At 44.0% G+C, this 1,153,433-nt stretch overlaps 1 protein-coding gene across 1 annotated transcript; it reads right to left on the reverse strand.

The window, feature by feature from the left end:
* Positions 1–82,427: 82,427 nt before the first annotated feature.
* Positions 82,428–741,205, reverse strand: ADGRL4 (adhesion G protein-coupled receptor L4). Its single transcript, XM_086954235.1, has 16 exons — positions 740,861–741,205; positions 736,376–736,510; positions 470,097–470,246; positions 455,844–455,999; positions 455,497–455,567; positions 431,824–432,003; positions 431,544–431,727; positions 425,362–425,478; positions 424,529–424,734; positions 358,271–358,447; positions 291,054–291,257; positions 264,308–264,528; positions 260,568–260,634; positions 126,767–126,858; positions 85,823–85,991; positions 82,428–84,154 (listed from the first exon to the last, which is right to left on the reverse strand). Exons 1-16 carry the CDS (start codon positions 740,880–740,882, stop codon positions 84,092–84,094), a joined length of 2,214 nt encoding a protein of 737 aa, XP_086810361.1. The 5' UTR covers positions 740,883–741,205; the 3' UTR covers positions 82,428–84,091.
* Positions 741,206–1,153,433: the final 412,228 nt, after the last annotated feature.

Consider the following 1,153,433-nt stretch of genomic DNA (forward strand, 5'->3'; position numbering starts at 1 on the left):
TGGTAGTTGTATGTGTGCAATTTGTGTCTGCTGTCCGTCGTATTGGGCCTCTTGCTAGCAGCTATGCTGTGATGCAAAGGATTGTGGTAGTGGGTGGGAGTCATTTTATACTCTGTGTCGTGGTTTTGTCCCAATGGTTGTTGCCAGTCAGGTGCTAGGTGGGTGTGTTGACTTGTGTGGATTTGTAGGTGCTTGGGGGGGGGGGTGTCATTGTGGTTTGTGATTGGTGTAGGTGTTTCAGGTGGGTGGTTGTCCTGTGTTGTGTGTTTTGTATTTACTTCCGTCAGACATTTTGTAATTGGTGTGACGGTAGGGATGTTGTTCGTGTTGGCCTTCCGCTGGGATGCACCGTTTCTCGTTGCATTGTTTCCGCAGCGGCCGGGGATTGAGGTGAGTTCCGGAGGACTGGCGGCGTTATTCTAATCGTGGGCACGGAGCCTCCGCAGGTATTGCGGTGGCTGTGGCTGTTCCCGCAGTCATGTTCGTCCGCGGCGGTCGGTGTTTCTTAGGTTCCGTCCGCTTGCTGCGGTCTCAGGTGTACTTCGTTCGCCGCGGACGGAGTTTGATGTGGTCCGTCCGCCGCGGTCGGTGTTTCGTTCCATTTTTATCCTAATCGCTACAGAGGTTTGTCCGCGGAGCGGTCCGGAGTATCTTGGCCGCTTCCTTGGCGGACGGAACCCATTTACGTCCGCAATCCTAATCGGCTCCTATATTCTGTCCATTCGATATTTTGTCCATTCTATATTTTGAAGTCGATATTTATGTAATTCGATATTTTTTACTCGATATTTTGTCTGTATACTGAGAAAGGTGACACAATCCTCTCAGGTCACCTGTGCTGAGAGGTGAAGCAGTGTGCTCCCATCCCCCTTCTGTTTCCAAATGCTCCCTTAAGCCACTGAGCTGACAAGCTTGTGGAGATGCACCTGTGCGCCTGTGAGAGGTACTGAGACCTGTAAGAATTGTGGCAGCTTTCTCAGCCATCCCAGATGAAAATCGTGTTTTTGTTTATGTCTACTGATGAAGGATAAAATCCAGAAACACATGTGTCTAGAGATGTACAGCACTAACCTGCACCAACTATGGTGGAACACTCCAGCAAAATTACCAAGTAAGCATGCACTACAAACTGCATTTACCATAATGCTAAGGGGCGAACTGTGCTGGGAGGTCAGCAGTGTGCTCTCACTCCTTCCTGTTTGAAAAGGCTCCCTTGAGCCACTGAGCCGATGAGCATGTGGAGATGCACCTGTGTGCCTGTGAGAGGTACTGAGACTTGTAAGAACTGTGGCAGCCTGCTCAGCCACCCCAGATGAATATCTTTTTTTGTTTATCTCTACTGATGAAGGATAAAATCGAAAACACATGTTTCTAGAGATGTACAGCACTAACCTGCACCAACTATGGTGGAACACTCCAGCAAAATTACCAAGTAAGCATGCACTACAAACTGAATTTACCAAAATGCTAAGGGGCTAACTGTGCTGGGAGGTCAGCAGTGTGCTCCCACCCCGTCCTGTTTGAACTTGACTGGCATACATGTATAAGCTGCAATGAATTGATTAGAATATTGGTTTGCATCTTCAAATTGAGATCAAAAAGACATTACAGAAAAAGTTCTGCCACAAAATGCAATCTTTTTCTGTAGACGCTTTATAGATGCTCACCTGATGGCTGAGTGAAACCACAGCACCAACAGTCGCTATGTCCGAGTGCAAGAGTACCATAAGCATGGGTGCTCAGAATGTGTCGGTATGAAGATGGCTGCATTCAGGAAAAGATGTCCAGACTTCTCAAAAAAGAAATAAAACCCAGGAACTAAAAAGTTATTGTAAACTAGCTTACCCGTCGCGCGTTACTGCGATCTCAGAAGAAAGGAAATTTTGAGGAAACTTGTTATGATAACATTCAATTTACATTGTGTCATTTTTATTGAAACTTATTCATTTTAATATGGAAAACATTTTAAAGTGTTGTTTTAATTCTGTTTATTTACTCCGAGTGCTTGTGGATACACAGTATTTTTAGTTTTTCCGTCTGGTGCGTTCACTAATAAATCAGAAGGTTATCTGACGCGTGAGCTGGCCACATACAGTTGTCTATGTGAGAAGCATGGATTCTCCAAATGTAGTCCACACACTTGCAGCGATTGTCCTTGTGCTTTGTTGATGGTCATTGCAAAAGCGAGTCGTAACTGTAAACGTTCAGTATTCGAAAGATTATGAGGTCCCAGGGGGGCCAGGGGCCAATATTTAACAAATTATTATTATTTTTTTTGCCAGAAACCTTCGCGGGAGTGTACTCAACCACTTTTCACAATTTAAAAAAACAAATTCTAATTTATTTTTTATTTAATTTTTTGCCAGAAACGTTTGCGGGAGTGTACTCAACAACTTCCCACAGTTTCATGGCGATTGGATGAATGGTATAGTATTGCATAAAGGACAAACAGGCATACTTTCATTTTTATATATATAGATAGTGATTATGCTAAATTTTACTCCTTGCCTTCCCTACTAGATTCAAGGCAGAGGGTCTTTTATAGCCTGCTAAAAGTGTTGAGGGGAGTAAAACAATTCAAGATTATACTTTCAATTTAGTAATGCTTTTAAACGACTACAGAATCCTAATTCCAGGTTTGTGGATTTATTATAAGGCCAAAAATATTTGAATATAAACACACCTCACTATCAGAGTATATCTATACTACTATTAAAAAGGAAGAACTTTGAGGCTTTGAGGCGGGTAAACTCGGGAACCACAGGGCCAATCCACACACCCGATACATCGTTGGAATCCTCAGGGTGTGCAGATGGACATAGGCTATATAAAGTTAAAAAATACGTTATACTTCAAAACTTTACATTATAAAAAAGTAGTCCCCTCGAAGTAGTGCCGGCTGCGACCTGCCGTCAGGAGCACAGGGAGGAGCGGCGTCCAGGAGCTGCGGACATGGCACAGGGGAGGAGTGGTGACGAGTGGCGAGGAGCGGTGGACTGAGGAACGGCGGCTGAGGTAAGGCAGCGGGGGTCGGGGCAGGCGGGGGACGGGGTGATGTAAGGCTCCAAACTACCACGATCACGCTCATTAGTTTTACCTCAAACACAACTCAGGAAGTTGAACTGCAGAGTGCCAGCGTTTCAGCGTTTCAGCTTTAAGGGTCATTAGGTTGACACGCAGGCATTATGTTACCATGCTGGAATCTCGGCACGCCCAGCTCCGTCAAGGGTAAACCCCGCTCAATGAGACCTTACAGGCGAAAGTGATCCGTCAACCTCGAAGCCGTGTTTAAATGTGCCCTCTTTTCATGGTACTTTTCATGTGGACAGGGAAAGCAAACAGCCCGAAGCGCACTGCTGTGACTATCATATGTCACCTTTTTAAGGCTCCGGGGGACAGCTTTAGCTGGAAAACTTTTAATGTGCTTAAAATAAAGATTTTTGAAGAACAACGTACTGTTTTGGATCCATACTTTGAGGCTCCGTTACTTCTTATGAACTCTTGGTTGAAACTGGTGAAAAAATCGTGAAATAACCAATGTGTTATGAAAACTTTCTTGACATTTGACTTCTTAGAGGGTGCTTGTTGTAACTTGGTTTCTTTTTGAGTATTGATACTAGCATTAAGTTGCTTTGTTTCACACCCTTGGTGGTGGGTGTTCTACCAGGTTCCCAGTGCACCTCTTTCTTTGATACTTCACACACAACTTGTTCAGTGAAAATAGTCGCCAACAGAAGGTGCGGACGTTTTCTCTCAGTGAGAAACGCTACCACCAACATTGCTGTATAGGTTTTACATTAGAGTGCACTGCTGTGACTATCATATGTCGCCTTTTTAAGGCTGGCGGGGGCCCGAAATGCTGGACAATGTCGGGGCAGCCGGGGTGTCAGGGAAGCCTGATTGCTCCCGGACATGGTAGGGACGGGCTGCTAGTAGGTACATAAAAATCAGTACAGAGCTGAGTCTATGAATATTATTTATTCACCACAAAAGGCATACTATGATGAACTCCAAAATCAAAATGCAGCAAAGAATAGAAGCTGAGTCCAATTCTCTTTTCATTAGAGAAGAAAGCAAATGTATCTTTCCCTACTCTGCTCTCCATGAAAATCCTACCTATTTCCTTGATATCCTATCCCAAAGGTGTCAGCGCGTGTTGACTTCCTAAGAAGTACTCACATCAAATGGGTCTAATTGCTTAAAGCTATGGAGCTCGGTCTAAGATGCTCCTTCGCCTCCAAAAAAAGCAGAAGTCTCTCGAATCTGTCCCTGCGCATCATACAAAAAGGCAATGTTCAACCCACAATACGTCACAAGGTAAACTTTTCCATTTACAACATCTTTGAGTAAGTTTCCACCGAAGTTTTAATTCTCTTCCAGTGGCCTTGGATCCCAGATAGGCCAGTTACGAAAGGCGTCCTCCATTTTCGCCGTCCAGTCTTCTTCAAAGACATTCTGGGTATCTCCTTAAATCTAAGAATAACAAGGTTGAATTTCCGCACCTGCAGTAGGATGAGTACACACTGTCTTCAAGCACAAAAAGGATACATTTAATTATAATTCTTAGGCAACCAAGGAGAATTGAAAATCAAAACAACCTGCAGTTTGGGCCTACCATTCAGGAAACTTAAACTAAACACGAAATACATTGCACAAGTAATAGTTCATACTGCACATTGTATATACAGGAATTATAGGTGTCTTTAATACATACAAAAGTCCTACTTAAATGTGTACACTACATTTCAATGCTAATATAACTTTGAATAAATGCATCTTAATAATCATGAAACACTGCAAACAACAAAAATACATGTGAATACGTTTAAACCATGAGTATAGTGCACCCATACAATTTAGAGTACTGTAAGTGCTCTATCAGTTCCCCCCTCTTATGACTAGTGTCATAACACCAATATTCTACCCTCCCGCAGTTTTCTCCTTGTAGAAAAGACCGTCTTAACAGAAGTTGTAGCTTGCTGTCCCTGTCTGAATCTTTCCAACCTTTTAAGGTGCTGATAATGACTATCCTCACATTTTTTCAAAGAATTTTCATTATGTCGTGCCCTTTGCCATTTGTAAGCCTTGATGACTCCCAAAAGTACTATTATACAAATGACAGCTTTTATGATAGGTTTAAAGATGTATCCCATTATTCCTTGTCCCAGGCTTCCAAACCAGCTTCCAACCTTTCCAAATCCCTTACCAATTTGTTCCCAAAATCCCTCGGCAGTCAGATCACGTAAATCTTGATGTATCTCTGAAATGTTACTAATATATTTCCTTATATCTTGACTATTATCAGGAATATAAGTACAGCACTGTTGAACTTTCAATAATTTGTAGACTCCTCTGGCTTTAGCTAATAACACGTATAATGCAAGACGATTTTGAAGAACCATAGTTCTTATCGAAACCATCTCTCCATCAACAAGTAGTAAGATTTGGCCGGTATTGACAGAGAGCTTATCAACCAGTGTTGGCAACTTTCTACTTTTCACATCATTGAAAATCACACCTAAGCTAGGTATAATGGCACCAAATACATCCCCAACAATTTCTCCCGCACATACACCACATTTTCCTCTGTGAGATGTTTTTTCTTACAAAGGCCATAAATCATCCACATGGAAGACTTTAGGAAATACATCAGCCAAATAACATGTACCATACCTTTTTTCAGCAATTTTACATAATTACTTTTTCGACACACAAAATACACATTTGGCACTATGATTAATTTATCCACTAGCGCCTTCCTTATTGATTCCTCAATTAAGAAAATATGTTCACAATCACTTTCACCCACAAATATCTTGTCATAATATATTGAAGCATGTCTAATGCACAGTTTCCCTTTTTGCTGGAAATCTGAAGCTATTGGATCAGAACTCCCCTTTGCCTTATTAACTAATTCTTCTTGGGTCCATGGAATAACGTTATGCTTTGGATCTGGTCTAAATAAAGTCTGCCTATGCCGATCTTCTATCTGATCTACAAACTTCTTCACAATGTCAGCTAACATACCGGTCAGATTGTGTCTATGGGCATAAGATGTATCTAAAGTAATAGTAGGTACAAAATATCGATACTATTTTGAGGCCATATGTATATAATCTTCCCTCACACATTCAGGATACCAAACATGTGTTGAATATCATGTTGAATGTGAATTGGGAACCAGGGATGTTTTTGGTGACCCTGGATGTAGTCTCTTTATACTCTAATATACAACACCATCTGGGGATTGCAGCTTTAGAGACCTTTCTCAACAGGAGACCGGTAGAATTATTGGAACACACTAGGATGATTTAGGATATGACTGAACAGGTACTGATGAACAATGTATTTATCTTTTATTATAAATGGTATAGACAGTGTCTTGGTACCGCGATGGGTTCCAGATTCTCTCCATCCTTTGCTAACCTCTTCATGGGGTGGTTTGAGGCGTAGTGGATCTGGGGCCGTCGTGGACAAAGGTGGGTGGACTACATCCACTATTGGGGTCATTTTATTGACGATTGTTTGATGATCTGGACTGGGACCCTGAACAATTTACAAGAGTTCTTTAGCTATTTAAATGACAATTATGTTAATCTACGATTCACCACTCAATATAGTCAAGAGAGGATTTCCTTTCTAGATATTGAATTGTATATCCATGATATGAAATTATGCTCTAAGATGTACAGGAAAGAAACAAGTTGTAATTCTATATTGCATGCAAAAAGCTGTCACCCAAGTAGTCAGATAAATTTGATACCCGATGGCGAGATGGTTAGGGCGAGAAGGAATTTGTTCAGATGATCAGAATATTACTCGATTGTGCAGGATATGGCAACACGATTTGAGGATAGGGGCTATAACCGTAAGGTGATTGATAAGGCTAGCAAGAGGGCGCGTGGACTCAAAATAACCCACACTTTAGCACCTAGGAAGGAGGTAGTAGGTGACAAGGCTGAACAGAAGGTTCGCCTAGTCACGAACTACAATACTGAGAGTGACAAATTATACTCTATACTGAACAGGCACTGGCACTTGTTGAAGGCTGATAGGGACTTACAGCCCTTTATTAGCGATAGGCCAAGTGTAACCTTTAAGAAAGGTAAGACACTTTCCAATGACCTTAGTCCCAGCTATCCCATGAGGATGTCCATGATTTGGCTTACAAGTCCTGCCAAGGGCTTTCATAAGTATGGACGTTGCAGCTCCAGCAGGTGGGCCAAGAAGAAGGTGACTAGTTTCAGTTACAATGGTTCTGAAACATTTGAGATTAATACCTTTATCAATTGTGACACCACCTTTGTGGTATATATTATAGCTTGCTCATATGGAAAAATGTATGTCGGGAGTACAATCAGGGGACTCCGTGACAGAATGGTTGAGCATTTTAGAGCATGGAAGAATGGGGATACTAGGTACCCCATTGGGGCACATGCTATTCAGAATTTTGAAAAGATGGATGAACACATATTCAGTTTCCATGGAATTGACCATGTGGTACAGGACCCACGAGGGGGCAATAGGTTATTGAAACTTAGACGTAGAGAGGTAATATGGCTGATGAAACTTAGAGCAGTTGATGATGGTATGAATATTGACAATGAATATCAATTTTTTCTGGGACAAGATTGATATGCGAATGTTTGCATGATTCTGTGTATAATGTAAATGGATTTACTAAAATGTGTTAGGACAAACAAATGTATGTTTTTTAGCTATTGGAAGTTTTTTACATGCTTCAATATATTGCATGTCTTTCGGTTATGGAAGGTCCTTAAAAAATTTACTATTGTATAGGTTGCTGATGGTACCCAATACTAGGAGATTGTACTTATGACGAGTGTGCAGAATTAACAGCCCTGAGGAAGTCAATGTGTTAAGATCAATCACGACGAAACACGTGTTGGCTGCATCATTTGGAGTAAACGATTTATTTACTGTAACGAATTTGAATGTGAAGAAATAAACGCTGTTGGAACATCTTTTCCGGAATATCGGAATTTGAATTTGGACTTTGTTGATTGTGTCAACCTGGATTTGAATTGATTTGTTATCATAATACCTTTAATCTATTTTCATAGAGTGCTCGGGAGGGAATTTTTTTGTATTGTGGTTTTATATAGGTAGAACCTTGTGGATGCAGGTAACCGCATCTTCCTCCCTGGAAGCACCAATTTATATTGTGACCTATTACTTGACCGCAGATTTTGCTGAGCGGACTGTTGACTGAGGGTTACCAATTTCTTTTTGCATTTAAACCATGACTATAGTTCACCCATACAATTTAGAGTGCTGTGAGTGCTCTATCAATAGTAAAGCACCAGCAATCATATATGTTAAAGAATATTAGGAACATTTGTATTAGGAAAAGAGGTTATGACTGACCTATAGAAATAGAAAAGGGACATTTTAAGGATTTGCTGAAGAAAGTTGGCGCAGTTTAACATGATATATGTTTCAGTTATTAAAAGATAAAAGGTTGAATCTGTCCCAAATAAATTAAGGGAAATCATAGCAAACTATAAAATGCAATGTGCTGTCAACTATTGATATATTGGTGCCCATCATAATGTTTTCACAGTAACTGACTGCTTAGTTTTGGATTATTTTCACTTTGAACCAAAATAATGCTAAATTACTTGTTGTGTTATTCACCCAGTAGCACAGAGCATAGGCAGATATGATCACCATCAAAGAAGGCCCTCAGGTTTGCAAAGATTTCATGAGAGGTCCCTGTGCACTTTGAAATTTACATGGTGGAGCAGTCTAGCTTCTATGGCTTCTGATTTACCAAGGTGGGTTTTCCTTGTGAAGAGGTTGCAGGTTGTATGGCTCAGAAGTCTCTGGAGTCCCCTCAGCCCTGAGACTAGTGAGACCATTTTTCATCCATCTTTGCTGATTCAGTGGTGGGGCTTAGTGTGAAAGTGAATCACACCCAAATAGTACGTTGGTGGGAATGTAAGCTCTGACCCATAGGGCAATCATGTAAGAGCTTAAACTGCAAGCAAATGGTGACTGTCAAAGCAGGGGTGTGTTGGTACCCTGCGGCGACCCTGCCGGGAGGTAGACAGGTGATTCCCTGGAGCAGCCCGCCAAGTGAATTTGGCCACCAACACAGTACATACGGTTACAGCACTACCGAGGTCGATGGTTCAGAGGGGCTTATTTATGACCAGGTTTACGTTGCTCTTGCACCACGCAGCATGGTGCCCGAGCAACATAAACATTTAGTGGGATTTTTGAAGCAATACAAAACCACTTTGCGTGGCGCAAGTGGCTTCAGAGATCTGGAGTAACGCAACGTAGTGCAAATCGCTGCGTTACTCCATCCTGGAAAGGCATTCCATGGACATTGCATGGGTGTTCCAATGCAGACTTACATGATCTTTAATACCTGGGTATGCATTAAAATGTTATACCTTCCCAGGGGAGACAAGGAAACAAAGAAAACGATCTCGATTTTTCTTTGTTTCGTCCTCTTTCTATGTGTGCCGCATTATGCAGCACACATAGAAAGAGGAATATGCCTCCCAGGATTGTTTTTGTGCAGAAAGTTGTCCCTTGCTGCACAAAAGCAATCCAGCATGCAACACAGGCACCCTTGCGCCATGGTGCCGCACAGCCCACTGGGCGCCGGTGCATGGGAAAGGAAAGCATCATATTCCATTAAATAGAACACATTCCTGCCTTTACTATGTCACACTGTAGTAAAGGAAGATCAGGAGTCCACTTGATAGGTTAAGATCCTTTATTCAGGTTCCTTCCAGGTTAGACAGGTAAATTACTTTATAATGTAGATAGATAGGAAACCCCACCAGGAGCTCGCTGTTGGTAGCTCAGCCTCAGGTGACCAACTGCCACAACCAGGCAATAGAGAGGTACAACCAGCTAGAGAGATACTCTGGCATTCTATGATGTCATAGGTATTGTAGTATTGTCTAGCCAGAGAGGAACAGTGAAGATAGTGTTTACTACATATCCTCTCTCTTTATAGAGAAATAACAGAACAAAGGAAAACTCAGTAACAATACCTCATAAGTCTCAAACAGCAAGGAAGTACACATTTTAGAACAACCAAAAGTAGTAGTGTACAATAAAAGATGACTTTAACATGAGGTATTATTATTTGAGAAAAACACAAAGATTCAATATTATGACATCAGACTATGACATAATATACCACATCCCCTCTCCTTAACAAAAGGGTGAGGTTTTGAAACAAACCAAGACTACCCTCAACACAACCCTTGATGAAGAAATGTCAACACTTAATGTATGACAAGAATGTAACTCTAATCTTACCTAAATGAAGCCCTGGCCAGTAGCTACAAGAAGGTAGACTCAGATAAAACATAGTGTAAACACAATCTTTATCAATAACAGGAGACTTTGAACCTGAGAAGGGTACTCTGCAGGACAGCATGGTTACACTGCAGGACAGCATGGGCATTGACTACCCAAAAAAAACAAAGTTTCCCGTGGATAGGGTACACCGCAGAGCAGACTAAATATCTCTGGGAACAAAGACATGGAGTAGCCATTAAAACTTAAAAACATACTATGGGCGTTGACTACCCAAAAAAAAAAACACATAACCATCTCTGGGAGAAGGGGCATGGACTAGCCATAAATACTTATGGAACATACTATGGGTGTTGACTACCCATCAACATCCCCGAACAACCAACCATGACATAGACTACCATAGACACCAACGTCCCTATGAGAAGGTACAGCATAGAGTAAAGACTATAACCCTGGGACAAGAGGTGGAGTAAGTACTACCTTTAAACACCAAGTACATGGTATGGACTACTCACACCAAAAACACCACCTTTATGTAGGGTCTGACCTCATAGATGAACATGCACCATAACATGGGCATGGACTACCCACACAAAAACCTCAGGGTACTAATTCAGATAATATGAATGGGCATGGACTACCCAAAAACACCAAATTACATCCCTAACTTAGAATACAGACAACTCATAGCATTTACTACCTAAAGACACCTTACTATATCTCTAACGAAGAATATAGAGTTTTCATATGAGCACAACAGATTTGCTATATTAAAAACACACCACATTCCTAAAAAAAAAACAGTGTTAACTCTAATGCATTCATGAAATATCTGTAACACAAATATATTAATAAATAATGATATTATCTCCGGTGAGCGATCTCTCACCCGGGGTCTGTGTACACTGCTCCCTGCAGACGCCGCTGAGATCCTCCCAATAGTCGTTGAATATCGCGATGAAAACAGGAAAATATCCAAACCATGTGGAAAGTCCCTTCAACTCCGTAGCTGCGCACCTTCACGAAGAAAAAAAAACTACAGAAAATAGTCCAAAGTGCCGGAGTAGAGCTGATTCAAAACGTGTGCCAAAACAGATTGACTCGGCAGCACAGAAGCGTACACAAAAGGTTGTAGTTACACCAAAAGAAACCCCATAAAAATGCTTCAAACATGAGGAAATGCAAACGCGCCGAGTCTCAGGCGTTGACTGCAAGCGCAACGAGTGGCAGCTGTTGTTATGGCAACAAAGAACAAACAAATTAAAAATGGCCGCTTCACCGGGCGTAATGACGTGGTAGCGTGAAAGGCAGAACGACTTGTGGGAGATGCAGAAGAAACGTCCCAAGGGCTACGCAAGACGTCACAGAAATGTCACAGGATGAGCAACACGTCACAAGAATGTCGTTGAATGAGCGTAGGTTCGCTGACTCCCAAGTACGTTCCATGCACGTCATCAGTCGGACGGAGGCAGGAGAGGAGAACAGATCGCTGCCGGTCAACTGTCAATTTGACTGAGACAGTGGAGAGACGAACCAGATGAGGTAAAGTGACCTATATAGTCTCTCGCTAAATTTCTGCGTGCTGAAGATACAAAAGCGAAGCAAGTAAACTGACCTGCCAGTACTTATGAGAGTTCAGGAAGCAGGACACTGGGAATGCAGCAAAACAGAAAGAAGAGCTGAACACTGTCGCCCTCACAAGACTTGGTGCCTTCCTTCGAGGTGCAGGGAAAGACACAGGCAAAGTAGGCAGAGTAAGCAGATGCCGTGGGCAAGTCACTTAGAGCATAAAAGGCGCAGGTTGCAGGCTGCACAGACGCACAGAGACAAGAAAATAAAGACACATACCCAGGGAGAAGGCTGTCCAGGTGTGATAGGACACTGGTGGGGTCAGCTGGGCGTTATCTTGTGCCTTATGAATAATTTTCACAAAGTCTTTAGTTCCTTCCTTTAGTTCCTTTGCTTGAAGTAAGTTCCTTAGAGCACAGGTAGGTTCATCCTCTTGAAAACGTCGCCAAACTGTATAGAATGCCAGAGTATCTCTCTAGCTGGTTGTACCTCTCTATTGCCTGGTTGTGGCAGTTGGTCACCTGAGGCTGAGCTACCAACAGCGAGCTCCTGGTGGGGTTTCCTATCTATCTACATTATAAAGTAATCTATCTGTCTAACCTGGAAGGAACCTGAATAAAGGATCTTAACCTATCAAGTGGACTCGTGATCTTCCTTTACTACACACACCATGCATAGCAGTTATGTGACTGTCTGCTCTGCACTGCATCACGAGGCTCATAACTGATTCACTGATTGTCAATAACTGGTGAGTTATAGCATTAACTCCTGGACTTACAAATATGATTCTCTTAGTTTAGCCTGACTGTGTGGGAAGAAACCAAGGTTTTTCACAAAAAGCCACCCACGACCAGGAGGAATTCATTTGAGGGCATTCACACTGGTGCCAATCTTGAGTATTCAATAATTGTACCTAGTCTTAAATATGTTATAATATAGAATGATAATACATTTGTAAATTGCTTAATGCTGTGAATCTGATATTTATTAGGTCTGTAAATAACACCTGGTGCATTACCATCTAATGGTACTCAGTTCATCAATTACCAAAGTCTCATTTGACCTTGGGGGAAGCAAAACTGATTATCACACTGGTGATCAGCAGCTCATACAAACTGTCAGCTGTGAGGATTTAACGAATTGAGCTACGTTGGTAAATCTCAATTTAGTTCCCAAATTAGAATGAGACAAATAGAGTCCTATAGTATTGCGTGTATGCACATCATACAATACAAGAGGATTTTCATCCTTTCCCATCTGTACTGGGATGAAGGACAGTTAACTTGTGTTACCTCAAGCATGTTCATAAAGAAGAACCTTGCTAGGATGAGAGTTCCGAACTGTGTCATCCGATTGCTGCCATTGGTTGCTCCACAGTGCTTTATTTTGTGATGTCTTGTGCCTAGTGTGACAAAAGTTCAGGAGGACTGTAGCCGCTTCCGAATCACTGCCACATGAAAGCACCATTTCTAGCTTTTGCACAAAATAAGTATTAACCTTGAAAATGCTTTAACAGATGATTATTCAAAAAGAAAGCAAAACGCATTTAGCTAATAACAGATGTAATTGACCTAATTACTTATATTCACATAGATGTTCATTGGCTTGAGTTTTTTGCAACCAAATATAATTTTCTATAGTTAAGCCAACTGAAACTAATGGATTTTTCATCCTCAATCCTGATTTTTTTTATTCATTTACAATGTAAAACTTCATGCCATTTATTTTTGTTAACTACATTATTCCTAATCCCCCGTCAGCGTTTTTGAATTTCACTTTTCTTTTCCTTTTTTTATAATTTACTACAGCTGAGTTTTGGAATTGCAATTCTTTATTTTTTACTGTACTGGTGTACTGGTTAACAATAATAACATGCCACACAGTGAGAGTCAGACTGAAACAAGTTGGGTTTTCCAACTAAAGAAAATAGGACAGTGACGATAAAGTGGAAATTGTCACATCTTGCTGTAAGGCTAGAGATAGTCAAAAACTGAACGCTAGCTTATGCCTTATGTTTAATTTATTTATTTATTGTGTTTTATAAAGCGTGAACATGGCCATCATGTATCAGAGCAAAGTACAAAGAGAGAGTTGATGAGGGTTGAGGTGGTTAAAACATCTGTTACTTAAATTCCGCTGTACATAGAATTCAAAGACATAGGTATAAAAACAATAGGATACAATATACAATGGGGTGAATGACAGTTTATAATAGTTCTATTATGAAGCACGTTTTTCAAGTAAGATGGCTTTAACTTCCTTCTTGAAAACCTCAGTGAGGTAATTGCTCTCATTGAGCGTGGTAGGGAGTTCCATATTTTTTTTCGAAAGTGCAGCTGCAAGTTTTCTTTTTTTTTTAATCTGGCTGGTTCTAGTATGAGGGATTTAGCACTTCTGGAATCTCTTCCGCCTCCTCATAGCTGGATCTTATTCGCCATGTATAGGGGACCAGAATTGTGTAGAACTTTTGGAGTTATGCATGCAACCTTCAGTTGGATCCCAGCTTCAACTGGTAGCCAGTTGAGGGTCCTCAGTGATGGGGAAATTTGATCATACCGTGTGCCCTTTAGGAGTCTTGCTGCTGCATTTCATGTCGCTTTCATTGTGGCTAGGCTAGCCTTAGGCAGACCTATCAGAGTTGCATTTCACACAGTCCAGTCTTAGATTGCACTAGAGCTTGAACCTCCGTTTTGCCGTCATTTGGCGGTATGAATTGTTTAATTTTCTTAGGGTGGAGCTTCTGGCTGCTGCTTGTATGTGAGTTTGCATGTTTTGATTTTAGTCTGGTGTGATGCCTAGAGATTTTACGCAGTTGCACATGGTTGGGCTGCAGTTTAGCAATTCGAGGTGACCATGGTTGTGGTTCAGTTTTAGCAGATAGTACTGTGTTTTCCTCAGGGTTTCATCCAGCCTCCAGATTTTCTCTTGAGTAGACATTTTGATGTAGAGCTGAGTATCATTAGCACACGTGTGGTATGAGATTTTTGATTATTTAAGGATTTCAGTGAGTGTTTCCATGTATAGCCTGAAGAGCATTAGTGAAATTGTAGATCCTTGTGGATTAATCTAGAAGCATTAGTAGACAGGATTTGTTTTGGTCTAGTGATGATTGTCTATCATCTAGGATGTTTAGAACGGCGACCTAGGTATTGTGATTATTTAGAAACAAACTTGAGCAAGAAACAGATAATGTAAATGTGCCGGCAGTACCCGAGGGTAAATTAAATTTTAATAACTGGGCCCCCATCAGCGGTTAAAATAATCCAGGCTATGTGTTACACTCACTAAGTTGTTTCTCTAAGTGTGAGAGGGGATTCCCTTCTCATATATGCGCTTAGATTTTGCAGCCAATGCTTCCAGGAGTGAAGCGGTAAGGGGTTGACCAGCTTTTCTGGTCAGAGCCTGCCTTGTACCTGTTGCACTGCCCTCGTACTGCAGTAGTACGAGGACGGTGAGTGAGTGAGTGTAACACATAGCCTGGATTACACTCCTTTTTATCCTGCACAACACTCTATTTTAAAAAGGTCCTGAGGAAAGCCAGATTTAGTTTAAGGCACTGGCTGAAACATGTCGACCAACTGATGGATGTAGGAGGTAGTAACTCGGCTCCCTTAAACATCCCCAAGCCTTATTTTAACCACTGACGGGGGCCCAGTTATTAAAATTTAATTTAGCCTCGGGTACTGGGACCCTCGCCAAGCCGTTTTAACTCACCCTTCACTTTACACCTAACACTGCACTCTCAGTAAAATACCTGCTCCGCTGTAATCAGGCGTCACAGCACACCCGGGACACATTAGGTGTCACTGGGTGGGCCCGATGATGAAGCATGCCACCAACCAGGTTGGTGGGTGAGGGCTTCATGAACTCACCAACGAGGTGCCCATGACAAATCTAATCAGAGTCCTAAAAATATTGGTCATATTTAAGCTAGTCTCTTTTGATAGCACATATAAACTACGGGGACTCGGACTAGCTTTCTAGTCCTCTCTCTCTCTCTTGATACGCGCAAAGATTTAGCAACTCCATTGATTGCTAATATGAATCAAAGACAGAAATTTTCCTAAAGCATAATGCTGCCATAGAAACTGATAATTTCACATCCCTGGACCTAGGCAGGCAAAGATGAGTTTTGGGAACAGTGTTCTTCTCCTTTATATTCATCCATAGCATAAAATGCCATACATCATTTCACTTTTGATCAGTATGCAAGAAACATCTCTGTCTACCTTGGTGTCTTCATATGTTTATTTTCATCTTCCAGAACATTTTGGGCATATATTCCAAATACTGCATAGAATGTTTCTTTGTCATACATTCCATAACTTGCTGTGAGCAATTACATTTGTCTTGGAAAATCCCCAGATTTGTTTTGTTGTAAATAAAGCTCAGCAAATTAGATTGCTTGCTAGAACACTTGAGGTACTTCCATAATGTTATAATTTGTACCAGGGCAGTTGAATGGGAGGAGTTGATGAAAGAGGACACTATGGGGAGTTCATCTTGTAAACTCCATAAATATATCTTATGTTCTGTTTTTTTTTTTACTGTGTTTTATATAGCTCAAACTTGGCCCGGTATCGTGTATCAAAGTGCTTTACATAGCACCAGTTGCGTTACATGAGGCCACATTCATGTTTGTTAGGCACGTGGAGATTAAGTAATTTGCCCAGAATTACAGGATGTTCAGCATTATTGCCGAGAACCGAATCCCCAGATTCAAAGTCGACCGCCCTAGCCGTTAGGCCAACTCCTCTGTTTCCTGTCATTACGTTATGGAGAATAAATAAGCTATCAGAGCTGAGAGAACAACCCAGTTAGTGTATTTTAACAGGTCTATTGAAAATATAGCCATTTTGATAAAAAACTATTAGGCTTTGCTGGACAGGGGGAAGACTAGTGTGACAGAACTCTCAGGGATTATGACCCTTTTATCAGGAATTTGTGCATAGGCACTTTCGGATGTTCTTTTCAATGAAGGGGCCTCTATAAACTTTCTTAACGCATGGTGTAACAAAATCGTTTTTTTTATTTGAAAACTACATTAATGGGAGAAATAACTTCTACCAATGGTGCATTAGAATATTTACTGAAACATTAATTTTCAACACATTTTGGGGATTGTATGGCCCAGATGCCCTATGGAGTTAAGCAATGGATGCTACCCAAACTTTACCTTTGATTTTTCAACTGCTAATCACTTGCTCCAAAATTGTAACAGTCAACCTCTTGATTTGATTTTAAGGGACATGGAGTGCTGAATCTGCTGCCCTGTGCGGTGCTGCTTCACCCGTTGCAGTGTTAATTAATGTGGACTGCTGTGAGACATACTTACCTTAGGTCCAGAGTACTGAGAATGGGATAATATCTTGGAACAGAGGATAACCACAGACATGTGCACGTAGTGTAGGAATGCCATTGATACTTTCTACAGACGTTCTGTGCCACTCAGGACCTGCCCTGGATGTTTGCTGCAAATTATGGTGAAAGTATTCTTGCCTTAACCATATTTCAATTTTCATTCAAATTTACAAATCGGGAACGGGCTTGATTTTAAGACCAATGTGGCAACCTATTGTTGTGATTACTGACAATTATGTGATCCATTTAGGGATCTTTAAATCCAGGCCCGGATTTACTAATGTTTTTTGTCACGACTGTCACTTTTTGGTGCAGCCATTATAAAAAAAAAATTATTTTGGATTTACAAAGCCACACAAAATCTTGATTTGTGTGGCTTTGGTCACATTTTCCAACAAAAGAAACAAAAGCCTGTGCATCGCTCTGCCTTGCATTACCTTTTATCAGGGAGGCGATACATAGGTGAAGCATGGGCATTCTGATGCATCCACCCCTGCATGTTGATGTAAACCCACACTTTCTAAGGTCAGTAAACATGGGTTTGCGCCAAAATGTTGCACCTACCCGAGGCTGGTGTAATAACAAGAAATATCTTTAAATTCGTTGTTACTTCCTCTTTGCAGGTGTGCTCCTCTGCAGCACCTATAAAAACAGGAATAAGTATCTAAGGATTGTGTTTGTGCATAAGGTATCCCCACCTACACATAAACAATCCTGACCAAAACGCAGGAACCCTTGCACCATGATGCAAGGTTGCCTGCTTTGGTGCTAGGCTGCCACAAGAGCGGCGGTGCATGAATTGAAAAGAAGTGAGTCTTATCTTAGGCATATTTATGATTTTTCCCTTTCATACAAAGCAGCACAGCAAGTTCTCTTGCTGCACTGAGTGAAGAGCTCCCACAAAATATGTTCAAAGTGCATTGAAGCCACCAGCAGATTGTACTCTGAGGTCGGTATAATTCTTTTAATTGTCGTTTTGAAGAATTTTAATGTGGATGTTTGTTTTGACCAAGTCCTCATGCTTGTAGCCATATTTTGATTTTCAATTGATGGTTTGTGTCCCCTTTTTACCATTAACTTCTATTATTTAAATTTTTGAGTACTATTTGTTTTCTATTAGTTTGTAATGTGTCACGATTGATTTATATTGATGCCATTTTTCTTTTTTTCCGTAACTTCGAACCACTTTGCTCTTTTTGCTTATTTCTTCTTTTTTTCTGACTACATGTTTATGCTCATACATAAAGTTTGGGCATGAACTCGGAAGTTCTTTAGTTCTTACTGTTTTGGTTGTATTTAATGGCCTCTTAAGCACAACACCTACGGACACTTCTCCCATGAATTGGGGTTTTCTGTTGCGACTGGACCCCAGCGCATTTCTGGCTAGGCTGGTTTTTCATAGTAACAAAGACAAAATGGGGCAAATATACAAGGATCTAGCACCGGCGCAGCATCATGATTATTGATGCAGCGATGGCCCAATCAGTGCTCAACAGTACTTCGTATTTACAAAGCGACGCATTGGGCGCAATGCATCAGTTTGCAGAGGCGTGCGTCACATTATACCTGCATCAGGTAAAATGTAGGCAGGGTAGGATTTCTCAAGGCAAAAGTCACATAGAACTGACACAGTTACATTTGCAAATTTTCACGGCATCACTCTACGACTTGACTGTGTCAAAACAACTGAGAGAGTGCCATGTTATCTTAAATTTTGTAGGGGCGCATTATAATCGTGAGTAGTCAGCACCCGCATATTTAGAGGACATACTAATGTGCGCTTTTAGAAATGTAACAGTAGGCCGGGGATCAGTGCAATATGTAAAAGTGTATTCATAGCGTTTGTAGATTAATGTAGAGCCTTAACAGGAGTGTGATGCTTTATATAACGTAGAAATGTTATTAAACATGAGTATTGATAAATTAGTAAACGTGCCATATTAAGAGTTGCACATGTAGGAAACAGAATGTGACACTTTAACATGGAAAAGAGCTTTCATTTAGAGTTGAAATGTAATGTTGTTTTTGTAATCGGATAGAGTGCATTGCTTGTATTGTAGAATTATTTAGAAATGCATTTAAACGTGTAAAGGTCTGGGACATAGAGAAGCCAGTAGAGGCCTAACTGTGATTTCTTTACTTAGCTTTAGTTATCCTTGTGAAATAATTTCTTGCTGGGAAGGGTGCTGTTCTCAGAGAATATTGAATTGTAACTTTGAATGCGCACAAGATTGCTTCTCACGTATTTCAGTTGCAGGTGCAAGGCCACGGACCTCATTAGGTAGAAAAATCCATTGTTTAGAAGTTAGGCCGGTCGGAGTGCGGACGAGTAACTGCCAGAGGAATGTCCATCTGCAACATTTGGCGGAGAAGGTGCCTGGGATCCAAGGACACCTCAACCAACGCTGGATGGAAGAAAGCCATGCTGGAAAAATCCGAAAACCGATACCTGCCCAGAGGGTTGTGCCGTGGGGCGAACCTACGATTTTGGGAGTTTTGTATTAGGGACAGTACCCGAGGGTGGAGAGCAGATTTTGTTAGGAGGTTGCCAGAGCAGGATGTAGGCAATCCTAGATAGCACTTGAGGGAACTTAGGGCAGAGTGGGGTGTAGGAAGGAGCAGCTTAGAAGGAGCTCAGTAGTTTAGGCTACTTACCTAAGAAACGGGAATGCACTTCTTAGGAAGTCTTCACTGCTGACACCTCTACTCTTCCCTGAAGGGAATTGTTAAGTAGGGATGTCACCTTAGAGTTAGTGGAGGGACAATTAACCTTTTCCTTTTCTTTTTGTAAATGCAGTCCAGACTTCAAGTAGGGACTGTCATTGGATGCCTGATGTTTCTTGAATTAACATTGCTTTTTATTCTGAGTCGTCTGAGACTCCTTTGTAGGATTATGTTTGTATTAGTGCCAGTTTATCTTTTGAACCTCTTGCTGAGGTGTCTGTATGTCCAATTATTTTTGGCTTTGTGATAAATTCTTAAACTTCAGTTCGTAGTCAGTGGTTCTTTAAATTTGATTTGATTGCTGATTTACAAAGCTGTTTAATTATGAATTTGGAAACCTTCCCTCTACACTTCCTAGCAGACAAAAAGGTCCAGTCGACCTGTCCGGGGATTCTGGAGAATTGATAAGGTAAAAATCTAGATAAGAATCCCAGCTCCTTCACCCCCACGCCTTCTCAAACTTGTCATAAGGATTAAAGCAGGGCTATTAGCATGGGACTTGCCTCTGTGTTCTGATGCATTGCTGGAGTTGCAGCAGTCTAAGGACCAATTCCAGCAATAGATCACTTTTCTGGCAAAATATGCATCAGAATTTCTGATGAATCCATGAATCCTTGCGCCACAGAGCACTGTATTGTAAATACAGCACATTCATGGCGTTGTTAGGGCATTTGCAGCAGGTGCAAGAAAACTGACGCATCGATACCAATGCGTCAGTTCTTGTAAATATGCCCCTATGTGTGCCCTTGGTGGACTGCTCTGTTTGCACTTCCAATAATTAATTAACTGATGAGACAACGTTTTACATCTAGAGATGGCAGAAAACATAATTTGAAAGTTTTGAGTGACCTCTTTGTGTTTAAATATAATTGCGTCGTGTGAGTCGATGAACATGTGACGTCAATGGAAAAGGCACGTTTGAAATGACAGCAACAACAAGTATTGTACAGAGTTCCCCAGGGGGAGCTAAAAAATTGTTTAGCTCAGCCTCTCTTCTCTCTCACTCAAAAAAAGTGGGGGTTAAGTGCATGGTGTAGACCCTTTCCAGAATGTAAGGATACCTCACACAGGCTACCGGCAGGACCACAACTGTTGTCCCAGCCGATGACCGTCCAGCGTCATCATCGGTATCCTGCTCCTGCGACAGGCTGGCGGTGCAATGCCCGTCGGGCAGCAAGGGAAGCTGCGCTTTGGCGGAGATCTTCTATTCCGAGCCAACGGGTGTGTGGGTGTGAGGGGCCTATTGAAGGTGCAATAGTGAGCGTGGTGGTGTATCTAAAAAAAGTCAGTAGAGTCCTGAAGGGAGAAGAGTTTATTGGTCAGGCTCACTGCTTTGTTAAAAAAGGTGAAGGGGTATTAAGGAGTGGTGAACAATGAGACCAAACCTTTATTCAACCCTTGTTGTGAAAACGGTCAACATGTTTCTCGCCCTAAAGGCGATTCATCAGGACCTTTGTGCTCATATGATTGCTAGCATCCTCCGGATTGAGAGGACACTGATATACGACCTGTATAGTGTCGTTCGTAAATGATTCCTTATGAGGGACCTCCCGTTGGGATTCCTCGTTAAAGCCTCACGAGCTGTCCAGGTGGGGCCAGCAGCGAGTGAGGAATTCCTCAAAGGTCGCCGGTGGCAGGCTTCTCTACACCTACCCCTCCCACTGGAACTCAGGAATCTGGACAGCCGGCAGATTCCTGAGTTCAAATTTAGGTCATTTAGTTTGAAATGACCTAATAAATGTATTATATAGGTTATTTGGGTACGAAGATTGTTGCCTCTCAGCCCATAAGCCAGCTATGTCTTTTAGTAGGTATTGATATCTTTAGTTTGACTATGTGTTCGTGAAACCTGCTTTAAGTAGCGAGCCATATAAACGGTATCACTATTTGCAACGAACAAAATCCAGAATAAGCTAGACTGTCGTTGTTCTTATTCGCCGAGGCGGCGAAGATGCATCATAGCTACAAAAAGGTTTACTAATCGAACCTGGATCCCTGTCTTATTCATGTGTGTCTCCCGGTTTCCAGTTCGGCTTCCAAGGACTTCGCCCAGGTGCTTCACAAACGTTACTTGATGGAACCTCCATCGACTGAGGCTGCCTGCCGTGCTACCAATGGAAATCAATCCGCAGCCATCGCGACAGTATTTGCAAAGGTGCTGAATACGACAGCTCGGCACTGGTTCGGCGCAGTAGGTCGTCAGAATTCAACCTATATTTTGCACGATTTGACATGACAAGCGCGCAGGGGTTGGCCCTGATTGGAAGTAAGTTACTACTACTTTTTTTTTAACTGGGTCAATGATTTACTAGCATTCAGTTTGAACAGCTATCCATATGAGGTGAGCGACTAAAGCAACCCGTGCCTTACTTGCTCTGCTCTCAACACCATTTTCATTTGCTATTAACATAAACCAAGGCATTTGTGCGCTCCATCTACCTTCTGCAGAACAAACATGCGTGTTACTCTGGCCTACCTCAGGACAAAAAGTAAAATACAAAAAAATACCTTGGTCTTATTTTAGTCGCATAAACGTAATCAATACCGCCGTCTTGCGAACAGTGAAAACTGAACACCAGGGGGCAGTAAGGCACTATGAAATACTTCTCGAAAGTGGTCTGTCCGCAAAATCAATCTTTGGTAAATAGACGATGAAGCTGGAAAAAGAATATATTTTAAATGTTAAGGCACACATTTCATACCTCAGTTAAACATGGCTCCGGTATATACTATACTTAAACCCTTTAACATTGTTTCCTTTCGAATCGATTATACGTGCGTTTTTAGTGTTGATAATATAATACGGGTCCTTTGACAGCGGCACGAAGCGTAATGTTTTATTTTTATTTTAAAACACATTAGGCGCTTTTATTAGGCGTAAGTTTTACCCTGCACTTTTGCATTCAAAGATCTTCGAAGCAACCATGGAGGCGGTTGACAGCCATTTGGAATCACGCAAGGAAGAGCAATCCAAGGGCATCTTTGCACGTTTTATAGCATGACATTGATGAAATCCCATAAATGAGCATTATGGTTGATGAGAGGGAAGCAAATTGGAACTAGATAAAATCTCAATGTACGTTGATTTAAGGCAGACGAAGGCACAATAAGCCATGGCCGCGACTGCCTCATGAGAAAGAAAACAAATCTAAGGGGCAGATGTACAAGCCCCTTGCGCCACTTTTGCATCCCTTTTAACATGGGAAAAGTGACGCAAAGGTGGTGCAAGGGGCTTGTAAATCTGCCCCTAAGTTTGTAGCGGATGTCAACACGGAATAATAGGAACTGGCAGCCTGCTGAAGCAGCGCCTAGACGAACACGCTGGCCAAGCTTCCATCCACAGTGGGAACCCCTGACATTTCCTCCTCGAAGCCCGTTCGATTAGACAGAGAACACATTTCAGCATGTTTCATGTATGTAATGTGCTGTGTATTTGCTGCGAACCACAAAGCTTGTAATTTTCACTTTAAAGTCCTCCCACCTAAATTAATTAGTATTTGACTACTAGGAACCTAGAATCCCACACGTTTTCAGGAGTTATTGAAGGGAAAGATCAAGAACTTTAAACCGGTGCCAGTACCGCTCGCTTTTTTACGTGTGATATTTAGGACTTCTCATCGTGCAATAACTACGCTCCATGCTGTACTTAAAGCGTAAAATTGCATTTTCGTAGGACAAGGTTGCAACAGATAAAACTTAATTAAACAGTACATAGATACAACTGTAACTTTTTATTATAAACATACAGTCTCATTCTCCCTTTGCCATTCTCAAAACCATCTCATCTGTTTCACTCCTCCCCTTTCACTCAGTGGCTTCCTTCCATATGCCCATTCTCACCTTCACTTGCCCTCCAAACATCCTCTCTTGAATTTCACTCATTGCATCCCGCACCCGTCATCAGTAACCTGTGTACCCTCTCCCCCAGAGGAGTGGATCCGCCCGTATGTGACTCAGCACCCCTCCATAGTACTGTACCGTCTATTCCCTACAACCTGTCCTAAACTGGCATGCTATAAACAATCCACACCCGTGCCCTTTTCCTACAACCTGTAGGGTGCGTGGGTGCACTAACTTTTTCCCGTCCATCCCGGCGGTGCTTGGTATCAGGTCAGGAAGAGGCTGGACCCAACTCTACTGACACCTTTATAGCCTCCCTTCTCCCACCCCTTCCCCTACTCCTTTGAACCCCCTCCCCACCTTGTCCTTCCGGCCACTGCTCGACGTATCCCGGGGGGAGACCGGTGTGCGACCTTGACTTCCCCCTGGGGCCTGCAATTCCACAGCGGACTATCGTTCTTCAAATACACACATCTTGCAATATTAAAATAGGCCGCTAACTGCAACTTGTGCTCCAACCAGCTCTCTGATGTTGTGTTGTAGCCATGGGACCAGCAGGTGCACAACCTCCCAAGTTACCTAATTGTGGTTGGAACCTGTAACCTGTTAGTAACACGGTTATCAGTCGGCTTGTGCTAAATACATTACTACTTCATTTTAAAATCTTTGCATAGAATATACAGGGACAGTCCTTTATTTTCTTTTTTGAAGGCTTGTTTACACTTCTTAAACCTGGCAAATATTTGCAGGTGTACAAATAGAACAGGCAACATTTGTTGGGCATGTGAAGTGTAGTATTGAATGCCAGTTAGCAGTATTTACTATTGCTATTGTAAATGGTATTTATTTTATCAACCTCAACATGATGGCATTTTTTGAGTGAAAAGAACAATGTGTTTGAAAAAAATATCTTGAGTAGACATGTTTACTCCATGAATTATCTTACCAGAATGAGGTGTTTGCATTAATTAACTACATACCTCAATGCACTGTGGCAAAATGCATTTCTAAGAATACACTTAGGGCATATTTACAAAATGACGGTGCAGCGCTGCATGTCATCTTGCTGCGCTGCGCCGCACCTCACTGCGTCAAAGGGAAAGTGCAAGAAGAGCTGTATTTATACAATAAAGCACATTTCTGTCCTTTCCCCTTGCACTGGTGCCATTTTTGCAGCCTTGCGCCATGCAGGCACACTTGCACCATGGTGCAAGGGTGTCTGTGTTGTGGTCAGGATTGTTTTTGTACAGGAAAGTGCAATGTCCTGCACAAAAAAAATCCTGGAGGAAATAAAGATATATCTCCTTGTTCCGCCTCCCCTGGGAACGAGTACGATTTTGGAGCATCCCCAGGTTTACAAGCTCTTGTCAATCTAGGTATGCATCAACATTCATGGGAGTTGCATGGGAACGTGCACCGCAACAGCCATGGAATGCCTAGCCAGGCAGAGTAGCGCAACACAGTGATTTGCACTGCGTTGCGCTGCTCCAGATTTATGAGGCCACTCAATTCCATGAAAAGTGGCCTTGGGTGGTTTCATCAATCTGAGTTTGAGCCTTTGTGTGGTGCAAACATGATGCAGGGCTCTCGTAAATAAGCCCCTTAGTATTAAATACTAAGGGGAGTATCTATGACTAGCTTGCGTCGCAGATTTTGATGCATTTCTAATATTTACCAGAAATGGTAAACCTGGGATTGCGGCAAAAAGATATGCCTTCCCAGGAGATGTGGAACGAGGAGGCATATCATTATTTCTCCTTGTTATTTACTTTTTCTATATGTGCTGCATCATTGCAGCACAGACATAAGAAGGAATGTGCCTTTGAGGATTGTTTTTGTGCAGGAAGGGGCCCATTCCTGCACAAAATAAAATCCTGCATGTAATGGTGGCACCTTTGCACCATGATGCAAGTGTGCCTGCATTGGAGCTAGACTGCCAAAAGGGCGCCAGTGCAGGAGCAAAGGCAGGAAGGTACCATATTGACTTAGATACAGTGTAATCCCACCTACATTGAATGACCAGTTCGTAAGTCTACCCCCAAGATTTCAGTAGATGCTGCAAGACACAACAGAGGTAATGTGTGAAGACTGTGCACAGCGCATATGATGCAAGTCAGGATAGAGAACCATTGTGGGAGCCTTGTAGATGTCTGAGTACTGCTATTCCAGGCTAAAGATACCGTGTGATTATGCTGAGAATTTCTCAATATTGTTTTAAACAAGCATACTACAGGCCAGGGTGGAGATGCTCTGTAGGACACAAGATTCCTCTGTGCTTTGAGACAATGCGTGAGGATAATCGGGGCAACTGTTGAGGGTCAGGATATTGAGTACTCCAAGTAGGTCTGCATGAGTTCCCCATCCAGCCTAGCATTAGACAACATAGCAGGGCAGGGGAGCCTCTGGGCTGTGCAAGGGGTTTTGGTAACAGAGGAATGGAAATGCTGTCTGAAAACTCATAAGTTGAGGCGCTTCCCAAATACACTTGCACTCCATCAAGAGGATTCCACTTGCATTCTGCTACTTGAAGTTTTATAAGACTCTCGATACCATAATGAAAAGAAAGTTGAGGTATCTGTGAGTACTAATTAATGTCACTGGATTATTTAGAAGGGCATGAGACATTCTGACCTTGAATAAGTCAGCTGGAAGAGAATAGGAAATGATCTGCAGGAAAGCCACTAAGCTGAGGATGAAAATGGGCTAGCAAGCAGAGACACAAGGGAAACTGTGCAGAGGTAACTAAAAAATGAGCACATGTACAGCAAAAAATGAAAAAAACCACACACTGTCATCTGAAAAGACGATGCACTTGTAGAGCAATTGGGGTTTCCACTAAATGCCATGCTTCCTAACTCCACTCTTCTTTAGACCTCTCAAAGCCACATGGCATCAGTCGAAGCACCATCCTTAAAACTGCGTATCCACTCAGGTTGGCGAGTCCCTGCAGTTCTTTTTTCCAATTTAATCTTCAGGACAGATCTCGCTCAGTTTTTAAACAGTGACTCAGTTTACACCACTAGTTGAATTTTCTATCTGGTTCAGTGCTCATATGTTTTCATTACTCTGAGTGTATAAAGACAGCTAAAGCGAAGCATAATTGCCTCTGGAGCAGCCTGGGTCTCACAGACAGAAGATGCACACTATGAGGCATAAGCCCATGTGCCCTCAATGTTGGAATGTTGTACTATTACATGCTCCATTATGCTACCAATGGTAGAAATGTGTATGCACTATGTGTTTGGTGAGCTCAATCCATTTTTGTTGGCCATAGGACTCTGCACCCTTTACTCCTACTAACCAGTTGTAAAGTGCTTGTACTCGTCCTTTTAAACATGATAAATTTGGCATATACCTAATTTGCACATTTAGTTCACTTGTACGTCCTTATTATATGGTACAACATGTACCCAGGGCCTATAAATTAAATTCTGCTAGCCTATTTCAGCACTCATTGTGCTATCAGTTAAAGTAGCATTGTGAAGCATCTCTATATGTCTGCCATTTCCACATGGTTGGGCAGTTTTAAACTGCTATTTTGGCATTGCAAAATAAATCTTTTGCCAGGTCTAAACTTACTTTTTAATATTTATGTCACACCTAGGTTGGGTCTGAATGCCTTATGGCAGGGTGTAAGATATTTCAAAAGTAGGATATGTATAGTTATCATTTTACATGTCCTGCCAGTGGAAATCCTCCAAAGTCATTTTTCACTGTAGCAAGGCAGCCTCTCCCACAGGGAAACACAAGGGTGTTTTTGTAACAATGTATAATGCTTAGTTTCGGTTTGGGAGCAGCCAGAAAAATTATTCAGTGACTCATTTTAATAGTAATTTATTATCCAACTTAATGATACAATTGGATTGTATAACACTCTTTTTAACGTTACACTTTCGTAAAGTTGGCATTTTTCTGCATAAACCAAATATGCCTTTTCCCTATTGTCCATTGTCACCTAACTGGTGAATGGCTCACGTGTAGTAAAATGTGGATTGCCCCAGACAGTGGACAAAAGTGTGCACTGTTGAAAGGTGTTTATCTTCCTTGAGCAGGATTGCCTGGGGGATGTGTCCAGCCACTTCCAGAGCTTCAAAGGGTGCCTACCCTGTCAGCTGCAGATGCAGTTCACACCTAGACCTGCCTCCCTTTTTTTCTTCCTAGTCAGCTTGGCTCTGATAGCGCATACAGTCCAAAATGTACTCTTCAGTAGCAGTTCCCCCTTTTATTTACAAAAATTGACTCTTCTTCTGTAAGGTGACATATCTTTGCCAAAAAGTTTCAATGAGAGCTAGATCAAATCAAGCCAATCATAAAAAAAATTTCAGTTTAAGTTTGTCAATGATAAATGAATGAATGAAAAGATTTTGTAAAGTGTGCAATTACCCCAGGGTGTCTTAGGGCTATAGGCAGAACAACAGAGCAAGTCAAACACTAGAACGTTATAGATTATAAAAACAAGTTGATCAACAGCTTCAGTAAACAGCCAGGTCTGCAGCTGCTTCCTAAATTGCATCAGAGAAGGTTGACAATGCAGCATGAGAGGTAGTGAGTTCCAACAGTTTTGTGACTCAATGGAAAGCGCCCTATCTCCTCATCTTGCTTTATTTGATCTGGAAATGATGACAGATCGTGAGGAGATAGATCTGTGATTCCAGCTCGTCCTATCCCAAAAGAGCCATTCCTGAAAGTACTTAGGGCCAGTCTACTGCAGGGCCTTAAAGACTATACACATAGCTTTGAAAATGATCCTTTTTTCACAGGAAGCCAGTGGAGTTAAACGTAGGAATTCTGAGCAACAGTCTCACCACTGCATTTTGTAAAACCTGCAGTTTCTTTATCACATATTTATGAGCACCCAGTTACAGAGCAATACAATAATCCAGCTTCGAGACAATAAGGGCTGTTTTCACATCTTTTTGCAGGTCAAGGGGAATAAACGGAAAAACTGTTTTCAGGACCTTTAAAAAAAAAAGGCTGAAGAAGTGATTGAATTTATTTGCTAAGAAAAGGATAATTTTGTATAAAAATTACTCTTAGATTTCCTACTTTCTGGGCCAGAACTGGTTACATGCCTAGGCTAGATGACCACCATGAGTCATTCCAGAAGGTGGTCTCTTTACCAAAAAGAAGCACCTTGGTTTTATCCAGTTTAATTTCAGACAATTAGTTTGCATCAAAAGTGCAACCTAGTACATACAATTACAGAAGTTACTTGCCACTTTGTTTATGTCCGATGAAATAGATACCACTATTTGAGTATCATCGTCCTAAGAAAATACAGCTAAGCCATAGTTGCAAATCAGATTGGTAAGGGGGTAACATAGATATTAAACAGCGGGGGCTGAGGGCAGACCCCTGGCGAACACCACAGGGTAGGGAGAATGGATTAGAAGTTGCACTTCCCATCTCTACCCGCCGTTGTCTGTTTCTCAAAGATTAGCTCAGCAGGGTCACAGCCAAATTTTTCAAACCTAGTAGATGGAGCCTCTTTATGAGGAGTGAATGGTGAACCGTATCAAAAACCTGCGGTTAGATTCAATAGAATCAATGCCGCTTTTCTGCCCTTGTCAACTGCCATTCTTAGTTTTTCAGAAGCTGCTATGAAGTCTGATTCAGTACAATGCTCTGAGGCCATACTGTGAGGAATCCAGTTAGCATACATCACGCTAGCATCTTCTTGTTCATTGCTTTCTCAAGCAGTTTAGCGGGGAAAGGTAGGCAAGAAATGGGTCTATAGTATTCCGCCTTCGTTGGATCCAAGGTATGTTTTTTCACCTGTGGAAGGATAGATGCCTATTTCCTTATATTCGGAAATTGCCCTGTTCTCAATATTTCATTTAATAGTTACAAAAGGGGATCGGCCATCACACTGGCTACCTGCTTAATAACCTGTGGTGGGTAGGGATCCGAAGGACCCCCAGACATAATAAGGTTAATACACCGGATTATTTTATCTTGGTTAAAGGAGAAAAACTTCCAAATTGTGGATTAACTAAGGAGCTGGAGGTTTGCTGTGTGTCCAGTTCCTTAACAAAGGTTAAAATGCCATCTGTACTTAGTATACTGAGTTGACTTTTGCTGAAAAAAGGTTGCCAGCTTATTACAAAATGATTTGTCTGGATTGAAAGAACCTTGCTAATTTGATTTTGACAATAAATTAACTGTTTTAAAGAGTTCTCTGTTTAAATTGTTTGCTGAACTTATGCTTTGAGAAAATAATTTTGTTCTGGCTGTTTTTATTAGGCCCTCATAGTGTACAAGTAATTCTGTGCGTTTTGACTTTTCATTCGGACAGTATTCCTTTCTCCATTACTGCTCTTGATGCCTCCATTTTTCTTGGAAAGCTTTTATTTCTTGTGAGAACCATGGGGCTGAATGATTTTTCCTATAGTTTTTTAATATTTGTTCCGGCACCAGTGATGCTGAGTTTAACCAATGAGTGTAGTTAATCACAGTATTATTCAAGTTACTATCTAGAGCTGGGAGAGTGTTGTAGAGAATGTCCCTCAGTTCCTGAATGTTAAGATTTTTCCAGGGCTGGTAGTTAATGCTTCTAAATGTATTATTATCCGTATCATTATATGAGGGAAACCTGACTGAGAAAAAGATGGCCTTTTATGGCCCGACCATACTACTGGCAAGACCTTCTCTACTTTTAGCTCTTGGTAATTTGTTAATACCATCAAGAGTATGGTTGTCAAAATGAGTGGGTTCTTTTATTAACTGGTTTAGGTTAAAGCTTCTAAGGGTATCAGTCAAATTATTGGTGTCCAAATTATTGAGCAACTCTAGATAAAAATTAAAATCCCCCACTAACGTAAAACTGGGATAACTTATACAAGATTCCAATAAGCCCTGAAATGTTCATTTATTATTCAATTTCAGTGCGAAGCCAAGGGCTTCACAGTCCAAATAAAAAAATGCCTGGAAATTAGCCTTCATTGAGCTGTGAAAAATAATCACAACACCCCCACCTTTCTTGTTTGGTCTAGCCATTCATTTAACACTATAGCCCGTAGGGATGCCAATCTTAAAATCGGAGTCTGCGGAATTATCTGCCCATGTCTCTGTTAGAAAGGAAATGTCCGGGTTATATTGTATAAAAAAGTCAGCAATATCGTATTTATTTTTGAAAAGAGATCTTGTGTTGAGAAGCATACATCGGACGACCCTCCCTAAGACTTGACCTTTAGCTATCCTGACAGGGGCTTCTGGAAACCAACTGGGCTCCTGCTGATCTATGTATGTTTCCTTAAGGTCAAAATTGCAAGCTTGACAATTATAGTGCTTCAGTATTGGGAATAGGTTATGAGGTCTACAGAGGGTTAGCTTGCATTCTTCATTGAATGAAATTCTTCACCCGAATATTTTATAAATTGACCAGGGGTCCTGGCGCGGTCCAGGCGTGGACGGGCGCATACGGGCTTGTCTATGGCTCACCGGCTGCACGCACCCGCCACGTGCCTTGGTTTTAATTCCAATTTATCCCTGATCCCACCGGAAAACCAGCTGGAAGCACAAAGAAGCTGGACCGCTAATTACTGAATATGGCAGCCAGCTCAAGAACAGAGATAAAACACCACCTTGCACTCTCTCCACTCAAACAGGATGGAAACCCACCATGGACCAGAGAGTTAAGGGGTGTATAAAATGGTAAGATCAAGTATAAAAAAGAAAATCGAAAGCCTTAATTTTAAAAAAGGTATAGCCCTGTTAAAACTACAATTGAATGGGAGCGGTGTAGTACCGCTCGCTTACAGAGTGTTGCCTCGATAGCCAGATGTGCAAACAAATGAGTGACATATTATCAGCATCTTACTAAGTCTAATGATGAGAGATTCAAGTAGATTTTCAAAGGTTTATAAGCTTTAAAATATTTAGAACATTCTTTTTGTTCCTTCTTTTATTCAATTAGTAAAGCAAGAAAATCTCTTTACAGAAAGGATAAAGTGAAAATATTGCTAGAGTAACGATTAATGAAAATTAGCAAGTGAGCTCTGGAAAAGAGCAAGATCAAAGAAGCATCATAAACGAATTCAGAATGATGTGGTCAAACTCCTCATAAAGAGTAGTTCATGAAACGCAGTCGAGTCTCATCTCTCCAAAAACATTAGCATAGAGTTGCAGTAGCAAACTATACAGAAATACATCTTAATCAGGAAAAAAGGGAAACATATGCAGCAGTGCCTACACCATTAGGGTAAAAGGATGAAGAATTGTAACCAACAAAGTAGCTTACAGCAAAAAGCAATGGGTTGAGAGAGAGCGAGAGAATGAGCGCCAACTAACTGGAAACACTCAATAATATAAAAGACATGACAACATTTTAACAACAAAGTTGCGGAGCTAGTCACCCCAGTCCAATGAGAAGGCATCATATGATGGTGACCTGCTTCATTCTTCCTTTCCCACAGCAAACACAATGAGTTTGCAGTTCAGTGTCAAATTTGTAACAGGCATTACTAAACATTTTTATAACTAGGAACGTCTAACCTTGGTTCCCTCGGAAGTAAATTCCAGTGTGTATTCTATCATTTAGTCAATGTTTCACTGAGCAACAATGAACTACATTAAAGATAGCAACACTTGCTTCCAGATTTTCCAGTTAAGTAATGGCTTTCGTATTTAATATAGGCATATGTTTAATTGTTAAATATGCAATTATCTATTCAGTATTATATGGACATGATATAGTAGGAAGTTTAAGCTAGGTTAAAAAATGATATGTAGCCTAAGAAAGGAATGCTTTTTATAATCTTGGCACATTCAGCAGTTATAACTAAATCTAAGCAAGTCACATTAAGGTCAAGTTATCAAATACATTTGTGCATGCTCAGCATTTCCTAAAAACATCTATTTCTCTAGTTGAGGCCTACCAGTAAAAATGAAGGCCTGGTACATTTTACACATTGTGACTATCCCCCACATGCATCAATCTAGGATTTTGCATTTCTTAAATAGCGAAAATTAAGGAATCGCTATTTAGGAAATGCAAAATGCTATGCATCAAGAAATCCTAAAAGTTTTTAGGATTTCTTAATTTTCGGAAATTGCGATTCCTTAATTGCGAAGTGCAATTAAGGAATGGCATTACATTGATTCCTATGGGCCTAGAGGCCCATAGGAATCAATGTAGTCAATTGGAAGGCAGTAGCAAATTGCGAGTGGCACTTAGAAAATTTCATGGGTGCAGGGGGGGGTCCAAAGGACCCCCCCCTGCACCCCTGAAATGCAATTGAAAGTGCATGTTTCACACACACATGTCCTAAGGACATGTGTGTCTGTAACTGGACAGTTTAAAAAATGCATTTTCAAGCATTTTTAAACAATTTCGCAAATTACCACGAGGTTGAACCTCGTGGTAATTTGCACTTCCAATTTGAATAATCGCAATTTTTTTTTTAATGATGCATTGCTTTTAAGGAATTGCAAATTTGCAATTCCTTAAAAGCAATCGCATTTTTGGAATTCGGTAAAAATACCGAATTACTCAAAAATGCTTGATGCATCCCAAACACATATTTAGGAAGTGCAAACGGCCGAATTTACCGATTCGCACCGTTTGCACTTCCTAAATAGGTTGATGCATGTGCCCCTATGTGTCATTTTAAATTATATTTTTCCTGTTAATACCTAAGGTAAGTTAGCATTGTTGTTAATTAATTTTTTATGCAAATGTTCTACTTTTACTGCTCCAAAGCTACTGGGAGAGGGTAGCCGCCTAGAACTAATTTGGAATTACCGCAAAGAAGGGTTTGCACATTATAACAGTCACGCCTCTGGGTAGGCAGAGGGAGCTCTGAGCAGGGTAAGAAGGGTTCTGCCATTTTGGATTTCAGTGGAGAACAGCACTGTTGGTTACCATACCATACAACACACAGGAAGTGCTGTAAAAGTGAATATGGTTGCTCCTGATAACTTTGACCTCATGGGTTAGGGAGTGGCCAGGAGTTTCTCCCACTCACAAGTTGGCATATCGCATATAAGTGGCATTCTGTCCTCCTCTCATAACATTTCTGGACCTGTGAAGAATAAAAACAACTGTCCTCCTGTTGGAAGAACCTGAAGAAACCTGGACCCACTTGCCTTGCACCGAGGACCCCAGAAGTATCTCCAAGGGTCAGTTGGCTGGCCTCCTGTATGAGCTGCAGGACCTCAGCAAGCTACATAGGCTTTCCTGAAACTGCCCAGCAGACCACTTCCAATTGGGGCTTCCCTGGACCCTGCTGAGGGCCTCTTCTGGAGTGAGTCTTGACTCCCCAGTGCTGTCCCCAGAAACCTGGAACCTTGGATAGTGTCAAAGCGTACTCCTCGCAAGGTTTCCTGAAACACGGGAGTATGAAACATTTTGCCAACTTTTTGCTTTGAGAAATGACTGAGAACCAGGCCCAACCTATCAAATCGATCCGACAAAGGTGCATCACCGCTGGGCCAAAGATTAAGGCTGCTCTTGCTATGTTCTTTACTGCAGCTGCAAATCTGATCCAGTGGGACTTTGTGGCGAAGGTGTCCGGCCTGGTGGAACCCTCTTAGGCTATAGCCTGAAGCCTTGTCCTGCTGTAAGAATTTAAGCTACAAAAACATGACTTAAGTCCGAAGGTAGACATCTTCACCGGGCAAAAGTGCAAAAAGAATCAGGCCGAAGAGGAGACAGAATCAGACAGGAGAGGGGCCTTCTCTGACATGAAAGTCAAATTTCTCTTGCTTGAAGCTGTCCCGCCAAAAAAAATGAATGGCTTTACCTAGACCTCATCCAACGGCAATCTAACTAATTGGAGTCCCCTTCGGCCGCAGACTGCTATTTTGACCCACCAAGTATTTTAATTTTCATCCCAGAGACTAAGTCTGAAGATAAAACTTTCCACAGGGACAAACCTGGTCTGGGTATCTGACCAGTGCTCCAACGTGGTGTGCTTTATCTCTTGATCTTGTAGCTGTCTTTGCAACTAGATGACACGGTTTGCACTAAAAGCTTTTTGGCTGTATTTTGAACCTTCAACTTTAAAAATTCATAACTCTGGTTCTACTTATTGAAGTTTTGTCATTCTGCTGTAATTGTATTTATTTAAATGTACTCTATTGGTTAAAATTTGTTTGACATGTTTCTTATTTGTGTTTTAACTTTATTACTGATTGAGTACTGCATAACTACCATTACACAGTGCCTCTAAGTTAAGCCTGATTGCTTTTGATCCAAGCTGCTGCAGGGTTGAGTACAGGTTTATTTAGAAGTGCTTGTGGCTCACCCTGGTAGTGACTGAGATTAATATTTGAGGCCGGTTCTCACCACCCTCAACTAGTACTCTGTTGGGATCTGCCTTGGCTCGTGCTTATACTTGTGCTGATTGTGGGAGTTCTACCTTAGATTCCAGGATGGAACATGGATTCTTGGGCGGTAGTTGCTGCCTGGATCTGGAGTACGTAGTGCTGAATAAAAACAACTCCTACCTTGAAATGTTTTTGTCTTCTTTTCATTGGCGACAAGGTGGTCCGACGCCTCCAGTTTCTCTCCTGTGGTGCTTCTGCTGCACGTCCAGCTGTTTCCTGCCTCCTGATGTCCAGTGTTGCTTGTTGAGCTTCATTTTGTGATCTTCTTTGGTCTGGTTTTGGCACCTGCTTCCTTGCGCACTGTACCTGTGTCGTCCTAGCTGTCTAGTGGTAGTGGTGTTCCCGCCTGTGACTAAGGAAATCAAGAGTCAAAGCGGAGCCAACGTCATCTAACCGTGAGTCAGTTGTCCCTCTTACGCGCTCCCTTCATTCTCACTTGTTGTGTTCCCTGCTGTTGTCCACACTACGTGATCACGCTGCGATGTCAAAGCAGCGGCCATTTTGGATCCTAACTATTGGCATATAGTTCCTATAGCAACGCGCATTTCCTCCTCGGTGATGCTCACACCCTGGATTTGACTTCACTCTCGTCAGTGCTTGTCAAACGGTGACACGCACACCCTTAATGATTATTACAATTTCATTTCAACATGTCAAACGGTGACACACACTCCCTTTTCCTATTGCAAGGCGTTTTTGGATTACCATATTTGCATCTAGTTCCCTTAGCAAAGCACATTTTCTACTTGGTGATGCGAACACCCTTAATTTTATTACAGCTTTGTCTGTGCTTGTCAAACGGTGACAGGCACTCCTTTAATGATTTTTGCAATTTCATTTCTGTGTGTCAAACGGTGACCAAGTCATACACATGTCCTTGATCTATTTGCAGTTTCGTCTGTGCTTGTCAAACGGTGACATGCACACCTTACATCAGTCCTTTTATTCTTCATTGTGTTCTTTTCAGGGCATTGTCTTAAAGTATACTTTGACATAACACGTATCAGTGTGGGGCAGCAACTCACCCACATTGAAACATGGATCATGCTTCACCACCTCCGCCCTTTTTACAGTCAGCTGGCACGCCACCTGTCCAAGGGGAGCAGTTGAAAACCACTTTTGATGCATATTTAGAAGCCATTGATGGAGAGACATTTACTTCTAAAAAAAAATAAAGCCCTCTTAATTTATAATCTTCGTTCTGAAGGTAGGAACATTTTGAAAACTTTACCGCTTGAGGTTGTAAGTAGTTTAGTGAGTGGTGGCGATAGCTGTGGTTCACTATTGGTAGATGAGTACGCTTTTCTTATTAATACCTTAGATAAGAGATTTAGTCCCAAAGGAAACGTTGTACTGGATGTCATAAATTTCTTCAACGTGCTCAAACTCCGGTAGTCTATTGATGATTTTGTTGCTGCTCTTAGGATTCTGGCTATCACCTGTAACTACAGGGAGTTTAGGGATGAAATCATACGTGATCAACTAATCAAGAGAACTTGCAATAAAAAAATTCATGAAAAATTACTGTCCTCTGATCCCGATTTACAGACTGCACTCACTTTGGCGAGAAGCAATGAGCATTCTCAGTTTTGTGCCAAAGAAATGAGTGGTACTTCTTCTTCTGGTGGAGTAAAACTGTTGAACTCTAAACCTGTTTCCAGTGTTTCCCGTCCTCCTTTGTCTTTCCCCACCAAATCTAGACCTGAATAAAATTATCATGTGTTTTCGCTGTGGAAGCAAATCACATCTGGGCAATGCTAAATTCTGTTTCGCTCTCAATCAAACTTGCTACAAGTGTGGGAAGAAGGGTCACCATTCTAGGATGTGCAAAGCTGTTTTTGGAAAGAGAAATCCCACTCAGACAGTGAAGGCAATTGCTGAGGATTCTGATGAGGAGAGTTATGATTTATTAATGCTGTCTCCATCATCCCACACTGTAGTTGAATTATCTTCTTTGGAAAGACTTCACAAGAGAAAGTCTCCTTCATGTTGCACATCTGTCAATAGTGTCAATCTTACATTTCTTGCTGATTCAGGTTCACCTTTTACCCTAGAAAATTGTCAGCACGCATTTAGAACAGCCTAACTTCAAAATGTTTGCTTATGGGGTAAAAGAGTGGAATTGCTGGGTAAATTCACTGCAAATTTGGTTTTTAATGCTGATCATGCCTGCGGAACTGAATTTTATGGACAAGGAAAGTGCGAATGTGTTAGGATGGGATGAACAGGGAGCTCTAAACATTATCCTGGACCCTAACCACCCTGACATGGTGGTGTCTCGCATTGTTATAAGCCAATATTACAAATCCACTCTTCCTGACACATCTTCCAATCATACTGTTACTCAGATTTCCAGTGTCAAGTGGACGTAAATGTTTCCTGAAGTGTTTAATGGTGATCATGGAAAGCTCAAATGTTTCCAGCATTGTATTATACTCAAGGACAATGCAAAATCAGTGGCTCATAAAATACGCAAAGTGCCTTCTAATCTGCACCCTGAACTTAAAAAAGAATTACAACGTTTATGCGCCGCAGGGGTTATCAAACCCATTGCGGTTTCCGAATCGCTTGCCCCCATCATTTTAGCGCGGAAATCCTACAAATGTCTCAGGATGTGTGTTGATTTGAGAGATCTCAGCGCTAACATCTGAATTGATCGCCAACCACTTCTGAACATCAAAGAGATGCTGGCCACTCTAGAGGGTATCAAGTTCTTTACTTCTCTTGATATCTCATCAGCTTATCATCAGATTGAATTGCGCAAGGAGTCCAGGCATTTAACATCTTTTGTCACTCCGGAGGGCGCCTATTGTTATATTCCCATGCCTTTTTGCCTTGCCTCGGCTTCTGCTGTATTTTAAAGATTATTGAACAATCTATTCATGGACATTCCTGGGGTCGTGTTTTTCCAGGACGATATTCTTATCCATCGCAAGACCGAATCTTAACATGACGAGAGGGTCAAGCATATCTTGAGCATCATCAGAGCCAGTGGTTTAACGTAAAAGGACGATAAATGCAAAGTTCTTCAGGAAGGAGTTGATTACCTAGGTCATCACATCTCCCACAATGGAGTTGAGCCCAAACTTAAAATCATTGAAGCTATCCAGAATGCACCCACATCCTTGTTCAAGGACCAACTCCATTCTTATCTAAGTTGGTGGAGTATTACTCCAAGTTCATCAGTAATTTTTCCACCAAAATAGCTGCTATACGAAATTTACTCAAAAAGAATGTCAAATTTATATGGGATGGTGACTATAGTAGCAATTTTGAAATCATAAAAAAGAAATTGTACATGCTCGCTCCCTCAAACTCTTTAATATCAAGGCTTTGTGTATTATATCCACTGATGCCAGTAATGTGGGCTTGGGGGCTGTCCTTCTTCAGAGGAGGAGCGATGGTCGGGAAGAAACTATAGATTTCACCTCAAATGCCTTGTGGGGTGCTGAGGGCACTTACTCAACCATAGAGAAAGAAGCCCTGGGCATGTGGTGGGGTGTCTAACATTTTAAAAAATGTATGTGGGGAAACAAGTTCATTTTAAGGTATGACCACAAACCTTTGGTCGATTTGTTCTCTACCAAAGGTGGCAGTAGAGCTACCCCACATATTTCTAAATGGCAATTTAAGTTACAAGAATTTTGCTATCTGCTTGAGTATGTAGCTGGTGCGAAAAACCTGGTAGCCGACTGCTTGTCCAGATTGCCTCTCCCTGATGTGGATGATGCTTCTGAGTGTGACGATTTGGAAGTGGTCTATGATGTTTGCTCTTTGTGAGATACTGTGGGTTGTGCCCTTTCCGAACGTGAATGGTTGGAGGGTGTTTCTCAGGATGCTGATGTCATAAGAGTCATTGAGCTCTTGGCTGGTGTGTGGCCTGGCGACAAAGATTGCCCCTCTGAGTTTGTGCCTTATAAACGAGTCAAGGAGGAGTTATCCGTGGTGGATGGAGTGCTGAGGAGGGGCAGGTTATTAGTGGAGGTTATTATGGTGGTTCCCCTTCGTATTCATTAAAGGATTTTGAATTTGGCTCATGAAGGCCATCCTGGTATCCGAGCTATGAAACGCAGGGTGAGACAGGATTTTTATGGCCTGCCATAGATAAGGATGTTGAACATTTTGTTTGAGACTGTTGTGTATGTGTCATCAGCGATAAATCTCAAGTGACTCATCCTTCTCCTGTTGAACCTGTAGAAGTAAAGAATACTCCTTGGACCTAATTAGTGTTTGACATTGCTGGTCTGTTTGGCCATATCGGTAGTTCCGAAAGTATGCTCTTGTTTTAATTGACTATATGTCTAAATGGCCAGAAGTCAGGTTTGTTGACAATGCCAACTCCGCTTCTGTCATCAATTTTTTGCAAGATATTTTTCTTAGAGAAGGTTTCATGGAAGAGTTGGTGTCCGACAATGGTACCCAGCTTGTTTCTTCCAAGATGCAGAAACTTCTCAAGGATGCTGGTATAAAACATATCCTTACATCCCTTTATCCCCCCCCCCCGCAGCAACTGTTTGGGCGAGCGCTTTAAACATGTTATTGAGGAGCATCTACAACTGGCATTGATAAATGGGTTGCATTGGTGGCGTGCTGTCAGTGACATATTGAGGGCGGTAAGGACCACTCCCCATTTTTCCACTGGTGTTACTCCGTTTACTTTTTTGCAGGGAAGGGTGGCCGGTTCTAAACTGAACAAGGAATGGATGTCCAGGAGAGTTGTGGATGCCAAAAATTTGTCTGCTGTGACTGATGTTAGGGCTACTTTTCAAGCCAAGTACGACACTAGCCCCCCCCCCTTTCGTTGTTCACTCAAGGTCCAGGTGGCAGATTGGGTGAGAATCAAAAAACCTGGATTTCTTCACAAGGGGGTGTCTCGGTTCTCATCTCCCAAGAGAGTGTCTGCTGTAAAAGATCATGTTATAGTGTTGGAAGACGGAAGGGTTTGGAATAAGAGCATCATTTCCATTGTGCCCAAGCCTATGCTTGATTGTGTTAACAAGAAATTAGGTATTCATTCCCCTCCAATTGTTGTACCCATCAATACTCACTGGAAGGGGATTGTTCATACTGACCGTGTTCCTCTGAGGGAAGCTCCATCCAGATTGAAGTTTGTTCCAGTCAAATTTCAAGATTATAAAATAGGGTAATTTGTTTTCTATTTCTAGACTGTTCAATTAATTGCTAGTTTATAAAATGTGATAATCTGTTTTCATTATTCGGTTGTTTTTTTTGTTGCTACTTGTTTTTTTTTAAATTTTATCTTTCTCTTTCTCTTTCCTCTGTTTCTTGTTATTATATATGAAGGAAAGGGGGTGTGTTGGGATCTGCCTTGGCTCGTGCTTATGCTTGTGCTGATTGTGGGAGTTCTACTGTAGATTCAAGGATGGAACGTTGATTCTTGGGCGGCAGTTGATGCCGGGATCTGGAGTGCGTAGGACAGAATAAACATAACTCCTACCTTGAAATTGTTGTGTCTTCTTTTCATACTCCTATTTCTTACAACCTGATACCTAGAAAATATTGAACTGCTTTGTCTGAACATAACCACTCATTGGCCCAAATTAGAAGTTAAAGGGTGCTGTGCCAATTTTACTAAACTGTAAAATTGCACGCAATTTTACAATTTCCATGTGGGAAAATCTCACTAGTATTGTGAAATTAATTAAATGGGAATTACCATGTGGGTCTGTTTTTTTTGCAGATGTGAAAACACATTGGATGGCTTATTTCATCCATTTTTTACAGCATTCATATATCATATTATTGTGCATGTGGTGGGACATGGGCTGAGCCACTGGAATTATGAGGCAGATGAGGATCAGCATATGTGGCAGGGTTGACTAAATCATGCAGTAAGAAAAGGTAAATTAAGTGGCATAAAGCAGCACCTTTTGTAATAGTATTAATTCCTTACTTAGCCATTTTTACACATGCTAACACTGTGTGAACATAGGCATCGCCGAATTAGTACAATCAACACTCAAATACAGAAATAAGTAAAAAGGGGACAAGTCATCCTTTGAGAAGGGCCTTCTACTTAGCAGCAATATATGTCACAGCATTTCTGTTGGTCTTGGCCCTTTTTGCAGGGTCTTCCCTAAACTTTTTGCCTTTCTATTAGCCTTTTTTCTGACATGGTGTTGGTGATTTTAGGCCCCTGGGCACTTTAGCACTGCTGTCCAGTGTAAAGTGCATGTGCTCTCAGTGTTAAATATGGTAGGATTGGTCGTCACCTATTTTGGCCTATTTAATTTACCTGTCAGTCCCTTGTAAAGTGGTATCTCATCTACCCAGGGCTGATAAATTAAATGCTGTTGGTGGGCTTGCAGCGGTGATTGGTCCACCCATCAAAGTAGCCTTCCAAACCTATCCCAGGCCTCTGCCATTGCAGGGCCTGTGTGTGCAGTGTCACTGCCGCTGTGACGTGGCACCTAAAGTGTGTGCCATGTCTGTGACCCCCCTTTTACTACATGTCAGTCACCCCTTAGGTAGACCCTAGCTAGCCCTATGGGCAGGGTGCATTGTAGGTGAAAAATAGAAGTGTGTGACATGTCCTGGTAGTGACAAACAGACATTTTGGTTTCTCACTACTGTGGGGCTGCCCTCCCATGGAATGCATTGGGGATTCCCTGATAAGTGGTTCAGTGGTAATTCTTGATATGAGAGGAGCAGCGTGGTCAAGTTTAGTATGTTTTTAATAGTAATAATAAATGCTATGCAATGGTGTGCGCAGATTTATGTAACTATTTTAGAATTGCCATTTTTAGAAGGTGGCCTTTCTGTGTGCTATGTGTCTTCCTGCCCGATATGAATTGCATGTCTGGCTTTTGAGTGACAGGGGCTGGTGAGGTGTGTGTTGTGTGGCTCCAAGAGGGGCAGGTAAGTCAGTGCTAGGCTGAATAGGACATCTGCATTTGGACTGATAGGAGGAGAAACCTCTGGTCCCTGAATAGGATGGTGCCTGCCCTAGTAAATTCTGGCTCCGCCCCCCTGTGGTGTATCTTATGACGAGCCCCCACCTCACAATGGGGAAGAGGAGCCTGGTAAACAGAGTGCTCCAGGACCAGTTCTAGCTGCTTTCCCCAAGCCCTGTGCCATGGCAGACAAAGGAAAACTAAGTATAAATGTAGGGGCTGTGACCCCATGAAAGGTTGTTCCTTTGCTTGTTCTGACACTGGGGGCTCTTGCTGCTGGGCTCCAGGAGGAACCACCACGAGGGACTCGCTGCTGCTGGGCCCTGTGTGCTGGTCTGCCTGAGCCCAGCATGTGCCCCCCTGACCTTCACCCTGAACCTTGCTTTGGACTTAGCCCATTGTGAGCGCTTGTTATTTTACTGCTGGATTCCTTGTCCAGCCTTTGCCCTGAAGCTTGGGGGATTCAAGAGCCTAATGAGTGCTGCACCATTTGTGCTGCTGCTCCAGGGAAGAGGAGCGTGTGAGCCTTACAGTGCGGACTGCGTCCTCTACCAAGGGAATCCTGGTGTGGGGATTCCACGCATCATGGAAGGACAGAGGGAGCCTACCCCACTTTATGCATCTGGAGAGCAGGTGTCCACCTTGTGGTATGCTTTGATCAGAGCAGGAACCCACCCATGTTTTTTTGCCTCTGTGGAGTGGGTGCTCACCCCGATAATACTTTATTTGTAAGAGCGGGTGGCCGCCCTGCTTAGTTGTACTGGTGCAGCGGGTGCCCACTCCGCATTGAGGAGCCACAGAGAAGAGCTGCCGCTGGGCCGCTGCCAGCACCACCGGGAAGCAAGCAGTTTTGCCTGGTAGTGGGCGGAGCAAAGGCTTCCTTGAGCCTCGCAGGCTCCACATCAAAGTCCCGGTCCCGAACGGGGGTACCGGGTGAAGGATTCCAAGTGTAGTCGTTGGCGGGAGCCTACTCCATCTCCAGGAGCTGCAACGTAAGGCTGCTTGATGCCAGGCGGCGCTCCCGTGGTCAGATGAAACTCAGAGGGTTATCACCAGAAGCGAGACCGTCCCGTCAGAAGGAGAAGTCCCAGTGCGCCAGCACAGCAGAGAGACCGGAAAAGTTTACCACAAGCCCTGGCCTCGCAGCTGCACCGTTGGTTAGAAAGTTCCAGTGGGGACCCAGGGCACAGGACTGCCAGAGCCATTATTTCTTTGGTGGCATTTTTGGGAGATAGGGTGAGTTGCCCCCTGCCCCAACGCAAATCGCGCACTTTACGGTTGCAACCAAGGTCCCCCCTCAGGGCCATGACTATTTGGACAAAGGGCATTTGAGCCCCAGTGCAAGGCCAGATTGGCCTCGGGACAGTTGGGTGATGTATGCACCTGGTAGCAGTGTACTTTGGTGCACTGCTGATTTAGACCTAATGTGATATTGCATTATATGTTTATGCCAAATGTGATTGCATAATTTGATTTATGCTTGGGAGGCCCATGCCATAATGTGTAATGCTAATGAGGTTTGGGCCTAATGCGAATATGCCTAATGTCATGCTATGATGTTTTAACAGGTTTGGCCCTGATGTGATTTATAAGCCCTGATTTATGCCTAATGTGATTTCTGCCTATGAGGTAATTGCATAATGAGTTTATGGTTATGAGGCCTATTGTATAATGTGTTTAGGCTTAGGAGGTTTGGGCCTAATGTGTTTTATGCATGATGTAACAATGCTGAGGTTATTATTTTACCAGTAGTCACTGGTTGTGTTTTACAATGGCTACTTGTGAGGGCCCGATAGCCCCTCTCATGTATATAATCCCCTGTGAATATTGCCCGTGCCAGTTGGCACAGTATAAGTGTGTGATTATGTTTCTAATGTGTTTATGATAATACAAAAGCTATTTTTACATATGGTTTTTTTGTGGTGTACCTAGTTTGTTGCTGCAGTGTGTGTGTGTTTTGTGCAAATGCTTTACACTTTGCTTCTGGGATAAGCCTGACTGCTTGTGCCAAGCTACCAAGGGGGTGAGCAGGGGTTATCTTCAGCGTGTAACTCCCTTGTCCTGACTAGAGTGGTGGTTTCTGCCTGGCTTTGGCGCTAGCCTTAGCCAACTAGAAATCCCATTTCCAACATTCGTTGTCAGCGGTGAGCATTGGACTTGAATTTGCGCAGTACCACAGCGACAATTGGTTGCCCTACAAACTCAGAATTTTAGATATTCACATGTTTGGGGATTATTTTTCCTGAGTTATTTTTTCTCCTGAAAAGTGTCATTTCTGAATTGTGTACTCTTGCTTTGGCTCAAACTCCTAGGTCTATTGTCTTGCACCTGTGTATTAAGTGCCTTTCCAAAATGGAATCTACCTTTGACATGAAAAACATGTTGAACTACAGTCTAGAGGAGCTAAGAGGGTACTGGGATGAGAGAGGCTTAGAAGTAAGTGTTGAGGGCTCTCGGGGAAACCTTGGGTGTGCTCTGATACGCTGACAAAAGGAGAGGTGGAAACAGAGGGACATTAACCAGGCCGCACTCCAATAGGGGGGCGGGTCTGAGGATGGCCCTGAGGAGTCAGAAGGAGAGTAAGACAATGAAAAGGCAGGAATGCCAGAAGGTAATGAGGACATCATAGATAGGGAGTCCCTTGCTTTGTCCAGTATTCGGGACAGTGCCCCATCCCTTTCCCTGTCCCCAGTATAGGGTGGATAAGAAGGAAGAAAGGGAGCATCAGCTGGCTTTGGCTCCAGTCAGAGTATGCCACAGTGATAACGCGGCTGGATTGGGAGGAGAAAAAGGCCTTTTATGCTCAGGAGCTGAGGCTCAAGAAGTTGGCCCATGAGTTAAGTCTTAACCTCTTCCCTGCGGGGCATATTCCCCCACTGTGCTAGGGGAGGGGGTGCCTTGCAGCGCCCCAGTGCTCATGACGAGCTCAGCTCGTCATGAGGCACAGTGCTCGTGTGCTTATGACGAGCTGAGCTCGTCATGACCACACCCGTTTTCATAGAACGCTCACACAGTAGGGGAATTTGCCCAGCGTGCAAGCTTTCTAATGGCCATGACGAGCTCAGCTCGTCTTGAGCACACGAGCGCCGTGACTCATGACGAGCTCAGCTCGTCATGACCATTCAAGGGGTTAAGGCAATGAGCCTTGAGGAGCAAAAGCTAGAGACTGAGCGGGTCTTAGCTCAGGAGAGGATGGCAGAGGCAGAGAGGCCATTCGTCAGAGAAAAACTAGCTCTGGAGGTTAGGTCCTCCCATGTTAGTAGTTGTAGTTGTCTGGATTCACCGGTGATGGTGGAGTCAAGTGGTGGCAGCAATATGGAGTCCAGAGCAGGAAGTTCCACTCCCAGATCCCAGAACATGGTACCTAGTTCCCAAGAAGAGGGTGTCACACCTGAGGGGTATAGGTTGAGGTTCAGGGGCAGTAAGAACTGTCTCACTAGTCTTGGGGGGAGTTTTTGAATGATTGTTGTAATGCACTGGAAGGTTGGGTGATGAGTAGTACGCCAAATGTTTTTTAAGGGCTGTTCAATCTGGTTGTTAGATAGCACATGTTCACTAATTGTTTTCCGGGTTACGCCAACACCTGTTGGAGTGTGAGTTCTCTGAACCCAGGGAACTTGCACAGGAGGCAGGTATCTGGCTGTGTGCCAATTAGTCTGATGAGGCATTGGGGATTGATTCAAAAAGTAGTGGCTTGGGTATTTTCCAGTCCTGTGTGGTGGAAGAGGTTCAGTGTAGCCCAGCTAGGTCCCAGTGTAGTGGGAGGGGTATAGGGGTTCAAGTCCGGTCTCAGTGGAGAAGGAGTGAGTGTTGGACTGTGTGTCCCAAGGTGCCCAAACCCCAGTCTCAGGGCCTGGAGGGTTCCCTAAGGGAGCATCATGTTGGGGGCCTAGGCTGTAGTTATAGGCCATTTGAGGATGATCTCCTAGTGTTTGGAGCACCTGGAGCATCTGTAACTGGAGCTCCAGTGGTTCTCGTGTCTGGCAGTGCCGCTCCAGTTGAGAGGGTACAGAAGTCCAGAGTGAGGGGTGAGAGAGGGATATGTTCCCCAGTGGAAGAACCAGTGGGTCAGGGACCAGCCAGAAGGGCTGAGTCTCCTGGAAGTGACCATGGTAATACCACTTCTGTCCTGGGGGATCTTCACTTACTGTCAGATGGACAGGGGTCGGGAGACCAGCTCCAGGCAGACTGTCACACGACACATGAGTCATGTGTCACCCTCAGAGGGATACTGTGTGAGTCCCCAGAAGTCCTGGTATGCCAGACAAGTATATAATAAACAACAAAAGAGTGTAATTCATTGGGTGTAGGTAAGCACGCAAAAGAAAAAAGGTGAAAATGAGCAACAATCATTGGGTTTGCTCTAGAAGCCCTCACTCACCACCCTGGGTGGTGACATGCTTCATCATCAGGCCCACCGGAAGAAGCCAAATGCCTCCCCGGTGTGCTACTACGCCAGAATACTGTGGAGCTGTTTTTTTGTGAGAGTTATGTGAAAAAGAAGTGCTTAAAAATGTCGCTGTTGTAACCCACAGCAAAACTTTATTCTGTGGTCAGCCGGACATGTATAAAAACAATGTGATGGGAAATTACCAAAATAATTGTCTCTTTATTTCCACTTAAAGTGGGGTCAACATGTTTCTGCCCTCTATGTGTTAGTTACTGGGCATTCTTCAGGATCATGGGGAGTGTACCTCGGCAGTATGGGCACCCTAAGGCCCACCCTAACCAGAGGACGTGAAAGTTAAAAGCAGTGTAAAAACTATAAGTGCAGGACACACCACAAGAGAACAAACCAACAGGTAAAGGGGGTTTCCCTCAGTTTCAGAGGAACCTGTATAGTTTGTTTCTAAAATGATCCACGCCCCATAGGTCTCGAGAGGGGGTGGAGGCGAAAATGGCACACCGCCCGCAACGCCAGGTACCCGCTTGGTACCTATGACTCTCCTCGTACACGTGCCAGACAAGTGTTCAAACGCAGGGGTTGGTCCCTGGGTTGGGAGGCCAGGTTCAGGTTTTGCCTGACCTGGAGGGAAGGGCATCGGTAGGTAGTGTCCTGACCAGGGGGATAATGTGTGAGTCCCCAGAAGTCCTGGCGTGCCAGGGAAGTGCTCAGCCGAATGGTTCAGCTCCAAGGATGGGAGGACAGGTTCAGGATCTGCCTGACCTAGAGGGAGGGACATCTGTAACCAGTGTCCTGACCGGTTTGGCTTCCAGGGGTACCGCTTCAGTTGGGAGTGTGCAGAACTCTGGCAGGGGTGCAGAGGGAGGGAGTCCTCGCCTCTGACCCTGGTGCAACCTGAGGGTTTAGACCCTAGGTTTGGAGACCAGTTGCTGGAGAGAGGTCCTGAACTGGTTGGAAAGTTGTGTTCTGAGGGTGCCTCTCAAAGGAGGAGAGTGTGGAACCCTAGAAGGAGAGGTAGGGGGAGGTGACTTCTGGTCAGCCTGAGGGTGCGGACCTTAGGCTGGAGGATCAGTGGCAGTCTGGAACTGCCCTGATGAGGGGTAGAGTGGAGAATTGTCACTATGTGCCAGGGGTTACTGCCTCCCACTCTGGGAGATGGCAAGGACCAGATACATCTGAATGGCCTAGGGCCCGGGTCCTGGCCGCGAACAACTAGGGAGTACCAGTGGGGTAGCTTAGCTGGTCCTGCGAGAGGGAACCACATGGATTCAGAGCGAAGTAGAACTGGATGGTGTCCCTGACTTTGGGGCCCACGTCCATGTTCTATTTCCCAAGGCAGGGAAGCCCTCCAAGGTGGTGATTGGTCTACCCTGCGTTTTGGCTGGAAGGAGGTTGTCTTGGACTTGGCCCTTTTTGCAGGGTCCCCCCTAAAAAAAATGTTGCCTTTCTCCTAGCCTTTTATCTGACATGGTGTTGGTGGTTTTAGGCCTCTGGGCACTTTAGCACTGCTGTCCAATGTAAAGTGTTTGTGCTCTCTGTGTTAAATAGGGTAGTATTGGTCTACACCTGTTTTGGCCTACTTAATTTACTTGTCAGTCCCCTGTAAAGTGGTATCTCATCTACCCAGGGCTGGTGAACTAAATGCTACTGGTGGGCTTGCAGCACTGATTGCATCACCTACCAAAGTAGCCTTCCAAACCTATCTCAGGCCTCTGCCATTGCAGTGCCTGTGCGCGCAGTGTCACTGCCTCTGTGATGTGGCACCTAAAGTGTGTGCTATGTCCATGACACCCCTTTTACTACATGTCAGTCACCCCTATGGTAGGCCCCCTGCTAGCCCCATGGGCAGGGTGCATTGTAGGTGAAAGATAGGACATGTACCTTAAGTGTGTGACAGGTCCTGGTAGTGACAAACAGCCATTTTGGTTTCTCACTACTGTGGGGCTGCCCTCCCTTAGGAATGCATTAGGGATTCCCTGATAAGTGGTTCAGTGGTAATTCCTGATATGAGAGGAGCAGCGTGGTCAAGTTTGGTATGTTTAAAGTAGTAATAATAAATGCTACACAATGGTGTGCGCCGATTTATTATAACTATTTTAGAAATGCCACTTTTAGAAGTTGGCATTTCTGTGTGCTATGTGCCTGCCTGAATATTATTATTCAAGCTTATAGAGCGCACAGCTACCTCCAATGGAAGTGTCCATCCCGGCGCTAGCAGCACTTCCTACCTGAGGGGAAAGGAGACCGGCATAGACCGTTGACTCTAGGGCAGGAAGAATAGCCAAGTATTTAATGCTTTCCTGAACACGGTTTCCGAGTTGATGTTTCTCAAATGGTTAGTCATGGAGTTCCACAAGGTAGCAGCTTTTACCAAAAAAGCACGGCCACCTATCCTGGGCTTCGCTAAACGGGGAGTAACCAAAAGATTCTGATCATTAGATCTGAGTGCTCTGGATTGGCTGTATTTCCGAAGTTACCACCGCAGGTATTGAGGACCAGTCCCTCTAATTGCTCTATGTGCCAGGACCAGAGCTTTGAACTCCACTCTTCTCATCACCGGGAGCCAATGTAGACTGTGCAGGTGAGGGGTAATATGATGTCGTAGTGGCACATTCCTATTCATCCTGGCTGCCGCGTTTTGGATAAACTGTAGTCACTTAATCAAGCACTCTGGAAGACCAAGATAGAGGTATTCTATGTGAATTGCATGTCTGGCTTCTGAGGGACAGGGGCTCGTGAGGTATATGTGGCTCCATGAGGGGCAGGGTGAGTCAGCGCCAGGCTGAACGGGACATCTGCATTTCGAGCGGTGGGAGGAGATACCCCTCATAACTGAATAGGATGGTGCCTGCCCTAGTGAATGCTGGCTCTGCCCCCCTGTGGTATGTCATCAGCTCACAATAGGAAAGAGGAGCCTGGTAAATAGATTGCTCCAGAATGAGTTCTAACTGGTTCCCCCAAGTCCTGTGCCAGGGCAGACAAAGGAAAACTAAGTATAAATGTAGGGGCTGTGACCCCATGAAAGGTTGTTCCTGTGCTTGTTCTGACACTGGGGGCTGCTGCTGCTGGGCTCCAGGAGGAACCCCAATGAGGGACTGCCTCCCTGCTTGAGGGCCGTGTGTGCTGGCCTGTTTGAGCCCAGCCTTGTGCCCCCCTGACCTTTACCCTGAACCTTGCTTTGGACTTAGCGCCTTGTGAGTGCTGGATTATTTTATTGCTGGATTCCTTGTCCAGCCTTTGCCCTGAAGCTTGGGGATTAATGCGCCTCAGGAGCGTTGTACCCTTTGTGCTGCTGCTCCAGTGAAGAGGAGCGTGTGGGCCTTGCTGTGCTGAGCTGCGTCCTCTACCGATGGAATTCCGACATGGGGATTCTCCCGCATCACGGAAGGACAGCAGGAGCCTACCCTGCTTTATGCATCTGTAGAGCGGGTGCCCACCCCTCGTTATGCTTTGATCAAAGTGGGAGCCCACTCGAGCTTTCTTGCATCAGTGGAGCTGGTGCCCACCCCGCGTAGTTGTACTGGCGCAGCAGGTGCCCACCCCGTATTGAGGAGCCACAGAGAAGAGCTGCCGCTGGGCCGCTACCAGTGCGACCCGGATACCCGGCAGTCTTGCCTGGTTGTGGGCTGGGCTAAGGCTTCCTGAGCGTCCGGAGCCTTGCGGGCTCCACATCGAAGTCCCGGTCCCGAACGGGGGAGACTGGGTGAAGGACGCAACGTGTAGTCATTGTCGGGAGCCTACCCCGTCTCCAGGAGCAGCAACGTAAGGCTGCCAGATCCCAGACGGGGCTCTTGTGGTCAGAGAAGGCCCCATTGGATATCGCCAGAAGCGAGACCGTCCAGCCAGAAGGAGAAGTCCCAGCACACCGGCACGGCAGAGAGGCTAGAGAAGATCACCACGAGCCCCGTTGATTGGGGCTCGAAATACACTGCGGTTCCCAGGGTGATGCTACAGCTACCCTGCCAGACAGAGGGCAGCTGCAACATTGGGAAGCATCTTTGTTCTGGGGCCCGAAAGCGGGGCCCCTCTGGCAAGGATAGTGGTGGTGTTTTCTCTACATGGGGTGACAAGTGGATGTTTGAGAAGCCCAATAGTAGGGCTCTCCCGAGGCACAGTGTCGGTGCCGGGAGCCCCATGGATGCTCCCCTTGGGCCTGGAGGTGCCCTTTGCCCATTTGGCTCATTTTATTTGGCCTCCCAGCTGCACCGTTGGGGGCCATGGGTTAGAAAGTCCCAGTGAGGACCCAGGCCACAGGACTGCCAGAGCCATTATTTCTTTAGGGGCATTTTTGGGAGATAGGGCTGCGTTGCCTCTCCCTGCCCCTGCCCCAGCGCAAATCGCCAACTTTATGGTTGCTACCAAGGTAGTAGGGCATCCTTTGAGAGGTCCTCCCCAGGGCCCTGACTATTTGGACAAAGGGCATTTGAGCCCCAGTGGAAGGCCAGATTGCCGGGGGACAGTTGGGTGATGCATGTACCTGGTAGCAGTGTACTGTGGTGCACTGCTGATTTAGGCCTAATGTGACATTGCATAATATGTTTATGCCTAATGTGATTGCATAATCTGATTTATGCTTGGTAGGCCTATACTGTAATGTGTTATGCTAATGAGGTTTGGGCCTAATACGGATATGCCTAATGTCATGCTATGATGTTTTAGGAGGTTTGGCACCAATGTGATTTATACGCCTTGATTTATGCCTACTGTCATTTCAGCTTATGAGGCGATTGCTTTTTTTTTTTTCCTTTTTTTTATGAGGTGATTGCATAATGGGTTTATGGTTATGAGGCCTATTGCGTAATGTCTTTATGATTAGGAGATGTGTTTTATGCCTGCCATATTAATGCTGAGGTCATTATTTTACCAGTAGTCACTAGGGATGTATGACATTACAACGCATGCTTGTACCACGCATGCCTTTACAACGCGGTTTTTACAACGCATGGCTTTACAACGCATAGTGCTTTGGGGCGCTGGATAGTGAATAGTTTAATTTACTATTCCAACTCCAGTCCCCGTGGATAGCAGGGAAGGTGTTGGATAGTAAATTAAACCTATTCCCTATCAGAGAGCCCCCCAGCGCAATGCGTTGTAATGGTTTGCATTGTAAAAGTTGCGTCGTAAAGGCACTGCGTGGTAAAAGTTGCGTTGTAAAGGTTGTTTACCGTCACTAGTTGTGTTTTACAATTGCTATTTGTGATTTCTGTGGGGGCAGATGGGGAATTAGCCCCCAATCTGCCCTGCCGGCGGGGGGGGGGGGCAAAAAAGCCCACTAGTCGCCAATGATCACTCTGGCTTTTTTTGTGCGTGGGGGTGGTGGCTGCCCAGAATGGGCATAACAATGCCCTGATCCCCCCCAAAAAATAGCAACAGTGTTTCTGCCACCCTTAACCCATCTGGGCAGCAGAAAGCCGACTAGGCACGGAGTTGTTTATAGCAATATTCCTGCCTGTGGATTTTGGGCCCTAGCGGCACATAGGGAAACCCAGCAAAACGGTACATTTTTTTAAACTAGACACCCAGAGGAATCCAGGATGGGGTCACTTGACTGGCTCTCACCAGGTTCTATTACTCAGAATCCCTTGAAAAATTTAACAAATCTGTCAAAAAACACATTTCCCTCACATTTCTGTGGTGGAAAGTTCTGGAATCTGTGTGGGTCCACAAAATTCCACCCACCGTGCGTTTCCCAAGGTCTTCAGAGAAAAATGGTACCTCACTTGCGTGGGTAGGCCTAGTTCCCTCGACAGGCAAGGGCCCAAAACCTATTGAGGCAACATCAAAATTACCTATCACAAACAAACCAGGTTTTGCAAGGGGTGTTCCTTGAGTTTTTGGTCCGGTACTCGGCGACCATCTAGAGAAACCTACCTAACTCACACATTTCCGAAAACTAGACACCCAGGTGAGTCTATTGAGGTATGGCTTGCATGGGTCACCCATCATTTTCCTACCCAGAATTCCCTGCAAACCTTAAATTTTGCCCAAAAATTTACTTTTTCTCACATTTCTGTGTGGGAAAGTTCTGGAATCTGCGTGGATCCACAAATTTCCTCCCACCCAGTGTTTCCCCAGGTCTACAGATAAAAATGGTACCTCACTTGTGTGGGTAGGCATAGTGGCTGCAACAGGAAATAGCCAAAATCGTACTGTGGAGACTTCAAAATTACCCATAGCAAAACTACCTGGTTTGGGGGGGAACTTCAGATTTTGGCCCGGGCTCGGCTGCCATCTTGGGAAAGTACGAAACCCAAATATTTTTGAAAACTAGAAACCCGGGGGAGTCCAATGAGGTATGGGTTGCGTGGATCCCCCAACGTTCCCTTACCCAGAATCCCCTGCAGACCTCAATTTTAGCTGAAAAAATAAACTTTTTTCACACATTTTTGGTTGGGAAAGTGTGGCATCACCGGGCTCACACAAATTTACTATCACCCAGCGTTCCCCCAGGTCTCCCAATAAAAATGGTGTCTCACTTGTGTGGGAGGCCCAAGTACCGCGTCATGCAAGGGCCCAAAGCGTAGTGAGGCGACATCAAAATTGCCTATCTCAAAACCACTTGGTTTTGCAAGGGGGTCACCTGGGTTTTTGGTCCAGTGTCCGGTGACCATCTATGGAAACCTAAAAACCCATACAGTTCTGCAAAGTAGACACCCGGGGGATTCTAGGGAGATATGACTTACATGGATCCCCCAACGCTTCCTTACCCAGCATTCCCTGCAAACCTCAATTTTAGTTAAAATAATTCATTTTTTTCAAATATTTTTGGTTGGGAAAGTGTGGCATCACTGGGCTCACACAAATTTCCTACCACCCAGAGTTCCCCTAGGTCACCCGATAAAAATGGTGCCTCACTTGTGTGGGAAGCCCAAGTACCCGCCACATGCAAGGACACAATACGTTTGGAGGCAACATCAACATTGCCTATCAAAAAAGGTTTGAGTAGTACTAAAAAAAAAGACAACTGTGGTGTGTGTCACACATCCCCTCCTTTAAAGCCTAGTGATCACAATAAATTTGATGTTAACACACTATTGTGACATCTGTTGCCAAGATGTGTTTTGGCAAGATCCTGGATAAATCCTTTGACCCTGGCCCAAACTATATGAAAGTTGATAGTGTAGCAGTCGGTGCAAAAGTGAGCAAATCAATTTGTAAAACTGACACCCTATTTGATGTGAACAACAATTTTCAATTCTTATACATTCCTTCAACAAAAAGTCCAGATTTCTTGTAACGTGGTATGTGTTTTTTTAACTTCTTCTTGATACAGTCACACAGTCAATAAAGATGCTCCAGTAATGACATACAACTGATGATGTGCCCAGTAATGACAGATAATTGATTATTCAACCGACACATGTTGAGGGAGAGTATTGAGATCCAAGAAGTCTATTGATAGGAAGTAAACAACCAGGATTTTTCCAGACAGTAGGCCAAGTTGCAATTGGAGCAGATACACCTGTACTCACCATGATCTTTCAGAACTGTGAAAGGTAGAACAGCAAAACATAATAAAATCCTCATTATGTACGGTCCGCACAGGCTGAATTTCCAAACTCGTTTATCTTTCCTAAATGCAAACTATCCCAAGAATCTGTCCCACAATACTAAGGGAAATCACATCCAAAGTTGCAAGTGTCCAATTAGTCCACAACAACAGTCAAATACCTCTGGACCTTGATAAGTTCCCATGTACACCGTAAACAACGTGGAATACTGCAGTAGGTGATGTCTACCCGTAGAAGAAAAAAACAAACACATACAAGGAAAAACATATTTCCTGACTAATTGTGATGAATTTACAATTGGACCTATAGCCACAATCTGAAAGGGCACCTGCATAGTGCTCAATGTCATTGCAATATAGCAGGGTCACATGAGGTACATGCTCTCAAAAATGTGCAGATCTTTTGATGGAATAGTGAGAAAGTGCATACACAGGTAAACATTCCTTTGTTAAGAACTCACATATGCAAGTGGAAACATTGAGGATGATATTATAAAAGTATATTGCTATAGGTCTCACAAGGTTTATTTGGATAGCAGAATGTTGCTGTCCTTCCTGGCCCATAACCTCTACACCAAATAAGGAAACTGACATGGATTTTTCCATGCTTTCGAGTCACAAATACGCACTGGTAGCATTTGTTGGTGGAATGTACACTATAGGCTCAAGTCATGCTTCTGTCCTAGAGAAAAGAATATTGGAAAACTGTGTGGCCCATTTGGGGTTATGGCTGGGTCACAAAAAAAGCAGAACAGAAAAATCAAACTGGGCAAAGAGGACCTGGACTAGATACATTCTATCATAGGGGGCACCACGGTGATGGAGATCTCCCCCTACTTGTGCAAAATACTATTAGTAAATGATGAATAGCAAAAAGGTGTAGTTGTTAAACCCAGGTGTGGTAGTAAATATACTCATGAGTACATATGAATGTGTATATTTACCTTTTTGAATAGCCACTAGTTAGGGCATGTACCGATTATAATGCACTGTCATGAAATGAAGTATATAGTGTATGAAAATATAAAGATTTATTAGCGTAGAATCTTGTTTTCCGAATAACGTTTAATTCAAATATTTAAGCATTTGAGCAAATGTAAGCATAAGCACATTAAGACATAAAAGACGCAAGTCAATCAAAAAAGTCTGGTGATATAGAAACAGATTTAATTAAGTCTCTGAGTGTCCACATCTTTAGTTAGAAAATGATGTAGTTTTGTTAAATGTATTACTCAAAAGTCTTTCTCTTCTGCCCCTTCTCATGAGAAGGTTTAAGCAATGTACACCTAGGTGAGATTGGAAATATGATCATTTAAATTACATAAACACAGTTCCATGGCAGGAAGTAAATATTTTACGAGCTGATTCTTTCAAAGGCTCTGAATCAGGTGTCCTGTTCAGATTTGGATACAGCCAGTGCATTTTGAGTAAATGTAATAAGAGAGTGGGTGGTTCATTCATAACTCAGTCTTTTCACAAGATTACTCACCAGACACTGTACTGTTTCTTGAAGCAGATGCCTCTCAAAATTCGGTAACGATTAGCTGCCTCGATACATGCCAGAGTGCTGTAGCTATCAGCTGTGGATGGACTGTAGCAAAGCATTCATATCCTGTCTTTGTGCCCGACATGTTGTTACACACTTCTGGTGTTGCTGGTTAATTGAGATATGTCCCTACAAAGCCCAGAGCCGTCTCCTCTGACACGCATTGCTCTGTGCTGCTGTTTATTTCAGAGAAACCAAGGAATGCTGGCTCAATGATTAGAGCGGCAGACCCTGATGCAGAGGTCTAGCCCGGGACCAGGGTTCAATTCCCCGCCTTGGCGGGTCTTGGGCTCAAATACAAATTCCACGGACCTGATAATTCTCCCCTCGGTGCCTATTCCGATCATGGAGTCCCACTTTGCAACTCTGGGCAATAGCTTGCTTAATCTCCACTGACGGCCCCCACAATGCTAAGGATGCCTGGCCTCCACCTTGGGGGTGCCCAGGAGTGGACGCCTCATAGGGAAAGCCAGGATGGGTTCCACAACGGTATTCGTACAAGCACTTTGAGACCTTTGTGGGTGAGTAGTGCGCTATACAAGTATCAATTTTATCAATTTACATTGTAAGACTAAATCACTTCATTAGGAGCATTTCTTATGCTGCCCAGGGTGATTTCGCCAATGTCCCATTTAAACCAAGACATTATTGAGATGATCACTGAAATATGTTGTACATTTCAAATTATGATGTTTTTAGGCGCTATTAGGAAGAAAATAAACCATAGTTAAGCGTTGATGTTATCACTCCATAGCATGTAATGGCACAGCCTCTGATTACAGTGTCTTGGTTGTAGAAACAAGGGAGTGGCTGGGTGTTATTGGCGGAAAATGCATAAAACATAAAAAGGCGTGAAATGCATGAGTAAAGGTGCTACCTCACCTATAGCTCCTTAACAATAACCTCTACCCATTGTACATAAACCTTAACCATAGCCCCCCACAGTACATAAACCTTAATCACAAATCCCATTCACAGTGCATAAACCTTAACCATAACTCCCACCCAACAGTACATAAACCTTATCCATAGCTACCATCCCCACTGTACATACTAAAAAGTCTCTGTTTAACAACAGCTGTATAATATGGTCACACTTAAAGGCTACATGCAAATCAAATCCGGTTTCCTTCATCAATTTTAATACCTCTTCACTTTCCTTGATCACGTCTCACCTTGCACCTGGGGGTCTCTAATGGCTGCAGTGGGAGGATGGCGTAATGACCACTGTCAGGTCAAGCAGAGATGAGAAAGATAGGTGACAGAGGATAATTGCAATTGCTGTTCAAATATTGAAAGGGATAACTAGCCTTTCAGCACTTCCGGGCTACTTGTCAATGAAAATGAAGTCATTGACTGAGAGGTGGTGTTTACAACAGTAAGAGTCACATGCATCAACATTTGGTTTTGCGATTCCAAAATTAGCGATTTTTAAGGAATCACTATTTGGGAATAGCAATTCCTTATGCATTTGGAATTGCCCAAAAATGTGCAATTCCTACACATTCCTTGTTTGCGACTCGCAATTGCAAATTGCAAATAAGGAATGGCTTCCTATTCAGTCCTATGGGCCTAAAGGCCCATAGGAATCAATGGGAATTGCATGTGCAATTTGTGAGTACCAAATTGGTACTCACATATTGTGCATGCAATTTCAAGGGTGCAAGGGTGCCAAAAAGACACCCTGATGCATCCCTAAAAGTGCAATTAAAAACATGTTGCACACACACATGCCTCAAGGGTGTGTGTGTGTGCAACATAGAACTGTGTGCCTTTTTTCAAAGTTTTCGCAAATTACCATTGTTAGAAATGGCGATTTCCGGTTGGCTGAGGCTTGCGCCAAAGCCAGGCAGAAACCACCACTCTAGCCAGGGTAAGGGAGTCACACGCCAACATAACCCCTGCACACCCCCTTGGTAGCTTGGCTCGAGCAGACAGGCTTATCCCGGAGGCGATGTGTAAAGCGATTGCGCGCGCACCCAGCAACAACACCCAAGGCCCACCACAAAGGAAACTCCACACAAGGTTATATATAAAAATAGCCTTTGTATTATACCAAACACATTAGATAATAAACACACACTTTACAATGTACCATAGGCATGGGCAGAATTTATAGGGGATTATGTACATGGGACCGGTCCACATGGATCACTGTCAGGAATTAGCACTTGGTAGAACTAGCACTTAGCACATAGAACATATCATAACTGTAGCACCAAATAGCAAATGTTGCACACCAGCAGTAACCACTGGCAAAAGGTAAGTACCACCTACGCAATCCTAAACACCCTAGGCAAATATCATGCAGGGGACCATGAACTCACTAGAATCACCTATACTAGGAAAACACCCTCCTAAGCATAAAAATACATTTAGGGTTATAGGCATAAAAGCATTACACATGATGCAGAAATCACATTAAGTATCACATTTGCGCAAAAATCACATGAGGCAAAACATGTACCCCACGGAAGGGTACAAAACATGAACTGTCCCCCAGGCCAACCTGGCCTCTGCGGGGCTGAAATGCCCTGTATCCAGCAAAGTCAGGGCAGGCTGCGCAGGCAACCACAGAAGATTCACTAGGGCCTAAATGTAGCAGCAGCCCACTAAGTGCTGGGCAGCTGTAGGACCTGAACCTGGCACCAGCGTGCCTCCTGGCTCTACTTTGGGCCTTCTAAATCACAATGGTGCCCAACACAACGTGGAAGCCTTGTGGGCTCGAGAGAAAATGCTGCCCACTTTGCGGGGGAGCGGCCCGCTGCTACCCGGGGCTGCTCTACCTCCCCAAATGCCCCCAAACAGGTGGAGCCTATCGGCTCAAAAAATAATGTGCCCTCTGGAGCCTCCTCAGGCTCTCAATTAAAAAAACGCCCCCAAGATGTTGGAGTCCCGCTCGGGGGACTCGACAAACAATTATGGCCCAAAACGAAGGTGCACTTAGCAGGAGGGGGCAGGCACCGGCAATGTGCACCAACGTCCCCTCTAACAATAATGGCCCCCGGAGCCCCTCGTGGGCTCTAAATGCACTGGTGCCCAGGAGCCTCGGGCCTCGCAACAACAATGCCCAGAATCGTTGGAGTCCCGCTCGAGGGACTCTAGAGACAATGGCCCCCAGAGCCCTCAGGGTCTACATACAACTGTGCCTCCTCCCGGCACTCCGAACCTGCCCGCTGCTCCCCCAGCCCGACGACACTCACCGGGCTGTTTTTGCAGGGACTTTTCCTCTCCCTGCGGCGGCAGGATGGCTGGGCTTCTCCGGTCAGTGCCAGGGGGACTCCCTCACCGTAGGAGTCCTGCTCGCCGGCTGGCTGCTTCTATGTAAATGTCAAGGTATTTGTAGAGCGCACTGTCACCAAGCGGTTTCCTGGTGCTATTACTCATACAGCTGTGGAACCCTTCCTGGCTTTCCCTGTGAAGTGTCCACTCCTGGGCGTCCCCAGGGTGAAGCCAGGCATCCTAGCGCTGTTGGGGCCGGTGTGGAGGTTAAGCAAGCTATTGCCCAGAGTTGCAGCGTGGGGCCCATGTTTAGAATAGGCACAGAGACGAGAATTGTCAGGTCTGAGGAAATTGAGCCCAAGACCCGCCGAGGCGGGAATTGAACCCTGGTCCCGGGCCAGGACTCTGCATCAGGGTCTGCCGTTCTAACCATTGAGCTACCACTCCTCGGGGCTCTCTATGGACATGGCGCCTCTCCTATCACTTCCCAGTGCGGAGTGGGCACTCGCCTGGGTTCTTTGAAGATGGCGCTGCCTGGGACCGGCTCCCTTCTCATCCAGGCACTGGAGCGCGGGCTGGGTTCCCGGCGGCTTCTGGTTTCCGGCTTTCTCTTGGCCCCGCCCACGTCGTCACACAGGTTGCCTGTCTTCCTGTGGAAGCCGGGCTGTGGCGGTGATTTTCTGTTCCTCAAAACGGGGTGGGCTCCCGTAAAATAAATAAATAAAACGGGGTGGGCACCCGTTAAGGCACAAACAATACCCAAAGTCGCACGGTGGGGACCTGCGCTGAATCAAAGCAAAAAAGGGAGGATCCCCACGCCAGGGAATCCCTTGAGGTAGGGTAGCACAGCTCCATCGGCATCAATGCGCTGTTTCTGAGGGGGAGGCCAGGGCCCTCCAGGTGCTGGTGGGCCTCCCCAGTCCCAAGGGTCCAGGGACAAAGTCTGAAATAAAAATGGAGCCAGGGGGGGCAAAGGCTGGGACCAGGGGCCAGCTCACAGGGCCCTCCAGGCAGGGAGGCAGTCCCCAGTAGTGGCCCTCCTGGCGCCCAGCAGCACCAGGCCCCCTCCAAATTAGGGTCAGCAAGAGAACAGTTTTTAAGGGGTCACAGCCCCTTTTTATACATACAAATCCTTTGTCTGTGTCTGTGGGGTGGGGGCAAAACCAGTCGCAGCTGGTTGTGGAGCACTCTGATGTGGTCAGCCCTTCTCACTATTCACTGGCCGGGCTAGGGTCATCAGTCGCACCACAGGGGGCGGAGCCAGCATTGTGTGGGGAAAGCCCAGCCCTATTCAGGCCTCAGGTGCACTCCTCCCTCACATCACTCATGCAGATCTCTCCACTCACACCGGGGCAGACCCATCCTGACTCCTGGAGCCGGGCTCACCAGCCAGATCCAGCCAATCACAAGCCAGACAGCCAATTCACATAAATTACACAGACATGCCAACTTCTAGAAGTGGCACTTGTACACTAGACACAATAACGCTGCACACATCATCGCTCAGCATTTAACCACACGAGTCCGCACATACCAAACTTGACCCTGCACTCCCCACGCATCAGGAACTACCAGGGACACATACATTCCCCATGCATTCCTATGGGAGGGCAGGCCAACCTCACTACACGCACGCACTTTACCCTGGGACACAGTGGTAAAGTGCGCAGAAGCCAAAAATCACTAACACCAAGTCACAAGCAAAAAGTTTAGGGGTGAACCTGCCAGAAGGGCCAAGTCCAACAACCATCAACTTTAAGTTGATGGTAATTTGCGTTTCTTGAAAGTGAAATCACTTTTTTTTTTAAGGAATCGCAGTTTTTGATTCCCTAAATGCAATCGAGATTTAAGTAATCGCAAATTTTGTGATTAATTAAATAGTGAGTTTTGCATTTGCGATGATGCATCCTAAATGCAAAAACTGCGGTCGCAAAGGGGCAGATTCTGTGAATCTGCTCCTTTGTGGCTGCAAAAAATAATGATGCATATGTCCCTCGGTGTATTATTTAAACTTTTCAGGTTTATTACAAAAAAGCTGAAATCTCTGCACTCCTTACTTACAGCACTTTCTAAAATGCTACCACTTTTGAGAGTGACTGAATAAAAAGGAAACCATTCACTAATTTAATTAGTTCCAGCATACCCATTAATGGCACAGTCTTAATGTTTTAAATTCCACTGCTTTATAATTTAAAATGTATTTTTTTATTTAAGGTGGTTCCCCACCCTTTTATGATTTTTTAATTGAAATCAAATAAAAGTATTTCTGACTGACTTGAAGGTGGCTTGTACAGCACGACTTATATGTGGCTTACAATGCATAGTTTATATACTTGCAACAAATGCATAGCTCCATATTGATGATTTCATTTTTGACCAGCAGATTCATTATTTATTCGAGATCTAGGCAATCGTTCTATTCCTTTCAAATCAAATAAAAAGGAACCAAGAGTCAGATTTATCAAAGGTTTGCACCAGGAGCACAAACCCCATAGGACTAAAAGTACTTTACCCTCCCCCCCCCCACACACACCGTCGTGTTTCTCAGTCTGGGCTGCTGCACCTTGCGATGCAGTGGAATCAGCAGGACAGTTTTTGGAGTCTTATCTCAGCCATACCTGAGTTTTTCATGGTTATTGAGGCTTTTATTTTTATTTTCATTAGTTCCAGTACCATCTGGGTCCCCATGCTGCCGATTCCTTACATTTTTGTTTTATCTTATGGCCACAGTGGGAGAATGCACTTAGTGAAAAGGCATCTCAGAAGCAGGGACGCCACCTTTCCAGAAGAAAATATACTATTTGATGTGTAAAGAGTCTGCAAGGGCCTGGCATCGGCACTAAGTAGGGATGTAAATAAAATGATATGCATTGATTTGTAACCTGACATTTATGTCTTTTTTTCCTTTCATTTTTAGTCATGGATCATTAATGCAACCATGGGAACCCTAATCAGGAGTTTAAATGTTTGTTGCAGGATCAGACCATTATTTATTTCCTTCACCCATCATCCCTGATTGATGCAATAATAGTAATAGTTAAGCTTATATCTGAAGCCCTACACCAGCCGTCAATACAATGCTGAGTTACTCCAGGTGTCTGGGAATGCATCCTACATTCAGACAACTCACTCCTCATTCTCACTGCTCACCCTTCACTTTCACGGTCACCCTGTACTCACAGTAACTGCACTGCACTCACACTGCTCACTATGCACTCATGCCACAAACCCTTCTCTTATCCTGCACTCACATGGGCACACTGCCCACCCTGCACGCAAATGATGTTCCACTCACTTGTCACTTTCACCACTCACCCTATACTCACAGCGATAACACTGCATTCACGCTGTTACTCAATACTCTCACCATGCACTCACCAGTCATTCTCATAGATCACCTTCCACTCTCTCCACTCACCCTGCACCAGACACATGCATACCACTCACTGTGCATTTACACCACTTACACCACCCTACACTCACTCCTCTTACTCTGCATGCAATCCTCTGATCCGACACTCACATGGGCTCTCCTCTCAGATTGCGTTTATGCAGCTCATCCGACACTCACATTGGAGCATTTTTCATCCTACATTTGCCCCATTTGCACTGCACTCACTTACACTATTCACCATCACCCAGCACTTACATGAGCACACCTCTTACTCTGCACATATACAAATTACACAACTCTCATAAATAGACACATATTTCTATAAAGGCACCCACAAAATACCCACTTTTTCCATACAACTAGTTGCCTACTTAATTCCATATGCAACAACAGGGCTGGTACAAGAGGGTAGAGTGGATTGAGAATGTGGGATGGCACAAGGAGGGAGCCTAGGGCTGAGGCTACGGGGTATGGTGCTTGATTGAGGATTATAAAAACCCTTCAGCCATTCCTGGGTCGCCATTCACCAAAATTCTTCATTCTGAGACATGCTGTTAGTTTTAACAATATTAGATGGGTCTTAAAAATCCCAAAATGCAAAGTGTTATTGAATAAAAACCATGGCTGCTGAAGAAGTCAAACATTTCATGAGATTAGTTGAATGCTGTGATATTACATGTTAGTACTTGGATGTGTTTATTTCCAATACTGTAACTGCTTGATCCACATGTGAAACCAAATCTAAGCCCCATCCATCTATTTTGAAGGAAGTGCACTTTTCCTTCACATTATACGTGTAACAATCATTGACAAGGCAATATATAATTTTGGAATTACATATAGAGATTATTGGGCACTTTTACAAGCCCCTTGTATCGCCGGTGCTTGACGTTGCATGACGCACTGGCAGCACAACCTACTGCCTGATATTTACAAGCACAAGTAAAGCACACTGCGTGACTTTACCTGTGTTTGTAAATGTATCCCCTTTTCACACAACACTTTGCGTGTTAGGGGCGTGGCATGGGTGTTGCTGTGGGAGTTCCCACGCAACACCGATGTCCACTGATGCATTTCTAGATTTACAAGGCATCATAAATCTGGAAATGCTTCAGAATGCTACGGCACCCTAGAGGTGGCGTAGCGAGTTGCAACAAGGAGAAATGTCTTCGTTGCTCCTCTTTTTTTTCCTCTTTCAATGTGTGCTGCATTCTACAGCATGCATTGGAAGAGGAAATCATCTCAAATGATTGCACAAAAAACAATCTCCCCATGATACAGGCATCTATGCACCATGGTGCAAGGGTGCCTGCACTGGCACATGGCAGCAGTTTGTGCTCCAACGTGGGGGGAAACACAGAGATGAGACATGTAAATATGTCACATCCCTATGCTTGAAAACGAATGCAGCACGGCGCAGCAAAATTTCTTGCGGCACCGTGCTGCGTTAGTTTCTTGTAAATCTGCACCTCTGTTTTTATTAAGCTTCACTGAATCGCAAGGCAGGAATAGCAGAAGCAGCAGGGCAAGCTTTTCTAACATAGAATTATGAAAATGAGTGTGTGAGTGTATATGTGTTATGCGTGCAAGTGTGCTGCTGGTCTGGCATACTGGAGGTTAATCTTGCCTTATGCACAAGGGCACTAATAGCGCATGGATGGGGATATTATCTATGGTAACCTGAAGGCCCTGACATGCTTCTATTAGGACACCATAATTTGGCTGTGTAGACTCATACTGTCTAAATGTGAAAGCTGCTAGCCCAGACATACCCAGGGCAAGGACTAAACACATGCACCACCACACCTGGCTGAAGGCCTTGACATGATGCACTTAATTCTTAGCATATGGGGGGATTCATACCAAAATGTTGGAACTGATATTTGAGGAAACTCTTGTCATAAGAATTTCTGTACTGGTTTTATAGGGGGTGCCAACGGCAAAATGCTGGCCCTTGTATATAGGAGGGAATTTTTAGATGTACCGAGCACTGTGGCTGTATCCATTGTAAATTTCTGGCACTGTCCTATTGAATGTACTCCTTGGCATAAGGGGCCATCCATGAAATAATAATTACATTGGTATAATGGAATACATTTCTCACTTAAGGCATTTGAAAAACTGAGATCTACTCCTAGGAAAGCCCATGCTTCTCTGGTGCACCCTGAAAGTACTGGAGTATTTCATGAATGTCCTGTAAGGGTCTGTGGTATTTTGGCAAATTTGATCCCAAACGTTTCAAAAAATTAAATCTACCTTAAATCATCTTCTAAAAATATGTTAACTTGTTTTGCTTGCTGAAATTTGAAGGAAGTAAGACACCCCACCCCTTACATAAATATTTGTCGTCAGATAATGACTATGAGGTTAACTTTGATCCGTTTCTGGATTAGCTTGACCTGCCCCAGTGCTGGGAGCAAGACTGGCGTTAGGGCAGTGCAGCTACTCCTGGCATTGCCTTTTGTGTGCGTGTGGGGGGGAATGTGTTTAAAAATAAATTATGGTTTAAAAGCACATGAACTTCCTTGTGCATGAGGCAGTTTTCAGGCAACAATAAAAATGTCACAATAACTCTGGTGATTGACGTTCCTATTGGTGAAAGTTCCGAATTTTGTCTAGTGGCAGTTTTGGCTCATCGTTCAGTAGCGCAGAGAGTTAATGTGCCTGCTGCAAAGAACGTGTACCATGCCGATCACAGAACAGAATGTGAGTGAACTATGAGTGGCACTATAAAAAATTAAATGAACGTCAGAGAGGCTATGGACAGGTGAGATGCACTGTTGGAGAGTGGTAGTGAGGGAATTCATGTTGGAGAAGGAGGTTATGGGGAGGAGAATGCAAAAAAAACCCTATCTTAACAGCCTCCACCAGGCCTCGAGCCTGCCCTGGCGGGGAATCTAGCCCCCCCCCCACCTCCCCCGAAGTTCAGATCCAGTTGCGCACCTGCTTTGCACCAGTTCAGTGTCAACTAAAATGACAAAACCTGTGCATAGTGTTGATTTTGGATCTACTTTCGGTGTAAAATGTGTTTTAAAGGCCTCAAGTAATGCAAAGTTGTGCTTTGTGCTGCTTTGAATTGATTTGCATCAAGGGGGCAACACATGGGGATTACATGGGTATTTTTTTGCAACCACCCATGGATTGTGCTCGAAAGCCTTATTTCCTGTTAAATGCAGACAGGGTTTTGCAGCAAAATTGTTTGCCTCCGCGAGGGAGGCGTAAAGTTGTAGAAAAGTTTTATTTCATCAAAATATTTAAAACTTTTCATGCTGATGTACGGTACAGTCGAGATTTTTATAATCACAATGAACCAGTTTACAGATTAAGCAAAAAAAATATTCATTGCTATTTGGTACTATGTAGAATAATGTTAAGGTTTTTTAAAGTCAACTGTGCTCTCCGTGGCTGAATAAAGCGCGGTACTGGCAGCCTTGTACTCTATATGGCACAGAGCTCCCCGGTGACATATAAAAAAAAGCATATGCTGTATAGTTGGGCATCATTGTGTGTAAAGTTTCCGTATCAAATGAGATCTGCCCGTAACAGAAACATCTGTCATATCAAGTGTATTTTGTATAATTGTTCAAGGTTAATTTCCCCACGGTGATTTCTGTGTTTGTTTGCTCAGAATGGAGATTTTTATTTGTCATGATGTGAAAAGGTTGTCTGTTCTTCAAGGTATTTTGCCTTTGTCGGCATAGATGCATATTAAACCTATCCTAAACATTGCATTGTCAGAGACTAAGGGGCAGATTTATGTTAACTGGCGCATCCCCAGGGATGCGCCAGTTAACATGCGCCACAGCTCCGCCAGCCATGGTGCGCCGCATTTATAATGCGGCGCACCATGGTGCAAAAACGGCACAGATGCGTGACGCATCTGTGCCGGAAATGTGGCGCATTGCTGGAGTTGCGTCGCAAGCACGACGCAGCTCCAGCAAGGCTCGGGGGTGCCCCATTTTAACAATGCTGCGTCAAGACCTACGCCTGCTTCAAGCAAGCGCAGACTTTTGACGCAGCATTGGCTTAAAAGTGACTGAGTGAAATCTCATAGATTTCACTCAGCCACTTTTGCGAGGCGCACCTGCCCCGGAACGCCCACCCTGTGCCGGAACGCCCACAAGCGGCGCAGGGCTTTACAACGTGACGCATCTGCCTAGATGCGTCACGTTGTAAATCGTTCGTAGGGATGCGCCACGTTTACGCCGCCTTGCGTGACGCAACAGTGGCGTAAACGTGGCGCAAGGGCCTCATAAATCTGCCCCTAAGTATTTAGGTCACAGTGAAGCTTCTATTCTGATAGTGTGACATTCTATAACAGAGATTAAAATAATCGTTTTTCTTGAAAAAAATGCCACAAAATAGATCGTATATATTTTTGACTTGGACGAGCATATTTGCAATTAGATTTCCCACAATGTTTTGCGCATTTTATGTGCTTCATTTTTTTTTCAGTCATTGACATTTTTCATCTTTCAAGCCCTGCACTCACAATTTTTCCCATTCGCAAAGCGCTTTAGCTCCTCATTTGAGTTTGAGCAGCTATGTAAATAAAACTGAAATATAATGCAATAAAATACCATTATATTACTGAAACATATAATACAATGACTACTTGTATTTTTGTCTGTTTCTTTATATGAGCGCATGCCAACGCTTTTATTTTGATAACATTTTGATTACATAAGGCCAATATTGTATCTCCTTCCATAGTGTTTCAAATTGGATGTAAAATGATTTGGTGGGAATGGAGAGGAGCCTTCACATAGTCCTGCATACTATTGGGTCAATTAGGATGGCGGACGGAAAAAATCCATCCGCCATCCTGTCGGAGGACGGGACCATCCGCCACAGGGGCGGAGGTCCCGTGCCTCGAGTTAGGATGCACCCGCCACAGTGGCGGGTGCATCCCGCATTTTTTACATTGCGGCGGGCGGTGCTAAAAGCACTGCTGCCGCAATGCTAAAAATGCATGTTGTGTGTTTCAAAGCACAACATGACAGGCACCGCGCGGTGCCTGCCATGTTGTATTTTGAAACGCAGGGGGATACCCCCCATGTGCACCCCCCACCCCCCTTCACCCTGGGGTCCCGCAACGGGCCCCCAAAGCAAAGACCGTATGCCTTTTTGTGGCAGCATTGCAGCCACGGGAAGGCATTGCCAACAGCACATCCTAATATGGCTGGCGGTGTCTGATAGACACCGCCACCATATTAGACCTTTTCCGCCATGTTCGCAAGGCGACCGCGGCGGAAAAGCGGCGGACGGTCTTCCCGCCCGCCACGGTCCCCCCGCCATTGTAATATGGCGGGGGGAAAGTAGATGGTGGACAGGCACCGATGTTGGACGGATCGCCACCGCCTGCATGGCGGTGGCGATCCGTCCGCCATCCTAATCAGCCCCTATGTTCGGAGACAGTCTTGAATGAAAACTGAACAATAGATCCAAGAATGAAGACAATATATTATCAATTTACAGAGATAACATGAAAGTGGGAATGATGTTATGCAAACCGTGTCAAATAAACTACAACATCCCTGCAAAGCATACTTAAACCATGACAATAAACCACAAAAAAAAAATCTTTATCTTCCAAGATGCGAGAACATGATGATTCATAAAGATCATCTTGCCACAAGTAAGCAAGATGACCAAACTAAAGGAAAACTTTCCCTTCGGGTTTTGCATTTTAACGAACAAGGACCTCAACAAATCAGTATTGAAGTTTTACTTTTTTATCAATTTTTAAGCAGTTCTCCACAAAGAACACAATGGTCCTGGTTACGATGGCGGTAGCCTCACCACCGACAGCCTGTCATTGGCGGGCCCTCCGCCATCGCAATTTGAATTTCCCCCGCCATATTATGATGGTGAGGGAAGCGTTGGGGAAGTGGGGAGGTTGGAAAGACAGGTGGTCCTTTTCCGACCACCTGTCAGAACAGCAACATTGCCCAGCATTGCGGCAGTGCCTGGCAGCCACTGCCATTGGGATTATGATATCTCTTCCCGCCGGTTGTTTTGTGGCGGTCAACTCACAGTGAAAAGGCAGTCTTAAATGGATGTAGGGGCCTGGGGCAAGGGCACTGGGGGACACCTATGGTGCCCCCCTACATGTCCCTGCACCATGTGGCAGACGCTTCATGGTTCCTTCCACGTAGTGCAGGGACATGCAAGTGCCTTTTTTTTGCATCACGGCGGGGGCTGCTGACCGCATCCCCGCCACAATGCAAAATATAGGGGATGCGACCACAGTGGTGGCGGTAACATCGTAATTCGGATTGTGGGGAGGCCGCCTCCTAGGCGGCCGGTCCCAAATCCGAAAAGATGCCGTCCACTATCGTAATGAGCCCCATAATGAGGCTTGGGTAGAAAGTGTAGAACTTATTTCACCTTAGCTCTCCTTTCCACTTTCTAACCTGTTATACTTTGGCTCTCACGTGTTATTGAGCCATGATCCTTGGGATCTGCTGATGTCACACTAATGTTATCCAAAGAACCAAAATAAAAGGTTATGTGCCCTAGAGGGCCTGGTCTTGTCAATATCTAGATTTTCATGTACGTCATATGATTAAAATCCTGTATCCTATCTGATGAGTAGTAAAATAATTTACAAAGCATGAGGGTGACACCTGTACCTGCTGCTCGCACTGTGCTTTTTTCTGTGGTAGTTTCCTTCTGCTTGAGTACTAAAGTTGGGGAGATAATGTACGGTTACAGCAATTGACCTTAGAGCTAGGGAACCAGGTTCAAGTCTCGGCACCGACACTCAATGTCCTGTGATTCTGGGTAGATAACTTAATTTCCCCATGCCTAACAATAACACATTTTTTTAATGAATATGTCCATCTGTAACGAAACTGGTGCTCATGTAAAGCGCTCTGATACCTGATATCTTCGGGTCTAGTTCGCGCTATATAAAACTCTATTAAACAATGTTTAAAACAAAAGTTAGGAAAAAGAGTTGTGGTAGGTGTATAAACCAGCCCAGCTTTCTAGAAATGTGTTAAGTAATGCGATCTGAACAGATTACACCACAGCACAAAATTTGTGCCACAGGATAAAGAGTGTGCAAAAATGCTTCTTTCCTGAATTTGCGTATGCACAAAATGGAATCTTTTCCTGATGTCCACTGGAATAGTTTAGGAAGAGCTTCTGTGATTCAGTAACATTATGGGGCCTATTCACAAAGGGAAACTCACACAAGTAAATCTACATAGGCAAGTTTACACTTACTTCTTTGAGTAACTTTACTACGTTTGCTTATTTACCATTTACAAGTGCAAAGATTCTCCATATTTCAGACGTACATGTGGCCACCCATAAAACAGGGGGTGGAGTCGGCAAAAACATCATATACAAACATAATGGTATGACCGTATTTCACAGTGTGTGCACTTTGAGGACACCCCTGCCTACCTCTTCAATCAGGGTGGAGATCTACCTATGGTAAGGAATAGAGGTGCATATTAGCAAGAAGCTCGTTAAAATTATCGCTTTTTAAGCGGCAGGAAACTGCTGCTAAAACGGCGATAATGATCTTGCTAATATGCGTTATAGAATACCAATGGAAGCCCAGGTTAGATGTCCTGCACATCTGTAGTATGTGTTTTATTACTTTATTCTTGTTTCTGTTAGGGTAGAACCTTATATTGTATTATATGTGAGTTTCCCTTTAACCACATTTGTTGTACTCTTTTGAATGTTAAGTTCTATGTTCTAATTTGTTGGAGTGTACTCTACGACGTGCTCTTCATACGGAATAAACTTCTTCAAGACTCAACTGAATTTACTATTTCAAGTCAAATAACTTTATTTCGATTCCATAAAGGAGTCATAAAAGTATACACTAATATAAAATACATAGATTGTCATAAAAACCACAATACATATTTGCATATTAAGGATTTACAATACATTAAAAATAACCTTAATCATGTATATGGAAAGAACATAAAGTGCAAAGTTAATTTCATCAACAGGCCAACAGAAGAAACATTTGTGGATAGTTTACTTTGGGTAGAAGTCGTGTAAGTCCCAGACGGATATGGGGCCGTCTCCTTTTTGGGGTGGGTAGGATCGTAGAAGGGGGACAATGTTCCTATGTCTAAATTTTACTAGGACCAGATCCCCACTAATATCTTTGGTTAGAGACCCTAGCCAGCCCACCCTTCTAACACTCAGGATACCTCCGTCATGATTGGGTGCAAGTGGTCTGTTTTTGGAAAGCCAGAATATGACCTTGTTTAGAAGTTCCGGACGGCTTTCAAATTTCCCATGGAAGGGTGCCGGTATTCCTGTTAAAACAAGAACAAATGGGGCAGCTTCAGGGGGCAAGTGTATTGGTGCTGCTCTACATGGATTCGCTCTGGCAGCAGTATGTCTATTAAACCCAAGTTTAGGAGCGGCTTTGGTTATAACAGGTTTTTTAGGAAGCTGTGGAGAAGTTTGGGCGTGTTTGCTTAGGTTAATAGGCAGGGAACCTTTTGTGGTAGTGAATATGTCAGAACCATTCGGTATTGCCTTCTTGGGGATGGACGGAGAAAAAGTTGTAGTATTTATCTCTTTTGTTATAGAGATAGCCGGAGGGGCTCTTTCCCCGGTAGATGGATCATTAGTAAGTGGTGGGAGGTTGGCTAAAATGATCCTCTCAATGCCCGTTATTCTATCACCCAGGGCATGAATTTTTCCTATCAGTGGTGATACGATAGAATTAAACAATAACTCTATCTTAGACAGTAGAAGTACTTGGTCTACATAGGTCCCACTCTCCGCCGTGATTAAGGGGGGGTTGGTGACTGGCGATATAGGACCAGCGCACAATTTTAGTATGTTTAAATGATTTCCACTTTCAATCTTATTTGGGGAAAAAATGCTGTTGCTTTTAACAGGGGATGGGGATGCCACTGGGGCATACTTAGTGCCGCATAAAGAATTTATTTCCTCCCAAAAAGATAAATTCTGGGAACTAGCAGGGTTCAATGGGGGAGATTGCCTGATGTCTATCAGTTGTCGCGACTCGTTCACGTCTTCACAAAGAGTAGATAGTGATCGATTGGCCACAGTGAAGTTCAGGGTCCCCTGGCCTGGGTCAAGTATTAGAGAAGATTTCTTATTGGACCCCTTACGTGCCATAGTGCAACCTCGTAAAAACCGCTTTCAGGAAAAAGATACACTGACCAGGGAGTAGTGAGGGTGTAGTTCAAGCAATGTACTACCTCTGGTTGAGATACCAAGGGGGGTGGCCCGTCCCGTCCTACTCGGGCCTTAGAGGGCCCGCCCTTTGACCGGGCTTACCCCCGCGCTTACACCCGCGGGCGTCCCGTGGGACTGGAACGATATGTGGATTATTAGGACAAAGAGGCGGGGCCGGCCGGGGAAGAGTACCAGCTGTTGATGATAAGAGGGAATGCTGGTACTCGCAGTCCCTGGCCGCCGCACCCGCCGATTCCCCACAGCAAAACAATGTCAGTAAGGATGTCCCCCACAGAGGAGCAATGTCAGGAATAGCAATCCAGTTGGGCAGGTATTTTTCCTCTGGACCTTCCCCTGGTCCCTGTCACGGCAAGCCTCGAACCGGGAGTCCGGCGCCGAGAAGTTATTGCAAAAGGCAGCAAGCTGGAGGCCACTAGAGGAGGGCAGTCCGCAAAAATAATACGTAAAGCCCACTCACCAACAAACTTCCTTTTCTTCCCGCACTTTGCCACAGGGGGGCAGGGATAAAGCAAAGCAGCAAGGGGAGATGGGAGACGTAGTCCACTCTGCACCGCAGTCACCACACAACAGCTTTTATCATTACGAGCAAAAAGCTAGAAATCTCGAAAATCGGCGTCTGCAGAGAATAAGCAAATGTCTGATCCAAAACGCGCTGCAGTGTCAGTAGAGAAAACCAAGTCCCTTAGGGCGTGAAAAGCATGCTGCCATCATTGTGAGGAGGAACACCGTCTTCAGAATTGACAACTCAAGTCCGCACCCGTTGAGTCCGTCACTCGTTGGAGCCGCCAAATCTATCACCTCCTGCAAGAGCCCCCGCATCACAGGATCTCCCGTGATTGTCCCGTGAATGCCTCAAGGAGAAGTTCCACAACGGCCCGGCAACACAGAAGGCCGCCAGTGCAGCTGCAGCCACCCGCAGGTCTGTCCCTCGTTAGAGCCGCCGAATCTATCAGCATCGCAAGAACCCCCGCATCGCAGGGTGTCCTGAGAATGTCCAGTGAATGCCTCGAAGAAAAGCTCAACAACGGCCCAGAAACACAGATAGCCGCCAGTGCGGCTGCAGCCGCCCACAGGTAGACGCCATCGCACTCGTGGTGGGAGGAGGAGCGAGAGAGAATTTACTATTTATTTCCAATTCCTATTTACTACAAAAACTGGCGACGATCGTACTTGGGTACTGTAAAGACTAAAGTTTTGTCTGGTTGGAGTGATTTTTCTAAAAAGGAGTTAAATGATGTTTTGAGAGGTTTTTGGGAAGTCAGAGATGAACTTTCTGTTTGCGATCATTTCCTTTGCAGAGGTGATAAAATAATTCCTCCGGAATCTTTAAGAGACAGTATTGTTCAGTTGTCCCATGAAGGTCATCCAGGCATTTCTCATACTAAATCTAGAGTGAGAGACCAGTATTGGTGGCCTGGGATGGATGGTAAAATTGAGAAATTCGTTAGGGAGTGTGTCAGTTGTGAAACTTCTGACAAATCTAAGAAAACTTTTAATCCACCATTGGGGGAAGTAACTTCTCCTAATCTTCCTTGGGAGGATTTGGCAATGGACGTTATGGGTCCTATTTCCTGGTTTGATCAAACAGTAAAATGTATTGTGGTTGTGGTAGACCTGTTTTCTAGGTGGTTTGAAATAGAAGTCGTTGATAAAGTCAATGCTATTTGTGTCATTGGGTTTTTAGAAAAGATTTTTGTTCAAGAAGGTTATTCTGCATCCATCCTTACAGACAATGGTTCACAGTTTAAATCTAAAAATATGCAGTCGTTCTTTGTTTCTAAAGGTATTAAACATAAATTATCTCCATTGTATCATCCTTCTTGCAATGGTGTCGTGGAGAGACTTAACCGGATTATTAAAAGTACTTTACAGCTGTGTGTTAAATCTAAACTTGAATGGAAGAGTGAGTTTTTGAAAATGCTTTGGGCTTATCGTGTGACACCTCATCCCTCTTTAGGTATGAGTCCATTTTCTCTTATGAGATGTAGAAAACCACTTTCTAAAACTAATCCTGGCTGGATGAAAAAGAATGAAATGTGTTTCTATGATGTTAATGAAGTAAAATATAATTTGGTTGCATCTCAAACCAAAAATAGAATTTATTATAATACCAAACATGGTTCTAAACCTGTTCAGTTGCAAGTTGGGCAATGGGTTTCTGTTAAAAATCCGAGAAAGGTTTGTAAAGGTCAGAGCAAATTTAGCTCTCCAAAGAAAATTGTTAAAGTTCATCCGAATTCTGTTACTTTGGAAAATGGTGAAAAATGGCATCTTAGTCGTTTAGCTCCAACACAACCTTTGTCAGTCAATCATCCTACTGAGTGTAAGAACTTTTCTCATGGACATTTTTGGTGCTATGATAAGCAAGTAAATGATGAAAGCGATCTGAACATTTTTGAAAATCTTTTTGCTCAAGATGTACCATCTTGTTTGTCAGAGAAGAGTGTTATTGTAGAAGATGGTTATATCAATGACAATGATACATGTGAGAATCAGAAATCTTCATTTGGTAGAACTGTTAAAAAACCTTTGAAATATAAAGAATTTATAGTGTATAAGTAGTTTTTTTTTATTTGTTTTTTGAAAAAGGGAAGATATGTAGTATGTGTTTTATTACTTTATTCTTGTTTCTGTTAGGGTAGAACCTTATATTGTATTATATGTGAGTTTCCCTTTAACCACATTTGTTGTACTCTTTTGAATGTTAAGTTCTATGTTCTAGTATGTTGGAGTGTACTCTAGAGTTAGTTCTGCCAGTCAGCTGATGTACTAGGACGTGCTCTTCATACGGAATAAACTTCTTCAAGATTCAACTGAATTTACTATTTATTTCCAATTCCTATTTACTACAACATCTAACCTGGACTTCTATTGGAATTCTATAGTGCATATTATCAAGCCCATTAACCTGCTTTAGGAGCAGCTTCCAGGGTTTAGGAAGGGGGGTGGCACCTCTTGGGGATCATGACTCACTCCCTACAGAGGCCAGCAGCAGACCTAAGGCAGGTCCAGAGGCAGGCGCAGCCAGGTTCTGTTGCTGCAGGTCAGCAGGACAGTTGCAGAGAGGCCTATTGAGTTTGTATGACCCTGTAGCTTACACCAGAGGTCAGTCAACTGACACTCTGGGTTAGCCAGGGCTGAAGGTAAGCAGTCTTCCTACTCAGAGCAAGGCTATCCTTAAGCAGCAGGGCAGTCTTCTAGCAGAAGGACAGTCCTTCTTCTGTAACTTCTAAAGGTTTAGGAGTGTTCTAGTGAGTGCTTTAAAGCGTCCAATATTTATACCTGCTGCCAGCCTTTATGTGTGGGGGGATCCTGCCCTTCACCACATCTGGGTCTCAAAAGTTCTTCCCTTCCCCTGTCAAGGCTCCATACTGTTCGGGATGACAAATGCTGGTGTCAAATTCCTTTGCGTGTGCTGGAGGCAAGCCCTTTGAAGTGTAAGTGGAGCAGGTCACAACTCCGCCCACAGCCATCCTGGCCACATATAATCTCCTTCTTGTCACTGTCTGGGAGGAATACCAACCCCCAACAGCAGAGCCATTCACAGTCATGTGACCATGGCAACTGGCAGGAGTCACAATGGTTAGGCATTTGCAGATTCTTTATATAAAATCAGACCATACCATTAAAGAGGATTTTAAATTACAATCCATTTGAGTCAAAACATTGTATCCGTATCGGCTCCAATCTACAGTTGGCATTTATTAAATGTAATAATATATCCCTGTGTTAGTCAATGTGACAGATAAGCTTTACCATAGTGAAACAAAAACATTAGTTTTTGCCTGCCATGACAAATAAAACTTAAGGACACATGTACAACTTTTTATATTCCATGCACTCTGCCCTAAGAGCTAATATGGCTGACCATAGTCATGGCTTAAAATTATTAAAAATGAAGGCTTAGGTTGACACAAAGGTTTACTTTGCCAAGTAAAATTGGTAGTTGAAAACTGCACTACAGGCTGCAGTGGCAGGCCTCAGACATGTTTTAAAATACTACTTTAGTGGGATGCACAATGAGTGCTTCAGGCCCACTAGTAGCATTTAATTTACAGGTCATTGGTACATGTAGTACCTATTTACTAGGGACTTCCAAGTAAATGAAACATGCCAATCAGGTGTAAGCCAATCACACCATGTTTTAGAGAGTGATTACAAGTACCTTGGCACTGGTAAACAATGGTAAAGTGCACAGAGTTCTAAAGCCAACAAAAACAAATTCAGCAAAGAAGAAGGTGTGAAGGCAAAAATATCTGGCCGAGACCCTGCAAAAAGTGCTAACTCCATCATGGCACCAATAAATGTACTACAAAATGCAGTCTGTGAATAGACCCCCAATGTGTCTTTCATCATATCCTCCTCCTTTGCACCAATGTATGATTGACTTCCCTTGAAATAGAATAGTGAAATCCTTCACACACAAAATTTGTTTTTAATCTCAATCATCAATTTCTTATCAGTGAATAACTTAAAACAGTGTGCTACAGTGAATCATTTTAACACATGAAAGAAACGCCTGAAACTAATATACTTATTGAACATATACTAATCTGGGATGGTGATATTAGTGTAGGTTTGTTCCAAGTGCTTACATCAAAATTATTTATAGTTGAATGCTAATCAGCCACTCATTTTAAAAAATTATAAAAGCCAGTGCTGTGAAAAAATTATGAAAGGAGATCACGCAAAACACGGGTGAGTTTCATCTGTTTATTATGTATGACAATATTGCTAAAAGGCGTGTAAGGCCACTATCTAAATGCATCTAACTATTAATATGAAAGGTGCCTTCAGAGAACGACGGATACACAGAATCTAAAAAAAGCATTTTCAATATACAAAACGGCAATATAATAAAGTTTCACAATAGTTTTATGAGGGCAACTGCAAGCAATGATGGCCAAGCAGCAGAATGGTAATGTCCTTGTTGCACCACTGGAAAGACTGCGATTGTCAAAGAAATACTCAAGTTATGATACCAGCTATCCAGGATAAAGTGCAATTGTATGATGTCAAAGACCACTGAACAGTCAGGCTGATTTTCTAAATTCCACTCATTCACAACTGGACAGAATTCACAACTAAAAATCTCCCATTTAGATAACAAACATAAATTCCAGTCATGCAAAAAGAACATCTTAGTGGGAATTTCAATATTTGACCCAAGAAAGAAAGAACCAAAATATGCTAATTGTAGCTTGTGTCTACTGGGTGGTGGGGATGTTAAGAACGTGAACTAATATAGCAATAAATACTTAAATGTTTCCCATTTGAAAAAATCTATATATCATTGTAACGTTTTAAGGAGGTGCAGAAAGAAGAAAAATAGTTCAAGAGGTTGTGGCTTTTCTTAATGATTTAAATACTTGATATCGTCTTATTATTTTTTAAAGGATTGATTGCAAATTCTACCATGTTTGATTCTTATGTTTGTCAGCTGTGATTCTTTTACTTTTCAATTTGTGGTTTAGCAATCAATCTTGCATTTTAACCCCTTCGATGCTGATGACGAGCTCAGCTGGTCATCCGCCACGGGTGGCGTGTGCTGATGACGAGCTGAGCTTGTCATGTAACGCGGTTTTGCGAAAAAAGCCGCACAGCGCAAAAATCACCGCAGCAGTGATGCGGTTAATGCGTGTGATGCATTGATAACTATGCACTGAAGGATCCATTCTCACCTGACACCTACTACCTTTTTTGCCCATTGAAGTACGATTCTAAACCATGGAGTATTTGGATCAATAAATTATTCATCATATTGCATATATATGTCGAGGAGAAAGTACCCTTTATATTAGCACTAGATGTATGGTATTGGCTTAATATTTTGCATGAGTCATAAAAAGAACAGGAATATCTTGCAACACTTTCATTGAAGCCTATGCCATTTTGTTGTGCTCATCGGTATGATTGAAATAATGTATTTCACATCACTTGTTAACTTTATAAATACATGTTTTTACTAGTTAGTGACAGATCAGGAGCCAAATGAGGAGGACACTCCATATGTAATGATGTTTATAGAGAATGATTGTTTAAATTAATACTCAAGTAAAAGAACTGAACGTCCTATCCTTTTTACATGGAAACTATGGCGTAGTTTTTCTATATTAAATTAATTAGAAAAAAGATGCAAAACTAAGTGTGCCTGTTCATGATTCGTAGATGGTGTCATGCAATAGAAACCCTGTTCAACAAATAGCATTATCAAAATCTCCTTTTTCGTTTCCAGTGAGTAAAAAACATGCTGTGGGGTTCACTCATTTGGTTAAATTATAGAAAAACTCCCTCTCCGCTTTTCTCAAACTGATAACACAAATTGCATAAAAAGGTACAGAAGTACTTATTAAAACTTGCTTATGAAAGCAAAGCAGACACTGGCCAGAGACATCAAAGGTTTTTTTAAAGTACATTTGTAAATCAAAAGGAGATCTTGATCGAAGAAATGGTCAGCTTACTGACCGAGTTATTGCTATGTTGTTCCCTCATAAAAGATGCATCGCTCTTAGCTCTATGATTCAATTTTGTTGCTATTGTAATGGCAGAGGTCTGTCTAGAAATGCAGCTATGTTATTTGTTATTTATAAAGAGCACTTACACAGGAGGTTGTTAGTACTCTAAAGGATAACACAAATTATACTAACTGATTGCAACCTAGGTGTATGTATTTGCTAAAGTTGACAACAAAGAAAAGTCTTAAAAATATTGCGAAAGTGAATGGGAAGGAGAGTGAGGAAATGTCCAGCAGAAATGTATTCCACTCTCTTGAAACAGTGAGGGGGAGGTCCTGTGTCCAAAAGTGACAGTGACATATTCATACCAGTCTCTCATGATATTCAAATGTGCATCTCATGAGTCTACACATGAATCATTTGCCTGGCCATTGTTTTTTTCCAAATTATCTTCCATGGTTCTCCACATGTGTTTCAACATTGCCCATCACTTGAAAGAGATCACCTTTTGGCAATCTTCAACATGGAAGTTCGGGAGCTGCAGTCAAACACTTTTCTTAATGGATGTAATGTACAAGGTTACTCACTAGAAATCCTGCAGATATAAGCTCTGCCACACTAGACTAGACCTGAAATGAATCTTTATTTTATTTAGGTATGTATTGAATAAACCATAGATTATGTTTTCAATAACTTCTTCTATCAGTGATCATAACTCTTTCTGTCTCTGTGGTTTTAGTGGGCTTGATGACAAGTTAGAATTCTGCTTGTGGTTCTCTAAGCATGCAGGCATTTGATTTTCACTAATACTGGACAAGCTCCTTCACACTGGACAAAGAAGGGTGGTCACCTCAGACCATGTCATCACGGACACTGCTTCTAGCGCTGAATTATTCCTCTACAAATTACTGTCATCGGGTTTATCACTTTATTCAATTAGAAGAAAGCCAATTAAGGCCATAAAAGCCAGAATGCATTAGGTTGGCACTCAAAAGTTCAGGACTGGTAACTGTGTCCGTAATGACATGGAGTGCGGTGGGCACCCAAGGACACAGCTATGCTTCTCTGACAAGCACTAATGAGAGAATAACGTATCAGGAGCTGCTTTTAATTGGTACGGGTTGGCTTGAATGGCACTACACCAATCCAAATCTACCGCATATGCCTGAAATAGTAAAACTTCCTTTGTCAACAGTTTACTTTATTGAGAGGAAATATTTTAAAGTTGTCTTCAAAAAGTCTATTTGTAGGGCAGGCCAAAATACTCACTGCCTTGCTAAGATTTAGATCTAGCCACTTGTCATTTGTACAGGCCATGATGACAGGGTAATGGTCACTGGCCATGCATGTGTCTAATTTCTAAGCTTTCGAAGATCCTTCAAAAGAGATCAACATAATTTTGGATAATCACAAGTTTAGCCAGTAGCATTTCATGAAGAATCTGGAGATGCCATAATTAAACTATGAGGACAAGGGAGGTCTCTGTGGACCTCTAAATGTCACTATCATTGGAGGAATGTCCAAGGAACTGCTACTGACACTAATGATCAGGTATTGTAGAATAGAAGAAGTGATGCAACTAACAAACCACTTTATCATAAATCCTACTAATAATCTGCCAGTTTTTCTAGTCGAGCCGGGTAGAATAATCAATAGTATCAAGTATCCTCGAAAAGTCGACTGTCACCTCTGGTGATGCACTTTTCCTGTCTCTCAAATATACAATTTGCTCTTTACCGCCCAGAAGTGTCAATTCTATCTTTCTCCTAGGGGGTGGAGGGACTCCTGACCAGAGACCACTAAAAAAACCGAGCATCTAGCTGAGGTGATACCACGTTATCAATGACAGAACTTTGGAATAACCAATAACTATGTGTGTCAACAGGGTGTAGTTAGGAGGTATGTTTAGCTTGAACATCTGGCATTCTTTTTTGAATTAATGAAGTGTTAATGCTTTGGAAAGCTGAGCGCAAACAAATCTGTATTCTCAGTTAAAACTTTGGGGAGTAAAAGACCGCACTTACACCGTGCCAACCTACACACTCTTTCAGATTTTGAGCAGGTTTATAGAGAGGTTACATTTTATACATCCAAGAAATTCCATTCCATTTCTTGGTGGCAGTCAATCAACTTTATAAAATGACTTTCTCTAACAATCTGAGAGGAGCATACTTTCTAGTGTGAGAAACGGATTGTCTCTCAACAATACTTTGTCTAGTTTACCCGAAATTCTTTAACACATTGTTGAATCTTGGAACAAGTGTCATTCAATGCTGTAATTCAGTTTCAATCATGAACAGGGCTGCCCACCTCTCCTAAAACTAGAACTATTTATTTGGTAGTAAAACTGGGTTCCTGAATTTGTTTTGCAGAACAGGTTTTGTGGTCTTCGTGACTCAGTCCTGCATAGACCTGCGGTTTACCTTACCGCCGGTTATCGAGCTTTATACACCTAGATCTTGCCATATTTTGTAATTATTGTAATCACCCAGCTAAATACTAAATACATTTTATTGCAATGAGAAATTCTTATTGTTTTCTTCTGTTTGGCTTTTGTTGCCCTGGAACGATATGTTTTTACATAAATTAGCAAACTAATTTAGATGCTAATGGTGGCATACTTTTGAAAAAAAAGAAACTTAAAATTGCCTAACTATCCACCCACCTATAGTCTGAAAAGAATGGCCAATAGTTGTAGTAGATGAATTCAGTTCGTCTGGATTTCTCTTTTTTCCTATGCCTCGTCAACAGGCAAATAGTTATCACCCATTTGCCACTAAATAAACAAGTGTCTAGGTCAAAAGTATTGCTATGGTGGACTTCTAATACATGCAATTGTACAAAAACAAGACCAATATATTTTCTATGACCTCACATATTTCAAAATTATATCCTAGGATATATATAATTGGATTTTTCTGCAAAGAAAAACATCTTGGTATTTAGTTCAGTCACGTTTCCTTTGACATAATGCCGCTTTTTCTGTAAACTGCTTAATGCAGTCAGGACAAAATATACTTAGGGCCTAGATTACCTTATTAAAAGCATTCCCAAGATGTGTTGATGGGATGCCATGAAGCAATATTAAATCTCCTTGTCAGATTGTATCTCAGTCAAAACTTAAATGTTGAGTTAAATCACAGTTGAATTCTCCGCAGTGTACACATTCAGAGATTAAATCAGGCTTGGCATTTGGTATTGTAAGCTGCTTAATTGGAATAAATGACCTCAGAGCGGTCATTTGTTTTCAATTCATGTAAAGTTATTGAATGTATGCAATAATATTTGTTTCATGTACCAATCTCGAATGGCTGAGAAACGAGCATGGCCTTTTCATTTCTAATGCTGCTTAGTAAAACAATAGGCATCTAAGAAGATGCAATTAATAGTATTGAGTGAATTAATATTTTTTAGGCACTCTTGTATTTCACATATGTTGTGAAGGGCGAATTGCATTTACTGCTGCTTTTTCCACTCTTTGCCCCTCTTTGTTTTAGAAGGAGACCTTCAAATCATTCGCTCAAATATATCTTCCACCCTCTTGTTATGCATCCCTCGCCTCCTCCCGCCACTCCCGAAACTGGCTGCCAACATTCTGCACTTTCAGCAGCAAAACAAATCATCAAAAGGAACGTATTCAACCTCAATTAACAATGCGTTTTCCTTATATGGGTGCTATCAACATTATGTATGCACCTTCACCAACTCTTAAATAACGTATGAATGCATACGAGGGAGTTGTTATCTGCAAAATGACTTGTAAATAAACAATTTGCCCCAAGCAAATGCTGCACTCAGTAGAGTACCAGTGGATGTGGCAGGGAGAGATTCCAGTGCATCCTTCGTGCACAGTCGGATGTTATGTAATATGCAACAGGAGCCAGAGACAGATGAAGACAAAGTAGGGCCCATTTCAAATTCCGCATTCCAGTGGCAGTCCTGTCCTCCAACATAGCATTAATGCAAATAAAATTAGAACCGAAAAACTCGATTCTCCAGTGTTGACAGAATGAGAGGCACAGATTTTAAGCAGGGTCCCAAACCTTTTCACTGTCAGAAAATTAACTTTAAAGAGGATACCTCCATTTGGTCGATGCCCCTAGATCCGTCTGAAAAGGATCCTGATCTGAATAGCTCTAGCTCTGCATTCCTGCTAAAGTCCTGATGACGACTCTCTACTTTTTATTGCGTCGAAACCCCCTCTGCATTCACGGCAGTGTGAACAGAAAAACAGATTAGGTGCTTGGGTGGCCGGAATGTTCAAGACACTCAAACAGGACATATTCTACAAAGTCTAGGATTGTTCTACTGCTTTCTTATATTATACACACCATTGCACTGTTTCACTACAATTCACCACGTATCACCTGAGAATGGAGCGCATTCTATGTTTTACATACTGATGTACTTTAGGCAAAGTTGAATATACGGTTATATGCAAGTCAACCAGGTTTAGTAGACGCCCACTCGTTGTGCTACCTGATCTGTTACTGTGTATACATTATATTTGCAAATTTCTTGATCCACTGGAAACCTTTGTTATTTGACATGGCTCTTTAACACTGGCATATTCTTGTGTTGGACACTCTGCATCAATTTAAATGTGCACTGGTATTTTTTTGACTCGGGTGCTTAATGTTTTATTTTTTAATGCTTTTTATTTTCAATTTCTTAATCTGAATATACATTATGTTTCCTTTTAATTTCTATTTTTTTTTACTTGTGTTATTGATGATTGCAAGATTCTCTGCCTTACCTCTCCTTGAGTAAAACCGAAAGCTGCACTGCTTGATCTGGCCTGAAAAGGCACGAAATCAGATGAATTAGCACAAGTCAGCAACGTTCATGCTTTTGTGAGTTAATCAACTTTTTCTAGAAGGCGAGAATAAAGTAAGGAGCTACTGTATAAGGAAGGCGCCTTAATTTGAGCTCGCTCGAAAACTTGTCTGTAGGCTAACTGGTGGAGGAGAGGCGAGACCAGGTCTAAATGTTTTGTCAAAGCCCTGCTGCTCACAAGTCCCAGCACTGTGCTAGCATAATTGTGTTTACTCGAAGAAAAAAGACGAATCATCGGCGGAAGACAGCGAAATGTGCATCTCTTAACTGTCAAGTTGTCTAATGGAAAAGCTGTGCAGAATAAATATGAACTAGGAGTTTGAAAGGAGGCATTCGCTTTTAAAACAGCAAATTGCTGCTATCTTCTCACAGAAGTCTGGGACAAATGGGGGCGTGTTTTGTGTCGAAATGACCTCAATACACATGCAAGATACTTAGTGCAATGCCTGAAAGAAAATAGATTTAGTAAGTAATGAGGTCAAATAGCGCATCGTTGCAATTGTTGACAGAGCATTTGGAATAAATACTAACTCGTGTTATTTGTTTCTTCAATAAAGCTCCTTGAACAGCAATGATTACAAGTTATTAACAAAAAAAGTAATACACCATCAAATAAATTAGACTTAAAACAATACACAGTGTTTTGTATTCATATGAACAGTTACATTGGCATCTACTCTCTACCGTTAAAAGCCCATGAAAGTAAATGTGTCTTCCCCTCATAATTGCAAGTTATGGGACACACATTTATTCAAAGTTTTTTTCAAGACAGTGCGCTAAAAAGCAAATGATAGAAAGGCTAAGGCTCTTAAATAGTCTGGTTTGTAAACATACATATAACCATTTTTCTGAAATATTGGCATTTGGGGGTGCAGCCGTATCTTGAGGAAAGTGCCAGTGCCTTCTTAATTACCCAGTCTAATTCAGTTTATCACTCAGTACAAGCACATTTTGTAAAGTCACATTTTGTAGGACACATATTTGTAAATTTGCTTGCTAAATTTGGGCAAAGTACGAATGGCCAGTCACATACACGGACACTGTCACTTAAAAACATTTGCACTGCAAGGCTTCTCTGTTGTAACACTAACCAGGGAATTATGCGTACACATGGGATGCAAAGACGAGTGGATAGAACATTCAGTGATGATTTTGGAACAGAATTTATTACTTTGATAAATAAAATATGGAAAGCAAACTGTGCAATAAACCCAAGAACAAACTGAGTTGATGACTCTCTGGTATCACCTTAGTGCCTACTTCCTTTCTTCTACAGAGACTGGAAGAGTAGATATAAGCAGAAAGGCTATGCAGGGGAATTTTCTTACACCTTTCTGCGAGGCACTTAACAGAACAAGAGATAAATTACTTTCTTTGCTTATTGATTGTTTTCTGATACAAAAAGTAGTGATGATCATGGACTTTCAACTTGGTTGTCTGGTTATGCTGTTATGAGTTTCTGCCATTTATCTCAGGAAACCGAAGCAGCAAGGTACATTTTTGAAGAGTCTATAATATTCTTCCTGAATCTGAAAGAAACATAACATGTAGTTTTATTTTTGAGTGTTCTTTCCGAAAAACTATCATTGATGGCTCATGCAGGTGATCAGATTATTAATGCAACAACAGACACATCATTTGAACTTGAATACATGTAATGATTTAATCCAAGGAACTGTTATCGACATGTTATCATAGTATAGCTTAAAGAAGTTTATGAAGCAACTAGTTCTGCCAATAGAGCATGTTTTGAGTATAGCAGTAAACAAAGACATTTCATAGCTCCAGTGGCAGCTGGCACGGATTGGGGGTTTGAGGAGTAAAACAAAGAAAATTACACTAACTTACTCACTGCATCTCTCTCCTCGACATCCCTCTGCTCCAGCCGGAACAAGAAACATCAAGCTCCCCCAAGTCAATCACAACACTGTAATGCAGCATTGCGAATGGTCTTGAGCGCCGTGGGTGGGCGCCCAGATGGGGACTGGGAGACTGGGCATGCCCAAGAAGGCCAGCCAAACATTCATGCACACTTACAGAGTGCGCACCACTCCTCCCCTTGTTCCTCTGTCAGTGAAGCAACCCTGCCCAGCCCACAAAGCTGCTACAGCAGGAACAAATACAATTATAATAGCATTGAGTTATTATCATTTTATTGTTTATTTACCCTGCAGAACAGCAGTGGGGCGACACTCCTCCGCTGTAGCGGAGGAGCCGCGGCTGTTTAGCTCAAAAAGTGTGGAGGCTCAAAAATTTCTCTGTGACCTTAAAAGATACGTGGAGGCTATTTAGTAAATGTAACAGTAGAAATGAAAAAAAAAAACTAAAACGACAGCTCCTCTGAAAAGGTAGTGCACAGTAATTTAAAAATGAAGGTTTCAATGTAGAGTTTGTTGCTTGAATAGTTCCATTCCTGGTAACTCAACAAATCTTGGCAATTTTGGATACGAATTTTTTATACAAAAAATAATATTCCACGTGTGACTTGGTAGAAGAAAGGGAGAACGTGTAGTCTGAGATTTTTAAAGGGTTACATTACTGCGGTGGCAGATCATTGATGCTGGTTAAGTGATGTGTTTAATATATGTATCCCTCATTTATGTTACCTTCCCATTAAGTTGCAATTGCAATGTTATGTGTGTGTAGGCCCTGATTACAAGTCAGGCAGTGTGAAACGAACACACAAAACTCTGCGTCATCCGATTGTAAGTTATTTGGTTTTATCCACACCCGTTCCTTGGTGTGAGAAACCTGCACCTAATTACCCCAGCTGTTAAATCAATCAGGAAACTGAATGAGACTTTCAAACCTCATTTCCTGGGCCTTTCATGAGGGGGCACACAGTGCTCGACTCTACGTCAGAACTTACCTTTCACTTCCCCCACCTGCTCTCTTCACCCTCTTCCTCACTCCCAACCCCGCTCAGAGGTCGAAGCATATATCTACCACATACTTAGAGCAGAAGCTCAATGTGTGCATTCAACGTGAGTGGAATCGGGAATCCGTGTGGTATTATGAACACAAAAATTGATTTACTGCACAGTAATGGTGCACTTGCATGCACATTTACCATTTGTCCAGTAACATTCAGACCAAAAGTCATGTAAACTAAAATGATGGTTAATAACACCACATCCACAACACAAGGTTATCCTGAAACAGTATATAAAAATAAGACATGATAACACTATACTTACTTTCTTAGACAAAACGCAAAGAAATATGAAGATGAACATTCCTTGGAAGGCATTTGCGATTGTGAATAGGTATGCCGTGACCACCGATCCACTGACAACATGCAGGACCCCAAACATCCAGGTAGCGCCAAGAAGGAACAGCAGGGCTAGGGCGCCTCGAGCGCAGGACCTGGGAGAGGTGCAGGAAAAAATCAGAAGTAGAACATTTGCAAAGAAGTGACTTACATACACCCCCGCTTGCTTTATTACTATTTTTTTTTTTACTGTGTTTCATTTTTCATTTTTGTATTTCTGGACACAAATACTGATTATTTCTGCCTGAGTCCAGAACCTGAGAGTCAGTTGCTCGTCCTGTACTTCACTATATGATGCTTCATCGTCTCTCGCACTCATTCACTGTCTCAGAAGCAGCGAAATATTCATCTATGTGGAGTTTCAAGCAATACGTTTTCCCTGGTGGAGCGCATTGCCATATGATTTGATTTTGAAACGAATGCATGCGCTTTTCTCGGGGGTGCGGTGCACGTCTCCCGCAGCATGAAGTATTCCCTGCCAGGAGACCTTGAAATGCGTGCCATACGCTCTGAGGTCAGCGCGCGCACTTGACATAAAAGGCGGCTGGGATTTTTCATGACTTTCCATCCCGGAGATGTGAAAATCCATTGGCACTCTCTTACAGAAAGCATTTCGCTCTCGGCACCATCACTCTTTCCTTATGGTTACACTCAAGACACGCTGCCTCATTACGCTGTATGTCTGCTGGCAGCCACTCCTGCTCAAAGACCTCGCAATGCGGATATATACAGTACACCACGGTAGCCTGCAATGTAAAATATATTTAAAAAAACGGTTTTTGAAGCCGAAATCATGCATTCATTATATTTCCACCCTTTCATAGCCAGGGAATTGTGAACTGTACCTTTCCGCGCTGACATCATACCGGGTCTTTGTAGGCCCAAATCCCCGTAAAATTCAGTACATCAGTTTAAAGCACGGAAGCTTGCGGAGTGAAATACGTAGCAAAACTATTAATCACGCACCTATAAAAGCCAGATCGACGGAAAGCAGTGCGATGAAATTGAAGCATGTAACTAGGCAACGCATTTGTCCCTGTTGGACTCTTTCGTTCTTGCTGCACAAATGTTTTGCACGTTATTTGTGACTCCATTTAAAGGCGAGAAAGAGCATAGGTTGATGATAAAACTATAACTGCAAGCAAAGTGAGAAAAGAATACTATTCACCACCTAAATGTGCAATCATTCCTCTTAATGGCACTGTTAGTTACTGCACCAGCGTTGTGCAGTCTTAAAATGTATAACTAAAAATGCATACATAGTTCTATAGACAGAGGTGCTTTCGGTGCGCTCTTTTCTTCCATTGGTCTTTTCAACTGTCATTGAGATTTTGCTTCAGCCCACTACCGCATACAACATGGGCTGACCCTGGCGCTCGTGCACTGGCCCACATGCATCATTGTGTCATTTTGCATTTCTCAATTTGCGAAAAATAAGGAATCGCAAATTAAGAAGTGCAAAATGCTATGCATCATTTTTTTCGGTATTTCTTTGTGATTCGGTAAAAATCGCAATTTTTACCGAATCCCAAAGAAATACCGAATTCTTAAGTTAATTTTCGCAATTCCCATTGATTCCTATGGGCCAAAAGGCCCATAGGAGTCAATGCAAATTGCGAGTGGCACTTAGAAAATTTCATGGGTGCAGGGGGGGGTCCAAAGGACCCCCCCATGCACCCCTGAAATGTATTTTTCGCATCATGTTGCACACACACATGTCCTAAGGACATGTGTGTCCGTAACATGAATGTTGAAAAAAAAGCATTTTCAACATTTTAAACACTTTTTCCAAATTTACCGAGTGGTTCAACCACTCGGTAAATTTGGCACCCTATTTGCGAATTTTCACTTTTTAGAATAATGATGTATTGCTTTTAAGAAATCGCACATCTGCGACTTCTTAAAAGCACCCGCAATTTTAGAATTCGCAAACATGTTACGAATTCTAAAATTGCTTCATGCATCCCAAAAAGCACTTTCGCAATCGAAAACGGCCGATTTTATGGAATCGCACCGTTTTCGAATGAAAAAGTGCTTGATGCATGTGGGCCACTGTGAGTGACAGAATGGGTTCTGATAATGTGTGCACATCTGCCCAACATGAAATGTGCTTCAGTGGTACGACTGGTTGGCCAATACTTTGCCAATTATTTTCATTCTCAATTCTATTTTCAAATTTTTAGACATCTTAGGCCCACATGCATCATTGTGTCATTTTGCATTTCTTAATTTGCGAAAAATAAGGAATCGCAAATTAAGAAGTGCAAAATGCTATGCATCATTTTTTTCGGTATTTCTTTGTGATTCGGTAAAAATCGCAATTTTTACCGAATCCCAAAGAAATACCGAATTCTTAAGTTAATTTGCGCAATTCCCATTGATTCCTATGGGCCAAAAGGCCCATAGGAGTCAATGCAAATTGCGAGTGGCACTTAGAAAATTTCATGGGTGCAGGGGGGGGTCCAAAGGACCCCCCCATGCACCCCTGAAATGTATTTTTTTCGCATCATGTTGCACACACACATGTCCTAAGGACATGTGTGTCCGTAACATGAATGTTGAAAAAAAAGCATTTTCAACATTTTAAACACTTTTTCCAAATTTACCGAGTGGTTCAACCACTCGGTAAATTTGGCACCCTATTTGCGAATTTTCACTTTTTAAAATAATGATGCATTGCTTTTAAGAAATCGCACATCTGCGACTTCTTAAAAGCACCCGCAATTTTAGAATTCGCAAACATGTTACGAATTCTAAAATTGCTTCATGCATCCCATAAAGCACTTTTGCATTCGCAAACGGCCGATTTTAATGAATCGCACCGTTTGCGAATGAAAAAGTGCTTGATGCATGTGGGCCCTTGTGTTTAAATTACGTCCTTTTGTTACAGTACTTCAAAGTCAATAATGCCTTTTATTTCTGCCAATAAGAATTACATCTTATTATGATCTCCATGAAAAATAAAAAAGGGTTCTACACTTGGCTCAAAGCCACTTACCTGTTAGGAAGCATCTGTACTGTTTTAAAAAATGTATATGCAATATTTTTTTTTATTTTGTTTATTGCAAGCTTATGGTCAGCACAGTTAGGCAGCGACATGTTTTCTTTTATAATGTCTTTTTTTTTTGGCATATACTCGCAATTAAAACATAAAAAAATAACAATTGAGCCAGCTGGCCAAAGCCAGAAGTATTACTTTTGATAAAACTTGTTAGGTTTGATGTGCAATTATGCTTACGCCTTTCATTGTATAACACACATATGCTAAGGGCTTTCCATCCAGTCTTTGGCTTCCTTGGCTCAGAAACCTTGGACCACTGCCTTCAAACATTGCCAGTCACATCTTTGATCAGACCACAGGATTTCAGTCTCCCATCTTGGATCAGACCACAGGATTTTAGTCTCGCCTTCTTTATAGTGGCTGCTGGTCACATGCTTTGACCTCCACTGGAAAGCATGTGGGGCTGTTTTACATTTGAAAACGAAACTCGATCACCCCACAGTTATAGTTGTATTACATCAGTGCATTAGACATGAAAGTCATCCTTTTAAAACAGTTTTGCACTGCAGCACGTGTTTTCTTCTTTTTGTTTTTTGTTTTTGTCAGATCTCTAATAAGAGCGTCTCACCTATTCGCATTGCCAATAACGTAACACATTTTCACTTGACATGCCCATAAATCACCCCTGTACAGTGGGGAAATAACAGAGTCTACTTTAAGCAAACAGAAGTAAGTACGAGAGAAAGGAGCCGTGCTAGCAACTACCTGAATGATTTTTCAAAGTTAGAAGCCTTTAAATGTTTACATGCTACTTTTCTAAAAAGGCATGTTTGAAAGTACATAATGGGATGTCAAAGTTCAGAGACTCTCCCAAATTTTGACATGATACTTTGCTTAGAGCCAGTGAAGAAATCTAAAAACAATGTTGACAATTCCACACATTTGTGATTATACTCAAAGTAAAAGCAACCTAGTAGATAATGTATCTATTATTTGGCTAGGAGTTTTATGTCTTCATTCCGGTGATATGATCTGCCTTTTGTGCAACAGATCAAGCCCAAATTATATGTTTGTCAAAGGGTGAAATCTAGAATCACAGTCCTCTATGTTTGGATTCAGATTCTTGATATACCAATGTACACAATGTCTTCAAAGGGACCCTAACTTTGAGGCAGACTAAAGCCTGGGGCCACGGACAGGCTCACGTGCACCTGTGGAGAACAAATGATTCCTGGCCTTCCTTCTGAGAGTGGAGTAGAACTCTTTGGAAAGGCATACTTGTGCAAAGTATCCTGGACCTTTCCCAAGTAGGAGTATAAGCATGTGGTTATGCATGAGCACCTATTCAGGAAAACCAAGCCAGCCTTAGACAACCATTTAAATCCCTGATGACTGACACTTCAAACACATTTGATTGTTCCATATGAAATGAAGATTAAGAAACCTTATTGTGAAAAGAACTACCAAATGTATTAACTTTTACCAAAGGTTATTGTAAGAAATTATTGGTTGACTGGGATGTGAGCCCAGGTCAAGCAGCAACCACAATTCTTGTCCGGGTGAGGCACAAGTCAATCCTAAATTAACCTGTGCTCAACCCCCAGGTAGCTTGGCACAGAGCAGTGAGCCTTAACTTAGAGGCAATGTGTAAAGTATTTTTGCAACACTTCAACACACCACAAAAGGAACGGATCCCACAACAGATTTGATAAATAGAGACATTTTTTAATAAATAAACAAAACTACATCCAGTTAGTAGAACCAGAGATTTTAAATATTTCAGTAAAAATACCGGCAACTGTGGATATTTGGTCGTATCAGACTGGGTTAAAGTCACAAGTTCATACCGACCGTGATGGAGCATGGGCCAGCTACAGGGACCAAGGCAGGCCCACTGAACATAGTACCTTAAATCATGGTTTGCAGAGCGTTGTGAGGATCCGTGTCCTGAAGCAGTGCATTGGTTCTGATGTGCGGTAAGACTGCAATGTGAGGTCCTGCATCATCATCAAGGATCCCATCAAGGAGGGCTTGTCATTTGAAGTCTAGCATCAAGGACATGGTCCGCAGTTGGGGCAATGCATCAGTTCTGAGTAGCTGCAAGGCTGCAATGTGGACTCCAGCGTCATCACCCTGGCTGCTGTCAACAAGGGATGCAAAGGCCTGCACTGAGAAGATGTCATGCAGCAATGGTTCCAAAGTGACTGCAAAGGTGATGCTGGTCCACAGAGGCTGACCAAGCATCTTAGGACCACTTACAAGGATCCAGGACTGAGGTGGCACTATTTGTCAAGGTAGACTCACAGATGGTAGAGTCCGGGTGAAGGGTTTTTGGGAGCCTGTTATGTCCCTGAGGGTTCAGCTCAGGAGGCCAACGAACTAGCCCTTGGAGTCATTGTGAGATTCTGGGTTCAAGAGATGCAAATTCCGTCCTTCTCACCCACTCTGAGGGCAGCAGGCAGCAAGTCAGAAGTCCAGAAGGGGGCAGTAATTTCAGCAGCAAAGCAGTCCTCCTTCCTGGCAGAGTATCCACAGGTCCAGAAGTGTACTGAAGAGGTGATATCTGAGGTCCAATATTCATACCCCATACCCTTCATCTGGAAGGCGAGAGTTGCCTTTGAAGCCTAAAGGGCTTCCCTTCCCTGGCTCCATACTTACTGCATGGAGTATGCAGCCCTTTGTGTGGAGGCTGAGCACAGCCTATTCAAGTGTAAGTGGGGCTCTACCCCAGCTCCTCCATCCCATCCAGCCAGTGATGGCCCATCCAGGCACACTTAATTACCCTATTTTGTTTGGATCTCTTTGAGGAATGCACAAAGCCCAACTGTCAGCTACACACAGTCATATGACCTAGAGTCAGGCACTAAATGGGCAATGCAGAAAAATGCAAACTTTCTAAAAGTGGCATTACCAAAATTGTAATTTAAAATCTGACTCCACCATAAATTAGTATTTTTTATTACAATCCCAAAGAAACCAAACATGCACTGGTTACCGGATCACATTTCGAAATTACAGCTCATTAAATGTAATACAGTAACTCCAGTGTTGTCCTTGGGGAGAGGTAGGTCTTGCAGTGGTGAAAAAGAAAAAGTTCATCAGTACCAGGAAATGGAAAACTTAAATGTATGTGTCCTATTTTCTAAATACATTGCACATTGCTATCTGGGCTATCTAGGGCCAACCCAAGGGGTGACGTTCATGTTTTAAAAAAGAAGGTTTGGGCCTGGAAAAGGGTTATTTTGCCACGTCGAAATGGCGGTTTAAAACTGCATACGCAGGCAGCAGTAGCAGGTATGAGAAATGTTTAAAGTGCAACTTAAGTGGATGGCACAATCATGGTTACAGGCCCACTAGCAGCATTTCATTTACATGCCCTGGGCACAGGTAGTGCCGCTGTACTAGTGACTTACAAGTAAACTGAAAATGCCAATTGTGTACAAGTCAATGTCACCATGTTTTAGAGAGTGAGCACATGCACTTCAGCACTGGTTAGCAGTGGTAGAGTGCCTAGAGTCTTAAGGCCAGCAACAACGTGGTCTTCAAAAATAGTAGGGGTGAAGGTAAAACATTTGAGGGAATATCACCCTAAGGCTGACATGTCTAACATGTGTCCCCCCCAGCTGACATTGGGGAGACCTACCCAACCTCCTGGAGTTCTCATAGCTACAGCAGAATAACATGGGGAGACCATCAGCATTGGAGTGGCTTGATCCAAGGAGGTGTTCCACTCTAAAGTCCAATCACTTTAGGGAGAGGGACCACCTCAACCATCTGAGGGGCCTGTAATCTGTCTAAACCTGGTAGTGAGTCCCAAACAGGTATGATCTCAGCTTCTTCAGTGTCCAGACCACAGCAAAGGCTTCTCTCTCGGTAGCACTCCACCTCTGTTCCTGGGGAAATAACCTCCTACTGATGAAAGCTAGGGGCTGGTCTAGGCCCACCTCATTTACCTACAACAATACTGCCTCTGTGCCATGCTTTGAGGCATCAGTTTGCATAATAAATTCCTTGAAAAAGTCAGAGGCATGTTTGGAGGAGTCAAAGCCTGCTTGATAGGTCTCTGTCCAGATCGCCTTCCTCGGCTTTTGTTTTTAAGTCAGCTCATTCAAGGGAGCGGAGGTGTGGTGCAGCGGCCAGGACAGCTGACTTTGGAGCACAGGGTTCATGGTTCGATCCCCAGTGGCAGGTCAGCTCAGCACCATGTGACTCTGGACAATAGCTCACTTAATTTCCACAAAGGCCCTCAGCGCTTTGAGACCCATAAGGGTGAGTAGTTTCGCTTTACAAATACGGATTTACATATTTAACAATGGTGCCACCTCTCTTGTCAAACCTCCTGTAGTAGCCAAAGAGGCTCAGGAAGGCCCTCACTTCTGTCAACATGCTTGGGGCACCCAGGCCATAATAGTTTTTATGTTGGCCTCAGGGGCTGCTCCTTACCCTTGCCCACCAACTGTCCTAAGTATACCTCTGACCCCTGCCCTGTCACTTACTGGCATTGATAGTCAGTCCTGTCTGTTGGTGAGCTCGGAGGCCTTCCTGGAGGTGAACCAGGTTGTCCTCCCAGCTACTAATGAAACAACCATGTCATCCAAGTAAGCAGCACTGAAGGTTTCCATCCCAGCCAAAACCAGGTCCACAAACTCTGAAAAGTGTCAGGGTCATTTTTCAGACCAAAAGGCATTACATTGAATTGGAAGTGGTGCTCTGGTATGGAAAAGGCTTCCCTCTGCTTGGCCCCCTCGGGGCAATCTGCCAGTACCTTGAAGTTAAGTCAAATGTAATCAGGAGATTGGCAGCTCCCAACTGATCAGTGAGCTCATAACCTCAGGGGATGAGGTAAGCATCAGTCTTTGTGACTGAATTGAGACCCCTGTAGCCCACACTGCTCTGGCATGATGCCCGGTGGAGCAGCCTTTGGAACCAACACCTCTTGGCTGAACCTGGGACTACTGGATTGCTTAATGTTATGTTATGTCATGTTGCGTCATATCATATCATTTCACGTCATGTCATGTCATGTTATGTTATACTATTTTATGTTATGTTATGTTATGTTAAGGCTATTTCTAAAGGGCATAGTGATGTTTTTTTATCTAGGACCCCTTTCAATATTGTATCCTCATGCCCCTATACAGCTATAATCAATACATATCCCTTTAATGGCATAAGAATCAGAGCCATATTTCAGTAAATCGCCTCTGCAGCCCATGACACAGCAGAAGCCACTTCCTTAGATTCCTAGATAGCACACCGAGTTCTTTCGACATACCAAACCCCCAGCAACCTGGGAAAGCCCCGCTTGCTTTGTTTTGATTAGTAATAGAACTTCTGCGAGCACTGTAAGAACGACCAGTTCTTAGTGACATCTTTATTGACGTCTTATGTCCAAAAACCTACGTCAAACTCGGCACCTTTCAGGTATAAATATGCCAACGTTGCCTTAAGCAAACACACGGTGGTGGTGAATACTGGAGACGAACAGCTGTCCCCTTGCAGAGAGCCCAGCAAATGCGAGAAGCCCACGGACGCTGCCCTTCCTCCTTGACGCACTGAGAAAGACGCTGTCTTTTCTCCTGCCGAGAAAATCCAGCTCCGACGTTTCCAGCCTACCCTTGCGGGTAACTGGGATATCGGGTCCTAAGAAGGAGATACCAGACCTCCTACATTCTATTCCAGAGGTACAGTGCTGACTAAACCCTTAGAGAGAATTCTTGAATCAAACTCTTGGCAAAACCAACTTAACTTAAACTGCTACTTGCTTACTCCCTCCCATGTATTAGGCTTAGGTCAGGTACACCGGGGTAGGCGTAGTTAGAAGCACCAGTTGAGGTCATTAGCCAATTTATATATGAATGTACATATTTTATTCATTTTAACTAGCTTATGGCTAAGAAACCATATCAATGCTTTTACAGTATTATTTCGTAATACTCCTTTTACTGTACGCACTTTTCATAATAACAAGTCTTGCAATTGTGGCAATTCATTTCTCTTGCATGAGAAAAAAGACTGCTCAATAAATAATATCTTTTATTGAAAACGCCCGTCTCTCTATTCTCTGCACCCTGGTGAAATTAAATCTGCACAACTGACTGAGTGAAATAGCTGTCTATTGTTTCACACAACTCTAGAGATTGACTCTTATTCTGGGGAGCAAAGTTGTCATGTTTATGCGGTTGTCGGAAGCTGAATCCCTTCTTGTCTGAGCCAGGGAAGCTGATCACTTCCTATTCAGTCAAGAAAGTTTCCAGTGACCTCTGAGCTAGCTGGCGCAAACCTAAATTAAGTCTAACATAGTCAGTAGAGACCTAGAAGACCGCAGTCCTACGTCTACACTGCTGTTTATGTTATTCCAATGTGCAGGGCCTAGAGAGAAAATAGGAACTACACTACATAGCGCCCAATGTTTGGTAAGGCGATAAAACTAACGCAAGACGTTAGAGTAACTCAGTTGTGCTTTTTCACACAGACCCTTTCTCCCGTAAATACTCCAATAGACGTCTGGAGTGGGTGAAAGGTTAAAATCCGCCGGAACTTAGTAGGAAGAGATTTCTATGTAGAGTTTCTGGTTTAATCAACGTTTAAGGATACAGTGTTCCAAAATATTGTGCACCTAATCTTTGTTTCCTTGGAAACCTGCTCTGCAAACTTTCATTAATACAATGTCAAATAATGGCAATAACAACGGAACCAATGAAGTCGCAGTAGACGCGAATCAACTGGGTCCCGATGTTACAAGGATTAATGAACCAGATGCAATTATCATCCCAGCAAATATAAGAAAATCTATAACTTCAAAACTTATAGAAAGCGGACTGACATCACGAGGTGGTACAGTAATTTTCGTGATAGAGGCACATGAATATCGGCTGACAGAGGTATTCTATTCTTGGATAAACTTTCCAGTGGCAATCGCTACAACACACGAGTTCGACTATTAAAAAATAGAGGAACCACCGGAATAGTATGCTCCTTTCGAGGAGATTGAAATCCCATTAAAATGCCAAGAGCACCTGCTCTGGTTTAAAGGCACCCTAAAACATAATGACCACATTACCAGGCTCGGTCCACTAGGTAGACCAGGAGCAACGTGGCCGGTTCTAGCCAGCTACACACCACATCCAGACATTGAAAAAATGTCAAAAGAAGAACTTTTAGCACAGCTAAAATTATTTATTAAAATTCACAGACAGTTAGTCCAATATGTAATGCGGACTGCAACAGTCCAAATAGCTGTTAATATTCCACAGCTAACCCCCCATCAGGGGAACACAAATAAAATTACACCACAGAACATACAATCATGTCTTGGAAAAACTCCCACAAAACGGGAACAAATTCCTTTCTGGTTAGCACAGAAAATTACTCAAATAGAGGCAGTATTCCTGAATACTACCCCTATTGAGAAACACAGAATTCTGACTATCTGCCTTCCAATGGGGGTCGCACCACATGTGGAGGACTGTGACACTTCGGGTACAGTCTTTGCTTCCATTTACACAAAAACACATGGTGTTCAGTCCATGGCGGTAATACCGGATGTGCTAAAACAAATTCAGAATGAATACTGTCCAGAACCTGCTTTAACTCTTGGTATGAAATTACTGAAAGACTTCAAGCAGGTCTTGGCTATATTACTAGCCAACATAAAGGGAGAAGCAGCATCTGTGGCGATCCGCCAGAAATTAAAAGAAACAGATATATCGGATCAACCAATTGAGCTTGCCAGAATAATAGAAAAATGCTATGAAGATTTAGGTAGAGATAGTTTGGGTGGGAAACCTGTAAAACCCCAACTACTCGAAAATCCTGAAAAAGTATTTATTAAAAATAATCTAAACACTCCTAAAAAGTTTTCCAGTCCAGAGGAAGGTCTCCTCGGCGGAGGGAAAGAACTCCGAAACGAGAACACCAGTCTCCCCAGAGGGAGCACTCTGAGAAAAGATATAACCTTAGAAATAGGGATAACTTGAAAAAGCCTGATAGATATCAAAGTATTGATACACGTCCCTCTCGATCTTTTTCGCAGAAATCGGAAAGAAGAGGACGGTCAGATCCAAGGGAAGAGCACACCAAGTCCAAAGACAAGGAACCTGCTCAAAGTAAAAAATTACAATTTCCAAGAATGAAGGTAGCCAGTATTAGAGTAATCGAACATGCCAAGAATACTGAGGACACAGCTGAAAAACGGAGAGTGGGCACAGACAATGCTAGACAGTGCAGCAGAAATCAGCATAGCTCGCAAGATCCTGATGAGTCATCTGGAGACAGTGGACACGAATGAATACATTCAAGTAGAAACTGCAGATACCAGAGTTAGCGAACCTCATAAGATATATGAAATAACACTGCGTATAGAGGGAGACAAGACTAGGAAAAAAAGGGGTCTATTTTGGGATAACCTCTCAAAAGGCTATGACATCCTGTTAGCTGAGGAAGATTAGCCCCCAGAGTTTGTCAGGGAGTGCCTTCATGGCGAAAAAATGATTTTGCCTGCCTTCTCCAATCACATTCCAATTCACACTAAATATATATATGCAAGGAAATGGCAGTAGCCCAGGCACCACCATTATATAAGAATCATGTAGGATGGGATGAGGACTCTCCTCCTCACAAAATCCAGTTAAAATGTCAACCAACTGCACAAAGGCAGTACCCAATTAAGCAAGAAGCTAAAAAACAGGTCAGGGAGATTTTAGATCAACTTGAATACCAAGGGGTAATTGAAACATGCACATCTCAAATGAACAATCCTTTGTTTCCTGTCTCCAAACCGGACGATTCGTATCATCTAGTCTTGGACTACAGACACCTTAACTCATGTTGCAAAACATTTGCCGTACAGAATTCGCACAGTGCGGCACTAATGAATAACATAGTTCGCAAAAAATACAAAACAATATTAGACATATCTAATGGGTTCTTTTTTCAAAATATTGCACCAGAAAGCAGGTACTTGACCGCTTTCTCAATAATGGGGTCACAGAAAAATTTCTGTAGGCTCCCATAGGGATTCAAGAACAGCCCAGGACTATTCTCAGCCAGAGTAACAGAGTTACTACAAATGTATGATGATGAGGCATTATCTTATGTCGATGACATCTATCTCACTGACAACGACTTGGATACTCATTTGAAAAGAGTGAACACCATAATACTTGGGTTCGCAGCAGAGGGTTACAAATTCAAATTTAAAAAATCAAGAATTGCCCATCTAACAGTCCTATTTTTAGGATACGAATTATCAAGTGAAGGAAAGTGCCTAGCGGACAACTTCTTAGAGAAATGCGCTGTACTCCAAGCACCGAAAACGCTGAAGAACTTACAATCGATTCTAGGCTTCCTGAATTTCGGAAGAACTTATATTCTAAACTATGCAGAAAGGATTAAACCTCTCTACTAATTAATTAAACCTGATTTTAAACCAATCAACAGGACTCAAAAACACACAGAAATTTTGAGATCACTGCAAACAGACATGTTAGCTAAAACTAAATTAGAAACATGTGACAATACATGCAACCTTGTAATCCTGGTCATCCCAGGAAGATGCGGATTCACGTACCTGACCTCTAATGAGGGAGAAACGGTACCAATAGCTTACAAATCACATTTGTACACACAAGCAGAAAAAACATTCAGACTCACAGAAAATACTGTAAAGGCAGTTCAAACTGCTGTAGCAACAGAACGAGCTCTAGCCCAAAGCAAAAGAATAACTGTTTTCACAGTAGAATCAGCCTTCGAGGCGCTATGCAGCCCAGTAAATCTAAAAACAGTGGCACTAGATCCGAAATGGATACAGTGGGAAAACTCTCTTGCTGCAGAAGACGTGAAATACTATTTTGTCCAGAACATGAAAAAACTGAATGATTTAAAATATGAAAAAGAATATCCTCTGCCAATCGAAATTCTCCCTCTTGAACAATTCTCTTGTATAATATATACAGACAGATTTGTACAGCATTACAATGTAGAGGATAAATCATACGATGCAGCCTGCGTGATTGTTAAAGGTCGCTGGCTCTGCGGTAAATTCAGACCAAAAATAACAAAAACTGAATCACTGAGTAAATGTTTGGCTCAACGAGCTGAAATCAGATCTTTAAAGATGGCGCTTGAAAATGCCGAACGTGAATTCCCGACACTAATCGTGTGCGATTCGCATTTTTGCGTCAATTCTTTCAATAATGATTTGCAGAACTCGGTTCAAAATGACTACTAAGACGACACAGGTGCCACAATCAAGCATAAAATGCTTTGGAAACAAGTAGTTCTTTTACAGAAAGAACTACGAAAGACTCACGTGATACACACTAGAGTCATCAACGTGATTGCGTTTACGTTGCAGGGAATTCATTGGCTAATACAGCCACAGCGGAAGCAACTAAACCGGCGTCCGTAGCCACAAAAAAGCATTCAGAAAAATACATGGACGGGGAAACAATGCTGGCGGAAAAACGTCTTCAAAAGGCAACTGTGCAGCACTACCTGTGAACTATCCACTCAATTATACATACGTAATTGATGCAAACTCCGTTCCTTTTGCTCGAATCCATGGAGTGGGGGATAGGGTGATTCCAAACACGAACCGGAGAGTCTTATTAATAGCAGACGCACACATGGGTGAAGGTCCAAGGCACAAACAGATGAAGGAATCTCTGACTGAATTACAATCAGAAAACTGGTGGCCGGGGATGAGCCTGCACCATTATAAATTTGTAAAGAGCTGTCCAGACTGCGACAGAGTCCGCAGTAACGAGTCAAGCGGAGTAATGCCATGGACATTTCTGAAGGTAGCATAGGGCTATCTACACATGAAATCCAGCGTCCTATTAATTTTTCAAGACTACATTCACTTAAAAATGTGGCCCCAGCGCTCGGCTGACGCCAGAACTGTTATAAAAGATTTGCGAGTCTTTATCGGCACATACGCAATTGCCATGCTTCATTCGGACCAGGGTCCTGCTTTTAGCTCTCAAGCTTATAAGGAGGCCATGACCAGTATGGGCATTGGATTGCGATTCTCTTGTCCCTTCCATCCTGAGGGAAACGGGGTAGTGGAAAGAAAAAACCGAGACATAAAGCAATCTATAACGGCAAAGGTATTAGGTTCGGGTGATGGGTGGGTCCAGCATTTAACAAGTGTCCAACGTAGTCTTAACAACTTGCCAAGAAATTCTCTAAAAGGTTTCAGCCCGTACGAACTATTGTTCGGAACTAGAATGTATGTTCAGGACTTAGATAGTCTTGCTTCAGTGGTAGAAAATAAGAATAAAGACTTTGACATCAAAGATCGTTTGGCTGTTTTACAGGACTTAAATGAAACAAGAAAAGCCCCGAGCAACATAAAGTTAAAGCAACAGCCAACCACCACTGAAGACACACCACCTGTCCCAGCAAGACCTGTCTGGATTCCAAAGATTGGGGATCTGGTCAGAGAAAAAATAGCGATGAAGAAGGAATTTGGGCCTTCTTACAGAAAAGCAGTACCTGTCTTAGCAATCAACGGAACAAGATCAGTAGCACTACCGCCCCTTGCTGGTAAAAAGGAGAACAGAGTTATATCAATCGACCTGGTAAAACCACAATCATGTGGCCTATAATAAACAGCAGGCCCAGTGGACTCCCAAGAAGTAACAGAATACCCAAATTTGCTAGTATCCAAGAGGTTCAAACTGAAAGACTAATCACCTTTGATAAACCTGCAGTTAATAACAAAAGGACTATGCAGAAATGCCATGGAACTTGTGCCTCTTGAAACCCAAATTTAAACAGTTCGTCATGAAACACCAGTCTACAATGATGTGGCATCAGAAGGTGCTAATGAAAGCCAAATGGGAAAAACAATTCCAACAATCGACAGAACTGCATCTGGCTACTTCATCAATTTTGATAACTTCTCTGAAGATCAAAGCAACCCTGAAGTGACGCCAGAAACAAATACTTTTAAAGAAAAAGCAACAGAACTGTTTCATCAACTCAAAGAAACCTATCTTATTTCTCCATAGTTAGAATTTTGGATTGGGCTAGGTGTATTTTTCCTCCTGCTTTGGCTCATCATGGTACTTTGTTTGGGAAAATTCATTGAGGGAAAATACAGTTCAATGGACACAGCAAGTCAGAACATCAACTTAGTTCTGAAGCCTCACAAATCATCTCACATCGAAAAAAGAGAACTATCATCAGTAAATGTCACAGCCATTCCAATACCCGGCGGGGTAGTTTGGGACAAGACAGACTATGAAATATATGGCCCAGTCGAGCTCTTGAAATATCCTCACCAATTTAAGGTTTCATTAAGTGACTTTGTAAAACCAAGTACATTCTCTGATGATTGGGACTTTAAAAGTATAAATGATATGATGTCGGATTTAGCAATATTTACAGAACATGATTATTTGCAAGGTTCATCTAATTATGAACAGATGTACTGTTTTACTCATTATGCAGACCACTATTTACATAAATCTGCTCAACCTAGAAATGTTTTTGAATATAACCAATGGGAACATTGTGCTACTCCACCTAAAAGCAGTTCAAAAACATTATATGAGAAATTCCAATACTTCTCAGGGTTTAACACAAGTAATGCAGAAACATTTTATTATAAACTGTTAGATAAAACAGGGACAAAAACCATGCTGACAAATACTAAATTGATATATTCAGAAGCATTTTATGAAAAAATGATTACATTTGGTTTTGATTTCTGGAAAAATAACATTGAAACAAAAACCATCTGGGGTACAAAAGATTGGCAGGTACAAGGCCTAGAAGCATTATTTCGAGCCTGCATGATCCCAGAACAAATAATGTTCTTGAATGACACAATTCAACAAACAACCTGTCTTGGCCTAGCCAAGATTAAAGACCTTAACAAACCGTCTATTCCAAAGCCAATACCTGATAATGCAACCACAGATATTGAAGTAGACGTATCCAAAATTTTAAATGAAAATAGAACACATCCTGATTGGAAAAAGTGGTTAATCTGGCCTACAGACACGAATAACTGTCAAGATAGATTCCTGAACAAATTACAGGGGTTAAAAATGACCAGACCAGAACCTAGATACTCCCAGAGACAACATCCGGGGATAGTAACAACTTACAGTGTAGGGAAACTATGCCTTGAATGGCTACAAACATCCACACTGGCACAAATTAAGCAACACTTGTCTTTACTTAAAGATGGTGCTGACTTGCGCGATTTCATAATGGGACCACGCAAACAGCGTCAAAAACGTTTCATAGCGGCCAGCATATATGCTGCTTACAACGAGGCATGGAAAGAAACTCAAATTGAAACGGCAGAGAAAATACGAGAAATTGATCGTATTAATTTGGAAAAATCACTTTCTGTTGTGGACAATGGGTTATTGACTCTATCCTCCAGAATATATTCACTGGACAGTATTGTATCATCTGCTATTGATATAATAGACCAGGACTTGCTAATGTTACAACATGGCCAGTCCCAATTACGTTCTATTGTACAGCTAGGCTGGACGTTGCAAAACCTCCGTTCAGGCTATGTTCCATGGCGTTTAATCAACACAACATCATTGTTTTCTATCTTTAACCTTACTGGTAAACAAATCAGTTTGGCACAGAAAGGAGCAGACTATACAATCCTGAGCATCGAAAAACTTGAGAGATTACCATTGACAATTTCAGAAAGACCTGTCATTGAATGGATAATACACGGGATTATCACAATTCCGATAACAACTTTCCAGTTTAAAAATTGCCTTGAGTATATACCGGCAGGCCAGTATGAAAGGTTGGGTGAAGGATACATTAAGTCATCATGGAAATTACCTTATACACATACATGTTATAGTGACAACAACAAAAATGTATTTCTTAGTGGTAATGAGTGTAAACAATCACTAAGCGGTATACTTTTGTGCCAAGGTATTAACTTGCATGGGGCCTGTGATGGTACTTCGAATAACCTTTCATGCCACCAGCACGGAACACCTGCAGCACAAATAGAGCCATTCTTTAGACAACTTTCTAACTGGAGTTACGTTCTAATAACGGATCACAGCTGTTGTGGCTTGGTGCCAGGGAAAGCATATCTCTTAAACGTCAGCTCCATGGTCACTTGCTGTATGAAAGTATTGTATCCAAATGGCCCTGGAGACTCAGTGGCTCCGATTTGGCCTCCTTTGAATATCTCTTCTATATGAATTGATACTTTAAGCAGAATGAAGTCTGTGCTTTTGCAGACAACAGTGCCCATCACGTCATCAAAAGAGACGTATGATCTCCAAGTTGCAAGGACAACTGCAGAGATTGATACACTTTTATCAACAAATTGCCCGGTGCATTTCACAGAAATGCTCAGCCAAATCCTAAATATGTCGAATGCCAGTGGTATCTCGAATGTATTTAAGACAATTTTTTCAGGACTGTTAACACCATTCGAAGCAGTCCTAGGCATCTTTCCCAATTTTGTCCATTCGATCTTTGGCGGCCTACCACTACTTTTGGGACTCGTAGCAGGTATTTTATTTTTGACCCTCCTGCTCCGATATGGCAAACCAAAACGCAGACATGACTCCGGCAAGGATGGAAGAAACAATCCTAGCAATACGCTACCGGGACCGCATAACTAAAGTCCTTGGACTAGCCCAGCTAAGAGATCTGAATATGACCTGGTTTCTTTCATTTAGACCTATATGGCAGACCTGCATCTTACCTGTGCTTCGATGTATGCTATGCGGAGAGGAATGCGTGTTAGACACCTGTCTTGGACTACAATCAGCAGTACCATTGGATGTCGATACTTTGCTAAGTCCAGTAACGGCTCACGCATCGTGTTGTCCCCAGCGGTTACCAATCCTGATGACGGCATTCGTTGAGACTCCTGCGCTACGACTAGGTGGTGGCAGTGAAGCAAGAAGTGAAAGCAACATCACCCAGGTACGACCTTCTATGAGCATTGCTGATCCTGAAATCGATGATAGCAATCATTCTCACAACTGCCAAGTTACAGCATTATCGAACTTGGTCGAACTGTCACCTGAATATGTAGACCAATTCTTTGCGAGCCTGTCTGAATTGATGTTCTCCCCTGAACAGAAACAATAACTTTTTGGAAAACAATCCGGCACACAGCGTTGCCATGAACTTTGAATTCGGCCTTCAGCTTTGATAAACAATTTTTGCCCCGCTCACCATGAAATTATTTTTTTCCAAAATATTTACCTTTTTTCTGGCACAAGTACTTTGCTTAAAGTAGAACTATTCATAAAGAACAGAACTTCTATTTTTAGTAGATCTAGAGACAAAATATTAATCCAGCTTCTAGCACATTTTACAGCAATTGTATTTATATGTGATGACATAGTCTTGCCCTTCTTTTCTGTATTTAGAGACATTTCATGTGTAATTTTTTGCAAAATCGTTCAACTGAATATATATGCAAAATTGTTTTGAATGATTACTCTGCTTGATAACGTACGGTACCTATTATCATTTTTCATGTATTTCATTTACACCATTTCAAATGCAAAATGTATTTTGGGGTGGGTAGGAATACACGTGCATCTTATTGCTTAAGTTTTTAGTAATTTGATGGACATAAATTCGTGGAGTGGGTGATGTGTTTTATCTAGGACCCCGATCAATATTGTGACCTCATGCCCCTATATGGCAATAATCAATATATATCCCTATAATGGCATAAGAATCAGAGCCATATTTCAGTAACTCGCTTTCTGCAGCCCATGACACAGCAGAAGCCACTTCCTTAGATTCCTAGATAGCACACCAAGTTCTTTCGACATACCAAACCCCCAGCAACCTGGGAAAGCCCCGCTTGCTTTGTTTTGATTAGCAATAGAACTCTTGCGAGCACTGTAAGTACGACCAGTTCTTAGTGACATCTTTATTGACGTCTTATGTCCAAAAACTTACGTCAAACTCAGCACCTTTCAGGTATAAATATACCAACGTTGCCCTTAGCAAACACACGGTGGTGGTGAAGACTGGAGACAAACAGCTGTCCCCTTGCAGAGAGCCCCACATATGCGAGAAGCCCACAGACGCTGCCCCTCCTCCTTGACGCGCTGTGAAAGACGCTGTCTTTTCTCCTGCCGAGAAAATCCAGCTTCGGCGTTTCCAGCCTACCCTTGCGGGTGACTGGGATATCGGGTCCTAAGAAGGAGATAGCAGACCTCCTACATTCTATTCCAGAGGTACGGTGCTGACTAAACCCTTAGAGAGAATTCTTGAATCAAACTCTTGGCAAAACCAACTTAACTTAAACTGCTACTTGCTTACTCCCTCCCATGTATTAGGCTTAGGTCAGGTACACCGGGTTAGGCGTAGTTAGAAGCAGCAGTTGAGGTTGTTAGACAATGTATATATGAATGTACATATTTTATTCATTTTAACTATCTTATGGCTAAGAAACCATATCAATGCTTTTACAGTATTATTTCGTAATGCTCATTTTACTGTACGCACTTTTCATAATAACAAGTCTTGCAAGTATGGCAATTCATTTCTCTTGCATGAGAAAGAAGACTGCTCAATAAATAATATCTTTTATTGAAAACGCCCGTCTCTCTATTCTCTGCACCCTGGTGAAATTAAATCTGCACAACTGACTGAGTGAAATAGCTGTCTATTGTTTCGCACGACTCTAGAGATTGACTCTTATTCTGGGTAGCAAAGTTGTCATGTTTATGCGGTTGTCGGAAGTTGAATCCCTTCTTGTCTGAGCCAGGGAAGCTGATCACTTCCTATTTAGTCAAGAAAGTTTCCAGTTACCTCCGAGCTAGCTGGCGCAAACCTAAATTAAGTCTAACATAGTCAGTAGAGACCTAGAAGACCGCAGTCCTACGTCTACACTGCTGTTTATGTTATTCCAATGCGCAGGGCCTTTAGGGAAAATAGGAACTACACTACAATAGCTGTCCCTTAACAGGGCTTCCCAGCACTAGCCACAGTTACGACAATACAGCATAAGTCATACTGAGAAGCACAATTAGAAAAGCACAAGGAACCTAGGCAGAAAACAGCCAAGGCTTTAGCTGCTTTCTGAAACTCAAATTGTTCTAAGTTTTCCTTAGTTTTGGAGGTAGAGTAGTCCATAGGACCAGTCCAATGTTCAGAAGGTATGTTTTCCTAATCTCACCCTTTTAGCATGTGGTATTAGGGCCCAATACGAACCAGCCGAGCACAGAGCTCTAGTAGGCAAATACGGTTTGGAAGGGCACTCATGGGTATGCACTGAAGTGGATCCCCCTCGGAGTACTTACATACTTATGTAAGGGCACCGAGGGGTATGCACAGAACACTGTAGTGCCCACTCTGCCCGTCATGAAATTGAGTGGAGTTTTAATGTAATTCAGTGGAATTCCATAGAATGAAACTCCACCAGTTCTTCCCACCCCTAATTAGGGAACCATAGTCACCAGGTAGTAACTCTCACAGTTGTCTGCTACCACAACCTGGTGAAATATATCAGTAACACTAGCTTTTAAGACACCAGATGACATATTGCGGAAGTAATACTGGCTTCTGTGCCCTTCAGGGACTCCACCCTCTGCCCATTGATGTTGACCCACTACCCATATGTGGAGGTATTGGTGGGCATGTGGGCCTTGGGTACCATTCCTCCATCACCGAGGGACACTAAGGCTACCTCAGCTGCCCTGTTCATTGACTGGGACCATCTACCCAAGCAGTACACAGGCCAACCCGTGGGACTGCCCGCCACTAGGGTGCAGTGCCCTTTTAGAGCACTTAGCATCTCCCTTAACATTCCCATATTGATAGCACTCTTAGCGCTTAGGGACAAACTTATCAGTATTTTTGTCTACAAAACCTTTCTCTTCGTGGCCAGATTTGGATTGGGACCGCTTTCCCTGAGAACTCCTTTTTGTTTTTGAGCCCCTCTCCTTTTTGGTGGGAACCCTGACCAACCTTCTGGGAATCACCCCCCGCACCCCCTCCCAGATGGCTTCTTGAACACCCGGGTACTGAACCTGAGGTCAGTCAACTTGCTATCCACCAGGTAATGGTGCAGCTCTAGAAAAAAATTCTTGTGAATGTGATCCCTCAGAATTAGGTTGTGCAACCTATCATAAACAGTAACTTTGCTACGCATCACCCAATCATTCAGTGCCTTACAAGATTAATCAAGGAACTCTACCTAAGACTGATATGGAGGTTTCTGACTGTCCCTGAACCTCTGGCAGTATTTCCCAGGGGTCAGCCCAAATTTTGTGACAAGGATGGTTTCATGGGGTCATACTTGGCCTGGTCATCTACCACTAGTGTAAGTAGTGTATCCCTCCCAAGGTGCTCCTCTGGCACATTGTGCACCCTCTGGTCAAACTCATGTGCAGCAAGCCATTTGTCAATATTATCTCCCACCACATAGATGGGCACCAGGTCTTTGGGTATACAGCCTTTCTTGTCACCTTCAGACACTACACGTAAGCTGCAACCAGTGGTAGATTCTGAGCCTTGGCTTGCTTTGATCTCTAGTCATCTTTCAGGCTCCTCTCATGCCCCAGTAGATTTTTCTTTTCTGACAAGGCTCTCTCATCCTTCTTATCCTCTGTTTTCTGTTTGGGAATTCAAAGCCTGAACTCCCTCTCTGCTTTCCTGTCCAGCAGTTCCTCTGGGGACAAGTTCCTGGAAGACACACTGCTGCTGCCCTCATACTGGGTTACCTCTGAATGGGTTAAGGGGCTACCTCCTCTAAGAGCTCTTGCTCAGGACCCAGAGCCATGTTATCTGCCATTTCCAAATCAAACTCCCCTTCATCAAGATCCTCAGTATCAGTATCCTAATCCTCAGATTACTCAGGCTGGCATTAAATCCTATTGATTTCCTCACAGGCCCAGAGAGCTATCTGAAGGTCCAGCTTTGTGACCTTCTTTCCTGCCCCTCCATCCTTGTGGAGTTAATACTGCAGCTCAGCCCTGCTGAGGCTATCAACATTGGGACTTGCCATTAACATGATAAAAGACAAAGAGAAAGCAAACTTACATTTAGAAAAAAGGAACAACAGCCAAAAAGAAAACTAGAGAGAGTTTAGAAAGGCTCAAATTGATATTGAACTACTTGTGGAATGTAGTGCAACACAATCTTTCTGTATGACACTGTACAAACACAAGTCCAAATCCTCACCGCTGAAAATCAGTGTAAGAAATTGGGTTGTTGATTGGCTAGGGTGCACATGTCAACCCTAAATTAACCTGTGCTCAATCCCCTGTTGCTTGGCAAAGGGCAGTCAGCTTAAATTAAAGGCAATGTGTAAAATATTTGTGCAACACTTCAAACAGTAACACTGTGAAAACACACCACAAAAAGATCCCATACCAGGGTAGCAAAATAGATTAGTATTTAGTAAATAGAACAAGACCAAAACAATAGAAATACCATTGGTAGAACCAGAGAAAAGCAATTGTTAAGATTCCAGTAAAAATAACACCAAAAAGCACAAAGTGCACCCGTGCATAACTGGTCGTGCTAAACCGAGACAAAGTCACAAATTCAGGCGGACTGTGGGCTGGCTACAGGGACCCAATCAGGCCAGCTGAACAAAATACCTTAAATCCTGGTTTGCAGAATGGTTTGAGGATCTTCGTCGAAGATGCATTGTGCACCCAAAGCAGTATGTTGGTTCTGAGGTGCAGTGAGGCTGCTGTGTGAGGTCCTGCATCATTGTCGAGGATCCCATCGATGAGGGCTTGTGATGTGAAGTCCATCATCAAGGATGCGATTTGCAGTCAGGGCGATGCGTCAGTTCCAGGGAGCTGCAAGGCTGTGATGTGAAGTCTGCTATTGCTGTTGAGGCTGCTGTAGGCAAGGGATGCAGGGACCATTGTTGAGGCTACCTTGTGAAGTTGCAGTTATAAAGGGGTTGCAGAGGTGATGTGGGTCTTTGAGATGGATCTGATCCATGCAGCAGTGACAATGCATCAGATCTGCTTGGGGCCGCACCGTGCAGCTGAGAAGATGTGTCAGTTCTGCTGTGTCCCCAGAGGGTGGGAAAGCACCTTAAGCCCATTTGAAAGGTCCTCGGACCTGGGTGGCACCACATGGTAGGGTAGACTCATGAATGACAGAGTTTAGGTGCAGGGTTATTGGAAGGCTGGTATGTCCCTGAAGCTTTAGATCAGGAGGACAGCCAGCTATCCATTGGAGTCACTCTGGGGTTCTGGGTTCAAGAGATGCAGTTCCAGTCCTTCTCACCCAGACAAGAGGGCAGCAAGAAACAGGTCAGAACAGTAGGGCAGCAGTCCTTCGGAGCAGCAGTACAGCAGAGGTGTAATCCTTTCAGCAACACAACAGTCCTTCATCCTGGCAGAGTATTCACAGGTCCAGACGTTTACTGAAGAGGTGGTTGTCTGAGGTCCACTATTTATACATCGGACCCTACCTCTGGAAGGTAGAAGAAGCATCTAGAAATTCCCGTTGAAGTCGTCAGGTATCCTGCCTTCCCTGTCCTTGTTCAGACTAACTACTGGGGGTATGCAGGACACAGCCTATTCACGTGTAAGTGGGCTGTACCCTGGTCCTAGCTACCATCCTGCCAGTGATGTCCAACCAAAAACACCTAAGCTCCCTATTTTGTGTGGCTGTCTAGGAGAAATACAAGATGCCCAACTGTCAGCAACACATGCCTGAGAGGAATATGCAAAAGCCAACTTCCAACTACACCTAGTCTTGTGACCCAAGAATGGGCTGCAGCCACCAAATGGTTAGGGCAAGAAAATGCCAGCGTTCTACATTTCCACATTGTCGACAATGCTTTACAATTTCTCGATCATAATGAATCCTGTCTTTTAATCCTTTTTGACCTATCAGCAGTGTTGGACATAGTCAAACATGAAACTCTCCTGAACCTCTTAGAACTTAAGATGGGTCTCTCTGGCACTGTCTTAAACCGGTTCTGTTCATTCCTACAAAACAGATCTCAACGAGTCCTAATCAATAATGACTTATCCGATCAGACTCCGGTCACTATCAGAGTTCCCCAAGGTTCTTCACTTTCACCCACCCTGTTTGATATTTCATGGAACCCCTGACTGAAATCTACAAACACTCCAACATCTCCTGCCATATGTTCGCTGATGATACACAATTGCACACAACGAATACGTCTCCATATGACATCAGCACTCTCAATAACATCTTGAACAAAACTCAACACTGGTTTACTCTTAATCAAATTCCTGTTAATCCCGCCTGCCAACCCTACCTCTAACATCAAGGACTGGCTCCCACTACTCTCCACCTTGAACTGTATCCCAAATATCGTTGATTCAGCAAAATCCCTAGGAATAACACCAGACAACAACCTCTCCATTCTGAACCACATCAGTTCCACAACCTGACGAGCCAATTTCTATCTCCAAGTCTTAAGAAAACTAAAGTCTTTCCTGCCCAATGCAGATCTCAAGATAGTTGTGCAGGCTCTCGTGATATCTAAACTTGACTATGGGAATGCTACCTCCATTTGCCTACCGAAAATAAAACTAGCACCACTGAGGGTTACCCTCAATGCTGCTGCACGGCTCATCGCAGGCATAAAGAATAATGATCACATTACCCCAGCCATCTACTCTCTGAACTGGCAACCTTATGAATCTAGGATCCACCGAAAAATGGCATGCATCACATACAAAGCCATCCAGCACAACACTCCTTGCTGCCTGGCTCAGAAGGAATAGAGCTTCTCATAGTACATGCTCCATACTGTTGAAATCCCCAAAAATTCACAGAAACCCTGTAGGAGAACTTTCTCTGGAATTGCCCCAAGAATTTGGAACTCTCTTCCCCCCAGATCAGTATCAGTCCGTCATTTGCTTTTTACAAAAACAAAGTAAAAATGAGGTGACTATCCATGCCAATTTGATTTCATTGTAGGTGCTTTCACTATGTCCCTTTGTATTATCTTTTCATGCTGTATATTCTATATTTTGCTCCTTGTATATTTGATGCCATTTGTTAGGTTGTACAGCGCTCTGACATTAAAACTTGGCGGTTTGCTTTTTATAAAATAAATAAATAAAAAACAAAACTTAATTAGTTGAGCGCCTCAGGAAGAAAAATGAGAATGCCTGGAGTTTTGGACTCTTTGTGACCATGATTGGGCCGGTTCCCAACAAGATCTGGCCACCCACACCAACTGCTGATGTGAAACTCTGGTGAACCTGAATGTTCTTGCTGTCATGACGGCCAGTGACAACTAAAAGACACACAATTGATGGACGGAATGCAGAACAAATCAAAACATTCACCCCAGTCAAGAGATCTGGGTTAAATCCATAATTGTTTTGCTCACCATGCCACCCCAGTTTAGACCTGGCCATAAACAAATCAGTCTTGACCCTGTGCCTCGTGGGAACAGTCCAGCCAGAACTGCCAAGCCAGGTCCTCTCTGGACCGGAAACAAGCATCCTAGGACCGTTTTTGGGGTTTCACCCCTCTTCTGCCAGGATAGCTTGATTCCAGTGGCACAGTGAGCCCAGGACCCATGTCTGGGCACACCTTCACAAGTGCTCCTTTTCACACTAGTGACAAGCGTAGGAACTGAGGAAAGAAAAACCAGCACCTCAACATGTAAGGAGATGTGGTGAACAACAACTAATGTGTAGTAGAAAGGAGCTTTCTGAGGTTTTTGGTAGCAAGGCTTTGGACCACCAACTAGCACCTTAATGTCGTTTTTTCACATTTTCCAAGATATTACCCTCTTGAATGCAAGTAAGATCACAATTATCTTTCTCAAAAGTTATGTGATAACCTCCTGTTCTACATTTTCAGTGCAAAGACTATGTCACCTGGGAAGGTAAGCTCTCCATTTCTTTGATCTCATGCTGCCATTAACGTCTTGGGCACTATTGACATGATGTCCATGTCAACAGCCTTCTCAGTCCGGTGCTCTTCAAATGGAGGTCACACAAAAGCACCCAGGGCAGGGAAACCTCTGGTGCTGGCACCAGATGATCTCCCCTTTTTCAATTTCAGGTTGTGCTGCTGAAAAAGAGCTACCCTAGAAGCATGGGGCTGTTTACGGTGCACATGGCATGCTGATGTAATTCTTGTGAAAGTGAAACATAACATGAGCAGATTGGTTAATTTCGATTTCACTTGCACCAATGTTCAGGGGCAAATGTTAGCCCCTTCTAAGCACCAATTGTGATGGAAGAGGTATCACTGGAAAGGGGGAAAACTCCCCTTTCCAATTATATCTCATTCTATTGGATCCCTGCTTGGAGATCACTACAGGATGTCACAGCACTTCTATTTTGGGGTGCTTCCACTCCTTGAGGGTAACAGCCCCCCTCTGAGTGAGTAAATAAATGTCATTAAATGGCACAGGTGATCACATCCATGTGGGTCACCCACCCTTTGGGCCCACATTGCCCCCTAAGCTTGGCCAACACGTCCCATCCTCCCTCTTGTCCTGATAATACTACATGATCACGCTTAGGGTTGAAAAGTTGTTGACTTGTATAACTAACTCACTACAATAGTTGAAATTATTGTGTTTGTTGTTTGTTGTTTTCCTACATCACAGTCACCTTCCCCCCGGTACTATTGGTTGTGGATTTTGGCTGGTTATTGGAATGAGACTTGAATGATACCAAAGAAAATCACTACATATGAAGAAATGTCAATTGCCTAGGTTTCCATGGGTTTAAGGACAGCTCTTGTGTGATTGTTAGTCTTTTTGGTGGCAAGGGTTGTGATGCTGTGTTTACAAACGTCTGATATCAGTGTTTAAGTGGTTTTTACAGTACCATCATACAAACAACAATCTTTCACTACCTTCAGAGACTTACAGTGCTCACATGTAGAGTGATGAATAAGTATATTGTTGTATGGGGTAACGAGCATTGACATCAACTTTTTTTCAGAGTATGAATGGTTAAGAACATATGAAATAGAAGCCTTTTTTAACTCCTCCCACGCTTATGACGGAACCGCTCCGTCATGGCCCTCGAGTGGGCTGTGCTGGTGACGGAGCGGTTCCATTATGGCCCGCCCGACTAGCCTGCGCGGCGCTGATTTCGCACCTGCGCTGACGTTCTAAAGAATGGGCTGGGCCATGACGGAACCGCTCCGTCACAAGCACAGCCCACCCGAGGACCATGACGAAGCGGTTCCGTCATAAGCGTCGGAGTGCCGCGCGGCCGCCCCACCCCCTTAGAGCTGCGTCGGAATTGCCGCCGCAGAGAAAGGGTTAAATGAGTTGAATATTTTGGGAATATATATTATTATTATTATTAGTTCCTACAGGGTTCTTAATGGAATAAGAACGAATGGGTATGAGAGCCTATGCATCATTTTTTCTGCATGGAATACATATATGAATTCTGTACTGACGTGTTTTGCCTTGAATAAGACCACTGACCAGCTTTGGCATTTTGTGAGGCTGAAACATGTTGGCATTTTGAAGTGGTCAGGTGAAACATTAATTTCTACTTTCATGCCACATGCTTTGATTTTAACCCGTACCAAGGATACCCACTAATAAAAAAAAAATCTTTGATCTGGACCTTTGAAATTGTCCTGTGAAAAAATATCTAAGAACTTCCAATTTTGATTGAGCCCACTAAAGTGGTACCATCCTACTGTGGAGTCGGAGGTCACCTATGATGAAGCATACCATCATAAGTTATGAGTGAGGCGGCCTCTCAAATATCTCTATGTAAGCCTAGGGTCGAGGACTGGTTCCACTTCACAGAATAGGATTTTGTCTACATGTATCTCTTCTAGTACTCATGTACCTTGTGTGTTAGTATTAAATGGATAACGGTCAATGAGTTTATGCATAGTGGGGTGTGCTAATCGATTCCACTAAGTACTGTTTATCTTCTCATTGAATCTTTCATTTACATCGAAGAATGATCCCTGTGCTTTTGCCAGCCAATGCAGTTCTGTTAGTTTTTCAACACATGAAAGATTCTCGAGCAATACAGTTTGTAGTGATGAAGCATTTTATGGATGTCGATTTTTTTTTTTTAATTATGAACAAATGCCAGAAGGTCCCCTTGGAACATCTTGGCAATTTGGCCACTTTATTGCTTTTTGAATCCATCTAATTGTAGTTCCTTGAAAGCCCCTTGTTGTTGCGGCCATTTCTTGATTATAAGGGTTCATAGTCATCCTCGACCTTCATAGCTCCATCAAAGGGACATGAAATGTAAAAGAATGCACAAAAGCCTCAACACAAGAGCTACCTTGTGATTCATTCATGCCTTGCAATATTAAGATTTCCATGGGATTTCCTCACATTTCTGTGCCTCGATGTATTGTGCGAATTCCTACATTCTCTTCGTGGCAATTAGTTCTTTTAAGACTTTGTCATTTTCCGTTCTGTTTGTCTTCCCTCTCTTGCTGCCATTTTTCATAAGAGTTATGTTAAATCTGGAAAATCTGATTACATGAGTTACTCTAATACATCTTACCCAAACAGCCTCTTGCTCACACGTGCATGAACAAACTGCTTGTCTAATACCACACTACTAACATTCCAAAACCATTTTACATGTTTTCGAGCTTCCAATTTTGCATCCACTTAACTCTGATATGGTCAAATTTTGCCACCGCTGTTACCAACCCAATGCAAAATGTGAGAGCTTGTGATGAGGACCCCCTTTTAATGCCAAAGCAGTTTTAGGTGCTGGTCTGCTTGTCTAAGTTGTTACCAATTAGAGAAATTCAAACAGGGCCAGAGGCATCAATCAATTTTCTCCTCGTTTGAGATCGTGATGAATTCATGATGCATCAAACCCAATTTTGCGATTCAGGAACCTGTTACCTAATCGCAAAATGGGTTTGCGATTCGCTATTTGGAAGGGGCATGTTTAGGACGTCCCTTCCAAATTGCGAATGCTAACAGTATTCATGAATGTTTTGTGACCGTGAATGTGGTTGCAAAACATTCACATATTAGCACCTACTTCAAGTAGGTGGTAAGACATTTGCAAATGGGAAGGGGTCCCATAGGACCCCCTCCCCTTTGTGAATATTTGTAAAAGCATTTTTAAGAGCAGAAAGTGGTCCAAGGGACCACAGCCTGGTTTTAAAGAATGAAAGAAAACGTTTCATTTTTCTTTTTGTAAAGCATCTCATTTTCCTTTAAGGAAAACAGGCCACTTTACAAAAAAAGGTTGCTTTATTTAAAAGCAATCCCAGACACTGATCTCAGCAGGCCCCCATCCTTTTGATTTTTGCGATTCCTAGAGGTTCGCAAATTTTGACCTACCTCATTAATATTAATGAGGTAGGTCATTTACGACCACTTAGGAATCGCAGAAAGTGAACTGCACACTTTCATACATGCCGTTTTGCGATTCCCGAATTGCAAATTGTTTAAGATTCACAATTAGGGAATCGCAAACATTTATTTTATGCATCTGGCCCTTAGTGATGTTTGGTGAACCACATACCAGGTGCTCTTCCAGCCACGTAATGGAGAAATACACATCATAAAAGATTTATTCTCAAACAAGACTGACAACCGCAGTCAATGCATTGTAATCTGTGACTCACCTAGCCTCATAATCTCAATCTCTCTTTAAAACTCCCAAAAATGAATCATCTTTGACACCCTAGACTCGGATGACAGTTCAATGTCCTCTGATCTGTTCTATAGCCACACTGTATGCATACAAAATTTTCAAAGCATCCTTAGTACAAGAGATCAGATGTGGCACTCGGCCATTTGCTCAAAATATTCACAGACTCGATAATCTAAGGTATCTGTATGCATTTCCTGAAGACTAGGAACTCCTGCTCCTCCTGAAGAATCCCAACTTTGATGGCGAGGAGATAGTTAACCATCACCAATTCCCGCACCTTTTGTTTCTTGGAAAAATCATTGGAAAGGCTGATGGCAGCCATCCACACACAAATATCAAGTGGCAGGCTGCTGAAGGACTACCAATCTGAATCCAGCCTGCAGTGCAGCACCGACAGCCACCATCTGCGTGGGGGATGATGCACTATACACGACCGGCAATGGCAACCCCTGCTTCTTCATTTCCTTGGATCCAGCAGCAGCCTTCAACACTTTCAAACCTAAGCCCTACTCAGCACTCACTCCTTCAATATAGACTCCTAGGATGCCTAATGCATTGCTTCAGATTTTCCCAGTAAGAAGACCACAACTTGACCAAATAAGTTAACATGGTATGACATCCTAGCTGGCCAACAGTGCCAGGTCACTCGACTTGCACATTGAAACACATCGCTCAGGAAGTGAAAACCAAAGAGAGCCACTATTCCTGCCTCAGGTTTCAGAAAGTAAATGCTTCTTTCTTGAATAAGACTTTAGAACTGCAGTTCATGATCTGTCCACTTTGACCTTAATAGGGCCAACACCCTTCTGAAAACAGGGCCAGAATGCTGTAATAGGTCTTTGAAAACATACCCCACATATGATCAGACCTGATCTTAGGCTCTTCCTCTTAGCCCGCACTGCTTTTACGATCTATTGCATCATTTATATAGCTCTTCTCATTGCATCCCCTTCGTACCTCACCTTCAAGATCAGAATAATTGTGGGCACAAGCAGCTCCTAGGGAAGCAATATTAAAGGATTGCAAACAAAAATAAATTCAAGGAGAAAAATCATTTCCATATGGCCTTTTCTTGCTATGGCCTGCTAAGACCTGATAATAGGGAACACGATCACGGATAAGATCTGACAAGCACCTCTCCTCCCGCCACTTCTGCAAGCAAAGTAAAATGCTGCTCTTACGCGTATTTGCAACACCCTTTGTTATTTAAAATGTTCTACTGTAAATATGTATGTAAGATTATTGTGTGCATTGTAATTTCAAATAAGTACACCAATGTTTCTGTATTGCTCTCTTTAATGTGTATCAGCCACTGCAACTGCAACACATTGCCCTCCCAGTCCCTGTGCTCTGTAATCTCTGACTGCCACTGTGTTGGCAGGAGACCATCTGCAAATTGATTTTAATTCATTCCAAAAGGGCGGCCAGCGTGCACACCTGTGTGCACAAACACAATAGTCATCTCAGAATGTTTCTTCTTAAAAACAAATATAAAACTTTTCTTAAATGGTTGCAGTGCATGAGCATGCATATGCTTGGGACTAATGAGATGTTTTTCTTTTGTTTTCAGAAAAATAATTCAGAGATGGCAGTGGTGCGTGCGTGTGTGCGCATATGTGTTGAATATTTGGTGCAAAATAGCAGTGGCAAAGCCAATAGGTGTCCCAGGCAAGACCTCGTGAGAAATGCTTGTTAATAGGCCTCTGTAATTTCGACCAATTGTGTATGGGTTTTTGGTTGACTTTGATTTTTAGTTGTTTGTTAAATATGTAAGGCTGGAGAAGGATGGGTGTACTGAAGGGTTTTGTAATTTTTTGTTGAGCTGGGTGGTAATTTGTTTTGTGCTCTGCATTTGCTGATACTTTTCTAGACAGAAGCTTCTAACCAGTCATGTAGCTAAACTGTGTTGTTCGTTTAAGGTTGTGGTCGGTTGAAGTCAACTTTATCGGAATTATTTTATGAGGAAGGCTTTCTTGGTGAGGGAAAAGTGTTGTTGAATTGAACGCAAATTGGCAACTCCCTGGCCTCTGTGCCATGTCGCTCACCCCTCTGTTCTTCATAGCCCTTGGGCATGCTGCTGGTTAAAAGATCAAAAATGATACCTACATTTTTCCTGCCCAGTTTCCATGATTTTTTTTTACTAGTGCACCCCCCTCGTAATAAAACTTTATTTTGAGGGCGTTTGTTCTGCAAATGACGTGGGTAGTGAAGACTCTCATCCAGCATTATAGGCTTTCTAATGGAGCATGAGGAGAGCATGTTAACAACACTCAAACACAGACACACCAGGAGTGTGACACACCACTGTAGTCTGTGCAAGAGTCTTTTTCGGTTATAATGTAAGCTCCAAGTAGTTTGTTAAAGATTAGCATCGCCAAATCTTTGTTGAAGGTGCACAATGAAAACCTTGTGATCCTGGTGAAGATTTGGTATGCCTTGCATTAACCACTGTTTATGTTCTGCCGCCATCACCACAAACCAGTATTGCATGATCTTGTAGTAGACAAACAGATCAGCTTCACAGAGACAGTACACCATGCTTTGTGGGCTAACGTTGGCATACACTGATCTTTCCACTAGGTCTGGGTGGTGAACTCCACTCGTGGAGTTTGCTGAGTTTTTTGCCTTCCGCATTACGCAGAGCTTGCAGAGTTTTTTTCCTCACTCGCGCTTGTCAACATCAAGTTGGGGAGCTTCTTATATTGTGAGCACTATTTTCTTCCCGTGCCTCCCCCTCCAGCAGTCCGTTTGCAATGCATTAGGTCTCGTGTAAATGTGAGTCCTATTGGATTGCAAAGGCTTGTTTTATTTTCAATGGCGGCTCAGCATAATGCTTACAAAATGCGTGGCTAGCCCAACTAACTGCTTCCAGTACTCAGCGGGGGATCGCTTCACAGCTTGATGCTTTTCCTACCCCTGTTTGCTGTGTTTGCTGTCCCCGGGACTCCAGCATTTCTGACCTCTCTTAGCACGTGTGGTGTGGCCAGAAGAAAGCGGCGGGAGTTGCCATGAGTTTCTCAAGGCTGCTTTGCACAAACCATTTGCAGGTTGAAGAAAAGAGCGCGAGAGCTGTGAAATCAGAAACTGTCAGTCTGCGAGGCCACTGACAAGTAAGGCTGCTCTTTATTAGTTGGCCACTCGGGGTTCCTCTCTACGCTTAAGCCCCCACCCCCTCACGCCACCTACCCTCGCACCGCCACCGCCCCTGTGTACGGCAAGCAGCTCAAGACCAATTGTAGTTCCAAAGCTTTATTAGTTGCCCACTCAGGGTGCCTCTCGTTCCTTAAGCCCCCCACACCCTTGTGCTGCCACCCTCGCAGCAGCCCACCTCCCTCTAGCACTCGTGTACAGCAAGCAGCATAAGACCAATTGTAGTTCCAAAGCTTTTTTTCTTCATTCTGGTAGGTAGAAATGTTATTGTCTCGTTGACTGCATTTTATTAATGACTGCTGCTGGCTAGCTTGTCGTTCAGATGGCGACACGGTGACATCGCACCTTTTACACTCTGCCATGCATGTTAAAAACACACTCTAATATGTGGCTTCCAAATTTTTATTTTATTTTATTTTATTTTAGGACTTTTATATAGCACTGACCTGACCCGGGGGTATCGGAGCGCTTTACAACAGTGTTTCATAAGAGTTACATAGTGGAGCAGTCTTAAACATGAAGTTCGGAAGTCCAAGAATGCTGAGGATTCTTGAAGTAGTAGTTGAGTCCTGAAGTAGCCTCATTGATGCTTTATTAAGGTAGTCCGAGAGAATCTGAGGCAACCTCATTGCATGCACACTTGTCTAGAAGCGGGCTAAGGAGGATCTGTGTGATGCAAAGTCAAAGAGCAACAGAGTCAGGGTTAGAGAGACGGCATCGGCTATCCATTCAGGAGAGAGCGGCTGAGAAGGAGGGCTTTTAGGTGTTTTTTAAATTTTGTGAAGGACGGGATAGTTCTGTTATCTGTTGGGATGTAGATCCAGATTTTAGGCGCGTTTCCAGCAAATTACCCAGCAGCGTTTTTTTGTTTGCGTGTTTTCATGGGAATGAGAAAGAAGGAGTTGGAGCTCCTGAGGTTTCTTGTCTGACCGGCTCTCTTGAGTTATGCGGCCAGATAGTCCTGTTTTCCTGTGTGTAGGGCTTTGTGCATGAGGCAAGCCGTTCTAAAAATAAGCCAGCTGTTCAACTGGGAGCCATTTTAGTTCTATTAGTGCTGGTGAACTGTGATCGTATTTCCTGATTCCGGTGACCATTCTGGCTGCTGTGTTGAGGGTTGTTTTGAGGGGAGCTAGGTGGGTTTTTGTCGTGCCTGTTAAGATAACGTTACCACAGTCGACTCTGGATAGCACCAGTGACTGGGTGGCATGTTTGAGATCTTTGTTAGGGATGAATGGTTTAATTTTGTAGAGAAACTTCAGGTTGAGGAAGGCAGTCTTTGAAAAGTTTTTGATGTGGTTGGTCATGTCCAGTTTTGGGTCCAGGGTGATTCCTAGTGATTTTACGGAGTTAGCGAGGGTGAGATTACCGTTTAGAGTATCCATCGCTTTAAGCCATTCTGCAATTTGTGGGTTATCTTCTTTGTTGGAGATGAGGAGGATCTCTGTTTTGTCCTGATTGTATTTAAGGTGATTTTGGGACAATCAGTGTTGAATTTCTTTTAGAGTGTAGTTTAGTCTGAGCATGTTGTCTCGGGAGGAGGTTTCTAGCTAGATCTGGGTGCCATCAGCGTAAAGGTGGAAAGGTATATTAAAATTTTTAAGTATGGTGGTGAAGGGTTCCATGTATATGTTGAACATTTGTGTTGATCGCACTGAATCTTGGAGCACTCCCCAGCTGACGGGGTAAAGGTCAGAGGTAAAGTTTTTGATTTTTATCCTTTGCGACCGGTTAAGGAGGAAGGAGGTGAACCAACTGAGGATTATCTCATCGGCACCTACCCTTTCTGGTAGGGCCTTGATGAGAAGTTGGTGATCTACCGTGTCAAAGGCTGCCAAAAGGTCGAGGAGAATGAGTAGGCAGCAGTGATCGGTATTAAGTGACTTATGGATATCATCTGTGATGTTGAGGATCGCTGTCTCAATGCTTTATTCCTTTCTGAAACCCGATTTCTGGGGATCAAGAAGGTTGATATTGTCCATGTGCTGAGTCAGTTGTACGAGGATGCATATTTTGAGGATTTTGGATACGAAGGGGAGATTGGAGACGGGTCTGAAGTTGTTCAGGTCCTTGCAGTCAAGGCCTGTTTTTTTTTAGTAGTGGCTTTACGTGGCCGACTTTAAGGTATTCAGGTATGATGCTGGTTCTTAGAGAGCTGTTGATGATCCTGCACCAGAATGGGGCTATGGAGAGTTTGAGATTTTTGGTCAATTGGGTGGGTATAGGGTCAATGACATGAGAAGCTGGTTTAGAGGTGGAGATTAGCTTGATAATCTTGGCTTCTGTGATGGGATTGAAGGACTTTCATGTATTTGTGTGGTGCAGGCATGTGCTTTCTATTGCAGCTGGGGACAGGCTTTCGCAGGCGGGGTTGGTGCTGGTGTCTAGTGAGACCTAAAGTTTGGAGATTTTTTCTTCAAAGAAGGTAGCGAAGTTTTCGCACAGTTACTTGGAGGCCTGGGTGGAGGGTACAGGGGGCTTGGTGGTTTGTTACTTGATGATTTTAAATAGTTCATTGGGCCTGTTTTCTGCATTGTCCAGGGCAGAGCGGAAAAAGTAGGACTTTTCACTACAGATGTGTTTTTTGTAATTTTTTCGTGCTGCTTTGTGTTGTTCAAGTAGGCTTGTGGAGGGGTTGTTTCTCAAAAGTATTTCTGTGGGTCTAAGTTGTCTCCTTTTGTAGTTGGTGTCCGTATTGAACCAAGATCTGGCTTGGATGTTCCTGTTTTTTTTTAGTTTTACAGGGACTATCTGGTCTAGAATGGATGTCAGGGATGTGTTGTAATGGTCAGTAAGTTCTGTTGTGGATAGATCATCTGTGGAGGTAGTGAGGAGGAAGTCAACTTTTCCCCCCAGGCCAGTCATGCTGATCTGAGTAAGGTTTCTGGTCCATTTGGGCAGTTCTTGGGTGGGGGGTTGTAGAGTGACTGGCTGAGTGAGGTGGAAGAGGATTAAGTGGTGGTCAGACCAATCTAAGGGCAGGGTGTGATTTATCGTCACTGCATCACTTTTGGTGATAATGGCATCTAGGATTGCTCCTTTGTTTTGAGTTTCTTCTGTGCAGTGTTGCGTAAGGTTGTTGTTGTGCAGCACCTCACTCAGGTTTTGGATTAGTGGGTTGTTATCTTCATTCCATTGTAGGTTGAGGACGCCCAGAATTAGGATATTCACATCTCGTAGTGAGCAGTGGGCAATCAGCTCGGACAGATGTTCAGTGAAAGTGGTGAAGTTGCCTGGGGGGTAGTAGATAAGGTGGCAGGTTAGTGTTTTGTTGTTGCTAGTGCTGATGTTGAGGGTTAGGCACTCAAAGGTGTTGTAGTTGAAGGAGTCTGTTTCTGTCACGGAAATATTGTCTCTGTGGATGATTGCTATGCCTCCTCCTCTTTGGTCTTTTCTGTCTTTGTTGGTGATTATAAAGCCTGGGGGAACGAGAGTGTTCAGGAGTGGCAGGGAGGAAACATTAAGCCAGGTTTTGGTGATGAATGCTATGTTTATGTCGTGAATGAGGATGGATTCTGCTAATTCTGTGGCATGTTTGGTGACTGATCTGCAGTTTATGAGCATGCAGTTTGTGGGAGTTGTCTCTGTTTTGGATTTCTTCGTTAGGGGGACCGTGGGGATGCTAGTGCGGGTCGTCAGTGGTCTATGTGATTTCGGAGAGTCTTGGTCTCTTCCTAGTCCGGTTATCACCTGGATTTTGGATTGGAGGGTGACAGCAATAGGATTGTCAAATGAGGAGGCGAGATGTGCCGCATCACTCTCAGACACGGCGCCTCTAGTTCTTTTGGGTCTCTGTGTCAGATAGGGGAGGGGGTTAGCTACCCATCTCTGGGGGTGGACTATGGACGGTCTTTGTTGTGTATGGGTGGTGGAGGAGTGGGTGCGATGAGGCTGCTTGGGCACTGCGAGGTTGGCTAGGTTTTCACTAAAGCCCCGGATTATAGTTGCTATCTGGATTCCAGCAGGGAGAGTTGTGCTCAGTCTCTAATTCTTTGAGGTATCGGGACTGGTCCTGTGCGGGCGTGTTGGGCCTTGGGGGGGAGAGTCTAGGGTGTTGGGTAGCTTAGTAGCGGTTGTGGTGTCCATGTCGGGTCTGGGGGGAAGAATCTCAGGGAGTTGGGTAGCCTAGTTTTGGTTGTGTTGTCTGTGTGGGGTCTGGGCAGTAGAGGGGTCCTGTTCTCTATGGGAGTGGTGAGGTGGGTGTCATGTGGAGAGGAGTCTTGCTAGGGTGATGATGCTTTTTTGCCTGTGGGTTTAGGAAGGTGGGTGTTCAGGTTGTTCGGAGTGGATTGAGGTGGGTGGAGGGAGGTGGCGGGTGGGGATGAGAGCCAGCAGGTGGCGGACGGGAGTGAGAGCCAAAGGTGGGAATTAGGGGGGTCCTGTTCTCTATGGGGGTGATGACGGGGATGTCGTGTGGTGGGGCGTGTGAGGTTGCTAGGGATTATCCGAGCGGTAGGTGGCGGGTGGCAGTGAGAGCCGATGAGGGACGTAGAGGTTCTGTTCTCCCCGTGGGAGGAGGGGGGTGTCATGTGGAGGTGGGCGTGCAAGGTTACTAGGGAGTACTAGGAAGGTAGGTGTCAGGTGGGGGTGAGAGTTGGACTGGGGCAGTGTAGGGGACATGTTCTCCCTAGGGGTTGTGGGGGGATGCCACATAGTGTGGGGGGGTTGTGGGTGCTAAGAGTACCCGAGTGGTGGGTAAGTTCTGATGGCGGGTCCGGTTATTCTTGGGGGGGATAAACCAGATGAGCGTGGAGCTTCTTGTTCTTAAACACAGCCTCACTTACTCACAACAAAGCTTGAAATCTGCAGTCTCAAACCTTCTGCAGAATTATCATTCTATTATTTTACTGAGTGCTGTTGCATTCGGATCAATGTGGTGTTTATTGGGAGCAGGCTTTGATAAGAAGCATGGTGGAGGTGTAAAACTTTGCCTTTGTGAACTCCTGCGCCCCTCCTGCATGATACTTTCCTGGAAACTGTTGTGGGGGCAGCCTGCTTGCTGCTTGCTGCAGTGAACTGTTTGTTCCACCTCTCTCCATGCAGAGGCTTTAATGTGGACATTGCATACAGAACTGCATTTCTGGAATCTCCAATCTGTTCAAGCTTTTAATTTTCTGCTACATTTCAACCTCCCCCTGCCTTTTAGGAAAGACAGATAGACAAGTGGAGTAGGAATAATTAACTAACCGCTTGCTTTACAACACAGTTGATTTAAGATGAAGGATGTCTGGGAGAAAAACTATTGAAAGATTATCTGATATTTAAAAAAGAGGGAGAAAACACCTGGTCATCTTTTTGTCACATCAGTACATGCAATTTTATAAACCTCTCTTCATTTATTGGTGGAAGCTGCTGTACTGGTTTTGCTTTGTTTACATTGATCTATTGCTATTTAGACTAACACAACAGATAGTAATAATTTGCAAATAAAAAGACCAGGAATGGAAACATGGAGGCAGGGCGGGCACTTCAGAAAGCTAAGTATGACAGCATTCTCTGAACATTGCCACTGTGTTACACCAAAACAAAAAAAGGTTTGTAAGAGTTTTATCTGACATTGGATTAATTTTACATTGTTTTATGGGTTTTTTGGGAATATTTTAAACTTGTGATATTGACTCTTGCTATTGTTTAAAGACTATGGTCTTAATAAACATAATGTTTGACTTGACTTGACTACACCAAAAACAATAAAAGTCCAACACCCTTATTTTTTTCGGCAGAGGGAGCACGCTAAAATAAAATCCTATTTAGCTTGCAACACTAAAAATCCTAGCACGCTTCCATACTCTGCCCTCGAATCAGTAACAGATGAGGAATACCTAGTGTACTCCTTCTACAGTGTTTGTCCTTTTTCAACTCGTAATGTGAAAGTTTTTTAACAGGGCCATATGGCCCAAGACTACTTGCCCTGCTGCAAAAGGCTTAACCTTGTACAATGAATTGTGCACCTTTCATCTCAATTGTTTCTCTTTTCAAACTCTATACTCGTAATTGGCATGATTAGCTTTTGTTGGCTTTTAGTGGTGCACGCTGGTCCCTGTATCCCTTCCGGGCCCTTTAGTCATGTCCTTAACTTTTTAAGCAAAACCACGAATTAATTTCTAAATAATAAGTGTAAACCTGTTCAGGTAACTATGCTGCTTTGCTTATATTTTACATGCTTTACTTTTCACATGCTTTAAAAAAAAGTAACAGAAAAAAGCAAACACTTATAGGGAATGCAGAACATTGTTTGCTTTTTTCTGTTACTTTTTTTTCAGACTGCATATTACTCTTGTCTCCCCTCCCTCATAACTTTTTTCCAATGTTCTGGTTCTCCAGCGCTGTGAGGGCATACAAATGACAATGGCGCTATGCAAATCTAATAACTTCACTGCAAATACAAATACAAAAGTACAAAAAAAATGTCAATTTCAATGCCTGAAGCTCTAAGTTTTACAAAGGCAACACTGATTGCTTGTTATAAAATGGCCGAAGTTCCTAGTGTTCTGTTAAACTTCTCCTACATATTCCTCCTCCCAATCAATATCCCGCTGTAATGGCAACCCACCCTTGTTTCTACAGTGCATCAAGGGAATGTCGTCAACATAATCGCGATGTACAACATTTGTTAAAAAGCGTGCATTGTGAACCAAGCTTCGATGATATACCTAAAGTATCATTTTCAAGGACTTTCACAGGAAGCTTGGCTTGAGACTAAGAGCAATTGTTTAATTGCTTCCGTGCGGCGCCGATTCCCCCCGGTGCTGAGCCCTAATTAAAACGGGCGTGGTCATGACGGAACGGTTCCGTCATAAGCACAGCTCGACCGATGCTCATGACGGAACCGTTCCGTCATGAGCATCGAAGGGGTTAAGAAAAGTTTATTTTGTATTTTACATCTCTGGAGTGCAGTTAGCGAGGAAGCAACTGGAAGATTTTTTTTTACCTTAAGGAACGGGTTGTGATAAATAATTGCACAATTTTCATTAACAACGGATAACAGGCACTGGTGAAATGTGAGGTGTGAAATATTTCCCAAAGTAATTTAATAGCAAAGTTAAAAATAATTCGAGGACGATGAAGGAAGCAGGAAGATAATGAATACGAAGTAACAAAAATCCAACCAAGAAATGTTCACATTAGGAGTAAAGGTTTTAGCAGTTGTAAAGTTGAGAAAAAGCTAGGCTACTATATACTATTTTGCTAGATGCAACATGTGCAGAGTACCAGTGGAATACGAAAAGAGCACCAAAGATTAGATAAGATGCTGTGAATAAACCTATGTTTGATTGAATTTCATTAGACTAAAAACATTGACAATGATTTGAGTGGACAGGAAGATAACTTTTTGAGTAAAAGATTGTAATGATTATGATGGTAAGAATGAAAGCCATATATAAGCTTATAAAGGTTGCAGAGATGTTAATTGGGTTATTTTAACCATAGGTGAAATACAAGAAAGAGATTAAGGGGCAGATTGATCAAGTAGTTGCCATGCAATGGGCGCAAAGGCGACGCAACTACTAAGTAAGATTTATCAAGCAATGCAAGGAAACCTTGTGTGGCCTTGAATGGCTGGATACATCTAGAGTAATGCAACTCAGTGCAAACCTCTGCATTCAGTTACTCTGGCCCATGGAGGTGTTCCATGGTTGCAGCATGGCTGTTCTCATGCATCCACTGATGGATTTTGGCACATTCCCTGTTACAATTATTGGTAGACCTGGGAATGCGTCAAAATGCTACGTATCCTCCGGTGAAATGTAACAATATTGTTATTTTTCCTCATTACCGTGGATTGTTTTTGTGCAGCAAGATGTCCCCTCCTCCACAAAAACAATCCTGCTTACAATGCAGACACCCTTGTATCATAGTTCAAAGATTTCTGTGTTGGAGATAGGCAGCACATTGTGGACAGGCTGAGGGAAAAGACAGGAATGTGTCATATAATGTTAATTATGACACATTCCTTCCCTTTCCCTTTCATGAAGTGCAGCAATTCATTGTATGATCTTTGGATAAATGTGTCCCTAAGTCTTGTGAACCATCAGAGTAGAAGGGATTTGTCTGTAGTAAGATTCTTTTTTCATTCACACCTTAAAATAACTTGTTACCGATATATGCTTTTAAGAAAAATATTTTGTGAAACTTTAGAACTTACCTTATGTTTTCATAGCAACTAACTTCAGGTTTTAACATTGCTGTGTGTCGAAATACTTTGTAAATAATTACTCCAAAAGCCATCAGATTGACCTACATAAATTGATATAAAACGACAAAGGGCAATTAAAATGCTATTTCTGCTTTAAAGATTGAAAATGAAATATGACTTAATACTATATTCAGTTTAAACAGCCTCTATCAAGATCATTGGCCATATTATCAAGCAAGGGCGATACATTATCGCCGCTTTTATCGGCAGGAAACTGCCGCTAAAGCGGCGATAATGGGCTTGATAATATGCCCTTGTGAATTCCCATAGAAGCCCAGCTTCAGGGGTTAACCTGGGCTTCTATGGGAATTCACAAGGGCATATTATCAAGACTATTAACGCCGCTTTAGCGGCAGTTTCCTGCCGATAAAAGCGGCGATAATGTATCGCTCTTTCTTGATAATATGGCCTCATATTTTTATCTCACTTCAAAACATTGGCATGCATAGGTAGCAATACGATGTCCTAAACAAAAATTCAATGTTAAAAGTGTTTGAAAGAAACATACCACATTTGCAGCTGAACAAAATGTCTATTTCAGTCACTGATGAGCATACAATGATCATCACTATTCCCCACCTCTTGTTGACATAAAAAACCTATAGAAGGAAAAAGAATCTAACAGTTGTTAACACTAGGCAGCATGTGAGGAGTAAGGCTATTAACACCATCTTAAAGATCTCACCTCACTAAGACAGATGCCATGCACACTTACTGTACCTGTCAATTTTAGGTCTCTCCTTCAAACTGCAAACATGAAATGCAGACAATCTCAGTATTTAATATAGAGTGCTAATCAATTTGTTGACTCCATTATCAGCGAGGATTTGTGTTGTCTTAAGATGAGCGTCTTGATCTATTGTTTTGAGAAATTAATTTTGTCCAATTTTGGACTTCCACGGTCTGTCATGTTCACATTATTTTTGGATGTTGATGCTGACCTTTTGAATCATGGTTAAAGTCAAAACATCGATGAGACTATTAGTGAAACTAAGGGGTTTTACAGGTATATTGACTGTCAAGTGCATATTTCAAACTTGGGGAACTGTCTTTGATGTGATGTTTGATCTGCTGACATGATAACAGCCACTATGTGTTCATTCACAACCTTTTTTCCATGACTAAGTGTAAGGGGACACGAGTATGCACACACATACAGAATTTCACTCAAAGCCACATGAAATTAAGAAGCATTACATAAATAGGTTTAGAATTCCACATCCAAATGAAACCAAGCACAAACAATGGCCACGCTGAATAAGTGATATTTCCATGTGCAATATGCAATTTCTACAAATTTGCACACTTATCCATGGGATGTTGTCTACATGTAAAAAAGTGTCCTTGGTGGTATTCTTTCAATTCCAGGCACATGAAAGACTGCTTGTTCCCCAGTGCACTGCAGTACAAAGCCTGACCCATTACATCATTGGTGCGTGAGTCTTACAAAATACACCATTCTCAGCAAATGTAAGCCATGATCTTTCTCTGCTCAAATTTCTTCAGAAATCTTCATGCAACATTTCAACATAGAATTTTAAATAATGTACAAACCCCACTTGCTGTTCATTTGACAACCTTAGAATGACCCTGAAAGTATAACCAGTCTAAACTTTCAGTACAGACCAGTTCAGTCCATTTGACACTCATAGAAAAAACATTGACAAAGTAAATTGATTTAGTTTTAATGTGCCTACAAATATAATCCCAGGCGTTCTCAAATGCTGTTTACATGTGTTGCATGCACAAATGCATGGTTGTCTATTAACTCCTGCCCTGTTTGGAAGGCACCTGATTCGTGCTGGTCTGTTGCACTTAAGGAGGATTCTTTTCTCGCGGCACAGCACACGCTATTTGAAAAGGCCGGGCAGGACTCTAAGGCCCAAAAAGCCCTGCAGTGTGCCGCGTGAGTAGGCGGGGCACCTGAATTGCACCGGTTGGGCACATTCAATAAGGCTTTTCTGCCCAGGCGTGTGCCAGGACGAAGACCGGGCCACGAGCAGGCCTGTCTGCACCCATCAGCTCCTGAACGAGACTGGGCTGGGCCACATCTCTTGGCCTAACTGTTTGTAATGCTACAACTGATTCCAATTGGGAAAATGGGTAAAAGAAGCCTCAGCTATGCCTCCTATGGATCAGTCATCCACAGCCACAGTAACACGTTTTTTGACTACTGCAGGGCATACAATCCACTCGGGACACAGATGTAGACCCAGAAGCTATTCTTGACTGCAAAGGCAATAAGCAAACACATGGTGGGCAGAGGGGGGAGTCTTATAATCCCTGTATTATTTCTGGTGACTTTATCTTAACCTGTAATATATTTCATACAGGAAAGGATTCTGTGGGATCCCCTCAGCATAAAAAGAAGAAAGGCAATATTCGATAGGTAAAAACAGGTCCCATGAAATACCTTCTGTCCTTAATTTTTATTTGCGAATAAAGCCAGTGAATAATACAAATAGTCACCTAATTACAGAACATGCCCTAAATTTATCATGTGCAAAAAGTAACTTTATCGATGAATATGCTAAACACATTGAAGTAATGCTTGACCCCGTGTTTTTCCTACGTAAGGGTGTAGGAAGGTGGAATCTGACTACATGGTTGCCCCCACTTCTTTTCTGGTGTTTCTATCGTTTTTGACTTAGTTTGGCTGGGATCCTGCTATTCAGGGCCCAGCCTATCTGCTTTCCTTTCTAAATTGATTGCATGTACATTAGGTACACTCCAGATTGGTTACTGGGATACCCTTGTGAGTCCCTAGTATATGGTACCTTAGGTACTAAGGGCATAGGTACCCCGAGGCCTACCAGGGGCTGAAGCATGTATTATGCCACCCCTGGGAAGCCTTCCAAAATGGCACCACAGGTCTGCTACTGCAGGCTGGGTAAGGTGGTGGATGCACCCCTTACTGAGGTATAGGTTACCTATATCGACCTTATATCACTGACACATATAAACCTATCAGTCACTTCTACGGCAGGCCTTATCGATCCTGAAGGCAGAGTACTTGGTTTTGTGTGAGAGGGTGCCCATGCATGAGCAGGACCCCTCTGCAGCTTTCGGAATCAATTCTCTGTAACTGTTCTGTGATGCAGCCAGACCATATACTCTTAAGTGCATTATAACCTCGCAGTTAATGCTAAGTTTGGAATGGCTGCATGGAAACATGTAGTGTTTGATGTCAAACACTTTAAAAACCTACCCCCCACCAGTCCTGGTGGCGGAAGTAGAATTTCACCCTTCTAGAGGGGGAGACATGTACACACTGACTTAAGCGGTAATAGTTTAAAAGAGCCCCAGCATCACAAAATGGATGCTGCAGCCACAGACACGAGTCTGGCCTCCTGCTGCTGGACAAAACTCTGGCAGGGGAGGCCTGGACAATAGGTTTCTGTCATGTTCTTGCTGTGCGCAGGGGTGTACAACACACACGGGACGCAGGTTAGTTTAACGTTTCTTTATTCACTCATCATGTAGCTGCTCGTCCCCACGTCCGTCCACGTCCCTGTACTGGTCATCGTCTGTCCCCTTCCTGTCCCGTCACCGGATCTGGTGTCCGGTGACCTGGTCACTCTGCCTGAGGACCCACAGGGTCCTACTGCCCTACTGTCAGTCGCCCACACTGTCGGATCCCAACCTCTCCGTCACGACATCTCCCCCCTTGTTGCAAAGAAATGTTCGTGACACATTTATCATAGTCCTCATTCACAGTTATATTGATGAAGGTGAAAGAATGAGAGAGAGAGAGAGAGAGAGAGAGAGAGAGAACTTGTCACTCTATATCTCTTCAATGAGTCTCTGTTATTTACTGAATGTCCTTCGTGATCTAGTGTCTCCATCGCTTCCTTGTTCTCTATCTTCCTCCTTCTATGTGGCTGCAGTTGCCGCTGCCATTTCTTCTTCATCCGCCTTTAGCTCCTTGACACGCTATCTTTTCCTTGTTTTTTGCTGTCGGTTGGAGACAGCCATTATCATCGATCCTTGCACTTTCGTCACTGCTAGTGAATCTTTGGAGAACCTGTTGTCTGACTATCGATATTTTTTCTTTCTGTCTCACCACCTTTTGTCCTGGCTGTGCAGTGTCTCTTGCCTTTATCTTCCTTGGTGGCGCCTATCCGCTCTGCTCATTGTATGTCTTTGTCCTTTCCTTTTGTTGCTTTTTCTCCTGCGCCAAAGTCCTGTCACGTTGCTCCTTTTTACCCATTTTATTTTCTTTGTCTTTGTGTCTTTCCTTTTTGTTTTCTTTTCTTCTATGTTCTCCTTTTCTCTTTTCTGTTTCTTTGGTGATCTTTGTCCCTCTTTTCTTTGTTATTTCTCTTTTCTGTCTTTTCCTCTATTTGGCCTTAACTCTGGCTTTTCCTTTATTTTTACTTCTTTCTTATTTGTCCTTTTTTTTTCTTTTCTTATTCGGCCTCTTCTGGGCTTTCCTAGTCTTCTTCCTTTTTTTTATTTTTTATTTCCTTGTTTTCTTATATTTGCATCCTTCCTGTGACTTATTCTTATATTTATGTCTTTCCTTTTGTTTTCTTTTCTTTGTCTTTGTTCTTCCTTCTTTTCTTCTTCTTTTCTGCTTTCCTTTTGTCCTTTCTCTTTATCCTCTTTTCTCTCTTCCTTTCTCTTTCTCTTTTCTCTATATTTTCTTCTTATCTCTTTATCTTCTTTCTTCTTTTCTTCTTCTTTTCTCTTTATTTTCTTCTTATCTCTTTATCTTCTTTCTTCCTCTTTATTTTCTTCTTTTCTCTTTATCTTTTCTTTTTTTTCTTTTCCCTATATTTTCTTCTTATCTCTTTATCTTCTTTGTTCTTTTCTTCTTCTTTTCTCTTTATTTTCTTCTTATCTCTTTATCTTCTTTCTTCCTCTTTGTTTCCTTTTTTTCTCTTTATCTTGTCTTTCCTCTTTTCTACTTTTTTTTCTTTATGTCCTTTCTTTTCTGTGTTATTTCTCTTTTCTGTCTTTTATTTAGCCTTCTCTGGCTTCTTCCACTCTCTTCCGCTCCTTTCTCTTGTCTTTCTTTTTCTTCTTTCTCTTTGTCCATTTGTCTTTTTCTTTATGTCCTTTCTCTTCCTTTCACTTATTGTTTCCTTTTTCTTATTGCACTGTCTTCTTTCGTTCTCTTGTTGCCCTTTTTCACTTGTGCGCCCTTTGCCTGTTTTTGAAGTGGCTGTTCTGCTGTTTCCTATGATCTTTCTTGAGTCTCTGTTTCTTTTGGTATGCTGTGTTGGGCTCCTTTTTCTTTATTCTTTATCTTTTTCTCTGGCGCCTAAATTGTGTTTGTACTTCGTTTCTTTTCTTTTCTCTTCTTTTGCCCCTTTGTTTTTCTTCTTTGTTGTTTTGTTGTGGGGATCTTTTGTCCCTTTCTACCTCTGTTTACTTTTATTTCTCTTCCTTTTCTTTTAATTATCTCTTTTTCAATGTTCTTTTCAGTTATTTCTTCTTCGCCTGGCCTTGAAATGGCAGCCCCGTTCTTTCTTATGGCCTATTTCTCCAATGTCCCATTTAAAATGGCCGCCGTTATCTCGCGAGATTTCGCGATCGAAATCTCGCTTTTCCTGACCTCATCATGGCCTCCTCACTCATTCTCCTCTTTAATTGGCTCAGCTGCCTGACTTAGTGATGGCCGCCGAGACTCCTAAGCTCTCGCGCCTTCTTTCAAAGGCTCGCGCTTGTTCTTAGCGCTTACCGCGATCTGCAGCTTTCTTCAGTCGCCGTCTGGTGGGCTCCCGCTTCGCTCTTCCCGCCGTCTTTCATGTTACTTGTGGCGCATCCAGGGTGGGCACCTGGTCTTTTCCACAATGGTGTACGTGCTGGACACACGTCGATCCACGCGTCGATCCGTTTCTCCACCCTCGTCGCCAGTTGTCATGTTCTTGCTGTGCGCAGGGGTGTACAACACACACGGGACGCAGGTTAGTTTAACGTTTCTTTATTCACTCATCATGTAGCTGCTCGTCCCCACGTCGTCCACGTCCCTGTACTGGTCATCGTCTGTCCCCTTCCTGTCCCGTCACCGGATCTGGTGTCCGGTGACCTGTTCACTCTGCCTGAGGACCCACAGGGTCCTACTGCCCTACTGTCAGTCGCCCACACTGTCGGATCCCAACCTCTCCGTCACGACAGTTTCCTGTCACAGGGAGGTGTAACCACCTCCCAGACAGGCTTTAGTGTAGTGGGGCTGGGTGGGTGCATTCATAGAAGGCTTTTCAGACAGTGCTGCGGGCACACTTGGTGTTCCTGTGCATATCCCAGTTCAAACCAGTTGCAGGGGCAATCAGCCCCTGCTCTGGCGGGAAACTGGACAAAGGGAATGGGTGCTAACAACCCTCTTCCCAGACCCTCCCATAGGTGGGTCCCCATAGTATGTCCAAACCCCTTTCTTAGTATAAGTATGGGACCTCAGTCCTTATGACTTAAGATTACACCTGGATGAAACTCTGCAACATATATCATGGAACTTCAACATTCTACACGACTAGAAGACTGAAGAATGTCCCTTGGAGTCAAGCAGTGACTCCCCTCTTCAACTTCCACATATACCAAAGAAACATCTTGCGGGTCTGCATTGCCAAGGCTCCCAATCGAATCCCGACAGATTTGCGACTCAGGACATGGACTTCCAGACTTCTCAGAGGCCGACACGAGATACCCGCAAAGCTGAGAAGCACAGCCCCCACAAATGACATGTGGGACCAAAACTCATGGACACATGCACATTTGCTAGTGCATCTACTTCCTGAGATTTCCCATAGTTGTGCATTGGCCTACCTGTAGTCCAATCCCCGAGCACCATCTGCACGGGATATTGTGGGCCTACACTCCACAAGTGTTCCGTGAGCCCGCTTCGAGCATTTTTGCTCAAGGCCCCATCGAGATCCGTGGTCCATCGACTGGTGGGTCCCCACAAAGGTAAATCTTCTATTTCATGGGCTTCCCTGGTTGCTTCAAATGCGCCCTGACTCCCCTCCAAAGGGTGAGTCCCTCAGACCTTGCTGGTCTGCTCTCCAGCCATTCTCTGCTTTCTGTATTGGTTGCTGTTGCCAAAGCTTGTTGGGTCCAATCCGGAAACCAACACCGTAGCACTCGACATACTTTGTGGGACAGCTTGAATCCAGCACCTGGTCATCGTCGATGCCTCCTGATCGTCGTGGCTGAAGAGTCAAGCTTTACCTTCTTCACCTGAAATCACCCGATATTGGTGCGCATCTGCTCATCGCCTTCTTGGTCACTGGCTAGTGACTCATAATCTGCATCTTTCCTTTCAGGTTCTTTCACATCTCTGATCCACCCTTGGATCCACCTGAACACTTTCCACTTGGTCGCCAGCAGCCCTTTTCAGCAGCTCACCATTGAAATCGATGACAAAACCCGACACGAAAAGACACCTATGCACCCGGCTTCCAAGGCTGAGGTAACTCGAGTACTCCATGCTCCCATGGGTGTTGACTCTAGAACCTCCTAGTTCTAAAGGGCTTCGCTCCAAGTCCTCTTCTAATTGTCCTTAATCTTTAGATTTCCAACCACGACTTTCCCCATAGAAGTTAAAGGTGATTCGCAGCTGTGTTTAGGCATTGCATGCGTCCCCCGTGGGTACCCTGTGTCACTATTTTGGGTGGTTCCTGGTGGCCCCAGTGATTCTAAAGGCTCTAGGCCTTACATCTATGTCAGTAGTGGTTCTAACACCACTTTCTTAATATATGGTTTGGTACGCCCCTAGGGCTCAACGTATATTCTGCTAATGTACTGTGTGCTAATTCAGTTTACTGAATGTACTTTTGGCTCTAGCCTCATAAAGAGACTAGAGGGGTGTGTTTAGAATGAATACATATATTTGATATATATATATACCTGGTGTGGTTCTCCTTTCATTTGGTCATTCATGAGATTATAGACTGGTAAAACAAGCTTCTTTACATTCCTCCAAGACTTAGCCTGAAGGCTGCTCTCCACAGCTACCACTAGGATAGCTTTCTATATAGGTTGTCTTTAAACCTACCATCTATAAGGGTCATTTGGACTGGTGCAAGGTGCCCACTAGAATAGTGGACAGCATGTACCAGGCTAACTTCTCACAAAGGGTATAAAGGCGGCTGTGAAGGAGCTATTAGCACAGGTGTTTCACAAATCCAGGGGTCATGCAGGGACAAATTTCACATAGGCAAATTAAGCTATCAATAGAAAGTCCGCTACCAGAGCTGTGGAGAGGCCGGAAGGAACACAAATCACAACAGAAGCCCCTTGGCATAAACAGGTAATTATTAAAAGTTATGATGGGCAAATGCCGAATTGAGGGGCTTGCAGTACAGTCCAGCTCCAGAACCCAAATCATCTAGGAATGCCAATCCTACCTTTGCCAGTGACAGATTGAACCCCATGGTTTTGCAGCTACCACCTGAAGCCACAACCCTTGTGGTTGAGTTAAATATGTTTTGGAATTATACCCATATCAACCTGAGGATAATTTTCAATTAAAGAACAAAGTTACTCATTGGCTGAGTTCAATGGTCAGGAACCCTCAGCTGTGACATTTTATACAAAGACATATTTGTTGTTCGTAGAGTATACTGGGTAAGCAATAGTCCCAAAAGAGAAGAAGGGTGTTGTGTCATCATCAGTTTTAGGGACCCACAGTTGGTTGGTTTCTTATTGACCAGGCTGATTTGTTATGGGGCAGACAAGAGCATCATCAAGGCAGTCCCTCTTGGCTATTTTTATAGGTCCAATCCTGCTATGCCTCACAAACCTGCTTTGTCGATATTATCTTTGTTCAGACCACATACTATTGCGACACATATCGCATTTTCATCTCTAGCGCAGGTTGACAAACTTGGATGTAATAAGGCACTAACTGAACCATGTAAAATGACATTGCAGAGACAAGAAGAAAGGCTAAGGAAGGAAAGAAGGGGTTTAGTGGGCACAGTTTCTAATTCCTCAACATTCTGTTCAAACCAAAATGTGGTACAACCACGAGACATTAATCAGCCCTCACAAGTGCCACACAATAATATTGATACTGCTGACTGTGTAAAAACTTAATTTCAACTGACTTAGAACTCTCTGCTGAATCAGGAAATGTTGGTGCAGGTCCAACCTCTAAATCATGCTCTTTGTTATTCGTGTCGGATCCTAATCTGCTCTTTTGGAATATGGCCGGCATTACTAGCAAATTGAATGATTACTAGCAAATTGAATGATGCTAACTGGATTAACATGATTTCAGAACTTAAAAAACAGTGTACATGTCAGGCGTGCAACACCCATGGGGCTCATGGGGCTTCAGCCCCCCCCCCTCCACTCCCTCCCACTAGCCCCTCCCACCCCTTCGTGTGTGTCAGCCCGGGCTGATACGTCTTCGCGGGCTGGCGAGCATCTAATTGCAGCCGCACACAAGTACTTAACAGATCTTTAAAAGACCATTAATTGTAAATGAGGCGTTTGTTGTGTTCACCCATTCTTACAGCGACTCTGTCTGTGGTTGGAACAATTACCCTCCCCCCAAAAATATTTTTCAGCCCCCCCCCCCCCCCCCCGGAAATTGGCTCTAGTTGCCCGCCTGGTACACGTCAATGGGTTTTACTCTTTAATGACAACGACCACCCTCACAAGATAAGGACACCATGCCGGTGGCCTGTTAACTTTACTTTCTATCTCTTTTGAGTGGAAAATTATTAAAACTCTTCATAATGCACTTTATTTTCAGGTAATTTATGTGTCGCTTTCCGTAACTCAGTTTATTATTTTGATTATTTCTATCATAACAATTTTAATTGTAATAACACTCTACTAGTGAATTCACATGATGTAGTACTAAACACGGTTTTCAACTCTCTTGAGTGGGATTATGCTGTTACGACTGGCTAAGAAACGCCACTAATACCTTAGTTCCAATAAAAAAAGTTTCCACGAACAGAACGACCCCTTCTGCACCATGGTATACTGACGAGCTTAGGAGACAAAAACAGCTCAACAGAACCAGGGAAAGGAAATGGCGAAGAATTTATGATCCCGATGAGAAAGTGAAATATAAAGAGTCACTATCAGTGTATAAAGACATGATTATGGAAGCAAAGAAAACTTTCTTTTCAGAAGAAATCGACAAAGCTAAAAATTCATCTAGACAATTATGCGATATTACCAGAACACTATCGGGTAACGCACCAGATCTTACCCCGCCTGCCTCTCAATCCTTCTGTGATGAATTGGCTAAATTCTTTTATTTCAAAGTCAATGACATCTATCAGGCTTTCTCTTCTAACCCCCTAAACTCGTCCCCCCCTAAGCCAGTACTGGACTATGAATTCACGAGTTTTAAACCTCTGACCATGGAACAAACCACAAAAATAGTCTCTTCCATTAAGACCGGATCCATACTGGATCCGTGTCCATTCTCGGTTCTCCCACCAGTGATGAATACTCTCATCCCGATTATCACTTCAGTCTGTAACACCATACTAGGCTCCGGAATCTTTCCCGAATCCCTAAAAAATACAATTGTGAAGCCTCTGTTAAAGAAAGCTAGCTTGGACAAGACAGACCCAAAGAACTATAGACCAATCGCAAGCCTACCCTTCTTAGCCAAAGTGGTCGAAAAGGCCATGAATCAACAGCTGGTTGAGTACATCGAGACACACCATCTACTGGATGACTCACAATTTGGCTTTCGAAGACACCATGGCACTGAAACCGCCTTAATCAAGGCTGCGGACGACATTAGGACCATCCGAGATCTCGGTAGAACAGCAGTCCTAGTCATGTTGGACCTGTCGGCGGCGTTCGACACGGTCGACCACAACACTCTAATCGACCGTGTCGAAAAGATGGGCATTCACCAATCGGCGAGCAAACTGATTGCCTCATTCCTAGCTGACAGATCACAAGCTGTCACCATTGGCCCTCACCAGTCCATTAATCTGTCATTACCATGTGGGGTTCCTCAAGGCTCATCCCTAAGTCCGACACTTTTTAACATCTATGTGTCGGACCTTGCCAACGTCATCAAGGCATATGGAATGAGCGTAACCTCCTATGCAGACGATACCCAGCTGGTTTTGGGTATTAAAGATAATGGACCAGAGGTGGCTGACCGATTTCGGCGCGGAATGCTCGCAATCAGTGAGTGGATGGCTCGCAACTGTCTCAAGCTAAATTCCGATAAGACGGAAGTGCTAATTTTCGGACCCCTCAGACCTGACTGGTCATCAACTTGGTGGCCACCGGGAATGGGTGAGCCTCCGAAGCCAACACTCAAGGTTAGGAACTTAGGAGTAACTTTTGATGTGGACCTAAATTTCATGGCACATGCAAACAAGGTAGCGGCAACTGCCCACCATAAATTGAGGTTGATTAGGAAGATCCTCCCTTTTCTCCCAGCTACTGCTGCAAAAACACTAATTAGTTCGTTAGTGCTAACTTCCCTTGACTACTGCAACAGGCTATTTTTAAATGCCCAAACCAGGATAATAAACAAGCTTCAGTCATTACAGAATGCTGCAGCACGGCTCCTTTCAGGAACACCTAAATTTTCCTCAGTATCTGACACCCTCAAAAACTATCACTGGCTAACGATCCACGACCGCATAAAATTTAAATCTTTATGCATAGTTTATAAAGCATTACATGACCAAGCTCCCCAATTCTTTAAGGCAAATCTGACACCCTATAAACCAACCAGAATGCTTCGATCCACCACTCTGAATCATCTAGTGGTTCCTCGATCCAAGACAGTATCTTGGGGAGACCGTCGCTTTCTAGTTGCGGCTTCAAAGCTTTGGAACTCCTTGCCTCTCTGCATCAAGTCCTCTCCTTCACTTATGCAATTTCGAAAGTTATTGAAAACCTGGCTATTCGATCAGTAGTCCAACACAGCCTGCTATGAGCGATGAGGGAATTTAATGGAATCAATTAGCGCCGAGACGCCCACGGGTATTCGCCGCGCTCAATAAATTACAAAAATAAATAAATAAATAAATAAATATAGGGAGGAGATTTTAACTATGGACTGTGTACTATTTAACCAATGCTGTGTGCAGCACATTGGGGAATGGCACTGTGGATTATCTGCATTTCGAACATAGTCCATGTGGCGATGTTCTGAATAGAATTATGCTCAGACGGGAACTAGTACTTACATTGGACATAATCTAGGCTGCAACTACATATCAAGCCACCTTCACTTGGAGAGGCACTGGTAGCCTGATTGACTTTATTTCTATATCAAAACAGTGAAGCAAAACAGTTACAATTTTTACAATGCACCAGAGTTGCCTTAGTGATAACAATCCGCTGGGCTTAACCCTAGTTATTGGTTTACCCCAATAAAAAAACAAGTTCTCCCCCAAAAGTAGCTATCAAGAATAGAGGTATCGGGCATAAATGGTCTGATATTGACTCTGGTGGTGTACTGTCAGCTCTGGCAGGCAGAATTTGGGGACCCTTGATGGCCTGTCTTGGGCATGATGAAAATCTGCTAAGTAATTTGGGGGCTTACAAAGAGCTCTGTAAGTCTTTAGCAGAATTCCTATGCCTAATACAATCTTGTGGGGAGCCTAAGAAAAATAAATGGTTTGAAAGGTCTTACTCCCAGCTCACAGTTGTCTAAACAGGGTCCTAAAAGATTCCTAGACGGACGTGTAGGAAGGAAGGTTGTGCTGATTGCATGATACGGAAGAAATCAAGGAGAGGAACGAAACTATAAGACAAGAGGCATAGTGAGCACTTGCACATAGTAAGTGATATTAATGACGTTTCTCTTTTGTTAATCCGCCTTTTTATTTAAAACACCCATATCACCAGTCTAGTTATGACTATGCCATCACAACTATGCGGGACACATAAAGGTTAATGGGTGACCACGAAGATTTATGAACCTTATGCATTGACAGATATGGTTAGTAATACAGTGATGAGTAATTCAAGACCAGGAAAGGGAGGCTAGCCCCACTTTTATTTAATGTATTGAATGGTACAATTTATGTCCAGCCACCAAAGTCCTGGCCGAAGGCAATTATCATCCCGATTTTTTTGAAGGGGTGCCGTACCGACACATTCTGCCATGTCCCATCTCTCTTATTGACTCCTCAGCAAAAGCGATGGGTAGAATTCTGTTGGATCGGTTAGAGTCCTAGGCTGAATGAGAAAGGATTCTTTTCAGAAATGCAGTATAGTTTTCGGCAGGGCCTACGTAATGTAGAGCACTGCCTGAACTTTCACCTCCTAATTAGCAAATACACTAAAGTGAAGGGAGGGTGCCTAAATCTGGCCTTCATGGACCTCAGCTCTACCTTTGATAATGTTGACAGAGGGAGGCTATCTGGAAGATGTTGGAGATGGGAGTGGACCCCCATATTGTGCACCTTCCTATTGAACTTCATGAGGATGTAAAGGGATGTATAAGACTCAGCCCAATTGGTGAATGCACTCCTCTAATTAAGATCTGACAGGTATTATCTCGTAAGGTTCCATTTTAATATTGCCCACCTATTGGTTTCCTATCCAGGAGACACTTTTTGTGAAAAGGACCCTGTGTCTTGTCCATGTGATTCCGAATCTGTGCAGTAAGGTTGCACAATATGGTGGGCAAGTAACCCAATCTTGGCATAAAAAGTGTTTACATCGCACACAGCGCCCAGTATTATTTGACTGCAGGATTGTGTATAAACTGTCACTATTTGAAATGTTATGTACATCTATACAGACTAGTGGATTGGTTTTATGGATGATCTGATAATCTTTTAAAGACCCATAAAATCAGGGCAACTGTACCGCCTGCCATGCACAAATCACTTACAGCCTGATTCATCATAGACCCGTTTTGCGAGTCTGTAATAGCGATTCATAAGGAATCGCTATTACAGGCTCGCAAAACGGGATTCATGTAGGAATCGCAAATATGAAATGCGATTCCTACATATTCCTTATTTGCGATTGGCAAATTGCTAATCGCAAGTAAGGAATAACTCCCCATTCATTCCTATGGGCCAAAAGGCCCATAGGATTGAATGGGGAGTATTCCTTATTTGCGATTAGCTATTAGCTAATCGCAAATAAGATAGCGATTTGAAGGGTGCCAGGGGTGTCCAAAGGACACCCTGTAGCACCCCTTAAATGAAAATTCAAACAGGTGTTGTGCACACACATGTGCAACATGCAACTTAGAAAAATGCAATTTAAAAGCATTTTTCTAAGTTTTCGCTATTTACCACGAGGTTTGAACTCGCGGTAAATAGCGGGCCGAAATTGCGAATTCGCAATTTTTTCATGGATGATGAATTGCATTTAAGGAATCTCAAATAGAGATTCCTTAAATGTAATTCCTCGCAAAATTGCGACATCGCTATTACCGATTTTTGCATTTGGGATGATGAATCCCAAATGCAAAAATAGAGCTCGCAAAGGGCCAGATTCTCAGAATCTGGCCCTTTGCGAGCCGATTTCGGCTTGATGAATCAGACTGTTAATGATTTACTTGCACGGTTGCATAATGTTAAATATTATGGGAGAGCAGGTTTGTGTAGAATTTGTTAATACTTGCAATACTATGTGTATTTCATATAGATTAATACATTGGGCCTGATGTACCACCTGATAAGTTTTAGTGATCTGTATTACCAGGGTGACGGTACTGAACGCCATGCATAAATCACCTCATGAGCTACAACGTTGCATTATGCGTATTTGTACATAGGCTGCTGAAAGGATCTTTTACCTGTCTGTGGTTTTAATTCCACATTGAGTTTTATTTATTGCAATATTTCGTATGAATAAATGGTATTCTTTTATTTTTTTTATTCGAATAAAAATATATTGAGGAACTCCTGCCCTATTGGCTTTGCCAATGCTGGGGACAAAAGTACCAAGAAAGGATTGCTTTCTATATAGAATACACATAGGAGAAAAAGAACTGGAGGTGACTGAGCGTTGTTGATTTAATGCACTTCTCAAGCAAAAGAGTCCCTCACGCATTCAAATGGAAGCAATTCACGGAAGGAGGAATGGCACACCAATACCTATTACAATGCGGTGAAGGAAAAAAAATACTCCACCGGGTGGAGCTAAAATCCACTTAATGTATGTTATAAGGAATTGGTACCAATACGTATGTGCTCTTGCGTTGTGCCTGAAAAAAATTATTTACTGCCTTGCTCGGATTCAGCTTTAGCATTCCTGATGTAGTCCCCATTTTGAACGCATTATTCGGCCACTTCTGCACGCTATCTCAGCTATTTGATGAATGTATCTACACACTGCTAATGGAGCTCAGACAGGACAAACACCCATGCAAATGGGTGTTCGCTGATCTCTACAGACCGTGCATGAATATGTTTAAATGTACTCTTAATGATCACTGAAAAACCTCCCAGCCACAATCACTGGCTTCCATCTCTTCAAGCCCTGCCACAATGCATTCATGCAAATTAATTGGGGTGGTACTGGGGGGGAATTCTTTTTGTTTAAATAATGTGAATAGGCTTACTTTGACAAGGGGACAGAGATGAGCTGTTTATACTAAACACTGCATCAAAAAACTTTGATTTCATTTAAAAACTAAAAATAGCTAAATCTGTTCTAGCAATGCCTGGATACCCCCAAACCGAATAAGACCCCTGTCGCCATTAGACTTTGTTTACTCTTATAGTGCGTTTCAATATGTTAAGTTCTCCATCTTAAGTAGTCGGCTGTCGGAAAGCTGCCCATTCCATTCCAATTAGTGAGCGTCTTGAAGACGGCAGACACGCTTTTTGTCCTTTCAGTTGTTGCTGGTTCGGGGAGATGCGTGTGTTCGCACACATTTAATAGCACGCCGTTAAAGTAAGTGACTGTTCATTCGATCTGGCGTCATGCTGGAGTTGATAAAAAGCCATCCTATTTCCTAAACGCAATTTGATTCTTTGAAGATATTTCTCTTTATTGAGCTATGTTTGACGGGGATGGTAACAGGAACATAAGTAGCTAGAATAGCATGTGAAATACCCTGTGAAATTTGGGCGATTCTCAAATTTTACGGGCGCGAAATTCATGAATTATTTTATTATGCACTAGCTGGTATTTTTTAGAATGAAGAGATTTTTGCTCACAGAATGTGACTTGCTAGTAAATATGTTCTACTCAACCAACCTCCAGATGCATCAAGCATCAGTTTTGCGATTCCTTATTAGCGAAAAATAAGGATTCGCTAATAAGGAATAGCAAAATGTTATGCATGAAAAAATCACAAAAAAATAGCGATTTCTTAAAAATCCTTAATTGCGACTTGCAAATTGCGGGTCGCAATTAAGGAATACCTCCCTATTCATTCCTATGAGCTTAGAGGCCCATAGGAATGAATGGGAAGACAATATCAATTTGCGATTCTCAATTAGAGAATCGCAAATTGATATTGCAATTTCTAGGGTGCCAGGGTGTCAAAAGGACACCCTGTTGCACCCCTGAAATCTGCATATGAGTACATCTTGCTTACACACATGCCCTAAGGACATGTTTGTGTTTAAAATGGAACTTTGAAAAATGCACTTTAGTGCATTTTTCAAAGTTTTTGCAAATTACCATGAAGTTCAACTTCATGGTAATTTGCGACCCCTATTAGTGAAATCGAATATTTTAAACTTTAATGAATTGCATTTAAGGAATCTCAATTTGAGATTCCTTAAATGCAAGTAATCGCGATTTTGCGATTTCTTAAATTGCGATTTTTGCATTTGGGATGATGCATCCCAAATTCAAAAATTCCGGTCGCAAAGGGGCAGATTCTGAGAATCTGCCCCTTTGCTAGCGGATTTTAGCTTGATGGATCTGGGCCCAAGTCTCATGCCAGTCTCTAGGAGGCAATATTTACATGCAGTGTGCAATAAGTTGCACAAGCTTAAAATATTTTTGGTGCAGTTCTTAAAAATACCGTAAGCAATTGCACAAAAACTTACAGACACCTATGCAATTTCAGGGACCCCTATACACAAACTAAATCCGTCAGTATATCTCCATTAAGATATATTAGGGAGTTATTTCTTCCTTTATCTTCTTCTCCCTGTTTAAACATCCCTCTCGAAGGCTCATAGGGTTCGATAGTGCCAGGCTATCCTATTGTATAGAGGTTGCCAGTTCATGGCACAATACTCTAAGGGGGATATTCACAAGGACTTATCTCCACCTTAATACATCGAAAGTGGAGATAGATTTAACACCCCAATAACAAGCTAGTGCAAAGGGCAGACATTGCCAGTATTACCGCGAAAACTGACCCAAAATGTATCTCCACAGTGGACACCACCAACTAACCCTAATGAGAAGCAGAGTAGGCGTTCCCGTGCAAAAGCGCATGAAAAAACCACAACACTACTTTCATAACGAACTGCCAGATCTGCAAAGAGAACCAAAACAGGCGATAAGCCGCTGTAGCACTAGAGAACTGCCTTTTGCTGGTGTTAAGCAGGATTACAACCTGCAGCATGAAAGGGAGGCGAGCCAAGAGCCACACAGGAAGACCCACAGATGCCATGGAGACAATGAACATGCAACACAATACCCATGAGGGCCACAACACCCACTGCAACCACCCCAGGCCCGCCACCACCCCCAGGACCTGTCCCGCCCCCACCAGGAACACCACAGAGGCAGTGTACACAAAGACCGCGGACCCACCTGAAACGCACCTGCCACCTAGACCCAACGCCAGAGGAGGATATTGCCCCCTACAGGCCCAAAAGGACAACATCCCAGCATCCTGACCCACATCCCCCACCTGCTGATGGTCCCAACCCGGCAGACAACCAACATCACTCAGCAGACAAAGCTGTGGGCTGCACAGCACATGCCGGCCTCTGTTTCCATGCAACCCACAACTGCCAGAGTCTGAGGAGTCACACAGCCAGCCCCATCCAAGGCCATCAAACCTATCCTGGATGGCAACATCTGCCTGGTAGCCCAGCACCCCCACGTCACTCACACTACGCAGGTGCAGCTGGAGACCAAGCAGAGCCCCTACGTCTTAGCTGGATCCCCTCACGTGTCAGGGACAATTAATTGCATACATGTACCCCTCGTGCCCCCTGCTCACACTGCACACAACTACCACAACAGAACGCACACACATACCATGATTGTGCAGGCAATAGTGGACCTGCTGGGACTCCTCCAAAATGTTGTGGCAACTCCCCAGGCAAAGTGCATTAAATTCACATCTCCCGACAATCCATCATCACCCAGCTCTCCCAGGATGGCACACATGGAAATGGAGTGTCCGTTGGTAAGTCCAAAATGAGCACACCACCCACCTCCAGCATGCAGTCATGCAACTCACGACACTGCCAATGAGCACGCAGCACAACTACATTCAACATGGCACACAATATGCCAACCGATCAGACACAACAACACAACTCCATTGAGAATCCGGCCTTGCCATGCCCACAAACCAGCCACGGCATGGCACCACAGACACAAAATAGCAGGATGTGAGGAGCAGCATGGAGCAGGCATGTACGAGAGTGGCAAGTGAATAAGGAATCTGAACCTACCCAATGCCAGGTGTGGTGTGGAGGTGCCCGACAGCCAACAGAGTGCAAACCATGGACACTACCATATCCCCACAGGCCGACGGGCAGAACGCAGAAATGTTGCACCTTACATCTGCCCCTGCATGCGCGTGCATAGTGGGTTGGACCTGTGTACACCAGCCCTGCGTAAGGGTGTGAACAAAAAGCCTCGCGCACTGGTCGTGGTTCTTATTCGGAATGGACAAAGAGTCTGCCAGGGCGGTGCCTCTCAGCCCGCCAAAAGTCCTGTGCCGAGCGCGGTGGGGCCTGCATTCCTGTGCGCCTGCTGCACCCAGGGCCGCTGGTCCCCAGACCCATCATGCCTGCTCCAGTGCACCAACGAGGGTCCACTCACCTGCCTACACCGGCGTGTATCAAAGAGGACCCACCACGTGCCTGTGCAAGCTCCAAGCACCAGTCCCGTGACCTCTGCAGCCTCCGCAGACCATCGCTGGCCCCTTGACGCTGGCCCACATTACTCCTTTCTCATTGACATATTCCACCTGCATCCCCTCCGGCCCAGTAGGTCCCACATGTGGAACTGTGTCCTGAGTCCTGAATGGCAGTGTCCCCAAGTCCGTGGCAGTGGTCCGAGCACCTGACTGCACCTGGCAGCCCTTGCTGGCTGGTGTGAATACACCCCACACACATCCAACACAGGTGTCTCTCGGTATGTATGCATGCTAAAAAATGTGGCCATGGGCACCTGCCCATAGCCATTTACACCATCTGAGCAAGTGTATCCGTATGGTCATTGTTTGGTCATTGTGTCAGCATGATGGTCACGGGCCCGGCAACATCACAGTGTGCTGTCTTCAGCGGACGTTACCATGTGACCTGAACGTTGGCAGTGACCCTGGACATGTAGCTTCGCGTGCACCCCCCTTCATTCACAAGTGGCGTGTGCTGGTCTGGTGTACGTCAGGTCGGCACAGGGGTGTGTTGATTCGGCTGGGTGAGCAGGGTGTGGCTCTGACCTGGCCTTGGGCAGGAAGTGTGCTAAGTGTGTCTCTGTGTTGGGGTGTAGTCGCCACCAGGGCCACAGTAGTCGATGTTGCAATGTAGCATGCACCAGGAGTGCGGGACCGCACTTATGGGGACATATAGGAGCACAAGATCGCTCAGGGTCTCGGCACATGCATGCTAAGTGTTATGTGTATCAGTTCTGAAGATGAATGAGTCAGTTGCCTGGCCTCATTTGCAGCGCGATCACAGCCAGCCATGGTCAGTACACCTGTGTCCGCCCTGTCCTGACCATTGGCCTACACTCACATGGCCGCACACCTTCAAAGGCCAGTGTCACGGTGTTCCCATTGTCGCAGACTTCCCTCCATGCCCAGGCCAGGCCTCTGTACTTCTCTATGCATGCAGATGGTGAAGTTACTGTAGGGATGAAAGATCCTTTGTCTGAACTATTAGGCGGTAGCACATCTGCAGCTCCGAACAGGAACTGGCATGTGGCCAGCACCCCCTAACAGATACAATGGCATTTGCTTGCGACTCCCACACTAAACACAGCCCAAAGGGAGACCAATGTGTACACATCCCACTCGCAGAGGTCCTCCATCATAGTTAGCGTGCGTGAAATGGCCTTCACACGTACTCCCACCCCACCCCAGGCCTGCACCCATTGCACACAGACACTGCTCATTGCACCGAGCTGTGCCATTTCATCCACAGGACTGATGCAGGGCAAACCAGTGCCACTTCAAGCAGAGCCACTGACGCAAAGGCAGACCATCCCGGACACATGCTCGACTCAAGTCTTGCGGACGTGTACCATGCACGTCTGCTGCATGTACTGAGGGCACTGTCGCTGGCAGTGCTGCGGATCAGTTACCGGCTGGGTTTCCCCCTTGCAGACGTCACCTGTGTTCAGCCGGTGTTGCATTGTCGGTCTTGCATTATTGAGTGGCCCATGGATGTCTGCCTCTCCAACATAATGGTAGCTGACCTGGATTCCAACATGTGTGTGCGCCCCCTGTTGGATCACGACCAGGAGTGTCACTGTGATGCCTGTTTATGGCATGCATGGATGTTTGGCATGCAGGCTGGAAACTGGACCGGGGAGGTTGCACAAGTGTGCAGTGAGCACATTGAGCCACTACCCGATTGGGCTTTGGTGCACTTTGGGTCCAGTGGTAGAGTCAGCACATCTGTCCGGATCAGCTGATGGATTACGTCGATGTCATGTCAGATGTGGTGGACAACGATCGCTCATTGGAGATGTTGGCCTACGCTGCTGCACTCGCGTTCATGGACGAGTGAAAAGGTACCTGCAACCACAACTTGATGTGACCCATTGCACATGTCCCAACATCTGGTTGCATGTTGGGAATCTTGTCACATGTCCCAAAAGGACAGTGGACATGGCTGCATTGGCCTGGACACATGATCCAGGCGCGGACAACCAATGCAGGTTGTTACTGACTTGTGTTGGTGACGGACTCCCCCGAGGTGGACCTGGGCACTTTCCTACGCTCCTCATTCAGGCATGCTGCTGCATTGGTCTGCATTCCATGGCACTTCTCTTGGCCGTACTGGCATACACTTGTTGATAACGTTTCAAACTGTGTGGTGTCTTGATTTGTATGCCAATGTTTGTGTCATAGACTCTCTGACTGCCTGCCATATGTGCCATACGTGCATTCCTACCCCATCAGACCTGTGCGTTTGTACTTGTACATTATCATGTCCCTGTTTTGTGCTTTTCCAGATGCATATGACCGTTTACCGGCCACTGGTGGGTGCACTGGTGTCCTGTGTTCTGTTGTGCACATGTTGGTGTTTGTATCACATTGTGTTTGATGTTGTGGTGCTCTGGGTCCTATGTTTGTGTGTTGCATTGTGTGTGAGATGTCCTTTGAGCTCTGATTTGCCTTACCCTTCTCCCTTTCAGGCAGTGTGGTTTTCACTTCTGTGCTTGAGCAGTGGTGTAATATTGCCGGGTTGTGTGACTTGTGCTCTTGGTTGGTGTTGTTACTTTTGAGCATCAATCAATCAATCACCAAATTTGCAAAGCGCGCTACTCACCCGTAAGGGTCTCAAGGCGCTGAGGGGGAGGGGGGGGGGGGGCGGTGCTACTGCTCGAACAGTCAGGTCTTGAGTTGTTTCCTGAAGGAGAGATGGTCCTGGGTGAGCCGTAGGTGTGTGGGGAGGGAGTTCCATGTCTTGGCTGCCAGGTAGGAGAAGGATCTTCCTCCGATGGTGGATTTCTGAAATCGTGGGATGGAGGCGAGTGCGAGGCTGGCGGATCGGAGCTGGCGGGTGGGTGTGTAGAATGTGAGGTGGCTGTTGAGGTACTTCGGGCCCATGTCGTGGAGAGCCTTGTGTGCGTAGAAGAGGAGTCCGAACGTGATACTCTTGTTGACGGGGAGCCAGTGAAGGTCTTTCAGGTGGGCAGAGATGTGGCTGCGGCAAGGGATGTCCAGGATGAGTCATGCTGAGGCCTTCTGAATGTGCTGGAGTCTTTTCTGGAGTTTGGCTGTGGTTCCAGCGTAGAGGGTGTTCCCATAGTCCAGACGGCTGGTTACGAGGGCCTGGTTGACCGTCTTCCTGGTTTCGGTGGGGATTCATCGGAAGATCTTTCGGAGCTTGCGCAGGGTGTTGAAACAGGATGATGAGATGGCGTTCACTTGCTTGGTCATCGTGAGGGAGGAGTCCAGGATAAAGCCCAGGTTGCGTGCGTGATCCGTTGGCTTGGGTGTGCTGCCCTGGGCAGGGGGCCACCAGGAGTCATCCCAGGCGGAGGGAGATGGTCCGAGGATGAGGACTTCTGTCTTGTCTGAGTTCAGTTTCAGACGACTGATCTTCATCCATTCTGCGACGTCTCTCATTCCTTCCTGGAGGTTGGCTTTGGCGGTGGCAGGGTCGTTGGTGAGGGAGAGGATCAGCTGGGTGTCGTCGGCATAGGAGATGATGTTGAGGTTGTGTTGGTGGGCGATGGCTGGGAGAGGGCTCATGTAGATGTTGAAGAGGGTGGGGCTGAGTGAGGATCCTTGCGTGACGCCGCAGATGACTTCGGTGGCCGCGGATCGGAACGGGGGGAGGCGGACTCTCTGGATTCTTCCGGCGAGGAACGAGATGATCCACTGCAGTGCCGCTCCTTGGATTCCGGTGTTGCTGAGGCGTTGTATCAGGGTGTGGTGGCATATGGTGTCAAAGGTTGCTGAGAGGTCCAGGAGGATGGGGGCAGCCGTTTCCCCATTGTCGAGCAGGGACCTGATGCCGTCGGTGGCTGCGATGAGGGCGGTCTCGGTGCTGTGGATTGCTCGGAAACCGGACTGTGAGGGGTCGAGGGATCCGTTGGTCTCAAAGAAGGTGGAGAGTTGTCTGTTAAAGGTCTTCTCGATGTCTTTGGCTGGAAAGGGGAGGAGCAAGATGGGGCGGAAGTTCTTGAGGTCCCTGGGGTCCGCGGTGGGTTTCTTCAGGAGGGCGGTCAGCTCGGCATATTTCCAGCTCTCCGGGAAGGTGGCGGATGCGAAGGAGCTGTTGATGATGTTCCGTAGTTGGGGTGCGATGATAGAGTCGGCTTTGTTGAAGATGTCTTGTGGGCAGGGGTCGGTAGGGGAGCCGGAATGGATGGTGTTCATCATGCGGGTGGTGTCTTCGGTGCTGACAGGGTCCAGGTGCAGAGGGTGGTGGTGGGGGGCGCTGGTTTGGTGGTTGGGTGCGTGGTCAGCGCGCCGAAGCTGTTGTGTATGTCGGCGATCTTGCGGTTGAAGAACGAGGCGAGAGAGTCGCTGAGGTCTTGCGAGGGGGTGATGTCGTTGTTGCAGGCGCTGGGGTTGGAGAGCTCTTTGACGATGCTGAAAAGCTCCTTGCTGTTGTGGGTGTTGTTGTGCAGTCGTTCTTTGAATGCTGTCTTCTTGGTGGTGCGGATCAGCTGGTGGTGTTTGCGGGTGGCGTTCTTGAGGGCAGTAATGCGTTCTGCTGTCTGGTCGTGGCGCCAAGCTTTCTCGAGGATGCAGCAGGTTTTCTTGGAGTTTTTGAGGTCGTTGGTAAACCACAAGGTTTTCCTGCTGCTGGGTCTGCTGGGAGGGTTCTTCAGTAGTGCGAGTTCATCAGCGTAGTCGGTGAACTACTGTGTGAGGTTGCGGGCTGCTTTGTCGGGGTCCGTCATGATGGTGGGGGGTTCTGGCTGAGGGAGGTGGTGAGCTGGTCGGTGGTGATCTTGCTCCAGCTTCTGCGGGGAACCTGTTGCAGGTGGTGGTGGGTCGTGTTTCTCCTGAAGTTGAAGTGGACGCAGCTGTGGTCTGTCCAGTGTAGTCCGGTGGAGTGGCTGAAGGAGATGTGCTTGCTGGAGGAGAAGACGGGGTCAAGCGTGTGGCAGGTGTAGTGGGTGGGGGTGTTCACCAGTTGCTTGAGTCCGAGGTTGGTGAGGTTGTCCAGCAGGGCGGTGGTGTTGCAGTCCTTGTTGTTCTCCAGGTGGAAGTTGAGTTCCCCTAGGAGGATGTAGTCTTTGGAGGTGAGGGAGTGTGGACTGACGAAGTCTGCAATGGCTTTGCTGAATTGTGTGCGTGATCCCGGGGGTCTGTAGATGAGGGTGCCTTGGAGGGTGGTCTTGGGGTCTGAGTGGATCTGGAAGTGAAGGTGTACGCCGCGGTGAGGGTGTCGTCAGAGTTGATCGTGATGCGGATGGTGTTTCTGTGGACGAATGCGAGGCCTCCTCCAGATTGGTTGATGCGGTCCCTCTTGTTGATCTTGTAGCCTTCTGGGATGGCTATGGCGATGTCGGGGGCTGAGGAGGTGTTCATCCAGGTTTCCGTGAGGAAGGCGACGTCTGGTGATGTTTTGTCGAGGAGGTTCCAGAGTTCGACGGCATGTCTGTGGACGGAGCGGGTGTTGAGCAGGATGCACTTGAGGTGATTGTTGCTGGTGCTTGGCTTGGCGGGTGCTGGGCAGGTCCTGAGGCAGGTGAATTGGCAGGCTTTGCAGGGGAAGGGTCCGTGTGTGCGCCTCGGGGTGGCTTGGTAGCAGGGGGTGTTAAGACCGGCGTTGAGTAAGTGGAGGGTTGTGGCGTCGTAAGTTCATCGGGTGCGCTTGCATCGACGAGGACCAGGGGTCCTGGTGCTGGGCGCGGTCCAGGCGCGGACGGGCATAGACGAGCTTGCCTTTGGCGCGCCTTCGGCGCACAATCAGCACGCCTGCTACGTGCACCCGCTGCGTGCGCCCGCTGCGTGCGCCCGCTGCGTGCGTCCGCTGCGCGTTTGTTGTGCAGCCTCCATATGTGGGGTTGAGGGAGGGAGGAGCAGCTGGGAGAAGGGAGCGGGGTGGCGAATGGGAACGGCGGGGGGGCGGGGCTGCAGGGAGCAGCGGCGGGAAGCAGAGGGCGAGGCGGGAAGTGGGAGGGCACAGAAGGCAAAGGGGGAACGAGGGGTGAAATCAACAAAATGCAAGGCTGAACGAGGGGTAACAGAAGGCAAAGGGGGGCAGGAGGGGTGCAGAGTCAACGAAATACAGAAGGCAAAATGAGGGTTAACACGACAAAAAAATCACAGGCACAAGGTCACAAGGCAAAAGGGAGAACGAGGAATCCAACAGCTGTCACAGCGCAGCACCCAGCACGGGGAGGACCACGCGGTGGCTAGGGGTGCGACCTGCCTGGTGACAGGGTCAAGGGTCGCTCCCTTTACCACCGTGCAGCCTCCATATGAGGGGCTGAGGGAAGGAGGAGCAGCTGGGAGGCGGGAGTGGGGTGGCGAATGGGAACGGCCGGGGGGGCGCAGGGAGCAACGGCGGGAAGCAGAGAGCGAGGCGGGAAGCGGGAGGGCACAGAAGGCAAAGGGGGGAACAAGGGGTGAACTCAACAAAATGCAAGGCAGAACGAGGGGTAACAGAAGGCAAAGGGGGGAGCGAGGGGTGCAGAGTCAACGAAATACAGAAGGGAAAATGAGGGTTAACACGACAATAAAATCACAGGCACAAGGTCACAAGCAAAAGGGAGAACGAGGAATCCAACAGCGGCCACAGCACAGCACCCAGCACGGGGAGGACCATGCTGTGGCTAGGGGGGCGACCTGCCTGGTGACAGGGTCAAGGGTCGCATGATTTGTCTGCAGTTTTGCTGTGCTTAATTGTGCATTTGTGCATTGTGCCCATTTCCTCCCCATCCCCCCAGTCCCTGCTGGTTCCTCTCCCTATTGCTGTTGTGTCTGTTGTTTTCAGCAGTTTCTGGTCCCTGCGTCCTGCCACCATTTCCAGACTGATGTGATGGACACCATTTCCTCCATGTTATCCAGCTCCTGGTATGGCGCCGGACTCCCACCGCCAGTGTACATTGCTGCCTTCTTATTGTTGGCGTGTTTCTGCTTGTTTGTGTGTTTTGCATCATTCCGGATGTTTTGTTTTTCTTCCATTATCCTCCTCTGCTCCCAGGCTGCATTCACCTTGTCCGAGATGGCCTGCCATGTACAATGTTTTGGTGCAACTGGGGCTTGTGGGGTTGTATACAGGCTCGGGTTACCTCCATTGTGCTTGGCTGTTGTTTTCTGTTTGGTTTGTCTTTCTTCTTCAGGCTTTTGTTGTGCTTATTCCTGTCTGCCATGTGTGTCGTGGGACTTGCGATGCTTATCCCTGCTTTCCTCATCGCAAATGGGCTCATTGCACATTTTTTTGTGTTGTGGTTTGTGTTTTTATCTCCATTGAGGTGGTTGTATCGCAGACATTGGCTGCGAATTTGGCAGACTATCGCATGGTACCGCCTTGTTGTGAATTCCACATTGACACAGGGTTATTTACCAGCAATAGGTTGTGATGTGTACAGTGGCGTTAGCATTTTTTGGTGATGTTTAGCACACAATCTTGTGAATATACCCCTCATTGCGAAGGAACATAAAATGAGCATTGTGCGTGTTAATTTGAGACAAATCTCTGCCACTGTTTTGAGCTGACAGGTGTCTTAAATACTGGTGTCCTAAATACTTGAAGAGATCAAGGAGTGGTGATTTTCCAATTTGTTGGTAATAAATTTGGGGGTGGAAGTAACTGCAAAAAAGTTGTGTTAAAAATAATAGCTACAGAAACTATGGAATGAAAGAAAGTTGTGGCTATGAAAACAGCAGTACCGGCCAGTGGTGGGAGTGCTGCTGGGCTCTGGCGTGGGACGGGCAGGGTGGGGGTAGTAAACTGCGGATACGGCTGAACAGAGGTAAGTACACAAACAAATAAATAAAACTAATTTTGTGGAGCGTACTGCATCGCATTTGGCGATGCAGCATGCACAACGAAATTAGCTTTATTTATTTGTTTGTGTACTTCCGTCTGTGTGACTGTATTCCGCAGTTTACTAACCCCCACCCTGCCCCTCCCCATCCCACGTCAGTGTCCGACAGCATTCCCACCACGGGCAGCTACTGGAAAACAGTTATAGATGTGACTTTTAGGGAAAGGTAAATGTACTGGTAGCAGGGGTAGTCTCCTACTGAAGTAAAGAGGTTTATTTACAGTGAGAGGGGAAAGAGTGACTAGTAAGGAGTTTTTGGGATTCAAAAAAGGATGGCGTTAAGGGATAGTAAAGAGTTTGGGTTCGGGAAAGTGTAGCAATATGTTGAAGTAAGAGGATTTGAGGTTAAGGGAAATGTAGCATTAATGGATATTCAGAGACTTTTAGGGTTCAGGGAAGGGCAGCATTAAGGGATGTTCAGAGTTGTTAGACTTTAGGAATGGGTAATATGTGAGGCTTGGTCAAAGGTCTTAGGGTTCATGGAAGGATAGTGTTAAAGTGTAGCAAGGGTTCAGAAAACTGTGGGCCCGATGTAGGTAAATGCCATTTACCGATTTTAAAATACCGAATCCTACCGATTCGGTATTTCAAAATCGGTAAATGGTATGTAGGTCCCAACATCTGGATTCGTTACCGAATCCTTAACAATTCTTTAATTACCGATTCGGTAAATACCGAATCGGTAATGCCCATTCATACCTATGGGCTTTGAAGCCCATAGGAATGATTAGGCATTACCGATTCGGTATTTACCGAATCGGTAATTAAAGAATTCACAAGGGTGCAGGGGGTGTCACTTTGACACCCTCTGGCACCCCCAAAACAGGCACAGGTGCCATGTGGCAGGCATACCTGCCCTAAGGGCAGGTCTGCCTGTCACATGACATAGGTGTGCATGCACACATGTGCATGCACACCGGAATCGGTATTTTACCATGGATTTGTATTCCATGGTAAAATACCGATTCTGTAAGCCATGTGCAGAAGGTACATTGCCTACCTACATAGCATTTTCGGTAATTTTATCGAATCGGTAAATATTACCGAATCGGTAATTATTTTACCGATTCGGTACATATTACCGAATCGGTACATTTACCGATTCGGTAATGATACCGATTCGGTAAAATTACCGAAAATGTGCCCCTACATCTCGGTAGCCCTTTACCGATCGGAAACGGCCAAAAATCGGTATTTTCGGCCGTTTCCGACCGGTAAAGGGCTACCTACATCTGGCCCTGTAACTTTAAGGAGTAGTTAGGGTTTTAGGGATCCAGGAATTAGTAGAGCTAAGGAGCACTAAGGGGTTTTTATGGTAAAGTTAGATATATAAAGAAAGCACGTCATGAATAAATTCTTTAAAATTCAACTCTTTGGATTTGTCATAGGTAATAATAAAGGAATTACATAATTACCTCAAAAATGTCAGCTTTACTGAAGTTGATATTTTAAAGGGCAACTGTATTACACTAAACCGATTTACCACCTTAGACAGGGGCACATTGTTCTTTGTTATTGGAACTTTCAGGGAATGTACAGCTTTTAGCTGAGATGTTGATTCATTTGTTGACATCGCTAAAGTAATTACACAGCTCAACATAAGACAACCAACACAAAGCAAACTAACAACACAACAATGTTATCTGTCACAGAGGCATGCTCCAAGGAAATGATAGTTGCCACTTACAGTGCCGACTGTGTGGTGATTTCAAGCATGACAGTGTCACCACTGGGCAGAGTAGTATCCCAGTTTAATAGGCATATTAAAATATTCACCTGCTGTCCCAGTCATAAGAACTATCAAACCTAGGGCCAGATGTACAACCATTCTGTTTTGCGGGCCGTAAATTGTGTTTTTTACAACCCGCTATTTGCAACTTGCAAAACAGAATGTACACTAAGCAATACCCAATAGGGTTGCAAATTCCCTGCCTCATCAATACTCCTGAGGCAGGATGCAATTGGGAATGGGCAAGAAAACAGAGATGGTGGCCTGCTGAAGACAGCAGACAACCATGTCTGTGTTTGCTTTTTAAATAAAGCAACTTTAGTTTCCGGATGCAGCGGTTTTCATTAAAGGAAGGTTTTTAAAAGATAAACATATATATATGTTGTTTTTTTTAGGGCAGGCAGTGGTCAATGAGACCTCTATCTGCTCTTAAAAAAATATTTTTGCATACATTCACAAAGGAGAAGGGGTGCCCTTGGGACCACATCTGGTTCGTGACTGGCCTACTACCTACTTGAAGTAGGTGGTAAAGGCAATTGTTTTACGACCAATTGTACATACCAAGGCGACTCGCTATTAGGAAGGATACCTGTGGCCCGCCCTTTCCTAATACTGACTCACAAACCTATTTTGCCAGTTGGTAATAGGTTACCGACTCGCAAAATAAAATTTGTATATAGCACAACCCTTTAAAGCAGTTGCAAATGGGGCGATTGTTGGTTTGCGACAACTTAATAGGGTTGTACATCTGGCCCCTAGTCTTCTGAGGAAAGCTATGTCCTCAGCATTGAGAATAATGTAATGGTTGTATGATAGAAGCACGCATTGTTAAACCATGCTTGCCTCTACCACGCATCCCTAACTACGAATGCGTCTTAACCACACATTTCTTTACGACACATGCCTTTACCATGCAATTTCGTGAAGTAGACCTGAATGGTAAAGGGGTGTGTGTGGCTAAAACTGCCACTACCCCGACCAACCTCCCCCTGACTGCCCCCACCCACGACCATCCCTCCACCCTTGAGCTGTTCCTAAAACCCTCTCCCTCTCCTTTTACTAGGGTTACCCTGATCCCCTGCCTCCGCTCTGACTCAAACCATTCCCCTCCTCCTGTCCAGTGGCCTAAAACCTCGCCCTTTTACTTACACTACCCCTACCCAAGCTGTCTCGTAAACTACCCCAACTCTTCCACTGCTCCGAAACCTACCCGGACCCCAGCCCTAAAAGCTACCCTGACTACCATTCCCCTCCAACTGCCCTAAGGTCTAAAATCGTGCCCCTTTACTTTCACTTTTACTGTGTAGGAAAGTAAAACAGGGCTGACCATGGATTCCGGTGACATTATATAGATATGTACTTCCATATTTAACTTTTTTGGCCCACAAAAATGATAAAACCATAATATGCAGCAGTCAGCAACAACCTCTAATTTATACCTTAAATTCACATAATACATATCTGCAATGAGGGTTGTCCATCACCAGCACTGTGCTGCCAAACATCACCAAATGAACAGGCATGGAATAACTGCAGGCCTGTCACACATTACTGAAGTTTTGGATGACTTTAATATAGTTTACTCACTACAGGGTCTAAATATCTATGCAAACTATCCATTTCTTTACATCTCACAAAGACACTCAAATATGGGACAGTAATACCAATGCTGAGCACACCAGATCTCTCCACTTCTCTCTACAAACAACTATACACAAAATCTTAGACTTGACAACCAACTAAGCAGACTATATCATATGAAATACCATATATTGGCCTGCAGAACTGTTGAATGATAACAGCGAAAACCGTAAAACCATTCATCTATTTCTTACACTTCACCATCCAACACACTGCTATGCATTGCATCTCAAAACACGATAACCGCACCTCGGTGGTCTTCACAAATGACATTAAATCATTTCCCACATAGGATAAAAAAACAACCTCCTTTCAGCCACACACTCGACATGGTGAATCATGCTACTCATCTAGGCAAGCCCTTCAGACCCCCTCGTAGGGGTAGTAAGTGCTGTGTAATGTTTCAATGCAATACTGTAGTGGGTTACACATTGGGTGCTGCAGTCTACTATTGGCATTTAATTTACATGCCGTGGGTACCCATTGTACCATTCACTAGGGACTTATAAGTAAGTTTCATATGCCCATTATGAGTATATATCCAAAATTGACAAATTTTAGGAAGTCGGAAAAAAAGCACTGGGGCCTCGTTAGCACAGCCCCAGTGCACAGGCTCAATAAACAAAGTAACATCAGCCCCAAAAAATGGGCATGATCATGCAATAAGCGGTGGACTCCATTACTAGAAAAGGGGACCCCCTCTGAGGGAAACTAAGTTCAGGGAGAAGAGGGAAAAACAACTGAAAAATTATATAGGACAGACTCCCTCGGGACCTCTATTTCTTTAACTATTTAGAAAGTATCTAGTATGGGCTAAGCATTGTTGTATACTGTTAGAACTAGGGGTCTCTAGTTGACAGAGGTAGATACCACTGTCCAAATAGGGACCCTTGCTTCTAGTCAGGGTAAGGAGGAAACACTCTTTAGATAGCCTCTGCTCACCCCCTTGGTAGCTTGGCGCAAGCAGTCAGGCTTATCCAAAAGCAATGTGTAAAGTATTTGTACCAACACTTACAGTAACACAGTGAAAACACCACAAACTGACTCCACAACAGTTTAGAAAAATGAAGGTATTTAATCTAAACTACACAAGACCAAAACGACAAACATCCAACATACACAGCTCAAGAATATGGTTGCAAAATAGTTCTTAAGGTTCTAAAGATTAGCGATAAAAGTATCCACAGTTAAGTCACGTTTTAGCCACAGTACCTTTGTTAGCGATAAAAAGTTCAAAGCACAGAAGCTGTAGCAGTGAGAAACAAGTGTTGCGTTGCTCCTAAGACCCTGGGGAGGCGTTAGCGACAGCCCCACTGCAGCAGCGGGCATGTTGCGATGAATCCGGTCTGAATGGGGAGGTATGGATTCCGGTGCGTAGGTTCTGTAGGAAGTTTTCTCCCGCAAAGGCACAATGTGATGATTCTCGGGTGTTGCGACGATCTCCGGGGCGACGATGCGGGGTCCAGCAGCAATCTTTCTCTCACAGGTCCTCGATGCGATGGCTCTGCGATGATTCTCACAGCGATGTGATGCGATGATCTCACCCAGCGATGACAGGCTCAGTGACGATGTTCGCAGTGGTGGAAATCTTCCCGCTAACGAAGGTTGCAAGGTCTTCAGGCAGCGGCGACAGGCGCTGCGACGATTTTGGTCTTCGTAGCGGCAGGAATGTTGTCGCTCTGCCGGGATTGCAATACATTTTCTTCAGCAAAGTCTTTTAAAGCTTGGTTTCCAGCTCCCCAACACAATTACAACTTCCAGAGGCACCACACATAGGCCACGCACTCCAGGAAGGACAGAACTCTCTCAGTAGAGTTCAGGGAAACTGGGGGTGAAGTCCTTTTGTACCTGGGACTTCATAACATGGAGCCAGCTCTCTCTCAGGCCCTTGGAGTTTCCTTCAAGCAAGGGGATACAGCAAACAGCAAAGTCCTTCCCCTCTCCTTGGCAGCAAAGCAACAGCAGGTCAGTCCAGCAGAGCAACAGCAGGACAGTCTTCCTTCTTCAGTTTCAGCTTTCTCCTTGGCAGAGGTTCCTTCTTGATTAAGGGATGATCTAATTTTCTGTAGTCAGGGGTCCTGTACTTATACCCCTAAAATTCTTTGTTCCCTTTATGCAAGAGGGCTCTCAGCCCAGTCTGAACCACTTCTGGGTGTTCCTTGAGCACTTTGTTTTCCTGGCTTCTCCTTTCCTTTCAGAGTGAGGGGCAGGGTCGTCAGCCGCCCAGCAGGAGGTGAAGCCAGCATCATGGAAGGCAGGCACAGCCCTGATCAGGCCGAGGTGGTATCTCCTCCCACCACTCAAGTTGCAAATGCAGTCATTCAGCCTAGGGCTGACTCAGCCAGCCTCCTGGGGAATCCCCAGCCTCTGTCACTCTCAAACCAGGCAGCCAATTCACAAACAGGGCAAGGCACACAGAAAGGTCAGACAAGAGAACAGCAACTTTCTAAAAGTGCTATTCTCAAACACAGGAGTTAAAACTACCCTTCCTAAAAGATGAGTTATTAAATTCTGAGTTCAAGGATACCAGCCTTTTATGTCCTATTTTGCTCCTATGGGAAGATATGCTGGTAGCCACTGTAGCCAGCATCCCCCATGATAGCCTATGGAGCAAGATAGCCTTGCAGCAGTGAAAAACAAAAATGGATGTAATTCACTACAGAGCATGTCACCTGCACAAGTACATGCTCTACCTTTCACATACACTGCACCCTGCCCTAGGGGGTACCTTGGGCCTTCCATAGGGGTGGCCAATGTGCACAGAAAGGGAAGGGATAGGCCTGGTCAGTGGGGACACTGACCAGGATGACATGACAGTCCACAGACTGCACACAGGCACTGCGGGGGCAGGCCTGAGACACCATTTTAGGGCTACTCATGTGGGTCGCACAATCAGTGCTGCAGGCCCACTAGTAGCATTTGTCATCACCAGCCCTGGCACACCCAGTGCACTTTACTAGGGACTTCTTGGTGATACAAAAATGCCAATCATGTATATCCAATCACAATAACAATTTACACAGGGAGCACTTACACTCTGACACTGATCAGCAGTGGCAGAGTGTCCAACGCATCTTTACCAGCAAAAACGAAATCCAGCACAGCATAAAAAATACAGGAGGTAGAGGCAAAAAGATAGGGAGAAACCACGCCAAAGAGGCCAGCTCTAACATATACACAATTCAACACTTCAACAGTATAATTTGTTTGTCATAGTTTTATTATTCAAAAGTTATATCAAAATACACATTGTTTATTTTCATTTTTCTGATAAGACAATAAAGACATACATTTTCATTTATATTTAGTTTTTTTCCCTATACATAGTTGCACACTAACAACACGTGGTTGGCTTAATATACCATATTACTCTGGACCCCTAAATTAGAAAAATGGTACAAGACAGTTTTCTTTATATCAATTCATAAACTCACTCAATCACAACCACATGCATGCATACATCACCCAAAACACATATATGCATATCTGGATCATGAGGAGACTTAGAACTAATTAGGCTCCACAGCCCTGTCAGATAGCTGGTACAACAGGGTTTGACCGTAAGGTCGACACGCGTTTTGGTGGGTTAGAAACAGATGGGAAACCACCTTCTTCAGGACAATGCCAAATAGATTGGTTTATTGCAACCAACCAAGGGGTAAAAAGGGTGTAATTATATGCCTAAAATCTTGAAAATGCCGGCACTGTCGGGTTTGGACACTACACATTGATGCTAATTTTTTCCAATTTCTCTCATTTCTGTGTGCCTATAATAGGTGCTCCAGAAACCCGAATACAATGAACACAGGCGGATTCCTGAGCAATGCATTCCGTGTCCACTCCTTAGATAGATTTCTTTGCGGTATGTCTATTTCATCGCTACGTGGATGTACCGTGGAGTGAACAATTCTTAGTTCTTTCGGTTCCACACAGGGAATCCCATGATGAATTTCAACACACCTTTGGGGCTCCCATATGAATGTCCCGGCACACAATCAGTAGATTCCTACTGCAATTTATTACCAACCTGTGGTGCAAAAGTTAGGTGATGGCCTGGCTTCCCACCAGGCAATGCACTTAACCCACACCGGGAAGTCCACCCCTTTTTTGCATAGCTGAAGGAGATTGGCTGCAAAGACTAACCTCCACCTGGCCCAGTTATCAGTATTTTGAGGATGCCAATGCTGCATTGATAGTCTGCATGGTTTGACCTCCGGTGAGTCCCTGCACCCATCTCTTTGCAGGCAACAGCCACAACAAAAAAAAACCTTCAGCTGTGCACAGTAAGGGTTGACTGCACAGGCTGACCTTCCGTCGGGATAAGCACCTAGCCCATTCTGGGTAGTCAACCCACAGTGCACGTAGGTTTAATTTATTTTGCTTTGTATAATTCTTTTTTGTGGTGGCACTTGCTAATATTTTTGCTTTTTTTTAGGCTTTTATGCTGTGGATTTTTTTACTTTTGTTGTGTCTTTTTTAAACGTGTTTGTAAGTTGGATGCTTTCAACTGTTTTGGGTTTTTATTAAATGTTTTGCATTTAATCTACTCGGAATGGCTAGCAAAGACTCTCTTGTGATATTTATTGAGAAAATTGTCCAAAGGTGAAAGGAAACGTCTCTGTTTTTTTTTTCTCATGGTATATGATTTTCTGCTCTTTGTGCAGAAGGATGCAAACACCTTGATCTTGGATCAATTTATTTTTTTCTGTGCTTGCAGCACTTTAGGCACTGTTCATTCCACTCTTCTTCCTCTAATCTCCTGAATAGTTATAGATGCTTTATAATCCCTGCTCTGCCAAATTAAGAAATACTATTGTGTTTCAGTGGTGCTGGAACACATTTCATACTGAGGGTGCTGGTAGGCCACTAAATTAATGTAATTGCGATTTTCCCCAAAAATGCTTTTGCTGTCTAAAATATCATAATATCAAATATTAAAAATGCTACCATAGGAAAGTCAGTGTTTAATTGTTTTATGATAGTCTTTTCTAAAGACTCAGCTCCTAGGGATCTGATAAAAGGTCAAATGATTTTTTTAATCTGTCACAATTTACAATTCCTCAATAACATTATTCTTCTGCGGATATAAAACATGTGCAATCGTATCATTGTTTGAGGAATAATGTGTCATGGTTAAAATGTGTTGAATATATTGCTGCGAAAATTCTGTTACCAGAAATGTTGTGTGCTCAATACAAATCATGCTTTATATTAGTGCTGTACAATGGAATTAAGGTCTTAATACACACACACACAGCAGTAAATCTGCTTTTTTACATGGTCATCCCAGATTTTTCTCTTGTTTTCAGGACCTTATTTCTGCAATTTAGGACTAATAGATAAATGCAAGCACATTTCATCTAAAACATGTGATGCACACTTGGAACAATCTATGTTGCCTATTACACTAATCTATAGGTTAATATTGAATGGTGCTAAAAGTGCACCTCTGAAATGGCAAGGTAAATGTCATATGTGACCTTCAGTGCATATTAACAACACAACTATATGTGACAACAATCTCCAATAGAGCATTTCATAAGCTGTAATAAAAAACGTAGGGGCATATTAGCAAGGGCACATTCGCCAATTTAGCTGAACTTTTTCCCCCTAAAGTGGCAATAAATGTATCGCCCTAATAGCAAGCTGTCACTGACAGCAGTTAGCGAGAGCTTTTAGGCGATATCGACTGGTTTGAGGCCCACTTTGCATGTCAGCGATATTTATCGCTAATGACATGCAAAGTGGGCGTACCCAACCTGTTAGCGACTGAAAGCAGTGACTAACACAGCTATCGCCTATTGGCAAGGCAAGCTGAACGATTAAAAAAGTTGCGCTAAGCACGATTATCGCCAGAACCTAACGCCTGCTCAGACCATGACTTAATCTGTATATCCAATGGGAGGTGGATATTCAGGTTAAGTCCCCATTAGCGTTAATGCCTGAATATTGCTGGATTTCCAGCGATATTCATGCATTGAGCAGCTATCGCCGGATATTTTATCGCAGTAGAGATAAACGCTGCTAATAGCATGTTATCTCTTTGATAATATACGGCGATAGACAGCGATAAAAAAAAATGCGCTAAGCGCATTTAGCGATAAATATCGCTATTTGTTGCTAACATGCCCCTTAGTTTTGCAACTCTGCCTATTCCTGAAAGCTGTGAAAAGTGTGATATTCGTACCACAATCCTTTTTGACACTACTGTTATAAAATACAACCATATACTTTAAATGTTTCCCCTAAAAAATAAAAATAAAATTGCTGTTTCTTGTCTACATTCTTGGTTCTCTATAAGGGAATTCACACATTTTGGGGGCAGGTGGAAAGGGGGCAAGGAATGAGGGTGGGAGGTTCAGCAGCCAATTGGTTAAGCTGTACTTTGGTACTAACTTGTAATTTGATATTTGCACTGAGTAATGCATGGGTGAAAGTATTTTGTTAGTACACGTGTAACCTGTGCTATTTTTGAACATCATGCCATAAACACATACATAGAAACTTACAACCTGCCCACATATTCAGCCTGCTGCCTATAATCTTCTTGTAGAGAATGTTATGTTTCATCTAAAATTATGCAGAAGCCACCTAACAAGACATCAACCACATGACAAGTGGGTAATTCATAAAATTTTTCATGTACTATAACAAATGGATGTATCATAGTATGTGTCTGACTAAACAAACGGTCCATACTTGCTGCTACAGTACACGCTCAGCTTAAAAAAAGAAACAAATATGTACAATCAAATTTCCGTACGTTAAATGAAAAATAACAATGATAGGAGCTTGGATTGATGAAAATACGTCCCTAAATGCAAAGTCAAATTCAGCTGTTGGATTCTTGATTCATGCACCCATCCTTTGCACAGAGTATGACTATTTCAAAGTAAACCGATTTGAGCAAAGGTGGCTAGAACTATCATGGATATGCCATTTAACTACTTTAATAGGGAAACAACCTTTACAACGCAACTTTTACAGCTCACTACCATTACAACAAAACTTTTACAACGCAACATCATTACAACGCATGCATTTACAACGCAACCATTACAACGCATGACACTACAACGCACACCACTACAACGCATGCCATTACAACGCAGTCATTACAACGCATACCATTACAACGCATAGCATTACAACACATAGTACCCTTACACTATTGAACACTTACCCTACTGTTGCACCCCCTGGAGTTAGAATAGTAATTTTAACCCCTACACTATCCAACACTTACCCTACTGTTGCACCCCCTGGAGTTAGAATAGTAATTTTTACCCCTACACTATCCAATACTTACCTTACATGCAATGTAATGTTATGCGTTGTAATGGTATGCGTTGTAAATGTAGTATGCGTTGTAGTGGAATGCGTTGTAAAGGTAGTTTCAAAGAATTTGTTGTAATGGCATGCATTGTAATGGTATGCGTTGTAATGGATGTTGCGGTGTAAAAATTGTGTTGTAAAGGTAGGCGTTGTAAAATTATGCGTTGTAACATCATACATCCACTTTAATAGCTAAATAGTGGCATACTACAAGCATAATATTGTAAAGTGCATGTTCTATATAATTCTGCAGCAGTATCCTCCTCTAACATCCCTAAACATAGTCTTATTTCTCCATGCTTAGGGCAATTCACTCGTTGCCAGTAAAGTTAAAATACAATATCATCATCATGGCCACTGGGCCTTATCTTTTTAGTCACTAACAAGTTTAGGTACTTAATTACATTTTCCTGCACACACTTTGTAACTCATCCTTGCACTGATGCATTCCTTCACCCATACACCAGCAACGGCCCGTGGAGGGAGTTCCGGTGAGGCAGAAAGGCGGGGCGGGGAGGGGCAGGGTGCGGGTGCTAAAAACCGGAATATGAATAATTGGAGGTATTCTGGTGCCTGCAGGCAAATATTGGTTTGCAGATTATAGAAGAAACTGAGATATTCCACCATTCCCTTCCATGGTGTATAATAAACCTGGGGTACTCCATAGCAAACAGACTGATAGGTGCTAACTGGCTCATTGAAGTTCACAGACTCGTGGATGGTGTCTGGCAGCTGGACAACCCCTGGGTTCTTGTTAGGAGGAGCATTAATGCCACTAAACTACCGTAGCTTGATAAACTTGTAATCAGCAAAGAAGTTACCTTGGTGGGGCTTCATAATGCAGATGGGGAGATGAGGCATCAGATGGGATGAGCTGAGGGTTTTGCAGTCCTTCAAAACAATGTCTAATGTTCACAGTAACATGCAGGAAAGAGGTCCATGTGGAGAAAGGATACTCCTGGCATTAGCTGCAAACTCACCACTTGGTTGGTATATCCTTCCTCAGCAAATGGCTGCGGAACTTGGCATCAGGTTCATCAGAGAGTCATACTTCATGATAATACAGCAGTGCCAGTGGGGCTATACATAGAGCTCCTACCTCTTTGCAATTTGACAAACCATTGGATTGTTAAGCCATCAGCCCCTCTCTAACAGTGACTAATGCATTTGAAGGCACAAAGTTTCCGATATACCTTTCAAAATTACACATATCAATAATCAAGTCAAGTCAAGTCAAAGATCTTTATTCGGATTTAAAAAACATCCATAAAAGTACATGTAAAACACAACATCATCCATGAAACACAGTAAAATATCATTAAAGAATGGATAACAAATGACATGATTAGCCTTCATTGTATGTTACATATAAATACGCAATACTTAATACAAATATCAGACAAAAAATGATGATTATAGAAAGTATACAAAGCTTAAAATTGAGTACGCAACAATGCCAGGTCAATGACTGTAATAACTACAGGAGAACAGCCACTAGTGCAAATGAGCAATGTGCAAACTAGGCAGGGAATAGTGCAAAATATATCAGGCCAAATTCAATGATGCACGTGATCGGACAGCAGCTTTAAGAAAGCAACTGACCCTGAGGATTACTTCGTCAGAGCTTAGCATCAGTAAGTCACCAAAAGCTAAATTAAAATTCATCCGGCCGGTCTTTTGAAAGTATGGGATTAAGTAATGTTTGGTGTATTTTGCATAAAATACACAAAAAAGAGTAAAATGTAGAAGACTTTGTTTCCTACCTAGGTTGCAAGGGCAATTTAGATTTTCCAAATTTTTGTTGAAACTCAACGGGAAGAATAAAAGGTTTTTAATTCTCCCGTCTCTGAACCGAAACAGCAGGTTCCTATTCCATTTGCCCATCTTTTTACACAGGTAGTCTTGGGGCATGTGATGTGACCTGTCACATGGTGACAAAAGGGGTATGTACCTTATGATGGCCGGCTTTGCAAACTCACTCTTTTTCCTCTCGTATAAGGCCCTTTTTTACTAAGTTCTTGTGTGAGCGATCAATGGTATGGGGAGATGTAAATAAATGCCCCTGCTCTGCGCTAACTAGCCTTTTCTCCACTGTCTTGAGCCATGGTATATAATTGGCCCAATCACTTTTTAAACAATCCAAAATAATATCACGAGTCAGAGAAGCCGCTGGCTTCAGCCATATTTTCAGCCAGGACAGTGCAGGCCTAGATCTTATAAAATCCTCTGTATAGGGGAGATTCAATTCCCTGTGGCACACATAAGTTGGTGCAGAAATTACCCCCCCAAAACCTTCCGACAAAATCTGTTTTCCTCGACCTGTATGTTAATACAGTTCGAGTATCCCCACACCTCAGCGCCATAGGTTCCTGTAGGTAAACATTGGGTCTTATAAATTTGTATTAATGGTATAATAATCTCTGCCTGTTTAGGTTGGCGTAGGGAGGTTATAGAATTAATAGCTTTGCCCAGTTTATTCCTCCCCTGGGCAACGTGAGGTTGCCATGATCCAGAGTCAGAGAACAACAGGACTAGGTATGGGAAAGTGCAAGTGCTTTTTAAGACGTTATTCCCTGACCAAATTTGATTGATTTTATGTTTTTTAGGGCCGCAGGACATTATAAATGATTTATTAAAATTTGTGCAAAGGCCAAGGTCTGCCATGTACGTGACAAATCCTGATATTAAAGTGCGCAGTGCATTGGGTGTACGGGCCATGAGGACCGCGTCATCCGCATAAAGAAGAGCGGGAAGTGGTTTACCATTCATCACTTGTTAGCTTACACACAAAACTACTTAGTTCATTTATATACAGGATAAAAAGCAAGGGGGCCAAGACGCAGCCCTGTCTGACCCCCTTCCAATTAAAATTTCACTGGAGACTTCACCATCATTATTCAATCGAACTCGGGCTCTCAAGTCGCTGTGTAAGTGAGCCAAAAAATAAACCAGGGGTTCGTCTAAACCATAATTTAACAGAACTGACCATAAGCGAGAACGGTTAACAAAATCAAAAGCAGAACTTAAATCCATAAAACCTAAATACAAAGGAGATTTTTTGGCGATGGTATATTTAGCCATTAATAAATTTAAATTTAGACATTGCTCCACTGTTCCCACACTGCTTCTAAAACCTAATTGACATGGATGTAAAATAGCATTATCCTCTGCCCAAGTTCTAATCCTGCTGAAGATGACTCTACCTAAAATCTTCAAGGTGTTATCTATTAAAGATATCGGGCGATAACAGCTGGGGTCCAATCTATTGCCTTTTTTAAAAATAGGCACGATAATGCTATTTGACCATGTTACTGGGACTGGGGTGTGTAATATATTATTAAAGGTGTTGCACAATAAAGGTGCCCAGAAGTCAGGTTCTGATTTGATTTGGTCGATGGATAAACTATCAGGCCCTGGAGCTTTATTCCCCGCACTTTCTGAAATGGCGTCTTCCACCTCCATTATATTGATATTCAATGGAGTTAAGGGATGGGAAGTACCCATGGAATTAAGAGGTGCCTCATAAATTTTAGAAAAATGGTCCACCCACACATCCCCAGATATATTACAATTTATGGGGGTAATGTTCGATCCCATTGATCTTACGTTCTTAACCTCGCTCCAGAACCCGGAAGGCACAATGTTTCCGATATACCTTTCAAAATTAAACATATCAATAATATAATATTATCTATGATAACTACTAGGAAATGTGGCCTCTAATACTGTCATTCACATCATCAAATGATTGACTGAGTTTAGGCAAATGACTAAAGTACTGATTTAGAGCTTAGCAGACAGGGCATCACACCACAAACCTGGCAGAGTGCACTTGTTACCAAACTGATAGTTTGCCCGTTATATTTAGAATCATGTTTTTGACAGCGGTGCCCCTTCTGATTCTGCCAATGGAAACCTGATTACTCGACTGGGTTGGGGTTGTCAGTGCAAGTACATCAGACTACCTCTTTCTTTAGAGCGGACATGCTGCTATATTTTTGTTTTTGTTCAGGAGTGCCAAGAAAGCCTTCTGGTCCTAAACAGAAACAAGCATTTTTAATGCACTAGGTCTTGCATTTGCGAAATTTAGAGCTATTGGTGTTGTAAATGTAAATGATTTTTACTTATGTGTTTTGGAGTGGAGTGGATGCATGTCATGTGTAGTGGAATTACATGCACTTTAAATGACAACCAGTGAAAGTACACTTTTTTCGTTTTTTTACTGTAGATCCTTTTTAAAGTAAATTAAAGTTATTATGCGGGTGAGATTAACATCTGAATGGACAGTGCAGTCGCACGTACAATCAGCTGGAGTTTTAGGCGACTGTTTGTACCAGCTTATTGGAAGCCAACTCAGCTTTATTGACAGGCTTTATTCCTGCGGGGGGAGGAGCCTGTTGAACACACGCAGGGCCAGGAGAGACTATGCCAAGAACATGCATACCACAAATAATCACTAGGAATTACAATTCTATGCTGCTAACACGGGCAATTTCTATTAGTAATAGTAAGTATAGGGGGGCGTGGCTTGGACGCCGGAGAAATGGCGGCGTAGTTTTGTCCTCCTCCAAGCAGCTACGATCTTTTACACACAGAGGGCTGCAATCCGACCACATTTCCGGATCCAAGAGAGAATTTGGATGTCGGAACATCATACCCAAATACCCTGAAAGTTTGAGCCGAATCTGAACCAGGGAAGCTGAGGAAACGACTCTCTTGTCCTGACCGCCGGTGACTGCAGAGCGGGACGGAGCCCGGACCCGGCTGCGCAGACGAGGCCTCCCGGAGCACCTGGCTCACCTCGCCGAAGTTGGAAGTGGAACCTATACAGCGCTGGGGATGGCTTGAGGAAATCAGACCTCTGCAACTAGAAGTACATCAAGGTCGTGAGTAGTAAAAGCGCTCTCTCACTAGAGTTTATCAGCAAAATTAAGTGGTGGAAACGGCGCGAAGAAATGCCCGTTTAAAATGGCGGATTGACTGCGCACCCAATCCCTTGCACAAGACGTCCTGTGTCCCCGCTCCTGTGGCCCGTGCTGCTGATAGTGGACCAGCAGGGCATTATGCACACAAGTAATATTCCCTAATGAGCGTATTCACTGCGTACCTGGCGAGATGCCAGCCTTCTATGTTAATCGGTAAAACTGTGAAAAACGAATGAATGCCCGGCCGGTGCACGTTAGCAGCCATCGGTTCACTAACGAGCGCAAGAGCATGTCTGACCACAAGGGTTTTTTTTTTAAGACAGAGAGCAATAGCCTATTCAGTATGTGACTGCAAGCAGCCGGCAATCGTTGAAGGTCAATCACGCTCTGCAGCAAGTGAAATAAAGACAGTGACGGGAGCCTAAAGACTCCAGAAAAGGACGCAAAAACACCGGCAGGCAACAGCGCGGCACCTGAAAACACAAAACGCTCCAACAAAATGGCGGCAGACAAAGTACTAAGACTGGTCTTAGTGTTCAGCGACATAGCATAATGCCCTCATGGTGTCATAGTGTCTACTGGCATAAATAAAAAAAAATAAAAATAAAAAAACGCAGTACACAGCACACGTGTGCATTTTATTGACTTTTACACGGTCTACCCCCACACTAAGGCACATTGACAGATTGTGTGCAGAACGGGGCATAAAATTACAGAATTTCGAATTCTATGAAGGCAGCCAGAGATGGTGACAACACAGCTAGGCCACCCTGTCGCAAAACGCCTAAAATCCCCGCATGCAGGCAGTTGAGTGAACTGAAGCCAAGTGAAGTGAAGTGAACCCAAGTGCAGCACTGGATAGAGGGCAAGACCATATGACACTCTAGAGAGCAAGAGTTTGCTGTTTCGAATTGCAGACCCCACAGCGACTTAGGTGCATACTGCTTACCTGCTTACCTGCTTGTCTTCTGCTTGTCTTCTGCTGTAATTACCCTCACGAACTGATATTTACAAGGTGTAACTGGGGATATTTACAAGGTGTAATTGTAAAGATCATCTTCAAAAAGTAAAGAAAGGGAGAGGTGTATATTCTGCTGGCCTGCACGGTCCAAATATACACGGCCCAAATACAGATTGGTCTCAACGCTACATGCCTGAAACGCCAAGGCACCTACACAACCCATCGCCTCACGCATCTAAAGTATGGGAGACAAGGAAAATGGTACAGCTTCTAAACGCCTGAAATCTAACCCACCGACACCGATAAAAGGGAACAAAGGGAACAAAAAAATGGAGGAAGCCGTGGAAACAATCTTGAGCAGGCTAGAAGAAGTCAGAGACTTGGCCAAGTCCACCAAGGAGGAGGTTGTTGCTATCCGCCAAGACATTAAAGACATCAACTCGAGGTTAGCGGAAACTGAGACCAGGATAAGCAAATTGGAAGACTTTGAAAATAAGACATGTGGAGCTATCAAGAACCTTTCATTATGCTCTGACCATCTCGTGAGGAAGGTTGCGGAGTTGGAGGACAGAAACAGAAGAGGGAATCTAAGAATTTTTGGTATGCCGGAGAAATCGGAGGAAAAACATGACTCATGCATACCCTTCCTCGAAGAGTGGTTCACGCAGGCCACAAATCTAACTTTCACTCAGCCACTGGAGTTTGATAGAGCGCATAGGGTGCCAGGACGAATCTCAAAGGACCAAAAGGGACCAAGAGCGATTGTGTGCAAACCACTAAGGTACCAACACACAGAACAGATACTCACCTTCGCCCGCAAACACAATCACGTGCTGTGGAAAGGCCAGAAAATCTTCATCTCACAGGACTTCAGTAAGGAAACAATGGAGACCAGGAAAGCCTTCCTTGCAATGAGGCCCCAACTAAAGTCACTTGGTCACCTGTATGGCTTTATTGGTCCAACTAAGTTTAGAGTAACGATACAAGGTGTGTCTCATGTGTTCTCAGACCCGCGAAAACTACGACAACTCCTGTTCGACCGTGGAGATGGCAGTATGGAAGTCTCCCCCCCAGCTCAACAGTAATAGTAAGTATAAGGCAAATTAAATTTACCATCTATTGGGTAAATTGTTATATCCTGTGTGTATCACCAGATTGTATTTATTATAAAACCCAGCCCTTCAGTCCAACGCCCCTCCACTAAAAAATTGAAAAACCATAGTAAAAATAAGGAGGCACTAGGTAGTCGACTTGGCTTGGTAACCACTTCAATGTAAATAATCCATTACTGAGATATCGTAAAACCTTTAAAAGAAGCACAAGCAAGGATAAGGCTACAGGACCCGATTCACAGAACTAACTTAAGACAAAATCTGAAACTTACTACTTTTGGTATTCACAGAAGGCATTCAGTAGTAGTAAAGTTAGGATTTTGTCTTAAGTCTGTATTAAGTCTGTCCTAAGTTTGTCTTAAGTCTGTCCTAAGTTTGTCTTAAGTTTGTCTTTAGACTGTCTTAAAACTGTCTAAAGTCTCTCTTAAGTCAAACTTACGAGAAAATCCTAACTTTACTACTACTAAATGCCTTCTAAGACCGACTTAAGACCGACTTAGAACCGACTTAAGACAGACTTAAGACAAACTTAAGACAGACTTTGACAGACTTAAGACAAACTTAAGACAGACTTAACACAGACTTAACACAGACTTAAGACAAACTTAAGACAAACTTAAGACAAACTTAGGACAGACTTAAGACAGACTTAAGACAGACTTAAGACAGACTTAAGGAAGACTTAAGACAGACTTAAGACAAAATCCTAACTTTACTACTACTAAATGCCTTCTGTGAATACCAAAAGTAGTAAGTTTAGGATTTTGTCTTAAGTTAGTTCTGTGAATCAGGCCCAATGTGTTTTTGAAGAATCACAGTGAGGGGGACAGAGAAACAACTGGAGAGATATGGTCATGCAGAAAGGAAGTGCATGTTCTATCTTTGCTCACTAAACTACCTGATGTTGCTTCGTGTGGAGATGCAGTGGAATGACACAGTGGGCAACAAAACATATGAGAGGGACCCAAACAGGAGTTTAGAACTCATCTTGTGACAGGTTTTGGAAATGTGTTAAAGCCATTTTGCAGTTTGATGGATAAGGAAGGATAGGAACCAAAGAAAAAAACAATAACACTGTAAAGCAGAGGTCTTCAATTTTTTTTACGCCGGGACCTTTCTGTCAAAACCTTTTAGGCGTAAGGACCCCCTCCTGACAAAAAAATCGGGAACTTGGTACTCCTCTTCATTGACAACTATTGACGACCATAAACATCCCCAATTCCTATAGCACATTTACATTTTATTCAGGCAAACAGGCCCGCTGGCACGAAGGATTGTTTTACCTGTCCTTCCCGAGCACAAGAGACTCAATTAACTTTAGCTGAAGCACTGAAGTGTCCATGATCCATTGTTTTTTTTCCTTTTTACATGTTTTAGATTCCAGACAGAAGTGAGGCCTGAAAATGCGTGTCCCTCTTCCAAGGCTCCACGGCCCCCCTGTGGGTCACGCCTCACAGATTGAAGACCTCTGCTGTAAACTCTGCCTGTTGCAAGAGATTTTCATTCAGTTCTTATTTAGGCTGCTTGGGGTGACTAGAGGAGGCAAAGAAGAGCTGACAAAGAACAAAGTGTGAACGAAGATGAGAGGGAACCGAAATGATGGACTAGGATGACAAAAGAAAGAAAATAATGTCTTTACAGCAAGAGGAGAAAGATTTTGGTCTAGAGTGCTAAAGGGGTGGAAGCCCACAGAGAGGTATTTAATTGGAGGGTTTCAGGGCCGGACTGGGAACTCAAAGCAGCCCTGGCGATTTCATCAGAACAGCCTCAGGGGGGTTGAGCAAGTATGCACTGCTAATTTTGTTACTGGGGGCCGATATTGCAGCACTGCTGCAAAACCGGACCCCAGAAAAAAAAAAAAAAGGTTTCCACTGACTGAAAAACCGGCCCCCACCCCTCCAGCCTCCCAGGGAAATGCCTTCTATGGCCAGTTCGGCCCTGGAGGGTTTATTGCAGTTCAACACATAAGACCTAATTGTAAGTGCCTTCATTAATTCTGCTATGTGTGGCACTCCTACTACCTCCCAAATCAGAAATATGATTTTTACGGTACCCCACAATGTTACCAAGAAATTTCTGCAAATCTAACCTGCTCGTTTTTACCAGAGGAAAAATACCAGAATACAAATATTTTAGTGCAATAAAAAATAAATAATAACTGCATGTTATGCCTCAAATGTAGGCCAAATCTTACAATAAGTACTTTATTGCACTCAATAAATTCCTTGTCTTGTCAAATTTTATCGTGTCTAATTTTAACGTGTGTAATAAATATAGTCCCCCAGAGCTGAAAAAGCTGAATGAAAAAAGTATGGAGCCCCTGAAAGGGGCAGGCCTATATAATTAAGGGAGTGGTGTAAACATACAAACTAATATGCCCATACAGTACCACCCTACACACATTTGCACAGAATCACAATTGCAACTGGCATATGTGACCATTGCTCTGACGTACTCTCAACACCTTTTTGCCCAACTGCCAGGCACTGAGAGAAACTGGCACTGCCTTCAGCCCCATCTCAATTGTGTCCAAAAATTATGAATGAACCACATGTCTTCATACCAGAGTGTTCTTGGGAGCCCCGACCACGCTGTCATGACCTGCAACATATGCGTATCCCTGCTTGGATAGCATCATCATCAGGTCTTTATCACGCGAGTGTCCGTTTTACAAGTGCTACAACATCTTCCACCTGGCAGGGAGACTGTATGTGTCAACACAATTGTGCCTCATTATAAACACCTGGATAGGACTCAATTGAAATTATGCACTAGGAAGAGTAATATGCTGCCACAAAAAAAAAGCATAAAAAACATCCTGGACAAAGCAAACAGTCATAGGGAACACAAGATTAAGTCAAGCATGTGAAATATAAGCAATAACGACATGGGTCACCATAACGTTTTTTACATAGGTTCAGAAATCAACCAGTGTTTTTGCCTGAAAAGTTAAGGACACAAATACGTCCCGATAGCAACCTGTTTCAATGTCTGTTTTTAATTACTATAGAGTACGAACCTGGAGAGACCCGGCCCATTTAAAGCCCTCCACCCCCCCTCCTCAGGACCATTTGCAATTGAAGTCATAGCCTTTATGGCCCTTACTTAACAGTACCCAAAGATGGAATTAGTTTGATGTGAGTTGAAAGGTAGTTAGGAGTATTTTCTAAAAATAAGCAGTGGGTAGCCTATTTTATGAACAGAGGATGTTCTAGAAATGGCTGAGTCTTGCTTATAATGACCATACTACCCCCAGACTATCAGTTGTTATAGGTAACAGTCAATGGGAAAAAATTATCAAAAGGGTAAAGTGTCAGTGAGGGTTAAATGCTGGACAGAAGAGAGATACACAAGGCTTGGGGCTGAGACCAATTTTGAGGGAATAGAGAAAGTGAAGGAGTCCTCATAACAGACAAGTGATTATGACCATATGAAGACAGAGGGACACTGTGGTGTTCAACGGGCAGTGGTCATGGCAGTGGCAGAGCTCACAAAGACTGATCACACAGCTGGAAACGTCCTAGAGAAAAGTGTTATAAGTGAAGAGGCTCTCACAGTAAGCAGGAGTCAGGAAGCAAGATTACGCTGGTATGCCGGTTGCATATTTATTGTAGAAGGTACATTGCAGGTTAGTAAGTAGAATGTGACACTAAGAGCAGCATCCTCTGTGCTCACCTCACCAGCTCTTCCGGGCAGCCCAGCCACCCAAACACTAGCACACATTCTATGACCTCATACGAAAGGTTGAGAACAGCACAGGAAACAATACAAAAAGAACTGCTTATGACACAAGACGTTCACTCTCACCCCAGAAAGAAGTTTGAAGATGTGCCAGCTAAGGGCGCCAAGTAAGAGACCATAGTGCTGCTGTCCTGTGAAAGGGAAACCAGGCACAGCAAAGTGTAACAGGCTCGGTGAAAGTAAATATAATGTTACGTTACGTTACGTTACGTTAAAATTATTTATACCGCGCACTTTCACCAACGGTTTCATGGCGCTCTTTGACAGTTACAGTGATCAAGGGTGAGGGGGTTATTCGTAGGCAGATTGGAAAAGCAGGGTTTTTAATAGTCTGCGAAAGCAGTCATAGTTGGTACAGGTGCCAAGAGGTATCTAAAGCTACCCCTTAAAATGTTACTTTTAGGTCTCGGAGAAGAGGGGAAAACCAAACCACATCAAAAGTACCAAGCACTCCCCAACAAAAGTTTGGAGTATTAAATGGATTAAATGGCCAGCCCTAGAGCGCTCTAGTGAGACTCTATAAAGCAATGTATATCGTTGGGGGCTTGGTACTTTTAACAGGTGCCATAAGGGTCAGTGGGAGAGGGCTATAGGTGGGTGAAAAGAGAATGAAGGTCTGTGAGTGCATAATCGCAATGGATTGCTTTGTAGGCAAAGAGGAAGAAACAGCAATGAAGTGTGTAAAGTAGTTGTGCACTCAGAATACCACAGAACAGGAAGCACAAGGCTGGTCTCAAGTGGAAGAAATGGGAGTACCAGGCTTTGAGAGAGTGATGGAAGGTTTTGCACAATGACCAGAGTGTGAGATAGATGTGGAAATGAGATTGAGAAGAAAAGAGAGAGAGAAAGAGATTCAGGACAGTAACTGAGAGGAAACATAGGAAGCTCATAGGATGGTGGTTGGATGCCATTGACAGTCGTTTGATTGAAGAGGCAAGTGAAATTTAATAAAAATGTATTTGTTTGCTTTTGGACACCATTGTGCATGGGCTCTAACACAATCAAGGAAAATGCCCGTTTTCCCACAGGGTAGTACAGAAAGACATTCATAATCGCATTCAGTGGCCCATCATCCCCCCCCCCCCATTCCCAGATACCACTGCATCTGCAGGACACACAATGGCAATGCAACAGACATAATGCTCCCCATCTTCTGGCAGGCACATCAGTAACTAAAAATTCTAATTTTTAAATTGGATATGCCCATACCAGCCTGCCTGCCAGCCAGCAGGAGTCTCAATATCCAGCAGTCACAAAGACCAAAAACATCCAGTTCTGCCTCAAAATTTTACATCAGATCTTTGTCTAATAAGGACAAGAAGGGGCGGGCTGCAATGGCATGGTGATAACCCCTATGCTGGAGAACTGGGGAAGTGTAAACCATCCTTCATTGACATACCATTGGTACAGGAAGTACTTGCTGTACCTGACCTACCACGAAACCAGTCAAGTCAGAGAATCTTATATTGCGCACATATCACCAGTCGGTCTCATGGTTCTAGCTGAGATTCCAGAGACTAAGGGTCATATCTAGTTCCGTTATTTCTTGATCTGAAATAGCTATGTTTTCAATTCTTTGCGGAAACGCTGGTTATCTGTAATAGACTAAAGATGAAACAGCAGCTTGTTCCAGAGATGAGGGGCAAAAAAAGAAAAAGATCGACCCCCATTTCGTACAGTGCAGACTCGTAGTTGGATAAGAAGATACTTTGAACTGGACCTTAATGTTTTTACAGGCTAATATCTTTTGAGTTTTTTACGCGTAAGTAGCCAGGCCCTGTGCCATAGATACTTCTATGTGCTAGGCACAGGATTTTAAAATGACCTCTTTTCCTAACTGGAAGCCAGTGGAGGAACCTTAGACTGGGGACTGAGGGGGACCTTGGAGGTGAATTTAGGATCAATCTGACCGCAGTGTTTTGCAAGATTTGCAATTTGGAAAAGAGGTCTTCATTTAAGGAGGCCAATAAAGCATTTCCGTAATCCATGCAGCTTACAATCAAGCCCTGAACCAATGGCTTCATGGTTTCAATAGGTAGCCATTTAAAGATCTTACGTAGCTTCCGAAAGATACCATAACAGGTACCCAGTACACGATTAACATGGTTTTTCATGGAAAGCTTATTGTCGATCGTTATTCCAAGGTTGCAGACTGCTTGTTTTGGGGACGGGCATGGACCCAATGCCTGAGGCTACCAGCTGCTAGATCAATACTCTTCGGCCCTGCCGAACAGGATGATCTCTGTAGTTTGTTATTGCCCATCCAGCTGTTAATGTGGGTCAGACAGTTTTTAAACCAGACCATTGTATCTGTAGGGTTCAGACCAAATGTGATCAACAGCTGGGTGTCGTCAGCATATGATACTGCCTCAAACCCATAAGACCTGATTATCCTGGCCAGCAGTGTTACAAAAAGATTAAAAAGCATAGTACTCAGGATTGACCCCTGAGGAACTCCAATGCTTACTGGTCTGCTGCATCAATCAATCAGTCAATCATATTTTTTGTAAAGTGCACTGCATACCTGCAAGGGTTTCAAGGCTCTGAGGGGTGGGGAGGAAGGGGGTGCTGTTGCTACTGGTCGAACAACCAGGTCTTGAGAAATCTCCTAAAGGTTAGAAGGTCTTCGGTTTTTTGTAGGATGAGGTGGAGGGTGTTCCAGGTCTTGGCGGCGCAGTGGGAGAAGAATTTGCCTCCGGCTGTGGTTCTGCGGATGCCTGGGATGGCAGCCAGAGAGAGGTCTGCGGAGCGGAGATTCCTTTTTGCTACGTAGAAGGAGAGTTGATTGTGGAGATAGGCTGAGCCGGTCTTGTGGAGTGCCTTGTGTGCATGGATCAGGAGCTTGAAAGAGATTCTTCTGTCGACAGGGAGCCAGTGCAGGTTTCTCAGGTGGGGGGTGATGTGGTTGCGGCGCGGGACATCTAGGATCAGGCATGCAGAGGCATTCTGGATTCTTTGCAGTCTGTTGATGAGCTTGGTCGGGGCTCCTGCCTAGAGGGCGTTTCTGTAGTCGAGTCTGCTGCTGACTAGGGCCTGGGTGACTGTTTTCCTTGTGTCTGTCGGGATCCATCTGTAGATTTTGCGGAGCATCCGGAGGGTGTTGAAGCAGGAGGAGGAGAAAGTGTTGACTTGTTTGGTCATTGTGAGTTTCGAGTCGAGGATGACTCCCAGGTTGCGTGCGTGGTTGGTGGGAATGGGGGGTCTCCAGTGATGTAGGCCACCAGAAATCATCCCACGCTGAGGGGTTGGGCCCGAGGATGAGGATCTCTGTCTTGTCTGTGTTCAGTTTAAGGTGGCTATCCTCCATCCAGTCGGCGACGACCTTCATTCCCTGGTGTAGGTTGGATTTGACAGTGAGGGGTTCCTTGGTGAGGGAGTCCTTGGTGAGGGAGAGGATCAGTTGCGTGTCATCGGCGTAGGAGATTATGTTGAGGTTGTGATGTCGGGCAATGCGTGTGAGAGGCGCCATGTAGACGTTGAACAGCGTCGGGCTGAGGGAGGATCCCTGTGGGACGCCGCAGATGATCTCGGAGGCTACGGATTGGAACGGGGGAAGCGGACTCTCTGGGTTCTGCTGGAGAGGAAGGAGGAGGTCCAGTCCAGGGCCTTGTCTCGGATCCCTCCGTCGTAGTATCGAAGGCGGCGGAGAGGTCCGGGAGGATGAGGGCCGCCGTCTCGCCGTTGTCCAGTAGTATCCTGAGGTCGTCTGTGGCGGCGATGAGGGCAGTCTCAGTGCTGTGGTTGCTGCAGAAACCTGACTGGGAGGGGTCCAGGATGCTGTTGTCTTCGAGGTAGTGGGTGAGTTGGATGTTGACTATCTTCTCGATGACCTTAGCTGGGAACGGAAGCAGGGAGATGGGCCAGAAGTTTTTCAGTTTGCTCGGGTCCGCCTTGGGTTTCTTCAGTTGAGCGTTAATTTCTGCATGTTTCCATTTTTCAGGGAAGATCGCGGTCTTGAAGGAGAGGTTGATGATGTTGCGTAGGTGGGGTGTGATGGAGCTGCCGGCTTTGTTGAAGATGTGGTGTGGGAAAGGGTTAGACGGCGAGCCGGAGTGGATTGTGCCCATGGTCTTGATTGTGTCTTCGATGCTCACGTTGGCCAGGTTGTAAGGGGATCGTTGTCGGTGGGCTGAGGTTGTTCTGGACTGTTGGGGCCTGTTAGGGACATCCGTGGGTTGAAGCTATCGTGGATGTTGGCGATCTTGCGGTACAAGGAGGAGGCGAGGGAGTCGCTCAGGGCTTGCGACGGTGGGATGTCATTGGCGTTGGAGCTGGGTTTAGAGAGTTCCTTCATGACGTTGAAGAGCTCCTTGCTGTTGTGTGCGTTGTTGTCGAGGCGGTCTTTGAAGGAGGTTCTCTTGGTGGTCCTGATGAGGTGGTGGTGGTTGCGGATGGCCTCTTTGTGGCCTGTGCGGCTGTGCGCAACTTCTCGCTGAGCCATATGTTCTCCAACTTCCGATAGGTGCGCTTTGACGCTAGGAGTTCTGGGGTGAACCAATTGGCTCTCTTGTTGGTATCTTTGAGGGTTGGTTTTTTCAGCAGGGCTAAGGTGTTGGCGCAGTCGTCCATCCATCGTCTGAGGTTGCGTGCACCCTCGTCGGGGTTGGAGGGGTTGGTCGGTGGGTTGAGTGCGAGGTTTGTCTGTAGTTGTACTTCGATGATTTTGCCCCAGTAGTGATGGGGGATCTGTAGGGTGCAGTGAGGTGCGACGGTTTTCCGGAAGGTGAAGTAGATGCAGTGGTGGTCGGTCCAGGTGGGTTCGGAGATGTAGCTGAAGGAGACGTGTGGGCTAGAGAAGAAGATGGCCTAGAGCATGTGTCCGGCAATGTGGGTTGGCGATGTGACGAGCTGTTCCAGTCCGAGGTTGGCGAGGTTGTCTATCAGGGTGGCGGGGTTGCTATCATTGTTATTCTCCAGGTGGAAGTTCAGGTCTCCGAGGAGGATGTAGTTGGTGGAGGTCAGTGCGTGCATGCTGATGAAGTCGGCAATGGCATTCCTGAATTGCGGTCGCGGACCGGGTGGTCTGTAGATGAGGGTGCCTCTTAGGATGGTCTTGGGGTCCGTGTAGACCTGGAAGTGCATGTGTTCGGTGGTGCTGAGACTGTTGTCGGTGTTTGTTGAGACCCTGATTGTTTTCCTGTGGACAATGGCGATTCTTCCTCCAACTCAGTTGGTGCGGTTTCTGCGGGCGATCTTATATCCGTCGGGGATGGCTATGGCGATGTCTGGGGGGAGGCTTCATTCATCCAGGTCTCGGTCAGGAAGGTGATGTCTGGAGATGCGGTGTCGAGTAGGTCCCAGAGCTCGACGGCATGTTTGCGTGCGGAGCGGGTGTTGATCAGGATGCATCGGAGATGGTAGTGTTTTTTCGTGGCGGGTGCCTCTGCGTCTTCGATGCAGTAGAAGCAGCAGTTCGGGCAGGCGAAGGGGCCATGGATGCGCCTCGGGGTGGCCCTGCAGCAGGTGGGGGTCCGTCCTGGGTTGAGAGAGATGAGGGTGCTGGTGCCGTATCGGAGGCGGTCTTCATGGCTGGTGCAGGGGCCAGGGGTTCTGGTGCTGGGCGCGGTCCAGGCGCGGACGGGCACAGACAAGCTTGCCTTAGGCACGCCTTCGGTGTGCCAGCGGCACGCCCACGCAGCTGCCGCCCTTTTAAGGGGAGCTTGGAGGGAGGAGCAGCTGGAAGACAGGAGGCAGGGGTCAGTGAGTGGGTGCGGGGGGGCTGGGCCACAGGGGCAGCAGCAGTGGCGGGAAAGCGATCAGTGGGCAAGGGGGGGAAGCCAAGGGCACAGGGCACAGGGCACAAAGTGCTGGTGGATAGTTAAACCAGTCCAAAGCTTTCCCTCGGACCCCCATCTCCCAGAGCCGTTGTACTAAAAGATCATGGGAGATGGTGTCAAAGGCAGCTGACAGGCCCAAGAGAACCAGCACAGCTGATTCTCTTGTGTCCAAAGCCAGCCTGATGATATCAACCATCTCTACCACTGCTGTTTCGGTAATATATACGCCGATCGCAACCTGATTGTGATGGATCAAGAAGTCCATTGCTTTCCAAGTGGCTAGTGATTTGTTTGTTTACCAAGGATTCAAGCGCCTTCCCGAAATATGGCAGCAGCGAGATGGGTTGGTAATTGCCTGGTTCACTGGCATCTATGGTGGGCTTCTTCAGAATAGGTCTGACTTTAGCTGCTTCCCATCTTACCGGCACCATCGCTTGATCCAGAGACATATTAAAGATCTCTGTTCATTTAATTATCAACTGAGGCGCTAGTTGCATGAAAAAACGAGGGGAAGAGAGTCAGCTGGGGAGCCAGATTTTATCTTGGCAATAGCTTCTGATACCTGTTTGCCGGTCACAGTTTTAAATTCGACCAGCAAAGGCACCAATGATTTGTTCTTCGCATCTGGGTGCATATCAGTATTGTTGGCATTATCCTGGGGGAAAGATCTATAAATAGTTTTAACCTTTTCATCGAAAAAGGAAGATATTCTATCGACCCAATCTTGTGTGGGAAGAACAGTGTGCTGATAAACCTGAGGAGTGTTAAAATCTTTCAAAATATTATATAACTCTTTACTGGAGTTAGCAGCATTATTAATTGTCGCTGTAAAATATGTCTTTTGGGCCTATTTGATAATATTTAAATAGGTACGATGGATTTCTTTATATTTAGTTTGATCTACAGTAGTTTTGGTTTTCCTCCAAAGCCGTTCGGCCGTTCTACTGGACAATTTCTCGGTTTTTAATGCTAATGTAAACCATGGAGATGTTTTACTTTTGGTCTTGACCCTTGACATGGGCGCCACTGTGTTCAAGGCCGATGTTATAGTCTCTTCAAAAGCTGTAATAGCTTGATCTACATTGTCTGTATGTGGTAAGGCTACGGCATTAAAGTGGTTAGAAAAGGATGTAGGGGTTACTTTACGCCAGAGCCTATTTAAGGCACAGTTCTTGTCTTGGCTAACTATTGGAGCATCCATCAGAAAACTGAATTTTAGCAGATAATGATCCGACCAAAGTAGAGGTAGGGGTTGCTCAACTATAAATTTGGTTGAGTTAGTGAAAAATAAGTCCAAGGTATGAACGGCCTGAAGGGTAGGACCTACTACCAACTGCTCCAGTCCTAATGTCTGTAATGATGTTATCAGTTGATCAGTATCTGAGTCCTGTGATAAGTCCACATGATAGTTAAAATCCCCTATGAAAATGAAATTGTTTTTGCCTAGAACACAAGGCGCAATACATTCCAGTAGAAGATTTACAAAATTGGCATTTTGACCTGGGGGGTCTATAAACTAAGGCCCCTGTCCATATTACAGATGGCTGGGTCATGATTTTCCCTTGGTGGTCACTGCTATCCCCCTCCCCACTGCTCTATCTAATCTGGTTAGCTGATATTACGATGGAAAGGCAATCGCTATGTCTAGAGATGCCTGGTCATGGAGCCATGTTTCAGTTATGAAACAAACATCTGGTTTATCCTGATCTAAAAGGCTCCATAACTCCAAAGGAGGTTTAGGGATTGACCAGGCATTGAGATAGAGGTCCTGCAGTTGATACAAAAAATCAGGTAAGTCCCTTTTTCCCTTATGGCAAGAGATGGTTGCCATAGGTGGTTCCTTCCTGGAAATATGAACATCAACCGTTGAAGGAACAGCAGACTCCTCTGTACATAGTAGATTTATTGGTTTTAGGATGATGGAGGACTTGTTTAAGGATTTTAGCTCTGCGCTAGTATAACGCAGCATAGCCATAGTAAGTGGCTTACCTTTCCTGTACCCTTATAGTAAAAAAAGCAGGGGTCCTGGCGACTCGCGGCGGTCTGGCGGATGTGCGCAGGGGCGCAAAGGTGTGCCAAAGGCAAGCCCCTCTGCACCGCTGCGCACGTCCGCGTCCCTTGCTGCTTTTAAATAGGCAGAGGGGAGGACGTAGCAACTAGACCGCCAACCCGATCACAACCACAGATCCCAGACCAGAAGTGCAGAGAAAAGCCCTAAGTCCCTCCGCACAAACGACACAAGCCATGGCGGACCTGGGACCAGGCACTAGTTGGATCCGGCAAAATGGGTAAGTTCAAACAAGTCACTAGACGACTATACTGGGACACAGGAGCAGGCGAGCCTAATTTTTTGTGTGCCCCCAACCCTAAAAATGTTCAGTCTTCAACTGTAAATTAACGAGTAACAGTGATAGCAATCCCCCTTGCACTGTTTCATGTAATGCCTGGGTAAAGAGCTCTGTAGGGATGGCTGATGGGGCACGCATTTCCCTGATTTCTTCCAGCTCGGAAATAGAAACATTTTTTAAAGTGGATGCCGTGCTCAAACATGAAGCATGGCGCCCGTGCAGAAAAAAGGTACACGCATGGTGGCCTGTGAAGTGGCCTCCTTGGTATTTAAAGAAACCCAATGAAAGCGGGTGCTGTGCTCAAACATAAAGTGCTGTGCCCGTGTTGTACCTATATGTAAGCTGTGAAAATATGGCACCTTAGAAGGCATGGTGTGCAGCTCTGGATTTGCAGGGTGGCACATGAAAAAATAATAAAAAATTGAGGGTATGGGGAATGGGAAGGGGGGAAGAAGAAATAGTACCCCATAAAAATAGACAGCCACTAATCAATGGAAATCAATCTTTAGTTGTGCGGTTCTCCTGAGCAATTGGGTTGGGAACCAATTAGGAAGTTGCAAAGAAGAGTGACACAGGAATCAACCTATGGACAGCAGCAGGCTGGATTACAGTCTGTATAGTGAATACAACGTCTTGCTGATGCTCAACCTAAGAAATTACTCCCACACCCTGGGAGAAAACTCCTAGAATGTGAGGGTCATTTTGTATTTTCCAAAAAACATACTCCATCTATGGGAGTTTACTTTCGTAAAACGGAAAAGGTTTGCTGAGAGGCCGTATGAAGCATGGCAACTGCTCGGCACACTTTTAGGTGCCTTCAAAGGATCTGCTATGTAAGTAGCTCCTTTGAAGGCATTGAGATCCCCACAGGGCTAGCTGAGATCTCTAAATATCATGGGCAGTAATCCAGCTGTATTGCAGGGATGACAACCTCTGCCACCCTGACGGGTGACTGTTGTGTCGGGTGATGGGGACAGGATAGCCCTAGGGAGATCTTTCTGGGACCTACACTCAGGGGCATCTAATCCTGACTAGGCCTAACACGTGGCCCTAGAATAAACTCAGCCGGACACTGGGAATAAGTTTGCTTGCTCGGTCGGCGCGTCTCTCTCTGAACGCCCTCACACGTGCTCGACCTCTTTTTATTATAGGGCGGTCACATGACCAACACGTCCAGCCCTCGGGACATCGGGGGCGGACCTTCAGGAACACAACATTCCTCCTAAAATAAGGAAAAAACAAAAACGACTGCAAACATCAAAACATAATTCAACCATAACTTTTCTCACTCAGGAACATTAGGACCGAAGCCTTCAGCGTCCTTCAGATGCCAGTGCATTCAGTTCAAACATCACGTGCATATATGTAAATGGGAACAGTCTTACGTAAAGTAATCTCTCAGCCAGCCGGAGGGGGTGGGATTGTCACGTAGCTGGCGTTGGGACCCCCGATGAGTCATCAGTTCCGTTCCAACCTCCGCTTCGTGTCTTGGCGCCTCTCTGTCGGCCCCCTCCGGATCTGGGGCCTCATCCAGAGCCTCCGCGTCACCTCCCACTTCTTCGCTAGAAACCTGATGCTCGTTACTTGGCCTGACCTCGTGCCGAGATGTTGATTCACCAGTCGGCAATATAGTTGCAGTTTCGGTTTGTTCGCCGCCTTGCTGGCGCCTTGGCTCGCTGCTTGAAGGATGATACAGTTTGAAATGAGACACATTGCGAGTCACCCTGTCTCGTCCTCGAGTGGCTGTGATGCGGGTGCCTCTTACCCCAATGACTCGCCATGGTCGTTTTTCGTAATTGAGTTTGAACTTGCCACCAGTTGCACGATTCCTGATAAGCACCAGGTCGCCTCTTTTGAAGTGGGGGGCCACAGCCCGGCGTTTCTTACTGATCTTGTCACATGCAGAATTTCTTTTCTTCTCCACTGCGTGTTCATCTATCCTTGCAGGTGCCCACTGGGGGTGATGGGGAATGGAGTCCGTTATTACCCTTCCTAGGAGGAGATGTGCGGGAACTACCCCAGTTGTGGAGTGCGGGGTCTGGCGGTAACTTCGGAGGAACGTGAAAATGGCCATTTCCACTGACTGCCCCTTGTCATGCGCAATGCGGATGACCTTGTTCAAAGTCCTCATGAATCTCTCGGCCTCCCCGTTGGCTTGAGGCCACCTCGGTGTGATGCGCCTGTGACGCGTTCCCAGAGACGAGAGATACTCAGCAAAGTCTTGACCCTGGAATGGCGGTCCATTGTCTGTTCTGAGTTCCCTCATGGCTCCATGAGTGGCAATGATTTTTTCTATTTTGGGGATAACACAGTCTGCACTGGTGTTGGTGACAATTTCGACCTCAGGATATTTTGAGTGGTCGTCTATCATTACCAGCGTGTGTCTTCCATCCGGAAGGCTACCAAAATCCATGCTGACTCTCTCCCAGGGACCTCGTGGCCTGGGTTCCACAATGATGGGGGCCTCACGGGGGCTGTCGCCCGTGACTTGACAGGCCGTGCACGTTCGCACCACACTCTCCACCATGTCATCCATGAGCGGGAACCATACCTTTGTCCGCAGCCGGGCCTTCGTCTTGACCATCCCCTGGTGCCCTACGTGTGCCAGTTGAACCACTCGTCCTGTCAAAGCCGTCGGGATTACCAGGCGATGCCCTCGCAGAAGGCACCCCGCCGCGTCTTCATTTAGTTCAGCCCTCACGTGGTACAGACTGTCCATGATTTTCTGGGCCTCTGGTGTGAGTACTTTCCAGCTCTCCTTGGCTTTCTGCCAGTTGGCCGTTCGGAGCAGATCCTTGGCCCGCTGTATGCAGGCATCCTGAGCCGTGATGCTCGCGACCTCTTCCAAGGATATGGGGCGCGGGCATGATCTGGCCACGACCCACTGTACATAGGCCTCCGTCTCTTCTGCCTCATCCATCTCCTCCGGGGTTGCCGCCCTAGGGTGTCGTGATAGGTAGTCCGCAGGATTCCTTGCCCCTGGCAGGTACTCGATGGCGCAGTTATATTCTTGCAGTTGCAAGATCCACTTTTCAATTCTAGGGGGAGGCTTGGAGGAGGTGCCTGAAAACAGAGCCAGCAGCGGCTTGTGGTCCGTCACTACTGTGAAAGGCTTGCCATATACGTACAAGTGGAAGTGCCGACATCCCCAATGTATTGCGATGGCCTCCTTCTCGATTTGGGAATATCTTTGTTCTGAGTCCGTAAGGGACCGGCTGGCAAAAGCAACAGGGGCCCAGTCTACCTCATCTCGGGCTCTCTGCATCAGAACGGCCCCCAGTCCCGCCGGTCCGGCATCTACTGCAATGAGAGTGGAGTGTCTTGGGTCAAAGAATGCCAATGTGGTGTTGCTGGAAAGTGCGCTCTTAATGTCTTGAAATGCCCTTTCCTGCTCAGGTCCCCAGTTCCATGGGGTGGAGTCTTTGGTTAATTCGCGCAGAGGGAGGGTCAGGTTGGCTAGGTCCCTTATGAAGCGGCCACAGTAATTTACCATCCCGAGAAAGCTTCGGACCTCCGTGACAGTGGTAGGCGGAGGTGCGTCCTTGACATCTTTGACCTTGTCGGGATCAGGGTTGACGCCATCGGCTGAGAACACATATCCGAAGAACCCTAGTTTGGTCTGAAGAAGTTCGCATTTGTCTCGGTGCAGAGTGAGTCCAGCACTGCGGAGCCTGCGGAACACCTGCGCCAAGCGTTGGTTGTGTTCAGGGATTGTTCTTGCGTGCACCATGATGTCATCACTGACATTGATCACCCCCGGTATGCCAGCAATTAGTTCCTGGATAACATTCTGGAAAACCTTGGCAGCGCTGGATATCCCAAAACTCAACCTGGTGTACCTGCGCAGTCCGATGTGGGTGGAGAACGTCGTGATGTTCCGGGACTCTTTGTCCAGTACAAGTTGATGGTACCCCGCCCGGAGATCCAACTTGGAGAACCACCTGGCCCCGGCCATCTCTCCGATTAGATCGTCGATCGTGGGGGTGATATGTCGTTCCCTTTTGATGGCCGCATTGGGTAGGCGCATGTCCACGCAAATCCGGACCGCTCCAGGCTGCTTTGGCTTCCTCGTGACCACGATGGGTGATACCCAGGGGGTGGGGCCGGACACCTTCTCAATTATTCCCGCTGCTTCCAGCTTCTGTAGTTCTTCCTCGACCAGTGGTCTCAAATGGAACGCAACACGACGGTGTCGCAGGGCTACCGGTTGAACAGTGGGGTCCACATGCAGGTGTATTTCCCGACCCTTGAAACAGCCAATCCCTTCAAATAGGTCAGAAAAGTCTGCAATCAGTTGCTGCACCGATTCCTCATGCACCCCAAACGCAAATGAGACCACCCCCAAGTCCTCTGCCATCCGGCAACTCAGGAGCATGCCTTGACCTTCTTCCGACACGAAGATGTTGGCTCGCGTGATTTTGTCTCCGTGTCGGACCGCTGCTTTAAACTTTCCCCGGATGCGGAGGGGAACATCCTGACCGTAGGCAAAGACGGTGATCGGAGTGGAGCGGAGGCTGGGAGGAGTAGCCATGTCTCCGTAGAGGGATGCACTCATGAGATTTATCGAGGCGCCCGTGTCCACGGTCGCCATGATGTCCTGATCAGCCACTTGTATGGCGCACTGTGGTAGTGTCCTGGTGCGTCTGGTGGCAGTGCCGATCATGTGCACCTTGTGTACGGATCGCTCCTCCTCGTCGTCGTCCATATCACTGTTGCTGGGTCCTCCTTCCGCGCCTTCGGGCTCAGTCACCGTATGTATTGTCTGGCGGGGCTTGCTGAACTTTTTGGACCGGCACACTTTTTCAAAGTGATTCAATTTTCCGCAACCGGAGCATGTCTTGCCCCGTGCTGGGCATTCTGGCGCCGGATGTCTTGGGCCTCCACAGTAACCACATGACTGCGCTGAAGCTCCGCCCTGCGGAGTTGTTGTTCGCTTTGCCCATTTGGGCTGTGGGCGGACTTGTAGTCTATTAACCGGCTCCATTTTCATGTTGGCTTGTAGAGCTGCTTCCATGTGGGCTGCCCTGGCCTTGGACAGCTCCTTTGTGCGGCCCAGCGTGAGAATGTCTGGGAGAGGTTTCCCCGACTCCTCCAGTATTCTCTCGCGTAGTTTAGCAGAGGCGCATCCCTGTATTATCTGGCCTCTGATCTCTTCCGTGACGTCCTGAAATCCACACGTTAGTGCTAGTTTCTTTAGCCGGGAGTGGTAGGCGTCCAGCGATTCATCTGGCAGTTGCCGCGCTTGTCGAAAAATGAATCGTTCATAGTCTTGGTTGGCCATTGGTTCGAAGTGCGCATTGAGTGCATTGATTAGTGTGTGATGGGTTTTGGGAGTTGCCTCCGTGAGGGTGCGGGCAATGGAGTGGATGCCCTTGCCACCAAGATGGAGAATCATGGCACGTTTCTGTTCCTTATGGACCTTGGTGGCCTCGAAGAATATGAAGAGCCTGTCCACCCATTCCTTCCACTTCGGTGCGAGAGTGGAAGGCGCACCCTCCACCACAAACGGTTCAATGGGCGGAATGTTAGCCATCGCCTTGGACGCTCAGGAGGATGTCCGTGGGCAGCCCGGAGATGATCCGAGGAGGCACCCCGATCAGTGCAGCAGGATCGGGCGCCGACCGGAGCGCCTCGCCAGGCGCACCTCGGTGCGGTTCACGCACGTGCAGCCCAGCACGGTGCGGCACCGGGCGTGGAGGGTCCGCAGAGGGAGCACCTCGCGCGACCAATCAGACTCCTGTGCGCCGCAGGAAGGTGCAAGCCAGCGTCGCTCACCTGTCGAGAGCCAGGGGTCAGAGTCGTTCCTCCAGGTGAGCAGAGCGGGGGGGTGTGTGGTGGCGAGGCACGAGCACCGCAGGCACGTGGGAGTGCCCGCAGCCGCCTCACCCCAAGAGGGACACACACCCGCACCCCGAGCGAGGGATCGACAACCACCCTCGTCGCCAATTGTTGTGTCGGGTGATGGGGACAGGATAGCCCTAGGGAGATCTTTCTGGGACCTACACTCAGGGGCATCTAATCCTGACTCGGCCTAACACGTGGCCCTAGAATAAACTCAGCCGGACACTGGGAATAAGTTTGCTTGCTCGGTCGGCGCGTCTCTCTCTGAACGCCCTCGCACGTGCTCGACCTCTTTTTATTAATGGGTGGTCACATGACCAACACGTCCAGCCCTCGGGACATCGGGGGCGGACCTTCAGGAACACAACATTCCTCCTAAAATAAGGAAAAAACAAAAACGACTAATAGGTAAATAAGAGGATTAACACCCATTCCATCAGTTATACATGATTGGCTCGGTATCTTTGGATGTGTCAATGCTCTTAATACTCAATAACAAGGAACAATGATCAGAAAATATATGATTTGCCTCGTATTTCAGATACAGACATCTGTACATGTGCTGCTCCATTAAAAAAAATGTTGGAACAATAAAAAAAAAGCATAAAAGCAAAAAGACAGAAAAGAATTTCGTTCAGGTAATCTGATCTCAATTTAGAAAATGATAAAAACGTTCAACACATTTTCTAGAAATAGTTTGCATTTGCTATGTCTAAATATCGCACTTTTGCACATTCAAAATCACACATACTGTATGAAAGACAGATTTACAGATTTCATAATTATCTTTTAGTGGAGCATCTGAAGAGCTGCCCTGTGTGTTCCAAAAACACAGTTACCATCTTTTGCAATATGCGATGGAACACGTTCATTGAAATGCCATATGCTGTGTCAAGTGCTCTTAAATGAACCCGACGCAGATAAAAACACAGCGTTTATTGATGGCAATTAGTTTCAGTAGTGGTTGTATTGTAGTGCTCATAATATTGATTACTAAATGCACTCCTAGATGCCGTTGCCATTCCCTTTTGTCATAAGTTGATTGTTCTTTTCCAGGCTTGGCCTTCAGTTAACAATGGGTTGCACGAACACTCGAGTGGCATTGCACATTTTTGCACTGCGCATGTGCATCTATTTAATAGTAAGTAAATAGATGCTTTTGTGATGCTTTGCGACACTCAAGCGCCTGACAAAAATGTTATTAGGTAATCAACACGTTTTTTGTGCCCCCCCACCACACCCCAGCATAGACAGGTACAGTTTAGAAACGCACAATATGCAGAAATGCACACAAACTCTTGATATTATTTTTCCATTAATTTATAATCTTTCCAACATATACGCATTGAAAAAAGATATTATATTGCATTCGCAAACAATATATTTCACAATGTATTTCTCTCTGTTTAGTTTAACTGTGTTCATGCTTGTCTTTTCGGTTAAATATGTTATATAATGCTGAAAGGGGGAAAGTCAAACGGGCAATGCCTTCTTCGATCTGTCTATCCGGCATCTCTGCCTGCAGATATGCTAGCAAACAGAGCCACAAACAACACAGTGGATCGTTTCTATATATTACCAGTTGACATGAGATAAAACATTGATAACAGATTTGAGATGTGCTTTTTCCACATCACATTTGGTTTTGGACACAAGTTAGTGCAAACAATGCTAAAGTTATTTTTAATTTCTATTTTTCCTACAGTATCATTTAAAGTATTCTGGGGCACTTACTAATTGTATGAAACAACTCAAAGACTCACTTAACTGCTTTGCTGCGGCCCGAATTCCCCCCCTGTGCAGGAGAATTCCACGCGTGCGCGGTACGCACCGAACAGAATATCAATCAGAAGCATCAAGATTTAATAACAAGTGCAAATGAATAACCATGCAATAGAGTGGCACAGTATTCTTATTTCAAATTGACAATAGCCTCAAAACCATACATGCAATCTGTAGTAGTACCTATTAGGAAATGTATTAATTCAAGGCATTGCATAATTTTCTCTCTCCCTCTCTCCCTCTCTTAGGGCCATATGTATCAACATCCTGATTTGCGATTCTCAAATAGTGATTTTTAAGAAATCGCTATTTGAAAATTGCAAATAAGAATGTATGTAAAAATTCACATTTTTTTTGCGATTTCTTAATATTCCTTAATTGCAATTGGCAAATTGCGAATCGCAATTAAGGAATACTTTCCCATTCATTTATATGGGCCAGGAGTCCCATAGGAATGAATGGCAAGTTATTATCAATTTGCGATTCGCAATTTGAGAATCGCAAATTGAAAATAATTTCAAGGGTGCAGGGGTGTCAAAAGGACACCCTGATGCACCCCTGAAATAAGCATGAGTGCACATGTGGCGCACATACATACCCTAAGGGCATGTATGTGCTTCACATTGCACTTCTAAAAATGCAAAAAAGTGACTTTTTCAAAGAAATCGCAAACTACCACCCACTTGAAGTTGGTGGTAATTTGCGATTCCTTAAGGCCAAATTGCACTTTTTTGGTGCTTCTTACATTGCATTTAATGAATCGCAAAATTTGCGATTCCATAAATGCAATTGCAAAATAAGAAATCGCAAATTTTGCGATTCCTTATTTTGCCTTAATACATACCATTTGGGAAAATTGCAATCTCAAACCCCGGAATTCTGCAAATTTCTGGGCTTGCGAATGCAATTTTGCTTGATACATAGGGCCCTAAGTCACTCTCTCCTTTATATCTCCTTCCCTGTCTCTCCTCCGCTCTCCACACATACAAACACTCATACATATATGTGAAGTAGTGTGGCTCACTGGTTAGAGGCGGCAGACCCGAGAGCAGAGGACGGCCTGGGACCAGGGTTCGATTCCCGGCGCGGCAGGTTTCTGGACCAGGGTCAGCGGACTCGATAATTCTCTCGCCTCGGTGCCCACTCTGATCAGCGATCACACTCGGCAACTCTGGGCATTAGCTTGCCTCATCTTCACTAACGGCCCCACCAGACCGCCGGGGATGCCTGGTCTCACCCTGGAGATACCCATTAAGGGACCATCTCTCAGGGAAACCAGGAAGGGTTTCGCAGCGGTCGAAGCGCCTTGGGACCCTACGGGTAAGTAGTGCGCTATATAAATGCCTATACATACATTTACATTTATATGTGAGTGCAAACACACACACTCTCAAACATGCACAGACAGAAACACAGACACACACACACACTCACGTTTTGCTCCAACACTGTCTTTGTCTCACTGTCTGTCTCCTACCCTTTTTAGGTCTTGACTATTGTCACCTTTAGCTGTTTGCAGGGAGACTTGTTTTCTCCAATGAATTCCATATACTTAAAGTGGGGTTTTGTTTCAGACACTTGCTCATGGTTGGTTTGTTGCCTATCTTAGATGTATCCTTTTGATTTTATTGCTTTCTTCTCTACTCTTGAGCAATTCCACCTAGAAGCATTTTGGTCTCAGTACTTTGTTTAGTTTGGTTGATGTATACTTTCACAATAGGAGACAAAAAATGCTTTCCAGTGCATACAAGGGAGTCTTTATTATACCTCTCCTCTCTTTCTCCCTCCTCCTCCTCTCCACCATCTGGCTCTCTTTAATACTCTTTTATTTATCTAGTTTTCGTACGCTTGCTTAATACCCACCCTTCACCCACCAGATCCAGTTTACGACAAGTAGGCAAAGTATGCACCGGACTATGGGTCCAACTCTTTTTAGAGGACCCACAATATTGTTTCCAAAAGATAGAAATAAATGAATGTTATGTTATGTTATGTTATTATTTTCTTATAAAGCGCTAACAATCATCCTGAGTAGGATATCACAGCGCTGTAGCAGCTATAATGGGTGGTGGTTTATCATGGGTAATATCATTTTAGTCTGGTTTAGGGAACAGGTAGGTTTTCAGATGTTTCCTAAACGCCAGGTGGCAGTCCATAAGTCTGAGAGCCATGGGCAATTCGTTCCATTTGGTTGCAGCTATGTGGGAGAAAGCTCGCTCTCCCATCCTGGCTCTCTTCACTCGAGTAGTTCCTGCTCTAGCCGTGAATTGAGAGAGGAGATTTCTAGTTGGTGCATAGAACTGAATCCTATTTCTAAGGATAAGTGGGCCTGTGTTGTGCAGTGCTCTGTGTGTTATACACATCATTTTGAAAGCTGCTCTCTGCCTCATTGGCAGCCAGTGGAGCTCTCGTAGGCAGCTCTTGGCTGAGTCAAACTTTCCTTTCTTGCATATGGCCTTGGCCGCCTCGTTCTGCACTAATTGTAATTTGGTGAAGAGATATTCTGCCATGCCTACAAACAAGGAGTTTCCCTAGTCCAGCCTGCTCATCAGTAATGACTGAACCAGGATCCTTCTACACTCTATGGGAATCCAAGGGAAGACTCTTCTGAGCATCTTTAACATGGCAAAACCTTTGCCGCATAATGTAGCTACGTGAGATTTCATAGACAGTGTGGTGTCGATTATTACACCCAAATTCCTTGCTGTTAGTGTCGGAATTGGGGGGGTACCCAGGGATACTGGCCACCAGCTGTTGTTCCACAGTTGAGTGTGTCCACCGAACAGCAATATCTCTGATTTGTCTGCGTTCAGTTTTAGGCAATGGCTATACATCCAGTCAGACAGTTCGGTGAGACAATTTATAAGCCTATCCTTGGGGTCGTTCTTCTCATCCAGGATTACAGTTAGTTGGGTGTCGTCTGCGTAGGAACAGATTTCGACACCCCACTTTCTTCCTATCGCTGCCAGGGAAGACACAAAAACGTTAAACAACGTTGGGCTCAATGAGGCCCCCTGTGGGACTCCAGATTTGATGTTCCGGTGCAGGGATGAAAAGTTACCCATGCGCACTGATTGCGTTCTGTCCGACAGGAATGATTGCAACCACCCCAGTGCTCTGTCCCGGATACCTTTTGCTGCTAAAGTTCTTAATAGCAGATTGTGTGGAACGGTATCAAACGCCGCTGAGATATCCAATAATATCAAGGCAACTGTTTTCCCCTGATCTACCTGCATTCTGATATTATCCAGCACGGACAAGAGTGTGGTCTCCGTGCTGTTGTTAGCCCTGAAACCCGTTTGTGAGATATCTAATAAGTTATTGGTTTCAAGAAAACTGGATAATTGCCTGTTAACCAGTTTTTCTAGAACTTTAGATAGATAGGGTAGCTAAGATATGGGTCTGTAATTGGCAGGATTATTGATGTCTAAGCCTGCTTTTTTTAGAAGAGGGGTGACAATGGCGTTTTTAAGCTAGTTGGGAATTCCGCAGCTTCTAGCGAGTGGTTCAGCACTTGAGCTACTGCTGGGCAGATTATAGGGGCGAGTTGTGAAAAAGTATGGTGGGGACATGGGTCCAATGGGGAGCCTGATTTGATTTCTAGCATAGCTTTACCCACTCCTTCTTCCGAGAATGGGCCAAAGCTGGAACAACTGATCTGAGGGATGGGTAACTCATGGGCCTCTAAACCATCTGGTTTAAAGTTGGAAAATGACGAATAAATTGTGTCTATTTTCTCACAGAAAAAATCATTCATTTTATCGCAGCCTACTTGTGAAGGAGTCAAATTTGATGAGAGGCAGGTGGGACTGCATAGTTCTTTAACTATTTTGAAAAGTTCTTTAGACGAGTTTTTTTTTTCTGTTATACAGCGAGAAAAGTATTCCTTCTTTGCTTTCCTAATGGCTTTGGTGAATAGTATGAGTTCTTTCTTGTAAACCAGTCTGGTGTCTTGAGTTATTATTAGTCTCCATTTGTGTTCAAGCGATGTGCATAAACTCAAAGAAACTCAAAGAAACTGAAACTTTACTTTAAAGACTCTACATAAAATACTGTATTAATGTAATGTACTTATAGCAACTTAAAGTAAACCAGAGACATCAGATTCAAATAACAGTTTGTCTGTTAAATGCTCATCTTATAGTAGCTGGCAGTTTGTAAAAAGATCAATTGCATTGGGTATTAGGAGATAATTTACGGGGGGCCCTCAAAATTTCGACTGCCAAGGGGCCTCCATATGTTTAATTAATCACTGTCGGCCACACACCTGAAAGGCCTCCTGTCCCGCCAGGTACTGGTACATGCTCTCCCCTCTCATTCTACATTTCTGTTTCATTCATCCCAGATTTCCTTTGGGTCTGAGTACAAGCCATGGCAGTGACCAGAATTCATAACTGGATGTCAGCCACATTGATATGTGTATGAGGAGGTTACCGCAGGGCCCTCAGCCATACTCATTATGAGTCTGTTATCAGCCCCATCAGATGTGCCCATTCTCCTTTCCAGTGACCTTTCTCTGAATCAAAGAGCACTCTTTGTAATTTAATGGCTCTTCTTCCTCCATTTATGTCCCACCAAGCTCACAGGAATGCAGCAATCCACATTTCTGTCTGGGGTGAATTCTCTACCCCCTCATGGTCCTCCAGTCAGACATGGGTCACACAAACAGGAACCCATAGTCTTGCATGGATTCTACCATTCTCAGGCACACATACATCCAGCACATGGACACAACAAACATGCACTGCACAGCTCTACATGCATACTTGATGTACGCCAAGGGTGAGTTAAGCGCACAGCTACAGAATGTTACATGAGTCAGCCTGTAAGCCTCAATCCAGTGGCACAGGTAAAAGGCCTTTTCACTTGTACTGATCAGTCCACATTATGCTGTCACCATCGTACTCATGTTACTTAACTCCTGACAAAGGCAGTAGCCTTGCACAGCTATAATGGTAGCGCTTTGGATGGTTCTCATAATCCAATAAGTCTGCTATCCATGAGACAATCAATCAATCAATCAATCAGTAGATTTGTAGAGCGCTTCTTGTCACCAGTGAGGTTATTTAGGCGCTGTCAGGGTCCTGTTGATTTGTCAAATAGCCAGGTCTTCAGGGACTTTAGGAACGCTGGAAGAGATGGGGAGGTCCATAGATGACAGAGTACCTTAGTCCATGTCTTCATGGTTGGGTAGGAGATGGAGCAACCTCCTCATCTGCTATGTTGTATGAGGGGGTGAGGGTTAGAGAAAAGACCCCAAGTGGAGGTATCTGGTGGGCTGATAGAGGTTCCAGCGGTGGTTTAAGTAGGCAGGTCCATAGTTATGTATTTCCTGATTGAACTGACATCCTTTGTATACATGGAACCAATGGACATCCCTGATGATAGTGGTGATGTGAGTTCATCTAGGAAGATCGAGGAGAAGTCTGACTGTGGCATTCTGTATTGTCTGTAGTTGTCAGAGATGAGCTGTGATCCCTGCATAGAGAGTGTTGACGTAGTTCAGTTGGCTAGAGGTGAGGGCCTGGGTGATGACGTTTCTTGAGCCCTTGGGGTATCCATTTGAATATCGTATAAAGCATGCAGAGGATGCAGAAGCAGGAGGAGGAGTAAGAGTTGACTTGAGTCCTAATGGTTAGCTTGATTTTCAGAATGATGCCTAGGTTCCTAGTGTGGTCAGTGGGGCTAGAAGTAGGTCTGAATCCTAAGGGCCACCAGGATGCTTCCCATGAGTAGATTTTGTTTCTGAAAATTAGTACCTCTGTCTAGTCCATGTTGAGCTTCATGCAGTTATCCTTCATCCACTTTGCGACATATGTCATGCAGCTATGGAAGTTGGTTTGGTGGTGTCTTCGGAGGGGGAGAGGATGAGTAGTACTTCATCGGTGTAGGGCACGATCTCGAGTCCGTGGGTTTTGGCGGTGCTGTCCAGAGGTGTCATAAATGTTGAAGAGGGTGGTGTTGAACAGGGATCCTTATGGTACTCCACAGATGAATTCCTTGGGTTCTGAGGTGAAGGTAAACTTTTTGCATTCTTCTGGTAAGGAAAGAGGCGATCCATCTGAGAGCGGCTCCTTGGATGCCAATGTTGTGTAGCCTTGTGATGAGTGTGTGGTGGAAGACCATATTAAAGGCTGCAGAGAGGTCTAGGAGGATGCATGTTCACCAGACCTATGTCATGGTGCACCTACATGATCAGTGTTCACCCATGACAATTAGTGATTCGGATATCATTGCACCTGGCACTCAGGTAAACAGCACATGCATTTCACAATGAGAAGGACATTTCTATCTCAACAACATGTTAGTAAACATCCTTAGCCGACCTCTCAAAATCCAAGAGAAATGTATTTATTTTTGCCTTGTTTTTGAGGACAGGGTTGGAGAAGGCAAAACCTAGTGCATTTGTAAATGCTCCTGTTTTCCAAAGCATTGTCCTTTAAAAAGGGGAATGACAGCTTATATTGATCTTTCTCATTTGTTGCAATGTGACTCAGGAAAATCTCATTCATTGAATCACACATGTTTAGTAAAGAATGGAGAGTATGAAGTTAAGGGTAGTGGGGATTAGCGAAGAATTGGCTCTCACAGACAATTGACCACAAAGAACAGTTTCAATTGACATCATCACTTCCAAGTTGCTCTGAAAACCTAAGATATTTTTTTGAAGAGTCCGTAATTAAGGTCCCTTCAGGATGAAGCACATGCCTGGCAATGTGCTGTGCAGTTTCTGTGATTTCTAGTGTCACTTTAGTTTGTATTTGTTTATCCATTCTTGCTTCTTTATTTTCTTCTTTTCTAGTTTCCCATGGTTATGGATTTCTTGAGTTTCATTCTTGGTTTATTTGGGCATGAACTCTGTTCCTTGTGCTTTTCCGCACACTGTTTTGGTTCACAGCTTGTGATCTGGATGACTTACAGCAGCATCGGGTTCCTGTCTGGCCAGTGTAGGTTATTTAGATGAGGGGAAATCCATACTCTGGGGCCCAGCATAATAATGGATCTCGCTGTCACATTCTGAACCACTTGAAGTTTATTTAATAAACACTCCATAAGGCCCATATAGAGGACATTAGCGTAGTCCAGCCTTGAGGTAATAAGAGCTTGGATCACTGTCCTTCTTTGAGACAGTGACAGGAGTGGCAAATATCTCTTGGGCATTTTTTTAAGCTGCCATAGCAGATTCCTGCAACAGATTGTGCTTGTTTCTTCATATCCAGCGAGTTATCCATTTTTACCCCTAGATTTCTCACTACACCAGCGGAAGTATGCGAGGGTGACATATCTGAAAGCCACCATTGCCTCGAAGTATCTGGGGCAAAAGATTCAAAGAGAATCACCTCAGACTTCTTCGGATTGCACTGTATCTGATTGCATTTAAACCAAGCAAAACCCTACTTAGGCAGTTGTGTATCTTCTCCACATCGAAACCCTCGCCCTTTTTACAGGTAAACAGCAGCTGAGTATCATCAGCATAGGATATCATTATAGCATCTAAATGTAAATGTAAATTGATACTTGTATAGCACACTACTCACCCGCAAGGGTCTCAAGACGCTTGTACGAATACCGCTGTGGAACCCATCCTGGCTTTCCCTGTGAGGCGTCCACTCCTGGGCACCCCCAAGGTGGAGGCCAGGCATCCTTAGCATTGTGGGGGCCGTTGTGGGGATTAAGCAAGCTATTGCCCAGAGTTGCAGAGTGGGACTCCATGATTGGAATAGGCACCAAGGCGAGAATTATCAGGTCCATGGAATTTTTGAGCCCAAGACCCGCCGAGGCGGGGAATTGAACCCTGGTCCCGGGCTAGACCTCTGCATCAGGGTCTGCCACTCTAATCATTGAGCCACACTTCTTCACCTCCATCTTGCACCAAAGGGGCGAGGGCAGCCATATACAGATTGAACAACAATGGACTCAAGATAGACCCTTGGGGAACACCAACCCTCATGTGAGGCATACAGGACGAAAAAGGGGGAGTCCAAACCTCCTGGCTTCTATTGTCCAGAAAGGAGGAGATCCATTTCAACACCGTGCCCCTACTCCGCACTCTCTCAGTCTCAGTAGGAGTCTGTCATGGGGTACAGTGTCAAAAGTGGCTGACATATCTTACAATTTCAAAGCTGCTCTCCCACCCAAATCAAGAATCTCTTTGATGGATTCCTGAGATCTCGAGTAGAGCCGTCTCTGTACTAAAATTAGGGTGGAAGCGAGCTTGACTTGTATGAAGGAGGTTGTGGGATTCAATGAATTCAGAAGTTACAGAGTTCACATGTTTTTCAATTGTTTTAGCGAAGAAAGGCAGGGGCAAAATGGGTCTATAGTTGGATACTAATAAAGGCTCTGCCGTAGGCTTCTTTAGAAGAGGCAGTATGTATCATGGCCCTTTTCCAAATAGATGGAACCTGGACGCTGCTTAATGACAAATTCAAAACTGTACTGACCTCTGGGTTGATGAAATCAGCCACAGTCGCAAGTATTTTAGCAGAGCAGGGATCTTAAGGTGATCCAGATTTTAAATTCCTTATTATCTTAAGGGATTGTTCTAAAGTAATAATGGGAAACTGGAGAAAGAGAGCTTTACATGGGGGTTTGATGCTGTGAGACTGCGACTTAGCCAATGTATCTGAGGTAGAAACTAGGGAGGATTGAATGTCTGCTATTTTTTTATGAAATAAAGAAGCTAACTGACATGACCAATTTTCAGATGCTTCACACTTGATGATCGCTGCTGTGGACGATGTAAAATGCTTCACAATTTTGAACATTTCCTTGCTTTCATTAGCCGATTCCTCAATCTTGGCTGCAAAGAAAATGTTCTTTTCCTACAAAATTTTACGATGATACAATTTTAACTTCCTTTTGTATAGGATTTTGCTATCTATACAAAATTCTTTCTCCATACTCTTTCCAGCTGTTTACAGGCGCTTTTACATTTACACAATGTTTCGTTGAACCAAGGTGCTGGTCTGCTCGCTGTTGGTTGAGGTTGTAGGGACTGCGGAGCCAAAGACTCGACACCTGGTTTTATCCAGTTTTCCAAGCTAAGAGCATCACTCTCTATCTTATTGCTCAAAGAGACAGGATTCCTAATGAGCTCAATATTCAGGGCCTCGGGGAGATTTTATGAAAGGGCCTTAATTTAAAAGCAGGCTGCTTCTCCATAGTATGAGCCAATTTCATTCGTTTAGCTATCTTTAATCCTTTCAGAAAATGATCTGTCCTGACTAAAGGAATAGGCTCTTCTGTTTGTACTGGAATGTTGGAGAAGACTTGGTCAAGTGTATGGCCTTTCTCGTGAGTAGGTCTTGTTATGAGGGGAATCAAATTCAAGGACTCCAGAGCTTCCCCTAATAATGTGCATTGGGGCTCTCTAGATTGTCCATATGACCATAAAATGTTTAAATCTGAGGACAAGTGGTGCTATTCCATTGGCAACACTCCTCAGGAACGGCGTTGCATGCCAGGAGGTCCATAAATTAGAACTCCCACCGATGATTGACGGGTGGAGAAAGAGCAGTGAAAACCAAGACACTCAGCCCCCTCAATTTCATCCAAAGGGATAAATTTGGCCGGCATATTAATCCCTTTGCCTGTTTTCCCCAGTTCCTATGATACCTCCGTGCAGAAATTAAGAACATCAGAGTTTTGCAGTGGGACAGGCTACTCAGAACTTGAGAGGTGAACTATGACTCTGTTTTCATGCGTCTGCCATTGGAGGTGAGAGGGAGAGGGGCAGTGCACTTGTTTGGATATATTTGTGCTTATGTAGTGGAATTTAACTTACTACACGGCCTCCATGATTCCCCTTGAATGTTCCCTCCCCCACATTTTCTTTTCAACAGAAACATAAGCAAGACTGTGAGAAGCCCATTTATTATTTGCTTGGTGGGTGAATTGTGGTAGCAGAGGACAGCCATCGGTCTGCTGCTGGTGGCATTAAGGACAAAAGCCCCAGTACCTCTGCCTTGCTCCTTTAAGCCACTATTTTGCCATCCACTGAAAAGTGAGATTGATATCACAAACTGATTATGACTTCTTTTCACTCGTTATTTCCATGATTAAAAGTAACATTTGAATAACGACTCTAATGTCCTACTTACAAATAAGTAGCAACCCTCATAGAAAATATTTGTCAAATGATGAGTAGCTGATGCTTTTCAGACAGTGCATGGGCATGGTTTTACTTGGCCCTTTCAGTAGGGTACCCCCAGAATGTTTGCCTTCACCCTCCAGTTTTCTGAACCCATTTATGTTGGCTTTTACAACTCTGCACACTTGTCCACTTTTAACCAGTGCTAAGTGTTTGTGCACTCCCCTTAAACATAGAAGAATTAGCTTATACCCAATGGGTATATTTAATTTACTTGTAAGCCTGCAGTAAAGCAGCACTATCTGTGCCTAGGGCCTGTAAATTAAATCTGAATGGTGGGTCTGCTGCACTGATTGGGCCACACATTGAAGCAGCCCTTTAAACAGGTCTCTGGCCTAACATTGCAGCCTGTGTGTGCGGTTTTAAACTACCATTTCGATCTGGCAAAAAAAAACATTCTTCCTGGCCCAAACCTTCATTTAGAATTTTTTTACAAAGACTTACTAATTTAAATTGAAGTCCCTTGAGTACAATAGAGGGATTGTGGCTCAGATAGAGCATAACACAGTTTCATCTAAACTTTGACTCTTTGAGCATCTCGGGGCTTAATTGTGAAGCAAGTATGGAAGGCAACCCTCAAAATAGATTTTTGACTTAATCTGAAAACCATGGACATGCTTTGCTTTCCTTATGCACACCTTCTAGGCCTCAACCGCCAACCCTTGTCTCCCACCATACTGGCATCAATGTGTCCTCCATCACAATGCAGATCATACTTTTGGCCCCAAGCAAAATGTTTATGAGAACCTGTTAGGCCTGTCAATCATACAGTGGTCTTTTCCAAGCATTTTGCCTTCCTCCTCCTTTTTCCCAGATCTAGTTTTTGCAGGCATTAGGACTCTGTACACTTTGCCATTGCTAACCGATGCTAAAGTGCATGTGCTCACTCCTTTAAACAGGGCAATAATGGCTTTTCCCCAATTGGAATATTTAAATTACTTATGATTCCCTATTAAACTGGCACATGTGCCCAGGGCCTGAACATTAAATGCTACTAATATGTCTGCAGTACTGATTGTCCTACCCACTTAAGTAGCCTTTTAAGCATATCTCAGGTCTACCATTGCAGAGCTGTGTGTGCAGTTTTAAAGTGCAATTTAGACCTGGCAAAGCAAACCTTTTTCCAGTTTCTTTTTAACACATATAAGTCACCCCTACAGTAGTTGCTGGACAGCTCAGAGGGAAGGGTGCAGTGTATTTTAAAAGTTGGACATGCACTTTTAAGTTTTACATGACTTGATAGGGAAAAAAGGTAATTACCTATTACTACAGAGGCTTTACTCACATACCATTACTTCGCATGCGTTGTAACGCATGCGAAGGAGCAACGCATAGCCTTTACTATGCAAGGTATTACATTGCATGCGTTGTAACTACGCATGCGTTGTAATGGGTAAACAATGGCGCTAAGGCGGATGAGGCAGAACTCCTTCCAGGAAGCGAAGCTGACCGGGTGAGTGCACACAGGAAGGTGCACAATGACAACTGCATGGTGATGTTGGCAGGGTGAGAACGAAACGGAGCTGGAGATGATTTGTAGCACAAGCAGGAAAGGTGAAAATGTCCACAGCTTGCTGTTGTGTACTTCTATGCCTGCCTCGGCTTTGCAGCGGAGGGCTCGGAGGCAATTAAGTAGTGTAAGAATGGAGGCAGACAACTTACTCCTCCCGGGAGGAAGAGGCAGGGGGGGGTGACATGGAGCAGCTGAAAAGGGATAGGGAGAACAGCACCAGTCGTAATGATGTTAGTGTGCCATGGGCACCACAGAGTCACGCATAGGTTTCCTCACCTTGTGAAATCTGACAAATTCGATGTACATAGACAGCATTCATTCCCCTTCTTCTCCCACTCCTCTCCTTGTGAGCACCATGGATACTGTAGATTATTGACTATATCACCCTGCCAGTAAGAACCCGTACCCCTATGCATATGTACAGCCATTCTAGGCACCATGACCTTTTTACCCATTGGAATCCCCAGCTTCCCTCCTGCGCGTATCTTGCACCCCCTCTCTCATGTATAGGCCATGAAACCCTCTCCCTCTACGCGATCCTGATGTGAAAGGTAACCCTCCTGCTTGACCCAGACCTTCCCCATTTCCCTCTCGAAGAAGCATCCTTCGCCTCAGCTGACATAGCCCCCCCCCCCCCAGTTGTATCTGGCTGCCCCTGTTCTCCCATGTACAGGTCATAAGATCTCTCTCTCTCTCTCACTGCGCGACCCTGGCCCTGCACGCACCCTGATCCCCCCTCCTTCTCCTCACATGAACAAGTCATAAACCCTCTTCTTCCGCAAAGCCCTGTCCTTGAGAGTCACGGCCGCGCCTGACCAGCACCTCCTCCCCTTCCATGAATGTCCCTCTGTTGACGAGCCTTCCCTCCGCGCTCGATTATCCACGCAGATATGAATACCACTCCTTTGATGACCCCTACCCCCGAGTCCGGCTGACCACACATGTCCGAGGCCATCGCCTAAGCCAGGGGATACCATTTACTGCCCTTATTGTATGCCCAGCCACCCCACCCCCCTGAGCCATGATCAGGCGTACATCCTACCAAAACACTCAGCTGCGTGATTGCCCTCCCCTCTTATCAGCAGGTCAAAGGTCCCCATTGTGAACATATGTGGAGTAGGATCACCACGAGGATTATAGGGATGACTTTCTTGTGCGTCATATTGCCCTGATTGTACCATCAAATGTTTTGTAAAAGTATAAAAGCAAGAGTCTCAAGCTCACTTGTTAGAGCACCTCCCGAAAGACACTGTGTTTCGTGTCCGAAATGACTTGCTCTCCTCATGAGTAATAAACTCTGTTCTTGATTCCTGCTCCCAGCGCCCGTCTCTTTATTTTGGTAATTATTCGGAATGGGAACTAAGAGGCGGTTTGCGCCAGCAGCCTGGGCATCGATAGAATTATGGGCTCACTTTCCACAATTGGCGTCCCAACGCGGGGTCCATCAGTGACATAGGGTTCGGTAAGAGAGATCCAGACGAAAAAGTGAACGTCTAAAATGATCGGGGTATGCCTGCCTTGAGAGGGCCCTAGCCCGGCTGCCGATCGACAGAACTTCACCAATTCTGAACGGACCTCTCTTGAGTGACCTATTGTCCTGACTGGAAACCCACAGGAATGCTACATGGAGTAAGAGAACGATCGGGCGCTGGAGGAAGGAGTCGAAGAACTGTCCGTATGGTCCGGTCCGGGTAAGATTAAGTAGGGTGTTTTTACACCTGATTGGTAGGGTGGCCCTGTCCACCTGATTGATTGATTGTTTGTATTGAAATCGGTATTTGTATACTGATATTGTATTGGTTGGTATTGGTTCATTTAGCTTTGAGGGCTACTTGACATATTGGTTCTCTTTTGAGAACGAGACATTCTCTGTTTGCAAACAGCGGCGAATAGGAACGTCGTCCCTCTTTGCAGATAGAGAAGGGTAGGTAATGCAGACTTTTGTCCCCGTTGTAATCCGTCATGCCTACTTTTCTCCCCACTGAATTGTTTGAAGTCGATTAATAATCGATTGTTGCTCTTTGAGATCTTCCCTGTCCACAAACAGAGATGAATAGGAATATTCTGTTCCCTTTATGGATAGCGAAGGGCAGGTAATGCAGACATTTGTCCCCGTTGTAATCCGTTATGCCTGTTTTTCTCCCCACTGATTGGTTGGTTGCCTGGACATTGTTGTTCCAGGAATTGTTTCGTTTGAGGTATTTTCTATTTGCAAACAACGTGAAATAGAAACACTCTGTCTAGTCTTTGCAAGTAGAAAAGGGTAGGTTATGCCCCTTTGTGAATTCGTCAGTCCTACCCACTCCCCACTGGTTGGTTATTGTGGGGTAGCTCGCATGGTCCGCCCAGGAGACTACTCTTATGGAGGACATATGCTCTCTACTCATGGGCCATTTAGTAGAAATAGACCGACTGGTCCGTCCAGGAGGCTACCCTAGTAAGTGGAAGTACATCGCTCGGTCCGTCCAGGATGATACCCTAATGAAGGAATATATGTTCCCCTTTTGATCGATAATCTCGTTCCACCCCGGACCATTTATTGGAGGGGACTCGTCTGGTCCGTCCAGATGTACCCCCCTAGTGAAAAGGACACATAAAAATATGAAGTGATCACCGTTCCCTACTAACAAAAAGCTTTAGCTCGAAACACGCTAAGGAAGAGAAAGAAAAATAAAAAGAAATCAGGCTAAGTCAGTAACCCCCTGATGAGCTTTTGACTTCACCAAAAATAAGAAACATTAGAAGTAGTTCGTAATAAGAAATGTAAAAAGGCAAAAAGATTTGATAGCAGAACATAGCCGCGAGGTAGCTAGGCTTCGTTGCCTGCTCCCAACATGTCTGCCTCATTGCCCGCCCCGCCCAAATAACGGTCACATGAAATAGAAACAACTCAATAGGTACCTACCCCCATTCCGGAAGCTCCCGAAGTGCAACAGGTCCGCGGTTACGCCCATCCGGAAGGCGAGGCCTGGAGGCACGAGGGACTCGCCTGCCCATGGTCAGAAGGAGACGATGTTGGGCAGGCGGTCCAAAAAGGATGACAAGGACCTCTCCGTCTTCTCCCTTCTGCCGCCCTGCTGGCCGCGGGGGGAGAGGGGGCTGTCTTGCCTCGGCCACCGACCACCCCTCTCTCTCACCCGATCCGGCTTTTGTCAAAGGCCAACGCCAAGGCGACCACGGCGGCGAATCAAGTAGTCCCGCCACATTTCAAATTCGCCGCATGCCATCGCCTGCTGGTCCCGAGCCGAAGCCAAGGCAAGAACGGCGGCAAATCAAGTAGTCCCGCCAGATGCCAAATTCACCGCCCGCCGCCGCTTGCATAGGGACAGGCAGTCCCGCCACATTTCAGGCTCCCTGGAGAATCAGGTAGTCCCGCCACATGTCAAGAAGGGAGGGGGGGGGGCTGTCTTGCCTCAGCCGCCGACCACCCCCCCCCCATCATCAATGGCTGGCACGGCCGATGTCGAAAACGATGGAGCCGGGGAACGGCGCGGGGTCGCTGGAAGGGGGAGGTGCCGCGAACGGCCCTCCCCCACCTCCCTCCAGGTGGAGGCTTCCAGCGACACCCCAACGCTCTTCGCTTAAGGGTCAACATCAAAAAGAGGTCCTCTGCCCAGGACGGGCACACGCTCCATATCGCCTCTCCTCGACCTTGAAGATTCTATAAGAGCCGGGGGGCCCCCGACCCTCTGCATGGGTGCCCCCGTCCCCTTCGCCGGGAACAACGACAGCGGTGCTGCTCCTGCCGGCACCAGACTTGGATCGGAAATGGCTAAGATGCCGCCACGGCACAGGCTTGTTCAGTTCCGGAGGAACACCAGAAAGACCCGGTAGGAAAATTGTTGCCGCCCTTCCCACTCTTTGACTCATGGTCCATATTGTTAGACTGTTAACCACACTGCACGAGACTTTCTGAACTGCCAATGGAAAGTTCTGGGCCAACCTTGCGAGACTAGAGACACTCTGACTGTGCTAGAACTCGCCTGACCCCACCCAAAATGGCGCCGACGCAAAATGTGACGTTTTTAATGAACTTTGTTGCACCCTGATCGCGCAAGCTTTTTGCACCGAGATATATATAACGTTTGGATAATGAAAGTAAATATGAAGGATATTGAGTATGTGCTTGAACAATGAATTGACTTAAGGGTGGGTACTGTTTATGAGTTGGGAAATGAATTGGTATAAATGAATGATCATTGGACAATGTATTTATGAACGTATTTAAGATGAATTACTGACATGCATCATACTTGCTCTGTAGGAGAGTTTAATATGATTTTATTGCACTGCCGCACTTTATACAATGAACTACCACCAGCTTCGTTCTTCCCATGCACAGTCCCAATCTGCTCCGTGGCTAGCCCACCGGGTTGTAGGCCTGTATTTATGTGTCAACCCTCTTTATTAAAGGTATTTTGGAAACGAAAGCATCATTGTAGCGGATTGCATTAATGAGTTTTGAATGAATTACTACTATGAGCAACTAGAAAGTATGATGAAGGCCAAAGGTTAAAAAGGACCCGATATTTAGCAACCACACTATGTGTGACAGGCAGCCGGAAAGGTGCTTTAGAAGCCCTAAAAACGACACCGCAGAAAACGCCACCTGACCGTCACCCTTGTACCCGACAAAGAGGGTTACGACCGAGTAACTCATGTAGATAGGCAGTTCGTAAATTATTATCTATCTGACATTACTGGTCAAATCTGGGCTTAAACGCCGAGATGGTAAAGAAAGGCGGTACGTGAAGATGGGTCGAGTATGTGGTAAGTAAAAACATTTTCGGGCTACTACATGCTGATGTACTTTGAATGCTGCCACCCCCACCCCTTCTTTTCCCTCCCTTCTGCAGGTCACGTCGGAACGTCGGCTGAAGTGTGGAAGAGCGACGGTCAGACCACCGACGAAAAAGGAAAAGAGGGAATATGTGTGAAGTCGTTATAACGATAGGTTCTTAAAAGAAAAGACGTAGACTTAACATGACTGTTCCTCCTTAGAGCATAGCAATGGGAGGATGGACTGACATAGAGACTGGACAGGTACTGAGTGACAAAAATAAAATCGACTAGAAAAGACGCGTTAGATGAAATGACTGGACGTTTTGACTAGGTAGGGAAAGGACAAAAAGAAAAATTGTACGGGTAAGGGTTGCCACGGCACCATCCGCCTAGGAAGTTAGAAATGTTGCTGATGTTCAAAATGCACAACCCCCTTTCTCACACTCTTGTAGATATAGCCAAGCTGTCCGACTGATCTCCCGATCAATACTTGCCGTTGCCTCAGCCTGGAGAACTTCCCACCACAGGAGGGAACAGAAAAATGGTTTAAGATCCAACCATGGGTAACTAGCATGACCAGGTTAATTTCCGATCAGCCAACGGAGGTGTGAGTATTGGTAATTGGGAACGCTCACAGGCGTGACAAACGAGAAGAAAAAGGGGGGAAAGGCAGAAAGAGCTAAGCACGTAGATAAATAGGATAGTAAAGATATGTAGGATATATATATAGAAAGCAGATTTTGTAGACTAACAATTGTTTCCCGTCTTGTTGTGAATGTCTTGTCTATGTGTAATACATGTGCCGTCTTCCCTGTCTGAGTTTGTGTGTGTAACGTACGAATATATGTCTCTCCTCTGTCTATATCTGCATGTTACCTGACCTTTGCTGTTCCATGTTGTGAACGCACTAAATGACCTATTTTCGTACACGTCTCTCTCTCTCTCCACCCTTCTTTCTCTCTCTCTCCTTACATGTCATACGTGTACCGAATGGCTCGTTTAGACTGCGGACGACTCTCACTCTCTTTGAGAGCCTCCCTATTTTCTGTCCATCTTTTGGTAAAATTGTGCCCCACCGGCACCACTCCGATTTGATACGTATTTGAACACGAAGGTGTTCAACGAAATTGACCAAAACTAAAATGACTGTGTCTTGCCATGTTACTGCCTCTCCTTTCTGCAAAATGAATGAACTTGAATTGGCTAAGAAGGAAAGGACAGGTAAGACGACTAAAAGTCCCCCAAATCAGGCCATTTCTAGGGGAACTGTATGTCAATGGCATCCTATGTCTGTTCTTCAGAGACGAACGCCAACGTCTAGATTGACACCCAATACCCAGATTGCCCCACCCCTTTGCACCCAAGCGCAAGCGCCTGAAGCATCCCCGCCCCACTTTTTGATAGAACCGCTTCCGTTGTCCCAGGTATAAACATAATGACCATGGGTAGCTGCTGACCCTTGAGGAAATCCTGTTTTGCCCGACCCCCGATGATGGCATCCCCGCCCTGTCTGAAAATGTTAGCCAAGTCCTGAAGGGAAATGCCCTGTAATATTGAATGCAATGTAACGCACAGTTGATGGAAATGTCATTTATCCTCACATGAGTTATAAATAGGACAATGAATAGACATGCCATGAACTCGGTAGGAATACTGACATATGCACTGCTTGGTAATAGACCTCTGACTGTGACCAATGAGCGTATCTCCCAACTGCGTAGAATTGAGGGAGGAACTCACATGCGTAGATATCTTCTTCTGCCATTTCTCTAAAACATTGTCTTGTACTCATTCAAAGATGCACAATCACCGAAGGAGATGGGTCGGATGTGACGTACAGCCTGGCTACAGATCCTGGGACACGTGTGACCTCGACCAAAGGTGGAGCTGCAGAGCAACAAGATACGGACGAGACAGCACTTTCGACGTGGAAAATGAAAAATGACGGGCTGCCCTGAAGCCCTCCGTCTGCTAACCCGCGTGTGCCTGGAGTCTCCGTCCCCCTTCTTTGGGCCCGATTGATGGGCCTGCCTGCTTGTTATCCTTTGCTCCCTTGGTCCCTTTTGTGTGTCCCAGGAACTCTGACCCAACTCCGCTCACTCTTTCTCCCATTGACTGTTTGAACGACATTCACCCACCTTCCCACGTCACCTTTTGCCAAAGGAAAGAACTGCATTCATATGGGAATAGGGTGTTGCCATAGAACTATAGGTGCCGAGCATAAGGCGCCGCCAAACGGACTGTTTAGGGAACAGGACTGTGGTCTAACAGCAGAGGACTGACCGCACCCTGCAACGCGTGAGGATGGAACCGAGCTGGACCCGTAGCTCCATCGCCGGTGCTCAACAGCGCCACCGAAAGTACCCGGATTAGAGCCTACCAGTGATGGCTCGCTGATAAAAAGACACTGTGACGAAGAAATACTGTGCATTGAACTGAATTCCGCTCTCAACTGCCTGGTCAAAACTGTTCATTGGTCACATTTTTTTAGTTAGAAAGATCTGTGCCATGTAATGCGTTTAACTGTCAGGAACACACCGAAAATGTAATTTCGTATGTACTGCATTCTTCCCTTCACCTTAACTGTCTATGATTGTACGCCACATGTTAGTATCGACAAAGTGCTAATTCGTCATCGATGCTTGCCTGCCTGTAATGTCATCAGCTGTAAAAATGATTGCTGCTATGTAAAAAGGGGCGACTGTGAAATCTGACAAATTCGATGTACATAGACAGCATTCATTCCCCTTCTTCTCCCACTCCTCTCCTTGTGAGCACCATGGATACTGTAGATTATTGACTATATCACCCTGCCAGTAAGAACCCGTACCCCTATGCATATGTACAGCCATTCTAGGCACCATGACCTTTTTACCCATTGGAATCCCCAGCTTCCCTCCTGCGCGTATCTTGCACCCCCTCTCTCATGTATAGGCCATGAAACCCTCTCCCTCTACGCGATCCTGATGTGAAAGGTAACCCTCCTGCTTGACCCAGACCTTCCCCATTTCCCTCTCGAAGAAGCATCCTTCGCCTCAGCTGACATAGCCCCCCCCCCCCCAGTTGTATCTGGCTGCCCCTGTTCTCCCATGTACAGGTCATAAGATCTCTCTCTCTCTCTCACTGCGCGACCCTGGCCCTGCACGCACCCTGATCCCCCCTCCTTCTCCTCACATGAACAAGTCATAAACCCTCTTCTTCCGCAAAGCCCTGTCCTTGAGAGTCACGGCCGCGCCTGACCAGCACCTCCTCCCCTTCCATGAATGTCCCTCTGTTGACGAGCCTTCCCTCCGCGCTCGATTATCCACGCAGATATGAATACCACTCCTTTGATGACCCCTACCCCCGAGTCCGGCTGACCACACATGTCCGAGGCCATCGCCTAAGCCAGGGGATACCATTTACTGCCCTTATTGTATGCCCAGCCACCCCACCCCCCTGAGCCATGATCAGGCGTACATCCTACCAAAACACTCAGCTGCGTGATTGCCCTCCCCTCTTATCAGCAGGTCAAAGGTCCCCATTGTGAACATATGTGGAGTAGGATCACCACGAGGATTATAGGGATGACTTTCTTGTGCGTCATATTGCCCTGATTGTACCATCAAATGTTTTGTAAAAGTATAAAAGCAAGAGTCTCAAGCTCACTTGTTAGAGCACCTCCCGAAAGACACTGTGTTTCGTGTCCGAAATGACTTGCTCTCCTCATGAGTAATAAACTCTGTTCTTGATTCCTGCTCCCAGCGCCCGTCTCTTTATTTTGGTAATTATTCGGAATGGGAACTAAGAGGCGGTTTGCGCCAGCAGCCTGGGCATCGATAGAATTATGGGCTCACTTTCCACAACCTACGAAGAGGACGTCAGAGAGGTAAGCCGGGGGTGTTGTCCTAGGGGGAGGGCCAAGCACGTTTTTTTTTTTGGTTTTAGGGTATTGTAGTTGTGTTTGTGTAGTGTAGAGTAGTGTATTTGGGTTTATGGCAGTGTCGGGTCGTGAAGGGTAGTGTTGGGACAGGACTGGGGGTAGGGGCAGGGTCGTGCTGAGTGTAGTGTTTTAGGGTTTAGGGTTGTGATGTGATGTTTGTGTAGTGTAGAGTAGTGTATTTGGGTTGAGGGTAGTGTTGGGGAACATGAAGGGTAGTGTTTGGGAGTAGGGATAGGGCTGGGGGTAAGAGCAGGATCGTGCTGGGGGTAGTGGTTAAGGTTTTAGGGTTGTAATGTGGTTATTGTGTAGTGTAGGGTAGTGTTTAAGGGTTCGGGGTAGTGTTGGGGTGTCATGCAGGGTATTGTATTGCATTGTAATTGCATTTATATAGCGCTTATTACCCCTGACGAGGCGTAAAAGCGCTTTTTTGCCAAGTCGCACGCTACTCCGGGACCCATAGAGGATTAGTAGTGTTTGGGTGGGGAGAACGGACTGGGGGTAGGGGTAGGGTTGTGCCTGGGGTAGTATTTTGGGGTTTAGGGTAGTGTTGTAGTGTTAGTGTAGTGTTTTCTATTTAGGGTAGTCTTAGGGTGTCGTGCAGGGTACTGTTTGGGTGTAGGTACAGGACTGGGTGTCAGGGGAGGGTTTGTGCAGGGGGTGGTGTTTTAGGGTAGTGTTGTGGTGTTGAGTAGTCTTTGAGTCTTGGCGGAGTCTTTCGCTTCCAGCAAGATTCAGGACTCTTCTTTTAGCAGGGCCTATTTTTAACATGTTCAGTCATTTCTGGAGTTGGTAGTTTTTGAGGTACCGTTGTTATCCTTTTAAATAGGCAGTGATTGGAAAATTCTGCCACCCAGTCAATATGATTTTCTCATAGTCCTCCACCTCTTTTTGCAGCACTTTCATTTATCCTCACTATATAATTATAATGGAGACACTATGTATTTCAATATAGCAGGGCTCTTCTGCCATTACCCAGGCCTGTCTTGAGCTCCTTAGCCTTCCCCTATTTAGATGAGGTCTCCTCCCATTAAATGTATGTTACAGCAGTGCCTTCAAACTACCGTCCTGTCAGACCACAGTGGTGCTGCAGTCAGTCATATATTATCGTCATATATATGGGTGATGTATGACACAGCAGCCCATACGAATTTAACTTTAGTGCCACTTGTGCTTTTTCTGAACTTTCTACTATGGCCTTGTAGGAAAGCTGCAAAGATAAATTAGGTAAAGCCAATTTTACCAACACCAGTTTAGGGCCAGAGCAAATGGACTGTAACAGTGAATAGCAGAGGCCCGGCACATGGTGTCCTAATACCGGAAAACATAGAGTCCCCTTCTGTAAGGGGCAATAAAAGGCAGGCAGTGGAGAATACATTTATGTACACACATGCCATTAACCACTAGCAGGGATGATATCCTTACCTGCTTTAGTGCTACAAGAACAAAGGAATTCGGATACCACTTAGTGTAGCTGAGTATGTTTTTGCAGCTTATGAATGTGTAAGTCATTTTGTGTTTATGGCTTTGTCCTTTCTGAGCAGTGAGACATTCGTTCATCAGGATATACAAATATTTTTCCCTTTGAAGTCTATTATGTGAGGGGCAGTTACAGTAAGGAGAAATGTTTAGTCAAGCTTCTCAGTTGCAGTATTCCATCAAGCCTACACCCTAAACACAGTTAAACCTGCATACCCAATTGGTGACCTACCACTACTCCCTTCAAAAGTACGAACCACTAGAGGAAATAATTGCAGGTTTTGAGTGCATGTCCTTGCCACCTCAGCTTGGACCCAGCCATATGCAAATCAGTCTTGACCCTATTCATAGGAAAAGTCTAGCCCATAGTGCTAGGCCAAGTCCTCCTTGAACTAGAACACAAGAAAACCAGGAGAATATTCACCATTATTAGGGCTCATCATCCAGGTATAACTTGGTTCCAGTGGCACAATGAGCATGAGTTCCATGTCTGGACATACCTGTCTCAAATAGTGTAACAAAAACAAGGTTATGGCTGAAACATTTGAGTTAGTCTCAGGCACTGGCACTCGCTTGGACCACATTCCTATCCATTGCCTTTCACCCACCATGTCACCTCAGTTTTGACCCAGCAGTAAGCAAATCTGTCTTGACTCTACTCCAGTGGGATCAGTCCAGCCTTAATTTACAGACTAGGTCCTCTATTAATGGGAACACAAGCAGCTCAGGACCAGTTTCTCCCTTATAAGGTCTCATCAGCCAAGTATATGTTAGTTCCAGTGGCACAGTGAGCTCAAGGCCCAAGACTGGGCAGGTCTGATACACTAAGGGTAAGAAAAACAATGTGATAGACCGAATGCTTGAAGCAATCTTTCGGGCCACATCCCTGTCTCTCATTTTTTGCCCACCATGCCACCTCAGTTTGGACCCAGCCATAAGAAAATCAGTCTTGACCCTGCTCCAATATGAACAGTTCAGCCCAAACTACCAGGCCAGGTCCTTCCTGAACCATAACACAAGCAACCCAGGTCCAGTTCCGCCATTTTGAGTGCTCAACTCACAGGTATATCGCTTGTTTCCAGTTCACACAATCACTCTCATTCCCACCTTTTCTCTATTATACTTACCTATTAGTCCCACTTCCTATTTTTCTCACATTCAATTCATCTGATGTTTTCTCACTGCCCTTCAATTCCATTAATTACCCTCCCCTCAGCACCCCCTTTTACCTAATTTCTTTCTCTTCCCTTCCTTGGCTTGCTCTCTATTCCTCTCATGTTGTCACTCTCTCTGCCCTAATCTCTCACTAGCATTACTTTATCACCTTTGCCTTCTTTCATGTGTGTATATTTATTCTCTCTCCTCTCTTTCTTGCCTCTTTCTTGCATGTCTATCCATCAACACTCATCCGTTCTCATCGCCATCACCTTGCTCCCTTCTCTCTCCTGCCTCCTTTTCTTTTCTCTCTCCTGTCTCTCTCTTCCCTTTCTCCTCTATCATCCCTCTTGCTACTCTCTATTTTTACCTATCTCTCTCATCGTACAATTGCCTAGTTCTTGTTTGATCGCCTTTCTCGCGCCACATTCTTTATCTCTTCTCTCTGGCATCGCCATGCATCTCTCGTTTCTGTCTCCATCCTCTCCCTCCTATCAGCCTCGTGTGCCTCCACCTCCCCAAAGAATCCGATGGATGTGAGACCTTCACATCGCATTGCAGCGTGGGTGTAGATCAGAAGCCTTTACAATGTTTGGAACAATATGCAGGTTCACGTATTTGTTCGGAGATTTTCAGAAAAAATAGGATCATGCACCACTTTAGCGTCATGTATGATGGTGTTCGAGCAAAGCTGCTCAATCCTTTGACCAAGTTCTGGAGGGTGATATACTCCAAGGAAAAAAGAGAAATATTAATGGCTTCATTCAGTTTTCAAATAGCTTTCAATGTCAGAGTAGAAATGGAATGCTGAGGGTTGCCCTTTGTGTAAAATGTCTACATGGGGGGATCACATGAGTCGCAGAAGAGAACTTCTTTCATTGCTTGGGTTGTTTCTGCGCAAGAAAAATACATTTTTTTGTGATGATTAATCAACATCCCAAGGCCATACCACCAGCAACCAGGCGCCTTCATGAAGCAACTTTGATTTTTGTTTTGACAAAATATTTGATTTCAATGATTTCATGTTTCCAACAGCAATGATCACCAGCAACGTTATTCACCTGGGATACAAACGTGGGGCATATTTACTAAGAATTCATTCAACGAAGTGCAGCAGGGCATGTGAGCTGGAGAGAAATTAAATGCTCCATATTTCCAAAGATATGGCACTCTTCAGCTCTCTCCACGCACTGGTGCAGTTATGTCTCCTTAGCACCAACAGAGGCAACCTTGCGCTATGCTGCACGGGTGACTGCATTATAGGCAGAATTGTTTTTATGTAGGAAGTGAAACAATTCGAAGAGGCATTTTCCTATCTCTATGTGTGACGCAGAATGCATCACACATAGAACGAGGAAGTAACAAGGAAAAGTAAAGATATTTCTCCTTGTTATACTGCTCTTTGTTAGCACACCGGTTTTCATGCAACACAAGCTTTACCATAGTTAATCTGAAATTGTATGAAATACATGGGTGGATGCACGTGAAACGTTCATGCTCCACCCAAGGAACTCCTGCCGTTCAGAAATGCAAGCCACTGCTTTGCGTAACATTTCTTTACAAAGCCATGAAATGCCACATAATTAAGTCTTGTGTTGGGTTGTAAATCCTAAATGAGCCTATGCTTTGACCTCGATCACCATGTGTGATGCAAGGGTGTTGCAGTGTATCTGGCTATAGGTGCATATACATAACTGAAGCATTTCAGAATCAAGTACCTCGAGGGTCAATTCACAACCTATTTCTTACAGCTATTGTCAGACTTGTAAACAAAAAACTTCCACATTCTGGATTAAAAAAGGTAGGTGATTGACAAACCAGTTTTACAAGCGAGACTATCAAGCCTGACAAAAGAACGCCATGCCTATTTTATCACAGTTGTGTGAATCTACTAGTGTCCTGGAGGCATTTGCAGGATAGAGAGGTGAATTTCCACAGAATTTAATTTGGCGGTGGAGCGACGTAATTTTGATTCCACCCGAGATACTGTAGGAGGGTATTATAATCATGTGTAGTCAACACTCAAATATATTATTCTCTGTGACTAATGTTACAGAGAGGAAATTGGACATTGCACATTTAAAGTATGTATGTGCGAGCTAATGTTTAGAGATTTACACATGTATATATGTTTTACGCAATCATTTACAATGTATTCATTAGCTAAGAAACTGCATTTGCTAAGTGTGCACATATTTGTAAACCTGTGCACTATTAAGTTGACAAGAGTTTGAGGCCTCAAGTATAGTTTTAGCACAAGTTCACTTTTCTAGTCTAACATTTCATTCATATTCAACCTTAGATGTAGAATGTGTTTGCATGCATTTTGTTTCTACTGCAGGTGCAGACAAAACTTCATTATTTAATAAAGGAGGGTTTATGCTTTAGTGAGATAGTGAGGTATGTGAAGAGAGATTTTGGCAAGCAGAAACACAGTAATGAGCAAGGAGGAGAGTTCCCAAGTATCTCGATGTGCGATAGATGGTGCCAGTAGCCAATTTGTGCCTGAATAGTAGAAAGTTACTGAAGCTGATCACGTCATTTACCTTGAATGCAGACTAGTATCTTATGCTGTAACATAGTGAGGGACAAAGAGACCCCTTAGGACTTCATGACATACAGACCTTTTCCACTATTTTGTGTGGCTTCATGCCAATGAGGCCTTGTTTGGAGTTTCTTCTACTGAAGGCTCTGACAGCTGGCACTTTTCTATTTTTCATTCTTATTCAATACTTCATAGTTTAGGGTTGTCCCTTTTATCGTAGTGTAGAGAGAGAATGTGTTCTCATGCTTAACTTTGAAAATCAACTTATGCAATTTAACATTCAATTCTTTTTCCTGATTATTTGCATTGCTATAACTGAATTAGTTGTATGCTTTTTGCTATAATCATCTCTTTAGGAGATTTGTACTCATTCTATTTGTTTGATATTCCTATACTGTGATGCTAAGTGATTTATATCAATTTGGGCCAGATGTAGGTAGCCCTTTACCGATCGGAATCGGCCGAAAATACCGATTTTCGGCCGTTTCCGATCGGTAAAGGGCTAGGGAGATGTAGGTGCACATATTCGGTAATTTTACCGAATCGTTATTATTACCGAATCGGTAAATTTACCGATTCGGTAATAGTTACAGAATCGGTAAAATTATTACCGATTCGGTAATATTTACCGATTCGGTAAAATTACCGAATATGCAATGTGGGAAGCCAATTTTCCTTTGGCACATGGCTTACAGAATCGGTATTTTACCATGGAAAACAAATCCATGGTAAAATACCGATTCCTGTGTACATGCACATCTGTGCATGTACACATGTGCCATGTGACAGACAGATGTGCCCTTAGGGCATGTCTGTGTGCCACATTGCACACATGCCCATTTTGGGGGTGCTAGAGGGTGTCAAAGTGACACCCCCTGCACCCTTGCCAAATTCGGTATTTACCTATTCGGTAATTACCGAATCGGTATTTGAATTGAATCCTATGGGCTTCAAGGCCCATAGGATTCAATAGCAGATACCGATTCGGTATTTACCGAATCGTAAAGTTCCGAATTTGTAAGGAATCTGTAACGATTCCAGATGTTGGGACCTACATCCCATTTACCGATTTTGAAATACCGAATCGGTAGAATTCGGTATTTCAAAATCGGTAAATGGGATTTACTTACATCGGGCCCTATGTTCCTGAGTTTATAAATAAACCTTATTAATCTCAATTTTAGTTGTCGAGTAGTTATAGTGTAGCCGAATTGGTTACACTGTAATGAGATTAAATTGCGATTGATTCCTCCCTCTGTCCTCCCAAGCAGTTAAACAGACTATCTGGTTGAGTAAGGATATTTAAATGGGCCAGAGCTTTCTCAGAGGTATTGATACACATTCCCAATGGCTTCCTGAGAATCTGCATTACTGTTCTTGCACCTGAATGAATCGGGTGTAATTATCAGTGATAGTGAGGCAATGTGACTTGAAAATCCCTCTTTTCCTAAGCCGGGGAGTGGTCAGGATATGAAGATGTCACATCAACAACAAAAAAATCATGCAGAGATAAAGAATATCAAGGTTGCTCTGTGAAATGTAATCGATGTTCTGATTAATTCTCAAAATCAACATTTGTGTGTTATGGAGACTACATACCTAGTGTGAGGGGGAAAAGGATGAAAAAGTTAAGACATAAAAAATGTAAATTTTAAACGTGCATGCCTGGAAGACTAGTATATTCAATGTAAAGGTTTTATTTAAAACTCAACAAGTCTAGTTATTGGCTTAATTGTCCAGCCACATGAATGTTGTACATATTTACTAATTCAACAGGTCTAATCTGCTCTACTTTATCTAATTTATCGGTGACTGTTTTAATGGAGCAAGTAAGAATAAATCATTTTTATTAAGAACAAATTAAAAAAATCTTTAGAGGTATTGCCAACTTGCTATGACAAAAGTGGTAATCAGACAAAATATCGAAAAAAAATATCGTAAAGACAAAATATCGAAGAAAAAATATCGAAGGCCAAAAATATAGGCAAGCAAAAATATCGGATACAAAAATATCGTAATAGGTAAGTAAGTAAAAATATCGAAAACAATAATATCGTTTGACAAAATATCGACAATACAAAATATTGTGTAGTAATGGAATTAATCAATAGTATAGGAAAAAGTAAAATAATTGTACATAAAATGTTGTTAAAAAGGTGTCTCCTTAAAAAAAAAAATTTTTTTTTAAAATATTATTTTAAAAACATATCTAGGTTTAGGATCGGGTTATTGGGTTTATAGGGGATAAGGGTGGGGAGTGTATTAAAATGTATGTAAAATAACCTAAAATAATAAAAATATGTAAAAAAATGTTTAACAATAATTTATTTTTCAAATTAATATAAAAAAATAATAAATAATAGATATCTAGTTCTAGGAGCGGGTTATTGGGTTTATAGGGGATAAGGGTGGGAAGTAATTTAATAATAATTAATTATTATATGTTAGTCAATATTTCTAATTTATACCTAATTGGTAATTAATTAAAATTAATTAGTTAATTAATGAAGATAATATAGTACATATAATTAATTACTAATTATTTGGTAATTAATTAATATTATTTAGTTAATTATATTAATTAGGTTATTTTTTTAATAAATATATATTTTATTTTAGTGTTAATTAAATTGTGAAAAATAATTATAAATATTTACATTCTTTAATTACAGCTAATGAGTTCATATATTAACGTTATTGTTAATTAATCATTAATTGGTAATTAAATAATAATAATTAATTTTGGGAAAATGATTATTTTTTAGGGTTCTAGGTCAGTTTTCTGTTTTTAGGTAAAGGGGTATTTTTTGGGTTCAGGGTCAGTTTTCTGTTTTTGGGTAAAGGGGTATTTTTTGGGTTCAGGGTCAGTTTTCAGTTTTTGGGTAAAGGGGTATTTTTAGGGTTCAGGGTCAGTTTTCAGTTTTTGGGTCAAGGGGTATTTGTTGGGTTCAGGGTCAGTTTTCAGTTTTTGGGTAAAGGGGTTTTTTTAGGGTTCAGGGTCAGTTTTCAGTTTTTTGGGTAAAGGGGTATTTGTTGGCTTCAGGGTCAGTTTTCAGTTTTTGGGTAAAGGGGTATTTGTAGGGTTCAGGGTCAGTTTTCAGTTTTTGGGTAAAGGGGGTATTTTTTGGGTTGAGGGTCAGTTTTCAGTTTTTGGGTAAAGGGGTATTTTTTGGGTTCAGGGTCAGTTTTCAGTTTTTGGGTAAAGGGGTATTTTTTGGGTTCAGGGTCAGTTTTCAGTTTTTGGGTAAAGGGGTATTTTTAGGGTTCAGGGTCAGTTTTGGGTTTTTGGTGTACAGTTGTACAGGGTAAAAATATAATTAATTTACATTCAATCAATTAAGGGAAATTACAAATATATAACATTACACCAACTCTAATTTACTGTAGACTGCAGTTGGAATATTATTTAATAATTAATTAGTGTCCAGCACCTATTAAAATTTAATGTAGACTGGAGTAGGAATATTAATTATTATATAATAAGTGTGCAGCACCTACTCTAATTTAATGTACACTGGATTTGGTATATGAATAATTACATTATTAGAGTCCAACATATACTCACATTTAATATACAGTGAAAAATTATTAATAAGATTTTTACTTTCTAGTAAGATAATGATACAAATAGTTCAACATGATTGTAGAAACATTTTTTTTATTTATGTTTCAAAAATAATATTTTTTTTCATACAAAATATTTTTCTATTTACATTAGCTTTTAAAACAATTTTTTATAAACACATTCATAAACAACTATACAGAAGCATTATTATTTTGTGATCTCTTTTTACAACAATTAACATTCTTTATTATCTCTTTTACATATTGTTATTTCAGAAAAAAATGTAGAAAGATCACAAGTATTTTTCAATTAAGCTTTTTTCAGCTTCATTTGTGACGATCAAATATTTATAATATAAGTCACACATTTTTAACACTTTTTTACATTATTTTATTTTGTGACAATGTAGTTATATTTCAATACATTGTTAACATAAACATTATTGTTTTCATAATATTTAATTATTACATTCATGTACATATTTGTTAATTAAATCATAGTAGGATTAAAGAAAATATTTTTTAACAATAATATAAACATACATTTTTTTTCCCCTATTTTGTTAAGTATAGATATTATTTTTTAAACTTGGGACTATTTTATTGCATTTGGGTGCTTTATTTTGTAACCGGGTTAGGTCGTTTTGGGTTATTTGGAAGAAGGGCTGATCGCGGTTGGGAGACACTTCACGTCGCTTCAGGTAAGGTTGATTTTATATGTTTTATGTGTATTTTTATGATGTTTTTAGACTAGTGACCTTATATTTAGTGTTGTTGAATGTGAGGGAGTCATGTTTTAGATTTTGAAAACAGATATTTACTTATGGTATATACACGTAGTGTTAGTTAGTTAACTATTTATATATAGAGTGAATTTAAGTCTTTTAGGGTATATCTAAAAGTTAAATCATCAATGTTAATATGTTGGTATCTAATTACTAGCTAATTAATGTGGGTGGGAATGTCTGTTTTCTATGTTTTTGTCATAGGTGTACGCTACATCGGAAGTTCTGGTTTTTTTTCAAGGAAGTGTTTGTTTGTTTAATTCAACACTGATTTACAAACACTTCTTTACATTTTTCGGGTTTCCAGGAGCGATTCTTTCTATTTTTCTAATTTTTCGGTTTTTTTATGGTTATTCGATGGCTCAGGACCATGTGGATTTCTTAATTTTGGAACAGTTGTATTTTACATATTTTTTTGGGTTAATTTTGCACTACATGGATTACTTTGGTGGAGAAGGACGTTATTGGATTGACAACATAATTGGTAAGTCATTGCTTTCTATTTTAGTGTGGGTGGGTAATGTCATATTTATTATGGAATTGTTTTTTACTTTTTATTTCGTTTTAATGTGTGCATATATTATAATAATATCTTTATATATTGCATACATTAAATACTTTAGAAGATCACGTTACAGATTTTTGCATACTTAGGGGATACTTTTAGTGTTTTATAACAGTTTGAGAATTATTTACAGTAGTGTTTTGGCTATGATGTTTAGGTATTCTATGACTTTTGTATTAGGGTAAAGTTTTACTTGCTCTTCCAGGTACTTGTGCATTTGTTTATTTTGCTTGGATGTTTTTGGGACAAGTTCTGTTACAGATTGGTCCATTCTAAATTCTTGATAGCTCTGTTCTTTCTGTAGGCATTTAATGAAATTTTCTAGAGTAGGTTTGGTTCTGCCAGTTGATTGTACAAATGCATTATGCCAACCTTCCACTGCATTATTCCAATTCCAATTCCAAAAATTCTTTATTTCGGCCATATAGACCATAAAAGATGCAATGCAACATTACAGACAGTAAAATACATTATTTATAAAATACATTTAAGTACATTTAAATAAAGTCCGCTCTCCCAGCGAGGGGCAGTTTAAAGTTACATAAACAAAGTTCAGGGGGCTTCAGTGGATCTTTTCTTTCTGATCAACCATATGGCCATGAGAAATTTTGAGACAGCAAACACAATGTGACCCAAGGTGCTGGTTTTCAAAATCCTGTATGCCTGAGCATACTCTCTGAACCCCAGGTTCTTACATAGGGGCGCTATCCAGTATTTTCTGGGCCTTTGGTATGCAGGGCACACAAACAGAATGTGGAGGTCATCTTCCACATGGTTGTTACAGCAGGGACATAATTTATCGCCCCCATTTGTCCACTTGCACGTGTATGGTTTAATGGGGAGCGTGCCAAGCCTCCATTGAACGTACAGTTTCCTCGCCAGGATGGGAAAGATAAAATCCATAAAAGGTTCAAAAACATAAGAACTTTTGGTTTCTAAAAATCGCAAGGTTAAGGTGCCGCTATTATGCATTATTAGTTTTTGATTCTCCGTTAAGGGTACTATTGTACACGTTCCACCAGGGTATGAGGAATTTTGGATTTCGTCTGTGGCCAGATCTGTGGAGTCTGCCTACCCAGGTGTCTTCAAAGTAATCGAGAAAAGGACTTAATCTAGCTTCATTTTGTTTGTAGAATGGACTGTCTATAATAATGTTGTAATGTTCAGCTACATCTGTTACAGGGACATAGGCAAGTGCAATGAGTTTTTTGATTTGGAAAGCAAATGATGAATTTGTAGCATATTCGACACTTAGGGTAGTTTTTTGAAGGTGTCTCCATAAACACTGGTTGAAATGATAATTGCAGCCTTGAATGCAGGTATGGGGTGGATTTTTAGAATAGTTGAGAGCATTGCATGCTCAAAATCAAGAATGATTTTTTCTGGAGAAAAATCATTCGTTTTTTGTTTTATTATATTTAATAATTCCATATATGTAGAATTATTTTTGTTTGGCAATAGTGCATATAGCAAAGGGATGTTGCAGTTGTGGTAGAGGCCATGTATTGTGTATAATTGGAAAAATGGTTTGGGACAGATGTTAAATGTTCCATCCATCATCCAATATTGGCTTTGCTGCAGTTTAACTAAATTCATATTGGTACCAAAAATTATAAGCCTTTTGTCATTGTTTTCGTTGTCATAAACTATAAATGGTTGTTTATTTAAAGTTATTATTTGGTTTGCAGTTAAATTTATATCCTGATATGTTCTGGGAGATGGTGTTGTAGCAGTTGTAGCTTTTTTCGTTCGTGCTATAGTTCTTTTTAAGGACAGGATATTTGGCATTTGGGTTGTGGCTGTTTTTGGGATTTTAGGAATGGCTTCTTTTAAAATGACATTTATTTGCTTTTGGGAACCTGTACTAGCTTCTTTTATATTTTCCAAAGCTGTTCTAACTTCTATTTCTGTAACATTAGGTGGATGATTGTGTTCCCTAGTATACAGTACTGTAGCTTCTCTAGTTGTTGCTCTTCCATAGCACTTGTTCGAATAATATTTACAACATTTCCAATTAACTTTCATGCCATATTGCTTTTCTTGTGTATACGTGTAACCCATGTAGCATAGTAATAGTTTTCCTTTTTGGCTGGTCACAAATTTGGCTCCTTCGGTCATTTTGTACTTTGTATATCTATAAAATATATATATAATAGTTAAAGTCAAATTAAATGTGATAAATAATCTATGTTAGTGATAAGTAGGAATGTTTATACTTACGTGTTTTAGAATTTACAGCAAAACTTAGGAGTTCCTTGCTTCTTTAGTTGGGGATAAATGGTTGTGATGTTGTTGTAGCTGATATGAGAAACAGGAAAGTAGTATATTATTAAATAATGTTTAGGTACATTTGCAATGTTAGAGCTCATTTCTACTACAAAAGTGTATCTTCATGATTCACATTGTGAAGATACTTACATATTTTTTTAGGTTGGTCTTTGGCAGTATAATTGTTTCTTCAGCTTCTGGAGAGTACTTTGTAGTGTTATCTTAAAAAAATAAGGAACATATGTGTTAGAATAATCACCATGTTGGTACGTTTTTTAATACATTATCTGGTAATTATGTTCTTTAATATACTTACTTTGTGATTAGTATCAGTATTATTTAGAATGTGGAGTTCTGTATTATGTCTGTATATCTATTCGCCGTGTTTGCTCTGTAAATAAACAATATATAATAGAAAATAATTAGAACAGTTATAAATGTGTGTATTGTTTTTCCACATTTATTTCAGTTGCATAATACTTACTTAGTAAAATGTATTCTAGAAATAGTACTGATGTCCTTAGTTCATTAGGAGTGCAGTTTTCAGTAGTAGAATCTACAGAAAAAAAGAAATATGTGGGGCACAACTGATTATTTCTGTGTGTTTAGATTTATGTGCACATAATGAAACAATGTGAAATTTCTTACATAGTTATTCGAATCTGTATTCCTATGCTTTGTTCACAGTTAGTTTGAGTAGAATATTCAGTAGTCGTAGTATCTAAAAAAATAGTTTTATATAATTATTTAGCATGTTAAGTAGTATGAATAGCAAAGGGGCACTGGGTATTTAGCAGATAAATAAGTAGTAGTAGCAAATAATGCAGTTTCTATTTTATGTACTTACTTAGTAAAAAGTATTGTAGAAATAGGACTGATGTCCTTAGTTCAGTAGTAGTGCAGTTTTCAGTAGTAGAATCTACAGAAAAAAATAAATATGTGGGGCACAACTGATTATTTCTGTGTGTTTAGATTTATGTGCACATAATGAAACAATGTGAAATTACTTACATAGTTTTTAAAATCTGTATTCCTATGCTTTGTTCACAGTTATTTTGAGTAGAATATTCAGTAGTCGTAGTATCTTAAAAAAAAAGTTGTATATAATTATTTAGCATGTTAAGTACTATGAATAGCAAAGGGATACTGGGTATTTAGCAGGTAATTAAGTAGTAGTAGCAAATAATGCAGTTTCTATTTTATTTACTTACTTAGTAAAAAGTATTGTAGAAATAGTACTGATGTCCTTAGTTCAGTAGTAGTGCAGTTTTCAGTAGTAGAATCTACAGAAAAATAGAAATATGGTGTGCAAAAGTCATTATTTCTGTGTGTTTAGAATTATGTGCACATAATGAAACAATGTGAAATTACTTACATAGTTTTTAGAATCTGTATTCCTATGCTTTGTTCACAGTTATTTTGAGTAGAATATTCAGTAGTGGTAGTATCTAAAAAAAATATTTTTAAATCATTATTTAGCAGGTTAAGTAGTATGAATAGCAAAGGGGCACTGGGTATTTAGCAGGTAAGTAAGTAGTATTAGCAAATAATGCAGTTTCTATTTTATTTACTTACTTAGAAGATGTAATAGTAGGTTGATAGTCTGGTTCTTCTAGTTGTTGTGCAGCAATTCGAATAGAGATGAATCTCCTTCAGTGACTTTTGGCAAGTAGTTTGTGCTTACATTTTCATTGCTTATATAGGGGAGTGTCAGTAGTAATTAGTTTGCTATTGGTTCATTTAAAAAATTAGGGTTGTGATTGGTTAGTTAGTATATTTGAATTTCAGTTGTGATTACTTTGTATTAGAAGTGAAAAACCAAAAATAATTCTACAAGTATACAAACTAGCATAGAATATTTTTATATGTGTAGGTGATATAATTATACCAATAGGAAATTTTTGATGAATTAATAGTGTATCTATAGTATTAATGAAAGTATTGTATGTTTATTTTGATGTGAAAACATATAAAACGTTAATTAATTATGTTAACAGATGCTTATAAAAAGTCGATATAGTTTATAATCCGATATTTATGTGCACGATATTTTTGAAGTCGATATTATAGTTAATGTCATTATTTTTTGTAAAAAGTGATATTTTTGTATTCCGATATTAATGTAGTCGATATCACAGTAAACAATGTTTTTGTATATCGAAATTAAAAATCGATATTTGTGTATATATGTAGTTAAGTATAGGAAGCCGATATTTTTGATTTCGATATATTTGTTCCGATATTTTTGTACATCGATATTGTGGATTTCGATATTTTGTCAGACATTCGACAAAAGTATGTGTGAAGTCTATCAAAGGTGTTTTACTGGAAGGATACACTTTCAGTACAAAAACAATTTGCTAGGACATACTAGCAGTACACATACAAAGTTTGAAAAAATAAACTCTTTTCAACAAGTTAACATCTGCCTCAAGGAGGCATTATTTTTGGAACAAAGTCCTGTCTACATACGTTAGTAGATACGATTTTGATGTCTGAACCATGAAAGGTACTGCAGGATGCCCAAATGCCACCCATCTGACGCCCCTTGATGCAAAGAAGTGGAAAGTTGAGCTATCACTACTTTGCATACTTTTAGACAACTTTCCAGGCAAAAACGTTTTGTGCTGCAAAGTAAATATCACATCAACACTCTGCCCTGCTTACCATCACTTTCGTTGACTTTTCACTATACAAAGTGTTGATAAATCTGCCCCTTCTTGTTTTATGCATCTGCTATAGTGATTAAACAGGGATGTCTTCTGTTTTTGGAGAGGTGTTGGCGAGAACCGTAGTGGCTGGTGATGGACTCTGTCCCATAATCCTGTGCTGCCACAGATGCTATCCCGCGCTGCGCACTTAAAGGTGTGCTACAACTCCTGTGGCACGGGACATGTCTGGACAAAAAGCCTGGGCCAAGGGCGGGCCCATCCGTGCTCGTCAGAGACTGGAGGAGGCTGGGCTGGGCCAATCCCTTTGGTCCTGGCCTCTTGCCTTGGCAATATTCTACAGGCTGACAGAAGTGGATTCTGTGACCACAAAGAATGGAAAATTGGATTTTTTTAATCCCCCATGCAGGCAGGAAGGGACTCTACATCCTCATTTCTCCATCCTAGGCTATTCTGGACTTTACTTCAGCGTCTGCTATAGCAATTTCCCTGTCACTCATTCTAATCAATGCATTTCCTTCACCTGTCCCTCTGCTTATGACATGATACCATGGTACCATCTTGCAGTCTTTACGCAAGCCTCTAAGCCACTGATTAGCCTTATAGGGATAGTAAAAGGTACTAGTAGTATATTGTTTGAGACGTTTTGGCCCGGTTGCCTGATTCATGGGGAAGGGAAAGCTAGCTGGAGGAACTTCCAAAATGCCCACGAACACAGTGTCAACAATGGATGCTTTTTTACAAAGAGCAGTCATTATCGTGGACAACGAGAATGAGCTAATTGCCAGACGTCTCTACCATTCCCCCGTGATTCATGCACTCAACGGCTCCCCGAGTACCTTTAGCCTCACAACTTCAGATCATCCTGATCTCACCACAGTCCACGATTCACTGTCCATCGACTTGATTGAGGGCAGTGGAATTGGTTTACATCCGGATCAAAGTACTTTTCAGTTATTAGACTGGAGGGATGTCTTAGCAATACCCGCACAGGACCCTGAGATGGGGAAGAGAGCGAGGTCTAAAAGGAAGTGCCCTCCCATCAGGAGTTATGCTAAATGACGCAAGAGCAATTGAGTGCATTCCAGTTCTCCTGATACTCCGGTTATATCCAAGCCTGACCTAATTGCCATGATAAAGCCTTTTGTGGCTTCTTTCACAGCTGTTTGGGACCTTTAATTAAAACCTATTGTCCAACATCTATCAGCAGTAGAAAGGTGCCTTGCCACCTTGAACTTTTCCCTTAGAGCTGATTCTGCGGCTGCAGGTTCAAGCATTTTGTCTTCCATCGCTCCACCCATTTCAATGTGTTGAAATGCACAAGTACGCTATATCAGGATCCACTGCCTCAGCTCCAATCTCCAGTGCAGTTAGCATCAGATAGCCCCTCTAACCGCATACCCGCATACTCTCATCTCTACTGCCTGCCCACATATCAATTTTGTCTACAACCTCGAAAGAGGGGGTCCCTTCTCATCTCAAGTACAATTCTGGTGATGCCACAAGCAGCGCAATTTTGGCATCCAGAGGAGAGGTAAACAACCTTTGTCACAAGGCTTCCAATGACCCCACTCGGTGCTTGATATCCCTACACCTGCCACCAGAATATACTAACTTCATCGTAGTTCTTGCATATTTCCCAGTTCTCCCGGAAGGAGCAAAGAAAGAATTCGGTCAACTTAAGAACTAAGTGGTGCATTGGCTGAATTTGCAACACTGCCCCAGGTTTGAGGGTGGAAAGTCAAATCAGTAGGTTGTGGAGAATATGCTGGGTGGGAAGGGGCAGGAAGGTTTGGAATAGCAACTGTATCATCTTTAATTTTAACAATCCCTATGTTGTCGACAGAATATTTACATTGACTTTGCAGCCCACCAGTATTGGCCACACCTCAGTTAATATGGCCCTCCTCTTGGGTTACTTTTATAGGCCTCCGACCTACCCATTGACACATACAACAAGTAAGCAACATTAGGATCACTAGAATGTTGCGACTGATTGACTGCTGGAGCTTTGTTAGAACCTAAGTCCTTTTAACACAGCAGCCAAACGGGCTCTTGGGGCCGGTCACCTGGCTTCTTCTGAATGCAAATATTTGATGTTTGGTGCAACATATTATGCCTGCAGGAAATGTGGGCCACAGCCAACAGCTTTTTCCTGGATGGCTTTAAGAGATTTTTTGTACAAGCTACTCCATCTAGTGTGGGTAGAGCTAAGGGGGGGTCTGGGAATTTTAATCTCTTTGGCCCTTTGTAGTAGTTTTACAGTCACCCCTATGGATCTTTCTAATTTGCAGACTCTGTTTGAAATGACTTGAAGTACAGTGGTTCAAAGAAGAAAAAGTAATTTATTCAGTACAACAACCCCAGAGGCATCCAAGGACCAACTCCCTCAGTAGCTGTGCATCTCTGGACTGCTCCCTGGATTCCACACTCTAGAATCCAGTGAGCACAGTGACACATAGAACATTACAGCATACTAAGATGCAACATACCTCCCTTTCTATAAAAATAACTAAACAAAACAACATTGCAAAGAACTATAAAAAACTAAAATAAAATACATACAATGTGAAACAAACCTACATACCACACAGTAAGCACATATGAGGCACCCAAATCATGAACAGATATAATCCTTCATCCATACAGGTTTGCACTTAGGCCTAGTAGATGAAGACATAGGCCTAGTAGATGAAGACACAGAAATAGGTACCTCATCTCTTTTTACAACAGAAGTTTGTGAAGAATTGTTAACTTGATCAACAATCTGTTGGCATTCAAGGTCATTACATCTCGTTATGCTTCTTATATTCCATTGTTTGCCATCATCCAATTTCACAATATTACCAGTCACCTGAATAACTTGTTTTGGATTAGACCACTTGGAGGAACCTGGTTTCCGATTTCCCATTAGTTGTGAGCGTACCCAATCACCAACCTTAAATGCTCTAACACTACAACTAACCTTGGCATTGTGATCCTGTACATATTTATTCTGATATTGTTGAACTCTAATCGATAGGTTCTTACCCTCAACTTGCTTTGTGCTATATCTAGACATCCACATGGGTTTAACTTTAGAACCAGCCACACGCCCTTTTAACAAAGAAAAAGGAGACACTCCTGTAGCAGTATGGGGAGTATTTCTATAACACCATAACATTTCTTTAACAGCATCTTTGCAATCATCATCGTTGTTGCTGGCCAGTTGAATGCATTCTTTCAACACACGGTTAAACCTTTCTATCAAACCATTTTCTCTTGGATTATATACAGAGGTGGTAATGTGTTTCACGCCTACCTTATTAACGTAGACAGAAAATTCTTCTGCTACAAACTGCGGACCATTGTTTGATAGGATCACACTAGGATAACCTTCTCTACGAAAAATTCCATCACAAAATTCAATTACATTGGAGGCTTTAATGTCCCTCACAAAAGCTACCTCAGGCCACTTAGAGTGAAAATCCATCAAGACAATAGCAAATTTATTCTCAATACCCTTAACATGAAATGGACCACAAATGTCGATAGCAATTTTGTTCCAAGGTTTGTCAGGAAAAGGAGTTGCAGAAATAGTGGTTTCTTGAGATTCGTGAGATTTGTCACTACACATACATGCTAAACAATTCCGAACACATCTATCTATGTCTTTATCCATTCCAATCCACCAAAAATCATTCCTAGCTCTCCTTTTCATGCTAGTCATTCCACTGTGTCCTTCATGTAACAAACTTAACAATTTGTCATGCAATGCTGAAGGTACAACCAATCTGTCACCTCTCCTAAGTATGCCATCATAAAAAGATAATTCCGGCCAAACCATCTTATAATCAGCTAAAATAGACTTGTCCAAAGATGATAAATCTACACCAACTTGCAGATTATTGACAATTTGTTGTAACACCGTGTCTTCAGCCACAGCTTGAACCCATTCTTGTTCACTAAACGCATTGTTACACGACTCTTCAATACTGGCTATCAACCACTCATCATTATCCTCAACTACACAATCCTTGTCATAGGGTAAAGGAAGACGTGATAAACAGTCTGCATTTATATTTTTGTGACCAGGAACATAGTTTATCAGAAAATTATATCCCTGTAGTCTGTACAACCATTTTGCTATTCTAGGTGTGGCTCTTGAAGCACCCTTGGTAGTAAAAATGTCAATAAGAGGTCTGTGATCTGTTCTTAATGCAAGTGCTGTTCCCCAAATGAAAGTTTTAAAATGGTCTACGCCCCACCAACATGCTAAAGCTTCCTTTTCAATTACGGAATACGAAGGTTCAGCACCTCTAAGTGTACGAGACGCAAAAGCTATAATTCGTTCAACTCCACTGTGCTTTTGCATAAGAACAGCACATAAACCATATGCACTAGAGTCCACAACAATTATAGAAGCATGATTAGGATCATACGGCTTAAGAGCAACTGCTTTTGTGATATCCCTTTTGATGTTTTCAAATGCTTGTTGGCACAAGATTGACCATATGAAAGAAGTGCCCTTTTTCATCAACAATCTCAAATTATACACCTTATCAGCAAAGTTTGGGACAAATTTAGAGTAGTATTCTGCAAGTCCAAAAAATGATCGTAACTGATCTTTATTAATAGGATGTGGAGCTTTTTCAATAGCATCCAATAATTTCATCTTAGGTTTAACTCCTTCATTAGAAATGGTATGTCCAAGATAGTCAATTTCTTTCACCCCAAATTTGCATTTTTCACCACATACAGTTAAACCGGCATTTTGAAGTTTCTGCAAAACACTGTGTACAGCTTTGTCATGAGAAGATAACTCCTTGCCCCAAATAAGAACATCATCCTGAAATATTCTCACATTCAATTCATCCTTCAAAATACTACACATGACTCTCTGAAAGACAGAGGATGCAGATGCCAATCCAAATGGCATTCTGAGATATTGAAAAGCACATTCAGGCGTAATGAAAGATGTTAAATGCCTAGAATCTGCATGCAATCTGATTTGGTGGTATGCATTGGACAAATCAATAGAAGAAAAATACATTGCATCTTTAATACTTGATATCATCTCATTGATGTGTGGCAGAGGATATCGATCAACCCAAATATTTTTATTCAAATCTCTCAGGTCCACACACATCCTAATTTTTCTGTTGGGTTTGCGAGCCAAAACGATGGGACTAAGCCAATCTGAGGCTTCAATGGGTTCTATTACTTTGGCATCACACAATCTATTTAATTCTTCTTTCAAAGGATTACGTAGGGCAAATGGTACATTCCTTACCTTATGAACAGATGGTATGTTGTCAGTTTTTTAAATGATCTTATGTTCAAATTTGACTAAACATCCTAGATCCTTGCTAAATAATTTGGGAAAAACAGATTCCCATCTTGAAGAGGAATCTTCATTAGTTAATAATACTTGGTCAAGATAATCATTAGCCAACACTACCTGATCAGGATGATTGGGGTTTAATACTAACCCCATCTTTTTAAGATCTTTCCAACTTAATAAGGCACGTCCCTGTTCAACAACATATACTTTAGTTGAACAAGATCTACCTTAGAAAGTTACTTGGGCATTAAAATAACCTAAGACTGGTAATTTTATGCCACAATATCCTTTAGGTCGTGCATCAGAGGTTATTAAGGTGTCTTTGTTTCCATTTTCCCACATATTTTTATCAATGATAGTGTACGGCGAACACAAATCCGCCCAAAGCATCATGTACACTTGGTTTATTAGCACTTCACATTTAGGCGGACAATAATCTTCAGAAATATCATTAACAAAATCATCCTGCAGCATGATTACTTCAATATAATTATCATTGCTGTCATTTTCATCATTATCACTGTCTACTTGAGATTCTACAAGGTTGACTGAACGTTTCCAATTGCTATTATCACCAGTTCTGCACCATTTAGCAAAGTGACCAATTTTTTTGCATTTAATGCATGTAACCTTACTAGCAGGGCATTTGTTGAAATGTGCAGTGTGTTTTTGACTACCACACCTAAAACATACTCGTTTGTTAAAACCAGACTTATTTTTAGAAAAATTAGATTTTATGTCCTTGTTGTCACTCTTAGAGTCTGATTTTTTTATAACCACTAGTTAAAGCATTAACATTACCAGATTAATCTTTAGAACTTAACTCTTTAACATAATGGGAAGTATTTTCCATTTTTCTAGCAGTATCAAGTGTTTTCTGTAAAGATGGATTCTTGAGCTCAAGTAAACGTTCCTGAATTTTGATGTTTTTAACCCTATTTATAAATTGATCTCTAATAATTTCTTCATGTAAATCTTTGAATTTACATGTGATGGCTAAAGTTCTTAAACATGCTACATATTGTTGCACATTTTCACCAGCCAATTGTGCTCTAGAGAAAAATTTGTGTCTTTCAACTACAATGCTAGTTTTCTTCCCATAATTTTCTTCTAAAGCTTTTAATGCATCAGAATATGCATCTACGGATGTATCATTAGCACTTGTTTCACTAGTTTCACTGCTTTCATCATTGTCAACGACTGTTGAAACAACACGATTCAATACAGGTAGAGTTTTTAGAACTTTTCTGCCCTCAACTCCCAAATTGTGTTTTAATAATGCTAATTTTCTAGATGGTAAAAATACATCACCGCCAATTGCTTCTAAATAGGTCTCAAAAGATTATGACCAATCCTCCCAAATCATTGACGGAGGACCTGGAGATTGCAAAAATTTGGGAGGAGCAATTACAGAAGATGAAACATCCATAATAATTACAAATGTAATGTAATATCAAACACACTTAGTAAATAAGAGGAATAAAGAAATTAACTAAAATAAACAATGTAGTCACCGTTGTCAGATTGAAATACAAAGTAATGAACTAAAATAAATAATGTAGTCACCGTTGTCAATGAAGAATAGTTGAAGATTTCCTGTAAACTTGTTGCTTGAGGTTCATTTTATAATGTATACACTTGTTGCTTTAAGTTCATCTCATAATAAAAATGTGTTCAATAAGATGATTAATTGCGCGTTAAATTTTGCCTTGTGATAGTTTTAGTAACCGAGAATTGTAAATATTGCTGCGTTTACGAAAAAATCACAGCCGACGAGTGAAATAGCATTTAGTTGCTATGGAGATCCAAGATGGCCACTACTGTGCGTGTTCAACGTAGGAGCGTATACAGCGTGATGATACAGGCGTGATGATGCAGACGTGACTAACGCAGTTGAAAGGCAACGCGGTTGGGAGGCAACAAAGTAACCAGGGAAGGAACTGAAGTGCACGCGAAGACGCTGAAAAATCAACACGACATCTTTCAAAGTAGATAACGATGTGACTTTTTTGTAATCCTTAACGTGACACAAGGCAAATACGATTAAGCGCAAACTATGGCATTAAAATCACGATGTTGCGCACAATGTTGGCAATGCCGAAAATAGTTTCCAAAATTTGACAAAGACAAATTTCTTAAGAGAGTACAAATTTAAGCGCAAAAACAAGGTTTCTTTTTTAAAAAAAAAAAAATGGAAAAGGAGTAAAAATATTTTAAATATTCATCAGATACCTTGAAACTCCATAAAACGTTCAGCCTTGATCTGGGGTTGTGTAGAAAATCTTCAATAGTAGAAAATCTTCACTTCATCAAGTCAAATTTCTTCAATAAATTCTTCAAATCGATCCCATCCTCGTCGCCACTGAAATGACTTGAAGTACAGTGGTTCAAAGAAGAAAAAGTAATTTATTCAGTACAACAACCCCAGAGGCATCCAAGGACCAACTCCCTCAGTAGCTGTGCATCTCTGGACTGCTCCCTGGATTCCACACTCTAGAATCCAGTGAGCACAGTGACACATAGAACATTACAGCATACTAAGATGCAACACTGTTGTTTTCCAGGGAGACTAAAACGTTGCTGTTTTTGAATATATATAATGTTGTACCCTTCCTTGCTGAAGGCTGTACATCTCCTAGATGGTCTGTTACCTGAGAAGCTTGTGGTTAAAAAAAACAGAGCTACACTAATTGTGGGATTGCAGGAGATTTTAATATTCATATGTCTGGGGACTTTAGGCATGAAGGGATTAAACATACAGGTTGTGCGTGATTGTTTGGCTTGCATATGGACCATATGTTACAGGGTAACTTACTCAATGCCATTGTAAACGGCTTTGACATAACCTTAGCCATGAACAAATTGTCCACAGAGACTAAGGATATCAACCCCACTTTCACTGGTAGAGGGTGTGAGTCATTCATTGATTTTTTTTTTCCACTCTCTTCTTTGCATTTATCTTGGACTTCTCAATCCGGGAGAGTGAGCATAGTGATCATAACCCACTGTGTACGTCTATTCATCGGCCTTTCGGCCACCCAACTTAATAGGGCTGAACCCAAGGGGTAGCTGAGAATGACAGATGGTGGGAGGAGTTTCAAGTGGGTACAGATTTCCCCAGATAAGTTCCACCAGTCTTTGTTCTCTCAGTGTCAAAAAGAATTTGCAATCTGCACAGACCAGTTGGCCAAGCAATTATATATCGTAGAGGATTTTCATGCCATCTCAGGTGCCATTGCAAGTTTACTAAAGGTTCTGGTGGCGCAGCAACCCTTTTGGGTCCCAAGATAGTTTGATACTGAATGTTCACAAGCCTCCAGGAACCTGGAGGCAGCTCTCTGCACGAACCCAAGAGATCCACACTACTGTTAAGGCTTGTCACGGACGATACAAATCAGCTTTGGCTAACTGAAAGTCTGCCTTGAAGGGCGAGGCCTGGGTAAATCTCATAGAAGCCAGTACAGACAGTTCGAAGTTCTGGAGCATTAATAATAACCCTTTTTTGGCCGGTGATAGTGCCAACCTACTGGACTTACACATATCCAAAGATGAATGTGTAAGGCACTTAGAGGACATGTTTCAGTCCCTTTCCGCCATGAAGTCAAACCTGTGCTTAGGCGTGGTCACATCCCTTGTGGTATTCACATTGGAGGAAGTAAGAGAGGGATAGCAGGGTTGACAAAAAACAAGGCTCCAGGACCTGATGGGATACCACTGGATCTTTACATTCTCGAACATGGACACCTGGGTACTGGCCCTCACCGCAGTAAATAATGCTGTAGCTGTGTCAGGTTGCCCAGCTTCTTGAGTACTATCTACAATTGTACCAGTCTTAACAAGGGAGCTCAGGACCAAACCCATTGTTATAGGCCCTGCTCTTTACTTGATTCACTTGTAAAGGTGATGGGCTGCATTGTACTCAACAGGCTCTCCAGTTGGGCAGATGACAACAACATTTTGTCGTACACCCAATATGGGTTTTGCCCGGGTCCATCCACAGTGGATCAGAGTTTAAACCTCTACATGGTACATAACAAGTACACTGTTGCACGCCCAAGCACTTCTTACCTAGCATTCATGGATCTTTCTTCAGTGTCAATCTTGTCAGCAGATCAAAGCTTTTACAGATGTTGTCTCTAGGAGTCAGTCCAGATCTTGTACTTTTTATGAGGGGTCTACACAGAGACACTAAGGTATTCTAGAGATCTAAGAGTCACCTGTCAGTTCTCAATTGAGAGAGGGGTTTGGAAGGGGTGTTTTCTGGCCCCCTTTCTTTTCAATCTGTACATCAATAACTTGGAGCAGACACTCTTGACGTTGAAAACCGACTGTCCACAGGTGGGCAGATGGAGTGTGCCAGGACTACTGTATCCATACCCCACCATCCTCTTGGCCAGGAAAGCTAGGGGATTGCAACTCTTATTGAACTCTTTTGTCCACTTCATGGATGACTTGGACTTGCTGGTGAACAAAAACAAATCCTTGGTAATGCAAGTAGGTGCACGCTCTAGTAAAGCTTTCACTTTTGTGGTGGCGTTGACGCCTACACCTAAGACTGATGTCTTTTCACATTTCACGCTAGATGTGGGGATTTATAGAGCACGAGGAACTCCAAATTGTTGAAAATATCTTTTTAAAACGTCTTTTATGTTTACTACAGTGTATCCCCTCTATTATAGTCCATGAAGAACTTGGGATGGTTATTCGTTCTGACCTGCTGTCTTACTGCCACCTATCGCTGTGGGTGAACTTGTGGCTCAGGGACAGAATCTACTTAAGTAAGGACATTTTAACTGACTGCCTCTCCCTGAATTATTATTATCATATTGCCTGGCTCAAGTAGGTCAGTGATTGTCTTATGGATTTGGGAAGGGTTGATCTATTCACCAATCCATAGAATATGGGTAGAAGAGATCAGTGTTTAGTGAAGGAGAATTTCTTTAAAAGCTGCAGCTGGATAGGGAAGAATGGGTGCAGAAGAAGCCAAGTGTGCTAATGTGTTTTTTTAATGAAATCTGTGCCATCAACTGAGTCCTATCTTTTATGGCTTAAAAGTACCCACAATCAATTTTTATTGACAAGGTTCCACTTGGACCTTTCCCATTATCTGCTGGCCTACCATGGTGGGAGACATATGAGTCTCCCTCCTTGTGGCTGTGATGGGAAGTCTCCACAGGAGATGATGCATTTTTTAATGTTTTGTAGTTTTTGTGAGGTTCCAAGAAAGTCTCACCTTATTCCTAATTTAAAAAGGCACTTTTTAGACAGGTTAGACCTGGGGTTAGGCTTAGATCTAGCTGTGACTAACCTACATAGATGTTGAAACCAAGGAGCCTTGCAATTGTTTTACATGTTTGCCTTAGCTTGTGTCATAGCCAGTTTCATTATTCATGTAAATTAGGGGGCTGGCACCTATGAAATGCACCACTAAAGGTATACTGTGTGGTTTTTAAATTAGCATACTTCTGTTTTCCTCTTCGTTGTAAACACTACACATAACTATGAATATTAATGATCTTAAGAGAAACGTAGGTAGGCTGGATTGCAGAGTGGGTCGCCAGCTGATGTTTCTGCTGTTCCTCCCTCCCTTCTGACCTTAGCTCTAAATGTAATACTATTACCAGGATGTTTTAGAAAGGGGTGTGATGAAAGACATAATATCATCATTTTATGAACCATTCTTATAATGTATTGGAAATTACATTGGCGCCTTTTTATTGTCTTGTAATATTTTTCCTTTCTTTGTACTTTAATGGTCTATTTTGATAGATTGAATACAGTTTATTTTGATGATGATGTTTAAACAGACTGTATGGAACCTCAAGCAGCAGCACTAATCAGTTTTATTAAAATGATAGGGGTGAGTTGGATACAAACAATATGTTGCTTATTCCTTCATTGATGTCTTTAGCATTAACTGAAACTCAAGTCTCCAGGAAAAACAGTTGCAGCATCCGCAAAGGTGAAGAGGAGATCTTAGTGCCTCCAACTGGTCATTGCTTGTTCAAAGCATTATTGCGGACGTGGCACCAATATATTCATGGCACTGTAGTACCTGCCCTAGGATAACATATTTATGTACAATAGTGAAACATTTATAATCTAACATCCTAGTTTGTGGATGTAGGGTACTGATGTAGGAATGAAAACTTCAACACACAGCAACACAGCAACATAGATGTTACACCTGACAGCCTTAGGGTGGTCTTCCCCAAACATTTTGCCTGCTTACGTCCACTTCTTATGTATTTTTTTTTGTTGGCCTTAGGACTCAGAGCACTTTGCTACTGCTAACCAGTGCTAAGTTGCATGTTCTTCTGCTCTAAGTATAGTGTAATTGGTGTATTCAAAATCTCTATATTTGATTTATCTGTAAGTTCCTAATAGAGTGCACTATCTGTCCCGCAGGCTTGCAAATTAGATGTCACCTGTCAGTCTGCACCACTGAATGTCCCACCTACACAAGTAGGCCTTTAAACATCTTTTCCACTTAAGAGCCTGTGTGTGCAGTTTACCTTGTCATGTTGGCCTTGCATTTAAAACCCCTTTGCCAAGCCTTAAACTCCCCTTTTATTACATGTAGACCACCCCTAAGGTAAGCCCTAGGTCACCTTGCTGTGCTGCACTGCACTGTGTGGCAGGGAAAGGGCAGGAATGTGCCATACTTTAGTTAATATAGCATTCTTGTACTGTCCCCTGTGCTGGGGTAAAATCAGCTGTCTAATGTCAATGCAGACACCCTTGCACCATCAATCAATCAGAGGTTTATAAAGCATAACTACTCACCCGCGAGGGTCTTGTGGCCTTAAAAGGGGTGGGGGTCGGGGTGGGAGTGGCTCCATAGCTTGCTGGCGTCATCTGAAGTGCCAGGCCTTGAGGTCTTTCCTGAACTGGGGCAGTGGAGAGGTAATTCCAGGTCTTGGCTGCTATGTAGGAGAAGGACTTTCCTCTCATTCTGGTTTTGTAGATGCATTGGATGCTGGCCAAAGAAAGGTTGGCTGATTGAAGGTGTCTCTTTGGTGCGTGGAAGGAGAAGTGGTTGTTAAGGTATGCTGGTGCGATGTTGTGCAGGGCCTTGTTGGCATGGATGAGGAGCTTGAAGGTTATTCTTCTTTTGGTGGGAAGCCAGTGGTGATCACGGAGGAGCTGGGTGATGTGGTGGTGGCGGGGTATGTGTAGGACTAATCTGGATGCAGCATTCTGGACGGTCTGGAGCTTGTGAAGTAGTTTCTTGTTGATTCTGGCATAGAGAGAGTTGCCAGAGTCCAGTTTGCTGCTGATGAGGGCGTGCATGATTGTTTTTTCTGGTTTCGGGAGGGATCCATCTGAACTTTTTTCAGGGTATGCAGAGGGTGTTGAAGCATGCCGAGGATATAGCGTTACTCTGGTGATTCATCCTGAGCGCTGAGTTTAGTATGATCTGGTGTTTCATGCTTGGCCGGTTCAGTTGGATGGTTTCTGAAGGGCAGGGTGCCACCAGGCATCATCCCAAGTTAATAGGATGGGCCAAGGATGAGGACTTCTGTTTTCTCTAAGTTGAGTATCAGGCAGCTCCTCTTCATCCAGGTGGCGATGGCTTTCATCCCTTCTTGGAAGTTGGGCCTTGTGATGCTGGGTTCTTTGGTGAGGGAGAGGATAATAATAATAATAATAATAATAATAATAATAATAATAATAATAATAATAATAATAATAATAATAATCCACATTTGTAAAGGGCAAACAATCACCCGTAAGGGTCTCTAGGCGCTGGGGACCCTCGGGAAGATTAAGCAAGCTATTGCCCAGAGTCACATGGTGTTGGGCTGATCTGCTGCCGGCGATCGAACCGTGATCCCCAGATTCCAGAGTCAGTAACCCTAGCCGCGGCGCCACACCTCTTCCAGGATGAGCTGGGTGTCATTGGCGTAGGAGACTATGTGGAGTCCATGGTTTCTGGCAATGGTTGTGAGGGGGGCCATGTAGATGTTTGAGAAAGTGGGGCTGAGAGAGGATACCTGGGGTAGTCCACATCTGGTCTCTGTTGGTTCTGAGAGAAAAGGCGGGAGTGTGACTCTCTGAGTTCTGCCTCTGACAAATTAACACATCCAGTCAAAGGTCTTGCCACAGATACCAGTGTTGTATAGACTGGTGTCTAGTGTGCTGTGGAAGGATGTGTCAAAAGATGCTGAGAAGTCGAGGAGGATGAGGCCCGTTATTTGGCCCTGGTCGAGGAGAGAGCCAATGTCATCAGTGGTGACGAGTAGGGAGGTCTCTGTGCTGTGGTTGCTGCAGAATCTGGATTCGTAGATGTCTAGAACATTGTTGGCTTTGATGAAGTTTGCTAAATGGGTGTTGACAGCCTTTTCAATTACTTTGGCTGTGATTGGGAGCAGGGAGATGGGCCTAAAGTTCATGAGGGCAGTCGGATCTGCAGAGGGTTTCCTCAGGAGGTGGTTGACTTTGGCATGTTTCCAGTCATCGGGGAATGCGGCGGATTCGAGGGAGTGGTGGGATGTCCGGCATAGCTAGGGTGCGATGGACATGGCAGATTTTGGATGGATAGGGTTCTGTGGAAGCTCCACCTCCTAAAAAAGAAAGGCATTTTCCTCTTGCTGCAGAATAGAAAGAGGAAAAAGGAAAAAAAAAGAAGAGAAATACCGATATGGCTCTGCTGGGAAGAATGATCAATCTGGCTCATGTCCAAGTTTATTTGCTCTTGTAAATCTGGGGATGCATCACAATCTATGAATGTTGCATGGAAACATGTCCCTGGTTCAGCGTAATGCAACGCAACGTAACGCTTTTAGGCTATGTTACATTATTGTAGATTTGTGAAGCTACACAAGGTGGCCTTGTGTGGTTTCATAAATCAAATTGTTTATTTGCGTACCTCTTGCACCACTTGCACCACTACTTGATGCAAGACCGATGCAAAGGGGCTCATAAATATGCCACATAGTCTCTAGCAGGGTAAATCTTTTTCACAGTGAACATTGATTGATATCCCAGGTATTAGGTAGCATGCATTCTATGTAAATATCAAGAAGGCAAAATTTACAATAGCAAAACCAATTATCTAAAAATAGATTATGACTTAGGTCTTGAGAAAATGGAAGGAGACATGACCTCCAGAAATTCCATGTTTCAAGGGACATAGCAGTTCAGTGCAAATTACTTTAATCGCCGTAATGCCATAAAAACAGCAAAGCACTTAGAAAACATACAATCATCCTCATAATTGCAAATGATTAAAAACAAAAAAATGTAATCAATAAAATTCTAACCAAGAATAAAATTCATACATTACATTCATAAAGCGATGAGTGCAGGCAATTTTATACATGGATCTTCCTTCTATAGGAATAGAATATTGTTATGATGCAGTAAAATCAGTTTGCAACTGAGGCCAGACCAGCAGAGGCATGTAGCAAGGCTTTCATTGAAGGGAATACCAGGTAAAATTGCATATCCAATAGACAGCCTTGATAGAACAATAGCCTGTATCTCTGTTTTCAGGTCTTGAGTTGATATAAATGAATTGACACTATAGATGTGTCTGAGTTGGTAATTTGTCAATCTTGGTACCACATTGATGTGGTTACGGAGATTCATTTTCCATGCAGAGGGAAGGACAGGGATTTGGCATTTCTAGAGATAGTAGCAGTGCAGCTGTTGGAAATTACTATTTTCTGCATGGTGTACTTCAAACCTTCAGTCTTGACTATTTTTGCTGGTTGCAGAACTTATCCCTGCTAACAGGGGTAAACTTTTTTGCTTCCCTGTTCAACATGATGAACTTGACATACCTCTTATTGACAAATTTAACATCCCTATAAGTCACTGGTATATGGTACACAAGTGTACCCATGGGCTGCAGTTAAATGTCGCAAGTGGACAGCAGCACCCACTGTGCCACTCACTCAAGTGACAGTGTTAACCAAACTGCAGGCGTACCATGTGTAGCCTGGCTGTGCAGTTTTAAAACTGAAAATTTGACCCATCAAAATAACCTCTTTTGACAGTCCAAAAACCTTCCTAATAAATAATAGTAGGTCTCCCCAAGTAGGCCTTACTGCCCTCGAAGCAGGGTGTATGGTATTTAAAAGTAACACATGTAAGGTTTAATGTTAAACATGTCAGGATAGTTAAAAAGACCCAAAAGCTATTTTCACTTTAGCACAGTTGGAACCTTCCATGGAAAACCATTATTATACAATATTAAGGGCCTTATCTGTTGCAACAAAGTATGCCTACCATCAAAATAATAAACCCCTGCCCAATTTAGATATAGGCTGATTATACATTTGTCTAAAGCGGTAACCACTCCCTCGCCACCATAGCCAAACCTCTCCGACAGCCCAATGGAGTAAGGCCTGTAAGAGAAATGGCTATGTCTGGCCACTCAATTGGAAATGGGTGAACATATTGCCATTATTTTACTATCTGTCACTGCCAGGCAAACCCTGGTGGTGAGAGACAGGTAAAAAAGAAATAATGCACCCTTGCGATGGAAGTTGTCTTACATGGCAATGGGGGGGCACGGTTATATGGTGAAGGACTCTGTCATGCTGACTGGTCACTCCACTAAACAGCAAAGAACACTTACAGGAGCCGCCATGATGGCAGTTTCTGCCAATTAATTAAAAATGACTGCCAGCTTGATAATCATTGATAAATTTGGCGGTCTGTTCCTCCACCATAGGGGCAGAGTAAAATACTACATCCCCCTGGCGGAACACTGGACCATCCATCAGCATATAAATCTGGCCTTTAAGTCTGAAAGTAAAACTTCCATCTGGATCAAACCTGGTTTCTGTATCCAACCAGTGCTTCATTGCAGTCAACCTTAACTTGAGCCTAGTCAAATGCAAACAGATAACCATAGTTGGTGCTTAACGCTTTTTGGGGCTATTGTCTCATTTTGGACCAAATTTGTTAATATTTTGTGCTGTATTTGTTTCACAAAAGAGATGCAAGCCATCCCAAAATTTGTTTTGCGTTGGAAAGTTGCAAAAAATGTAAAACAAAGCAGTACAATATGCTACTTTGTGTTATTTAGCATTACTCGGGCGTTGCATGGGCGTTTCCATGCCTCCACTTATGATTTTTTACGTGAAACCCTATCTGCTAAAAATGCGAGACAGGGTTTTGCATCAAAAATGTATTCCACTTAAAAGCAGGGGTTAAAAGAAGAATTGTTTTCATTTCTCCTTTCTTTTGCTACTTTGGAATGTGCTGCACTGTGCCGCATGCATATCAGGGGGATGTTTCCAACCGAATCGGACACCTTTCCGGACAACTAGTTACAATGCAAAGATTGATTTGATTCAGACAGCCGTTCCAATTCAGTCTGCCCATCACAAAACGCCTGTCAGAATCTGGCTTTGGGGGCCTGGTATGGGCCTTCACACAGGCCCTCTGAATGGGGCCCATGAGGTACCCATGGGACCCTTCTTTCCAACCATGCACCTTGTGGCAGGCACAGGGTGCATGGTTTCCACAAACCACCCCTTTTTGCAATGGTAGCCTATACTCTTGTTCGGAACACAGGCTCCCATTGAAGAGAATACAAGTCCGACCGAATTATGTACGGAAGCATCATAATCGGTTGGTCGGAAACTATTCCAAAACCAATTCGGTCGGAAGAGTTTTCTAACAAGATCGTAATCGCCCCAAAGTATGTAAAGTTTAGGAAGTTGCTTAGGCATAGTGTTTTGTACTAGAAGGGAATCCTTCCAGTACCAAACCTATGGAAGACTCAAACACACACTCTTGCACTATGTGCATGGCACCCAGAAGCACAATTCTGAGCCAGTGCTAGTAAGAGGGGAGGAGAGAGCCATATCCAAAAACCCACATACAAGGGTAATATTTGTTTTTTTAATCAGCCTCTGGACACAACCTAAGAAAACCCACCTTAAGGATTGAATACACCAGAAATATCACATTCCAATTCCATATTAAAATTATATTTGCTCTAGCATTTGTGTACCTAAAAAAGTAAGAAGTTATTATGATTCCAGATTTTATGAAGACAAACAAACCCCACTCCTAGAATCTTTTGCGGGCATGTGGGTTGGTCAACTCCCCTGCTCTGGAAATAGACACTAAGCCAGGTTTCACATTATCTGCTGGAAGATACTCAAAAGCACCCTAAATAAAGAAAAAACAATGGTGCAGAACAGTGGCATAGCTGATTTCAAGCAGCAATTTACAGACACCATCCAACCATATAACAGTTCATTCAAATACTGCAAAAAGAACCGAGCTATCAAACACTAAGAATTCAACTTTCAGAAACCCTAATTCCTAGAAATTCTTTGTAAAAAATAAAACCTATAAAACATCTATCATCCTTAGACTACTAAGACTTCCTAGCATGCGCCTTCTTAATAACAACTGAAACTCACCAACAAAAGTACACATAATATATTTTTTTTTGATGAATAGATAACATATATCTAACTTAACCAAAAATAATTTCTGAAGATTTAGCTCCAAAATAGGCACCAAACACATGATTAATGTTAATAGTTAAAAAACATGATAAAACAAATACACTTGAACACAATATTATAAAACTAACGCATATTCATACAAAAGATTCCAAACCAGAAATCAAAATATATTTAAATATGACCCCCAATTCAGTAGCAGTAGGGTCCTTTAATGTTTCATGATTTAGATATAAAACCTGAAAAGCTAAATGCCAACATTAAAAAATCGATACAAAATCAATTTGAAAAAATAACTTAACTAAAAATATACCGTAATGCTGTAGTAAAACTTGCTAAAAGGCCTAAAAAATATAAAATGAAACAAATACAAAAAAAATAATTGGGTGTATAATTATTAAAATAAATTAAAACATTTTAAAACAAATCTTGAAAAGCAAAATCAAAAAACAAAATCCAAAATAAAATTTGTCAAAGGAAAGTATGTTCTGTTCTGTAAAAAAACACACCCCAGTTAAATGCACCAGATAATATTAAATACATCAATCAAATACCATACAAGTAAGCAGCATTTAATAAAAATAGTACACATTATAAATACACTGTCAACTATAACTTATTATGGTACTCCTCACAAGCAACCAAACCTAGTGACTTCTCTGCCTTCAACCAAAACAACAGAACCTTAACATATCACTGTAATAAAATGCATATAAACTGTTTTAAAACATTGCAATTTACATACACAAAACAAATGTCATTGCTATCTATATTAAAAACTCACACACACCTACACTACAATACACTTAAAAAATTTAACTTCAATGTTTCATTATTTTCTTTTTTAAACACAAACCATTTTCCTTCAAGGAAAACGGGCTGAATTTAAAATGAAAATTACTTTATTTCAGAGCAGTCACAGACATGGTGGCCTGTTGACCCCAGCAGGCCACCAACCCTGTGATAGCAGCGAATCCTAGTGGGTCATCAGTTGCAACCAACCTAAGTAATATTCATGAGGTAGGTCTATCTATGAAACGTTATTTTAAGAATAGGGGCTAAATAACCCTTTTTGTACATTAGTGATAGCGATTACCAAATAGCGATCACATAATTAATAAAATACTACCCACCCTTCACTCTTTTATTTTCCAGCAATCATTTATAACTAAATTTAAAGTAGTGTGTAAATTAAACAAATTGAAATAACAATAATGTTGAAAAAAATCAATTCTAAAAATAAAAATCTTTTAAAATACTGCCTACTCTAAACCCCAATAGTATAAGAATATAAAACAACTCACATAACTTACATTACAAAAATTAAAAATAAATAATATATTAAATATAAAAATTGATATTTAGTACCATCGATATTATGACTTCTATATAAAGGGTGCACACCATATCATTGCTATTTCAGTTCTCCAATCTTCATGAAACCCTGATTGAAAGTTATCAAGTACATTACCATCCTTTACAAATTGTTTAAGTTGTGTGTTGAGATAGCACTCTAGGATTTGAGTCTGGGTGGTAGTTTTTGAGGTCCTCTTTGGTATCACTTGTTTTGTGAGGGAGGAGTAACTTTTGTTATCTTTAGGCAGTTTATGATAATGTCTTGTTGTAGTGATATGTTTATGATGTCAGACCAGTGAGATCGTAGGATATAGTGCATGTCTTCTGCTAAATATGGAGCTAGTGATTTTAGGAAGTGACTAGAAGGGTTCATCTAAAAGATGTATTTTCAAGTTTGTTCTGTAACACCTCCCTAAAGTTTGACCAGATGCTTTTGGGTTTCCTGGTACTACTGGAAGGGATACTTTCATATTTATGATTTTTGATATCCAAGAATTATCCAAAGCCCTCACATATTTTCTTCGGTTCTAATAACTCTTAAGTGGTGTGACTGAGCTTGGATGCAGCTTTGAATTTTCTAATAAGCTGTCTGGGTCTATTTTTAGCCGACTCAGTCTGAAATCTAGTGGACTGAGCTTTTTCTTCGAAGATATGATTTAATAAGATGTTCTTATGCCACTAAGGAGTTTTACATTATCTCTGGAAGGTTCTTGCTACTATGCTTCTCTGAACATTCAAAGGCGTTTTCTTTCCTTGAACCTTTATCATCAAAAAACCTCAACAGCACCCATGATCATAGTTACACAGTTATTAAAATGTTAAGTTGCTCTATTTTCAACCTGCTCTTCTAAAGACAAGGGACGTCTGGCTGCTAGACATGCTTCTAGGTCAGAGGTCTTCAAACCTTTTGATGCCGAGACCCCCTTGTAAAACCTTTTTAGGCATAAGGACCCCCTTCCGACAAAAGATTCTTGAAACTGGTACTCCTCATTATAAACAACTATCGACAACCATAAATGCGCCTATTAGATCTCATCACCTCCATCCATCCATCATTCATCCACCCACACTTCCACACATCCATCCATCCTTCATCCATCCACCCTTTCATCCTTCGATCCATATATCTATCCTTTACCTATCCACCCGTCCATCCACACACCCACCTTTTCACACATCCATCCATCCATCCATCCATCCATCATTCATCCATGCAACCTTTTATCCATCCATCCATCCATCATCCATCCACCCTTTCATCCTTCCATCCATACATCCATCCTTTACCTATCCACCCGTCCATCCATCCATCATTCTTCCACCCACCTTTTCACACATCCATCCATCATTCATCCATGCAACCTTTTATCCATCCATACATCCATCCTTCATCCATCCATCCACACTTTCATCCTTCCATCCATCCTTCATCCATCCACCCTTACATCCATCCATTCACCCATCACTCATCCACCCACCTTTTCACAAATCCATCCATCATTCATCCATGCAACCTTTTATCCATCCATACATCCATCCCTCATCCATCTACCCTTTCATCCTTCCATCCACACTTTCATCCATCCATCCTCCATCCACCCACCTTTTCACATATCTATCCATCCTTCATCCATCCATCCACCCTTTCATCTTTACATCCATCCACTCATCATTCATCCACCCACCTTTTCACACATCCGTCCACCCTTTCATCCTTCCATCCGTCCATCCATACAGCCATCCACCCTTTCATGCATCCATCCATACATCCTTCATCCGTCCACCCTTTCATCCATCCATCCATCCATCCATCATTCATTCACCCACCTTGTCTGTGCCTCTCTCATGGGGGGTCAGTATCTCTCTGCTTCGTCTTCCTCTCTCATGGGAGGGCATCTCTCTGCCTCCCAGCTTGGGGGGGGGGGCAGCCGGCTGTGAAAACATCTCACCATGAAGAACAGACTCTCAGCCACATTTCTCCTGCACAGGCGCCAGGTATGAGGGCTTGTGGGACTTGAACCAATGATATGATTGTAATGTCCTTCTGCTGTCCTTCTGCTGTTTACTGTGTATTTGTATAGCGCTCTGATACCTACGGGTTAAACTAGCGCTATATAAAACGTTAAAAGTAAAAATAAACCCACAGCTAAGTCCATTGAACTCAAAGGGCTACAGCCTCCTCCCCCACCCCCCTCCCCTCCCCAGCTCCTGTATGTCAGCCTGGCTGAAACAGCTTGGACACACACAAAGGCACACCAGAGTACTATCACAGGTCTTTAAAAGACCTTTACTTGTTAACGAGGCTTTGATGTTTTTCACACCTCGGTGTGAATTAGGCGGCCTCCGCCTTGAGCACCCTCGATCAGCCCGACGCCAGGAACTGCACTCTGGCAGAATCTGCGACCCCCTTCCCAGGACTCCACGACCCCCCTGGGGGTCGCGCTCCACAGATTGAAGACCTCTGTTCTAGGTCATCTTGGTTGATGGTATTATTATTTCCAGTGTACATTTTTTTGCATACCAACATTTACTAGAGTATGGAAAGGGAGCTTTAAGTGGGTTTAGAAGTTGTCAGAACCCTTTTCACAGGGCCATGGGGCAAGCAGGGTCTACAGGGCCCAACCACGGACATTGAGGCCTTTTACTTCTGATGTGTCATGGCCTGACTAAAGTGCCCCTTCCTCAGTCGACTTGCAAGTATTCTACTTCTTACTCTAGCCTATACAACAGAAAAACATCCACAAACAATTACACAGTCCCTCTTGGTGGTCGGGACTCTTGTATTCCTTTGGTGATTCCCTGTCCCACTCTCTCCTTGCACAGCAATAGTATTTTTTCCCATTCATCATTGGTAACATCCAGGGTATGCCCAACTAGCAGTTTGAGACTCAAGGGTCCACTTTGTCGCTAACATAAGGTCAATAGTATTCCAACGCTACAGAGCTAATTTACCAAAAAGTTTCACTGGGGATTACAGGCTCAAAACCAGTCTTACCTGCACCAGCAGGCATGAAGCAGCTGGAGTTCCTACGTGTGCCACGTCTGAGAAAGCTCACAGTGGCTGCAGCAACGTTTAGGTGAGTCTACCACATGTGGCCCAGTAGCTAAACTAAGCAAGTGCAAAGTCTTTCACTCACGATCATTCTTCCTTAGCTACTGAAGGTTTCCAGCTATTCCTCATGCACTAACTGGTTCCTCTCCGGTGGGGAGCCGGTAGCTGTGACATTCCCATGTTAGGTCTCTTGCAAGTGTGATGGTGTGTGGGTGCTTTCACAGTATCCTCACTTCTCCGGCAGGAGATATCAGATTAATTTGATGCTCCCAGAGACTGGTGACAGTTACTTTGCTGTTGTGTGGTCAGTGTAAGGGGTGATGTTAGCACCCTCTTCTGACCCATATTGCTCCTGGACTGACAGGAGTTCAGGGAAAGGCTCACACTCCTCTTCCACTCAATCATCTGTCACCAGGAGCACGCTCATTTTGGACCTCTCAAAGTGCGGTTTGAGGTGGTTCACATGGAGCACCCTTAAGGAGTTCCTAGGGGTTTTAAGATTCACCAAATTGGTGGACTCTCCCTTCTGGTCCTTCACCTCATATGGGCCTATTCAAGTGATCCTGGGGAGCTCTGGCTCCACAGGCTTCACAACTCATACCTTCTGGCCAGGTTGAACTCTACCAGAGTTGCTTTCTGATCAAACCAGAGCTTCTAAACCTCCTTCATAGCCTCAAGATTACTTTATGTCTTTTTCCAGAAGCAATGCCTCTGGTTGCAGAGAGCCCGCATTAAGCGGACCACATCCTAGTGGGGATCCTGGGAGCTTCCTCCCACTCCTCTCACAAGGCCTAACAGTGTGGCCATAGTAGAGTTGAAAGGGGCTAAACCCCACTCTCTTTTCTGGCACCTCCCTGTAGGCAAAAAGAAGGAATGGCAGGAGGATGTCCTACTTACACCTCATGTGCTCAGGTATGCCCATAATCATGCCCTTTAGGGTCATGTTGACTCCATCCATAAGACTGTTGGCTTGGGGGTGATAGCGTGTGGAGAACATATAAGTCCCCTCACACTCATCCTACAATCCCACATGGACTTTATATATGCTTATATAAAGTTAGTAATTCTGTTAGACATTACCTCTCTGGGGAACCCCATATGGGTTAAATACTCATTAGGGGCTGGGCCTCCACAGGTGTAGTCACTGACCTCAGAGGGATGGTGGGCAGAGGTTGGCGTGGTCCATCCTGATAAGGACGAACCTGTTGCCTAAAGCTGTCTTTTGGTCCAAAGGTCCAATAATGTTGATGCCTACCCTTTCAAAGGGAGTGCCAATGACAAGAAATGGGATCAGGGGAGAATTGAGTCCTTTCCCTGACTTCCCACTGGCCTGGTAAGTGTGACCTACAGAAAGCATCTAAGTCCATCTTCAAATGGGGCCAAAGGAAGTGGGAAAAAAAGCCTGTTGAAAGTCTTGTCTTGCCCCAGATGTCCCACCAGGGATAGGGCACAAGCTAAATTCAGTAAAAAGGTCCTGTAACACTAGGGGACCACCAGCACACTGGCTGCCCAAGATCCAGTAGCTCACTATATAGGAGGTAATTCTCCCAGTTCAGGTAATCTCCAGAGGTGTCAGCTGCTGCCTGGGCCTCAGCTTGCCACCTCAAGTCCTGTAGAGTGGGGCACTCTTTATTCACCTTTCAGAATTCCTCTCTGGGGGGGCCATCTTCAACTTTCCAACCAGCAAGCATAGGCAGGTCACCAAGTGCAGCTAGGCCCTCCCCGGTTGGTTTAAGGGCATCCTCCTCAGGTGCCTCATCAACCGCGATCATGGGAACTTCATGGCTGGTTTCCCTTGGCCCTCTCCTTCCTGGCAGCAATCTGAGCCATTGCTCCAGATGCCCTTGACTCCCTTCTCAGTCAGCAATGGACCTCGGGTCATACATACCAATTCAGGTAGTGATTTATATGGGCCGGTACTCACCCTTACTGAGTACTGGCACTTCTTCATTTTCTCCCCTTGAGTACCGGCACTTTTTTCTAGAAGAAAGAGAGTACCAGTGCTCATGGGGATCAGACTTTAACCGAGGCAGCGCGCTCCCTTTATCTCTCAAGTTATACTACAGCAGCACCTTTCAAGCACTGCACGGAATCAATGAATGGAGCTCGTCACCAGGACCCAGCGTGAGCTGCTTTGTAAATCCGAGCAGGGGTGTGTCTGTTGACTCATTTGCTTATCCAAAAATCTTTCACAGTGGGTGCTAAGAGGGGGCTGTAAAATCTAAGGGTGGCGGTAGGAGGCACTATTGAGGATATCACAAAAGAACGTATGGGAAGGCTTTTACAGTTGCCACGCATCTGAATTGCTTTCTTGCACACTTCCACTTCCACACTCCCTGATTCCTATTTCATCGACCTTGGACAGACCTTAAGACCAATCAAAAATGTGGAGATTGGCACCTGGTTCCCCAGTACAGACGTTGTCAGCTCTGGCCCTAACTCCGGTTTACAAATGTTCCAGGAGAGACTTGTTTATTTATTTTATGCGTTTTTATATAGCGCAGACTTTACCTGAAGGTGTCCGAGCGCTTCACAATAGGAACAGTAATAATACTTGAGGAGAAAATTACAAGTGAACAAATTACAAAAGCAAACATTAAGTTACATAAGGTAATAGTGAGAATGGTGAGCAAACAAAATACAAGAGGTAGCAAACGATACATTACAGGAGGAGCTGACTGATGTGTAGAAGAGACTGATTGAGTGTCCAATGGCCGAGTTTTTTTAAACGTTATTTATACTTTTATGTAGATATATAACAACCAGTAAACCAATACACATTTATAATTTTACATCGGCTGCAGGTATACGTCATGAAATCTAAAAGTCAATCACATTTAAACCAAATTTTATAGAAAATTTACAACCACATGAGTCTTGCCTGGGCCCCTAATGTGGCAGCTCGTCAAGTGCTGATGTGTGTACTCCGAATCATGCACATGTTCATTTGCTAACATTGAGGGTGCTCTTACTGGCAATTTCTACTGCATGCGCAATGATGCCTTTGGATGTACCCTATCCAATTACTGTTCCATTGAAACGTGTTAGTTCCCCTTCAGCTGCTGCCTTCCGCACTAGGCATGCCTGATATGGTCCCCAAATGTTTTTGGATATGCAATGGACCGGTATTAGGGCGTTATAATTGTTTGATTGTGTTGTGTTGAGCAATAAGATAGATCTGGGAAGGCTTTTACAGTCGCCACGCATCTGAATTGCTTTCTTGAACACTTCCACTTCCACACTCGCTGATTCCTATTTCATCGACCTTGGACAGACCTTAAGACCAATCAAAAATTTGAAAATTGGCACCTGGTTCCCCAGTACACAGACGTTGTCAGCTCTGGCCCTAACTTCGTTTTACAAACGTTCCAGGAGAGACTTGTTTATTTATTTTATGCGTTTTTATATAGCGCTGACTTTACCCGAAGGTGTCAGAGCGCTTCACAATATGAACTGTAATGACACATGAGAAAATTGCAAGTGAACAAATTACAAAAGCAAGCGTTAAGTTACATGAGGCAAAAGTGACAATTGTGAGCAAACAAAATACAAGAGGTAGCAAATGATACATTACAAGAGGAAAAAGTGATATGTGTGCAGGTTACAAAAGCATACAAAGTACAAGTTGAGGTATAGTACTGCAATAAATGGCAGACACTCCAGCACAAGAACAAACGTTACATGAGGCAATGGTGGCACTTGCGCAAGTATATGAAGCAAACAAAATGTAAGGGGTAGCAAACAGTATGTTACAAGAGAAAAGTGACGTGTGCATGTTACAAAAGAGTACCAGTACTGGACAGATGGCTCAGTGGGCTGTAGGCCACCGGTTCGATTTAAGGCGGGCTGAAGCAGCATGTAATCCTTAGGCAGTTGATAAAATGCATGCAGATTTCGTGCATACAACCTTGGCACAGTCAAAAAGCTAACCCCGCCCCTTGTTCACCCTTAGCCCTGCCCTAAACTCCGCCCACTGCTCCTTTTGGTCAGTACCTGCACTTATTTTTTTCCATTTATAGCACTGCATTCAAGCAACCCAATATCTCCAAGCATGACCTGAACTCTACCTCCCTCCTGATAGTATGTACAAGGTCGATGCCTAGCAGACAATCTATAGGCATTACAGGACTCACAGCTGCTCTTAGAGAACCTGATGCCCCCCACAATCAAAGGAAAACAGAACCACTGATTGATTACTCACACGATTGTCTATGACTATGATTTGGTGGAATGTGCTAGGGAGAACTTTCTCCGGGGACACCAGCTGACTCTTCACAGTATCATGCTGGCTCCTTTGTCTTGCAAAGCCTCTACCTGTTGCCCATTAATGGTGACCTATTGCTTGTAATTAGAAGGGTTTGAAGGCATGTGAGCTTTTGGCACCATCTTCTTATCCCACAGGGAAACTGAGGTAATCTCTATCTGCTTCCCAAAGCTAACTGGGACCACCCCCTACCCAAGTGCTACACTTGTCAAACCTGGTGTATGCCAACTGGGGGGCTGTACTCTCTAGGGACATTTCGAGTCGGCCTTGGAGTGCCCATACTCGTAGCACTCTGTGAATTATGGTACAAACTCCTCTTTTATGTTTGTCTTAGACCCCTTCTTTTCAGGCTCAGACTTTTCGGGTAACGCTACTCCCTTGGGAATTAGTTTGGGGTCTTTTTGAGAAGTCCTTATTTTAAAGTTTTTCTTCATCCATTTTCTTCTGGTGGTACCCCTGACCACCCTTGTGGGAGTCTTCCCAGATACCTTTTTTGGACACTCTGGTGCTGGCTCAGTATGCTTCCTGGGTTCAGCCAGCTTGCTGTCAACTAGGTGCTGGTACAGCTCTGGAAAACAAATACTGAGCATGTGCGCTCTCAAAATGAGATTATACTACTCATTGTAATCAGTAACTTTGCTGCCCCACAGCTACCCATTCAGTGCTTGCTGGAGTAAACTACAAATTCCACCCAAAACTAGTTGGGGAGATTATGACTGTTCATGAACCATCGCTGTATATATTAGGGACCAGCCCAAACTTAGCAATCTAGATGGCTTTCATGGGGTTACCTCTAAAGTAAGAAGGTGACCCACTCCACTTTAGGCATGTGTTCCTACAACCCGCTTCTGAATGCTCTTTTGTAGGCTTTGTGAACCCTCAAGGCTACCTCCCAAGCAGAAAACCATTTGTTAATACCATCTCCCACCGCATAACTGGCCATCAAATCATTGGGTATCTGAACCTTTTTGTCTACTTCAGACACAGCAGGTAGGCTGCCATCAATTCTGCTAAAGTCTGCCTGCCTGGCTTTCCATTCAATCTCTTTAAGGCTTCTCTCACGAGCCAAATGCTCCAAAGCTAGTTTCTCCTCTATGGGCCATTTCTTCTCCTCCATCCTGAGCCTGCCCATCTCTAGCCATGACTCTCTCTCCTATCTCCTCACCGCCAATTCCTCTGGGAACAGGCTGTGGGAAGATACACCCCTCCCAGCCCTGAAACACAAAATTATGGGTCAAGTCATGCCCTCCAGAAGGCTGTTGGCCCGCAGGTCTGATCTCCTTTAGTTGCTGTAGCAAGTAACCGGTAGACTCAGCATTTTTGCAATTCTACATTCCTGGTGATGCTCTTGGTAGAAAGTACCCTGCTATACAGAATTATTTGAGCTGGGCTACGGTGTATGACTCTATGTCTGCTAGCACAAACTCCATGTTTGAAGAAGTGAATTCAGACACAACATTCAGAGTGGGAGGCCTGGTCAAGCAGCAACCACAATCCTAGTCAGGGTAAAGCACAAGCAAACCTAATTTAACCTGTTCTCAACCCTCAGATAGCTTCACACAGACCAGTCAGGCTTAACTCAGAGGCAATGGGCAACACTTTAGACAGTAACACAGTGAAAACCCACCACAAAAGGTGCAGTCAGGGCAATGTGACAAATCTGAGGAGCTAAAATGAGGAGTTTGGTGTCGTCGTTGACGATGCAGTCAACGAGAGATGTCAGGGCCTGAAATGAGGATGTGCCACACAATGACTGTTCCAAGTGCGATGTGGGCTGTGTTGGTGATGCACGTAGTTGCAGCTGGTCCAATCTATGCAACAGCAGAGATGCAAAAAACCTTAAGCCCACTTTCAAGGGTCCAGGGCTGGGGTGGCACCCCTTGATAGGGTAAACTCATAGATGGGAGAGTCCAGGTGGAGATGCCAGGTTTTTGCAAGCCTCTTATGCAAGCTTCAGATCAGGAGGCCAGCTAACTAGCCCTGGCACTCTGGGTTCTGGGCTCAAGAGAAGAAGGACCAGGCCTTCTCATTCAGGTAGGAGGGGAGCAGGCAGTAGGTCAGCACAGCACACCAGGAGTCCAGCAGACTGGAAGTCCTTAAACAGCACAGCAGTACTTCTGCCTGGCAGAGTCCAGAAGTGTACAGAAGTGGCAATGTCTGATGACAAGTATTTATACCCAGTTGTTAAAGTGGGGGAAGCTTCTAGAGGTTTCTCCTTGAAGTCCTCTAGCATCCTTTCTTCCCTCTGCTGGCTCCAGACTAACAACAGGGGGTATGCAATCTGTTTTGTGTAGGCAGGACACAGCCTATTCAAATGTAAGTGGGTCTGTGCCCAGTTTCTCCCTCCCATCTTGCCAGTGATGGTCGTCCATGCACACGCAAGCTTCCTCTTATGTGTGGCTATCTAGGAGGAATACATAGAGCCCATCTGTCAGCTACACCCAGTCATGTGACCAGAAACAGGCTACAGGCACTAAATAGATAAGGCAGAAATGACCAAGATTCTAAAAGTGGCATTTTCAGAATAGGAATTAAAAATTCGACCTCCTTACCATAAGTTAAAATTTTAAATTGTGATTCCAAAGACACCAACCCATAACTGATTATCTCCTTCCATTAGGAAATTACATTTATAACATACATGTAATAAGGCAACTCCAATGTTATTCCATTAGAGAGATATGCCTTGCAGTAGTGAAAAACTAAGTTAAGAGTTTTTCACTACCAGGACATGTAAAACAGAAAAGTACATGTCTAACTCTTTAAATACATTGTACCCTCGGGGCTGTCCAGTACCTACCCTAGGGATGACTTACATGTATTAAAAAGGAAGGTTTGAGACTGGCAAAAGCTTTGGTTTGCAGGTCTAAATGGCAGTCTGAAACTACACACAGAGGCTCTGCACTTGCCGACCTAAGATATGATTAAAGGGCTACTTAAGTGGGTGTCACAATCAGTACTACAGGCCAACTAGTAGCATTTAATTTACAGGTCCTGGGCACATATAGTGCCACCTTGCTAGGGACTTATAAGTAAATTAAAAATGCCAATTGGGGATAAGACAATATTACCATATTGAGAGGAGCGAGCACATGCACTTTAGCACCGGTTAGAAGTGGCAAAGTGTGCAGAGTCCTAATGCCAGCAAAAACAAGATCAGGGAAAATGGAGGAGGAAGATAAAATGTTTGGGCGAGACCCCTCTATGGCTGACAGGTCTAACAGGTTCTCACAAAGATTTTCCTGTGGGCCAAAAGTATGATCTGTGTTGTCATAAGTTGGTAAGGGACGACTTCGCCATTGCGAGAACTATGGATTTTTTACTCGAAACCCCTCCCTAATTATATCCTTTTCAACAGCGACTATTGAGCGCAGTTCCTTAATCCAAAACACGAACCGGCTGATCTGGAATCGCCCAGCACACCACGGACGTGCCTCCACAGAAAGCTAAGTGAGACTTCTCTCACCCCCAAAGGTAGAATGCGCCGCCAAGTCCCGCTCACTAAACGCGGTTTTATAGCCCACCACCCCGGCGCAATTTTGTCTCTTATGCCCCAATAGCTCCCGCCCGGTTGGTCACATATTGCCGAGACATCAGGATCATTTCCGCTTTTCTCGCGGGTAAGCTGCCACCAACTCACTGTAAAGGCTGATATTCACATGCCCCTCGGTCTAACCGTGGCTAATTTCACTTCACCCTCGACTGTCGGAAAATCGATATAGATAAGGAATTGTCCTGAAACGCGCCCCACCATAATGCGCCTCACAAATCTCACTACTTGTATGAGTGCCTCTACGCTGCACGTGGAACGTTGACACAACTAGGCACGATCCAAATAGCATGTCACGAAAAAGGTCTTCTCACGGTGAGTTTGAGTATAATCACAGAATGTACAGCATGGTATGCCGAATCCGAAAAACTGTCTTTATCTGCGTGTATTATTGTCAGTACGTTTATAGGATTTTAACTCAGCCATTGGTTGTTCTTTTCTCTCCCTGTTTTTCTCCCTCTCAATTTTGTCACTAACAGCCGGTTTTAAAATGTTACTTACCAGACAAATTTAATTATTGTCAGTCCTGATGATGATCCCAGGTTATTTAGAGCAAAAGGGATAGAAACGTCGACTTCTTCTAGTGCCTACACAACTTAACATTGTTTATAGTACTGTTGTAATCAGCACTTTGGCGATACTTCTAAATTGAAATACTAACGTGGAAGTAGCCATTTTTTGCTCTGTCTTTGCCTGTATTCTCTATATGTTGTATGTTTTCTCCCCTTAAATCTCTCTTAAGTACGGTACAGGATTATGCCCTATCACTAATGGATGTTAGACTATTCCTTGATTTTTTTTTGGTGATTTACTACAAAATAAAATCCTTGTCCGGCTGGACATAGGAGTAATATAGCTACCTATCACGGCCTATATTTTATTATTTTGCCATACTTCTTAAGTGCTAAGGACCTTTGTTGTCTGTAATATACCCTTTGTGGAGGCAGCGGAACCTGCTTTTTAACAGCCCAAATGTGCGCTCCACAACGTTGCCTGTAGATTTGTGTGCCAAGTTGTATCGTCTCTCACTCGGGGTTAATGGGTTCAGGTAGGGAGTAAGGATGAATGAGCGGACGGCATATGCGCTATCGCCTATGTGGAAAAGAGAGAGCCATTAATCACATGCACAACACCTACATCTGCAGTATCTATCAGGGTGTGTCACGGTGTGTTACCTAGCAGGTATCCTCCGAATTCCCCCGCTGCCAGGCGTGTGTAGATCCCACTGTTCTGGAAGATGTAGGAGTCGTGGGTGCTTCCAGGGAATTTGGCCACAATGTCTGTGATTATGTTGTTAGCATCTCAGATTACCTGCACATTCATAGAGTGGGTGGACTTTCTGGTCCTGTAGATGTACTCGGTGGCTGCAGGTGGGCAGATTGGGATGTGTGTGCCATCAATACAGCCGATGACATGTGGAAACTGTGCCATTTGGTAAAAGTCAGTCTTGGTCTTCAGCAGTTCCGCATGTGTGTCAGGCAAGCTGATATAATGATGCATTCTCTGCATCATGGCCACCAGGAACTTCCTGAAGAAACAGGACAGGCAGCTCTGGGACACCCCACCTACCGCAGCTATCACCCCCTGGTAATTGCCAGATGCAAGGAGGTGTAGGCTACAGAGCACCTGCACAAGTGGTGGTATGGCGTGCGCCATTGGTGTTGGGTGCTCCAGGAGTGGGTGCAGGTCCCTTATCAAGTCCAGGATGGTGTGGGGGTGTAGCCTGTACTTTTCATTGATTTCTGCCTCAGTAAGTTGGAAGAGTGTGATCTGCTGTCTGTAGACTTGATCCTCCCGTCTCCAGATCCTCACTCCTGCTGCCTGTAGCCGTAGCCGCCTTGCTATCACATAGAAAGATGCCATTCTGATCACACTGTTGCATTATGGGGCCTGTTTTATGGCCTGCACCTGGTTACCACCTGCTTTCAATCCATGGTAATTACCGACTCTTAAATACCGAATTTCATTAAATTCTTTATTTCCGATTTTACCTACATCTCTTTTGTCTGTTTTACCGTTTCTTATTTACCGAATCTGTAAATATGTATTCGGTAAATACAGATTCAGTAATTTGGAATTCAGTATTGATGAATCTGTATTTACTGATTCATAATTACCGAATCCTTATCCTACATAAGGCCCATGTTGCTCTCTTTGGGTTCCTTATTAAAATATCAATATGTTTAAAAGCAAACTGAATTGCATTTATATAGTGATTCATACCTCTAACAAAATGTTGACATAATCCTTGTGGTGGTGTGAGAGAGTGTGGGTTTCTGATGTACCCTGCATGAGACCTGTTTTGCTACTGTGGATGATGACCAGTAGTGTGTGTCTAAATCACTACACTGTTCCTGCTTTGTGCAAGAAACATCATGAACTGTGCATGCTGAATATGATAGTTCATTGTGCAATCTGGAAAATCTCCAGATTTTTGCATGCAATAAAATGAATTTTTTTCATTTAAAATGTGAATATTGTGTCACCGAGTAATTTCGGGAAACTGAGGCACACAGATTGCAACAAATTTGATTCATCTTGCAAAATTCCTCCAAGGAACAGCAAAAAGATTTTTTTTTATTTATGATGCATTTTGCATTGTTCTTGCACCACACAAAGTGGTGCAAGAGCGACGCAAACCTTAAGACGGATTTTTGAAGCCACGCAAAACCACTTTGCATGGCTCTGAGTGGCTCCAAAAATCCGGAGTAATGCAATGCAGCGCAAATTGCTATGTTGCGATGCTTAGCCCTTGGAAGGTATTCCATGGGCGATACATGGGTGTTCTCACACGGCTCCCATGGATATTGAGGCATTCCCAGATTTACAAGAACCTGTGAACCTGTGGATGCACCAACCTCTTACACCATTCCTGGAGAGGTGTAAAAAAGGAGAAATATATCAGCACACATAGAAAAAAGAATATGCCTTCCAGAATGGTTTTTCTTTAGGAAGCTGTCTCTTCCAGCACAAAACAATCCTGCATGCAATGTAGGCAGCCTTGCAGCATAAGGTGAGGGTGCCTGCATTGCTGCTAGGCTGCCAAAAGGGCACAAGTGCAAGGGGAAGGACAGGAATGCATCAAAATTCCTAAAATTCAGCGCATTCTGACCTTTCCCTGTCACGCAGTGCAATGCAGCAATGTGACTTGCAGCGCTGCACTGCGTAACGTTCCTATAAATGAGGGCCTTTGTTTTCCAGAATCGATGAAATGAACATGCTGGGAGAGGGGTCCTAATGGGCCATACCTATGAGGCAGGCTTGAGCTGCCCTCCCATTATTGTAGGATGTGCTGCACCGCTTTATGTGAGTAGAGCACTTTAACTCGGTTTCAACATCAGAGATACATTTCCAACTGCACTTAAGAGGTCAGGGTGGGTCAGTGACATGAATCATATATGTATCTTCTGAAAACTTTAAAAAAAAGTCTGTGTGAAGCAGAAATTGATCTGTGATGACATCAGTCCAGAGCACTTTACAGTTCTCTCTGTTTTTGATGCCTCCTGTTGTGTCCTGATTACTGCCATTTGTCCAGAAAATCTGAAGGGCAATTGAAGATACAATGGCTGCACGAAACTCGCCGTTTTTAGAAAATGGGTTAGTTGTGGAGAGAAAAGCGTTTTTTTCTAAAGAGCATCCGACAACATATAGAGCTGCATTTGGAGTTAAAAAAAAATCTTGGAAGGGATTTAAAAAGGCCCCTATTCCCCTGAAACAGGGCCATCCGTACACAAATGTCTGCCCTCGCGAAATAGTGGGTTTTTGTTTCTGATGGAGCAATTTAGTTTAAAATAGCTGCGAAGATGACAGGGTATGTAGTGTGGAACAAAACATATAGATGACAGTTTAATCTTCAAAAATGTCTGATCACAGAAAAAAAGATTAAGGCAAACGCAACGTTTGAAAGAGCAGATTATCATCTGTTGACATTCTCTCTGTATGCACCTCCTGCTGCGGTGTTTTGAGAGGCGGGCATGTCGAGATGCTTTTTCTTGTAATCCATAAATGCTGCACCACCCTCTGTCTCCCAGGAGAGAGACATGAAAAGATAGAACCATGAACGCACTCCGAATTACTACCGTTTGGGCCTAATTATATCCATATTGGGATCCATGTAGCATGTAGAGTGAGGGTCTCTAATTAAATGACTGTGGAGATTCAATTTAGCTCAAATTCTGACACATCCATCCAAGAAGCAGCTTTTACAATTGTTCTTCTCAGTTTTGATGGAAATGCGTTTAGTCGAAATAAAAAGTCACCAGTGCTGCTACTGTGGAAGACTGGTTGTGGCATGTAGGGTGGTTATTGTCTCAGGGGACGACCAGTGTTATTGTGGTAATAGGCTCGTATGTTACCAGAGAGACAAACACTTTCAACATCCAAATTCTCAACATGTTTACATACATTCATAATACCGAAACTTACCAGAATTATTAAACAGGCTGGTCCTATGAAACTCCATATAAAATTGTTCTCTGTGCTCAGCCAACATCTGGAAAATAAATATCATACCATAGTTCTTATTAGAAATATCTGCTCGTATTGTTTGCTGCAAGCAAGAAGTTACAGGTTCCTTTGATACATAAAACTAAAGGCCATGCAGTGCCTTCGTGGGCTGCTAGCCACACCAGCATGCCTGGTGAAGTCACAGGGAAATATGTAGAACCTTCAGGTTCCAGTACTTGGACTAAACCACTGAAACCGAAAGCCCCTGTTTACATGAGCCTGCTAAATCAGGACTTTTCAAAGGGAGACCTCTTCTTCTCAACTTCAAAAGGTGATTAATGGGTGCTGGACATTTCACAATCATACATGTGGGATAAAATACATTTTGTTTGTTTCTTTGGTGTCTTTCAAGGTTCGAATTCAGATGGGAAACAAGTTTGCCTATCGTGCTATTGGATGGTCATATGTGAGTGATTCTTCACAACAACAAAAAACATCATAGGAAAAAAACAAAATAGCCATGGTGCTATAGCAACATTCAAAACGTGATGTGGGGAGGGTCACCTGCCCACCAAAAATGTGCGCCCAATATATCTTGAAAATCTCAGGTTTCTTCACAAAGTTCAATTTTATTCAGTTCAACATTTGTAATCCAATCAAAGAACTTAATTCAGTTCAAAGTGAGGTAGTGTGGCTGACTGGTTAGAGGCGGCAGACCCGAGAGCAGATGACGGCCCGGGACCAGGGTTCGATTCCCGGCGCGGCAGGTTTCTGGACCAGGGTCAGAGGACTCGTTAATTCTCTCGCCTCGGTGCCCACTCTGATCAGCGATCACACTTGGCAACTCTGGGCATTAGCTTGCCTCATCCTCACTAACGGCCCCACCAGACCGCCGGGGATGCCTGGTCTCACCCTGGAGATACCCATTAAGGGACCATCTCTCAGGGAAGCCAGGAAGGGTTTCGCAGCGGTCGAAGCGCCTTGGGACCCTCCGGGTAAGTAGTGCGCTATATAAATGCCTATACATTTACATTTACAACGTTGAAATTCAACGTCATATGCAGGCATAATCATCATCTTATGGTGCAGTGGTCAATGCTGTTCACGTTTTGATACTTAAAGGCACGGCCAGACGACGTGCGACAAATGAAGCACCAAACTCAAACAGATTTAACTATTTGGAATAACTGAAGAGTAATGCGAGTGCACAGGGATAACACTTATTTGTCGCTATAGCAACATTACCATGAACATATTAAGCGGAGGGATATCACTTTGGCCAGTGCTTGTATGAAATACATTTTTTTAATGTAGCTATCGTTACCACCAGTTTGCCGTCTCTTAGCAAATGAAAGGTTTTTTGCCTTGTTTTCCTATTCATACTCTATTTACCAATCTTGGAGGGATGGAAGGCAGAATAGTTGTTGTTGGGATTTCCACTTGTTAGCTGTTGGCATTGACACATCAATAGTAAGAATGCCACTCGCTAAAGCATCATGCTGGTGTATGTAGCAAAGGTAACTTTTCTACACTGTCACCCAGATCTTTTTTTACCTTTTTTGGGTGCTATTTTTGGCATTAGGACGTTGTTCCTTTGACACTGTGAACCAGTGTGACAGAGTGTGTACTCTGGCCTTCAAATGGTATTGGTAAAATTGGTTTCACACAACAGGTCTAATTAACTGTCCAGTGAGACCATTATTGTTGACATAAAGAATGCACGTACATTGTGGACTGTAAATGTCATATGTGTGCTGGGGTGTATATTTACACTACCCACATATGACAAAAATATATTTGCCAGGGGCACCAACGTGCTCTGTGTGCGCAGAAATACATGACAAGAAAAAATGTCTTTGTCATGTAGAAAAACACCTATTTTTACATGTACGTGATTCACTCCTATTGTGTGCGTGGAATGTCCAAAGAAAAATGTGGCAAAATATAGAAATAGGGCAAGCTATATATTGGGGGTTAGTGTGCTCTTGCAGTGAAATACAACCTAAACGCTGTTTCATTGTTTAGGATTTGCTAGACTTTTCCCTAAATAACTCTTTATGTGATTAACATATGTATTTCCTATCTTCTCCTGGGAAATGCTAGACTAAAGCTTCAAAGTTCTTTCCTTCTAAATCTTCGAATTATGATTCAATAGTGAATTAAGATGTTTGATAACTTGAGGGGAAAAGCACCTTTAGAAAAAAACATTTTAGGCTGCCTGCGCTAAAACGCCTACCACTCCCCTAACCTGCACAGCTGGCATACTTCCCTGGCTGAGAGAAGTAATGCCCCAGGTTCACAAGACAATGTCCTGCCTCTGCCTCAGAAAGTACACGGAACTGTTAACTGCTGAACAATTAGCACAGATTAGCTGTCTGGGAGGAGACAGGCACAGTTTGCAGAAAAAAGGACCGCCATAGCACTATTTGTTTTGACTTGGAGATTCCAGCTAGGGCTTTTTCTATTCAATACCAGAACCAGGCTCCAGTTACAGTAGGGGAACGAACCAGTTTTGACCATGTCAAATGAGAGCAGATCCTATTTAAATAGGGGTTGACTAAGGAATTGAAGACAGACCTGCCTGGTGGCAGATGGATACATGCATCTTGAAACAGGAGCTCCTGGGTAATTTACAGAGAGACAAATAGAAAGTCCTCAAAAGGAGCAGGGAAAATTGCAACAAAATAGCTAGAGTTAAATGGCAGAATTTCTCGAATCACTGGCTAGTGAACAAGATAAATCGGTCACCCCAATCACTAACTTCGTTAGAGCATACTTGGACCTAGGAAGTTCCCCCTAAAGAAAAATACCCCGCTGGAAGAATACTCATGACTCCAAATAAAATAAGAGGATTTCGTCATTAACTCAATGATTTAAGAACTTCTGAATCCTGGGGACACCCAAGGACTGGAAAACCCCTCAAAGATTAAAGTGATTGAACTCCTGTTTGCCTGCTTCTGCTTCTGGGGTGCAACACACAGAAGACTCCTGACTGCAAGATTGTCCAACTGATCACAGAGGATTGGATACTGCAGGAATCCTGTTTGGTGAGATACCTGGTGCCTGCTAGTATGCCCTGGGAAGCTAGGTGCTGCAGGACTGACCATGAAGAACTGTTCCAGTATCGAGTAAAAGGTGGAATTTAGTCAATTCAGACCTAGTCTTAGTCAGTGGAGGGCGGGGACAAGGGGCTGAGGTTTGCCCAGGAAGGTCACATCTAAGGTAGGCAAGAAAACCATGTCAGTCCTGCTCAGAATGTTTTGGACCATATTGAAAAGTGGTTCAATAGGACCTCACAGTGAGAGTATCAGGCATGAGTCTCAGGTAAGAGTCTATAATGCATAATGTAATTAGAGAATACCATCTTCTGAAGAAAACTGTTTTAAGCATTGATATGTTGAATCAGATGCATTATACTGGCCAAGTTGTATCTCTGTCAATCTACTGGCTTTAGACAGGTGTTCTTATAGTCATTAAATATATCTGTAAACAATTTTAGATTACTGAGAATAAGAACACATTTTTGTACTTTATATCTTTGTTTGTATAATTCCATCAAAGAGGGATCACCCACAGCTAAGTTTAAAAGTGATAAGGTAATTCTTTAATAAAATCTGTAATCCTCAATCATTTGCCCTTTTGGCCTGATTACGTAAATTGATGCTTATGTGACAGAATGTCAAATTTACTAAGATAAAATAACTGCACCATTAACTTACATGTTATCAGCGCCATAATATCTATATCCCAAAATTGCTGATATTCCAACGACAACAGCAGGACTGCAATAGCCAAATATATAAAAGTTTTTGTGTAGGAATCCTTTGTTGTATATAACCCCAACAACGATAAGGTAGAGATGTATTCCTTCGATGCACATCCACGCAAATGCCGCTAGGAAGAAATAATGCAGCAAACCAGCAATAATTGAGCAGAGGAGCTGTGAAGTCAAGAAGAGAGAAAGTGAGTACATGTTTACAATTTGCAATCCGTTATGCATAGATGATGACAACTTGTTTTAATAGCAACTTAAAAGAATTGATAATTTTCCATTTGAAAAATTAAACTACTACTATCTTTGTGAGGGTATCTTTCCTTTAAAATGCCTAACGCATAAAATTGATGTGTTGGTCATCCGTTTTACATATTTAAATTATTTATATTTAATTTAAGCTGATTCTATAAGACATCCAGACATTATTGGTATGTATTTTTGCAAAGCCATATTTACGTATTTGTGTCCTTTACAAATCGGTTGAAATAATAGGAAACGAGTGAGAATTTGGATTTTCATGGGGCGTCATTTAATCTTTGATTTTACTACATAGATTGAAGTGCAGAATGCCAGGAAGGTAACATCTATGTGATTTAAAGGATTCCAAGTGCAGAGCACCACATGGTCCAATCTTTAATATTCAAACTGACTGCCAATTTTAAATAAATGTAAACGTAAATATACACATACAGCAAATGTTGGAAGGCAAACTAGATAACAACATTACACCATTTACTGATGTGTTACATACTGATTTCGCAACAGTGGCACGAACAATTGAATAATTCACTTTCCAGTATCCTGCGTGAAAATTAAATGTGCAGGCAGATATTGGGCTTTAAAAGGGATATCGCCACCAGAACATCACTTTTAGCGACATTCTTATGGCAATAATCTCTTCTCCTTATTTACAAAGTGGTGTTAAGCCACTTAATAAGGCTTCATGCCGCCTTAAAAATTAGGGGGCATATTATCAAGCCTGTGCGCTAAAATTATCGCCGCTTTATCGGCCGTTTTCGGCCGATAAAGTGGCGATAATGTTAGCGCACAGGCTTGATAATATGCCCCTAGGTTCCTTTCCACCCTTCACATAGCGTGAAAGAGGCGTGCAATGGGTGGTGCAGTGGGCGTTCTGCTGCAACACCCATTGTTTTCTTCCACTGCCCCATATTTACAAGGCTGAGGCAGCGTCAAAAACTAAGATCAGGGAATACCTGGTCTTAGACTGGTAATATGAGAGATCACAAATCTCTCCTTGTTTTTTGCTCTTTACATGTGTGCTGTGTGCTGCAGCACACATAGAAAGGGCAGATCCCCTTTCAAGATTGTTTACGTGCAGGAAGGTGCCCCTTCTTACACTTTAACAATCGCCCCTACAGCCCAGGCACTGGCTATATTAGCGCCAGTGCTAAAGGAAACACAGGGGTGCACCATATTTTTGTAAATACGGTGCACCTCAGCGTTTTAAAAATGTCGAAGCGCAGTGTTACCAATTTTGGCGTAACAGCGAGTTCTGACATTTATTGTATACATCCCCAATTGTGTTCAAAGGTCATACCAGATATTGGCAAAATACAGGATTGCACAGAAAATATCACCTATAAGAATATTTTTGCTTGAACCAGTCCACTTGGCAAAATTTCCTTTTGTATCACATACATCGGAAATGGGTTTGATATTAGGTGAGGAGCTAGCATATGTCTATTTTGCAATATTAATCACCCTTTTATAGCTTCTTTGAATGAACGGAGTTCAAAAGCAAGAAGCAAGAGAATAATCTTCATTCTACTGAATCTCACATTAAGGGAAATGTGGATATACATCTTTATCAAATGTGCACCGCATACTGAGTTGTGATACCCTCCTTCTTATTACTTTTCATTGAATAAAGCAGTATCAAATTTAGTTAAACATGCAATCAGGTCCACATTTAGGCTAATGCTCGCCAATCCAGATGCTCACTGTTAGAAATGGGGGTCGCTATTTGGCATTGGTATGCACCCTGTCCACGTAGGGACCCTTCCTTCTAGTTGGAATAAGGGGATCACACACCTAAGATTACCCCCTGCTCATCCCCTTGGTAGCTAGCCAAGTCAGAGGCAATGTGTAAAGTATTTGTACATAACACACAGTAATACAGTGAAAATACTACAAAGGGACACCATACCAGTTTCGAAACAGAAAGTATCTTTATCTAAACCAAACAAGACCAAAATGACGAACATCCAACATGTACAACTCAAAATATGACTTCAAGGTTTCAAGCAATTCGGTCCATGGATGCAGTGATTTTAAACAAAATACCTCAGATGGGTCAAAATCCACAAGGCCAAACAGCCGCAGAGGAAGGAAGTGCCTGAAAACACAGCGCTGCTTTGGTTCCTGAGTGCACTGGGAGGCGGTGCATCAGTTTTGCTGTAAGTGTTGCATTGAAGCTGGACTGTAGGGAGAAGCGATGTGTCGAAATCCAAGACAGTTCCGGTGTACGGGTGAAGTGTTGGAAAAACTTAGCACACAGGTGCAATGTGTGGAAATCCGCATGTGCTGGAGGTTGATGCAGCAGCTGCAAACAGGCGCTGCATCAATTTTGTTAGTCTCAGTCCTACGATGTGTTGATTCTTTCAGCCGCACAGCAGGACCTGCATCAGAGTAAGTGTGGGGGTCTCGGACTTCATAGACTTAGTGTGCTGAACTTGGGCTGCAGCAGTTTCTTTGGTCACTGACAGGCTGTGCGCCAATTTCTATGGCTGCCCGGCGGCGGTTTGGGGGAAATTTCTCTAGCATGGCAATGCTGCATTAAAAAAAACAGGCACTGGAAGGGCGATGCATCAATTTTGATGGTTCCAAGCAGGTATTTGTGGCAGGAGCAACCTCCAATGTCCTAGACCTGGGTTTAGTCCCACAAGGCCGGTCATAACTCCCTTTAGAGGAGCTCAGGGATGCTGCAGATAAAGTCTTTGATGGCCCTGAGGCTTCCAACAGGAGGCAAGCACACACAATCTCTTGGAGAAACTTCACAAGCAGGACACAATGCAAAGTCCAGTACTTTTCGTCTCCAAAGCAGAAGCAGCACCTGCAGGCCAACTCAGCGAAGCAACACACAGCAAAGGGGCAGAACTCCTCCTCATATCTCTTCAGCTCTTCCCCTTGACAGAGGTTCCTCTCGGTCAGGAAGTTTTCTAAAAGTCTGGGATTTTAGGTCAAATAATTATACCCTTTTGGCCTTTGAAGTAGGCATACTTCAAAGGATTGCCTTTGTAATGCACAAGTTCTTTTCCATCTTGATCTTGACTCCAGACACACTTCAGGGGGGTGAAGACTGCATTGTGAGAGGCCAAGCAAATCCCTATTTAGGTATCAATGACAACTTCTCACACCACTCCTGCTCAGAAAGGCCCATCAGCCTGGTGATAGGCCATCAGGATATGCAGGGCACATCTCAACTCCATTTATGTGACTGTCTAGAGTGAATGCACAACAGGCCCTTGTCAGTCTAAGTCAGATGTTGATTTCACTGGCAAGCAGAAGCACTTAATGGTTAAACAAGAAAATGCCCACTTTCTAAAAGCAGCATTTTCAAGAGCAACATTTAAAAACCACCTTTACAAAAATATGTATTTTAAAACTCTGAGCTCAGAGGGCCCAAACTCCAAATGTCTAGCTGTTCTCAATTGAAAGTTACACTTGCAATATGTTAAAAAGCACCTCCAATGATAGCCTATAGGAGAACTAGTCCTTGCAATAGTGATAAACAAAACTGGCAGTATTTCACTATCAGGCCATGTAAAAGACATCAGTACATGACCTATTTTTCACATACACTGCATCCTAGGGGCACCTTGGGCCTACAAAGGGTGCCTTACTTGTAGCAAGAGGGAAGGTCACTGCAATGGCAGGTCTCATACAGGTCTATAGGGCTATTCATGTGGGTAGTACAACTATTGCAGCAGGCCCACTAGTAGCATTTGATTTACGGGCCTGGACACACATAGTGCACTTTGCTTGGGACTTACCATTACATCGAATATGCCAATCATGGATAACTAATCAGAATTACAGTTTACGCAGGGAGCACATGCACTTTAGACCTGATCAGCAGTGATAAAGTGCCCAGAGTCCTAAACAATATGTGGGGTGCCTAACTAAGGCTCCATGAGCTTTTCATGGGAGGGGAACTTGTAGTCACATATTCGTCAAACCTGCACCCTCACTTTGATAATACATGCCTACCCGTGGCTCCGATGATAAGATCATAGGGCCTTAGTTAGGCACCTAACATATTGTTTAAAAGATATATACCGACAAGGTATTGTATTTATAAATACCATTATGCACATTCCACCTTGATATTCATCAGAAGGAGACCAAATAGTTTTTTTAGGAGTGGTCAAAGGGATCAAACACTTTGGTCCTAAAGAAAAGCCCTAGGGGAAGCCTTAAAACATGCAGACCAGAGAGAAGATCACCCATTATAGTATATTTTTCTCCTCTCCCCTTCTAATAATACCAGCCGCAGGAATTATTAAAGTGTAGGTTCCATGTAGCCAGGTTTTTTTTAACTTACAGTATTTCCTTGACCCTTCCACTCTCACAGAAGTACATAGTAATCACTTCAAAAAAGTGGTCCCATGTCTTCGTTGGTTGTAGCATGCCCCTTACCGCAGAGGGCTGGAAGAACCCGATGATGAAGCATGCCACCAAGGGACCTTTTGGTGGGTGAGGGTTATTTTAGGAAAACCCGTCGTTTTCCTTGACTGAAACTAAACAGCTGCTTGACGTATGGTCATTTTGTGAAGTTCTGGTGGACTTTATTTGCTTCTCTCACTTCTCTCAGACATCATGAAGCATGACAAGTTGTACAGTATGCCAATTTGAAGGCCCACTCACTTTAAAGTGAGTTAAACTCATACAATTGATATTACAGAAAACATCTCTTTTGGGATAAACTTCAAGAGAAATTCCTGTCACCACGACAACAGTAAAATAAATGGGCCGGTAAATGCTATCAAATGGCAAAACATTGGAATACACTGATCCATCAGACGGAGGACTCTTTCAAGACATATTGGAAACAACAGACAACATAATGGTTCACGTGGAGAATCACATGGAGAACAACTTGTTCACCTGCAACCAGATGCTGATGCCAACAGTACAGGGCAGGGAGAGTGGTCCATTTTAATACATACCATTACATCTAGTAGTCCACTAGAAAGACTTATTGGTCAAATCGATTGGGTAGACTTCAGTTCTGTGAAGTCTCACCCTTGGAAAGAAGGTGTTCTGTAGCTCCCTCACTAGAGGTCTTCTATTACCATAACCCCCAGATGCAATACCCAAAGTTGTAGCAGCAAGATAATGGACTCTGTTTGGGTGGTATTTGTCCCAAAGATCAGTAGTAGAATATTCTTGGTTTGGATTTGTTGCTCGTTCGTACCATAGGATACCACGTTTTTATAGCACATAACCTTTGGCAAATCAGGCGCGCCTGTCGATTTACCACTATTAATTGGAAGTTTCTTCCACAGATATGAAATTCCATCAATGTACAAACATCTTGCATTTCGCATCAGGGTCCTGCAATTTATATTGACTGGATCATATCACCCTGTGAGAAAGTCGTGCTTTTTGCCCTGATCAGTCCCATTTTTTGTGCTCTGGGCTCTGCTTACCAGGCCTAGGGCCAGTGCTCTGAATATAAGGATATGCACATTAGGTGTAATTATAATTGATACTGACAGCCTAATTGTAAGTTCCAAGTATATAATAGGGCATGTAGGGTTAGAAGCCCAGTAGACCTAATGCACTTAAGTGTGCACTACCGTGGTGCCAGCTGAAATTTGAAAGGCAGCAAGGCCTTTCAGGCTGCTTTAACTTAAATGTACATGCAAATTCGACTTTAGATTTAAAGGTACTTCCAAAGTCTCACACTACCTTATTGTACATATAAGGGACCCCTAAGGGCTCACCTAGGTTTTGAAGGGGTAGGGTACCTTGTAACTATAAAAGATTTAGAAAAAATGCTTTAGAAGCCCTGGTGAGGGAAAAAACTGCCAATTCCGTTTCCCCATTATAGTGAATAGCTCTATAGGATAACATTGAGATGTTTTATTTTTAAGTATAAATATTGACAGGAGCCTTCTAAAAATAACCTTTATAGTATCTAATTAATAGTTAAGATATATCAAACAACTTGCCACTGTTAGATGTATAAAAACTACTACAGAAAATAAGTTATTATACTTTTTTTCTATGAACCAAAATCAGCTTTACAGCAGCCCTCTCCTGATTGACCACCTTTTCCCAGGCTGAGCCAGAGCTGCTTGATGAGGTGTGACGTGTACTGTCAGAGTAGGCAGTGGATTTCATGTGTGCTTGGTACTTTAGTTGCAGAAGACAAAAGGCAGGAAGAGGGAGGGGGAGACAAACTGATCTTCAAAGGCAGAATTGCAGTTTGGAACTTGCACAGTGTGTCCACCCACATCCTGCACCCCTCAGCCACACCCAAATCTCAGTAATGTGATTAGTCAGGGAGTAGGAAGGGGTTTGTTGATGAAACTGAGCCACACCAGTGAATTGGCTAAGCCATATCTAAGCCCAAAGGAGAGACTTTCTCCATGTTGTATTTTGAGAGAACAGTGCTTTCTGAGACAAGAATATGCAACACTTTAGAGGAATTAGTTATATACCTTGGCGGCACTCTGCATCCCATTGGTGAGGGGTGCCCCCCTGCTTCACACACAGAGACTGTGAATTAATCTGGGTGAGCTGCATATCTCCTCAGATCTGCTACCTGAAACTACAAGGAGAAGGAGGACTGCCCTGCTGGAATCTTGATCTGCACCCAAAGGACTGAACTCTGAAGGACTGTACCTGCTGCACAATCTGGTACTGCAGCGCTAAGTACCTTGCCTTGCTTCAAGAAGGATTAAGGAGTAAACTCCCTGTAAGCTACAGGTTAACAGAGACCACCTGCATCATTTCCTCCATCCTGGAGTGGGGCCAGTGGACTTTTAAGTATTTGGCCAGGTGCATTGTGGAAATTGTAGTCAAGACATCCCAAGGACCATCTAGGAGATTTCAGACTCTTGGATATGTGTTTTGGACACTTTGAATCCTCAAGGAGACCTTCTGGTAGAAGATACAGAAGTTTGGTGACGTTTGGGAGTTCGCCAGTAGGTAGTTATAGTTAGGCCCCAGTTTCCATAGGTAGAGTGTTTTCTGTTTTGCCAACAACTTTGGCACCCTTCAACAAATCTTCACAAACCTTTTAAAGGTCTTACAATGCTCAATTCAGCTGCAGTCTTGAAAGTTTCCTTGTGATCTATCAGGGGGGGGGGGGGAGGGGGCAAGAAAAAGAGGGGGCCCAAAACACATCTCCTATGTTAATTCCCATAGGGATTTTGAACAAGACTACAGCCCAAACAGCTGGATGGAAATACACACATTTTGATAGAAAGCTACCTTTGGTCTAGAAAATCACTTTTTGTGTTTTGTCATACATCTATACAGTATTTTCAGAAATATTACCTGAAATCCAAATGTGTATATCTAGGGGCGGGATCCTCAGCGGATCCATCTGCAGTGGATACATGGCTCCATGCGCCACAGCAAGGCCCTGTTTCGCTGGCAGCAACCTGAGAGAAAAGTTGCGGCTGCCATTTTATGTGTCCAAAAATGCTCCATTGGATTGAAAAGTTGTTTGTATATTCAATGACAGGTTAGGTGAGACCTTTCCTGGCCCCTTATGTGTGTTTAAGAAGAGGGCTAAACATGTGTACTGCTGCCCTCGTTTAAGTTCACAAGAGATTTGCGGATCTAGCGTGACTCTTAAAGATACATACTTTTATACTCAATCTTACACCTATAAAGACAATCTCACACCCACACGTACAACCATACACACAGTGTCTCACCCATTCACATACTGATAAAGACCCTCTCACACCCTCACTTATACACATACAGACTATTCCCACCCACAAACATACCCATAAAGACCTTTCAAACCCACTCACATACACATATAGACACTCTCTCACCCACCAGTATGCCCACACACTCTCATACCTACTCACATACCCATAAAAACACTCTAACACCCACACTTACAATCATACAGACACACATATGCCCACTCTTACACCCATACACTCACTCTCACATTCCCTCACATACCTATCCAGACATTCTAACATCCATACAGACACTATCACATCTATGTTTACACCCATAAAGACACTATCACACCCATTCTTACACCCATATAGACACTCTTACATCTACTCACATACTTACTCTCACATCTACTCACATACAGGCACTCTCACACCCACTCACATATGTATGCGGACACTCTCTTACCCGCACTTACATACCCATACAGAGACTCGTATAACCATTGCCACACCTATACAGACACCCTCACACCCAGACCCACTAATAGAACCATACAAACATCCATTCACAGTCCTATACAACTACTCACACAGACTTATACACCCACATAAACTCTCATACTCTCACTGAAACAGAAAGTAGGCAACCTACGCAACTACTAACACACCCACTTACAAAGTTATAAAGTTACTCTTAGGCAATAGAATATAAAAAAACTTGGGAATTCACTGAAAAAAACTAAGGTTTCAGGGACGTCATAGTTAGGAAATAAAATTTAAAAAACCTCAGAAATTCCTTGTAAAAAACCAAAGGTTACAGAGACAGATTTAACTCATACAAAACGATAGAAATTCAGCAGTTATAGTTACCTGAGCTAACTATAGCTTATGCCCTTGTAATGCACTGCTTGTGACCTCACGTATTACATCACTCATCACATGGTCAGTGACATCACTGGTGACATCACTGAAGGCAACTTCCTCACGTGGAATGTGCATGCGCGCGCGCCTGTGCATACGAAATACCTAGAAGAAGACGCGATGGAGTCGGAGGGAAGTCCGGGTACACCGCCGATAAGGTAAGGTTATTTAAATTGTTATTTAAAATATTTTGTAAATTGTTAATACTGCGGGTGGGAGGCGGGTGGCGCTTAATGGAGCTATGTGGAGAGTGCGGAGGTTGGTTCCATCTCCATGCCTCTCCGTGTAGACCCCTTATGCAATTTTCACCCATCCTTAGTATTTAGTTAAGTAAGTTGGTGTGTGAGTGGCTGTATAGGTGAGTGAGCAAATGTGGGAGTGCTTGTATGAATGTGTGAATGGGTATGTAAGTCATTGTATGGGTGTGGGTGTGGGTGTGTGAGTGCTTGTATGAGTGAGTGAGTGACTGTGTTGAGAGCCTGGATGGGTGAGTGAGTTGGTGTGTGAGTGCCTATATAGGTGAATAAGTGGGTATGTGAGCAGCTTTATGGGTATCTGTGGCTGTGTGAAGGGCTGTACAAGAGAGTGAATGGTTTTATAGCTGTATGGGTGAGTGAGTGGGTTGTTTGAGAGGCTCTATGAATGAGTGGGTGAGTGGTTGTGCGGGTACTTACATTGGTCTGTGAATGGTTGTGAGGGTGTGTTAGTCGGTGTATGTATGAGACGTGGTATAGGGGTGTATGTGAATGATGTCATCATTGATGTCATTAATGATGTCAATTGAGATGTCATGAGTGAGTTCATCAGTGATGTCACTGACCATGTCATGAGTGATGTAATATGTGAGGTTGTTAATATTAATAAATGCAATGTCAATTTACACCACAATATATAAGCACACATAACAATTTCAATACTAGTAAAAAACAATGTCAATGCATTCTCTGACAAATGTACGCATTATAATGAGAATGTCAGTAAATATGATATCAATGACCGCAATGTTTTATGTATACGCAATAACCAGCTTGTATTATTGCTGTCAAATTCACCTGAGATGACCTCCCAAGCATAAGGATTGATAGGTAACAAGTGGGGTTACACTTAGCCTGAAGATAAACGGGAAAACATGGAAAACCCTGATCGATCCCATAGACAGTTACACCACAAGCAGGTCCGAGGAGATGGCCCCAATAAAACATGTTTGGCCATAGGCATCTGTTCTCAAAATACCACAAAGTCACATGACACATGTAGCTAGGAACACTCAGCCAATCAGGACAAAACACACACCCCACACGTAGAGATCACTCACTCCCTAAGCTGGACATTTGGACACATACACACTGTTCACCACTAACTCTCCCGGGGATAAGAGTCACCTGTGAACCCCTTATCAGATGGTTGTCATCAGGGATGTCACTGACCATGTCATGAGTGATGTAATATGTGACATCATCAGCAGTGTATTGAGGGGGGCAAATTATATTTAGTTGAACTAACTATAACAGAGGAATTTCTCTGGATTTGTACAAGTGAAATGTTCAACTACATATAACTTACCCTAAAACCTGTGGTTTTTCAGTGAATTTCTATGGTTTTTAAATGCTAATTTCTAACTATAACGTGCCTGAAACCTCTGGTTTCTTCAGTGAATTTAAAGGTTTTTTAAATGCTCATTTCTAACTATAACGTGCCCGAAACTTATGTTTTTTTCAGTGAATTTCAAAAGTTTTTCAAATGCTAGTTTCTAGCTATGCCTACAGAGGTAGGACATGTGAAGAAAGTAGAAAAAAGCACAGAAAGAAGCAAAAGAAATGCAGAAAGAAGCAACAGAAGTCCACAAAGATGAATAAAAGTGCAGGAAGAAGCAAGGCATGTGCAGAAAGAACCAACAGAGGAGCAGAAAGAGGCCTTGTTCCAAAATCATCCTGTGCCCACAACTTTTTAAGACGGGTACTGGTGGTAACTGACTGACTAACCAGGCCTAGAGACAGGGCTATGCTAAAAGACACTTAGAATACAGTGAAAACACCTACATACACTAGGGAACACTATGCCTTGGAGTACCCCTATGAATAGCATGACCTCGCCTGTTAGGCCCTAGTGCATAATAGGGCAGGGGGATTAAAACGACCTCTTAAAACACGCTACGGCTCGCGATTGCACAGTGGTGAAGGTAGGGGGGCCTGAGGTGACATGTGTGCAAACACCACCTGTGTCCATTTTAAGTTGGGAGATTAAGTCCCCTTGAATACTGACGGTCCCCAGGGTCCAACTAGCCAACCAGGTATTTCCAGTAAGCGCCACAGAGCTGCGTTGCAGAGAGCTGTAAAAAGGGGCATGGCCTGGCCCACCTCTCTCCACAGCAGCTCAGTGGCGCTTACTGGAGGTACCTGGTGGGGTTGTTGGCACGCATGGACCCTTGGGATTGAAGAGGAATTAATTCTCCAGCTTAAAACGCACCACATGGCATGGTTGCACACAAGTCACCTCAGGCCCTGCCCCCTCCCTTAACCACTGTGCAAACGCACCCGGTGGTGCATTTAAGTTGGAGGAGTAAGTCCCCTTGAATCCTTAGGGTTCCTGGGGTCCAATTAGCCCACCAGGTACCTCCAGTAAGCGCCATAGAGCTGCGTTGCAAAGAGGTGTAAAAAGGGGCATGACACAGACCAACTCACTGCAACGCAGCGCAGTGGCGCTTACTGGAAGCACCTGGTGGGCTAGTTGGCCTCCCTGGGCCCTCAGGATTGAAGGGAATTAATTCCCCAACTTTAAACGTGCCACAGGGTGTGTTTACACTTGTCACCTCAGGCCCCTTAACCACTGTGCAAACTCGCCCTGTGGCACGTTTTAAGTTGGAAGATTAGGTTGAGAGTCCACTCCCACAGCACACATTTAGAACTGTGCTTCACCATAAATTATCAACTACCTTATATCAGGGGTGTCCTCTATTTATAAGCAGTGGGCCATTATTTAGGTTAGTGACATTTCCTTCCATTCCACGAGTTTAACAATTTCTCCTCTCTTCTGACCATTGAAGCATTTGGCTTGGTTCCTCTTGAACTAAACTTTCCGCTCTCAGATTCCTTGGGCAGGAGAGTTTGTGGAATTCCATTAACTATCACAGAATGAGAGTTCCTGCGTAATGAACTCTTCTGATATATATGAGACTGACACTTTCAGATTTCCATTGCAAAGAAGTGCCAAAATATATGCAGTCAGTTCCTGTTCTTTCCCCCATTTAGCCCTTATTCCTCCATTTGGTCATTATTTCTTCTCTAGCTCTCAAGTGTGACTGTGCAATCTGCTGTTCTGTCTTGGCATGTTTGGGGAAGATCTGGGGGACTGCAAGCCCAAAAAATTGGTTTTGTGACCCCTGGGGAGAGTAATTGTAAAGATCTCGATAATGGTGCATCACCTCTCCAGTAGTAAATCAGGTTTGGGCATGGTCAGAAGACATGCAAAAGAGTCTCTTGTTCCCCCCAAAAACACATCTCGCAAGAACTCATATTTCCCAGCATCCAGCTTCTGTATAACACAAGAGGTTTTGCAACAGTGAAACATGAGATTTGCTGATTAACTAAATGCTGCGCTCCTTTGAAAACGATCTGCAACGACCTTCTCTTCTTCTGATGATAGAAAGAATACTATATTTTCAGCCATTTTAACCAGAGGCAAATTGGGTTCCCTTAATATCATGAGATCTCACACTCCCAAAGAGGGTCAGCGGTGAGATGGAAGTTACGTTTTCAGTGCGGCATCACAAATGTGAGGTCTTGGAATCATTGTATTTTGTTATCTTCAAAAGAAAAGTCGACCTTGCACCTGGCCAAATTTGTTATACGAACATTCTTCACATAATAGTGCACTCACAAAAATGCAAATGGGTTACAGCTCCATTAGCCACAAGGGCATGAGTAGGTGGGTATGATCCAGCCAACATAGGGTCTAGTTTGGACATTGTATATACTGAATAAGAGGTCATGACTGTTACATTCTATGTCCCCCTCTGCATCCCTCGGGGTAACTTTGATAAGGATGTTATTTTCAATGAGAAATTTTCAGGATCTTATGGCTTTTGTTGCGCTTAATGGTTTGTTCCAAAAAGTTGCCATCAATTGCCCTGCCTGTTCTTGTTCCATTGAGTGGTCATACAGATTGTATTCAACTTTTTCCACTTGATTCTTGTTAGAAATTGGGTTTATGGTTGGCAGAGTTATGCACTCTATCCAAACAGGAATCACATTCCTGGTCAGTATAAGTCACAACACACCCTAAATTATCCTGTGCTCACTTTCTGGTGGCTTGGCACAGAGCAGGCAGGCTTAACTGATGAGGCAAAGACTTCAAGCAGTAATATAGTGAAAACATCACAAAATGACTCCACACCAACTTAGAAGAATAGAGAATAATTGTATACATAAAAATCATCAAAATGACAAAAATCCAACAAATAGAAGTCAAAATATGAATTTTCAAAGAATATAACATGAAATAGCACTTAGAAGCAACAAGCACTTAAATGGGATATCTGGTTGAGCCGGACCGGGGCAAAATAAAAAATTCAGACTGACTGTAATGGATCTGGGACTGGCCACAGTGACCCACTTAGGCCCACTGAACAAAAGTACCTCAATCAAGGTTTGCCTAAGTTTTCAAAGAAGATGCAAGGTGAAGTTGAAGCGATGCATCAGTATCGAGCGATGCAGTGGGCAAGATGCATCAAGATTCTCCATGCAATGGCGGAGATGCGTCAGGTTACGAGTGTGATGAACTGGTTCCGAATGTGATGCGTGGCTACTGCTCCCACAGCAGAGGATGAGCAAATTCCGAAGGTGATGCACTGGTTTCGAGTGTGATGCACTGGGTCCATTCTACTTTTCGAAGGTGATGCACCAGTTTCGACCCATGCAAAGATGAAGATGTGCCATTTCTGATGAAGATGCATGGGTAGGTTTGAGAAAGCATCTTAGGCCTTACTTCCAAGGGTCCAGGTCTGGGGTGGCTAAACTTGACAGAGCAGACACACAGCTTGCAGAGACAAAAAAAGGGTAGTTGGATGGCTTTTGCATCCATAAGCCTACAATCAGAAGGCAAGTCAGCAAGCCCTTGGAGTCCCTTTAGGTTCAAGTGATGTAGGTCCAGTCCATCTCATCCAGACAAGAAAACAGCAGCTAGTAGAGTAGATCAGCAAGTCAAGAGCACAGCAAGGCAAGAGTACAGCAAATTAGCTGTCCAGCAGAGTGGCTGTCCTTCCATCAGCATAGCAGTTCTTCTTCCTGGTAGAGTGTCCACAGGTCCAGAAGTGTACAAAAGTCATGGTGTCGGAGGTCCAGTACTTTTAATAGTTATGCCTTTGATGTGGGGGAAGACTACTTCAAAGAAAGCTTTGAAGTGCACGGAGCGGTACAAAAGTGGGGTGGTGATGGACGGAGCATCTGAATTAATCAAACACTCACACCCAGTCAAAAGATCTGGGTTTAATCCATCACCGTTCTTTAGCCCACTCTGCCACCCCAGTTCAGACATGGCTATATGCAAATCAGTCTGACCCTCGCCTCATGGGAACAGTCCAGCCCGAACTGCCAAGCCATGTCTTCCCTGGACTGGAAACAAGCTTCTGAGGACCGGTTTCTGGCATTCCAGCCATCTTCAGCCCGGCTTGCTTAAATCCAGTGGCAAAGTGAGCCACCCCAGTTCAGCCATGTCTGAACTGGGGTGGCAGAGTGGGCTAAAGAACGGTGATGGATTAAACCCAGATCTTTTGACTGGGTGTGAGTGTTTGATTGATTCAGATGCTCCGTCCATCACCACCCCCTTTTGTACTGCTTTTGGCCGCCATAAGTGTGGCAGGGTATGCTCAGATGTGAGTTCCTTGCTCACTTTGCCACTGGATTCAAGCAAGCCGGGCTGAAGACGGCTGGAATGCCAGAAACCGGTCTTCAGAAGCTTGTTTCCGGTCCAGGGAAAACATGGCTTGGCAGTTCAGGCTGGACTGTTCCCATGAGACACAGGGTCAGACTGATTTGCAAATAGCCATGTCTGAACTGGGGTGGCAGATTGGGCTAAAGAACGGTGATGGATTGGGTTTGGAATGAGAAGGATGTCTTTAATTACCAGAGGCTTTATAATCCCCTTACAACGGCACTATTAAGTCATGTGATGCCAGGTGGTGGGTGATGCAATAGGTGTCGTTATTTGTTCCTTTTTTTATTATTACGGTCAGACCTACTCTTGTTTGACAGGTCCATGTGGCATCCTCATTTTCCTGCTCTGTCCTGGAGTCTTGCCAGCCACTGTGTCAGTCAGGTCTACTGAGTAGCTAAGCACTCCTTCCTCAGCAGTGATTATCTGGGGTTGCTGCTCACCACCCCTTTGCTCTATAATACACCATTGGATAAGGTCTGTTGGGAAACTTACTCCATGTAGGCTCTACTTGAACTGCTAATCCTGCTATCAATGTGGTGTCTTGATCTCCTTCTACCAAGTTCTATATAGGCATCCAGCATCTTCTGCTTGGGAGGGCACCACCGATATCCTACCCTCAAACCACTAGAATCAGTCATCCAGTGTCAAGGATATTCAAAATCTGTCACAACAGCGTGGGCTCAAAATGGTGTCTGTGAGACCTGAAATCTTTGGTGTGATATTCTCCCACACTTATTACCTTTTTGCTGAACTTGTTTTAGTTGGAATTTTGTCCCCTTTACCTAGTGCTAAAGTGCTTGTGCTTGCTCCGTTAAATATGTTAACATTGGCCTACACATATTTGCCACATTTAATTTACTTATAAGTTCTTGTAAATGGTACTATATGTAGCCAGTGCCTGTAAATTAAGTGCTACTATTGGGCTGCAACACTCATTGTGCCACCCACCAGTTTTAAACAGCCACTGCAACATTTTGCCAGGCTTAAACCTCCCTTTTTTACTTATAAATCACCACTAAAGTAGGCTCTAAGGCTCAAAGGGAATGCTCATGGTATTTAAAAAGTAGCACTTTTGTGTTTGAGTCATCCAAGTCTTGAATGTGGAAAACTTCTAAAGACATGTTGCACTGTTATAATGCTATCTTCCATAGATGAACACCTGGTTACCTTATTACAGTTTATACGTGAACATGTCAATATGGGAATTACAATTTAAAATCCACTTTAATGGTCAAGTTAGATTTTAAGTTACTATTCTGAAATTGTCACTTTTAGCAAGTTGGCATGTTTCCTCCTAAATCAAATGCGCTTTCTACCAGTGTCCAGGGTCACATGCCTGCGAATTGCTCTTGTGTAGTGTGTTGTGTATTCCTTCAAAACATGCAGACAAAAGGTCCTTGGGTGTGGGTCAGAGTGTGTAGAATATCCTAGGGGTTTGTACTCAGCCCTTCATGAGCTTTATATGGTAAACTCAGGGCTATGCCCACCACTTCCTGACTTTTAAGGGTGGCCTGCATTGCGACTGACAAATACAGCATACACTTATTCCTGCCTGCCCTTTATTACAATAGACAGTTTGTAACTAAAACCAATGAATGGAGAGGGTTAGACAAAGGGGGCCTCCCCCATTCATAGTCTGGTTGTAGGTATAGGAATAGTGCTTTTCAGAGCATCTCATCAAAACACTCCTGCATCTACAATGGATTTAGGCCCAGATCTCTGTACTGGGGTGAATGTATGACATTGTTCTGCATTTTGTCCATCACCTGTGGTTTTTGCATTTGTCACCCCGAGTGATATGGGTATGCTCAGACGTGAGTCCCATCCACTCCACACCTTGGATTCAAACAAGCCGGGCTGAAGACGGCTGGAATGCCAGAAACCGGTCCTCGGAAGCTTGTTTCCGGTCCAGGGAGGGCATGGCTTGGCGGTTCGGGCTGGACTGTTCCCATGAGGCACAGGGTCAGACTGATTTGCATATAGCAATGTCTGAACTGGGGTGGTGTGGAGTGCAAAAAAACCAATGGATTTAGGCCCAGATCTCTGTACTGGGGTGAATGTATGACATTGTTCTGCATTCTGTCCATCACCTGTGGTTTTTGCATTTGTCACCCCGAGTGGGATGGGTATGCTCAGACGTGAGTCCCATGCACTCCACACCACTGGATTCAAGCAAGCCAGGCTGAAGACGACTGGAATGCCAGAAACCGGTCCTCGGAAGCTTGTTTCTGGTCCAGGGAAGGCATGGCTTGGCGGTTCGGGCTGGACTGTTCCCATGAGGCACGGGGTCAGATTGATTTGCATATAGCCATGTCTGAACTGGGGTGGTGTGGAGTGCAAAAGAAATGATGGATTTAGGCCCAGATCTCTGTACTGGGGTGAATGTATGACATTGTTCTGCATTCTGTCCATCACTTGTGGTTTTTGCATTTGTCACCCCGAGTGGGATGGGTATGCTCAGACGTGAGTCCCATGCACTCCACACCACTGGATTCAAGCAAGCCAGGCTGAAGACGGCTGGAATGCCAGAAACTGGTCCTCGGAAGCTTGTTTCCGGTCCAGGGTAGGCATGGCTTGGCGGTTCGGGCTGGACTGTTCCCATGAGGCTTAGGGTCAGACTGATTTGCATATAGCCATGTCTGAACTGGGGTGGTGTGGAGTGCAAAAAAACGATGGATTTAGGCCCAGATCTCTGTACTGGGGTGAATGTATGACATTGTTCTGGATTCTGTCCATCACCTGTGGTTTTTGCATTTGTCACCCGAGTGTGATGGTATGCTCAGACGTGAGTCCCATGCACTCCACACCACTGGATTCAAGCAAGCCGGGCTGAAGACGGCTGGAATGTCAGAAACCGGTCCTTGGAAACTTGTTTCCGGTCCAGGGAAGGCATGGCTTGGCGGTTCGGGCTGGACTGTTCCCATGAGGCACGGGTTCAGATTGATTTGCATATAGCCATGTCTGAACTGGGGTGGTGTGGAGTGCAAAAGAAATGATGGATTTAGGCCCAGATCTCTGTACTGGGGTGAATGTATGATATTGTTCTGCATTCTGTCCATCACCTCTGGTTTTTGCATTTGTCACCCCGAGTGGGATCGGTATGCTCAGACGTGAGTCCCATGCAATCCACACTACTGGATTCAAGCAAGCCGGGCTGAAGACGGCTGGAATGCCAGAAATCGGTCCTCGCAAGCTTGTTTCCGGTCCAGGGAAGGCATGGCTTGGCGGTTCGGGCTGGACTGTTCCCATGAGGCATGGGGTCAGATTGATTTGCATATAGCCATGTCTGAACTGGGGTGGTGTGGAGTGCAAAAGATGATGGATTTAGGCCCAGATCTCTGTACTGGGGTGAATGTATGACATTGTTCTGCATACTGTCCATCACCTGTGGTTTTTGCATTTGTCACCCCGAGTGGGATGGGTATGCTCAGACGTGAGTCCCATGCACTCCACACCACCGGATTCAAGCAAGCCGGGCTGAAGACGGCTGGAATGCCAGAAACCGGTCCTCGGAAGCTTGTTTCCGGTCCAGGGAAGGCATGGCTTGGCGGTTCGGGCTGGACTGTTCCCATGAGGCACAGGGTCAGACTGATTTGCATACAGCCATGTCTGAACTGGGGTGGTGTGGAGTGCAAAAAAACGATGGATTTAGCCCCATATCTCTGTACTGGGGTGAATGTATGACATTGTTCTGCATTCTGTCCATCGCCTGTGTTTTTTGCATTTGTCACTCCTGCATCTGTTAAAGATTCGGAAGAAGTACTGCATGATATCTGAAGAAGAAAAGTTGAACCTGCATGCCTTGAACACAGGCTCCCTAGAGGTCATTGCAAGTCCCAACTAGTCTTCCTTCTGTTTGTGTTACACGGACACAACATGTTTCCAAAGACCTCCCTGCATATGCCCAGCTGACCAACATAAATGAATCTATTTGGACCTGCCTGAGCCCTGCTGCTTGCCTCTGATGAGGTGAATACTGATTATCAAGAGGTGCCTCAAGGTCCTGGATCCTTGACTGGCATCACAGTGTGCTCCTAAACTCCAGGTGAAAATCCAGATGTTATGGAGTCTTCATGACTGCAAACAGCCTGCTTGTGGTGAACAACCATCCGCAAAGTCCATAGACATAATTCTCTTGCCGGTACTGCTCCTTGTGTCAGCCATGACAGTGCACGTCAGCAGCAACAGTCCACGTTGACTGCCTACACAAATCACCAAAGACGACCATCTCTTCATGCTACAACAGCTCCTGACCACAATGACCAACCTGTTCCTCACTCTGACAATGATATCCTTGTGGCACCCAGCTACACAGTACTCCACCTGCAGTTCCTCACGTGGACTTTGACTTGAGGAGGTAAACTCTTCAGCTTGATGAATCTTTTTTCTTTATCTGATCCAAGCTTCGTTGCGGTGAGCCTGAACTTGTGACTTTGTACCGGTCTAGCATGATCTGATAACCCTAAGTACAGCTTTGTGCTTTTTGATGCTATTTTCACTAGAATTTTTGAAAACTACAGACCCAGGCAAATCCAGGAGGGGGTGACTTGTCTGGATTTTTTACTGGGTTCTGTTACCCAGAAACCTCAAACATTGTTATGAAAAACAATTTTTTCCCAACATTTCTCTGATGGAAAGTTCTGGAATCTGCATGGGTCCACCAACTTCCACTCACCCCGTATTTTCTAAAGTCTTCCAATAAAAATGATACCTCACTCCTGTGGGTGGGCCAAGTGCCCGTGGCAGGGAAGGGCAAAAAATATATTGTGGAGACATCAAAATGACCTATCACAAAACAACCTGGTTCTGCAAGGGGGGTCACCTGGGTTTTTTGGCCCCGGGCTCGGCGGCCATTTTGGGGAACCTACCAAACCCACACATTCCTGAAAACTAGACACCTGGGGGAGCCATGAGACAAATGGCTTGCATGGACCCACCAATGTTTTCCTACCCAAAATCCCCTGCAAACCTCAAGTTTAGCTGCAAAAATCAAATTTTTCTCACATTTCTGTGTTGGAAAGTTGTATGATCACTGGGCTGACACAAATTTCCTACCACTCTGCATTCCCCAAGGTCTCCCGATAAAAATGGTACCTCACTTGCGTGGGTGGACCAAGTACCCACGACAAGAAAGGGCCCAAAACCTATTGAGATATCAAAATGACCTATCACAAAACTACCTGGTTCTGCAAGGGTGATCACTTGGGTTTTTGTCCCTGGGCTTGGTGGCCATCTAGGGAAACCTATCAAACCAACACATTTCTGAAACTAGATACCCGGGGAAGTCCAGGAAGGTATGGCTTTTATGAACACACCAATGTTTTCCTACCCATTAATCCCCTGCAAACCTCAAGTTTAGCTTACAAAATCAAATATTTCTGAGATTTTTGTGTGAGAAAGTTGTGTGATCACTGGGCTGAATGACCTATCACAAAATAACCTAGTTTTGCAAGGGCGGTCACCTGGTTTTTGGCGCTGGGATCAGTTGCCATGTAGGGGAACTTACCAAGTGCACACATTTCTGAAAACTAGACACCTGGGGAAGTCCACGGAGGGATGACTTGCGTGGACAAACCAAGGTTTTCAGAATTCCCTACAAACCTCAAATTTAGCTGAAAAAAATCAAATTTTTGTTGGCAGCGAGGGCATTAGCATGCCCATTCTCTGCAGCCCCAACCCCTACGTATAAATAAAACAACATGATCCCTGGCTCCATGGGAGGCAGATTGGGGACTAATTCTCCCATCTGCCTCCCATGAGGAGGCAGAAAGGCTGTGGCAAATTTTTTAAGGGGGTGGAGGCATTGGCATGCCCATTTTGGGCAGCCCCAACTTCTAAGTATAAAAAAATCAATCCCTGGGACCTAGTGGGCTTTCTGCCCCCCCCCCCCCGAGGGTAGATCAGGGACTATTGCCCCATCTGGTCCCTGGGGGGGGGGCAGAAAGACTGAGATTTTGGCAGGCATTGCCATGCCCACTTTGGGCAGCCACCACCCCTAAAAAATAATTTAAAAAAGAATCCCTAGCTTCTAGTGGCCTTTCTGCCCTCCCCAGCCCGGGGATCGGGTGCTACTGCCCCCAGATGCCTTCCGGGTGGGCAGAAAGACTGTGGATTTTTTCAGAGGATAGGGGTATTGGCATGCCCATCTCGGGCAGCCTCCACCCCTAAATTCAATTTAAAAAATCCCTGGCATCTAATGTGCTTTCTGCCTGCCCCAGGGGGGCAGAAACACTGTAATTTTGTGGGGTGGGGGCATTGGCATGCCCATCTTATGCAGCTTCCACTCCTCATTGCAATGAAAATAAATCCCTGGTATCTAGTAGGCATTCTGCCCCCTGGGTGGGCAGATTGGGTGCTACTGCCCCCATCTGTCCCCCACCCCCCAGGGGGGGAGAAAGACTGGCATATGGGGGGGGATTGGCATGCCCATTTTTGGCAGCCCCTAAATTCAAGGGGAACAAATCCCTGGTGTCTGGTAGGCTTTCTGCCCCCCCAGGGGAGAAAAAAGACTAATTTTACAGGGGTGGCTGCATTGGCATGCCCATTTTGGGCATACCCCGCCCCTACTGACAATGTGAAAAACATCCTTGGTATCTAGTGGGCTTTCTGCCCCTAGGCAGGCAGGTTGGGGGCTACTGAAAGACTGGTTAGTGCTTTTTACACTGGGGGAGCAAAGGCCCTTGCGCAAGGGGCTGCTCCCCCCTCCCTGGTGCCTAGTGGCTGGATCCCTGCTTGAGGATAGTCTTCCTGGGGAGATCCCCAAACAGGGATCCACTTGGAAGGATATCATTGGAAAGAGGAGATTCTCCCTTTTCAACAGTACCTCTCCTGACTTTTTACGTGCTCAGGGGACTGAGGTAGCTCCCTGAGCACATTGAAAGTGAAACTGAAAGTGAAACTAAAATGAGCCTATTGGCTCATTTCAATTTCGGTTTTACTGAAATGACGCCATTGCAACTTGCACACTGATCGCCATTTCAGGGAAACCATTTACACAGCCTTTAGAGCTGGGGAAGCTCTTCCCCAGCTTTCGAAGCTGTTTGGGGGAAAAATAATTCGCTCTAGTGCCCTTCACCAGAGGGATTTCAATTACCACGTGAGAGGACTGCCGGACGCCATCCTGTGCATATGCCCACCGTGACTTCGGATGGCTCCTGGCAATCCTGAGCACAGAAGGGGTTTATACGATCATATTTTCTGCAGCACAGCTCGTTAGTGCCTTGGGGAAGTTGAACAATATCAGCCCAACAATGAATGAACTACATGATCTCCTTTCTCCAGCCCCCCTCTTTAAGACCTGCTGCATTGCCTATATATGGCTATAGCTATAAAAACACAGCACTTCTTCATACCAGGCTGAGAAATTATTTCCCTAGGTGGAAAGCAGTGAACAATCGAGGCCTCCCCTACCTATGAGCCCAGGATCATCAACAACATATTCATCTAAATTGCCACTATTCCCCTGAAATTCAGAAAGGAACTGAATATCCATAATTGTAAGGAATAACATCTCCCTTTACAACAAAAAATACACACACACACACACACACACATACACACACCCCTCTTGCAAGACACCAACAAATTTCATAATCATAAAGAAAAAGAACAGTAACACAGATTTAGTTGATTTATAAAGCCATCGAACTATTGCTGGATGCCAACTTTGTCATTACATAGTGTATTGAACACTGTATTCCTTTTAGTAGGTAGTTACCGTCGTTACTCCCAAATCCAATCTAATGCTTAGTTTCATGCTACCTCTGGAGCCAGCAGACACTGAAGTCAATACAAGGAGGTTACTTGTATAATCAGTACTCCGGAACTAAATCTATATGCAGCCTGTGATTTATATCAAACAAATGTTACAGTAGACTAGTGCATGTAACTTTTAAAGTCCACTGACCATTATCAAAGATTTGGAAACTGCAGATTACTGCTCTCTTGCCCCTAGCCTGCAAAAATGCACAAAAAAATCAGAGGAAGTGAATATATCTTTTGTCCTAGCCAACTAATGCTTGAACCGTCATATACTAACAACCTGAAAAGAGGGACCTCTATTTGATGACATGATTAAAGGCACATATTATTGCAGTGCTTTAAAACTGCTGCTTCCAGCAATGATTACTGCACAGTGCATTTAGGATGGGCTTCAACTGCGTGCATTTAAATGTATTTAATGTTATATATAGGTAAATTAATACCAAATTAAATATATTCTGGGGGATTGCCATGCGAAAATCAGCAGACATTTTTTTTTTATTCCACATGCTCCCAAGTTGCTCTGGCTATATGGTGAACTCAAAGGATTCAATTTGCAAAACAAGAGAACTTGTATGTTTAGTCAGCAATTCAAATTGCTTTATTCACTAGTGCAAACTCAAAACATGAGCTTCAATTAATAAATGTATAAGTTCACATATGACAATACCCCAAACTAAAAACGTTTGCACTAGTAGATTAGCAATCCTGGAAAGAGAATGGACATTTCAGTTTAAAAATTGCGCACTCCTCCCCCACTTCACTTTGAAGCTGTTGGAGATTTACTCCTTGCAAAATCCGAATTAAATTAATTTCTAAAATCAGTTTCCATTCCAGGTTAAGAAATAAGCAGGGAATAGACACGCATGAACCGAAACATTGAGACATTGGGAAAGGGTTTGTGCAAGAGAAAACATATATGTTTCCTTCATCAAATAAGTGACAAATTTAAACCGAGAATTCCGTATGAACAAATATTTGCTTGCATATTTCTTCAAGAATAAGTGGAATTGAGAAAAGGACAGCTTTTATGTATCTAAATTCCAAAACAATTAGCAATTTATTCGAAACATTGTAGGCGAGCTAAAGGAGTCCTAAAGGTTTTTGAGAATCCAGTCTGCAGCTTTTAAGCCCTTCACAATTAGGCATTGTTTATTTTAAAATATAAAGAAAAATATGCAAAATATAAACAACTTCAGTTAAATGTATCTTTCAACGTATCACTTTTCAATGTACCCCACAGTTTAGTTTCTCTTTAATTTAGTCTGTTTTCTGGAGACATTGAACAGCTACCCAAACCTCTCTCGTCATTGTATGTCTCTAGGGTTATGTGGATAATCTATTAGAGTATTCTTGGAGGGAAAGATCCTGAATGGAAAGGTGAGGAGTTCTCTATTAGGCTACCAAGGTAGTATGAAAGAGGGTCGCGTATTAAAGCAATTCCTTTAAACTGCGTTTTACAATTTTCAAATGCTGAGACTGGGAAGGTTTCACATTGTGTTATTTCTCTGTGCAAGAACCACGTTAGAAATCGCACAATTGAACATTGTAAGATGGAATGATCACGGTTTGCGGAGTGAGAAACGGTGGTTTCCAATACACCATCTAACAAAGGTATTCGCAGCTTGTGGGCTTTAACAAACCTGTGGGGTTATTGTAGATGTAAATGTGACTCAAGATTTAAGAGTCAATTGAAAACATTTTTAAAATGGAAAAAGGAGGCAGCCAGGCTATTACTGTTGGTTTAAAACTTCTACCTGCAGGTGCCTTTTTTAAGTCGTATTCTATGCTCTTGCATCTATTATTCATTGTGCAAGTTTAAAGTCTTTCATAGTTCGCATTCAATGAATAACAGAGGACGAATGTGATATAACTGACATTTTTGTATTCAATTTGTGACAGGTTACTCATCCAGGACCACGATTTACATATAAGCCACGCAATGCAGAGCAACAAATAAAGTTGCTGCTTCGTGTTAAGTGAACGTGAGAGAGAACAACAGGGCCAAATCTACTGAGATGTTGCGCTGTTGTGCTTTCTCCCAATAGTGGCCCACTTTAGACAGCCTAGCCGCAATGCAGACACCTGTGTACCATAGTGCAAGGAGCATACGATTTTGTACCCAGAGGGGTCCGGTACAAAACCTATGTACCAGAGTCCCACCACATCGGCACAGTTATGGTAACATAGCCACTGAAACAATATAACGCACAATTAGATTGTTTGTTCCTATGCAATGTTTAATATATAATATCAGGCCACCCTTCCAAAAAAGTGCTCCCACCCCACTGCACCCTAACGGGATGCAGGGCACTCCCCAAGAATTTCCTCATAGCTGTTATTGAATGACTCCCCCTTCTCTTAGATTTTGCTCAAAATAGATTTAGATAAACATTTGAAAACTATCTCAACCAACAGGACTCCCCTAACCTATCACTGTAAGAACAGTATTGTAAACAGTATGAAATAATGACCCCAGTCAATGTGTCACAAATCACAATGGAGTAAAATCGTCAAGCAGTGAGTACCAAAGGATGTGGCAGACTTGAACGACAAGGAACCTACTATTTTTTGGACATATGGTACCAGTGTGCACTAGTGAGGAACCCCCATTGAGAATACCCTGCACAGACCTGCACCATGACCCTGATCACGAAACGTATGCACCTCTTTCAGTGCAGGCATTATCTCTCTCAATGTTGGTCTGCAATGGAGACAGATTAGTGTCCTTTGACAACAACTAGTGGGCAGAACTGCATTTGGAGGGGGCAATAGCCATCCTCTCCATATGCAGATGAAGTGATAGCACGCTTCTGTGGGATGGAAGAAGAGGTTGTGAGTGGTCCCTGCAATGCTGTGTCCTCCCCCAAAAAGAACCTTTATAAGGCACACAAACTGCAAGTCACTTCCTAGGCTAGGCTAGGTTAGTTCATTTCTCGAGAGCCTATTTACTTTTACGGGGAAGACTTACCAAGATTTTATGCTGTGTATGTGTCACAAAAGTGATGCAAATAGTGCAAAATCTTTTGTCGAATTTGCTTTCCACCACTAAACATGCTTAGCGCAGGAAATAACGTGAAAGTAACTTGAAGCAACGCATAGCCCTGCTTTTTATTACTTAGCACCAAATGGGCCTACCATAGGAGGTTTATGGGCGTTCCCATGCAACCACCCAAGGTTTCTGATGCTAAACCCTTTTTACTAAATGAAGTAGGCAGGGTTTAGCACTAAGGAGGAAAGGTGTCTCTATGGCCCACAGCAGTTGATTTCAGCGCCGGCGCTAGGTGATGTGGAGGAGAGTGCCGTATTTCTGTGAAAATGGCACTCTTCTCCGCTCAATTTTGCACAGAGCAGCATTTGCAGCTGCTGCACTGCATAAGTTGTAACTCTGGCCCCAGCGTTCATGTTGGTAATGTGACACAGACGCAGGTGCAAATGTATTCCCCGGTTTTCATGGAGGCATGCCCAGATACAAAGGGTAAAAGACACATAATTGATGTACGGAATGCAGAACAAATCAAAACATTCACCTCCAGTCAAGAGATCTGGGTTAAATCCATCATTCTTTTGCTCACCATGCCACCCCAGTTTAGACCTGGCTATATGCAAATCAGTCCCGACCTTGTGCCTCATAGGAACAGTCCAGCTGGAACTGCCAAACCAGGTCCTTCCAGGCCTGGAAACAAGCATCCTAGGACCGGTTTCGGGGTTTCACCCCTTATCAGCCAGGATAGCTTGGTTCCAGTGGCATAGTGAGCCCTGGGGTGAATATATGACATTGTTCTGCATTCTGTCCATCAATAGTTTTTTTTGCATCTGATAAAAATGACGGCTTCTGACATTACACAAGTGAACTATGTGTGGCTCAAAATGCCTTGGAGGAAACAGAGGAAGTTAGGCTTTGGAAATTGTGAGTTAGCCAAATAGTCTAGTATCACAAGACAAGGGAGAAGCAAACAGCAGCTGCCGGTGCAGGTAAGAGTGGTGAGGCCGGTTGGGGGATTTCGACAGACGTCGAGGGAAAACGTATAATTTATTTCATTTTCCCTCGTCTGTCGAATCCCCCCACACCCCAGCACAACCGCTCCTACCTTCACGGCCCGCACCTGGCAGCATGGTGAATACTGTGGTAATCATTTCAAAGTTTGCACCATACACATAATTGCATTTGTAACCAACCTTATTGCTGCTGATATTAATTCCAGTTAGAAACAGCAGCTCTGCCAGAAAGAGGCTGCAGCAAAGGTTCTTGTGAATTGTAGTCCTGGTGCTTTGGATCTCACTGAAGAAGAAGAAGGTGAAGATGCACATTGAGAGGCATATCAGCGAGATGATAATTCCCAGTTGAGTGATCCTTGTAAGCACATTGTCATGCGTAACACCCTGCGAAAGAAAGAGAACAGAAATACCCCTTTTTAGAATATTGGATTAGTGAGCAGAGCAAACACGACGTGCATTTGTGTTTAGGGAGCTCAGATGCGATTCTCATTGTCAGCATTGTAAAGGGTTCTATTACAAAGGGGCTTTCTTTTAAGGTTTCATACATTCTGGGAACAAGTCGAGGTATGAACAATGAGCTGTCAAGCGTGTCCTTGGTGAAATACTTTTCTCAACATCCGCATTTATCGTATGCGGCACAATATTGTTACAGAGACATAGAAGCAAGAACAACTTCTAATTTCTTATCATCGATTGAGCAATACACTGAATACAACAAACAGCAATTCAATATGTCATTCACCCCATTCCTGCTTCGTGCATATCTATTATTAGTGAGTCTGAAAGGAACATTTTCAATGCTATCCCAGTGCGTTTGGCAAACATACCTATTAAGCATCCCTCCATTATGTATATTGCTTTTATTTCATGAGCTGGTTCAAAGAAAACTTAGCCCGAAAAGAGAAGTATACCAACTTACAGAAGAGTGAATACAAAATAATTATATACTACACAGTATAAATAGAATAATAAAATAATTCAAAAGGAACTGTCCTTGTGCAGCTACGAATATACATGAAAGAAAAGGACAACTTTATCCCCAGAACCCACAAGTAATACAACAAAAAAAAACAGATGAGTCAGGAAGCAGTGAAACAAAAAGAAATTCAGGACTCAAAATCGTTCACATTAGGATCATAGAGTGAACAATTACTTTCGAGTCACTTTTAAAAGTTTTGGTCATCATGGTCCAAGGATTTTCCAAGCTGGGGAGCTGAGTGTTGGTAAAGTCAAAATACGTAGCTGCCTGAGTATTAGAATGACCTCTTCACAACTCCCTACACACCCTTAATTAAATGACCAAAATAGTAAGAAACTGCTTGACATTATATTGAGACTGTTCAAAGAGCCAACTAAAAGAACAAGCATTTGCAATGCAATAGGTCTCGCAGTTGTTAGAGTTTGAGCCATTGGCATTGTAATTGCCAATGCCTTTTATTTACGTTTTATAAACTAACACATAAATAAAAGGCATAGCCATTTACAATGGCAATGGCTCCAACTCTAACAACTGCGAGACCTATTGCATTGCAAATTAAATATGTGTTAATACTGCAGGATACCAGGTAGCCCGGTTTCATTTAAAGTGACAGGTTATTTTTTTGTTATTTAACTATGCTTGTTTTCACAGATTTGTTGAAACACTTAGCTGTGATCTTCCGATGGACTAATACACACTTTGGAAATTCATCAGACCCTTGTTTGCCTCTTTGACAGTCACAATGGATATGTTGTCATTCTGGATGGAATTTGTCGCGGACCAGCTCCCCTGGTCCTTCTCTAGTATGTATAGTGTGCTGTGCAGCGTTACGGCTCAATATGGGTGCCTCGAAGCGCTCAATTGGGTTTTCTGTTTTGTGAGCCATTTTAAGGTGACAGAGGGTCGAAATTTAAATTTCTCCAACCTAGATTTTTCCAAATAATATTCTGAACAGTTACCACAGCACACTTTAAAACCGAATTGACTCCGTCCACGCGATTAATAATGGGCAAGCTCTAATTGGCTCTATCAACCTTGCAATGATGAAAGGTGGACTCATAAAGCCTTTCCCAATAAAGTACCCAGCACGCACATTGTGACTCTTGTGCACTGCTGCTGCCATCTGTTTTCTGCACTCAGAGCCGCTAGGTGTGTGCACGGGCGATCTTTGTAACCCTTATGTCCGAATCCCAATTCGAAGACTCCGCTTTTTATCCTTTAGCAGTTGACGAGATGAAAAGCGATTTTACATAAAGTGCCACATGGTGTAGTAGGCGCATTTCATCAGTTCAACAAACAGTGGACTGTGCTGCATTCAAGCGTTACACAGTGCACAGCAGGGATGTGTTGAGGCTTCGTAGAGGTTAAAGAGCAAAGGCGGGAGTTGGAGAGTAGGACGCAGCGGACGTGTGTGACAGTGCAGGGTTTGCGCCCTGGCTCTGTGACAGCGCAGCCAGGCTGGGACAGTGAAGCTGCAGCTGTGAAGAGTGTGGGGTACAGCGCCCCGCCTGTGACAGTACAACACACAGCTTTGGTGTGGGCAGGGCACATTGGAGGTGTGGGACAGTGCGTGGTACAGAGCCCTATCTCTGTGACCCTGCACGGTGCAGCTGCTGTGTGGTCGCGCAGCAGCTGTGCGGAAAGGAGGGCGGGAGTGTAGCGCTGTTGCACTGTGACTGTGCAGGGTGCAGCTGCGGTGCTGATGCTGGGGTACTGTGCCCAGGCCTCAGGACAGTACAGTACAAGCTTCTGCTGCACAGAGGGACAGTGCTGCCCGGGATGTAGAGCCCTAGATGTGCCGCTGCAGTTTGGACAATAATGGGCTGTGGTACAGGGCATTGGCAGTGTGACAGTGCAAGACACAGCTGTGGTGTGGTTGAGTGATAGTGCAGCTGCCTTGCTGTTTCCGGTGTGTACGCACTGTGCCAGCTCCCTTCTCCATTCGTCCAACGCCCTGAAGCGCCTCTGTCTCGTAGCGCCATCTCGCATGCTATGCAGTGGCGCATCCCACGTGTGGTGACGTGCTCTGCTTAGCACGGCGCATCTCATCAACAACTACCATGATAAAGACGGCCTTTCTTTCAGCCCCGTCGCCCCCGGGCCAGTTCACTATTTTGTTTACAGCGCGTTTGTGGGCTGCGCCTTCCATTCCACGGCTCGGGAATGCCAGCCGTCCGCACGCATGAGTAAAACGAAACCAAAACCTACTAGCCTCGCGACGTGAGCTGTCTCGGTAGAAGCTCACGCACGCGACCCAATCCCAAGGCGCATGGCAGAGTCAGATTCCGACACGCGCGACCCAATCCCAAGGCACGTGTCGGAATCCGACTCTGCCATGCGTCTCAATGTGCGCGTGGCCAGCTCCTGTCTCCCCTCGTTGTCGGCTGAGCCGACAGCTGTAGTTCTGTCAGCGAGAGCGTGCTTTAGCGCACTTTTCGCAGCGAGCCCTAAAAATGGCCCCTATCAATATGAGGCTATACAATATTGTTGTATGCATTCGAATGACTAACATTTTCACACACTACAAAAGCTTGCATCTGATAAGAAATATTGTGTTAAAAATATCAAGCACAAAAATATTGTTTTCCTGTAGTTTTTTTTATTATATATGTAGTTAAAACTCGTACATCTTAATTTTTTTTTACATATAACATTAATATAATGTAAATTAAATATATAACATATATATATATAAACATTTACTAATTTAAACTTCCACAAATACATATATAACGTAAGTGTGTAGGGTTATATACACATATATGATGTACGACAATGTAATTATTTATTTTTTTATTATACTTTTCGAAAAAATATGTATCTACTACAATAATAAGTATATTATACTTCCCCTCTTCTTTTACTGTTGGCAAAAAACAGTTGAGTGTTTTTAGGAGATAGTTGTCAACAAATATGTCCTACATGCACACCACAAGGATACACCCCTGGAGAGGTTGGAAATGGCCTCGCGCACCTGCGCCCGCCCCTTTTTATTGGCAGGGTCACACGTGCTGTGACGCGTGTGCTGGATGGGGTGAAGTGGGTGTAAACCAGCCGTGAGGGAGTGGCAGCGGTATGCTGACAACTAGACCTGTCAGCAGCAGATCACTACTGGGGTGTCCTGGCACATATGACATTTTTGCCCGCACTGGAGCGTAAGCGTAGTGGACTGGCCTGGCGTATGCCAGTCCAGCATAAGGGTTTGGATGATGACCCTGGGGCTCTGTGCGTGGTTCCGTGCGGGGCTGGACAAGTAAGTAACAAATGCAAGTGTAGCTGTTGCATCGATTCAGAAAAGGGGGGTGGTGATGGACAGAGTATCTGAATTAAACAGAACAGTCGTACCCAGTCAACAGATCAGGGCTTGATCCATCACCGTTTTTTAGCTCACTGCACCATCCCAGCTCAGAACCTGGCTACATGCAAATTAGTCTGTCCCTGGCCCAGTGCATCATGGGAACAGGGCAGACCAAACTACCAAGCCAATTCTTTTACTGGAAAGGAAACAAGCTTCCGGGGACCGGTTTCTGGCATTACAGCCGTCTTCAGCCCGGCTTGCTTGAATCCTGTTTTTGCATTGGCACAACCTGGGTTACAATCGGCAATGTGTCACCCAGTAACCCAAGTCCAACGACATGAGCCATGTGGACGTATGAGGAATTCACTGACCCTACATTCATCCATACTTCCACATTTTAAAGATCATACACACAACACATCTGTGTGATTCATAATATTTAATGCACGTTTAGTGGAGTGTTACATCTAGAGCAGTACAGAACCAAGCAAAGCCCACTTTCAAAGGCTGGGCCATGTAGGGCCAGCCAGAGTCCTTCAGGGAATGAGAAGTCCAATGGAAGAGGAAGAGTTCAGTCCACAGTCTGATGGCTGTGTCATTGGTGAACAAACAGAATATGGCAGTCCATGTCGAGGTCCAAGGTGAGTTTTAGCAGAGTGTATCGGGGGACAGTGGAAGGTGATGATGCAGAGGGCAGAACCAATCTGAAACCGGCAATATGGTGGAGGTGAATGCTACAGTTTCCTCCGTACCAGAAAGGAGGTTTCACCTGCATCTTCATCCTCTGCTGTTGCATGTGCCTCATGTGTGGGTGGTGCTGGCCTTTCTCCAACTCTGTGTGGTAGTGACACCTCAGGGGGCGGAGATGTGGATGTGGTGGTAGCAGCAGCATGCATCAGTGCCAGGCCTTTGGGCAGCATTGCCATGAGGATGGTTTTGAGGTCATTGCGGAACCCAGCTACCTCTCGTTGGTGTGCAGCCGTGGCAGCCGCTCTCTCCGCATGGCCTGCTCCATGTTCTCCATGAGCCTCCACATGAGTCCGAACTCCCGGATGAGCTCGCTGGAGCCACACTGACAAGACAGTCATTCTTGTCGCACAGTCAGGACTCTGGTGATGTCAGCCATGGTTTGTTGGAGGGCATAGAGCGGACTGTGGGTGTCCATTAGGGACTGTGAGTGGTCCCTGATGTGACTTAGACACCCACATGTAGCATCTAGTTTGTCTGCCATGCGGTCCAAGTCCACCCGCACCTGTTCAGCCAGCTGCTTCTGGCATCCCAACAGATGGCGTTGGAAGGCTGTTTTCTTCGTGGGGGTCCTGGGTGGCAGCCGTGGTGGTGGGTGCTGCCTGCTTTGTGGTCTGTGCAGGGGGTGGGTTCTCCTTGTTGCAGCTGGGCTGGTCTGCTCCTGGAGATGGGCTGCTGAGACTGTCAATGAACTCTCGGAGGGTGTCGGAGTCAAAGGTCTTGTGGTCCTCTTCGTATTCAGAGAAGAGAGGTTGGGACTGCTCTGCAGGAGGTGGTTATTGTCCCTCTGCAATGTTAAGGGGCGATGCAGTTTAACAATGTGTCCATATGTGTGTTGTCGCATTGTACATGTTTACATACAGATTGCATGGCTGTGTACCTCGTGGCTGTTTCGGAGGGGCTGCCCATTTGCTGCGGGACAATGGACATTTCTACACCATCACGGCTGTGTGTTTGTACCTGTACATTATCAAGTAACATTTCCCTGCAATGCAACTTGTGATTGGCCAGTGTCTACACTCAGTTGGCACCACTTGTGTCCTCTGTTCTGTGTTGAAAGTGTTGCAGTTTGTGCCACTGCATTGTCAATGCTGATGTGCTCTGCATGTGATGTGTGTGTGCCGCATTTTGGGGCAGTCACCCCTGCAGCTCTGCATTGGCTGTCCCTTATCCCTTACATGCGGTGTGCCTCTGACTTCTGTGTTTATACAGTGCTGACATGTAGCATGCTTAGTACATTGTTCTCTTGGTGGGTGTTGGGGGCATGGTTTGTCCGCTGATGTGCAAAGCTCAATTGTGCATGTGCGCCATTGTGCCCATCTCCCCCGTCCCCTCAGTCCCTAGTCATCACTCACCCTGGCACTGTTGTGTCCGGTCCTGTTAATCAGTGTCTGCGGTTGTTTGGGAGTTTCTGCTTTGGTTTTTTGCATGACATCATTCCAGCGCCTCTTGACCTTGTCCATTGTCCTCTTCAGTACTTCCACTGCATTGACCTTGTCCACGATGGCCTGCCACCGTCCATTTTTAGTTGGCAATGACACAGGGAGGTGAAGAACAGTTGTTGATGGTGTTCGACCACCCCGGTTATCAGGATCCTGTTTTCCTGCGGACTGAAGCGCTTCTCCCTACTCTTCTTCTCCATGGCCATCCCTGACCCCGAGGTCCCAGGCATCCCGGGATGCTTGTGGGGTTCTGGTTCTCCTCCGTACTTGCTCCGGCAACATCCATGGTTCTTCGCTGTTGTTTGGCATTTTATCTACTTTTTTGGTGATTTTTCCTGCCTGATGCGTGTGAATTGCAGGCCTTTGGCTGGTTTTCACTGATTTTTGTATCGCGCTTGGCCTTATCGTACCTTTTTTTGCGTTTGCGTTTTGCAAATTTGCGGCATGGCATTGATTTTAATGAAGCCATTTGGTGCGTTTTCTGGTGACTATCACATGGTACCACCGTGTTGTGAATACCTGGGAAACACTGCGTACATTTCCAGCGATGTACTGTGATGTTGATGGTTGCATTAAGTAACTTTTGCAATGGTTATCACACGTTCTTGAGAATATACCCCTAACTTGTATATGAACCTTACTCCTTTTGATTTGGTGGAGACTACAAAAGTCTGCTTACATCACATCTGTAAATATGACTATCTCTTTGCATGGGTCCAAGCAATTTTTAAACTGAAAAAATACGCTTCAGCTTATACTTTACTCTTGTTCTCTTCAGTGGGTTTTGCATGGTCTTCTCCCCTTCCTTGAATTAATGTTAACAGTTTCTAACATGACACCCATTTTGGATAATTAATACATCGAATGTAGGTAACTTTTAACTGTGGAAGTGCCTGCAAAAAGGAAACGGCCCCAAAATATAACATGGACCCATCACATTTTTCCACAGAAAACTGACCCTTTTTTTTGCAAAATTTCTAGATGTGACTTTTGGGCTCTAGCACAGCCAGCAACTAAGGAAACCTAGCAAACCTGTACATTTCCGAAAGCTAGACATGCAGGGGATTCCAGGATGGGGTGACTTGTTTGGCTCTCCCCAGGTACTAACACACAGAATCCCTTGCAAATCTCAAACTTTATCAAAAAACTAATTTTTCTCACATTTCTGTGATGAGATGTTCTGGAATCTGCAGGGAGCCACAAACCTCCACCCACCCAGCATTTCCTCAAGTCTCTTTACACAACTGCTACCTCACTTGTGTGGATAGGCCTAGTGCCCACAAAAGGAAACTGCCCAAAACATAATATGGAAACATCAAAAATATTTTTCTGAAACAACCTGGGTTTGCAAGGGAGTCATCTGTGCTTTTTGTCCCGTGCTCAACCGCCATCTAGGGAAACATAATAAATCAAGACATTTCTGAAACCTAGGCACCTGGGGAGTCCCGGAAGGTGTAAATTGTATGGATCCCCCAATGTTTTCTTACCCAGAATCACTTTTAAAACTCAAATTTAACTTAAAACAAAGAATCACATTTTCCTCACATTTTTGTGTGGGAACGTTGTGGGATCACCAGACCGACATGAATGTCCGACCACCCATCATTACCCTAGGTCTCCGGATAAAAAAGATACCTCACTTGTGTGGGTGGGCCAAGTACCCATGACAGATTTTGTATCACGAAATGACCTGGTATTACAAGGGAGGCCCCTTCCATTTTAAGTATTGGCTAGGCAGCCATCTAGGGAAACCTACCAAACCCAGACATTTCTCAAAACCAGTCACCCAGGGGAGTTCAAGGAGGTGTGACTTGCGTGAATCGCCCTATGTTGGCTGCTGAGCCCCCGGACCAAACATGCAGGGGGCACCTGCGTTTTTGGTCCGGGGCTCAAAAGCAATCTAGGGAAACCTATCAAACCAAGACATTTCTAAAAACTAGACACGCAGGGGAGTCCAGGGATGGATGGTTTGTGTGAACATTTACTTACCCAGAATTCCTGCAATTTCATATCTAGCTAAAAAGTAACACTTTCCTCACATTTCTGTTTGACAAGGTTGTGAGTGCACCATGCTGGCACATGTAAAAACGATACCTCATTTGTGTGGGTGCCCAAAGCAATGTTAGACTAAAAAGTATAAAATAAAGCTGCCCTTTTGGACCCACTGTGGTTCCCCCTCAGTTTATCATTTTATAAGATTGTAGGCTCTCTGCTTTGGGCACCCATACAAGTGAGGTATATTTTTTTTCAGGAGACTGATGAAAGCGCTTGGTAGAGGGGAACTTGTGGCAGCACAGTGATCTAACAAATTTTCCACACAGAAATGTGAGGAAAGTACAAATTGTTGAGGTTTGCATAGGATTCTGCGTAACACAATTCAGAAGGATCCATGCAACCTGCACCGCCAGCCATGCTCAATACACACTCACCACCAGCCATGTGCCATCCAGGCACACTACCAACCAAGCACCATCCAAGCATATCGCCAGCCAAGCAACACTCTAGGCACACTGCCAGCCAAGTAGCAGTCCACATACATTTCCATCTAAGCACATGTCCACACAAACAACCAGAAAAATACAAGTGCACACACAGCCAGCCAAATGCCAGTAAACACAGGCCATCAGCTGAACTACATTACACACACACAAACACAAAAAACTTTTGTTAGTGTCTAGAGGTTTCCTGCCCCCTTGGAGGCAGATGTGCCTAAACATACTGCTGATCTGCCCCCAAGTGGGGGAGAAGCCGTCAAACATGTTCACACGAAAAGGAGAGCAGCCCTTGCCTGAGGAGCTGCTCCCTGACATACCCATAAACATATCTCTGATGTCTAGTGGGCTTTCTGCCCCCAGGGAGGGCAGAAAGACTGCGACTATTTTTGGGAAGTGGAGGGGCATTATAGTGCCTATTTATGGCAGCCCCAACCCCTAAGTACTAAAATAATCCCTGGTGTCTAGTGGGCTTCCAGTTCCCTCGGGGTCAGATCGAAAGTAATAACCCCATTATGTCTCCCAGGGGGGCAGAATGACTGTTCCCTTTGTGTTGGGGGGTGGGGACATTGACATGCCCATTGTGGGCAGCCCTTATCCCCCTTTTATTGAAAAAAACAATCATCACTGTTGCCTAAATTGCTTTCTGACCCTGTGGGGACAGATCAGGGCTATTGCCCCCATCTGCACCCCCTGGGGGTGGAAAGACTGTGGCAGTTTTTGGAAGGGGTGGGGACATTATAGTGCCCATTTAGGCCAGCCCCTAAATACTAAAAAAAATACCTGGTGTCTAGTTGGCTTCCGGCTCCCCTGGTGTCTGATCGGGCATATTAACCCTCATCTGTCTCCAGGAGGTGACATAAAGACTGTTCCTATTGTGTTGGGGGTGGTGGCATTGGCATGCCCATTGTGGGCAGCCCTTATCACTCTTTTATTTAAAAAAAAACAATCATCTCTGGTGCTCAGTGGGCTTTCTACCCAACCTTTGGGGAAAGATCAGAGTTATTGCCCCCATCTGCACCCCATGGTAGCCCTCCTGCGGCGATCCCCAAGCAGAGATCCACTTGGTAAGGGTACCATTGAAAAGTGGAAATTCACCCCTTTCAAACAATACTTCTCCTGTGTGTTTCGGTGCTCTGGGGGTGAGTTAGCCCCACAACCACCAAAACAGTGAAACTGAAACAAGTCGATTAGCTTGTTTCAGTTTCAATGTAATGATGTCACCACACCATGCGAGCAATCAGCATTGCATTGAAGTAAAAATACCTTGGGAGGCTTCTCCCCACCACCCGAGGCAACAAAAAAAAGGAAATACCTCTGCTGTTTACAGCAGAGGAATTAGGCAGTGGTGTGCCGAGGATGTAACGGTTACATCCTTGGCACACCAGTGCCACAGCCAAGGACGTAACTCTTACTCACTCAAGGGGTTGAGTGTCATATACAATGCTATTTCTTTTTCTTTTAGCGTGACTGATGCTTTAGAATACAAATGTCTACGGACTCTACATTTGCTTTGCACAGCTTTTGATTTGGTCCTATTTTGTCTGTACCATCTCTTCATAGGTATGTTTGGGGTTCTTATAACTGTTTGATTAACTTTTTTGGGACTTGGTGATCTTTTTTAATTCTTTCTGCCTGACCGACTGTAAGACGCTGTTCATAAGTCACGGGTCTTACTCAGAATTATCAAATCTTTGTACTAACTGGAAGTTTTCACTTTGGTTTCATTGTGCTTGTTTGAAGACTGGGAAAGATGTGACTTTGGGAGTTTCTTGCCCCAATGCCTTTTTATATACTAATGTGGGTATGATTCTACACACAGAGGATGATTTGTTGACTGTGGATTTTCTTCCTCATTTCCTCATTTTAGATTCTTTGAACTATAGTTTTTCCTGGACATAGGACTGTTTGCATAGTTGGCATGTCCTGTCCTTGGGGCTCTGAGGACCACACAATTCTTACTCAATACACGCCATAAGTTGAATTCTTTTTCTTGTGACACAACTCAGGTACAGTTCATTTATTGATTTAATTTTCTCAAGACAAGGTCACTAATATTGGGCGCTCTCTTTGTGATCTTATAAGTCTTCACTCATAGATATCTTGAATATGATGTTGCCTGTCTGACTTTTAAGTTTGAAGTCCTAACCACATTGGTGAAGGGTCTCCATAATTTCAATTCTGCACTTTTGGACTATTTATGGGATGTCTCTCTAAAGGCTGTTTTAGACCTTTTGGTTAGTATCCTTTGTTTCTGCACATGACAATCTCTCTATATGCACTACTTTTGTTTGCTATCTTTAAATCGTATCATAGGCTGAAAAGGGGAGTAAAAAAGATTAAAAAGACAATAAGAATGAGTTGTTGCGATTTATTTTGTTAAACTTGTTTCTACATTGTACAACTGTCACGTATTCTTTCAATCAAAAGCCTTGAGAAAGTTGTCCATGATGTAACATGTGACAACTGTTTCATCTTATGATACTTACCTGTTTGTCACTGAACTTTGGATGCCTCGACAACAAAGTTTTGGATCTGTTTCATTGACAGACCTCGAAGGAATGACTGTGTAGTGCTCTGGATTTATCATTGGTAAATATATATATATATATATATATATATATATATATATATATATATATATATATATATATATATATTTTGCTGCCTCTTTTCGCCAAGTCGCGCACTCTAGCACGGGTGCATTGTTGCGAGGGGCGAACCTCGCTCGTATTATTGCTCTTTTTCCTCTGTATTTCCCAAAGAAAACAAGCACTCGCGGGAGGAGGGTCCAACAGAGTTTTTATTTCTGACCCTCTGAGCACCAGACGCGTTTCGGCTTCTGAGTGTGATGGTTAGTAGTTGGGTTGGGGAAGTCATTGGCAGCACTGCCAGTGGCAGTCAATGGTACAAGCTGCAATGGTCTCCTAACGAGAGCCCTGGCACTTAACGTTTTACAAATGAAGCACTTCCTGGTTGGAACATTTATTAACTATTCACCAGCCCTTAACTATTCACCAGCCCTTAAATGTTCAACTTTAAATTGCTTATTGTAATATGAAGCACCACAGCTGTCAGTGACACCAGCAGACAACAGCAGCATGAATGGGAAGCTCTCAAAATGCCATGACAAATGCACTGCACTTACATTAGTCTCTTCCAAACACATACACACCTGCAATGAATACCACTGATTAGAGCGTCACACATGACATTACATGTTTCCCTACTAGTCAGCATTGCAATCATACGTAATTTTAAACATGTATGCATGTTCTGGCCTACACCAAAAGTGACATGTTTTAAGGCCCTGAGAACAGGCAAGTGGCAGCAGTGTACTGTACAGTACCAATGTGGCAGATTTCTAAGGGCACTACTGTTCAAACAGGGATATGGATATGAGTGATATGAGTTGTGTCAGCTTCTAGGATATATTCTGGATATGTGGCTTATTTGGAATAGCATTCCAATTGCACTGTTGTTGTGAGGCACACATTATTGACAATGTTATTTGAGTGTGCACATAGTGTTACATTAGAGAACAGTATTATAATAGTATACTTTAGCACTTTTGGAGCCACGCGACAACGCTTTCATTGGCACATTTTACCACTGATGTTTTGGTTTCACATATGGTGAGGTATGGCTATGCAAACTGAGAATTTTAGACGTAACCTTTCTCTTCCTAAAGACCAGTGGTAAAGTAGTGCTTCACATGCTTGCAAGCACACTGTGGCATTTATCAGTACATCAGTTGTAAAAGACCTTGCAAGTCAGTTTGTAACAGTAATTAATTGAAGTGTCTGTGTTAGCTGGCCGGCAGTAATTATTGTTTCGGCACATTTGCCACGATACCCGTTGGGTGGCAGCCGCGCTATATAAGTATTCCCTTATATGTGAGTTGACTGTTGAGGTGGAAGCCGGGAGTCAGGGAGCGTAATTCTTTTAAAACTTTCATGTAATTTTATTTGCATTGTTTGTACGCTGCAAACCTGTGTGGCACTTTATAACGATAGAACGCTTTATTGCTGCGTAACTATTTTAAACATTGTTCCTGCCCCTACCTCCACCTTTTCTCTTCCAGGGAGTCCACCCGATTTCTAGCGGCCGATTGAGGGCACTTGGAATGCGGGACTAGGCACTACAAATCTTTCCACAGGCGCCATATTGCGCGTATCCGAGGTCGACTGGCTAGTGTTCAGGGCGATTAGGCCCAGCACTACATATAGAGCCGAACAATCTGCAATTCGTTGATAGTGAGTTGACTCTTGAGGCGGAAGCCGGGAGTCAGGGAGCGTAATTCTTTGAAAACTTTCATGTAATTTTATTTGCATTGTTTGTACGCTGCAAACCTGTGTGGCACTTTATAACAATAGAACGCTTTGTTGCTGCGTAACTATTTTAAATATTGTTCCTGCCCCTACCTCCACCTTTGCTCTTCCAGGGAGTCCACGCGATTCCTAGCGGCTGATTGAGTGCACTTGGAACGCGGGACTAGGCACTAAAAATCTTTCCACCGGAGCCATATTGGGCGTATCTGAGGCCGGCTGGATAGTGTTCAGGGCGATTAGGCCCAGCACTACAAAATGCCCCTTACAACTCGTACGTGCGGCGGACAAGCGCAGCGGGCGCGACGATGGCGCGCCGGAGGTGCGCGCCAGGCCACCTTGCATTTGATGAGCTCCGTAAAGGATTCCTCAAAGGATATGGGAGCAAAGTATGACAATAGTGGAACAGGAGAAATAGAGGACGAAACACCTTGAAAAGTGGAAATCTGTGCTACAAAGTTATTGATCTCCTTTTGCATAGTTATCACCAGTGTTTCTGGCTATTTAACACCTTGGCTGCTAAGGCAATTCCCATCCTGTGCTTGAAATTGCTATTCTTCTCTATTCATGACGAGCTCAGCTCGTCATAAGCACAGCTCCAGTGTGCCTCACTTTTATAATCTGATGTAATATCAAATGAAAGGACACCACACAAGTATATATTATAAAATATATGTGTTTATTTCTAAAACAATCCCCAGTACTCTTTATGAGCAAAGGGGCACAAGCGTTAAATCAAAAGCACAGTGTAACATACAAAGTTGCACAATTATGGATGAGGGCGGGTGGCCACTCAAACCATATATTAAAAAAGTGGTATAAGAGATACTAATCGAACAGTGGTTAGGCCTAGGGCCTAGGGAATCGCTGGGAGCAGTCTGGACTAGCAATGCTGAAGTCGGGAAAAGCCCGCGGGATTCGAGTGCAGCACGTAAAGTCCGGCTTGCACCAATGCAATGTCAATGGTGCGTACAAGTTACACAAATAGAGTTTAAAGATACTTACGCTGAACCTAGAGGAACAAAACTTAAGACACAGACCCTAGAGGTGTGTACCAGTGTGGGAACACCGGCGTTGCAATGTTACCTCACACACAGGAAGCGGGTGCATAGGGTCGAAGTGGCGTCAGGTTTTGACACGCAGGCTCTTGGTGCTTGGAGCTGAAGATGCTGCAGGCGATGGGAAGCAGAAGTGTCCGGTGTGATCCAAGGGTGGATCGGAGTCGAGAAGAATCTGAAAGCAAGGGGGACAGAGTCAGGGTCACTCAGCAGTGACCAGGGTGGAACCAGGACGGAACCAGGCAATGTCGGGTGCAATCAGATGGTTGTCAAGGAGCTTCTCTCCGCTGTCACGTGGGCTCTGGGGCATCTGCGACGTCCAGGAGCATGTCACAATCTGTCCCACGCAGGCTCTCGCCGTCAGCCTTGTCGGCTTCAAGATTGGAGCAAACAACACTTGGAAAAAGCAATCCACGCGGAACTGGGAGATTGCTTCTCACTCGGACCAGGAGGGTCAGAGAGGGGGTTCCTTTCCACAGGAGCTGGTGCAGATCTGGAGCAACCAGAAAAGCAAGTCGGTTTAAGGTTTTCGTCGGCACAGGGGCCACAAGCCATTTGGCAAGTGACCGGGCCAACGCGTCGAGCCAACACAAGCAGAAGGGCCCCACGCAGCACTCGTCGAGTGTGGAGGGGTGAGCTTCGGAGCAAGAGTAGCTCAGGGATGGGGCTTCTCAAACCCCGGTGTACAGCTTCAAGGGTCACTCGTGAACTGCACGGTCGGCATCTCGTGGCCTTTTCAAGATGGCGTGCCCAACGCTTCCAGTCACTTCCATGGGTCTCAGCTCTGCAGGGACTGTGGATCGGGCTAGAGGAAGGCAGGCAAGCTTGATCTTGTTGATCTCTGTCGCTCGAGTTCTGGCGGGAACCGCAACAAAGCAAGGGTCGAGGTGCTGGATGGTGCCTGTTTGCACAGGGTGGTCACTCCTTGACCACAAGGGAGATTCTTCAGTCTTCTACATTGAGTAGGATGTCGAAGGGTCCAGAGTTTAATTTCTTATGTTTCGTCAGGATAATCTGAGTTGCATTGGCACTGCTCCCACTCTTATTCGAATCTGGTGGGCTGGATTACCTGCTAGGTCCCCTCCTATGGGTGGGACCGAGGAAGGGGGTGGATGCACCCCTTTCCTTTGATCCTGGCCACGCTGGGACTGGGGCTGGTGTGCCCCAGAAAAGGTTTGGCCGGATTATGCAAGGGGCAGCCTTGTGCTCCCCAGGCAGTGTCTGGTTTCTTTCAAACCTCCCTGCTACAATCCACTATCTCCTGTCTGGGGTGGTGTAACACCGCCCTGCGACAGGAAACCCTTTGTCCAGGCCCCCATCTGCTGAGTTTCGGTCAGCAGCAGGAGGTCAGACTCATGTCTGTGGCAGAGGCATCCATTTTGTGGATCTAAGGCTCTGTTAGAAATCAACCGCGTTTCAGTAAAGTAACATGTCTTCTCCCTCTAGAGGGGTGGAATGCTACCCCACGTCACCAGAACTGGCGAGGGGGTAGTATTCCAATTCGTATGACACCATACACGTTATGTTTTGATAAAGCCAAACCAAAGTTGCTATATAACCGCGAGGATTATAAGGCACTTAATAGTATATGGTATGGCATTATCCCGGAACAGCTTAGGGAGTGGTTCCCGACAGCTGCAGACAGGCTCAGCTCATGCCAGAGCTCCATCTCACATTACACCATGCACTATGCCTCCAGGATTGATAAGGTCTTCCATAGGAGTGACTCACAGGTTTATATGTGTCCAGATATGGGTTTAGATATAGGCATACTATACCTAAGCAAGGGGTGATTACACCACCTTGCCCCAGCTGAGTGATCAGCCAGTTGTGTCAATTTTAGATAGCCAGCCACGGGTGGCAAAAATATGCTGCAGCCCCTGGGAGGCCTTGGATGCACCTATGCCCTGGCCACCTATAGTGCTCTGTACAGGGGCTGATAAGGTGAACCAAGCCAATCTAGTTATGCACCTAGGGTGCATGGAATCCATTTTACAGAGAGAGCAGATAGCCTTGGGCCCTGATTAGCAGGGAACCAGGCCAACTAAGTTGAAAACCAGCTAAACACAAGGCAAAAAATCTGGGGTAACCATAGTCAGGTAGCCACCTTCCTACATAACCCCCCCCACCCCAAACGAAAGGAGATAAGGCTATCCTTGTCCAGGTAAGCCTTTATTGCCTGAGTGGCCATATAAGGAAGTACCTGCACTAGCATGGGTACCCCCTGTCTCATGGTCCACTAAGCAGTCCCTCACCCTTGGGGTATTAGAGGGTCTCCACCATAGGGAATCACTACCTTGGGTGTGTTTAAGCAAAGTTAAAGGCTGGTTTGGATATGGAGTATTGAAGTGAGGCTCCACTAATTTAGGGCTCAGCTTCCTCCAATTATCTTCCACCATGTGTGCCTTTCTTTCTTCAACTGAGTTGCACTTAGCTCTCAGGGTCAACCTCTGGCTACCTAAAGCTGGAGGCTGGGTCCCTCTGTTGGGTTTACTGGAGGGACAGTTCAGGTTTGGGCCCTTTGGGTCCCAGGTTTGGCTGTGCCCAACAGAATCCATCTGTGGGAGGTCCCTAGCTGATTTTAAGGGGGCTCCCTCAGGAGTTTTTAAAGTTTTCACCTTACTATGGCTACTAGATTTGGTGCCCCTAATCTGTTGATGGGGGTGCTTTATTTGACAGGGGGCCCTCTGGGTCTCACTGTCCTTCTTGTCCTCTGCAGCCCTGGGCTGACTAAGGCAAGGTAGAGAGGGGCAGGTTACCTGTTCCAGACTGGGTCCCACCTGAGAAGGGTCCACTGCCATCAGAGGCTCTGTCAGGCCAGGCCTAACAACCTCTGGGGCAGTTCCTTCATCAGGGGTAAGATCAGTTCGCTGCGGAGGCTGATCCTGTCCTAATGTCTGTTGAGGGGAAGATTTCTCTTCCTCCTGCATGCTCTCAGTTTGGGTGGAGTGATCCATCATTTCAGGCTTCACGAAAACCGTATCCGTTTGAGTTTGGGCTGTGGCCATCACAGCCCCACCAACCTTTTCAGGAGGAGACTCAGTTTGGGTTTCTGCTGTTATCATAACAGCTTTGCTATTCTGTTTTGGAAGAGCTTCTATTAAAGATGGGGCAGAGAGTTGCTCAGCCCTACCAACCTTTTCAGGAAGGACATCTTGGGTTGGGGCTATAGCCAGTAAAGCCCCACTAACCTTTCCGTTGGAGTTTACCATTCTAGAATGGATTTCCTGTTTAACCTCAGACCAGGCTGAGATTTCTAAATCATTACCCAGTAGACAGTCTACAGGCAAGTTTGGTGACACTGCCACTCTCTTTGGACCAGTGACACCCCCCCAGCTGAGACTTACTACTGCCATGGGATGATTTGTTTGTATTCCATCAATGTTTGTTACCTGGTATGTGGCACCAGGTAAACGTTGCTTAGAGGGGAATATACAGTCAGCCACCATGGTGATGCTAGCCCCTGTGTCTCTAAAGGCTTCAACTTTCAAACCATTGATGATGGGTTCTGGTCTATATTTGTTCAAAGTATTTGGGCAATCAGAGAAGTTGGCAAACCCCATGCCAGTCTCATAAACAAGATTATTTGGGAATGGGGACCTGGATAGGCCAGGGTCCACCTGGGCTCCAAAAGTAAACCCACCCAGATTCCTGGGTGTGTTCCCACTTCCTGGGGGAATACTGCTGACAGTAACAGGAGGTGTTGGAGCTGGCTTTGGAGGTATATTCTCTTTATTGCCATTCTTGGGACAACAGCTGTCTGTTTTGTAATGCCCAAACTGTTTACAGGCATGACAATAAGGCTTTTTCTTAGTTGATGAAGTGTCTTGGGACCCACCCCCATTCTTGGAGTTTTGGGGCCCTGGGTAAGTCTTTTCTTTACTTTTATCCCCACCCTTATATTGAGGCTTGGTAGACTCCTTCTTCTGGTTACTGTCCCGATTCTTAGGCCTAATCCTGGTTCTGACCCATTTATCTGCCCTCTTTCCCAATTCTTGGGGAGAGGTCAAATCTGAGTCCACCAGGTGCTAGTGTAAGAGCTGGTACTTACAATTAGTTAGGATCTGCTCCCTCATAATCAAATTATACAATCCTGTGAAGTCATGTACTTTGCTGCCATTTAACCAACCCTCCAGAGCCTTAGTTGCACAATCAACAAAATCAGTCCAGTCCTGTGTCTGTGTCTTCTGGGTGTCTCTGAACTTCAACCTGTACTGTTCAGTGGTTAAGCCAAACCCATCTATTAGAGCACTCTTCAGGACTTTGTGGTTTTTGGCATCCTCAGGTCTAACTGTGAGGAGCATATCCCTCCCTTTCTCAGAAAAGGAGTACCATAAAATTGCAGCCCACTGGTCCTGAGGAACCTGCTGTACCATGCAGGCTCTCTCAAGAGCAGTCATCCATTTGTGGATGTCATCCCCTTCCTTGTAGGGGGGGCACAATTTTTGTCAGGTTTCTATTATCATAGCTCCTGTCTTTCTCTTTAGGAATTTTGCTGCCACCAGTGGCATCTAAGCCACACAACTTTTGTTCTCTTGCTAAAGCAAGTTTAGCTTGAGCCAAGGCTATCTCTTCCCTCTCTATCTGGAGTTGGACAGCCCTCATCCTGGCCCTATGCTCTTTCCTCTGGGAGGAAGTCATTCCCCTTTGAGATTCTCTTGAGACACTAGAAACATGAGAGTCTCCTGATGAAGATCTCCTCCTTCTGTTGCCTGGGAGAATTAGGTTATGGGATCTGGGGAGGTGCTGGCCCTCTCCACTCCCATGTAGGTCCAGGTTGGTCTGGTTAAGCCTGCCAACCTGTGACTGGGTCACCCTCTGATCCTGATTCTCAGGCTCCTCTATCTCTGAGCCTTCTTCCTCCTCTCCCTCCTCCTCTTCTTCCTCTTCTGGAGAAATCTCATTCTCAGGGGAGTTTACTCCCTCTCCTGTCTCTAAGGGAGCCTGACTCACCTTATCTAAGTCATCCTTTTCCAGGATGGCTATCAGGGAAGGAATGGTAGGGCCTCTGCCCTTCTTTAGCCCTCTTGCAGTGCACAAGGCACCCAAGTCTTTGTGGCTAAGGTTGTCATATCTGGAAGTTGTCTTGATGGGGTCAACTATCACAGGGACAGAGCCTGAAGCTCCTCCTGTGTCAGACATGGCTGCTAGTGAGGTGCAAGTGGTGCACTTACCTACACTAAGTGTTTTCCTACTGTACCTTGCTAGTGAGTTGTAGTCAGGGTGTGCTAATCCCTTTAATCTACAACTACTAAATTCAGTAGAACTTAATATTCTAAGCTTTTGATTTATATGTACCTAAGGTACTTGATGTGATCTTTCAATTTGATAAAAGATTGCAATGGTAAAACAACAGCAAGCTCAAATCCGCACCGCTGCGCACCAATGTGAGAAGTTGGCCTGATATGTGATGTTTCCAATTCTGGAACCACCTTGTATCAGTCCAAACAATCCCTTATGGTGTCTGGTTGTAAGTCAACCTTGTTAGACAAGCTATCCTAGGGGTAGCATGGACTAAGCAGCCTAAAGGCTTAACTTAAAAGGTTGTGTTAAGCGAGCTGTTTTACTACATACAATCCTGTAATATCAAATGAAAGGACACCACACAAGTATATATTATAAAAATATATGTGTTTATTTCTAAAATAATCCCCAGTACTCTTTATGAGCAAAGGGGCACAAGCGTTACATCAAAAGCACAGTGTAACATACAAAGTTGCACAATTATGGATGAGGGCGGGTGGCCACTCAAACCATATATTAAAAAAGTGGTATAAGAGATACCAATCGAACAGTGGTTAGGCCTAGGGAATCGCCGAGAGCAGTCTGGACTAGCAATGCTGAAGTCGGGAAAAGCCCGCGGGATTCGGGTGCAGCACGTAAAGTGTGGTTTGCACCAATGCAATGTCACTGGTGCGTAAAAGTTACACAAATAGAGTTTAAAGATACTTCCGCTGAACCTAGAGGAACAAAACTTAAGACACAGACCCTAGAGGTGTGTACCAGTGTGGGAACACTGGTGTTGCAATGTTACCTCACCCACAGGAAGCGGGTGCATAGGGTCAAAGTGGCGTTGGGTTTTGACACGCAGGCTCTTGGTGCTTGGAGCTGAAGATGCTGCAGGCGATGGGAATGCCGAAGTGTCCGGTGTGATCCAAGGGTGGATCGGAGGCAAGAAGTATCTGAAAGCAGAGGGGACAGAGTCTGGGTCACACAGCAGTGACCAGGGTGGAACCAGGACGCAAACAGGCAATGTTGGGCGCAATCAGATGGTTGTCGAGGAGCTTCTATCCGCTGTCACGTGGGCTCTGGGGCATCTGCGACGTCCAGGAGCAGGTCACCATCTGTTCCACGCAGGCTCTCGCCGTCAGAGCCATCGGCTTCAAGATTGGAGCAAACATGCACTTGGCAAAAGCAATCCACGCGGAACTGGGAGATTGCTTCTCACTCGGACCAGGAGGGTCAGAGAGGGGGCTCCTTTTCACAGGAGCTGGTGCAGATCTAGAGCAACCAGAAAAGCAAGTCGGTTTAAGGTTTTTATCGGCACAGGGGCCACAAGCCAGCTGGCAAGTGACGGGGCCAATGCATCGAGCCAACACAAGCAGAAGGGCCCCACGCAGCACTCATCGAGTGTGGAGGGGTGAGCTTCAGTGCAAGTGTAGGTCAGGGTTGGGGCTTCTCAAACCCTGGTGTACAGCTTCGAGGGTCACTCGTGGACTGCACGGTCAGCGTCTCGTGGACTTTTCAAGATGGCGTGCCCCACGCTTCCGGTCACCTCCACGGGTCTCAGCTCTGCAGGGACTGTGGATCGGGCTGGAGGAAGGCAGGCAAGCTTGATCTCGTTGATCTCTGTCGCTCGAGTTCCGGCGGGAACTGCAACAAAGCAAGGGTCGAGGTGCTGGATGGTGCCTGTTTGCACAGGGTGGTCACTCCTTGTCCACAAGGGAGATTCTTCAGTCTTCTACGTTGAGTAGGATGTCGAAGGGTCCAGAGTTTTGTTTCTTATGTTTCGTCAGGATAATCTGAGTTGCATTGGCACTGCTCCCACTCTTATTCGAATCTGGTGGGCTGGATTACCTGCTAGGTCCCCTCCTATGGGTGGGACCCAGGAAGGGGGTGGATACACCCCTTTCCTTTGATCCTGGCCACGCTGGGACTGGGGCTGGTGTGCCCCAGAACCGGTTTGGCCGGATTATGCAAGGGGCAGCCTTGTGCTCCCCAGGCAGTGTCTGGTTTCTTTCAAACCTCCCTGCTACAATCCACTATCTCCTGTCTGGGGTGGTGTAACACCGCCCTGCGACAGGAAACCCTTTGTCCAGGCCCCCATCTGATGAGTTTCGGTCAGCAGCAGGAGGTCAGACCCGTGTCTGTGGCAGAGGCATCCATTTTGTGGATCTAAGGCTCTGTTAGAAATCAACCGCGTTACAGTAAAGTAACATGTCTTCTCCCTCTAGAGGGATGGAATGCTACCCCCGTCGCCAGAACTGGCGAGGGGGTAGTATTCCAATTTGTATGACACCTTACACGACATGTTTTGATAAAGCCAAACCAAAGTTGCCATATAACCGCGAGGATTATAAGGCACTTAATAGAATATGGTATGGCATTATCCCGGAACAGCTTAGGGAGTGGTTCCCGACAGCTGCAGACAGGCTCAGCTCATGCCAGAGCTCCATCTCACAATAAACCATGCACTATTCCTCCAGGATTGATAAGGTCTTCCATAGGAGTGACTCACAGGTTTATATGTGTCCAGATATAGGTTTAGATATAGGCATACTATATCTAAGCAAGGGGTGATTAGACCACCTTGTCCCAGCTGAGTGATCAGCCAGTTGTGTCAATTTTAGATAGCCAGCCAGGGGTGGCAAAAGATATGCTGCAGCCCCTGGGAGGCCTTGGATGCACCTATGCCCTGGGCACCTATAGTGCTCTGTACAGGGGCTGATAAGGTGACCCAAGCCAATCTAGTTATGCACCTAGGGTGCATGGAATCCATTTTACAGAGAGAGCAGATAGCCTGGGGCCCTGATTAGCAGGGAACCAGGCCAACTAAGTCAAAAACTAGCTAAACACAAGGCAAAAAATCTGGGGTAACCATAGTCAGGTAGCCACCTTCCTACACATTGTATTGTATTGCATTGTATTATGTGGAATTGGAAACAACCATGCATTGCACAGCACCTTACATATTGTTCTTCATTGGAGTGAGGTTTGGGGGTGGGCACTCAAGATCACACACTACTATTAAACCACACAACTTAGTTTTTTTGTAGAATGGAGGTGCTCTGAATCCGAGAAACACAGCTGCTTTATGGAACAGGCCATAGCAGACATTCACATATGGAAAATACCTTGGCTGCCCTGATGGAGCAGCGCATGGGGGAGTTTCCTTCTCGCCAATCACATGGGCCACATAAGCAGTTTGGGAAAGGGTGGCTTTGTGAAATGGAGTGACGACCCATCCTTCACCACTGACTCCGCTCTTTGCTAATCCTGACTTCACCCCAGGCATGCAGGATGATTGCTTTGGGTGCTGACAAACTGCAAAATGCAGACAAATTGGCAACCTATTTGATGTTACTGGGATTATTTATTTTGCCATACTAAAAAAATACCTTAATCTAACCGAGGTATATTGTATTCAATTGACTTGTCCTAAATACCTTAAGCTTCTGCATTTGATCCATACCACCCAAGGGACTGAACCAACTCAACCCAATGTAGGTCAATCAGTGGAAGGGGGACACTGAGAGGGACAGACAATAATATTTTGTAGCAAACACAAGGAGATGATGGACGGAGTGCTGAAACTTTTCTGACACTCACTCGCAGTCACAGTTCTGGGTTGAATCCATCATCGTTCTTTAGCTCACTTCACCATCCCAGTTGGGACCCAGCCATATGCAAATCAGTTTTGAACCTGTGCCTCATGGGAACAGTCCAGCCCGAGCTGCCAGGCCAGGTCCTCCTTGGATAGGAACCAAGCATCCTGCGACCTGTTTCGGGTAACACTCCTCATCAGCCAGGCTACCAAGCTTTAGGAATAGGGGTAGGCTTAGTTTTAGATTAAATGTTGTGCTTAATTTAATGATTATTTTAATAGGTGGGATAGCTCATTTAGGGGAATGTGAGAGTAAGAATTAAGATTATTTAAAGGTTTTGAACTAATTATAATACAAATATACAGACTATATAGGATGTTAGTGTACTGACCAATTATTTCATATGTATATCATGTTGCTGTAGATGTAGTAAAATGTAATGATTTCGATGTAGTGGCTGGTCCATGGAGTGACATTTAACAAAGAAGAGTGTGCATCTGTTAAACCCAAGCGACACGTTTAGAAATGGGAAATGATCCTGTTTTACATCTCATCAACTATACATATGTACCTGGGCCTATACATATGTTGGGTGGTCCAAAACTGATGGCGTTGACTTCTAATGAATGTTTTCCTAATATGTTACAACGTTATTGAAAGCCTGATGTTTTCCAGTGAAGGAATGCCATAGCATCAGTGTTACATAGCACACAGGAAAGATATATTTGCAAAAATAAATTTAGCTCCATGGAGTATTCTAAACAGACGAACGCTCTAAAAGTTGGAGAAGGTGGTAAACATGCATGAGGCTGAATTGCGGCAGGTGTAGGGAGGAAAGTAGGGTAGGGAAGGGAAAGGGACGACGAGTTATGGCAGTTGTACTTTTGCAAAGGAGAAGAAAGCCATGGAACAGCTGACGAGGCTTAACTCCTGTTGCAACAAAAGCCTGATGCAATTTTACCGGAAACCGAAAACTTTGACGGGTAGAATTGTGCCTGGTGTTCCCACATCCGGGAGCACTGGATGCGCGAACACTATGCCAGTAGTGATCAGACCGAGTGGTATCCCACCCAGGATTACCGCTCCACCTGACTCGTCGTGTGACCTTCAAAGGTGAGCTAACAATCCTTCTGGAATAGATAAGTGTCTGAGGGGCATATTATCAAGACAGGTGATAAAATTATCGCCGTTGTAGCAGCAGAAAACTGCAGCTAAAACGGCGATAATGGGCTTGATAATATGCTCTATGGAATTCCAATTGAAGCCCATGTTAAATGTGAAGGACATCTAACCTGGGCTTCAATTGGAATTCCATGGAGCATATTATCAAGCCCATTATCGCAGTTTTAGCTTCAGTTTTCTGCCGCTAAAACAACGATAATTTTATCGCCTGTCTTGATAATATGGCCCTGAATTACTTGGTTTTTGTTCTTAAAGCCCCCTGCTGGATATACTTGGATAGTGTTATTTATATTTTGGGAAGATTTATATAGCGCAAGCTTGACCCGAAGGTAATGCAGCACTTCACATGAGCACCAGTTACAAGGACACATTAATTTTACTTATTTTTTGGGTGGGTATAGGGAGATTAAGTGATTTGCCCAGAATCACAGGATGTGAGGTCGACCCCAAGACTGGAACCTTGGCTACCCACCTCCAAAGTCGGCAGTCTAGCAGTGAGACCACATCCTCTCCCCAAAGCAAATTTCTTCCTAGTCACTGCGCATAGTGAGTGCTTCCAATTAATTGACAGATTAAATAACAGCAGTGAATTACTTTATTTGACGCTTTCTGCGGGATTCAGCTTTCATCTGCTAACCGTGCAGTACTCTTTCGTTAAGGACAAGCCGTTTGTAATTACATTAAGTAAACATAAACCGTTAAAACATTAATTGCAAATGTATGTGACTGCGTGCATGATGAAGTTAGCTGCCATCATTTGTACGTTAATTTGCGATGATGTGGTGTCAGAAACTTATAGTGTTAGCAACTTTTATGTGACACTAGAAACAACGCAGTTCGTTAATATTACAAGAAGGCACTAATGGAAATAGACTGCTGTACACATCAACGCTTTCTATTTTGCAGACGAAGAACAGAATTACAATACAGTAATATTTGGAACTACTCCAACAGTAAATTACATGTACAGATTGCGAGATCAACAATATTTCAAACCTTCGCGTATAATCTGTGAGCGACATGACCTCAATCTTATAATTGCAACATTTCTGTTTAAGTGGGATTTCAAATAACAAGTAAAAGTCTGGTGAAAGACACATCAATGCACTCATGTAAAATGTTTAACAGCTACTAACTTCTAATTCATATATACTTTAGTTTATTTAATCTAGCTATTAAATGGGTGAACTACATTATTTATGTGTGAATTATATTCACAGAATAAGATGTTGCCGAAGCTAAAAAGGCACAACTACGAGCTGCACGTTGCAGGGATGTCAAAATTGCCAGGTCTTAAATCTCTACCAGCCAGGTATTACATACCTGTACCATTGAAATATAAGATTTTGTCTCCAGAATGGGGAATAACATGCAGGCCCAGAATTCCACATTCGAAGTCCTTATTGCGGTGACAATTCCACTTCAATTCACCACCTGCACCAAGAATGTGGTAAATAAGAGGAAGGGCCCTAGTGGGCTGCCAGGTGAAGAGAAACAATGCGTGTAAAGGAGCAAGGAAGAATGAAGGGAGCAGTTGAGAGCTGTCCATGCAACACCCGGAAGTATGCGGGGGCAGGCAATGGCCATACTGCACTTGTGCTGCCGATCCCATCCCTGTTTGCACTTCGATTAAACTGGACATGCACCAAGAATGGTCGACGGAACTCTTTCAATTGGCCATGTACGATAGGCATATCCAAGATAAGTTATATGGGGCCTGTTCGTGCAACTTGTAGATCCCTAAATGTTCCCACACTGGAGTCAAGGAGCATGTAAACAATAGGGCACTATTGCCAAAGGTCATTCACACTAGGGGGGGGGACCTGAGCCAGGGTGTGTTTCTGTGTTCTTATGCCCATAGGAAATACAACCTGACCCAGGTCACAGAACTAGTGGTGAGAGACCCAACTGATGCAAGGGTTGTGGTGATGTGTTAGATGGATTGTTGGTGCTTCATAAATGCAACAATATCAAGAGGTTTACCACAGGGGTTCAGCTGGCAGGGAACTGTGAGACAATGAAGTTCTTGGATTTGATGTTAGCTTTGGACATGCTTACAGGGGCCAATTCATAGAACTAATCTGAGATAAAATCCTAGTGGTAGTAGTAGTAAAGTTAGGACTCCTAACTTTACCACTACTAAAATGAGATAAAATCCTAAACTTACTACTTTTGGTATTTACAAAAGGCATTTAATAGTAGTAAAGTTAGGAGTCATAACTTAACTACTACTAAACTGAGATAAAATCCTAAACTTACTACGTTTGGTATGCTCAGAAGGCATTTAGTAGTAGTAAAGTTAGGACTCCTTACTACTACTAAATGCCTTTTGTGAATACCGAAAGTCGTAAAGTTAGAATTTTGTCTCAGTTTAGTAGTAGTAAAGTTAGGAGTCGTAACTTCACTACTACTAAATGCCTCCCGTGAATACCAAAAGTAGTAAGTTTAGGATTTTATCTCAGATTAGTTCTGTTAATCGGCCCCACAGGGAATATGTACTTGATTTGTGTTTGTTGAGGGGAAGCATGATCAACATGGGCACCGTTTGAGGAGGATGATTGGCACCAGGGTTATGAAATGAAGAGGGACAGTGACGTTCTTCTAGAGGCATATTAATGTGGCACTGCCCATATGGGCTTCTCTGCTATTGTATCCAAAATGCTTTGTACTTTAACTGTAGCCTGATATATATTCGGACCTGTTAGACCAGACTGTTGTATGTGACTTGTTTTACTGTAAAGCAATAAAGAAAGATTCCCCCCCAAAAAACTGACCCGGTGTTCAATGTTTTCCATCCCTATGGTACGGCTCTACTATACTCACAATCATGCCTATGAATAAATTACGAAGATACAAAGGGCCTGCTCCATATTTCGGCGGACAGCACACTGTCACAAAAGAGACTGATATCTCGTCTGTCGTATTACAAGTGCTACGGGATATAATGCACTTGTAATACGGTGGGCGGGATATCCATCAAGCTTGTGATGGAGTAACCTGTCTACCGAATAAATAAACCAGGCCCAACATATGCACTCTTTGTGCAACTTGGGCTTCTTTTTGGACACATTAAAAGTTTTGTTAAGTGCCAAGATTGCACTTTATGTTTAAACAATGCTCATTAGGACAATGGAAACTGTTTTTGCTGCAGCTCAGGGCTGCTCAAAATAATGGGAGAACCAAGGCTGCTTGGCAGCCACCCAAGACTGCAGCAAAGTGTTGATCCCAAGAAGCTCATTCTGTCCCTGCATGTTCATGCCAACCCCACTATATCCCCTCGACAATGATCCCTACTGCACTATCATAGCCCTTACTGGTCAGTCTATACCCATCCTAAATGCCTTGTACCGTGGAGAACAAGGGGTGTTTCACATTCAAAACAATTTCCTTAAGTATCATGTCCCTCACATAATACTTCATTCCGCTGGAGGAAGCCAACATTAATGGAGCCAGTTAGGATGAACTTTATCTTAGAAAGTCAGAAGCCAGTAATATTTAATTAACGTGATTGAGGACACTCGTGCCTGTTTAGTATAACATGGGTACTGTCTAATATAAAAGACAGGCCCCCTCCAAAAGCTGTTTGTTCTACAGACTCTCATCTCTGTGCTAATATAGCTGAATCTTCTTCCTGGTTTAACTGCAGCAAAGTGTCCTGTTAGCTCACTAGCATTGCAGAATGAATTCTGGGGACTGGGCAATCTTACACAAAACAAATAAACACTCATTAAGTGCCATACCAGATTCTAAATCGAATTATTTACTGCTATGATGTAGAAACAGTGGAAAACAAAAGTTGTTCCCTCTGCTGCTATGTTAAAAATGAATTCCAGATTTCTCTGACATGGGTCTCTTAGAACCTGTCAGCACAGTTTCTGTGCTCCAATGGCCTTATTCTTTATTTGATGTTACTCAGAACACCACGGTGGAAAAGATACCCATTATTCATTGTGACCCATCTACAATTCTCGATGTAATACCTGGAAAGGCCGTCCTTATGTTAACAGCACAGATATTTGGAAAATAACTCTAGTCACTGCAATGAGACTTCTTGACATCACCGTGCTTTGAGATACCTCATATCCATGTCACTTCACAATGATCATGATTGTTTCAGATCTTTCCTCGCATTTATCCGGACCAATTCTGGGGGACTATGAAAATAACGAGTTGACACAAACTGTGTTGCACGAAGCTCTAACAAAATGCCTGGACATTTCAAGGCATGTCTGGTTGAGGGAATAGCTGTACTAACCAGCCACACACATTTTGTTTGCAAACATGCATCTCAAAAGCACATATATTTAATACAAGAGGAAAATCTGGTTATCTTGGCTCTGAATATATTATTACACATAGATGGCTACGCGCACATCATGTGGCTTCCTTTATTTTTTTCACTATTCTTAGGCTACGTGTCTCTCAGGATTGGTTCAGCACTTTTCTGCCCAATATTGATAAATGGTGGGTCAACTTTGGTATTACTATGACCTAAAAGAGTGGTACAGATAATGAGTGGAGAGGATGGAAGAAAACGCTGTGAAAGGACATGGGGTCCAGTAGCTAAACTTGATAGTAAAATTGAATGAGCTCTTTTTTATATGTATTGTAAACGTGTACTAATTATACTGAAATTATTTGCCAGATGTGTGTAGGATGCAAATTTGTATAAAAGAGTAATGTCAATGTATATTTTATGTATATTCCTTAAAAAAAAGAAAAATGATTGTTACACATAATTTACCGTGCACGTAATGATATAACTGTGATCAGGCAACATGTTAAACTATGAGACCAGGGACCAGATGTACTTATATTTTGTGCTGGTGCAGTCATGCAAAGTTATGCAACCCAATGAAAAGTGTTTTTTGGGTTTACTTTCCAGTGCAAAATTTACTGTTGAAAATGACTTAGTTACAATTTCAGGCCAAACACAATACAGTAAACTTCAGGAAGACTAGGGGATTGCGCTGTACAAAAGGTCCAATTTCTCAACACTTTTCGCCGGGTAAGTATCTTCAAAAATGACATAAACAAGTGCAACATGTTGGTATGGTATTTACTTTACTGTGCAAAACTTGTTTTGAGCTAGAAAGTAGCCCTAAAGTAACAAAAAGTTGCTCTTAGAGCTTCTTTGCACTACTTCCCAGCAAGGCGGGTTTCCCATGAATGGCATGTGGTTGTACACATGTAACAACCCTTGGGTTTTGATACAAATCCCAATCGATTAACATTGGTAGAATGGGCTTTGCACAAAATTGATGCCTACTGAAGGCAGGTGTAAGGATGGAACCTTGTTCAAATATCTCCACAAGTTGTAAACTTTAAATGTTTACTGCAATGTAAAGCACACATTGAAAGTGGGAAAAAATGGCAAAATTCAAGGCATTACTCAAAGCCCTCTTCATCGACCGCTCACGAACGATCTGACAGAACAAAAGAAGTTCCTAACCAACGCCCCTCCTGACCCTTATCTGAGAGCAACTACACGTGTCGGCTGTCAATGTTCAAATCTGCACCAATAAAATTCTATTTTTTCTAAAAACTGGAGCAACCTCATCATTTGAGTGACAATTGGAATCAATGATTACAGTATTCACCCTTAAAATAATACGTATACTAAACTGGAAATCATACTCTCTCTCCCCCAAAAACTGAATGAGATTAAGAAAACGTTATGTGTACGAACTAATTGAACAATGACTGCGCTTAGATGATCGTCTGGTTGTCTTGCTCCCCACTCCCCTCTGCCTCTTCGCTCAGAGTTATGTTCCCTTACAGAAGCGATCCTGCATGCTCTTCCAATTTTGTGTTCCATATATCTGCACATAACTGTATATGCTGTAAAGCGCTCTGATACCCTTGGGTCCAGCCAGCGCTATATAAAACTCCTAAAATAAAAAATGTAAAGTGTGTTGAAGCATAGGGGCCCATTAGGATCCGTCCGCCACCCTATCGGTGCTGGGACTGGCAGCCAGTGGTGCGGCGGTCCCGCACCGGCGATTAGGATGCCACCGCCACAGTGGCAACCTCCATTCCCAGGATTGTGGCGGGCGGTGCTCACAGCACCACCCGCCACAATGCTGGGAATGCACTGTGTGCATTGTCATGCAAAGGTGACAGGCATGGCAAGGTGCCTGCCACCATGTCCATGACAATGCAGGGTGGTACCCCCCTTGTGCACCCCCTAACCCATTGGGGGTCCGCAACGAACCCCCTATATGGATGGTGGTGTCTAGCAGACACCGCCACCATATTAAACCCGGTCGACTTGTATTCCCGTCCGCCGTGGTATCCCTGCCATACTAATATGGCGGGGGGAATGGGTGGCGAGCGGAGAAGGATGTAGGGTGAATCGGTAGCAATTTGCCCTACATCCTAATGGACCTCATAGTGTCTGTAATGTAAAGGTATCCTTCCATTCCAAAACTGCTGGATACTGGATTACTGTTGAGAGGCAGTGAAACTCTACTCCAGTAGAAACCTCTATTCCTGTCAGGGTGAAGTCACAAGCAAACCCCAAATTAACATTCGAGCGCAACCCTATGGTAGCTTGGCACAAAAGCAGGCTAGTTTAACTTTGAGGCAATGTGTAAAGTATTTATGCAGCACTTTCTACAGTGATAAAATGAAAACACAACAGAAAAAATGCCACATCATCATAGAAAAATAGTTTGAGACCAAAACAACAAAATTCCAATTGGTAGAACCGGAGATATGCAATTTTAAAGATGTAAGTAAAAACAGTACATAGAAGAAGAAAGTGCTGACTGTGTTAATCGGGTTGCATAGTCCTGGGACAAAATCACAAGTTCAGGCCAACCATAATGGAGTGTGGGCCAGATACAGGGACCAAGTTAGGCCCGCTGAACAAAGTACCCTAAATTCTGGTTCACGGACTGTGAGACGCTGCTTTGCGAGGCTTCTAGTCATTGATTTCAATGAAGCTGTGCGGCGAGGCTTTGCGTTGCTTTATGCCGGTTCTTGTGAGCTCTGTGGTGAAACTTACAAGGGATTTGTGTCACTTTGCATTGGTTCCGATGGAGCTGGCAGCTGTGCAGCGAGGCTTTGTGACACTCAGCGTCGGGTACAATGGAGAGCACATCTGGGCTGGAAGAGCACATTCAGGCCCTCTTCCAAGGGTCCTCGACTGGGGTGGCACCAATTGGGCGGCAGGACTCACAGCAGGCAGAGTACAGGTGCAGGGTCCAAGGTAGTTGGAGCCTTTTCTGTCACAGAGTCGCTGATTAGGAGGCCAGCAAACTAGCTGTTGGAGTCACTCTGCTGGTCTGGGGTTCAAGATGCAAGTCCAATCCTTCTCACCGAGGCATCAGGGACGTAGAGTAGCAGGGCAGCAGAGTCGCAGTCCTTTTGCAGTAGAACAACACAGCAGTTCTCCTCAGTCTTCCACAGGTCTGAAAGTGAACTGAAGAGTTGGGTCTGTGGGTCTAATATTTATACCTGGTGCCTACTTTAAAGTAGGAGAAGGTGCTGGGTGATACCACTCGCAGAGTAATTCCCTGCCTCCCTGCCCTGGCCCCAGTTTGGCTCGGGTTACAATAAACTGATATCAAATCCTTGGTGAGTGTATGCCGGCTGAGCCGTTGTGATGCGCACGTGTGGTAGGTGACAGCTCCTCCCTCTCATCAAATTAGAGATGGCCCATCCTGCCAACACTTATGCTTCTTTGTTTCACTGTCAGAGAGCAATTTACCAAAACCATATACCAGCTACACATAGTGATGTGACCCCAAAAACATGCTGCTGGCACAAAGTAATCGGGACAAGAAATAGCTTTCTAAAGTGGCATTTTCTGAAATGTGACTTAATATCTGACTTTATCATTAAAGAGGGCTTTAAATAACCAAAACTCGATATTGCCACCTAATCCTAATTTAAAGTTATCAGGTATTAATTGTAATACGTTAACCCAATGTTATACTATAGGAGAGGTAGGCCTAACAACAGTGAAAAATGGATTTAAGTGTTTTCCACAACCAGGACATGTAAAAGGTAAAAGTGCATGTACAACTTTTCAAATACATTGCAACCTGCCCTCTGGGTTTTGTAGGCCCAAGTCTGGGGCTGACATATATGTATTATAAAGGAAGGTTTAGGCCTGACAAAATGTATATACACACATAAACCTGTCATATAAATATAAAAATAAAATATATCTATAATACATAATAATATTTAAATTAATAATTATTTGCAAACAAATATTTTACACTACATTAACTGTAACAGTAAATAAAATGTCGGATAGCGTAGGGGATAAAATTACTATTCCCACTACAGAGAATGCAACAGTAAGGGAAGTTGTTGGATAGCGAAGGGGAATAATTTACCTTTCCCACTCGAGCAATTGCAACAGTAGAGAAAGTGTTGGATAGCAGAGGTGGTAAAATTACTATTTCAACTCCAGTAATTGCAACAGAAGGAAAAGGGTTGGATAGCGGATGGGTAAAAACTTTCGATTCCCACTCCACTGTGTGCACCAGTAGTAAAAGTGTTGGATAGCGGGTGGGTAAAAATTACTATTCCCAATCCAGTGAACGCAACAGTAGGAAAAGTGTTGGATAGCGGGTGGATAGAAATTACTATTCCCACTTCAGTGAGTGCAGCAGTAGGGAAAGTGTTGGTTGTTGGATAGCGAAGGGGAATAATTTACTTTTCCCACTCAATCAATTGCAACAGTAGGGAAAGTGTTGGATAGCAGAGGTGTTAAAATTACTATTTCCACTCCAGTAATTGCAACAGTAGGGAAAGTGTTGGATAGCGTGTGGGTAATAATTACTATTCCCACTCCACTGAGTGCACCACCAGTAATAAAAGTGTTGGATAGCAGGTGGGTAAAAATTACTATTCCCACTCCAGTGAGTGCAACAGTAGGAAAAGTGTTGGATAGCGGGTGGATAGAAATTACTATTCCCACTCCAGTAAGTGCAACGGTAGGGAATGTGTTGGATAGCTGGAGGGTCAAAATTAATATTCCCACCCCAGCGAATGAAACAGTATGGAAAGTGTTGGATATCGGGGGGTAAAAATTACTATTCCCACCCCAGTGAGTGCAAAAGTAGGGAAAGTATTAGATAATGGGTGACTACAAATTACTATTCCTACTCCAGCGAGTGCAACAGTAGGGAAAGTGTTGGATAGCGGGTGGAAATAATTTACTATTCCCACTCCACCAAGTGTAACATTAGGGAAAGTGTTGGATAGTTTTGGGGAAAAATTTGCTACTGCAGCAAGTACAACAGTAGGGAATGTGTTGGATAGCGGAGGGGAATAATTTATTATTCCTACTCCAGCAAAATAATTAATATAAAATACCAAATAATTAATTTATTCAAAAAGAATTTACCTCCCACCATATTCCTCTATAAACGACACCACCAACATTGTTAAATATTACACAATTAGCATAACTAATTAACAATTAATTAATTAACTAATAAAAATTAACAAGTCTCCATTTATTTGGAGATTTGCTTTTGTGAATGCAAAAAACTGTTGTGATTTCAGCTTGGTAGTGATTACATAACAAAATTGGGTACTTTGAATTCTAGAGTACATAGGTTTAGAACATGTTTCCCTAATACATATTTGGCTGACTTGTTAAAGACCCACCTCTTGGTAGAGCATGGCTTTGCTACAGGCAAAAAGAAGACAGGTGTACTGTTAACAATGGCTACTTAGAAGGGATTAGCAATGTGGGAGGGAATTGGGCTAGATAGCTTTACAAAGGGCTTCTTAAATTACTCTTCTTTTATGGTGGGATGCCCCAAATAGCCAGCTGCCATGAGTTGCAAGTGTTATTATCCAGAACTGCCCTAGACTTTCTGTCCATGTTCTCCACAGGGAGGGGAAGCAGTTCTAGAACTGCAGGGGGCACTTCATTTTCAAACATTGAGGGATATTGGGAAGTTTGCTAGAAGAAAGATCAAAGGACTCCTGTCTCCTGCTGGCACCCGGGTACTTGGGCTTCTCTCCAAAGGTCCAATAATTGAGCTGCTGTTACAGGCTATGGGAAACCAAAAAGCTGAAGGACCCCTGACTCCAAGAAGACCCAGCTGATTACTATGGTTTGGATCCTGCTGGAGGCCTGACTTATAACAGAGCTGGTGACTAAAAACCATTGGCTGAGGATATGGGGGCAATAGGAGTGACTAAAATAAACCTTTACAGCAATTGAAGAGATAATGTGCTTATGTTATTGCCTGGGAGAAAGCATCTTTGGTGGTAAAATATAACGTTTCCTGGCTTGGAGCTTTTTCCACAAAGAAAAAGGGATCATTGGAAATATAAATCGAAGGTACCTGGCTACAAGGAGCCCTGGCTGGCTTGGTCTTACAAAACTTTCAGCCTTGCTAGTAGGTTTTGAGACCAAAAAAGTTACTACATCTGAAGGTAAAATTTGTACCGTGCGAGACTTGACAGCTACCCCAGCGGTGAAGCAATCTCTGTGGTTAAGGAATCCTAATTTGTTCCTGTCTGAGATTGTGCTGCAAAACAGAAGGCTTCAGTGACAGTTCAACCTTGAGATGTCTGACTTCCAGGGTTCATTCAGCTTCCTGTCTGGCACCTCTCACTTGGAGCTTCAAGGTCAGACTATGGTACAAGGTAAAAATTTACTTGAAAATCCCCAAAGTTGCTGCACTGTGTTAAATGAGACCGAGACAGCAGGGCAGTGTCAGTAGTCTGATGCTCTGTCCCCCAGTGCTGGTTCACTTTATTCTTCCTCGCACCATGCATGCACACTTGAGCCATAGTTCAATATTGTCATAGATTTTGTGCTGGAATGATAACTTACAGTAGAAAAAAAACTATTCTTAAACACAGTTCACAATGTTTACAACTTGATATGTGTTCTGTACATTTCAACACATATAAAATTAGAAAATTGTGAAAACAAAAAATGTCTCCAACTTTACAGCTGGCTTGAGGAGATATCGTTTTGTGTTTCAACACCCTTTCTACAAATGTTAGCACTAGTTTGCATCACTTTTGATGACACTGCACCAACACAAAGGAGCCGATTCCGATCTCGCTCGGAAAGGATCTATGTGCGATCCGGCCGGAAAAAGTGCAAGCCTTAAGCGTGTTTTCCAACCAACTCATACAGCTGTACGAGTTAACAAGTCTGATACGAGAAACACAAAATCGCCGACCTAATCGTTTCCGGGTCCGAACCGCTCCATACGTCTCGTCCAAAAGCAAACCATACCATGAAATGGAGGCAGTTTCTGACCGAGCCAGTACGATGCACGAGTCGGACAGCCAGGCGAGTCAGAGCCTCGGACACATAAACGCTCTGGGAAGCGGACTTCGGGGGTCTGCGCTGGATTCCCCCTCACCCGTAGTCTTACTTTTTTGCAAGTCGCAAATTGATTTGCGAGTTGCAAAAGAGGATTAGTACATGGGCCATGTCTTTTTGCGATCGCAAACGGGTCTAAAACCCATTTGCGCCCGCAAAAAACGTTAGTACTTCAGGCTCCTACTGACTTAGATGCTCCACAGGCCCTGCATGGATCCTGTATGGTGTACAGGTACAAACGATGCAGCAGACTGAAAGAGAGACAAAGTCAGGCCCAAGCAAAGTACAGCAAAGTCCAGAGTACCTAGACGGTAGAAATGAAGTGGTTTAAGTTCAGAATCTTGTCCACAATGAATCGCGGGACCTACACCCAGGGAAGCCCTTAAGTACCCTAAGGAGAGGGTTGGGAAGATTCAGGGGACCCTCTCAGGGGAGGGTCTGGACAGGGAGAGGTTACTCCCATGTCCTCTGTCCATTTTCCTGCCAGAGCAGGAGCCAACGGCTCCCAGAACTGGTTTGAACAGGACTATGCACAGGGACACCAAATGTGCCACTCATGCTGACTTTCAGGCACTGGCAAGTGCACCCACCCAGCCCTAATACACTAATTTCTGTCTGGGAGGTGGTCACACCTACCTGTGACAGGATGCCTATTGTTCTGTCTTCCCCTGCTCGAGCTTAGCTCAGCATCAGGAGGTCAGAAATGTGTCTTTGGTTAGCAGCAACCATTTTGTGGTGTCCAGGACTAGAAGGCTTATACCAGGAACATTGAGAGCCTAATGGAGGACTCTTCCAGTGCTTAGAATCACACCACCCACACTGTTTATGGTGTGGGGATAACATTCTAACATGTTTGATACCAAACACGATAAGATTCATTGCAGCCATTTTTGAGATTGTCATTGTCCGGTAACGTAATGCCCCTCTATAATAGTGTATGGCTGCTTCACTGACAACTAAGGAGAATGGACTGCAGGGGTGCCCTGCTCATGCAGGGGCATCCTCTTACTTAGAACCAAGCACCCTGCCCTCAGGATTATAAAGGTCTGCTAGAGGGGTGAGTAACTTATAGGTTTTAAGTGCAGTGACCCTTAGATATAGTAAACTTATATCTTTCATAAGTGGTGTATGCACCAACTTACACAGACTGCAATGGCAAGCATGTAGTTCCATTTTGAATGATCTCTCATGGGTGGCATAATACATGCTGCAGCCCATGAAATGAAATGAAATGAAATGAGTCTTATAACACGCTACTAAGCCGGAAGGCATCAAGGCGCCTACCAAAAATCATCAAAAAGATCAGATAACCAGCACTATGGGTACGCCTTTGAAAATAGCCACGTTTTAAGAGCTTTCCGAAACTTCAGGACAGACACCTGATATTTAATTTCTATGGGACGGGTATTCCACAGCTTGGGGGCAACCGTTGAAAACGCCTTCCCGCCCCATTTAGTTCTACGAACACGGGGCACAACAACAAGTAAGCTCTTAGTAGAGGAGCGCAGATCTCTGCCCGGTACATAGGGGAGCAGCAACTTCATCACACCGCCTGCCCCCTTACCAGAGAGTGTCCCGTAGGTCAAACACAGAGTCTTGAAGGCTATCCTGGACTCAATAGGAAGCCAGTTCAGGCTTTTCCTAGCGGCCGTGGCGGAGGAAAGTCTGGGGGCATCAAGAACAAACTTTGCCGCCGCATTCTGGGCAGTTTGAAGGTGCTGCAACAGGCCTTTATTGATGCCAGCGTACAAAGCGTTGCAGTAATCGAGTCGCGAAACGACCAATGCAATGACAACCTGTTTACGAGCCTGAGGGGACAGATAGTGTTTAATTTTGCGCAGAATTTTAATCATGCCCCAGCAGGTAGCAACTGTCCTGTTGACCTGCTGTGCTATTGAGAGAGCAGGATCGATCATAACTCCCAGATTCCTGGCAGAGTCTGTAGGTGTAGGACAGACTCCCAGCGAGGGGGGCCACGATTCGGCCGACCAGATGTTCGAGTTTCCGCTGAAAACCATATTCTCGGTCTTCTCCCCATTCAACTTCAGTGAATTGTAGATCATCCACTTAGAAACCGACTCCATGCAATTTCTGAAGTTGAGAACGGAAGAGTTCCGTGAATAAGAGAGAGAGACCAAGATCTGGGTATCATTGGCATAGGAGACTATCTCCATCCCAAATTATCTTACAAGCCTGGCAAGTGGGACCACATAGATGTTCAACAGGGTCGGACTTAATGCCAACCCTTGTGGCACCCCACATTGCACAGGTGTGGGTGGAGATAGATATTCTCCCAGCTTGACCCTCTGCTCCCTCTGGGCCAAAAAAGAGGCCAGGAGACTCAAGGCCGCGCCCTCTACCCCTATCTCCCTCAGACGAGATGTAAGCACGGAGGGAGACAGGGTATCGAAGGCAGCTGTCAGATCTAATAAGACCAGAAGGGAGGTATGGCCCTGATCGACCTGAGTGCGGATGTTATCAAGCACTATCGTAAGGGCCGACTCAGTGCTATGTCCTCTCATGAAGCCATGCTGGGACTGATCTAGAAGACCCGAGGAATCCAGGAATGCCGCCAGATGCTGGTTTAGATGAGTCTCCAGCATCTTTGCAAAGAAATTGGGCGGAAGTTTTTAATTACCTCAGGGTCTAATGTGGGCTTCTTAAGGAGGGGCTTGACCACAGCACTCTTCCACTGGGAAGGGAAAATACCATCCTGCATTGCCCTGTTCATGATGTCCAAGAGTGGAGGCAGCAGGGTCTCTCTACAGTCCTTAAGGACTTTAAGAGGGCAAGGGTCTAAAAGGGACCCTGACCTTGTCTTGCTTAAAAGCATGTCAAGTTCCTGCAAGGAAAGTGGTGGAAACACAGACAGACTCCCTGTAGTAATCGGGGCATCAGGTACAGAGGAAGGGGGGTCCAAACTGGGAGGGGGGGACATTAAGGCCTTTTGTGAATCAAGGGTCGAGTAGATGTCCGCAATTTTAGTGTGAAAGAATCCTGCGATTTTATCACAGAGATCTTGTGAGCACACTATGGGATCAGGCATCTGTAACGTGCACAGTGAGTCGACTATCTTAAAGAGTTCTCTCGGGGAGGTAAGATTGGTCATAAGATGAGCAAAGTATTCTTGCTTCACCTTAATAACCTCCAACTTATACTCTTTAAGAAGAGACTTGTGCATTTCCCTCTCTAGAAGGTTCCAGCTTGCCCGCCATAACCTTTCCTGCTTCCTACATCCCTGCCTTAGGAGTCTTAAAGACTCTGAAAACAACAGGGCTGAAGGTCTCTTTCGGGCAGAGTGTCGCAGAGTTACAGGGGCCAGCACATTAACTGCTGCCGTAATGGCATTTGTTAACACAAGGGCAGCTGTATTAACGTCTTTGGCTGAGTCACTAGGGAATTTCTGGATTAGAGGGGCAAGGGAAAAATTAGTAACCCTACTAAAGTTTCTCCTAGGTTCCATTTTGCTGGGGCCAGTCCGCTTGAGGTTCTCATGGAAATGCTGAAGTTCCAGCAGTACGGCCAGGTGGTCAGACCAAACTAGTGGGATAGGTGAGTCAGTATTTAGTCTGGGGGCGTTAGAGAACACCCCATCCAAGATGTGACCCCCCTGGTGGGTGGGAAATTTAACCAACTGTTGGAAGCCACAGGCGGATAAAGAATCAAGGAGCGTGAGGAAGTCTCTGGAAACAAGGTTATCCAGATGAAAGTTTAGGTCCCCCAAAACCATTAATCGGAGAGAACCGAAATAAGGTTCCAGGATGTTAAGCAAAGCCTGACTAAAATCAGTTCTTGGACCCGGAGGCCTATAAATCAGTATGCCCATAAAAGGGGCGGCACCAAGGGAACTAATTGAGAAATGAAGAGCCTGAAAGGGATCGGACCGGCCAGTCAGTGCAAAAGTACGGCACATATGAGATATCTTATAAAGAATCCCTAAGCCACCTCCTCTGCATCCTATTCTATCCAGCCTAGCTAGTGAATATCCTTCCGGAATAGCTGCAACCAGATCAGGGCCAGAGGAGTCCGAAGCCCAGGTTTCGGTGATAAACACCCAAGCGGGCCTTCTTAGCGATACAAAGTCACCAAAGGCTATGTTGTTTTTTATTAGGGATCTTGCATTGATAAGAAAACCACTATCAATCATGGAACTGGAAATAGAAGGAGCATTTATAGGAATGGGAAACTTTCGGGGGACAACTGTCAAGGACTTGCCATGGCTGGCAAAGCAGCCACAACAAGGGAGGTCTTGCAAAACCTCAGGAGGACAAGTAAAGTGACACGATAGCCGAGGAGGTTTATAGGCGTGAAAGTCCTGACAGGAGTATTAAAAGATTATGTGAGCAGCCGAAACAGGACCACTTACCTTCCCTAGAGTCTCGTCCATTAGCCCAGTAGCCATTAGCCCGTCCTTAGCGCGGACAAGCGCAGACGGGCTGGACTCTGGCGTGACTCCGGCGTTACTACGGCGCTAACGCTGTGCGCCAACGCTGCGCGCTTGTAGAGCCGCCGTAAATGCAGGTCTAGCCAGTCCTGGTGACAGCTAGCCCGCCAACAAAGATGGCGCCACCAGGTGTCCACTTGTACCCCCAAGATGTCCGCTATAGTTAGGAGATGAAGTTGGGGACCCGCCAAAAGCGGTGAGAATGCCGATTACGGTGCGTGAATGAGGGCGAGTACAATAAAATCAGGGGAAAAGTGCAATACAAATTTAAAACAAAAGACAAAACAGGTATTTTTAAAAGCGCTTCGCAAGAGCCTAAAGCGCGCTACCACTCCCGAAGGTTATCTTCTCTGCCCATGGGAGACTTCTGGGGTAACTATGCCCTGTGTACATGTGTACCATAAACTAGGGACTAACAAGGGTACCCCAGTACTGATCACAACAGTTTAGGGAGAAAGCAGATAGACTAGGGTTCTGATCAGCAGGATCCCAGTCAGACTAGTCAAAAACAGCATCATATCAAGCAAAAAGTGTGGGTCACCATAAGAAGGAGAACCTACTTTCCTACACACGCTGTTAGCGTGTGTTATAATATAAGGGTGTTATAAAACAGATATCAAATGCACTTCTGTCTGGGAACGTTCAGCGTTACTCAAATCTAAAAAAAAAGACCAAACAATTCTAAGAAGCAGTCATTGAGTGTGTGTATTTCAAGTGCTACCAACATGCACATTTCACATTTGTGTATTTTCCATGTCTTATATCTATAAAGGTATATGTTCCTCCATGGGCCACACTAATTGTGTTTCAGGAAAGGTACTGGAGTATCATCAAGGGGCAGGGCTGGCCATTTAGATATGCTTCCAGCAATAACATAACATTCCCCCAATCTATGTCTATGACAAACCCACTTATGATCTTTGTTGCTGTACACTCTGTCTTTGCCCATCATTTGAGATCATTGAGCAATATAGAATTTGTGCCACTTAGAGAAGGGAGGAGTGTAGTATGAAGTGACATTTAAAAAGCCCGTTATTATTATTGCATGACCAGAAGTACCACACCCCAGCCTGGCCCTCACAACAGACGTACCTACAAATACGAGTCCAGATATGCACACTAGCTCAGAATCTCACTTGCCAAACACAAGGTTGCTATATGAGCTTCTTTCCCTATGCACTTGTAATTTTATCATAGTGTAAGGGTGTAAAAATGAGTCTCTGTCCACACTTAATAATTTGGACCCGACTGTAGGTAAAATAATATTTCTGCAGTAAAAATTGAGACACTCTAATTTGTTTAAATAACACAAGTACATCTTTAGGCTTGTTAAACCTTTGGATTTTTGTCCACCATTTTATATTCTAATTCTCATAATTTTTGTTGGAGGGAACACTCTCAACTCTAGCATTGGACCGGTTGTGCTTGCTCTTTTTCCTCAATATGTGAAAGTTTTGGAGGATTTTTAGATCCGCCATCACAAGATTTCACCAGCTTCTATTGATGACAGGCATTTCATAATGGGCTGTAGCTGCCCATATCTTTAGCAGGTTCCTTGTGGTTCTGCCTATATTGCTGTTACACTTTGCACTATCACTCAATACTAGCTATACTTCCATTGTTACATTTTCAGAGAACCACGCTGCTATGAAATTTGCCCAGTACTAATTACAGTAAAAATTATTTTATTGTTACCAGATAGTTATGATCTATTCTGAGATGCATTAACGCAGTAAAACATACTTGACACATTGAAAACCTATATTTTTTTTAACATTCGAGATTTGCAACAGTTAAGTAACTTTGTTTGAGTTGTTAATGAATACAGTAGCACTCATGTGTAACCAGGCTGAACGGAAAGTTCCATTTAATGCAACAGTTACTGACCACAAAGTTGATAGTTAACATATTTGAAACAATATTTGATGTGGGAACACCTCAGATTCAAATTAGACAGAGCACTTGGGTAAATGATTGGAGCACATAACAGTAAGTGTGCAACTCACACACTATATGGCACAAGGGAAAAATAATGCTACAAGGAAAAAATGATGCTTTTAGAAAACAAAGAGTGAACTATTATAAGCTCGCAAATTGGTGCTTTAAAAATAAAGCTAAGTGACTTTTAATGGGCTACTCTCCCCATGCAATGAAGAAAGGACTATTTGTCACACTTGCAGAGGCACTTGTTTTTTGCGCCCCTTTGGACTCATCATTACTCCACTGTCAAGATCTTCCCAAGCCACTAACTCTGCCCCTGGGAATCCCCCCTTTCTGCATCTGCCGACCCCGCTTTTTGGAGGAATTAACCAAACCTACTCACTTATGCATCTAAGTATGTGAAAAGTATACAATCAATACCACCATTAGACAGATTATGTGTTCTACTTTGCTCCTTGTGTCAGCTCTGTGCACCAGTCCAAGGACCTTGTGTCAGCTCTGTGCACCAATCCAAGGACTAGTTATGACCACAGTTTAACCAACAAAGAAACTGAACTGACCGCTGTCAGTGTACTGCACCAGGCCACTGGCCATTTAATCACAAGTGAATGCACTAATGCAATACTGAGGCGAGCCCTCACTTCCAGTCTATGCAAGAACAAAGAAGAACAGGTTCATGGGATCTATCCGGAGACCAGCCACCCCTTTTTAACTCACTGGGGACACAGCACACCGAAATGACAAATCGTCCAGGCATGAGTTAGGCACAAGGCCTAAGACTCACTTCTAAGGCCCACCTCTGGGTATGCAAGCTCTGGAAACAACCAATGGTCTTTGAAAGCCTGGGAATGTAAACTATGGAACCAATCAAGGATCTTTGAAATTTTCTCAGGAGAACTATGCTGGCAGCTCCCGGCAATCCTTCACCTGGGCAAACTGTTCGGTTCCTATACATAATCCACTGGCTTAGGAATATACATGAGGCAATTCAAATCTGTTATTGCCCTCCGGGTGGGGAGGGGGGCTTCATCCTCAAGCTGTAGGCACACTCCTTCCACTCTTACCTTCACCATCTCAAGGGTGACACCATCAGACAGGACTCTTTGATCAGGTTTAGTACATTTAAATGGAACACTTGCCTGGTAGTCAAGGTTCAGCGCGAAAATGCAGCCCGCAGAGGCAGTAGCATACTCTGTCACTATCATACATTCAGATTGCCTGTCTCTCTGACAGCACAGCTGCATCTACTCTGTCACTATCATACATTCAGATTGCCTGTCTCTCTGACAGCACAGCTGCATCTACTCTGTCACTATCATTCATTCAGAATACATTCAGATTGCCTGTCTCTCTGACAGCACAGCTGCATCTACTCTGTCACTATCATACATTCAGATTGCCTGTCTCTCTGACAGCACAGCTGCATCTCCAGGACAGAAGTAGCCTCAACAGTGCCAGCCAGTCGTATAGTCCTTTCCAACTGACTTGGTAGCACATGGCTCACACACCCTCTCACTCTGCAGATGGCACCAACATCCCCACCCTTACTTTATTCTTGGATTCCTGAACCCTAACATTAGTATTAGCACTGACATAGATGTATAGTCGGGCAGTCTGGATGCTTCTGTCCTTTGGTTATCCTCCCACCTTTGGTAGCTCACTACCAAGGTTACGATCTATAGATATGGTGGGACCTAAACCGATATGGTGGGATAGGGCCTCGAAGATCTATCCCACTATTATTTAATGAGACTATGGCCATAGGGCAGTTACCCTCCCATTCAATGGGCATGCTCATGTTACAGATTAATCATTTCAGGTACTATTTTGGAGAGACCTGTCACTCCACCACCAGGGCTGGTACTGGTATCCCGCACAGCGAAGACACTGACCAGGATCTCAGAGAGCCTCTGAAAGTGCTTACTTGAAAATGCAGGGATCATCAGCCTACCTTCTGGGTACACATCTGAATGAAAGGACAGCAGGGTGTGTATAAACTCTCCTAGAAAACCATCCCCTCAGTGCTCCTTTAGCCACCCCTGTAGAAATCCCACCAGTGATTGCCTTACAGGAGCACAATTAATCTACTCGCTGTGCCCTGGATGATGACAAAATATTTGCCCTTCTCACAGGGTATCTACCACCCCCAACTTTCCTGCTTCTATGTAATGGAATGAGATCCTTATCCTTTTTCCAAAGGCTGAGCCCATAATGGCTTCTCAGTTTTAGTCTCTTGCCTTTGTACCTTTGTTTGCACTCTGGCACTGAGCCAATGTTCATCTGCTTTCCCAGGCTCCCTTGGTATCAGTTTGTTCAGAATCTACTAAGTGCTGGCATAAATCTGTAAAACTGCGAATTCGAATTTCCTTTTTCATATCCAAGTTAATCAAGTCATTATAATCATTTGCTCTGCAAATTCCAACTCCTCTGATAGTGACACTAAGTAGCGTCCAAGAGTCCAGGACCTTAATTACAGGAGAAAGTTGAAAACAGAAGATCTAATGGATAATACACAAGCTCACTAAATCTAAATGTTTCTTTTTTTTTTTATTTCTGAAATTCTTTATTGTATATAGAAAAATATAAATTTACATTAAACTAAAATAGCTTACAACACAGCCTTGTTCTTTTGGAATTAGTCCATATGTGTGACTCAGGTAAGGCTTGCATGAGAGATTTTACAGCACAAATGAAAAAATACGAAACCAACACCAGAAGAACACAGTGGAGGGAAATAACTTGACTCGTGATGTTTCTGGCATAAGTACAGCCCTTTTTTCAGAGAAGCCATGTGACATCTGTAAGAAAGTGGGTTATTAGTTAGGAAGGAACTGAGTCTGCAAACTTCCTTCTACTGGAAACCAAGTACTCCTTGGTACCACTTGACTCTCTCAGGGTAACGAGGCAACGCAGTGCAATGCCTCAGTCCAATACCTGCTGAGGGGAGGTGGTGTGGGCTAGCACCACAGTCCCCATGCATGCAACAAACAAAACTCAATACATCATTGCCTATTCAGTGTTTTGCTTATGAAAAGCATTTTGTTGCACACACAGTACTTAATATTATGCATCAATTTGCAAATATATTTACATAATAGCATGTATAAGTACTTATGGTCACACCCTCTAACAGGTCCCCATCCCCGACAAACCCTGAACCCTAAACACACAGTACTAATCGACATATGCTGGGCATAATATAATAGGTGTAGGTATTATATTTCTGGCATTCTGCCTTTGCTGAGTGTCACAACAACAATAAAAATAGAAAAACGCACTGAAAAATTCTGTGCAACCACATAATGATGATGCCACTGTTCAACTACACTCAATACATGACAAACCACTATCAATATTATAAATACCAGTTTACAACACTCAATAAGATGCAGTGAGTCCCTTTTCTATGTTTGTATTTGCCACCAAACACCCTCATGACCCCTGGAACACAGGATCCTGCATCACTGAAACCTAAAGCTTAAACACCTAGCTTCAGTTATGCTTAAATGGAAGAACACATTGTCCAGGGTTATCAAAATAACGCTTTGAGAGTCTTAGAGCGACTGTCCTAAAAACTTTTACAAGTTCTCTAACGGAGGCTGTTGCATTCCTGGCAGCTCCCAGGGCAAGCTCCATTCATTGGCGGTGTCCCTATCATTGCTGGGACATCAGAAAGTACCAATATGATTTTTTTAATGCTCCCTGAGAATTCTGGTGTGCATCTATTGCCCAAGGCAATCTTGTCCCCTCCGCCATGAAGAATGTGTTCTTTATCTTCTTTTTTCTAGTGCAGTATCTTTTTCTAAATTGGGGTGCTCATGCCCTTCCAGTGGGGCATCTGGAATGTTGTCACTTCCAGGGCCACATGGGAGACCAAGTCCATGCAACTTGGCTTACTCCCCACTCGGACAACAAACCTCAGTCTGTGCTGACCTGGGAATTATCATACATTATTGCCTGCTCAAAGAGATCGATGGGAACTTCTGGAATCCAGTTCTACTTACTCCCACCTCTGGATATGAGCACCAGGAGCTGAGGTGGGGCACTCCTGGCACTCTGGTTTCTCCTGGGAGCTAATCCACTTTGAGCATGGAAGCACTTAGATTCCTGCGAGTCCCCAGAACATTGTAATGACCACATGTCCTGGTCTATATTACAGGAGGACGTTTAAAATGGAACGTTCATCAAATAATGCATAAACTAACAAATCTAAATGTCTCTAACTAAACAAACTTTCTGGAGGGCCCTTGCCACCTTGGAAGTAGCCCAGCAAAGTGGCAAATTTCCAGCAGAGTAGAGGTTTAGGTAAGGCTTGCATGAGCAGCTCAAACTCATAAAAGAAGAACAAGAAACTAATGCAAGAACAAAGGAGTGGAGGAAACTCGACTGGCTAGTGATGTTTCTGGCACATGTGTCCCCTTTTCAGTGAGGCCTTGTGGTGTCACTTCGAGGTTTGCAATCCGTACATGACTTTATGGACTTAGGTTTCTGGCTATTGTAGTCCTTGAGTGGGTTTACATTCCTGGTTCATTACAATGCTGACCCTTCACTTGTAGCATCACCTTATTGTTGGGCAGGTAACAAGACCCAACTATATGCACATGAAATAAAATGAGTGGCAGCAACATGGGCAGCTCAGAACCATGTGGGCAGCAAGGTCTGATAATATGCATGATGAAAAATGGTAGGCAAGAGCTATGCTGGCGAATGAGTGGGCTAGAACATGAGCTGACTTTGCTCTGGTGTATTTTCTTTTCCCGTGTTACCACAGGCTCTTAAACCCATTGACTGAATTTCTTGCATATCTATGAAATAAAGTGGTATTCATGTAATTTATGTGTTTCTTCATGTTATGTTTTGACCTCTAATAGCAACACCTTTGTCAAAGACTTAATAAAGCCACCAAGGTGCAAATGTGTTTGACAAAGCATGTGCGCCTGCGCCAAACACTCTACACCAAGTAATTTAAACTGTCCTTCATCTGCCCGTACTGTACAGATAGGGACTCGTGACTAAGGGCTCAACACTTCAGCTGTTGTAGTTGGGGTGTGACGTTTGTGGCTAAACGGTTGGAGATTTGAACAGAGGTTGCCAAGTTCTTGGGTGTACCACTTCATAGTCTTGCAACAAAACCAGTGCATAACCAATACATCAGTACAGGGTGCAAAGCCTGAAATCGCCCAGTGTGCCCATTGTGTTTCAAACAGTGCCATGTTTCTCCAGTTTCATCCATTTTCATCACAAGTAATTGAGTAATCCAACAAAATGAACCAGTAATATTCAGGTCTTTCAAAGATTTATTTTCAATGTGATGATTTCATAAAACAAACTGCAATATTGATATCATCCTTAATCATAAAACCCAATGCATTTCGGGAAAGATCTCTTCTTCAGTGGTAACTGCAATTTAAATAGTTTTATTTAAAGGTACTATCACATTATGCATCAGATAACGTGTATGCAGCACATCATTAACAAAATAAAATGTCGACATTGACAATGTTATGTGCTCCCACAACATATCATATCTATCAGGCGACCCTTAAAAAAACACACGTGTTGTCCTCTACATTTTTAAACTAATATCACATATTATGAACTCATCCAAAATATCCATCCCAGAAAGTATATTTACCTCTCCAATAAAATCAGAAACGTAAAACCTAGCGACACACATGCAATGAGCTTGATACCTTCCGTTAAAACCATGCTTAACTCAAATCAGCAACTCATTAAACTTACGTTATGTGCGCTGTAGAAGTGAAATCATCTAACATACAGAAAAGTGAGAATACCACTGTTTTGTTAGTCTTTCATGCCAGAAGGTTAAAATAGCTGCAGATACAGCTAATTTCACTAAACGTGCAATTCATGAAAGTCCCAGGTCTACAAAGACTAAGCACTATCATGTAACTACGCCAAACACGTCTTCATATTCTCCCATCACTGTAATTGTCCTACCTGACTTGAATGGCCCCTGAAATATAATCTCATTTATTTCTGACATGTTGTTCTTGACGTATCTACCAGTATCTTATACTACCAACCTCCTAGTAGGATACTTAAGTGCTCCATCACCAGTATCTATGATCAATCCTAGAGACAAATCATGAAACTAAGAGAACCAAGAACTTCATTTAGAATATGGCACTGTGATTGCTATTTCTTTAGTTATGGTGAATCCTTCTTGCAGACTTTTTGTTGCTATGTAGATTCTTCCTGTTGGCAATCCGCCTTCTCAAAAAAAATCTTCAAGATATTCAAATCACATAGGAGTGTTCCCAAATAGTTCGCAAGATTGCTCTTGGCATTTCCTGAAGCATTAAATAAAGATGGCCATTTTAAAAAGAACTTTGGCTAATATCTAACATCTTGTATAGGTTTAGTTGAATCCATCAAAGATTTTTCAGTGATCCAACATCTAATCATTTCCTATAGTAATATATTTATAAACATTGCACACTACAAATTGAATTCAGACTTGCCAACTCACGCGCTACCTTCGTGTAACACATGATATCAGCTCCCATCACACGGTCACACAGTGAGGTGGAAATTCACTTGGTGACAGGAAAAACGAGCTGAAATGCACTGTATACAGTGGTTTTCAGCTCGTTTTCTGAGGCTCTCAACTACTGACATCCGTTAATGGCTGTGAAAACACCCCAGGACATCGGAAAAAGTTTCAACAAACTTTTTCTTTTTTTTAGAGGAGGAGGCTTGAGGCCAGGTTGGGGGCAAAAGTGCCTCTTAGGAACTTCTTGGCACGGCGCCCTGCCCCCTTCAGGGCCCGCCTCCTACTCAAACGGTGAGGATTTTGTTGCAGTTGGCAGGTCTGTGAATTGCCTCATGGAACTTAATTAATATGTGTTACCCAATGGAGCACATTTTTTATAATAAACCTATGTGCATCTAGCTACTTCACACTTGCATGCACCACCATGTGTAGATGTAGACACCTTTAGGTGGTTCACATACAACCAGACACCATTCCTAAAACACGCAGCAAAGCACACATTCTCTCCTCCCCCTTTTCTCTTCTTTTTTTTCTCCTCATGTATATCCCATGCTCCATGTAAATATATTTTTTTCTTACAATAAAAAATTACAGAAATTAAAAAAAAAAAAAAATACTCAGTTACAGGTCCACAGTTCAACACATACTCCATACAGAGTCAGATATACATTTCTCTCAAATCCTCTCTCTCTTATACCCACACAAAACCATAGCCATGGGTTGTTTTAAGCTAGGAGGAGTTCTACCTTTAAAATCTCACAACGAAGATGATTCTAAGCATTTGCCACCTTGACACACTGCATCCGTGGTTCTCACATAAACATATAATGTTACCTACCACTACTCTCATGCTTCCTAGCTCCCTCTAAATATCCCAATCGGTAAAGTATGGAATGCTATTTATTCTAATAAATTGCCATTTGTTCAATTGCCATCTATTTCCGTTACCTCTGTGCCTGATTAAAGATGATGTTTTAGTCATCATATAGAAGGAAGCTGTACAGGAGCACCTTGCTAATTTTATTCTAGTGCAAAGTTTTTGTTACGAAGGCATACTCTTGCATAGTGTTTGCCATTTTTGTGTTAGGCTTGCTATCTGAAATGGATAAAGTTACACCAGATTGTGTAATTAGAACACCACTCGGGGAAAACTCGAGCACAGGAACCCCATTTACAGAATGTGAGCCAGTGCTGTTTGCCTTTGTAAAATTTAGAGATTTTGTTAGCACAAAATGTGTCTCTTAGCACTTGCTTTCCTCTGTTCTACTACAGCAAGTGGAGTAGGTGATAACCTACATTCCCATTTTTGATAACTGGGCTTTCTTTTCTTTCAGTAGATAGAGCTTGAAATAACCTCCACGTTTGAAATTAAGGAAGTCATGATTCCCACATGCTTCCATAGTTGCCATGATCAATGCTTGATCACAATATATATTATTTACTATACTTCTAGTTACATGTATGTCAGAATTAACAAAATTAAAAGAAGATACATTTTTCTACTGCCTTGTTGATCAAAAAGGACTTGTTAGGGTTGCCTTTAACTTCTTTTCTTTCCAGGTCAAGCAGTTAATGTTTTTCATGTATATTTCTTATTAGTTTTTGTATTCTTAGTATAGTTCTATCGTTACTTTTCTCTTTATTTATTACTAGCAGCCCGCCCCGGCGTTGCCCGGGGCAGAAGGGGGCTGGGGGCAGCATTTACGGCTTTTGTGCAGTCCCGGCCGGACCCCCGCCCGCCCCAACATTACCTAGACTGCCTCCCGCCCCCCGCCCGCCTGCCTCCCGCCTCCCACCCGCCTGCCTCCCGCCTCTGCCTTACCTGAGCCGATCTCCGGACTTCACTGCCACTCCCGGGCCCCTGCCCACCCTGACATTGCCCAGACCGCCTCCCGCCTCGCCTTATCTGAGCCGCCACTCCTCCCTGAGGTCCGGACTTCACCGCCACTCCTCGCCGCTCCTCCCCGCCTGTTGTCATCATGCACATCTAGGTCGCGGTCAGCGCTACGTCACGGCCGGCGCTAGTTTTAGGGGACTACTTAGTTTGTAAATTTTAATTGTTTAAATTACGTTTTTTTTTATTTTATGTCGCCTATGTCCATCTACACACCCTGAGGATTCCAACAATGTATTGGGTGTGTGGATTGGCGCTATAGTTCCCACGTTTACCTTGCCAAAAGGTTTCTATTCTCTCTTTATACTAGTAGTATAGATTTATTTATTAATACAATTTGTAAAGTGCATATGTTTGCCCGTGGGCATCTTGGCGCTATGAATACAAAATAGGATTTCTGAGGGGGCAGCGTCTAAACATAGAACCCATTAGTCTTCACCAGTTTCCGGAATTGAAGGAGCGATTGAGCTGCTCGGATTGTCAATGGGAGCGAGTTCCAGAGTCTGGCCGCAGATACCGTGAAACGCCTGTCTCCCCATGTGACCGTCCTGGTGCATGGTACCACTATTTGGTGCAGTGACATCGATCTCAGTGGTCTAGATGCACAATAGGTAGAGAGATGAGTTTGCAGAAACCTAGGGCCCTGGTTATGAATGGCTTTGAATGCTAGGCAGAGTGATTTGAATTTAATGCAATTTTTGATTGATAGCCAATGATAGCTTTTTATTATATGACTGACTGAATGAAATTTTGGAGTTTTGGAGAGTAGTCTTGCTGCTGCATTTTGGATCATTTGTAACTTAGAGATTACCCAGGATTGTGCATTAACAAACAGACCATTGCAGTAATCAAGCGAGGAGAGCACCAATGTACTCATCACTGTTTTTCCCGCACTATCCGAAAGAAAAGGGATGATTTTCCTAATTAGTCTGAGTTTGTGATGAGCATTCGCCACTATTTGATTAGCATGAGCTACAAAATTGAGCTTGTCATCAAAAACTATGCTCAGATTTCTGACCTTAGCAGAAGGAGTTGGTAAAGCTCCTAAAGAAGGAGGCCACCACACCGGTAACCATTGTGGGGCGATCTTCCCAAAAATGACTACCTCCGTTTTCTCGGAGTTCAGCCTTAAGCAGTTGGCTTGCATCCAATCCTTAATAGCCAGCATACCTTCTTGAAATTTTGCCGCTACATGTTCCCCATCATTATCAATAGCAAGCACCAGGTGGGTGTCATCAGCGTAGGAGGTCAGGCTCATCTGGTGGATTTTAATAACTCTCGCCAAGTCCAACACGTAGATATTAAACAGTGCTGGACTTAGCGATGAGCCCTGGGGAACTCCACAAGGTAAGGCAAGCTCCGGCGTGACTGCTTGTGCTCTGCTAGCAGGAAAGGAGGTAAGCAGCTCCCTTGCGGTCAATCAAGATGGAATGATTGACCGTGTCGAAGGCTGCCGATAGATCCAGTATTATGCGAATGGCTGTCCCACCTTGATCCCTGATGGTTCTAATATCATCTGCAGCTTTGATAAGGGCCGTCTCCGTGCCATGGAGCTTTAGAAAGCCAAACTGCGTATCATCCAACAGTTTGTTTTGCTCAAGATAGTCCGCTCACTGGATGTTCATTGCCTTTTCGAGCACTTTGGATAGGTATGGCAGACTGGCTATGGGCCTATAGTTTTTTAACTGCTCCTTATCTAATGATGTTTTTTAAGAAGCAGTTTTAAAAGGGTGGTTTTTAACATGTTCGGGTATATCCCAGACCCAAGAATCACATTACAAACTTGCGTGATAAGCATGCTGATTGTGTCAAGAACCGGTAAATAGACTCTGGGGGGACAGGGATCCAGAGCCGATCCTGATTTTATAGACACCATGAGGTCCCTGATTTGTTCCTCCTGCAGTGCCTCAAATTGATCTAACGTACAGGTGGGGGGGTGATATGAGTAGCTGGGGATGCAATATTATTAGTGGAAAACTCAAAGTAGATGTCATGGACTTTGGTAAAGAAGAAGTTAGCCAAGGAGTCACAGAGAGCCTGCGATGGAGTGGGGGCTGTATCTGTGAGCTTCCCGGTCTTTCTTCTTTTTTATCAGGCTTTTTCTTTTCTTCTTTCTCCTCTCCTCTCCCCCTTTCTCTTTTTTCCTTTCTCTCTCTCTTCTCTTTCTATTTGTTTATTTATTTTTCTAAAAATTTTAAAACAGCATTTGATTTTGTATAATGATTTATTTTCAGCTGAGTTGTGATTCTTTCTTATGCTTTTACCTTGTTGTTAATTTTTTGTCTTTTCTTATTCAAGAATTGGCACCCCTCACCATATAATTTGTATTGATGTTTTACTTTGTTTATTACTTCAATAAAGCTTTCTAAATTAAAAAAAAAGAAGATACATTTCAGCTAAGGTGCTTATAGCACTGTCAAAAATGGACTCCGACGACGACTTAATTGTATTGCTTTTCCCTATTTGGAAGGACTCTCCTCGATAGTGAAGCCCTGAGGGGCAGATCTACAAGAAAGTGCTGCAGCACGGCACCGCAAGCCCTTTGGCTGTGCCATGCTGCAACACTTTCTAAGCACAGGAATGCAACATATCTACAATGATATGTTGCATTCCTGTGCTCTCGCCAGCGCTGGCGCAGGAACAGCTGCCATGCGCCGGCGCAGGCACCATTGCACGATGGTGCAAGGATGCCTTCACCATGGGGAAATTGCTTTTGTGAAGGAAGGGGCCCCTTCCTGCACAAAAGCAATCACTGCAGGCATTTTCCTCTTTCAATGCGTGCTGTAGAATGCAGAACGCATTGAAAGAGGAAAAAATGAAAACATTTCTTCTCGTTTCGCTTGGCTACGCCACCCCTGTGGTGGCGCAGCAAACTGACGCATTTCCAAGTTTAGGATTTCTCGTAAATCTTGAAATGCATTAGTGGACATGGGTGTTGCGTGGGAACACCCACAGAAACACCCATGTCTCACCCCTAATACACAAAGTGCTGCGTGAACAAGGGAGATATTTTCGAGCACAGGTTAAGTCACGCAGGGTGACTTTACCTGTGCTTGTAAATATTCCTTAGCAGACTGCGCCACGCAACGTGATGCAACGGCGGTGCATGGGGTTTGTAAATCTGCCCCTGAGTGTTTAGTTCTGCACTGTAAAGGTTTTCCATGTTAGTAAAAAAACATAATGCAGCTCAAAATTTGATAATGACACGCTTTTAGATAAGACTTACTTTTCTTAGTAGCTGTTTTTAGACTGGTGCTTGTTTTGTTTGATCACAGCATTGCAGAGGTTTATAAACAAAATAAATATTATTACTCTGCAGCTGGTTCTTCGGCCAAATGCTTTCTAAATTACACGCTGCAGTCTGCGAAAGAGAGCAATTCAGAAAAAGGGGGTGGTGATGGACAGAGCATCTGAATTAAGCAGAATACTCGTACCCAGTCATCATATCAGGGCTTGATCCATCACCGTTTTTTAGTGAGCTAAAGAACGGCGATGGATCAAGCCCTGATCTTTGGACTAGGTAGGAGTTGTCTACTTAATTCAGACACTCTGTCCATCACCACCCCCTTTTCTGAATCGTTTTGTCCACCATAAGCGTGGAAGGGTATACTCAGATATGAGTCCCTTGCTTACTGCACCATCAGGATTCAAGCAAGCCGGGTCGAAGACGGCTGTAATGCCAGAAACCGGTCCCCGGAAGCTTGTTTCCTTTCCAGTATAAGAATTGGCTTGGTAGTTTGGTCTGCCCTGTTCCCATGATGCCCTGGGCCAGGGACAGACTAATTTGCATGTAGCCAGGTTCTGAGCTGGGATGGTGCAGTGAGCTAAAAAACGGTGATGGATCAAGCCCTGATCTTTGCACTGGGTAGGAGTGGTCTGCTTAATTAAGACACTCTGTCCATCACCACCCCCTTTTCTGAATCGTTTTGTCCACCATAAGCGTGGAAGGGTATACTAAGATGAGAGTCCCTTGCTCACTGCACCATCAGGATTCAAGCAAGCCGGGTCGAAGACGGCTGTAATGCCAGAAACCGGTCCCCGGAAGCTTTTTTCCTTTCCAGTATAAGAATTGGCTTAGTAGTTTTGTCTGCCCTGTTCCCATGATGCACTGGGCCAGGGACAGACTAATTTGCATGTAGCCAGGTTCTGAGCTGGGATGCTGCAGTGAACTAAAAAACGGTGATGGATCAAGCCCTGTCTTTGGACTGGGTAGGAGTGGTCTGCTTAATTCAGACACTCTGTCCATCACCACCCCCTTTTCTGAATCATTTTGTTAACCATAAGCGTAGAAGGGTATACTCAGATGTGAGTCCCTTGCTTACTGCACCATCAGGATTCAAGCAAGCCGGGTCGAAGACGGCTGTAATGCCAGAAACCGGTCCCCGGAGCGTGTTTCCTTTCCAGTATAAGAATTGGCTTGGTAGTTTGGTCTGCCCTGTTCCCATGATGCACTGGGCCAGGGACAGACTAATTTGCATGTAGCCAGGTTCTGAGCTGGGATGGTGCAGTGAACTAAAAAACGGTGATGGATCAAGCCCTGATCTTTGGACTGGGTAGGAGTGGTCTGCTTAATTCAGACACTCTGTCCATCACCACCCCCTTTTCTGAATCGTTTTGTCCACCATAAGCGTGGAAGGGTATACTCAGATTTGAGTTCCTTGCTCACTGCACCATCAGGATTCAAGCAAGCCGGGTCGAAGACGGCTGTAATGCCAGACACCGGTCCCCGGAAGCTTGTTTCCTTTCCAGTATAAGAATTGGCTTGGTAGTTTGGTCTGCCCTGTTCCCATGATGCACTGGGCCAGGGACAGACTAATTTGCATGTAGCCAGGTTCTGAGCTGGGATGGTGCAGTGAGCTAAAAAACGGTGATGGATCAAGCCCTGATCTTTGGACTGGGTAGGAGTAGTCTGCTTAATTAAGATACTCTGTCCATCACCACCCCCTTTTCTGAATCGTTTTGTCCACCATAAGCGTGGAAGGGTATACTCAGATGTGAGTCCCTTGCTCACTGCACCATCAGGATTCAAGCAAGCCGGGTCGAAGATGGCTGTAATGCCAGAAACCGGTCCCCGGAAGCTTGTTTCCTTTCCAGTATAAGAATTGGCTTGGTAGTTTGGTCTGCCCTGTTCCCATGATGCCCTGGGCCAGGGACAGACTAATTTGCATGTAGCCAGGTTCTGAGCTGGGATGGTGCAGTGAGCTAAAAAACGGTGATGGATCAAGCCCTGATCTTTGGACTGGGTAGGAGTGGTCTGCTTAATTAAGACACTCTGTCCATCACCACCCCCTTTTCTGAATCGTTTTGTCCACCATAAGCGTGGAAGGGTATACTAAGATGAGAGTCCCTTGCTCACTGCACCATCAGGATTCAAGCAAGCCGGGTCGAAGACGGCTGTAATGCCAGAAACCGGTCCCGGAAGCTTTTTTCCTTTCCAGTATAAGAATTGGCTTGGTAGTTTGGTCTGCCCTGTTCCCATGATGCACTGGGCCAGGGACAGACTAATTTGCATGTAGCCAGGTTCTGAGCTGGGATGCTGCAGTGAACTAAAAAACGGTGATGGATCAAGCCCTGTCTTTGGACTGGGTAGGAGTGGTCTGCTTAATTCAGACACTCTGTCCATCACCACCCCCTTTTCTGAAATCATTTTGTTAACCATAAGCGTAGAAGGGTATACTCAGATGTGAGTCCCTTGCTTACTGCACCATCAGGATTCAAGCAAGCTGGGTCGAAGACGGCTGTAATGCCAGATACCGGTCCCCGGAGCGTGTTTCCTTTCCAGTATAAGAATTGGCTTGGTAGTTTGGTCTGCCCTGTTCCCATGATGCACTGGGCCAGGGACAGACTAATTTGCATGTAGCCAGGTTCCGAGCTGGGATGGTGCAGTGAACTAAAAAACGGTGATGGATCAAGCCCTGATCTTTGGACTGGGTAGGAGTGGTCTGCTTAATTCAGACACTCTGTCCATCACCACCCCCTTTTCTGAATCGTTTTGTCCACCATAAGCGTGGAAGGGTATACTCAGATGTGAGTTCCTTGCTCACTGCACCATCAGGATTCAAGCAAGCCGGGTCGAAGACGGCTGTAATGCCAGACACCGGTCCCCGGAAGCTTGTTTCCTTTCCAGTATAAGAATTGGCTTGGTAGTTTGGTCTGCCCTGTTCCCATGATGCACTGGGCCAGGGACAGACTAATTTGCATGTAGCCAGGTTCTGAGCTGGGATGGTGCAGTGAGCTAAAAAACGGTGATGGATCAAGCCCTGATCTTTGGACTGGGTAGGAGTAGTCTGCTTAATTAAGATACTCTGTCCATCACCACCCCCTTTTCTGAATCGTTTTGTCCACCATAAGCGTGGAAGGGTATACTCAGATGTGAGTCCCTTGCTCACTGCACCATCAGGATTCAAGCAAGCCGGGTCGAAGATGGCTGTAATGCCAGAAACCGGTCCCCGGAAGCTTGTTTCCTTTCCAGTGTAAGAATTGGCTTGGTAGTTTGGTCTGCCCTGTTCCCATGATGCACTGGGCCAGGGACAGACTAATTTGCATGTAGCCAGGTTCTGAGCTGGGATGGTGTAGTGAGCTAAAAAACGGTGATGGATCAAGCCCTGATCTTTGGACTGGGTAGGAGTGGTCTGCTTAATTCAGACACTCTGTCCATCACCATCCCCTTTTCTGAATCGTTTTGTCCACCATAAGCGTGGAAGGGTATACTCAGATGTGAGTCCCTTGCTCACTGCACCATCAGGATTCAAGCAAGCCGGGTCGAAGACGGCTGTAATGCCAGAAACCGGTCCCCGGAAGCTTGTTTCCTTTCCAGTATAAGAATTGGCTTGGTAGTTTGGTCTGCCCTGTTCCCATGATGCACTGGGCCAGGGACAGACTAATTTGCATGTAGCCAGGTTCTGAGCTGGGATGGTGCAGTGAGCTAAAAAACGGTGATGGATCAAGCCATGATCTCTGGACTGGGTAGGAGTGGTCTGCTTAATTCAGACACTCTGTCCATCACCACCCCCTTTTCTGAATCGTTTTGTCCACCATAAGTGTGGAAGGGTATACTCAGGTGTGAGTTCCTTGCTCACTGCACCATCAGGATTCAAGCAAGCCTGGTCGAAGACGGCTGTAATGCCAGAAACCGGTCCCCCGAAGCTTGTTTCCTTTCCAGTATAAGAATTGGCTTGGTAGTTTGGTCTGCCCTGTTCCCATGATGCACTGGGCCAGGGACAGACTAATTTGCATGTAGCCAGGTTCTGAGCTGGGATGGTGCAGTGAGCTAAAAAACGGTGATGGATCAAGCCCTGATCTTTGGACTGGGTAGGAGTGGTCTGCTTAATTCAGACACTCTGTCCATCACCACCCCCTTTTCTGAATCGTTTTGTCCACCATAAGCGTGGAAGGGTATACTCAGATATGAGTCCCTTGCTCACTGCACCATCAGGATACAAGCAAGCCGGGTTGAAGACGGCTGTAATGCCAGAAACCGGTCCCCGGAAGCTTGATTCCTTTCCAGTATAAGAATTGGCTTGGTAGTTTGGTCTGCCCTGTTCCCATGATGCACTGGGCCAGGGACAGTCTGATTTGCATGTAGCCAAGTAATTGTAAGATAACTCGTAATGCTTTATAAAACTCAAACATAAATATATATATATATATATATATATGTACATCATGGTGTATATGTTTGTCCCTTCTGATGGAGTCCCTAGCTAGGTGGGGGAGAAGGCTGGGGACAACAGCCCTCCGAAACTAATGGCAGGTGTTTGGTGAAGCCTATTTTGTACTGAAGTCCTACTGACTATAAAATACGCCTGAAGGGTATTCTATGCAGTGAACTCCATTTGCAGCCCTAAGGTAATTAAAGGAGGACGCCAAACGACAAAGTTTAACATCTGAAAAGTTTCTGTACAGAAAATCAGGATTTAATAAGCACTGCTTTCAAGCAAGTTAAAGAGAGGCCTTTAATGGAATTTAACATTTGGCTTTCCTGTTATATTTCCCTAAGGATTAAAATCGAACCACGTAAGTTAAACTCCTTAAAGGAAGAATTGCTAAAAACAAAATACGCTTGTCACTTTTTATTGTTCAAACAGTTGTTTTTGAGTAGTTCAATGTAAAAATATGGCATTTTTCTATTTAAGGATGTTACTCATCTATATTAAGTGCTGGGTCAATTGATTTACCATTTCACATGGCTGTTGTGTTTCTGTTCAGTATGATTTTATAGGGTAAATTTTAATAGGCAGCTTTTTATTGAAGTCTCCCAAACTGGTCATTTTCGTTTTTTCGTGAAGAGGAAATGGCCTATTATTTTAACAGTACCTCGGAAACAGGTCTCTGAGCTGTCAGATTCTTTGTTCATAATGTGTTCCTTTTAAATTCATGACCCGATCCTTTCCATTGGCAAAGGTTCAAATCTTTGCTCAGGTTTTTTTCTTCAGGGGAATTCCTGGTGAAATCATTGCTTTGCAACTGTCCTTCTGGACTAATTCTTGATACAAATGTTTGTCGTGCTTTAAGGAAAAGAGTTTGAGAGTCCCTCTTGCCGTGCGTTTAAATGACTAAGCAGAAGGAGTACGCTCTTTGCATATTTGAGGTCCAAGAAGATTTTCTTTGGCTTAAAAGAGGCGTTAAGGACACTTCCACAACAAGCTTTTAGGGTATACTTCCTCTTCTGAAAATAGCTAAATTAGTTTCGACACAGACCCTGCTATTCTCGTATTTGTTCGAGTTATTCCATAGCAATGTCTTGTTTGGTTAAAAACAATCAATACACATATGCACAAGTAAAAATACTCAATTCAAAGATACATAACGCTTTCATCAGTTGTTGATATATTTAATTAAATAAAGGACAAATTATTCATGTGCATGGCCAACGGTATGCAAAACAATGTTAAAACATGTGCCTCTCTTCATTTATATGAACAAAACACATATTATTAACCTCCAGTGAATACTATTTCGAGCAAAGTAAGGTATCACATGTTAGAGAATGAGTGATTAAACAGCTTGGGCATCATTACAATTCCCACCGCTAATCGTGGTTGAGCAAGTAATAGGAGTTGCTACCCCCAATGTGATCAAGTTCTGGAGTTTCAAATAAATATTTGGCTGTTGGGATCAGCAAACCTTTTGGTGTGAAAAACCATACGAAAACCATACGAGAATCAACATCGAATAACTGATTCCAGGTTGCTATTCCCCCAAAATTTTTAATCATATTTATTTGCACTTCCCAAGCCCTTGTATTACAGGGATCCAGGGTTCCAGCTATTCTGTCAGGAATATAATGGAGATTAGGCTGGGTAATGCAAAATTAGATCTTTTGTATAGTGGAGAATATTTCTAAGAAGAAAATCACCCATCAAAGATATATACTCCTTGTTAGATCTGGCTTTTTCAGCGGGTTTATTCCCAGACTTTTTGCTTTTAGGCCTCCTGTTTCCGACCAATTTTCCCAGTTTTATGACTCTGGGAACTTTACCACTGCTGATCAGCTCTAAAGTGCAAATGCTCTCCCTATAAATTGTGTTTATGGATGGATGTTTTCATGATTTACTTATTTGATGTACTACTAAGACCCTAGTACAGTGCACTGTTTGTGTCCCAGGCCTGTAAATCAAATGTGGCTAGTGGGCCTGCAGCACTGATTGTACCACCCACACAAGCAGCCTTTCAGCCTTTCGAAGGGTTCTCCACAGTCTCTACTGCCATGACAACCTGGCATGTGCATCCACTTGCCAGGCCCTAACCATCTTCTTTCTTACATGCAAGGCACTCGTAAGATAGGCCAAAGGTACCCCTGATAGTGACATGCAGTGTATTTCTTTTTTCACTGGTGAATGGCTATCTGTCCTATAGGATAGAATGGGAGTTATTTATAACACCTTATAAGTATACCTTCCAAATTGTCCAAGATAGAAAGTTGGAGTTTAGTGTGACTGAAATAAGAATACAAAATTGAATCTTTTAGTAAAGATGATTTTTATATTGTGCATTTGAAAATACCACTTTTAGAAAGTGGGTATTTTCTTGCTAAGCTATCCTGGGTGCCTCTTCTTGTTTGTAGATTGACTGTCTGGCTTTGGAGCTACAGGGGCAGGGGATGTGCATTCTCCCAGGCAGCCACTGGGGGGGTCAATGTGTGCCCTGCTTTTCCCAAATGAGTCAGAGCTAGGCTGAAAAGACCTTGGCTGCATTTAGAGTAAAGGGAGAAGATTTCCTTGCACCAGAATGGGCCTAGTCTGCCTTACACAATGCTGTCTCCACCTACTTCTGGGAAGCTGCACCAGAGAGGAACGAACTGGTTTTGACTGAGCACAGAGCCTCTCAGCCACAAGAAAACAAAGATAAATGTTGTATAAATACTGGGGCTCAGACCCCAGAACCGTAGAATACTTCTGGACTCAAGAGGAGGCTCTGCCAAGGAGAAGAGCTGGGAAAACTGAAGAAGTAATGCCCCTTTGCTGTGCGCTGTCTGGGTTTGGCCTGCCGTGGCTGTGCCTGTCATAGAGAGGATACAGAGTTTGCCATGTGCTGTGTATCCTGCTTGAAGAAGATCTCCAAGGGCTTGAAATAGAACTTGCCTCCTGTTCTGAAGTCTCGGAGAGAGAAAGACTTCACTATCAGCTCCCCTGAACTTCTTTGACTGGAGCTCTGCCCTGCCAAGAGCTGCCTGTTGCTGTGTTGAGCCTCTCAATGTGGTTTCTGCTGCAGGGAGTTGGAAAAGAGACACAATGAAGAGAAGCATGACACATCCGCACCCATTTTTGATGCATCGTCGCAAGAACCAATGCATTGTGGGTCCGCGGCTAGAGAGACTGTGTCTACTGCAATAATTGATTGGTACATTGTATGCTGTTACGTGGTTCTGCAATATTGTTAAGTAGTTCAGCAGTATAGTTTAATTTTGATATATGGACATGATTTGACAAAAATCTGTTTTTGAAAAACAGATATGGTTTTGACCACATAGATTCACTGCATAAAAAGTATTACATAAAACTGTGAGACTAAACATAAAAATAGCAAATGAATATCGCCTATCCGTAAACCAATGGGTATTCATTATGACAACTAATATGACTAGAATAAATGATGATGTAATGTTACTGTTTTCTTAAAACACAAACTATTTATAAATTGTACAATTACTTATATCTAATCATGGATTGTGATTAATTAGGTGAAGGGGCCGACATTGGCCTGAATTTCCTCTGACGAATTCCATTGAAATTTTTGGATTGACAACTATCATCTTTGACAAGAAGGTATGTCTATTAGCATTTAGTCAGCCTCTTAGTGTTAATAAAAGCGCTCTAAACAAATTAATAAAAACTGGTCCCATCTATTAGAGGCCAAAAAATTCCATCAATCTGTTCACAAGAGATGATGCATCACAGATAGGAATCCATTGTATGTGATCAAGGTAATACACCTTTTGATTGTGATGTGACAATATCCCCACAACTGGTATTCGAACTTGGGCTCGCCTTTCATTTGCTCTCCCCTGTATAGACCCTAGCTAATATCTGTTCATAAAAAGATAAACTCACTCATACAACGTGATAATGGAAAAAAAGGAAACCATTATGAGGTTTCATTTTTTAATCAGTGTGCTCTTATTAAATATTCATAGGTGTGCTAAAGAAATGCTGTTTAAAAAAAGAACATTTTTAACCCTGTTATCTTTAGATCAAGTATGGTATCAAAGGATTTCAGACAATATGAACGAGCAGAAACAATCCACTCTTTCCAGCTTTCTGTTAGGAATGGATGTCATCCGCTAGATGCTTTATATATATGTATTATTGTATATTGAAATGTATATATTTGCATGTGTTTTTATTGAGCGTTGTAATATATTGTGGTTTTAAATGTGCATATATTATCTGGGTTTTGTAGCCCTGAAGAATTCCCGAGATGGGACAAAACATGTTGGCTACTCTTGGAGGACTTAGTCTATGAAAATAATAACGGATTTGAAAACTTAAAAATACTAGCTGCATGTGTCCAATAATAACTAATAACAGCACAATTGTGGAAGGTATTTAAAGGACACCTCAGGGAGCTCCACTGGCTTACGATAAACAAATACGCTCATTTCAAACTTCTCATGCAAGCACTGAAAGCTTACACCTACACCTACCTGGTCAGTCCTATTTCATTCCACTGACACCCAGGCACCTCCACTCTACAAGACTCCTACTTGCACAAATCTCGCACATACACAGTGTAGGACCTGGCCCTTTTTGCAGGGTTATCCCCAAACATTTTGCCTTCCTCCTGTATTTTTCTGACTTGTTTTGGTTGACTTTATGCTCTGGACTTTTACCACTGCTATTGAGTGCTAAAGTGCATTTGCTCTCTCCTTTAAACTGGGTATGATTGGCTTACACCTGTTTGCCATATTTAATTTACCTGTAAGTCCCTTGTGCAGTGGTATCCTATATACCCAGGGCCTGTAACTTAAACGCTACTAGTGGGCCTGCAACACTGCTTATGCCACCCACAGAAGTAGCTTTTCAAACCTGTCTCAGGTCTGCCACTTCAAGGCCTGCATGCTCAGTTGACTTGGCATTTAAAGTCACCTGCCAAGTCTGGAACTACCCTTTTACTATATATAGGTAACGAATATGCCTCTTCACTCCGCATACCATTATCCCGCATGCTGTCACAATGCGGTCGTTACAATGACCACATTGTGACAATGCATACCATTACTCCGCAAGTCGTTACAATGACTTGCTGGGGGGGTGCTGGATGTTGGAATAGTAAAATGTACTATTCCATTTCCAGTCTGTGCGGACATTAGGGAAGGTGTTGGATTTTAAATCCAACACCTTCTCCCCCCCTCCGCAAGTAACACTTGCGGAGAATTGGTATGCATTGTCACAACGTGGTCGTTATAACAACCGCGTTGTGACAGCATGCAGGGTCACGGATGCGGGGTGAAGGTGCTTTACCATAGGTAACACCTATAGTACGCCCTAGGTAGCCCTAAGGGGAGTGTTCTGTGTAGGTAAAAGGTAGGACATGTGCCTTCATTTTGTGGCAAGTCCTGGTATTGACAAACAGCCTATTTGGTTTCTCAATGCTGAGAGGCCTGTTCCTCTCATAGGTTTGCATTGAGAATATACTGATGTTTTTCGGTGGTAATTTCTGACTCTGGTCAGGAAGGAGTAGCGCTGCCATGTTTGGTGTGTTTGGAATAGTGATGATAAACCTGCATATTGATGGAGATGGATTTATCAATACTATTTTAGAAATGCCACTTTTAGAAAGTGGGCATTTCCATGTGCTTCTGACTCTTTGCGCTTTGCAGCCTGACTCCAATCCACATCTAGGATAGAGTGACAGATGAGCTTGTGCATACTTTCCAGACAGCCATCACACAGGAAGGGTTTTGGGCATTAAGCTTGCTTAATCTCCACAACGGCCCCCCGGGGCTTGGCCCCTGGCTTTCACCTTGGGGATGCCCTGTAGGGGCTTTCTCACAGGGAAAAACCAGGATGGGTTCCCAAGGCAAGGGCGGAGATACCCCTTCGGGGGTCGATTCTGGCGCTATATAAGAAATGTAATAATAATAATAATAATAATAAGGGTTGGGTGTACCAGGGCTGTACTTGAATTCATCTGCATAGTGAATGGTCTTCCAGGACTGGGAGAGAGGGGGGTGGGGTGCACTTACGTGTGTATAGGATGACTTGCCCTCCCACAAAAGGCTCATTCATCCCCTACTGATGTCTGGAGCTAGAGCTGTGATTGAATGGGGATGTTGAGCACTTCTAAAGTTCTTCTGTTGTTACCTCCACATCAAAGACATTTTGAGAATAAGTACAGGGGCTCTGAGCCCATGAATTTAGACACTGCGTGGGACTTGTAGCAGACGCTGCTGGCTCAACGTGCTACACTTTGACAGGGGTTTGCTGTGCTGCCGGAGGAAATGCCATTGAATCTGCCTGCTCTGTCATGTGGCCTACTGTCTGCTGGGCTGCAGGAGAGGCTACTACTTTGCATTGTCATATATGTACTGGCCTACTGCCTATTTCCCTGCTCGAGTACTCCAATTGAATCCAAGGAGCCCAGCGTGTGGTGAGCAGCTTTTCTGCTCCTTGCCTCAGTGAAACAAGCACATGGCCAGGGTCTTTCTGTGCCCATTGATTCTGCAAAAGCCCTCATCACCTGATTCTGCATAGAGCTGCTGTTGTAGGTACCATACCTGGTAAGGCCAGAAGGAAGCATTGCCACACAAGGACCCCAGGGGGCAGCAGTAGCCACCAACCCCCAGCTCGTGGAGCCTCTGTGCTGCTGGACACACACTCGGACTCTGCTGACATCCGGAAGCAGGTACGGGGCTCATGGACATGATCTGCTGTCTGGCCCATTCCCTGTGCTTCCCTGACCTGTGTGTGCCTGCCTGCGGCTCCTGCCTGCTCCAAGAAGCACCAGCACAGTCATCCCAGATGCTGAGGGCAGAAAGGAGTATTTTCAGCTTTTGTTACTGCTTTAGCAGCAGCCCAGGAATATCAAGCATATTTACTCAGTGTCCAGAAGCCCCTGAAAGGCTCCAGACCGCTGCAACATTGGCCTCAATGTTCATGCAAAACTGCCTTGTTTGGCAGCTGCTTTGCATGTTCGTGGGAAGCTGCCTTTGCTTTGCTATACTTGGGGGACCCAGTGAGGGCTCATAGTAAACTCCTACAGTATATGCTCACCCACCCCTTTCACTGGAAGACAAGTACCTCGGTGCCCTTTAGTTGTGGGGCACCTGGTCCATAAAGAAACAGAAAATTCATATGAGGCCCCAGTGAAGTGTTTCCCTTACATGACCATATTACCCAGGGTCAACACATGGGTGGTCTTGCGGCCTACTTGCCATGCCTGAGTACGCTCATTCATATTAGGCACAGACACCTACCATACTCTGGCTAATAGGAGTGCTGGTGTGCAGGCCGGTGTGCAGCTATTTATCACAAGAGTCTTACCCAGGACGTTTTTAGGGGTTTCTTGTGATATGGTGATTCATGTGCTTTTCTTGGTATAACCAAACTGCTGCCATCTATGCCCTGGTGTTAGGATATGTGTTAAATCTACCTTACTTTTCAGGATCTCAGGATAATGGTTATTATTACAGGAGGCACATTGTGTGCACAGGGATGGTGTTTTCATGACATGTGCAACATATAAGTTCCTATCTTATTGCACTAACTGTGATGCTTTGCAAATTGCTTAGCTGGCAAAGTGATTATTGGTTTATGTTGTTTTGGTCTATGTTTATATGCAATACAGATACATATTTTTATATCCTACCGTGGGGAGTCTTTTTTGAGGTGTATTCATTATGTCACTGGTGTGTGTGTTGCATAGAGGCTTAACACATTGCCTCTGGGATATGTCTGACTGCTCTGCCAAGCTACCAAGCGAGTGAGCAAGGGTTATCTTGCGTGTGTAACTCCCTTACCCTGACTAGAGTGGAGGGTTCTGCCTGGCTTAGGTGCATATCCTTGCCAACCAGAAACCCCATTTCCAAAACACACAGCACCAGATCAGGAGGTTTTGTGCTCGCTTACATCACTCCTAAAGCTTGGAACGTCCTCCCAGTGCACTTCAGAGCCTCGTCCTCTCTTCCTGAATTCCACCAGATGGTGAAGATCATGCTTTTCAATTAACCCACCTATTATAGGCAGGGCTAGGCACACACATACTCAGTGCCAGCATACCCTCACAGGCGATAGTGCAGTATACAAATACACATAAACATAAAATAAAAATAACACAACAACCTTGCCACAGAGAAATGCTAATGCATTAGGTTTGCACTGATTTCAAATATTGCCCATTTAATATGTCCAACATGTGTAGTCCCCTGGAACAGGAAAGAGTTAAAAAATGACAACAGAAATACTAGATTGTGACCTTGATTTCTGATATCTCATTCCCTCAATAATTTAAATGAATGTTTTGCATGTTTATGCTTATTAAGAGGTTCTTAAACTACTTTAATTTAGGTGTGAATTTTAGGGTAGTTTCCATTAATTTGTACCTTTTTGGTTGGACCCTTGTTCATCACAGCAAGTATAATGATACCAAATCTGAGACAAATTTACTTTAATTTCATGCAATGTAGGTCAAAAGGTTGCTATGATGCGTAAAGGGAGAGATCAGGACAGTGCCAAACCTACAAAGATGTGATGCTGCTGATCTCCTACCTATCACTAACACACAAGCAGGCTGTGTAGCACCACACACACACACATTTGCCCTTTAGTCTGTGAGTCTACCATTGGTTTCGCTGTGGAAGGGTACATTTTTAGTACAAAATACCATGCTTTGAGTAACTTTAAAAATGTCCCGCTTTGTATGTGTGCTATGTAATGCACCACACAATCAAAATTTCAAAAGTTTGAAAAAATAGAAACTTTTCTCCTAGTTTGCACCTGCTTTATGGAAGCGTAATAATTTGGCGTACAGTTCTGTTCACCATTTTTAATATATAGTGCCTCAAAACCAATGGGCTGTAGTGCGCGAACACCAACGTACCACTGGATGCCCTCTCAACACGAGGGAACTCAAAGCAGTATATATGGTGCTACTTTTCTATTACTTTTAGGCAAGTTGTGTGATGGAAAGCTAATAAAAAAACAACAATTTGAACCGGATTGCATCATTTTTTGTGACTTGTCTAAAGCATTGATAAATCTCTCACTCATGACTGTTAATTTTCAGGAAACATGAAAAACTTTGAATCCAGCAAATTTCAGGTGATTGCCAAATTTCAGTTAAATTATAGTGGAAGTGGGCACGTTTTCTGAACAGAACTGCTGCAGTTCCAAATCTTTCCAAGTAGCTAATGAGCAGGGAAATGACAATATTGTTCTGGACAATGGTAACATAAACCTCCCATGGAAATATTCGAAAAAACAGTACTTACAAGCTTGCGACCAGATGACATCAAAATAGCAAAATGGGTAAGATGATTGCATTTGCATGACGTATGGCTAGCGTTGGAGAATATAAGCTCACAACCTTCTGTAGACCAATCACCATTCATGGTGTCCAGTGAGTATCTCCAAAATGCACATTTAATATGACTGTCCATGTCGACATGCTGCAAAGGAAGCATTTTATTTATTAGACCACTACAACTGAAGGTAGAAAATAGGGGTGGAGCGTGAAACTAGGAATGCAAATGGTTAGGTATCTTGTATCGTTCAACACCTTCTCTCAATGGCAACAGTAAACTTTTGGAGTCATGTGGTGGCAGTTTTCACTGAAGTTAATTTTTATATGGAGACAATCTGCTTACCATTCCTAATTTCTTTCTACTCAATTAGCAGACTGCACCATCGTGACATTGAGGCACTACATATTTTAAGGAGCTTTATTAGGAAGCATGAAGCTGGATTGCTCCAAAATCAAAGAACATCTGCAGGACCTTGGGAATGATTTAAGGCAAATGTGGACTACATATATGTGAATTGTTGCCTACTGCTGAACGATTTGCTTAGAGATAGTTTGTACGGAGGTAGAAAGGAGCAATTTAGGTCAAAAGTAAAAACATATCTCACTGAAATATGTCAATGTTTTCAAACTGTTACATTTTAAAATATTGTTTAATGTAATGTCCAGAACCTGTAGTCAAATTCCATACCTTCTAGAACTTTTAGATCCAAGCTTCTTTGAAATATCACACAAGCTATTTTTATTGAACCAAATACAGGAGAAAATCTCAAAGCGCGTGCCCCACGTCCATCTTAAGACCTTACCAACACTTTGAATCCAAACAAATGCGGCTGCATCCCAAATAACACAATGTCCAGCGCAGCACGTGGATCCCCCTTCTTCAAAATCCTGCCAGATGGGCATTCTGAGCAACATGGTCTGTGGCGTGTGACACAACATAGCCCCCCACCCCCGAGCTACTCACCCCTTCGCTCTGTGCTAGTCAACTTGCAGGAGAACCTCAAACACATGCATTTTAATCAATAGAGCACTGTGCATATCATTTAAGAGGTGAACTACCTTTAGTTCCATAGACCAAGAAATACAACTTGAGGATGTTTTACTGTTTCCAGCCCTCGGTAGCCTTCGAGTACTCTGAGGTGGCAACAGAGTGATATGGTAGAGGTTTGAAAATCATCCAAACAAAACCATGAAATAAAACATGGTATTGTACTTTAATTTGGATCATGGATAATTCTGCCTTTGTTAACTTTGAAAAGGAGATTAAAATAGAAGTTGAGAGTATAAAGCCAGACATAAAGAGAGCACGAAGAATGTGGCTCTCTATAGAGCATAAACAATTGTGTTTATTGGCTCAGTTTACTGCAGGTGAACATGTGCCTACCAGTAATTTAACAAGGTAGCATTGGCCATAAAGCAAGCAATGTATATAGTGATCCCTGACTCCCCAGGGCCCCGGCGCTAATGCCCCTTCTGCACTAGGATAACTACAGGCCAGGTCAATTTAACTTGGCATTTACCTGAGTAGCGCAATGCGATTTCATTATTTGTTAAGCCAACTGAGTGTGAACATTTTAAGTTCATTTCACAGAGGCTTAGACAAAACTCAGAGTCCGAAGTTGTGCAGTCCCTCTTACTACAAGCTAAGTTTGCTTATTGTGTATTGTAAAACTTACAATAAATATTTTCTTCGTATGAGGTTTTCTGGCTTATATTTTCCTAATTGTCAAATACAAATGTATACGTTGATTTCCAATATGTGAATCTTGTACACTAGGCTTTACCCATGTGTTATTTCTTCATGTCAGGAGGCTACGGTTTGGGGATGCTGCAATCGTTTTTTAGGTCGAGCCTAGGCAGTGCACATGCACTGTCTGGAAGACCTGGTGTAATCCCCATCATCATTCTTTAGCTCACTTCACCACCTGAGTTCAGACATGGCACGCCATTCCAACGCACAATACTTTTCGGGCAACAGTGGGGTAACCCTCACCAAAATGGAAGATCTTCTCTTAGTGTTATTCCAGTGGTTACAGTGGTATTCATTTACTACTCATTTACTATTAAAATATAGTATTTATTTAGTAAGCGTGAAGACTAAGTAGTATGCCCAAAAGTCAAAATATGCAAATGAGGGAATACTAGTTCTACTTCACTACCCTTCAAATACACAATGAACACTTCAAATGATTGCTAAAAGAAGACTAGTAGTATTCTAGAAGAATAGTATTTGAAGCTTAGTAGTATTCTGTAAGGGTTTATTTACAGCTCTTGTGCTATTTAAAGAGCAAAATGAAGGCTAATCTCATTGATTGTGACTACTGTTTGAAGACTAGTGGTATTCTTTCTGAGCAATATCTGAATACTAACGGCAATGATTGCAAAGGGGGGCTCGCGCCGTGGGGGGAGTTCGCACCGTTTCACGTGCGGGGGGTCGATGGGGTCGCGCGGAGGGGAGTGGGTCACGGGGAGGGGTTCACGCAGGGGGGGGGTTCAAGCAGGGGGAGGGGTTCACCCTGGGACTCGAACCCGGGCACCCAGCTTCAAAGTCAGCAGTTGTGACTGTAAGACCATACCATTGATGGCACGGCTATACAAATTCCCACATTCAAACGCTACCACACAAGCTTTTTATTAAGAGCATGTAATTCATTTGAGCCTGAAGCGCCAATGTTGAGAGGGGATCTCAGACACCCTGCTTCAATTGGAAGTCCCACATTGAATGCCCTGCAGCACCCTAAAAGCCCACAAATAATGGGATCCCCAACATAGCTGCCAAAGTTTTGGATTGCTTATGTGTGACTTTTTCTGAATTTCAGTGCAATTATGAGTGACATTTCAATGACTATGAGTAACACTTTCTCCTGAGCAAAATCAAAAATTTCAGAAATTACAGCCATTTAAGCAACGAGAAACTCCAAGATCATCCTAAAAATGTTGCAAAGCACCAGGAATGGAAGAGCTTGACGTGAGGGTTTTAAGTGGGATGAAAAACAAGCATTTGCAATGCAATAGGTCTCGCTTTTGCGGAGGGAGGTGAGCGGATACACAGGTTGGCATGCAGATATCGGGGGGAAGCAAACAGAATGTGAAGGGCAGGGAGCAAGTAGTATATGAGGAGCACATTTGGATGGCATATTCAGAGGGTGGAGAGCAGAATGGCAGCAAGAAAGTGTATATAGACAGGCGAGCCAATGTAAGAAGCAAATGTGGAGGGTGGAGAGTTAATGTCAAGCATGAGGCTAGGAAAGAATGGATGTAGAGAGCCAATGTACATGGTGGAGAGTGGAAGTGGGACTTGGGAAGTGGATGCAGAGGGCTTTGAATGGATGTAAACGGTGGAGAACATATATAGAGAGCAAATGGACAATGGATGTATTATTGAAAGTGCATGTGAAGATTACATAAGGCAGAGTACAAGGTGAAGCACATAACTAGGGTAAAAACAGATATACAGCATGATGAGAGGGTTAGGAAAGTGGATGTGCAGTGTAAAGAGGATGTGAACCACTGAGTACGGAGCCTGCACTGCATGCAGTGTGTACATGGATAGCCTAGAGTGCATCCTGCGGATTGAGAGCAGACAAACGGTGAAAAATTCAAGTGAAAGTCAAGGAATGTATGTATAATTTGGAGAGTGTATGTAGAGGACATATGTACAAGGTGGAGAGCGGATGCACACAGTGGACAGCAAATGGGAACAGTGTAGTGCAAATGTATTGCATATGTGAAGGACTGACAGCTAATTACTGTATGGACTGTGCTCTTGGAGTGTAACTGTTATGTGGTGCACACATGGAGTGTAAAAGTAGACTTGGTAGGTGGTGAATGTATATGGAGGATGGAGAGCCTTTTCAGAAGGCAGATATAGAAGGTGAGCAAAGAATGTAGAGGGTAAAGTGGATGCCGCATAACACCGCAAGAGGCAGTGTGCAGGGAGAATAGAGCAACTGCAGAGAGTGGATGTGGAAAGTAGAAGTATATGGAATACAGTGCAGGTGGGAGTTGGAGATGCGAACAATGGATGTACACTGGAAAGAGCAAATGAATAGCACACACAGATGGCAGAGATCACACATGGAAGTACAGGGTGAAGTGGATCACCAACATTGAAAGCAAGTATGCAGGGTGCTAACAGGAGAGTGGATAAGCAATGGAGACAGAGAATGAAGGCAGGAGAGTGTGGATACACAGGAATGAGAGAGGAGCTACAACAAGCACATGTGATATAGTGAGGTGGATTGGAAAACAGATATTGATAGTGGGTGAGGACCGTGGACATACAGGGTGGAGGGTGCTTGTGCAGGGAGTGGAACACACTTGGCAAAGGACAAAAAGAATGTCACAGAGTGGAGGGGCATGTCGTACAGAAGAGTGGCATAGAGTAGAGTGGTACAGAGTGTTGTGCTATATCGTAGAGTGGGGTGGAATGGCATAGATGGAGTGGAGTGAAAGGGTGAAGAGCAGCATAGAGTATTGTAGAGCAGTGTTTCTCAAACTGTGGGTTGCAAGCCAAATTTGGTGGGTTGCCAAAGTCCAGGCAAAAAATCGGCTAGGGCTATGCTGCTTATTATTTTAACACAACAACTGCTGTTTACGAACTCCTTTCACTTTGCAGTGAGAGAAAGTAAAGTGAATTATCTGACAATCCTGCTGGGGTACATGAGGTATGTCTGTGTCTCTCCCTCCCTCCGTCGGTCTCCCTTCATCTCAGTCTCCCACTCTCTCCCTCCCCTGACTCCCTCCCACTCTGTCTCCCGCTCTGTCTTCCTCTCTGTCTCCCTCTCTGCCTCTATCTGTTTGTCCCTGTCTCTATCTGTCTGTCTGTCCCTGTCTCCCTCTGTCTCCCTCCGTCTCCCTCCGTCTCTCTCCCTCTCTGCCTCTATCTGTCTCTGTCTGCCCCTGCTCTCTATATGTCTCTGTGTCTCTATCTGTCTCTGTGCCTCTATGTGTCTCTGTGCCTCTATGTGTCTCTGTGCCTCTATCTGTCTCTGTGCCTCTATCTGTCTCGGTCCAAACAGGAAACTTCCCAAAAGGCACTTTTAAAAGTCAGCTGTGAAAGGGCTAACAGCTGACTATTAATGGGCCTTTTGGGAAGCTTTCCGAAGGTGCCCTGAGGTCACAGAGGCCGTCTGTAAACACAGAAGATGGCTGCAGGAGCATACCTAGTGAACAGCTATTTAATACGTATGCTCCTGCAGTCATCTTCTGTGTTTACTGCCGGCCATGAAAACTGCAAGGCAAGGTCCACGGGCTGCCAATGAAGGCCTTCCGGGCCGGTGGCGGACGCCGGGAAGTACTATGAGTACCACAGGTGTAAAAAGTAGATAAATAGGGTGGCAAGCACATGTGCAGTATAGAGAAGATGCCTGATGGGACAACAATGTGCACAGTAGAGATCGGATATGGTGAGTGGAGATAGCGGATAAAAGGTTAGAAAGTGGAATTACAAAGAGTATAGGCAATGAAGTAGCCAGAAAATTAAAATACCCCCCATTTTGAACCAAAACTCTTATGACACCAAGCAAGTGATGCAAGCCATCGGGACCATTCCAGAAAGGCTTGCTTTTCTCTTCCATCTAAGTATCTATCAATTCATCTATTCATTCTTCCATCCACTTGCTTATAATCATCATTTCACCTTACATTCTGTCTTCCATCCAATATTCAGTTCTTCACCATTCCGTCCATCCATATACCCGTCTAAATGCAAACCTATTCATCCATCTTCAAACCTATCCACAAAACATATCTATCCTTTCACTCAGTCATCCATCATTTCACTTGTCCATCCCCTTTTTCTTCCATCGATCCTTTCATTCATCCATCCTTTTCTCATCTATTCATCCATTTACTCCATCCATCCTCCCTTTCACTCATTCATTGACTGATCCACCCTCTCAATCAGCTATCCATCCTTTCACTCATCCAGCCTTTTACCCATCTATCCTCCCATCTATCCATATACCCTTTCACTCATCCTTTCACTCACTCATCCATCCATCCTTTCACTCAATTATGCATCCATTCAGCTTCTCACTCTTCATGTGTCTGCCATTTAATACAGCCAGCCATCTCCCCTTCCTTTCACGTATCCATGCATACATCCTTTCATTTAGCCCATCCATTCATCCATCCACTCAGTCCTTCCCTTTACTCTTTCCCTCATCCATCCACCCTTCCTCTCATCTATCCATCATCCTTTCACTCATCCATCCCTTTTCCTTTACTCGTCCATCCTTACCTCCATTCTTTCACACATTCATCCATGCATCTATCCATCCACCTCTTCACTCACATGCATCCATCATCCATGTACCTTTTTACTCATCCATCCATCTTCCCTTTCACTCATCCATCAATCCACCATTTCCTTCAGCCACCCGTCCCTTCACTCACCCTTCGACAAATTGATCCACTCATCCAGTTACACTTTTACTCATCCATTCTTTCGCCTGAACCCTAAATGAGCCGAACTTTCACAAGTGATTCATTAATCCAAGCATCTATCCATCCACCTCTTCACTCGCATCCATCCATCATCCATTTACCTTTTCACTTATCCATCTTCCCTTTCACTCATCCATCAATCCACCCTTTCGTACAGTAGGTATCGCCTTCGGGACCTATTGGCATTGCTAATGCTATTTACTAGTGCTGTAGAGAATCAGCATGTTTCCGAGACATTACCACACATGCTTCACTTTTAAAACAAAGAAAATACAGTTAACTCCTCACAATTGGTGATTTCACGTTAAATAGAGTTAAAAAAAATGAATATTCATTTTGTGGTTTAATTTAAAGGTGCGTATTTAAGCACTGACAAATGACAACAAACTGCTCAGTTAAAAAAACAAGCATTTTTTCCGGACAGCCTCCAAGGGCTTAGGGAGGTAATGCTAAGTAAGAAATTTAAGGTAGAACACAGCGAGATCGGCAGTGTCCGAATTACTTAAAATTAAAATCCTTAAAAGCAGTGCAACGTCTCACATTGACTTCCTAGATGGGGAGAATAATGCGAGAAAGCACTTTATGCTTCAAATAAGTGTATTACCGAACTCTTGGTTGTCATCTAACATTACTAAAACCAAGCCTGCAAACAGGTCCTGTTCCAAGCGCGGTGCTTTAGCTGTTACTTAGCGCGCATTCTGTTGTGTAATTAAGAGTTTTTGTTATAACAGATAGACAACCCAACCATACAGAAACTGAACGCTGCCAAGCCCCATTGCTAACGTGTTGCTATAGATGCTGCTATCTAATTTAATGGGACCCTCTTATAAACCTTGATAACAAAGACAAAATATAAGGCACCACGATTTAAAAAGTTGACAGCTACCCAGCATACACAGACACCAACAAAACTATTGCATGGAGGATTGAGCCCGGCCCATTGTTGATTAAAAGATGCAAGAGGGTGCGAGTACAGTGAACTAAGCAAATGCTAAAAGGATCTGTCAAAGTTTAATGTTACAAGGAAACAGTGGATTATTAAAGAGTTGTACATGTGGATTGGGAACATTAATTGGCCTTTCTATGCTGGACATTGGAGCAGCCTATAAAGGATGGGTACGCCGCTGCCAAAGGAAGGCACGTTGACGGCAGCCTCCTTTCTTGGCATGGGCTGAAGTTAGTGGTGCAGGAGCAGTAGCTCGAACCTATGCTGGGGGCACGTAGATAAAACCGAGGCAAAAGGAGGAGAGTGAAAAGAAGGGGAAGATGGCTCGATTGGACACTAGCAGCCGCCGCAGCATCCTAACGGACATGGCAGGCTAGTCCATGGCAAAACAAACACCAGAAGGGAGACGAAGTGTGTGGGGCAAGGAGCCCTCGCGCGGTAAGGTCTTGTGCAGCTTGCTGGGTCGGTCTCTCTCTCTCTCTCTCTCTCTCTCTCTCTCTCTCTCTCTCTCTCTCTCTCTCTCTCTCTCTCTCTCTCTCTCTCTCTCTCTCTCTCTCTCTCTCTCTCTCTCTCTCTCTCTCTCTCCTCCCCCCCCCCCCCCCTCCCTTATGGGGCCTGCCACCTGGTAGAGTGTAAAATACACGTATAGGAAGTGCGCGCCGAGTTTAAAAGTGAAGGCACCTTTAATTGGTCACCAGCTCAGCTATCTCGTTGTTTATTGGCAGTGGAGACAGGAAACGTTTAACCCGGTATCTTATTGGTTATATACTTATTTACCTCTTGCTCATTAGATAACACTTTCACAAGAATTGTTACCACCAAATAGCCGTGTCCTCCGTTAGAAGCTTGATTTCGATGTCAAATTCAAAGATGGAGGTTAGATAAATGCCGCCAATATCATAGCGCTGGCTACAACAATGGTAGCGTAAACGATTCCTAGTAGCCGTGCAAATAAAAATCATGTATTGTTCTGGGAATGCACTAATTGGGGAGATACTGGTGTTTTAATGAAAGGGGGCGGAGTCACAGTGAATGTTTAAAGGCAGAAAAACTTACGATATTATTATAATATTGGCGAGTCGTGTCAATTATATCGCTTAATCTCCCTTTGAGTCGCATCCGGCATGATGGGCAGGGGGGGTGGGGTGGAAATGGGGTCGTAACATTGAGGTTTGATTAAATAAAAATGAAAAATATTAAATAAATCTTACCGTCCCTCTTTTGAACTCCTCCGGACTCCTGCTTTCTCGAATCCTCTTAGCTCTCGTCATCAAGGAAAGACATCGGGTCAGGGAAACTCTGTCTTCCTCTGGCCGGTGTGCGGGGCTCTCCTTGGAGCATGGGAGCCCCACCCACACTCAGGTGCAAGACGCTTGCAGTCTGGTGATCGCGCTTCTTTTAGTTTAGTTTGCGCACTATTTAAAAACAAGCATTTGCAATGCAATACGACACTTATTTACGCAAGACATATTGCGTTACAAATGGGAGCTTCTGTGTTGAAGAACGCTGCAGATGAGCCAGGCTGGGACTCTCTCCTCCTGACCCTCTTGATTCTACGGCCGCTGCTTTTCGCTACTGCTGGCCCGCCTGCCTCGTTGGAAGCTTTGGCGGGGGTGGGAACTGCGGGGCTGCTCTCCGGGATTTCCTGAGCCTGTCTGTTTCCATCCCTGCCAGTGAGGCGCCCCCCCAGGCTCGGACTCTGCGGCGTCCCATTTCTAGACTGCTGCCTAGAGCCTGTGTCAATCTCCCTCCAACCTGAGAGAATGGATTGGACACTGTTGCCACCACTGCCCGGGACCTATACACATGGATGGCACGGCTGTGCTTCGGAGACCGCCTGCCCCCCTTTTGTCTGCCTGGCTCCTTTCCCCTTCTTGTTCTTCCTCTGTTGGTTTGGCTCCCTGGTTTTCTTTGGACTTGGCCCTCGTAACTTTTGGACTGGAAACACATGTGCACCCTGCCATTTTGGGACCGTCTCCTGTTGTCGCTCTTGTCCTTGGTCCACCATCTTGCGAAACAGCACACATTCTACTGTCGTCCCTTGGTGCTGTGACTGTGTAGGAAGAAGGCTACCTGACTATGGTTACCCCAGATTTTTTGCCTTGTGTTTAGCTGGTTTTCGACTTAGTTGGCCTGGTTCCCTGCTAATCAGGGCCCCAGGCTATCTGCTCTCTCTGTAAAATGGAATCCATGTACCCTAGGTGCATAACTAGATTGGCTTGGGTGACCTTATCAGCCCCTGTACAGAGCACTATAGGTGCCCAGGGCATAGGTGCATCCAAGGCCTACCAGGGGCTGCAGCATATCTTTTGCCACCCCTGGCTGGCTATCTAAAATTGACACAACTGGCTGATCACTCAGCTGAGGCTAGGTGGTGTAATCACCCCTTGCTTAGATATAGTATGCCTATATCTAAACCTATCTGGACACATACAAACCTGTGAGCCATTCCTATGGCAGGCCTTAACAATCCTGAAGGCAGACTGCTTGGTTTAATGTGAGATGGTGCTTTAGCATGAGCTGAGCCTGTCTGCAGCTGTCGGGACCAATTCCCCTAGCTGTTCCGGGATAATGCCAAACCATATTCTATTAAGTGCATTATAATCCTCGCGGTTATATGTCAACTTTGGTTTGGCTTTATCTAAACATGTTGTGTAAGGTGTCATACGAATTGGAATACTACCCCCTCGCCAGTCCTGGCAACGGGGGTAGCATTCCACCCCTCTAGAGGGGACGACATGTTACTTTTGCTAAAACGCGGTTCATTTTTAAAAGATCCTCAGATCCACAAAATGGATGCTTCTGCCACAGACACATGTCTGACCTCCTGCTGCTGACCGAAACTCAGTAGAGGAGGCCTGGACAAAGGCTTTCCTGTCGCAGGGAGGTGTCACACCACCCCAGAAAGGAGATAGTGGATTGTAGCAGGGAGGTTTGAAAGAAACCAGACAGTGCCTGGGGAGCACAAGGCTTCCCCTTGCATAATCCGGTCAAACCGGTTCTGGGGCACACCAGCCCCAGCTCCAGTGTTACCTGGACAAAGGAAAGGGGGTGTAACCGCCCCCCTTCCTGGTCCCACCCATAGGGAGGGACCTAGCAGGAGATCCACCCCTCAGATTGGAATAAGAGTGGGAGCAGTGCCAATACAACTCAGATCATCCTGAAATCAACTTTAAACTAAGAAGACGACTGGACTTCGACTTTCTGATGAATAGAAGACTGAAGAGCATCTCCCTTGTGGCCTAGGAGGGGCCACCCTGTGAACACAGGCACCACCCAGCACCTCGACGTCTGCTTTGCTGCCGCCTCCCGCTAGAGCCCGAGTGCAGAGCCTGACAAGACTCAGCCTCCCAGACTTCTCACAGCCCGATCCACAGTCCCTGCAAAGAAGGGACCCGTGGAGGCACCGAGAGACGTGGGACCGGACATCTTGGAAGACCCCCGAGACGCTGACTGCGCAGCACCCTAGGCACCCTCGACTCTGTGCTTTGGGGTTCAGAAGCCACTCAACCGAACAGCATTCGCACCAAAGATCAGCCCTCCAGCATTTCCACAATGTGCGTGGGACCCTTTTGCTTTATGCCACTCGACTCGCCATCCCGGCCATTTGTCACGTGGTCAGCGGCCATCTTGGCAATGAAACCTACAATTTACACTGTGGGTCTGGTTGCCTCAGACCTGCCCTCACTCCTGTAGAAAGGAGTACCCGCTCTGACCTTGCTGGTCCGAGTAATAAGCCTTTTTTATCTTCTGCGTGGCTTGCATTAGCCAAGGCCTGTTTGCTTTAATCGAGTTGCCGACACCGCCATTAGCTAGAGCCTTTGCAGGACAGCTTGTGATTGACTCCTGGACGTCCTTGACCTCTTCGTGTCCACATGGCTGCAGAGAGAAGCAACACCTCATCACCTGTTTGCACCCGACTTTGCCTGGTTCCAATCTGGTTCCACGATGGTCACTGGTCAGTGACTTTGAACATTGTCCCCTCTGCTTTCAGGTCTTCACCACTTCAGATCCAGCCTTGGATCACACCGAAAACTTCTGCTTCCCATCGCCTGCAGCATCTTCAGCTCCAAGCACCAAGAGCCTGCGTGTCAAAACCCGACGCCACTTCGACCCTGTGCACCCACTTCCTGTGGGTGAGGTAACATTGCAACGCCGGTGTTCCTACACGGGTACACACCTCGAGGGTCTGTGTCTTAAGTTTTGTTCCTCTAGGTTCATCGGAAGTATCTTTAAACTCGCTTTGTGTAACTTTTACGCACCATTGACATTGCATTGGTGCAAGCCGCACTTTACGTGCTGCACCCGAGTCCTGCGGGCTTCTCCCGGCTTCAGCATTGCTAGTCCTGACTGCTCCCAGTGATTCTCTAGGCCCTAGGCCTAACCACTGTTCGATTGGTATCTCCTATACCACTTGTTTAATATATGGTTTGAGTGGCCACCCGCCCTCATCCATAATTGTGCAACTTTGTATGTTACACTGTGCTTTTGATTTAACGCGTGTGCCCCTTTGCTCATAAAGAGTACTGGGGATTAATTTAGAAATAAACACATATATTTTCATAATATATACTTGTGTGGTGTCCTTTCATTTGGTATTACAGGATTGTATGTGGTAAAACAGCTCACTTAACACGACCTCTTAAGTTAAGCCTTTAAGGCTGCTTAGTCCATGCTACCCCTAGGATAGCTTGTCTAATAAGGTTGACTTACAACCAGACACCATAAGGGATTGTTTGGACTGATACAAGGTGGTTCCAGAATTGGAAACACCACATATCAGGCCAACTTCTCACATTGGTGCGCAGCGGTGCGGATTTGAGCTTGCTGTTGTTTTACCATTGCAATCTTTTTATCAAATTGAAAGATCACATCAAGTACCTTAGGTACATATAAATCAAAAGCTTAGCATATTAAGTTCTACTGAACTTAGTAGTTGTATATTAATGGGATTAGCACACCCTGACTACAACTCACAAGCAAGGTACAGTAGGAAACACTTAGTGTAGGTAAGTGCACCACTTACACCTCACTAGCAGCCATGTCTGACACAGGAAGAGCTTCAGGCTCTGCCCCTGTGATAGTTGACCCTACCAAGGCAACTTCCAGATATGACAACCTTAGCCACAAAGACTTGTGTGCCTTGTGCACTGCAAGAGGGCTAAAGAAGGGCAGAGGCCCTATCATTCCTTCCCTGACAGCCATCCTGGAAAAGGATGACTTAGATAAGGAGAGTCAGGCCCCCTTAGATTTAGGAGATGGAGTGAACCCCCTTGAGCATGAGATAACCTCAGAAGAGGAAGAAGGAGAGGAGAAAGAGGAGGAAGAAGGCTCAGAAGTAGATGAGCCTGCTCAGAGTCAGAGGGGTAACCAGGTCCCAGTGGGGAGGCTTAGCCAAACCAACTTGGACCTACTAGGGAATGGAGAGGGCCAGCACCTCCCCAGATCCCATAACCTAATTCTCCCAAGCAACAGAAGGGTGAGATCTCCATCAGGGGACTCTCATGTTTCTAGTGTCTCAAGAGAATCTCAAAGGGGAATGACTTCCCCCCAGAGGAAAGAGCATAGGGCCAGGATGAGGGCTGTCCAACTCCAGATAGAGTGGGAAGAGATAGCCTTGGCTCAAGCTAAAATTGCTTTAGCAAGAGAAATAAAAATGTGTGGATTAGATTCCACTGGTGGCAGCAATATTCTTAAAGAGAAACCCAGGTCCTATGATAGTAGAAACCTGACAAAGATTGTGACCCCCTACAAGGAAGGGGATGACATCCACAAATGGATGACTGCTCTGGAGAGAGCCTGCATGGTACAGCAGGTTCCTGAGGAACAGTGGGCAGCAATCTTATGGTACTCCTTTTCAGAGAAAGGGAGAGATAGGCTCCTCACTGTCAGACATGAGGATGCCAACAATTACAAAGTCCTGAAGAGTGTTCTAATAGATGGGTTTGGCTTAACCACTGAACAATACAGGTTAAAGTTCAGAGACACCCAGAAGACACAGACTCAGGACTGGACTGATTTTGTTGATTGTGCAACTAAGGCTCTGGAGGGTTGGCTAAATGGCAGCAAAGTACATGACTTCACAGGATTGTATAATTTGATTATGAGGGAGCAGATCTTAAGTAATTGTCAGAACCAGCTCTTACACCAGCACCTGGTGGACTCCGATTTGACCACTCCCAAAGAATTGGGAAAGAGGGCAGATAAATGGGTCAGAACCAGGATTAGGCCTAAGAATCAGGACAGTAACCAGAAGAAGGAGTCTGCCAAGCCTCAAGATAAGGGTGGGGATAAAAGTAAAGAAAAGACTTCCCCAGGGCCCCAAAACTCCAAGAATGGGGGTGGGTCCCAAGACACTTCATCAACTGAGAAAAAGCCTTATTGTCATGCCTGTAAACAGGTTGGGCATTACAAAACAGACAGCTGTTGTCCCAAGAATGGCAATAAAGAATACATACCTCCAAAGCCAGCTCCAACACCTCCTGTTACTGTCAGCAGTAATCCCCCAGGAAGTGGGAGCACACCCAGGAATCTGGGTGGGTTTACTTTTGGAGCCCAGGAGGACCCTGCCCTGTCCAGGTCCCCATCCCCAAATGATCTTGTTTATGAGACTGGCATGGGGTTTGCCAACTTCTCAGATTGCCCAAATACCTTGAGCAAATATAGACAAGAACCCATCATCAATGGTTTGCAAGTTGAAGCCTTTAGAGACACAGGGGCTAGCATCACCATGGTGGCTGACTGTATAGTCCCCTCTAAGCAACTTTTACCTGGTGCCACATACCAGGTAACAAACATTGATGGCATCCAAACAAATCATCCCATGGCAGTAGTAAGTCTCAGCTGGGGAGGTGTCATTGGCCCAAAGAGAGTAGCAGTGTCACCAAACTTGCCTGTAGACTGTCTACTGGGTAATGATTTAGAAATCTCAGCCTGGGCTGAGGTTGAACAGGAAATCCATTCTAGAATGGTAAACTCCAATGGAAAGGTCAGTGAGGTTGTACTGGCTATACCCCCGATTCAAGATGTCCTTCCTAAAAAGGATGGTAGGGCTGTGCAAGACTCAGCCCCATCTTTAAAAGAAGCTCTTCCTAAAAAGAATAGCAAAGCTGTTATGATAACAGCAGATACCCAAACTGAGTCTCCTCCTGAAAAGGTTGGTGGGGCTGTGATGGCCACAGCCCAAACTCAAACTGATATGTGTGTTGTGAAGCCTGAAATGATGGACCACTCCACCCAAACTGAGAGCATGGAGGAGGAGGAGAAATCTCCCCCTCACCAGACATTAGGACAGGATCAGCCTCCTCAGGGAACTGATCTTACCCCTGATGAAGGAACTGCCCCAGAGGTTGTTAGGCCTGGCCTAACAGAGCCTCTGATGGCAGAGGAACCTTCTCAGGTGGGATCCAGTCTGGAGCAGGTAACCTGCCCCTCTCTACCTTGCCTTAGTCAGCCCAGGGCAGCAGAGGACAAGAAGGACAGTGAGACCCAGAGGGCCCCCTGTCAAATAAAGCACCCCCATCAACAGATTAGGGGCACCAAAACTAGTAGCCCTAGTAAGGTGAAAACTTTAATAACTCCTGAGGGAGCCCCCTTAAAAGTAGTTAGGGACCTCCCACAGATGGATTCTGTTGGGCACAGCCAAACCTGGGACCCAAAGGGCCCAAACCTGAACTGTCCCTCCAGCAAGCCAAACAGAGGGACCCAGCCTCCAGCTTTAGGTAGCCAGAGGCTGACCCTGAGAGCACAGTGCAACTCAGTTGAAGAAAGAAAGGCAAACATGGTGGAAGATAATTGGAGGAAGCTGAGCCCCAAATTAGTGGAGCCTCACTTCAATACTCCATATACAAACCAGCCTTTAACTTTGCTTAAACACACCCAAGGTAGTGATTCCCTATGGTGGAGATCCTCTAATACCCCAAGGGTGAGGGACTGCTTAGTGGACCATGAGACAGGGGGTACCCATGCTAGTGCAGGTACTTCCTTATATGGCCACTCAGGTAATATAGGCTTACCTGGCCAAGGATAGCCTTATCTCCTTTCGTTTTGGGGGGGGGGGGGAGGGGTTGTGTAGGAAGGTGGCTACCTGACTATGGTTACCCCAGATTGTTTGCCTTGTGTTTAGCTGGTTTTCGACTTAGTTGGCCTGGTTCCCTGCTAATCAGGGCCCCAGGCTATCTGCTCTCTCTGTAAAATGGATTCCATGTACCCTAGGTGCATAACTAGATTGGCTTGGGTCACCTTATCAGCCCCTGTACAGAGCACTATAGGTGCCCAGGGCATAGGTGCATCCAAGGCCTACCAGGGGCTGCAGAATATCTTTTGCCACCCCTGGCTGGCTATCTAAAATTGACAAAACTGGCTGATCACTCAGCTGAGGCTAGGTGGTGTAATCACCCCTTGCTTAGATATTGTATGCCTATATCTAAACCTATCTGGACACATATAAACCTGTGAGCCATTCCTATGGCAGGCCTTAACAATCCTGAAGGCAGAGTGCGTGGTTTAATGTGAGATGGTGATTTAGCATGAGCTGAGCCTGTCTGCAGCTGTCGGGACCAATTCCCCTAGCTGTTCTGGGATAATGCCAAACCATATTCTATTAAGTGCATTATAATCCTCGCGGTTATATGTCAACTTTGGTTTGGCTTTATCTAAACATGTTGTGTAAGGTGTCATACGAATTGGAATACTACCCCCTCGCCAGTCCTGGCAACGGGGGTAGCATTCCACCCCTCTAGAGGGGACAACATGTTACTTTTGCTAAAACGCGGTTGATTTTTAAAAGATCCTCAGATCCACAAAATGGATGCTTCTGCCACAGACACATGTCTGACCTCCTGCTGCTGACTGAAACTCAGTAGAGGAGGCCAGGACAAAGGCTTTCCTGTTGTAGGGAGGTGTGACACCACCCCAGAAAGGAGATAGTGGATTGTAGCAGGGAGGTTTGAAAGAAACCAGACAGTGCCTGGGGAGCACAAGGCTTCCCCTTGCATAATCCGGTCAAACCGGTTCTGGGGCACCCCAGCCCCAGCTCCAGTGTGACCTGGACAAAGGAAAGGGGGTGTAACCGCCCCCCTTCCTGGTCCCACCCATAGGGAGGGACCTAGCAGGAGATCCACCCCTCAGATTGGAATAAGAGTGGGAGCAGTGCCAATACAACTCAGATCATCCTGAAATCAACTTTAAACTAAGAAGACGACTGGACTTCAACTTTCTGATGAATAGAAGACTGAAGAGCATCTCCCTTGTGGCCTAGGAGGGGCCACCCTATGAACACAGGCACCACCCAGCACCTCGACGTCTGCTTTGCCGCCGCCTCCTGCTAGAGCCCGAGTGCAGAGCCTGACAAGACTCAGCCTCTCAGACTTCTCACAGCCCGATCCACAGTCCCTGCAAAGAAGGGGCCTGTGGAGGCACCGAGAGATGTGGGACCGGACATCTTGGAAGACCCCCGAGACGCTGACTGCGCAGCACTCGAGGTACCCTCGACTCTGTGCTTTAGAGTTTCAGAAGCCACTCAACCGAGCAGCATTCGCACCAAAGATCAGCCCTCCAGCGTCTCCACAATCTGCGTGGGACCCTTTTGCTTTATGCCACTCGACTCACCATCCCGACCACTTGTCACGTGGTCAGCGGCCATCTTGGCGACGAAACCTACAATTTACACTGTGGGTCTGGTTGCCTCAGACCTGCCCTCGCTCCTGTAGAAAGGAGTACCCGCTCTGACCTTGCTGGTCCGAGAAATAAGCCTTTTTTATCTTCTGCGTGGCTTGCGTTAGCCAAGGCCTGTTTGCTTTAATCGAGTTGCCGACACCGCCATTAGCTAGAGCCTTTGCAGGACAGCTTGTGATTGACTCTTGGATGTCCTTGACCTCTTCGTGTCCACATGGCTGCAGAGAGAAGCAACACCTCATCACCTGTTTGCACCCGACTTTGCCTGGTTCCAATCTGGTTCCACGGTGGTTACTGGTCAGTGACTTTGAACATTGTCCCCTCTGCTTTCAGGTCTTCACCACTTCAGATCCAGCCGTGGATCACACCGAAAACTTCTGCTTCCCATCGCCTGCAGCATCTTCAGCTCCAAGCACCAAGAACCTGCGTGTCAAAACCCGACGCCACTTCGACCCTGTGCACCCACTTCCTGTGGGTGAGGTAACATTGCAACGCCGGTGTTCCTACACGGGTACACACCTCTAGGGTCTGTGTCTTAAGTTTTGTTCCTCTAGGTTCATCGGAAGTATCTTTAAACTCACTTTGTGTAACTTTTACGCACCATTGACATTGCATTGGTGAAAGCCGCACTTTACGTGCTGCACCAGAGTCCTGCGGGCTTCTCCCGGCTTCAGCATTGCTAGTCCTGACTGCTCCCAGTGATTCTCTAGGCCCTAGGCCTAACCACTGTTCGATTGGTATCTCCTATACCACTTGTTTAATATATGGTTTGAGTGGCCACCCGCCCTCATCCATAATTGTGCAACTTTGTATGTTATACTGTGCTTTTGATTTAACGCTTGTGCCCCTTTGCTCATAAAGAGTACTGGGGATAAATTTAGAAATAAACACATATATTTTCATAAAATATACTTGTGTGGTGTCCTTTCATTTGGTATTACAGGATTGTATGTGGTAAAACAGCTCACTTAACAAGACCTCTTAAGTTAAGCCTTTAAGGCTGCTTAGTCCATGCTACCCCTAGGATAGCTTGTCTAATAAGGTTGACTTACAACCAGACACCATAAGGGATTGTTTGGACTGATACAAGGTGGTTCCAGAATTGGAAACACCACATATCAGGCCAACTTCTCACATTGGTGCGCAGCGGTGCGGATTTGAACTTGCTGTTGTTTTACCATTGCAATCTTTTTATCAAATTGAAAGATCACATCAAGTACCTTAGGTACATATAAATCAAAAGCTTAGCATATTAAGTTCTACTGAACTTAGTAGTTGTATATTAAAGGGATTAGCACACCCTGACTACAACTCACTAGCAAGGTACAGTAGGAAACACTTAGTGTAGGTAAGTGCACCACTTACACCTCACTAGCAGCCATGTCTGACACAGGAAGAGCTTCAGGCTCTGCCCCTGTGATAGTTGACCCTACCAAGGCAACTTCCAGACATGACAACCTTAGCCACAAAGACTTGTGTGCCTTGTGCACTGCAAGAGGGCTAAAGAAGGGCAGAGGCCCTATCATTCCTTCCCTGACAGCCATCCTGGAAAAGGATGACTTAGATAAGGAGAGTCAGGCCCCCTTAGATTTAGGAGATGGAGTGAACCCCCTTGAGCATGAGATAACTCCAGAAGAGGAAGAAGGAGAGGAGGAAGAGGAGGAAGAAGGCTCAGAAGTAGATGAGCCTGCTCAGAATCAGAGGGGTAACCAGGTCCCAGTGGGGAGGCCTAGCCAAACCAACTTGGACCTACTAGGGAATGGAGAGGGCCAGCACCTCCCCAGATCCCATAACCTAATTCTCCCAGGCAACAGAAGGGTGAGATCTCCATCAGGGGACTCTCATGTTTCTAGTGTCTCAAGAGAATCTCAAAGGGGAATGACTTCCCCCCAGAGAAAAGAGCATAGGGCCAGGATGAGGGCTGTCCAACTCCTGATAGAGAGGGAAGAGATAGCCTTGGCTCAAGCTAAACTTGCTTTAGCAAGAGAAAGAAAAATGTGTGGATTAGATTCCACTGGTGGCAGCAATATTCCTAAAGAAAAACCCAGGTCCTATGATAGTAGAAACCTGACAAAGATTGTGCCCCCCTACAAGGAAGGGATGACATCCACAAATGGATGACTGCTCTGGAGAGAGCCTGCATGGTACAGCAGTTTCCTGAGGAACAGTGGGCAGCAATCGTATGGTACTCCTTTTCAGAGAAAGGGAGAGATAGGCTCCTCACTGTAAGACATGAGGATGCCAACAATTACAAAGTCCTGAAGAGTGTTCTGATAGATGGGTTTGGCGTAACCACTGAACAATACAGGTTAAAGTTCAGAGACACCCAGAAGACACAGACTCAGGACTGGACTGATTTTGTTGATTGTGCAACTAAGGCTCTGGAGGGTTGGCTAAATGGCAGCAAAGTACATGACTTCACAGGATTGTATAATTTGATTATGAGGGAGCAGATCCTAAGTAATTGTCAGAACCAGCTCTTACACCAGCACCTGGTGGACTCAGATTTGACCTCTCCCCAAGAATTGGGAAAGAGGGCAGATAAATGGGTCAGAACCAGGATTAGGCCTAAGAATCAGGACAGTAACCAGAAGAAGGAGTCTACCAAGCCTCAAGATAAGGGTGGGGATAAAAGTAAAGAAAAGACTTCCCCAGGGCCCCAAAACTTCAAGAATGGGGGTGGGTCCCAAGACACTTCATCAACTGAGAAAAAGCCTTATTGTCATGCCTGTAAACAGGTTGGGCATTACAAAACAGACAGCTGTTGTCCCAAGAATGGCAATAAAGAAAAGATACCTCCAAAGCCAGCTCCAACACCTCCTGTTACTGTCAGCAGTAATCCCCCAGGAAGTGGGAGCACACCCAGGAATCTGGGTGGGTTTACTTTTGGAGCCCAGGAGGACCCTGGCCTATCCAGGTCCCCATTCCCAAATGATCTTGTTTATGAGACTGGCATGGGGTTTGCCAACTTCTCTGATTGCCCAAATACCTTGAGCAAATATAGACAAGAACCCATCATCAATGGTTTAAAAGTTGAAGCCTTTAGAGACACAGGGGCTAGCATCACCATGGTGGCTGACTGTATAGTCCCATCTAAGCAACTTTTACCTGGTGCCACATACCAGGTAACAAACATTGATGGCATCCAAACAAATCATCCCATGGCAGTAGTAAGTCTCAGCTGGGGAGGTGTCATTGGCCCAAAGAGAGTAGCAGTGTCACCAAACTTGCCTGTAGACTGTCTACTGGGTAATGATTTAGAAATCTCAGCCTGGGCTGAGGTTGAACAGGAAATCCATTCTAGAATGGTAAACTCCAATGGAAAGGTTAGTGGGGCTGTACTGGCTATAGCCCCAATTCAAGATGTCCTTCCTGAAAAGGATGGTAGGGCTGTGCAAGACTCAGCCCCATCTTTAAAAGAAGCTCTTCCTAAAAAGAATTGCAAAGCTGTTATGATAACAGCAGATACCCAAACTGAGTCTCCTCCTGAAAAGGTTGGTGGGGCTGTGATGGCCACAGCCCAAACTCAAACTGATATGTGTGTTGTGAAGCCTGAAATGATGGATCACTCCACCCAAACTGAGAGCATGGAGGAGGAGGAGAAATCTCATCTTCACCCGACATTAGGACAGGATCAGCCTCCTCAGGGAACTGATCTTACCCCTGATGAAGGAACTGCCCCAGAGGTTGTTAGGCCTGGCCTGACAGAGCCTCTGATGGCAGAGGAACCTTCTCAGGTGGGATCCAGTCTGGAGCAGGTAACCTGCCCCTCTCTACCTTGCCTTAGTCAGCCCAGGGCAGCAGAGGACAAGAAGGACAGTAAGACCCAGAGGGCCCCCTGTCAAATAAAGCACCCCCATCAACAGATTAGGGGCACCAAAACTAGTTGCCCTAGTAAGGTGAAAACTTTAAAAACTCCTGAGGGAGCCCCCTCAAAAGTAGTTAGGGACCTCCCACAGATGGATTCTGTTGGGCACAGCCAAACCTGGGACCCAAAGGGCCCAAACCTGAACTGTCCCTCCAGCAAGCCAAACAGAGGGACCCAGCCTCCAGCTTTAGGTAGCCAGAGGCTGACCCTGAGAGCACAGTGCACCTCAGTTGAAGAAAGAAAGGCACACATGGTGGAAGATAATTGGAGGAAGCTGAGCCCCAAATTAGTGGAGCCTCACTTCAATACTCCATATCCAAACCAGCCTTTAACTTTGCTTAAACACACCCAAGGTAGTGATTCCCTATGGTGGAGACCCTCTAATACCCCAAGGGTGAGGGACTGCGTAGTGGACCGTGAGACAGAGGATACCCATGCTAGTGCAGGTACTTCCTTATATGGCCACTCAGGCAATATAGGCTTACCTGGCCAAGGATAGCCTTATCTCCTTTCGTTTGGGGGAGGGGGGGGGTTGTGTAGGAAGGTGGCTACCTGACTATGGTTACCCCAGATTTTTTGCCTTGTGTTTAGCTGGTTTTCGACTTAGTTGGCCTGGTTCCCTGCTAATCAGGGCCCCAGGCTATCTGCTCTCTCTGTAAAATGGATTCCATGTACCCTAGGTGCATAACTGGATTGGCTTGGGTCACCTTATCAGCCTCTGTACAGAGCACTATAGGTGCCCAGGGCATAGGTGCATCCAAGGCCTACCAGGGGCTGCAGCATATCTTTTGCCACCCCTGGCTGGCTATCTAAAATTGACACAACTGGCTGATCACTCAGATGGGGCAAGTTGGTGTAATCACCCCTTGCTTAGATATAGTATGCCTATATCTAAACCTATCTGGACACATATAAACCTGTGAGCCACTCCTATGGCAGGCCTTAACAATCCTGAAGGCAGAGTGCGTGGTTTAATGTGAGATGGTGCTCTAGCATGAGCTGAGCCTGTCTGCAGCTGTCGGGACCAATTCCCTTAGCTGTTCCGGGATAATGCCAAACCATATACTATTAAGTGCATTATAATCCTCGCGGTTATATGTCAACTTTGGTTTGGCTTTATCAAAACATGTCGTGTAAGGTGTTATACGAATTGGAATACTACCCCACCGCCAGTCCTGGCGACGGGGGTAGCATTCCACCCCTCTAGAGGGGACGACATGTTACTTTTGCTAAAACGCGGTTGATTTTTAAAAGAGCCTCAGATCCACAAAATGGATGCTTCTGCCACATACACATGTCTGACCTCCTGATGCTGACCGAAACTCAGCAGAGGAGGCCTGGACAAAGGCTTTCCTGTCGCAGGGAGGTGTCACACCACCCCAGACAGGAGATAGTGGATTGTAGCAGGGAGGTTTGAAAGAAACCAGACAGTGCCTGGAGAGCACAAGGCTTCCCCTTGCATAATCCGGTCAAATCGGTTCTGGGGCACACCAGCCCCAGCTCCAGTGTGACCTGGACAAAGGAAAGGGGGTGTAACCACCCCCCTTCCTGGTCCCACCCATAGGGAGGGATCTAGCAGGAGATCCACCCCTCAGATTGGAATAAGAGTGGGAGCAGTGCCAATGCAACTCAGATCATCCTGAAATCAACTTTAAACTAAGAAGGCGACTGGACTTCGACTTTCTGATGAATAGAAGACTGAAGAGCATCTCCCTTGTGGCCTAGGAGGGGCCACCCTGTGAACACAGGCACGACCCAGCACCTCAATGTCTGCTTTGCCGCCACCTCCCGCCGGAGCCTGAGTGCAGAGCCTGACAAGACCCAGCCTCCCAACTTTTTCCTGCCCGATCCACAGTCCCTGCAAAGAAGGGACCCGTGGAGGCACCGAGAGACATGGGATCGGACATCTTGGAAGACCCCCAAGACGCTGACTACGCAGCACCCAAGGCACCCTCGACTCTGTGCTTTAGGGTTTTAGAAGCCCCACAACCGAGCATCATTTGCACCAAAGATCAGCCCTCCAGCAACTCCACGATCTGTGTGGGACGCTTTTGCTTTGTGCCACTTGACTCGCCATCCCGGCCACTTGTCACGTGGTCAGTGGCCATCTTGGCAACGAAACCTACAATTTACACTATGGGTCTGGTTGCTCCAGACCTGCCCTTGCTCCTGTAGAAAGGAGTACCCGCTCTGACCTTGCTGGTTTGAGTAATAAGCCTTTTTTACTTTCTGCGTGGCTTGCATTAGCCAAGGCTTGTTTGGATCAATCGAGTTGCCGACACCACCATCAGCTAGAACCTTTGCAGCACAACTTGTGTTCGACTCTTGAACGTCCTTGACCTCTTCGTGTCTACGTGCCTGCAGAGAGAAGCAACACCTCATCACCTGTTTGCACCGACTTTGCCTGGTTCCAATCTGGTTCCACGGTGGTCACTGGTCAGTGACTTTGAACATTGTCCCCTCTGCTTTCAGGTATTCACCACTTCAGATCCACCCTTGGATCACACTGGACACTTCTGCTTCCCATCGCCTGCAGCATCTTCAGCTCCAAGCACCAAGAGCCTGCGTGTCAAAACCCGACGCCACTTCGACCCTGTGCACCCACTTCCTGTGGGTGAGGTAACATTGCAACGCTGGTGTTCCTACACGGGTACACACCTCTAGGGTCTGTGTCTTAAGTTTTGTTCTTCTAGGTTCAGCGGAAGTATCTTTAAACTAACTTTGTGTAACTTTACGCACCATTGACATTGCATTGGTGCAAGCCGCACTTTACGTGCTGCACCCGAGTCCTGCGGGCTTCTCCCGACTTCAGCATTGCTAGTCCTGACTGCTCCCAGCGATTCTCTAGGCCCTAGGCCTAACCACTGTTCGATTGGTATCTCTTATACCACTTTTTTAATATATGGTTTGAGTGGCCACCCGCCCTCATCCATAATTGTGCAACTTTGTATGTTATACTGTGCTTTTGTTTTAACGCTTGTGCCCCTTTGCTCATAAAGAGTACTGGGGATTAATTTAGAAATAAACACATATATTTTTATAATATATACTTGTGTGGTGTCCTTTCATTTGGTATTACAGGATTGTATGTGGTAAAACAGCTCGCTTAACACGACCTCTTAAGTTAAGCCTTTAAGGCTGCTTAGTCCATGCTACCCCTAGGATAGCTTGTCTAATAAGGTTGACTTACAACCAGACACCATAAGGGATTGTTTGGACTGATACAAGGTGGTTCCAGAATTGGAAACACCACATATCAGGCCAACTTCTCACAGACTGCTTCCCCCCTCTGACCCCACTTAAGGGAACTCTGCTCTCCTGTTTTTTTGGGTCTTGACCTGAGAAAATCTACTATTTGTATATATATGTAGAGATAACTCTAACTCCTAGTATATGTAGTAGACCTTTGTACTCTCTACCATTCTATGTGACTTTTAGAGTTTATCCATTTGTATCTCTTCCTTGAGTGACTCTACAACTTGTACATTTGAATTTTTTTTTCTGTTTCTATCTCTTCCTTGTGGGACTCTACAACTTGTACATTTGCAAAATAAATTCTGTTTGTGTCTCTTCCTTGTGTGACTCTACAACTTGTACATTTGCAATTTTTTTCTGTTTTTATCTCTTCCATGTGTGACTTTACAACTTGTACATTTCCAATTTGTTCTGTTTGTATCTTTTATGTAACTCATGTAATCCTAAGTCCTTATGTATCGCAACTGGTTCTTATGCAAAGCGCTCTGACACCTTCGAGTAATATGCGCTATATAAAATCGCATTAAATAAAATAAATGAATACAAATAAATAAAAAAGACATGAACAGGAGTGGGGATGTGAGGGGGGTTTGAAAAATCTGCGAACTGCGGGAGGGGGCGAGGGAGGGCAGCAAATAGTGTTCCAGTAAAGGGGCTGATAGCCTCGGAAGGAGCAAAATGACGTCATAGGTGTCAGGAGGCGGGACTAAGAAGCCAAACACCAATTAGAATGCAGTATTTATGATTAAAGCCAATCAAAAAGATGGGCGAAAAGTGGATGGAGCTTCCCCCACTATAGTGTATACAGCATCTCTCGAAGAGACAGCGCATGCGCTACCTAGGCGAGACCTAAAAAGGTTACGCTTGTGTACCAGGGTATTTTGGAAATGTTTGCCTATGCTCACCTTTTATCACTTTACCATAAATATGATGCTTGCTTTGCATGAAGCAAAAACAAGTATTCCTATGTAAAGGTTTCTTAAACAGATAATAGTTTGATAACCAAAGTTAAGCTAAACGTGCTGTGTCATTCCACACGTCAAGCTTGGGCTGCTAACACTTGAGAGGAAGTGAGAAATGTCAGAAGCCGTGCATGTTAAGGAATGTCTTCCTTTGCATCACACAGCAAGTGAGAGGCTCTGATGGGGATGAAAACCCATGGGATGTGTTTTTCTTGCAGTGGTAATGCTCACCTGAACATCTGCTAAAAACCGGGATGTGTATTTTATTTTAATAAAATTATCAGGACACCGGTAAACAAGTTTTAAAAAACTAGGAAGGTCCGGGCATATCTGAGCTTTTGGTTATCTTGACGCCAGGCCTCTTGTTAAAGCAAACAACATTTATTGTGAGAAATCTGTATGTACACATGAAGCTTTAAGAAAAAAATCCTCCCCTTGCCAAAAAAAAGATGAATTTTTAAGAGCCTGAATCGGCTCCCCCTTTTATCTTACTGACTCATCCACCTTTACCACCACACAAGTGCCTCATGTAATAAAACACAATCATGCAAAAAGCCACAGGTTCTCGGGTTCTGTTCCCATGTTGGGAATAAAGAAAGCCACAATTGGTAAAGATCACAGTGGCGATCGGCGGACTCATGTATCCACCTCTCCCAAACAAAACCACTAAAAAGCAAATTCAATTAACACACTCGGCTGTACTCTCTATGTTGCAAGGCCGCAAGCCACGACAATGGGGCCAGACCTGGCCGCTCCAATTTCACCGCGGCGAGGTGACTGTCACGGACTGCTCAGCTACCAGGTGAGGTGCACTGCAGTGTTTTGCGTGGACCGACCCCCGCCGCAATCGACATTCATGCCTCTTGCGCGGCAGGCGGCCATCAGAGACTCTGATGAGTCCCCCGCAGTTCCACTTCCTCTGGACGTGACGCAGTACTGATTTTACCCGCACATCCGGATCCCGGTCCCCATGGTATGCCACAGTGATGATTGACAGCAGTATTGACTGCTGAGAGGGAAGCCCCTCTCCCCCCATGTGATTGTCTGACAAGTCTGAAAGCCGCAGCCACTAGTTGCAGCGTTGTTTCCAGGAAACAGCAGGAAGCTGGGAGTGGATACATTGTGTGGCTAGCGCTCTCAGCCACTCCACAGAGCTGAGAGCAGAGATCGGTTTAACTATTTAGGAGCTCAGCAAGCAAGCAGCACGTCTCTCGGAGCACCAGAGAACTCTTGCACAGGTACCGCTGGTTGCGCACTCTGGCAGGTGGCAAAATGCGTGAGAATGCATTTCACTGCACTGAAATGCGCGAGCGTCACGGCTGATGCATGATACTTGGCAGGAAGGCAAGTGCAGCAGGTCTGTCTTGGCAAAATCACGCCCCACAGCGGACCTCAAGAATACAGCAAGTCTCACCTGCACCCCGACCAAAAAAAATACCAACAAGGGGAGCCCTTTTCTTTTTTTCTCTCAGCCCTTTCCATGTGCACACACTGCGGTGTAGCATCACGTTACTTGCCTCACTTGGCCTCAGACTAGTCCAACTCAGCTTCCGCTTCCGTTCCAACCAATGTTAGGAATGGCTGTGGCATGGTACGTCCACATCAGAACCAGTGTGCAAAGGCTCTGGGCAATTATGTTAAAATGTCAAAACAACGTTATTAAATCAATCCAATATTTTCGATTGCTTATTCATCTGCAAATAGGTAAATCTCTCCCTAAAATGTCAATCAAGTATTATATCAAGAAAAAACAAGTATATAGAGTATTGTAAACTGGGTTAAAACAAGCCTCACATAACAGGAACAAAAAAAGACACAAAGCAAGAAGTTGGATACCGTCTATAATGCACCTTTCAACAAGCACTGAAAATGCAATCGGTCGTGCATTTGTTGGTGTTAGAGCTATTTGCATTATAAATAGCAATACCTTTTACATATGTGTTATAAAATGAGGAGTAAAGCAGAATGACGTTGACTTGAGAGGAGTCAAGCAGAGTAGTGTGGAGTAAAGCAGAGTGGTGAGTGGAGTAATGCGGTGTGGAGTGGGGAAACGAGGAGTGGAGTGAATCTGAGTGGAGTAAACCAGAGTGGAGTGGAGTGGAGTAAACCAGAGTGGGGTAAAGCACATCAGAGAGGAGTAAAGCAGAGTGACGTTGATTGAAGTGGAGTAAAGCAGAGTGGCGTGGAGTGGTCAAGCAGAGCGGCGTAGAGTCGACAAGCAGAGCGGCATTGAGTGAGGCAGAATGGCATTGAGTGGAGTAAAGCAAAGTGGAGTAAAGCAGAGTGGCATGGAGTGGTGTGGAGTAAAGCAGTATGAAGTGGAGTAAAGTGGAGTGGAGTAAAGCAGAGTGAAGTGGAGTTGTGTGGAGTAAAGCAGAGTGATCTTGAGTGGAGTAAAGCAGAGTGGAGTGGAGTAAAGCAGATTGCCATTGAGTGGAGTAAAGAAGAGTGGCATTGAGTAGAGTGGAGTGGAGTAAAACAGAATGTAATTGAGCAGAGGGAGTGGAGTAAAGCATAGTGGTGTTGAGTGGAGTGGAATAAAGCAGAGTGGCATGGAGTACAGCAGAGCGGGGTTGAGTGGAGCAAAGCAGAGTGGCATTGAGTGGAGTAAAGCAGAGTGGAGTTGTGTGAAGTAAAGCAGACTGAATTGGAGTAAAACAGAGTGGTGTTAAATGGAGCAAAGCAGAGTGGCTTTGAGTGGAGTACCACACCACCACACTACCCTAAACCATAAAACACTACCCCCAGTATGATCCTCCCCGACCCCCAGTCCGGTCCCCAAACACAAACACTACCCTGCACGACCCCCCAGCACTACCCTAAACCATGAAACACTATCCTACACTACACAAACACCAAAACACTACCCTAAACCCTAAAACACTACCCCCAGCATGACCCTTCCCGGACCTCCAGTCCGGTCCACACACTCAACACTACCCTGCAGGACTCCCGAGCACTACTCTAAAACCTAAAACACTACCCTAATCTACACAAACACCATAACACTACCCTAAACCCTGAAACACTACCCCCAGCAAGACCCTCCCCCAAGACCTTCCCTTCACCCAATCACTGCCCTGAAAGACCCCCAGCACTACCCTAACCCCTAAAACACTACCCTACACTACACAAACAACACAACACTAATTTAAACCCTAAAACACTACCCCCAGCACGACCCTCCCCCAACCCCCAGTCTGTTCCCTACACTCAAACACTACCCTGCATAACCCCCCAGCACTACCCTAAACACTAAAACACTACCCTATACTACAAAAACACCACAATAGTATAATAAATAGGGCATAAAAATAGTATAATAAATAAGGCATCATTAATCTACCATTCAGTATGCAGCTTGAATAGAATGTTAATAGTCATGTGGATGAAGTCCAGTAGTATTTAAATTGTTTGTATTCACTAAATGTTCTGCATTGTAAATAAGGGCTTTGCAATTACAAATAAGTATGTGCTTAGTATTCTGTTAGTATTCAAGAAGTACCACTCAAATATCAGTAGGCTTCATGCACTAGCCTTCCAAAAAAGAATACTACTGAATACTAAAATTGGAATAAATTAGTCTTCGAATGCTATTAAAAGACAGGTTAACCACTAAATGTATTATTCCACTTTGGTAAGGGAAGTGTTGGATAGTGTAGGGGTAAAAATTACTATTCCCTCTCCAGTGAGCGCAACAGTGGGCTAAGTGTTGGATAGTTTAGGGATAGAAATACTATCCCCATGCACCCCAAAACCCATTCCCACCCTAAAACAAAAAAATCCCCATTACTTACCTTATAATGCATTATATTGGCATGTGTTGTAATGGTATGTGATGTAATGGCATGAGTTGAAGTGACATGCGTTGTAATGGCATGTGTTGTAATGCCATGTGATGTAAAGGCAGCTGCATTGTAAAGGTAATGTGTTGTAATCACTGCATTGTAATAGTTGTTTACCGCAAACCCCACATCAGGTGAAGCGGTAGTCTGCTCTCATATTGGTGATGCTATCTTTTAAATTAGAACTGTGTTTGCTAGGAAGGTGGATATCAGTATCTACAAGCAACTTTAAAGAGCCTATGTAGTAAATTCCGATACCAGCTAAGCATCCTCAATTCCTGGCTCTTTAGCTTAATAGTGCTTTGCACCCAGAGTTGTATTTAACCATACTTTGTGTTAAAAGTGAAATTACAAGTCCCAGAATGCAGTTTTCTGTTGGTTCAGAAGCCAGCTAACTCATCATACTGGTCCACTTGCCAGCTGTGCCCCTCTCCCTACCACAGTTTTATCTAGGTGGGCCTTCTGAGTTATTTTGAGAAAGGTGGCTGTTGTGGGTGTTGCAAGGGAAATATATAGTAAAAAAAAGCATTATCACTGCATTTTGTGGTGCACATATTGTTTGTATTTAATTTCGTTATCAGTATTTACATTTTTCACAGTTTTTAGAAGGTATGGTGTGTCTCAGTGTACAGAAGGTACACACAGTATATACCTTTCTGTGACTTGCACACAGTGGACAGACTCCCCTATTTCTATTAGACAACCTGTTGTGCCCATGGGTGTTTTTGTTGGCCCAAGGCATTGTGACACATACATCCTTATATGAACGTCACAGTTTGCTGGTGGTGGGGGAGGTAGGTGCTTGAGCACAAAGAGGTGTGTGAAGACTGAGAAGCTGTTATAGAACCTCATTTGTTTTCATAGAGGTCATCATGTGCATTTCCTTTCTGCTGTTACTCACGACGCACACTTTTTTTTCCCATAGGGAAACTTTTTTCTCGAATCTCAAAACAAGCATTTGCAATGCAATAGGTCTTGCATTTGCAAGAGTTTGAGCTATTGACATTGTAAATTAAAATGCCTTTAATTTATGATGGGAGGAGCGGATCAGACTAAGTGCTGAGTTGATCTGAAGAGCCAGGTCTTGAGGTCCTTCCTGAATTGCATCAGCGAGAGTGATTTCCTGAGGTGGATAGGTAGGGTGTTCCATTTCGTGGAGGCGAGGTATGAGAAGGACATTCCTCCGGTTCTGGTCTTGTGGATTAGTAGGACAGTACACATGCACTTTGTTCTTATAGTCCTTGCTTACGAGAAGCAAAACTGGCAGTAAAAGAGGAGCAGTTACTGCCAGCCTTACTTTTCATAAGTAACAACTATAGGTACAAAGTGTGTATTTCACGCACTGCTTGCAGGTTTTCAAAACACATAAATAAAAGGCATTGTCATTTACTATGCCAATTGCTCAAACTCTTGCAAATGCGAGACCTATTGCATTGCAAATGCTTGTTTTATTTTTTGTCTACTGTCTGTAGATGTATTGCTTGATAAAATAAGGAATCTACAATAGTTAAAATCCTATCTTTCAAAAACATTGTGGTGATAAATGATGTTCTCAGTGTCTAGCTAAAAGAAGCAAATGACAATCAGATCAATATAATATTGGTTTCAAGACTTATGCATGCCCCCGTACCAGCGTGTGTGATAGGGGTACGTGCTTCTGGTCTGATTGCTCTCCCTCAGAGCCCAGCAAAAATTGGCTTTCCCATGGACTGGCTCTGGTCGGGATTCATTAGTAAACAGTAGCTCTCCAAATAGGGTCATTGTGGGGGGTGTGATAGCTGGCTCAGCAGTGACAAGACGATGGCCTTTGCTGGTTGCATGTATTTGTTTGAATTGAAAATGTTGCCTTGTGATGTGAGATCACATTTCTGCCAATGATTCATTGCATAACATGTAAATAAAAACATAACCTCCAGGTTTTCAGTCTCTTATAATGTCAGTGCTTAATGAGATATTATTAAATACCGACTTTGAAAGCAGCAAAACTAAAATGGATTGGTGAAAGTGTCAAAAGGCTATGTAAATGCTTTAAAGTTAATTTATGCTCGGTTTTTTAAAGGGGATTCAATGGTGAAATGACATATTCTGTAAAGTAAGCAGAAAAGTACATTTATAAACATGTAGATTTGGCTGTAAGTCATTTATGCCACTCACCACATATCCAGAGCTGGATTATACATCATTGGCTGAGAGAATGAACAAAGCTGCCTCAGAGGGCAATGGCCCTTCTCTGAGCCCTGGAGGGGCCAATGGGTGTTAACTGCTGACCATTTTGCAGGGATTAGCTACCTGGGAGTAGAAACAAACAGTTTACAGAATAAAAGGCAGATTTAGCACTACCTCTTTTGACTTGGAGGTGCCAAGGTGGGCATATCCTAGTCATTCCCAGGACCCTTCGAAGAGCCAGGCCTTCCTCACAGTAGGACAGGAAACCTGTTCTACCCCTGTTTGGTATAAGGAGAGATTACATTCATGGTTGAGTTGCTTCAGTGCTAAAGACAGGCCTGCCAGATAGCAGTTGGATATGGCCACCATGAAACCGATCTTGGGTAATTGTATATTAAAGCAAAGAGGAAGTACTGCACAAAAAGGTGTGGGACTGCAAATAAACAGTTAGGATTTGGTGGTTGTATTTCTCCAATCACTGATTAGCGCACCAGCTAAATCTGGTACCTCCACTGCCTTCTCTGTAAACTCCTGGCCATAGGAAGACTTTCTATGAAGAAGAAGTCTCTTATGGAAGAAGACTCCAGTTGAAACAAGAGGGATCACACAATGATTTAATGACTCATACTGTTTGCCTGCACCTTTGGACTGAAACTTCTCTACAAGAGTCAAATGGTTGGCCTCCTGCTTCTATGGTTCAAGGACACAAAAGGCAGAAATATTGATCCCCAAAAAAACAAGAGAACAGGAGTCTGCAGGAGACAAGGCTGGAGAGAGACTTGGTGTTTAGACGCCTGCCCTGAATGCTTGGTTTGAACAAATGACAAGGAAGAATGTATCCCGGAACTTGCAAAAATGGGGATTTAGAGATTGTCGAATGTGTATTCTGCCACTGACATGGTTCATATCCCATTCATCTTATTATAAGTTCATTATAGCCATACCCATTATAGTACAGCAAACTAGATATCCATCTAACTTAATATGGAATCCCCTTCTGACAAACTCTAAATCAAAGACATGGTGTTGAAGTGTACCCAGAGAGGTCGCATCCTAGGCAGGCAAGAAAATCAGGTTTGTCTTGCTCTGAGCTTTTGGTCACTCAGAAAATATTTTTGCCGGACCTCACCCTGAATCTATCCAGACTTGTGAAACCCTATCTGACTTCCACCCTTGCCATACTGGAGGATTCCACTACTATAAAAGTAAGTAAAAAGGGAAATCTGAATAGAGGCAAGACAGCAAATCTATCTGACCCAGAAAGCAACCTCGCTGGATACAAAATCTAGATTTGTCCTGCTCAGAGCTTCTGGTGACAGCAGGAGCTCAATGGCAACGTGTCTGAGTTTAAGGTCTGTTTACCGGCCACAGACTCGATCCTTGCCCCACTGGAAGATTTCAACTCCCACAAAAGACACCTATTCAGAAGGGAAAACATTATCAAGATGACACACTTGGTTGGACAAACTCTGCTCCTTCGTGGTTGTCCTGAAATTACGTCTAGTTGCTGGTCAACCGGGAAAAGCAACTTTTAAGTGGTGTTTTTTTTTTCTTGCACTTTTTGCTTTAAAACTTTAAAACATCATATCTCTGACTTCTCTTAACCTATCTGGATAATCTTGTTGGTTTTTAGTATCCAATTACATTTGTCTCTACTTTTCTAAATTAGTTTGGGAATTTTATAGTGTTGTGTTTTTAACTTTCAAATTGTTGACACTGACAATAACAGCTTGCCAGGTGAGAAGATGCCATCCTTGTGAGATCTGGAACAGACCGAACTTCAGATTCATTTTTATCACTAGAAATTGTACAGAGGGCCTCATAGTGGATTAGGCATAGAACACAAGCAGTGTGACCCTCCCCTGGGGATCTTGAGTGTTTCAATTGTATCCTGGCAGCCGGCCAGCACAAAAGAAATGACCAGCAAAAGGAAAAGTTGGCAGGTCAATGATGTGTCATGGCTGGATGAGGTATTTAGTTTAGTTTAGTTTTGCATTTGCAGCGCACAACAGCTACCCACAAAGGGTTTCCAGGTGCAAATTTTTGAAGAGGTTAAAGTAGGGCTAAAGTCAGGGGGAGTATATAGATGTTAAATAACCAGGTATGCAGCCCTCGAGGTGTTGAGATAGAGCCTGTGAACCCTGGTGCACAAGCACAAGCACCACCTGTAGAACCAGATGTTGGGGAATTTGCCTGCTCATCTACAACACTGGTGGCAATGAAGTGTTGGGTGCTGTGGATGCCCCAAATGAGGAGGCAGCGAAATGGCATGCTCTGTACCAGGGCAGTGTTCTACCGTAAAGTCCATTCCCTGTAGGGAGATGGACCACCTCAACAGTTTTGGGTGCTCACCCCTTATCTGCATTAACCATCTGAGGTGGCTGTGGTCTGTCTGAACACGGAAGTGAGTCCCAAACAGATAGGGCCTCAACTTCTTCAGAGCCCAGACCACAGCGAAAGCTTCCCTTTCAATTGTACTCCACCTCTGCTCCCTGGGAAGAAGCCTCCTACTAATGAAAGCTACAGGTTGGTCCCAGCCCTCGTCATTGATTTGTGAGAGTACTGCTCCCACACCATGCTCTTAAGCGTCTGTCTGCCCTATGAACTCACTGGAGAAGTCAGGGGCCTTGAGCACAGGTGTCGTACACATGGCAGTCTTCAGGGCATCAAAAGCAGTTTGACAGGCATCGGTCCAATTCACTTTCCTGGGCTGCTTCTTGGAAGTCAGCTCTCTCAAGGGGGTAACGATGGTGCCATATCCCTTGACAAACCGTCGGTAATACCCGGTGAGACCTAAAAAGGCTCTCACCTCTGTCTGGGTTTTGGGGGGCTCCCAAGCCAGAATGGTATCAATCTTCGCCTGTACACCTTGCCACTCCCCACCTGGTATCCCAAATACACCACAGATCCCTGCCCTATCTGGCACTTGCTTGCCTTGATAGTGAGGCCTGCCCTTTGCAGAGCCTTCAACACTTCAGAGGGGTGTTGTAAGTGTTCTTCCCAAGTGGAGCTGAACACAGCAATGTCATCCAGGTATGCGGCACTGAATTCCTCCAGCCCGGTCAGTACCTGGTTAACCAGGCTCTGAAATGTGGCAGGGGATTCTTCAACCCAAAGGGCATGACTTGGAACTGGAAGTGCCCCTCTAGCGTTGAGAATGCAGACCTCTTTTTGGCCCCTTCAGTTAAGGCAATCTGTGTCTGGTTGCGGAAGGCCAGCACATAGCTGAACACCTTCTTTCACCAGTGTGAGAGGTCTTCTAAAAGAGTGGCCATACAGCAGTTCAAAGGGACTGTACCCTAAGGACTTCTGAGGCAACTCCCTGTAGGCAAACAACAGGCATGGTAGAAAGACATCCCACTTCCGTCTCATGGACTCCGCTAGGCCCATAATCATACCATTCAGGGTGCGGTTGAACCTTTCAACCAACCCATTTCCTTGAGGGTGGTAAGGAGTGGTGAACGTATAAGTTACCCCACACTCCTCCCACAGAGACTTCGTGTATCTAGAGATGAAGTTGGTACCCTGGTTGGAGACCACCTCTCTGGGGAACCCCATACGGGAAAAGATCCCCATCAATGCACAGCCCACCACGGGTGCTGTGATTGTCCCGAGAGGTACTGCTTCCGGGTACCGGGTGGCATGGTCCACTAAGCACAGGATGAACCTGTTGCCTAAGGCTGTCTTGGGGTCCAGTGGCCCCACAATGTCGATGCCCACCCGCTTGAAAGGGGTGATCACCACAGGAAAGGGTTAGAGGGGTGCCTTGCACTTTCCTCCACTCTTGCCACTGGCCTGACATGTCTGACAAAATCTACAAAAGGTACCAACGTGCTTCCTGATCTGGGACCAGTAGAAGTGGGTGACAAGCCTTTGGAAGGTCTTATCTTGCCCCAGTTGTCCTGTGAGAGGCACGTCATGAGCGAGACCCATTAGGAAGTTCCTGAAGCGCTCGGGTACCACCAGCACACAGGCTGCAACGGGCTCAGCAAATTTAGGCTCACTATAAAGCAACTCATCTTCCCAGTAAAGAAGATGATCCTTGGACGCTCCACCTGCTGCCTGGTCTGCAGCCTGTTGCCGCACACCAATGAGAGAAGGGCATTCCTTCTGCGCCTGGCAGAACTCCTCCCTGGAGGGACCACCTTCTTGCTGCCAGTGGGCCAGCTCAGGTAGGTCTCCCAGTTCGGCTACCTGTTCCCCTGTAGGTTCCAAGGCATCCCCCTCAGGTTCTGCTCCTTCCTGGACCGTGGGAACGGCTGGGGCTGGTTTCCTGTGCCCCCTGCCTCCTCTCCTGGCAGGTTCTTGGGCCACTGTTTCAGGCTCCGGTTTTGCAGAATCACCCCTACTAGCTGCCATTGACCGAGTGGTCACACAGACCGACTCAGGCAGACCCAACATCTCCAAATGAGCCTGGTGTTCCACTTCCTTCCACTGGGAACTCTCCAGGTCATTACCTAGCAGACAGTCTACAGGCATGGATGGACGTACAACAACCTTAAAGAGACCTGAAACCCCCTCCACTCAAAACGGACCTGCGCTACTTTGCAGAGGGGCACTTACTTGTCAGCTGCAATAATGGGGTGGAGTACATTGGGAATGACCTGCTCTTCAGACACCCACTGACATCTCACGAATGTCACACTGGCTCCTGTGTCTCTCAGAGCCTGTCTCACCTTGCCATTGATGTCACCTTCTGCTATTATTTCTTAGTGTTAGCGGGCAGACAGGTATGCTGGACCATCTCTTGGTCTCCTAGGGAGACAAGTGTCATGACTGCTAACCCCTCCTCTCCACTGGAAATTAACTCCCCTCCCAAAGCTAAACTGGGTAACCCTGGGGCTGGAGCACCAATGGGTGCTGGAGGTTTCTTAGGGCATTTAGGAACAAAGTGGCCCACCTCATTGCAGTGATAGCAGGTAGGGGGACCCCTGTTGTCCCTGTTGTCCCGCCTGCCCCTAGGGGGCCATGGCTGTCTAGGTCTGGGGGCTTGGGATTCCTTTCGCTGGGAACTATTTTGGGGCCCTTGAGAGAACTCCTTTTGGTTACCCTTGTCCCCCCCACTCTTCTGCTGGGGACCCTGCCCACCTTTGGCTGTGTTACCCACAATTCTTCTGTGTACCCTGGTACTGTTCCAGTGGTCTGCCTTCTTAGCAAGCTCAATGGGGTCTGTCAGCTTGCTGTCTAAAAGATGCTGGCACAGCTCTGGAACACAAAGACTACTCAAGTGCTCCCAACTAATTAAATGCAAGAACCCCTTTTAATCAGTTACCTTGCAACACTTCATCTAACAGTGCACGCAAGTACAAATTGACACACTCCATCCAAGTCTCAGACTCTGTCTTCTTAGAGTTCTTAAACTGCAGTCTATACTGCTCTGGAGTAAGTCAATACCTGAGACATAAGGCCTCCTTCATATTGGGGTAGGTCCTGGTACCTGCTAACTCTAAGGGCTCTACAGTACTCCTCTCAGAAGCCTCAAAATGATTCCACAGGCCCGCCCCCCAATTCTGTTCAGGCACACCATTCATTCTCAATGCAATTTTATAAGAAGTTAACCAGGCATAAATGTCCTCACTCTGATTGTAATTCTGTACCAGTTCCTTGGGAATGTATACTTTACCCCCCTGCACTGGCTGTGCGCTGCCACTATTTGAACTTGAATCCACCTGCTTGGCCTTGATATCCTGTTCCCTCATGCTCAACTCATGAGCCAAAAGCAATTTCTCCTCCTCCAAGGCACGGGCATTTTTGCTCTCCTCTGCTGCCTTTTCTCTCTCTTTTTCCATTTCCAATTGCTTTATCTTCAACCACATGACTTCCAAGCCATAGTCTTACTCTATGATTCTCTTCTATCTCTTCTGGGGTAGGACCCTGGTTGGAGTGGTGACTGCCAGCCCTTGAGTTTGGTCTGACCACTGGCAAATCCTAGGGTTGGAATCCCCCCTTCCACTTGCATCATTTCCCTCTTGAGCCTCCCACCAGGCCTTCAAGACGCTCTGCAGCTCTTCCTTCCTGAGGCTGCCCTTTATGGGGCACTCAAACATGTTGCAGAATTGTCTAAGCTCTGTAAATTTGTAGGAATACAAATCTTCAATGACAAACTCCAATTCTGCCTCCACACTGGGTGCCTTTCCACTCACAGACATGATGCTTTAAAGAGCTACTCAAAAATAGAAACTACAAATAAAAACAGTAGTATGCGGTGGCGTAGTGGTCTGCACTCATTAGTGATGTCCACCAATCACTGTGGGTCTAGTACAAATACAAGTTCAAATCCCACCGCTGACCAACAATGTTAGAACTGGGGGTCTCTAGTTGGTAGAGGTAGGTACCACTGACCAAATAGGGACCCTTGCTTCTAGTCAGGGTAAAGAGGATACACTCTTTAGATAACCCCTACTCACCCCCTTGGTAGCTTGGCACAAGCAGTCAGGCTTATCAAAGGCAATGTGTAAAGTATTTGTACCAACACTCACAGTAACACAATGAAAACACCACAAACTGACTCCACAACAGTTTAGAAAAATAAAGGTTTTTAATCTAAACTACATAATACCAAAACGACAAAAATCCAACATACACAGTTCAAGAATATGGTTTCAAAAGTGTTCTTAAAGTTGCGTTAAAATAATCCGCAGTTGCGTCACGTTTTAGCCAACAGTACCTTTAGATGCAACAAAAGTTCCAAGTGAAAACTGTAGCATTGAAAAGCAAGCGATGCGTCACTCCTGAGACCATGGGGAGGCGATGCTACAACCCCGCTGGACGTAGCGGGCATATTGTGGTGACTCCGGTCTGTTTGGGGAGGGATGCGATACCTTGCGTGGATTCCGGTGCACAGGTTTCATGGAAGCGGCTCGCAAAAGGGACGATGCAACGGTCTTTGGGGCAGCGACGATCTCCGGTGCGGCGATGATCTCTGCTGCGGTGACGATCTTCTACTCTCGCGGCCCCTCGAGACGATGGCTCTGCATCGAGGTTTGCAGCGACGTGATACAGTCGGCAAGAAAGCGGTGCAAAGATCTCACCCACTGACGACAGTCTCTAAGACAATACTCCCAGCGATGGAAATCTTCCCGCACCGGACTGGTTTGTCCCGCAAACGAAGTTTGTGATGACTCTGGCGGCGGCAACAGGCGCTGCGACGATTTCCACCTCTGTAGCGGTGGAAATTTCCTTGCTTTGACGGGGATGCACTCCGCAAGCGAGCAATGCAATAAAACTTGCAGAAAGTCTTAAAAATCTTAGTTTCCAGCTTCCCAACACAGGTACAACTTTCAGAGGCACCATAACTGGCCCAAGCACTCTAGGAAGGACAGAACTCTCTCAGCAGGGTTCAGGGAAGCTGGTGGGTGAAGTCCTTTTGTTCCTGGGACTTCTTAACAGGGAGCCAGCTCTTCTCAGGCCCTTAGGGATTCCTTCAAGCAAGGGGACACAGCACAAAGCAAAGTCCTTCCCCTCCCCTTGTCAGCAAAGCAACAGCAGGTCAGTCCAGCAGAGCAACAGCAGGACATTCTTCCCTCTTCAGTTCAGCTTTCTCCTAGGCAGAGGTTCCTTCTTGACTCCAGGATGATCTAATTTTTTGTAGTCAGTGGTCTTGTCCTTATACCCCTAAAAGTCTTTGTTCCCCTTGTGCAGGAGGGCTTTGAGCCTAGTCTGAACCAGTTCTGGGTGTTCCTTGAGCACTTTGTTTTCCTGGCCTCTCCTTTCCTTTCAGAGAGAGGGGCAGGGTCGTCAGGCACCCAGCAGGAGGTGGAGCCAGCATTGTGGAAAGCAGGCACAGCCCTATTCAGGCCCAGGTGCTACCCCCTCCCACCACTCTAGATGAAGATGGAGCTATTTAGCCCAGGGATGGCCCACTCAGCCTCTGAGAGCCACCCAGCCCTTGTAACTCACAAACCAGACAATCAATTCACAAACCGGTCAAGGCACACAGAAAGGTCAGACAAGAGAACAGCAACTTTCTAAAAGTGCTGTTCGCACACACAGGAATTAAAAACAACCTTTCCTAAAAGATATGTTATTAACTTCTGAGTTCAGGGATACCAGACTTTTATGTCCTATCTTGCTCCTATGGGAAGATATGCTGGTAGCCACTGTAGCCAGCATTCCCCATGATAGCCTATGGGGCAATATAGCCTTACAATAGTGAAAAATGAGAATGGCTGTAATTCACTACCGGAGCATGCCACCTGCACTAGTACCTGCTCTACCTTTCACATGCACTTCACGCTGCCCAAGGGGGTACCTTGGGCCTTCCATAGGGGTGACCAATGTGCACAGAAAGGGAAGGGTTATGCCTGGTTAGTAGGGACACTGACCAGGAGGACATGGCAGTTCACAGACTGCACAAAAGGCACTGCGGTGGCAGGCCTGAGACACCATTTAGGGCTACTCATGTGGGTGGCACCATCAGTGCTGTAGGCCCACTAGTATAATTTGAATCACCAGCCCTGGCACTCTCAGTGCACTTTACTAGGGACTCCTTGGTAATACAAATATGTCAATCATGGATAACCAATCACAATAACAATGTACACAGGGAGCACTTGCACGTTGACAATGATCAGCAGTAGCAAAGTGCCCAAAGCATATAAACCAGCAAAAACGAAATCCAGCACAGCATTAAAAACAGGAGGTAGAGGCAAAAAGATAAGGGGAAACCACACCAAGGATGCCAGGTCTAACACCCGGAGTCACCACCATCAATAAAACCTCCCCATGCACAACAACAGGGATAAATACACATACTTGGAAAGACTAGGATGCGTCTAAAGAGAAGAACCAAGCTTGCACCCAATTGACAAAGTGACCGACAACAAGGATTAATTAAATATACACACCCAAAGTACCTCAGTTAAGAAACAAAGAGTACCAAAATAAGCACTCACCAAGTAAGGAATACATAAAATAAACCTGGAACTTGGGTGTCCAGACAACAGTTATCCTCTAAGCTGTGGTCACGGTTACACGAGTTATAATCCATCAAAGTGGTGTGTCAATTTATCTGGTGTTTATGACAAACTTCTATTGATCTGGTCTGTTAGCAGTTCAAATATTAACAGGAGCAGTGTATAAATTAGCCCTGCTCTCCTGGTGAGTAAGTCATCTCTTGTCTCAGAGGCGCAAGACAGGCAACTTCTAAAGTAGCATTAGTCTCTACCCAAATGAAAACAAGCATTTACAATGCAATAGGTCTCGCAGCATTAAAGTTTGAGTTACTGGCATTGTAAATGACAATGCTTTGGCATAACATATATGAGCCATGTCTATGCTGTTAATCTAATCCCTACTAACATTTGGTGCATATTTGTGTATTCTGTATTTAAATCCATAAACCCCGCTATTAGGGAGGATATTAGCTTGCCAAGGAGAGCTTGTGCTGCACAGAAGGACTCAAGGCTATACATGTGAGCAGTGTTTAGGTTCACTGCTTTTAAAATAGGCACCAGGGGCCTCTGAGTCTCCCATATGCTACATATAATCATTGGTCTTGGACTCAAGGGGGTGGGGGGGCCCTAGGGGATTTGGGGCTTACTGTGATTGGCAGAGACCTGCTTTACACTCCTGCAGCTGCATTAACTAAATAGCTGTCAATTTGCCCCAAGTCAGCAGAAACTCTGCACACCAGTCCTGGTTTTCTAACCAGCAGCACTTTGACTTCTGGGAGTTATAGTTGTGCTTTGGCCGCTGCTGAGCCTACCCTGATTCAGCATCAAGGTGCTCTAGGATAAAAAGTGAGAACTTGGTCTTGTACTTTGAAGATATGCCCCTGCATGTGAAATTCAGATTAAAACCCATCTCTCGGATGCGTAGGAAAGAGATGTAGCTGACTGCATGAAATATTTTTATTATAACCCATGGTAGGCCAGTACTGTCCGGTACTGAGTACCGGCACTTTTCTAATTTGAGAGGGAGAGTCCCTCACTTATGAAGAAAAAGTCATATTTTTCATTGGAGAGTACCGTCACTTCTCAGAAACAAGCAGGCACTCTGAAACAGGGTACCTGCACTTCGATTTTTCCATTTCAAGCACTGCCCATGGCCCAGTGCTTACTGTTATGGAGTGCGCTCTAAATACATCACCACTTAATAAAATCATATTACGAAACAGCAAAGGCGCAGAGGGAGAGCACATCTGTCACTGAGCGGTGAAGGTTGTGTCACATAAATTGAAGGATACACTAAATATAAAATCAGCTAGAATGCGCTCAGCCTCAAGGGGTGGACGCCAGAAACAGAATCCTATATAACTAGCAGGATAAGCCAATAATTCCACCCGGGAAGGGGGGCGGGAGCAGTCACAAACAGTCAAGCGGTTCTACAACTCTGACTTGTCCCTCTGCCCAGCCGGGGAGAAGCTAAACCTATGTTTTTGATGCACCTGCTAATTTACCGGGTTTACACCATAATACATTTCTTCCTGGACCATAAACAACATGGAGTTATTACTGAGTTTTGGAGTACTTTTTACATTGACCATGGCAGGATGAAGGGCTTGGTTGACTGTGCTCAGAGTCGAACGTACACAAATATGTCGGCAAAATTCTCACACATACTAGCTATATAGTATATATCCCTGTGCATTCGTTAGTAAGTATCGCCTTCCAAGGCCTCTATCAGATGATTTTCCTTAGCTTTCCTTTTGCAAATCACTGCATGAGGTTTGTTTATTAAAAGGGTTTAGAAACAAAATCAAGACTACAATTACCAGAATGCACTAGCGTTACACCTGATACCTCAGTACTGTACACATGCCATCCCAGTGACTAGAGACATCCTCTCACTCCCCCTCTCTTCACCCCCCTCTCTCTCCTAACTTTTAATATTCACTTTCCACTTAATTTCATCTCTCTGTTTCTTTGCCCCCTTAGCTCTGTTGAATGCATTATCATACTGTAACTCTATTTCGCTTAATTGCTAATTTTATCTCATTATGTTCACCATCCTTGTAAAGTGCTGTGATACTCTTGGGTCCAGTAGCGCTATATAAAACCTTTGAAACTAAATAAAAATAAATAAAATAAAAGTTTCCCTTTATTCAGCATACATGACTACACGTGAACAAAGAAAAAAAAATGCCCCAGTCCTACGGGCTTTCTTTTACATGTCCTTGTTTTCAGATGTGCTAGTAACAAACTGTATGTCTGCATGAAATTATTGATACTCAAAGCATCATATCAGAATGTAATTCTATTCGGTATCAAATGCTTAGTATAAAATGCACACAGCTTTGGGGCGCATCGCTTGCCTTTTATAGCTCATCCAGTTGTGTCATTGTCTGCCTCTTTTGCCTACTCAATCTAAAAATATCGCAGTCAATCGGTGCTTGGCCTTCCTCATATGGAGCCTTTCAGCGTCTTCACAAACATGACTGTCCCATTACACCATTTAGGGCCGCACAGCTGTGCCCTTCAGTAGGCAGCAAAAAAATACAAGTGGGGGGGGGGGGCGGGGGGGGAAATAGTGCACAGAACGCAAGAGACGCCCTTGGAATGCTTCTGATTACACCTAATTGTTTCAAAGAAAATATAAACTCAAAAACGGCATTCAACTTCAATATTTTACATGATGTGTGATGACAAACCGTGGAGAACCACGGACAGAGTGCCTCTGTCTACAACTAACAAACGAAAGGCACGGCTGTCAGTAATCCAACTGAGGCTTGCCACGATACTTAAATAAATAACAAGGGATAGTACTGTTTGCGCTATATAAATCAAATTACAATACAGCCCCCCCCCCAAAAAAAGACAAGCAGCGGCACGCGCCCCTCTCCCTTTACCCTGCTTACCCCTCGTCCTGCTGGTTTTTGCTGGCGTTTATCTTTGATCCCTCCGCGAATTCATCGACGGAGGCCCCGCCAGAGGGGGCCGCGGTGTATTTGCGTAACTGACCATTTCTTTCATGGTGGCCGAGGCGGGAAGGAGCTACGGGCCCTGGTCAATCGCGAATGGGGTAAAAGCGAAGGAGCCGCTGAGTTTATTTTATTTTATGCGATTTCATATAGCGCTAACATTACCCGAATGTGTCAGAGCGCTTTACAAAAGAACCAGTTGCAATACATAAGGACTTAGGATTACATGAGTTACATATAAGATACAAACAGAAAAAATTGCAAATGTACAAGTTGTAAAGTCACACAAGGAAGAGATACAGTTAGTAAAACATTGCAAATGTACGTTTGTAAAGTCACTCAAGGAAGAGATAACAAATGGTTACACTTTAAGAATCACATAGGAATGGTAGAGAGTACAAAGGTCTGCTACACATACTAGTGGTTAGAGTTATCTCTATATACACTATATTGAATGATGGGGAATGCCAGTGTTCGTTATAGAGGGCCACGGACGTCCATGCGGCAGAACTAAAGCACTAAAGTTAAGCCTCCTGCAGGGTTCTGAGGGCTGGGGTGTGTGTTGGTAATATACTATGCGAGGCACGTTACAGACCGTGATGATATGTTTTTTAAATGCTCTTTTATGACTGCTTTATACGAAACGACATGAGCACCGAGTTACATGAGATGCGATTTCTTATATCGGTGTTGAGCAGTGGGCACACGGTCGGAGTAGGATGGCATAATGTATAGTCCCCGCTGTATTCGAACAGGACTTCCATGCGGGAGCAGAACTATTAGCGCCAGGATACCTTTACAAGTAACAGTTGCGCTTAATAAGTAAATAAATGTATGAACTGGCTTCTAATTACAGGTTGGAGCTGTTGAAGCAATGCTTTTAGGAAGTATGGTTACTGGGGCTGTTTGCAGTTCTCTGGGTTCTCTCAGAGTTCCACCACAGGACAGAGATCTATGGGGCTTCTTCTACAGCACTCATACCGTACAAAGGATGCTGCGCTCTTAGTGTATTGGACATTAGGACCCTGCTGGGGCAGGGTGCTGTGTTCACAGATGCACGGTAACAAGCGTGTCTGATGAGGGCAAGTGATACAGAGCATGGCAGCAGCACAGAAGGCATCCTAGAAGTGTTGTGTACGGGTCTTTACTGGCCGCTGTGCAGGGGCCTTTTAGGTACAGACTCAGATTACTGACGAGCAGCCATGGAGGGTGTCTGGTTGGCGGCTATGAAAGGCCTGAGTCTAGGGGGGCCCCAGCTGCGGCCGCTGTACAGGGTAAGGACTTAAAATGGTCATTTAAGAGCAGAGATGACCATACTGACAGCTTTGTATACTGTCGGTCAGGATACGTCGAGGCGAGAGCCTTAGAGGTAGTACACCCCAATGGACGGTGCCCGCCGAACGAGACATATAGAAAACCATGCCCCAGTCTGCATCTCCAGTGTATTTATTTACCTGTCTGCACGCACTGCCAGCTTCCGGGTGATCTGTGACGTTGCACTTGACGATTGGTGCACCTTTATTGAAATTTAATGAAACATTTTCTCCACACAAATCATTTTCATTGTATTATGTCACTCCCATTTATGCCCAACCAATTTCAAATACTTTGAGAAAAAGCTAGGCCTTTGCCCGTTTCCGGGATGGTTGACAGTTTTTCACGGTTCCTTTCTTTTTTTTGGGGGGGGGGGGAGTTTGCTCAATCCGCGCCGGAACCTGGAATAAATTAGGCACTTTCTCACCTCAGAAACATCAAACACTCACAGAGGATGTTCGAAACACAGGAACACGGAATGGGAAAAATTACGACGATAAAATCTCGGCCCGATTCAAGATCACAGGCTGTCTGCTTTCTCTGCTCTTTTGGACAGAAAAGAGGTGGGTAGGGTTTCACGTGGGTAAAAGCCTCAATTAGACACATTTTACGGGCGCTGGAGGTAGGAGAGGGACGGGGGCGACCGTGTTAGTCTCTAAGGAGCATTTGCGGTCCTTTGTGTGCAGGTCTGCCTAAAAAAACGGCCCTTTTTAAGCAGACTTTTAGCCCCGCTGAAAATGTGATTGTGAATGATAGTCACACAAAGATGATTCCACTCAGCCTTATGTGATGGACTTCAGAGGGTTTCTTATTATCAGTAACTACTACATATGTCTATTTACGAAAGGGTTTTGTTTCGGAAAAGGTAGATCATAATATATGTTTCAATGAGGGCAACCTAAAATACCTGATTGCGTTCACAATACAAAACAAGGTTAGTGCGCGAAACCGAAACCACGGTTGTAGCGCAGGAGACGCCGTGCGTGTGCACGTTGGCTGTCCCTGCGCAAGCAGAGATGAGAAGACACGCCGAGCCGAGGTAGGGGATGTGTGTCTGTAAGCGCGGGGGGGGGTTCTGTATGTATGTGTGTGTGTGTGTATCACAGTGTACGCACGGCGGCGGCCGGCGGGGGGGGGGGGGGAGGAGGAGAGTGGCTATGTTCTGTATGTGTGCGTGCGTGTGGGTATGCGCGGCTAGGGGGGGTTTCTCTCTGTGTGTATGCGCGGCGGGGGGGGCTCTCTCTATGTGTGTGTGTGTGTGTGTATGCGGGGGTGTATGTGCGTTTCTGCTTCCAAGGAGCCATGGGAGACAGGAAGCGCGCGTGACCTGATCCTTTTACGTGCGCATGCACATCACTTGTCTCCTGTCTCCCTTGACTCCTTGAAAGCCGGAATGATAGCAATAGTCTCGCTCTGCGACAGCAGGCCTTTGGCCTGCAATCGCAGGGCGAGACCTAAAAAAGGACTATGTGTATGAAAATGCATGTTCTATTGCAAGACTGCCTCTGCAGTTGTGTGCATATACCAGTGCCTACATTAAAGCGGTGAGCTGAAACATGAGGAATTAAACTCTACTGTCATCAACAATTGCCTAGATAAATCAAGGATAATTTGACAGTCACTGAACCGCGGCACAAGGTGCATGCATGTTCCAGAGTACACTACCAACGCTGCCGTAGATGACGAAACAAGGCACACGTTGTAATAGACAAACTTTGAAGAATACAGGGTTAGTTATCAAAATTAAATCAACTCTGTGTGTGAAAATGCATGTTCTAATGCAGGAATGCCTTTGCCATTTCCTGCATATTCAAGTGCGTACATAAAACTGGGTGCTGAAACAAGAAGAACTAACCTTCTTGTTGCCATTTTCAGCTAAAACTTTAAAATCATATCATATCTGGATTTTTGTTTTAATGATGTAATTTTATTTATAATTTTTACTCTAGATTTCCAAATATGTTCAGGATTTTTCATGTGTTATGTTTTCACTTTCCTACTGTTTCAGTGCTGCATACATACTTTACACGTTGCCTCTAAGTTAAACCTGACTGCTTTGTGCCAAGCTACCAGAGGGTTAAGCACAAGTTAATTGAGTGACTTTTCTGATTCACCCTGACAAGATGTATGCTAAATCATTGAGTGAGACCTCCACCCTTCCCAACTTAATCCGATTTCTTGCAGGTAAACAACTACAGCAGAAATCAGATCCAACAGGCTCAAAACAGAGAAGTTCTCTGGTTTAAAATGGTTAACTGCCATTAGGCTGCAGAGACAATCTACCACTACTAGCATTACTTTTTTCATGAAAATCTGCAACGTATGTTTTCAGTGAAAAGGGTCCTGTGGTTACAGACCCAAAACACCCATTAATTGATTAAGGCATCGCTCCATCCACCTTTGTCTGTTTGCTAGGGTTCAATAAACACAACAGAGGTACATCAATAAAATATGAGATTTCATGAATAAGTAGAACAATACTGAACTAAAACTTTGTAGAAGTTTCCGCTCCATTTGGAATGCCTCATCTAAGAGCTCTCTGTGGTATTAAAGTATAAGTGTCTACAGCGAGCTAGCAGCTGCCAGTCTAAACATTTCTTCCCACTATGTCCAAATAAACTTGCAGCTATACCTCTGGTACTATCCCTTTGCTTTTTAATGCAAATATTTCCTAAATCAAGAGAGATATTCTTGTTTATGGCTTATAGGATAAACCATGGCATGATCTAAGCCTCCAACTCACCCTCTAGTGGCCCTTCATCCTGTATCTCATCATTTTCTGTGTATCTTTAAAACTGGTACAGCCATGAACATGCCCATAAGTGAATTAGTGAATGCTGTGGGAATTTAATTGAATTTAAAAGCAAACATGCATCTATTCCTCTAGAAACATCCTCCTATCACGAAGCAGAACAGGGAGAGAAAATAATAAATAATTTATGAACCTATATTCGAGAGAAAAATGCTACCATTTGGGAAAAAACAAGCAGGTGTACGCTTCCCTTTACTCCTTTATGGGTAGTGACTGTGAATTAAGTCAGTTTTCTTGCATCACTAATGAAAGCTGTCTATTTCATGTCTGACTGGCTCCTGTCAAAAGAGCATGGTGCTAAATAGTTGCTCTCACAGAACTTGCACATTTTTAGAAAACTGTTGATAGTCTACAGACTCCAGGAGTAATGAAGTAGGCAGCAAACACTTCTGAGAACAGGCATGCCCGTTTGCCCAGTTGCTGCCTCCATAAAATACTACTTTTGGACACATGATTGCTTGGCAGAACCATATCTGAGGGCGTCTGCCTGTTGTCTGGCATTTAGAGCTCCGAGTGAATTTTACAGATTCATGCCCTTATATAGGTACAATTCACATTGCCCTTATATGGGCATAGAAATCAATCCCTTATTTAGGCATAGCCCATGCTACCCAAATACAGGCATGGCTACTTCCACCCGTACCAAACGTCACAACGATTTCTTGGAAAATCGGCTTAAGCAGTTAGGGAACTTCCCCTTGCTTGAATATTGATTTGTCCAAGAACTCATGTACTTTGCAAAGAACAACTATTCCCTAGGGGTTCTCTCCTGACGTTCATATGCCTGATTTTACATCAAACGATGGCATTCCTAAACACCTTCAAGGTATAAATATACCTTCACTAGCTCTAGTAAGACACGGTGGTTCGGAGCAGTTCGACTATCTACTTGCCCGACGCAGCTCGCTACAGCAAGTGCCGAACAAAGCTGACTCTCCAGCTGACGCACTGATCAAGAGGCTGTCCTTCTCCTGCCGAGAATCCAGCTCCAGTGTTTCCAAGCTCCCCTTGCGGGGTGTTGGGAAATCGAGTCCCGAGACGGAGATACCAGACCTCCTTCATTCTGACTAGGGAATGGAGCTGGTTAGTACCTAGAGAAACCTTTGGTAGATTCTGGGCAAAAACAACTAAACCTATGCTACACAATACTTACTTCTTCCCTCGTACTAGACTTAGGTTAGGTACATTGGTGTAGGCTTATTTTAGAAGCAACAGTTGAGTATTGTAGCCTGTACATTTATGGATGTATTTTTATATGGCTTAGAATCCATACACTGTTTTTATAGTATTATATATTCTCACTGTACGCATTATACTTTGCTGTCTGCATAACGATTGTAGCAGTTCACTTCTCTTGTATGAGAAAGAAGACTGTTCAATAAACCTTTTTATTGAAAACACCCATCTCTCTATTTCTCTACAACCCTTTTGAAACGAAGCATGCACGATTGACTGCGTGAAATACTTATCTATTGTTTCAAAGACCCTGAGAGATACATTTCCTATTATTGGGAAACAAAGTTGTCATGTTTATGCGGTTGTCAGAAACTAATCCCTTCTTGTGAATTCGAGAAAGTTTCTAGTGACCTCTGAGCTAGCTGGCACTCACTATTAAGTTTAGTATATTCGATAGAGACCTAGTCGACCTCAGTTCTACGTCTAATCTATAGGATATTTTATTCCAACGCGCAGAGCCTATTGGGAATATAAGAACTACACTACACGCCCCTGTCTTTTGAGAAATGTAAAATATTTTTTTCTTGTTCTGAACTCTTTATCTGAGATTCGCTTATGCGGGGAATGAGATTTTAATATCTTTTATGATCAATTTGATAACTTATCTCATTCGTCATTTTTGGATCGGTTGTTATCTGTCATTGAGTAAAAGACAACCCCTGCATAGGTTAGATAAACCCCATAAACTGACGCAACTCTGAAGAACCACTTACGACTGATAAAGTTTAAAAGTTTTAATATAAAATTAAGAAAAGTTGCAATTACAATCCTCTCAGGATAAGATTCAGCAAATATACAGGAACTAGAAGGAACATATATTCCCTAAAGAACCTCAGTCTACAAACGAATACAATTAAAGTCAATTCGAGAATCAACAAATTAAAAAGCATAGATATGATGTGGTTCCGTTGCGTCATCTACAAAAAGAAAGAATACAAGTTAAATCTGTCCCTACTCTATACTAAGTGACATCCCTACTTCGCAAGTTTCTAGTACCCTAAAAAGGTGTCAGCAGTTTGACTCCCTAAGAAGTTCAAACTCTCTTAGCCTCTAAAGGTAACTTAAGTTTAAGAAGCAGTACCCTCTCTGCCTACCCATCCGCTCTCTAAGGGTCCTCGGCCTACTGCTCTCTTGCGCTCTGATCTTTCTGTTCTGCGCTGAGCTCTTGTGCTGCTCTTCTCCCCTGGGTGCTGTCCCTAAATACACAATCACCGTATGGATGGAACGCCCCTTGACGCCCACCACATACACATACTTATGATGTCATCTTCTAGGTCTTTCCATAGCTTCGTCTCTTCGCGTCGTCCGTTAAGTTGACCCTTCTCCTCAGTCGCCATCTTCGTCTTCATTGACATTACATTTGACACTTTCGGAGCAAAGTCTATCACCTCATCAGAACTTCATTCTTTACGGCTGTATACGTAACCTCATTTGGTCCTGTGAATGGTCATTTCAAAACAAGACTCAAATTCCAAGCGTCTCCTCTCACGTTTAGGCAATAAACTTCGTCCAACATTGTCACCTTAAATCTAACAAGAACTAGACTCCTTGGCTCGCACGTTCACATCAAGGCTATTCACGACTCCTGTGAGCCCACTAAATTACCAACAGCGGACTACACTCCTGCGAACCCTTGGTCAGTCAGGTTAAAATCACAAATGACCTAAAACTCTTCTAACATTCCTACAAACTTCTTCTACACAGTATAACCTTTAACACAATTATATATGATCGCATTTAGCAAATCCCTTGCTTATAAGTGAATACATTTTACATAGAATATAAACCTTGATACATAGAATATAATTTTATATTCTCATTTGTTACATCGTTATATATGATCTCTGCACATTTCTTCATGTTACATTTCTCGCCGTTTCTGCATTTAAAGTTACACACGTACATGAATTCTACTTTGCACGTTCTTCTGTTCGTAAGCATTTCTACATTAGCCCACTACGTATACGGGCCTTCTAAATCTGATACACGTTCAAAGTAAGTACAGTTACATTTCCTATATTACTTTGGTCACATCTGTTAACTTTATGCTATAAGCGTCAACTTCACGTTCGATATACATTTCATTCCTACGTTTATACATATGCTTGTAAATATGACTCGGATATACGTTTTATTCAAATTGCGCTCTCTCAGTTCCCCCCTTTGATGACTTTTAGGAGTCATCACTAAATGCAATTTGAATAGCACCTTTACACAGAACTAGTTACATCATTCCCTCTTTTCATCATCTCAAGTGCTCTCAAACTTTTATACTGTTGATCTTGTAAAGCAGCTAATCTCCTTTCTTGTTCTCTCATAGATCTGTGTAACCGGTTCGTCCTATACCATTTATACAATTTCACAAATCCTAACAATGTGATTATACAAATTAATACTATTAATACAGGTTTTAATATATACCATACAATGCTTTTACCAAGGTTGGTAAACCAACTTCCAACCTTTCCTACTCCATGACCTACTTTTTCCCAAACATTTATTTTTGTTAAATCTTCTATTTCTTGATGTATCTGTGTAATATTTCTTATGACCTTCTCAAGTGGTTTTGAATTATCAGGAATATAAGTACAACATTCCTGGACCTTCAAAGCCTTGCAAACTCCACCTTCTTTTGCTAATAGTACATCAAGAGCAAGTCGATTCTGAAGAACCATTGCTCTAATCGATTGCATCTCGCCTTCTATTAACATTAATGACCTTGCAGTACTTGCAGACAATCTATCTACGACTGTAGCTAGTCTCCTGATCTTAACATCGTTAAGTATTAAACCTAACAAAGGAAACATCGCTCCAAATACGTCTCCTACTACTTCTGCATCTCCTACTTCTCTTTTCGTTCTTGTCGAAGCCTTTCCTTCTATGATCGCTAAATCCTTTGCATGATATATTTTGGGGAAGACAATTGCCAAGTAACACGAACCATACCAATTGTCAGGCAGTTTTACATAGGCATTTCTTCCGCATACAAAATATACATTAGGAATCACCTGCAACTCCTTCATGAAATCTTTCGTGTAGTACTCTAATCGAAAAGCATGTTCGCAATTAACTTCACCTACAAATACATTCTCATAATATGTCTTGCTTCGAGTTAAACATAACTTCCCTTTCTGCGTTCTATCCAAAGCTATTGGACCATTGCTCCCTTTCTTTTTATGTGCTTTCTCTTCTTCGGTCCAATCAGTTTTCCACTGTCCTGACATTTTTAGAATCTTCTGCCTTCTGTATCGGTCATCTACTTGTCCTATGAACTTTTTCTCAATCTCTGACACCTTGCAAGTCAGATTATTTCTGCGTGCGTATGATGTATCTAATGTATCCCAAGGAAGGAAGAATTTGGCTAGTCTATCCTCCTTTCTGTAATAGTCCCACTTATTCATTTGTTTATAATTCGGAACTTCAGGCAGTACCGAATCATAATTTGAAAAGTAGTACTCAAATCCTTCTCTACCATAAAATATACTGAGCAGTAAACTACATGTTATCCCATAAGTCAGTGGGAGATGATGATATCTGATGCCCTCATCTACAGAAGCCGGTAATTGCATACATACATAGCAATCCTTAGCCTCCATGGCATCGATATACTCGTACAATAGTTTGGCATATGCATTTGACCTAACGTTTCCCTGTGACTCGTCTACGTGTAATCTACGAGCTTCATCTGCCAGTAACGCTTTTTCACGAATTACATTGCTCTCCTCCTTCTTCCCATCAAGAGCAGGTTTCAAAGTCGTTACAGGCTTTACATCTGCTGTTTCTTTATCACTTTCATGTCCTATTATGTATAATATGGTCACTACTGTAATTATGAGAAAAATTACTACTGCTATTAGTGTACCTATTATGCATTTAGCTTTTCGGTTTGGGTTGCCGTTCTCCATGTTGTCAAACAGCGTAACTCTTTCCTTGTGAAGAAAGTTTTTCAGTTTCAGTCTTTGGTTTGCTTTATTTGCTTTATTTTCCTTCTCAGTTTGTAAAGTGCTCTTTTGTGAACAAAAGTCTCTTTTTCGCAACAATGTCTCTTTATCTTGAACAACAGATAACCCTAACCCTTCTCCATCCTCTAAATGTAGTCCCTAATTTTATTCTTCTTTCCACTCGGCGCTAGGTTATCTTCTTCTTTATAACTTATATACAAAAGTCTTTATACATCAACAATTATTCTCGTACCTGCAGCTTTCACAACAAGTTCCAATAGTTCAAAACGAATGACTTTTTCTTCTTCTTCCGGAATTTGATGACCAAAAGTCGGAAACTGTAATCGATTTAGCACTAGATCTTTGATCCGACTCAAGTATGGGGGTATGGGAAGTGTGAAAGTCAGTAATCCCTCAGTCTCGAGTCCAGGCGTCAACATCCATATCTCCACTGCCACAAATGGATCGAGATCGATTACTTTCACTTCTCTCACTCTCCCAGATTTCTGTCCCCAAGACATCTGCTAGATAAGTCCACTCTGGGGTGGCGTACCTTTTGCAGGGCACACGTACCCTCCTCGATCTTCTTGGACTCTCAGTGCCTGAGTCTGTAGTTTCCTCTTCTTGATCCGACTCTTCAGAGATTGGGACAAGAGTTTTCTCCTGTTGTGCCTTTAAGCTTGGCCTTCTCCTTCTCTCTGGCCAACTAGCTTCGTCACTCCTTGTCCTCCTGCTCCTTGTTCTTGGACTTGTCTCTTGGTCACTCTCAGCTTGTTCAGTATCTGATTCAATCTCCCAGTTACTTTCTTCTCCTGAGGCGACTTCGATCTCACTGGTATCCTGACCTTCGTCGACCTGTTCCGACACAGGTTCAGCCTCTTCGATCACCTCTACAGCTTGGCTTTCCCCCTCTGTGACTTCTCCGCTTTCCGCTGGATTCTCATCCGAGAGAGGAGCTGTTTCTTCTAGAGGTGTTGGCACTCTTCGAGTGTGTGAAGCATGTATCCAATTTGGCAGGCCTCCACACTTCACTGCAGTGTTCGTAACAAGTATGACTTGAAATGGTCCTCGCCAGCGCACGTCTAAGCAGTTCTTCCTGACATGCTTTTTCACCAAAACCCAGTCCCCCGGACTCAGGTCATGGCACAAGTCTTGTGCTGATGGAACCTCTGCAGCCTGGACCTGGAGGAACACAGAATTAATGGCATCAGATAGTCCCTTGCAGTAGTCCAAGATCAAGTCGTCTGTGATGTTCAATAACGCTGCAGTCGGAACCGATGGCAATCTCATAGCTCTCCCCATTAGCACTTCATGTGGAGAGAGACCTGTTTTTCTATCTGGTGTGCTACGTATGCTCATAAGAACCACTGGTAGTGCGTCTGGCCAACTCAGGGATGTTGATGAACAAACTTTGGCAAGTCTGGATTTTATTGTGCTGTTGATTTGTTCTACTATCCCTGAAGCTTCTGGTCGATAACTGCAATGGAGCTTCTGATCGATACTCAAAGCTGAACATAGCATCTTCACTATTTCGCTGTTGAAATGAGTTCCTCTGTCCGATTCCAAAGAGGATGGCACCCCAAACCTCGGTATCAACTCTCTAAGTAACAGTTTTGCTACTGTAAGTGTATCGCATCTACGTGTAGGGTAAGCTTCAACCCATCTAGAAAATATACAGACAATCACTAAAACATATCTGAGTCTGTTGCATTTAGGCATTTCTATGAAATCAAGCTGCATCCTATTGAAAGGCCCCCCAGACCTCCCAATGTGACTCAATGTGACTGGTGTTCTCTTTCCTACGTTTAGTTGCTGACAGATCGCACATCGCTGACATACTGCTTCTGCTGCTACTCTGAATTTTGGGTTAAACCACGTCTGTCTGAATACTCTCACCATAGCATCTCTACCTATGTGTGCTGATCCATGCAATTTCCTTGCCATTGGACTAACAAGTTCATTTGGTAAAACTGCTCTCCCGTCTGCAGAAATCCAGAAATTCATTTCACTTTTTGTACACCCAGCTGTTTCCCAGCCCTTTTTCTCATCATCTGGTGCATTCTCCTGAACACTCTTTAGCTCTTCCCACGTATCTACAGTGTCTAACAACATTGTCAATTCAGTTCTTTCTTGGATTCCCCCCACTTTCACATCAGTGTGAGAATATCCTTGTTCTGCGCAGTAACGCGCTACCTCGTCAGCATAGCGATTGCCCTGCGACACAAAGTCTACATTCTTCGTGTGCGCAGCACATTTGACAACCGCAATAGCTGATGGTCCTTGCAATGCATCTAACAATAGTCTCACGAATTCTCCATTCCTAATGGGAGAACCCGAGGAGGTCATGTAACCTCTTTGAGACCATAACTGCCCGTAATCATGAACTACCCCAAAACCATACTGGCTATCGGTGTATATGGTGACTCGAATTTTGTTACCTGCTAAACAGGCACGCGTCAAAGCAATAATTTCAGCTACCTGAGCGGAGTGTACTCCTTCCAGGCAAGCGGCTTCTACGACTCTGGTAATTGTACAAACTGCATAAGCTGCTCTCAGCTGACCGATATCGTCTCTTACGCATGAACCATCGACAAAGAATATTTCATCGGGGTCAGTCAATGGCTCATCTACGATATCGGGTCTCGGTTTGGTGCATAGTTCAGTCACATCAAGGCAGTCATGATCTGTACAAATTTCATCATCCACATCATTTGGAAGTGGCATCAAAGTTGCAGGATTTAAGACGGAGCATCTCTTTAGGGTCACATTCTCGGCAGCCAATATGACTTGCTCGTAGCGTGTGAGCCTGCTATTCGTCAGATGCTGAGTCTTAGTCCTGGTCATTAACAATTCTACAGAATGCGGCACGTACACCACTAACTGATGTCCCATTACCACGCTTTCAGAACGTTCAATGCTGACACCCGTTGCAGCAACGGATTTGAGACATCCGGGCAACGCTGCGGCTACTGGATCTAATGTAGCCGAAAAATACGCAACTGGCCTACGCGCATCTCCATGTATCTGGGCCAAAACTGCTAAAGCGCATCCCTCTCTTTCGCAGCAGTAAAGCAAAAATGGTTTGGTGTAATCCGGCATTCCTAAAGCCGGGGCGCGACATAAGTCCTCCCTCAGCTGCAAAAACGCCATCAAACAATCTTTGTCCCATGGTACCGGATCACTCACTCCTTTGTGCGTCAGTTGTAATAACGGCTTTGCCTTCAGTGAGAAGTTGGCTACCCACTGTCGACAATAACCGACCATGCCTAGAAACATCCGGACTTCTCTCTGTGTTTTAGGCGCGTTCATTTTCATAATCGCCTCTATTCTGTCTGGAGACACCTTCCGTTTTCCCTTTTCAATCCTATGGCCCAAGTATTGCACTTCAGTAAGACAATATTGCAATTTACTTGGAGACACCTTATGTCCGTTCTTGGCCAAATGATTTAGTAAGGTGATGGTGTCTACTCTGCAAGCTTCCTCAGTTTCTGACGCAACTAGGAGGTCGTCTATGTACTGGACCAGAACTGAGTTCTTGGGCAGTACTAGACTTTCAAGATTTTTCTTCAGTAGCTGGTTAAAAATCGATGGGCTTTCCGTATACCCCTGAGGGATACGACACCATGTTAAAACGCGATTTTCCAGCTTAAAAGCGAAAAGATACTGGCTATCTTCATCTAAAGGAATCGAAAAGAAAGCCTGGCACAAATCTATCACGGTAAACCATTCAGCTTGGAACGGTATCTGAAACAATATCACTGATGGATTCGGTACCGCTGGACAACATGAGACAACGATATTATTAATCTTTCGAAGGTCCTGCACTATTCTGTATTTCCCACTAGGCTTCTGTAAACCCATAATCGGGGAGTTACATGGACTACCCACGATCTCCTTCAGTATTCCCTGTTTAATCATGGATTCGATCACAGGCTTTATTCCTGCAATCGTCTCCGGTGTCAACTTGTATTGTGGTGTTCTTGGGTACTTGGCATTGGGTCTTACCATGATCTTTACTGGTTCTACCCCTTTGATCAATCCTATTTCTTCTCCAGTAAAATCCCACACCTCAGCTGACACTTTCTCCCTCAAATCCTGTGGAAGTTCCTCCACTGTTAAGGTAGGATATAGTTCCACGCATTCCTGCGAGTTTACAACTTTAAAATCGGCATCTTCATCGTTGGTCTGCACTTCTACTCCTTCAGGTGTGCAATGTATTGTGCAATTCAGTTTACACAACAGATCTCTTCCTAGTAAACACACCGGGCTAGAATCACAGATCACAAACTGATGTTCGTCACTGTAATTCCCTATCTTCACTGACACTGGTTCCGTCAGAGGATTCGTCATCCTCTTGTTTGCGACTCCTACCACCTGAATCATCTCTCCTGATATCGGCAGACCTGGGACTACCGCTGATCTCAACGTGGATCTAGTGGCCCCCGTATCCACCAAAAAGGTCGTAGGACATCCAGCTACTTCAGCCTCTACGTATGGTCCTCTCTGATCTACTTCCAGGGCTGCTCCTAAAGTACAGTCTTCTTCCCTATTCACTCGTTGCCCTGTAAGAGGATCAACGTAGTAGCATTCTTCTCCTCCTACGAACAATGGCATTTGTCTATAGGTTTTCCCTCCATTTGCAATGCGAGGCGGTTGAGGAAACGGGGCTCGAGGAGTCTGAGTCCCACCTTTGATAAACTTTCCCTTCGGGACTGTTGCTCCCTTAACCACGTTGTTCTGTACCTCTTCCTCCTCCTGTTCTAATTCCCCTGTCTCGACATTGTAAGGACACTCGCGTCTCCAGTGTCCCACCTCGTTACACTGATGACACCTGGTTGTCCTTTTCAGTGTTGCGATATCTATTCTCGGTCTCGGTCTTTCTTCCTCATCTCTGCTCTGATTATTCTGTTTCTTTGCTGGCGTTCCTGTTCCCTGTTGCCGCTGTCCACCCTTTCCAGCTGATTGCATCTGTACTAACATCAGCTTTTCCTTAAGCTTCTTTGCCTTCGAATCTATCTCATCGCTACAGTACCTTGCATACCTCAGAATCTCATCCAAAGGTTTGTTCTGCCAGCAGATCAAATGCTGTTGAATCATCAGGCTTATGTCCGGTCTCAATCCGAGAACAAACTTCGACACAAACTGTCCTATGTCTTTAGGATCCATTACGTCCAATCCACTGTACTGTTTAAATGCTTTCAGTAATCTCTCATAGAACTCGTGAACGGTCTCTTTAGGCTCCTGAGTTGTTCGATCTATCTTAACCCAGTCTATATCCTGCACCGGCACTTTCTCTTTTAGCCATGTTATTACTCTCTCGTATTTTTCCATGACTCTGTCTGATGGACCGTTTGTCTGGGTATCTCTCGGAGGCTCACAAGTGGGCCATTCAATGCTAAGTTTGCATGCCGTCCACAAATCTCCGGGTACTACGATATCAAACAAAGTGTTCAAATCGATCCACAGTACCTTAGAGATTTTCACGAATCTCTCTACCTGTTTGTACCACTCCACGGGATTCTCTCTAAGCTTTGGGAAAGAATTAGTGAATGCCGCTAAATCCCCCCTACTCCAGGGTACATGAACGTAGTTTCCGTTCGCGATTTCTCGCAAAGGGAAAGCTTCCATTCGCATTAGGTCTGTATCCTGGGACTTCACAAGCGCACTCCTTCTGACAGATCCCCTCTTGGACCATTTTTCCTCCCATCTATCCAGATCTCTCCATATTCTGATACACATGATTAGTTCCCTTATGTGTACTCTTAGCCCAATCGTTCTACGTTCATCTAGATCCCGATCCGTGCAATTCAGCCTATGGTTGGCCTGTAAGGCTTTAGTTCGTGACATGTCTATCATATACTTTTCTGCTAATTCAGATAACTTTTCATGAGCTGCCCTTGCTTTTCGAGTAACATCCTTAGATAAAAACAGTATTTCATCTGGATCGTACAGCTCTAACCTTTCTATTGCTACTGTGCCGTCAATTATTTCATCCAAGTCTGATTTTAAACTCATTACATCTATGCGTCTTGCTTTTATTTCAGCTCTCAGTACGTCAGTCCTAGGTTGTTCTCTTACATCCCTCTCACCTCCACTATGCGCCCTACGCCTAAGCACAGGTGAGTTATGAGGAATTTTTCTTCCATCTCTTTGTTCCCACCTCTCTAGATCCCAAGCTTTTCCATCTTCCCTTGGGGTGTGGTGGAACATTGCTCCATTCCCCATCCCTACATTCCGTCTTTTCGGCTCGGTTTCTCCAGATACGAGATAGGATCCTCCGTGCTGTTCTAAACCTCTGTAACTCGCTTGCTGTCTGGTGTCGCTCAACAAACGATAAGGACCTTCATGGCCCTCCATGCTCCCGCGATCTCGTTCGTGATCACCGGATGTATGGCGAGACGTTTCGCGACTCCCTATATTCCCGTGACTTCGTTCTTGATCACCGGACGCATGGCGAGACCCTTCGTGACTCTCCATGTTCCCGTGATTCCGTCCATGATCACCGGAGGCATGTCGAGACGTTTCACGACTCTCCATGTTCCCGTGATTCCAATGTTGCACATTCTCATCCGGGGTATGGTGTGTGCATCTGAAAGTGTTTCGGTACTCCTGCATCCTTCGTTCTCCCTCACTAAAGGTGACGCGAGGCACTTTCCCACACCCTGCACTCCTGTCGTTGCACATTTGCCTATTGTCACTGGTAGTAGGGCAAGTATCTCCCCTGCTTCCTTGACTCCCTCTCTCCCACTCCGGGCTGCTTTCGCCAGCTCCACAATGAGAGAGGATCTTGTTATCCTGGTCTCTCCACTCTGCTCCTGTTTCTAAACTTTTATTCCGAGCCTCTTCGGCAGTATCCCATTCTTTCAGATACTCCCTTAATTCCTTATAGGATTTCGGTTTCGGTCCCCTCAAATCCATTGATCCTCTTTGACCCCCTTGTTCTATCCAGGGACCCGTTGCGGAATCTAGTGGGGTACTCCGACTCACTGGTGCTAGTATCTGCCTCTGAGGATTCATCGTGTTATTCCTATTCTCCATCTCTGCCCTTTCCCTGTCCCATCTTGCCTGTTCCTCCTGCTGGAACCCCTCTGGGTTGTATATTGACACTATAGGGCCTATGGTAACAGGTACTTGTAGAGCGTCTGGCATTTGGTACGACCTTGCATGCTGTATTTCTGGGACCTTCTGGACCACAAATCTTCCTACTACTTTCTGTTCGGAACTAGATTGAAGTACTTCCTCACCTTTCTTGGTATCCCACTCTGTTACTGGGATCGATTTATATTCCCCCCATCTAGCTCCGTCCCCTTGCTGTAGTACGGGACTTGCGTTTTCGCTATTGTACGAAGGTGGTCTATCTGTTAATAGTCTCTCTATCAGATCCTCCTCTGTCTCGCTATCCTCATCTTCCTCTAGAGGTTTCTTTTCTCCCGTAGCTTCTATCATGGTGAACAGTTTGTCTGCTTCTATCTTTTGCACTCTCCACTTCTTAGCTTCCTCATCCCATTTCGCATCCTGCACTGCCTTTACTGATCGTCTAACTCTTGCTTGGCGCCTCTTTAAATTCCTCTCGTGTGCTGCTCTAAACCATGCACTAAGTGCTTCGAATTGTGTTGGCCTCGGTAGAGGTCTCGTTGCAAGCATTACTGCTTTCAGTTGGTTCAACACTTCTAGCTTAAACGTTCCGTATCTCGGAAACATCAATTCCTTATTCCCTTCTGTTAGCTTATTCCACTCGGAGATCCATAGTATCGAGTGTAAGCCTACATTTACTGCCATATGATAAGCTGGTGTGCCTTCTGGTGGAGCTTCTTCTCCAGCATATAAGTTTCTTCTATTTCTCTTAAAGATTGCCCTTAAACTCTTAAAACACTTCATTTTTGATAATCTACGATTTTCCTTTATTAATTCTCTTCCTTATTTACGTCCCGAAGACAACTACCAATCCCTGTGCGACTCTCGCTAGTCAGCCTATCCCAACACGGTTCTACGCTAACCGACCAATCTCAGCGCGACTCTACGCTGACGTCACTTGTCCCCTCTGCAGCAGTTCCCCTCCTTTCTCAACTCGTCTCGCGGTCTTACATGCGTTTCATTCATACTCCGAAAAATGACTACTTCCGTCCAATTGATCACTTTTCTCTGACTGTACGGCCACAGTCTAACTGTAATTGCTACCTCAACTGGCGAAACGTCTTCCCTCTGACGGTCAGACGCTTGCCTCAACTGATAGGTTACTTACACACAGTAAACATACGACCAGCGTCCGTTACTCATACACTCACTCAAACGCTCCCCCTATCATCGGTCTGTCGGGCGATCAATGGTACCTCATGACCCCCTTTAAATGGTAGACAAATTACTCTGGGTGTTCGATACACCCGAACCACTTAAGTCCTCTCTGGACATAAGATTTTATCCGGTTGCGCGCGCTCACAACCTTCCCTCAATCACACTACAGGCATTCAACTCCGCTTGACATTACAACACAGGTACAACATAAAACACCGCAATCTTACAACGCATGACCCTTATACTCACTCTCGACCGACTCTGCTGCTTTTCTCTCGACGCACCGTCAGCACCGTCTTCGGCAGGGATTCTTCTTCTGGTCGTCGATGACTAGGGACCTTGGGGTAAACTAAACCTGACCTAGGTTGTCTTCCTCAAGAAGAAAACCATCTTTCTCTGCTACCAACTGCGGGGAATGAGATTTTAATATCTTTTATGATCAATTTGATAACTTATCTCATTCGTCATTTTTGGATCGGTTGTTATCTGTCATTGAGTAAAAGACAACCCCTGCATAGGTTAGATAAACCCCATAAACTGACGCAACTCTGAAGAACCACTTACGACTGATAAAGTTTAAAAGTTTTAATATAAAATTAAGAAAAGTTGCAATTACAATCCTCTCAGGATAAGATTCAGCAAATATACAGGAACTAGAAGGAACATATATTCCCTAAAGAACCTCAGTCTACAAACGAATACAATTAAAGTCAATTCGAGAATCAACAAATTAAAAAGCATAGATATGATGTGGTTCCGTTGCGTCATCTACAAAAAGAAAGAATACAAGTTAAATCTGTCCCTACTCTATACTAAGTGACATCCCTACTTCGCAAGTTTCTAGTACCCTAAAAAGGTGTCAGCAGTTTGACTCCCTAAGAAGTTCAAACTCTCTTAGCCTCTAAAGGTAACTTAAGTTTAAGAAGCAGTACCCTCTCTGCCTACCCATCCGCTCTCTAAGGGTCCTCGGCCTACTGCTCTCTTGCGCTCTGATCTTTCTGTTCTGCGCTGAGCTCTTGTGCTGCTCTTCTCCCCTGGGTGCTGTCCCTAAATACACAATCACCGTATGGATGGAACGCCCCTTGACGCCCACCACATACACATACTTATGATGTCATCTTCTAGGTCTTTCCATAGCTTCGTCTCTTCGCGTCGTCCGTTAAGTTGACCCTTCTCCTCAGTCGCCATCTTCGTCTTCTTGCTGGTGACTTCATTGACATTACATTTGACACTTTCGGAGCAAAGTCTATCACCTCATCAGAACTTCATTCTTTACGGCTGTATACGTAACCTCATTTGGTCCTGTGAATGGTCATTTCAAAACAAGACTCAAATTCCAAGCGTCTCCTCTCACGTTTAGGCAATAAACTTCGTCCAACATTGTCACCTTAAATCTAACAAGAACTAGACTCCTTGGCTCGCACGTTCACATCAAGGCTATTCACGACTCCTGTGAGCCCACTAAATTACCAACAGCGGACTACACTCCTGCGAACCCTTGGTCAGTCAGGTTAAAATCACAAATGACCTAAAACTCTTCTAACATTCCTACAAACTTCTTCTACACAGTATAACCTTTAACACAATTATATATGATCGCATTTAGCAAATCCCTTGCTTATAAGTGAATACATTTTACATAGAATATAAACCTTGATACATAGAATATAATTTTATATTCTCATTTGTTACATCGTTATATATGATCTCTGCACATTTCTTCATGTTACATTTCTCGCCGTTTCTGCATTTAAAGTTACACACATACATGAATTCTACTTTGCACGTTCTTCTGTTCGTAAGCATTTCTACATTAGCCCACTACGTATACGGGCCTTCTAAATCTGATACACGTTCAAAGTAAGTACAGTTACATTTCCTATATTACTTTGGTCACATCTGTTAACTTTATGCTATAAGCGTCAACTTCACGTTCGATATACATTTCATTCCTACGTTTATACGATATGCTTGTAAATATGACTCGGATATACGTTTTATTCAAATTGCGCTCTCTCACTTACATCATGTCATTGAACCCCATTATCTGTCCCAATTGAATAGTGGTAGTATCCCCCACATATAAATCCATCACTTGTAAAGGCTCATAAAGGAGTCTTTTATATAGAGATTGGCATTATAGACAAGTCCTCTTGTACCCTTCAGGGGCTATAATTGTATTAAAAGTTAATATCATTCAGGGATAGGTGATCCATAAATGACTTGATTTTATCTTAGACCTACCAGTCTCAAAATGCTTTTTTTTATCTTTGTGCATGGGGGAAAATGTTCTGCCCAGGGTCATTAAGTGCAGTTTTGCTCCAAAAATAAAACGTAGCTTTTTATTTCATTTTTTTATTTTTTTTTTTGAAAATCTTTTTATTAGCAAAGTTGAAGAGCAACAACAGAATATAGGTGTGCTTATACAATACTAGTAATTATTTCATTACCTAAAGCAGCATTGCTAAACCTGAAAGTATGTCTAAGTTAGATAAACCTAACGAGGACTGAAGACTAAGTGAGTTACTGCACATGACTGACAATCCCCTGTGAATGTCACCAGTTTGAATCACTTGAAGACATACTGAAAGTTCCACCTTCTGAGTTCAGCCAAATGAATACTATTAAAAAATGGGTAAAAGTATCATCTTTGTTTTACACTTACAGACAGTAGAAGTATGGTATGAATCACTGTATAAAACCAAAGATATTATTATTGCTATTGTCATTATAACTATTGCAGAGAGGTCTTTGATATGTGCCACTAGTGGTGCCACCACTACCAATGAAGTGGCAAAATATTTCACACATTTTGTAGGCTGTATTAAAATTGAGAGTTTATAGTAGAGCGGCACCCATCATACTGAGAGTCAAGAAGATTGCAAAACAAGGCATGCTTATTTCATGAATAGTTTGCAGTAAGATCAGTTTTGTGACTACACTCAGTTGGAGATCAGTAATTGTGCTTTCTTAACCCTTCATTAAGGAGAAGTGAGTGGACCTAGACAAGGAACAGAGCCCTGTGATCACTATGCTAATGGCCTGTGAAGTCTTGTTGAGAAGCCTATGACAAAAAATGTCATAATGTGGTCCAAAATGTTTGCAGGATTTGGATGACTTTGAAGGATTTTGCAAAGCACTGCTCAGGAAAACTTAATGTAGCACCCAGTGCAAACCAGAATAAATTGTTAAAGCTGACTCCAGGTCAGGATTTAGGACCTAATTTAGATCTTAGTGGAAGGAGGGGGTACTCTCCCTTCCTCAAGTAACGAGTAAATGCCACTTGGCTGTCATTTACAAAGCAGTGGTGGAGGTGGTGACATTGCTGACTAGATGACATTTTCAGGGTTCTACCACTTGGCAGCGGCCCGCTGAATCCCCAACAATATCAGGTATGGGTGGTGGCAAATGGTGACATATCTAGTGAAGGTAGAAGGATGGCAATGGGGTGGTGGGTGGGGTTGAGTTTCTCACATCACAGCTGGTGGTAGCGCCCCATTTTCCTCTCTGTGTAATCACAAAATCTGCAGTAATTCTACCCGGCCTGCTGGTATTATGCATTACGTCGGGCGGCACCCCTAATGATTCTATAACTCCTGGGAAGCGACAGAATCCTCTTTTCGCTAAATTACCTCAGGGCCCATTAATAATCTCAAATAGTACATTGCCAGGGGTGAATAAACACCACCTGATGATGGCAATTCCAGCCTTCTCTTTCTGTAACTTCTGACATATGTGGTTCCTTTATGCGTACTTCAAGGATTCCAGATCCAGCATTTCCCCCACTGAAGCAACATTCATATGTGGTGCGTGTAAGTGTGTTCCCAAGGTTCCTCTTTGACAAGGGTTCAATGATTATCCCACAAAAGAATTAACCGCGTGCCTTTGGATCTCTGAGTCCTAGGCAATCCGATGGAATTCTTTGGCATAGCATTGTCTTGCATTTGTTTGCATCGGGTAGGAATTACATGGGTGGCGTATGAGTGTTCCCATCCATCCACATGTATTTTGATGCAAAATCAGATTTACAAAGACGTGTAAACCTGGGTTTGTGCCAAAATGGTGTGCCTACCCGACAGAGGGATAACAAAAAAAAATATCTTTATTTCTCCTTGTTCTTTCCTCTTTTCATGTGTACTGCATGCAAGCAAAGTTGCGGCACTGTGTGAAAAGGAGAGCACAAATGCTTCATATTTACAAAGATATGAAGCATTTCTGCTCTCCCCTTGCACCATACTATAAGGATTCCTGCGTTACAGGCAGGATTCTTTGTGTGCAGGAAGGGATGCATTCCTGCATAAAAGCAATCCTTAGAAACATGTTTCTCTTTCTAAGTGAGCTGCAGAATGCATAAAGACATTTTTCCTTGTTACTGGGGAAGATGTAGTATTTCGATGCATTTTACTAGCTTTAGTAAATCTGGAAATGCGTCAAAATCCATGAATGGAACAACTCCCAGCTTGAAATGTTACACAGAGCAAGCAGCTATGTTGCATTACATTTCTTTACAAAGCACCAAAAGGTTGCACCCTTCAGTGGATTTGTAAATATTAGTGAAGCCTGCATGTTGTCCTTGTGTCACCTTAAACAATGCAAGAACAACACAAACGCTTCATAAATCTGTGCCTAAATGTGAAATCAACATGAAACTCAAGTTTAGAGAGAAATTATAAAAATAAACATTTTAAGTGTACTCAATAACAGCCAGATTCATCATTGTCCCGTTTTGCGAGTCCTTAATAGCGAATATTAAGGAATCGCTATTAAGGACTTGCAAACGGGATTCATGTAGGAATCACTAAATAAATTGCGATTCCTACACATTCCTTATTTGCGATTAGCAAATATAAGGAATAACTACCCATTCATTCCTATGGGCCTAAAGGCCCATAGGAATGAATGGGTAGTTATTCCTTATTTGCGATTAGCAATTTGCTAATCGCAAATAAGGATGCGATTTCAAGGGTGCCAGGGATGTCCAAAGGACACCCTGTAGCACCCCTGAAATGTAATCTACATTGGTGTTGCGCACACACATGTCCAAAGGACATGTGTGTGTGTAACATGCAACTTAGAAACATGCATTTAAATTAATTTTTCTAAGTTTTCGCTATTTACCACGAGGTTTGACCTTGCGGTAAATAGCGGCTCAAAATTGCGATTTCGCAATTTTAAAATGGTTCCTGTATTGCATTTAATGAATCTCAAAAAAAGATTCCTTAAATGCAATTCCTCGCAAATGTGCGAATTCTTTATTAGCGAATTTTGCATTTGGGATGATGAATCCCAAATGCAAAAATTGCACTCGCAAAGGGCCAGATTCTCAGAATCTTGCCCTTTGCGAGCGCAATTAAGCTTGATGAATCTGGCCGAAACTTCCTTAAAAGAACATTTGTTTTATATTAGTCAATAATCATGTGTAAACTATTTAGTGATTTAATAATTTGTTTTGCTTTAAACGTTAGCAGGTACATAACCATGAAAAAAACTACAATATATGATCCAAGTGAAAAGTTACTTTGCTACATTTTCAGAGTGTTAACATTTGTCTGATGTGCAAAGTTCACCAGTTATACATGGCAATCAATCATAGGTATCTCTTACCTCTAAATGTTTTAGCGTGAATGCTATTTTCTCAAGTTGGTAAAGTGTAGGTGGCTTTGAGTTGATCGCAGCAGCTATAACTGGTGAGTTTACAATTTCCTTTGGTCCAGATGAGTCATTGCTATTTTCTGATAATTGATTGCTTTTAGAGGGTGCAAGCAACAGCCCAATATTCTCATACCGCACAAATACAACTGCTACCATGCCTGTGTAGATACAAAACATTTCAGTTAATTCAAAATACCAACATTTAAACAGAGTGATGGACTTAAAGTGCAACATTATACACACTTTTAAATGGTCTCATAGTGCGTCCCTGCCCCTGCCGCGCCCGCCCCTCAGCACGGTGAGCAAGTCTCACCTTGTTTTAGGATGTTTTGTCCATAAAGTATGGAATTATACATGCAGGACCATCATGTAATACGAATTCGGCCCACAGTCGGAGCCGAGTAACTTGTATGGGTAAATTAAATACTAGTCTGTGTGTTCTAAAAGGGGCCATGCACGCCATATTAACAACTTTGGTGGTTGCCCTATCTAGAAAGCACTGCCAGCGACCAATACCCGAATCTTTGTGCAAAGCAATCGAAAATCAATTGTGTAACGATGCAACAGCGACACATTATTAGTTTAGTCCACGTGCAGGGAAGTTAAAAGGGAAAACTTGGAAAAGGGGACACAAGCCGTTTGAGGATGATTCCAAGTCGTATGGCATTGCAAAATAATGGAGAATATATCAGAGAGGTGATTGCCCCTGTCTAATGTTGGTAAATAAGGTGACAATCTATTATTTCTTCGGAACGCTAGGTAAACACAGCGACTTGTATTATTACCTTCTTCAGTGAATGCTTCTTTCTTCTTTGGGTAAATCTTTACATAGTCTCCTTCCATGTATGTGTGGGGATGCGTATGTCTCATGTGGTGCGAGTCGAAAGCAAAAACTTTGAGCTCTGAAAAGGAACACAAACACAAACATATCAACAGTTTAAAAGTTCAAAGTTAAGGCAGCACATAAAACTTTATCACAACCAGTTGTCAAAAGCAGTGCTTGATTTGAGGCGGTGGTTGCAGTTGGCGCCCACCAGCACTCTTTTTTGGAGACCGGGAGTTATTTTTCATGATTGAAGATTTGAACCATATTGAGAAAGAGAAAGGTCGAAAAGGGGAAAAAATAAGAAGAGAATAACCTACAAAGTAAAAGAAGTAGAGAACACAGGGAGGAAAAAGAGCCTCAAGGTGCAGGGAGCGCTGGGTGAAAGGTACAAGAGGCATGAGACAGGCTTGGTATTCTATGACCCCAAATAATCAATAGGACCGGCCAGGAGCTTCTGAGGAAAACTCTGGGTGGGGAACTTATTATTTTACAAACACTGGTTTCCACTGCACAAACACAGTATCCAAGGTCCTCGTACTTTAGAGGAGTCTTCCTACCTGTCGCCCATTACTAAAGATCTTGGGCCTCATTTATGAGGCCTTGCGTCAGCTTTGCACTGCTGATGCGTCACTTTTTGTGACGCATCGGCGGCGTAAAACATGCACCTTTTGCGCCATATTTAAAAAGTGACGCATCCAGGTAGATGCGTCACTTTTTAAACCCCTGCGCCACGTTATACCTGCGCCAGGTATAATGTATGCAGAGGGGGCGTTCCCCCGCAAAAAGCCTCGTAATAGTGATGCAGTGAAATCTATGAGATTTCACTGCGTCACTTTTAGGACGCTGTTGCGTCAAAATCTTGTGCCTGCCTCACAGCAGGCGTAAGACTGACACAAGCCCTTTCACATGGGGCTTTCCCCATGTGAAAGGACGCATTGCTGGAGTTGCGTCACTTTTGTGACACACTCCAGCAATGCGTCACGTTTGCGCTTACAGATACGTCAGAAATACTGACGTATCTGTAACAGCTTGCAACATGATGTGTCATACATTAAATATGACGCATCATTGGTGTCCCAAGGAGTGCGCAGTGAAAAGTGACGCATCGCTGTTTTCACGTAGCGATGCGTCACTTTTCATAAATAAGGCCCCTTATCTTATAGACTGTTCTCTGACTTTACTATAACGTATCGTTGTGATTTCACTATGTCCTCTATAGTATGCCTGTAATGTATCATGGATCGTACGTAGATTGTGATATTCAAAGCCCTCTAAGTTATGCCTGTAATGTATTATAGCTCGTATGTACAATACGTTATTTATAGTCCACCTGTACCTCTCCAATATAACTGCATTTCCTTCTGCAATGCACTTGGATAATTTGCTGTCTTTTTCTTCCTTTGTAATTTTCCTTGGTTTCACCACGTCAGTATTATTGTTATTAATGTTATTTGTCCTGTGATTTCATTTTGTATCATTCTTTTTAAAAAAAATAAAAAGTTAAAATTGGGAGGAATGGAGCACAGGCATACCAAAACGCAAATATTCTAAATGAACATCAGCAATGCAAGGTCGATGATAATCATGCGATGGTTTAAATATTTCTCTAAAGATTCTGAAGAAATAATGAACACTGTTAGGAGTCATATTTAGGGTACACTAGATCATCACACAAGTTATGCTAACTGCCAAATATGTACTATGTTAAAAAGTGCTGTTTCTTCGCCTTCAGGTTTGTCTTAATGTGTCTCTGACATTTAATACCAAAGGGAATATCTATCTTCTATTGATGACAGACTGTGTTGGTACTCTTCAGGAATGACTGTGATACAATGTTCCCATCCTAATAGGTCGAAACTAGAATCTCTTTTATTTCCTTCTTTCTGTTCACCTCGCTAGCACAACAATGTTTTGCCATTAATTCATTAATGGTTATCTCCCCTTTAATTCATATTTTGTTTCTCCTGATTGCAATTTCAATTTTACCACTCATGTTCTGGTGCTTTACGGACATGATGCTGACAAAGGCATTCTCACTAGTTATCTTGCTTTCTGGCACATCTCTGGAGGCTGCTCAGTAATTCACTGTTCATATAATCATAGGAGATTATGAAGCACTACTCCTGAACGACGGGCCAATTTAATAGAAAAGGTACAGTCCTACACATATTCCACATACAACTGGGGAAAGGTATTCGAAATTTCTGTGGACAATTCATTTGTTTGGATTTCTGTTACTTATGGTAAAAGACTTAGATCTATTTGTTATCTCCAAAGGCCCAATAAAATAATTTATAGTGAGTTAACTATTCTCATTTTTATGTCACGTTCTTAATCATTATCCAAGGCTTCTGCTGGGACAGAAAAGTCCTATGTATGGTAAAATACTTGTACCCCTGCCCTGAGTACCCAACTGTACTATTGTCTGGATCCCTAATGCTGATTTTTGTTGTCACATGCAAACACAGATCATGCAGATGCACCATAACATAGACCTGTTTCATGCATTGCAGTCTTGTTGGAGGGGCAGGGGCACTCAAACAGCTACCTTCATAGTGGCAGAAGGCTATCGCCTTCACCAAGAGTTAAAAAGCATGAGTGTGGTGGTTACATCATACCATGTAGTGATCAGTAAGAGTGAACAAATCCCTTTTACCCTGTATCACTGGAGTGACGCCTACAGATTCACCCACCTTTTCAAAGTTCTGCTGCTGTGAATAACTCACCATTGGCCTAAATCTGGTAGAGGCAGAGTTGTGCACAGCACAGAAGTAGTGACTCAGCTTTGGCTGTATGTGTGCCTGGGAAGTGTTCAGTACAGGATTAGAGCAGTACTATACCGTGTGGTTAGTGCATGCACTTTTTGTGTGTATGCCTGTGAGGAATACATTACCGGACAGATGTAGTGCTGTGCTGTCCAAGCACAAGCAAAGCATGTGCTGGGTGTTTGTGTACTTTATGCAGCGCAAATGGTGATTGGGTGTGCTGGGTCTGTGTGATAAAATACAGAAATCCTACAGTACTGAGCAGGGATTATGGACTGAATGTGTATACTGAAGGTATGAGTGTCTGTAGTGGTGTAATGTCTGGAGGTAATGCACTGGAGAGCATGTGTGCTGTGAAAGTAGACTGGGAGCAGTGTGCTGGCAATAATACATTACAAGGAGGACCCTGCGTTCCACTGTAGGAAGCCCAAGCCGGCCTGGTGAAGACATGAAGAGTAGATGAATCTTCCCATACAGATTTGATGTATTGGTGCATTCTTGTGAGCTGGGTAGCACAAACACTGGGTGCAGGGAGTAACAGACTTCCCTATTACACCTCAAAAGGGTGCTCTTTGATTGAGTCATAGATCGCAAGGAAAGTGCCTGGACACATCTCAGGAAGGAGGTGAGGCTGATAAGGGAATCATAAAGAGTAGGGCCGGGAACCCAGGAGTAATCTTTTTATGAACATGTGGTTGACATCCAGGTCTGAACTGTGGTCACTATCATGAACTGAGTTGTCAGTCTATCAATGTCAGAGCCTTTCCTGCTGTGAAAGATGACCTTTCAAAGATGAGAAGGAAAATGTACACAAAAGAACCAGTACACCAACATAAAACCTCGAAGACTCAAACCCTAAATAACATTTGGTGCCTGGAAAAAGACTCTAAGAAGGGGAGGTTGAGACCCCTTCTGTAAAAACAAGGCCCTTTTTGCGTGGTCACCCCTTACATTTCACTAGATCGTATTGCTGGTGCATGAACTCAAAGCAGTGGTATCTTACTGTCTAGAACCCAATATTTGTGCTCTGACCCCTAAAGACAAAGGCCATTACCTAATTCCTGATTGGCATATTTAATATTACTGTAAGATCCTAGTACAGGGTACTCAGTGTACACAGGGCATTACATGCCCCTAGTGGACTGCAGCAATTGCTGTGCCTCCATTAAAGTGGTAGAGCAAATTATATCTTCAGGTCTGGCCCCTGCAGCTTGAGTGTACAGTTTCAAAACTGCAAATTTGACCTGGAAATATTAACCTTTTTAGCAGGCCTAAACCTTCCTTTTAAATACTGTTCAGCTACCCCTAGGGTAGGCCATAAATGCCCACATGGCAGGGTGCATGGTATTTAATTAAAAGTAAGACATTTTTCTTAGGTTTTGCATGACCTGCTGTCGTACAGCTTATACTTTCTCAGTGAAAATGATGCATTTGTTGGACAACACAAATGTCAAAACTGTGCAAGACTGATTCTACACACACCATCAGGATATGTTGGTGTTAGTACTGCTAGTTTACAGTGTACCAGCTGTAACCCATACCAGTTAAGGTAAAAGGTGGAATAGGAAACCACAGAACATGATAACCCAGGCTCCCCAAGGAAATTGAGGTAACAGATCTAGAACCTTTTAGTTTGGTAACCCATGCATACCCAAAGAGTACAGAACATGGCATTTTAATATTTATTGAAATGTTATGACTTGTTTAAAATATGTGCATTGAAATATTCAATAGAAAGAAAGAGAATAGTGTGATCAGCAATACAAGAATTGTGAAGAAGATAAATAATTCAACCATTGTGCTGTTTTTAGAGAATATATATGCAAGAACGTAAACACTGTTAAATTTTGCTCTTACCTAGCAGTACCTATCGTAGTGGGCCTAGGGTGGGTGAATCTACCTGAATCCCTGTAGGGTATTCTAACTTCCTGTTACCTGTGGATAAGTGTCATCAGGAAACCCATCTTGGTGGGGAGTTGGATTTCCTCCCTCTCAGAAGGTAAACAAGAATCAGCTATACTGGAATTCCAGCATGGGTCGACCTTGCAGTGCCAACAACATGCTCCTCCAACTAAACAAAGAAGTGATATTGTCTTTAAAATAAACATCACCCATGTTTTTATGTTAAAGTCTCGGTCAGGCTGCCATAATTGATTCTACCCTGACAAAGCTGTTGCAGAGCGAACAAAAATAGACAACAACATTTTGCACAGTGAACTTTAGCTTTCATTCATAATGTCAAGGCTTCTGATTATGTGCCTACAAAGATGTGCAAATGTTAACTAAGCTAATTAATGGAACAAAATCCTTACAAGCAAAAGTGTGTCAAATGTTATCATTCAAGAAAAGATGAAGTTTAAATGTGAGCATGTAAAATGGTGGCATTCCTACCCGGGCCTCAATATGAACAAAAGACACTGGCAGAGAAAAATCTCCAAAGTCATTTACAGTGTGACAAGTCTGTCTCTCCCATATAAATGCACTGGGTTACCTTATAACATCTTATAATGGATATAGCTAGAACCATGCTACAAATTAATAGGAATTTAGAGTCCAATCTGATGATTAAGTCAGATTTTAAATTACTAATTTGAAATTGCACATTTTTTAAATTTAGAATTCTCCTGCCTAAAGCCTCTAGCAGCCTATTCTGAGATAATACCCAACTGTCAACTGGTAGTCTATTTGGAACTGTGAATGGCTTCCAGGAAAGCAAACAAAACGGCAATGTGAAGGGATAAGGGGATGCTGCATGTAAAGGATTTTCTGAAAGACAGTGACTTCCGCCCATTTCAATTATAGCACTCAAACATGGACTACCTTAGGTGACCACAACAACAATCAATTATTAATTCAATACACATTTAAGATTACTATTACCTGCTGCCCAAGCCATTCTTAAAGCTCTGAGGGCCTGGAATAGTCTGAATTGTCACACTTGTAGGAGGGTGATGGTTAGTAGTTTTGTTGTTACTATCACTGACAGCATGGCACTGGCAATGTGTGGTGCCAGCTTCAGTGGTCTCCTGATGAGAACCATGGCACTTATTTATTTACAAATTAAGCACTGGTATATAAGGACTCTTGCGGACCTATGAAGAGTGTATTATGTATGACGTGAAAAATAGATACAGAACTGCAATATAAAAATGTTAAAAAAAGTATTGCACTGAAAAGCCTCCATTACATCTTCAGAGGTTGGAGACTGCTCGAAATCAAGTCTTGCTTCAGCAGATGGTGAAAACAGTTTTCAGAATGAATTATGACACATTTTTCATACGCACATACAAGGAAGCCATCAACCTATATCGCTTAAAATCTTAAAACCTGCTATGCATTAAAAAAAAGGACATTTGAGGGTGGATTTCTTTCTTACCCATGTCAGATGCATTCACTTCGAGTTGTGTTGTCTTTTTGAAGTTCTGTGACATGTCTAGAGTAGCTTGCTCCACGGCATGCATCAGTTTTGTGATACTCTTTCTTTTATCTTTTGCCAGCAGTTTGTCCCAAACAGTGATTTTATCTTTTTCAACAAAATTGTTCACGGTGTTAACAAATGTCTGCAAGAAGAAAATAAAACAAACATTGCCAATGCCATTCTTTTTTCTAATAATAAATTTACATTTCTCCTAATGAGCGTACTATAAGATACTTACCTTAATATTTTCATTAGTGCTACTTTCTCTTTTGGGATCAGAATCGTTTACGATTGATAGTGATGGATAAGCGACAGTGAGAACTTCTATGTACGAGATTAAGTCTACTGGCAAGAAGGATCTACGCGTATTCCGCTCTATTTCACGTAAGACTGCGGCGGGTTCTTTAATGTGTAGAATCTAGAAGAAGAAGAAATACATACATTTTGAATCCATACTTTTAATTTTAAGAAACAGAGGTTCTAAATATATTTTCTTTCACTGAAAGTGAGACAGAACAGCAAGGTTTATTGATGTCTTGACGGAAAAGTGTACATTTTGGGGCAGCCTGAAACGCACGTCTGCATTTAAAAAAGACCTGAATGCGTGTCCCATCACATTGTCCATTTGTCCCTCATTTTACATCAATTGAAAATATAATGTTCATAGTAATGTGTTGCGTAATAAAGACGATGATCACTGCCCATTTCCTCTCCAGGTGCCCCTGCTCCTGTTTTCTTGCCTAGTTCATAAAAAAGAAGTTAAAGTTATAGAAGCCTAATGTGTTTGAATAAATGTAAAAAAGAAACATAAGAAATACAATTGGAAGAAACCAAATCATAGAAAAATAATTTTAAGGGAAGACCACTGTAGGGAAATACAAATAAATCGAACCATTAAAGGAAACGTTTAAAGAAAAGACAATTTTAAGGGAAAAACTACAATTATAATAATAAACTTGGGTGGAATGTAGAGGTAGTGACAGTTTTTTTGTGGTTCAGGGCTGGGTCATGTTTAAGGGTGATAAGGAGTTTTAGGGGTCAGGAATAGGAAGAGTTGAGGCATAGAGAGGTTTTTTTAGGATTCAGGGGTGAGTGGAATTTAACAGTGGTGAAAGTTTTTCAAGGATGAGGAATGGAATACGTTTAGGGGTGGTGAGGGGATTTTAAGTTTCCCGAATGATCGAGGTCAGATGTGGGGAGTGGTTTGAGGTGCTGAGAGGTTTTTAGAGTTTACAGATGAGTGGACTTTAGGGATGGTGAGGTTTTTAAAGGTTCAGTGATGGGTCGAATTTAGGAGCAGTGAAGGGTTCTTAGGGTTCTGGATGGATGGAGATTAGGGGTGGTAAGGGGTTTTGGGTTCAGGAATGGGTGGAATTTAGAGTGATGAGGGATTTTAAGAGTTCAAAGATGAGTGGGGTGTAGATGTAGAAATTGAATATTAGGATTCAGAGGTTTTTGTGTTTTAGACGTAGGTGAATGGTGTAGTTTAGATATATTGAGGGGGGTTGAGGGGCCAGGTATTGATGGTAGTTAGGGGTTGTGAAGGAGTTAGGGATCGTTAGTGTTAAGGCATGTGGAGTGAGAAATTGTTCTGTGTGGCTACAGAGACAGAACAAGCTGCAAGGCACCTTTATGTGGAGTGAGCAGTTGAACAATTACAGTTCCTTATGGCTTCTGCTGGACAGGGCCGTTTCTGCCATTAGGCAGGACTTGGCAGCCGCCTAGGGCGGCAAAAGGTGGGGGGCGGCAAAAAACCTGCAGGCAGCAGCAGGACCACGAGCCAGCAGTGCACCACGAGCCTCGGAGCCTGCAAACTGTACATCCGATTCCAGGGTCTGTTCTGCTAGAGCGGACTTGCGTGTGGATGTGACCACAGGTGAGTAAGAAGTTAGAACATCATCATTCAGGCCTGCTGCATGTGACTGCGAACATGTAAAATATTTGTAATGAGTCCTTACTTGTAATTTTAAAAGAGGCCTGTGAGTGAGTCTATGACCTCATCTCGGTCCTCACGGCCCCAGAGACGGGCGCACAACTGTGAGGGATATTGATGTTGGCGTGGGTTTCATTTGTTGCAGCAGCAGGCCCTAACCCTGATTATACTTTTTAAAACAAAAGCCAGGAATGGAAACATGGAGACAATATGGCGAAGCTGCTCCTAGCTAGCACTAAAGACGTGCGTGGAGGCATCCGAAAAAAAAAAAAAGAAGATAGCGAGCCTCTGAGCCACAAGCTTTGGCAAAGCCAACAGAACTTATGGTAATGTGCAAATTATTTAAACTGTATGCATGCAAGATATTTAAACTGTATGTGTGAGTGCCTGTGCTTCATGCAATGCCAGACCTATTCGTTTAGCCAATTCTATTAAATTTTAGATTCCTGGGCTGTTTGGATAGAAGTTTTTGAAAATATGTGTGTGTATGACTCATGCACATTTCCTGACAAAAAGAGCAAAGAAGCCTGATGCACAGAAAAAAACGATTTTCTTTCTGTATGCAATGCACACATAAAATGAAAAACATAATGTGCAAGAATTCCCTGTGCTTTTGAGATGTACAATAATCCGTCCTGCATTGCAACGAAAGCAGGAGTGGTGCATTAAACATCCAGTAGCAAGAGGTAGGAGAGGGAAATTCTCCTCCGGGCTACTCTGTGGATATTTTGTAGACTTGGCTGCAATAGGTCTTTCCAAAGCTGCTGCGTTTAGCCAGGCCTAATCAATAAAATAAGGTAGACATGGAGATATTGAACCAATAGGGCTTAGAGAGTAGTGATTGGTGCAAAGGGTGGGCATAACGGTGTCCCTGGAGATCTCACATGATTCGACCTTCTACCAGAGCTGGGAAGGGTACGCTCTGGCTGGTTCATCTACAATGATGCTGAGAGAGGAAATGTATGTAGTAGCGTCTGTTGCCTATACAGTGTTCTCCAGGTACATGGAATAATTCTAGCCTGGATGACTGGGGCGATAGCGATCGTAGTAAAAGGGAGGGGGCGACATTTTTCAATTCTCGCCTAGGGCGGCAAAACACCTAGAAACGGCCCTGCTGCTGGAGTGAGTTCTAACACTAAAGTGTTGTCAATGAGGTCAGGCAGCCTAGAAGTAACCAGGAGGATCTGCTCCAGAAAGTTTTAAAAAGATGGGATTTAGAAGGTTTTTGCACTTCTGAGACCTCAAGCAGGACTTCATTCAAAATATGTCTGCTCTAGAGAGAGAGGACTTTGTTCAACAAAACTTCAGGCTTGCCCCGCTTAGGAACTTTTAAGCTCCTAAAAGCAGTGTAACGGCTTCTTTCAGAGTTTTGTGAACAGGATGCATTATGCGCCTTGGCAATGATAATTAAGTGGATGGGAAACCCGTCATGGTAGTGCTAGAGTACTCTAAATCAGGTCCTATTTTGAAAGGTAGAAACCTTGACTGGGCAAAAATTTGAAAATTATCCGAGAAAGGGGAGCACTTTGGAAGCCATAAAACTTGAACTATCCTCCTCAGACAAGGTCATGCCAAAAACAGTGGCATCAGCAGGACATCCTCCAATGGTTATCTGATGTTGAGAGTACATTGCTGGACACAGCTTCAAACCTTGCTCCAATGGAGGATTTCAACTTTTATTAAAACAAACTAAGTCAGCTTGTTCTATACAAGGTGCTGGTGCAATATGGAAAAAAAAGATTGGCCTACAGTTGTCAAGCACTGTAGAATCTAGTGAGCTTCCTACCACAGTAAAGGAAAAGGGGATGATGCAGCTAAAGCCAAGTGAGGAGAAGCAATGACAGATACTAACATTAAAGTGTTTCTAAAAAAGAGTCATCAGCCGACACCCACCTTTATGGAGGTGACCTTGATAGCAAATGTTGTAACCTGGAAGCACTGCTATTGCTTTGTTTTATTACCAGGATTAAATGATTTGTGAAGCCACATCTCTGTTAAAAAAGCATATCCAAGTTCAGGTGACATGGAAGCGGCTGCTAATTCTGTGAATTCCTGGCTTCTTGAGGGTATAAACACCTGCCTCCCTCTTGCTAACAAGAAAACTATTGTTCATAAATCTCCTGCCACCTGGTACAATGAAACTCTTCGTTTACATAAATCCCAATGTAAAAAACTAGAACGTATCTGGAGGAAGGATTATTCCATCTCTGCCGGTCTTACATATAGAACAGAATTACAACTTTATCATAAGGCTTGTGCTCACACCAGAGCCACCTATGTCAACAACATGATTACTGAAGCTATGAACAAGTCCAAAGTATTATTTAATGTAGTGAAAGATCTTGCCGGCTCACAAACTACTGCTATACCTCCACCTCTTTCTAGCAATAAATGTGATGAACTTGCCCAGTACTTCACTTCTAAAATTGAAAACATCTACCAAGATATTGCTGCTCATGATAATACTAACATCTTAAGAACTCCATCTTCGACCATGAATATTGATGCAGATTCTTGCCTGCCTCTCACTACATCTTGTTTACCTTCGGCCTCACTGATGACTTGGCCTGATCTCTCACCTACTACTCTATTGGAGATCCTAAACAACATTAAATCTGGTTTCCCCATGGATCCCCTACCAATTTCGATTCTATGTAAGCTAGAGCTCCCTCAACTTAGTATGATCTGTACCTTACTTAATTTTTCTCTTAGCTCGGCCATGGTCCCTAACTGTTGGAAGCATGCAATGGTTACTCCGCTACTGAAAAAACCCACTGCGGATCCCAATGTTGCTTCAAATTTTCGCCCTATTTCACTGTTGCCTGCTTTTTCTAAGATTCTTGAAAGGCATATTCATATGCATTTAGCACGTTTTGTAACTACTGATAATCTTCTTCACCCCTCCCAGTCTGGTTTTCGTCAGGGTTTCTCAACCGAAACCACTCTATTGGGAGTGACTGAGAATCTTCGCCTACTATTAGATCGAGGTGAATCAGCTGCACTGATATTGCTTGATCTCAGTGCAGCCTTTGATACTGTATCGCACAGTATCCTCCTGAACAATCTTGCCTCCTTTGGCATTAGTGATAAAGCCTTGCACTGGTTCTCGTCTTTTCTCACTGACCGGACTTTTCAAATTTTTTCCAATACGTCTACATCCAACACTTATCTCTCTCCACATGGTGTGCCCCAGGGTTCAATTCTTAGTCCTCTTCTTTTTAATCTTTATGTTGTTCCTTTGGCCCATATTGCCCATTATTTTGGTCTAAATCTATTCACCTACGCTGACGACTCACAGATTGTGTTTTCCCTATCTCAAGCTGATCCCACCTCTCCTTCATCCTTGCAAACGGGTCTTAGCGAGATCTCCCGTTGGATGAATCGCAATTTTCTCAAACTAAATAGCGATAAGATGGAGGTGCTTGTCTTTGGCAATAAGCCTGATCTTTGGAGCTCGAGACATTGGCCTTCGACCATGGGCTGCTTACCCGTTCCTTCTGAACGAGCGCGTAATCTTGGGGTCATTATTGATAGGGATCTATCAATGAAAGACCAGGCCAATAAAGTTGCAGCCACCTGTTTTACCATCTTAAGGTGGCTGAGAAAAATCTTCTGGATTCTGCCTTCCGACACCCAGAGATCCGTTGTGACGGCCCTGGTGACCTCCAGATTGGACTACGGGAACGTGCTCTATCTGGGGGCTACCAGGGCAGTCATGCGCCGTCTTCAACTAGTTCAAAATGCCACTGCACGGCTTCTCTGTGGTTGTCAAAAACGCGATCATATTACGGAGCGTCTTAAGGAACTGCATTGGCTCAACCTTGACAATCGGGTAAAGTTCAAGGCATTGTGCTTTATGCACTAGATCAAAATTGGAGTAGCCCCTTCCTATCTCCTGTCCCTTGTTAAACATTATGTACCTGCACGTTCTCTCCGTTCTTCTTCCCAACACCTTTTTTGTGTTCCTAAGTTCAGGCTTTCCTGAGTGGGCGGTCGCTCTTTTGCCACCTTAGGACCCAAACTCTGGAACTCCCTTCCCTTGAATTTGCGTATGGAGCACTGTCACATCCGCTTCCGTAGAGCCGTAAAGACCTGGCTTTTTGTCCAATAATTTCCCTCTGGACTGTATTCTGCTACTACTGTCATTCAGCGCCGGGAAACCCTTACGGGTAGCTGTCGCGCTTTATAAGATTAATAAATAAAATAAATAAATAAGTCTGCTGCAGCTGCCACAGTACTTAATTTACCCTATTGCACTTCTGGTAAATCTCATTTGACTTCCTCTACATTTTACCAGTGAATAAACAAATTTTGTTTAGGAAACACTACATAATGCCCAAGGTACTTGCTGACACTTGCCCTGAGCATCTCAGTTTAAGGCGTCAGCCCTGAATGCCCTCCTGGGTATTTCATTCCTCTTCTCTTGAAATCTTGATTGTTTTTATGTTCCGCAGCATCACAGCAGACAAGTGCTGTGTCTTGGTTTTTACTCCTAATCCCAGTAACACAGACGTAGACTTTGCCCTTCTAAGTGCAGTGCTAAAGCTGTGCATGTGAGAGTGCAGGTTGCAGTACTTAAAAGACAGACCTGTTGACTTTACCAATGTTTGTTAAAAGCTGGTGATAGGAATTGTAGTGAAGTAATATGTTTTGTCATAACAGCCAAAAATGTCACTCCTGCTAATTACCTTACATTTTTAATTAAGCCTGTAAGTGCCGGCGCTAGTGCATGCATCTCACTTACAAGACACTGTGTACAAAAATGTCTTGGAGCCCTTCCGCTGCTTACCATTTGTTGGCTGCTGCGTCCCTCTTCTTGGCAGCCACCTTAATTGGTCAGTGCTGGCCAAACTTCATTTCCCTACCTTTCTGTTGAGCAGGGACAAAGCAGAGAATAATCAAAGTTAATCAGTGCCTGTCCACTGCTCCCAATGTGATGGTACTATTTCCTCCCTGATCTCTCATTGGTCCAGCCTGCTGTTCTCTCCATAACGCTTTTTTCTGAAGCACAAATAATCAACCAGTGAACAATTTAAAATCCCCTCCTATAATTATATTTTCACTCCTACCCCTCATGACAGATTCTTCCGCCACTGTACCCCACTCTACCCTACCTCAATCTACCACTCCAATGTATCCTACCTCACTCCACCCCATGCCAATCTGCCCCAATCTACCCCACTCTGATGTTTCCCAATCTACCTGACTCGAATCTACCCACTCAACCCCACTCTACCACAATCCAGCCCACCCAACTCTTCCTCATCTGCCCCACTCTACCCCACTCCACCACAATTTATACCAGTCTACCCCATTCCACTCTACCCCACACTACCCCACTCGTCTACCCCAACCTATGCTACTCCAATCTACCCTAACCTACCCCACTCCAATCTCCCCACTCTACCCTACTCCATTCTAGACCTCTCTAACCAATCGACCCCACTCCACTCTACTCCAATGTTCCCCACTCCATCTCAACCCCACTCTACCACACTCCATCTCAACCACGATCCACCCCAATCTATCCCACTCTAACCCACTCCACTTTACCCCAATCTACACCACCCCAATCTAGCCCAACCTACCACAATCTACCCCACTCCACCCCACTCAACTCCAATCTACCCTACTGCATTCTACCACAATTTACCTCACTCCAAGTTGCCAAACTCTACCCCTCACCACTCTACCTCATTCTACCCCACTCAGTTCTACCCTACTCAACCCTACTCCATTCTACCTCAATCTACCCCACTGCGCTCTACCCTAACCTGCCCAACTCCACTGAGATCTATCCTAATCTACCCCATTCCAATCTACCTCACTACAATCTACTCAACTCCACTACAACGAACCCCAATCTACCCCACTCGGACCCCCTCCACTCTATCCAGTCTACTTCACCCTACCCCACCCAATCCCAATCTACCTCTCTATATACTCTGCTCCACTTTACTCCAATCTACTTTACTTTATCCAATGGCACTATTTCCCAATCTACCCCACCCCAATCTACCCAACTCTACCCCCAATCTACCCCATTCCACTCATCCCCAATCTACCCCACTCCAGTTTACCCCACACCAATCTACCCCAGTCTACCTCATCCAATCTAAGCCACTCTACTACAATCTACCCCACTTTACCCCCTCTACCCCACTTTACCCCCTCTACCCCACTAACTCCACCCCGATCTACCCCAATCTAATCCACTCCAATCAACACCAATCCGCCCCACTCCTATGTACTTCACTCTACTCCACTCTATCCCACTCAACCCTGTGCTTCCCTTCTCAACTCTATTCTAATCTACCCCACTCCTCTCTTTCCCACTCCACTCTAATCTACACCATTCGACCTCACTATAATCTACTCCACTGTACCACACTCCATTGTACTGCAACCCACCCCTCCACACTGCTCCACCCCACTCTACTATTCCCCACTGCAATCTACCACCCTCTAGCTTAAGCAACTCCAATCTACCACCCTCTAACCTACCCCACTCCAATCTCCCTCACTCCATGACACTCAACACCGATCAACCACACTTTACTCCAATCTACCCAACTCTACCCCAATCTAACACACTATACGCCACTCCAATCTGCCCATATCTACACCACCCCAACCTACTAATGTTATACCATGCCGAGCAGCGGACACATTTGTGCACAACTGGCTAAAGCACATTGCCAAAGCCAACAGCTCTCACAAAAATGAGACCTATTGGCTTTGCCAATGTTTGTCACATTGGGCCTTTATAGGTGAAAGCAAATATATGTATATAAATCTGAAGATAAGTAGCAATAAGCAGTAAATAAAACTTTTCATATTGTGTGTAATAGGCCTTAAAGTCCTAATGTTTGTGTTTGGCAAACATTTATAAATGAAGCTTATTTAGTTATTTGCGTAACGAGCTTGATGACAGAATTTTGCATTCATATGAAAATGCATATTTGCCCTAGACTTTTTTCTTGGTAGAATTATTGTTTACTTAGTGTAAAATAATAGGTACAAATTTAGGGAGTATGGTAAAACTTGCTCTACCGTGTGTCTATTTTCGGTTGGTTGTGTTTTTGCTTTGTATGATTTCAACTAATCAAACAATAAAGACTTACCTAAAGATACTCAAAGAAAACGCTCTAGAGAGTTTACATGTTGTACATATGTTAAATACTAAGCACAAGCCTGGGTGAAAAAATCTTCCTCAAGCATAATAGCTTTAGGAAAAGGAAGTAATTGCACGCATTTTATTATTTAAAGGAACATAAACACAAGTTAGTAAAAAATGTTTAGTTGACATCTCAAAGAAAATATGAGAATAGTTTTTTTTCCAGTTCCTTCTCCAATGCATGAGTACTTTTGCAAACTACAATAGGAGGTCCAAGAGGACAAAGATGTTGCCAATCTCTCGCTTAATGACCACATTAAGCCCGTCTAAAGGATATTTCGAGCTGCCGCAATGCTCACAGCTTCACTTGAATTCTCAAACGGCTCGTTCAGACTTTTAAAAAAATGCGTTCACACTGGGTGAACCTGGACCGTTTAGGAGTAAACCTGCTAAAAATATAACACATTTGGCCAGAATTAGGGAGCAGCTACATCATGTGAATCCTTGGCTTTGTATGAACTAACAGCTGTAAGTTCTGCTGTCAAGACACCCAGGCCCAGGTTGCAAAGTGTTGACGCATCGCAGGGCAGTAAGCAAAGTTGCTGCACTGGGTGAACTGGGGAGAGCAGAACCACCTCAGAAAAAAAGTGGTGCAGTTCTTCTCTCGCTCTGCACTGGAGCACTTCAGCAGCCACGCGCCAACGCAGCCACCCCTGCACCAAAGCGCAAGGGTGTCTATGTTGTAATCAGCATAATCAGAATGGTTACACTTCCTGTTTAAAACTATGGGCCATATTATCAAGCATGGGCGATAGATTATCGCTGCTTTTATCGGCAGGTAACTGCTGATAAAGCGGCGATAATGGGCTTGATATTATGCCCTTGAGAATTCCCATAGAAGCTCAGGTTAACACTAGAACCTGGGCTTCTATGGGAATTCACAAGGGCATATTATCAAGCCCATTATTGCCTCTTTAGCGGCAATTTCCTGCCGATAAAAGCGGCGATAATGTATCGCCCATGCTTGATAATATGGCCCCAGGTTTTAAGGCAATTTCCTGTTTGTACATGTGCTTCAAAATGCAGCACACATGTAAAAAGGAAAAAAAGAAGAGAAATAAAAATATTTCTCCTCATTTTGCCAACCACAGGGAGGCAGAGTATTTTTGGCTGAAATCCCTCTATGTAGTTCTTTGTAGACATGAATTTGAGTCAGAATTCGTGGGTGAAAGCAGGGGAGTGTCCATGCATATCCCTTGGATCGTCCCATTGACATAAAGTAGCACATGGCAGCTCATTGTGCTGCTTTGCATTACTTTTGATTGCTATTGGCATTGGTTTGTACATACCATGCTGAATTTTGTGCTGGTTCGGTTCAGCAATAATAAAGTAATGCAAACGTGATCTTTCGAACTCTGGGCCCCAATATTTTGCACAACAGTGCATCCTGAGAATTCTCAAAATGGGTCTCAACCGCTACTCTGTCAGAGTGTGTGTGGATATTTCTATGACCTTTTTAGGGTCTAGGTAGCTTTGTAAGAGTGAGTATGGTCCTCACTGACCCACCTACACTAATTGTTTCCCCCCTGGCTTCCTGTGATGGACTGGGTGAAGGAACTGACCAGTTGGATGTCTGTGCTGTGCTGCTTTGCTCTGTGCTACAGAACACCTGGGGCTGTATTCAGGGTAGTGCCCCAGGGGCACAAAGTGCATGTGCACCCACTTTTTGTATCCCTAGGGCACTATGGTATTAGAAAAGGTTCAGAAGACACTTATGGAGCTCCTTCTGTAACACAGTCGTTCATTGCACCTGCCTGTAAGGGGAATCTATTTTCCTCATCAGAGTGGAGGTGAGTTGCCGACTGCACAGAGAAACACATAGAGGCAGATTTACGTTGCCGGACGCATCTCTGCAAATCGGCAGAGATGCGCCAGGAAAGATACGGCATGCAAGTTCATCCTTGCGCCACCCATGATGCGCCGCTTTTACAATGTGGCGCACCATGGCGCAGGAATGAACAGATGCGTGTCGCATCTTGGGCGTAAAGTTGGCGCAGTGCTGAAGTTGTCTTGCGTGCGGCACACAACTCCAGCACTTTTCCAACTTGCCCTATCTTTACCGTGGTGCGTCAAGCCTTACGCCTGCTTCAAGCAGGCGCAGGGTTTTGACGCATCAGCGTTGGGAAAGTGCCTCTTGTAGATTTCACTGAGTCACTTTTCAGGGGCGTTCCTGTGACGGAACGCCTCCCCCCTGCACCGGAACGCCTACATGAAACCTGACGCAGGTTTCATGTGGCGCAGGGCCCTACACCGTGACGCATCTCCATAGATGCGTCACGTTGTAAATGCCTCGTAGGGATGCGCCACGTTTATAATGATGTTGCATTCATCTGCTGAATTGAGTCGGAATGAGGCATGTTCCCCACCGGGGACAAGAGCAGGGTCAACAATGATTGCCTCATATTCATGAGGCACGCAAATACAAATTAGATATTAGGCCTATTTAAACACACAAGCACTTTAAGAACACTACTGATTCATGCTGATGTCATACTCCGGCTATTATTGGGCCCAGAAAAAACAATGGCTACTAAGTTCTAATACAACACTGTTCTCCAAACATTTTTGTGGGTCAGAACCAATGTGAAAGGGAGCCCCAACACTACAAGAAAGATATAGTTTATTGCTACGGCGAAATATTTTTTTTTAAATAGTTTGAAACAACAAGACATGCATGAGGTTAAAGCTTATCAGAGTTTTGCTAAAAAGAAAAAACAAGCATTTACAATGCAATGGTTTCGCCTTTGGAAAAGTTAGAGCTATTGGCATTGTAAATGACAAACTTTGTATTTATGTGTTGGTTTTGTCATTTACATTGCCATTAGCTTAATCTCTCGCAATGTGAGACCTATTGTACCCTACGGACGAGCTCAGCAGACAGCAATTACTACCACACACACACACCCCGAGCCACACACACACACAGAGCCACACACACACACACAGAGACACACACACACACACACACAGAGCCCCCCCCCCACACACACCCACACCCACCCAGAGCCCCCCCACACACACCCACCCAGAGCCACACACACACACCCAGAGCCCCACACACACACACACACACACCCAGAGCCCCCCCCCCACACACACACACACACCCGGAGCCCCACACACACACACCCAGAGCCCCCCCCACACACACACACACCCAGAGCCCCCCCCACACACACACACACACACACCCACCCAGAGCCCCACACACACACACACACACCCAGAGCCCCACACACACACCAACCCAGAGCCCCACACACACACACCCAACCAGAGCCCCACACACACACACCCACCCAGAGGCAGGGCAGCCACATCTCACTTCTTGCTGTTTGAACAATATATTTGGGGACTAAGAGTGTATTGCTATGTTCTCCCTACCTCTCTTCACAGAAAAATCTAGGACGAACACAAAAACACACAAAATCTTTCACTCTGAGGAAAGGCAAGTAACCATATACATTGCTAATCCACGGTTTCTGAGGAAAAAGCAACGGCCAGCCACCCCGTTATTGTCATCTACGACGCACTGAAAAATACTTAGCCAACAATTGCTTTTCCATCAAAACCTGAACAGGAATGAGACTTATAGGCAAAGACACAGAAACTCGATCCATAAAGAATGGAAGAATACCTTGGCTGGCACCATTTTCTTGCAGGAAAATCAGTGATTACACAGAGAATACACGGGTGTGGAAATGCAGGAAGCTTTGGGTGGTGTGACATATTTACAATCAAGGATAAGGGGGAAGGTGAGCACATTGTAGATGGTCCCTAAAACCTCAATTTGATCTACACACTGTGGGACAAATAGATGCTGCAATCCACATGCGAGGAAAAGACAGCCTGGTTTCTGACCTATCCACCAGACAACTTTGCAGTTCACATTTTTTTTTCTATCAAAGGGCAGCGCAAATTTACATTGTCTGCTAGCTGCAGTTACATCATGCTGCTGGCTTCACGACAGCTTAGCCCAACAAGAGGCGCAAGTTTGGCAAACTGTATTTAAAACTTTGTTCTAAATGTCATACACTCCTTACTGCAAGGCACCGCATTAGGGAAAGGGGTACTACTTTTTATTAGCCTATGCAGAGCATGTGCTCTACTTTTAAACATCTAGGGGTATACCCAAATCACCCTACAACACCTGGGCTTCGAACATTCAAAATACACTCAAGAGATGCAGTTTTCCTTTGCATTATAGGACATATGGTCCTTGAAAAGATGTACATAAGTATCAGCGCTTGTTGTCTCTACTCACACCTAACTACTGATGTCCAATGTTAGACAGTCTGCATCAGTCGAGTGGCTGGGTATGGCATAATAAACAGTACCTTGACCAGTATTGGAAATCTTTGCAAAAACAATAGAAGAGGGCCCATCGGACAGCAGCAGGCGCTCCGCGCTTCGAAAGAACAGCTCCAGGCATCGCAAGAACGGCAGACCTCCACAGAGATTTAGGCTTTGAGATATAAGATGGCCATCTCCCCAACCTCAACGAGACACTCTACAAATGACTTGCTCAAAAGGAAAACCCACTGAGCAAAAAACTTGCTGATATTTCTACAAACCGTTTTGACCAGTATTCTTGACCCATCACAGTGTTGACCCTGCGCACCAGTTGACCTGTGGCAAAGTGTCACAGATCAACAAGAAAACAAAACTGTGCCTTAAAAATAATAAACGTGAGACTGGACTAATGCGGCTAAAGTCACTGTCAGTTCAAATCTTACAGACAGAGAATGACAGACCTGCCTGTACTTACAGCCCTGTTATCAGAATCTACTTTGTACCCCTAGGGCGCATTGGTAAGGACCCTTTGCATCTGAAGAACCGAGACTGTGCAGGGGACGGGGCAGGCCAGCTCGGGTTTGCTATGTGCGTGACAACTGGGCTTTGAAAAGGAAACTGGGATTGACCCCTTTTGATTCCCCATGCCAGCTCTTCCTCGGCCAGGATGAGCCTCGCCACGCCGCAGCGTGTGATGTCACGCGGTGCTGCTTTTACTCCATTACATGTCACGTTCAGTATATATATCACCACATCTGTCCCAACGAGACGGCGAGAGGAGGAAAGCGACGGAGCAAGTCGCTTTTCTGCTCATCTCTTCGGGGTGCAGTGATGCCCAAGCTCTCACCCCTTGCAAGCAATTCTGAAGGACATTTTGGGGCAAATTGTGATACTGAACGTATTTGTGGACTATATAACGTGGGACCTTAGAAATAAATAAGGACAGAGCAGACAAAATATACAGTCACCAAAAATGAAGCCTGACCCTCTTAAATCAGGGTACGCATGTGACATTTCGGTGCGGCCCCGGTGCCTGCGTCCTCGCGCCCCCGCACCCCCTTGTACTCGGCCCCCAGAGAGGTATTGGAGCGCTCTGCAGCAGTGAAGGTTACACCGAGCACAGTGGACCATGCGGGACTGCAGCATCCCCTCCCCCATGCCAGAGGGAGGGGGCTTCTTCTCCGCCTGGCCCCGGAGGAGAGGGGCTACCGCACGAGCCAGGGGCTATATGGGGTGACCATACAGCCTGCTACCCACCACCCCCCAGGCGCAGGCACCCGCACCGCCCGCCCGCAGCACGTGCAGCCAGTACTTGCCTTGACTTTGCCTGCTGTGCGCCCGCCGCTGCATGCTGCACCTCCTCTGCAGCATGCATGTGTCCAAGGCCAAGGCCAGAGCATGCAACCCACTCCCTCTACACATAACAGAGAAAGCACCATAGCTGGCAAGGTTTCAGATTGCTATGTGTGACGTTTCATAATTTCAGTGAAATTATGGGTGACATTTCAATGACAATGAGTGACACCTTCACGAGAGTAACATTCAGCAATAAAGATGAGGGAAACGCACTGGGGTTGAATAAAAAAATGCAACATAAATGAGTAGAAATGTGTTTTTTCCAAAAGCTAACTTGACTCCAACCGCAATAAAAATCATTAACGATGAGAGGTCTGCGCCCACTCCTCCCCCGGTTGGGGAACCTCTATTTGCCCAAGGCACAGATCACACCATGACCCTCATATGCTGTCAGAGCTACACTAGATTCTATTGACTTAAGTTACACAGTGTGTGTCTTTCAAAAAACCAGAGCGGCCTAACACGATTATAGTGCGGCTGTATGTGGAGTGTCACGTCTCGTGAAAACGAGTGATTCAACTGACACAGGCTGTGAGTGACTGCAAAACTGCAGCTTGTAACAGAGCAGGCAGCTGAAGATAATCATGACTGCGCAATAGGCACTGCTAGTTTAAAAGGCAGCAAGCACATCTTTAATTTTATGAGAAACTAGAGTGAGAGATACCATTACTTCACTCTATGCACTGACTCGAGACGTGCGGCAATTCGGTACGGCGCGGCTGCCTTGTTGTAGCCACAATGACTCCCGGGGCAAACCATGCCGCCCGGGAATTATTCAAACATAGCTAAGCAGCAAAGCTGCACAACCGAGTGCTCTAGGCTCCACAGCCGCCACGGTCCGTGGGGCGGGTTGGGGAGGGTCATAGGCGGCAGGGCTCACTTGATGTTTTAAATAATTCCCGTGGTGCGAGCAGCGCGGATTGCCACCACAGCTTCCTACAACTTTGACACACTGTGGCTCAGTGATGTATAATTTAAAGGAACCTGTATAAATGGGGCGATGTATCACCCTAATCAGACGCACAGCATAAATTAAGCACGACTCTGATGCCCAAATAAACCATTTTCATCATTTTTATTCCAATTTCTTCCAACTTTAATGTTTTAATCCTTAGTTCTTATTGTCGCATGAGAGACAACTTATGTTCTTTAAATCCTTATCAACTGCAGACATGCCAATCCTGGCCTTATACTGTACCGCGGTACATAAGTAATCCTCATTCATTGATCCAAATAACACAATGCATTTCGGGCCTATTTCCGGCCCTTAATCAGGGGTACTGTACAATTAAAAAACATTATTCTCAAAACGTGCATTTGAATCAATACAATGCATTGATATCTACGCTGAATTACACTGTTTTTACCTTGTATAAATTAACATTTTTCTGGCTAAATGTAACCCTAGAGCTACCCCTAATCTGATGCCCAAAACCACCTCTCCACTTCCCACATTTCAAACCCTTGCATCCCAATACATTTACATGACACACATTCATAAACGAATTGTTGCCCAACAGCTAAGTCATCCCGGACCTTTACCTTCTAAATCAGCTTCCATAAACACCTCACGATTGAAATACAAGCCCCCACGTACTGCATGCTTTCCTAAACCTGTGCTTTTAACACCTGTGCTCTGTGTTCACCCTCCTCCTTTTCGTTAACACTATATCTCCCTCTTCCATGCTGCGTTAGGCAGTCACCTTTCCTTTCATGTACTTCATAATCATTAGTGATTTATTTAACGGTTCAACGTCTTTTCACAATAGTAACCTCCCCATCATCTTACCCTGGTAACCTTGTTACAATCGAAATGACCCCACTCTTCTAAATCCGTCCTTCGTGATATTTGCCAAAATCTAAATCTAATACATGTCCCAAAATCCACTGCTTGTGCCCAGGTAAAATCTGTCAGTGCTTTGTCTATCAAGCTGCATAATTTACACTTCCTCCCTCACTGCGCATCAAACCTAACTGACCCGCCCAACCTAAGATAGCATTCAACATAGCTGCCAAGGTTTCAGATTGCAAAGTGTGACATTTTCATAATTTCAGTGTAATTTTGAGTGACATTTCAATGACTAGGAGTGACACTTTCTCGCACGCAAAATCAAGCAATGAAGACCACGAAAACATATAATTATCAGAAATTACATCTATTTGAGTGATGAGAAACTCTAAGGGGATCTTAAAATTGCTGTAAAGCACCAGAAATAAAAAGAAAAGTGGCCTTGAAACCTGATTGGACAGGAGTCACTGACATTCCGCATCGGGCAAGCATCAGGAGAGTGAGGCTGAAGCACAAATAGGTTACAGCCAGCTAGGGCAAGATTAAGGAATGTGCATAAGGAAGATTATGCAAGACCGTTTTATTCGTCCAATTAGTAATCTACAGCCTAAAATACCAAAAGCAAAAAGTACTTGCAAAATGTAACTATCACCTACGTCTGAAACGATAGGAGAATAGCCCAGGGTGTGGACTGTGGGCAGTTTTAAAACACACACTTAACAATATCACATTGAGAGAAAAAAGATATAAGTCAACTGTCTACGTAATTCCGGGTAAGACAGTGGAGTTCAAGTGGAAATGCACACAAACATAACACCATTTTGGAACGGAAATGTTTTCAGTTCTGTTAAAATTAACCTAAACCAAATGTTGGACGAAACTCTTTCCATAACAAAATCAGCACTTTAATGAGTTAAATTTAGCAGTTATTGTTTGAAGTAGCGTTCGGGGCAAGGCAAAACATGAATGTACATACTTAGAAAACAATATACCGCTTCCTGGTCAAAATTACAAGTATACAAAAGCACCCTATAGTTACGTGTTTAGTTTAATAGGTTTCATTGATTTTTCTTTGAACATGTAACAGGTACAACAGGACATAAATATATTTACAGCAATCCTTGCATGTTTTAACACTGCTGCCGAAAGTAAAGGACAGTTAGAGTTGTTGGCTGGCCGAGGGTGAATTGAAAACGTATGGCAGCTGACAGCAGCATGCGCCCCTGGGCATTTTGGACAAGGCAGCCTCGAGGCTGCAGCCATGCCCAGGGCAGAACTTCACCAACACTACAAGCAGCTGATAGCGCGCTGCTACTTACACTGAAAAACACATATTGAAGGTTATATGGTGCCACTTACACAGTCGTTCTTCTCTAAGCGCTCCATGCTTGCCGGGCAGTGCACTCACTTTACCAGAGCCGCAGCCCCGGCAGCACTGACATGTGTGGGCCCCTGCTGCAGGTGAGAAGTTTCTGGTGAGTTAAGATGAGGATTCGCCTGGGGAGATCATCGAGGTGCGGACGGATGAAGTAATAACACGTAACTACCGCTTGCCCTGCCTTCGCGCCCACAGACAGTTATGGATACACTGTTAGTTGGAATCACGTGACCTCTCCATGTCACGTGAACGCCCTGGACTGCGGAGGCCGGCTGTGATCCTCAGGTTGGGTCGGTGGGTGAAACTGGCAGCAGGGATAAATATTTGAAAATTTTTCCTGCGTGTGAGGCTCGCTCATTGCCCCTAAAGCTTCCCACAACCAATCTCAGGCACAGAGCGAGGCACTTCAGACACCCGCATCGGGCAGCAGTAATTAGGAAGTCAAGTGCAGTACGGCGGCCGCGCAGCACGGCCCGTTGAGGCGGTCTTTATAATTTATTTGGGTACACTCATTGACAGTAGTGTCAGTGAGTGTCCCTAAATAAATTATAAAGGCCGCCTCAACGTGCAGTGCCGCGCGGCCGCCCTCAAAATAGTGCCGCCTGGGGCGGACCGCCCCCCCCTAGCTACGTGGCTGGACGTGTCATCTCTATGGAGAGGGGCGGGCTTACATAAAAGACCCAGCGCTTCACAGTGCGTTACAATAGGAATTAAACGACGGAAGTGGTCTCATTTTTAAAAACCCACTCTACCCCAGAGGGGTGAATATCTTGAAAAGCGAATATAGTTAAGGCTGTAGACGCACGCTAAAATTTTTGAGGTCCCGGCCGCGCTGTGATTGGCTGACATCACGGGGGTGTCCCGGGCCGGCAGCCAATCACAGCGCGGCCCGGGAATGACGTCACGGGGGTGTCCCGGGCCGGCAGCCAATCGCAGCGCGGCCCGGGACAAAGGGGCGGGGCTTAAAAAAAGCACCAGAAACGCCCCCGAATCGCGTTTTCAAGAGAAAGCGCGATTGACAGCCTCTGTCTCCCAATGGCTAGCGTCCATTTATGGAGCTAGCCAATGAGAGGCAGAGGCTGTGCCGACATCCATACTGAAGACAACAGTTTTCAAACTGGGAGGGGCAAGCCCCTCGCCAGGTTCGAAACCTAAAAAGGTCAGTATTAACCGACTATGGGGGGAAGTCGGATAAAAGCAGCAGAACTGAAAGAAATGGCATGCAGTGAAAAGCACCATCAAGTTGAACTAAACATCCAAAACATCACAAGTTCCCGTTCCCAAATTAAAAATAGAGCACATATTCCAAAAACATTTAGAAGCTCTACAAGGCAGAAGATAGCCAAGGCTCTTTGCAGAGGAGCAGACATGACACAACTGGCATACAGCCTTCAACAAACACAAAGAAAGAAGTCTAAGAGCAAAGTATATGAAGTCCAGATAAGGAACAGAGACAAATCCTTCTTGAATAATTAACGTTGACAACAGACCCATGAATTCCAATTAAGGTGTTGGCGTGTTAGAAAAACAGGATAAGGATCACAAGCAAAGAAGTCTGGTGCAAGAATGAAAACAGAAACAGAGAAGTGTTAAATTAATTGGTGATTTCGTGGAGGAAATATACCGTACCAACTAGACCTCGACAGTTCGAGACTTGGAAGATGCTTCACAAGTGAACGAGTGAAAACTATGGCTCTTCAAAACACAGGTAGCTCAAGCAATTTTCTGACCTTACAACACTTCAAACTGCCACAAGGGAGGCCTAGGACCCCCTCGAAAGTATTTCATAGCAGGGAAAGACTATTTCAAAACTAAACTGCAACAGGTAAAATATGCATCTCAATAGTACCTAAAACTCCATTCCCAATGCTACATTATGGCCACTGGAGATAACCTAAATGTGTACAAGAAAATGCATCTTTTAAATTAATATGTTATAAAATAGCCGTGTGGAAGCACCCAAATATGCTTTTGTCTAGTAATCCAACATTCCGTGCACAAGAGCTCCAATGCTAACTTTACACATGAAATCCACACAGTAGGCTTACGTGGCATATATCCCAAAGCTCTAGTCTGGCTATAATTGATAGGTCGAGATGAAAGCATTCACTTTAATAAGTGCATATTAGTTCATGCTGGTATTTGTTGCCTACTTGCTGTGATTCCCATTTCAGAAAATCTCCCTGACCATGTTGGAATGGTAAAGTATAAGTACCCAAAATAGCCACTGGTACATCATGATGCATGCATTCAATCAATCAATCAATCAAAGCATTTATAGAGCGCGCTACTCATCCGTGAGGGTCTCAAGGCGCTGAAGGGGGGGCGGAAGGGGGGGGGGAGCTGCTATGAGCCAGGTTTTGCTGCTGCTACCGCTCGAAGAGCCAGGTCTTGAGGTGTTTCCTGAAGGTGAGATGGTCCTGGGTCGTCCGTAGGTGTGTGGTGTGGGAGTTCCATGTTTTGGCTGCTAGGTAGGAGAATGATCGTCCTCCGGTGGTGGTTGTACAAATCCGTGGGATGGTGGTGAGGGTGAGGCCTGAGGACTGGAGTTGGCGTGTGGGAGTGTAGAACGAGAGGCGGTTGTTGAGGTATTCCGGGCCTATGTCGTGAAGTGCTTTGTGTGCGTGGGTGAGGAGCCAGAACGTGATCCTCTTGTTGACGGGGAGCCAGTGCAGGTCTCTCAGGTGGGCGGATTGTGGCTGTGGCGAGGGATGTCGAGGATGAGTCGTGCGGAGGCTTTTTGTAAGCGTTGTAGTTGATTCTGAAGTTTGGCGGTGGTTCCTGCGAATAGGGCGATTTAGTAGTCCAGTCGGCTGGTGACGAGGGCCTGAGTGACGGTCTTTCTGGTTTTGGTGGGGATTCATCTGAAGATTTTTCGGAGCATGCGCAGGGTGTTGAAGCAGGAGGACGAGACGTCGTTGACTTGCTTGGTCATCGTGAGGGATTTGTCCAGGCTGAATCCCAGGTTGTGTGCGTGGTCTGCTGGTGCTGGGGCGGTGCCCAGTGCTGTGGGCCACCAGGAGTCATCCCAGGCGGAGGGGGATTGTCCGAGGATGAGGACCTCGGTTTTGTCTGAGTTCAAGTTCAAGTGACTGAGTCTCATCCATTCTGCGATGTCTTTCATTCCTTCCTGGAGGTTGGTTTTGGCGGTCGTTGGGTCTTTGGTGAGGGAGAGTATCAGCTGGGTGTCGTTGGCGTAGGAGATGATGTTGATGTTGTGTTTGCGTGCGATGGCGGAGAGGGGGCTCATGTAGATGTTGAAGAGGGTTGGCTGAGCGAGGAGCCCTGGGGAACGCCGCAGATGATTTTGGTGGCCTCTGATCGGAAGGGAGGGAGGCGGACTCTCTAGGTTCTGTCGGAGAGGAACGAGGTGATCCAGTCCAGGGCCTTTCCTAGGATCCCGGTGTTGGAGAGGCGGGTTATTAGGGTACGGTGGCAGATGGTATCGAAGGCTGCAGAGAGGTCCAGGAGGATGAGGGCGGTTGTTTCTCCATTGTCCATCATGGCCCTGATGTCGTCGGTGGCTGCGATGAGGGCAGTCTCGGTGCTGTGGTTGGCTCGGAAACCGGACTGGGACGGGTCGAGCAGGTTGTTAGCCTGGAGGAAAGCAGTCAGCTGTTTGTTTATGGTCTTTTCGATGACTTTTTGGGCCCAATCCCTGGCGTAGGAGTGCTTTTTTTTACCGCACGTATTGACTTCAACCCCGTCTAGGCGAGCCACCAAGTTGTAAAATACCGATTATGTATCTTCATACCCAGTCAAGCTATATTGATTTTATCTGTATCTTTTCGATGGCAGTTTTTTATATTATGTTGTTTAGTTTTTCTTGCAAATTAGGAAAAATATATCTTATTGGCACTTTCAGTGTTTTCTTCCTTACTGCAGTGTTGCAATGATTATGTCATATGACTGTTTATATGTGTTTAGACCATGAATGCCAGACACAGTTAGTCTGGTCCCAACCTGATGTGTTATAACAAGACGTAGATGGCCTTGAATGCAGATTAAGAACGATGATGCAACACTGCCTATAAGCAATAGAACACAGAGATCCAATAGCAAATGTTCTTCAGTGAAACATGTAAATGTAGTTGTGGTTAATATCCTAACTATTGTATCACATTGTTGAAATGCACAATGCTATTCTCTATTTGTATCATACATGCCTGAATATTATTCTTAAATAACCTGTAAAGTAATGTGATATAAGAAATGATAAATTCGGAAAACACCAATAAAGATATTGTAACACAAAAAAGCAAAAACATAGACTTACATTTGAATATATTCATGCAATTTTGTGATCAAAATCATTTTTAATATACAATTTCATGCACGCGAAACCTCACACTTTCAGTATGACAGATCTATGATGCATTCCTTGATCTTATAAAAAGCTAGGGGCGTGAGGTACAAAGAATTTTGACTTGTAAAGCCTGAACTTTGCAACATCACAGACATTGTGACAACACATACCAAAATCACAATATACAAAAAGTACTTACCAGTTTAAACATGTTTTCATACTTTACAAGTATATCTAGAGACATAATTACTATTAAAAAGATTAAGAAGGTGTGAGCTGGGCATCCCCTTCCTTCTTCCATTCAGGATGCCACATATCCGAATTACAGCTTGTGCCCATCAACCATTGATCATATGCTGGCATGTCAAAGCATGATGTAACTCTGCAGAGTAAAAATATTAGTGGATATCTTTCGCTTCAAAAATGTCCCTTGAGGCATCTTGGGGAGGAGCTAGCTGTGGTCCAGGAAACTGATGTATCCGTCCCCCAAAGTCACACTGCATGATCCAGCTTCTTTTTCTTGTTGCAGCCCCTTCAAAGGACAGGGACTGGGATTTGTACTATATGAATGCAGGAATTAATGTCAGCTGCCCATTGTAAATCCAGATCTCTTCATCAAAAGCATTTGGTAAGATGCACAAATCAGAACACTTTTGCGTCACTTTTAAATATGGGAATGTGAAGCAAAAGTGGTGCAAGGGGCTTGTAAATCTGCCCCTATCTTGTTAATATTAATGAGGCAGAACTCTTAAAATTGCACAGAATGTTCATACACTCTGTGACTGTTTTGTATGTCTAGGGGGTGCAAAACGAAGATGGGGTCACCAAGTAGTGGGCAAAAACAATGATTCCACATTTGTATATTAGGCCATAAGTGCTTTCCAGTCTAATCAGCCTAAACACATTTTTGCACACAGATGTTATTCCAAACAGGCAAAGATAACATAATAAACACAACAAGATAATGGACAGAGTGTTGAAACCTTTGACACCCCCAGTCAAGAGATTTGGAATAAAACCATTTTTCTTTTGCTCGCCATGCCACCACAGACTCGATGCAGTCATATGCAAATCAGTCTTGACCCTGCTTCCCATGCAAACAGTCAAGCTGGAAATGCCAGGCAATGTCCCCCCTGGACCTTAAGCAAACATACTGGGACTGGTTTCAGCATATCACCCCTCATCAGTCAAGCTGGAATGGCGTTTTCAAGGTTTATCTCCCCTCATCAGCCAAACTGGAATGGCGCAGCGAGCATAAATATATATATATTTAGGGCCAGATCTGTGACTGGGGTGAAAGTTTGAACATTTTCAGCATTTCATCCATCAACTTCTTGTGTTGCATTTTTTGCCCTAAGTGGGATGGGTATGCCCAGGCGTGAGTCCCATGCTTGCCATTCTATTGGATTCAAGCTAACCTGGCTGATGCTTGTTTTCCGGTCCAGGGAGGACCTGGCTTGGCAGTTCGTGTTGGACTGTTCCCATGAGAAGCAGGGTCATGAATGATTTGCGTATCGCTGTGTCCAAACTGGAATGGCCTATTGAGCAAAAAACTCTGGATTTAAGCCCAGATCTGTGATTGGGGGGTGAATGTTTGATAGTGTTCAGCATTCCGTCCATCATCTTTTTGTCTTGCAAAGATAACATAATGAATTTCAAGTTTTAACAATAATACTTACTTTTGTTAGAGTGTTATTAATATTTTCAGATAAACAGGTGGCATCCAGGTGACATTTTGCATTTGGAGTTTCTGTTAAAAAATAAAATAAGGTGGATGATGAAGATAGAATATATTCGCAATTTATTAGGATTGTTTTCAAGTCCTCTACTTTAACATGAAGTATATGTTATCTACATATAGTATCGAGAGTTACTACTTTTCATCATGAAAACTTCTCATGACATACATGAATTAAACTCCTCATTAAATAGGTTTACAGTTTTGTTTCTAATTTTTACATTTCGTAGTTCACATGTCCATAGTACAAAAGTAATTACACATTCAGTTTAACTTTAGATCACTGACCTTGACAATAGGGGCCATCATTTGCCTTAAATTGCAATCTTCCTGTGTTTGGCTGATACCCTTCCTTGCAAGAGCAATTATAGCTTCCAACAGTGTTTTCACATTTTGCGTGCTCGCCACAGGCAACAGCGTCCCCATTTCTGCACTCGTCGATATCTGCTTATATCAGACAAAAGAGGAATATTTATAAGGAATCGACAAATTAAACACTGTTCTGCAAAGTCAATGTTCTTGCATAATCTATAGGAAGTGCATAGAACAACTAAAGGACGAATATCTAAACGTACTTATTTTATTTAGGACATGTTTACGCCAAGGGTATAATGGGTTTCAGAGCTCAGTGAACCAAAGCATCCTTTGCAGGTGTCTCTGTTTGAACCCCTGAACACAGCTTAGAATCCTACTAGGTTCACTTAGCCTTTCTCCTTCCCGAGTTCAAAAAATGAATACCATTGCATTGGGTAATAATACACGTGTTGTATTGTGCTAAGTTACTGCAAATTATGTTAAACAGTGAACTTCTAGCCATTAGGAGCAGTGGGGGATCTACACAGCACACATCGTGACAGAGAATAAACCAAATACATTCTTCATACATTTACAGAAATTAAATAGCATTTTGGTGGGCTTTTTTAAATTGAGTACATATATGTCAAGTAGAGTGGCTCAGTACAAAAAGGCGTATGTGTGGTATCAATAATGGCAAAGAATGATGAAGAGAGGGAGCCGAGAATACTAGAAAATAAATGCTTTCAGTTAATCTCATACCTAGAAGATGGAGAGTAGATAGGCGGTTATGAGAGAGTTCGTGCAGGGTAAGCATGTTTGGATTGCAGTGCTGTCTCTGTTAGCAGCATGGATTTCCAACATAGCGGCTCAATAGATGGTGGTTGCTCTCTGCCTACCTGTATCTCTAATTTACTGGTGAGGCAATCTAACTTGCAGTTAACACAGCCTTCGCTGGGCAGACCTTATATGGGTGGTGTGGATCCCAAAGGTAAAAGACTGAGGGACATATTTTCCCGGGGGATTGTGCCACCGGTACGTTACTTTTTTCAGCGATCCTGTGACACAATGCCCTGCACCATATTTACAAAGTGCAGTTTTCTGTGTGAGTGGGGCATGCAATAGGTGTTGCTGTGGGCATTCATCCAAAACATTATTTGCTTTTTGATGCTGCCCGTGATTTACAAGAATGAGGCAGCTGCCAAAACAAAGGCCTTGTAAAAGTAGACGTTAGATTGGTGTTAGATTGGCGCAACAAGGAGAAATACTTTTATTTCTCCTCCTGTTTGCTCTATGTGTGCTACATTCTGCATTACACAAATAAAGAGAAAATTGCCTTTAAAGATTGTTTGTGTGCAGGAAGTTGTCCCTTCCTGCACATAAACAATCATTCCTTGCAACAGACACACCCTTGCACCATGCATCATGGTGCAAGAGGGCCTGCTTTGCAGGGATGATTCCCTGCAATGCAGGCACCCTTGCACAATGGCACAAATGTCTGATTTGGCATTGGGCAGCTATTTTAGTGCCAGTGCAAGGGAAAACCTGAGTGCGTTGTATTCTTCTGAATATGACGCATCCCTGTGGTTTTTTTAATGACGCAGAGTAGTGCTGCAAAAGTTCCCATTGTGCCATTTACTTGTGAATGTACCCCTATGTTAATGTGTATTTTTATAAATAATTAACCAAAAGAGCTCAAAAATAATCTGGGACATTTCCTTCATCAATGTGAAAGAGGCAAAAGCATAATGAACTGCAACAGTGTGTATGCTTCGATTTTTTAGTTGGTAAAGAAATGTTAGTTTACAGCCTTTATAATTCAGAAATCTAAGGAGGTTCACAGAAAAACATAAAAATAGCAAAAACTTACACAGATTTTGGTTAAGGAAAAGCCATTTCACAACTCCTTTGAAACACCATTCCTAAATTCATAACAAAAATTCGCTGTGAGACACCTGTCGACAATAGCCAGTGCCTCCTCTGTCCCACAGCTAGTAGAGATGTGTAATGTGTCAGAATGTTAGCACCTCCACTTCGAAAAGAACAACCAATGGAAAAAGAAATTTACAATGGAACAGTTACAACGCGGTACCGTTACAACGCAGGATTTACAACGAAAGTCGTTACAATGGCTTTCGCTGGAGGGCACTCTAGGATAGGGGATAGTTTAATTTACTATCCAACACCTTCCCTACCATCCACGGGTACTGGAGTTGGAATAGTGTATTAAACTATTCACTAACCTGCGCCTCCAAATGCAAGTCGTTGTAACGACTTGCGTTGTTAAACCTGCGTCGTAAAGGTACGCGTTGTAACGGTACCCGTTGTACCGTCATACATCCCAACCAATTGAATGACAGTCATGCCTTTTTTAATTCTCTAGTCGATTTCCATAAATAAGGCGTACATCAACAAATATATATATTTTTTTAATTATACAGTGGGGGACAATCTTACACATATGTTCCCATTTCCAGCTGGAAAATTTAAATCAAGAGATATTTCACCTTCACGTCAATACTGTGAGACATGGTATTTAGTTTAGCAGGCAGATATAATGGACATTCAATAATTAAGAAATACAATAACTATCCTATAAGATTAAATGAATCATTTTGGACTCCAGCAGGCAGTACAGCTACCTGCCAGTGTAGCAGTTGCTGGGCCTCCTCCCAGACTGCGTGAAACCCATCTGCACCATCTGTAATTCTCCATTGCTCTTGCAGTTTTTTATGATGAAAGTACATTAGCCAACATTCTGGAAGCACTTTCTTCAGACATTTAATTTCAGGCAGACCATCATGTTGTGCTGACACATTCAGCATTTCTTTTTGTTAAGCAGAAGTAAACCTCCAATGGTGAGGATTGTTTCCTTAGAACATAATAAATCCCTGACAATTTTATCTCTGTGCACAGGGGAAATTGTTAGTGGTCAGGTTTGAAATGCTTCAGATACTCTTCTGGTTCAGAGAGGACCTAGCTGGCAGTTTGGGTTGATCTGTTCCTATTGGAGAAGGGTCTAGATTAATTTAACTATAGATTGGATTAATCTGCGGTGGCATGGCGGGCAAAAGAACAATGGGTTGGAATGTTACCCTGAGCAACTGAAAATGGTTTAGCATAATGCAAGCATCCTCCCATCCCCTTTTGTGTGCTTAATGTAATGCCCGAGTGGCCAAGGGTATGCCCAAACGTGGGTCCCTGCTTACTGTGTCACTTGATCCTAGTTACACTCGACTGAAGATCCCCATGCAGAGAAAACACTGTCTTGGGTCACTTGTGTTTTGTTTCAGGGAGGACCTGGCTTGGCAGTTCAGGGTCAACTGTTCCTATTGGAACAGGGTCAAGTTATTTCCATATAGCTGGGTGTAATCTGAGGTGGCATGGTGGGAAAAAGACTGATGGGTTTTATTGCTACCCCAAGCAATTGCCAGTGGTTAGAAGTATTGTAAGATCCTCCTATCACTTTTTGTGTGTTTAATGTAACTCCCTAAGTGGCCATGGAAATGCTCATTGTGAGTCCCTTACTCAGTGTGCCACTGGAATTAAGCTACACCCCACTGAAGAGCCCCAAACAGGGTGAACCAGTCTTGGGTCGCGTATGTTTCTGTTCAGTGAGGAACTGGTTTGTTAGTTCTTGCTAGACTGTGCCTACTGTAGCAGAGTCAAGGCTAAACTGCATATAGGTATGTGTAATAGTGGGGCATAGTGGGGAAAAGAATGATGTTTAGATATGCTATCATAAGCAATTGCCAGTAGTTAAAAGTTTTTCACACATTCTCCCATAACCTTTTGTGTGTACCTGTGGACTGCTGCATCTATTGTGCCATACACTACAGTGTCTATGAATACATGACTTCAGGCCCGCCCTGTAGAGCCTGCAGCAGCAGCTTGAACAGTTCTGTACAGACATGCCCAAAACACCATTTTGACAGGTAAGAAAACCTGATTTTAAATAATAAATAAGTCACCCCTAAGCACACCATGATGACTATGAAGTAGGGTACCCAATAATGAAAAGTAAAACATGTGTCATATAAGAAATTGCACTCCCTCCCACGGAATAAGCTCAAAATCACTTTGTCACTGGTCAGGCCCTATCTGGCACAAATGAGATGTCAAAGTATAGACTATACTCTTTAATTCATAACTTTAGACCTCTACCAGCTACAGACATCAATAACAGTATTATTTTAATATTTGATTACAATCCATTATAACAATGAAATCAGATTTGTATTAAATATATGAGAGATGTAAGTTTTAAAACTTTCCTTCACCCTGGCTTCAGCTGCTAAACGCTAATTTGCATTACCTCTCTGGCAACTGTCCAGATTGGTCTAGGCCTCAATGAGGTGTGACAGATCTGTGAAAACTGCTCCCTGAGCAGGGACAATGGCCTGGGAGTGGGGAAATGATGTGGTGGGCCCTGAAACTTAATTAACTTCAATGGGGTCTATCTTTCACAAGCAAATACAAGGGTACCCAAGTAAGGCCCCAACCATTGTTCCAAAAATCAGGCTGGCACCAAACCTGGAAGTAGGAAAGCTTCCGCCAAAATCAGTTTTGAGTGACCAACGAGGAGGAGACTGCTAATTGCTCTGGCCACACATCTAGAGGGCACATAGCCTCCGCACAGATAGAGATCCCCATCTTGGATTGTGATCAATGAGTAGCACTGTGGAATTGTTTGCAGTAGGGTAAACATGAACTTCTGAAAATGTGTGTATGTTTGATCATATGAAAATGTATCTTAATGGCTAGGGAGTGCCTAGTAGTCACCCACTAACTAGCTGGTGCCAGGCATGAATGTGTCATCCGAAAGCACCATTCTTACAACGAGTAGACCAAGACTAAAGTGTGATTTGAGGTAGACCATGGTGGAGCCCTGATTGTATGCACCCAGGGGCAAATTTCTTAAGGGCTTGCATTGCTCTTTCATCATGCAAGGTGATGCAGGCACTTAAATTAGATTTATTTAGACATGCAACCTACATTGCTTAGCATGGCTTAGTAGACCTAGAGTAACGGAAGGTAAAACATAAACAGTTGCCTTGCCCTACTCTACATTGAGATGACATTTCATGAGTGAACCTGGGCATTCCCATGCATCCACCTTTTAATTCTGACACAATCAAAATTTACAAAGGTCAGTAATCCTGGCATTGCATCAAAATGGTTTGCATTCCTAACAGAGGTGTAATGGAGTGCTCTCCAAATGTACGACAACCAAGCGTGAGCTCCAATGTCATGACGGCGATCGTGCCGTCAGAGAGCACAATCCCGAGAACCTGGGGGCCCCAGAGGTCGATATTCATCTGCCTCTACATGGGGCATATCGGCGAGGGATTGAGGAGGATTTTTCATCTTGCCGTAGCCCATCTGGGGGCTCTGTAAACAGCGGAACATTGGCATGTTTATTCAAAAACGGCACTACATTACTCATATTGGCTTGTTAGGTGCTCACGTGGCAACCGATCAGCTGGTATGCTACGGTGAGCGCTTTTAAGAGGGGAGTGACCGGAGGTGCCTTTTGCACCATTTGCCCATGAAGAAGAGGACTATCTCGAAACGTGTCGGCGTTTTATGTGGGGACCGTGAAAGGAGCAAGCTGGTGTCTTCCTGCCGTATCAATAAAGTGTTTTGCTTGGAACACACATTGATGTCCGAGTGCTCTCCAAATGTACGACAACCAAGCGTGACTCCAATATATATATATATATGTATAATATATATGTATATATACATACATACATACATACACCTACAAGTCTGTAAAAAAAATCATTTAACAAGGGAAGATGTAGTATCTTGTGATTGAGTGACCTTTTGTTCCTGATGAATTTCGCAGTTACACTCACAGGAATAAAGATGTGTAATACTAAGCCCTGCATTAAGCATATTCATTTATAAGTATCTAGGCTGGGGAGGGAGCTACACATAGTTGCCTATTGATGGAATTCCTGTGATAGTTACTCTGCCAACCCAGTGTGTGGACTTCCAGTGCAAGGATCTCCAAGGGGGAATCCACATTAGGCTTTGTTGGTGGAAACTCTCTGCTTCACCCATGTAGTAAACCAAACTACACAGGAAGTAGGTTCAAGCAGGTTTGTTCGTAGGAAGAACAGCTTAACAAACACAGGTAGCAAGAGATGTCTCCATCATCAGTCAAGCAGTAACAGTCCCCAGTCAAGGGAAAACATTCCAAGATTACTAACACTCTACTGAGTGACATGGGAAGGTTCCAGATGACATCAGGTAATGGAATACCACACACCTCCCCCCCTTTAAAAAAAACAAAAAAAAACCAACAAAAAAAAAACTAAAACCTTAACAGAAACAAGATAATACAATAAGAATTTAAGTTCTAATATAATGTTTAAGCTTTGAAGGAGCACATTTCACGCGCTCACTGCGTCTTAAAGGAATATCTTCACACACTACATTTGATTGGTTGTCTTTTGCGACACACGGAACAGGTCGAACATCAGAGTTAATCACAACATCAGAATTATTTACAGTCACCTTTTCTAGATTGTCATAAACCTCATGCATACCAGAGAAACCATCTGGATTATGGTCTGAGACAAGTTTCTCTGGAAGAGTAGTTTTTTGAGAGAAAGGGGCAACAAAGGGCTTGCATAAAGAAATCCTTCTCAAATTCCATATCTTCCCCCCTTCAACTCTGACAGCCTTGCTAAAAATTTCAATTACTTTGACAGGATCAGACCATCTAGAAACTTTCTTGTGAAACAAACCACCAATTTTTACACGAACTCGATCACCAACCTTTACACTGCAAGTATTATACTTCTTTTTAGCAGAATGTTGAATCATTCTTACCTGGTATTTTCCAATGTTATCCCTCAATTCCTTAAAATCTACCTCGTAGGGAGAATTACCTTTTAACCACCAGGGTAAAAGACGAGAACCTGGTTTCCTCCCTCGTAATAACTCAAAAGGGGACAGACCAGTGACTGAATTGGGAGACAACCGATAAGTTAATAAGGTTGCTTGAAGCGCTTTCTTCCACTACAAACCACTTTTTACAGGCAATTGGCAAGATTCTTTGATGACTCTGATGAACCTCTCAACTTGGCCGTTGGCTTGCGGAAAATAATTTGAAGTTCTTTTGTGAACAATACCACAATTTCTGAGAAAATCCTCGAACTCGTTGCTAATGAACTGTGGGCCATTGTCTGAGATAAGTTCCTCCGGTAAACCTTCCCTAGCAAATATCTCGTCAAGAAAATCAATTACCTGCTCTGAGGAAGTTTTCTCAACAATTTTTAATTCAGGCCACTTAAAGAAGTAGTCAATTAGAATTAATGCAAACATTTCCTTACCAGACTGATAACTGAAAGGTCCAATAATGTCAATTGCTAACCTTCGCCAGGGACCATTAGCGTACTCAATAGGAGTAATATCAACAGACATACTCTTCACAGATTTGTCACTCAAAGAGCATGGGGAACAATTCCTGACCCAACTATCTACCATGGCATCAATACCAGGCCACCAGTAGTGTTCCCTGATCCTTCTTTTTGTGGTGGACATGCCCATGTGCCCTTCATGTGCCAACTTGCAAATTGTTTCTCTTAAACTTGTGGGAGGTATGATTTTATCTGATCTGACAATGATGTCTTGACATAACATTAAATCATCCTTGACTTTATAAAGCGATCCCAACTCACCAGAAAGCTTCCTTTCTTCAGGCCAACCTCTAATCAAAAATTGCTTAACTTGATTCAAAATAACGTCATTCTCCATAGCTTCTGACCAATCCTTCTCTGAAAGAATCAAAGAACTCTCTTGATCTGAAGTTATGTTAATATCTGCAAACGAGTACGCAACATCACAATCAACGCTGTCACCTACATCTACACTTGCTGGAAAACGTGACATGCAATCCGCATGAACATTTAGACGTCCTGGAATGTACACAACTTCACAACGGTATTCCTGTAATTTGGCTGCTAGCCTCGCTAAACGAGCAGTAAGAACTCTTCCACCACCTGCAGCTAACCTGGTGATCAGAGGCTTATGATCAGTTCTCAAAGAGAATTTTGTCCCCCACAAAAATTGTCTGAAATGCTGAGAAGCCCAAGTGCAAGCAAGCAATTCTCTCTCAATAGTTGAGTAGTTCTTTTCAGCGTCACGTAGAGCTCGAGAAGCATACGAAACAACAAACTCACCAGATTTATCCTTTTGCATTAACACAGCTCCTAAGCCAACATTGCTTGCATCAACGTAAACGATACATTCCTTACCGACTGAGTAGGGTTTCAAAAATGGGGCTTCAACAATTTTGCGTTTCAAAATTTCAAAGGAATTCTCTTGTTCTTTGCCCCACTCAAATTTTGCATTTTTTTTAAAAGAATCCTCAAAGGATGCACAATATCAGAATAATTTTTTACAAATTTACCATAGAATTCAGTCAATCCTAAAAAAGAAAGTAACTGTTCCTTTGAATTGGGAGAAGGTGCATTAACAATATTTTGGACATGGTTAACTTTGGGTTTGATTCCATACTTTGATATTTCATGTCCAAGGTACTCAACCTTGTCTTGTCTGAATTTGCATTTGTTATATTTCAGAGTAAGACCCTTAGATCGAACTTTCCCCAAAACACAAGCTTAGTTTTCATCATGTTCAGCATAGTCTTTCCCAAAAATCAAAATGTCATCCTGGAAAGCTATAGCCCCATTGAAGTCTGTCAATAATTCTTTCATAAGGCGCTGGAAGACGGAGGCTGCACTTGCCAACCAGAAAGGCATGCGTAAGTATTGAAACATACCCTCCGGGGTGACAAAAGCAGTTAATTTCCTTGAGTCTTCAACTAATTCCACTTGGTGGTAGGCACTAGCCAAATCAATTGGGGAAAACACAGTAGCACCTGACAATGCAGCAATCAACTCATGTATGTTTGGCAAAGGATGTTTATCTATCCATATTTCCTTATTAAGACTGCGCAGATCCGCACATAAGCGAAGTTCGCCTGAACTCTTAAGTGAAATCACAATGGGCGAAACCCAAGGGGAAGATTCAATTGGCTCTATTATATTCCTTTTGACTAAGTCGTCTAGGATTTCTTTTAATTTGGATCTATAGGCTAGAGGAACATTTCTTACCCTATGCCTGACAGGAACAGCATTATCATTTAACACAATTTTGTGTTTGAAACCAATATATTTTCCCAGTTTGTCATTCAAAATTTCAGGAAAATCCTTAAGTACACTCTTAGTGAAATCAGTATTGCTAGATGCATTTAAGGTCAAGTTTACTAACGAGTCAGTAATATGTTTTTCAAACCGGGGTTCGTCAACATAAACTGGTGGGACAGAATTTGGATCCAACTTGATCCCTAAGGCACGTTGATGAGGCCAACCAAGAATAGAAACACCCTTGGTAGCAACATAAACCTTTGCTCTGATATCCCAGTTCTTAAAAGACAACTTGGCCCAAAAGAAACCCTCTAATGCAATCTTTCGTCCCGTGTACCCACCAGGATATATGTCTGGACTTAAGAGTTCCCTCTGATGCCACAATTGTTCGAAAATATTCTTACCAATAATGGTGTACCATGCACAGGAATTTCAATAGGTTTGTCATCCATAAAAATTGTAAAAGAAGGAAAATTATTTTGAATACACTCATCAACAGAAAGTATGCAGTTCAGACTATTAAGAACTTCTTCTTCTTCAGGGGAGATATAATAAATTCTCTGACCAGATCTGCACACATTACCAAAATGTCCTTTCTTTTTGCATTTGATGCAGATTTTATCCCAGGCAGGACAACCTTTGTAGTTGCCAACATGGTTGGCACAACCACATCTATAGCAAAATATTGTACTTTTCTTAGTAAAACTCTTATTATCGCTAGCATTTCTTACATATTCTTTCTTAAAGGTAGATTTAATGTTAAGAGTGTTCGAAGTAGGATGACTGGTATGACTTTTAACAATGGCTACTTCAACCTCAGGAACCTGTGTCTTCAGATTTTTCCCTCTAATTTCAGATACAAATATTTCAGAATGTTCTATACCCTTAGCTATGTTCACTACTGCAGCAAGAGTAGTCTCAGTACCCAACCAAAGCCTTTCTTGGATCTTTTTACTTTTTGTTTTCATCATGATTTGGTCCCTGAGAACTTGTTCGTATGATATAGTTTCGAAAGAACAAGTGCAGGCAAGTGAACGTAGAGCCGCAACGTAATCCTCAATTGTTTCATCCGGTTTCTGTTCACGAGAATAGGATTTGAATCTTTACATCACAGTATTTATCCTTCTACCAAAACGAATCTTCATTTGCTTAGAAGCTTTGTTAAACACATCCATGTCACCAGCATCCTCCAAAGGTGGGAGATTATCAAATTCTTTTATTCCTGCACCACCAAGACAATGTCTTAGAAGAGCAAGTTTTTTTTTTTTGCTGAACAATCCTCCTTTTCTAGAACATCCACGTATGCAATAAACATGGGAAACCAAAGATCCCATTTTATAGGCGGATCGCCTGCAACCTGAAGAAAATGAGGTGGTGCTGCAATGTTAGACATCCTGTAAATAAAGTTTAATGTTAGCACACAATAACTAAATTCTAGAACAGTATAAATAGAAGAAAACAACTCTATATTCTTTTTTTTTTAAAAGGTGTGCAAATCACCGTGAAAATTTGCAGAATGGCGAAAATTTGCAGTGTATAGTTTCGAGGAAAAGTACAAGTCACTGTTTAAAAAAAAAATAATTGCAGAAAAGTATTTAAACTGAAAATAAATTGCAGCAGAACGATTGATATCCGGAAGTATTTTTAATAAAATTAAACTTCAGAAAGGTTTTTTATTCCGGGACTGAAAATAGGAAATTGCTCGTCGAAATCAAGGACAACACGAATTAAATACTTCAGACTGCATCAAGATGGCCGCACTGAACGTGCAATTGTGCGCGATGACATGCGCGATGACGCTCCTATCCCAGAATGCAACGCAAGGCTTGAAACGGACTCCGGGAAGCTCGAGGAAGAAGCTCGAGAGAAGGGCTCGAGGTGAGTTCTTAATTGTTTATTTTCAAAGTCTTGACTCCCAAAACTAGACGAGCACAGTAATGTCAGACAAAACAAAAATAAAATATACGAAATATAGAAGCTGAAAACCGCTCGATGAATGCGGTCGAGAAGTAGGGAATAGATTGAGAAATGCTGAATGTGCAAGGTAGAGGCACAAAGCAGAAGCAAAAAAAATCCAGTAAGCTGACTCACGTTTGAGACGAAATGTTCAAAATTCGTTCTGAAGGGTGATGACTGAAGCTTCTCACCGCAGAAAGAGAGAAATTGTTCTTTTCAGTCGGCAAAATCAAATTTTGCCTGAAACAGGAAACACAGAAAATGAGTGAACGCTGTCTTCGAAAATCCACTGCTCCCAACGTCGCCAATAATTGTGTAGTAAACCAAACTACACAGGAATTAGGTTCAAGCAGGTTTATTCGTAGGAAGAACAGCTTAACAAACACAGGTAGCAAGAGATGTCTCCATCATCAGTCAAGCAGTAACAGTCCCCAGTCAAGGGAAAACATTCCAAGATTACTAACACTCTACTGAGTGACATGGGAAGGTTCCAGATGACATCAGGTAATGGAATACCACAACCCACCTGTACATTAGGCGAGCAAACTGAAACCCAGAATTACAAAAGTATCACTCAGCACAGCGCAGCAACCTAATTTTCTACACTATGTTGCATGGAAGGGATTGAGCAAGTAAGCACCATTTCTACTAGAAGAAAAGGGAGGCTGCCTAGCCCACACACACCTTAGCTCAATAGTGCAAAGTGTTTGCACCATTTCTAGCATATGTTTTGCGTTTGAAGAGTATCTTTCCAGTCAGTACAAAATGCTTTGCTTATACAAACTTTAAAACTTTTCCCACTTTGGGATATGTGCTGTAAAGTGTACAGTGCAGAACACACACAAAGTGGGAAACGTTAGGAGGAAAAAATGAATTCCTCCTTTTTTCGCTTGCTACAAAGTGGTGTATTTTTGTTGCAAAACCCTGTCTGGTTTTGTTGGTAGAAACATTTTTTGGGGAAGAAAACATGGGTAGTTTTTGTAATTGCATTAGAACACTAATGTACCACCAATAAAATGCACCCTTGAAGTAGAGCAATGCAAAGCGGTAATAAAAAAAGTGATTGGTGGGATGCTTGAAATAATCTCAGCCACTAGTAATTGGTCGGGCTGCATCCCAATCTATTGTTTTTTGTCCACCATGCCACCTCAGATTAGACCCAGCCATAATCAAATCAGCATTGATACTGCTTCAGGACCCACTATTTTCATGAGGAGCAGGGCCAGTACTGATTTTAATAAGGGTGGCCTTTTTCTACAGTGGTAGGATGAGGAAACATTATGGGCTGAAATGCATCCTTGAGTGTTTACCAGTGATTGAGATCAACCTGAACATTAATTCATCACCATGTTGTAGTTGCAGATTGCTCAAAGCACTCCTGTAATAGCAGACCCTTTTCCTTTAGCAGAAATGCCTTTATTAGTCTAAGCATCTCTGCTTTAATCTCTCAATCTGCTCAAATAAACCATTCCAAATGCCAGAGGTTGCAGTTGTTCAGTGCAACTGAAGGAAAGTTGTAATGTAATTGAAAGATGATTCCATAAACTAGTGGCCAACATACATCTTTTAGAAACTGTAGTGCAAACTGTAGTGCATCTAAAAGAAATGCATTGCTCCTGAATAGTTTAGTTAAGTATGAACATACTTCAATGAAGACATGTATAACACCCTTCATCGATTAAGAGCATAATTCAGGTCACCATCAATAATATAAACATAGACGATAAGCACATTGAAAATGTTCAATAAGGTTCGAACACTGGGATCTATTCACAAAGACAAACTTACATGTGACTAAATCTTCAAGAAGGCCACTTCATGGCTGGGTAGAAATGTTCCTCCTAAGTTACTTCTGAGGATTGGTAGCTAAGCAGCCATGGTAGCTTGTCCATCTTCTTCCCCTGATGCTGAATCATCTTCAGGCAGCGGATAATGGGCAATCCAAAGAATCTAATGTTCCTACAAGGAACAATGTCACCATCCAGCACTGCTTGACAGCAAAAGGAGGAGGAGGAGCAGGGACTAGCCGAGTAGCAGGACATTGTTTCTCCCTCTTTGACATCTTCAAGACGGCCCCTTCAGTGCTGGGCAGCAATATTTCTCCTAAACCAATTATGAGGATTGTGAACCTCTAGCAAATATCTAGGCAACATTGGATGATACACTCACTTCCTCACAGCTCTCAACAAACATATACCTCTGAACAATGTCTTACACACCTCCCACTAAGGTGTATCTCTCAACCATCAGAGGGAGAGATTACACCTGATAAGGAACAGGTTGCCTTTATCCATTATTTTATTCCTCACAAATGCTGGACAATTATCTGGCCAAGTTAGATGGTCACACCCTTAGGGTTAGTTGACATGGAATATTGCTACAAATTTGGAGGATCAGGTTTACCAACAGTTCTCTATTAGGTGGAAAAATACTCAGGCAATGGAGGCTACTCTTCCTGAGATCGCATCCTTCCCTAAAAGACTCCCTCAGATGATTGGCAGACAATAAAATGCTACCAAGACATGGAAAAGATGCGCCTAGAATATCTTTAAACTTTTAGGGAAAAGAATGCAAGGCAACCTGCTTTGTCCACGAAGCTTATTGGTGCTATGACCTTTTATGCATTCTTGGGCATGTGACTGTGAGAATCTTTTATTTGCAAGCACTGGAGATTTCTCCTTTCACTTTACTTTCTGAGCATGTGTGATTCTGATGTTTAAGGTCATTCAAGTACCTCTTGGCTCCTTAAGGTTCTTTCGCGTTGATTGCTGTTCTGGGACAACATTTTCATAGAGTGTTTTCAATTGTTTATCATGCTCTACAAGTACTGATTGATTATTATTAATACTGATATTATCAGTCAGTGTATGTTTGAGACACAACTGTTCACATTAAGTGGCACGGTTTCATAGGAGATGTTTTCCAGGCTTGTTGTTGATCGAATGCTAACTGAAAAATGTGAGATGTTTGTAACAACAATTTCATGTAATATTACTCATTTTGTGAGGAGCAAACAAAATATAATGTTAACAATTGCTTTCATTTGAGGCTGCTGTTTTCTTAATCATATTTCATAAAATGCATAACAATAAATCTAAAGTCGTTTATATTTCTTTTTGTCACTTACCTTCACATGCAGTTCCATCATTAGTGGTGAAAGCAGGATTGCCACTGGATTTAAAGCCATCAGAACACATGCAGTAATAGCTACCAAGTGTATTTGTACAATTGGCATTCTCACCACATATCTGGGTAGCATTTACACATTCATCATCATCTATTAAGACAAAAAAAATAGTACAATTAACGACTCTCATACATGAACTCTAAAGCAGTGCCGTTCACAATCAAAGTTAAAATCCTATGCTTGGTATAGATACATTCAAGAATTTCTAGCATTAACTTTTTGCAACCAAAAGGACTACCATCAAAAGGAAATTACAAGAGAATGTCCTGAAGTGCATGTTATGTAGCACAGAACAATTCAAATAGATTATACTATTTGCGAATTAACGATACCTATAGTTCTAAGAGTTTACAAATACAAATTTCAACTTCTGCACTCACTTACTTAAATGTCTTTTAGGATGTGTAATGAAGGAATTGCCAGGCCATAGACGTCTTATTCACAGCCTGAAGGAATATGATCATGTCACCCTTATCCTAATGGAACTCCATTGGTTCACCTGTTCAGTCTGCTCCATTTTCAAAACCAGCTGCAACATTTACAAAGCCATCACAACCATCACCCCAATTTTCCTGCAAAGAAGCACACCACCTCTGGTGGTTCTCAGCACATCCACAATCAAGCCACCATGGGCCATATTTTCATGCAACGCAGGGCGGCAAACAAAGTTGCATTGCGTGAAAGGGGGAGAGCAGAAATGCTCTATATGTAAAAAGACATGGAGCATTTCTGTTCTCTTCTTGCGCTGGTGCACTGTGTGCAACCTAGCCCCAATACAGTTTCCCTTGCACCATACTGCAAGGGTGTCTGCATTACAGGCACAATTGTTTTTGTGGAGGAAGGGGCGCCTTCCTGCATAAAAACAAGCCTTAGGAGCCTTTTCCTTCTTCTATGTGTGCTGCAGGATACAGCACATATAGAAAAAGGAAATACCTAGAAGAAAAGTAAGATATTTCTTCGATATTTCTTCTAGTTACACCTCACATGGAGTAGCATTTTGATGCATTCCCAGACTTACAAGTCTTTGTAAATCTGGAAATGTGCCAACATTCATTAGTAGATGCATGGGAGCACCCATGCTCCACCAATGTAATGCCTCCCAAGTTGAAATGCAAGTAACGCAGCACAGGCAGATGCCTTCAGTTACATTTCTTTACAAAGCCATGGAAGGCCATGTAAATCAGGCCGTGGGTAGCTTTGTAAATATTGCTGAAACCTTTTTTTGTCCATGCGTCTGCCTGTGTGACACAAGGACAACGTAAAACTTCATAAATATGGGCCCATAAGCCTAAGAAGTGTAAAAAAGGGGAAAAAAACCAAAGCAGCAGGTCTTTTCTATCTAAGCATCCATGAACTGTAATACCATCACTGCCTCAATTAGGACTGCCCTGACACTCCTCCAATTTAGGAAAGAGTTGAAGATACACCTCTTTAAAGGGCACTACTTCACAATGCGTTAATAGTCCACAAACCAGCTACCTTTACTTTCACTCATTGACTTTATGCCTGTATTTGACCCAGTTCAGCATTCCCAATGTCTTTTGGCTAGGTTCGCAGTTTAGAAATACTACATACATACAGATGTTGCAGTGAGAAAATATGAAAACTTATGAGAAAATTAGAATGTGTGAATGCCTAATGTGTATTTCGCAGCATGATCTAAAGAGGTGACATCACAGATGCAAATGTGATCTTAAGATGGGCAGCTGAAACAGTTACTTGAGATTTGCTTTTTATTAATACAGCAATCTTTTGTCTCTTGAGCCGCATATGTTGTAAAAATATAACCTTCTTTTCACTTGACAGGCTTCATGTTAAAGAAGAGTTTAGAAGATATATATCGTACGCTTTTAAATCATGCATACAATTTTAATTTTAACGCAATGTCTATTTTCTTTGGCAATGTATTGGAATTTAACACACTCTATTTGAAATATTTCACAATTCTTTCATTTATTCAGTGCATTCAATCATAAAAATGCCTGTTTTCAGGAGCGTAGAATGTGCACTTTATTAAAAAAACTAAAACAAAAAAAGAAACAACAACATTAAAAGCAAAACGCTTGTTATTGACTAAAAATACATTATCCTCAACCCAACATTATGGTATTGGCCATGCCGTTACTTGCATTATTCTTTTCCCCACAATCCCTTAAGAATGTAGTCACTGTACTTCCTTCTTGACTGTATTTTAATGTATAGGTTTCATAAAAATCCTATGTACCATCTTTCATAGAATCTGTTCACAAGCAATGTATATAAACAATGTATCCAAATATTTTTGCTATGTACAAATGTCAGAAATTGTTTCTTTAGTTGGCAGAGGTATGCACCCAGTAGAAGTAGGGACCACAATCCTAGTCAGGGTAAGACAGATACACTCCCTAAATTAACCTGTGCTCACTCGCTGGTAGCTTGGCACAGGCAGGTTTAACTAAAGAGTAAATGTGTACAGTATTTGTGGTGTCCTCAAAGTGGCGGTGTGTAGGCATCAAGAAGAATATGTTGGTTCTGACAGGTAATGCATGGATTTTGATGCTGCAGCACAGGAAAGCCCCCTTCCAAGGGAGAAAGACTGGATAGGCACCACTTTGCAAGGTAGGACTCACAGTTGGGAGAGTCCAGGTGCTGGGTTGTGAGTTGCAGGCAATCTTTAATGTCCCTGACACTGCAGAACAGAAGGCACTCTGGGCTCAAGTGGTGTAGGTTCAGTCCTTCTCACTCAGGCAGACAGGGCAGCAGGCAGCAGGCAGGGCAGCACACAGAAAATAAGTTCTTCCGGAGCAGCAGTCCTGCATAGTGGCAGTCCTTCAGCAGTTAAGTGAAACAAAGTATTCCTTCAGCAGTACAGCAGTCCTTCTTCCTGGCAGGTTATTCACAGTTCAAGATGTGCACTGATTTGGTGGGGTCAGAGGCCCAGTTCTTATTCCTAGTGGTGTCTTTGAAGTGGGGGAGACTTCAAAGAAGGGCTCTGAAGTGCACACAGTTCCTCCCTTTCCTGCCCTGGCCACAGATGAACTACAGGGTGTTATGCAGCATTTTTGTGTGGGGGCAGGCACAGCCCTATTCAGGTGCAGTGTCAGCTCCTCCCTCCTATCATGCCAAGGATGACCCATCAGGATGTTAATGGCCCATCAGGATGTGTATGGTCCATTAGGCAGGCCTAAGCTCCCTTTGTGTGTGACTGTCTAGAGATAATTCACAAGACCCAGCTGTCACCCATCCCAGATGCGTACTGGATACAGGCAGAGGCGCAGAGGGCTTAAGAGCAGAAAAATACCTACTTTCTAAAAGTGGCACTTTAAAAGTTGTAATTATAAATATAACTTTAACATTAAATGTGATTCATTATTATAAGTCCATCGGTAATGAACATGAACTTTCTAATCCTTCTCAATCAGGAAGTATACTTAATAAATGTATTAAGGAATCCTCAATGTTAACCTATCAGAGGGGTAGGCCTGACAGTAGTGAAAAATGAATTTGGTACTTTTTCACGACAAAGACATGCAAAACTAAAACGTATATGTACTACCTTTTACTTACACAACACCCTGATCTATTAGATCGTCTGCCTCTTCCACTGACCTAAAGTTCCGCATTTGATTGTCCTAAAATCCTTTAAGCATTGCTGGGAACTTTAGTTGGGCCTTGGCCCCAAGTTTATTGAGTTCATCCATCCTTTTGCCAAGCTCCCATTGTTTCAAGTCTGTGGCTCGGTAAACATCCGACCTAATGCTAAAAGAAAAATTTTGAAAAGAGTATGTGCCATTTCTGAGGGCCGCTGATAGTATTAGTTCTTTAACAGAGTATGTTAGAAAATGTATAAGAATTTTCCTTGGCTTCTGCCTCTGAGGGTTCCATCTGAAGGGATCACGATGGACATGCTGTATTTCACAATCCAAATTAATGGCTGGACTATCTTTTAGTGCCGTTTCACGGAGAATTTTAAATATAAAGGCCTTGATATCCGTCCCTTCTTCTGCCTCAGGAATATTTAAAAGTCTCAGGTTGTTTCTTCGAGTATGGTTCTCTATTCTCTCCAGGTCCACCCTGAGTCCTATATTTTCATTAGTTAAGTTTTCCACCTCCTCAGAGTTTTTTGAGATATCATGTCTCAATACCTCTACCTCCTTCTCCAACACTTCAGTACGTACTACAACTTCATCCAGTTTTTGTGCCAAAAATGTACAAGAGGCTTGTATATCAGCTTCATTTGTTTCCGACTTTTTTTAAATCTGGAACTGATCTCTTTCTTTAATCCTAGTAATATGGAAGCCAGGCCAGTTTCATTACAAGGACTTAAGTTCCTAGACCTAGGTCTGGGCCGACTTCTGTCCCAGGACTGGTACTTGGTGTAGCTGATGCGTCTGGTACAACTGGTGTAGTTGATGTGGCTGGTGCTGGTGTTGGTGCTACCTGAGGGTAACCCTCTTGTACAGAGCTCCCGTCTATATACGCATCCACTTCTCTGTCTTCGACTTCCCCTTCAAGTTCGAGGGCGGCATACCTATTCTGTGTCAGCAGCTGGAAATTACTTCCAATGGAGTCCTCTGCGGAGTTACCTACTTCCCTGCCTCCTCCACTTACTGGAATTACTGATATTGAAATAGGCTTCTCGCTGGGATTATCCACGCTACCCTTCCCTCCTAATCTCTCCTGAGTCTTAGTCCCCAGGGTCTCTTTTCCCACCTCAAGAAGCAAGGTTGAGTGGGACATGACCTTATAGCAGGTTTTAAGGGAGGGAGTAACTCTGACCTGAGGGGGCGATATTTTCTTCTCCCTGCCTCTGGGGCTCTTTCCCGTCTGTTTGACCAGCTTTCCAGTTTTTAAAGTTGTATGTTGCACTACTTTTTTAGTAGACTGGGCATCTGTTTCTGCAGGAGTAAACAGTTCCCAACTCACTCTGGGTTTTTCCACAGTCCGTGCACGCAATGTGTATCTAGAAATTCTCACAGGTAGGGCGTTTGTTTTATCCAGTGGGCCCGTATACTCCTCCATACAGACCTCCCCCCTGCCCACAAACGTAGCCCGGGCCCCTTAAGTCGCTGACCTTCTGCTTCTGCTTCAATACTGTATTCACATAAATGTCCCCTCTCCCATCCGATGTATTATTCACCCTCTGTACCTCAAAAATCCTGTCGTCTTGCAGGTGGGGATTGCTATTTTCACCATTCACTGACCAGCTTGTGCTGCCTTTGCCTCTTCGTGCAAAGACACGAACCGCTCACACACACCTCAGATCAGCTGCTGCTCTGCTCCAGGTAGCAGACATCCCAGAGGGCCTCCACACCGCCCAGGGAAAATGAAAACAGCAGCATAGACCCTCGACAGGCTCGACAAGCTTCAACCTCCAAACCGATGTTTCCTTCAGCGAGGTAAGAGGCACGTTCTACCCGCGGGGGGAGGGTGGGTAGCGCTCCGCGCAGAGTTTCCTCGGTCGATACACTCCTCCTCACTCCGACCGTCTGCGGCCGTTTACCTTGCAGCCGCCTTGTTCCTTTAGGTCAGTGGAAGAGGCAGATGATCTAATAGCCACTATAAAAAGGAGGGGCAATCTCTGGAAAAAACCTTGATAGGAAGGCGCATATCTGCATATAATGGTTTAAAATATCACAGACCATATGAATTGATTATAGGATAGTATTGATAGAGAAACATCCAAGTTATAGGGGTGGGGAGAGGGGGAGCCACTTTCTATATTTTAATTTCTTCTATTTTGTTTCTTTTCTTAATTTTCTCATTCTCTTTTCCCACATCGTTGGGGAAATTCCTCAATCCGGAGGCCCAAATAGGCATTTGTATGCCTGAAGAGCAAGGGAGAGTTCCCAAGGGTAGAGGGGGGGTGGTAGTGGGGGGCACAGGGTGGGGAAAATTTGGGGAAAAAAATAGATCCTCATGATAATTTGTTAGGTTTGCTAGGTTTAAACAAGGACATATCCATGTAGAGATGAGCGGGTATGAGACCACCCTACAGGTGTTAACCTGGAATGTAAACGGTGTTAGATCTAAGGCTAGGCAGAGATTAGTCTTGAATTATCTGGAGGAGTCTAAAGCACACGTTATTATGCTGCAAGAAACCCATATAACGGCAAGGGAAAGTAGTTAACTATATGCTAAGATAAAATGGATCGAGGGCTATGCAGTTTCAGATCAAGCTGAGTACTGTAAAGGGGTGGCTATAATGATTTGGGGGAGCTCTGGAAACAGCCTAATAGCCCATAAACCTGACAGCACAGGAAGGTGGGTTATAGCAACTTTAAGATGTGCCAGCATGGTATTTACTTGTGTGGCTTATTACGGCCAAAATGTAGACGTCTCCCAGTACATAATCAACTTGCACTTGCTATTTGGAGGAGATTTCAACACTCCTCTAGATCCATTATTAGATAGATCCAATTATAGGGCTAGGGGACAGACTCAGGCACCTAAAACAAGGCAAGCCCTGAAGCACATGATCTATGAGATGGGGTTGGTGGATGTATGGAGACAGGTAAAAGGGCAAAAACAAGGGTATACCTTCCATAGCAAAAAGTACTCCCATTTTTCTAGATTAGATTACTTATTCGTAGATCGAGTATGGGTGGGGAAAGTATAAGACATAGGTATTGTACCAATCCATATCTCAGATCATGCCCTGGTTAGCACTACATTAGTTGGGGTGAGAACAGGCTTAAGTATAAGATGGACTTTAAAAAGATCAATTCTACTAAAGGCTGAGGTCTCCAGTATTGTGAGGGAAAGGACAAAGGAGTTCTTTAAGGAGAATGCCCGCTCCGCCTCCTTAAACATAATATGGGATGCTTTTAAGACATATATGTGAGGGTTATTACAAAATCAAGCATCATACCTAAATAAATGCAACAAAGTTAAATTGAAGCATCAGGAAGAAAGAGTTGGGGAATTGGAATTAATGATGCAATCCCTTGATCCCTCTCATCATGTTGAGTCCCTAATTAAACAACTGGAAGAGGCAAAATTAGATTATAGGATGGCCTTAGAGGCTAAGTGCTGTGAGAAGTGGGTGACCGGTAATATGGATCCATTTGAGTTTGAGGAGAAAGCTGGTGTATTACTAGCCTGGAAGGCTAGGGCCGATAGGGTCACGGAACTACATCCGAGAACTAGTTATCAATACCCAGGGAGACATTTCAAATAATGAGGACGAGATCAAGTTCTGTCTGGTCTCCTTCTTCTCTGATACTAAGGAAATTAGACCAGAAGAAGCTATAGTAAAAAAAACTGGTTGGATAAACTAGATCTACCAGTCCTCTCAGGAGACGATAGAGAGATAATGGAAGCAGAAACAATGGAAGGCAAAATTAGAGAACAAATGAAACATCTAAAAAGAGAGAAAGCAGCAGGTCTGGACTCCTTGCCAGGAGAAGTATATAAACTAATTGCGGAAGAAATAACCCCAGAAATGGCAGTATTGGTCAATTCGATCTATAAGGTGGAGGAAAAAGTCCCAGCCTCATGGAAAGGCGCCATAATTACGTTTATCCTTAAACCCACAAAAGATCCAAAGAGTCCGGATTCGTACCAGCCCACCTCCCTGCTAAATGTCGACTACACAATCTATGCCGGCATTTTGGCGGGGAGATTGGCCAAGGTAGCTCCTCAGCCAATCCATATAGATCAAAAGGGATTTGTTCCTAGGAGACAAATTCAATTAACTCTGTCCATGATAGGGATCATTGATTTAGCAACTGTACAAATGTTTCCCTTGGCGATAATCACTGTAGATGCAGCCACGGCATTCAATCGTGTATGTTGGACATTCTTATGGGCAGTGTTGGAATCAATGGGCATCAGTATGGGATTTATTAAGGCCATAAAAAAATTATACCAAAGCCCTACACCTAAGATACTGGTAAATAGAATGTTGACTGAACTTGTTAAGATCCCTAGAGGTACGAGGCAGGGCTGCCCATTATCCCCCCAACTTTTAGATTTCTATATTGAGCCGCTAGCTCAGCTTCTGCGGAAGGATGATCAGATAGTCCGTATTCACTCACTAGGTTTTTGCAGCAAAATATCCCTATTTGCAGATTATCTTATAATATATACCTCCGACCCAGATAAAACGATACCAAAGATGGAACAGCTAACTAAAGAATTTGGGGGAATGTCAGGGTATTAAGTAAACACCACTAAAACTGAGGTGATGGTGTGGAACTTGGACGGATGGGAAGATAGAAGCTGCTTGGTGTTGAAATATTTGGGGATCAATATACTTAAACATATCAAGGATATTCTGTCCAGGATCCTACCTAGAGTGGGAAAAGAGATAAACAGAACTTTGGCTAGATGGAAAAACCTTCCTCTTACCATCTATGGATGGGTGAATTTAATAAAAATGTCTATCCTCCCCAAATTAAATAAAATTCAGGGAAAGATGAATAGTTTTATCTAGGCCTCTCAAGGAGTACACCTTACATGGAAGAAGCTAAGAAGACGACTCCATGGGGGTGGCCTAGCGTTGCCAGATCTTAAGATTTATTGAATGGTATTCCAATTTAAAAACTTCTGAATGCTTATAGGGGAACACGGTTTAACTACATGGGGACTAATACTGCGGGAAATGACGAAGGAGTACGGAGCAACTTTTTTTAGATACATTTGGGGCCTAGAAGTTTTTTAAAAAGGTAAGATTAAAAGTTTTGATGGCATCTCTAAATGTTTGGTTCACAATGAGAAAGATGCTAAATATAGGATACTCCTCGGAGTTTGCCCCTATCTGGGACTCGCCCGGTACTCCAGAATGCTTAAAAGATGGTTTGGCATTACCACTGAAGCAAGCCGGGTTGATGAAGTGGGGCGAACTAGTATTCGAAGGTAAACTGGTTTCCTGGGTGGTATTGAAAATCCGAAATTCAAATTTATTCAGCTGAGCTCATGGCTTTCCACAAATTCCCAAGAGATAGGATCATTATGGGACTTGGAAATTGTATCCAAGATACAAGGGCAAAAAATAAAGAAGTCTCTAAGTGGTATATGCAGTTGGGGGAAGTGGAAGATAGGAAACTAGACCCCCCATTTACTATCTGGCAAGACATACTTCAGGAAGAGGATATCCTGACAACCTGGAAGAGCACTTTAAAAATGCTATATTCGCTGGTCACAACAGCAAATCTTAAAAGACATAATTTCTTCACAACAAATAGATTGGATTGTACACCGTATGAATTAGCCATGTTTGTGCTTCAACCAATTCCCAGCTGTAATAGATGTAAATCACCAAAGCCAACGATATTCATATTTTCTTTATATGTCCTGAAATAGAACAGTATTGGAAGGTGGTAGAATCTACTCTCTGTGATATCCTGAGGACACCACTAACATTGTCAATGACTCTTGTGCCCTTTGGGGTCCTATGATTACAGCACTAAAGTGGGAAGGTGTCTATCCTCTGGGATACAAGAATCTTTTTTTAAGGGTTTGGCTGTGAAGAGGCAAGGGCCCGTACGATAAAAGGGCGCCAGGATATGGTCCTTGACTTGTAAGATGCCATGCTGACATGAGGACAAAAAAAGCACAACACCCTGCTCTATGGGCTACCTTAGGGTTTTCGTATGTATAATTAAAGAGAAATTTAAGGCAAGGGGTTTTAAATGAATAGTCGACATGGCAGTCAAATTGCACATACAGGCTCTGCAGTGGCAGGATTGAGACAGGTTTAAAGGGCTAGGTGAGTGATACAATCAATACTGCAGGCCCGCTGGTAGCATTTAATTTACAGGACTTGGGCACATATAGTGCACTTTACTAGGATAAGATCATCCTAAGCTGACAGATCTAACAACTTATTTAATACTTTGCCACATCCTTGGTCTGATTTTGCAGATTGCACAATTTAAAATTGCAGTTAAGAAGTGAAGAGATTTGCTTGCTTTTATCTTAATGTCTTGCCACACCAGATTTATCATTTTGAGTTTGTATATTTCTTTTATGTTCTGCCAGTCACATCTTCACTTTCATTTCTATTTTCCTCATGCAAGCAAGTAAGCATGAACGTTTCAATATGTACACATACAATAATGTCTCACGCATTGTGTACTCTTTAAAGGATTCGTATATGCAGTTCTTGTATGTGTGATGTACTCCTCTTTGATTGTGCTTTAAAAATGATTACATCCCACACGAGAGCCTCTGCAAATAGAATATTTTCTTTAAATATTAATTTTCAGCCTGGACCACTATACATGAATTGTCTGCTTGCATAATTTTTTCTCGTCATGTAGGCTGCCTCGAATTTGCTCCTTGTTCTGCTCAGCCACCCATATCTTTCAAACTGTAGAGACTTGTTTCAGCATTTGTAGATTACATCATTGACCTTTGCAGACCCCCTATGAGCTACCACCTACAGGAAGAAGAAGTTGGAGGAACATTGCAGAATCACTGTGAGGTTAGCCAAGGAGGTGTTTTAAGTAGGATGGATTGGAGATGACTTGTGTCTGGTGTGTGTTTGCTTTGGCATATGAGTATTGCCATCTTTGGTATCTGGTTGATACCAACAGGGTAATGTGGGTATTCACAGCATTTGGCATTTGTCACCTCTGACATATGCATTTAGGATTTCTGGGTGTTTTCTATTTCACCTTAGGTCACCTTGCAGTACATTTCTTATGGAGGAGGGTACAAGATTACTATCTTAATGTCTAGTCATAGCAAAAGCCATTGATACGTTTCACACACCGAAACCATAGTCTGTGGGATCTCCCTATCACACATTTAGGAAGGGTACAGTTCTATTGTCTATCCATGAACCCTCTACTCTGTGAGTCATGTTAAATAAAACAGGTCCTGTGCCGAGGGACAAAACAAATGTGAATATGGCAGAAAAATAAATACAAATATAGGAAGGGCCCCACATAAGTCAAGTCAAGTCAAGTCAAGTCAAAGAATTTATATAGCGCACTACATACCCAGAGGGTCTCAAGGCGCTTAGGGAGGGGAGGAGGATTACTTGTCAAATATCCACGTTTTAAGTTGCTTTCTGAATGCTAGGTGGTTCTGGGTAAGGCGAAGGTAAGTGGGGAGTGAGTTCCATGTTTTAGCAGCCAGGTATGAGAAGGATCTGCCTCCCATGGTGGTCTTGTTGATGCGAGGTACAGTGGCGAGGGCTTGGCTGGAAGAACGTAGTTGGCGGGAGGGGGTGTAGAAGGACAGTTGTGAGTTGAGGCATTCTGGTCCGATGTCGTAGAGTGATTTGTGTGCGTGGGTTAGCAGTCGGAAAGTGATCCTCTTATTGACGGGTCGCCAGTGGAGGTCTTTCAGGTGACCAGAGATGTGTTTGTTGCGCGGGATGTCTAATATGATCCTGGCTGAGGCGTTTTGGATTCGTTGGAGTTTCTTCTGGAGTTTAGCGGTGGTACCTGCGTAGAGGGTGTTTCCGTAGTCTAGTCGGCTCGTGACCAGAGCATGGGTGACTGTTTTTCTGGTTTCGGTGGGGATCCAGCGAAATGTTTTTTTGAGCATGCGGAGAATGTTGAAGCAGGATGAGGATACGGCGCTGACTTGTCTGTTCATTGAGAGTGAAGAATCCAGGATAACGCCTAGGTTCCGTGCGTGGTCTGTCGGGATGGGTGCTTTTCCGAGGGCTTCCGGCCACCAAGAGTCGTCCCATGCAGAGGGGGATGTACCTAAGATGAGGACTTCTGTTTTATCTGAGTTCAGTTTCAGACGGCTGTGTTTCATCCATTCGGCAACTTCTTTCATTCCTTCGTGTAGGTTAGTTTTGGCGGTGCTGGGGTCATTGGTGAGAGAAAGGATCAGTTGAGTGTCATCCGCGTAAGAGATGATGTTGAGGTTGTGTTGGCGGGCGATGGCCGCGAGGGGGCTCATGTATACGTTGAAGAGGGTGGGACTGAGTGAGGATCCTTGTGGTACGCCACAGATGACTTCAGTGGCCTCGGACTTGAATGGTGGAAGGCGGACTCTCTGGGTTCTTCCGGTGAGGAACGAGGTGATCCATTCGAGTGCTTTTCCTTGTATTCCGATGTTTCTGAGGCGTTGTAAAAGGGTGCTGTGGCAGACTGTGTCGAAGGCTGCAGAGAGGTCGAGGAGGATGAGGGCGACTGTGTCTCCATTGTCCAGTAGAGTTCGAATGTCGTCTGTTGCTGCGATGAGGGCGGTCTCAGTGCTGTGTTTTGCTCGGAAGCCGGACTGTGAGGAGTCGAGGGATTTGTTGGCTTCGAGGAAGGCGGCGAGCTGGTTGTTGACAGCTTTCTCGATTACTTTGGCCGGGAATGGAAGGAGCGAGATGGGACGGTAGTTTTTGAGTTCGGTGGGGTCCGCTGTGGGTTTTTTCAGAAGGGCGGTGAGTTCAGCGTGTTTCCAGCTTTCCGGGAAGGTGGCGGAGTTGAAGGAGCAGTTGATGACGTCTCGGAGGTGCGGTGCTATGACGGAGTCTGCTTTGTTGAAGATGTGGTGAGGACATGGGTCTGTGGGGGATCCTGAGTGGATGGAGTTCATCAGGCGGATGGTGTCCTCAGTGGAGATTGGGTTCCAGTCGTTAAGGGTGTTCAAGGGGGGAGAATGTTCAGCATATGGTTGGGTGGGTTGGTCTCCGGGTTGGTTGTCGAAGCTGTTGTGGATGTCTGCAATTTTGTTGTGGAAGAATGAGGCTAGGGAGTCGCAGAGGGCTTGAGAGGGGGTGATGTTGTTGGAGTTGGCCGAGGGATTGGTAAATTCCTTGACGATGTTGAAAAGTTCCTTGCTGTTGTGGGCGTTGTTGTCAAGTCGATCCTTGAATGCTGTTTTCTTGGGCTTTCGGATTAGTTGGTGGTGTGTGCGGGTGGCGTTTTTGAAGGCGTCCTTGGTGCTCGTGGTTGGGTCTTTTTTCCAGGCCTTTTCAAGGGAGCGGCAGAGTTTCTTGGACTTCTTAAGATCATCGTTGAACCATGAGGCCTTCTTGCTGCCAGGTTTGCTTTGACGTTTTTTCAGTGGAGCTAAGGTGTCGGCGGTGTTGGATAACCATAGGGTGAAGTTGGCGGCGGCTTGGTCTGGGTTAGAAGAGTGGGCTGGGGTGTTTAGAAGGAGCGATGAGGAGATCTGGTCGATGGTGATTTTGTTCCAGTTTCTTTGCAGAGTTGGTTGGAGGTGGTTGATGGGTTTTGGCTTGTTGTAGGTGAAGTGAACGCAGCTGTGGTCAGTCCAGAGGAGATCCGTTGTGTGGCTGAAGGAGACATGATTGCTGGAGGTGAAGATGGGGTTGAGTGTGTGACCTGCGATGTGGGTGGGGGAAGTGACCAGTTGTTTAAGTCCGAGGTTGGCGAGGTTGTCCAAGAGGGTGGTGGTGTTGCGGTCGTTGATCTTTTCAAGGTGAAAGTTGAGGTCTCCCAGAAGGATGTAGTCTTTTGAGGGGAGCGCGTGTGGAGTGATGAAGTCCGTGATGTCTTCACTGAATTTTGCGCGGGGTCCTGGTGGTCTGTAGAGGAGGGTGCCTCTGAGTGTGGTCTTGGGGTCGGTGTGGATCTGGAAGTGAAGGTTTTCGGAGTTGGCGAGGTTGGCGTCAGAGCTGGTTGAGATGCGGATTGATTTTTTATGGACGATAGCGATTCCTCCTCCTGTGTGGCCGGTACGGTCCTTGCGTGTGATCTTATAATCTTCAGGGATGGCAATGGTGATGTCTGGGGCGGAGGAAGCGTTCATCCATGTTTCTGTTAGGAAGGCGACGTCTGGAGAGATGGTGTCTAGTAGATTCCATAGGTCAATGGCGTGCCTGTGGACCGATCGGGTGTTGAGAAGGATCATTGTAGGTGATTGGGGTCGGGAATCTGTGGTGTGGTCGTAGCGGAGAAGTTGTCGGTGCCGATGAATTTGCAGGAGTAGCATGAGAAAGGTCCATGGGTGTGTCCAGGAGCGGCTTGGACGCAGTTGGGGGCGCGACCGGAGTTAAGGGCTAGGAGGGTGGCGGCATCGTAGGTAATGCGGGAGGGCTGGGCAGCGCGAGGGGCAGGGGGTCTGGCGCTGGGCGCGGTCCAGGCGCGGACGGGCGTAGACGGGCTTACCTTTGGCGCACCTTCGGCGCGGGTGGGGCGCGGTCGCTGCGCGTGAACGCTGCGCGCGGGAGCTACTGTCATAAATGGATAGTGGAGGGGGAGGGGCGAGGGCGGTTCAGCTGGGAGGCGGGGCGGGCTCAGGAAGCACAACAACAACAACAGGGACAAAATGGAGGGGGGAGCAGAGCAGGGCGCCGGGGGGATATCGCGCAAAAATCAAACTACAGAGCAGAAATGGTACAGGCAGGCAAACACAATTTAAATAGCAGGCGAAAAAGCAATGGCACAGTTATATTTAAAGCAGCACAGCTTCAACGATACTGTGTCTCGGCAGAGAGACAGGGGAGCGATCCACTCAGGGCAGAGGCGATGATCCACCAGGGAGCTGATTGGCAGGTTCTCACCATCCTGTTCATTTCGCTATCATTGGCAACTTTCCTGTATATGTGAAGGAACCAACACCCGAAAATATCAGATTTTCCTATATAACCCTATAGTGTACATAATGCTCTCCACCAAATCTTCTTACACAGGCCCATGCTTATTGATTTAGGTAGTGTGACTTGGGGACTCCTAAACCACACTGTAAGTAGAACTGTTTGGAAGCTTTTTTTAAGTAAAATGTGGGACTAATGTCTTTCTGAGGATTCTTAATAATTTTAAACAGAAAAGCAGCTGTACTGTGACCCCCACCACTGTGTTTGGATGCTGGACCTAAGAAGTTGCAGGTTGGTGCTCATTTCAGAAAATGCCTCGATGGGTGACATAACATATCCTCAAGCATATGTTAATATCGTCAGAGGACTCATGTACTGTATATAATGTAGTGTGACCAAGGAACAGTAATAGCCCCCACTGCGTTTAGAGACTAGAGCTAAATGGTAGCTAGCCAAACGTCAGGTCAGAAGGGCTGTGAGCGTGAGCCTTACATACCCTTGCGTTCATCCAGTTTCAAGAGCAGAGCTCTATCACAAACCCAACAGAGGTATTATGCTCCCATTGAGATGGTCCTGTTACCACCAATGCCTCAGTTTAGTTAGACCCCCATCATGCGTCTGGTCCTAACTCATTTTGGAAGAGTCCGGGGCTGGTTTCAGGGCATGGCTAACGCTGTGGAGGGCTGCAAAAATACTCGAATCACCGGCACCATCTTAAAATAGTGTTCTGGATAGTCAGGGATATTTTCTCACATGACAGCCAGCCACATCCCTATACAGTATTAAGTTAGGAGTTTTTTTATTATTAAATCTTTTTTAGTGACAAAATAAACAAGGCATTGACAATGGACAAGGCAAGTCACCTACAAACCAGTGGGCCGGCAGTGTTGGTTTCAACTGTGCAAGGAGGTCGAGGCGGATTTAGGACTTTCAACTATGACACACAGCAAGCTGCCTACAACCCAACAGGGCCGGCCGTGTCTTAAGAGAGATTGAGACTCATAGACAATGCTGAGGGCCAGTCCCCGAAGGATTTGTGATGTAAAAAGTCCTAGGTGCCTGTCACAGTCCATGAGGCAGTAATCTCAGTGTGAAATGTCGACTTCAACATGGAAGGGAACCCAAAAAATGTAAACCAATAAAGAGATCAATACAAGTCCCATATCCTCCCCGCATCCAACCTCCTAAGTGAGCCAATCAATAAGGGAAGAAAAGCAAAGGGAAAAATAGAACAAGAAGAGTCAATATAAAATCCGTAAATCCTATATGCCACAGCAAAGGCACCTGGTCTGTAAGTGGTGGGGGGAAAGCCGATGTTGAATATACTTAAGGAATAATAAAGGTGTTATCAGGAATCAGCTTGTGATGTGGAGATATTATGGGCAAGACAATTTCCGAAATTCCGTGGAAAGAATAGCCAGGAAAGGGGCCCAGGTTTTAGAATAATCTGCGGTCTTTCCAGCTGCTGCCATGGAGAGTTTCTCCATCGCTAAGAGGTTCCACAGCTAATGTACTCAGTGTTTGTGTCCTGGAGCTGTATCTGATTTCCATCTTATCTTATCTTATCTTAAGTGTCATTTGTAAAGCGCACTGTCGCCGAAGCTTCCTGGCGCTAGAGACAGAGTGAGTGAAGAGGAAGTACGGGATGCGGGAAGCCTAACTGAGTACTACTCTGTGTGCAGCGTTCAGTGCAAGCGCCATTTGTCTCCCCCTAAGCGAGCGCAAGGGAAAGGATAAGGCATTAGAAAGGCCTAGAAGTGTGTATGCAGGGAGCCGGGGTATGAAGGTGTTGAACGCCCTGTCAATGTCATCAAGTCTCTGTTCCCAATAGCGGGTTAGTTTGGGGCACTGCCAGAGTAGGTGAAGGAGACTACCTGGGCTACCGCATCCCCTCCAACAGAGGCCATCGCACTGGGGTTGCCATTTGGAGACCCTATCAGGAGTATAATACCAGTATGTCATGATCTTGAAAGCCGTTTCTGTGTGACTTGAGGAATAGGTAGTGTGGTGCGCTCGGTAAAAAATACCCTCCCATTCTTTGTCAGATAGTTAGCGACCCAGCTCTGCCTCCCATTGTTTCTGTCCAGCGGTGCGCTTCCTGGGAAGAGCCGTAGTGAGGAAGGCATATATTTCAGATATGAGGTGTTTATTAACTTTCTTGCTGATGACCCATTTCTCAAATGGTAGCACTGGACGGAATGCAAAAGTTCGTGTCTCAGGCCCTGTTAACCAGTGTGCCATTCGGGAGTGCAGATAAAAATCGGACGAGGGCAGATTATAGTCCGATCGGATTTCCTTGAATGGGATCAGGTCCCTGAGGTCGAAGAGATGGCCTAGGCGTTTACAGCCTTCCTCAATCCAGCGCGCAGCTGTCCTGGTATTCATCCCCGGTGGGAGAGCAGGGTTCATGAAGAGTGGAGTCAAAGGGGAGGGGAAGGGGGTTAAGTTAGCTCTCCGGGAAACCCTATCCCAGACAAGCATCGTGAGACGCGTAACAGGAGAAGAATATAGGCCCCATGCCGATCGTGGCATCCAAGCATCTCACCAAATGTGGTGGCCAGCAACAGTTTGGTCCATTAACACCCAGTATTTCTCGGTCATGGGGGAGTTCCATTCCAACAAATACCGCAGCAGGGATGCGTAAAAGTAGCGAGTATTATCAGGGAGGGCCAGGCCACCGGCTTTCTTAGATCTCTGAAGCTGTGTTTTCCGCAATCAGGGCGCAGTCTTGCCTTGGACGAACCCTTCAATCACTGATTGTATCTGCCGAAGGGTTTGCAATGGGGGTTCAAGTGGTAGGGTTTGGAATACATAGAGAACCTGCGGTAGTACAGTCATCTTGACCGTAGATAATCTCCTGAACCATGTCAGAGGCAAGCGACGCCACCGGTGCAAGTCTGCACGAATCTGCTGCAGTAGGGCCGAGTAGTTTATCTCAGCCATTCGCACAAGGCTTTTGTGGAGGACAAGTTCAAGATACTTGATGCCATCTGGCATCCAATCAAATGCAAACCGGTTTTGAAGAGTCTCCACTGTCTGTGAAGAAGCCGTGAGATTGAGCACCTGTGACTTCTGCATGTTAATTTTGAATCCTGATAGCTGGCTAAATTCATGGAGGTTGTCCAGTATAGCCAGGAGAGAGGCTAGGGGATGTGCTACAGAGAAAATAAGGTCATCGGCATAAAAGCTAAGATGGTGTTTATGTAGACCAATGCGGATACCATGGGCAAGAGGGTTGTCTCTGAGGCGCTGAGACATTGGCTCCATATATAGGGCGAAGAGCAAGGGAGAAAGGGGGCAGCCCTGCCGTGTTCCCTGCCCCACTGCAAAGTGATCAGAAAGGACACCATTGGCCCGAACAGCCGCTTGAGGTGCGCTGTAGATGCTCGCTAACCAACGTCGGAAACCCGGCCCCACTCCAAAGTGTTCCAGCGTCGCGAAGAGGTCTGTCCAATGTACACGGTCGAATGCTTTCTCCGCATCGATCGCCAGGAGAAGAGCCTCTTCCTTTGACCGATGTACCGTATCAATGAGGTGGCAGATACATTTAGTATTTGCCCCACATTGCCTACCGGCGATGAAGCCTGACTGATCTGGGTCGACGAGACCCGGCATATGGGGATTCAATCTGTGTGCGAGTATACTAGAGAAGAGTTTTGCGTCTATATTCAATAAGGTGATCGGCCAATACGAGCTGCAAAGTTCCGGGTCTTTACCCGGTTTAGGGATGACCGATATAGAGGTCTGTAACATAGAGGGGGTGAGAGACCCGGTGTCTGTTAGGAGTTTTTTAAAGAAGGTATTTTAGAAAAATTAGAGATTTTTCTAAAAGAAAGGCGGAAGAAAATATAGAATTTTTCTATTTGCTGAGAAATTCTCAACATCATGAAAAAAGCATCATAGGGACGCTAACTTCCCCTAGGGTGTTGTCTGCATCTTACCATTAGAGGCCAGAGACCAATTTGGCATCTGAAAAGAAATGATAGTTATAATCAGACTGGTCTTGGCAACACCATATTGATAAGCAGCATATTCTCCTCCAGTCAAACATATCCAACATAGGCAGACAAATCTGTATTCACCAGTGCACAGCCCACTGGGAGCGTGGGCAGGGGGACCAGCAGATAGCTAGTCCCTAAGTTTATTCCATTCCTTCATTTGTTCAGGCTGCCTTGGTCCATTTTCTCAGGAAGAAAACAATTGGCTTCTTTTCTGGATTGTAGGTCATCTGCCTTCAAGGGGATCATTTCCTGTTTCTTGAAAGTGTTTGACTAGACATGTTGTTAGTTTGCTTGTCCTAAATGTACTGATGTGCTTCTGAATTCTGATTTTTACCTTGCATGTGGTTAGTCTAATGTAATGTAAACTGCAAACATCTGTTACTCTGTACACTACCTAACTCAAGTAGCAGTTGCAAAATGTATTTTGGAACCATGTGCAACTATCATTAAGATCCATGAACTTTGAGGCCATGGCTAGTTTACACACTGAACAGTCTCTACCTCAAAAATGTCCAGGAGGATACTAGACAAGTTCATCCGTTAATCTTTAGGGCATATGTGGACCAGGCGGTGCCTGCGATTAAGTGCTCTCCGGAAAGCGAATCTTGGCTGCAGCATTTTGCTGGAGCCCACATCAAGTACATGCCAATTTTGCCATATAATCTGCCTGATTTTTGTGGGTTAAGGGTCAAACGTAGACCCAACTGGAATACAGGTGTTGTTGATTTTCCTGTTCTTCTCAGAGAGCGTTCAATGCTTGACCACTGCACATGGACATGCCTTTTCCTTAAGGCATGCTCCCAACATTGAGGACTACAGAGCATAGGTTTCCACCTCGGTACAATATTGCCTGTATTGGCCCATGGTTACATTATCTCTCAGGGCCCTGGGCTGAAAAGATAAATTATATATAGAAGGGAATTTCTATCTGTAGGCTTTTGATGGACAGCTGTGCAAACCCTGGAATTTTTAACAGTAATATCTAGCTCAAGGTATACAGTTGAGTGCTTGCTGATGGACCAGGTGAACTGAAGACACAGGTTGGTAGCATTAATACACTGGAGAAAATGTTCTCTGTGCCTGACCAGAGGCACAGAATGTCATGGATACAGTGTCTCCATAAACACAAATTTGTTTGAAAGGGGTTTCTGTCATGGAAAATACAATTTTCTTCAAACATAAATTGAAATCTGCCTGTCTTGGGTGGTCGATAGTCCAAGGTATCTTTGGGTCAGTGTGATAACATAACTATTATTTAGTCCTGTTAATGTGGCAGAATTCGAAGGACAGAAAACCCTTGAAAACAGTAGACCACTCCTTATCACTAGCATCTGCTGGTTAGCAGCTAATAAAATCAGTCTTAGCTATCTGACCAGAAGAGATTACAAATGAGTTCTCCTAATACCCCTCACAACTGGACTTACTCCAAATTAAATTCCACTGTTAAGGCACCTCACCCTGTCCACATAATCCAAAGTGCAATATATACAACACAGTCCTTGATTGACATGCCTAAGCAGCTACACAACTAGAAAGTATATTTAAAATAATACAGATGAAAACATAAACAAGTTGAGCTGTTTTCTCACTCTTAGAAAAAGACCGGGGACTTGACCGAAAAGCCCTGACTGTATCCACATCTTCTGAACCATTATTTGAGCTACAAAACCCTCCTGGGTATAAAGTTTTATGCTATGACATGGTTCAAATACTTATGGGCTCCCTCTCAAAACAAAATATTACAAAAGAATGCATTAAGGTCTCATTGATCAACTTTGTCCTAAAAATTAGAATATGTCACTCAGAGGCTTTAATCTTCATTGAGAAAATCTTGACACATCCACACCTCATCTAAAGTCTTTTTCACCCTGTCCTGACATTGTGCCTATCTTCACATTCACCCACTTTCTTAAAATATTAACATTACAAAACATTAACATGGTCCTTATTGTTTAAGGAGAATTTCACCAATGCATTGGCACCTAATGTGTTGTTGAAGATATGCTGGAAGTCAGAGAAGATAGAGTTGACATTGTTAGCAGAGCTATATATACTATCCAGAATGAGTAACCTGCATAGAGTACTTTTTTGAGGATAATTTGAGTTATTGACTGGACAACATGTATTATCCTCTTTGAGCTGGTCTATAGTGTAAGAGATTGAAGGGAATTGCTGAGTTGCTGGTTGTGGAGGGGCTCATACACATGGCAGGTGAGGTTGATCTTGCCTGAGGAGATCAATTGCATGCCATTGCCTTTTGTGGGGGCTGGGAAAGTGCTGATCTATTAATGTTGGTAGTTTCCAGATGGTTCTAGATGGTCGAGTCAGGCATATTTTATGCATTTGGTGTTTATCTGGAAGGTCAAATTCAGAGAGAAAGAAGTTGATTGAATGTTGATGGAGGCTGTGGTGATGTAGGCCATCTCAGAAAGCAAGAAAGGACCAGGTCCAGGTGAGGGACAGATTAGTTGGAAAGTGAATATTAGGGCTGGGAGAGTGGGAAGATGTGCTTTTAGGTGTGTGTAGGGCCATGTTGATTCACACATGATTACAGTGCCCCCACCACTTTACTCGAGCTGGACAGTGTTTGCTGTGCAGTAACCTAGAGTAGGGGAGAACCGGACTGAGGAGGATGTACGTGAAAGTGGGCGAGAGTAAGGTTTAAATGAAGAAGATTGTGTTGAACTAATGAGCGAAAAAGCTGCCTGCTATATGCACCACCAACAAGATTACAGTGTTCCTTAATTAGCAGAAAATGCAAAGTGTCCTCAGAGGATGTGTTTTCTATTGTGTTGCAGGGTTACCAATTAGGTTGATGATATTTTATAGGCACTCAGGATATCACCCAGAGACCCTTTAAAGTTGCCACAGTATATCACGTAAACAAGGTGAGAGATAGGGTGTCACACAAATATCCAAAGTGTGCTGGAAAGATAATTGATGTTCCCAAGTTATTAAGATACATGATCTGGAATGAAATGTAATGCTTCTTATGTGCCTCCCCCTGTATAATATAATGTATTCACACTTACTTCAAAGTTCAGGCTCTTGATACGTGGCCAAATATCAATTCATAAGTAAATGCAATACCGGTTGAAGCCAGTTGCTGCAGAATATAGTTCAGTTCAGGGAAATAAACTCTCTTTGTAGCTTAATAATATTCATTATTAAGTTGAACAGTTATAATAAATCTGACCTTGGCAAGTTGTTGAATTTATTGTAACTAATATTTCAATACTTCGAATTATGTTGCTAGCTAACTCCTGTCAAAAGTCAGACTTTAATACATGTAAATAAAGCCTTCCCATGTTAGCCTACGGAGTTAGAAGCACTACAATGGGGAATCATTATTTTGGCATATATAAGATATTTTATATTGTCCCTCCTTTTTATAACAAGGCAACCTACTCTTGGGTCACCCACGGCATACCTTAGGGGTGACCTATATGTAATAAAACCTAGGGGCCTCATTTATGAGGCCCCTTGCGCCATCGGAACTTCACTTTTTATGAAGTTCCGTGGCACAGAAGCCTGCGTGGTATTTATCAGGCAGCAGTACGCCAGTTTTTGTGGCGTACTGCTGGCTGATAAATATCAGTCCCTTTAACGCAGTGTTCTGCGTTAAAGGGGCGTGCAATGGGTGTTGCTGGGGGCGTTCCCAGCAACATCCATGGCCTTTTGACACTGCCCCAGATTTACGAGAAATCGTAACTCTGAAGCAGTGCCAAAAGCTTACGCCTCCCCAGGGGAGCCGTAAGGGAGGCGCAACAGGGAGAAATTTCTTTATTTCTCCTCGTATTTCCTTTTTCTATGTGTGCTGCATTCTGCAGCACACATAGAAAGAGGAAAAGCCTCTTGTGATTATTTTTGTACAGAAAGGTTTCCCTTCCTGTACAAAAATAATCTTCCCAGCAACGCAGGCACCCTTGCACCATTGTGTAAGGGTGCCTGCGCTGGCGCAGGCAGCCCATTGTGCGCCGGCGCAGGGGAAAAGGACAGGAATGCGCCGTATCTTATAGATATAGCGCATTTCTGCCCTTTTCATTTTCCGCAGGGAAGCGCAGCAGGAAGGCCTGCTTCGCTTCCCTACGGCAAAAAGTCATAAATGAGGCCCTAGCTTTTTGACCTTTGCCCGGTGGAGCTTCCTTGTTAGCTATAGAGGAGATGGGCTGCAGACATCCCCTCTGCCGTCACCTACCCAGCCAGACACTGGGCAGACTTTCCTTCGTCTTTCCTCCGTATCCCCTCTCTGTTATCCTTTACTTTACCCCTCTCACCCTTCTAAATACCACTAATCAATGGATGCAACTTGTAATTCTTATGTATTTTTTTGTCACAATGTTTTTTGTAACCGTTGTAACTTTCATCATGTAAAGCGATGTGATACCTCCGGGTCTAACCAACGCTATATAAAACTCAAGTAAATAAAAATAAGTAAATCAATAAATAAATAAAAAGGTAGTTTTGGACTTTGGAAGTACTTGTAATTCCAAAGTCAAATATGGACACAAGTTTATGTTAAAACCAGCCTGCAAAGCAGGGCTGGCTTTAAAATGACAACAGACACCATAACAGTGCAAACCTAAGTGTATTAACTTCACTGGGGTTTCTAAACCTACATGTCCTACTATATACTAGCGATTTACAGGTAGGTTGTCTTGGCCAATTACAATTACACCAATTACCAGATACCTTTTAAGGACAGAGCACTGGCACTGGGCCTGGTTAGCAGAGCCCAGTAAAAAAAAATCTGGGGTTGATCAGGGAAAAAAACATGCACAAGTGCATCAATAAAAAGTAAGAAAATCCTTTTGTGAATTTCTGGCAGACATAAATGAGGTATTTTTAGATGTAAACCTATGTCAAGATACCCTTTGAGATTACAACCTTTTGTTTTACCCAGTGTAAGAGCAGGACACCCACAAGTTCCAAATTTCAGTCTCAGATATATCTGCTGTTGCAGACTGAGTTATGCATTAGTCAACAGAAGTGGAAAGCGGTCCTGCCACACACAATTTTCACTACATCAAGTACCCAGATAGTAGCATTATTGTTTTTTTTTATTCATGTAAAAGCTATACTGTTGATATTAAAACATTCAGTTTATTAAAGGTTTACTACGAATGTCTTTGCTACAGTTGCTCGATTGTGATTTTACTTGCTTTAATCAAACTCTTTGGCCAGGAGAACAGTTACAGAGTTGGGGTCTGAGGACTGTCTCAAAGTATAATTATTTACATTGTCTTTGAGCATCATAAAACAATTCAGATGTCCATATAGAGAGAGGAATTTGGGCCTAGCCATTGGGTCATAAATTAATCCCACCTGAAAACAAGGGTGTGTCTCAATCTCATGTGGAAACAATGAGGACAAGTGGGTAACATGTCCAGATGTCCAGCATGGGAAACACAAGTTCACTGCATGTGTTGTTTGTACTGTGTTCCTAATTTCATATGGCATTTAATTTTATGGTATTCCAGGAATGCCTGCAGCTCTCCAGCCATGGGTTATTGGGGCCTATCTCCCTGGACCAGTGTGGTGTGGCTGCAGATCAATGGGACTGATCTGGAATTTTCCTGTACGTGCATTTGTTCTGCTCGATACATGCCACCCCACTTGAAATCTGTTAATCAGTTGTCTCAGGACTCAGTTGCAAGGCCTGGGGTCGATGGAGAGGTACTATCGGGTGATTTCGACAACAGTGATGCAATTAATTTTTTATATACACATGTATCATTGCATACATAGACTTTTTCAATATTAACATTAGACCTGTAAGCCTTAGGGTGGTCTTCCTCCAAACATTGTGACTGCTTATTTCCTGTAATTGCTGGTTTGTTTTGCAGTCCTTAGGGCTATGGGCACTTTACTACATTACTAATGCTGACTACTGCTAAAGTGCATATGTGTAGTAACCACAGAGGCAGTGGTTGATGAATAAAAGTCTTTATTCATAAGTACAACTTCACAAGTGTACAGCGACTTCCAGCTTCTTCACCGGTCTGTCTTCCCAGAATCTCTCAGTGATGTCATTCTATGACATCACTGAGTTCTGCAATGGAAGTATACAATCTCCACATATCTCCCCTTCTTACAAGGATTAAGAATAAAACATTAATAACTATACATTTTAAAATTAATAAACAGGAAATAGAACATACAATTATGATAAATTACCTCTAAAAAATAATTCACATGTTATAATAAATATTATCACTCAATAGAAGTTGGAACATCAATTTTGCATAAGTTACCCATGCGCCACTCTTTTCCATCATCAAGAGTTACCGCTGAGTTTATTACTTTTATTACTCTTTGTGGTCTGGAAAATGTGCTTTTTTCCTTTTCTCACAAATCCCATTTTTTTAGTAACCACCCAGTCACCATTACCATTTTAACATCCTTCACCCCTTTTCTTCTGTCATAATAATTCTTATTCCTTACTTGGGACTCCTTAACTCTTGCTGCAATTCTTTCTCTATCTACCCAGACCTGATCTTTCTTTGCAGCCACACAGGAGACTCTTTGGTTTCCGGTTCTCTTCCTTTTAAAACCACAAAAGGTGACACACCTGTAACAGAGTGAGGAGTCACCCTGTGAGCCCACATCATCTTTTCTAATTACTCTTTCTACCTTCATCCATTATTCAAGGATAATTGGATATTGTCCATTATGATGCGTTTAACTCGCTCAACAAAACCATTTACTTGTGGTATGAATAGCTCCACCCTTTCATGCTTAATACCCAATCCTGTAAGAAACCTTGCCATGACAGTGGAAACAAGTTGAACTCCATTGTCCAAAACTAAACTCTTAGGTATCCCTTCTTCCAAAAATGCATTCCTTAAAAATTCTATTAAAACGTAATATGTTCCACAGATTTCACTACAAACCATTTGCTGTGGTAATCAACTAAAACAATTAAAAATCTACTGCTTACACCTAATCTATCAATTGGACCTAAAAAAATCCATCACTAACTTTTCCCAGGGTCGATCAGGAGCACCTACACACCCCAATGAAGGTTGGCGGATCCCTCTACATTTGTCTCTATTACTATATGCTTGACAGTCTTTTACAATCTCTTCTACCTCCCTATCCATTTTAGGCCACCCAAAATGTTGTCTCAATCTTTTTTTGCACATGCTTTTCCCTAAGTGTCCTTCGTATACAGTTGAATCTCAAGACTTTTTTCACTTGAATACTCAACTGATCTTTGACCTTTAAATATTACTTTAATTCTTCATTTAAAGTCATCACATTTTTCCAACCATCACATATGACATCCTTAAGCTCCATGTACTCCCTATCACTATTCAAGGCTTCATCCCACTCTTGCTGTCTTAAGGCCAAATCTAAATCATTAACAATGCATTAGGATTCCACTTCAGACACTAAGGAAGAATCCTCTTCTTCTCCCTCAACCGGCATGCGCGACAAGCAATCAGCTATGACATTCTTGTTACCCCTGACAAAATGAATTGAAAAATTGTAATCCAATTACTGGCAACAGCCATCGAGTAATTTGTGGAGTCACATTTCCTTCAAGACCTTTTCCACCTATGAAAATGTGCACCAAGGGCTTGTGAACTGTCTTGATAACGAAAGGCAATCCCCATTAATAAAATTTTAAATGATTTATCGCCCAACAGCAAACCAAAGCCTCCTTCTCAATAGCAGTGTAAGATCTCTCTGCTCCCTGCAAGCTTTGTGACGCAAATCCAATCACACTTTCCCCATCCGCTGATCTTTGGGTCAAAACAGCACCTAATCCTACATTAGTAGTATCAGTTGTTAATATAGTTTTCCATGGCACATCGAAATGAGCCAAGGTAGGTGTAGTAGCCAATGACGTTTTGATTTTGTCAATTGCTGCCTCACATGAAGCATTCCATTCAAATATTCTCATATGTTCAACAGTATTAGATACAAACTTTGAACAATACTCAGCTAGGCCAAGAAATGATTTTAATAAATCCATATTGGATGGTTTGGGGGCATCTATAATTGCTCTTACTATACTTTTCTTTGGTTTAATACCATCAGCATATATCTCATGACCTAGATAGTTTACGTGTTCTTTTCTCAGTTGGCATTTTTCTTTCTTTATAGTCAACCCATGGTCAGCAATTCTTTTCAAAACTTCAATGATTAACTCATTATGATCTTTAAAAGATCTACCCACCACCATTATGTCATCCTGAAAGCATAAAACTCCACGCATTCCCTGAAATATGTTCTGCATAAAACTTTGAAACACCGCAGAGCCTGAATCTAACCCACACGGCATAAGACCGTATCGGAAAACCCTTAACGGTGTGACAAAATAAGTTAATGGTCGTGACTCTGGATGCAGATTTACTTGGTGATAGGCAGAAGACATGTCTAAAACGCTAAAAATCTTTCCACCACCCATCACACTCAACATCTCTGTTATATTCGGTGGTGGTTGGCGGTCTACCCATATGTTGTGATTTAAGTCTCTTAAGTCTATACATAGAAAAATCTTATTTCCTACCTTGGGTGCAATGACAATCGGAGCAAGCCATTCTGAGGATTCGATTGGCTCAATAATTTTACTTTCGAGCAATTTGTCAAACTCTTTTTTTAACGGTTCTCTCATTAATAAAGGTATGGGACTAACTTAATGCTCTACAGGACGAGCATTCTTTTTCAGGATAATGCGGTGAGTAAAATATTTTAACATATCCAAATTAGCAGTGAATACATGGGGAAATTACTTCATTAAAGTCCTACCCCAATCAGAATCATCTTCTAACACAGGTAAACTGCATTCTTGTGCAGTCTCCAGAACCTCGGCATTTGGATCAAGAATAATTTTTAGATCTTTTTGATGGCGCCACCCTAAAAGATTAGATCCATCTTCAGTCACATATACTCTACCATGAACACAATTACTTTTAAAAAACATGTCCATCCATTTCATCCCCACAATGTTGATGATTATTTTTCAATCATACCTCGTAGCAACCACAGAGGCAGTGGTTGATGAATAAAAGTCTTTATTCATAAGTACAACTTCACATGTGTACAGCGACCTCCAGCTTCTTCAACTGGCTGTCTTCCCAGAATCTCGCAGTGATGTCATTCTATGATATCACTGACTTCTGCAATGGAAGAATGAAATCTCCACAATGTGCTTCTCCGATAAAACATGGTTTCATTGACTTATCCAAAATTAGTATATTAAATGTATCTGCAAATCCCTAGTTATGGGGTACTACCTGTGCCCAAAGGCATGTAGATTAAATACTACTAGTGGGTCTGCAGCACTGTTTGTGCCACCCATACAAGTAGCCCTTTAAACATTTGTCAGGCCTGCCACTTCAGAGCCTGTGTGTGCAGTTTTACTTCCACTTTTAGGCGGCATACAAAACTCTTTGCCAAGTCTTAAACACCCCTTTTATTACACATAAGTCATTCCTAAAGTAGGCCTTTGGCAGCCCACGGGGCAGGGTGCTGTGTAAATAAAAGGAAGGCCATGTACTTTTAAGTTTTGCATGTCTTGGTAGTGAATAAAAACTGACATTCTTTTTTTCACTACTGTAAGGCTTACCCTTCGCATAGGTTAACCTTGAGAAATCCTTATTACACTTTTAAGCTGTAATTTCTGATTGATAAGGAGTAGCACTGTCATGTTTTTTATCTTTTGAATGGTACTGATAGATCCTCTTTACTGGTAATGTTGGATTTACTATTTTAGAAATGCCACTATTAGAAAGCAGACATTTCTCGGCTCTTACATATCTGTGTATCGGCAGCCTGTCTCCAATACATGTTAGTGGTGGGTGATATCTTGACTTTGTGCACTCGTTCTAGACAGCCACTCATAAAGAAGGTTAGGAGTGCTCATAGGCATCCTAATGGCTCATCCTGGGCAAGATCAAGTTACCCCTGCTGCAAAGGCAAAGCAGGGTATAAATATTGGTGTTTGATCCCACCAAATCAGACACTTCTGGGCCTGTAAAGAACATTTGTCAGAAGAGTTTTAGGCTCGGTGCATCATCTTCAGAACTGACACATCGCCACCACTGCATGAAAAAAATCATTGCACCACCTTGACTGTGGGATCGACATCACCACATTACTCTTCTGCATCCTGCATCTTGCTGTTGCAACCAAGATCAAGATACTATGTTCAGCAGGTCTGCATGGCTTCTGTATCCTCCTGTAGCCTTCAACTCTGGAGGCCCGTCTATGACTTATAGATCTGTTACAGATCCTCCAGATCTCCCTTACTCCCTCGTAACTTTCCCACACATCTCTCAGACAGATATGGAACTCCTAACTATAAGAATCAAATCGGGGTCCCCGGAAGATCCTGTCAAACAAGAGATGTTTAGATTGTGTCAGAACTCCATCATGATGGAAGGGTGGGAACTGATTAACAAATCTCTGCAGTCAGCCACGATCCCGAAATCGTGGAAGCACGCCAAGGTGATCCCCTTGTTAAAAAAACCCACCCTGGACTCTTCCAAGCCAGAAAGCTTCCGGCCTATCTCCTTGCTTCTGTACTTGGCCAAAGTTACGGAGGCTCATGTAAATTCCATCTTGACGGGTTTCTTGGAGACTAACGGGATCTTGGAGGAGTCTCAGAATGGATTCCGTGCTAAACATAGCACAGAGTCGGCTTTACTAGCCATTATGGAACATCTAAGGGTGGCACAGGACATGGGCAGCACCTCAGCTGTGGTGCTGCTGGATTTGAGCGCAGCGTTTGACACCGTTTCCCATGGGATCCTGCTTAGGAGACTGTGGGAGATAGGTGTCAGAGATGAAGCTCTGGACTGGTTCGTGTCATTTCTATCTGACCGTTCCTTCCAGGTTCACACTCCCCCATACTCATCCAGCAGTTATCCATTAGGCTGCGGTGTCCCACAGGGCTCTGCCCTCAGACCCACGCTGTTTAATGTGTATGCCCGCCCCTTGGCCATAATGGCCAGGGAACGTAACATCAAATTAATATCCTATGCGGATGATACGCAACTGATTTTTACCTTTTCCAATAACACCGTGGGAGATCAAGCCAAATTCCAAGAGGACATTCTGGCCATTTCCAGCTGGCTAACAGAGAACTGCCTTCAGCTAAATTCATCTAAGACTGAAGTCCTCCTTATTGGCACTGATACTCAAAAGTGGGATGAGCGGTGGTGGCCCCCTACACTGGGCCCCCCCTCCCACGCCCAAGAGGGAAGTTAAAAATCTGGGCGTGATTCTAGATGACACACTCACCCTGGATTCCCACGCAAAAAGAGTCACTGGTACTTGTTATGGTCGCCTGCGCTCTCTGAAACCTATCCTTGGCTTCTTTGAACCTTCCATCCGTCAGACAATTGTCCAAGCTATGGTCTTATCCCATCTAGACTATTGTAATGCTCTTATGCTTGGGTCCAATCTGACAGTCGTTAATAGACTACAAAGAGCCCAGAACGCTGCAGCCCATACTTTGTTCGGTCTGCCGAAACGCTGCCACACTTCTCAGGTCTTACGTAGACTCCATTGGCTGCCCGTTAAACAGCGCATTCAATTTAAAGCCTTAGGTTTTATTCACAGAATGTTGCATTGTTTAGGTCCCCAAATCTTGCAAGGAATTTGCTCCTTTTATGTCCCGCCACGTGCCCTCCGCTCTGCAGATCTCTCCCTTGCCTGTACCATCAAGATTCGGAAGTGCAGAGCTGGAGGCCGATCTTTTAAGTTCCTGGCTCCAAAACTCTGGAACTCTATCCCTCTGGATGTGCGCTCCATCACTAATCACCTTCATTTTCGAAAACATGCTAAAACTTGGCTGTTTTCTTCTATCTAGGGCTCCTTTTGAGCAGGTACTTTATCATATCCCTCTGGGTGTTATGTAATTGGGCTTGTCTGCAAGCGCTGGGACGCCTCGTTGCTGGGGTAGCCATGCGCTATATAAGCGTTTTATAACATATAACATAACATCCTGCCAGTGCTCCATTGTGGTCGACTTGAAATCTTGACTTTGCCCCGGGTCAGCTTTACCAGATAACTCCCTTTGCTGCTTATTGCTTCTAAGCGCTACAGACACTTTTATTCTTTAAACATTAATATCTTGACTTCTACTCATTGGATTTTTGTTCTTTTGGTCTTGATTTATTTATAAAATTCATATCTGTCTTTCTAGCCTGGAGTCTTTTTGTAGTGTTTTCTTTGTGTTACTGTGTAGATACAGATATAGCATAAACAGGATGGCACACAAGCCACACATCTGGTTCTCTTTTGGTGTCTCCTCATATCCACTTACATATTCAACTATTTCCACTTCCCTCTTCCTTTTCCTTTCCAGTTGAAACAATCAACTCAATGATCTGGATGTCATAAAATAATATTGTGTATGCCACTGTTATGTAGTGTCCTTTAAGCAAGTCCTCGGCTTCAAGAAGGCAACTGCAACCAGGCTAGACAAGTCCAGCTTCGTTGCATGTGTTAGACTCACGTGCTGCTCAGATATTTGGCAGAGATAGAAAATGAAGCCTTTATCCACAGGAATGGTCAGCACCATGTTTTTTTTGCTTTTATGTTGTTAGCACTAATGAAGACTGTCGGAGACAATGCAAGAGGAAATGCAAAGATATGGGGGCATGAGAAACAAGTGCAATAACAACAAGGTGATAGATGTAATACTTGAATTAAGCTCACCCGTTGACCAACATCACTCGGGCTGCATTCCATTGCATTGTTTTTTACCCACCCCTACCACCTTGGTTTGGACCCAGCCATATTTAAATCAGTCTTGACCCTGCTCCTCATGGGCAGCCCGAACTGCCAAACCAAATCCTCCCAGAACTTGAATAAGCAACCCAGGATTGATTTCACCCTTATTAGGGCTCTTCAGCCTGGTATAGCTTGGTTTCAGTGGCAAGTGAGTCCGAGACACACATCAGGGCAAACCTGGTGTCAAATGCAAAAACAACAGGACGATGGATGAAATACTTGAAATAATCTCAGTCACTGGGAATCGCTTGGGGCCGCATTCCAATCCATCATTTTTCCTCCACTATGCCACTTTAATTTGGATCCAGCCAGGTTGTTGGTGTAAGAAAAAAAAGTCACTTTAAGCTCATTATCTTCAACTTTCATTCATTTGCATGCTTGCAAAGCCAGAGTAGAGACTATAGCCAGATAATAGATTGCTGTGTTTGTAAACAAATGCATGTCTACTTAAAACTGGCCTTTTTCTGTGTCGCTATATTGAAATTTAAACCTCCTATTTACATCTCCCCTCTGATGAATTGCAATCTTTAGAACAGAACGACGCAAGCGTGTTTAGAAAGGAAAAGGAGCTTGTAGCACTTCATGCTGAGTAATTGGCCCATTAGTAATACATTCCTCACTTCTTATCACTAGAAATGGTATAGAACGTATACATCCTGTTCTTCGTGACCTTGGCTTGTGTGGGGACCTTATTTATAATCATCAGAGACCAGTGATTTCACTGCACTCCGGTAATAAAACCATTGTTCCAGTGGTGCACAAACGATGGCAACCTGGGTCAAATTCGTTACTGGGAATCACTACTCGTTTTGAATATGTATAGTTTAATAAAAATGCATAAGCATAAACATGTATCACATATTATGCATACATCAGTTATTAAATCTAAACACAATTCACACAATTAATATCATCCATATCCGATAAAAAAACAAGATACTAAAAAAGGGGATGTTTCAATTCCAGTTTATAAAGCATGAATCAAAAATGTGTTGAGTTACTGAATTGATTCCTGAGCTGAGGGACGCAAGTGACGTCCTGCCCATTCTTCGAGCATAAATAACGATGGTGTTATGGACCCATATCCTACAGCATTTGGATGATAGCTAATGTATGTATGTATTGGTATTTGTATATTGCGGCCCTTGCTAGGAATCAGTAAAGTGCCAGGATGGGACGCATCGGCTAACTACATTTCTGAAGATGAGACATTTACCAGTTAATTTCCCAAGACCACCCTGAAGAGCCTTGGCGAGTGACTAATGTCCCAACAGCCTCACACGAGATGGCATGTAAAAAAACATGCGGCATAGTGTGCACCATTCATTCAACTATAGATAATATATCGGTATTCAAGGCACAGTGCAAGACTTATTTCATGGTTTGCGATTTATAAAACATAAGGGGGCATATTACCAAAGAGGGCGATATGTGATTATCGCCGCTTTAGCGGCCGTTTTCGGCCACTAAGCGGCAATAATTTTATTGCTCTATTAGCAAGCTGTCGCTAACAGCAGTTAGCGACAGCTTGTAGGCGATAGCGAGCGGTTTGGGGCCCGCTTTGCATGTCAGCGATATTTATCACTAATGACATGCAAAGTGGGCGTACCCAACCTGTTAGCGACTGAAAGCAGTCGCTATCTCCTATTAGCAAGGTAGGCGTAGCAATGGAAATATTTGCGCTAAGCGCGAATATCTCCAAAAACGAACGCCTGCTCAGACCAGTTCTTAGCCATTATATCCAATGGGAGATGGATATAATGGCTAAGACCCTGTTAGCGATAATGCGTGAATATCGCTGTATTGTCAGCGATATTCACGGATTTCGCCACTATCGACAAAAATATTATCGCTTTTGAGATAAACGTTGCTAATAGCACGTTATCTCAGCGATAATACCCAGCGATGCGCGGCGATAAAAAAATCGTTGCTAAGCCTCCTTAGCGATAAATATCGCTAGTTGTTGGTAATATGCCCCTCGGTCCTTACCAGCAGTACAGATCTCTTAGGTCTAATCACAACCAATACCATACCACCTCCCCCCCTTCCCCCCCCGCCCGTTTCCCGAAAGCTAGAATGGGGGGAAAACATTCGAGGTGGGGACCTCTAAATGCTGGAATAACCTTCCTTCTCAACTGCGCGCATTGCAGTCCGAACAAGAATTTAGAAAGGCCCTGAAAACCTGGCTCTTTAGTCGTAATGACTGAGGTATACTGACCACCATCTCTATCAATGTCTGTGCCAGCACCGGGACGCCCCATCAGGGGTAGCTGTGCGCTTTACAAGCGTCTTTAATATTATTATAGTACTATTCCAAGCGTACATGTCAACATACTGATAACCTGGCCCCTCAATTTTTATAATAAAACTCGCTTTTTTCAACCTAGTAGTTTAGAGAAGTAAATGAAGCGTACCAGTAACAATGTCTAACAATAAGCCTTCCTCCTACAGAATCATTAACCCGATCATTTCCTCCAAGAGAGCAGCCTTTGAGATCAAATGTATATTTTCAGAACCAATATTGGAAATATGTTAAACCAAAGAGTAGTCCGGACCGTGTATTTTTCCCCCACTACAGTAGGTACAATTGAGAGCTGCTTTTTATGAGGCCAGTGATGTTGTGGAGCGTAAGTATAACCCACCATCACTTTCCAGAAGTAATGTAGTCAAAGCACTGGACCACTGTTTAAAAAAATAAAAAATGCACGACGAACTAGAAAGGTCTGAAGTGTATTTCACTACACTTTAATGTTCCGTTTGATTTAAGGCTGAGAGCAGGGTAAGAAATAGAAGCACCAAGGAATAAAGGTTTTCTACTGTTGTCTTCGGCTCATTACATACTTTGGAGCATGAAAGATTTCCCACAACGGGTCATTTCTCAATGCTAAGACTCTAGTGGCGCGGCCTGCTCTTTTATACCCACTTTAATTATGACATACATCTATTTTACTATACACGGCAGTGTAATTACTGGCAGGTAACAAACTGCATTGGTTTCACTATTTTGGAGGTCTTGACGAACTGCTGTTGATAGGAGGGAATGAAAAAGCACAATTGAGTCAAGAACAGTGGATTCCACTCATAAGTGGCCTCTGGAGAAGGCCACTCTTTAAAAAAGATAGCATATCTATTTGAAGAGATGGCGAGATTTTCAGAATGTTTTCATATGAAGCAGAATTTGATCTGCCAATGCAAAACTTTTAACGTATGCAGAAGTTTTAATAAAAAAGGTCTAAGCTTGAAATCTTTTGAACGATTTCCTTTGCACAAATTACAGTTCTTTTTAATGTCAGCTTCAGTTAACCAATGAAAAATAAATGTATAAAATAAATAAGGCTCCTATATAGACTGACCTTCAATTACATTAATGAATTTTAAGTCATAGCAGTTGTAAGAAAGTGGATTATTAGGTGGTTGCCCACTTCAAAGACTAATAGCACTAACTTACCAAAGGTGAATGCCAACAGTCACAAAATTAACATGAGGTCAGTAGATTGGCAGCTATAGCAAAGAGGAGACAGGCTTAACTTAGGAAAATGTGTACATTTTTTATGCAGTACCAAAGCAGTAATAAAGTAAACACAATCTATATATATAAAAACGAAAGTATGCCTGTCTGTCTGTGCATTACTACACCATTCATCCAATCACCATGAAACTTTGGGAAGTTGTTAAGTACACTCGCGCGAAGGTTTCTGTCAAACATTTTTTTTTAAATCGGCCCCCCAGGGCTCTCATAATCTTTAGAATACTGAAATAGACAGCGAATTTGCGAGCATCGTCGACAGTTATGACCCCCAAATGGAAATCGATTGGTCAATCTACATCAGAAGCACGAAAGAAAAAAAAAGGCATTACGAGCTTCAGAAACAGATGAGCAATGGGAAGCAAGATTAGAAGCTGTTCGAATACAAACTGCTCAAGCCCGTAATTCTCAAGCGAACGATCAACGAGAATCAAGATTGGAAGCCAATCGAGTACGCACTGCTCAAGCCCATTCTTCTCAAACGATCAAGCAACAAGAAACAAGATTGGAAACAGATATATTACGCACTGCTCAAGCCCGCTCAAATGAAACAGGAAAGCAACCAGGAGCAAGATTGGAAAACAATCAATTACGCACTGCTCAAGACCGCTCGAATGAAACAGGAGAGCAACCAGAATCAAGATTGGAAGCCAATCGAGGACGCACTGCTCAAGCCACACTTAGAAATGTTTTCAAAAATAAAATGAATAAGTTTCAATCACAATGACATAATGTAAATTTAATGTTATCATAACGAGTTTCCTTGAATTTCCTTTCTTCTGAGATCGCAGCAACGCGAGACGGGTAAGCTAGTAAACAATAAAATGGAACTCCAATTTGGAAAACATAGATTAACATGAAATAAATAAGATGACATGGAAACCAAGAAAATACAATAAAGGGTAGTTGAGATATGTGTTTTTAAAGTTTTAAGTGAAGATAGGGCTAAGCATCAATGATATTTAATGGTCGTGGTAGACCGGGTTCTTGGCACACTTGGAGGTCGACAATGGATCCTGAGGTCAGGTACACCAAGCGGGTTGACCCACTCAGGGGTTTTACTTTCAGACAAAATGGAGGAAAAAGTCTTCCAGTGGGGGAAGGTAGCAGTCTGCATTCAGCATAGTCAATTCAAAGTCGAATAGTTGTTGGACGAGATCGTGCTAAAGCCTCCGGTTATGTGGGAAAATCTCAGAGTGGGAGATATAATTGGCTGCCCGGTTTGGTCCAACCCTTTCCCAGATACTTTTTCGCCTTTGGCCGGTCTATATTTTCTCATTGGAACTCAGGGCCAGCAGACCACCATCCCTGTGATCGCTGTGATTCCTAGTAGGTCACAAAGTGCGACCTGCCTAATTATGATTTATGAGGTAGGTTAATTTGCAGCCCATCTGGAATTGGTATTTTGTGAACTGACTTATTAGTATATAGGTAAATTTACAAAATACTGCACTGGTCACAAAAATACTAGTTGCAAATTGTGACCAATATTTAGCCACCAGTGCTTCATACATCTGGCCCTCAGTCAGCAGGTTGTATCCAACAAGGATCTACGAGGTAGGATACCTTCTTACTGTAAGAGGGATGAAACCTGTTTCTTCATTTTGGCCAAGTTGTGCCTTCACCAGATCAACTCTGGAGGTTGGTCCTGGTCCTCTGATGGCTGGAATTTAAGAAATTGTTCTAAAGTCCCAAAACTTTGCACAGGTATGTCCCTTTTTTATCAGCTCTTCACCCAAGGTTCCCTGACTTCACGAGAGGCTCTTTAGATTTTAGAGCTTGATTCAGCAAATGTCTTGAGCAGGGTCCATTATAGGTCCAGCTAAAACTGGGCAACCTGAAATCCAGTGTGTTTTCAGACTTTTTAGTCTATCTAAACACACTGGAGATCAGTCCACTGAACCTTGATATAGTGGGTTGAGAAGGAATCAGATCCAGTCGTTTGGGGCTCCTCATTTCCCTGCTATTCGTCCACAGAAACTATTCAGATGATATTTTAATGAGGTGCCAAATGTATGGGTTGTGCTAGCCTGTGGGTGGGGAGGGTCTTGTCTCATCCTTAAGTAATGGATTAAAACTGCCCCTCGGTAACCTTACCCACATTTCCAGCAGTTCCAATTTTTCCCACTGCCAACAATCCAACAGTGCATCTCACACCAAAAATTCAGGATGGGTAACCTTTCCCTCCTTTTGGAGAGACTTTGGGTCGAACCAGAGGTATTGTCAGGGAAATTAGTAGTCCCTCCACTATGTACACTTCAAACTTCTTTAGGGGGCAGCTTCCCTCCCACTGTATTCTTGCAGCACTTGTACGTCTATTTGTGTGAGTGAAGGTCTTGCCATGACCCCTTCAATGGGAAATCACTGGGCCCATCTCTTTTGCCCTTCTTGCAAGGGGAAAAAGAACCACACTAGTCAGGGAGACACTAGTAGGTCAGCAATTCCAGGCTAATGCAAATTAGCCTAACCAGGATTCTGGCAGGACAAGTATAACTTTAAAAGAGACACGTTTTCCACAGGCTTCAACAATAGGCTGGATTTTTAATAACTACAAAAATTGGATTTCAAATTAATAGTCTAGCCATTTCCTGTCAAGAGTTACCGATTGAAGTTTATATTCTGTACTTTGACAATTTCCAGAATCCAGCTACAGCTTTCTAGTGGAAATATCTTTTGGGGCCTAGTAACTGGCAAACTGAAAAACTTTAATTTTGTACAGGATGCACTTTTAAATGCCAGACATCATGTGTCCAGGTACTTAAGCTACTACAGAAATACTAAACATGGTAGACCTGAAACTATGTTTTACAGGACTACTAAATGGATGGCAGAATGGGAGTCCCAGTCCACAGATGGCATTTAACTTTTAGGCCTGTGGTGCCTTTACTACACCATATGCAAGGAACATGTAAGCAAAATAAATATGTTAATCAGAGGTAGGTCAATTTAACCTTGTTTGAAGGGCACAGGCTCTTTACTCTTGTTTAACAGGGGTGAAGTGCACAGACTTCTATGTCCAGCAAAAGAGATTGGGCAAACATTTTGGGGAAATTACACCAAAGATGATCATTTCCTGTATCAGATTAGTTATCAGGATGACAGATCCAGATGGAGTGATATTTCACACACACACAATTATGCACACCCAGACCCCCGGTAATATAACAGGAATATAAAACATGAACATACCAATGTACCACCACTTAGGTGTCAGGGAAAGGCTAATGAGTGGAATCTAATGCAGTGATTACTTTATGTTCTGTTTCTGTCTTTATGACCGAAGAGAATGAAAGGTGAAGCAGAGGCAGTGTCTTCAGTAAATTAAAGCCATGCAAGAATAGAAGCTACTACCCATATTTCATGGCTTATTTGCAAGGTGCTATTTTATAAAATATATTTTTTGTCATGCTTTTAATCTACCACCACTGGAAAACACAGATTGAGAAATAAAAAGTATTTTTTATAAGAATGGCTAGCAGAATATCCCACTATAAACTAATAGCCATATTTAGAGTCAGAAAAATAGGATAACCTGTTAAAACTAGATTGATCCCCAAACTGCCATATTAGAAGTTGCGAAAGCTATAATGCAATGATAATAACATGGAGGGGGCATTCACTCCCATTTATGACACAGTATCCCATCTCGCAAAATCGAAATAAGGGCCTAAGCTTTATCTAGGTCACAGAGGACTTTTTGATTCCATACAGCATCTATTAAAATAGGATTTATTCTCAAATCTTAATGTCTCATGCATATTTTCCATTATTATTTAAAATTGTTAAATGCTGCAAGTGCGTACTGGGACCAGGTCATGACAATACTTTGCCAGAACTACTTTCTTTATACAAAGAAGTGTAACAATCAATTTTATAAATTCTTCCAGACTTTTATCTGCTGTTTTTTACTTTACTCATATTCCATGAGCAATAGCAAGATATATTATATTATTCAGAGTTTCTTATTTTTGCATGTTTAATTGGTGTATATTTATTAATCATATGGATCCATTACAAGTCGGGGGTTCTCAACAGTGATGATTCAACAGGATATGTCAGCATGTGTACATGTAACAATATATATATATATATGACTATCCGATAACCCCTCAATTGTATCTGATACCAAAAATCCATAAGAACGATAAAGTACCTCCAGGAAGACCCATAATTTCAGCGATTGTGAGTTTATTTGAAAACACGAGTATATTTGTTGATCACTTTTTGCAGCCACTAGTGAGAGACTTAACAGCATTTATAAAAGACAGTGGAGACTTTTTGTGTAAAATTTATGATTTGGAATGGAAGAATGATTATGTGTTCGTAACATTAGATGTACAATCATTGTATACTAGTATACGTCACAAAGATGGGCTCAGGGCACTCCAACATTATCTGGGTAAAAGACCCATATCACTATACCAGCATACGTTGATGCTATTAGAAATGACTGAATGGTGTTTGAAAAACAACACATTCATGTTTGACAGACTGCATTACAAGCAAACACAGAGTTCAGCTATGGGTACTTGCTTCTCCCCCAGTTACGCGAATTTGCATATGGGCTGGTGGGAGGAGCAAGTGCTAAGGGTAACCCAGTCAGAAGCAATGACCAACAATGTTATTCTTTATAAACGGTTCATAGATGATATTTTCATTTTGTGGAAGGGGTCTTGTGAGAGTGCGGATCTGTTTGCCTCAGAACTCAATGAGAACACATTGAATTTGAAATTTACTTGTAGTACTAGCAAGACCACAATACAATTTTTAGATTTGGAATTGTATATAGGCAAAAACAAAATACAAACCTGTACATACCGCAAACCAACGGCGGGAAATGCATTGTTACATGCTCAGAGTTTCCACCCAAAAAACTCAAAGAGTCTATCCCATATGCAGAATTTCTCAGAATGACCCGTAATTGTAGCACCACAAAGGGCTTAACAGAAGCGAAAGAGAACCTTTTCACCAGATTGAGGAACAGAGGGTATAGTCAAAAACCTGTGAGATAGCGGAAAGCAAAAGCAAAAACAAATACAGACATGATTTCCTTTTCCCAAAAATTTCAGTCTCCAAAAAGGAAAGTGGAATACACCAGCCCCCAGGACTTATCACAGGTTTCAACACGTACCATGCAAACCTTCACAAAATCTTAACCAGGCATTGGCCACTGGTACGCAATGACCCAATAATAGGGCCATTATGTGGCAAAACACCCTCCATAACCTTTAGGAAGGCAAAATCCATGCGAGTCAACTTGTGTGCAACGCCCCGGTCATCACCAAACCCAAAATTTGGCTATAAAACCAAAAGGGGTTCAAAAAATGTAAGGCATGCAAACATGGAAACAATATCAGTAGTGTAACACTACCCTTTAGACAAAAACCATACTTAATCAGGGGCATGTACACAAAAAAGACAGATTACGCTGTATATGTGTTGCGGCAAACGGTATGTGGGGAGCACAATCCACCAAGTTCATGTGAGAATCCTTCAGCACTTCCAGGCAATAACTAATGATGATCAGGCATACCCAGCAGCCAGACATATAAACGCACAACACGCAGGAAACATTCAGGATCTGTCATATTTCGTGATTGACAACATACCAAAAAACATCAGGGGAGGTAACCGTCAACTGGCATTACGACGGTTAGAGTCAAGATATATAATTTTGCTTGGCTCTAAGATTCTGCATTGGGTTAAACGCAGATGAGGCACTTAATGTACACTTGTAATCCAGCCTGTTTGTCCCATACCTATGCACCACTTTGTAATACATCTGCGATTCACTAGCAATAGGAACCATACAGCACTTGTACATATGAGCACTTTCCAATTCAGTCATGGTTTAAGCACAATTTTCATTTAATTTAACCACAGTTCAAAGATCTGGGAATGAAGGAACCATTAGGAGCTGGAGCACCATGAGACTCAATGACATGCATCAATACACATTTAGGACATACCGTCCACAACAAGCGTAGCCTCTATTCTTCCACTCGGAGATGATGTTCTCACAGAGTCTATGTTGTAAACCACTAGGGAGACTAAAGTTTACAGACTATGTATATAATTTCTCTTTCAAATATAATAAAATCCTTGCAATGTGGTTAGACCGCGTGGCGAAAAACCTCACACGACTGCGCAAACTACTCACTGGGTAATCACATGTCACATGACATATCACAGATGCATTTCAGATATTATACAGGATACACATGAGGAATCTATTGTGTCTTCAAAGTATTAACCTATCTATGACATACATATAGATATTTTGTTTAATGGTTTAATCCCTAATCTGAGTTTAGACACCCTTTTTGCTACGACATCGACACACAATGAATTCCAATTTTTACTGTTTCATTTCAATCCTGGGTGTGTAATTATTTTATTTTACAGATCTTTTGTATATTATTATTTTGTATATATAAATGTGCCAGATAACATATGATATGTAAAGCAGGATATGTAAGCGTAAAAAATGAATAGTACCATGACTTGGGATAAACCACAAAGAACTCTTCCATGTCTGTCATGAGTGTCATGACAGTGTAACTATGACAACGAATTCCAGTTGAAACCTGTCAAGGGTTTGTTTGTATGGAGGAACATATATACTGAGTAAAGTGTTTAGCAGATGTAGTGAACAAGGCGGGGGCTAACCGCCGAAACGCGTCTGAGCAGCAACTGAGAATAAAAACCTTAGTTTGGATTTGAATTCACGGAGTCAGCACCTTTTGTGATTGAAAGTTGTGGACTGGTATGCAATATATATATATATAAATAAAATAAAAAATAAAAAAATAAAAAAAAATATATATATATATAAAAAAAGCTACCTCGACTTACACCCACGTCGCGCACTCAAAGAACGGGTGCTTTCGCGGGCGGTGTCTCCCGCAGTAAATTGAAGCTCTGACTTGCCTCGTATGTAGGAGAAAAGAAAAAGCACTCTCAGGGGCGGGCTCATAATTTATTTCAAGACCCACAGCGACCAGTCACGTTTCGGCATTTTGCCTTCTTTGATGGTAAAAGTGCGCGTCTGAGGCAGCCATTTTTATTTACATCATCACATTACAATGTACGACATAGAGAGAGGACTAGTCAACAAAGGCATGGGCGCCATCTTAACCTAGTCTTTTTCAGTAGGCATAAGCATCTATCTCGACAATTTACAATTGCGTTCATTTAGCAAAAATGGAAAATTATCGGTTCAATAATCATTAACGATAATAAAACATTATATTATATAAAAAATATAATGTCACATACTAGTTAATAAGGCCCTGAATGGGCTTACAGCCTCTTTACATTCTCCTCATATGACAGTCCTTCAATCTCGCCCCGAATGGGCAATGTCAATACACAATGAATTTTCTTTATTCTCAGTTGCTGCTCAGATGCGTTTTCGGCGGTTAGGCCCCGCCTTGTTCACTACATCAAGTCAGAGCTTCAATATATATATATATATATATATATTACCTACTGGCAGTCGCCAGTAGGTATATATAGTTAGGATTTTTTCTCTATGGGATTTTTGAAAATTCTATGTCTAATGGAGAAGTGTGGCTCACGGTGTAGAGCAGGCAGACCCGGAAGCTGAGGTCAGACCCGGGACCAGGGTTCAATTCCCGACGCGGCAGGGTCTTGAGCTCAAATGTCCACGGACTCGATAATTCTCGCTTCGGTGCCTGCTCTAATCATGGGTTCTCACTCTGCAACTCTGGGCATTAAGCTTGCTTAATCTCCACAACGGCCCCCCTGCGGCGGGATGCCTGGCTTTCACCTTGGGGATGCCCTGTAGGGGCTATCTCACAGGGAAAAGCCAGGACGGGTTCCCAAGGCAAGCGCCGGGAAACCTCCGGGTAGCTGTGCGCTCAATAAATGCAATAATAATAATAATAATAATAATAACTTTGGCGTTTGTGGACGAAATTGGCTGAAATTTTCAGGAAAATTGAACATTTTGTTTCTGAGCAGCCCCTGACAATTTGGGGGGGTTTCATCAAGGGGGGGCCGAGAAAAAAGGGGGGTCCCAAAACGCTTTTTTCCCATGTTAATTTCCATAGGGCGGTTGGCCTCACTTTTAGCTCGAACGGCTGAATGGATTTGCACGAAACTTGGTAAAATTATAGGGACTGTTAGCCCGATGTGCCTTTGCTAGGTCTCAATATATGTGCTCCAGTGGATTTTGAGTAATTTAGGTTCAAAAAAAGATATATATCTGGGCGGAGCCTAACCACACATCTGATCTGATTGGCTGTCAGCACTTCATCCAAGAAGTGTTGGCAGCCATCTTGGGACCAATATACATGATAGCACCTCATTAAAAAGCATTGTAGTTAATAGAGGGTTTTAGGACTTTAGTTACATTATAAATCATTTGTTGATGGTACCATACTCGTTTTAGGAATTGTGGTGGGTTCTAAGGTGATTTTACCATGTGAAAAAACCTTCTGCTGTGATATCATGAATATTGTTTGAAAGAAAACTAATATCTCATGATTTTCCCACAGTGGTTTGGAAGGGGATCTATAAGCTAAACTGAAAGCATATTTTCTGTAAATTCACATTATCTTTCTCAGTCATGTGAAAATGAAGTCTGACATTCTCAGTAAAACATGTACATCCAACAAGGACAGAGACTGTCAGTTGATTCCTTTGTGTTCTACTGCAGCCTCCTAGAGTGTTCTAAAGAACAACTAGAGCGCTAACAGTCCTACTTATTACAAAGGTATGGCACACCTGAAGCAATCTTGATTGGAATAAAGTGGTAACTCTTAAAACATTTAATTTAAAAAGAAACAACATGAGGGGGTATATTTTGCCATAGAAAGTATGATTAGTGCTGCAGAATGAAAAATTAGGGCACATTTTGAGTGACTTCTCAAATCCTTTTCTAATTCATTAAAACATTCTGATATGCAGTCTCCCAAAATGGCCACCAGAGACAAAAGAGCCCAAATGTAGCCCAAATATCACCCAGATGTAGCCCAAGTATAGCCCAATGACAGAATGTCCCAGAGTGTTCTAAAGAACAACTAGAGCGCTAACAGTCCTACTTATTACAAAGGTATGGCACACCTGAAGCCATCTTGATTGGAATAAAGTGGTAACTCTTAAAACATTTAATTTAAAAAGAAACAACATGAGGGGGTATATTTTGCCATAGAAAGTATGATTAGTGCTGCAGAATGAAAAATTAGGGCACATTTTGAGTGACTTCTCAAATCCTTTTCTATTTCATTAAAACATTCTGACATGCAGTCTCCCAAAATGGCCACCAGAGACAAAAGAGCCCAAATGTAGCCCAAATATCACCCAGATGTAGCCCAAGTATAGCCCAATGACAGAATGTCCCAGAGTGTTCTAAAGAACAACTAGAGCGCTAACAGTCCTACTTATTACAAAGGTATAGCACACCTGGAGCCATCGTGATGGGAATAAAGTGGTAACTCTTAAAACATTTCATTTAAAAAGGAACAAAATGAGGGGGTATATTATGCAATAGAAGGTATTATTAGTGCTGCAGAAAGAAAAATTAGGGCACATTTTGAGTGACTTTTCAAATCCTCTTCTATTTCATTAAAAAATTCTGACATGCAGTCTCCCAAAATGGCCACCAGAGACAAAAGAGCCCAAATGTAGCCCAAATATCACCCAGATGTAGCCCAAGTATAGCCCAATGACAGAATGTCCCAGAGTGTTCTAAAGAACAACTAGAGCGCTAACAGTCCTACTTATTACAAAGGTATGGCACACCTGAAGCCATCTTGATTGGAATAAAGTGGTAACTCTTAAAACATTTAATTTAAAAAGGAACAAAATGAGGGGGTATATTTTGCCATATGAATTATGATTAGTGCTGCAGAAAGATAAATTAGGGCACATTTTGAGTGACTTCTCAAACCCTCTTCAATTTAATTAAACAATTCTGACATACAGTCTCCCAAGATGGCCACCAGAGACAAAAGAGCCTAAATGTAGCCCAAATATCACCCAGATGTACCCCAAGTATAGCCCAATGACAGAATGTCCCAGAGTGTTCTAAAGAACAACTAGAGCGCTAACAGTCTTACTTATGACAAAAGTATGGCACACCAGAAGCCATCTTGATTGGAATGAAGTGGTAAGTCTGAAAACACTCAATTTAAAAAGGAACAACATGAGGGGGTTAATTTTGCCATAGAAAGTATGATTAGTGCTTCAGAAAGAAAAATTAGGGATCATTTTGAGTGACTTCTCAAATCCTCTTCTATTTCATTAAAAAAATTCTGACATGCAGACTGAAACATGCACTTTGAATACCAGCAGCAGACGTCCCTGGTGAGCAGTAGCTTTACTACAGTGATCTAATGTGCAACTAGAGTGCTAACATTCAGAATTTATGGCAAATGTGTGACACATCTGAATGCCTTCTTGATGGAACCAAAGTAAACAAGCATTGAAAATGCAATAGATCTCGCCCTCGTTTAAGTTAAAGCCATTCTGTTTGTAATGAGGTGGCTTTTTAGCTTTGCTTTTATTAGTGTTTTTTCAACTTTCATGTAAATAACATGCATCTGTATGCATATAAGTATATGTATGCATGCATTTATGTTTGTATTTATATAGATATACAGATGATATATGTTTATATATGTCTGTATATATATATATTCACTGAAAAAACCATAGGCTATAGACCATATATAGTTAGGAATTAGCATTTACAAAACCTTGAAAATTCACTGAAAAAACCATAGGTTATAGACCATATATAGTTAGGAATTAGCATTTACAAAACCTTGAAAATTCACTGAAAAAACCATAGGTTATAGACCATATATAGTTAGGAATTTGCATTTACAAAACCTTATTTTACTCACACAAAACCATTGAAATTCCATATATAGTTAGTTGCACTAACTATATATCGCGCACCCGCAATCCACTGCTGATGATGTCACATATTACATCATTCATGACATGGTCAGTGACATCACTGATGACATCACTGATGACATCTCAAATGACATCACTGATGACATCACTGATGACAACATCCAGTGACTGTATGTTTCTGTAAAGTTACAATATGTCTTACATATTGAAGAATGAGTGGATGTATAAGTGTCTGGATGAAGGATTTAGTAGGTGCATGACTGACTGTATGAGTGAGTGATTAAATGTGTCTCACTGAGTGCATGGGTTAGTGACTAAACTGTCTTAATTTGTGCATCATTATGTCTGTTGTTCTGTAAACTGTTGCATGTGTTGATAAGTAGCTATATGAGTAACTATATGGGTTATTGATTGGTTGCCCAAGTATTTGTATGGGAGACTGAGTGTGTGTGTGGGTGGCTGGGAGGTGTATGACTCTGTGCATAGATGTGTGAGCAGTTGATTCACTAGATGTATGGTTTCAAAAGTGCATGTGGAAACAGCTGTATGGGCGGTTGACTGTGTGCATGAGTGTATTGGTGAGTGAATGGATATCTCAGTGCTACATGTCAAAGTAAGTACATATGTAAAACACAGTACATGTGAGAGTTGCCATATATAAATAACTGTGCATAAGAGCCAGTGAATGTGTGAGTGGCTGTATGGATCATTGTGAACTTGTATCAGGGATTGTATAAGAGAGTAAATATGTGTTAGTATATGTTTGAATAAGTAAAGTTTGTATAACTGTATAGTTGAGGAAATGGAGGTGTGATTGATTCTTTGCATGACTGACTAGGTGTGTGAGTAACTCCATGGATGAGTGACAGTCTGTGAGTGTCTGTTTACACTGATTGTATCTAAGGTTATATTAGAGTCTGAAGAGGTTCATCGTATTATCACATGAATGATATCATCAGTGATGTGATCAGTAATGTCAAATGAGATGTCATCAGTGATGTCATCAGTGATGTCATTTGAGATGTCATCAGTGATGTCATTTGAGATGTCATCAGTGATGTCATCAGTGATGTCACTGACCATGTCATGAATGATGTAATATGTGACATCACCAGCAGTGGATTGCGGGTGCGCGATATATAGTTAGTGCAACTAACTATATATGGAATTTCAATGGTTTTGTGTGAGTAAAATAAGGTTTTGTAAATGCAAATTCCTAACTATATATGGTCTATAACCTATGGTTTTTTCAGTGAATATATATATATATATATCGAACAAATGCAATCTCCCGAGCACCGACCACAGCGACCCAGGAAACCACGCGGATCCAGTAATTGTAAGCACAGTTTTTAATTCAAAAGCTGAACCAAGCAATCTGACGCGTTTCGGGCATCCGCCCTTGCTCACAGACAGTCAGAGTTGGTAATGCATGCATTTTAAATAGTAACCACTGAGCAGTGAAAAAAAGTGCGTTTTTTTCTTTTTCTTTCATAGTACACCACGTGATAATAAACAACGAGGACAAACTACTAGTGAATGGTAGCCTAGTCTGTTTTCCAAACAAGATTGAAATAGCAACAGTTCAAAAAATTCATTAACAGGTTAAAATCCATATGTTAAATTGACAAAGATAAAAACCCATGATACAAAAGTTAAAAAGATTTAGAAAACTTTTTTCTATACAAAGCGTAAAATGCAAATACCAAAAACTTGTATATGACAGATATTTGTATATTCAGATAGCCCTCGCCTATCTTTGATGTTGATAGTGCAAAATAGCATATTAAAGTGCAAAGTGCATTTTTAAGAAATAATAGTTGTTGTTATAACAGATGCAATTAAAAACCAGTAATAATACTATTGGTTATGTGCAAAATATGCTTGAGTGTAAACAATATTATATTACATCTGTAACTATCAAAGTGCAAAACAGCATAATATGTAAACATATGACTGTAGCAGCATAATAGTGAGGCATGGGCTATTTGGCATCTAATCATGGGAATATCATAGTCAAAAAAGGGGAACTGTTGTAAGAACATATTTCTACATGGATCACAGAAAAAAACGTATTATGTCTATGTCCTCAAATAAGTGTGCCAAAAAAAAAGATAAATACAAACACCTAAATGATCAATCACCGTAAAATAATATATAAATAATACGTGCAACAACCCAACAAGGAGACAAAATGTGGGACACGTGGAGAGGGGGCGGGGGTATGAACCAACTGAACCCCACCACCCAAAGTAATACAAAGCGTAGTGGACAAAACAGGGCTTGAGTCACAGAAACACATGTAGGTCTTCCGTGTTGTTAAGACCATTCGGGGATCTACTGTCTAATTCAAGAATGAAATGAGATTCCATTCTTCTCAGCATCTTTACCCTGTCCCCGCCTCTTCTGGGTTTATCTATTGCGGAGATGACAAAATATGACAGGCACTCCAGATTATTATTATGTATTGCCTTGAAGTGCCTGGCTACAGGGTAGGCTGGGTCGTTGTTAACAATAGCACGTAGATGCTGGAGGATCCTAATGTGTACTGGTTGTCGTGTACTGCCGACATACCTGAGTCCACATGTGCAGGTTAAGACATATATGGCAAATTCAGTCTTACAATTGTATTGGCCCTTGATTGAATAGGGTCTGGACTGAATGGCGTGTTGTATTGCCGGGTACTTTTGCCAAATTTGCAAGCCCTGCAGGAGGTACAGCGTATAAAGCCAGATCTAGTTTTTAACCATTCCTGCTTTTTTCTTAATTCAGGAAAATCATGGCAGACGTGGGATCTGAGAGAGGGACCCTTCCTAAAGGTGACAATGGGAACTTCTGCTAATTGGGGTTTGAGTACAGGATCTGTAGCAAGGACTGGCCATCTCTTAGATAAAATAGATTTTATTTGCCTTGCCTGTCTGCTGTATGGTGTGAGGAACCTAGGGTTCATGGTATCCTCATCAGAAGTGCAAGATGTGTTAGCACTACTATTGGTTTCAAGTAAGGAAGCACGGGATCTAGTCTTAGCTTTGGCCATGGCTGTTGTAAGGACTGATTCACGGTACCCCCTAGCACGAAACCTCGCCAAAGCTTCATTGGTGCAGGTTATCAAATCAGAGTCTGTACTGCAGATTCTCTTAATTCTCAATAGTTCACCTAGGGGAATGTTATCTACCACATGGCGCGGATGTGCACTGCTGGCATGCAGAATACTATTGCCAGCAGTACTTTTACGATGTAGTTTGGTGGTAATCCGGCCATTGTGGATCTGAATTTTAACATCCAGGAATTCTGCCTCACATTCACTGATGGAGCTAGTGAATTTCAGATTTTCATTATTCACATTGATAGAATCAATGAACAGTTGTGCACTGTGTTTGTCACCCTGCCATAACAAAAAAACGTCATCAATGTAACGGAGCCAAAGTAAAACATGATCAGAATAAATTTGAGCATGTTGCCGTCTGAGGACATGTTCCTCCCACCAGCCCACGTGCAAGCACGCGTAGCTGGGAGAGAAACATGCCCCCATTGCGACCCCACGCCTTTGCAGATATAGATCACTCCCAAAAAGAAAGAAATTATTGTGGAGACACCAGGATGTTAACTCGATCAATACTTTGTTGTGCTGGTAACAATTTATGGGTCTATTACCAAGAAAAAACTCTAGAGCCTTAATACCACATACATGCTCTATACTGGTATAGAGCGACTCTATGTCCAAAGTGATCAAGAGCATTTGTTCATTCCACTGGATGTTTTGAATTTTAGCCAGGAAATCGCCAGTGTCTCTGACATATGTGGGTAATTCTTGGACCAGGTTTTGCAGGAAGTAATCAATGTATTCAGTGACATGTTCAGCCACTCCTGCAATGGCCGAAATGATCGGTCGGCCTGGCACTGGTCTTGATAGTTTATGTATCTTGGGGAGTAAATAAAGTTTTGGCAATACAGGAAATTCGACGTGTAGGAATTCAAATTCTTGTGAGGAAATCATACCTTCTCTTTTATATTTGAAAAGTAGTTTCTTGAGTGATTCCCTTGAAGATTCAAAGTGTTTCATATTGGTGATCGAATAGCAAGTATCATCACCAAGCTGTCGCTTTGCCTCCTTAATGTATTCCTCTTGGGGCCAGATGACCACATTGCCCCCCTTGTCGGCCATGGTCACTATGATATTATGATCACTGCTTAGTTTTTTTACCAAAGTATGGTAGTCCGTTTCCTGTTTGCCTCTATATCGCTTTTTGTGCTTTATCTGATGATGTAGTCGCTTTAGATCTTCTACTACCACGTCTTGAAAAACATCAATAGAGTCTCTGGGCATGGTAGGATTGAATTTAGACGTTGGCTTAAAAGGACTGGTGTTAGCTCCAATTTGGGGAATGTCAGCTGCCCTCAATTCATCCTGTGTGGATGCGAATTCTTCAGTGAGAGCGTCATTGCCCAAAAGATTTAGTACAGTAAGTGCTGTTCGAGTGTCACTAGCTGGAAGCATGGGCAGATTGGGAAGAACATTGATAGTCGTTCCAACTCCTTGTGTTGTTTTATTATTTAGACCTTCTTTAATCTCAAAGAATTTTTTAAGCTTCCATTTTCTAATATACATGTAGACATCTATGCGGGTCTTAGCATAGTTAAAGTCAGTAGCTGGGCAATACGAGAGACCAAGGCTTAAAAGTTGTTGCTCAGCCTTGGTAAGGTCAATGGAAGAGAGGTTTACTACGGTATTGTCACTCACTTGTTTTTGCGCCAATATTGCCGCTTTGGTTTTTTGGGCACTTTTGTGTTTTTTCCGGCGCTGGCCCCGTCTTCTGTTGTTCCTGGCACGCTTTGCTGCTGCTGCTGCCCCTTTGTCTGCTGTTTGTTCCGGGGTCTTAGTGACTGTAGTCTCTCGTTGGATAAAAAATCCACTTCCTCACCTAAATCAAGAATGACCGAGCTTGCCTCCCAACTGCTACTGGCATCGTCATCTGAGGTGGGAGCGCTTGTCAATGACTCGTTGTCACTGTGCATTTGGCTTGTTCCAGGTAATGCAGTACCCTGCGCTTGTACAGAGGTAGATGTCTGCCCATCCGGTTTTCCCTGCTTAGCCTGCTGTGTTTGTTGTGCAAATTTGGAGCGTTTCACATTGTCAAACTTGCGCGCGAATGTGAATATTCTCCCCTGCGCATAGTCTTCCTTGTCCCGCGCAAACTTATAAATCTTGCGGGCTTTGATTTTCTCCTCTTGTTTGGCAATGCGCTCATCGATTTCCTTTCTCGATTTGGTTATGAGATCGTGTGGTTCCCATTTACTTAGTTCCTCATTAATTTCCGCTATCTCTTTCATGAGCTGTTCACGATCTATGACTGCATATTTAACCAAAATTTGCAACAATTTCGCAGACGATTCCAGATTGGTTTGACCCCATTCTTTAAGCATATTAGGGTTGGGTCTGTCGTAACTTGGTGCCAATAAGATACGCAAACCCCTGGGAACTCTATTTTCCTCTAAATACATGGTCAAAGATTTATGCTCCCACCATTTGGACATTTCCGAATACATGCATTTCTCGAGTTTTTTTAGCGCAGCACGTATTTGAGTCTCTACAGTATTGGAGCCGCCAGTTTGATCGGCTTTGTTGCTGCCTCCTCCCACACCCGCTGTTACCTTGGGTAGGTTGGAGTACAGAGCGGCCGCCGCCGCCTCCCTGCCACGGAGGGTCTCCTCTGACATGGCGCCTGGTTCAAATTGCTTGAAGATGTAGTTTGCACCGAACTACCCGAGCTCGACAGTCCTGCTCCCAGGGTAACGGGCAAGTGCTTGGTATTCCTCTCCACCGTGCCGCCGAAATGCTGGAGCGTTTTCCGTTGGATTCCGGCTAGTCAGGCGCTTTTGGCGCCAACGTGCCCTTTTCAAAATTTCAAAAAAGACGCCGCCGATATTTTCCAACGTGCAGCTAATTTCTCCGCAGGCACAGGGGCTGTCGTTGACGGATTTTCCTGACAAGAAAAGGTTTTTGGATGATTGAACACGACAGCCAACTTCTGGAGAGTGGATCCACCTCGGAAGCAATCACCTTCCGAATTAAACATCGAACAAATGCAATCTCCCGAGCACCGACCACAGCGACCCAGGAAACCACGCGGATCCAGTAATTGTAAGCACAGTATATATATATATAAAAGGTCCTGTTACCTCTGTTGAAAAATTGATTTCAACAATCTGACTGCTTGGTTTGTTTGTTCCACATTGCAGGACTTGGTGTACTGTGCCCGAGGTCTCGTGGTTGGGATTACAGCGACATTGATCATCGGAGGAACTTTCACTGTCTGCTTTCTACATCTATGAGTCCCAGCCAATGAGAACACTCGGTGTATTCAAACAGCAGCCCCGCAAAATGATTCATCATGACACATTCAGCACTTACCTGGCACTGATGAGGCACACGCCAAAACGCGTCTGCCATACGCTGTAACAGTGGACATCGCGACGTTGGCAAAAGTGCACCGGTGGCAATAAATTTCAGTTTGGCAACCCGAGCATGTGTCAGACCTGTTTTAACTGAAAGCAGGATTGGAGGAGTATGTGAGGCGGAGGCCGGCTCCGCAATTTCTGACACGCCCCTCGCTCAGGAGCACCGCAACATAACCGACAAACCTTTGACTTTGAGTGCTTGGAAGGCACATTGCGGCGCCCCCCCAGCCTGAAGTGTCTTGGAGGTACTGGGGAGAGGGAGCAGGCAGGCTCAAAGGAATGCCCGGCTGTGATGATATTCCACCCGTTCGTTCCTGCAATTTCAAAGGAGCAGGCGAAGCAGCAAATGCATTATCATGTGTGAAGATGGGTCACTGTACCACAATCTGACTGCTTGGTTTGTTTGTTCCACATTGCAGGACTTGGTGTACTGTGCCCGAGGTCTCGTGGTTGGGATTACAGCGACATTGATCATCGGAAGAACTTTCCCTGTCTGCTTTCTACATCTATGAGTCAAAAGCCAATGAGAACATTCGGTGTATTCAAACAGCAGCCCCGCAAAGTGATTCATCATGACACATTCAGCACTTACCTGGCACTGATGAGGCACACGCCGAAATGCGTCTGCCAGACGCTGTAACAGTGGACATTGCGACGTTGGCAAAAGTGCACCGGTGGCAATTAAATTCAGTTTGGCAACCCGAGCATGTGTCAGACCTGTTTTAACTGAAAGCAGGATTGGAGGAGTATGTGAGGCGGAGGTCGGCTCCGCAATTTCTGACACGCCCCTCGTTCAGGAGCACCGCAACATAACCGACAAACCTTTGACTTTGAGTGCTTAGAAGGCACATTGCGGCGCCACCCCAGCCTGAAGTGTCTTGGAGGTACTGGGGAGAGGGAGCAGGCAGGCTGTCTGCTTAAAGGAATGCCCGGCTGTGATGATATTCCACCCGTTCGTTCCTGCAATTTCAAAGGAGCAGGCGAAGCAGCAAATGCATTATCATGTGTGAAGATGGGTCACTGAACCACAATCTGACTGCTTGGTTTGTTTGTTCCACATTGCAGGACTTGGTGTACTGTGCCCGAGGTCTCGTGGTTGGGATTACAGCGACATTGATCATCGGAGGAACTTTCCCTGTCTGCTTTCTACATCCATGAGTCCCAGCCAATGAGAACACTCGGTGTATTCAAACAGCAGCCCCGCAAAATGATTCATCATGACACATTCAGCACTTACCTGGCACTGATGAGGCACACTCCGAAAAAGCGTTTTTTCCCATTCATTTTTCCATAGGGCCTTTGGCCTCACTTTTAGCTCGAACGGCTGAATGGATTTACACAAAACTTGGCAAAATTATAGGGACTGTTAGCCCGATGTGCCTTTGCTGGGTCTCAATATATGTGCTCCAGTGGATTTTGAGAAATTAACGTTTAAAAAAACAGATATATCTGTGACAGCGTCCCAGATAGCGCACCAGATCGCGTACTTTTCGCGTAACGGAGATTTGCGTAGCGAAGCTGATTGGCTCTCCGGTGTCTGTCAACATTCTAAACAGTCCGGTGCGGCCGCCATCTTGTCTCTCGGTAGGATCGAGAGACAAGAGGAGGAGAAAAACGAAGGGGGAATTTAATGAAAGGGGGCAAGGTAGATCCCTCTTGACCCCCTAGGAATGATGTTGGGGTTATTAAAGGGTCCCGTGGGGCAAATAATAAAAATTTGATTTTTCGCGGTAGAAGCGCTTCTTGGTTCGCGAACCGGGTCGCAAACTGGTAGCGAAACGTGAATTCGCCATTTTGTGTTTCGATTTAATTAAATTACTAGGTATAAGGGGGTACGGGAGACGTATCCTGACCCCTTATGTTTTCTGAGGGTGGCTGAGGAGGCTCATATATGTTGATACATGTCTTCCAGCGGCTGTGCGTGAGCGTTTTTTTTTTTTGCTGCGTGACGTCTGTTAACGTTCGATTCGATGGAAATCAGGAACTGTTGACCGCCATTTTGTCACTGCGAGTAAATATTTTGTTAAAAATAATTGTTATAAATTAATCCTTATTGATAAACATTGTCTGCGCCATCTTGCCTTTTTTGCAATGCCACACTTTTGTTGAGAACGGCAGCCATTTTAGATGCCTTGACCAGACCCACTCTCTGCACGCCGCCGATCCTCAGCATGGCTCCCCACCTTCGCAAGCATCTCCCCCACGCACTGGTCACCCCCGCTCTCTCTCTCATGCATGGGCCAGAAACCTCCTCCCATCTGCGCTGTTCGTGAGCGTTTTTTTTTTGTTGCTGCGTGACGTCTGTTAACGTTCGATTAGATGGAAATCAGGAACTATTGACCGCCATTTTGTCACTGCGAGTAAATATTTTGTTAAAAATAATTGTTATAAATTAATCCTTATTGAAAAACATTGTCTGCGCCATCTTGTCTTTTTTGCAATGCCACACTTTTGTTGAGCACGGCAGCCATTTTAGATGCCTTGACCAGACCCACTCTCTTCACCCTGCCGATCCTCAGCATGGCTCCCCACCCTCGCAAGCATCTCCCCCACGCACTGGTCACTCCCGCTCTCTCTCTCATGCATGGGCCAGAAACCTCCTCCCATCTGCGCTGTTCTTCTCTGAGAATCACACCCTGTGCCCGCCCGACACCTCCCTTTCACCCTATTCACTACCGCACCCTATGACACTCCTCTTCCTCTGTGTCCGATTGTCCAGGCCGGTCCCAGGCTATCACCTAGCCCTGCAGATGTAGTTTATGGCCCCAGCTGTAGAGAATCACCCCTCTTCAAAGGAGTTACAGTAGATCAAGGCCCCCACCTGATGAGATCCGTCACACCACACGCGTTCCTACTATCTGATAACCATCCTGTATTGTGCTTGGGGAGGGGATTCTCACTGTGAGGGTGTGTGGGTCCGAGCCTGAAGCGGAAGATTCCAGGGATGCCTCTTTGTACATCAAAGGTTTTACAATTATGTGTCACATAAAAAATATATAGCACTCCAACAAAATAGTAGGATTATAACACTTTAATAACTTATAAATATATACAACGCAACGAAGACAGTAAATACATTTAAACATTTTTTTAAAAAAGCAACAATGGTCAGTAGCTGTGTTTTGTGCGAATAGTCCCAAGGCAGCACAACGTGCTGAGTTCTGGACGGCACCCAGGTGATGTTACCTGGGTGCCGCACTGGTTTTTGGTATCCTACAATGCAGCTCCAAAAAATGGCGTGGGGCGTCCCGGGGGATGCGGGGGGAGGCCTCGTCAGTAGCGGTCTGTTGTGCGAATAGTCCCAAGGCATCAGAACGCGCTGAGATGTGGATGGCACCCAGGTGATGTCCAGTAAATTGCAGCACTGGTTTTGGCATCCTACAATGCTGCTCCGAAAAACGGCGTGGGGCACCCCGGGGGGGGGGGAGGCGGCGTGAACGTGCCTCCCCAGGTGGAGGCTCGTCTGCTGTACTGGGGCGCCCCTGTACCGTTTCAGTTGCCATTCCGCCCGCTTTTGCTACACTGTGCCTCATCCTCCATTAAGCTGTTTATCGCCCGCTCTTGCGGCTACAGCGTCTCGCTCACCATGTAGTTGAGTTGCACCCACTCTTGCGGTGCAGACATAGGCGGCTGCCACAGGTCTCTTAAAATGGCGGACGGCTCTTCGGATTTGGGCCTGGTCCACTAAAATGGCCCTGCGACACCTTGGAACTCGGATGTCCCCTGAGCCTTGAAGATTTTACAAAAGTCTTGGGGGCCCCCGACTCCTGCAGGCTTCCGGTGGGGAGCGGCTGCCATGATTGCTCGCGGAATGACCACGACGGAGCCACGAGATGGTGGTGCTCTCATGCTGACGCCAGCTTCAGTCTGAAACATCCAGAAACAAGGTGGGGCTTTCATCGTTTGGGAAAAAAAATTTGTTTTAATCCAATGAAAAGTGTTATTTTTAGGTCATATGATCAAGCCTTCCATCATTAGGAAACCAAAAGTAAAATGAACCAATGAAAAGTTTTATAAACAAGTCACATGACCTTTTATGCATACGTTACACGCTGCTATAAAAAGCGTAGAAAATCCGTTGGCACGTGAGGCGGCGTCAGTAGCGGACCGATGTGCGAATAGGCCGAAGGCAGCACAACGTGCCAAGATCCGGATGGCACCGAGATGGTGTTCAGCAAGTTGCCACACTGGTGTGGCCATCCTACAATGCTGCGCCGAAAGTCGGCGTGGGACGCCCCGTTGGCCTGTGAGGTCGCGTCAGTCAGTGGGGGCTGTTTGAGGATCTGACTGCATTGGAAAGCAATGTGATGCTGTGCGTCGCCCCCAAGATGGAGGCTCCTCGGCTGCAGTGGGGCGCCCCTTGGTGTTTCACTCGCTATCCAGCTGAGTTGCGTCCGCACTTGCGGCTACAGTAGGCCGAAGGCAGCACAACGCGCCGAGATCTGAATGATACCGAGGTGGTGTCTAGCAAGTTGCCGCACTGGTGTGGCCATCCTACAATGCTGCGCCGAAAGTCGGCGTGGGGTGCCCCGTTGGCCTATGAGGTGGTGTCAGTAGCGGACCGATGTGTGAATAGGCCGGAACCAGCACAAGGCGCCAAGATCCGGATGGCACGGAGGTGGTGTCATAGTTGAGAGTTCTGAGCAGCGCTTGTAACACTGTCTGAAGATTATTTGCACCTGCTGCAGCTTCACTATTGCCCTGGTGTGGCCAAAGATCGCCCATGACATAGGCGGCCGGCTCCCGGGGTCCGGCGGAACTTTTTTCCTTTTCCTTTCTGCATCTTGTCCCACAATCCGTTTGACCTGAAGACACGACCAGGTCCCTGAATGTGTGCAGGGGGACGCTATTGATTGAATGAAAATGGCGGCTTCACACAAAGCTGACTCAAGCGTTGCTGCTGATGCTATACAGTCAAAAACTGGTTTTCAGTTTGTACATTCTTCAGGATTTTTCCATCCAAGGCTGGTTGAGAGTTTGTAGAACAATGGCTTCAGATCTTGCCCTCCCTTCTTTTGACTGATGGTTCTTGTTGCCTATCTCTTCTGTTGTCATTTAACTGAACCTTTTTTGACTGCCGAAAGGGGTTCTGGTCTGACCGCTGGTTGGTGGAGACATTTTGACTATATCCTGGACCTGCCCGGCCTTGCCCAAAATGGCGCCGGTATAAATGGGACTCGTAACTCCTTGTTGTGTACTGGTTGCTCAACCTTGATATCACGAGATATGTATGCAGTTTTGAAGCACATGGCGGGCGGGGACGAGAATTGATTGAATATTTCGACATCCTTATTGATATTAAGTTCTGATGTGTTATTGATTACTGTACTATTTAAAGTTCGAATTAATGTCACCCATGGTACTTGCCCGCAAACGTATATCTAGAAAATTTTATTGTAAGTGGCCCTGTCGTATTTTAATTACAAAATGTACGTCCACCGATTCTGCAACTGTTAGACACCTTAGTTCTTGCAACCTAATGGCCCGCTCGTTACGTTCCTCTAAAGTGTAAATGTCTCCTCATCATATACGATTCCAGTTTGCTCCGTGGCCGGCCCACGTGGTTATAGGCCCGTATTTGTATACTGACATTTTCACAAAAAAGGTTTTTAAAACAAAACATGGTAGTAGTATTTACATTGGTAAAGTTTTTAATTTTAGTCACTGTTTTCGAATCAGTAAAAGGCAAGTGAAATAAAGCAGTCCAATTACATGACGGATAAAAGGTATAATACGCAGGAACGCAGTAAAGATAAATGGTCAAGGGCTGTTGTGTTTTCTACTCCTGCAACATAAAGTGATCGATAAGAATCTGATATTCAGGCGTATCAGCGACTAAGACAGCAGGCCGAGCATCTTTTGCTCAACGGCTCCGTCATGGGACGAAGAAACGCCCTTTTGCTAGAAAAAGGAATATATTTTACTTGCAGGACAGTTGTGAATTTTCCAGGAAAGTACATTAGCCTGGAACATTATAACATATATGTTTAAGAAAAAATAATGTTCGAAAGCAATAAAAAGCGTAATTTTTAGGTCATATGACCAAGCCTTTCATCATTAGAATAACAAAAGTAAAATGAACCAATGAAAAGTTTTATTAACAAGTCACATGACCTGTTATGCTTACGGCACGCGATGCGCGCCGCGCCCCGGATCGCGTCCAGGAAGCTGCGCTTCGCGCACCGGAGCACTTCCGGGTGCGCTAACGCGGCGTGTCATATAACGCATTATGCGACAACGTAGGTCCAGAATATAGTCAAAATGTCTCCACCAACCAGCGGTCGGAACACAACCCCTTTCAGCAGTCTAAAAAGTTCTGTTAAATGACAACAGAAGGGACAGGCAACAAGAACCATCAGTCAAAGAGGGGAGGGCAAGTTCTTCCCTACCGGGTCACGTTGGGGCGCTACCGGAACTGATCGAATTGGTAGTCTACAGTGTTTCTGGATGTTTCAGACTGAAGCTGGCGTCAGCATGTTGTAACCTTTATAATTGCTATTATGCACAGCATGAGAGCACCACCATCTCGTAGCTCAGTCGTGGCCATTCCACGAGCAATCATGGCAGCCGCTCCCCACCAGAAGCCTGCGGGAGTCGGGGGCCCCCAAGACTTTTGTAGAATCTTCAAGGCTCAGTGGACGCTTTCGAGAATGGGGCCCAAGCCCTAGCAGACAAGCGTCCTAGTTCCAAGGTGTCCCAGGGCCATTTTAGTGGACCACGCCCAAATCTGAAAAGCCGGCCGCCATTTTCAGAGTCCTGTGGCAGCCGCCTATCGCTGCATCGCAAGAGCGGGAGCAACTCAGCTACATGGTGAGCGAGACGCTGTAGTCGCAAGAGCGGGCGGTAAACAGCTGAATGGCGGAAGAGGCACAGTGTAGCAAAAGCGGGCGGAATGGCAACTGAAACGGTAAAGGGGCGCCCTACTACAGCGTGTCTTCAGGTCAAACGGATTGTGGGACAAGGTCCAGAATGGAAGAGTCATCAAAAGGCAAAAAGTTCCGCCGGACCCCGGGAGTCGGCCGCCTATGTCGGGGGCAATCTTAGGCCACACCAGGGCAACATGACTTGGGGAGGGGACAGGAGCCAAGCGCCCCCTCCCTGTCCGCGCCACCACACCGTATGTTGAAAATCTGAAGCCATCGTTCTACAAACTCTCAACCAGCCTTGGATGGAAAAATCTTGAAGAATGTACAAACTGAAAACCAGTTTTTGTCTGCATAGCATCAGCAGCAACGCTTGCTATCAGAGTGCATGAGTTTCATGCTCGATCGATTGAGCTAGCCAGATCAGGCAAAAAAAAGTATAAAATAGTTATGTAAATAGATATTTAATAAAATGTTTTACCCTGTTACTTTGCTGGTGTGTTGTATATATTTATAATATTTGCATAGAGTTTATCGTTATTTTGGGCGGGGTGGGTGGCGGAGCCGAGCTGTCTTGCAGCCATCATGATGTGGAGCTCAGTTCATCTCACTAGTTTCGTATTTCTCATGAAGGGTTGTTCCTAATGTTTCTATTTTAGCGAGGTCAAAAAGAGATCCCATTAGTGGCCTACTGATTTTGCTCGATTACTTTTGTTTTTTTACACGATTTTTCACTATCTGCAAAGACTAAACAGAGTATTGCGACTTTGTGCTTGTTTGTAAATAGAGAATGAACCAAAGAGAATCAATTCTAAAACAGTAAATGCTTGGATAACAATCAATCAAATGGAGAGACAAGCAGGCACGACGGATTACAACGGGGGCAATGGCCTGCGCTAACTACCCTTCACTATCTGCAAAGAGAGAGTACTACTAAGAGAAAAGAGGGGGGGCAGCATTCAAAGCACATCAGCGTGCATAAACACGAAAATGTTTTTACCTATCACGTACTTGACATTTAACAGCTTTTGATATTTGCTATTAAAAAACCATTGAAATTCACTGAAAAAACCATTGGTTTTAGCCCATATATAGTTAGGGATTAGCATTTACAAAACCTTAATTTACTCGCACAAAACCATAGAAATTCGCATATATAGTTAGATGCAATAACTATATATCGCGCACCCGCAACCCACTGCTGATGATGTCACATATTACATCATTCATGACATGGTCAGTGACATCACTGATGACATCACTGATGACATCTCAAATTACATCACTGATGACATCTCAAATGACATCACTGATGACATCACTGATAAAATCACTGATAACATCACTGATGACATCACTAATAACATCTCATTTGACATTACTGATCACATCACTGATGACATCATTCATGTGATAATACGATCAACCTCTTCAGACTCTAAAATAACCTTAGATACACTCAGTGTAAACAGACACTCACAGACTGTCACTCATCCATGGAGTTACTCACACACCTAGTCAGTCATGCAAAGAATCAATCACACCTCCATTTCCTCAACTATACAGTTATACACACCTTACTTATTCAAACATATACTAACACATATTTACTCTCTTATACAATCCCCGATACAAGTTCACAATGATCCATACAGCCACTCACACATTCACTGGCTCTTATGCACAGTTATTTATATATGTCAACTCTAACATGTACTGTGTTTTACATATGTACTTACTTTGACATGTAGCACTGAGAAATCCAATTACTCACCAATGCACTCATGCAGATAGTCAACCACCCATACAGCTGTTTCCACATGCACCTTTGAACCCATACTTCTACTGAATCAACTGCTCACACATCTATGCACAGAGTCACACACCTCCCAGCCACCCCCACACACACACTCACTCTCCCATACAAATATTTGGGCAACCAATCAATAACCCATATAGTTACTCATATAGCTACTGATCAACACATGCAGCAGTTTACAGAACTACAGTAATAATGATGCACAAATTAAGACAGTTTAATTATTAACCCATACACTCAGTGAGACACATTTAATCATTCTCTCATACAGTCAGTCATGCACCTACTAAATCCTTCATCCAAACACTTATACATTCACTCATTCTTCAATATGTAAGACATATTTTAACTTTACAGAAACATACAGTCACTGGATGTTGTCATATGAGATGTCATCAGTGATGTCATTTGAAATGTCATCAGTGATGTCATTTGAGATGTCATCAGTGATGTCATCAGTGATGTCACTGACCATGTCATGAATGATGTAATATGTGACATCATCAGCAGTGGGTTGCGGGTGCGCGATATATAGTTATTGCATCTAACTATATATGCGAATTTCTATGGTTTTGTGCGAGTAAATTAAGGTTTTGTAAATGCTAATCCCTAAACTATATATGGGCTAAAACCTATGGTTTTTTCAGTGAAAAAAAAAAAAAAATATATATATATATATATATATATATATATATATATATATATATATATATATATATATATTTTTTTTTTTTTTTTTTGGACACTGGGGAAGCCAAATTGGTGAAACGCGTATGTCAAGGGGGCAGGGGGGTCTGCCAATAAACCACTTTGGTTAAACACCGACTTGGAGTGCCGTCCTTCTTTGACCTCTGGGAAAATTACGGAGGTGTGTGGAAACATATATATATATATATATATATATATATATATATATATATATATATATATATATATATATATATATATAGATATATATATATATATCTATCTATATATATATATATAGATATATATATATATATATATATATATATATATATATATATATATATATATATATATATATATATATATATATATATATATATATATATATATATATATATATATATCTATATATATATAAAAGGTCCTGTTACCTCGGTTTAAAAATTTATTTCAACAATAGGATCTCTAGGGTTTGAACAAAGATCACAGATAATCCAAGTTCAGCATTATACATTTATGTTTTGCACATTTCTTTTTGGGAGATTTTAATGACAACCCCAGGGAAGTATCTGGTGAAATGCTATACACAGGTATGTGAAGGGAAGAGAATGAATTTAAGAAAAGAACAAAAGGGGCCACCACTTAGAACAAGTAAAGGTTATAGTTTAAAACATAGCACTGAGACAACAATTCCTATCAATACCTTCTTATTTGCAGTACCATCCCTAATGGACATAAAACTCTTTTATCTACCCCATGTCCCCACCCAAGATTGGACAAACACACCACTGCAATAGCTGCGTATTTGTTAGACCTGTCATCCTTAGGGTGGTGCTCCCCCAAACATTTTGCTTTTTGCTCTCCACTTTTTCTGGGATTCATTCTTGTAGTCTTAAGGACTCTGTGCACTTTACCACTCCTAACCTGTGCTAAAATGCTAGCGCTCACACCCCTAAACATGCTTAAATTGGCTTACACCATATTGGCATATTTAATTTACTTATAGGTCGCTTGTAGCATGATATACAATATACCCAGGGCCTGTAAAGTACATGATACTAGTGGGCCTGCAGCACCTAATGTGCCACTCACTTAAGTAGCACCTTAAAACATGTCCCAGTTCTGCCATTGCAGCCTGAATTCATTTTCAAGCTTCCAGTTCGACTTGGCAATATAACCCCCTTGTAGGCATTAAACCCCACTTTTATTGCATATACGTCACCCACATCTAAAGTAGGTTCTAAGTAGCCCATAGAGTAAGATGCATTGTAATTAAAAGTTTGGACATGTACTTTTAAGTTTTACGTGTGCTGATAGTGAAACACTCCTAAATTTGTTAGTCTAGTGGTTAACACTCTGCGGAGGCACACACCCACCAGGAAGCAGGAGAGGAGCATTGCAGAGTATCATTGTGGAGCCTTTTCGAGGCTGTGTCGGAGGACGGCAGGGAGCCGGAGTTACTTGGCACGAGGTACAAGAATGTATACGTTTCTGTGGAATCTGACAATTGCGATTTCTCACTGATAATTGTGAAAACAGTGATCCCAGCAGCTCTAGCAGCTCCAGCCAAGTGATACAGAACATCAACGATAAAGAGGAAAGCCAAGAGGAACTGCCACAGCATGAAGTTTACAGGCTTACCCTGTACCAGGCTGAGCGTCAGGTTCGCGGAAGCGGCCTGACTAGGTTCAGATGCAGCCTGCGGCTTGCGGCTTGCATCTTCGAAGAGCTTCTTCAATGTCCTGCATAAAGCAACCAATACCTTTTAGTTGCTAAGGCTCCTTTGAAGATCACTCAAGCTCCTTAACCTGCCTCAAGCTTCTCTAAGGCCGTGACAGAACAGCACCTTGCACACTCGTGCCCCTCCCTTGCTTAGACTACATAAGATAATTCTACACAAGGGAGAGGTGTGGTGGCAATTTTGTGATTGGGATCTCGCTGAAAGCACTCTATAACCTGCACTTACCAACCGTGATCCAGTGGGCAACACCTTCCAGACCAGAGGGCATATAGTTCCTGACTTGTGACGATCTGCTTCTGTTTGGTTGCTGCATGCTTGTGCCCTCCTCTGCTGCTGTCAAAAACCTACTCAAGAGGAGGGAACAGGCAGTCCAGACCTTGGGTTCCAAAGCTAAGCAACCAAACAATACACCATATTTGCTTTTCTATGAGTTACACATCCCATACAGTCTTCACAGCTCAGAAAGAGTTTCTTAAGTTACCGAACATTCTCTCAGGCATACGGAATCGCAAGTGCAACAACAATTTGTTATAAGACATTAAAATAATATTAAAAAGGAGGACACAAAGTTCCACGCAAGAGCAGCCACAAGCCTGCCAACACCCTTACAGCTTTGCTAAAAGACAAAAGGCCAAATTGTTATAACCTGGAAAGGGGAGGGGGTCAAGGGAAATATCTGGCGTCACCCCACACTGAAATAGACAGCAAGCTGGCCACAGCAGGAGGAAATATTCCTCAGAATCAGGCCGTAAAAAAGAACAACAACATCCCAGGAATGGCAGCATGCTGAGATGACATTAAGGGTTACCTGTTCCCTCTTCCTCCTAAGGATTCCTCAAACACACAAGCTCAGGAGAAGGCTTGGTCGGTCGCCTTGCCTGTGAGAGAAAGAAGCCGAGAGGCATCTCTTAATCCTCTAACTAGAAGGAAAATACCACTGAGCCCCCAGATCATAATAGTGAGGAAAAAGAAGGCAACCGCAATTAACGTGCCAAAATGATCCAGTTTACTGCTACAAATGATGAGGCCAAGCTTCAATTGCAATTACTTCTTTCCCGGAATTCTCAAAAATGCTCATCCGCTGCCGACTACAAAAAAGCTGAGCCAAGAGGGTGTACAGAAACCAAAAATGGCACCAGGTGATCAATATGACCATCTTAACCACCCACACTTAAGCAAGTGATGGCTGGCTGGCCTGAGCAGGTCAACAACATGGCTGGAGAACTCGAGCAGATGAGGAGCAGTCCAGATGCCCCTCCTGGATCTCAATTCTCTACAGAAGCCCTGAAAGAGGTTATCGGCATAGAGGAACACAGAGAGAAGGTTGAAAGATGCTCTGGCCAGTTACTGCAGGTCCAAAAATCTGAAAATCAATGTATCTCTTGCTGCATGATTGTCTTTGTGCAAGAAGGCACACCTTCCTGCACAAAAACTATCTTGAAAAGCGGTTTCCTCTTTCTATGTGTGTTGCAAAACGCAGAACATGTGGAAAGTGGAAAAAACAAAGAGAAATGTAAATATTCCTCCATGTTATGCTTGCTGTGGCGAGGCGTAGAGTTTTGGTGCTATCCCATGATTAAGTGATGTTGTAAATCTCGGAAAGTGTCAAATTCAATTGGTGTTGATTGGAGCATCCACAGCAACACCCAAGGAACGCCTCCTTGATGTTGAGTAAGGCAACATATTGATTAACACTGCATTGCCATACTCCATATATATATATGTATATATATATAATATATATAATGGACCCACCGGGCAGGCCAATCGTGTCCTCATGTGACTCCATATACGAAAACATCTCACATTATGTGGACAAATATCTAGCTCCTATAGTAAAAAACTTAACCTCATATGTTCAAGATACGGGGGACTTCCTACACATACTATCTGGAATTACCTGGGATCCTGCCTTACTACTGGTCACAATAGATGTTGTATCTCTTTATACATCAATCAAACACACAATAGGATTGAATGCATGTGCTTACTTTTTGAAACAAAGGAACATCTCACAACTGGAACACTCAGCCATGTTGCTAACCCTAATTGAAACCTGCTTGAATAATAACATTTTCCTTTTTAATCATAACATCTATCAACAACTGTGCGGATGCGCAATGGGAGTTTTCTTCTCCCCCAATTATGCAAATCTCACAATGGGTTGGTGGGAGAAGGAGATAGCATGGGGACCAGACAATCAAAAGGAATTGGAAAAAATAATGCTGTGGTCGAGATATATCGACGATGTATTCCTCATATGGAACGGAACAAAATCTGAATTTATGCAATATTTCTCCAAATTGAACAATAACAATGTAGGATTATCTTTCATTTGTAACACAAGCAAAAGTAAGATAGATTACTTGGACATAACAGTTTACATTGAAAATGAGGAACTTCATACTACACTGTACAGAAAAAGCACTGCCACCAACCGTACCCTACATGCAAAAAGTTTTCATCCGAGATCTGTAATAAATATCATTCCGTTTGGAGAATTTGTGAGGATGAAAAGAAACTGTTCCAAAGAAGAAGAAGCTAATGACCAGATTTCAAAATGTGCATCCAGACTAGAAAAAAGAGGATATAGAAAAAGAGAGCTAAACAAAAACATGGACAACGTCAAACACAAAAAAAGATCAGAGATCTTGATACAGAAACCAAAATCTAACAAAAACAAAGAAAACACACCGCGACTGATCTTAAATTATAGCAAAGAGGCTCAGAAAATACGAGGATGTGTTCAAAAATATTGGCAATATTAAAACAAGATGCAGATCTAAATAAAATCTTAGACAATGAGCCAAAATTATCTTTCAGAAAAGTACCATCCTTAAAAGACATGCTCGTGAAGAGCCATTTTGAAGCTCCAAGCAAAAAAACTATCAATTGGCTTGATCAACACCAAAAGGGGTTTAACAAATGTGGATGCTGCAAAGCGTGCAAAATTGGCAAAAATGTCAAAACATTCAGAGATCCAGAAGAACGACTAATCGAGAGAAAAGGAAAAATAACTTGCACTACTCAATATGTAGTTTACATAATCCAATGTGATTGTTCACAAATGTACATAGGTAGCACCATCTGTGCCTTAAAAAAGAGAATGCTTGAGCACATAAGAGCTGTGAAGAACAGAGACATGACATACGCCACAGCCAGACACATGCTCGAGTGCCAAGGTGGAGATTTCAAAAAAATTTGCTTTTTTGGAATAGACAATGTGGAAGAACATGAGAGGCTGGGAGATCGCAAATTGAAATTGCGTCAACTAGAATCAAAATATATAATCCGCATGAAAACCAAGATCCTGAGGGGGATGAACTTGGATGAAGAACTTTTTGTACATTTGCAATAAAAACTGGATTTCTCTCTACACCATTATGAGGAACATCAGTGCCCTATACGTCAAGGGAACAGAACCAAGAGACTGGATTCAAACAGATATGTGAATAGCCATATACAATTGTTTGAAGTCATAGGTACTATACCAAAAATTCAAGTTATAAGTCTCTAGAATCTAGAACTATGGCTAACCGGTATTAATGCAACTGTTGCTATACGCATGATGTTAAAATGGGAAAAGGTACTATACCTACAATGTTTAACAGATAATAGTTTGGTTTGACGAGCACAGCTGCAGTACAAAGTGAAGTGTCTCATAATTATTTATATACTCATATCTGTCATAAAGTGGTGACTTTGATATAAAAAGTGTTCTAAACTACCAATCCCAGAATGCAATGGGACGGGTAATGATGCATAACCTTTATAATCCAGTAAAAAAGTACTGCCGCCCACCGTGAGAAAGGGCGTGTGCCAGAAACGCGTCGGTGTGACAGACTGATGGTGGTGGAGTTTGCTGAATAAAGCCAACGTAATTACAATTCCAGAGTGCGGCGTTTTGTTTTGCTGAAAAAAAAAAAATATATATATATATATATATATATATATATATATATGTATATATATATATATATATATATAAATATTACCTAGTAGTTATATATAGTTAGGATTTTTTTTCCTATGGGATTTTTGAAAATTCTATGTTGACGTTTGTGGACGGAATTGGCTGAAATTTACAGGAAAATGGCACATTTTGTTTCTGAGCAGTCCCTGAAAATTTGGGAGGGATTCGTCAAGGGGGGGGCGAGAAAAAGGGGGGTCCCAAAACGCATTTTTTCCATTCATTTTTCCATAGGGCGGTTGGAATCACTTTTAGCTCGAACGGCTGAATGGATTTACACGAAACTTGGCAAAATTGTAGATTTGGTTTGCCCGACGTGCCTTTGCTATGGCTCAATATATGTGCTCCAGTGGATTTTGAGAAATTACCATTTTAAAAAACAGATATATCTGTGACAGCGTCCCGGTTAGCGCCCCGGTTCGCGTACCTGATGCGTAACGGAACTTCGCGAGGAGAAGCGGATTGGCTCCCCGGTGACTGTCAACATTCTAAAGAGTCCGGAGCGGCCACCATCTTGTGTCTCGGTAGGATCGAGATACAGGAGGTGGAAAAAACAAAGTGGGAAATGAGCATAAGGGGGCAGAGTACATCCTCCCTGACCCCCAAGGTTTGATGAGGGGGCTTTAAAAGGGCCCCGCGGGTCAAAAAAAAAATATTATTGTTTTTTTTGCGGGAGGAGCGCTCGGTACGCGCACCGGGAAGCGGTCCGGGGAGCGTACTATGGGGAAAAAAGAATGAAAGCGTAATATTGGGAAAATGGGATGAAAGAATGTTCAAATATTGTATGTGATTGTTCTTTTTTTTTTTTACCAAGATGTAGGTACCAATGCAGAGTCTAAAAATAAAAATACACCGTTTTCTTTGTAAATATCTTGCATGTTGTTTCAGAAGTTATTGTGGTATATGGAATTCATAGCGTAGTCTGTCAGGAAAGCAGAAACACCATGGAGGCAGGAGATGATAAAGAGATGTTAAATACACATTGGAGATAATATAGTGGGAGAAAGGAAGTAACTATGAGCAAACTTATTATGTAACACAAAAAAGTTGCACAGTATATTTAAAGTCTGATTTTACATTATAACATTTGCTACTAGTTTACAAAATGCATATAAAAATGAATAATGTCTCAAACAATTTTTGAATTATGAAATAAAAATTTATTTTTCTGATTCGTTTTCAAAATTAAAAAGAACTTCTAATAATTCATTGTCAGATTTTTTTTCATTTTCAATTAGGAAATCTACTGATTCCACACATTGCAGAAGTTCAAAGTCCCGTGATTCATCATAGAATTCAGAGTCAATTTCTGTATCTGTGTTGCTTCTTGCAACAATTTCCAAGTTAGTTTTGTTCTCTCCTTCCATTTTTGTGCTGTAAAACGAATTTTAAAAAAATATATCAGTACTGATAGGGCACTGTTGGGTTTAAGTACAGACAGGTAGTTTGTTTTTTTAAACAGTAATGTTATCTTTGGGCAGTGTATGGTATCAGACTGGAAGTAGAAATATAAAAAAATGTATGTGATAAAGCCTAAGTTAATTCTTAATTATACAAGACAAGCCTAACTCCATCCATAACTAAAACAGAGATGTCTATCTTATTCTATAACTATTACAGAGGGATAGTATATAAGTATCAGAAAATGTTTTCCTAATTAACTTAAAGTGCAGAGCATACTTCAGTTTTTAAAATATCATCTTACCAATCAAAAATAAGTTTAAGTTCTCAGTTGAAATGCACTTGATATGTACTTCAGGAAGTAGTAGTCAAAATGGCTGTGTTTCTCTCTCTTTCTTTATATATATTCAGGTACATAACCAATCAAATGTCATAAAATAATAGAAGATATTGAAGTAGCATTTTGATTGGTTGTCACTTCTAACACTCCATAAGTGTTTTTGTTAGGTAATTTACCTCAGGATATTTAGTCAGGCTTACAGCATAATTTTCTCAATGGAATTCCATCAAATTTGGGTAAATGGTAGGGACTGCTATGTAGTAGGGCCTATTCTATATTTGATGAAAGTGTCTCCAGTGGTTTTTCTGTAAATTACTTTCCCACCATTTTTTAGCGAGCGCTTATCGGTGCGCTCCCAGGTACGCGAACCGGTAGCGTTACGGGAGTCCTCCATTTTCTGTATTGGTAGAATTGAGTCATAAGATGGAGGACAAAGAATGTAGACACTTTGTGACCCTCTAGGTTCTCTGAGGAGGGATTAGGACGCTGATATATGCAAAAATTAAAAAATTAAATTTTTGAAAAATTCGCGGGGGAGCGCACCGGTACGCGCACCGGTAAGCTAACCGGGGAGCGTACTTTGGTGAAGAAAAAAAAAGTAAAAAAAGATAAACGTTTTGAATGATTAGAGGTAGGGTAGCTCTGAAAAGAGCTATTGTGTTCTGTGGCTAATTTAGGTACCTACAAGTAGGTTCCAATGCACACTTTTCAATAAAGGACGAATATTCTATTCCCTTCATCGGAGAAGTGTACACCATCTCTTCTGTAGATTTGTTGAATGTTGGAACGCAAGTTATTGTTGTATATTAAACCCATTCCATAGTCTCTCATGTAAGCAGAAACAGATTTATTCACATGTTTCTGTGCTTCCCAAATTGTGGAAAAAAATTAATTTGACCACTTCCATTTTTTTCTTTGATATATATTGGAATATACCAAGGCAGTTTGGGGAAAAAGTGTCATTTAAAAGAAGAATACATTTTACAGCTTTTGATATTTGCTATTAAAAAACCATTGAAATTCACTGAAAACCATAGGTTATAGACCATATATAGTTAGGAATTAGCATTTACAAAACCTTGAAAATTCACTGAAAAAACCATAGGTTATAGACCATATATAGTTAGGGATTAGCATTTAAACAACCTTATTTTACTCACACAAAACCATTGAAATTCGCATATATAGTTAGTTGCCCTAACTATATATCGCGCACCCGCAATCCACTGCTGATGATGTCACATATTACATCATTCATGACATGGTCAGTGACATCACGGATTACATCACTGATGACATCATCCAGTGACTGTATGTTTCTGTAAAGGTAAAATATGTCTTACATATTGAAGAATGAGTGGATGTATAAGTGTCTGGATGGAGGATTTAGTAGGTGCATGACTGACTGTATGAGAGAGTGATTAAATGTGTCTCACTGTGTGCATGGGTTAGTGACTAAACTGTCTTAATTTGTGCATCATTATATCTGTTGTTCTGTAAACTGCTGCATGTGTTGATCAGTAGCTATATGAGTAACTATATGGGTTATTGATTGGTTGCCCATGTATTTGTATGGGAGAGTGAGTGTGTGTGTGTGGGTGTCTGGGAGGTGTGTGTCTCTGTGCATAGATGTGTGAACAGTTGATTCACTAGATGTATGGGTTCAAACTGCATGTGGAAACAGCTGTATGGGTGGTTGACTGTGTACATGAGTGTATTGGTGAGTGAATGGATATCTCAGTGCTACATTTCAAAGTAAGTACATATGTAAAACACAGTACATGTGAGAGTTGACATATATAAATTACTGTGTATAAGAGCCAGTGAATGTGTGAGTGGCTGCATGGATCATTGAAAACTTGTATCAGTGATTGTATAAGAGAGTAAATATGTGTTAGATATGTTTCATAGGTTATAGACCATATATAGTTAGGAATTAGCATTTACAAAACCTTGAAAATTCACTGAAAAAACCATAGGTTATAGACCATATATAGTTAGGGATTAGCATTTAAAAAACCTTATTTTACTCACACAAAACGATTGAAATTCGCATATATAGTTAGTTGCACTAACTATATATCACGCACCCGCAATCCACTGCTGATGATGTCACATATTACATCATTCATGACATGGTCAGTGACATCACTGATGACATCACTGTTGACATCTCAAATGACATCACTGACAGCATCACTGATGAAATCATTCATACTCTTCAGACTCTAATATAACCTTAGACACTCACTGATTGTCACTCATCCATGGAGTTACTCATACACCTAGTCAGCCATGCAACGAATCAATCACACCTCCATTTCCTCAACTATACAGTTATACACACCTTACTTATTGAAACATATACTAACACATATTTACTCTCTTATACAATCCCTGATACAAGTTCACAATGATCCATACAGCCACTCACACATTTACTGGCTCTTATGCACAGTTATTTATATATGTCAACTCTCACATGTACTGTGTTTTACATATGTACTTACTTTGACATGTAGCACTGAGATATCCATTCACTCACCAATACACTCATGCACACAGTCAACCGCCCATACAGCTGTTTCCACATGCACTTTTGAAACCATACATCTAGTGAATCAACTGCTCACACATCTATGCCAGAGTCATACACCTCCCAGCCACCCACACACACACTCATTCTCCCATACAAATACTTGGGCAACCAATCAATAACCCATATAGTTACTCATATAGCTACTTATCAACACATGCAACAGTTTACAGAACAACAGACGTAATGATGCACAAATTAAGACAGTTTAGTCACTAACCCATGCACTCAGTGAGACACATTTAATCACTCACTCATACAGTCAGTCATGCACCTACTAAATCCTTCATCCAGACACTTATACATCCACTCATTCTTCAATATGTAAGACATATTTTAACTTTACAGAAACATACAGTCACTGGATGTTGTCATCAGTGATGTCATCAGTGATGTCATTTGAGATGTCATCAGTGATGTCACTGACCATGTCATGAATGATGTAATATGTGACATCATCAGCAGTGGATTGCGGGTGCGCGATATATAGTTAGTGCAACTAACTATATATGGAATTTCAATGGTTTTGTGTGAGTAAAATAAGGTTTTGTAAATGCGAATTCCTAACTATATATGGTCTATAACCTATGGTTTTTTCAGTGAATTTTCAAGGTTTTGTAAATGCTAATTCCTAACTATATATGGTCTATAACCTATGGTTTTTTCAGTGAATTTTCAAGGTTTTGTAAATGCTAATTCCTAACTATATATGGTCTATAGCCTATGGTTTTTTCAGTGAATATATATATATACATACATTTATAAACATATATCATCTGTATATCTATATAAATACAAACATAAATGCATGCATACATATACTTATATGCATACATATGCATGTTATTTACATGAAAGTTGAAAAAACACTAATAAAAGCAAAGCTAAAAAGCCACCTCATTACAAACAGAATGGCTTTAACTTAAACGAGGGCGAGATCTATTGCATTTTCAATGCTTGTTTACTTTGGTTCCATCAAGAAGGCATTCAGATGTGTCACACATTTGCCATAAATTCTGAATGTTAGCACTCTAGTTGCACATTAGATCACTGTAGTAAAGCTACTGCTCACCAGGGACGTCTGCTGCTGGTATTCAAAGTGCATGTTTCAGTCTGCATGTCAGAATTTTTTTAATGAAATAGAAGAGGATTTGAGAAGTCACTCAAAATGATCCCTAATTTTTCTTTCTGAAGCACTAATCATACTTTCTATGGCAAAATTAACCCCCTCATGTTGTTCCTTTTTAAATTGAGTGTTTTCAGACTTACCACTTCATTCCAATCAAGATGGCTTCTGGTGTGCCATACTTTTGTCATAAGTAAGACTGTTAGCGCTCTAGTTGTTCTTTAGAACACTCTGGGACATTCTGTCATTGGGCTATACTTGGGGTACATCTGGGTGATATTTGGGCTACATTTAGGCTCTTTTGTCTCTGGTGGCCATCTTGGGAGACTGTATGTCAGAATTGTTTAATGAAATTGAAGAGGGTTTGAGAAGTCACTCAAAATGTGCCCTAATTTTTCTTTCTGCAGCACTAATCATAATTCATATGGCAAAATATACCCCCTCATTTTGTTCCTTTTTAAATTAAATGTTTTAAGAGTTACCACTTTATTCCAATCAAGATGGCTTCAGGTGTGCCATACCTTTGTAATAAGTAGGACTGTTAGCGCTCTAGTTGTTCTTTAGAACACTCTGGGACATTCTGTCATTGGGCTATACTTGGGCTACATCTGGGTGATATTTGGGCTACATTTGGGCTCTTTTGTCTCTGGTGGCCATTTTGGGAGACTGCATGTCAGAATGTTTTAATGAAATAGAAGAGGATTTGAAAAGTCACTCAAAATGTGCCCTAATTTTTCTTTCTGCAGCACTAATAATACCTTCTTTTGCATAATATACCCCCTCATTTTGTTCCTTTTTAAATGAAATGTTTTAAGTGTTACCACTTTATTCCCATCACGATGGCTCCAGGTGTGCTATACCTTTGTAATAAGTGGGACTGTTAGCGCTCTAGTTGTTCTTTAGAACACTCTGGGACATTCTGTCATTGGGCTATACTTGGGCTACATCTGGGTGATATTTGGGCTACATTTGGGCTCTTTTGTCTCTGGTGGCCATTTTGGGAGACTGCATGTCAGAATGTTTTAATGAAATAGAAAAGGATTTGAGAAGTCACTCAAAATGTGCCCTAATTTTTCATTCTGCAGCACTAATCATACTTTCTATGACAAAATATACCCCTCATGTTGTTTCTTTTTAAATTAAATGTTTTAAGAGTTACCACTTTATTCCAATCAAGATGGCTTCAGGTGTGCCATACCTTTGTAATAAGTAGGACTGTTAGCGCTCTAGTTGTTCTTTAGAACACTCTGGGACATTCTGTCATTGGGCTATACTTGGGCTACATCTGGGTGATATTTGGGCTACATTTGGGCTCTTTGTCTCTGGTGGCCATTTTGGGAGACTGCATGTCAGAATGTTTTAATGAAATAGAAAAGGATTTGAGAAGTCACTCAAAATGTGCCCTAATTTTTCATTCTGCAGCACTAATCATACTTTCTATGGCAAAATATACCCCCTCATGTTGTTTCTTTTTAAATTAAATGTTTTAAGAGTTACCACTTTATTCCAATCAAGATGGCTTCAGGTGTGCCATACCTTTGTAATAAGTAGGACTGTTAGCGCTCTAGTTGTTCTTTAGAACACTCTAGGAGGCTGCAGTAGAACACAAAGGAGTCAACTGACAGTCTATGTCCTTGTTGGATGTACATGTTTTACTGAGAATGTCAGACTTCATTTTCACATGACTGAGAAAGATAATGTGAATTTACAGAAAATATGCTTTCAGTTTAGCTTATAGATCCCCTTCCAAACCACTGTGGGAAAATCATGAGATATTAGTTTTCTTTCAAACAATATTCATGATATCACAGCAGAAGGTTTTTTCACATGGTAAAATCACCTTAGAACCCACCACAATTCCTAAAACGAGTATGGTACCATCAACAAATGATTTATAATGTAACTAAAGTCCTAAAACCCTCTATTAACTACAATGCTTTTTAATGAGGTGCTATCATGTATATTGGTCCCAAGATGGCTGCCAACACTTCTTGGATGAAGTGCTGACAGCCAATCAGATCAGATGTGTGGTTAGGCTCCGCCCAGATATATATCTTTTTTTGAACCTAAATTACTCAAAATCCACTGGAGCACATATATTGAGACCTAGCAAAGGCACATCGGGCTAACAGTCCCTACAATTTTGCCAAGTTTCGTGCAAATCCATTCAGCCGTTCGAGCTAAAAGTGAGGCCAACCGCCCTATGGAAATTAACATGGGAAAAAAGCGTTTTGGGACCCCCCTTTTTTCTCAGCCCCCCCTTGATGAAACCCCCCCAAATTGTCAGGGGCTGCTCAGAAACAAAATGTTCCATTTTCCTGAAAATTTCAGCCAATTCCGTCCACAAACGCCAAAGTTATTAGACATAGAATTTTCAAAAATCCCATAGAGAAAAAATCCTAACTATATATACCTACTGGCGACCGCCAGTAGGTAATATATATATATATACTGCGCAGTCAAACTTGCCCCTCTTCGCAACCCGAACAGATAGCACCCGAGAAATGCCACCTGGTTCACCGCTAACCTCCAAGATTCCAGACACACATGCAGATGCCTCGAGAGAATTGGCGAAACAGCTAAACTTCATAAGACTACACCCCATAAAAGAACACCATGACAGAATACCACCAACTCTTCAGATCAAACAAAAGGACCCTCATCCTGACCAAGATCACTGCTAACTCCAGCAATTTGAAGGAACTCTTCAGCATCATTCTCAAATTCACAAAAAACCCCAGTGAAGCCACGGTCATCACCCCCTCCCAGGACCTCTGCAACAAGCTCAGCGCTTACTTCCATCTGAAAATCAAATCCCTCTACAACAACTTCAACGAACTGTCACCAGACGGAGAAACCACTCACTCCTCCAGCAATCCAGCCAGTCCACCATATCCGATTGGACCCCAGAAACCACCAAAAACACCGAATCCACCATGAAAGGAATCCACTCAGGAGCACACATGGACCCCTGACACATCTTCCACAGAGCGGCTGCCGCCATAGCGCCAGAACTACGATGCACCATCAGCACCACCTTCGAAACCGGCATTTTTCACGACGACTCGAAACGTGCAGAAGTGAAGCACCTACTCAAGAAGCCCTCAGCAGATCCTTACGACCTCAAGAACTACCAAACCATCCCTCTCCTCCCCTTTGCGGCCAAAGTCACTGAGAAGACCGCCACGCCCAACTAATGAAAATCATCGACGAGACCCCCATTCTCGACCCCTCCCAATCCGGATTCTGCAGCAACCCCTGCACCGAGACCGCACTAATCGCTGCCACAGATGACATCCACACCCTCAAATTCCCAAATAGCCCATCTGATGAACTCTGCCCGACTGGATCTACCTCATTGGACGAGTGTGGTGCCTCTTTGTGAAAAATTCTGTCAATGCCCAGGAGCCTGTGTGACTCTTTCCAGGTTGTTGATAAAGCATAAAGAGAAGGTGGGCAATGTGCAGCTTTTGATGCTCCAGTATTATACAAAAAAATGTGGCCCCTGGGGCCTGTGCCATCTCCCTTATCCAGGATACCCGTTGTCTCCAGGTACCAACATGTAAGTCAACTCCGAAAGATGGCGAGCCAGATAGTATATGTGTATGTCAGGCATTCAGAGACCTCCAATTTTCGTGTCCTCATGTAGTTGTGATGGTTTAAGGCGGGGTTTCCTGCCTGTCCAGATAAACAGCTTGATTAACCTATTAATAGTACAATGTGTGTGTTGGAATCACATGTGGCAGCATACCGAAGGATTAATTAAAACTGAGGTTGTCACCAGTTTAACCATCTGTATTCTGCCCCAGAAAAAGTCCTGCGGAGCAGACCATATTGCAATGTTTTGTTCCATTCTGTTCAACAGAGGTTGTATATAATCATCTATCATGTCATCTAGATCTCTGTTGACCAGCAGGCCCAGGTATTTCAACCTGAGACCTTCCACATAATGCCATAAGTATCTAGCGAAGACCACTGGCCATTGTTCATAAGTGGCAACTCCTCACTCTTAGTTTAGAAAATATAAGCAAAGAAAATTGTCATTAAAAAGGATGACGTCTTCAATCATTTGAACTTGTGTTTTGGTGGCAACAATTGAAAGTTGCACGGACAATAATTTTGGAAAGCATTTTATGATTTACAAAGGCATGTAAACACAGTGAATACAGTAAAAACTGTGTCACACTAGCAGCATCCCTAGGGGGCTTTTGAATAGTGCGCCGCTCTCAAACAGTCACTGTTTGTTTATCTTGTGTTTAGCACTGACGTGAGCCGTCAGTTTGAGCAGCAGCACCACGTAAAACATTGAGATTAAATGCAATAGTGGGTTTACAGCATATAACATTTCAGGAGTGCAGAGGGTCAACAACTCTTACAGTAAGATATCATCGGCATAAAGCAGTATTTTACAGTTGACCGTAGGCATATTCCCACCCTATTTGTGAGTGGACTGACGGATAGCAGTCACCAAGGGCTCTAGGGGCAGAAGGAAGAGCAAGGGTGACAATGGGCACCCTTGACTCATCCTTTGTAGGAATAGAAAGGTGCCAGAGATAAGTCCTTCACAATCAATCCATGCAGTGGGGGAAGTATAGAGCAATCAGACTTTTGCCAGGAAATTGAGGCCTAATCCCACTTTGCTCAACATGCAGAATAAGTGCCATGACTTAACCCAGTCAGAAGCCTTCTTGGCATCCATTAAGGAAGGAGCTTACCGTCTGATGACTACGTACGTGTCATTTAACATTTGAGAGAAGACGCAAATGGTTGTGAGAGGAGCAACCCAGAACAAATTATCTTTAGGAGTCATGAATTAAGCTTTGGATAATCCTCTTAAGACGGGTCACTACGACCACTGCAAGTATCTTCAAATCTTCATTTCTAAGTCATATTGGGCTGTAGCTAACACAGCTAGTAGGGTCCTTGTCTGATTTCAGAATAGGGATGATGAGGATTGCTTTATTGAACTCTGTGTAGTATTGCCCTCAAGTTCCTCAAATGTTTATAGAGTATAGGGACCCTGAACTCTTTGTTAATCTCATGGAAGTTGACTGAAAAGTCATCGTCTTCCAGGGCTCTGTTGTTGGGCATGGCCCTAATGGCCTCTGAGATCTCTTCTTCCATAATCTAGCTCCAAGAATATGTTTACCAGCCTTGGACAAAGTGGATAAGTAGAGGTCCCAAAGGAAGTGCAGTTCGGTAGAGTCTCCTGGTTCCTCTATGTCATAATGTATGCTAAAGAAGCAGGTGAATGGGGTGGGCGCTAGATAGTGTATCTCTGTCGGCAAAGTATAATATCCATCAGTTATCCGGAATTTACCAACCTATTCGCAGCCCAGAAGCAACCAGGACAACACAGAAATAGACACGGAGCAGGCAGTGTAAATTTTAGCTGCAGGGAACCCAGATATACGCAGAAAATCGGGGCAAAAATGGTCAGTGGGCCCCTGGCCGGTAAAATGGCCCCTGCTAAGCTGTAATGGAACAAAACTGCACTTACTGCGACTGGCGGGAAAGCTGCCCATTGCTGAGCATGGGGCCAAATCAACACACCTGCGGGGCTGGTGGGGAAGCACGGAGAATCTGCCAGAGACCGGAGCTGTGTGCCCACCTAGCAGTCCCTGATTGGGTGAGTGCAAGTCTGCAGCGGGGTCTGCCCAGACCCCCTGGAGTCCCTTGGAGTGGCTGGGGTGACCCATGGTGAAGTGCCAACACAAGCACCGACAGCAGAGATGATCCCTCTCATGCCCCATGTGCTATCTATGTGAGCGGTGACTGTGGCGACAGCACGAGACAATGGCGGGTAGTCATTGCATACCAGCCGTATATGAGAGGCGGGCCTGATAAGCAAATACGCCCGCACCAAGGGAGTTATAGCGGGTATTTGTTTAGCGAACACCCCACAGCAGGGAGACAAGCAGGCCTGGGTCAGAAGCTAGAAGGGCCCCAAAGCAAAAAGGAGTATTTGTGTAGGGCCAGACAGGGCCCACATGTGTACACAGCAGCAAGCAGAACTAGCGCCTGAGACCCACAAAACAGCACAACTACCAATAACGCTTGGACTAAACTGTGTGAGCCAAAGCTTTACAAATCCCACAACAAAAACAGGAAAAGGGTAGCTGGCATTTAAAAAGATCTAGTGGTAGCGCAGCCCCGCCGGGACAGGGATTGGAATTGACACTGCGTCGGGCACTAACTACAGGCCCACCGTGCGGGGGCTGTCGCACGCACTGCTGGAGTTAGAGGCAAGATGCGGTGAAGAGAGGGCCCCCTGGGACTGCAGCAACAGCAACCCCGAGACTTGACAAGTGAACTCGGTGTATGCGCCACACCATATAAATCATGTGCCTCTACAGTTTGGAGACTGGGGACAGATGCTATGCAGCAACAGCCTACTTGCCACTGTGACTTTGCAAAGAGAGCCTGATACCCCATCTAAATCAGGCGGACCAGGAACAGTGAGGCACACCAGAGCGGGCAAACCCATGCCCGACTGTGCACCACCACTGAGCAAAATGAAAACCTGCGGCTAAATCCCCGTATGGGGAGGTCCTTACAGGTGAAAGACAAGGACACTGATCAAAGAAAACAAAAGCTGCTCCGTGGACCCAGAGCCTGTGCTTGAGGCATGGAGTAATGTCCCTGAAGAACCTCGGTGTGGGAAACCCTGGCAGGTCTAGGATCTGTGTCACTACATACTGTGGAAAGGCGAAACGGGAGAATAGCAGCGATGCGAAAAACGGCTAATAAGCAGGCTTAAATAACCTTTGAAAAACGCTCTGCCAGAATGCAAGACTTTAACCCATCGGAGATAATTGTAGTGCCTGAAACGCATCTGAAATCGGAGCAGGAGGATGAATATTAAAACCATGCTCTGCGAGGTAAAGGTCAGCCTCATAGTGATATATGCCAAACTGGATTCCCTAGCGCTGCGAATGGACCAGGTCTTGCAAAGAGTGGACAAGCACGACACTAGAATAGACACTTTGGAAACTCGAGTATGAAGTCTCAGAAGACAGCCAGGCGGAGACGCAAGGGCAACTACTCTGTATGGACAAAGTGTTGGACGTTTTTTAAGGCACGCAACGAAGACCTTGAAGCCTGGCTGAGAAGGGACAACGTCCGAATCACAGGAATACCGGAGTCCAGGCACATAACAAACATGGAAAAATGTGTGGAGGGCCTCCTGAGAGATTTGTTCGGCCTTGACCTGTTGCTGATGCTCTTTGTGGAGTGGGTGCACCGCACACTGGGGCTTGGCCTCCCTGCCCAGGGGCCCAACCCAGAGCAATTTTAGCTCTCCTGCTCAACTACAGGGACTGAGGCACCATATTGAGACTAGCCAGAGAAAAGGGGGATCTGCAACACCAAGGAAATAGTGTTGCATTCTACCCAGACTTTACCCAAGCAGTGCAAGCCGCACAACGAGAATTCATACCAGCGAAAAATCTATTCCAAAAAACTGGCACAAAGTATGTAATGCTATACCCGGCAAAGCTGAGAGTGCAGACAGGAGGCAAGCCTATACTGTTCACCGAAGCCATTGTGGCGCTGAAGTTCACCAAGCAGGCGGCAATAAAGCACCACAACAAGGATGATGTGCCTGGGGGTCTGCAAGCAGTCAACTCAGTGACAATGACTGATAGCTATCTCAAAGGCATCAGGCCTTTGTATAAGTGAGCACTTAGATGCATTGAGAGTGTTTCGTTCCAGTTGGCCTTTCATCTTTGCAATGTTTATTCAGTAGTTACATAGCTCACCCCCCGTAGCTGTGGCAACCGGGCGGTAGGCCGGCTAATCCATGCACCCTCGAGATGATTCCCATTGACCTTATGTTACATTGGTCAAAGTTTAAAAGGGGGTCATTATTGAGGGATACACAACCTGATTAGGGGGTTGGTCTGGATGGAGGGAGGGTAGGGGGTGTTCTTGTCTGGGATGGCAACCACAGTATGTTTCAGATCTGTTGAGAAAAAACTGTCAAGGCATGCAACACGACATACGTACAAAACACAACCGAGACACCTTGCAGGAATACAATGACTAGCATTCAAGGGCAGACACTAGCGTCAGGATGATCGGAGGTTCGGACCTATATAGGTACACAGCATTGCTGCAGACATACAATCTTAAATGGCTAAATTGACGTGCATCACCTGGAACGCCATGGCATGACAACCCCTGGAAGGCAAGACTGGTACAAGCATATCTAGTCAGACATGCGACAAACATATGTCTCCTACAGAAGACCTACCTGAAAGACACTGCCCGAGGCTGACCAAAAACAGATGGGGAGAGGTGCATACATCAAGCTACTCAAGTTATTTGTGCGAGGTGGCTATATTGATCAGGAAGGGTGTACCCTGGCAGACGGACAAAACAATCATTGACCCAGAGGGTCGATATCTTATAATAAGGAGGCTGTTATACAATCAACCAGTAATACTGGCTAACACCTATGGGCCTAACACCGACAACCACTAAAGAAAGAAAAAAAGAATCAGGTGAATGCTTTGATAATCTCCACCGGGTGGGTGATCAAACCCTCTGTACCATGTCAAATTGCAGGGATGCAAATTTTAGACTCTTTGGTGTAGCTGTGCCACAGGGAGCATGCCCGACTTTTCTCTCCGTTAATAATGAGGTAAACGTGAGGTAAAGTAAATGATATTCATCCTGTATCATGAAACAGGCATTCAGATCATACTTCACTCACTCTAGGGAGGCGTAGAAGATCTAGTTTAGGATGTCAGTATTGATACCCTGTATTTCACTTTCCCTGACCTGTGTAGTGTAGTTCCTATATTCCCAATAGGCTCTGCGCATTGGAATAATATATCCTGTAGATTAGACGTTGGACTGAGGTCTACTAGGTCTCTACCGGCTGTATTAGACTTAATTGTGAGTGCCAGCTAGCTCAGAGGTCACTAGAAACTTTCTCGAATAAACAAGAAGGGATTAGTTTCTGACAACCGCATAAAACATGACAACTTTGTTTCCCAAGAATAAGAAATCAAAATCTCTAGAGTCGCGGAAACAATAGATAACTATTTCACTCAGTCAATCGTGCATGCTTAGTTTCACCAGAGGTGCAAGCGAAATAGAGAGACGGGTGTTTTCAATAAAAAGGTATTTATTGAACAATCTTCTTTCTCAAGCATTGAAAATGACCTGCTACAATAACAAAGCTTACTATGAAGTACAATGCATATAATGCGAACAGTATTATAAAGTAGTACTGCAAAAGCATGATATGGTTTCTAAGCCATAAAGTGCATAAAATGTATAAAGTACATAAAATACATACAGTGATAAAAGGATGACTAAAATACTCAACTGGTGCTTCTAGAATACGCCTACCCCTAACTTAAGTCTGGTAAGAGGGAGGTAGTATAAGAGGAGGAGTTTACGTCTAGGAGTTCTCTGCCAGGAATCTGATTCCAATAATTCTCTGGGAAGTCTAATCAGCTCCGTACCTATGTTCTAGAATGAAGGAGGTCTTGTATCTCGGTCTCAGGACTCGATTTCCCAGATACCCGCAAGGGTAGCCTGGAAACACTGGAGCTGGATTTCTCGGCCGGAGAAATGACAGAGTCTCGCAGTGCGTCTGCTGGAGGGTCAGCTTCCTTCGGCACTTGCTGCTGCAGGTCGTCGGGCAAGTAGATAGTTGATCTGCTCCAAACCACCATGTGTTTGTTTAGGGAAATCAAGGCATATTTATACTTTGAAGGTGCACAGTTTGACGCATGTTTGGACTTAATAACCTCACTAAAAGGCTTATTTCTTGGAAAACGCCGGGAGTTCTAGGAGAACTTAATATTCAACCAAGGGGGAAGTCCCGGGCTGCTGAAGGCGGGTTTTTACAAGAAAACGTTGTTAATTCTTGGAGCTTAGTGGAAGTATCCATGCCGTATTTGGGCTGTATGGTTTAGGCCAAATATGGTAATGATTTCTATGCCTATATAAGGGAAAGATAAAGTATACCTATATAAGGGCATGAATTGGGAAATGTATACTAGGGTCCGAGATTCATTTACAACACCTGTATTGAAGTTGTTAGGAGTTCATTTTCTTGTAGATATTGGCGGAGGTGGTCTGTAAGTTTCAGCTTAGCCTACGATGTTTGATAAAGTGAGACAGTACGACTGATCTGGTGCACTGAGTACTGACCTGTGGAGGGGACGCTGACCTTAGAGCGGTCCCTGTGACAGCAATAACATGATTTCAAAACACTTACTGCAGAGTTTTTTGTGCATCCAGCTTTCAGGCAGCAAAACAATGTCAAGATAGCTGTTTATCTCATTATGAATAATGCTCCTGTTAGAAAGAGAGATCGAGTTTTTTCTAGTGACTTAAAGTAGTACAGAGGGTTAATATGCCTGTTGAAAAGAACATGTACCATGCAGATCACAAATCTATATTTTGTATGGAGAGCTGAGATGATTACTTATTTTGTCACAGAGAGTCTTGTGTTACCGCAGTACATAGGATACATCCCTAATATAGAACATTGACTGTCACAAACTGTCATCCGAGAGCTGCAACAAACTGCATAAAATAGTAATGACGTCATGTTTTTTCCCCCAGTTTTTCATTATCTATTCCTAATGTTAATGGTTCGTTTGGGTAGATATACATTCTCATTAGTAGCCTGTACCAGTGCTTTATAAAGAATTAAAATGTATGTGAGAGAGGGGCTAGGGAGAGATAAGGGGCACTTTTTCCCAGTGGTAGCCAGGGAATACGAGGAGAAGGACATGGTGTGCCAAAACTGAGTGCCGCACCGGGCACCAAAGCTGGCCCTGATGTGAGAGATTCAATCTCCAGCACTTGGAAGTGAGGTAAATGTTGAGCTCGAGAATTGTCGGGCATGATGAGAAATTCCCCCAACCTCTATATTACTTAGAAGGGCGTGGGTATCATAATGCATTTTGCAGTATCTTTTGATACACAAATTGGTGTTTTATTCTTATGCAATTTCGAGTCCCAGTGAAGTATACAGAGCCGCAGGCAGATTAGAATTTCAAATGAACCAGTTGAGCACCACGTAGCTACCACTAGAAATGATAATTTTCCTACAGTTCCTCAGGTGATAACGAAAATTATGAATGACTCATTATGAAAAAGGAATTGTTCTTACTGCTCTAAAACCATGATATAATTATTCAATTAGTAAAGAGACTATCAGTCAACCTGTTGAAACCAGCTAACTGCTGACATGCATAATGAATCTCTCCTTTATAGCAAGCTGATGGAATGTGAGGTGACATGACAATTTCAAGAGTAACTTTCTGCCTGATGAAAATATTGCTGGAGAAAGGACAACCTGAATTTGGTACCATACGCGACCTGTCCCCCAATTATGACACAGTGGATTATCTAAATCTATTAGAGCACTTGGAAAATTTTTCAAAGAATCTCTTGTACAGCCCTCCAATGGTGACTGTCTTTTTTATCAAATCACATCCTGAAAATCAAATCAAAATTGATTTATTCCCTCCAACTTTAAAAAACATTTAATATGCATTACTGCAGAAGTTACCTCTATCTGCTCCATTATTTAGTATTTACAAGATACTCTTGGACTAATACCCATTCATGTCCAAGTATATCTATATGATGTTTACTGGCATGTCTGTGTATGTAGCCAAAGTGATCACTGTGATGCCATCACTTCCTGAGCGAGGTATTTGTGCACTGGATGGTGACTGGGACCTATGGTAAGGACATAAGTATCAGTAGTAGTTCAGAATACAAAATTGTATAGCATGTCAAAGATAATAATTAAGGGTGAGCGGGAAATCCGTTATGCCCGCGGATTTTGCGGATTTTTGGGAAATCCGCAATCCGCGAATTTTGCGGATTTCCCGCAAAATCCGCAAAAAAAATCCGCGGACGTAACAGGTTCAAAAGTTGAACCCCCACTCATGGAACTATTTTACAATGGCGCCAGCAAGCTGCCAGCGCCGTTGTAAAATAGTTACAAAGTTAGCTTGCACAGGAACCACTAGATAAAACGAAGCAGGTGCTGCTTTATTTTATCTAAGTGCTTCCTGTGCAAGCTAACTTTGTAACTATTTTACAACGGCGCTGGCAGCTTGTTGGCGCCATTGTAAAATAGTTACAGCTCACAGCTCACTCAAGGGACCCCTGCGCCCTTCGGGGCGATTGCATAGTAACACACACATGGTCGCTCGAACTAGTTGATGCTCAAATTCAGTGACTCATTCATTAGCCCAAAAACAATCGTGAGGATCGTCGAGGCTGGACAGATGTGCCTTCTTCCCAAATCTACCTTGGAAAATCAGCTGTGATGCTGGATAGGCTTTGCATCCTTGACTTTCACGAGCGCAATACCAGTGCTGTTCCTGTGACCAGGAGCTTCTTTCTCTTCATCTGCTGAACTGATCTTTCTCTGACCTTTTATACACACAAGAGGCACATACCCTACTGGGCACATTGTGTTCGAACGGGTTTCTGCAAGGTCGCGAGCGTTTTGTACAATTTCGCAATTTGCGAAATTGTACAAAACCCTCGCGAACTTGCAGAAACCCATGCGAACATAAAAAAAAAAAATCCGCGAGGATTCGCGGATTTTGCTGATTTTCGCAATCCGCAAATTCGCAAATCCGCAAATTCGCGGATTGCCAATCCGCAAAATCCGCCCATGCCTAATAATAATTCTCCTTCTGCTTCTGCAGCCACATTACCTTGACACAACTAGAACATTGTTGTTATTGAGACTGGCTTATATTTAGGCTTTCCTGTTTTCAGTTTCTATTTTTGGTAAATTCTGGTGGGGTTTTTTCAGTGATTTCAATACCTAAAAAAAATGTTGTTATCAGTGGTTACACATTTGCGCGCCACCTAAAACATCAAAAAAAGTGTTTTTCCGGTGTTTATGGAACATTTTGCTTTTATTATTGCTTGCTTTCTGCACTGATAGAACTTGCTTTATAGACAGTGTACGTATAGTGTATATGAGGTCCAAACAGATTTTTTCAAATTAAACTTATTGTAGTACACCATACAATGCTTCTTCAGTGAGTCTTTGGTCATGTGTGCTCGCTCTTTCCTTCCCATGTAAACTTCTGTGAAAAGGCCCTCTCAACATTGGCACTTGAGATGGGCAATGCCAAAACAGCCAGTACACAATTTGTTAACTCTGGCCATTGACATTGCTTTCCATGCCAATACTGGTGGACTTTAACATTGCGATTCCCATGGCAGGTTCTGCAACATTTGCATTGAGCTGGGCGCTTATGCCCTCAAAGTTATTGAAGCGGTCAAAAATGAAGCAGCACTTTTGAAACTACGGAGGAAATTCCCCTTTACTGAAGGGATCTGGAACTTGTACAGAGTACTACAGTTGAGATTTCATTGACATCAAATGCCAATGGTGGTGAAGGGACATTTTTAAGCATAATTTCAAGCCATTTCTCATACATTGTAAAATAAAAGTTCCTGAATTGCTCTTCAACATTGCTTTGCTTACCAAGCGGCAAGCACTCTAACATGGAACATGGTGCAGTGCCAAAGTCATTAAAGGTGTCGCCCAACCTACTCTCAAGGAGATGTTTCACATCTACACCAATTATGCTGAACACTTGGCAGACAAGGGTTTTTTTCAGACTCTAGTTTTTTATAATATCCACAACAGCAGTTATGTTTTCCTGTAAAAATCTAATAATGCAGTAGAGGGTACTTTTTTTTTACATCACTATCAATATGCGACCAAAGATCCTCACATTTCTTGCCTTTGGCACCATCACTCAGCAAACATTCTGTAAACGATTGCCACATGGATAATATAGCATTTATAGCCCCTTGGACTGAGAACAATCAGCTATAGGACACAGTTGAGATGACTCTTTCTTTGATGCCACACAAAGAAAGAAATTATAAATATTTGCGTTTTGGGGGGCGTGGCCTGCAGCTGAGCATGGCGGCAGCGTAGAGGGAGAGCTCTGCGAGTGAGGCGGTTTTCTCCAACAATCCGGCTCGTTATCCGTACATTCTTCATCCTCTGAAGGAGGGTCCTGAGGCCCAGAACCGGGCGGAGCCAGGGGAGAAATCCCGGTGAAGATCCGTGACCAGGTGTGAGCGGAGTGAGCAGCGTCCGATTGCGGCCTGGACGACCTGAAAGAGCCCCGGGCTATATTGCCCAGCGTGGCCGGGCGGAAGTCCTTGCATCCCGGAAGAAGCCTACCGGAAGCTCCCTGGCCGTGAAGTGTGGAAGCTGCAGAAGCAGTGAGAGACGGCGGAATCCAGGCACCGGCGCTGCAGCCACGGCAGCGCTGTGTCGTGCACAGGACCAATTGGAGGCGCGAACGATGGGGGAGCATTGTGTAGCGGAGCCAGACTGAGGACACTGACATAGCGGACAGCGAAGCGCCCGTGAGCGACGCCGCAGACACCGGGGGAGAAACACCAACGAACAGCCGACACAACTTACCGGCATATCACGGGTATGTGCGGGCGGTGAGGCGACAAGAGGACACAGCGCTGTCTGGCGCGCTTATAGAGACCGCGTACCCTGGCGACGGAGTGCACATGGAACGACGCCCACGATAATTTAGCCCATACCTAGACTTCCTGAAACACAAAGGGCACCCTCCAGGCAATGTGGCAGCGGGAAGCCATGGTGGCATAAGACAAAACACCAGACCAGCAGTCAGGTACAGCCAGGACACTAGACAGAGCGGGGTCTCCCTAAAACCAAAAGAAGAAACGGCCACTAGTTTGTAGCCAGGCCGATATCCTCGCGCAAACATCCGGATGACAAAGGACAGTTTCCCCTGCTCTGGGAGACTGATGCAAGTGGGGAATTCACAGGGGACATTATAATTAGCAACACAGTGAGGGGCCCCACGAGTCATTGAAGGCAATACACCTGAGTTCTCCACAGCGCGTGGTGCGGCGACCTACGCTGGCAAGTGAGCGCAAAGTGTGAATAAGTGGGACACAGTCTGCATGGAACTCGCATCAGATTGAGGAGGGCCCTACCCCGAGGCCCGTCCCTGTGTCCACCCCGGCGACCGGTGGTCCACTTCAGTAGTGGTGAGACACTGCGCACGACAACATGGCGGGCAAGAGCGCGAAAGCTAACGCGACGCAGACCCGCCTCAGCAAATTCGCCTATGATAAGGCCAACTCACGTCAAGCGGAATCAAGAACATCCGTTGGGAAGCAGGCTGATGGACACGGGGGCAAAAAAGTAACGTTAGAAGACGTTATGGATGCACTGACACAAGTACAGGCCACGGTGGGTTCGATATCCACTGAAGTCACTCTGATACGCGCAGACTTCCACAAAATGTCCGAACGTGTGAAATCACTTGAAGTAGTCACAAAATCGCTAGTGGAGGATGTGTCGGAGCTACAGACTGTGACGGAGCAGATGACAGCTGAGAACAAATCCTTGAAAGAAAAACTGGATGACCAGGAAGGACGCCCAAGGAGGAATAACGTCGGAATTCTTGGGGTTCTGGAATCTGAAGGCACCAGGGCAACAGACCTGTACGTGGAAGATTTAATCAAAACGAAACTTCAACCTAAAGGACTATCCACTTTCTTCTCCGTTGAAAGAGCGCACAGAGTCCCGGGAGGACAACCAAAACCGGGCGCAGCGCCGAGGCCCATACTGGCACGACTCTTCAACTTCCGTGACAGAGACGCCATCCTCCAAATAGCGCGGTTGTCCCCTCCCATCAAAATTCAGGACTCTACGCTTGCCTTCTTCCCGGACTATACGGCGGAGGTTGCCCGAGGGTCTCAAAACTCTAAAGATTGCTGAATAACTCCGTAAGAAATTGGGTCTCAAGTATAGACAACAATCCCAGTAAGGGTAAGCTAGATTCACACTTTAAATTAACCTGTGCACACCCTCAATCAATCAATCAATCAATCATTTGTAAAGTGCACTACATACCCGTGAGGGTCTCAAGGCGCTGGGGGGGGGGGAGGGGGCGCTACTGATCAAACTGCCAGGTCTTAAGTATCCCTCTAAAGGCCAGCAGGTCTGGGGTCTGTTGTAGGCTCAGTGGGAGATGGTTCCATGTCTTGGCGGAGGGGTGGGAGAAGGATCTCCCACCGGTGGTTGTTCTTCGGAGGCGCAGGAATGGTGACGAGTGAGAGGTCGGCGGAGCGTAGCTGGTGGTTGGGGATGTAGAAAGAGAGCCGTCTGTTGAGGTAGGCTGGGCCGGTCTTGTGGAGTGCCTTGTGTGCGTGGGTGAGGAGCTTGAAGGATATCCTCTTGTTGACAGGGAGCCAGTGCAGGTTTCTCAGGTGGGGGTTGATGTGGCCGTGGCATGGTACGTTGAGGATCAGTCGTTCCGAGGCGTGTTGGATGCGTTGTAGTCATTTGATGAGCATGGTTGGCGCTCCCCTGTAGTGGGCGTTTCCGTAGTCGAGTCTGCTGCTGACGATGGCCTGGGTGATTGTCTTTCTTGTATCTGTCAGGATCCATCTGTAGATCTTGCAGAGCATGCAGAGGGTGTTGAAGCAGGAGGAGGAGATGGCGTTGAGTTGCTTGGTCATTGAGAGCATGGAGCCGAGGATGTGGACCTCCGTCTTGTCCGAGTTTAGCTTCAGACAGCTGGTCTTCATACAGTCGGCGACGGTCTTCATTCCTTCGTGGAGATTGGCTTTGGTGGTGATGGGGTCCTTGGTGAGGGAGAGGATCAGCTGAGTGTCATCGGTGTAGGAGATTATGTTGAAGTTGTGCTGTTGGGCTGCGTGTGTGAGCGGGCATGTTGAACAGCGTTGGGCTGAGGGAGAATCCCTGGGGTACGCAGCAGATGATCTCAGAGGCTTTGGAATGGAATGGGGGGAGGCGGACGCTCTGGGTTCTGCCGGAGAGGAAGGAGGTGGTCCAATCCAGAGCCTTGTCTCGGATCCCTGCGGCGTGGAGGCATGTGCGTAGTGTGCGGTGGCAGACGGTGTTGAAGGCAGCTGAGAGGTCTAGGAGGATGAGTGCTGAGGTCTCGCCATTGTCCAGAAGGGTCCTGATGTCGTCGGTGGCAGCGATGAGGGCAGGCTCGGTGCTGTGGTTGCTGTGGAACCCTGACTGGGAAGGGTCCAGGATTCTGTTTTCTTGGAAGTATCTGGTTAGTTGTCTGTTGACGGAGTTCTCGCTTACCTTGGCCGGAAGGGGAGCGGAGAGATGGGCCGGAAGTTCTTGAGGTCTTTTGGGTCTGCCTTAGGTTTTTGTGAGTAGGTCATTTATCTCGGCGTGTTTCCAGATCTCTGGGAATGTCGCGGTCTCGAAGGAGAGATTGATGACATTGCACAGGTGGGGTGCGATGGAGCTGCTTGCTCTGCTGTAGACGTGGTGCGGGAATGGGTCTGAGGGAGAGCCGGAGTGGATTGTGCGCATGGTCTTGATGGTGTCATCTATACACACTCTGGCCCAGGCTAGCAGGGGTCCTGGGCGATGGTGTGCACAGGGTCTGTTGTGTTGCTGCCTGTTGGGGCTGTCTGGGTGTTGAAGCTGTCGTGGCAGTCTGCTATCTTGTGGTGGAAGAAGGTGGCGAGGGAGTCGCACAGGGCTTGCAACAGCGGGATGTCGTTGGTGTTGGAGCTGGAGAGTTCCTTCACGATGTTGAAGAGCTCCTTGCTATTGTGTGCATTGTTGTCGAGGTGGTCTTTGAAGGAGGTCCTATTGGCCATCCTGATGAGGTGGTGGTGGTTGCGGATGGTGTCCTTGTGTGCTGCGTGGCTGTCTGGAGTTTGTTCACTGTGCCATTTCTTCTCTAGTTTTTGGCTGGAGGCTAGGAGTTCTGGGGTGAACCAGCTGGCCCTATTGCTGGTGTCTCTGTGGGGGGTTTCTTCAGTGGGGCGAGGGTGTTGGAGCAGTCCTCGATCTAGCATCTGAGGCTGTGGGCAGCATCGTCGGTGTTGGAGGGTTCGGTGGGAGGGCTGAGAGCCAGGTTTGCGTGTATTTGGTCTTCAGTGATTTTGCTCCAGCAGCAGCAGGGGATCCGTTGGGTGTGGTGGGTTTCTGGAAGGCGAAGTGGATGCAGTGGTGGTCAGTCCAGAGGAGTTCAGTGGTGTGACTGACAGAGACGTGCAGGCTTGAGGAGAAGACGGGATCGAGCCTGTGGCCGGCGAAGTGGGTGGGTGTTGTGTTGTGAAGAGTTGCTTCGGTCCGAGGTTGGCGAGGTTATCGATCAGGGTTGTGAACTTGTTGTCGTTGTTGTTCTCAAGGTGAAAGTTCAGGTCTCCGAGGAGGACATAGTCGGTGGAGGTCAGGGCGTGCGTGCTGATCAAGTCAGCGATGGAGTCGCTGAACTGGGGGCGGGGTCCAGGGGGGGCGGTAAATGAAGGTGCCTCTGAGGGTGGAGTTAGGGTCTGTGTGGATCTGGAAATGCATTTGTTCAGCGCTGCTGAGCGCGTCGTCGTTGCTGTCGAGACCCTGATGTTGTTCTTGTGGACGATGGCGAGTCCTCCTCTGACTTTGGTGCAGTCTCTGCGGGTGATCTTGTAGCTGTCTGGGATGGCTATGGTGATGTCGGGTGCGGAGGAGTCGTTAAACAAGGACTCTGTCAGGAAGGCGACGTCCGGGGATGTTGTGTCAAGCAGGTCCCAGAGCTCGACGGCATGCTTGCGTGCAGAGCGGGTTTTCAGTAGAATGCATCGGTGGTGCTTGGGGTCTTTCTTGGCGGGTGGTTCTTCGGCTCTGAGGCTGTTGTATCTGCAGTTCCACCAGGTGAAGGGGCCCTGTGTGCGATTCGGGGCGGCCTTGAAGCAGTTGTGGCTCCGTCCAGAGTTGAGAGCGTGCAGAGTGCTGGCGTCGTAATGGCGGTGGTTGTTGTGGCGGGTACGGGGGCCAGGGGTTCTGGTGCTGGGCGCAGACGGACACAGACGGGCTTGCTTTAGGCGCACCTTCGGCAAGCCAGTGGCACGGCCGAAGGGGACGGGCAGTGGGCAGTCAGGGGGGTGGGGATGCAGGGGACGTGAGGGCGGTGAGGGACAACAAAGATAACAGAAGGAAAAATGGGCACAGAAACAAGGGAAAAACGAGTGGCACAAAAAAATTAGTGGAACAGAGGGCAGAAGGGCACAAAAAACGAGTGGAACAGAAGGCAAAAGGGACACAAAAATGAGGGGAAAACGAGTGGCACAGAGGGCAGAAGTGCACAAAAAAACTAGTTGAACAGACGGCAGAAGGGCACAAAAAAAGTGGAACAGAAGGCAGAAAGGCACAAAAACAAGGCTAAAACGAGTGGCACATGGGACAGAAGAGCACACAATAAACGATCGGAACAGAGGGCAGAAGGGCACAAAAACGAGTGGAACAGAAGGCAAAAGGGCACAAAAAATGAGTGGAGCAGAAGGCAAAAGAGGCACAAAACAAGGGAAATACGAGTGGCACAGAGGGCAGAAGGGCACAAAAAACGAGTGGAACAGAAGACAAAAGAGGCACAAAAACAAGGGGAAAACGAGTGGCACAGAGGGCAGACAGGCACAAGAAATGAATGGAACAGAAGGCAAAAGGGGCACAAAAACGAGGGAAAAACGAGTGGCACAGAAGGCTAAAACAGCACATAAATACTGGCAAAACGAGTGGAACAGAGGGAAAATACAGAATACAGAAATACAGGGGCAGCTATGGACAGAAGGCAGAACAGGCAGAGAGGCACAGGGGCATCGAGTGGAACTGAAGGGAAAACCGGGCAGGGACACAGGACGGCGAGGGGTACAGAAGGAAATACCGGGCAGAGAAAGCACTGGGACAGCGAGGGGAACAGAGGGAAGAAAAAGGGACACCGACTACGTACAGGCAGCGGAGAAAGACAGACAACGGCAGTCACAGACACAATAATGAAAATACAGGCAATACAATAAAAGCAATAAAGCGGAGGATGAACAAACCTATCTACGGCCTACCACTGGCCACCAGGGATGAGGCGCAGGTGGTAGCCTGAGGGTGGTGGAGGGTCTTGAACTTCCTCAGCAGTGGCTGCTGGGGCAGGGAGACACTGCCGGTGCTGTGCGGATGGGGAGTGACCTACCTGGTAGGGTCAAGGGTCACCCTCTCGTAGGTTGGCACAGAGCAGGCAGGCTTAACTTAATAGGCAACATTAAGTATTTGTGCAACACACACACAGTAACGAAATGAAAATAACACAAGCAGACTCCACACAACTTTAGAAAAAAAGAGAATATTTATCTTAGTAACACAAGTCCCAAATGACAAAAATCCAAACAGTAGAAATGAGATATTCATTTTTATAGTATAAATACAAAAACAGTGCTAAAAGGTTACTTGAGGTCGTGAGAGACTGGGATAAATCCAAAGTTCAGAACAACTGCGATAGAGGGCAGGCCAACTAAAAGACTCATGCAGGTTTTGCTAAAAGAGTACCTTGGATGGAGCAAAGCGTTCAGGTTGCTGCCTCATCGTCCATTTAGATGCATGCAATGCATTATCTTTGAGCCGGGCATAGTGTCATCATCGGGCCAAGCAGGCGGTAGAACCGCTGTCGTTGAACAGTGTCGAAGGGCGATGCATTGGTTCTATTAGGCGCAAAGGTGTTGAAGCATCAATTTCTTTTAGCAAATCAGCTGCAGAACACACTTCAGAGGCTCAGGACTGGAGTAGGAACCTCAGACATTGGTAGGACTCACAAATGACAGAGTCCAGCTGCACTAGCAGAATTGCAGGAAGTCTTTTGTGTCCCTGAGACTTCAAAAAACAGGAGGCCAGCCAGCAAGCATTTGGAGTTACTCTGGGTTCAAGTGAGATGAGCCCAGTCCTTTTCCTCAGCTGGGCAGAGATCAGAAGGCAGCAGGGCAGCTCGGCTAAGCAGAGAAGCAGTTCCTCTGAACAGCCAGTCAAGGCAAAGTGGCAATCTGTACAACAAAGCAGACTTTACTCTTGCAGAGTTCTTCCCAGGCCCGAAGTGTACTGCTTTGGTAGGGTGGATGTACCATGTTACAACGCATACCATTACAACTACCTACCGTTACAACGCGACCATTACAACGCATACCATTACAACGCATAGCGCTTTGGGGTGCTGGATAGTGGTAAGTATAATTTACTATTCTAACTCCAGTCCCCGTGGACCCTAGGGAAGGTGTTGGATAGTAAATTATACTTATTTCCTATCCTAGAGCGCCCCCCAGCGCAATGCGTTGTAATGGTATGCGTTGTAAAAGTCGCGTTGTAACAGTAGTGCGTTGTAACAATGCGTTGTAACAGGTGTATACCGGTAGGGTCAGAGCTCCAGTACATACACTCAGATGTGATTTTGAAGTTGGGGTGACTTTAAGTGCACATGCCTGTTTCATCCCAGCCTGCCTGCCAGACTATCTGTGCGTGTTTGGGGGGGGTACGTGGGGGTTATATGTCCTTTGTGTGGATACTGGACACATTCTATTCTTTCTGCACAGGAGGTCTATCAGAATGCAGATTAGTCAGAGTGAATCCTTTGACACACCTATCCTTCCTGTGTTTGTGGCTATCTAGAGGGAATTCAAAACTTTTAGGTGTCATCTAGCCCAGATATGTATTAGAGACAGGCTACAGGCACACAAAGCAAGGTTAAGAGCATAGAAATTTCCACTTTCTAAAAGTGGCATTCTAAAATAATAATGTCAAATCCAACTTTACCACTAAAGTGGATTTATCATTACCAATTCAAAGATATGAAACATGATTAAGTTACTCCATTTTTATCAGGAATTACAGCTTTAATTTTGTTTTAAGGAATTTCCAATGCTAGCCTATGAGAGGAGTACGCCTCACAGCAGTGAAAAATGAATGCAGCTGTTTGTGACTGCCAGGACATGTAAAACGTACAAAAACATGTCATACTTTTTACTTACACAGCACCCTGCCATTAGGGCTACCTAGGACCTACCTTAATAAAAGGGGAATTTAAGGCTTGGCAAGGGCTTTAAATCGACAAGTCAAAGTGGTAGTAAACTGCACACAAAGGCCCTGCAATGAAAGGCTTGAGAACATTTTGAAAGGATACTTGTGTGAGTAGCACAATCAGTGGTGCAGGCCCATTAGTATCATTTAGGTTACAGGCCCTGGGTATATGGTATACCACTTTACAAGAGACTTACAGGTAAACTAAATATGCCAATCAAGTATATACTAATGGCCCAATGTTTTACGAGAGAAGCACATGCAATTTAGCACGGTGTAGGAGCAGTAGCAGCTGGCATTGCTCACGGGTGGGTTCGCGGGGTCAGGGCGATTTGCAGGGGTGTTGTGGGGATTACAGGGAAATAAAAAAATAATAATGAAATTAAACTTACCTTTCCACTGGATCCCTCCTCTTTGCGGCTCCAGGAAGCTGGCAGCCATACTCCCTCCCCTTAGCTGATCACAACGCTGTAAGGAGCATTGTGATTGGTCGGGATGCCTTCTAGCCAGAGGTTAATGGGGTGGCTATGTTCTCTATACAGGCTGCATGGAGAAGGGCAGAGTGCATATGACTAGTTTGTGCCTGACCAAATAGTCTTTGGAGACTAAATAGTGGGCAAACCACTCCTCTCCTGCTCAAAGAGCAGAGCAGCCCCATCCACCCACAAGCTCCAAAGTGCATAGCGGACATAAAATGGTATAACTTTTCGTTATTACCATTTTATGGTATGGCTTTCTTGCACTGCAAGAAAGCAATGGGGAGACGTTCCTCCGCCCTAGTTGAGGAGCCATCCCTGGTTAGCAGTGAGTTAAGCGAGTTAAGCGGTCAGAGTCTGAAGGCCAACACAAAGATACAGAAAAAAGTCGAGGTTAGGTGGCAAAACGTTTGGGAAAGATAACTTTAAGGATGGCACGTCTAACAAACTCTTTCTTTTAACCTGAAGACATTTTCTGATATCATACCAGAAGTACCAGAGAATTGAGCTCAAGCACCTAAGTACCATTTTTAACATCTGGTCAGGCCACGGTTCTAAATAATTTAAGTCTCTGGTTTGAAAACTTCACACACACAAGTGCAAATTGATGTCAGTATATGCATACCCAGTCTCATATGTTAGATTTAAATACGAGTCCTAAAGTGACAAGTCCAATTCGCATTCTTGGTGCACGACTTTGCAAATCACTGCACTTTGAGCTCAGAAATGAATCAGATGTGGCCACTTTTAAGTAAAATTCAAGACAAGCCCATTTAAAGGGGATTTCCAAAATAAAACAGGACCATTAGGACCACTCGACCCCACAAAAATACACAAAGCTCCTACAAAAGTTCACAGTCACTGATGTCACAAAACCTCAGATTTTACTGCACTTCTGAACGAGACAGTCAAAGCAATTTCCACCGTTTTTATCAGCAGCACTATGAGATGGCTGCATAAAAAAGCCAGCATTCCATATAAAATATAATAGAACCCAAAATATCGCTCTTAGTTGTTGATTTTTATGATGGTGGCCAATTTGAAGCAGATAATAAAGCCTCTTGGCTAAAGATGAATTTACTCGGCTTGTGATTCTGGTGCATTTTGACATTGGTTACTGGCATTTATTAAATCAAATATATTTTATCTGCAAGCATAGTGCTGGGTTTCATTTCTATTGAACTGTATGGGTTAGAGGCATCATTTTAAAGACAGTAATGTTCTACCTTTTAGCTGATTTGGTGTAATTCTAGAGAATGAGCAGTATTTTACAGAGGCTCTTAAGGTAAAAGATTTTGAGGTAGATTTTCAAACATTTTGAGCTGGGTTAGCGTCATAAAAGTGATGCTAACCAGCACAATTGTTTTTTTACCGATTTACTTTCCAGCTCAAAACTCATTTTGCAATGGAAAGAACCCTACAAGTAACGCAAAACAACATGATGTATTGCTTTGCGTTACTTAGCGTCAAGGGAGGGTTACATGAGCATTTCTACACAACCTCTTATGCCTTTAGACACAAAATCCTACCTACAAACAATTGTAAACATGGTTTAGTGCCAAAAGTTAACACCATCTAAAAGGAGGAGAAATGTTTTCCTTTCTCCTTTCTTTTCCTACTTTGCATGTGTGCGGCACTGTGCACCTTTACACACATTTCTTCCTATGCCTCCTCATTCCTTTAAAATTGTGACCCTGAATGTCAGGGGTCTGAACAATCCCGTCAAGCGGCGTGCGGTGCTTTCCTTGTTGGAAACACACCTATTGCCACAGGACACACATAGGCTACGCTCCTGTAAATTCCCGACGCAATTCTTCTCTTCAGGTCCAACCAAGACAGTCGGGGTAGCGATTCTAGTGGCTCGACACTTCAGGGGAGAGCACATCCATAAATTTGCAGAAATCAAAGGGAGGATGTTGGCACATAGGTTTCGGGTGGGGGGCATGATCTTCACGATAGGCTCTCTTTATAGCCCAAAAAAACAGGAGCGGTTCTTGCAGTCTGCGGTGGAAGAGATTTCGGCCTCGCCGGATAGGCATGTTATCCTCGGGGCGACCTTAACATGGTCTTTGATTCGGCGATTGACAGATCGGCGCAGCGCTCCCCGCAGATCGGGGAATTCTCAGCTGGTTGCAAGGCGCGACTTGTGGAGGTGGACCTCCAGGACCTCTGGTGTCATAAGCACCCCGCGGACAGGGATTACTCATACTACTCCCACTCGCACAAGACTTATGCGAGGCTTGATCACCTCCTGGTCACCTCCCCAATGCAGGCCCTAGCGACTACCGTAGACATGGGGGTTATTTCCCTGTCGGATCACGCCCCTGTTGAGGCGTCCTTTTGCTTGCCGCCATCTGCCGCCCCGGCTGGGGTCTGGCGCCTCCGGGACACTCTGCTCCACAGGAAAACGGTGACGGACCGTATTGAGCAGGTACTCCGTGAATATTTAGCACACAACGACAACACAGATACTACCAGAGCTACCCAGTGGGCAGCTTTGAAGGCGGTCCTCCGAGGAGAGTTCATATCGATCTCTATGGCCGATAATAGGGAACGCAGGATAAAGAGGGATGAGCTCACTGACAGGGTCTGGGAATTGGAGCTGATTCACCGCAGAACTGGGGCCCCGAGGATTTGGCGGCAGCTTAAAGAAGCGAGGAAACTTCTTACCACCTTAGATATGGACAGGGCGGAATATGCGGCCCTTCCACTACGCCATGCGTTTTACACTGGGGGGGATCGCTGTGGCAAACTATTGGCCAATAGACTCCGGGCCACTAGCAGAGCCAGCTGGTGAAGGAACTCTCTGATCCCATGGGCAGAATAGTGACGGATGACGCCAGTATCTCGGCCGCGTTCCGGGAGTTCTACGGCAACCTCTATGCGGGGGACCCGCCGGACGTGCCGGCTATGTCCTCCTACCTAGACTCGATCACTTTGCCCTCCTTGGACCCGCTACAGGCGGACCACCTAAACAGGGACATTAGCATAGAGGAAGTAGTGACGGCCATTGCCAGGCTCAAGCATGGCAAAGCACCAGGCCCAGATGGCTACTCGGCCCTTTTCTACAAGACGTTCTGCGGATCGTTAGCCCCAATCCTCGCCCGCCTTTTCAATTCCTTTGCGGAACCTGGAGCCATCCCGCCTGATCTCTTGAGGGCCTCCGTGACGGTAATCCCCAAACCAGGGAAATACCCCAAACACTGCGGCTCTTATAGGCCGATATCTCTTTTAAATGTCGACCTGAAACTTTATACTGGGATCCTGGCAAGCCGCTTGGCGCTTCATCTGCCCGGCCTTGTGGATCCGGATCAGGCGGGCTTTGTTCCGGGACGGCAGACGGTGGATAATACAAAACGGGTGGTCCACCTGCTGGAGAAGGCGTCCCGGATCCCGGGAGAGAGGATGATGCTCACAGTCGACGCCGAAAAAGCGTTCGACCGCGTGCACTGGCCCTTCTTGGAACAAGTACTGGTAAAGGCGAGTATTGGAGAACAGTTTCGCTCTATGATCCTCAACTGCTATAAGGAACCATCAGCGGTGTTCCGAGTTAATGGCCATACTTCCGCAGCCTTCCCCATTGAGAGAGGCACAAGGAAGGGCTGTACGCTCTCACCCTTGCTCTTCGCTCTCTACATGGAGCCGCTCGCTCAGCGGGTGCGGACTCGACCGGCGGTGGAGGGGATACGGATGGGGGGCTTTACCCATGCGGTTAGTCTCTACGCTGATGATGTCATCTTCACATTGGCTACACCCCGGACATCACTTCCAGCCTGTATGGAAGAACTGGTGGCATTCGGCACGGTCTCGGGCTTTAAAGTAAATCTGGGGAAGTCAGTGGCCTTGGATATATCCCTGGCACCTGACACCAGGTCGTACTTGCAGAACAGGTTCCCGCTACTTTGGTCCTCGGAGGCGATACCGTATTTAGGGATTCAGATTGCCCCTACGTTGCCGGCCATGGTCTCGGCCAACTACTTGGCCTTGGGTGCCAAGATCAAGGCCGAGCTAGGTCGCTGGAATCGCGGCATCCTTTCTTGGTTGGGTAGAATTGCTGCCGTCAAGATGACGATCTTGCCACAAGTGCTCTACTTATTCAGGGCTCTGCCGCTGCTGCCGCCGAAGGGGTGGATACAGCAACTGCAGTCAGATGTAGCCCGTTTCATTTGGCAGGGGAAAAAGCCTAGGCTACGCAGATCCCTTTCTCTTTTGTCTCCTGACGCTGGAGGCTTGGGCATTCCCGACTTCCGGAAATACTTTCAGGCGACACAGTTGAGGTACTTGGTCGAATGGTGCAGGTGGGAGTCGGATAAGCATTGGCTTTTCCAAGACCAGGCGGTGGCGGGGCGGCCTCTGCAGGAGATACCTTTCCTGCACCGGACTCATCGGCCTAAGAATCTTTATGCATCCTTCATTACTAGGGTACCTCTGCGGGTTTGGGATGCGACCTACCTTAGGTACTACCTCACCACGTCTCCCTTGCCCCTTTCGCCGCTAGTGGATAATCCGGCCTTCACCCCTGGGATGGAGAAAGGAGCTTTCACACATTGGCGGCAGGCAGGATGCAGAGCTTTATGTCACATGTATGGCCCCGAGGGTATCATCCCGTTCACACAATTTCGGCAGGAATTCTCATTCCCTGAAACGGAGAGACACCGTTACATGCAAGTTCGGCATTGGGCCCTTCAGCCACAGGTGCGGGAGGTGGCGGATAGGATGCTCTCACCGTGTGAGAGATGGCTGTTGTCCAGTACATCGGACTCGAAACTAATCTCGGACCTGTATAAGTTTTTGCAATTACCTTCCACACACTTCCACAATCCAGGGAGGGTTAGATGGGAACGGGAGCTTGGGAGGACACTGAGCCCCAAGGAATGGGACCACATATCTTATAGGGCGCGCCACTCAGCCTATCATATGGGCCTCACAGATACCTTTACTAAAGTATCCACTTATTGGTATTATACGCCTGAGCGGATTCATGAGTTCGACCATAGTAAGACGGACACGTGCTGGCGGGGGTGCGGACATCGGGGTACACTCACGCACATTCTTTGGGACTGTCCTAGGACTCCCAAATGCCCTAATGTATCCCCTCAAGTCCAGAAGAGGTAGACAGATCGCCATTGCACTCAGCTCTGCTGTTCAGAATATCTTGATACATTGGCGTACAGACACAATACCCACAATAACGGGCTGGCTCCACAGACTTTGGCACGTGTTGGGGATGGAGAAATTGTCTTTGGTTGTGGCTGGGGATGTAACGCAATTTAATGAACTGTGGCAACCATTTCACTCTTTGCTGATCACAGAGTTCAGGGAGCTCACTTGCCCGAGGTACCTCCGCCTCCTACGGCTTACGATCCCACCAGCACCAGATCAGTGAGAGGGATGAGATCCACCTCCCCAATTACCTATAGCCTCCGGGGATAGGCTGTATGTTAAGTAGCGCACTGGACAGTGGGGGGGGGGGCGGGGTGGGGGGGCATCGGGACGTTGGGGGGGAGGGGAATGTTTGGGTTCAAATGTTGTGACATGCCGGACTTTTGCTTCTTTTCATTTGCTGATCTTATATGGCTGTATATAAGTTTGGATGTGTCACACTGAATGAATAAAATACTTTAAACATAAAAATGGGAGCTAGCATTTTCAAAACAATGGATATACCAATACCACTTACAACACACCTATTCAGTAATTCCAAGATCTACACACACATCCACTCATTCACCAACAGTCCTATTCAGTCACTCATACATGTACTCCTCATCAGATGTACTTATACAACTATACATCCTATTACACACCAACAGTCATCCGTAAAGTTACTCACACACAGTCACACATGCAAACAAAGTATCAAACATCCATTTACTTGCATAAACAGTTATACACATACCACCACACTTACTTCACAGACACTTACACATACTTACCCTCTGAAGCAATCACTTCTAGAAGCACATACTAATTTATACAGGAACACTTCCAATCTCTCACTCTCACATATACTCACTAATTTACAGCAATAATTACATATAGTAGTTTAAAACATGTGCAGTTACTCATAGAGACACTATTGAGACAGTTATTCACTCACTAAACCATCCATACACACACTCATCCACCTATACAGTTCTGCACACATGCTGTCTTCAACACATACACACAGTGAGTCACTCATTCATGAATCTATGCACTACGTAATAATTAGGAGTCTCGCACCTGGCGCAGTGTGCATGCGTTGGATGCACGACTCCTAACATGTAGGGTGTGTGACTTCAGCACGTTTGGTGCACGACTTCTACGCGTTGAGTCACTATGGGATTGCAAGAGCACTCACAGGGCATTTGTTTTGATAAAGTCCAAAGGATAGTCTTGGTTGTCTAGAATCACTCTGTGAGTCTGTGTACAGTTGGGAACTGTTGTGAGAGAAGCCAGTGGGTATTTCATGTGCTTGCATATATATAGCTGGTTAAAAACTTATGCTGTTGCCAAGTTTTGGTAGAATTTGAAAGCAGTCATTGCTTATGTATTTGAAAAAAATGAGTAAGGCTTCCACAGTACAGTGCATTTCTAAAATATGTGGAATGTGTGCAGTCATGTCACCTGTTCCAGACTAGTAAATGTTTTTTGCTAAAGTGCAAGGGATACTGTTATTTTTCTATAATCACACTGTGAGTCAGTGTGCAAAATTTTCAAAACTTATGGCTAGCTCAGGTCCGCTCCGATCCTGAAAGTCTCAGGGTGATTCGTCAAGCGGGGGCCGAGAAAAAAGGGTTTCCCCCATGCATTTTTCCATAGGAACCGTTCATCGCGGCTACAGCCCGAACTGCAGAACGAAATTACACCAAATTTGGCAAAGAGGTAGTCCTTGGTTCAGACTCGTGCCTTTGACTTAAATGGTGTAAATCCGTTCAGGAGTTCCTGAGAAAATGACAGTTAAAAGTACATATATATCTATGGACAGGATATTCAATATAGAGATATGGTGGACTAGTAGGGCCCAGGGAATTTCAGGATAAAAAGAGACAACATTCCTTAACTTAAAAAACATCACTGAGTGTGTTTGCACATGTCACAACAGGCCTCATCCCTACCCTTCAGAAATCTATAAACATGTCCTATAAGTTTGCCAAAACGTAAGTACTTATACATTTATCTTGTTCTCTGTTTGCAGTACTGACATTTTTCTACTTTTTACTCATATAATATGAATTGGCCTAGCCATTAACCCTGTTACAAATTAATTTCTTTATATACTATGCATGTACATCATACTTATAGCGCAAGACACTGTTTCATATTGACAAAGAGAGGAAAATGCAGTCTGTGTACCTTTTCTGCTCCATGTAAATACAACTTATTATGCATACCACTTTGCGTTGAAAAGGCGTTCTATGGGTGTTGTTGTGCGTGTTTGCACAGATCACTCATGGAACAAGACACATCTCCAGATTTATCATAAATCATAAATCTGGACATGTGTGTGAATGCTACAGCGTCCTCAAATTGGTATAGCACAGAACAACAATTATTTTAATTTCTACTCATTTTTTCTCTTTGAATGTCTGCTAAAATGTACAGTATACATTGAAGGAGAAAAATTCCTTTACAAAATATTTTTATGCAGAAAGGTGTGTCTTTTTGCACAAAAACAAATTCCACACAACGCAGATATCCCTGCACCATGTTGCAAGGGTGCCTGTGTCACCACATGGCTGCAGATTAAGCAGCAGTGCAGAGGGAAGCACAGACTTGCAACATATTTATGTACGTATGTTACATCCCTGTGCTTCAGAAGTACTACAGCACGATGTAGCTAAATACAAATTACAGTGTCATGCTGCAGCACTTCCTTATAGTTCTGCACTCCACCATGGGTGGAGTCATCATCAATAAGGTGCGAGTTGCCTCATTAGCCGTGCACACCACTCTGCAAGATGCCCGTGACCCTTGACAAAGTGCTTCCAGCATGAAAATCGTCGGGTGGGAGATTGGATTTTAGCAAGGCGCTGCTGCTGTCCTGTTATGTTGTTTCACCATTAAAGCAGTGGCAAATGGATCAAACCTTCGTGGGCTCCCTCATTCACAGGCAACTTTTGTTTGGATTTCTAGCGGTGACGCCTGAACAGCGGGGTGAGCCCAGCTGCATGTGAATGCAGTCCTGTTGCAACGCCAATCGACGAGGCGACATGGGAGGAGGTTGCCCAGTGATGAAACTGAATTTTACATGACGGACAATGGCAGATGTTTATCGCCACTGAGAAAGACATTTTGGGAAATGTGAGTTTGTGCACGGCGTCTCACTTGAGAAAGACACGGACTATAGTTACCACAGGCCACTGGGGCGGCCACGCCCAGGTGGGTGGAGTCATCATCAATAAGGTGCGAGTTGCCTAATTAGCCGTGCACACCACTCTGCAAGATGCCCGTGGCCCTTGACAAAGTGCTTCCAGCATGAAACGCGTCGGGTGGGAAGTTGGATTTTAACAAGGCGCTGCTGCTGTCCTGTTATGTTGTTTCACCATTAAAGCAGTGGCATATGGATCAAACCGTCGTGGGCTCCCTCATTCACAGGCAACTTTTGTTTGGATTTCTAGCGGCGACGCCTGAGCCGCGGGGTGAGCCCAGCTGCATGTGAATGCAGTCCTGTTGCAACGCCAATCGACGAGGCGACATGGGAGGAGGTTGCCCAGTGATGAAACTGAATTTTACACGACGGACAATGGCAGATGTTTATCGCCACTGAGAAAGACATTTTGGGAAATGTGAGCTTGTGCACGGCGTCTCACTTGAGAAAGACACGGACTATAGTTACCACAGGCCACTGGGGCGGCCACGCCCAGGTGGGTGGAGTCATCATCAATAAGGTGCGAGTTGCCTAATTAGCCGTGCACACCACTCTGCAAGATGCCCGTGACCCTTGACAAACTGCTTCCAGCATGAAACTCGTCGGGTGGGACATTGGATTTTAGCAAGGCGCTGCTGCTGTCCTGTTATGTTGTTTCACCATTAAAGCAGTGGCATATGGATCAAACCTTCGTGGGCTCCCTCATTCACAGGCAACTTTTGTTTGGATTTCTAGCGGTGACGCCTGAACCGCGGGGTGAGCCCAGCTGCATGTGAATGCAGTCCTGTTGCAACGCCAATCGACGAGGCGACATGGGAGGAGTTTGCCCAGTGATGAAACTGAATTTTACACGACGGACAATGGCAGATGTTTATCGCCACTGAGAAAGACATTTTGGGAAATGTGAGTTTGTGCACGGCGTCTCACTTGAGAAAGACACGGACTATAGTTACCAGAGGCCACTGGGGCGGCCACGCCCAGGTGGGTGGAGTCATCATCAATAAGGTGCGAATTGCCTAACTAGCCGTGCACACCACTCTGCAAGATGCCCGTGACCCTTGACAAAGTGCTTCCAGCATGAAACGCGCCGGGTGGGGCATTGGATTTTAGCAAGGCGCTGCTGCTGTCCTGTTATGTTGTTTCACCATTAAAGCAGTGGCATATGGATCAAACCTTCGTGGGCTCCCTCATTCACAGGCAACTTTTGTTTGGATTTCTAGCGGTGACGCCTGAACCGCGGGGTGAGCCCAGCTGCATGTGAATGCAGTCCTGGTGCAACGCCAATCGACGAGGCGACATGGGAGGAGGTTGCCCAGTGATGAAACTGAATTTTACACGACGGACAATGGCAGATGTTTATCGCCACTGAGAAAGACATTTTGGGAAATGTGAGCTTGTGCACGGCGTCTCACTTGAGAAAGACACGGACTATAGTTACCACAGGCCACTGGGGCGGCCACGCCCAGGTGGGTGGAGTCATCATCAATAAGGTGCGAGTTGCCTAATTAGCCGTGCACACCACTCTGCAAGATGCCCGTGACCCTTGAAAAACTGCTTCCAGCATGAAACTCGTCGGGTGGGACATTGGATTTTAGCAAGGTGCTGCTGCTGTCCTGTTATGTTGTTTCACCATTAAAGCAGTGGCATATGGATCAAACCTTCGTGGGCTCCCTCATTCACAGGCAACTTTTGTTTGGATTTCTAACTGTGACGCCTGAACCGCGGGGTGAGCCCAGCTGCATGTGAATGCAGTCCTGTTGCAACGCCAATCGACGAGGCGACATGGGAGGAGTTTGCCCAGTGATGAAACTGAATTTTACACGACGGACAATGGCAGATGTTTATCGCCACTGAGAAAGACATTTTGGGAAATGTGAGTTTGTGCACGGCGTCTCACTTGAGAAAGACACTGACTATAGTTACCACAGGCCACTGGGGCGGCCACGCCCAGGTGGGTGGAGTCATCATCAATAAGGTGCGAGTTGCCTAACTAGCCGTTCACACCACTCTGCAAGATGCCCGTGACCCTTGACAAAGTGCTTCCAGCATGAAACGCGCCGGGTGGGACATTGGATGTTAGCAAGGCGCTGCTGCTGTCCTGTTATGTTGTTTCACCATTAAAGCAGTGGCAGATGGATCAAACCTTCGTGGGCTCCCTCATTCACAGGCAACTTTTGTTTGGATTTCTAGCGGTGACGCCTGAACCGCGGGGTGAGCCCAGCCGCATGTGAATGCAGTCCTGGTGCAACGCCAATCGACGAGGCGACATGGGAGGAGGTTGCCCAGTGATGAAACTGAATTTTACACGACGGACAATGGCAGATGTTTATCGCCACTGAGAAAGACATTTTGGGAAATGTGAGCTTGTGCACGGCGTCTCACTTGAGAAAGACACGGACTATAGTTACCACAGGCCACTGGGGCGGCCACGCCCAGGTGGGTGGAGTCATCATCAATAAGGTGTGAGTTGCCTAATTAGCCGTGCACACCACTCTGCAAGATGCCCGTGACCCTTGACAAACTGCTTCCAGCATGAAACTCGTCGGGTGGGACATTGGATTTTAGCAAGGCGCTGCTGCTGTCCTGTTATGTTGTTTCACCATTAATGCAGTGGCATATGGATCAAACCTTCGTGGGCTCCCTCATTCACAGGCAACTTTTGTTTGGATTTCTAGCGGTGACGCCTGAACCGCGGGGTGAGCCCAGCTGCATGTGAATGCAGTCCTGTTGCAACGCCAATCGACGAGGCGACATGGGAGGAGTTTGCCCAGTGATGAAACTGAATTTTACACGACGGACAATGGCAGATGTTTATCGCCACTGAGAAAGACATTTTGGGAAATGTGAGTTTGTGCGCGGCGTCTCACTTGAGAAAGACACGGACTATAGTTACCACAGGCCACTGGGGCGGCCACGCCCAGGTGGGTGCAGTCATCATCAATAAGGTGCGAGTTGCCTAACTAGCCGTGCACACCACTCTGCAAGATGCCCTTGACCCTTGACAAAGTGCTTCCAGCATGAAACGCGCCGGGTGGGACATTGGATTTTAGCAAGGCGCTGCTGCTGTCCTGTTATGTTGTTTCACCATTAAAGCAGTGGCATATGGATCAAACCTTCGTGGGCTCCCTCATTCACAGGCAACTTTTGTTTGGATTTCTAACTGTGACGCCTGAACCGCGGGGTGAGCCCAGCTGCATGTGAATGCAGTCCTGTTGCAACGCCAATCGACGAGGCGACATGGGAGGAGTTTGCCCAGTGATGAAACTGAATTTTACACGACGGACAATGGCAGATGTTTATCGCCACTGAGAAAGACATTTTGGGAAATGTGAGTTTGTGCACGGCGTCTCACTTGAGAAAGACACTGACTATAGTTACCACAGGCCACTGGGGCGGCCACGCCCAGGTGGGTGGAGTCATCATCAATAAGGTGCGAGTTGCCTAACTAGCCGTTCACACCACTCTGCAAGATGCCCGTGACCCTTGACAAAGTGCTTCCAGCATGAAACGCGCCGGGTGGGACATTGGATGTTAGCAAGGCGCTGCTGCTGTCCTGTTATGTTGTTTCACCATTAAAGCAGTGGCAGATGGATCAAACCTTCGGGGGCTCCCTCATTCACAGGCAACTTTTGTTTGGATTTCTAGCGGTGACGCCTGAACCGCGGGGTGAGCCCAGCCGCATGTGAATGCAGTCCTGGTGCAACGCCAATCGACGAGGCGACATGGGAGGAGGTTGCCCAGTGATGAAACTGAATTTTACACGACGGACAATGGCAGATGTTTATCGCCACTGAGAAAGACATTTTGGGAAATGTGAGCTTGTGCACGGCGTCTCACTTGAGAAAGACACGGACTATAGTTACCACAGGCCACTGGGGCGGCCACGCCCAGGTGGGTGGAGTCATCATCAATAAGGTGTGAGTTGCCTAATTAGCCGTGCACACCACTCTGCAAGATGCCCGTGACCCTTGACAAACTGCTTCCAGCATGAAACTCGTCGGGTGGGACATTGGATTTTAGCAAGGCGCTGCTGCTGTCCTGTTATGTTGTTTCACCATTAATGCAGTGGCATATGGATCAAACCTTCGTGGGCTCCCTCATTCACAGGCAACTTTTGTTTGGATTTCTAGCGGTGACGCCTGAACCGCGGGGTGAGCCCAGCTGCATGTGAATGCAGTCCTGGTGCAACGCCAATCGACGAGGCGACATGGGAGGAGGTTGCCCAGTGATGAAACTGAATTTTACACGACGGACAATGGCAGATGTTTATCGCCACTGAGAAAGACATTTTGGGAAATGTGAGTTTGTGCATGGCGTCTCACTTGAGAAAGACACGGACTATAGTTACCACAGGCCACTGGGGCGGCCACGCCCAGGTGGGTGCAGTCATCATCAATAAGGTGCGAGTTGCCTAACTAGCCGTGCACACCACTCTACAAGATGCCCTTGACCCTTGACAAAGTGCTTCCAGCATGAAACGCGCCGGGTGGGACATTGGATTTTAGCAAGGCGCTGCTGCTGTCCTGTTATGTTGTTTCACCATTAAAGCAGTGGCATATGGATCAAACCTTCGTGGGCTCCCTCATTCACAGGCAACTTTTGTTTGGATTTCTAGCGGTGACGCCTGAACCGCGGGGTGAGCCCAGCTGCATGTGAATGCAGTCCTGGTGCAACGCCAATCGACGAGGCGACATGGGAGGAGGTTGCCCAGTGATGAAACTGAATTTTACACGACGGACAATGGCAGATGTTTATCGCCACTGAGAAAGACATTTTGGGAAATGTGAGTTTGTGCATGGCGTCTCACTTGAGAAAGACACGGACTATAGTTACCACAGGCCACTGGGGCGGCCACGCCCAGGTGGGTGGAGTCATCATCAATAAGGTGCGAGTTGCCTAATTAGCCGTGCACACCACTCCGCAAGATGCCCGTGACCCTTGACAAAGTGCTTCCAGCATGAAACGCGTCGGGTGGGACATTGGATTTTAGCAAGGCGCTGCTGCTGTCCTGTTATGTTGTTTCACCATTAATGCAGTGGCATATGGATCAAACCTTCGTGGGCTCCCTCATTCACAGGCAACTTTTGTTTGGATTTCTAGCGGTGACGCCTGAACCGCGGGGTGAGCCCAGCTGCATGTGAATGCAGTCCTGTTGCAACGCCAATCGACGAGGCGACATGGGAGGAGTTTGCCCAGTGATGAAACTGAATTTTACACGACGGACAATGGCAGATGTTTATCGGCACTGAGAAAGACATTTTGGGAAATGTGAGTTTGTGCGCGGCGTCTCACTTGAGAAAGACACGGACTATAGTTACCACAGGCCACTGGGGCGGCCACGCCCAGGTGGGTGCAGTCATCATCAATAAGGTGCGAGTTGCCTAACTAGCCGTGCACACCACTCTGCAAGATGCCCTTGACCCTTGACAAAGTGCTTCCAGCATGAAACGCGCCAGGTGGGACATTGGATTTTAGCAAGGCGCTGCTGCTGTCCTGTTATGTTGTTTCACCATTAAAGCAGTGGCATATGGATCAAACCTTCGTGGGCTCCCTCATTCACAGGCAACTTTTGTTTGGATTTCTAGCGGTGACGCCTGAACCGCGGGGTGAGCCCAGCTGCATGTGAATGCAGTCCTGGTGCAACGCCAATCGACGAGGCGACATGGGAGGAGGTTGCCCAGTGATGAAACTGAATTTTACACGACGGACAATGGCAGATGTTTATCGCCACTGAGAAAGACATTTTGGGAAATGTGAGTTTGTGCATGGCGTCTCACTTGAGAAAGACACGGACTATAGTTACCACAGGCCACTGGGGCGGCCACGCCCAGGTGGGTGGAGTCATCATCAATAAGGTGCGAGTTGCCTAATTAGCCGTGCACACCACTCCGCAAGATGCCCGTGACCCTTGACAAAGTGCTTCCAGCATGAAACGCGTCGGGTGGGACATTGGATTTTAGCAAGGCGCTGCTGCTGTCCTGTTATGTTGTTTCACCATTAAAGCAGTGGCATATGGATCAAACCTTCGTGGGCTCCCTCATTCACAGGCAACTTTTGTTTGGATTTCTAACTGTGACGCCTGAACCGCGGGGTGCGCCCAGCTGCATGTGCATGCAGTCCTGTTGCAACGCCAATCGACGAGGCGACATGGGAGGAGTTTGCCCAGTGATGAAACTGAATTTTACACGACGGACAATGGCAGATGTTTATCACCACTGAGAAAGACATTTTGGGAAATGTGAGTTTGTGCACGGCGTCTCACTTGAGAAAGACACTGACTATAGTTACCACAGGCCACTTTGGCGGCCACGCCCAGGTGGGTGGAGTCATCATCAATATGGTGCGAGTTGCCTAACTAGCCATGCACACCACTCTGCAAGATGCCCGTGACCAATGACAAAGTGCTTCCAGCATGAAACGCGCCGGGTGGGACATTGGATTTTAGCAAGGCGCTGCTGCTGTCCTGTTATGTTGTTTCACCATTAAAGCAGTAGCATATGGATCAAACCTTCGTGGGCTCCCTCATTCACAGGCAACTTTTGTTTGGATTTCTAGCGGTGACGCCTGAACCGCGGGGTGAGCCCAGCTGCATGTGAATGCAGTCCTGGTGCAACGCCAATCGACGAGGCGACATGGGAGGAGGTTGCCCAGTGATGAAACTGAATTTTACACGACGGACAATGGCAGATGTTTATCGCCACTGAGAAAGACATTTTGGGAAATGTGAGCTTGTGCACGGCGTCTCACTTGAGAAAGACACGGACTATAGTTACCACAGGCCACTGGGGCGGCCACGCCCAGGTGGGTGGAGTCATCATCAATAAGGTGCGAGTTGCCTAATTAGCCGTGCACACCACTCTGCAAGATGCCCGTGACCCTTGACAAACTGCTTCCAGCATGAAACTCGTCGGGTGGGACATTGGATTTTAGCAAGGTGCTGCTGCTGTCCTGTTATGTTGTTTCACCATTAAAGCAGTGGCATATGGATCAAACCTTCGTGGGCTCCCTCATTCACAGGCAACTTTTGTTTGGATTTCTAACTGTGACGCCTGAACCGCGGGGTGAGCCCAGCTGCATGTGAATGCAGTCCTGTTGCAACGCCAATCGACGAGGCGACATGGGAGGAGTTTGCCCAGTGATGAAACTGAATTTTACACGACGGACAATGGCAGATGTTTATCGCCACTGAGAAAGACATTTTGGGAAATGTGAGTTTGTGCACGGCGTCTCACTTGAGAAAGACACGGACTATAGTTACCACAGGCCACTGGGGCGGCAACGCCCAGGTGGGTGCAGTCATCATCAATAAGGTGCGAGTTGCCTAACTAGCCGTGCACACCACTCTGCAAGATGCCCTTGACCCTTGACAAAGTGCTTCCAGCATGAAACGCGCCGGGTGGGACATTGGATTTTAGCAAGGCGCTGCTGCTGTCCTGTTATGTTGTTTCACCATTAAAGCAGTGGCATATGGATCAAACCTTCGTGGGCTCCCTCATTCACAGGCAACTTTTGTTTGGATTTCTAGCGGTGACGCCTGAACCGCGGGGTGAGCCCAGCTGCATGTGAATGCAGTCCTGGTGCAACGCCAATCGACGAGGCGACATGGGAGGAGGTTGCCCAGTGATGAAACTGAATTTTACACGACGGACAATGGCAGATGTTTATCGCCACTGAGAAAGACATTTTGGGAAATGTGAGTTTGTGCATGGCGTCTCACTTGAGAAAGACACGGACTATAGTTACCACAGGCCACTGGGGCGGCCACGCCCAGGTGGGTGGAGTCATCATCAATAAGGTGCGAGTTGCCTAATTAGCCGTGCACACCACTCCGCAAGATGCCCGTGACCCTTGACAAAGTGCTTCCAGCATGAAACGCGTCGGGTGGGACATTGGATTTTAGCAAGGCGCTGCTGCTGTCCTGTTATGTTGTTTCACCATTAATGCAGTGGCATATGGATCAAACCTTCGTGGGCTCCCTCATTCACAGGCAACTTTTGTTTGGATTTCTAGCGGTGACGCCTGAACCGCGGGGTGAGCCCAGCTGCATGTGAATGCAGTCCTGTTGCAACGCCAATCGACGAGGCGACATGGGAGGAGTTTGCCCAGTGATGAAACTGAATTTTACACGACGGACAATGGCAGATGTTTATCGGCACTGAGAAAGACATTTTGGGAAATGTGAGTTTGTGCGCGGCGTCTCACTTGAGAAAGACACGGACTATAGTTACCACAGGCCACTGGGGCGGCCACGCCCAGGTGGGTGCAGTCATCATCAATAAGGTGCGAGTTGCCTAACTAGCCGTGCACACCACTCTGCAAGATGCCCTTGACCCTTGACAAAGTGCTTCCAGCATGAAACGCGCCGGGTGGGACATTGGATTTTAGCAAGGCGCTGCTGCTGTCCTGTTATGTTGTTTCACCATTAAAGCAGTGGCATATGGATCAAACCTTCGTGGGCTCCCTCATTCACAGGCAACTTTTGTTTGGATTTCTAGCGGTGACGCCTGAACCGCGGGGTGAGCCCAGCTGCATGTGAATGCAGTCCTGGTGCAACGCCAATCGACGAGGCGACATGGGAGGAGGTTGCCCAGTGATGAAACTGAATTTTACACGACGGACAATGGCAGATGTTTATCGCCACTGAGAAAGACATTTTGGAAAATGTGAGTTTGTGCATGGCGTCTCACTTGAGAAAGACACGGACTATAGTTACCACAGGCCACAGGGCGGCCACGCCCAGGTGGGTGGAGTCATCATCAATAAGGTGCGAGTTGCCTAATTAGCCGTGCACACCACTCTGCAAGATGCCCGTGACCCTTGACAAAGTGCTTCCAGCATGAAACGCGTCGGGGTGGACATTGGATTTTAGCAAGGCGCTGCTGCTGTCCTGTTATGTTGTTTCACCATTAAAGCAGTGGCATATGGATCAAACCTTCGTGGGCTCCCTCATTCACAGGCAACTTTTGTTTGGATTTCTAACTGTGACGCCTGAACCGCGGGGTGCGCCCAGCTGCATGTGCATGCAGTCCTGTTGCAACGCCAATCGACGAGGCGACATGGGAGGAGTTTGCCCAGTGATGAAACTGAATTTTACACGACGGACAATGGCAGATGTTTATCGCCACTGAGAAAGACATTTTGGGAAATGTGAGTTTGTGCACGGCGTCTCACTTGAGTAAGACACTGACTATAGTTACCACAGGCCACTTTGGCGGCCACGCCCAGGTGGGTGGAGTCATCATCAATAAGGTGCGAGTTGCCTAACTAGCCGTGCACACCACTCTGCAAGATGCCCGTGACCAATGACAAAGTGCTTCCAGCATGAAACGCGCCGGGTGGGACATTGGATTTTAGCAAGGCGCTGCTGCTGTCCTGTTATGTTGTTTCACCATTAAAGCAGTAGCATATGGATCAAACCTTCGTGGGCTCCCTCATTCACAGGCAACTTTTGTTTGGATTTCTAGCGGTGACGCCTGAACCGCGGGGTGAGCCCAGCTGCATGTGAATGCAGTCCTGGTGCAACGCCAATCGACGAGGCGACATGGGAGGAGGTTGCCCAGTGATGAAACTGAATTTTACACGACGGACAATGGCAGATGTTTATCGCCACTGAGAAAGACATTTTGGGAAATGTGAGCTTGTGCACGGCGTCTCACTTGAGAAAGACACGGACTATAGTTACCACAGGCCACTGGGGCGGCCACGCCCAGGTGGGTGGAGTCATCATCAATAAGGTGCGAGTTGCCTAATTAGCCGTGCACACCACTCTGCAAGATGCCCGTGACCCTTGACAAACTGCTTCCAGCATGAAACTCGTCGGGTGGGACATTGGATTTTAGCAAGGTGCTGCTGCTGTCCTGTTATGTTGTTTCACCATTAAAGCAGTGGCATATGGATCAAACCTTCGTGGGCTCCCTCATTCACAGGCAACTTTTGTTTGGATTTCTAACTGTGACGCCTGAACCGCGGGGTGAGCCCAGCTGCATGTGAATGCAGTCCTGTTGCAACGCCAATCGACGAGGCGACATGGGAGGAGTTTGCCCAGTGATGAAACTGAATTTTACACGACGGACAATGGCAGATGTTTATCGCCACTGAGAAAGACATTTTGGGAAATGTGAGTTTGTGCACGGCGGCTCACTTGAGAAAGACACTGACTATAGTTACCACAGGCCACTGGGGCGGCCACGTCCAGGTGGGTGGAGTCATCATCAATAAGGTGCGAGTTGCCTAACTAGCCGTGCACACCACTCTGCAAGATGCCCGTGACCCTTGACAAAGTGCTTCCAGCATGAAACGCGCCGGGTGGGACATTGGATTTTAGCAAGGCGCTGCTGCTGTCCTGTTATGTTGTTTCACCATTAAAGCAGTGGCAGATGGATCAAACCTTCGTGGGCTCCCTCATTCACAGGCAACTTTTGTTTGGATTTCTAGCGGTGACGCCTGAACCGCGGGGTGAGCCCAGCTGCATGTGAATGCAGTCCTGGTGCAACGCCAATCGACAAGGCGACATGGGAGGAGGTTGCCCAGTGATGAAACTGAATTTTACACGACGGACAATGGCAGATGTTTATCGCCACTGAGAAAGACATTTTGGGAAATGTGAGTTTGTGCACGGCGTCTCTCTTGAGAAAGACACGGACTATAGTTACCACAGGCCACTGGGGCGGCAACGCCCAGGTGGGTGCAGTCATCATCAATAAGGTGCGAGTTGCCTAACTAGCCGTGCACACCACTCTGCAAGATGCCCTTGACCCTTGACAAAGTGCTTCCAGCATGAAACGCGCCGGGTGGGACATTGGATTTTAGCAAGGCGCTGCTGCTGTCCTGTTATGTTGTTTCACCATTAAAGCATTGGCATATGGATCAAACCTTCGTGGGCTCCCTCATTCACAGGCAACTTTTGTTTGGATTTCTAGCGGTGACGCCTGAACCGCGGGGTGAGCCCAGCTGCATGTGAATGCAGTCCTGGTGCAACGCCAATCGACGAGGCGACATGGGAGGAGGTTGCCCAGTGATGAAACTGAATTTTACACGACGGACAATGGCAGATGTTTATCGCCACTGAGAAAGACATTTTGGGAAATGTGAGTTTGTGCATGGCGTCTCACTTGAGAAAGACACGGACTATAGTTACCACAGGCCACTGGGGCGGCCACGCCCAGGTGGGTGGAGTCATCATCAATAAGGTGCGAGTTGCCTAATTAGCCGTGCACACCACTCCGCAAGATGCCCGTGACCCTTGACAAAGTGCTTCCAGCATGAAACGCGTCGGGTGGGACATTGGATTTTAGCAAGGCGCTGCTGCTGTCCTGTTATGTTGTTTCACCATTAAAGCAGTGGCATATGGATCAAACCTTCGTGGGCTCCCTCATTCACAGGCAACTTTTGTTTGGATATATATATCACACCAACGAGTTGCCTCCAAATATGAAGCCGCATTCCAGCATGTAAAGTCAGTTTTATTTCAAGGATTTGCAAGGTAGGCAAATGCACACAAATATCAGCCAAACGTGTTTTGGGCGTAGACCGCCCTTTATCACTGGCAATGAAGTAACAGCAGAGCAGTCCGTAGGCACAGTTAAATATCCCGCCCATGTGGGCATATGCTCAAAGTAATTATGGTTCTTGCAGTCCGATCTTAGTAAAACCATGAATGGGTGCCATCAATCCCTAAAATGTTTATCTTACCTCAGTGGGTATGTGCACTACAGCCCAGCTTGCACACCATAACGTCATCCTTGAAATATATATATAACCAGTCTAAAACTTTACGATCAAAGAAGGCGCTGACTCCGTGGGTAAGTAACCAAAGAAAGATTTCTTTATTCCTCAAGACCTAGACGCGTTTCATCGGCGGACCGCCTTGCTCACTACATCAGGCTTCTCACAATCTTTGATTTAAATACTAAGGTAAATGACAGGTATTTTCTGGCTGGTTGTCACAGCAACCGCCCGCAAACAACAGACTTAGAGAAAATAATAAACTGAAAAGGCATGACAGTGCAATTCATACACATAGAAAGGGAAAACATTTTGCACTTAAAATCGTTTTCACAATTGTTAAAGGCATTCACAATTGTACAATTAAGAACTTGAGAAAGTATAAGAAAACATAAATAAACATAATGGGTTCGGCTGTGACATGTGAACAAATTATAGACATTCATTTAGTTGTTCATACAGTTAACTGTGTTAGAGTGTTTTGCTGTGATATATTAGAGTTTTGTGGTAGATCTGGGGTGTAATCATATTGGTGCTAATGAGGGTCCACCTTGTAAATGTCTATATGCTATACTTGATAGTGTAAAATCCGTACATGATGTGTTTAATTTGAAATCTTGAGTGGATATCTCTCACACCAACTGCTAGGATAAAGCGTATAGTCACTTAATGTGAAAGAATGGTGAGATTAGGTGAAACACAATGTCCACATAGTGTGCTTAGAGAGGTACTCTTGCAAGTATGGTGTTTGGGTATATATTCAAGGTGAGACCGTGTGTTGCCCAAGTGGGCTGTGGGCCTAATGACTAAGACCAGACTCTACCAGGTTTAATGTAGAAGAGAACACAGAAAAGAATGGTGCTAGTGGTGTGTGTGGTAAAAACCGTGCAGATTGTGTCTACAGAACCTTAGGAAAGTATGTTGTAGGTGGTGAGAGCCTAGCGTTACGGATCGGGTTAGAAGGTGCGGTACAAGAGGACATGATATCATAAATGTACGTTAAGAGCCTCATCTGCATTCATGCCGTTTGGGATCTTTGAATCTAAGAGGATTATATACCTAGATTCCAATATTCTTAGCAATTGTTGTCTGTTTCCTCCCCTGATGTTTTTGGGGACACTGTCGATGACAAAGAATGCAAGGTCTTGTGTTCGGCCTGCATGGCATGAATTGACGTGTCTCGCTACTGGGTATTCTTGGTCATCATGAGCGATTGCTCGTAGATGCTGCAATATCCGCACATGTGCTGGGTGGATTGTGCTGCCAACATACCGTTTAGCACACATGCATTGCAGTATGTATAAAGCGAAGTCTGTTTTACAGGATTAGTTACCCCTGATTTCAAAAGGGGTTTCTCTGAGAGGTAGAGGGACAGATCTTGTATTGATTCCGTGTTTACACGCTTTACATTTTGAACAACGGAAGAACCCTTTTTGGGGCTTGAGCCATGATGCCCCCTTATTGACTGATGGTGCATTGCATACATGCTCTTGCTGCATAGATTTTGCCTTTCTAAAGGTTATTTGGGGATTCTTACTGCACGTTTGGCCCAGTATGGGGTCATTGCGCACAAGTTGCCGATGGTTGTACAGGATTTTTTGCATGTTTTTGTGGCAAGTGTTAAAACCTGTGATGAGTCTTGGGGTATTTCCTACCGATTCTTTTACATCAGGTAGGCGTTTGTTTTTAGGCGAAAAGAGGAGATCTCTTCTAGTTGTGAGTTCACATTTTCTCTCTGCGTTCTTCAATATTTGGGTGCTGTATCCTCTGTGTCTTAATCTTAAAAAGAGGCTGTCTTTTGATTGTTTAAGTCCCTCATGTGTGCTGCAGTTGCGTGCCATTCTGAGGCATTCTGCATATGGTATGCTTTCCTTGAGTTTAGTTGGGTGGAAACTACTGGCATGAAGAATTACATTGCCTGAAGTCAGTTTTCTGTAGGTTCTGGAATGTATGTTGTTATGTTCCACATACAATTCAAGGTCTAGAAATCTAATAGATGTTTTACTTGTTGTGCATGTAAAAGCTAGATTCAAGCAGTTGTCATTAATCTCATGGGCAAACAAATTGGTACATTCCTCTGTCCCTTGCCACAGTACAAAGATGTCATCTATGTACCTAGTGTATAGTACAACAAGAGTCATGAATACATAATTGTCATTTCAGCTGCAATCATAAATTTTAGTAAGGGAATCCCCAGTTTCTTTGAGGTAAGCTGGTAGTTCACGGACGTAGGGTTGGATGAAGTAATCAATGAATCTGCTGGTATTTTCAAATAGCAAAACACACAAGATGATGGACGGAAAGTTGCACAATGGCAAAACATTCAACCCCAGTCACAGATCTGGGTTTAATCCATTGGTATTTTGCTCACCAAGCCACCCCAGTTCAGACATGGCCATATACAAATTAGTCTTGACCCTTTGCCTCAAGGGAACAGTCCAGCCCGAACTGCCAAGCCATGTCTTCCCTGGACCAGAATCAAGCATCCTAGGACCGTTTTCTGTCTATCAGCCTCCATCAGCCAGGATAGCTTGACTCCAGTGGCCTAGTGAGCACGGGACCCACATCTGGGCATACCCTTCCCAATAGGGAGAACAGCAAAACACACAAGATGATGGACGGAATGTTGCACAATGGCAAAACATTCATCCCCAGAACCAGGTCTGGGTTTAATCCATCGTTACTTTGCTCACCAAGCCACCCGAGTTCAGACATGGCCATATGCAAATAGCCCTCCTATTGCAGATATGATAGGTCTACCTGGGGGGCACTCCGCGTTCTTGTGAATCTTAGGTGTAAGGTAGAGCTGTGGGATTATTGGATAGTCATTCTTTAAGAAATCGAGCCCCTGTTTCGATAGCAGTCCTACTCCTCTCCATTCATATAGTAAAAAAGGGGACACTAGGCTCAAGGAAGGGGCCACATGGCCCTATAACTATAAAAAGGTGCCAGGGTATCGGGTCCGCAGGACCATTAGTGGCTCAGGGAAAGGGGCAACATATCCCCCTCCCCTTACAAAATAAAAACAAAGGCTGCTGGGAATTGTTTCCCAAGGCCCAAAGTGGCTCAGGAAAGGGACCATGCAACCCTGTTATCTTAAAAATAAAAGGTCCAGGGGTGATGGGGTTCTCAGGGCCTGAAGTGGTTTAGGGAGTAGTGATGCACCAATGAGTTGGACGCAATGCCTTAACTACACCATGCAGGGCATGGAGTAGCTGCCTGTGAAGGATTGGCCACAGGGATAAAGTACAGTTATAGGTAGGTCAACATTTCAAGGATATTTTTGCATTTTAATCTAAAACAAACTATTGAAATTCACGAGTTAGAGGTATCTCTAGTAACTATCACCCATGCTCTAAGGTAACTATAACCTGCTGCTCCCCAAGCACAGCTAAATACCCCACATATTACATCACTCACAACATGAAATAAGGCATCATTGATAACATGAATGCAACATTTGAAATGGCATTATTGATGACAAATCTGTGCACGGCAGTAAGCCAAGCATTACCTAAGCACTCCTCTGAGGATTTCTACACATTTTGCTCGTCTGAACAATGTTGCAATAGACTAATTCATCCATAGAAACTACCATTTTAAAAATAGCGGCTGGAAGAGTTAGCTGTATTAAAACAGCTGAGATATCAAACGCACACACTATAGTTTCACCATTGGGTAACCATACTAGACCCTGAAATGGGAATCCTCTAAAAATGCACTTTTAAATTTAGGACCCATTTTACAGAATGTGTCTTAGCCATTTTCATTAAGTCATTGTCACAATGTGAGCGATTAGGAATTATAAAATTAAGAATTATAATTTAGGTCAAACCTTGGTAAAACACAATTTTTACTGTACGACATTATGTTTTCTTCTATGCTTTTAGGTGCACAGTTACTGCAGAATTTCATATTTCCCTCCACTTTGTAGTCCAATACCCATTTTCTAGTGAAAAGTGTACTTATATGATACTCCTTTGAGCAGAACCCTTGATGGAGAACTGAAATATCCGTGAAGGTTAGCTTTACCCACTGCATTATACTAAGTACTAAAATAATATTTTGCATATTAGTGAAGCAATGGCACTTTTCCATCACTGGGGCCCAGTTTCGGAAGCAAGACTTATGTTCAAGGATGGACGGGCTGACAACACAAGTGCTATGCTGCACCGACATCAATGAATAATAAACATTGAGGACACAAATCGTTCTTTGTTATGAAATGATTCAAATAACCTATGGGGGCCGGCTCAGGAAACTGACAATGCCAGCGCGCCCTATGTCCCTTATTATGTGATTGAATCCCTTAGACAAATCGTAAAGCAACTGTCAAGGAACATTTTTTCCCTCAGTAACGAATTGGAAATGGAAAGACGTAAGCCAACACTCATGGCTGGCATCCACTTTGGTATATGCGGTAATTAATGTATCCTCTTTCATATTTTGTACTATATGCATTACACTTCCCTGTGAATCAGTCAAATGCTCACTTGCAGGAGAGTGGGAAGTGAGGCTACAGGGACAACACAAAACAGATTTCCATCTATTAATGTTATATTTTTTCTACATCCCATTCTACAACTGTGTGGCATGTACTCAAGTTACTGTTGTCGCCAGTCAATTTTTTTTCCATAGTGCGAAAAGGGTTTTGAGATACACTACATTTACATGTTTTTTTCTTCAGGCACAAGTAATTACATCACGCCTACATGCATTTCTTACTGTTTCGTTTCCTTGCTATATTTTGAAACCGTGCCAATTTCAAAAATTCTATTTTGTGTTTATACGTTTGTTTTATTGCATATCATAACTGTGAAATAGATTGCGCTCCAGAATCTATTTCTTATTATCAAGGCTGAAGAAACAGTTTCTGTAACAGTAAAATTCACATCAAAAGCACTTGAGGTACCAACAGTTCCCATATTTATTCGGATGCACATTGACTTTATTCATACACAGATGTCGCTAAAATGCAAATTTTATTTAAAAACATGGAAATGTATCAGTGATGTTATGAGTGTACCAACTGAAGATCCCATAATAATATAACACACTAAGTAATGTCTTCAGTAAATCAGCACACAGTGCAACTAAACTTGTAAGAACAATTTAGGTTATTCCAAATTCAGAAAAATACAGACTCTTGTATTAATCCTTTAGTATTGATCTGCAAGGGAGTCGTTATTACGCTCATAAGTTAATGTTTTTTAGAAAACCAATTTGCTGCATAAGGTATATTGCGTATAGTGAGAAATAGTAAACAGCCATTGAGTATCATAACTCTTGAATATGTTGTATTTTACATGTCACATGAAGTTGTCTTCTTGGTTTTGAATTGGGGTGCATGTACAGTTCACAAGGATACCACCATGATATTACAAAAACAAGAGTATATATAGTTTTTCATGCTTTACTAATTTTGTCAGATTCAGTGATGCTTCCCTGCGGATGTATGTTTTTAAGCTAGTAGTCAGCCACTCTTCCTGTGTTGGTTTATTGTTAGACATTTAGCAACTCATATTTAAGGACCTCATTTATGACATTTCGGCAGTGAAAGGACAGGAATGCACAGTATTTAAGAAATACGGTGCATTCCTCTTCTCTCTGCTTGCAGGGGTGAAGTTTTGGCAGCGCTTGCCAACGTGGGCACCCTTGCACCTTGGTGCAAGGGTGCCTTCTTTGCAGGCAGGATCGTTTTTGTACAGGAAGGGGCAACTTCCTGCACAAAAGCATTCCTACGAAGTGCTTTCCTCTTTCTATGTGTGCTGCAGAATGCAGCACAAATGGAAATGGGAACAAAATAGTAGAAATTAATATATTTCTCCTTGTTATACCTCACCTCAGGAGGCATATCGATTTGATGCTTCCTCAGGTTTACATCACTTTGTAAATCTGTGGCACCATCAAATTCCATGGGTGTTGCATGGGAAAACCCACTGCAATGCCCATGGAACGACTCCCGGGCACAGAGTAAGGCGATGCAGTGATTCGCGCTGCGTCACATTACTCATGATTTTTGAGGCCACTGAAAGCCTCATAATGGCCTCATTGTGGGTGGCTTTCCATACATTCATGAATCTTTATGAGAGCCCTGCGTTACGCATGTACCATTTTACACGGTGCAAAAGTGACACAGTGGTCTCATAAATAAGCATTTAAGGGCCAGTTGTAGGTAATCTCAATTAACCTATTCTTAAAAACCGAATTTTACCGTATCGGTATTTCAGAATAGGTAAATGGGATATAGGTCATTTTTTGTTAAAAATTACCGAATCGGTAAGACTCGGTAATTACCGATTCAGTATTTACCGATTCGGTAATTGCCATTCATTCCCATGGGCCTGGAGGCCCAAAGGAATGAATGGCAATTACCGAATCGGTAAATACCGATTCGATAAAAGGGGGAAAACATTGAAGGGTGGCAGGGTGTCACTTTGACACCCTGTTGCACCCCTCAATTGTGTATGGGTGCACATGTGGCACACATATATTCCCTAAGGGCATGTATGTCTGCCACATGGCACCTTTGAAAATGCACAGATTTGCATTTTCAAAGGTATTTGTTATTTACCACCAACTTATAGTTGGTGGTAAATAACGAAGCCTAAAATGGGAAAATAACTCATTTGAGTGCTCCCTACATTTCAGATTCGGTAATTTACCCATTCGGTATTATTAAGAATCTGTAATTTACCCAATTCTTAAATACCGATTCGGTAAATTACCGAATCTGAAATGTAGCCACCTACATATGAAAAGCCTAATTCCGGTCAGTAACGGCCGAAATTAGGTTATTTCGGCCGTTACTGACCCGAATTAGGCTTCGTACATCTGGCCCTATGTCTTTTACATATATCTCCACTAGCTAAATGTTTAGTGGCTTAAATGGTTTACCGTCATGACACTGTTTTTTAATCATTTATGTGTCCTTTAAAACCTCTCTGACCATAAACTATGGTACTTGCAAGGCGTTAACATCTTCACAATAATATAAATGTGTTCAATTGAAAACATTACCATTACATGAATGAGCGCTATATTTGTACATTGCATAAGACCCTATAGCCAGTCACAAGCCTATTGAAATACAGTGCTCAGTGTTCCATTGAAAGTTTTTCTATTTTACATTTTCACTGAATGGTCTGCATTTTAACCATGTTCAATTATAAGGATCCACAGATTAAGGTGGTTATGTAGGCTTTTTAGCAGGGCATTTTCCAAAAATGCAGTAAATGGCACGTCAGCCAAATGTGTGATTCACAAGCCCCATTTATGTGTGGGTGAGGTGCTGAGTTTCTACCAGGGGAGTTTCAGGTGGCTCTCCAGGTGGAAACCTTAGGGTGATGGCCCATCCTACACAGGGGCTTTGGCTGATGTAGGTCAGAAATTCCACCTTATTTAGTTTAGTCATTTTTAATACATGTTTTTCTCGTTCTGATCAAAAACTAAAGAAATGTCCCACACCTGCAGAGGCAAAAATGTCAGCACCATTGACTTTTTTGTTTTTTAGTAAAAAACTCCAGATTTGCTTTTTAGTTACTGAAAATAAAGAACTTTGCTGAGTGGGTGCATCAAACATGGTACCGGCTTGGAAAAACGTCAGTGCCTTTAATGGAGGCAATGTAACAGAAGCCGAGCTGAAGTAACATTAATGCCCACCTGCTTTAGGTAGTCCTCTAAATACGGAGGTGTTCTTTGACCATTGAAGCTGAGGCTAAAACCTCCATAGGGGTTCAAATCACATTTTATGTCAAGACTAATTACTGAAAGGGTGGCTAGTACATAAAGAATAATGAATGAAAGTTGAGAAAAACTTTTGCACACTGAAATTAAACTCAATGCCTGCAACTGCTGAAACTGATTAATCTTATGAAAACAATGAGCAAGAGTAAAACTTATGGAAAAACGATTTGACTTTTGCCTTGAGAGCATGGTCAATGGTCATCAGAGCATGGTAAGTTAGGCCGAGTAAACTATGGCCATGATATGCTAACAATTGGTCACAAAATACTGGTTGCATACTATGAACAGTATTTTTGCAACCAGTATAGATTTCGACGATTTGCCCCATGTCTTAACAGGCCAGTTCTTAAAAATCCGGATACATTGTGGGCCCAACTTCCCTCATGCATATTAATGAGGTAGGTTGCAGATTGTGACAAACTATGATTGGAAGGCAAGACAGGGATGGTGGGCGATGGGGTCAGCAAGCCACAATGTCTGTGATTGCTTTTTGATAAATAACTTTTAAAAACAAATGCAGCCTGTTTTGCTTCGAAGGAAATGGAATTGCATTTAAAGAATAGGTTTATTTTTGTATATTTAAGAGGAGGTAGTGGTCCCATGAATCACTGCCCTCTTTTAAACAAACTCTCTTACTTTCAGGTCCCCCTTTCACTTTGTGAATTGGGTATCAGCTCCTTTTGGTTGTCAGTAAAATATCAACAATTTGTGGACCAACTAGAGTCACAAAACATTGATTCAATCAATACTTATTTAATATTTGGAAGGGATGCCTACAACACATCTGGTTCTGGGTCTGGTTGCCGCATGGATAAATAAATATTCACTTAAACTTAGTGGACACAAGACCGAGGTACAGGTGCTAAGAGAGAATCTGTCCCCTTGGGGTCCACAGCACTGGCCAGAAACCTTGGATGCTCTTCCTGTTCCGGCTCATAAGGTTAAGAACCTTGGTTTTCTGCTGAACAATTAGGTCTTGGATAACGAAGGTGGCTGCAAACTGCTTTGCGGCCCTGAAATGGCTGCGAAAAGTCATCTGGATACTTCCATTCCTAGCTCAAAGGACAGTCATCCAGGCACTCATCTTATCAAGCCTGGACTGTGGTAGGGGGGCGTGGCCAGACTGCTGACTGAGATGGCCGCGCAGCACTGAGGCTCAGTTAGCACTCTCAACCTTTGAGCCCATCTTTCCTACATCCTGGCTGTTAGTGTGGAACGACTGGCTTGGGTGTGCGAGGGTGCCCGCGTGTGACGGAATCGTCTGGATTGGCTGGGGGCCTGCAATATTGTGAGTGGCGGTCGCTGTGAAGTGTGGGGACGGTGCACAATCATGGAGCTGGTAGCGGCGGGAAGTTAGGCCGTGCCGAAAACCAACGACGATCTGCAGTGCTGGATGCCTTGCCCAGCGGGGAGACTGTTGGAACTGGCCCTTCTTGCAGGGTCATCCCCAAACATTTTGCTTCTTCCTCCCTTATTTTTCCTGACCCGTGGCTGTTGGCAATAGGACTCTGAGCACTTTACCACTGCTGATAAGTGCTAAAGTGCATATGCTCTCTGTGTAAATTGTTATTGTTATTGGATGTACAGGATTGGCATATTTGTATCACCACGAAGTCCCTAGTAAAGTGCCCTGGGTGTGCCAGGGCTGGTGATGAAAAATGCTACTAGTGGGCCTGCAGCACTGATTGTGCCACCCACATGAGTAGCCCTAAAATGGTGTCTCGGGCCTGCCACTGCAGTGCCTGTGTGCAGTCTAGGAACTGCCATGTCCTCCTAGACAGTGTACCCACTGACCAGGCCTAACCCTTCCCTTTTTGTGCACATTGGTCACCCCTATGGAAGGCCCAAGGTACCCTCCTGGGCAGGGTGCAGTGTATGTGAAAGGTAGAGCATGTACTGGTACAGGTGACATGCTCTGGTAGTGAATTACAGCCATTTTTGTGTTTCACTATTGTAAGACCATCTTGTTCCATAGGTTAACATGGGGGATGCTGGCTACAGTGGCTACCAGCATTTCTTCTCATAGGAACAAGATAGGACATAAGAGTCTAGTATCCCTGAACTCAAAATTTAATAACACATCTTTTAGGAAAGGTTGTTTTTAAATCCTGTGTTTCAGAACAGCACTTTTAGAAAGTTGCTGTTCTCTTGTCTGACCCTTCTGTGTGCCTTGGCCTGTTTGTGTTTTGACTGTCTGGTTTGAGAGTGACAGGGGCTGGGGATTCCCCAGGAGGCTGGCTGAGTCCGCCCAAGGCTGAATGACTGCATTTGCAACCTGAGTGGTGGAAGGAGTTAGCACCTGGGCCTGAATAGGGCTGTGCCTGCCTACCACAATGCGGGCTCCATCTCCTGCTGGGCGGCTGACGACCCTGCCCCTCACTCTGAAAGGAAAGGAGAATCCAGGAAAACAAAGTACTCAAGAAACACCCAGAACTGGTTTAGACCGGGCTCAGGGCACACATGCACAAAGAGAAAAAAGACTTTTATGGGTATAAGTACAGGACCCCTGACAACAGAAAATTAGATCATCCTGGAATCAAGAAGGAACCTCTGCCAAGGAGAAAGCTGAATCTGAAGAAGGAAGACTGTCCTGCTGTTGCTCTGCTGGACTGACCTGTTGCTTTGCTGCCAAGGAGAGTGGAAGGACTTTGCTGTTGTGCTGTGTCCCCTGTCTTGAAGGAATCTCCAAGGGCCTGAGAAGAGCTGGCTCCCTGTTCTGAAGTCCCAGGAACAAAAGGACTTCACCCCCAACTTCCCTGAACTCTGCTGAGAGAGTTCTGTCCTTCCTAGAGTGCTTGATCCAGTTGTGGGGCCTCTGGAAGTTGTACCTGTGCTGGGAAGCTTGAAACTAAGCTTGAGAGTCTTTTGCAATTCAAAAGTATTGCATCGCTCGCTGAGGAGCGCATCCCCAACAGTGCGAGAAGTTTCCCATCGCTACGAAGGTCGAGATCGTCGCAGCTCCTGTTGCCGCTGTCAGAGCCATTGCATCCTTAGTTTGCGGGATGCACCCTATCGGTGCGGGAAGTCTAACATCGCTGCGAGTGTCGTCGCAGAGCCTGTCGCCGCTTGGTGAGATCGCTGCACTGCTTGCTTGCGGACCGCATCACGTCGCTGCGAGTGTCGTCGCATAAACCATTGCGTCGAGGAGGTGCGAGAGAGAAGATCACCACTGGTCCGCGCATCGTTGCCCCGGAGATCGTCGCACCTCCAAAGATCGTCGCATCGTACCTTTGCGAGAACAAACTTCCTACGGAACCTATGCACCGGAATCCATACAAGTGGCCTTCCTCCTCATACAGACCGGACTGTCGCATCGCCTCCCCAGGGTCTCAGGAGCAACGCATTGCTTGTTTTCCACCGCACCAGCTTCTGCTTGTGAAACTTTGTCGCAACTAAAAGGTACTGTGAGTAAACGTGACGCAACTGTGAACTTTTAACGCATCTGTGGATTATTTTATCGCAACCTAAAGAACTTACATTACAACCTTAAGAACTCTTTTGAAACCATATTCTCGAACTGTGTATGTTGGATTTTTGTCATTTTGGTCTTGTGTAGTTCAGATTAAACACCTTTATTTTTCTAAACTGTTGTGGAGTCAGTTTGTGGTGTTTTCACTGTGTTACAAATACTTTACACATTGCCTCCTGAATAGCCTTGACTGCTCGTGCCAAGCTACCTATAGGGTTAGCAGGGGTTATCTCAGAGGGTTGCCTCCTTACCCTGACTAGAATCAAGGGTCCCTATTTGGACAGTGGTACCTACCTCTGCCAACTAGAGACCCCCAGTTCTAACATGGATGCCCTGCTCAGCGGAGAGACGGTCTGTGGAGGTCTGCCAGCCTTCGGGTGAGCTCGCTCTGTTCCCTGCCCCCCCTTTGTTCTCAACCCCCTTCTACATATACTGCTGCAGGCCGTCCCGCTCTGCTTCTGAAGGCCCCGTGGTGATAGGGACCGTGGGCGATTCTGGGGGCCAGCTGCCCAGCTGTTCGGTCCAGCCGGGGGAGCCACAGTGAGTGATGCTTGCCGTGCCGGGCAGGTGGCTGCTGAGCGCTGTTCTCTGCGGGCGCAAAATATTCAAGTGCGCAAGACAGTCCTGTCCACATGGTAGTGAGAGGTTCTGTACAGTGATGATCCTGGCATCTCCGTTGGCTGCCGCATACATCTCTGACCCTGATCGCAGTGGGATTTTACTGGCAAGACTCTGTGTTTGCTGATGCATGACTTTGGGGCTTTGTAATACATAACTGGCTCCTGGTATCCGGACTTAAAGTACTGCGTGTTGCTGGGCCCAAGGCAGGATATTGTGTTGCAGGGGTTATACAGACATACAGTTTCAGCGGCTGCTGACTCTGGGGTCGCCCCGAGGGCAAGCTAGCATCTAACAAGCCTGACAGGGCTGTAATGGGGCGAAAAGACCCCACACAACCGCTACTTTAATTTGGCAAACCTGCTGAGCAGTCTGTAGTGTCTGATGGTAACATGGCGGAGGGGGGAGCAGATTAAGCCCACTTTAGCGATGCCCCTGCCTGGTCGGGTGCTTTGTTCCTCGAATTGAGAGCTTGCTTTAGGGCCCTTTATGGTCGCTTTGACTCTCTCGAAAAATGTTTAAATTCTATGGGCGCTAAATTGTACACACATGAAAAGCATCTAGAAACTGTGGAGGGCAGGGTGTCGGATCTGGAGGACAGCTCGGCGCAAATATACCAAGCGCCTAGACTGCATTGAAGATTGTCAATAGTAGGCGCAAGAGCGTTCAAATTTTGGGTGTCCCTGAGTCGTCCAACACCCGGCGTGTGGACCTATTTGTTAAAACCCTCCTCACAGAAATTTTTGGCAAACAGGCCTTCACTTCTACTTTTCTTGTCGAAAGAGCCCATCGCTCGCTTGGCATCCGGTCTTGTCCAGGATGCCCACGTAGGCCCATTATCGCCCACCTTCTAAATTTCCGGGACAGTGATCCAGCTCTGAGCTTGGCGAGAAAGCTGGGCTCCAAATCTTGGCAGGGATCCAAATTAGCGCAGTTCCCGGACTTCACTATCATGGTGCAGGAGGACAGGCGTAAGTACACTGGCATGAATTCAACGCTGCGTAATTTGGGTCTTCGATATGGAATGATGTATCCATTGTGCCTTCGATTAGATGTTGAGGGTCGACTCACAAATTTGATACCTCCACTGTGATGCAAGAATTTTGCAGAGACTTTAAAGGTAGCAGCAGCCACGAGAACAAGGACACATCCAGAGCCTCCCACCCTAACAGTGGCTCAGTGGCCAGCGTGGAACTGTTCTCCAATGGATAATCACAGCTCTCCGCACTAAAATGTGGCGGCCACAATTTTAAGTTTGTGACCTTTTTGTTATTAGGGCTTATGAGGAACCTTTATTGATCATTGCAATGCTGGGTAACTGGCATGGCGTTGCCAAACCCCAAGTGTAGATCACTTTGTGTTTGCTGCAATAGCAGAAATGTATCTGATTTTGCTCCTTCTTTATCTATCAGGGTGCTTGCATGATGCATGTTTTCACGTGGTCAATGGGGAAATTCCCTGTGAAAGGGTGCACAGGGATGGGTGTGGGAGGTGGGGGGGGGGGGTTGTTAGCATTCTACTGTTCCCATTGTTTCTACATTTGGTTATTCACTGTAACATGGTATGGTTTAATTCCAACACACACTTTCTATCATTTTTTAATTAATGGTATGTTGGAACGGGGTAGGTTGTCAACGTTTTCATAACTGACACTGATCACCTGGAATGTCCGGGGCTTAACAATGTGAGGAAGGGGAAGCAGGTCTTACATTACCTACAGTGCCACAGGGTGGACATTGCATTTTTACAGGAAACCCACCTACCCAAAGTGGCCACCACTACTTTTTCTTCGGGATGGGGACTTAATCGCTATTTTGCAGGTAGTAGCAAATATGCGAGGGGCACAGCTAGGCTGATCCACAAATGTCTACCCTTTCAATTCTTAAAAGCACACATTGACAGTGAGGGCCGCTACCAGATGGTGGAGTGTCACTTGATGGGAAACCATATGGTATTTATCTGCGTATATGGGCTTAATGTCGACAGCCCAGAATGTTTTCATGGTCTTCACACACAGCTCCTACAACTAGACGCAGAATATATGTGCCTGGGTAGTGACTTTAATCTACTATTGGACCCGGTGAGGGATGGTATGTCCAATGCATCGGACACCAAGCCCCGCGCAAGCCACGTATTGCTGGATATGTGCGTTTCTGTGGGTCTGGTGGATGTGTGGCACCAGCGCAACCCCTCCTTACACTCATTATGCAGCTCAATATGGTACTTGGACTAGATTAGATTACTGGCTTTTCTCTCCGAACTTGGCAACATGGTATAGGGCTTCCCAACATCTCCCTAGCACATTCTCTGACCACTCCCTGGTAATATTGCAGGTACACATACCTAGACCGAGGGCTGTGACGAGAAAAGGACATTTCCTGGACAGGCACTGGGGGATGACGTGTTTTGGTCGGAACTTCGGGATGCCATAGTTGACTACTTTGAGCTGAATAAAGGCTTGGTGAGCCGTGGGCCATACTCTGGGAGGCATTCAAAGCCTATAAGTGAGTATGCAACTCTAAGCACACTGGGGTTTTGAATGCTTTGCGGGGCACGATTGCTCACATTGAGATGCAATTGGAAATGCTAGACAGGGTTCAGGCTGCAAAGCCCAACTCCTCCCAGAACAGCCTCTGATTAACACTCTTGACCGAGGTCAGAGAACCAGTGGAGTGTGAGGCTAATTTTTTGAGCAAGTATGCCATTGTGAGGCGTTATGGGGAGGGTGACAGACCCGGCTGCATGTTGGCGCGACTACTGAGACCCTCGGCTGGGTGCTCATATATCACCTGTATACGTTCCTCATCTGGGCAGACCCTTACCAGTACACTAGATATCCGTGATTAATTTTTAGAATTTTACTCCCCATTATACACAACACTGGTGACACATAGGGAGGGAGAGCAGACTACTATGGTGCAGCTCAACCAGTTCATGCAACAGTTCTTGGCCGAACCATTCTCAGCAGAGGAAATTAGTAGTGCCATCTATGCCATGAATGGATTGATGACCCCTGGCCTAGACGGCTTTACTGGTATTTTTTATAAAAGCTATAAGGACTTATTAACGCCCTACCTCCTAGAACTTTATAATGAAGCACTCAAATGTAAGGAGCTGCCCCCCACCCTGGGTGAAGCGGTTATAATCCTTCTTCCAAATGCTGGGAGGGATCCGCTTCTAGGCAGCTCATACAGACCATTATCTCTTTTTACATCTCAACTACAAAATTCTGTCTAAAATGATTGCACTTAGACTGGTCTTGCTGCTGAACCGTAATATCTCCCCGGCTCAGACAGGCTTTTCTCTCCATATTTCAACTTCCTTAAATCTGCGTACTTTATTTGCCGCAATACATAGAATTGCTCCTGTGGTCCCTGCAGCTGTAGTCCTACTCGATACTGAAAAAGCGTTTTATTCTTTGGAGTGGCCCTTTTTCCTGGCGGTGATGAGAAAGTATGGGTTTCCCTAAGGGGTTATTGACCTTACCTCGCTGGGCCAATCACTAGGCTTGGATTGAATGGCACCTTGTCACCATCATTTGCTCTAATTCGCAGCATAAGACAGGACTATCTGCTTTCTCTGCTACTCTGTATAATGGCACTGGATCCCCTAGTTCATCATTTCCAGGAAAAACACCTTCATAGAGGTCTCCAGTTCAAAACAGGTCCTCTTTTAATTTCCCTATATGCGGATGACATCATCCCGTACGTCCGCAACCCCAGAGAACCCGCTCATCAGAGAGAGTATCCGATATGGTGTTTTTTGGGGGATAGGGATAAACAGGGGTTAGTCTGAAATTTTTCCTCTGACCTCGGGCATTGCCCATTGAAATGTGAGTTCCCACTGGCGTGGTGTGGGGAGTAAGCCAAATATTAAGGAATCCAGATCCACAGGGAAACTGAACAAATTATCAGACTAAACTATGGTCCTGCGGTGCATAGCCTGGAACAGCAGGTCGTGCGTTGTCCACCTCTAGTTGGGCCTGGAAAAAGCTGACTGGAGTGACTGAGGGGTGCCCTATATTCATCCATGATCCCTATCATTAATAACCCCTGGCTCCCCATCATGGGAGAAAAACTTGTACAGCGTCCGCTCGCTGCATACTCAATATATAATATTGGTGACCTTATTGTGTTTTTATCTAGGAACCTGAATCAATATTACCATTTTATGCCCTTACACGGCTATATTCAATAAATATCCCTATAATCGCATAAGAATATTTCAGTAAATCACCCTTGCAGCCCAGGGCATGGCAAAAGGTACTTCCTTAGATCCCTAGAAAACACAAACGAGTTCTTTCAACACACCAAACCTCCAGCAACCTGGGAAATCCCTGCTTGCTTTGTTTTGATTTGTGATAGAACTCCTGCGAGCACTGTAAGAATGGCCAGTTCTTAGTGACATCTTTATTGACGTCTTATGTCCAAACCTTACGTCAAACTCGGCACCTTTCAGGTATAACTATACCAACGTTGCCTTAAGCAAACACACGGTGGTGGTTTTGGAGCAGAGCAGGAGCAGCAGACGTGGAGAGCCCATGGACGCCGCCCTCCTCTTTGACGCGCTGAGAAAGACGCTGTCTTTTCTCCTGCCGAGAAAATCCAGCTCCGGCATTTCCAGCCTACCCTTGTGGGTGACTGGGATATCGAGTCCTAAGAGAGAGATACCAGACCTCCTACATTCTATTCCCAAGGTACAGTGCTGACTAGACCCTTAGAGAGAATTCTTGAGTCAGATTCTTGGCAAAACCTACTTAACTCAAAAACTGCTACTTACTCCTTCCCACGTATTAGGCTTAGGTCAGGTACACCGGGGTAGGCGTATTTTAGAAGCACCGGTTGAGCACGTTAGCCTATGTATATATGTATAGATATTTTATCCATTTTAAAGTGTCTTATGGCTAAGAAACCATATCAATGCTTTTACAGTATTATTTCATAATACTCCTTTTACTGTACGTACTTTACTTTACATTAAGTATTGCAATTGTGGCAATTCATTTCTCTTGCATGAGAAGGAAGACTGCTCAATAAATAATACCTTTTATTGAAAACGCCCGTCTCTCTATTCTCTGCACTCTGGTGAAACTAAGAATGCACATCTGACTGAGTGAAATAACTGTCTATTGTTTTCACACAACTCTAGAGATTTACTCTTGTTCTGAGGGAGCAAAGTTGTCATATTTATGCGGTTGTCGGAAGCTGAATCCCTTCTTGTCTGAGCCAGGGAAGCTGATCCCTTCCTATTCAGTCAAGAAAGTTTCCAGTGACCTCTGAGCTAGCTGGCGCAAACCTAAATTAAGTCTAACTAAGTCAGTAGAGACCTAGATGACCTCAGTCCTACGTCTACACTGCTGTTTATGTTATTCCAATGCGCAGGGCTTATAGGGAAAATAGGAACTACACTACATGGCGCCCAACGTTTGGTAAGGCGATAAAACTAATGCAAGACTTTAGAGTAACTCAGTCGTGATTTTTCACGCAGACCCTTTTTCCTGTAAATACTCCAATTGACTTCTGGAGTGGGTGAAAGGTTAAAATCCGCCGGAACTCAGTAGGAAGAGATTCCTATGTAGAGTTTTTGGTTTAGTCAACGTTGAAGGATACAGTGTTCCAAAATATTGTGCACCTAATCTTTTGTCTCCTTGAAACTTGATCTGCAGCACAAAAACCTTTCTGCCAGTAAAAATGCCAGAGAGTGAAGACGAAAGGGAAGCCGCTAGATTAGCAGCCCAACTAATGGATGATGACACGAGTCTCCTACAGAATGACCGGAATGCTATCCTCATTCCGGTCAACATAAGAAAAACTATAACTTTAAAACTTATAGAAAACGGACTGACATCACGAGGTGGTACAGTCATTTTCGTGATAGAGGCACACGAATATCGGCAGACAGAGGTATTCTATTCATGGATAAACTTTCCAGCGGCAAACGCTACAACACATGAATTCCACTATTACAAAATAAAGAAACCTCCGGATGAATACACTCCTTTCGAGAATGTGGAAATCCCACTAAATTACCAAGAGCACCTGCTCTGGTTTAAAGGCGCCCTAAAACATAATGATTAAGCAAAAGGGGGTGGTGATGGACAGAGTTATTGAATTAAGCAGAATACTCTCACCCAGTCAAGAGATCAGGGCTTGATCCAACACCGTTTTTTAGCTCACTGCACCATCCCAGCTCAGAACCTGGCTATATGCAAATTAGTCTGTCCCTGGCCCAGTGCATCATGGGAACAGGGCAGACCAAACTACCAAGCCAATTCTTTCACTGGGAAGGAAACAAGCTTCCGGGGACCAGTTTCTGGCATTACAGCCGTCTTCGGCCCGGCTTGCTTGAATCCTGATGGTGCAATGAGCAAGGGACTCACGTCTGAGTATACCCTTCCACGCTTATGGTGGACAAAACAATTAAGCAAAAGGGGTTCAGGATTCAAGCAAGCCGGGCCGAAGACGGCTGTAATGCCTGAAACCGGTCCCCAGAAGCTTGTTTCCTTCCCAGTGAAAGAATTTGCTTGGTAGTTTGGTCTTCCCTGTTCCCATGATGCACTGGGCCAGGGACAGACTAATTTGCATATAGCCAGGTTCTGAGCTGGGATGGTGCAGTGAGCTAAAAAACGGTGTTGGATCAAGCCCTGATCTCTTGACTGGGTGAGAGTATTCTGCTTAATTCAGAAACTCTGTCCATCACCACCCCCTGTTGTTTAATTATTTTGTCCACCATAAGCGTGGAAGGGTATACTCAGACGTGAGTCCCTTGCTCATTGCACCATCAGGATTCAAGCAAGCCGGGCCGAAGACGGCTGTAATGCCAGAAACCGGTCCCCGGAAGCTTGTTTCCTTCCCAGTGAAAGAATTGGCTTAGTAGTTTGGTCTGCCCTTTTCCCATGATGCACTGGGCCAGGGACAGACTAATTTGCATATAGCCAGGTTCTGAGCTGGGATGGTGCAGTGAGCTAAAAAACGGTGTTGGATCAAGCCCTGATCTCTTGACTGGGTGAGAGTATTCTGCTTAATTCAGAAACTCTGTCCATCACCACCCCCTGTTGTTTAATTATTTTGTCCACCATAAGCGTGGAAGGGTATACTCAGACGTGAGTCCCTTGCTCATTGCACCATCAGGATTCAAGCAAGCCGGGCCGAAGACGGCTGTAATGCCAGAAACCGGTCCCCGGAAGCTTGTTTCCTCCCCAGTGAAAGAATTGGCTTGGTAGTTTGGTCTGCCCTGTTCCCATGATGCACTGGGCCAGGGACAGACTAATTTGCATATAGCCAGGTTCTGAGCTGGGATGGTGCAGTGAGCTAAAAAACGGTGTTGGATCAAGCCCTGATCTCTTGACTGGGTGAGAGTATTCTGCTTAATTCAGAAACTCTGTCCATCACCACCCCCTGTTGTTTAACTAAAACATAATGATCACATCACCAGGCTCGGTCCACTAGGTAGACCAGGAGCAACATGGCTGGTTCTAGCCAGGTTCACACCACATCCTGACATTGATAAAATGTCAGACAAGGAACTTTTAGCCCAGCTAAAATGACTAATTAAAATTCATAGACAATTAGTCCAATATGTAATGCGGACTGCAACAGTACAACCAGCTATTAACATTCCACAGCTGAACCCTCATCAGGGAAACACAAACAGAATTACACCACAGAACATACAACCATGTCTTGGTAAAACACCTGCAAAACGGGAACAAATTCCATTCTGGCTAGCACAGAAAATAACTCAAATAGAGGCAGTATTCCCAAAAACTACCCCTAATGAGAAACGCAGAATTCTGACTATCTGCCTTCCAATGGGGGTCGCACCACATGTGGAGGACTGTGACACTTGGGGCACAGTCTTTGCTTCCATTTACACAAAAACGGGCGGTAATACCAGATGTGCTAAGACAGATTCAAAATGAACACGGTCCAGAACCTGCTTTAACTCTTGGTATGAAATTACTGAAAGACTTCAAGCAGGTCTCGGCTATATTATTAGCCAACATAAAAGGAGAAGCAGCATCTGTGGCGATCCGCCAAAAATTGAAAGAAACAGATATAGCAGACCAACTAATTGAACTTGCCAGTATCATAGACAAATCCTATGAAGAACAAGGTAGAGATAGTTTGGGTGGGAAACCGGTAAAACCCCAACTACTTTAAAATCCTGAAAAGACATTTATTAAAAATAATCTAAACACTCCAAAAAAGAGCTGGGATGGGAATAAACAATCCACTCCCACAGAGAAAAGATTCCAGTACAGAGGAAGGTCTCCTCAGCGGAGGGAAAGAGCTCCGAACCGAGAACACCAGTCTCCCCAAAGGGAGCACTCTGAGAAAAGATACAACCTTAGAAATAGGGATAATTTGATAAAGCCTGATAGATATCAAGATATTGATACACGTCCCTCTCGATCTTTTTCGCAGAAATCGGAAAGAAGAGGACGGTCAGAACACAGGGAAGATCAGGTGAAGTCCAAAGACAAGGAACCTGCTCAAAGTAAAAAATTACAATTTCCAAGAAAGAAGGTAGCGAGTATTAAAATAATCAAACATGCCGAGAATACTGAGGACACAGCTGAAAAATGGAGAGTGGGCACAGACAATGCTAGACAGCGCAGCAGAAGTGACCATAGCTCGCAAGATCCTGATGAATCATCTGGAGACAGTGGACATGAATGAATACATTCAGGTGGAAGCTGCAGATACCAGAGTTAGCAAACCTCATAAAATATACGAAATAACATTGCGTATAGAGGGAGATAAGACTAGGAAGGTAAGGGGTCTGTTTTGGGATAACCTATCAAAAGGCTATGACATCCTATTAGCTGAGAAAGACTGGCCACCAGAGTTTGTCAGGGTGTGCCCTCATGGCGAAGAAATGATTATGCCTGCCTTCTCAAATCATATTCCAATACATAGAAAATACATACATGCCAGAAAATGGGCAGTAGCTCAAGCACCTGCATTATATAAGAATCATGTAGGATGGGATGAGGACTCTCCTCCTCACAAAATCCAGTTAAAAAGTCAATTCACTGCACAAAGGCAGTACCCAATTAAGCAAGAAGCCAAAAAACAGATCAGGGAGATCTTAGATCAACTTGAATACCAAGGGGTGATTGAAACATGCACCTCTCAAATGAACAATCCTTTGTTTCCTGTCTCCAAACCAGACGATTCATATTGTCTAGTCTTGGACTACAGACATCTTAACTCATGTTGCAAAACATTTGCGGTACAAAATTCGCACAGTGCGGCACTAATGAATAACATAGTTTGCAAAAAATACAAAACAACATTAGACATTTCTAATGGATTCTTTTGTCAAAACATTGCACCCGAAACCAGGTATTTAACCACTTTTTCAATAATGGGGTCACAGAAACATTTCTGTTAACTCCCACAGGGATTCAAGAACAGCCCAGGAATATTCTCAGCAAAAGTAACAGAGTTACTACAAATGTATGATGATGAGGCATTATCTTATGTCGATGACATCTATCTCACAGACGACGACCTGGATACTCACTTGAAAAGAGTGAACACCATAATACTTGGGTTCGCAGCAGAGGGTTACAAATTCAACTTTAAAAAGTCACGAATTGCCCATCTAACTGTCCTATTTTTAGGATATGAATTATCAAGTCAAGGCAAAAGCCTAGCAGACAACTTCTTAGAGAAGTGCGCTGTACTCCAAGCACCAAAAACGCTGAAGAACTTACAATCGATACTAGGCTTCCTGAATTTTGGAAGAACTTACATTCTAAATTATGTAGAGAGGGTTAAATCTCTCTACGAATTAATAAAACCTGATTTTAAACCAATAAATTGGACTCAGAAACACACAGAAATTTTGAGATCATTGCAAACAGACATGTTAGCTAAAACAAAATTAGAAACTCGTGACAATACACGCAACCTTGTAATCCGAGTCATCCCAGGAAGATGCAGATTCACGTGCCTGACCTCTAATGAGGGAGAAACGGTACCAATAGCTTACAAATCACACTTGTACACAAAAGCTGAAATAAAGTTCTGTTCAACTGAAAAAATTCTAACTGCGGTCCAGACTGCTGTAGCAAAAGAAAGGGCCCTAGCACAAGGTAAACGAATAATAATCGTTACACCGATACTAGCACTAGAAGCGGTAACAAAACCAAGCATTCCAAATGCTAAAGCACTTCATCCGAGATGGATCCAATGGGTTAATTCTCTTGCTGCAACAGACGTGGTATACAAATTTGATCCTAATCTAAAAACACAAGAATTTCTACAATATGAATATGAATGTCCTCTGCCAACCGAAATCCTGCCTCTAGAACACTACGGATGTATAATATATACAGACGGATCAGCACAACCCGCAGTTGGGGGTAAACAAGCTTACAGTGCTGCGTGCGCGATTGTTAAAGGTCGTTGGCACAAAGGAAAATGTAGACCACTGGTCACTAAACGCAATCTCTAGGAGATTGTACAGCTCAGCGAGCTGAACTACTAGCATTTAAGATGGCGCTTGAAAATACCGATCGCGAATTCCCCACACTTATAGTGTGCGATTCATATTACTGCATTCAGTCTTATAATTAATACTTGCAGAATTGGGTTGAAAACGGGTTCAAAGATGCAAAAGATGGCACAATCAAGCATAAAACGCTTTGGGAACAAGTAGTTCTCCTACAGAAAGAACTACAAAAGACTCACGTGATACACACATTGAGTCATCAACGTGATGGCGTTCACGTTGCGGGGAATTAATTGCTGATGAAGCCAGCGCCGGGAAGCCTACGGGTAGCTGTGCGCTTAAGAAATGTAATAATAAAAAGCCACGAAGGCAGCTGTGCAAACGGCTTCCGTAGCTGCTATCACTCGGTCAAAAACAAAAATAGACAGCGATATACTACAAGCTGTCAGTGCGTCAGTAAAAGATGACAGAAAAACACTCCCGAAAGGCTTTCCAGTAAAGTACTCATACATAACCGATGCGAATAATGTTCCATTTGCTCGAATCCCTGGAGTGGGGGAGAGGGCAATTCCAAACATGGAACACAGGTTAGGACTAATTACAGCGGCACACGAAGGGCTCGCTTCTGCACATGCTGGTGTTTCCGCCACAATATCATTATTAAAACAGAGATATTGGTGGCCACGCATGAGAATACAAACTAAGAAATATGTTCTAGAATGCGAAATATGCCAAAGGATGAAAGTATCAACAGTGAAACGACCGGCGCTGACACCCCTTCTAATCTCAGATAAACCATTAGCATGCGTTTACCTGGAACGCTGTGGTCCCTTACAAAGGGATGGTGACTTTAAATATATCATGGTCGCAGTGGATTCCTGTATGAGATTCATTTGGATGTGGCCCCAGCACTCGGCTGACGCCAGAACTGTTATAAAAGATTTGCGAGTCTTTATCGGCACATACACAATTGTCATGCTTCATTCTGACCAGGGTACTGCTTTTAGCTCTCGAGCTTATAAGGAGGCCATGACCAGCATGGGCATTGGGTTGCGGTACTCTTGTCCCTTCCATCCTGAGGGAAACGGGATTGTGGAAAGAAAAAACCGAGACATAAAGCAATCTATAACGGCAAAGGTACTAGGTTCGGGTGATGGATGGGTCCAGCATTTAATAAGTGTCCAATGTAGTCTTAACAATCTGCCAAGAAATTCTCTAAAAGGTTTCAGCCCGTACGAACTATTGTTCGGAACTAGAATGCCTATTCAGGATTTAGATAGTCAGACTTCAGTGGTAAAAGATAAGAAAAAATGCTTTGACATCAAAGATCGTTTGGCTGTTTTACAGGACTTAATGAAACAAGAAAAGCCCTGAGCAACATAAAGTTAAAACAACAGCCAACAACCACTGAAGATACACTACCTGTCCCAGCAAGACCTGTCTGGATTCCAAAGATTGGGGATCAGGTCAGAGAGAAGATAGCGGTGAAGAAGGAATTTGGGCCTTCTTACAGAAAAGCAGTACCTGTCTTAGTTGTCAGCGGAACAAGATCAGTTGTACTACCGCCCCTTGCTGGTAAAAAGGAGAACCGAGTTGTATCCATCGACCTGGTAAAACCACAATCATGTGGCCAATAATAAGTAGTAGGCCCAGTGGACTCCCAAGAAATAGCAGAATACCAAAATTTGCTACAATCCAAGAGGTTCAAACTGAGAGACTAATCACATTTGATAAACCTGCAGTGAATACAAAAGGACTATGCAACAATGCCATGGAACTTGTGCCTCTTGAAACCCAAATTGAAACAGTTCGTCAAGAAACACCAGTCTACAACAATGTAGCCTCAGACTGTGCTAATGAAAGACAAATTGAAAAAGCAATCCCAACAATTGACAGAACTGCATCTGGCTACTTCATCAATTTCGATAACTTTTCTGAACATCAAAGTGACCCTGAAGTAACGCCAGCAAAAAAAACTTTTAAAGACAAGTAACAGAACTCTTTCATCAACTCAAAGAAACCTATCTGATTTCTCCATGGATTGAATTTTGGATTGTGCTAGGTGTACTTTTCCTCCTGCTTTGGCTCATCATGGTACTTTGTTTGGGAAAATTCATTGAGGGAAAATATAGTACAATGGACACAGCAATTCAGAACATCAACTTGGTCCTAAAGCCACACAAGTCATCTCACATCGAGAAAAGAGAACTATCATCAGTGAATGTGACAGCAATTCCAATACCCGGCGGGGTTAGTTTGGAACAAAATGGATTACGAAATCTATGGCCCGGTCGAACTCTTGAAATATCCTCATCAGTTTAAGGTTTCATTAAGTGACTTTGTAAAACCAAGTACATTCTCTGATGATTGGGACTTTGAAAGCATAAATAATATGATGTCAGATTTAGTAATGCCAGCAAAATTTACAGAACATGATTATTTACAGGGTTCATCGAACTATGAACAGATGTATTGCTATAACCACTATGCACACCACTACTTGCATAAATCTGCTCAACCTATAAATGTTTTTAAATATAATCAATGGGAACATTGTGCAACTCCACCTAAAAGCAGTTAGAAAATATTCTATGAGAAATTCCCATACTTCTCGGAGTTTAACACAAGTGATGCAGAAACATTTTATTACAAACTGTTAGATAAAACTGGGACAAAAACCATGCTGACAAATACTAAATTGATTTATTCGGAAACATTTTATGAAAAAATGATTACATTTGGTTTTGATTTCTGGAAAAACAACATTGAAACAAAAACCATCTGGGGTACAAAAGAATGGCAAGTACAAGGCCTAGAAGCATTATTTCGAGCCTGCATGATCCCAGAACAAATAATGTTCTTGAATGACACCATTCAACAAACTACCTGTCTTGGCTTAGCCAAGATCAAAGACTTAAACAAACCGTCTATTCCAAAGCCAATACCTGATAATACAACCACAGATATTGAGATAGACGTTTTATGTGTGTCTTGTACTTTTATGGTTTTTGAAAATTGAACCGAATAAAGTATTTCTTGACTTGAGATAGACGTATCCCAAATTTTACATCAAAACAGAACACATCCTGATTGGAAAAAGTGGTTAATCTGGCCAACAGACACAAATAACTGTCAAGATAGATTCCTGAACAAAATACAGGGGTTAAAAATGACCAGACCAGACCCTAAATACTCACAGAGACAACATCCAGGGTTAGTAACAACATACAGTGTAGGGAAACTATGCCTTGAATGGCTACAAACATCCACACTGGCAGAAATTAAGCAACACTTGACTTTACTTAAAGACGGTGCTGACTTGCGCGATTTCATAATGGGACCACGCAAACAGCGTCAAAAACGTTTCATAGCGGCCAGTATATACGCTGCGTACAACAAAGCATGGAAAGTGACTCAAATTGAGACAGCAGAGAAAATACGAGAAATTGATCGTATTCATTTGGAAAAATCACTTTCTGTTGTGGACAATGGGTTAATGACTCTGTCCTCCAGAATATATTCACTGGACAGTATTGTATCATCTGCTATAGATGTAATAGATCAGGACTTACTAATGTTACAACACAGTCAGTCCCAATTACGTACTATTGTACAGCTAGGCTGGACGTTGCAAAATCTGCGTTCAGGCTATGTGCCTTGGTGTTTAATCAACACAACGCCATTGTTCTCTTTCTTTAACCTTACTGATAAACAAATCAGTTTGGCACAGAAAGGAGCAGACTATACGATTCTGAGCATTGAAAAACTTGAGAGATTACCATTGACAATGTCAGAAAGACATGTCATTGAATGGATAATACACGGAACAATCACAATTCCGATAACAACTTTCCAATTTAAAAAATGCCAGGAGTATATACCAGCAGGCCAGTATGAAAGGTTGGGTAAAGGCTACATTAAGTCATCATGGAAATTACCTTATACACATACATGTTATAGTGACAAAAACCAGAATGTATTTCTTAGTGGTAATAATTGTAAACGATCACTAAGCGGTATACTTCTGTGCCAAGGTATTAATTTACATGGGGCCTGTGAGGGAACTTCCAATAACCTTTCATGCCACCAGCACGGCACACCTGCAGCACAAATAGAGCCATTCTTTAGACAACTTTCTAACGGGAGTTACGTTCTAATAACGGACCACAGCTGTTGTGGCATGGTGCCAGAGAAAGCATATCTCGTAAGTGTTAGTTCCATGGTCACTTGCTGTATGCAAGCATTGTATCCAAACGTCCCTACTGATACTGAGGCGACGATTTTGCCTCCTTTAAATATCTCTTCTATACGAATTGATACTTTAAGCAGAATGAAGTCTGTGCTTTTTCAGACAACAGTGCCTATTACGTCATCAAAAGAAACGTATGATCTTCAAGTTGCAAGGACAGTGGCAGATATACATACACTTTTATCAACTAATTGTCCCGTGCATTTCGTAGAAATGCTAAGCCAAATCCTAAATATGTCAGATGCCAGTGGTATCGCACATGTATTTAAGACAATTTTTTCGGGACTGTTAACACCCTTCGAAGCAGTCCTGGGCATCTTTCCCAATTTTGTCCATTCGGTCTTTGGCGGCCTACCACTACTTTTGGGACTCGTAGCAGCATATCTGCTCCGATATGGCAAGCCAAAACGCAGACATGACTCCAGCAACAATGGAAGAAACGATCCTAGCAATAGGCTACCGGGACCGCATAACCTAAGTCCTTGGATTAGCCCGGCTAAGAGATCTGAATATGACTTGGTTTCTTTCATTCAGACCTAAATGGCAGAACTGCATCTTACCTGTGCTTCGATGTATGCTATGCGGAGAAGAATGCATGTTGGACACCTGTCTTACACTACAATCAGCAGTACCAATGGATATTGATACTTTGCTAAGTCCTGTAACGGCTCATGCATCGTGTTGTCCCCTGCGGTTACCAATCCTGATGACGGCATTCGTTGAAACTTCACCACTACGATTAGGTGGGAGTGAAGCAAGAAATGAGAGCAACATCACCCAGGTACGACCTTCTGTGAGCATTGCTGATCCTGACACCGATGATAGCAATCATTCTCATGACTGCCCGGTTACAGCATTATCATCGTTGGTCGAACTTTCACCTGAAGCTGTAGATTGTTTTTTTGCACATCTGTCTGAAGTAATGTTCTCCCCTGAACAGAAAGAATAACTTTTTAAACAAACCGGCACACAGCGTTCCCCTGAACTCCGATTTCGGCCTTCAGCTTTGATAAACAAAAGCTACTGAAAACATTTGGAACTATTTTTTCCCCTGAAAACAAAATTATTTTTTCCAAAATTCCAAAATATTGACTTTTTTTTTGGCACATGTACTTTGCTTACAGTAGAACTATTCATAAAGAACAGAGCTTCTATTTTTAGTAATTCCAGAGACAAAATATTACCTCAGCCTCTAGCACACTTACAAGTAATTTCATTTATATGTGATGAAATAGTCTCGACCTTTTCTGTATTAAGAGACATTTCATGTGTAATTTTCGCAAATCGGTCAGCTAAATATATATGCATTTTTTTGAATGATTACACTGCTTAAAAACGTACAGTACCTATACTCTTTCGGGTATTTCGCATACATCATTTCGAATGCAAAATGTATTTTGGGGTGGGTTGGAATACACATGCACCTTTATTGCTTAGTTTTTAGTAATTGATGTACATTAGATCGTGGAGTGGGTATTGTGTTTTTATCTAGGAACCTGAATCAATATTACCATTTTATGCCCTTACACGGCTATAATCAATAAATATCCCTATAATGGCTTAAGAATCGATCCATATTTCAGTAAATCGCCCTTGCAGCCCAAGGCATGGCAAAAGCTACCTCCTTAGATTCCTAGAAAGCACAACGAGTTCTTTCAACACACCAAACCTCCAGCAACCTGGGAAATTCCTGCTTGCTTTGTTTTGATTTGTAATAGAACTCCTGCGAGCACTGTAAGAACGGCCAGTTCTTAGTGACATCTTTATTGACGTCTTATGTCCAAACCATACATCGAACTCGGTACCTTTCAGGTATAAATATACCAACATTGCCTTAAGCAAACACACGGTGGTGGTTTTGGAGCAGAGCAGCTAATCTACTTGCCGAGAGCCCAGCAGACGCGGAGAGCCCACGGACGCTGACCCTCCTCTTTGATGCGCTGAGAAAGATGCTGTCTTTTCTCCTGCCGAGAAAATCCAGCTCCGGCCTTTCCAGCCTACCCTTGCGGGTGACTGGGATATCGAGTCCTGAGAGAGAGATACCAGACCTCCTACATTCTATTCCCAAGGTACAGTGCTGACTAAACCCTTAGAGAGAATTCTTGAGTCAGATTCTTGGCAAAACCTACTTAACTCAATAACTGCTACTTACTTACTCCTTCCCACGTATTAGGCTTAGGTCAGGTACACCAGTTGAGCACGTTAGCCTATGTATATATGTATATATATTTTATCCAATTTAAAGTGTCTTATGGCTAAGAAACCATATCAATGCTTTTACAGTATTATTTCATAATACTCCTTTTACTGTACGTACTTTACTTTACATTAAGTATTGCAATTGTGGCAATTCATTTCTCTTGCATGAGAAGGAAGACTACTCAATAAATAATACCTTTTATTGAAAATACCTGTCTCTCTATTCTCTGCACTCTGGCGAAACTAAGAATGCACATCTGACTGAGTGAAATAGCTGTCTATTGTTTTCACACGACTTTAGAGATTTACTCTTATTCTGAGGGAGCAAAGTTGTCATGTTTATGCGGTTGTCAGAAGCTGAATCCCTTCTTGTCTGAGCCAGGGAAGCTGATCCCTTCCTATTCAGCCAAGAAAGTTTCCAGTGACCTCTGAGCTAGCTGGCACAAACCTAAATTAAGTCTAACATAGTCAGTAGAGCCCTAGATGACCTCAGTCCTACGTCTATACTGCTGTTTATGTTATTCTAATGCGCAGGGCCTATAGGGAAAATAGGAACTACACTACAACCTATTTCCAGAGGGCCATTTTATTTCTAGCACAGAGGGTGGGAGGTTCAGTGGGGCATCATTTATGGATCAATTTGTTTTCAGCCGAATACGGAGAGCACTCAGAGCTATAATTTCGGAGTACCCGTTGGAGCGCGAGTCCCTCCCCCTGCTGGCCCTTTTAATTAAACGTCCTGGGGAGAAAACCTAATCTCAAAGCTATACAAGGCATGTGTATCATTAGTCCCCAGTGGGGATGCCAAGATACAGGAGGCATGGGAACGGGACCTTGGACACCCTGTTCAAGATTCTCATTGGTCCTTTTGTTGTGCACAAACCAAAGAGGTCTCCCTTAACAGCAGTCACAAGCTAATACATTTCAAGTATTTAAGGAGGGTCTACATGACCCTGGCAAAGGTTCACTCCATTGATCCTAATCGATGACATACCTTCCCTAAGTATGACAGCCTGCAAGTTGACTTTGCCCACTTGACCTAAAACTGCCCTAGGATTGGGACTTCTGAAAAACCATTTTTAGATTAATAACACAAATGACACACCTGGAGATTGCCCCTACGCCTGAGGTTGCCTTGTTGGGATATGTGGGGTGGTTTCCAAAGAAATTGAATACATTCATGGCCATTGTTCTCTTGCTGGCTAACAGGGAAATAGCTCTCAAATGGGAAGCAGGCCCTCCCCCACAGTGAAAGATTGGCTTAACAGTCTCTCTTTTTGCAATATGAACTGTAAACTGTATGCTACAACTCAACCCCCAATATCACTACCAAAATACATTTTGGAGCCCCTTAAGAACTACATGCTGGAGATCAGCACCACCCCTATTTCACAGCTGCATGCTGGAATAGTACCCACTGGAGTGGGGAAATCCATGTTCCTTCTAACTTGCTTAATGGTGGTTGTTTATTATGTCAAGGAAAGTATAGGCTAGACAGCGAGGGAGGGCCCGGCGACCGGGTTTGTCAGATGTTAATATTGCAATGTATGATATACATGCTGCTCTGAGACCTTGGTGTGTGGCCAACTTTGGAATTCTTGCTATGAAAATGATGTCTGTCTTAGTTCTAATTTTCCTACATGATTGCAGTAAGTAAGCATATAAATGTTGTAAGCCATATATAAATGGCAACGTTTTTTTAAAAAGACTGGACTATGGTAATGCCATTGTTCTCTTGCTGGCTAACAGGGAAATAGCTCTCAAATGGGAAGCAGGCCCTCCCCCACAGTGAAAGATTGGCTTAACAGTCTCTCTTTTTGCAATATGAACTGTAAACTGTATGCTACAACTCAACCCCCAATATCACTACCAAAATACATTTTGGAGCCCCTTAAGAACTACATGCTGGAGATCAGCACCACCCCTATTTCACAGCTGCATGCTGGAATAGTACCCACTGGAGTGGGGAAATCCATGTTCCTTCTAACTTGCTTAATGGTGGTTGTTTATTATGTCAAGGAAAGTATAGGCTAGACAGCGAGGGAGGGCCCGGCGACCGGGTTTGTCAGATGTTAATATTGCAATGTATGATATACATGCTACTCTGAGACCTTGGTGTGTGGCCAACTTTGGAATTCTTGCTATGAAAATGATGTCTGTCTTAGTTCTAATTTTCCTACATGATTGCAGTAAGTAAGCATATAAATGTTGTAAGCCATATATAAATGGCAACGTTTTTTTAAAAAGACTGGACTATGGTAATGTCCTCTATTTGTGGGCAGATAAAGCCTACATAACACATCATCAAGTGGTACAAAACTTGGCTGCTAAATTGCTCTACAGACTCCTAAAAAAGGCATCAGTCTTCACAAGCTTAACTGGCTCGAGGTGGAGAAACAAACTCAATTCAAAGCCCTATGCTATGTGCACAGAGTAAGATCTGGAGTAGACCACAGTTAACTTCACAAAATGGTGATACCATATCAGCGGCTTGTGCCCTATGTTACAGTGACCTCTCCTTTTGCACTATTCCCAGAGTCAAAGGGACTCTAATGGGAGTCTGCTCCTGCGCATATCTAGCCCCTGGGCTTTGGAGTGCCCTACCGGTGCCCTTGAGAAGTTGCACCTCGCTGACTACCTTTTGAAAACAGCTGAGGACCTGACTGTTCTGAGTCTGCATAGTCTGGTTTAGAACCTCCCTATCTCTAAAGCTTCAGGAAACCCTGCATCGGTAGCTGAGCACCATATAAGATTTATAATAATAATAATGATAATAATAATAACACACCCCTTCCTGATACTTAGGGTCTGATTAGCAAGTCCGTCCGCCATAGCCCTGGGAAATGGGACCGGCCGCAATGCATGCGGCGGTCCCACACATGCAATTAGGATGCGCCTGCCACATTGGTGAGCGCATCCCGCATTTTTAACAACTTCTATGCCTTCACGCAATGCCAAAAATGCAAACTGTGCATTTGAATGCACAACATGACAGGCACCGTGTGGTGCCTGCCACTTTGTACATGCAAATGCAGGGGGGTACCATGTGCACCCCCCACCCACCAAAATACCTGGGGGCCTGCTACAGACCCCCAATGGCAAGGACAACATGCCTTTCCGTGGAAAGGCAAATCCCCGCATGTGACCTAATATGGATGACGGTAGGAGACACCGCCACCATATTAAAACTGACGTAAGGACTTTCCGTCCGCCGGGGTCCCCCTCGCTATAGTAATATGGCGGGGGAAATGGCATGCGGGCAGGAAAGAATGTTGGGTGGATCGCAACCACCAATGCGGGCAGTGGCGATCCACCCGACATTCTAATGGGCCCCTTAATCAGTACCCATTTAAAATCCCCTTTTAGGAGTCAGAACCCTTTACCAACTTCTAAAATCAGATTAGAACATAAAAATACACAATTTAGCAGTCACAGATTTCAAACAGGAGTGTTTGTAACCATTAAGATGATTACTACATCTGGCATTTGTTACCTTTTGCTTTAACTTAATTTCTGTAGTACAAACATCATCCTTTGTCAAATCATTTAGTAGACTGGGAAGCTGGTGGTGTGTCCTCAGTGAATCAGATAGCAGAAACAGAAACTCATGTGTTGGTATAAAGAGCTTCTTCAGGTCCAGAGATGCATACCAGAATTCTACATGGTCAGGGGTTAACTCATTTGTACTTTTTTCTCCATAGCAGGCAGATCCAATAGGACAAGCATATAAGCAGAGGCATATCATCAGACAGGTGAACGAGAACCATTTGTGGAGAATTGTGCAGAAGTACAAAGGCCCCAACCAGGTTTTGGTCCTGGTTCAGGTCAAATAACTGTATATTTTCTGCAGTAAGTTTCTACCATCCAATCACATATGTATCTACTCTAAAATATCCCATTATGCTTTTTGTATTTTTGTGGGCCTTGCATTCTTCAAATAAGTCTCAGTGCATAAGAAATAAATCTTCCACTTTTCCTGTAAAGAGCAAGATTAAGGGATGAGAGTGACAAGACCATCAGTACTCCATTGCAGCTACATCTCCTCTTTTCTCTTCAAGGGCCCGATGTAGGTAAACTCCAATTTACCACTTCTTAAATACCGAATCATACCGATTCGGTATTTAAGAAGTGGTAAATTGGAGGGGGGAGATGTGGGTATTTCAGAATCGGTAAGATTCGGTATTTACCGATTCTGTAAATACCGAATCGGTATCCCCTATTGATTCCTATGGGCCTTGAAGCCCATAGGAATCAATGTGCATTACCGAATCGGTATTTACCGATTCGGTAATTACCGATTTCTGCAAGGGTGCAGGGGGTGTCACTTTGACACCCTCTAGCACCCCCAATACTGGCTTGTGTGCCATGTGGCACACAGACATGCCCTAAGGGCATGTCTGTCTGTCACATGGCATAGGTGTGCATGCACACTTGTGCATGCACACCTGGATTCGGTATTTTAACACCCAATTGGATTGGGTGTTAAAATACCGAATCTGAAGGGCCTGTGGGACTCAGAAGAGTCCCACCTACATCCCGAATTTTAAAACTCGGTAAACTTACCGATTCGGTATTTTTCAAATTCGGTAATTTTACCGAATTGGTAAAATACCGAATCGTACAAAAAAAGGTCACCTACATCTCAAAAGGCCAAATACCGGTCGGAAACGGCCGAATTCGGCCGTTTCTGACCGGTATTGGCCACCTACATCGGGCCCCAAGCATCTAAAGTTACCTGGAAGCATCTGCATCCAGGCAACTGGGGTTTCACATTAGGCTGGGTAGTGGAGTATCCCATTCAAGCTGGTTTATGATAGAAAGGCAGCTTCTTAAAACCTGACTGTCAATTTCAATCCAATAGAGACAGTTTTGAAAGGCACATTATTCAACATTGGATGGACCCCAGGACACATGGGGCAATTGAGCTCAACCATCAATATTGTGATCCGTTATAACCTTTCTGTCATTTGGCCTTCCGAATGGGGTCTGACAGACTCTGTGTGCATGACGGGATATTTTGCAAAGTGGCACTACATTCTAAAAAGCATGCAAATACTGGTCACCTGGGCATACTGCCCCATACAGTTAACTGGAAAGCATGTATAGAGGGGTGTAATTTAAACTAAAAAATGTGCCTGGAAACACATAGGGAAAGTAGGTCAATTAGTTTGCTCAGACATAACAGAAAATGGGAATCTCCTTTGGGGACATTACAGGACTGAGAAGAGTGGCTCCAGGGATACAGTGCTTACTACTGAAGTTTGTGCTTAATTTTCTATATTGGAAGTTGGACAATATGCAAAAATGCAGTTAATAGGGCAACATGTGGCATGTGTAATGTGAACGTTGCTGAGAAATGTGCTTATTGGGAAGTAGGCGAAACTGATCTGGGAAATAAGGCGGTGACCATCCGTATGCCTCACACTCTTTCCCAACTGCGACCTCTGTTTTCTTATGGTGGTTTCATGTGCTATCCTTACTTTATAATGTGCCGACTGCAGATCTTGTGCTGTTACATCTAAAGGACATACACAGCTGTCATTCCAATGCAGTTTACAGTGGTAGAACCAATAAACTACTACTGTGTGCACAAAAAATGAAAGAGAAGCAGGGTAGTAGTTTTGAGGGACTGCAAAAATAAGAACAATATTTGCTATGACAGTGACCTCCACAGACACAAATACATTCAAATAAGGTAATATGTACACCATTTTCCAACCTTTGTCTGGATAGCATAATGCTCTAAATTTTCTGATTGTGCTAATATCGTGTGACTGATATGATTACAAAATGCAAGGATATGAGGGTGTCTGTATAGACCACACTTCTTCGCTTTTTCTCTGGAAACATGGGTAGTGTCATCAGCGATGCAACATATTATAACACTGATGATGGAACGTTTTGACATAATTGAAGTCACTGACATTTTCATTGGTGATGTCTATTGTGTCCTCACTCTTAACGTCACTGTGGCATCATGGAGTTGTGCTATATAGTGAGTTAAGGTTTACTAGCTATTCTAAATGGTACAATTTATGACTGTTTTGTAGTTTACATTATTTTAACATGTATTAAACTATTAGCATATGTTGTTCCTTGTGCTTGCTAAAACATTTTGAATACTGCTTCAGCTACTTTCTTTCTATTGTACTTTATAACCCTGAACCCGTTAGAATGAAGTGCAAGTGATAAATACGTTTCAAAAATATAAGAAGATACAAGGCTGGATGGTGACAACATCTCAACTTAATTAGCTAAATCATTACTATACTGCATTATGGGGGATTGATATCTTTATGTGTCATTCAACGTGCCCCCAAAAGGCTAAACTTAACAGGTACCATGACCTCTAGCAGACAGTAAACACGCATACCAGGAATCCCAATGAAAGAAAATAGGAGCGATTCACACTTATGAGTTTGCAAGGTAGCACTACAGGAATTCTGTTTTACATACTCTCACGTGTCTTTCTGTATCAACATGAAACATCTAACACCCTTTTAGAAAGAAATACAGTGTGCACAATCCTTTCTATGTTTAATACCTCCATGTAAATATTCACAGAAAATTCCCATGTTATTTCTAATTTAGGTTTCATGATACAAATTCACAGAAAAAATATCTTACTTCGAATACAGATAAAATATCACAAAACCTAGCCAGCATGGTCAGAGATAAAAGCAATCTTCAACAGCTCATTACTTTTAATACCCTTGCTGAAAAAGAGTTCTTCAACATTATCTTCACAAGCAAACCAACAGCATCTTCTTCAGACCCAGCACCTCCAAAAAAAGAGATCATTGCAGAATGATGCTGGGAATATAGCTAGAAGCTTATTGCTTTAAACTTGATTCATTTTCACCCAAGTTGAAAACCTCCTATATTAGGCCACTCCTCAAAAAAAAACCTTGACCAATTCGACCCATCAAGCTACAGACCAATATTGAATTGCCCATTTCTAGGAAAAACCTTTTGAAAAGCAGTGTTTGCTGAACTTTCCAAATTTAAAAAGAAAATTTACAATGTCAGATCGACAATCTCGTCTCACAACAGGCAAAGGCACAAAGTCAGTTATCATTTCCATTTGGGATGCCATAAGGTTCTAAGCAGATAAAAGCTGAGTGGCTGGCCTCTTGCTTTTAGGCCAATCAACAGCTTTTAACAGGGTCTAACACGTCAATCGACTACACAGGCTACATCATCTTGGAAAATATGAGACTGATCTAAATTAGATTGCCTCCAACCTAAGACACAAAACTTTGTACACCTATTACCTTGAAAATCAACTCCTCTCACCTAATACTCTGGTTCCATTAGTGGTCTATCAATATTCTCTATTATTAAAAATCTACATAACCCCTCTTACTATATCTAATTGCAGTATTTAACCTCATCTGGTACAACTATGAATATGATTCAGAAATCAATAAAAACACTGTGTCACATCCATAAATTGGATGTCAAATGAATCTGCAAGCTATCCTCACATATGTAATCTCCAAGATTGATTATGCTAATAGGCTTTACCTATGTGCCACTAGTTTCATATGCAAAATACATCTCAGCCACATTGCTGCCATAAGACTCCTTCTCTGCCTTCACTCAAGAGAACACTTGACTCCATTCCTGTGATCACTCCATTGGCTACCTATAGCTGTAAGAGCAATGCTCAAAGCACCCAACATAATTTGCAGAGCTTCCCAAAGTAAAGGACCACTATTCCTACAATGTAAATTCAAGCGGGAGAAACAAAAATAGAACACTGTGTGTAATTGTAAACACAAAAAGATGAAGCACGGATCGCTGAAACTTTTCAGACACTCACCCCCAGTCACTATTAGATCTGGGTTAAATCCATCATTGATATTTAGCCCACTTCACCCCCCCCCTAGTTCAGAGCTAGTCAAATTTAAATCAGTCTTGACCCCGTTCCTTATGGGAACTGTCCAGCCTGAACTGCCATGTCAGGTCTTCCATGGACTGGAAACAAGCATCCTGGCACAGGTTTCGGGGAAATACCCCTCATCAGCCAGGCTAGCTCGATTGTAGCCAGCACCGAACCCACATCTGGGCATACCCTTACCACTTAGGTGATAAATGCAAAAAGAACAGATGATGGACTGAATGCTGAACAAATCAAAAATTCACCCCCAGTCACAGATTTGGGTTAAATCCATTGCTTTTTTGCACACCACGCCATTCCAGTTAAAACCCAGCCATATGCGAATCAGTCTGGACACTGCTCCCCATGCCACTTCACTATATGCAATTCTTATGAAGCATCACTCTACTGTCTATGTCCAGGTAAGTTATGACGGACTGACCTATGTCTAGGTTGGGTACTAAAAGTAGTGTATACACTCCTGGATGACACCAATACTAATGCCATAACATTCAGTGGTTGGGCAGTTGGTTGTATATCATGCAAGCTGCATAATATTAATTCCCTTTTGCTGCTTGACATCTTATAAGACAAAACTGATAAGGAGCGCGGCTATAGCCCTGGACTGCACCAATTCATAGCAGTAAAATATCCAACACTAGGTAAACTGGCAGGGAAGAGATCTGCCAAATTCCCCTGGCCGTAAAAAAGGGGGTGGCCAGCAGAGGAATTTAGTCCACCACTGCAGGCCCCAACAAGCTACAAACTAAGACTGTTCCTTGGCCTCTCAAAGTGACAATCATATATGGGAAGATATTAGAAAAGTCCATCACAGCAAATCTCTCCGCCATTTCTCTCTCCAACCTATGCTTGCTAAGGATAACCCAGTGAGTTAAACAAAATATCTCGGAGTGGATAACCCAGTGCAGTAACCAGCTAAGAGAACCGTGATCCTAAACAATATCATTAAGTGATCTGCAGCGCTGCTCAGAATTGCCAGCTGACATAAAACCGTAAACTGCAAGTCTACCTTTCACACTTCTTCATTGGTCACATTGCTAAGCGAGTCAAATAGAAAAGATTTGGTGAACATTCCCTTCGCCACCAGGGTTTATCACTGTGAAGTTCTCTATTTACCCAACTAAGGGCCAGATGTATGAAGCTCAAATGGGTTGGCAAACGCCGAAATCTGCAGAATTGCGGCGTTTGCGAACTCATTTGAGCAAAATGGCATGTATGTAGCAAATTTCAGTGCAAAATAAGGAATCTCAAATTTGCGATTCCTTATTTTGCGATTGCATTTAAGGAATCGCAAAATTTGCGATTCCTTACATACAATGTATGATGGAAAAAAATTTGCTAATTGTCCCTTAGGAATCGCAAATTACCACCAACTTCAAGTTGGTGGTAATTTGCGGATTTCTTAAAAAATGCCCATTTTTGCATTTTTCAAAGTGCCATGTGATGCACATACATGCCCTTAGGGCATGTATGTGCACTACATGTGCACCCATGCCTATTTCAGGTGTGCAACAGGGTGTCCTTTGGACACCCTTGCATTCTTGAAATTATTCTCAATTTGCGATTAGCAAATTGCGAATCCCAAATTTAGAATAATTTCACATTCATTCCTATGGGCCTCCTGGCCCATGGAAATGAATGAGAAATTATTCCTTAATTGCGATTAGCAATTTGCTAATCACAGTTAAGGAATTTTAAGAAATCGCTAAAAAATAGGGAAATTCTACATACATACCATTTTGCAATTCTCAAATACCGATTCCTTAAAAATCGCTATTTGAGAATAGCAAAAGTGTATCTTGATACATCTGGCCCTTTGTCTCAAAAGTGACTACATCAATTTGAGTAAATACCTCAGGATACATCTTTTTCTTACCGGAATTTGTGTAGCCCAGCCTTTTGAGCCTAATTGTCTAACTGTATTCCTACTGGTCAAAGCTTAAGTCTAGCTTTCCCCTTCCCATTAGACTGGAATTGCATCATAGGTAAGGTTTTGTCAACAGCATTGCATTATGGGGTCATTAGACTGCAGTGTTTATTGTTTTCCAATCAAATGACCACCCACTGTCATCCTTCTTATCCCTTTGTGGCCACACGCTATGGTTATTAGTAGTTGTTAGAAATGAGAGTCTCTAGTTGGCTGAGGGAGGTACCTTAGTCCAAATAGGGACCCTTGCTTCTAAGTCAGGGAAAGGAAGGACACCTTCTTGGATAGCCCCTGCTCAGCCCCTCTGTAGCTTGGCATGCTCAGCCAGGCTTATCTCCAAGGCAAATGTGTTAAGTATTTGCAACAATGCTCTCAGTAACCCAGTGATAACAACACAAATGGAATCCATATGAGTTTCATAAAAACAATTATATGTTTATAAAAAATGATAAACAATGTGTCCACACGATAAAAATCCAACATATGAGTATTTGTAATATTTCACCTTGCCAGTTATTAGGCCAGCAAGCCCTTGTAGGTTCTTGCAGTATTAATGAGTAATTCTCGATGATCCAATGCAGTCCTAATGCAAAATGCTATGCAGTTAGTAATGCAAGAATCAGGCAGTTCGTAATGCCAAAATAATGCAATTTGTAATGCAACCATCAGGCAGTTCATAATGCAAAAATAATGCAATTCGTAATGCAACAATCAGGCAGTTCGTAATGCCAAAATAATGCAATTCGTAATGCAACAATCAGGCAGTTCGTAATGCCAAAATAATGCAACTCGTAATGCAACAACCAGGCAGTTCGTAATGCAAAAATAATGCAATTAGTGATGAAACAACCAGGCAGTTCGTAATGCAAAAATAATGTACTCCGGCACCGATCATGGTGCTCTGGACAGTCTCTAAGCCACTCTTACTGACTCACGGTCAGCTATTGCCAAAATATGCCCCCAACAATGTTATGATGGAAAAAAAAGTGCAGCTCCACAGTCCAGCCCCAGTACTGCCACTCCTCGGTAAGTACGGGCAGAGAGTGTTTCTCTCATAGCCCGCACCCCGCCCAAAGCGGCAACACAGACACACTCGCTGAGCATTACCTGGGGGTACGATCTCACTCTCCTCTACTCGCAGTTTGGGCCCTAAGGTGCAACTTCATTGATCTTGGGCAGTGGAACTTGGACCCCCAACGGTGATGGTTTGAGGTTTCTCCTTGGCAAAGGCAGGTTCGGGCAGGTGGCAGTAAATTCTCACAGCTCCTCTGGGGATTCTGGGCTGGGTTGATGGCAATGACAATCGCAACACTTCTGGTCACGCTGTTGATCGAAGCAGAGAACAAGACTGATCCGGGACACACAGTCACGGGGCAATTTTTCAAGAAGGTCTCAGGCTGCAACAGGGCACATGCACACAGCATAGCTGAGACTCACTTGAGCTCCGGGTGCACCGATCACAGGGCAATCCTCACGCAGGTCTCAGGCTGTACAAAACACACGCACACAGCGTGGCTGAGACTCACTTGGACTCTAAATGCACAGGATCATGGGGCAGTTCTTACTAAGGTCTTAGGCTACAAAAAGCACAGGCACACAGTGTTGCTGAGACACACTTGGAATCTTTTATGTTCCTGAGTTTCCACAACAGGGAGCCAGCTCTCCTCGGGCCCTTGGATACACGTTACTTCAGGACACAGCACCCAGCACAGTCCTTTCAAGCAGGGGGACCCAGCACACAACAAAGTCCGTTAGCCTCTCCTTAGTTATATCAGCAAACTGCAGGCCAGCCACAGAACACACAGCAAGGATCAGTCCTTCTCTTCAGTCTCTTCAGCTGTTCTTCCTTTGGCAGAGGTTCCTCTTGACCTCAAAGTAGTTTCAATCATTTTCAGTCTTGATCTGTCTAAAGTCCAGGGGTTTTAGATCTCATAGTTATACCCCTAAATGTCTTTGAAGTCTTTGTGTTCAGGGGGGGGCTGACCCCTATCCAAACCAGTTCTGGGTGTTCCCTGCCAGCGACACCTTTTTCCTTTGATAGTGGGGGTCTGGATCCTCAATCACTGAGCAGGAGATGGGGGCATTGTTTTATGGCAGCAGCCCAGGCCTCTTCACCTCCAGGGGCTTCTCCTTCCCCCTACACTTCAGATACAGGTCAGCCCGTTGCTGTCTCACCTCCTCCCCTGGGTCAAGACATTTCCCAGATCCTATCACATTCAAATCCAGACATTTAACCCACAACCAGACAGAGACACACAGAATTGTTAGAAAAAAATAACCAGCCACTTTTAATAGTGGGGTTTCTAAACACCCAATGCAAAAACCACCTTCACAAAAAGATGTGTTATTAAATTGTGAGTTCAGGCATACTTAACTTCACCTTTTCCTCTTACGCCTATGGGAAGATAGGCTGGAAACATTACACAGCCTTCCCTATTCTGTCCTACGGGCAAGATGGCCTTGCAACAGTAAAAAACTGAATGGAGAGTATTTCACTGTTAGGATATGGTACACACCTTAGTACAAGTCCTACCTTTCACATACACTGCACCCTGCCCAGGGTGAACCTTGGGCCTGCCATAGGGGTGTCTAATGTGCATAATAAGGGAAGGATAAGGCCTGGCAAATGGGTGCACTTGTCAGGACAACAAGACAGTTTAACTGTGTGCAGGTACTGCAGTAGCAGGCCTGAGTTCTCTCTTTAGGGCTAATTGTGTCGATGGCACAATTAGCGCTGCAGGCCCACTAGTAGCATTTGCATTACCAGCCCTGGCACACATAGTGCACTTTACTAGGAACTTTATTAGTAAGGCAAACATGCCAATCATGGACAACCAATTACCATTACACTTTACACAGGGAGCACTTGCACTTTGACACTGATCGGTATTGGCAAAGTCCCCAAAGTATCTAAGCCAGTCAAACGCAATCTATCAAAGCATCAAAAATAGATGAGGTAGAAGCAAAAAGTCAGGGGTAATCAGGCCAAGAAATGCCAGGACCATCAGTAGTGCTTCATAAAAACTGCAAATAAAATAAAATAATCTTTTTTTTACGTCCTGTGGCCTTTAACATGATAACTGCACCTCAGTGGTCCTCACGACAACATTGAGACACTCCCCACATGGGATCAAAACAAAGACAACACCCTTCTAACAACACACCCGACACAGTGCAGCATGCTGCTCAATTAGGCAAGACCTTCTGCTCCCCAAATAGTGGTAGGTGACATAAAAATATTACAATATATTACAAAAGGAGTGTGTAAAAGAGTACCATATACTGCAAAATGCCTTTGTGAAAATACCCCAATAGCTAACAAAAGATCATCTGGAACTGTAAATAAATAAATATCAGTGTTTGCTCACCTTCTGATATGTTGAAATTTAGCAGTCTAGCTGTAGCATATTTTTCTTACTGCAGACATTTTTGATGCCACAGCTGCTCTCAAATTACGATATAATTCATAGATTGTTTGCAGAATTTACAACTATTCAGTTATTATACGCTTGTTAATTATGAGGTAAAGCAGATATACGCTCTCTACAGTGATATGGACATTTCGAAGAAAAAGAGTAGATTCTTCCAGTATTTTGTCAATATTAAATAAACCTATTAAATACATCTTTAATGTTGTGGGAATGAACAGTAATTCATAAAACAAACTGGAGAGTATGTTAGACTGGTGTCCATTACCGTAATTAACTGAAGATTTAAGACATTAGATTTTATTCCAAATGACATAAGAAGGGAATTTGGTGAAGTTCAAAGTGTAACTCTGACAGCTACGGGGACATTTAATTGTGTTCAGCGATCTCTGCTCCCTATGTATCTCCTTCAGTCCAAGGTGACGCCTAAACGTTTATTTTATGTATAGTCATTCCCTCGTGTGATATATCACAAAAGTCCTCCTCCTCTCATTACTCAGCAGTGCACTTTGTTAGAAGTTGCAGGAAAGCACAATAAATCAACCCTGGCATTCAAAATGAACTGCACGCGCTCCTTTATTACACACAATGCATTAATGAAGCAAGGACATCGAACTAATATGAAAATATGACTCTTGTCTTGTTGGTGCTAACAGTAGTAGAAAAAAATTAATTGTCACAGACTTTGAAATGCCTCATTAATCACTAATGCAAATTATTTTTTTTTTCATGCCATAATTGCTGATAGGTATGGAAATAAAGGACAAGCCTTTTAGGGATCAGAGAGCTGAGCCGGATCTAATCTTGACAATCTTTAGTTCAAGAGGCAAAGTTAGCCTTTGACACATCAAGCCCCTCATATTTGGCTTTGGCAGGATTTTTTAGGTAGACTGTTGACTCATCATTTTACCTACTGTCTCCCACTACATATTACATGATGATGTCCAATTCAGATGGTTTCTTCTGTCTTCCATAAAACACCATTTGCTAATACATGGAAGATGTTTTGTTTGTTTTCAAAAGAGTAGTATTTTTATTATTCACTTCGTCACGATTTACCTCTCATGACTATATCGGAAGGAACTGATTTTTACGCGTGTGTACTGAACTAGAGGTATAGGGTGCAGTGTGCCAAATCATAAACAAACATAGGGGTAACCTTGCAGAATTGATACATGTGTGACTTTCCCGTAGGTGAAAAATGTGTATGAGAAAAAAAGAGCATGTACAGGGGTACTGCTTACCATGATTTGAAATTCTTGACATGGGTAGGGATTGGGAGGGTAGCATGCCATTAACTACTGCCTTATTAATCCTGCCCTAGATATTTGATTCACTACCTCACCTAGCCAGTCTTCATGTCTGTGCCAGGTACTAAAGTATATCCATGTACCACAGTAAGTACAGGGCTCAATGATGTGGTACAGTTCTCACTTGTTTTTGGTGCAGTTAACGGTGCAAATGTTGCATGACATCCACTATCACACATAACATCTGTTCTACAATATCACTGTCACCGCTGAATCACTGTACATGTCACATGCAATACCATGTGACACAAGGTGCGTATGCTTGTCAGCTTCCGAGGTGCAACATATAATAGATACATTGTCAGGCTGTCAGTGACTTTTGAGTTGTTGCAAGCGGGAGGCTACTGCCTCTCCGTGAGCTTTATCACACACAATATTGTACTGACATGTAACATGTAAAGTACCCTTGGCTTCACCGGTGCCCAGTGCCCATTGGGATATTGGTTGCTGATGTAGCTGCTTCTTCCTTTTTTTTCTCACTGACGGGCTGTCTGCGTCGGAGCCGCAAAGCCCCCTGGGGCTGACTGGATAGCTCATCCTCCTCCTCCCAGGTCCTGGTCAGCCGGTGGTTGTTTCCCCTACTGTGGGAACCCACCACTCCATCCCAAGAACGGACCTGCTGCATCCACAAGGGACTCCAGTCTAGGACCAAGGCTCTGCTGTAAGGGTGGGCGTAAAATCCGTTTCGCTGGCGAATTTGCGGATTTTCCGTGATTTCGCGATCCGCGAATCTCGCGAAATCGCGGTAAAATCCACGAATCAGCGGGGACGAATTTTCAGCCAAGCAAGGGTTACAGCAGCAGGTGCAAAAGTTGAACCTAATTTCTTTGTAACCATTTACAAAAGGGTTACAAAAAAATTTACTTCAACTTGGACACCTGCTGCTAATTGCTTCCTGGCGCCTCGTTGCCTACTTGCAACTATTCTATGACCCTGCTCTGACCCTTGAAGCAGGGTCAGAGAATATTTACAAGTAGGCAACGAGGCACCTGTCCAAGGAATTAAACCTCATCAGGAAGCACTTACAGATATAAAACACAGGAAGAAGGGGGAGGATGGCAATTACACCCATTTTGAGTTGTCAGGAGGGGTTAAACTAAAAGAGACCTTTACAGCACAATTTTCATATGCATTTTGCTAAAAATAAAAAGCTGTATGTTCTGTAGGGGCAACTCAGGAATCTGGCCCTTCTCTTGTTCTCTCTCTCCCTCTCTCTTTCCCTCTCTATCTCTCTCTATCTATCTATCTATCTATCTATCTATCTATCTATCTATCTATCTATCTATCTCTCCCTCTCCCATAAACGACTGCATGGGTAACTTCGCTATGCAAGCGGCTCGCGAAGACGCAAAAATCCCCGCGAACACGCAAAAAACCCCGCGAACACGCAAAAAAACAAAAATCCGCAAATTCGCACAAATTCGCGAATTTTGCGGATCGCGAATTCGCAAATCCGCAAATTCGCGGATCGCAAATTCGCAAAATTCGCCCATGCTTACTCTGCCGGCAGGGATGATCCCGGAAGGCCTTTCTCACCACCCCCTGAACAAACTAACAAGGATAAATGTTTGGAGTCTATAAGGAACATTTAAGCAACAAAAATAGAAAAAAGTTGAATAACCACTAGAGGGTCACCCACATACAGGCAGCCATCTTACATTAGCCTGGGCCATCTTTCCCCTTCCTAATGGCACAAGAGCCTGATCCTGCAAAAGTAAAAAGAAACAGAGGACTACAATACATCCTCGGCTGCAACCTGCAAAACAGCAGCCAAATTGTAACGTCTCTGAAACGATCCAATTTCGTCAATTTGATGAAAGATAAATTGCATTATTGGAGAGTAAAGGTAGATACGTCCAGCACAGCTTCACAGCTCACAAACCAACTCCTATAATCAAAAGCTACTATTCCATCCTAGCAACATAACTAAAATTCTAATGATGACATGCAGAAGTGCCAACTCTACACATCTCCTTACTTAATATATATTGAACAAAAATTTATACATTTTCACATATAAAAATAAACTTAAATAGATATATGATAAAATTTCAATTTTTTACTTTCCAAAAATATAACTTTTCAGAAACATGTACTGGAGCACGACATTCACATATGTTTCCAGTGATTTCCGTTTTCTACATTCCAAAAATATCAATTTTCAGAAACATGTACTGGAGCACGACATTTACAAATGTTTCCAGTACTCCAGGCAGACTCATCAGAAAGAATAACAACATTTCTTTTTACAGACTTCACTTGTACCGGTGCAGAAAATTTGCTCTCACCCTTTGTAGTTACACCACCATGTTTTATGGTCACCCAGTCGGCAATTCTAAATTCAATTTCTTTCACACCCTTCTTTTCATTATAATACTTAGCAGACTCAGTTTGCATTTTAAATACTTTATCTTTGACCGCACTTCTAGCAACCCACACACAATCTTTTACTTTCAACCAACCAGGAACCTCTTTGACACCAGGTTCACGTCCTTTCAAAGATAAATGTAGAAACTTCTGTTATCGAATGCGGTGTAATTCTATAGGACCGCGCCATTTTTTTCAATTCTTTCAGTCATGATAATCCATTAGCTAGAGACAACTAGATATTATCCATAATTAGTTAATTCGTTCCACCAAATCATTGGCTTGTGGCCTAAACAAAGCAACTCTCTCATGAATAATCCCAAATTTAGAAAGAAATTGCTGCATTTCTCTCGACACCAGCTGAATACCATTATCTGACACCAATGTCTTAGGTATCCCTTCATTCATAAACACTCTTTCCATAAAATCAACAACCCTTTGAGTAGTTATAAATTCTGTGCTCTCTACTACAAACCACTTGGAATGGTAGTCAACAATGACCATCAAAAATCTACTGCGAGAACCAAGCTTAGCAATTGGCCCTAGAAAATCAATTGCCACTCTTTCCCATGGACGTTTAGGAAAAGATGTACACACCAGTGGAGATTGCCTTTTAAACTTTGTTTTGTCCGCTTGAGCAGAAGCATAACACTCTCTTACTGCATCTTCAATCTCTCTATCCATTCCAGGCCACCAATACTACTATTGAACCCCTCTCTTAGTCATGTTTCTGCCTAAGTGTCCCTCATGAGCAATATTTATAATTTTCCCTCTCAAACTCACTGGTGGTACAAATTGATATCTTCTCAACAATTTTCCTTCACATACACTTGATTTGGCCTCAACATAGTAGAAACTTCTGAGTTTAACATCTTCAATATTGTTTTGATGTCACTCATGAGAAACACAAGTAATCACTTCTTGCAGAAGTTCATCATTTGACATTGCCCTTGTCTATTCTTCCTTGCTAAAAGCATGTTCAACTCTTTTAACATCAATCATGTCATCCATAATATTTTCCACAACCAAAATTGGAATCCCTGATCCATAGTCCGCTACCACATTCTTGAGACCTTTAACATATTCAACAACAAAATTGAAATCGAAAACAGATAAAATCCATCTTGAAATTCTAGGGGTCACATTTCCTTCTAACCCTCTACCTCCTTTGAAAAGATGAACTAACAGTTTATGATCAGTTCGCACATTAAAAGGAAGACCCCATACAAAGTACTTAAAGTGATTGATCCCCCAACAACACGCTAAGGCATCCCTCTCTATCACAGAATAAGATAATTCTGCATCTCGTAATCTTCTGGAAGCAAATCCAATGATCTTCTCCTTACCATTGCTCAACTGAGTCAAAACAGCTCCAATCCCTACTGCACTTGCATCAGTTGTGATAAATGTTCTATCCTTAATGCTAAAATGGCCAAGAGTAGGAGCACTAACGATACTTTTTTTTATATTGTTGAATGCCTTATCACAACCACCATTCCAAGTAAAGATAACTCCTTTCTTCATTTGCAACCTCAATGGTTCAACAATTTCTGTAAAACATTTGACAAATTTTGAGCAATATTCCGCAAGTCCTAAGAATAACTTAAGTTGATCCTTATTTTTTGGGAAGGGAGAGTACCTGACTGCAGCAATGATACATTTTTTAGGCTTAATATCATCTTTGCAAATTTCATGTCCAAGATATGTTACACTATCCTTTTTCAACTGACATTTTTCTTTCTTTATAGTCAATCCATTGTCATCCATCCTTTTCAACACCTCATTCAGAACCATATCATGGTGCACATTATCTTTCTCCACAATCAAGACATCATCCTGAAAGTATAAAACAACATTCATGTCTCCAAAAAACCTTTCCATGACTCTCTGAAATACCGCAGAGGCGGATGCTAAACCAAAAGGTATCCTACAATATCTAAATGCCCCTAACGGCGTAACAAAAGAGGTAAGATGCCTCGACCCACTTTCCAAATATATCTGATGATACGCTGTAGACATGTCTATTACAGTGAAAACAGTACCACCTCCCATAGCTGTAAGCATTTCCGAAATATTTGGCAAAGGTTGCCTATCCACCCAAATATTCTTGTTTAAATCGCACAAGTCCACACACAAACACATCTCTTTCCCATCTTTTGGCGCTACGACAATCAGAGCCAACCCTTCAGAGGCCTCAATTGGTTCAATAATTCCTTGAGCAAGAAGCTTTTTGAGTTCACATTGCAATGGCACTCTCATTAGATGGGAAACATTTCTTACCTTGTGCACCACTTGAACAGTATTTTTCTTTAGAATAATTTTGTGCGAGAAGTCTTTTAACTTTCCTAGATCATCAGAGAATACTCTTGAGAACTTCTCAAATAATTACTTTAATCAACAAGAAAATGGACATTTGTAACACTGCTTGACCTTTGGTTCAGTGTAAATAAGGAAACCCTCAAAAAAATCAATGTTAGATGGAGTTGCGGTATATATGTTTCATCCGCCCCACATTGAAATTCCAGCAGTTATCATAGGGTTATTCCTATTTGTGTGAACTGCTTGCCTCATCCAGAGGCACCTCCAGTCTCGAGTGCAGTGTCCAAAGACAAAAGGATTTCCCACAGAGAGGGGTGAAAGAAAATAAAGAGTTCTTTTCAAAATGGAAAAAATACCCTATAGTTTTATTTTGGGGCAGATCTCCATTGATTAAGATGATTGGTATACTATGTGAGGGCCAAGTTACTGGGCAAGATAGTATTGTAAAAAGGTTGTCGACATGTTTCAGCTCCTTGGGCCAGACGGTCTGTGGAGCTTTCGTCAGGACTTACAAACAAAAAATAGACATAAAATTTACACATAAAGTTCTACTCACACTACTTGTGCGGTAATCCATTTCTCATAAAGTTTTTATGAAAAAGATGCTCTTCACAATCTGGAAGAAATGTGGAATTAGGCATATTGGCCAATTTTCACAGACATTGAGATTACTGTGGGAAAGGTAGTGAGTGTAGGTTCAAGGTCGTGGGTAATTTGTTATAATTACACTAGACTGATTGGGAGGAAAGTTAGGGGGGGTGGCTACAGATGCACCTTGACATTGTAATGGGGCTAGCACGTGATTGTCGTGTTTTGTCATATTTCATAACTATGCCTAGTGTGTTTTCAACAGCAGAAAGTCGTTAAAGATGCACCTCAGTATGGTAGTGTGTGCATATGGTGGAGACATATACAGCGATATGCATACAGTTCAAAGTGGTTAGAAAATGTTCAATATACATGACCACATTGTATTTACGTAAAGATGAGCATTTTTTTAAAACTAAGCCTTAGACATATACGTTTGTATTCACGCACATTTGGCTCTTACCTGCTGTGTAAGAGTACTCCGCTTTCAACGGGGGACCGCAGAGCTGGATTTAGAGAGGAAAAGTCTATAAGTATGGAAAAACGGCAACTCTGCATCTTACCAGTAACGCTGTAAGGAGGTTTTATGCCGCCATTACCCGCGTGGAGGATACGTTGCGCCTTGTGCTGACTCTGCCCCCGGTGTGCGGAAGTCGCATTGTTGTTTCCTTTTCCAGCGATTTGGATCTTGTTGGTTTAAAGGGGCAGTGAGATGTTTAACAAAGACGTCAGAAGGAGGTGCTCTGTTTTCAAAATGCAAAATTTTGGCAGGTAAAGCGGCGGATCTTTAGAATGCGGTGTAATTACAGACCCCAGTTCTCATTTTTGCATTACACAAGCGACAAAGGTGTAATTCAATAAGCTTGTTATTGCGTTCTGTCAGATCATTTTGCGAAGTGATGCCATGAAATGTTGTCATTTAGACCGTACTCAGAAGTACGCAGACGGTCCACCCATCTTTGCTCTTTTTCATAGAGTATTTTCTCCACATTACCAGATTTGTTCGTCAGCATCTTGATGACTGTCCACTGCATATCTTCATGGGAGTGATTTCTTTCCAGAAAATGGGAGCACAGTTTTGTAGTGTTCTTTTTTAGCCTAATGTTGCTTTTGTGCTCACCTATCCTGAGTTTAATTTTGCGGCAGGTCATCCCAATGTATTTCATTTGACATGGTCACTATATCATGTAAATAACATGGGACGAGTTGCAATTAGTGAATTGCTTTTGTGTCCAGACAAAATTGTCCATCAGTTGGAGAGTTTTTGTCGCGGTCGTTGTTTTGCAGGCTACACAGGTACCACATGGGAAATGTCCTGACAATGGGGTCATGGTTGCGCTGTTGGTTACAGGCATCTGAGTATATTGTCGAGGGCGGGGGTGAACAAGAGTGTCCTTGAGGTTTTTTGTCCTTCTGTTGGCGAGCCTGGGTTTAGGCCAATTGAATTGTCCCGTGTTCACTATATGCCAGTTCTTGTTGATCAGTTTTTGGATGGCATAGGTAGCTGGATTAAAGGTTGTCACACAAGTAGTCAGATCTTTTACAGGTTCTTTTTGGTATGTTTGGAGGAGGCATTCCCTCGGTTGGTTGCCAGCTCTTTTTTTACACTTCTTGATGACTTTTTCAGTGTAATCTATCCTCCTCAATTTTTCACTCAGGCCCTTAGCTTGTTTTTGGTAGTCACTGTTCTTGCTACAGTTTCTTTTTAGGCGTATAAATTGACTGAAAGGCAGGTTGTCTCTGAGAGGTTTTGGGTGGTAGCTTTTGTATGATAGAAGGCTATTTTTAGCTGTAGGTTTTGTGTATGTTTTGGTTTGTAGGGTTCTCTCATCATTGAAGATTGTCAGATCTAGAAAGTCAAGGTGATTATTGCTGGATGTATATGTAAATTTTAACCAGGGGTCCAAAGTGTTCAACCATGAGATGAATTCTGTGAGATCTTGTTCAATGTTCCATATCAGTAAAATGTCATCAATGTATCTCTTCCAGTATATAATACTGGAAGAGAAAGTGTTGGTTTCACAGAAAACAAATTGTGTCTCGAAATGGCTCACGTAGATCCTGCCACCGAAGGCGCAAAAGCACTACCCATGGAGGTACCATGGGTTTGGAGATACAGTTTGTTATCGTATTCAAAGAAATTTTCTTTGAGCGCCAACTTACAGCATTCCAAAATGAAATGCCTCGGTGTATTGTACTTCCAATCCTCCGCGTATAGAAAGTCCTCCAGCATCTGTAGCGTATCATCTTGGGGAAGACTTGTGAATAGGGATTCCACATCTAAGCCCACTAGGAGCATTGTCTCTGGGTCAAAGGGCATGTCTGAGATCTGTATCAGGAGGTCTCTTGTATCTTTTATATACGTTTGTGTTTTTTGAACCAGTGGTTTTAAAAATTCATCTGCGAATTTAGAAAGTGGCTCGAGTACTGACCCAATTCCGGACACTATCGGGCGTTCTGGTGGTGGTGTCCTGTTCTTGTGAGTTTTCGGGAGCGAATAAAAGTACAGAGTGATTGGTTCTTTTGTCATCAAAAATTCAGCTTCTTTTTTCGTTATCCACCTTTTCGTTTCGGCCTCGTATACCATGATGGATATGGTGTTTCGGAGTCTCTCGGTGGGATCTACTGTGAATCTCTGGTAGAATCTGGTGTCAGAGAGGAGTGCCAAACACTGTTGGTTGTAGCCCAATTTGTTCAAGATTACTGTGCCTCCGCCCTTGTCCGCCGGTTTTATCGCCAGTTCATCATTTTTACTCAAGTCCTCAATTGCTAGACGTTCCTTTTTTGTCAAATTTTGGAAAGCCTTTATCCCATTCTTGTCCATGTTATCTATTCCTTTCAGGAGAGCTTGTTCGAAAGTGTGGAGCTCTGGAGGAACACGGAATGATGGGGGGTTGAAAGTAGATTTCCTGCGGAGGGTGGTATCCCCTTCTTGTTGTTGGGTAGGGGTATTACTGAAGTATGCCTTGAGTTTCAGAGTTCTGCAGAATTCAGCCAACTCACTTTTAATTTTGAATGCATCCATTTTAGGGGTCGGAACATATCCCAATCCTTTGTTGAGGACAGATATTTGGTCATCATTAAGCTCCACACCTGAGAGATTGACGATCAGTGATTGTTCTTGCTGGTGGAGGGTTGTGCTGCTGCCATGCTCCGGGTTTGGACGTTCCTTTGTTGGTCTTTCCAGGTTAGTGACTTTCTTTTTCCACGGGGCTGTGGGCGGCCTCGGGATAAAAAAGGTTGTTCTTGTTGGTGTGTGTTGTGTTGTCCCGGCATTGGTTGATCCATCATTTGGGGCATCTGTCGCATCCCTTGCTGGAAAGGGTCTGCCCAGCCTCCATAATGTGGGACAAATGGTTGGTAGTATGGCATGTTGAAGCCAGAGTGGTATGGGCGTTGCCATCTGTTTCCCCTTCTTGGGCGTTGGAATCGAAAATTGCTGCGGCCTCTAATGGGGGTATAATCATCTGAACTATTGAAGGAGTTGTTAGAAGAATTTTTTCCAGTAGATTTATTATCTGAGTCTACATCTGGAAGGACATAATCATCTTTTATGTATGGATGCATTTTTTCTTGGCTAAATTTCTTAAGGTCTTTTCCAAGCTTTTGTAATTTGCTCTGCATAAGGAACTCTCGCGTTTCTTCCATTTCCTTATTTATTTCATCCAATCTCTTTTTATATATTTGTGGATTTATACCCTTTTTCAATTCATTTTCGCAGGCTTGTATTTCCAAAAGCAGAGCTTCTGAAAGGCGTCTTGCCGTCTTGATTATTAGGACCAAGTAGTCTAGAGTGCATTTCCACGAAATGGAGGACCAGTCCTTGCGGAATGCCAGGTCGTGAAGGAAGATTCTAGGTGCATTAGAGGCCGCAGCAATTTTCGATTCCAACGCCCAAGAAGGGGAAACAGATGGCAATGCCCATACCACTCTGGCTTCAACATGCCATACTACCAACCATTTGTCCCACATTATGGAGGCTGGGCAGACCCTTTCCAGCAAGGGATGCAACAGATGCCCCAAATGATGGATCAACCAATGCCGGGACAACACAACACACACCAACAAGAACAACCTTGTTTATCCCGAGGCCGCCCACAGCCCCGTGGAAAAAGAAAGTCACTAACCTGGAAAGACCAACAAAGGAACCTCCAAACCCGGAGCATGGCAGCAGCACAACCCTCCACCAGCAAGAACAATCACTGATCGTCAATCTCTCAGGTGTGGAGCTTAATGATGACCAAATATCTGTCCTCAACAAAGGTTTGGGATATGTTCCGACCCCTAAAATGGATGCATTCAAAATTAAAAGTGAGTTGGCTGAATTCTGCAGAACTCTGAAACTCAAGGCATACTTCAGTAATACCCCTACCCAACAACAAGAAGGGGATACCACCCTCCGCAGGAAATCTACTTTCAACCCCCCATCATTCAGTGTTCCTCCAGAGCTCCACACTTTCGAACAAGCTCTCCTGAAAGGAATAGATAACATGGACAAGAATGGGATAAAGGCTTTCCAAAATTTGACAAAAAAGGAACGTCTAGCAATTGAGGACTTGAGTAAAAATGGTGAACTGGTGATAAAACCGGCGGACAAGGGCGGAGGCACAGTAATCTTGAACAAATTGGGCTACAACCAACAGTGTTTGGCACTCCTCTCTGACACCAGATTCTACCAGAGATTCACAGTAGATCCCACCGAGAGACTCCGAAACACCATATCCATCATGTTATACGAGGCCGAAACGAAAAGGTGGATAACGAAAAAAGAAGCTGAATTTTTGATGACAAAAGAACCAATCACTCCGTACTTTTATTCGCTCCCGAAAACTCACAAGAACAGGACACCACCACCAGGACGCCCGATAGTGTCCGGAATTGGGTCAGTACTCGAGCCACTTTCTAAATTCGCAGATGAATTTTTAAAACCACTGGTTCAAAAAACACAAACGTATATAAAAGATACAAGAGACCTCCTGATACAGATCTCAGACATGCCCTTTGACCCAGAGACAATGCTCCTAGTGGGCTTAGATGTGGAATCCCTATTCACAAGTCTTCCCCAAGATGATACGCTACAGATGTTGGAGGACGTCCTATATGCGGAGGATTGGAAGTACAATACACCGAGGCATTTCATTTTGGAATGCTGTAAGTTGGCGCTCAAAGAAAATTTCTTTGAATACGATAACAAACTGTATCTCCAAACCCATGGTACCTCCATGGGTAGTGCTTTTGCGCCTTCGGTGGCAGGACTCTACGTGAGCCATTTCGAGACACAATTTGTTTTCTGTGAAACCAACACTTTCTCTTCCAGTATTATATACTGGAAGAGATACATTGATGACATTTTACTAATATGGAACATTGAACAAGATCTCACAGAATTCATGTCATGGTTGAACACTTTGGACCCCTGGTTAAAATTTACATATACATCCAGCAATAATCACCTTGACTTTCTAGATCTGACAATCTTCAATGATGAGAGAACCCTACAAACCAAAACATACACAAAACCTACAGCTAAAAATAGCCTTCTATCATACAAAAGCTACCACCCAAAACCTCTCAGAGACAACCTGCCTTTCAGTCAATTTATACGCCTAAAAAGAAACTGTAGCAAGAACAGTGACTACCAAAAACAAGCTAAGGGCCTGAGTGAAAAATTGAGGAGGAGAGATTACACTGAAAAAGTCATCAAGAAGTGTAAAAAAAGAGCTGACAACCAACCGAGGGAATGCCTCCTCCAAACATACCAATAAGAACTTGTAAAAGATCTGACTACTTGTGTGACAACCTTTAATCCAGCTACCTATGCCATCCAAAAACTGATCAACAAGAACTGGCATATAGTGAACACGGGACAATTCAATTGGCCTAAACCCAGGTTCGCCAACAGAAGGACAAAAAACCTCAAGGACACTCTTGTTCACCCCCGCCCTCGACAATATACTCAGATGCATGTAACCAACAGCGCAACCATGACCCCATTGTCAGGACATTTCCCATGTGGTACCTGTGTAGCCTGCAAAACAACGACCGCCACAAAAACTCTCCAACTGATGGACAATTTTGTCTGGACACAAAAACAATTCACTAATTGCAACTCGTCCCATGTTATTTACATGATCCAGTGCCCATGTCAAATGAAATACATTGGGATGACCTGCCGCAAAATTAAACTCAGGATAGGTGAGCACAAAAGCTAAAAAAGGCTAAATTAGGCTAAAAAAAACACTACAAAACTGTGCTCCCATTTTCTGGAAAGAAATCACTCCCATGAAGATATGCAGTGGACAGTCATCGAGATGCTTACGAACAAATCTGGTAATGTGGAGAAAATACTCTATGAAAAAGAGCAAAGATGGGTGGACCGTCTGCGTACTTCTGAGTACGGTCTAAATGACAACATTTCATGGCATCACTTCGCAAAATGATCTGACAGAACGCAATAACAAGCTTATTGAATTACACCTTTGTCGCTTGTGTAATGCAAAAATGAGAACTGGGGTCTGTAATTACACCGCATCCTAAAGATCCGCCGCTTTACCTGCCAAAATTTAGCATTTTGAAAACAGAGCACCTCCTTCTGACGTCTTTGTTAAACATCTCACTGCCCCTTTAAAACAACAAGATCCAAATCGCTGAAAAAGGAAACAACAATGCGACTTCCGCACACCGGGGGCAGAGTCAGCACAAGGCGTAACATATCCTCCACGCGGGTAATGGCGGCATAAAACCTCCTTACAGCGTTACTGGTAAGATGCAGAGTTGCTGTTTTTCCATACTTATAGACTTTTCCTCTCTAAATCCAGCTCTGCGGTCCCCCGTTGAAAGCGGAGTACTCTTACACAGCAGGTAAGAGCCAAATGTGCGTGAATACAAACGTATATGTCTAAGGCTTAGTTTTTTAAAAATGCTCATCTTTACGTAAATACAATGTGGTCATGTATATTGAACATTTTCTAACCACTTTGAACTGTATGCATATCGCTGTATACGTCTCCACCATATGCACACACTACCATACTGAGGTGCATCTTTAACGACTTTCTGCTGTTGAAAACACACTATGCATACTTATGAAATATGACAAAACACGACAATCACGTGCTAGCCCCATTACAATGTCAAGGTGCATCTGTAGCACCCCCCTAACTTTCCTCCCAATCAGTCTAGTGTAATTATAACAAATTACCCATGACCTTGAACCTACCCTCACTACCTTTCCCACAGTAATCTCAATGTCTGTGAAAATTGGCCAATATGCCTAATTCTACATTTCTTCTAGATTGTGAAGAGCATCTTTTTCATAAAAACTTTATGAGAAATGGATTACCGCACAAGTAGTGTGAGTAGAACTTTATGTGTAAATTTTATGTCTATTTTTTGTTTGTAAGTCCTGACGAAAGCTCCACAGACCGTCTGGCCCAAGGAGCTGAAACATGTCGACAACCTTTTTACAATACTATCTGGCCCAGTAACTTGGCCCTCACATAGTATACCAATCATCTTAATCAATGGAGATCTGCCCCAAAATAAAACTATAGGGTATTTTTTCCATTTTTAAAAGAACTCTTTATTTTCTTTCACCCCTCTCTGTGGGAAATCCTTTTGTCTCTGGACACTGCACTCGAGACTGGAGGTGCCTCTGGATGAGGCAAGCAGTTCACACAAATAGGAATAACCCTATGATAACTGCCGGAATTTCAATGTGGGGCGGATGAAACATATATACCGCAACTCCATCTAACATTGATTTTTTTGAGGGTTTCCTTCTTTACACTGCAGCAAAGGTCAAGCCGAGTTACAAGTGTCCATTTTCTTGTTGATTAAAGTATATATTATCTTGGGGAAAGAAACGGACACACAATTTCCTCATCCCTTTCTGTTGATTACCTGTAACTTCTCAAATAAGTCATTTTGATAGACAGAATTAACATCATGCACAACAGTAGACATAACAGGTTCTTCAGCATTAGGGTTGAGGATAATATTTATATCTTTTTGATGATGCCAACCCAACAAATTTGAACCCTGTTTAGTCAAATGCACTCTTCCATATACTTTCTTTCCTTTAAAAGATATTATTATCCATTTGAGTCCAATTATGTCAATGGTTTTTCCCCCTTTCCCGGCAGCTCTAATGTCAGGCTTACTCCTTGAGTTAGTATCAGATTTATCTTTCCACACTTCACAATACATTTCCACGGATAACAAAGTGTGAAGACTGCCCGAATGTACAAGCATATTAACATCATATGAATCTAATTTTATGATGCAATGAGGTTTGGCTAAAAATGAAGTGCTCTCTCTAACTACATCACAATCCAAAATAGAATGATCGCAAAGTGATTCTAAATCATTACTGTACACCTGATCGTACTCAGAAGTGTTGTTGTAACCATCAACATATAACATAAGCTCTCGCATATCATTAGAAACATCACTCACTTCATGTACTTGGTTTGATTGAGTATGTCCTGATTGGATTTCGGTCACCCATATTGATAAAAAAAAATATTACAATAACAATATAGACCCAATGCAACGTACCTAGAAGGGTACGTCGGTTAATAAAATAACAAGTCAAAACAATTAGTCAATATAAGAAGATAAATTAATAGTTTAAAATAACAAACCAGAAAGTTGATGAACTTATTCTTCTGAAATCACTGGTCCACTTACTATGCTTTTCAACTCCAAATGTTCCAAATTTTTAGAAAAATAGCACTTCTTCCAGAACTCATGTTTCCCAAAACTGTAGAAAGTTAATGTTGTAGAAAACTGTTCTTTTATTATCTTTATTTCTGTTGCTTTCAAAATCGCGATTGTTTTTCAATAACAATCTTATAAACAAGTCTTTTTAATGAAGCATTGCCCAATCTTTTAAAATGGCCGCCAAGAAAAACATTCAGGCTGTTTTCAGGAGTAATTCGAGCTTGTTTTCCAATATGGCCGCCAATAAAAACATTCAGGCTGTTTTGGGAGAAATTAGAGCATGTTTTCCAATATGGCCGCCAAGAAAAACATTCAGGCTGTTTTCGGGAGGAAATAGAGCTTGTTTTCCAATATGGCCGTTCGTTACAGTGTTTACCTTCAAATAATCTTCAACACTTTACTGTGGAAACATCTTTTAAAGCCAAAAATGAAATTTTAGTCAGAGGATTTTCAGACATTCAGCTCTTAACCCCTTCCATGCTGGTGACGAACCCCAGCCGTCATGCACTAAAGTGCTCGTGTGCTGATGACGGCTGGGGTTCGTCATGGCCCGCCCCTGTTCGTTTGTTTACCGCACAGGGGCGGAAACGTGCCAGCATGGAAGGGGTTAAAAATATAATCAAAAATGATGCTCAGATTATGCTCAGTTTGCTCAGTTAGATTAGGATCAACTTCAGGTCAGCTTCAATTCAGCTAAAGTTTAACACATGCATTTCAGCTACAGTTTAATACATGCAGTCCCGAAATAATGATAAAAACAGGTTAAATTTGTCTAAGCCTCTGTTTTAAAACTTTCAGGCTTAGATTTAAACAATCTTTAGAAGAATATTAAAGGAAATTAATCTTCCTTTCTTTATTAGAGAGTCAAACTCATACAATTTCGAATTAAATCTTGTCAAGCGTGTGTTTCCATCCAATAAAATTTTACTCAGCATATCCAGAAGTAAGTTGCTGTAGATATATTCCAATTGGTTCAAAAATCTGTAATAAGTCCATAAATCCAGGGGTGAAGGTATCAAAGTAGTATCAATGTCTCTATCCCTTGCACAGAGAAGACCACCTCGTCGCCAATGAAAAGATCCAATTTCCAGTCAATTTGATGAAAGATAAATTGCTTTATTGGAGATTAAAGGTAGATACCTCCAGCACAGCTTCACAGCTCACAAACCAACTCCTATAATCAAAAGTTAATATTCCATCCTAGCAACATACCTAACATAATGATAAAATGCAGAAGTGCCAACTCTACAGTCTCTGCAATATTTAGACCATCTAGCTATTCTGTGCAGCCTTTTTCTACTTCTTATCTAATTCCCTCTGAAATACATTTTCTCTCACACTGGCTTGCTCTGTTCCTATACTTCTCCCCTCGAAATACTTCTTCCAAGCTCTTCCTTTAAAGCAGTATGAACCGGTCCTTCCACCCAGAACGAGGAAAACCACATAATGGCTGGACCATCTATGAAACCTGCAGGAAACAACGCCTATTCTATACCCCCCCCCCCCAATCTATCTAAGAATGCTTCCAAAATCTTCAAACACAACATCCTCAGAAGAAATCCGGAAAATCTGTTCCTTGACCCCTCCTTCAACACAAAGAAAGATGTAATGATCAATTACCTTAAATTTTTCCCAAGAAAAATGGCTAAATGGCGAACTCCCTTTTCCAGGCTACAAATCATCCATGGCAAGAAAAATATTCTCTATGGAACCAGGATTACAACAGCACCTTTACAAAAGATTAGAGCTACCCTGAGCATAACATCCTACAAAAATTGGCACTGTTCTTATTCAAGCAGCCAATAAGGACCTAGCACTATTCATCAAAAACTTTTCCACACTAAAAATCCCACACCAACACTCCTCCCATTGTCCACCTGGTCGAAACTACTTCCTCTATCTCCACCCCTCTGGAATCTCAGTGACCGACACCCTTATCTAGGACCCTCGAAAGAAACAACAACAACTGACCTCCCTCAGAACTCATATCACAGACACCCTTACCGAGAATAATTGCAAGAAGAAACTACAACGTTCCTCCCCTAATACCCAATCTTCGACCCTCATCATTTCCACACTCCACTACCACCCCATCCCCATAACCCTCTCCCCCACTCCCCACACCTCAACTCTTCTCCGATCTCTAGCGAAATTCACCAAGACAAGGCCACCATGGAGAATCGTAAAAAAGCCTCCAACCTGTGCATACCTCACTCATATACAACTACCACACTCGCTGCCACTCAAACCTCCCACACTGCTATCACAGTCATCAAACCCTCCATCAATACCATCCCCAGCCCTCTTTGCGTGTTGCTCCTGCCTTCCCCATGTTACCAATATGAACTAGACACACTCAGATCCCACACAAATCTCACATTTCGGAACCTACAAAATGTTATCTTAGAAACTAGAAACATTCTACAACTCGCAGAAAATTCTCTCTCTAAAAGCAACCACTTTCAAAACTCTCTAGCTGCAGCCAACAACGAGATAAACACTATCCCACTGCCTCTGACAATTCCATACACGCAAATACCCCAACTACTTAACGGACTCAGAAATCCAAACGTTACTACTACTCTATGAAGCTTCTACTTGTCCCCTCACCAATAAGGAAGAATGTGTCTATTCACCCAGTCCACATCAATCAATCAATCAAGGCATTTAAATAGCGCACTACTCACCCAGAGGGTCTCAAGGCTCTAGGGGAGGGGGGTCCGCTAATGCTCGAACAGCCAGGTCTTGAGCTGCTTCCTGAAGGCGAGGTGGTCCTGGGTCAGATGGAGGTGGGTCGGGAGGGAGTTCCAAGTCTTGGACGCGAGGTAGAAGGACCTTCCCCCTGTTGTGGCTCTTCGGATGCGGGGGACGGCGGCGAGGGCATGGACGGTCGAACGAAGCTGGCGTTTGGGAGCGTAGAAGTTGTGGCGGCTGTTGAGGTATCCTGGGCCTTGGTTGTGTAGGGCTTTGTGTGCGTGGGTGAGGAGACGGAAGGTGATTCTCTTGTTGACCGGGAGCCAGTGCAGGTCTCTCAGGTGTCCGGAGATGTGGTTGCGACGGGGGATGTCCAGGATGAGTCGTGCTGAGGCGTTCTGGATCCGCTGGAGCCTCTTCTGGAGTTTGGCGGTGGTTCCGGCGTAGAGGGAGTTGCCGTAGTCCAGACGGCTGGTGACGAGGGCCTGGGTAACCGTCTTCCTGGTCTCGGTGGGGATCCACCGGAAGATCTTCCGTAGCATGCGCAGGATGTTGAAGCACGTCGAGGAGACGGCGTTGACTTGTCTGGTCATGGAGAGGGAGGAGTCCAGGATGACGCCCAGGTTGCGTGCATGGTCTGTTGGTTTGGGTGCGCTGCCTAGGGCGGGGGGCCACCAGGAGTCGTCCCAGGTGGAGGGTGAAGATCCCAGGATGAGGACTTCCGTCTTGTCCGAGTTCAGTTTCAGGCGGCTGTTCTTCATCCATTCGGCTACCTCATCATCCCTTCGTGTAGGTTGGCTCTGGCGGTGGCAGGGTCGTTGGTGAGGGAGAGGATCAGCTGGGTGTCGTCGGCGTAGGAGATGATGTTGAGGTTGTGCTGGCGTGCGATGGCTGCTCGGGGGCTCATGTAGACGTTGAAGAGGGTTGGGCTGAGCGAGGAGCCTTGAGGAACACCGCAGATGACTTTGGTGGCTTCTGATCTGAACGGGGGTAGGCGGACTCTCTGTGTGCTTCCGGCGAGGAAGGAGATGATCCACTCCAGTGCCTTCTCCTGGATTCCGACGTTGCTGAGGCGCTGTCCTAGGGTACGGTGGCAGACAGTGTCGAAGGCCGCGGAGAGGTCTAGGAGGATGAGGGCCGCTGTTTCTCCGTTGTCGAGCAGGGCTTGGATGTCATCGGTGGCTGCGATCAGGGCAGTCTCGGTGCTGTGGTTGGCCCGGAAGCCAGACTGCGAGAGGTCGAGGGATCCGTTCGTCTCGAGGAAGGCGGTCAGCTGCTTGTTGACGGTCTTCTCGATTGACTTTTGCAGGAAACGAGAGCAGCGAGATGGGGCAGTAGTTCTTGAGGTCGGTGGGGTCGGCTGATGGTTTCTTAAGTAGAGCGCTGAGTTCGGCATGCTTCCAGCTCTCCGGGAAGGTAGCGGAGTCGAAGGAGGTGTTGATGATGTCCCGCAGGTGGGGTGCGATGACAGTGTCGGCCTTGTTGAAGACGTGGTGAGGGCAGGGGTCGGTCGGAGATCCGGAGTGGATGGAGTTCATCGTGTGGACAGTGTCTTCGGTGCTGATCGGGGTCCAGGCGCGGAGGGTGGTGTGGGGGGCGGTGGTTCGGTCGTGGCGTGCGTCGGTTGAGTGCTGAAGCTGTTGTGTATGTCCGCGATCTTGTTGTGGAAGTAGGAGGCGAGGGAGTTGCAGAGGTCTTATGAAGGGGTGATGTCGTTGTTTCCGGCATTGGGGTTGGAGAGCTCTTTAACGATGTTGAAGAGTTCCTTGCTGTTGTGTGCGTTGTTGTCCAAGTGTTCCTTGAATGCAGTTTTCTTGGTGGCGTGGATCAGTTGGTGGTATTTTCGGGTGGCGAGCTTGAGGGCAGCCATGTTGTCCGGTGTTGGGTCTTTGCGCCAGGCTTTCTCGAGGGCTCTGCAGTTCTTCTTGGAGCTCTTGAGCTCGTCCGTGAACCATGGGCTTTCTTGCTGCCGGGTCTGCTAGGTGGGGTCCTCAGAGGGGTGAGGTCGTCTGCGCAGTCGCTGATCCACTTCGTGAGGTTGGTGGCCGCTTCGCTGGGGTTCGTTGCGCTGGTGGGTGGGTTCATGCTCAAGGAAGTTGCGAGCTGGTCGGCTGTGATCTTGTTCCAGCTTTGGCGTGCAACCTGTTGCTGGTGGTGGTGGATCGTGGTCCTTCTGAAGCTGAAGTGGATGCAGCTGTGGTCCGTCCAGTGGAGTCCGGTGGCGTGGCTGAAGGTGATGTCCTTGCTGGATGAGAAGACGGGGTCGATTGTGTGTCTGGCGTAGTGGGTGGGGGTGGTCACCAGCTGCTTGAGTCCGAGGTTTGCGAGGTTGTCCAGCAGGGTGGTTGTGTTGCGGTCGTTGTTGTTCTCCAGGTGGAAGTTGAGGTCCCCGAGGAGGATGTAGTCAGCGGAGAGGAGGGCGTGCGGGCTGACGAAGTCGGCGATGTCTTCGCTGAATTGTGTGCGTGGTCCCGGGGGTCTGTAGATGAGGGTGCCTCTGAGGGTCGTCTTTGGGTCGGTGTGGATCTGGAAGTAGAGGTGCTCGGAGGGTGCGAGGGTGTCGTCAGTGTTGGTCGTGATGCGGATGGTGTTCTTGTGGATGATGGCGATGCCTCCTCCATCAACCCAAATAGAACATCTCAACCGAATTACAGAACGATAAACCTTCAAAGAATAAACCCAACCTCTGAAAATCATGACCCTTCATTAGAGAATTCCTCAAACCAGATCTCCTGCCTCCTATTAAACTGCTGCTCAGCTTTAAAACACATCTCTGACATCGCCGACCTCATCCTGAACCTGAAAATGAACGTTTCCATCCTAACTGAAACTTGGCTCACGGAATCATCCTCCCCATGCCTAGACCTTCTAGTCTCCCCAAACTACAACATCATTAGACTAGACAGACCTCACAAAAAGGGCAGAGGCAGTGCCTGCATACATTGATCTGACATTTCTATCTCAAAGTTTCTCCCCAAACCCCTGGGTTTGTGTGAATACCTCAGAATCTCCTTAAAATCATCAGATAACTACCCCCACAAACTACATATACTCTACCATCCCCCGGGTAAGAACATTGTATTCACAGACCAACTTATGGAAATCATTACAACTGACTTGACCCCTCGTTCCGATGACATATTCCTTGGCAACTTCAATCTCCATTGGGAAGACTCCCTAGACAAGCAGGTCAACACTATCAAAATCTTCCTAGCAGACCATTCCCTGATCCAAGCCATCTTAAAGCCCACCCACTGTCCAAAATAAACCGAAGAAACTCTTTGAAATGCTAAAACAACAATCAAACAAATTGGCCAAAACTGCACTTTTGACTTCGAAATTGCAGCGAAGTAGTGAAGAACAGCCCCTTTAAAAGCCTGTCTCAACGCAGCAGCACGACTCCTAACAGGATCTAAGACATTTGACCATATCTCGCCACACCTGAATGCGCTTGATTGGCTACCCTACAAAGCTAGAATCCACCTAAAGATGGCCTGCATCACTCATAAAGCTTTACACCACAATACCCCCATACCTATCCCAGACACTTACTATATCTGGAGCAAACAGACACTCTAGGAGCTCCAACAATCTACTCCTGAAACCCTCACGCTTCAGCAAGAAAAACACTTTTAACAGAGCAGTCTCCGGAACTGCACCAAGAACATGGAACTCCTCAACAACATTATTCAAAAGAGAAGCCAAACCATTCCTGATAAGCAAATTCCTCCCATAGCTCCTTAACAATCCTCACCATCTGGGGCCCTATTAGTCTATTAATCACACCAGCTAACTCACTTACTGGCGCCTACCCGAATCCGAAGGAGACTCTACTCTCGTTATCACTCCTGCCTGCATTGAACCATTCTACTACTTCAAACTTGTGTCTGCACTTCCCTGGATGACACCCTCGCTTCTATGATTTACTCTACTGGAACTTGTTCCTGCTGTACCGAACAAATCATCTCTATTATCGTTTCTGCTATCTGCCGAAACTTGCTAAAATATTTGTATACTTTCTCCGCTCTGTATTGCAAAATATTTTTATAATTTCTCTGCTTGGTATTGTAAAGCGCTGTGATACCCTGCTCAGGGTCTTGTTCACGCTATAGAAAACTCTAAAAATAAAGTAAATAAAATAAATCACTTTTTAGCACTGCGCCACTTGACAACCAGTATCGATGAACACACTGCGAGGCATTTTCAATCAGGATATCAGATGCTTGTTTATTTCATGATGGCATAGATGTATGGATATAATTTGCACATTCTCATTAGTTCCTTATGCTATAAATCAATCAGCTGATGCTACTTTAGCAGCCCACAACAGAGCCTGAAAAGAAGTAGATCACTCCCAGTACTGAGCAAAAATCCTGAACCTTAAATCATACGAAACGTCAGGTACAGGGATCACACGAGTGGAGTTCTCTTGTACCAATAGTTGATGTGTGCAAGATTGTGCTGCACTGATTGCTGCACAACTATGCACAACATCAAGCTAAACATATTGACATCCATTTTAAGCTCGGTTTGCACTGAGCCCCTGCTGCTGTGGTGTGATCAGTGGGTAGTAGACACTATGATTGATTTTCTACTGCTTTTGCAATTGAGTTCTCCAGGTGTGAAGAGTGTACACCAATGTGTTAACTACAGCCATAATAAGTAGATGATATGAATGTAAAGTCAGTTTCAGTTGTATTAAATATTGATGATGATACTATGAATGTTCATGATGCAGAACGTACACTGTAAAAACAGAACTTTTGCTTCAGCCCCAGAACGTCTGCAGACATTGAGCAATGGAAATGTCACACACTAGAGGTTTTTGACCTCTGTAAGCAAGGCTTCCCTGGAGAGCTGCAGGAAACCCTGGTGCAAGAAAAGGGTAAAAAGCTTGGGGTGATGTCTGAGAAGTAGGTGGAGATAGCATCTAAATTTGCTGAATGTGTTGGGGAGGTGCTGGAAAGCAAGACTCAGCAAAGACTTGTAACAAGATCATGAAAGCTGCAAAAAGCAGTGGTGGGGTGAATGAATGTGAGGCTCTCAAAGTGAAAAAATGGCCATATAACCTCAAGTAGTGGTAAGGTATTAAGAAAAAAGAACTGTCTGAAGAAGGCAGAGCAGCTGCCAGTTTTAAATGGCATATTGATCACAGCCTCAATATTGCTTCCAAAAGTTTATTTATCGGAAACGTCTAGGCTACTAGATGCAGACTCAAATAAGGTTTATAACCTTAAATAATATCTCATCATGTATATGCAGAGTAGTTAGCATCTGTGGTAAAACTGAATTGCATTTAAAAAGTGATGTAAAAAAGGTAGTGACATGTTGCCTCGAACGTGGCTCTGTGCAACAAATGTTGCATTTGTGCAGATGTGGTTCACTAAAGGGTTGTGGGCTTCGTAGCTGTTTTCTGTCAGAAGTGAGCTCATCCGAACCAGGAAAATAGTGGAGGTCCCAGCAGTTCCCGTGGTGCAGTGGGTTTACCAACCATTCAGGGGCCCTCAACCCTGCAGGTGGCACCATTTAATCTTAAGCCAAAAGATATCTGTGGGATATGGGAGACCCAGAGGACCCTCTCTGTGTTCTGCAGTGGTGCCCGTTCATTTTAAGTTATCCCACTGATGCGGGCAGTCCAACATTTGAACGTTCACCCAACATACACCATACCTCCTACCCTTTCATTGGATAATATGTTATACAGATTCAGTTGCTTGTCACCATGGTGCAGGTGCTGTCACTACTGACAAGAGATATCTGTCACTAATGACAAGCATTGGGCAGGCAGTAACAAAGTACCACTCACCTGCAAAGACTTAAGATATTGAAATTGTGACTATACATTACAATCAGATAATATTGCTATTTAAGAATATCCATATAAGAGATGTGTTCAATGACAAGAAGTGACTGCACTTATTCCATTGGAAAAGCAGCCACAATCCTGATGTGAAAGGTGAGACGTACAAGCAGCCAGGAGACAGTCAATAAATACTTGGAGCCTGAGGAGCAGGCAACATCTGGCTCTGAGAAGGAGGTGGTGATGCTCGAAACTAGTGCATGTCTCACCTGAAGATTGGAGCACATCGATGAGAAGCCAGATGTCTTAATTGAATTGGAGAGCATGGGGACCATACTACTGAACAAGCCATCAATACAATCTCATCACTCCCCCACTTATTTCACAGGCCTAGCAAGTACTCTCATCCTGTGACTTGGAGGGGCATTTCAAGCATTCCCTCGAAGTCATAAGAGTGCTACCATACTGGGTGCAACACATAAAGCAGTTTTGTAATATACAGTTTGATTGGATCTTTCTATATGTGTCAATGAGAAGGAATGGTAGGAATGGGCCTCTAGTTGGCAGTGGTTTGCATTCTGCCAAAGTAGGGACCCACACTCTAGTCAGGGTAAGTGTAGTACACACTAAGTTTACCTATGCTCTCTCTCTGGAAGCTTGGCAAAGAGCAGTCGGGCAAAATTAAAGAGGACATATGCAAAGTATTTGTGCACACACAGACACACACACTTAGTAACACAGTTTAGAAAAATAGCCAATATTTATCTGAGTAAAACAAGACCAAAATGATAAAAACTCCAACATACACAAGTGAATATATGAATACTTAAATATGAAATGCAGTTATAGCATTATATAACAATATCTCCAACTGGGGGTATCTGTCACGCCAGATATGACGTGGCCGCGCACGGATGTTATTCGATTTTTTATAAAAAATGAAAAAAGAACTATCTGACGTGATCGCAGTAAGGGTCTGAGCATTATGCTGGACAACCGCTACGAGTCTTTAAGGAGGGGGACCCAAGGTGTCCCTTATATGTTTTGTTTAGACCTTTATCTCACATATCAGTTAGGAGAGTCCGGGCCAACATTACAATATATTGTGCATATTGGCATATTATAGCACATAAACGATAAATGGGGTGCCAAATAGAAGCGAGACTGGAGTTGGGGCACGGGGGCCAAACATCCTTGTGCAAGTAGTACCAATAAGTACAGCAATTAATGGGGCAGACTATGACTATTGGAGAGATGGATAGTCGACATGGGGCATGAGAATGGCAACTAATGTGCTATATGTCTTTTCTTTAGACTTACTGTATGCAGCGACCACTATAAGCCATGTGACTAAGACTTAGGGGAGGCATCAGTTTCTTCGACAGGGGTGCCGACAGGCCAACCAATGGCCACCAACTGGCAAATAGCCCACTTGTTGTATTGTGCCCGTTCAGAGATCTTTGACTCTCTCAACCTCTGTATTTTTACAATTTCTTGTTGTTTTTAACCCCTGTGTAACTTGATGTATGTCTCATATACATGGTGATGCAGTGTGGATTGTTATGTTTCTACAGGTACAAAAAAACGGAGAAGCGAGGTGCAGTGAGGACGCTGACCCTAATACCCTGATGAAATTGCCTCCAAAGTGTGTAAGGCAATGAAACATGTTGGTTTTAACTGAGCAAGCGCACAGCAAGGAATAAAAAAGAATAGCCAGCACTGCCGAGCTCCTTTTTAAATTAGGGAATACCACATTTCCTAATTAGATGCTGGAATTCCTGTAGGGTCACTTATAGAAAATCACTATATACTTTTGTTTTTTTCTATCCCTGCAACCCTCACTTTTCAGTTGTTGATAGTAGGCAGATGCTGATGATGAGAACCTGAGGATGCAGGCGAGTACCAGCGTGTAAACCTCCCTTGGTGTTACAACCGTGATGCTCTGCCTACTTTTCCCTCACTTTTTCTTTTCATTTCTTTTTTATCTTTTCTTTTCTTTTCCGCCTCCTTCTCTGATGCCTTGTGTACATTGATGTGAGGGGGTACTAGCAGTTTCTATATCACACTCTTTTTAGATTAATGCAGTGATCTAGGACACTAGGGCGCAGTTGTGAAAATAACATCCACTGTGGTGATACTCTAAGTAGGGTGTCTTTATTGAAAGATATATGGTGTCTGTATTCCCACACATATAGGAGGAACAGGTTTGGTGTTGTATTGCGCTTGACTGAGACAAATCCACCAGTTCAGTCCGGCTACGATAGACCTTGGGCCAGCTACAGGAGTCTCATGGACCCTCGTACAGTACCTTGGATGCCTCACCAAGTCAAAGACGGTGCAATGAACAGTGTAGCTGAGGCGTTGCCAAGGCAGGTGATGGGTGGGTTCCTTACTGATATGCAGGTCTATGGTACATTGGCGCTCGGGATGATGTGTTCCGCAAAGGAGGTGAGTCATCACTGAAGGAAAGTGATGCATCAGTTCCGCCAATAAGGCCTGGGGATGATGTGGGGCACAGGAAAGTTGATGCATCTGTTGCAGGTGTGAGACCTCAGATCCTTAAGGCTACGCGTTGTTAATGATGCATCAATGTCACAGTGCGGTGTGTCGATTTCATTGCGTCAATGTCGAACCACCAGGCTGCAGGTACTTCATCGGTGTTGTGGGTCATGGACTTCAGTAAAGCAGTGATCAAGACCCACACAGTGACAGTACATCAGAGGCGCTGCGGCACCATAATGGGCTGCTTTGTAAGTCACACTCAGGTAGCGGGAACCACGACTTTGGTGCAGACAATGGCGATGCATCCATTTCACAGGATGCCCTGGTTCCAAAGAGATGTTTGGAGTTGGTGCATCAATTTCTTGGTTGCAGCGCCAGAATCCCCTCCAAGGGTCCAGGACTGGGATTGGCACCACTTGGCAGGCCAGGACTCCCACAACAGAAGCCCAGGTACTGGCAGAAAGATGTATGTGAAATCTTTGATGGCCTTGAGACTTCCAACAGGAGGCAAGCTCAACTTAAACCCTTGGAGAAACTTTAGGAAGCAGGATGCAGAGAGCAGAGTCCAGTCCTCTCTCCACAAGGCATGAAGCAGCAGACAGCAGGAACAGAGCAAAGCAAGCAGCAAAGTGCTGTACCTCCTGGCAGTCCAACAGGTCTTCTTCCTGGCAGAAGTCCAGTATGTATGGATCTATGACAGAATTTCGACAGACAGAATTTCGACCTACACAAATATCGACGTAATTATATCGATTGCAAGAATTTCGACGCCCTATGTACAACATGGTAAGTACCAAAATATCGAAAAAATAATATCGATGTTAAAAATATCGTTGTCAAATATATCGGGTTTTTTTGGGTTTAAAATAACATGAAAAATACTGTAAATAATACTTATAAATTACTTAAACATATTTAAATATATTTAATAATGGTAAAAAAAATAATAATACATATTTAATAAAAAAAAATAATATTAACAAATCATATATAATATATACTTACTTAACAATAATTACTATTTCCACTCCAGAGGGTGCAACAGTAGAGAAAGTGTTGGATAGCGTAGGGGTAAAAATTACTATTCCCACTCCAGAGGGTGCAACAGTAGGGAAAGTGTTGGCTAGCGTAGGGGTTAAAATTACTATTCCCACTCCAGTGGGTGCAACAGTAGGGAAAACTGACCCTGAACCCAAAAAATATCCCTTTACCCAAGAACTGAAAACTGACCCTGAACCCTAAAAATACCCCTTTACCCAAAAACCTAAAACTGACCCTGAACCCTAAAAATACCCCTTTACCCAAAAACTGAAAACTGACCCTGAACTCAAAAAAAACACCTTTACCCAAGAACTGAAAACTGACCCTGAACCCTAAAAATACCCCTTTACCCAAAAACTGAAAACTGACCCTGAACCCTAAAAATACCCCTTTACCCAAAAACTGAAAACTGACCCTGAACCCTAAAAATACCCCTTTACCCAAAAACTGAAAACTGACCCTGAACCCTAAAAATACCCCTTTACCCCAAAAAACCAAAACTGACCCTGAACCCTAAAAATACTCCTTTACCCAAAATTAATTAATATTACAATTAAATTACTTCCCACCCTATTCCCCTATAAACCCACAACCCGCTCCAGTAGTAAAACATATAATTTAGTTAAAAATATACATAAATTATCAATTAATTATTCAATTAATCAATTAAAATAATTCATTGCCAATTAATATTTAATTGCAAAATAAATTAATCATTAACAAATAATTATTTAATTACAAATAAATTACTTCCCACCCTATTCCCCTATAAACCCACAACCCGCTCCAGTAGTAAAACATATAATTTACTTAAAAATATACATAAATTATCAATTAATTAATCAATTAATCAATTAAAATAATTCATTGCCAATTAATATTTAATTGCAAAATAAATTAATCATTAAAAAATAATTATTTAATAACAAATAAATTACTTCCCACCCTATTCCCCTAAAAACCCACAACACGCTCTGGTAGTAAAACATATAATTTACTTTTATATATTTTTTATTTATAAAAACATATTAAACACATATTATAACAATTAATTTAAATACTTAACTAAAATTTCTAACACATATTAGTAAATCGAAATTACTTACATTGATATATATGCTATCGATATAAGTAATGTCGATATTACTTACATCGATATATATGCTATCGATATAAGTAATTTCGATATTACTTACCTTAGGGTCGATATTCTGGCCATCGATATTCTGGACATCGATATTCTGTCCCTTCGATATTAGCAACTCGATATAAGTGTAAGTCGAAATTAAAGATTCGATATTTTGACTGTGTACCGTATGCATACCTATTTTGGACAATGAAGTAGGGAGACTTCAAATAAAGGTATTTGTAGTGCACAAAAAATCTTGATCTCCCTGGCCCTGGCTGCAGACACCCTATAGGGGAGTATTCAGTTCTTGGTATGGGTACAGGCACATCCCTACTCAGGCACAAGTATCAACTCCTCCTACCACTCTATCTCTGGAAGACCCATTAGCATGGTGTATGGCCTGCATTGGGATATGCAGGCCATACACCAGTTCCCTTTGTGTGTGACTGTTAGAGTGAATTCACAAAGCCAACTGTCATGCAGACATGTATTCTAGGAACAGGCACAGGCACCAAATGGTTAAAGTAAGAAAATGGCATATTGCTAGAAGTGCCATTTTCAGTCCAGAAATTTAAAAACCAACTTCATGAAAAGATGTGTTTTTAAATTGTGAGTCCAGAGACACCAAACTTCAAAGTTCTGTCAGCTCCCAATTGGAAGATACCCATGTAAAATGCTACAGGACAGCTCCAGGGCTAACCTATTGGAGAGATAGGCCTTGCTGTAGTGAAAAGCGAATTTAGAGGCGATTCACGACCAGGACATGAAACTTAAAAGCACATGCAACACCTTTTAAATACACAGCACCCGACCCCTGGGGCTACCTAGTGCCTACCTTAGGGGTGCTTTACATGCAGTAAAGGGGAAGTTTTAGACCCAACAAGTAGATTTACTTGCCAGGTCAACATCCCAGTTAGAAACTGCATACATAGGCTCTGCGTTGGCAGGCTTGAGACAGGTTGGAAGGGCTTTTCATGTGGATGGCATAATAAGTGCTGCAAGCTCATTAGTATAATCTGATTTACAGCCCGCAGCAGATGTAGTGCACTGTACTAGAGACTTACCAGGAAATCAAATATGCCAATCATGGAGAAACCAATCATATCATGTTTTGAAGGATAAAGCATGTGCATTTTTGCACTGATTAGAACTGGTCCTGAGTCGTAAAGCCAACAAAATGAAGGTCAGAAAAATAGGTGGAGGAAAGCAAAACATTTGGGGATAAACCTGCAAAAAGGGCAGGCCCAACAGGGTGGCCTACTGATTCCCCCTTTGTGTAAAGTTATGCTATTAGTCAAGTAGAATTTTACACTGATATCAGGTATGTATGCCGAGTGTGTGTGTGTTTGAATAGTGAGCCAGTGTGATCAATTTTGGGTGCCCCTGCTTGAATGACACAAAAGGACAAGAAGTGTTTTACTTACAGAGCTTTCCGCATAGTTAACTGCTATCTATCCTGTACCTGGAGGGAGAAGATCTGGACAACAAAATGGGCTGGCTAGAGACAGGGCTACCTTTAGATATTCCATAATATCTTTGTTAGGAAGGGTTTGCTGATTAAGTATTTCTGAGTACTGCCAATGGGAAGATTTAAAACAGCTGTTCCAAATATTCAAGGAGAGTATGTTTCTAGAAACAGACACATCCAGTTGCCTGTTTCTGTTTACTGCTTTAGAAAGGCTCATGACAACCACTTGCAGAGATCTCACACTTCATTGTGCCTTTGTTTTGGGTGCTCCTGCTTAGAGACAACCACTATGCTACCTGATGCTATGAGAAGTATCACTTTACTAAAAGAAGTGTCCCAAGAGCAGCCAGTGAAGAATACTTGGAAGAGGAACATACCAAACCATTTCTGAAGTATGAGACAGTGGATCCACATCCCTGTCTAGGTAACGCAAATGAATTGGGACCAAAACTTTAGCACTTTGTCCCAGTATCAAGAATTTTATTTCATGGCCGAGGAAGGAAGAGTTCCTCAGAGTACTTGCAAGCTGCCTTGGAACCAGGGCCGGTGTCTGACTGACAATCCGTCTGCCAGAGGTAATTGGACTTCATCTGAAGTCTGCGTGTTATGCTAGAGTAGCTGAGGTTCTGCATGGTGCCTAAAAGCCTGCTTACTTGCTGAGCGTTGCTTTGTGCATTATTAGTAGGGGTAGAAACGTACCTACCACTAGTAATAAGACCACAAACACAATATTAGGCCCAGTCAAGGTCTCAATAAATAATTCCTTTGCTCAACTCTTAGTAGCTGGCCATAAGCAAACAAGTTTAACACAGGAGACAGGTGTGCAAAGCATGGCTGCCTTTAAAATGACATCAGGCAACACAGCAGTGCATACTGTAGTGCATCAAATCTGCTTGGCCCTTAAATCTACATGACCTACCATATACTAGGGGCTTAGAGGTAGGTTGTCATACCAATTGTAATTACACTTAATTACCATATACCTTTTACACAGATAACTGGCTCTGGGTCTGGTTAGGCGAGCTCAGGACACAATCAGAGTCAGTTACCACCAGTATCAATCAAAAATGGGGGTGCTCAGGACAAAAAGTATGACCTTCTCACACAGCTCCCACCCAGACAAAAGGTGATAAGTAACTAAGCTACACCCTGGTAGTTTTCCTCAGCTAAGTGGAAAAACCTGGAAAGTCTATTTGCATTGGCATCGGCTGTCCCAGTTCTGCGTTACACTGTGACGTCAATCTCCTGTAGGGAAATGGACCACCTCAACATTTTAGAATTCTCCCCCCACATGAGCCATCTGAGAGGTTTGTGGTCAGTTTGAACATGATCGTGAGAGCCCAACATGTATTGCTTCAACTTCTCCATGGACCAAACAAAGCAAAGGCTTCCCTCTTAATGGCAGTCTGTCTTTCTTCTCTGGGGTGGTCAACTGATAATGAAGGCAACTGGCTAACCTAGGCACTCCTCATTTTACTTGTACCAACACTGCCCCAATTCCTTGATCTCAATCTTCTGTCTGAACCACACATTTGTTTGTGTAGTCAGGCACCAGTATCACTGGTGCTGATAACGTAGACTCTTTCAGAGTGTCATAGACCTTCTAACGCTCTGGGGGCCCAAATGGCCTTCTTGTGCTGCTTTTTAGAAATGAGTTCTGTCAGGGGAGCCACAATGGCATGATCATTTGTTATAGTACACAGTCAGACCTATGAATACCCTGGCCTGTGCCTGGGTTTTCTGAGCTACCAAATCGAAAATGGTTGGAATTTTGGGCTGGAGAGGTTGCACGTGGCCTCCACCTAGAAGGGGGCACAGGAATACCCCTAAACACTGCCCTATCTGGCATTTACTGGCCTTGTTAGTCAGGGCCACCTGCTGTAGGGCATGAAGCACTCCTTTTAGGTGGTCCAGGTGATCCTCCCAGGGGGAACTCTACACAGCTATATGATCCAGATAAGCTGCACTGTTCTGCTCCAGCTCAGACAGCACCATGTTCACCAACCTTTGGAAGCAGGCAGGTGCATTCTTTAAGCCAATGGTCATTACTTTGAACTGATAATGTCCTTCTGGCATGGAGAATGCTGACCTCTTCTTTGCTCCTTCACTGAGGGCAATCTGCCAGTAGCCTGAGGTCAAATGAAATATACGCAGGTACTTTCCAGCCCATAGCCTATCAATGAGCTCACCAGCTTCAGAAATATCAGGAGCATCAGTCTTAGAGACTGCATTCAATCCTCTATAGTCCATGCAGAACCATAACTCCTTCTTTCCTCCTTGGGGATTAGATTTGGGTACCAGCATCATTGGGCTGGCCCAAGGACAATAAGGTTGCCCCCTTGATGCCACAGTCATTCTATGGGCGATGGGGGCAGTGGCCCCTGATCTGCCCTCGGGGGGGGGGGGAGAAAGCCCATTAGGCGCCAGCGATTAAGCTGTTTTTTTTGCGTGGGGCTGTCCAAAATGGGCATTATAACACCCCATCACCCATAAGGAGTTATGGTCCTGCCTATATTTGCTCTTTGGATGACCTTCTTGCTTTCAGAAAAGCTGTCAAAACTCATTTCTTTCCTCTGTCTTATTAATCACTCCTTACTTTTTCTGTGTTATTAGTTATGTTACCTTTTCCAGTTACAGCGCCGGGACGCCCCTTAGCTGGGGCAGCTGTGCGCTTAAAAAATCCAAATAACATAACATAACATAAAATAGCCACAGTGTTTCTGCCCCCCTTGGGGGCATATGCCCCCCCCCCGATTTCCCCCCAAGGTGGCAGAAAGCCTACTAGGCACAGACCTGTTTTTAGCAATGTGCCTACCTGTAAATTTTGGGCCCCAGCGCAGCCGGCACATAGGGAAACCTAGCAAACCTGTAATTTTTTTTAAACTAGACACCAGGGGGAATCCAGGATGGGGTGACTTGTGTGCCTCTCACCAGGTTCTGTGGTGGAAAGTTCTGGTATCTGCGTAGATCCACAAATGTCCACACACTCCGCATTTCCCAAAGTCTTAGGAGAAAAATGGTACCTCACTTGTGTGGGTAGGCCTAGTGCCATTGAAAGGAAATGGCCAAAAACGCAACGTGGACACACCACATTAAAAAATATAATAATTTTGTGAGTCAAAAACAGTCAGTACCTTTACAGTAGAGAAGAGGGGTCGCCTGGGTTTTTGGCTTCGGGATCGATTGCCATCTTGGAAAACAAACAAGCCCACGCATTTCTGAAAACTAGACACCCGGAGGAGTCGAGCTAGGTATTAATTGTATGGATCCCCCAAGGTTGTCCTACTCTGAATGCCCTGCAAATCTCAAATCTAGCTGAATAAATCACTTTGTTTCTCAAATTTCTGTGTGGGAAAGTTCTGGAATGTATGTGGATCCACAAATTTCCTACCACCCAGTGTTCCCCAGGTCTCCTGAATAAAAAGATACCTTACTCGTGTGGGTGGGTAAAATACCCACGACAGGCAAGGGCCCAAAATGTATTGAGGAAACATCAAAATGCCCTATCACAAAACAACCTGTTTTTGCAAGATGTGTCACCTTTTTGCCCCGGGCTCAGTGACCATCTTGGAAAACTACCAAACCCACACATTTCTGAAAACTAGACTCCCTGGGGAGTCAAGCGAGGTATGGCTTGCGTGGATCCCCAAACGTTTTCCTACCCAGAATGCCCTGCAAACCTCAAATTCAGGTGGAAAAAACACATTTCCAAATTTTTGGGGTGTTTTGTGACAGGTAATTTTGAAGTCGCCTTAATAGGTTTTGGGCCCTTTACTGTCGCCGGTACTTGACCCACCCATACAAGTGAGTTACCATTTTTCTCAGAAGACTTTGGGGAATGCGGGATAGGTGGAATTTTGTTGATCCACACAGATTCCAGAACTTTCAACCACAGTATTGTGAGGAAAATTTGTTTTTGGACACATTTTGAGGTTTGCAAAGAATTCTGGGTAAGACAAGTCAATCCATTATGGATTACCCTCGGTGTCTAGTTTTTAAAAATGTATAGGTTTGCTAGGTTTCCCTAGGTGCTGGCAGAGCTAGGGTTCAAAATTAAGCATGGGCGGATTTCGCGGATCCTCGATCCGCGAATTTGCGGATTTGTGGATTTTGCAGATTATAGTGGGTAAAGGGCGGGAAAACGGTGCACATCACTAGTGTGAGGGGCCGGGCCAAACGGGCGAGGCTTATATGCGAGTTCACATGCCTCTTGTGTGCATAAAAGGACAGGCACGGATCAGAAAAGCTCGTGGTCACAGGAACTGCACAGGGATTGATATGGGGAGAACGCACACCTGCCCAGCCTCGACAAAACTCACATTTTTGGGGGGGCTGATTAACTTTGCCATCACACCGAAGAGCGCAGGGGTCCCTCGAGTGAGCTTCCCTTCATAGTGGGTAAAGGGTGGGAAAACAGTGCACATCGCTAGTGTGAGGGGCAGGGCCAAACGGGCGAGCCTTATATGCGAGTTCACATGCCTCTTGTGTGCATAAAAGGACAGGCACGGATCAGAGAAGCTCGTGGTCACAGGAACTGCACAGGGATTGAGCTCGTGAAAGTCAATAAGGCAAAGGCCTCCATCAAGCATCAAAGCTAATTTTAGACGATAGATAAGGGGGGGACCCAACACCTGGCCAGCCTCGACAAAACTCACATTTTTGGGGGGGCTGATTAACTTTGCCATCACACCGAAGAGCGCAGGGGTCCCTCGAGTGAGCTGTCCTTCATAGTGGGTAAAGGGTGGGAAAACGGTGCACATCGCTAGTGTGAGGGGCAGGGCCAAACGGGCGAGCCTTATATGCGAGTTCACATGCCTCTTGTGTGCATAAAAGGACAGGCACGGATCAGAGAAACTCGTGGTCACAGGAACTGCACAGGGATTGAGCTCGTGAAAGACAATAATGCAAAGGCCTCCATCAAGCATCAAAGCTAATTTTCGACGATAGATATGGGGAGAACGCACACCTGCCCAGCCTCGACAAAACTCACATTTTTGGGGGGCTGATTAACTTTGCCATCACACCGAAGAGCGCAGGGGTCCCTTGAGTGAGCTGCCTGCCAGTGCCCATCATCTTGTAACTATTTTAGGATGGCGCCGGCAAGCTGCCAGCGCCATCCTAAAATAGTTACTAAATTAGCTTCATCAGGAAGCACTAATAGATCAAATAAAGCAGGTGCTCGAGCACCTGCTTTATTTTATCTATTAGTGCTTCCTGTTGAAGCTAACTTAGTAACTATTTTAGGATGGCGCTGGCAGCTTGCCAGCGCCATCCTAAAATAGTTATAAGATCAACAGGCTTGAACTTTTGCCCCCCAAACCCGCCGCTCCCGGATTTTTGGTAAATTCGCGGGAGTTCGCGGATTGCAGTTTTACCGAAAATCCGCGAAATCCGCGAGCGGAACATATTTTGCGCTCACCCTTATTCAAAATCTACAGCTAGGCACTTTGAAAAAAAAGGGTCAGTTTTCACTGTGAAAATGTGTTGTGTCCACGTTTCCTGTCGCGGGCACTAGGCTTACCCACACAAGTGAGATTCCATTTTTTCTGGAAGACTTTCGAGAATGCAGGTGGGCAGAATTTTTTGGATCCACGCAGATTCCAGAAATTTCCACCACAGAAATGTGAGGAAAATGTGTTTTTTTGACAAATGTTGAAGTTTGCAAGGGATTCTGGGTAACAGAACCTGGTGAAGCCAGTCAAGTCACCCAATCCTGGATTTACGGGGGTGTTTAATTTCCAAAAATGCATAGGTTTGTTAGGTTTCCCTAAGTTCTGGCAGAGTTAGAGCTCAAAATCCAGAGCTAGGCACTTTGCAAAAAAAAGGGTCATTTTTCACTGTGAAAATATGGTTTGTCCACATTGCTTTTTGGGCCTTTTCCTGTCGCAGGCTCTAGGCCTACCCTCACAGGTTAGGTACCATTTTTCTCAGAAGATTTTGGGTAATGCAGGGTAGGTGGAATTTTGTGGATCTACGCAGATTCCAGAACATTCCACCACAGAAATGTGAGGAAAATGTGGATTCTGGGTAACAGAACCTGATGAGAGCCTGTCAAGTCACCCCATCGCTGATTTCCCTGAGTGTTTAGTTTTCAAAAATGTATACGTTTGCTAGGTTTCCCCAGGTGCCGGCAGAGCTAGGGTTCAAAATCTACAGCTAGGCACTTTACAAAAAAATGGTCTGTTTTCACTGTAAAAATAAAGTGTGTCCACATTAAGTTTTGAGCCATTTCTTGTTACGGGCACTAGGCCTACCCACACAAATGAGGTACCATTTTTATCGGGAGACTTAGGATAACAGAGAATTGTAGAGCAACTGTTATTACCTATTGGCTTTTGATACAGTTCTGCGTTCCAAATGAAAGACAATGTGTAAAAAAGAAGTCATTTAAAAAAATGTGCTATAATTCTCATTTAGTATGGGTACTCATAATTTCGGAAATGTGCAAATATCTACTGTTTCTAAACTCTATATTTTGTTCCAATTTCTGAAATACATAGGTGTCTTTCATACCGATTTTGCCATGTATATATTTGACCAAATTAATTGCTATATACCTGGTACATAATAAAAAAACATTGCAAGATGCTGCTCAGTTATTTGCTCTGATACCGTCGGGTTCTTGGTAAACCTACAAGTCCTATATATATCCACAACCAGAAAGGTCCAGCGAATGTAATGAAATATTGCTGTTATAATTAGAAGTTACAGGTGAAAACGTTGACACAAATGGCTGTTTTTTCAACTAATTTTCAATTTTTCCTATATTCAATGGTTAGTTTCTATGAAGAAACCTTGAAGGATCTACACAAATGACCCTTTACTGAATTCAGATTTTTGTTTACTTTTCTAAAATGTATAGCTTTCTTGGACCCATTATTGCTTTCACACCCATTTCTACCATTAACTGGAAAGAGGTTGAAAGCACAAAAAATAGCAAAAATAGGCTATGTCACAGAAAAATGCCAAAACTGTGTAAAAAATGTTGTTTTTCTGACAAAAGTCTGCTTGTCCCTGAAATCGGGGAAAATGGTGATTTCAGCATCACAACCCCTTTTTGATACCATTTGCAGGGAAAAAACAGATGCTTTCACATGTAGCCCTTTTCTCAAATTTTTCCCCAAAAAACCAAAATGGACCTGTATTTTGGCTAATTTCTGGGACCCCTCCAGAGGCATTCACAAACACTGTGTACCTTTAGAATCCCCATGATGCTGTAAAAAACGGACACTAAGTTGGCGCAGATACCTCATGTGGTCAAAAAGTTACAGGGGCCTATGCACAAACTACCCCAAAAAGCCAAAAAAAAGCTTCGCACGGGTGGAGGCCTAGAAACGAAGCAGTTAACAATCATATGTACTTCCTTTAGAACTCTCATGTCTCTTTCCTTGGATTCCTCTGACCGCAAGACTTTTAATTATGTCTCCCACCTCCTCTCTATGAAAAATGGTAATAATATGTTCCTTCCATGGCTTGAGGTAGACATGTGGCTAAGAATCACCACCAGTTGCCAAGAATTCCAAGTTTGAAACCTTTTTTTAACTTTCTCAACATCATGTTGATATGTTGACACAGCATTCATTAGGCCCACTATCTCTTACACCGACATGTTCTTGTTTTTGGTGGGGTCTTCACCCTGAGATTGCACATTAGATGGGATTGGTGTTTTAACACCATCTTCACCTGGAAGTCAAGCTTAGGAATTGTAAACTTGCACTCCTTTTTCCTGCTGAGGTCAATGAGTGTGGCATATTACTGAATGTGATGACTAAGTGATGTTATATGATGGCAATGGATTCCAATGGTCTTGTTTTTTGGTGTTTTAGCCACTCAAAATAACTGCATGCATATTCCCACACAGAAAGGATGTGTTGGTGTGTGCTTTGGTGCGTGCTGAGATACTTCAATTTGCTGCTCTGGCTGTCTCAGTGATTTAGGGATTAATTTTCCCATTCCAAGAACTTCAAGTCCCTGAAAATGGGCATCTCCATGTTCTATTTATTTGAGTTTTGTATTTGCCACATTTGGTAAATAGTACATATTCACGATTTAGCAGAGGCATCAAATACCAATTATTCGGGACATCATAAAAACGTATCAGTGTTATTTAGGCTACACGTTCAAATGTGCGAGTTCGGCAGTTTTTACCACCAAACGTGTAAGCAAACACTAGTGTTTATAAATCCTAAATGTAGTGAAGCAGTAATTAAACTAAAAACTCATATTGCGCATGAAGACAACAACATTTGCAATGCACCTATCTCAAAGCTGAATATTACAGAACTCCCTTTGCAGGGTGGCGCAGAGTGGTAGGTTGTTGGAATTCTACTGTGCTGTATGCCTTTTACTTTGCAGTTAGCACAGTCTCTGCCATCACCTTAGGGTCAATTTGGTCTTTCTAATAGGGTTGGATTTTAGATGTTTAGCAAATTAAGGTATACCCTACAATACAATACAATACAATATGTTTTTATTGTTGAATTAATAAAAATCCTTACAATAAGAAAGGTAAGATTAACCAGGTTACATTATAAAAACAAGAAAATAACAATTTTAAAAAAGAGTTAAAACTAAAGCTCTACTCGAAACCCGCCCCCTCTTACAAGATAAGGATTTATAGAGTGGGCTGAGGGTCACTAGCAAAGAGTGTAGGGGCAAAACAATATGTAAAATGATTATTGGGAGGCCTGTAGCTGCTTTCTAATTTCCATCATAAATTTGAGACCCCGACAGATCAGGATCGGAGATGAACCTCCCAGCCCGAAAATAACGGCCTGGCGACATGTTCTTATATTCAGGTTGTTCAATATGTCCCGTATAAAGCATCTTCTAGATACCATAAGGGATGGACATACACAAAACAAATGAACTAGAGATTCAGTATGATATCTGCAGAGTCGACATTTTGGGCAATCATCTTGAGGTTTCCAGGAAGGTAGTAAATCCTTAGATTCATGAAGGCCCATACGGAGGTTGATAAGGTATTTTTTTAAATAGTGGCTAAAATGGGTTGCCAAATAGGCCTGAGGTTGTTGGAGTGAGTAAGAAGAAATGACTGACCAGGCATGACGTCGATGGGACAATGTTTGTTTGTCTTCTAGAACAGACTTCCTTTTGGCAATAGAATTTACTATTTTGCAGAAACTGGCTTGATCAACTTTTTTATTTCATGTAACTGGCAGATCGAAGTCCACAAGACATTTCTCCAAATGAATGGCCCAGGGCTGAGTGGGATCTGTATTGATTGCTTGCCAACAAAGATTATTTAGAGTGTCTGGGTCGGCGGCACGAAGTTTGTGGCAAAATTTAACAAATGTTGACTTGGCCCTAAAATTTTGATTTTGAAGCCCAAATTCTAATCTCACCTGCGCTGGTGAGGAGCATTTAGGCAGTTTGAATACTTCTTTATAAATTTTGTTTTGTAGAGTATTTAGTAGACCGGCCTCCCCTCCAAGCCATGTTACCAGCCCGTACGATAATGTGGGTAAAACTTGAGCGGCCATTACTTTTAAAAGATGGGTATAATTTGGACCATCCAGTTTTTGTAAGAGACGCCTGTATCCGTAGATTAACGTCTGGGACTTAGCTTTTAACACCGCAGAGTGTTGTTTTTTTTAATTATCTTTGCCGATGGTGACCCCCAGATACCGATAGTGCAGCTGTTCCCCTATTGCAAGGTGGTTACATGTCCAATTGTATTTGATTGATTTTCGCTCTACAAGACGTATTACATTTGTCTTGTCTCTATTGAGTTCCAGATGTTGTTCCTCTAAGTAGAGTTGTAGAGCATTTATCAGCCTTTGCAGCCCGATTGGAGTTTGGCTTTAAAGGACAATGTCATCTGCAAACTGAATGATTGGCATTGGGGTATTGCAGAGGTTCGGAGCATGACTTACAACTTGACCAAGTTTTTTCCCTAGATCGGCGAGGTATAAATTAAATAAGCAAGGAGCCAGGACACAGCCCTGTTTCAGTCCGTCTTTAGTTGGAATTTTTGACGTGAGACTTGTGCCCTGTCCTGTCTTACACTGTGAGGGTGACGTTTTGTGATTCGGTACTTTGTCAAATCTTGCACCTACAACCCCAGTCATTTGAAGATCAGATTTACATGGTCCTCATGCATTCCCCAGATCCACAGTGTCCATCTTTGGCAGTTAACATATTTACCCGTGTTTAACCCCTTAGATGCGGATGACAAAGCCAGCTCGTCATGGGCGTTACCTGCGCTGCGCGCATGACGAGCCCGCTTTGTCACGTAACCCGCGATTTTCAAATTTCAGCGCGCAGCGGGAAAACCCTCTAGCGCGCATGCGGTTACATCACTTTGTGAGCTGTACTGAATCGTTGTCTCCAACACAGCCACCCCTTGCTTTTATGTGTAACTAAAGGACCTATGTATTAAAATTCCTGATCGGGCTCTCTTAGTATTTTTTTTAAACCACATAGTGACCAATCTACACACACTGCACCTCCACACACACTTCCTCGTGGCATATTATTTTCAAAAGACCTCTGCCCATTGGGCGTTGTAGTGCTGGCCCAAAGAGGAACTGCCTCATGATGAAGCATGACACCCATCTGGTGAGTGCTCTTGCTTCTGAGCAATCACATCCCCTCCCCCACCTCCGATCTGCTCGCCCAGCCTCTCCCGACTTACCACTTTACTCTCCTTTTTCCTTGTGACTTGAGAGGAACTGCATACTCTATGTAAATGCTTATTAAATAACCACCTCAATTGTATTCCTATTTACATTTAAAATTATGTTCTTGGCTTCTAGTCGTCAAGTAATCTACATTCAACGAACAATTTTCAAGATCATTATTCCTTAGCCGGGTGCCATAACAAAACATCAGCTTCCTTCCTCCTGGTGATCTTTGTGTGAATCACAGTGGAGTTCAAGGTGAAGACAAATTGCATTTCCAGGCATGCATGGTGTATGCCGGACCTCTGCTGGATACTGAGCCAAATATTTCAGTTAATATTTTCCAAGGGCACAACATCAGTTTCTTATCAGCCAAATTGCACACATACTGTAAATATTATTTTCAGAACACAATCTTTAAATTAAATCAGTACATGTACAAATACTATTATAGGCTACAGACCTTGGAATATTTTCCTCCCATTAGATAACATCTGTACATATTTCTGGGTCCTTTGTGTTCTAAGATTACAGTATTCTGTTTAGCTAAGTTCCGCATTTTGAGCAAAAATACCATTTCACTCCATGATAAATACCACGATCTCAAAGGAAATGTAACAAATTGGTAATTTGGATAATTGGACAGACGTCTTGGGCATGTAAACATTAGAAAATAAACAGATGTTGAGTAACGTGTAGCAACATTTAACCCTTTCATGTTGTGAAGCGGCTTGCAGTTCTTATTTGTGGAGTGGAGCAGACACATCCTTTCTTCACCTCTAGCATCTAAGAGATAACAGACATTCTTTAGCCACGCGCAGTGCGGCTTCTTTGACTGAGAAACTAAGAGATAAGGTTCCCTTGGCCTTTCTGCTTTCGGTTTAGGGCCTCTTCTCTTAGACGATAGTAAGTCGACTGCACTTTGACAGCCCTCATTAGTTCCTTTTATTTTTTGTTTTGTAAATAAGAGCATTTTCCCAGGGTCTCTGTCAGCAGTGTCGGAATCTGGGTCAATCAGCTTCATAATACAGCAATCAACAGTTGAATGAAAACACTGACCTCCAACAAAAAAGCTGTGATTCTTTTTGACCATAAACCGGTCTTTCGGGCTATGGAAACCTGGACTAATGTCGCCGGCATCTGTCGCACCCAGATTACACTGCAACATTTCCCCTCGACAGTTGGCAACTAGCTAACGGAACCCGTGGGGTGGATCTATTGCTCAGTAAGGGAGCGTTCTCCTGGGGATTCTTAGGAGACTCCTTCCTTACGTTGCTTTCCATCAAACTGTTTGTTGTTTTGACTATCATTGCTTACCATTAAGTGATGTTCTTATGCTGCAACCTCTTCCCTCTTTCTGTTCCTTTAACTGTTTCCTCTCCTTTCAAACCGACAAGGCTCACGGAGAATGTAGAATGAATACTGGCATTTCAGCAGAGGTCTTACACAGATTGAGAAACATGCAATAAAAGGAGGATTCTATAATCCCCACAAACATAATAAAGGACTAGCAGAAAAAACTTGCAGCTAATGTGTAACTTTGCGTGCCCATATCTCACAAACTCGACTCCATCGCATGGCTAAGTACTGCTATCTGAGACGAGATAAAAGGACCTTTATGGCCACCTAGGTACAATACCGAAAGGCTCCCAGCAAACACAACACCTTGCCAACCACTCACTGGAGCTTGTTGCCCGAATTGATAATACACTTTGGCACCCCACTATGAGGTAAGAGAAACATAAATGCTGCTAGTGCTACGAGAACATTCTGTATACGGCGCTTGATAAATAGATGCAGCCTGACGCATCATTTTTTACCTTTCCCTTTCTACATTGGTCATCTGCTGCTGTTATACCTATCTTTTTCTATTGTGATGGAGAACGGATATTGATGTGCTGGTAAGTTCTAATCACTACTATCTTTAATGGAAAGCCCACAAGTTGTTGCCACAGCAATTATAATGTGATTAATGATGTGGATTTTTTTGTACATGACTATTAAACCTACATTTTTAAAGAGGAACGCAAAATGGGAATGGAGTGAACTTTTGTTCCGCAATGCACTGTGGGATGTTACAGTCTACATGGAGTCCCTGTGCCTCATCACTGTGCTTGCTCTTTGTATGTTTTGAAGTTTGATCTCAAGCTGCTGCTGGCAGTCGCTAACTGCACTACACTCTTCACTGTAGCAGACCCCTAGGAGGCAAAGCACCCTGAAGTTGACCAAATCAACTTTATTCTATTCTATTCTGGGTTTGATAAAGCGCGACAGCTACCCCAGCAAAGGGGCATCCCGGCACTGAGAGGAGTCACAGAACCTACCAGGAAGGGGAAGGGTGGGGAGTGAAGAGCTAACCAGAGGGAAACAGGAGGGTCTTGATGGCTTTTCAGAAAGTAGGAAGGCTGTCTAGGGAACGGATGTTAAGGGGCAGAGCATTCCATAGCTTAGGTCCCAGGACCCTGAAAGAGCGACCTCCAGTGCGGCAGAGCTTTGCACGGGGAACGCACAAGAGAAGCTGGTAAGAGGAGCGCAGATCACGACCAGGAACGTAGGGGCTGATGAGATTTTGTAGAAGAGTGGGACTTCCCTGTTTGAAAATTTTGAAGATCGTGATGAGGGCTTTGAATTGAATTCTGGAGTCAACGGGCAACTAGTGGAGTTTGCGGATGGTAGCTCTGGCTGAGCACCTGCGGGGAAGGCCGACCAGCGCTCTTGCCGCCGCATTTTGCACGCGTTGGAGTCTAGCAATTTCAGCTTTGTTTGCGCCTAGGAGGAGGACATTCGCGTAGTCTCAAAGTCTTTAGACTCAAAGTATTTCCAAATTTCCTGCGGCACCCTGCCTGCAGGATGACCCACGACACTCATGGTTGTAGAACATTTAGGCCTTTTCTGGACTGGTATCACATTCTATCGGTGTTTATGTGTTTTCTATTTGAGTACCACCACACGTTTTACATACACTCTGACTTTACACATTTGAGACACTTATGCTAAAAACGGGCTGTTTGGGAGAAAACTCTGCACATATAACCGGCATGGCATAACAGAGGACACGCATAGATTGTTTGCCTCTGTGCTCCTTTCCAAAAAAGGGATAGCAGCGCTTCAGCAAGATCCCTATCAAATCTTTGTTTTATCTTACAACTCATGTAAAGTGATTAAGGAAGATTAGAGGCAACTGTACTGAAAATCAGGCAAAATGTACTTCCTCATAATAATGCTGGATTCACTTTAATTGTGCAATATGTATACTTTATATCAACAGGCTGAGTTCATTGCCAAGTATGTGTTCGTGGTCAATATGAGCAGACGTTGAATTGGTGTGTTGTCAGTATCCAAATCAAAGCCTTCCCTGTAAAGTTGCTTTTCTACACCACTTAATGAAAGAGTGGTATCCCTACAAAACAGTCAGGAATGCAAGGAGGTCAAGAAGGAAAGCAACAAGCATTGACAAATACAACCGGTCCAACTTCAAGTTGCCACGTACAGAAAGAGCATTTGTGATTGACTTTGTTAGCATGTTTAGCATATTGCTTATGTGCAGGAAGGGACACCTTCCTACACATAAACAATCATAAGCGGTGATTTCCTCATTCTATGTGTGCTGCAGGATGCAGCACGCATTGAAAGAGAAAAAAAAACTAGGAAAAATGAATACATTTCTCCTCGTTGCGCCTCTCTACGCCTTCCTTGCGGAGGTGTAGTTTCAGATACATTTCCAGGTTTAAGATTTTTCATAACTCTTGAAATGTGGCGGTTCCATGGGCGTTGCGTGGGAACACCCACAGACAACCCATGGAATGCCCCTTTCATGCAGAGTCCTGCGTGTGAAGGGGCTCAATTTACAAGGACAGGAAACGTCACGCAGCATGGCTTTTCCTGTCCTTGTAAATATGGGGCAGAAAAATGCGCCGCCAGTGCGTCACAAAAAGTTATGCACCAGGAGTGCAAGGGGCTTGTACATAAGCACCAACCTTTTAGCCATACCTATAGAAATCTTACTCAAACCTCTCCCTATGAGTCATCAGGCCTAATATGATAAAGGCCTGTTTTTTTTGGCGTCACTGATGACAAAACTGTTCTCTGCAAACTCTGTTTGGCATTCTGCAGAGAAACTTTCATTGTTGTGTATTGAAGGCAAAGACTTGGGGCATTCCCTAAGGGCTGAGATGAGGGACTACCTTACTGTTAAATAATTGCAACATGCATTCAAGTTTCCTTCCACACACAAATATAGTTTCTGCTCTTCTCTCAGTACTTGGGGGCTTATTTATGAACCCCTTGTGACAGTTTTATGCCACTGGTGCATCATTGTCTTGATTTATTGGCAGCATATATAATTCGCCATGTTGTGCCGTATTTACAAGGTGACACATCTAGGCAGATGTGTACACTTGTATATCCCTGCGCCACATTACACCTTCCTCAGGTATAATGTATACAGGGTGGGCATTCCCACGCAACAAAGTCTCGTAGGAGTGGCATAGTGAAATGTTTTTTTTTTGTTAGAACAAGAAAACAAACAAACGAAAGCAAGCAGACATAATACATGGCATCATAGAATAAATATCAAATAACAGTTATCCAATTGATGACAGCACTAAATTCCATGGAGATACATTCATAGATCTGAATTAATAGCAACTATACAAATACTCAATAAAAAATATAATATAGAGTATATAGAACATATTTCTCAGTAACCGGTATTAAAATATGGTCGATGCTCGAGCTTACTTCTAGTGATTCCCCACAAATAAATATGTCTGTTCCTGCTTGTTATTGTATATTTGACAACTACGCTCTAGAATAGCTACATCAAATTGTCATACAATCTATTTAAAGTGCATATAAGACTAGCTATAAAAAAATTAGGTGAGTACTATGATCAGCTAACAGGTATGAAATGATTACCACAGCCTGGGATATAAATAAGAACATATTCTAGGTTGCTTATCAGTTCTCTAATTTTGTAGGACAAGTGGCCTAGGGACCGCTATGGAGATTAGTTTAAAATACTGAAGGTATTTTGTTAACCATTTTACCTCACTGAGGAACCAAATAAAACCCACATAGATGATGGATCGATTGTCAAAGACATAAATAGAGAACTCTTGGTAAAAACATCTTCCCAGAATTACTGTATGTTGTTACATTCGTAAAATATGTGCACTCATCCTCCATCACCCTGTTTATTACATCTAAAGCATTGGCCTTGGTTCGTTTGATACATCTTATGCAATCTCTGGAGGATGTAATATGCTAACCATCTTGATAAGAAATTCATTCTCTTAAAATTAGTGCCTCTGAGTGCTTTAGTTGCTAGCTCACTAACCTGTTGCCATTCTTTCGCATTAAACTTGCAACCCCTCTCCATGTGAATTTTCTGGAGCTCTTTTGTCAAGATCCCTTTGGTATGTTCCTTTTGGTGTAATAGCCGATACCAGCATCCTACCCCCACCATTTTATTTGTCATATGCCTAGTGATTTGACGTGCCGCCTCACCCATCATGGAATAATTATGTTTGAGAAAACTAACTAGCTGAAGAAAACTCAAAGGGAGAGCAGTAGTCGGTGTGCAAGATTGCAATCACACAGTTTCCCAAGTAATTAATATCTCATGGTTATAAAAATCCCCAAACTGACTGAAACCTAGTTCTTTCCATGCTTGATAAAGCCCTCTAGACAATATAAGACCTCCTACTGCATAGTCTTGAATAGGGGAATAAGCATAAAATGCTGGAAAATCTCGTGATTTAAAAAAAAAGCTGGGTTCTTTCTGCTAATGTCAGTATCACCTTATATCTGGTCTTTTTAGGATGTTTCGCCAGTCATAGAAAAATGGGAAGTTTTAGCTCCGACATTTTAAATAAATCTGTCCTATTAATGATAAGTGAAGCAGAGACCATTTATCAAATATTCTTTTCACTTTCATGAGCATGCTGTTATAATTCAGGGGAAAAAATTGCCCCAAATTATTTATAACATGTATCCTTAAGTATCTAACTGGATGCGGGGGCCTTAACTGAATGGAAGCCGGAATATCGGGAGGCACCGAGGTAAATGTAAGAATTTCAGTTTTCACTTGATCACTTAATATCCCCCAACCTGTACAAATTTCTAAATTTTGTTGTGTGCATGCTGTACATTAGACCACCCGCCTTGAGATATAAAATAATTTCATCTGCGTATAGTTTGATTATTGCCATCCCCTCCATGGGGCCAAAATCCTTAAACTATTCAGAATTTTAACAGCTAGGGGTTCAATAAACAAAGAAAACAGAAGGGGGGTAACGGACAGCCTTGCAGTGTGCCACGCTTAATATTTACCTTACCGCCTTATCATCCATTGATGATTATTTTGGCTTCCGCAGGAGTTTATAATTCTTTTAGCATTTGTAAAACTGTAACGGAAAACCAAAATTATCCAGAATAAAAAATAAAGCACTCCAATCTACTAAATGAAAAGCCTTCTCGGCATCCATCATCATATTCACTGCATTAATCTTGTTAATGTAGAAAAGATCAATGGCTTATATTAGAAAATATGTGTTAGATGCCATTAACCATCCTGGTACAAAACCATTTTGGTCGGTATGAATCACTTGTTGTGCACATGGGGCTATCCTTCTTGCCCAGATTTTGATAAACAATTCGAAGTCAGTGTTTAACAAACTAATAGGGTGATAGGAGTTGGGTTCACAGAGATCTTTATCCTTTTTAAGGAAGACTACTACCATTGATTCTTTAAAGCTTTTGGGGATGTCTATCCCGTCCTTTACTTGATTGAACAGTTTTGTTAGAAAGGGCAGTAGTTCTTCTTGAAATATCTTATATACTTCCGCCGGGATCCCGTCCACTCCACTAGCCATAGCATTGGGCATAGGTTTTAATACTGTTAGAGTTTCTAAGATTCCTATTGGGCCACTCAGTGTTTCAGAGAGCTGCTGGGATAACTGTGGTAGCTCCACTGATTCAAAATAATTTGTCAATTCTGCCTCATCTACTGCCTGTGTTTCTGAGTATATTTGATTAAAATGTGTATGAAACACCCCAGAAATTGCCTGCTTGCCATCTTATAACAGGACAGTAGATGGGTTTTTAACTTGATTGATTAATTGAGCCGCTTTCTGACTTTACGTGGACCAAGCCAGAAGTCTGTCAATCTGCTGGCTTTCCTAATAAAGCTTTTGTTGGTAGGCATACGTCCTGTAATTTGCTCTACCCCAAAAATCCTTCCATTGCTCCTTGGCTTTAGCTAATTCTTGCGGTTGTGCTCTTATGATGGGCTCTGCTGTATTTGTTAGGGTTGCATTTTGTCTATCCTTCTCCACGGCAGTCTGTAGTTACAAAATCCTTTGTCTATGTAAATTACTTATTCTCGCCTTATATGATATTGTCTGGCCTCTAAAAGTAGCTTTAAATGCCTCCCAAACCATAAACATTGGGGCCGTATTTACATTAAGCTGGAAAAAGTCTTTGATAAACATCCTGATTTCTGACACCCAGGTAGTATCTTGTAATGGAGATTTGTCAAACTGCCATCTTGACCTCTTTCTTTAAGTGATTCTTAACCTTAATGTAAATGAAACAGGAGAGTGACCAGAAAATGAGTTGGCCAGTATTTCTGCTGGACAGCTGTCAAACAACTGATCCACGAAAAAAAAATCCAATAGGGATGCCGATCTATAACTTGCAGAGTAGCAGGTGAATTGCAAGAAGCCAGGATGACCTAATCTCCAAGGGTCTATTAAGCAGAAATCTTTTGACAAACTGCTTATTAATTTTGCGTTTTTATGCTTTAGCTGTCGTGTTGCCTTATTTGATGTGCCTAGTGCCAGATTCTGAATAAAATTAAAATCACCACACAAAATTAGTATACCTTCCATCCGTACTGCCAATTGATAAATTTGCTCGAGTGCTGTAATTTCAGCACTGTTTCAGCGAGCCTTACTTTTACCCAAGGCCATCTACCTTTTCCTTCTTGCCGGACCACCTTAACCTGCCAATCCAATGTGTTAGATAGTAAAATCCCTACCCCTCTAACCGCTCAATTAGCGGATGAAAAATACGCCTGGGCACATTTCTTGGGCAGAGATATCTTGGCGGTGTCGGACCTGAAATTTGTTTCTTGTAAGAATATAATTTCGTGAGAGAGGCCAGTTAGCCAGTTTAAAAAAGCAGAACTTTTACGTGGGTTCAGTAATCCATTAACATTAATATTTTATGCCTACATTTCCCATCATCCCACCTCAAAGCCAGTCCCTGTGATTTTCCTGCTCACCTGGGAACATATTCTGTGAACTTCGCCCTTTTCCTGTTCATTTTTTCCTTTGCTTACCCTTTTCACCACCTGACCTCCCACTACCTTGCCATCCTCCCTGTAAACCTCGGCAGATGGGAAATAGCCCACCATACCCCCTGCCCTCTTCCATTGACTACCCCCAAACTGCGTGCCATGTTATTGCACCCTAAGTGACCCTGCCTCTCTTAGTCTTAACGAAAAAAATGGAACATGCTTTCTCCTTTCCCCTTTCTTCTTCCCCCTTCCTTCTTTCCTCCCCCAGAAAAGAAACAGTAACAGCCAGACGTAATTCTCTATTTTCCCACAGTGATTTTCTGAAGGAGCTCCTGTGACTTTTCAAGGTTCGCAAACATATGGATGTTCCCTTGTACATGTAGCTTAGATTACTGGGCTATGGAAGCCTGAGCCAATGGCGGGCCGCTGCTGCAGACATATCGGAAAAGATGCGACAGCTAGGGACTTCCCGAGTTAAAATCTGCTTTTACTGGATAGCCTGAGCCTAGATCCATTATTTAATCTGAAAGTCTGCAAAGTTTAGAAGGATTCTTCTGGGTAACTTTGAGTTCGGAAATGGCTGAACTGGGACCCTATGTGCTCTTGTGATGGTAAGATCTGCAGTAAACTCAGGCAGCATATTATCTTTAATAAATAATTCAACCCACTGGAGCATTTGTGACCCCTCACAACCTTCTGGGACCCCAACCAACTGAAAACCGGAACGTCAGGAATGATTTTTTAGTTCTTCAAGCTTGCTTTCCAAAAATGTTTTTGTTTTTTATCCAAGGTTTCCTAATGTTGCATCAAATTCATCTGATCCTCAAGACGTGATATCCTGTTCTCTTACCAGATAGCTGGTGACTGCTTCTTCAATTTTTGACAAGGGAAGTTGCAAGGCTGCCATCTCATTTGTGTGTGTCACTTTCATCTCACGTATCTCATTGAAGATGAAATTTAACATGGATTTAATGACACATTGAAAGCTGGCCCCGGCGTCTGAGGGCTGGATCCCAGTGGGCGCTTCCGGAGCCAGCTGAATCCAATCTTGACTTTCTACTACGATCGTTTTCTCTACCAGAGAGAATGAAGCCTGACCATCCCTCAAATCCCCCTTAGAGTGATCCAGGGGTCTTGGAGGTAACATCGATGGAGAACTGGTAGTTGTTTGAATATCCAGTGGCCCATCTGCTTGCATTTTTCCCAGAGGTTCTTGTTCTGTACATGGAGGCTGCTCAGGTGGTAGGGGTGTTTTGGGTTTCAGAAATAAAGGATACTCCTTGGTTTTGGTTTGGTATGTGCCAGTGGAATCTTCCTTTGTAGACTCTTGATTTCGGCACGTTTCTGAATTTGCAGGATTTCCTACTGCCTGGCTATCTTCCTGGATGATGGCCTCGCCCGAAACTGAGCCAAATTGAGCCAGAACTAGTCATTCAGCTGTAAGATATTCCTTTGTATTTTCTAGAGAAAGAGTCTCCGATATTTCCAGGGTCTGATCATCACTAGTACCCTTCCCAAGATCCACCAGATTGCCTTCTGAGCTTAGTGGGCTTGATATTATTGCCAAGCCTTGACGAGCTTTCTGCAAGCATTCAGCTCTTACAGTTAATAAGGCTGTCTTCACTTGGGTCGACCGAGTCTTTGATGTAAGCCCCCCACTTGTATCAACATGGGCTAATATGTTGGTGATTTTTAAATGCTTCCCCATCTTGGCAAAAAACAAGTGTCCAAAAACACACTATTATTTCAACCTATTGGAAGCCAGACGGGGAGAGAAGGAAAAAAAACAAAGGGGAACAAAAAAATAAGAAGACTTTACTCCAACGATGCTCAGCATACATGTCTACCCCCACATGGCATCCATTCAGATTCAAGCCCTTCCGTGGCAGCTAGAGCTCCAGATAGGCCAGCAGGAGACCACGTGCACCAGTACGTTCAGAACATTCTCCAGAACAGCCGGACCCCCGTTACTCGTGGTACTACCGTGGCTCTTCTTCCCCAGCCAGCAGGGGGTCAGGCATGCAAAGGAACTACAGCGACGGTCTGCAACACATCACTCGAGGGAACCGCAATCCTCTGTCAAACGTCCAGCGGCCACCTTTGTACTGAACAGCAATTAGGTACGTGCCTCAGCCGGCTCTATTACAGGAGGGAGGTTACAGAGGGTCACCTGTGGCTACACGCTGGCGCGATTTGCTGTAGCCATCCCTGCATAGCTATCAGATTTTACTGCACCACTTCTAGGTCGCCAATGCTTCAAAACCCTACGTCTGCCTCACAGCAGGCACACGAATGACACAATGCTATATGTAGTACAGTCCTTTCTCATGTATTGCCTGATTTGAGTCATGTTTGCAACACAACTCCAGCAATGCGTGAATTTTGTGCCAACAGATACGTATCTGTCATTCCTTGCGACATGGAGTGCCGTACATTAAATATGGCACATCCATTGTGTCTCATGGAGGGCACAGTGAAAATTGTTGCATCTCTGTTTTGTCGCAGCAATGCAACAGTTTTCATAAATAGGCCCCTGGTTTTTATTGGCCGGCCAAGTTCTTCTTTAAGAAGTCAACAGAAAGAGTAGTTTATGAAGGTGATTACATATTGCTAGAAGTTACTAAACACGAATTGAATTCCGATCATATCAATTTAATTTAAAGTTTTTTAAATGTTTGATGAAAATGATTTCAAATTAAATGTTGCATCAAACAAATTTCACACGTGGCAGTGCACCAAAGTACTGATGTTTTAGAAATTATAATCACCTGGTAATTGTCAACTAGTACAGCTACCTTTGAAAACAAAGTTGCATTATTAATACAGATTTATATATGATTAAATGCAAATATAAATAATTCTTCTCTACAAAATGCACACATTTTGATAAAAGCATCCTTTTAATTGTGCCATGTGTATGGTACTAGAATATGGAAACCAACATATTATCTGACTTTACACAGCATCCTAAATATCCTTTACAAAAATACCCCCTAATGGATTTATTAACATCAAATTTACACCTGATGAAGCAATGTTTTTATAAAGGGTATTAAGGACAGAATATTTATGTCAGGTTATATATTTTCCAATAATATTCTGCCATACCCTTGTATACTATCTCTGCCCAGGCCAATTGCAAAAGACAAGGCAGTAGTTAAATACTAGTTTTAAGAAATGTTTTCAAACAGCAGCCAACCTGGGCAGTGGCATAACAATAGCTCCCACCGCCCCTGGAGTGTGGGGGGTGCCAAGATCCAGGAGTTACGGGCAACGGGCCATGGACTCGGTCTTGAGTGTGGGGGCCCTCTTCATGTACTTTGCTGGGGGGGGGGCTTCAAATTTTGTGACGCCACTGAACCTGAGCATAAACATAAAATATGCTCTAAAGAGGCTTCCTATACTAATTTTCGGCCAAGGATAATGTATAGTTTTGTCAATATTAAAAGTTGGATGGAGTTTATGCTCTAAATTCTATAGGAGCTCTTTACAAGCCAACCCCTCTCACATTAAAAATGATTGTGTCACTTCTCTTTGCCAAATAGGCCTTTGGTGTCCACCAACCATAGGTGGGAATACGTTGATTCTGTTTAAAACACTGCCTTACTCTTGTAGGTTGAGGTTAAAAACGAGGTTTGCAAAATATCACCCCGATTTTAAGCCACTGTTTGTGTAAAGTTTTCCATCTGAGTTGACAAAAACTTTTTTTTACTCACGTCTGCAAATATAGCACAATAATGGTGCCCCACAACGTTAATGGGATCCCTCAGCCAGAGAATTTAAACCATAGTAGCCTGGGTCAACTCAGAGACTTTTATTAAGTCAATAAATGAGGCACATAGTGAGGAGCTCTTATGACATATAGTGAGTTGAGTTGAAATACATCAAGAACAGAGTATCTTCATTCCCACTATGCTGCTTAGAGTCAGTTGGAAGAAAATGGGAAAAACTTTATACTGAACCAATATTTCCAATGTTTGAAGTAGCACCTAATTTTCCCTCTACATCGAAGGGTCTGGCTGCTTGCAGGATGAGTCATAACTTACTTGATATGGGGTGGAGTTGTCACCTATCAAAGTTGCACTTCAAAGGCACTGGTTCAGATCACACACAAAGAACTTAATTCTAGCTTATTGCACCCCCAGGCAGACCTAAACCCGGGCAGGGCAGCAGGAAATTTCAGACACGCCTGTGGGTGGAAACTCTAGAATCTTTATCCACTTCAAAGTGGGAACCAGGTATAAATATAGGACTCTCAGACCCACTCTTCAGATCTTTCTGGAACTGTAGAAGACTCACACTCGCAAAAAGGACTGCTTTGCTACCCTGCTGCCCGAGTGATATGGGCTAGACCTGCACCTTGAACCCAGGACCACCTGAGTGACTCCAAGGGATAGTTCCCTTACCTCATGATCAGAGCTTCATGGACAGAAAAGGCTTCAACTATCCCGAATCTGGACTCTGCCTGCTGTGAGTTCTTACACCCCCGCCCCCAAGTGGTGCTGCTCCAGTCCTGAATTCTTGGAAGTGAGGCTAAAGGTGTTCTAACAGCTCAGCTTTGAACTTCACCACAAGTGATGGAGAATGACACAAAACTGATTTAGCCTCAAAGCTCCTCATCAGTACTGATGCAGTCTGACATAGCCTTGATACAAGACTGCATCACAGCATTATCAGTTTCTCATCAAAACTGAAGCAGTGTGATGCTGCATTGATGCAAGCCCGCATCACAGGCCTTCTTGCTCATCAGAATGGCAATGTTTGCTCCATTCTCTGACTTGGACCTCACATAGCTCCTCAGATCTGCCACTGCAGAGCGCAACACTCAGCATATTGGACTTAAGGTGCAATTATCTACAGGCCTAGCTTGAGATGTCCTGTGGCCGGCCCACAATGCAACACTGTTGGCCTGACCTTGTGACTTTGACCTTATCTATAAATAACAGTGGTTGCCGCTTTATGATTCTTGGCACTTGATTTGCACATAACCTTTAAAATGTCATGTCTCTGGTTGTACTAATTGTATTTTTGCACTTTGTGTGTCAAATAATTTATTAAAATGTATTCTATTTTTCTATATTGGTTTCAGAGTTTTCATGTGTTGGTTGTCCACTTCATTGCTGTCTGTGTGCTGCCTAAATACTTTACATATTGCCTCTAAGTTAAGCCTTCCGTCCAAGCTATCCCTTTAAGGTAGATGTCCTGCCTTATCCAGGCAGCGAGCGGTTCAAGGGAGAGTGCGAATAAGAGGGGCGAGAGAGGGCAACCCTGTCTAGTCCCTCTCTCAAGGGTGATGATCTCGAATGCCCTACCATTTACCACCACCTGGGCCAGCGGCTCAGTGTAAAGGAGACGGATCCATGATATAAAATTAGGCCCAAAGCCCAATTTATAAAGTACAGCGATCATGTAGGGCCACTCTAAGGTGTCGAATGCCATGGTGGCGTCCAGAGAGACCACCACCGCATCTTCTTGCAACCTGTGTCGTTGCCCGAGTACCCCGTTAAGGTGTTGTATGTTAAGTGCGGTGTTGCGGCGGGGCATGAACCCTGATTGGTCCTGATGGACCAGGGTGGGTAGGACCGGCTGGAGTCGATTAGCCAGTGCTTTGGCGAGATTTTCGGCTCCGCGTTGAGCAGCAAGATCGGTCTGTATGAAGCACAGGACTCCCTAGGTTTCCCCTCTTTAGGTATTGCCACTATAGTTGCTATGTGTTGGTCCCGTGGCAACTGTCCCTCCTCTTTGCTTCTATCGAACATGCATTTTAGGTGTATACTAAGTGCATCTGGCTTCAGTTTGTATAGCTCTATTGGGAGGCTGTTGGGTCCCAGAGCTTTGCCCGGGCAGAGGTCGGTGTTGCACGTTGCAGCTCAGCGACTTCGAGCGGGCTCTCCAGGGCTTCTCGGTCTTCTTCCAACAGGCAGGGCATTCGAATGTCCGTCAGGAGGGCTAAAGAGTCCTCCTCTGGACTTTCCGACTCCTTGCTATAAACCTTCTTATAGTGTCGTGCAAATTCAGCCACTATCTCCCGGGGTTCGGTTACAACAGTCCCTGTGGCCGTTTGGATTTCTGGCACTACTCTACTGGCCTGTTGTTTATTATCGAGCCATGCTATAAGTTTCCCAGCTTTGTCGCCCTGGTCTTATAGCCTTCCCATCTTATGTCTGGCTACTGCTTGAGCTTCCTCTGTGACTAGCTCCTTGTATTCTGCTGTTTTGAGCTGCAGTCTATGTTGTACGTCAGGTGCCCCAGCTTCACGCACTTCCCTCTCCAGCTTCTCCAGGTCTGCTTCCATGGCGGCAACCTGCCTCCCTTTGTCTTTCCTCTTTACTGCAATGACCGATAACGCGTCCCCCCTGATCACGGTTTTAAATACCTCCCATAGGGTAACTGGGGAGTCCACCGACCCTACGTTTGTGTCAAAGTATTGGGTAATTACCTTAGTTAGTTCCTTCCTAGTCTCCTCATTCTGTAGGTGCCAAGCGCTTATTGGTGCAGTGCAGCCCTCACGCCTAGTCCCCAACGTTATATGTGTAAAAGCCGGCGAGTGGTCAGATATGCCACGGGTAAGGTGTTTTGCTTCCTGCACTGTTGTGTCGTGTTGTAGTAGAGTGAGGATGTTGTCGAGGCGGGAGAATGAGCGATGTGGCCCGGAAAAGAAGGTGAAGTGAGTATCTGCTGGGTGTATCAGCCACCAGACGTCTGTAAGTCCGAAGGCATCTAGGAAGTCCGCCAGCCATTTCTGCCCTTGTGGTATGTCTCTGGGAGGATGCCTGTCCAGGGTGCCTGACACTACAGCATTATAATCTCCTCCCATTACCAATTGTCCGTCAGGGAGGGAGAGTGGCAGTTTGCCCAGAACTGCGTATGCCTGAGTTTGGAGGCCCGGTGGGATGTAGACCGAGAGAAGGGTCAGGTGATAACCTTCCCATCTGCCGGACACTACTGCAAAGCGGCCCTGAGGGTCTGATTCAGTGTGGTCTATGTGTAGGGGCAGGGAGCGGCACAATAGGATCCCTACACCCCTGGAGCCTGAGGTGAAGCCAGAGTGAACTGCAAGGGTATATCCCCATCTGTTAAGGGCCTGACATGTGTTCCCCATGAGATGAGTTTCTTGTAGCAGGACTGCGTCCGGCTGGTACCTTTTAATGAATTGCAGGACTATGGTGCATTTGAGTCTGTCTCCCAGCCCGTTGATGTTCCAGCTCAAAACTTTGAGACTTTTTTCCCATCTCCTAGCCATAACTGTTACTGTGTGAAGTGGCTTGTATCTGCATCATGGTGCCCGGGTGGATTCTTACATTGCTAACTACACATGACTGTAAAACCTTCCCAACTCCCCTGCCCTCCCAGCTACCCCCCCATCATTCATGCTTAATGCAAATATCGATCATCATTGCAGTTGTGGAACCTCCCATTCCCTTTCCCCCAACTTCGTATATAGTACCCTCCCTCCCCCGTGAAACAGTCCCCCCCACCCTGCTCCCTGCTCAGTGGGTCTTCAAACTACCCAGCACCCCAATTAGCAGAGTGCCTGCTGCCCAACCCTACCCCGGAGAGAGGCGCCCCCCCGAGGAACTACTTGCGGGAAAACGTTGGCCGGCCCCCTCCTTGGCCGCCCTTCCCGTGCTGCCCCATTATGTTATTTCCTCAGGTCTGAAGTATTGTGAGAAGCTAGTAGGATGTCTCAGAGTCCCAGGTCAGACACGCAATTACCCACTTACATCAGCCCCAACAGTACACTGTTTACGGTATACGGTTATACGTTACTGTTCGAAGAATCACGGCGCCAATGTCTGTGTCTTCATCTCTCTGTGTTGTCCCCGGGAAAATCCCAATGGGGACTGTTCGTCCTGGAACGCCAAGATCGCTGGCTCAGTTCTTCTCCTTCCATTCTCCCAGTCGCTGAACCAGGGGAGGCACCCCTGGGTTCCCTCCAGTTGTCGATGTCTCCACCCGCCTGTACCTCCGGTGCCGTGGCGTCCAACCACTCCTGGACCGCTGCCGGCGAAGTGAAGAAGCGAGATTTACCTCCCGAAATTATTTTCTGCTTAGCAGGGAAGAACATCATGTATTTTAATCCTCGTTCACGAAGTGTCGCCTTGACCCCTTGGAAGGAGCGTTGTTCCTGCTGGACCTGCAATGTGAAGTCTGGGAAGAATCGGACCGTAGCCCCTTCGTACTGTATGTATCCCTGTTGTCTGGCGAACTGGAGGATCGCGCCGCGGTCCCTATAGTTCAGTACTTTAGCGATGATTGTTCTCGGTGGGGCCCCTGGTTTTGGTCTGGGGATCAGGGCTCGATGGGCCCGTTCGATGGTAAAGATCTTCGATAGTCTCTTGGGCTTTAGGTGGTTGAGGATTAGGTCTTCCAGAAACAGCTCAGTGCTGTCCCCCTCCAGTCCTTCCGGTACACCTACCACGCGGATATTGCTCCTTCGGGCCCTCCCTTCCTGATCCTCGAGCTTCATCGCCATTTGTCGTTGTTAGTGAACGAGTTTGTTCACCCTGTCCTCCAGCCGTTTCTTAGAGGCCTGTAGCGTGTTTATCTCCCCTTCGTTAGTCTTGGACCGCTCTGTGGTTTTCCCTAAGTCTTCTCGTAGCAAATTTACCTCGATGGAGATCTTATCGATTTTTGTCTCAAGGTTGGCACCTAGGGTCTGGATTGCGGTCATGATGGAGGTCAGGGATGGTTCCGTCTGATCCTTATTTTTCTTTGCCACCCCGGCGGATTGCTGCTGCGTTCCTGTCACTGCATATTGGTCCAGCTTGTTGGTTTGGGTCACCATTCCCCCTCTGGGCTGCATGGTGAAGCAGGGCACTTTGGTGTTGGGCGTCCGCGCCTTCCGCCTGGGATAATGCCTTCTTCTGGCCTGCGCCGGCTCAGGGTCTGGTCTGCAGAGTTGCCAGCGACCGGGTTGCCACACCACTCCCACTGGGAGAGCTCCGGGCCCCCGGCCTAACCACTGTTGTCTGTTGTCCACTTCACGCGGGTAGGTTACTCATTATTTCAGAGGTCTGCTCCCCAGGCAACCAGTATCACTTCTAGCGTTTGGGGCCCTCGCCCTCCTCTGGGTGTGTCGCCTACACCCCGCGCCACCAGCAGACCTTCCGGGGTTCAAATTGCACTGCTGTTTCTGCCTTTTCCCAGCAGGATGATTCGAGGCCCTGCTTAGTATTGATGATGGTCAGACAGCCCTATGGTGTGGTCACGCACGGCTTGTTCGTAGGCCAATGCCACCTCACGAGGATAGCGCCGGGTCTCAGGCCTTCCTTCGGACCCTAAGGTGATTCCCAGCAGTATTTGTTCGTTTCACACATGTCGCCCCCTCCAGTTGGCCTCGATTCCGGCGTCACACATACTTCGCCGGCACCGCCTGCGCCGGCACCGCCGCACTCTCTATGTAGGCCTCAGTCCTGGGCCTCGATTTTGCCGGTTGGCCGGGTCTCAGCCACTCCCTCTGGCACTCGGGTCGCCTGCAGCACCACGCGTTCGTTGTACGCTTGTTGCCCCCTCCAAGGCGCAACCCCAGCGTCGCACTCACTTTTCAGGCGCCACCTGTACCGGCGCCGCCGCAGGACGGCCTCTCTCTCCAAAAAGGCCGCAGTCCTGGGCCTCGATTTTGGTACTAGCGACGCTTGGGTTCCACGCCCTCACCAGGGAAAGGCCGCTGACGCTCCGATCGCGGCGCCTCGCTCCTGAAGGGCCCCGGGGCTCCGCTCCTAAAGCGATTCTACCGGCACTTGCCTGAGGAAGCTGGGGCGCCATTGGCAGCGCGCTCCAGCGAGGATATTCGGGTTGGATTTTAAGGGACAGCCACGGTCACGGCGGAGCTCGTAGTTAGGCGGCCATTTCAGACGGCGCCTGGCCACGCCCCCCAACTATTATAGACTTTCACATAGCTAGTAACCAACTTATGTAGTAGTTTACACAAGAGATAGTGATACAGATATTCACACAGTTTAATCACTATCCCATATATTTAGTGAGACACTTTAAATTAGTCACTTAGACAGTCAATCACAGTGCTACTAAATCCTCCATCCAGACACTTATAGATCCACTCAGTCTTCAATGCAGATTGCTATATATATAATACTTATTTAAATATAGAACCAAACCACATTCACTAGATGATGTCATAAGTGATGTCAGCAGTGATGTCATTTGAGATGTCATCAGTGATGTCGTCAATGATGTCACTGACCATGTCATAAATGATGTAATATGTGACATCATCAGCAGTGGATTGCAGGTGCGCGAGTTATAGTTAGTACAACAAACTATAACAAAGGAATTTCAATGGTTTTGTATGAGTGAAATGTCCAGCTAACTATAACACCCATAAAACCTATGTTTTTTTCAGTGAATATATATATATATATATATATATATATATATATATATATATATATATATATATATATATATATATATATATATATATATATATATATATATATATATATATATATATATATATATATTCCAAAAGGCACAAAGTCAATGAAGTACGCTCTCAGGGCAAAAGCAGGCAAACACCGAAGGTTTCTTTAGTGCTGTTTATTCCACTATATATATATGCCACCCCACCTGGTACTTCCAGTAAGTCCCATTCAGAGGGATTTCTTTGGAGACCACACCCCACTTCTCCACCACTCTACAATTGCATCTCCTGGTGCAGTACTGTTTGGTGAATAAAGCCCTCCTGGTACTTTCAGTAAGTCATACACTGTGTGATTCCTGAGGACTGGTCAGAGGCCCGCCCCATTCTCTACAACTTTGCAAATGCCATTACTACCTAAAAATACCATAGAAATTCATAGAAAAATCCAAAGGGTACATGGACGTTATAGTTAGGATATACCATTTTAATCACTCACTGATTCATAGATCTGCAGACACATCTACTCACTCACCCATACGGCCACTTATAAACCTACTCACTAACTAATACAGCCACTGACATATTCACTCATACACACATACAGCCACTCACACAATGAGTCAGTTACTAATAGAGCTACTCACACACCTACTCATTCACACAGTCAATTGCACAACCACTTACTCACACATGAAGTTATACACACACCCACTTACTTAATCTTGTAGATACTAACACATACTCACTCACCAACACAGTCACTGCCACAATCACAAACTCACCCATACAGCCACTCTCAGATTCACTCACCCACCCATAAAGTCACCCATATACCCCAATATTCATCCTATACAGCCTTTCACATACCCAGTTACTTACCCATATACCACTGACACATTCACTCACCCACACAGCCATACACACACTCACTCACCCATACAGCCCCTCACACACACACAACCACTAACCCATACAATCACTGATTCACCCACTCACACACCCAAACAGGCATTCACACAGCCTCTCACCCACCCACACAGATACTCAGACATCCATGTAGGTACTCAGACAACCAATCAATCACCCATGCAGCCACTCATGTTCCCACTCACACATGCATTCAGCCACTTAGACACCAACCGAGACTGATAGAAACATTCACACAACTAGTCACTCACCCATACATTCACTGAGACACCTAATCACTCAGTTATATAGTCAGTCATGCACCCACTTAATCATCCATGCAGGCACCCATTCACAAACTGATTCACCGCTACAACTGTATATATATTTAACACGCATAAATTTTTTTAAAACACTCAGAGTCACTGGATGATGTAATCAGCGATTCTTTGAGATGTCATGAGTGATGTCAGCAGTGATGTCACTGACCATGTCATGAGTGATGTGATACATGAGGTCATAATCAGAGCTTTGCGGGCGTGAGTTATAGATGGCTGAGCTAACTATAACTGCTGAATTTCACTGGTTTTGTATCAGTGAAACCTGAGCCTTAATTCAACGTCCCTGTAACCTTAGGTTTTTTCAGTAAATCAGATTGATAGACAGACAGACAGACAGACAGACAGACAGACAGACAGATAGATAGATAGATAGATAGATAGATAGATAGATAGATAGATAGATAGATAGATAGATAGATAGATAGATAGATAGATAGATAGATAGATAGATAGATTGAGAAACGAAACTGTACACAGGCATGTTCATTTTTTTTTATTAGGAATTTTGAGGAAACCTGTCAATAAGCACTTACTATGATTGTTTTACCACAGTAGGAACCGTAAATAACAAGTAGTGTTAATACACAATTGAATATTTTTCAATATATCAGCATAAGAAGGGTGAAACATTGTTCTGATGAGGCTTAGATTCAATCTCGTGACATGCCGAGCCACAATATAGCCAGCGAGAGCCTAACTCATTGAGTTGGCTTGCTAGAAAACTATATAAAAATGAACGTATTCCAAGGCCGTCCATTCCAGCCAATATAAGCTATTCCCACTTTACACCTCAAATCCTTGCCGCTCATTTCCCTCATTCATGGTTTTACTTTCTTGTCCGCAAATCTGTTTACAATGTGGGAAATGTATAGAGTGTATTCACAGCACAGTAATACTAATATGCAGCATTGCAAATGAGGTCTGCAGTGGCGCACGTTATAAGTGCGTGCAGTCAATCACAATTACTTTTTATTAGAGGAATGCAGGCTTTCCCAGGCAGTGCTATCTATAGTGCACAGAAGACACATCAGTCTGTGAGCTGATATATTTACAGCTTCTTAAGTGGCTTTTCCACATCCTTTCAACCTTCTGGGTTTGCAGCTGATTGATTTCACAGCTACAAAACAGGATGAGCGGGGCTTTCCTGGAGAAAGAATGTGAACAGAGCTTGGCTAAGCCAAAAACATTGTAATTGAACAAATAAACCCGCATTCTTGTTTAAAAAAAATAAAAAATACTGGCGACACCATTGTTTCTGTAAGAGAGCCCGCTGAAGGTCCTTAAGCATATAATAAAGTAGTGCGTTTAGGAATGTTGCTGTACGCTTGAGGGACACTTGGGTACATGTGATACTTTAACTACTGTGGAAAGTTTCCTTCCTTCCTTTGTGAGTCATTCATAAATAACATTACTTAGCTGTAGGTGGAGGTTCTTCTGCTGCTATTTAGGGAACAGAACATATATTTGTTTGCCGCTAACTTCACAAGTATTATTAGTTTGTTTTGTGAATTATACAGTGGACATGCTGAGCAGAAGATGCCCTGAATTAGCATTTCCTCCTTACAGCGCTTCAGTAATTATCCTTCCCGAGAAGGTGGGAAATACTGCTAAAGGGTGAGAATTGGCAGACGTGGCGCTGCCTAAAATCAACCTGTCAGCTGCGTGCTACAAATGTAGACTTAAGGCATCGCCAATATCACCCAGTATCCAAAACGTTCCGATCGGTAATTCAACTGGGCTCCCAAATAAATGTTGTATTCAACTGCACCGATTGTTTTCTCTAAACAAAGCCCGAGGATTAAGGAAAGTAATTGTTACAAAGAGACTTTCATTGATAGCAAGACACAAGGAGCCCTACTCTGGCAGCAGGTCGTCAGAGTGATTGCCAGATTTATATCAGATTCGCCTTTGAACATGAAAATAAACAGGTGTTTAGGGAGAAGTTGTAAAGCAAGTCTTCTTGTGAGTCTGCTTCAGGGTTTTCCAGAGCTGTTCTTGAAAGCCATTAAACGCTCTAAATATGGTGGGCATCAGGGCAGAGTGGGGTCTGAAGGTAAATTCTTTGAATGGGATGGACCTCTTGGTGTATCCGACCTTCAATCCATTGCGGTAGGCCTGAAACTGTGCCTAGGTTGCTACAACTCACAAAAACGGTGGTTTTCAATGCGCTTTACTTTTTCCAGTCGCTTAAAAAAAAAAAAAAATCACGTAATATCTCCAGTTACCCATATCATATTTTTAAGATCTTGGTATCTTTTTGCTCATCATTTTTTTCTCCATTTATCTAAATAGAACTTTAATTTTTATATTCTCTCATTGAAATTGTTGCCACTGCTTAAACTTAACACACATACACTTCTCTGGGAATCTGGGAATTTTCATGCTGCTTGTCCTATAACTACCAGGGGACCTTTTACAGGCAGGGCGCACTTTTTCTGTCTGCGCCTCGGTGCACTTTAAAGGTGGGCCGGGTGCAACTAGGCAAAGTTCATCTTATTTGGAAGATTACACTGCCCTCAGGGTAGACAAAAACTCATGCTTCCCCCAGGACAGAGCCTTCAAAGAAAATACAGCTTCCAAGAGTGTAGAGAGATCCCCTTGTAGGTCGCTGCAGGTGTTATGTTGTGTTATGTTACAAGTTGCTTATAAAGCGCAAGTACACCCAGGGGTTTCATGGCGCTGTTGGAACATACAGAGAACAAAGGATGATTATACTTGCGCTCTTATAAACAACCGAGTTTTAAGCGATTTCCTGAATTTGAATAAGTCTGTGCAGGAGCAGATCTCCAGAGGGAATGAGTTCTAAAGTCTGGTGGCCAGGTATGCAAACCGTCGTCCACCTTATCGTTTCCAATTACAGGTAGGAATGGTCAGTAGCTGGAGATGCGTTGAAGGAAGGTTGCGGGAGGGGATGTACCTCGTTAGGAGAGTATTGATACATTTAGGGCTCTTGCCGTGCAATGATTTGAGGACCAGACATGCATGGGTAAGCATGCAGTTGATTTTCCTAATCTTTCGAAGCTGATGGAAGCATTTGGAGACCACTGAACCTACTTGGTTTTTTAATGAAAGGTCACTATCTATAATGTCCCCGAGGCTCTTTACCAAGGTAGTTGTTACTGGTGGGGAGCCCAGTTCCGTAGGCCAGTACTGTGGGCCCCAGAAGGTCTTGCTCTTGCCTGTGAGGAGTAATTCCGTCTTACTAGGCTTGAGCTTTAGATGGTTTAGATCCATCCATTGACGGATAAAGTGCATAGTGGTCTGGAATGAGACCACTGACTTGGGTGAATTATCAATAGTGAAAGTTACCTGAAGATCGTCGGCGTAATTGAAAGTTGTCACGTTAATTTTCTTCAGTGATTGAATAAGGGGGAGGAGGTATAGATTAAACAAATGGGGAGAAAGCGAGGAACCTTGTGAAACCCCACATGTTGTAGTTAGCTTTGGGGCTGTAAATGTGACCAGAAGCACTGATTGAGTGCAATCTTTAAGAAAGGAGCTGATCCATCGGAAGGCCTGACACTGGATGCCAGCCTTTCTGACCCGGTCTTCCAAAATATTATGGTCGACTGTGTCAAACGCGGCTGGCGGATCTAATAGTACCAGGGCCTGAGGAATGTCTTCGTCCGCCTTTTTGTGGAGGTCTTCCAGAACTGCCAGTATCACTGATTCTGTCGAGTGGGCGGGACGGAAGCCCGCCTGATGAGAGTCTAAGTAGCCAGAATTGGACAAGCATTTTGCCATATGTGCTTTTAGCACTTTCGCCAGATAAGGGAAGCAGGGAGATCGGACAGTAATTTGAGAAATTCAGGGGGTTAGCTCCAGGCGTTTTTAAGAGAGGGACCACAGACACGTTTTTAAACATGTTGGGGACATAACCCTGAAGACATGTGGTGGGCAACAGTCCAAAGGCGAGCCGGATTTCACTTTGGACAGCAGGTCCAGGAAACCTTGATTGCTAATAACCGGGAAGTCATCCAAGGTAAGGGAATTAGTAAGTGGGTCAAAGCAGGTCTCCTTCGCAATTGATTTGGGAATGCCAGCTTTGATAGTGGCTATTTTAGCCAGGAAGAAGTTGTTTAAGGAGTTACAAAGATCTTGGGTGGGAGTGGGAGAAGGTGAAATTCTATCTGTGTTAGATAATTCATTGACAATAGCAAAGATTTCCCTTGACCCGTTGGAAGAGTTGAGGATTGTAGACGAATAGTGTGAAGCCTTTGCTATACTTAAAGCTTTTTTATATTCCTTCTGCGCTAGGGAGTAGGTCTGCCTGTCTTCACTGGAGTAATTTCGTCGCCACCTGCGTTCTTTTTGGCGGAGTGCTAATTTCTGCTCTCTTAGTTCTGAAGAGAACCATTTGTGTGCCTCAGAGCGGCGAGCCTGTTTAAGTTTTTTTTGTGGGACATGTGAATCTCTAGCTGCCGATATCCAAGTTGAGATATTGGCTTCTAGGAGGTCCAGATCAGAGTCTAAGGAGACCGACTGGTTGTTAAGGGTGTTCACAAAGTCTTATTTATTTTGTGAACCCCATGCCCTGATCATACCACCTTCAACCGGACGGATCTTATTATCGATGGACATAGTTATTGACAGTTGAAGTAATTAATGGTCCGACCATATACAAGGTAGGATCGTAAGGGGGGATACTGTAATATTGGTTGACCAGACCTGATCAAAATGTGACATTTGTTATGTGTCGCTGTGGTCACATGCTGATGGAAGTTCAAGTTAGTTAAAAGTTCAGTTAATTCCGTGGAATGGGGCCCTCCTTATGGGTCATTCAACCAGTAGTTTAAGTCGCCCACTAGCAGAATTTTGGTGTAGTTAGTTGCAATATTGGCCTTTTGCTCGCTCAGCTGTGAAGGAAACTGCGGCATATAGTGTGGGGGCCTGTAAATCAGAACACAGATTAATGGGTCAGATTTAGATTCTAGCTTGATGACCAAGTTATCCACATCAGGGAGATCAAGAGGGGTAATAGTGGTGAATTTGTAGTCATGCTGTACGATTGCTGCAACTCCCCCATTGGTTTTGCCAAGTCGGTCTGCATGGAGTATGTAGTAATCATTGGGTAATGCAGCCAGAATATCCGGTGTAGAATCAGATTTCAGCCATGTTTCTGTTAGAAACAGAATGTCTGGTTTATCCGCTGAAAGTAGGGAAAAAATGTCTAATTGATGTTTTATCATTGATCGCGTGTTGAGATAATATATCTTTAACATTCGGTTATTGATTTTATGTTTAGGTGTGACTCCACTAACCTGCAAGGGGAAGTCTGGGGGGGTCCATGGGACCTCCTTTCCCCCCTCCAGAGGGCTGCCTTTAGGAGGCGCACATAAAGTGCACCACCTGTTTGTGAAGCACTATAAGTGCGCCTTTTAAAAGCACTTTTGCCTCTGCGCCCATGTCGGAGGTAAAGAGATTCCCTCATGTGCATGTGGCCACTCCCCAATGTAAATGAGTGAATGCCCTCTCTAAATAGCAATGGCGCACATGCTACATGTGCACCAGTGCTATCTGTATTACAGATGGGCAGCACAAGCATATACGGCCCCTTCTATAATATCAAAGTGCCCCGGGGTGCACATAGTGGATACAAAAGCATGTTGCACTCCCAGGCACTTCTGCAATATTGGTCCAGTTGTTGAGCAGAGATTCTCTCAGAACTGTGTCTTGACCTAACCAGATTGTGCTTATTATGTTGATACAGGTCACCCCCCTCAAATTATCAACTGTATTCTACAGCGCACAATCAGCACTTTAATGTTTTGGAATTATAGAACTGGCTGCAAGCTGTTTTTGTCTCATCAATAATACCCATTCTAAAGTAAGTACCCCTGGAATGTAAAATGGAAGTTTCCTCATTTGCCTGGGAATGTGACAGCAAGCAAATGAGAGAATGTCTGTGGATATGCAACTGCACATAAGTGCTGAATGATTAGCATAGTTGCTAGAAAATGAGTCATAATTTGTGTGACCTGCACAAGTAATGAGTTTACATTTGTCATTCACTGGGAACCAAACACCCCATTGTGGTGATTGTTTCTCATTGGGTAGCAAAGCGGAGCAGTCCAAAGCTTACTAAAGGGAGGTGGTGTGGGCTAGTAATCACCATTCTCAAATATACTGAAATAACACTCAGTAAATGATTGTCCAGTCTGTGGTTTTAAAAAAAAAGTAAATTTCTTGCACACACACTACTCAATACTATGCAACAATTTAAAAATATACACAAGCTGATGAATTACTTCTGGATGACCTTCTGTAATCACTCTAAACACTTCAAAAGAGAAGTCTCGTTCAACAAATCACATGTCAGAAAATTCACTTGTATTTGAATGCAATAATTGGGATATCACTTTGAATGAATGAATTTAATATGGGCAATAAAGCATGTATACTTTGCCTACAGGTGATTGCCAGCGTAATTACTTCATTAAAACATTCACAAGAAAAAATGTCTAGGCATGTCTAGGTGATTTGTGTCATCAAATTTACCCTAAGCATGAAATACACACACTTTCAACAAAGCCCCTGAAGGCAACACAGTTATGATCACAACATCTATGTAATTATAGCCCTTCACCCCTGGAGGGTTTTAACAGCATACATTGTTTTTATCAGGAACAAAAATACTGCACTTTAGTATTAAATCTGTCTATTAACAAGTGAGCGCATATACAAGAATTGCTTATAATAAATACTGCACTTTAAACACTGTTTGTTTAAATGCACACATATGTCATTACCACCTTTCACCCCAAGAGGTCGTCTTTCAACATGAAAATTCATATTGAATAACTTTAGGCCACAAAGATTGCAACCATAATCTTTGCCCTCAGAGGGCACATAGTGCTGACACTGAAGAACAGAAGCTCCAGCATACGAGGTGCTTTAAATTAGGCAAAACCCTTCAGGGGTTATCTTTCCAAAGTATTAACATGAGAATGGGACCCCCTCTATTATTACTGTAATGGTCAGGGAAAGAGAGCAAAACACTATCAAAAAATATTCCCCCTTGACCTCTATAATTTTTTGACGATACACATCCAACACTTTAGTTATTGTATTTCAATACATAAGGGCAAACATCAACATTTTTTTAAATTTTATAATTTTATTATTTTTTTGTTATATTTCTTAGTACAAAAATTTCTCATTTATCAGTTTGTCACATCAATTTATATATTTTCAAAAAACACATAATGTAAAACACACACTACTATAATACAATCAATAAAAAGCCATTCCATGCAGAGAAAACAATATATGAAAAATTATCTTTCCAAAGTGTCAGGCACCTTAGAATAGGTTGATCATTTTAACTGCTTTTCGGGGGCGGCTACGCTGCTCCTGCAGCTCCCCCAGATCTTCTGTACGCCTTTTGGTGACCCCGCTCTTCTGGGGTTACCACAGAGCCAAAACTAATGATTTTGCTAGTAAAACATGGGCAAGCTCCGCAGGGCATTATGGGGAGCCCCTCCCTGCTTTGCTATGAATTTTAGAGCAATGGCTCTTCAGCTCCGCTGGGGAGAGCTGAGTCTTGCTCTTTTTTTGGTTCCATGGGGTAGTGGCAGCTTTGCACTGTAGTTTTACTTTTCTCAAGGTGCCCCCACATGCATCTTGGACGTTGGAGAGCAGCTGGAGGAGCCCATACCGAGGGTTCTTGGTGGATCCCCTCACAGCATGCACCCTTGCATGCTGCCATGGGAGCTGGTAAATTCCTGTGGTCTGCCTGCTATTGTGGGCAGATGTGTGCTGGGTGGCCGGGCAAGTGAGTTGCAATGGGAGCACAGTGGCACTCATCCTCCTTCATCTCTTTGCCATGGACCAGGGGTTGCGTTCTGGGTCCCCTTTCAGTCTTACGGGGGATGCAACACTGCTCCCCGCCTCTATTGCTTCTCTGGGTCCAAATGATGGAGTCCTGAGCCCCCTTGCACTTTCGTGGAGGGCGCAATAGCATTTTCCGCCTCCATTTCTTTACTGGGTGATTCATAATACCACTTCCAGGCAGAGTTTCTTCTTGGGGGAAGCCCCTGGGACTGGGCCCACAATTGGGGCAAGGCTGGGAAAGAGCAGTGGAGCCCCACATGTCTCATCGCTATGCTCCCAGAGGTCAAAGGTTGCCTAACTTTAGAGGTGATAGCTTGGGTCCCATTGGCAATTTGGCAATTTGGCGGTCATGGCTCATGTTGCTTCTGGTGGTGAACCCTGGCCACCCGGAGCATTTTTTTCAGGTCTCTTGCCCTAAAAGGGTGGCAAACTTTGCAGGCAGCCTGTTTCATTGGCTTCCTGCACACACCTTTTGCTTTGTTTTCTCTGGGCCCCTTTCTCCTTGCTTAGAGCCCAGTCTTTCCCCAAACTGGTCCTAAGGGGCTGTAAGAGGACCAGTTTCCCTGGTAGTGGGGTGTACCCCACTGGTCCTTGGGTCAATCAGAGTCCTGGGATAAGATGGTAGTCAAGGGGTTCCTCCTTCCAGCCGTCCATTTCAGCTGCCTCCAAGTCCTGTGTTTCTCAGAAAAGTACCACCAAGAGAGCTCTCTCCCCTGTGCAGGACCTTTTGAGTGGGGGTGGGAGTGTCCAGCAGGGCTGCGCCTCTGGCCTATCCTAATGTGCCACATCACCTCTCTGCCCCGTCCCAGTCTTCTGGGATATCTTAAAATGGTGTCACCTAAGATTTCAGGGCAGATGTGTGCTGTGTGGCCGGGCAAGTGGGTTGCCTTGGGAGCACAGCGGCACTCACCCTCCTTCAACTCTTTGCCATGGACCAGGGGTTGGGTTCTGGGTCTCCATGCAGTCTTGCGGGGGATGTAACACTGCTCCCCGCCTCTATCGCTTCTCTGGGTCCCAATGAAGGAGTCCTGAGCCCCCTTACAGTTTCGTGGAGGGCGCAATAGCATTTCTGCCTCCATTTCTTTGCTGGGTGATGCATGATGGCACTTCCAGACAGAGTTTCTTCTTGGGGGTAGCCCCCGGGACCTAACCCACCATTGGGGCAAGGCTGGTAAATAGCAGCGGAGCCCCACATGGTTCATTGCTATGCTCCCAGAGGTTAAAGTTTGCCGAACTTTAGAGGTGATAGCTTGGGTTCCATTGGCAATTTGGCAATTTGGAGGGTCTTTGGCTCATGTTGCTTCTGTTGGTGAACCCTAGCTACCTATAGCACTTTTTTCAGGTCTCTTGCCCTAAAAGGGTGGCAAACTTTGCAGGGAGCCTGTTTCAGTGGCTTCCTGCACAGGCCTTTTGCTTTGTTTTCTCTGGGCCCCTTTCTCCTTGCTCAGATCCCAGTCCTTCCCCCAACTGGTTCTAAGGGGCTGTAAGAGGACCAGTTTCCCTGGTAGTGGGGTGTACCCCACTGGTCCTTGGGTCAATCAGAGTCCTGGGATAAGATGGTAGTCAAGGGGTTCCCCCTTCCAGCCGTCAATTTCAGCTCCTCCAAGTCCAGTGTTTCTCAGAAAAGTACCACCAAGAGAGCTCTCTCCCCTGTGCAGGACCTTTTGAGTGGGGGTGCGTGTGTCCTTCAGGGCTGCGCCTCTGGCCTATCCTGATGTGCCACATCACCTCTCCGCTCCTGTTGCAGTCTTCTGGGATATCTCAAAATGGTGTCACCCAAGAGTCACTTGCAACATGTTCTTTGGGGGTCTCAGCTCCAGCCCTCACTGACATCACTTCCAGGGCCGTTCCCCAGAAAAATTTCAAAGGAGCCCCCATGGTTTAGCTCCAGAGGTCTGGACTCCTTCCTTTGTTGAGTGGCTTGGAGCAGGTCCTCCTCCTGGCATAAGATGACAGCTAGCTGATTAGTGCACAGCAGTCCAACCAATCTTGCCTGTCTTCAGAGCTGACTTAAGAACTGCTAACTGCTTCCTTTGATGGATGAGGCCTTTGTTCCTGCAGCTGGAGAGAAATTTAATTGACCCAGCCCAGTAGGGAGACAAACGTTCGGGGCTCTGATCCTGAGTTGAGTCAGAGAAATAAGACATTTCTGGATGACCCATAAGCTGTACAGACTAAACTTTTGGAATTTACAGAATTGTTCTTTTCACACGGGTTACAGTGTACATTGGTGTGACTCTGGAGTCTGTAGACTGTAGACTGAAGGTAACTGGAGCTGTGCCCTAAGGTAGCCTTTCCCAAAGGAGTATAATGGAAGTGTCACTACAGTGAAGACCCTAAAGCACACTGACTTTCCCTACATGTGTATAGAAACATTATAAAGCCTATTCCAGGTCACTACTGATCCTTGCACAGTCCCTTCTGCCCCAGGCTACCTGCGCACAGTTCCTGGGTTGCTCACAGCAGTAGTATTCCATGTGCAGCCCTCACATATGTGCACATGTGTGTGTGCACAAATGTCCACATCTAACAAACCTAGTGCCCCTTACCTTGGCTGCATCACAGCGATCTTATCTTAAAAGGTTGACACTGGTGTAAAGAAGTGCAGTCCATTTTAACATACATTTTCTGTTGATGAGTTACAGATTATGAGGCTGTCCCACAGTAGAAAGTCAAAAACCAGGTGATCAAAAAACAAAAAATCCAGGCCAATTGGATAGTCAGAACCACCTTCTCACAATAAAAAGCTGGCTGTGAATCTAGCCACCAAATCTGTGCACACCAAGATGCCCTATTGGGTTTTTTGGAGGGAACACAAAGGTTTTGAGCAACCTGGAGGGACCTCTGTATGTGGGTGAAATGACAGATGGCCTAATTTTCAATACACCCTGGAAGCATTATAGGGACTAAGCTCACTGTGTCTATGCCAAAACACCTAACCCTCTCAACCTTTTGTTGTTGGGTGCAGAATAGACATGTTGCCTTAAAGGGCTTCAAAGAAGTGCCAAATGCACTATCTGTTCAATCTTACCATGCTGGATTGTCTGCAGTACTTCCTGCTGTGCACTTTCTCTCCAGCCTTCAACATTCTACTCTTTTTTCAAGTATTGTAAGACTGTATTGTCTGGTGTAAAGTGACCTACTGGGCTGGTTTATTTGATATTTTGAGGAAGCATATTGCAAAATAGGCTGAACAATTCGTAAAACAATTTGAGAAATTGAAATGCGATCTCAAAGCTGTGAAATAGCCAATGACAGTTTCTAATAGAGAGAACAAAAGGACTTCCTTAACATGTGTTATATACAAGCAGGCAATGGGTTGACATCTCCACCCAGGATAATCAAGACAGCTTAATTCTGAACCATCTGGACTGGTAAAGGCAACAGTAGTCCAAGCAGCTCATATCACTGTGACTGTCAACTATTAGAAAGATTATATTTGCGTTTGTGAATAGAGCCCACAATATTGCTCTATAGGCTCTCTGACTTAATTGAATGTAGATCACAATCTGGCTTTCGGGCCTCTTTGCCCTTTGAGCAGTTTAGTTTTAGGTTCATTTCGAGTTCAACAATCGAATGACCTCTAAAGATCCTTCTAATGGGTTTCACTAAGCAGGTCACATGCTGTTGATTGTAACATTTGAAATCAAAAAGTGGGATATATTTACAGAATTTACTTTCTAGCACTTCCTGGGACATCAAGTTCTTCAGTAAAGCAAAACATTTATTGAGAGAGAAAAGAGATTTTCTTCCAAGCAGAGGATATCAGCACTGGAAAGGATCTTCTAATCATCCTTTACAGTCGCCATCTAGGAGTATGCGATATGGTGGGTTAGTACTGTGTTTAAAAAAAGAGTGGCTTAAAAATAATTTGCAACATTCCTCCAGATGGTCATCAACAATGAGCAATCAGGCTAATCAAGTACTCAAACCTGTTTAATAATTTAGTAATCTGATCCTGCATGCTTCCTTCCCAGTCCGTTCCAAAAAGAATGACATTCTTAGGTCTGCTCTATAGTTGCAAACCTCCAAGTAAATCATATTAATCTTGTTTACATCAGTCTGCCCATTTGTGCTGATATCACTAGCGAGTTTGAGATTGCACACCCTTCCCCATGTTTCTCTGTTCCCAAAACAGTGGGGCATATTATCAAGGGGGTTTATCTCCGCTTGTTTGGCTTTAAAAGCCAAGAAAGCGGAGATAACATTATCTCCCTATTGCCTAGCTGTCACTAACACCAGTTAGCGACAGCTAGTAGGAGATAGCGACCATCTTGGGCCCCACTTTGCATGTCAGTGATATTTATCACTAAAAACATGCAAAGTGGGCGTGCCAAGATGTTAGCGACTGAAAACAGTCTCTAACATCGCTATCTCCTATTACCAACTTTTGGAGTATCTCCAAAAGCTAACACCTGCCCTGAGCAGTTCTTAGCCATGTTATCCAATGGGAGGTGGATAACATGGCTAAGAGCATTAGCTCGGTAATGCATGAATATTGCTGACTTTTCAGCGATATTCATGCATTGCGTCGATTTTTATCGCATTTGCGATAAACCTTGGTAATACCAAGGTTTATTTGCGGTAAAAATCGCCGCAGCTCAGCGGTAAATTATTGTCTCTAACCAAGCGATAGTGATAATTATCGCTATTGCTTGGTAATATGCCCCAGTGATCCCAAATACTTGGAAGTTAAAGTCCAAGAAATTAAATAATGCAATATCCCAGCAGACATACTTATTCTGCATTTAGGGAATCCATTAACACATGGACAGAACATCAGCAATGACAGGAAATCCAGAGGCTGGAACATCAATTGTGCAAAATATAAGAAATAGAAACCAATAAGATTAGATCTTTTCAGATGACACTTAAGGATAAAATCATAAATAAAGCCCAGAATAAATAATGATTAGATCACAAATAAACCCTAGGAGCAAGACCCTAAGGCATTTGATGAGTATACAACCACATCAGACTCATCTAACTAAAATAAGTACTTTATTTAGAAAAGAGCAATGATTAATACCTGGTCTGTGTTAAAAGAGCCTAGAAACTCTAAACTAATTTTCATACAGAAACATAGTAATTATTGAGTATATTCTCATTCTGAATTTAACATCGTGAAAAAGCAGAGAATCCAAAAGCACAGGCCCCGTGTTAAAAGTATGTTCTGAAGAGCGAACATGCAAAGAGATCCTAGACACTACTGACAACTTTTGCTTACTCATTTCCAGCACCTCATACATCAGAACAATCTATTATAAAAACCCAGTGGAGAGGCACCAATATCATGGGTGCTCAAGGTTTCCAGGTTCCTCTCTCTATTCTTCTCGCCAGCTTTGGCGCCCTCTGAGAATAATAATGCCCTGCCGTGCAGATATTTGTTGCTGCTTGAGATGTCTTCAGATGCTTGACCAATTGTATCAGGATGCGGCTCCCTGTTCGGACCACTCTGCAAATACATTGACTTTTTCCTAAAGCCCATAGCAGAGAATACAACTGCATACCTTAGGGATACAATGCAGACAATCACATTGATCGACCAACACCCCTACAATCTGACACAACAACTGCTAGTGACCTGTGATGTGGTTTCCTTGTACACCAGCATTCCGCAAGATAAAGCACTGGAGGTCATAACGCAGTATCTCGATAGACCGCAGGCACCAATGGAAGTACCAACTAGATTCATCATAGATCTGCTCACGATAGCAATGAAGAAAAAGGTCTTAGTCTTTCAAGTTCACTACTATATCCAGACGAAAGGAGTGGCGATGGGGGCAGCTTTCGCCCCAGATCTGGCGATTATTTACATGGACGAATTCGAACAATCATTCATTTTCTCTAACAACCCCTACCACCGGATGATAGATCTATGGAGAAGATACATAGATGACATCTTGATGATATGGATGGGAACTGAAACCGAACTCTCACTCTTCTATGATTGGTTGAACAACTGTGACCCAGACATTAAATTCACTAAGCAGTCACATCCAACAGAAATCGCTTTCCTCGACATCAAGATCGTTCATGACAACAAGGAACTGTATACCACTCTCTACCGTAAATCCACGGAAAGGAATTCTTTGCTTAGATATGAGTCACCACCCAAGAGCACTACGAGATAACATACCGGCTGGCCAGTTCCTAAGGATCAAGAGGAACTGCTCAAAAAAATCAGACTACATGGAAGAATCAGACATCCTGGGAGCAAGACTCTTAGCAGGGGTTATCCTAGAAGGATGATCAGGAGAGCCCAGAAGAGGGCATGGTTCAGCCCAAAAGATGACCTTCTAACACCAAGAGACTGACAAGATCCTTCCCTCAAAAGATTAATCTTTGTGACAACTTTCTCGACAAGGAGCAACACCATAAAAAGAGTAATCAATGGGCATTGGGGCCTGGTGACTTATGACATCCGGCAACAAGAACCACCTATGAATGCTTTTAGAAAAGTCAAGAGCATAAAAGATCATGTGGTCAACTCCTTTCTGCCCAATGATGATAACCCTACAATTCAATCTATGTGGAGTTTACCACAAATACAGGGCCACCACAAGTGTCGTAAGTCTAAAGCATGTGCAACCACCATACAAACTAAAACTTTCACATACAAACAGCAAACACTTAATTTACATGTTTTCACCAACTCTAACTCATCAAATGTAATTGACATCATCCTATGTCCATGCGGCCTTCTATACGTAGGTCAGACGCTGCAAAAGATAAAGATGAGGATCCTTCAACATCAAATTAGGATACGATGTCAAGTGCAGGGAACACCATTAGTTGAACATTTTGTTGAGCAAGGCCACACACCAGACCAAATGCAGTGGCTTGTATTGGAAAGCACAACTGGGACGAAGGGGAGGAAATATCAGCTGTGTCCTCAACGTAAGGGAATCGAAATGGATGATGAAATTGGACTCAATCGCAAATGGGCTGAACAAACTCGATACTAGCAATGAACAACTGGCCTGCTTAAGCATAAGATAATTGCCATTGTACGTGACAGTTACATAATCTCTTATTATTGTAATAACTACTCCTGTACTCCCGATTGTGTGGAAAGTCTAATTAACAGAGCATCGTTTCATCAATATTTAATGTCATTTCAGGTATCATCGAACTTCGTTGACAATGTACCTTTGACAAAAATATATTACCGCCTCTAGAACCTCCTTTTTTGTATATCAATCTTGAGGTTCTACTGTTGTGTGGGAGATGCCAATAACTACCATGAACATTGTTTTAATCAACTGACAGTGGTTGCTGGTTATATTTAGTTAAACCATTTGTTCCATCCATGGACTTTTGTGTGCATTGCAATATAAATTAATCACATATATATAACAAATGTGGGCTTCATTTATACCTAGTAATGTAACCATTATGTGCGTAATCCTAGATACAATTTCATTTTTCCCAAACTAAGGAGTCTGTTTGATACACTCTATTTCCATCTCACAATGCGGGCCCACCAAGTAGTTCCTCTATTTTCATGACCGCCTGGCACATCACACACAACCACGAGCGTGCACGCCTAAGGCAGAATTTTCCCTTTATTAACACACAGTACGCCGAGTGTGGGCTGTTCCTGCCAGACGCGACCTTGAGATAATCGTGGTATGAAACATTCCCGAGCAGTCTTTTAGTGCTATGTCATTAGGCTCCGTTAAGTTCCCCAGAGACTTTATGCATCTCTTGTTCACAGCACAAAGGCATTTTCTAACACACTTTGAGTCTATGAATGTTTCACTTTAATAATAGAGCACCCGGTTAAGTAGCGTTTTGACTCAATGCCGTAGCATTCGTTTGTTGATAATTTGTGTGTTGCATATACACGGCTACCAATGTAACATCCAATGTTTACACTCGGACAATTATGTTTATAATACTAACATCACCTCAGCACTATCCTAGCACCCTTCGGAGGCACTCCGATAATTTGATGACTGCACGAAGCTAATAATATTAACACCACCTCGGCACCGTCTCATCGTATTTTTAGCCATGCGACTGGCAGTTTTTCCCACGGGTTTGTTAAACAATTCACCCCGTGTTTTTGGCCTACTAGGATTTACAAATGTGACACACATACTCATATATATTGTTGATCTTTCATAAGCCCGTTCCGGCACGATGGGGCTCGATCTAGTACGCTGATACTAACACCACATTACGACCGTTATGCCACGACTATTAATCATTATATATTGACATTTCACTGTGACCCAAGCAGTTGATTATGTCAATCCCTCGTGTGAAGTTTATGCAGAATCACACCCATGCATGACACTGTGTCTCTCAAGCTGTTGAAACGTTGTTCGATCTTAACCCAGTCTAATCTTGACTTGAATTCTCAGCTGGTTTTTGTCTCCTCTCCTCCTCAGATTTAATCTCTGTCCACGCCTTCGTTGGATTTGGATGGACACGCTCTTGACTTTGTGTGATAAGTCCCATCGAAAAGGCTTAATCTGGACAATAGGAGCTCTGCGCACAACGCATTTATATGCAGTAAGTGTGCAGGCCCTACACTACTTGGAAATGTCTTTTTTAACCTGTTTCATTTAGGGTAATGGTCAACTTTATCATTTAGGTGATGTCTCACTTCTGCCAACTTTTGACGAGTTCGGAGAGCCACAGAGCCCCTTCTCTCTACAACTGATCTGTGAGAGACATCCCTTTCCCCCCACTGTTTCATACATGGTAATTCCATTTTAACACTGGTCAAAGCCCTGATTTTCACCTGCATTTTAAATATCGGTCAGGCACTTACCTTTCCCCCCATTTTTCTTAGGTGTCACAGCCCTTCTTCCCCCCCAACCCCCCACTTGTCCTGAGGAAGACCCCAGCAGTAAGATTCAAGACACCTACAGACATAGTGGTCGAAACGTCGACTTCATAACATTTGCCAATACAGAATTGACAGTGATTAATTACCTGTGTTCCCAACTGTTATATGGCGAATATGTAGAGCAACTGTAGACTTTGACTTTTTGGTATATGATGTATACATACCAAAACAGTATGTGATTTTCTGTCACTTTCACTTAACCTGCCTTTCCGTCCACTACTTAAGAACTCTTCCCCACTCCACTTTTCCCTTTGACACCGCATATTTTAATGTGATACCTGGTTAAGGTTTTGTTTGCTAATTTGTTCAAAAAATGTGTTTTTCCCAATGTGAATAAACACCAACATTGGTGATCCATTGTTTTTTTTTCCTTTCATGTGGTTTCATGAGTTGTGCTTGCTAAGAATCTTTTTCTCCCCCCCCCCCACTCTGAAGCCAGTAACACACTGGGACCACTATCATACATATCGTTCAGCTTCTTGACAGCAAATCACCTCACATGGCCTAATAGAAAATTAATCACATTCCAAGTATATCCTTTTTCTCAGGTTGAACCATACATGGCAGAGTCATATACATTTTCAGGAGACGTGAGTGGATTGGGAGCACAAGGCATGTAACCAGAAAGAAGAAAGTGTTTTACCAAGATTCCTCCAAGATACCTGGAGGCAACATGTCATCATCCTGTCTCTGTATGGTAATGGATGTACACTGAAATTGATGGATGGAATGCCTTAATTAGTCTCAGCCACTAATTATTAATTGGGGCTGCATCCCAGTCCAGCATTATTTTGCACACCATGCCACATCAGTTTGGATACATCCATATGCAAACCACTCTGAAAAACCAGGTCAAGTACTCCTTGAACCCGAAAACAAGCAACTTATAACCAGTTTCACCCTGGTTCGGGATCTTCAATTAGGTATAGCTTGGTTCCAGCAACACAGTGCGCATGGGGCACACGTCTGGGCATATCCATCATGCTTAGGACATTGCACTGAAGTATACAGAAAGTGATGGGTGGTATGGCTGAATTAATCACAGCAACTAGTAATTACTCTGCCTCATTAGTTTTGAGACCATGCCACCTCAGTTTGGACCTAGCCATATGCAAATCAGTCTTGATCCTTGTGAGAGACCAGGACCTGCTTGCAGTGTCCCTTCACTTGTTGCCCCATTATAACAACTAAATGCTGGTTTTCTGACTCTGATTGTGCCCTGGGCTCTGCTAATTAGACCCAGGGCGTGTGCTCTGATTAAAAGTAAAATTGGTACTGACAACCTACTCGTACATCCGTAGTATATGTAGGGGCATGTAGATTTAGAGGGCCCATAGACTTAATGTGCTTAGGTGTGCACTACTGTGGTGTCTACTGTTATTTTAAAAGCCAGCCCTTCCTTGCAGGCTGCTCTTAAGGATGAACTATATGCAAATTTTACTTTGGAATTAGAGGTAATTACAAAGTAATAAATTACCTTATTTATACATATAAGTCACCCCTCGGGCCTCCCCTAGTTGCCCCAGGGGTAGGGTGGCTTTGAATTATAAGTAGGGACTTTATAAAGGATGTTTTATATGCCCTGGTGAGAGAAAACACACATTTTGCTTTTCCCCATTTAAATGCTTAGGATCCATAGGCTAACATGGGAATACTTTAATAAAGTAAAACTACTGATAGAAAGGAGCTACAAATATAATATGATTCAAGGGCTCAAAAGAATAGTTACAATAAATACAATAACTTGCAATTGTTGGATTTGTTATTGATATTACAGAAAATAAGTTATAAAACGTTATTTTCTGTGAGCCAAAATCAAGCTTTCCAGTGGCCCTTCTCTGATTGGCCTGCCAATGGCAGGCCGAGCCAATCTGAATTAATGCATTGTGAAGTGGCCTGCTAGAGAGAAAAAGGATTTCCTGTGGAAGGGGAACTGAAACTACAGAAGCAGAAGGCAGGAAGGGGGTGGAGGGTCCAAACTAGTCTTCAAAGTGGAAATGACAGATTGGATTGGACACAGCCTCACCCCCATATCCTGCATCCCCAAAAAGGAGCCCCAGTAATTAGATTAGTGAGTGAGGGGACTGGAAGGGGAGTGTTAGGGAATCTTAACCACATAATTGGATTGGCTTAGCCACATCTAATTCTTCAGTAGACACTTTCTCTATTTTGGATTTTGGAAGAACAGTGTTTACTGTGACAAAAAATTGCCACACTTTGGAGGAGTAGTCATACACTTGGTTGGTACCCTGCTTCATATTGGCGAGTGGTGCCCCCCTGCTTGACGCCGAGGAACACTGAAAAAATATGGTAGAGCTGCATGGCAACTCAGATCTACTGCCTGAAACAACAAGGAGAAAAATGACTGCCCTGCTGGAACCCTGATCTGCACCCAAAGGATTGCATCCTGAAGGACTGCACCTGCTGCACAATCTGGAACTACAGCCCTAATGACTCTGCCTGGCTTCACAAGGATTAAGGAGTGGATGCCCTGACAGCAACAGTTTAACAAAGCTCACCTGCAACATCTCCCCCAAGAAGCCCCCAGCCTGGAGTGAGTCCAGTCAACTTTTTACGAATTTGGCCAGGTGTGTTGTGGAAATTGTAGTCTCAGCCTCCCAAGGACCATCTCAGAGCTTCTAGACCCCTGCATTGGTTTTTTCAACATTTTGAACCCAGAGGATGAACTTCAGGAAGAAGTTTCAGAAGTTTGGAGACCTTTGGAGCAACCTTTATAAAATACCTCATAAATTGACTGGGTGCATTATGGGAGTTGTAGTCCCAGATCCCAAGGGGCAAACTAGATCATTTGAACCCTTGACAGGTGCTGTGTACCACTTTCCTGCATCAAGAAACACTTCTGCAAATAAGTGTACAGAACTCTTGGCTTTGTTCCGGACCAGCATGACCTTTTTTTAACCCTTTGGTAATATTTGCATCTCTAAGCACTAGTTTTACTTTTCATCTTTAAAAACTCATATCCCTGGTTCCCTACATTGGATTTTTGTCATTTTGGTGTTGTTTTAATCATAAAGATATTTCAATTTTTTTTTTAATTGGTGTTGGATTTAAATTGTGTGTTGTGTCTTACTTATTTAATGGATTGGTGTTTTTAGAGGCCTTACAGACCGTGGCAACTACCATGAGTTGAGCAAGTGAATCATTTATTGAGACCTTGACTGGACCTAATCTTGTGATTGTGGCCTTATTACTAGTGGTAGGTCCCTATCTACACATACTAATAAACCACTTTCCCCAAATCCTGCTCCAGTAGTAACAGTCCAGCCCAAACTGCCAGGTGAGGTCATCCTTGAACGATAACACAGGCAACCCAAGAACAGTTTCACCCTGGTTGGGGCTCTTCATTCGCTGTGTAGCTTGGGTCCAGTGGCATCATGAGCATGGGACCCATGTTGGGAATACCCATTACACTTAGTACATTGCATTGAAGTATACAGAAAGTGAAAGGTGTGTTAGTTGAATTAATCTCAGCCACTTGTAATTACTTGGGGCTGCATTTCAGTCCTTCATTATATTGCACACCATGCCACCTCAGTTTGGACTCAGGCACTGCCAACTCATTCTTCACCCTGAGTCCAGTAGGAAACAGTCCAGCCCAAATTGTCAGGCCTGGTCCACCTTAACCAGAACACAAGCAATCCAAGACTAGTTTCCCCTAGGTTGGGTGGTCTTCTGTCGGGAATAGCTTGGTTAAAGTGGCAGAGACCTGGGTCTGGGCATACGTGTGGTACTTAGGACATTGACTGTGGTAATGGGAGGATCTGTGGAAACAAACACAGATAAGGATATCACATAATTTCAAGTACAATCACTAATTTCACTTCCTTTGTCCATGCTGCCATATTGACATGAAACTGTTATCCCCTCACACACAGGACAATGTGCACTGAATTTTGATGTTGCAAGTGAACTCCCTCTTCTGCATAACTGCTTTAGTGATTTTGAAAATGTGACAGTTATAAGCAGATGTCCTTTCAATCAAGACTATGTTTGTATTGTGTTTTATTATGTGGTATTTGTATAGCATTTTCCTACCACAATCAACATAGGCTAGAGGATGAAGGAGAAATAGAAGGGCTTCATGAATCATTATTTAAATGCTGTGTCAGGCATTGCCAAACAGCAGCTCATCAGATGCTGTGTAGACTTGCTTAGTTGTTCATATTACCTTCAATTAACTTCAATTTGTCAGGTTTAGTATAGAAAACATAATATTAAGCATGTATACGTAACTTTGAAGCTAGAGCAATATAATAACTGATTGTCATTTTATGTTCGCATACAAATAATTGTGATAGTGGCAATAAAATAAGTATATGGTGGGAACATGTGGAAGATTATCAGTGACATATTATGCGCCATGCAAATGCCTTTGACATACACGATAACAAATGTTTTCCTTTGTGGTCAGAAATGATGTGCAGATTTTCTAAAATGTCTGGGCAATAAATACTGACAAAAAGGGGGCGACAAACACAGGATTCTTAAATTGATATTTCCCATTTTATCTCCCAAAGGATTCTTTTTTTCTCTACAGAAAATGCCACTATTCTGTATTAGGACCAGTTATGCTACTTTAAGGTATACCTGAGCTCTGTACTGGGTAGCTGAGGCACAGAGCAATCAGGATTAATTCACAGAAAATAATTGCAAAGTATTTTTAAGTACCAAAACAGTTAACTCAAAAATACAACACAATAAATATCCCACTCCAGTTTATAGAAATAGTTTATTTTCAATAAAATATACACCAAACAACAACAATTTGCATCAGAGGAACTAGAGAGATTGTTTTAAGAGGTTTTGAAGATTTTTAGAGCAAAGTGCCAACCATAGTTATCTAGTTTTCAAGTCAAAATAAAGTTTACTTAAACCATTTGATCTTTAAACCATAACACATACATTATAATTTTAAAAGGCTACACATTACAAAGTCACTTTCTTAAAAAGATAAAATCAAAAATTCTTTAAAACTTCATTCCTACCAATTTTACAACCACTAACTTCATTTTAGATTGTGAGGCACCTCACTTCTCTTAAGGCTCTGTAGGACCAGGGTACCTATACACACCCTGCATAAATTTCCCAATGGCTATCGCAATGTCTAGATGTTCCATATCACAAGAAGCTCCCATGCTTGTGAACGCGCCCTAACATCATACTTTAAAAAAATCAGACAAAGTAGTAATTTATGCAAATGTAAAAACTTCTGGCAGTCCAATAAAATGTGTAAAATGTTACATTTCATCCCTATATTACACATACATTTGCCATCATGTTGCATTAGGGCAGATTTTATTGCTCTATTTATTATGGTCGGGTTAATACTGATTGTAATTCTTAGTACATGTCTTCTTAACCAACGATTTGGTAGTGTGTCTAAGTAGGGATAGCTTATATCTTTCTCCCTACTGTTACTTATAAATTCTACAGAATCTTTCTAACTCAAATACTCTGATGCTCGCAACAGTTTTTTACTCTGCATTTTAAGTACACTCTTTGTTACATTGAGTTGCAATGTCTTCGAATCTATTTCCACATTCTGGTGGTCACAAATGGTCTGAAGTTTGCATCTTGTGGCTTTAGCCCACTTTCGCTCGCTTGATTGAATCTCTTTCATGCACCACTGAGACACCTTTGTGACCTCCCCAAGACCCAAACAATTCCAATGTCTAAGTAAACTTAATTGCACCTGAATGTTCCACGCAGTTAGGCCTACGGCCAGTCTAATTGCCTGGATCATTGCTGAGCTGGGGAGAGACAAGAGAGATTTAAAGCATTTCCCTTTGTCTTTATCCCAAGAATACCATCAATACATAAGATTTCTGAACCATATTGGAGTTGCGGAGGGATCATTGCTTTGTAGGCCGTCAAAAGAGGTTTATGGGACATATCACCTTAACTGTGATTAAATCTTTTCACCCTACCTACAGCTAAGTATGCTTTTACTTTCTGGGCCTCCAAGTTCATGCCCCACTTCAAGGAGTTCGTAAACCATATTTGAGGTATTTGTATTCATTTATGATATCTAGTTTTGTTTGGCCCAGATACCAATTAAACTTCAGATTCCTCGTCCCGAAACACAGAATTTTTGTTTTGTCCATGCTTACTGTAAGTCGTTTTGCCATACAGTATTCCCTGAATATATTCAGCTTCCTTTGTAGACCCACCTCGGTTTGGTCCAATATGACTAAATCGTTAGCATACAGCAAACAGGACAAGTGCCTTCCATTTACCTTTGGGCTTGCGCCTCTGGCAGACCCCAAAGTAAGCGGTAAATCTGCTAAGAACATCTAATTGTTCTAGGCTGGGTCAAAGTCAAAAGTTAAAGCCGACCACAATAAAGTGCAGGGCAGACACAAAGACCACAGTAGTCCAGGTGAAAGGTTTTCCTTCTGACTTAGTCTTCTTATGGAAAAATATTCATTGACGAGCTCACCAGTGGGTTGGACAGCAGGTTGGATCTGAAGAACAGTTTATTGATAGCAACCTGACAAAGTCCTAGTCCTAAGTTGAAAATTTGTGTTGGCAGGAAATGCGGGTCAGATGTTATCAAGGCTAAGAGCCAACCCATAGTCGGAACTTTGTGATAGAGGAACATGCAGGTTGGTTGTTGTCGACGTGAAGAACTTCTTTCAGGCAAACTCCAGAGTCTGTATCCGGGCACTGTGTTGTTGGCAGTAAGATGCAGTTTCTACATTGGTTGCAGAAAAGGCCATTCACTTTCAAGAGACGACTGAAGACTGTTGTTGTTGACATGAGGAACTTGGAGTGGGGCACCTGGATATGTGAATAAGACCAGTGGTATGTTGGCTGCAGCTTCTGTGGTGTCTGGTTATGAACCTCTATTTCGTTTTTTTAGAAAAAGTTTAGAATTTTACTAAGTGTCCAGCTCTGCAGTTCTTGATGGAAAAGGAGTGCACTCTAATACCAATCAAGGGCCCAGGACCATGTGGGCACCACTTGTGAATTAGGGCTCAATCTTTTCCCAAGCCCTCAGCAGGGTCCAGAGAAAAACTCAGTTGGAACTGGTCAGCCAAGCTTAGCAGAATTTTGGGCTGCTTTTAGCATTCATTTCTGGTTCTTACTAGCCCTTGCAGACCATTCTTCAGTCCAGGGTACAAGTGGGAGCAGGCCCACCCTTTCGGGCCTCTTTCAGAAGATTAGAGTAGCTACTGTCCTCTTTTTGAAGTCAGTGTTTTGCAGGTACAATCATTATTCTATCTTCATCAGGTCCAAGAAGTAGGAATAAGGTAGCCAGAGGTGTTACTCTTAAGCCTCGGATGAGCTTGAGGCTGAAGGTGAATCCATTACCCATAAGGAATACATTTCCAGAGGTGACCCTTGCAATTTTGAACACATGTTATGGGGGTGTGCCCAAAACAATCCAACAGTTTCCTGCTCTGTCAAAATGCAAAATGGCAGAATCTGTCTTCCCTCAGTCAGAGTTCTGGGCACAAGCTAGAGGTGTGTCTAGGGAAATGACCAACTCCCCCACCAAAACCAGTGGTGGTACAGGTTTTTCCCCCATGGTATTTGTGCCACTCTTGCTTAGACAATGGCTGGGGCAAGTCCATGTATGTGTGTTACATCTGCCTGTGGCAGGGGCTATCCCTATAAAGCTTGTACTGTTGGGGGGGGGGCACATCCCCCAGACCATCCTTTCAGGTGGAGGTCAGTGGCTCCTCCTCCTAGCCAAGCCCATTTTGTTGCCTTTTCTGAGAGAATTCACACCTTCCAGCAGGCTGCCAGGAGACAGTTGGGTATTATCTCAGAAAGGTCTACCGGAGACTTTAGGCAGGAAAAAGCCAGCTTTCTAAAACTTTCTAAAAGTGGCATTTTCAAAATAGTAATTCCGAATCTGAGTTTACTGTCAGGTTGGATTTTAAATGTCTATTAATTTGAGTCCTTCAATCATGAGTCCAGCTATTCTCAAACTGAAGTTATACGTTGAAGGGTGTTATGATGTAATCCAGTGTTTTTCTTCTGGAGAGCCAGCCTTGCTACATTGAAGAATGACTTTGGAGATTTTTCACTGTCAGGATATCTAAAACGTAAGAGCACATGTCACACTTTTTAAATACCATGTACTCTGCCCTTTAGACATTTACAGCCTATCTTGGAGGAGGGTGCCCTACAAGTATTAGAGAGGAAGATTTAGGCCAGACAAAAGGGATATTTTGAAGGATCAAATTGGCAATTTACAGCTGCCATGCTAGGCTACAGTCGCAGGCCTAGAGTCCTATTTTCACATAGCCATTTTACTGTGGTACAATCAGTGCTGCAGTCCACTAGTGATATCTAGTTTACAGGCTGTAGATACACAGAGTACCATATACTAGACACTTATAGGTAAGTTAAATATGTCAATCAGGTATTGGCCAATGGCACGTATACTTTAGGAGTCAGAGGACATACACTGGGTGCTGAAGATCAGCACCCCAGTGTTTAGAGTAAGTAAAGCAGCATGAAAAGCTAGCATAAAGGGGGGGCAAAACGTCGAGGTAATACTTGCAAAAAGGGAATTTCCTCACAGAGTATCACTTTAGTACTGTTTGATGATCTTGCTCTGAAATTTGCCAGATACTTAGCATGTTTAGTTTATTCCTGGTATTTTTTAATTTGTGCAGATTCATTGGTGCCACATTCATAAGGTTGGTCAATAAAGTGTTCATTTACCAAGAATCATTTGATTAATCCAGGTGAAATTTAGCAACATTTGCATACTTTGTCTACTGTGTCAAGTTTCATGAAGACTCATAAAGAGGGAGATAAGTTAAAATGAGAAGGGGAAAAACAAATGCATGTAATAATACATTTAAATGTTAGTGATCTCTTCAGTGATGTCTCCAGAGATGCCATTTAATATGTCATGAGTGGTGAAGTATATGAGCCCATAAGGAGTGCATGCCAACAGCGCATGTTATGCAGTAGCGGTCGGTCGTGGAAGTGCTGCCGCATGGTGACGTAGGGAGAGGGGGGGGCAGGGGGGGGGGGTAGTAAACTATGGATTATGGCCGATTAAATGTAAATAAACATAGGAATAAATAAAACAAATTTCGTTGCACCCACTGTATCGCCAAATGTGATGCAGTGCTCACAACGAAATTCGTTTTATTTATTTTTATGTTTACTTACCTGTTATCGGCCCTAATCCATAGTTTACTACCCCCAGCCCTGCCCCTCCCCCTCCCCACGTCACCGCCCAGCAGCACTCTCCAGACCGACCGCTACTGATGTTATGGGTAGTTTACCCAACCATAGCTGGTGAACTTCAGTGGTTTTTTAGGTTTTGTTTTGCAACCATAATTGCACCTTTACTGAGAAATGTGGAAGTAAGCTTGCTTTAATGTATTATATTAGTAGAACAAGGGGAGCTTGGCCCTTAGAGGACAAGTGAGAAGGCTGGGCCTAAATATAGGAATCAAACAAGAGTGCCTCTCACTTTTCAATCAAAGCCAAAAATCAAGGCGGTTGAAGACGCTATTTGTCGTTTTCAACACGGTATTTTTATTTTTACCAGTTACTTTTATAGTTTGTCAAATGTTTGTCGCACACAACATATGATAAGCAGAAAAGACCTGTACGAAACATCAATTTTAAACAAAGTTGGAATCATTCATTGCAACACAGTGTCAAAATTAAACGTAGACCTGAATGCGGTCAACAGATAGAAACATTAAACATATGTGACAAAGTACATAGTGCAACACGTTTTTACATCAGTGCAAGGTTTGATTAAAGCAAAAAAATAGCAAAGAAAGGAAAGATTAGAAAAAATTAGAAAAAAGGAGCGCGAAAATGAATTTGAGACTCTATTTTATCGTCAGCAATGGCTTGAATTTGAATTGCCCTTTTCTAATTCGCCGACGCGTTTCGAATCCAGAGATTAACTGTCAGGATTCTCATCAGGGCATAGTTAATCTATCTGTGAATTTAAGCAAAGGGGGAAAGGATTTCAGTGTCATAGTTTGACGTAGAGACAACACTCCTTATGCTGTGACAATCAGCTATAACCTACCGCTTTTTAGAAGAAGCTAATGTCAGCAAGGAATTGCAAGTGCAGACTCAAAAGTGGGTCCAAGAATGGAGCGCCTACAATTAAAATGAACGGACATTTTAGCACAAATAGGACATTTAATTGCTTACACTTAGAATACAAATCTCCACTAAGCGTACCGTCATTGGGTTCAAAGTCAATCAGAACGGCTGCTTAATGCGGGATGAGGGCTCCGCAGCGTGCTCGCTGTCTAGGAGAGGGCAGTGGCGCTGTGTACAAAAAAGTGATTGTATATTGGTACTTGTAAGTTACAGTCTGGGTCTTAAAACAATTCTCTACCGGCAAGCGGGAGTGGTACCTTTTGCGTTTTCCGCTGCTTTGGTCCAAAAAGGGATCCTATTGCCTGAAGGGACGTCTTGGCGCAGTGAACATATTAAAGTTTAGATGGATGCTGCTGTAGTTACTATGGCAATGAATCATTGAGGTGCCGCTTTGCATTATGGGATTTGTAGTTTGTGCAAATGTCAAGTATTAAGTAGGGAAAAGTCCATGTTACATTTAAAACATACTGAGACGCGACCGAGTCGGTCGTCTGGAAAACAAGACACCATTGAATTAGAGTCTAGCGACTTCAGATAAAGTATTGAGGCCCCTCTGCACACTGTTAAATTTCAATATCAGGTAAGCTTCTGTTTTTAAAAGCATCCTGTCAACATCCACATTACTTTGTGCCGGGCGTAGTGTGTACAACACTGTCCATTTGAGGTGATTGGCATCATGGCTGGCATTTATGGGAAACCAGACAGAATGCTGTGAGCCGCCAACTGAATCACTTCGAGGTAAGCAATGCTCCTGCAGGCAAAGCGCCGCTTCCCAGCGCGCTCCTTAGGACTGACTCTAGCTGCTGACTAACAACAACTTCGTTTTTCCTTAGCGGAGTTGGAGCACGCCAACTAAACTTTAATATGTTCACTGCGCCAAGACGTCCCTTCAGGCAATAGGATCCCTTTTTGGACCAAAGCAGCGGAAAACGCAAAAGGTACCACTCCCGCTTGCCGGTAGAGAATTGTTTTAAGACCCAGACTGTAACTTACAAGTACCAATATACAATCACTTTTTTGTACACAGCGCCACTGCCCTCTCCTAGACAGCGAGCACGCTGCGGAGCCCTCATCCCGCATTAAGCAGCCGTTCTGATTGACTTTGAACCCAATGACGGTACGCTTAGTGGAGATTTGTATTCTAAGTGTAAGCAATTAAATGTCCTATTTGTGCTAAAATGTCCGTTCATTTTAATTGTAGGCGCTCCATTCTTGGACCCACTTTTGAGTCTGCACTTGCAATTCCTTGCTGACATTAGCTTCTTCTAAAAAGCGGTAGGTTATAGCTGATTGTCACAGCATAAGGAGTGTTGTCTCTACGTCAAACTATGACACTGAAATCCTTTCCCCCTTTGCTTAAATTCACAGATAGATTAACTATGCCCTGATGAGAATCCTGACAGTTAATCTCTGGATTCGAAACGCGTCGGCGAATTAGAAAAGGACAATTCAAATTCAAGCCATTGCTGACGATAAAATAGAGTCTCGAATTCATTTTCGCGCTCCTTTTTTCTAATTTTTTCTAATCTTTCCTTTCTTTGCTATTTTTTTGCTTTAATCAAACCTTGCACTGATGTAAAAACGTGTTGCACTATGTACTTTGTCACATATGTTTAATGTTTCTATCTGTTGACCGCATTCAGGTCTACGTTTAATTTTGACACTGTGTTGCAATGAATGATTCCAACTTTGTTTAAAATTGATGTTTCGTACAGGTCTTTTCTGCTTATCATATGTTGTGTGCGACAAACATTTGACAAACTATAAAAGTAACTGGTAAAAATAAAAATACCGTGTTGAAAACGACAAATAGCGTCTTCAACCGCCTTGATTTTTGGCTTTGATTGAAAAGTGAGAGGCACTCTTGTTTGATTCTTAATGTATTATATGACACATACTCGGAATAAATGCTGGTGAGAAATTGGGTTATTAGCTGGAAAGGATGTGGGGCATATTAGCAAGAACCTCGTTAAAATCGTTTTAGCTGCAGTTTCCTGCTGCTAAAACGGGGACAATGGGCTTGCTAATATGTTTTATAGGAGTTCAATAGAAGCCCAGGTTAGATGTCCTGCACATCTAACCTGGGCTTTTATTGGAATTCTGTAACGCATATTAGCAAGCACATTATCCCGTTTTAGCTGCGGTTTCCTACCGCGAAAACAGCGATAATTTTAACGAGCTTCTGGCTAATATGCCCCATGGTCCTTCACAAGTTATTAGTCAGCAATCACCCTTCTGCTGAGAACCAAGTACCAGACTCCAGTACGTGCCTCTCTTATAACAGCAAGGTAGAGAAAGTCCAAGACCTACTCATGGGAGATGGAGTGGTGTAGACACGCGGGTCTCAGTCACTCAACAAACATCTCCTAATAAATCATTGTCCAGTCAGTGCTTTTTTTGTCAACTCACTACTATTTGACTCACTACTAACTACACATTAATTTAGAAATCCATAGAATATGACAGTGAAAATGTATATGTTGACAACATCTAACACTTTCTGCTGCTGTAAAGCCTACACCCCACAACCATAATGTTCCCTTGCCTGTGCTAAACCCCATAAGCTGGTGCGTGTGAAAAATCAAGCGTATTGCCCTTGAAAGGTGTCCCCACAACCAACTGGACAAATATGTCATTAAACTCCAATGTACACAAAGCAAAATCACTCGATAGTGCCGTGTTATGTTGATATTTGCAACGAATTACTATTACTAATATGATAGTAAATAAAGCATTTACCATTTATACTATAGTGTTAATGATTCCTCCTGTGGGAAAAGATGCATTTCTCGCAGCCCCAAAATAAAAGGGAATTTTAAATATTACTAAAGTATTTGAGAGTGTAACCATTGTTATGCAATAAACACAAAAGGAAAAGCAGCGGACTACATGAGTTGCACCTCTAAATTTAGTCCAAACAAATGGAATGTCCTGTGCACAAATCTTCCAGCACCTGCCGTTGTTTGGCACTACTGTCCAGCAGATACAAGAATGCAAAATATAAGAAGGTGCACCATTAAGAAATCCAGTTGCAATATAGATTTCAAAATTCCCTTATTATACATCATCCATATAAGAATGGTAAGATCCAGCCAACGCATTCCGTTCCATAAACTCCTGGAACTTCATCAGGGTTTCACACAGTATATGCAGATTATATCTCATATATATATATATATATATATATATTCCATATAGTTTATTAATCCAGCCATACATTCAGGAGTAAAGAATCTTCCACACTGGGTCTTCAATCTATTTGGTAGCCTACGGCTAATACCGATAACGTTCATCAGGTACATAAGTAAAAATATGCTGAGCGGATCATTTCGCAGTAACCATTGGTATGCATTAATTATTAACCTATGACCATTGTGCTCTTCAATTAGTGACATTCCTCTTCCCATTCCTGTTGGTCTACTAATTTAGCTTAATTCTATTTTCTTTGTGCACGCTACTGACTTGAACACCATTTATAAGCAGCGGATATCGTCGTTTTGTGTTTGCTTCATGTACCCAGATTTAAGAAATTGAAATCTGGTGGAGAGTCCTTTTCAGCGTATGCTGCTGACTAAAAGCACAGTGTGCCCATGCTCTTACGTTAACTGCAAATCATTCTGCCTTTGTGTACCAGCTCAAATCATGTTAATCTAGTCTGTTATACAACATGTTCCAATTGTGTAGGTTCTAGGCACATGCAGTCTAATTTTGAAAGCATTGGAGTTCCTAAAAAACACATCACTTGATGTGACATGATAAGACGGGATCTCATTACATTGCACAGATACATGTGAAAGCAAGACAAACCTTTCCAGCAGAATCTTAATATGTCTACAGATGATACAATTCAAAATGCCTTGGAGGCTGCCATGCCTCTTGAAAAAATCAATGCAGTTAGCAAAGTTATTCCTTCTAAAAGTAGTAAAGAGGTGTCAAAAACAGTTAAGTAGCCTAAAAGTGCTAACAGTACTATTTAGAGCAATGAATCGGAAACCAGTAATACAAGCTATTCAACGTTTTAGGTGAACAATCAAATCCACTTAGGCCAAAAAATTGCATTTAAATATGCATTAATATATTTTAACACTAAAAAATAAATATTCCACAGGGTTTCCCCATGTGTCAACCGGTCCTCGGAAGCTTGTTTCCGGTCCAGGGAAGGCATGGCTTGGCAGTTCGGGCCGGACTGCTCCCATGAGGCACAGGGTCAGACTGATTTGCATATAGCCATGTCTGAACTGGGGAGGCTTTTGGAAATTAGTTAAAACAGGAAAATCTGAAGGCAACTCAGCGATCAAACCCAACTTAGGAGAAGAAGCTTGGAGATCCCATTTTAAAGTTTTATATACAAAACTCTGTGATAGAGAAACAGATGATATGGTTATAGGTTTTAACCAGATTCCTGTTAACAATACCATAACACCACTCTGCACATTGGCAGAGATAACCTTGGTGTTTGCCAAATTACTGCCAAATAAGGCACCAGGGGCCTCATTTATGAAAAGTGACGCATCGCTGCGTGAAAACAGCGATGTGTCACTTTTCACTGCGCACTGCTTGCGACATTCCTGATGCGTCATATTTAATGTATGACGCATCATGTCGCAAGGAGTTACAGATACGTCAGTATTTATGACATATCTGTAAGCGCAAAAGTGACGCATTGCTGGAGTGTGTCACAAAAGTGACGCACCTCCAGCAATGCGTCCTTTCACATGGGGAAAGCCCCATGTGAAAGGGCTTGCGTCAGTCTTACGCCTGCTGTGAGGCAGGCGCAAGATTTTGATGCAACATCGTCCTAAAAGTGACGCAGTGAAATCTCATAGATTTCACTGCGTCACTATTACGAGGCTTTTTGCGGGGGAACGCCCCCTCTGCATACATTATACCTGACGCAGGTATAATATGGCGCAGGGGTTTAAAAAGTGACGCATCTACCTAGATGCGTCACTTTTTAAATATGGCGCAACAGGGTGCATTTTTTACACCGCTAGTGCGTCACAAAAAGTGATGCACCGGCGGCGCAAAACTGACGCGAGGCCTTCATAATTAAGGCCCCAGGGTTGGACCGGATTCCTGGAGACTTGTTTAGAAATGACCAAGTTGTATGGGCACCCTATTTATGGACCTTATTTAACGCCATTCTCAAAGGTATGGAGCTCCCTCCCACATGGGCTGGTGCAGAAATGATTCCAATTTATAAAAAAGGCTCCCCACACAATCCGGCAAACTACAGCCCAATTAGTCTTATTGACGTAACGCAAAAGATTTTTGCTTGTGCACTCCTTGGTAGACTACAATTATGGATGGAGAAGACGCATGTACTGACCCCTTTACAAGCTGGCTTTAGGTCTAAAGTCTCAACCACCGATCAGGTATTTAGATTGCAACTGATCTAGTGGAAAACTGTAGTCATGGAGGGTGGTAGTCTTTATTTAACTTTTGTGGACCTTAAATCTGCCTTTGACATGGTGCGGCGTGATCAGCTCTGGGGCTTACTCTACGATATGGGAGTACCATCATACTTATGCCACCAACTGAAGCGCCTGCACGAAGGCACTTATGCAAGGGTAAGGCACAGCAAGAAGGGAGAATTAACAACTCCATTCCCCGTTGAGAAGGGGGTGAGGCAGGGATGCATGCTTGCCCCGACTCTCTTCTCCCTCTTTCTCAATGGTTTAATTAACATTCTCCTTGCTGTTAAGGATACAGACTCCCCTAGGTTGGTAAACCGTAAAATGGCAACTCTAATGCTTGCTGACGATACCCTCCTTTCATCTAAGTCACCCATGGGTATGCAGCGGGTATTGGATGAATTTATTTTATTTTGTAAGCAAATGGACCTGGAGATAAATCTCCAGAAAACTAAATACATGGTTTTCCACGCCAATACCAGTAACTGTCCACACCCTCGATTGGAAGGAAGGCCCTTGGAGCGGGTGTCTACCTTCGATTATCTGGGTCTTACTTTAATTGATAAAATGGATTTGGGGACTCAAGTTAAGAAAGCCAATCCAAGATTAGTACTGTCTACATGGGGAATCCTAAAAGTGTACAAGAGCTGCACCCAAAAAATGGTAGGCCCACCAGCAGATATTTTTAAGACTCAAGCTAGGGGAGCTTCGCTATATGGCGCTGAACTTTGGGGCCACTCCCGTCCAATGCCCTTACAGCGACAGAGAATAGTTTCATCAGGCAGTTGTTGGGACTTCTAAAAATTACTCCCTTAACCCCACTTAGGATGGACCTGGGAATTGACCTTATTGCCGTTTTAATTGCCGCTCGTCCTCTCCTCTACTGGCTCCGTCTCTGGAGCAAGCCAGAGCTAGCTCCCTATAGAGAATAATTGAAGGATGTTATGTCCATTCAGCGAGCAGGGAAACTCCCTTGGTTGTCCTATATTAGGAACTTAAGCCACGCTCTGGGGAGGGAAAACATATGGCTATCACCAGAAGATACTTACCCTCTGATTTCTAAAAGGTCACTGACTATTGCTTTTAAAGAATATAAATTGGCCCATATCCTACAGAGCACAGACTCATCTTCCTTGACTTCTAGATTCCTTGAGATTAAAGATCAATATAAGCTAGAGTCAGTTTTAGATATTATTCAACCCCTAATGGCCAAGAAGGTATTCCTACAATTTAGACACGGGCGCTCCCGTTGCGTGCATTTACGAATAAATGGAAAGGAGCCATTAAACAAGATTGTCCTGGGTGCTCCATAATAGATGAAACTGAACTCCATGTTATATTTTTTGTCCTTCTTATAAGAAGACAAGGCCTAAATGGGTTCTTCAGCTCTGTAGGAACATGGGGATACTTAATTACATCGAGGTTTTCAGACAACTCAAGTATGATACGCACCCACTAATTGTAGCTGTCAACTCCAAATTTTTATTTGCAATGTGGTGCATTCGTAGAGGCATCATAAAGGCTAATTCGCTGGCCAGTAATGTAACTATGGCCTCCGACTAGACACACTGTGGCCCAAATAACCATATCTCCCCAAATTGGGGAAATTACCCGAATTCTATTTATAGTCATTAGTTCCTAAATCCTCTTGTTTTTAAATTATTTTTTTATTTGTAGACTCTAAATTCTATTAATGTCTTAAACAATTGTTTTGGCATTTGGTAACCTTTATTGTAGAACAATATTTTACTTTGCAACAACTACATTTTGTTCAAACTGTTATAAGTTTATAACTGTTGCCTTGTAACTCTTGCAACATTGTGCAATGTTTTAACAATTTGTGCTTTTATGGCTGTAAAGCTGAAAGAAAGCTTTTTTGACTAACTGACTGACTGACTGACTGGCTAATCAATCCCCTGGCATGTGGCTGTTAGAACTGGGGGTGTCTAGTTGGCAGAGGTAGGTACCACTGTCCAAATAGGGACCCTTGCTTCTAGACAGGGTAAGAAGGATGCCCTTTTTAGATAACCCCTGTTCACCCCGCTTGGTAGCTTGGCACGAGCAGTCAGGCTATTCAAAGGCAATGTGCTAAGTATTTGTACCAACACTCAGAGTAACACAGTGAAAACATCACAAACTGACTCCACAACAGTTTAGAAAAATAAAGGTATTTTAATCTAAACTACAGAAGACCAAAACGACAAAAATCCAACATACACAGTTCAAGAATATGCTTTCGAAAGAGTTCCTAAGTTTGCGTTAAAATAATCCACAGTTGCATCACGTTTTAGCAAACAGTACCTTTAGATGCGACAAAAGTTCCAAGTAAAAGCTTTAGCGGTGAAAAGCAAGCGATGCGTCAATCCTGAGACCCTGGGGAGGCAATGCTACAACCCCGCTGGACGTAGCAGGTGTGTTGCATTGACTCCGGTCTGTATAGGGAGGGATGTGATACCTTGCGTGGATTCCGGTGCACAGGTTTCGGTGGAAGCGGCATGCAAAAAGGTATGATGCGACGATCTTCGGGGTGGCGATGATCTCCAGTGCAGCGACGATGCGCTGCTCAGCGTTGATCTTCTCCTCTTGCGGCCCCTCGATGTGATGGCTGTGCGACGACTCTCGCAGCGATGTGATGCGGTCCGCAGGCAAGCAGTGCGACGATCTCACCAAGTGACGACAGGCTCTGCGACGATACTCACAGCAATATTTATCTACCCGCACCGGACTGGTGCGTCCCGCAAGCGAAGGATGCACCGACTCTGGCAACAGGCGCAGCAACAATCTCGGCTTTTGCGGCAGTGGGAATTTCCTCGCACTGACGGGGATGCGCTCCGCGAGCGCTGCGTTAAAACTTGCAGAAAGTCTTTAAAATCTTGGTTTTTAGCTTCCCAACACAGGTACAACTTCCAGAGGCACCACAACTGGCCCAAGCACGCTAGGAAGGACAGAACTCTCTCAGCAGAGTTTAGGGAAGCTGGGGGAGAAGTCCTTTTGTTCTTGGGACTTCTTAACAGGGATCCATCTCTTCTTCAGGCCCTTGGAGATTCCTTCAAGCAAGGGGACACAGCACAAAGCAAAGTCATTCCCCTCTCCTTGGCAGCAAAGCAACTGCAGGTCAGTCCAGCAAAGCAACAGCAGGACAGTCTTCCTTTTTCAGTCTTCCAGCTTTCCCCTTGGCAGAGGTTCCTTCTTGATTCCAGGATGATCTCATTTTCTGTAGTCTGGGGGCCTGTACTTATACCCCTAAAAGTCTTTGTTCCCTTTGTGCAGGAGGGCTCTGAGCCCGGTCTGAACCAGTTCTGGGTGTTCCTTGAGCACTTTGTTTTCCTGGCCTCTCCTTTCCTTTCAGATAGAGGGGCAGGGTTCTCAGCCGCCCAGCAGGAGGTGGAGCCAGCAGTGTGGAAAGCAAGCACAGCCCTATTCAGGCCCAGGTGCTACCCCCTCCCACCACTCTAGATGCAGATGGAGTTATTCAGCCCCGGGATGGCCCACTCAGCCTCTGGGAGCCACCCAGCCCCTGCCACTCACAAACCAGACAGTCAATTCACAAACTGGCCAAGGCACACAGAAAGGTCAGATAAGAGAACAGCAACTTTCTAAAAGTGCTGTTCTCAATTACAGGATTTAAAAACCACATCTCCTAAAAGATGTGTTATTAAATTCTGAGTTCAGGGATACTAGACTGTTATGTCCTATCTTGCTCCAATGGGAAGATATGCAGGTAGCCACTGTAGCCAGCATTCCCCATGATAGCCTATGGGCAAGATAGCATTACAATAATGAAAAACTAAAATGGCTGTAATTCACTACCAGAGTATATTACCTGCACTAGTACATGCTCTACCTTTCAAATACACTGCACCATGCCCAGGGGGGTACCTTGGGCCTTCCATAGGGGTGACCAATGTGTACAGAAAGGGAAGGGTTAGGTCTGGTCAGTGGGGACACAGACTAGGAGGAAATGGCAGTTCACAGACTGCACACAGGCACTGCGGATGCAGGCCTGAGACACTATTTTAGGGCTCCTCGTGTGGGTGGCGCAATCAGTGCTGTAGGCCCACTAGTAGCATTTGTATCACCAGCCCTGGCACACTCAGTGCACTTTACTAGGGACTTCTTGGTGATACAATCATGCCAATCATGGATAACCAATTACAATAAAAATGTACACAGGGAGCACTTGCACTTTGACACTGATCATCAGTGGCAAAGTGCCTAAAGCATCTAAACCAGCAAAAACGAAATCTAGCACAGCGTAAAAAATACAGGAGGCAGAGGTAAAAAGACAGAGGAAACCACGCCAAAGATGCCAGGTCTAACACGTGTCCCCTCCAGCTGAAAGTGGGGAGAATCGCCCATCCTCTTGGGAGTTCTCTTCACTAAGGCAGAAGAATCTGGATAGACCATCATCGTTGACGTGTTCTGTACCAGGGCGGTGTTCCACCGTAAAGTCCATTCCCTGTAGGGAGATGGACCACCTCAGCAGTTTTGGGTCTCACCCCTCATCTGCATTAACCATCTGAGGGGCCTGTGGTCTGTCTGAACCCCGGACGTGAGTTCCAAACAAGTAGGGCCTCAGCTTCTTCAGAGCCCAGACCACAGCAAAATCTGTCCTTTCAATTGCACTCCACCTCTGTTCCCTGGGAAGTGACTTCCTACTAATGAAAGCTACAGGTTGGTCCCAGCCCTCGTCGTTGATCTGTGAGAGTACTGCTCCCTGCACTACAAATTCACTGGAGAAATCAGGGGCCTTGAGCACCGGAGCTCTACACAGGGCAGTTTTCAGGGCATCAAAAGCAGTTAGACAGGCTTCGGTCCAATTCACTCTCTTGGGCTTCCTTCCTTGAAGTCAGCTCTGTCAAGGGGGCAACGATGGTGCCATACCCCTTGACAAATCATCTGTAATACTTGGTGAGACCTAAAAAGGCTCTCACCTCTGTATGTGTCTTGGGGGGCTCCCAAGCCAGAATGGTATCAATCTTCCCCTGTAGGGGCGCTACCTGGCCGCTCCCCACCTGTTGTCACAAATACACCACAGATCCCTGCTCTATCTGGCACTTGCAGGCCTTGATAGTGAAGCCTGCCCTTTGCAGAGCCTTCAACACTTCACAGAGGTGTTGTAAGTGTTCCTCCCACGTGGAGCTGAACACAGCAATATCATCCAGGTATGCAGTGCTGAATTCCTCCAGCCTGGTCAGTACCTGGTTGACCAGTCTCTGGAATGTGACAGGGGCGTTCTTCAACCCAAAGGGCATGACTCGGAACTGGAAGTGCCCCTCTGGCGTTGAGAACGCAGACCCCTCCTTGGCCCCCTCACTTAAGGCAATCTGCCAGTACCCTGAAGTTAAATCAAACGTACTGAGGTACTGGGCAGCTCCCAACTGATCCATGAGCTCATCAGCTCTGGGGATGGGGTGTGCGTCAGTCTTGGTGACCGTATTGAGCCCACGGTAGTCCACACAAACCGGAGTTCTGGAGTGGCACCGGGTGCAGCAGCTTTTGACACTAAGACCACTGGGCTAGCCCTGGGGCTGCTGAAAGGCTCAATCACCCCTAGCGCCATCTTCTTGGAAACCTCTTCCTTGATGCTGGCCCTGACCTTGTCAGCTACCCTGTAAAATTTCAGTTTCACAGGCAGACTATCTCCAGTGTCCACATCATGGTTGTACCAATTGGTGAAACCTGGGGTCAAGGAGAACAGGGAGGCAAACTGACCCTCTGCTGTTCGGGGTCAGGGTGGGCGAGAGGACCACACCATCCACTGACCCGTCTTGCTCCTTGGCTGCCAGGAGGTCAGGAAGAGGGTCACTTTCCTCTTCCATTCCAGCATCTGTAGCCAGGAGCATTGTCACTTCAGACCTCTCAAAGTGGGGTTTGAGGCGGTTCACATGCAAGGCTCTCAGGGGCTGCCTGGGAGTCTTCAAGTTAACCAGATAGCTTACTTTGCTCTTGCGCTCCACCAGCTCATACGCCCCAGTCCACTTGTCTTGGAGCGCACAAGGCTCCACTGGCGCCATCACCCACACTTTCTGTCCAGGTTGAAATTCGACCAGAGAAAGTATTCTGGTCGTTCCACCTTTTCATTTCTTGCTGGATAGCTTCTAGGTTCTCCTGAGCGAGCTTCCTGAAGCGTTGTATCTGGTTGCGGAAGGCCAGCCAATAGCTGAACACATCCTGGGGAATTTCCCCACAGGATTTCTCCCACCTTTCCTTCACCAGTGTGAGGGGTCCTCTAACAGGCTGGCCATACACAAGTTCAAAGGGACTGAACAGTGAGGACTTCTGAGGCACCTACCTGTAGGCAAACAACAGACATGGTGAAAGACGTCCCACTTCCATCTCATGTGCTCCGCTAGGCCCATAATCATACCTTTCAGGGTGTGGTCAAACCTTTCAACCAACCCATTTCCTTGAGAGTGGTAAGGAGTGGTGAACTTATAAGTTACCCTACAGTCCTCCCACAGGGACTTCATGCACCTAGAGATGAAGTTTGTACCCTGGTCGTAGACCAACTCTCTGGGGAACCCCACACGGGAAAATATCCCCATCAATGTACAGCCCACCACAGGGGCTGTGATTGTTCTGAGAGGGACAGCTTCCGGGTACCGGGTGGCATGGATGATTCTGTTGCCTAAGGCTGTCTTGGGGTCCAGGGGCCCCACAATGTTGATGCCCACCTGCTCAAAAGTGGTGCTCACCACAGGAAAGAGTTGGAGGGGTGCCTTTCACTTCCCTCCGTTCTTGCCACTGGCCTTACATGTCTGGCAAGATCTACAAAATATCCCGACGTGCTTCTTCATCTGGGGCCAGAAGAAGTGGGTGACAAGCCTTTGGAAGGTCTTGTCTTTCCCCAGATGTCCTGCGAAAGGCACGTCATGAGCCAGACCCATTAGGAAGTTCCTGAAGCGCCCCGGTACCACCAGCACACGGGCTGCACTGTGCTCAGCGAACTTAGGCTCACTATAAAACACCTCATCTTCCTAGTAAATGAGATGATCCTTGGACTCTCCACCTGCTGCCAGGTCTGTAGCCTGTTGCCGCACACCAAGGAGGGAATGGCTCTCCTACTGCGCCTTGCAGAATTTGCCCCTGGAGGGGCTACCTTTTTGCTGCCAATGGGTCAGCTCATGTAGGTCCCCCAGTTCGGCCACCTGTTCCCCGGTAGGCTCCAGGGCATCCCCCTCAGGTTCTGCTCCTTCCTGGGCTGGGGGAACAGCTGGGACAGGTTTCCTGTGCCCCTTGCCTCCTCCTCTCCTGGCAGGTTCCTGGGTCACTGTTTCAGGCTCCAGTTCTGCTGAATCACCCTTACTGGCTGCCATAGCCTGCGTGGTCACGCAGATCCATGCAGGCAAACCCAACATCTCCAGAGTCTGGTGTTCCACATCCTTCCATGGGGAACTACCAAGGTCATTACCTAGCAGACAGTCTACAGGCACCGCTTTACTTACAACAACTTCCAAGAGACCAGAGACCACCCTCCACTCAAAGAGAACATGTGCCACTTTGCAGAGGCGCACTGAGCTGTCAGCTGCCACTACTGGGTGGAGTACATTGGGAATGACCTGCTCTTCAGACACCCACTAACACCTCACAGATGTCACGCTGGCTCCTTTGTCTCTCAGGGCCTCCACCTCCCTCCTATTGATGGTCACCTTCTTTCCGTATTTCTTAGTGTTAAGGGGCAGAGAGGTATCCTGGACCATGGTCATGACTTCTAATCCCTCCTCCCCACTGGAAATCAAATCACCTCCCAAAGCTACACTTGCTAACCCTGGGGCTGGAGCACCAGTGGTTGCTGGAGATTTCTTAGGGTACTTATTGATAACATGTCCCACTTCATTGCAGTGATAGAAGATAGGGGGACCTCTGTTAGCCCTTCTGGCCCTTGGGGGCCATGGCTTGAGTTTGCCAGGGGGAGGACATTCCTTTCCCTGGGAACTATTGAGCCCTTGAGAAAACTCTTTTTGTTTACCCTTGTCCCCACTCTTCTGCTGGGAACCCTGCCCACCTTTGGCTGTGGTACCCACAAAACCAGCAAAAATGAAATCCAGCACAGAGTCAAAAATACAAGATTCAGAGGCAAAATGACAGGGGAAACCACGCCAAAGATTCTAGGTCTAACAGTGGCACTATAGAAAATCTACCTTCAAATCAGGCATCTTCTCTCCCTCTCTCCAAGAGTTTATTCGGGTCTCCATACCCAAGCCTGACTGAGACCCATCCGTCCTGTCATCCTTTAGACCCTTACCAATCCTCGGAGTGGACTACAAAATATTGAAAAAAATCCTACCTGATAAATATCTGCAGTGCCTCCTGATCTTATGCTTGCTGATCAGAATGGTTTCACCCATGGACGCAACACTTCATTTAATATTTGTAGGCTTCCACATCTCAAGGACAGAGGTTCCTGTCTATTTCCTAACTCTGCTTGGCTGGTGCTGGATTTGGAGAAGGTGATTTGACACGCTGAGCTGGGTCTATATCTTTAAAGTTTTGGCCATACTGAGAGCTGGGAGTGGCTGCTCCCGTTGATGCGACTGCTCCACAAGGCCCCTCATGTACCAGGTCCAGGTGAGCAGACTGATATTGGCACTGTTTGTAATTTGAAGAGGCACAAGACAGGGTTGCCCATTGTCCCCTCTGCTTTTCCCCCTTGCAAAGGGGCAACTATATATATGGCTGTCACACTAGACAATGGTACACATGCAGTTTCCCTATATGCCAGTGACATGCAGATCTATCTTAAGAATGCATGCACTCTGCATAACACCATAAGTACCCCCTTGCATGAATTTGGTAGAGTAGTCGGCCTACATTTCAGTAGGACTAAATTGTGCACCTTCTTCTTCAGGTGAGCACCATCTGCAATGCTCATTAACCTTGGAGGAGGACCTCTCCCCTAGGACGGAACTATGTTCTGCTATATCTGGGTCAGGATATACCACTCAGAGCGGGATATGTATGAGTGAGTAACGAACAATGAATGCACTGCATTACCAGATTAGTTTTTGTACAGTACTCCCGCTAGCCACCACAGGACAGAAAGGCTTGTCCAAAATGAATATGTTTTCCCATCTACTATACTACTTCGCCAATGCTTCTGTTTTCTCTTCTAGGAAATGTTTTCAGGACCAAGATGTCATGTTGGCGGACCTGATTTAGAGGGCAGATAGGATGGCGATTGCTAAGCTCCAACTACCAGTGGAATGTGAACGACTTGGTTCCCTATCCTTCAAACAATATTACATTGCAGCACAACTCCAATAAGTAGCTCAATGACTTTCTGGCAAACCACTTAACAACATGCCATCTTGGCAACATGTGCTCTAATGGAGGTCCTGCTGTGCAAGGTCAAACTAGGAGACATATTATTGAGACTAATGTTCATTAGTTTTAAATGCATCAACTGTAGTACCCAGTTAACTAAATACATTGTTCCCTATGCTGCCACCGTACCACTTTTGTGTCTTTCCAAGAATCAAGGCTATTTACCATTTATCAATTACCAGTGCTATTATGTCATTGGCAGGAAATAGGCATATGCTCTTTAGGTTTTCCCTTCCTAGATGGACACCATCTCACTTTTGAACAACATATAGAAATACTTGACATTCGCAAAGGGCAATTCATCATCTACAAAGGAATAATCCAGCTCTGCCACACTCATTGGAATATCACAAGTGAAGAGTCCTCGGCACACATAGTAGTGCAAAAGCACCTGGCCATCACCTTATTACTTGGCCATCCAAAGCCCTGTAGGAGCACACCCATGTATCTTTGAGTGACCTTTGGGCAGCCTGGGGGACATGATATCATATGGGCTCTCTGTGATTCATAATGGAATACGGTCCTGGAATAGCCCCAAAGTATTTTCTGAAACGCCAAAGTTAAAAAGATCCAGTATTCAGTTTTACACAAGGCCTATGTCACCCAAGGCAAAATTAACCACATTGAAGGTCCCCCAGGTTGACTTATGGCACTTGTTATGGTCTTTTCCCACTGTAACACTTTATTGCAGTCCATCCGTGCTGCTACCACACAATGACACTGCCATAAAACTTGGAAAGCATTTGCTCTTAGGCTATATAAGTGTACCAAGTAAAATGAAGTAGCAGCAAGGTTTGCTCATCTTGTCCTATTGTTAGCCAAGTCTACCGTCACCTTGAAATGACAGGCAAACTTTCCTCTATTAGCGACTACATGATAAAGCTCTTCGGTCTGCTGGACTGAGTCAGGAAGCACACACTGTGAAGAGAGGAGGTGAGAGGCCTCAGGAAACCCTCAATCTTCATGGAGTGGGATGCTATGTTACTGCACTCCTCCCATTTATGTTCCAATAGTGGGATGGGAAGACATCACCAACATTTCCAGTTAGCCCTCACTGCACTGCTCAATACCTGCAATATCAAGGGTTCCACTCTGCCTCTGTCTGGCCTGCGACATTCCCCTTCTGTGCCAACCGCAGGTCCCCATCATGGCCTTTTATGCAGCGCATCGCTAATTTCTATCCCTCTCCATGGCCTGATAGTTGCACTTGTTAAAAAGGCACCTAGCTTAAGACACAGCATAATCCCATAAATCTCCTTTATCTAACAGATCGGATGATTCTATCTGCTGGCAACCTCAGAATATTAAAATGCTGAATGTATTTTACCTCATTAGCATGTATTTATACACACTATTAACAAATGATTGTTCTTTGAAAATGGAAATAAAAAGACTAAAAAATAATTATTGACTCCATTGGACATAGAGAATTCAACATCATGTATAGATCTTTTACTCGTAATAACTCATTTCAGCGTTGGAGAGCTTTTGAATGGTTAGCCAATTAAGGGTGTAGTTTTGGTGCCCTAAAGCCTGCAATTGGCATTTCATTTTTGGAAAAATCATTGCTATCAATGTGTTGCCAACTGCCTTGCCTTTGGCAGTGTTACTAGCAAAATCATAGAAATGAACATAACCAGACAAGATCAGTACTATTTGATACACTAACCTCACCTTGATCTACACTGTGTCTGTATGTCAAGATCCATACTTTCGATAAGGATAAAGAGTACAGTAGGAACATCAGAGAAAACCTGCTCAAATCAAAAAATGAAATCCTCCATGAAGCACTGTAATCTTTGATAGCACAGGACAAAATAAACCAGGCCAATCTCTTTGTTTGGCTGAAGAAGAAGATACGAACCTTAGGAAAACAACCCACGGTAGACATAGTCGTTTTTCCAAGTGGTATGAAAAAATATCAAATATGTATTCAGAAGAATGAACTTCCCAAGAGAATCGTATTTTATCCAAAGCTTCGTGGAATTTCCCCAACACCAATGCTGGTAAACATTTTACTGTGCACCCAATAGTAGTGGAACGGTACCACCTGCCATTGCAATTTACTACAAATGCGGCATAGAAATATATTTAGATAGAGTAAACTTCTGACATAGACCAAAACCATCAATCTGAAAGAATATGGGTTCCTCTATTGTGGAACGTGTTAATGATGGTTAGTGATTTATTTAGAGTATGGCGGACACAGTGTTTTGTTAAAATATGGTGGATGTTTATCTAGTACGGCGTATTTAGAGTGCAGTTGACTATAATACATTTGTGATAGGGTAGAAGGACATCTGTAACCCTCAGGATTCAAGGGGACTTAATCCCCCAATTTAAAACGTGCCACAGGGCGAATTTGCACACTTGTCACATCAGGCCACACCCTCTTCTTGTACCATTGTGCAAACGCACCTGTGGCACATTTTAAGTTGGGGGATTAATTCCCATTTAATCTTGAGGGTCCCTGCGGGCCAACTAGCCCCCCAGGTACCTCCAGTAAGCGCCACAGGGCTGCATTGCAGAGAGGTGGTCCAAGGCCACGCCAATGTTTACACTTCTCTGCAATGCAGCTCTCTGGCACTTACTGGAGATACCTGGTTAGTTGGACCCCGGGTACCCTCAGGATTAAAGTGGGCTTAATCCTCCAACTTAAAACGTACCACGGGGCGCGTTTGCACAGTGGTGAAGGCAGGGGGCGGGGCCTGATGTGACAAGTGTGCAAACACTCTCCGTGGTGCGTTTTAAGTTGGGGTATTCAGTCCCCTTGAAAACTAGCCCACCAGGTACCTTCAGTAAGCACAACAGAGTTGTGTTGCAGAGAGGTGTAAAAAGGGGCATTGCCTTAGTCCACCTCTCTGCAACTTGAACATAACCTTTACGTTAAGCCGGACTGCTCTGTGCAATCTACCATAGGGTTGAGTGCAGGTTAATTTAGGGGTGGCCTATGCCTCAACCTGACAAGGACTGTGCTTGCAGCATGACCAGGGTTCATTTCTCAGTCACCGGCAACCCAATGTCTCACACTTATAAAACCCTCAAGCATTAAGGCTTAAGTATTTGCATGTTCTCTAATACATAATTTGTAGTTTCATCTACCTAAAATGCTATGTATAAGTGTGTATCACAGCTGTCCCAATTACCTGGATTGTAGTACTGCTTCTTATGAAGGTTGCTAAAAATGAAAAGACCCTGGTTTAGCACACAAATGCTGTTACATTTAAATTAATTTAAATTTCACTTAAATGCATAGCAATGTTATTCAATAAGTCCCTCTTGACAATTGCTTTATATTTGCTATTCTTCTCAAGGAAAGGGTCAAGAAATGCTTCTTGCACATGATTTTGCCTGCACGTTCAGCGCATTTGTCGATGAATAGCCAAGTTACCAGTACAAGGGTGATTTGTGAGTACTTGCATTGTGTTTCCTTTACAAATAGTAAAATAAGCACAAAAGGGTTAATTTACAAAGACATTTGTGAGTTGTGAAGTAGTACTCCAAAACTACTAATTAAATACTATACTTCATATACAATTAGTTCAAATAGAAAGGGCTATTTCCTCTTTACAAGACTTCTACTAGAGAGTTGGATATTTCAGATTCCATTTACCACGATATTTGTGAATATGTGATCTAATGAACTCATAGTCCTACTTCATATGCTCCTAAATGTGGCCCCAAATAAGTGATCGTGGCTAAAGGAGTAGCTTAATGAAGTACTGTTCGAAATGGGCTTTCTAGTTGAATAGGGGATACACCTAAGCCAGGCATAACCCTCCACTCTAGTCAGGGTAAGGTAGTTACACATCTAAGATAACCCCTCCTCACCCCCTTTGTGTCTTGGCACAGCAGTCAGGCTTATCCAAGAAGCAATGTGCAAACAGACACACACCGCTGACATACTAGGCACACCACAAAAAGGTTGTATAAAAATATCCTTTGTATTATTCATAAAACACATTAGACCACAATCACATAAATTACAGTGCCACTAAGCATTTGTCAGGTTGTTACATAGATCATAAATCACTTTGCCATAGGGCAATTGTCATAACACATGTAGTGCACTGAATCAATGCTTATAGGATGCAAACATCATAAAACATCATGCCAACATTAGGCATAACACCATTACTGTACCCATGAATGCAACTTCCTGAGGTGATGTAAACCAACATACATCATCACATCAAGGCACAAACTGTAGCAGCTGGGTAAGGTATGACTTCTAAGAATTACCAGCACATCCTCATTATCAGGAGCTAAAACAAGAAAAGCAGCACCTGCGCTACTCCTATTAGGGAATACGGTGTTCCTGCCCTTGTCCTGTAGTCTACTGTGCCATCTACCCCTATACTACAGGGAAAGCTGCAATTTGCTATTTTAGGGCCACGTACCCCGCAATGCCCCTACTAAGACCAAGGGCTTCTAAGGTATGTGTCTGTGAGGCAGCTGCCAGCAATCATGCGGCGCTGCTGCTGACACCGATGTTGTGTGTTTACTGAAAGAAAAACTACACTCAAGCCACTCGGGCCTAATGTAGGGACAATTCCTCCCACGTACCGCTAACCACTATCAACAGGAGGCAGGGAAGAGATCCAGCAACAGTATAGACAGTGCTGACCTCTGCGGGTCTCAGCATGGATCCGGTCTTAGTGGCACCACAGTGCAGGTCCAGGGTTGCGAGAGAGCGTTCTCGCTGCTTTCGGTGCGAGGTGCAGTGTTCTGCTTGGCGGGGCTGAGTCTTACGTCCTTACACACCGCAGGCTCCAGCTGGCTACTGGGCACTGCCTGGCATTCCTGGGGCGTCAGTCATTTGACAAGCGGCCGCACTTGGGATTTCCTTGCTCGTTGCCAGACAACCTCCCTGTCTACCTGATGGCAGGTAGCAGCAGGCAGAGAGAGAGTGCTCCTTCTCCTCAACTCTCCTTTCCCTCCAGGACCATTCAGAGAATGCAGTGCTGCACGCACTGTTGGGATGCAAAAAAAAACTGCTCCTCAAACGCTTTCCCCAAAACGAAGGGGAAAATCACTGAGCTCGCCACACGCTTCCTGGGGCCAACAAAGGTGCTTCCCACACCGCTGGGGTTCCAGGGGCACTCCAAACGTGCTGCAGGATAAACCAGGTGAGGAGCACAGTGCTCACCACGTGCTGTTTCAAATCCCAGTGGGCAGGTAGCCAAGACCTAGAAGATCACTTGGGGCACCACACAGGAAGCAGGCTCAGGATAGCACACAGGATCATTGCAGGCAACGAGGCAGTCCTTTCAGCAGGCCAGCACAAGAAGGTGGTTCCCTGACAGCACAACAATCCTATGGGTAGTATTTAGAACCAGCAGCATCCAGTGACAAGTCCACGCAGTGTCTCTATATATGTTGTCACAGCCCCTGTACTTATAGTCAGAAAGTCTTTGTTCTGGGGGGCACTTTAAACACTGCATAGAAGTGCACAACACCCCATTCACATCCCAGGCCCTGGCTCTAGACACACCACAGGGGAGCGGAGACAGCATTGTAGAAGACAGGCACAGCCCTATTCAGATGCAGGTGAAACTCCACCCACCACTCTAAATGCAGACCAGGCTTATTCAGGTGCAAGGAATCCTCCTCCTAATACTCTAAATGCATCCAAGGTCTATCCAGCCTAGGGCTGAGTTACCCAGGAAAGGCAGGACACACCTCAACCCCCCCTTGTGATTGTCTAGAGAGAATGCACATCCCCTCTCTCCTGCTTGTCAAAACCAGACAGTGAGTACACATACAGGCTGGGCACAAAGACATAAGCACCCAGAAGTGCCAAATTCTAAAAGTGGCAATTCTAAAATAATAATGACAAATCAGCTTTCACTAATGAGAAGGATTTATCACTACTATTCCAAACATAGCAAACATGGCCACGCCACCCCTCCCATATCAGAAATTGCCACTGAAGCACACATCAGGAAATCCCCAATGCAAACCTATGAAAGGGCAGCCTCACAGCAGTGAGAAACCAAATAGGCTGTGTGTCACTAACAGGACAGGCCACACAGTTAAGGCACATGCGCTACCATTTACCTTCACAGCTCCCTGTCCATAGTGCTAGCTAGGGCCTACTTTAGAGGTGACATATTTAGTAAAAGGGGAGCTTCAAATGTGGCACCACTTTACATGCCACTTCACTGCAGCAGTAAACTACATGTGCAGGCCCTGTGGCAGCAGAGGCCTGAGACAGGTTTTAAAGTCTACTTTGGTGGGTGGCGCAAGCAGTGCTACAAGCTCACTAGTGGCATTTAATTTACAGGCTCTGGGTATATGGGATACCACTGTACAAGGGACATACAGGTAAATTCCATATGCCAAACAGGTGTAGACCAACCTTACCATGTTTACAAGGGAGAGCACATGAACTTGAGCACTGATCAGCAGTGGCAAAGTGGCCAGAGTCATAAAACCAACAAAAAAAGCTCAGAAAAAATACAGGAAGAAGGCAAAAGGTTCTGGGATGACCCTGCGAAAAGGGCCAAGTCCAACAAGTACGAATTCTAACAAAGATGTAGTTGAATTGTGCAATACCTAGTGATCGAGGCCATAGGTTTAGGCTGTGTTTCGCCAAATGCCTTTGGTCAGTGATCTGTAACCTTCTTTGAAGATACTTAGAAGAATAATTAGCATCCTTCTCAACAAAAGACCAGTAAACCTCTTGGTGATCACGTTAGCTGTTGCTATCAAAGCCCACGTCAATCACAACGTCATCAGCAGGGATGCCATTTTGTTAACCTAACAGTTTGTTAGGAGGATTGCAGAAATGTTGACTACTACAGTTCCTAATCAGTGAACTGTGTTGCGGGCTGTGTAAATAAACTCCTCTCATCGCCCCTTTTGCCTGCCATAAGATTTAAAGAGGTCCGACGAAATTGAATATTTAAGAAAATCAATCATGCTTTAGATCAAATCAGTGACACCCCACGTAAGAGACCTTTGGTGAAAAACGACTTCATCTACGTTGGCATCAACATGACACTTCTGTTCTGTAAATGAACTTCCTTCCTGTACCTTTTTTCTAAATCAAAGTACTATGGGAGTAAAGTATATTAATTTACCTTCACATGAACTAATTCCGTTTCCGGTATACCCTGCGTTGCAATGACAAGACGAGCCGCGACATTGCGCATACATATGGCACGTAGGACATGTCGTATCCATTTTGATGCGGTCCAGCAGAGTGGACATGCACACTGAAAGAAAAATTACAAATAATCCAGATTAAAAAAAGAAAATGTTGAGAATAAATTGTGTCAAAAAAATACTTTAAAAAAGTATACCATGCTCAAACTGCAACATTTATTTAAAAATAAATGTTGCAAAATGGGCAAACTAATTGATACATGCATGCTTGATTACAGCTGTGCGCAGAACAGCACACTGCAAATGTAAAAGCGAGGATTTAGTTACGGATTGCATAATACATTTGGCTATCATTTGGTAACCCCTAATTAGAAGATATTTAAGATATGCATTTTCAGTTTTACTAAGGTTTCATGTTTTTTACATTTATGTTCCAGTTTGTAAAACTGACGCTACTGGTAAATAATTATTTTAAAGTTAACTCGTTTATAACATCTTTCGTAAAATGTTTATTCGATAGCACAAACAATCCCTTTTCTAAACACCCTGTCCCTTCTCCCTCAGTATAACATAGGTCATCTGGACCGCGTGAAAAGGAAAAGGTCACATTGCATGCGTCATTTCCCACTAATGCCCTAAACAACCGAGAGGAGCGTGTATGCAGTCACACACAGATCTCTCAACCATTATGAGAAAACAGGTGAATGCCTTAGGAACTCCCGCAGGTTTTGTAAACATTGGGGCAGATTTATGTTAACTGGCGCATCCCGAGGGATGCGCCAGTTAACATGCGCCACAGTGCGCCACAGCTACGCCACCCATGGTGCGCCGCATTTATGAGGCGGCGCACCATGGGGCAAAAACGGCACAGATGCGTCACGCATCTGTGCCGTAAAAGTGACGCCATGCTGGAGTTGCGTCGCAAGCACGACGCAGCTCCAGCAATGCTCTGTGGGGGCCTATTCTTTCAATGCTGCCTCAAGCCTTACGCCTGCTTCAAGCAGGCGCAGGGTTTTGACGCAGCATTGCCCTGAAAGTGACTGAGGCCACTTTCAGGAGGCGTTCCTGCGCAGGAACACCCCCCCTGCGCAGGAACGCCTCCTCATGGCGCAGTGCTGTACAACGTGACGCATCTCCTAGATGCGTCACGTTGTAAATAGGGCGCAGGGATGCACCACGTTTCCGCGCCGTTGCGTCACGCAACGGCGGCGTAAACGTGGCGCAAGCCCTTCATAAATCTGCCCCTATATGCTTCATAACAAACAGATCATATGTCCCTACCAAGCTACAATGATAATATATAAGAAATTGTATTTTAAAGGAATGCATTATCTAATGAGATGTATTATCTAATGAGGCCAAGGATGTTTCAAAGGTGTGGAATGGAAAACACTCTCAAATTTTGCAGAAAGTCTTTTGCAGTCCATCATGGTAGATGGAGTTCAATTTACTCACAATATAGTTAATTTGCAGTATGGCTAATTCATATTTCAAATATTTTAGCACATGCTCACCCGCCTAGTCAGCATCGAAAACCTTCTTACAAGTTTCATGGTTTTACAGCAAATATGTGTGTTTCTTCCAATCATGTTGCTTCTATTTTACTTGGCCACTGGTCGTTTTGAAATGCGAGTAAACTACATGATTGGCCTCCATCTGCCATAACAGACTTAGGAAGACTGGGCAATTTTTTTGGGAGTGAAAACCAAACCTGTTCAAAGGTCGATGCTGTGGTCTGAAGGCTAAATTGTCAGTATTGGAGCCAGGCTACCTGAGTTCTAGCCCTATCTTCTATATTTAAAGTATATATGTGTAACTGAGACAATTGCTATCCTTTTGTGTACCAGAGACAACCTCACAGAAAAGTGTGGCCATTGCTTGCGCTGCACGTGCTGCTGCTTGCCTTTCAGAAGTGACGCTTTGAGATTACATATCGCCGGTGTTGCAACCACTGCAGTGGGCACTTCCAATAATGTAGCAGTTCTCACTTCTGCATGAGGAATGGGCTCGAAACACATGTCTAGATGCATCGCCCTATAGAAATGAGAAAACTGCTGGTGTGCGTGCAACATTACAGAAGAATGCACTGAGCGACCTCACAGCGTTGACACTTCGATCGAATCACCCGAGGGTGCCCTGAAGAGGGTATTTGAGAGTCACAACACTGCAACCCCACAACTGGCACATGAAGTATTTCGTCCTCTTTCGAAGGAAAATGGGGAGTACACATATACACACATAGGGGCAGATTTATGAAGGGCTTGCGCCACGTTTACGCCGCCGTTGCGTGACGCAACGGCGCGGAAACGTGGTGCATCCCTGCGCCCTATTTACAACGTGACGCATCTAGGAGATGCGTCACGTTGTACAGCACTGCGCCATGAGGAGGCGTTCCTGCGCAGGGGGGGGGCGTTCCTGCGCAGGAACGCCTCCTGAAAGTGGCTGAGTGAAATCTATGAGATTTCACTCAGTCACTTTCAGGGCAATGCTGCGTCAAAACCCTGCGCCTGCTTGAAGCAGGCGTAAGGCTTGAGGCAGCATTGAAAGAATAGGCCCCCCCAGAGCATTGCTGGAGCTGCGTCGTGCTTGCGACGCAACTCCAGCATGGCGTCACTTTTACGGCACAGATGCGTGACGCATCTGTGCCGTTTTTGCCCCATGGTGCGCCGCATCATAAATGCGGCGCACCATGGGTCTATTTAAAACAACAAGGGGACCCCAATGAGTATCAGCGAGGGACCTCGGGGAGCTTATCGTACAAACACAACAGTGGTCCCTAGCAAGGAGACACAATAATAACCAACATAAATATAGACCCAGTCAGTTCTATATTGTAGAAGACATGCCCAGCCGGACAGAGGTCTTCAAGTTTTATATTTCAATAAACGTTTTGCGAAACAATAATACACCTTCAACAATTCACTTTCGTGGGGCACAGGAAACCCGGTGCAGCCGACTAACCCGGCCACCCCCTGGATCCAGGACCCAAGCGCGATTCGGCGCCTCCACTTTCTTCCGGACCGCAAGGTGCAAGCGGAATTGCGGTAAATTGCCCGCGCCGCCCCCGGACCTTGACACACTATCTTTGGAATTCCCGATTCACCAAGTAATACCGATGACTACCTTCATTACCGGTCCTGGCCCATCGTGTTTAACTCTAGCTCGCCTGTGAGCTCTTTAACCTTATGCCCTTTGGCTAAAGAGGCTCAAATTTTAATAAGGCAACTACTGTTCTGTCCTGATGATGGACCCCAGCATTTAGTAAGGGGGTCCGAAACGTCGTCGACCTTGTGTACCATATACCAGTACAATGATTTATTACACGAAAGTATGTAATGGTACCCACTGGAATCTCTCTGTTTAATTTTGAAACTTTACAGAGACTTTTTTGACCTTGCCTTGTAAGCCCTTCTGTGTATGTTGTCTGTGTCTATGTACTGTCGTGGGTTGGTACAGGCTTGTGCCCCACGAAAGTGAATTGTTGAAGGTGTATTATTGTTTCGCAAAACGTTTATTGAAATATAAAACTTGAAGACCTCTGTCCGGCTGGGCATGTCTTCTACAATATAAAGCGCACCATGGGTGGCGTAGCTGTGGCGCACTGTGGCGCATGTTAACTGGCGCATCCCTCGGGATGCGCCAGTTAACATAAATCTGCCCCATAGTCATTATGGCAGGGTTACACACAAATGATACCCACACGATTGCTTAGTAGTACCAAGCCCTTGATGCGGGGAGCCGGTCCACACAAAGGTGGGGATAGTTTTGGGATTGCACCCTCCTTCCTCAGAACATTCTCGACCCCCCACCCCCTAGTAAAGGATCAAAGTGCAAGTGTGTATGTGAAGCATCTGTTGCATTCGGATCTATGTACATGCTGTAACAGTCTGCCATTTCTAAACCTTGACCAAATTCAATAATCTATGAAGCTTCGATCACTCAGAAACAGATGTATCATATCTACATATAACGTATATATCAAGCACTACATACAAATACATTTATTTGGAAAACAAGCACTTATTTATATAATGCAGTTTTGCGAAATGTGACCGCAGCCAACATTCTTTCACTATCTCTGTGTTGCTCTACTGCACCTTAACATGCCAAAGTACGGGTACAGTACATACAAATTGCTTGTTCTGAATAACACGGCGAAAACATGTTAGATGAAAGCAGATACTGTGAATTGCACACAATTAATATTGGATTATATTTGAGGAAGCTGACAAATGAGATGAAGGATACAGAGGGCAAATTTTTTTGTTATCCACTGCAATTACATGCAATGCAAACACAGACATGTGTTTAGTCACAAATGCTTTGTTCACACAAGTTTGCAGCAGTTTTAATGTAAAGGCATCCTCCATTCTAATTTAACTAACTGTTACACACAATCCACACATGCATTATTCATGATATGATCTTTAAACTGAGGAAAAAAACACACGATAACTTACCTAACAGAATTAAAAGTTTCATTTGAAGGTTTTCATCTATTGCCTGTCCCCGCGCTGCTGATGTCCGAGCTCGAGCCGCGCTTCTTTTCCCAGTGACGCACTACAGTGCGTTTCCTTCGGAGATTTTCCTGTCTCTGTGTGAGCCCATGGCTTCCATTTCCTACCCTTTCATCAAATCGAACAAAATGCCTGGCTGCAAAACGGTATGTTCTCGGTGTGTTGTACAAAAAAATGTACACTTGACGTTTGTCTCATTTATTGTGGAACAACGTAAGTTTGCTCACAGTTTGGCCATCACATATTCTCCAGACAAACACCGATAACTTTGAGACTCTGACTGTGACTAAAAACTTGTTTTCAGGACTAGCTGCACAGGATACCATCAATCATGACGGTTTCCTGGTCACTCCTTGTCCTTGCTTTTCCTGACATAGTGTGCTGTGACTTACTCACAGTCCATTATTGTGTCTGTATTTATAAAAAAACTTTTCTTAGACGCTATCAACATCTAGGCAAATAAAAAAATGTACAATACACCTTTTGTGTATAATATGCCTTCCTTTTTTTGGCCACAATGTGGGCCAATTCGTATTTTGTACATTTCAGCAACGCATCTAATTTACATGTAGCGTGTTTGTTTGCACCTTTTCTCTTCCTGCAATTACATAACATATTTATATTTCCCTACAGACTCGCTGGTGATGTCAGTTTCCTTTTAGTCCGTCAGAGCTATTGTGCCACCCTTGTACCAGTGTTTGTGAAAGGGAGTGAACATATTCCATTGGTTGAATAGAGTATATTTGTTATGTTGTTATGGTGAAGTCATTATTGTGGTTTTTTTAAGTTATGAGAACAGCTTTTTTGGCTTTTCGCTCTGTCTTTGAAGAATACACTCACACCAACATCTAAAGCAGTTATTGTGATATTGAGCGCATTAGGTTATTTTTTAGCACAAGTGTTGCACAATTTGTTCATTTATATGTGATAGTTAAATCATCTCAAGGGGAGACACATAGTGAAAAAGCGCACCCAGCAGGTCCATAATTTTTCAGAATAGTACACTGCTGCAGGGGCTTTGCTGGACTACCCAAAAATACCCTCATTCTACATTCAACCTTCAAAATACGAAATACTATAGCTAGCAAATATGAAAAGAAAACAGCAGTTCCATTCTGCAAACATATTTAACGCTTGGCAATGCAAAGTTCCAGTGTGCACTTCCGCCTCCTTTATCCTTTCTGTTTTTTGTTGCTTCCATTAGGAACCCGTTGCATTTCTTGAAGATCTCACAGAATGCCATTCTATACACCTTTACTCCAAAGACCACAATGATGATCGGTAATTGTGTTCAACTCCTTCTAATCATATAGGGGCATATTTATGAAGCTTTCATACAGTGGAGTGCAGCAAGCCACCTTTCTGCGCTGCACTGCATAAAAGGGAAAGGACAGGAATGTGCCCTATTTAACATATTATTATTATTATTATTATTTATTTTTATAAAGCGCGTAGTCACCCGGAGGTATCCCAGCGCTAAAAAATCCTATCTCTTAAGTACAGTGGGACAAGGGAAGGAGAGAAGGAAAAAAAGGACGGGGGGGCGGAACGGGAGAGCAGGGTAAGGGCCAAGAGTGATTCACTGTGGGAAGAGGTGGGTTTTGAGCTGTTTCCTAAAACGGAGGTATTGAGGTTCGAGGCGCAGGACTCGGGGGAGTGTGTTCCAGAGTCGTGCAGTCTGGACTGAGAAACGCCTTCCTCCAGATCGGGCTCTCTTGAATTTGGGGGCGACAATGAGGTTTTCTGTATCAGAACGGAGGGGTCTTGAGGATTTGTAAGGTGTGATAAATTTCTTGAGAGCAGGGGGGCCTTGATTTTGTCGTAGTTTGTGGGTCAGACACAAGGCCTTGAATTTGACCCGCTCTCTTATGGGGAGCCAGTGGAGGAGTTTTAGGGCCGGTTTGGCCGACGCTCTGGCAGGGGTATTTGTGAGAATCCGGGCCGCGGTATTCTGAATTCTCTGAAGTTTATTCAGAGTCACCTCTGGGGCGCCCAGGTATATCACGTTGCTATAATCAAGCCTCGAGATTATTAGGCCTTGAATTAGCAACTTTTGGGAGTCGGTGGGCAGGAGGGGCAGGACTTTCCTCAATGATTTCAGAAGTCCAAAGCAGGTCCCGGCCACTTTCTTTGCCTGCACAGTGAACGAGAGGTCGGTGTCAAGCCACACTCCCAGACTCTTTACTACCTCTCTAGATTCGGGAAGGGGGCCCAGACAGGCTGGCCAGATGTTCGGGGACAGTGTGAGTCCTTTTGGGCCGAGTAGCAGAACCTCCGTTTTTGACCCATTTAGTTTTAGGGCAGAGGTGTTCATCCAGTGATGGACCTGCACAAGGCAATTGAATAGGTCTGCTGGTTGTTGTTTGGGGTGGGACAGTGACACGACCAATTGTGTGTCGTCAGCGTAACTGACGACACTCACTCCAAATGGGATGATGACCTCCTCCAATGTGGACATATAGATATTAAATAATGTGGGGCTCAGGGAGGAGCCCTGAGGCACACCACATTGGAGGGGAATTTCGGAGGAGCCGGCGTTGTTCTCCCAAATTTGGTAGGTCCGTTGAGCCAGGAAAGATGTAAGCCAGGCTAAGGCGGAGCCCTCTACACCGGCTCCCTTGAGTCTTTTAATAAGAAGTCGGTGGTCCACGGTATCGAAGGCCGCGCTTAGGTCGAGGAGGATCACTGCCACTGATCCTCCTCCGTCCAGTAGCGTTCTGGCCTCCTCAACCGCTGCTAGGAGGGCGATGTCTGTGCCCTTGCCCTGGGCGAAAGCCCGTCTGGGAGCTTTTTAGTATGTTATTGGCTTCCAGGAACTGGGAAAGTTTTTTATTGACCAGTTTTTCAGCAATCTTGCTGATTCCTGGGAGTAGGGAGAAGGGCCTATAGTTCGCCAGGTTTTCGGGGTCAAGGGAGGGTTTTTTAACAGAGCTTTCACGACCGCCGCCTTCCAGCTTAGGGGTACAACTCCCTGTTGGAGTGAGGTGTTAATCAGGTGAGTCACGGGGGGGATGATCGTGGGGGCTACCTTTTTAAGAATTCGGAGTGGGGCTGGATCCTTAGGGGAGCCACTTTTTATAGATGTTAACGTATTCTCCACTTCTTCAGTCGTAACTTGGCCCCAAGAAGAGAGGCGGCAGGGAGTTGAAGGTTGCAGGGGATCGTGTTCCTCGCCCAGAGTCGCGGCGGGAATAGACTCAAGAATTTTTTGGATTTTCCCGTGAAAGAAATCCGCCAATTGTTGGCATTTGGTCTGGTCGGCTGTAGGGTCAATGGGGTGTTTAGGTCCGGGTGCTGGGGTTTTCAGAAGGTCTTTTAGGATAGCATAGGATTCCTTGCTGGAACATACTGCTTTCTCTATTCTTTCCTGAAAGAACGCGGTTTTGGTTTTACGGATGGTGGTTTTGTAATTTAGGAGAGAGGCAGAATAGATCTCTTTATTTATTTCCGATTTGACTTTCCTCCAGGATCGTTCCGTTCTCTTGCACTCTTGGCGCAGGGCTTTAAGCTCTGGTGTGTACCATGGAGCCGAGGCTACTCTTTTGGGGTGTTTGAGGGAGGAGGTTTTAGGGAGGAGTGCATCAAGAGAGGAGGTTATCCAATCATTGACCTGCTTATCAGCGATAGCAGGGTCGCTGGAGAGCTCAGGGGTGGACTCTGCCAGAGCGGCGGCCCATTCCCCAGGTGCAAGTTTATGCCACCGTCTATCAGTGGTCTGAATTTGAGAGGTTTGGGGTTTGGTGGGGGGTGTTTCCCAGGAGATTGGGACAAGAAAGTGGTCCGTCCAGGGGAGGATCAGGGGATGCTCAGTGGTGATGGCTGTCGCATTAGAAAGGACGGGATCCAATAAGTGTCCCTTCTCGTGGGTGGGTTCATTGTTTATCAGTCGGATATTGAGTGACGACAGGTCTTGGAGAAGGTCAGCGGCTAACCTGTCTGTAGGGTCTTTAAAATGAAGGTTTAGATCGCCTAAAATGAGGAAATTGCCGACAGAAGATGCTAGTTGAGCGACTGATTCAATGAGGGCGTTAAGGAATTTTCCCGGGGGGCCCGGGGGGCCCGGGGGGCGGTAGATCAGTAACCCCGACAGAGAGTGAGCTGGGGAGGATTGAATGGAGAATTGGCAGCTTTCGCAGTCCTCGATTTGAGCGTCAGAAATTCTACAAGTAAGATGCTCCTTGAAAATAATGGCTACCCCCCCCCCCCCTCCCTTTGGGTCTGTGTAGGGCTTGACAGAGGTACCCTGAAGGTAAGGCCGTGACAATGTCCGAGTCGGTGCTATCTGATAGCCACGTTTCCGTGAGGAAAAGCAAATCAAAGTCATGGTCTAGAATTAGCAAATTTGTTTCAGTTGCATGTTTAGGGAGGGAGCGACAGTTCAGAAGTCCAATCTTAAGTCCGGGTTTAGTAGATGCAATAGGGGATGGAGCGCAGCGCGTGCAGTAGTAGAAAGGTTTACCTTCGGTATGCGTATGGTGACAGGCCAAGATTGTTCTTGGTTGCAGTGCGCGGAGCATGTCTCCAGTATATACCACACGCTCACAAGGGATATCCGGCAGCATTTCTGGGCCTGGGTCCGTCTGGGCCCACAACTCCTTCCTGCCCTTTCTTGCAGTGGCTCCCTTTTTGCTGCCTGGTCCCTGCAATGCAGACAGGATTGTTTTCGTGCCGCAAGGGACACCTTCCTACAAAAAAACAATCCTGTCTTTTTTCCTCTTTCTATGTTCACTGCAGAATGGAGCACACATCGACAGAGGAAATACTGAGGAGAAATAAATATATTTTCCTTGTTACACCACTCTTGGGGAGGCATAGCATTTTCACCCATTCCCTGGTTTACCAATGTTGGTAAATCTCGGAATGCGCTAATATCCATGGGTGGATAAGTGGGGACACCCACGCTCCTCCCATTAAACTCCTTCTCAGGGCAGAGTAATGCAACACAATGATTTGCTTTGCATTGCTCTGGATTTACCAAGACATGCAGGGCCACTCAAGGTGGCCTTGCTTGTCTTGATAAATCAGACTTACCTTCATGATTATGCCCCTTAGTATTTTCAAAGAACACAAAAAGGTCACTTAGGCAACAATCCTTTCTTGGCTTTGCGTGAGATCCAAAAACTGGAGTTTGGAAAGTTATTGGAACAACTTGCTGTATCATGAATGGCTGTGTAGTGTATGAAGTTTTCTTCATACATTGCTTAGGGTCCTTAGGGAGGAGCATACCACCCAGGGTAATATTGATTTCTCTTTGTATGTTCCTCCAACTACCACAACACTCAGCAGGGTCATCATTGCACAAATCACTTGTACTTTAACCAGCAGGACCTATAAGGATGCTAGTCCCATTACCTCTGTCTTTTAGTCCGGAGGGCATCCCTGAAATGACAAACTCAAACTATGATTCACTACCCTTATTGACTGATGTGGTGACAAGCCTTGAACCTAATCAAAATGCTAACAGGTTCCACATAAGACTAAGGATCCCTTGCTAGTGAACAGTTGTCCATGCTGCGATTTCTTGGGCACTTAGGGGTTCATTATGATGACGGACGGAAGGCTGTTCGTGCCCATGGTGGTGGTGGAAAACCGTCAGGTTCCTTGCCCCAGGTGTGGTCATTGTGACCAACAAATTACAATGGACCCACAGAGGTCATTTACCGTCCATCACCTGTCAGGCTCCACACATTTTTTGCATACTCAAGACTCGCAGACGGAGCTAACAGGGCAGGACTGGTGTGTGGAAATACGTTCCGTCTGCCAAGCAAATTACAATTTTGTAGACACCCCTTCCCACCGCCACATAAAAACCAACGCACGCAGGGGATGGCAGAAAAACAACATCGGAGAGGAAGAGCCAATACAGTACACATCTAAACCCCTGGAACCACCATGGATCCTGCGCCACAAGCCTCCCCACTACACTACCAGCTGCACCTCTGGCAGATAAGACACCGCCACGTCCAACAGTAGGGGTACATACCAGACATATCCACGCAATCAACCCCTGAACAAGCACAACTCCCAGTAAATGTGGCGGCAACGCGATGAATGTGGCAACCTGCCGAATACAAAGTGAGAGGCCCACCCAATTGCCATGAGTTACCCTCAGTGCCCCAGAAGGCAATCGGAGCCAATGATGAGCCTCGCAGTAGCAGAGCCCACACGCCGATACACCTAAACATGGACGCCTAAGGCACATATTGGCTGATGGCTCATCTGCATTGTGTGTGCCACACCCCAGCGGCACGGAAGCTGCGACTACTACCCTGCAACTTTGAACTGTGGCCAATGGATGTCATCGCTGTGAATGCCAGCTTCCGCACATGCAAACACATACTGCATTTGCATAGGCACCCTGATCATTACATCACACATCACAACTCATTTGCCCAAAGTGACTGGTGCACCCCATGTGTAATGTTGTGTGGCACGAGGCCCACATGCATATCGAGTAACCACACAGACATCATAACTGCACATGCGACCTGGCCTAGGGCACGTGCGTCCGGACCGGTTTGTTGGCAGGGCCACATGTCCAGTAACGCCTGTGCTGGGTGGCTGTGGGGTGGGGGGTAAGTCAGCCCTCTGGGAGTGGCTGGCACATCAGAACAACTAGAAAAGTGACCAGCTGCTCACTACACTGTGAAGGGATGAGAGAGTGTAACCCCTAACCCAAGTCTTCACACACATGAAATGTGCAAGGAAAGGTGAGTGAAATTACATACATAGCTATGCTTCATGGTCACATGGACTTAAATGATGGAAGGAGTCAGAAAGGACAAAGGCCTCCCGCACTATACCAAAGTTGTGTAATGAACTATCCAACCTGTGGATACCGCCTGAATATCCATTGACATCTGACTGCCGTTTCTGGGCCAGGGGTCAACTGCGGATGGTCAGTGACATAGGCAGACAACCAGAGGTGTCCATTGTTTGCAAATCAGATATACGCATAATCCCTAGCCCGTCCAACACAAGTATTGGTGTGGCGTGCAGTGTGCCCAGCTGTCACTGCCTGTAAATGTCCCACACACACGTCCTGAGTCAGTGCTTCTCCAGACCACACACACTCAAAAATCCTGCCCACCAGCATGTACGACATGTGATTACCACACCTTGTAAACCACATTGGCTTATGTGACAGACCCTGTAGACTGATGTACTAACATACTTGTATGCCTGATTGTCTCTGTACAATGTGTGCGTGATATAAAGTACTCTCTTACCTTACACTCATATCAGTAGCGCCATACAACATATGAAATGCACTGGAGCGAGTGACTATGGAGAGATGAGCGGCGCTGGTCGAGGTAGATTAGAGTGAGTGAGAGCATGAGAAGTGTCACTTGTCTGACTCCCCCACCTCAGGAAACCTCCTCCTCCCATCAGGAGGACCTTTAATGAAAAAAAAACACTTCTTGAGAGTTACAGCATCTAGCAAGAGAATTAGGAAAGAAATAATGTGTCCCCCTGGCCATTGTAAAACTGAGGAGCGTTAAAGGATGGCCCTGAAGCAGGCATGGCGAGAGACATAAGTGACAAATCGGGCACTCAGTGGTCCACCCGAATGCCACGTTGGATAACACAAATAAAGATATCTTGAGTTGGCCCTGCCGGGCAAGCATCACAAATGTTGAGGGCAGCCATTAATGGTACACACATTGGCCTTGTACCACCCCTTTGTACAGGACACCATTGCCATACTGCCCAACTTGCGCCCCCTACTCACTCTAGGGCATAAAAGCACATGTATACAAGCAGACAAGTTGAAGACAAGAGACGTTTTCAAAAGTGAAGTTTGTATTATAGTGTCATGCAACATACATGCCACATCAGGTAGAAAATGCAAGAGTACCCAACCAGTAACCACAGTGACACATCCATTTAACATGAAGCGAGATGTCGCATCAACAATCCCTCTGGACATAGATCCTCGTGCATATCCTCCCACCCCTATAGGAAGGAGTTGAATGGAATGCCCCTGGTTCATGTCCTTTGTCAGCAGAACCTATTACTCAGCCTATGAATGGTGAAATTACACCACATTGGCTGTGTCAAACTCATCATTGGATGGATCACCCTCCAAGTGTGGGGCATCTGGCCCTCAAACCCATGTAATTTAAATGGGATCCGTGTCCTCCTGCAGCTGTGAGACTATGTCGAGTCGGGGTGCTAGGGCCTGAACAGAACTGAATGACAAGGGACCAGGTTCTCTGACCCCGGACAGAATGTCCAGACCGTACTCCAGGACCGCGCAGAGAACAAGCTCTGTGGACACCTCTCATGAGAGAGACATGTACTAAGGGACTTGCAGGGCACAACTCCAAAACAATGAAGTGGGGGGACTGACCAAGTATGAAAAAATGCAAATACAGTGCGATGTAGCGCAATGAAAGAAGCTAAATAGTGCGAATGACATGATATGTGCAAATACTGGGACATACTAACCCACCTAACAGTCTAACAGTGTCCGTATTGACATACAGGGACTGTCCAACGGCAAAAGCATGCCTCCCCTAAGTACCTGTGAAGAGCCGGCAAGCTGTGTGCATGTGTTTCCCTCTGTGGCATTTACAGCTAAATGTAAGGTCCAAGGCGGGGACCAGTCAGGATGTACAAACAAAAGGAGGCTGCATGTCCCTTTTACCTTGGCAAGGCTGGAGGTGGGAAAAGGTTCACTCACTACCTGCACGTTGCTGCTGGGAATGGACATCAGTTAACTCGCAGGTGCTGCAGAACGTTCCCCGGCATCTGGAGGGTACACCGGGACAAGTTAAGCATATCCATGTGTGGACCAACGTCCTGGCAGGGGGGACGGCATCCACCCCGTGCAAAGAGGGGGGCACCATGTAGCTGCGTGTACCTCCGACTCGAGCCCTGCGTACTTGCAAAACAACAACGCCATGTAATGTTTGTGCGCTACCGTGCATCATGGAAGCCGGACTCATGCCAGATGACAATATCCACAACGGTCAACTGACAGCCTCCCCTTGCTGCGGTCTGTGGTACCAAGATAAACAGACCGCAGAGCACAGCACAGTCCAAGCCAACGCAGACAGGTCCAGAGTCAGAGATCTGGTTGTCAATTCCTGTCAGGAGGCGTGAAGAAAGGGAAACAATGTTTGCATTAGTCACCAACAGTTCCTCTTGCTGTAAAGTAGTTACAAATCAAAGAAGACAAAGGCAGCTTCGAAGGCAATCAGTTCCAAGAGACAATCTATTTCATCTTCTGAAAAGAGGACGCCATCCAATCCAGCAGTATGAAGGAACAGATGTGCTCTTTGCACCACGAGGTTGCAAGGTGCATCCCACCGCAACCTGGTAGAGGTTCGATGTAGGCATTGCACAGGAGCCTTCGCGCAAATGCACATGTGCAGCTGTCACCCTGCATGACACATTGTAAAGCATCCTTCAACAAAAAGAGAGGTAGGGAGAGTAGATTGACACTCTTATTCCCCAGTTATGATCAGTCAACAAGGAAAGAGTGTCCTATGGTTATTTTTATTTTTAACCGCATATACGGAGCAAAAAGAAAGTATAATAAACAGCCTGATTTAGGGTGTTTTTGAAGAAAGCCCTCACCCACCACCTGGTGATGACATGCTGCATCATCGGGCTCCACTAAAGAGACCGAATGTCTCTTTGGTGTGCTACAACGCCAGGTCTACTGCAGAGCCGGTTGGTGAGAGTAAGGGCGTGTTTGGTGCAAACCTCAGCTAGTGAGTGGTGAGGGAATTAAAAGTAGTCTGTAGTGTATCAACTTGAACTTTATTCTATGATCACTAAATACAGTATTTAAAATCAATGTGTATGGAAGCAGTCCACATTTAATTTTGTGGTAGATTCCTAAGTATCAGACATTGTAAAGCATCCCATAAACGTGTCTCCCCAAAGCAGTCCTGAACGTGGACCACCAATGGAGTCACCCACTGCTCATGATCCAGGTCATCAAGGGGTGTGTTTGAAAGGCAGACATCCATGGGCCACTGAAACAGACTTCTTCGGCAGGAGAATACGGGTTGCACATAGGTGAAATATGCATGGCGGAATGTTAGACCATAACTGATGCCCAGCACAGCCAGTGGGACACATCCCAAGAGAAGCGGCATGCTGTCACAGTACAGTTGCAAGTGACCGGGCTCGGCCTAGCCCACTGGTTGTTTAGATATGGCGTGAGCGCAAAGTCAGAACCAAAGCTCAGATGAACAGCCAAACTTATGATCAGAAAGCGCAAAATGCAGTGTGCTAATTCGAGGACTGACACCCGGAGGTACGCCCGGTAAAGCATGGAAGGAAGGAACAAGGCCATAGCCCACAAGGCTGATAAAAGTGTGCAACGGCCTTCGGTATCAGATGCTAACAATACTCTGTGTCTCAGTTAACCTTGAAAATAGTGGGCGAGCCATGTTCAACACTGGCTGAATCGCGTGGGACGGTGAAGACACCTGGTATCTGAAGGTCTTTGGGCTGGTGTGGGAGCGACTACTTGGCAAATCAGAGGACTATTGTGCATGCACACTCATGGTAGTGTGCTTTAGCTGTGGGAATGTGAAGCCACGATTGACTATCCACAATCACTTATGGAGGAGTTAGCAGAACATTGGCACAGAAATAACACGTTGTGCAACTGTTGCCATATGTGTAATGCCTCGCCTGTGCATGCAGGAGGGGCCATGTAGGTCCTCCTCACCTGGACAGACCAGGAACTATACATCCAAGGCTTTACCATCCTGGGGGGGCTGGCTAGGCTCGTCCATGGGATGGTCGACTTCTGTTGCTATCGAGTCAGCTTTTGGAGTTAGGTCACCTTTGTCAGCATGTTCTACACAAAGCAAACATTAGCTGTTCATGTTTGCCACATTGGAAGTGAGGTGACATGACTTTTGCCTTGGCTTAACTGGGCATTTATTTCAGAATGTCTTGAGTCGCACATGGTGTTGATGTACATACAGGCTTTTCAGTGGGCCGGTTCTCACCGGTGCTGTGCATCATCCCTTTTTCTGAGTGTGCCTCGGTATGGGTCTCTTTCGTGCTCTGTTTTGTGCCCTGCTACAGGCGGTCCGTCCTTTCTGCTGGAATGCATAGGCAGCAGGAACATCAATGTGCGCATGGTCACACTCTTCACTCCTCACTTGTGGAGTAGTTACGGCATGACGTCATGACAAGTGAGCATTGTGGGGAAGTGAAATCCTTTGTGCATTCAATTTGTCTCGGGAAATCACTCCTTTGGAGACTCATGAGCAGCGTCATCCTTTTGGTGTCATCAGGGTTTTAAGTGTGATATTTTCCAACATTAGATGCAAGCCATTGTTGCAGCTTCCTTATCTTATGCAACTTGCAGTCATTGCCAAGGCCAGTAGTCCGGAGTTGTGGAACGTATCATGTTCCTTGTTGTCTCATGTATCTAGGTGCAATGGCAGTGACAGCAAATGCTGGTGGGGTAGCCCAATCTGCCAAGACCAGATTATTGTCTGCGGTTTTTGGGCCATGCCCTTAATTATATTGTTCAGGCTCCTTTGAGGGAGGTCCCCAGTTTTTTCATTCCACTTCAAGCCCTGGCTACCTACATTGCTCGGTAGCGATGTGTCATGGCTAAAGGGCCAATTTCATTGTGCCAATGTAGAATTTTTGAGAACATGTCCTCTGGTACTGACATCCGATTGAGTTAATGCTTGGACATTTGTGTCTTTTCTATGTGTATCTGACTACTCTGTCCCCGCTTCATGCTTTGTATTGTGCTTTTTGTGCTTGCCTCATGTGTTTTTGTGATGTTTGACAGAGTTTCCATGCATGTGTTGTGTTGTCCCGAGTTTGTCTGCTTTGAGGCAATGGGACTTACACATAGGCTTTTCCTGGTCACTTGCTTGTGTTCTGCTTTTCAGTTGCATGCTCCTTCATCACAGACACTGTGAATCATGTGGCCTCTGGATGGATTGCTCTGTATGTGCATGGCCTAGTAACTGATGTGGGTTTCCGGAATTGCCTACGAAGTGCAGGAGGTGGGGTTCATTGGGCTCCATGCTGTTTGTGAGGGGAGACAGAGGGCCATGTGGGAATTGTGGTGTTACTGTCGGGGCTCGACATCCCCCTCCCTAGTGAGATGCCTAGCTACCTGTTGTGAGGCACAGTCGATGGTGTTAGCTGCCACATGGCTGTGGGGTGGGGAGGGTGTGCCATGCTGTTTTGGTGAGATGCCAGGGTACATGAGCTGACCACCTGCCTGTGAGGTAGAGCTGATTAAGATGATGCTGTCCTTGTGACTCATTCATATTGTAAGAATGCATTCTACATGAGCTTGATGTGTGCGGGCGATTGGGGCTCACTCGTCGTACATAACGGTGTATTGCAGTGTGATGTGATCATTTTGTTGGGACTTACCAACCTGCAGACCCCTGTTGATTCCTGTTAGACTCTCTGGATGCATTATGGTAGGGACCTTCTCATCCCATACAGGGAAGGTTGGTGGTGGAATGGGGGGCTGCCAACAGTGCTCGGGGCTGCCGCTTGTCCCGGCCCTTGGGGTTGCTCCACCACTTCCTGATATAACACACAGTGCGTAAGGGGGGCAGTAGGGACTTGACTTTCCTGTGGTGCAGGTAGGGGTTTGTTGTCATCTGGAGTACATTGGTATCTCCACATGGGTGATGACCTCCTGTAGTCTTTTCCATGCTGGGCATGGCTTTCCCTATCAGGAGCAAGTTGAGGTGTGCTTTTGTGGCATGTGTGTTGTGATTAAGGGCAGCAGGGAGTACAGGCACACTTCAGCGTTATTGTGGGCTTGGTTACGCCCGCCATTCATTTGCTCGGTGTGCGTGCGAGGCTGTCGGATGGCAGTGCTCGGTCCGCCAGCTCCACATTCTCATCGTAATTAGCCGCCCGGTCATGCCATGGCAAGAACGGCCTTTTCAAGCTGTTGTACAGCTTTCCACGTCAGCCGTGGTCAGATTTGCAGCTTTTCCCACCATGGTGGACGGTGTTTTGTGACATCCATCCGCTGCGGACTGATTTTGCGCACAGTGCATCGTAATTTGACCGATGGACATGCCGCAGTCCATGTGGGGGGATTTTTGCCGACACCATGGTGGTTAAAGCGCTTTTCCATCCGGCATCATAATGGACCCCTTCGTCAAGTAATATAGTGGTGGTAAGTGTGTCTTGAACCTCCAGGTAATTAAGAATGAATCTTTGGCTTTCAGCCACTCTGTTCAGCATCATTACACCTCTGAGGTGCTGGCATAGAACATGGCTGATGACCATGTCAGAAAGCTAAAATTAAAATTAAAACATTAAGTTCACAAAAGCATGTTAAGATATAGCAAGTGAATGTGTGCCACTTTGTAGCTACTGTACCCACAAATTAAAAAATTTAAAAAATGCGAGTCTCTATTGGGATGAGCGGGAAGAGTGTGGCGGGATTGATGGGCACTGTAGAGCAATGGATGAGTGTGAGTGCAGATGCCACAGCATTTGTGCTTGTGGGGGGCGGTAGGGAAGCCAGTTTATTGTGGATGTGCAAGAATTACACAACACTTTTAGGATGTTTTATTTGCAAAATGATGATTTCTAATACCAATTTTGGTGTGCATGTTTGTTAGTCAGTGCCTAAAGCCAGCTAAATTACAGTAGGTATTGGCTGAAAAGGGCTGTCCAAATCCCTCTCCTTTATGTATACTTCTTTATGTATTTGTGTGGAATGTGTTGTGCGTGTGATAGAGAAGAAGAATTTAGATTAAAGAAAAGCCATAATTTATACTAGAAATTATCACGAAAATGCTTAATAGGGTAAAACGTAGGAAAATGTGCCTTTTCTTAAAAGTACAAAATTAACGTGTAACATGATTTTTATTCGCCGAAGGCACTCATTTCTATCGTAATTACACTACTAGGCCAGTGGAGGCCCCTTCCATCTCCTACCCTACAGTTACATTTCTTCTTTAATCAAAAAATGCTATTAGGAAATGCTGAACTATGCAGTATTTGATAAATGATTCACACACGACATGCTTAAACCTGTCATCTTTCTAGAATGTGCTGACTTAAAAAATGTATTTCTTCTTTTCCTAAGCTATATGTTCTCATCATATTATTTAAGTTCTAGCTGCCACATATTCACAATGCTGAATATTATATTAAAACAATAATGCTTGAATAAAGACGTGAATCTCATAACTTAAAATCATAGGTTACCAATAAAATGATTCTGCCTTTAGAATGTTTTATTGTTACGAAGAAGAATACTGATTAGCTAATAGTTTAGACTGAAGGGTTCTAATGGGAACTCAGAGAGAAGCTGAATAGTTAGCAACTCAGTTGACACTTGTAGATAGCACCTTAACAATCTTGTACGTTTACCATGGGAATGAAGGAAGAAGTAGCAGGACATTGAATGATACTTCCTCATTGACTTAAGATGACCTAACACCAGCATGGATTGTTACATATGATTGTGTGTTTTATAAGACACATGTTCTTAGTTAGAAGTAAGTCAGTGCTGTCCAGCCTGGTCCATGCCATTCTTCTGCGACCATTTTTTCTTTCCCTTCGCACTTTTTTGCCCAGTTTGCTGTGAGCCACTGCTGAAGGTGATTCTGTCACCTACTACTACTTTATGAGTGTCTATTTACTTTAATGGATATGACTACTGCTGTGACCATTTTCTAAGTTTAACTTTTAGCAGTTAATACTGCAACTGCTTGCTGATGCTGTTTAGGTTCACTGACTGAATATCGACCTCAAAAATATAGGTGAAAAATATATAAAGGTAAAAATACTGAATGCAAAAATATCGACTCCCTATGCTATCCCTATACCTATACAGGTAAGTACACATGTATAGTTGTACAAAATATCGATATTACCTACTGGCAGTCGCCAGTAGGTAGTTATAGTTAGGATTTTTTTCAATGTTAAATCTCAAAATTCTATTTGGAATAACTTTGGCGCCGGTTGACGAATCTGCCTGAAAATTTCCTCAAAATGGCCTCTTCAAGCTCTGGTCCTTCCCTGAAAGTTTGGGGGGGGATTCGTCAAGTGGGGGCCGAGACAAAAGGGGGGTCCCAAAACGCGTTTTCCCCATGTTAATTTCCATAGGGCGGTCGACCTCACTTTTAGCCCGAACGGCTGAATGGATTTCCACCAAACTTGGCAAAATTGTAGGGACTGGTAGCCCGGTGTGCCTTTGCTATGTCTCAAGATATGTCCTTCAGTGGATTTTGAGTAATTTAGGTTAAAAAAAAAAGATATATCTGTAAGCGCGCCCCGGTATGCGCACCGGGGCGCGAACCAGCACGCTACGCGACTTGCGCACGGAAAGCTGATTGGCTCTCGGGTGTCGGTAAACATTCCAAACGGTCCAGAGCGGCCGCCATCTTGTGTCTCGGTAGGATCAAGACACAAGAGGTGGCCAAAACAAAGGGGGAAAAGACTAATAGGGGGCAGAGTAGACCCCCCTGACCCCCTATGTTTCATGTGTGGGCTAAAAAAGGGCCCCGCGGGGCAAAAAAAATATATATATTTTTTTCGATTTGCGCAGGGGAAGCGCCCGGTACGCGCACCGGGAAGCGCACCGGCCAGAAAAGAGAATGGCAGAGTTCAAAAATGTAAGTCATTTTATATAAATGGGAGGTAGTTCTGAAAAGAACTGTTTTTTTTTCTTTTTGCTGTTTTATATTTTTTATTGTTTTTTTGAACATTTTTTACTTTTTATGGCTTTTCTGAACAGTTTTATATTTTTTTGTATTTTCTTGGGGGAGAGACAAAAAACAGGGAATTGTATATGGCTCAACCGGAGCAAAAAAAATTCTGCAAAAAATTAGGGTTTTTTCGGGCACTTATGGTTATCACCAGCACAGATGATAAGTTTAACACTTTGCTCACCATAGCAAATTAACTTACCACAATATTTGCACATGATTTTAAAATCGTTAAATTTGGGTTGTATGATAGGCATTGTCTCTGTTGCCTCTGAACCCGATGGAGTTGGTTCTTTTGATGTTGAGGGTCTAGATGATGATGGGGGTAGCTTACTGCAGAGGTCCCTTACCTCTGCAGCAGAATAGTTGATTGGGTGCCAACGGATCATGTGCCGAATCATGGTATGATTCCCGAAGGAATATTTTTTGTTAGGGTTCCCCCTGGACAGCTCTGCATCACAAATCAAACAAGTCACCTTCGCAGCGTTGACTTTTTTGAAACCCCTTGGGATTTTGTAGAACTGCCATACGAAGTGCTCGTTTGGTTTGTAGGGCTGATGAACTTCTTGCAGGAACTGCCTTGAGCTTTCCTCCTCTTCCTCCTCCTCCTCCTCCTCTTCTTCTTGACCACCAATGTGATCTTCTGGTGGTCTTTTTGATGGTGGTGGTGTTGGTGGTGGGGCAGATGCTCCAGCTGCTGCTGCTAATGTAGCCATTTTTAAGTAGAATATATTAGAGACAGATCTCAAAACAGGTCTTCCTCAGTCAAAGGACAAAGTCAGAATAAAGAAAAAAGGAGGGGGCTTTCATCATTTTGAAAAAAAACTGTTCTGGACCAATGAGAAGTGTTATTTTCAAGTCACATGACCAGGGCTTTCATCATTTTGAAACCAAAAGTGTTGTGAACCAATAAAAAGTGTTATTTCCAAGTCACATGAGCAGGGCTTTCATCACTTTGAAACCAAAAGTGTTGTGAACCAATGAAAAGTGTTATTTTCAGGTCACATGACCCGGCGCGCTTACGCTACGCGCCCCGGGGACGTTTTGCGATCGTATGCGCATGCGTGCTTCCGGGTGCGCTTACGCTGTGCGTCATATGACGCATCACGTGGCTACGCGATACGTCACAATGTTGTTTTCGTTCGCGGGAATAGCGCTAACGGGACGCTCACCGGTACGCGCCCCGGGGCGCGCCATAGCACTGCGCTTACCGGTGAGCGCATCGGTACGCGCCCCGGGAGCGCCCCGGGGCAAACAAATAAAAAATATATATATATACATATATATTACATAATTATAAAACATAAAATTTGTTATAAAAAATATTACATTTCATACCTATAGAGATTTGAAATTTGAAATTCACTGAAAAAAAATAGGTTTGAGGCCCTATATATAGTTAGGAATTAGCATTTTAAAAACCTTTGAAATTCACTGAAAAAAACATAGGTTTCATACCAGTTATAGTTAGGAATTAGCATTTAAAAAACCTGGTAAATTCACTGAAAAAACCATAGGTTTCACACCAGTTATAGTTAGCTGGAAATGTTACTGACATAAAACCATTGAAATTCCCACGTTATAGTTAGTTGGATTCACTATAACTTGCGCGTGTAATGCACTGCTGATGACATCACATATTACATCACTCATGACATGGTCAGTGACATCACTCATGACATCACTGATGACACCATCCAGTGAATGTGTGTCTTTCTGAAAAATAAATATGTTTTATATATGTATATGTAAAGGTCGATGGAGGAATAAATGGTTAAATAAGTGTCTTAATGGATATTTTATTTAAAAAAAAATGATTGGTTAACTGGCTTATTAAGTGTATCTTAGTGAATACATATATTAGCGAGTATTGTTTAAATATTTAAATGTTCTTATCAGTGTTTCATTTTGTGTATAATTGGCTGCATGGGTTGGTGACTGACTCACTGTTTGCATGAGTTTTGAAGACAGCACATGTGCAGGACTGTATGGGTGGATGAGTGTGTATATGTGTGTGTTAGTGAGTGAATGACTGTCACACTAGTATCTTTTTCATTAACTACATTTGTTCTAATCTAGTATATGTGAGTATTGATGTATATAAGTGAGTATTTGTGAGAGTGAGAGATTGAAAGAGTTCTTGTTTAAATAAGTATGTGTTTCTATAAGTGATTGTTTAAGAGAGTAAGTATGTGTAAGTTTCCTTAGAAGTAAGGTGGTAGTGTGTGTATAGCTGTATATGTAAATAAATGGATGTTCAATAGTTTATTTGCATGTGTGAGTATGTGTGTGAGTAACTTTTTGATGACTGTTGGTGTGTAACAGGATGTATAGGTGTATCACTACATATGATGAGTGAGTATATGTATGAGTGACTATATAGAACTATTGATGAATGAGTGGATGTGTATATAGATGGTGATAATACTGAATTGGTTGTAACTGGTATGGATATCTCTTTTTTTCGAAAATTTTAGTTTCTTTTTTAGACTATGTTTTTCAAGGGTTACATTACACTGAAAGGAGGTCTATTACTTTGTCACAAGGATGGTGTCATCAGTGATGTCATGAGTGATGTCACTGACCATGTCATGAGTGATGTAATATGTGATGTCATCAGCAGTGCATTACACGCGCAAGTTATAGTGAGTCCAACTAACTATAACGTGGGAATTTCAATGGTTTTATGTCAGTAAAATTTCCAGCTAACTATAACTGGTGTGAAACCTATGGTTTTTTCAGTGAATATATATATATATATATATATATATATATATATATATATATATATATATATATATATATATATATATATATTACCTACTGGTGGTCCCCAGTATGTAGATATAGGTAGGACCTAGTTTCCATAGGAAATCCGCAACATTCTATTTGGAATAACATTGGCGCCGGTCGACGAATCTTCGCAAAATTCTCCAAGAAGATGGGGTGCTCCGCTCTGCTCCTTTAAGTTTTGGGGTGATTCGTCAAGCGGGGGCCGAGAAAAAATGGGGGTCCCAAAACGTGTTTTCCCTATGCAATTTTCCATAGGGACCTTTAAGCGCAGCACGTTTTAAGTTGGGGAATTAATTCTCTTTCAATACTGAGGATCCCTGAGGTCCAAATCGGCCAACAGGTATCTCCAGTATGCGTCAGGGAGCTGCGTTGCAGACAGTTGTTCAGAGGCCACTCCCCTTTTTACACCTCGCTGCAACGCAGCTTTGTGGCGCTTACTGGAGGTACCTAGTGGGCTAGTTTGACCCTAGGGACCCTTAGGATTGAAGGGGACTTAATCTCTCAACTTAGAACAGTGACAGGGTGGGTTTATACAGTGTCGAAGGGAGAGGAGGGGCCTGACGTATGTGTGCAAACACGCCCTGAGCCGCGCTTTAAGTTGGGGAAAAATTTCACTTCAAACCTGAGGGACCATGGGGGCCAAGTAGCCCACCAGGTGCTTCCAGGAAGCACCACTGCGTTGCGTTGCAGAGAGGTGGTGCAGGCGTGCCCCTTTTTACATCTTTCTGCTATACAGCTCTGTGGCGCTTACTGGATGTACTACAAATTCTTATTTACTCACCTGTTATCAGGAGAGATCTCAGTGCAGCATCTTTGAGCCCAGTACTGATCCTGAAAAGTAATTCTAACCATACTTACCAGTAACTTTAATTTCCTTCCATAGGCTAACATTGACTGGTTATACTTGGAAATTCCTTCAAGTGTGGAGTTTTTCAAATGTAAAATATTCACCTAAAATCATCTGAACAACGAATTCCAATTTCCTCACCTGTTATCAGGAGATAACCCAATGCTGCATCTTTTAGCCCAGCACTGACCCAGAAAAGTAATTCTAACAATACTTACAAGTAACTTGTATTTCCTTCCATAGGAATCCATAGTCTGGTTTTCACCAGAAAACTTTCTAAGTGTCTATTTTCACAAACTACAAATATTCCTAAAAAATCGCCTGTATGACTTAAACACATTCTTTCAACTGTTTACAGGAGATGCACCAGTGTTGGATCCAGGATCCACCACTGAGTAAGAAAAAATAACGATAACACTACACACCTGCTAAGTGAATTTCCTTCCGTAGGGTAACATTGACTGGTTTCACTTGGAAATTCTTCCAAGTGTGGAGTTTTGGAACTTTAAAATATTCTCCTAAAATCAGCTGAACAACAAATTATGATTTACTCAGCTGTTATCAGGAGAGACCTCAGTGCTGCATCTTTCAGCCCACTACTGATCCTGAAAAGTAATTCTAACCATACTTACAGTAACTTGAATGTCCTTCCATAGGCAAACATTGACTGGTTTCACTTGGAAATTCTTCTAAGTGTGGAGTTTTGGAAATTTAAAAAATTCCTCTAAAATCAGCCTAACTACGAATTCCGATTTACTCACCTGTTATCAGGAGAGAACTCAGTGCTGTATCTTTCAGCCCAGTACTGATCCTGAAAAGTAATTCTAACTGTACTTTCAGTAACTTGAATTTCCTTCCGTAGGATATCATTGTCTGCGATATGAAATATATATATATAAAATAAAAAAACAAATATTACAATTTCAATCTTTTTAAAAACATTTTTTTTCAATTTATATTAAAAATATGTAATGCAGTTTAAAAAATAAAATATTTAAAAATAAATTGTTTAAAACAATGTAGTAGATCAGTATAAAAAAATATAACAATTAATACATTTAAAAAATATCATTTACAAAACCTTTGAAATTCACTGAAAAAAACCATAGGTTTTGGCCACTTTATAGTTAGGGATTAGCATTTAAAAAACCTTAGAAATTCACTGAAAAAACCATAGGTTTCACACGTTATAGTTAGCTGGACATTTCACTCATACAAAACCATTGAAATTCACCCATTATAGTTAGTTCACCTAACTATAACTCACGCGCCCGCAATGCGCTGATGATGACGTCACAAATTACATCACTCATGACATGGTCAGTGACATCACTCATGACATCTCGAATGACATCACTGATTACATCAATGATGGCATCATCCATGTGAAAGAGTGGCAGACCTCTTACCATAATAAAACCTTTGATACATACAATTAAAAATATAAACTACAATTTTCAAAACAATGGAGATACCAATACCAGTTACAACAATCTATTCAGTAATTCCAAAATATACATACACATCCACTCATTCACCAACAGTTCTATATAGTCACTCATACATGTACTCACTCATCATATGTACTCATACACCTATACATCCTGTTACAAACCGACACTCATCCATAGAGTTACTATTAACACATACTCATACATGCAAATAAACATCCATTTACTTGCATATACAACTATACACACCACTACACATACTTCTACAGAACCATACACATACTTGCTCTCTTAAACAATCACTTATAGAAATACATTCTCATTTATACAGGAACTCTTCCAATCTTTCACTCTCACATATACTCACTTATATACATCAATACTCACATATACTAGTTTAAAACATATGTAGTTACTCATAAAGATTCTATTGAGACAGTCATTCACTCACTAACACACTCATACACACACTCATCCACCCATACAGTCCTGCACACATGCTGTCTTCAACATACAAACAGTGAGTCAATCATTCATGCATCTATGCGCTAAGTAATATCCCCCACCGAACCATACAGACACTCATACTGATACTCAAAAAAACAACTAATAGCCCATATACACACTCATGTAGCTACTCACCAACCCATGCAGTCACTTATACACAAAGTGAGAAACTGAAACAGATATTTACATATTTAAACATTATTCGCTAATACATGTATTCACTAAGATACACTTAATAAGTCAGTTATACAATCAATTTTACAAAAAAACGATCCATTTAGACACTTATTTACCCATTTATTCTTCCATCGATCTTTAGATATACATATATAAAAAATATTTATTTTTCCGAAAGACACACATATACTGGATGATGTCATCAGTGATGTCATCAGTGATGTCATTTGAGATGTCATCAGTGATGTCATGAGTGATGTCACTGACCATGTCATAAGTGATGTAATTTGTGACGTCATCATCAGTGCATTGCGGGCGTGAGAGTTATAGTTACCTGAACTAACTATAACGGGGGAATTTCAATGGTTTTGTATGAGTGAAATGTCCAGCTAACTATAACATGTGTGAAACCTATGTTTTTTTCAGTGAATATATTTATTTTTATTTATTAGGGCAGTTAAGAACAGAGACCTTACATATGCAACATCGAAATACCTCTTGACATGCCACGGTGGGAACTGGCGTAACATGAGCTACTTCACCATAGACATTGTCGAGATAAATGAAAGACTAGGAGACCAAAATAAGAAATTACGACAATTGGAGTCAAAATATATAATTAGAATGCAGACTTAACATCCAAGAGGCATGAATTTTGATGAGGAACTTTATGTTCACCTAGAATGAAGAACATTTAAACCCTTGAACTATCCAAGATATCGATGACAACAGAAACTGACATCATACATATATCATGAAACTAATAGACTGGTGTAATCCTAAACCCGACTCTTTGACTTTTACCTTTTACTTTTTCCTTTTCCTCTTTTCTCTTCACTTTTATTCTTTTGAAAATGTGGGTACTACACCCTCAATTTCCTAAGTATACGAACAACACGAAGAATGCCTCATAAAAAAACAAGCATTCTTGCAGATAATATGTCATAACAATATGAATACTGCTAGAAATATGAACAGCCAATGTTATCAAGCTCACATATTTTGAATAATGTTGAATGTCTTATGAGTGTCACAAACTGTGATATGAGGCATCATTGTTTACAAATTTACGGAAACTCATAAGTAATTAAAAAAAATGTTATGTTGGGGGCACAAACATAACCAGTCAATGTAAGCTAAGAAACAAACAGTATCACCGCACCATTACATTACAATTAATCTAAAAACGATGTCTGCATTGTGGAAATCTGTTCAAAATTAATGAAAACTACATGTCCCAGAATTCATGGGAGTGATGTTGTAAATAGGAAATTACATAAAAACAGTAGCAATTGTAGTACCACCTACCGTGACCAAGGCAGTAAGGCTGAAACGCGTCGGTGTGCAGACTAGGCTCTGTTCATTAACCCGTTCTATGCTCATGATGGAGCCGCTCTGTCATGAGCCTCGGTTGAGCTGTGCTCATGACGGAGCGGTTCCGTCATGGCCCGCTCGGCGCGCCTGCGCTGGACGTTCCATTGAGTGGGGCGGGCCATGACGGAACCGCTCCGTCACGAGCACAGCTCAACCGCAGCTCGGGACGGAGCGGCTCCGTCACGAGCAAGCGAGCGCCGCTCGTCCCCCCCGCCCCCTTAGCACTGCGGCGGAATTCCCGCCGCAGCGAAGGGGATAAATTCTAAATACTTAAAGTTCCAGAGTGCGGCGTTTCTTTGTGGAAAAATGTATGTTCTCTTGGCTACAGGCTGAGCCCAACGCCTGCACCCGCTATTGAGCTGCTCCGGCAATTTAGCCACATTGTTGCAAAAAAAAAATATATATAATTGCAAAAGACTTTGTCATTTTCTATCTCGGCTTGGATAGCACTATGCTAATCCTATGCTTAAAAACTTTGATAGAAAAACAGACATTTGAGATGAGCAGATCTAGAGTGTCGCTGGTGTTGAGAGTGCTCTAACAGGGGCTGCTTTCCACCTAAACTTGAGAACTACCCAGAGTTCTCTCCTTCTTTTTTGCATAATGTATGCATCATTCTATGCCTGAAAGGGCTTTGTTTTGATATATATATATTCGTGCAATTTGGTTCCCCTCTCCCGGCTCACGCAGCGCTCACTGTGGGTGCGATCTCCTGCGGCTGAACCACGCCGCTACGTATTTACACAATATTCTTTCAAAGAAAGAAAAACGAGCCGCACTCCCGAAGTGACGTTTTACAATTTTTTAAATTTATTTTCTTATCATTTAGAAAAAGGGGTTAAAGCGTATCAGATCGACGCGTTTCGATGTTACCAAACACCTTGTTCATGATCAACTGGCTCCTTAGCAAGTCACCCTTGAAATGTTCAAATTTTGATGATGTCATTTCCTGTTCATTCCAGGTAGCCCTTTGCATTTTGGTAATTGTAATGGGTCATTCTTTTATCTTCCATTTGTTACATTGTATTGTTTTTTGCTTCTTTTTGTGTTTTGTAGTTAATTACAGTTTCTTTCCTTTTTCTTTCCTTTTTTTTCCGAAAAAAAATGTTATTGTTTTCCTTCCCATTTTACATTTTCTCATTTTCTTTTTTTTCCCTCGAGTTGGCCTTGCAATTACTCCCATTATTCAACCTTCCTTGTTACAGCTTTCTTGAGGACAGATATTTTTTCTCAAATGAATGTACATTTCCTCCGACTGATTCAGGCCGTGTGGATGTAAAGTTCTTAAGTTCAAGATGTAGCCTGATTCCTTTTGTTGTAGGTTCATCTCCCGATCCTCGCCACGTTCTCTTTTTGGAATTGTCTCCATTCCGTAGAATTGTAGTTGTTTCCAATCTCCCTGATGACATTGTTCTATATGTCTAGATATTGCATTTGTGCAATCTTTATGGATTGTAGCCCTCATGTGCTCCAATATCCTTTTCTTCAGTTCGCAAATGGTACTACCAACGTACCTTTGGGGGCGCGGACCCTCTACTACATAAACTGTGTTTTGTGTTTTACAAGTGATCAGTTGTTGGATTTCCCACACTTTGTTGTTTGCCAATTTTATTTCTTTAGTTGGCTTTGCAATTTGACACATTTTGCAAGCATGACATTTTACAAATCCTTCGGTATTCAGCCATGTTTCTTCTTTTTTCTTTGCCTTGAAGTGACTGTGAATCATGTGATCCCTTAGATTCTTTGCTCTTCTATAGGTCACTGTGGGATGATTTCACACTATTTCCTTAACAGTTGCATCTAATTGGAGAATTTTCCAATTCTTTCTCAAGGTTTTTTCTATTTGATTGCTTTCTTGAGCAAAGTCGGTTATCATCCGTATTTGTTCTGTTTTCTTTTTCTCTTGAGAAGTTTTTACCGCTAAGCAATCTTCCTGTGTTCTTTGGTTGTTTCTCTTCCACCATTTTGTTACCACATTTGGTTTTTATTTTCTTCTCATGAAACGTTCAGCTGTTTTTTTACTTTGTGTTCTCCACTCATCTTCCTCACTACAGATCCTCCGGACCCTTAGAAATTCTCCATAAGGTATGCTGGAGATCAGGGAGTTTTGGTGGAAACTGGTAGCTTCTAAGGTGGAGTTTATTAGAGTTGATTGGAGTTAATTTATTATTCACAATGCAGTGAGTGCAAAAATAGGAAACTTGTTGGATAGCGGAGGGGTAAAAATTACTATTCCTACTCCAATAAGTGTAACAGTAGGGAAGTGTTGTTTTGCGGTGGGGTATCAATTAATATTCCCACTCCAGTCAGTTCAAAATTAAAAACAAACAAAATATTAACAACAAAAAATAGTAAAAAAACAAAATAATAAAAAAATACAAATGTGTTAAAAATGTAAATACAAATATATTTAATATTCAGAATTAGAAAAACAAAAACATTTTATAATGTTAAATACATATGACAAATGTATACAAATATTACATTAAATAAACAAAAAATAATTTTCAAACAGATAAATATTTTAATTAGAAAATATTTAAAACAAAAACAATAATTATTACATAAATTTAGTTTCTGTATTTCCTACCCTATAACACCACACAATCTACAATCCGCATCAAAATTTTTTTAAAGTACTTCCATGATTAACATAATTATTACCAATAAAAGAAACAGTATTAATTAAAAACAAATTCAATCTCATAAAAATGTATTAACTTTCCACACTTTGCCACTTTAACCCTACATCCCCCACAGCTAAAGTTAACCTTTAAAAAAAGTAATTACACAATTAAAACTTATTTTCAATTAGAAAACTAATAGTATTTAACAACTAATTATAAAGTAAGTAAAATAAATTTACTACTCACCGTTTACCCCTATAAAAGTAAAACCCACACACAAAAAAATAAACAACTACCCTAATTAAATATCAATTAATTAATTAAGATTAATGATCAACTAAATATTAATTAATTAAACATAAATTACTTCCAACCCTTTACTCTTATAAACCCCACAACTCACACATAAAAATAATGACACAATTACAATAATTATTTGTCAATTAATTATTGTTGATAAACAATTAATTATTAATTAATTTTAAAAAAATTACCTCCCACCCTTTACCTCTATAAACCCCACAACCCACACCAAACATGTACAAAATATTTTTTAAAACACAATTAACATTATAAAATCTCAATTAAATAAATTTTATAAATAACAAATAATCATTAGTTTATTATAATTAAATTACTTCCCATCCTATTCCCCTATAAACTTGCACCCCGCTACATATCAAAAAACATGAACAATACTTATACAAATAATACAACACATACATTTAAAATATACACTAAAATACAGAACACTAATTAAAAAAATTGATAGTTTAAACAACTATATTTTTGCGAAGAATATTAATAACTTCTATATTTTTAAAATCAATATTACTTACCTTGAAATCTATATTCTCAACAACTATATTCTTGCACTCGATATTTCCATTCCACAATATTTTCAACTCGATATCATGGTAGGTCGAATTTTTTGCCCTTGATATTCTGTCTCATTACCGTTTTGAGAGAAGAGACTCAGAGGAGCTTCTGAAACTGCTCTTTATGAGGAGTTCAACTTCTATCCAATTCTATTTCAATGCTCCTTTAAATCTTGCTCCTTTCCAAAAGGACTCTTTATGGGTTCTGGTAGGTTACGATCTATTTAGAGTGGAGTAGGGATTAAAATCCTTTATGGAACAAGCTGACATTTACTTGATTGCCTCTAACCATGATTTTCTTGATAGTTTTGTAAATTTGAATAAAGAGACTGAAAGTGTCTACTAAATTCATATAGATAAATAAACGTTTTCAAACTAATCCAAAACTCTCATCATTGACTGAACAAAATGACTAAATTAATTATGATTATTGACATGTTTTTGATTGATGCACCACTCTAAAATAGTGGCAAAATTCATTGCAGAGCAGAAGATTTTGGTGCAGTGTTGGAGACCGGTCAGCAGTGGTAAAGTGCCTGGAATCCTATAGCTGACAAAAACAGGGTCAGAAAAATAGGAGGCAAAACGTTTGGGTAGGATCCTACAACACAAGCAGGGAAGGCTGAAAAGGTATATAAAATCAGAGTTGGTAGGGTTGAAATTATTTGTGGGCTGCCTTGGCAAGCTAGAGCGGTTGGGCACAGTTGCACATTTCTGTGCTTTGAGTCTCAGGCCTGTAAGAATTGTATAATACAGCAGGTTTTTGCAGTGCTTATAAAGGCAGATGTCTGGTATAAACCCTATGTAAAATATGTGCTGATGGAAGGGAGGTGGTCAAGAGTGTCCGGAGGTGATTTGGGTTTGTTGGAGAAGAGGGCCATGGTGAACAAGCAGGGTGAAATTTTGCAGAGGAGCTGGGCTAAAGTAGGGTTTGCACTGATGGGCCAAGGCTGCTGGCCTTCGATGGGCATTGGATCCATGTTACAGGTACCATAGCTTGCTGAGCAAGGGTTTGTTGGACATTATCTAGAGTTGATGCTATGACTGAGATATGGCTAGATGTGCATGAGTTCCCCTATAGATAAACCTCAGTGTGTACAAGGGATGTAGGCCTTTGTTTTGTGGTGTTCAGTCTAGGCACTTTCAGTCTGGTGAAATCTTCCATGAAAAAGATTTTGTTGACATAATGTGTGTTACATTATTTAAAAATAGGCAGCATTTTATTTCCAATGCTCAAAATGTCAGAAATACTCCTGAGGCACTTCATAAAATGTAAGTTCACATGCAAGAAGAGTGTACAATGGGATCCGCTTGTGTTTGAGTCTCACAGTGCTTGGCAGATATGAAACCTGATTTGTGTAAAATCTCAGTTGGCACAGGGGTTGTGTGCGGTCAAAGTGGTCTGATGGCAAATGGTGAATTATTTCAAATAGTGCTTCATGCCTCATTTCATTTGCTGTGAATTCTGTTTATTAAAATTGTTATTTAAAGAACTTAAAATGGCAAAAGTGAGACAGAAAACACTATGTAAAATATGTGATGATGGATAGGAGGATGTTGTCCAGTGGTTAGGCTGTTGATTTGGGCTGCCTGGGTAAACTCACAGCAAACTTTACCTGGTAGGGAAAAGCTGTTAGCTTTGCAGGTTGGCAAATTGAGGATGCATTTATCTGCAAAATGGGCCAATGTTAGCAAATGAGTGGGGCTTTTGGGAGTAGAGGTTATCACCCCAGTAAGGTCAACTCATACTTTCATGCTTTCAGGGTAGATAGAATAATTGAATTAAGCACCATCATTTAGAAAACAATACTTATTTACAGCACTTAAGGCCTGATGATCAAAGAGATTGTGCAGTCGAAAAACTAAATCACTGGGTTTGGGCGTGCAAAATGGCTTATTTTGGATGTACTATATTCATTATTCAATTCGTTAACAGGTTGATATGTAGCAAAATGGATTTAGAGAGGCATAATGAATCAATGTTTGAAAGGGGAGTATTCAGGGTATTCCTTCCAAATACCAATTTGTTATGGTATGTATTGATGATTTTCAACTGAAATCTAGTCTCAAAACATTGAAAAGTTACTGACTTTGGAGTTGTGTTGGTTTCACACTTAAAAAAGTGAAGGGATCCGCTTGAGAATCCTTTACCCTTGTTAATGAAATATTAATTATGTTGAGCAGTTGATACATAAACATAAAAAAATAAGGAAAATAGAATAACAAAATAGTTTTCTTTATTTACATGCAATAACAGACCTGGTGGTCTTCTGACCCCAGTAGGCTGTCTCCAGCAGGCCACTATTCCTGAGATGGCATTCAATAATAATGAGTCACAAGTTGCAGGCCACCTCATGAATTTTGCTGATGAAGGCCATATTGTGACTATTTATGACCTACAAATTTGTGAACTGACCTATTAGTACATAAGCTAATTTTCAAATTTTTTTTTTTTTAGTCACAAAACATCAATGCACGATTTGTGACCGCGTTTTACCAATAAAAACTTCATACATCAACCCCTTAGAATACAAAATGTGTGGCATGAAGCACAATGTAAAATAGGATTTGGCTAGAAGGAGAGAGTTGACAAGGGATTCAATTGAAAAACTGGACTGATGATATGTAAGATGGTACTTGATGTTCCACGTCTGCAGGTTTTAAGCACTGTACATTACATCTGTGAGTTACATATCTTACCAGAGCAAAAGTGTTAAAAGGGAGAATGTTCCAATTTACATTGATTGAAAGCGGTGACCAAGAAGTTTTGTAGGTGAATCAAGAGACAGAATGGTTCAAGCGTCAATAAATCATTTTGAGAACATGGAGAATGTATTGTGCCCATGGCGGTGGCTGCTATCAGTATTGTGTGTACAGTGTTTCAGACTGTCAGGCAACATGCAGCAGATTTGCCAGCTATGATTGTCTAACTACATGCATGATCTGTTTCGTGCCCAGCATTATTTGTCTGGTCCCCAGCAAACACAATCAGTGCTTCGCTCGCAGCATGCACTCTGTATCCACACAGACATCTTGGAATCCCATTTAATTTGGAGCAGCATGGCGTATAATGTACATGATTAAAATACAAGGAGGTTATGAAATAAAAGCCCCAAGAAAGGCCCACTTTTTAAGAGATGCTAGCGTGCTGAGCATAGAAGAATAGCGGGGCCTCCACGAGTTATACTCAAACACATGCACACATTTAAAACTGTAAACTAAAGGGTCTATTAGGATGGTGGTCGGAAAACCACACCGACCGCCAAGGTAGTCCACACCAGCCGTCCGCTGCTACCACGGCAAAACCTGCGGTTCAATTATGAGCGACCGCCCAAAAAATCAGACCACAGCGAAACAATGCCACGAGAGACCGCCGGTAGCGGGCAGAGCAGGTGAAAATCCAGCCGCTGCAGTCGGATTCGCAGTGGAAACTCACAAAACTGCTGCAAGGCCAGTGGAGTGACCGCACGTAAAATTAGGATACCATTTCCGACCGCCGGGATTGCAAACAGTGATGAATGGGAGAGCCGGCGGAATGGCAGTTGCATAGCCACCGCCACGGAAGCTCTGTGACAAATATGGCGGTCGACCAAAAAACACACAACAAGGCCGCCAAGTGCACACATCAAACAAGCTCTGCCCCCCAAAAACACCTAAGATAGCCCAATGACACACCCACATGGCAACCTCAAAAATACAAATCCCAGGACAACCCACACAACACACCTGACAGCAAAACTCCAATTTATTTATTTTTTTCAAAACTGTTTTTATTAGGCATATATACCAAAGAATCACAATGGCACCAGAAATGCAGGAAGGCGCACAGGCCCAGGGTTGCAAAACAGTCCCCTATGTGAGTCTCCGTTTCAGACGGCCCAAGGGTTATATCAAACCCCCTCGTCAAAGTCTAAGATGCTAGATTGAAATATCAAAACCTCCGTAGGAAGGTCTTTAAACAAGAGCCTAACCTCAGCGCAAACCCCCCCCATAAAACCCTCCCTTCCCCCCATCCCGGTGGTGATGGCGGTGCACAATGAAACAATATTAAGCAAAAAGCGCTGACACGGTGCAAATTAAACAATACAGTGTTCCCTAAATTCAAACATCTGGGGTTTACCCCATCACATGCCGGCCTTGAGTGGTTCAGACCTGGAAGAGATGCATAGCCCTTATGGAGGGCGGGCATACTGCGGAGCATAACCCTTGGGATAGATATGCAACTAGGGAACCCCACTTATGTTCAAAAGCCTGGTAGTTGTACCTAAAAATGTCAGCCATATACTCCATGGAGAGAATTCTCCACAAGCGGGAATGCCACAGTGACATTGCCGGTGTGTCCTTCTTTTTTCATGCAGCCGCTATGGTGAGTTTCGCCGCCCCTAAACAAGTCCACATAATCGCCTTGTCTGCTTTTGTTTGGTGCTCAAGGCTGGATCCCTGATACCCAACAGAGTTCCCTCTATGCTAGTTGGAATAGGGTAGCCAACATATCTTTGAAGTGGGAAAGGATTTCTTCTCAAAAGGGTCGAATACCCATGCAGTCCCGCCAAATGTGGCGAAAATCCTCCTGGAGGTCACACCCCTACAGCAGAGATCAGAGGTATAAGGGAAGATTCGTCGCAATTTAGTAGGATAAACGTCTTATATTGGGCTTCCCGTTGGGCCACTGACTTATTGTGTTTAATGATGTGGCCCCAAATATGTTTCCATTCTTCCTCGATGACGTCTCTGCCCAAGACCCATTCCCAAAAGGATATGTAGCATGCTTGAGGATTGTGCAAGGTAGTCAGTAGGATGTCATAAAGTGAAGAGATGACGCCCCTCGTGGTACCTGCTTTGCGTATGAACAGTTGCTCCACCTCTGTGAGTTCTCTAGTTGCTGCCTCTTTAACGGGGAGTGTCTCCCGATGTTCAAGCTGGAGGTAGTGAAAGTATTTACTGTGGGGAATCAGAAATTCTCTTTTGCAATGTTCAAATGTGAGAATATCATTGTTGTGAAACAGATCTGAAAGTTTTAGACAACCTCCCTCCTTCCAGCATTCGAATTGTCCCTTGCATAGGGCCAGTGGAAAAGCTGGGTTGAAATGGACTGGAGTGTAAATGGGAGGAAATGAGGTCCAGCCCTCTTTCCTAGTGACCTGATCCCAGACTCTCAGGGTGGTGTGTGTGGGGATGCTAATATAAGCATTTGCAGGTTGGTCCATTTTAGGCTTCCAAAGGATATCCAAAATGGATCTCCACACCACCGAGCGATCCATATGTAGCCAACGTTCATCGGACTCTCGCACGGCACATTTTGTTACCACTCTCAACTGTGCAGCCTGGTAATATAGTGCAAAATCCAGAAGGGCCAGCCTCCCTTTGCTCCTTGGTTGATACAGCACATGAAAAGGAAGGCAAGCTCTACCTCCCTGCCAGATGAATTTGGTAATTATAGAGCGGAAATGCAGCAGTAATCCCGGGGCATGGTCAATGGGCAGGGCCTTTAAATAAATACAACTTTTTTGGTCAAATCAACATTTTAATAACGTTGATTCGCCCTAGCCAGGAGATGTAAAGGGGAGTCCATCTCTTAAAATCTTGGGGCCTCATTTATGAGGCCTTGCGTCAGTTTTGCACTGCGGATGCGTTGTGACGCATCGGCAGCGTAAAACATGCGCCTTGTTGCGCCATATTTAAAAAGTGACGCATCTAGGTAGATGCGTCACTTTTTAAACCACTGAGCCACATTATACCTGCGTCAGGTATAATGTATGCAGAGGGGGCGTTCCCCCGCAAAAAGCCTCGTAATAGTGACGCAGTGAAATCTATGAGATTTCACTGCGTCACTTTTAGGATGCGGTTGCGTCAAAATCTTGCGCCTGCCTCACAGCAGGCGTAAGACTGACGCAAGCCCTTTCACATGGGGCTTTCCCCATGTGAAAGGACGCATTGCTGGAGTTGCGTCACTTTTGTGACACACTCCAGCAATGCGTCACTTTTGCTCTTACAGATGCGTCAGAAATACTGACGTATCTGTAACTCCTTGCGACATGATGCGTCATACATTAAATATGACGCATCATTGGTGTCGCAAGGAGTGCGCAGTGAAAAGTGACGCATTGCTGTTTTCACGCAGCGTTGCGTCACTTTTCATAAATGAGGCCCTTGATGTGTTTGTGCCCCCAGAGCTGGATAATTAGCCTTGTAGAGATCCCCAATACTGGCAGTAAGGTAGACCCCTAAATAAAGTAGTGAGCGTTTGGCCCATGCAAGCCGTCTGAGTCCGCAACCCATTCGCCTCAGCACTGGAAAGTGTTAGATTAAGTATAGATGATTTAGACAAGCCAGCCACCTGTTCAAAGTACTTCAACTCTCCCTGAACCGCTCAGAGCTAACAGACGGGATCCGTAAGTGTGAACAGGATGTCATCAGCAAAGAGTTATGCCTTGTGTTCTATACTCCTGAACTGGATGCCCCGAATCTCGTCATTGGCCCGGAATTTTGCAGCAAAGGGTTCAATACTGAGAGCGAATAAGAGGGTCGAGAGGGGACATCCCTGCTGGGTGCCTCTGCTTAGAGCAAATGGAAGTAAAGGGTAGCTATTGACAGTGACCCATGAATTGGGGAGATGATCGTTGGCCTTAATCATGCTGAGAAAGGCCTCGCCCAAAACCGCATAGCTAAAAAAAGGAATGACTTGTCCACCCTGTCGAAGGCCTTTTATGCTTCAGGCCTAACAGTATTGCTGAAATCTTGAATTTAGACACCTTCTCAATTAAATGAAGTGTGCACTAAATATTATTGTGCGTTTGCCTTCCTTTTATAAAGCTGGACTGGTCTGGGTGGACTAGGTCTGGAATCAAATTTTCTAATCTTGCCGCTAGGAATCATGGAATAGAGCTTTGTATCAAGATTGAGAAGGGCTATGGGTCTATACAAGCCACAAAGTTGGGATTCCTTCCCGGGCTTGGAATTACCGATATCACTGCCTCAGCCATAGAGACAGACACCTGAGCGTCTTTCGCTAATGCCTGAAATGGGGCGGTGAGGTGAGGGATGAGTTTGGATGCATAACACTTAAAAAATTGTGCAGTGAGACCTTCGGGTCCTGGGGCTTTGTGCAGTTTAAGCCCTGAGATTGCTTTCCTCACTTCCTCCAAGGTGATATGGAGACTTAAGGAGTCAGCGGTGTTAGGAGGAACCCGGGGGAGTGCCACAGAATCAAGATAGTTCTGTCGCAGTTCCACATTGGGGTTGGTGCTGTGATAGAGCTCCCTGAAAAAATTGCCAAAAACGTTGGCTTTCGTAGGGTCCTCGTGGATGAGGTGGCCCTGTTGGTCCAATATGCCCCCAATGAATGTGCACTTCCTTTGCACCCTAAGCTGCGTTGCTAAATGATGACCCACTTTGTCGCCTTGGGCAAAGGATGTCTGTTGTATCTTCGAAAGAGTGTATTCCACGTGAATATTGTAGATGGAGCGTAATTTCCCTCTGATTCCAGTGAATTGTCGCTGCAGCGCGCATGTGGGTGAATCTTTGTGTGCTTGTTCAACAGTCTCTAGCTCCTGTTCAAGAGCAGTGCATTCCTTCGCCCTTTGCTTGCTTAGTGTTGCATTGAGCTGGATGCATTTACCCACAGCACAGCCTTGAATGCATCCCAGTCATTCTGCGGGGAGGTGTCTTTTGGATTGTTAAGTGTAAAGAAGTCAGTGATGGCTGCCCTCAGTTCCTCCCGCATTACCTTGTCCTGTGTGAGCGCCGTTGGGAAATACCACCTGGACCTTCCCGACTTAGGTCCACTCAGGGCCAAGTCAATGGTGATTAGGCTATGGTCAGAGATTGAGATCGGCAAGATCTGCGCTGTTTGTAGCGTCCATATCAGGGCCTGGCTGACGAATATGTAATCAATCTTGGAGTATGTCTGGTGAACATGAGAATAAAATGTGTAGCCTTTGGTGGTGGGATGGTGGGATCACCAGGCATCACACAGGCCAAGTGTCTGCATTTTTTTTAAGCCCTTTAGAGAAGGTGCCGGTAGGCATCCGAGTTGAATGGGAGCTGTCCTCTATTCCGGGCCAAGCCATAATAAAGTCACCCAGAAGTATTACATGCCCTTCTGCAAATCCGTCCATCAAATCAAGAGATTTAGAAAGGAATGTGGGCTGACCCAAGGTGGGGGCGTGAAGAGAGTTGAAGATGCAGAGTGTACCTTTCAGCCTCCCCATAACCATTATGAGCCTCCCGTCCCGGTCGGATTTAGTGGCTTCAGGCTGAAATTCAGTTGTGCTATCGAAAAGAAGAGCCACTCCATTGTGTTTGGTGCAGGATGAGGATTTATATATTAAGGGATAAGCTTTCTGCCCGAGTCTAGTATCTTCATTTTTTAAGGTCAGTCTCTTGGAGGGCTAGCACATCAAATTGGTGGTCCATGAAGTACTTCCAAATTTTCTGGTGCTTCTGGGGGGAGTTCAGTCCCCTAATGTTCCAAGATGCAACTGAGACCATTACAGCACCTGACACTGTCCCCTCCCCATGTGGACCATCTCTATCTCAAGTGCGTAGATAAGGCTGACTCCAGCAGAGCAGAACCGACTCTGCCAGCAAACATAGGGAACAAATCTTCTCCCCAAGCAGCGCTGTTGAAGTCCAAAAAAAAACAATAAAGCAAATCTAACCCCCTTTGGAACACCACCAAAATCCCCCTTCCCAACCAGCAAGAAGAAACCCCAACAGTTCCCCAAACTGGGAGGCAAAAGACCTACGGGTCTGAGGCTCATGATTCTTCCAAAAAATAAGAATAATAGTGGGTATCATGGGCAAGGCCCGAACCCCCCGGTTGCCTGTTATCAATATCTAGAGAGCAAAACCATAAGAATGAAAATAAAATCCTCAGTGTCCATAGCAATCAAATGCAGTGTCCGGTGGACCAGCTTTGCTAACCCTGTGCGCCGGGTTCTCTTTGTCGCTGTGTAAAATCATCTCTGGGGATAGTGATGATGCCAGAAGCATTTGAGATCAGGACGGTCACGGAGGCCCTTTGTCTGTAGAAGTACAGTTCGGGGATCCTCGGATTTTAGTGATTGTATGCCAGGCTCTGGAGCCCCTCCTGTGCTGGCCCGCTTCCTCAGGGGAGCCAGATGTGGAGGCCTCATCCAGGAACGGGAGGCCCAGGATGCGCAAACCATTGGTAAGGTCTGTTACACAATGCGGCTTGTTGTGATATTCGAACGAAAGGCCAAAGGGAAAAGTCCAGCAGTAGTGGACATCCTCGTCTTGCAGCTTGGAGGCGACTGGGTGAAGCGCCTGATGTCGAGCCAAAGTGGAAGGAGCTAGGTCCTAATAGAGGGAGCATTTGCGCCTTAGAAGGACACAGCTTTCTTTTTCCTCTCCATAGTCAATACAGCCTCCTTTGTGGTGAAAGAGTGAAATTTGACTAAGATATCATGAGGCCTTCTATGCTCTCTGGTTTGCAGGGTTCCCACATGGTGGACCCAGTCCAATTTAAGCTTCAGGTGTTGAGAGGCCAAGAGCTCTGCAAAGAGGCCCTCCATGAACGCCTCCAGATCTGGCCTCTCCGCCCCCTCCTCCAAATCTCGGATCGGTATCTACTCCCACTGAGTCCTGTTTTCCAGGTCCTCCACTTTCAGTGTGACCTGTTGAAGCTGGGCCTGGAAGGTTAGGTGGGAATCCTGCATCTTGGTGACACGCTTTTTAAGGTCTTGGTTCTGCTCCTCCACCTCAATCACCCTGGTGCCTACGGCGTCCACATCATGGCACAGAGTCATCATTTGTTTCATAAGGTCAGCTTTCAATTGATTCATGGAGGATCGCAAGTCCTGTTTAAGTTCCTGGCATAATTCTGTCTTAAATTCCCGTAGGGTAGCCACCAGCTCCTCTCTCATAAGAGACATGTTCTGCCGGTGGAATGTCTCTGCTGGAGGAAGAGCCTTTTCAGATGCTGCAAAATAGAGAGAAACCTTGTTTGCGGTTCTCTTCGGAGGCATAAGGGCAAGGTCCGGCATGGAGAGCGATCCGAAAGTGGAGGTTCAGGGTAGGTCTAGGCTCCAGATGAGAAATAGTGAATAGCAAGCACGTGAATGCCCCACAGGGTGATAGCAAACTTACGCTGAATAATGGGTTCAGGACGCCATGTTGGAGTGAGGCAAAGTGAGGCACGCCTTGGAGAAGAGAACAATGTTTCCCGCTACTTCGCTGCCATCTTAGGGTCAAGTGGCAATCTCTTAGATCGTTCTCTCCCAGTACCTCCATTTGTGAGTAAATGGGAAGGAGACTAATCTGCTCACGGCACTCGGTGCAGGCTGCTCCTCCTCCGACTGTTAGTGTCGCTTCAGAGTATCCGTTGCTCTGCAGCTCATCCGATGCACCATGTGGCCGCCGACCAAGTTCCCGTCATATCTACAAACCCAGCATGACCGCGGGACATGGTAAGTGGTGCAGGGGCTTCACTACAGGGTCACAGTATTGGTTGGGATCACAAGGCAGTCCCCCGATGAGCTGAAATCCACCGGCTCTGCTGGGGCAGAGCATCCTGCAGGGTATTCGGATAGCGTGACTACGCTATTTTAAGTGCGGCCGCAGTGCTTCGTAGCAGAGGGAGCAGGGTGAACTACTCAGCTCAGCATCATCATTCCCTCATTGTCCAGATGCCTGGCAATTTCCTGGACACCGCAGGTTAAGATCATACAAAGTAAAGCTCACCACATGCTGTGGAAGTTCATGAAGCAATCGTCGGGGTTCGGAGCTGAAGCAGCTCGCGTCAGCTCAGCCATCTTACTTGGCCACACCCCCCGCAATACTCCATTTTGACACACCCACATAGCTGAGTATAACACCAGTCCCTTCCCTGACCAGAATCCGTTGCACTACTCCAGCCCTGAAGGAACCAAACCCTGCAGCACATTGGATAGGCAAAACACCACACATCTCACCAGCACAACAACACACACACACCACCTGCACCACCCTCACCACCCTCACAAATGCACCTCAAACCATTTGCACACACCATGGAACAAAGAAAATGGCCAAATTCACTGACAGTGAGTTGTCAGTCATGGTAGATGGGATAATCAGAGTAGAACAACAATTGTTTGGTACCCTGGCCCAACAGACACCATCAGCCGCCAGAGAACAAATGTGGACCAGGATAGTCAACAAGGTCAATGCAGTAGGGACTGCCCCGCGCAACAAGGAGATCATGAAGTGGTGGCATGACCTTAAGAGCAAGGTGAAAGAGAAGAATAACAAGAACCATGATCTGGCTCAGATGACAAGCGGAGGCACTCCCATTCCACCAAGAACTTTGACTGCATGGGAGGAGAAGTTGCATGCCATACTGCATCCAGAGAGTCTCACAGGAATACCCGGTGGAGTGCAGGCCGGTAAGTACGAACAAATGTATACCATTACACAGCTATGTACTGTCTCGCACAACTACAAAGCTACACCTCCTAGGCCCAATCCCATCCAACTGCACAACAATACCCAAGTCAGGTCTTACAGAAGTAACATTCACCCCATTTGATTCGCCCCAAAGGTAGCTAGATACATTATCAGGGTTGTATGTGTACAGGCAGCCAGCATTACAACTCCCACCTGGCCCCCTTGTTCCACAACTCAGCAAGAGTGAGCACTCCCCCCACTCAGAAGCATGTGGCAGCCATTGTATGGTTCACCTTCACCTAACAGGTAGGTAGCCATCTTCCCAGGGAGGGCTGTTTGAGGGTGGGAGGCCGGCACTGCAACTCCCACCATCCCCCGTCCCTCCCCTGAGCAGGATGTAGCACCCCAACCCAGTCAGAAGCATGTGGCAGCCATTGTATGATTCACCTTCACCAAACAGGTAGGTAGCCATCTTCCTAGGGAGCGCTGCTGGTGGGTGGGATGTCTGCATTACAACTCACACCATCCCCCTGTCCCAACCCTGAGCAGGAAGGAGCACACCAACCCAGCCAGAAGCCTGTGGCAGCCATTGTATGGTTCGCCTTCACCTAACAGGTAGGTAGCCATCTTCACAGGGAGGGCAGTTTTGGAGTGGGAGGCCTGCACTACAGCTCCCACCATCCCCCTTGTCCCACCCATGATCATGATATAGCACCCACACCCAGCCAGAAGCATGTGGCAGCCATTGTATGGTTCACCTTCACCCAACAGGTAGGTAGCTATCTTCAAAGGAAGGGCTGTTTGGGGGTCAGAGGCCTGCACTACAACTCCCACCATCCTTCCTGTCCCACCCATGAGCAGGATGGAGCACCCCCACCCAGTCAGAAGCATGCAGCAGCCATTGTATGATTCACCTTCACCTAACAGGTAGGTAGCCATCTTCCCGGGGAGCGCTGCTGGTGGGTGGGAGGTCTGCACTACAACTCACACCATCCCCCTTGTCCCATCCATGAGCAGGATGGAGCACCCAGGCTGCTGGTGGGTGGGAGGCCTGCACTATAACTCTCACCATCCCTCCTATCCCACCCTTGAGCCCAATAGAGCACACCCACCCAGCCAGAAGCATGTGGTGCTCCATCCTGCTCAGGGGTGAGACAGGGGGGTTAGTGGCAGCCATTGTATGGTTCACCTGCACCTAACAGGTAGGTAGCCATCCTCCCAGGGAGGGCTGGTGGTGGGTGGGAGGCCCGAACTACAACTCCCCCATCCCCCTGTCGCACCCATGAGCAGGATGGAGCACCCACACCCAGCCAGAAGCATGTGGCAGCCATTGTATGGCTCACCTTCACCTAACAGGTTCCCTTGGAGGGTTGTTTGAGGGTGGAAGGCCTGCACTGCAACTCCTACCACCTCCCGTCCCACCTCTGAGCAGGATGTAGCACCCCCACCCAGTCAGAAGCATGCGGCAGCCATTGTATGCTTCACCTTTACCTAACAGGTAGGTAGCCATCTTCCCAGGGAGCGCTGCTGGAGGGTGGGAGGTCTGCACTACAACTCACACCATCCCCCTTGTCCCATCCATGAGCAGGATGGAGCACCCAGGCTGCTGGTGGGTGGGAGGCCTGCACTATAACTCTCACCATCCCTCCTGTACCACCCTTGAGCCCAATGGAGGACAGCCACGCAGCCAGAAGCATGTGGTACTCCATCCTGCTCAGGGGTGAGACAGGGGGGTTAGTGGCAGCCATTGTATGGTTCACCTTCACCTAACAGGTAGGTAGCCATCCTCCCAGGGAGGGTTGCTGGTGGGTGGGAGGCCCAAACTACAACTCTCCCATCCCCCTGTCGCACCCATGAGCAGGATGGAGCACCCACACCCAGCCAGAAGCATGTGGCAGCCATTGTATGGTTCACCTTCACCTAACAGGTGGGTAACCGTCTTCACAGGGAGGGCTGTTTGGGGGTAGGAGGCCTGCCCTAAAACTCCCACCATCCTCCCTGTCCCACTCCTCAGCAGGATGGAGCACCCACACCCAGCCCTTGTATGGTTCACCTTCACCTAACATGTAGGTAGCCAGCTTCCCAGGAAAGGCTGTTTGGGGTGGGAGGCCTGCACTACAACTACCACCATCCCCCCTGCCCCACCCATGAGCAGGATGGAGCAATCAAAACACACACCAATAGAGATGTGTCAGAAATCCAACCCCAATGTGACATCAGAACAGGTGAGCAAACAGTGCAACCCGCACCAAGCTTGAGGGGTGCACGTCAATTACCATATAGCCTCTGTCCCACAGGTGGCCAAGAACTGACTGCAGAGGATGACAACACCAACCTTCAGAGCCAGTGCACACCCCCGGAACGTGGACTCTCTGATGATGACACCCTGGATTTTGAGGATGCAGAGCTGGAAGCGGGCCCATCTGGCATGCCAGGTCGTAACAGGTCCCGGGACCCCACTGTCCCCCCAGCACCACATCAGCAACAACAAGCACTACACTGCCCCCAGCTGTAACTACCTGTGCGGCCTCCACCACCACCACTACCAGTGCTGCCAGCAACACTCTCCCTGCCACAGAGGATGATCATCCTACCCCTTCAAATGAGGAGGGCAGGGATAGTAGGCGGGTTTGTACAGTGATGAGGCAACAGGTCAGTGGCAGCAGGGCAGGTGGGAGGCCAAGGCGGATTCAAAGCCAAAGAGACACTGGCACCAAAGCACTGAACAATATCACCATTTTGGTCCTTGTGGCCTATGAACAGGCCCAGGGACAAATGGGCCAGGGTGAGGAAGATTCCAGTGAGTTCCGCCTGCTGGTGAGGTTCATAGACCCCAGCATGGGCCAAATCGTGGTCCTCTTTGACCAGCTAGTGGAGGTTTTGAGGGACAGGCCTGTGGCCCACACAACACCTCCACCTCCCTCTGGTGGCCCACAGGATGAAATTTCCACATCCTCCCCGTGCGGTCACAGAGATGGGGGACTCCTCAGACCCCACTGGCCTGCAGCAGAGGTCCCCCTGTCAAATGACTAAGGGGCCGTCCCAAGAAATCCAAGGGAGGATCTTGTGGCAAAGCACCTGCCAAACGCCAATCAAGGATCCAGCCATAATGGCACACCTCTTCACAATTGCATTGACTTTGTTGACTGTCCTTCCACACACTGCCATGCTAATGGCTTCCGTCTGTTGGGCTGGGTCACCACATCAATGTGGTGACTACCCAATTGTCTCATCTTACATCAGTGACAACTCATTGATTCACTAATCACTGTATTTGTAAATATTCACTTCACAGTCACATATACCCATTGTAAATAAACACTCCTTACACACCTATGTAGATGTGTCCGCACATTCTTTATCACAGGATGTATAATGTTCACCTTTATAACAATGTACCAGGAGCAGAGATTGTTTGTAGGCAAGGAGTGGCTGAATGGACCTAGGAAAACACAACAGAACTATATTCACTAGTCAGGTGGTGGCATCACAGCCATCAGACAACACTTGTCATCAAGGTACTAAATTCTGCACACATTACAATGAGCAACATTACCAACATCGACACTGTGTATATGTGCTAAACTATACTGTCCCTGAACCTTTAGCAGCCAGCACAGAGTCAACTACAGGCTGCAGCTACAAAGCTCACCTAGACCTTCACACCAACAACTACATCAGCAGACAGCGGCACCGTTGTATGTAGGCACTCACCTTTGAGGGAAGTAGCGGTTGATGTGCTGTTGATGCAGGTCGACACCTTCCTCCTCTCCATTATCCTAGTCACTGGACATGGGTTATTGGGCAGGCGGGTCCTTGGCTGCTCTTCAGCGTCCAGGAGCAGTTGGATCTTCTTGTGCAAGTCCAGGTTGTGGAGCATGCATCATGCAACTACAATCTGACACACCTTTTTGGGGAGTACATCAGTGCACCTCTAGTCTTGTCCAGGCAGCAAAATCGTGACTTCAGTAGACTAAAAGTACGCTCCACCACACGGCATGTCCTCCCATGGGCATCATTGTAGCAGACTTCACTTGGGGTCATGGTATTCCGCAGTGGGCTCAGCAACAAAGAACGGTTGGGATAAGCAGAGTCACCTCAGTGTGAGATACAGAGACCAACTTTGTAATATACCTGTGGCACAGGACAGCATGTCACACATCAGCTGTAGCACAATGCTGTTACACAGGATGTGCGAGTCATGGGCTGTGTTAGGAAATTTTGCACAGATGTGTGAGATGATCATATCTGCCTGGCACACCCCTTGCACATTGATGGAAAGGAAATGTTTCCTGTTCCTGTAGATGTGCTCACATGCCTGTGGTGGAACCAGGCCAACATGTGTGCAGTCAATGGCACCAACAGCATTAGGGATGTGGCCAAGGGCATAAACATCAGCCTTCACAGCCACCAATTTATGCCTCCTGGGAAAATGGATGTATCTGTTCTTGTAGGTCATCATAGCGGACATGACATCACGTAGCACCATGCTAAACATTGGTTGCGGCATCCCACCTGCAATGGACACCGTGGAATGAATAAGTAGCAAAGAAATGCTGGGCCGCCATCACCTTAAACGTTGGTGTCAAAGCAGTCAGATACGTTCTGTGAGGCTGCAGGTGGGGTTCCAATAGAGCACATAGGTATTGTAGGGTAGATTGATCCAGACGGAACTTCCGTATGATGTCCTCATCTTCCATGTCCGCCAGCACTGTGAAGGGACGATGCACATTGGGTTGCCTCCTATGTGGGATGAAAGGGGACACATGTCATTATAATCCACTATGAGAGGTGTCTAACATCCTGTGTTTTGACTGACACAACGGCAACAATGACTGGCATCGATCCTCCGCTTACAGCACAAATTACATGTAAGGATACCTTCAGCTACACTAGTCGTACACTTGTCCATTGTACACACAGTGAGTACCTTAAAAAACAATATCTGACTATGTGAATGCCCTAAGGTATACGGCCACATCTTGCATAAGCAATCTGCCAGTAGTTCATACAGCATGATGTGTGCCTCACCACCCAAATCACGGTCACTGGCACCAATGTAAAGCACCCACATTGCGGTAGCGACCGCCTTGCCCCAGCGGTGTGTCACTGCCAATGACAAAGCCACACTCGCTGTAGTGATACAATAATGTTTATAGGAAAATGGCGGTTCGCATGCTCCGCCACCCAAATCACAGTCATTCTTAGCAATGTATAGCAGCCATATCATGGTAGCGACCACCTGGCCCCTGCAGTGTGTCACTGCCAATGCCAAAGCCACACTCGCGTAGTGATACATATAGTGTTTAGGAAAATGGCGGTTGGCATGCTCTGCCACCCAAATCATAGCCATTCTTAGCAATGTATAGCAGCCATATCGCGTTAGTGACTGCCTTACTTAAAAGAATGAAATATTGGGAGATCTGGGAAAACTATATTACCTCCAGATAACAAACCAGAACTTCTTCTTGTCTAAAGCTTCTTGGACCTCTTTTTTCTTTCTTTTTTTTCTTTTTCTTTTTCTTTTGATTCCAATGATTAAGCGGAACAATAATTCCTGGCATGACTTGAAGTCTGTCAACACCCCAAGGGTTGGATTCATCCATAAACAAAGGAATTATTGAGCAAGATAAAGGTGTACGGAAGGAATTGACTGGTAAGAACGAAGATAATGAGAAACTCCCCTTGTATCCATCGATAGACGATTAGGGGCAGTATGGAGGCAAAATCGAGCAAACTCGGTCTAATCCCCAAACACCTTTCTTTCTGCACAAACCGCAATATGAGGATAAATTTTTTTTTAAAAAAAACGCACGCCGCAGTGATACATATATGTGTATAGGAAAATGACGGTTGGCATGCTCCGCCACCCAGATCACGGTAATTCTTGACAATGTATAGCAGCCATATTGCGGTAGCGAACGCCTGGCCACTGCAGTGTGTCACAGCCAATGCTCAAGCCCTTACAGCCAATGGGAACCGCAATCACTGTAGCCTAATGCAATTTTGAAAATCGCAGTAGGCCTGCTCCGCCACTGCGGGCCGGTCATTGGATGGAATTGAAAGATGCATGACCGCGGTAGGGGCCGCCTGGCCCCTGCGGTGTGTCACCTCCAATGCCCAACACCTGACAGCCTATGGGAATCGAGGTAGCCAAATGCAATTTTGAAAATCGCGGTAGGCGTGTTCCGCCACCGCGGAGCTGGTCATTGAATGCAATTGAAAGATGCACGAATATGGTAGCGACTGCCCGGCCCCTGCGGTGTGTCACTGCTAATGCTCAAGCCCTTACAGCTAATGGGAACCACAATCGCGGTAGCCTAATGCAATTTTGAAAATTGCGGTAGGCGTGCTCCACCACTGCGGAACTGGTCATTGGATGCATTTGAAAAAAGCGGAGCTGGAACACCAATTGCAGCAGCTTAGAACCACTCAAACGACCCCAGGGGGCTATATATGTGTCAGAGAGAGACTCACATTTCCACTGCTACCAGACACTGCTGCCTGATATCCCTTACCAACAACTGCTGCTGCTCCTGTCTCCAGACACTGCTGCCTGACAGCGCTCATCACCAACTGCTGCTGCTTATGTCGCCAAACACTGCTGCCTGACACCCCTCAGTACCAACTGCTGCTGCTCCTGTCCCCAGATACTGCTCCCTGACACCGCTCACCAGCAACTACTTCTGCTCATGTCTCCAGACACTGCTGCATGACACCACTCACCACCAACTGCTGCTGCTCCTGTCTCCTGGAACCAGTGATGTCAAGGACTGAGAAGATCAGGGCCCGTCCCTTTACCACTGAGGAGCTGGTGGTCCTGGTGGAAGAGGTGCTCACACTATATGGGATGCAATATGGTGATCCAGACGTCAAGGTAAGTGTTACAGATTGGAAGTGAGAGTGCAGGGAGTGCACACATGAAGTTGATCTGCTTCAGTACGTGCCTGAGAGTGTGGGGTTGTGTCATAAACTGCCTAGCATGCTGACTCCAGGGGAAAGGGGTGTGTAGCCTATTTTACATGTTTCCCAGGATGCACATCAGAATGGGAGGGACATGCATTGTTTTTTTAGCCATACAGTGACACAGCAGGTTAGTTAAGCGGGAGTCAGGACAGAAATTGCCTCTATGAATGGATGTGTGGGTCCATGATGTTTTTCACAGGTTTAACCTTCCATCATTTGTCCAACCAACACCCTCCTCTCCCTACTACCATAATAACACTAACGCACAACACACACACACACTGCACACCACCACACTTTTTAACTCTTTGGTACAAACCAGTCTAAGACAAACACTCTTACCTCTACTTCATTCCCTCCTACACACCGTACACTCTACTCATAGACACATCACCACCCCTCTACCTAATAACCACCTCTAACAAACAATACTATACAACCAAATCTATTACATGAAACAAATACACCAGAACCCTATTTCACTACTCCTCAAAAACAAAACATATCACACACACCAGCACAATAAGATCTTCAAAGCACAACACGTCAAAATACTTACCATCAGAAAATAGAAGCATACACCCACCTTGCAAAGGGAGAAACTCCAATGCCAAGCTCTCTCTCTTCCACCAGACCTAACACAGATACAGCAACACAGCAACTCTCTTCTAACCGACTCTCATACATTGGACAATGTAGAACCTTACTACATGACCCACATGCTGCACCACCACCCCTGACTCATACACCTTCTGCCATAAACACTCGCAAACAACATAAGTGAAGTACCACACCTTACAACTTTGCTTTTCCATGTCTACTGTACTACAATGTTATACCACGAAAACAATACAGCACACCAAATCACTCTCAAACACCATCTCCACCACATACACATACAGACACATCAAAATGCCTTCTTAGCATACTGGATGAGGAACATGATACATAACAGCTACACCATTGCTATCCTAATACAGCTAATGTCATCACTAAAAACACACCTTCTACAAACACACACAATACTGTTCACTATACTAAACAACAAAGTGTCACTATCACCAAAGACCATTCTCTGAACTGTCTACTAATAAATGCTCAATCCCTCTCTAAAAACAAACATCACATCTTTGACCTTCTCACTGATGCAAAACCAGACACACTATTCAAAAGTGAATCATGGTTGGTAGATGATATGGCTCCAGTCCTTAATGAAACCATTTCTCTAGGCTATCAAACGGTCACCCAAAATCATATAGGCAAAAAATGAGGTGGTCTAGCTGTTGTGTTCAGGCAAACAATACATATCACTAAAGATGATGACATCTACATAAAGAATTGTGAGGCTCTAATAAGAAGATGCAACACTACATTTTCTTCATCCTGTAACTTCCTGCTCCTTTACAGACCTCCACCTAGCAAGGCGACATTCCCAGACACTCTTTTAGAAACAGTTTCAAACCTAAACCTGCTAACAATACACACCAAATTATGCATTCTGGGTGACCTCAACATTTGGTTTGAAAAACCCAATATGACCCATCGATAAACAATAATCACTGTCCTAGACGCACTGAACCTGCATCAGATTGTCTACAAACCAACACACATCGCTGGACATATCCTAGAAGTCATTTTTGCTAATACTGAACTAGTTACCTTTCAAACTATAACTCCAGTCACATGGTGAGACCACCACTTGCTTGCTTTCAACATAAAACAACACTAAGGGACTCACATAAAACTAGCCTACATCCATCCACCTATGGGCCGTGGAACAAACTCAATTTGGAACACTTAGAAACACAACTAACATCAAGTACACATCTGGAAACAATAACTTAGGTTCAAATTCTATATGAGTAGCTACAAGAAGCTTTTGACATCCTGATACCACTCAAACCTACACAACAGCACAAAAAAAAAACACCTTGGAGAAACTTAGAAATAAAGACCTAAAACAACAAACTAGAAATCTACAACTTACCTGGCTCAAAACAAACGCCAAACAAGACAAACTTCACCTACAAAAAATCACCAAACTATACAAGTCAGCTATGAAAAAAAGCAAAAAAAAGGTACTACTCAGACAGAATTAAAAATGCTAAATGTGCAAATAAAGAATTCTATAAAATACTCAATGAATTTCGCAAACTATATTGCATAGAAGGAACTAATCCGAAACAAAGCACCAGCACTAACCCCTGTACAAAACAATAATCCAAGAATACTCTAACCCAGCCTCTCCGTTTCTTCCAACACATTTCACACGATGAATTTTTAGAACTGGTCAAATCAAGCAGGCCTGCCGGCAGCCCCTCTAACCCCTGTCCACCACAAACTTTCAAGACAATTCTGTTAACAACCTCTGCTGCCGCTCTAGTAAGAAGAATCACCAATGATTCCTGTACTACCAGAATATTTCTAGAAGAACTCAAAAATTCACACATACGCCCTTTACGGAAGAAAACAAACTTGGACCTGCTGAACCCTGATAACTACAAACCTATTACAAAGGGACCTTTCCTGGGCAAACTGATAGAAAGAGCAGCATTGGCCCAAATGTCACGATTCATTGAAGAGAATGACATACTCTCAGACTTCCAAACGGGATTCCGTCCTGGAAGAGGCACTGGATCTGTCCTGCTTGCTATCTGGGATGACCTGAGGAATACAGTTGACCGCAGCAGGGTTGCTGCGCTACTCCTCTTGGACCTCTCGACTGCCTTTGACAGGGTTGACCATGACACTCTGAAACAAAGACTCCATGAACCTGGCAAAGAAGGAACTGCTCTAAACTGGATCGCGTCCTACCTTTGAAACAAAACCCGCTTGCCGCCTGACCTGATGAACTGGGATCACTACCTAAAGTATCAAAGGAAGGAAGAAAACTCGGATTGACCATAGACTCCAAGCTGTCGATATATGCCCAAGTGGACAAACTAGTAAGATCAAGCTTTATCACTATAAAAACACTGTGACAAATTTTCTCTCATGTTGGATTTCCACACAAGGTCCAAGCTACCTTCTCCCTTATTTTTTTAAAACTTGATTACGCCAATAGCCTCTACCACGGATCACCTTTAACAACCATGAAAAGACTACAACAGATTTATAACTCGGCTGCCAGACTACTCTAGCATATCAAACCGCAAGACCACATCTCACCTGTCTTAAAACCCCTGCATTGGTTACTGGTTGCCAGAAGATCCACGTTCAAGCTACTTTGTATCACCTACAAATCAATACATGGAATGAGGCCACTCTTCATCAGGAATAAAATCACCAAACACATTCATCATAGGAACCTACGCTCCAAAGGGGCATCTCGCCTCAAAATTCCGAGATACAAGAAAAAACCATGGGTGTCACATCCTTCTCTGTTAAAGCAGCCAAAATATGGAACTCTTTACCCCCCAACATAAGATCCACCGACAACCACCTTATCTTCAGAAAACTACTCAAGAATTGGCTTTTCCCCACATAAGCACCATTAGCAAAGAGACATTTACAGCATATTCCTCTGTATGTAAGCATGTATTTTCACTTTAGATATGTACCTATCTTTGTGTATTGCTTTGTATGAACATGTAGAATAATTGTGTTGTCGTAAAAAAAAAATCATCTTTGGTCTACTTTCAATGTACTTATTGATCCATATATTTATCACTTTCTTCTAATTTAGCATTTCAAATGTACTACCCTATTTCTCAGCCCATACTTCTCTCAATATATCCTCTGGCCAAACCTTTTGACTCATCTCAAACTTCTTTCTACTACTATTTCCAAAGCACTACCCAACCTCTCACCCTATACATATATCAATATACACTCTATATCCACTCTTTCATTTATGCCAAACCCCATACCACTACGATGATCCCTAAATAACCTTTTCTAGACTCTCGCCTACTCCACCCCTCCTTGCATAATCTGACACCTCTTTTTACTATACCGATCCCCCAAAACAAACCTTTATAAACTCTTCCCTCCGACTCTTCCCCTCAAAAACCCCTTTTACATATCCAAAAGCCTCCTCCGTCTGCTAGGACCTAAAAAATAACAATAATCTCACTCTTCTGTTTCTCCACTAACCATTTCAATCAAAATAACAGATTAACATGTTCACTTCTCAATTTCCATATTCAACTATACTAATTCACCACTAATCCTTTATGGGTTCTAGAGTAGCGTGCTACTCGCCAATAAAGTGCCTCAAAACCCCATCAAGGGGTAGCAAGCGCTATATAAATACAAACCTAATTCCCTCTTCTATCCCCCAACCTACCCTTCTCTATCCAAATAACTGAATAACATATCGACAACTCAAATTACTTCATACTTCACAATACTCATTTTTTTCAACACTACTTATTTATGGGTTCCAGAGTAGTGCCCTACTCGCCAGAAAAGCGCTTCAATACCCATCAGGGGTAACAGGTGCTACATGAATGCAAACTTTTCTTCCCTTTTATCCCTCTGCTACCCTTCTCACTCCAAATAACTGACTAATATCCACCACTCAAATTACTTTCATATTTCACCATACTAATTCAGCACTAATCCTTTATGAGTTTCTTGAGTAGCGTGCTTCAAAATTCTGCTATCTTTCCGAATCCCAGTACCTGACCTGTAACTGAAAAACCTATCCACCACTTAAATCTTACTTACATGTTTCAGTATGCTAATTCAACACTAATCCTCCATGGGTCCTGGAGTAACATGTTACTCGCCGAAAAAGTGCTTTGACGCCTCGTCTGGGGTAGTAAGTGCTATATAAATGCAATTACAATACAATACAATACAATACAATCTGTGACATTACCAAGGGTTTACGTCCAGAAGGTACTGATGGAAGTGTGTCTGACTAAAAATTGCCATCATGTAAAGGTCAGCACTATGCGCAGGACTTAAATGCCAGAGGGTGACACTCTTGGTGGTAATTCACCTATGACCCAGCAGGTTGTTGCACTTTTGTACAAAGCCCCTTCAATTTTCCTCAGGATGTGTACTGACTTGCATGTGTAGGCACTGTTTACGCTCTCATATTGTCCCTGCATGTGACATTTCTGTTGCCCCAGGTTGGACCTCAGTGTGAGCCCACCTGGCCTGCATAATCACTGCCCAATCTTACAAGGACACATCACTGAATGTAAAGAGTGAAACATATGGGTTGTCTGCTAGACTATCCATCAAAGAGCTATCTCAGCCCTGTAGATTGCACACAACAGACCTTGTGAGAAGGGTGTGAGATTGTAAGATCATGTCCCTAAATGTGACCTCCATGACTCAGTGAGCCATTCACAGGGCAAGGGCATTGATGGTTGCGCAGTGTTGGACACAGTGAGTCTGCCCAAAACATAATTTCCAATGTAATGTATGTCTTGCTTACCCACAAACTGGATAGCAGATGTGGGCCCCCTACACCTTGCTTTCTGGCCTGACAACCTGTATGTGTATGCGATGGGCAGGTACTGTATCCACCCTCATACCTGCATGTATTGTTGTTTGATTGTCCCATGCTTATGTACTATGTGATATGCTGTATTGTCTCTGCTAGACATATCTGTGAAGTAGTGCTGAGTTAGTATAATGCTCCTGTACTAAGAGATAGTGGTTCATGACCCTGTGTCACTGATTTCCCCCACTTGTCTCCCATGCCTGCAGCTCAGAGTCACCAGAGTAAGGCAGTGTGGAGGGCCATTGCACACAAGGTGTGGGCTCTGGGTGTCTCCAACCGACAACACACAAACTGTCACAAGAGGTGGGATGACATCCGCCGGCTGAGAAAAAACGTGGCAGAGATGATGCTGGGGCTGCTCCCTCAGACTGGAAGATTGGCAGGCAGGAGCATGATACCACTAATGGCCTGCATCCTAGTTGTAACACATCCTGAGCTGGATGCATGTTTGAAGTAGCATCAGCAGCAAGCTGAGGGTGAGTATTCTTGGAAGGGTGACATTGGTTGTGAGTGACTGCATGTGTTCCAAGCCCGAGCCAGTACTGGGCTATGTGATGTTGCTAGTGTGATGCAATGGCTTGTAAGTGGCCTCTGTGTTGGGTGCAACTGTCATGCATTTTCCCTACCAGTAGTTTCTTATATCATTGAAGTAATGGCCCTTGATATTGCATTCTAAGTTGTGGCCTTTTCGCATCGTCAGAATTAGGGATGTCAGGGACTTCCCATGAAATGGAACGGCAGTGTGCTAACATCATTGTGTGCCTTGCCTGATGTCAAAATTGTGAGGACTACACATTTGACACAAATGTGCAACTGTAGTTGTGTCTCAAAGTATGACATGGTGGATGGCATGAGCTCATGGCGATTGTGGACAGATATTTTGGAGTCTTGATCTGTGTTGTCCCCTTTTGCTGCCTCCAGATGTGACTGTGTCAACATGTTTGGAGGTACATCTTTTGCCCCCTCAGGGCCCTAGGTATGCTCAGAGGGATCTGTATGTCTGGTTACACGGAGCCACTGGCAGGCTATTTGGCTGTGTGGTTATCACATGTGTAACATGCCAAGTTTGCATGATGACATGCAAAAATCGAGTTTTGAATTGAGGTTGCACAATGTTACTGCACAGGGTGGTGTGCAACATGGGTAAATCATAATCTTGTTTAGTGCTGTGCTTGCATATGATGTTTGTGTTAATGCCACTGAACTGACCCTATATCTCTGTCTCTTGCAGCATCTACTGTGGGCATAGAAGGATAGGGGATGAACACAAGTGGTGAGGCATCAAGCACGACTGCTACACACAAGCACACTGACACAGATTTGACCAGCGCCGAGGAGGGGAACAGGCGTCTGCTTGAGGAATCACAGCCAGAGACACCAACCTCAACGTCATCTGACGCCAGCAGTGACACATCTATGTTGGTGGGTACAGGGAGCAGGATCTCTTCCTCCTCTTCCACCACATTTGTCCAGTACTCACCCTCCCAGCTACTTCTACTAGATGTCCCTTTTAATGCCAAGCAGAGTGCGAGATCACCATTGTGTTTGTATAAAATACCTGTGATTAAAAGGTGGTTCTTTGGTTGACCCAAGAGCTTTGAGATTGTCTCCATGAAGTGGCTGCAATGCGGTAATACCTCAACATCAGCACTTCCCGCCAGTAAGGAGCGAAGAGTGTCCTTCACCCAAGGCACCGCTGCCCCGACTCCCCTGCTGCCATCAGTGTTGAGGCTGTGGACCTTTTGCACCAGATGTGTCTGGGTCAGACAACTCTCCTGAATGCCCTCTTAGTCCATGACAAAAAGTTGACACCTGTAGTTGCCTTTATTGAGGGCATTCATTCAGACATGGGTGGGCTACACCGGACTGTCCAGTCTTTCTGCTCCACAGTGAAGGCAGCCATTCAGCTGTCACAGGCTCCAGTCCCTTTGGCTACCCCCTGCCAGTGGCTACATCTGATGAGAGTGACCACATACCATAGACCTCAGGCTCAAGATACAGCACACGCAGCACACAACAGCAGCAGTCCAAGCAGGCCAGAGCATAGGCAACATCCCCCCGAAAAACCAAAGCCACCCCAGAGCACAAAGGTAAAAGTCCTTCAGGTGACACTCAAGGGCATAAAGCCAAGAAGCAGGCCTCAGGCTCAAATGCCTCAGAGGCATTCCCAGCCAAGGACTCTCTATGTAACGCAGCCCCCTAGTGCATACTGGAGCTACCTTGTGGGCTAGTTGACCCCCAGGGACCCACAGGATTGAGGAGGAATTAGTTCTCTAACTTAAAACGTGCCACAGGATGTGTTTGCCGACATGTCACATAAGGCCACGCCCCCTTCCTTCACCACTGTGCAGACGTGCCCCCTGGAACATTTTAAATTGGATAAATAATTCTCTTTGAATACTGAGGGTCCCTGAGGGCCAACTAGCCCAACAGGTATCTGCAGTATGCACCAGGGAGCTGGTTGCAGGCAGGTGTTCAGAGGCCACACCCCTTTTTACACAAGCAGCTCTGTGGTGCTTATTGGAGGTACCTAGTGGGCTAGTTTGACCCTAGGGACCCTCAGGATTCAAGGGGACTTAATCTCCCAACTTAAAATAGCCACAGGCCGTGTTTACACAGTGGAGAAGGGAGGGGGCAGGGCCTAAGGTGACTTGTGCAAACACGTCCTGTGACGTGTTTAAAAGTTGGGGAAATAATTCCCCTTAAATCCTGAGGGACACTGGGGACCAACTAGTCCACCAGGTGCTTTCAGTAAGCACCACTGCGCTGCGTTGCAGAGAGGTGGTGCAGGCCGTGCCCCTTTTTACATCTCATTGCAATGGCGCTTACTGGAGATACCTAGTGGGCTAATTTGCACCTAGGGACCCTCAGAATTCAAGGGGACTTAATCTCCTAACTTAAAGCGGCCACAGGCCGTGTTTACACAGTGGGGAAGTGGCCCACCAGGTGCTTCCAGTAAGCGCCACTGTGCTGCGTTGCAGAGAGGTGGTCCAGGCCGTGCCACTTTTTACACCTCCATGCAACGCAGCTCTGTGGCGCTTACTGGAGGTACCTAGTGGACTAGTTGGACCCTAGGGACTCTGAGGATTGAAGGGGAATTATTTCCCCAAATTAAAACGTGCCACAGGGTTTGTTTGCACAGTGGTGAAGGGAGGGGATGATGTAGGAAAGTGGCTCTTTATATACTGGACCGAAGTAAAATCAGCCAAACTACGAATTCCAATTTACTCATCTGTTATCAGGAGATACCTCAGTGCTTCATTTTTGAGCCCAGTACTGATCCTGAAAAGTAATTCTAACTGTACTTACCAGTAACTTGAATTTCCTTCCATAGGCTAACATTGACTGGTTTCACGTGGAAATTCTTTTAAGTGTGGAGTTTTGGAACTTTAAAATATTCCTCTAAAATCAGCTGAACTACAAATTCTTATTTACTCACCTGTTATCAGGAGAGACCTCAGTGCTGCATCTTTGAGCCCAGTACTGATCCTGAAAAGTAAATCTAACTGTGCTTACCAGTAACTTGAATTTCCTACCATAGGCTAACATTGACTTGTTTCACTTGGAAATTCTCTTAAGTGTGGAGTTTTGGAACTTTAAAATATTCCTCTAAAATCAGCTGAACTATGAATTCTCATTTACTCACCTGTTATCAAGAGAGACCTCAGTGCTGCATCTTTGAGCCCAGTACTGATCCTGAAAAGTAATTCAAACCGTTCTTACCAGTAACTTGAATTTCCTTCTATAGGATATCATAGCCTGCATTTTGCTGAAAAAGTTTCTAAGTGCCAATTTTTGAAACGTACAAATATTCCTCTAAAATCAGCCGAAACACGAATTCCGATTTACTCACCTCTTATCAGGAGAGACATCAGCGCTGCATCTGTGAGCCCAGTACTGATCCTGAAAAGTAATTTTAACTGTACTTAAAAGTAACTTGGATTTCCTTTCATAGAATATAATTGCCTTTACCATATGTTATGTTAAATTTTTATTTATTCGGCACACATACGCCCGTGGGCTTCATGGCGCTATCAAAGTTTTTTGGGAACACAGCATAACACTCAAAGGTACATTTTGCAAGGGTACATTTCGCACTTATTTAAGGATAGGCCCGTCTAAAAAGCCATGTTTTAAAGGCCTGTCTGAAGGTAAGAAGACTGTCACACTGTCTTAAAGGCAGTGGCAAGGAGTTCCATAAGGAGGCGGCAAGTTAGTGGAAACAACTACCGCCCTGACGTTTTTTCTTAAATAAGGGGACCATTAGCAGATCTTCGTGGGCCGAGCGAAGGTTACGTGAAGGGATGTATTTGCATACCAAATTCCTTATGAATTTGGGACCCTTGTCCTGCAAGGCTTTAAAAATAATGCAGCCGGCTTTGAATGCAATTCTCTGGGCTATCGGCAGCCAGTGAAGATATTCTAATCCTGACCTAATGGATTGCCATTTAGGTTGCTTACAAATGAGCCTGGCTGCCTGGTTCTGGACATACTGTAATCTCTTTAGCTGACCTGCTGGAAGACCTAGGTACAGACTATTTGAAAAGTCAAGCCGAGATAAAACTAAGGCGATAGTTACTTGAATCAAAGCGGAATAAGTTAAGAGGTGGACAATTTTCTTTATCTTTCTCAATTCAAAGAAACTGAAATAAACTACCGTCCCTATCTGACCTTTAAGCGATAGATCCTCACTGAGAGTCACCCCTACGCTCTTAACTGTGTGGGATTTGGTGGGTGGAATTCCCATGTCAGATGGCCACAAATGGGGTCCCCAACTAATTTCACTTTTCCCGGGCAAGACAAGTTCTGTCTTGCCCGGGTTAGGTTTGAGGTGGTTCAGATTTATCCATCTCTGGATATGGGTTGTAGTTTCCTGAAATTCTGTCACAGCGTCATGGGAGTTCAATGAAAAAACAAGTTGCAAGTCATCTGCATAGTTAAAAATCGTAACTTTGTGATTTTTCAGAGAGTGCAGTAAAGGGCGTAAATACAAATTAAACAGTAGCGGGGACAAAGATGATCCCTGAGGGACTCCACAGGTGGAAACGGTTTTTGGGGCTATAAATGTCCCCAATCTAACAGATTGAGTACGTTCGAAGATGAAAGACTTCAGCCAGCTCAAAGCAGGGCCCCTGAGGCCGGCCTGCTCGACACAGTTGACAAGAATAGAATAGTCAACTGTGTCAAACGCAGCCGACAAATCAAGGAGCAGCAATGCCTGATGAACGTCTCTATCTGCGTTAGATCTTAGGGTATTCTGGACCGCAAGTATCACTGTCTCAGTCGAGTGACATGGACGAAAGCCTGCCTGATTCGGTTCCAGATATTCAGTTGATTTAATGAAATTTGAAAGACAGTTAGAGACATGGGCTTCCAGAATTTCTGATAGGTAGGGTAAGAGGGAAATCGGCCTGTAATTCGTAAGGTCATGTGGGTCAATGCCAGATTTTTTAGTTAAGGGGATCAGCAGAGCACGCTTGAACCTACTAGGTACCTTACCCTGTGCAAGTGATTCATTTAATAAAGGAAGAATACTTTGAGGGATGGCAAGTCCTATTTCTTTAAAAATGTGGGGCGGGCAGATATCATCAGGTGACCCAGATTTGACACGCACAAGGAGTTCAGAAAAGGTTTTAGGATCGATAGAAGAGAAGGTATCTAGTGTAAGGGGATTATAAAATATATCGTCTAGTGGAGTTGGAGTGGGAAAGCTGATTATATTCTGTGTGATGGTGACGATTTTTTCCCTAAAAAACTCATTCAAAGAGTCACATAATTTTTGTGTAGGAATTATAGGGGGAGCTGTCCTATCATCATTACAAAGATCGTTCACTATATCAATTCAATTCAATGATCTTTATTTCGTTGCAATAGCATCATAAAAGATATACAAAAACACAGTATATTTAAAAATGCATATAAAAATACATAATACACATAATATACATGGCCTACAATATCATCAACAAATATACAGGATATATAATTCAGAAAGTGCTAATGCATGACCAAATGCTATCCCTAACCTTCACGGTTAAATCACGGGGGTGAGCTTAGAACAGTCATCTATAAATATAATTAAAAAGAAGTTTAAAATATTTACATGGTTAAAAAAGCATTAAATTGATTTATAACAGCCAGACACTTAAAATGCCAGTGATGATTTTTGCCTAATGAATTTTACTGCCAAAAGGAATCTACTGATACCAAACACTATTACTTGACTAGTGTCCGTAAGTAATATTCTTCCTGCTTCCTTGTACGAAGTTGTTCCAATATTACGGCACAATGGCACTATCCATTTTTTTCTAGTTTCAGCATAGCTTGGACAGAAAAACAAAATATGAAAAATGTCTTCTCTTGCATTATTTGTACATAAGGTACATTTGTCGTTACTGGTTTTCCCCCATTTTGACTCGGTTTCCCGAGTTCTTAGTATACCGTACCTATACTTTATATACAAGGTTTTCGCTAAAGGAGGTTGAATCTCATCAAGAAACATTTCAAAATGGGCTACATTTTTCATCAATAAAAATCTTTCGGTTAAGGGGCCATGTGCTCCAACATATACAGCATCATGGCTCGCTAGAGCCCAAAAAGAGAGTTTGACTATTTTCTTTGAGGACACAGTCAGTAATTCTGGTTGACTCCAAAAATGGGATAAACCCAATTTTGTTAACCAGCTTTTAACATGTTTAAACCAAAGAATCTTATTACACGTGTCCAGTTCCTGAACTTCAACCAACCCTTTTTTATATTCAGACAGCTCTGGGGTAATCCACAACCTGACCCATAACAATAATGGTCTTAATATTGCATGTAGGTCAGTACGTCGTATGTTCATGTCAAGGAGTACGGGTAATAGTGGAGTGCTACTAGGAACCTTTAATAGTCCCCTTAAAAACCTGTTCTCCATGGTTTCAAAAGTCTTTCTACACACGGGTCCCCAGAGTTCAGCCCCATAAAGAACCGCTGACTGAACCTTGCATTTAAACAATTCTAACGCTGGGGTAACTGCTTTGTTAGCACAATTATTATGCCTTTTCAGTATAGGTAGACAATTTTGTTTGAAGACAATTTTAGATTTTTCTAATTGGGGTCTCCAACTTAAGGATGAATCTAATAGTACCCCCAAATAAGTAAAACTTAGTTCGTAATCAAGTTTTTCTCCATTCAATGTTAAGTTTTTCCTGAAACTTTTGTGAGGATTAAGTGCCATATATTTAGTCTTTTTTACATTAACTTCTAACCCTTTTGTAATACAATACTGCTGGAACCTATCTAGTAAGGTCTGTAGGCCCCGAGGAGTTTGAGAAATGAGAATCGTGTCATCCGCGAAGAGGAGGGCCGAAACTCGTTCCCCCCCCAGGCGAGGTGAGTCACTGTCACAATTCTCCATATGAACTGCAATATCGTTAACATAAAGGGAAAAAAGTGTAGGTGCCAGCACGCACCCTTGGCGTACTCCCCTCTTAATAGGGATTTCACCTGTTAGTTCACCATTAGGACCCCATCTTACCCTGGCATAGTTATTCTGGTGTAACCTAATCACTAGTTTCAAAAGATCATTTGGGAACCCTTGTTTTTTCAATGATCTCCACAATAGGTCACGGGGGATAAGGTCAAAAGCTGCTCGTAAATCTACAAAGGTAACATATAAATTACCTCTGCGAATGATAACATACTTCCAGTACAAGCAGCATAGCCTTAATACCTGGTCGATAGTCCCAGTCTTTTCCCTAAACCCTGCCTGATACTTAGATAAGATCAGGTTTTCCTCTAGCCACGTATTTACGCGGTTTAGAATATGTCTGGCGTAAATTTTCTGCGTTATATCTAAAAGACTAATGGGGCGATAGTTCGCTGGGTCCCCTCTATCCCCCTTTTTAAAAATGGTGATGATTTCAGCCCCATCCCATGTGTCAGGGATTTGGTCACCTGCTGCGATGACATTAAATAAATGATTTAGATAAGGTGCCCAGATCTCCACATTATGTTTATAAAGATCACCAGGGATCTTATCCAGGCCCGGGGCCTTCCCTTGCTTCACAGAAGCAATTGCTGTTTCGGTCTCTTGTAAGTCAAAAATTACCAATGAGTTTTCAACATCCTCTCTCTGGGTTACTATTTCATTTGGATTTACCATAAACTTTTCCTCTGTGGTTTGGGCTGCATATAATGATGTAAAATGATCAACCCATGTAGCTTCATTTAGGAATACCTCCCTTGAGCCTTTATCTGGCTTGTTCCCTTTGGCTACTAACTCCCAGAACTGCCTGTGATCTTTAGCTTTCGCAGCTGATAACATACTGGACCATAGGTCCTCGTCCCAGGATGATTTTGCAGTAGCTATTGTTTTGTTATAAATTTTTCTTTTTGCTTTAAGTTCTTCGGGGTTTTTTGTTTTTACCGCATTGATCAGGTCGGTCTTGGCATCTCGGCATTCCCTGTTAAACCATGGTTTGCCTACTAATTTAGTGTTTGCCAACCCATTCCCATTCCTTGGTTTTTTAGTAATAAGGTCAATCAGTTTTTTACAAAAGGATTTGTGTAGACCAATAAATTCACCAGGTTTACAGTCGTCCATGTTATAGAGCTAAAATGAGTTCACAAATGCGGAATAAATATTAGCCAACAGGTCCTTTCTTTCTAGAATATATGCCCATTTAATGGCCCTTCGATTATTACTTAGTACAACATTATCACAGATTAATGGTAATTCTGGGCTATGAATACCCTCAGTAACACCAGGTTCTTTCAGGATACTTAACAAGAAACTCATTTCTAACGGGAAGTGATCACTCTCAAAGCGTTCTCTAACATTTAAATCATATGTATATGGCCACAAGTTAAAGGAAACAGAAACATAATCTATCTTGCTACTACAGTTCCCCCTGCTAAAGGTAAATGCTCTCGGGGAGTCTGATGGCATGCGCCCGTTACAAGCTCTTAGACCATAACTTGTGAACAACCCTGAGATCTGGAGGGCTAGTGTAGTTCCACGAACAGTTCCATTATTAAGAACTGGTATCCCATGAGCAACATCCTCATCCTCATACAATTTAGTCATCCCCACAATCGGCTCAAAATTGCAATTTAGATCGCCACATAAAATGATACTTTCATCATGGTCCAAAGTATCCATGAGCATTTCCAGTTTCTCTATACATGGAGATTCCCTATTAACGGGACATGGTCTATTGTACACATTTATGAGATTTATTATCCTCTTGTCACTTGTAGTTAGTTTCAATCCAAGTATATCTAAGGAATCGGTGTTTAACATTTTTATCCCCACATCGATAGTTGTACTGATCCATATTACCAACCCTCCCGAGGCTCTCCCTCTTACTGAGGGGACAGCCGCCACTTGGTAGGTCCTATATCCTATTATATGGATCTGGTCCGTGGCCCATGTTTCTTGTAGCACACAGATATCAAATGAGTTAATATAACTATTCCAGTCAGGATCACACATTTTAACACCTACACCTGCAATATTCCAAGAAACTAAGTTTAACAATGAGGGTCTCTCTTTTGTACAATGTGTACTAGATTTAACAGTGGGAAGTAGATTATTATCAATATTGGTACAGGTGTTTAAGTGCCTATCCACCGATAACCCACTGTGATCACTATCTCCTACCATTATATCACGGGGGCTTGTACATACTTCATGGTCATACCCTATCAAATTATTACTGTTGCAAAATTTTTCACAGCCATTCTCCTGATGGTTAGATGGTGTATTCAATACCCCATTTTCCCTAGGAGATATAACATTAAGTATGGGGATCACATTATTTAATGGAGAGGGTTTTTCTAATATAATAGTCATTGATGATGCCTGTAGTCAATCAACTGACTCTAGGCAATCGAATTGGTTATAGGAGAGGAAGTTATAGGGATAATGGGTTTGTCCTAACCAGCCTGCTCCTTGATGTCTATTTCCGCGGTGTCTTACCGTGGTCCACCCCTCCGTTCTGGAATGAAAGTGACTGGGTGGGTAAAAATGTGTTAACTTAAACAGGTGTATGGTAGTGGCTGGATCTGGATTAGGATACTTCCAATTGCAGATATAGTTAACTATTCTTGGGTTATCAAAATTGATAACTATGCTGTCCCCTTTTATATCTTTCTTCATGCGCCCCACCCATGATACTCGCCTGATACTCAAGATGTTACCCCTCAGGCCAGGGGGTAATGGCCTATTGGTATTTAACCATTGGGTCACCCTTTTCCAGAGGTAGGATGTACTTTCCAACTCTTGTTCACCTAGCTCTGGGACTCCTGTCAAGATAACCACAAATGGGCAAACCTCTGGAGGAAGATTAAGTACATTCTTTACATGATCTTTACTAGGTTTGTTTATATTTATTACCTCCTTACTACCTGTTAGGTTTGGAGTGCTTTGCTTTTGAGACTGGCCATTGGGTACAAGACTAGGTGTCATAGGTCCACCCTCGTTTGATTTGAGTACTACTTTTTCCTTTTGCGCATCTCTAGCATCTAAGGTTTTTACAGGAATAGCTGTTATCAATGTTGGTTGCGAGTCAGTACTGGACTTTCTCAGTTGAATATCTATTTTCTCCTTTATGTCCCTCTCTATACGTTTCAAAAATACCTCTATTTTACTTAATCTCTCCTCTAATGGGTGGAGCATGTGACGTAGTGCTTCAAGTATAACAGTGGAGGCAGAGTCCACCCCCTCTGCGCCAACCCCTGTTGGATCCTTGTTTGTACCACCAGCCCCTTCCCGGCTAGTGTTAGGTGAGACAGGATGCTTGGGGCCCTTCCTTCTCTTGCCACTAATATTGTTTGCAGGCCCTTGTTTATTCTTTGGTATGGCCCCTGCGTTCACCCCCTTTTGCTGTCTGGTATTGTGAACTTTGGCTTGTTCAACAACTACCGGTGCAGCACGAACAGTAGGTAGATTATTAGGAGATTGTAAAATAGAGTCGGACACAGTTAGAGAACTGCTCTCTGTGACATTTAGTATATCATTAGCAATAGTTATATCCACATTAGTACCATTACTTTGAGGACCATTAGAACTCCCAACTATTTCAGTTCTGTCTTTAGTAATAGGTGTTTGTACATGTGCCAATGGCCCAAGTGAGGATCTTCTCGCAATGTCCAATTCCTGCGAGACCCTCCTTTCCATGATGTTTATGCTTTCGTCCACCACACAGTTCATTCTTTTAAGAAATTGGTCCATTGCTCCCGTAAAGGCAACAGTATCACTCTTCCCTTTGCTTTCCTTTGGCGGCATTATACCAATGGCAGTGGGGTTCGTGTCAGCAAGTAACAAATTAAAAAGACTAATTAAATTCAAACAGTACTCACGAAATAAAGTATGGAAGAAACAAGGGGGGTGGCCCGCCCGACCACTGCTGTCCACTGACGGCCACAGACGGCCCCGCCCTTGTCCCGGGCTTCTCCCGGGCAGCTCCCGCGCGCGCTCCTCGCGGTGCGAGGGGCGTTCCGCTCTTTGAAGCGCCTCCGGCGCTCGTGCGGCGTCACTCCCGCCGCCGGGGCACCTGGGAGTTGTGGTCAGGTGTTGGCAGGGCGCTGGAACACTGGGGAGGTTCGCGCTGCCCTCCTGTGTCCGCTGTGCTCGCTGGCCGTTTCCCTCACGGCTTGTGCTGGTCCCCCACTATATCGAATATCTCCTTTGATTTATTCAGAATCTTTTTATATGTTTTCCTAGCGGAGCAATAGATCTCTTTATCCTGTGATAAATAGTTAGCTCTCCATTTCCTTTCTTTTTGTCTTATCTCGAGTTTTAATTTCTTCAGTTCTGGAGTGAACCATTTGTGGGCATCCCTCCCTCGTGATCTGGGGAAGCTTACCAGGGGAGCGTGGAAATCTGCAGCTTGGCACAGCCATTGTGAAAGTGCTTTTTCACTGGATTCTCTATCCTCACATTGAGGGGGAAGGGTAGTGGCCAGAGTGTTTAGGAAAGCAGGTAAGTCCAGGGACTTCCATTTTCGAATTTCTCTGCCCGCCTGTGGCCTAGATTTAACAGTCCCATTGATTGCAAATGAAAAATATATGAAAAAGTGGTCCGACCAACTGCAAGGACATATGGAGGGCGGAGGTAGAGACAAATTATATGACCAAATTTGATCCAAACTATGACCCTTCTGATGAGTAGAAGAGTGTATGTGCTGTTTCAGATTCATATCCGATAGTAAGTCCTTGAGTTCTGCTGCTTGGGAGTCTAATGCCACATTATCAAACCAGTAGTTCAAGTCCCCAATTAAGATAATTTTAGAATAAATAATAACACAGGAGGCCAGGTATAGTTGCTCGAAAATATTTAAGCATATCTATTCCCATAATATTGTCTGGAGTGTTTGGTGACAACAAAAACGGGCACGGGGCAAGAAATTTGTCAATGTGAAATGTAAGGGTTTGTGACAATGGGCTAAGAGAGGGTGTTCCATTCAACCCTATTGATGTAATAATTTCGCCAGACAGGGGAGCCCTTGGAACCAAGTGTTTAGACAGAGCACTACGAGTAGCTCCTGTATTAACCATGAACTGATCAGTAGAATCCAAAACGCCCGCTGATACATATGGACCTCTTTGATCTACTGGTACTTCAACCGATTCCACACCCCATCCTACGCAATCCTATGCATGTACATAATCCTGAGACTCTGCAATCTCACCCTCCGCTATCTGATACTGATTCCGTCGATCAAAAGTATTATGATCAGCCTGACCACGACCCCTCACTTCAAACCTGCCACGATCACTCGCTCCACCCCTCACTCCTGAATAACTATTCCATGTCCTTCCACCTCCTCGACCACGCTGATTACGTTGTTCTCGAAGCACCGGACAGTCTGAGGCCCAATGTTCAAACTGTTTACAGTATGCACACTGATCCTCAGAAATGTCGGTATGAACGGAAGACGTAGCGTACGATCCACGCCTACCTCTATCATTCCCTCTCGGCTGTGTAGCATAAACCTGAGCCAACATCACTTTTGTCTTTAATTCCTTCGCTTTCTTATCAGTACTTTCTTTAGCCTCCAATTCCTGTCGCTCATAATACTGAGCCATAGTCAATAAAGAAGCAGGGGTCGCCGTGGTCCAGGAACTTTCACTAGTCTTTAAACGTTTTGCAATCTCCGGTAGGAGGTTTGCTACATACTTGTCAACGAATAAATGCCTACCCGTGTCCTCCGTTAATAATTGCCCACTGTAATCATGGAATGCTTCCTCAAAACGTGAGAAGAAGTCAGAAACCGACTCATCCGCTTTCTGCTTACAAGAGGCTAACATGGTCAAATCAATCTTTTTAGGAGGAACAAGCGTTTTTAACTTATTCAAAATAGCCGCCGGGAGATCTAAAATTAATTGACATGGCTTACATGCGGGCTCCCTATCCAAATCTGCTTGGGCTAAAGTTTTCCAATCCGCCCCTAGGATCGCTTGATCATCGAACTTACGAATCGCCCTCCACATATCAGGAGGCAATATTAACCCAAAGAAAAGGTCAATATCAACTAATGTCATAACACACAAAGAAATAGCCCCTTGCACCCCTTCATAGAAGGCTGCCGGATTCTTACGGGGGTCAGGCAGAGCAGCTTTAAGTGCCATAACATCTGTTCTGTTCACAGTGTGTAAACCCAATTATATATAAAATAACCCTTTGCATCCACAGACATTTTGTCATCATCTGTACCTTGCCCTTTAGGAGGGACATATAAAGGTGCAGCTTCATGCATAGGCATAACATGGACTGTAGAACTCTTATCTGCTCCAAAGATAGGACACTCTTTGGATTTCTCCGTCGATCCCGGTGCAGGCGCATCTGATGCCTTTTTCGCCTCCCGTAATCTTAACGCCTCATCCCATAGCTGGAACAACCTTTAGAAAAACGGATCCGCATCTGTAAGAACAAAAAGACCTTTACGCATATTCTCACGACCAACTGATACATCCTTAGGCTCCAAATCAGTTGAATACTTTCTAAATCGTTCTACAACTTCATCTCCAAAATGGCTCAAGAAATACAACCGTTCTCGCTCAGACCACTTGCGCATATGGTCATCAATCTCTGAAATAGTTATCGACTTAAGATTAAGTTTTCGAGCAAAACTACGCAATTCCGCAGCTCGGTCAACACTTAGCCTTGTACGACTACCCCCTTGATCGTCTCCGTCCGATTCCTCAGTCGGGGCCGTAGGTGTAACGTATGGAGGCGGGCAACGGTCTATTAATGAAAAATCATCAGATTCATTAGTAAGGACAGGATAAAGAGGACGTCGAATAGGGAATTGACCATTCATTTGCAAATTACGTTCACGTGCCTCCCTCTCTTTCTTTTCCTGCAACACTTTTTCCTCCAGCTGTAAAGCTTTATCACGAGCAGCCTTTCGCTGCTCTTTGTCCGCCAAGGCTTGTTCACGCTTCATTCGCTCACGCACCGCTTTCTCCCACATGCGTACGCAATCAAATATATCTTGTCTAGACCTGCGCTGAAACAAACATTGCTCCACATACTGAACCTTTCGTAAATCAAACGACCCATGTAGTGGCCATTGCAATTCATGATCGGATTTGGTATATTTGTGCCACAATGTACTGTACATAATAGGGGGAAGGCCAAATTTAACGTACATTTCGTGATTAGTTGTCCCCTCTGGGGGAGCCGGCTGAGATTAATTTAATCGATAAGTAGTACCTTTTCCAAGACAGCGCATTCCTCGAAGTGTGCTTAAAACAGGCAAGTCAAAATATCACGGAAACGCAATATTACAAAAATGGCACTTAATATACTTCACACAAGGTGTGCCGTTCAAACAAATACAAAATTAGAGAAATATCTTTAATTTGCCTGCCTATGTGAAGTGCACTGCACATATAACTCAAATCATAGAACCAAATGTTAGCTAACTCAAAACAAATCCAAAAAGCCACAGTAAGCGTCCGTAGACTATCTTACCAATCACAAGCTTACCAAATTCTCAAATATCCATGTCCCAACTGCCAAGTTCCTTAATCGAATCAGCCAAACAGGCACTGTACGACAACTCGAACGATCAGGAACTCAGTCGAGGACCGGCGCCACCTGGAGGTCAGATCAGAAGGAAAGGAAGAAAACCCATGGGTGCCAAGACTCGGGTCACTCAGTGGCAGAGTACGTGTCCATGGCGAGTTTCCAATCCTTCGTCACGACCTCTCCTTCGGGCATCCGAGTCGCCGATGAGTCCCTTCGTGGTCGCCAATTTGTGGTATCAGGTTCTCCAGACCTACATATTCTGCAAAACTGCTTAACACCGTAAAACAGAAGTTGGCACGGAAACTAGAAATGCAAAAGACAAGTTTATTAGCTCAGTACTTGGCTATATGCAAATTAGTCTGACCCTGGCCCAGTGCATCATGGGAACAGGGCAGACCAAACTACCAAGCCAATTCTTATACTGGGAAGGAAACAAGCTACCGGGGACCGGTTTCTGGCATTTCAGCCGTCTTCGGCCCGGCTTGCTTGAATCCTGATGGTGCAATGAGCTAGGGACTCACATCTGAGTATACCCTTCCACGCTAATGGTGGACAAAAATGATTCAGAAAAGGGGGTGGTGATGAACAGAGTGTCTGAATTAAGCAGACCACTCTTACCCAGTCCAAAGATCAGGGCTTGATCCATCACCGTTTTTAGCTCACTGCACCATCCCAGCTCAGAACTTGGCTATATGCAAATTAGTCTGACCCTGGCCCAGTGCATCATGGGAACAGGGCAGACCAAACTACCAAGCCAATTCTTATACTGGGAAGGAAACAAGCTACCGGGGACCGGTTTCTGGCATTTCAGCCGTCTTCGGCCCGGCTTGCTTGAATCCTGATGGTGCAATGAGCTAGGGACTCACATCTGAGTATACCCTTCCACGCTTATGGTGGACAAAAATGATTCAGAAAAGGGGGTGGTGATGAACAGAGTGTCTGAATTAAGCAGACCACTCTTACCCAGTCCAAAGATCAGGCCTTGATCCATCACCGTTTTTTAGCTCACTGCACCATCCCAGCTCAGAACTTGGCTATATGCAAATTAGTCTGACCCTGGCCCAGTGCATCATGGGAACAGGGCAGACCAAACTACCAAGCCAATTCTTATACTGGGAAGGAAACAAGCTACCGGGGACCGGTTTCTGGAATTTCAGCCGTCTTCGGCCCGGCTTGCTTGAATCCTGATGGTGCAATGAGCTAGGGACTCACATCTGAGTATACCCTTCCACGCTTATGGTGGACAAAAATGATTCAGAAAAGGGGGTGGTGATGAACAGAGTGTCTGAATTAAGCAGACCACTCTTACCCAGTCCAAAGATCAGGGCTTGATCCATCGCCGTTTTTTAGCTCACTGCACCATCCCTGCTCAGAACTTGGCTATAAGCAAATTAGTCTGACCCTGGCCCAGTGCATCATGGGAACAGGGCAGACCAAACTACCAAGCCAATTCTTATACTGGGAAGGAAACAAGCTACCGGGGACCGGTTTCTGGCATTTCAGCCGTCTTCGGCCCGGCTTGCTTGAATCCTGATGGTGCAATGAGCTAGGGACTCACATCTGAGTATACCCTTCCACGCTTATGGTGGACAAAAATGATTCAGAAAAGGGGGTGGTGATGAACAGAGTGTCTGAATTAAGCAGACCACTCTTACCCAGTCCAAAGATCAGGGCTTGATCCATCACCGTTTTTTAGCTCACTGCACCATCCCAGCTCAGAACTTGGCTATATGCAAATTAGTCTGACCCTGGCCCAGTGCATCATGGGAACAGGGCAGACCAAACTACCAAGCCAATTCTTATACTGGGAAGGAAACAAGCTACCGGGGACCGGTTTCTGGCATTTCAGCCGTCTTCAGCCCGGCTTGCTTGAATCCTGATGGTGCAATGAGCTAGGGACTCACATCTGAGTATACCCTTCCACGCTTATGGTGGACAAAAATGATTCAGAAAAAGGGAGTGGTGATGAACAGAGTGTCTGAATTAAGCAGACCACTCTTACCCAGTCCAAAGATCAGGGCTTGATCCATCACCGTTTTTTAGCTCACTGCACCATCCCAGCTCAGAACTTGGCTATATGCAAATTAGTCTGACCCTGGCCCAGTGCATCTTGGGAACAGGGCAGACCAAACTACCAAGCCAATTCTTATACTGGGAAGGAAACAAGCTACCGGGGACCGGTTTCTGGCATTTCAGCCGTCTTCGGCCCGGCTTGCTTGAATCCTGATGGTGCAATGAGCTAGGGTTCTGAGCTGGGATGGTGCAGTGAGATAAATAACAGTGATGGATCAAGCCCTGATCTTTGGACTGGGTAAGAGTGGTCTGCTTAATTCAGACACTCTGTTCATCACCACCCCCTTTTCTGAATCGTTTTTGGCCACTATAGGTGTGGCAGGGTATACTCAGACATGAATCCCTTTCTCACTGCACCATCAGGATTCAAGCAAGCCGGGCCGAAGAAGGCTGAAAGGCCAGAAACCGGTCCCCGGTAGCTTGTCTCCTTTCTGGTGAAGAATTGGCTTGGTAGTTTAGTCTGCCCTGTTCCCATGATGCACTGGGCCAGGGACAGACTGATTTGCATATAGCCAGGTTCTGAGCTGGGATGGTGCAGTGAGATAAATAACGGTGATGGATCAAGCCCTGATCTTTGGAATGGGTAAGAGTGGTCTGCTTAATTCAGACACTCTGTTCATCACCACCCCTTTTCTGAATCGTTTTTGGCCACTATAGGTGTGGCAGGGTATACTCAGACATGAGTCCCTTTCTCACTGCACCATCAGGATTCAAGCAAGCCGGGCCGAAGAAGGCTGAAATGCCAGAAACCGGTCCCCGGTAGCTTGTCTCCTTTCTGGTGACGAATTGGCTTGGTAGTTTAGTCTGCCCTGTTCCCATGATGCACTGGGCCAGAGACAGACTGATTTGCATATAGCCAGGTTCTGAGCTGGGATGGTGCAGTGAGATACATAACGGTGATGGATCAAGCCCTGATCTTTGTTCTGGGTAAGTGTGGTCTGCTCAATTCAGACACTCTGTTCATCACCACCCCCTTTTCTGAATCGTTTTTGGACACTATAGGTGTGGCAGGGTATACTCAGACATGAGTCCCTTTCTCACTGCACCATCAGGATTTAAGCAAGCCGGGCCGAAGAAAGCTGAAATGCCAGAAACCGGTCCCCGGTAGCTTGTCTCCTTTCTGGTGAATAATTGGCTTGGTAGTTTAGTCTGCCCTGTTCCCATGATGCACTGGTCCAGGGACAGACTGATTTGCATATAGCCAGGTTCTGAGCTGGGATGGTGCAGTGAGATAAATAACGGTGATGGATCCAGCCCTGATCTTTGGACTGGGTAAGAGTGGTCTGCTTAATTCAGACACTCTGTTCATCACCACTCCCTTTTCTGAATCGTTTTTGGCCACTATAGGTGTGGCAGGGTATAGTCAGACATGAGTCCCTTTATCACTGCACCATCAGGATTCAAGCAAGCCGGGCCGAAGAAGGCTGAAATGCCAGAAACCGGTCCCCGGCAGCTTGTCTCCTTTCTGGTGAAGAATTGGCTTGGTAGTTTAGTCTGCCCTGTTTCCATGATGCACTGGGCCAGGGACAGACTGATTTGCATATAGCCAGGTTCTGAGCTGGGATGTTGCAGTGAGATAAATAACGGTGATGGATCAAGCCCTGATCTTTGGACTGGGTAAGAGTGGTCTGCTTAATTCAGACACTCTGTTCATCACCACCCCCTTTTCTGAATCGTTTTTGGCCACTATAGGTGTGGCAGGGTATACTCAGAAATGAGTCCCTTTCTCACTGCACCATCAGGATTCAAGCAAGCCGGGCCGAAGAAGGCTGAAATGCCAGAAACCGGTCCCCGGTAGCTTGTCTCCTTTCTGGTGAAGAATTGGCTTGGTAGTTCAGTCTGCCCTATTCCCATGATGCACTGGGCCAGGGACAGACTGATTTGCATATAGCCAGGTTCTGAGCTGGGATGGTGCAGTGAGATAAATAACGGTGATGGATCAAGCCCTGATCTTTGGACTGGGTAAGAGTGGTCTGCTTAATTCAGACACTCTGTTCATCACCACCCCCTTATCTGAATCGTTTTTGGCCACAATAGGTGTGGCAGGGTATACTCAGACATGAGTCCCTTTCTCACTGCACCATCAGGATTCAAGCAAGCCGGGCCGAAGAAGGCTGAAATGCCAGAAACCGGTCCCCGGTAGCTGGTCTCCTTTCTGGTGAAGAATTGGCTTGGTAGTTTAGTCTGCCCTGTTCCCATGATGCACCGGGCCAGGGACAGACTGATTTGCATATACCCAGGTTCTGAGCTGGGATGGTGCAGTTAGATAATAACGGCGATGGATCAAGCCCCGATCTTTGGACTGGGTAATAGTGGTCTGCTTAATTCAGACACTCTGTTCATCACCACCCCCTTTTCTGAATCGTTTTTGACCACTATTGGTGTGGCAGGGTATACTCAGACATGAGTCCCTTTCTCACTGCACCATCAGGATTCAAGCAAGCCAGGCCGAAGAAGGCTGAAATGCCAGAAACCGGTCCCCGGTAGCTTGTCTCCTTTCTGGTGAAGAATTGGCTTGGTAGTTTAGTCTGCCCTGTTCCCATGATGCACTGGGCCAGGGACAGACTGATTTGATATAGCCAGGTTCTGAGCTGGGATGGTGCAGTGACATAAATAACGGTGATGGATCAAGCCCTGATCTTTGGACTGGGTAAGAGTGGTCTGCTTAATTCAGACACTCTGTTCATCACCACCACCTTCTCTGAACAGTACTAAAAATAGCCTGTTGCTGGGCAAGTTAGGTGGTCAGTGGTACAGAGAAAGGACAAAAGGGCATGCTGACCACGAGGCAGCGCGTTCATGTAAAAATGGACGCCAGTGTTCTCAAAATGGCCCCCGAACATCATGGTCAAGATAAGGGGAAATTTGTGTAGCAAAGCTGAACGCTAACCTGATCACTGTCAAATTACGACACAAGAACACGTGCCTTTGCAACCAGCTGCAGCATTACAGCCACAATTGACAACTGCAAAACATGCCTTAGATGTCACTGGTAGTGCTGTCTACAATGGGGCCCAGCACCACCTATCTCTGTCCATTTTTCACCTGTATCCCTCCGAGGTGGCCAGCTCTTGCTGAGGTACGTCACATGTGGACCAGATCCCTGCATGGAAAACAGCACCCTTTGTATGTTCAAGAAGAGCAGGCTGTGTTGGTGGGATTGCTTCCATTACCCTGTTCCTCAGTGCCTATTGCACAGCCCGATTTCTGAAAAAGGTCATGTGGCAGGATCCATGAGCAATGATTACATGAATCCGACCAAAAACTATTAGCATACAACAACAAATATTTCCTCACGCAGTTTTGTGCTTTTGTCCAACCTATCCCCTTGATCTTGCTAAGGGACCTCACTAGTAGTGGAAGGCGATTGTTATCAGAAAAAGCATAATTACTGTTTGCTATGACACCATGATTCGATGCCGGCTATCGCTGTACTTTGCTACGAAGCAGTGCATGTCACAGAAGCAGGATCCATTTTGGTAGAAAACTTTAATTTGCTGGGAAGTTCAAATAATTTTCTTAATTCCCTTAGTGTTCTTTTCCTGTAAATTGCCACATTGCATTGGAGAAAGCCACAAAAGGAAATCTTGTAGCAAAAAAATCTGTACATTTTTGCAACTGTGTACAGTAAAGCTTCTCAAATTATAAACTTGCTGGGAAATATTTAGCTTACATTTTCCAACATGGCTGTGTTAGGTCATATTGAAAATGATCTTGCTATGTTTTGAAAATGTAATTCTGAATCAGTAAAAAAACTTACCCCGGGAAAATGATAAATTACAACATTTTGAGTCCTTTGGGAAGAAGGAAAAATTGAGAAATATTCAACATTTGCTAATAAAAGTTGACTCACCCTTAGTTTAGACTAGGCTGTTGTCAGGGGAACATTACATGACAGTAAATTGTATATCTAATTGGTATGTAATGTTCTGTGTGCAACAGTATTTGTTTTGCTTTGGTATAATGATTGCTTTAGGTTTTATTGGTTGGCTTGAGATCCACGTACTGATGTTTATTGCTGTAGTATGTGAGATGATGCTTTGTTATAGATAAATAGTTTACATGAGTATATTGTGTTTCCATATTCTTTTGTGGTTTACGGTAAAATAAATTAAACAAAATAATTATATAAATCAATCATTAAAATTGTGGTGATAGCATAAGAACTGTACGAAAATATTAGGAAACCAGGCAGCAAAGTGTGTGCATTAGCTGCCATCATGCACTTAGCACTGCTAGGTGATTCCACAACTGGAAAGAAAGCGTAATGCCCCAGGCTGATTCGAGGTAAATCCATCAGGAAACCAGTTTTAAGAACTACTGCCGGGGCTGGTCACCATGTTCCCTTGTGACAGTTACCCTTTGTGGAGCGTTCATCTCTGTGAGCCCCTGCAACCCAAACACATAAGAACAACATGTACCAGGTAAGAGGCACCTATGACAGAGCCAAACATGGTAGTGAACTACTAAACTCCACAGACATGAGGTGGCGCATAACCAGCATGTCACACATTGCATGCATCACCTGGACGTGCCCCCAACAATATACTCGGCACTGTATCTAAGTGACAGGTCCCACAATACGACTTGCTCCTGCATGTCACCATTATCAGGGCTCCACTTTTGCCTATCCTAGCTCCTTTGTCCATGGTTAGGAAAATTACTGCTTGGATTCTTGAAAATCCTATTTCAAAACTAATATAGTCATCACATTTCTTGATCAGAGATAAGGTGTTTAGGAGAAAACTCCATCCCATCAACTTCGTAACAAAATACTTCTTCGTCTGTATAATAAGGTGCTGTGGGGGTGACCTCCCCTTCTCTCAGATGAACGATGACAGGACCTCAACAGTTCACATGCTGAATTTCTAAGCTGAAGGAGGAACCAGGAAACATGCATGTGAGATACACGCGGAAATCATTTGCCACAGAATCTCAGACTTAAGTCAAGTCAAGTCAAGTCAAGTCAAGAGATTTATATAGCGCGCTACATACCCAGAGGGTCTCAAGGCGCTTGAAGAAGGGTGGGGAATTACTTGTCGAATATCCACATTTTAAGTTGCTTTCTGAATGCTAGGTGGTTCTGAGTAAGGCGAATGTGAGTGGGAAGTGAGTTCCAGGTCTTAGCTGCCAGGTAGGAGAAGGATCTACCTCCCATGGTGGTTTTGTTGATGCGAGGTACAGTGGCAAGGGCTTGGTTGGAGGATCGTGGCTGGCGGGAGGGGGTGTAGAAGGACAGTCGTGTGTTGAGGCATTCGGGTCCAATTTCGTAAAGTGCTTTGTGTGCGTGGGTTAGGAGGCGGAAAGTAATCCTCTTATTGACGGGGAGCCAGTGGAGGTTTTTCAGGTGATCAGAGATGTGTTCTTTACGCGGGATGTCTAATATGAGCCTGGCTGAGGCGTTCTGGATGCGTTGGAGTTTTTTCTGGAGTTTTGCGGTGGTACCGGCGTATAGGGTGTTTCCGTAGTCTAGGCGGCTCGTGACCAGTGCGTGGGTGACCGTTTTTCTAGTTTCGGTGGGTATCCAGCTAAATGTTTTTTTGAGCATGCGGAGAATGTTGAAGCAAGATGAAGAAACAGCGTTGACTTGTCTGTTCATCGAGAGTGAGGAAACCAGGATGACGCCCAGGTTCCGTGCGTGGTCCGTCGGGATGGGTGCTTTTCCAAGGGCCTCTGGCCACCAAGAGTCATCCCAGGCGGAGGGGGAGGTGCCTAGGATGAGGACTTCTGTTTTGTCTGAGTTCAGTTTCAGACGGCTGTGCTTCATCCATTCGGCTACTTCTTTCATTCCTTCATGCAGGTTGGTTTTGGCAGTGTTAGGGTCTCTGGTGAGTGATAGGATCAGTTGAGTGTCATCGGCGTAGGAGATGATGTTGAGGTTGTGTTGGCGTGCGATGACCGCGAGGGGGCTCATGTATACGTTGAAGAGGGTGGGGCTGAGTGAAGATCCTTGTGGTACGCCGCAGATGACTTCAGTGGCCTCTGACTTGAATGGTGGAAGGCGGACTCTCTGTGTTCTTCCGGTGAGGAACGAGGTGATCCATTCCAGTGCATTTCCTTGGATTCCGACGTTTCTGAGGCGTTGTAAAAGGGTGCTATGACAGACTGTGTCGAAGGCTGCGGAGAGGTCGAGGAGGATGAGGGCGACTGTGTCTCCATTGTCCAGTAGAGTTCGAATGTCGTCTGTTGCTGCGATGAGGGCGGTTTCAGTGCTGTGTTTGGCTCGGAAGCCGGACTGTGAGGAGTCGAGGGATTTGTTGGTTTTGAGGAAGGCGGCGAGCTGGATGTTGACCGCTTTCTCGATGACTTTGGCCGGGAATGGAAGGAGCGAGATAGGGCGGTAATTTTTGAGTTCGGTGGGGTCAGCTGTGGGTTTCTTCAGGAGGGCGCTGAGTTCGGCATGTTTCCAACTTTCCGGGAAGGTTGCGGAGTTGAGGGAGCAGTTGATGACGTCTCGGAGGTGCAGTGCTATAATGGAGTCTGCTTTGTTAAAGATGTGGTGAGGGCATGGGTCTGTGGGGGATCCTGAGTGGATAGAGTTCATCAGACGGATGGTGTCCTCAGTGGAGATTGGGTTCCAGTCATTGAGGATGTTCAAGGGGGGTGGGGGTCCTGCAGAGGGTTGGGTGGGTTGGTCTTCGGGTCGGTTGTCGAAGCTGTTGTGGATGTCTGCAATTTTGTTGTGGAAGAATGAGGCTAGGGAGTCGCAGAGGGCTTGAGAGGGGGTGATGTCGTTGGAGTTGGCTGAGGGGTTGGTAAATTCCTTGACGATGTTGAATAATTCCTTGCTGTTGTGGGCGTTGCTATCTAGTCGGTCCTTGAAAGCGGCTTTCTTGGCATTCCGGATCAGTTGGTAGTGTATGCGGGTGGCGTTTTTGAAGGCGTCCTTGGTGCTTGTGTTTGGGTCTTTTTTCCAGGCCTTCTCAAGGGAGCGACAGAGTTTCTTGGATTTCTTAAGATCATCGTTGAACCAGGAGGTCTTCTTGTTGCCTAGTTTGATATGTCGTTTTTTCAGTGGTGCTAGGATGTCGGCGCTGTTGGATAACCATTGGGTGAGGTTAGTGGCTGCCTGGTCGGGTTTGAGGAGTGGGCGGGGGGGTTTTGAAGAAGTGATGAGGAGATCTGGTCGATGGTGATTTTGTTCCAGTTTCTTCGCAGAGTGGGTTGGGGGTGGTTGTTGGATGTTGACTTGTTGTAGGTAAAGTGAACGCAGCTGTGGTCAGTCCAAAGGAGAGCTGTGGTGTGGCTGACCGCTTACTGGTCCTGACGAAAGCCCTGTAAACTCATACACTTAAAGGGCAGAAACATGTTGACCTTCCCCTAACAGGAAAACACCTGTATTTCTTTTGGATAGTTCCCCTGCACATAGCTCTTAATTTTAATATGTCAAGTTGACCAGCGAATAAATGATTTTTTGGGACAACCGCTGACATTTTTAACCACACCCTTTTTTTCACTCTTCACTCTCACAAAAACCTGCTCCGCAGTCTCCTGGCGTCGTAGCACATTGGGAGGTACTCGATCTCCCGAGTGGACCCGATGATGAAGCATGTCACCACTAGGGTGAGTGAGGGTTTCCTGAAAAAATGGCGAATTTTTTCTTGAAAGTTGGTCCAGTCTTCTGACCAACCACAGCTGGCCTCATATCTATACGTGCTATCTCGATCAGACTTACACCTTACTGACGGACACTCTTCTTTTGTTGATATATATAGTGTGGCTGAAGGAGACATGTTTGCTGGAGGTGAAGATAGGGTTGAGTGTGTGACCTGCGATGTGGGTGGGGGTAGTGACAAGTTGTTTAAGTCCGAGGTTGGTAAGGTTGTCCAGAAGGGTGGTGGTGTTGCGGTCGTTGTTCTTTTCAAGGTGAAAGTTGAGGTCTCCCAAAAGGATGTAATCCTCGGAGTGGAGCGCGTATGGAGTGATGAAGTCCGTGATGTCTTCACTAAATTGTGCGTGGGGTCCTGGTGGCCTGTAGAGGAGGGTGCCTCTGAGTGTGTTCTTGGGGTCGATGTGGATCTGGAAGTGAAGGTGTTCAGTGTTGGCGAGATTGATGTCAGAGCTGGTTGAGATGCGGATGGATTTCTTATGGACGATGGCGATGCCTCCTCCTGTTTGGCCGGTACTGTCCTTGCGAATGATCTTAAAGCCTTCCGGGATGGCAATGGTGATGTCTGGGGCTGATGTGGCGTTCATCCATGTTTCTGTTAGGAAGGCGACGTCCGGAGAGATGGTGTTTAGTAGATTCCAGAGGTCGATGGCGTGCCTGTGGATCGAGCGGGTGTTGAGCAGGAAACATTGTAGGTGGTTGGGGTCGGATATCTGTTGTGTGTTCGTGGATGAGGAGTTGTTCTTGGTGCCGTCAAACTTGCAGGAGTTGCAAGAGAAGGGTCCATGGGTGTGTCTAGGAGCGGCTTGGACGCAGTTGGGGGAACGGCCGGGGTTAAGGGTTAGGAGGGTGGTGGCATCGTAAGTGATGCGAGTGGGCTGGGAATTACGGGAACCAGGGGGTCTGGCGCTGGGCGCGGTCCAGGCGCGGACGGGCGTAGACGGGCTTACCTTTGGCGCACCTTCGGCGCGGCCGTAGCGTGTGGACGCTGCGCGTGGGGGCATTGGCCATAAATGGATGGTGGAGGGGGCGGAGCGTGGGAGGGTCAGCTGGGAGGCGGGGTCTGGGAGGAGTCACGTTAAAAGTAAAACAAACTGAAATGGCCACCCGTGAGAAATCGAAACTGGGGCACAGCCGGAGCTTCAGTCAATAAATCTTGATATAAAGTATCCAAAGAGACGCTTCATTAACAGTTACATCCGCCGCTATGCAGTAAATCACAATGAGGCAGTGTGAGCAAAGAGGAGACTAAGCGCTCATCAGCTATGTATTCAATTAGAGTAAAATGCGGGTAAAAACGATGCTAAGCGCACAACAGCTGTGTAATTAATTAGATAAATCAATGCGAGCAAAGACGATGCTAAGCGCTCATCGGCTATGTATTTACTTTGATTAAATCAATGCGAGCAAAACAAAACGATACCAAGCGCTGAGGAATGAGCGCTGTAACAGGGCGGCAGGCAGCAGGTATCAGGGCAAGCGAGGCAGGCAGCGAGGAGAAGGCTTCCGTTTTGCGGGTGGAGTGCTGGGGGAGCGACCATAATGGAGGGAATCCAGACATAAGCAACATGATCTTGTGATATCCATAATGAACTAATTTGCCACCACAAATAATTCAAAGTGAGAGTTCTCCTTATTGTTCCGTGTTACCACTTCCCCTACAATTAGGATGGCAGAAGAGAGCAAAAAGTCAGAGAAGAGGAAAGAGTACTAAAAGGTACATCGAGCAATGAACCATAAAATAGGAGCAACCCCAAGGGCAGTAGTCACCATTGCTTTCTGTACCTTACCACAATATGGCTTTTTTGGGATGTCTTGCAACTCATTTCTTAATGCAATCAGCAACTCCAGGGATAGCTAGTCAGGGATATGTAGGTCACCAGAATTCGTAACCGCTATGTGGCAGATATAAGGGTCCATTAGGTTTTCTTACTCATTTTTTGTTTAATTAATTATTTCTTCTTGAAACACACCCCACAGTAAGAACCATCATTCAGTTTATTGCTATGAAAAGGCAATAAGCAGAATATATTAAGTCTCTCCCTGCTCACGTTTAGTGTTGGAATTTTAACCTTTGAATTGACAAGGTACTGTCAGAACAGAGCACTACTAGTAGTTCTTAGTTTTTATAGCTCAGATTCTTAAAAAAACAGGGCCTATATGTATTAACCCCTGTGGAACAGAATCGATTGAGGCACAAAGAACTAGAATAGCTAGTTGGGTGACAATAAAGCTATTTTGAGGGTTAGTAACATTGAGCCTTTTTTGAACTTGAACAGTGTAACACAGCCACGTAGAGTAATTGTGGGGCGGTTTATTGTTGTCTGGTATCTCATCACTCCTTTTTTCCCTTGCCTTTCAAGTTTTGCTATATTATGCAGAGTTAGATTTTAGGCCACAATGCTATTGTAGCTAATACCTTTTTAAATGTTTTAATTTATAAGGGCCTAGTTTCAGGCAAGTTATTCTCATATTTTTTAGTTTTTATTAGCAATCTTTACTTCTGAAGAGAAGTCAAGCTGTGCAGCTTAATGACCCTCCAGCACATCACATCTGATGGAGTGAATTTCTCATTTTGCAAATTAACACATTTTACTGAAAAGTGTATATTTTAATGCTGAACAACACACGCACAGTAAAGGCAAACATTTGTAGTAGGAAATCATATTTAGCCATTGCAGGCAGACACATGAAATAATATATTGTATTGACATAAATTAGCCTAATTTATTATATCAATTTAAATGTCGACTTTACACACTAGGGTTAAGAGGTCTGTTTTTGCATACAAACTGTTGTTCTGCATAAGATGCTTTCTTTTTTCACTGCAGATGATGTGATTTTCCAGAAGTCTTCTGTCAGATAGAGACTAGGCATTTATATGTATTAGACAACTGATAGTGGGGTTCTTACCGGGAGGAGAGGCTATGACAGGAAACGTGACTTGTGGGAAGAACTGCCTGAACCCCAAGATCTGAACAAAGTAACAAACCAAGGACATAGTTGCATAGCCCAAGGGGAGATGTATGAAACTGGGGAGTTTTCCTGCTCTCAGAGTTTGCTGGAGACTGATTGGTTTTTGTGAGCGGTGAATGAGAAAATTGTTGCCAATAATGTTTTGGTTGAATTATATTAACATGTTTCTTAGATTAGAGAACGTTCTCTTCCTTCAAAGAGATTTGCAAAGAATTTGCTGCAGAACTTTGGAGGCAGATCTTAGAGAGGCCTGCTTTGAACTGAGAATATCCTTTCCAGACTCTGCTAATCTTCACTGCTCGAGTGCTCAGGCTTCATGCTGCATGTTATCTATTCTATTTGTAATTATTACCAATGTGGTATTTTACCTTGTCTTGAAATATAAACTCATTTATTTGAATCTGTAATAATGCTGGTTAAAACGTGAAATACTTTTTGAACTAATGATTGATTTGAAATAATCTGTTAATAAACCTTTTTAAAGTCACTCTAAATCTCTTTGTCAATTCTTATGAAGCTCCAATCAGACTTCACTGTAAATAGTAATTGATGTAATTGATAGCTCCTTATCATCTGTCCTTGTCGACTGACAAAGGTCCATACGGCCAATGCTGGTGGTTATTTAATGAGTATACTAGCCATTTGAGATTAAAAATCGCACATCTGGCACATCCATAGTAGGTGAAGGAAAACAGTCAGACATTCGGGTCTGGTCCATGTCGGGCTATAATCAACAGGGCCAAATTCACAAAGATTGTACTGTGAATCAGTGTGGCTCTCACAGTAGTCTTGGTTGACTCATGATTTCAAGAAATAAGACAGGATTATTCCTGCCTTGTTTCTGGCCTACTCTGGGGCTTCATAAGTAAGCTGGAAGTTGTACAAGAGCTGATGTTTCAGAATTTCATATACATAAATATATTCTGAGCTAAAGATGTGTCCTAAATAGTGTCTACAAAAGTGTAATTTCATTGGGTTTTGATTTTCTATTAACAACTTTAGTGGGAACATAATACTGTCAGCAATATTTTGGACACAGTCTTCAAATTAGGCATGAGGTCGATAATTATAGTCTTGTATCATAGTCTCCATGAGTAGATCACTATAAAATCATTGTGAATCTGGCCCAGAGGTAAAGTATGTTTGTGTATGTGGTATTTCTATAGTGCAAGCATGGCCAAAACCAAGCAAAGTGCTGTGCAGATTGAAAGACAAGCATAAAGTCAATATGTTACTTGAGAGGTAGCTGTCTTAAGAATGGCTAAAATACTGTGTTGTTGTGTTTTTTACAAAGATGCATCTTCAACTCTTTAGCAAATCAGAGCAGTGTTGGGGCGGTTCTGCTGAATACCGTGATGTCATTGTAGATCTCGGGTGAATATTTGGAAAATGCCTGCTGCCTTTTTTTTTCTTTTTTATACTTCTTAGATTGCTGTCTCATGGAGTCCTGTCTGCAGGTTTGCAGAGATCCACTAGAGCAGGGTTGGGTCAACCTGAAGAAATGAGGAGCTGCGCCCTGCCTGCTGTGTGCGCAGCAGGCAAACACAAATAAATAAAAAGGCATATCAATGCCATTTTATTTATTTGGCACCACACCTTCTCACGCTGTGTACAGCGTAAGAGTAGGGGTAGGCCTGAATCCTGCAAATTCAGGATGACTGCACTGGTCTACAGTTTGAATGTCGGATTGGCCAGCCATCTTGCAAACACCATCCCAGCATGAGGACTGCAGACCCAGCAATCCAAAGGCTGTGAAACAGCCTGGAGATTGCTACCATAGGCCCGCAGCTTCAATGTGAGTGCTGGGTTGGCATACGAGCAGCTCCAGAAATGTTTGGATCAGAAAAGGGGATGGTGATGAACAGAGTGTCTGAATTAAGCCGACCACTCTTACCCAGTCCAAAGATCAGGGCTTGATCCATCACCGTTTTTTAGCTCACTGCACCATCCCAGCTCAGAACTTGGCTATATGCAAATTAGTCTGACCCTGGCCCAGTGCATCATGGGAACAGGGCAGACCAAACTACCAAGCCAATTCTTATACTGGGAAGGAAACAAGCTACCGGGGACCGGTTTCTGGCATTTCAGCCGTCTTCGGCCCGGCTTGCTTGAATCCTGATGGTGCAATGAGCAAGGGACTCACATCGGAGTATACCCTCCCTTCCACGCTTATGGTGGACAAAAATGATTCAGAAAAGGGGGTGGTGATGAACAGAGTGTCTGAATTAAGCAGACCACTCTTACCCAGTCCAAAGATCAGGGCTTGATCCATCACCGTTTTTTAGCTCACTGCACCATCCCAGCTCAGAACTTGGCTATATGCAAATTAGTCTGACCCTGGCCCAGTGCATCATGGGAACAGGGCAGACCAAACTACCAAGCCAATTCCTATACTTGGAAGGAAACAAGCTACCGGGGACCGGTTTCTGGCATTTCAGCCGTCTTCGGCCCGGCTTGCTGGAATCCTGATGGTGCAATGAGCAAGGGACTCACATCTGAGTATACCCTTTCACGCTTATGGTGGACAAAAATGATTCAGAAAAGGGGGTGGTGATGAACAGAGTGTCTGAATTAAGCAGACCACTCTTACCCAGTCCAAAGATCAGGGCTTAATCCATCACCGTTTTTTAGCTCACTGCACCATCCCAGCTCAGAACTTGGCTATATACAAATTAGTCTGACCCTGGCCCAGTGCATCATGGGAACAGGGCAGACCAAACTACCAAGCCAATTCTTATACTGGGAAGGAAACAAGCTACCGGGGACCGGTTTCTGGCATTTCAGCCGTCTTCGGCCCGGCTTGCTTGAATCCTGATGGTGCAATGAGCAAGGGACTCACATCTGAGTATACCCTTCCACGCTTATGGTGGACAAAAATGATTCAGAAAAGGGGGTGGTGATGAACAGAGTGTCTGAATTAAGCAGACCACTCTTACCCAGTACAAAGATCAGGGCTTGATCCATCACCGTTTTTTAGCTCACTGCACCATCCCAGCTCAGAACTTGGCTATATGCAAATTAGTCTGACCCTGGCCCAGTGCATCATGGGAACAGGGCAGACCAAACTACCAAGCCAATTCTTATACTGGGAAGGAAACAAGCTACCGGGGACCGGTTTCTGGCATTTCAGCCGTCTTCGGCCCGGCTTGCTTGAATCCTGATGGTGCAATGAGCAATGGACTCACATCTGAGTATACCCTTCCATGCTTATGGTGGACAAAAATGATTCAGAAAAGGGGGTGGTGATGAACAGAGTGTCTGAATTAAGCAGACCACTCTTACCCAGTCCAAAGATCAGGGCTTGATCCATCACCGTTTTTTAGCTCACTGCACCATCCCAGCTCAGAACTTAGCTATATGCAAATTAGTCTGACCCTGGCCCAGTACATCATGGGAACAGGGCAGACCAAACTACCAAGCCAATTCTTATACTGGGAAGGAAACAAGCTACCGGGGACCGGTTTCTGGCATTTCAGCCGTCTTCGGCCCGGCTTGCTTGAATCCTGATGGTGCAATGAGCAAGGGACTCACATCTGAGTATACCCTTCCACGCTTATGGTGGACAAAAATGATTCAGAAAAGGGGGTGGTGATGAACAGAGTGTCTGAATTAAGCAGACCACTCTTACCCAGTCCAAAGATCAGGGCTTGATCCATCACCGTTTTTTAGCTCACTGCACCATCCCAGCTCAGAACTTGGCTATATGCAAATTAGTCTGACTGAGTCAAGCAAGCCGGGCCGAAGACGGCTGAAATGCCAGAAACCGGTCCCCGGTAGCTTGTCTCCTTTCTTGTGAAGAATTGGCTTGGTAGTTTAGTCTGCCCTGTTCCCATGATGCACTGGGCCAGGGACAGACTGATTTGCATATAGCCAGGTTCTGAGCAGGGATGGTGCCGTGAGATAAATAACGGTGATGGATCAAGCCCTGATCTTTGGACTGGGTAAGAGTGGTCTGCTTAATTCAGACACTCTGTTCATCACCACCCCCTTTTCTGAACCAGAAATGTTTGGATCAGCTTTCACTGAGCAGGAAGGAAGTCCTTCCCTTTCCTGTTCATGGACAACCAGGACCCTTGCAGAGGAGTGCCCGCACGGGTCGTGCTCCCCCTCTCTATTTATGGTGAGTTGTGAGCCATCGATCCTCACCATAATTTATTAATGCTAGCTGCCTCTGCATGAGAGACTGTAAACTTGTCTGCAAGACAGACGGGTGTGCTGGCCATGATGTCTCTATAAATGATGCAACCAGTTTTGAAGATGGTGCAGGTCAGAAAGTGGAGCCAATGGAGTTCCACCAGAATCGGGGTAGTGTGATCATAATTTTTTAGGCCCTGGATGTGATGTGCTACGAAGGTAGGCTGCCCTTAAGGGGAGCCAGTGTGGACTCTGGGAGACCATGGTGCAGGGCGTGAGCACCATTCTGATGAGAATATGAGGGCTTGAACAGCAGTTTTGAAGCTGCATTAATGTCAGCAGTTCATAAAAAAAAATATTCAACATTGATTCGTGATACATTTTCCAAGTCAGTAGGACACTTGATTCACGAATACAATTGCTTTGATGATTTTAGCAACAGATAATTCTGTTAGTGTTGCCATTTCATAGTCAAAAAAGAATTTTGCAGTAATTGCTCTAAACAATGCTTCGTTCTCTCTATTCCAGTGTGTTCTTGTTGTACTGTGGGGATGTTATTTTACTGTCTATTTACTACTGTGCTTGTGCTGAAAATGCACCTTGGGTTTCTTTGGAAATCCTTTCACTTAAATGCTTTGAACCACTGCTGCTTTATCACACAGTTTTGTCTTTTTCTGTCAGCTGAAAGTCCAAGAGAGAGTTCTCCATGTAATCACTGTTTTTGCTAAACAATAATGTACAGAAACTGGTGACTGAGTGTTAAAGTTTTCTCTTCACGTTTAAACAAAGTCAAATCTGTGGAGGTCGTTTCAGAAGTACAGAAAAAAAATATTAAAACCAGCCTCCCGCCACGAACAAAAACATCATAATAGCACCAGGGCATTTAAAATTGGCGAAGTGGTTTCATGCCACCTCTAAATGTTTCCTCGCTTTAACCTAGCACGATGGCATTTGAGAAACACCATATGATTACAAAGCGAAAGCTGTCACATAAATGGATATTTTCCTTGCACGACATGACAAGAAACTGGGATACATCTTGTACAGTTCTCTGTTTCTATTAAGCTCTGGAGAATGCCACTAGCTGGATTAATTTTCTGCCTGTGTTATCACAGGATGCTGTCCTACCAGTTATCATTGAATTGAAAGTATAATGCATTCTGGTCCCGATAAAAACATCACTTGTTGGAGAATGGCTGTAATGAGAGATGAAACTGGCACTAAATGAATCCACTCCTATCACAATCTCAAAATTGTAATTTCCTTGGCTCGCTTTCATGGCTGCACGTTATTGTACAATATTATAAAGTCCATTAAAGTCGAAGTTTTCCAGAAACAATCTTTAAGTAATACTTTGAAAATTCTGTATGTTATTTAGCTTTGTAAACTAGTACAATGTTATGTATGATGGCGCAGTTTAGGAGCACATATATTTTGCTGGACTGTTACATCAGTCTAAACTCTTCTCTGATCACTGTGTTTTGGCACATCCAGCGCAGACAACTAAACAGGAACTCAATTATTTTCACAATGACAATTATTTGACGTGAGTCAAGTGCGTGAAAATGTCTTCAGAACACCATGTATTCCTAAGTGTGCATCTTCGTGTAATAAAAATATGCTATCACTCATCTACAATTCTCATGTGTTTCTTAATCGGTCATTATTTAAAAAACGGCCGGATATCTAAAGATTCTGAGCCAGCTTTTAATCCTAAACTCTGTAGTACCACGTATTCCTTTCTCTTCATATCCACTTTGACATCAATGTAAAATTAGATTTAAGCAGTGCTTAATTTGTAAAATATTAAGTGCTCTGACCAGGAGGCCACTCCCGCTTGCACCACCCATCGCCCTTGTCATCACTGCCAAAACAACTAATAACTATCTCTTTCGCATGTGAATGTGACAGTTTAGGTTATTCCAGGTCCCCAAAGCTTAAGGAATGGCTAGGGAGGCAGGGATGAGCAATTGTGATGTATATTGTATTTCTAAATAACCGTTATTCTACCCGTCTCTAAATTAGATGAGCAGTGCCACCTTGTGGTAGACTGTTCTAAATATGGTGTTGGCAATTAGGTGCCAGTGCCAGCTCAAAATAAGCACTTGAATTAAGCATATATTAAAATGTAGAATGACATTCTCAATATTTTTCAAAGGCTGGTAGAATGACAAATTCAATGTTGTTAATAGATTGCTAAGGTAGACGTTTGCGGCCATTAGGTGCATCACTTGAACCTGCATCATTGAATAGTTGCAGGGAGGGGACGGCACTCTATCCCCCATTTATTGTCAGAAATAAGTGCTGCCAGCTTTGATGTAGCTAAACTTCTTGCGTGGTGAGGTAGGCCCAATCAGACCCCTGGGGATCTGTAAAATGTGAGTCCATACTAGTATCGATGCCCGGATGGATGGCGCAAGTTGCCTCTTAGTTCCCATTCTGAATAGTTACCAAAATAAAGAAACGGGCGCTGGAAGCCGGAGTCACAAGAACAGGATTTATTACTCATGAGGAGAGCCTGTCATTTCGGACACGAAACACAGTGTCTTTCGGGAGGTGCTCTAACAAGTGAGCTGAAACGTCGTCTTTTATACCTTACAAAACACTTAGCATTACAATCGCGACATTGTGAAACACGGAAAAGACATCCCCATGATCCTCGTGTCAATCCTACCCCACATATGTTCACAATAGGGACCCTTGACCTGCTGATAAGAGGGGAGGGTAATCACGCAGCTGAGTGTTCCGCCAACTTTTAGGATGTGTGCGCCTGATCATAGCCCAGGGGGTGGGGTGGCCAGGATCAATAGTGGGTCCTTTGAAGAGGAGTGATTCCATACAATAAGCAGTAAACAGTATCTCCTGGCTTAGGCGATGACCTCAGACATGTGTGGACAGTCAATCGCGGAGGGAGGGTTTACTAACAGAGGGGTTATTCATGAAAGGAAAGGGGGTGCTGGTCAGGCGCGGCCGTGACTCCCAAGGACAGGGTCTTGCAGAAGAAGAAGGTTTATGACTTGCCCGTGTGAGGGAGAAGGGAGGGGGAGCCAGGGTGTGCACAGGGACAGAGTCGCACAGAGAGAGAGAGAGGTCTTATGACTCGTGTGAGAGAGAGCGGGGGTAGTCAGGTGCAGCTGGGGAGGGCTATGTCAGCTAAGGCGAAGGATGCCTCTTCAAGAGGGAATGGGGGTTTGCGTGGGTCAAGCAGGAGGGTTGCCTTTCAGGGCAGGGTCGCGCAGAGGGAGAGGGTTTCATAGTCTATGCATGATAGAGAGAGAGAGGGGGGTTCAGATACGCGCAGAAAGGGAAGACGGTGATTCTAATGAGCGAGCAAAAGGCCAGGGTGCCTAAAATGTCTGTCATGTACATATGGGTGCGGGCTTTTACTGGCGGAGTGATGCGGTCAATATTTTACGGTATTCATGGTGCTTACAGGGAGAGGAGCGGGAAAATGGAAAAATTAACGCTGTTTATGTACATCAATTTCTCAAATTTCCACAGATCATTTGATTTGCCGGCATATTCTGCAGAGCATTAAGAGACATCAGAGGGTTGCCTTCAACGTATACCCCTTGCCCTGCTAGAGCAATCTTTTGAACCCAGTGGAACGTGCTGTGGCAGTATGCCTTTATTCCACTGTAGTGTTGAGTTTATAAAGAATGGCAGAACTCTTTTAGTTTGCTGATGGACTCCTTAGACCTGTGACATAGGAGTTGGAGGGTAATGAAGTGAATGTAGGTTTAGAAGGTTGAGTTCTTGCTTTCACGCTGAATAATAAAGACATGTATAACTACTCTCTATATGTGACACAGCCATAATTGATTGCCCAGCCTGGATAGGGTGCTACAACTGCCGACATGTAGGGGATAAGTGACCCATAGACCGGCAGTGCTCTCCCAAATAGTTTCCTGTGGTCCAGCAAACTGCTCGTGCGTGCCACATGTGCCACAGTTGAATTGATGCTGGCACCTGTAGAGTATCAGCATATTGCCAGCCTGTGCACATTTTCAAGGATAAAGAAAACATCATTGAAAATCACATGGGTGGCGAGAATCTAATGAAAAGGCTGCAAACAGAGGTACCATGCTGCTGCGCGAATTAATGTTATACATTAATATGGAGCGATAACGCTAAAGGCGGATGCAATCAGGTTTTGAAAAACAGAGCATGGGGCTAATCCAGTATGAGTTGAACTGTGATCTGCTGTGCTTTGAAGCATAGATCAACCAAATGTTTACAAAGAGACATTTAGGCACAATGTCAATTGATTATAATAACGTTATCTGCTTATCAAGTTATTCAAATGCGGAAAAGATTTGAATACTTACCGAAACAGCCCAAGGGACTCACCATGCCATGGGCTGCTGTTAGATGGCCCACGAGGCTGGATGGGGTGGTGCTTGCGGAACTCTCCATAAACAAAGAAGCCCACCATCAAAGCTGCCATGTGGGTGCTCCAAATAACTCCACAGATCTCCACCAAAATAAAGAGTCCCAACTAAAAGCAAGGGAGAGGTCAAGTTCCTGAAACCGTCAAGGTTGGCTCTGAAGCCAGCACGTTGCAAAGCTCTAGAGATGTTTTGCCTGAGCCAGCTCCCCAAGAAGCATTAGAGACACCACTGTTGTCCAACAATGGTAATATTGCTGGGACTTTCTTAAAATCACCGTCACCATTTGGTACTGCCAGAAAACACAATATTGCCAATAGATGGATTGCCTGGATTGCATTGATGCAATAGATGCGGTAGAAGACAAAAATATTATCAAGTATCTATAGCACATGGCTGGTGAAGGTGTAAAAGAAGCCATATAAAATATACCACATGATGATGAAGTTATATACATTAAAATTGAAGCAGCTTTGCTTGTCAAGTTCAATCCAGTTCTAAATGTGGAATAAAAATGATACTTCTTCAGTCAAGAACACCAGAGAGTAGGTGAAAAAATTTATTAACGTGTTGAGAGAGTCAATCTCCTCATAAGGAACTGTAAGGTAAATAAATTTAATGATGAGTAAGCTACCTGACTCAGAGGTATAGATGGATGGCTGTCAGATTCCCTTTGGGGATGAATGCTGAAGGACACTCTGAGCTTAGAGCAAATCCTCATTGCTGTTCTAGCTGAGGAGTGTGCTAATCGACAAGCAGCTGACATAGAGGCCAGAGGTTGCTAGAATGCATCAGTCATGAATGTGAAAAGTTGGCCAAAGACTAAAGCAGAGGGATGCAAAACGATTTCTCCACAGAAAAAGAAATGTTTTTCAGATGTAGATTGTCGTTTCCACATGCCGGTAGATGTCCCGTCATTTGACAGATTTGCAATGGCTGTGGCAAAGTGAACCATTTTGTGATGGAGTGTGAACTGAAAGGAGAAGCGAGTGCATCACAGCGTGAAGACAAAATGGCCGACAGAGCTCTGCATCAACATTATTGGACGTGCTTCCACAACGTCCAGACGTCATATCACCTGAGGCAAAACGACACAAGACGATTTTGATCCTCATGTAAATCATTGTCAAAGAGTTCCTCAGTGTCAGTTTCCAGTGAAAGTGACAATGATAATTGTGCAAACTCGATGTGTACTTCAGAGAGGCATTCACATGTGGGACTAGTCAGATGTGAGAAACACCACAGACTAAATACAAATCAACATTAAAAAGCACCAAATACTTACACACATTGTCTGAAGAGCACCCTGAAGATATAACGGGTGTTTGGTACCTTTAATTATTGACAGTGGTAGCACTATGTTGACAAACACCATGCCTGAGGAGAAATATTGTGAATTGTCTCCTTAAGCAGAGCTTCCAATGTCAAAATCTAAGGTATATACATGGGCTGCATCAACACTTTTAAACAGTGAAGGTTTCTTTGTAGCCATGATGAAACACAAGAAAACTGTGATATGAGCACCTGTTCATGTTCTTCCCAGCACGGCTTCAAATGCCTATTTTCCCTAGTTTCAACACCACCGCTGAAATGGGATTGATATCAGTGAACGACAATATGAGTTCTCATCATGAAGTAGTAAGTCAATTTCCTCCATTATTCCATGGGTTGGGAAAGCTGAAAATAGAGTTAGGTATAATTAAGGATGGTTGTCCTGTTGCCCAAAGACACAGACAAATTGCATTTAACTTGCAAGATGATATTGAAATGTTTAAAGAGAACTTAATCTATTGCTAAAACGCAATATCAATAAACGCTCCACTGGCTCAACACTATGGGTGTCTCTCATAGTAGAAGTGCCTAAAAGAGACAATGAGAGAGATGTGTACCTTTACATTGACATGTGTCAGGCCAACAAGGAATTCGAGAGAGAATGACATCCAGGTCCTCTCATTGCTGATATGATAACTCACTTGAATGGTGCACAGTTTTTCTTTCAACACAACTTAAACAAAGGGTATCTACAGTTGGAACTTGAAGAAAATTGCATGTGTATAACAACTTTTTCTAGACATATTGGTCTGTTTTGCTATATGCAACTGAGTTTTAGTGTAACCTCTGTTGCAGGACGTTTCCAAGAAGTCTTTTAATGTATCATACAACCTGTTGTGAATGCCTTCAACTCTGGAATGACATATTGGTTTTTGGAGCTCCTCAGAAAGAGCATGCCCAAGCTCTCATTCTGGTATGTTGTTTGCTGAATGATAAAGGATTAAGTTTGAAGTCTGACAAATGTGAATTCCATAAGACCAGCTTAAAATTCTTTGACCACATCTTTTCTGATAGGGGTATGACACCTGATCTAGCTAAAGGGCAGGTGCTATCTCTTGCTAATCCCCCACCGGACATTTCAATGTTACATTCATTCATTGGGATGGCCAGTTCCTGTTCTAGATACATACAAAACTTTGCCATGGTCCGTGCACCATTACGAGAACTGACAAAAAAGCATGTCATGTTTCATTGATCACGTGAGGAGAGTTTCGAGAGAATCAAACAAGTCCTCGAGAATGCCACTGAAGTGGCCTACTTTGATCCCAAGGTTCATACTGAGGTTGTATTTGATGCTAGCCCTGTTCGTCTAGGCAAAATCCTTGCACAGCACAATGGAAAGCCGAATGCTCAGAGGCATATTGTGGCCTACGCCAGTAAAAGCTTGTCACAAACTGAATGTGTGCTTAATCACAACTTGAAAAAGAAAACTTGGCAGTAATGTGGGCTTGTGAATATTTCCATGTGTTCTTATATGTGAAACCTTTCATAGTAGTGACCGATCATCAGGCACTATTCTCAATATTTGACAATCCAAAAGCCAAGAGGCCTCCTCGTATTGATCGTTGGGGTTTGAGATTGCAGGAATACAACTACACCATCACTCACTGTCCAGAGAAAGATCAAAATCCTGCTGATTGTTTTTCAAGAGTGCCCATACAATGCTCTGGTACCCTATCTAAGACAGCTGAAACCTACATCAATGTAATTGTAAAATTGAATACACCAGCTGCCATGTCATTAGAATAAATTGTCACTGCCACAATCCAAGACAGTGACATGCTGAAGTGAAAAACATTATTGCTCAAAAAATAGTGGAATGATCACTCTCGACGTCTCACCAGTACAGTGAGTATTTAACATTCGGAAATGTCAGAGATGAACTGTCTCTTACTCAGGAAGGTCTCATCTTGCAGGGATTACATATTGTCATTCTGGAATGTCTACAACAACAAATAATTGAAGTGGCCCATAAGGGAATTTGAGGAATAGTTGCCATAAAGAGAGCTCTTCGAGGCAGAGTCTGGTTCCCTCATTGCAATGAAAAGCTTGAAAGAGATGAAAGTCAGTCTCATTCATGAAGTCTCTCATCTCACGTTACTCAGCATCCTTCAAACATGTCAGAATTGCCTAACCATGCTTGGAAGAGAATTGCTGTTGACTTCTTTGGTTCTCTAATGGTCATTGTTGATGAATGGTAGAAGAACTTTCATCCATCACTCATGAAAACGTTTCTGGAAGATTAGATCACATCTTTGAGACATAGGGTGTCCCTGTGATCTTGAAATCTAACAATAGCCCACCCTTCAATGGTTGGGTGTACCAAGACTTCCTCAGCCATCTCAATGTAACACATCAGTAAAGTACTCCTCGTTGGCCCTGGGCCAAAGTCCTGGTAGAATGATTCATTAATACTTTAAAGAGAGCTATGCAGAATGCTGTTTTAGGGAAGCTTGACTTCAAGGTTATTTTGAATACCACTCTTCGAACTTACCAATCAACCCCTCATTCGACCACAGTGAAAAGCCCTGCAGCTTTAATGTTTGGGAGACCCATGACAACCAAGTTACCCAATGGACCAATCTCAGATGAAATACATTTACACAGAGGATTCTGGGCCCAAACTAAAAATGAAAATCTATGCTGACAAGCAAGAGCATGTGAAAGATATCACTTTCAAAAGAGGAAATTGCGTACTCGTTTACAATCCAGAAAGCAAAAATCTGATACCTCTTTCGAGGCTGAGACTTTTACTGTCACAACAACCAAAGGACACATGGTGACTTCCCAGAGTGCTAGGATGTCCCTGACGAGAGACTCTTCCCACTTTACACATGTGGCTTGTCACTCACCAAACATCGATGTCAATATAGAGACTGGGTCTGGACAGAAAGTGGGTGACCCTGTGACTGCTGTTGTCTCCACCTCACCTATGCACTTCACCAACACTTTGACTGCCAGTCCGTATATGTATTTGTAGTTAGTAATGTATTTATTCATCTATGTAAATATTTATTTATAAAAAAGTTTAAACTTTTTATTTAACTAGGGGGGAGGTGTAGTGTCATTTAAATAAATAATGAGGGAACTCTTTTGGTTCCTGATGGACACCGTAGACCTGTGATGTAGGCATTGAAATGTAATAAAGGTGACTGCAGGTTTATAACATTGAGTCCTTTCTTACAAACTGAAAAATAAAGACATGTATAACTACTCTCCATGTATGGCATAGTCATTGGTGAGTGCCCTTGTCGGGTAGGACGCTACACACAGAAGTGCCAGTGACACTGCTGTGCCTTTGTGATGAGGCCTGCAGTTGGCAGAGTCCTGTGGCTGGCATACGGAGAACCTGGAGCTCATGACTACCCCTACCACATTATCAGAAATTAGAAAGGTTCAGTCCACTGGCCCCCAATTGGATATTGCACTTGATTTGGCAGATGTAATTAGGGAAAGGGAGCAACAGCTGCATAACACTATTAAATAAGGACATAGAAAGTGAAGAGCGGCCCCACTGCTTTTAGACATTGGTGGGGCTGAGTTGAATGGGCAGCAGACACAGTGACATCCCATGACATCCCTTACCTGGAATATGTACAGCCCCCTCAGCCATATCTGCTTTACTGAAATTGAAAAGGTGTGCCTACAGGTCCTGACACCGCCATGTATCTTCCAGGTCTAATCTTCGGATGACACTTGGCCTATAGGACACAGGGGTTAGCTGCTAATCCTCTCCCAATCAGAACTTCTGGGTGTACATCGCTGCATGGACTCAAGTCATCCCAGCAAATCTTCCAGTGGGACACCTGCACATGAGATGAAGGGGCCATGATTGATTTCATACCAGCCACGGATACATCATCTGCTTAAATGTATGCATAGGAACTACCTCCTGCTCCCCCCAGAAGATTTCTTTCAGTTATTAGACCACACTCCTAATTGTGAGAAAATCCCAAATAAACAGAAATGTATTTCTGTCTGAGGTGGCATGGCGATGGCACACAAAGCGTGGATGGTCCACTGAACAATGGGCCTGTCCTGGTATCTCCCACACAGGATAAGCTCAACATGATTTTGACCAGCATAAATGGACATCGTTACTCTAGACTTTCGTTACTGCTTTGGGAAGATCAACATAAACTGGCATTAGTAGTATTCAAATTGAAACTTCCCTACAGGATCTTCAGCTGAAAAGATTGAAAGTACAAAAGCATATTAGCAAGCTCAGCAATTAGATCTGTTATCTCGACGTGAGAGACAAAGACGCCAAAGGACATACTAGGCGCAAATATTTTTGAATCATTGGTTTTCCTGAAGGATTTGAGAGTCCCACCATTATGCTATATATTGAATTCTTGCTGGCTGTCTTAGTGCTGTAGGAGAGCCCTTATTTGCAAAAGAAAAAGCACACCAGGTCCCTGCATGCTGTCTCCTCCAGGACATTCCCTGATGCCAACAGTCATTTAGATCCTGAACTATTGGGATAGAGACATCATCTTTCAGACTTCCAAGTTGTCTGGGCACTGTTACTTGGAGAGAAGTAAGATGATGCTTTTTTCTGACTGTATGCTGGTGCACATCGATGCCCTCTTTCATGTGAGTGAAATTAAAGCTTAGGCATCTCTGATTAAAATAATCTCTTGTTATGTTCACATTGCATGTCAAAGTTGAGTCACAAATGTTTGGTAAAGTAAATGTGGGAGAAGATTGGGAATGCTGGATGCTAGTAATTTGTGGATCGGTGCTGATTTTGTAACGGTCCCTCTCAGAAATGTGAAGAAAAGTGTGATTATAGGCACAATTTGAGGTTTGCAGGTCACTGGGGTAAGAAGATATAGTGGGGCCGACACATTGCACACCACACTGCCCTCCCCCGATGTCTAGTTTTCAGAACTGCCTGAGTTTCGTAGGTTTTCCTTGGTGGGGGCTGAACCCAGGCTCCACACACACCACAGTTCTCACATTGGTAAAATAGGTACATTTTCAAGAAATACATTTTGATATCTCCCTGTTGCATTGTAGGGTCTTTTCTCTCATGGTTGATAACCCTAGCTACACTAGTGGGCAACCGGTTTTATCTGGTATGTTGGAATACAGAGTAGCAGAATATACATTATTAGCAATTGAATTTTGTTTCTTTCAGTTTTTGGCATTGAAATGTAAGCCACTGAGCAAAACGCCATCTAAATCACATAGTAGTATGGTTAACCCTAAAGTTAGAGTTGTACAAATTACCACCATTCCTAAACTCAGACACAGATACACAAGGACTTGTGTTTTCCTTGTGTGACTCAAGTCATTGCAAGGCAATACAAGTTCTTAACTGGGAATTACAAAGCCACGCAAAGGGCAATTTTTGCTGTTTTGCATGAATTTGTAATGAAATTTAACACAACACAGCAGCTTGCTCTGCATTGCAATACATTTCATTATGGTAGGCATTCCACAGATGGATCAGGGGCAATCCCGAGCATCCAACCAAAGACACATTCACAGATTTGTAAACACTTGTAAACTTGGTATTGAGCCTAAATGGTGTGCCTATCACAAAGAGGCTTCGCACGGAGAAAAGTCTTTATTACTCCATGTTATTTCCGTTTTCCACATTTGCTGCATTCTGCAGCACACATAGAAAGAGGAAATTGCCTCCAAATGTAGTTTTGTGCAGGATTGTATCCCTTCCAGCACAAAACAACCCTTCCAATAACAGAGGCACCCTTGCACTATGATGGAAGGAGGCCTGTGTTGGCCCTAGGCAAGGAGGGATCAGAAATTATTCATATCTTTGTGAATAGGGAGAATTTTTGCTCTCTCCCTTTCAGCAAATGCAGAGCAGCAAGTTCCCTTGCTGAGCAGTTTTGCATGAAATAATAGTATGCCCCTCAGCATCTTTGGCACATTTAAAAAATGCATCGGTTCCCTTCATACCCATTTTTCTTTCATTAGATTTTACCATGTAAAATGCTTCATGCTCGTTACCCAATGAAATACGATAAGTGTTGGCTAAGTTGTTGGGTCTGGGTGTAGCCTGTTTTTAGATATTTTTAGAAAAAGACATACACTTTCTTGCACAACACTTTTTCCTTTTTTTCCAAAACTAAACAAACATGTTGATATAGTTCGGTTATTTTCTTGGTTCCCTAGAGGAATCCACAACCCATGGGTATCTTTAGAATCCCCAACATGTGGGAAAAAGGGCAACAATTTGACCTGAAAATCTTTTGGGTAAAAAAAAGGTATGAAGGTTTAAGTAAGAAGAGCCCCAAATATGAAAACACTGCTCAACACTGCCACAGGAAAAATATAAAAAAGCTAAACACTTATTTTTTCTTTAAGTTTCTCCATCTAACTCCCGAACAAGATTTGTCTTTTGGAAAACAGTAGTTCCTCCAATGTCAAAATCAAGAAAAAGGATTCAAACATTGACAATGTTTTAAACATAGAATATGCAAGTCCTTGGTGAAGAAAAGGAGGCCCCATATTGTGCAGCATATTTGGAAGCATATATTCGTGCCCATAAATTGTATAGGGACATATGATAAATCCAAGCAAGAGACACCCATTTGCAAGCTGATAGTGATAAGAGTCACACGCTCAAATTGTTTGCATCATTTACTTACACAGTAGGATTGACAGAGACTCCGTTTGACATAGGAAACAAACTTGAGTCTTCAAAACAAGAAAGCATATTCACATATACACAAGAGATGTTTTCTCTACAGTTAGCCTCACATGCCTATGTCTTTACCTGGATGCCTTTGCAATGGGGTTTCCACTACAAAACAACCAGTACAATGCACATCTGTACCATGAATGCCACTACCACGAACGTGCATAGTGGTGTATTATAAGTACCTTTACCATGCATACCATTATCACACAAAGCATTACCACACACACCATTACAACATATCATTTAAAAATATGTATATATTTACTTTTACATACAATTCTTAATAAAATGTATTTTATTACTGAAAAGTAGAATTTCTCAAAATATATTTCACTTTTAAACATTAACATTAAATCATATCACAATCCACCTAAAACTTTAATAAAAACCTTTCCAATTATCCTGTTTCTAAAATAGTCCTTCCTTTATTTTAACCCTATCTATGTAGCTTGTCCTAAAATAAATTGGCTGTCTTACTATGTGAGGAGGGTGAAATAACATAATTTCTCAGCAAACAAAGTAAATAAACATTCTGTTAGATTTAATCCAAGTTGAAAAATACATTTCAATTCATGTTTTATTTACACCAAACACCTTCAGTATTAACCAGCTAAGCCCCATTAACATATTTTAATGTAATTTTAAATGTCACTGATTAATTCCAGATTATCTACACAATTTTGTTCAGATGCAATAACTGGAGTCCTAATAATGTAAGTCAATATAAAAAATCATAGAGTATTTTAGTTCAGAATTTAGCAGGACCTAATAAATATTTTTATTAAATAAAAGATAACTTTGTTTAACATGGTTTTTAGTATATGACTATTCTACCCCTGTCAGGTACTTACCTCAGTGAAGGTGCTGGAAAGTGGTTTGGCGGCAAAATTACTATTCTAACTTCAGCCGCGGCCCATGGAGGGAGTTGCGGTGGGGCAGAGAGGAGGGGCGGGGGGTGCTAAAAACCGGCATATGGATAATTGGAGGTAAGTAAACAATTTAATTAATAAAACTAATTTTGTAGTGTGCCCCCACTAGCAGAGAAGCTGATTGTTTCCCCCCGTAGTGCTGTCTTGAAGGAGTCCCACACACAGATTTGAGGGGCGCTATACCTATTCATATAAAAATAGCTTTGAGCCCAGCTCCTAAGGTGGTCTACAAATTCAGGAACAAGTAACGGTCTTCTCTCAAACGTCCATCTGGACGGGGGATTATTAACCAAGTGACACTCATAGCTTAAGATTAAGGGGCTATGATTGGAGATTGTCTTCGGCATTTTAGTAAGCCCAATATTGCCCGCCTCTGAAGATGATATAAGAAAATAGTCTAACTAGGTATATTTTTTGAAGGGACAAGAGAAATAGGTAAAGCCTGGTTTACAAGGTTCCTTATATCGCCACACATCCAGCAAGCTGTGTGAGCTAATTAAAGCAGACAGAGCTCTAAAAACTTTGGGTTTCCGCCCGGTATATACTGGCCTGTTATTACCACCCATAAAGTCTGCAGAGATATTAAAATCCCCGCAAACTATTAGGGGATGCGGCCAATTCAGTAATTCCACCTCTAATTTATCGAATAAATCAGGTTCGTCTTGATTGGATCCATAAATTGTACACAGTGCTATCCCTATCTTCAATTCCACAATCGCCCACCTACCCAAAGTGTCTGCTAAAAACACTTGCTACCACCCAGGTTAGTTCTGGCCAAAACTGCCACCCCCTGACGGTGGATGTCTGCATAGAGCATACCAGTACCTCAAACCCCTTAATATTAAAGAGATGTTTTTTAGACCAGGGAAAATGAGTTTCCTGTATACATATTATGTCTAAATGATTCATCCCTACAAAATGCCCTAGTCTTTGCCTTTTATGCCAATCATTCATCCCCCTATGTTCAATGTACATATCTTAAGTTTTCTCATCATCGTTGTCCTAAAGCTCCCAACCGGTGCCAACACAGAGCACCGGCAGTTATTAACACTACATATCCTTTACCAATAACAACAATGCACCAGCTATAATTTACTTTTCCTTTTTTTTTCCTTGCCCCCAGATATTCCTTTGCCTCAATCTCTGAAGAGAAGTATCGAGTGGTTCCCTGATTGATAATTTTGAGCTGTGCCGGATTAATCAGATACGCTTGGAACTTTTTATCCTGGAAGGTTTTTTTTTTTTTTTTTTTTTTACGGCTGCCTTAACCTCCATCGCCTTTCTTCAGTTACATGGCGGAAATCTGGTCTTACAAAGAATAACACCCCCCCTATTGACCTCCTGGCATCTGGCCTGGCTTTATCTGATATGGTCTGCTGCAGCAAAAAGTGTCCAAGAAAAATCAATACAGCACGTGGTTTTTTACCCTCCTTTAATGGTAATCTTTGTTTGAAGGGAATAGGATGTGCTCTCTGAATCTCAGAAGCCCAGTTCCACTTAGATAGTTCTGGGAAAGCTTCCGAGAAGAGGGTAACCATATAGGCCCTAGTGTCGGACCCCTCCAGGCCCTCCTGGATTCCCAGAACTCTTAAGTTGTTTCTTCTTTTTCTGTTTTCAGACTCTTCTAGTTTCCATTGTATATCGTTAATCTGTGCTTCATCAGACTCCACCAAGGTTACCGCATTAGCTCAGCCATGATCGCTTCTACGATCATCATTCTTTCCTCCAGAGTTACCACTCTTTCTTGCATATTAGAAAATGCCTTCGAAAGCTTCCTTACCACCCCCTGCATTTTTCTCATCCCTGCCTGTGCTTTGTGACTATCCTGTTGAGCCTTTTCCCTGTAGGCAAGGATAGCTTGATGAATAATCTCTAATGTGGGAGGGGGATTCAACCATTAGCCCTGGGGGTGTTTTTCCAGAATTATCCCATGAAAGATCCTTTTTTTCTCTATGTTCCTTTCCCTTTTGAGCCAGCGATTTCTTGATTGATAACAGATGGTCCTCCTCACTCTCCTCGGGGTCTGATTCCAGACTACTTGCCCCCTGCGAGGTACTCAATGAGTCATCTGACCATTCTACCTCTTCTGTCACGGATTAATCATAGGTGGCCTGGTGGAGTCCGGTATTTGCGCATTGCACGACCTATCTCCGTTGCCCCTATTACCACTGATGACTTTGTTGCCAAATAATAGTCCTCAATAATAATCGTTGGTACATTATTCCACTCTAGATTATTCCCAGCATATTTTTCATGAAGTGCAGCATCCCCGCAGTTCTCCCCAACCGCCACAGTCAAACCAATCTCTGATGGGTTTACTGCCTTCTGAGCATCTCTAGCCAGTTGCGGTGTCAGTCCCATATTCCCCGGACTCACCACCATGGAGCTAGCTTCTGCTCCCATACCGGGGTCAATTCCACTGTTTTCCTCTGGTTCGGCTCCAAGCGTTACAGTCTCGCCTGCAGCTGGCTCTCTTCCTCGCTGCATCAATTAAGTCACCGTAGGTGCGGTCCAGCTCTTCACGGCTGCAACCCGATGCCCCGCCCTTTCCTCTCCTCTGCAGGTCGGGTTGTCGTAATTGTTGCGGGCGGCCAGGGAAGTCTTCTCCAGGTACCAGGTCACTCTCCGCTGGGAGCAGAGTCTCGATGGTTGCAGACGCTGCAAGTGCCTCGATTCGAGCCTTAAGGGCGGCTGCAGCCGCAGCCGCCTTGGAGGCAGCGCCTCCCGTAGCCAACTTCGGAGCCATGATCGCCTGTTCACCCAAGAGCCGGAGCACCAATCTCCTCAGAAAGCACTCCACACACCGCTTCACGAGAAAGGGGATCGTACCGAGGTATTGGGGAAAAATTCCCTTACGGAGGAGCAGCATTCAGCCTGGGGGGGTAGATATATTCTTTAGCGTGAGGAAGCCTTCTCCAATAGGGTCACATAGATGTTGTCAGACCGCAACCTGCTAGTGTCGCTCACGTTCACCTAGGCGGCCGCCATCTTGCCCCCACCCGACCTTATAAAATACTCTCTTCAAAGAATTTGAAAAACTACAAAGAAATCAAGAAAATAACTCCAAAACACAACTAGTACATAAAAAGACAATAAACCCTTCAGGTAAATAATGTTTTTTTTTAAACTAACCGTAACCCAGCGTAGTCATTTTTTTTTTCTGCAACAAAGAATAATACCAAAATATCTCTTGTTTTTTACAGTGGTAATAACAATGTATTTTTATCATCAATAGACAGTTTCAATTAACCATTTAAAACACTTTTCCCTTGCAGGTATTTTGCTCACAATAAAATGCTCTACCATTTCAAGCATTTCAATTCATAAAAAAATACTCTTTTGTTTTAAAATATTTTACAGATCATGCAAGAAAACAAGTTGTCCACCAAGCCATCCACTGGATAACATAAACAGCAATACATAACATTGCCAGAAACCAGATTTCCAAAGATTTAAAAACATCTCAGGTAAAAAAACATTTTAAAACAGATAACTGTTTAACTCTAAACATCCTTTCTACAGGTAAACAGCGTAACAAGAGATTTTCACAGAAATTGAAGCAGAAAAAAAAATACATTTTTCCTAAAGCAAAAGTGTCTCAACAAAACTTGTAAAACGTATTCTCCTTTACAGATGTATTTTAAACAAAACACAATATTTCAACATAACATTAAATAAAATTTAATTTCTCTTGTTTTTTTTACAGATAACCCAAAAACATCTTCAAACAAACAAGCAAGCTTTGTACATTACTGGAGAGGCAATATATTAGTCAAGTATGCTGGCTACCTTTAATGTAAGGAGAGGTTAACTGTGCCCAGCTGTCAATGAAGGTGGGTGGAGTATTATTCATCCTTTCACAAAGGCAAAGCCATTTCTTTGGGTGATACTATAAAAAGGACCACCAAGCATAACCTCTTTGCCTCTGCCATAGAGTTTGAAGTGCATGAGAATGTACATCAAATCAAAATGCTTGTACGCTTGTTCGCACCTCCAATGAGCCCTTTTACTCAGTTTTGAGGGAGGTATCCCAAAACATTCCCATGTATGCAGCTAATAGAATGCCCACAATACCAAGTCTGAGGAGACTAGTACAGAGGCAAAAACAGGCACGTAATCCCCAATATGTAACCCCTCAAACCTATTCTGAGAATAACATTGCCACTGACCTAACAGTTTCTAGTGAACATTTCCTTTTGCATAAACAACGAAAACCCTCTCAAAAGGATACTAATATTTAGCACAGCTCATAACCTGGTAACCTTTGAGATTAGTGACATTTGGATGTTGGATTGGACTTTTAAGTCCACACCTCATCCATTCAACCAAATTTGCACAATTCATGCAAACATAAATGACACAAAGGTACCTACAGTGTACAGCTTACTCCCTGACAAGCAATCCTTAACCTATTCTGAATTTTTATCATTGATAAAAAGCAAATCAAGGAATAAAAGTCCTAGGAAAGTAAAAATTGATTTCAAACTAACAATGATTAATACTATCTTGAAAATTTATTCTGACACCCAAATTCAAGGATTTGTTTTCACTTTTCCCAGGCATATTGGTGAAAACTTCAAAAAACATTCTTAGTTGAGGATTACACATCAAACAGTATACTGTAGTATGACTTAAAAAACTAACAGTGTTGTGCTTTGCTACAGATGAGTTCTACACATCAAATACAGAATCTGGCTGGTTTACCAAAAATGAGGGAAAGTTGACCCTACTGCTAAATTACTTTGATGACACATGGATTGGCCATCTAAGCAGGTCGGGCCACAGGAGGAAGCCAAGATTTCCAATTGGCTGGAGGAACTGTTACTCAACATGTTTAGAGGGAGGTAAAAAGACAAACAACTTCATAGAGGGATGGCACAATTCCTTCAATAAATCAATTGGCAGACCTCACCCAAATCTTTACCATTTCTTGGAAATTTATAAGAAATTAGAATATCACAACCATAGTCAGGTAGCTTGAACCCTTGTACATAGCAAGGCTCTCGCAACTACATTCATGTATGTTCCAACAGGTACAATGACCGAAGTCTAAAGGAAGCGCAGAAGCAGGTTCTTTGATGTAGGTCCTCTTGTCACAGCAAGATGTTTATTTTCTCCAGACTTGAATTAATACAAACGCCGACACGTGTTTCGTCGTGTGCGGTTGAGTCACACGACTCATCAGGGCTTCCACTCCAATACCAATATGTGGATGGAGTAAGTCTGGACCTCTGAAAGCTCTGTCTCGAGCAATGGGTTTATTAGGAGATTATGCAACAGTAGATGCTGTGTGGCATAATGTTCGGTTGCAGTAAAATGATAATAGTTGTCTTATCCCACTGGTAATTTTCTATGTAGAAATAGCACTATGTCTGCTATTAGTTTTGTAGTCAAACTGAAAGCCGGGAGGGGATTCTTTGTGGCGCCAAAAAAGGGGAAGGAAACGGGTGCGTATCCTCCGCAGTGGTTAGCCACTGCAGGCAATCCCTCCTCTGTAGTTTCCCGGCGGTCGTCTCTCGTGACAACTATTATCATTTTACTGCAACCGAACATTATGCCACACAGCATCTACTGTTGCATAATCTCCTAATAAACCCATTGCTCGAGACAGAGCTTTCAGAGGTCCAGACTTACTCCATCAACATATTGGTATTGGAGTGGAAGCCCTGATGAGTCGTGTGACTCAACCGCACACGACGAAACACGTGTCGGCGTTTGTATTAATTCAAGTCTGGAGAAAATAAACATCTTGCTGTGACAAGAGGACCTACATCAAAGAACCTGCTTCTGCGCTTCCTTTAGACTTCGGTCATTGTACCTGTTGGAACATACATGAATGTAGTTGCGAGAGCCTTGCTATGTACTTATGTTTTGTCTTTTGACTTGTTTGGACGGTTAAGGGTGTTTACCGTCTGCTCTTCACGCACTACATAAACTATTGTTTTGATTTTTTTCACACTTTGTAACGTATTAACCCAGGCAGCGCGCCCCTTAGTCCTATCTTCAAAAAAACCCCCGTGTCACTGGAAGCTTGAACCCTTGTGTTTACAAAAAAAGTAAAGAGATGTCAGAGAGACTATTAGCTAGAATACATGCATTTTCATTGATGGGGGCTGCAGACTACCCGGACATTTTTGCATATATCCTACAGTTCTAACACACACTAACAATCTATGAACTTACTTTCCTGTTCTGCCTACAATATCAAATTAAATTGCCATTATTAAAAAAGTTGGGTGGATTGATACGACAGGCCAACCTGGGGGGTTCAATCGGTCATCTGAGGCTGCAGTCTGACCACTGCATAATGATGTCATTGGTCAGCGTGCAGTGGATGGAGTGACCGTTCGGCGCCTCCGACAGTTTCAAAGAGCCCATTGGAGCATAATCCCTACAATGGGGGTGATGCCTGCATAGGCACCTCTGTAAGGATTGCGATGTCCCTTTTCCCCCTGCCTTTCCATGGCAGCCTGACCACCATCTAAAGGCAGACGGAATAGGACTTAGGGGGCCCCAAGCAGGACTCCCATCCCCCTTGGGCCTCCACGATGGGTCCATGTGCCCCCCAAATATTGAGTGCTGCCCTTTTCGACTGCAGCTTTTGCAGCAGCCCTTTTCTATGGCCATAGCACTAGGCGCAATGGAAAAGAACAGTTTTTCGACTGCCTGCATGGTGGTCGCTTTGTCCTCGGGCAGGTGGAACTGCAGGCATATAGTCGGTCAGGCACCTGCCTGAGGCGATGGTGTTCCGATTACCATCATAATGAGGCCCTATGTGACTTTTTTAAAACTCTTGTCACCAAGAGTGCTCAGTACTCCAATAATACAAACAGGGAAACCTACATTCAAAGAAAAGAGCAACCCCAAAAAAATCCCTTTCTGAAAAACAATTCCTCTTGGATAGCAAAAAGTTAAATCCATTCTCCAAAATGAAATTCCATGAAAAAAGTAGTAATTCAACCACGTTGAAAAACAACAATCTCAAAAATCTAAATCCCAAAGACAAATAATGTTTTAAAAAATTCATCAAAAAAGAAAATCCATTCCGAAAAATGAAATTCCATGAATAAAATCCAGTAGTAATCCACCATGAATACCAAGTTTCTCCAGCAACAATATGGTCTCTGCCCAGAAAAATCACCAAATTGTAAAACAAATCATGGCACCAACATTTTAAAATGCTGCTTTTCAAAAATAGGTTAAAAAATGTAATAACTTCCTTAAACCCACTTTGAAAAAGAAAAAAACGTACTGGCATGGGCATATGAATGCAATGCATGGGAATGTAAAAGTGGTAAAAATAACAAAAACATACATTTCAATACTGTCTACCATCTAACTAGCTCCCCCCTCTCTCTATATATTAAAGTTAGTCGCCTATATTTAAAAAGAAAGTTAAGTAAATTGTTCTTACCTGACCGCAGCTTTTCCGTGCTTCCGATCTTGACTGTAACACTTTGTCAACATAGACATAACTGCGAACGTCAAGCCTCAAAGTAAAAAGCTTATTAGGACAAGGGGTGTCATCAGCATCATAGGGACCAATGAACTGTTTGCCTGAAGCAGTAATGTGAGCAACAGCAACGATCTTGTCTCTCCTCCTTCTTCCATCCCTTTCTCGTCTCACCAGTTCCTTCTTTCATACTCCTGGCACACACAGGCACTCTATTACCTAAATAGCATGGACTCACACACAAAGTCTCATAATCAAATGGAAATGCTCAGAGGACAAGTCTTGTGTATGCTTAGGCACACCTTTAAACACTCACACACTTAAAAGGTCATTGTGTTGTGACAACCTGAGGGATATACTACGGGACACCTTGCACAACACCAACAGGATAAACTCAAACTTACATAATCGTAAAGGGACAGTCAGAAACACACAGGGGCACATTTACAATAACTGGCGTATCCCTGCATATCAGCAGGGATGCATCAGTTATTTTGCGTGACGCTAGAAACCCCTTGCCCCACCATGGACGCACCGTATTTACAATGCGGATCAACGTGGCGCAAGGACAAAGAGATGTATAGGTGATGCAGTGCTGGAGTTGCATCGCAAGCGTAACTCAACTCCAGCACTGCTCAGGGGCGCCCTATACTTAATGTGCTGCGTCACTCCTTACGCCTGCTACAAGCAGGCGTAAGGTTTTGACGCAGCAGGGACATAAAATTGACTCAGTGAAATCGTGTTGATTTCACTCCATCACTTTTAAGGGATTTCCATGTGACAGAACGCCCACCCTGCATACATTATACCTGACGCAGGTGTAATGTAGCCCAGGGCTTTACAACGTGATGCATCTCATTAGATGTGTCACATTGTAAATATGTTGCATAGTGGCGCATTGTTTATGTGACACAACTGCAGCATTCAAGTGTTGCAAGGGGCTTTCAATGCCTCTTTTTGGGTTACATGATGTTCTTAGAGGGCGAAGAATCTGCTCCTAACAGCCCTAACTTCAAGGGTGTATTCACCTGAAGAATTAAAGACAGCCACTGCCCGAGCCTCTCTCTTTACTAGGTTACATACCTCTCTCCTCTCATCGGTTCTATTGCCTACTCCTTTCTAACTACTTCAACACTATCAGCTCTCCATATCAAATTCTTGTTTATCTAATTACTCCCTATCAATATTTTTCTTCTCATTGCTCTCTCCCTCATTTTCACCATCTGTCCTCTCACGTGTACTTAAATCCTACACTAGCCATTTATCATGCATTTTCTTAGACTTAAACTTTCCTTTCAGATTCACATCAATCATGTCCTTCGCCATGTCTCTGTCCCTTTACCTGTCTTCTTTCTTCACCCTTCTATTGTCTTCTTAATCATTATTTGAGCACTTCCTTAGTTTCTTATTAATTACCTCGTTTGGGTTTTCTGCCCTTTCTCTCTCACTGTTCTATCTTTCCAAGCTTTCACGGACATTTTCTTCTTCTCTTTTGTGTCTTCATCATTTCCTCCTCCTTCTTCTCACTCTTTTACGTTGTTGCCCTTTCACTCTCTCCTTCATAGCTCCCTTTCTTTTTACTCGAAATACGAGACAGCGTTCTGGCTAAGCAGGTGGTGTGTCAAATAAATAGCAACTTGTTCTGGAAGGGCTGGGCCCACAACTTATCAGAACTCGGAGCCAGTGTTCCTGCTGCCCTACTTTTAGGTACGCCCCCTGTTTTAAGGTATATGGAAGCAGCCATATAGCGAGACACTGACCGGTAGACTATTTTGAAAGTTGCACTAATTGAAAGACATGCTCTAATAAATATGGAAGCAAATTCTAAGATCCAATAACATTGCCATATTTGCTCATTGCAACTCATTTCCTTAATTGCTCCAAACTGAAATGAGTGTTGACCTATTAAGAGACACTGGAAGATACCTTTTCCAGAATTCTGCAGATTATCACGAACACTCACATTCACTCTTACAAAGCACAGGCTGTCTTCGTAGGATCATGATTCGAATGGTACACAATCCTTTCAAATTGAATGAAATACTACAACAAAGGATCTTCGTTATCTTTGAAAATGTCCGAAGTATCTTTAGAGCCAGTAGTTTCTCTCTGTGATTGTACACTGGTATCATCAGCATTTCATTAGTCACCATATATTATGTTAGTACAGTACAGTAAACAAAAAAGGAGGACAATGTCCGAATATATTAATTGTAATTATTTAAATTGATTTAGAATGAAAAAAAAACCCTGTTATTATTTTGTAAAAATGTACCTTAACAAAAGTAAGAAACGAAAGAAGGAGCACACTATTAATCCTGTTGAGATCATTTGCAAGGCAGATTGAAATATGCCATCCAAAAATAAAACGGGGAGAACAGCTTCTACAAAGATAAGAAAATAAAGATAATAATCAGATGAACAAAGATGAGCTGGGCAGAACAGAGCAAGCCGGGAGAAAAATAAATGCGAACCCACGACCATGCGATAAGAAAAAACAGAAACAATGAAGCACAATGGCGCTAAACGAACATAGAAAAGCAAGACGCGAACGAATACTACAAGGTAGCAAATAGGAAGAGAAAAAAAACGGAATACAATTCAAATCGTATAGGTCAAGTGTTTTAATACAAGAGCAATGGAAAATCTTTTTAAAAAAGGAGACGAAGCATAATCAAAAAGGACAACAACTGACGTTGAAACGGCATATATAGCATATAATAGATCAGGCATCAGGATGAAAAGAACGTTGTTCATCATGGTAACTAGCAGGATGAAATCTTTGCATAAAGTCATCAAAGCTTAATTCAAAGAATAGAAAGAGCTGAACAATAGAAGAAAGCCGAGCCTTTTGCAGGCATATGGAAACCTACGTCCAAAACGAAAGCTTACTTTGCAGAAGAACATTATAGAGACAGGGGTACTCTGAAGTATGACATGAAAACAGGCAGAAGAGGTTACCCTTTAAAAATTAAGGGGCAGTTGACAAGGAGTCGTTAGGCCCAGAGAAAGAGAGTGTAAGGCCTGCCAGCTATGGCCCCGAGATTGCCACACAAACCAGTCTGTTAATGAAAACGTTCTGCTCTATGGAATGTGGGATTCAGGTGCATTTCAAAAGAATGTTTCTGAAAGAATACACAATGAGTTAAAGGAAAAAAATAACTTTTTGCTAAAAGTTGACACCCATAAACACCACACGCTAGGTAATTTACAGAGATACTGTAGGAAATCAGGTTATTGGTTGGGGCAACAACCACAATTTTTGTCAGGGTGAAACACAACCAAACCCTGAATTAACCTGTGCTTAATCCTCTGAAAGCTTAGCACAAAACTGGTCAGGCTCAACTTAGAAGCAATGCGTAAAGTATTTATGCAGCACTTCAAACAGTAATAACGTGAAAACACAAAACAAGAAAAACACCACCGCAATTTAGAAATATAGAGTAAAATTTTATGAATTATTTGAGACCAAAACGACAAAAATGTAAAAGGAAACAGGAGATATGCAGTTGTAAAGATGTATGTAAAAATAGTGCCTAGAAGCACAAAACGCCAACTGTGGGTATCTGGTTGCACCAGGCTGGGACAAACTCATAAATTCAGGCCGTCCATGATGTAGGGCGGGCCGGATGCAAGGATCAATTTAGGCTTCCTGAACAAAGTACCATAAATCCTGTTTTGCAGAGCATTGCAAGAGCTCATATCGAGATGGGTCACGCCTCAGCGATTCTGAGGTAGCTGCAGTGCTGTGATGGGAGGTCCTCCATCTGGGATGCGTTGTGTAGCAGTAGTTCTGATACGGCTGTGGGGAGATGCACAGTGCAACATCTGTTCGGCCAAATAGACCACAGTTCGGCTAGCAGAGAACATTCAGGCTCAAGAGTCCAGGGCGGGAGTGAAGTAGCACAGTCCAGGTGCTGGGGTCAACCAATGTGATTGGGCTCTTTTCTGTCCCTGAGGTTGTGATCAGGAGTCCAGCCAACCTCCTTTTGGAGTCACTCTGTTGGTCTTAGGTTCAAGATGGATGTCCAGTCCTCTTCACTCAGGCAGCAGGGCAGAGGGTAAAAGTTCTTCTTGCAGAGCGGTACAGCAGTCCTACTGTGCCTTCAATAGGTCCAGAGTTGTACTGAAGTGTTGGGTAGTGGGCCCCTTATTTAAACTTGGAGCCTACTTCTAATTAGGAAAAGTGCCTAGAGGGTTCCATCACGAGAAGTGCTTGGAATTTCCTGGCTCTTCGTCCTAGCTCAGCTACCATGGGTTCACAAAAGACTAATGTCAAACACTTTGTGAGTGTACTCAGGCAGAGCCTTTGTGATGTGTAAGTGTGGTAGGTGACAGGTCCTCCCCCTCATCAAATTAGAATTGACCAAGCCTGCCAACACCTATTCCCCTTTGTCTCACTAGCCTTCGAGCAATACAGCCATGGATGCCTATTTGATCAAGACTGGGTCGAAGAATAAAAATATGGAGGATCGTGATGGCGCGCTGATCAGATAGAAAAGGTGGATTTGGCCAAGTTGGCACTTTCCTTTGGACATAGAGGAAATTTGAAGAAAAACGTCTGAGAATGTAAACTTAAGCGGGACAAGGCTACAGGCGGTGGCAGAGGAGGGCTCACCTACAACAGGGATTCTGCTGGATGAGGTCACAGTGAGGATTTCTATGCTCTAACTTAGTCACTTTTAAGGAAGTCGAAAATCTCCAGCTGGAAAACCAGGGAAGCCATAGCTGACGACTGCTCCAGGAAGCTAGATACCCCCATGGAAGCAGTTTTCTGGATTCCACAGCAGCCCAAAACAGCCCTCTAAGAGGCCAAAAAGTGAACTGAACAATATTTTTCTACCTGGTGGCTACTTTTATGTGTTGGAAGTTTCTAGAGGTTTCTCTTTGAAGTGCTTGGAAGTTCCTGACTCTCCAGCCCTGGCGCCAAGCTGGCTGAGGGAACAATGCAATGTGATAGCAGAGCACAGTCTATTCTGTTGACCCTTCGCGTCAGCACATGGTCCATTCAGGCACATATAATCCTCCTATTGTGTGACAGGGAGGAATTTACAAAGTTTATCTGACAACTACACCCAATCATGTGACCAAGGACAGACGGTGCAGACCCCAAATGGCAGTGGGCAGGAAAATGCTATCTCTCTAAAAGTGGAATTTTGAAAATTGCCATTCACAATTTAAAATCAGAATCTACTATTACATACCTCCCAGTGTGTATGTCGGCCATTGGCCAAAAGTGGGGAGGCAAAATAAGGCCCCTATGGTGTTCTGCACCAGAGGCTCCTCTGGAAGAGCTTACCGAGCAGCCTGTTTGTTTTCCTGTGCTTCAATGATGATCAGCGCACAAGGCATGTGAACGTCAGTACAGCAAAGTGAAAATAAAATGAGCCAATGGGCTCAACTTACTTTCGCTGTCTTGGTGCTTGGGGAATATCTCAACTGTATGAGTACTGCTTGCTTTGAGAGAGGTGTTGTTGGAAAGGATAGAATATCTCCTTTCCAATTATATCTCTGCCAAGTGGATCACTACTTGGCGGTTGCCACAGGAGAGTGATCCCAAGCAGGGGTTCATCTACTAGACCCCAGAGAAATGAGCGAGCGGCCCCTTAGGCAAGGGTATGTATTACCCCCTTACCACCAATTATTTCAGTCTTTCTGCTCCGCCTGTTGTGTATTGGGTGATTACCCCCAATCTTGCCACGGGGGTCAGAAAGCCCAGTAGACACCAGGGATGAACGGAAAACAAAGTTTTAGGGGTGGGGCTGCCCAAGATGAGCATGGTGATGTCCCCATTTCAACAACTGCAGCCTTGGTCTTTCCCACACCTCCCGGGGGGGATGAGGGGGTGATTACCTCTAATCAGCCCCCAAGGAGGTAGAAAACCCATTAGACACCAGGAACATTTAGAACAAAATATGTACAAGTCATACCCCAACTCAAAAGGGGCCGGCGGGAGTTTTGTACTTATTGGAGAGGTTCAACCTAGCCCCGTCCCCCAGGAAGGGAAGTAAGTCCATCTGCCACCAGGAATTTAGAATTTTTGGCCAAAAAAAGTGGTGTAGGTGTTGCATTCTGGTTTGTCCTATTTGATGTTGGGGTTGAAGCCCTCACAAGGGCTCAATGGCATACCTTGTGAGGAGACTCCCATTGACCTCAGTTTGACCCGTTTCTGTCATGAACACCACGGCCAGTCAAACAAGTGGTGCAATATTTTTATCGACACAAGTGAGGTAATGCTGGGTGGTACAAATTGTGTGGATTCTGGAAGTTTCCATCACAAAAATGTAAGGAAAAGGTGTGATTTCAAGCAAAGTTTGAGGTTTCAAGGTTATTGTGGGTACGAAACCCTCATGAGATCCACGCATGGCACACTATTCTTGACTGGTATTCTAGTTTTCATTAATGTCTGTGGTTCATAGGTTTGCATGGATGGTGGTACAACATGGCTCCAAATATCACAGCAACCCCTATTGCTATTCTTATTGGGGGACATGTAGGAACTCAAGATATTAGGAAATGTGTGACTAAGCACAGATTCCAGATATTTCCATTAGAGAAATGTGAGGAAAATGTGTCTTTTTTAAGAAAGTTTTATGTTTGCAAGGGTTTCTGGATAAAATTACCTAGTGAGAGGCTCACTAATCACATACCCCTGGACTTCCCTTGTTTAGTTTTCAAAAATTTACAAGTTTGCTAGGTCCCCCTAAGTGCTGACTGAGATATGGCCCAAAATCCACAGCTATACACTTTGCAAAAAAAGAGACAGTTTTGAGTGGAATATTGTGATGTGTCCATATAGAGGTTTTTGGGCCATTTCCTGCCGCTAGCACTTGGACTACCCACACAAGTGAGGTATCAGTTTTATCAGGAGACTTGTGGGAATGCCAAACCTGAAAATTTTAGACCAATATCCTTGCTTCTATTTTTTGCCAAATTGGCTGAAAAACATGTCAATCCACAGCGGATGGACTATATGACAAGACTCAATCCTGTTTTCATCCCCTATACAACACGAAATTGACTCTTCTGTTTGCCTCTGAGTCCTTGAGACTCATTGGCTGATGAAGGTAAGACTCCTGCACTAGTTTTATTAGACTTGAGGGTGGCTTTTGATACCGTGTCTCATGGCCTTCTTCATGAGCGGTTGTGGAGTCTCGTTATTGGAGGGTCAGCCTTAATATGGTTGGCCAATGTCCTCCAAAATTACACCCTTCAGCCATTTCAATGCCTTTTTGTCTTAAAAATCTTCTCCCAGCAGGGGAGCCACAGGGTTCGGCACTTAGCCTGACCCTGTTTAATCTATATCTGCACCCTCTGGAGGATGTGGTGGAATTCTTTGGTGTCAAAATGGTATTTTACGCTGATGACATCCAGTTAATCATTTCTTTAGCGCCGGATGACTAACTCTCTGCCACCAGTTTTAGGAACTGCCTGGTAGGATTAGCTAACTGGATGGAGTGCAGTTGCATGCAACTTAATGTCAGAAATACAGAGGTGCTGAGTGTAGAAAAACAATCCACCATCTGGTCCACCAAGTGGTAGGCTTATTGTGTTGGGACGCATCCCAAATTTTAAATTTAAGACTAAAAACTTGGGATTAGGTTTGATAACAACCTGTCGTTTGGCAACCAAATCATCAGCCTTGCAGGGACTTGTTTTGGCATTCTAAAGATACTGCAGAAGATCTTGGGGCTGTTGCCCGATGTAGATAAAATAACTGTGGTTCAAGCCCTCTTGGTTTCCAGATTTGACTACTGTAATGTGCTCTGCCTTGGGCTTACCAAATGTAGAATGAGAGCGCTCCAAAGTGTCAAGACTGCGGCAGCAAGGATGTTGTTTAACATCCCTAGATTCATGTACACAGGTAAACTTCCCTTAGAGAATTACATTGGCTTTCAATGAGGAAAAGGATCTCTTTTAAGGCACCATGCTTCTGTCATATAATTCAGAATTTAGGGGTCCCTGTTATTTATTCCCCCTGATACATCCATATCAGCCTAATCACTGCTTAAGGTCCTCTGATGCTGCTTTGGCTGTGGTGCCCAGGATAGCTTGAACATGTCTAGGAGGGCATTCGTTCAGCTATCTTGCCACTAAACTTTGAAACACGCTGCCATTAGATCTCAGGCAGGAACGGTTCAAAACTATTTTCAGGAAGAAGTTACCAACCATTTTTTTCATACAACTCTAAGATGAAATTCATCTAGGTAGAATCCTTTGTAGCCATCTTTTTATGTGAAATCCTAGCACGGCGACACTCTGATGGAGTAACAAAGGCGCTCTACAAATTGTCTATTACTACCACTATTGCTGCTGGGTGCAAGGAAGTTTGAGGCTCCCTAAGTGATCTAGAACTCTCCATCACAGAAATCTGAGGAAAATGTGTTTTTTTGGTCAAAGTTTGAAGTTTACAAGGGATTCTTGTTGTCTAATTTTCAAAACTGTTTGTTTTGTTGCTGGTGAACTATGGCTAAAAATCCAAAGCTACCCACTTTACAAAAAAAGAGTTCGTTTTTTGTGGAAAAGCCATGGTGGGATAGGCAAAAGCAGATGTTGGAGGGAGGACTGCCAGTTTCCCCTCCGGCCCTTTCACGATGTGCCTTCCTGCTGATGTGCCGCTGGTGGTCAAACCTCCAACCTGAGTTGGCAGAATGCAATTGACATAAGGCTGAAACTCCCCTTTTCTCACTTCCTGTTTTACCAAGAATCAGATCTGCAAAGTCGTGCCGTTTCTACTGATTGATGACGATCAAAACAACACTGTTGTGACACAATCAATGATAAGCTCCACTGTTACCTGTTACCCATTGACTTGTCTGTTAACATTTGCACAGAACTCATACATTTAGGAGCCGATTCCGATTCGGTAAAGTCCAGTCCGAATCGCCGTACGGAGGGTTTTCCCATACGATTCGTATGCAGAACAGTACCCGTACGCACGATGTAGTACGATGTGTACTCAATGCAGTTCTCCATACGAATTGTACAAAAGATGGTACGATTCAAGAAACCGTACGGGTTGCACACGGAACACGCAGTACGCGATGTTTGTACGGATCAAGGCAACTTTTTACGAACCAGCAAGTACGATTTGTCAGTACGACACTCCGTACAATTCTTTCTCTACAAGACTTTAAAACATTCGTAAAAGCACATTTCGACTCTAAACGCGTGTGAAACGGATTCCCCCGGGTACGCAAGTGCACCCCATGATCTCAGGGGTACGGTGCAAACTGGTACGGTACGTCAGGGTACGGAGCATAGGGGTACGGTACATCGGGGTACGTTGCATGGGTGTACGTAGTGTAGGTGTACGGTGTGTAGGTGTACAGTGCATAGGGGTGCAGAGCATAGAGATACAGTGCGTACCCCCATGATCGCAGGGGTATGGTGCATATGTGAATGTGTGGTTCTCGGTACGAATTGCTCATTCACTGCTTTCTGTATGTATCGCGTTTTCGATCCCCGGTCCGGATCGCACTTGGCGGGTCGGACGGCATGTTTACGAATCGTACGGTTCCCTGTGCGGCTCTATGTCGTACAGATTTAACCTCGTTTGTCGTATGGTTCGCAGGCATTCGTACATATTCTTTTCCTACGGATCGTACTACGCGATTCGTATGGTTTTGTATAATTCATACGGAAACGGCTACGCATACGGATTGTTGTACGGATTGCTTTCCCGAATCGGAATCGACCCCTTAGTAATCACTTGTGCAATCAATAGCACACCACTGTGCAATGTATGTATCTGTAATGTTGACATCATAGAAATTTAGAAACACATCTATATCAAAACTTTGTATGTGTAAATTTGGTGCAAGCTGCCGTCTATAAAAATGGACACATGTGCACAAAAATAGAATATCCAAATAAAAATCTAAAAGTTATCACACAGGTGTGTTCAAAGAAATGTTGAAAATCCCAATGTTAAAAACATATGCATACTCATCATAGGGATAGGAGCAATGTAACATGATGTTGACATTGCACTAGACAAGGTGTTGCCTTTACCTTAGAATTTAACAGTAAAATCAGTGTCAGCCACAAATTAGTGGTAATCAACATATACATCCATGTAGTATTACCCCTTGTCTAGTGCAGGTCCTGTACTGTATCCAATATCCATTTTCACAATAGAATTTTTAAGGTGGCATGCATATGTGCTCATACTTATCAGTAATCAAGATGATACAAACACACCTGTATTAACGCATCCAAATAAAATTTGTGATAACAAATTGTTGGAGCAAATGGCCCTTACTATGATGAATGCCTGCATCTACATTCAAATGACCATCACATAAAATGTTAAGAAGTGTATGCACTTAACAAAGTAGACATTAAATAAATCAGTTGTATCACCTCTGATCATGGGAAAGATAAAGTAATAGTTCACATTTTATTCAGAAATATTGCCAGAAATAAAAACCATTACTAAGGAAAATGAATGACAGGAAAAACATGGTGAGCGAAAAATAGGTTTTTATTCATATCAATGAGAGTTTCTCAAAAACAAAAATAAGCCAAATGGCAGCCTATTCATTGTCCTAAAAGCCTTGGCTACTGTTGTGCTGTGGCTCTCGGCCTGCCTCCTACATAACTGCCAAAGGGGATCTCCTCAGAAATGGGAATCTAGTCACGGAAGCCTGCCCTTGTGTTTGGTACGGGTGCTGTGGCTTTGGAAGTGGTGCTTCTGGGTTTTTTTTGTGGTGGGTTGGCACATATTGAAGGTGTGGATTCCTGTTTGGTAGGGGCCGAATGGAATGAGGAAATTGTGGTTTGGGGTGTGGAAGGTGTAGATTGGTATTTGCTAGGGTGGGATTGTTGTGTGGAAAGGGTAATGGCAAGGCAAAAACTGAGATCCTCAATGGGAAACCTGGTAGGCTATTGGGGAGGGAGTGGGGCTTTGGAGGAAGCAGGAGTGGCAGGGTATGATGTGCATGTGTCTGCTGAGGGTGGAGGTGCCTGTGGGTCTGGTGTATGTTTATTTTGAAGGTTTTATATAGCGCGAACAAGACTCTTGCGAGTATCAGAGCGCTTTACAAGTCAAAGTAGACAGTGTGATATAGTCTACCACGAATAAAGTGAGTAGGTTATAATAGTACTAAATCTGGAGAATACAGTGTTAAGCTAGCGCAAACAATATTAAGTGCAGGACGAATATGAGCACAAGACACAGCAAGTAATACAGTACATTGAATAGACAAATAGTTCACGTGAATTTAGGAATGAGGATAGCTTTCACTTCTCTTTTGAAGGAGGCGAAGGAAGGGTTCATTCGTGTTTCACTGGGCAAGGCATTCCATATCCTAGGAGCCATACCAGAAAAGGACCGGTTATACGTTTTTTTCTTGGCAAATCGTTGAGGTTGTAGAAGGAGAGTCTTGGCACTCCTGGAAGATCTGCTGCCCGCGGAGAGCATCAGTTTCTGAGCTAGGTATTGGCGGGCTTTGTGGTGGAGGGCCTTGTGCGTCATACATGCTATTTTTGAATGAATTCTGGCTTCAAACGGAAGCCAGTTGAGGGCTCTCAAGTCTGGGGATATATGAGTGTTTCTCTTAGAGCCAGTGATGAGTCTTGCTGCTGAGTTGATTGTGGCTCTTAGCAGGGCTGTCGAAGATCTTGGGAGGACGCATAAGGTTAGTGCTCCATATTCCACACAGGGGATAACTAGAGCTTGAACAGCTTGTTTGAAATCGTGGGCGGGCAGATAGGGTTTCAGTTTTCGCAGGGTATTTAGGTGGAAATTGGCTCTTTTTGTGGAGGCGCTGATGTGTTTCTGCATCTTAAGTTGATTGTCCAGCGTTACCCCAAGAGATTTTGCTGAGTCGACTATGAGTGGTTGACCATTGAGAGATGTTAGGTGCTTCATCCAGTCCAGGATGGAGTGAGTTTTGTTAGGAGGGGCGATTAAAAGGAATTCCGTTTTGAGGGCGTTAAGTTTCAAATGGTTTTCAGCCAGCCAAGTTTGGGTTTTTTGAAGTGTGGTGTTGAGTGATTTGGGAGTGGATCTTGATGTATATTTGGGTGTCGTCCGCATACATGTGGAAGTGTATCTTGGAGAGGCTGAGAAGATCAGTAAGAGGTTCCATGAAGAGGCTGAACAGAGTTGGAGAGAAGGTAGAGCCTTGTGGAACTCCCAGTGTGACTGGTGCGGGAGGGACAGGGATTGGTTGACCTTGAATCTTTGGGATCTATTTTGGAGGAAAGAGGTGAACCAGTTGAAAACATTTCCAGACAAACCCATTCTGTGTTTCAGGAGATCCAGCAAGTTTTCATGTTTGACGGTGTCAAAAGCAGATGACAGGTCGAGTTGGATTAGAAGGCAGGCTTCATTTTGGTCTAAGATTTTTAGAGCGTCATCTAATTTATTTATTTATTTTGGGATTTGTAATGCGCATAGCTGCCTCAGCGACGAGGCGTCCCAGCGCAACAAGAAACCAAAAGAAAAAACGGGAAGACCTGCAGGAGCCTAAACATCAGATAATGGAAACAGCCGGGTTTTTAAGGTCTTGCAAAACATCATGAGATTGGGGATACCTCGAATGCGCGCTGGGAGAGAGTTCAAGACTTTAGCCACCAAGAGGCCAAACGAACAGCCCCCAGCCCTCGCTCTCCAAACTCGAGGGACACAGTCAAGCCCACGGTCGGCAGATCTCAAAGCGCGTCTGGGCATATAAGGCTTCAGTAAACAGGATAACCCAGCAGAGGCTTGGTGCATCAAGATTTTATGAGAGATGCACAGCACCTTGGGAAGCACATGCGCCACCGAACAGGATCTAGGTAGAGCCACTAACAGATGCGCCACCGCGTTCTGAACCCTCTAAGGGGTTTAATGCTAGCTTTGTTGGCACCCAGATATAGAGAGTTTCCATAATCAAGCCTAGCAAGAATGGAGGCCTGCACGATATTCTGGCGCACTCTGGGAGGAAAAAAACCAAGCAAGGGTCTCAGTCCTCCCAAGAGCACAAAGCAAACAGCGACCACAGCTTTTGTCTGTTTCTCAAATGTCAATCCATTATTGGACCAGACACCCAGGTTCTTGACGGCCTCCTTGGGTGACGGGACCAGAGTTCCTGGTCCTTCCCGAACAGTAAGATCTCGGATTTTCTGGCATTTAATTGAAGACAGTTAGCCCTCATCCAATCCGAGATGACCGACAAATCCTCCTTAAACTTCCTCAAGTTGGCACAGCAGTTTTTAGAAAAGGCAATCACCAACTGGGTGTCATCAGCGTACGACACCAAGGACAGCCCCCGGCCTCTAGCCACTTCCGCCAAGGGTCTCACATAAACGTTAAACAAAAGCGGGCTCAAAATAGAGCCTTGAGGTACCCCCTGGCGCAGGGCATAATCCTGAGAGTGGAAAGGTGACACTGAAACCTGGAAGGACTGCCCTACCAAGAAGGACCGGATCCAACCCAGGGCACCACCCCTAATTCCAACTGCACGGAGGTGTTCAAGAAGGATCACATGAGACACTGTATTGAAAGCGGCACTTAGGTCCAATAGGACCAAGGCCGCGGAGCCTCCCACATCCAGCCTACTCCAGATGGATTCCGTTACAGCCAGGAGCGCTTACTCTGTGAGATGGCGAGGGTGAAACCCATGTTGAGATGAATCAAAGATGTTAAACTCATCAATAAATTTGGACAATAAATTTGGACAGAATGGAGTTCGCATGCGCTTCCACCAGCTTGGCCAGGAAAGGCAGCTGGAAAATAGGGCGATAGTTGCCAGGGTCTTCCGAATCAAGAGATGACTTTTTTATCAATGGAATGACTTTAGCATGCTTCCACGCCCTGGGGACAGAAGCTAGTTTTAAAGACAAATTGGCCCATTCTAGACCCATGGTGGCAATAAATGAATGGAACTGGCGGAAGTGGGCAGATGACAACGGGTCAGCTGGGGAGCCATACTTAATTTTGAAGCACAAGGCCTCAAATTCCTGGGGCGTCAACAAAGAGAAAACTGACAGGCAGTTGCCCTCCATAATATCCGCCCCTCCAGACACATCGTTCTCAATAGGAGTAGTCTTGTTAGAAAGGCCCTGATAAATCAGCTCCACTTTATTTACAAAGCGGTGTGCTAATGCCTCGCACTGATGATTAGAGGCTATAGGGGAGGCCATAGTTGCATCCGCACTCTTCATATTTTTGAGCAGGGAGAAACGGTCTTGGCGGGATTGGAGCTAGCCAAGATTTTATAAGCTACAAACTCTGCCCGCGTTCTACAGATGAGCTTATGGTATTCCTTAACCGCCGCTCGATATTCTAGTTTTGCAGAAGCCTTATAGGAGCGGCGCCAGGCACACTCCAGCAGCTTGCACCCCTTCTTTGCCTGAGTTAGTGAGCATTTAAACCATGGGTTTGATGGCCCGCGTCCTTTGCCTCCCCGTTTGGCTGGGATGCAGCTATCCAAACTGGCCACCAGCCAATCGTGAAAACACAAGTTCGCCCCCTCGATGTCTGAGGGAAGTTGGGGTCTATGCTCCGCTAACTAAGTAGCAAGCACATCATGGTCTAGCTTGTGCCAAGGCTGTTTTTCCCCAGAGGTTGGGCGGGCCACATCAACTCTACCCAGCCACTGCAGGGAGAATGTCACCAATGAATGATCTGTCCAAGCCTGAGGGACCGGGGAGAAGATTTTTAAACAATCAAGATTGGAAAAGATGGGATACAGCAAATGACCAGCCACATGAGTACCCTCAAGGACATGTTGCGGCAGCTGAAAGATTTCCAAATCCTCCAAGAAGCTGGCGATCTCGGCCTTCCTTTCCAAGTCAAGGTGAAGGTTAAGATCCCCCAGGATGGTAAAGTTTGCCGCCTAGCTGGACAATTGTCCGATTTTGTTCACTAGATCTTCTCGAAATATTCCAGAAAGCCCAGGGGGTCTAGAGATTACAGACCGGACTTTGTAAGATTACAGCTAAGTTTAATTTTAAACAGAGCACTTTCACAACTCGCTATCCCCTCCTTGGCCAGACTAACCGCATAGGCTTCTTTAGCCACCACAGCGATACTGCCCCCTCTCCCCCTGCTCTGTTGATACTGTTTAGTGTGTAGCCATTGGGGAGGGCTAACCATGGCTCCGCCACTGTTTCCTGGGTAAGCCAGGTTTCTGTCAGGAAGAGGGTATCAGGGCCCTCATCCATTAAGAGGTCAAATACCTCAGCATGGTGCCTCACCAGAGAGGGACAGTTGAGGATAAAAAAACTTGTATTCGGTGAAGCTGGGTGAACATAGAAACTGCTCCCCAGAATCCACCTTAAAAGCAGAGAATTCGCACTCAAAGGTCAGCTCCTGAAAAGCCCAAGGTGCCGAAAGGCACTTGGAGGGCATACCCAGAAGCTCTTCCCGTGTATAACTAAGAGATTCACCTGTGAGAGATGCAGGGGTCCTGGCGACATGTGACGGCCTGGCGCAGATGGGCTTGGCTTTGGCGTGCCTTTGGCACGCCAGCGGTTCACCCGCTGCGTGCGTCCACTGCGCGGGCGCCTAAGTGTCCGCATTTATAGTAGTAAAGGAGGTGAACAGGCAGGCGAGGCGGCAACCACTAGCCCGCTAACCCAGTGATACCTCCCCAAGATGGCGGACACAATCCAGCCACTCCGGGGAACCGCAAACGGCTGTTTGAGTTCTGCTCAAATAGGACAGAGTCCTCCCACCCTTGCCACAAAAGCGTTCCCCTGAGGACAACAGCAAAATTATTTTCTTTAAAAACGGCGCAATTAGGTAAGAACACGTGAAGATTGAATAACAACAGTGGGATAAAAACAATGGCAGTTATGCAGCTAAATAATGTAAGAAGCGCTAGCTAAGCTCCTGGCTCACGCCTCAGGAGTCTGTTCATGTGTCATGGCTGATTCTGTGCTGTGACCAGCTCTGAAGCCATATTGAAATTGGGTCAGCAGGTTAAATCGATCAATGTGACTGTTCAGTTGTATGTTGACACATTTTTCCTGGGGTTTGGCTAATAGAGATCGGGCGATACTTATTAGGGTCCGTGGGGTCCGCTATGGGTTTCTTTAGGATAGGCAAGACCTGTCCAATTTTCAGGATGTCTGGAATGGATCCTCGAAGAAGGGATGTGTTGATGATCTTGGTCCAGAGGGGTAGTAAGAGAGGAATGAATTATTTTATGTAGTTCGCGGAGTGCGGGTCCGAGAAGTGATTGGAGGGTTTCAGTGCATTTAGCGTCTTTAGTATGGTATCTTCACTGTAAGTGTGGAAGTGGGACCAGTATGTATTCTTTTTAGTTTAAATAACGGAAGGTCATTGCTTGGGGAGACAGCCAGGGGCAATGATGAGCTGTCTTTTGAGTCTGAGATGGATATTAGGTCCATGAGTAAATCTGATTTAATGGACTCTGTCTTAGCGGCAAAGTAGGAGGCAAATTCATCACAGTTCGGAATAGAAAGAGGGTTGCCAATGTGGACATTGGGTAGGCTTTTGGTTTTAGCTTTGATCAGATTGAATAGTTTCTTGGGGTGGTTCTTGGCTAGGTCTAGTTGAGACCTGAAGTTGGATTTGGATTTTCTGATTGTTCTAAAGTATGCGTTTCTAGATTTTTGAAGAAGTTTGAGGAGGTCAGTAGAGGGTGTAGCTCTACAACGACGTTCAATTACTCTAAGAGAGCGTCTGTCATCATTTAGCCTCCCATCGTACCATGGTTTTGAATCTTTGAGGAGGTTCTTTTCAGTTGCAATAGGGCAATTTTGTCTAGGAGGTTGTTCATGGAGTGAAAGTAGTGATTTGTCCCCTGTACATCAGTTATGTCTTCCGGGGGACTAAGAGGGTTTGAGTTAGCTAAGGCTGAAATATCTGATCCAACGTTTTCAGGTTTCTCTTCCAGATCTTAGTTCTCAGGGGTTAGTAGGGAGTCGTTTAATGGGTTCCAAGACTTGGAATAAAATGATATGATGGTCAGACCAGTCGCAAGGGAGTATTGAGTCGAGCTGAGTGGAGTCCAATTTGGAGATAATTAGGTCGAGAGTTGCACCTTTGTCGTGTGCCGGGCTGTTGCATATTTGGTTGAGATTGAGGTCCGTGAGGAAGGCTTTGAGGCTGAAAATTTGCTTCATGTGTTGGCTGTCATTTGATGCTAGAATGTTCATGAGGTGTTCTATGAAAGTGAGGTTATCTCCCGGAGGATGGTTGAAGGCATGTAAAGAGCATATTTGTTTGTTGTTGTTGGCGACGTTTAAGCATAGGTATTTGCACAAAGATAGAGCCGGGGCATTGGAGTTGGTCACTGTTAAGCAGATCTGGTGGATGCAAGCTATCCCACCGCCTAGCCTGTCTGTTCTGTCTAGTCTGGTGATGTCATCGTTAGGGGGTAGCAGAATGTCCATGATGGAAGTAGAGGTTTCCTTTAGCCAAGTTTCTGTTATGATCATAATGTCAGGTTTGTTTGTGATAATTAGGTTAGATATATCTGCTGCATGTCTAGAGGCGGACCTGCAGTTTAGGAGAATTCAGCTTAGAAGTTGCTGGGAGAGTATTGAGGTGGGTTCGGCAGTGATGGGAATTCTGGTGAGCTTATTTTCAACAATGCCTCTGGAATTTAATCTGGTGGCTCTATGAGTGTTGATCGGGATTTATTGTATTTGGGAGTCTGTAAGGGGGCTAACTGGACTAACCACAAGTCCCGTGCTCAGCTGGGTGTGGGGCTGATCGTATGAACGTAGGAGGGCCACTAGATCTGAGTCAGATAGCAAGTTTAGTCCCCTGATAGGGCGTGAGATGGCATTAGGGAGTGGGACTGTGCTCCAACGTGGGGAACCATGAGCTTGGAAGTTTTCCAGAAGATGTTGGATGCGATTATTGATCTTGGGAGGTGGAGACAGGTTGTGATCCTATTTAAAGCAGGAGGACTTGGATTATAGTACAATAAGGTCGTGAAGGGTTCGGAAGTCCGATTTGACCTGTTGAAGGGCTGATAATATTAATTCAAGTTTGGTGTCAGGTGTGATGTTTCAATATTCGATGGTTCGACTAAGGGAGTAGACTGTGTAGTGGTTTCTAAAGGTACGGGAGTGTCCAGAGCAGTGGGGGTAAAGGAAGGGCTAATGGCCAAAGGGGGGAGCTGTGAGTAGAGGTGGGGAGGGAGGGTGAGATATGGAGATCAGGATGAGTGGTAAGGGGGGTGTCTAAGCTGGGATCCAAAGGTGAATTGGAGGGGCTGTTAAGCTGAGGGGAGGTGCTGGGAGTGAAGATGACGGGGGAAGGAGGGTCCAAAAGTGTAGGATGAGAGCGGAAGGTGGGATCCAATTGGGTAGGCTGTTAAGCCGAGGTGGGGTGCTTGGATTAGAGGTGAGGGGGAATGGTGGGGGCAAAAGTGCATGGTGAGGAGTGAAGGTGAGTGAATTGGTGGTGATACTACGTGAGGTGGTTGTAAGGTGGAGAGTGTTGTTGGGTGTGTAGTCGGTGAGGTTAGAAGGTAATGTCAAGGGAGATGGAGTCTGGGAGTTCTGATTAACTTCGAGAGCTGGATGGGAGTTGAAGATATCAGCGTGAGTGGATGGAGAGGAGGGATGTGTAAGAGTGACTCTCTCCTTAATGAGCGGAAAATTTTGGTCGATCAAGTTGAGGTTATGGTTATTGGATTGGATTAGGATGATACCATTATGATAGATATTGACGGTGGCAGCTGCGTTGAAGAATAGGGAGGGGAGGGTAGATAAAGTGAAACAGTGCACTTTTTTCTTCAGGTTAGGTCAGGTTCAGGTTAGATACCTAAAAGCGAGCGAGAAAGGCTTTTCTCCATTGAGCTCTTCTTTTACTGTAGAAAATGATGTCCTTCCTAATGGGCCCGTTATTCATTGAGAAGTAAGGGTCAGAGATAGGGGTTTCTGGATGAGATTTTAATAGGTTGTGTTTGAAGCCTTTGACTGCCTTTTTGAGAGGTGCGGGGGGTATGTGATGGAGTAGGTTCATTTGCCAGAGCGCTCCATAGTGTAGGTGTTACAGAAAAGGCGGAGGATGGACCGACATGAGGCAGTCTAAGAGGGGTGTGCCCTTAAAGGGCGGTCTTTAAACAGGGTTGTAAGGGTTGACTTAAAGGGGGGAGGGGTGGCAAGGTAGTGAGGAACGCTGCCCTAACAGGGTCAGTGCGGGTGGACCTTTAGGGGGGAGGGGAGGCAAGGTAGTGAGGAATGCTTCCCTGACTGGGTTGTTGCATCTAGGTTTGAGAGAGAAGCTGACCTAGGTGTGGTGAACGTGATTGTGTTGTGAATAGAGGTGAGACGGTCCAGGAAGTCTATATTGATTAATTAATAGTGAAGAGTTGGCAATTGTAGACCTTTTCTATTTCAGGACAAGAGAGGCAGTCTTATTACTATGAAAAATTTGTTGCGGCCATTTTGGGAGCTCAAGTAGAGGAGGCAATGAAGTCCTCTTTCTATTACCATTGAGCTCAGTAAAGGGGGCAATGAAGTCCTCTTTCTATTACGATTGAACAGTGACTCCAGGGAGGTAGTCCTTTTTCTACTTTAAGTCCCTTTTTAAAAGAAAAATTCTACTGAAGTTCTGTTGTGGCCATTTTGGCTAACGTGGAAAAGAGACCAGAGAAATTTCCCATGTTAGGGAATGTTGGGGCCCGAGCCAGAAAAGTCTTTAAGTATGAGCATGCCCACCGGAGGTCGGTGTTAACCAGCCCCAACCATGATCCGCAAAAAAGGTCATTTGAGGATCCGAATTACAGGGTCATACAGGTAAATGGGCAACTACCTCCGATGAGAGCGGGGGGAAGTGAAGGGTATCCCCGAGATCACCGTTGTGTGGTAGATAACCAGGGGGGGCAGAATCGTGCTGACCCGTTACCTTGAATCCGTGGAGATTCAGCCTAAATGCGCTCCTTCTACGAGCCTGGAACGAGTCTCCAGGGTCTCTGCCTCTGCAATCCTAACACAGCTCCGCCATTCGACCTTTCCGTGAGCACCAGGATAAACTCCGCCGGAGGCTCTAAAGCCCTCAGTCTGCAGGAAGCTCACGAGACCCATGAGATCCACAGCATGTCAATGTCTAGGTTCTCCCTCTCTCATACAAATAGGGTGACAGGACACCCGAGCTCTCTGGTGGCAGACCTCGGCCAGACGTGGGAGAGGGGGGAGGCAACTCACGCCCGATCATGCTACCGTAGTGGCTGTAACATAGATGTACAGGCTAGCATCCGAGGAGGATCGTCCTCCACCCGCCGTTGTGGAAAAATGTAGAGCTGATGGCCTTTTTCAAAGTTGCCTGGCGCTAACCGCCTCTTATACCATTCTAGTTATCAAACAAAGAGGCAGGCGCTAGAGACTGGAAGGCAGGAAACAGAAGTTTTATTCCAACGGAGCAGAACACATCAGATCAGACAACAAGGTATCGTTTCGAGGTGTTCTAACAGCCTCTCTGAGGCCTGGCCTTTTATACGCTGGTTTATGACATGTGAGCATTCTTTATTGCAGAAAAGACTCTTTGAAGTATGAGAAGACATCCCCGGAATCCCCGTTTCAGACCCACCCCCACACGTATCCACAATAGAGGTCCTCACCCCACATACAATAGGAGGGGGCTATCACGCAGCTGAGTGTTCCGCCGATTCTTAGGATGTGTGCGCCTGATCGTATCCCAGGGGGTGGGGAGGCCATGATCAATAGTAGCTCCTTTGAAGAGGAGCGACTCCATACAATAGGGGGGCAATAAACTGTATCCCCCGGCTAGGTGATGACCTGGGACCCGTGCGGACAATCGGACTCAGAGGAAGGGGTCATCAAAGGAGAGGTATTCATGAAAGGAATGGTCCGCGCGGACAATCGAGCGCAGAGGAAGAGTTTATCAAAAGAGGGGTATTCATGAAAGGAAAGGAAGTGTTGGTCAGGCACGGGTGCAACTCCCAAGGACAGAGTCATGCGGAAGGAGAGGGTTTATGACTCGTGCATGTGAGAGCGGGGGCAGCCAGGGTGTGCAGGGGATGCTCGCAGGGTCAGGGGAGCGCGCTGGCGATCGATCGTGAACAGGGAGACCATGGTACCTAAAATAGCTGCCGGGCATATTGTACATGGATGACAAGATGGCGCAGATGATGTTCAGTTCGCAAACTAAAATTCCACAGTCCTCCCTTTTAACATGTCTCGCCAACTTGTCAATTCGGGTCTATCCCCATAAGGCCACGTACTTCTACCTCGTAGAGGGAACTCATGTGCTCAGTTCGGAAGTCCAAAGTCTTAGGGCACATGCAGTTAGAAATGAGTGCACACAAAGATGGCAAGCATTGAATACCTAGGCAACACCCACATAGTATCACAATCGGTATCAATATGAATGTAAACAACCTCCATCCCCAGTCCTTCAGAGTGTCCCAAAACCAGCTCCCAAGCGACCATCCTTCTTGCTCTTGATGAACTTCTGAGGAAAGTCTATGGAGGTGCTCAATTGCCTTGTAGTCTGAGGGCAAGTTATCTGGCACGTAGGTGCAACAGCTAAATCCGATGATGCGGCATGCTCCTCCACGATCGGCTAGAACAACGTCTAGAACCAGGCGATTTTGAAGGGTCACAAGGCGGACCGCCTGAAGTTCAGCCGTGTTGTTGGCGAGGGCGCCAGCTGTGATGTTGATGGTTGTTTCTATTGCCTGGGTCAGATGTCGGATGGCGCGGCTGTTCGCCATCGGGCCCCACAGACGAACAAGTCCCTTTGCTGCATCCAGGAACTGTGCTCCAGTGGAGTCGATTTGTCCAATGTCACTTGCGCGTCTCTGCCGATGATGATCAGCAGGGGCTACATACGTGGGGGGGAGGACGAAAGCGATGTAGCAAGTGCCTTTCCAACCTTTCGGGAGCCAGGTGTAAGCTTTGGTGCCACAAACAAAGTACATATTCGAAGAAGCAACAAAAGAGGGAGGGTCAATTGAGTCCAGTGTCCTTGTGATGTGGCAGGCACTGTGACCTACCAGCTGTCTTCCCAGGCCCTTGATGCACACCTGGCCGGTGACATTGATGACAGACAGGGTCACAGTCAGAGTGGTGGCGGTTCGCATCCGTAGGTGGGAGAAGGTGGTTCTAGCTGGATTATGGAGCACCTGCATTTCTACTCGCTCCTTTGCAGGGATGTCCATAAGGAAGGCGGAACCAGAGGGAACAGGACACAAGGGAGCAGATGTCCTTCCTGTTGTGTTCAGCCAGAACCCATGGTAGAAGTGTGACACTGTTTGACCAGAAATGGTGTTGTCCTTGTGGCTTTCTTGCATGAGGATTAACCAGGCAAGGCAGGAGCCATGAACTGAGAAAGGAGAAGGGATGAAGGGGATGGAGTGACCGGTGGCAAGTGGGAGCAGTCCGCAGATCCAGCAGTTGGTGGCATTTGCAGCAAGGTTGTGCTGGTGCAACAGTTGTACAAAGGAATTGTTCCAGAACTCCTTACGCCTCTCTCGGAGCTGAGGTGAGAGGGAGATCAGGTGATGCTCTTTCATAGTGGTTGGCTGTGCAGTGGTTAGCAACATCTGATGAGCAGGAGTGCTTTCCTCCAAGATCCAGAAGGAAGTCATGAGGAGGAGGCAAAAGAGGAAAACAATGAAGAAGGCGATTGTCTTTTATTTGTGCATATTGTCAGTCTTTGGGTTCCTGTAGTGGGTATTTCCGGCTGCTTCCATCATCTTCTTATCTGGCGCTTCCATCATCTTCTTATCTGGCGCTTCCATCATCTTCAAGGTGCTCGTAGCGGGCAGAACCACAGACTTTGTTTAGCTTCTCATGGTAACCCTTGGTGGTGTTTGGGTCACCGTTCTGAGATTTAACTTAATCCGTGGTCTACTTAGCCGAAGCTCCCTCCTTTCGACGCAGGAAATACCCTTCCCTGGTTGGCACAGTGGGATCAGGGAATTTTGCAAGTTCAAGTGCCTCGGTATCGGGATAGCAGTTCAGCGATGGCCGATCCTTGTTCAGGAGCTCTTCTTGGTTGTCGATGTCTTCGGTGGTGGCCAGGGTCAAGGAGACCTTCTTGCAGTGGTGTGCGTGCAGCCAGTGCCGTTTCCCCTCCACTCGAAGAGCCGTCCGGGTGGTGATTAGTACTTGCCAGGGGCCCGTCCACCGGGGTTCCAGACTCTTCGCCCATTGAAAATTCCGGACTAATACATAGTCCCCCGGTTGGATGTCGTGGCCCGGACCCCTGGAAGCATCGGGGATGGCCTGCTGCACCTGCTGATGAATGACAGACAATGTTTTTGTTAATTTGTACAAGTAATCAGACAGCAGGACGTCCGGGACGTCATGAATAGAGGTCGGTTTGGGGGCAGTCCAAAGGTTCTTTGGTCGCCCGAATACAACCTCATAGGGGGTCAAATGGTGCTTAGTGGGAGTGGAGCGCATTGATAGCAATGCCAGTGGGAGGGCATCTGGCCATTTAAGTCCTGTGGTGGCCACTATTTTTGACAATTTCAGCTTCAATGTAGCGTTGTGTCGCTCCACCAAACCAGCAGATTGGGGGTGGAAGACCGCATGGAACCTCTGCCTCACACCCAACCCCTTCAAAATTAGCTGGATAACTTCTGCTACGAAGTGGGGGCCGTTGTCGCTCCATAAAATTCGACAGAGGCCGTAGCGAGGAAAAAACTCTTTCAGTAGTACTTTGGCAGTAGTCATGGCAGTATTATCACGGGTTGGATAGGCTTCCACCCATTTGCTGAAGGCACATACAATGACCAGTACATACTTCAAGCTTTGGCATCTCTCTAGCTGAATGTAATACATCTGGAGGACCTCAAAGGGGTGGTCGGGGATCCCAAACCCTCCCCGGGGCACTACAGTTCCTTTCCCGGGGTTGTGTTGCAAGCAGATAAGGCACTGCTGAACCAGACGTTTGGCTGAGTCAGGGATTTTGTCGTTGTGCCAGACTTTGGAAATGAGCTCGATCATGGGGGTAGATCCTATGTGTGCGGGGGAGTGTGCCATAGTCAGTATGGGGATCAGGTATGAGTCAGGCAGCAACCATTTGTTCGCATCCTTTGTCCGCCAGCAGCCTTCATCGTCCTTCAGACCCACCCGTGCCCACTCAGTCAGTTCGTGAGGTGTGCTGGCCGACTGGATGTCTCTAATCGTCTCCCTAGCGTCAGTCCATTTCTCAGCTTGCGACCTGGTCACATACATGCGTGTCGTTGTCCTATTTTCAGCTGTGGTTCGTGCAGTGATATCGGCCAGCGCGTTTCCTTGTCCAACTAAGTCCGTTACCTTCTTGTGTGCCTGACACTTGATCACTGCTAACCGTTTGGGGAGTAGTACTGCTTCGATCAGGGCAGAGACTAGATCCCCGTGGAAGATGGGTGAGCCGTGGGGCGTCAGGAATCCCCTTTCCCGCCATAAGAGCCCAAAATGATGAACCACCCCAAAGGCATACTGGCTATCGGTGTATATGTTTGCTGTGGTTCCTGCTGCTAGGATGCATGCTCGTGTCAGGGCAATCAGTTCCGCTGCCTGTGCAGATCGTTGTGTAATGCGGGCTGTCTCTACTACAGTTCGGGCCGTGGTGACTGCATAGGCAGCTGAAGTGGTGCCATCGGGGAGTTTGATGTAAGAGCGGTCCACCCACAGCTCTCCGTCAGGGTCAGGAAAAGCCGTGTCTCTGAGGTCAACCCTACTTCTAGTCTGTTCGTCCGTGAGGGTCACACAGTCGTGTACAGGGGGCACATTTGGATCGTTCTCTGGTAGGGGTAACAAGGTTGCCGGGTTCAGTGTGGTGCATCTTTTCAGAGTGATGTGGGGTGCGAGCAGAGTCAGTTCGTATCCAGTCAGTCGGGCACTCGTCTGGTGTTGCATCTTGGTTTGGTTCAGGAGGGTGTCAACTGCATGGGGTACTAGTACCGTGAGGGAATTCGAAAGCACGATCCCCTCACTCTGTCGGATAGAGATAGCAGCGGCAGCAACAGCTCGAAGGCAGGCAGGCAAGGCTCTGGCTACGGGGTCAAGAGTGGCAGAGAAGTAAGCGCACGGTCTTTGCTTTGGGCCAATGGACTGGGTCAGGACAGATAAAGCGCACCCCTCCCTTTCGTGAGTGTAGAGGGAGAAGGGCTTTGTGTAATCTGGTGTTCCCAGGACAGGTGCTGAACAAAGGGCATTCCGCAACTCTTCAAAGGACGTTTGGCATTCGGGGGTCCAAGGGAGCGGGAAGGGGAGATCTTTGGTCAACAAGGAAAGTAGGGGTTTTATTATGAGGCTGAAATTTGGTAACCACTGTCTGCAGAAAGAGGTTAGACCCACCAAAGAGCGGACTTGCTTTTGGGTTTTTGGGATGGGGGTGTCTAGGATAGTTTGGATTCGATCGGGCGTAAGTTTCCTCCCTTCTTTGGACAGGAGATGGCCTAGGTATGTCACTTGAGGCTGGCAGAACTGCAACTTCTTTTTAGAGACTTTGTGGCCATTTTCTGCCAGAAAGTGCAAGAGTTGGACAGTGGCTGTGATTGCAAGTGGGGTGGTGTCGGCCGCCAAAAGGATATCATCGACATATTGGATCAACACCACTCCATCTGTTAGCTGGACGGCGTCCAGCTGTCTTTTGAGGGCCTGGCTGTAAATGCTGGGACTTTCAGTGTAGCCCTGGGGAGCTCTACAAAATCGGTACGAGCGGGATTTTAGGGTGAAGCCAAAGAGATAACGGCTGTCTGGGTGGATGGGGATAGAGAAAAATGCATTTTTTAGGTCAATGACAGTGAAGGTGGTGGCGGTGGACGGGATGAGGGTCAGAATGGTGGTGATGTCTGAGACTACAGGGTACTGTGGTACAACCAGTTTGTTAACCTCCCGCAGGTCGATGATGAAGCGGTATGCTTTCTCATCTCCCTCGCCTTGCTTCTTAACAATGGGTAGGATAGGGCTGTTGCAGACATTGCTAACCACTTCCTCGACCACTCCTGCATCCACCAGGGACTGAATGATCGCTACCAGTGCCTTCTCGCCCTCGGGCGATATCCGATACTGTGGGAGTTTCGGGAGTATTGCGTCTTGTCTTACCGTTATGTGTATAGGGTCAATCATCATTCGTCCCACATCAGAGTAATTTTTGGCCCATAGGTACGGGGGCAGGGTGTCGGGCAAGGACAGGTCAGCGTCAGTTATGGAGTACATGTGTCGTGCTGGGAAGGATTTGGACATGCTCGGGTTGTCGTACAGGATGACTCGGACTCCATCTGGGGAGCACCTAATGGTAGCTCGAAAATGCTTTAGTAAATCAATGCCCATAATGGCGTCAGGGGAGTTGGAGGAGAGTAAAAATGTTGTGTCCGTGAGGTTGTTTTCTAGGTCAAAGGAGATAGGTACGGACAGGGGGTTAGTGGAGGGCGTCCCATCGAAACCTATCGATGTAATGTGTGAGCCAGACAAGGGTGCCCTTGGAATCAGTCATTTCGATAACACACTACGTTTCGCCCCTGTGTCTACCAAAAATGGAGACTTTGTACCCAGGACCTTAGCGGTGACGTAAGGACCTTGCTGGTCAACACAGAGCTCGACTGGATCCCTCCCTTGTCCCTGGCAGTCCTATGCAAAGTCGGGGGCATTCTCGCTGTCGGATAGTTGATACTGGTTCTGTCGGGGACGGTCAAACGTGTTCGTTCTCCCTGGTCTGTCGTTGTTGGTGTCATTTGTGTACCCTCGTCCCTGTCCCCTATTTCTCGGTCCACCCGCTACGTCCTTGGGGTCCCTATTTCTGTTCATTTCTAACAGAACCGGACACTGGGATTTCCAATGGCCGAATCCTTTGCAGAAGGCACACTGGTCCTCGCTAATGTCTCTACGTCCAATGTGGGGTGTTGGGGTGTGATCTTTAGGAGGTGGATTTCTAGGGGTGGTTGATTGGTAATTTCCCCTGTGGGGCTCCCTTCCGACCGCTACCCCTTGTATCTGGGCTATCATCACCCTTTCTTTCAAATCTTTCTTCTTCCTCTCGGACGCCCTATCACTCTCATTCTTTTGATGTTCGTAATACTGAGCCATCTGAAGGATAGCTGCGGGTTTGGAGGCCCCCCAACTACTCTCGCTCGTCTGTAACTTTTGGGAGACCTCTTGTGATAGACCCTTTACATAATTTTGTACAAACAGGTGTTGTCCGGTGGCGGTGGTCATGTCTTGGCCACTGTAATCGGAGAACACCGTCTCAAATCGGGAGAAGTATTCCGATACGTCTTCCTGGGGTTTCTGACGGCAAGCCGTGACTATCGACCAATCTACCTTTTTCTCTGGGATTAATGTCTTTAGCTTCTGAACTATTTTGTCTGGGAGTTCCAGTACGTCTTTTACAGGTTTCCTTCCGGGCTCTCGCTGTCTATCTAGTTCACCGAGTTGATTCCAGGTATGTCCGAACAGATCTGTGTGGTCAGCTTTCCGGATTTGCTTCCACACGTCAGCCGGCAGAAAAACAAGTCAATGTCCGCTAAAGTCATTATCGTCGAACCCAAGGCTGTGCCTAATTCGGTATAAAATGCTGTCAGGTTCTTTCTTAAATCGGGCAGGGTTTGCCTAAAAGTTAAGATATCTTGTCGATCCCAGGGTTGATAAACCCAATTGTACACAACCCTCCCCTTTGCATCTGTGTGGTTGATATCGTCGTTTGTTCCCTGACCTCGTGGCGGAACCCAGTAAGGGGCGCTTCTCTGATAGGCATCATAGTGTTGGCTACTTCTAATGAGGCCTCGGTCGCTTCAGGGACCGTAACCTTGACTTCTGGTTTCTGTTCCGTAAGGTGGCGGAAGACTTCAAGCGTTTGCATGAAGAGGTCCGTCACATTGTGTTCGGTCCCATCTCCAACATCGACATTTCTATATAAAGTTGTCAATTTAGCGGGCCCTTATTCTGATACCTATCCTCATATGCGTTCAGGGTGTGGTAACTGAATCGTAAAATGAAATGCCGTCTGTGGCTACCGGCATGTGAATTGTGCATATCCATCGTGTATTCTTCGCTCTCCTTCCGTTCTACTAGTGTCTTCACTATCTTGTCAATCCCATCCCGCTCATCTTTGCTCAATCTATTTGGTCTGGCTGGAGGTTGCTTGCTAGCCTCGGGGTCATTTGGTGTCGTTATTAATGCAGCCGGTGCAGAGGCCGCAAGGGCCGGGGCACTAGCGCTAAGGTCACTCTCGCTTGTATTTGGGGCTGGTAGGTGCTGTATCAGAGGTTGGCAGGGGGCATATGGAGGGGGCATGTAGATGATTGGAGGACCTAGCAGTAACTCATCGTTCGCCCGTTGTTTGGAGGGTAGCTCACGGTAGAGCGTAGAGGGGGTCCTAACAGGGCATTGGCCTGTCAACCCTGATTCTTGCTTTTGTGTAGCTTCCTTTCTTTCTTTTATTTCTTCTTCTAGTTGCTTAGCGGCTAGGTGGGCTGCCTTTCGTAATTCTTTCCCTATTTTTGCTTCTTCTCTTTTCTTTTGTTGTTCCGTTTCTTTGCGCCACATGCCGATACTATCGAGCATGGTGGGCGTAGTCTTATTTTTCTGGAGCGCTGCTTCTAATGTTTCTACTTTATGATCATCAAAGGAACCTATCAGTGGCCACTGACTTTCGGGGTCCTTCTTTGTATATTTATGCCATAACTTGTTATAAGCTATAGCGACTAGTCCATGCTTAATGAACATGTCCTTATTAGGGGTGCTCTCCAGTGGTGCCGGATGGTTCATCTCTAATAAGCGGTCCGGGCTAAACAGGCTACCAATCAGTGGGGAGAAGATAGGCATGACGGATTACAACGGGGACAAAAGTCTGCACTACCTATCTTATCACTGCGTGCAAAGAATAGACAGAATATTTCTATTCTTCGTTGTTTGCAGGCGGTGAATACCTCAAAAGAACCAATATCGAACAGTCAATGTTCGGTCAATCAAACAATCAATGGGGAGAATAAGTAGGCACGATGGGTTACAACGGGGACAAAAGTCTGCGTTACCTACCCTTTCACTACTTGCAAAGAGAGAACCTGTTCTTCCCTGTTTGCAGACAGAGAATATCCAGAAAACAATCCGCGAACAATAGTTCGGGCCAAACAATCAATCAGTGGGGGAGGAAGATAGGCACGACAGATTACAACGGGGACAAAAGTCTGCGTTACCTATCCTTCGCTACCTGCAAAGAGAGAGCCTGTTAATTCTCTGTTTGCAGACAGCGAATCTCCAAACAAATCAACAAAGAGAGTAATACTAGTATTATCCAAATCAAACAATCATTTCGCAATTTGTCGCATTTACACGACCTTACCCGGACCGCATGGACAGTTTCCTGTCTTCCGAATCCAGCGCCCGATTGTCCTCTATTCTTCGTGATCTTCGCGGCACTCCTGATGGTTCCCAGTCAGGACCGTAGATCACTCGAGAGAGGTCTGTTCCGAATCAGTGAAGTTCGGATGATCGGCTGTCAGACGAGGGTCTATCGGACAGGAGCTCTCCCGATCGTTGCAGTCGTTCACTCTATCTTCAGGACCTCTCCCACTGGATCCACGAGTCGCTGATGGGCCCCACGTTTGGGACGCCAATTGTGGAAAAAGGTAGAGCTGATAGCCTTTTTCAAAGTTGCCCGGCGCTAACCGCCTCTTATACCATTCTAGTTATCAAACAAAGAGGCAGGCGCTGGAGACTGGAAGGCAGGAAACAGAAGTTTTATTCCGACGGGGCAGAACACATCAGATCAGACAACAAGGTATCGTTTCGAGGTGTTCTAACAGCCTCTCTGAGGCCTGGCCTTTTATACTCTGGTTGATGACATGTGAGCATTCTTTATTGCAGAAAAGACTCTATAAAGTATGAGAAGACATCCCCGGAATCCCTGTTTCAGACCCACCCCCACACGTATTCACAATAGAGGTCCTCACCCCACATACAATAGGAGGGGGCTATCATGCAGCTGAGTGTTCCGCCGATTCTTAGGATGTGTGCACCTGATCGTATCCCAGGGGGTGGGGAGGCCATGATCAATAGTAGCTCCTTTGAAGAGGAGCGACTCCATACAATAGGGGGGCAATAAACTGTATCCCCGGCTAGGTGATGACCTGGGACCCGTGCGGACAATCGGACTCAGAGGAAGGGGTCATCAAAGGAGAGGTATTCATGAAAGGAATGGTCCGCGCGGACAATCGAGCGCAGAGGAAGAGTTTATCAAAAGAGGGGTATTCATGAAAGGAAAGGAAGTGTTGGTCAGGCGCGGGTGCAACTCCCAAGGACAGAGTCATGCGGAAGGAGAGGGTTTATGACTCGTGCATGTGAGAGCGGGGGCAGCCAGGGTGTGCAGGGGATGCTCGCAGGGTCAGGGGAGCGCGCTGGCGATCGATCATGAACAGGGAGACCATGGTACCTAAAATAGCTGCCGCGCATATTGTACATGGATGACAAGATGGCGCAGATGATGTTCAGTTCGCAAACTAAAATTCCACACCGTGCTGCTCAGCTGGTCTCCTGTAGGGACCGTCCGTTTCTGCACCGCTGCTCCATCCACGATCCTGGGCGCCGTTGTCTCGCCGTCAGTGAAGTCCCATAAGCCAGGGCTCAATGTTTGGGCATGTCTTGTGTTATAGGTGTCTGTTATTATGTGTTTGATTGTTGGCGTCTTTGTTTTTTACATGTGTATTCTAAGGTAGGTGTGTGTGTGGATGCATGGTCTTTGGAGGAACTGGGTGAGGCTATGCTGCATGTCTGGAGTGTGGTGCATGTGTGTGAGGAGGTAGGTGTGCTGGTGTTGGGCGTGGTGCATGTATGTGTGTGGCTGTGCTTGTACTGTCTGTTGGTGGGCTGTCTGTGGGTGTGGTTCATGTGTGTGTGGTGACTAGGTGCACCGTCTATATTTTTGGAAGAGGCCTCATTTTTTGTGGAGGATTTTCTCAGTGTGTGTGTGTGTGTGTATGTGTGCTGCTTGTGTATTTTTGAGTGGGTGTGTGAAAAGGAGTGACTGTCGTTTGAACAGGGCTGGGATTAGGGAATTGGGATGAGAAAGGGGTGGGAGGTGTGACAGAAGGTTGGGATAGCTGGGAGGCTGCAGTGAATAAGGAGGCCAGAGCTTGAAATGACTGCTGTAGGATAGACATGCCACTGTGAATGCCTTCCAGGTAAGCTACCATTTGTTGCATATGGCATCAAATAACTTGGATCGCACTCAGCAGGGCAGTCTGATCTACAGCGATGTTCCAGATTATGTCAATAGTAGGGGTGGACAGTGAAGTCCATTCAGCCAGCAGAGTTTGCAGAGTTTTGCCAACTCTGCGCTCCCCTGGGAGTGCGGAGTTCAGTAAAAAACTCTACCTCCACCACGTAGCAGAGTTTGCCCCTGCTGTGCACCCCTACTCACAACCCATAACTTTTCATTGCTTGTGCAGAAATGTTTCCAAGACATATTTTGATTGTTTAGCACTCATTAAGTGCTGCATTCAGCTCTATATATCACTGGTGGCTTTGGACTCCCAGGGCAGCCTCAGCACCTTGTTTTGTAAACAGAACTCCATGTTTTGGGAGGAGACCTAGTCTAATGCGCAAGTTGTTGCCTGTAAAACACTGGCACTGGAGTCCCAGTGCACCTGCCGATGCAGATTGTGTACTCCTAGTTTAAGAGTAGTTCATATTATTGGAATCTATATGGCTCTTGTTCCGTCATTAGTGTTGAATCGTAATAGTTCTGTATGAGGGGGCTGGCTGTGTAAAAGACTCTGGGGTTACATCACAGAATTGTGTCAGATTCAGCTTGTGTTTATGGATTTGCGTTCTGGTACACCGGTTTATTTGTTTTTATATAGCACAAGAGGCAGAGAGCTTCACATAGACAAAGGGCCCCATTAGGATGGCGGGCCGTCTTTCTCCGCCCGCCATCCCGACGTAAAATGGGACCGCCCACCATAAGGGTGGCAGTCCCGTGGGGGCCATTAGGATGCGTCCCCACACTGGCGGGCGCATCCCGCATTTTTAACATTGCGGCGGACGGTGAAGAAAGCTTTGCCCGCCGCTATGCTAAATAAGCACATTGCGCACTTCAATGCACAATGTGACAGGCACCCTGTGGTGCGTGCCACGTTGCACAGGGAAGTGCAGGGGGTACCCCCCATGTGCACCCCCCCAACCACCCCGGGAGTCCCTGGGGGCCCATAACGGACCCCCACAAGACATTCCTGCATGCCTTTCCATGCCGGCAACAACACCACGGAAAAGCATGTTCCTGCCCACATCCTAATATGAAACCCTTTTCCCCCCAGCAACTCGTTGACCGGGCGGAATAGTGGTGGACGGTCTTTCTGTTGGTCGCGGTCCCCCCGCCATAGTAATATGGCGGGGGAAATGGGTGGCGGGCGGAAAAGGATGTCGGGCGGATCGCCACCGCCCGCATGGCCCGGCGATCCGCCCGACATCCTAATGGGGCCCATAGAATAGTAAAGGAGTGTGAGGTAAATAAAAGTGACACATCAAATAATCAAGTGCGCAATGCAATGCATAAATACCTATGGGGGACAGATTTCTAATGCTGACTGTAGAAGGAACATTGAACCCTATGGTTTACCCTACACTACTATATTGTGAAATGCATTCTTGCTCTGCTCAGTGGAGATTGCTTTTCATATTATAATCTGCATTTATAAAATGCATGTTCAGGTTCTTACTTAGTAGGAGATGTTTATTGATAACTCGGTGGTGGTACTCATTGTAACGGTCTCTGAAGGATGAAAAGTAAGCCTGGGTGTAGAAGGCGTAGTGGGGTTTCGCGGAGCTACGCAAACTGGGCGAGAAACTACACCCACCTCCGCACTCCGCGTAGCCCCACTACGTGCCTCCCTCCCGCCTTCTCCTACTACTTTATTTTTGTCACCAGAGCATTAATAATGTAAATAAAACATACTTACCTTGTCCGCGGGTCCAGGGCTCCCTCTTCTAATCGCGCACCGCCGTCTTGGATCTCAATGCGAATGCGCGGGTGGACGCGCATGCGCATTGAGATCCAAGATGGCGGCGCGCGATTAGAAGAGGGAGCCCTGGACCTGCGGACAAGGTAAGTGCGTTTTATTTACTTTATTAATGCTCTGGTGACACAAATGAAGTAGTAGGGGAAGGCGGGAAGGAGGCGGGTGGCGGCCAACTCCGCTACGTACATGTTATTTTTACTCTAAATTTTAACTTTTAGGGATGTACAAAGCAAATGTGTGTCGGAAGACATCCAAATCTTATGGCCAATGCTGTCAAAGGAGTACTTGAGCGTAGAGCTTTTCTTGCACTTGAGGTTTTCAAGTCAAATGTTGAATTAGGTGGTGATGTGCTATTCATTACTTAGCAGGTATTAGAGAGCTTATGCCGCATAGGCTGATGAAGGTCAGTCTGTTCTGGATGCGTAGGCTTGGCAATGGCTTCAGTGGCTAGACGTGTTGCTACCTGTGGGCCTGAATGAAGTTCCTGCTTATACAGTATTAAACAGAAGCTTGCAATGTGAGGAGCTTGCAGAAGGGTTGCACGTGCAGCAGCCTCGAGAACTGAAGAGGACGTGAGGGAGAAGCAGTAGAGAGGGGTGGCAGCATCAGGGGTAAGTGTGAAAGTGGTGTGATGGAGGTATTGGAGAAGACCCTGATTTAAACACTGCAGCTCAATCAATGCCACCTTATTATCTCCCTGAATTCTGCCAGCACAGGTGAGACCACACCAACATCACTGAGCTTGCCAGGGATTAGGTAGCATCCCTTACACTCACCCCCTTCCCTTTCACACGTGGGAGTGCCAGTCAATGGGTTGGTGCTATTGTTAGGTGTCAAGTGGGGCCTAAATTTTGAATCACTATTTCACTAAACCTTGATTGCCCTCCTTGGGCCTCTTGTTCTACTAGTGCAAGCTCACTCAGTTGGGCATCCTGTTGGGTAGGGTAGGCTGTCTGCCTCATGTTGGTCTGCAATTCAGGATCTGCACTCTGAACTTTTATCCCAACGAGCATGTCCCCGAGCACAGCAATGTAGCAGGATGAAACCAACTCTAAATCAAAGCTCCAAGATTCAAGGCCTGCAGAGGCCAAATGGAGAAGAACGCAGCACATACTGGAGCATTGTACACTTCAGAAGGGAGGCAAGGAAGTTAATTGTTAACTGTACCTGCTTTCTCTTCCCAGGAATCAGAAGTGTCAGTGTTGCACATTGTCACTTTTGTTTCCTGGCAGCACTCCCTCCCAGGTCCTGGTTTCCCGGCGGGCTCAATGTATGGAGTGGTGACCCCACCTCTGGACGGCAGGGGTGTCTGAATAAGGTGAGGACCGGGGATCATACTGAACCTTGTGCCACCACAGTCTACTCCCCCTGACACTTAATTTTCTAGGGTGGAACGGAACTCTGCGGAATTCCACAGAGATTTTATGCAACTGTGCGAACTCCTGCATAGCGCAAAATATGCACACCCCTGGTCAATAGACTTCTCATTCAGCACAGCTGAGGGGACAGAGGCGTAGATGCCTTAAGCAAATGAGAGCCTGGACCTTTTAGCGGCCTTGGGTAGGCCAACTGGAGGGGACCAAGAGAGAGGGTGGAGATTGGACTACGAGTGGCGAACAAGGCTCCAGGTGTAAGTGGAGCAGTAGGGTTCTCCCGCCACCACTAGGCATACGAAGAAAATGTTGAGTTGCTGGTGGCCTTTTTTATACTCTCCTCATCCTATGGGCCACTGTGTCTCTCACTGTTAGTGGTGTCAGCACCAGCAACACAGTGGCCAGCTGCTTCCCCACCTGCATTGGCAACTTCTCCTTTGCCTGCCCCGGATTATGCTGAAATGACATTGTTGTGTACCTCCCATATTCCCAATAGGCTCTGCGCAGTGGAAAAATATATCCTATAGATTAGACGTGAGACTGAGGTCAACTAGGTCTCTATCAAATATATTAAACTTAGTAGTGAGTGCCAGCTAGCTCAGAGTGAGGTTCTGCGATTTCAGATTTCGTCCCGTATCTAGCCGCCATTTTGTGTCCTGTCGCCATTTTGTGTTGCCCTCACTCAGGCAGCACGGCGAACGATGTGCTTTTGCTTTTTCCAGCTGCTACGTGTCCTTTCAGTTAAAAAGTAACTTCATTGTCCTTGTTCATGAAACCCGATGTCAGGGTTTGTCTGAGTTCGCTAATCCATGTCTGGTTCGATTGATCCCTGTCTCTGCCGACTATTTGCCCTCTCCTATTCTTCCCTTATACTATCTCATCCGACTGGCCTTCGCTATTCTCTCCTTGTATGCTCCTATTACACAACTATCCTTTGAGACACACAAGCATGTCCTGCCACCTGCGAGAGGGGATTGTGAACACCATCACTGATTAATTTGTTGGGAGGGGTAGCACACGGGGTTCGAGAAAGAGGTGTATTTTGAGACACCTGATAGCTTGTTTTTCAACTTTTCTCATTGGTTTATTTTGTATGTGTAGGGAGTGGGATATTGTAAATGTGTTTGCTATAAAAGATTGTACACCACGGATTGAAGTGGCAGTCTCCTTAGATCCCACCTTGAGTGTAACTTCTAGGATAACTGGGCTTAGCTGCAGCTAATAAACCTGGCTTCCAAGCTCAACGGAGTGTCTCGTGTCTCTGTTAGTTACAAGGCAGGTGAATCCGGGGATTTAGGCGTGCCCTGCGCTGCCCAGCCAATAAGGCCCGGTTCTCCAACTGGCGCCCAACGTGTGGCGGTTTCAGTGGTAGCGGTTCAGCTCGAGGGTCGCAAGAAAATTCCAGAGGATTTGCGAGCCACGCCAAGCGACCCCTGTATGTTGAAGTGGACCGAAGGTCTTTTACAACGCGGCTACTCCTTTCCGACGGCTGCTGATGACTGCTGCCCTGACTACCGCCCTGCCATGGACCCTCTGGTGATGATTGGTATTGCGAGACGTTAGATGGACCTCCGTTGGCGTGAGAAGACCATTTAGTTAAGTACTCGTGGGTAGCGCCCACTTCTTTTTTATTTTTTTTAATTTTTGTTATTTCGCCTATTGCAAGAGTCGAAGCTGAGGGGTGAGTACTTTTGTACTTTGTTCTTTGCTTTCACTCCCCGAAGTTAGTAAACGGATCAGTGTGCTTAAAATGCCTGGTCTGAGCGGATTTAGGAAACTCTGTTATTTTTGCTATACTAGGGATTCCCGGCTTGAGGAGTCATGTCCGATTCCTCCGGTTGAAACTCCCACTTATGAGCTCTATTCTAAGCATGGTGTTGGTCCCATTGCCTTTAACGATGCATGGATCCAATACACAAAGAAAGATGGTGTCTTGCGGTGGCCACAAAATGGTAGTTTTTAGCCTGACATATTAGATAATTTGGAAACAATTCTGTTTAAAAGAAAAGCCCGGCCGGCAATGTTTGACTCTTTCCACCTTTGGCGTAAGGAAGCCAAACAGAGAGAAATTAAACAAGCAAAAAGAGATTGGAAAATGAAAGATATGACGGTTATACAGGTATTTGGATATTTGGATATTTGGATGGGTATTTATAGAGCGCGAACGTTCGCTCCGGAGGGAGCATCATGGCGCTGACAAACCAAAAGACCGAGTCACAAGGAAGGTAGTGGGGGGCTAGATGGCTGCTTTAGTCCAGTCATCAGAGAGATTAAAAATCCACGTTTTGAGGTGTTTCCTAAACGGCTTTTCAAGCGTCTGAAGTCTGAGATGCCTTGGCATGCTGTTCCAGGCTCTGATAGCCAGGGTATTGCCCAGCAATTTAAAGACGACGAGACTGATCAAGCGATTGAGGTCTCGGATAGACAGCATCGGATGGCAATCGATAGGTGCTATCCTGTGTTACCTCCACAGCGTAAAGATCTTGATGAAGATCCCTTAATGTCACTTTTGTTGAAATCACCTCCGCCTTATGCGCCAGTTGCTAATCCACCTGTATTATTGCCACCTGTGCAGCAACCTGTTGCTCAGCTAGGAGCTTCGGCTCCCGCACCCTTGCTCCTTCCAGTAATACCACCTGTACCTCCTTTGCCATAAACTTCTGTACCTCAGTCTCCTTTGCCTTTTGTGTCTCTTCCAACGTGTAGCCCTTCTATACTTTTGCTTAATACTTCATCTCCAGTTTTACTCCCTACTTTCTCTCCGATTCGTAATCGGTTAGTTGATACTGTTTCTGGTCTTTTCTCCCCCTTCTTTGGCTCGTTCAATAGGTCTCCTGCTTTTTCTCGAAGGCAATCTCGTAGTCAACTCCCAGATTCCGAGGAACGAGTTGTATTTGACTCCCTTGCTCATAAATGGATGATGAATGGTCCATTATAAGTGTACCCGATATACTGAATACCTTTCTCCAGTGGAATGCGCCTACACAGAGATACATTTTCAATGTTATGTGTGACGCACTCGCTAAAGGATGGGAGGATATGGAATTGGATTAAACTCCTCAGGGTCTATTGGAGATACAGGATAGGTTTGATAAAGGACTTATTGTGGGTTCTGACTTTAAGGATGCTATACAGACGCTTATTACTTTTAGGTCTTTATATTCTTCTCGGACTATTCCCGAACCTGATCCTACAGTTAGACAGAAAACGAAGAATTATCCCATGAGAGCAGTTCCTCTGGTATGGAGGGACGCAGTTCCACAAGCAGGTAATGTTCCAGGTGTCCCCGCTCATTTTCAGCGTGTATGGGTACATGTTCCTTGGAAAATGAGCTGAAGTTTTAGCACTTAAGCAGTCTTTGCCGGACCCTCGTAAAAATCCTGCTTATTATTATAAAGAATTGTCCCAGACTGTTGGTGCATGTATTATGAATTTGGCTGATGTTGATATGCTGATGGGGAATGTAGTTCCACAAGCATTGTGGGCTCGGATTCGTAGAGAGGACCACAATCAAGCTTTAGGTGGTAGTTGGGCTGATATAGTTGCTGCAGATGCAGCACAAGTGGGTGGTGCTAAGCCAGATGATTTGATTACACAGTTGCCTGGTAGAATCATAACTTTAATGAAGACGATGATGCCTGCTTTACGCGTTAACTGGGATAAGTTAGCTGCATGTAAGCAGAAGAAAGATGAGAGTGTCTCTGATTTTTTTACTCGGTTTGAGGAGACATTTATTGACAATAGTGATCAGGATTTGAGTACTGAAGGGGGACAGCGATTATTTGTGGATAAATTTGCCTTCAATCTGCTTCCTGAATTGTCTCATAAGTTGAAAGATTCGGAAAGTTCTTGGGCTGTTTCTTCGTCTGCCCAAATATTAGCTACTGCTCAATATTATGAGAACAGAGACAAGGAGGAAAAAGATAAGGCTGAGAAGAATACTAAGGATTTAAAAACGAGAGTTCTTCTTCAGTAGGCTTATCCTCCTCGTTCCGGTCAGCGTCATTTTCAGCAACCTATTTAGCCTCAGAGGCTGCTACAGAAACCTGAACCTTTTGTTCCGCGACCTTTCCTTGGTCCTAATCAGTGCGCCTATTGTAAAGAGGAAGACCATTTTCATAATAGTTGTCTGGTTTTATTGCAGCGTGATAGTGGATTTCAAGGGCCGCGAGGCCGTGTTGGTTTTCAATCAGCACCCAGGGGTAGAGGGCGAGGTGCGTTGCCTCAGGGGCAGCGTTCCTTTCCCCCTCAGAACTCTTCAAATTATTGATCAGCAGAATACTCAGTCTGCGCAATATTACAATGATGATTATTGTGTTGAAGGTGAGGTTCAGGATTTTCATTCCAGTAAGGACAGCCGTCGACAAAGTAAGGGAGTCGTATCAGTTCCAGTGGATCAGATTGGGCCTTATGTTGAGGTAGTTGCTTTGGGTGTTGCAGAGCCATTTAATTTGGACACTGGTGCAATGAGAAGTTCTATGATCCATTCGAAACTCCCTGGGGCACCTTTGTCTGGCTTAACAAACATTTCTGTAAGATTTTCTGACGCCCCAGTTGCTAACCCAGTTTCTTGTCCTTTGTTTTTTTCGATTGGTCCTTATGGTCTGGAAGCTCCACTTATTTTTACAACTGGTTGCGGAGAGAATTTGTTGGGTCTAGATCTGTTGAAACGCCTTCATGCAACGTTGTATTGTTCCCCCTCTGGTGTGCGTCTTACTTTGGGTAAGAAATTGGTTTCTCCTATATATCTATGGAAGGATAGTTTTCCGCCTGAGTTGCAATCTCTTCCTGCTACGCTTTGGGCTACAGGTCCCAACGATGTTGATTTGTTATGGATTCCTCCTTATGAGGTTACTATCAAGCCTAATGTTAAATTGCCACGTATTCCACAGTACAAGATTTCTAATGATGGTGAGCGAGCCTTGATGGCTATTATTTATGATCTGGTCCAGGAGGGTGTGGTTGAAGAAACGAGAGGTAATGTTTGTAACAGTCCTGTTCTCCCCGTACTTAAGCGCAGTGATCCTTCTCAACCATTTGTGTATCGCTTTGTGATTGATCTACGGGAGGTCAACAAGATTGTTGTCCCCCAGTTTCCTGTTGTTCCAGACATCACTGCTTTGCTTACTATGATACCCGCCTCGGCGGCATGGTTTTTGTTGTGCCTAATATTCTATGTGACATCGTTACATGCTTTTCCTGGAGTGTTAGTGTGTATTAATTCCAAGTTCTCTATTCTGATCCTGGCGGTTGCTGAGGCAGGTTAGACATAACTTGTACTCCTGTGCATTTCCTTCAAATAAATCCTCGGTACTCTTGACACAGCAGTCTGATTCTTCACTAAATTTTGGCGACGATCCAGTCTTCCTCGTCTTTGAAGGACTGCAAGTTCTGCCGATCAAAGCATCGATTGAAGCCTCCGTTGAAGCCTCGATTGCCCGATTCCTGCTTCACGGTCCGGGATTTGGATGTCTAGGAATCACCGCGGAGCTACGTGAGTCTAGCAAGTGAAAATCGCTTCTTTGCTTCATCCAAAGGTATTTTGTCAATTTTTTACCTCTCGCAACTTGTGACGTGCGCGCGGTCTTTCTCTTCCCCACGCCTACCAGGCAACAAGCCGCGAGCAACAACGCACGCAGCCATAAGCCGCGTCTTTCAATTGCTTCCTTATCACGACGTTTTGGGGTTGGTTTTTTTTGAAAACTATTTAGAAGCTATAGATGGACTTAGATTTCCTGCAACAAGAAAAAAAGCTATTTTATTGAATTCTTTAAGGAAAGCTGGACAACATGTTTTTAAATTCTTGCCAGAACTTCATAATGTGGATGGTGAACTTGTTGATAATCCTTATAATGAAGCCAAGTTGAGATTGGAGAAATACTTTGGAAAACAAGTGAATATTGTCATGCAAAGACATAAATTTTACACTGCACCACAAAAAGGAAAAGAAACTGTTGATCAGATGGTTGCTCGTTTAAGGGAGTTATCTTTGAAATGGGACTTTGGTGTCATGGCTGATCAAATGATTAGGGACCAATTAATAGTACAGTGTAAAAATAAAAGGATGCAACAGAAATTGTGGGCAGCTAAGAATCCTACACTTTTGGAAGCTATTGCTATTGCTAAAGTTGTAGAGGAGTCTGACAAGTGTATGGAAGAAATGCGACTTCTTGAGATAAAGAAAGAAGAGACAGTCAATGTCATCAATAAGGCTGACAAGGATCCTACTCCTAACGTTGACAAATTTGATGTTAAACCAAAAGTTTTTCCCTCTAAATCTAAATCGTTTTTTAATGCTTCTGGGGGGAGAGGAAAATTTGTGGGGTGTTTTCGTTGTGGTAGCATGTCTCATGCTGCTGACTTTCAAAGTTGTTTTGCCAGAGATAAAACTTGTCGTAAGTGTGGTAAGCGTGGTCATATTAGCAAAGCATGCAAATCCCCATCTTTTAATCGAGTCAATTTTGTAGAAGATGATTTTGTTCCTCAAGAAATGTCCTTGTGTGTTGAAAGTGATTCTGAAGACAATACTCAGTTTAGTTTACAAAGGCCAAAAGCTTCCTTTATTCTCAATGATGTTACAGTTACACTTTTGGTTGATCATGATTCCATGTTTTCGATCATTCCGTATAGCATGCATAAAGAGTATTGGTCTTTTATCCGACTTTCACACAGTGACATTATGCCTAAAGGTTACACAGGGCAAGTTATCAAACTGAAGGGAGTCATGGATACTTCTTTTCAATTCAAGGGGAGGTCTGCGGTTGGAAAGGTTTATATTTCCGAAGAGGGTCCAGCCATCCTGGGTTGGATACAACAATATGATTTGCATATCATCCTTGACCCGAGGTCTGATGATGTGGTATTAGTCATTGAGGATTTCAATAATGTTGAGACTGTTCTTTCTAAGTTTTCTGATGTTTTCCGCCCTAGTTTAGGTAAATTTAAAGGTTATCTGCATGAAATTAAAGTAAAGGAAAATGTTACTCCTGTTAGGCATTCTCTCACTAGAATTCCTATTGCAGTTAGGAAAGAAGTAAAGGAAATGCTGGATGACATGCAAAAACAAGACATAATAGAACCTGTGGAAGCTTCAGAATGAATTTCGCCCGTTGTGGTTACAAAAAAAAAAGATGGTAAGCTTCGTTTTTGTGTTGACCTTCGTTCATTAAATTAGAACATCTTTGTTGATAAGTTTCCTTTGCCCAAGATTTCTGAAATGGTTCTCTTGATGGATAAAGTTAAATTCTTCAGTAAATTGGACCTAAGGTCTGCTTATCATCAAGTAGTATTACACCCTGATTCAAAGAAGTTCACTGCCTTTGTTACTATTGAAGGTGTGTTTCAGTTCAAGAGGTTGCCATTCGGCCTGGCTTCTGCAGCCAGCGTGTTTCAACAAATGATGCATTCCTTGTTTAAAGATTTGAAGCACGTTCATTTTTTTCAAGATGACATTTTGATCACAGGTGTAGATGAACTTGAGCATAATTGTAATTTGTCCAAGGTTCTGCAAATTTTATCTAGTGCTGGTCTTACCCTGAGGAGGGACAAATGTCAGTTTCTTTTGACTGAAATTGATTACTTGGGGTACACGATTTCACAAGATGGAGTTAAACCTAAAGAAGATTTGTTAAAAGCAATTAGGTGTGCTCCTATTCCTTCTGATAAAGACCAGCTGAAATCTTTTCTTGGGTTAGTGGAGTATTACTCCAAATCTGTACCAAATTTTTCACATAAAACAGAACCTTTACGGATGTTACTCAGAAAGGGTGTGCATTTTGATTGGGATGCTCAACAATCACAAGCTTTTGAAAAGATTAAAAGTGAGATTATAAATGCTGGCATTTTAACTACTTTTGAGCCAGGTAGAGACACGCACGTTACTGTTGATGCTAGTGCTTATGGAATTGGTGCAATTTTATCTCAAAAAAGTGGTGGGATTGAGAAAACAGTAGCTTTTGCTTCACGTTGTCTCAATTCTTCTGAGCGCAATTATGCTGTCATTGAGCGAGAGGCACTGGCTGCTGTGTGGGGTGTGTCTCATTTCCTCACCTATTTATGGGGTATGCATTTTTGTTTGAGAACTGATCATAAGCCTCTTATTAAGATCTTGTCACCTGGTGGGGCTAATAATGGTTCTCCCCGTTTGATGAAATTTGCAGCTAAGTTGCAAGAGTATACGTATAAGTTAGAACACATTTCGGGTTGGAGGAATACTCAGGCTGACTGTTTGTCACGGTTACCTATTCCTTCGGGAACCGTAATTGAGGATTTTGAAAGTGTGTGTGTGATTGCAGGTTTTGAGGATGTCTGTACTACTGAGTTTTGTTCTATTTCCAAAGAGGAGTAGCATCAAGCAGTCCTAGAGGATTCCGATTTTAGTGAACTTGTTAATGCCATCCGTTTGGGTTGGAGAAGAGAGGGAGATGTTAAACCTTCTCTGCGTTCTTTTGTAAAGTTGCAAGAGGAACTTACAGGCACATGCATCAAGCGATTTAGGAATCGGAAACGGTGCGAATCGCAAAATTCGGCCGTTTTCGATTTCCAAATCACTATTTGGGATGCATTAACCAAAAAGTGAAGAAATCGCTATTTTAGCGATTTTTTAAAGTGCGATTGCTTTTAAGGAATCGCAATTTTGTGATTCCTTAAAAGCAATGCATGAAATGGAAAAAAAATTGCGATTTCGCAATTAGAGAGAAAAAATTACCATGAGGTTGAACCTCATGGTAATTTCGCGAAATGTTAGAAAAATGCAATTTTGTGCATTTTTTTAACTTTCATGTTGTGCACACACATGCCCTTAGGGCATGTGTGTACACAACATATGTGCATTGTTTGATTTCAGGGGTGCAACAGGGTGTCCTTTGGACACCCCTGCACCCTTGAAATCGCAATCTCAATTTGCGATTAGCTAAATGCTAATCGCAATTAAGGAATTCTAAGAAATCGCAATTTATTTAGCGATTTCTTAATGCATAGGCATTTGCAATTCCTTAATTGCGATTCCTTAAAAATCGCAATTAAGGAATCGCAAATGCCGAGATTGATGCATGTACCTGTATGTCTTGGTTCTTCAGATGATTTGGTGTTGCGGGGTGAGAGATTTGTCCCACCTACCTCTCTTAGAAGGAAACTCTTCTCTCTAGCTCATGAAGGTCATCTTGGGCAAAATATGACTCTAAAACGTCTTAAAAAAACTTTTTGGTGGCCTGGTATTGATGAACATGTTTGTAGATGGGCTGAGTCATGTTTGTTATGTAAGGAGAGTGAGAAGAGATAGAAAATTATTTCTCCTTCTCAGGGTTCCATTGTGAGCTTGAGTGATTTACCTTGGGATAAAATCTGCTTGGATTTTATTGGTCCAATGGATTCTTTACCTTGTGATGGTAGGTTTGCCTTGGTTTTAGTAGATGTTTGTTCTCGGTGGTTGTGTGTGGAGTTTATGAAAAATATTACTACTGATTCCGTAATTAAACAATTGAGGTCAATATTTTTAAAGGAGAGTTTTCCAAAGGTCTTAATCACAGATAACGAGACTCAACTTACTTCTTTGGCTATGCATTCTTTTCTAGCCAATCACGGGATCAAGCATGTGTGCACTTCGTTGTACAACCCTCAGGGTAATGGCATGGTTGAGCGTATGAATCGTTTAGTCAAAGGGACCATACAGATGTCTCTGCAAGGACAGAGTGATGTGCGTAGAGCTGTGGAGGATATAGTTTGGTCGTATAATACTACAGCTCATGGTGTTACTGATCAAGTTCCTTTTGAGCGTATGCGTGGTAGACTTCCTAAAACTAAGTTGGTTCCACAGTGGTTGTGGGAAGGTGCTGTTGTTTCTAAGGTTGCTCCTGGAAAGGTTGGAAGGGTTGAAGTGGGTGATTTGATTAAAGTTAAGTTGGGTCGCAGAGAGCTTGGTATGAATAAGTTTTCTGATCCTATGAAAGTTAAGGAGGTTCATAAGTGGCATGTCGTTTTAGAGAATGGGCAGAGTTGGAATTTCCGTAGAATTGCCTTGTATTCTAAAGGGGGTGTTGTGAATGAAGGTTTAAATGAGCGGTTGGTGCGTAGTGGAATGTCTTCTAAGGGAATGTCTTCTAAGGAGAAGTTCTCTTCCCAGGAGATTCATGTGACACCAAATTCTTCCCAGGAGACTCTTGTAACACCACATTCTTCTCTTGTGACACCGAATTCTTCTCTTTTGGCACCGAATTCTTCCAAAGAGTCTTCTATTACACCTGGGTCTACAAAAGGAGATACTCAGATCTTGGGACTGGTAGCTTCTAGTAGGATTTCCCGTGTTCCTAAGAAATACAATGATTTTGTTCGATATTAATGTTTATTTATATTAATGTTTATTTATTTAGCTTGCATTTTATGCTTCTCATGTTTTTTCCAGTAGTCATCATTGTTATCCTTTGAATTTGCATTACTTTCAACTTGCTTTGTTTCTATTTTGCTTTTCTTTTATTTTCTTTTGTTTTAAGGAGAGGAGATATGTTGTGCCTAATATTCTATGTGACATCGTTACATGCTTTTCCTAGAGTGTTAGTGTGTAATAATTCCAAGTTCTCTATTCTTATCCTGGCGGTTGCTGAGGCATGTTAGACATAACTAAGCATGGGTGAATTTTGCGGATCTCGAGTTCGCGAATTTTGCGGATTTGCGAACTCGCAATCCCCAAAATCCGCGAATTCCCGTGAATTTGCGGATTTTTTTGTTTTTTTGTGTTCGCAAGGGTTTCTGCCAGTTCGCGGGGATTTAGTACTAGTTCGCAATTGCGAACTGACTTGTCGGCTCGCAACGGTCGCGACTATGTTGTTTCTACGTCTGGTTCATCATCACAGCCTCCCAGCACCCTCTGTTTCACCACTGGCACCCTCTCTTTGACCCATGCCACCCTCTGTTACATCAATGCCACCCTCTGGTTCATCATCACTGTAGAAGATGGGGGGGAAAAGCAAGCCCACCTGCCCTGCTTGAACTGACATGAATTAATTTGGGGTTAGTTTATTAACAACACCTGCCCTGCCCCAACTGACAATAATGAATTAGGGGCTAATTAATGTGTCACTGAAAGAATTTGAAGTTCCAGCCTGGCACCTGCTTGTCTGCTCCTTTAGCTGTAAATCAGGACCTTTGTGGCATACAGTTAAGGTCAGAGCAGGGTCACACAATAGTTGCAAGCAGGCAACCGAATTCTGGAGGGCCCCCTCAGGAAGCACTACAGAGAATCGTTACAAATCATGAGGTTGACCTTGTGCACCTGCTCATTGCTTTTGCTTTTGCTAAAATCGTTTTTCGGTTTTTTCGCGCTATTCGCGGGGCGCGGCGTCGTGCGAAACCGACCGCGGAAGCCGCCAATTCGTGCGAATGAGCATTTTATTTTTTTGCGGCTTGTTGTTTCGCGAGTTTTTTTGCAGTATTCGCGAGCCGCTTGCAGCGCAACACGCGAATTTACCCCAAGGTCGAGTACGGGCGCGGCCATTTTGTTTGCGTGACGTATTTCCGTTTCCGCCCGCTATGTATAATCTCGCGCAGTAAGCGCATTGTGAGTAGAGGTTCGCACGAGATCGGGCAGGAAATCTAGAGGTTCGCACGAGATCGCGAGGAACATCTCGCGCGAACTTACTTTCGCGCTCGTGAACGGGCGCCGGCCATCTTGTTTTTCATTCATTTCCTGTGTCTGGGCATGGTGTTTAATCCTCTTGGTATCTTTGCCATCCTTTGCTTGTTTTCAGTTTTTTTTTTACGATTTTGCTTCTTATCTATCCCTCTCTTTTCCTAGCTGTATATTTTTGTCTTTTCTGCTATTTTTCTTTACTTTTAAACTACTTTTTTAAACTCTTTTCTTTTCTTCTTCCCTATCCTATTCTTTCTTAATTTTCTACTTCTTCCTACCTTACCTGCCCAGACCATGGTCAAGCCAGGCGCCGTGAAGCTGCCCAGGCACTTGTGGGCCGCAGCGGCGGCGGGGAGTAGTGCTGGACCCAGTGCCAGGACAGCATGCGGGAGATTGAGGGGGGAGCAGGTGACGCGACGGGAGATATTCAGCCCGGAGGAAGTGGGCGCGCTGGTCTACTTCGTCCAGCGCCGCCTGCCCAGGACCATCGCGGGAGGCGGCAGGATCGCGGCCGGCGGCTACAACATGCGGGAGCGCCGGAAGCGGTGGGAGAAGGTGTGCTGGGCCATATCCCACCTCTACGGGGTCCAGCACACCTATAGCCAGGTCACCCATCGCTGGACGGACCTCCTGGACCGCGAGCGCGACCTGCTGGACCAGCTCGGCTTGGAGATCCCCGGGCTTGGTGAGTAGTAGTAGCCATTTAATCACTCACTACTATGATGTTTTCTCCTGCTCTGTGTTGTTGTATTGCAAATATTTGTTTTTTACATGGAGCAAGCCAATAATGCCGCTGATGATGATTACATTGTAGTTAAATTATATTTCAAAATCTTCTGTGCATTTCAGGTGCACTGCTCTCCTTCTCAGTGGCGTTGCTACTATGCTTATTTGTTTTCTATTTCGTGGTCTCATTGGCCTGAGTAACTATTATGTATGAGTGTACTTTACAGAACTGCGTATTGCTACACACTAGGGGGCAGATTACATTTACAAGCCCCTTGCGCCACGTTTACGTTGCCTTGCGTGACGCAACAGCGGCGTAAACGTGCCGCATCCCTGCGAGTCATTTACAGCATGACGCATCTAGGGAGATGCGTCACGTTATAAAGCCATGGGCCTGCACCACAATGGGTGCGTTCCTAGTATGCAGGGTGGGCGGTCCGGCGGCTGTGCGCCTCGCAAAATTGCCTGCGTGAAATCTACAAGATTTAACGCAGGCACTTCTGCGACGCTGCTACGTCAATTCAATTCCTTATGTCTGCTCGAAGCAGGCGAAAGGACTGACACAGCATGTTAAGTATTGGGTGGCCCTGAGCATTACTGGAGTTGCATTGCGTTGGCGACGTGACTCCAGCGATGCGCCGCTCTTACGTGACAAGATGCGTCACGCAAGTGCCTACCCTTGCGCCAGGGCGCGCCGCATTGTAAATGAGGCGCATCTGCCGTGTCGCAAGGGTAGTTTTGCGTGACGCATTTGATCTGGTGCATCTCTGGAGATGCGCCAGAACGCGTAAGTAAGTATGCCCCTAAGGGGCAGAATTGCAATTACCGTCGCATCCCTGCAAAGTAGCAGGGATGCGCCATTAATTGTGCGGCCCGCTACCACCACCAAACATGGTGCGCCGTATTTGCAATGCGGCGCACCATGGGCCCAAAACGTCACTGAAGCTTTACTGCTGGAGTTGCGTCGCAACGATGGCGCAGCTCCAGCAATGCTCTGGGGTACCCTATCTCCCCAATGCTGGGTCAAGCCGTACGTCTGCTTCAAGCAGGTGCAGGGTTTGTGTGACGCATCATTGTCCTAAAGGTGCCTGAATGAAATTTTGTAGATTTCCCTCAGCCACTTTTAGGATGTGTTCCAGCGCAGGAATGCCCTCCCTTGCGCCGGAACGCCCCCTGATGGCGCAGGGCTTTATAACGGGATGCATCTCCCAAATGCGTCACGTTGTTATAATATTATACGCCGCACCATGGCGCCCTTTTTTGTTTAGCTGCTGCGTCACAAAAGTCACGCAAGAACGGCGCAAAAGAGCCGCAAGGGGCTTAAATCTGCCCCTTCCTTTGTACCCCTGACAATAAGAAAAATAGTGGCGGTGGATTGATAGTTTGACTATTTAAATGACTGGTAATGTAGCAGGCAACTGTTAGTGTTGTCACTGATCTGACTGAAATCACAATGGAGTTTGTCTGTCACTTTGCGTCTTGCCTGCGGACTGCTGCCTGCCAGTCCTAGGTGAACCTTTCAGTACTTTGTTTAGTGAGTTACGTGACTTTCGAAGTCACAGGTCCGCAAATAAATGAAAACTAACCCTAATCAATATAATTTCGCGGAAATATTTTGTTATTGTTCTTTTGAAATGTTTGATTTGGTTGACATTGACAAGCAACAATCATCCATGTTTTCTGTTCTTTCTTTCATGTTGTACGTCAGCTCCCCCCAGGGGCGAGAGGAGGACACAGGAGCAGCAGGCGGCAGATGCTGTTCAACAGGGCCAGGATCGGGCAGGCGAGGGCTCCTCTGCTGGCCGCAGTAAGTTTTCATTTTAGACTAGTACCAATTTTTCCTAGCGTTCCTCATTTGACTTTTTTCAAAATTGTCTTTGATCTTCTTGTAGACTGTATCTAAATTCTTATCCTGCCTCTACTATGACTCCCTGTGGTATTACTAGATTATTCTTATTAGTCTGTCTGTGTAGCTAACTAAGATTGCACGGTTGGCGAAACTCCCATGATTCTAGTCAGCAATAGCTCTATCAACTTAGTGCAGTCCTCTGGGATTGTCCATAATGTCTTTTGAAGTGTTCTATCTGGACTCATGCTTGCAAAAATTGCAAAACCTTTCGCTCAGTCACTCTAGTCTGGACCAAAAAACACAGATTGTATTTAAGTTTAAAAGCTTTATTAAAAGTAAACACATTTATTAAAATGAAGTCATAATAAAACTAAACGTTTAACTGATAATGGAAAAGTGGTTAGTGCTGACGATTAATTGAAGACATTTCTTGTGGTCGAGCCGAGCTCTCACCTGGTTTCAACTTGATCTTGTTGTTAGAAGTCCATCTTCTGTCTGTGTGGAGAAAAATGGTGCGTGTTAAAAAAACAGCCTTCATCAGTTGTGCCAAAAAGTGCAGCAAGACAACCTTCCCTGGAAAAAGGGACATTTTTTTTAACTTTAAAGTAGACAGTCACAAATTACATTGTTTTCACATGTCTTCATTCCTAGACCAAAGACTAGTGAGTGCTTTATTCTAACATTCTTAAATGTACTTTGTAGGTGGAACATCTGGTGGCGGGGCCAGTGTGGAGGTGGTGGTGCTCGACACGGAGGCGGAGGGCGATTCTTCAGGGGAGGAGGCGGCGGCTGTGAGAGTTGAGACGGTGGTGGTGGCGGCCAGAGGTAAGCTCTGATATATTCCTTACTTATTGAGATTGAAGACTAGCTGGGAAGGCAAGAATATATATGAGATGCATGGCTGGGTGAATGATGAAGCAATGATGGGTGGAAGGACAACAGCCTGGGTGGGTGACACAGAAACTGTATGTGTCCATATACCTGGATCATGCTACTATCTGACTCTTAGATAGCATATGTGTATCTAGAGCAGGGGTACTCATAGTACGGCCCGCGGGCTGGTGGTGGCCCGGCAAGCCTTCCTTGGCGGTGCGCAGACCTTGCAGACAATCACTGCTCCCCCGGCCCCCACAGAGCAGAGGTTTTTTTGTATTTCACCTGTTAGCGCCCCTGCATCTCCACTCTGACAATCACTGCTCCCCCGGCCCCCACAGAGCAGAGTGGAGATGCAAGGCCACAAAGAGGTGAAATAGAACAAAGCCTCTGCTCTGTGGGGCCGGGCAAGCAGTGATTGTCAGGGTGGAGATGCAGGGGCGCTACAACAAACAAAGCCTCAATAATATGTTAATGGTCTTTTAAAGACCTGTTAAGTACTTTGGTGTTGTTGTCTGTGTGTGCGCGTTGAGGAAGCGGTCTCAACCCGGGCTGAAGGCTGACACAGATAGACACACACACAGTGAGATGACAGAGGGGGAGGGAGAGGGAGGGCAGGAGGGAGAGAGAGATGGAGAGGGAGGGCAGGAGGGAGAGCAGGAGGGAGAGAGATGTATGTAAATGCTGGGTCTGGTGGCTCAGTGGATGAGGGCATCTGCTGCAGGGACCTGTGTGCAACCTCATGGTCACAAGTTATCGTTTTGCTTTAGCCCCGCCCCCTCTGACTCCGCCCCCACCAGTGCGGCCCTCGGCCACAAACTACACTGTAAATTTAGCCCCTGAGAGAAAGTTTGTGAGTACCCATGATCTAGAGAGAGTAGACGGTCAGTGGATGAACTAAGTGTAACTTTGAAGAGCATGTAACACTGCACCCGCACGTCCGTTCCAGTGTAGGAAAGGCAAGGAAAAGAAGTTTTAATTTTGTCCAAATACTACCATCAATAGTAGCAGTAGTTTGTATTGCAAGCACAGCATAGATCCGGTTACTACGGTGGCCACTCCCTACCTCTCTTAATAAGTTTAGTAGTACTCAGTCATTCATGTGTGGATGTATCACTGGTCACTCAATAAAAAGCAAAGCACCTAAAGTCATCCCATATATAAGCAAAAACATCCCATGTGAAGTGATAGATAATCAGATTATTTATCTTCTTCAATTTTCCATTTCTAGTACTCATTTCCTCTGTAGGGTGAAAGTTAAATTAATTAAGCAGTAGCCCTTGAGTTGTAACAGAGTATTCTCAGTGCCACCCGTAATAGAAAAGTAAGAGCTTCACCACCTGCATGTACTGGACGGGTACAGTAATGCAACGCAAGTCTAGGTCACTCCTCATGGCGTGCGTCTCTTTTTCTCGGGTGCAAGTTTACTGCGCTGGCATTATGCCGGCTTGCAGAAGATAACGTACCAATTTTCCTAAACAAGAGACAAGAAGAAGAAGAATACTGGTGTACTTTCATAGTCGACTCCAATGGAAGTCCATAGTGCTCGTAGAATTTGTTCCTTAAACTCCCACTAATGTTAGAGCAAGGATGAAGAAGTGTGAGGTTAGATAGATACTGGCCTCAATAGTTATGTAATGCGCTTGCAAGTTGCTAGTTGTAGTGCAACACAAATTTCTGCTGAATGATTGAGTTAATCTTAAAGAGCATTGGTTACAGACTATGTCTTTCTTTCTTCATATAGGTTCTCCTTCCAAACGAACAAGGAGGAAGGAGCTGGCTAGAGCGGCCCGGCAACGGAGAATCGATGCCACTGTGGCCGCATATCGGCGGCTGGTGGCCCTGGAGGACGAAGAAAGTGTGCAGTCGACCACAACAACTACGTCGTCTGCATCGGCCTCCGTTCCCCCACAGGCTGCCAGTGCCACCCAGCACAGTGGTCCACCCAGACTGAGCCGGGCTGCCAAAGCCAAACGCCACCGCCGAGTAACAAGGACAACAGCTTCCTCTCACAGCCGTTGCACCTGCAAGGCATTGAAGGCACGCCTGCGCCGCAGTACCCTGATGGTGTCCCGCCTCCAGCAGGAGCTCCACCACTTTTCAAAGGAGTTGGAGGGGCTCCGCGTAGAGCACGCCTTGCTCCGCCAGGAGCATGATGCCCTGGCCCAAAAAGTTGACAGCATCCACCCATAGTGTCCCTTGCCCCTTTTTTAGAGACTTTTGGGGGGTGGGAATTGGGAGTTGGGTTTTTGGGGACTTTTGAAGGTCAATCGTTGGGGTTAGGGAGGGTCTTGCGGGAGATTATTTTGTTAGGGATATAAATATACTTTTTCACACTTTATCTGAGCATACCCGTTTCTTACTGCTTGCCTGGTGGGTGGGGGTTTAACAGTGACTTTGTTTTCCTGAAAGTTTAGTTCCATTTTCTTCCTTTAAGTGTAAATGCCCAAATGTTTTCAACACTAAGTGCCTCTCACAGACTAAGTGAAGTGAATCCAAGAGTCCTAGGACTTTAGTAGTACTACCTTCAGTCTCTCGTCTCTCCTACTAATACTCCATTATACCCCCAAACCACCAAACGCTTATCTTACCTGTAATTTGTGTTTGAAAGTAGGGCTAGACCCAGGGCTGGCTCCACGGGAAACAGCGAATAAGCTTGGCAATCTTGGTCGGATTAAATTTCCTCATAGCGGTGGTACTAGTGGTGTGACACAGTGGCAGTTGCATGCCTATGAAAAAAAAGAAAATGAAATCTGGTTTGTCCTCCTGAGCAATTCAACGGTACAACTGAGAATATAGCAGGTGACAGAAGTACAGTAGAACAGTGCCACATTGTAGCCTAACAAATGGTAAAGTATAACTACTAATTTGGTTGAAGTTCTTTGACATTTGCCATGGTTCTTTGTCAAGCAGAGTAAGAATATATCCTCGGATTTCTTCACCAGCCTGTTGCTATCACTTTATCCTCCCCAGCAAGTGTGTGGATTTATTGCTGTAATTTAGTCACACATCAATCAAAACCACACAGCCCGGGGGAAGAGGGTTAGGGTTTGAAAAATGGATGGGTACGGGGGTTTTTGGGAAAGGTTTTGGGAGACAAGAAAAAATAGCACAGCATAGACAAACAATTGTGAACATAAACAAATCTTTGGGTACACACCTATCCATCAATCTTTGAAAGTGCATGCACTACTGCATGCATGTCAGTGAAAAGTAAGTAGTACTTTCGACAACTGTGGAAGAAAGAATGCGACAGTACAGGGCCTGTGTGGAATTATTGATAACGATGTTCAACATAAGGTCTCTGTAGCCAGATACCCGAGAGACTTGCTGGTCACTATAAATCCATTCACAACAACACTCAGTGGGGTTGGTCTGGAAGGTATAGTAGATAGAAAAGGAGAAATAGCTTTTTTTCTAGGTGTCCCCTCACTCACCAGGGTTGCCCCTTGGTGACATGCTTCATCATTGGGGCCATCCCAGTCCTCTATGGCCTGGGGCGTGCTGCGACTTGCGAATTACGTAGGAGCACTTACAAATGGCTATGTGTGGTGCAGATGTGATAGTGGAGTGGACTAAGTGATGTGTACTGTTAAGGGATCAATTTAGAAGCAGAGAGAGATCCAAGAAATGCAGTCACAGTCAGAGAAAAAGGCAAGGGATACTGTATCTATGTGGTTGTAGTGGTCCTGTTGGAAGTGGTAAGTAAGTTGCCTGCAGAAAAAAAATCCTCTTATTAGCGGCACTCCTCCATTGCAGCCGACGCTTCGTCCATCGATGTTGGTCACCAGAAGACACCCTGTCCACTGCCTGCCTGATGCTGAATTGTGGCTCGCTACTGTGAAGCCTGACTCCATCCTTTTTTCCCCATTGCAGAGACTGAAACCCGGCCTGTAATTATTCAACGAAAAACAGGAAGTGATATAATATTACAACACCACTGATAAATAAATATAAGGTATGTAGGCTGTGGAGTGCAAAAAGTCACAATTTGATCTTCCTAGTAGACAGTACAATATTTTGGAAAGTGCGTACTCTGAGTCACCTTTTGAAGGATAAATAAGTATGGGCAAATTAATGTAGCGGATCTTTCCCATCAAGCTAGGTGTACTGTAAACTGTGTTTTAGAACAAAATTAGATCTTCCTAGCAGTGCTCCCACCCAGACCCTTACTAAAGCCAGTCGCAAAAATGTAAAAGACCCCCAATCAAATCTCAAAAAACGAGGCCTAGCAGAAAACTGGTGACAAAACTTACTTTGAAAGTAAAAGTAGGCCGAAGTACCCCCTTCCTAATTACCCCTTACCCACCGTGGATTGCATTCAAACCACTTGCAAGCAACCAAGCAAAAGTAGCCATAGCCAGCATCGCTCCAAGACTCGAAATCCCCCCCACTCAAACACATGCAATAGAAATACTGCTAACCCTAACGAACCCTAAGTTAAGAATAGTGGCAAAAGGTTTTTCCGCGAGGATTTTGTCCCAACCACTTCTACCCGGCGGTATTAGACCTTCCCAGGAATGCCCCAAGACCCGCCAACCCACCCGCCAAGAAGCATAACGCCCCCAAACAGGCCAAAAGCAAAATCTCATACTTGCAATATTTCTCGGCCTTCGGTCCAAACGCGCTGCGTAGCTAGGCCATAAGTCGGGGTTGCCACGACGGATTTCCTGAAAAGCAAATGCAATCAAGATTAGAGTGTCCCAGCAGTGCTCCCAGACCACGAAACTCACCCACAAACACCAGGAAGCCCCCCAAACAGGCCCCCGAAAACGCTACATTGAGCAAAATGTCAGAAATAGCCAAAAAAAAATCGGCCTGGATTTTGTCCCAACCACTTCTACCCGGTATTAGACCTTCCCAGGAATGCCCCAAGACCCGCCAACCCACCCGCCAAGAAGCATAACACCCCCAAACAGGCCAAAAGCAAAATCTCATACTTGCAATATTTCTCGGCCTTCGGTCCAAACGCGCTGCGTAGCTAGGCCAAAAGTCGGGGTTGCCATGACGGATTTCCTGAAAAGCAAATGCAATCAAGATTAGAGTGTCCCAGCAGTGCTCCCAGACCACGAAACTCACCCACAAACACCAGGAAGCACCCCTAAGAGCACCTCAAAGGCAAGCAAGTCATCAAAAACACAAAAAAAATTCCGCCTGGGATTTGGTCCAAAACACTTTTATCCGGTATTAGAGCTTCCCAGCAATGGCCCCAGAGCCGTCAACCCAGGAGAAAACGAGTAGAAGACCCCCAAACAGCCAAAGAGCAAAAGTACAAAAACGGGGACTTAGTCAATTTTTCACAAATTTCCCAAATCACTCCGTGCGCGCTCTGCAGCTAGGCCCTAACTCCCCTCTGCCACCATGGATTTGCTTCAAACCTCTTGCAAAGTAAAGTATATATAGCCAGCAGTGCGCCCAGACCCCGAAACCCACCCACAAACACCAGGAAGCCCCCCAAACAGGCCCCCGAAATCGCTACATTGAGCAAAATGTCAGAAATAGCCAAAAAAAAATCGGCCTGGATTTTGTCCCAACCACTTCTACCCGGTATTAGACCTTCCCAGGAATGCCCCAAGACCCGCCAACCCACCCGCCAAGAAGCATAACACCCCCAAACAGGCCAAAAGCAAAATCTCATACTTGCAATATTTCTCGGCCTTCGGTCCAAACGCGCTGCGTAGCCAGGCCATAAGTCGGGGTTGCCACGACGGATTTCCTGAAAAGCAAATGCAATCAAGATTAGAGTGTCCCAGCAGTGCTCCCAGACCACGAAACTCACCCACAAACACCAGGAAGCCCCCCAAACAGGCCCCCGAAAACGCTACATTGAGCAAAATGTCAGAAATAGCCAAAAAAAAATCGGCCTGGATTTTGTCCCAACCACTTCTACCCGGTATTAGACCTTCCCAGGAATGCCCCAAGACCCGCCAACCCACCCGCCAAGAAGCATAACACCCCCAAACAGGCCAAAAGCAAAATCTCATACTTGCAATATTTCTCGGCCTTCGGTCCAAACGCGCTGCGTAGCTAGGCCATAAGTCGGGGTTGCCACGACGGATTTCCTGAAAAGCAAATGCAATCAAGATTAGAGTGTCCCAGCAGTGCTCCCAGACCACGAAACTCACCCACAAACACCAGGAAGCCCCCCTAAGAGCACCTCAAAGGCAAGCAAGTCATCAAAAACACAAAAAATTTTCCGCCTGGGATTTGGTCCAAAACACTTTTATCCGGTATTAGACCTTCCCAGGAATGCCTCAAGACCCGCCAACCCACCTGCCAAGACGCATAACACCCCCAAACAGGCCAAAAGCAAAATCTCATACTTGCAATATTTCTCGGCCTTCGGTCCAAACGCGCTGCGTAGCTAGGCCATAAGTCGGGGTTGCCACGACGGATTTCCTGAAAAGCAAATGCAATCAAGATTAGAGTGTCCCAGCAGTGCTCCCAGACCATGAAACTCACCCACAAACACCAGGAAGCCCCCCAAACAGGCCCCCGGAAACGCTACATTGAGCAAAATGTCAGAAATAGCCAAAAAAAAATCGGCCTGGATTTTGTCCCAACCACTTCTACCCGGTATTAGACCTTCCCAGGAATGCCCCAAGACCCGCCAACCCACCCGCCAAGAAGCATAACACCCCCAAACAGGCCAAAAGCAAAATCTCATACTTGCAATATTTCTCGGCCTTCGGTCCAAACGCGCTGCGTAGCTAGGCCATAAGTCGGGGTTGCCACGACGGATTTCCTGAAAAGCAAATGCAATCAAGATTAGAGTGTCCCAGCAGTGCTCCCAGACCACGAAACTCACCCACAAACAGACGGAACCTTCCCTAAGAGCACCTAAAAGGCAAGCAAGTCATCAAAAACACAAAAAAAATTCTTCCTGGGATTTGGTCCAAACCACTTTTATCCGGTATTAGAGCTTCCCAACAATGGTCCCAGAGCCGTCAACTCACCTGCAAAGAGGTACAACAACACCCCCACAAGTGCTGAGTCTTTCTTCATTGGGCGTAAACCAGCCCTCTGGTTTGATGGAAATAGGAGTCTGGAGGAGGAGGATAGAGGAGCATGTTCTTCTGAACTTGTGAACCTGAGGAATGCAGACTGCGGCAACTTCAAATCAATTAGCAAACCAGTGAAGACAGTTCTGCTGATGGGCTTGATTTTGTGATTATCTGATTAAAGTTTGAAATATATTAACTGTGCACAACAAAGAAAGACAGACAGACAGGAATAAAAGTGAATAGGGACGAAAAAGAAAGTTATTGATTTGTTGTCTCATTTTCAGGGCTCGGTATCACGGTCCAGGAATAAGAATAAGGCTTCGTCATCATACTCTGCGAATTCAGGCAGGGTGAGCTCAGTGTCACCTGACAGAGTAGAAATTCCCTCATCTATGTTGCTGGCCACCTCCTCTTCATCCGGCACGCTTTCTCGTACTCTGAAATCTGGTGGTATGAGGTGCTGATTCATCTTGATCATTGTTAACCTCTCCACATTTTTGGGCGAGAGGCGGCTCCGTTTGGGAGTTACAATGCCACCAGCAGCACTGAAAACCCGTTCAGAAGACACGCTTGCGAGTGGGCAAGACAAGTAGTTTAAAGCCAGGTTGGTGAGCTGTGGCCACAATTCTTTTTTCCCATGCCAATACGCCAATGGGTCAGAATTAACATAGACCTCTGTTGAGTCATTCAGATAGTCCTTCACCATCGACTCAAGGTCCTCTTCCAAGGTTCCTCCACTTTGCTTAGCTCTTGCTGTGCCTCTGACTTTTTGAGAACCAAACCCACGCAGAGCTAGCCAATCCTCTTCAGCCTCCAATGTTTCTGTTGTGTCTCGTGCAGATGATCCGGTTGCCGGTGTCTTTAACGGCTGAGAGGTCACTTGTGCCACAGCCACAGGTGCAGAAGTGGATTGTTTTGACTGGGGATGGCCTGCTGATGTACTGCCATTTCCTTCAATTTCCAGCCGTTCTCTTTCAAACCTCTTGGCTGACAAGGCTAGCCAATGTTTGTACTTTGGAACATGTTCATCATCAAAAGGAAAGAATGCTTGGCCTGCCAGCGCCTTTTTGTAGCGTGGATCCAGAATAGTAGCACAAATGTAATGCTTTTCTGAGTGGATCTTTTTAAGACGTTCATCACCTTGTAGGAGCTCTAATAATTGCTCAGCCAGAAGCAAAGAGTCTTGGTTTTTGTCATCTTTTTCAAACACAGAACACACCTCCTTCAGTTGGTCCTCCAGCATGTACAACAATGGGATAGCTTTTCCCAAATTAGAGTCCTCCTTGCTGACTGCACGCGTGAAGAATTCAGAAGGACGAAGCATGCGTGTCAGGCTTTGAACTATGTTCCATTGCGGCCCACCCATCCTCAGCTCCTCTGTACCCTCTGTAAGGAAATATTGATCGAGTTCCGTATACTGCTCATACAGACGCTCAAGCATGTAGAAGGTTGAGTTCCAACGTGTTACCACCTCCTGGATGAGTGCTTTCACTGGCATTTGACGTTGATATAGCAGGCTCCTCAGCTGCTTCCGGGCCTTAAAAGAATGGCTGAAATGCTTGCACATTTTTCGGCAGGTGTCCAATACATTGTACGCTGCACTGCCTTTATTACCCAAGAATTTTTGGACAACCAGGTTTATACAGTGCGCCAAACACGGCACTCTGAAATAGTAACCGTCCCTCTTGGCCTTAACTATATTGGCGCCATTGTCCGTGGAAACATAACCAACCTTGCGTTTTAGTGGGGACAGCCAGTTAAGGACCTTTGTGTTAAAGACATGCAAAATGTTTTCTGCTGTGTGACGTTTCTCCAAACCAAACATGGCTAGTATTGCATGTTTCCGAGCAGCTTTAAAAACAATGTTCGTGTCAACACCTGTGTTTAGCTTTGCTTTAGCCCCTGAAAAAGAGACCCAGTGTGCAGTGATGCACATGTAATCAGCGCCTGCGCCACTGGTCCACATGTCTGTTGTCAGATGTATAGTGTGAACAGCACTCTTCTGCAAAGCTGCCCCAATCACCTTCAGAACATCTTCATGTAGTGCTGGAACCGCAACTCGGGCAAAATGGAACCGGCTAGGAACCTTCCATTTAGGGCAGAGCGCTGCCACTAATTCTAGAAAACCAACCCCTTCTACAAAAGAAAAGGGGAGAAGGTCCAGAGCTAGCATTTTAGCCAGCTTAGTGTTATACAGATGCGTCATTGGGTGGTTGCGTTCATATTGCGCTTCTGTAAACAACATCTTTTTAATGTTGCCCTGGACCAAGGATTTACGGGATGATGATGATATCTTCGACCCAGTTACGCTCGCTGATGAACTTTTCCGCATTGATGTCTCACTCTCTCCCACACTCTTAGTGTGCCTCACATGGGGTGTGCTGCTGACAGGGGTACTGGGTGTAAGTGAAGTGTTTGAATCGTCTTCTTCCTCCTCGTCATCATCAGATGAAACAGCATTACGTGCAATTCGGGCTTCCTTGATCGCCTGTAGGTGCGCAAACCATTTGACAGCGTGCTTTCTTTCAAGATGACCTCTCTGGCCTCCGGTACCATAGTTGGAGCCCAACTTACCACGACTAACTCGAAGCTTACACATGCTACAAATGGCTACGGTTTCATTTTTTGGGCAAACACTAAAGAAGTCCCAAACTGCAGACTTGAAATGTCTTTGGGGGCCGGAGGAGGCGGCGATACTGGTGGTGGTGGTCCTGCTGCTAATGCCAGATGAAGTGGAGGATGTGGATTGCCGAACTTCAGTACGTTTTGCACTTTCACCACCACGAATTGAGGTCGAGGTGGATGTAGGTCCCTTCTTGCGAGTTAGAAATATGGAAGCGGTAGGTGTTGGAGTACTACTTAACTCCAAATCTAATGATTGTTGTGTTTCCATTTCCATTGCCTCCTCGTCGACATCATCATCACGCTCAGCAGCTTCTCGGGATAGGGTCAAAATTTCTCTTTGCTGCATGCCCGGTGGGGCTGCAGTGACCTTTGTGATGACTGGCTCGTCGTCATCGTGAGAGGCTTCATCACCAGCAGTATCTGTCACTTCTTGTTGAGCCTCATCACACTCCATAGGTATGAGTTTTTCGACGACCTTCCTTTTACGCTTAGGTACCTTTGTCAGATCATGGTGTGCCTCACTCTCAGACCGCAGTGGTGGTTTCCAAGCTGGATCCGTATCATCAGAAGGAGGTGGGCTTGAAGAAGATGTAGACACCCCCCTTGATCTTTTCCTTGCTAGGGATGTGGAAGACAATGAATGATCATCAGGAGGAGTGGCTTCCAATGATACCTCGGCTTCATTGTCGATTTCCTGATGTGCCCCTACTTCGGGAGGAACAACTATAGTGGGCACTTGTGACCCTCCACGCACCTCTGCTTGCGCATCTCCTTTTGCTGCCTCTCCTTCCACATGCACTTGGGCGTGTACTTGCACATGGTGTTGTTGTTGCGGCTGTGGTTGTTCAACACTTGTCAGATGAGTTACAACAACCTGTGTTGATTCAGGGACATTGCTGCTACTTTCTTGCGATGAGCCAACATCACTGGTCGATGGTGAAGTACACTGACTGCCTCTGAAGCACTCAAGGGCTTTGACTTAAGTTGGCGTGGTGGTGGAGGCACTGAATCCAATGGAGCAGGGGTGCTGCTCCCAGCTTGGTCCCCAGCAGATCCTGCTGCTGCAGGCGTACTTTTTTTTTGCTCCCAAAAAACGTGGCGGGTGGCACACCAGCCTCCTTGGTAACTTGCTTCTTCTGCTCCTTACTAGCAACTTTCTTGCTAGAGGAGCTACGGAGACCTTTTTTTGGGGCCATCTTCTTCAGAGCAGGTCAGACAGCAGGCCGCAGTTGCACGAATTGTAGAGTTGTCTGAGGCCAGACGTGACGTCGCGTGACGTTATGCTGCACACACACACCGCTGCAGGACTTCTTCCTGGCACTGGTGGTTCTCTTGAGTCTTGTGCACCTAAAAACAATGGAAGACAGAGGAAAATCAGTTCAGTTATACAGCACAAAAAAAATCGAAAAACACTGCAAAATCAGCACAATCCCAATCCATCCATGCCCTCCATGATGTTTAAGTTCAAGACAGCCCACAGAAAGACTAGGCCCATGCTAGACTCAAATACCCCTGGTGAAAAGGCCACAAGTACAGGCCCAAAAAATGAAAATCACTGAAAAATCAGCACAATCCCAATCCACCCATGCCCTCCATGATGTTTAAATTCAAGACAACCCGCAGAAAGACTAGGCCCATGCAAGACTAACTACCCCTGGGCATAAATAAAGGTTGAAAAGTAGGCAAAATGGTTGCAGGCCTAACAACAAAGCCTGCATTCAAAATGGCCACTTGCCTGCCAGCACATGGCTAGTGCCTGTAGCTGCACTCAAAATGGCCACCAGCCACATGGCCTGTCCCTCCCCATGAACACCCCCAAAAATCGAAAAACACTGCAAAATCAGCACAATCCCAATCCATCCATGCCCTCCATGATGTTTAAATTCAAGACAACCCACAGAAAGACTGGGCCCATGCAAGACTCACTACCCCTGGGCATAAATAAAGGTTGAAAAGTAGGCAAAATGGTTGCAGGCCTAACAACAAAGCCTGCATTCAAAATGGCCACTTGCCTGCCAGCACATGGCCACTGCCTGTAGCTGCACTCAAAATGGCCACCAGCCATATGGCCTGTCCCTCCCCATGAACACCCCCAAAAATCGAAAAACACTGCAAAATCAGCACAATCCCAATCCATCCATGCCCTCCATGATGTTTAAATTCAAGACAACCCACAGAAAGACTAGGCCCATGCAAGACTCACTACCCCTGGGCATAAATAAAGGTTGAAAAGTAGGCAAAATGGTTGCAGGCCTAACAACAAAGCCTGCATTCAAAATGGGCACTTGCCTGCCAGCACATGGCCAGTGCCTGTAGCTGCACCCCTAAATGGCCACCAGCCACATGGCCTGTCCCTCCCCATGAACACCCCCAAAAATCGAAATACACTGCAAAATCAGCACAATCCCATTCCATTCATGCCCTCCATGATGTTTAAGTTCAAGACAGCCCACAGAAACACTAGGCCCATGCTAGACTCAAATACCCCTGGTGAAAATGCCACAAGTACAGCCCCAAAAAACGAAAATCACTGAAAAATCAGCACAATCCCAATCCATCCATGCCCTCCATGATGTTTAAATTCAAGACAACCTACAGAAAGACTATGCCCATGCTAGACTCAAATACCCCTGGTGAAAAGGCCACAAGTACAGGCCCAAAAAACGAAAATCACTGAAAAATCAGCACAATCCCAATCCATCCATGCCCGCCATGATGTTTAAATTCAAGACAACCTACAGAAAGACTAGGCCCATGCTAGACTCAAATACCCCTGGTGAAAAGGCCACAAGTACAGGCCCAAAAAACGAAAATCACTGAAAAATCAGCACAATCCAAATCCATCCATGCCCTCCATGATGTTTAAATTCAAGACAACCCACAGAAAGACTAGGCCCATGCAAGACTCACTACCCCTGGGCATAAATAAAGGTTGAAAAGTAGGCAAAATGGTTGCAGGCCTAACAACAAAGCCTGCATTCAAAATGGCCACTTGCCTGCCAGCACATGGCCAGTGCCTGTAGCTGCACTCAAAATGGCCACCAGCCACATGGCCTGTCCCTCCCCATGAACACCCCCAAAAATCGAAAAACACTGCAAAATCAGCACAATCCCAATCCCTCCATGCCCTCCATGATGTTTAAATTCAAGAGAACCCACAGAAAGACTAGGCCCATGCAAGACTCACTACCCCTGGGCATAAATAAAGGTTGAAAAGTAGGCAAAATGGTTGGAGGCCTAACAACAAGCCTGCATTCAAAATGGCCACTTGCCTGCCAGCACATGGCCAGTGCCTGTAGCTGCACTCAAAATGGCCACCAGCCACATGGCCTGTCCCTCCCCATGAAGGCATGAACACCCCCAAAAATCGAAAAACACTGCAAAATCAGCACAATCCCAATCCATCCATGCCCTCCATGATGTTTAAATTCAAGACAACCCACAGAAAGACTAGGCCCATGCAAGACTCACTACCCCTGGGCATAAATAAAGGTTGAAAAGTAGGCAAAATGGTTGGAGGCCTAACAACAAAGCCTGCATTCAAAATGGCCACTTGCCTGCCAGCACATGGCCAGTGCCTGTAGCTGCACTCAAAATGGCCACCAGCCACATGGCCTGTCCCTCCCCATGAACAACCCCAAAAATCGAAAAACACTGCAAAATCAGCACAATCCCAATCCATCCATGCCCTCCATGATGTTTAAATTCAAGACAACCCACAGAAAGACTAGGCCCATGCAAGACTCACTACCCCTGGGCATAAATAAAGGTTGAAAAGTAGGCAAAATGGTTGCAGGCCTAACAACAAAGCCTGCATTCAAAATGGCCACTTGCCTGCCAGCACATGGCCAGTGCCTGTAGCTGCACTCAAAATGGCCACCAGCCACATGGCCTGTCCCTCCCCATGAACACCCCCAAAAATCGAAAAACACTGCTAAATCAGCACAATCCCATTCCATCCATGCCCTCCATGATGTTTAAGTTCAAGACAGCCCACCGAAAGACTAGGCCCATGCTAGACTCAAATACCCCTGGTGAAAAGGCCACAAGTACAGCCCCAAAAAACGAAAATCACTGAAAAATCAGCACAAACCCAATCCATCCATGCCCTCCATGATGTTTAAGTTCAAGACAGCCCACAGAAAGACTAGGCCCATGCTAGACTCAAATACCCCTGGTGAAAAGGCCACAAGTACAGGACCAAAAAACGAAAATCACTAAAAAATCAGCACAATCCCAATCCATCCATGCCCTCCATGATGTTTAAGTTCAAGACAACCCACGGAAAGACTCAGTCCACCCACCACTGAGTACCCTTGGGCAAAAGGCCCCAAAACAGCCCAAAAATCGAAAATTCCAAAATTTTAGTTGCAGCAACTGTAATGCCCCAAACAAACTTACTTGTAAAATTTCTAATCCAACAATGATCCAAAGAAAGTCAAAAAGGCTTCAAATCCAAATCTCCAGCAGCATCCACAAAAAGTAATCCTTCCAGCTCCAGATCCAAATGAAAAGTGACCAGGAGATGGACAAAGCACTGGGAGGAGCCTGCTGGACAGGAACAGGAAGTTGAAGACTGTGGGGCACTTCCTTCCTCCCAGCCCCCTCCCCCCCTCCCCAAAATGGACTCCTCGCTAAAAAAGTGCAGGCAAATGTCAACCTAAGGAGTTATTCAGATAAAAATCATCATTTCAAGAAGGTTTATGCTGCTTGCTGGTGGATTTCTTGTGCAGAGTTGCAAATTTTATATTTTCGCTCGCCGCATCTCAAATCTCGCAATTGCGAAGTACCGCGAGACGTGATCTCGCCGTACTCGCGTTGACAAACTCTCGCTCGCAAGCCGCGATGACGTAATCGCGCTCGCCAAATCCCGCGGGATCACACAGCAAGATCCAAAATGGCGCAGCACTCGCAAACTATCGAGAAAAACAACCCGGCAAACGATGATAAACGCCGCGCGCCGCAAAAATTGTATCACCAACGCCGCGCGCCGCAAAAAAAATCCGCTGCGTGCGAATTTGCGGATTTTGCGAGAAATTCGCAAATCTCGTGGATTGCGAATTTCCCGAAAATCCGCAAAATTCGCGAGCGTAACGGATTTTCCGCCCATGCTTAGACATAACTTGTACTCCTGTGCTTATCCTTCAAATAAATCCTCTGTACTCACGACACAGCAGTCTGATTCTTCACTACATTTTTCTGTTATCGATCTGAAGAATGCTTTCTGTAGTATTCCTATTACTGAGGAAAGTAGAGATATTTTTGGCTCTCTCTCGAAGGCCGAAGTTTCCAGGTCAAGCGTGCTCCTCAAAGTTATTGTGAAAGTCCCTCTATCTACAGTCAGGCTTTGAAATCTCAGCTTGACGCGTTCATTTTGCCTCCAGGTGATACTTTGATCCAATATGTTGACGATTTGCTGATTGCGGCTGATTCGGAGGATGTTTGTAAAGATGTGACGGTTTCTTTTTTGCGTCATTTGTCTGATCTACATCATAATGTGTCCCCTTCTAAGTTGCAATATTGCCGCCAAGAGGTTATCTACTTAGGTCATCTCTTGTCGAAGGAGGGAAGACGATTGACCCCAGAATGAATTCAAGCGATTGCACAAATGTCTGAGCCAACCACACAGAGAGAGGTACGTGCCTTTTTGGGCATTACCTCATATTGTAGACAATGGATTCCGAATTTTTCTTTGTTAGCTAAGCCTTTGCTGGCGCTTACGTTGAAAGTTACGCCACAACCTCTCCCTTGGACCGATGAATGCCAAAAGAGTTTTTCTGATTTACGTAATGCTTTGTGTTCTGCACCTGTGTTAGGTACTCCGGATTACAGTAAGCCTTTTACACTTTATGTGCATTAAAGAGAAAGTTGCGCATTGTCAGTTTTAATGCAACAATTTGGAGACAAACAACGGCCATGTGCCTATTTTTCGGCTATGTTGGATCCAGTAGCCAAGGCATTGCCTTGTTGTCTCAGAGCTACAGCAGCAGCAGCAATTTCTATTTGTCAGTCTGCTGGATTGGTATTGGACAACAACCTCGTTGTTATGGTACCACATACAGTAGATACTCTTTTGAATAGGACTAAGACACAACACCTCACGAGTGCTCGCTTGTCTGGATATGAGCTAACACTTTTGGCTAGCCATATACATATCAAGCGGTGTAATACTCTGAATCCAGCAGCATTGTTGCCCATACCGGATGAGAAAGGCATTCAAGAACAGCATGATTGTTTTCTTTGAACAGAGTAGGAAACGAAAGGCAGAATAGACCTAAAAGATACACCACTTGTGGATCCGGACGGGATCCTATGGGTAGATGGATCTTGTTTTAAGCTTCCAAATGGTGAGACAACTGGAGTTCTGGACTTTTTGGTTCCGTCCAGAGGTGTCAGGGAACAACACCCAAAGACCCCGGAGTTCCACCTGCCTTGGTGCGCAAATGAACAGAAACACGGGCTTCTCGATGGTGGCGTCAAAGACCAAAGGTTTATTACTGCAGGGACACAGAAGTCACAGAATCTCTACACACGGGCAGAGACTAGGAGCCTGTTCGATTTGTACATTGAGGGTTGCTCCTTATATACTAAAAATTGTGCTCCAGGCAAATATTTCACATGTTAGAACATTCCCAAACCTTTGTGTCTCAAACAATAAATATTTGGCGTTACACAGGAACTGTCGATAATATCTGATGCCAAACATCACGAAGAGGGGTTCCCACTAGTCCATCACAATCCCTTGTCAATATTGTATTCAAGAGCCGGACCGCCTCATCGTAAAGTTCGTTACCTCCCCCTAATAAAGGCCCAGAAGGAAAGGAGCAGAGCCAGGTGCAGAAGATAGAAAAGCGGGATAAGAGATGTTTGTGGGTTGTAAATGGGCAAGGCTACCGGCTTCGGCCGCCTAATCATGATCAGGTACAATGGACACGAAGACCAGTTTGGCAGGACTGGCCTCGGGCAGAGGAGGCAGCCTTTGTCGAGTCATGCAGCTACAGCGTGATCTGGTTAAGGTGCACGTGTCATGAAAGAGGTGAATCTCCGGCTAAGGCTACGTGTCCTTAATCGAAATGAAGTGATCAGAGGTTATTGCATATGTGAGGGCAAGAAACACAAAATGGCTGCCATGATCTAAAATGGATGTCATGGGTAGATCGGAAATGTGTTCATAACAGGAGTGCTCTTGCTCGTAGTATAGCGAAAACACCAGGATATGCTAAATGGATCATTTGCGGTTCGCTGATACCAATATTATGTATTTCCGACAATCTTGAAAACACGGGTTCAAATCGTCACGGAACCTCAGACCCTCCTTTTGCCCTTACATAGGCAATTAATCAGTCTATGTCAGAATCTAATTCTATGCTCATCAGGTCAGTGACATGCTGTTGTATCATCATTCTTTCTCGTGCCTTTTCTCCAAACGCAGGTGGTTTTCTGAGACAAGTCGCAGTACAAAGACTACACAGAGCAGGACCACACTGGATAATCAGACAACATGAGAATAGGAATACTAAGATGACACCAATGACCATTAGAACCTTCCATCCCCACGCTGAGATCAGAGTCCAAAACCACTCCATGAAGGACCAGTTTCCCTTGTCTACATGTATGGAGTCTGAAATTTTGTGCAACTTAGAGATCGCCTCATAGACTGTTGGAGCATTATTAGGAATAAAGACACAGCAGCTCGATTGGATCATTCTGCATACCCCACCTCGATCTGCAAGGATAACATCTAGAACCATACGGTTCTGCAATGTCATGAGTCTATCCGCCTGAAGCTCAGCTGTTAGATTGCTAAGGGCACCAGCAGTTTCGGTAATAGTAGATTCAACTACCCGTGTTAGCTGACGTATGTTTCTACTATTGGCCATAGGTCCCCAGAACGGAAGGAAGCCTTTGAAAAAGTCTCCAGCTTCCTGACCAGCGGTATCTTCTTTGCTGAAGACACCTCTTGCTACTCTTGTTCTGTGGTAATCAGGTGAAGCAGTGTATGTCGGAGGCAATAGTCGAGCAATATAACATGAACCTGAGAAGTCGGCAGGCAACCATGTATATGCTCTGTCTCGACAAATGAAGTAGGTACCCCTAGCAGTAAGAAAGGCAGGGGAAGAGTTAGACGGAAATACGTAAGTCTCAACGCACTCACTCCTCCCTAGCTGAGCTCTCGGATTTCTCCCATTACCTTGCAAACAGACCTGACCTCGGTGAGGTACGACCCAGATTGGAGTTGAGCTTTTACGCTTGCTTTCTCCTAAACTAAGGCGATACTCTGAAGTATTCCAACTTAAATATACTCGCAGTTCGTCTCTAGGGTATGATGGAGTATTATTGACATTCTTGATCATGTCAATAATTCCCTGGACTAAGGCTTTGTTGGCAGAGTTATATCTCGTGGAACGTGGTGGACGCGGAGGATAGGTTTCAAGGGCATAAGCAAAGATGGTTTGAAGGGCCTGAAATGATCCATTGTAGCTGAAAGGCAAAACCAGATAAGGAATACCTTTATCCATAGTGTGGGGTATCAAACCACACACCCAGCAGTCTGTAGTGTTAACTACTAGTTGGTGTTGGTGCAAGAGCTGTACAAAAGTGTTGTTAATGAACTCTGAACGTCGGGCTTGCTCATGCTCAGGAAACGGGTGAAAAGAGTGTATAGAAGAAACAGTGGAAGTAGCAGGTTCAAGGGGAGGTACTGTAGTGACTGGCACAAAAATCAAATTTATACTAAAGACAATTCCACCCACCAATGTTGCTAAAATAATCAAAAATGTAATGGCACATTGCATCAAAAAGCATTTGCTACGAAGAATTCTATAAAGTCTGTTTCTGCGAACATAAATCACATTTTCTCCTTGCAGCGCAGGAAGCTCCATCTTCTACAATCCGCTCGCGACCACTGATGATGTGTACGTAGATGAAAATGCCTCTGTCAGCCCTGGGAGTTCCCAGACCCAACAGAAGGATCGACCTTGTGTCAGACCCCTGCAAATTCAAACTAGGCACACAGCCACGACCCTACGGCTACCCAGACGGCAAGGCAATTAAAAAAAATAAATAAACAATAGCAAACTTCCTGGCTGAAAAGCAAAAGTTCAATATATATATATATATCAAAATCACAATATGCAGTTGCCTGCTTTATTTGTCTTTTTTATGGCTTCTAAGGTTGTATCTCTTCTTTGCTGGTACTGTTCTGATCGGAAAATAGTGTATCACTAGCAGCTGTTGCAGAGTTTAAGTTCGCAGATAGCAAAGTTTCTTCTGATGCTGGAGACAAATGTTCAATGTTCGAAGGAGTTTTTTCAGGAGGAGAGTCAGATTTCAAAGTGTCAGTAGTCAAATCGGCATCGCTGAAAGGGATAAATTTCGGGGTGATTTCAGATTCAGAGGCACCAATTCCCTTCTTCACCCAGTCGTCGTATGGCAGCGGTAACGGAACACGCTTTACATGAGAAGCGTGAATCCAGTGCTTGCGGCCAGCGACACGTACGGCTGTCCTTGTTGCCAGCAGGACCTGGAAGGGGCCGATGTAGCGAGGCTGAAGATTCTTTGTCCTCGCGAAGTTTCTGACCACCACGTGGTCGCCGGGTTTCAGTTGATGCCCTGGACTCTCCGGAGGTTTTGGCAAAGCATCGAAGACCTGTTGATGAATAAGACTCAATTTAGCAGTCAAGTCGTAAAGGTAGTCTATCAACATAGGATATTCAATGGAGCAAAATTGTTTAGGTCTTGGCACACCCCAGATATTTGCCGGGCGGCCAAACACAATCTCGTATGGAGAAAGCCCTATTCTAGAATGCACTGTTGCTCTCGTTGATAACAAGGCCAAAGGAAGTGCGTCTGGCCAGGCTAAACCTGTTGATGCTTGTATTTTGGCTATTTTAAGCTTGAGGGTGCCATTGTAACCCTCGACTAAACCAGCAGACTGGGGATGGTTTGCACTATGAAATTTTTGTTTCAATCCTAGTCCAGCACACACACTCTGCATAACTTTCCCTATAAACTCACTTCCGTTATCTGACCATACAATCCGTGGCATTCCATACCTAGGGAAAAATTCCTTGAGAAGAATTTTAGCAGTAGATAGGGCAGTGTTATCCTTTAGTGGGTATGCTTCTATCCACCTGGAAAAAGCACAGACCACCACCAGGACATATTTCAAATTATTACAACGGTCCATCTGAATGAAGTCTAGCTGAATCACTTCAAAAGGGCAGGAAGGAGGAGCGAAATGACCAGCAGGAGTTGGAGTTCCCTTGCCAGGATTATGCATCAGGCATACCATACAGTTTCTCACCACTCTCTCTGCACACTTACTGATTCCATCATTCTTCCAGACCGGAGCCAACATCCTACATATTCCTTTAGAACTTATATGCGCTACTCCATGCGCCATCGTCACTACTGCAAGCACATACGCATCGGGCAACATCCAACGCTGCTGTTCTGTCAAATCAATCCAACATCCATTCGAGTCCAACTTGCCCGTACTTTCTCTCCATACACGTTTCTCTTCCTCAGTTGCTTCTTTCTGAATCTCTTTCACACTTTCCATAGTGTCCTCACACATACCAGATTCAGCAATCCATCTTGCAGACGTTGCAACATACATTCTACTCATCGTATCTCTAGCTGTCTGTTTAGCAGTTTCATCAGCAAAAGCATTCCCACGACCAACATCATCCGTGATTGCTTTATGAGCACTGCACTTCACAATCGCAACTTCAGTCGGCAAGGTTAAAGATTCCAACAAGTCATTAACTAGCTGACCATGCTGGATCTTAGTCCCATGGGACGTAATGAAACCTCTTTCTCTCCACAACCGGCCAAAACTATGGGCCACGCCAAATGCGTACTGACTATCTGTGAACACATTCACTCTCTTTCCCTCTGCTAAAACACACGCTCTTGTTAGAGCTATTAATTCTGCAGCTTGGGCAGAATTCTGACTCACTCTTGCAGTCTCCACAATCGTCTTCAAAGTCGTTACTGCGTAAGCAGCAGTCACATCACCATTCTCCAATTTAAAACATGACCCGTCCACATACAGCGTACCATCTGGATCGGATAACGGAGTATCTTTCAAATCGATGCGTCCTTTTGTCTCTTCCTCCGTTTTGAAATAGCAGTCATGTGGCTCGGAATCACTCGACTCATGATCAGTCGGCAACAGCGTTGCTGGATTCAATACATTACATCTTTTAATCTGAATATGACTTGCTAATAATGTCAACTCGTAACCAGATAATCTCGCACTAGTAAGGTGTTGTGTCTTTGTTCGATTCATGAGTGTGTCCACTGCATGAGGAACCATGACCACTAGCATGTTGTTCATCACCAAACCAGCAGATTGTCGAATGGAAGCCGCAGCTGCTGCTGTAGCTCTCAAACAACTAGGCAACGCTCTGGCTACCGGATCTAATGTTGATGAAAAATACGCACAAGGGCGTTGTTTATCACCAAATTTCTGTGTCAGAACACTCAACGCGCAACCTTCTCTCTCGTGAACGTAGAGCGTGAATGGCTTACTGTAATCAGGTGTACCCAATACAGGAGCTGAACACAGTGCTTTTCGTAATTCAGTAAAACTCTCTTGACATTCAGCAGACCATGGCACCGGACTCGGAACATTTTTCCCAGTCAAAGCTACCAACGGTTTTGCTAACAGAGAACAATTCGGGATCCACTGCCTACAGTAGGAGGTAATACCTAGAAAGGCACGTACTTCTCTCTGTGTGCGTGGAACACTCATTTGCGTAATTGCTTTTATTCTCTCTGGGGTCAACTTCCTTCCCTCCTTTGACAAGAGATGACCTAGGTAGGTCACTTCTTGGCAGCAGTATTGCATCTTGGAAGGTGACACCTTGTGATTCAGATTGGACAAGTGATGAAGTAACAAAACTGTAGCTGCTTTGCAAGTTTCCTTGTCATCGGCAGCCACTAAAAGATCGTCTACGTACTGTACTAGGGCAGAACCTGGAGGAAGGACAAAGGAATCTAACTGACTTTTTAATGCTTGACTATAAATAGACGGACTCTCACAGTAGCCCTGTGGAGCGCGTTTAAATCTGAAACTTCGACCTCCTAAACAGAAGCCGAAAATATCTCTACTTTCTTCGGCTATCGGAATGCTGAAAAAGGCATTCTTCAAGTCGATGACTGAGAACCAAGTGGCTGTAGCAGGAATCAACGTTAACAAGGCAGTAATGTCTGGAACCACAGGAAACTGCGGAACCACAATTTTATTAACTTCTCTAAGGTCTATGACAAACCTATATACTGGAGGCTTTGTAGGATCAGTTCTCTTTAAGATCGGTAATACAGGACTATTGCAAACATTTCCCCTAGTTTCTTCAACCACACCCTTTTTAATCAAATCTTGCACAATCAATAAAAGTGCACGTTCTCCTTCACTCGATATTTTATATTGGGGAATTCTTGGAAATTTCACATTCGCTTTTAAAGTTACTACATATGGTGGTATTTCTAAAAGGCCTAAATCATTAGGACCAGTCGCCCAAAGAGAATCAGGGAGTGAACGTAGCTCTGGCGGGAGTGCGTCCATTGACAAATACATCGGAGAGGTGATATTTTTACCCAACGTAAGCTGTACCCCTTCCGGAGAACAGTACAATGTTGCATATAGTCGTTTTAACAAGTCTAAACCAAGCAGATTTTCATTACAACCCGTCGTCAGAATCAGGGGTGCTTTCAATTGACACGGTCCAACAGAAATAGACAAAGGACCAGATATCGGGTTGTAAACAGGGGCGCCTGAAAAACCTACGGAAACATTTGTTGAGCCAGACAAAGGTGCGCCAGGGAGTTTCGCATGAATGATAGAACTTTTTGCGGCACCAGTATCCAACAGAAACGGTTCGACTACACCTGATGTTGCTACTGCGACATAAGGCCCACTCTGATCCACTGGAACTGATACTACTCCCTCTCTCTGTCTATGGCTGTCCTAGTACCCATTTTGTTGAAATCCCTCATCTGCTTCACAATAGTCTTCAACAAGATATTGTTGAGATCTATTTTGCTGAGCTGACTGTCCATTTCGTTGATCAAAGTGATTGGAAGGACGATCATTCGTTTGTGGAGGCATAGCGCCTCGCCCTCGACCTCTAGAATTCTGCACAAAACCACCACGACCTCTCTGAGCTGCTGCAGCATTATTTTGCGCTAAGATCGGACATTCATTCTTGTAGTGACCCTCTTTCTTACAGTACGCACACTGATTCCACTGATATTGAGGTCTTGATGAACCATAATCTGTCCTTTGGTATGAGTTTTGCTGCGTATTAGTTTGATTCGCGCGAGGCGGATACGCCTGCTGCAAAAGAACTTTAGTTTTTAAATCTTTCGTTTTCTTCTCTGATTTCTCCTTTTCCTCTTTATCCCTATTTTCGTAGTACTGTGCAGTTGCAAGTATTTGCGCTGTTGTAGATACAGCCCACGCACTTTCTGAGTCTTTTAATTTATTGCATAATTCAGGTAACAAATTATGCACAAATTTATCTACAAACAGTCTCTGTCCTCCTTCTGTACTCATATCCTGACCACTATGATCCACAAAAGTCTCTTCGAACCTCGTGAAGAAGTCGGAGACACTTTCGTCTTTCTTCTGTCTGCAGGCTGACAACTTGTCCCAATTTACACGTAGTGCTGGCATCAGAGTCTTCATTAGATCAATTATTCTACCTGGCAGATTAGCAATTAAAGGTTCGGGTTTTGCACCACCCGTTTGCTGACCATCTGCTGCAGTGATAGCTGCCCAGTCACCACCTAAGGCTGCTTGATGATCTTCTCTACGAATTTTAGCCCACACTGGTTGTGGAACTACATTACCAAATAACATGTCGATGTCCGCTAAGTTCATTATACAAGCCTCAACTGTCTGTGTCAATTCCTTGTAATATCCAGCAGGATTTTTACGCGGATCTGGCAAGGCCTGTTTCACTGCTAGCACTTCAGCTCTCTTCCATGGAATGTGTATCCACACTCGTTGGAACTGTGCTGGAGCAGCTACAATACCAGCAACCGCATCAGCTTGAATAGCTTCGCGCCAAATCGGAGGAACTTCCCTCATCGGATATTGGCGACTTAGCTTCATTTTACCTTTTTCTAAATCTCTCGGTGAACGAAGAGATGGATCATTCCTAAAACTTAAAATAAGTTCCATCGCTTCTTCAATATTGTCACCCACTATCATTCCAGCAGCAAACTCTTTCTGAACTTTAATTAAATCTTCCAAATCTGATTCAACATCGTCTTCTTCTATCTCCTCACGTAACAACGAGCACATCTCATCAAAGACGTACCGTTGTGTTGGTTCCTTCCACTGCATAAACGTATCTAGCACATCTCTCGTACTATATCGTCTACCCTTCGTAATCCATCTGAGAGCCGTGGAATCTAAAATTCCGCGTTCCTCAGAACTTGGATGTTGACTGCGTCTCTGAACAGAGTCAGAAGTAGGAGTTTTGATTAAAGATTTATATAAAGGAGACAGGATATTAGCAACAGAATCAGTGATTTTTCGACGAACAGAAAGTGGAGTTAACACACTCGCAGACGTAGAAAACACAGTAGAAGTAGGAACAGATAGCGAAGCAGTAGGAGTATCGACAAAAATAGCTTGTGGAACATTAGGTGTAAGCGAGACAGATACAGGTATAGAGGACGGCAACCCAGGAAGAGGAGGAGCCGTAGGAACATTCACATTAACCACAGGAGGTATAGGAACTTGATTCTGAGGGACAGGAGCAGGAGCACCAGGTTGTCCAGCAACCGGTAATTGAACATTCGGTACAAGTGGAGCCGTAGCACCTTGTGCATACGGTGGAGGTGACCGTAACAGATAAGACAGCAGAGGATCATTTTCGGGATCCTCTAGTGTCTTAGTTGTTTTCGATGGCAAGGCAGGATAGCACTTGTCAATCGCTAAGTTATGCTCTCTAATGGCCACCTCTATAGCTTCCTCGCATTCATTATTTTGCAGCTCTTTAGTTGCTTGCTCTAGAGTCAACTCTTCTTTCTCTTTCTGTTCTTTCTTAAATTTCTTCATTTCTCTCTGTTTGGATTCTTTTCGCCAGTAACGGAAAGAATCAAACATTGCCGGCCGGGCTTTCTTCCTAAACAATTTCGCTTCTAAATTGTCAAGAATCTCGGGCTCAAAACTACCATGTAGTGGCCAACTAAGGACACCATCCTTCTTACAATAACGGACCCATACCTCATTATAAGATATAGGACCCACGCCATACTTGCAATATAAATCATATAGGGGAGTCCCAATCGGAGGAACCAGACAAGAATCCTCCAATCGTGAGTCACTGTTGCAACTAAAACAAGACAACATACAGTTTTTCCGACTTACCATTTTCAGTCTAGAACACAAGACAAACAAAACACGAAACAAATATGTGCACTCGAACCAAGAACTTAGGCCTACCAGAGCCAAACTAATGTATCGATACCCAAACTGAACCAAATAGATTATCGTAACCAGAACAACTAGTGATAATCTTACGAAACCAAACCAAACCAAGAACCGATCAAGGATTTTTAACAACCCTCACAAAGTAACCAGCTAGCTATCACTAAATACTTAACTGAGGCACTGAAGACGTCACCAAGGAGAAACCCGTCACGTTTCGCTGTACTAAGGCTGCACCTCGGGTCCAAGACAGGGCGACGGTCAAGGCAACGGCCCACTGCAGCCGTCCTGAACGGGAACCCTCGTGGAAGAGAACTTCAGGGCCACTTTTGCGATATGCCGGGATCGATGAAGTGGGGCGCCTCCCTCGGAAATCTTCACACGAAGCTTCTCGAACTCTTCAGGCTTTTGGACCGGTACCGAATGACGTCGCCCCACGTTGGGCGCCAATTGGAGTTCTGGACTTTTTGGTTCCGTCCAGAGGTGTCAGGGAACAACACCCAAAGACCCCGGAGTTCCACCTGCCTTGGTGCGCAAATGAACAGAAACACGGGCTTCTCGATGGTGGCGTCAAAGACCAAAGGTTTATTACTGCAGGGACACAGAAGTCACAGAATCTCTACACACGGGCAGAGACTAGGAGCCTGTTCGATTTGTACATTGAGGGTTGCTCCTTATATACTAAAAATTGTGCTCCAGGCAAATATTTCACATGTTAGAACATTCCCAAACCTTTGTGTCTCAAACAATAAATATTTGGCGTTACACAGGAACTGTCGATAATATCTGATGCCAAACATCACGAAGAGGGGTTCCCACTAGTCCATCACAATCCCTTGTCAATATTGTATTCAAGAGCCGGACCGCCTCATCGTAAAGTTCGTTACCTCCCCCTAATAAAGGCCCAGAAGGAAAGGAGCAGAGCCAGGTGCAGAAGATAGAAAAGCGGGATAAGAGATGTTTGTGGGTTGTAAATGGGCAAGGCTACCGGCTTCGGCCGCCTAATCATGATCAGGTACAATGGACACGAAGACCAGTTTGGCAGGACTGGCCTCGGGCAGAGGAGGCAGCCTTTGTCGAGTCATGCAGCTACAGCGTGATCTGGTTAAGGTGCACGTGTCATGAAAGAGGTGAATCTCCGGCTAAGGCTACGTGTCCTTAATCGAAATGAAGTGATCAGAGGTTATTGCATATGTGAGGGCAAGAAACACAAAATGGCTGCCATGATCTAAAATGGATGTCATGGGTAGATCGGAAATGTGTTCATAACAGGAGTGCTCTTGCTCGTAGTATAGCGAAAACACCAGGATATGCTAAATGGATCATTTGCGGTTCGCTGATACCAATATTATGTATTTCCGACAATCTTGAAAACACGGGTTCAAATCGTCACGGAACCTCACAACTGCAGCTTATGCTGTTACTACTTTGCATACTATAGTGGAGACAGCACGTATTGCACAGAATTCAGCCTAAGCAGCTGAATTAATTTCTTTAACGAGAGCATGTGTTTTGGCGAAAGGAAGGAGAGTAAACATCTACACTGATAGCCAATATGCTTTCGGTGTAGCTCATAGTTTCGGTCACTTGTGGAAGGAAAGAGGATTCTTTACTTCCCATGGGACTAAAATACAGCATGGCCAGTTGGTGACTGATCTTCTCGACTCACTTGCCTTGCCTACACAAATAGCAATAATCAAGTGTAGTGCTCACAAAAAGATTACTGATGATGTGGCTCGTGGGAATGCCTTTGCAGACGAGGTATCAAAAGAGACAGCAAGAGATGTTACAAGTTGTATGTATGTTGCAGGCCCTGCTAGAAGGGTCAGAGAAGGAGGAATGTGTGAGGACACAATAGAAAGTGTGAGAATGATTCAAGAAGAGGCTACGGAGAAAGAGCTGAGTAAGTGGAGAGAGAGTACGGGAATTTTGGACGCGACTGGGTGATGGACGGAATTGTCAGAGCATCAACGATGGCTGTTACCAGACGCCTATGTACTACCTGTAGTTACTATGGCGCATGGTCCGGCCCATATTAGTGCAAAGGGCATTTGTAAAATCTTGGCTCCAGTATGGCAGAATGAAGGAATTCCCAAATTTGCAGAAAATGTGGTGAAGCACTGGATTGTTTGTCTAATGCATAATCCAGGAAAGGGAACCCCAAGTCCAGCAGGTCATTTTCTCCCCCTACGTATCCTTTTGAGGTATTGCAAATCAATTACATTCATATGGATCGTTGCAATAACCTCAAATATGTTCTGGTGGTGGTTTGTGCCTTTTCCAGATGGATAGAGGCCTACCCCCTAAAGGACAATACTGCCTTATCCACTGCTAAAGTTCTTTTGAAGGAGTTTTTCCCGAGGTTTGGTTTGCCGCGCATTGTCTGGTCTGACAATGGGAGTGAATTTGTAGGCCAGATCATGCAGAAAGTATGTGCAGGTCTTGGTATCAAACAGAAATTCCATGCGGCAAACCACCCTCAGTCAGCACGATTGGTAGAGTGTTATAATGGTACTCTCAAGCTTAAATTTGTAAAGATTCAGGCGAGCACAGGTCTCTCCTGGCCTGATGCCTTACCATTAGCACTCCTGTCTACAAGAACTAATGCCAATTCCCGTTTAGGTCTGAGTCCGTATGAGGTCGTTTTTGGGCGACCAGCAAATGTCTGGGGAGTTCCTCGACCTAAAAAGTATTCTGATATTCCATACCCAATGCTGATTGAGTACTTGCATGATCTCACCACTAAATTACGTGTTCTTCATTAACAGGTTCAAAATGCTTTGCCAGAGGCCTCCGCAGACCCAGGTCATTCCATCCAACCTGGCGACTGGGTCTGCGTGAAAAACTTTCAGCGGAAGTGGAAGCGGAATCTGGAACCTCATTGGGGCCCACTGCGTCAAGTGCTACTAACTACACGGACGGCAGTCAAGGTTGTTGGGAAAAAGAACTGGGTCCATGGCGTGTACTGTAAAAAGATATCCCTGCCCTTGCCTTTTGATCAGTGCATTCGTGAGGGTATAGGTGATAACAAAGGTGAGAAAGTGCCTAGATTTGTACCATTTAGTAGTGCACGCCTGGACCACACAAACTCTGAGAAAGAAGACGACGACGTGTTACAGGAGGCTGTCCCAACACATCTGCGTTTGAATACCGTGAATCCAGAAGCCTTGTTTATGGACCAGACGATCCCTAAGAAGACTAGATATAACCTGCGACCGAGAACGGTCAAAAACAATTGAACTTTTTACCTTTTTATGATTTTTCTGATTATACCTTTTTTGTTTTGAAAGACATTTTTATGTGTTTTTTTTCCACTATCCATCAAGTTGCAGGGTCACGGTAGGAGTCTTAAGCTGTGACCTAAGTAGTGACCTAGGGTCCGCAGGACTTGCAGTGTCATAGGATGGCTAACAATCATAGCTAAGTGATCTAGGAAGATTAACGTGAGCAACGCCTTTAGAGTAATGGATACAAAAGTGGAAATTAATGATCAGCTGTAAATATGAAACAACAATTTAAAAAATCGATGGTTAGTCCATGAGGGATAATTTTTTGATATGTTTATGTACTTTATTAGCTTGTGGAAGTTGGATTGCTTATGTTCTGCAGCCGTTACCTGTCCCTACCTCTGTCCCCGTATCTTTTCCTGCTACTGCCTCCCCATATCGGTTCTATACACTTTCAGGACACAAACAGATTAGGAGGACCGAATACTTCAACAATTCGTTTATTCAGCTATTACACCAACACCAATTAGTAATGAATACTACTGATTGTTGGGTTTGTGGGCTCATGCCTCATAATACAGAAAGAGGCATGCCATATTTGGTTTTTCCATTCTCCTATGAAGGTTCCGCCGGGGCTTATTTGGCTATGTTTTCTAACCTTTATCAAAATCAGTTGCGATATCCTCCTGGCAGTCCATATGGTGGTGGAGAAGATTTTAGTCATAGTACTTTGATTAAAGGAATTGTGACTATGGATAAGATTGCTCAGATTAGTAAGATTCCTGTAGTTGAGAAGAGAACATATGATAGATCGAACATAACGCGATATGCTACTAGCCTTACAGAAAAGGCTATACTAAGGAGCTCTCCGCCAATCTGGACTGTACCTCATAGAGGTAATTTCTGTTTACAAATTAATGGTCAGAATGTCAAAGATCAGCCAGAGAGGAGTATTTATTCTCATACCTTTGTCTATACACCTCAGATTCCCTCACTGTTAGTGCCATCACAAGACACATATTTTATATAGAGCCTATTTATGGCTTCCTACTTATTTCTCAGGAACATGTTATGTGGCTTTTCTTCTTCCCCCAACATATACTGCTCCTTCAAGTCATTACAAGAAGAGACATGGTAGGGGAGTCTTTGATCAGAAGGACACAGCAGGACAAGAGGCAGCTGACTTCATTAAAGGGTTGCTTCCTTTCTGGGGCCCAATGGCCAATAGCAGAGATATCAGACACCTTGCTCGTGTTGTTGAGGCTACCATATATGAAACTTCTGGAGCCTTGAGTAATGTGACAGCCGAGCTTCAGGCGGATCGTCTTATGACTTTACAAAATCGGATAGTTTTAGACATTATCTTTGCAGATAGGGGTGGAGTCTGTAAATTGATCGGGTCTAGTTGCTGTGTTTATATTCCTGATAATGCCCCTACAGTATACCAAGCTATCTCTTAGTTATATACCATCTCCAAGTCTATACATCAGGACACGGGAGATTGGTCTGTGATGGGATGGTTTTGGGGACTACTGTCCACATGGGGATGGAAGATACTAACTTTCCTTGGAATGGTCTTGGCCATTATCTTCTCTTGTTGCCTTTGTGTGCAGTGTGGACCTGCAATATGTATTCTTTGTGCCGCTATGTGTGTCTCGAAGCCTGCGTCACGGAGAACAGAGAACATTAGAATGATGCTACAGCAACAGCTCGATGACCTCATCGCCATTGACATCGACTCAGATTGACTTGAGTCCCTGGTGTATTGCCTGAGTAATGGCAAAAGGAGGGTCTGAGGTTCTGCGATTTCAGATTTCATCCGGTATCTAGCCGCCATTTTGTGTCCTGTCGCCATTTTGTGTTGCCCTCACTCAGGCTATTTAACAACAAGGGGTGGTGATGAACAGAGTTTCTGAATTAAGCAGAATACTCTCACCCAGTCAAGATATCAGGGCTAGATCCAACACCGTTTTTTAGCTCACTGCACCATCCCAGCTCAGAACCGGGCTATATGCAAATTAGTCTGTTCCTGTCCCAGTGCATGATGGGAACAGGGCAAACCAAACTACCAAGCCAATTCTTACACTGGGAAGGAAACAAGCTTCTGGGGACCGGTTTCTGGCATTTCAGCCGTCGTCGGCCCGGCTTGCTTGAATCCTGATGGTGCCATGAGCAAGGGACTCACATCTTAGTATACCCTTCCACGCTTATGGTGGACAAAATATTTAACAACAAGGGGTGGTGATGGACAGAGTTTCTGAATTTAGCAGAATACTCTCACCCAGTTAAGAGATCAAGGCTAGATCCAACACCATTTTTTAGCTCACTGCACCATCCCAGCTCAGAACCTGGCTATATGCAAATTAGTCTGTTCCTGTCCCAGTGCATGATGGGAACAGGGCAAACCAAACTACCAAGCCAATTCTTACACTGGGAAGGAAACAAGCTTCCGGGGACCGGTTTCTGGCATTTCAGCCGTCGTCGGCCCAGCTTGCTTGAATCCTGATGGTGCAATGAGCAAGGGACTCACATCTGAGTATACCCTTCCACACTTATGGTGAACAAAATATTTAACAACAAGGGGTGGTGATGGACAGAGTTTCTGAATTAAGCAGAATACTTTCACCCAGTCAAGAGATCAGGGCTAGATCCAACACCTTTTTTTAGCTCACTGCACCATCCCAGCTCAGAACCTGGCTATATGCAAATTAGTCTGTTCCTGTCCCAGTGCATGATGGGAACAGGGCAAACCAAACTACCAAGCCAATTCTTACACTGGGAAGGAAACAAGCTTCCGGGGACCGGTTTCTGGCATTTCAGCCGTCGTCGGCCTGGCTTGCTTGAATCCTGATGGTGCAATAAGCAAGGGACTCACATCTGAGTATACCCTTCCACGCTTATGGTGGACAAAATATTTAACAACAAGGGGTGGTGATGGACAGAGTTTCTGAATTAAGCAGAATACTCTCACCCAGTCAAGAGATCAGGGCTAGATCCAACACCGTTTTTTAGCTCACTGCACCATCCCAGCTCAGAACCTGGCTATATGCAAATTAGTCTGTTCCTGTCCCAGTGCATGATGGGAACAGGGCAAACCAAACTACCAAGCCAATTCTTACACTGGGAAGAAAACAAGCTTCCGGGGACCGGTTTCTGGCATTTCAGCCGTCGTCGGCCCGACTTGCTTGAATCCTGATGGTGCAATGAGCAAGGGACTCACATCTGAGTATACCCTTCCACGCTTATGGTGGACAAAATATTTACCAACAAGGGGTGGTGATGGACAGAGTTTCTGAATTAAGCAGAATACTCTCACCCATTCAAGAGATCAGGGCTAGATCCAACACCGTTTTTTAGCTCACTGCACCATCCCAGCTCAGAACCAGGCTATATGCAAATTAGTCTGTTCCTGTCACAGTGCATGATAGGAACAGGGCAAACCAAACTACCAAGCCAATTCTTACACTGGGAAGGAAACACATTTCCGGGGACTGGTTTCTGGCCTTTCAGCCGTCGTCGGCCCGGCTTGCTTGAATCCTGATGGTGCAATGAGCAAGGGACTCACATCTGAGTATACCCTTCCACGCTTATGGTGGACAAAATATTTAACAACAAGGGGTGGTGATGGACACAGTTTCTGAATTAAGCAGAATACTCTCACCCAGTCAAGAGATCAGGGCTAGATCCAACACTGTTTTTTATCTCACTGCACCATCCCAGCTCAGAACCTGGCTATATGCAAATTAGTCTGTTCCTGTCCCAGTGCATGATGGGAACAGGGCAAACCAAACTACCAAGCCAATTCTTACACTGGGAAGGAAACAAGCTTCCGGTGACCGGTTTCTGGCATTTCAGCCGTCGTCGGCCCGGCTTGCTTGAATCCTGATGGTGCAATGAGCAAGGGACTCACATCTGAGTATACCCTTCCACGCTTATGGTGGACAAAATATTTAACAACAAGGGGTGGTGGTGGACAGAGTTTCTAAATTAAGCAGAATACTCTCACCCAGTCAAGAGATCAGGGCTAGATCCAACACCGTTTTTTAGCTCACTGCACCATCCCAGCTCAGAACCTGGCTATATGGAAATTAGTCTTTTCCTGTCCCAGTGCATGATGGGAACAGGGCAAACCAAACTACCAAGCCAATTCTTACACTGGGAAGGAAACAAGCTTCCGGGGACCGGTTTCTGGCATTTCAGCCGTTGTCGGCCTGGCTTGCTTCAATCCTGATGGTGCAATGAGCAAAGGACTCACATCTGAGTATACCCTTCCACGCTTATGGTGGACAAAATATTTAACAACAAGGGGTGGTGATGGACAGAGTTTCTGAATTAAGCAGAATACTCTCCCCCAGTCAAGAGATCAGGGCTAGATCCAACACTGTTTTTTAGCTCACTGCACCATCCAAGCTCAGAACCTGGCTATATGCAAATTAGTCTGTTCCTGTCCCAGTGCATGATGGGAACAGGGCAAACCAAACTACCAGGCCAATTCTTACACTGGGAAGGAAACAAGCTTCCGGGGACCGGTTTCTGGCATTTCAACCGTCGTCGGCCCGGCTTGCTTGAACCCTGATGGTGCAATGAGCAAGGGACTCACATCTGAGTATACCCTTCCACGCTTATGGTGGACAAAATATTTAACAACAAGGGGTGGTGATGGACAGAGTTTCTAAATTAAGCAGAATACTCTCACCCAGTCAAGAGATCAGGGCTAGATCCAACACCGCTTTTTAGCTCACTGCACCATCCCAGCTCAGAACCTGGCTATATGGAAATTAGTCTGTTCCTGGCCCAGTGCATGATGGGAACAGGGCAAACCAAACTACCAAGCCAATTCTTACACTGGGAAGGAAACAAGCTTCCGGGGACCGGTTTCTGGCATTTCAGCTGTCGTCGGCCCAGGTTGCTTGAATCCTGATGGTGCAATGAGCAAGGGACTCACATCTGAGTATACCCTTCCACGCTTATGGTGGACAAAATATTTAACAACAAGGGGTGGTGATGGACAGAGTTTCTGAATTAAGCAGAACACTCTCACCCAGTCAAGAGATCAGGGCTAGATCCAACACCGTTTTTTAGCTCACTGCACCATCCCAGCTTAGAACCTGGCTATATGCAAATTAGTCTGTTCCTGTCCCAGTGCATGATTGGAACAGGGCAAACCAAACTACCAAGCCAATTCTTACACTGGGAAGGAAACAAGCTTCCGGGGACCGGTTTCTGGCATTTCAGCCATCGTCGGCCTGGCTTGCTTGAATCCTGATGGTGCAATGAGCAAGGGACTCACATCTGAGTATACCCTTCCACGCTTATGGTGGACAAAATATTTAACAACAAGGGGTGGTGATGGACAGAGTTTCTGAACTAAGCAGAATACTCTCACCCAGTCAAGAGATCAGGGCTAGATCCAACACCGTTTTTAGCTCACTGCACCATCCCAGCTCAGAACCTGGCTATATGCAAATTAGTCTGTTCCTGTCCCAGTGCATGATGGGAACAGGGCAAACCAAACTACCAAGCCAATTCTTACACTGGGAAGGAAACAAGCTTCCGGGGACCGGTTTCTGGCATTTAAGCCGTCGTCGGCCCGGCTTGCTTGAATCCTGATGGTGCAATGAGCAAGGGACTCACATCTGAGTATACCCTTCCAAGCTTATGGTGGACAACATATTTAACAACAAGGGGTGGTGATGGACAGAGTTTATGAATTAAGCAGAATACTCTCACCCAGTCAAGAGATCAGGGCTAGATCCAACACCGTTTTTTAGCTCACTGCACCATCCCAGCTCAGAACCTGGCTATATGCAAATTAGTCTGTTCCTGTCCCAGTGCATGATGGGAACAGGGCAAACCAAACTACCAAGCCAATTCTTACACTGGGAAGGAATCAAGCTTCCGGGGACTGGTTTCTGGCATTTCAGCCGTCATCGGCCCGGCTTGCTTGAATCCTGATGGTGCAATGAGCAAGGGACTCACATCTGAGTATACCCTTCCACGCTTATGGTGGACAAAATATTTAACAACAAGGGGTGGTGATGGACAGAGTTTCTGAATTAAGCAGAATACTCTCACCCAGTCAAGAGATCAGGGCTAGATCCAACACCGTTTTTTAGCTCACTGTACCATCCCAGCTCAGAACCTGGCTATATGCAAATTAGTCTGTTCCTGTCCCAGTGCATGATGGGAACAGGGCAAACCAAACTACCAAGCCAATTCTTACACTGGGAAGAAAACAAGCTTCCGGGGACCGGTTTCTGGCATTTCAGCCGTCGTCGGCCCGACTTGCTTGAATCCTGATGGTGCAATGAGCAAGGGACTCACATCTGAGTATACCCTTCCACGCTTATGGTGGACAAAATATTTACCAACAAGGGGTGGTGATGGACAGAGTTTCTGAATTAAGCAGAATACTCTCACCCATTCAAGAGATCAGGGCTAGATCCAACACCGTTTTTTAGCTCACTGCACCATCCCAGCTCAGAACCAGGCTATATGCAAATTAGTCTGTTCCTGTCACAGTGCATGATAGGAACAGGGCAAACCAAACTACCAAGCCAATTCTTACACTGGGAAGGAAACACATTTCCGGGGACTGGTTTCTGGCCTTTCAGCCGTCGTCGGCCCGGCTTGCTTGAATCCTGATGGTGCAATGAGCAAGGGACTCACATCTGAGTATACCCTTCCACGCTTATGGTGGACAAAATATTTAACAACAAGGGGTGGTGATGGACAGAGTTTCTGAATTAAGCAGAATACTCTCACCCAGTCAAGAGATCAGGGCTAGATCCAACACTGTTTTTTATCTCACTGCAACATCCCAGTTCAGAACCTGGCTATATGCAAATTAGTCTGTTCCTGTCCCAGTGCATGATGGGAACAGGGCAAACCAAACTACCAAGCCAATTCTTACACTGGGAAGGAAACAAGCTTCCGGTGACCGGTTTCTGGCATTTCAGCCGTCGTCGGCCCGGCTTGCTTGAATCCTGATGGTGCAATGAGCAAGGGACTCACATCTGAGTATACCCTTCCACGCTTATGGTGGACAAAATATTTAACAACAAGGGGTGGTGGTGGACAGAGTTTCTAAATTAAGCAGAATACTCTCACCCAGTCAAGAGATCAGGGCTTGATCCAACACCGTTTTTAGCTCACTGCACCATCCCAGCTCAGAACCTGGCTATATGGAAATTAGTCTTTTCCTGTCCCAGTGCATGATGGGAACAGGGCAAACCAAACTACCAAGCCAATTCTTACACTGGGAAGGAAACAAGCTTCCGGGGACCGGTTTCTGGCATTTCAGCCGTTGTCGGCCCGGCTTGCTTCAATCCTGATGGTGCAATGAGCAAAGGACTCACATCTGAGTATACCCTTCCACGCTTATGGTGGACAAAATATTTAACAACAAGGGGTGGTGATGGACAGAGTTTCTGAATTAAGCAGAATACTCTCCCCCAGTCAAGAGATCAGGGCTAGATCCAACACTGTTTTTTAGCTCACTGCACCATCCCAGCTCAGAACCTGGCTATATGCAAATTAGTCTGTTCCTGTCCCAGTGCATGATGGGAACAGGGCAAACCAAACTACCAGGCCAATTCTTACACTGGGAAGGAAACAAGCTTCCGGGGACCGGTTTCTGGCATTTCAACCGTCGTCGGCCCGGCTTGCTTGAACCCTGATGGTGCAATGAGCAAGGGACTCACATCTGAGTATACCCTTCCAAGCTTATGGTGGACAAAATATTTAACAACAAGGGGTGGTGATGGACAGAGTTTCTAAATTAAGCAGAATACTCTCACCCAGTCAAGAGATCAGGGCTAGATCCAACACCGTTTTTTAGCTCACTGCACCATCCCAGCTCAGAACCTGGCTATATGGAAATTAGTCTGTTCCTGGCCCAGTGCATGATGGGAACAGGGCAAACCAAACTACCAAGCCAATTCTTACACTGGGAAGGAAACAAGCTTCCGGGGACCGGTTTCTGGCATTTCAGCTGTCGTCGGCCCAGGTTGCTTGAATCCTGATGGTGCAATGAGCAAGGGACTCACATCTGAGTATACCCTTCCACGCTTATGGTGGACAAAATATTTAACAACAAGGGGTGGTGATGGACAGAGTTTCTGAATTAAGCAGAACACTCTCACCCAGTCAAGAGATCAGGGCTAGATCCAACACCGTTTTTTAGCTCACTGCACCATCCCAGCTTAGAACCTGGCTATATGCAAATTAGTCTGTTCCTGTCCCAGTGCATGATTGGAACAGGGCAAACCAAACTACCAAGCCAATTCTTACACTGGGAAGGAAACAAGCTTCCGGGGACCGGTTTCTGGCATTTCAGCCGTCGTCGGCCTGGCTTGCTTGAATCCTGATGGTGCAATGAGCAAGGGACTCACATCTGAGTATACCCTTCCACGCTTATGGTGGACAAAATATTTAACAACAAGGGGTGGTGATGGACAGAGTTTCTGAACTAAGCAGAATACTCTCACCCAGTCAAGAGATCAGGGCTAGATCCAACACCGTTTTTAGCTCACTGCACCATCCCAGCTCAGAACCTGGCTATATGCAAATTAGTCTGTTCCTGTCCCAGTGCATGATGGGAACAGGGCAAACCAAACTACCAAGCCAATTCTTACACTGGGAAGGAAACAAGCTTCCGGGGACCGGTTTCTGGCATTTAAGCCGTCGTCGGCCCGGCTTGCTTGAATCCTGATGGTGCAATGAGCAAGGGACTCACATCTGAGTATACCCTTCCACGCTTATGGTGGACAACATATTTAACAACAAGGGGTGGTGATGGACAGAGTTTATGAATTAAGCAGAATACTCTCACCCAGTCAAGAGATCAGGGCTAGATCCAACACCGTTTTTTAGCTCACTGCACCATCCCAGCTCAGAACCTGGCTATATGCAAATTAGTCTGTTCCTGTCCCAGTGCATGATGGGAACAGGGCAAACCAAACTACCAAGCCAATTCTTACACTGAGAAGGAATCAAGCTTCCGGGGACTGGTTTCTGGCATTTCAGCCGTCATCGGCCCGGCTTGCTTGAATCCTGATGGTGCAATGAGCAAGGGACTCACATCTGAGTATACCCTTCCACGCTTATGGTGGACAAAATATTTAACAACAAGGGGTGGTGATGGACAACGTTTCTGAATTAAGCAGAATACTCTCACCCAGTCAAGAGATCAGGGCTAGATCCAAAACCGTTTTTTAGATCACTGCACCATCCCAGCTCAGAACCTGGCTATATGCAAATTCACTCATGCAGCACGGCGAACGATGTGCTTTGGCTTTTTCCAGCTGCTACGTGTCCTTTCAGCTAAAAAGTAACTTCATTGTCCTTGTTCAGAAAACCTGATGTCAGGGTTTGTCTGAGTTCGCTAATCTATGTCTGGTTCGATTGATCCCTGTCTCGGCCGACTATTTGCCCTCTCCTATTCTTCCCTTGTACTATCTCATCCGACTGGCCATCGCTATTCTCTCCTTGTATGCTCCTATTACACAACTATCCTTTGAGACACCCAAGCATGTCCTGCCACCTGCGAGAGGGGATTGTGAACATTATCACTGATTAATTTGTTGGGAGGGGGAGCACACGGGGTCCGAGAAAGGGGTGTATTTTGAGACACCTGATAGCTTGTTTTTCAACTTTTCTCATTGGTTTGTTTTGTTTGTGTAGGGAGTGGGATATTGTAAATGTGTTTGCTATAAAAGATTGTACGCCACCGATTGAAGGGGCAGTCTCCTTTGAACCCACCTCGAGTGTAACTTCAAGGATAACTGTGCTTAGCTGAAGCTAATAAACCTGGCTTCCACGCTCAATGGAGTGTCTTGTGTCTCTGTTAGTTACAAGGCTGGTGTATCCGGGGATTTAGGCATGCCCTGCGCCACCCAGCCCATAAGGCCCGGTTCTCCAAGAGGTCACTAGAAACTTTCTCGAATTCACAAGAAGGAATTCGTTTCTGACGACCGCATAAACATGACAACTTTGTTTCCCAAGAATGAGAAGTATTTCACTCAGTCAATCGTGCATGCTTCGTTTCAACAGAGGTGCAGAGAAATAGAGAGACAGGCGTTTTCAATAAAAGGTTTTATTAAACAGTCTTCTTTCACATGCAAGAAAAGTGAACTGCTACAATCGTAATGCAGACTGCAAAGTATAATGCGTACAGTGAGAACAATATTATAAAATAATACTGTAAGATCATTGTATGGTTTCCAAACCATATATAAATACATACATAATAACAATGGCTACAAATGCTCAACTGGTGCTTCTAAAATACGCCTACCCCAATGTACCTAACCTAAGTCCAGTACTCGGGAAGAAGTATTGTGTAGCTAGTTTTCTTTGCCAAGAATCTATCCAAGATTTCTCTAGGTTCTTATCAGCTCCATACCTTAGTTTAAAATAAAGGAAGTCTGGTATCTCAGTCAAGGGAATCGATTTCCCAACACCCCGCCAGGAGAGCTTGGAAATACTGGAGCGGGATTCTCGCTGAGAGAAAGGCAGCCTCTCGATCAGTGCGTCAGCTGGAGGGTCGGCTTCCTTCGGCACTTGCTGTAGCGAGCTGCGTCAGGGGAGTAGATAGTCGAACTGCTCCAAACCACTGTGTCTTGCTAGAGCAAGTGAAGGCATATTTATACTGTGAAGGTGTCTAGTTTGATGTAAAGTAGGGCATATTAACGTCAGGAAAGAACCCCTAGGGAATAGTAGTTCTTTGTAAAGTACATGAGTTCTTGGACAAATCAATATTCAAGCAAGGGAAGGTCCATGACTGCTTAAGCCAATTTTCCAAGAAATCGTTGTGACTTTTGGTACGGGTGGAAGTAGCCATGCCTGTATTTGGTCTGCATGGGCTACATCAAAATAATGGATTGATTTCTATGCCTATATTAGGGCAATGTGAATTGTAGCTATATAAGGGCATGAATAGGGAAAATTCACTCGGAGCCTAAACGCCACACAACACCCTCTCCACTTTATTATGTACGACATTACTAAGTTCTAAAACACATAAAACATCTGAACATGATGTGTTAAAAACCCCACCCAAAATACATAAAAATGCATTCAAAATGGTTGTACAAGAAAAGAACATTTGTGCTGTACGCATTTAAAAGCAATGTTTCATTCAAAGCATAGAGATGACATTTAAAAACGTTATCCGAATGAATCATGAAAATACATTTATAAAATGGCTCTTAAATACAGAAGAAAAAGTCAAGACCATTCCATGACAGAATATGTAAATTGTCTGGTTGTGGACAATGTCAAATATTGTCTCTCGGAAGTATTCAAAGAATTCTTGTTTTCTCGGAAGAGTTCTACTTTAAGCAGATTACTTTGTGCCAAAAAAAGTGCAATTTTGGAAAAAGGTCCAATCAAAGAAAAATAGAGTTCCAAAGTTAGAAGTTTGTTTTGGAAAGTGAAGGTCGAATTCAGAGAACACTGTGTGCTAACTTCAAAAGTCAGTGTCATTGTTTTGAGAAAACCTCAAATCCTCTCAGCTGGTAAAGAATTCGTCTACTACTGTAGGTGAAAGTTGGACTACTTCGTTAAGTAGATCGATTGCACCTAGATGTGAAGCATCGCCGTCAGCATCAGCCGCATTAGCAATGTTCGAAGTAGATGGTACCTGTGTGCTTGTTGCTCCACATATCTCACCGTCTGCAGTTTGCGTCTGTGAGATCTCAACAAATGCCGTCATCAGGATTGGTAGCCGCTGGGGACAAAACAGTGCATAAGCTGTTACTGGTTCAAGTAAAGCATCAACTTCCATTGGCAGGACTGATGGGAGTGTTAGACAGATGTCTAGCTTGCATTCAACTCCACATAGCAGGCATCGTAGAAAAGGTAAGATGCAATCTTGCCAGATTGGTCAGAATGATAGGAACCACGTGGTATTCAGATCTCTTAAACGAGTGAAGCCCAGTATTTGTATCATGCACTCATGACACTTCATTGCCAGGAGGGTGTTCTCCAGGGTGATCTGGGTGTTGATGGTGACTTGGCTTGCCATATCGGAGCAGAAGAAGCAAAATTAGTATCCCTGCTATGAGTCCCAAAACGAGAGGCAGGCCGTCAAACACAGAGTGCACGAAGTTTCGAAATATGCCTAGGACTGCTTCGAAGGGTGCTAACAGTCCCGAAAAAATTGTCTTAAATACATGTACAATACCACTCATATCAGACATGTTTAAGATACAAACTTACATTTCTGAGAAATGTATAGGGCAGTTTGTCGATAAAAGGGCATGTATCTCTGCAGAAGTCCTTGCAACTTTCAGGTCATACGTCTCTTTGGCTGAGGTCAGTGGCACAGTTTTTTGTAAAAGAATGGCTTTCATTCTGCTTAAAGTATAATTTCATATAGAAGAGATGTTCAGCGAAGGCCATAATGGCGACTCCCCGTCTGTCTTAGTTTTAGGAATCAATACTTGCATACAGCAAGTGACCCTTGCAGACACAGTTACGAGATAGGGGGTTCCTGGCAACATGCCACAGCAGCTGTGATCATTCAACATAATGTAACTTCCATTTGAAAGCTGCCTAAAAATTTGATCTATCACTGCAGCCAGAGAACCTTGCAGGTGGCAGGATAAGTTGTTCGAGGAACCTTCGCAGGCCCCCTGTAAGTTAATACCCTGACATAAGAGTGAATTTGTGTGTATAAGGTAAATCCAAGGATGTCTTGATGTATTCTTTACCTAACCTTTCATATACGCCTACTGGTATGTGTTTCAAACAATACTGAATATGAAAAATCTTAACAGGCAGAGTTATTGTATCGTGCATTATCCATTCTGTTGCTGGTTTCTCAGAAACAGTTATTGGCAATCTTTCCAGTTTTCCAGTGATTTGTTTATCTGCAAGGTTAAATTCGGAAAACAATGACGTGGTGTTGATTAGACACCATGGCACATAGCCAGAACGAAGGTTTTGCAAAGTCCAGCCCAAAAGCATTATAGAACGCAATTGTGACTGACCATGTTGTTAGATGACCAAGTCCTGTTCCATTATGACAATGGCAGAGGATACTATGCTGTACAAAGAATATATTCAGGATGACAAACTTGCTAACCCATTGTCAACTACAGAGAGAGATTTTTCTAAATTAATACAATCAATTTCTCGTATTCATTCTGCAGTCTCTGCTTGCGTTGTTTTCCAAGCCTCATTATAAATGGCATAGATACTGGCGTATATAAAACCTTTCTGACGCGGTTTTGCAGGTCCTTGTAAGAAGTCCCTTAAATAAACACCATCTTTAAGTAAAGATAAGTGTTGTTTTACTTCCCTTAGTGTAGATTTTTGTTGCCACTCAAGGCACAGTTTTCCCACACTGTATGATATTGCTATCCCTAGATGTTGTCTCTGGACATATACTGGATCTGGCCTAGTGAATGTGAACCCTTGTGTAATATTCAGGAAGCTATCTTGACAGTTGTTTGTGTCTGTGAGCCAGATTAACCATTTCCTCAAATCAGGATCTGTTCTATTATTAAGTAAAATAGTTTTTACGTCAACTACCCCCTCTGAATTGTTACTTCTTTCAGGTGTAGGTGTAAGTACTGACGGGTTTTTTAAGCCAACCGCGGCGGAAAAGCAGCTGATCTAAACCAGGACCCACAGGCCATCCTAATGTGGTGGTGGGTCTTTGGTGGGTCCGGCGAGGATTTTCCGCGGCCCGGAGGATGCGGAAAATCCTCCATCATAATGTGCCCCCTAATGTGGACAGCTGAGCATAAAAGGCCGCAGTAAATTTGCTTTGCATTTGTCAAAATACTTTTCATTCCTGTTCTATTAACATGTTTAAAGTAAAATGTTATTGGATTTGAAATATTAAACCCTGAAAAGTATGGAAATTTGTCCGAAAATGTTTTAGAGCTACCCTTTGGTAGCGTTGGACAATGTTCCCATTGGCTATAAGTTAATGCATTTTTAGGATTTGTAGATGTATGCAAGAAATGATGACCATAGTGATTATAACAATACATTTGTTCATAATCTGATGAACCTTCTAAGTATTCATGATTTGTAAATTGTGTAGACATTTCTAAGTCTGACATCATCTTATTAACAGTCTCAAAGTCCAAACATCAGAAAAGGTGCTGGGTGAAACAAAGTCACTCAAGGAAACCTTGAATTTGTGTGGAATCTTCAACGGCCCGGTTCCTATACCCAACCACATGGTATAGGAACGGCTGTGATGTTCACTGCTGACAAGTCTCTTTGTTCACAATGGGATTATTTGTGTGGCTTGAGGAGTAAGTTGATGTTCTTTCTTACTGTGTCCTTCATACTATATTTTCCATTGATCAGCATTCCCAAGGTAAATACCAGAGTCAACCAAAGTAGAAGAAAAAGTACACCCAAGACAATCCATAAGTCAACCCATGGTGAAACCAGATATGTTTTTTCCAGTTGGTGAAAGAGTTCCGTTGCTTGTTCTTTAAAACAAAATGTAACTAGTGTTGTTTCAGGTTCACTTGCATCCTCAGAAAGCATATCAAAGTTAATGAAATAGCCAGAGGCAGTTCTGTCAATAATAGGGATTGCTTCAGGATTTGATGTGATCGCTGGAACCACTTGATCACTGGTCATATTAGTATACTCGGATGCTATTTCATTGTAGACAGGTGTTTCTTGATGAACTGTTATTTGGGCCTCAAGAGGTACAAGTCCCTTGGATTTGTTGCGTAGTCCTTTATTCTGCACCGCAGAGTCTTCGAATGTTATTAGTCTCTCGGTTTGAACCTCTTGGATTGTAGCCAGATTCAGGCGTCTGCTACATCTTTGGACTCCATTTGGCCTACTACTTATGATCGGCCACATGATGTGGTTTTACCAGGTCGATGGATACAAACCTGTTCTCCTTTGTTCCAGCAAAGGGCGGCAGTAACACTGTTCTGGATCCGTGGATTGCTAGCACAGGTACTGGTTGTCTGTAAGAAGGACCAAATTCCTTCTTGTCCGCAATCTTTTCTCTGACTAGATTTCCAAAAACTTTGGAATCCAGGCAGGCCTTGCTGGGACGGGTGGTATCTCTTCAGTGGTTGTTGACTTCTGCAATGCATTGCTTTGACTTTTTCTTGTTTCATTTAAGTCCTACAAAACAGCCAAACGGTCTTTGATATCAAAAGTTTTTTGTTCTACTACTGAAGTGTGATGATCAAGGTCCTGGACAATCATTCTAGTTCCAAAAAGGATTTCATATGGTGATTCCCCCTAGAGAACTTCTTGGCAGATTGTTAAGACTACGTTTGACACATATTAGATGTCTGATCCACCTGTCACCCAAGCCTAGTCCCATAGCTGTTATAGATTGCTTTATGTGCCGTTTTTTTTCTCTCCACAACCGAATTTCCCTCAGAATGGAATGGACTAGAATACCGCAATGCAACACCCACTTTGGCCATGGCCTCTTTGTAAGCTTTTGAGCTAAACGCAGGACCCTGGTCAGAATGTAGCGGGCAGACTGCGTATGGGACAATAAAGACTTGCAAATCTTTTATAACAGTTCGGGCATCAGCTGAGCGCTGGGGCCACATCCAAATGAATCTTGTCTTAATGTTTGTGGGACCGATTTTGTCCATAGGGACTTCTGCGTGTAGATAGTCTAATGTTGTCTAACAATGGTGTCTGTACTGGGTTGGCTACATTGTAGTCGGGTATTTGGAGGCGGTCCCTGCTGCGATCTCTGTTGCAGTCAAGGCATTTAATTGTAAATGTGTGAATGTGACCATTCATCCCTGGCCACCAGTGCATCTCTTTTGATTCTAGTATAGATTTAGAGATCCCCTGATATATCAGACCCTCTCCGAAATGTGCTTTGTGCATCAAAGCTACTCTACGTTTCCTGTTTAGAATCACTTTATCTGAGTTTGCATCAATTATGTATAAATATTCGAGTGGATAGTTTTGAGGTAATGCTGCACTGCTGCCTTTGCTTGTCGCATTGACAGCTAGCATTATTTCGCTGTCTCTTTTCGTTTTTGAACGAGTGATTGCAGCTACGGAAGACGTTTGCACAGCTGCCTTTGCGGCTTCATCAGCCAATGAATTCCCTGCAAATTGAACGCCATCACGTTGATGACTCAGTGTATGGATCACATGAGCTTTTTGTAGTTCTTTTCGTAACTGAACTACTTGTTCCCAAAGTAACTTATGCTTGGTTGTGCCACCTTTTGCATCTTTGAAACCGCTTTCAATCCAGTTCTGCAAGTATTCACTATAAGATTTAGCGCAATATTAGGAATTGCACACTTAGGGGCCCATTAGGATGGCAGGCGCATCCCCACCGCAATGCCGCCATGAAAAGGTATGCGGACTTTACTCTGGGGGCCCCCTGCAGGCCCCCAGAGTGAAGGAGAGTACGGGGGTGCACACGGGGGGTACCTGTGGTTCCCCCCTGCATTTGCATAATCAAAGCGGCAGGCACCACACGTTTTTTTTGATTATGCAAATGCAAAAGTGCTTTTTAAGCATTGTGGCGGGCGGTGCTGAGAGCACTGCCCACCACTATGCTTAACATGCAGGATGTGCCCGCCACTGTGGCAGGCACATCCTAATACCCCCCACGGGACCCCCCGCACTTATGGCAGGTGGTCCCTATTACCACGAGGATGGCGGGCAGGCAAAGTCCGCCCGCCATCCTAATGACCCTCTTTGTGTTTCGGTATTTTGTCAGACATTCATATAAATACCAAGTCTGAAACTAATATTTGTGGGGATTGACAAATTTCTTCTACAACATAAGGAAACATATAGTCTTTGAAACATTCTAATACATTTCATTACAGAACAAAAGCATGTTCACATTTACTCCTAAATAACTCTAGTTATTTGAACATTGTTGTCTCTTTATGAAACGGTTTCCCTAAGTATGCTGACTTTCACTGTAGTTAAACTGTTGTAAAACAGCACACTGATCCTTACATACAACAATTTGTATATTATATTTACTTCAAAGATTGAAATGTGACTCACAATATGCAACACATTATTGTTTTATGCATTTCAACATTTGCCCAATGATTCAGGAGTTTGGCTTGAATCTGAGTTATCCTGATGGGATACTCATGCTTATAGATGATGGAACTACCATCTTCCAAAATACCTTTCAGTTTCCCATTTTACTGCATCACAGATAACTCATCTGGACATGGAAAAAGGCTTTGAGGAATGATTGTGGTTTATGTTACTCTGTCCCCATTGTGTACACATTCATTTCTGTGTTTCATCAAACATTGTATTGCTATCTCAATTATTTGACCACAAACAATCTACCTTACACACACTTTGTGAAATAGTAAGACATCATGTAAATCTGTCTCTAATATGTATGAAACAGTATTTCTGATTCTGAACCCAATTTGAATATGCTTGATACCAAGAAGTAGCCATCAATTGTGCAGTCACTAGTCATGTTGGATCAGATGCTCATTCTGGTTTGTGTATAATCCCAACTTACCAATGTGACAGTTGGTACATCCACTGTATCATAAGGGCCTAATATGCTATGTCACCTGTAATAGTGCTGCCATGACATCATCCACTTCAGTGTAGGAACATTACACCTGACACAATAAAGACAATTTTCCTGTTTGGTACAAATGTCCCACATGACATCAAACAAAATGGATCATGTAACATGTGTAACTCTGATTAAAATATACACCCTTGTTGCTGCGGTTGGGCCCTCAACTGCCTATCAAGCTCCGGATATTCCACACCAAAAATGTGGGCCATTAAAAAGATCTGGGTGCAGCACCCACCCCTCACACATTGGGAGGACTTCCTGAGCTGGACTTCAGCGATCTTAAGGGTCCAGCATCTTAGGTCCTCCCACCTCTGGCCACAATGGAGGCTGTGCATCTTGTAGACCCCCAGGGCCCACACCCTACTTGAGATGGTGTTCCATATGTTGTACTTCTGATGGGAGTTGACCTGTATAAATAAATGAAAGGAAAGAACAAACAATGGTATTGTGACTTATTGTTTGTCTCTATAGCTGTCACAAACATTGTCTACAGCTATCAGTAGCATAACTTAGAAGTCAGCATACATGTGTAGTGGCACATAGTGACCTAAACTAATATCCCCATACATACTTTAATAGTGACCTTCTGCTCATCCTCATCCCATGCCATGGTCTAAACACACAAATACAGGCCTGTGACATCATCTAGCCCAGGGGCCTCTACATAATCTGTGATGTGACCTACTTCTGATCATCTGATCAATGGACTGGAGACTAAACATTAATAGTTATGGCACAGGGAGTAGTGGCCACTATGAATAAGGGAGGGTGTTTGGCCATGATATTTTATGAAATGTGAGTTAATTGAAAATAAGTCTTAGCTCAATATTTCAGGGAATTCTTCCTTTCAACTGTTGTCCATTTAAATGCTTTCAGGTGCATATTGTAAACACAGCTCAAAGACAGGTCTTGCTATCTGGAGCCTGATTGTAATGAAGTCACATGAACACCACCTTTCCTCAACTTTTACATACCAAGGTTCACCTTGTTCCTGCTAGAAATGGTGGTCTCTAGTTGGCAGTGGTTTGTACCTTTATCCAAATACGGACCCTTGCATCTAGTCAGGGTAAGGGAGTTACGCCCTTAGACAACTCCTGCTCACCCACATTGGTAGTTTGGCATAAGCAGACAGGCTTAACTCAGAGGCAGTGTGTAAAGCATTTGTGCACACATACAGTAATACAGTGAAAACACAACAAATGGACACCACACCAGTTTAGATAAATAAGAAATCTTTATCTAAACCAAACAAGACCAAAATGACAAAAAATCCACAATACATATAGAAAGATATCCTCAAAAATAGGTCATTCACACAAATAAAGCTTGTAGCAACGCATGACTCCAACCTGGAGCTATTATGACGTTGTGACAGATGAAAATCCAAAGTACGGGTACTACCGTGAGTTGCGTGGCATTGGGTGAGGACATGCAAAGGACAGTACCTTTGTGAATGATTAAAGCAGAGACAGTGCATGGCATGGGGGAGGTGATTCTTCATTGGTGTTGGGTGTGTTGGTTCATTACAACCACAGGGAAGATGATGCGTTGGTTCCTTATGACCCCAACGGATGTCAGGCTTCGGTTTCTTACTGCGATGCAGGGGAGGTGAGACGTCAGTTCCTTACTGTTGCTGGGGAGTTGAGGCATCGGTTCCTTATTGCTGCCGGAGATGTGATGTTGCAGTGGTGGTGAGGCAGCGGTTCCTTACAACAGTGCGGTGTCTATGGATTCACAAAATCACCCACATCTGGTATCGGCATTGTGATGTTGAAGCACCGGCGTCAATGAGGTCAGTGCTGTAGTGTGAGTCTGGTGGTGCGTCGTGAGCGTCACGAGCGGTGCCCTCAGCTTCGGTGTAGGCAGTAGCCTCGGTCGCCGAATCTGAGTTGATATGGATCGGCATCTGCAGGTGTCAGGCTGTGGTGCAAGTTGGGGCAGTGCATTGTGTTCTTCATAAGCGGTGCCCACGGCTTTGTTGCAGATCGTGGCTTCGCTCGCCAGAGTAGGTGTTCCTATTTCCCTCTGTGGCAGATGAAACAGCAGTTCAGATGCAGGAGGATTGAGGAAATTAAGTCTTTATGTCCCTGGGACTTCAGAACAGGAGGCAAGGTCTACACTAATCCCTTGGAGATCTTCTTTAAGCAGGATACACAGCACACAGCAAAATCTTAGTCCTATCCTTGGCGGAAACCTCCACTACAGGCCAACCCCAGACAGCACAAGGCAAAGGGGCAGTACTTCTCCTTCAGATTTGCTAGCTCTTCTCTTTGGTAGAGGTTCCATTTGAGTCCAGATGTTCTGGGATCTGGGCCCCAATATTTATATTCTATTTGTCTTTCTTCTCTGATGGCAGAGAGGTTCTGTGCTTAGTCAAAACCAATTCTGTTCTTCCTGGTCCATTTTCCCGGCGTGAATTGGAGACAGCATTGTGTAAGGCAGACCAGACCTATTCAGGTGCAAAGAAATCGCCTCCCCCTACTCTAAATGCAGCCCAGGTCTATTCAGCCCAGCCCTGACTCATCCAGAAGAGACGGGACACACCTCACCCCCCAGTGGCTGTCTACAGTGAATGCACATCCCCAGATCCTGTCACTTCAAAGCCAGACAGTCAATCCACAAACCAGCAGAGGCAAACAGGATGACTAAGCAAGAAATACCTACTTTTCTAAAAGAGGTATTTTCAAACCCACAATATAAAAAAAATCTTTACTAAAAGATGCATTATTATATTCTGAGTTCAGACATACTAAACTCCACTATTCTATCTTGTCCCAATGTGAAGTTATACTTATAAGATGTTATAAATAAACTCCCATTCCCTCCTATGGGATAGCCATTCAATAGTGAAAAAGGAAATACACTGTATTTTACTATTAGGACAAGTCACACACATCAGTACATTTCCTACCTTTCACATACACTGCACCCTGCCTACAGGGGTACCTTGGGCTTACCTTAGGGGTGACACACATGTAATAAAAGGGAAGGGTATTGTCTGAATATTGGGTGCACTTACCAGGCCGATATGGCACTAGAGACTTGTGTGCAGACGCAGCAGTGGCAGGTCCGACACCCCTTTGAGGGGCTGCTTTTGTGGGTGGCACAATCAGTGCTGCAAGCCCACTAGCAGCATTTGCCTAACAGGCCCTGGGCACACACAGTGCACTGTACTAGGGACTAAGTAGTAAGTCAAACAAGCCAATCATAGAAACACCAATTAAGCATGGGCGAATTTTGCGAATCTGGCGTTTGCGAATTTGCGTATTTGCGAACTCGCAATCCGCGAATTCTCGCGAATTTGCGGATTTTTAATTTTTTTTTGTGTTCGCAAGGGTTTCTGCCAGTTCGCGAGGGTTTTGTACCAGTTAGCAATTGCGAACTTACTTGTCGGCTCGCAACGGTCGCGACTTTGTTGTTTCTACGTCTGGTTCATCATCACAGGTTCACAGCACCCTCTCTTTCACCACTGCCATCCTCTGATTCACCCATGCCACCCTCTGGTACATCACTGCCACCCTCTGATTCATCATTGTAGATTATGGGGGGGGGAAAGCAAGCACACCTGCCCTGCTTCAACTGACATGAATTAATTTGGGGTTGATTAATGTGTCACTGAATTTAAACTTCCTGTCTGGCACCTGCTTCCTTATCTGTAATTTGCTTTCTGTTGCAGTGCAATTTTTTTCCCAGGACCTTTGTAGCCTACTTGTAGCTATTCTATGAGCCTGCTGTGAGGGTCAGAGGAGGGTCATAGAATAGTTGCAAGTAGGCAACTGAACTCTGGAGGGGCCCCTCAGGAAGCACTACAGGGAATGGTTACTAATGATGAGTGACCTTTTGCACCTGCTGAGTGCTTTCAGTTTTGCAAAACTCGTTTTTCTGCAGAACAGCAACTGTAATGCCCCAAACAAACTTACTTGTGAAAGTTGATTTCTAATCCAAAAGTGATCCAAAGAAAGTCAAAAAGGCCTCAAATCTAAAAAAGTGCAGGCAAATGTCAACCTGAGGAGGTATTCAGATAAAAATCATCATTTTCAGAAGGTTTATGCTGCTTGCTAGTGTATTTCTTATGCAGAATTGCAAATTTTGTAATTTTGCGAGTGCGAGATTGTTGCTGCCCGCCGCATCTACAGGATCGCAATTGCGAACTCTCGCGATGCATCGCCAAACTCCTGCGGGATCCCGCAGCAAGATCCAAAATGGCGCAGCACTCGCAAAATATTGAGAAAAACAACTCGGCAAAAGCTGAATGACGGTAAGTGAACGGCGCACGCCGCAATATTGTATCACTAAGCAAAAAAATCCACAGCCACCATTCTGAATGTAGTCCATGTCAAGTAATCACAGCTACTATTGTTTCAGATAGCTAATTTTGGGAACACCCAAGGATCTGCAGGTGTACAGGGAGAGTACCCTGTGCATCCGTTGTATTGCCACAGTAACTCAGCCCCTGCATGGGACGTGGCCCATAATGGGCACAACTCATTGTCAGGCCTTGCTCCCTGAGGCTGAGTTTACTGATCCCACATGAACACTACCTATCTCTACCACTTCACTACATAAATGTACATCTTGTGGCCATCCAATATGTGACCTCAATGGTTTGTGGCCCTATGATGGAGTCTTTGAGGCATAGCTATTTCCCAAACAACAATTTGGTGAGCCCGATCTGAGTGATATGTGGGACTGTACACATAGGTAACCTCATCCTCTACTGCATTGTACAGTATAAACACACATCTCATGCTGTAAAGCCTAAACATTTATTTGCACATTTACAATGATCTGATTAGCAAAGATATCATAGGTATTGTGACATGTTTATAGGCATGAATATGAGCATGCACCACAAGTAAAATCTAGGACTAACCAGTACCACACACCAAACATCACAATGGTGATGTTAGGTACACAATGTACAGTGCTCCACAATCAAGTACAGTATTGTCCTATGTAGTAACCACAAAATGTTACAAGATGGGAGACTTTTGCTTTAAGAGTAATACATCTATGTAAGGGCTGGCCATACAGGGGAAGCACTTCTTCTACCAGTAGCTCTAACTCCTCTGGAGAGAAGGCAGGAGCCCTCTCACCTGCTTGGCCTGGCATGATTGCTCCTAGAGGTGGAAACAGCAGCTAAAGTGGAAGAGGTCTTGATAGCAGCAGTGTTAGAAGGCAAGTGACTTCTTTCAAACTGCAGCGTACCTGTACGACATGTACCTGGTCATCAGCATAGACGGACACAGCCATTGAGCCGTGACTGTCACTATAACCAATGTTAGCCTATTACTTTGTCTGCCGTGGATGAAACCTCAGACTGCACGGCCGACTTACCCGATGGCGGTAAGTACCTATATGTGAGGTCAGGCATCCACCATTTGAGCAGTTTGAACTACAGCATTGCTGACGCTTAAATATGTTAACACCACCACATATATCTTGTAACATGTTTACATATGTAATACTCCGTTGCTCTCCAATTTTCTTTACACAAGCATAAATGTACAGCATTACTGTGCATAGATGTGAAATTACTGTGGTGTACTGTACCACACCAATGACAGTATTTTTTTTAAAGATTTCAAACTTGAAAATATGAAGGTGCTCATGATATATCATTGGGTGTATAATGTGCACATTTCTGTTACAGACACATGTGAAGACGACAATGGGGATTATAGGTGTATGTTGGACAATACACAATTATTATAAGAATTATGTGTCATGCTTTCTGAGGCAGTTATGTTCTGTCACATGACTTTTGGCTTACTCTTCATATATATTACTCTGGAAACTGTGACCAATGTTCAATATTGTTTCACTCCACACATAGGTACCCTGGGAGAGGTAGGAAATAACAGCCTCTGGGGTACTGCCCATTTCTGGACTTTCATACCGTGGAAGAAATGGATGTCATTAAGAACTTTTGTTTGAATAAGCAAACAATAACAGGATGTATGCCATCAGTTGGAGCCTGGTCTCCTTTCTCAAAACACTAATCACACATGTATCCCACCTATTGTGAGACTTATGACAGTATTGCATTTTCGTTCCATAGGGTCCTTTCAATAGACTGTAGTTATATATGGTGGTTTGTCACAACCAATGTTCAGTGGTGCACTACAAGACGTGCTTTCAGCAATGATGATACACATTGCCAGCTACATCCTGTTCCCTAGATGTGAGGATTTATCCAATATGAAGGTTGACTTCTATGGATTTGATCGTATACTACATGTGGTTAGAGTCAATGATGGAGTAAGAGGTGTTGATGTGGGCACAGAGAGACTCACTGTTGCCTATCTGCCAAGACTGACAGCTGTGCCAGGACCATCTTCCACCTCCACATGTCCAGGAGTGTTGTTATCAATGAGGCCTTCACTCAGCATTGGAGTGGGAGTCTGTTTGCTGGACAAGCCCTGCCCAGATGCTGTACTGTATAGACCTGTTGTGAAATAGAGAACATTGTTATTGGTGGAAATGTGGTATCTACATCCAAATGTTTTGTGTCACAGTAAGTAAAGACTTAGGAAAACAAAATAGGTATGTAGTGTGTGCTGGGCCTTTTTGCGCACATTTCTATGTTAGCATAGGCTTATTAGAAGCTTAAACGCTATTTTACCTTTTCCTGCTTTTGCACACAACACTGCATATAACTGTTGTCGTAAATTAGGCTTCGTGAAATGCTTCATATGAGAATGGCTTCTTTTCAGCATCCCTAGACTTTGTGCCTCTAGTCTGCACACCGAGTGCTAAGGCCTCCAAGGTTATCATAACAAGGTAGCTGTTGTTCAGGCTGATCAGCTCAAGTTTTAGCCATAACATATATGCAGCTGCAGCCAACGTGATTCTGGGGCCTTTAATATTGCAGTGTAAGCATGATTTCAGACACTTGGAAGAATCCCGTTTTTCCAGAGAGACAGAGAGTTTTCGCAGATCCTGATGTGATCCATTCCTGCTGATTCTAGAGGTATGGGGTCCCCCGCACAAGCCTAAGAGACCTTCTATATTTTATAAAAAATAGGGTCATATTATCAAGGGGGTTTATCTCCGCTTTTTTGGCTTTAAAAGTCAATAAAGCGGAGATAAAATTATCTCCCTATTACCTAGCTGTTGCTAACACCAGTTAGCGACAGCTAGTAGGAGATAGCGACCATCCTGGGCCCCACTTTACATGTCAGTGATATTTATCACTAATGACTAACGGTGAAGAGATACATTGTGCATAAACAAACAAAATAAAAAAGTGAAGCAGTCAGTCATGGTGAATGAACCCATAGTTTTAGTTGCCAATTGTCTGAAGTCCAAAGTCCAAAATACTACTCACATCAGAAATGGAAAAGTGTCCATAAATAGTTCACACAGTGAATATGTTACACACACTGGAGGAAATTAAGGTTAAGGTATTTTGCTACTGGTGGTGATATCTTGCCACTTGCACCTCCTGAAATTTTGCCTTGACTTCCAAGCTTGCGACCACCCGGTGATCCACTGATGTAGAGACAGGGGTGTCTGCAGAGATGTCTTCCTCTGACAGGGACTCCCTTTCTGTGGCTGCCGCAGATGACACGGATGTAGTTGCATCACAGGAAGTAGTAGAGGGTGGTGGGAAAGCCCTGCAGAGAGTTGAGCTGCTGTCCTGTAGCACCCCCAATGAGCTGGTCCATGTTGATATTGTGGGTAGCCAGCTCCTGGTGTATGTCCCTCTGCAGCTGCTTCATCTCCCAGATTTCCATCAATACCTGTACAATCTCATCTTGAGAGTTCTGGTAGGCTCCCAAGATTTGGTCAATGGTGACCTGGGTGTGAGTGGCCCCATTGGCCTCACTCACCGGACCCACAATAACCCTCCTATGACCCATACCCCCATGGGCCTGTGACCTTGGTCCTGAGTGACCTCTCCCACTGGTTACTGGTTCCTCTGTGACTGGCTGGTGATTCTCACCGCAGAATCCTGTGCACAGGTTGAGGGATCAGGGGTTGCTGAGGTGTTGCAGCTGGAATAAGAGGTGTTGATGTGGGCACAGAGAGACTCACTGTTGCCTATCTGCCAAGACTGACAGCTGTGCCAGGACCATCATCCACGTCCACATGTCCAGGAGTGTTGTTATCAATGAGGCCTTCACTCAGCATTCGAGTGGGAGTCTGTTTGCTGGACAAGCCCTGCCCAGATACTGTACTGTATCGACCTGTTGTGAAATAGAGAACATTGTTATTGGTGGAAATGTGGTATCTACATCCAAATGTTTTGTGTCACAGTAAGTAAAGACTTAGGAAAACAAAATAGGTATGTAGTGTGTGCTGGGCCTTTTTGCGCACATTTCTATGTTAGCATAGGCTTATTAGAAGCTTAAACGCTATTTTACCTTTTCCTGCTTTTGCACACAACACTGCATATAACTGTTGTTGTAAATTAGGCTTCATGAAATGCTTCATATGAGAATGGCTTCTTTTCAGCATCCCTAGACTTTGTGCCTCTAGTCTGCACACCGAGTGCTAAGGCCTCCAAGGTTATCATAACAAGGTAGCTGTTGTTCAGGCTGATCGGCTCAAGTTTTAGCCATAACATATATGCAGCTGCAGCCAACGTGATTCTGGGGCCTTTAATATTGCAGTGTAAGCATGATTTCAGACACTTGGAAGAATCCCGTTTTTCCAGAGAGACAGAGAGTTTTCGCAGATCCTGATGTGATCCATTCCTGCTGATTCTAGAGGTATGGGGTCCCCCGCACAAGCCTAAGAGACCTTCTATATTTTATAAAAAATAGGGTCATATTATCAAGGGGGTTTATCTCCGCTTTTTTGGCTTTAAAAGTCAATAAAGCGGAGATAAAATTATCTCCCTATTACCTAGCTGTTGCTAACACCAGTTAGCGACAGCTAGTAGGAGATAGCGACCATCTTGGGCCCCACTTTACATGTCAGTGATATTTATCACCAATGACTAACGGTGAAGAGATACATTGTGCATAAACAAACAAAACAAAAAAGTGAAGCAGTCAGTCATGGTGAATGAACCCATAGTTTTAGTTGCCAATTGTCTGAAGTCCAAAGTCCAAAATACTACTCACATCAGAAATGGAAAAGTGTCCATAAATAGTTCACACAGTGAATATGTTACACACACTGGAGGAAATTAAGGTTAAGGTATTTTGCTACTGGTGGTGATATCTTGCCACTTGCACCTCCTGAAATTTTGCCTTGACTTCCAAGCTTGCGACCACCCGGTGATCCACTGATGTAGAGACAGGGGTGTCTGCAGAGATGTCTTCCTCTGACAGGGACTCCCTTTCTGTGGCTGCCGCAGATGACACGGATGTAGTTGCATCACAGGAAGTAGTAGAGGGTGGTGGGAAAGCCCTGCAGAGAGTTGAGCTGCTGTCCTGTAGCACCCCCAATGAGCTGGTCCATGTTGATATTGTGGGTAGCCAGCTCCTGGTGTATGTCCCTCTGCAGCTGCTTCATCTCCCAGATTTCCATCAATACCTGTACAATCTCATCTTGAGAGTTCTGGTAGGCTCCCAAGATTTGGTCAATGGTGACCTGGGTGTGAGTGGCCCCATTGGCCTCACTCACCGGACCCACAATAACCCTCCTATGACCCATACCCCCATGGGCCTGTGACCTTGGTCCTGAGTGACCTCTCCCACTGGTTACTGGTTCCTCTGTGACTGGCTGGTGATTCTCACCGCAGAATCCTGTGCACAGGTTGAGGGATCAGGGGTTGCTGAGGTGTTGCAGCTGGAATAAGAGGTGTTGATGTGGGCACAGAGAGACTCACTGTTGCCTATCTGCCAAGACTGACAGCTGTGCCAGGACCATCATCCACGTCCACATGTCCAGGAGTGTTGTTATCAATGAGGCCTTCACTCAGCATTCGAGTGGGAGTCTGTTTGCTGAACAAGCCCTGCCCAGATGCTGTACTGTATCGACCTGTTGTGAAATAGAGAACATTGTTATTGGTGGAAATGTGGTATCTACATCCAAATGTTTTGTGTCACAGTAAGTAAAGACTTAGGAAAACAAAATAGGTATGTAGTGTGTGCTGGGCCTTTTTGCGCACATTTCTATGTTAGCATAGGCTTATTAGAAGCTTAAATGCTATTTTACCTTTTCCTGCTTTTGCACACAACACTGCATATAACTGTTGTTGTAAATTAGGCTTCGTGAAATGCTTCATATGAGAATGGCTTGTTTTCAGCATCCCTAGACTTCGTGCCTCTAGTCTGCACACCGAGTGCTAAGGCCTCCAAGGTTATCATAACAAGGTAGCTGTTGTTCAGGCTGATCGGCTCAAGTTTTAGCCATAACATATATGCAGCTGCAGCCAACGTGATTCTGGGGCCTTTAATATTGCAGTGTAAGCATGATTTCAGACACTTGGAAGAATCCCGTTTTTCCAGAGAGACAGAGAGTTTTCGCAGATCCTGATGTGATCCATTCCTGCTGATTCTAGAGGTATGGGGTCCCCCGCACAAGCCTAAGAGACCTTCTATATTTTATAAAAAATCGGGTCATATTATCAAGGGGGTTTACCTCCGCTTTTTTGGCTTTAAAAGTCAAGAAAGCGGAGATAAAATTATCTCCCTATTACCTAGCTGTCGCTAACACCAGTCAGCGACAGCTAGTAGGAGATAGCGACCATCTTGGGCCCCACTTTGCATGTCAGTGATATTTATCACTAATGACATGCAAAGTGGGCGTGCCAAGATGTTAGCGACTGGAAACAGTCGCTAACATCACTATCTCTTTTGACCAACTTTTGGAGATATTCGCGCTAAGCGCGAATATCTCCAAAAGCTAACACCTGCCCTGAGCAGTTATGAGCCAAATTATCCAAGGGAGGTGAATAACATGGCTAAGAGTATTAGCTCGGTAATGCATGAATATCGCTGACTTTTCAGCGATATTCATGCATTGCGGACGATTTTTATCGCATTTGCGATAAACCTTGGTAATACCAAGGTTTATCTGCAATAAAAATCACCGCAGCTCAGCGGTAAATTTTTGTCTCTAACCAAGCAATAGCGATAATTATCGCTATTGCTTGGTAATATGCCCTAAAGTTCTTACCTTTTTTTAAAAAAAGTTTTTTATATTTGCAAAATAGTGAAGAATAATACAGATCTGAAAATTCAAATTCACCCCCCACCCCCCGTCCACCGCATTATGAGACTGCGACTTAAGTAGATGGCGCAAGAGAAAGAATAGGCAGAAGTAGGTAAGTGAGTGGTACTAAGCTATCGTGATTTAAAAGAGAGTCATATGAGAAAGAGGGTAGGTAAAAGAGAAAAAAGAAAGAAGAGAAATAGAAAGAAAGAAGGAAAAAGGAAAGAAGCAAGAGACCAGGAATCAAGTATGGATATGACATGGGAAGGAACAAGGGAAGCAAGAGAGAGAGAGAAAAAAAAGAAATGAAAGGAGGAGGAGTAAAACACCAACAGAGTTATCCCGGCTGCTCCAACCAAGTTGTTAGTTTTTCCCACACCTCAAGGCCCTTCTTCCGACTCTTAGGGCCTTTTCTAGCATAGACAACTTTTTCTAGATGGTAAGTTGCGACCAGCCTGGCCAGCCACTGAGAGAATGAAGGGGATCAGCGTCCAGCCAAGCGGAGGCAACACAGATCCTCCACACTGCCATTGCGATGAAGATTAGTCCCTCACTTCAGATCCTAAGGGATTTGGATTGGGTCCCCAGCAAAATAACTGTGGGGTTTAGTAGGATAGACTGAATAGTGACCTCCCATAGGAATTCCTGTGCCCAGGGAAGGGTTGGGACAAGTTTCGGACAGGTTGCAAATATGTGGATTGAGTCAAGGCCAAATTCCGAGCACCGAGGGCAAAGTGTCCCTTTGCCTGCTCCCCATTTGGACGATTTTGCTGGGGGTAATGTACAGAAGAAAATGGCTTTAAAATGTTATGCCTGCAGCTTGGCTGACAATAGGATGTTTTGAGAGAGGGCTAAAGAGTTGATAAAAATACAATGACGGGATTCGAGTTTTATGTGCCATTTGTCAGCTATTGTCTGTAGATCGTCTGCGGTTTGTCTATTTAGAGTGCAATATAAGAGACCAATTCGGGGGGCCGTGGTGTTGCGCAGTGTGTTAAGAAGTTCCACTTCCATGAACCCTGCAGCACCCCCAACCTTCCTGGAGTGAAAATCACAGATGGAGCGACACTTAAAAGCATCCTGTTTTTTCAGACTATATTTCGATTGTAAGCTTGCAAATGATTTAACTACCTCACTGGTGATAAGATCCTCTAGTTTCATAATACCAGCCTTGTGCCAGTCTGAGAGATAGGACTTTCCAAAGATAGCGGGGAGATTACAAATGTTAATAATGGGAGAATAGTAGTTAAATCTTCTCAGCCCGAAGATTCTACAGATATTGTGGAAGACCTTGTAGGAATCCATTAAGGTCTTAAATCTCATGCGTATGCAGTATCCAAAAGAGGTCTCTCGGAGCAGACAGCCCCAGTGTTGTTCGCCCAGTAGGAGTTGAAAGGGCGAGGCAAGCCCAGATACAAGAGAGAGGAGTGGTTCCCTCACCAGTTCAGAGCTATACTGCAAAACTGAGGCCCAATAATATAGCATAATGTTGGGGAAGGACCAGCCCCCTCATTCTTTTGGAAGCAATAGTTTCCTTAACGCCCGCCTTGGTTGAGAGTAGACCCATATGAACTGTGTGAAAATTTGTTGGAATTTCAGCAAATTTACTTTGTTAAATTACAGGGGTATGGTGCGAAAGAAGTAAAGGAGTTTAGGAAAGTATGTCATCTTAATTACGTTGCATCTACCAACAAGGGTTAGTTGTAAATTATCAATTTGTTTGAGGGCCTTCTTGGTATGAGCAGCGAGAGGAGCTAAATTATCTGTTACAATTTCATCGATATTGGATGAGATGGGAACCCCCAGATATTTAGCCTTCGGTACTACCCTGCCATCAGTCCAGGCAATTTCTTTGTTTATAATTATTTGTATTTTATTCTTATTCAGGGCGTAGCCAGATAATCTCCCAAATTTTTGAGCCTCCATTTCTAAAGCCAGCATAGTATTCACTGGATTAGGAGAAGTGATGGCCAGTTCGTCGGCGTAGGCCATGATTTTGGTGTTGATGCCCTGAATACTGACTGCTAAGATGTCGGGATTCCTTTCAATTTGTTTGATTAATGGGTCTAGCGAATAGCAAAGAGGAGCAAGGGCAGCCCTGCCTGGTACCCCGAGAGATGTTAAACTGACCAGTAAGTTGCCCATTAATGGATACACAGGCCGTAGGTTTCAGATAGAGAGCCTGCACTGTCTGTGTGAGTTTTGGCCCAAAACCCATCCTACTCATGACGGCCCACAAGAACCGCCAGGAGAACCGGTCAAATGCTTTTTCAGCATCTAGCAGTGTTAGTGACATCAGGTCTCCGGCCGCTTGTGCAGCGTCAAACAGGGTGATGGCCGGCCTGACATGTTCCGTTGTACCTTTTACTAGGAATGAAGCCATGTTGCCATTCTGAAACTAAGGACTCAACTACAGGGGAGATTCTGGATGCCAGTATTTTGGAAAATACCTTAAAATCACAATTGATAAGAGTAATGGGTCTGTAGGAGCTCATCTCTAATGGAGACTTGTCCTTTTTTGGGAATAGAGATATTCTGGCATTAGACCAAGAAGCAGGAGGGCAGGCCCCATTGAAGATGGAGGTTACCACATCTGTGAAGATTGATTTAATTACGGGGGCAAAGATCTTATAAAATTCCACAGGAATGCCGTGCATTCCTGCGGCTTTCCCGTCTGGAAGACTTGATAGGTATTCCATGATTTCGTCCCAAGTTGGAGTAAGTTCTATTAGTTAACTGTTATCAGAGCTGAGCTGTCTGACATCAATCTCGCTAAGATAGCCAGCGATCTCACTTTCGAGTGTATCAGTCGCACTATGGTTTTCCTCAGTGTATAACCTGGTGTAAAATTCCTGGAATCCCTTCTGTATGGAGATAGAGTCATTAGTCTCATTCCCTGAAGCAAGTTTTATTACATGTATTTCACTACTGGTGTATTGTTGTCTAGTCTTGATGGCCAGATGGTGCCCGATACTGTCCCTGCACTCGTAGTTTCTTTCACGTGCAATTGCCCACTTAGATGCGTTTTTTTTCCACGAAAACTGCCCCTATCTCAGCTTTAGCAAGAACTACTTCTTTTTGAACAGTTTTGATGTCTTGCGCTGTTTGGATCAATTGGACCAGCTTTGTTTCTGCTCTCCTTAGTTTCCCCTGCAGGTCGCTGATTAGAAGCTTCTCTTTCTTGTTTTTACAAACTGAAAACCTCAGGGTTTTGCCCCTAACCCCCGTCTTTAGAGTGTCCCAGACAGTCATTGTTGAGGAGGTGCCGAGGTTTATTTCCAGGAATTCCTGGATCCATCCTTGCATGTGTGCCTGGTAGTTTATATCCTATAAGAGGGCTTTTTCAAAACTTAATCTGGGTGCCTCCTTCCACTTCCCAAATCCCTTGATGTTAAGAATGAGAGGATTGTGGTCTGACATAAAATGGGGTGCCATATCAATAGTACATTTGTTAACGAGTGAGGATGAAGCAAAGAAATATTCTAATCTGACTAAAGAGTGATGCGGGCCGAGAAAAAAGTGTAGCCAGGCTGGGTAGGATTTAAGCTGGCCCAGGTGTCACTCAATCCGTGGACCTGAGCTAGGTTAGCTAAAGCCTGAAAAACCAAAGGATTCCTACCTTTATACCTCCATTTGTTATCGGCTTCCCAGTTACTAGGCAGATGTATGTTATGGTCACCACACAGAATGATAGGGGTGGGCCAGTGAGCTGGTTCCCCTGAGACCAGGTTATTGACCCCTGGGTCATCAGTGTTACTGCCATATAGTGAGCAGAGAGTAAAAGCAAGATTTTAGGGAAGATGACACTCGGTTATAACCCATCTGCCCAGTGGATCAGACTTAACCCGGGAAACGTTAAGGAAGAGTCTTCTGCCCACCATGATTCCGACCCCTTTTTATTTTTGCGTCCTGTGTGGTGGCCCCTACAACTTAAAACCCTAGTGTGTCTAATAGGTGTTTCTGTGAGCCTTCTATATGGGTCTCCTGTAGGCAGATGATGTTCCCCCCTAGAGATCGTAGGCCTTGGGCCACATTAAGCCTTTTAGAAGAATCATTCAGTCCACAAATATTAGCAGAGACAATCCTAACTAGATCTATCTTAGCCATCTAAGTGTTTTTAAAAAAGAAGTCAAGATCCTTAGGTCTCGCCCTTGCGGAGGAGAAGTAAACATGAAAATATGTGAGTGCCACAAAGTGCCTTGAAGTTTCTGCGCCAGTTCATTTTAAGTGCATATCCCACCCCCCACTCCCCAACCCACCCTCCCCTTCTTCGAGCAATCAGGAATAACCTGAGTGATGGTGGTCAAACATGAGCCCTGGCTTCCCGCCACGCCTAAGAAAACCAAGTTAGACTTTCTATCAGCTAGTAGCCCTAAAAAAAAAAAGAAGAAATGTGAGGAAAGAAAAACATTCTCCTTTTCCGGTACCCCCTGAGAGAATAGGTTCAGGCTACAAAGAAAGAGAGAAAATACATGTGACTACATTTCGTCAGTAGTGAGATTCACAAATATCTGCCGTATTGCTGCCATTGTCCCGACCCTTGGAGGTTTGAGACACTGTAAGGACTATAAGAAATTAGAAGTGCATCAAGATAAAAGTAGCAAGGGCAGAAGGGGGCAAAGAATTAGATTTTCATCTAATACTCTTCTTGGATTTCAGCTCATCCAGATATTCGCCAGCTTTTATTTCGGATAGGAAGATCTTGTTGGCCCCCATTGAAGATTACTTTAAGTCTGGCAGGATTCATTAGATATACTATAGCTGGGAGGGTGATATACTAGGTGTTATAGGACCTATTTTCACCATCATTGTAATATAATTTGTCCCTTTGAGTTTTATGGAATTGTAACAATGCTGATCATAATATTTCTAATCATATGTTTGCTTATGTTAGCAAAGATACTGCATATAGAGCACGTCGGTAAAATAAATATTTTAACCTTTCCCGTGTCTCTTTTTACTCCTGTTGTGGACTAGTATGAGAGTATAATGAAAGAGTGTTCTTGCTTCCAACCATTCCTGAGTGTAACCTAACTATAACCTAAGTATAAGTCGCATGTTCTGGGTTGTCTAATCATTGGTTCCTGTGCTATAGGACAAAGGGCTAATGTGACACTGAAGCTAGCTGGTTAGGGTTTCTAGGCACTAAGGTGAGTTTTTTAGTACACCACAATTCACTGATGTCCTGGGTCTCTGTGCACAGTTCTGTGTAGGAGCAGAATCCATGTGACAGGTAGAGATTACTATTGTGATATATATTTCAGTGGTATTAAACTTGTTAACAAGACATTTGGAGAGATTCAATACATGTACTACCACTTATTAGATTTGCTGATATTTTTCATTTTGGATTAAGGAATGAACATGACACCTCCCTAACATTTAAGGCTAAACAGTGAAGCAGTATTGTGTATTTGACCATTCCAAAGTCTAGGTGTGTACTAAACAGACGAATGTACAACGTGGTTGTACATTTAGCTTTCGTCATCTTATGAGTAGTGCAGAATCAATGAGTCACCTGCCACTACTAATCCGCTGAGTTACCTTCATGCCTTACATATATTTGAGCGCAGCGGTGTCTGGCCAATGGTGTCGGGGCTCGGCCCCCTTTACTTTTACCCCCGCCCGTTCACCAATTCTCTTTACTATTCGGGTTTAAAAAAAAAACATTATGCACACACTGCTTGCCAGTGAAAGCCATTTTCTCAACGTTCTGCTGTGGGTTGGGCCACAACTTAATGTATTTGCCGGGCTGAGAATCCCACAGCCCTGAGGGTTGCGAGGTCATCAGCTCGGCAAATACATTGCCTAAAAAAGACCATTCTCCACCCCCTGAAGACGTGCGTCCAAAATTAGCCCCAGGCGTTTTATTCTAGAGCCTTGTAACATTGGGGCTTCACATCAGTCAGGATGTAAAGGGGACAGTCAACCTACCCTTTCCCAACTTGTCACAGGGGGGCTGCACTATGACGATTTGGGAAAGGGCGTGGCAGAAGCTGCCGGCAGGCAGGAAGCAGAGAAATCGAGTTAGCACAGTCTGTCTTTGTACCCTGCCCTGGCACACCAACATACAGATTATAACAAGGTAATGATTTGAAGTTCAAGACAGATACAGTAACACAATGTATGTTTTAATATTTCTTTCTTGTTCTGACTCCAGCCAACACGTGTTTCATCATTCAGGATAAGACATCTGCGACTTCTTCAAGGCTAGAAAACTTATACAGAAAGCATAGTGTAAGCCCATATTTCATCGGGCATCAATGTTACAGTAACAATTTCTTTACATTTCCAACTCTGTCGGTCACACAGTATGTCCCTAACAATCAACGATGCAGCGAACATGGGATAGTGAGGACAAGCGAGAGAGATGAACTTCAAATAGTCACCTCGATTCAATTAGATATCTGACACAACAGGCTAATCAATAATGGGGTGAACAAAAGAGCGAAAGTTGGTGGTGTAAAGACTAGAAGGTGACCAGATGGGAAAGGAGTTACAAATTAATATGATGACACTTTTAGTGAGATAAAAAGAACCCAATGTGAATATTCAGGTGTGATATATATACTGGGGCAGGACCCTAGGCCTACCTTTCAGTCTTAAGATCAATATTGAATGCTTAAAAGTAAACAATGCAAATTATCTGTAAAAAATCCTTTTCCGCTACTATATCTAAAAAGTGCACACCAAGACATAAAGCACATACCTTCTGGCTGGTTATACATCCGTCCCAGCCTAAATATGGCTGGGCAAAATGCTAGTCCTCCGTAAACTGGTCTTTTTAGAAAGATAGTATATCTGTAAAAACATAGCACGTTCATATTAGACAAAAAGGGGCATGCAAATCCCTTTTAAACAAGATATTCTCATGTTAGTATCTGTGCTCCTCTAGTAATCGAAATGAGCTGATGTGCAGTCAGATCCTCTTTCCACACAATGTGAATGGGACATATTGATAGTAACAGTTATAACGTCCAAGTCCTTTAGCATGCGTTGGACTTGTAGTTCATGATCCAGCTGGATACAATCAGAATTGCTAATAATATGCTTGTGCTATCAATAGAAGTGTATTAAATAATTTAAAATGCACCATCTCCATCATAAGTGATATCCACCTTCCCATCCAGTTCGTGCTCATATTAAAAATACCCAAAGACAAACGCTTACTTAATGAGCATGATCCAATATGCATTCGTGCTTAGGAACGGACTTCAATCATGTCCGCTTAATGCGCTCTAAAAGATAAGAAAAGATGGGGATGTCTGTTAGTGACCTCGTAAAATATAAGTATATCCGCAACTACAGGCTGGCCCATAATTCAAATATTCATACCTGTATCGGGCAATGTGACCGCGAAACCGTTCTTTGGCAACTCCGTATGGCCGTAATCTACTGGTCAGTGCCGGAAGTACCTGGTATATAGCGTGTTACGAAACAACTAGAAAGTGTGTGTTGTCATAACAGCCCACAAAAAACAGTCGCCATGTTGGGTGACTGGTTATAATGTTATGGAGGTAATTTCCTCCTATCTCTCCTCTCCTAAATGTGCAATTACTCCCACAGAATTATTTGGGCGGAGGTGTGTTAACTTTCCATAGAGAAACTTAGTTATTTGATATCAATGAGATCTCAATATATTCAAAATGTATACATTGGATCTAGAGTACCGATAGGCGATCGCCATCTTGGACATGTAAGTCCTTTCATGCTCGAGCAGGATCTTTTAATCATACGATCCCAAAAGGGTGCGCAAAAGAGTTGCACTCCCTTTGGAAGATATTCCATACGAAATTTCATCATTAAGAGTATCTATGAACCCAATAGAATCATAAACTGTCCCTCAGGTCAAACATCAAGTTATGTGGTTGTCATCTTTGACTTGTAAGTTTGTTCGATGTTAGAACGGGATTGTATATTCATGTGATACCAAAACAGATTATTAAAAGGTCAAACGTAAAGTTAAGCGGTTGCCCTCTTGGACTTTTAAATTTGTTTGATGCTAGAACGGGATCGTATATTCATATGATCCCAAAAGGATTTTTTATATATATGGAGAAGATTGGCAATATTATATAGTGATATCTCCTTCTAATCATCAGCCTTATAAGAATTAGAGTTTGTATCGCTCCTATCATGGATCAAAGTTAGCATATATTATAATAGCAAGAGAATTTTATTAGAGAGGATCGGGGAAGAGGATCGAAATTGGGTGTGTATCAGTAGATGCATTGGGGAGACCATTATTACTTAGTCCTGATGCTGTCCATATCGCATGAAAAAATCTTTATAGCGAATAAAGTTCTCCTTGTTAAATCACAATAGTGATGAGTGTGGATATCAATGCATAATATATATTTCTCATATTCAGTGACATGACAGCAATAGAGGACATGTTTCTACTTGCTATATCATACTCTAGTTCCTACTACCATTACAGTACATATGCTGTTGTCATTTAGATCAAACAAAAAATAGTTAGTTTCTAGTGTGAGGATGCAATAGTTGCATTATTATATGCAGCACGATGTTAATACAGTTCTGCTCAGGCTCGAATAAAATATGAGTAGAGTTTTCCATGTCAAAATCACAAAAAAGTAGTAGGTGTAGCTTTCATGCATATTATACACTCCTTATATTCAAATGACATGACAATGATAGATGATATGATCTTGCTTATTATGGTATGCCTACCATCATCTCAATACATGTACTGTTATCATTTGAGTCAGCAAAGATAGTTAACATTGTGTGTGGGAATGTAATTTTGTAGCATGATTATATACAGTACATTCTATCACAGTTCTGCTCTAGCTTGTTCATTCACCCAGGCAGTAGTGTAACTCATGATCAGAATTCATCCCGTACTCTACTGCTTGAAGCTTCATAATCCACAAAGCCTCCCTACGTCTCAACTGTAATTCTTGGTTACCACCTCTTTGGTCGATTTCAATCTGGTCAATTCCACAAAATTAGCTCGTTTTGTTGGGACCTTGAGCGTGGCATTCATTTATATGTGATGCAGTTACATATCGGGTATCCTTATGTTTTATAGCCCACACGTGTTCATATATCCCTACTTTGAGTGCCCTGATCGTGCTGCCTATATAGAAACTGCCACATTTACATTTGATCATATAGATTACAAAGCGACTATTGCAAATAATCATGCGTCTGATCTTATATTGTCTTCCCAGGTGACTACGGAATGTTTTCATGTTAACCAATTCTAGGGGGCACATTTTGCAACATCCACATTTGTGCAATCCCACACAGCTCTGTGCTAGCCAATTGGATGGTATCTCAATCTGTTTCGGATAACTAGGATTTATCCAGGTCTTGATGTTTTTACTTCGTGTATATGTTATCAAGGGATGTTTGGAGATGTATTTGCTCAGAGATTTGTCATTGCTTAATATCCTCCAATGTTTTTTCATGCTATTCCTGAATGTTATTGCTGCCTCATTATAGTTAATTATCATTTTAACCTGAGCCGGGGTTTGGGAAAAGTTACAGATAAAGCGCCTATAAAAATTGGCGAATCCTAAACAACTTTGTACTTGTTTTACTGTTGAGGGACTTGGCCAATTTAAGACTGCTTGAATCTTGTTAGGGTCCATCTCAATCCCTTTAGGACTAAGCACATAACCCAAAAACTCTACTTGAGTAGTATGAAAAATACTTTTTTCCAATTTGATGAACAGAGAGTTCTGCAATAGTTGTTGAAAATAGCTCTTACTTGTTTCACATGTTCTGTTATGTTTTTAGAATAAATTAAAATATCATCGATGTAAACAACACAACATACATCTAGAAAATCTCTCAATACCTCATTTATTAAAAATGGCATCACTTGATATTCGTATAAACCAAATTTAGTGCTGAATGCGATCTTCCACTCGTCACCTTCACGCACTCTTACAAGATGATAGATATGCTCCATGCAGATCTAATTTAGTGTAAATGGTAGCATCTTTTATTCGGTCCAACAGTGTTGGGATCAAAGGAAGCAGATATCTGTTTTTAATGGTAACGTTATTTGATACACGATAGTCAATGCACATGCGCAATTCTCCCCCCTTCTTCGGAATAAAAAAAAGAGGAGGTGACACTGGGGACTTCGAATGACGAATAAAACCATTTGCAAGATATTCATCTAGATATTCTCGTAAAGGTTCATTTTCTTTTTCTGTAAGAGGGTAAATTCTACTACAAGGTAGAGTTGCTCCAGGCACCAGATCAATTCGACAGTCCAAATCTCTGTGTGGCGGTAAAGTATTGGCCTTTTTCTTGTCAAACACATCAGTGAGATCAGAGTACTCCATCGGCACTCCTTCCAAAAGCAAACACTTTTAAACACCTTTGAGAAGTCAAAACCTTGTGCTTAATGTTCAGATACTAAAGGTGGTAAACAATTGGAAGGACAGTGTTCTGAGTTAAATAAAATAGTCTTTTTTAACCAATCGATCTTAGGATTATGTACCACTAACCAAGGAATACCGAAAATTTGCCTAAATTGTGGAGCATCAATGATATCAAAAGTTATGCATTTTTTAAGTTTAGTGGAACATGCCATGACTAGATTCTCTGTGTGGTGTTGTATCAGTCTGGACGTGAGTGCTTTGCCGTCAACTGCTCTAACTATTTCAGGATGAGTTTTGGGCATAAACTTGAGTCCTAACTCTTGGAGGAAGTTAGTATCAATAAAATTACCTGTTGATCCAGAGTCAATTAAGGCATCAACTGACCAAACCTTGTCTTTATTAGATTGAGACTGTAAGGTTACTTTAAGGCTAAGATGTTGATATGAAATCGCAGAAGCCATAGATGCCAAACTAGTCACCTTGCTCGACAAACTGACCTCTTGTTTGGACGAGCCTTTTAGTTTTCCATCAGTTGTGTAAGTCCTGCATCATTTGTCTTACTCTTTGGTTTATTGGGGGGAGTTGTACACTCTTTTACAAAATGATCCGACTTGCCGCAATAAAGACACAGATTCAGTTTTCTCCTTTTTTCTTTTTCCTCTTTTGAAAGAGGTCCTCTGGTTGTCTCTATTTGCATAGGTTCTCCTAAATCTACTTTTGGAACTACATTGGATTTTAAACCAGTTCTTTCGTTGAAAGTGAATACTTTGTGAGCTGAATGCCCCTTTTCAGTTTTACGTTCAGACAAACGATGGTTAAGTTTTACTACTAAATCTATGAATTCTTCTATATATCGTCTGGTGGATCCAAAATATGTGTTACCATATCTTTTAATTCTTCATGTAAACCCTTATAAAAAGAAAGACTGTTTTTTCTTCAGGCCATTCTGACTCAATTACAAGCCTATTGAATTGTGAGATATAATGTAGTAAATCTGAGGATCCTTGTTTTAAATGTAATAACTCATGGTCAGCAGATTGCACAAACACGTGTTTTGCAAATAATTTTTTCATAGTTTGTTTAAATCATCTGAGGTCATATAAAATTGGGTCATCCCGTTCCACTATTGGTACTGACCACAAAGTCGCGCCACCACCTAAGTAGGATAAAATAAAAGCTATCTTGGAAGAATCATCTGGAAATGCTGTTGGTTTAGCAATGAAATGAAGCTGACATTGATTTAAAAATATTGTGAACTTATTATTATCTCCGTAAATCCTCTCTGGTGGTGCTAAAGGAATAGTGACGGGTGTCACAACTTGGATTTGCGTGGGTGTAGAAGTACTACTGTGTAAAGTTTGCATTCCAGGTTGAAAAGTAGGTGGTTTTATTATGGATTTTTAAGTGGCAGGAAAATTCCAAGAAACTGAACCAGGGACCTTTTGAGTGTGCATGCTAGACTGTAAAGTGGAAATAGCCCTTCTAAGGGCTGCATTTTCTGACTTAATATCAGCCAATATTGTTGCAATATCTTGCAACGACACTGTAGTAGTTTCATCCATAATGTCTGGGCGAAATGATACTCGTGGGCTTTGCCTTCTGTCGGGATTACAAGCAATCTTACCTGATTGTTGCTTGTGGAATGATTTTGCAGAGATGTTATGGACCAACTTCCCAGTACCCCTACTATTAACCTAGTAAAATAAACACTATCTTGGGCTCGGCTGGTGGTATTTTTTCTAGGTTTTGGCGCCACAAGGGAAAATCCACCTACGTAATTCTAAATGGATATTTCTTAAGACGGTGCTACAAGGAGAAGAGAACCACACTCCCTCTTCTAGATTGGGCTAGAGCCACACAAAGCTAAAGACTCCTTAGCACACGTTTTATAGTTCAAGTAGTATACATGTGTTTCCACTATACAGCAATCATACATTCATGAATAATTCAGATCCTTTTTAGTCAAGGTTGTTGTTGTTGTTGTTTAATTTCTGGAGACGTCACAGTCAACACGTGTTCTTCGATCGAGAGGGGACAGAGATCGAAGAACGAGAGCAACAGCGAAAGCTGCCCTTCTGAAAACCAACACACTGGTTACGACTGAAAGAAACATACTCCACGAACAAAGTCCCCAAACGTTATGTTATGTTATGTTATGTTATGTTATCCGGATTTATTGAGCGCACAGATGCCCCAGCGAAGGGGCGTCCTGGCGCTAGTGCAGAACAGAAAAACGGACAGAAGGTGGAAGACACAACACAACAACAGCAGAACTAAGGAGCTACGGGGAAGAGAAAGGTTTTGACAGCCTTCCTAAAAGCAAGGAGCTCATCAATGGCACGAATTTGGACAAACAAACAGAACCCCTTGAGGGTTGGAATTATCACCTCAACAATTACAAAACGACAATAAGGAGAATAGTCTTGAGAAAGTCGGGGGTTACATTCCCTTAACGACAAAACACGTGTTGGCTGTGGCGTCTCCAGAAATTAAACAACACCAACGACAACCTTGACTAAAAAGGATCTGAAATATTTATGAATGTATGATTGCTGTATGGTGGAAACACATGTATACTACTTGAACTATAAAACGTGTGCTAAGGAGTCTTTAGTAAAATAAACACTATGGCTAAAAGTTGGAATCTAGGGAGGAGGGCCAGATCCTGGATGCTAGATGTTCCTAGTTGACGACCTATGAAATAATAAGGATATAAAAATAACTAACCTTAGAGCCTAACTAAATCTGCAGTACAGCATTATAACTTTTTACATTTACTAATATTCTTGATTTATCTTTATGTCATTTCCTACCAGCGATCTAGGAGGTTTTATCGTCGCGTCCTTGTAGTCGTCATGAAGGGTTGATTGGAAGGTTGTTGTGATGGTTGGCGTGGTACTCAGAGTGGATGATTTTTGTAAGGAGTGATGATTTTCAACCGATACCCTATGTCATGAATAAACAAATAATAAGTTACTTATTTTCTAATGTCATCCTTTCTACTCCTAAAACTAGAATTTTCCTGTTACGTTTAAGTTCTTCACTTACTCTCTTGAGTTCCCAGAATAACCTTCTTCACAATCTATATACCAAGGAAAAGGAGGAATAACAATATCTAAAACATGCAGTAATCAGTTTCCATGTGATGCACAAGAAATTTTTACAAAGTTCGTTTTTCTTCTGTCAAAGTACTAATTGTCTTTTTTCCCTTGCAGGTACAAGAGTTCCAAAAATAGTTCGAAGAATAACATTAAGGTAAGTCCTTAAGTCTTAGATTTCTGCTTTCTTTCATAGGGCGCCTGACAAAGAAAACTTTAATTTAGCTTTTGTTTTCTTGTTTCTTGTCTTCAGGATTGCTGAAACTGCTACCCGACCGGCGGAGAAGAAATCAGTGCTTTCCTGAAGATTTGAAGACTTTCACACGAGAAGCTGGAAACGGACGTCTGAATTTTCCTGAAGGCAGTAGGCAAAGCGCCTTCTAGAAGGTGGGTGTGGCAATAAATAAGCTTGCCACACCCAAGGATCTCAACGTGAGCGCACGCTCTACGTTACGTGCATTGAGGATCCCTAATCTCCAGATAATGCGCAATGCGCTTTGTACCACGCATGAAAGCCTTTCTTTTTCTTGAATGCGCGATGTGCTTTTCATCGTGCACAAACCTTTCAGTCTCTGTGCTTTGTATTCAATGCGAGTGCAAGTCTTGTGTTCCATAATAACCAACCATCCTTGCTCACATAAATTAACAGCAGCAACACCCATAATACTAATAAAACGTCTTCAGAGACATTGGATTCCATGATGTTCAAACACAAACCCCACAAGTGCTTTTGCTAAACAATTCTACACAAACACATGCCACACAAGGTGTGCTGGTAGCACGGGACAGGATTGGGTTTTAATCAAGGAAATTACGCTTTTTAATAAGCATTACGAACTTAGCCTCAGACCGAGGGATAAACAAATGGTAGCATGGCAAATTAAGTAGAAATATAGCGAATCATGACAACTGACACCTGTGAAGAGCTTCCAGGGCTGGCTTATCAAAGTCACTTCAATATAAACATAGACACATTTCGTTTTGCACCTTTTGTAGCCTGACATTGAGTTGTTGTGTGAAATAGTGGTCTATGTTGCAATATTTCAAGCGTGTGTTAATAAGAGCACCTTAGATCTATATAATGACCAGTCTGGAGAATGGAAAGGGGCGACCACTCGGTCCTCCCGAACGTATGGTTGGGTGCCCCGATCCCCCCCGGGAAACCATTTTGGGCGGGGGGCGTGGTTCGGCTGGTATGCCCGAAGTGGCGTAGCCGGGGCGCGCCCTCTCCCACCCAGGAGGGGTTGTCCTAGACACCCGCACGGAAGACCACGCTTAGTAGGCGTACCGGAGGAGGGTCCCCACCCTCCCGCAGACGGATAAAAGAGCGGGAATCCGAAGAAGCGTCCTCTTGTTCCTGTGCTCTGAAGGCTGCACCAACTCGTTGCTCGTGAGCCCTCGACGGAACAAGCAGCAATTTTGAGAACTTGTAATCTTGTTGTTTCTCTTTCAGTTATTTGGCGTACGAAAGATCCAGGACCTCGTTGATCAACCAACGCAGAGTACACGAAGCTATAGTCGGCAAGAAAGCAGGAAAGAGCTCCGAGTTGGAGAAGGTACTGCGCACCTTGTCGAACCGAATGGCGATTATGGACCGAAAATTCGGTAAAGTTGAGTCGTTCGGCCGAGGTTTGGCCGATGTTAAAAAACAGTTGGCGGCCCTGAACAGCTCAGGCCGTCCCAAGAAGGTAATAGGCCCGGCCTTGCCGGGAGTCATCCCTGAGGGTAGGGGAAAGCGTGTTAAGAGGAGGGCGGTTTCTGGGGAAGATCCGGTTCCTGAGGTACCCCCAATCGCCCCCATCACACCGGTGGACAGCCCGGTACCAAACACAGATATGGGTTTACCAATCCCCGTTGTAATTACTCCTGTTAATAATGAGGAGATGCCCCCAGAACTAGCCATCCAGTTAGCGGCAGTGTTGCCATGGCTCAAGAAGAATGCGGGGGGGGCAGTGGCCGCGGGGGACCCGGCCGAGGAGGCCAGACTAATAATCGAGCAGTTACGGCAGTCGAGAGAGGCCGTGATGGCGAATGTTCCTCTTGTTCCCCCACAGGTGGTGCCGGGAGGACCTGCGGTTAGCCGGGAAAAGGCGGCAGACACGACGGTCGAACCTGGTAAGCACACATTGCCAATGGCAGGGGAGGGTTCGTTACCTTCAAGGCGCGAAAGGGTGGCCCAGCACATCCCTGCGGCCACAAAGGAACTGATATGGGGGGAGAAATATGTGAATATGTTTTCTTTGTTGACTGACCATCGTGAGATGGAATATGCGAAATCCCAGAAGGATTTATGGCACCCCAGTGTATGGCGGGCCAAGATGGTGGAATTTAGGGTCGATGAGACGGTAGGGAATTGGGTAAAGGCCTTTTCGATATTTATGGCAGTCATGGGGGAATGAAAGCCTGAAGTCATGACTGAATTGACCTGTTATCAGAATAGGATTATGGATTTTTATACCATGTATGAGGGGGACGAGTGGAAAGGTTACGATATGAAATTCCGAAAAGCGAAAGAGTTTGATGCAACTTTGACCTGGGATTGCCTCGACTCGGTGTCATGGCACAAGCAGCTCCTGCCTGGGGCGGCAGGTACGTCCTCGCCGGGTGGGAGCGGGTCGGGGCCAGCTCGCCAAAAGCCCGCGGTGCCCTTTCGAGCGGGCGCCGGTGGGGAATATCAGCCCAAGACCAGCGGGAATGGCTTCAATAGAGGCAACTGTAGCAGGCCCCAGGGAACATGTAGGTTCAGGCATGCGTGTGCGGGCTGTGGGAACTCCTCACACCCGGAGAGTAGCTGTAGATCTAAAAACAGCGGAACGGGAGGAAAAAGGGGGTCTAAGAAAGAGTGAGGTGATGTTTTGTAACGGATTGTCTACACCTGTCGATATCATGGCTCTGACTCCTTGGTTGAACAAATACCCTGATCATGTATCCGCCGGGGTGTTGAGGAATGGATTCCTATATGGCTTCAACATCCCGGCGGGGGATTTTCGGGGGGACTCCTTTTGTAAAAATCAGTTGTTGGTACAACACAACCCAGGCGTTGCTGCAAGAAAAATTTCCAAAGAAGTCAGCTTGGGGCGGGTGGCGGGGCATTTTCACCGCCCGTCGTTGGCGCATTTCGTTTGTTCCCCGCTAGGGGTGGTCCCGAAGAAAGACCCAGGGGAGTTTAGACTCATTCACAACTTGTCTGCCCCAAGAGGTTCTTCGGTGAACGAAGCCATTGACCCAGATATTTGTTCGGTGCGGTACGCATCGTTCGATGATGCCGTGGCCATGTTAAATCACCTTTGCCCCGAGCGCTGATGGCGAAATCAGACATCGAATCGGCATTCCGGTTGCTCCTGGTACACCCGCGAGATCAGCGCTTGCTACGTTTTGCATTTCAGGGGAGTTATTACATGGATAAATGCATGCCTATGGGTTGCTCCATTTCGTGTGCCTATTTTGAAACGTTCAGCTGTTTTTTAGAGTGGGCATTCACCGAGGCCACAGGGCATAGACATGTTATGCACTATCTGGATGACTTCCTGTTTCTGGGGGCAGCCGGCGATACGACATGTGCGCAGGCGCTGCTGGACTTCTGCATTCTCATGCGGGAGTTCGGAGTCCCATTGGCACCAGGTAAGATGGTTGGACCATCTACTTCACTGGAGTTTCTGGGAATTGAGCTCGATTCTGTGGAGGGATGTTTCCGTTTACCGATGGAAAAGGTGGCCAAGTTTAGGGCTTCCTTGACACAATGCCTTGTCAAGGAAAAAGTGACCCTGCACCAGTTACAGCAAACGGTGGGTCAGCTTAACTTTGCCTTAAGGGTGATACCAATGGCCCGCCCCTTCTCACGCTCTATTGCACAAGCTATGGTTGGTCTCAAGGAGGGACACCACCGTACGAGACTGTCGGCAGAGGTTCGCCAGGATATGCGCATTTGGTTGGCATTTCTGGCGGACTTCAACGGTCGAGTTGTGTGGAACAAACCACCAGCTTCCTCGGACGAACTAGGTTTGTGGACCGACTCAGCTGGGAGCGTGGGATTTGGCGCCATCTTTGGTAATCGATGGTCAGCACAAGTATGGCCGACGTGGTGGCACTCCAGTGGTCTGACAGGTAACATTGGGTTCTTAGAGCTATTTCCCATTTGGGTTGCTCTGATGGCATGGCCAGACGACTTCAGGGACCGATCGGTGGTGTTTTGGTCTGATAATATGACTGTGGTAGAGTGCATTAACCAGCAGGCAGCCCGCTGCAAGTGGATCTTGAGATTATTGAAAGAAATTGTATTACGTTGCATGAGATTGAATGTGCAGTTCAGGGCAAAACATGTGCCAGGCGTACTGAATTATGCAGCTGATGCACTTTCTCGTTCACACATGCAGGCTTTCAGGGGCTATCTACCCACAGCGGACCTAGTGGCGGCACCGTTCCCCAAAGCACTATGGCTAATCGGTGCCCCGGATTACAAGACCTCGTGGCAGCCAGCTTAGCTCCCAGGACAAGGAAGGCATACGAAGGAGCGTTTCGTTCCTATTGCACATTTTTGGGTCCATCAGGGAGAGAGAGCTGGGGTCAGGAGGAATCCTTCCTGGGGTTCCTGGTTGTGCTGCACAGAGAAGGCCGATCAGCGGCAACAGCCAACAGACATAGGGCGGCCATTTCATTCATGGCACAGGTGCAGGGCATAAGAGATCCGACGGATTCCTTTCTGGCTAGGAAGGCACTCCGTGGCTGGCAGCGCCTCGAGGGTCGCAAGCAGGATACAAGGCGCCCGATTGGTTTGGGCAGATTGTCTCTACTTTTAGCAAAACTAGATGAGACGTGCTCCTCCCTTTTCGAAGCAGTTCTGTTCCGGGCAGCTTTCGCCTTGGCATTCCATGGGGCTATGCGGGTGAGCGAACTCGTCGCAAGGAACAAGAAGGATACAGAGGGAGGCTTGGGCAGGGATCATGTCCAAATAAGGGGTGATTCTATGGTATTCTCTATAGCCAGGTCCAAGTCTGACCAGGGAGCTATGGGGGAGAGTGTTATTGTGCAGCGCGCACAAGGGTCCCCCACGTGTCCGATAAAGTGTGTAGAGGAATACTTGGCACTAAGGACAGTTACATGGGGGGGAGTTTGCTTAGGCACAAGGATGGCACCCCACTGACGAGATTTCAGTTTCAGAGGGTGCTGGCACTGTCAATCGCTGCCGCGGGCATGGACCCGTGCGATTTTGGGACCCATTCGTTTAGGATAGGGGCTGCTACTGAGGCTACAGCCCGGGGTCGGAGTGCAGAGGAAGTAAAACAGCGGGCCGTTGGTCCTCGAATTGCTTCAAAAGGTATGTGCGATTGCACATGTTGTAAAGATCAATTGACATGCACTCACGCTTCTTGTCTTTTGTTTACATTACAGTTTCGTGAGCCTGTCACGCGGGGCGGAATTGGAAGTCGACCCAGCACCAGGAGACCAGCGGTCGAGGATCACCGACTGGAGAGAGAGTGGTATGGGTCATGGGCCACTCCTATGTGAGGCGCGCCGGGGACGTATTCAAGGCAGGTGACGCGATTCAGGCATCTGGGGAATACGGGTACAGGGTGACCTTCCATGGGAAGGGTGGGCCCTGTTTTCACCAATTTCAATCATTTTTTGAGGGTCTTTTAGGGCGGCAAAGGTCACCGCCATCTGTAGTCATAGTACACCAGGGGGGCAATGACTTGGTGACACTGGTGTTATTCGAACACATCCTATTGGCAGTTAGCTGGGTGGCTAAGAAAGTCCCAGGGTGCACGATTGCCTGGTCCCACATGATCCCCAGGAAGAGTTGGCGGGGGGCATTTCAGTGTCAGCATTGAACCACTCTGTGAAAAGGGTTAACAATAAAGTTGGAAAATTGTTTCGCTCCGCGCAGTTGCATAGCATTCCTCACGGGTGTATTCGGGGAGATCACATGTATCTGGATGATGGGGTGCACCTGTCCAGGGAGGGAAATGATTTACTCATAGGAGACTTCATAGCATGGTTAAGGGGTTTGAGGAAGCATGACCTTTAGGAGGAGTAGGGGGGGCGGATAGTCGCTCAACTATCCGGCCTGTAGCGGTAAGGTCATGATCGGTGAGCAGTAATTTCAAGGTCCCTAGAGGGGGGCGCCACCCAGAATGGATGGGAGCGCCCGGGGGGAGGCGGCCATTGGCCCCGTCCACGGGGAGGCGGCACCCACTAAGGATGGGTCGCAGGGGGAGACGGCCATAGGCCCCTCCCAGGGGGGAGGCGGCTAGATGCCCCTCCTACGAATTTCCCGGGGGCCGGATATCCGCGACGGCGGATAGAGAGTGTGGGGATGGGGGGGAGTCCACGCTGTCCTTCCTACAGATACCTCACACGGGAACTCGGACGACCTTTAAGATGGCGTCGAGTGAAAAGGGGGCCCCCGCGACAAGGGAAGTTACAGTTGGCAATGAGGGTAAAGTCCTCTGCGCATGCGCCACTCACACCGTGAGGGCGGGATTTTGGTAGTAGGGATCTGACACCGGTTAAGACCTTGCCGTTGGCCCTTAACGCTAGGATGTACAATTTTAATTTAGAATGTATGCATTTTCAGGATGCTAGACTCGGCTAGGAAACCTTTGTATTAGAGATCTGTTAAGGCTAGCCAAAGAACATGTCTTCATCGAAATGTAATAAATGTAAAATTGTGCATAAGTCATGAAACTTTTATTTAATGTTTTACATTTTGTTTCATATTTTAATAAATACGGCCGGGGGGGTAACTCCCCCCCGCCTTCCAAAAGTTCAAACCCGTGTCTGTCTACTCCCATGGGGAATTGGTGTTGGGAGGGGGTGGTGGGCATCCCGGCCATATTGGAAGAATGTTCCATATCAAAGACATTTGAAGTTAGTTCCCTGGACGACAGTGTTGATTTGTTAAGCAAAACTGAAGTTTGAATTGGAGACTATTTCCTGTTTACCTGCTATTAGGGCGTGGGAGATTACCTCGAAATTGGAAGGTCAATAGCAAGGGATTCTGAGCCAGCCCCCTTCTTTAAACATTCAGATGTTGATCCATTAAATAGATTAAGCTTTCCTTCTTCCATAAATTGATCTAATCTAGACATTCTTCTCTTCTATCATGTTTCACTGTGCTGTTTTGATGCTGAAGGTAGAATTGGGTATCATTCACCTACATATGGAATTGCACTTTTGGTGAATCTAGCAGATGCGCCAGGGAACATGTGTAGATAGTTCAGAATAAAGGAGTAGGGTAGAACATTGAGTGACCCCACATTGCAATGTGAGAGAAGAAGAGAACGTTGAGAGGCTGGATCAAGATTTGAAATATTGACCGAAAACATGCAGCAGCCATGGCTGATATGCCTACTCATTCATTAATTTATTTTATTTATTTATTTATTTAATGCGACTTTCTATAGCGTGAACAATACCCGAAGGTGTCAGACCGCTTTACAAAAGAACCAGTTGCAATACATAATGACTTAGGATTACATGAGTTACATAAAAGATACAAACAGGAAAAACAATTGCAAATGTACAAGTTGTAAAGTCACACAGGGACGAGATACAAATAGAGTACATTTCTCCAATAAGGCCTTATAGCAGAACTCTCGTCTATAAACTGTTCATTTGTGTTCATGGTTCTGCTAACCTTGAGATTGTACATAAGTTTATCTTTGTTCTTAAGCTGTGTTATGGCAATTTAACTATTGACTGCATATATATATATATATATATATATATATATATATATATATATATATATATATATATATATAGGCTATCCTGAAGTGTAATGTTGTAAAACAGTAACAACCGTTTTTTTCAATAATGTCAGGGTTTGTTGAAATGCTCCTGTAAAGCGCTCTGATACCCTATGTTGGGTCATATTCGCGCCATAGAAAACACTAAATACATTTTTTTAAAATCACATAGGAATGGTAGTGAGTACAATGGTCTACTACATATACTAGTGGTTAGATTTATCTCTATATACATGTATATACAAATAGTAGATTTTCTCAGGATTCCATTTTACCAGCGATTCGGCTTGGACAAGTATATATCACATATTTACAGAGTGAAAAGAGAAATACATTTTTTTTTTAAACTGAGCAGGTTGGTATGGTCCACCACAAGTGGGCTGCTCAGAAGTCATGGAGAATTGGGGTCAGTTGCAGTCCATCCTCATGGGTGATGCAGAGATCTTCTGGTGGGTTTGCCAGTGCTGTCTTTGTGCCTGTTCATTTTTTGAAACCAGAATGGTGGTCATTTGTGACGAGTGTCTGATCCACATATTCTTCCAGTTGCCTTTTGTTCTCTCAGTCCAAGATTTTACAGTGATTAGGTTTGTCATTGTTGCAGAGCACTTGAAGGTCTGTTATGGATTTCTTTAGAAGAAGCATGATGATAGTTTACATTAATGAATGATTAGTTCTACCACTTAAAAAGGAGCACTAATTTAAAAATTGTCTACATGGGCTAGGATCCTTTTTTTATTTGAAAGGTGTGGGCAAGGATGCTCATTATTTTCATGACTAATTTGTCACTTCCTCCTTTGGTGGGAGAAAGAAGAATGATGTTTTGAAGAAGTGAGGTGTTAGGGGCAAGGCAGTAACAAAAATATTAAAATACCTCACACATGAACCATACCACTAACCACACTAAACACGAAAACCAAGTAAGCCTATTGCATTCACCTGTTCATCCTCCTTCTGTCCATCTTTCTCCTTTCTACATAGCCATCCCTTCTCTTTTCCACCCACACATCAACAATCCAACTGCTCACCCTTTCATATATATATATCTATATCTATATTCACTGAAAAAAACCATAGGTTATAGACCATATATAGTTAGGGATTAGCATTTACTAAACCTTATTTTACTCACACAAAACCATTGAAATTCGCATATATAGTTAGTTGCACTAACTATATATCTCGCACCCGCAATCCACTGCTGATGACGTTACATATTACATCATTCATGACATGGTCAGTGACATCACTGATGACATCACTGATGACATCTCAAATGACATCACTGATGACATCACTGATGACAACACCCAGTGACTGTATGTTTCTGTAAAGTTAAAATATGTCTTACATATTGAAGAATGAGTGGATGTATAAGTGTCTGGATGAAGGATTTAGTAGGTGCATGACTGACTGTATGAGTGAGTGATTAAATGTGTCTCACTGAGTGCATGGGTTAGTGACTAAACTGTCTTAATTTGTGCATCATTATGTCTGTTGTTCTGTAAACTGCTGCATGTGTTGATCAGTAGCTATATGAGTAACTATATGGGTTATTGATTGGTTGCTCAAGTATTTGTATGGGAGACTGAGTGTGTGTGTGGGTGGCTGGGAGGTGTATGACTCTGTGCATTGATCTGTGAGCAGTTGATTCACTAGATGTATGGGTTCAAAAGTGCATGTGGAAACAGCTGTATGAGCGGTTGACTGTGTGCATGAGTGTATTGGTGAGTGAATGGACATCTCAGTGCTACATGTCAAAGTAAGTACATATGTAAAACACAGTACATGTGAGAGTTGACATATATAAATAACTGTGCATAAGAGCCAGTGAATGTGTGAGTGGCTGTATGGATCATTGTGAACTTGTATCAGGGATTGTATAACAGAGTAAATATGTGTTAGTATATGTTTGAATAAGTAAGGTGTGTATAACTGTATAGTTGAGGAAATGGAGGTGTGATTGATTCTTTGCATGACTGACTAGGTGTGTGAGTAACTCCATGAATGAGTGACAGTCTGTGAGTGTCTGTTTACACTGATTGTATCTAAGGTTATATTAGAGTCTGAAGAGGTTCATCGTATTATCACATGAATGATATCATCAGTGATGTGATCAGTAATGTCACATGAGATGTCATCAGTGATGTCATGTGAGATGTCATCAGTGATGTCATCAGTGATGTCATGTGAGATGTCATCAGTGATGTCATTTGAGATGTCATCAGTGATGTCATCAGTGATGTCACTGACCATGTCATGAATGATGTAATATGTGACATCATCAGCAGTGGATTGCGGGTGCGCGATATATAGTTAGTGCAACTAACTATATATGCGAATTTCAATGGTTTTGTGTGAGTAAAATAAGGTTTAGTGAATGCTAATCCCTAACTATATATGGTCTATAACCTATGTTTTTTCAGTGAATTTCAATGGTTTTTTAATAGTAAATATAAAAAGCTGTAAAATGTATTCCTATTCTAATTCAAAAATATATTTTTTATATTTTTGTATTATATTTTTTTAATTTAAATATTTTTTTAATTATTTTTTATTGTTTTGCTGCCAGTCCGCGAACCGGTAAACGTTCCGTTAGCGCAAATACCGCGTTAGAAAGCAACATCGTGACGCGTCGCGTAATCGCAACATAACGCGTTACTGCGTAATGCGTCTTATGACGCGCCGCGTTAGCGCACCCGGAAGCGCTCTGGAACGCGAACCAAGGCGCGAAACGCAGAGCCCCGGAAACGATCCGAGGCGCGGCGCAGAGCGCGTAACGTAAGCATAACAGGTCATGTGACTAGTTTATAAAACTTTTCATTGGTTCATTTTACTTTTAGTTTCCTAATGATGGAAGGCTTGGTCATATGACTTAAAATTAACACTTTTCATTGGTTTAGAACATTTTTTTCCCAAATGATGAAATTCCCACCTTTTTTCCTCACTCTGACTTTCATTTTTAGGAGAGAAAGACCTGTTTCTGCTTGTTCAGTCATGGCATCTGTAGTAGCTGCAGCTGGTGGACCCCCAGCACCACCACCACCTCCAAGGAAGAGAGGACCACCTCCTCAGGTCATCCTCCAACAAGAGGAGGAAGAAGAGGAAGAAGAGGAAGAGGAGCAAGGGACAAGGAGGTTTTTAAAAGAACAGCAAGGAGGTCCCATATAAAAGAAAATTTTATTTGGCAATATTTATCATTTCCTCCACATCAAAAAAAAGTAAATGTCCGGTACGTTACCTGCCTCATCTGCCACAATGAACTGTCCAGAGGGACCGAAAAAAAATAAAGTTATGGTAATTATACCATGCATTGCCATATGGAGAGGTGGAACCCGATAAATTACAGCGCTGCCCAAATACGTGATTTGGTGGATAACCCCCGACCTGCCAGTACATCCACCAATGAAGTGGCAGTGACGGAATCAGAGGCAAGGGAAACGGTCCCAAATCTACAGAAGAACTTTGGCCAAATGAAATTAACATGTTTAACTTGCGGCAAATTAATTTCCTGTGGAGAGAGGAGTGTAACTCTAATCAATAGAGCTTATGAACATCATCAATGTACAAAACGTCCCAGAAACTAAATTTTCTTTTTTTTTGTTGCTCCTGTTGAGCCCTTTCTAATGAATCATTTTTTCCCCCCCCAAAATATAAAACAACAAAAATAAAAAAATAAAAGTTCTTTTCAGAACTACCTTCCCTTTATGAAAAATTGCTAGAATGTTTAGCACTCTAGCAACCTCTATATCTTTTAATTCGCTTCCCGGTTCGCGCGCCGGTACGCGAACCGAAAGCGAACTAAAAAAATTTTTTTTTTAACAAAAAAGAAGAGTAAGTAAACAGAGAGTAATGTTAAAAGAAAGACAAATAGAGGGAGTAACACACAGTTACTGTTGAAAGAGGGACTGAGAAAAGGAGTGGAAAGAGTAGTATAAGTAAGTAATAGAAAAAGAAATGAGGGAAGTAGCAAAGGCAGGAAACTGAAGGTTAAAGAAATGAAGCAGTGGAACTAATAAAAGTTAAATTTGATAGAGATGTAACGTAAAGAGTACTAAACACTTACCTTATAATTGTCGTTAATTTAGTCAATTGCAATTTTTATACTTTTAATCTGTGTAAGAAAGAAAAATATTTTTTAATTAATAGAAGGTAGTAAAAAAAGAGTGAGCATGAGACAAGATGAATACATATTATAAATCACAATTCAAAGTTCAAAATTAATTATACATATTTAATGGTTTATTTTTGCTGTTCTCAGAATATATCAAATTTCACTGAAAACAGTGAGTTGAAGGTATTCATCATATAACAGCGGGTAAAAAAAAACACAATCAAAATGATTGTGTTTAAAAAACCCAAATAATATAACTAATCAGAAATCAGAACTCCTCAAAAGTAACTTACTTTCTATGACGTCAAAGGATGTCCTATGAACAGCTTATACTCTGTTGTGCTGTTACTATTTTCTGCCTGCCACTTTCTGAAAGATAAACTCCATTGTTTTAAGAAAAATGAGACATACAAAGCAATTTAAAACAGCACACTAAATTACAGCAACACCTAGAATCATTATAGTCCAGTTACCTACCCTAAATTCTCACTTCAGAAAACAAGTCAAAAGGCAACATTGCTTCATACTCAATTGGTAATGTTTGCTGAAAGACTAGCCTTTTTTTATTTCAAATAAGCTGTGTAATATCCTGATGTTGTCAAAGGACCATCTTAATATATAATAGCTGCAGTTGCAAATGTTCTTCCTGAAATCGATGACTGTGTAGCCAAAACATTTTTAATTAGACTTAACAACTTTTTTTCATCCAGTTTATGTAGTTGATATTGTAAAATGACATTTCACCCATAAGTTTCCATAAATAATATGGACAGCATTGCAGACTTACATTTTCTCTACTCCTTGTTTTGATCTGCTGCTTGAATTAGCTTATAAACACAAACAGTTTTCGCTCTGTACTACACTTATCCACAAGGCCATAGAGAGTAGGAGCCATTAGAACCTCTTGAAATTCCTCAGAACAAATCCCAAGATTCCTTTCCTAAAATTTTGGTTGTAAGAACACCAGGTAAGAATTTTGAAGGTGGAAAGGCAATCTTTTTTTGAAAGTTAAAACAGAATCATTGCAGAATGACCAGCCGTTTCCAGATTTTAAATAAGCTGTGTAATGTCCTGAAGTAGTTGAAGGACCGTCATGATATATAATTGCTGTAGTTACAAAAGTCCTTCCTGATATTGACAACTGTGAAGCCACAAAATTATTAATTAAAGTTGTCAATTTAGTTCCATCAGGCCTACATCGTTGGAACATTAAAATGGCATACTGGCCATAACTTCGTAAAATTAACGTGGACAGCATTGCAGACTTACATTGGCTACACTCCATGTTTTGATCGGCTGCCTTTACTAGCTTATTGAAGGATACTGATTTACTGTCAGGCAAAGTTAAAAATATAAATCTTTCTGAGTCTACACTAGTAGTACTTGATAGCCTACAGTTCTCGCAATCATGCTGCCATTGATAAGAAAGGCGAAACTGATAATCTACATCTACACCTTCATCTTGCAATACATCAAGCATATACATTAAAAACTCCTGACAATCCTGCTGAATACTTTGAGAGAATTGTGTTTGACCTGAACATTCGTCTAACAGATAACGAATTTCAGACACACTTTCTACTCTTGTTCTATCAGCGCTACATTTCTCTAACACAGAATTCAACAAACAGCATAAACTTTGTTCCGAATTGATCACAATCTGTTCTTTTAAAGTCTCTAGTGAAAAGAGAACATTAACCACTACATTAGCATAGCAGTTGACACCAGAACTATTTTCAAATTGAAAACCAACAACATCTTCAACAGAATTAATTTTACTTCTGCTTACAATTTTCGGTTCATCGACTTTTGGTCTTTTTGCTACAACCTCCCTACTATTACTGATATCTCTTCGTTTCCGGCCTACCACACGTTTCTCAAACAAAGGATATTGAGGCAAATGTGGCGCATACTCTCTTCTTAACCTATTGTATTCCTTAACACAATCTAGATCCGCACAAATGTTTGTGACATCACAGTCAATCAAGTACAATCCCGATAAAGTTCTGACTCGTGACAATGCTACATAAGCCATACCCTCTTTGAACACAGAACTGCCAATATTCACTAAAGCAGTGTCTACACTTAAACCGTGCGATTTATGAATTGTCACCGCATATGCCAAGCAAACAGGAAACTGCTTACGGCGAACATATATGTCTTTTACAAGCAAAAACCTAGCTGTGCAACGACCAATTAGCTGTACTTCCTCAATGCCAATAAATTTAATTTTTAAAAATTCAATTCCATCTCTACTTCTGTATTTCTCAAAATCAACAACATTACCCATTGATCCATTTACCAGACCTCTTTCTACATGTAAATTTCTTCTCAAAATGATACGGCAATTTAAGCACACATTCAGAGTCTTTTCAAAACCCGCAGTTTTAGATATAGTCTTCTCTAATGAATCCAATTTAGATTTCAAATTCTCAGACAAAACAATTGTTGCACCCATATGCTCTATTCTGTCAATAGCTTCCAGTTTCACAATCTCTTGGTTTTCTAAATTCAACATTTTGTTATTGAAGATGGAACATTCTGCAAGAGTTGGCATCAAACCTATTCCAGATTTTTTCTCAGTCATTTTCTGAAAAATATCCTCTGGCAGAACGTCTTCTTCTGGATACAAATTTGACAGTAATCAGGCATGCAAAGCTTCTTTCCCACGCTCAGTCACTTTCCCGATTCTAACATCTTGTAGAATATTCTTGTAATCTTCATCCTTCGCCTGACGCATATTTTCACGCAGCTCAGCATAATTGAAGTTTAACCATATGTTAACGTTGCCAATGCTCCCTAGGCACTTCCTGGTATCTTCATGCGTAAGCAGTTTAAACACTGGTTATCCTTTCACTGGTGTCAGCTGCAGAAGATCACCGAAAACAATGATGTGTTTGCCACCGAATAACACATCATACTCTGTTTTAAGAACTTCCTGCATTCTCAAATGCACAAAGGCAAGCATGACATTGGAAACCATGCTTACTTTGTCAATGATAAGAAGTTTCATCTTCTTCAGAACTCTAGATACTTCACAACAAGCATCCCCAGATATCTTGTGGTATTGTAATTTGTTATCATGCTCCACTGGCAGCATCAGTAGCCGATGCAAAGTAATCCCTTTAATGTTATCTTCTGCCAGTCCAGTTGGAGCGGTGACAACACAAGACAGCGATGACTCAGTCCTTTTCTGCAGATAACATGAAATTGCTTTAATGAGGAAACTTTTTCCAGTTCCTGCTTCTCCACTCACGTACAGTCGGACAGGCTTCAACGACGTACATGAGCACTCTTTCTTCTCATGACTTAATCCATGATCAATTTGGTTGGTAACTTCGTCATATATTTTCCTCTGCTTAAAGTTGAGTTGTCTTTCCAAATCTTCTAAGTTAACCGCATCCTTATGAGCATGTGCCATGGCTCTTTCCACTTCAATCATAGCAGTGGCAGCTTCATTTTCGATAACTGGTTCTCCTAGTGGATCCTGACTCAATGAAACAGAACTCTGAATGTCCTGAGAACTGTCTCTAGCAATCTCAGCTGCAATTGTTGCTTCCTGCTCGATTTCTGCATTCAACATTTCTAGATATTTTGGAAAAACAGGACATTCTATGGACTCCTTGGCTGCATTAAAAGAGTCTTCGTAACAGAGGAAATCTCCAAGCAGTTCCTCTTCTGCACGCCAAGGCTTGAAAAGTTGCAAAAGAGCTAAATCGAAAAACTCTTTTCTTTCTGGAGATTCGCAATTCAATTTTCGATGATTTACCAAATGACATTTTCTTTGCTTGACCAGACATCCCTCACTTCCAATTACAGCATACACTCCTTTATCAATATCTTCTTTGATGTTCCTCTTGAAAATGTAATTTTGTAGAACATCATACAGACAAACATTCTCCAGATGACTGCTTCTATTTGGATAATATGTATCCAACATGTTGGTCTTCAAAATATCTGTACTGCTTGGCTCCTTCTCCGCCAAATACTCAATTTCCCGTACAGGTTTCAGAATTCGATTACGCGTTGCAGCAAGACCAAGACTCGCCCAAATGATACTCCTAGATTTGGCATAGAGACTTGCTGAAGATAACCGGTCAGAACATTCGTAAGCTCCGATTTCTCAATGCGACAACATCTTCAGACTGAAACTGTACAACTTCTTACTGAGGCTCTTTTCATGGGAAATATCCTCCCACATATCCTTCAGTTCTGTCTTTTCTTTTTTGGTGATGTAAGACGTCACATACCGAGCCACAGCCATACAGTTGTCAGCCACAAACTGTATATCCATGTTAGCATTCCACATGGACAAAATCACTGGGTTGTAGTCGTTAATGTACTTGGACTCTTTGTTTCTTTTCAAATTGTATGTGTTTTTGGGTGATTTCCTCGTCACATTATGTCGCAGCGAAGACATCAAATTGTTCACTCTTCCTTTAGATATCACCGACCGTGGAAATGCAAAACGACATTTGGTGTAGTACTTGTCCTTGTTTCTGAATTTACGACGACAGTACTTTCCACAACGATGGCTTTGAAACCGTAAAACTTGTTCTCTTAGACTTTTATCTTTGTTTGTCTTTGGAACAGCACATGTAGCATACTGTTCTATGAAACTCATCACTAAGTCATCCGGATCTGTTCCAAATTTGGGTGCATCTTTGATCCATAGCAGCATATGTATATGAGGAGCACCTCTTGCTTGATACTCCTTTCTCCAGAAGAAATCCAACACCTCTCCAAGAGGTGGATTTTTCTTGTTCGTGATGAAAGACATCATAGCTTCAAATCTATGATTGAAGTATCTGCATACATTCACTGGATCTAAAGAGCACAGTTCTCCGGGTGTCTTGAATTCGATTTTTTCAATGTTTCCATTTACCTCTCGTAGAAATTCATGTAAGTCTTCCCAGCCATACTCAGCACAGCTGAGAGTGAGGAACCATGTGGGAGTTCCTAAGTTCCTCAGCATACATTTTAAGTCACCATGACAGCGGTACCAATACGCGGCGGCGGTACCAATACGCTGACAAGCCATACGCTGACAAGCCATGAGATTAATCAGGTGAGAATCCAAAATACTGTCTTGCACATTGACTTTATCCATAAAGACCCTTGCCGAGATATTTCGCAGTTGTACACCACTTTTCAAGATGTGGTTCACTGCATATGACAATCCAGAGAGATCACTTTTAAACAGTAGATGAAATAAATAGGGAATGCATTGACAAAACCTAGGATCTTCTGCATACAATCGTAAAGTCTGGTATTCTGAAGCAGGAATTTGAACAGGTCGCTCATCATATCGTCCTCCTCGACCTGTGGGAAATCACTGTGGGAAACACCGAGCTTCCAAACTTTCCTCCCAAACACTAATGGGACTCCCTTTGGCTTGTTTCATTTGAAACAACTCAATAGTATTCCCCATGACTTCCTTGGAATGCAAAGGATGAACACTATAATGTTCATATATTTCTTCATTTTTAGAGGCTTCTTCTTTCTCAATTTGTCCAGCACACAAATCGCTGTCCTCTTCTTCACTTACTTCCTCTTCTGCAACACATAAATTCTTGTAGTACTCATTGTTTTTTATCAAATACAATGTTGCCTTTTTGACTTTCCTAACATCCACTAAATCTTGCCAGATTTTCTTACTCTTTGTCGGAACCCCATTAACTATGATAACCAGAGGTTCCTCTTCCACTTTCTCTACTCCAATTGTATTAATGTCTGATGGAGGCAATTTCCCTGTTTTTGGCTCCATTCGTACAATAGCCTGGAAGGGATGGACACTTTGAATCAAAATAGATTCATAAGTATTTAAATCCTTCAATTCAGAAGGAATGTCAACCAATTCCAGATTATTATAAACCGCTCTAGCAGGCATCTGGTTTTGGTTTAATTTGTTATAACAATAAGTACACATACGTTGCTTCGCTCCCAAATCAAAACAATTTTCTACCATCAAGTATGTGGCAAAATCCTTCCATTCACTATTGTTTTCCATATCACTTTTTGCATATAAATCCACTAACTTCGTCTGATTCTTATAATAAGTCCGTCAACAACACACACAAGTGAAATTAGGCCTCTCAAATGATTTCACCATAAACGTGGAAATTTCCTTGTGAAACTTATGTTTACTGAAAATCTGTACACTCTCTTCCACATTACCTTCTTCTAGTGGGTCAATTTCAACATTGTTCTCTTTACCAGCAAAGTAACAGAACTCAATTTCTTGACAAATATTCTTCACATCTACTTCAGAACCATGCAAAAGAGCACTGCTTAATTGTTTAAGCATAATTGCTGGACTCTTAGCATAATACAACATTCTAACTAATTTCCTCACTTTATTATGATGCACTGCTAGCATCCTGAAATGATGAAAAACACTATGGCCTACTCTCCTGGAAAGACAAGCCAGTGAATGACCATGCAAACCTGTCACTTGTCTCACTCTACAAGGATCTAATTCTTGCAACAACTTTATTTTTTGTTTTAAACTTTTCTTATTAAATGTCCGTACAAAATCACAAAGCAAATTGATGGAATCCTGTCACACACTGCAAATAGAACTACACTTCCAGGTGTACACTGGTCCCTTAGGATGTCTCCTTAAAACCTCATCACTTAACACCTCTTCTGCATCTGCAGACACAAGTTTTTCTTTTTCAACCGGACGACCATCTTTTACCTAATATGCTCGACCAGTGCTGTCAACTGCATGCACCAAATCATTGTCCTGAAAATAACTCTCCTCATTAAAAAATGCCCCACTATTTGAACTATGCATCCATTCTCCTGAGAAAACTTCACAAAAATTACTTCGATTAACTACTCTCTTCCATCTACTATTTGATTTGAAAACATAAATTACCTTGTTTAGTTTCCTAATTCTATTAATTACCAAAATAAATAACTTTCGCTTAATTTCGAAAGCCTGATCAATAATTTTCTCTACATTTTTCTTTTTCTTATAAAATGCCACTTTCTGTTGGCCTTTCTTAAATTGTTTTAGCAAATTGACAATTACCCTGTTGTGGAACATTCGCCTACGAATGTCCCTGAATGTATTTTCCCTTCTACTGCCATGCACAGAGTTATCTCCTGCTCTAGCAGAAACTTTTTTGACGGGCCTTTCCTTTCCATTTAAATTGACTCTCTTTTTCTGGACTAAAACTTGTTCTGTAGTTATACTTTTGTTTCTACAAATGTTTCGAAGGAATGATTTCATTCTCTTACCCGGAGCTTTCTTCGTGCGTTGACGTGATTTTAATGTAGAGGACTGCTGCAAGCATTTAGTAATCTGCTGTCTTTGACGTTTCGTAGCCTTTCGGATTCTATCCTTAGACAGCATTGTCTAATTTCTAAATAATCTGCAGTTGAATCTGTGGTAAAATATAATAAAAAATGTTAATAACCACTATTACCAAACTGTAAATCAATAACAGTAAGGATTTGATTCAGCAATGCCATAAAGATGATTCAGTGAAATCTTCTTAATTTTACTGTGATAGTTTTACAAGGCTTTCATGCAAATGACTGCCCACCCTGCAACAAAAAGCCCACATGAAATTTGACGCACATTAAATTGTGTACTTACCTGCAAAAATCCATATGCCAGTGTTTAGGTCCCTCCACCCTGCCCCTCCCCCTCCCCGCCTCCTTGCCCCACCGTAACTCCTGCTATCTTGCAACATGGTGCATCTTGAAAATCTCTCATGCATTATAAAAGTGACGCAACACCAGCACAAAATAGGCGCACAGCCATCATAAATCTGCCCCTAACACTTTAAATGATTGATTCAGGATGACGATAAGGTGTGGACTATCTAGAAGTTTGTTTGAGGTGAGACCTACTCAGGGTTGCAGATGAAATTTAGGCTTGTTAAAGAGTACAGAGGTGATAATACATGTGCAGGCCTACCAATGAAGTGAATCATGTCCACTGCACTCTTGAACAAAGGCCAGACCTCCTCTATCTCCCTGAACACGCCTAAACCCAGAGGCGCAACTAGAGCCACATTTCGGGGGGGGGCTAAGAAAAAATTTCGGGGGGGGCTGAACTTTAATCAGTAGGCAGAGTGGAGCGCAAATTTAACAATCACATCACCTGTATTTCTTCAGCTTAGTTATCTCATTGTGCAGATGTAGTCTACGTCCTATGTAGAAGCACACCCTATCAATACTTAAATTACCCAAGCACGCATGGGAGCGTATTTACAAGGACCTTGCTCCAGGGGAAATGTCTCAAATTAAAATTGGAAAAATTACATCAAAGGGACTCAAATGCCTTGTAAATATGCCCCAAACAACCTATGAAACACTAGCAGTACATATCAAGAAACCTAATTGATTTCAAAAAACGTTTTTAAACCTTTTATGTAAAACAATTATATACCTACATTCATGGGGAACTGACTTAAAATGCCCTAATACACATGAAAACGTTTTTTTAAGGTCCTTGCACCTTTTTTTCCATCACTTTTAACTTGGCTATGTAACTCAAACAATCAAAATCAAAATTTGCCAAGCACACATGGGGGCGTATTTACAAGGACCTTGCACCGCGGGGAAAGTGATTACAAATGACCAAACACACATGGGGACGTATTTACAAGGCCCTTGAACCAGGGGGAAGTGACTTGAAATGGCTAAGCACACATAGGGGTGTATTTACAAGGCCCTTGCACCACTTATGCATCACTTTTAACATGTACACTGTGGAGCACCATGGGGCAATAACAACACAGATGCATCATGCATCTGTTCCGCAAAAGCAACGCATTGCAGGAGTCACATCGCAAGTAAATAAATTCTCATAAATTTTAAAAGCATTCCTTTTCTTTAAAAACGATTTTCTGATCATAATTTGAAAACACAGCACAGCTCCTAATACTTTACATTATCTGCAATTACAATTGGTAAAAGAATGCAAAATCTTCTTTGAAAACATAATGCAAACACTTGACTCAAAACATCATTTTAAATGCACAGCTGGCTTTCTTATTTTCTCAAAAAAGCATACTAGTCTCTATCTAAAATAAAGAAACGATAACTCACCTTAACAAATGCTTTTTGAATTTCAAAACAGTCTCAGAAACACACCAATTTTTCTTTAGCAGAACAAAAGGTATGCACTCCAGAGGCTGGAACCAACAAAGGCACTGAAATGCTGATATTCATCACACATATCTCTCATGTCAGCCAATCAAAACTCTTCCCTCACTTTTTTCAAATCAACACCCTTCCCCCTCTGCCCATTCTGCCCTTTTTCCATAGCAACTACCGCCTGCCAGACCTCTCATGTTTACAAGTTCACACAACAATGTTTCAAATGAACTCTGAACTCTCAGTACACCTGCTAATCCACTGCAATCTTTCATAACATCATTTTTTATTAACCATTCAAATTACATCTTTCAAAGAATACATCCATGCACCCTAACGTTCTGTTTTCAGCAATGGAAATCCACCAATCACTGCTAATGAATCATTAGCACTCAAACTCCACAGTTTTTTTTCTTTACAAACTCCACTGTTTCAACTGCCATTTCATTCCCACACTTCATCTGACTGCAGCAGAACCTCCTCTCGCCATGTTTTCTGTCTGGATTCTAGGACATAGCTACATCCACTGGGCTCACAGGTATGCTGATAACAGAAATTTACACAACCTCAAATTACAAAATGTGGAAATCAAATGGATTGGCCAAAGAGGATTGACATGTCACCAATTGATACCATTGGTGAAAACCTTTATGGCCGGGATGCCCGCCACCCCCTCCCAACACCAATTCCCCAAGGGGAGGAGACAGACACTGGTTTGAGCTTTTGGAAGGCGGGGGGGAGTTACCCCCCCGGCCGTATTTATTAAAAAATGAAACAAAATGTAAAACATTAAATTAAAACGTTTCATGAATTATGTACAATTTTACTTTCGTTATATTTTTGATGAAGACATGTTCTTTGGCTAACCTTAACAGCTCTCTAATACAAAGGTTTCCTAGCCGAGTCTAGCATCCTGAAAATGCATACATTCTAAATAAAAATTGTACATCCTAGCATTAAGGGCCAACGGCAAGGTCTTAACCGGTGTCAGATCCCTACTACCAAACTCCCGCCCTCACGGTGTGAGTGGCGCATGCGCAGAGGACTTTACCCTCGTTGCCAACTGTAACTTCCCTTGTCGTGGGGCCCTCTCTCACTCGACGCCATCTTAAAGGTCATCCGAGTCCCCGTGTGAGGTATCTGTAAGAAGGGCAGCGGGGACTCCCACCCTTCCCCACACTCTCTTCCGCCGTCGTGGATATCCAGCCCCCGGGAAATTCGTAGGAGGGGCATCTAGCCATCTCCCCCCTGGGAGGGACCTATGGCCGTCTCCCCCTAGGCGACCCATCCGTAGTGGGTGCCGCCTCCCCCTGGCGCTCCCATCCATTCTGGGTGGCGCCCCCCCTAGGGACCTTGAAATTACTGCTCACCGATCATGACCTTACCGCCCGACCAAAAATAAATACGACAGTTGTTTTACCTACTAAGGGAAGAAAATTCACCTAACGTGAAATAGCTTGATGATTCATCAACGTTTCATTTCTACAAAGGGAAAAAAGGTCCTAAAGCACCAGACAATTACATTACTTGATACATTCCTTTACTTTTCTACAAAGGAAGAAAGGCCTACACACATTTATTCAATGCTGAAACAACTTGACTGCATCTCTTTAATACAATCTGATATCATCAACAAATCACCTTATTAAAAAACATTGCAATAGGGGCTGGTGGGTGGGTCAAAATTGCCGCTTGTTCCGTCGAGGGCTCACGAGCAACGAGTGGTGCAGCCTTCAGAGCACTGGAACAAGAGGACGCTTCTTTGGATTCCCGCTCTTTTATCCGTCTGCGGGAGAGCGGGGACCCTCCTCAGGTACGCCCACGGGGCGCGGTCTTCCGAGTGGGTGTCTAGGACAACCCCTTCTGGGCGGGAAGGGCGTGCTCCGGCTACGCCGCTTTGGGCATACCAGCCGAACCACGCCCCCCGCCCAAAATGGTTTCCCGGGGGGATCGGGGCACCCATCCATACGTTCGGGGGGACCGAGTGGTCTTCCCTTTCGATATGGCCGGCATGACCGCCACCCCCTCCCAACACCAATTCCCCAAGGGGAGGAGACAGACACTGGTTTGAGCTTTTGGAAGGCGGGGGGGAGTTACCCCCCCGGCCGTATTTATTAAAATATGAAACAAAATTTAAAACATTAAATTAAAACGTTTCATGAATTATGTACAATTTTACTTCCGTTACATTTTTGATGAAGACATGTTCTTTGGCCAACCTTAACAGCTCTCTAACACAAAGGCTTCCTAGCCGAGTCTAGCATCCTGAAAATGTATACATTCTAAATTAAAATTGTACATCCTAGCATTAAGGGCCAACGGCACGGTCTTAACCGGTGTCAGATCCCTACTACCAAACTCCCGCCCTCACGGTGTCAGTGGCGCATGCGCAGAGGACTTTACCCTCGTTGCCAACTGTAACTTCCCTTGTCGTGGGGGCCCCCTCTCACTCGACGCCATCTTAAAGGTCGTCCGAGTGAGGTATCTGTAAGAAGGACATCGTGGACTCCCCCCCTTCCCCACACTCTCTTCCGCCGTCGCGGATATCCGGCCCCCGGGAAATTCGTAGGAGGGGCATCTAGCCGTCTCCCCCCTGGGAGGGGCCTATGGCCGTCTCCCCCTAGGCGACCCATCCGTAGTGGGTGCCGCCTACCCATGGGAGGGGCCAATGGCCGCCTCCCCCCGGGCGCTCCCATCCATTCTGGGTGGCGCCCCCCCTAGGGACCTTGAAATTACTGCTCACCGATCATGACCTTACCGCCACAGGCCGGATAGTTGACCGACTATCCGGCCCCCCCACACCTCCTAAAGGTCATGCCTCCTCAAACCCCTTAGCCAAGCTATGAAGTCTCCTATGAGTAAATCATTCCCCTCCCTGGACAGGTGAACCCCATCATTCAAATAAAAGTGATCACCCCGAATACACCCATGTGGAATGCTATGCAGATGCGCGGAGCGAAATAGTTTCCCAATTTTATTGTTGACCCTCTTAACCGAGTGGTTAAACGCTGACACAGAGAAACACCACCGCCAAACTTTCCTGGGAATCATGTGAGACCAGGCAATTGTACACCCCGGGAGCCTCTTAGCCAACCAGCTGACTGCCGACAAAATGTGTTCCACTAACACTCGTCTTCCCAGTCTTATCAAGTCATTGCCCCCCACGTGCACTATGATTATAGATGGCGGTGACCTTTGCCGCCCTAGAAGACCCTCCACAAACGATTGAAATTGGTCAAAACAGAGGCCTCCCTTCCCATGGAAGGACACTCTAAACCCGTATTCCCCAGATGCGTGAGTCGCGTCACCTGCCATGAATAAGTCCCCGGCGCGCCTCACGTATGAGTGGCCCACAACCCATACCACTTTCTCTCCAGTCGGTGATCCTCGACCGCTGGTCCTCCGGTGATGGGTTGATTCCAGATTCCGCCCCGCGTCACAGGCTCGCGAAACTGCAATCCAAGCAAAAGACAACAAGCGTGAGTGCATTTCATCAGTCTTTTACAACATGTGCAGCCGCATACGGCCTAGCTGTTTTACCTCTTCTGCACCCAGACCCCGAGCCGTAGCCTCAGTAGCGGCCCCTATTCTGAAGGAGTGGGTCCCAAAATCGCACGGGTCCATGCCCGCCTCGGCGATTGTCAGTGCTAGCACCCTCTGAAACTGAAATCTCGTCAGAGGGGTGCCATCTTTGTGCCTAAGCAGGCTCCCTCCCCATGTCGGTGGCCTCTGTGCCAAGTATTCCTCTAAACACTTTATCGGACAAGTGGGGCACCCTCGAGCGCGCTGCACAACCACTCTATCCCCCACAGCTTCCTGGTCTGTCTTGGACCTAGCTATCGAGATTAGCATCGAATCACCCCGTATTTGCACGTGATCCCTGCATAGGCCTCCCTCCATATCTTTCTTGTTCCTCGCCACGAGTTCGCTTACCCGCATGGCCCCGTGAAATGCCAAGGCGAAAGCTGCCCGGAACAGAACTGCTTCGGAAGGGGAGGAGCATGTCTCATCCAGCTTTGCTAAAAGCCGAGACAATCTCTCTAAACCAATCGGGTGCCTCGTATCATGTTTGCGACCCTCCAGGCGTTGTCAGCCGCGAAGCGCCTTTCTGACTAAAAAGGAACCCGTTGGGTCCTTTATACCGTGAAGCTGTGCCATGAATGATATGGCCGCCCTATGTCTGTTGGCAGTTGCACTGATCGGCCTTCTCTGTGCAGCGCTACTAAGAACCCCAGAAAGGATTGCTCCTGCCCCCAGCTATGTCTCCCCGCCGGGCCTAAAAAGGCGCAGTAAGAACGAAACGCTCCCTCATAAGCCTTCTTCGTCCTGGGCGCTACGCTGGCTGCCATGAGGTCTTGTAATCCGGGGCACCGATCAGCCACAGTGCTTCGGGGAACGGTGCCGCTACTAGGTCCGCTGTGGGTAGATAGCCCCTGAAAGCCTGCATGTGTGAACGAGAGAGTGCATCAGCTGCATTATTCAGTACACCCGGCACATGTTTTGCCCTGAACTGTACATTCAATCTCATGCAACGTAACACAATCTCTTTCAACAGTCTGAAGATCCACCTGCAGCGGGCAGCTTGCTGATTAATGCACTCAACCACTGTCATATTGTCGGACCAAAACACTACTGAGCGGTCCCTAAAATCATCTGGCCATGCCAGCAGAGCCACCCAAATGGGGAACAGCTCCAAGAAACCAATGTTACCTGTTAGGCCACTGGAGTGCCACCACGTCGGCCATACTTGTGCCGACCATCGGTTACCAAAGATGGCGCCAAATCCCACGCTCCCGGCTGAATCGGTCCACAAACCCAGTTCATCCGATGAAGCTGGGGGTTTGTTCCAGACAACTCGACCGCTGAAGTCCGCCAGAAATGCCAACCAAATGCGCATATCCTGGCGAACCTCTGCCGACAGTCTCGTGCGGTGGTGTCCCTCCTTGAGGCCGACCATAGCTTGTGCAATGGAGCGTGAGAATGGGCGAGCCATCGGTATTACTCTCAAGGCAAAGTTAAGCTGACCCACTGTTTGTTGTAACTGGTGCAGGGTCACCTTCTCTTTGCTCAGGCATTGTGTTAAGGATGCCCGGAACTTGGCCACCTTCTCCATTGGCAAATGGAAGCATTCCTCCACTGAATCGAGCTCAATTCCCAGAAACTCCAGTGAAGTAGATGGCCCCACCGTCTTACCTGGCGCCAATGGGACTCCCAACTCCTGCATGAGAATGCAGAAATCCTGCAGTGTCTGTGCACATTTCGCATTGCCTGCCGCCCCCAAGAACAGGAAGTCATCTAAATAATGCATCACTTCTCTATGTCCTGTGGCCTTAGTGAATGCCCATTCTAAAACACAGCTGAACATCTCAAAATAAGCACAAGAAATCGAGCAACCCATGGGCATGCATTTATCCATGTAATATTTCCCTTGGAATGTAAATCCTAGCAAGCGCTGGTCCCGCGGGTGTACCGGGAGCAGCATGAATGCCGATTCGATGTCCGATTTTGCCATCAGAGCCCCAGGCCCAGGTGATTCAGTAGGGTCACAGCATCGTCAAACGATGCGTAGCGGACTGAACAGGCATCCGGATCAATGGCTTTATTCACCGAAGCGCCCCTCGGGGCCGACAGATTGTGAATGAGTCTATACTCCCCTGGGTCTTTCTTCGGGACCACTCCCAGAGGTGAACACACAAAATCCGCCACCGGCGGGCATGGGAAGGGGCCTGCTACCCACCCCAGGCTGACTTCTTTGGTAATTTTTCTGGCTGCCACTGCCGGGTTGTGTTGGACGGATAGCTGATTTTTACAAAAGGGGGTCCCCCGAAAATTCCCCGCCGGGATGTTGAAGCCATATAGGAAACCATTCCTCAAAATCCCGGCGGATACATGATCAGGGTATTCGCTCAACCAGGGAATCAAAGCCATGATGTCGACGGGTGAAGGGGATTGTTTTCCAAGCCTCACCTCACTCTTGCTTGGACCCCCCCTTTCCTCCCGCACCACCGTTCTTGGATCTACAGCTACCGTCCGGGTGTGAGGAGTTCCCACAGCCTGCACAAGCATGCCGGAACCTACACGTTCCCTGGGGTCTGTTACAGTTTCCTCTGTTGAAGCCCCAACAGACCCCGCGCTTGCCCCCATTTCCGCCGGTCTTGGGCTGTGATTCCCCACCAGCGCTTGCTCGAAAGGGCTGTGCTGGCCTTTGCTGAACTGTCCCAGGCCCGCTGCCGCCCGGCGAGGACGTACCTGCCGATCCAGGCAAGAGCTGCCTGTGCCACGATACCGTGTCGAGGCAGTCCCATGTCAAAGTTACATCAAACTCTTTAGACTTTCGGAATTGCATGTCATATCCTTTCCACTCATTCCCCCGTACATGTTATGAAAATCCATGATCCTATTCTGGTAACAGGATAGCTCGGTCAACACTTCAGGCTTACGCTCCCCATTACTGCCTAAATATCGAGAAGGCCTTCACCCAGTTCGTTACGGTCTTGTCGACCCTAAATTCCGCCATCTTGGCCCGCCATACGCTGGGGTGCCATAGATCTTTCTGGGTCTTTGCGTATTCCATCTCACGATGGTCGGTCAATAAAGAAAACATATTCACATACTTGTCCCCCCATATCATTTCTTTGGTGGCCGTTGGGATGTGCTGGGCCACCCTCTCACACCGCGAAGGCACTGAACTTTCCCCCACCATTGGCAATGGGTTCTTACCAGGTTCAACCGCCGTGTCCGTTGTCTTATCCCGGCCAACCGTGATTGCTCCTGGCGCTACCTGTGGGGAAATAGAGGGAACATTCGCCGTCCCGGCTTCTCTCGACTGCCGTAACTGCTCGATTATTAATCTTGCCTCCTCGGCCGGATCCCCCGCAGCCACTGCCCCCCCTGCTTTCTTTTTAAGCCAGGGCAACACTGCTGCTAACTGAAGAGCCAGTTCCGGGGGCATCTCATCATCATTAACAGGGGTAATTACTACCGGGATTGGTAGACCTATATCTGGGCTTGGTACCGGGCTGTCCGCCGGTGTGATGGGGGTGGCTGGGGGCACCTCAGGAACCGGGCCCTCCCCGGAAACCGCCCTCCTCTTAATACGCTTCCCCCTACCCTCAGGGATGACTCCTGGCAAGGCCGGGCCTATCACCTTCTTAGGACGGCCTGAGGGGTTGTTCTGGGCTGCTAACTGCTTTTTAACTTCGGCCAAACCTCGACAGATCGAATCAACTTTACCAAGTTTTCGGTCCATGATCGCCATCCGGTTCGACAAGGTGCGCAGTACCTTCTCCAGCTCGGAGCTCTTTCCCGCTTTTTTGCCGGCCATAGCTTCGTCTACTCCGCTCTAGTCGATCAACGAGGTCCCAGATCCTTCACACTCCTGATAACTGCAAGAGAAACAACAAGATTACAAGTTCTCAAAATTGCTGCTTGTTCCGTCGAGGGCTCACGAGCAACGAGTGGTGCAGCCTTCAGAGCACTGGAACAATAGGACGCTTCTTTGGATTCCCGCTCTTTTATCCGTCTGCGGGAGGGCAGGGACCCTCCTCAGGTACGCCCACGGGGCGCGGTCTTCCGGGTGGGTGTCTAGGACAACCCCTTCTGGGCGGGAAGGGCGTGCTCCGGCTACGCCGCTTTGGGCATACCAGCCGAACCACGCCCCCCGCCCAAAATGGTTTCCCGGGGGGATCGGGGCACCCATCCATACGTTCGGGGGGACCGAGTGGTCTTCCCTTTCCATTTACATTTGCCAAACCCTGACCTCATAATAGTGCACTGTGGAGGAAATGATTTGGGCACTTTGACTGGGGTAGGTCTGGAAATGCTCTTAAAAGACACCTTTGAGCAATTGATGGCACTTTTTCCTCAAACTGCCTTGGTATATTCCACTATATGCCAAAGACAAAAATGGAGGTGGTCCAATCAATTTTGTCCACAAATTGAGAAATCGAGGAAGCATGTAAATAAGTCTGTTTCAGCTTACATGAGAGACCATGGAATGGGCTGCATCTACAACAATAACTTGCGTTACTACATGCAAGATATCTACAGAGGAGATGGCGTGCACTTCTCAGATGAGGGGAACAGAGTTTTCATACAAAATTTAAGACTGTGTATTGGCACCTACTTATAAGTACCTAGAACTTACACAGAACCCAAAAGCTCTTTTCAGAGCTACCTTAACTTTAATTATTCTTTTGAAATTTCGAATGTACCTTTTTTCACAAATTTTCACTTATGTTCGCTTCCCGGTTCGCTACCCGGTTCGCGTACCAGCAGCTAACCGCGCGAAAAATTCAAAATTTTTTTTCAACATATATGAGCCTCCTCAGCCACCCTCAGAAAACCTAGGGGGTCAGGATACGTCTACCGTGCCCCCTTCTACCCATTCGGAACATTATTTACCCTCCATCTTGTATCTCAATTCTACCGAAACACAAAATGGAGGACTCCCGTAACGCTGCAGGTTCGCGTACCGGGACACGCACTGACAAGCACTCACTCAAAAAAGGTGGGAAAGTAATTTACAGAAAAACCACTGGAGACACTTTCACCAAATATACATTAGCTCATACTACATACCAATCCCTACCATTTTCACAAATTTGGTTGGAATTCCATTTAGCCATTTAGCATGTAGACCTCTCTAAATTCCCTGAGGTAAATTACTTCACAAAACACATATGAAGTGTTGGAATTGACAACCAATTAAAATGTTACTTTCATTTTCTACTATTATATCATTACATTTGATTGGTTATGTACCTGAATATATATAAAGAAAGAGAGAGAAACACAGCCATTTTGACTACTACTTCCTGAAGTACATTTGAAGAGCATTTTCACTGACAAATTAAACTTCTTTTTGAAAGGTAAGAAGTTATTTTAAAAATTTCAAATGAGAACTATGTTATGGTAATTTTTGAAAACGTTTTCAGATAGTTATACACTGTCCCTCTGTAAGAGTTAGAGATTGAGATAGGCTTCTCTGTTATAATTATGGATTGAGTTAGGCTTCTATGGTATAATTATGAATTTACTTAGTCTTCATCACAGGCACTTTGTAATAGTTCTACTTCCTGCCTGAATCCATACAGTGCCCAAAGATAACTTCACTGTTAAAAACTCACAAGTACCTGCCTGAACTTTAAGCCAACAGTAACCTATCTCTACTGATATATTTTTATGCAATTTACAGCAAGAAAACGGAAGCACAACAGAAAGAAAATAATATTTCCTTTCAAATAAATATTGAAAAGAATCCAAATGAAGAAAAGGATGAAAATGACTTTTTGGATGACACATTAGATGAAGAATTAATTGAATGTGTAGAAGAATGTGAATCATGGAATGAAAAGGAGGACATACCTGATGAATTGATGTTACAAATTCTTTTAGATTTTGAAAAATCTGAACAATAAATTTAAATTTTAAAATTAAAAATTGTTTGAGACATTATTCTTTTTTATATGTAAATTATGAAATAGTACCAAAATAGATATAATATAAAGTGAGACTTAAAATATAATGTACAACTTTTTTGTGTTACATAGTAAGTTTGCTCATAGTTACTTCCTTTCTCCAACTATATTATCTCCAATGTGTATTTAACATCTCTTTATCATCTCCTGCCTCCATATTGTTTCGGCTTTCCAGACAGACTATGGTATGAATTCCATATACCACAATAACTTCTGAAACAACTTGCAAGATATCTACAAAGGAGACAGCGTTTATTTATTTTTAGACTCTGCATTGGTACCTACATGTTGCTAAGTAAATAAAAAAAAACAAAAAAAACAACAAAACGAACAATCAATAAACATACAATATTTAAAAAGTCTATCATTCTTGTTTCCTTATAGTACGCTCCCTGGACCGCTTTCCGGTGCGCATACCGGGCGCACCCCACGCAAAAAAAACGTATTTTTTTTTGTTTGTTTTTTGCCCCGCGGGGCCCTTTTAAAGCCTCCACATCAAACCTAGGGGGTCAGGGAGGATCTACTATGCCCCCTTATGGTCATTTGCCCCTTCGTTTTGGCCTCCTCTTGTCTCTCGATCCTACCGAGAGACAAGATGGCGGCCGCTCCGGACTGTTTAGAATGTTGACAGACACCGGAGAGCCAATCAGCTTCGCTTCACAAAGTTCCGATACGCGAAAAGTACGCGAACCGGAGCGCTACCCGGGACGCTGACACAGATATATCTGTTTATTAAAACGTTAATTTCTCAAAATCCACTGGAGCACATATATTGAGACCCAGCAAAGGCACATCGGGCTAACAGTCCCTACAATTTTGCCAAGGTTCGTGCAAATCCATTCAGCCGTTCGAGCTAAAAGTGAGGCCAAACGCCCTATGGAAAAATGAATGGGAAAAACGCGTTTTGGGACCCCGCCTTTTTTCTCGGCCCCCACTTGATGAAAGAAACAATATGTGCCATTTTCCTGAAAATTTCAGCCGATTACGTCCACAAACGCCAAAGTTATTAGACATAGAATTTTCAAAAGTCCCATAGAGAAAAAATCCTAACTATATATACCTACTGGCGACCGCCAGTAGGTAATCTATATCTATATCTATATATATATATATATATATATATATATATATATATATATATCCACAGCTTTGGCTCCAAACTCGTAGTCCAATGGCGCTCTTGTCACCGGTGCCGACTACAAAGCAGAGCCCCGCTTTCATGTAATCTCCAAAAGCTATCAGCCGATAGTGCAAGTCAGCACTCAACAAAGGATATGTTTTCCCAAATATCACGGTTTATTTCCAGAAAGCAGCATTCATCGCACAACACCAACGCGTTTCGCAACCCACTGTTGCTTGATCACGGTAGGGATACAATGTTACGGTTCTCTTTTGTATTTTTAGAAAAAACCGCCTCAACAACACATAATGCTGATCTCACTTCCTGTCCCACGACAGGAAGTAACCTGGGAATTGTAGTTTTTGTAAAAACAAAGTGTCTTGGTTGGGAACAGCGATATTATTATATAGCAATTGCATTGTTACAATGTATATAACATTTCAAATGTGTAATCATAATCTGGCGATCCATATGTATGACTCAAATTTTATAAACATTGAACGGTAATCCCTACGCTCTAAGTGTGTTTGTCGATTAAACACACGAAGGACAACAGGAGGGGGGTTTTAATGCCCTCTGGTGGGCAAAGTAATTTTAACATGGTATGTGAAATAGAGCTCTCTGGTGAGCATATATGCTGAATTAGTGGTTTTGAATCTATCTCACAGAAATATTAATGAATATGAAACATCTTTACTAAAAAGAGGAATAACGTTTTGTCCATCAGAATCAATGGACATAGCACAGACGAAAATTGATATATACAAATATATCAGGAAAATAAAACTTATGAAAACCTTTGAGGAAAATGAAAAAATGGCAAAATATGTAAAAAATAAAAACCAGAAAAGATCAGATGAATCTATCACAGAACAAAGTTTAACCTCAGCGGATTTACCGGCATTGACATTACTCACAAATTTAGACACAGACAATGAGGGGGATAATATCTCAGAATCTCAAACAGTCCATCAAAAAGGCGCAGGCTTAAGTGGGATGAAAGCACCCTCAAAATTCTACCCCCAATTACCTCAAGGGAAATAAACCGTGATATTTGGGAAAACATATCCTTTGTTGAGTGCTGACTTGCGCTATCGGCTGATAGCTTTTGGAGAATATATATATATATATATATATATATATATATATATATATATATATATATATATATATATATATATATTCACTGAAAAAAACCATAGGTTTCACACCAGTTATAGTTAGCAGGAAGTTTTACTCGCATAAAACCATTGAAATTCCCACGTTATAGTTAGTTTGACTCACTATAACTTGCGCGTGCAATGCACTGCTGATGACGTCACATATTACATCACTCATGACACTATGCCCCCTTATGGTCATTTGCCCCTTCGTTTTGGCCTCCTCTTGTCTCTCGATCCTACCGAGAGACAAGATGGCGGCCGCTCCGGACTGTTTAGAATGTTGACAGACACCGGAGAGCCAATCAGCTTCGCTTCACAAAGTTCCGATACGCGAAAAGTACGCGAACCGGAGCGCTACCCGGGACGCTGACACAGATATATCTGTTTTTTAAAACGTTAATTTCTCAAAATCCACTGGAGCACATATATTGAGACCCAGCAAAGGCACATCGGGCTAACAGTCCCTACAATTTTGCCAAGGTTCGTGCAAATCCATTCAGCCGTTCGAGCTAAAAGTGAGGCCAAACGCCCTATGGAAAAATGAATGGGAAAAACGCGTTTTGGGACCCCGCCTTTTTTCTCGGCCCCCACTTGATGAAAGAAACAATATGTGCCATTTTCCTGAAAATTTCAGCCGATTACGTCCACAAACGCCAAAGTTATTAGACATAGAATTTTCAAAAGTCCCATAGAGAAAAAATCCTAACTATATATACCTACTGGCGACCGCCAGTAGGTAATCTATATCTATATCTATATATATATATATATATATATATATATATATATATATATATATATATCCACAGCTTTGGCTCCAAACTCGTAGTCCAATGGCGCTCTTGTCACCGGTGCCGACTACAAAGCAGAGCCCCGCTTTCATGTAATCTCCAAAAGCTATCAGCCGATAGTGCAAGTCAGCACTCAACAAAGGATATGTTTTCCCAAATATCACGGTTTATTTCCAGAAAGCAGCATTCATCGCACAACACCAACGCGTTTCGCAACCCACTGTTGCTTGATCACGGTAGGGATACAATGTTACGGTTCTCTTTTGTATTTTTAGAAAAAACCGCCTCAACAACACATAATGCTGATCTCACTTCCTGTCCCACGACAGGAAGTAACCTGGGAATTGTAGTTTTTGTAAAAACAAAGTGTCTTGGTTGGGAACAGCGATATTATTATATAGCAATTGCATTGTTACAATGTATATAACATTTCAAATGTGTAATCATAATCTGGCGATCCATATGTATGACTCAAATTTTATAAACATTGAACGGTAATCCCTACGCTCTAAGTGTGTTTGTCGATTAAACACACGAAGGACAACAGGAGGGGGGTTTTAATGCCCTCTGGTGGGCAAAGTAATTTTAACATGGTATGTGAAATAGAGCTCTCTGGTGAGCATATATGCTGAATTAGTGGTTTTGAATCTATCTCACAGAAATATTAATGAATATGAAACATCTTTACTAAAAAGAGGAATAACGTTTTGTCCATCAGAATCAATGGACATAGCACAGACGAGAATTGATATATACAAATATATCAGGAAAATAAAACTTATGAAAACCTTTGAGGAAAATGAAAAAATGGCAAAATATGTAAAAAATAAAAACCAGAAAAGATCAGATGAATCTATCACAGAACAAAGTTTAACCTCAGCGGATTTACCGGCATTGACATTACTCACAAATTTAGACACAGACAATGAGGGGGATAATATCTCAGAATCTCAAACAGTCCATCAAAAAGGCGCAGGCTTAAGTGGGATGAAAGCACCCTCAAAATTCTACCCCCAATTACCTCAAGGGAAATAAACCGTGATATTTGGGAAAACATATCCTTTGTTGAGTGCTGACTTGCGCTATCGGCTGATAGCTTTTGGAGAATATATATATATATATATATATATATATATATATATATATATATATATATATATATATATATATATATATTCACTGAAAAAAACCATAGGTTTCACACCAGTTATAGTTAGCAGGAAGTTTTACTCGCATAAAACCATTGAAATTCCCACGTTATAGTTAGTTTGACTCACTATAACTTGCGCGTGCAATGCACTGCTGATGACGTCACATATTACATCACTCATGACACTATGCCCCCTTATGGTCATTTGCCCCTTCGTTTTGGCCTCCTCTTGTCTCTCGATCCTACCGAGAGACAAGATGGCGGCCGCTCCGGACTGTTTAGAATGTTGACAGACACCGGAGAGCCAATCAGCTTCGCTTCACAAAGTTCCGATACGCGAAAAGTACGCGAACCGGAGCGCTACCCGGGACGCTGACACAGATATATCTGTTTTTTAAAACGTTAATTTCTCAAAATCCACTGGAGCACATATATTGAGACCCAGCAAAGGCACATCGGGCTAACAGTCCCTACAATTTTGCCAAGGTTCGTGCAAATCCATTCAGCCGTTCGAGCTAAAAGTGAGGCCAAACGCCCTATGGAAAAATGAATGGGAAAAACGCGTTTTGGGACCCCGCCTTTTTTCTCGGCCCCCACTTGATGAAAGAAACAATATGTGCCATTTTCCTGAAAATTTCAGCCGATTACGTCCACAAACGCCAAAGTTATTAGACATAGAATTTTCAAAAGTCCCATAGAGAAAAAATCCTAACTATATATACCTACTGGCGACCGCCAGTAGGTAATCTATATCTATATCTATATATATATATATATATATATATATATATATATATATATATATATATATCCACAGCTTTGGCTCCAAACTCGTAGTCCAATGGCGCTCTTGTCACCGGTGCCGACTACAAAGCAGAGCCCCGCTTTCATGTAATCTCCAAAAGCTATCAGCCGATAGTGCAAGTCAGCACTCAACAAAGGATATGTTTTCCCAAATATCACGGTTTATTTCCAGAAAGCAGCATTCATCGCACAACACCAACGCGTTTCGCAACCCACTGTTGCTTGATCACGGTAGGGATACAATGTTACGGTTCTCTTTTGTATTTTTAGAAAAAACCGCCTCAACAACACATAATGCTGATCTCACTTCCTGTCCCACGACAGGAAGTAACCTGGGAATTGTAGTTTTTGTAAAAACAAAGTGTCTTGGTTGGGAACAGCGATATTATTATATAGCAATTGCATTGTTACAATGTATATAACATTTCAAATGTGTAATCATAATCTGGCGATCCATATGTATGACTCAAATTTTATAAACATTGAACGGTAATCCCTACGCTCTAAGTGTGTTTGTCGATTAAACACACGAAGGACAACAGGAGGGGGGTTTTAATGCCCTCTGGTGGGCAAAGTAATTTTAACATGGTATGTGAAATAGAGCTCTCTGGTGAGCATATATGCTGAATTAGTGGTTTTGAATCTATCTCACAGAAATATTAATGAATATGAAACATCTTTACTAAAAAGAGGAATAACGTTTTGTCCATCAGAATCAATGGACATAGCACAGACGAGAATTGATATATACAAATATATCAGGAAAATAAAACTTATGAAAACCTTTGAGGAAAATGAAAAAATGGCAAAATATGTAAAAAATAAAAACCAGAAAAGATCAGATGAATCTATCACAGAACAAAGTTTAACCTCAGCGGATTTACCGGCATTGACATTACTCACAAATTTAGACACAGACAATGAGGGGGATAATATCTCAGAATCTCAAACAGTCCATCAAAAAGGCGCAGGCTTAAGTGGGATGAAAGCACCCTCAAAATTCTACCCCCAATTACCTCAAGGGAAATAAACCGTGATATTTGGGAAAACATATCCTTTGTTGAGTGCTGACTTGCGCTATCGGCTGATAGCTTTTGGAGAATATATATATATATATATATATATATATATATATATATATATATATATATATATATATATATATTCACTGAAAAAAACCATAGGTTTCACACCAGTTATAGTTAGCAGGAAGTTTTACTCGCATAAAACCATTGAAATTCCCACGTTATAGTTAGTTTGACTCACTATAACTTGCGCGTGCAATGCACTGCTGATGACGTCACATATTACATCACTCATGACATGGTCAGTGACATCACTCATGACATCACTGATGACACCATCCTTGTGACAGACTGACAGACCTCCTTTCATTGTAATGTAACCCTTGAAACACATATTAAAAAATAGAAACTAACATTTTCAAAAAAATAGAGATACCCATACCAGTTACAACCAATTCAGTAATTCCACCTTCTATGTACACATCCTCTCATTCAGCAACAGTTCTATATAGTCACTCATACATATACTCACTCATCATATGTAGTGATACACATATACATCCTGTTACACACCAACAGTCATCCAAAAGTTACTCACACACATACTCACACATGCAAATAAACTATTGAACATCCATTTATTTGCATATACAACTATAAACACACTAGCACATTACTTCTATGGAAACTTACACATATTTACTCTCTTAAACAATCACTTATAGAAACACAGACTTATTAAGCAGGAACTCTTTCAATCTCTCACTCTGACATATACTCACGTATATACATCAATACTCACATATACTAGTTTCAAACATATGTAGTTACTCATAAAGACACTAGTGAGGCAGGCATTCACTCACTAACACACACATATACACACTCATCCACCCATACAGTCCTGCACATACGCTGTCTTCAAAACACATACAAACAGTGAGTCAGTCATTGATGCATCTATGTGCTAAGTAATACCCCCACCAAACCATACAGACACTCATACTGATACTAAAAAAAATCTATTAACCCATATACACACACATGTAGCTACTCACTAACCCATGCAGCCACTTATACACAAAGTGAAACACTGATACATAATATTTAAACATTACTCGCTAATATATGTATTCACTAAGATACACTTAATAAGCCTGTTAACCAATCAATTTTTTTTTAAAAAAAACATCCATTTAGACATTTATTTAAACATTTATTCTTCAATCGACCTTTACATATACATATATAAAATATATTGATTTTTCAGAAAGACACACATTCACTGGACGGTGTCATCAGTGATGTCATGAGTGATGTCACTGACCATTTTTTTTGTCCTCATTTGCCATTACCCCCGTGTGAGGAAAAAACACTGACCACCATTGTGTGTCTCTGTGTCCGTGGCCAAAGATCGACAGGTTGGCACTCAGACCGAGACACAGATGTCTTTTTGGCGGAAGAGGGAAAACCAGCACAAGATGGGCGTCCTACTATACTCCATCAAGGTATATTGCAACCAATAGGACATAAATTTCGCCAGGGAGAACCATTACTTTAGGTCCTTGGAGCAGAAAGTAGGCATAATCATAGGACCCAGGAAAAAAACAAAACGGAAATCCTAGCTCCATTTTACCAATAAGTCCCAAAAGGCACGCTTTTTGTTGCTGCCGGATCTAGCTAGGTCAGTCCTTGAAACTGCCCTTTCAAGATTCAAACATATGTAACTGACTAGTTGGGCTCAGGCAATGGTTAGGAAGGGCATCCCCTTGGGAATCTCTAGTAATCTGGAAGTTCAATTGATGACAAGACCAGGGGGAGGCAAGGAGGTTTCCTGCTGGTACTGGGCGATCCTGGAAGAGATAGACGGAGATTTTAAACTTGCCGAGGAATTGTGGGGAGGAGAGGTCAGTGTTAATTGTGAACAGATGTGGTTGGATTCCTTCAGCCTTTTATACCAGATTGTGAAGCCAGCATGGCTGAGGCGAAACCATCTTTTCACTTTGCCTCGGGCATATTTATCCCCACAAAAACTGGCAAAGTTTCTTCCTGGGAAAAAATGTAACAAATGTGACCTGTTAGAGGCATCAGATGTGCACATGTTTAAGGACTGCCCTGCTATCAGTCAGTTTTGGGAAGAAGTGAAGGATGCCCTGAGTTCCATACTTAAGACCCCACTGTGTATTACACTCCCTTTAATTATTTTTGGGATTAACGAAAAAATCTCTGGGCAGGACAGATCTTTCCTCTTTTTTGCAATCCTCTTGGCAAGAAGACAGATATGCAGGTTCTGGGCGGACACCACACCCCCTACGTACTCTGGGTGGTTGACGTCCCTATACGAAGTTTCAAGGACTGATGTCACTGACCATGCCATGAGTGATGTAATATGTGACGTCATCAGCAGTGCATTGCACGCGCAAGTTATAGTGAGTCCAACTAACTACAACGTGGGAATTTCAATGGTTTTATGCGAGTAAAACTTCCTGCTAACTATAACTGGTGTGAAACCTATGGTTTTTTCAGTGAATTTAATAGGTTTTTTAAATGCTAATTCCTAACTATAACTGGTGTGAAACCTATGGTCTTTTCAGTGAATTTCATAGGTTTTTTAAATGCTAATTCCTAACTATAACTGGTGTGAAACCTATGGTTTTTCCAGTGAATTTCAAAGGTTTTTTAATAGCAAGTTTCTATAGGTATGAAACGTAATATTTTTTGAATCCTATATTATAAATTTATGTAATACATTTTTTTTTATGTATATTGTTCATATATTTTTATTTTTTTTTGCCCTGGAGCGCTCCTGGTGCGCGACCCGGAGAGCGCACCGAAAAGCGAAGTTTTACGGCGCGCCCCGGGGCGCGCACCGGTGAGCGTCCCGTTAGCGCTATTGCTGCATCAAGCGGGGGCCGAGATAAAAGGGGGGTCCTAAAATGCGTTTTCCCCATGTTAATTTCCATAGGGCGGTCGACCTCACTTTTAGCCCGAACGGCTGAATGGATTTACACCAAACTTGGCAAAATTGTAGGGACTGATAGCCCGATGTGCCTTTGCTATGTCTCAAGATATGTGCTCCAGTGGATTTTGAGTAATTTAGGTTCAAAAAAATATATATATCTATAGGCCCGGCCCGGTACGCGCACCGGGAAGCGCACCGGGCGCGCCACGTGATGTTGGCACGGAAAGCTGATTGTCTGTAGGGTGTCAGTAAACATTCTAAACAGTCCGGAGCGGCCGCCATCTTGTGTCTCGGTAGGATCGAGACATGAGAGGTGGCCAAAACAAAGGGGGAAATGACCATAAGGGGGCAGAGTAGACCCTCCCTGACCCTCTAGGTTTGATGTGGGGGCTTTAAAAGGGCCCCGCGGGGCAAAAAAAATAAAAATTCTGATTTTTTTGCGGGGGGAGCGCCCGGTACGCGCACCGGGAAGCGGACCGGGGAGCGTACTACAGGGAAAAAAGAATGATAGACTTTTCAAATATTGTATGTTTATTAATTGTTCTTTTTGTTGTTGTTTTTTTTTTTTTAGTTAAGTACCAGCATGTAGGTACCAATGCAGTCTAAAATTTAATATACACCGTCTCCGTTGTAGATATCTTGCATGTTGTTACAGAAGTTATTGTGGTATATGGAATTCATAGCATAGTCTGTCAGGAAAGCAGAAACAATATGGAGGCAGGAGATGATAAAGAGATGTTAAATACACATTGGATATAATATAGTGGGAGAAAGGAAGTAACTATGAGCAAACTTAAGTCAAGTCAAGTCAAGTCATAAGATTTGTATAGCGCACTACATACCCAGAGGGTTTCAAGGCGCTTAGGAAGGGGGGGAGGATTAATTGTCAAATATCCACGTTTTAAGCTGCTTTCTGAACGCTAGGTGGTTCTGGGTGAGGCGAAGGTAAGCGGGGAGTGAATTCCATGTTTTGGCAGCCAGGTATGAAAAGGATCTGCCTCCCATGGTGGTCTTGTTGATTCGAGGTACCGTGGCGAGGGCTTGGTTGGATGAACGTAATTGGCGGGAGGGGGTGTAGAAGGACAGTCGAGAGTTGAGGCAATCTGGTCCGATGTCGTAGAGCGATTTGTGTGCGTGGGTAAGCAGTCGGAAAGTGATCCTCTTATTGACAGGTAGCCAGTGGAGGTCTTTAAGGTGACCGGAGATGTGTTCGTTGCGTGGGATGTCTAATATGAGCCTGGCTGAGGCGTTTTGGATTCGTTGGAGTTTCTTCTGGAGTTTAGCGGTGGTACCTGCGTAGAGGGTGTTTCCGTAGTCCAGTCGGCTCGTGACCAGAGCGTGGGTGACTGTTTTCCTTGTTTCGGAGGGGATCCAGCGAAATGTTTTTCTGAGCATGCGAAGAATGTTGAAGCAGGATGAGGATACGGCGTTGACTTGTCTGTTCATTGAGAGTGAAGAATCCAGGATGACGCCAAGGTTCCGTGCGTGGTCTGTCGGGATGGGTGCTTTTCCAAGGGCTTCCGGCCACCAAGAGTCGTCCCAAGCAGAGGGGGAAGTGCCTAAGATGAGGACTTCTGTTTTATCTGAGTTCAGTTTCAGGCGACTTTGTTTCATCCATTCGGCGACCTCTTTCATTCCTTCGTGTAGGTTAGTTTTGGCGGTGCTGGGGTCCTTGGTGAGAGAAAGGATCAGTTGAGTGTCGTCCGCGTAAGAGATGATGTTGAGGTTGTGTTGGTGGGCGATGTCCGCGAGGGGGCTCATGTATACGTTGAAGAGGGTGGGGCTGAGTGATGATCCTTGAGGCACGCCGCAGATGACTTCAGAGGCATCGGACTTGAATGGAGGAAGGCGGACTCTCTGGGTTCTTCCGGTGAGGAACGAGGTGATCCATTCAAGAGCTTTTCCTTGGATTCCGATGTTATTGAGGCGTTGTAGAAGGGTGCTGTGGCAGACTGTGTCGAAGGCTGCTGAGAGGTCGAGGAGGATGAGGGCGACTGTGTCTCCATTGTCCAGAAGAGTTCGAATGTCGTCAGTTGCTGCGATGAGGGCGGTCTCAGTGCTGTGTTTTGCTCGGAAGCCAGATTGTGAGGGGTCGAGTGATTTGTTGGCTTCGAGGAAGGCGGCGAGCTGGTTGTTGATGGCTTTCTCGATGACTTTGGCCGGGAATGGAAGCAGCGAGATGGGGCGGTAATTTTTGAGTTCGGTGGGGTCCGCTGTTGGTTTTTTCAGGAGGGCGGTGAGTTCAGCGTGTTTCCAGTCTTCTGGGAAGGTCGCGGATATCAAGGAGCAGTTGATGACGTCTCGGAGGTGCGGTGCTATGACGGAGTCTGCTTTGGTGAAGATGTGGTGAGGGTATGGGTCTGTGGGGGATCCGGAGTGGATGGAATTCATCAGGCGGATGCTTTCCTCAGTGGAGATTGTGTTCCAGGCGTTAAGGGTGTTTACGGGGGGAAGATGGTCAACGGATGGTGGGGTGGGTTGGTTTCCGGGTTGGTTGTCAAAGCTGTTGTGGATGTCTGCAATCTTGTTGTGGAAAAAGGAGGCTAGGGAGTCACAGAGGGTTTGAGAGGGGGTGATGTCGTTGGAGTTGGCCGAGGGGTTGGAAAATTCCTTGACAATGTTGAAAAGTTCCTTGCTGTTGTGGGCGTTGTTGTCAAGTCGATCCTTGAATGCTGATTTCTTGGCTTTTCGGATCAGTTGGTGGTGAGTGCGGGTGGCGCTTTTGAAGGCGTCCTTGGTGCTGGTGGATGGGTCTTTTTTCCAGGCTTTTTCAAGGGAGCGGCAGAGTTTCTTGGATTTCTTAAGATCATCGTTGAACCATGAGGCCTTCTTGCTGCCAGGTTTGCTTTGACGTTTTTTCAGTGGTGCTAAGGTGTCAGCGGTGTTGGATAGCCATAGGGTGAGGTTGGTTGCGGCTTCGTTGGCGTTAGAAGAGGGGGCTGGGGAGTTTCGAAGGAGCGATGCCGAGATTAGGTCCGTGGTGATTTTCTTCCAATTTCTTTGCAGGGTAGGTTGGGGGTGGTTGATGGGTTTCGGCTTGTTGTAGGTGAAGTGAACGCAGCTGTGGTCGGTCCATAGGAGGTCCGTAGTGTGGCTGAAGGAGACATGATTGCTGGAAGTGAAGATGGGGTCGAGTGTGTGACCTGTGATGTGGGTGGGGGAAGTGACCAGTTGTTTAAGTCCAAGGTTGGCGAGGTTGTCCACGAGGGTGGCGGTGTTGTGGTCGTTTATCTTTTCAAGGTGGAAGTTGAGGTCTCCCAGAAGAATATAGTCTTTGGAGGGGAGCGCGTGTGGAGAGATGAAGTCCGTGATGTCTTCACTGAATTTTGCGCGGGGTCCTGGTGGTCTGTAGAGGAGAGTGCCTCTGAGAGTGGTTTTGGGGTCGATGTGGATCTGGAAGTGAAGGTGTTCGGAGTTGGCGAGGTTGGTGTCAGAGCTGGTAGAGATGCGGATAGATTTCTTATGGACGATAGCGATTCCTCCTCCTGTGTGGCTGGTGCGGTCTTTGCGAGTGATCTTATAGTCTTCAGGGATGGCAATGGTGATGTCTGGAGCGGAGGAAGCGTTCATCCATGTTTCCGTTAGGAAGGCGACGTCTGGAGAGAAGGTGTCTAGAAGGTTCCATAGGTCAATGGCGTGTCTGTGCACTGAGCGGGTGTTGAGAAGGATGCATTGTAGGTGGTTGGGGTCGGGAATCTGTGGTGTAGTCGTATCGGAGATGTTGTCGGTGCCGATGAATTTGCAGGAGTGGCAAGAGAAAGGTCCATGAGTGTGTCCAGGAGCGGCTTGGACGCAGTTGGGGGCGCGGCCGGGGTTAAGGGCTAGGAGGGAGGCGGCATCATAGGTAACGCGGGGGGCTGGGCAGCGCGAGGGGCAGGGGGTCTGGCGCTGGGCGCGGTCCAGGCGCGGACGGGCGTAGACGGGCTTACCTTTGGCGCACCTTCGGCGCGGATTGGGCGCGAACGCTGCGCGTAAACGCTGCGCGCGGGAACAGCTGTCATATATGGATGGTGTAACACAAAAAAGTTGCACAGTATATCTTAAGTCTGACTTTACATTATAATGAATTTGGTAGTAGTTTAAGAAATACATATAAAAATGAATAATGTCTCAAACAATTTTTGAATTATTAAATATAAATTTATTTTTCAGATTCCTTTTCCAAATTTAACAGAACTTCTAATATTTGATTGTCAGAAATGTCCTCATTTTGAATCAGGAAATCTACTGATTGTACACATTGAAGTAGTTCATAGTCCCGTGATTCATCCATGAATTCTGAGTCATTGGGTTCAATAACTTTATTATTGTTGCTTTCCAGAACATTTTCGATGGAATTTTTTTGCTCTCCTTCCATTTTTGTGCTGTAATTTGCATTTAAAAAAAATATATCAGTAGAGATAGGGCACTGCTGGGTTTAAGTTCAGACAGGTACTTTGGTTTTTGTAACAGTGATTTTATCTTTGGGCAGTGTATGGTATCAGACTGGAAGTAGAAATATAAAAAAGTGTATGTGTTAAAGCCTAAGTAAATTCATAATTATACAAGACAAGCCTAACTCCATCCATAACTATAACAGAGAAGTCTATCTTATTCTATAACTATAACAGAGGGATAGTATATAACTATCAGAAAATGTTTTCCAAATTAACTTAAAGTGCACAACATACTTCAGTTTTTAAAATAACATCTTACCTTTCAAAAAGAAGTATAAGTTGTCAGTGAAAATGCTCTTGAAATGTACTTCAGGAAGTACTAGTCAAAATGGCTGTGTTTCTCTCTCTTTCTTTATATATATTCAGGTACATAACCAATCAAATGTCATGAAATAATAGTAGAAAATGAAAGTAACATTTTAATTGGTTGTCAATTCTAACACTTCATATGTGTTTTTGTCATGTAATTTACCTCAGGATATTTAGTCAGGCCCACAGCATAAATGTCTCAATGGAATTCCATCAAATTTGGGTAAATGGTAGGGATTGCTATGTAGTTGGGCCTATTCTGTATTTCATAAAAGTGTCTCCAGTGGTTTTTCTGAAAATTACTTTCCCACCTTTTTTTAGGGAGCGCTTACCGGTGCGCGCCCCGGTATGCGCACCGGCAGCGTTACGGGGGTCCTCCATTTTTTTGTTTCGGTAGAATCGAGACACAAAATGGAGGACAAACAACGTTGGGAATTTGAATTTGAATTTAAAACATTTATTCATTTATTCAGCGCACTTTTACCCAGCGGTTTCATGAGTGAAACAATGGACGGCAGCAGCTGGAGGAATTTAAGAAGTGCAAGCTTGCATAAATAGGAAGGTTTTGAGGTCCTTCCGAAACTGGAGGTAAGAAGGTGAAGCACGCAGGGCAGCAGGGAGGGAGTTCCAAAAAGCTGGAGCCAGAACAGCGAACCTTGCTCCACCAGCCTTCTGTTTTTTAAAACGGGGAATAGCTAGAAGGGCCAAATGAGTGGAGCGAAGTTCTCTGCCTGGAAGGTAGGGCTTGATAACAGAGCAGATGAACTCAGGAGCGGTGCCCAATCTGGCCTGGTAAGTGAGGCAGCCAAGTTTGAAAAGGGCGCGCTCTTTCACAGGAAGCCAGTGTAGTGCTTTGAGCAGTGGAGTGGCCCGATGGTATTTAGGTAGGCCGTGAATCAGGCGGGCAGCCTGATTCTGTACCAGCTGCAAGCGGTGGATCGCATAGGCAGGAGCCCCATTATAGATTATGTTGCCATAGTCTATACGAGATAGTACCATGGCCAGCACGATTATTTTTAAAGCAGAGGGGGAAAAAAAACGGGAGACTTTCCTGATTATTCTGAGGGAAAAGAAACAAGAGGAGACCAGAGAACCAACTTGTGAATGAACAGTGAGTTGTGGGTTTAGGAGGAGCCCAAGAGTTTTTACTTTGGGTACAGGGAGTGGAGGGACACCAAGGGATGAGGGCCAAAAGGAAGGGGACCACGGACTGCAACCACCTCCGGTCAGGACCAGCTCGGTCTTGTCCGGGTTGAGTTTGAGGTGGTTGCAGTTCATCCAGTCCTGAATGAACGTCATGACTGTCTGGACATTCTGGGCAGATGAAGATGGATGGGAAAGGTTGAAAATTAGCTGGATGTCACCTGCGTAGTTGAACATGGTGACCTCCAGCTGCTGTAACATAAAAATGAGGGGATAAATGTATAAATTAAACAGAAGAGGGGATAGTGATGAGCCCTGGGGGACCCCGCACTCTACCTTGCGGGAGGCCGCAGCGAAGCCAGCCAGATGGACCGCTTGAGCTCTCCCGGCAAGGAAGGACTCGAGCCATGAAAGGGCCGAGCCCTCTATGCCCGCCGCCCTGACACGGTTGAGAAGGATGGAGTGGTCCACCGTTTCAAAAGCGGCGGACAAGTCTAGGAGGATCAGGGCTTGCGGAAGGTTGGTGTCGATACCTTCACGCAGTTTGTCCATTACTGAGATCACCACTTTCTTCGTAGAGTGCAGGGGACGGAAACTGGCTTGACAGGGGGAGAGGCAATGATTTGCCTCCACATGGGTGCTCAGAGTGGTCGTGACATGGGTTTCGAGGACTTTTGCTAGGTAGGGCAGGAGGGAGATAGGGCGGTAATTGGAGGGGGAAGATGAGTCGGCGTCAGGTTTTTTTATGATTGGAATGACAACCGCTGATTTATGTGGGCTGGGGACAATGCCATGTGTGAGTGAATCATTGAGAAGGGTCAGGGGTGGTGTAGGGCAGGCTGAGTAGATTTCCTTGAGGATGTGAGCAGGGGCAAAGTCCGAGGGGGAGCCTGATTTAACCTGATGAAGCAGAGGAAGGAGTGTGTCATTGGTTAGCAACGGAATATTGGTCAATTTAAGGGTAGTGTGGGGCGGGGAGGGGTTGACAAATGCGGGGGAGGGCGGGGGGATGTTGTGTTTGATTTTGGCAACCTTGTCAATGAAGAACTCGTTGAGCGAGTTGCAGAGGGACTGGGAAGGGGGGATGGTGGCCGTGGCTCTGCTGGATGATGCCAGTTCATGGACGGTAGAGAAAATTTCCTTCGAGTGGGACTCGGCTGCCATTATCCTGCTCGTGTAGTATTCAGTTTTGGCTTCGAGAATGCCCTTTTTGTAGGTTTGTAAATTGGACAGATGAATTGTCTTTTGTGCGGGACTGTAAGTTCTTCTCCAAGCTCGCTCGGCCCTCCTTGCAGCTAATTTCTTTTCTTTGAGGTCTGAAGTAAACCACCGATTGGCTGCATGGGCCCGCTTGACTGTAAGCCGCCTTAGGGGAGCGAATTCATCACCCGCCAGGGTAAGCCAGTTGTTAATAGCGGCCAACTGGGAAGTAGCTGCAAGGCCTGAAAGGTCAGGGCTGGTTCTGGCCAGGGTTGAGCAGAGAGAAGGCATATTTGTTTTGCCCCATTTCCGGACCCAGGTGTTTTTGGGGAGCTGGGGTTTGGCTAGAGGCGCTAGAGCAAGGGAGAATGTGATGGTGGAATGGTCTGACCAGGAACACAGGGATATTGTGGGGGATGTAGACGGGACATTCAGTGACCATATTTGGTCTAGCGTGTGGCCATGTATGTGGGTGGGACTGTGAATGAGCGGCGAGAAATTCAAGCTGTTCATAAGGTTGGTGAACTCTTTCGATTGAGGGCTTTCGGCAGTATCGTTAGGCCAAAAGTTGAGGTCCCCCAAGACTAGTACAGATGAGTTGTTAATCACCAGAGTAGCCAGGAGGGTCTGAATACTGGAAAGGAAGGAAGGAGTGGGTTGGGGAGGACGATAGATTAAGACGATAGTGAGGGGAGCCTGGTGGGAGGTCGAACGGGCTACAAGGTGGTCTACATCAGGGATAGGGTGGGGAGGGAGAACCTGAAAATTGAGGTCAGTACGAGCTATTAGGGCCACTCCTCCGCCCCGGCTGCCTTCTGGGCGGTCCGCCCGGATGGCGGAATATGAATATGGTAAAGCGGCTAGCACGTTGGGCAGGGAGTCGGCCTTGAACCAGGTCTCAGTTAGAAATAAGAGATCTGGGTAGAAGGGGGCACGGTAGTCACTTCCTGACCCTCTAGGTTTTCTGAGGGGGGCTTAGGACGCTCATATAGGCCACAAATGAAAAAAAATTGGAAAAATTTTGCGGGGGAGCGCTCTGTACGCGCTCCGGTAAGCGTACCGGGGAGCGTACTTTGGTGAAAAATAGTGAAAAAAGTTAGAAAAAGATAAACGTTTTGAATGATCAGAGGTAGGGTAGCTCTGAAAAGAGCTTTTGGGTTCTGTGGCTGATTTAGGTACCTACAAGTAGGTTCCAATGCACAGTCTTAAATTCAGGAGGAATATTCTATTCCCCTCATCTGAGAAGTGCACACCATCTCCTCTGTAGATGTCTTGCATATTGTAACGCAAGTTGTTGTTGTATATTGAACCCATTCCAAAGTCTCTCATGTAAGCAGATTCACATGTTTCCGTGCTCTCTCAAATTGTGGACAAAATTGGTTGGACCAGTTCCATTTCTGTCTTTGGCATATATTGGAATATACCAAGGCAGTTTGTGGAAAAAGTGCCATCAATTGATCAAAGGTGTCCTTTAAAAGCATTTCCAGACCAACCCCAGTCATAGTGCCCAAATCATTTCCACCACAGTGCACTATTAGGAGGTCAGGGTTTGGCAGATGCAAAAAGGTTTTCACCAATGGTATCAATTGATGACATCTCAATCCTCTCTGGCCAATCCACTTGATTTCCACATTTGATAAATCAAGGTTGTGATAATTTCTGCTTGCTGCATACCTTTGAGCCCAGTGGATGTAGCTATGTCCAATAATCCATACAGAATACATGATGTGAGAAGGTTCAGGTGCAGTCAGATGAAGTGTGGGAATGAAATGGCAGTTGGAACAGTAGGAGTTTACAAAAAAATAATTGTGGAGTTTCCCTGCTGTTGAATCACAAGCAATGATTGGTGGATTCAGTTAGTTGAAAACATAAAGTTAGGGTGCATGGTTGTGTTGTGTGTAAGAAGCAAGTTGAATGGTTAAGAAAAAGTCACTACAAGCAATAATGCCCTGGATAAGCTGGTGTATTGAGGGGTCAAACATCCTTGCTGACTTAATTTGCAACATTGTAGAATAAACTTTTGAACCTAAGAGTTCAGTTAGGAGGGAGTTGCTATGGTAACAGATAGAAAGGTCTGAGAGGGGGAAGGGTGTTGGTTTGAAAATAGTGAGGGAAGAATTTTGATTGGTTGAAATAAGGTATATGTGTGTAAAGTTAGAGATTTTCTATGCCAGTCTTGGTTTCAGTGTATTGAGTGCAAACCTTTTGCTCTGCTAAAGAAAAATTGGTGTGTGTGTCTGACACTGTTTTCAATCTCCCAAAGCATTTGTAAAGGTAAGTAATGATTTATTTAATTTAGATAGAGACTTGTTTGCTCTACGGAGAATATTTGGAAGCAGATAGTTAAGTTTCAGTAGTGAAATTGAATGCTTGTACATAGGTTCTGCGCAGTGTTTCTTAAATGTTATTCAAAAAACGATTTTGGGGGAAAATCAATGGTATTTACATTTAGCCCTTTTTTATGATTGCCTTGTGCAGCCGGTGCATCCCTTTAAACATGGGAAATAAGTGACACTCTTGTGGCGCAAGGCCTTCATAAATAAGGCCCTGAGTTTGTTTGCTGTTGGTTTGTTTTTTGCTTTTTGATAATACTTGCTATGAACATTTGCAAGATAGAGGATTTGTATTTTGGGAAACAGTGAGGTTTCAAAAGTGATATTGAGTGGTTGTAGATAGGTTCTGCGCAGTGTTTCTTAAATGGTATTCAAAAAACGATTTTGGGGAAAATCAATGGTATTTACATTTAGTCCTTATTTATGATTGCTTTGTGGCACCAGTGCGTCTCTTTTAACATGGGACGCACTTCTGGCGCAAGGCCTTCATAAATAAGGTCCTGAGATTTTTTGTTGTTGGTTTGTGTCTTGCTTTTTGATAATGCTTGATATCAACATTTGCAAGATAGAGGATTTGTATTTTGTGAAATAGCGAGGGTTCAGTAGTGAAATTGAGTGCTTGTACATAGGATCTTTGCTGTGTTTCTAAAATGTTATTCAAAAAACGATTTTGGGTGCAAATCAATGGTATTTTCATTTGGCCCTTATTTATGATTGCCTTGAGCAGACGGTGCATCACTTTAAACATGGGAAATAAGTGACGCTCTTGTGGCACAAGGCCTTCATAAATAAGGCACTGAGTTTGTGTGCTGTTGGTTTGTGTCTTGCTTTTTGATATTGCTTGATATGAACATTTGCAAGATAGAGGATTTGTATTTTGGGAAACAGTGAGGTTTCAAAAGTGATATTGAGTGGTTGTATATAGGTTCTGCGCAGTGTTTTTTAAATGTTATTCAAAAAACGATTTTGGGGGCAAATCAATGGTATTTACATTTGGTCCTTATTTATGACTGTCTTGTGGTACTGGTGGCGTCTCTTTTAACATGAGACGCACTGGTGGCGCAAGGCCTTCATTAATAAGGCTCTGAGTTTGTTTGTTGTTGGTTTGTTTTTTGCTTTTTGATAATGCTTGCTATGAATATTTGCAAGATAGAGGATTTGTATTTTGGGAAACAGTGAGGTTTCAAAAGTGATATAGAGTGGTTGTACATAGGTTCTGCGCAGTGTTTCTTAAATGTTATTCAAAAAACGATTTTGGGTGCAAATCAATGGTATTTTCATTTGGCCCTTATTTATGATTGCCTTTTGCAGCCGGTGCATCACTTTAAACATGGGACATAAGTGACGCTCTTGTGGCGCAAGGCCTTCATAAATAAGGCCCTGAGTTTTTTTGCTGTTGGTTTGTTTTTTGCTTTTTGATAATACTTGCTATGAACATTTGCAAGATAGAGGATTTGTATTTTGGGAAACAGTGAGGTTTCAAAAGTGATATTGAGGGGTTGTACATAGGTACTGCGCAGTGTTTCTTAATTGTTATTCAAAAAACGATTTTGGGGGCAAAACAATGGTATTTACATTTGGTCCTTATTTATGACTGCCTTGTGGCACTGGTGCGTCTCTTTTAACATGGGACGCACTGGTGGCGCAAGGCCTTCATAAATAAGGCCCTGAGTTTTTTTGTTGTTGGTTTGTGTCTTGCTTTTTGATAATGCTTGATATTAACATTTGCAGGATAGATGATTTGTATTTTGGGAAACAGTAACGGTTCAGTAGTGATATTGAGTGCTTGTAAATAGAATCTTCGCTGTGGTTCTAAAATGTTATTCTAAAAAGGATTTTGGGGGCGAATAAATGGTATTTTCATTTGGCCCTTATTTATGATTGCCTTGTGCTGCCGGTGCATCACTTTGAACATGGGAAATAAGTGACGCTCTGGTGGTGCAAGGCCTTCATAAATAAGGCCCTGAGTTTGTTTGCTGTTGGTTTGTTTTTTGCTTTTTGATAAGAGAAGCTATGAACATTTGCAAGATAGAGGATTTGTATTTTGTGAAACAGTGAGGTTTCAGAAGTGATATTGAGTGGTTGTACATAGGTTCTGCGCAGTGTTTCTTAAATGTTATTCAAAAAACGTTTTTGGGGGCAAATCAATGGTATTTACATTTGGCCCTTATTTATGATTGCCTTGTGGCACCGGTGCGTCTCTTTTAACATGGGACGCACTGGTGGCGCAAGGCCTTCATTATTAAAGACCCGAGTTGCTGTGGTATAAACTTTAATATGTTGCAAATTAGTGTTTATATTGTTTTCTTTTTGTCATTACTTTGTTGTTTGCTAATAGTGGTCTTTAATGTGTTATTTTTTCAGAACCACAGATTGAAATCAACATTTTAAAAGCAAGCAAAAATGCTATCAAGGCAAAGGAATAGAAAAAATACCATACGTAAAAGAACAAAATCATCAAAGGAATTAAAAGAATCCTCTACAACAAGTACTTAAAAAAACACCAGAAAAGCTCCTGGTAAGACAATTAAGTCTTTTCTTCACAATTTATGTAGATCAAAAAGTAATGTTAATGGCAATAAGAAGATCCAGAAGCAGAGAACAAATCTAAAAAGGAAGGAGAGACCCTCAAAAAATTTCTCTATTGGAGCAGGAGATAAGACTATGGATAGCAATAGAAGGTTAAATCAATTTAGGGACATTCGTAGACGAATGTTTTGCAATAGGGTAGTTTTAAATTTGCTAAAAAAATTAAAAGAAAGGTAAACAGAGAGCTGCTTTTTACAAGAAAAAGAAAAGTGTAGAGAAGATTGTTAATCAGGCTTTTGAAGTTAAGAAAAAATGATTTATTTTAGTAATCAATAGAATTAGGATACTTAATAAGGCAATTGATGTTTTCAAATCAAACAGTAGATGGAAAAGAATTATTAATCAGACTAATTTTTGTGAAGTATTTTCTGGAGAATGGATGCATAGTTCAAGTTCTGAGCCATTTATTAATGAGGAGAGTTACTTTCAGGAAAATGATTTGGTGCATGCAGTTGACACCAGTGGTCGAGCATATGAGGTGAAAGATGGTTGTGTGATGGAAAAAAAGAAACTTGTGTCTAGAGATGCAGAAGAGGTGTTAAGTGATGACGTTTTAGGGAGATGTACTAAGGGTCCAGTGTACACATGGAAGTGCAGTAGTGTTTGAAGTGTGCGACAGGAATCAATCGATTTGCTTCGAAATTTCTTACGTACATATAGTATGAAAAGTCTAAAACAAAAAATGAAGATCTTGCAAGAGTTAGATCCTTGCAGAGTGAGAGAAAGCACAGGATTGCATGGGCATTCACTGGCTTGTCTTTCTAGAAAAGTATGTCAGAGTGTTTTTCATCATATTAGGATGTTAGCAGTGCATCATAATAAGGTGAGGAAATTAGTGAGAAGGTTGTATTATGCAAAAAGTCCAGCACTTAAGCTTAAACAGTTAAACAGTGATCTTTTGCATGGATCTGAAGTGGATGTGAAGACTATTTGTGAAGAAATTGAGTTTTCTTATTTTGGGAGCAAAGAGGACAGTGTAGAAATGGATATAGTAATGGATGGTAATGTGGAAGATAATGGTCAGATTTCAAGTACAGAAAAGTTTGACGAGGAAATTACCAAGTTTAAGGTGAAATCAAGTGAAAGGCCTAATTTAACTTGTGTGTGTTGTCGACTGACTCATTATAAGATTCAGACTAGGTTAGTTGATTTATATGCAAAATGTGAATTGGAATATAATAGTGAATGGAAGGATTTTGTAAGTTATTTGTTGGTGGAGAATTCTTTTGATTTGAGTTTTGATCAGCGTATTTGTAATTATATTTTGAAAAAATTAAATGAAAATAGAATGCCTGCTAGAGCTGCTCATAATAATCTTCAGTTGATAGATATTCCTTCTGAATTGATGGATTTAAATACTTATGAATCAATTTTGATTCAATGTGTCCATCCTTTTCAAGCTATTGTTCGCATGGAGCCTAAGATAGGGAAATTACCTCCTACAGATTTACAAAGAGGATTAAAGAGATCTAGAGAGTAACAACCTGCTGGAGACCAATCAGGCAGGGTTCCGTGCTAATCATAGCACGGAACTAGTCATGTTATCCATCCTAGATGAGCTAAGAACTCGGGCTGATGTAAAAACACCGAGCGCCCTGATACTACTGGATCTCTCCGCTGCGTTTGATACCGTGTGTCACAAACAGCTTCTGTCGCGGCTGAGATCCTTTGGCATCATGGGTACAGCACATGCATGGCTTACATCATTCTTGCAGGGTAGGACACAACGAGTACAGCTGGGAGATCTACTTTCCACCTCTGCTCCGATCACCTGCGGGGTCCCACAGGGCTCTGCCTTGTCACCCCTACTTACTTTTTAATATCTACCTGCAGCCACTAATTGCTCTCCTGAATAGGATGGACTGCCTAGTGTACAACTATGCCGATGATACCCAGATAATCATCCGGCTGGATGATGGCCTGGGAGCATCCACTAGGCTGCAGGACATACTGAAAGCCACGGTCAACTGGATGTCCGAGAACTCCTTGAAAGTCAATCCAGATAAGACGGAAGTGTTGCCCATTTCTATCTCGGGCAACCCTTGGAGTGAGAAATTTTGGCCTAGGGAGCTGGGTACACCACCGAAACCAGCATCCGCAGTCAAAAGTTTAGGCCTATATGTGGATAACAAATTATCCATGGAAAAACAAGTTACCACGGTAGTGGGTACCTGCATAGGCCTTCTAAGACAATTCAGGAAGATCTCTGCCTTACTTTCATTCCCTACTTTGAGACACGTGGTCTCAGCCACAATTCTGGCTAGGCTGGACTACGGGAACTCCCTATACATAGGTTTGCCCCAGCGGCTGCTGGACAAACTACAGGGGGTTATGAATGATGCAGCGAGGCTGATCTATAAAAAACCCAGGGCTGCTCATTCCTCTCCCCTGATGCAGGAGCTGCATTGGCTCCCAATTCGTCAGAGAATTGTCTTTAAAGGATTGTGTATCGCTCACAAGGCTTTGTATGGCAAAGCACCAAAATATCTGAAATCCCGACTATCCCCCTACACACCGGGTAGGACTTTGCGTTCGTCGGACGCTACTCTTCTGTCCCAATCCCGCTTCAAATTGACCACGGTGGGGGGCCGTGCGTTTTCCAACACGCTCCCAGCTTTATGGAACAAACTGGATCCAGAACTCAGGAAGGAAAGTAACTTACTTTTCTTCAGAAAAAAACTAAAAACTGTACTGTTTAAACAAGCATGGAGCAGATCTTAGGTGCACAGTTGGTTTCAAGTGAATGTAACATCTCACCACGTAAATCTGGACAAACAGCGCTTAGAGACCCCGGTGGTTATAACGCGCCATATAAATTAAATAAATAAATAAATTAAAGGGAAGAGTTGTTTATTTGCCTCTAGATGTCAAGAAAAATATTGATACAATTGGTGTAGAAAGACTAGAAGAGGATCCTCTGGTTATTCTAGTTAATGGGGTTCCGACAAAGAGTAAGAAAATCTGGCAAGATTTAGTGGATGTTAGGAAAGTCAAAAAGGCAACAGTGTATTTGGTCAAAAACAATGAGTACTACAAAGATGTAAGTGTTGGAGCAGAGGAAACAGCTACAGAAGAAGACAGTGATTGTTCAGTTGGCCAAATTGAAAAAGTTGATGTGTCTAGAAGTGAAGAAATATATGAACATTATACTGTTCATCCTTTGCATTCCAAATTAGTAATGGGGAATGCAATTGATTTGTTTCAAATGAAAGCAGCAAAAGGAAGTCCCATTAGTGTATGGGAAGAAAGTTTGGAAGCTCGTTGTTTTCTACAGTTTTTTCCGACAGGTCGTGGTGGACGATATGACGATCGACCAGTTCAAATTCCTGCAGCTGAATACCGGACTTTAAGATTATATGCTGAAGATCCAAGGTTTCGGCAATGCATTCCGTATTTGTTTCATCTACTGTATGAAAGTGATTTGTCTGGGATTTCTTATGCAGTTAATCATATATTGAAAAGTGGAGCTCATCTGCAAAATGTTTCAGCAAGGGACTTTATGGAGAAAGTCAATCTGCAAGACAGTATTTTGGAATCTCAGCTAATCAATCTCATGGCATGTGAGCGTGGAACAAATGAGTATTGGTTCCGTCGTCATGGGGAATTGAAATGTATGCTAAGAAACTTAGGAACTCCTACATGGTTCCTCACTCTTAGCTGTGCTGAGTATGCATGGGACGACTTACTTCAATTTCTACGAGAGGCAAATGGAAACATACAAAATAAAGAATTGAAAACACCTGGAGAACTGTGTTCTTTGGATCCAGTGAATGTTTGCAGATATTTTAATCATAGATTTGAAGCTATGATGTCTTTTATTACCAACAAAAAAAATCCTCCCCTTGGAGACGTTTTGGATTTCTTTTGGAGGAAGGAATATCAAGCGAGAGGTGCTCCTCATATACATATGCTATTATGGATTAAAGATGCACCCAAATTTGGATTAGATTCGGATGAAACAGTGATGAGTTTCATTGAAGAGTATTCAACATGTGCTGTTCCAAAAACTACTGAAGAAAACAGTTTAAGGCAACAAGTTTTACGTTTTCAATCTCATCGTTGTGGAAAGTACTGTCGTCGAAAATTTTAAAACAAGGAAAAGTACTACACGAAATGTCGTTTTGCGTTTCCACGACCAGTGATTTCTAAGGGAAGAGTAAATAATTTGATGTCATCTCTACGACATACTGTGACGAGGAAATCTCCCAAAAATACATATAATTTAAAAAGAAACAAAGACTCAAAGTACATCAACGACTACATCCCAGTGATTTTGTCCATGTGGAATGCTAACATGGATATTCAGTTCGTTGCTGACAACTCTATTGCTGTGGCTCGATATGTGACATCTTACATCACAAAAAAAGAAAAGACAGAACTTAAGGAAATGTGGGAGGACATTTCACATGAAAAGATTCTAAGCAAGAAATTATACAGTTTCAGTCTGAAGATGTTGTCGCATCGAGAAATTGGAGCATATGAATGTTCTGATCGGTTATCATCAGCAAGTCTCTATGCCAAATCAAGAACAATCATTTGGGTGAGTCTAGGTCTTGCTGCAACACGAAACCGAGTTTTGAAATCTGTACAAGAAATTGAATATTTGGCGGAGAAAGAACCAAACAGTACAGATATTTTGAAGACAAATATGTTGGATACATACTATCCAAATAGAAGTACTCACCTTGAGAACACTTGTTTGTATGAAGTTCTGCAAAACTACAGTTATAAGAGGAACATCACAGAAGATATCAATAATGGAAAATATGCTGTCATTGGGTATGAAGGATGTCTAGTGAAGCAGAGAAAAGGCCATTTGATTAATCATCGAAAATTGAGTTGCGAAGCTCCAGACAAAAGAGTATTTTACGATTTAGCTCTTTTGCAACTCTTTAAGCCATGGCGTACAGAAGAGGAATTACTTGGAGATTTTCTGTGTTATGAAGACTCTTTTAATACAACTAAGGATACCATAGAATGTCCTGTTTTTCCAAATTATCTGCAAATGTTGAACGACGAAATAGAGCAAGAAACCACGATTGCTGAAGAGATTGCTACAGACAGTTCTCAAGACAGTCAGAATTCTACTTCATTGAGTCAGGATCCACTAGGAGGACCAATTATCCAAAATGAAGCTGCAACTGCCATGGATGAGGTGGAAAGAACTATGGAACAAGCTCAAGAGGATGGAGTTAACTTAGAAGATTTGATAAAGCAACTAAACGTTGAGCAGAAAATGATATATGACGAAGTTACAGAACAGATTGAACATTGATTCAGACATGAGAAAAAAGAGTGCTCATGTACATCATTTGAGCCTGTCCGACTGTATGTAAGTGGAGAAGCGGGAACAGGAAAAAGTTTTCTGATTAAAGCCATTTCAACTTATCTGCAGAAAAGGACTGATTCACCGCTGTCTTGTGTTGTAACTGATCCAACTGGTCTGGCAGCACATAACATTAAAGGGATTACTCTACATTGTTTACTGATGCTGCCAGTTGAGCATGATAATACATTGCATTATAACAAGTTATCTGGAGATGCGTGTTCTGAAGTTTCAAGATTCTTGAAGAAAATGAAACTTCTTATCATTGATGAAGTAAGCATGGTCTCTAATCTAATGCTTGCTTTTGTGCATTTGAGAATGCAAGAAATTCTTAGAACAGAGTATGATGTGTTATTTGGAGGAAAACACATTATTGTTTTTGGAGATCTATTGCAGTTGACTCCAGTAAAAGGACAACCAGTGTTTAAAATGCTCACGCATCAAGATACCAGGAAGTCCCTTGGAAGTATTGGAAACGTTAATATATGGTTACATTTTAAATATGCTGAACTGCTTCAAAATATGCGACAGGCAAAGGATGAAGATTATAAAAATATTCTACAAGATGTAAGAATTGGAAAAGTAAGTGAGCTTGGGAAAGAAGCTTTACATGCTCGATTAATTTCAAATTTGTATCCAAAAGAAAACATTCTGCCAGAGAATATTTTTTTTTTAAATGGCTGAGAAGAAATCTGGGATATGTTTGATGCCAACTCTGCAAGAATGTTCCATCTTCAACAACAAAATGTTAAAGTTAGACAATGAAGAGATTGTGAAACTGGAAACAATAGATAAAATAGAGCATATGGGTGCAACAATTGTTTTGCCAGAAAATTTGAAAACAAAATTGGATTCATTAGAGAAAAGTATTTCTAAAACAGCTGGTTTTGAAAAGACTCTGAATGTGTATTTAAATTTTCGTATCATTTTGAGAAGGAATTTTAATGTTGAAAGAGGTCTGGTAAATGGAGCAATGGGTTATGTTGTTGATTTTGTGAATTATAGAAATAGAGATGGAATTGAATTTTTTAAAATAAAATTTGATGGTATTGAGCAAGTACAACAAATCAGTCATTGTTCTGCTAGATTTTTACTTGTAAAATACTTATATGTTCGCCGAAAACAGTTTCCTGTTTGTTTTGCATATGTAGTAACAATTCATAAATCTCAAGGTTTAAGTGTAGATAGTGCTTTGGTGAACATTGGAAGATCTGTGTTTAAAGAGGGTATGGCATAATTGGCATTATCCCGAGTCAGAACTTTATCAGGATTGTACTTGATTGAGTGTGATGAGACAAAGATTTGTGCAGATCTAGATTGTGTTAAAGAATACAATAGGTTAAGAAGAGAGTATGCTCCAAATTTGCCTCAATATCCTCTGTTTGAAAAACATGTGGTAGGCAGAAAAAGAAGAAATGAGAATAATTGCAGTGAGGTAGTAGCAAAAAGACAAAAAGTAGATGAACTTGTAATTCAAAACAGAAAGAAAAAGGATTGTGATGAAAATGTTGTTGGATTTCAGTTTGAAAATAGTTCTGGTGTCAACTGCTATACTAATGTAGTGGTTAATGTTGTTTTTTTTCTTCAAACTTTACAAGAACAGATTGTTGAAAATCGGGATCAAAGATTGTGTGGTTTATTGAAGTCTGTGTTTGAGAAATGTAGCAGTGATAGAGCAAAAATAGAAAGTGTAACAGAAATTCGAAATATTTTAGATATGTGTTCTGGTCAAGATAAATTTTCACAGAACATTCAGCAGGATTGTCAGGAATTTTTAATGTATATGTTTGGTGTTTTGGAAGATGAAGGTGTAGATGTAGATACTCTTTTCAGCCTTTCTTATCAATGGTAGCATGACTGCCACAATTGTAGTTCATCAAGTATTTCTAGAATAGACACTGAAAGATTTATATATTTGACTTTACCAGACTGTAAATCAGTGTCATTTAAAAATCTAGTTAAAGCAGCAGATCATAATATGGTGTGTACTCAATGTAAGTGTCCAATGCTATCCACATTATTTATACAAATTTATGGACAGTATATAATTTTAGTTTTCCAACGATGTAGACCTGATGGAACTAAATTGACAACTTGTATCAAAAATGTTGTGGCTTCTCCGTTATCAATTTCAGGAAGAACCTTTACAACTGAAGCTAATCTTTATCATGACAGTCCTTCAACAACATCAGGACATTATACATGCTACTTAAAATGTAAAAAAGGTTGGAGTTACTGCAATGATTCTCATTTGACTTATAAACAAAGTTTGCCTTATGACTTTAAAAATTCTTATCTAGTGTTTTTGAAACCAAAGTTTTAGTAAAGGGAATTGGCCTTTGAAGACGGGAATAGTTAATAAAAGTTAGTCAGTTAATCTAATGTTTAAAATTATTTATCTCATATAGGTACTGTAAGTGGATCTCATAGTAAAAAATACTCATATATCTCACATGATTTGGCCGTAAGGAAAGTGTAAGGTATGATGTTCTTAGATCTTTTTTCATAGGAAGTCGATGAAATGGATGTTATAGAGAACAGCAGACTTTTTTTCCACCAAAAGGACCTTCACTATCTTCTATTTGGCCACACGGAAAAGTAAGTGAATCAAAGATTAGTGTACATATATGAGTTGAAAGTTTTTATGTTTTTTTTTAAACACAATCTTTTAGATTGCGTTTTTCTTCCCCGCTGTTATATGATGAAAATTTGAACTCACTAATTTAAGTGAAATTCAATATATTCTGAGAACAGCAAAAATAAACTATGTAACATATTGTAGAAGTTATTCTATAGTTTGCATTGTGTCATTTATATTGTATTCCCATTGTCTCACACTCATTTTCCTTTTTCCACCCTTATTTAGCTCTCTTTACTCATTTACACTGCCTTTTTTTAACTTTGTTTCATCGCTGTTCCTTTACTCCACTTCATTCACAACTCCTCAATCCAATTTGAACTGTCTGCATTTCCTCTCTCCCTTCCACCACTTTTCATCTTTCTCACATTCTCTCAGTACCACTGCTTTAGTTTTCTTCCCCTCTCTTTCTTTCTTTTGGTCCTTTACTCTTTTTCCTTTCTCACTCATTGTTGTGCAGTTCATTCAGTCCTTCCCTTTGTTTTCTGTGTACTTACTCTCTCACTCCTTTTTCCTCCATTGTTCTATATTACCCTCATTCCCTTCATCCCTTCACTCTGTGACTTCCCTTCACTCACTCTCAGTCATCTTCTATTCCTTTTTTTATTAATAGTTCCTCATTTAGACTCCTCTCCTTTTCACTCATTTTCCTTTTACTTTCTTATCGTTCCTGATTTCGTTTTGGTATCTCGCATTCTTTTAGTATCTTACTTACCTTCAGTAATTTGTTCTCCTTCTATTTCTTTTTCCCTCTTTTTTGTCTTTCTTTATTACTTTATTTCTGTTTCTTTATCCTTCACTCTTGCTTTATTTCTTAGTACACTTTTTTGATTTTTTACCTCATGACCTGTTTCTTCTATTTTAAAATATATATATATTTTACTAATTATAACTTGTTTTTTCTTTTGTCTTTCACAGATACAAGTACGTTTTCATTAATTATATGGTAAGTGTGTCCAAAAAATGTAGTTTGTCATCACCCTTTGCTTTAACCTCACTACTTTTCTCTCACCCTACCTCACCCCTGTTTCCTTACTCTGCTTCCCTCACTTATTCTTATCCTCCATGTTTACTTCTCTTTTCCTTACTTTCCTACCATATTCAACTTCTTTCAGTGCCCCTGCTCATCCACACTCCTTCACTTACCTTTTTTACTGGTTCACTTAGTCCCTTTCTGACACTCCTTCCTTTACTCTCTCTCTTCTTTCTCTCTGTCACTCCCCATGTCTTACCCTTATTCACTTTTATTCACCCTCTTTCACTCCTCTTTACTTACACTCACTGCTATTTTCTTTCCCTCCATCACTACTGTTCCTTTTCTCTGGTTCCGTCACTACCTGTCATTCCCCATCCTTAACTCTCCTTTCTTTTACTTTCATCACCCATTCACATTCTTTCAGAACCTCTGCTTTAGTTTTCTTCCTCTTTCTTCTCTTCTTTTGCTCCCCTATTCATTTTCCTTTGCTCAGTTACTTCCTCTTACACCTTTTCTCTGTTTTACTATCTATTACACAGTCCCTCTCTGTTTCTCCCTCTAGCTCTCTTTCTCTTTACACCACTCTCTTTGTCCCCATTCTTCATGCTCACTCCTTCATTATTTTTTTTTCTTTTTTTTTTTAAGTGCGCTGACGGAACGCTCCCCGGTACGCGCACCGGGGCGCTCACCGGTACGCGCACCGGGAGCGCTCCAGAGTGAAATATATATAAAAAAAAAAGAATATACTTTAAATATATATATATATATATTATATTAATATACAATATAGGGTTCATTTTTAGAAAAACATACCTTTCTCCGCTATAGACATTTGCGAAAAAATAACCTTAGAAATTCACTAAAAAATACATAGGTATGAAGCCCTATAAAAAGTTAGGAATTAGCAGTTAAAAAACCTATGAAATTCACAGAAAAAAAACAAAGGTTTCACACCAGTTATAGTTTGGAATTAGCAGTTAAAAAACCTATGAAATTCACTGAAAAAACCATAGGTTTCACACCAGTTATAGTTACCTGGAAATTTTACTGACATAAAACCATTGAAATTCCCACGCTATAGTTAGTTGGACTCACTATAACTTGCGCGTGTAATGCACTGCTGATGACATCACATATTACATCACTGATGACATGGTCAGTGACATCACTCATGACATCACTGATAACACCATCAAGTGAATGTGTGCCTTTCTGAAAAATAAACACTCTTCATTTCAGTTTTCCTTGCAACCTTTCACCTTTTCTTCCTTACTCTTTTCACATTCCTTTCTTCTCCTCATGTTTGACCCATCTACCATCTACTCATCTTCTGTCTCTCATGTTTAAGTTTACTTTCCTTTCTCTTTTGCTTGCTTTTGTATTTGTCGCTTTCTTGGTAAATTAAATGTCCTTTGCTGCACATGTTAGTCTACTTCCCACACCCCTAGGTCCTGATATTCCCTAACAAGTATTGTGTATGAGCATTTAGAGGCTGATTAATACTTTGGCGGTGTCACAGCGGGGCGGCAGGCCACCGCCCGCACCATCAAGCCGGCTGTGTGCCAGATTTAGAGTCATTTCCTGGTCTGGCAGTTGGTCCTATGTTGCTCCCATGGTGATGAGTTTGAAAAACGCACCACGATAGGAATGACAAAGCAAGTTGCTGCCTGCATGTACTATTTAGACCATGTTGTGCAGGAACTGGAATGTACAAAGTGGGGTGCACCATGTGCACCCCTGCATGCATCCAGGTGTACAGGGTCAACAGGGGGCCCTGTAGGGCTCCGTTTGTTTCCCCGCGGCCAGCCTTTTCATGGTGGGCTCACCACCCTGAAAAGGTTGGTGGTGGGAAAACTCAGAAAATGCTTGGTGGTGCCGCAGAGCCACTGCCAAGCATATTGCTGCCCAGCCCGCTGCACCACCTCCAGGGAACATAGTTCCATGACGGTTGCAGCAGTTCCAAAAATGTTCCAACAGATGTACTTGTAATACTGCAGTAGCACCACTTGTGTGGAGGGCCCTGACCACCACCACACCTCCTCCACTGGTTAATTAGTCCAATTGACCACCAAACTCGTAATCAGCCCTAAGTCTGCAGGCCGGCAGACAGAAGAAGCCCATACACAAGCAATCAGCATTTTAGTAGGAACCAGTTCCCAGCCCATGGGGCCTGTGGCAGTCCCTGCTCATGCTGCTTAGGTGGGGAGTTTCCTATGCAACTGATTAGGGGATTTATCTGATTTCTCTGTAGTATTGTTAAGGATGGAAAATTGAATCCCAGAGATCTTAGCCTCAAAGAAGTTGATCTAGTCTTCACAATGATGCTGAAAAATGCAGGGAATATTTTCCACACTTTATGATGACATTTTCATTTGTTCCAGTTACAAATGGGCGTCTCTAGTTGGCAGAGGGAGGTACCTATATCCGAATGGGGACCCTTGCTTCTAGTCAGGGAAAGGGCGTTATCCCCTTAGACAACCCCTGCTTACCCCTTGGAAACTTGGCACAAGCAGACAGGCTTATCTCAGAGGCAGTGTGTAAAGCATTTGTGCACACATACAGTAATACAATGAAAACACTACAAATGGACACCACACCAGTTTAGAAACATACGTAATCTTTCTCTAAACCAAACAAGACCAAAATCAACAACCAGTTATCCAAATATGACTTCTAGAAGGTAAAAACAGATTTGTCCATAGTAAGTTATGGATGCAACACTTTCAACACAAAGTACCTTGGATGCGTCAAAATCATAAGCAAAAACAGCTGCAGGGAAGGTAATGCGACGGTTCCTTACGCGCAGGGAATGTGATGCTTCAGTTCACTGCTCCAAGGGAGGTGGTGGGTTGGTTACTTATTGCCACGCAGGGGAGGTGATGCATCGGTTACTTTCTGGAGAGGAGTTGATGCGTTGGTTTCGTAGTGTGTGGGGAGGTGATGCGTCAGTTTCTTACTGTGGCCCCAGTGTAGTGGTAAATTTGGCACCCAGGTGTGATGCATTGTGCACCAGAGGTGAGGTGTCACGTTGCATGGATTTGCGTCGTCTGGCGCCGGTGCTGGGGGTTTACTTTGCCCGGCGTCAGTTCCGAGAGGCTGGCAGCTGTTCAGTAGGACTCGGCGAGGCTTCGCGTCATCCGGCATTGTTTCTGAGAGACTTTCAGATGTTTGGCCAGACTCGGCAAGGCTTTGAGAAGCCTTTGAAAGTATGTTTGTGTGGGTGGCACAATCAGTCCTACAGGCCCACTCGCAGTATTTGACTTACAGGCCCTGGGCACACACAATGCACTGTACTAGGGACTTAGTAGTAAGTCAAATAAGCCAATCATGGAAACACCAATCCATAATGACAATTTATACAGAGATCATATGCACTTTACCACTGATTAGCAATGGTAAAGTGCCCAGAATCCAAAAACTAACAAACACAGGATAAAATTAGGAGATCCCAAAAGCAAAAAGTCTGGGGATTAACCCGCTGAAAAAGCCAGGTCTATCAGTTCGATCAGGGAACAGTTTGGTTAGCTTATTCCATTGTTGTATACCCTTCTCTCAAGTCTGTGAATCCTCTCCTCTGCCTCTCTGGGTGAGGTACTCCATTTCTGCTTCAAGTTCTGGCATTTCCTTTTGATTTGTTGTTTCATTTAGTCTTCTACTTTTGCATCCTACAAGGGTAGGGTGCCTGATTTTCTAGAGGGATTAATATTTTATGAAAGGTATTTAGAATAGTGCGAGTTCGAAGCAGGTAGGTCGTCTCGTTGCTACTGCTTTGTGAAGATCAAATAACAAGTTCATCTTATTGTTGTTGAAAAGTTTACTTTAGATCTGGGTCATCTCGGCTTTGTGGTGAGGGAGGCTGGTGAGCAGGAGGGTGATTAAGAAATTATTCATCCATAATGAAGATGTTGTGTGAAGACATGGTCCAGGCCTTATATGCCCTAAATGAAACTCACGGCAGTAATGACGCGCAGGGAATAACTGCGCGTTTTAAGGCTGGTTCTTTATCTGAATTGTTGGCACACCCAGTAAAATCTATGGTTTTTATTATTCCTAAAAAGTGTTTACAACAAGAATAAGAAGTTGTGTCTCAGACGTTACTAGATGAGAGCTGTGATGAAAGGACACATGGGGACGGTAGCACAGTGTTTAAAATATCATTCAAAAAAGGAGAAATTCGGGTCGTGGGTTATTGCACACACACATGGACATCACCAACTTTGGGGCATATTATCAAGGGAGTTTATCTCCGCTTTTTTGGCTTTAAAAGCCAAGAAAGCGGGGATAAAATTATCTCCCTATTACCTAGCTGTCGCTAACACCAGTTAGCGACAGCTAGTAGGAGATAGCGACCATCTTGGGGCCCACTTTGCATGTCAGTGAAATTTATCACTAATGACATGCAAAGTGGGTGTGCCAAGATGTTAGCGACTGGAAACAGTCGCTAACATCGCTATCTCCTATTACCAACTTTTGGAGATATTCGCGCTAAGCGCGATTATCTCCAAAAGCTAACAACTGCCCCATAGCAGTTCTTAGCCATGTTATCCAATGGTAGGTGGATAACATGGCTAAGAGCATTAGCTCGGTAATGCATGAATATCGCTGACTTTTCAGCGATATTCATGCATTTCAGACGATTTTTATCGCTTAGGAGATAAACCTTGATAATAGCAAGGTTCCTAAGTGATAAAAATTGTCGCAGCTTGGCGATAAAAATATTGCCGCTAAGCCTGATGGAGCAAGGATTCGCACGTTACGCGACTTACTTGAATTCAAACCCCTCGCATAACATTTAATTTATTAACCAATCTGTTCTGTTTATTAATTTTGCACTTTTACACTACACGTGGGTGTCCCAGAGACGCTTGCCTATGTGTTTATTAATCCTAACCACGCTTGCAACTGACTTGGTCGCTGCTATGCGGGATTTCAGTCTGCGCATGCGTCAGTCATACCCATGTGATGTGACGCACTCGTAGTTCTGGAGGGATTTTTCACTCATGCGCAGTATTGCTAATATGGCCGCTTTGTTTTTAACATGCTTTCTGCTTGCTACCGCTGCTTTGGCTCAGCTGTCTATTTCTGCCTAACTCCTAATGCTATAGATATTATAAAGTAAGGGGTGCAGTGAAGCTAATCATGGTATACCGTGTATTAATTTTTTCTGTGTTTCTAAATTGTTTTCGCTTACTTTTCATGTACCGCATATCTGTGGGCCAGGGAGCAGGGAGCCACTCCATCTTTGAAGCTTCTATGGCCCTCACCACGTGATGAAGGAGACACGAAACACGCAGTAGTGGAACTTAGCCAGCTGGCTGCCGAAGCTGAGATGCTCCTGGGAAACTGAACCTTGACCCAGAGAAGAAGCTGAACTACACCTGAAACTGATACATTTTGTTATTCCACTGTGTGTACTATTGTACTCCTTGCTTCATATGCCATGGGAACTGGAATGTAAGGGGTGGGTACGAAAATATTAATATTAATTGTGAGAACACCAAATTCTAGGTGGTGACAATGACCTAACCACCTCTCTTGTCCAATCCAAAGTTGGGGATCCTTTCATTTGCAACATTTGTGGGTGGTCCACTGACCCGAAAACAGTATAACTAGTCTAGTTTAGCTAGAGAAATCGTCCGACTTGTCCGAATAGCCGACCTGTCACTGACCCTACGAACTCTATAGGTGATTGATACAGAGAGCTGCGGAGCACTCTGTCCGTAATTTCCACAAACTTAGTACTGGGGTGGAGGAGTTTTTAAGTGCTGGTGAAGCACTTTGCTGGGAGATTCAAGAACCCAATCGGGGTTATTGGCAGATTCCTTGCAGAGAGGGCGTAGCGCAGGCGTTGCATCCGAAGCTGCAGGTGTTGGTCGTACCCTTCCGTGAGCTCAGTCCTGATCCTATCCTGAGGTGGTCTTATCCTGACTGTCCATGTGCTGTACCAGCTCGCCTACTGACATTTCAAGTCCTTGAGGGTCCTTGCCCGCCTTTCCCAACTGACCCGTGGCCAGGGTTAGTCCTCATTCTGTCCTAGCTAAATATAATTTATGTGGGTGTTCGTCCTTCTAATCTTTCTCTCCTATTTCCAAATAAAGCAATCTTGCCTGTGATTTATCTCTGACTCTAAACTCTGATGAAAATATTCTCTTAGCATGTTCCTTATCTCTCCCCTACCCTTACACAAACGCTGAATTGTTTGCATATTTAGTATGTTCCATTGTTACCTTTCCTATAGAAGTTGCATTTTCTAAGAAATTGTTTCCCAAATTCTCTTAGTATATTCCAAATAGCTTTGGTAGTATGTTCCCTCACGCTTACCTATCCTTTAGTGATGAAATAGCATGTTCCTTCTCATAGTATCCTTCTGAAAATTCATGATTCTCACCCTGATTCATAGTTATATCGTGTTTTTGATCTTGATTATAAATATTCTCATTAATGTAAATCTCATTCTCATGGCATATATAAACATTTTATGATTTAGATAAAATCTTTAAAACTTCTTGTGTTTGTGGTTATTACAAGGTTATACAGAACTAATAAATGTATGTGGTATTAGTGTTATCTGCCTAGAGCTTAATTTTAGCTCCTGATCCATTGTGGTCAGAGGTACCTGTTCTCGAGGATTGGTAAGTCAGGTACACATGAATTATATAGAAAGTCAGAACCCCGAATTGCTGATAGCGCTGTGAAGGTTACTTGATTTACGAAAATGTATTGATGGGCCCAATTAGCGTATATATTTGGTGAATAGGGATCGGGTGACCTGCACGCACTATCAAGCGAACATAGCGATAATTATCGCTAGTTGTTGGTAATATGCCCATTTGTTTCTAACAAATATTCCATGTATGTAGCAGATTCCCGCTATACTCAGTTTGAACGCCATAGTCCTAAATGACCAAATAAAGGGAGCGCCAGGGAGCACATGGAACGCGCACCAGTTTAGGGCTGCCATGCTCGGGTATAGATAATTCTTGTTTAATGATTCCTGATTCTCACATGCACTGTGGAATTTGCAGGCCAGCAACGGGATTACTCCACATCGACATCTGGTCGGTTTTAAAGTTCTTGTGTGCACTGCAGCCGGCCATCCTTGTTACAACACTACGATTTTCATACATTCCAGATACGTCAAGGAGTTGTAAAACGATCATATGATTCCACTGAGGTGAATTGTATTGAAGAGTGGAAAGCAGAGAAAGTGTGAGGAGTCTGTTGCTCAAACCCCTTTAGGGTGCTTTGTGAATGTGGAATGTACTTATCGAAGTTGCAGATCGCATAGTTGGCTACCAGGCCAAGTAATTGTGGGTGGGAATGCTTTTCATGAGTACGCCGCATATTTAATGCAGTTTTTTCAAACTCTATCTGTTTGTATACAATATATATACGAATACATATATCGCTTATATGATTATCTCTGCATTTATGACTTCAGTTATTGTGTACTTGTTTTGCCTTTCATTAATGAGATAATAATGGGACCATATTTCGGCTGCTTTTTAAAAGAGTAACATTTGTGCTATGTACTCCACTGAGAGCATGTATAATTCAACAAATAAGTAGAAAATGACACTAGAAATTGTAGAAGGGGTTATTGCAAGATTCGCGTATTTCTTTCTGTGAAGACCTGTCTGCTTTGGTGAGGGACAGACCCGTTGTTTCAAGCTCCTCTCGGATGCTCGCAGTCTGTCTACATCTAGCCAGGCTGCACAGACGTGGATCTGGAAGAGATTCTAATGCTACAAATATAAGGTCAATAATTTATTTTGACATTGTCAAAGGTAAAAATATTGCAAACATAAGGTGAACAAGTATTTCGTCACTGCCAAAGGTGGATATTATCACATACAGGTCTGATAACGCTTCCAGGGATATATTTTGCATTTTTTCAGAGAGTAAAGATTTTCTCTTAAAGAAAAGGAAAACATCTTTTCCCTGACTCCAAATGATGCTAATTTGCACATTGAGCAGCAACAGGAAACTGCAGCTCCTATAGATGGTATGACGTCTTGGGCAATAGGTTACTAAGTCTGAAAAGTCGTAGAGCAGTAAACCAATTATCACGGCTGAGAATATAATAGAAAATCATCATGTGGATCATCATGTCATATTTCACATATGAAGAATTCTAGCAAAGCTGCCGAACTACAACTTCTGCCTTTGAAATGCTGTAGCTATCATTTCAGGAGGTGACAGACGCACAATGCTGTTACTGAAGTAGTAAATAATAATTTTCATTTATATGCGGGGATTGTAGCCAGGTAATAGGTGCAGGCAGGGAAAAGCTAGATGTACTAATTACAATGAGCAGGGACACAAGCTATATCAGCAGGCAATCAAAGAACTGCGTAATAAATGCACTTAGATCAGTTACCTTAGCTCCAAGATCAAGAATGACAAAAATCACAGCGTGCTCAACAGCAACTCTCACTGTATCCAATGTTCCGCTTATCTTCTGGAATTCAACAAAGCAGGTTTTGCGAGCTGGTGAGGAGGTAAGGAGTTGAGTGGATGTTTTTTGGGAAATGGAAGCTTAGCTCTGTTGAGATTGGAGGAGAGACTGGAGAGGTGCTGGGTAGGATGACAATTTAGTAACCTGCCTCATTGGCATTAGGTTTTAGGAGTGTCCCAGCACAACCACATTCTGCGATCAGGTTTCCAGTTCATCAACCTCTCTCTCCCCAGCCCCGTCTTTTCAAGGTGGGAAGATCACCTCAAGCTCATTGCTAGAATGAGCTGCTTTAACGTCACGTTCTCCTACAATATATTGCTTACATCTGATTTGCATCTCTCCTCCACCTGGTAGGTAATAGGACCATTCCTGACATGCCATTTGAACGTCGGTTTTAGGAACTGACATGCATAAACAAATTCATGTACATACAGCTATCACTAGATGTATGTAATACCTACTCCCTTTTGTTATGCTTGAAACACTAAGTAGTCCTCACTAGCATACATTAACACCTTCTATGAATGGAAGCCCAAATAAGTAGTAGTAGGAGTAGTTTGCTGAGTCAAGTTTGCATATGTTGCATTTACCTTAAATTGTTTCTTCCAGATATTTGTAGTAGTGACACTGCCATCCATGAGGGTGAGGCCTTTGTAACTGACTGTGAGTACCGATACTTAGTGAACATTCAAGTATATCCGGTAATACTCACACGTTGTTCTGTAAAATTCTTTAAAAAAATCGCAACGTCGCTACACACATTTGCAGTTGTTTAATGCGACACAACTTTCCTCAGTAAATGCTTTCAACCTAATTACATCACTTACATAGAATAACCATGCCTAGATGAAAGACACCTTAGTTCCTAAGAGGTCAGACAGGAGTGTCCAGGGCTATACAAGTGCAAGTATGTACTTCGACAATGCATGCAACCATCTCCTGGCATCTCATTGGGGTTAATCCCGGGGATGGCTAAGGGCGAGAGTGCTTTGGGTCAGGAGTCTGGGTATAGCACTTGTGGGTTGGGCCGCAACAAGGGCAGACCTGTGGGGTGCATTTGGTATCAGTGAAAAAGAAGTCAAATGCCTACATGCATTTTCCTTGGATAGTCAACTGTAGTTGACTATCAAAGGGTATTTATTACAGAAACCTGGGCTAGAGAATGTTCAGGCCCTGACTTAGTGGAAGCTATCCCGGCTGGATATCGCTTTGTAAGATGTGATAGGGAAGGGAGGTTGGGAGGAGGGCTAGGGGTAATGTATAAAGACATTTACTCCTGTTGTACAGAGGCCCTCACCTCCCCCTCTGATCCATATCAAGCTTTGTATTTTTCTCTGAAGGTTCTTCCAACTGAAAGTTTTTGTGGAGTGATCACCTACCGGCCCCCTGGACCCAGAGCACAGTTTCCCCAGGATTTCAGTAACCGAATAGAGCCCTACCTAGCCTATTCTAAGGTTACGTTTCTGGGTGACTATAATTTTCACTTGGAGAATATGCTGTGCCATGAGACCCAGGCTTTTGTGGAAGTTATGGAATCCTGTGGCTTCCCTCAGCTGGTTAAAAGTCCTATGCATTTGGCCGGACACACCCTCGATGGGATTTTCTCCAATGATTCCAGGGTAAAGGTGTTGAATACTATTCCCCTTTCCTGCTCTGATCACTCTGCCATACCTTTTTCTCTGGCAATGGCAGTACTCCCCCCCGGACTCTAGTAGCAGGAATAGGGTGGAATGGAAGAGAAATCTCAGACAGGTAAATAAGGAAGTGCTTCTTGACAAACTTAGCGATGTTTGCCCTTCCTCCTTTGCTGATATTAATGTCATGTATCAAAGAGTTTACTAGTTGGTTAATAACTGGCTTGGTCTCTCTTGCCCCCCTTAAGAAGCACTATGAAGCAAGAAAACCTACCTCCTCCCCTTGGTTCTCTGAGAAATTGAGAAAGCTGAGGCAGGTTTGTAGACAGCAGGAAAGAAAATGGCAGATGAACCTTTCCATAGCAGTGAGGAATTTGCATAAACTTCGGTTAAGGGAATATAAGGAAGCCATTAGAGAGGAAAAGGTCTCTTATTTCATGTCATTGACCGAATCTATCAGATCCTCCAGGGATTTTTTTTCCATTATCAACTCCCTTTTGGTTCCTTCAACCAGTGCCAGCAAAGAGGTCTCCCAGGACTTCTGTGATGAAATGGCAGGCTTTTTCCATGCTAAAATCAAAGGTATTTATTCTTCCTTGGAGGATTTTAATTTAGGGAGTATCAATATAGCCCCCTCCCTTTGATCCAGTGGAAGCCCTTAGAGTGGACTACCGGCTTCGTTTCTTTCCGCCCATCCCTCAAGAGGACACTGAGGTGTTGTTAAGGGGGATCAGATCTGGTTCTCCCCTTGAACCATGTCCTCTCAAGATTTTGAAATTGGGAAGTGAGGTTGCGAGACCCCTCTAACGGCCATTCTTAATATGGCCATTTCTTCCGGCCAATTTCCTATTGCGTGGAAAACGGCAGTGGTAAAACCTCTGCTTAAAAAGGCTTCTCTTGATCCGACCGAACCAAAAAACTATCGACCCATATCCTTGCTGCCTGTCCCAGCTAAGATCCTGGAAAAATATCTTAACCGCCATCTCAGTCGCTACTTGGAGGAATTCCAACTTTTCGATGGCTCGCAGCAGGGGTTCAGGAAGGAGCACAGCACGGACTCAGCACTAACCATTGTCTTTAACAGCATTCGGCAACAGGTTGTTGCTGGTCACACCACCCTGCTGATCCTTCTGGACCTAACTGCAGCCTTGATACTATCTCTCTGAGTAGACTGATTGGTAGGCTGCAGGAAGTTGGGATAGAGGGGTCTGCACTAAATCTACTGTAATCGTTCCTCGCGGATCGGTCACAAGTAGTTAAGATGGGTCAATTCTCGTCTGCTCCCAAACAACTTCTCTGTGGTGTTCCGCAGGGATCATCATTGAGTCCTACTCTCTTCAACCTATATGTAGCCCTGCTCGCCGCTGTGGTTAGGTCTTTTGGTTTAGAAGTCCTTTCCTACACTGATGACACTCAGATCCTTATCTCCATCATCGAGAATGTCTCAGCCTCGGGGGAGGAGCCAAGATGGCAACCGGGTCGGACGTGTAGTCCCTCGGCTCCGAGGACCATCTCCTTCTTCGCGACTATCCTACCGGCGATCCTGCGTTGAGAAGGCACATTGCGGTAGCTGTTATGCTCCGACGGCCTGCGGGGAAATCCTGAAGCTCATGCCTCCTTGCAACCTGGAGAAATGTTCGATTGGAGTTTGAGGCCCGCAGTGGCCATGAGACCGGGGCCTCGAGTGGACACCGGCGCCGGCTGCGGAGCGAACAACATCGGGCGTCAGCAGCTGTACTGAACCGGTCGTACCATCTATGGAAGGTGCGGCCGAATTTGAACCGCCCGCCTCACTGGCCTGCAGGTACAGAGCTGATTGTGCCTGGCGCATGTATTTGGAGTTCTTTTGTGGCTGCGGGAACCCTTACTGCGGATTGCCGAGTGACTGCATGAGTGCTGGCCCGCTACCAGCGGGAGGTTCCCGAACTATCCACCCCACTGATTTCAAACGGGGAGGCTGGTTTTGGGACACTGCCTACGGCTGCTTCCGGGGCCTTATACCGCCTGCCCCGACCTGGAGGGCTTCCATTTGAGACCGCGAAGTGCATAATGGCGCATAACCTTGAGGAGCTGGGGCCATGGAGTGGTCACGGATGTGTGGTGCAGAGGGACACGAGTGGCGGGGAGCGTGGATGTGATCAGGGCTACGGCGATTTATTGGCGGCTATCGTCTCCCTTCACCATGAAATGGTTTACTCTGCGCAAACCCTGATCAGCAAGGTTGACGAAATAATGTTTGCACAGGGGTGCTCTAAAATGGCGGGCCTGCCGGACCACAGCGATACTTCTCGCCCCGCGTCTGTCTCATACAAGATGGCGGCCTCGCGCAATAGTGATGGCTATGAGACTCCAGGTTCCGAGGCTGTTTTTGCAGCGGACGATGTCTGCCTGGACCGAGGTACGACCCACGGATTGCGATCACGACGGGAATCTTTTCCCCACGTCTTGCCCCCTGATACCCGGGGCTCGCTCCAGAAGGGGCTGGACATCGAGACTTTTTCCTTTGGCTCGGATTCGCTTTATGCTACGAGGGTTGTGTATTCCTGGCTCAGCCATGGAACGTTAGACTCCAGTGTTCTTGATTTGCTTGTGTGTTTGAAGCAAAGTGTCCCTTTCGGACTACTGTTCGCGCCTTTTTGGGTTATTTCTGTTAGCGGTGGGGGGAGAGTGAAGACGGGACAAGGGTGAATGCTTCTTATCGCTGTCTTATGGTTTTCCTCGTTGCAGACCGAATTGGATGTGGGGCGTGTTGATTTCTTAGATACCGCAATGTGCCGACTCTGTGACTTTTATATTGTATGCTAGTAATGCTGGTTTTCACCAGACAATACATCCTGAGTTAATATTGAACTATGGGAAGGGGGATGCCGGGGGACTGATGGTGGGCTCCTCCTCCGCTTCTCTTCATTTATTATAGTTATAGGTTGGAACCCTTATCTTACTTTCTATATTTCGGGACTCCTTTTTAGTGGGCGACAGGCACACTGCTAGGGGGGGGTAGGCCGTAGCCAGCTGCAGGGGTGCAGGGTGGGGGGTGGGAGGTGGGGTTTTTGTTTACTTCTTTTTTGTTCTATGGGCCTTCTATTCTTTTTCCTTTTTTCCTTCTGGGTTTAAACGTTTTACTTCAATGGGAAAGTGCTTGTTCTGGTATTTTAGTGCAATGTATGTGTGCTTCTCCTGATCCTCTATGCTGGGACCATTGTGCTGCTTTATGACATCCTGCCACCGTTTATCCTTCAGAACTTATCTTTGAAAATTAGACCTCAGTACCTTTGTTCTAGATCCTTTGAGCATTGCCTTATTGTTATGTGATACCTTTGGGAGCCTTCGGGCGTTTGTTTTGGCTGTTTGTACAATGCATTATCAATAAAGGTCTTCCAAAAAAATAAAAAAAAATAAAAGAGAATGTCTCAGCCTCAGCAGCAAATTTTAAGAACTGCATGTGAGCGGTGGCTGCACGGATGGTGGAGAATTATCTTCGACTCAATGGGGATAAAACTGAGGTTTTAATCTTCGGAGACAAGTTGGACATATGGTCAGAGGCCTGGTGGCCTGCTGCTCTAGGCTCTAGCCCTGTCCCTTGTCCCAGTGCCAAAAATCTGGGCATTATTGTTGACTCCTCTTTGTCCCTGAGATCGCAAATAAACAGAACAGTTTCAACATGTTTTGGGATGATACGGACCCTCAGGAAGATTTTCCATTTTCTCTCCCTTTCAGCTCGGAAACAGGCAGTGGTTTCTCTGGTGGTATCCAGGCTGGATTACTGCAATGCCCTTTATTTAGGGATGAACAAGGGACTCTTACACCGGCTTCAATTGGTGCAGAATGCAGCCGCCAGGCTGGTAATGGGTCTTTATAAGTTTCGTCACAGCCTCCATTAGGAGCCTTCATTGGCTCCCGCTTGGGAGAAGAGTGGTGTTTAAGACCCTATGTTTGGTTCATAAGGCCATTCACAATAGGGGAGCTGATGCCATTAACAAAATGTTCCATAGGTATGTCCCCACAAAGAATTTGAGATCTGCTAATAAGAATTGGGTAACAGTTCCTAGGTTTAGGAAAGTCAGGTGGGGGGAGGGCATTCTCTGTTATTGAAGCTAACTTGTGGAATCTGCTCCCTCTCTCTATTTCAACCTTGGAGATACATTCTTCAGTTCGTACATCCTTGAAAACCTGGCTCTTCACATGTTCTGATGGTCATCTACTGTAACTTTCTAGCATTGCATTTTATAATCCTTTGACACAATGATTTCTGTCTGTAGCGCCTTGATGCCCCTGGGCTAAGTTTGCGCTGTACATTTTTTATATTCATTCATTCATTCATTCATTCATTCATTAGTTCAGTACTGATGAGCATACATAAAGATTCTCAAAGTTTACATACTTACAAATTGTGATAGGTTACAACATTTTAGTGCCATAGCAGCTTGTTTTGTGTCTCATATGGAACATTGAATGTGATACACTGCATTTGTAGGTGCTCTATCAATTGCTGGGCCTCCTCTTAGTCGCTGCTTTGTAATTCTCATGCTAATCCCATTTATTATGTGATTCCCATTTTTCGTGGTAGACCCATTATAAACGGCAACACTTCCTTGTCATGAGTTCTGGCTCAAAAGTGGCAATTCTGCAGTTTGGGATTTTCTGCATTTGCACATCTGCATTTCTGACAGGTTTTGTACGATTTTTTTGTGAATCACAGAAACACAAAGAGTGTCTATGGGCTGCACAAACACAATACAAAAATTCACACAGCCTGTCTTTTGGGAATCTGGCTATAGTGTCTTGAATCCCATCTGATTTTTTCTATCTCCATGTCTAAAGACCTATTGCTAACTTTTGTTGGCATTCCTCATTCAACATTCCACTACTTTGACCAATATAAAATCAACATTTTGTGGTTGTAAACAATAAGAAGTAAATCCACAATTTATTTAGAGGACATTTCTTTAGCAGCAAGACTTGTGTGATGAAAATCTTCATTGTGAATATAATGACATATTGCAAGTGTGGGATACCCCCTCCTAACATATGACACTTTAAGGCATTCTTCATTCATGCTCTTCTTTCTCAACCTCCAAAGTGTCACTTATTTGGTGTTCAGACTAGTGTGAGAATAGCCAAATCGCTGAAAGTATCTACGAAGTCTCATAGCTCATAGGATTATTTTCATCATAGTGCTATCCTGGCCCCCTTGTTGTGCACCACTCCTAAACTTTGGGCTAGGTATCTCTTGAAAGAGGAGTCTTCTTATTCACATTCTTATAATAGTTTGCAGTTTCTTCCTGCTACTCTATCATTCATATGTCGGATTTCACATTAGTGGTGTCCTACTATCTTTGTGGAAACACTACGTCTACTGTCTTAGAGAACTTAGGGTCAGACGTAAGACCGTTTTTGCAGTCGCAAATGATATATAGGCCCCATTGCGATCACAAAATCAGCCGGCCCAATTTACTAATCTTATTTAGCGAGTCTCTAATCAATTAGTGACTAGCAAAATAGGGTTAGGGATTTGCTATTAGGAGGGGGGTGCCAAGGCATCCTTTACTAACAGCGGGGCCATAAGCCATGTATGAATGTTTTGCAACCGCAATTGCGGTTGCAAAACACTTGCAGTTTACCACCTTTCTCAGAAGGGTGGTAAGGCACTCGCAAATGGGAATGGGTCCGGAGGGGACTCCTTCCACTTTGAGAATGCATGCACATGCATTTTTTAAGAGCAGGCAGTGGTCACAGGGACCACTGCCTGTCTTTAATAAATGAAACTGAAAAGTTTTGTTTTTATTTTTTTAATCATCCTATTTTCCTTTAAGGAAAACAGGCTGCATGTGAAAGTAAACAGCTTTATTTAAAAAGCAGTTGCAGACAAGGTGGTCTGCTGACCCCAGCAGGCCACCATCCCTGGGAGTGCTAGCCATTTCCAAAGGGATTGCAAGCTGTGACAGCCTCATTAATTTTCATGAGGAATGCAATTTGCGAACCCATTGAGACCCATTGAGACACTATTGTACATTAGTTTTTGTGACTTGCAAACTGCGACTCACAATTTGTTTGGGGATCGAATGACCGAGTTGGAGTCTAGAATTATTTCCAATGAATCCGAGATTGCTATGAACTAGGAGCGGGTCGAATCTCACAAGGCTGCGCTGGCAGATGTCAGATGGAAGCTAGAGGACTCCAAAAACCATCAGCGAAGAAATAATCTTTGCATACTTGGTGTTCCAGAGGCAGCAGAGGGGGAAGATCTTCGATCATTTGTGGTGGACCTTATTCATGACTCATTGCCGGAATTGTCCGGCTGGAACTGGGCCACAGAAGTTCAGCGCGCACATCATGTACCCCTCACCCTAAAACATCCAGTGAAACTTGGGGCATACCCACGGGCTATTCTCATTTTTTTGGGTAATTTCCTCCTCCACCAGGCAATATTTGAGAAAGCTAGGCCTGAAGCTAAATGTGCTAGAGGTTGGATTTCCTATTTTATGCGCCCTGATTTCTGCCACACCACCATCGAAAGGAGGTTGAGGTTATGCCAGCTAATTAAACCTTTCCAAGATTAGAAATCGCAGGCATATCTCAATAATCCTGCTCGGCTCAAAGTGATTTATGGGGGCCAAGCAAAATTCTTGCTCTCGGAAATCAAAGCTAAAGAATATCTTGATGAGCTTAAATAGTGCTTAAGCAGAATTCGCTAGTGTAGATAACAACTATAACTGCAAAGTTGCAGCATGAATAAATCACTTAGCGGCAGAGATTAAGAAACGGGCTATATGGGGGACTAGTTTAATTCAGCACTTGTATGTGTTAAAAATATAAAGGCTTACTCTATCTGCATGTTTATCGAGTTAGGAGTATCAAACTGAGCACTGGTCGGGAGACGCATATCCATCACAAACTGACTCTGACAGAGTCTGATTGCCTCACTTTGGGTGCTAGGGGGAGGGAGGGGAGGCAGGTTTGGAGAGGGGGTGGTGGTGGAAAGGCAGGGGGAAAAGCAATTAAATAAGCAACTCCAAGTGTCAAAACAAAACAATGATAAAGATAAAATGGTTAGAAGATATGCAAAAGATTGAGATCCTAGTATTATCTGTAAAATTGAGAAGAGTACATATCACATGCATGCTAATAAATAAAACACAATGAGGAACATAAAGTTATGTTCTTGGAATGTGGCTGGACTTAATGATAGGGGCAAGAGGGCTCGATTATATGAAATAATTAGACAACTTTCTTATGATATACTCTGCCTCCAAGAGACTCACCTGCCTGGGGACATATATTGATAGCCAGAGACTACTCTACTCAAGCAGAAATTATTAAATGCCCAAAGACAATCTCTGATCATAACTCATTGATTCTTACAATCAATATAGCGAATTTCAACAGGCCACGTTCAAACTGGACATTTCATAGAAAACTCTTGCCTAACAGAGAATATATAAAGTATATAACTGCCTGGACTCAGGAATTATTTGATTGCAATCGATATGACGCATCTGGGAAGGTTGTGTGGGACTGTTTCAAAGCCGCCCTCAGGGGAGAGACAATTAGCTATGTTGCCAAACGTAAGAAGCAGCAAGACAAGGCTAATTACCAACTGATGCAAGAACTGGCTAAAGCAGAGGAAGAACATCACTTTAATAGATCGGGGCGAAGACGGGGGAATAACTATGCGCCGAATGTTAGTTCTTAAAACAGCGCTTAACAACTGGCTTACCCAGAGAGCTGCAGAGACCTTTCAGTCAAACCAGAACAATATTTATGAAAATGGGGAAAGGGTGGGAAAGCATTTGGCATTGCATACTCATCAGAAATTGTCCTATAATATGATCTCCGCTATTAAATTTGAGTGTCAAAAATATACAAAACCGGGTGATATTGCGAAAGTTTTTCGGCAGTATTATCAAAAGCTATATCAAAGTGATGATATAACTGACCGGAATGAAATCAGAGAATATCTAAGGGAATTTGTTAATGGATACCGTGCTGAGTAGGACTATTGATGACATGACTAAAGAAGTTCTGGAAAAAGAGATCACGGTCACTGAGCTGCAACTGGCCCTATCCGGCCTGGCCTCAGAGAAAGCCACAGGTCCCGGTAAACTTCCTTTAGAATTGTATAGAATTCTTGGAGAGCAAATAATACCTTTCTTACTAGATCTGTTTGTTGGGATACAATGGAGCGGTACCCCACCAGAGTCATGGAAGGAAACGAACATAATCATCTTCCCTAAAAAGGGAAAGCCTCCTGAGCTTCCATTGTGATACCGCCCAATTTCACTAATTAACTCCCTCCGATTCGAAGCTCTATGCAAAGATCTTGGCTAATCGGCTCGGGAGGGTCATCAAACATCTGGTCTCCCCCTGGCAACACAGTTTCATTCCCAGCAAGGGCTCAACGGATCATACCCGCAGGGTCATCTCCCATTTTGACATCATGAGCGGGACGTGGGGGCCAGATGTCGATCATCCTCCTTGATGCTGAGAAAGCCTTCGATCGAGTGTCATGGAATTTTCTATGGGGAGTGCTGGAGCTGAATAATTTTGGGCCCGGCTTTGCGAAATCAATCAGAGCAATGTATCAAAACCCAAGGGCCAAGCTTCAAGTGATGGGTATTGAATCAAGCTCAATTAACATGTTATGAGGTACAAGAAAAGGATGCCCCGCTCCTCGATATTGTTTGCCATGTACATTAACCCCCTGATTCTAAAACTACGAAATGTCGGCCAATAGAATCTATTATTGTTGGCACATATGAAATTAAGATATTGGCCTACGCCGATGATGTGGCGGTAGTAACACCAAACCCTGCTGAGGGAATCGACGAAATTGAACTTATTACCCAGGCGTTTGGTCACTACTCTGGGTACTCGCGTAATCGAGATAAAACAGTGGTTCTATGTACCAACAATGTTGAACATGTGGATCCCAGGAAAGTATATAAAGCCACATATCTTGGAGTATGTATATCCCCAAAGATAGAAAACATCAACAAGCTTAACTACGATCCCGTAATGAAGGCCATAAGAAGGGGTCCTATAAGGGTTAATAGTTTACATCTGTCAATTATTGGCAGTGGACATTTTTTTTAAATGAATATACTTCCTAGGCTATTATATCTATTCCGAGCTATCCCCCTAATAGTAGAGGACAATATCATCAAATCCATAGAGTCACAAATGTCCAAGTTTGTTTGGCAATACGGAAAAATTAGGAGGACTATGACATATTTATCTTTACCTCAACATAGGGGCGGTCTGGCAATTCCTAACATGATGCTCTACCTCTGGGCTGCTCTTCTCCATCAAATGGCACCGCTATTTAATACGATATCATCCACTGAAAATACACAGAGTAGTGAAATACCATCTATTTATGAATTAGCAATTGGGAAGAAAGCAAAAGGCATTTTGCTGAAACAGCTAGAGCCGTCTTATTATAAGAAATGTTTAAAGATGAAATGTTTCTATTCTTGCTCTTTTCTTTTATATATATCTTAGGCTTCATACAACATGTTATCTAATGCAAAGATTTTATCTTTTCTAATTAACCTTATGAATTATGCATGTTTTTTAATAATTGTTACCGATGTATATGAATATCTCTATCACCTTTTGTATAATATTTATAGTTGCTTAATAAAAAAAAAAAAATTAAAAAAGGAAGGGGCGTGCCAAGGGCGTCCTTTCCTAACAGCGGGGCCATAAGCCATGTATGAATGTTTTGCAACCGCATTTGCAGTTGCACAACACTTGCAGTTTACCACCCTTCTCAGAAGGGTGGTAAAGCACTAGCAAATGGGAAGGGGTCCCGAGGGAATGCATACACATGTATTTTTTAAGTGCAAGAAGTGGTCACAGGGCCCACTGCCTGTCTTTAATAAATGAAACTGAAAAGTTTCATTTTCATTTTTTTAATGCATCCTGTTTTCCTTTAAGGTAAACGGGCTGCATGTGAAAGTAAACAGCTTTTTTTAAAAAGCAGTTGCAGACATGGTGTTCTTCTGACCCCAGCAGACCACCATCCCTGGAAGTGCTAGCAATTCCCAACGGGATCGCAAACTGCGACAGCCCCAGTAATATTCATGAGGAATGCAATTTGCGAACCCATTGAGACACTGTTGTATATTAGTTTTTGTGACTCGCAAACTGCGACTCGCAATTTGTCACAAACTACGAATCGCAAAATCCATTAGTCGTACATCTGGCTCTAAATATGTTACACAATCAAATTTATCATTCTTTTTTATACAAACTCAACAATAGCTGATCATTTTTGAAGCTTTGGTAACAATTCATTTTTTTAATGAATGAACAATACTACTAAATTCAGAATATCAGACTCTATTGTGCCTACCATTCACAGACCATCAATGTTTCCACCATAGCTTCTGCTGCATCCCGCACATGTGCATATACGAAACTGTAGAAATTCATATCACTATCCTTGAGATATAAATGACAGCAATTCACGCAAGATGGATGAAAAAAACTGTCTAAAACATTGTAATGAATGAAATACAGGCCGGAATGGCCTTTGTTGTATACTATGTAACAGGTATTTCAAAATTTTGATTGTTGTTTCTTCTTTAGTTTTTGTGCACAGCCAAAACCCAGTTAAACTACCTATAAGACGGGTGTCTCTAAACTCAACATTCCTCGATCAATACACATGTGAAGCCACCAAACAATCTTACCAACATCCTAATATGTGATCAAAAGAGACATTGCACCTGTAGGTTCAGTATTCTGGGGCACATCTCAGTCAATCATTTTCTCACCCATCATGCCACCTCAGAAATCAACTTGCTAGAGTCCAATCAGCCTTGGGCCATCCACAATTGGACCAGTTTAGCAAAACTGGCAAGTCAAAACCTCTTTCACTGGAATGCAAGCAACTTAAGACTGGTTTCAGTTTAATTATGCCTCACAGTGAGGTTTAGCTGGAGTCCTGTGACACAGTGAGCATGAGACCTACGTCTTGGCATACTCATCATACGCAGGACATTGCACTGAGGAACACAAAAAGGTGATGGGTACAATGTTTGAATTGATCTCAGCCACTAGTAATTACTCAGAGCAGCATCACAGTCCATCACTTTTGTGCCCAGCATCCATACACAAATCAGCTTTGGTGTTTCTACAACAGCAATAGTTCAGCTCGAACTACAAATCCAGTCCCCTCTGAATGCGAACAGAAGCAACCTTAGGGTTTTGCCTATTTAGCCCTAATCAGTGAAATATGGAGATCTCTAAATATCAGGTTCAGTCTCCCAGAATGGCAGCAGAGTAAATCTGTCTGCTGCCCTGGCAGATGGACGGGCAAGCAGTCAAACTCTATAAAAAGCCTAAGGCCTTATTTAGCATTTGTTGACATGTCCATTGATGGATAACTCTTTGCCTTCAGAAAAAGCTACCACCACTTCAGTTCCATTGAAGGCATTGAAAATTTGCTAACTGGCTGCCATGTTTAATGAGGCTGCTCGGTAAAGTTTTTGTTCTTCAAAAATGAACCACTCAATCCAAAGTTTGTTTGACAAGCTTGCAATGGTGACCCTGAATGGAAAAAAGTATGTTTGAACATTCACCCTAAATAAGGCAGATGTTATGAGGTTCTTTGACTGACGGCTCATGTTAGTTGGGCCATCAGTCAAAGGTTCCAACCGGTGGAGCAGACAGAGGATCTACCAGCAGAAGCACAGTGGTTATTGGTTTTCTACATAGATAGTCATATTTAAATGCTCTCGTTAGAGCAATTCTGCTACTTCCGCTGAACTCACATTTGGTAAGGAGGATGCCTCCAGCATTGCTGAAACAGAATAAACTGCATTGACAACTCTCAGTTTTCTTTCAGGAAACACAGCAAAGTGGGCAGCAGCCCCAGCCAGCAATGGATTTTTTGATTTTGGAGCAGGATAGGAGGTTGAGCTTCCTTCAGATCAAGTCGTTGAACCTCCTCTTTTAGAATCATTGGCTCCCACATCTCCAGCAGGGAAAAGGAAGGGCACTTCAGCACCATTTTTTCCATGCACCACTTCTGATGATGAGGATAGGGACATGGAGTGAATCGTGACAGAGACCAGGAGACCAAGAAACAACAGGTGAGTCAAGGGAAAAGAAAAGTTCCTGGAAGACTTAGACTTATGGAAGGGGATGAAGAGCAGGGTGACGATGACGAGGTAGTCATGGTGGAAGGTGAAACAGAGGAATCTGAAATTGCTATTCAACCAGCTCTGAGGGATGTGGCACAGGTAGCACTGCCACCAGCTCCCAAATTTGTAAATCCCCACCTGAGACCTGCAGCAACTTTTGCCTCATGAGAAGCAGAGAGGCAATCAACAACATGCCCACCTACCTCCAGTTTGTCTTCAGGCATTGGCAGTGGGCCAGTAAAAAAAGGACTGCTCCACAGTTTGGGACTTTTGTAAGTTACCTAAGGGGGGAGCACATTGCAGTATGCACCATTTGCCACACAAATGTTCATCGAGGTAAGCCTTGTACACATTATGGCACTTGAGGCCAGATGACCCATATGAAAAAAAGATCACACAATCAAGTGGGCGGGGAACCTTGACAAAATTGCTGAACGTGGTTGTGGTGGTGCAAGTTCAATCACAGCGGAAGGTGAGAAAGAGGGTGACTTCTTCACGCAAAGATGCCCTGTCCCCAGCAGTGCGTCAGCGGTGTCACCCACCTCAGTGACTTGACAATGGCACAAGAAGACCCAGAGTGAAATGATGGAGACACCATGTCATACTGTAACTGCCCAACCACCATGACGTACATTGAGTCTACCACAAGCATCCACTTCTCATTGCCCCAAGAAAAGAAAAAAATCCAGGCTACTATTACTTGAATGTTTAGGCAGGAGGGACTTTATGAGCGAAACCAGAAACCAGTACAATGGGAAGCTGGCAAAAATGTTAGTGATGGACCTCCTCTCTTTTTCATTTGTGGAAGGAGTGGGAATTTTAGAATTTGTGGCAGCCATATGCCCAAAACAGAAGTAGGACCTATTTTGCCAGAGGGGCTGTTCCACTGCTGCATAGCGAAGTGCTGCAGTTGATTGGTCAATCTTTGCAGCAAAGTGTTGTTCACACCTTCCACTTGATGACAAATATGTGGACCAGTTGTCAGGCGACTGATTACATGTGCATCACTGCACATTGGATCTCTTTTGCAAGGGTATAGCAAAAGATATCTTCAGGTCTTGGCCCTGAAGAATGATTTAAGAGCCTTCTGCGGCATGCAATAGTGGCCATGTTCACCATGGAGAAATCACATACAACTGTAAACATTTTGGAGGAATTCAACAAACAGCAAGGTGTATGAATGGCTGCAACTCAGAGAAAATAGATTTTGATGTGTTGCCATCAACAATGGCAGTAACATAGTCAAGGTCATGTCAGATGGAGGCTATTTCAGGGTCCTGAGTTTGGCCCATTGCATCAAACTGGTGATGCAAGACTTCCTCAAAAAGGAAGACATAGTCAGCAACATAATGACATCCTGCAGAAGAATCTGCACCCATTTCAGCCATTTTGTAAAGCTCAGAAGCAACTGCGGAATATTCAGCATAATAAAAGAGCACCAGTTGAAGCCCTGATACAGGAGGTGCCAACATGTTGGAACTCCTCCTTTTTACATGCTGCAACGTCTGTTTGAGCAGTACAAACTGATCATTACTATGTCAATCAAAGAGGAGGAAATGCAGTTGGCAAAGCTATGACCTTGGGTGCGGACAAAATGGGTCTAGTCAAATGCCAGACAAAGATGCTACTCCCATTTGAGGTTTTCACTCAGGATGTTAGCAAGGAGTACAGTATGATGGACCAAGCTATGCCATGGCTTCATCCCCTACAAGATCAGGTAAAGAAGGTGTCTGAAAGGTTCAACCCTGCCGGCTTAAATGAAAACACAGAAGTACATTGCCTTGGCTGAGAGCCTTGTCCTGCACTTAGCTTCTAATATAAGGCTGTAACATGACATCATCATGAAGTTCAAAGAGTACATATGTGCCACACTTGAGCCATAGTACGAATCGATTCTGCCCACTTTCGTCCCTTTTTCTAAAGGGGATGTTTTAAAATACAAGACTTGGAAGAACTTTGAGTCCCACCCGCAGTTCTGGGGTGCCAGCTTCAACATTTCAGAGAGGGCAGTCTTGTCTCACAGCAGCCAACGACACCATCAACTAGAATACCGGCAACAGCAGCAAAGGAAGGACCGGACTCAATCTCTGCATTGAATTGGTTTCAATAGGAAGGGCTCAAGTCCAGTACAGAGGTGATGGCAAAACAGATAGAGCAAGTGGTGGCACCAATGTCCATCCACAGGTTGTTCCAGGAGTATCTGGATGTTCCAAAAGAGGACTATGTGGATTAAAATCCATTGATGTATTGGTATGGGAAGATGCATCAATGGCCAGAGCTTAGCAGGCTGGCAATAATGCATCTGGCTTGTCCTGTCACCAGTGTGTCTGGTAAATGTGTGTTCAGTGCAGCTGGTGCAGTTGTCAACATAACAAGTCTCTTGCCTGAAAATGTGGAGAAATTGAGTATGATCAAAACAAACCAACAATTTATACCACACAATTACTCCGTTCCTAAAAGAGCAGCACAGGAGGATGAAGAGGGTGATCGGTCTGGAATTGAAACAAATATGTTAGCTGACCAACTTCTGGGTGAACCGCCTGAGTGTGAGGACAAACTCTACTTGTGACTAAAAATGCCAGTGCCCCATATAAAATTTAAAATGTTCTCATTCACCTTAGTTCTTTCTTTGCAACAAAAAAAACAATAGGGGAACATTATTATTTTTGTTCCAGATGTATACTGCCCTACATTTTTTTATGAGTCACATATATATTACTGGATTGCAGTTGGATCAGTGTGCATTGAAGAAGCCTCCACAATTCCTTCATGACATTGGAGATAATTCCTGCCCCTGTTGCGTGCCTATTGCCTAATGCCTATCCCCTTTTGCTTTACTTAGTACTAGAACTGCTGTCCCATAAAATCATTTATTATGTATAGGACTGCCTACTAATACCAAATTCCAATGTGTTGCCTGCATCAAAGATGATTAAATACTAATACCTGTATTGCCCTTGCTTGCCTTGGCTTGGATGAGGTAACCTCAACTATTGCAACTGTGAGTGACTGATTGCGTGAGTGATGATTTAAGATAATGGATGATTCATGTGGTGGCAGACACTGAGGAAGGGTGTGTGTTGAACTGTAATATGGGAAATTTCTTGGGATGATCATTGATTTGCATTGTTTGGGGCTTGAGTCATGGGCGTCTTTTTTATTTTCCTGTAGGTGATGATCAGCCCTTTCACATTGCAGGGGTGTTCTCCTTTGTTTCTGGTTCTTCAGACACCAGACTTGCCACTTTAGTTATCAAACAAAAACCTATGCAAAATGCTGCAACTCTGTTTCCTTGCCTAATTGTTCTTCAACAGCAGTGCAATGCACACCACGTCTATCTTGCTTTGGTCTAGTTCTTGTACAGAGATACTCGGAGTCACTCAGGTCTGGAGGAGTATCATGGTGGGACTGGAAGCTGCAGGACTACCTCATCAACACACAGCGAGAAGCAAAAAGGTATTGAGTATCAGCTTCAGTTCAAAGTTAAACCAAGAGTCTGAGGCCTAGTACTACTCAGCCTTTTGGAATAGAGAGAGGTGTGCTTGTGAAATGCTGCTCTGTGTGTGTGTGTGCTGGGTTTGTGGCAAAAGTGAAATTCTGAGCACCCCCTCTTATTTTTATTCTTATCCTGATACACTCCTCATGAAAGTTACCTTCCTTCTGTCTTTCTCCTCTTCTCTAAAATACAGTTTCTCTTTTATAATTCACAGGCCTTCTTCTAGTGTTCTTCAAGAACAAAAGGCTAAAGGTAGATGAACTCAACAATACTCCTGCTTACCTACCGGACAAGTGCAGTGAGGCCTCAAAGAGTGGACATTCTGAAGGAGAATGCAGACGCACTACCCAAGTTTGCATTAGAGTATCATTTTTCTTTTAACAATCATATTAACTAAGAGAAGTGGGTGGGTGTGTTCACTCACTAACCTAGAAGATAGAACATTTGGATATATGGTAATTTGAGTCTCCGCCCAGTGCAGATGGACTGTTTGCAATGCATGTATCTGTACTCTGTCATACTCATTCCTTTATTTCCTTCTAACAACAGATTGATGGAGAATGATGTGGTGCTGCTAATACCAAGATGAATGTTGGCCTTATGTTGTAGTGTTGGTCTTTGTCAACATTTCCCAAATTCCCTTTACCCATCCATTCATCAAACCCCTAACCCTCTTCCCCCGGGATGTGTTATTTATTGAGCTGTGACTTAAAATTACACCATCAATGGAACACACACTTGGGGGCCGATTCCGATTCGGTCAAATCTAGTCCGAATCGCCGTACGGAGCGTTTTTCCCATACGATTCGTATGCAGAACCGTACCCGTACGTACGATGCAGTACGATGTATACTCAATGCAGTTCTCCGTACGAATCGTACAAAAGACCGTACAATTCAAGAAACTGTACAGATCGTACTTGGAACACACAGTAAGCGATGTTCATACGGATGAAGGCAGCCTTTTAGGAACCAGCAAGTACGATTCGTCAATACGACACTCCGTACGACTCTTTCTCAACGGGACTTTAAAACATCTGTAAAAGAACATTTCGACTCTAAACGCATGCGAGACGGACTCCCCCGGGTGCGCGATTGCACCCCATGATCGCAGGGGTACAGTGCGAACTGGTACGGTGCGTCGGGGTACGGAGAGTAGGGGTACAGTACATTGGGGTACGGTACATTGGGGTACGGTACATGGGTGTATGTAGCGTAGGTGTACGGTGTGTAGGTGTACGGTGCGTAGGGGTGCAGAGCATAGGGGTATGGTGCGTACCCCCATGATTGCAGGGGTACGGTGTGTATGTGTATGTGTGGTTCTCCGTATGAATTGCTCATTAACCGCTTTCTGTACGAATCGCGTTCTCGATCCCCGACCCGGATCGTACTTGGCGGGTCGTATGGCATGTTTATGAATTGTACGGTTCACTGGGCTGCTCTATGTTGTACGGATTTAACCTTGTTTGCCGTGCAGTTCGCAGAAACTCGTACGTATTCTTTTCCTAAGGTTCGTACTATGCGATTCGTACGGTTTTGTACAATTCGTATGGAAACGGCTACGAATACGGATCGTCGTATGGATTGCTTTCCCGAATCGGAATCGACCCCTTGGTGGCGCAGATGTGGTGAAAGCAACACCACCTTACTGTAGAATCTTTGAAGCAGTAGCCCACACCAGCCCATTAACAAACCGCACATTATAATGATCCATGGTTTTTTAGATATAGAATGAGGAACATCAGTCGTCAGCATCATCATCGCTAACAGTAAACGCGTAACCTATGCTTGTCGACTCCAGACTTTTAGTCCATTTTTGATAACTTGTGGATTTCACAAATAATACAGCTTGCTCCACATTAGCCAAAATCTTACTAGTATTGCTATTTTTTCTAGTTTAGCACAATCAGGTATTCGCATTGTTTCATTATCATCATCGCAAACAACTCAGGTGATGTCAATTGTTTTTAAATCTTTGATAAATATATATAACCCACTTAATCAGTCTTTCTACTTCCATTTATTTGCCTACGATGGATAATCATCAATCAATCATTCGGAACAATCTTACAGTTGGATATCACCTGTATGAAACTGGAAGTGGGACTTCAATTGTGAATTTGTGATTCCTCCCTAGGTATTGCTGCAAGTAAATTCAGGTAAGACAAATAGTATGGATGTGATTGAACCTAGTAAGACATACATTAACTGCTACTGTTTTTTTTACCTAGATAGTTCAGACCATTGACACTATATAGGCTAGGTCATCTAATCATGCCAGCATTCCCCAAAATAAAGATAGTTAGAGAAGTATAAGCCTAGACTCTATAACTAAGTGCTACAATATCTCTAGTCTTAAGTTACAAACATAGAAACAGGTTACGTAATACTATTTGAAGTCAGCAGTGCAAAGGAAAAGTAAAATAAAATACTTAAAGCATAAATGTAGATTATAAAAAAATTCCCCTTTTATTTATTTTCAAAGCTACCCACCCTCTCCATCCAAACAAGATGCTCACCCTTCTCCCAAACAAAACTGACCCTAGCCCCAAAACTCAAATTAATCATGAAAGTCTCCAGAGTCCCACGACCAACTCCCTTTCCACCCTCTCCAACCAGCCCCAACAAATAACAAATCCCTACCACCAAAACAACATATTTAAAAAAGGGTTAGAAGAGGGCATTATTGACATTGGTCCAGAGCTGGTCTATGCTCTGCTCCATAGAGGTGATCCGGCCCTCGATCGTGTCCAGCAGCTGCAAGATGTGGCACAGCAATGGCCTGCTGCCATTCTGGTGGTAGGTGACAGCAGTTTATGGTGGCAGTGCTGGCATTGGGATGGCTAGGAGGCTGGAGGCTAAGGGGGACCGGTTGCACTTGGGCCTGGGAGCTAAGCATTGATCTCCTCCTCCTCCTCTTCCAGGTACATCGTCCACCAGGGTGCACAGTCTAAGTATAGAGTTTTATATATCGACCTACAAAAATATCGAGTTGGAAATATCGAATGTTTAGAATATCGATGTCAAGAATATCGTTGGGCAGAATATCGACCCTAAGGTAAGTAATATCGATTTTTTTATATTGATGTAAGTAATATCAAAGTTAGTAATATCGATAGCATATATATCGATGTAACTAATTTCTTTGTTACTAATATCGATATTTGTATTATTGTTATCTATTTTATTATGTATGTGTAATATGGTTTTGTTAAGTATTTTAATTGTTTTAAATTATATGTGTACTATTTTTATATATTAATAATCTTATTTTTAAGTAAATTTTATGTTTTAGTATCGGAGCGGGTTGTGGGTTTATAAGGGAATAGGGTGGGAAGTAATTTAAATATACTAAAATAATTTAAATGTAATTTAAATTATTTTTTGTTTTTATTTCTGTAGCGGGTTGTGGGTTTATAGGGAAATTGGGTGGAAAATAATGATTTATATTTATTTATTGGCATGGATAATTATTTTATTTCTACTTAATTATTAATTGGCAATTAATTATTTGAATTTGAATTATTTTTTTATTGGTAATTAATGTTTTTTATTATGTAATTTTTTTAATTGGTAATTAATGTTTTAATAGGTAATTAATTTTTTTAATTGGTTAATAATTTTTTATTTGGTAAATAATTTTGTTAATTGGCAATTAATATATATATATATATATATATATATTGTTATTTTTATTCATCATCATCAAGTATAACAGTTAAAGATACATTTCTTTATACCATTGTTTCAAACAACTTATGCGACAAAATCATACAAAAAAAGAAGAGAATGTACGGTAGATTTCAACATGGTTAATCAACATACTATAATCGATAGCCAGGCTATCCGGTTGCCACCGAACAAATAGAGAAAAGAAAAAAAAAGAAGGGACACAGCTCTCGATTATGCCCCTTTTTAACCATTTTCAAGCCTCTGTTTCCAATCTGCTATAGGGGCCCATACCCGTTTCCCCAATTGCTTGTCTTCCAGCCCTTTTTGTCATATAACGCTTTCTCTAGTACATATACCGATAATAACCGTGATAACCATTGTTGGAATGTTGGCGGATTTGGGTCTTTCCACAGTGTTGCGATGCATAGCCGGCTTAAAGTCATCGTTAGGTATATAAAGTCATATTGAGGGATTTCTACACCATCCCTGGTTACTCCTAGAACCATAACTTCGTTTGTTATGCTAATATTAATCCCCAGTGCTTTGTCGAAAAATTGCTCTAATGAACTTTTAAATGAGTCCAGGGCGGGGCATGCAGCAAACATATGTATGGTGTCCGACTGCCTTGCCTGACATCTAGGACAGACTACCCCTGTTGTTCCACCCCATTGAGCGATTCTGTGTGGTGTATAATAAAGCTCGTACATGGTCTTATATTGCTGGACTTGTAGGCTGGCTACTCTTAGCACTGAGCTTAATAGCGTGAGCGATTTTTCAACCTCATTACCAAATAAGCTTAACTTGGTATTCCATTTTTCAACCACCCTTCCACAGTCATCCTCCTTATACGGACTCATTTCCCCGTATACCTGGGATATTGAACAGCCCTTCTTATCCGTTAAAAATTCCATGCTTTCCACTCTTACATGTTTAATGTCACCTCCCTTTTTTTTTTAACAAATCTTATCTTATTTGTAAGTATTTAAAAAAATCTCTTTGATCTAGGTTATATAGCTGTTGTGCTTGATCAAATGTTATGAAACCAGTCATATCGATGAGGTCCCCAATAATTTTTACCCCTAAAGTATCCCACCTCTTCATTACTTGAACATGGAATACCGCAGGTAGCAGCTAATTCTTAAATAAGGGGGGATAATAATTCATCCTCCCCAATTTAATTTTCTTCCTGAACGCTGACCATACTGAAATTGCAGCCCCAAGGGTCTTGAACTTGACTTTTTTATAGTAACTTCCTTCATTGAACGAGAGAAGCCACTTATTGGATTCCCTAATTAATAACTCATATATGTCAGGGAGGCTCTCGCTCACTCCCCACCAATCCTTCATGGTCCCACCCACTAGCCCTCTGATATATTGCAAGACAGTCGCCCAATAACAAGCCTTGAAGTCGGGTGCCGCAAGACCCCCTCGTTCTCTTGGTAGTGACAAAAATGGTAGTGCTCGTCTTGTTTTACTTTTGGCCCATATAAAGCGGTTCGTGACTCCCTCTATTTCGCTGAACCAGTTGTTAATAAATTTTAACGGAATAGTGCGAAACAGGTATAATACTTTAGGCAAAAATATCATTTTCATTAAGTTACATCTGCCCATTGTTGTTAAATGCAGATTATTTAATCTATCTAGATCCCCTATTGCTTTTTTGATCACTGGCCCCAGATTCATTTCCCCTACCTTTGAGAGATCTGATGTTATTTTTATCCCTAGGTAAACTGCTGAATCTGTTATTCTCTGATCCACCATCGTTACCTTTTTATTAATTACAATTTGAGTTTTGCTCTGGTTTAATTTATACCCCGAGAGCGCCCCGTACAGATTTGCTTCCCTTTCTATTTCCAATAATGCCGCTGCCGGGTCCATCATCATCATCAAGAAATAATATGGGAGGAGGAAAGGGGAAAGTAAGGGGGGAAAAAAACAACTTTATGCGGATAGTTACAATTAATATATGTGGCCTGAACGATGCTAAAAAACGAAGAGAGCTGAAGGAGTATTTAAGGACAACATACGCTGATATTGTATGTATACAGGAAACCCATATTGAGATATCTCGCAAATTTTTGCTGGAACAGCTTGGTTATCAGCTATTAGTTTGTACAGCGCAAGGGTCTAGGACTCGGGGAGTGGCTATATTGTCACGGGGTATGATTTTGACAGTAAAAAAACTGAAGGCAGATCCCTATGGTCGATGGGTCATGATTGAATGCAAGGTACAAGGCTTTAGTTTTTCTCACTGCTCTATTTATGCTCCCACAGTAGAAGATCCAGAAGTTTTAGATGATATTAATGCACAAATGACAAACTTGCTTATGCCTATTATTGTTTGTGGTGACCTGAATATCAACGGCCTGCACGGCCTGTGGAAAAATGAACCAGTTAGGTTTTCTGGCCAAAAGAAGAAAAGCCATAGGGCGCTGATACAAATGATGCAGGAGAATGGGCTGGTTGATATATTGGAACAGCAAAATAGTGGTGGAGGGGGAGCACTTGTTATTCTGCACCACATAAATCCCTGGCTAGACTGGACTATTTTCTGATACCACCTGCATTGATATCTGTTTCCAAAGTTAGGCAATTAATATTTTTAAATGGTAAATCATTTTTATTATTTGGAAATTATTTTTAATTAATTGGTAATCAATGTTTCATAAAAAGTATTATTTGGTATGAAAAATAATTTCATTGTTTAATAATTTTTTATTGGGAATTCATTTTAAATAATTAATATTTTTACTGTAGCACCCTCTGGAGTTGGAATAGTAATTTTCACCCCTACGCTATCCCACGCTTTCCCTACTGTTGCACCCTCTGGATTTGGAATAGTAATTTTTACCCCTAAGCTATCCAGCGCTTTCCCTACTGTTGCACCCTCTGGAGTTGGAATAGTAATTTTTACCCCTACGCTATCCAACGCTTTCCCTACTGTTGCACCCTCTGGAGTTGGAATAGTAATTTTTACCCCTATGCTATCCAACGCTTTCCCTACTGTTGCACCCTCTGGAGTTGGAATAGTATTTTTTACCCTTACGCTATCCAATGCTTTCCCTACTGTTGCTCCCTCTGGATTTGGAATAGTAATTTTTACCTCTACGCTTTCCAAAGCTTTCCCTACTGTTGCTCCCTCTGGATTTGGTATAGTAATTTTTACCTCTACGCTTTCCAAAGCTTTCCCTACTAATGCACCCTCTTGAGTTGGAATATAATTTTTACCCCTATGCTATACAACGCTTTCCCTACTGATACACCCTCTGGAGTTTGACTAGTAATTTTTACCCATACGCTATCCAGCGCTTTTCCTACTGTTGCCCCCTCTGGAGTTTGTGTAGTAATTTTTACCTCTACGCTATCCAACGCTTTCTCTACTGCAGCACTCTTTGGAGTTGGAATAGTAATTTTTACCCCTACGCTATCCAACGCTTTCCCTACTGTTACGCCCTCTGGAGTTGGAATAGTAATTTTTACCGCTATGCTATCCAATGCTTTCCCTACTGTTACACCCTCTGGAGTTGGAATAGTAATTTTTACCCCTACGCTATCCAACGCTTTCCCTACTGTTTCACCCTCTGGAGTTGGAATAGTAATTTTTACCCCTATGCTATCCAACGCTTTCCTTACTGTTGCCCCCTCTGGAGTTGGAAAAGTAATTTTTACCTCTACGCTATCCAACGCTTTCCCTACATTAGCACTCTTTGGAGTTGGAATAGTAATTTTTACCCCTACGCTATCCAACGCTTTCCCTACTTTAGCACCTAATGTTATCATTATTGTATTTTTTTTGAACTTGGAACACTACTTTTATTTATTTAGCTATGTAATATTTGTATTATTATTTTTGATAATGTAGTATAATAATCACTTTAAAAATATTGAAAGTATCTTTTTATGTATTAAATATAATAATTTACTTTTTATTTATGTTATTGTTTTAAGTTTAGATGTATTTGTAATTTATAATATTTCTTAATAATTTATGAGTTATTAAAATAAGTATTAAAACGTATGTATATAATATATATTTTATGTATATGTTTAATTAATGTTATATTATCGTATATGTATTATTAATTATTTTTTAACATGCACTTCAAACACCACGCACCATGGCAGCACATAAAATGCCCAAATTCACAGATAGTTGACAGTCATGGCCAATGAGATAGTGAGAGTGGAACCACAACTGTTTGGTAGCCTGGTCCAACAGACACCATTAGCCACAAGGACACAAATGTGGGAAAGGATAGTTCAAAGGGTCAATGCAGTAGGGACCACCCCGCGATCCAAGTGGAGATCATGAAGCGGTGGCATGATCTGAAAAGGGGTGTCAAAGAGAGGAGAAGCAAGAACCGGGAGCTGGCTGACAGGACTGGCGGTGGCCCTCCCATTCCACCAAAACCATTCACACCATGGGAGGAAAAGGTGCTTGCCATACTGCATCCTGAGAGTCTCACAGGATTATCGAGGTGAAGTGGAGTCTGGTAAGTACAAACAAAATGTTAACCAACACACTGATAAGTACTTCCTTGCACAACCCAAACACCATTGCATTTTCCACCCTCAACTAGCGGGTAGCTACCCATCTTGCTGTTAGGCCCTGTTAGCGGGTGGGAGGCCTGTACCCTTGAGGTAATTGAAATTTTTATGGTCAGGTATGTCCCCTAACGTGTACCCCAACGTCTCCATGTACGAGTTTAAAGTGCATGTAACTTCCCTCCGCAACCGAATCTGGAAACGCAAATACATTTGCGTTCAACGTTAACATGTTCTCTATCAGATCCACCATGAATGGAATGTTAATTCAGTTCCTAAGTATGCCTTGCCAACGTCTTTACATGGTGCACTTTCACGTTTTTCCTGGCTCTGCCGAGCTAGGCCCTGAATTCTGCCTTCGAGCCACTTTCTGTCTCTGTCTCTGAAAGCTGCAGCATGGAGATGCATCCCTGACCTCTGCCTTACTTCCTGCCAAGCGAAGCGGTGCCTGGCTCGGCCTGGCCTGGCCTGCCTGCCAAAACAGTATTTTGCCTTCAAGTTATCAGCATAGCCAGTTCAGCCTCCTAGAAAACACATTCCAGTCTAGTGATATAGGTAAACATATCCCCGGCTGCAGAGCAAAGGGCCAAGCCTTTCTGTCTCCTTCCTGTAATTCATTGCTCCCGTTACCATGGTAGGCCCATGGCCCCGTGCATTGCACGTAGACACATATGCATTCAGTATAGAATAGCCTCTGCCCGAGAGACCTTTTACTTCAGATTAAACATCCCCAAACACAAGATATCAGATATGTATTAGGAACAGGTCGATCTGACATGCCAGACTTCTGTCTCCTCTACCAGTGCTAAAAGTCAAGCCTTCAGTTTTCTCCAGATACACGTCAATCACACGTCATACCATCTGCGCACGCACCCAAGTTATAGGTTTCAGATGACTCTGCAGAATCCTCTATGCACCCACCCACTTATGACACGTTTTTGTGACATTTTCAGTATACGCCTCCGTGCACACCCTTGTACACGCCTTTTCTGCTACGCACATATGTTCTTATCATATTCTTTTCACTTGTCACGCCTACTGTATCCGTCGCCATTATACAGCTTTACTATATATGTCATGTACTGTTAATAAATCGTTGACATCTTTTGCCATCATTGCATATACCCCCGAACCCTTGTATTGATGGAATTGATTTCCATGGCTCGAGCCATCCTGAATAAAGCCCGTATGACTCAGACACCACGGACTCTGCCTCTCATTTGATTGAGCTAATCTTTTACTTGTCAGTAATTATACGGAAAAATAGACCGGTAAATTATATTTACCACATAATTTGGCGCCCGAACAGGGACCCCTTCCCCACCCCACGCGCCGGCGATGCGTTGCAGGCCTTGCCCCCTGCCACAGCCGTGACGGACTCCTATGCGCATCTGCAGGTTTTCCTGTATCTCCCTCAGGCCTACGGTGGAGACGGAGACTGCGATCGACATCCAGACGAGGCGGTGAGGAGTGCGGAGGATCCCGACCAGAGCCCAGCCGAGAGAGTAGTGTCCGAGGTGTCCAGAGGCCCACCTGTCCGAAGCGTCGAGGCGCATGCGTAGTGCGCAGCAGCAGTGACATCGTAGCAGTCCAGTCGAGTCGAGTTTCCGAGGCCTTCCGTTCCGTGCTTCCCGGTGAGTACCGTTGCTGGGGACGCATCAAGACGGGTGCATTAATTTGTATCCGGTCAAGACGGGTTTGGGTACACAGATCCGGTCTGCACTGTTTTAGCAGTGTATCTGTACTGTTTAGCAGTACATCTAGTAATACAGTGATTCAGTGATTCAGTATTTTCGTTATGGAATATATTAGTCAGTATATTTTCGAAAATGTTTCAATGTGTTTTGATATCGTGGTATGAATGATTGTTTGCATTTTTTAACTGTGTTCAACGTGTTTATGTCCAGAGTAAAGGAATCATGCCGTTATTCTCAAAGTTACGACAGATAGGAACTAGGAAAGGGATACTCGAGGAAGCAGTTCCAGTCCCACCTAGGGACACTCCAGGTCATTTTATGTACCACAAGCATGGCTTAGATGCCATACTGTACTTAGATTTATGGGTGGATTATACGAAGGACCTAGAAGAGAAACAGAGATGGCCCGTTACAGGGACATGGGATGCCGAGTGCATCATGAGAGTAGAAGAAGCGTTATGGAAAAAGAAAGCCAGACAATCACAGAAAGATGCCATAGAATTGTGGCGTAAAGAATCGCATAGACGGACAGAAAAAGAACTCAGAAAAGCAGAGAAAAGTAGAGAGGATTCCGACAAAACTAGAGAAAAAGAACTACTAGAAGAAGGAGAGCGAGTTAGGATAGAACAACATGACCGACAGAGAAATGCCCTTATTACAGGACTGTATCCAGTTCTGGCCGGGGGCCTGCCTAAGGCGACCCCGGAAATACCGAACGATCTGCCACCGCCATTGGTTCCGACTAAAGTACGTCATAAAAAGACCGCAGCAGACATTTTCCTTTCTTCCTATTTAGATGATGTAGCTCCAGCTTATACTAATGTACCCGTACAACCTGCTATTAATAACAATCTGCCACAGCATATTCCTGCTGATCAAGCCACGACCCCTCCACGTCACCAGATTCCCGCACCTGTTGTCACTTCCCCTACTGTTCCCCCTACTTTTCTTAGCCCTTTTGCTACAGATGCGACTCAGAGGCAGTCGTCCCCGTTAAATGTACCTTTCCCACACCCAATGACGTCAAGTCATTCTCATGGTTCTGCCTCAGGAGGTGCTTCAGGAGGTCCCTATCTTACCCCGCCACAAGTACATCGATTGACAATGAGAGAATTAGCAATGCAGCGTACACCTAAAGCAAGCCCAGCTGAAAAGCTCAAACAAACAATTGGAGACTGTAGATATGATCCTGTCCCTGGCAAGCAAGGGGACCTGTTGTTAGCATCATTACGTTTACGCCGTGTTACCGATTATTTAATGACATTACCAGAAATGCCAGAACATCTAGACAAAATATATCATTTTATTCGATCGGGGGAGGGTCCAGAATGTGTTCGTGAAGCCATGGAATATCAGAAAGTCGAGACTCAAGGGTTAGTATTGCGATTTTTGATTAATTGTTTGATAAGGGAACAAGATCAGCCAGGTTATTGTCGAAAAGAAATGGAGGGATTGACAAAATGGAGTCAGAATATTGCAGACTGTAAGCATGACAAAGAGAAATGTATAGATGCCATGTCTAGAAAAATCCGTAAAGCAATTGTGGCCGTACATGCCCGACGCAAAGCTGATAAAACGCCCGAGTCAGACGAAAGAGAATCCTCAGAGGAGGAAGAACCAGTGAATACAGCAGCTACTCAAGACACGATAGCTTACGTAGGTAGAGCGAAACTCCCTAAACCGTACTCTTCTGATCGATTTTCCAACAGACCCATTCGTCCAGAAAATAGGAAACTTTTTCTATCCCCGATACCAGAGCAATGTTCCCTTGAACATATTTTCCAAGTTACCGATAACATCCTGAAAGAAAGAATAGGTTATCATGAACTCACTACCTTACGTGATCAGGAACTAGCCCGGTCAGCAGTACAGTGGGCCGAGGATGATGGTGTATATAAAGATGATTTAGTAGTGCATACGTTTTTAAGTATTACTCCAGAAGAACAGCGACTAGCTGGTATATACATGACCCAACATCTTATCACACAGTATGAAAACCAGCAATCTGACCCAGGTCCATTGTATAATCTATTGCAAGACTTACTCCTGAGAAGATGGAGAGGCCTAGGTACTGATTTGATTAATGTTATTCTCGAACAACGTCATAAATACAGAACATTCTTGACACCACGTCTTGTTTCTACTCCACCCCCAGTAAACAATCCTTTTCACCTAGACAGACAGAACCCTTTACGAGAAGTACATCCAATACGGAAACCAGATGATACACTTGAACGCGTATTTGTATACACGCCCATAACTAAAATGGAATTATTGGAAATGAAGAAAATAGTGCCTAGTCATGATAAAGATCCAGCAGGGTTTCACCGTGAAATAAAAGACATGTTACTCATGGGAGATTATACATATCCCGACATTATGAAAATATTGAAAGTATTATTGCCTGCCGGTATTTACGAGAAACTCAAAGAAAAAGAATGGGAGGTGGGAGATAAAAAGATTAATTGGACTGAATTAGAAAATGAAGAAACAGGACGAACCCCAGGTTTAGGTCTTGGGGACAAAACTAAAGCATTACCAGGATTACTAGTACAGGTTTTGCCAAGATTGTTGACAACTAAAAAGGAAGACTGGGACGCAATCTCAGCCTGCAAACAGAAACACGACGAAGACACTAGTGACTTTTATTCTAGATTCGAGAAATGTTTTATTATTAATAGTGGCCTGAAAACAAGTAGCGAGTCTTACCCACACCTATTTGTGACCAAATTAGTCGAGAATTCATTACCCCAGGTTAAGAATAGAGTATTGAAAGTCGAGAGCACATGGCAAGCAAATACGCCTTCCCAAATGTTACAAATGTTACAGTATCACCAGAACAGAATTAGAGAGGAACATGATCACGAACAGAGACGTATGAAAGACACGAAAATTAAAGTGCTAGTTGCTCAGTCAGTTCCAGCCAATGGTCAGAAAAGGGGTACGATACAGTCCAATAATTCAGCAGCTCCTGTTAAAGGGACATGCAACTATTGTAAACAGCCAGGTCACTATGTAAACGTGTGTGCAGTTCTGAAACACAACATAGCCACAGGTAAAACTAAAGAGAGACCGCGTCCCCCTAGACAGGACCAGGTCCAACAACATAGTCCGCAGAATGTGCAGCCTATGCAGATTCCACAACAGACCGTAGCGGTGCCACAGCCTCAGCCCATTGCCGCAACACAACATGTCACACAGCAGATTTACCAGTATGCACAATCCGATTACCCTGATTATCAACAGTACACATGAAACAGCCTAGAGAGGGAGGTTGGCTTGCCTCTTATTGAGGTTCCTGTAGATCAAGAGGGTCCTTATGTACATAGTCAAGTATTAGGAAAGGATGGAAAATGTTTGATTGACACAGGGGCAAGCAGGACTACCATCAGTCATGACGAGGTTCCAGGGGCACCCCTCTCAGGCTCACAGAATGTCTCCCTTGGATTTTCAGGAAAACCTATTGTTAATGAAGTATCGAAACCCGTTCCCCTTGCAGTTGGTCCATTATCCCGTACTACAGATTTATTGCTCACGAAATCATGTCCAGAAAACTTGCTCGGTATCAAAACACTGAAAGCTCTAGGAGCTGTAATTTGTTGTTCTCCGGAGGGTATAAGGTTGTTCCTTCGTGATTTTAAAGGACATTATGTATTGAGAGATTTTGATCCTAGGTTACAGAATGTTCCTGCACATTTATGGGCAAAAGACCCCACTGATGTAGGTTGTATGCACATTACACCATACCGTGTTACACTCAAGCCAGGAGTTGTACTGCCACGAATCTGACAATACAAGTTACCACCTGATGCTGTAGTGGCTTTACTGAAAATCATTGACGAGCTGATTGCACAAGGAGTGGTTGTAGAAACCGACTCCAATGTTTGTAATTCCCCTATCATTCCGATTCTTAAACGCACTGATCCGAATGCACCTCCAGTTTATCGACTGGTGATCGATTTACGAGAGTTAAATAAATGCATTGTACCTCAGTATCCAGTGGTCCCAGACATTTCGTCACTATTGACAGCTATTGATTCAGAGGCGACGTTCTTTACTGTAATCGGTCTCAAGAACGCCTTCTTTAGTGTCCCCATCGATCCGGGAAGCCAATACCTTTTTGGATTCTGTTTAAATGGCCGTAGCTTCAAATTTGCACGCGCCCCTCAAGGATTCACAGAAAGCCCCAGCATCTATAGCCAAGCATTAAAAAGACAACTTGACAGTATTCAAATGCCTGTCAACACTGCCCTACTCCAATACGTTGATGATCTATTGATCACCGCCCGAAGTGAACAAGAATGTGAACATGCATCACTGACAGTTTTGTATTTCCTGGCAGACAAGGGACACAAGGTGTCTCCTTCGAAGCTACAATTCTGTGCCCAGCAAGTGGTGTACCTTGGGCACTTGCTGTCCAAGTGGGGTAGGCAGCTGACACCTGATCGCATCCAGTTAATAGCACATCTACCGCAACCCAAGACACAGAAAGAAGTACGAGCCTTTATAGGACTCACTTCATACTGCAGACAATGGATTCCCCAATATGCATTCCTAGCTAAACCACTCATACAGTTGACAACACAGGAGGCAGCATCTTCGACTGTCCTCCCATGGACTCAGGAACATACACAAGCTTTTGATGAATTAAAGAAAGCCTTATGTCAAGCACCTGTTTTAGCGACACCATGTTACAGCAAACCGTTTACACTTTTTGTCACAGAACGCGATGGCACAGCGTTATCGGTTCTCACTCAGGTTCAAGCAGATAAACACAGACCGTGTGCTTATTTTTCGAGCACATTAGATCCAGTAGCACAGGCCTTGCCTGCGTGTTTGAAGTCAGTTGCAGCAACAGCTCTAGCAATCAGACAAAGCGATTCCATTGTATTGGGACATCAATTGACAGTACTACAGGTTCCACATTCTGTGGAAGTCCTCCTAAACAGAACACAGACTCAACACTTGACTATAGCACGACTGACAGGTTATGAATTGACATTGTTCCAACCACACATAGAAATCAGACGCTGCAATACACTGAATCCTGCTACACTTTTATCATGAAACACGACAGATCCTACTCCACATGATTTCGTGGATGTCATTAACATAATTACGAAGCCCAGACAAGACTTGACAGATGTTGCATTACCCAATCCAGACTTGACACTTTATGTGGATGGTTCATGCATGAGAACAAGTACAGGAGAGCTAGTGGCCGCATATGCATTGACCACTGAAACTGAAGTCATAGAAACACATCGCATTGACACCCTGTCAGCTCAAGCAGCAGAGCTTATTGCTCTGACCCAAGCCTGTATACGAGCCAAGAACCTTAAAGTAAACATATACACAGATTCGCGTTATGCATTTGGAGTCGTACACGACTTCGGTGTTCTCTGGCAAGAAAGAGGTTTCTTGACCTCTCACGGAGCCAAGATCCAGCATGGCCCCCTCATTCAAGCCCTGTTAGAGGCAATACATTTGCCAACCGCCATAGCCATCATGAAGTGTAAAGCACATACAAAGGTTACCGACCCTATATCCCAGGGTAACGACCTGGCAGATCAAACAGCGAAATATACAGCACTGACGCATACTCAAACGACTGACATGACAAAGACTGACGTATCTTCACTGACACATTGCATGACAATTAGGGATCCTACACAAGATGTCATCGACATACAGACACATGCTACTCCAGATGAAATAAAGAAATGGACTGAACAAGGAGGGGTCCAGACTGAACAGGGATGGATGACGAAGGGAAAGACCACATGGTTTCTCCCCGACTCTATGGTTCAAGTTATCATCAACACAGCACATAGTCCAGCACATTTAGGAGAGAAAGCCATGTTAGACAGTTTACAGAACCTCTGGTTCAACAAGCATTTACGAGCAGCAGCAAAACAGAAAGTGCGTACCTGTATGATCTGTTGTCAGTTCAATCCAGGAAAAGGTATTCCCGTGGAACGAGGTGGATTTCATCCTCCCGACCATCCTTTTGAAGTTCTCCAGATGGATTATATTCGGATGGACAGATGCCGAGGATTCAAGTATGTCCTCGTAGTTGTATGTGCCCTATCCAGATGGACAGAAGCATATCCCGTCCCAGATTACACTGCCCCGACCACGGCCAAGCAATTGGTTTGTGAGTTCTTCCCACGGTACGGTTTGCGCCGTGTCGTGTATTCAGATAACGGTCAGCCATTCTCGTCTGAACTCATGAAGCAGGTTTCACTTCTGTTAGGTTATCAATGGAAGTTCAACTGTGTCCGACATCCCGAGGCAGCAGGTCTCGTGGAGAGACACAATCAGACTCTGAAAACTCGTCTTGCCAAAGTGTGTAAAGAGAAAGGTGTAGATTGGATAGTAGCTTTACCAGTTGCCCTCTTTTATATGCGAATGGTAGCTCATTCTAGGACAGGGCTATTCCCGTATGAGGTGGTCTTCGGTAGGCCTCCTAATATGTGGGGGACGCCTATGCCACGTAAAATAACCGATGTTGACAGTAATATGCTGACAGATTACCTTGCTTCCTTGATGTCTGCACTACTATCATGTCGTTCACAGGTTGCGGCAGCCTTCCCAGACAACACCGAGGTGAAACCACATGAACTGGTCCCGGGGGATATCGTCATAGTCCGCAACTTTGATCGGTCAAGCCCTCTGGAGCCCCGCTGGAAAGAGCCGAAGATCGTCTTGTTAACAACCAGGACCGCAGTGAAGTTAGAAGGGAGGAAAGGCTAGGTTCACTCCAGCCACGTCAAACGATTTTATGGACTTCCTCCAAAGACTGATTCCCAGGACTCTCGCATTCCAGAGACCGATACTAAACTCCCCCTGTTAGAGAAAACTCCTCAACAGGAGTACCGAATGAAATTGAGGTCTAGTAAGTCAGACAGTTTAATTGTTTAAGTCCCCTCCTGGGTGAAGCGGTTAGGCAGTTTCTGACATGTTCAAGTTAGACCCAAATAGAGAGAGAGATAGACAGGAGATCAAGAAACAGAAATATTTTAAAAATCTCCGAAGCAGATGCATTTGTACACTACTTATTATGTTTTTTCTGAGTCTTACGATTATTGTTATGAGTTGGATGTTATATATGTACTTTCCTATTACACATTCTTTTTCTAATGACACTGCCGAGCACACGTTTAGTGAACTACCCCCTCATGAATTGTCTTATCGCCTTGCGCTGCGCAACAATACATTCATCAGTATGTTACATCATTCTCATCAGATCAACAATGCTACTAATTGTTGGATATGTGGCCGACTCCCTCCCTATCAGAACTACAAGGGAGCTCTGCCCCTCTTTCCTTACCCGTTTACACATAATGGTTCCTGTGGTGCATGGTTTAGTTTAATATCCTCTCTAGACACTGAATCCCGTGTTTTCCAAGGCAAATGGATATGGGGAAACCTGATCACAGTCATGAACAAAGCATGTTTCCCAGACGAAGAAGGTCTTCCACAAAGGACAGGGACCGATCTAGAAAATGAAATTTTACACTTAACCTCATGATCTTAAATGTTCAATCCGAGACTAGTCCAGACTTACCATCTATATCAGTTTTACCAGCAAAAGGTACATTATGCGTCAGAAAGAATGGCTCAATACATCTAGGCCATAGTGTCTGTACTACTGTGGTCGAATTCAGTGATGAAGGCAAGTCTACATTCAAAGCTTCCCGACATTCCTATTTTATATGTGGTCAGACAGCTTATGTACGTTTACCTCTAGATTGGGATGGTACTTGTTTTATTGCATTTCTATTGCCACCAGTTTTTCTAGCCCCATTTGATTATCACAGGAATTCCCGCCTCGATCTCGTAAGACACAAGAGAGATCTCCCAATTGTTGATCAGACTGAAACTACATGGGAACAATATACAGATTTCAATAAAGGATTCTTTCCTTATTTAGGCACTGTCTCCAATAGTAAACTGATACGCAAATTAACCAGAATACTCGAAGCAGTAGTGAACGAGACTGCTTCCGCTTTGGGCAACTTAACAGAGGAACAGTCTGCTATGAGACTTGTTGTTCTTCAGAACCGCCTTGTCCTTGACGTCATCCTGGCCGATAGGGGCGGAGCTTGTAGAGTCATCGGATCCAGTTGTTGCGTGTTTATTCCTAATAACGCGCCATCAGTCTATAGGGCCATCACCAGACTTCACGAAATTGCCCATCAGATACATCAGAACCCAGGCTCCTGGACTTGGTCCAGTTGGTTCTGGAGTGTAATAACAGCCTGGGGATGGAAGCTACTGTCATTCCTAGGAATTATATTGGCCATAGTATTCAGTTGTTGTCTATGTTTACAATGTGGGCCAGCGATTTGCGGCTTGTGCGCCACAGCTTGTGTTCCCCATCCAAGTTCACGGTCCCGTTCCCGAATAAAGAAAGAAGAACAGATGATGTTATATGAACAGATAGATGGACTCATGAAAATTGATATCACTTAATGGGTCCGTAGGGGACAAGGAGGGAATGAGGTAATTGAAATTTTTATGGTCAGGTATGTCCCCTAACGTGTACCCCAACGTCTCCATGTACGAGTTTAAAGTGCATGTAACTTCCCTCCGCAACCGAATCTGGAAACGCAAATACATTTGCGTTCAACGTTAACATGTTCTCTATCAGATCCACCATGAATGGAATGTTAATTCAGTTCCTAAGTATGCCTTGCCAACGTCTTTACATGGTGCACTTTCACGTTTTTCCTGGCTCTGCCTAGCTAGGCCCTGAATTCTGCCTTCGAGCCACTTTCTGTCTCTGTCTCTGAAAGCTGCAGCATGGAGATGCATCCCTGACCTCTGCCTTACTTCCTGCCAAGCGAAGCGGTGCCTGGCTCGGCCTGGCCTGGCCTGCCTGCCAAAACAGTATTTTGCCTTCAAGTTATCAGCATAGCCAGTTCAGCCTCCTAGAAAACACATTCCAGTCTAGTGATATAGGTAAACATATCCCCGGCTGCAGAGCAAAGGGCCAAGCCTTTCTGTCTCCTTCCTGTAATTCATTGCTCCCGTTACCATGGTAGGCCCATGGCCCCGTGCATTGCACGTAGACACATATGCATTCAGTATAGAATAGCCTCTGCCCGAGAGACCTTTTACTTCAGATTAAACATCCCCAAACACAAGATATCAGATATGTATTAGGAACAGGTCGATCTGACATGCCAGACTTCTGTCTCCTCTACCAGTGCTAAAAGTCAAGCCTTCAGTTTTCTCCAGATACACGTCAATCACACGTCATACCATCTGCGCACGCACCCAAGTTATAGGTTTCAGCTGACTCTGCAGAATCCTCTATGCACCCACCCACTTATGACACGTTTTTGTGACGTTTTCAGTATACGCCTCCGTGCACACCCTTGTACACGCCTTTTCTGCTACGCACATATGTTCTTATCATATTCTTTTTACTTGTCACGCCTACTGTATCCGTCGCCATTATACAGCTTTACTATATATGTCATGTACTGTTAATAAATCGTTGACATCTTTTGCCATCATTGCATATACCCCCGAACCCTTGTATTGATGGAATTGATTTCCATGGCTCGAGCCATCCTGAATAAAGCCCGTATGACTCAGACACCACGGACTCTGCCTCTCATTTGATTGAGCTATTCTTTTATTTGTCAGTAATTATACGGAAAAATAGACCGGTAAATTATATTTACCACACCCTGACTCCCAGCAAACCCCCTGTCCCACAGCCTACCAAGATGGAGCCCTCCCCCAACACCACCAAGAAGCATGTATCAGCCATTGCACTGTTCACCCTCACCTAACAAGTAGACAGTCATCTTGCTTGGGAGGCTTGTTTGGGGGTGGGAGGCCTGTACCATGACTCCCAGGATGTCCCCTGTCCCACACCCCAGCAGCATGGAGGCCTTCCCCACCCAGGAGAATGTCACAGACACAGCACGTCATATCACTAGGCATACTCACCCACAATCCAAACACACTCCTGAAGTAGATTTGCCATCATCCGGGGCACCATGCTGTTCCTCAGGATGTACGAATCATGGGCTGAGCCAGGGAATATTGCACGCACATGTGATATGGTCATGTCCGCAAGGCGCACCACCTGCACATTCATCAAATGATAATGTTTACGATTTAAAAACATTGCTCACTCACCTGTGGTGGCACCAGACCTACATGGGTGTTATCGATGGCACCAACAACATGGGGGTTTTGCCCAAGGGGATAGAAGTCACCCTACACACCCGCCAATTCTGCTCCCTTGGGGAAATGTATGTATCGATCCTTATATATCATTATGACTGCAAGAACATCCCTCAGCACCAGGCTGAACATGGGTTGCGACATCCCTGCAGCGCTGCCCACGGTCTCCTGGAAGGAACCAGTTGCAAAAAAGTAGAGGGCTGCCATCACTTTGTATGTGGGTGTGAATGCTGTTGGGTAGTGGCGACGAGGCTGCAGGTAGGGCTCCAACAGATCACAAAGGGTCTTCAGTGTTGGTCTGTCGACTGATCGCTATATCCTCTATGTCCTCCAGCACTGTCAGGTGACGTATGAGATTAGGCCTCCTCCTAGTTGAGATATAAATGGACAAATGTCAATGACAACCATCATGAGATGGCAACAGCACATACTGTTAATGATGTCATGGAAAACCAAACACTGCAATGATGGACGCATCGCACACCAGGTTACATACGTAGACATTTGAGACACACAGAGGGCACACCTCTCCATTTACAACAAACAAGTGCCGCAAACAACACATAGGTCAATGGGAATGCACACTTACAGAACCCCACATTTCACATGTGCACGCCTCGTCCCATACCATCCACAAATGTTTGTAAAATGACCATGACTGTCTCATACCCATCTGCTGTACCTGTCACACCTCAATGCATCATGTGAACTTGGCACACATCCACAACCCAATGATCACAGTAGCTGGAAAACGGTCACTTGTGTGCATGAGCTGATATGGTAGCACAAGTAAGTAACAACACCATACAGTGAGACAAGCCTTGCCACGGTCAGCACTGACCCACAACACATTGATTTGTCACACAGTATTGACAGCAGCTTAACACTGTGAACCATCATCATACATCAAATGCATAAGTGACATGGCAGGGACCACAGACCAATGTGCGTCACACATAACGTGCGTCCACCTGTGGATTATATGGAATAATGGCATTGTGTACACAATAATGTGCCCTTAACCATGCTGCTGCTGTCTACTGAGGCAGTGTTCACCATGGACATTGCCATTGCATGTCCCCCAAATCGCGGTAGTTACCGCCTGGCCACGGCGGTGTTACACCAGCACCACCCCCTTCACATGTGCGGTAGCCATTGGCATGGAGATATGGGTAGATGGCGGTGGGCATGCTCCGCCACTCAAATCGTGGTAGCTACCGGCTGGCCACGGCGGTGTGACACCAGCACCACCCCCTTCACAAGTGCTGTAGCCATTGGCATGGATACATGGGTAGATGTTGGTGGGCATGCTCCGCCACCCTAATCACGGTAGCTACCGCATTGCCACGGCGGTGCAACACCGCCATGGGGCATTGCCTACAGCCAATGTGAGTGATGATTGCGGTGGCATGATGCAGTTTTGAAAATCGCAGAAGGCTTGCTCCGCCACCGCGGAGGTGGTCATTGGATGCTTTTGAACGATGCACCATCCTGGTAGCGCACCCCGGGCCCCTGTGGTGTATGTGATGTTCATGTGTTGGTGCTGTGCTGTGCTGTGTCATTTGACTGGCTGCTCGGATGTGTGCCAGTGTCGGGCATTGGGCCAAACTGCCCTTACAAAGCTGATCCTCCCTGCTGTGCTTTCTCATAGCCAGATGTGTTAGGATCTACATGGTCATTCAGCATTGGGATAGAGTGATCGGTGAGGCCCACACATCTGACAACAAGGTGCCCCAGAGTAACACATGGTGCTTGGTATGGCCTACTTTGGATTGTGGACTGTAATAGGTGTGTGTGTTGTCCCCTCCTGTTCCCTGAAAGTCTGTCAGTCTTAATGAGTGTTGTCCCCACATCATGTCCCTAGGTGTGGGCAGGGCAAGTTGTGTGTCTGTTACACTTCATCCACGGGCAGGGTGTTGTGCTGTGTGGCCTTAACATGGCTCAGTCATGGCAGATATTCAGTGTTACAGGCACTGTTGTGGTCTATGTAGTGTGTTGCTACAATGTGATTGCAGGGTGTGGTGGTCACCATGTTGATTTGGGCATCGCCTGTAGTGCATTGATTGTATTGCTTTGTCCTGATGATGACACTAACACAACCCTGCATATGTCTCTCATGCATAATAGCCAGTGGACACGGAGGAACGGAAGCCGGAAACCAGTGGTGGCGAGAGTAGCACCACAGCTGCACCGGAGACCAGTGACACAGAGCTCACCGGTGTATCTGAGGGGGACCGTAGTATGCAGGAGGCATCCGTGGCTGAGACACAGAGCACTACATCATCTGATGCCAGCGGTGATCATCCATGTTGGTAGGCACAGGGGATTGGGAGTCTGCAACATCATCTACCACACAGCCGCCAGTGCCCAGCCCCCCATCCACTTCATCTGATGCTGCCACGTGTCATTGGCCACATCAGATGACAGTGACCATGGTTTGCATGCGTCACAGACGCGATACAGCACAAGGAGCACAGAGCAGACACAACCCAAGCGGTCCCGCCCACAGACACCATCCCCACAAAAGAGCAGTGCCAGCCCAGAATGCACAGACAAGAGGCCGTCAGGGAAGAGCAAGGCCGAAAAAGCAATGAGGCTGACATCAGGCTCACATGTCTCAGAGGCATCACCAGCAAAGGACTCTACTGTCCCTAAAACTTCACGCAGATCTAGGCGTGCAGTATCTGTGGGTCTCAAGGATCAACTATACGTCCTGTATAATACTCACTACTGCTAAAATTAAGGGTGATAAAAATTATGAAAATAAAGTTAACAACTATGTCACCTGGAAACCCTTGGTACATAGGGTAATTCCTCCGGAGTGCTGGTTGTGCCACACAGGGTAGCATGTCCCCTTCCTCATCCCACATTTAGTTATGTTTGATTCATGCTGTATACAGGACGTAAAGTTGATCCTTGAGACCCATAAACACCTTTTATCATAAAATTATTCTGTTTGGTGGCCGTGTCTGTGTTTAGGTCTATAAATATGCCCTGGGACCCTCCTTTTATCGTTTGTTTTTTGAGGTGCAGTGTCCGTGCCTACTGAGGAGGTGTTGTGTGGCAAGGGTACATCTAGAAAGGGCACAGGGCCACATCCCCCCACAACATCAACTCCAATTCCAAGCCCAGTGAAGCAGATGGAGGAGGGCACTGTAGGGGCTAGCCCTGGCAAACAGGCAAAGTAGGGCTTTGTCGGGGCCACACCTGGCAAAGAGGTAAAGGAGGGCACTGTAAGTGGGACACCTGGCAAGCAGGGGAAGGTGGTTCAGAGGCGTAGCCAGTCAAAGTGTTCTACAGGATCCAGCATGTCACAAGAGGGAGTGCCAGTGTCTGCACCTGATGCGGGACAGTTGGTGTGTGTGCCTTTTGTGTCATCACCAGTTCCCATTAACCCCAAGACAGGGAAGCCATTTCGTTTTCCCAAGAAGTGGAAGGGCACCCCTCCAACCTCTCCCATCCACACTGTGTCACAGGTCTGCATGACTCCACCTCCACGTGTCACTTTACCACCTGGTCCAAACAGCCATCCAGCTTACCAAACCACTGATAGCCCTATATCACCTGTGCCTCTGTCTCCCCAGTCAAGTGTTCATGCTGTTCCTGACTCACAGCCAGCTTCAAGTCTGCCTGACAGCCAAATGTGAGTCGCAGTCCCCCTCATACACCAGTCTCTCATACAGGTGTGCTAGTCCTGCCCATTGTTTGCCACCTTGCTGTGTTGCTGGTCATGGAAGGGTACAGTCAAACACACTCCCTGTGCAGCTTCTCATGTCCTGACTCCACATTTCTCACTGGCAACTGAAATTGTCATTCACTGCTGTGTTGTACTCTCAACAGTTCAGCCTCTCATGTACTTGCTGTGCCACCTGCCATGGACACTGGCCCTGTTGCTCTGCTGTGTTGTACTCTCACCTGTGCCATGGACACTGGTCCTGTTGCTCTGCTGTGTTGTACTCTCACCTGTGCCATGGACACTTGCCCTGTTGCTCTACTGTGTTGTACTCTCACCTGTGCCATGGACACTGGCCCTGTTGTTCTGCTGTGTTGGACTCTCCCCTGTGCCATGGACACTGACCCTGTTGCTCTGCTGTGTTGGAGTCTCCCCTATGCCATGGACACTGGCCCTGTTGCTCTGCTGTGTTGTACTCTCACCCTTGCCATGGACACTGGCCCTGTTGCTCTGCTGTGTTGGAGTCTCCCCTGTGCAGCCTCTCATGTACTTGCTGTGCCACCTGCCATGGACACTGGCCCTGTTGCTTTGCTGTGTTGGAGTCTCCCCGGTGCCATGCCCACTGGCCTTCCTGTTTGTAGTTTGCCTGTGCAGATTATCTTGCATATGATCAGCATTGTGTGCCTTGCTCTTGTCTACTGTTGTTCTACTGTCACATCTGTGCAATATGTGATTAAAGACAGTTACTCCTGTTGTGTGTTTTGTCAGTGTCCTTGCTGATTAAAGTTCTTGTGGTGTGTGCATTTGGTTGCCTGTGCCCGATGCTTTATGTGTCACTTCAACATTGCCAAGCTCTTTGGCCGCATCACATTTTTACACAGGGGTGACAGGGTCTTCAGTCCATTCAGACACTGATACTTGTGTTATCTGTGTTGGCTCGTTTACCTGTCATGCAGTTATATTTTTAGTGGTCTGCTATTGTTGGCTACGTTGTTGCCATGTCAGATTGGGGTACACTGCCAGCAGAGGGTGTGATGCTGTGCACAGGTTTGCATGCTGGCTGGGCAATGTCATGATGTATGTGTGTTATTCCTGTATATGTGCCCAGCTGTGTATGTGTATGGTCATTTTGTGTTGGCCCTTAGTCCTGGTCCCCTGGCCTACATGAGATGTGTGCTCTTGGGTGGTGAGGAGGTGTGCAGTGTGAAGGGTGTGACTTTGTAGTGGGTGTGGATGTGTGTGTGTGCCCCTGGATTGTGATAGATACAGATGTGCCACCCAGGAGTTGTGTGCCTGTTGTTTGGATTGTCCTGCCCTATGTAATGATTGTATGCACTTGTGTGAGTTGTCTGTTGTGCACTGTGCAGTGTGTTGGTGTGTCCATGCAGTTTCGTGTGACTCATCCTTGTTGTTTTGGTCACTTATGAGTGTGCAAAGTGTGTGACTTGCACATCATTGTTGTGTTTGTTTGATCATCAATGTGTCTTGAGTGTGTTTGTGTAGACTGTGTGGCCCTGCTGCTCCTCACTGGCATTGTGTTTGTGTTTTTCATGCATTGCAGGCACATGGTACCTTTTCTCCTCCTGTATGGTATGGTGTGTGTGGTGTAACGCCATCACCTGTGTGTGCCACTTGTGCCTATTTGTGTATGGTACACCCCTTACATGTCTACTACTGAAAGTCAGTTGACTTTCATGTCAGTTGTCTCCTTTGTTTACATGTGTATGTGCCTCCCCATCACTTCTTTTGTGAGATGTGCATTGTGGTGCAGTGCTTGGGCCAAGAGTGATGTTCTACTCTGGACATTGCCCCAATGGTTTATGTGTGATGTTCTTGAGCTATTTATCAGTGAGGATTGCCCATGTGTACTTCAGCTGTGTGTGCTGCCCAGTGCTCTGGTAAAGATGGTTCTGCTCTTGTATCCCAGAGTGGTGCATGCTGTTGTTGTTGTGTTGGATGTATGTGTGTTGGCTGTGGTATTGCTTCACTTCCTGGGTGTGCTGTTGTATTTGTGATGTGCTGATTTGTGGTGTGTGTGTGTTAAAGTTGTGTCAGTCATGTCTGTGTGTAGATGTTGTGCTTGTTGTGCACACACTGCTTGTTGTGCATACAGTGGTGTGTGTATGTGGGCTTGGCATTGCCTGACGTGCATCCCCTGATGTCCTGTGGTGTTTGTTGATTTTTGCTTTCATGTGCATCTATGGTTGGTTTAATGTGGCAGTGTAGTTCTGTGAAGGTGGACTTCTTGTGTGATTTGTGTTATGTTGTGTGTCTATTTTGTTCTTGAGTGATGATGTTGTGCACTCATGATGTGTTTGTGCTCCCATTGCCTTTCCACAGTTTGGCTGACAGGGTACATCTGTTTCTGTTGGGGTGCTGTATGTGTTTGTGCAGTGTTTTTGGGCAGGCATCTGTTCAGGCTACCCTGTGTGTGTGTTCTGTTTGTGGCTACACCCGGGGTGTGTGTTTGTTTGTGTGTGTATGTGCTGGGAAGTATTAGCAGCCTTCAGTGTGTTTGGCACTGGTGTTGTGTGTTCCTTGTCAGCCACTCCTGCAGTGGCTGTCTCCCTGGTTGTTTGTTGTGTGGTGCAGGGTGTGTATTATGCTTGCTTGTTGCTGTGCTTGTTGCTTGTTGCTGTGCATGGGGGTGCACAGGATGGGCACCTGGCCTGTGACTTGATGGGGTGTGTTGATGTGTGGTTGGGGGTGGTGTTGCCCTGTGGTCTCTGTGCCCTACCCATGTCTTGGAGTGGCCATGCCTTCTGCATTGTGCCTATGTGTTGACCGCGGTGGTGACGTGACCGGGAACGGGACGTTGCAGCTAGTTAACGGTCGATGTGTGTCCCAGAGGGGTGACTTGGTGGCAGGTGGGTAATGTGTGCGTGCCCTTGTGGATGTGTTGTAACCCCCAGCAGGGTGTCTTTGGTGGAATTGGACCCTGTGTTAGCCTGTGTGTTGTGTGTTGTATTTGTGTAATTGCGTACCTGCGGCGTTGTCCTCAGCGGCCCATTTGTTGGTAGTGCTGTAGCAGGTACATCACCAGATGCATATGTAGGGTTGGGTCCATGGCGTTCATGGCCGGGTAGAGAGGACCAGGTCTCTGCTATCGCGCTCCGCTGTCAAGTTTCCGCTGTCTCTGGTTGGGTGGTGTCTCGGCTGCAGTGCATTTGCCTGTTTGGGCCATCCTAATTTGTGAAGCGGGCGGACGTCATTACGCACGGCGTTGAGTCTCCATTGGCTCCCACCGCTGCGGTGGCGGCCGCACTTTGATGGCCGCGTATGGTGCTCCGTGGCGGACGGGAAATGACCTATGTTTTGCTATACTAATATGGCGGATGTGAGTACCACTGCTCGCGGGCGGAAAAAGTAGTTTTTCCGCCCCGCCAGCACCACGGTGGTGCCACCGCCTGACATCCTAATGGACCCCTATGAGTTGAAAAATAAATGACTTCTCATTGATGAGCATGGCATTGTGCACTATTATGGAGTACAAGTTGTGTGTGGTGCTAAAATAATGAAGCCATGCTCAATGCTAGCCAACACCTCTCCTAGTTTGTTACTGGCTGCAGCTGTAGTTGACAATTATCTAATTCCAATGCCCTGCTCTTTACCAAATGCATTTCTCTTTCTACCCTGTCTCCAAGGTGGATGATGAATAATAAATGAGATACTACGGGGGCGTGGCCAAGATGGCGGCCTGATCGGACGTGTCTTCCCGAGGCTCCCGGGCCCTGAACCACTAACTGCCCTTTTATACAAGTGAATTCTCCTCTCCTGTATTGATTCTGCAGCCGGAGTCGGGGCACCGGATCCCGGGGCCCCGCCAGTGAGGAATCGACCCAAGCTGCCTCCCCGGACCGGAGAGCTTTTGTTGAAACACCCGCCAGTGCACACCGTGAAATGGCGGCCCCAGTCGCTCCCTGCCTGGATTGAACTACACGCCCAGAGATCCGAGCCGAGGCCGCCGGAGGGGCGCGTGCGGCCCCTAGCACCCTTGAGGTGAGGAGCGGACGAGCGACGATCGGGTGCCCTGCCGCCGGCCACAGCAAACACAGTGGAATCGGCCCTTGGCAGACCGGACGGCTAGACCACGCGACTCCCTGGTTTGGGGCCTGGGCCCGGTGTGGCCCAGATCGACGGAGCGTGTCCCGCACCTGGGGAGCGCACAACCGCTCAACAGCGCCAGCTACCCACAGCCGGCGAAGTGGTGGCTCGCCCCTACTTCTGAAGCCGGAGCCGGAGTAGGATGTGTGCCAACCGCGGCAAGCACCGAGGCGTCGGCCCTCGACGGATCGAGCGGCTGGACTACGCGAGCCCCTGGCTTGGGGCCTAGATCCGGAGTGGCCTGGACCAACGAGGTGTGTCCCGCCTCTGGAGCACCAAGGACACCTCAGCAGCAACAACTTACCCCAGGCCGGGGGAGCGGCGGCTCTCCCCTGCATGCGAGAGGCCCAGACGGAGTAAGAGGTGAGCCGGGCGTGGGGTGCCGGCCTGAGCCGCGCGCTGGCAGGGACTGCAGCCGCGACCGAGGAACACCGCCGGGGGAATATACGCCACTGCTAGATCCGGGCGGCCCACTGCATCGCCGATTGCCGGCAACCCGCAACCAGACGGGGCCCGACCCATTAGCTCTGCGGCGGGAGGCGGGAATCAACACCCCGGGGTCTGGACCGGCTGGGAAAGAGGCGCCTGCGGCTGGTGACGGAGCTCTATTTCCGACCTGAGCGACCCCGCGCACTGTACCCTGCTGTGCACCGCCAGTAACCGCTGAACTACAGCCCCCCAGCCCCACGCCCATAGCGGGAGAGCAGACACTACACACAGAGGCCCAGAGGACCTGGAGGGGCGCCCCCTCCTGCGGCCCGCATACCAGACAGGCTGCCTGCTGGAGACCCCGATCGAGAGAATGGGGGCGCACGAACATTGAGCCCCGCACCCACAATGAGACGGCAGACACAAGGCCTTGGAGCCTGGCACTACACACGGAGGCCCGTTGGGCCCTAGACAGAGGCCTTCGCCTGCGGCCCTCAAGCCTGGCGGGCGGCCAGCCAAGATCCCGATCAGAGACTGGGGATACACGACCACTGAGCCTGGCTCACGGACCTTGCCCACCCACCCCTCGGCGTTGCGCTTGCCCTCCGCCGACCCACGCCTTCCAGGCCCGCTCTGCCGTGAGTCAGCCCCCGGCCAAACAGCTTCAACTTTCGGGCCCCAAGCCTGACTCTCTCGCGGCCATCAACTGGCCCTATCGGGCCTGGCCCGACAGCGCAAGGAATAGGAGACCGGACCTTGGCACACGGAGCGGCCTACGCCATAGGGGAAGGGGACACACAAGCACCGACAGCACAACCCCACTGGCCCCCATTGCCTGCAGCCACGCGCAGAACCCCAAAGACCGCCGGACATGGGCAGTGAGTGGAGGATACCTCGGCCCTGTCCCGCTGGACAGCACCATCCTGGTCTGTCTGACCTCTCCGGGGCGTCCCCTCTGCGCCCGCTTGCAACCAGCGTCACCCACCGAGACTCTGGGATGCACTCTACCTTTGGAGCCCTCCTGACCCGCTCCAGTGACTGGGGTTATGGCAAACACAAGCCGCAGGGCAGGCCGCACCATACCGGATATGCTAGCCAAGACCGCCTCGAAGAGAGACAGGGCCCGCACACCACCATCGCCTACCACCCAGGCCACCACTACATCGCAGGACGACGGGAGTGCCCCAATCACGAAGGCGTTCCTGAAAACCCTATTTAACATCCTGCGGGACGACTTTACGGCCTTGAAACAGGAGCTGGCCGGGGAACAACGAGAATTGCGCAGGGATGTGGACAGCTTGGGTGAACGGGTGGAGGCGGTGGAGACAACTGACCAAGCCCGCAGCGAAGAAGTAGAACTTCTGCGACAAGAGGTGCTCCAGCTCCGGGAACAACAAGTAGACCTTCAGGCACACGCGGAGGACCTTGAAAACAGTTCCGGGAGGAACAACATCCGCGTGCGGGGAATTCCATTAAAGGCCGAGGGGACAGCGTGACGTGCTACCTACAAGAGCTCTTCAGGGAGATCCTTGGGGAACCAGCCGACTTCAAGGTCCGCATACACCGGGCTCACAGAGTGGGTCTGGGTAGACGGGCCCCAGCCCCTCCACCAGACGTTCTAGCCTTCCTCCCCGATTTTCCGCTGAAAGAACGTATCCTGAGGGAGGCACGCCAGAAGCAGCATCTCACCTTTCGAGGCCACTCGGTGGCCTTATATCAGGACCTCTCGGCCATCACACTCCAGAAACGGAAATCCTTCCACACTGTTACGACCTTCCTCCAAGAGAAGGGGATACCATATTCATGGGGCCATCCTTTTCGAATAATCTTCAAATGGCAAGGTACCCTACACCAGATGAGATCCTACTGGGACACCTGCACCCTGCTAGGCCTCAACGCCGAGGAAGGGGAACCGCCTGAGGGGCTGTCGCAGAGGCGGCGGAGCGGGGGCCCCTCCCCATCGCAAGCTGATGGCTGGCAGCAAGTACGGAGAGAGCGCCACCCTAAGAAAGGACTCAAGCCAGACCCCGAGACGGTGGCCCAGGAGCAGGCTGCTGCTATACAGGAGGTAGTCAAGGACACGACAAGCCCGGGCTGATGGAATGAGGTTTGGGGGATTGTCTATGCTTCGTTTTACTGAAGGGGGGGAAGGGACCAGGGAGCCATGAGGGTTCACACTGCCACGCTCCTCTACATTGACTCTTCACTTACTGACTACAGGCCTGTTAGACTCTGGATAGGTCTGGGACTATGACTCGAATTTGGGACTTACAAGTTATGGTTGGGGGGGAGAGGGCAGTGTGGGCGGTTGGGGAGAAGTTGGGGGGTTCTGTCTGGCTTTTGGGGGCGCAGCGTTTAAAAGTTGGGGTAAGGGTGGGATCCGGGGGTGTTTGGGGGCGGGGGAGTGGTGGGGTAGAGGGTGGGGTGGGCCCTCCTTGTCCAAGGACATCTTTTTTTGCTGCTCCAAGTCCTTTAGGCGAGATGCGCTACCTGGCACAGACCACGATAACCAGTTAGAATGTCCCGTCCATTGAATATACTTTCCCTCAATGTATGAGGGCTCAATAACCCCATTAAGCGCAGAGCGGTCCTCTCCCTTCTAGAAAATACAGCAGCTGATATATGCCTCCTACAGGAGACGCATCTGCTACCAAAGGATCATCACCGCCTTAAATCCCGAGCCTTCCCCTTGCAGTTCTTCTCCTCAGTGGCTAAGAAAGTGGCAGGAGTTGCAATATTGGTGTCTAGATCATTTCCCGGTCAGGTCCTACAGAAGGAGGCGGAACTCTAGGGCAGGCTGCTAGTGCACTGCTTCATGATGGGGGGTCACACGTTCCTAATAGGTTCTATATACGCACCTAATGAGGGCCAGGAGAAATTCCTACACGCAGCACAAGAGTCAGCCACCGCCAACACACACCCACACTTGCTCTTGGGCGGAGACCTCAACATAGTGTTCCACAACACAGCTGACCGCTCTAACCAGCGATACGGACAAGTGGGGGCACTCTCTGATGCAGCTCGCACACACCTGGCTGATCTGGGTTTGACTGATTTATGGCGACACTTTCACCCTCAAACCACGGCATACACCTACTATTCGGCAGCTCATAAGACATATGCAAGACTTGATTACCTTTTATGCTCCCCACAGCTGGTCCTCCGCACGCAAGATGTGGACATCCTGCCGACCTCACTATCGGACCATTCCCCGATACTGGCATCCTTTCTCTTCCCGAGCACGCCCGGCCTGCAGCGGCACTGGCGACTTCGGGACAATCTGCTCCAGAGCCCTACTCACGTTCAGCAGATAGAGTCCGCCATCTGTCAATTCCTCGTTCATAACGCTAAGGACGACACTTCCAAAGCCACTCAATGGGCTGCGCTTAAAGCAGTTCTCAGGGGAGAGTTTATTTCCATAGCCGCGGCTAATAATAAGGACCGGGCTCAGAAACGGGCGGAGTTAACCCAGCGGGTTAGGGAGCTGGAGCAGATGCATCAGCGCACGGGGGCAGCGCGAGCGTGGCGCCAACTCTGCGTAGAGAGGAAGCTATTAGCGGCCCTAGACCAGGACGTGGCGGAATACGCCGCGCTCCGTCTCCGGCACGCTTACTATACCGGAGGGGACAGATGTGGGAAATTGCTCGCGAGCAGGCTACGAGAGCAACGCCAAAGGCAGAGTGTCCACGCGCTTGGGACGGATCAGGGCAAGCAGATCATAGACGACGCGGCCATCGCCGCGACATTCGGGCACTTCTATGCCGACTTATACACAGCAGATGTACCCGGTACGCCAGCGAGTCAAAGATACCTGGACGAGGTGCCTCTCCCGTCGTTGAACGAGGCACAGGCAGAGCTCTTAGATAGGCCTATTGGACTAGAGGAGGTGATATCAGCGATATCCCGCCTCAAACTAGGGAAATCGCCGGGCCCTGGCGGCTACTCTGCAGCCTTCTATAAGACGCTCTGCCATCAAGTGCCCCCGATATTGCGGGACCTATTTAACACCTTTGATCAACCAGGGGCGATCCCGGAGGATTTGCTGGAGGTGGCGATATCAGTCATACCCAAACCTGGCCGGGACCCTACCCGCTGCAGCTCTTATAGGCCAATTTCCCTCCAGAATATTGACCTTAAGCTCTATACAGGTATTCTTGCCCATAGACTGGCACCATATATGCAGCAACTAGTGGAGCCTGACCAGGCGGGCTTTATTCCCCAGCGCCAGACCAGTGGCAACACCAAACGAGTCCTTCATCTCATAGAGGCGGGATCGCGGGCACGGCCGGACTGTATGCTGCTCACGATCGATGCAGAAAAGGCCTTCGATAGGGTACATTGGCCCTATCTAGAGCTGGCATTGCGACGATTTGGTCTGGGAGAGACGCTATGCAACCGCATATTCAATTGCTACCGCCGCCCTAATGCCACGGTTCGAGTCAACGGCCACACATCCCCGAGATTCCCGATAGGCAGGGGAATCAGACAAGGGTGCCCCCTCTCCCCAATCCTATTTGCGCTTTATATGGAGCCTCTGTCGCAGCGGATCAGGCAGCACGACCATATCAAAAGGATCAAATTTGGCGGGGACATACACAAAATTAGCCTGTATGCCGACGACGTCCTGCTCTCGTTGACCGAACCGATGCAATCCCTCAGGGCCCTTTTTATTGAGCTCCATGCCTTTGGAGCGGCTTCAGGTTTTAAAGTCAATATTGAGAAATCAGAGGCCTTGAACATATCCCTGTCCGCGGAAGTGCTCGCCGACGCCAAAGGAAAATTTGACCTAAAATGGTCCGACTCCACGATCCCGTATCTGGGGGTCCTCTTGGGCCCGACCCTGCAAGTTACCACGGAGGCGAATTACACCAGGCTCCGCTCCCGTTTCACCGACGACCTCCGGAGGTGAAAGCGACATTCCCTTTCCTGGCTGGGTCGGATAGCGGCCGTCAAGATGACTCTGTTGCCGCAGTTTCTGTATGTGTTCCAGACACTCCCGCTGCGCCCCCAATGGGCTGGCTTCAACGGGCACAGGCAGATCTGACGCGTTTCATATGGAACGGCTGCCACCCACGATTTAAGCACACGGTCACAACACTTCTCCCCGAGCACGGGGGCGTGGGGGTTCCTGATCTCACTCTGTATTTCCAAGCAACACAACTCCGCACCTTGGTTGAATGGCACCAGCTGGAGTCAGGTAAAACCTGGCTCTTTCAAGACCAAGCGGTGTCAGCCAAGCCTCTCCAAGGCATCCCGTTTCTGCCTAAGGGACATAGACCACCTAACCTTTATGCGTCCTACATCACGAGCACAGTCCTGGAGGTGTGGGACAAGGTTGCGGTCCGGCATGAACTGACCTCATTTCCCTCACAGATGAACCCGCTTTTTAATAACCCTGACTTCACCCCAGGCCTAGACCCCAAAGCCTTCACGGTTTGGAGACGCACCCCCTGCAGGGAACTGGGCCACATGTTTGATTTAAACGGGATCCTCTCCTTTCAGAAAGTGAAGGAGGATTATGGCATTACGGAAAATGATTGTCTGCCCTACTTACAGGTATGACATTGGGCCTTACAACCCACGGTCAAACCTGGTGCACAACGCTTCCTCACCGCTTACGAGAAGTGGCTCCTAACGCACTCTTCGGATAAGAAATTGATCTCAGACTTATACCAACAACTCCTCCTCACATACCAATTCACACACAAAGCAGGGAGGGTCCGGTGGGAGAGGGACCTGGGAAGGCAACTCACACACAAAGAGTGGGGGGGCATATATCACATGGCCAGACACTCGGCATACCACACAGGCCTCACAGAAACCCTGACTAAGGTAGCCACCTATTGGTACCATACACCAGAACGCCTACACCAATGGGACCCCCGGGTTAGTGACAGGTGTTGGAGGGGCTGTGGAGAACAGGGCACATTGGAGCACCTACTATGGAGCTGCCACTGCTTGCAGCCCTACTGGAAATCCATTCTAGATGAAATAGACTCCCATCTGGACACTCAACTTCCCAGATTCCCAGCATATGTCTTGCTCGGTCTCCCTAACACACTAATGTTCCCATTGAAGTCCAGGAGAGGGCGACTTATAGCAATCGCACTGGGGGCAGCTGTTCAGAAGATTGTGGCGCACAGGCGGTCTTCTCCGCCACCCCCGCACAATGGCTGGCTGCACAGACTCTGGACGATATTCGGGATGGAAAAGTTATCTCTAGCTAAATCAGGACAGAGCGAAGAGTTCGCTGCTCTTTGGCGGCCGTTCCTGACCCTGCTCACCGGCGAGTTCAGGGAACTAAGTTGCCCCCGTTACTTGCGCTTATTGCGACTAGCTAACACCCCAATTGAAGAAGCTGCAACTCGACCATGGAGACGGGAATCTGTCCCTAGGGTTTAACATGCTTCCCCCCGCCAGAGACTGGGACTATCTTCCTGCACTTGGCTTTTCCTCTTTTTTTTCCCCTTATGGCTTGGTGTTACTGGACAAGGAGGGGTCGAGGGAGGGAAGGGAGGGGGGTGGGGACCGAGACCCAAGCATTCCACGACAGGGGCCCTATTCTAGGGATTCTGCTTGTATTTCCATTGCATTCCACATGATAGAAGCGCCCTGTAAGTGGCCCAGCACTGATATACTGATTGACATTTGTGGTCTCTTTGTTTTTTCTGTTCTGCTGAAAATAATAAAAGATTTAAACCATAAATAAGATACTACGTCAGTCACACTCCTCATGTATGAAATGTGGATAATAATATATTATCCTTTCAGCCATAAGTAGACATTGAGGAAAATGAATGTAATGCACTGAACTACTAGTAAAGGAATGGATTATATAGATTTTTTGGACACATTCATCACTGTGTATCCCATATGCCAAAATTCATATAAGTGTTATCATGCCCTGCATTTATTATTATGCATCGGGGCAAACTGACTGCTGGAGTGTGAGGTAGTGTGCGCCCACACCCCTCCTATTTGAAAAGGCTCCCTTGAGCTATCGAGCTGACGAGCTCTGGTTGATGCCCCTGCGCCCAGCGAGTGGTACAGAGACCTGAGAAGACTTTGGGCAGCATCTCCAGCAGCCCCAAAAAAGTGTTGCTCTCTACTGAAGAAGGACAATTATCCTGAAACACGTGTCTAGAGATACACAGCACTGGCTGCACCAACAAGGGTGAAAAACTAAAGCCTGACACCGAAGAAAGTGTTATCATGCACTATTATGATGCATCTGGGCAAACTGAGTGCTGGAGTGTGAGGCAGTGTGTGCCCACACCCCTCCTAGCCAAACTTCATATCATATCATGCGGCCTCGCCCGCCACAACATTTTGCAACAAACTCATGTGCTGGGCAAGAACCAAGGAAAGGAAACTTGATTTTGTCTACTGCAGGGGGTGGGTAGAGGGATTAGACAGGTAGGGTAGAGTTTTTCTATGTATAATAAAGGGGCCACTACACTGATCTTCAATTCATCATCTTTAGCTTATTCACTTCTGGTTCAATTCACAAGGGATAAATCTGAACAAGTGTAAATTATTCTGTTATGGAAAACTAATATATACATTCTGGAAACACTTCACTTGGGTATCGTATGATTAAATGGGGCACATGGCAAGAATGGCCCACCCACCCTTTTAGTCAAATACCATTTCAAACATTTTAAATTGCCTTCTGTTCTTTCATGTCTCTCTCAAATGTCTCTCTAAGTCAGGAGAGCCTAACCGAGATTCTAGGTAATCTCAAATCAGGGTCACCGAATGATCCGCTTCCCGTTCCAATACTTAAACAACTTAGCATCCCCCAACTCTCTGTGATCTGCAAAATCCTTAACCTTTCTTTGCTAGTTGGAAGCATGCCATGGTATCACCTCTTTTTAAAAAACCCACGGCTGACCCTAACGTCCCTTCCAATTTCTGTCCCATCTCCCTACTACCAGCCTTTTCCAAGATTCTTGAGAAAATTATCCATCGCCATCTTGCTGAGTTCACCGAGACCAACCAAATACTGCATCCCTCAAAATCGGGTTTCCGTCCTGGTTTTTCCACTGAAACAACTCTGTTGGGAGTTACGGAGACCTTACGCCAGCTCTTGGACAGAGGAGATACAGTGGTACTGATCTTATTGGACCTCAGTGCCGCATTCAACACCATCTCCCACTCCATACTCATAGAGACATTAGCTTCTATGGGTATAGGCGGTTCTGCTCTAAGCTGGCTGTTCTCCTTTCTGTCTCACCGTACGTTTCAAATATTCTCCAGCACTGCAACCTCCAAAACTCATACTGCACCTTACGGTGTTCCCCAGGGCTCGGTGCTTAGCCTGCTTCTTTTTAATCTCTATGTCAAACCTTTGGCTTATATAGCGGAGCAAGACGGCCTCACACATTTCACCTATGCAGGTGATTCCCAGATCGCATTTTCCCTCTCGAACACTGACCAGGGTTCTACATCACTCCTGCAGTCAGGTCTGAGGAAAATTGCTGACTGGATGAATCTCAATTTTTTAAAACTGAATGGTGGAAAAACTGAGGTTCTAATCCTGGGCCGGGAACAAGATCTTTGGTGCTCCAAGCACTGGCCTTCTGAAATGGGCCCCCTTCCTTTCCCATCCAATCATGTCCGCAATTTAGGTTTTGTTGTCGACAATGCTCTGACAATGCAACATCAAGCAAACAAGGTTTCGGCCACCTGCTTCACCATATTGCGATGGCTAAAGAAAATCATCTGGATGCTGCCGTGCGACACCCAAAAATCCATAGTCCATGCCCTCATAACTTCTCGTCTGGACTACGGGAATGTTCTCTTCCTTGGGGCCAACAAGGCAGTGTTAAGACGTTTGCAACTAGTGCATAATGCAGCAGCAAGATTACTGTGTAAAATTCCCAGATGCAGCCATATTTATGGATCTCTTCGTGATCTTCAATGGCTCAGGGATGAGAGTCGTATCAAATTCAAGACCCTGAGCTACGTATTTAAAATTAAAGCTGGTTCTGCTCCCCTTTATCTGCAATCCCTTGTTCATACCCACACTCCCTCACGCAATCTGAGATCCTCGTACATGGCCTACTTCTCTGTGCCCAGAACCAGACTCGCCAGAAAGGGAGGAAGGTCCTTTGCTCATTTAGGCCCCACTCTCTGGAACTCCCTGCCTTTGAGTATCCGTATTGAAACCAACTATGTCCGCTTTCGCAGAGCCATCAAAACCTGGCTTTTTAATAAATAATCTCAGCAGCTGGTGAAATGGTGACTCTAAGTAACTTGCCTGTCTAGCGCCAGGAAACCCTTTTTGGGTAGCTGTCGTGCTTTATATGCTTAAATAATAAATAAATAGGAACCAATGTATTTCCCTTCCACACAGAGGCTGTTTGAAAACAGCGGATATTTGAGACTGAATGACCTTGTTTTTCCTAAATGGTAGATTCCCAGATGGCTTACCAACCTCTCTTACTTTCCATGCTTTACATGATCAATCTCTAATTGACTATATGGTGGTATCTTATCAGTTCTTTGGTGACCTTAGCTGGAGCTGCTGGAGCTCTGGAATCCAAAGCACATGGGTGCACCTTTTGGTCTAATAAAAACCTCACTTTTTTCGGGAGGTTCATTGAACATGTGAGCTTAGGCCCTAGGCAGGAAAACCCCATCACCTGGTTTGAGAAGAATCTCACCCTATTTAGATCGTGTGGTAGGAAAAGTGGGGTGGCAGCATTAATCCTCTAGCAGTTATATCAGGGAAGGTAAAAATAATAAATCGCAAGATAAACACCCTAATAGGGGAACAATTTAAGAATTTAAGCAGTCTTCTGTGCCTAGATCAAGGGAAAATAATAGATTGAAGGAGGCAAGGAAAAGAAAGTGCGCATTGAAGTGCAGAGGGGTGGAAGATGCAAATTGGATTAAATTAAGAGAGGTTATACAGTTCGGTGATTTGCATAAATATTGGGAGGTAACAGCTGAATATTGTGATAGCAGAAATAAGGCAAACGCCATTTTAATATCAGATGCAGAATGGTGTCTATACATCTCACAGTTATATGCATCAAATCCCATGGCCGCGCCCAACCCAGATTTATCTCTGTCGTCCCCCATGGGCAATGATTACGGCCCTCCCTCTTGTAAGGAAATAGAGTGCTTTTTCAAAGGGGCAAGGTATTCAGGATGCAATGGGCCCAGATGATTTACCCATAGCCATAATCAAACATGATATCTCAGCATGGGCACAACTTCTCTGTCCAGTATTCTCTTATTGCTATGTGAATGGGAATATACCGTCCTCCTGGAAAGGAAGTATTGTGGTCCTATTATACGAAAAGGGTCCTAAAACATCCCCGGCCACCTTCAGGCAGATTGCATTATTGGATGCGACCGGAAAATTGTTTGCCAAGAGTATAACAAGCTTGGTTCTGTAAACATAGTGCCACTTTAGATAATATTACTGCCCTGCAAACTCTGACTGACAAAAATCCAATGGGCAAGGGAATGGCTTTATAAACTGCCTTTATAGATTTTTCCACGGCTTTTGACCGAGTTGACAGGGGGACATCGTGGAGGAAACTTGTGGCAATGGGAATCCCTATGCATTGGTATGCAACGGTTACCACGCACTTTTTACAACGCGGTACCGTTAGCACGCTACTTTTACCACGCAAGTCACTACAACGAAATGCGCTGGGGGGCGCTCCAGGATAGTAAATACTTTAATTTACTATCCAACTCCTTTCCCTAGAGTCCACGGGGACTGGAGTTGGAATAGTAAATTAAATAATTTACTATCCAGCGCCCTCACACATCCCTATGCATTTGCTCATATTGATCATTGCACTGCACTCCTCCATCTGGACTCAGGTTCTGATGAGAGGTAACCAAGGCTTGTCAGGTAAAGTAGAGGCTCATAATGGGCCTAAGCAGGGTTGCCTATTAGGTTTCCTCCTTTTCTCTCCTTATATTAATGATCTATCAAGTAGGGTGTGCCTTAGTATATAGGGACCCCCAGAAACTAGGAACAATGAAACTGAGCTGCTTGCTCTATGCAGATGATGCCGTTCTGTTAGATCAAACAACAATTGTACTGCAAAGTCAACTTTATGAGCTAGCACTCTATTCAGAGGATCACTTTTTAAAAATAAACATCTCAAAAAGTAAAATGATGTTTTTTTAGATATCGGGGATGTTGCACTGGTTTTTGGGGAAAAACAAGCTTGTTCTAGTTAAGTTGTATCCGTATCTAGGAAGAATTGTCATGTAAGTAAGTGTTTTAGTAGTGACCACTTCCTAGACAAGTTTTACAAATGAGAATTAAAAAAATGATTTACGAAGTCTGTGCATTCCAGCTATGATATAATAGCAGGGAGTAGTTTGTATAAACACTCCCAACCTTATCTTGTTTGGAATCTTCACCGTGGAGTGTGCAGAACCAGTGTGATACTGAGGTTGAATCTGCTTCCCTTACAAATTATAACAGGGTCATGAGAGGGTATGCCCAGGCAGGATAGACTTTGCCACCTATGCAGAACCTGGCTGCGGGATCAAAATCATGTTTTATCCATCTACCCCCTACTACAAACAAATGGATTAATCTGTTGATTAAAGGATTTCATCAAAATTGTGTATATGTGTAATCAACCATTATGCTAAAGCAGATTGTTGTGCCCGCTCTCCAGTCAGGTGTAAGGATATAATGCTATATGTGTCTCACAAAATGGTAAAGTATTTGATTTTATTAGGTTACATCTAGTGGCTCTCTGCTGATGAATTATATAGTGACCACTAATTTTAAACATGCCTGAAAGTAGCTCCTGAAAAGATTTACAATGTAATAAAAAGCTTGGTAAAACAGTTGCAGATCATGTTGTTGAGGCACAGGCATGTTTGCTCCACCTCTTTAAAGTTTGACTGTGGCAGGCCATTGCAATATACCAACTATCATAAACCAAGGACCATCTCAATTTTGTCCCAAAAGATACATATGGTTAGTATATAAAAGTAAAATAAGAAAAAAATGTATCTGTATTTCCCTATAAATTTGTATTGACTTGGTTACAATGTATCTTTTCTTCCACTGAGACAATTCACTGACAGTGGAATACTATGTAACAATAAATGTATGTTAAGTATGTAAAACTATACAAATTTCATGCAGAAATCATCAATCACTGGGATTCCTATCCTTTGTGTTAGACCTCTTACTCACAAACAGCAAGATACAAGTGAAGGCTCTCTTATTTTACCAAAGAAAGAAAGGGCTGCTTCACTCAATGTGTTGTATATAAAGAATACACGTCAGTTTCTGAAATCTATGTAGTCTAAATACACATTTAATCATGTCTGACACCTTTGTTTACTTGAACTATTTGAGTAGCAGGGTGATGTGCACACCTGCACTGAATCTACTATCTCTTCACTCACAACCTGTACATGATATACATCCCTTGCATATGCCACATAGCAATATTAGCTACTCTGCGTTTATGATAAGCTAGATTAGGATTGCCATTTGATATTCATGCCAAATTTCTTTGGTGTTGGAAATCCTCCTTTTCTGAATCGTCATCTCAGTTTTTGCACCTTTTTTCTGGACCCTATTTTTTCCTGGCTTTAGAACTCAGTACACCTTACCCCTGCTTACCAATAGTAAAATTCTTGTGATTCCTCTTTAACAATTACTGAATTGGCTTACTCCTAACTGGAACATTTACTTTGCCTGTAAGTCACTAGTAAATGGTGTAGAATGTGCACTGAGGCCCTGGAAGTTAAATGCAACTTGTGGGCTACATCACCAATTATGCCATCCACTACAGTGGCATGGTAAACATGGCTGCAGGCATAGCCTGTGCAGCCTGACTACTCATTTGTAAAACCTGTAATGTGATGTGTCAAAATAACCCTTTTGACAGGTAAATACCTCTGTTCTAAATATTAGAATGTGACCCCTATGTAGGTCTTTTTCTCCACAAGACTGGATGCATGGTATTTAAAATGGAGTAAAGTAGTTGTCACCATGTCCCTTCATTGACAAGGCCCTAAAAACTACTTTCAATGTATAGATGGCCCTGGTTGGACCATAGCAAAAAGTGGAATTAAACATTAATACTGCTATCTCCGGATTTGGTTCAGCTATAGATATGATTAAAGCTCACTTTTACTTTTATTAAAAGCCTAATTCAATGATGAAGATAGATTTTTAATAACTATTACAGAAAACTAACTTTTAAAAAGCTTCTTGCCTCAAGCTCCTGGAGGATAGTTTGCAGTAGTTCTCCAGCAGTAGCCCAATGCTTGATTAGCCCTGTTAAGGTGTAAAAACTGAACACAGAGCAAAGACAATGGCTTGCATTTGAGGAGGTGTTTTTTGCTTCCTCTAGAAGGAAGACCAGTTGGGGGTCTACCCAGGAACGTAATTTATCTCAAATGAGCCATCCCTGTCACACACCAGGTATTTTTCTACACAAGGCAGGGTGCATAGTAGTTAAAATAGATTAAAGTAGTTGTCACCATGTCCCTCCAGTGACAAAGCCCTAAAAGCTACTTTCAATGTATTGAGGCCCTGATTGCACCTTAGCAAAAAGCTTAAATACTTTACACATTGCCCCAAGTTAAGCTGGTGTGCTCTGTGCCATAGCTACCAGAGGGTTGCGTTCAGGTACATTTAACGACTTTAACGATTCATCCTGACAAGAGTTGTGATTACTGCTTGAGCCAGACAGTTAACCTCCCCAAATATTAATCCAATTTCTTAAGGTGGAAACATCTCTGACTGGGCAGACCGGCTCTGCCCTTGGAAGGAAGGGTTTCCCTAGCTTGGATTTCATGTGTGAGGAGAACTGTAAGATTGTTTGCAGTAGGTCAAACAGGAACTGCTCTAAAATATGGTAGGGTGACACCACAAGGCATCCTCTTCAGAACACTTGCTGGACCTGCAGAAGAACTGAAAAGGGTTAGACATGCTGTTGCAAGGTAAAACCCTTGACAAGGTTAAACCTTGTTGGTTTATCTGGCCAGGGATCCTTCTTGGTCAGTCTCAAATCACACCTGGATCCTGGTTTACCTAAACCATTGACTACCATAAGTGTGCTGCACTTTATGAGGGTATTTCATGTAAAACTTCAGATTGTTCAAATCTGTTCTTCCCCTTATGATTTTGTTGTATTGGTGTCTTTTTATTTATTATATTTTACTTTTTTGTTCTAATTGGGTGTGGGACTTTTATTGTTTGGTGTTGAATTTATTTCTGTTTTGGCACTGCTTAAATACTTTACACATTGCCCCATGTTAAGCAGGTCTGTGCTGAGCCATAGCTACCAGGGGGTTGTGTTCAGGTAAATTTAATGACTTTAACTGTTCATCCTGGCAAGAGTTGTGATTATTACTTGAGGCAGGCAGTTACCCTCCCAAAATATTAATCCCATTTTTTACATCGGGCCTTGCGAGAAATGCAAAAATCACTCCACCAAATCAGCCTTCTCTTGTATATTCCCCAAATATATAATACAAACCTATGCCATCTAATGTAACAGGTTTAATCTTAGCTGTGAGAATAGCTGCCTTCAAAGCTTTGGAAATATTAATATACAGATAATACATATGGGCTCAACATGGGCATAAACAGATAAGGGTACAGGGTGTTTTGGGTTTAGTAGATGATCCCCTTCGTTTCTATCCAAGCTCTAAGGGTTTATGGAAGAAGAAGAAAAAAATAGAGCTCCACTCATTGAATTACACATTGTCACTTATCACCAAATATGAGGCTTGTGATGGGGGAGTAAAGGTCAAGGGGCATTCTTGTGATGTCCAAGTATACATTATGCAAAATACCGTACCACTGATATTTTGAATTATGGCCCATGATATTCATCAATGGCGTTTTTTTCTCAAACAACTTGCTGTAGATTTTCACAAAGGGTTTATCTTTATGCTGTCAGACTCCTTCAAAGTGGGGGGGGGGGGGGCATGAGCTGGTTCTCGCACTTCAATGTTACAAAGAACTTTCGATTTGATCCAAAAATATACTCACGTCTCGTGGTCACCCCATACAGCCTGCTGATAATGTCTCAAAAAGAACAAAAACGAAACAATCCATATTTTACATCCATCTTAATTAACCCAGAAACATCTTTGCTAGTCTCACTTTTTAATAGTATTCCTTGGAAAAGTAGGGGAGTTTCTGAAAAAAGCAAACATAAAACTGTCTTTTAGAATAATCTTTTCTTGAATGACATTTGAATCCTTATTACTTCAAAATATTAAAAATCAATATGTCTTCTGCATTTCACCCTGAAGAATATTTTGTACTGTAAAAACGTAATTTCTTTTAAGCAAATGCAACGAAAGATGTTTCAAAGCATTATTTCTACATTAGGACTTCTTCCCAAGGCGTGTTTTGTTATTTGAAGATATCCTGTTGTGTGCAGGGCTCTGTTTGTCGTCTAATAACTTCTAAAACGATGAATACTCCAGGTATAATACACCTGGAATGTGAAACAGCTTGAAACATTCATAACTTCGAACGCAATTGGTAAATGTCCATAAACGAAGCTTTTCCCAGACCGCTGTGTTAATTTGTAATTTATTTTCTGTCAATTTCCAATTACATCTAAATTTCTTTGGGGAATTTGGTAATTAGTCATGTGTAATATATTCATTAGAGCAAGTTTGTACAGTATTCCTTTTAATGCAAATTACATTTCTGATCTTAATGCCTAATAAAACTTTATTTGACGGTTGAACCTCGTTAACTTTAGCATACTATGTAAGATGAAAACTGTTGCATCATGGCTTATTGCTTATTGGAATTAATATTATCATGCTATGTGGTTACTCTCTAGCTTTCATTTTTTGAATTTAGAAATGGTAATTTTTAGTGGTGAGTAAATAATGCAGGCTACGTTTGTGTTAAGTTGGGTTAGGACATTTTTGTCTATATTTCTTAATAAGTGGCTGCTGTTTCATGGGTTCTTAAACACTGTAGTGCATATATAAAAAGTTCTGTCACCAGAGACATCATTAGATTTCACCAGCGCGGAATGATGTGTGACTGAGCATTGCAAACTTTCGCAAAGTGGGATAAAAGTTGTACTCTTTTATTATTCTTTTTTTTGGTTTAAATAAAGTCATACAACATTGTTGGAAATGACCCTCTATTGCTTGGTATTACCCCCGCGCTACCCTAATTTTTTGCTAGACCCATTTGCAGCAGATCAACACATTTGACCTACTTATGTATCCCTAGTAAATGGTACTACATGTACCCAGGGCCTTTAAAAATGCTATACATGGGCTGCAGCACTCATTGTGCCACCCACTAAACTAGCACTGTAAAACATGTCTCAGGCATGCAAATACACCCTGTTTGTGAAGTTATGAAACTACGATTTCCAGCTGGCTAAATAAATGTTTTTCCTGTCGTTAACATTTCTTTTTAATTCTAATAAGTAACACCTACAAGAGTCCCCGAATGCTCATAGGGCACGCTACATGGAATTTTAAAAGTAGGTCATGCATCTGTAATGTTTTACATGTTCTGACAATGAAAATCTACCAAAGTCATTTTTCATTGTGACAGGGCTAGCCTCTGGTCGATTAATACTGGACTTACTTATTACATTTAATAAATGTTAAATTCAGGTTGGGAACAGATAGATGTGCTTCTTCCAATCATAGTAATCTTAATTTAAAATCATATTAAATGGTAAAGTCAGATTTTAAATTAATATTATGGAAATACCACTTTTACAAAGTTTCTGCGAGGCTTCAGTAAAATCCTGGAAGTCTGGAGATCCGGAGCTTTCAGCAGGACAAACCTGAAATCCAGGCCGTGCCACGGTGCGAGGTCACTTGTTTGACTCTCGACGTCGAGTCGGTCACTTTATGGAGCTTTTTACCAAAGAGTTCCCAAACTTCACCAAACATCTGGATCTTTTTCCAGAGGTTTTCCTTGAGGGTTCAAATTGTCAATAACACCAATCCAGGGGTATTGAAACTCTGAGATGGTTCTTGAGATTTAGGGACTAAGATTTCCCTAATGCACCAGGACAAATGCTTGAAAGTCCATTTGACACACTTTAGGATGGGGGCCTATCGGTTGAAATGATGCAGGTGGGCTCTATTACCCTATAGCTATGCTAATCGTCTTTGGTCTTGAGTGTAATCAGTTTTTGGCAAAGCAGTACATATTTGATCAAGCAACAAAATGTGTAATTTGTGTATTCTTTTAGAAAGGACTAAAAAACAGGCACGAAAGGTTTCAATAGAATGTTGTACAAAAGGCATTTTATGAAAAAGAGAAGTGATTGCATGTTAGTCAGTTCAGCACGTCACAACGCATTAGAAAAAAACTACTGTGCAGAAATTTCACCTACCAGATATTATGAAAACAAAACTTTAAAAGACACTTGTTGGAAATTGGGTTTATGATTGAGGGGGGGGAAACCTTACTCAATCATCAAATTGAAAAAGTTAACTCAATTTTATCCTATTGGAGCGGATAGGCATTGCATGACTTTTTTTCACTACCAGGATATGTAAAAGTTAAAAGTACATATCCAACTTTTTAAATACAATGCACCCTGTGTAGAGCCTATCCAAGGGGTACACTCATGCCTGTGTAGAGCCTACCCTAGGAGTGGCTCATGTACATTAATATGGACGGTTTAGGCCTGGGAATTCTTTTTTTTTTTGCCAGCCCGAAATGGCAGTTTAAAGCTGCACATACAGGTTGCAATGGCAGGCCTAAGACATGTTTAAAGGACTACTTAAGTAGGTCTCACAATGAGTGCTGCAGGCCTACAAGGATTTACAAAAGGGGGTGGTGATGAACAGAGTGTCTGAGTTAAACAGACCACTCTTACCCAGTCCAAAGATCAGGGCTTGATCCATCACCGTTATTTATCTCACTGCCCCATCCCAGCTCAGAACCTGGCTATATGCAAATCAGTCTGTCCCTGGCCCAGTGCATCATGGGAACAGGGCAGACTAAACTACCAAGCCAATTCTTCACCAGAAAGGAGACAAGCTACCGGGGACCGGTTTCTGGCATTTCAGCCTTCTTCGGCCCGGCTTGCTTGAATCCTGATGGAGCAGTGAGAAAGGGACTCATGTCTGAGTATACCCTGCCACACCTATAGTGGCCAAAAACGATTTACAAAAGGGGGTGGTGATGAACAGAGTGTCTGAGTTAAACAGACCACTCTTACCCAGTCCAAAGATCAGGGCTTGATCCATCACCGTTATTTATCTCACTGCCCCATCCCAGCTCAGAACCTGGCTATATGCAAATCAGTCTGTCCCTGGCCCAGTGCATCATGGGAACAGGGCAGACTAAACTACCAAGCCAATTCTTCACCAGAAAGGAGACAAGCTACCGGGGACCGGTTTCTGGCATTTCAGCCTTCTTCGGCCCGGCTTGCTTGAATCCTGATGGAGCAGTGAGAAAGGGACTCATGTCTGAGTATACCCTGCCACACCTATAGTGGCCAAAAACGATTTACAAAAGGGGGTGGTGATGAATACAAGTAGCATTTAATTAGGGGTGGGTGAAACTTGTGGAATTTGATTCAATGGAATTCCGTGGAGTTATGAAAAATCTCCATGGGTTTCTGCTGAGTTCCTCCAATGGGCAGAAATAAGCACTTCACGCTGCTCGAGCTGTGATCTAGCGCTGGTAGAGTGTTCTGCACTGAAATATCAGTACAAACAGCACCACACTGTGCACCTGAGGGTGAAGCTACATTAGCTGATTTTGGTGATGCTAAAGTAGATTTTCAACGCGAGTGGCAGCCTTCTGAACGTAAACAGTTGCAACAGCCTGCGACTTACGACATTGGAAAAATCCAGCAGGGAAATTGGATTAGGGGACGCCAAATCTCAGACACTCTTGTCAATTTACAATTTTGCAGTGAATGGGAAAACAAATGATGCCACTTGTGATGGAATTTGGCTGGAACTTCGCATTACATTAGTAATGTGGAGTCTCCAAAATTCTGCCAATTCCACCGACAGAACAGAATATTTCACCCATCCCCATATTTAATCTAAAAGACCTGGGCAGATGTAGTACTACTTTACTAGGGACTCATAGGTAAATCAATTATGCTAATTGATGGTAAGCTAATGTTACCATATTTAAAGGGGAGAGCACAAGTACTTTTGCACTGGTAAGCAGAGTCTGACAGCCAGCAAAAACTAAGTCAGCAAAAACAGGAGGCTGGAAGGTAAAAAGTTGAGGGAAAACCACACGAGGATGTCAGCTCCAGGTTGTTCTGTAATGCACATCAAACCACGGACAGGCCTCCTCAGATAACTTCTGTGCATGGAAGTGTGTTCAAAACTATGGTCCAGATGTATCAAAGGGTTTTGCCCATTCTGTGTCAATGGGGAATGTGTTGATACATATGGCCCTATATGCACCTTTCATCTAAAAGTAAATAAGTAACAGGAACCAAGGTCCATGAATGTTACATTTTGTTTTTTTGCATTTTCAAGCAATTCATACTAGCAGTTAATCTTGAGCCCATAAGCAACACTAGCGTTATAGCAGCTAAAGTTTAATTAGCCTTTTTTTTTTATTTTGTTCTTACATTTGCACAGTTAACACATTATAGCGTACTTCATCAAATATATTCAAATCCATTTAACAGTACTTTTCCTAGCGGCTTAAATCAATCAACATATATAATAAATTCATGATAATATTCCTTCACATTCCTTCATACCCTGAATTTCATTCAACTAATGCAATACATTTTGTTTCAACCCATATATTATCTTCATCAAAGCCTACTTCCCCCTGTTCACGATAACCCCAAGCCCTCTCTCCATCTTCTGACCGGGTCCCAAATTCTTAAACCTAAGCGCTTTCCTTTCCTGCCTTTTCGCGCGTATATGTTCTTTTCCAGATTATACGTTGCCAAAAGGTTAGCCAACCAAACATGCATTACTGGCGGGCACTTATCTAACCAAGCTCTGGCAATGCAAAGTCTATAAGCTGCCATAGCTACAAAAATAAATTCGCAATAAATAGTGCTGCCATCTACGACTAGCCCTAATAATATTTGGGGTGGGTTTAAAGTGATTTGGATACCTAAAGAAGAATCCAAAAAGTTCTCGATATCTTTCAATAAGGTATGCAACTGTGGACATACAGCAAATATGTGTATCAAATCAGCATCAGTCGAGCTGCACCTTGGACATGTAATACCTGTACTACCTCCCCACTTTGCTATCTTCGCAGGTGTAAAATACAACGAGTACAAGGTTTTGTATTGTTGAGACTGTAGTGGTGCTGAGCATAATAGAGTGCGTCCTAGATCCAGTGACTCTTGAAACCAGCTAGCTTCCCCGCTCAGTTTCACTGCCCACTTGGCGCTATGTTTGTCTAAATCATCTGGTTTTGCAGCTGCAAGGGATGCATAAAAGCTTCGGATAGTGCAGTCTCTGCCTAATCTTATCTTCTCCATAATTTCTACCTTACTGAAGCCCGCTGACCCCCCCTGCTTTTCCCCAAGAAAACTTCTTATTTGCAAAAATTTTTAAAAATCCCTCCTATCCAAACCATATTTACGTTAAATCTGAAAATTGCATCACACCCTCCGTATTCCTTATATCCCCAATTTTGATTATCCCCTTATCTGCCCACCCCGCCATTGTCGTATCCCCAAAAATCTGTGATGAAAAAGAAACATTTTTATACATCCTAGTATAATAATTATATCGGCCAATTCCAAGCTTCTTCATAACAGCATTCCAGACCTTAACTGTAGCTTGGACTGTTTTGAACCGTTCCTTTTAAAATATCCAAAGTCGGTACAGTTAAGGAAGCAATTATCCACCTCTGGCCCCAACACCACAGAGTATATCCTAGCTGAATCATTGGTGGTTATCTGATCTAATCCTCCCACTCCAATTAGACTCCTCATGTGCTGCAATACAGCTGCCCAATAGTATAGCTTAAAATCGGGCGCCCCCCACCCTCCTCTTTCTCTTGATAGTGACATAAATCTATAGGCCCTCCGTGTCTTGCCGTGAGCCCAGATGAACCTATTCAACATTTTCTCTAATTCATTAAACCATTTTGCCTCGAAAAACAGAGGTATTGCCCTAAAGAAATATAGAAATTTGGGCAGTACCAGAATTTTTATGACATTAGTACATCCCACTAATGAGAGATGTAGATTATTCATTCGTTCTAACTCTGTTTTTACCCTAATCATCAGGGGTGCAAGATTCTTCAGGACTACTAAATCGAGATCAGCTGATATTGCCACCCCTAAATATATTGCTGAATCCACCACCCTTAGATCATTACAAGTGACATATTGGTTACAAACAATTTGTGTCTTAGAATTATTTAGGCTATATCCCGCCACCTGTGCAAATTTGTATGTCTCAGTCTCAATCTCCCTTATCGCCTCGGTGGGGTTTGATGTCAAAATGGCCACATCATCTGCATAAGCCAACGTCTTTGACTCATAGCCATTCACCCTTATAGATGGGATCTTGTAGTTACCCTCCAGCTTACGTATCAATGGATCTAGATAAAGAGCAAATAGGAGTGGAGATGACGGGCACCCCTGCCTGGTCCCGCTTCTAATGTTAACTGATGTTGAATATCCCCTATTAACTCTAATCCTTCCTGACGGATTTATATAGAGTGTCTGCATTGCTGTTATAAAGCCTTTCCCGATACCACACCACCTTAGCGTGTGCCAGAGATAGTCCCAGGAGACCCTATCAAACGCCTTCTCGGCATCCAAAAAAAGCACCGCCATAGGGTCTCCCAGGATTCCTGCCGCATCAAACATTGTAACTACCTGTCTAATGTGTTGTGTGGTACTTTTACCAGGGATAAACCCATGCTGGGTGTGACTTACTAACCCCTCTATTACATCCGCTAACCTTCTCGCCAGTATCTTGGAATACAGTTTTGTATCTGCGTTCATTAAAGTAATGGGTCTATACGACCCTGGCAGCATTGGTAATTTGCCTTTTTTTAGGATAACGATAATATCCGCTTCCTCCCAAGATTCGGGTATAATTTCTCCCCTCTGTGCTCTGAGCATGACATTGAACATATCTTGGCCTATTACTTGATGAAACACTTTGTAGAACTCAATCGGGAGTTGATCCGGACCCGCTGCTTTGCCTGAGGGTAATATCTTCAGCGCCATGAGGAATTCCTCTATACTAAAGGGCGAATCCAGCATCTCCTTTTCCTCCATAGTTGTTCTTGGAGGGGTAATATCTCTAAGATAACGTTCTACTTCTCTTAGAGTACCTGTTCTCCCCCCAGTGTACAGTTCTTCATAAAATTGTCTGAAAACCTCCCTAATATTAGCTGTTTCAGAAACCAGGTTCCCACTCCCATCCCTAATCTCTGAGATATCCGAAGCTGCTAATCTTTGCCTAGTACGAACCGCTAATAAGTGTCCCAACTTTTTACTTAGTTCGTATGCAGTTTCCCTCTTATTTAAGTAATTTTCAGCTGCTTTTTTCGAGATATTCTCTTCGGCTTCAGCTCTAAGAGCAATAATTTTAAGGAGGTGCTCTTCAATTGGTGCATTCAATCGTAAATTTCTTGCTAATTCTTCCTCTTCATTCAACAAACTATGATAAACTTCTCTGATTTTGTCTCTTATCTTTTTCTGATTGTATGGTGAATACCTCATTGTGTGCCCCCTAACCCCGGCCTTAAAAGAATCCCAGACTACTCCCGAGGGGGCTGTATCTCTATTGATATCCCAGTACATCCTAATCCAGTCTGTCATATGAACCCGATATGCTTCATCCTTTAGCAGAGCTCTATCGAACGACCATTGTATATCCTTCCGCTGTATCTGGCCTATTCTTATGGTTAAAACCAGAGGGCTGTGATCTGATACAATTCTGGGCTGTTTCTCGATTTGTGCCCCCACCAACAGGGGGTGGATATTAGAAAATAATCCAACTTGACCAAGACCTTATGGGGCGCTGAATAATATGTTCTACCATCCAAACCTGGACTCAACTTAACCCACGGATCTGTTAAAGAGTGGTGTGAGATCATATCGGTGAGTGCCCTATATACTCTCCTCTTTCTACCTAGATACTGTCCTCCCCTCTGCAAGAACGAACTGCTGGGGTCGTGAATATTAAAATCTCCGCAACAAATAATTGGTTCAGTCCACGAAGCCAGTTTTGTATCTAAGTATTGAAATATCTCTGGGTCGTCCTCTGTGGAGCCATACACGGACACTACAGTACATTTCTCTCCTTTAAATTTTATTTCCAAAATTACCCACCTACCCCATTGATCCTCCTTTTTTTATCACCTTTGTCTCCCTTATTCTCCCTAGTACTGCCACTCCCCTGTGTTTAGTAGTTTGCTTGGTTCTTTCCAGAACATCAAACCCTAATTGATCGAGAAGGTACCCCTTGGAATCTTCTGCATGAGTCTCCTGGAGGAATACCAGATCTACCCGTAGTGTTCTAAATAAAGCCGCCACCTTCAGCCTCTTTCCAGCATCGTTAAGACCACATACATTAATAGTAGCTATCCTACAACTCATTAAAATACCTGGAAGGGTTTGCCCATCCTATTGTACTGATTATGTATCTGGGGTAGAACAACGGTCCCCCAGCAAATTCCCGCCTTCTGTGTTGATTGTGTTGGTTGTATTCCTTGTGCGCTATAATGTGCCACTCTGTGCTGTCTCAGAAATCCTACACCTTTTTTTTGCCTTTTTTCTCCCCTTTTTCCCCCCTAATGCCCCCCATCCCTCCCCACCTGTCGCAGTCCCCCCCCCCCGTTTACTGGCAAATAGGTCTGGAAGACCTATGTGTAGCCGCTCTGATTTGCGGTGATCACTCCCCTCTCCCCCTCCACCCAGACTTTACCTATATCTCATGTGCCCCCTTTACCCCCCACCATCAAGTTACATATCCTACCTTTCTTAGCAAAGTGAACTGACTGCCTTACACAGAATGGCCATCTTTTTACAACCTCTTGCCTTATTACGCATAGGGTGTTCTATAATGCCTCAGCCACCTTTTTGACTCTTAATTTCCTCCAAGAATTGTTGAGCCTTAATCTCGGATAAGAAAATTCTTGTTCTCCCCTTTATAGCTATCTTCAGTCTAGCCGGGAACAGCAAAAATGCCTCTGCGCCTAAAGACTGGAAGGGCTTGATAAGTTGCCTGAGCCGCCATCTCCGCTCGACGGTAACATGGCAAGAATCAGGTCTAGCAAAGAAGGTGGTTCCCTCAAATGTTCTTTTTTTGTCCGGTCTGGCCTTATTCACTATTTCCTCTCTAAGTAGGTAATTTTCTACGTATATCAGAATAGCCCTGGGCAGTGCAGGTTGTCCTGTCTGACCTCCCCTGACCCGATCTTTCCTGACAAAAAAGGGGAATCTGTGTGCCCGTTGAATGTCCTTTTCCCAATCCCACTGAGACTCCGGGAAGGCACCTTTTAACAGATTAATCATAAATCGCATAATGTTTTCCCCTTCGGCCCGTTCTGCCACCCCCAAAATGCAAATGTTATTCCTCCTCTGTCGATTTTCCAAATCCTCGATCTTCCACTTAGGTCACTTGTCAGCTTCTCTTGTTCCCCCTTAAAGTCTTGCCAAGCCAACACCTCGTCCTCAAGTTTCCCAGTTCTCTCCTCCACCTCGGTGACCCTTTCAGCTAGTCCTTCATATAGTTTATTAATTTTCCTGAGAGAGCTCTGGATTTTTTTTGAGGATTGTCTTGCCCTACGGCTTTCTGTTCTTGCTTCCCCTTGCATTTGTTTGAGGGTATTGACAATCATTTCCAACGGGGACTGACTCTGCAGGGGGGTAGGAGTGTTTGCATCATCGGGGGATTTATTATCCTCCAGGTAAGTCTGCGAGGTGGCAGAATAATCCCATGTTAATTTCTCTCTCACTGCGGACAATCCTATATCCGTGCCACGCTTTTTCCCCTTAGGACACTTCTTTTTCTGTGTGCTCACTTTCCTAAAAGTGCTTGACCCAAAGTCCGACTCATCATCCTCCTCCTCACCCCCTTCTGAGTCATCTTCGCTTGTTTGGGTAGTGTCAGTGTCCTCATCCACTGAGTAAAAAAGATCGCCTTCCAATGATCCACCTTCTTTCCTCTCCGCAACCACAGAACGATTGGTACCATTGAAGGGGCTTCCTCTAGCTGCCAAACTGGTATTGCTCCCCCAGCTTCTCCCAGCCTGTCGCAGGGTTTCCGTTCTCTCACAGAACTGTGCTCAGAGACCTAGAACCTGGGTGAGTCAGGGTGACCCAAAACTCACCTATGTTTCAGAAATCCCCTTACCAGGCTAGCTACAGTATCTCATCGGCAGTAAATACTTCCCGATGTCTTAGACAATCCAGAACATGAACTTAGAATACCTCAGGTATCATGGAACACATGAACACTCTTTCGTTATATTATCATTCCAAACCGAAACTGGAAGGCAATGAGAACACGTGCAAGTTTGAAATGTTTATTTTTTCAATGCAACATTCTCAAACGCAGTATCTTGTATAATACCAACATACATATTATAAAAAACAAAGTCAGCAGCATAGTCACTAATCCATAGTAAGCAAACTGTGATAACATATTATGATGCAAAATCTATAGAATTCTGTATCACCTATATTTCGCGCACCCTAATTAGCATATTATATTATATCTAAGAAGGTCTCATTTGGGCTTTAGCTGGGCGAACCCATACCTCAAATTCTCAGTAGTAGGAGATCACATCAACAGCTACCAGCTCTCAGCATGTCCAGCATCAAGTGTCTTTTTCAATTCCCTGTAACTGTATCTTGAACTCACGTAAAGCCCAAAGTTGGCACAAACATTATTTGTGTTATGACTAACGTAGTGCGAGGATCAGGCCTACAATAACCTTGTGTTAGAGTGTGCAGCTCTCAGTGTGCAGACAGTTGTACCAAGTGTCCCAGGCACGACTGATACCAGTACAATAATATATTATTCTGAAGTAAATCACATCTTTCTTCTAGGTTAAAAGCTGTAATAACAATTAGGTGTCGTGTGCAAACCGAAGCAGAAAGAAAAGATGGCGTTTAAACTTTTAACAAGCACATGCTAACTTAACACAACCTATGGAAACGTAATAACCATATGACAAGCCTTTTGGGTTTTCCCCATCTTAGCCTCTACCTGCATTAGTGCCTCCAACATATCTGCACTTCCCGCAGTCCCGCTGATTATGGGTGTAGACATCCCTTGACACAGAGAACCTTTTTGGGGGTCCCCAGGATGCTTCACTGTGGAGCCTAACCCCAGAGCAGCCATGGACGTACTGCTGGCTCCATTATCAACCCTTCTGACTGCTGAATCCTGGGGTTGCCTAGCAACTGCTCCCTCTGTGCCGGGAGCGTCTACCGCTGCGTCCTCGAGGACGTTCCTGTTTCCTACCTGCGCTTCATTCGACTGGTTGATTGTCCTAGGACTGAAAGACTCCAGCAAGGTAGGCTGCCTCAGGGCCGCTTCTTTCCCTTTGCCCAGCCCGCAAAGCCCGCTTTTCTGCGACTCCGATAGATCCACCGCACTGACGCTTGTCCCGTCCTGCTCGAGCGGCTCATCCCTTGCCGGATTCGCTGAATTCCCCGCGATCGCGGGCTTCGAGCGGCTTTCTGCTTTCTTTCCCTTTTGGGCTGGGGGAGCAGTTTTTTTAACAGCGCCAGGTCCTCGCTGCTGTGCGCCAGGAGCCTCCATCCCAATACCAGTCCCTGTATCGGTATTCTTTTTTATGTTTGCTGCGCTTCCAGCTTGTTGTCTCGCAGTGCCGGTACCGGCGGCCTTCTCATTTTCTTATGTTTATCCATTTTAGCCTGCCTCGCCGACATACTCTCGATCTGTTTCAGAGCCTCTGTTAACGGGCTTTGTAGTTTTTGCCAGAGCCAGCCAACTCTATCTTTCCTTGTCGGGTGAGCTTCCCAAACACTGTCCCACTTCGTGTGGACCCAAGCAGCCAACTCCATAGGTGGGGGACGGTCAAGGGGTAAAAATGCCTTTTCATTCCATTAATCTGGGTTGCATGAGAGAGAGGTGGTCAGGAGCGACTTCTCACCACAACCTCCCGGCGGCCATCTTGCCCCACACTTTTTCTTAATTAGCCTTTTGTATGAGCCATACAATGTTAAGCCTAACTCAGGCTGCATAGGTAACAAAGTGACAATGGAGTGATGCCATGCTAGTTAGGAGCACCTATGTTATGTCTTGTTGGATGAAACACTACAGTACCTTGTAGAAATCCATCCTAGAGAGAGAAAAGCCAGGCCCACTGTTTTCTGAAATGCAGAGGAGGGTGACATTATTCGAATTTCTATAAACGAGGGAGTAGATATAAAAACGATATTTAATAGAGGCTTGCTATTGTTGTAGCATTTTTTGAAACTATTCAAAATGTGCAAATGTCATGTGAAAATAGTTTTTGATAATTTGTGTATTTAATGATGTCTAGAGTCAAAACTGATGAGCTAATGACATTGCACTCAGTTACTTTGGTCACTTAGAAATGTAAATAATACTATGAATAGTTATGCCAAATTTTCATGCAATACACCGTAAACAGTTCAACTTGCTACTCTTCTTTCCACCTCCTAATCAGTGCCCCGCTGCAAAGCCATCTCTCCGCTAGTTTCCATGGAGCATCAAATGAATGATGTCAATGTATTAGCGATGCCCAACATTGTTGGAAAACATAGAGTGTGAACAAAGTTCTGCTAAAGATGTGTTGCTGATAATTCCGTGAGCCATTGTTTCAGAAATGGTTCATTTGTGATATAATAGTGCAAAATAATTGCGTGGTGTTAATTAGTAGATTGGTGTTTCTAATTTGCCATTGCAACCCTAACAATGACCATGACCTTGATTGCAGAATCTATTAATAGTTTGTAGAATTTGTCTATAAACCCTTTGGGATTCTGTTTTCGTGGTATCTCTTTTACTATTACCGTTGTAGGTGACATTCCATGTTCCTCTTTGCAAGGTCAGTGCTCCTTATGAGTTTGACATTTAGAACTGTTACTTAGATTTTGCTTAACATAGATTTGTGATTTTGCATTGAGAGAAATTAGAGAAACCTGGGTACGGGCCATGAGGAAATATAAATTTTATGGTCAAGAAATGTTCCCTAACGTGTACCCCACCGTCTCCATGTACGAGCTTAAAGTGCATATAACTTCCCTCCTGTGCCAGCTATGAAGACGCAAATCCATTTGCGTTCAACGTTAACATGTCCTCTTTCAGATCCACCCTGAATGGGTCAGATATTCCGTTCCTAAGTATGCCTTGCCACCGTCTTTGTATGGTGCACTTTCACGTATTCCTGGCTCTGTGCGAGCTAGGCCCTGTTTTCTGTCATCGAGCCTCTTTTTAAAGTCATCTCTGCCTCCTGAAACTGCAACGTGGGATGCCCCCCCGTGAACTCTGTCCTACTCCCTGCGAGGCGAGCGGAGCCTGGCTCGGCCTGCTTGCCTGCCAAAGACAGTATTTTACCTTCACATTATCAGCATAGCCAAGCTCAGCTTCCCGAAAACACATTCCAGTCCAGCAGAATAGATAAACAACCCCTCAGCTGCAGAGCAAAGGGCCCGGCCTTTCTGTCTCCATGCAAGTAATTCATAGCTCCCGTTACCATGGTAGGCCCATGGCCCCCTCGCTTTACCCACAGACACGTAGGCACATATGCACGCATTCATAGTCAAGTATAGGATAGCCTCTGCCCAAGAGACCTTTCCTTCTAGATAATATGGTTCCCAAACATCAGATATCAGATATGATATAGGAACGAGTTGATCTGACATGCCAGACTTCTGTCTCTTTCCTCTAGTGTAAATGTCAAGTCCCCTGCACCCTCCAGCTTCACGTCAATCACACGTCATGCAGCTGCGCGCGCATCCAGACCTCAGATTTCCGCTGACATTGCAAGATTCTGCTATGTACCCACCCACTTGTGACACCTTTTTTGTGACGTTTCTAGCACACACCTCTGTGTACGCCCTAGTTCACGCCTTCTGATTACGTGTTGCTAACACGTGTGTGCTCTTATCTTGTTTCCTCAGGTGTTACGCCTTCTGTATTGATTTCCATTATGTGCTTTAAGTATAAAAGTTATGTATTGTCAATAAAGTATGCTCTATCCCTTCCTGAACCCCAGTGGTATCAGGAACCCGATATCCGGTTCAAGAACCATTCCTTTTTAAGGAATAAAACCCCTAAGAACTCTAACACCACGGACTCTGCGTCTTTCTTTCCGATTGAGTTATTTTATTTTTAAGTACTTACCTGCATAGAAATTAGGACGGTAATTAAATATTTACCACATTAATTTGGCGCCCGAATAGGGACCCCTCCCCCACCCCACGCGCCGGTTGGTGCGTTGCAACCTTTGCCCCCTGCCATAGTCAAGACGGACAACTTCGCGTACCCGCAGGATTTCCTGTATCTCCCTCAGGCCTACGGAGGTGACGGAGACTGCGATCAGCACCCAGACGAGGCGGTGAGGAGTGCGGAGGATCCCGACCAGAGCCTAGCCGAAAGAAGCAAGGTCCGAGGTGTCAAGAGGCCCACCAGTTCCGAAGTATTCACGTATCGAGTCGAGTCGAGTCCAGTCCGGTCCAGTCCAGTCGAGTTTTTCCGAGGCCTTCTGTTCCGTGCTTCCCGGTGAGTACCGTTGCTGGGGACGCATCTAGACGGGTGCATTATTATGTATCCGGTAAAGACAGGTTTGGGTACACAAACACGGTCTGCGCTGTTTTAGACAGTGTATCTGTACTGTTTAGCAGTACATCAGGCATTCAAGTTCTTGCACTGTTTTAGACAGTATATCTGTACTGTTTAGCAGTATATAAAGTATTCAAGGTTTCGTTTTTTTTGTTCTCGTTTTCTGGAGTTCAAGGGTAGTCCATATGTGTTCGAAATGTTTCATGTGATTAATGTCGTGGTATGAGTGACTGTTTGATGTACATTACTGTGTTTTTGTATAACTAGCTGTGTTCAGTGTAAGTAACAAGTATCGAGTGTCCAGTACCAAGTAACAAGATGCCGTTTTTCAATAAATTAAGACAGATAGGAACTAGGAAAGGGATACTAGAGGAAGAAATTCCTGTCCCCCCTAGGGACACTCCTGGAAATTTTATGTACCACAAGCATGGCCTAGATGCCATATTGTACCTAGATTTATGGGCTGATTATACCAAGCACCTAGAAGAGAGACACAGGTGGCCTGTTACTGGGACATGGGATGCCGAGTGCATCATGAGAGTAGAGGAAGCGCTATGGAAAAAGAAAGCCAGACAATCCCAGAAAGATGCCATAGAATTGTGGCGTAAAGAATCGCATAAACGCGCCGAAAAAGCATTCCGAAAAGCAGAAAAACAAAGAGAAGAGTCGGATGAAGTCCGAGAAAACGAATTAGTTACTGAAGGTATCCGAGTAAAAGCAGAACAAGTAGACCGCATGCGAAACACTCTTGCAAATGGCATGTATTTAGTGGCTGAGGGTTTGCCTAAGGCCACTCCAGAAATACCGAAAGATCTGCCACCATCATTGGTTCCGACTAAAGTAAGTCACAGGACCACCAAAGACATATTCCTTGCTTCCTATCTAGACGATGTAGCTCCCGCTTACACCAATCCACGTGCCCACGTACCGCCTACTGACGGTGACGGTGGTGGCAACCCACTCCAATACAATGCCCAGCCCGTACCGCAACAGAGTTCACCCGTTCGACATCCTGCTCCACCTGTTCCTCCACCACTTCCTACACCTAAGATTAATACACTGAATCCGTTTGGGCCTGATCCTGGTAAAAGACAAGTTCAGTTACACATACAGACTCCACAGACAAGTCATGCTCAAGCCTCCGCTTCGGGAGGTGCAACAGGAGGTTACCAGACCCCGCCACAAACACACAGATTAAACCTAAGGGACGTAATAAAGCAACGTACACCCCGAACACCAAGTTACGACATGCTTAAAGAACCCCTTCCAATTTGCAGATACGATCCAGTACCCGGTAAAGACGATAGAATGTTGTTAGCATCACTACGCTTACGAAAAGTTACAGATTACTTAGTGTTATTTCCAGGAATGACTGAACACCTAGATAGAATATATCATTTTATCCAGACTGGGGAAGATCCTGAAAGTATTAAAGAGGCCCTGGCTCACCAGAAAGCTGACACTCAAGGTTGTATATTACACTTCTTCATAAATTGTTTAATAAGAGAACGAGACAGGCCTGGAGTAGACAAGGACGAGATGGACGCACTAAACAAGTGGGGTCAGAATATAGCCGATGGAAACCATGATAAACAGAGTTGTATAGCAAATATGTACAAAAGAATCAGAAAAGTAGTGATAGAAATGCATGAAAGAAAGGAACAAGAAAAGGAAAGAGATAGCGACAGGAATGACTCCTTCGAGGAGGACGAACCAGAGGAATCTGACACGGCTAAAGAAATGATAGCGTATGTAGGTAAGGGAAATTACCTTAAGAAAGGCATTCGTCCAGAAAGCAAGAGAGTTTTCCTCTCTGGCATCTCAAAAAACGAGTTCTCCTGAATATCTGTTTCAAGTTACCGATAAAATTCTTCAAGAACGAATGGGGTACCATGTACTCAATTCTATGGATGAACAAGAACTAGCCCGGTCAGCAGTACTATGGGCTGACAATCCTAGCACATATAATGATGATACAGTAGCAGAGACATTTTTGAACCTTTCCCCAGACGAGCAGAAATTAGCTGGTATGTACATGATTCAGCATCTCATCACGTTATACAGACATCAACATTCTGATCCAGGTCCCTTACCTGATACATTAGAAGCACTACTTATGAATAGATGGAGAGGCCTAAGTACCAAGTTAATTCAAATAATTCTAGAACAATGGCACCGATATAACGCTTTCTTAGGCCCACAATATGTTTCAGCTCCGCCCCCAGAAAGAAAAATGTTTCATTTTGACAGGCAGAATCCTTTACGAGAAGTACACCCAGTTATGAATGACGATAATACCCTAAGACGTGTATTTGTGTACACACCTTTAACAAAGTTGGAATTGTTAGAAATGAAGAAACTAGTACCCTGTCACGATAAAGACCCTGCAGGTTTTCACCGAGAAATTAAAGACATGTTACTCATGGGAGATTACACGTATACGGATATTATGAAATTGTTAAAAGTACTGCTGCCCACGGGCATTTACGAGAAACTCAAGGAAAAAGAATGGGAGGTGGGAGATAAAAAGATTATTTGGACTGAAATAGAAGACGAGGAAAAAGGTCGTACTCCAGGGCTAGGCCTTGGGGACAAAGCTAAAGCATTACCAGGTTTAATAGTACAGGTTTTGCCAAGATTATTGACAACTAAAAAGGAAGACTGGGACGCGATCTCAGCCTGTAAACAGAAACACGATGAAGATACTAGTGACTTCTATTCAAGATTCGAGAAATGTTTCATTATTAATAGTGGCCTGAAACCAGGTAGCGAGTCATACCCGCACCTTTTTGTAACAAAATTAGTCGAGAATTCCCTGACACAAGTTAAGAACCGTGTAAATAAAGTCGAAAGTACATGGCAAGCAAATACGCCATCCCAGACGTTACAAATGTTACAATACCACCAGAACAGAATTAGAGAAGAACAGGATCACGAACAGAGACGTATGAAAGACACAAAAATGAAAATGTTAGTGGCCCAGTCGGTTCCAGCCGACGGTCAGAAAAAGGGTGTGACCCAGACAAGTAATTCAGCAGCTCCTGTTAAAGGGACATGCAACTATTGCAAACAACCAGGTCACTACGTAAACGAATGTCCAGTCCTGAAACACAATATATCAACAGGTAAAACTAAAGAAAGACCGCGACAGCCTAGACAAGACCAGGTCCAGCAACAGACTTCACAGAATATACAGCCTATGCATGCTCCACCACATACAGTACAGACCGTAGCGGTATCACAGCCACAGCCCATTGCCGCGACGCAGCAAGTTTCACAGCAGATGTACCAGTATGCCCAATCTGATTATCCCGATTATCAGCGATACACATGAAACAGCCTAGAGAGGGAGGTTGGCTTGCCTCTTATTGAGATTCCTGTAGATCAAGAGGGTCCTTATGTACATAGTCAAGTATTGGGAAAAGATAGAAAGTTTTTAATTGACACAGGGGCAAGTCGCACAACAATCAGTCATGACGAAGTTCCAGGGGCACCCCTCTCAGGCTCACAGAATGTTTCCCTTGGTTTTTCAGGACAGCCTATTGTAAATGAAGTATCGAAACCTGTCCCCCTAGCAGTAGGTCCATTATCACGTGTTACAGACCTGTTACTCACGAAATCATGTCCAGAAAACTTGTTAGGTATCAAGACACTGAAGGCTCTAGGAGCAGTGATATGTTGTTCTCCGGAGGGAGTTAGACTTTTCCTACGTGACTTTAAGGGTCACTATGTATTACGAGAGTTTGATGTCAGATTGAAAAATGTACCGAAACACCTGTGGGCACAAGGCCCAACCGATGTAGGTTGTATGCACATCACACCATACCATGTTACACTCAAACCAGGAGTTGTTTTACCCCGAATCAGACAATACAAGTTACCACCCGATGCTGTAGTGGCTTTACTGGAAATCATTGAAGAGCTCATTGCCCAAGGAGTGGTCGTTGAAACCGACTCCAATATCTGTAATTCCCCTATCATTCCGATTCTTAAACGTACTGATCCCAATGCACCGCCAGTATATCGGCTGGTGATTGATTTACGAGAACTGAATAAATACATTGTTCCACAGTATCCTGTGGTTCCCCACATCTCATCCTTATTGACTGCTATTGATTCAGAGGCGACATTCTTTACTGTAATTGACCTCAAGAACGCCTTCTTCAGTGTACCCATTGATCCAGAGAGCCAATATCTCTTCGGATTCAGTTTAAATGGCCGAAGTTTCAAATTTTCACGCGCACCTCAAGGATTCACAGAAAGCCCCAGCATCTATAGCCAAGCACTGAAAAGACAACTTGACTGTATCCAAATGCCAGTTAACACTGCCTTACTACAGTACGTCGATGATCTGCTGATCACCGCACGAAGTGAACCCGAATGTGAACAAGCATCACTGACAGTTTTACATTTTCTGGCCGACAAGGGACACAAGGTGTCTCCTTCGAAGCTACAATTCTGTGTTCAGCAAGTGGTGTACCTTGGGCACTTGCTGTCCAAGTGGGGAAGACAGCTCACACCTGATCGAGTTCAGTTAATTCCACAGTTACCACAACCCAAGACACAAAAGGAAGTGCGGGCCTTTATAGGCCTCACCTCGTACTGCAGACAATGGATTCCTCAGTATGCATTTCTAGCTAAACCACTGATACAGTTGACAACACAGGAGGCAGCGACTTCGACTGCCCTCCCTTGGACTCAGGAACATACACAGGCTTTTGAGGAATTAAAGAAAGCTTTATGTCAAGCACCAGTTTTAGCGACACCATGTTACAACAAACCTTTTACACTTTTTGTTACAGAACGTGATGGTACAGCGTTGTCTGTCCTCACACAAGATCAAGCAGGTTCACATAAGCCTTGCGCTTATTTTTCAAGTACATTAGATCCAGTGGCCCAGGCGCTGCCTGCGTGCTTAAAATCAGTTGCAGCGACAGCCCTAGCAATCAGACAAAGCGACTCAATAGTATTAGGACATCCATTGACAGTACAAGTTCCACATTCTGTAGAAGTCCTTCTAAACCGAACACAGACTCAACACCTGACTATAGCACGACTGACAGGTTATGAATTGACGCTATTCCAGCCACACATAGAAATCAGACGCTGTAACATTCTAAATCCTGCAACATTGTTACCCTCGGTTATGACAGATTCAGCCCCGCATGATTGTATAGAGATCATTAATGCAGTAACAAAGCCCCGACGAGACTTAACAGATGTTGCACTGACAAATCCAGACCTGACACTTTACGTGGATGGTTCCTGTATGAGAACAAGCACAGGAGAATTAGTGGCCGTATATGCAGTGACCACTGAAACTGAAGTCAAAGAAACACACCGTATTGATACACTGTCCGCTCAAGCAGCAGAGCTTATCGCTCTGACCCGAGCCTGTATACTAGCCAAGAACAGGAATGTTAACATATACACAGATTCACGTTATGCTTTCGGAGTCGTACACGACTTCGGAGTGTTATGGCAAGAAAGAGGTTTCTTGACCTCTCACGGTGCCAAGATCCAACACGGTCCCCTCATTCAAGCACTGTTAGAAGCAATACATCTGCCTTCAGGCATATCCATCATGAAGTGTAAAGCACACACTAGAGTTACAGATTCTATTTCCCAGGGTAACGACCTGGCGGACCAAACAGCAAAACATACAGCATTGACTCACACCCAGACAACTGATGTAACAAAGACAATAGTACCGACACATTGTATGACAGTTAGGGATCCCACACTAGATGTAATCGATATTCAGACACATACTACTCCAGACGAAATCAAGAAATGGATTGAACTAGGAGGGATCCAGACAGATCAGGGATGGGTGACAAAGGGAAAATCTACATGGTTTCTCCCCGACTCTATGGTTCAAGTCATAATAAATACAGCACATAGTCCAGCACACCTGGGAGAAAAAGCTATGTTAGACAGTTTACAGAATCTCTGGTACAACAAACATTTACGAGCAGCAGCAAAACAGAAAGTGCGTACTTGCATGATCTGTTGTCAGTTCAATCCAGGTAAAAGCGTCCCTGTAGATCAAGGTGGATTTCATCCTCCTGATCACCCTTTTGAAGTCCTCCAGATGGATTATATCCAGATGGAACGTTGTCGAGGATTCAAGTACGTCCTCGTAGTTGTTTGTGCACTTTCCCGTTGGACCGAAGCATATCCAGTCCCAGATTACACTGCCCCGACCACTGCCAAGCAGCTGGTTCGAGAATTCTTCCCACGGTACGGCTTGCCTCGTATCGTGTACTCAGATAACGGACAGCCATTCTCATCCGAGCTCATGAAGCAGGTTTCACTCCTGCTAGGATATCAGTGGAAATTCCATTGCGTACGACATCCCGAGGCAGCTGGCCTTGTAGAGAGGCACAATCAGACACTGAAAACCCGTCTTGCTAAAATATGTAAAGAGAAAGGGGTCGACTGGATAGTCGCCCTGCCAGTTGCACTATTCTATATGAGAATGGTCCCACATTCGAGATCAGGACTATCCCCGTATGAGGTGGTCTTTGGCCGGCCACCAAATATGTGGGGGACGCCCATGCCTAAGAAAATAACCGATGTTGACTGTAATATGCTGACCGATTACCTTGCCTCCTTGATGTCTGCACTCCAATCATGTCGTTCACAGGTTGCTGCAGTCTTTCCCGACAACACTGATGTGAAGCCACATGATGTCCGTCCCGGAGATACTGTCCTGATACGCAATTTCGATAGGAGGAGTCCGCTGGAGCCCCGTTGGCAGGAGCCGAAGCTCGTCCTTCTGACCACGAGGACTGCAATCAAGGTTGAGGGCCGTAAGGGGTAAATTCATACGAGTCATATTAAAAAATGTAATGAACTGTTGCCAGAGACTGACTCTTCCACCCCCTCAAAGGACTGCCCAGATTCTAGTGACTCTAAACTTCCCATGGTAGAGAAAACTCCGCAAGAGGAGTATAAATTAAAGTTGCGGTCTAGCAAGTCAGACAGTTTAATTGTTTAAGTCCTCCCCTAGGTGAATCGGTTAAATAGTTTCTGACATGTATCCCCTAGACCCCAATAGAGAGAGAGATAGAGAGAAACAGATCAAGAAGCAACGATATTGCAAATCTCTCAAAAGTTACTGTATTGTTACCTTATGGATTATGTTTTCTTTAAGTCTCACTATTATTGTCACAAGTATAATTTTGCATATCTATTTTCCTATTGCTACACGTGCACATTCTTCTTCTAATAACACTGCCGAGCATTCTTTTAGTGAGTTACCCCCTCATGAGTTGTCTTACCGACTTGCGCTGCGCAACAATACATTCATTAGTATGTTACATCACTCTCATCAGACCAGCAACGCTACTAATTGTTGGATATGTGGCCGACTCCCTCCCTACCAGAAATACAGGGGAGTTCTGCCCCTCTTCCCGTACCCGTTCACACACAATGGTTCATGTGGCGCCTGGTTTCGTTTGATTAATTCCTTAGATTCAAATTCCGTAGTTTATCAGGGTAGCTGGGTATGGGGAAACCTGAACACAGTTTTGCATAGAGTATGTTATCCTGACAAAGAGGGACTTCCAAAAAGGACAGGGACTGATCTAGAAAATGAAGTATATGGATTAGGAAATTTTACACTTAACCTCATGATTCTGAATGTTGAATCCGAAACCGAGCCAGACTTGCCCACTATGTTTGTACTACCAGTCAAAGGTGAATTATGTGTCAGAAAGAATGGTTCCGTACACCTAGGTCATAGTAAATGTACTACTGTGGTCGAATTTAGTGATAAGGGCAAGTCCACATTCAAAGCTACACGTCATTCCTATTTTATTTGTGGTCAGACAGCATATATACGTTTGCCATTAGATTGGGATGGTACCTGTTACATTGGATTCTTACTGCCACCTGTTTTCCTAGCTCCACCTGATTATCATAGAAATTTCCGCCTAGTTCATAGACCCAAAAGAGATCTCCCAATTGTCGACTATACTGAGACAGCATGGGAACAGTACACAGATTTCAATAAAGGTTTCTTTCCCTATTTAGGAGCTATCTTTAATAGTAAGTCTATCCGTCACTTGACCAGAACTCTCGAAGCAGTAGTGAAAGAGACTACTTCCGCCCTAGGTAACTTGACTGAGGAACAGTCTGCTATGAGACTTGTCGTTCTTCAAAATCGTCTTGTTATTGACGTCATACTAGCCGATCGAGGAGGAACCTGTAAGGTCCTCGGGTCAGCTTGCTGTGTTTTCATTCCAGATAATGCTCCGTCCGTATATAAGGCCATTACACGTCTCCATAAGATAGCTAGTCAGATACATCAGAATTCAGGCACTTGGACTTGGTCCGGTTGGCTCTGGACTACTATTTCAGCTTGGGGATGGAAAATACTGTCACTCCTTGGAACAATACTACTTATAGTATTCAGTTGCTGTCTATGTTTACAATGTGGGCCAGCGATTTGCGGCTTGTGCGCCACATCCTGCATTCCCCATTCAAGTCAACGTACTAAAACCCGTTTGAGAAAGGATGAGCAAATGATGCTCACTACACAGATAAATGGATTAATGAAGATTGATGTATCATGAAGGGTCCGTAGGGAACAAGGAGGGAATGAGGAAATATAAATTTTATGGTCAAGAAATGTTCCCTAACGTGTACCCCACCGTCTCCATGTACGAGCTTAAAGTGCATGTAACTTCCCTCCTGTGCCAGCTATGAAGACGCAAATCCATTTGCGTTCAACGTTAACATGTCCTCTTTCAGATCCACCCTGAATGGGTCGGATATTCCGTTCCTAAGTATGCCTTGCCACCGTCTTTGTATGGTGCACTTTCACGTATTCCTGGCTCTGTGCGAGCTAGGCCCTGTTTTCTGTCATCGAGCCTCTTTTTAAAGTCATCTCTGCCTCCTGAAACTGCAACGTGGGATGCCCCCCCGTGAACTCTGTCCTACTCCCTGCGAGGCGAGCGGAGCCTGGCTCGGCCTGCTTGCCTGCCAAAGACAGTATTTTACCTTCACATTATCAGCATAGCCAAGCTCAGCTTCCCGAAAACACATTCCAGTCCAGCAGGATAGATAAACAACCCCTCAGCTGCAGAGCAAAGGGCCCGGCCTTTCTGTCTCCATGCAAGTAATTCATAGCTCCCGTTACCATGGTAGGCCCATGGCCCCCTCGCTTTACCCACAGACACGTAGGCACATATGCACGCATTCATAGTCAAGTATAGGATAGCCTCTGCCCAAGAGACCTTTCCTTCTAGATAATATGGTTCCCAAACATCAGATATCAGATATGATATAGGAACGAGTTGATCTGACATGCCAGACTTCTGTCTCTTTCCTCTAGTGTAAATGTCAAGTCCCCTGCACCCTCCAGCTTCACGTCAATCAAACGTCATGCCGCTGCACGCGCATCCAGACCTCAGATTTCCGCTGACATTGCAAGATTCTGCTATGTACCCACCCACTTGTGACACCTTTTTTGTGACGTTTCTAGCACACACCTCTGTGTACGCCCTAGTTCACGCCTTCTGATTACGTGTTGCTAACACGTGTGTGCTCTTATCTTGTTTCTCTCAGCTGTTACGCCTTCTGTATTGATTTCCATTATGTGCTTTAAGTATAAAAGTTATGTATTGTCAATAAAGTATGCTCTATCCCTTCCTGAACCCCAGTGGTGTCAGGAACCCGATATCCGGTTCAAGAACCATTCCTTTTTAAGGAATAAAACCCCTAAGAACTCTAACACCACGGACTCTGCGTCTTTCTTTCCGATTGAGTTATTTTATTTTTAAGTACTTACCTGCATAGAAATTAGGACGGTAATTAAATATTTACCACAGCCAGGCGGGGAGATATCAGGCTGTTGGGGCAATTCGACACAGGAGAATGAGGGAGCTGGGGTCTGCTACCATGATATTTAGCTATGTCTTGATAAATGCTTTCTATTTTCTGCGTAAAAAAATAAGCTAATTTGTCAAATTGTTTACTGCTCAAGGGGGGTGGTTTTGCAGTGGTTTTGGAGCCTACAAGCTCTTTGACCAATGAAAAAAGAGTTTTCAATTCATTTGTGGCCTCAGTGATGGTCAAGGCTACATAGCTGGCCCGCGCGGTTGCACATGCCTTATGGTAACATTTTAATTCTTTTTTGTAATTATCTCTGACCTCAGGGGAGTAGTTTTTCTTCCAATTCCGTTCAAGTTGCTTACACTTGGATTTTTAAATCTTTAAAGATTCATTGAACCAAGGGGCTAGAGTTTTATGGTAGTTACATTTCCTTTTTGATAGGGGGAGACAGGCATTAGTGGCATCTGTAAGCCAGCTGTCAACTTTTTTAGATGCACTTTCAATATCATCCAGAGTGCTAAAAGCAGAAGGAATAAGAGCATCTAGGGACTGTTTGAAGGAGTCAATATCTAGTTTTTTTCCAGTCTCTTTTATAGATGTTAGAACTTGAATTAAGTATGATTGGGGTAACAGAGGAAGTGACGCTAAATTTGGTCAGGAAGTGGTCCGTCCATTGAAGAGGGAGTGCAGGGGGACAGTGTATATGGGGGAGGTTAGAAAAAATTGGATCTAACAAATGACCGGCTCTATGCGTGGAAACCTGAATTACAGAGCAAAATGTTCATGGCAGCTAGGTCAGCTATAAGGTAGCGGCTAGTCGAATTTTGTGTGTCCTCGAGATGTAGATTTAAATCTCCAAGAACAGAGAAGTTAGTCGAGTTCACAAGAAATGATGCTACTAGATTCGACAGTTGTTCAGCCCATGACTGCAAGGGACCCGGTGGACGATATACTAGTAGACCTGAGCAGGTGAAGTTCGGATGTAGGGAAAGTTGAAAAGAGGCCACCTCACAAATGGGTAAATTGAGCGGAACAAACTTGCACTGATATATATTTTTTAAAACTATTGCAATGCCTCCTCCGATTTTATTTTGTCAGTCAGCTCTAACAATAGCATAATCAGATGGTAGAGCTTCTGCGATGTCAGGGCCAGAACTATCATGAAGCCATGTCTCTCTAAGGAACAGGGCGTCTGGTTATTCATTTGTCAGGAGGTCAAAAATGTCTCTTTTATGTCTGGGAAGAGAGCGGCAGTTTAAGTTAAAAAAGGAGAAATTCAGGGTGGGCTTTATAGCAGGCAAATATCGGCGACACACTTGTGGTGCTTTCAGAGATAATGTACAGTTAGCACAGAAAGAGGAGCATTGCCTTTCCAGATCACATATACTACATCTGTGATTTACATGGGGCCTCAGGGCATGAATTTGAGGGGAAGAGTAGGCTCTCTGTAAGGTGGCATTTCGTCCAGGATTCGTGGCCCCTGGTCCCGGTCTGGCGCGGACAAACGCAGATGGGCTTGCCTTTGGCGCGCATTCAGCGTGCCGCCGGCGCTCCCGCTGCATGCGTCTGCTGCGCGTGCACTGGTTCTGTGCCATAAATATACTGGCAGTATCTAGGGACTGCTGCGTTAGCCGGACATCCGCCAGAAGTGGGTACAACTTGCCCGTACCAGCCCTCCGAGCAAACGGCACAAGCCGCGTCGGACCGGGGCTCCGGGGGTGAAATCTAATGTGCAGGTAAAAGGCTCAAGTTGATTATGTCAACACAATTTTTAAAACAAGACTAGTTGTGCAATTTAAAATCTTTTTGTCAACGGAGCTAGCGGCGGCGATCTCACTCAGAAGCTAACCTTGTCCAAAGTGCTCCCGTTAGCTCTATGCCCTAAGTAATCTAGCGACGAAAGTCATTAGACCCTACTCGCACTACCAGTAGCGGAAATCCATCTGTCTGTGTAACCTACAAATGTACTAATGCTTGTATGTACTTTCAAAATTCTTTTAATTGTTACTAAATCATTTCATTTTCAACATTTTCTAAACATCCAATGTATACCTTTCACATGGACAATCAATCTTTCTTAGTTCTGTTCTAAACATTGCAGTTATTATCCAAACAAAAAAGAATAAGTTCAAACAAATACAAAATCAAATCCCAGTGCATTTAGGAGTATTTCCCTTTGTCAGGGGAGCTGAAAAACATAAAGCAATGACCTTTTTAGAAAACCGTCATTCAGCACATACAGTACTTATACAATCGAATTAAAATACATCATGCAAAATTCATCAAGAACTCTGTTGAATAATGGCCTATGAATATGTTAAATAAAACCATAACCAGAGAGACAAAAAACAGTACATTAGTAAAAAAAACAGTGATACAAAAAACAGTACAACAACAATTATCTGAATGAGAACGATAAGAGAAAAATGATGTACTCGGGTCAGGAAGGGCTTCTAAACACGAAAAATGTGGCTAGTTCATGTTTAATGTGATTCACTACAGATGAACTTAAATTTAGCCGTGGAGATAAAAGGGACTGGAATCGATAAGCAAATGGACTCAAAAGAAGTTGGAATGAATCCTTACCGTGAATTTACTGAAAGAAGACTCATAATAAGGTCTGCTGATGGAAGTGACGCGTAAATTCTACATGAAAAGCAGAAATATATTTAGGAATTTGTTAATATAGCTGTCCTGATGGTTGTAATAATGGTTTAATTGTAGTGAGTCCCAAAAGACATATCTTTGTTTCAAAAATGTGTACAGTGTGGTAAACCACACACTACTGATAGATGCCAACCCGTTTCACCAACGTTATTTCTTTCAATGTGCACTGTGTATAAAAATAAATGATTGGAATGAGTGTTTTGACCTTTAATTACTATTTCTGACATGACGTTCAAGAAAACAGTGTTCAAAAAGTACATGTGGCCTACCATTATTAGAAACCGTGAGCAAACAGGTTAGGCGTGGATCACTTCTAGAGTATAGGATGCCGAAATATATCACCAGCGTCAAATGTGTGAAAAAATGTATTTATTTAGACCTGAAAATATAAGGTATAGATTAGTGTGAACACCTTCAGCTTAATGCTGTTGGTTATATACACTCTCAATGGAGTAAGTTAAACATACCAACAAATATGTAGAAGGATCAGCAAAATTCACTTGAAAAATCAATCACTAGACGGTAACATCTTCTGTCGCTACTGCAAAAAACGAGATACATGTATTACGGGATAACTCGAATATTGATGCCTTAAATCGACTGACAGAAAACATGAATATGAGGCGGTATTATACCTACATAGTAAAGCGACATGAAACCTTGAACTTTGGTGAATAACGCTAAGACCAAGCCATTTCCACGAGGTTGCAGGTTGCCGAGAAGTGCTGGAAAAATAAGATGGAATACAAAGATTTAGATCGGAGTTCCCGAACGTTCTACTTGCCGAGATTCGCTAAATATGGATGTACTTTGTTACAACGCATGTTGTAACAACGCATGCCTTTACCACACAAGTCTTACAACGCAAGTCGTTACAACGACTTGCGTTGTAGGGCGTGGATTTTGGAATCTTATAATTTTATATTCCAATACCAGTCCCCGTAACAGTAGGGAAGGTGTTGGAATATAAAATTGCAAGATTCCTTATCCCACAGCTCCATCCAGCGCAAGTCGTAGTAACGACTTGCATTGTAATAGCTGCGGGGTGAAGGCACTGCGGTATAAAAACCGCGTCGTAAACGATGTTCCCCGCTAAATATACATACCTCTGACGGGCGAATAGGAGGAAGAACCTGGCGTCCGTTTTCGTCGATTTCGATACCAAAGTTTCTGAGTTGGCCCGCGTAAGAACGTGAGTGAGTAGTAAAAGACGTACTGCGGAAGTGGTCTATTTATTGCGAGAATCGCGGGGAAAGGAAATACGGATGAGAGACTGTCATGGCTATCGTGAGTGGGATTTGAAAAAATTCTTGTTGTTGGTATAGCTGAATATGACAATATAAATAAAAAGCTACGGACTTGGTATCCAGTCTAAAAAAATAAAGGGGTTCCAATATTACTCAGTCAAAGAAAGGTCAGAACCAACATAAAAAACGGACTATGTCGATACGAAAAAAAGGTTCCGCCATATTGAAAGTGCCCTGTAGCTCCGTTAAACAATAATGAATGTATAAAATGAATGAAATGGGTGCCTCTAAAAATAGACACCTGCAGCAAATACTTTCGAGACGTCGTGTAAGGAGGGTTGACAAACTCTATTCAACGGTAATCTACCAATAACATAATATCGAAGTGAAACAAAGTGAAAACACAAGACATCATAGACACAAACTCGGTTAAAAAAAGTCTAGAAATGCTAAAAGAATAAACGTAGAAACTAGCCATAAGAGTAGACATACTCAACAATATCTGACAAAAAGAGTGAAAACTGGTTATGATGATGGTCACAAATAAAATAATGTAGACATAGACATAGACAAAATTTAGAACCTCAACTGACGTTTATTCATGATTCACCTGTGACAGACACCTAGTGTGATGCTATTTATTCTATTTCCACTGGTGCCTACTTAACTCTAATCTGAAATCGCTGCCACTTGCTTTCAATTGGTTGATGTGACCTAGTACTTTACGTTAGAGGCGCGTAGTATAAGTTCTCTGTTGATAGCACCTCTAGTGGAACTTACAGAAAACATACCATATCTACTTTGTCATTCAAACACTTTGGTGTTTGAGTCTGTAAAAAGTTTATCCACCATATCTCTCTCTGAGACAACCATTTTTCATTGTTCCGGTCTGGCAAAATTTGAATTTGTTCAAGAACCTGGAATCTCAGTTGTGGGATGGTATGTTTCATTTCTGTCCAGTGTGAAACTAAACTAGATGTTAAAATTTGTTTCCTTATTCGACTTTTATGTTCTGTGATCCTTACTTTAACTTTGCATTCAGTTTTTCCTACATAAAGCTTGCCACATGGGCATTTGATGCTGTAGATAACTTGTGCTGAGTTGCAATCAGTCCGTTGTCTCAGTTTAATTCTTTTGCCACTTTGAGGATGTATTAAGAACGGTCCTTCCATCACGTTGATGCAGTGAGTGCAATGGTAGCATTTTTTCATGCCTGGGTTTGATTGGGGTGATCCTAATTCTTTTTTTGTTCAGGTAACAAGTTCATGAAGGTTGGTATTTCTAGTGTGGGCAAAGAGTGGTTTATTAGCAAATATTCCATGAAAATCATCCTCTTGCTGCAATAGTTCCCATCTTGTGTTGATAATTTTTTTAATTTCATTAGATTGCAACGAGAACTTGCTTACAAACACTTGTCTGTCTGTTTTTGTCTTAGCTTTGATTTGTATCAATTCTTCTCTTTGTAATGCTGCCACTTTATTTTCTGGTGTTTGTACAACTTCTTTAGGATATCCTCGTGCTTCAAATCTTTGTCTTTGTAGCATGATTTCCTTGTTAAGTGCTTGTTCGTTAGACGATATTCATTTGATTGGTACTAATTGAGAGTACGGTAGGTTGCGCAAAAGGTTCCCTGAATGAAAACTGTTATTAGCTAGAATATTATTCCTGTCTGTTAGTTTGTGGTAAACTGTAGTTTCTATCTTGTTGTTTTGTAGTTGCACTAATACATCCAGATTCGGTACCTCTTGATTGCTGGTGGTGTGAGTAAATTGAATTTGTGGGTTTCTTGTATTCAATTCTTGTATTTTTTTAATCAGTAATGAATGTGGACCCTTCCATAGTAATAATATATCATCAATGAACCGTTTATAAAAAACGGTATGGGTTCTCCAGGTGGTTTCAGTGAGAATGAAATCGTTTTCGAATTTTGCCATAAATGTGTTGGCAAATGAAGGGGCCCCCGAAAACCCCATGGAGGTACCACTGATTTGTAGAAAGTAGTCATTCTTCCATTTGAAATAAGAGTGATGTAAACAGAATTGAAGTAATTCTAGAAAGAAAGATTGTCCATGTGAAATGCATACATTGGATGTTTAGAAAATGTTGAAAATGAAATGATTTAGTAACAATTAAAATAATTTTGAAAGTACATACAAGCATTAGTAAATTTGTAGGTTACACAGGCAGATGGATTTCTGCTACTGGTAGTGCGAGTAGGGTCAAATGACTTTCGTCACTAGTGTTCTTCCCATTCTAATCCCTGTGGAGGGTGGCTCCTCCTTCCCTTTCAGCACACCCATTCAAAATTGAGTGAAGTAAAATTTGAATATTTATAGACAATCATTGATAAAGGAGTGCACTACTCAACCCCCATTTTGAACTAAGTAATCTAGCGGCATCCAGAGACTAAAGCGCTAACCCAGACTTCCGCTGGAAGTGTGTACATCTTGCCCGTACCAGCCCTCTGAGCAAACGGCACAAGCCGCGTCGGACCGGGGCTGCGGGGGTGAAATCTAATGTGCAGGTAAAAGGCTCAAGTTGATTATGTTCACACAATTTTTAAAACAAGACTAGTTGTGCAATTTAAAATCTTTTCGTCAAAGGAGATAGCGGTGGCGATCTTACTCGTCCTATCAGCGCAACGGTGACAATGCATCGGTATTGTAGCAAATCAGGTACAGGACCCATTTCCGATACCCAAGGCTGGAGGGGCTCCTCTGGCAAGGGTATATATCAAAAATGCATAGTCAAACAGCACAAGTAGAATTGCAGGAAGTATTTTGCATCCTTGAGAATTCTGAAAACCGGAGCAGGCCAGCAAGCCATTTGAGTCACTTTGAGTTCAAGTGAAATGGGTCCATCCTTGTCCTTTGCAGGGCAGAGATCAGCAGGCAACAGGACAGCTCAGCAAAGCAAAGAAGCAGTTCCTCAGAACAGTCCATCAAGGTAAAGTGGCAATCCTTAATGCGCAGCAAGCTTTACTCCAGCAGATGTCTTCCCTGGTCCAGTAGTGTTCTGATTTGGTATGGTAAGAGCCCCAATACTTGTACCCAAATGTGCCTTTGAATTAGGGGGCTAACTTCAAAGCAGCACCTTGAAGTGCACAGGTCACCTTTCATTCTAGCCCTGGCTACCTGTGTGGGGTAATTAGTCCTTTGTGTGGGGACGGGCAGGCATCCTATTCAGATGTAACTGTGAGCTGCTTCTCCCCCTTCCTGCCCAGGACAGCTATCAGAACGCAAATGAATGCAGATGAGTCCTCCGTCACACCCATCCTTCCTCTGTTTGTGGCTGTCTAGAGGGAATGCACAAAGTGTAGCTGTCACCTAGCCCAGATGTCTATTGGAGACGGATTGCAGGCGCACAGAACAAAGTTAAGAGTGGAGAAATGTCCACATTCTGTTAGTGTTAAAGAATGGCAGTATGCACACCATGTTTTTGAAACATCCATATCGTTTGTGGTCTTCAATTGTTGTGGGGTGCAACTCCGTATAATGTGCATTCCATCCATGCATACGTCTAGTCAGCTTTATATAGAGATTGCACTGCCAAATGCGAATTGCTCCAACAAATTCATTCTGAACATTATTCTATGTTTTAATCCATTTTGTTTCCAAATTTTAATATATAATCACTTGTTGCCCATGCATGATGTAAACCTCTTACTTCATATACATCGAATGCCTATCCAGGTCTTTCGAACAACACCTGGGGGTACACCCCTCCTTGTAGTGTAACATTAAATTGGTTGTTGAACCCAATGATTTCGGGCAACATATGCCCTTCCTCAGGGGTAACTGTAATGAGACAGATAACAAACATCACCAGTCTATCTTCATAGTTGTGCTATTCTTATATAATGCTTTAATTGATACCTGTAATCCAGCCATGGCTTATGTATGACTCATTGAAAAACTAGGATTGAAAATTAAAAAAAAAATACATCCGAAAATGTACAACTAAATAGATACATTGATCAATAGCTGAGAAGCAATATACTCTTTCCCTGTCGCATACCCCCCAAACCCCCAAAAAATGGCAAAACTGATATGAAAACATTCCTAGTTCCAGGTTCAAGTTCTCCGCAGCACCACTATCTTCTGCCGGTATGAAGTTTACCTTTTGTACGCGCCAAACGTAGACGGTCACTGAAATGCCATGGAGCAGCTTATTGAGGGAAACCTTAAGCCAGAGAGTGCCAGTGGGTTTGGGAACATCAACACCTCCAGTGCAGCAGGCAGTAGCCAAGGTAAGTAATTTGTCTTCAGGTCACATCCAGCCCACAAACCAATCCAAACCACAACATATACGGCAAAGCTAGCAAAACTCCATTGAGGTAGTAGGCCCACCCAGGCAATGCATCATGGGAGTTGTGGTGCACTCCATCAGTTTGTAGTACTGAGTGCTGATGGCCAGACCAAAATCATGTACACATCACCTGCATGCCACCCACACATGTGGCAGAGTCACAACATCATAGTGCCAAAAGAGTATTACATTTATTTACAATACATTATGTACAAATATCCTCCACAGATCACAGCATGGATGTGACTGTACCTGAGGAGTTGATGGGGATGCACAGACTGCCGTCCAGACCGACCCATTCATTTAATGGAGTTACCCAAGTAAACAAAGGACCTGGGTATCAATTAGTATAAAACAACAATGGTCCTCGATATATATAATCAAACATCAATAAATGTGTCACTCATTATTCATATATTAAGGAGATTAATCCACAACAGAATACAGAGAATATAGCTGTTTTCAAAGCCAGTATTACATATCAGTATGTCGTACCCAACATCAATTTATCCAAAAAACAATCAATCTTCTTGGTCAGTAAATGTATCTCAAATTTATTTTCAACATTCGTAAAAATGTTGATGACAAAGAAAAAGCTGCAAGGATGCAGTAAGAACGAAAAGGGTGCTCAAGTGAATTGAAGGAGAAAAAGAGAGCTCAAGGAGCAGGGATGAATTTTATGTACAATTCTTCTAGTTAAACAAAACACAGAGGCCTACCCACAGAATTTTATATACAATGATGATTTGAACAGAAAGGGGAGGGGACATCAGAGATGAGGTATAGGCCTCAAAAACATGGGGGTAAAAACCGTCGACGTTTCGACCCTGGCGCAATATGGGGAAGTGTAATGCCTCTGGTGCGGGTCTTCTTCAGGACTGGATAGGAAGCGGGTGTAGAAGGGACCTACAAGGTAATTTAAAATACTTTTTAAAAACTCAATTCACTATTGCAGTTAGGAAATTCTAATATGAGTCAGGCAATGGTTGGGTACTTTACCAAAAATGATGAGGACAAGTTGGTCACGTCCCAACCCTAAATGAATGAGGGCAACCTAAATGGTACAAGGGAAACATGGCACAATAATACATGCCCTGTCTATCACTCTAGACAGGTGAATAAATGTGCACTCACCCATCAATGGTGTGCGTAAGGTTCATCCATTAATTGGTCAAGGTGTGTGTTCCATAAAAGATTGAAAACGAATTCCAATATTACTCTATACATGAGAAAGAAGGGGAAAAAATGGACTGAGTACACGTTACCTCAAAGGAAAGAATCAGTGCAAGAAGACTAATTGCACATGATCTAAAAAGGCAGCCAAGGGTAGCGGGTAAGTACAAAATATTACTGAAGTTCATTGACTTCACTTACCCCAGCTGTTATCCAAAGTAGGAACAAAGTAGGAACAAATTCAAAAGGAGGCAATATTATTTTGTATGCCCCAGCGTCCGGTCATCAGAAATGAAAACTTTAGTGAAAAATGCGTGGATCTCTAACAATTCGTCAACAAACTAAATTGATCTAACCGACTTGGTATTTACCTATTGGGGTTTGACTGTTCCAATACCAATTACCGGAGGGGACTCTCTTTGTGCGTACCTGCTGCCCGTTTGCTGGTGGAACAGCTTCCTTCTTGTGGACCCAGGCTACTTCTCGCCGGACCCGCTCCGCGGGTCCCGCTTCGTGTCTGGGAGCAGAGGAACTTCGGGAGTGCGCGCAGACGCCAAGGGTGCCGGTAAGCCTTGCAGGGCTGCGAGCAGCGTGGTCAGGGACTCCATATCCCAGGAGTCCCTGATAGCCCGCCTGCAATCACCTGGGCCGCTCTCCCTGCAAGCCCCGCCCCTTCACCTACGGAGCTAAAAGCCACCGCTCCCACTACCTCTTTGGGACTCTCTTTGTGCGTACCTGCTGCCCGTTTGCTGGTGGAACAGCTTCCTTCTTGTGGACCCAGGCTACTTCTCGCCGGACCCGCTCCGCGGGTCCTGCTTCGTGTCTGGGAGCAGAGGAACTTCGGGAGTGCGCGCAGACGCCAAGGGTGCCGGTAAGCCTTGCAGGGCTGCGAGCAGCGTGGTCAGGGACTCCATATCCCAGGAGTCCCTGATAGCCCGCCTGCAATCACCTGGGCCGCTCTCCCTGCAAGCCCCGCCCCTTCACCAATCACACCAACTATATACCAACGCTTGCCCCACCGCTACGCGGGAGCGAGCGGGAGCGCGCCGGGAGAAGCCCGGGACAAGGGCGGGACCGTCTGTGGCCGTCCGGGGCCGGAGGAGGCCGGGCTGGGCCACATCCCTTGGCCCCACAAAGCGGACATCCAGCCACCAGGACTATGGCTTCAGGAACCCGGTCTTGCAAGACAAAGAAATCTGCTGGAGACGTTGTTTTAGGTACTATGGACCAGTTCATAACCCGTGCTGTCTCCATAGTTGAGAAGGAGATAATCTTGGCTGAGCGAAGGTTGTCTCGGGACTCCTTTAGCACATCTAATAAGCGCTCTTCTTTGGGCGCCATTGCCCTAGCTGATAGCCCTGGTCATATCCCATCAACTCCCTTAGTAATAGTTGATTCCCCCACCATTGACGAGAGAGTGAGTCGGATTAGGGCTAGCCTAGAAAGGGTAACCACTACAGCTCCAAGTATTGTGCTCGACCCGACACACTCCACTTCCTCTCTTTTTAGTGTTCCATCACCAGAGAGGCAGATTCCAGATCGCACTCCCAATACCCCTGATGATTCGAGCCCCCATGTGCTTGTTAATATAGCTGTGAATTCCCCATCCACTGCAGGCCATTCTGATACTAACACTCCTAGAGTGGTAGTCCCCGAAACTGTTCCTGTAGGGAATCTAACCCTAGGTACCGTCCCTCAAAAGAAGAGATAGCGTCCCACTAGTCCCCGTAGGGGAGGCTCTCTAAAACCTCACAGTAAGGTTAGTAGGAACATTACACCAAAAGGGGGTATTACCCCGAATCAGGTTCCTCACTCAAAACCCCAAGCGTCCCATATTGGAGACGCTGCTGTCGAAGGCACTCCTGGGCAATTGGCCCCTATAGATGCTAGCATTTTCCCCCAAGTCGAGAGCATCATTAAGTCTGTGGTGATGCCACTTGTAGATAAGATCGATGGCCTCACACGCAAACTAGCCTCACTTGAGCAGTCAATGCTGGACAATTTTTATGCAGTGAAATCGTTAGTTAAATTTCACGCTAAAACCCAGGCTGAAGAAAACGGTGGGCTAAGGAGCGGTGTCGCTCCAACAGTTCCGTCTAATCCGACAGCCCTCCCTGATCCCTCACCTAGTTTAAAAAAAACGCCTGCCTTGGCTAAGGCTCCCAAACCTATTACTGGAACCATACCCCTCCCATCGACCCCTACCCCTGAGTCTAGTTTGGCACGTCCAATGAACAAATCCAGCACCCATGCACCAAAGGCACCCAAGGTCAAATTTGCTGCAAATTCCAAGCCTATCACTTCCAAAACTAAGGCAACTGGAGATACAGTGACCGTAAGCAAGGGTGCCGCAATCATAATCACATCCCCTCCTACTTCTGCTTCGCATGTAGCGCCCAAATCTCCAGCAAAAACCACAACAAAATCCCCAGCCAAAGACAGGATAAAACGGCGTACGCCAAATGCTAGCCTTCCTCCTGGCTGCAAGCCCTATGTGGTTATTTTAACAGGGGTACCTGAGCTTGAAGAGGGCTCTTGTGAGTCCTATTCTGAACTCAAACACAAGACACTCTCCTGGCTAAAAGCTAATAGACCCCTCCCGGGGCACATCGATGGCAGAATAGCCTTCGTCCGACGGGTGGGTTGGATCGGTAACAGACGCAAGGCTATTACCGGGGACTGTGTGTTGATTAATTTCAATGATCCCAGAGCTGCTGGTATGATCTGTAGCCAACAGTCGCAGCACAACTTTTGCGACATACAAACTAGGGATTTGGGGTATTTTTATCACCCCCCCCCCCTTAATGGGGCTTAATAATAACAATAATTTCTTTCAAGATGGGGGTAGAGGTGTATGGTTCCCTCATTACCCAACCTTGGATCCTAGAGCAAGGGCATGGACCCCCTCCCAACCAACCACCCCACAGGGTTGGGGCTGGTGACTTAACACCTTAGAGGTAACAAATGTCTCCCCCCAAAGGGCTAACACAACTTCTCTGGTAGGGGAGGTACCGCTGACCAACATTGTTGTGCCCCATCCCTCGCCTATCCCAATCCTACCCATTTCTTCAGGTGATGGGACAGATAAACTCGAACTAGTGGATAGTCCTCAAATTTCGGGTCCTCAGGGTGGGAATAGCGGTTATAATGAGTCCCAGCATCATGCCCCTTTGAAAATCATTAGTTGGAATGTGGCAGGCTTAAGTAGTAAGCTAGATGTCCCTGACTGGGTGGCGCTCGTTGAACCCCACTCAGTTTGCGCATTTCAAGAGACATGGTGCGTAGAACCAAGGCACCGAGTAGGTAATGCCACCTTTTTTGTCCCGGCAGAAATTCCAGCCTCGGGAAGAGGTCGCCCCTTCGGAGGTCTCTTGGTTTGGATAAACATTACTTTGGGATGGAGGGTACACCATCACCCCCAAAAAACTCCAGATTTGATGCACCTCACTGTAACTTGCCCGAGGAGAGCAGAAAAACTGGAGATTATTAATATTTATACACGAGGGGCCTCCGGGAGAGCTTTGTCACCAACGCTCTTGGACCTGGAGGCAGCCCTGGGTGAGTGCTGTAGCGATTCCCTAATTTTGGTCATGGGGGACTTCAATTGCACATTCGAGCCTTTGTTACCCGATGAATCCCTGGATCTAAATGATGAAGATTCTAGGAGAGGTGTCCCGTCACTTGACTTGCCCATCATAAATAGTTGGACCCCCAGAATCATCCAACTAAATTCCCTCACTTTAGAGCACGGTCTAAGGGCAGCCAATGGGAGGACACCATCAGACCTAGCGGGGGCTCATACATATAACAGGGTCGGCCATTCCTCCCGGATCGATTATATCCTTCTAAACTTTTCTTTGTGGGCACACATGAAGGATATGGTAGTCCTACCCTCCCTGGACAGTGACCACAACGCCCTTTCTTTGACCCTATCAACCTGGTGGAAAGAGAACTTCCCTGGAAGTGGAAACCACGATGCTCTTGCAACAGGCCCACTGGGAGGAGTGGTCCCAACAAACTGCTTAAGACGCTTGAAATGGGACAAAGTGGCAATAGATGAGGAGAAAATGGCATGTATCAGAACTGTTACTTCCACAGCCTGTGCCATTTTAAAAAGTCAGCCTATTTGCCCTAATCAGATTACAGCATTGTTCTGTGAGATCTCACTCTCAATTGGGGACCTTTTCAAGGCCAAAGTAAAAAATGGGAACCCTAATCGCAATAATCAACAAGGCAGGTCAGGATGGTACACGAAGGAGTGTCGTGCCAAGAAGAGAGCCCTGATACTGGCGGTGAAAAGTGGAAACGCCACCTTAATATCCACTGAACGGAAGGGCTATAAATCTGAGCTCAAATCAGCAAAGAAAGACTGGGAAGACAAGTTCTGGCAGGATCTCCGAGCTGCCAGCGGCGGAAAAAACGCAAAAGCTTTCTGGGACTTAGTTCACAAGAAGAACAGACCCCTTGATACAGTCATCACCTGTAATATAACCGAGGACTTATGGTTTACACATTTTTCGAAATTGTATACGGCAACCGCAGTTGAAGCGTTGGATTTCGTCTTACCACAGCCCCTTAGAGTGATGGAAAGATTCGAGGAAAGTCTGTTTACTAAGTTAGAAGCGGAAAGTGCAATAAAATCTCTGGTTCCACGCAAGGCGGCTGGCCCCGATGGTCTTCCGGGTGACTTGCTCCGAGCTGACATAGATGATTGGAGCGCACTGATCTCCTCGGTTTTGAATGCTGCTTTGGAAGGCGCACCTCTCCCTGCCTCCTGGATGGCCGCTGAAGTGGTTCCCCTTCACAAAAAAGGCTCGAGAGATGACCCAGGGAACTACAGGCCAATCAGCCTGATCGACTGCTCACAAAAAGTCGCAGGCAAGGTTCTTTTAACAAGAATACAGCAATGGGCAGAGGAGAACAGGATCCTTTCGGATTTTCAGGCAGGGTTCCGTGCTGGCACTGGAACAATTGAACAATCGCTAAGGCTTCTTATGATCCACTGGAAGGTCGTCACAATTGGGAAGGGTACATTATATCTGGCCTTCATCGACCTCCGGACGGCCTTCGATTTGGTCCCCAGAAATAATCTATGGAAGGTTCTTAATGATCTTGGCCTGCCACCTTACCTGCTCCACCTGGTCATGAAGTTTCATGAAAACAACTACGCCCAAATTCGCTGGGGTCCCAATGGCCAAAAAACCCGAAGAATAGATGTGAACAGAGGAGTGCGGCAAGGGTGTGTTCTTGCCCCAACACTCTTTTCGCTCTATGTTAATGGGGTGGTGGACCACTTGTCAAGGATCCCAGCAGATGCCCCTCGTCTGGCAGGTCGCTCCATCCCCACCCTGCTTTTTGCGGATGATACTTTGCTCCTGTCAAAATCGCCAATGGGCCTGCAACAGCTTCTCTCTGGCTTTGACGATTTTTGTAAACAAAGAGGACTCTGTATAAATACAGACAAAACAAAGTACCTTATTTTGAACCCTCCGCAAAAACTGGGCCCTCCACCAACATTGGGCTCCGTGGCATTGGACAGGACTAAAACCTTCGATTATCTGGGCATCAGGTTGGTGGATTCCATGAAATGGGACCAGCATCTGCTCAAAATGTTGCTAAACCTAAAAAGAATAACCGGGACCCTGCTAAAAGAGCAGAGAGCAGCCTCAACTAAACCCATAGCTGCAGTACTGGACATCTATGCGGCCAGAGGAGTAAGTGCTGCCTTGTATGGGGCGGAATTATGGGGAATGTCGAACTTGAAAGACCTTACTCGAGCTGAGAATTCCTTCTTGAGAAGCCTGATGTCCCTTGGCCCGTCTGTCCCCATCTTGCCTCTGCAATTGGACATGGGCTGTCGGGCTATAGAAGACCTAGCGAAGTTACGCCCTTTGCTTCTGTGGGCTCGCATCTGGAGAGTTCCTGAACTCTCAAGTTATGCGGACGGTCTACGGGAGATACTAAGTTCGGCAGGGTGGGCGAAAATAAAGTGGCTAATGGATATTAAAGCCTTACTTACCAATCTGGGGCTGGAAGAAGCTTGGCATCAACAGTCAGCCCCCCCCAAAACCACAATAAAACAACTTTATTGGAATTGGGTAACAAACAGAAGGAATTCCTCCACCTCGATATGCAAGTCGACTAGAAACTTCATGGAGTCCAAAGATACCCCCTATAGAGAACTGTATCTGGACACCATTTCAGCCCCTTGGGAAAGGTCCCTGTACTTTAAATTCAGAACTGGTCTTCTCCCTGTAATGGAATTTACTTGTCACTGGAAAATCCCATACCAGACTGCTCCGTGGTGTCCCTTCTGCCCACAGCGCAGAGAATCTGTCCCCCACTTTTTATTTGAGTGTCCTGCATATATAGTTCCACGGTCAAAATGGCTCAAGCCCATGTGTCGTACTCTGGGCACTAGGCATTGCAACGTGGCCTTAAGGATTCTCTATTCGGACACTCGTACTTTTTACGCATGTGCCACCTCGAAGTACCTTGGGTGGGCATGGCGAATCCGGTCAAAAAGACTTAGGCAAATTGTTTAATTACACTTTTTAACATGGTCTGTTTTAAATACTTATTTTAAAACCTATAGATCCATTTTCTGATAGCAGAAAGTTACAGTTTATTTTAAATGTACTGAAAAGTATTTTTTTATTGTATGTATGCTTTTTAAGATATTGTTATATGTCGAAATAAAGCCTTTTTGACTTTGACTTTGACTTTGAATTACCGGAGCCGCGATAGAATCAGAAAGGCACAGGAGACACGGCCCAAACACACCAACATCACCCGCACCCTGCACTTCAAAACCAACTCGGAGGAGAGAAACTACCACACCCCACCGCCCCACTTTACAGATAGTGAGGGTGAACAATCCACAGTGTTAGCGCCAGGCACAATAGAGGCCAGGCTTGTGAGGAGCCACATGAACACCATGGTTGGAGCTGCGGGAACACCTTCCTTCTATGGTGGCCTTGAGTGGTCCATCATGCATAAGCTTCACCTGGTGACCCCACCAGAAAATTGGTGGGGTCACCAGAGAGCTGCAGTGCCTGACCAAGTTAGTTGAGAAGGGACAAGAGTAATGGAAGATGTCAATGGAGCATGAGCACAGGGCCTACTGTTTATGCCACAAACAGCTTATACGGTGCATTAACACATTCACACAGTCAATCAACCATCCTGCTAATGCCATTTCAATCCTAGCCAAGCATACCATCAACATACAAATGGATATGTCCCACTGCTGCCAGGATGTTGCTCATGACCTGGTGCAAATCACCTCACCCCTAGAAATTATACAGACACACAACCTATTTCTGCCCCACATACCCTCCCCACCTGTGAGTGAGGAGGGATAAAGTATAAGTGGTGTCTCTGCACACAAACCTCAACCACCAAGGCGAACACGACACCATCCCTTGGGGTCTGACACAGCGAGCTGTCACTCAAACCAGCACAGGAGAGAAGGCCACCCACACAAAAGGCCACAGAAATAACTATGCTGAATTCCTGCTGTGTTATCTTTTCCCAGTTTTTACACTTTTTTGTACTATATGGAACTGTGTTTATCCAGTTGTGGTAGCGACCTGAATAAAAGGTGTCAGTTGAGTTGTGCACCAAGCATTTTCCCTTTATGTCTCATATTTTCTACTTTTTCATGTCTTCACTAACCTCTAAAGTAGTTGTGTGCAATCTCAGCATGTAGTGAACGTCCCTCAGCAGCATGTGTTCCATCCTGCTGCCCCTGTGGTGGTAGTTGGGCATCATCAGATTCATCATCAGAGTCTGGCTCAATAGTGACATTGTGCAATCCCCTTCTCATGGCAATGTTGAGCAGTATGGCGCAGGTTGCTATCACCTTGCAGCATGTGTATGGCTTGTGGAGGAGTGCTCCACCTGTCTTATGTATGATGCAGAAACAGGACTGCAGGATGCCGAATGTGTGCTCAATGAGTGAGAGCGTTGCCATGTGTGCACTGTTGTAACATCTCTCACTTGGTGTTCTTGGGGTCAGATAAGGTGTGACGATCGAGGTTATCAATGCATAGGCACTGTCACCTGAGGGTAAGAGGGTTATATATGAGCTCAAATTACAGATAGACTCCTAGGCAGTCCTTTCATTCCATCTCTGGATACCTTACCTAGCCGAAAGCCATCTGCTAATTCGCCCTTTGCCAGCAGGGTGTCAGTGTCACAGTGGCAGAAGATGAAGGAGTACTGGTTGCTCCCTGGATATCTGGTTATAAGGTCAGTGATGACACAGGAGGCATCACACACCATTTACACGATCAGGGAATGTGTGCTCTTCCTGTTCCAATAGATGTTCTCTGTGGTGGCAGGGGGGCATAGGCCTATATGTATCTGATACGCACAACCAATTACATTGGGTAAATGTGCCACCCGGTAGAATTTGAGTTTTGCCTGCTGTAATGATTGAGGTGTTCCAGGAAAATTATACAAGTTGGTTTACCTTTTCTATCATTACATCAGTAGAATTGTAAAGGAAATTCTGAATTGCACTTTGTGACAACACCCCCTGCCACTGTTATCACTGACTGGTTTGTCCCAGACACTGGGAGGTGCAGGCAATGCAAATCCTGCACATGGGAAGGTATGGTGTTGCTCTGCAATGTTTGTGCCTGTAGCTGGGGATATAAATCAGCAATAAGGTCAAGTATGCCCTGACTACTCAGTCTATACCTGTCTATGATCTCCTTTTCTGTCAGGTCAAATAGAGTGGCCAGTTTTGCATTTCTTAACAGCCCCAAATAGCATTGTGGTCCATTTATAACAGCAACATCACTTTCTACATCTGGGCCTTTGTTGGACTTTGCCCCTTTTACAGGGTTATTACCAAACTTTAGCTTCTTCCTCCTATTTTTTCCTGACCTGTTGTTGTTGGGACACAGGGCACTTTACCACTGCTAACAGTGCTAAAGTGCATATGCTCTCTATGTGAATTGTGTTTATGGATTGGTGTTTCCATGATTGCCATATTTTATATACTGGTAAGTCCCTAGGAAATTGTACTGAATGTGCCAGGGACTGTAACTCAAACACTAATAGTGGGCAAGCAGCACTGATTGTGCCACCCATATGGGTAGCCCTAAAAAAGTATCTAAGACCTGCCACTGCAGTGACTGTGTGCAGTTTATAACTGCTATGTTGACCTGGCAAGTGCGCCCACTTGCCAGGCCCTATTGTTCTTTTTTTCTTACATCTAAGGCTCTGCTATAGTAGGCCCAAGGTACCCCCTATGCAGGGTGACATTTTTGTGAAAGGTAGGACATGTACTGGTGTGTGTGACATGTCCTGATAGTAAAACACTGCCAATTATGTTTTTCACTATTGAAAGACTATCTTGCTCCATAGGATAGAATGGGAAATTCTTTGTAAAATCTAACAAGTATAACTTCCAATTGGGACAAGATAGAGAAATAAAGTTTAGGCCCACTAAACTCAGAATTTAATAGCACATCTTTTAGTAAAGATTGTCTTTAAATTGTCTGTGTGAAAATGCCACTTTTAGAAAGTAGGCATTTTCTTGTTTAACCATTCTGTGCACCTCTGCCTGTTTGTGTATTGACTGTCTGGTTTTGGAGTGGGAGGGGCTGGGAATGTGCATTTACTGTAAACAGCCACTGGAGTTGTTAAAGTGTGTCTGGCACTTCTTTGCACCTGCTCTCCCTTGCACAATGCTGTCTCCACCCCTGTGGTCATACCGCACCAGTGAGGACAGAACCGGTTTGGACTGGGCTCAGAAACCCTTGCACAAAGAGAACAAAGACTTTTTGGGGTAAAAGTATTACACCTGTAACCCCATATATTTAGATTTCTTCTGGACTCAAGAGTAACCTGCCAAGGAGATGAGCTGTGAGGAGGAGGACTGCCCCTTTGCTTTGAGCTGTGTGGGGTTGGCCTGCAGTTGCTGTTTCTGCCAAGGAAAGGACAACGACTGGAACTATGCTTTGAACTTACTTGAAGAAGATCACCAAGGGCCTGTGTGTGCTGGTCTCCTGTTCTGAAGTCGCATGGACAAAAAGACTACCCCAGCTATCCTGAATTCTCAGGGTGATAGTTCTAGCCTGCCGGGAGGTGCCCTATTCCAGTTATGGGCCTCTAGAGTTGTTGTTCCTGCTGTTGGGAGCTGGAAGAAACCTAAAAGAAGCAAGAAAACCAGCTTCAGACGCCTGCAGTGATGCCGCTGTGACTCATGACCTGCACCGCCGGGGCACTGCTTGTGAAGTGAACAGCGCACCGCCCAGCCTGCACAGCAGCTCCGACGCCCTTCAATGCCTGCCAATGCCTGCAGCTATTGGCCGTGCCTGACGCCAGCTTTCGAACCGACTCCGTCAGCGCCAGCATCCTAATATTGCAGTGCCGATAACCACCGAGGGTGACTCAACAAATTCGCCAAGTTCACATCCTCACCGAAACCGATGCCTTACTGCCAACAAAACTGCCTTCCCCAGTCCTGGACTCGACACGTCGCCTCCACACAGACAAGATGCCTCGCCTCCCCCCTGGCAGCCAGGAAGCTGGCCTCGACTTCGGCACTGACACCTCACCTCAGCGATGCCATGCATCGTCGTAGACTTCATTTCCAAAGTACTGTTCGTTTGGGGGGGTCCATGTGACTCCGTGCCTTAACTTAAGCCGCGCTCCGGCCGTAGGCATCATACTTTGGATTTATTTCTGTCACAATGTCATAATAGCCCCAGGTGGAGGTGTTTGTTTTGTATGAGCATTATTTTTGCAATAACTGTTCTAAAATAATATCTTGATTTTAGATGAATATACTTTATTTTTCGAAACTGCAGTGGTGTACATTTGTGTTATCACTGTATTACTATGTGTTTTGAGTACAAATACTTTATAAATTGCCTTTGGGATAGTTGTTCCAAGCTGCCCAAGGTGTGAGCAGGGGAAATCTAAAGCGCGTATCCCTCTTACCTTGACTAGAAGCAGAGTCCCTTTTTGAACAAAGGTACCTGCCTCTGCCTATTAGAGTCCCCCATTTTTAACAGTCTTAATGGAGGGTGGAAAGGGTGAGATCTCCCAGTGTGATCGAAGTATGTACTATTGGAATAAAATGTCCCACCTAGAAATGTGCTCTGTCTGCTGAAGATGCAGGGATACTGCCAAAATGATGTTGATATGTTTGAATTTCACATATATTAGGTAGGTAGGTAGGTAAGTACATAGGTAGAGGCGCAAGTTACATGTTTCCCTGTGGATAATTGGATTAATGCCTTTCATAACTCCACTTTGAGTTGGAGATGTGCACAACTAGTGTTACTTAGCGTTACCTTGATCCTACATGCTAGTGTAGAGTTCAAAGTGAGGTTTCCGGTCATTCCTACTTTATGTTTAGGCTTCAAACTGGTGAAAGCTATTCTTAAAGGCTATTGATGTGAGGCCTGACTCTTAGAGGTGAACTCACACCTTTGTGTAAATTTACTATTTTTCAATATTCATAAACTATGGTAATAGTAATTATATGACTGCAGAGGCTCTCAGGTCGGCTTAGAGAACTCCACACAAAAGCCAGATAGGTCTGTCCTTGCTTTTAATATGCTTTGTTCTCTGCCCCCACTGCTGAGTTTCCACAGTCATAAAGTTACTATTAAGTAGTGGTTTGTGAATACTGAAAAAGATTAACTTACACAAAAGTGTAAGTTTACCTTTGTGATTCAGGCCCTAAGTTTATTGTGGAATTAAAGTTTTGGACGTGAGAAAAACATACATAAAAAATGGAGATTTTTAATTTGTGTGTGTTAGCATAATTTATACCTACGTTAGTGTTGATGGGGGATGTGAAAAGGTAAGGTAAAAATAGTCAAATTATGCCTTACAAATGTTTGTCATGGCATGTACTAGTGACATTGTGGCACCATTCTGAGTAGTCATAAGTGTCAACAACACTGATGACATTGGTGATGCCATTACTGGTGTTATATGAGAGTTCATAACTCTTGTCATAAATAATAATGAGGTAATAAAGCGCATGGTTCCACTGAACTAGTGTGTCCCCACACTGCCGCCCCTAACCTCATCTGGTGTGCTACCCTCGGAGTCTTGTTAGCAGGAGCCCCTTATGTTCGAAAAAGCCAGGTCTTTAGTTTTTTATGAAAGATACTCCCCACTGGTTCTGTCCAGAGGTCGAGAGGGAGGGCATTCCAATGTTTAGCTGCCAGATGGCGAAAAGACTGGCCACCCATTCTTGCTATTTTAACAATTGCATCTTAATCATTCCATCCCCTGAGGATCGCAGGGACCGAATTGGAGAGTAAGGGGCAGTAGGCTATGTAGGTAGCTAGGACCTTTACCCTGCAAGATACGGTGACTGGAGCTTAAGGCTTTAAAGATTATTCTCTCCTTCACCGGGAGCCAGTGCAGGGTAGCGAGGGCGCTTCTAGAAGACGCTCTCCTTGGTAGCATCAGCACAAGGCGTGCCGCCGCATTTTGTATGCACTGCAGTCTCTGCACACTCTTGCCACTCGCTTCCCGTAATCCAGGCGGGAAGCTTCTAGAGCATGTATTAGGGTTTTCCTGGCTTCTACTGGAAGCACATCTAAAATCTTTCAAAGCCCTCTCATCAGTCCAAAGCATTTCCCCGCCACAGTTCTTGTTTGGCTATCGAAGGAATGTTTGGAGTCCACCCACATCCCTAGGTTCTTCACCTGGTTACTGGGAGGGGGGATTGTGCCCAGTGTTTGAGGCCGCCAGGATGAGGTTCATAACGAGGGAGTCCTCCTCACAATTAAAACCTCCATCTTGCTACTATTTAGCTTTAGGCAGTGGTAAGACATCCAGGTTGCAAGTTCCTGCAAACATGTGGCAAAATTGGTGGCTGTCTCTTCCTGAGATTGAGACAGTGAGACCACCAATTGTGTGTCATCGCATATGACACAATACTGATGCCATATTTATCAATTATATCTGCCAACGGGGCCATGTATAAGTTGAAAAAAGTTGGGCTCATCAATGAAAATTTTCAGGATGTCATCTGTGATGTTATTGATGAAGTAATCTGATATGTTAAGAGTGATGTTAACAATGTGAGGTCATGAGCAGTGTATGGTGGGGGTATTTACGAAAGGATATCATTTGTGTTAAGGTCACTCCTTTATTTGATATATGGTTTTACTGATTTTAGGATTCTGCGGGGTGTGCCAATGTTACATTGGTTAAGCGCTTATTTTTTCCCCTTAAGCATGCATTGTGCATTGGATTTATCTAATTTAGTTTTTTAACTTTCCTGTTACTTCATGATAGATAACACAAACATGCACCAATGGCATGGAAATTAACACAGTCTATGGCTGCCAGGAAAACCTTTGTGCTTTGACTGGATTTCAGTTTAAAAGCACTACAGTGACACATGAGAAAACTAATTATGAATGTGTGGATGTATGTGGTATTTGTTTGAGGGTAACCTAGCCAACAGGCAGAGGTGCGCTGTTCAGGGTATTAGGCAAGTATATAGTCAATGAGTGATAGAACAGGTAGCTGGGTTCTGAGAGTCGAAGTGTCCAGTTACCAAAGCATAATCTAGTGTTCTTTAAAGAGGTGGGTCTTCAAATGGTGTTCTGACTGGAAGTGTGATGCTCATCTTGTCTGCAATATAAGAAGGGGTATTGCTCATGGTGGATTTGTAAATGATAAAGCTGGTATTGCAGATGGTGCTTGCCAACAATGGGAGTCAATGGAGTTCCAGCAGGGATGATATGATCATATTACTTTAGGCCCTATAAGAAGCTTTGCGGTGGGTGTGATGGAGCCACCAAAAAAGGTGAGCTTGTTTAGAAATTAAGCAGGCTTGTGGTGGGGATGGCTTTGTAAATGATGCAACTGGATTTGGAGATGATGCCCGCCTGAAAGAGGAGCCAATGGAGTTTCATTAGGATGCTGGTGATGTGGTTGTGTTTATTATAGCCTGCAATTAGATGTGTTGCAGGCATCTAGGATGTCCTTGAGGGCAGAGCAATGTAGAGTTTAGTAGGCCATAAAGCAGGGCATCACTATAAAACTACAAGAGTATGAGGATTTCAAACATAGATCTGAAGTGGCTTTCTTTAAGAATAAGTTGTGCTTTGTTTCGAAGAGCGAGCTAGAGCCATCCCAATGTGCTCCTTGAGCGTAAGGTCAGTGTCTGGGGTGAATCCAAGTGACTTTGCCTTCAGTTAAAGCTTTGGTTCAAAGCTATTAAGGTTGATGTCATCAACCAGGTTTGTTCTATTTCTTGCTTGCTGTTATCAGCAAAAAGCAAGAATTCTGTCTTTTTGGGTATGAGCTTCAGGTAGGTTGGAATAGACACGCCCAGATAAGGTGCCGTCAGTGTGTGAGGTATTGGATGTCTAGAACAGAGAAAGCATTCAAGTAAGTTTGTGTATTATCAGCATATTGGTGAATTTCGATGCTGTTATCTCTGTGTAGGTCCCATAGGTGATCCATGTAGAAACTGAAGACATTAGTGGATGATATGGTCCCGTGGAACTCTGCAGGTGATCAGAATCATTTGGGACCTGGTTGTACCCATTTGAGCAAACCAGTGCTGGGTGGGAAGGTAAGCAGAGAACCAGTGAAGTACATTGTCTGAGAAACCCTGATCGGGACTCCAGGGTGTAGATGTAAGTGGGATGGTCAACAGTGACAAAGGCAGCTGCGAGGTCCAGCAATATTAGGAGGCAGGGGCCATCTTCATTTATGATCAGGAGGGTGTTGTCTACTATACATAAAGTAGCACTTTCCATCCTGCAGCTTAACCTGAAGCCTGATGATAGTTGGGAAGGAGTAGGTGAGCACTGATTTGGTCTTGCCGATGACCATTAACTGCTTTTTTAATGAATGTGCAGATAAAGGATGGGTGAGTGATGGGTTGGCGGTTAACATAGTCATCAGGGGGGCCTAATGTAGGTTTCTTTAGGACTAAGTGGTGTGTCTTGAAGGTTTCTATGATGATACTGCATTGAGTAAAGCTTTGCGAATGGGCTTTAGGGGTGAGAGACATACCCCGGAGAGAGCTTTGAGGAAGAATCAGGGTAAAACATCTTCAAAGAAAGTGAATTTGAAGAATGTAATATTTTGATGAGTTCTGTGGAAGATAGGTCTTTGAAGGATGACCATTGTTCGATTCTACTGGAAGAGGTTAGTGCAAGGGAAAAAATAGTCTCAGTGATATTGATGTGATGTAGGCTATTCTGCATTTTGTCCCTGAAGAATCAATAGATTGTACTTGACTTCTATGTGATAGGAGGGTCAGGTAAAGGGCTGATGCAGTGCCTGATTCTCTTGAAGAGTGACCTGCTCTTGTTGGTGGCTACATTGATTGGTGTTAACATAATCTTTTGCTTTGGCTATCGTGATGAGTAGGATGATGAAGGTTTTGATATGCACATGTGCATTTTAGTTAAAGCTATTACTGTAGCCTGACTGCTGCAGTGTAAATCATGCATTGTGTCCTGTCAAACTGACCACTTTTACGGGTGAAAACCTCAATTTTTAAGTGTTAGTAAACCACCTCAATGTAGGCCTTGTAGCCCATAAGTTAGGGTGCATAGTATTTAAAAGTGAGACATGTAGAAAATGAATATTACAAAGACCCTAGAGTTATAAGACCCTAAAAGCTATTTTCACTCAGACAGACCTAGGTGTCCTTTGTTGAAAATTGGAGTACAGATTAAAATACTATTACTGCATATCAGGAAATATACCAACTACAAACAAAATGTAGACCACTATTTTAATAGCTATTTAAAATCCAATGCAATTGTGAAACTGGGTTATTAATAAATATTAAGGACAAGTACGTTTTAAAATGTACCTTTTCCTTGTCTGAAGTTCCTGAACGCTAATTTGCTTTACGTTTTCAGCTTCCACCTACTCACTTATGAGAATATTTCTTGTTGATTGTTTATGTAAACATCTTCATGTTTCTTTACATAGCCCTTCAGCAAATGGTTTAGTGTAAAGGGCCAACCATTTCATTAAGGAAGGTAATCAATCTGCCCTTTCTTCAGGCCATGATGTCAATACATTGTTAAGAGATAAAATGAATGCATATCACGCAGCACATCTTCAACCACTGGTTTCACTCCCTTTAAATGGCTGAGGGGGAAGAAGAGCAGGTCTAAGATCCTACATGGTTGGTTAGATGCTCAGACCGATGAGAGAAATCAATAAAACACTATTATGCCTTCTTTGCTTAAAAATTTTCTTTTAAAACAAAAAACACAGAAACTGTACTTTGATACTACTAAACATATCTCTGAAAGGGAATTTTTGGTGGGTTCCTCGGTTCTAATCAAGATACTTTTTAACGTCAAGAAAGGGGAATCTGTTTTCTCTGCTCCCTGTAAAGTTGAACATGCAAGTAAAAATGCTGTTCTTCTACAAGGGAGGGGTTAGTGGAATAACAACAGCTTAGCACCCATCTCTGATGCTCAAGTGGAAATTTATCAGGGAGATCATACCCCTCTTGAGGAAGACTCCATTCTGTATGAATCACATTTAAGTAAATTGATCCAGGAACTCTACAATGTTGTCTCTCTAAGGAAAATTCCCCATGTGAATCTGTTGCACCTGCTCCTGTGTCTCAATCTTCTTCTCCAGGAAGCCCACAGTTCCCAGAAATTTCAGAGGCAACTTCAAATCTTGAAGTTTAGAAGGATCTCTAGGTTACTAGTTTAGGTTTTACAGATTATGATTCATCCTGAATACGTTTTTTTAATGTTTTTATTTTTTATGGAGGGAAGGTGATGTAGTGTTCTTATCATTTGTAGTATGCAATGTTTTCTCTGTGCCTTTATTACTTGAAGTTCTGTAGCAGTCTTAGATTGCTGTGATGTCATATTTTGTACCAGTGCTCTTTTTGGAACCCTTTCCTTGTTGCCAGGAAAGGAGTCAGTTATATTCGAGCCTTCTCCTGAGCAATTGGATTTTCAGTTGACGGTCCTGTTTCCTGTATTCTAAAGAATGCATACTTTCGATATTTCTCTATGGTCTCCTGCCTCTGATGTGCCAGCTTCCCCGATACTACAGCAGCGTTTTCTTTAGCTGCAGTCCAAGTCAATGAGCATATTGCGCTTTTGTTCTTCAGAATATCTCCGCATAGCATTGTACTTGCTGGCTACCACCTTAAAATAAGATAATACTGTGCTTCAAGCTTCATATTTCCAGGATGTTCTTTGAGGACACTTGTTAGAACTAGTGAACCCCAGTTCTGCAACCTCACTGGCTACTTGACTCCTCAGAGACATGATGTGTGGCTTAAAGGTCGCTCAAAAGTAGAACCAAAAAAATCAAAACACAATATGTGGTTGCGTCATGCTCTGCGCTAAACTAGTGATGTACACCAATCACTGTGAGTGAATTTGCAAATACACGTACAAATTCCACCGCTGCCACTAATGTTAGAACTGGGGGACTCTAGTTGGCTGAGGTAGGTACCTTAGCCCAAATAGGGACTCTTGCTTCTAAGTCATTGAAAGGAAAGACACCTTCTCTGATAGCCCCTGCTCACCCCCTCTGTAGCTTGGCACGAGCAGCCAGGCCTATCTCCAAGGCAAATGTGTAAAATATTTGCAACCACACTCTCAGTAACTCATTGATGGCACTACAAATGGACTCCACACAAGTTTCATAAAAACAATTAGATGTTTATAAAAAAAAGATATACAATAATACCACACGATAAAAATCCAACACATGCATATTTGTAATATTTCGCCTTGCCGGTTATTAGGCCAGCAAGCCCTTGTAGGTTCTTCGAGTATTAATGAGCAATTTTCATTGATCCAATGCAGTCCTAATGCAAGGCTATGCAGTTTGTAGTGCAAGAGTCAGGCACTTCGTGATGTGAAAATAATGCAGTTCGTAACGTAACAATCAGGCAGTTCGTAATGCCAAATGTATGCAATTCGTAATGCAACAATGAGGCAGTTCGTAATGCAAAAATAATGCAATTCGTAATGCAACGTATCAGGCAGTTTGTAATGCAAAAATAATGCAATTTGTAATGCAACTATTAGGCAGTCCGTAATGCAAAAATATGGCAATTCGTAATCCAACAATAAAGGACTCCGACACCAATCACGCTGCTCTGGACGGTCTCTATGCCACTCGTACTGACTTGTGGTCAGCTACTGGCAAAATTTGCCCCCAACACGGTATGATGGAAAACAACGTGTAGCTCCACACTCTGGCCCCAGCACTGCCTCTCCTCAGCAATTATGGGTCGCAATATGGGCTTGAGCAGAGAGTCGCGCGGCAAAGAGGAGAAAGGGTGAGAGCATTTCTCTCGTAGCCCACATGTCGCCAATGGCGGCAACATATGCACGCTTGTTGAGTGTTACCTGGGGGTATGTTCTCACTCTCCTCTCCTCTCCTTGTGGCTTGGGCCTCCGATGCGACTTTGTATATCAAGGGCAGTGGAACTCGGACCCCTAATGGTGATGGTTCAAGGTCTCTCTTTGGCAAAGGCATGCTCAGGCCAGCGACGGTGAATTACCACAGCTCCTCTGGTAATGCCGGTCAGGGCTGATGGCAAGGACGATCGCTGCACTGCTGGTCACCCTGTCGATCAAGCAGCGAACAAGACTGCTCCGGGACACACAGTCATGGGGGAAGTTTCCAAGAAGGTCTCAGTGAAGTAATCAGGGTTCCCAAGGCCTACATGCTCCGAAGATAACCCACTTACATTCAAGAACTGTTGACACGGAAACTGTAAAAGTCAAAGAACAAGTTTATTAAGACCCCATGGGGTGGTGGTACACTCAAACAGCACCCTTCGGTAATGCAAGAGGTATCACACCGAACATCGGTGTGACCCTTTCTTTTATATGATTCTACAGGTAATAAAACGTACACGCGGCACGAATTTACAGAACATTATGTACATATAAGGGCATATTTTGGAATACTGCCAGCTCATTGAGGGTTTCAAACCCACTGGTCAGTTTGCGGCACATTCCTGAGGAACGACTGGTCAGTGTGAACTGCGCATGTGTGGCTTGACCAGTACTAAAAATAGCCTGTTGCTGGGCAGACTGAAGTGGTCAGTGGAACGGACAACAGACTGAAGGGCACGCCGGCCACGAGGCTGCTTATGGTCTAAGATGGCCGCCGCAACATTCAAAATGGCGTTTTCATATATAGCCAATTTAAGGAGGACAACGTGTAGGTTCAGTTAATCGCTAACGCGGCCATGCCAATTACGACAGACGACCCTTTTAGCGTTTAGCTGAATCTACCTCATAGTGAACATAATCAGGATGCTCGTCCTCGATGTCTATTAACATTATTTGTGTCACCTCTTTATGAAGCATCATTTTGTCATGAGCAAGAGCCCGTCTTGATGGTATGCAAGCTGATAGGCACATAGAACATAAGGCTGGGCCACATTGAATACATAGGCATATAAAAAACATTGCTCCCACAATCGTACATAGAATCGTCAACAGTTTCCAGCCCCAGGTAGCAAGCATGGACCAGAACCATCCCGAAAGTGTCCAAGTTCCATTGTCCGGGTGTATCTCAGCTGCAATCTTGTGAAGCTTGGATATAGCATCATAAACAGATGGAGAATTATCCGGAATGTATACACAACAGCTGCTTCCGATAATTCTACATGCCCCCCCACGATCAGCCAAAACGACATCCAACACCATCCTGTTTTGGAGCGTAACAATTCTAGAAATCTGTAGTTCCTCAGTGATGTTTCCCAGGGCAATGGCAGTGTCATTTGCTACAGCCTCAACAACACGTGTCAGTCGTCTTATTTTCCGGCTGTTCAGTGCAGCCCCCACAAAGGAGAATAGTCCCAAATTAAAGTCCACATACTGTTGCAAAGCAGTGTCGGTCTGGTCAATGTCATCCAAAACAACAGTTCGCTTAACCCTATTCAAGACGAAATCGTGGTATAAGGTGTAATCATTGTGATACATTGGTGGGGCAATGAATACAGGAGGTAACACAAACGATACGTAGCACGTGCCCAACCACCCCAATGGAAGCTGATGGTAACCCTTCGTTCCACAAATAAAATACGTATTCCGTGATGCAACAAATGAGATGCCATTCGGGCTATCAAAAGTGAGAGTAGTATTACATTCGCTTTTCCCCACTGCAATCGAACCCTTATTTCTGATACATAAATCGGCTTTTGTAGCAATGACATTAATGACATGTGCGTTGGATACATTAATATTCCTCTGGTTGCTGTACACACGTGGGGCAGACACATTATCGGGCCTGTACTCCTCCCATTCAAATCGAGTACCCTCAGCCCGTGGAAACCCATCCTTGTCATGAAAGCATACTTTATTCAAACGGAAAAGCACCCCCCCTTTGGTTGGCCATCTCAAAGTAAAAAGAAGGGTGTACCAGGCGTTACATGATCCATTATGTGAAAACGGGAGTGGAATAAGTGGGGTGCCCCCTCTCTTTTGGTGCCCTGGCAGCATCCCACACACCCAGCAATTTGAGGTATTGGTCATGTTATGTGTGTGGTGAAGAATCTGAATGAAGCTGTTATTTAGATACGTTTGCCTATGTCGTTCTTCATGAAAAGGTAATGTAAAGTGGAAATGTTCAGACGGAGCCGGGGTAGTCGGCAGCAAATGTTCACGTACAGGCACCACGAGTTCGACTACCCATGCTATAACAGCTATCACCACAATAGTCAAGACAAAAAGAAAGGCACCCAATACTCTTTTATCTCGTGATGCCGTTGATGCCATAGTTCAAAAATGTTCGTACAAAGTCTCAAATAACACAAATTGTTCACAAAGTCTCAGATACACGTGCGTGTATACCTAAAAAAGGAAAAATGCGGTGCTGAACTCCGAGGTAGCCGTTGTTTTCTTCTCCGGGCCAAGACGGGTGTCGCTACACTGGCAGAATTGATCCCCCCCCCTTGGAATTCCCGGTTTCCGTTTCACAAACCTGGAGCGGTAACCAACCAGTCATAAAAAGGCAAAAAAAATCTTCTTATCGAGGGCGCAAGTTGTAGCGCTCTCGTCCGGCAACAGCGTGGTCCGGGAAGGCTCCCTCAACTTCGGCCGACGTCACAGCTGGGCTCTTTTCTTTCTCCAAGATCTCTTTGTAGTCAGTCAGCGCAGCAGGAGTCACCAGATCCGGAGAGACACGGCGACAGTGTGTCGAATGCACCCACCGCTTCCTGTTGGTCACTCGTACAGCGGTTCGGGTTGCAAGGAGGACCTGTTCAGGACCTTTCCACCTGGGCTCCAAACTGCTTGCTCTCTCAAACGAACGAATCATGACATAATCCCCAGGACGGAGATCATGGCCCTCTCCAGTAGAGTTGTCAGGGAGCGCTTCTCGAACCTGTTGATGAATAGAGAGTAAATCATTTGTTAATCGTGCCAGATAGTCGTTCATCATAACACAAGGCACATCATGTATTAGTCGCGGCTTGGGCACCCCCCAGATATTCATGGGGCGCCCAAACACCACCTCATAGGGCGTAAGGCCAGTTCGTGAATGGGGTACTGATCTAAGAGAGAGTAGTGCCAGCGGCAAAGCGTCTGGCCACTTCAATGATGTAGACGCCACAATTTTGGCCAGTTTAAGCTTCAACGTAGCATTGTACCGCTCAACCAGACCTGCCGACTGAGGGTGGAATACAGCGTGGAACTTCTGCTGAATCCCTAACCCCTTCAGTACATATTCCACAATCTTTCCAACAAAATGAGGCCCATTATCGCTTCACAGAAATTTGCAAACTCCAAAGCGAGGAAAGAATTCCTTAAGCAACACCTTAGCTGTTGTCACGGCCGTATTGTCTTTCGTGGGGTAGGCCTCAACCCATTTGCTAAAAGCACATACCACCACTAGGACGTACTTCAGGTTGTTGCAGCGCTCAAGTTGGATGTAATCCATTTGGAGTACCTCAAATGGTGAAGAAGGTGGAACGAACCCTCCTTTCGGAGTATGGGTCCCCTTTCCAGGATTGTGTTGTAAACAAACCAGGCAGGTCTGCACTACTCTCTTCGCAGTATTAGCAATCTCGGGATGTTCCCAAACTCGTGTTAAGAGCCGAGTGATTGCAAGAGCTCCGACATGCGCCAGTCCATGTGTCATCTGGACCATCGCCTGCAAGTAAGCCGCAGGCAATTTCCACTTCTCCATGTCTTTGCTTCTCCAACAACCCTCGTCATCTAGTACCCCATCTGCTGTCCATGCCGCAAGTTCAGATTCAGTGGCTGATTTTTGAATGTCCAATATTTCTGCTCTAGCATCACTCCATCGCTCAGCCTGCGATTGTACCACATACATGGGGGAGCTAGTTCGGGACATAGCCGTTTGTCTTGCTATGCTGTCTGCAAAGGCATTTCCTTGGCCCACTTTATCCGTAATCTTTTTGTGGGCACTGCACTTCACTATCGCTACTTTCTTTGGGCCAAGCAGCGCATTTAGGAGATCACGCACTAGCTCTCCGTGCATAATGTGCTCTCCGTGAGATGTCAAAAACCCACGTTCTCTCCAGAGTAGCCCAAAGTCATGTGCCACTCCAAAGGCGTACCGGCTGTCCGTGTATATGTTCACACATAGACCAGCACTCAATTCGCAGGCTCTTGTTAAGGCTATCAGTTCTGCTGCCTGAGCCGATTTTTGTGGTATCCTAGCTGTTTCTACCACTGTCTTAAGTGTCGTGATCGCATAGGCTGCGGAAGTCGTACCATCTGGCAGCCTTAAACACGATCTATCGACCCACAGTTCCCCATCCACATCTGGAAGTGGGACATCCTGTAAGTCGACACGACCCTTTGTCTGTTCCTCGGTCAGGAAAACACAATCATGATGTTTTTCTTCCTGACCCTCCTCGGCCGGATAGGGCAATAAAGTGGCAGGGTTCAAAGTAGCGCATCTTTTCAGTGTAATATGTGGCGCCAAAAGTGTCAGCTCATATCCTGTTAGCCGTGCACTCGTAAGGTATTGGGTCTTTGTTTGGTTTAGCAGGGCATCTACTGCGTGAGGAACTAACACCAACAGTTTATGTGATAACACTATTCCCTCACTCTGTCGTATGGCCACTGCTGTTGCTGCTACCGCTCGAAAACACCCAGGCAACCCTCGTGCTACAGGATCCAGAACGGCAGAGAAGTATGCACATGGTCTCTGCTTATCCCCGTGTAATTGCACTAATACTGACAACGCGCACCCATCATTCTCGTGCACGTACAATGTGAAAAGTTTCGTGTAGTCTGGTGTGCCTAACACGGGTGCGGAACAAAGGGCCTGCCTCAACTGTTCAAAAGCCTTCTGACATTCATCTGTCCACTCAAGGGGCATTGGTGTAGCTTTGGACAGTAACGCTAGCAAAGGTTTTATGATATGTGAAAACCCCATGATCCATTGTCTACAGAAAGACGTCAACCCTATGAAGGCACGCACATCTCTCTGCGTGCGGGGGACTGGTGTGTCTAAAATTGCTTGAATTCGATCAGATGTTAATGCACGCCCCTCCTTAGACAACAGATGACCGAGGTAGGTCACCTGAGGTCTACAGTATTGAAGCTTTTTCTTCGAAACCTTATGATTGTTCTGTGCCAGAAAGGAAAGCAACGCAAGTGTACTTTGTTCACATTGAACATAAGAGTCAGCAGCAAGTAAAAGGTCATCCACGTACTGGATGAGAGCAACGCCAGACTGCAATTGAAAGGAATCCAGCTGCCTTTTCAAAGCCTGGCTGTAGATACTAGGACTTTCAGTATATCCCTGGGGAACACGACAAAATCTATACGATTTATTATTGAACGTAAAGCCAAACAGGTATCTGCTATCAGGATGAACAGGGATGGAAAAGAACGCATTCTTTAAATCAATGACGCTAAACGTGGTGGCCGTTGGTGGAACCAAGGTAAGCAAGGTCGTAATATCGGACACCACCGGGTATTGGGGAACGACAATTTTGTTGATCTCTCGCAAATCAATAATAAATCGATAGATCTTGCCGTCAGTATCTCTCTTAAGGATCGGGAGAATAGGACTGTTGCAAACATTATAAGGGACCTCCTCCACAACCCCTGCAGAAATCAAATCCTGAACAATATGTGCCAATGCAATTTCACCTTCTCTCGAGATCTTATATTGTGGCACTCGTGGTAGAGGGGCCCCCTCCTTAACAGTAATGTGTATCGGTGGAATGCGCATCTCTCCCACATCCGTATCTGAGGTCGCCCATAACGTGTGCGGTAGAGAGGCCAAAGCCGAAATATCAGAGATAGCATAAAACCTGTTGGGGTCAGGATAATTGTCATTTAGGATAACCCGCACTCCCTCCGGAGCGCAACGTATTGTTGCTCGAAAATATTTAAGCAAGTCAATACCCAGGATATTGTCTGGGGTATGGGGCGATAGCAAAAATTGACCAAAACTGAAGTATTTGTCAAGACATAGTGCAAGGGGCTTGGACAATGGGCTGGGGGAGGGTGTGCCATCAAACCCTACACATGTACTCATTTCGCCAGACAGGGGAGCCCTCGGAACCAAGTTTTTTGACAAAGCGCTACGTGTAGCTCCTGTGTCGACTAGAAATTGATCAGTAGAACCCAGAATGCCTGCTGTTACATATGGACCCTGCTGATCTACCGGCACTTCAACTGATTCCTTACCCCATCCTACGCAGTCCTATGCATGCACATAATCCTGGTGTTCCACATTCTCTCCCTCCGAAATCTGATATTGATTCCGCCTATCAAACGTATTTCGTTCATCCTGGCCACGGCCCCTCTCCTCAACCTTTCCACAATCATCTCCGCCACCTCTCACTCCCGTATAACCTCCTCTTGACCTTCCACCTCCTCGACCACGCTGACTACGCTGCTCATGAAGTACCGGACAATCTTCGGCCCAATGCCCAAACTCCTTACAATAAGCACACTGATCCTCCGCTATGTCCGTACGACCATACGACGTATTTCCTCCACCCCGTCTACCTCTATCATTCCCTCTACCCTGTGTTCCCCGAACCTGCGCCAACATCACCTTCGTTTTCAATTCCATCGCCTTTTTCTCTACACTTTCTTTAGCCTCCAATTCCTGCCGCTCATAATACTGAGCCATAGTTAACAAGGACGCGGGGGTCGCCGTGGCCCAGGAACTTTCACTCGACTTCAATCGTTTCGCAATCTCCGGTAGGAGATTAGCCACATACTTATCTACAAACAAATGCCGACCCGTATCATCTGTCAAAGATTGACCACTGTAATCATGAAATGCCTCCTCAAAGCGTGTAAAGAAATCTGAGACCGTTTCATCGGGTTTCTGTTTGCACGACGTCAACATAGTCCAATCAATCTTTTTAGAGGGAACAAGCGTCTTTAATTTAGTCAGAATAGCTGCCGGGAGATCTAGAATTAACTGACAAGGCTTACATGCTGGTTCCCTGTCTAAATCTGCAGCATTAATTTCTTTCCATGTGCCCCCCAATATCGTTTCATCATTATTTTTACGAATTTGCCGCCACATATCAGGTGGCAGAATTAGCCCAAAGAACAAATCTATATCCACAAGGGTCATCACACAAGACGAAATAGCCCCTTCCACCCCTTCATAAAATGCCGCCGGGTTTTTCCGAAGATCAGGTAAAGAATTTTTCAATGCCATAACATCTGCTCTATTCCAAGGCGTATATACCCAGTTATACACAAAATACCCTTTCGCATCCTTTGATGATTTATCATCATCTGTACCTTCCCCTTTAGGTGGAACATACAAAGGTGCGGCTTCACGCATAGGCATAACATGCAGTGCAGAACTCTTATCTGAACCACGGAGAGAACACTCCTTAATCTGCCCATTATTCTCCGATTCGGACTCCTTTTGCCTCCTTTTCCGCTCCTCCCGCAATCTGGTTGTCTCGTCTCGCAGCTGGATCAGTTGCTTGAATAAGTCGTCAACATCTGCAAGATCAAATACACCTTTAACCAAATTCTCACGATACACTGACAACGATTTAGGTTCTAACGTGTCTGAAAGTTCCCGATACGCGGCAACAACTTCATCCGCCAAACTAGACAGAAAATACATTAATTCAAGATCCGACCACGCCCTCTTTTCCGTAATCAATTGATCCTGAGTAACACAATTCTTATTCACTTTACGAGCCCAACTACGTAAATGAGCGGACCTCGCCGCAGTAAACCTGAGAGCGGATACACCCTTCTGATCCGACTTATCCTGTCCATCGTCCTCTGAATCCGCAGCTGGAGCCGTCGGCGAAACATACGGAGGCGGTGACCGATCTAACAAAGAAAAATCATCAATTTCATTATTAAGGACAGGATAAAGTGGTCGGCGGATAGGAAATTGACCAGTCGTCTGCAATTTACGTTCCCGTTCCTCCCTTTCTTTCTTCTCCTGAGCCTCTTTTTCCTCAAGCTGCAAAGCCTTATCCCGAGCAGCCTTGCGCTGCTCTTTGTCCGCCAAGGCAACCTCACGCCTCATTTGCTCGCGCACCGCTTTCTCCCACATTCGCACACAATCAAACATGTTTTGTCTAGACCTGCGCTGAA

This window comes from Lissotriton vulgaris, chromosome 1_1 (assembly GCF_964263255.1).
Source record: "Lissotriton vulgaris chromosome 1_1, aLisVul1.2, whole genome shotgun sequence".
NCBI classification, from domain to species: domain Eukaryota; kingdom Metazoa; phylum Chordata; class Amphibia; order Caudata; family Salamandridae; genus Lissotriton; species Lissotriton vulgaris.

Coding starts and splice junctions, on each gene's coding strand:
- ADGRL4 (XM_086954235.1), bottom strand. CDS start 740,882: ATGAAACTTTTAATTCTGTTAG. Junction 456,000..470,096: donor TGATGGAACTGCATGTGAAG/GTAAGTGACAAA, acceptor TGATATAAGCAG/ATATCGACGAGTGCAGAAAT. Junction 85,992..126,766: donor AGTTGCTATGAAAACATAAG/GTAAGTTCTAAA, acceptor CACCTCTCCCAG/GTCCTGCGCTCGAGGCGCCC.